The 1,039,095-nt window shown below is 44.0% G+C and overlaps 3 protein-coding genes across 5 annotated transcripts; 2 read left to right on the plus strand and 1 right to left on the minus strand.

Moving 5' to 3' along the window:
* The first annotated feature begins 180,467 nt into the window (after nt 1–180,467).
* Nucleotides 180,468–596,021, plus strand: LOC124716892 (disheveled-associated activator of morphogenesis 1). The gene is made up of 22 exons (XM_047243447.1): nt 180,468–180,683; nt 425,208–425,342; nt 486,301–486,420; nt 488,752–488,841; nt 489,997–490,068; nt 496,926–497,156; nt 498,485–498,682; nt 502,871–503,085; nt 506,835–506,901; nt 508,223–508,340; nt 509,461–509,593; nt 511,628–511,754; nt 513,015–513,212; nt 515,167–515,574; nt 520,313–520,449; nt 522,849–523,010; nt 525,386–525,689; nt 533,581–533,642; nt 545,387–545,582; nt 552,885–553,058; nt 565,613–565,951; nt 594,730–596,021. The coding sequence occupies exons 1-21, from the start codon at nt 180,594–180,596 to the stop codon at nt 565,949–565,951; spliced, it is 3,576 nt and encodes a 1,191-aa protein (XP_047099403.1). The 5' UTR covers nt 180,468–180,593; the 3' UTR covers nt 594,730–596,021.
* On the minus strand, nt 595,172–750,184 carry LOC124716893. 3 transcript variants are annotated; one of them, XR_007005661.1, is made up of 5 exons: nt 750,003–750,184; nt 693,070–693,261; nt 645,302–645,487; nt 638,382–638,572; nt 595,172–596,289 (listed from the first exon to the last, which is right to left on the minus strand). XR_007005661.1 is itself a non-coding variant. In XM_047243448.1 (4 exons), exons 1-4 carry the CDS (start codon nt 750,090–750,092, stop codon nt 596,110–596,112), a joined length of 648 nt encoding a protein of 215 aa, XP_047099404.1. In that variant the 5' UTR covers nt 750,093–750,184; the 3' UTR covers nt 595,187–596,109. The 3 variants fall into 3 exon arrangements, 2 of the variants coding, with proteins under 2 accessions (XP_047099404.1, XP_047099405.1); XM_047243448.1 differs by lacking the exon at nt 638,382–638,572 and having other exon boundaries at nt 595,187–596,289; XM_047243449.1 differs by lacking the exons at nt 595,172–596,289; nt 638,382–638,572 and adding an exon at nt 616,930–617,906.
* Nucleotides 750,185–750,300: 116 nt separating this feature from the next.
* Nucleotides 750,301–936,648, plus strand: LOC124716919 (acid phosphatase type 7-like). Its single transcript, XM_047243490.1, has 11 exons — nt 750,301–750,465; nt 756,215–756,223; nt 797,385–797,488; nt 831,688–831,888; nt 847,650–847,888; nt 870,596–870,693; nt 876,392–876,569; nt 885,506–885,648; nt 899,091–899,262; nt 901,441–901,578; nt 935,704–936,648. The coding sequence occupies exons 2-11, from the start codon at nt 756,219–756,221 to the stop codon at nt 935,773–935,775; spliced, it is 1,350 nt and encodes a 449-aa protein (XP_047099446.1). The 5' UTR covers nt 750,301–750,465; nt 756,215–756,218; the 3' UTR covers nt 935,776–936,648.
* The last annotated feature ends 102,447 nt before the right edge of the window (nt 936,649–1,039,095 follow it).

The following is a 1,039,095-nucleotide window of genomic DNA, read 5'->3' on the forward strand; positions in this document are numbered from 1 at the left end:
TTCAAACGGTCACACCCTAGCCACCCTCTGAAGTAGGGCTTTTGATAAGACGTCGATATATCGAAATCTTTTTCCAAAAAACATCGACATGCGTCGGCGATATGTTTTCTCTCAATACATCGATATCAAAAAGGCAATATCGAGTCCCGATATTTTTATTTTATATTATTTTCTTCACAATTTCGGAAAAAATTTGAAGTTGTTCTTTTGAAATTGTAGCAGACCATAATTTTACTTTCAGTGTGTGAAGGAGTCTCACTACTTCTTGAGCTTTCATCACGTCCAGCCTTTCCGTTTGACTGTGTGGAGCAGGCACAGCTGGCACAAAAGAACAAGTCCGATGCACTGAGGGCGGGGGGTAAAAATGATGAACAAAAATCTGAATGACAAGATTGGTCTCCGCGGCTTGTGGTGACGTGTGAGGGGAAATGTTGACGTGATCGGCGATCGGCGCTCGGGCGCTACCAACAGAAATTGCAAGGTTTGGCTTCGCCACGGAAGTTTGCAACTACAGGTGCTAGGTCGCTCGCGTTATAGAAATGAAAAAGCAGGGAAGTGTTCCGCACAAATGCGGTATGTGACGAAACTGAAGGACGGACCTGTCGTGACCCTTTTTAATGTGCCACTTACATGCAGTTAGCACTGTTAGGCAAGCGTGAACGCTCATCGTTTTCCTTTCAGTTCTTTCTTTAAGGGGAATAAGCAGGCTGCTAGCTTGTTGATTTACACAATATCTAATAATAAATCAATACTTAAGTATACAGCTCATGTAGAATGTGCAGCCTATATCGATATTGTTGTAACGGTGACCGGAGCAGTCGCGGGGTTGAAGTGACGGAGACGCGGCGGAACCCGTGGAGCGGTCCGCGAACAACAACACGACGGGAGGGGACGGACACGACGAACGAAGGACCTTACGACAACAACATGAACGGACAACAGAGTGAAGAAAACCATACAAGACAACCACGTCCATTCGTAAACAAAACACGAAAGTAAATACACTGTCTAATGCGAGGCGATACGTCCTGAGACGTATGCAAGGTTATTTTTTTTTCTTTATTGATTTTCAATTCCCCCCGAAGGAGGCGGGCCGGCAGCAGCTTACTACGCTGCTCTACAGCCTACAGACTTTTTTTAAATAAAGGAAGAAGAAAGAAACAAGGAAAAACAGGCGATAAAATGGCGATTTAAAGTGTAAAAGGGCGTAAAATGGCGGAAAGTTAAAACAGTAAGCAAAAGGGGTTGGCAATGTAGATAAAAGACACAGGAATCAAACAAGTAACATAGTAGACACACAATTAAAAAACATGGCGACAGTCTGGTTTCTGTTCGCAAGTGATAAAAAGCACACCCAACGACAGTATGATGGCTGTTCGCTACACTTCCCAAAAGACACAACACGGAGCACGCACTGGAAAAGCACACTGGAAAACACTGCACGAAAAAGGCGGCACAAAGATGGCACTCCCGATCCAAGGCAGATGGTGGGGGGGGGGGACCTGGAGGAGGGGGAAAAACAAGGAGGGAGGAGAGGAAAAAAAGAAAAGGGGGGGAACCAAGGAGGGAGAGGACTAATAAAGGGGGAGAAGGGCAGACGCGAGAGGGAATGAGAGGAGGCAGAGGAAGGAAATGTAAAAGGACGCGGGGGTGAGAGGGGGCAAAGAGAGGGGAGGTAGGGAAGAAAGAGGATGGAAGGGGGGCGAGAGAGAGCCCGGGAAAAGGACAGAGGAAAGGAGGGGGAGTGAAGATCAGAGTTGATACGCAAGGTTATTTTTTTTTTTTTCATTTATTGAGTTTCAACTCCCCCCGAAGGGGGGCGGGCTGGCAGCAGCTTAGTATGCCGCTCTTCAGCCGACAGATTTTGTGACAAACATCAAGAGAACAAATAATAAAAAAAAACAGGCGATAAAATCGGAGACTTAGAGAGTAACAAGGCGAAAAGAAATCTTGGAACTTAAAACAACAACAGAAGGATGATGATGCTAAGAAAAATACATACGAAGCAGACAGGGAAAACAATAGACAATTAAAAAAACACGGCGACAGTCTGGATTCTGTTCGCAAAGGACATAAAATTCACACCTAGCAACAGCATGGTTTCTGTTCGCAACACGAGAAAGACAAACAACACTGAATAGTCACTGGAACACTGCACTAAAAAGTGGGCAAATGTGACACCACAGTCGAGAGCAGGTGGGGGGAAACTGGACAGAAGAGGGGAAAACAAAAAAGGGGGGAAAGGAGAGGAAAAACGAAGGGGGGAGCCGGGAAAGGAGCTGAAGGAGGATGAGGACCCATAAGGGGGGTGGGGGGCAGACGCGACAGGGAGTGGGGTAGGCAGAGGAGGGGAATACAAAAGGACTGGGGGGGGGAGAAGGGAGGTAGGGAGAGGTTGAGTGGGGAGAAAACAGGACGGAAGGGAGGGGGGAAGAGGGAGCCCAGGGAAAGGACAGAGGAAAGGAGGGGGATTGAGGATCAGAGTTGATAGGAAGGATAAATGGAGGGAGAGAGGCCATCATCCGGGAGGGGGAGTTGACGGAAGCCACCTTGGGAAAGGAGATGGAGGGTGGAGAGATGGAGGGTAGGGGGGACACAATAGTGAAGACGTGGCAGGGGGCGGGGATGGGAGAGGAGAGGAGCAACCAGGGGGTGAGGGGGTTCGAGACGGCGGGAGGTGTAGAGGATGCGGATATGTTCGAGGAATAGGAGCAGATGGGGGAAAGGAATGAGATCATAGAGGATCCGCGTGGGGGACGGGAGGCGGATACGGAAGGCGAGGCGGAGTGCATGACGCTCAAGGATCTGGAGGGACTGATAGAATTTGGGGGGGGACGCAAGGTTAGACAGGCAGGCGCTTAAGTACTCTATCGGGGACGCCGCTATTGGCCGCTGGAACCACGTGTTCCACTGTGGCGCCCTCACACTGAAAGCTGGCCAGGAGGCGCGCGCCGCCACAGTTTAAGTAAGGCGTGATGGTGCAGAGACCTCTAGGGGTCTTCGACGTCCATGACGTCTGGCGGGGATTGAAATTCCGCGGCGCGCGGTACCAGAGATATTTTTTCTCGATATATCGCGAGGCGATAATGATACTCTTTTAAATATCGATATATCGGACTCCAAATATTTCTAATAATATCAGTAATCCTTCTGTGAAGCTGTACACATGGTACATGGTACGCATGGTACAGGGCGGAGGCTACCTGGTGTCATTTGCTTTCCTGTTCCACTATCAGACAGAGCAGGGGAAAAAGAGGCTATCTATATGACTTTGCACGAGCCCCGATCTCTCTTATCTTCGTGGTTCTTACGCGAAATGTACTTTGACCGCAGTAGAATCGTCCTGCAGTCAACTGGAAATACCTGTTCTCTAAAATTACTGCAAGAACATTTTCACTACAGTGATCCCCATTCGACTTAACAAAGCATCTCTCTAACACTCAAGTGTTGATCGAATCTTCCGTTAACAAACCCAGCAGCGCGCCTCTGATTTGCTTCAATATTTTTCTTTAAGCCGACTTGGTGGGAATCTCGAAAACTCTAGCAGTACTCAAGAATGGGTCGCACCAAAGTGTTCATGAACCACAATTTCCTCAGAGTCTGCAAACAAAGTCGACCATTTCCATTATCTGCCATCTTCAATAATGATAATTAAAACGAACTGCTAGATTATAATCCAGCGTCGTTTATTCAAAACTTGATACCAGTTTCGACGGCAAATAGTATAATCTTCAGGCACCAAGCATAATGTGCCATCAACGTACGAACCGCAACAATAAAGATCAGCGGAGTGTTCAGATGGAATTAGCACAAGTTATTAAGCACGTACGCCGGCATGTGCGACCAACGAAGTCGAGTGGAGCGGGGCCAAAATGAAATGGATTCCGTATCTTCGTAGCAGTGGGAAACCACTAATGTTCATCTCACCATTGGTATTCCGTATCTTCGTAGCACTAACAAGCCAAACACTGATCCGACGACATTGGTGGGCTTGTCACTGCTACGAAGATACAGAATCCATTTCATTTTGGCCCCGCTGCACTCGACTGCACATGCTGGCGTAACATGATTAATGGGTTGTACTGTTTCCGTTTGAAGACTCGTACGCTGATGGCAAATTACGCTTGCGGCCTGTAGATGACGCTTTTCTGGCATCGAAACTGGTAGCACGTTTTGAATAAGCGACAGTGGATTACAATACAGCTCTCTGTTTCAGTTATGATTCTTTAACTACTTGATGTCGTGATGCTGTCCCTCTGTGCTCGATGCATTACCAGAGACTTATCTCCGTTAAGTGCTGTCCCAGTTCATATCGCTTTGTAACGTTACGACTAGGTAATTAGTCGACGTGAATGCGTCAGGTAACGCCCTACAAATGCTGTATTGGAAGATTGCGGGACTGTTTTTCCTACTCATCTGCATTAACTTACATTGTTCTCCGTTTAGAGCCAGCTGTCGCTCATCAAACCAACTAGAAATTTTGTGCACCATCTCATATCCTCTTTCGTCGCTGAACGACAACACCACAGCTTCAACAACAAACAGCAGCAGGTTGCTTCTTGCATTGTCCATCGGATCATTTTCGTAAACAGAAAATAAGAATGGCCTTACCACACTTCCCTGGGGCATTCCTGACGATACCGATGTCTCTGTTGAACGCTCTCAGTCGGGAAACCACCTCGGGTCGGCCCCGCTATTTAGCCTAGCACTCTCCACGCAGCCGTCGGCTGATCACGAAATACGCAAAAAAAAAAGCATCCTTTTAGAGGTTTCCAGTTCACTGAAGCTTTATTGTGGAGTACACGAAACGATTACATTTACAGGTGATTAGCACAAGCGGTTGTGGGGTAGCAGGCAGCGACCCTCTCTGCTCAGCACCTGACCCAGCCTCCACGGGCGGCGGCGCAGGCGCCGACTCTGGCGTCCAGTCCGTCGTGCAGGTGGCGAATACTGTCCGGGGAGTCGTTACGCCACAGCTGTTGGACCTGTCCACGTACTTCTCTGAGAGTTGGTCGGTTGACGAGTCGCACGAGTCACACTTCGTGCCGTCATACCCCGCACGTGCTCGACCGGAGGCAAGACAGGTGATCCTGCTGTTGCCTTGCAGACCACGTCGAGTTCCAAGTACAGCGTGTGGGCGACCACCGTCCTCTTGGCACAACACATCACCTTCCTGTTGCAGGAAAGGCCAACTGACGGGTCTCGTAACATTCTCCACGGACCGAGCGCCGGTTAGTGCTCCCTCCAGAAGGACAACGAGAGTCGTTGCTTACCGCACCCCGCACCGTAACACCTGGAGTGGGGTCAGTTGTGTCTCGACGAGACGGCGCTCACCAGGTCAACGCCGTACACACAAATGACCGCCACTCGCGTGCAGGCAGAGAGTGCTTCCATCGCCACCCCACCTGGCAAGTGACGCTCTGACGGAGCCAGTCGAGTCGTCCACGTCGCTGCTGTCAGGCTAGAGACGTGCGCCCCTGTAGCCCCTGTACTACTAATAACCGGTTCGTGTTGACACGTCTGCACTCACGAGCCCTCTTATCTGTCTGCTGTGGTAGCTGCTCGATCTGCCACGCTGTCCTTATGATACGGCCATCCTAGTGAGCGTCTGTGCTGCGTGGGCGTCCGGAACCTCGCCTACGAGTGGCAGATTGTTCACGTGACCACTGACACTAGCACGCCCAACTGGTGTGCGAGTTCTCAGAAAGGAGCATCCCGCCACTCGAAAGGCCACGACCTGACTCCTTTCAAAGCCGCTCAGCTGGCTGTAGGGAGCACGGGTGCCTCTCCGTGGCACGGTTTCCTGCTTGCTTCACACGTCTGCACCGCACTGAGCTTTCCGGCTGTGAGCGTGTGCTGTTGATGGGTACAAACAGCTACGCCACTACGCCATCTGTCGGCGAGCGACGTCGAAACCATTACCAGCACACCTGCCATCCCCCGTGTGGGACATGCCGTCACCGGATCAAAATCTACGTCGTCTTTACAGGTGCGCTAATCTGCTTTTCGCCCGCGGCACCACAGGTCGCTGACGGGCGGGAGGACAGCGTGCGGCAGCTTGCGGGCGGGACTTTGTCTCAGATGGCAGGGAGGCGTCTGGAGTACACGGCTCGGCCCCTCTGTATTCTGCCCACACGAGCTGCGGCGGCTCCGAGCCCTTGACATTCAGCCCCGCTGGCTGTGAAGGCCGGCCGCCGCACTGCTACAGTATTCAGTCGGGGTACTTGTATTGTTTTCTCTAGAATGATCCCACCAACCGTTACGGCTTTCTTAGGAAGCAAAGCACTTCTCAACGTGAAGGAGCAGGAAATGCGTTCCTACTTAGCAAGAGTTGTCCATGGGGCACATTCGAGGTCCCTGAAGCAGCGTCAACACTCACTGCACACCTTACAGCGATCGTAGACAGACTTAAATACACAAAAAAAGTTCGAGAAGAATCGATCAATATTTTTTCAGACTTCTATTGTGTCAACAATACCAAAAATTATCTAGTACACTGCATTACAGAAGCGTTTCAGGAGCTTTCGTGCCTGTACAAGGCTGACACATTTTCTGGGTGAAGGCCCACAGCGGAATGAAGGGAACTGTAGAAATAGATACTCTGTCCGAGCAAGCTGTGTGAACTGGTTTAGTGAAATACATTCGAGGGAAAAAGAAGACGTACAGCGAAGGAGTTAACCGAATGCGACGGAAATCGGTAGATGCGATGTACCTGTATAGGGGGGGAAAAAACACATTACAACTATGGAAACAATGGATTACTTATTGAACAAGACAAATACCGGGTTGGTCCACGTCTGGCCCTCAGCGAGCGGCTGTTCGGCTTGGGATTGACTGACGGAGCTGTTGACGGATGTCGTGACTAATTCTGTCGAACTGGCGCGTTACATCATCAAAATCCCGAGCTGCTACAAACGTTCTCTATTGGGGAGAGATGCGGCGACCTTGCTGGCCGACGTACGGTTTAGCGAAGACAAGCAGTAGAAACTGTCGCCGTTTGCAGACGGACATTATCCTGCTGAAATGTGAGCCCAGGACGGCTTGCCAACAAAACGGAGCTCACACTACCGTCGACGTACCACATGGCTGTAAGGCTGCCGCGGATGGCAACGCTGTCCAGCGCCAGCGCGTCTTCCCACACGTTTTCGCTGGTCATCGTCGCACGTTTTCAAGGGGACTCACGCCTCAAGACATTTCTAGTCCAGTCAATGAGAGATCAGCCTGGAGACCCCCCCGGCCACCGGTGGGACGTCAACCCGACTGATTGTCGCCCGCCGAGAGCAGAGGTGTGGGTGGGGTGCCACAGCACGACCGTCACAGCACAGCGATACGTCGGTGGGAAGTTGTCCTGGGCTCACGTAGTGCTCGCCCGCATACCGCGACGGTTTCCGCTGCTCGTCGCTGTGCTCGCCAAACCAAACCAAACCAATCCCACTCTTATCAGCAGGGACGCCAGACCTCTCACCAGCTGAGAACGTCAGGAGCAGCGCATTCCAATCAGCTCGTCATTGCGACCACCTGACACCGCAGTTGGACGCAGTTTGGCGCGTTATCCCTCAGGAGGACACTCAACGTCAGTGCCGAGAATAACTGTTTGCAAAAGGTCAGAGGTGCACCAACGCGTTACTGACTTGCTCAGTTTGTAAAGCTCTTTCTCCTGAATATTTTCCTGAAATTGTGTTCATTGGTTTGTCGGTGCGTGTACATCACATCTACCGATTTCTGTCCTGATAATTCCTTCGTGGTGCGTCGTTCTTCTGCCTTAGAGTGTATATTCAGTTATGTGTTTTTCCTTTCGACACATCGAAATTAAACACATAACCAGATTGTAGTTGCCATACACTCCTTTATTACAAACACATGCTTTTAATGAAATTAACAGTAACAAGGATTGCAATAAAAGGCACGTGCCCTACAGAACAACCGGCAGGACTCAGATCAAAACCGTTCAAGTCCGATAGACACAGACCTTTTAAAACTACGCAACCAATTCACTAATGAAAACAATGTTCATAAAATCACTGTTAATCAAATTTCACTGACATAACTGAATCATACAAACTTTTTAAACATGCTTCGTGACTTACATAGAAACTGGCTTTCACGTAACTCATATCAAATTCTAAAACTGCTTCCAACAACCGAGACATCTTCCATGACTGATCTTATGCAGTTCTGACAAATTAAAAGTATTAGCAGATTAATACACCCAACTAGGCTTCTCTTTAGTATTACTTACAGGTGCGAGGTTCACATATATTTCATCCCTAGATTATAATAATACCGTATTAAACAATCTTAAAATGGGACCGTTTCAATTTTACGTTGAAAATTACTGATGGACGCAAGCAGAGCGCAAGGTTCTAACAGATACAGGAGTTTCACGGACCAGAAGGTGAAGTAGAACTATACTCAACTTTGAGCTACAGTTAAGCTTCCGGAAAACCACAACGCTCCACCGGAAAGATGCAATTGCAGGACACTAACAGCGTAACGATAGACACCGATCCAGGTTCTTAAATTTCCCTCTTCCGCCGTGATACCCCGATCGGAGTTAGCTCGCTTCGACAACTGCCAATTATCTGAAACATAAACACATGAGCGGCAGACAACGTTCTGACACATTAGATAAACAAAACATATCTGCCCAACTGGTTATGAGTAAACCTTTAATTATACACAGCACAAAATGAACCCGAGCAGAACTAACCTGCGTGACCACTTGCCCAGTAGCGGCTCTTAAAATTTGATTAACCAGTTCTCTAGAACAAACAAATAAAATAATAACATAGAGAAAGGAAACAGGGGAAATTATTTCGGCCCGTTGTCGAACGCCAGGCACAGAATTGCGCACTACTTGGTATGGCCTCTAGCTACGCATTAACCACGGCTTCACGTCTATTTGTTGTGCGTAGCTAGCACTCCCTTAAATGCCGTCAACGTATCAGGCGACCAGACGAAATACAGTGACAAGTAACTGAAACAGTCAAGATAGTTTTCAGTACACTCGGGTATTCAATTAACATGAACAGAACCCACCAAGGAACAATTCGACGAGCCCAGTTCGTTCACTTTGAGTAACATGTAACAGACGCGAAGGAAATCAGTTCTTCAAATCTCGAGGAAACCCCAGTCACCGCCGGCAGTGGATCTGCATTCCAGCGGCTAAACGCGCCGCGGCAGCTGGCCGGCCACGCTCCTGCGTCGTTCCGACTCGGCCGCTCACCAGCGCCACACGCCACACGTCACACGTCACTGTAGCTCAACACAGCTGACACCCGAACTCGAGCCCCAGCAGAGCGCGCGCCGCAGTTAAATAGCCGTCCGCCAAAGATGCAACGGAGACAAGCAGGCATCGAAAATCGGCTCACCACGATCGGGATGACAATCGATGGAGACTGGCGCCAGCAGCGCACCAGCTCTTTCAGTACTGAAAAACAAATTTTTTTCGTCCCTGCAAACCGTTAGATAGGCAACGATCACCTGGGTTTGGGTGACTGGGGTGCCGTTCAGTGATGCAGATCATCCGAGCTGAGTCAGACTGCACGCCGGCTCTCTTAGAGGCATCGTTGCTGCCAGAGATTACATCTCTGTGAGCCCAATTTGGCACCGCGTTATCCCCACATCAACTCCAAAACTCAAATGTGTATTGTTGGTGGTGGTGGTGGTTAGTATTTAACGTCACGTCGACAACGAGGTCATTAGAGACGGAGCGCAAGCTCGGGTTAGGGAAGGATTGGGAAGGAAATCGGCCGTGCCCTTTCAAAGGAACCATCCCGGCATTTGCCTGAAACGATTTAGGGAAATCACGGAAAACCTAAATCAGGATGGCTGGAGACGGGGTTGAACCGTCGTCCTCCCGAGTGCGAGTCCAGTCTGCTAACCACTGCGCCACCTCGCTCGGTGTGTATTGTTGCATATATATTTTGTGTACGCGCAGTAAGTTAATTTTCGTTATTGGCTACCTTCCTGGTGTTGCCATTTTAATGGGGAACCTGTGTTTCGATCGTGAGTTGGCGTCCGAACTATCTGTTCTACTTCCATATCACTGTTCGGGAGCCATTAATGTGGATATACTGGACCTACCGATACCGGATGTAGGCTTCGTCCCGTGACGTAATGATAATGTGCTGTGTGACGCGATATTTGCACAAGCACAGAGAGAACAGAACACAATATGTCTTTTCTGTCGCTAGTGGTTCAAATGGCTCTGAGCACTATGGGACTTAACATCTATGGTCATCAGTCCCCTAGAACTTAGAACTACTTAAACCTAACTAACCTAAGGACAGCACACAACACCCAGTCATCACGAGGCAGAGAAAATCCCTGACCCCGCCGGGAATCGAACCCGGGAACCCGGGCGTGGGAAGCGAGAACGCTACCGCACGACCACGAGCTGCGGACTGTCACTAGTGCCTGGTATGTAGGTTATGTAGACTGACAGATCGGCAACGTAGTATGAAGTCTGCGTTAGGTTGCCGAGTGACTGATTGTGAATTGGCGAAACCCGAGGATGTGAATATGACATTTTACACATGGCGACATACTGATTTGTAGCGTAGCTCGAGGTCTAGGTTACGTCGAAAGGTGACGGTTTGATAGTAAGTTGGCGAAGTGGTATGAACGCTTCGGTTGATCCGTTTGGCTGACTGTAGTTGCGGATCGCTGCTCGGCAGGGATTCAGAGGCAGCGTCTACGGGACCGCCGACCCCCGACAGCCCGGCACGTAAAGAGAAGGCGGCTGAGCCTGCCGGACCGGAATGGGCGCCCCGGCGCGCCGCGGCCCCCGCTCTGCCCTTGACTTTCACCACAGCACACCGCGACCACGACCACGACCACGACCACGGCCCCACCTGGCCCGCGACACGCATACTGCTCGCCCGGGCGGCCACACTCACTGCCAGACCCTTCCCCCCCCCCCCCCCCCTACTTACCTACCTACTTGCGACTGGGCACAGCAAATCATTGTGCGACATTCCGCGCAAAATTCAGAATCGTTACTTATGTTATATCGTCCAAGTCCACAACGTCTCCAAGTGCCTAGACCACTTATCCAATTCTAGTACTTACAGTTTACTGTACAAAAACAGAGTCCTCGAAGACATATCCCTAAACTAACAACGTAATAAAATTTATATTCTCCACGATCTACATGAGAAAAGTTTTGCAGTTATGATTAAGGGGCTCCGGAACGCCCTATACTTGCAATGTTAAAATAACGCTTATAAATTACATCTTTCCTCACAAAGTATTTGAGGTAGGAAGTTGAACTTTTTACAGATTATTTATTGGAATATGGGCTACAACTTAACACAGGGATTTTACAAAATTTTAGTTCAGTTATTAAAGATGATTTTTTTTCAATTGTAATGAAAATTCACAACATTTTTTTTGCAACTTTTACTTATATATTCAAAAATATACAGTTTTTTGGAAAAAGGCTGTGTTAAATTATGCAGAAGGTACTGTGTAACATTTACTGAAAGTTTGAAACAAATATGTTTGGAAGATTCTTAGAAAACATGTAATTAGTATGAGATTGGATTAACTTTTTAGTGCATTCCAGGTCCATAGGATGGATTATCTTCATCCTCTGCAAACTCCTCCTCCAGCTTCCTCTTGTTCCTCCTCCTGTTTACTCTTGCTTGTATTGCTAGACTCTTTACAGCCCTGTCTGCAGCCCGAAGGCGTTCCTTGTCTAAAGCAAGCATCGCTCGTTGTTGTGTTCGTAGATTTTGCTACCATTTTCTTCAGTTGCAGTTACTGCAACACTGTTCCAAAAGGTGGTCATGTATGAACACTTATCACATTTTAGTTGTATTTCACTAGCAAGTCCTACGTGCTTTATTGTGGAGAGTTCCAGACCAACTTCACTACAATGAATACGTCTTACACAGTTTGAAAAAATTCCTTTGAGAACCGACATATCAAATATTTCATTCACATCCGATTCGCCCATAAAACATTCATAGTTTTCACTCATTGAACCAAGCTTCTTCTGTGAAGTATTTTCTTTCCCACTTTGACTGCTATGGGCAGGTGTACTTGAGAGGTTAGGTCACTCACTTGGTTATCGTCTTTATTGTTTACAGTAATAACACATACCTTTGGCTTTCCAATATTTCTCCTTTTCTTAAAAGCCTTCAGAGGATTTCTAATAACTTTACTTTTACTCATTATTATACTTCAACAAAACAGAGACTCAAGAAACAGAATTAATTACGAATATTTCCGAGATAACGACAGAGTAAATAAACATGAAACAATCGACAATCACACCGGCGATATATATTGAACCATCACAGGTTAGCCACAACACATACTTTATCTCCAATCACTAAAATGTACCTGATGAACACGGACGTTAATAATAACACCATTTGACAGCAGTTTAACAGCGCCACAATGGGTCACGCCCATGTAGAACACATTTCAAAAAAAATTTAAAAATAGTTGTAGTCTTCGGAATTGAATAAATTATATATCTATTAAAAGGTAATAGTCTGCAGATTCAGAAAGCACAAAAAAGTAAAAATTGAACTTTTCATGATTTTGAGCCTTTCCGGAGCCGCGTAACTTAACCGAATAATTCTATTAGTTTCCGAGTGTAGAGGACTACGCAGATAGCTCGGTATGGGTCACGTGTTTATCGCCCATGTCTAGAAAACGCTCTGGCCACTGCTTTCCTTCACTAACCTGGAGTTGAATTTGATTCTGAAGTAAGAGAGCGTTATGTACTTCTCTCGAGAACTTAGTACCCAAATACAGCAGTTTTGAGTAGCTATATGTTTCTATGTAACATTACTTCCAGAGGACTGAATTTTCCGGTAGCACAAATATTGTAATCATATTTCGCAATTCTGGAATTGGAGAAGTGTTTATTAATATGCTGGATCGAAGTGGAGAATCAGAAACAGCTGACAATTTCTGTAATATAAGCCAGTTACCTTAATGAATCTATTATTACAGCAAGATATACACTATACCAGTGTTTTCGTGCTTTTTACAAGTATTCGAGATATTTGAAACATTGCCCGAACTCTTTCTGTAGTCACGTAGAAAAAACACTCTTGTTAAATATGCTTCAAATGAAGGAGTTGCCTCTAAGGTACTCTGTTTTCAGGATTATTGATATTAAAACTACGTTAGTACAACAGTGTCAGTTAAGAATAAAAACTGCCCGTTCTGTCTGATTGCGATAAGCAAAAAGCAAGTGAAAGTCGTCAATGCTAACGACAGTCAGTAGAAAAAGTAAAGCAAACTGTCAAGGCACATTTTTTTATTGGGAGAGCCATGTTAAAGTAGTTGACAGTGTGTTTCTTTGGTGTGACTAAACTTCTTAAGTCTCACAGATAAGAGAATGTAAATTGCAAATACAGCGGATGAGATATTCTATATCATATTTGTCAAATAAATAATTTTTTAATTTCATCTTTTACGATTTTGAAGAAAGTTTGTATAAATTACACACATGAGAAGGCCTATATTTGCGATGTGACAAGAATAACATTGTTGCAACAAAAATCTTTCCGTAACCTTTTGGGGTGGTGTAGCAAGGTTGGAAACATTCAGGATTACATGTCAGGGAGGATGATCTTGAAATGTAATCTGTAATAAGGCTATGCAGAATAAAGAGAAACTTGTATTTATTAATCTGCCAACAGATTTTCACTCACCTACAGTAAAGAGAAATGTTTGTGGGAGTTTTGTTAACTTAACGAAAATTTTTTATCATCATCCCCGTATTTTGGGAAATTTGGCGATAAGGTTCTGTTATTGCCGTACGTTCCAGTGAAATCGCTGCTATATTTTTCCTCACCTTCCAAATGAAAGTTGTATTAAGAGAAAGAAATGCACGATACCCAAATCACACGACGACTGACGTAAGCTTCCGCTGTCTGCCACGAGCTACGAACCCGAGGCCCACCAGGATCTGCTGTCCCTAGACACGAGTGCAGCACTTCTGCCGCCATACCCCAGAAACTGTCTCTCCTTTTGCTGCTGGTCACCTGTTTCGAAATTTCCTGACTGGACTTGGATTGAAACCCACAACTTTGCCTTTTGCGGACTGTGTTCTTACCTCCTGAAACATTACAAACGGCTAGTACCACAGCAGAACAATCACAGTTCACAATTTTGTGTGTTCACTAATTGAAGTAAATTAGAACGAAACGTATCACAAATTGAGTACCTGTGTGTTACTAAAAATGCAAAATCATAATATTCTTACGTCAACAGCGGGCGTCATAATCTCTTCGCTGTAGTCTACGTCCATCTGAGTTTCAGATTTGAGGAACTTAAATGACACATTCTTAATTCCCCCCCCCCCCCCCCCCACACACACACACACGACTCTTAATTTTAATTGAAATGTATTGAAAAAACTAAGAACTTTCTCGATACAATCTGAACTGAAACCACATTGTGTTGTCCCAAATGAACTGCTAAGATCACTTTTAGTAAAGTTATAATTACTGAAATTAATTGTAACTCACTTAGGTCACACCGTGGCGTACATAATAAAATATAAAAACAGATTAGCTATGCTGTAAGTGGAAAAATTGAAAAGTTTAATTTCTAATTTACAGTATGGACATTTTTAACATCTGAAGTTATTAAATCTTAATTTACCATACAATTAGTACTTTAAACTGTTTACTAATATTTCTCTCATAATACAGAATTGGGTATTTTCATGCGATGTGCGTGTTTTTGTGTAAATGTACGTGTAGTTCGGTAACGTGATAATGTTTACACAGCAAACAGGCATAACGTTTACACAATTGGCTAATAACAGCGTTGTTTGTATTGTATCATTAGATTATGATCAGAAAGTAAAGTAATCAGAATATTTACAAACGTAACAAAATATGGTTGCTGTGGTATGCTTGGTGTGGAATCGAGTACTTCAATATTTGCTTCTCCGTCTGTTGCAACACACCACTAAGCTGCACCATCACACCTTCAACACTTTTAAAATCTTTTTTTTCCCGCTCAATCTTATATAATTTCAACAAGATATTACCATATATAAATACATTCTTTACGAATATAGGTTTATCCTCATTAATCTACTTCCGAACCTTTCGAGGCTCATTTTCGTACTTCTCCGAGGTTGGCGAAGTGTTAGTGAAGTTCAAAATTTAGTGCGAACTTCAATGCGAGATGCTGTTGATAGTTTCCACAGCAAAACCCTGTTTCGAAATCTCGCAGAAAATCCATAGAGATTGTGGTCAGTGTGAAGTGTACCAGCGGTAGAACACAGGCAACAGAGATGGTGATGCTGCCGATAACGGTGCTACTAAAAAGGAGTTGCTAAGTATGGTTTTCGGAAATTCTTTCACCATAAAAGACAAAGAAAGTATTGCAGAAATCAAATCAAGAAATGCTGCCAAAACAAGTGACTTAGAAATATATATCCTCGGTGTAGCAAAGGAGCTTAATTCACTTAATAAAGACAGGTCCTCCGATCCAGATTGCATACCAATCAGGTTCCTCTCAGACTGCCCTGATGCGATAGCTCCGTTGCACTGGAAACGTCCATACTCGAGAAAGGAAATAGTAGTAATCCGCTGAATTACAGACCCATATCACTGACGTCTATTTGCAATGCGGTTTTGTAACATGTACTGTGTTCGAAAATTATGAATTGCGTCGACGAAAACGATCTGTTGACAGTCGGCACGAATGCAGAAAACATGTCCAAATGGCTCTGAGCACTATGGGACTTAACATCAGAGGTCATCACTCCCCAAGAACTTAGAACTACTTAAACTTAACCAACCTAAGGACGTCACACACATCCATGTCCGTGGTAGGATTCCAACCTGCGACCGTAGCAGCCGCGTGGTTCCGGACTGAAGCGCCTAGAACCGTTCGATCACAGCGGCCGGCGCAGAAAATATCGTTCCTATGAAACACAACGAGCTCTTTGTTATCACGAAGTAATCAGTGCTATCGACAGGGGATCTCGAAATGATCAGAAGGCTTTTGATACCGCCTGTCAGAAACGACTTCTAATCAAATTGCATGGATATGCAGTATTAGTTCTACAACTGGATTCGCGGTTTCCTTTCAGAGACGTTACACAGTTCGTACTAACTGACGAAAGACATTGAGTAAAACAGAAATGATGTGTGGAGTTTCCCAAAGAAGTGTTGGAGGGCCTCAGATGTTACTAATCTATGCAAATGATCTAGGAGAGAATCTTTGATTGTTTGCAGATGATGCCGTGATTTACCATCTAGTAAACACACCAGAAGATCAAAACCCATTACAAAATGACTTAGACAAGGTATCTGTACGGTGCGAAAAGTGGCAATTGACACTAAATAGCCGGCCGCGGTGGTCTCGCGGTTCTAGGCGCGCAGTCCGGAACCGCGCGACTGCTACGGTCGCAGGTTCGAATCCTGCCTCGGGCATGGATGGGTGTGATGTCCTTAGGTTAGTTAGGTTTAAGTAGTTCTAAGTTCTAGGGGACTGATGACCACAGCAGTTAAGTCTCATAGTGCTCAGAGCCATTTGAACCATTTTTTTTTGACACTAAATAATGAAAAGGAATCCGTTAAATTTCGATTACACGATAAATGACAGAAGTACAAAGGCTGTCAGTTCAACTAAATACCTAGGAATTTCAATTACAAACAACTTTAACTGGAAGTGTCACGTAGGTAATGTTGTGGGGAAGGCAAAGCTAAGACCGCATTTTCTTAGCAGAACAATTCGTAGTTGAAACAAGTTTACTAAAGAGATCACCTACACCATCCTCGCCCGACCTCTGTTCGAGTACTGCTGTGCGGAATGGGATCCTTACCAGATACGACAGGCGGGGGAGACGGAAGAAGTGCAGTGGAGGGCAGCTCGTTTTGCACCACCGCGAAATACAGGAGATGGTATGACGGATGTGACACGCCAGTGGCATGGTAATCATTAAAACAGACGATACCATATTGCAGTGCCTGTGTTGTTTACAAGTATGATGCAGGTTGTTTTTTTCGAACGTGCATGCATGCACGAGTGCGGGTTCTGACGCATTAACGACAGCGTGTGAAAGTTTGAGTGTGGCCGCGAGCAAAGCGGGGAACCCGGGTTACAGTCCCGGTCCGGCACAGATTTTCGCTGTCCTCATTCCATTTTACGCAGCTGACGGTTGTCCGTGTTCGCAGATGGGAATATATTTCGTGTACATTAAAACAAAGCCTTCATACGCTTCTGCGAGATCTTTTAACAGAATTTCAACCTCCGACGTTCTCCTCTGAATGAGGAAACATTTTGTTGACACCCGTGGTGTCACCGCCAGACACCACACTTGCTAGGTGGTAGCCTTTAAATCGGCCGCGGTCCATTAGTATACGTCGGACCCGCGTGCCGCCACTGTCAGTGATAGCAGACCGAGCGCCACCACACGGCAGGTCTAGAGAGACGTCCTAGCACTCGCCCCAGTTGTACAGCCGACGTTCATAGCAAAGGTTCACTGGCAACTACGCTCTCATTAGCCGAGACGATAGTTAGCATAGCCTTCAGCTACATTTGCTACGACCTAGCAAGGCGCCGTATTCAATTGATAATTATTATGTGAAGCATGTATCATCAAGAGCGATGTTCTACAATTGTGGATTAAAGTTAAGTATTATATCAACTACTTACTTTATTTGCAATTCCCAAGATATTGTCCTGTTCCAGACCTCACGCCAGCCAGCGTGTAATTAAACGCGTGCATTTGGGCCTCCTCTAGAAACATAGTGTTGGCTCTTCTGCCAACACTACAACACCCACCTAGATAGGGAGAGACGATAATTGTATTGAAATAAGAGAAACCGGGGCTCGCACGGAAATATTTGTGTGTTCGTTTTTTCCACGTGCTGTCGGAGAGTGAAACGGTAGAGAAATAGAGTGAAAGCGGTTCGGCGAAGCCTCTGCCAGGCACTTCATGTGAATAGGAGAGCTATCATGTAGATGTAGATGCGGCACATGGCAGTTACTCGTTTTATCACCAACTGCGACACGGTCGCGTATACAAACAGTGACCCTATACTGTCAAATGTTTTTTATTCCAGTCTTTGATCACAATATGATTTCTTTAGACGAGGACCGGTTTCAGTCCGTAATGACCATCCTCAGGTCTTTTTTAGACCTCGTCCTAAAGTGATAAGGCCATAATGGCATCGTCAAAACATATAAATATAATCAGCATAGCATCGTCATAACGTGTAGAATAGGTCGCATCGTCCACACAGGCATTATTGCAACTGTTTTTCTTTCATTTTCCTCAGAGACACGTTTAAATTAATAATGTTTAAAAAATAGCCGGCTATGCTGGTGGCATAATAGACCTATCACGACAAGCCAAAAAAAGTCGAGTATTGCCAGTAACTGGTGTGGTGCGAAACTTTTGTACAGTGGTAGGACAGAGCGCCACGAACCTTACACTAGAAGTCCTCAGTGATGAGGGAGGAGCGAGGCACGGAGGTCGCTTTTGTACGTGTTTCTCGAATAGGCCTACATGGAAAACCGTGGCCTCCAGCGAAAGCGCACAAATTTACTCAGATCTTTTAAGCGAGGCTTACTTATGGTTTATTCACCCACAGTTGAGTTTCTTTAATAAAGAAAGAAAATTGAGATTCGCAACACATCTCTAACTGAAGCGAGGTTTGTTATTGAGAATTCAGTGTTTTCACCATAAGACGAAGAAAACTGTTACTATTTGAGTATGAAAACTAACGAAATTTTTAAAAATGCAGAAGATCGTTGCTCTGTTCATAAATTTTTTTCAATGCCTCTAGTAGTTGTCTGAAATAGCTGTGCTGAGATAGCTACTAATTATAAGATTGTATAGTGTAAAAATTGCATTTAAAGTGCAGTACGATGGTTTTTAAAGCTAGCATGTATGATGTTTTATACAAAGACTTTCATAAATAGTATAAGTCCCCTAATGAAGTAAATGTATTTGTTGAATTCAGAGAAATTCATTGTATATTTTCAAAGAAGACTGTACCATAACATTTTGTCATAATAATAGTAAGTGTAGGGCTATACAGTACAAGTGTTTTCTTTCCTTTGGAGTCATAAATGGTGTAGATCTGCTAAAAGTTCTCCATAAGGTTCTCTAAGTTCTCCAAACTTTACACTGACGTAAGAGTTTTGAGAAAGTGTAGATACTTACCTTACCAAATGGTCCTATGAACTATCAGGTTTCTGCATTCTTACGTAGATGTCTCTCACTAAATTAGTGGAAGTGAAACATGTATTTACACAAATATTATGCTCAGTAACTATGCGTAGGTTAATTTTTCCGAGCGTTTGGTACGCCTCCTCACCCTCGTCATACTACTGAATTTCTGTGGATTTCGTCCCGATTTCATTTCTAATATGTGTGGGAACATTAGCTACGCAGCACCATGATCTCTGGTTCGCATAGTCAACAATCTGTGCGGAGGCGGGTAGATTTGTGACGTTTTGCGGGCGGTAGCCGTGTACTGTGTTGAAGGTTTGCATGACATTGGCTTGGACACGGCACGTTCACCGTGCTGACCTGACCTGACCTGGCCCCACTCGGCACAGAGCGCTCCGGCCAGCACGTGGCCGCCACCTGCTGCCCCCCCCCCCCCCCCTCCAGTCACCAGCCAGCGACCACTGCTGCGTCACGTCGTACAGAGCTGAAGCGGTCGGTGTCTCTGCCTTGCTCAGTCAGACACGGTGCCCAGCCGGGTAACGATCCGTTGCCGCCTGTCTACGAAACTTCGCTCTCTGTATGTCTCGAAATCACCTGCAAATTGAATAACGCATTCATTCTTCAAAAATGGTTCAAATGGCTCTGAGCACTATGGGACTTAACTACTGAGGTCATCAGTCCCCTAGAACTTAGAACTACTTAAACCTAACTAACCTAAGGACATCACGCACATCCATGCCCGAGGCAGGATTCCAACCTGCGACCGTAGCGGTTACGCGGTTCCAAACTGACGCGCTTAGAACCGCACGGCCACACCGGCCGGCATTCATTCGTCCTACTACACTGTACACTCACAATAAATAAAATTTCGTTGTTGCTACTCTTCGTGGTGTTAAAATTTGAATGGCTATACTCTGTTCATCATAAGAATAAAACTCATGCAAACATAACGCCATGTTTTCTTCCGCGTTTCCTTCAGTCTCATTGGATTTCGTTTCGAGTGGAAAACTCTAGCAATACCGCGTGCTTCTTGGGTGACCAGACGGAAAGCATAAAATGCCCTCGTTCTCACCTGACACATTATTCTAATTACAAACGATAATGATGAAAATTAAATTTCTGCGTTAAACACAGAGTAATTTTTCTGCGATGCGAAAGCGTAGCGTACTGCAGGGATTTCACCGTACTGTTGAATATTAATTACAGTCAGTCGTCTAGTAATCTCCTCGCGCCCTCCTCGTCCGAATAGGAGAACTACATTTCAGTTCTGGATGTGTCGCCTGCTACGTCGGTAACGAGCCTGCCAACAACAGAATCCACGGAGCCAACGGGGACTGACGGCCTCGGATGGTAACTCCCGTAGTGCTCAGAGCCATTTGAACCAGCCACGAAGCCAACCAGGCGCCGCATTCTCTCTTCTTCTTGTGATGAGCCGTTTTACATCCCGTCAGCGTTCGGCAGTGCCACGTGAAAAACCTGCGTGCGTTTAGTTCCCAGTACGTGCGGCATCTTAACACTGTTGTTACTTCTCGGCCCAAATCACGTAACATCGCCCCAGATCACTTCTGTTGGTTCCTGTCGTAATGGTACAGTGGCAAATGTAACAATGCAGAATTTGTATGGTGTGCTCGATGCTGTGAAAACGATTGTTTGTCATGCATAAAAAGTTCTCGGTTTACTTGCCGCGCCAAATGTGGACAAAATCCCGAGCTTTCGATGACTACCTCCGTCATCTTCGTCAGGGGTAAAACTGACTGTCGTGGACCGGTTTTATTTTTCCTTTATTGCCATTTCCATTCCCCATCAGGAGTGGGCTGGCAGCAGCACAAGCGCTGATCTTCAGCCAAGAGACATAAATGGACAGGAAGACATTTAAAAACCAATATAAAGGAGATAACATGGCGGAATATAGAAACAAACAGAAGCAAAGAAGACATGCAAAGCGGTGACTGTAAATCGGAGATGATGTTGTTGTTGTAACAACAACAACAACATCTCCGATTTACAGATATAAAAATCTGAAAAGTATGTTACACAAAAAAAACTCACTACATTAAAAGTCAGCAGGCAAAGTACGGCTGGAGCATAAAAGTCCGTAGGACGAGTGAAACAGCCACATGCTGGACGGTGTAGCAAGGAACTTTCATGGACAATAAACATGTCGAGCACACAATTAAAACCCACATCACTAGGTGACACTGTATAACGGTACGGAAACAACACTAACGTAGCACACTGATAGCGAATAAAAACCTGGGAGGATCTGCAAAAAGGGCGAGGGGGGGGGGGGAGGAGGGACAAGGGGAAGAAGGGGAAAGGAGGCGAGGAGGAGGGAGAGAAAGGGGGATGAGGTGGGGGGCGCACCTTAGGAGGGCTCGGAAGGGAAGGGAAGGGAAAACAGCCGAGGATGGGGTGCAGGGACTCAGGGAGGGAGGGAGGAAAGGCGGAAAGGAGGAAAGGCCGCCCTGGGAGAAGCGTGGACCGGCCAGGCTTCCGCTTCTGTAAGCAGTGGACGGCTTCTCATTGACTGGATGACGTCACGGTGAAAACGGCGCGTACGGAGGTGGCGGCCTCTATATCCGTAGATTTCGACTGCGCGCCTTATCCAGCGTTGCTTGAAGCGCCACCCATCGCAACAGGCGGAGAACTGCGAGGAATGTAAGAAGTCTCCCTTTGTGCTCTTTCTTTATCAACTGCGCGCTTCCATGCATTGCTGAGTGCATATCCGGAGTCTCTCTTGAAATTGTTTTCACATAGTCTAATTTCAACTGCTTTCCTGATAACAGAGTTCCGATAGTTTGAAGCGTGAGCAAGTATTCTTGTTTCATCGAATAGAATCTTATGTTTATTTGGGTCGACAGAAGCGTCCGATCCCACGCGTCTGCTTTGACCCGTGACGTAAGGGTGTTGTCGTGTGTGACGTCATGACGGCGCGGAGTTTGGTTTGTGAGTGTGGCGTGTTTGTAGATGTCGTCGTGTTGTGGTTTGTTGTACTCTCTGGCGGTACGTTCAGGGTTTTCGTTTGTGTGGTGTAATGGGCTCAGTTTGCCCTTGCTCATTATCCAGAATTGTTCGAGTGTCGGCTGTGTTTGTAGTGGAATTCATTTCAGTGAGTTAACGATTTTGTGTGAAGGTTAATTTAGCGTTGTTCGCTGTACATCGTGTGGTAATTTTAGTAAAATTAATCTGTTGTTGTTTATGTTCACGAATGGATATGACGGATAAAATTAATAGTGCGCAGGTCAAGGGAAGTGTTCGATCCCAATGTGTGGCTGTATATGTTGACACTGGTATCGAGAGATGTTTTTGAGCTATATAGGTCAAGGGAGGTGTTTGATCCTAACTTATGGGATCGGGAGCTGCTGTTGAGCTATATAGGTCAAGGGAAGTGTCCGATTCCAGATGATACTGTGTTTAGTGGTATTTGTGGAGTTTTGTGATGATGGTTTTTTTCGTCGTTTTGTGTGGTTTGTATGGGGGTGGGTGTCTAAATTTGTTTATATTTAGTTTGCCCCCACCCAAAAACACCCCATTTCCCGCGCTTGTCCCATTAGTGTCATTAGGCTTTTTGTGGAGAGTGTGTGTGTTTGTTTTTCGATGTATTTTCGTTCTCATAATGTGTACGTACCGACTTTACATGCGCCATATTGGAATCGTGGTTTATGGTCGTTTCCGCCATATTTGTGACGTCATGGGTCAAAGCAGACGCGCGGGATCGGACGCTTCCGCATTTCCGTTTATTTAACAACCTGTGCTCAGCCACCGCTGGTTTTTCTAGATTCTATCCGATGAAAGAAGAAGAGTGACTAAGGAAAACGTTGATGGCTGTTAATACATTTGAATCTCTTCAAGTTTCATTTAACATAACTTAGTTATAATATATGTAATATATAGGGTGAACCGACTCCTCACATGCCAGCGATAAAAAAATCGCTCACAAAATTTCATCCGGCGAGTACATTGGGCAGAAAAGGACGTTAAAGAATGGCAGTCTGGCAACACTGCAACAATACATATGGTAACTACCTCAGTCAGCAAGCAGCAGTTGTGCTGTGCAGTTGGTGCAATGGCTATCGTTTTCGGGTTTGCATGCTGGAGGTGGAAGGTTCGAACCTGGGAAGTGGCGTACCTTTTTATTTGCTAATTTCATTCCGACATTTGATACTGTACTTCACCGTTTCTTAGGCCATATGTATCCTAAATTTACAACATTTTGTAACGCTGACCACAGCAAATATGTAGTTAGACAAATAAGGAATTGACAGTTGAAACAAATGACCTCTCATAGGGCAGAATAACTATAAAAACAATACCAATTTCGAAATGCTAAAGGTGGTAGCACAGTACAATAACACGACATCTACTTGTCATTTATACTACGTTTAATGTGAGCGCCCAGATGGCGCTCTTTAGCAACCAGTGACAATAATAATGTCCATAACCTGCACAACAGAATACGTTGTCCGCAGAACAACACATGCTCAAAGCGACCTCCCTGCACTTGCAAACAATGCGCAAACCGCCGGACCTTGCAGCTCTGGACCCTTCGCAGCGAAGTTGCACCCATAGTAAAAACAACAGCATGATCGGCGCTACCAATTCTTCCACATTTTCGACGGCGAAGTAGAGTACACGTACTCCTTCAGGTGTCCCCACAGGAAGGAATCCAGGGGATTTAGATCAGGTGATCATACAACTAAGCCTGCATCTCCGAGCCATTTCCCCGGAAATGTTCCAAATACTGTCCAGAGTGTGGAGGTGCACCATCATGATGGAACAATATCCTCTACCGAACATTTATTGGGACATCTTCCTGTGCATCAGGCAGGAATGCATGGTACCTTCGTGCAGTCAACCGGCCAGGTAACATGTAGAGGCCCAAACGCCTGCCGCCCAATATTCCGTCCCAGACGTTGATACCACAGCTAACTTGATATCCACGGCCGCTGCTGACGTACGGGCTAACCTCACACCAATGGCGCGCATTGTGCACATTGAAGACACCCTCACGAGTGAATGCTGCTTCATCCGACCATATTATGGTGTTCACGAAGTCCATCGTTGGCTTCCAGTTGTTGTTGGAACCATTCACAGAATTGCATCCGCTGATGGCCATCTGCTCTATGCAGGTGTTGCGTGAAAGCATAATGAAGGGGGTGCAGCCCACGCTGGTGCAGCACGTTACCGACAGTGCGTCGCGAGACACGCAGCTGCCTGGCTACGCTACGTGCCCTCTGCTGAGGTCTTGGTGTATCACCTCCAGAGTAGCTTCCCCAGCAGCTGGAGCACGGTGAGTCCGTGGACAACCTCTGTCACACAGTGGTGGAAGCACAGAACCGGACTCCCGAAGGCGCAACTGCAGACGACGAGGATATCTAGAAGCATGTTCACGAGCAGCAACACCAGCCCGGTTATCAGCTGCACCAAGGACCAGAAGCATATGCACCTGTTCGTCGTTTGTGTACGCCATACGTCTGCCACACTGGTTTAGAGGTTTTCAATGAGAAAATTCGAAACGTGCACGCAGGTTCCGGTACATTGGAGCCTATGACAGGCGCCTTACTCCGCTCGCAACTAGTCCCCGTCTAGTGGACAGCGGACACACTGGAAACAAGCCATCAGTCCTGCGCGCTGTTCCACCTGCAGTGCATTACCCCCCTGACCGATATTGTTCTGCACGATTCGTGTTCAATTACCCGAAACTTCCTAAATGCGATGTAACATATACCGTACAGTTAAGAGGAAGTCACGCTTGATCAAGGTCCTTGTCACTTTCCATTTCCAACCAGGCATAACGTCTGAGAAAGGGAAGAAATAATAATCATAATAATTATAATAATGCATTGAGATATGTACTGAACAGCATGCGGTCACCAGACTCAGTACTGACAGGTATAATTAGTGGGACCATGGTGATAACACATTATTCGCAAAGCACATCGCTAGTCCTAGTGGTAACGTGAGGCCCTAACGAAATGTAATGGACCTGAACGAGGCTAGAATAATAGGTGGTACTAATCTGTGGGACCATTGGAGGAGGGTACAAAGAATAAAGGTTTCGCATCTAGTAGACGAAGTGTTGAAAATAAATTCACGCCCACGACGTGGAAAGTGCTTCTTTCGAAGCTGACCAATCTTCCTTTTCTACGATTGTAGTACGTAAGTGGAGTTTTTTCTAGAGGACATGCTGCTATCACTGTTGACGATTAAGATGCCAGGTACCGTACCACCTGGATTAAATTTGCCAAATGAAAAGCGTATACCTCAACCCAGGATCGAACCATCGGCTTCCAACCCAAAAACTCTCTCCACTGCACCAAATGGCTCTGAGCACTATGGGACTTAACATCTCAGGTCATCAGTCCCCTAGAACTTAGAACTACTTAAACCTAACTAACCTAAGGACATCACAAACATCCATGCCCGAGGCAGGATTCGAACCTGCGACCGTAGCGGCCGCGCGGTTCCAGACTGACGCGCCTATAACCGCTCGGCCACCCTGGCCGGCTCCACTGCACCAACTGTACAGCACGACGTGTATGTGCTGACAAATGTAGTTACCATACATACGGTTACAGTGTTGCCAGATTGCCACTCTTAAACGTCCTTTTCCTGCCGGATGTACTCGCCAGATGATATTTTGTGAGAGACATTTCTTTACTGCTGGCACGTGAGGAGTGGTGCAGCGAAGACCGAGTGCGTGAATTTCGCTTCTGCCCGTGTAAGTAGGACCTACTTCCTGTTTACATCAGGTTTATTCTTATGATGAATGGAGTACAGCAACGTATTAACGAAAGTTCGAAAGGTGGAGAGGTGATTTTCGTTTCCTTGTAACATCGATGTACGGCTACTGGGTGATATAATAATAAAGAACAGATTTCAGTTGTTTATTACAGACAAACTATAAGAGATAGAAATACGTCGCGCAAGTCGTCGATTAGAGGAAGGTTCGAAGTTATGACACAGCTGCACTGCTGGGTGTTTGTAGAAGCATGGCGGCTACGCTGCAAGAGAGACCATTTTCTGTGTTGCATTTTGCGCGAAGTCAATCCGTCGTTCACGTTCAACGTTCAGTCCGCAGTCGATTTAAATTTGTAACTGGGATACAAACGCTTGGAAGTTGGCTGCACATGCAAAGGAAAGGGCAGTGGTCGGCCACGTACATCTGACGAAAACGTCGAGCGTATCCGAGATGCGTTCACACGGAGCCTTCGGAAGTCCACAAGGAGGGCAGGCCAGGAACTTTAACTTCCTCAAATATGGGTGTGGCGTGTTGTGAAACAATACTTGCCTTACAGTTCGTACATACAGCACCAGCTGCGTCCCGGCAGCTGTAACAGAAGGTATGAATTTTTCGTTTCACTTCTCGAGGACATAGTAGAGACACTTTTTCCGAACGACTCATCTTTTCGGACGAATCGACGTTTCATTAATCAGGTAAAGAAAACCACCATAACGCAAAAATTTGGGGCTCACATAATCCTGTCGTCACCGTCGAACATGAAAGAGACTCACCGGAGTTGTATTTTGTGGCATTTCTGTTCGCAAAGTTTATGTATCTTTCTTTTTTGCAAAGGAAACTATGAGTGGAAAGTCTTACTGCAGTACTGGTTGCTACCGCAACTGCACGAAGATTCGAGTGGTTTTCAGGTGCGGCCTCATCTTAACAACGTTCGACTGGGAGAGGTCGAGAGCAATACGTTATTCATTGTCTCAGTCTCTCAGGTCACCAAATCCCTCACCTTGCGATTTTTTTCTGCAGGTACGTGAACGAGAGAAACTTGGTCCCACGTATTGCAGCTACTCTTCAAGGGCTGAGAAATCGAATGGTTGCAGCTATCGATTCAAGAAACACAGACCTATCAATTAGTGTGTCGAGTGATATGGACTACCTTCGACGTTTTTCGAGGTGCGCGTGGTACTCGTGTTGAGTCTGTCGTATAGTGTCTGTGAGAAAGTAAGACTTTGAACCTTCCTGTACCAAGTGATATGCAGAATGTGTGTCTCTCTCATAGTTTGTAATAGGCAATTGCAATCTATTCTTCCTTTTTTATATTGTGTGTAAAAAGTTATGAGTTACGTTTGGACACATGCAATAAAAATTATGAAATAGCTCTTGGAATGGATATCTCATGGCACTCGGGGAGTAAGTCTGTCGGCGTCCCGCAGGTCTAGTCCGTGAACTGCCTCGTGGCCACAGACCGAGTGCGTGACAGAGAAGCGACGTGTTTCTCGTGTCGTCTCGGCTCGAAAACGCAGTTCCCTGCGCGTCAGCGCGATCTTCTCCGCCTGAGCTGTGAGCTGCAGCTGCAGAGCCAGCAGGTGCCGGCTGCCTGTGTGTTAGCAGCTGCTGTGTGCTGGGACCTTGCGGTGGAGAAGAGACGCACCTGTTCTGCCTCTGCGCCTCGAACGTCCGCTACTAGACATCGGTTCAGCTCCTCGGCGCTTCACGAGAAGCAAAGCCTTCGAGAAGTTCACTAGCCCCTCCCGTCGTGAGCTGCTGCTGTAATCGACGCTTTTACTAATTTCATCTCGAAAGCGCTGCATACAGAGTCTGTAAACATAAACTCCGTCCATTATCCCTGTCGGACCAATAGGCACCGACCGACCGCCGCGTCACCCTCCGCCAGTGATAGATGCGGTATGGAGAGGCGTGAGGTCAGCGGAGTGCTCTGCCGATCGTTGGCAGTGTTCGCGACCTGGAGCCGCTAGTACACAGAAGCAGAACACGACAAGTGCATAATCCGATTTCCCAGAAATTTCGCTCAGTGGAAGAAGAACCAAACAAGCGAAAACGTGCCTCGACTTAACCGTAAATACGTGACAGTTACTGCGAAATCGACGGTCAGTCTTCGGCGCGATTTAGAGGCCTTCTATTGCGCAATCAGTTTAATTAAAGGCTCGGCACAGTCGGCGGCTTCGCGCCTTCGCTCTCCTTGTTCTAAACGCGATCATGATTTTTTTATTTATCCACCCATGTCAGTAGAAGGTTACTGCACAAATGCCTTATCAAGTTATGGGATGTGAGGCATTACATCAGTCGTAAAATTACAATAAATGTCATACAATTATAATATATACTGAAATGCAATTCTCTGGAACAAGTACGCAAATTGACAAGACACCCATCAAGAATTTCACTGAAAACAATTTCAAATTTTTCTCGTTCATTTATTGGTTAACACATTCTTGTAATAATCTTCTACAGACATCAGAAAAAAATAAAAACAATTGGATTTCGGACACGGGGCTCGAAAGTCTGAAGCCATGGTGCTAGCCGTTGCGCCACCGGTTCGGTTGAATTGGTTCCGTGCTAAAAGGAACATAAAGTACCTCTAAAAGTATGACTGTCGTTTTCTTAAAAACGGTAGAGTATCTGTGGACAAGCCGAGACACGAGTCTGCTTGTTATGACATCTATTCCAGTGACAAAGTTTCTGCGAAATCGGACTACGTGCGCTTGCCGTGTTCACCTCTTCAGTCAAGTAGCTGCTCAGACTGAGTGTACCCTGTTCTTCCAGCCCTCCCACGAACGAAAAATCTCTGCCAGTACTGGGACTCGAACCTGGGTCATGCGCGTGGCACTCAGGTGTCACTTAACTACGGAGGCGGACGTACAGTACATGTAGAAATAGTGTTGTTTCAGTGGCATCCCACATTGAAAATTGAAGATATAATTCCTATGGTGTGTGCACCAAGTCTGTCCCCGATTTCAAAATCATATGTTAGATGTAGCTAAGCGGTTTGTTACAAATAGTAGCTTAACTCATGAAATTTTTAACAATACGATACCATAAGTGTTCAGTTTGTTGCCCATAGAATGTCCAAACTATAATCATACCCATATACAGGGTGTTTCAAAAATGACCGGTATATTTGAAACGGCAATAAAAACTAAACGAGCAGCGATAGAAATACACCGTTTGTTGCAATATGCTTGGGACAACAGTACATTTTCAGGCAGACAAACTTTCGAAATTACAGTAGTTACAATTTTCAACAACAGATGGCGCTGCAAGTGATGTGAAAGATACAGAAGACAACGCAGTCTGTGGGTGCGCCATTCTGTACGTCGTCTTTCTGCTGTAAGCGTGTGCTGTTCACAACGTGCAAGTGTGCTGTAGACAACATGGTTTATTCCTTAGAACAGAAGATTTTTCTGGTGTTGGAATTCCACCGCCTAGAACACAGTGTTGTTGCAACAAGACGAAGTTTTCAACGGAGGTTTAATGTAACCAAAGGACCGAAAAGCGATACAATAAAGGATCTGTTTGAAAAATTTCAACGGACTGGGAACTGGGAACGTGACGGATGAACGTGCTGGAAAGGTAGGGCGACCGCATGCGGCAACCACAGAGGGCAACGCGCAGCTAGTGCAGCAGGTGATCCAACAGCGGCCTCGGGTTTCAGTTCGCCGTGTTGCAGCTGCGTACCAAATGACGCCAAAGTCCACGTATCGTCTCATGCGCCAGAGTTTACACCTCTATCCATACAAAATTCAAACGCGGCAACCCCTCAGCGCCGCTACCATTGCTGCACGAGAGACATTCGCTAACGATATAGTGCACAGGATTGATGACGGCGATATGCATGTGGGCAGCATTTGGTTTACTGACGAAGCTTATTTTTACCTGGACGGCTTCGTCAATAAACAGAACTGGCGCATATGGGGAACCGAAAAGCCCCATGTTGCAGTCCCATCGTCCCTGCATCCTCAAATAGTACTGGTCTGGGTCGCCACTTCTTCCAAAGGAATCATTGGCCCATTTTTCAGATCCGAAACGATTACTGCATCACGCTATCTGGACATTCTTCGTGAATTTGTGGCGGTACAAACTGCCTTAGACGACACTGCAAACACTTCGTGGTTTATGCAAGATGGTGCCCGGCCACATCGCACGGCCGACGTCTTTAATTTCCTGAATGAATATTTCGATGATCGTTTGATTGCTTTGGGCTATCCGAAACATACAGGAGGCGGCGTGGATTGGCCTCCCTATTCGCCAGACATGAACCCCTGTGACTTCTTTCTGTGGGGACACTTGAAAGACCAGGTGTACCGCCAGAATCCAGAAACAATTGAACAGCTGAAGCAGTACATCTCATCTGCATGTGAAGCCATTCCGCCAGACACGTTGTCAAAGGTTTCGGGTAATTTCATTCAGAGACTACGCCATATTATTGCTCGCATGGTGGATATGTGGAAAATATCGTACTATAGAGTTTCCCAGACCGCAGTGCCATCTGTTGTTGAAAATTGTAACTACTGTAATTTCGAAAGTTTGTCTGCCTGAAAATGTACTGTTGTCCCAACGATATTGCAACAAACGGTGTATTTCTATCGCTGCTCGTTTAGTTTTTATTGCCGTTTCAAATATACCGGTCATTTTTGAAATACCCTGTACTTGCCAACATCTGTTCCATCATCGTCCGTACAGTATCTCGTATTCGTGCCGCAAGTTTGTGCACAACAAAAACTGGTGAACTGAACACCTTAATCCTAAGCTAACCCCACGAAAAGAATCAGTGGGGGGTCATGTCTAGTCAACGTGGTTCTCTCGATGTTGGACAGTCCCCATTCCAGAATTGGAGAGCCGCGCGGGATTAGCTGAGCGGTCTAGGGCGCTGCAGCCATGGACTGTGCGACTGGTCCCGGCGGAGGTTCGAGTCCTCCCTCGGGCATGGGTGTGTGTGTTTGTCCTTAGGTTAATTTAGGTTAAGTAGTGTGTAAGCTTAGGGACTGATGACCCTAGCAGGTAAGTCCCATAAGATTTCACACACATTTGAACATTTTTGAACAGAACTGGAGAACAAATAACCCCCCAGTGCGGCGGTGCACTGTTTCTTGAAACACTTCACTACCTGTAACAGGAGAGACAGAAAAGATTTCATAGGCTGTCAGAGAACATGTAGAAGTGTACGCATTAACGCCTTGAGTTGAACTACCATTTGAAAAAAATCACATAGCCATATCTAGCATAGTTGCTCAGAAATAAATGTTTGTAGTGGAGCAAAGAGATGATCTCTCGTCCTGTATACGCAGCAGAGTACTCACGGCAAAATCCTCGTTGACTAAGTGGGCAACAGTAGCAATGAAATAAAAATATGAAGCGGCAGCATTAATTAGTCTTCGAGAGTCATCACATTATTCTATCCTTGAAATTTGCAACCTCGAAAGCGTCATGTTTGACCCTAAGTAGATGATCCAGTGCACAAAGCGCCAAACGCAGCAGATGGGCGTTAAACTGCGAGGTAGCTTGCGGCTCTCCAGTCACACAGTTACACGAACTACCTTGCAGTAACATTGAGATCGACGTGTTTGTAAAAATCCTGAAACACAGTCAGAGTGCAAGCGTAGTGAGCAGGTACAGGGTATCTCGAATAGAATAACTTTCTCCACTGATTGTGAAAGCGTCGGTCGTGTGAAACCCAACCAGCACTTCTCTCACAAGACAAACCCGAAAGCCACCGATAAAGGCAGCCACGTGGATGCTGTATTTATCGATTTCCGTAAAACATCCGGTTCGGTTCCACATCAACGTTTACTACTCTGTGATTGGGTTGAGGATTGTTTGGTACGCATGATGCGGCATGTTAGATTGGGTGGAAAGTCGACGACAGATGTAGCAGAAAGTTAAGGGAAGTGCGTTCGGACTCTTAATGCTCACGTTGTATGTTTATGACCAGATACACAATATTAACAGCAATCGCATACTATTAACTGGTTTTTAAAGAATTACAATTTGAAAAAAAAATGCAAAAATATTCACTAGGAATTCGATACGGTTTCAAAGAGGTACAAATATATCCAATTTTCTGCAAATGTTGAGAAATGTAAATTTGTCCGCTTCACACAAAGCCAGAACATAGAATATTGTGAACTCAATGCCACTGAGTCACAAATGAAATGGTTCAAATGGCTCTGAGCACTATGGGACTTAACGTCTGTGGTCATCAGTCCCCTAGAACTCAGAACTACTTAAACCTAACCAACCTAAGGACACCTGAGGACGACCGAAACCGGTCGTCGACATAAATAAACTTCCGTTGCCATAGAGGCTGTTCTACTGAATTTTAACGTTTTGTACAGATCGCTATTTACGCTCCATTGATAAAATGCTTTCAAAATTTTTAGATGGAATATATCTAAGCACCGTAGATCTATTGGTCCCCGAGGAGTTTCCATGCCGCCCCAGATACCTCATTAATCTGTTTACGGACTTTGAAACTTTCCGGTCCACATTCCCCTTTCCATACCAAAATGCTCAGGCAATACTCCCCAAATGACTCCCCCAATTTTGTCAGTAGAGTTACAGCTCGCACTGTAGAGGATACCAGGCTAGTTCTGACTCACGGGAACCTATCGACATTCGTTAACGTTTCCGGACTTGGCTCTGTGACGCCGAATTCACCACTAGATATCAGGAGGTGCGGATTCGCGAGTGAGAAGTGAGGTGGCGAGTATTGTCAGCAGAGAAGCGACCATAGCAGAACGGGTTGCTCGGCCACTGGGTGTCGCCCAGCTAAAGCTGCCCAAGTCGGCTGCTGGTGCCCTGGCTGCGAAGGGACGGCCACGACAAACCGGAGAGCAGGCAGACGCCACGTGTTGAAGGACAGAGGCCGTCGGGCACCGCGGAGGAATCACTCGTGAGTTCCAAAGCGCCAGCAGCTGTCCGGCTGGCGTAAGGAGCGCAAAAAATTTTTGAACCTCAGATGCTCCACATTTTTGTAGTCGTGCAGAGAGCGGACGCTGCTGGGCAGTGGGTGACTGGAAACGAGTGGTTTGGAGTGACGGATCACGCCACACCGTTTGGCAATAGTATGGAAGACTGGGGTTTGGCGAATGCCAGCAGAACCTCAAATGCCATCAGTTGTAGCGCCTGTAGCGAACGACGTAGGAGGTGGTGTTAAGAGTACGAGGGTGTTTTTGGTGGTTAGGCAGTAGTCACCTTATTGCGCTTCAGAAAGCGCTAAATGCGGACAACAGGGGAAGATTTCCGAGATGATGATTGTGTCAGCGTCACAATGCATCCTTTCATAAAGCAGCAACGGTTTGTGGACAAAAACGCTTCTGGACTGGAGTGGCCCGCGCACCGTCCCGACCTGGAGCCAGTGGAACACGTTCTCTGGAGAACGGTATCACCACTTTCTCTGGTTTCGCCGCTTGAGAAAGGATGGGCTGCCATTCCACCACAGACATTGTCACCTTATTGCGTCTCCAGCTCAGTTCAAGCCACCGTAAGGGCGCAGCATGCACATACACCCCGTATGTTCACTAATTAGTGTCCGCAAACTTTTGACCTGATAGTGTATATCTGGCGCGCAGTCACATGTGATGCCTCCTACAGGACAAATCGCTGTCATTGCCTTCACGACAGTATTTACCAGACGTAGAGTTTTGATAGGGCAGTAATGTCACGAGCTGGATGTGGAATTCCAAAACCAAGAACGGTACCTTTGATGAACCCCACAGAGGCGCAAAGCGACAGACAGAAATGTACAGGCGTCGAGTCTATAACTGAAGCTTAGCGGCGATGAAGCGATAGTACTGTTCCATCTAAAGCACCTCGCCTACACCAAACCGCTTCCGCGTTTCATCCCGCGAAGTTGTCCGTCTGAGTTTTTAGCTGCTTCCGTGTCTCAGGCGCTACTGCTCTCCACTTTTAGTATACAGCGAGATGGGAGAAAACACGACGGGGCCGGCCGCAGTGGCCGAGCGGGTAAAGGCGCTTCAGTCTGGAACCGCACGACCGCTACGGTCGCAGGTTCGAATCCTGCCTCGGGCATAGATGTGTGTGATGTCCTTAGGTTAGTTAGGTTTAAGTAGTTCTAAGTTCTAGGGGACTTATGACCAATGCAGTTGAGTCCCATAGTGCTCAGAGCCATTTGAACCATTTTGAACACGACGGATAACAGACCTATTAGATAGTACAACGAGGCACCGAAAATATGCTGGTACAGTCTAACCCTGTAATAAGAAATAGTCTAAATATAAACGGTAGCAGTCACCATGTGGAGCTTAAAGGGCGACATCAGTTCAAATTCCTAATGAAGCGAAACGCAGTAAAATTGTGTTAAAAACTATAAATGAAAGCCTTTCAATTGCATCGCTCAGTAAATGAAAATTGTGGCACAATTTACGTCAAAGTCAACCTATGCTACCCTGGCATAGGAACGCTTTTCAAAGGAACAATACCGGCACACGCTTGAAGCGATTTAGGGAAATCACGGAAAAACTAAATCAGGATGGCCGGACGTGGGTTTGAACCGTCGTCCTCCCGAATGTGAGTCTAGTGTGCCGCCTCGATCGGTCTGGGGAGGAGAAATTACTTCACAACCAAAAGTTAAATAACTCTTGATGTAAGTAGATGAACTCTTAAATTGGCAGGAAACATGAAAAAACGAACACGTGGAGAGGAAACACCAGCTGCCCTTTTCACATAGAAAATATCTGCCAGACCTGTTCTCTAACATGGGTCTCGAGCGCAGATCATGTCTTCAAACCAAAAGAAAAAAAAATTCAGCCTGCTGAGCGAAGGATGCTTCGAATGGCTGGAGACGTACGCTATGACTGCCAACAAATTCCCTGTACGAAACACTGAAAACCAAAAATATGCCAGACAGGATAAGGGAACAAACCACCAGATTGGGACTCAACAGACTGCGCAACAACGGACTTGAAAACTCACTTTTGCAGCACGAACGTATCACGTTTCATTTCCCTACATTATTCTCGAAGCAGTTTCGACTTCACTCCGACGGAATCTTCCGGAAAACAAAGAAATACACTCCTGGAAATGGAAAAAAGAACACATTGACACCGGTGTGTCAGACCCACCATACTTGCTCCGGACACTGCGAGAGGGCTGTACAAGCAATGATCACACGCACGGCACAGCGGACACACCAGGAACCGCGGTGTTGGCCGTCGAATGGCGCTAGCTGCGCAGCATTTGTGCACCGCCGCCGTCAGTGTCAGCCAGTTTGCCGTGGCATACGGAGCTCCATCGCAATCTTTAACACTGGTAGCATGCCGCGACAGCGTGGACGTGAACCGTATGTGCAGTTGACGGACTTTGAGCGAGGGCGTATAGTGGGCATGCGGGAGGCCGGGTGGACGTACCGCTGAATTGCTCAACACGTGGGGCGTGAGGTCTCCACAGTACATCGATGTTGTCGCCAGTGGTCGGCGGAAGGTGCACGTGCCCGTCGACCTGGGACCGGACCGCAGCGACGCACGGATGCACGCCAAGACCGTAGGATCCTACGCAGTGCCGTAGGGGACCGCACCGCCACTTCCCAGTAAATTAGGGACACTGTTGCTCCTGGGGTATCGGCGAGGACCATTCGCAACCGTCTCCATGAAGCTGGGCTACGGTCCCGCACACCGTTAGGCCGTCTTCCGCTCACGCCCCAACATCGTGCAGCCCGCCTCCAGTGGTGTCGCGACAGGCGTGAATGGAGGGACGAATGGAGACGTGTCGTCTTCAGCGATGAGAGTCGCTTCTGCCTTGGTGCCAATGATGGTCGTATGCGTGTTTGGCGCCGTGCAGGTGAGCGCCACGATCAGGACTGCATACGACCGAGGCACACAGGGCCAACACCCGGCATCATGGTGTGGGGAGCGATCTCCTACACTGGCCGTACACCACTGGTGATCGTCGAGGGGACACTGAATAGTGCACGGTACATCCAAACCGTCATCGAACCCATCGTTCTACCATTCCTAGACCGGCAAGGGAACTTGCTGTTCCAACAGGACAATGCACGTCCGCATGTATCCCGTGCCACCCAACGTGCTCTAGAAGGTGTAAGTCAACTACCCTGGCCAGCAAGATCTCCGGATCTGTCCCCCATTGAGCATGTTTGGGACTGGATGAAGCGTCGTCTCACGCGGTCTGCACGTCCAGCACGAACGCTGGTCCAACTGAGGCGCCAGGTGGAAATGGCATGGCAAGCCGTTCCACAGGACTACATCCAGCATCTCTACGATGGTCTCCATGGGAGAATAGCAGCCTGCATTGCTGCGAAAGGTGGATATACACTGTACTAGTGCCGACATTGTGCATGCTCTGTTGCCTGTGTCTATGTGCCTGTGGTTCTGTCAGTGTGATCATGTGATGTATCTGACCCCAGGAATGTGCCAATAAAGTTTCCCCTTCCTGGAACAATGAATTCACGGTGTTCTTATTTCAATTTCCAGGAGTGTAGTTGAGACTCTCAACAGAGGGAGAACACCTACTAGGATTTGGGATGATGTCGCAGCGCGTAATGGAAAGAACACGTTACTGAGCAGTAGAACTTCAATCAATTCCTACACAAGGAGACAATATTCTCTACATCCACGAGATTTTCAGGTTTTTCATCTTACACGGAATTAAACAGAAATTTTCAACACGAACGAAATTCCGAGATCACATATCGAGACCCCTGAGATAATATGAAGATACATAAGTCAGAACATCAGGCCACCTATCCCAGCTGTGGTTCCTTCGACCGAAGGTTTTTTTTCCTCAGCCGTAAGGCGAATGCTTGGGTTTGGAATGAAGAACACGTTAACATCATTTTCCTCGCATCTGTCCGTTTATATGCAATTAAAAATCGTGCGAAATGAAATATGCACCCAATTACCCTGAATAAATGGACTCGTAACAGAACAAACTACAACTGCTGGCTGACGGAGCTGTGCTCTGCCAGCCCACAGTGTCCTCCAGAGGTGGAATGAAAGATTGTAAAAAAGTTTGGTAATGAATGTGCAACACTGAATCGCGATGTTAATGCGGGCAGGTCAACAGGTGCCGGTGTGTTACACCAGCGACAGGTTACGGGAATCCCGCAGCCCTCGCTACCTGCGTGCAGCCCTGCTCTGTGGGGCCGCTCGGTGATCGCTCGTAATTTCCAGTCAGTCTGGCGAAATGCATGCGTGGTGTGAGAGCGCAGCTGCGACGGCTTTGTCTCGTTACACATCGCGGCTGCGTAATTTCGCTTCGCTTTGCCTGCGCCGAGTAAGAACCTCACACACTAGATTTTATAGTTATGCAGGGAGAACAAATCATTATGAGAAGTGAAGTTGAAGCCAGAGTTCCCATTTACAGGGCTATTACAAATGATTGAAGCGATTTCATAAATTCACTGTAGCTCCATTCATTGACATATGGTCACGACACACTACAGATACGTAGAAAAACTCATAAAGTTTTGTTCTGCTGAAGCCGCACTTCAGGTTTCTGCCGCCAGACCGCTCGAGAGCGCAGTGAGACAAAATGGCGACAGGAGCCGAGAAAGCGTATGTCGTGCTTGAAATGCACTCACATCAGTCAGTCATAACAGTGCAACGACACTTCAGGACGAAGTCCGACAAAGATCCACCAACTGCTAACTCCAATCGGCGATGGTATGCGCAGTTTAAAGCATCTGGATGCCTCTGTAAGGGGAAATCAACGGGTCGGCCTGCAGTGAGCGAAGAAACGGTTGAACGCGTGCGGGCAAGTTTCACGCGTAGCCCGGGGAAGTCGACGAATAAAGCAAGCAGGGAGCTAAACGTACCACAACCGACGGTTTGGAAAATCTTACGGAAAAGGCTAAAGCAGAAGCCTTACCGTTTACAATTGCTACAAGCCCAGACACCCGATGACAAACTCAAACGCTTTGAATTTTCGGCGCGGTTGCAACAGCTTATGGAAGAGGATGCGTTCAGTGCGAAACTTGTTTTCAGTGATCAAGCAACATTTTTTCTTAATGGTGAAGTGAACAGACACAATGTGTGAATCTGGGCGGTAGAGGATCCTCACGCATTCGTGCAGCAAATTCGCAATTCACCAAAAGTTAACGTGTTTTGTGCAATCTCACGGTTTAAAGTTTACGGCCCCTTTTTCTTCTGCGAAAAAAACGTTACAGGACACGTGTATCTGGACATGCTGGAAAATTGGCTCATGCCACAACTGGAGACCGACAGCGCCGACTTCATCTTTCAACAGGATGGTGCTCCACCGCACTTCCATCATGATTTTCGGCATTTCTTAAACAGGAGATTGGAAAACCGATGGATCGGTCGTGGTGGAGATCATGATCAGCAATTCATGTCATGGCCTCCACGCTATCTCGACTTAACCCCATGCGATTTCTTTCTGTGGGGTTATGTGAAAGATTCAGTGTTTAAACCTCCTCTACCAAGAAACGTGCCAGAACTGCGAGCTCGCATCAACGATGCTTTCGAACTCATTGATGGGGACATGCTGCGCCGAGTGTGGGAGGAACTTGATTATCAGCTTGATGTCTGCCGAATCACTAAAGGGCCACATATCGAACATTTGTGAATGCCTAAAAAAACTTTTTGAGTTTTTGTATGTGTGTGCAAAGCATTGTGAAAATATCTCAAATAATAAAGGTATTGTAGAGCTGTGAAATCGCTTCAATCATTTGTAATAACCCTGTATAGTAAGAATTTTTTTTTTACAGTTCAATTGGTAATGTTAATGTAGAAATAAAACATAATATTGAAAAAAGAGAATCGATTAAAAGAACATAAAATAAAAGCAATTAACTCGAGTTCCAAGTTAATAAGTTGCAGCTAATATTACTGGCAGACTAGTAAGAAGTCGAAGTTTGTCGACTAACTGCGCCTGCTTCTAGACTCGTTGCTGCTGCTGCACTGTTTTACTCCGCCCACACTGGTACGTGCGTGCCTCCGACAAACCTCGAGTCTACGCATACCCGTGTGCGCCGCCATAGTATTCTGCTGCGTGGCTCTCTCCTAAGAGACGTCAGGCGCATTTCCTCTGGCGTTTCGGCAGACATTTTCAATTCCGTTTTGGCGTTGTGCAGCTGGAATCAGCCCAGACAGCGACTGCTCGTCACGTCTGCCAGCGACAGCGCCTCCCTGCCGCCGAGCGCACAGCGCTACCCAGCCGCTGCGGGGCGGCTGGTTGTTCTTTGTGACGAGCAGTCGCTGTCTGGGCTGATTCCAGCTGCACGGCGCCAAAACGGAATTGAAAATGTCTGCCGAAACGCCAGAGGAAATGCGCCTGACGTCTCTTAGGAGAGAGAGCCTCTTATATGCAGGGTGTTGCGAAAAGGTACGGCCAAACTTTCAGGAAACATTCCTCATACACAAAGAAAGAAAATATGTTATGTGGACATGTGTCCGGAAACGCTTACTTTCCATGTTAGAGCTCATTTTATTACTTCTCATCAAATCACATTAATCATGGAATGGAAACACACAGCAACAGAACGTACCAGCGTGACTTTCAAACGCGTTGTTACAGGAAATGTTCAAATTGTCCTCCGTTAGCGAGGATACATCCATCCACCCTCCGTCGCATGGAATCCCTGATGCGCTGATGCAGCCCTGGAGAATGGTATATTGTATCACAGCCGTCCACAATACGAGCACAAAGAAAAAAAATGGTTCAAATGGCTCTGAGCACTATGGGACTTAACTTCTAAGGTCATCAGTCCCCTAGAACTTAGAACTACTTAAACCTAACTAACCTAAGGACATCACACACATCCATGCCCGAGGCAGGATTCGAACCTGCGACCGTAGCGGCCGCGCGGTTCCAGACTGTAGCGCCTTTAACCGCTTCGCCACCACGGTCGGCCGAGCACGAAGAGTCTCTACATTTGGTACCGGGGTTGCGTAGACAAGAGCTTTCAAATGCCCCCATAATGAAAGTCAAGAGGGTTGAGGTCAGGAGAGCGTGGAGGCCACGGAATTGGTCCGCCTCTACCAACCATCGGTCACCGAATCTGTTGTTGAGAAGCGTACGAACACTTGGACTGAAATGTGCAGGAGCTCCATCCTGCATCAATCACATGTTGTGTACTTGTAAAGGCACAGGTTCTAGCAGAACAGGTAGAGTATCCCGTATGAAATCATGATAACGTGCTCCATTGAGCGTAGGTGGACGAAACTAAAATGAGCTCCAACATGGAAATTAAGCGTTTCCGGACACATGTCCACATAACAAATTTTCTTTCTTTGTGTGTGAGGAATGTTTCCTGAAAGTTTGGCCGTACCTTTTTGCAACACCCTGTATGGTGCCCTACCTGACTCTGATACCTCAGATATTTCCGAAACGAAACAAAATGTGGAAAACTTAACTGGCCATGGACGCACCTGTGTCAAGGCCTCACACTGCCTCACACTGTGGGCATGAATGCACTACTGATAAATATAAACAAATGTACCTTTCAACAAAATATTACACTAATTTAAATGGCACACGAATGTTTTTTTCTATCGAAATGAAAGTTGGAAGTACAATTAGTGATGTAAGACTTGAGAACTGCTTAGACTCTGGGATGGAAACGGCTCCACACTCGCCGCCACAACGGTCGCCTTCGCTGCCGTGACGCGCGCTGCGAGCAGGTCAGTCGGTGTGAGTAGCAAGCATGTCCCGCGGCCCGCCTGCACTGGTCAGTCTGCTGGTGAGTGCGTGCGACTCTACTTCGATGCTGCGACGGTGGAGAGTATCTGGCTGCTAGAGAAGTACAGAGTGATCTCTGTGAAGTATACAGGATGCAATTTACGAAGAAAGTAGTAGATCCGTATAAGACACAAACAATCGTGACGGAATTACATACTTTCTTTCATAACAGGAGTAACATATTAAATCTTTTGCATTTTCTGAATGGAATCTGTACAAAGGTACTCACTGACCTGCTGTGTTATTGCAGAACTCTGGGCAACCTTCATTCGCAGGGCAGAGCGGATCAGGTTGTAGAAAGGGGCCAAGACCAATTACTGCTAGTTCCACAAGAACACACAACTGTATTGCTTTTAAAACAGTACACATTCATCTTTAAAACAACAAGGATAAATTCACGGTTGGGAGATCAGGGTCAAAGTAACTTCTCAATAACAAGGGTTTAAATAATTCATTTAGGATTTAGACAAACGGCTGAAGTCCTTACTTAAGTAAAATTAAAATATCTTCTCGGTTGAAGGCCCAAATAATATTCCAGATGACCAAAGGAAATTCTTCAAAAGGCAAGCATTTACAAATTTCAGCTAAAAGCCATATTAAGGAAAATTTGAAATAATTCCTCGGCTGAAGGCGCAATAATATTCCAGGTCACCAAGCGAAATTCTTTAAAAGGCGAGCATTTACAAATTTCGGCTAAAGGCCGTATTAAGAAAAATTTGAAATAATTCCTCGGCTGAAGGCCCAATAATATTTCAAAATACTAAAAGGCAACCTTTAAAGAGAAGCATTTACGCAGTACAACAGAAAGCCATCGTAAGAAAAATTAAAATATCTTCACGGCTGAAAGCCCAAACAATTATTCAAAATAGTTAAAGACAAACCCTACGATAAGCGCTTACACAGTGCGGCTGAAAGCCATTTTAAGAACTCAAGATAAATAATAAAGAGAAACCGTAAAGACAGGAATTCCGATAGTACGGCTCAAAGCCACAAATTTTAAAACAAACGCGGCTGAAGGCCTAAACACAGAGCATACAAGAAATTTAAATAACACGCCGCTGGAACCCTAATTTCAATCAATTGGTTAAAATGGCTCTGAGCACTACGGGACTTAACATCTATGGTCATCAGTCCCCTAGAACGTAGAACTACTTAAACGTAACTAACCCAAGAACATCACACAACACCCAGTCATCACGAGGCAGAGAAAATCCCTGACCCCGCCGGGAATCGAACTCGGGAACCCGGACGCGGCAAGCGAGAACGCTACCGAACGACCACGAGCTGCGGACTTCAATCAACTAAAACAGCATTAATACACTAGAGAAGGGCAAGTACAGCAGTTGCAAAACTTAAAAAAGGGAAAACAGAAATTAATTACGATAAGTGGTGTTCAGAAAATACTCCAGAATCGGCCTGAGAAGGTCCCTTAAGGCTGCAGTGAACTGGGACAGGCAGCCAAGGCTTCAGGTCAGATAAGAGAAGGCAGCACAACCTAGTGACGGCTCACTAACGACGGACAATCTAACCGATTTCAAACCGTCAGATCCAACTGCACAAATAATAGAAAATGTCGGCCGATTACGAGTAAACCAAGATACCTATACCTTCGGTCACGGTCTCACCAAGTTTAAGGCATCAACCAGCACTCAAGACAAGTTTAAAAGAAAACAGAAAACACAAGTGACAGCTGTCATGTCACTACGGAAGAAGGCTGCGGGAGCGGCCGGGTGGCCGAGCGGTTCTAGGCGCCACAGTCTGGAACCGCGCGACCGCTACGGTCGCAGGTCCGAATCCTGCCTCGGGCATGGATGTGTGTGATGTCCTTAGGTTAGTTAGGTTTAAGTAGTTCTAAGTTCTGGGGGACTGATGACCTAAGATGTTGAGTCCTACAGTGCTCAGAGCCATTTGAGCCAAGGCTGCGGGTTCTAGGCAACAATAACACACCACTTGTTGTCACACGCGTCAACAGCTGATGAAAGAACATTCCACCAAAACGAAGAAATCGTAACAGTCGAGTTTTAAGAACAGCCAACTAATTATCCAGCTTGATGATCGTGCTTCAGAGGAAAGCGAAAAGGCGATCACATAGCTAGCGCCTCCAAATGCAACAGCATTTTGCCGGCAGAGCAAACGACCAGCGGCAGCCCACTTTCGGCAACAGCGGTCCCGGCGAATACTAATGTTGCTGGCCGCCACCTCTTCCCCGACTGATCCCGGTGTGGCTGCTCAGCAGACCGCATGTCGCCATCCGAGGACCAGCCGACCGGCCGACCGACGGCCTTCCGCCTGCGCCGGCCACGGTCCCGGCGCGCGCTTGCACCGTGCGGACCTGCCTGCTGCTGACTGCCAACTCGTCGAGTAACGACGAACCCGACACAGTCCACCACCCAAAGGGGACTGAGTCTCAGAGCCGACTGACTAACGTGCGACTGTCTGACTTCCGAGCGATTCTGCCGACTCATTGCGCCGACTCACTCCACCGACTCTGTCACACCGCCTCGTTCCTTCAGAGCAGAACCCGGAACCCGGAAATACTCGCGGGCGCTCCACAGATAGCAACACGAACCTACTGTCGATAACGGCGGGTGCTGCCACTCACGGACAGCGAAGGTGAGCAAGGATAGTGGCGCCAGAAGACACTAATACAAAACTAATATATATACAGGGTGAGTCACCTAACATTACCGCTGGATATATTTCGTAAACCACGTCAAATACTGACGAATCGATTCCACAGACCGAACGTGAGGAGAGGGGCTAGTGTAATTGGTTAATACAAACCATAAAAAAATGCACGGAAGTGTGTTTTTTAACACAAACCTACGTTTTTTTAATGGAACCGCGTTAGTTTTGTTAGCACATCTGATCATATAAACAAATACGTAATCAGTGCCGTTTGTTGCATTGTAAAATGTTAATTACATCCGGAGATATTGTAACCTAAAGTTTACGCTTGAGTACCACTCCTCCGCTGTTCGATCGTGTGTATCGGAGAGCACCGAATTACGTAGGGATCCAAAGGGAACGGTGATAGACCTTAGGTACAGAAGAGACTGGAACAGCACATTACGTCCACATGCTAACACCTGTTTATTGGTCTTTTTCACTGACGCACATGTCCATTACCATGACGGGTGAGGTACACGTACACACGTGGTTTCCGTTTTCAATTAGGGAGTGGAATAGAGTGTGTCCCGACATGTCAGGCCAATAGATGTTCAATGTGGTGGCCATCATTTGCTGCACACAATTGCAATCTCTGACGTAATCAATGTCGTACACGCCGCAGTACATCTGGTGTAATGTCGCCGCAGGCTGTCACAATACGTTGTTTCATATCCTCTGGGTTGTAGGCACATCACGGTACACATTCTCCTTTAACGTACCCCACAGAAAGAAGTCCAGAGGTGTAAGATCAGGAGAACGGGCTGGCCAATTTATGCGTCCTCCACGTTCCACGAAACGCCTGTCGAACATCCTGTCAGGGGTCAGCCTAGTGTTAATTGCGGAATGTGCAGGTGCACCATCATGCTGATACCATATACGTCGACGAGTTTCCGGTAGGACATTTTCGAGCAACGTTGGCAGATCATTCTGTAGAAACGCGATGTATGTTGCAGCTGTTTGGGTCCCTGCAATGAAGTGAGGACCTATGAGGTGGTCGCCAATGATTCCGCACCATACATTTACAGTCCACAGTCGCTGTCGCTCTACCTGTCTGAGCCAGCGAGGATTGTCCACGGACCAGTAATGCAAGTTCCGTAGATTCACTGCCCCGTGGTTTGTGAAACCCGCTTCATCGGTAAACAGGTAGAACTGCAACGCATTCTCTGTTAATGCCCACTGACAGAATTGCACTCGATGATTAAAGTCATCACCATGTAATTGCTGATGTAGCGACACATGAAACGGGTGAAAGCGGTGACGATGCAGTATGCGCATGACACTACTTTGACTCAGTCCACCGGCTCTCGCAATGTCCCGTGTACTCATGTGTGGGTTCATGGCAACAGCAGCTAACACACCAACTGCACCCGCTTCTCCTGTGACGGGCCTGTTACGGAGCCGTTTGCGTGCTACGACCATACCCGTTGCATACAGTTGGCGGTAGATGTTTTTCAATGTGCGGCACGTTGGATGCTCTCTGTCCGGGTACCGTTCTGCATACACCCTGCAGGCTTCAGCTGCATTTCCTCGACACTCGCCATAGATGAGTATCATCTCCGCCTTTTCAGAGTTCGAATGCAGCATGGCACTGTTCCTACAACACTACACTATCACAGACGTCTGGTAACACGGTGTACTACAGTTGGTCTGCGTGCGGAGACGAATGCAGAATAACAGCCAGCGCTACATGCGGACACTGCGACAGCTAGACCAAACCACAACAGTGCACTACAGCCACACTCGTAAACACGGTCGTCATCGTAAACATGTCACTGCAGATGCTGCTCGCCGACCGTGGCCCGTGTTTGTTACAACACGCAACTGAACGTCGGAGGTTTCAAGCGTCAACTTTAGGTTACCATATCTCCGGATGTAATTAAGATTTTACAATGCAACAAACGGCACTGATTACGTATTTGTTTATATGTTCAGATGTGCTAACGAAACTAACGTGGTTCCATTTAAAAAAAACGTAGGTTTGTGTTAAAAATACTTCCGTGCATTTTTGTATGGTTTGTGTTAAACAATTACACTAGCCCCTCTCCTCACGTTCGGTCTGTGGAATCGGTTCGTCAGTATTTGATGTGGTTTACGAAATATATCCAGCGGTAACGATAGGTGACGCACCCTGTATATTCTCGCCGTTTCAGAAATGCAGGAAGGACAGGTCAGAATCATGAGCCACGCGCGGCTCATTCATTCTTCCTACTTACCTAAAAAATTCTCTTCGCATTGATTTTGTTAGGGTTTGGAGATCTTGCGCTGAAATTATCGCCCACCCTTCTCGTATCGCTCTTTTCGCCTCACATACAGCCTCAAATTGCCGTCCATTGCGATGAAAACGCCTAGCAAGTATTCCCCAATTCCCCAAAGGTTTTCCACAGGATTCAAATCCGGGCTACATACAGGCCAGGTCAAGACATCTCAATCTTAAAACCACATTTTGGTTCTAGCAGAAACATGCACAGATGCGTTATCTTGTTGAGACGTTGGACTTTCGTCCCCAAGATCCTCATATATTCTGATCAGTTCTGCCTCTCGCATCTCAGTGCACGTGTTAGAGTTCATTCTAATGTTCAGCGAAGCAATGCGTGGCTGATGTTCAGCGCAGAATGCTACGTAAATCATAACACTTCCACAACCAAAATTACTGCTCATTCTTTTTTGCTGCTCTGTTCTCAGACCGTGACAATGATGTTGAAATCCATCCTTCGCATCTAATTTAAACTTCTTTCCGTCACTCCGATTCTGAGGCCCATGACATGTTTTTCAGTAAACTCCAATCCAACCTGTTCATGTCTGGATGTCGAAACGGGGTTCAGCAGTCGTTTCTTGAATTCAAGATGTTTCTCATGTGACTCGTATGCCGTACACGTGTGGCAGTTACAAGTTGAAAAGAATAACGCTTTGCGGCTCTTGCTTTGCGCAAAAGTAATCCTTTGGGTGTGTCAGATGATTTTCTACTTCCCTCATGTTTTCTGTTCTGTCCATATCCTGCGGCCAGTCTAACGAAATTATCAGTCACTGTACTTGGACAGTTCAACTTCTTGGCCATTTGACGATTACAAAGTCCCTTTTCCTTGTTAACAGTCTGCAATGGGGAACCGTGTCAAACGCAGCGATATTGAATCTGCCTGTTGCCTCGCACCTACAGTTCGCAGTATATCAAGTGAGGAAAAGCAAGCAGAGTTTCGCACGAGCGAGGCTTTCTTAATCTGTGCCGACTTGTAAACAGAAGATATTCTGCCTAAAGAAAATTTTTTATATTCTTAGACCATGTCGGAGAATTTTGGAGCATACCTATGCTAAGGAAACTGGTCAGCGATTTTGCGGGTTCGCTCTCTTACTCTTCCTTTACACAGGACTAGTGCTGTATATATGACATCTTGTACAGAAGCTAAAGGGCCGTACTGAAAACAATTGATACACTGTAAGTGAATTACGAAAATAATAGTTCACTCGATTTCAATGAAATGGAAATCTTTAGCCACAACTGAAAGGCGAATCAATATTTCAATATTTTACGCAAGTCCGCTGGCACTACGCGCTGTGACTCGCCAGCGTCATAGCTCTCTTGTCGCATGTACTCTGTTCTGTTTCCGCGCGATATCGCGTGTTGACGCGTGATTTCAGTCTTCCTTGCAATGTCGCATTACCGCGCGTTTGGTAGTGAACGAAATGCAAGAAAACGGCCTAAAGGGCGAAAAGACATCCGGAAACAACCTACAATAGTCGCATCGAACGTAATGAAGAATTTTACTGATCAGGTCAACACCGAAGAAGCCAGGAGTAACATAAATTTGGGCAAGTCCCTAAAATGACAACAAAACATTGCGGTATTTCCGAATCGACTGTACTCCGTATGAAGTGCAGTAACATCAGCAGAATCAATGTATGCGAGCACGTGTTTTGATTGTACACGCAAAAGACATAAATGGAAACGGGAATTACGGAATTTGACGATTTAGACAAAAAGTTTGTGAGTAGAACTATACCTTGAGACTACGAGGGGAGAAGAGTATCCGACTGCTACAAAAATGGAGAGTGATCACCTTGAAAAAAATTAATCATTCTGGCTCAGAAACCTCCGTTTTTTGCCTGGTCCGCTCACTTGGATTCAGAAAGTACATTGATGGGCAAAAAATATTAATGGAGTGCAGAGACACTGCAGCAGAATCAACGAAGTTGTGTGTAACATCTACGTAATGCGTGCTGGGGACGATACTCTTGTAGTATATATACTTCGATAGAACTTGGATTTCACAAAACCACACGCAAAGACATATTTTGCTCGACTTCATCGGAAATATTTGTCTGAAAGTACACTATGTGATCAAAAGCATCCGGACACTCCCAAAAACATACGTTTTTCCTATTAGGTGCATTGTGCTGCCACCTACTGCCAGGTACTCCGTATCACCGACCTCAGTACTCATTAGACTTCGTGAAAGAGCAGAATGGGGCGTTCTGCGGAACTCACGGACTTCGAACGTGGTAAGATGATTGGGTGTCGCATGTTCCATATGTCTGTACACGAGATTTCCACACTCCTGAAAGTCCCTAGGTCCACTGTTTCCGATCGGATAGTGAAGGGACACGAACAGCACAAAAGTCGACCTCGTCTGTTGACTGACAGAGACCGACGACAGCTGAAGAGGCAGACATCTATCATATGGTTCAAATGGGTCTACGCACTAAGGGACTTAACATCTGAGGTCAGCAGTCCCCTAGAACTACACTACTGGCCATTAAAATTGCTACACCAAGAAGAAATGCAGATGATAAACGAGTATTCATTGGACAATTATATTATACTAGAACTGACATGTGATTACATTTTCACGCAATTTGGGTGCATAGATCCTGAGAAAACAGTACCCAGAACAACCACCTCTGACCGTAATAACGGCCTTGATATGCCTCGCATCGAGTCAAACAGAGCTTGGATGGCGTGTACAGGTACAGCTCGGCCACAACGGCCGGCCAGGCATCCATCCAGACCATCAAACAGGACTTTGCACACAATCCACTGCAAGTACTATGATAGTAAGGCAGGAGGTGATAAAGTTGGATTTCATGGTCGAGAGGCCGCTCGTAAGCCACACATCTCGGCGGTAAATGCCAAACGACGCCTCGCTTGGTGTAAGGAGCGTGAACATGGACGATTGAACAGTGGAAAAAAGTTGTGTGAAGTGACGAATCACAGTACACAGTGTGACGATCCGATGGCAGCGTGTGGGTATGGCGAATGCTCGGTGAACGTGTGTAATACCAACAGTAAAATTCGGAGGCAGTGTTGTTATGGCGTGGTCGTGTTTTTTTCATGGAGGAGGTTTGCACCGTTTGTTGTTTTGCGTGGCACTATCACAGCAGAAGGATACGTTGATGTTTTAAGCACCTTCTTGCTTCCGACTGCTGAATAGCAATTCGGGGATGGCGATTGCATCTTTCAATACGATCGAGCACCTGTTCATAGGGGACGGCCTTTGTCGGAGTGATTAAACGAGAATAAGGTCCCTGTAATGGACTGGTCTGCACAGAGTCCTGACCTGAATCCTATAGAAAACCTTTGGAATATTTTGGAACGCCGACTTCGTGCCAGGCCTCACCGACCGACATCGATACCTCTCCTCAGTAAAGCACTCCGTGAAGAATGGGCAGCCATTCCCCAAGAAACCTTCCAGCACCTGATTGAAAGTATGCCTTCCAAAGTGGAAGCTGTCATTTAGGCTTAGGGTGGGGCAACACCATACTGAATTCCAGCATTACAGATGGAGGGCGCCAGGAACTTGTAACTCATTTTGAGCCAAGTGTCCGGACACTTTTGACCACATAGTGTATGTGGAAACTTTTTGAATAGCGTTTTGTAAAACCGTTGGCGTTTATGTTCAAGCGTCTCCGAGTCAGGAATTTCAACATGTTCGTGACACGGGTGCAGTGATGAAGCAGCATGTAGATTTTCGGGAGGTGGGGAATATTCTCGGTCCTCTCAATGCGGCGCTCGCGCGCTGTCGCGCACCCAATCTCTCGCAGATACAGTGCGTTCGTACGTAAAGCGATACCGCAATGACGCCTCAGATTTTACCAAAATTAATTTCATATTTTTTTTAACAAATTTCTCGCTCGAAGTTTCTACAAGGTCGAACAGAACGTAAATTCATCTGGAACGACCTTTTTGTTGCACGGGCGGAACAGTTTCACGCATCTTACGGTATTTTATTTTTTTAAATCAAATGCACGTATGACCTCTGAGAATATTTATAAATTATTTTGATTCTACAGGGGGGAGGCGTGGGAGGAGGGGAGGGCAATAGAATCTGTCATGCCCCGGGCGCCGCTGGTGGAAGACCAAGACAAACATATTTTTTCGTAATTTATTATTATTATTAGAGTATGTATACTAGTATTATATTACTATATGCGTTTCAGGGTGGGGGAGTGCTCCAAGAAGTGAAGTGTCATACCCCTGGCGCGGAAGGAAAGGGGGGGGGGGGCAATAGCGTGTTGTGCCACGGGCCCCGGCTACGCTAGGTGCGCCGCCGCGAGGCTGCGGGCACAGCCGCGATCCCGCTTTTTAGGCGAGAGGTGGGCGGCGGCGGCGGCCGGCCGTTCCTCGCGGCGCAAAGAAGCGGACAGGGCCGTGGCCTGGCCTGCCTCGCTCCAGTAGGCGAGTCGGACGCGCCGGCGCCGTTCTTCGCAGCCCCCCAGGCCACGGGGCGGCGGGCCGCCCGCCATTTCACGCACCGCCGCCGCCGCTGTGACGGCGGTGGGTAGGGGGGGCGGGGGGAGGCCGGAGCGCGGCGCGGCAGCGGGCTGCTGGTCGTCACGCCGTCCAGCCGAGCGTCGCCAGGCGTCCCCGTTGTCGTCGGATCTCCCGTATGGCGATCGTCCACTAGACGCGTCTGCACAACGTGAACTGCCGAGACTGAAGGTGGCGTACAGTGGCCGGACGAGAGTGCGGAAACATCGCTAGAGATACGTCGTCGAACGCAAATGCAGATGCTAGGCAAGCGTGCAGATTGCCCTGTTTCACCACGAACGGCACCTCTTTGAATCCTTTAATACGTTACTAGTCTCGCAAGGGGGAGGTTTCAGACACGGCTAACCGATTCGACTCAAATTTGGCAGGTCGCTTGTGCACAACCTAAAACGAAGGACTAAGATATTTTGGCTCAGCCCCCCCACCCCTCCTGTTTTTGCGAAAATCACTCCTAAAGGTTATGATGAGCAATCGACTCAAAATTGGCGGAATCTATAGACGATTGTAAATAGAGCATTTTTGATCATCAGATATAGGGTCCGCAAACGCATACTTTTCCAGAAATCCACGAAAGAATCTCTGTAAAAGTACTCACATGGTAAACCCAATGGTAAACGCTTTTTCGCCGATAGCGCAACGGCGGAGGTAACTGGCTGGGAAGCGGAGAACCCAGATTCGAATCTCGGTGAAACTCTACGGTTTTTTAAATTGCGATCTATAGCTGACGTTTGGGTGGCTGGTCGCTGTTGGGAGAAAGATTTACCGTTCGTGGATATCCTGATGACGTTATGGTTCTTCTCCGTACCCATGATGATATATCACTGCTGAAGGAAGATTTCGATGCCTTTCGCCTTCTTACGGGGGCGCGGGTAAATGACCAGAAATGTTGCTCAGTTTGCGAGGATTTGACGCTGTTGAAATTCCGTGGACTTTGAAGGTCACCGGATATCGACCGTTAGCCGTTATAATTGACAATTGTCCGCTAAAGATGGCTACGATAAACTGGAACTCTATCACGGATAAGATTGAGGGAGCAATCATTGAACACGAGCATCGCTTCCTCTTACTTCTTCATAAGGTCCGGGCCACGGAAACGTATGGGCTAAGAAAGGCTTATTTTATTTCACAAATCTTTCCTCTTCCCGCGATGATGTACCGTAAGTTGCAAAGTTTAACTGGCAGGTTTATCTGGCGCAACTGTATATTTCGCGTCCGTTATAGGGTCATGTCGGGGGAGATTCTCGTGTATCAGAATTCGTAGGGATAGGAGGGTTAATAAGGCACGCAACTCAACACGGAATAATAATAGTAATAAGGTAGGCAAACTGATTTCCCAATCGACGTGAGCCGCGCGGAGTAACCGCTCTGTTCCAGGCGCCACGTTACGGACTGCGCGGCCCCTCCCACTGGAGGTTCGAGTCCTCCCTCGGGCATGGCTGAGTATGTAGTTCTTAGCATAAGGGACTTTAAGTAGTGTGTAAGTCTAGGGACCGATGACCTCAGCAGTTTGGTCCCATACGAAGTGACACATTTGAACAAACAACGTGAATTACTAAAGAATTAAATTTTCTAACCCTGGTCACATGAAAAAAAAAAAACTCCGAATAAGAGTGGCGCGAATTCCTCACGAGGGACCACCGGCAGCCAACAGCGCGACGCTTGCTAGAGCGAGGCTCGGGACAGCACGCGCGCGGCAGGAGCTGCGTCGTCCCGGCTGCCTGTCCGCTGTTCGTCGTATCACATTTGTGAACGTCCAACAGTGAGGCTGTGCAGAATGAACCTTATACAAGTCAACCGGAAAGAGTTGTTTTCCGTCATTAGGCTGTCGCGAACCTCTAGGATACATTAACGATTTTTCATCGCTAATCCACCGAATTATTTGGGAAAGAATACAGTCATCTTCCGTAAGTAACCGTTCGGGAAGAGGGCCACCCCCTCGTGTGACTGTGGCGCTCCGGACCACGTGATATATTAGTGTCCCATTTACAATGACGTAGGCACCGATCTAAGACGCCAGTTACCTAATAAAAACACTTATCATCTGATTAGGGATCCATCCACATTCGAGAGTGACCGACATTTCTGGTCATTAACCCGCGCTCCTGTAAGACGACAAAAGGCATCGAAAATTTCCTTCAGCAGTGGTGTATCATCATGGGTACGGAGAAGAACCGTAACGTCATCAGCATATGTACGAACGGTAAATCTTTCTCCCAACAGCAACCAGCCACCCAAACGAGCAGCTATAAATCGCAATACGAGTTCTAGAAACAGCACGTAGAGCGACACGATAACGGACTCCTTTGAAGGACGCCCAGACACACCGCGATGGGGGAAGTAAGACGGTCATTTACGCCAGTGGACGCCCGAATATCAGTAATTAGAGAGCTAAACAGCCGTCGTGCAGCATCGTTAAAACCAACAGTCGCCAAGGAATCCATGATTAACGCGGTCGAACGCTTGGTGAAAATCAATGAAAAGCAAAGCACTTGTCACAGGAATGGTGGAAGCAAACGAAATTAAATCACGACAGTCAGCAACGGGAGTCAAGAGAGTACGACCCGGAAGACAACTTTGATGGCTTGCGATGATGGTAGCCAACAATACCGATAGTCGGCTATTTACCGCTCGCCTCACTATTTTACAATCATAGTTGAAGAAGGTAGGCCCACGCCTGATCTACACGGAAACGTCCCGGCTTTTTGGGGATCAGTACAATTTTAGCAACCTTAAAGCTTGGCGGGAGAAGGCCATGGAAGTTATCGTATCTCCTATTAGGGGCCAAAAATCGAATACAAAATTCTTTGGGAAGGCCATCGGGGCCAGGTGATTTATGGGAGGGAGAACGAGCCACAATATCAAGTATATGATAGCGATGGAATACAGAGAAAAACTCTTCCTGGAGAGCTGATGTAACAACACGATCAAGGAGGGAGGTGAAATCAACAGACGGTGGACCGTCTGAATCCACTTCAGCATAAAGTTCGGAATAGTACTGGTAAAGTTCAAGCATGATATCACATTGGTTCAAATGGCTCTGAGCACTATAGGACTTAACTTCTGAAGTCATCAGTCCCCTAGAACTTAGAACTACGTAAACCTAACTAACGTAAGGACATCACACACATCCATGCCCGAGGCAGGATTCCAACCTGCGACCATAGCGGTCGCGCGGTTACAGACTGTAGCCCCTAGAACCGTTCGGCCACTCCGGCCGGCTATCAGATTGGGAGGACCACTCACGCTCATCTAGAGAACGAATGGTAGAAAGACACATCCTTTGAGATCGCTTGTAAAGCCGTGGAAGATGACAGAGAGAGGTCAACTCATCCTGTACGATTGAAAGAGGCTGGGACGCAATCGAACACCATCCATTTGCCTACGTTTGAGTTGGAGAAGTTTTGCCTTAACACGGCGGACGTCGACGACTCTCAAGAGGGCATCACGAGCATTATCGTAAGGATCGCGAAGGACTGCATAGTAGAAGTTCGCATTATTTCAGCGCTAAGCCGCGCGGGATTTGCCGAGCGGCCTTGGGCGCTGCAGTCATGGACTGTGCGGCTGATCCCGGCGGAGGTTCGAGTCCTCCCTCGGGCATGGGTGTGTGTGTGTTTGTCCTTAGGTTAATTTAGGTTACGTAGTGTGTAAGCTGATGACCTTAGCAGTTAAGTCCGATAAGATTTCACAAACATTTGAACTTTTTTGTTTTCAGCGCTAAAATGCTTGAGTGTATTTCGAATCCGGGGTGTAGCAAAGGTAACCCACCATTCGAGAAGTGAGGAATAACGCGTCAGGGACTGGGTTGTCCGCCGCCAAACGTGTGCGATGATGTCTTCCAGAGAGGATTCCGTGAGAGGTAGAGTGTTTAGCTTCCACAAAGGGCGCGAGAGATGGACCCGCTGCGGGACGTGGCTAAAAGTCATGGAAACAGCACAGTGATCAGTGAAGCTGGCAGGAATTACATCAATCGATAGAAGCTGACTACATATGGGGGCAGATAAATAAAAGCGGTCCAATCGGCTACTTGAAGTAGCTGTAAAAAACGTAAACCGCACCAATGTAGGATATCTGCAAACCCAAGCATCCTGGAGGTGCAAGGACGTCACCATACCATTAAGTTCACGACAAAATGTATAACTGGGGGTCTGATCAACGCGGCGTAAGACGCAGTTAAAATCGCTCCCTAACAAAACCTTGTGAGGCTTCCGTCGGCGTAAATAAACAACTTCTTCCTTATAAATCCGCGCGCAATCGGATGAACGACCGGATCCAGACGGAGCGTAAAGAAAAATTAAGGCGAGGTCATAAAAACTACAGCCTATAGCACGACCATCACCTAGCGTTTCGAAGTCCGTCAGCGGGATTCCATCTCGATAAAGAAAAGCCATACCGGTAGAATTCTCAGGCGCGACGTTGAAAAATAGGGTATCTAGGAAGACTAAACACATCACATAATACCTTTTGTAAATACCCGATATCAGGTTGGGAATCGGAAATAAACTGGCGTAACGCAGCAAGCCGTAATTGGGAACGTATCCTATTAACATTGAGGGGTAGAAATGTATACTCCTGCATCGGTTAACACATGAAAGGTTAATGAAAGAACACTAAGGAAAATGTACTCATCACGCCCTTCTCTCCCTTACGTCCGGTGGCGGTTGAAAGAAGGTATAATTCTAATCCTCCCCACCGGATGCCGAGGAATCTTCGTTATTCTTTTCACGACGCGCCGCGGCACGGGCAGGTTGAAAAGGCTGTTCCACACCACTCCGTGAAAACACACACTCTCGATGTGGAGGGGTTGGGGGCACGTCAAGCTCCGATTTGACAGAGGAGCCGTCGTCACCGCACTTATCGGAAATCAGGGAACACAGCTCAGAACGACCAACAGCAACATTAGGTACAGAAGAGACAGGTAATGCAGTGCCTGTGTCTGATGCCATCTCCTGAACATCAGGAAGAGAGCCCGTAGAATCCTGTTGCTCTACCGTCTCAACATGGAGGAGATGTGGTATTGCACTGGAACACTGTAAAGGCTGGCCAGCAGGCGACGTCTCTGCAGGAACAACGGAACCCACGGGAACCGTCACGTCAACGGGTGAACTGGGGGACGCAGATTGAACGCACATTTCAACATCAACAGAAGCAGCTACATCATCTCTGGTAATATTGGAATCACAATTAACATCAGTAGACAACGCATTACCACCAGAAGATGCACCCTCTGTCAACGCCGTGTCACAAGAACGAGACTGGAGTGGGGCGTCCTCGGAATCTGTACCGTCCTCAGTCCGCCGGCGTTTCACGTGCGCTGCAGGAGCCGTCGTCCCCTCGTGGACAGAGGCCGCACTGGGACGCGTCATTGTAACGGCGGAAATCCGCGAGGAGTAGGGGGTGATGTTGCCCCTACATCGCTGTTAAAACTGGGGGCTGACTGACAGCTGACTGCGAAGTTACTATGTCTGCTAACGTTAAAGGAAGACGTTTTTGATAAGACGACGTCAGTAGTACGGCGTGGGCAGTTAGAGCTGGGACAACCGCTTTCGTTACAGAGAGAACACGTTCCTTCTTGCCCTGCATACGTAACATGGGTCCGGTAACCACAAACAGTTAAGTGGGAAGCAATATTCTTTTTAACGCACATGTCCACAGTCTGGAGGCCATTATAAGCGATGTTGTGCTGACCAGCGTTCCCATCGGATATGCCGTTTTACCCCAAACGGAAGTAACGCCGTTTTAAGACAGGAATCGTCCACTCCAGGAGGAAGGTTCTTAATTCTAACCGGAGTATACTCGAGTGCCGCATTTTCCAGGAGGAGTTGACTAACGGAACCATCGGGATGTGCAAACAACACGTTAGAACCAACCCGAGAGAGAAGCCGTTCTACTTGAACGGGATCATAAAACTTGACAAAGAATGCACACAAATGAGAATGAAAGTAAGCGCGGGCAGACTCCGGCCGATGCACCAGCGAGACCTAGCGGCCGCGACACAGCCGGCTCTGCGCCGGCGCCGCCGCCGCTCCTACCGTGTGCTGGCTGACTCTGACGCGCGACACTCAGCTGTCGGCGCTCTCGGCAAGGAACCTTCACCGTCCGATGTGGGCACACAAAGTATGCGTTTGTGGACCGCATACCTGGTGACGAAAAATGCTCCATTTACAATTATCTATCGATCCCGGCAATTTTGAGTCGATTGGTCGTCATACCCTTTAGGGATGATTTTCTCGAAAAACGGGAGGGTGTCGAGCCGAAATATTTTGGCGTCCTCCGTTTTAGGTTGTAGACAAGCGACCTGCCAAATCTGAGCCGAATGGGTCGGCCGTGTCCGAGGTCTTCCCCTCGTCAGCCGTGGTCGGTACAAAGGGGCCTAAGCGCAACAGGAATGCGGTATACTCGACTACCGAGCCACGCTGCTACGATCCTTAGCGTTCCCGCTGTGTAGCACGGGAGAAGCCAGTTCGACTTTCGAGCCGACGGTACGACGCATCAAAGATTTATCACCAACACGTTTCTCATTTGTCGTAATTAAGTGTCAGTTCATGGCATATCGGCAGTAAAAAGCCTTCGTATCGTCGTTAAGATGTAAGTTAAAACCTGGCTCCGTAAAATTACAGCATAGCGTAGCCTGAAGAGTTTGTCAGTCCAGAAGGATGCCGATTCGAGTCCACCCCTATGCTAAACATTTTTTTCTTCATCTTTGCAAAAATCGCGACATATTCGGAAATAAGCAGCCAGTATTTGTGATAAGGAAGATCATAAATGTCATTGCTGCTTGTCTCACTCGCAACAGTGTACTCTTTCGTTTTTCAGTCAGACAAAGTCACTCCTGAGAGCGAGCGCTCTTACATATAAATAACGTCGAACAATACAGACCACACTCGTATTAAATTAGTGCGAAAGTCTGACAATCTTTTACACACGCAAAAGTGAAAAATTGAAACTTATCGCGTGGTCGTACTGGAACTTGCATCCTTCCCTTCTGAACTTCCGGACTCTTCGGACTACGCTACGCTGTAATTACGCCACCTTAAGCTGCAACTTCTATCTTAACAGCGGTCTGAAGGCTTCTAACGCCGTTATCTCATTAACTGACATTTAATTATCACAAATGATAAAACAGAGTAACGGGTTTGTAGTAAGACCCGTGGTCTAGGGGCAGCCGGCACGGTAGCTCAGCGTGTTCGGTCAGAGAGCCGGTTGGCCTCTGTAATAAAAAAACTGAGTGGAAGGATCAACCACCGAACTTAAACAGGATGTCTTGCGACGTCCGCAACGACCAAACACAACGATCAATAGCGAACAAAATGAAAAAAGAAAAAAAAGGGGTAGCGTCTTTGATTCAAAATCAAAAACGTCTACGGTCCCGCGTTCCATCCTCGCCACTGCTTAAATTTTGATAAATAATCAGCATTGGCGGCCGAAGACTTCCGGCATAAGAAGTCAGCCTCATTCTGCCAACGGCCTTCTCAAAGAGGGCGGAGGAGCGGATAGAGGTTCAGGGCACTCTCTTGTCCTAGGGGTGGGAAATTGCCCCTAAAGGCGGAAGAATCAGCAATGATCAACGACATGAGGATGAAGAAGGCAATGGAAACCACTGCATTAAAGACACGTAACGTGTATCCACAGGACATGTGGCCTGTATTTGAAGAAGTGTCATGATGATCTCTCCATTGGCAAAAGATTCCGGAATAGTCCCCCATTCGGATCTCCGGGAGGGGACTGCCAAGGGGGAGGTTATTATGAGAGAAAGATTGAATAATCGACGAAAGGATAACGTTCTACGAGTCGGGGCGTGGAATGTCAGAAGCTTGAACGTGGTAGGGAAACTAGAAAATCTGAAAAGGGAAATGGAAAGGCTCAATCTAGATATAGTACGGGGCAGTGAATTGAAGTGGAAGGAAGACAAGGATTTCTGGTCAGACGAGTATCGGGTAATATCAACAGCAGCAGAAAATGGTATAACAGGTGTAGGACTCGTTATGAATAGGAAGGTAGGGCAGAGGGTGTGTCACTGTGAACAGTTCAGTGACCGGGTTGTTCTAATCAGAATCGACAGCAGACCAACACCGACAACGATAGTTCAGGTATACATGCCGACGTCGCAAGCTGAAGATGAACAGATAGAGAAAGTGTATGAGGATATTGAAAGGGTAATGCAGTATGTAAAGGGGGACGAAAATCTAATAGTCATGGGCGACTGGAATGCAGTTGGAGGGGAAGGAGTAGAAGAAAAGGTTACAGCAGAATATGGGCTTGGGACAAGGAATGAAAGAGGAGAAAGACTAATTGAGTTCTGTAACAAGTTTCAGCTAGTAATAGCGAATACCCTGTTCAAGAATCACAAGAGGAGGAGGTATACTTGGAAAACGCCGGGAGATACGGGAAGATTTCAATTAGATTACATCACGGTCAGACAGAGATTCCGAAATCAGATACTGGATTGTAAGGCGTACCCAGGAGCAGATATAGACTCAGATCACAATATAGTAGTGATGAAGAGTAGGCTGAAGTTCAAGACATTAGTCAGGAAGAATCAATACGCAAAGAAGTGGGATACGGAAGTACTAAGGAATGACGAGATACCTTTGAAGTTCTCTAACGCTATAGATACAGCAACAACGAATAGCGCAGTAGGCAGTACAGTTGAAGAGGAATGGACATCTCTAAAAAGGGCCATCCCAGTAGTTGGGAAGAAAAACATAGGTACAAAGAAGGTAGCTGCGAAGAAACCGTGGGTAACAGAAGAAATACTTCAGTTGATTGATGAAAGGAGGAAGTACAAACATGTTCCGGGAAAATCAGGAACACAGAAATACAAGTCGCTGAGGAATGAAATAAATAGGAAGTGCAGGGAAGCTAAGACGAAATGGCTGCAGAAAAAATGTGAAGACATCGAAAAAGATATGATTGTCGGAAGGAAAGACTCAGCATGCAGGAAAGTCAAAACAACCTTTGGTGACATTAAAAGCAACGGTGGTAACATTAAGAGTGCAATGGGAATTCCACTGTTAAATGCAGAGGAGAGAGCAGATAGGTGGAAAGAATACATTGAAAGCCTCTATGAGGGTGAAGATTTGTCTGATGTGATAGAAGAAGCAGGAGTCGAATTAGAAGAGATAGGGGATCCAGTATTAGAATCGGAATTTAAAAGAGCTTTGGAGGACTTACGGTCAAATAAGGCAGAAGGGATAGATAACATTCCATCAGAATTTCTAAAATCATTGGGTGAAGTGGCAACAAAACGACTATTCACGTTGGTGTGTAGAATATATGAGTCTGGCGATATACCATCTGACTTTCGGAAAAGCATCATCCACACAATTCCGAAGACGGCAAGAGCTGACAAGTGCGAGAATTATCGCACAATCAGCTTAACAGCTCATGCATCGAAGCTGCTTACAAGAATAATATACAGAAGAAAGGAAAACAAAATAGAGAATGGGCTAGGTGACGATCAGTTTGGCTTTAGGAGAAGTAAAGGGACGAGAGCGGCAATTCTGACGTTACAGCTGATAATGGAAGCAAGGCTAAAGAAAAATCAAGACACTTTCGTAGGATTTGTCGACCTGGAAAGAGCGTTCGACAATATAAAATGGTGCAAGCTGTTCGAGATTCTGAAAAAAGTAGGGGTAAGCTATAGGGAGAGACGGGTCATGTACAACATGTACAACAACCAAGAGGGAATAATAAGAGTGCACGATCAAGAACGAAGTGCTCCTATTAAGAAGGGTGTAAGACAAGGCTGTAGCCTTTCGCCACTACTCTTCAATCTGTACATCGAGGAAGCAATGATGGAAATAAAACAAAAGTTCAGGAGTGGAATTAAAATACAAGGTGAAAGGATATCAATGATACGATTCGCTGATGACATTGCTATCGTGAGTGAAAGTGAAGAAGAATTAAATGATCTGCTGAACGGAATGAACAGTGTAATGAGTACACAGTATGGTTCGAGAGTAAATCGGAGAAAGACGAAGGTAATGAGAAGTAGCAGAAATGAGGACAGCGAGAAACTTAACATCAGGATTGATGGTCACGAAGTCAATGAAGTTAAGGAATTCTGCTACCTAGGCACCAAAATAACCAGTGACGGACGGAGCAAGCAGGACATCAACAGCAGACTCGCTATGGCAAAAAAGGCATTTCTGGCCAAGAGAAGTCTACTAATATCAAATAGCGGCCTTAATTTGAGGAAGAAATTTCTGAGGATGTACGTCTGGAGTACAGCATTGTATGGTAGTGAAACATGGACTGTGGGAAAACCGGAACAGAAGAGAATCGAAGCATTTGAGATATGGTGCTATAGACGAATGTTGAAAATTAGGTGATAAGGAGAAGGGACAGGATGATAGGACATCTGCTAAGACATGAGGGAATGACTTCCATGGTACTAGAGGGAGCTGTAGAGGGCAAAAACTGTAGAGGAAGACAGAGATTGGAATACGTCAAGCAAATAATTGAGGACGTAGGTTGCAAGTGCTACTCTGAGATGAAGAAGTTAGCACAGGAAAGGAATTCGTGGCGGGCCGCATCAAACCAGTCAGTAGACTGATGACAAAAAAAAAGGTTGCCTCCGCCCTAGGCTCGCGTGACGGCGGCCCACCTTACCCCACTTCCGTCGGCCCTCGACGCCTACGTCCGGAACAGAGGTCTGCGTAGCTGCCGGTGCATTATGTTGGACCCAAGCCGACCGAACGGGCGCAAATTGCTGGTGCTCATATGGGGCTGCTTCCGTAACCAAAATAGCCCAAAAAAGAGACGGGGCCCCTCCACGCCCGCACCAACGTCGTGATCAAACCAAAAGTTCTACTGTCACCTCCGTGAACATGTTAGTTATCTAGTAAGTGGATCTACACCTACATGATTACTTCGCAATTCACATTTAAGTGCTTGGCAGAGGGTTCCAAGAACCACAATCATACTATCTCCCTACCTTTCCACTCCCGAACAGCGCGCGGGAAAAACGAACACCTAAACCTTTCTGTTCGAGCTCTGATTCCTCTTATTTTATTTTGATGATCATTCCCACCTATGTAGGTTGGGCTCAACAAAATATTTTCGCATTCGGAAGAGAAAGTTGGTGACTGAAATTTCGTAAATAGATCTCGCCGCGGCGAAAAACTTCTTTGCTGTAATGACTTCCATCCCAACTCGCGTATCATATCTGACACACTCTCTCCCCTATTACGTGATAATACAAAACGAGCTGCCCTTTTTTGCACCCTTCGATGTCCTCTGTCAATCCCACCTGCTAAGGATCCCACACCGCGCAGCAATATTCTAACAGAGGATGAACGAGTGTAGTGTAAGCTGCCTCTTTCGTGGACTTGTTGCATCTTGTAAGTGTCCTTCCAGTGAAACGCAACCTCTGGCTCGCCTTCCCCGCAATATTATCTATGTAGTCTTTCCAACTGAAGGTGTTCGTAATTTTTTTAACACCCAGGTACTTAGTTGAATTGACAGCCTTGAGAATTGTACTATTTATCGAGTAATGGAATTCCAACGGATTTCTCTTGGAACTCATATGGATCACATCACACTTTTCGTTATTTAGCGTCAACTGCCACCTGCCACACGATACAACAATCTTTTCTAAATCGTTTTGCAACTGATACTGGTCTTCGGATGACCTTACTAGCCGGTAAATTATAGCATCATCTGCGAACAACCTAAGAGAACTGCTCAGATTGTCACCCAGGTCATTTATATAGATCAGGAACAGCAGAGGTCTCAGGACGCTTCCGTGGGGAACACCTGATATCATTTCAGTTTTACTCGATGATTTGCCGTCTATTACTTCGAACTGCGACCTTCCTGATAGGAAATCACGAATCCAGTCGCACAACTGAGACGATACCCCATAGGCCCGCAGCTTCATTAGAAGTCGCTTATGAGGAACGGTGTCAAAAGCTTTCCGGAAATCTAGAAATACGGAATCAACTTGAGATCCCCTGTCGATAGCGGCCATTACTTCGTGCTAATAAAGAGCTAGCTGCGTTGCACAAGAACGATGTTTTCTGAAACCATGCTGATTACGTATCAATAGATCGTGCCCTTCGAAGTGATTCATAATGTTTGAATACAGTATATCCTTCAAAACCCTACTGCAAACCGACGTCAATGATATAGGTCTGTAGTTCAATGGATTACTCCTACTACCCTTCTTAAACACTGGTGCGACCTGCGCAATTTTCCAATCTGTAGGTACAGATCTATCGGTGAGCGAGCGGTTGTATATGATTGCTAAGTAGGGAGCTATTGTATCAGCGTAATCTGACAGGAACCTAATCGGTATACAATCTGGACCTGAAGACTTGCCCGTATCAAGCGATTTGAGTTGCTTCGCAACCCCTAAGGTATCTACTTCTAAGAAACTCATGTTAGCAGCTGTTCGTGTTTCAAATTCTGGAATATTCCATTCGTCTTCCCTGGTGAAGGAATTTCGGAAAACTGTGTTCAATAACTCCGCTTTAGCGGCACAGTCGTCGGTAACAGTACCATCGGCACTGCGCAGCGAAGCTATTGACTGCGTCTGGCCGCTTGTGTATTTTTACATACGATCAGAATTTCTTCGGATTTTCTACAAAATTTCGAGACAATGTTTCGTTGTGGATCCTATTAAAGGCATCTCGCATTGTCCGTGCCAAATTTCGCGCGTCTGTAAATTTTAGACAATCTTCGGGATTTCGCGTTCTTCTGAACTTCGCAAGCTTTTTCCGTTGCCCCTGCAACAGCGTTCGGACCTGTTTTGTGTACCACGGGGGATCAGTTCCATCTCTTACCAATTTATGAGGTATGAATCTCTCAATTGCTGTTGCTACTATATCTTTGAATTTGAGCGACATCTCGTCTACATTTGCATAGTCAGTTCGGAAGGAATGGAGATTGTCTCTTAGGAAGGCTTCTAGTGACACTTTATCCGCTTTTTTAAATAAAATTATTTTGCGTTTGTTTCTGGTGGATTTGGAAGAAACGGTATTGAGCCTAGCTACAACGACCTTGTGATCACTAATCCCTGTATCAGTCATGATGCTCTCTATTAGCTCTGGATTGTTTGTGGCTAAGAGGTCAAGTGTGTTTTCGCAACCATTTACAACTCGCGTGGGTTCGTGGACTAACTGCTCGAAATAATTTTCGAAGAAAGCATTTAGGACAATCTCGGAAGATGTTTTCTGCCTACCACCGATTTTGAACAAGTATTTTTGCCAACATATCGAGGGAAGGTTGAAGTCCCCACCAACTATAACCGTATGGGTGGGGTATTTATTTGTTACGAGACACAAATTTTCTCTGAACTGTTCAGCAACTATATCATCGGAGTCTGGGGGTCGGTTCGGTAGAAGGAGCCAATTATTAACTTAGTTCGGCTGTTAAGTATAACCTCCACCCATACCAATTCGCAGGGAGTATCTACTTCGACTTCACTACAAGATAAACCACTACTGACAGACACAAACACTCCACCACCAATTCTGCCTAATCTATCTTTCCTGAACACCGTCTGAGACTTCGTAAAAATTTCTGCAGAACTTGTTTCAGGCTTTAGCCAGCTTTCTGTACCTATAACGGTTTCAGCTTCTGTGCTTTCTATTAGCGCTTGAAGCTCAGGGACTTTCCCAGCACAACTACAACTATTTACAACCACAATGCCGACTGTTCCTTGATCCAAGCACGTCCTGTGTTTGCCATGCACCCTTTGAGATTGCAGCCCACCCCGTACTTTCCCGAGGCCTTCGAGGTCTTTTGTGTTCAGAGGAGATGCGACAGGTGGACCCAGTGCTTCCAGAACCCAGTCCCGGGAGAGGTGTCCTGTCGCCTTGGAACACAGCGCCTCCGCTGGGGAACAGAAACTGCGCCGCCTTCCAGAGGAACCGGGGCGCCCGCCACACGACAGTCTTCCACTGCTTCACGGTTCCAGCACCACGTTTTCCTGTTGTGCCGAGTGGTGGTGCACTTGCAGCTACCGCGCAGTCCCCGCTTACGGAGCTCCACTAGTGTTGCTCTGGTCTGACAGGGTTCGCGGGAGCGACATTCAGTTCTGCAGTGGCTTTTGCAGCTGTTCACCTCTTACATTTCGTAACAATCCTCTTCAGTGACCCTCTTCCACGGTCACTCAACTCGTACTTCCGTCCACGGTGTGACTCTGTGGATGATCTTTTACCGCTTTCCTTGTATACTGTATACATATTCGAAACGGTAGCTCATCACCGAACATTTCGGCGCCCTTATTTGCGGAAGCACCCACCATAGCAGCACCAAAATTTTGTACACCTTCGAATTCACTTAGTTCCGCCATAATGCAGAACACTGTTATGACGCTTGCAACGTTCTGAGGACATTGCACACGTAGCCAAACTCAGCAGCGCGAACGGAAGGCTTGGCTGTCGTCAGCATTTATTTCGAGAATGCATTTTTCGCGGTGTTTTCACATCTTTTTCCAATCCCTGTAGAAGTAGGCACAGCAGGCACCGCTGCATGTGTTGATAACGCGAGACGTTTTAAAGGCACATTTGCATGCTGAGCTTTTCTTAGCAGAAAACGTAAATGTAAGTTATAAAAAAAGAGATAATTAAAGCGATAGATATAGTCCACGGCTGTATACATATTGTATGCAGCCGCTGAAAACATTTCAAGATTTTTGATCGTTATATAATTGGCGAAAAAGTCACCTTTTCTTCTCTAGGTCTTGTCCAGATCGGACGTATTTAGGCGCACCGCCATCAATACTACGTTATTTCAATATTTTATTCACGAGTACCAACCAAACGGCCCTCTTGCCGGCCGGAGTGGCAGAGCGGTTCTGGGCGCTACAGTTTGGAACCGCGAGACCGCTACGGTTGCAGGTTCGAATCCTGCCTCGGGCATGGATGTGTGTGATGTCCTTAGGTTAGTTAGGTTTAAGTAGTCCTAAGTTCTAGGGGACTGATGACCTTAGAAGTAAAGTCCCATAGTACTCAGAGCCAGTCAAACAGCACAATCTGCCGCTGCGCAATCGAAACAGCTTGACAATTACGAACAACCAGTGTGCAATGACGGTAGTAGCAACCAAAACACACAGTTTGACAATGAACACAAGTACATTTGTGACGGATACACACCACACACTATGTACTCACAACAGCACGCACCTCGACATGACACACTGCATTCCTGTCGTGATAAACATCGATGACTTTTTCCTTGCCATTCTCCAGTCGAACCTCACAGTAATCATTCTGAAACTAAACATTACTAACAAACAGGTATTTGTGTCAGTCAAGGTAGGTAATGGAATCGTACAATGGCCATTCTTCGTCGTCCAAAAACTGGTCATTAATTGTATTTTAGGTTTAGATACATTGTGCGAAAAGGGCATCACTATTGACTTCTCCCAACCTAAATGTGTACTTCGAGATAAGTGCAATGAAACTGCAATTGACCTGGATACCAGGACTCTGAAGCATGATAAATATTGTACAGGGTGCAAGATGCAGTTAATACAGGATACTGATGACGCTGCCACAGAGACACACGCGCCTGTTGCCGAGTCTCAGGACTTGAAAACTTCAGTTAGTAATAAGTTATTAGAAACCAACAGCTGTCACACTCGATGAACGCAATGAACTTTATGATATTTTGTCCAAGTATATACAAGTATTTAGCAAACAACCCCCGTGTGATCAAGAATATGTATAAAATAGAAGTTACGTCTCGCCAGATTTCCTTCCAAATGGTTCAAGTGGCTCTGACAACTATGGGACGTAACTTCTGAGGTCATCAGTTCCCTAGAACGCAGAACTACTTCAACCTAACTAACATAAGGACATCACACACATTCATGCCCGAGGCAGGATTCGAACCTGCGACCGTAGAGATTTCCTTCTACAAAACCTATAATGTGCCACTACCCCAACGACCTGCTGTGTGGCACGAGTTGAAACTAATGTTAGAGTGGAAAATTATCGAACCTTCCACGTCACCTTACTGCAGACCTTTACATGTTGTAAAGAAACTCGTGTAATTAATGAAATTATTATACCTGTTCGCACGAAACCTGAGAATTTAGAGGAGCAGCTTCAGAAATTTTTAGATTCTAAGTATTTCTCTACGATAGATCTGACCTGTCCTTTCGTTCTGGCAAGTCCCAATCACGCCAGATTCTATAAAGTATACTGCATTTATATTCGGGGGCGCACCTATCAATTTTGTGACCTTCCATTCCGTCTGAACGTCAGTTCAGGCGTGTTTATCCCCCACCGCATTGGATTCTGTACTTTATGATTAATTGGTTGAATCAGTTACTCACTGCATTGATGACCTGCTCATAGCTAGTAAGAGTTGGTGTCAACACATTGATACTCTGCAGGAGATTCTACATAAAACTGGAGTGACAGCTAACCTCAAAAAGTCGAAATCTGCTTGGAGTGAAATTAGGTATCTTGGACATATTATTAATGCTCAAGGTATACGACCTGACACAAGTAAGGTAGACGCAATCAGAAATTTTCCTAGTCCACGGATTAGAAAGAAATTGAAATCATTCGTTGGACTTTGTTCTTTCTTTCGACGATTTTTCCACACCAACTATTAAACAGCAGACATCTATGGAACCTACTCAAAAAGAATCAGATATGGATATGGTCTGACCACTGTCGGAAAGACTTTGATAGTATTAAGCATGCTTTGGTTAACACAAATATTTTGGATCACCCTGATTATAATTTAGATTTTTGTATGACATGTGACCCCTTATCCTGTGGCTTAGGCTGTTGTTTGTTTGAAGTTGTAAAGAATGCAGAACAAGAACATGTGAAAATTATTAGTTTTGCGAGCCGCACACTTAGCGAATGTGAACGCACTTACTCTAGCACAGAATTGAAACACTCCCTACGGTGTGGGACTTTAAGAAAAATGGTTCAAATGGCTCTAAGCACTATGGGACTTAACATCTGAGGTCATCAGTCCCATAGACTTAGAACTACTTAAACCTAACTAACGTAAGGACATCACATGCATCCATGCCCGAGGCAGGATTCGAACCTGCGACCGTAGCAGCCAGTGCGGTTCCAAACTGAAGCGCCTAGAACCGCACGGCCACAGCGGCCGGCCGTCTTTAAGAAGTTCAATTATTATTTGTATGGAAAGCACACTAAAATTTATACTGGCCACCAAGCTCTCACAATTCTGTTACTTTGTAAGCTTGTACATCCCAGATTATCACGTTGGCATTTATCTTTGCAAAACTATCCTTTGAAATTGTGTATATTACGTTTAAAGACAACATCATTGCCGACGCTTTGTCTCGTCGGCCTCAAGGCTTGAATGAGTAACCTAGACCTGGAGAATGTGAATGATTACCGAATACTTCTTATGTGGGATAAGCTATATCACCAGTATTATATCGATTTACGTAGAAATATGTTCAAATGGCTCTGAGCACTATGGGACTCAACTGCTGTGGTCATAAGTCCCCTAGAACTTAGAACTACTTAAACCTAACTAACCTAAGGACATCACACACATCCATGCCAGAGACAGGATTCGAACCTGCGACCGTAGCGGTCGTGCGGTTCCAGACTGTAGCGCCTTTAACCGCTCGGCCACTCCGGCCGGCTAGAAATATGTCAGCGTTGCAGAAATCTGATCCTCACGGGAATAAGGTGAGAGTTTCACTCACAAATCAACCTGACCATCCTCTGTCCAGCCGATATTTGATACATAATGATGTGTTATTTTATCGCCGTCATCCTGAAGCCACTACCTGGTGTTTTTGTGTCCCTAAGAATTCTGAATGCAACCTAATTTGGCATACACATTTTGTTTGGGGTCATTACGGTACCAAGAAACGCGTAGCAAACCTTTAGCAATATGAGACGTAAGATCCACAGTACACTCAAAACATGTGCGATCTGTCAAAAATCTAAACCGCTGAACTTGTCAACGAAGACTAATTTGCATTCTATTCTGCCCTGTAAATCTCTAGAAATTGTAAGTTCTGACATAAGTGGTCCATATTCCACAAGCAGTGATGGTGTGAAACATTCTTGCATTTTGCGATTCATTTCCCAAGCGTGTTAAACTGTATGGTATAAGATCTGCTACTGCCACTGCCATAATTTGTCGTTACTCATGTGACTACATTCCTCACGTGGGAAAAGCAAAAGCTGCTTTATCTGACAGTGCTGCATACTATACTGGGTACAAGTGGCGTAAGTTTCTCAAAGACAATGGTATTAAGAGTATTTTTATCTCAACGTGTAATCCCACTGACCGTGTGGTCCGTGAGAACCTACATTTCTACCAGACACATCAACTGCGTAAAATATTTGTCTTTATTTGATGAGGTACACAACAACCTCAATGTTTATGAAACTCCGTACACTCCTAATGAGCTCATGTTCGATCGCAAAGGTGCCAACGATTGGAGAACGCCGCCAAAACTTTCTTTTCAGCAAACAACACGCGACGAAAAGGTGAGGGAAGTCTATGCGACACTGATTGCAGAAACCAAAATTAGAAACAAAACTTATGCGCGCACTGTCAAGAGGAAGCAGGAATTTAAAGCTGGTGCTTTTGCGTACTCACAGTAAGTCGTCTACTCTTCAGCGGCGCAACACGAAGTGCCGTCTACTGTACGGTCCTTACATCATTGTCAGCATTCCGCATGCTCGTGCATATCTGCTGCAGCATCCTAAAACAAACAGAATTGTTGGACTATATGCTCGCCGTGATGTTAGAGTATACCGTGCACAACAGTAAACACATCTATGGATCACGCTTACGTTATACACAACTATCAAATACACGTGCCTCACAGCACTACTTCAGAAAAGCTACGTAGTATAAGAGTTTTATTTCAGCAGCAGAAGGAGAAAGAAGAGATTCGTCTTAGCCGAATACTTACAGCAGACACTTAAAATTTTAAAGCAAATATTCTATGTTAGCTGTTATACAGGAGTGAAGACATATTTTCAGCCTGTGAGATTGACTATCTACACCGTCAGTTTTCGAATACTAACGACTCATTGACGTGAACACTTCATCATTCTACACCCTTACACTTTCACCTTGAAACTGATGGGATACACATCTCACCATTGAACACACACACACACACACACACACACACACACACACACACACACACACACACACACTTACGAGTAGCTAAGGACATGCTGACACTGCGCACTTACACTCCTGTCGCGAGTATTTTTTGTGTTTGATGTTAGTTAATTGCTTATTTGTAGTTGTGCGCTAGAATGGTGTCAGATGTCGTGTCCAAAACTCCTCTATTTCAGGTGACATCATTTGCAAAAGCAAAAACATAGATCTAAACTTGTAATGATTGTAAATAATGTTAATATTGTAAACTTATGTAAAGCTACATGAAAAATATTCCCATGTGAGCAATCATACTTGTGTGAAGACAAGAGAAATATGTCTCTATGTTTATGTAAAGCCAGTATGTAATATGTTTGATGTATTTGAACCTACGTAAAAAAACCTATATGTGACATGTTTCCATGTATTTATCTGTATTTAGGTGAAGCTAAATGAATTATGCTCATATATGTTATCTGTACTTATTACATGTGTCATATGGAAAAAGTTATGAGACTCGCATAACCTGAAACAATTTGTGGACGTAAACGTCGCTGAACTTGTGACTACGAGGAAAGTGGTATGCAAAACCGCATAACTGAAAATGACTATTCATGATATGTATGTAGACGTGATTAACTATTCATGTTTGGATTTTGTTTACAAACTGTTAACACACGCAGCACGGTGCCCGCCCGCCCCGACGCTGGCGACGGCGCCCGTACACCGCACGGGCGAGCCTTGATTTGCCTCCGTAAGCGCGTTTGGCGCGTCTCCGAAGCAGTTCCGCCAACTAATGTGGAGGTAGTTCATTCTGCTTCCGCAAGAGCCAGCATTTATCGGCTATCTCATCCTGGGAGCGGTTGTGAGCACTGCAAAGACGAAGTTACCTGCAGTTCATTCACAGGTGTGAGTTGACGGAGGCCGAGATCTTAGGTATTCTTTATGGAGATGCAGGATCTGAAACTGACGATTCTGACAAAGAGGATTCGTACTCTCCAGACGAAAGTACAAGTGATGATTCAGGTATATATATATGTCTCAATTGTTTGCAAAGTGAAGTGTTCCTTGCCGCATTTTGTATTGTGAGTAGTGTTCATTACTTCACTTTAATTTAGTACCTCTTAGTACCAATCTTAGCATTATTTTTTTCTATGCAGACTGCGGTACAGACCATCAGTCACCATCTGTGGTAGCTGGTCGTGTGTGCCTCACTGAGCACAAAGAGCAAGATTGGTCGGAACTAGACGATCAGCCAGCACTGCCGGATTTCCAGCAAGTAGTCGGCGTAGCATCGCATTTTTCGCATGCCACTGAGGAGCTTCAATATTTTAGCTATTTCTTTGATGACGACGTTATTCGGCTCATCAAAAGTGAAACGAATCGGTACGCTGGTAACTTTATTACGGCAATTGTGGTGTCACCGCCAGACACCACACTTGCTAGGTGGTAGCTTTTAAATCGGCCGCGGTCCGCTAGTATACGTCGGACCCGCGTGTCGCCACTGCCAGTGATTGCAGACCGAGCGCCGCCACACGGCAGGTCTAGAGAGACTTACTAGCACTCGCCCCAGTTGTACAGCCGACTTTGCTAGCGATGCAACACTCACGAAGCCTCGTTTATTTGCAGAGAAGATAGTTAGAATAGCCTTCAGCTAAGTCAATGGCTACGACCTAGCAAGGCGCCATAGCAATTGATAGTTATCGTATGAAGCATGTCTCATCAAGAGCGATGTATACAAATGATGTATTAAAGTTAAGTATTCCAGAAGCTACGTACTTTTCTTTATAGCATTCATTACGTATCCTGTTTCAGACCTCACGCCATCCTGCGTGAGCTTATAGCGTGCATTTCGACCTCCTCTAGAAATATAACAGCAATGAAACGCAAAGGTAGCCTGAAAATAAACTCTATTTGGCATAAGTGGTCTGCAGTAAAATTGCAAGAGATTTACTGGTTTTTCAGTATTATTTTGCATATGTGCGTCGTCAAATTGCCGAAAATCAGTGATTATTGGTCAACAGATCCGTTTTTGCAGACAGGATTTGCGAGTAAATTCTTGAGTCGCGATCGATTTTGCGCTATATTGTCGATGTTACACTTGAATAACAATGCTACGTTCATTATCAGAGGCAAAGAAAAGCACGACACACTTCACAAAGTGAGGCCTTTCTTTGATTTCTTTGTGAATAAAAGCAAAAGTAGTTTTCATCCAGGCATGAATCTGACAGTAGATGAGGCAATGTGTCCCTTTCGTGGTAGAATAGGCTTCAGAGTATACGGTAAAAACAAACGCAATAAATGTGGGATAAAATTGTATGCGCTCTGCAATTCATCAACTGGTTAGATGCTAAACATTGATGTATATACAGGTTCTGCAGGGAATGCTGACAATAGTATCCAGGCCCTTGTAAAAAGGTTGTGTTCACAGTACTTTGGCAAAGGACATTCCATTTATATGGATAGGTAGTACACCAGTCCATCTCTTCTGGACATGTTGTGGGAAAATAAATCTCTTGGAGTGGGAACTGTAACGAAAAAGAGTAAAGGTCTGCCACGAATATTCAAAACACTAAAACTAAGAAAAGGTCAGATAGTTTTTCAAAGGAAACAGCATCTCTTGGCAGCGAAGTGGAAGTCAAAACGAGACAAAGCATAAGTCTACTAGCACTAGTATTCAAGTGAGGGCCAAAGGTGGGATAGCAGAAATTGTAAAGCTAGACGTTATTGTTGATTACTATAAGAATAAAGCTGGGGTTGACAGAGCAGTTCAGTTCTCCAGTTATTATCCGTTTGCCCGAAAAACTTCGAAGTGGTGGAGAAAGCTGTTTTTCTATTTGATCATACAATGTTTTTCCATTTGTTTATCATTTCAACTGTCAACAGTTTTATTTTATATAAAGAGAAAACTAGGAAGAATGTATCCCTAGTAGACTTTATTCACAAAGTGGGGAAGAAATTGGCTGAGAAGGGCGGAAATATTTTTCAGCAACAAACCGTTTCATCCTCACAAATTGAGTGGACATTTGCAAGGCACTTTCCAAAGAAGGTCCCACCTACTGCAAACAAGGTGAATACTACTAGATATTGCAAAGTATGTTCAGACAGGGGGAAGAAAGAAATGGGTAAACGCATCAGTAAGGAAAGTAGATGGTGTGCTGTCACCGCCAGACACCACACTTGCTAGGTGGTAGCCTTTAAATCGGCCGCGGTCCGTTAGTATACGTCGGACCCGCGTGTCGCCACTATCAGTGATTGCAGACCGAGCGCCGCCACACGGCAGGTCTAGTCTAGAGAAACTCCCTAGCACTCGCCCCAGTTGTACAGCCGACTTTGCTAGGAAAGGTTCACTGAGAATTACGCTCTCATTTGCCGAGACGATAGTTAGCATAGCCTTCAGCTACGTCATTTGCTACGACCTAGCAAAGCGCCATATTCAGTTACTAAAAGAATGTATTCTGAACAGATAATATTGTGAATCATGTACCATCATTAATGGATTAAAGTTAAGTATCAAACTAATTACGTCCGCTTTCTGAATTCTAATTCCTTGTCATGTTCCAGACCTCACGTCAGTATAGTTCTTCCCTCCACACGCCAGCCTGCGTGAGCTAAAACGCGTGCATTTCGGCCTCCTCTAGTAACACGGTGTTGGCTCTTCTGCCAACACAACAGATGGTGGTGCAAGGACTGTGGCGTTGGTCTTTGCGTCCCACAGTGTTTCCAGGATTTTCACACAAAGGCTAACTACATCTGAACTATTAAAATACTCTAGTTTACAGGTACCTGCAGTTAGACATTCCAGTGATATTTTTTTATTTTTACTCAAGAGAGAGATCATGTAAAACTTTTTTGACCACGACATTTTTGTGTGTCTTTTTTAAAATTATAACACCCATTTGTATCTTATATTGTAAAATAAACTCACATTCATGTAAAGCTCTTACTTTTTCCTTTTAAATAATGCAAGAACCATATTCGTATCATTTTCCTGTTCTTTGCAACCTAATTTCAAACATCCATTAAATAAGCCAGTTCACAGCCAAGTGCCGGGTGTAAAGAGGGCAGTGTTGAAAGTGATAATGTAGAATCGTGTTACAAATTGTTCGCGTAAAGACTTGACGACGGACGTTTGTTCTACGTCGCAACTACTTGTGTACGAATATTTGTGCATCGCTTGACAAACTCTGTATGTGAAAAAACTTTCATAGTGAAGAGCACCGACACGTTTGAGTGCATCGCAAATTGACGTTTACTACGCTGCATCTCTGTATATCTGTATCTTCGCAAGTCTGTATGGCAAGGACTGGTTCCCTACTGCACGTGCGGTCGCTCTGCTCCAACACGAGGAAGACCACTCGACGGGTGGGGGAATTTTGGACGGATCGTCAGGGAGCAATATGTTCTCGGAAATGAGGGACTTTCTCAGCTGATCTAACCGAGGATCGACTCCAGCATCGAGCCGTCCGAGATCCTGCTCCCCTGCTGTGGAATGGGAGTCCACCTGTCTTCTATCAGGCGATGTACGACCTAGGGCAAAAAAACAGTGACATCAGTCTAAATAAACGGTGTAACCAGTGCAAAAATACAAGCTGTGCTGCGGGTGATCGCGCACACGCATCTGCATCAAACCTGCCAACTGTGGCATCAGCAATAAGAACTTGTAATTTCATGTTAACGAGTGTTGTAACTTTAGGATTTTGTACCTGTTTTAGATGTTAATCCACATTTGTGAGCCGGCCGCGGTGGTCTAGCGGTTCTAGGCGCTCAGTCCGGAACCGCGCGACTGCTACGGTCGCAGGTTCGAATCCTGCCTCGGGCATGGATGTGTGTGATGTCCTTAGGTTAGTTAGGTTTAAGTAGCTATAAGTTCTAGGGGACTGATGACCACAGATGTTAAGTCCCATAGTGCTCAGAACCATTTGAACCATTTGAACCACATTTGTGAAATCCATGATGATAAATCTTTTGTCTGCGACGTCTTGTGCACATGAACACCGGGACTGGGAATGAACTATGAGTCGTGTGATGAACTCGCTTCGCATCAACGGCGCTAGCACTGATCTTTACACGACTGCGCATGCATCATAAAAATTCAAACATTGAAAATCTTTTTTGTGTAAATATTAAGTTATATGTGTTGTATATGATTTGTATGTGTATTTGTAGACTTATATATGCAATGTGCTTTAGAGTGAGTTGCTCCCCTGCAGGTGCGTCCTTTCGCCTCGCAACTCGGAGGAAAGGTTAAAGGCACATTTGCATGCTTAGCTTTTCTTAGCAGAAAACGTTATTGTAAGTAATAGAAAAAAGAAATAATTTAAGCCACAGATATGGTCCACGGCTGTGTAAATATTATATGCAGCCACTGGAAACATTTGAATATTTTCATCGTCATATATTGGCAAAAGAGGAAGAGTCACCTTTTGTTGTGTAGATCTTGTCCAGATCGGGCGTATTTAGGCACACCGCCATTAATACTACATTATTTCATTATTTTATTCACCAAACGGCTCTCTTAATTGCATAATTCAAGTTACAATGTAAGTGTAGTAATTTTAAATTGCTTTTATTTCCGAATATAGTTATTACTAACCAACGTATGTTTTGTTGTGTGTCTTTAGTCGTTGTAAGATTGTTGGGTGACTTCGAATGGCAAAAGGTTCCGTACTTTCAAGCAAAAACTCGTCCAGATTGATCCACCTTCGGGTGCTGTTTGATAACCAAGTCCGATTCCAATGAAAACACAGGGAGAAGAAACACGGGTAAAAATACATGAACGGACCTTTAACAGAAAAATGCCATGTTCAAGCGCCGGGAGTTTGTGTGAAATATATTTTACCAATCCGTAAACTTTGACATCTATTTAATATTCATTAATATAATTCATTGTATGGTCTCGATCCAGCTACAAATGAGCCAATAAATAAATAAATAAATTGTTAAAACGTGTAGTGCAGGAAGTAGTATATTCCTCTAGTTCCATTGGTGATGTGACAATATCTGTTCTGTTACAGGTGAGTCTCGCAAGCTGGCGTACACTGGACAGGCCGACTACGTCGTCAGTGGTACGTATGGACCAGAAGAGTTCGGGATATTTTAGACTTCTGCGTTACGCATTACGTGTATGCGCTTGCTGGAACTCTGGTGCTTCGGGTTGCGTACCCGTTTTCTTCTGTAGTTGATGAGGCTTCCATCTTCTGACCTGCTTTGCGAATGATGATATATCATGTACAACGAGGTTGTGATTTTACGTTAAGCAGTACGCCCGAGATTTTTGAAATCTCGCTATGTAAAACCACCAAAAAACAGAAAGGGCGCAGCTAGTTTTGACTACTTCGTCGCCATTTGGCAGATCTGTACACAATACAAGATGAAAACACAAACTTTTTCTGAACTAATGGACATATCCAAAACCAATACGTGCAATAGTAGAGTCATATTGTATCCTTAAGCACCTACTTTAATGCTTAAAATGAACTATACTGCATGTAAATTATTGCGCACACACACTGCAACACAAAGAAATAATTAACGTAGAGTAATGAAATTTCGGGAATACGGTTTTCTAGGTAACATATTTAAATGACTGACATAGCTGAGACGGCCGCTGAACCCGCAGGGCAGAACAGGTGATTAGGATTGTGGAAAGAGCCAAATAAGATGTCGGTCGGATTCACTCAAAATTGTAATTTATTATAATTTAATAACACCTTTAAACCAAAACGGCACATAGCCGAACCTTTAGAGCTACGAGTTTCAAAAAAGCAATTATTTCACGACTAAGGACCTCCAAACAAGAAATCTTAAAAATCAACAAATAAAAATGCAGTTAAAATAGTAAATAAAATAATTAAAATATATATTTTATCACAGTTAGGCTGGAAAGCCTCAAGGCAAAAGCAGATAGAACAAACATATGCAAGATGCAATACAAGCGGCTGAGGACCACAATTAAATTTGAAATTTGTAAAATATTTACCATAATCTGTTAAGGCAGAAGGCCGCAATGTTTTGGCTTAAATGGTAAATTCAAGAGTAAGGTTTTAAGCGGATTAAGGCCCACAATTGATTTCCCGAAATCCCAGTAAAAACAATAATTTTTAATCATTGGCTGTGATAGATCGTAAACAGACAATTAAACACTGGTGAGAAGGACAATAAGGAAACCGGCACTCAGATGCCTCCACGGACGTCGGTGTGCCCTCGTTCACTTAGGTGAGACAGGTGGTGGGCCCAGCCAGCTACACCCAACCAGGGCGACAGCCACGGACCGACCGACAACGACTTGCTTGCCACCAGTCAGTACGTGAGAACGCAAACACAAAAGGTTACGAACGTGATTATCCACGATGAAATATGTATTAGCTGTCAGAACTACACACCATGTTGGATAGGAACAACAGGTGAGGAAAGGACGCTCCCTGAAATTACGTTAGTGGCCAGGGCAGGTAACCGGAACACTAACGGCCACAAGGCAGAAAATTCCGCTTGTACACTCGAATTTCAAATACGGTAATTAGTTAACTTCACCCAAAAAAAAACACTGCCTGAATTTACGTCAGTGGCCAGGGCAGGTAACCAGAACACTAATGGACACAAAGCAGAAAATTCCGCTGGTGCACTCAATTGTAGTCAACCATTGTATTTAATAGCACCGCATGACGGCTAAATTTCAGCAGTAGAAGCACTGTGTTGCTCACGGGAAAACCTCCCCAACAGCGTACCACCGAAACGAAGCACACAACACGAATGGACGTGGCTTGGGTAGTTGAAACCCCTACTCAACTTTGACGTCCTCGGTCGGTGAACCACGAAGCTCGTAGCGATCGGACAGCTCCACACACGCTCCGACACTGCGCAGGGACCGCCAGCGGATCCAGCCGCCTGCACCGCGCGGAGATAACTTCCCTGGTCCACAGCAACCGACCGACTCCTCTCGGAATGCGACGACATCTAAAATAGTCGTCAGTGGAAGTAACGCCAACTACACACACAACCTGACAAACACTTGCACGAAGACCTGAACGATACCCAACACTAACTAAACACACACGAAGACAAATCGGGAGTCGATGCACGCACACACACACACAGAGCCGACTCATGAACGATCGGCGGGCCAAAACGCGTCATCCGGTAGGACGACCGACCGACGATCCAGCAAGACCGTGGCCCGGCTCAAGTGATGCGTGGCGGCAACCGTCGGGAGAGCCACGTCGACGCAGACCTCGCTGCTGCTCCAACCCGACTGCACCAGTGCCGCATTGCAACTCCCCGACTGGCAGGTCCTGACTGGGCTCCAGACTCGTTCCAAGTGACTAGCAGACCCGAACTCCTACGACACAACGACCGGTAAGTAATTGCAGTCGAGCAATGATACTACGAGAGGGGATATATCGATAGGCGCTGCTACCGCCGCTCGCGGTCAGGCAAAGCAGCGACTCAGTGGCACCAGTCGTTTAAGTTAACGTAGTGAGGTGGAAGTGCGTTAGAAACAGGGTATAAAATACACGATGGCGGGAACACAACCCCGTACGGCTCAACAGAAAGTTCACCGGTTAATGAAGCGAGAAAAGCTTAGATGCTGGTACATTAATTACAGGTGTAACAGAGTATTGAATGCAAGAATGCAAACGTGAATGCATTGTATTGTACAGGTGCCAGATGTCGATTTGTGGGATAGAGATCAATGCGTGTTGCGCTTGATCGATTGCGTATGAGGACGTCATGTCGGTCGTGGATGACGCTGGAATTGTCCTCCGATGATGTTCCATGTGTGCTCTATTTGAGACAGGTCTGGCGATCGAGCAGGCCAAGGCAGCACGTCAAAGATCTGTAAGGCATGTTGGGTTGCAATAGCGGTTTGTGGGCGATCGTTATCCTATTGGAAAACACCCTTCGGAATGCTGTTCACGAATGGCAGCTCGACAGGTGGAGTCGCCAGACTGCGGTGCAGTTCTGCAGCCGTGATCTGTGGGATAGCCACGACATCGCTGCTGCTGTCACACGAACTCGCACGCCACACTGCAACTCCAGATGTACGTCCAGTGTGTCCAGACCGCAACACGGGCTGACTGCGGGCGCTCACCTGGCCACCTTCTAACCGACACACGGCCATCACTGGCACCGAGGCAGAAGTGGATTTCATCCGAAAACACAACGCGCCTCCACTCCGCCCTCTGGTGAGCTCTTGCCCGCACTGCTAAAGCCGCAAACGGTGATGGTTTGGGGTCAGTGGCATGCACGTTACAGGGCGCCCGGCTTGTAGCTGTCCTTGAAGTAAGCGATTTGTAACAGTTCTCTGTGTCGGCGTGATGCCAAGGGAAGGAAAACGTAGGTACAAAGAAGGTAGCTGCGAAGAAACTGTGGGTAACAGAAGAAATACTTCAGTTGATTGATGAAAGGAGGTAGTACAAAAATGTTCCGGGAAAATCAGGAATGCAGAAATACAAGTCGCTGAGGAATGAAATAAATAGGAAGTGCAGGGAAGCTAAGACGAAATGGCCGCAGGAAAAATGTGAAGACATCGAAAAAGATATGATTGTCGGAAGGACAGACTCAGCATACAGGAAAGTCAAAACAACCTTTGGTGACATTAAAAACAACGGTGGTAACATTAAGAGTGCAACGGGAATTCCACTGTTAAATGCAGAGGAGAGAGCAGATAGGTGGAAAGAATACACTGAAAGCCTCTATGATGGTGAAGATTTGTCTGATGTCATAGAAGAAGAAACAGGAGTCGATTTAGAAGAGATAGGGGATCCAGTATTAGAATCGGAATTTAAAAGAGCTTTGGAGGACTTACGGTCAAATAAGGCAGAAGGGATAGATCGTTCCATCAGAATTTCTAAAATCATTGGGGGAAGTGGTAACAAAACGACTATTCACGTTGGTGTGTAGAATATATGAGTCTGGCGATATACCATCTGACTTTCGGAAAAGCATCATCCACACAATTCCGAAGACGGCAAGAGCTGACAAGAGCGAGAATTATCGCACAATCAGCTTAACAGCTCATGCATCGAAGCTGCTTACAAGAATAATATACAGAAGAATGGAAAAGAAAATTGAAAATGCGCTACGTGACGATCAGTTTGGCTTTAGGAAAAGCAAAAGGACGAGAGAGGCAATTCTGACGTTACGGCTAATAATGGAAGCAAGGCTAAAGAAAAATCAAGACACTTTCATAGGATTTGCCGACCTGGAAAAAGCGTTCGACAGTATAAAATGGTGCAAGCTGTTCGAGATTCTGAAAAAAGTAGGGGTAAGCTATAGGGAGAGACGGGTCATATACAATATGTACAACAACCAAGAGGGAATAATAAGAGTGGACGATCAAGAACGAAGTGCTCGTATTAAGAAGGGTGTAAGACAAGGCTGTAGCCTTTCGCCCCTACTCTTCAATCTGTACATCGAGGAAGCAATGATGGAAATAAGAGAAAGGTTCAGGAGTGGAATTAAAATACAAGGTTAAAGGATATCAATGATACGATTCGCTGATAACATTGCTATCCTGAGTGAAAGTGAAGAAGAATTACATGATCTGCTGAACGGAATGAACAGTCTAATGAGTACACAGTATGGTTTGAGAGTAAATCGGAGAAAGACGAAGGTAATGAGAAGTAGTAGAAATGAGAACAGCGAGAAACTTAAGATCAGGATTGATGGTCACGAAGTCATTGAAGTTAAGGAATTCTGCTACCTAGGCAGTAAAATAACCAATGACGGACGGAAAGGACATCAAAAGCAGACTCGCTATGGCAAAAAAGGCATTTCTGGCCAAGAGAAGTCTACTAATATCAAATACCGGCCTTAATTTGAGGAAGAAATTTCTGAGCATGTACGTCTGGAGTACATGGACTGTGGGAAAACCGGAACAGAAGAGAATCGAAGCATTTGAGATGTGGTGCTATAGACGAATGTTGAAAATTAGGTGGACTGATAAGGTAAGGAATGAGGAGGTTCTACGCAGAATCGGAAAGGAATATGTGGAAAACACTGATAAGGAGAAGGGACAGGATGATAGGACATCTGCTAAGACATGAGGGAATGACTTCCATGGTACTAGAGCTGTAGAGGGCAAAAACTGTAGAAATTGCTAAGGCTTTCGTGGCCACTTGTTGACAAACTGCCTGTTGGCTTCTGTCTCGGGTTCTTCCGCCGACGTTCATCTAATGATTTTTCTGACGTTTCGCCAGCACGAGTGGCTGGCATTGTCAAAGCTTCACCCTCCATTGCCGGTGGTGAACTGGAGCCGAGCTCGCGGGCGCAGACTATATGTACCTGGCGCGCCAACGTCCGAGGGCTTCTCCGCGGTCATTTCCGGTGCGGTTCTCCTCTTGCTACCTGCGACGGTCGTTCGCTGCAGTACGGGAAGCCAGGATCCGTTTTCCTTAAGGCTTTCCTCTATCTTGTTCAAACTGTTAGCGTGTTTTTGTATTTCCACAGCTTCTCTAAACAAGCGCGTGTGATAGTGCTTCTCTACAGCCAGAACTCCCGTGTCGGCGAATTTTATTACGTGGTCGGTCTCATTGAGTGCGTGCTCTGCCACGGCCGATTTCTCCACCTGCCCCAACCTACAATGTCGCTTATGCTCGTTGTTCCTGGTGTTGATGGATCGTCCAGTCATTCCGACATAATCTTTTTCGCATGTGCATGGTATACGGTATATTCCCATCATTGCAAGTGGGTCTCTTTTCTCCTTCGCCGATCTAAGACACTCTTTGATCTTCCTTGTTGGTTTGAAAATCGTCTTTACGCCATGTTTGCGCAATATACGGCCGATTCTGTCCGTCACTCTGGGAATGTATGGCAGAAAGGCCGTACCCGACATTTCTTTTTCTGGTTCCTTACTTCGCCGAGTGTTTGGCTCTGTTACACTTCTAATATAATTTTTGGAGTACCCATTGCAGTCGTGGGGAAGACCGATACATACATTAAGGACTCAGGACATTTCATTGAGAAGCTGAAGAAACTGAAACTTGCACCAAACGACATCTTGGTCAGCTTTGATGTGGTTTCGTTATTTACGAAAGTGCCACTCAGTGACGCTCTGGAGCACATCGGTTCCATTTTCCCGCAGGACATCAGAAAGCTCTTCCATGCATGTCTCACCACGAGCTATTTCACGTGGAATGGCGATTTCTACGAACAGCTGGAAGGCGTCACCATGGGTAGTCCTCTCAGTCCAGTGGTGGCCAACTTCTTCATGGAAAAATTCGAAGCACAGGCACTGGACTCGGCGACTTGCAAACCTAAGGTGTGGTACAGGTACGTCGATGATACTTTCGTGGTGTGGAGCCATGGTGAAGAACAGCTCGGTGACTTCCTAAGACACTTGAACAGCCTCCATGCCAACATAACATTTGCCATGCAAGTAGAAAAGGACAAGAAACTGCCATTTCTAGATGTGCTGGTCACAAGGACGGCGAAAACCTGGGACACAGCGTGTATCGAAAACCGACACACACGGACCGATATCTGCACAAACTGTCAAACCACCACCCGAGCCAGAAAAGAGGCATGATCAGTACGCTCGTAACGAGAGCAGGACGAATATGTGAGCCGCAACACCTCAAACGAGAAATGCAACACCTGGAAACTGTCCTGAGGAGCAATGGGTACTCCACAAATTATATTAGAAGTGTAACAGAGCCAAACACTCGGCGAAGTAAGGAACCAGAAAAAGAAATGTCGGGTACGGCCTTTCTGCCATTCATTCCCAGAGTGACGGACAGAATCGGCCGTATATTGCGCAAACATGGCGTAAAGACGATTTTCAAACCAACAAGGAAGATCAAAGAGTGTCGTAGATCGGCGAAGGAGAAAAGAGACCCACTTGCAATGTCGGGAATATACCGTATACCATGCACATGCGGAAAAGTTTATGTCGGAATGACTGGACGATCCATCAACACCAGGATCAACGAGCATAAGCGACATTGTAGGTTGGGGCAGGTGGAGAAATCGGCCGTGGCAGAGCACGCACTCAATGAGACCGACCACGTAATAAAATTCGCCGACACGGAAGTTCTGGCTGTAGAGAAGCACTATCACACGCGCTTGTTCAGAGAAGCTGTGGAAATACAAAAACACGCTAACAGTTTGAACAAGATAGAGGAAAGCCTTAAGGTAAACGGATCCTGGCTTCCCGTACTGCAGCGAACGACCGTCGCAGGTAGCAAGAGGAGAACCGCACCGGAAATGACCGCGGAGAAGCCCTCGGACGTTGGCGCGCCAGGTACATATAGTCTGCGCCCGCGAGCTCGGCTCCAGTTCACCACCGGCAATGGAGGGTGAAGCTTTGACAATGCCAGCCACTCGTGCTGGCGAAACGTCAGAAAAATCATTAGATGAACGTCGGCCGAAGAACCCGAGACAGAAGCCAATAGGCAGTTTGTCAAAAACTGTAGAGGAAGACAGAGATTGGAATACGTCAAGCAAATAATTGAGGACGTAGGTTGCAAGTGCCACTCTGAGAGGTTAGCACAGGAAAGGAATTCGTGGCGGGCCGCATCAAACCAATCAGTAGACTGATGACCAAAAAAAAAAAAAAAAAGATGCCAACTGCTCCTCGAATTGCTGGTGTAGACGCAGTACGATGCGCCACAGCCACACGCCACACGCCACGATCTTCCGTCTTGGAAGTGCCAGGTGGCTCTCTGGAGCCCAGTCCAGTCTTCTTGCGAGCATACCTTCCCGTGATCGCCGCTGCCACCAGTTGTGTACAGTCGTACACAGTCTTGCCAAGACTTTCTGCAATATCGCGGAAGTAACATTCTGCTTCTCCTAGCCCTATTACAGGACCTCGTTCAAACTCGGTGAGCTCTTGATAATGGCGTCTTCGTCGTCTTAAAGTCATTCCTGATTAACACCAACCCACCACGTGCAGCCTCATAGATAACTAACGCTTACGACCGTTACACCGCCTATTTAAACCAATCCTGATTTGCAGCCACTCTTACAGGACTGATGCGATTTGTGAATAGACATCTTCCAGATGTAGGAACACGCACAGCAACTTTCGTGTATCTTCCACAACTCCTTCTGGGTGTTGGTTATTTTTTTCCGTCAGTGTAAGTATAGACACTTTTTTTTTCAATAATGGACACATACAGGCGATTTAAAAGAAGTGTCACATTTTAGTATTGGTCAAAACTACACTATATCTGGAAACCAATACATCTACATCTACATTTATACTCCGCAAGCAACCCAACGGTGTGTGGCGGAGGCCACTTTAAGTGCCACTGTCATTACCTCCCTTTCCTGTTCCAGTCGCGTATGGCTCGCGGGAAGAACGAGTGCCGGAAAGCCTCCGTGCGCGCTCGTATCTCTTTAATTTTACATTCGTGATCTCCTCGGGAGGTATAAGTAGGGGGAAAGAATATATTCGATACCTCATCCAGAAACGCACCCTCTCGAAACCTGGCGAGCAAGCTACACCGCGATGCAGATCGCCTCTCTTGCAGAGTCTGCCACTTGAGTTTGCTAAACATCTCCGTAACGCTATCACGCTTACCAAATAACCCTGTGACGAAACGCGCCGCTCTTCTTTGGATCTCCTCTTTCTCCTCCGTCAACCCGATCTGGTACGGATCCCGCACTGATGAGCAACACTCAAGTACAGGTCGAACGAGTGTTTTGTAAGCCACCTCCTTTGTTGATGGACTACATTTTCAAAGGACTCTCCCAATGAATCTCAACCTGGCACCCGCCTTACCAACAATTAATTTTATACGATTATTCCACTTCAAATCGTTCCGCACGCATACCTGTCCTCTCAAGCACACGTGTCTGTTACGTAGGAGTAGACCCTATAGGCAGTGCTGTATGTGGTTACCACGCATCCTGACACCCCTTCAGCCCTTCTTCACAGTGAATCACGCACTCTTGCAAATACGTCTGGCTCCATTCGAAACGTGTTACAACTAGTGGACACGCGTTCCTGTAAAGCCCGAAAATTGTTGATGGATTGGACGTACACCAGTGCCTTAAAATGTCCATTCAGCGAGAAACCGAACGGGTTCAGGTCAGGTGAGACGCCCATGAAACCTTGCGGTGGGGTACTCGGGCGGTGCACAAACTACAGCCGTCACCTTTCTGCGAGCGTGACGTCCTCCATCATGACTGGTAGCTCACGGCGCCGGGCGCCTTTTAGTCTGCTCGCTGAAGTGCGTGGCCTCGTGAGTCTGGCACCGACAATTCCCGCCCACACAGTGGCACTGAAGCGATTCTGGTGCCTCATCTCCATCATTACCTCCAACCATTCACGCGCGCCCAGTGAATTTCAATAGCAAGACGGCCTTTTTCTTGAGTCCTCAGTCTTCTGACTGGTTTGATACGTCCCGCCACGAATTCCTCTACAATAAGAAGGCCCGTGTCTCAACACGTATTGGTTTTTGGACTCATAGTAATAAGAACTTTCCTTGTAGTTTCGACAAGACTACCCGTCATAGCAATATGTGACAGATTTTTTAAGCATCTCGTATAATCGCCACCACTGTCAGAACGAAGGCGACCGGAAAGTAATGTCGTATTTCTACATTAAATTCAATCAGATAAATTTTATTTTTATTTTTAATCAGTGATGTAAGCGCCCTCGACAACCTTTTGCTATCTATTGTGTAAATTTTTAGTGCCAGATCGATAAAACTCAATCGGTTTCTGAGCAAAAATCTGGAGATTCTATTTTGGACAATATTCACATTTTCAGTTTTTTTTGCCAGTTGTAGCGATCGGAAGAAATGAGGTTAGATGGTGCAAAATCGGGTGAGTATATTGATTGAGACAATACCTGCAACTCCATTTCATTAATTCTTGTCACGGTTCGTCTTGCGCAGCGCGGGTTTGAATTATCGCGTCGTAGATTAACGTGTTTCTTGTTGACAGTCGCTACGCACTTTTCAATTACAGATAGATTCATTCGATCCAGTTGTTCACATCAAAGTTCTGCATTGGCAGGTGGGCCCGGTTTCAGCAGCAGACACACAAAAGCGCCTTTTTGGGATGTAAGCCCGGCTGGCTTAGCTGCACTCCGTGGCCATTCAGTCGGAAATGGCCGCTGCCTTTTGCGCTTCAGATGATCACAGGAGACCCATTTTTCATCTCCAGTGAAAAAGCATTCAATAAGCGGTGCTGTATTGTGCCGCTGGAGTAGTAAGTTGCATGCGGCGGATCGGTTAGATTTGTTTGTCCTTACGGATCCGCTGCATATGTTATCGGATGTCGACCAAGGTTGGTGAAGAGTGTCAGACAGTTCCTCGACTATCTGGCAAGCATCTGCTACCGCTTCCGCCCGGAACACATCACTGCCTAAAGGTGTTGGTGTTCCCGGTCGATACCAGGTGGATAGACCAAAATTCAACTTAGAAAACCATCTTTGGCATTTACCAACATCTAATGCACTTCGATAAATATCGCAGAGCACGACTGTTAAGTGTACAGTGGGCTGATAAATAACAAACGAAGATCTTCACGCTCAGAAACTGCATTCGTTTTCCGGTTCCCCAAATACTAGGGCGTAGATGCAAAGCCATATCTCAATATCTCACAGGCTGGAAAATTGTGCTTCTACCTTCTGTTCTCCGCTATAACCAGTTGTAATTTAATTCATTATTAAGGTCTGTCATTGCAACTGAATAAAGTGCTAGAACAGTCTACACAGACACAGCGACTTCATTTATTTTAGAGGGGCAACGAGGAAGAATTAATGATGCGGCTGGCGAAGGTGCTTCCAACTATTTTCCACAAGTTCTGAAAACATTAAGAAGAACTGGATGTTCCAAAAGAAAGTTCAAACTCCCGTCAAACGTGTTTTACGTATGAAATAATCGAAGAGCACTTTCTCGCCGCTAGCCTGGATACCTATGGATGAGTGAGAGTAGCAGTTTCGGGCAGCCAGCAATCGAACCCGATGAAGGGAAATAACGAAGACCACCTTACCACATTTGTAAAAGATGTTACGAGAGAAGTGTCCGAATGGTTCGCCAGAAACAGGCTAACAATAGAGCTCCAGAAAATAGTAGCAACGAATTTCCACACAGTCGAAATAAAAATGTAGCAACAATATGTATGGATAACCAAAACAGTAGTGCTGTTACTGATCCTAAATTTCTCGGGAATCATATTCAAGAAAATAGTAAATATAGCTCTCGTATCACATCTCTAAATTCAAAACTAGCAGAAATGAGCTATGCAGTAAGAATTGCTTGCAACAACACTGGTGCAGAAACAGTTAGGATCATATGCTTTGCTCGTGTATATTCATTACTGAGGTCCAGTGTCACTTTCTGGGGAAATGAACACTAGACAAGAAGCGCTTTTACAGTTACAATACAATATTATTTACAAGGCAATTACAAGAATAATGAAACAAGCAAGGAGCAAAAAAAAGGCAATTCTGTCTATAAATATCTATATCTTACCCCATCTAGCATTTATATGTCGAATGTAATTACGCAAGCCAAGAAATGTATACTGAGAAAAGAAAATCTTTCTCTGCAAAACAAAATGGTCCATGATTACCATGTCAGACAGAGACAGACACGTTAGTTATTGGAACATCACATTATGCCAAAAACGTGTGTATCATCCGGGAACAAAACTATACTACAGATTACCAAGGTGTATAAAGTCATACAGGTACACTACCAGCCATAAGTTTGGAAACACCACGCTGCGTGTTACAACGGAGCAAGCCGGGAGTGATCTGTGTGAGTTGTTGGTTAGAATACAGAGTAGTGTACTCAAATAAAGATCAATAATGAGACAGCAGTGTACAGATAATTATTGTACATATTGGTATTGCTCAGTTTTATATAATCTGACTTCACCTGTCCAAGCAGCTCCGCTAAACACGCCTGGTGTTGCCAGTAGACGTAACGATTGTGTAGGAAGGGGTATGTTGTTTACAGTTCAGTTCAGTTGTAGTTATTTGTATGAGGGAAGCACACGCAACGAAAGTAATTAAAAGTGACCCGAAAGTGCCAGATTCCTTATGATTCTCCGGTAAAGATAATCACTTTGCACCAAGAACAGTTTAGTGTCCGACAAATATGGAAGAAACTGAAGATTTTCTTCAGCGGAGTCATCAAGACCACACGCCGACATGGAGAGCCAGGCTCCTGTGGTTATCGTCCTCGCTCAGGAGCACCCACGAAAGGTATTTGTTAGTGACCAGTAAACGTAATATATTCAAAACTCTCCGAGAACTGACTGCAGATCCAAACGCAACTAAGGTTAAAACTAATGAGTGAGTCAATAGTGAGACGTGCCTGGTAGAAAACAACATCCAATGTTATGCAACAGCAAGAAAACCGTTGTTTTGCCCTATTAACAGGAAGAAGACGCTTCAGTGGACTGCGGCACACCAACGCTGGACAGCAGGGGATGGGGAAGGAATAGCATTCAGTAATGAATCAAAGTCTGAAGTCTTTCGAAGTAAACACTGTCAATTCGTACGTCGTTCACCCCATAAACGCTCGAATCCTCAATGCGTAATTCCTCCTGTGAAGCGTGAAGGAGGTACTCTGATGGTATGATGCTCTTTTTGATTGAACAAAATCGGAGGTTTCTTGAAACAACAGGGGAAAATGAACCAAAGAATTATCATGCCAATCTCCAGCGATTCGCCAGGACATCTGGCTTGTTTCTGATTGCGAAAGGCTTTGTTTTGCAGCAAGACAACGACCAGAAATATACAGCCCCGCTTGTGTCAGAACCGTGTGAAGCCTCCAGAGGTTCTGAAAATTTTGAGAAACGTGGCGTGGCCTCCGCAGTCCCCTGAGTGTATCCCAGTCGGGCTACCGTGGGATGAGCTGGACAGGAGCATCCGAAAACGGGGAATGATGAGTGGGTCACACATGGAGATCCTGCAGCAAGAATGGGCACTAATTCCAACTGAAGCCCTGGCAAAACTGGACCGTGTCATGTCGAGAGTGTGCAAGGCAGTGACGAAAGCAAAGGGTGGCTATTTTTAGGAATCTAAAACTTAATAGTTGCATTTACCTATGTTTTGTTTGAGACTACTAGCGTTTAAAAAACAATCAAATGTAATTTTATAGTGTATTTCCTTTCCGGCATCCATAATCACTTAGTGTTCCTTTGAAGAGCCAAAGGAACTGGTACACCTACCTAATATCATATAGGGCTGCCGCGAGCACGCAGAAGTGCCGCAACATGACGTCGCATGGACTCGACTAATGTCTGAAGTAGTGCTGGAGGGAACTGACACCATAAATCCTGCAGGGCTGTCCATACGAGGGGTTGGAGATCTGTTCTGAACAGCACGTTGCAAGGTATTCCAGGTATGCTCAATAATGTTTATGTCTGGTGAGTTTGGTGGCTATCGGGAGTGTTTAAACTCAAAAGAGTGTTCCTGGAGCCACTGTGTAGCACTTTTGGACGTCTGGGATGTCGCATTGTCCTGTTGGAATTGTCCAAGTGCGTCTGAATGCACAATGGACGTAGATGGATGCAGGTGATCAGACAGGATGCTTACGTACGTGTCACCGGGCAGATTTGTATCTAGACGTATCAGGGGTCCCATATCACTGCAACTACACACGCCCCAGATAATTACAGAGACTCCACCTGTTTGAACAGTCCCCTGCTGACATGCAGGGTTCACGGGTTCATGAGGTTGTCTCCAGACCCGTACACGTCCATCCGCTCGATACAATTTGAGACGAGACTGTTCCGACCAGGCAACACGTTTCTAGTCATCATCAGTTCAATGTCGGTGTTGAGGGACCCAGACGAGGAGTAAGGCTTTGTGTCGTCCAGTCATCAAGGGAACACGAGTGGGCCTTCGGCTCCGAAAGCCCATATCGATGATGTTTCGTCGAATGGTTCGCACGCTGACACTTGTTGATGGCCCAGCATTGAAATCTCCAGTAATATGCAGAAGAGTTGCACTTCTGTCACGCGAATGATTTTCTCTGCAGTCGTCGTTGGTCCCGTTCTTGCAGGATCTTTTTCCGGCCGCAGCGAGGTCAGAGATTTGATGTTTTACCGGATTCCTGATATTCACAGTACACTCGCGGAATGGTCGTACGGGAAAATGCCTACTTCATCCCTACCTCGGAGATACTGTGTCCCACAACTCGTGCGCCGGCTGTAACACCACGTTCAAACTCACTTAAATCTTGGTAGTCTGCCATTGTAGCAGCAGTGACCGACCTAACAAGTGCGCCAGACACTTGTTGACTTATATAGGCGTTGCTGACCGCAGCTTCCTGTGTGCAGCTCTCTGCAATTGAATACACATGCCTACGCCACTTTCTTTGGCGCTTCAGTGTAGTTGTGAATGCACAATACATATTCAGATTTGTAACTATTCACTATATGGGTCGAATTTGTATTAAAACGTTAACTGACATCTGTTTGATGGTCGTAGAACGAACAGCTAAAAAATGTTTCTGTCTAACATCTTATGTACAATATGTAAGGTGTTCATCTGTTTTGTAGCTTTGTAAATAATTGGCCTTTGCTATACTGGGACAAAGAAGCATGACAGTGCTGCATTAGTGGATTACATCCTTGACTGTGTTCAATGTGATCTCTGGTGCAGCGCTGCAGCATTCTTATTAGAGGCGTGTATTGTATTGTGCATTGAACCGGGGACCTAGAAACGACGGAGAGGCTTCGTCTCGCCGTAGCCCTCAGTGGTCCACAACCCCACAACAGGCCGCAGCAGTCCACCCACCCCACCGCCGCCCCACACCGAACCCAGGGTTACTGTGCGGTTCGGCCCCCAGTGGACCCTGCCAGGAACGTCTCATACCGGACGAGTGTAACGCCAATGTGTGCGTGGTAGAGTAATTATGGTGTCCGCGTACGTGGAAACGGTGTTCGCGGAGCAATCGCCGACTTAGTGTAACTGAGGTGGTATAAGGGGAAGCAGCCCGCAGTCGCCGAGGCAGATTGAAATCCGCCTTAAGAACCATCCACCTGGCTGGCCGGCACGCCGCACCTCGACACTGAAGGTCGGGACACGCGTAACCGCAGCGAGCCCGCACCGCCTCCTTCCCGAGCAGAGTCCACGACACGGGCGTCTGTTGGTGACGGTGGTCGTAGAAGAACACACCGGCCCGTCACTGCTCCGAGCGACAGCCGTCAGTATTTTCTCAGTTCTGTTCTCGTAGAGTGGTGTGTTTTTCTGATCTCGATCATGTTTTCAAAATTTCGGAACAGTGATCTAGCGATGATTGCGTCGGCTTTAGAAGAAGAAGAAGAAGAAGAAGAAGAGGAAGAGGGAACTTTGAGGAGGCGAAGAAAGAGAACTTGGGTGGACAGTGCATGGAAATCGAAACCTATTGAGGGAGAATTTAATATCCTGTTTCCTCGTCTCATGGACGATGAAATCAAGTTTCACGGATATTATCGAATGACACAAAATACCTTCCAAATTCTCCTCAACAAGTTGCAAGAACACGTAAAGTAGAACGATACTTTCTGGAGGAGATGTATTCCACCAAGAGAACGTCTGACTGTGTGCGTAAGTTATGTGCCCATATTTTTCTGAGTTTTTAAGGTCACTAAATACACATACACATTTTGAAAATGGGATGATCACAGTTTTTACCAAGGATTCTCATTCTGAAGCCCCATGCTTTACTGGTGAAACATTATATTCAGACATAAAAAGATTTTGTAAATTATGGTACTTCTTGTAATAGAAACACAATTATTATTATTATTCTTACAAAGCAAAATGCGACGTAGGACAACCCACGTTAGGGGAAGTGTATTGAGGTGGTTCATTGGTGAATGATGGATTTGAGTAGGAGACATTGCTGCCTGTGACTCTTGAAAATGAGTCGTCGCTCATCGTATCCAAACGAAGCGGGTTTCTTATTTGTTGGTGGCTTTCGTTCTTCGATATCTGCTTCAACTCAAACTCTTGCACAGTGGTGAAAGACTTGAGAGTAGGAGCCAATCCAGCAGGAAAAATATCAAAAGGGTGCTGTTGAGGATTGGTTACACTGACCTTTTTTCTGCATCTTTTTCAGCTAATATGAACGCCATACTTTGGCTGGAAAGAGACTCCTGAGCAGGTTTTTGCTGATGGGAACCTCTTCGTTTAACGTTCAGTGGACTGAGCTGGAGGGCCTGGAGAGGTAGGATGAACTGTAGTCCGAGAACTGGTACCACGGTATTTTGGCTCTCAAGCTCACTTTCTGGATCGCGTTCAGGCTCTTCCACTGTTGGCTCAATTTCAGAATCGTCCCTTTGATGGCACATTTGAGAGGGTTGCTCTTCCCATAATGTGGGGGAGCAAAAATTCCAACATTTCTTCGTACTTGTACTTTTGATTTTTGGCTGCAGCTTGTCCTGATTTCGTCTTCCTCTTGTGTAGAGTTCGACGAAATTGGCCTCGAATTGGAGCCCACCTTTTCCTGCACTCTTCCGGCCCTCCTAAACACAAAGAATATTCTTTCAGAATAATAATTGTGTGTTACGAACTATCAAAATATCTTTGTTTTCAGGTTTCTTGCAACTGGGGATACTTTCAAAACAATTTCATTCAGCTACAGTCTGTGCAGATCAACTGTAGCTGCTATCATTTACAGTACATGTAAAGCAATTGTGGACGTTATTCTAAACGAGGTCATGCCTGTGCCAAATCAAGCTAAATGGAACACTGTAGCATCTGAGTGGCAGTTCCCTAACTACATTGGTGCCTTGGATGAAAAGCATATTACCATTCAAGCTCCTAAGTTATCAGGCACTTTGTACTGGAATTACAAACACTCATACTCCACTGTACTTCTTGCCTTAGTTGACCAATGCTACAGCTTCATTGTAGTAGACGTCGGACCTTACGGGAAAATCTCGGATGGGGGTATTTTTTTAAACTCGAATTTTGGAAGACCTCTGGAGCAAGGCCAGCTCAATGTTCACAGGAGCCGAGCACTACCTGGAACAATTTTCGAACTGCCAATGTTAATTGTAGGCGATGAAGGCTTTCCTCTCAAAAGTTATATGCTAAGACCTTATCCTGGAAAAGGTTTGACAGGTGACAACAGAATATGTAACTACCGTCTAAGCCGAGGCAGGAGGATTTCTGAAAATGCGTTTGGAATTTTAGTACAGAAGTTTCGCATATTATCCCGACGGTTGCAAGGAAATCATGAAAACATAACGACTATAATACTAGCGGCTTGCGTCCTCCACAATTTCATTAGACAAAATGAAGCAAGTAACAAGGCAGTATTAAATGAAAGCAACGATGGTGCTAAGAGCACCAGACTCCCTGGCAGGGCCTGCAATCTTCAAGACCTACCCCGTCTACGAGGAGGGAGGGTCAACACGAGAGGCGTTTACTGTGCCAGAAAAACTCAAAGATTTCTTAAACTCTCCTGTTGGAAGTGTAGAGTGGCAAGTAAAGTGGCAAGCGAGGGCTGTACTGGGAATACAATGCACCCAAGATTTAACGCCAATTAACTGTGGATTTTAACCTACAAGTAGCGGTATTATTTTGAACTTTAACTTTCAACTGTGGAAAATTCAAATGTGGTAGTGCGTCAATTCTGTGTAAATTCAATTGACAAACAGTTGTACATGAACTATACACGGTTTTTTTGAACTTCCTGGACATGCTTTGTAGAAATATCGAAATATTTGTAGAAGTATGTATTTTTCAGATAAAAATTATATAGTGAAAAAAAAATGGCAACATTTCTACAAAGCATGTCCAGAGAGTTCAAAAGCACCCTGTATACAAAATGAGATAATATAAAATGGTAACATACCTGGCGCTCTCAGTGTCTCGGAAATGATTTTTCACACCCTTCCCTTGTATTCGACATTCCGATATTTATCATCACTTTGATCGTACAGAACGGGAATTTCCGCACTTGTTCAATAAAGTTTTCGCTCTCCATGTTGCACGAGCCCGCACCGTTCTCCGTTAAAAAGTAAACTGAACTAGTCCGTGACGTGCGGCCTCTGTGCGGTGGTGTGCCGTGTGTCCGTACACGTTGGAATGGCTTGTTTTCCTTGCTCGCCGCAGCACGTCCAGCAGCCGTGTGTGCTCATGTGTGTGTCCCGTCCCACCTTCACCCACCGGCCGGAGTCGTGACGGGGACCGCGCGGCTAGCCGGGCGGGCCTATTAGAGGCGTAGTGGCGGCAAGTTGAGTTTTCAGGAAAGGAGATACGCCATTTGTGAATATGGGAAAAATTATGAGGAATGCTTTATTATGGAGATTAAAACTCGTTTATTCACTGGAGAAGAGTTTTGGAGGAATATTTCTAGGCGAGCCATGCACGTGTGAGAGTGAAATGTTCGTACATGAGAACTATCAATTGAAGGAAATCTTTGTCTGCTAGATGACTAATAATGTTCATAATTTGTGTTAATTTGATGTTTTTATTTTTCATCACGCCACAAATTACGCAATTGGTGAAATGTCTATAATTTTTGTAATGAGAGAATTTCGTAACTGTTAGAGTCTTCTTACGTTGTACAGTCTTTTGTGACAATAATCATTTATATTTTCTTTAAAGTAAAATCCTCCTCCATCATTATTAGCAAAGATTGAAAACTTTTGTCGTGTATGCATCGCATCCTACATCAGTCGAAGCCACAGACTGTTCCTGACAAGCAAAGAAAAGTTTAGAACGGATTATTTTTCCATAGCTGCAGCGTTTACTGATTTCAATTTCTTTCGAGAACGTCGGTACAGTAGACGCAGAAAAGCATGCTGACAACACGTCGTCAGAAAACATTCAGTTGTGCTAAGTACGCAGATTTATTTACAGTCTAGGCGTAACTAACCTTACACGATGTTTTCCACCCGCCGAGCAGTGTTTTATTTCGTGGGAACTTGGAGTCAGACGTTGCACTTTGTGTTACGTAACTTTCATAATGCACTTCAGTGCGGCGTATCAGTTAAATAGTTTTCACTGAGGACATAATTAGTTTCTTTTGGCATTTAATTTGCATTATTTCAAATTCAGCGTTTCATACAATTTATGTTTCTGTTTCACGACACTGCACACAAGCGCACCACACGTCCAACCACTAGTCGGTTTTGCTCTTCCGTTGAATACGATTTAAATCGTACGTTACACGAGGACAAAGGTTTTGAAGAAAGAATATATAGTACTTCACATATAGATAAATTGCGTAGAAAGCTTACAAATATACGTACTGGAAAAGAGATTTATATCGACAAATAAGTAAGTAAAGAAAGATAGAACTAAGGGCTAAATAACTTGCTGCATGCACGCGAGTTGGCCCAGAACTGGACGTTCGTTACGCGTCCAGCCAGCGCTGCCGCCAGGCTCCGCGAGCGCGCTGCAGACCGACGTTCTGCTCTGAGGAGGAACTGCCTGCCGGGTCGCCACCCACGCGGCTTTCAAAGCTTCAGGCCGCCCCACTCACCCCATTCTCTCCGATCGTTTCTTTTGTGACCGCGCCGGACTTAGCAGCGCTAAGAAATTCACCTCTTACCAAAGGTCTGCGTCCCATCGGAGAGACAAAATAAAAAGAAACACCAGCCGTCGTCCATTCACAAACAAAGCGGAGTATGCGTGCCACCATTACCTGCTTTCCTCCGACATTTTGCCGTTTACTTTTTTTTTACGGAAACGTTTCTCGTTTCTCTGAAATTCTCGTATGCACTGAGGAAGACGGCCTTCACGAGTAAGCTGTCTGCAGGTGGAAGTGGTGATCAACTCACACGGGGTTCAGACCACCGGTTTAGTTCGTACACTGTCAGTAATGCATTAGGACAACGTAATGCGCAAGTGGAGAGACATTCCACGTAGGAGATTTCGAGAATTTGGCAAGAGATGCTTTTACGCGTCCGTGATGTACCAGTGTGTTACGACTCTGATACCGAGCTGGCGGCGGTCCTGTGGTTAGTGTTCGAGCTCCGGCATCCGTGCGTCGCTGCATCGAGTCCCGCTAATCCTTTCTTTTTAATTTACTTTTTTCAACACTAGTCATTTGTTGCGCATACTTCTTTGGGTCTTCCTTTCCTTCCTTCTTTTCTTTTTATCTTTCTCTTTTTCAACTGCCTTCAGTCTTGTTCATATTTTTTTGACAACAAACGAGAAAAAGCTTCTCGTGAAGATGCTACTCCTACATCGCCCATTTTCGACACCGGCATTTACGGAAATATTGTGCTACGCACGGTTTGCATCCAAATTGTCGGCACGGTTTGCATCCAAGTTCTCGGGAGGAAGAGAAATTTTTCAAAGTGTCACCGAGCTTTGTGTTTCCTTAGAAAGGCTGAAGCTTTCTCGTACACGGGGAAAACTGCATTTATTCGATGTTGTAGACGTCGTTTTAATGTATGTACTATTTGTCTATGTGAAAACGGTCATGTAATGGCGAAAGCACATCCGACGATTAAACTACAGTACCCTCACATCCTGGCGTATTGTAATTCATTGTATATGTGGTGTCACCGCCAGACACCACACTTGCTAGGTAGTAGCCTTTAAATCGGCCGCGGTCCATTAGTATACGCCGGACCCGCGTGTCGCCACTGTCAGTAATTGCAGACCGAGCGCCACCACACGGCAGGTCTAGAGAGACGTAATGGCACTCGCCCCAGTTGTACTGCCGACGTTCATAGCAATGGTTCACTGACAAATACGCTCTCATTTGCCGAGACGATAGTTAGCATAGCCTTCAGCTACATTTGCTACGACCTAGCAAGGCGCCGTATTCAATTGATAATTAATATTATGAAGCATGTACCGTAACGAGAGATGTTCTACAATTGTGGATTAAAGTTAAGTATTATATCAACTACGTACTTTATTTACAATTCTCAAGATATTGTCCTGTTCCAGACCTCACGCCAGTCAGCGTGTAATTAAACGCGTGCATTTCGGCCTCCTCTAGAAACCCAGTGTTGGCTCTTCTGCCAACACTACAGTATACTAGGCAGTTATGTACACCTTTATTTATCGTGTTTGACGTGGGCTTTCAAAACCTGTCCCTCGTCTTCGAAACCTGCATATCGAAGCGTCCAGGACTAAATAAGTTATTACTACGTAGCCCGACTGCAGGTATAAGGGATTTGGGAAGTCACGACAGGCATACAGTTTCATGAAGACGTTATGCGTTCGGTCCTTCACTTTTCGATACTTAGAAATATAGTATTTGTCGTGATAACAGAGATTAGCAAACAACCAAATAACATTGGAAATACAATACCAGTTCGTACAAGTGTCTCGTCATCACATAACGTTTCAGATGTAATATGTATGAAGTAATGTGACTGGCACTGAAAAAAATTAATTAAAAAAAACGTGAGAAGGACTCGATCCAGCGATCCACCTGTTACGGAGCTTGAACGCTGATAACATGACCGGCTACAGATCGTACTCACGTCTCTGACGCGTAAAAACATGCCTCGCGATTTTCTCGAAACCGTCTAAGTAGCGCGCCTAAATACTTGACGTTCTGTTGTCGTAATGCAGCACTAAAAGTGAAGGCAGTCTGAAGTGAATCCGTGATCTCAACGTAAGAGCCTCCTCGTGCTAGAAAGGACAAACGTGTACGCTCTCTAAACTAATCGCACTCTCTCTCTCTTGCCCATCTGATGATTGTGGAGAATTATTGAAAACTCTGTATTCTGACTTTCAAGATAATAAGTTTCCTTGAAAGAGAAAAGCTTCTGTCCACAAACTGACACAGATTTAGACAGGATTGCTCGTGCGAAATTCCAAGTTATGCCTTTTTCTCAGTCGATCAGTCGATATTTTGCGAACCGTGGATGAAGGGGAACACGTAGTTTCCCAGTATTTGAAATGTGGCACGCTGTGGACATGAAGTCCGATGATACGGAATAGTTTCTCAGATATGTGGGTGGCTCGCAGGCTTCTGAAGTGATAATAAAGCCAGCCGCGGTGGTCTCGCGGTTCTAGGCGCGCAGTCCGGAACCGTGCGACTGCTACGGTCGCAGGTCCGAATCCTGCCTCGGGCATGGATGTGTGTGATGTCCTTAGGTTAGTTAGGTTTAAGTAGTTCTAAGTTCCGGGGGACTGATGACCACAGCTGTTAAGTCCCATAGTGCTCAGAGCCATTTGAACCATTTTTTGATAATAAAACCCCGTATTCATCGGACACAGAGGTATGGTGGAGAGCGTCCTACAGAAGCCGGACAGCCGGGCCGCCGGGCCGCCCTCGCTCTCACACACGGGAACGCCGTGCGAACCGCTGCCGCCGACGCTGCACTGCTCGCCAGAGTGCCGCTGTGTGGGCGTGCGAGGGCGGCCTGGGCGGTGAGATGAGCGGCAGCTCGCTCTAGGCAGGCAACTCTTCAGATGAGCAGTAAGCAGTCATAGTGGTGCTGCTTGGCACAGTCACGTCCATTAAACAGGCAGCCGTGATTTCGTACAGGTAGCTGAAATGCAGGAGCACACGAGGCCGGCGTAGGGAGGGCGAGTGGTCAGCATCCAAGTACAGTGTAGCTCGTCTACAAGGTGTTTCACAATTCGTGTTACGCATTTCTAGAGGTTGTAAAGAGCAGTCAGTGGATCAAGTTTTACATAGGAACGCATGCTCGCAAATGGTTCGTTCCGATGTTACACGGACAACAAGATGCGCAGAATTCACTCCGACATACTGTGATATTACAACAGCTGTTCGACACGACGACCACCACGTTCCGTGCACACAGTGTATCAGCACAGTAAGTGCGGGTAAACACTGTCCAATATGCGTGGTGTAAGGAATTTTGTGGTAAGGTCTTATGGGACCAAACTGCTGAGGTCACCGGTCCCTAAGCTTACGCACTAACTTAAACTAACTTACGCTAAGGACGACACACACACACACACACACACACACACACACACACACACACATGCCTGAGGGCGGATTCCAACCTCCGACGGGGGGAGCCGCACGGACTGTGACAAGGCTCCGTAGACCGGTCGGCTACCCTGCGCGGCACCGTGGTGTACGATTAATCGCTTCTGCCGCAGCCACAATCCGTGCAACCAGATCGTTCTCCCACTGGACAAGGGTGTAGTAAACAAGACTCTTCCTGTGGCCCCACAAGAAGAAGTACAAAGGGGATATTTCTGCGGGACAACGGGCTTGCCACAGTGGTAACACCGTTTCCCGCCAGATCGCTGTAGTTAAGCGCTGTCGGGTTCGGCTAGAGCTCAGATGGGTGACCGCCCGTGACTGCCGAGCGCTGTTGGCAAGCGGGGTGCACTCAGGCCTTCTGAGGCCAACTGAGGAACGACCGAAAAGGGCGGAATGCCGACCGCATGCCCCTCCGTGTCCGCGTCCGGTGGCGCCTGAGGGTGGTGGATGACACGGCGGCCGGTCGGTTGCGCTGGACCTTCGAGGCCGGTTCGGACGGTGTTATTTCTTCGGGCCGGAGGAGGGGGGGGGGGCGAGGGAGGGGAGGATCTTGGTGGCCAAGCACACGGTTCACCTCAACCTATCTACCTGTCCTCTAGACCACGTTCAGATGGTTTACGGCGCAAACTGCAAAATGTACTGCCACGGCACCGTGCTGGAACCACAATTCGTGCCGAATGTCCAGTGACACATCTTCCGAAAACTCCGCCAGCAATATGAAGTATCTGGCACCACCTAGGTCGGGCGGAAGGATGCACAGCCCAGTAACACAATCATCGTAGATACCTGCCCAGAGAAGTAGGGGGCCAAGGGGGGAGCATCACCCCACAGGGTGCCCCGAACGTTCCGACACGACGACGTCATCCAACCGAGGGCCGGCGTCACCCCAAAGTGGGTCACCCCTGACCAGGACGTCCCACCCCAGAGTAGATCACCTCAGATGACGTCCGTGACGTAACTCGTGACGCAAGTGCCACCCCCCCCCCCCCCTGCCGCACCTCCGTGGAAGGAAGTTTGAAATTTGGCGGGAAAGTGCCACGCACCTGTTGACCCTGAAAAATGGCAGGAAGTTCAAATTCCAAGAGGATAATGCACCACACCACGGTTATCTCTACTAAGCAAAGAAAATCGCGGGAAGATAGCTCACTTAGCCTACCTCCACTAACTTAAGTCACCTGACCGCCACTTCATCTTACGAACAGGCGCCAAGTTTGTATTTTGGCAGTAATCAAAGGTCACTTGGGGTTTCGCTGCTAAGCTAAGAAAATGGAGCGAAAGAAATGACGCTTCTACTAACCTAAGTCACCTCATCCTATGAACAAGCACGAAGTTTGAATTTTTCCTTCGTCCGCAGCTCGTGGTCGTGCGGTAGCGTTCTCGCTTCCCGGGCCCGGGTTCCCGGGTTCGATTCCCGGCGGGGTCAGGGATTTTCTCTGCCTAGTGATGACTGGGTGTTGTGTGATGTCCTTAGGTTAGTTAGGTTTAAGTAGTTCTAAGTTCTAGGGGACTGATGACCATACATGTCAAGTCCCATAGTGCTCAGAGCCATTTGAACCATTTGAATTGTCGCTGTAAACAAACGTCATTTCGCATATCTCTAATAAGGTAAGAAAATGACGCGAAAAAAAAACACTTGTACTAACCTCAGTCATCCGACCGCCACATCCTCCTAAGGATCCGTGTGAAAAGGACTTGCACGTAAGTCTTCATTTAAACAATTCCATGCAGGTGTGTTCTCCACTGGGTCCAGAGCCCAACTCACTTAGTACACATCGCCACCACCAGAGGGCGCTCTCATGACGTCAGGTGATGACGCAAGTACCGTTATTCAAGATGGCTGCATACATTTTGTTCGCCATGTGCTCCACGACACAGCCACTGCACGGTCCCGTTACGTAATCCAAGATCATCGCTCGCAGTACGTCAAACACACATCACCCCTGCAGTCAAGCGCTGAGACAGAGAGAGATAGAGATGGTGTAATGCTTTCTCTCTCACGCGTCTATAACGGCGTGTGCCGCGCGTGTAGAGCCCGCAGGCGCCACAGAGAGCCTTCTGGAAGTACGCTAGCGAATGTAACTGAACACACGTGACACCCACATCGCGCATCTAACGTATCAATTGCCTAATTCCAATTCGATTTTAATGATATTCCATAAATGAATGTACGATTTCGATATTCAATTATCAAATGAGAATTTTCGCATTTTCCCACTAGGAGCGCAGTGTCCATTCGTGAAGTAGCACCCCACACTCCTAGAATGCTGCACTCCTATTGGCCACTGCGTTAGTCACGTGATTCTACGTCGTAGAACCCCAGATGATGGTCTGTAGATGGAAACTGGCGCGAAAATGTCCCAGGCTGCGCTGGGCTGCCGAGGGGCGTTAGGAAGGAGTGGACTCTATTTTTGAACATTTTATTTACAGATGGAGTACATTTATCGCACTGATAATAAACACACGCTCTCACATGCTTGGGGCCATCTCATACAGCTCACAGACCTGCAAACTACTTCTAAATAACGCTCTCCAGACACGCAAACAGCTCCTAATAATTTCAGTACACACTTCCCTACTACATCTAAATAATGCAGCACAGTGAAGTGTAGGCACACTCAGTCCTCGTAAACTGCCACGCACAAATCCCCGCAGGCATGGCATGAGGCGTGGACATCCGTTCCGTACTTGGTTCCTGGTAGATTCCTGTCGCAATATGTGTTCGCCTAGACACAGGTCCTGGGACGAGCGCGCTGTCACAGTCGCGAACCTCAACTGAACGCAGGTGAAAGCTGCATCTGTTTCCAGATACTGTTATACTGACATCACGGAATTCCAAGGCGCGCTCACACGAGACACCTCCGAGCAGCAGATGTCTTCACCGCCGATGACAGAATAGCACAGGAAGCACTGCTCAGAGCACGACATGACACAACTGTTTAACCATACTTGACCACATAGCGTGGCTCTCGCCTCGCCGCAAAACGTCTGCGTGGCGACTCGTCATCCAAAAAGTTCACAATGTTATTGTTACCTCACATCACTTTGTAAAAAATGACACCCAATTGTATAGTGTCCCAGAAATAGTTAATGCTAGCTTTCTTTATATCTCAGATTGTATGCACGGAAATTCTTGCCCCTGACACAACCTGTTTACGAAAATAACACAGAATGCACTCTTCCCAGCGCTCCTAACATCATACCCTTACTGCTTTCAACACACACAAACGTTCCCACCGCTGTGTAGAGGCTCCTATATCACAACACGAAGGTTGTGAATGAATGGAGCTTTATAATTCGCTCTTATCGAATTTACCCGCCGAATTACTGATCCTGCCGGTATCATGCCATAACAGAAAACATGTTAACTTTACAATTCAATTTACGCAACGTACGGCCAGTAACTTTACAATACAATACATACACATTTTACACAAACAGTGCAGTTACCTTTTATATCTGTACAGCACCCAAAAAAATTATCGTATGCCTACACTCACACAGGCTATATGTCACTATGGTCCCCAGACCTAGGCAGGTACTGTGAGCCTTTTCTTTCTGTCTACAGACGTGACATTCAGCGCCATGCAAAATCATCCCTTTTACATCAGAGCACCCTCAGCGGACCGACGTCGCACTCAGGACTATTCTACTAATTCGAGGTCGTTTCCCCTCAGCACAAACGCGTTACTCTTTCTGCTCCAAACCTGATCCCTTTTCTACAGACATCTCCATTCTCGGGTATTACAAGAACATTCCTATTTTCGCATGATATTGTACCATTTTCGCTGTACTTCTCGATATCAAGCACTAGGCGGCCTCCTACCGATCGCTAGTGCAGCATAGTTCCCAACATATAGACTCGAAATCATATCTATACAAACGCCAAACTTAAGCGAGGTCCAGCGTGCTGTAAACCGCTCAGTAACTAGAAACAAGTAAACTCATATTCTCACTCTCGAATACCGAACTCGGGGGGTGTGTCTGTGACGTCATACCGTTGTGTGGATTTTCCTGTTTCCAGGTCTGTGACGTCACGGCCGCCATCTTGGATGACGACCAACTCTGGGATGACGCCGGGCCTTGTGGTTGGATGTGGTCATCGTGACGGAACTATCGGTCGCCCTGTGGCAGTTGCCCCCCTTGCCCCCCTGCTCAGACTTCGATGCCAAAGGTGCACTGAAATCTTTGTGTGCACGTGACGTGCGTTCAAAACACCTGCCCTGTCGAAATACGCGTCGTCGGTGAATATAATACGACCTGGAAACACGAAAAGCCACACAACGGTATGAAAAGCAAGTAGAGAAATTGACGCGTGACACAGAATCCACCGGCACCGTGGCGTGTGGCTTCTGAGGCTGGTGCAGGTGGAGCTGCTATTCGTGCAGGACACGCCAGGCAGACGAGGGAGACACATGAAAGCCGCTTGCAGTGGATCGAGTACTCGTGATGGGTCCTCTTCAGCTTGATGAGGTACTTCCTCTTCCAATACGCCGCTGTTTGCTCTGTCGCTTGTGAATTTCCCACTTTGGCGCAGCCGTTGTTCTACTCTGGCAAACATGAGATGGAGTCACAGGGTTTGGAAAGTACTGCTGGTATAGACGTTGAGCTTCTCGTCCACTACGGCGAGCTCACTGTAGGCCAGTGGTTCGCAACAGGTGGGTCCGCGAGCTATGCCAGATGCTATTAGAATAAAAAATATATTAAATATATTTCGTATGATAACAGATTTTTTGTTTTGGCCGCTCAATATTTTTTCAATAACCAATATGTCAATGTTTTTTCTAAGTACCAAAAAAAGAAAACGTATAAAAAGACTCTTAATTTGGCTTTTTTATGTATTTGATACTGTGATATGACAAGGTATCAATCATGCTCGATGAGGGGCGAGAAAATGTTGTTGGGAACCCCTACTGTAGATTAACAACATATCGGTGTACTCTGCGAACGTGTACTCGGGTGTCGTGGTTGGTTAGCTGATTTGAGGGAGGGGACCAGACAGCGAGGTCATCGGTCCCATCGAATTAGGGAAGGATTGGCAAGGAAATTGGCCGTGTCCTTTGAAAGGAACCATCCGGGAAATTGCCTGAAGCGATCTAGGGAAATCACGGAAAGCCTAAATCAGAATGGTCGGATTCGGGTTTCAACCGTTGGCTTCTCAAATGTGAGTCCAGTGTGCCTGCCACTGCGCCATCTGGCTCGGTAAGGTGGGTGTCCTGTTGCTGCAGTACTAGTCACCGTGATGTCAAGTGACATGCCGGCACGGTAACTCAGCGTGTTCGGTCAGAGGGTTAGCTGCCCTCTGAAATAAAAAAAACTGAGTTAATGGATCAACGACCAACTGAAACGGGTGTCTTGTGACGTCCGCCCCGAGCAGATAAAACGAACAAAATGAGATGAATTAAAAAAAAGAAAGAAAAAGTGACGCACGACAAGAAAACGTGAAAACGAGGTGGATGGAGGCAGAGGACATCACCTGACATAGCGCTATCGTTCTGTTCATGAATGTGGGTTGCCCACTGCGACACGCGAACTGCTTCAAGAGCATCTAGCACGCGATTCAGTAGTTCTTGCTCCCCTTGCAACATGGAAACGTACCGTTTCCGGAAATGCGTTACTATCTAAAACCTGATGTATTAAGTTCAATGTATACCCTCTACGAGTGTGTAAAATGACTTTTACAACACCCTGTATAAAGGAGACTACGTAAAGAACTGATGTGAGACCCGTTCTTGGGTGATTTACCTGTGTCTGGTATCCCCGCCACGTCGGATGAAAGAAACGCAGGCGTCATGCTATATTTGTTACCGGTAGGTTCGATCAACACGTGAGTAATACGGAAATGTTCTGTGAATTCAAATAGAGGCAGAAGGGTTTCCTTCCGTCTCATTTCCTTCCATAGATTCAAAATAGCGTCTTTAACGGAAGCAGAGTGTTGTCATTGATTTTCTTCTGGCGGAAAGTTGGAGCATCGCAGATATTCATAGGCGTTTGCAGAATGTCTACGGAGACGTGGTAGTAAGGCTCGATTCAGACCACTAGTGCGTGAAGCCGCCAGTTCCGCCAGAGATTGGTTTTTGTAAGAGTAATATGATGTGCACAATCAAACGCGTAGGAAAGATCACAAAAACTACCAGCTGTGAAATACTATTACTTAAGGCTTGTAGTCTTTGACGAGTGAATGTATAACCCTTCTGGAATCTAAACTGTGATACGCTTCTGTACATATTCGCGCTTCAGTGGGACGCACTTAACCCGACGATTGAGGGCTCGAGTGAGACCGTCGCAGAAGCTGGGTGTGCTGCGAACAGGTGTAGCCTTCACCAGGTAGAACTCGGAACCGTACAAATCCGATTACGACTCTCAATTTTTGGTGGCCTTCCTTCAGACCCCGGAAAGGCACCCTGCACTTTAATCTCCGCGACGCTGATAGCCTGGCCGTTGAGCGACCGCACGCCCCCCAGCCCTCTCCGCAGCCTAAGACTGCTCTTCCAGTCGGGACTCTGCAGCTCCACTCGCTGGCTCCCGCCGTAAACTTAAAACGTATCCGCCAGTGAGGTACGGGTGTAAGGAGACGAGTGTCGCCCCGCTCCCACGTCCAGGTTCCTGTATCGGAAATTCTAGACATTTACTTGGGCGTCGCGGCTTCGCACAGCCTTCCCACGGAAATGGCAAAGTTTGAAAATTTGCAGACACACGAGTGTCTGTATATCTTATTTGAGGAAACGTGACTGGAGACCGCACCCAGCAGTGTAACAGCAAGTGCACAGCAGAGGACGCCACTCAGCAAGGCAGAGTTCTCACTCCTTCCACCAACGGTTTGCTGTCTCGTACCGAGGACACCAGTCTTCCGTTTCGCCAGTCACTGTTCGCGGAAGCCTAGCCGAGAGGTCTGTCTGTCCCCGCAGAGATTCGTCCCACTGGCCACGCGGCCCACTGGCGTGAGACACTGCACCCTCAGTGACCGAAGTGCCCAAAGTTCCGCCCGTTTCCGGGCCAGCGAAAAGGAGTCACCCTGGTCGAGACCGGAATGAAACCTCGGAGGGGTGGGTTACCTACATCTACATCTACACGGTTACTCTGCAGTTCACACTTAAGTGCCTGGCAGAGGGTTCATCGAACCATTTTAACACGCTACCCCGCCTTGCCAGTCGTGTAAACTACGTGCAAGACAGGTGGGGAAGTCGACAAACGAAACTGAATCGGAAAGTAAATGAAGCAAAAGAGTCTCGTATACAAATTCACTCTGCAAATAATATAAAATGCGAGGAGAAAGGCTCGAAACAGGGCGCGGCCTCTCAACCTCGATTGTACAAGTCTGCATTTTGTCTGTTCAGGAAATGTTTCACCTCGAAGATCAGTTCGTCGCCTTTCTGACACACATTGGTTTCTTCTTCAGAGGAAAGAGGAAATTGTCGGCGGGTGCCACGATATGAGAATACGGCGGTAAGGCAAATATTGACAGCGCTAAGAAGCAGTGCATCACGAGCTGGCCCGTCGTGGTCCAACCAACTCCTCCGTGGACAGCTTCACGCAACGCAGCGTCCCATAATCTCGTCAGAAGATTTCGACGTACTCTGCTGTGAGGGTTGCCCCTTGTGAGCATAATCTGTTAGCAGTATGACACGGAGGACACAAAACATTCTCAGCATCACGTAAGCTGGCTCTCGGTGGGATTTCCACTGCTCGGTTTATCGGTTTACCCCTGTGCGCCAGAGTCGTGTCGATGCACGCAGTTACCAGTGTAAGTAGGCTGTTGAGGTTCTTATGTAAGTAGGCTGTTTAGGATTTCTTATTGGTAACGCCACCTCTGTATGAAAATCACTGGCTGTGCTGTGTGCAGTCTGTGGCTGCTTTGCATTGTTGTAATACTCGCCATTGTAGTGTTAGGCAGCTGGCTGTGAACAGCGCGTAGCGTTGCGCAGTTGGAGGTGAGCCGCCAGCAGTGGTGGATGTGTGGAGAGAGATGGCGGAGTTTTGTAATTTTTCATGAACTGCTATATTTATATATGATGATATCAAGGTAAATACATTGTTTGTTCTCTATTAATATCTTTCATTTGCTAACTATCCCTATCAGTAGTTAGTGCCTTCAGTAGTTTGAATCTTTTATTTAGCTGGCAGTAGTGGCGCTCGCTGTATTGCAGTAGCTTGAGCAGCGAAGATTTTGTGAGGTAAGTGATTTGTAAAAGGTATAGTTTAATGCTAGTCAGGGCCATTCTTTTGTAGGGAATTTTGAAAGTCAGATTGCGTTGCGCTAACAAAATATTGTGTGTCAGTTTAAGCACAGTCCTATATAAATTGTTCAAAGGGGACGTTTCATATGTCGACCCTTAGCCGAGGATACCTCACTGGAATCTTCTGGTTTTTTCTTGTAGTTTGTGTATTTAGTGTAGCTTTTGTTTATTGCTAGCGCGTAATTGTAGAGAGAATCTCCTTTGTAGTTGTAGTTTTTCATTGTTGTAGAGTAAAACAGTTGTGGCATGCATGTAGATTTGCACCAAGTATTTCGCAGCTGCAATTAACTAGACATTATTTCCATTGCTACGTTATTTTATTTTGCTCTTCAAATTGTGTTTTTCTGTGTTGTCGTGTGAAATACTGTGACAATAATGGCGTGTGAAAAACGTAACACTAGGCTCCAAACTAAACTGAGAAATAATAGTGATGACGAGCGTAGCTTATCAGCGCCGCCGAGTAATGAATTTACTAATGTTCAAAGTAGTAATTTGGTAACTGTGCACAGGGAAATGGAGCGGGCGTCAAACAATGGCGTGGACAGTGAAACAATTAGTGAAGAGGGAAGTATTATCGATCGACCGGTCGGCAATAGCTCGCCTCAGGAAGCCGAAATGACACGACACGATCTCGCAAATACTGTCGATTCAGGTTTTGGATCCTCGCCGTTTTCTCGAATAAGTCAAGACACATTTTCTGCTTGTCTAAATGTGAATGTTTCCGGTGTAAATTCACTGCCGAAAAGCACTGAGGAACATGTTTCAGACACCAATGCATTGTTATTACAATTAATACAACAAATGGGACAGACACAGCAAAAGCTTCAAAAGTTAGACACAGTGGAACAAAATCTCAAAAAGTTAGACACAATGGAACAAAATCTTCAAAAGTTAGACACTACACTTGAACAAACACGTGAAGATTTAACCACTGAGTTACATAACATTGAATCGAAATGTCAAAAAGTCTGTAATGACGTAAAAACACAAATTTGTGAGCATTTTCAACCTATTTTTTCGCGGCATGAAAATGCATTACAGAATCACGAAGCAGCCATAAAAGAACTGCAAGCCATTGTTCATGAAAATCATGAGACCTTGTGGGCTAAAATTGACTCAGTTGCATCTACCGATTCGGTTACGCAACTTGCAAAAACTCAGGAAAACTTAAAGGACACAGTAGATACTCTGAAACTTGGTTCAGAAAAACACACTGAGGAAATGTGTTCACTATCGGAGAAAGTAGCCGAACTTTCGGATCAGGTCACTAACTTATCTACAAAGGTAGATGATGATCTGAATGACACAAGACCTGTAGCCTTCACTGACACTGAAGAGTGCGAACAAATTAGGAAATTCAAACAAAATCAGAATCAGATTAATACGCAACACCAAAGAGAAATCCGGGAAGTACAAGATCAGCTGACACAGTTAATACAAGAATTACGTATTTCAGAGGATACTCGTGCCCCAACTTGGGAAGAGGGACTTAGAAACACGGAAAAGCCGCAAAATAATAACACAGGGCATTTCGGAAGTTATGAAAGAAATTGGCAATGTGCACCGAATTTTGAGATGGAACGGCCGACACGACCTAACAATGACCGATATGCGACTCGCCGACATGATGATTTTGACTATAAGCTGTTCATTACTACACGTAAATTCAAAACGTTTAAGAATTCTGCCAACGACATTCATCCACAAGCGTGGCTCCATCAATTCTCTCATTGTTTCCCTCCCAACTGGTCATTGGAGCACAGGTTAGAATTTATGTGTGGCTACTTAGAGAATGAACCAGCTGTAAGAATGCGATCGGTCATTCACGATTGCCACAGTGAAGGAGAATTTTACCATGCCTTCCTCTCAGCATATTGGTCTCAAGCCACACAAGACCGGGTAAAACATGGTATCATAATGATGAAACATTTCGAACAATCTGAATTTTCCAGTCTTGTCAAATATTTTGAAGACATGTTGCATAAGAATCAGTATCTTTCAAACCCATACAGCCCCTCAGAACTCATCCGCATTTGCTTAATCAAATTGCCTAAACATTTACGACACATTATTTTGGCAGGGCGTTGCAAAGACGACATTGAAGCATTTCAGGGACTGTTACAAGAATTAGAAATTGACACTGACAATCGCGGAACGCGAAACCAGGAACACAACAATTACAGGTCACATCCGTCGCAAATCCGCGATGAAAGAAGTAATAACTGGACACGACAAGGCTATTCTCACAACACAAATCGTGACCAAAATAGACAACACCCGTATGACAACCGTTGGCAGAGTAAAAATAATTACAGAGAAAGATCGCATTTCCGTAGTAATGACTATCACAGAGACAATCAGAGAAACAGACAATATGGGAACCAAAATAAATACTATCAAGGGAGACAGCATAACTTTAGACGCAACGGATCAGCGCGCAGTTACGATTCAGGGAGAAATTCTCCACCATGTGACCGACAAGAAAGAAACTATGGAATCTACCGACATGACGACAGACGATATGATCGTAACGACAGACCTGAATTGCATCAGAACTGGCGGGACTCTAACAGAGCAGGGCCCTCTCGGCAAGGCGAATTTGTAGAAGTTAGGTCTCCTAATCCCAATAACGACGCGCGCCAACAAAGAGACAGACAATGACTCGCACAGCAGGCAGCCGCGTGCGCCCGCTGGCTCCGAGAAAAATAACATAAGACGCTAGCCTTGAGAAAAAAAATTTTAGCATTCTTTACCGATGTATACAACATGATATTTGCTTTGAAGTTGAAACTCTGTGCACTAGGAAGAGTAAAGGTTTACACCACATTTCTCACGTAAAACCATTTATTGACAGATAATCTGCTTTTTAACTTAGTCTTTGCAATTTTCACTTCACGCTACTTGTACAATTTGTCACACTGAGAATCTGTTAACATGCAACAATGTTTGAAGTTAAATATCCAGTCTAGAACCTAGGGAACATTTTTAAACAGAAATTACGATTGCATTGTTATAGTGAACAGACGACACAGTGTTGTATTTGTACATTCTTGCTTGTTAGTTGCACGATTACATAACGACTATCAGGCTTACATACTTAGGACACATACTATATTGGTACTGCTAATGAGATTTTAATGCAACATTTTGGTTTACTTGAAAATACATTCCGGATTTAAAGTACTTTCTGAGAGATACCAGATGACACAGAGGTTAGTTTATGTGACAGCTACACGATTTTTATCACGACGCTACTAATGAGTGACAATTTACAATGTTGCTTTTGCAGTGTATCTGTTTTATATCTGCACAGTTTTCTGAATTCTTCTGGAAAGAAAAACATGTTTTAGTAGTAACTTTTGTGGTATAGCAACAATGAGACAGCCTTTTTCGTGGCACAACATTACGTTACTGTACAGTGCTTTCTTCATCACGCCAATAAGTATAATAACTACGATATCTATACGCAAAGCATTTCACTTTTATTTATCATGAGGTAAGTACATTGGCTTCTGCAGAACTTAGCTTTCGGAGGAAAATAACTACGACACTTCCACAGAGATTATCTTACAACAAGATGCACATTTAGCGCTACAGGACACGCATTTCAGTGATCAATTTTATACCTAAAACATTTATTTTTAAAGATTTTTGAATTACAAAGAAAGTTTTCCGTGATATATTTCATTCCATTGGTGTAATCTGTAACACCTGAGGGTATAATTACATTAATCCTCAGGGGGGTACACGCTTACTTTGTGTACCATGTGTGTGGCAACCACAAGGAACCCTAGCTAATATGGTATTTGCTTATACAACTTTACACATCGGTACCTTATTTCTCTAACACACAAATTACACAGCTATCTAATTATTTAACTGAGAGAGACAAACATTTATTTTACTATATCAGTGACAGATGTTTACGTAATTACACCGTTGGATAACTTCACACTTACGAAATTGTATTTTGTCTGTACTGTGTGAACTCTTCATATTTTTTCGGAACCATTGTGATACTATGAGAGATTTGAATGATATATTTGGTAAGGGAGCATGATTTTTAAAGTACGTTTGAGGTAGATGACACTATTGAAATGAGCAGAGAATTTTTTTTAGATTTTGAAATTATTGGAGGAAGCTACGACGATTTTGAGATTTGACTGAAGTGTTATGATGTTATTATTACGACGACGATGTGTACTATGCAGTTGAGGTATGTTTATGATAAATAAGCTGATGCTATATGAGGAATCTGATTATGCTATGTAGCTATTATGATGAAATATTGAAGACGTGTTGATGAATATGAATATGTATATGTGTAATAAGGTAAGGAATAAGGAGTAGGGGTTAGGGACTCTGATTTATGAAAAGGTTGTTGGAAACCAAGAATCGTACTTTAAGAGTTATGAAATGTGTGTGTATATGCATGAATGTATCACAATGCCACTGAAAATTTTTTTGGACACTTATATTTATAGGATTTTGTTTCTACAGATTTGCAACGCTAATTCTTGACCTGTGAAGTATTTTTATGTGAGACTGTCACTTTAGCGAAAATTGCTGTCGTAAATATTTCCGTACGAAAGTTAAGTGACCACCTGCACGTAATGCGTCGCGAGCACCCAGCTGTGTCAGACGCCTGGAGAAAAAGTCATTAGCGCGTGCCTTTCAGAGCACAGGAAGAAAAAAAAAGAAAGGGAAGGCCATTATCCTGGCTATTGTCATTCCTTTAGAGAAAGCATCGCAAAAACGACACGGTCGAACTTGAAAACATATGATTACACTAGCTCTTAATTTACGATATTTACTGAAATGCCTAATAAAATGACAAGAAATATTTTTACATCTGCACACCTGATTATGACAAGCGTCTTTCTAAGAGAGTTGAGAGAATTTCTACTAACTTACGAAATGCCACATAGCTATTGAATGATGTTTTTATGCTTTGGTTTGCGTAATTGCTTATTTCATTTGACATCTGTTTTCCAGCTGTGTTGCAGCATTGGTTTCATAAAATAAAATTAAATGCATTTGCTAATGTGAACACTTTCTGTCAACAGATCTATTAAATAATTATTTTATGATCCACATTCTTTAAAAAAGGAGCACTTGGAAAGGAAAGAACAATAAGAAGGAACTAGTAACTGCATTCATAATTTTCTTTTCAAGTAATTGGTAACTTTTTGGTAGAATAACTTCTTGTGGTGCACCACTTTAATTACATAGATATTAAGATGTGAATATACATTTCCCTTATCTGCATTGTTGTTTAGTGTAATATTTTTTCTGCTTGAGCTATGTCATGTCTAGGTATAAGTTGCTGCTGTTTGCCAGGCGTAGTGCTACTGAATTTTAATTTGTGTTACTCTGCTAAGCCAGGTTTAATGCTGCTTGCTTTGCAAATTTGAATTTTTTTCGTCATTGATGTTTGTGTTAATTGTTTTGTGCTGCTGCATTGCCTCGTCCCTTAGTTTAGCATCTGAGCTCAGTAGATTTAAGTTAGCTTAAGAGGGGGTAGACTATAGAAGAGAATGAGTTGCGATGAATTGGAAGAAATGCATTGAGAATCTATACGAAAAACGTACAGAAAGCAGGTATAGGTAGGATTTTCTAGGAAATAAATGATGAGGTAAGATAATGGAAAATAAAAATGAGGTAAGAAATGTGTGAACATATAAATACAGAAAGCATGCTTAGATAGAATTTTTTTTGGTGGAAACAAAGGATGAAATAAGAGGAAAGATATATGAAGTTTTGGGTTGGACTGCAGTACCAAATGTTACACTGAAAACGAACCCTGTCCTTTCCTATTGGTGTTATCCCACTATGTGTTTGTGTACCCTTGAGTATTTGTTTTCTTCCTGTCTCTGTGTACTGTTTCATAGAATTTTTCTTCTCTTCTAATACTAAGCTATATTCACTATGAGGAGGAATACTGTTATCCTCAAATATAAGTTGCATTAATAATATGTTATTTTCTTTGTAAAGTTGTTTACAATTCTGTTCTCTTTCAATGTTCATGTGTGAAATTAATGTTTCGAAAACTATTCTCATTATTTTATGTATGTACTTATGTCACTATTTTTGTAACACTGATGTATATGTTTATTTCTATTCTTTTGTAACGCCTGTTTTACTACAAATGTTATCTGTATTATTATGTTTTTAATGATGTATTTTGTACCTTTGTAATTGTATTCTTATGTTATAAAATTGTAATTGTCACCAGTTCATGACATTATTAACTTGTTAGTTACATTTCACTGCACACGTTTCTGTTGGTCATAGTATGTGGACAATATGTGAGAAGTAGGGACTGTTAGTGTTTGCACGTGTGTTAATAACTCAGCAAGGGACTGGATAACAGCATTGCTGGTTCTAAGGACAATTTCAAAAACTTTGTGAGTGCACAAGTGGTGGTTTATGGACTTGCTATATTATCCGCAAGACTCTTCAATGGTAATTGTGCACCTGCACAGTCACAACAGATGGCTGCTGGCCATCTCTTCAAGGACTACAGTGGGTCTACATCTTTGATGATCCATCAATACCATTATTTCTACAAGGACTGCAGTGGGTCTGCACCTCTGGTGGCCCACCAATACCATTATCTCTACCAGGACTACAGTGGGTCTGCTCTGTGATGACCTACCTACCAATATTCTTCAAAACTTCGACTGACTCTGCTGTGGATTTGCTCTGTGGCGCATTACCTGTCTGCATGTCAAGAGTCAGCACTGTCTTTCCATTGGAAGGACAACACTACTTCTTCAAGACAGCATGGAAATCCACTACTTCTGTGTGCATTTTCTTTTACTGCTCAGACTTTGAGAAAAACACTGCAATTTTACTGTGACGAATGATGAGGACTGTCTTTATGGACTGTGAGAAAAGGTTAGCTTTTGACCAACATTGTATCAATAAGTGTGTGCATTTGATTTCTTTGTTATTGTAATTATGAAAAATTTTATCAAATCATTATTGGCCACTGCCCAAAAAAAATTTGTAAAATTTTTGTGGGGAGCATGGGGGCTATGTAAGTAGGCTGTTGAGGTTCTTATGTAAGTAGGCTGTTTAGGATTTCTTATTGGTAACGCCACCTCTGTATGAAAATCACTGGCTGTGCTGTGTGCAGTCTGTGGCTGCTTTGCATTGTTGTAATACTCGCCATTGTAGTGTTAGGCAGCTGGCTGTGAACAGCGCGTAGCGTTGCGCAGTTGGAGGTGAGCCGCCAGCAGTGGTGGATGTGTGGAGAGAGATGGCGGAGTTTTGTAATTTTTCATGAACTGCTATATTTATATATGATGATATCAAGGTAAATACATTGTTTGTTCTCTATTAATATCTTTCATTTGCTAACTATCCCTATCAGTAGTTAGTGCCTTCAGTAGTTTGAATCTTTTATTTAGCTGGCAGTAGTGGCGCTCGCTGTATTGCAGTAGCTTGAGCAGCGAAGATTTTGTGAGGTAAGTGATTTGTAAAAGGTATAGTTTAATGCTAGTCAGGGCCATTCTTTTGTAGGGAATTTTGAAAGTCAGATTGCGTTGCGCTAACAAAATATTGTGTGTCAGTTTAAGCACAGTCCTATATAAATTGTTCAAAGGGGACGTTTCACCAGGTCACGCGGACTGGCCCAACGCAGCTGCCAAAAGCGAGTCGCCTCGCACTGTACACTGGCCTCACACGGTGGACCGCGGACAGAGTGGTATCGTGCCCAGCCCCAGCCCCCAGTGCCGCGCCGGACCTCATCCTGCCCGCCGCAGTACACCAGCTCGACGTGCCATACAATCAACAAGTCGTTGCAAGTCCGCTGGCCGGCCGGTGTGGCCGTGCGGTTCTAGGCGCTTCAGTCTGGAACCGCGTGACTGCTACGGTCGCAGGTTCGAATCGTGCCTCGGGCACGGATGTGTGTGATGTCCTTAGGTTGGTTAGGTTTAAGTAGTTCTAAGTTCTAGGGGACTGATGAACACAGCAGTTAAGTCCCATAGTGCTCAGAGCCATTCGAACCGAGTCCGCCGCACTACTAATGAGCCGTCCTGCCTCTATAGCCGTCCTTAAATCCGAAAATGTTGTCGGTCCAGGATGTTGTGCACGAGCTGACCTGCCCATTATGTCCCGTAAGTGTTCGATGCAACTCATCTCGGCCGATCTGGATGGCAAAATCACTGGCTAGAATTTTCCTGGATATTCTTCAGATCAGTCGCGAACAGTTGTGGCCCGGTGACATGGCACATTGTCATTCATAAAAATTTCATCGTTGTTTGGGGTAATCCAGTCCGTAAAAGGATGCAAACGACCTCTAAGTAACCCAATATAACCATCTCCGCTGAGTGGTCGGTTCACTTGGGACACAGTACCCGGTCCGTTCCACGTAAACACAGTCCACATCGTTACGAAGCCACCACCAGCTTGCGCTCTGCTTTGTTGACAACATCGGTTCATTGCTCTCTAACCCCACCATCAGCTCTTAGCAGCTGAAATCAGGACTCATCTGACTAGGCCGCGGTTTTCAAGTCGTCTAGGGTCCAGCCGATATGATCATGTTCCCGGGACAGTCCCTGCAGGCGATGAAGTGCTGTTAGCAGAGGCATTCGCGTGGGTCGTTTGCTGTAGTCAATAAACGCCAAATTTCGCCTGTCGTAACAGATAGTTGATCGTACGTCCTACATTCATTTCTGACATTATTTCACGCAGTGTTGCTTATCTGATATCACTTGTAACATCCCAAGAAACCCGATAACCCTAATTAGAATGTCATGATAATTTAAAGTAGCGAACAGTGTTATCCTGAGAGATAAGACAACTTTGACAATAATATAACACCTTAAAGTTTTGATGAACACCAGTTTCAATAATTACTGTGTGTGTCATGATATAAAGGTAAAAAGAAGGAAACGTCATTTTAATTAGCTATCAAACATCTCAGTAATAACGGCAAATCAGTACGACGAAAATTAAGTCCAAAGTATTATGTCGGTCAGAAACAGAGTTGTAAACACCGCGAAAAAGGAAATTCAATGCGTGACTTGAGAACTTGAACTGAAGAGATCAGTTCGCTTGCACACGCGGAAGTGTTAAGACGTGCTACGCGGTCGCTCCTCCGTGTGACGCTTGTGTTTACCTGCTGGTGCACGCGCGTAACAGCTTTCGTTTGGTACGGTTTTCTGTTAGGCACATTAACACCTGACATTACTATCGGTAACGGCAAGCCCCGCCATGTATGGTGGGATGTATGGAGAAGGGGGTGGTGACTTCGACGGGGACAACATCAATAACAACCACCTGCCCAGCGGCTACATCCAGATGCAGCACCCTTACCAGCTCCTCCAGGAACTACATTGGACAACACGACGGCTGTGATCAGCCACCCGTTAGCAGTTGTTCGGGGAGAATCTGGAATACAGCCGGCAGAAGAGCATATGGATCTATCGGAACAGGATTCCTCCAGCTTCAAAGCGACAAAGTGAGGTCAGTCTGGATTTAAGAAATTCCAAAACCTTCATAGCAGACGCTAATCAACTCTGACCTGTAACTGACGTTTCAAATTTAGCTGACCCCCCTGTAGCAACTGCTTCTGGGCTCACTCCCGACCAACGTGCTGCAGCTAACACCCCTCCTGTGGGACCTGCACCTACTCCGAGGTCTCTCAACTTTTACAAACGTACAGACAGGGGACCATTCGTAATTTACATTGAATGTTTGGACATACACTTAGGCCGCTTGCACTCTATGGCACTAGGGAAATTATTGCCTATTTCCTTGCCAGAAGTGAAGACTTCTATACTTAACATCTCTTCAGCAGGAAAAACAAAAGACGGAACTGAAAACCCCAGACAAGGCTAATTTCCTAGTTACAAGTGGTATTAAAGTCAAAAAACATAGAAGCTTACATTCCTTCCTTTGTTGTCCATAAGCTGGGAGTAATCAGGAAAGTAGACACCAACCTTGAAGAAGCGGAGATTTTGGAAGTCGTACAATCTCCCTTCCCTGTTGTAGGCGTTCGGAGGTTTACGAAGAGATATGGTAAAGACCAAATCGTTAAATTGCAGACCTGTTTGTTAACCTTCGACTCTCAAACCTTACCGGAAGCCGTGTCTGTCCACGGAACAAGATGTCCCGTAGACCTTTATGTACCAACTGTCAGGCAGTGCTTTAATTGTCTTCGTTACGGGCACATCAGCAAACAATGTCGACCTCAGATGAGATGCATTAAATGTAGTGGTCCACATAATGTTGAATCCTGTGTCTCACCTATCACTATTTGCGCTCATTGCGGGGGACAACACGCATCCACGGACCGCTCCTGCCCGGAATACCATATACGGCGACGAGCTCAAGAATTAGCTACGTTCAACAACATTGACTTCAGGGATACGCTGTCTATTGCTCGTATGCCAACCTATGCATCCGTCACCGGGGTTCAACAACATCACTTGCCGGCTCCGATTATTCCCGCTCCAACAAATTTGAGCTCTCCGGGCTTTCAAAACCCACAACTCTTCCCGCCGCTGCCCGCCGCAAGCATGCAGAGTCAACAACGCGGAAGTGGGGACGCAACTCAGTGTGCAACTGTGCCCCAGCAGACACACGTCGCTTACCCGCCTCCCCGCAACAGGCGCAAGTAAACAACCCAAGTAACGTAACCGCAGCCTGTTATATCCCATGCAACATTCATTCACTCCTATCAGCCAAAATCCATACCAGCCTGCTGCTCACAGATTAGCAACCTCACAAGCGCCGAATCAACGACAGCCTCAAGGTCATGCTGAACTTATAGATAAGATAACAAATGTGATTGATATTGTCATGCAAAACATAAGACAAAATTGTGCTATGAACAATTAAGATATCCGGCACCTCGTTACTGGCATATTTCAATCTCTTTCTCCCTAAATTATGGCGGCTTTAAAAGTATTGCAGTGGAATACGAGATCGGTTAATTCTAATAGAGAAAGCTCGCAACGAGAACTGTTCGTAAGTCAGCCTGATATCGTTCTGTTATGTGAAACTTGGTTCAAATTCGAACGAACTGTTCGCTTTCAAAATTACTCTATAGTAAGGGAAGACCGTCTCGATGGGTGGGGCGGCGTAGCTATACTGGTAAAAACTTCGCTGCCGCATCGACCACACCCGTTACACGTACCTGTCACCAACCTTGAATTAGTTGCTGTGGAGATACGAACTGCCCGCAAAACCTTTACAGTTGTCTCGTTGTATAACGCTCCCCACCGCAGTATCGTGGAAGATGACTGGAGACAATTAATAAGTCAGCTTCGTCCTCCCTTTATCGTAGCTGGAGACGTGAACGCCCACCATGTAGCGTAGGGAGGAGACGTGGCAGACAGGAACGGCAGGACCTTAATAAGCGTTATCGAAGATAATAACCTAGTGATACTCAACGATGGCTCTCCTACTATGATAACTTCACCTCTCCGTAGACCCTCCGCAGTTGATGTAATTCTTTGCACCCCCTGCTTTCCTGAAATATCTAATTGGTGCGTTAAAAAGGATTCAATGGGATCCGATCATCTCCCAATAGGGTTTCACATTAACATCAACGTCGATACTACGCACATCTGTTACTCTAATAGTACGTGGAAAATCAAGGAAGCCAATTGGGCCTCTTATATGGAAACGGTTCGGCGGGCACTCGCAAATACGTGACTTACGGGACGAAGATGCATACCCAATTTTACTCAATGCTATGAACGTCGCAGCTGGCATCAGCATCCCTAAGAAAAAAGATTTTACAGTAGTGAAGCACCGTTCTCCTCCTTGGTGGAATTCTGAATGCTCTCGGGAAGTTGCGAAGCGACGACTCGCCTTGAAAACCTATCGTCAGAATCCTTCATTGGACAACTTCTTGGCTGTGCAAAAAGTGAATGCGCGAGTTAACAAATTCCTGAAGAAAACCAAGAAGGACAGTTGGAAACAATTTTGCCTGTCCCTAAATAATGAAACCAGTATGGCAAGCATCTGGCATATAATAAAAGCTTTTACAACAAGAAGACTGTCTTCCTCCCCTCCTGCTACCACGGCCTGGTTAGAGGAATTCATAGATACAATCGCTCCTCCCACGGTGCCATTTTTAAACCATCGGTTCCCTGCTGAAGAAGACCGCTATCATGTTCTCCTTCGTCCTTTCTCTAAAGAAGAACTCAACGAAGCTATTAAAGTATCGAGCTACAGTTGCCCTGGGATTGATCATATACACTACTCTATGCTTGCACACCTCCCTATAGAAGCGAAAGACTTTCTCTTGAACATTTTTAATCAGTACTGGATGAAGAAAGACCTCATATCAACATGGAAGACGCAAGTAATGATTCCAATTCTCAAAAGTGGTAAAGATCCAAATGTCGGTACTAATTATAGACCTATTGCCTTGTCGTCGTGTGTTGCAAAAACACTGGAACGAATGGTAAAAAGGAGACTAGAATGGTGGCTTGAAAAAAGTAATTTGTTGCCTCGGAGTCAATGCGGCTTCAGAAAAGGCAAAGGGACCATGGATAACCTGTTTTTGCTTAATATGGATATCACGTCAGCCTCTCAAACGAAAGAGACAGTAGTGGCATCTTTTCCTGACGTTAAGGGTGCATATGATCACGTACAAATACCGATACTCTTGCACAAGCTGGCAGGATTCGGAATTCCTTCACGGATGATCTAAGGCATCAGTACCCTGATTCCTCAAAGAACGATCCACGTCCGTTTCAAAGGCACCATGAGCGGATCTTTTTATGTCTCCCAGGTCTTGCCGCAAGGTGCCATTTTAAGTCCTCTCCTGTATATATACGCACGACCTAGAACGCATACTTACTCCCCCCACAAAAATCCTACAGTATGCTGATGATATATGTGTTTATTCTACTGCTGTTTCATATGTTCAGGCCAAAATGCCATTAACCACAACCATCGCACACCTCGATGAGTGGCTCTATATCAATGGGCTGGAGATCTCGGCTGAGAAATCAGCAGTCGTTCCCTTCTCCAAGTCGACCACAGCTCGCACTGAAGATCACATTACCTGTGGCAAGTACACCTTCCAAATAAAATCTCACGCTCGATTTCTGGGGATGATTTTTGACTCTCGGTTAAGCTGGGCCCCCCACATCCGATCCACCGTTACCAAGTGTGAAGAAGGTTTAAATGTAATCAGATCACTCACTCGTGTCTGGTGGGGAGCGCACCAGAGTGTTTTACTCACCATGTACCGAAGGATAATTCGATCTCGATTAGACTATTGCTGTCAATTCTACCACACTGCGTCAAAGATTCATCTCTCCAAATTAGATACTCTTCAATGTAGAGCCATTCGTACCTGTCTTGGAGCCATGCGATCGACGCCCACCAACGTCCTTTTAATAGAAGCAGGGGAGATGCCCTTGAGCATTAGGCGCCAAATGTTATCGGACAAATTCTACATTCAAGGCATGGCCATTATGGAGAGTTCCGTCTATCAAAGTAGAGACTGCATTTATCGACTGTGGATCAGTGGCTCTCTATCAATGGGCTAGAGATCTCGGCTGAGAAATCAGCAGTCGTTCCATTCTCCAAGTCGATCACAGCTCGCACTGAAGATCACATTACCTGTGGCAAGTACACCTTCCAAATAAAATCTCACGTTCGATTTCTGGGGATGATTTTTGACTCTCGGTTAAGCTGGGCGCCCCACATCCGATCCACCGTTACCAAGTGTGAAGAAGGTTTAAATGTAATCAGATCACTCACTCGTGTCTGGTGGGGAGCGCACTAGAGTGTTTTACTCACCATGTACCGAAGGATAATTCGATCTCGATTAGACTATGGCTGTCAATTCTACCACACTGCGTCAAAGATTCATCTCTCCAAATTAGATATTCTTCAATATAGAGCCATTCGTACCTGTCTTGGAGCCATGCGATCGACGCCCACCTACGCCCTTTTAATAGAAGCAGGGGGATCCCCTTGAGCATTAGGCGCCAAATGTTATCGGACAAATTCTACATTCAAGGCATGGCCATTATGGAGAGTTCCGTCTATCAAAGTAGAGACTGCATTTATCGACTGTGGATTGCATCCCACAGAAGGCATAAAGTGCCAGCCGTTTGTGCCAGCTTTGACACTTGGTCACCTGTCATACATTCTATACGGCGTTCAGCGCATCTACCTGTTTTTGAATATGATCTTCAAACGCTCTGCTCCCGGATCCCAGTCCATTATATAAGTACGACCTGGCTGGACAGTACTAATGTCAACGTTGGCTTCAATCGTCTCGTTCAAGCACAATGGCCGGGTTTTCTGTGTGTATATACCGATGGCTCCAAAATTCCCCAAGAAGAGTGTACAGAATCCGCTTTCTTCTGCCCTCATATCCACATCCGCAAAACCTTCAAACTGCCTACGAGCACTTCTGTTTTTACGGCGGAGACAGCGGCAGTTTTGGAAGCACTTAAGTTTGTCTGTAGCACTTCCTTCCCCAAGATATTGATAGTATCTGACTCGCAAAGCGTCCTTAAAAACATTCAGTACAGTCGATGGAACAAAACAACCAACAGTTATATCTTGGATGTGATATCTGAATATATTCGCAGCACACGCACGGGCCGGACGATCCATTTGTTGTGGGTACTTTCCCACTCTGGTATCCTCTATAATGATGAAGTTGATGCCTTAGCCAAACAAGCGGCAACCTCAGGCACCGTCCTGGATCTGCACCTTCCTTATACAGACTACTTGCGTGAAGTGAAGGATCACGCAAGACAACAATGGCAGGAAATGTGGAACGTTTCTCAACAGACAAAAGGCGGTTATTACGCAGTGCTACAACCTCGGATTCCTTCACAGCCGTGGTTCATGAGGACACATCTGGACCGATCCACGATTTCTACCATCATAAGACTCCGCTTCAATCATGCCTCTTTCCCACAACATCTACATCGGATCAACGTTTGCAGTTCACCAGCATGTGAGTGTGATCCTGAGTCGGAAGCTGATGTCAACCACATCTTATTTATGTGCCCCAAATTTGACCGTGAACGGTTGGTCTTTCTGAAGACATTGCTGAGTATGGGCTACCATCTTCCTCAATCAGCTTCTTCTCTTTTGTGTACTAAAGACGTTCGTCTATATAAAGTGACAGTTAACTTCATCAAGAGTACTGGTCACAATCTGTAGGTTTTAATGGTGCACGTAAATTATAAATATGTCTTGCTGATTAAGATATTTCAGAATTGGTGTGAATTGTAAGCCAAGACACTTTTAATTATCTTCCAATTCAATTCAATTCAATTTTTAAAACATTATGTGCAAAACTGAAACAGTTAAGCTTTTTCTTCTTGAAAATATGCATTTCTGTATTTGTTTATTCAGTTATGTGTACATTGTCACTATGTGTTGCCGATGGCTAAATTGAGTACACACTCAAAGGCCAAATAAAAAAAAAAAAAAAAGCTGAAGAGATATTCTGATAGTGTACGACGAGTTAAAGAACTTTAATTATTGGAGATATTATTGTTGGACTCAACATTCATCAAAGTGAACAGTTACAACGAAGAATGGACATAGTATCGAAGACTGCAATACCTGATTAACCTGGAGTAGGAAACATTAATACGACCACACGAAGATAATACACATACGCCGATTGTAAAAGTTGTCGTAATTGTCACGATCGCCGAACTGAGAAGAATCGTAATTGATCTGATCCATCGGTGTGCGTGTGGTGTGTTGATTATAAACTAATTGCTAAGAAGGAACAATAAAATTGTTCGTTAGTAATGGAAATCTCACGTGTTGGCTCCATCATTAAATGAACTGTGTGATAGTTGATGATCAAAATTAATTAACTCTGAACATTTTAATTGAAAGAGTAACTTGATCAACATTGAGCATTGAAAGGAGTGTTTTGCCGAAATTATATCACGACGCACGAAAGCAAGATAGCATAATAGATTATCTCTGGTTTTGCGTCGTGCCGTTGTGCAACGATTCTTCCTAGCAACGTAACAACAGCTACTGATACTGAACCGGAAATGAATTTTTCCTCGCTTCAGTGGCGTGAAACGACGCCGGTGATGAATGATTCACTCAATACTGCAATAACTAACTAACCGGGCATAGCAAATCATCATAAAACCATAACAGACAATCAAAATCAGCAGTTCGCATCGCTGAGAAGACTGTGCTGACTCGCAGACGGACTTCCATACATTACGCGAGGAACAAACTTCTTTAGAGATTTTCAGGTGCTGTTCCACGTTATCCGACGGGGACATCCATCACAGCGCGTCGCGTCTCCATTCCACCAACAGCGACAACAAAAAGGGGAGAGGGGACGTCACACACTGACGACTCTACAAAAACGCGACTTCTCTCAGCCGTGAACTGAAGACTGTCGGCCGCGGTGTTTTCTGTGGTGAGGGGAATGCCTGGGATTTGGTATTCTCGCTACAGTCTTGACACTGTGGATCACGGAACATTGAATTCGCTAACGATTCCCGAAATGGAATATCCCCTGTGCCTAGCCCCTCTACCATTCTGTCAACTGCCATGGTGCGCCCACGACCACCTTTTCACGTGAATCCCCTGAGCTCCGCCAACGCTCTGCCCTATTCTACGGCACGCACGCGACACTACCGCCGTCTGTATACTTGCGTGTCGCCATCCCACGACTTGTGCCAGCTCAGTGTAAACCACGCAGCACTTCGCTGTAACGAAACCGAGATCTCGATCAGCTGACTAATGCCAGCAACCACTTACAGAGTATTTCGACAATTCATGTGACTTCTGCAATACTATTCGGTTTATCTTAATTGTAGTATATTAGGTAAGATTTCTTTACTGCAAAGTTGAAATTTTGAAGGGCGTTTAACTGCACCGAAAGAAATGTGACAAAAAGTTATAATATGTTCGACAGTTACTGTATAAAAAAACACAAACATTTTCTGACACAGACACACACGTTACGAATTGAACGATAAGGTCTTTTACATGTCTTTTTCTTCTTCTTCTGCGTCATCTCTTGTTGCTCTGCAACACAACGTGAGCCTTGGCGTCTTCAACAAGTTTTCTGCCTTTTATCTGGATCGGTTGCCATAGCGCTCCAGTTTCCCAGTCCTTTCCGCACCGAGTCCAACTTCATGAATCAGTCCAGCTTGCCTTATCTCGTAAAAATCAGTTGGTCTTCAGATCTAAAAGTCAATGAATGGCGAAGATTCTGAGAGAACAGAATTTTAGTATCTAACTCAATAAAAGCGTGTACTCATTAACCAACGTTTCCTTATATATTACGCTTCTTAGATTAACATCGTTTCTATATTTGTACTGGATTAAGCAAAAGTCATAAAACATAAACTGTTATTTCGTGTAAAATGGGGTTATTATGGGTATAAACCGGTATCACCTTTTGTAAAAGCGCAATAAAAGATGCCAAACTAATATTTTGTCTCATATTGCTGTGGAAGCGATGAACTGAATGTCTCGCGTCGCAACAGACACAGGAATTCGCCGAAGAACTCCATCGTGTCGCTTTTGAGAAGAACGACCTGCCACCACCCTGTTTCAAATTATTTGTCGCGCTTTCACTCGACGAAGTGTAAAAACAGTAATCGTCGCATACGCGTAGATTGGTAATTTCTGAGACATTAGGTTTACATTAGGTTTACTGTACTAGTGCATGAGTAGCACTAATGAAACTAGTCCGTCAGCCGTTAAAATCAATGTTTGATTTCACCTGTAAGTGACAAAAACCTAAACTGTCGGCTCCATTCCGCATAGTGCGTAATGACAACAAGTCTGCGTTTTGCCCCCTGCCACGTGACTATGAAACATGACAGAGACAGGAGTGTGAGCGGTCTACACGTTGGGGAAGGTACTTATTGATGGGCCACCTAAAGGAATTGTGTATTAAAATCCTCGGATATTATAATAAATATTTTATGTTCACTGTAACTTGAACCTTATCTTGTACATGTTACTATAGTAGACAAAGAAGTTGTAAATATTCACCGTTAATGAAGTATTTGAAAAATAATTTCATTGTCCTAATCAAAGAGACCCGTTACCTTTCTTGAGCCTGGCAGTTTCCATGAATGGGCAGTAATGTCAAATACAGTACGTGTCTAAGTGTCAGTATATTTCTTGTTTTTGTTTATTTGAGGAGTTTTTTTTTTCATCAAACCGAATTACATGTTCGAAACCAAGGTCTTTAAAGTGAAATGCCTTCGATGGTAAAAAAGGGGAAATACGTTTCAGTGATTATCAGAACTCTTTGGCTATATACTATTGGAAAACATATAACGAAAACCATTACTTACATTTCATTCATAGTGATCTACTTAGGCCGAAGATTGGACAAAATTCGACGTGGCTCATTCAAGCCAACTCACACTGCAACGCTTAAAAAAAAAGCCTACTCTCCGGCCACAGCTTGTAACTTCGATTAACAGAAATTTTATTGGATTGATGGTATAGGCAACTAATGGATAACGTCATATCTAACCAAAAGAATGCAGAAAGTTGTATTTAGTAATTAAGGCGACATAATTCCGACTGGGGAGACATCTCATATAGGGTTCCGCGAGCCTCAGTCGTAGGTCCACCATTGTTCCCCATATGTGTAAACGATCTTCTGTCTAATGTAGAACGAACAGGATTAGTTCTTTTGCAGGTGGCACCAGTATCGTAAGCAATCCAAACATAGATACAGAAATGGAAAAAGTAGTAAACAATATTCTTAAAAGTACATTGACTGGTTATCTGTGAACGGTCGCACCCTAAATCTTAGAAAGAGACAACATATTCAGTTCTGCACACATAGGGGTACCAAACCAGTGATATGTGTCACGCATGGAGAGGAAACAATAAATATGGCGGAAACTTCAAAATTCTTAGGTGTCCATATTCATGAGAATTTAATCTGGGAAAAGTCCATTTTGGAATATCTAAAACAACTTAGTTCAGCCACATTTGCACTTACATTAGCGATTGATAAACCAGTAAGTTGTCATATTTTGCATATTTTCATATGAAATAATGTTCTGCGGTATCTCATCTTTAAGAAAGAAAGTCTTCAATGCGTAGAAATATGCTGTAAAAATAATACGTGGTGTTCACCCACGACATATGTTTAAGGAGTTAGGCATTCTGACTACTGCTTCACAGTGTATTTATTCTCCATGAAGTTTGTTTACAGTGGATTCACTGCAGTTCAAAAGGGTTAGTTATCACAAATCTTGTGCACCTCATCTTTTGCTGCAGAAAACCTTAATGTGGAGTAATGAATGCCATTTCTTCCTTCTGGCACTGTAATCATGTACAACATCATTGTTCGTTTTGAAGTGTAGTGAATTATGTACAACAGACTTCATGAGGCAGTAATCATACTGTGAAGCAGTAGTCAGAATGCTCAACTCATGATGATCGTGGGTGAGCACCACATACGTTTTTGAGCGACGAAGATTGTCTCTCTTGAAAATGAGTTACTTCAGAACATTATTGCATATGACATTATTGAATGAAAATATGCAAAATATGTCAACGTACTGACACTAAGTACAAATGTGGCTGAACTAAGTTGTTTTAGGAGTTCCAAAATGTGATTGTCCAGTTTAAGTTCTCATCAATATGAACGTCTAAGAATTTTCAAGTTTCCGTCCTATTTATTAGTTTTTCACTATGTGTTACATTTACCATAGGTGCAGCAACCCTGTATGTGCAGAACTGAATATGTTGCGTCATTTTAAAATAGAGGTTGAGACAGTGTCCAGAAAACCAGTGGATGACACTTTTAATAACCTTGTTTACCATGTGTTCTGTTGCTCTATGGATGCTTGGATTGATTACAATACTAGTGTCATCTGCAAATAGAACTAATTTTGCTTCTTGTGCATTAGACGGTAGATCTTTCACATATATGAGGAACAATAGTGCCCTGCGGAACACAATACGTGATTGCTCCCCAGGCAGAAAAATGTCCCCGGACTATATTGGTTGGATTACTAAGTACAAGTTTCTACATTATCCACTGTACCATTAATCCCATAAAACTTCAATTTATCTATGAGAATAATATGATACACACAGGGAGATACCTTAGGTAGGTAACAGAAAATACCAACCGGCGCTATTTTCTCATTTAATGCTTGCCGAGGATATTATTGTTGCTCAGATGAGATTCTATTCTAGAATACATCACTTTGATCACTTTGAAACAAGTGTATTAATATTGGTGTGGATTTTGTAAAAACCCCATTTAATGTCTCTCGTAATTAATTAAAATGTTGCCTTACCTCGTACATAAAGTAAACTAATGCTTTTATATTCCAGCCGAGCAGAGTTTCAACCAGCGTCATTGGATACAGTTAAGCCGTTACTCTGACGCTGTAGCTGTAAGGTCTCTGCTGTTGTTTCCCGGTTCGCGCTTCTCTGTGTCGATCAATACACTCTCCCCGTCAACGACTCAGCGGAGGCAGGACACTTGCTTCGTGGTCGGTTAGTGTACGGAGCGCTCTCGTGGTCTACTCTGGAGGACGCTCTCACTTGCTTTCAGCCTGCCCGATGATCGTGTCTCTGCGGTCGCCGACATTGTCAGCCGTGAAAAGGCTCGCAAGTGGAAGATTGCCGTCTGGCGATACGTGACCGAAAGTCACCTCTGGTTGAATACTGCACTGGTAAGGTTGCTGCCCAAAGTGGCCAAATTCATACTCCGCTCTCCACGTTTCCTAATTCCATCAGCATCGCCTGATTTAATTCGACTGCATTCCATTACCTTTGTTTTACTTTGCTTGAAGTTTATCTTACAACTTCATTTCATTCCATTCAACTGTTCTTCAAAATTCTTTGACGTCTCTAACAGTTTCACTTGTGATATGTGTATGGAGAATGAAGTGACGAACGAAAAATTTGTACCAAGGCCAGGATTCGAACCGAGATTTGCTGCTTCGTAGGCAGATGCGCTAACCATTATTCCACAATGGTTCAGTGGCTTTGCGCAACTGCACCGAGTACCGTAAGCACTCAGAAGCCACAATGTTTTTATTTCTTCTTTCTGAAGTAATTCCATTTACAAGTTTCTCCTTGGTTTATCCTGACTGTCCATCGTAGTGGGTGGTGCGAACACAACCGTAAGGAATTAGCAATTATAAAATAGCTTCTAGCTGTCGAAAAGTTTTATAATTTTTTAAAATATATGATCGCTTTCGAGAACTCCGTTCCCAGCTTAAGAAGCGCATTCATTACAAATTAATCGACGTTAGATTTTATTTTTTCAGTCACAGATGTGTGTCACCCGAATCCAAGCTCGCAAGCTGCACGTCCGCGATACAACTCCGACATACAAGGGACGTTCAGTAAATAATGCAATACTTTCTCAGAGATAATTTCGTTTGAAAAAAATGCAGAATTTCTTGTGGGACATCGTGGAATATTCCCGCTTCATGTCACGAAGTACCGATGTGGTGCGGCGCCTTCAAAATGGCGTCTGCAGTGGAGTCACGTTAGGAGCTGATGGATGTTGTGGAATTTCTTTTGGTGGATAACGAGAGCATCGCAGATGCTTATTGCGCCTGCAGAAAGTCTACGGAGACATGACAGCGAACAAAAGCTCGTAGAGTTGTAGGGAGAGGTGTCCGGCATCATCGAACCGCAGAGCCGTCCCATCTCCCGCGCGCCGGCCGGCCGCACGCAGCTCTCCTACCCTCTGAAGAAACGACTCAGACAAGTTCGTAGCCAAAAAACGCTAACGACGTTCTTCGTCTCCAAGACAACGCAAGGCCCCACACTAGTCTGCACACCGGAGAGGAGTTCACGAAACTTCACTGGACCGTTCTTCCTTATCCACCCTTTAGCCCAGATCTCGAACGTTCCATCTGTTTGGCCCGCTGAAGGACGGGGAGATTATTGATGCAGCAAGACGTCGAACAGTAGAGTGGTAGCAGGTCCTCCCAGCCAGCGTGCTGAACGGAGACTGTGTTCAAAAATAGAAGAGAAGCGTGGGAAATAATGTGATGTATTGAAAACCTGCACAAAACGAACCTGCTTTCAGAAAAAAATTCGTGTTTCATTACTAAGTGAACGTCTTTCGTATAAGGGGGACCGGAAGGAAATGTTTCTAAGCATGCCGATACTCGTTTGTCACTTATCAGCTCATTACTGCCAAAAAGATCTGCGATGGCTATCCAAGTGCATTACACGTTTGAAAATGCCAAAGTTGGTTATCTCACTCAAATCCGGTAGTTTTGATCTTTGCAACTCGATCAGGACATGTTAAGGACGAAAACGAAAGAAAATCCGTGTCAGACAATCGACGGATTGTAAGCACTCTTAACCTACATTGTTCGACCATCGGAGAACAGTTGCAGCGGATGGGTACATGCAACTTATTGCTCGATGGCGTAATACAGAAGTGTTTCTTGATCGCTTCATCACTGGAGATGAGAAATAGGTCCTCTATGACAATTTAAAACGCAGAAGGCAGTGGCTCTCTACGAACGAGTCTCCGCGAAGTACAGTTAAGCCAGGTTTACGTCCCAAAAAGTTGCATTTGTGTGTTCGATGGGTTATTCGCGGGGTCGTTCATTTTGAAGAGTTGAAACCTGGACAAAGTGTGAATGCAGACCTTTACTGTGAACGACTGGATCGAGTTAATCAATCTTTAATTGAAAAGAGCCCAGTGATTGTCAACTGAAAAGACCATAATGTGGCACTGCGCGAAACGAATCCTGGGAAAAGTTAATGAACTGATGTGGAAGGTATTGCCTCACCCACCATACTCGCCCGGTGTTCCACCGTCGGATTTCCATTTTTTCCGATCGCTAAAAATTCTGTAAGTGGCATAAATGTGGAACTTTAGATGTTCAGATAGCCGCTCCAGATGTTTTCTCAAAACCAATTGATTTTTATCGATTAGTCACTGAAAATTTGCGCAGTAGATGGCAAATAGCTGTTGATGAGGAACGTGATTACACAATTGGTTGAAAAAATAAGAACTTGTTAAACATTTGTCTGTTTGAATTTAACGTAGGAGTACATTGATTTGCCGCCCTGCAGACACACCCCTCCCACACAGTGCACAGCCTTGCAGCAGCGCTGCTCAGTCGCTACTGAAGCACCGGGCATTCTCCTCGTGTTTCACTGTCCCTGTTATTACATACCACTAAACCGAGTACCGCAGTATAATTTGGGACCGCTGTATCGATTGTGCACTTGAATTTCCTCCTTTAAAAATGATTTTGTTTCTAACGAGGAACAAACCGACGCTTTCCATCGACGACGGGCCCGAAGGCGAAATGTTTCAGGAGCGTTGCACCAAGTAGATGGAGTAGCTCTGCGCTGCGAACTATCCCGACGAACTTTAATTGTCGCGGTTATGCTGGACTTTGAAGATTTACGTCGAATCGGGACTAATTTCGATGAAACGTTTCCAAGTGTGATTCTCTGAACATTTTGGCATATATTCCGTGCCGTGCTATGGAAACGACGTGGCAGCGCAGGCATGTTTCGAACATTCGTGGGCGTTGGTACAGGAAGGAGCAAAGTTTTTATGAACTTGTACTATTTTTCGTTCTTAGTTGATGAGGCGTTACAATTTTTACAGTTTTTTATGGGTATTCGGAGTAAGAACTCCAGAACATTTTATCGAAGAACATATGACCTATTTGATCGCAAACAGTGTTTACCATTACACCATTATCTTATTATCCGTAACCTGTTTAATTAATTTTAGTCTAAGCGTAGAGGCCGGCCGAGGTGGCCGAGCGGTTCTAGGCGCTACAGTCTGGAACCGAACGACCGTTACGGTCGCAGGTTCGAATCCTGCCTCGGGCATGGATGTGTGTGATGTCCTTAGGTTAGTTTAAGTAGATCTAAGTTCTAGGGGACTGATGACCTCAGGCGTTAAGTTCCATAGTGCTCAGAACCATTTGAACCACTTTTGTAAGCGTAGATGTCCAGGCTATGCGTAATATTTTACCATTTTTTCGTGTGCCTTTGTTAAAGGTTAGACAGCACACTTTTCAGGCCTTCAAAAGAAGTTGGAAGCGTTCTGACAGTCTGAATATCGTTATAACAACTGCACCCCTGTACAGCCACATTCAGAATATAAAACAGCAAATCGTAACTAGTAGTCAAGGTGATCGCGTCGTCGAAAGGCTCGCAGTTTCAAACAGAAAAGATAAACAGAAAAACAGGGGCAAGTAAGGATAGGATGGTAACAGGTGAACAAACATTTCTGTTGCTGCAAAGCAGACAGAAACGGAGTTTCCCGGATAATCAATTGTAGCCGCGAAACCTCAGCAGTTCTTTCGCATGTCTGCTCGAGAAAACTGAATTATACCCTGAGACAAAAATTAAGGTTTTATATTAAAGAAAAGGAGCACAAAAGGGAAAAAGGAGGGACCAGGGAGAGAAAGAAAAACAGCAGAGTCCCCGGTTTCAAAAACGCACGACGTCAGCTATACGCTCCGGTATTCACTAATTAATCGCTCGGCTCTGAAAGTAAGTAAAGAAACTGCTGTTTCCTGCGAGATAGATAGCGCTGAAGAGTCTGCGAGATTAATTTGGCTTTTATATTAAAAACTGCTGAACTCGGTACTCATCGCTCTCGTTAGAATTTAATCCGACATTCAGACGTGTGCGGGAATTGGAGATTATGCCATGCGGAACTGTTCATCCGCGGTAGGGGGAAAGATGAGAAGATGGCATGGGGCCAACATGAAATCTGCCTCCGTTCCGCATTGTCGAAGGTTTTTAAAGAGATTGCACAGTTGGTACACGCACGATGTGTGGTAATTATGCACTAGCCCACCGTGAACAGATTCCTTGGGAAAAAATAAGATTAAGCATATATACAAGAGTGCTTCAAAAAGCGATGGTGTCGTACCTGGAAGAGATGCCGAGCACTAGTTCGGCAGGTTTGGTGAGTTGTTGACCACTAACACCTCTGCCCTCGATTCCCCGTTTTAAGAAAAGCTAGTTATTCACACACCTCAGTGTTTATGATGTCCTGAACGACGATGAGACGAGAGTCACGGGACGCCTTCCAAACACCGCCTCCCGCCGCAGTGCAGCAGCACGAAGTGGCGTCGACTCAACGACACGTCGGAAGTTCGCTGCAGAGCCATGCTGCCCTCAAGCCGTCCACAATTGCGGAACTGTTGTAGGTGCAAGAACTGACTTCTCGATTATGTCCGGTAAATGATCGGGGGGACTCATTTCGGCCGATCTGGATCGCTCGAGTCGTCCAGAAGGTTCTTCAAACAAGTTGCGAACAACTGTGGCCTTGTGACATGGCGCAATACCATCCATAAAATTTTCATCCTTTTTTGGGATCATGAAATCCATGAATGGCTGTAAATCGTCCCAAGTAGGCGAACATAACCATTTCCAGCCATTGATCGGTTCAGTTGAACCAGAAGATCCTGTAGACGCTACCCACACCATTATGGAGCCATAACCGGCCCCCAGAGCGCCTCGGTGACAACTTAAGCCCTTGGCTTCGTGAGGTCTCCGCCACACTCCAGTCCTACCATCAGCTCTTACCAACTGAAACCAGCACTCATCTTCTGATCGTAAATAATCAAAGCGGATTTAAGATTTAGATTGATCCTCTCTGCAAAGGATGCCCGTGGATAGTATGGTGTAGTAGAGATATGCTTAATACCATTCCGGAAACAGAAGACCTTGAAGTGAGGCGAAAGGAAGCCGGGGGCATTATCACCAACTATTTGTTTGGGGGGTCCAAAAACACTGCCAGCCGTTGTGAGCGAGTAATGAGTGGATGGGCAAATATCTATGAGGAACATTACATATGTAGATTGTGGACAGTTGGGAATGTAGGTCTCATGGGAAGAGTGCTAGAGATAAGTCCCTGCAGTCGCACTATTCATCTGTGTCCTCAATGGCTCAGATGGATAGAGAATCTGTCATGTAAGCAGGAGATCCCGGGTTCGCTTCCCGGTCTTGGCACATGTTTTCAGCTGTCCCCATCAAGGTAAATCAACAATACTTGTCGGCAGCTGAGGGTTTCAATTAATTATCATTTATTCTAGAGAAGCTGCACGGTCATCAATGGTATCTGTTCTTTCGAGAACAGTTACTATCTTCATATATAGTTAAATGGCTACCCGGCCATTGACCTTCATCTGTGCATATGCGCACAGGTTGCCCGAACTCTTACGGGAATCGTCACATTAATATGTGCGAGTAATGAGTGGATAGGCAAATTTCTATTAGGAACATTACATATGTAGATTGTGGACAGTTGGGAATGTGAGTCTCACGGAAAGCATGCTAGGGATAAGTCCCTGCAGTTGCGCTATTCATTTGTGTCCTTGGTGGCTCAGATGGATAGAGCATCTGCCATGTAAGCAGGAGATCCCAAGTTCGAGTCCCGGAGGGGCCATACATTTCCGGCTGTGCCGGTCAAGGTATAACAACAACACCTGTCGGCCGCTGAGGCTTTCAGTTAATTATCATAGACTCTTACTCAATTACACCGCTCTGAGGGCAGGAGATTGAATATTAGAGCGTAAAACCGATCTCCAACCCAGCAATATGCCACTGTGTACCGTGTCAATGTAGTAAACATATAATTCATGTCCTACATCATACAAAATCGTCCCTTTTACATCATTCATATAGCTATCGACTGACACTCGTACATATACAGTGAACACAGACATCAATAGCACATGCCCATAGGTATACTGCTCACTGCACTAGATATTTCCAGTGGCATAGTGTGGTTGTAAAGGTTGGGGAGACTCTGCAGTTGTTATAGGGAGACAAAATAGTACAATAAACAACAATTTAAACAAATGAAACAAAATGCATCAAATAAAACAACAACAGCTACTACTACCACTGTCACTGATAATAATAATAATAATAATAATAATTATTATTATTATTATAAGCACCCATATCATTTAACACAGCCACACATCGATCAAGATGCACCCAACACATGGCTAAGAAAAAGTAATACATACAGTGAGACGGAAGGATTCATGATTGCAATACAGGTTCAAACAATAAACACCAGATATTACAGCAAGCATATTATTAAAGATCCCAATACCACAACAGATAAATGCAGACTTTGCAAACAACAAATAGAAACAGTAGATCACATCACAAGCGGATGTACAATACTGGCAGAAACAGAATACCCCAAACGACATGACAATGTAGTAAAAATAATACATCAACAACTTGCCATACAACATAAACTAATAAATCAACACGTTCCCACATACAAGTATGCACCACAAAATGTACTGGAGAATGATGAATACAAATTATACTGGAACAGAACCATTATAACAGATAAAACAACACCATATAACAAACCTGACATCATACTCACCAATAAAAAGAAGAAATTAACACAACTAATCGAAATATCCATACCCAATACAACAAATATAGAGAAGAAAACAGGAGAAAAAATTGAAAAATACATCCAACTGTCTGAGGAAGTCAAGGACATGTGGCATCAGGATAAAGTTGACATTATACCAACTATACTATCAACTACAGGAGTCATACCCCACACAATATCCACCAGTACGCCAACGCAATACAGCTACATCCAAACATATACATACAACTACAGAAATCTGTAATTATTGATACATGTTCAATTACCCAAAAGTTCCTAAATGCAATGTAACATATACCGTACAGTTAAAAGGAAGTCATGCTTGATCAAGGTCCGCGTCACTTTCCATTTTTAACCAGACAAACGTCTGAGAAAGGAAAGAATAATAATAATAATAATAATTTGTTCAAGAAACGATGACAAATTTGTAGAATTCCAGCAACAAGAGAAGAAGCACTTACATTTTCTTGTACACAAGTGCAATGCGCCTGCCTTTTCTTTCCACAAATAAGTCTATAACTCGCTCTACAAAGATCTGGTCACTGGATAGCTCTCCAAGTAGTGTCTTTTCTATTGCTGACGTGCACAAACACGACAGCCGGATGTTGGACATTGAATTCCTTAAATAATTCTTCACTCGTTTAAGAGCACTCATGCTTCGTTCACTGCTTGCTGTAGTTGCGGATAGAGTCAAAACCAAATGCAGGAACTTCTTTGTTTCTTCGTAAACGGAGTCCAAATCATTGTTGACAATGTACTTTAAGAGGATTCTTGGAGATAAGTAGTTTTTCTCATCAGCGTTTATGTTACACAGTTCATTTTCAAGTTGTTCTTGTTTGAAAAAGGTACTGTTCCAATAATTGAAGCAGTTTCAACTTTGGGAATTCTTTTTGATAGTTTGGGAAACAGTTTTCGTTCAAAAGTTCAACAAACTGAATTTGGGGAAAGTCTCGAAACCTTCTTTCCATCTGAACAATTTGCAAATCCAGTATCTCGTAAGTTAGTGCCCTGAGAGATGTTTTTTGACTGTCACAGAATGATAAGTTGCCATTCAAACACAAGTTGCATTTAATGCATTCATCAACGAATGTTTCCGTTCTTAATTATCGTAAGTTCCTCAAAACAGTTCTTATTTCGTCGTGGCAAGCAGTTATACTGACAGATTTTGACTGAAGAACATCAAAGAGATGATCAAAGCACTCTCGGTAGAAGCAAAGCAAGTAGACAAACGTAGGATCTTCCATCCGTCGTTTCATTCCCATGGCACAGCTCAAAGATTCTGGGTCCCACTGACAGTGTGTATCATCAAATATGTAGTTAAAAAACACTATATAGCGCTGAGGGAAAGGAAGTTCCATCTAGTGTTGCTTGCATGTCGCAGTTCAAATCCTTTCCCAGTTAGCAATACAGTTCGTTTTGATGATTAGCAGAAAAACGAATGGAATGCAGTAAGATCACTTACAAACATGCGTTCTTGTCGTATGATTTTGGAGGCGTGTAACAGTACCAAATTCGGTTGGTGTGCGTAACAATGAATAAACAGCGCATAGGGACAGAACTGCTTCACCAATTGTTGTTGTCCTCTTTCTCTGCCCGCCATTACTGAAGCGCCATCATATGTTTTTCTTTTCCTTCCACACTCAGTTCTTTCAATACTGCATGAATAATGTTTGACAAACCTTCAGCAGTTCTATCTCCAGAATCATCGTAAAACCCAACGAATCTTTCCTTAATTTTGTCTGCAATACAGTACCTGAATATTATACTCATTTGACTCTTGCATGACACGTCTAATGTTTCATCAGCCTGAATCGAAATGAAATTGCAGTTCTGAATTTCAGATTTTATTTTCTCATTAACTACCAGAGTTAGCATTTCTATTACATCATTCTGTATATCTCGATAAATTCCTTTGAAGGTTGAAGAAGATGACAGATGGTCTCGGATTAACTGATCTCCTTGAGCTACTAAATCCAACAATTCCAGATAGTTTTGTTGCTGGATGATTCGTCTTCTCGATGGCCGCGAAAGGCTAGTTCTTGTTTACAAAGAAATACAATTGTCTGAATAAGATGAGCCAATACTCTCCTGCTGGATGCAACTTGTTTGTTGTATTTTATTGCTGTCAGACGACCGGCTTCAGAAAGGGCGTGCTCAATTCTACTTTTTCCCAATAAGTGAAATGATTCTTTGTTCTGCAGGTGACATTTTTATATCCGATGCTTTTGTGCTTTGCTGTCAAAGTTCTTTATTGTACAAATGCCCTCATTGCTTCATTCCTTTTCACCACCGAAAAGAAAAAATATATAACAATATAATCTGTTATTAACTGCATTCGCAGTCAGCGAAGCATACTTTTCGTACCAGGCTGTCTGAAAAGTGCGTTTTTGTTTGGCTTCACTTAAAACTACACTGAGTGTAGTAGTAGGTCGTTTGTCCTTCAATTCGTACTTTTCTTCGTACGTTAATGTAGAAAAAAGCGTTATTAATAAAAATTCTGCAAGGTTGGCGACACAACGAAAATATGCACAAAAATCGCACAAGAATGACTGTGAACACAAACCGCGCTACTGTTTACTTCCGTGTTAAAAGCCAGCATAGAAGCGGCAGACTAGTCTCGATACCTGCAGCGCACCGACCTTCGTGGAAGAGGGAAAGTGGAGGGGAGCCGGCAACACCACTAACGCTCAGGCAGACACAGCCAGGAAAGGGAAGGGAGGCAGAGACTGAGACGAGTCTCCAGCAGGCAGATGCACCAATACTCGGGGTGCGGCGGCGCGGGCTACAAAACTCATGTCTTAGCACATTTAGTGCTCTTAGTAGAAAGTTGTTTATATTTTTGTTATGAATTACTATTGCATCTTTTTTAAGCCGGAATACAGGGAGACTAAATCTCAAAGTCTCCCCTCACGCTACGCCACTGGATGTTTCACCACTGCGCTAGATATTTCCCGCTGTGTCATCCACTCCCTACGCGTAACCACGCTCTCAGTGGACCAGAGTCACTCTCAGAACTGTTCGACAAATTCGGGATCGGCAGAACGCGTTACTGTTTCTGGTCCAGAGCTGCTTGCTTGCTACACCCATCTCCAGACACTGGGATCACAAAAACACATGTATTTTCGCATGGTTTGCCACAAAGTTGTGGCAGAAACCGTGGTGCAGTGGTTACGATATCAGTCTGTAGCATGGAGTGTCATGAGTTCAAAACTCACCTGCACTGTAAAATTTTAATATCTGTATTCTGTTCGAGTACATTCGAGAAGTATCCACAAATGTCAAGAATCATTCTACTGGAATATTCTGTAACTGTATATGTAACGTATGTGTTCTGGCCAGAGGCAGTTCCCTCCACACTCTTGTATGTGCAAAAAACCTTCGTTCAGTGAGAGTGTTCATAAATCATCAAATTACACCTTATCGTACGTGACATTATTGTGGTCGAGGTGCTGGGTATTGGCACTTGTGATAGCGCACATTATCGACGACACAGTGGCTCCCATCAGACCACGACAGAGCCGCCGTTTACGTGGCGAGAAACCCGAATTCGAGCCATATTCAACAGATCGCAATCTACAGGAGACAGAAGAAGAAGACAGTATGATGACAGCAACTGTGTGCCACTACATGAGACATCCTTCCGGGTTCTCTGGTGACGATGGCCAAGATCCAAACAAGTTGCTGAAGGTATATGAGCGTATAGCCAAATTTAACAAATGAGATGACACGGTGTGTTTCGCTAACGTGTTTTTCTACTTAGAGGGCACTGCCAAACAATGGTATCAGAACAAGGAGGAGAAGTTCACAAGCAGGGAAGTATTCCAGGCGGAACTGTGCAAGTATATCGGGGACACACAACGACAGAAGTGCAAGGCTGAAGATAAATTAATGTGCATGGCATAGCTTCTAGGAGAAACTACAGAATCCTACATTCAAGACGTCTTGGAGATGTATAAAAGAGTGGATCCTAGAATGAAGGAGGAAGATAAGGTTGCACATCTCATGAAGGGTGTCGCTGAGGACATGTATCAAGCCCTACTCCTGAAGGACCTTTCGACAGCAGACGACTTCATAAAATGGTGACAGTGTATCGAGACAACGCATCAAAAAAGAAGTAATTTCAGTTTTAAAAATCAACAGCCTCAGTTGCGCAGATTACCTAGATTTACTTAGGTTCCAGTCGGGGTAACTGCAGTTACAGTACAGCACTCGGGGCTGCCGCATCGCGGTCGCGGAATGGGGCCGAGACAGTTTCAGATACGTTTTTACAGTCTGACGATAATTTATGGATTTGTACTTTTAGCTTGACGATGTCCACTATGGACAAACGGTAGTTACTTTTATTCTGAAGAAGGTTGGGTTATCCTGACTGTCAGGTCATCTGGGCAACTGAGGCTGTCGATTTTTAAAATTAAAATTAATATGCAGGGTGTTACAAAAAGGTACGGCCAAGCTTTCAGGACACATTCCCCACACACAAAGAAGGAAAATATTTTATGTGGACATGTGTCCGGAAACGCTTACTTTCCGTGTTAGAGCTCATTTTATTACTTCTCTTCAAATCACATTAATCATGGAATGGAAACACACAGCAACAGAACGTACCTGCGTGACTTGAAACACTTTGTTGCAGGAAATGTTCAAAATGTCCTCCGTTAGCGAGGATACATGCATCCACCCTCCGTCGCATGGAATCCCTGATGCGCTGATGCAGCCCTGGAGAATGGTATATTGTATCACAGCCGTCCACAATACGAGCACAAAGAGTCTCTACATTTGGTACCGGGGTTGCGTAGACAAGAGCCTTCAAATGCCCCCATAAATGAAAGTCAAGAAGGTTGAGGTCAGGAGAGCGTGGAGGCCATGGAATTGGTCCGCCTCTACCAATCCATCGTGTACCGAATCTGTTGTTGAGAAGCGTACGAACACTTCGACTGAAATGTGCAGGAGCTCCATCGTGCATGAACCACATGTTGTGTCGTACTTGCAAAGGCACATGTTCTAGCAGAACAGGTAGAGTATCCCGTATGAAATCATGATAAAATGAAAATGAAAAAATATCATTGAGCGTAGGTGGAAGAACATGGGGGCTCAATCAAGACACCACCAACAATGCCTGCCCAAACGTACACAGGAAATTTGTGTTGATGACGTGATTGCACAATTGCGTGCGGGTTCTCGTCAGCCCACACATGTTGATTGTGAAAATTTACAATTTGATCATCATACCGACGAAACTAAAATGAGCTCTAACATGGAAATTAAGCGTTTCCGGACACATGTCCACATAACATCTTTTCTTTATTTGTGTGTGAGGAATGTTTCCTGAAAGTTTGGCCGTACCTTTTTGTAACACCCTGTATATACAGTTGCTGACAGGGCCGCGAAATGTTGAAAATATTTTAAAAAAAAACAATTACACGCAATAAGTTTGAACGGCTTCCAAACGTCGTATCGATGTCTGTGATGGAGGAAGAAACTAATTTCACAAGTTTTCTTCGTCAGATAGTGAGAGAGGAAGTTCGGAAGTCACTTGGTTTGCATGGCGACCAAAAGACCGAGACGCTTCAAGAGGTCGTAAGGGAGGAAGTGGAACATACATTGAACCCAATCTCTCGTCCTTGATTTCCCTTTGAAACGGTGAAAAAGTCGAGACCCAGGCGGAGTTACGTTCCTAAAATGCCGCATGAGGAACCTGTTTGGGCACCAAGGAAGACTGATGTATGGAGGACCCAGGATAACCAACCAGTATGTTTCCACTGCGAACGACCGGGACCTGTGGTGCGCTATTGTCGAGAAAGGCGGCGGATATTTGATGACGCCCGCGCCAGAAGACAGCAGACAGATCTTACCTGACGCCAACTCCGGGACGACGAAGATGAACAAGAAGATGTGGGTGCAGGACGACGTAGGTCACCATCGCGGCAATCTAGCCGCTGGAGAGGACGCTCCTCAACACGCCGATCAATGTCTCCATCGCCGTTTAGAAGCTCCAAAGCGATCGCCTAATCGATAACTACAAGAATGAAAGGAAACTACGTCGATATCCTCATAGATGGCCGACCAGCTCAAGCTCTTGTGGACCCTGGTGCATCATATTCAGTCACTTCGGAGAAGTACCGTCGCCAGCTGCAGAAAACCGTATTCGTCGACAACAGAACATCTCTGCTGAAGGTGGCTAATGGGAAATATGTAAAACCTACAGGAAGATGTACCATTCGCGTGGGTATAAGTGGTCATACACAGCCCTTAGAATTCATCGTCTTACAAGTGTGTAGTCATGAAGCCATTCTCGGATTGGACTTTTTGAAAGCTTCTCAGGTAATTAAAGATTGTGGTCGCTCGGAGATTATGCTAGACGAGATGAGATACTGTGGACATGAAGATGTGGAGACTATGTGTGCTGGAAGAAGCGATCATTCCTGCAGTCAGCGCTAGAAAGGTAACTGTCATGTGTCATGCCATGCATCATCCCCTGGATCTTGTAGTGGAATGTAAAAGAAGCATACCACTGAAGAATAACTTGGTCACCCAGCCTCTGTCGTCTTGTTTAAGAACGGATTCGGTGAATTGTGAGTAGTTAACTGTCGCCGAGAACCACAGATCCTTCCAAGACACATGTGCGTAGCAAACGCTGGGCCGTTAATTGCAGAACAGCTGAGCGTCATAGAAACCTCCCATGTCGAGTCTGTGGGCGAAATTAGCGCTACCACTACGAGACAAGATCCTCTAGCTCGACTATCAGTTCTCACTAAGGAAACACAGAAGAAGCTACTTGCCATTCTTCAAGAGTTTTCTGAATGCTTCAATCCACAGGTGTAGAGCAAATTCGACAAATCGGTGGTGAGGCACCGGATTAGCACTGGAGACCATCAACCAATACGCCAGAGAGCATACTGTGTGTCAGCAACGGAACGTCGAATAATTCGCAACGAAGTAGAGAAAATGATGACATCGTTCAGCCTTCGCTGAGCCCATGGTCATCACCTGTGGTTCTCTTCAGGAAGAAGGATGGCAGTTGGCGCTTTTGTGTTGATTAGAGGAACCTTAGTAAGATAAATAAAAATGACGTTTACCCTCTTCCACGAATTGACGATACACTAGATTCTCTGAAGGGGGAGAAGTTTTACTCAACCATGGACATGTACTCGGGTTACTGGCAAATCGAAGTATAAGAGGCTAATCGTGAGGAAACTACATTCATCACGCCTGAGGACCTGCAATGCGGTTTGGTTTATGTAATGCACCAGCAACTTTTGAACAGATGATGGATAATCTTCTACGTTACCTGAAGTGGACGATGTGTCTTTGTTATTTAGATGACATTATAGTGTTCTGAAGAGACATGTGACGAACACGTAAAAAGACTGAGAGGTGTTCTTGAATGTCTCCAACAAGGGAGCTGAAACTTAATCAAAAAAAGGGGCCCTTTGGAGCAAAAGACATCAGAATACTTGGACATCTTGTGTGAAACGAAGCTGTGCGGCCAGACTCAGAAAAGAGGAGATCTACAACGAACTTCCAACAAGAATTGTATAGTACAGGTGAGTTTTGAACTTGCGAATTTCCCTACTCCTAAGGCCGGCCTCTGTGGCCGAGCGGTTCTAGGCGCTTCAGTCCGTTTTAACCGCGCTGCTGCTACGGTCGCAGGTTCGAATCCTGCCTCGTGCATGGATGTGTGTGATGTCCTTAGGTTCGTTAGGTTTAAGTGATTCTAAGTCTAGGGGACTGATGACCTCCGATGTTAAGTCCCATAGTGCTCAGAGCCACTTGAACCCACTGATAAAGTATTAGAGATTATGCTCTTATTACCGTCGTTTTATCAAAGGCTTTTGTATCAAAGACTCCAAGAGTTGTTAAAAGCCGATGCTAAATTTATCTGGGGTGGTGCTCAAAAGATTCTTTCGATGTGCTACGAAGAGCTCTCACGATCGACCCTGTACTTGGTCTGTATGATGAGAGATCATATACAGAACTACACACAGATTCCAGTGGGTATGGGATCGGTGCTGTTCTGGTGCAAATTTTGGATGGAAAACGGAAGGGTATAGCCTATGCTTCTAGGACACTTGCAAAAGCCGAGAGAAACTACTCAACTACACAAAGAGAATGTCTAGCTGTGATATGGGCCATGTGCAAATTTCGACAGTATCTCTATGAAAGGCCATTCACAATTCTTACAGACCATCATTCAATTTGTTGGTTGACAGGTGTTAAGGATCCAACAGGACGACTCGCCAGGTGGGCCCTACGTCTTCAAGAGTATGACATTACCATAGTGTTCAAAAGTCGAGGAAAACACCAAGATACCGACTCTCAAGAAATCCTGTGAAAGACCGTAAAGAGCTTGATGAAGACAGTGACTGTCTCGCTGCACTCCAGGATCTCTCTGCTGAGCAGAAGAAGAACGCCAAGATATCTCAAATTATGCTCGCCTTAAATTGGTCAGGGGATGTGAAAGGTAGTTAATCCGTTTGGAAAGATGCGCGTAGACGTTCTACAGAAACTCCATGACACACTTGAGGCCGGACATTTAGGATTCATTAAGAACTACGGTAGAATCCACAAGAGATTTTTCTGCCCAGGTTTGTTTAGGAGTGTCCGTCACTATGTGTCGCACTGTCGAGAGTGCCAGAGGAGAAAGGCAGTTCCTCAGAAACCACCTGACCGACTCATACCAATTCCACCAGCAGAAACGCATTTCCAGCATGTTGAGATTGACCTCCTCGGACGGTTTGCAACATCTGCTAGTGGAAATAGATGGATTATGGTTTGCACTTACTATCTGACACGCTATGCCATTACAAAACGGCCGAAGCATTCGAGGTTGCCAAATTCATCGTGGAAGACATTGTATTAAAACACGGTGCCTCAAGGTCTTTAATTACGGATCGAGGGCAAGTTATTCAATCTAATCTTGTGCCAGAGATAAACTGTCGGTGCAACATTAGTCATCACACGACGACTGCCCACCAACCGCAAACTAACGGGCTTACTGAACGCCTTTGGCCTACATGATATCAGTGTTTGTCAATGTTGAGCAGAGCAGCTGGGATGAGGTGCTACCTTTCGTGACGTTTGCCTACGACACCGCCAAACAAGACACCACAGGATTTACGCCATTTTTCATGGTGCATGGGCGTGAGGCGTGCGGCCAGGTGTTAACCAGAGCAGAGGAAGCTCGGCAGTTAGCTCGACTCCGCACGCTGCAGGCTCAAGAAAACGATTGCGGAAGGTAAGACGCGAGCCACCGCCGTGTTGTCTACCAGAACGGTGACCTCGTCTGGATCTTCACTCCTGTTCGGAAGATTGGTCTCCTTGAGAAGCTCCTCGGGCGCTACTTTGGACCTTATAAGGTTGTAAGATAGTTGTCTGATGCTACTTATGAAGTTAAAGATATCCTACCCAACACAAGATGACTAAAGCTCAGACATGCGGTTCACGTCCTTCGAATGAATCCCTACAAGGATCCCGCAACCCAGGGTAAATTCGAAGCTCCAGCAATAGGCAACAAGCGGAAAGGTGACAAAGAGCGTAGCGGCAAAGGAAGTTTTACGAAGGTCGCCGCCAGGGCGAACATCAGTCATCGGGAGTCGGAGTATGCAGGACCGATGACTTGTTCTCGCACTAGGAGGACGTAACAGCAAGACGCTGTTCTCTTAAGGAGGGAACAATGTCGCAGAAACCGTGGTGTAGTGGTTATGCTACCAGACTGTTGCATCGAGGATCGTAAGTTCAAAACTCACCTGTACTATACAATTCTTGTTGGCGCAGAGCAGTTTGTACATGGGAACAAGTATGTGGCAGCAAGAGGAATCCGAGAAAACGTCGACATGGAAGCGAACGGAATTAGGGAAGCAGTCAATTTCTTTTCTCCGTCGAGGGAGCATTATACAGGGTGATTCAAAAAGAATACCACAACTTTAGGAATTTAAAACTCTGCAACGACAAAAGGCAGAGCTAAGCACTATCTGTCGGCGAGTTAAGGGAGCTATAAAGTTTCATTTAGTTGTACATTTGTCCGCCATTTCAGCCAATAAAGTTTTTGGTCCCTTTTTCTTCGAAGGTGCTACTGTAACTGGACTACAGTATCTGGAGATGTTAGAGAATTGGCTGTTCCCTCCGCTCGAACAAGAAGCACAACAATTCATATTTCACCAGGATGGAGCGCCACCACATTGGCACTTATCTGTCCGTAACTACCTGAACTTCAACTACCCGAGGCGATGGATCGGCCGCCAGGCAGCCCGTGACAGAGCACTTCATCACTGGCCTCCAAGAAGCCCTGATCTTACCCCCTGCGAGTTTTTCTTATGGGGGTACGTTAAGGATATGGTGTTTCGGCCACCTCTCCCAGCCACCATTGATGATTTGAAACGAGAAATAACAGCAGCTATCCAAACTGTTACGCCTGATATGCTACAGAGAGTGTGGAACGAGTTGGAGTATCGGGTTGATATTGCTCGTGTGTCTGGAGGGGGCCATATTGAACATCTCTGAACTTGTTTTTGAGTGAAAAAAAAACCTTGTTAAATACTCTTTGTAATGATGTATAACAGAAGGTTATATTATGTTTCTTTCATTAAATACACATTTTTAAAGTTGTGGTATTCTTTTTGAATCACCCTGTACTCTATGTCTGTTGAGATTCCAGTTATACACGCGAGTTGACTACTGTATTTGACGCCTTTCAGGAAGACACTGAACCATTCGCCTCCAAACTTACATGCAGCTGAGTTAAACGATGACAGAGAGTGGATGGGGTGATCGATTGAGGTGGAGCTGTAACGAGGTACAATTTAATGGTAGACTCTCAGCCCTGGCGGTGATCTTCGCAGAACTTCCTTTGCCGCTACGCTCTTCGTCACCTTTCCGCTTGTTGCCTGTCCCTGGAGCTTCGAATTTACCCTGGGTTGCGGGATCCTTATAGGGATTCATTTGAAGGACGTGGACTGTATGTCTGATCTTTCGTCATCTTGTGTTGGTAGGGAATCTTCAACTTCATAAGTAAAATGAGACAACTATCTTACAACCTTATAAGGTCCAAAGTGGCGCCTGAGGAGAGACCAATCTTCCGAACAGGAGTGAAGATCCAGACGAGGTCACCGTTCTGGTGGACAACAGGGAAGTGGCTCGCGTCATACCTTCGTCGATCGTTTCCCTGAGCCTGCAGCGTACGGACTCAAGCTGCCGAGCTTCCTCAGCTCTTCTAGAGAGGGAGAAGTTGCTGCGGGTCAGTTTTTCCACTGTTCTGTCAGGATACATCAGTCGCGTGAAATAGCCTGCGTTCGACTCGTACACTGTCATGTGTTCTGTTTGTGATTTAAAGCACTGTCTACTTGCGATCTTTAACGGTAAACCTGTCGGTCATCAGAGGACTTCCACCTCGTGTGTGATAAAACGTGACACATTCCTCTAAACGAACTATGATTTATGCCATGTACTCCATCCCCCTGTCGCATCTTGGGTGTAAAATCGAGACTTCGGCTTCATAACTAAGATAGTGATGCGTCTTTGTGAGGCACTGCAATCCCCGTGTAAACATTTGCATGACAGATGTGCTGTTTACAGAGATAGTGGCGAAATGACTTGTAATTTTCACATGTCGGACGCTGCTGCTGTGCGTTTATCTGTTTTCTTGTAAGAGGTATTCCCAGTAGCTACCGATAATTTTATATAGGGTTGATGCAGGTATAGTATAATTTCTGAAGCGTGGTTGGATGTGAACAGTGTACGCTATATACATCTCTGGAAAGCTATATTGTGCCCGTATCACACAGAGCCAATGTTTTAACAAGATAGTTTTTTCGTTTTACAGCTCGATAATATAGTTTACCGTAGAGAAACCAGGAAGAAGGATGTATGTCATGCTCTTGAAATATGTTTCTGACATTGGAATATTAACAGCGCTACATTCCATACGACTGATAGATAGGTCGGAAACACAGGCGACCTATTATTATGTGCGTTTTAAATGCGGAACATTGCAGCCTTAGGAGTGCATGTGTTTATGTTCTCTCTTACCAGTACCTTCCAGGTACTGTTCCTGGACTCTGGAATAATACTTTAAAACTGATAGCTTGGTTGATTTTTGTAAAAGTGCTTCGAACTCCATCCGTTTGTAGCACCATCGCGCATAAAAGTCACCCGTTTCTTGTTCTTCTTCACCGTCTGTTGTTACATGACAACACTTTCAAATCTGTTACTAGTCATACATGACGAGTGCTGACCACCTCGACATGGGCGCATCTCGAGTAATCTTGTGCACTTGGATGGGCGAGGACTCGACAAGCTCCATTCAGTGACGAGATGCGGAATGTAGCGGCCTACTTCTGATCGATTGCAGATTAAATCGGTAATGGTGCTGCAGGGCGGGTTGGTCAATGATAGTGTGAGGGGTGTCTTTCAATCTCTAATTTTACCCTAAGACTGTGAGAATGCTCTATGACTCCCATCAGCATAGAGATAGATAGTAAATTAAGCACTATGCTTGAAGTGTTAGAAATACGTAGGGCGCTGTCTGATATACTTTGGTGATTGATGTGTTCGGGAATTAACGATGAATGGACGTACTGCGCAGTCATCTATCCACGTTCACAATGATACTCGCGAAGTGGGAAGGGGGTCGTTTAGCTACGATACTGAAACTGGGGAAGCACGCTGTCACATCACTGGTTGGTGCTGAAATTACTGTAAAATTGGTAAAATTCTTCACACAATCAACTGTAATGCTTATTATTTCAGTACATCGGGGGGGGGGGGGGGTGTTTTCCATCGCATCCATCCACTGGCACGCTGTTTATTACCACATAGTGATGACTGATAGCGCTTGTCGCGTACATGAGTACAATATAAGGAATCAGTCGAAACAGAACGCACAACAATCAGTTATTCCGCCAATGTGACAGATGAGGTTCTATGTAGTTTGCAAACCCACGCCAATGCCGCAAAACTCTTCGAATTTCCTTATGTTGTAAATGACCCTTATTTAAAATCACCCAGTGTGTGCGATGTGTTATGGTAACAGCAGTAACAATGTATTTTACACTGTGCGACATCTAAAGGTACCCCAACTGACCTATCTTCCCTCCAAAATTGAAACTTCCCGCCAGTGTGGCTTGGCAGGGAGGTGTGGTACTTTGCAGCAGTCTCGGGTAACGGTACTCGCATCATCAGGTGACGTCACAGCAGCCATCTTGAATGACGTCAATCGCATCGTCAGATGACATCGCAGCAGTCATCTTGCATTATGTCAATCGCGTCACAGTGCAACGTCTTGGATAATGGTACTTTGGGGTGATGTGCTTGTTGTCTGTGAGAGGTTGTGGATCAGAACATCTTAATGAATGACATCAAATACGTCATCAGCTTACGTCACAGCAGCCATCTTGAGTGATGTCAATCATGTCAAACTGGGACTTCTTGGATAACTGTACTTTGGGGTGATGTCCTTGTTGTCTGCGAGAGGCCATGGATCAGAACTTTTTTAATGTAGGTTTAGAACTTGACACATACCTCAAAGTCGTGTCAGAAAAACAAAATGTTTGGCAGTGTACAAAGCATGTTAGAGCTAAAAAAAAAAAACAATGTTTCATACAACGTGACAGGGCCGCAGGAGGCGTCTCTTGCGACTTACAGCATAGTCTATGGGATACGATCATCCTCCTACAGTACAGGTGATGAAACTTTAAACTGGCCTCTGCAGTGGATCAGTATCTGTATATCTAATAGGATCATCACATGACCTCGATGCCTGCATGCATGCAGTATTTGTTTTCGATATATGGGAGGAGAGAGATGGAATGAAAATCTTATCTAGTTCTGTATCTGATGAAGTTATTTGAGCTTTTATAGTTCGTAATTTTTCTCTGGTGGGTGCTACAGAATAACGAAGATTGCATGTTGGGGAGATAGATGTGAATGGACGTGGATCTGTAGTACTTTTGCGGATGCACCAAAGTGCAGTTGCAAAATTCCTTGTCCTTTCTTAGTTCCCGTTTCCATAGAATGGTTAAAACACACTGCTGTTGCAGTAACACAGCTTAGCATGTTTCTACACGGATTGCTGCAGGTGGCAGGTAAAGCTTTCTCCGACTTACATTGGAACAATCACATGCACAAAGCTGCAGGGACGGTAGCGCAGAGTCTGAGGGGTAGTTGCATAGGGGCTACCTAAAACCATGTTGGAATTTTACTGTAGCAGATAGGTTCGAGAAAGGTGGCTCAAGATATGAGTGTTCCAGAAATGTGATTCACTATTGGCTGGGAACATTAAAGGACTTCTCCATAGGTTTCAGTGCAGGTATGTGGTGAAATAGGAGGCTTGATTCCAAATCACAGACATCATTTCTACCAAAAGCATAGCACTAGAGATCTGAAAAGCTAGTGTGCATTTCTTACTACCTCAGTCATCACATCATCTACTATTGTTTGTGATCCTTCTGAATCTGTCATCGCCTATAAGTCCGTGGATATATTGCAGAACCTCTGACATGACATCGAGACAGAATGCATTACGAATACTAGAGAAATATCTAGTGGCAGCGGCGTGAGGGAGTTACAAATACCGGTTTCATACCACGCTCCGTATCCGAATCACTTCCAAAATTCATCAATTTTATTGCGAGGATGCACCATCAGCGACGTGTAACCGCACTGCTGCTGTGATAATATACACTCCGACATACACTGTCTCTATTCAGTGTAATGGTAGTTGTCTGGAAAAACCACGACATTCGTAGGTAATGCCATACGTGGATATATAAAGGCAGTATGGCTTTTAACATGGATACTTGAATGCACCGCTTGTGATGGTAATATGATTGGGGCTTTCTTTTTTTTTACATATAGCGGTCTGTAAGACGATTATGGCTCTGTTTCTAATACATGGTCGTAGCACTCACATGAAAAACCTTATGAGACATGTCCATCCATCATTGATTTTAGGTCAGTATTATTTCGTATAACCAGCAATCAGTTATTGATGAAGTATTATACTTAGTAGTAAGGGGTGCATGATAGTTTCGCCTTGTGCATCAGGCTTATAAAGTATGTGTTTGTGTTCTGACATGGGCAAAGGAAATGACTATGTCCAGTCTTAAGGAAGGTATGGATTTGACATGTAGTACTGTGATAGCAAAGGGAAGAGTATGTCAAGTCATAAAAATTGTACCGATATTTCTATTTCCAGAACCATAGCCATCAGCAGGGTGTAATTCCGATACCTCGCTCGTTGTCGAATGTCGTTCAACCGTTACTGTAATTGTAACATTTAGTTGTAGGTACAGCGATAAATTATATATGAGGCCGGTTTTTTTTCCTAAGACGATTCTGCATATGCATGCTTGGCGTTCAGCGCCGGTGACCTATCACAGGAATGATTCACATTTCCCATTAACGGTAGGAGCTGTCCAAATGGAAAGATCTGTTGGAGTGTAGGAATGTAGCCGATTTAACTGTTGTCCTCTAGACGGCCAAATACCGAACTAATACTTACGTGTTGGATAGCTTTCATGATCATGTGGAAATTTGAGAAGATTCAATATGGGCGTGTGTTTGTGCTGGACCATTATTCCCTTCCACGTGCATTGTCTGGTTAAAAATGCTTCTGCACATTTCGCACCTTTATTTAGTTGAAGGAACATCGATTCTGGTGTGTGCATCTAACAGGTGGAAGACAGGTTTGCCGATTCTCTAGATATGAGAAAGACCTTATTTGACTTGGTAAATTATAGGGGGTGATTTGGAATCTGTTACATCACCGACATTGGTATTCGCGAGAGGAGATATCGGTTTCCTCTATTTTTTTAGAGATCTCACATAAAGGTCTTCACAGATGGGATAAGTTTCTAGTTACTTAGTGGTTTACAACACGCACCACATAGCTAAAGTATTGGGTTTGTAAAGAAATAATTTCCAGTCTGTATCTTTGGAGATGCTGCGCGAGCGATCGGTAGGATATTGCCTTGTGCTTAATATCGAGATGTATCGTGTAAATGGTATAATATGATGACCTGTAGAAAAGCAAGAAAGCAAGCAAGCAGGTCCGGACCAGAAACAGCAACGCATTTGTGCCGACCCCGAATTTGTCGAACAGTTCTGAGAGTGACTTCGGTCCACCGAGAGGGCTCTGGCTATACTTTCGGAGTGGATGACCTCCAGGAAATATCTAGTGCAGTGAGGAGTATCCCTACGGTGCATGTGCTTATGCTGTCTGTCTTCGCAGTATATGTATGAGTGTCTGGCGGTCGATAGCTATATTAATGATGTAAAAGGGGCGATTTTGTATGGTGTAGGATACAAATGTGTTTACTACATTGACACAGTATGCCGTGGTATATTCCCGGGTTGGAGATCGGTTTCATCCTCTAATATTCAAGCTCCTGCCCTCAGTGGCAGAGCGGTGTAATTGAGTAAGAGTCTTTCCGTATTTGACGATCTGTAGGCCACTTAGCAGGACGTCCCCTCATCGGCACCCCTAAGCGTACCCTCGCATTTTCCTTGTTGTTCTATCAACAGTGATGTTGATTACAGTACACCAACATGCGTCGGTGACATCTTTCCAAGAATTACATCCGCAGATGTGGCATTCATTATCACACATAGTGCCGGTCACCTGTCCTTCATAACACCTGTTTGACACAATCTTGGCGGGATCCAGCATCTTCCAGAAGCGCTGATTTGAAGACTCTGTTAGATAATTTCCTAGGACTGAGTAGAATCGAGACATATAGCTGGTGTGAGCGGAGGCATACCAACGCTTTTTTTTCTTTTTTTGGGGCACTGTACAGATATAAAAGATAACTGCACTGTTTGTGTAAAATGTGTCTATATTGGAGTGTAATGTTACTGTGGCTTACATTGTAGCATGACCAGAGAAGATGAGTGTGTGTCCTATTGTGAGGCAAGTATATATTCAGCACATCGATAAGTGTGAGGGTATTAGAGAGATTTTTACGTTGAAAATTATGTGTGCTATAGATACTGAGATTCGTTCCAGAATCACAGCCATCAAGAGGAGACATTACGTTTACATCGATCAGTGTCAGACTGAAGCAGCAATTGTAATATTGAATTTTAGTTACACTGGTAAATATGTTTCTGGCTCCCCCTAGTCTTGTGAGTCTTGTATGTATTTGACGATCTGTGGACAACTTTGTGGGGTTATGTCAACAAGTGGCCATGAAAGCCTTAACAATTTTGTATTTGTGGGGTTTAATTTTCAGTGCAATGTAGCCATCTGTACAAGATAATTTTGCCGCTGAAAGTCTCATCTGTAGAAGACAATGGCAGACAGTGCTCCCACACAGGTAGTAGGAGCAGTTTGGCAGGTAAATTCAGTGACGAACGGGCTGTCCCATTAGTATTGCTAGGAGCAATGCACCCTGTGCTATTCTGGGAAGCATTGGCACATCTCTCTTGGCACTGGACCTGCACCGCACCTACGTGTCATCGCGCGAGCTGCGGTGCGTAGGTGAACACGTATTTCGACAGGAATTTGTCAGGTGTCAAGTATGAAAGAGATGCCACTGCATCCTTGAGGGACACAAACTGACACCTATGCATCACTTGGCAGTTGTCGACCACATCGTCGCTACAACTGCGTCGTCACTTCGTGGGGACTGCCAGTGCTTCGCAACTCCAGGGGGACGTATGCAGATTCGGCGGTCTCGGCGTCGGGATTCGAGTGGCGGGTGTGCTTTTTACTGGCGAAGTTTTGTTTAAACTACAGATGCTGCGAATTAAAAAAACTAACACATACATTTGAAGGTTATAGGTTTAATTAATTTGCATTAATTTTTTATATCAAGGCAGTGTTAGCAGTACAATACTTAAGGGGATGGTGTGCGTGAGTGGGCTACATGGAACAGAACAGCAGGGTAAGTGCAGAACGCTAGGTTAATTTGCATAATTTTTATGTAAAACGCAATATAATAGTTTAAGAGGGTGGGTGACAAAAAATAATGCGCCAGAAATGGCGTTCAAAATCATGTGACTTTCGAAAAGTGTACTGGAAAGTTGTGGGAGGATGTAACTAATTACTTAATTTGGTATCAAAGGCTGTACAATAGCTTAAGGAAATGGGGGTGCCAAGGAAAAACCACTAAACAGAGCAATAGGTTGTTCTGACAAAGGGCCAAACATTAGGTTAAGACACCCAGAGTACAGTGCCGATCGTTAGGTTATGCAATGTATTTGCCCCATGTAATTACTTCGTACAAGACCTACGTGTTTCCAAGTGGCAGAGAATGATGAGAAGAGAAATCCAACCCCCACAAATTGAAGTTTTTATAAATAAACAGTATCCCCTTTGAATTTCCTGTTATGAGATCCTTGCTCTCCAGCATCTTAGATTACATCATGGAAGGGATGACAGTGCTCTCTTGTGGCAGTACTGTGTGAATTTGGACTCCAGTCAGAACAGAGTTGGTGGTGGTACTGCCTCTAATTTTTTAAATACAGACTGAAAATAAAGACTCGCGTCCAGCACACGCCGAGTCCTTCTCCCGGCAATTCCTAGACAGAGGTGGAGGTCAGATGATGTAGGTTAGTGGAGGTAGCCCGAGTGCCCTTTTTTCCCGCAATTTGCTAGGTTAGTGGAGGTAGCGGTGTATGTTGCATTGTCCTGATGGAATTTGAACTTCCTGCCATTTTTCTGGGAGAGGGGGGGGGGGGTACCAGTGGGTGAGCAGTTAAGTAATCGATCAATTTAATTAAGTAATCAATCAAATTGATAAGAGTGTGAGGAGGTATTCCAATAACTCGGACTTGAAAGTACCTGTAGCAGTGAGGGGGTAGGTTTCCTGAGGGGGTAGGTAGGGTGGGGGGTGGGGGACAATAGGCTAAGCGTCTGTCAATCAAAAGAAATTCAAAGGAGAACAATAGCTTAAGGACCTGTCAATCAAAGGAGAACAATAGGTTTGCCCCTGATTGCATCCCAGCCCCTGATGTAGGTAAACCGCAGTAACAAAATGCGCTACAATATATACTCTGTTCCACTACTCATATATAGAGAACTTAACTTTTAAAAATCCACTAGCTGACATAATAAACTAGGTAGACAGGTAAAAGTAGACATACACGTCTGAAATGACACGGGGTGTCATTGAAACGAAAAGTGAGTGAAAAAAGCGGCCGCCAGATGGCGCGGGACAGCAAGACGTCAGTGACGCCGCGTATGAGTCGCGTATAAAATGTGCTGCAGTGAGAGAGGGAGTCATGGCATGCTGACTTCACCCGGAAAAAGGAATGGGGGAAGGTGACGACTGGTTGAGGAACCTTTTGTGGACCGAGGATGCCTATTTGTCACTCTGAGGGGCTGTCAACATTCACATCTGCAGAATTCGGGCTACCGAAAATCCTAAAAAATGGTTCAAATGGCTCTGAGCACTATGCGACTTAACTTCTGAGGTCATCAGTCCCCTAGAACTTAGAACTAATTAAACCTAACTAACCTAAGGACATCACACACATCCATGCCCGAAGCAGGATTCGAACCTGCGACCGTAGCGGCCGCTCGGCTCCAGACTGTAGCGCCTAGAACCGCACGGCCACTCCGGCCGGCCCGAAAATCCTAGAACTGTTGTGGAAACTCCTCTGCATGACGAGAAAGTCACGGGGTGGTGTCGATTTACTACACTAGTCGTGGTCGGATACTTTTTCTTTGGGTATACGAGGGGTGCTGCTTTTCGGACTGTCAGCGTGATGGGTGCGAGCTACGCTGATATATTACCCCTAGCCTGGGCGGTAAACACCTGCCGGAAGGTACGACTGTTGTGCGGGATGGCGCTCCACCCCACACTCCTACACATGTGAAAGTTTTTCGCACATCGTGTCACCGCTTCAGTCGTGCCGGGCCTCCACGGCCCCAGAACTCATTCCCTGTGATTGCTGGCTGCGGTGTTTGCAGAAGTGGCAATCGTCCGACCTCGTTAGTGCTGCTGGAAGGCAACATCCGACAGTAATTTCTCCCCATGCCTACTTAAAAGCTATACGGTGCAGTTCACAGCGTTAAGTCCCGATTCGACGTATTGTTGACGAATGTCGGCCGACATGCAAAGCATTAGTTATAAAGAACATCGTCTTTGCTAAATAAAAAAAAAAAAATCTTGTCATGTTAACGATTGTCTTTGTCCCATACGAAGCGCCATGCGTTGCTCGTTTTGTGGACATTTTTGGTTGCAATAAATCTCTATGTCATTTCAGGCACGTGCGTCAGTTTTTGCCTCTCTACCTACATTATTCTGTGAAGTTGTTAATTTTTCAAATGTTGACGGACTTTTGGCTCACCTTGCATTTAACGGTAATGGAATGGCGGGAAGATTGACAATTTAAAATTTCGATAACACAAACAGTTCTTTGCAACATGTAAAACACACGGATAACAGGCACAGGTAGACAAGCGTCGAGCCACGCTAATCACTAAATTCAACCGACTAAGGCAAAGAAAACTGACCAGTCACTTGTACAAAAGTTCCACACACTGATGTACACAGTTTAACGGGAACTGTGGCTCGAGCGCGGCAATATTAACACAAGTGAATGAACTAGACACACGAAACGTCGAAGACACCAGAATAAACGGAACGCCGTACGAACGACAGTGGGAGGCAAAGCAATGTCGCTCACGTTGTATTTACTGAATCAGGAATTTTTAATAAGTATCCCGGACCCCTACGAAGAATCGCCCCCGCAAAAGATGATGACGATAGAGGGAATAGGTAGAATTAGTCGGTAAGGCGACATCGGAGACTGTGGGTATCGTCTTACTTCGGCACGGACGCTACGGGAGGCGTGAGCCTCGTTGGCGGTGGGCGCGCGGCCGAAGGCGTCACGGGCTGCCCGTAACACGCGCCATCATCCACCCAAATGAATTGCCTCTTAATGGACCACTGCCTGTCAGACGTGTTTTAACGATCGATGTCTGTTATCACTGATAAAGCCTGTATGAGCTACTGTAGGATATGAAACTTCCTGGCAGATTAAAACTGCGTGCCCGACCGAGACTCGAACTCGGGACCTTTGCCTTTCGCGGTTAAGTGCGGTAGAGCACTTGCCCGAGTTCGAGTGTCGGTTGGGCACGCAGTTTTAATCTGCCAGGAAGTTTCATATCAGCGCACACTCCGCTGCAGAGTGAAAATCTCACTCTGGATACTGTAGTATATGTTAATGAGAAGTAATGAACTTTAAAATATAGAAGAGCTGAAACGACAGTCTATTCCAAGTCATTTCGTAGCTCGGGGTACAAGTTGCGATCTTTCATTTAGCACTCCCCGCATGACGGAACCGAGTCCACAAGAGTTGGACGTTCGAGCGCGGCGGAGAACGGAGGATCCGGGCCACCAGACATTTGAGGTAACAAAGTTGTTAAAGACGTACTCGAGCTACACAAAAGAGCCATTCGCAAATATTGCACCGTATGTACACGACCGACATCTTGTCGCCACAGCTGAACACCGCGCTAACCTGACGCCTTCACTTCGGCGCCCACACCGACAGCGACGCGACGGACGTAGCGTGTGTACGGGCGCCGCTTGCCACACACGGCAGCGAGAAAGTGGCAAACCGATGTATTACACCCGACGCTGGTAAATCCGCAGTGTGTTTGGTGCTCGGCACCGAAGTAGTGAGGGCAGGCAGCCGTCGTTCGAGGTCGCTTACAGGACGACATGGACGCAGGCGGCGAGCCACGGGGGAGCGGCGGGCAGGCGGGCGGGCAGCGCCGGCCCCGGGCGCGACTCGGCACCCGCGGCCGCAGCAGACCGCTCGCGGCTTCCCTTCCTGGATCGCAGGCCGGCTCCACACCGGCCGACGTTGCTGGACTTCCGTCCCGGCCACAGGTAACCAGCCCCACGTGCCGGCTAAATCTCAGCATTCGCTCCCAAATCGGAAACTATCAGCTTTGCTTCTCGAGGGCACCGAGACCTGCCGTCAACACCCCTCAAAGGTTTACGAGCAGCGCTTCGATTTCTCAGGTCCAGAATCGGTTTGGCATTACTCCAGGAAACTGGCGTTACCGTCGGTTCTGTCGCCTCTATCGTTAACCATTTAAGAACGATAGCACCAAATGACGGATCGTTGCTACCACATCAGTGCTCTGGGAACAATGGTTAATGCTGGAAATTTTCACAACTTTTATTTTTAGGGTTCCGTGCCTAAATCTGTAAAAGCGGAACCCTTATACGATCACTTCATTGTTCGTCTGTGTCTCTCTGTCTGTCCGTCCGTCCGTCCAGAACCCTCTTTCTCAAGAACAGGTGGACGTATCAAGTTTAAACTAATACAACACATTACGGTCTATAGTTCCATACTAGTGCAAAAATTTTAAGTCTCTAACTCAATTCAGTCATAAGATACACTAGGTCCGCAGATCGTGGTCGTGCGGTAGCGTTCTCGCTTCCCGCGCAGGGGTTCGATTCCCGGCGGGGTCAGGAATTTTCTCTCCCTCGTGATGACTGGGTGTGTGTGATGTCCTTAGATTAGTTAGGTTTCAGTAGTTCTAACTTCTAGCGGACTGATGACCATAGACGTTAAGTCCCATAGCGCTCAGAGCCATTTGAACCAAGATACACTATGTGATCAAAAACATACGTTTTTCATATTAGGTGCATTGTGCTGAGACCTACCACCAGGTACTCGTATCAGCGAACTTAGTAGTCATTAGACATCCTGAGAGGGCAGGTTGGGGCACTCCGCAGAACTCGCGGACTTCGGACGCGGCCAGGTGATTGGGTGTCACTTGTGTCATACTACTGTACGCGACGTTTCCACTCTCCTGCACATCCCTAGGTCGACTGTTTCCGATGTGATAGTGAAGTGGAAACGTGAAGGTACACGAACAGCACAAAAACGTACGGGCCGACCTCGTCTGTTGACCGACAGAGACCGCCGACAGTTGAAAAGGGTCGTAATGTGTAATAGGCAGACATCTATTCAGGCCATTACACAGAAATTCCAAACTGCATCAGGATCCACTGCAAGTACTAAGGCGGGAGGTGAAAAAAAATTGGATTTCATGGTCGAACGACTGCTCATAAGCCACACATCACGCCGGCAAATGCCAAACGACGCCTCGCTTAGTCTAAGAAGCGTAAACATTGGACGAGTGAATTGTGCAAAAACGTTGTGTGGAGTGAGGAATGACGGTACACAATGTGGCGATCCGACGGCAGGGCGTGGGTATGGCGGATGGCCGGTGACCGTCATGTGCCAGCGTGTGTAGGGCCAATAGCAAAATTCGGAGGCGGTGGTGTTACGGTGTGGTCGTGTTTTTCATGGAGGGGGCTAGCACTGCTTGTTGTTTTGCGTGGCACTGCCACAGCACAGGCCTACATTCATGTTTTAAGGAGACACGCCCCAGAATTGGCTGCATTTTTAGCATTATATTCACCCTCATAGTGCAACTGATCTATTAATGAGAGATAGCTTAAAACTCTTACACGCAATTGGGGTCATTAGTGAAAGCATTTCCCAAAAATCATAGAGATGTTTATTATATTTTTGTACTGACAGCAATATTTATAATAGTATAAAAAACGGAACACAATTCACAGCGGTACCATTCTCTTTCGATCCACTGGCTGAACAGCTTGGAAAAAAAGACGGTACAGACAGCATTCACAAAAGTGGTTTATGCCTACAAATATCCTACCCTGATGCTGATCTGTGGCAAAGGCAAGTAACTTATTTTACTACAACAAAAATATTTAAAAATGTAGCTCAAATATCACCGACGACATCATCATCATGCTATTAATTTTTCAGGAAATAGCAGGCAAGGTAGTTAGAGGAGGTCATTCTAAATATCTGTACCAATTTTTGTGAGCTTAAATTCAATCATTTAGGAGAAAAGTGCATCTGAATGATGAAAATTCGAGTTTTTGGTAAAGCGCAAAGGAAGAATTTCAGATTTTAACTTACCACTGTGCTCCTTTAGAACATGCCAACTGCATACTCCAGTTGTCCTCCTGTTTCCTTATCCTCCATACTATTTCTCTTAATCCTTTTCTTTATCCTTGATAACAGCTTCTGCAACTGTCTCTGCTTCGGTTACCCACCGCTTATCAATATCAATTAGAGCTGAAGCCATATTCCTTCCCTTCTGGATGTTCAATTTCTTCATAACATTGATCCTTGAAATTGCACCATCATTGAATCTTATTATTGTATCCATTACACCAATTTTTAGTATTGTCAGCCCAACAAATACACTTTTTGGTATTCTCTCCCCTATACAGCTGTTGAAGCTTTCATTTGCATTCTGGGGGATACCATGCATACATTTCCTAAGTAGATTTTTATTTGCCAGATTTCTATACATAGGCCTAACTGCCTCCATTGCAGTAAGTGGTAAGGATTGCTTGTGGGTATATTGTATGCCTGTAGCATTCCTCAACCAGTACTTGCACCACGAATCTTCCCCTTTTGGACACAAACGATACTGTGGGGTTTCATCTGTTGACACTCTGTGAAACCATGTTGCTCAAACAGCTCCGTGTTCTCCAAATCTCCTACAATTCTCCTTATTGATAGTGCATAATAGTGAGTCAAAGAATCAATTTCACTTTTTGTAAGACGACCCGGACTACCCATGTGTTTTTCGTCTGGCAGTTTTTTTACACTGATGTCTTTACCTAATTTTCTCACCCGAGCTCCCGTTCTTTTTTATGCATGCCCAACACATTCAAGCTTTTCTGTCAGAGTGCCCCCGTATAATCTGTCATTAAGAACAGTAGTGTGTCCTTTACAGTCTCCATCCCTAAGGTAGCCTACATACCTGACACCACGACTGACTTCTGGTCTTCTAAAAATGTTTAGAACTCCTTTCGTTTCCATGTTTCTACTTGGGCCATCAAAGTCCTTTACACAAACGGCAATCAAAGTCCTTTACACAAACATGGGTGCCAATAAATTTACTTGAACAACCCTGGTAGTGCTTTGTTAGACATTCATAATCTAGTATCCTACCAGTTTCAATAAATGTGGCAGTTACAACCACATTCAGAGAAGTATGGCTTCTCTTCTGCCAAGATCCATCAAATGCTGCTACAATGTCTGTATTCTCAGACAAGGCTACTGCTTCTTCTGCCGCTCTTTTCATTGAATGTTCATTTGCACCACATAAAGCATTATGTATTACTTTCTTGTATCTTTCAAACCTCAGTGGAGGTGGAGGCAAATCCATCACTGCATAGAAAGTCTGGGCAGCTCTTCTTCCCCTTCCATTACATCGCATTGCATAAGCAAGCTCAATATTTTACACTGTAATGTCGACTGTCAGCTACTGGCGATGTCATAGTATCACTGTGCATCTTACACGAGTTACAGGCAATCACTAGCCGACTTGAAAAACCCTTCCTTGCTGAGCTGTCCTCAAAACGTCAATACTATCTTCACAAGTGCAGTACTTACATTTCACAGCACTCTTCTAAGGTCTTGACAGCGTATTTAGGTTCACAATAACATTTCCGTCGTTGCTGCTGTTTACAATACTACTAGGCTTGTTCTTATAACATTCATAAAGCGGAAGTTTACGTCTAGAAGCACTGTCTGTTGAAACAGATTCCGCGAGCGACTTTTGAAGCAACTGATGTGTATTATCCAGTTGTGTTTGGAACTGGTTGCCGCGAAACTTTCGTTTGGGGCTAAATTTTTTTACTAAAAAAATGGTTCAAATGGCTCTGAGCACTATGGGACTTAACATCTATGGTCATCAGTCCCCTAGAACTTAGAACTACTTAAACCTAACTAACCTAAGGACATCACACAACACCCAGTCATCACGAGGCAGAGAAAAAATTTCTTTACTCTCGGCATATGTAGCAGAGGAAACACACACACACACACACACACACACACACACACACACAGAAACAGAAACAAAACAACACACAATATCTACAGAACCACACGCATATGAAACTCCGATCTTTGTTTACATTCGAACCATAGCCTTCTATACATGCCTGTCCTTTGGTTCCAGCAGTCAGTGCCTTCTAGAATACATCTGTGTGAACTATCCGTGACTAACGACGGAAAATAACGGAAGAACAAAATAATGCATCACGTATTCCGACACACTTCAAACTGACAGATTGGCGTGGCCCCTGTGCAACATACCGTTCAACCTCAATTTTAGAACGAACGGAAAATGGTAATGCCCATAAATTATGCATTTTGAAATCAGATTGAAATGCTCTTTTCTATAGGCCAAGAAATTTTTTTACAAATTTTTGGTAATTTTCACGAGCACCTCGAGGATGGCGATTGCATCTTTCAACTCGATCGAGCACCTGTACATAATGCACGGCCTGTGGCGGAGTGGTTACACGACAATAACATCCCTGTAATGGACTGGCCTGCACAGAGTCCTGACCTGAATCCTATAAAACATCTTTGCGATGTTTTTGAACGCCGACTTCGTGCCAGGCCTCACCGACCGACATCGATACCTCTCCTCAGTGCAGCACCCGGTGAAGAATGGGCTGCCATTCCCCAAGAAACCTTCCAGCACCTGATTGAACGTATGCCTGCGAGAGTGGACGCTGTCATCAAGGCTAAGGGTCGACCAACACCATACTGAGTTCCAGCATTACCGATGGAGGGTGCCACAAACTGGTAAGTTATTTTCATCCAGGAGTCCGGATACTTTTGGTCACATAGTGTACGGACATTTTTGTCACATATTTTAATACTCGAAAACTCACTCAGTAAAACCTATAGGGTACTTAGGTTGACGTGGAAACATGAAATATGGCAAGAGGCAAGTTTCACAGTAGAAGTAAGTAAAAAAATTCTGAAAATTCTTAAACTGACTTTATATTGCATACAAAATATCGTTTTGCAATTAGAACACACATTGCATTCGTCTTCTGTGAAAAGCATAATAGACGAACATTAACCATGCACACACTATATGTATGTTCTGGATAGTGTAAGGAAATACTGCACATATTTTGATACAGTTTTGGACCGGTATCTTGCCAGTATCTCTGTCGATAATAGGCAAAAATAAAAGATGCGCCCGCATCTCGTGGTCGTGCGGTAGCGTTCTCGCTTCCCACGCCCGGGTTCCCGGGTTCGATTCCCGGCGGGGTCAGGGATTTTCTCTGCCTCGTGATGGCTGGGTGTTGTGTGACGTCCTTAGGTTAGTTAGGTTTAAGTAGTTCTAAGTTCTAGGGGACTGATGACCATAGATGTTAAGTCCCATAGTGCTCAGAGCCATTTGAACCATTTTTTAAAAGATGCTTCATTCTGAAAATTTATTTAGTTGACCAACAGCACCGAAGGCCGACCGGCCTTACTCTCCTACTTACTGCTCTCCCTGTCCATCCAGTGTCATTAATTAATTCTAACAGTAGCCTGTTTTTGTTTGGATAACTGACCTAGGCTCCAAAACCAGTTTCATCGGCTGAAGCAATTTTTTGAGTTAGTGAAATACTAGGCAAAGTGCGATTTCTTGGACATTGCAAATGCAAGACACTATAAACAGATTTTCGTACAACGTACCTGGCAATGTTTTAGCGAACGGTCTGTCATTAGTAGCTATACCGCTTCCGTTCGCCACAAATTAGATATGTGGATGTAGACTTTCGACTACGGTGCAATGGCGGACACCAAACCTAGTATAAAACAAATACCCAATTGAATCATTTTTTTGTATAGTGACAATAGTAGAAAAGCCTAAATTTTAGTTATTTGAACGTTAACTATTATAAGTAATGTGTCACTTTAAAAATAGGAGCGTTAATTTTTTACAATCCAATGTTTAATTAGGTTCGAAACATTGTTTAGGGTGTGATGTCGTTGAGGTGTAATGGTGCCAGGAAGTCTCAGCACTTCTGGGCCAGAGCAGACGTACGGATCAGTTGAAGTGCCAACCCACCTGTAACGTTATGATGTCGCCATAACTGCCGGCACTTCTCCGAGCGGTGGCGGCGGCATCGGTGGTGGTGGAGGTTGTGGTGGTGGTGGTGCGGTGGTTGAAAGCACAGGTGGGTAGCACAGTGGGCTCGCATTCCGAAGGACGGCGGTTCAAACCGGCGTCCAACCGTTCAGATATAGGTTTTCCGTGATCTCCCTAAATCGCTCCAGGCAAATGCCGGGGCGGTTCAATCGCAAGGGCACGGCCGATTTCTTTCCCCATCACTGACGCCATCGGAGCCCGTGTTCCGTCACTAATGACCTCGATGTCGACGGCACGTTAAAGCCGACCCTCCTCCTTCCGCGGACTTGCAGCGAGGTCAGTGGGCCTGCCCTGTCGGTGGGAGGCGAGATAGAGGAGAGCCCCGCGCCGGGACACGGCACGCTCACGGCTTTCGCCGGCTATCTGGCCTCCGCCCTTCCTCCAGGAGGCTGGCGGCAGGGCGCTCCGGCGGCTGCCAGACAGCGACCGAGAGGCACCGCATGCGTGACCCACGCCAAAAGGGCCGTGCTACATCTTGTGGCTGACCGTGGCCCTTACCCTGAACATCATCGTTCTTGTTATTCTTCCTCTTCTTTGCTACCTGTCTTATACAAACTTGAGGCTAGGGGCTCTCTGTCGTCACCTGAGCATCGTCCTTCAACTATATGTTTGTCCTCAGCTAATAATGTTCATCATTCCAATTCTCTTCCTATCTCTTCCTCTCATTTCTTCCACTTTTCACTCTACAATTATATGCCACAGACATTTCTTAATCAGTATATGACCCAGCCAAGATTTTTTCCCACTTTCTGATCGCTTGCAGTAATCTCCTTTCTTCCCCTATTTTCTTCACTACTTCTTCATTCTTAATTCTGTAAGTCCGCCTCATCTGTAGCATTCTTTTTCACAGTGGCATTTCAAAAATTTGTGAATATCTTTCTTCTTTCTTTTGAACTGTCTGTGATACGTATAAGGTTACGCTCCCGACGTAACATTCAGCAAATCTATTCCTCAACTCCAGTGGAATTCTTCTGCATGTTAGTGACTGCTTCACGTATTCAACTTCTTTCTTTTCGTTGCATATCCTCATCCCTATTTGTTCTGTACAGCTTCCGTTCCATTTCATGAAACCTCACAGGAACAGAAAGGATTTAACGTGTTCTGTCTCTCTTCACGCAGTATGTTAACTGGAACTTCCTTATCGCTTACTCTTACCACTTTTGTCTTTCCTATATTTATCTTCAATCTATGCTTCTCGCCCTGTCTTGGAATACTCTTCAACGTCTTCTGTACCTGCTGTCCTGATTACGCCGGCACTGCTCGATCAACTGCATATTTAACTGTCTTTATGTTTTCTCCTCAAATTACAACGGATCTTGCATTCCCTATGACCTCACCATTCTTGTCCATATATGTTGTGACACTGATTATCCTAGCCTTACATCCCTTCCAATGCTCATTTTTTACGTCTCCTCATTTTCTGTCACTTTTGCTTTGTATACATGTCCTTTAATAACGTCCTGTCTTTCCATTCTATACCAACATCTTTTAGAACTCGCAGCCGTATTCTGTGCTCTATCGAAAGCCTACGAGTGTTGTGATAGCTTTGGTAACACGAATGGCAAAATTAACCATCCTATAGCCTTTGCATTCTTTTTTGTTGCACTTTTTAGGTAAAGTGGCCATAAGTAGATTTGAGATCAGACTTTTGTGTTGTAAATTCTGTTTACTACCCCCGTCAATCTGACTATTCAATTTGGACCTAAGACTATCAGTGCTCAGATGGTATGGAATCACAGCCCGTTGTTTTTTTTTTTCTGGAGCTCCTGAACTGCTTTCTCCAGTTCCTATTTTCTTTAACTTAGGATCTCGGTCTTATAAAGTCGTACTTCTTATAAAAGAGATAGAGGGTGTCACACGTGCGCCCTGACGAGACTGCATAGTAAACTGTAAAAGATTTATTGAAACGTTCCCTAGCCTCGCAACTTGCGGGACTCACGAACACAGGCAGCGCCGCTGCGTGGGTGGCGCCGTCTCCTCGGTTTGACGGTGCTCATTACTGAAGGACAAATGCGTCCTAAACTGGACGCTATTTATTGGCTTCAAGCAGACCTGCACTACCGGCAGCCAGACAGCATCTCCACGCTCTAATACGAGCTCTCTCTCTCTTCCGAAAACGTGGGAGCGATTACCGATTAATACGCTGCCCAGAAGAAAACCACCTCCGTACCAGAGGCCGGCCCATATCGTTTCGACACTCGTGTCTTTCAGGCAGCCAGTCTGAGGGGCAAAGCACAGTCATTTCCGTGGATCACTTGTACTCCAGCTAAGGCGCTGCTCCCTGCCCGGAGTTTTCACAAGCTGCCATCGTGGAAAGCCACCAGCCCTTATGCTCCGACCCCAAACCACGTAGACCGACTGGTGGGACTCGGCGCGGCAAGGAATGAAAACTGTCAGAATCGGAGTGAGCAACACTTCTTATCGTCTGTGGAGCGTATCAACTCGACAGTTTGTGTATACGTGGGAAAACTGAGGTGAAAAACGTCGCAGGGTGGCGATTTGCGCATGTGCAGGTCGCGGTAGTACGGCGCACGAGGTGTGAGGGGGCAGCCCGCTGGCGCAGTTGTGATTCGTACTCACAAGGGAACCTCCACATCGCACCCCCCTCAGATTTAGTTATAAGTTGGCACAGTGGATAGGCCTTGAAAAACTGAACACAGATCAATTGAGAAAACAGGAAGAAGTTGTGTGGAACAGTGAAAAAGTAAGCAAAATATACAAACTGAGTAGTTCAAGGGAAGATAGGCAACATTAAGGACGATAGGAACGCAGGAGCGCTGTGGTCTCGTGGTAACGTGAGCAGCTGCGGAACGAAAGGTCCTAGGTTCAAATCTTCCATAGAGTGAAAAGTTTAATCTTTTTTATTTTCAGTTTATGTGACAAACTCTTATGTTTTCATCACTTTTTTGGGAGTGATTATCTCATCCACAAGAAAACCTAAATCGGGAAAGGTAGAAGAATCTTTTTACCCATTCGCCAAGTGTACAAGTTAGGTGGGTCGACAATATATTCCTGTCATGTGACGCACATGCCGTCACCAGTGTCGTATAGAATATATCAGTTGTGTTTTCCTGTGGAGGAATCGGTTGACCTATGATCTTGCGACAAATGTTTTCTGTTCCCATTGGAGAGGCACGTCCTTTCGTCTACTAATAGCACGGTTTTGCGATGCGGTCGCAAAACACAGACACTAAACTTATTACAGTGAACAGAGATGTCAATGAACGAACGGACACATAATAACTATGCAAAAATAAAGAAAGTAAAATTTTCAGTCGAGGGAAGACTTGAACCAAGGACCACTCGTTCTGCAGCTACTGACGCTACCACGGTACCACGGCGCACCTAATCTCACGTACTCCATTATGTTCCTTATGAGGCCCATTGACTACTCAGTTTGTATATTTTGCTTATTTTTTCACAGTTCCACACAACTTCTTTCTGTTTTCTCAATTGATCTGTGTTCAGTTTATCAAGGCCTGTCCACTGTGCCAACTTATAACTAAATCTGAGGGGGGTGCGATGGGGAGGTTCCCTTGTCAGGTGATTGACGTGAAAATGCGGAAAGGTGTCCGACTCGATCTTGGCTGCACGACACGAATTAACACAGTTTGAATGCGTAATTGTAGTTGCAGCTAGACGCAGGGGACGTTCCACTCCGAGATTCACGGTGTCAAGACTGTGCCGAGAATACCAAACTTCAGGCATTACATCCGGTGGACGGAATTCACTTAACGACCTACGTTTGCGTAAAGTTGTCAGCGCTGACAGGCAGGCAACACTGCGCGGAGTATCCGCAGAATTCGATATGGGACGTACGACGAACGTTTCCATTAGGACAGTGCTGCGAAATGTGGCGTTAGTGGGCTGCGGCAGCAGACGACCGGCGCAGTGCCATCAGCAACTGGGAGCACGACGTCGCGTGCAGCGCCTCTGCTGGGCTCGTCACCCTAGACGACCGGAAAACTGTCCCCCGGTCAGCTGAACCTCGACTCCAGTTGGCCAGAGGTGGTGGCACGGTTCGCGCGTGGAGCAGATCCGGCGAAGCTGCGGACCCAAACCGTCAACACAGCATTTTGCACGCTGTTGGTGGCTTCATAATGGTGTGGGCTGTGTTTATACGAGTGAGTCCTCTGGTGCCACTGACTGGAAGTGGCCACGTTCGGCTTCTTGGAGACCATGTGCAGCTATTCGTGGACTTCATGCTCCCAAACAAAGATGAAATTTTTCTGGATGAAATGCGCCACGTCATTGCACCACAGTTGTTCGCGATTGGTTTGATAAACCTTCTGGACAATTCGAGTGAATAATCCGGCCACCCAGATCGCCTGACACGAATCCCATCGAACATTTATCAAACATAATCCGAGATGAGGTTGTGTACAAAATCCTGCACCGGCAACCTTTTCACAGTTCTGGACGGCTATAGTGGCAGCACGGCTCAAGACTTCTGCAGGGGACTCCCAGCTAACTGTTGAGTTCATGCGGCGACGAGTTGTTGCGTTACGCCCGGGAAAAAGGAGGTCCGACACGATATAGAGAGGCACCGCACGACTTTTGTTACCTCAGCGTATGTGAGTCGAAGAGGTGGCGGAACGGCAAAAAGAACCTGTCGTATTTGGACGTGCCCATCATCACACCGTGAGTGGAGTTGCCCGATATGTTGGTGTATTAATGTGGACCCTCCAAAGCGTGTTCTTGGAATGGCGGCACATTCACAACCACGTAACACGGCGCAAGAACAGCGGTCGTGAAACGATTCAAACAGACAGGGACTGGGGGCAAGTGTCACGCAGTGTCAATGACAATCAGTTTCAGACCCGAAATGAATTGCTACTGCCACGTGAATGCAGGTCTGTCTCAACCAGTACGCGGGCGACCATTGCCACGATAGTGGACATTCGGCGTCTCTTACCTGTGCATTAGCTGCTCACAGCGGCACAGGAAGCTGCAAGTCGTGAATAGCCTAAAAAAATACAGAAACCGGACAGTAACTGATTGTTGGTGCGTAGTGCGGTTCGACACGTCTCGATTTCGCTTCTGTTGAAATGGTGCGAGGTGTTCAGTGCAGAGACAGCCGACGAGGCGATTAAATCTTCAGTTTGAGGAATATAAGCGGGAGGTCGTTCTGTGACGTTTTGGGGGTGTTTCCCGTACCATAACCTGGATCCACGTGACTAGTACCAAGGAAACATTATCGGTGAACGGGTGTTGTCCTTAACTGCGTCTTCATGATGGGTTTGCTAGGACACTTTCATCTTCCAATTCGCCAAAACCCACGTCTTTAGGGCTGATTGTGTGCGGTGTTGATTTGACGAACATTTAGTACTCTGAACCGCTAAATTGAATGATCCTAATCGCTTAGGCAGTGAGTGGGACTATTTGGAGCCCAGACGTGAAACATTCTTGCAATTTATAAATATTGTCGTCTTTATAAATAAAAATCAATTACCCGCATGTATGAAAGATCGTCACCTGAGAACAGCTTGACCAACGTGGTTGATATATTTCTTGCTGTGTTTGCTATTGTCAGGACAAGATTTGTGTGAAAGAAAATTTTTGGAAAATCCAACGGAAAAGTCAGAAAGTAAAATCACCTGTAAAAGATCATCACTGGAGAACGGCTCGATCGATTTGGTTGACCTTCTTTTTCTTAATTGTGAATAATGATGATATTTTTGGTGTAAAAATGAAAAGAAAAAAATTGTCTTCAGTTTGACACTTCTGCTGTTCTCGCAAAAAAAAAAAAAAAAAAAAAAAATCTGTTTCATAGTTATGTAAATAATCAATATGTCATATATTGATTTACTGGAAGCCTCGCAAAGTTCTTGGACCTATTTAACACAAATTTTTACACGACTAATGAGCTTTCGGACGGACATAAAGTATATATTTTTGTAATATACTACATACATAAATATATATGTAATACATAAAGGGGAAACGTTGTTACCAAAAATCCCGGAAACATCTTGACGGATTTACTTGAGATTTTTGCACGATACTCTAACGGACATTCAGACAGAAATGGACGTAGATAGAGGGGAGGTTCAAAGTGGTTGAAATGGCTCTGAGCACTATGGGACTTAACATCTGAGGTCATCAGTCCCCTAGAACTTAGAACTACTTAAACCTAACTAACCTAAGGACATCACACACATCCATGCCCGAGGCAGGATTCGAACCTGCGACCGTAGCGGTCGCGCGGTTCCAGACTGAAGCGCGTAGAACGGCTGGGCCACACCGGCCGGCGATAGAGGGGAGGCGGGAGGAGGTTACGTACAGCGAGATGGGGGGGGGGGGGAGGAGGAGGAGATGTAAGGAGAGGGTGGGGGAATGAGGACATGGGCAGAGAGAAAGGGAGAGGGGGGGGGGCAAGGAATTGACGAAGTAAATGCAGTTGCCATGCATACTTAGCAATTACGAAGCATTGCGGGGTTCGCTGGTTTTGAATAAGTATTAGGTCGTGTAGTTAAGAAATAGTATAAGACCTAAAACGTTCGCGTTTGGAGCGACTTTGTAGCAGTCTTGCTCTGGGCAACTACTTGCTGGATTTTTGTGACGGTCTTCCCCAGAAGTTGGCTCATTGCGGACCCCAACAAGTGAGCATTTCCGGTCGCGGATGCTGCCGTCGGTCTCTTGCTCTCCGTCTTCCCTCAGTATTTTCTCTAGATATTCACCATCTTTTCTCACAATATTGCCAAAGAACTGGAGAATATTTTGATTGATGCGAGAAGAAAGACTCCCTGACATAATGAGGTGATCAATAATGGCCACGTTTGTTTTTCTTACAGTCCATTGTATGCGCAGCATCAATACGCTACCTGTCTCTGGCCTTGAGGGTCCATGTATCGCAACCGTGAGAGAATTCAGGGACTACGAGTGTTTCAACAAACTGGACCTCTGTGTTGTTGGTTATCGCTTTGTTCTGGCTAATCTTGCTGAGCTGTTTCATAGCCACTCATCTTAGCGTCGTCCGTCTCCTTATCTCATTTTCACAGCTCCCCGTATTGCAGCTGTTTGACTGCACCCCTTGCCACATGTACTGCTTTATGTCTGTTTGCCTACTAACGTCAGATTCTGGGATGCCACAGAACGACTCGAAGTGAAGGTGGGGCTACGGATGGTAGCTGCTGCCCGTGCAGTCCGGCGGGTGGGCGGTCGCCGGCTTCTACCCGGAGGCAGTGTTTTACCGCAGCGAGGCGTCGGCAGCTTGTTTGTAGTGTCGGGCGCAAGTCGTGTGGAGCTGCTGGCTGGCGGACGTACACTGATGATGCGCAACATTACGACCAGAGACCTACTGTCGATACAAACCCGTCCGGGCGGTAGCAGCGCCACCTGGCGAGGAATGGCTCATACTCTGACACACGAACAGTGAGAGCGCCGTGGAGATTGGGGAAGGCGCGCGACCTGTCGGAGACTGACCGAGGGCAGATTTTGATGACCTGGAGGACCGGCACGAACATTTCGGAAACTGCACGGCTTGTCGGGTGTCGGAGGAGTGCTGTGGTGAGTCTCTTCGGCACGTGCCGAAAGCAAAGTGAAACGACCTCCATACGTCCTGTGGTTACATAGCCACCTTCCATTACAGATGTAGGCTGGGCACACTGGTAGTACAGGACAGGCGGCGAACTGTGGCGGAAATAATGCTGGGGAGATTACGAGTGTGTCTGAACACCCAGAGCACCGAACACTCTTAACGATGGGCCTCCACAGCCGAAGACCGGTGCGTGTGCCACTGTTAACACAACGGCATCGGCAACTACGACTGAAATATGCGACCATCGGTACTGGATGTTGGCGCAGCGGCACGGTTTGCTGAATCCTGATGCTCTCTTCGTCGTGCCGATGGGAGGGCGCGAATCCGTCGTCTTTCAGGGCGACAGCTTTACTTGGAGGCGGCGGCCCCATTGCACTCTGCAGAGCATTCGTGTGTCCATCCCCGGGTCCAGTGGAGCTCCTGCGAGGCACCGTGACGGCCGAGGAGTATCCTACAGTGCTTACAGGCCACGTAGCCCCCTTCCTGAGGACCACGTTTGTCGGCCACGTTTGTGGCATTTCTCAACAAGATAATGCGCCATGTCACACAGGAGTGTGGTAGAGTGGTTCGAGGAACACAGTGCAAAGTCGCTATTGATCTGGTGCGCCCCCCCCCCCCCCGCCCCCCAACTGGCCAGATGGAACACATACAGGATGTGTTCCCTTCCCCGGAATTTACGGGAATCAGGTGAGTTGTGCGTGCAGGTGTAGTGCCAGCTCCCTCTAGCGACCCACCGGCGACATACCGGCTACTGGGCGCGTGTTCGTAACGTTCTGGCTGAACAGTGTGCGTTGTGCGCCGAACTGGGATCGCTCGCAGCCAGGCCGTCGGTAATTCCTACTGTCCTGTTGGGGCGTTTAAATGCAAGGGTTGCCCAGGAAGTTATACACCGCATTCTTTTCTTCAATAATTCTTTAGTGAACATATAGAGAATTACACGCACGAAAGAATAGTGTTTTATGTACACACCCTATTTTTTCCACGTAATCTCCAACTCGTTCTATGGCCTCCCTCCAGCGCGAAACAGGGCCGGGTATGTCCTGCGGTACCGATAATTGTCCCGGTAGTGGAGGCAGTGCTTCACTGTGGGAACCACCTCCTCGTCGTCCTCAAAATGTCTTCCACGAATGGCGTCCTTTAGTGTCCCAAACGAACGGGAGTCCGAGAGGCCACGCCAGGTGTGTCAGGTCTGACAGCCGTGGGTGGTCTCCCCGACCGCTGTAAACCGTGGAGCTCCTTCGAACCGCCTTCTGATGACCTCACCCTCCGTGCCCGGCATTAACTGTCGACAGCACATGATCCACAGACTTTGCACAAGCGTTTGTGAATATGCCCCACAGTTTGTTTCTCTGCAGTGAGAAACTGAATGTCGGCACGTTGCTTGTAACGGATGAGACGCTATTTTGAAATTGTGCTGTAGCTGCGCTGTCTGTCGGAAGTGACGGAAACTGGGCGCTCTCACTCAGGACACTTCGAATAACACATACGCGACGTTTCGCAGTCGTAGCGTTGCTTTCGGCTTCACTTCTGGATCCACGGCTGCCCAGCAAGCTCGCGAGGTCCTTAAGAACTGATAGAGCGACCGCAGTCCGAGTGGCGGTCAGCTACAGCTGATTGTCGTGTCGCCCCACTTGCACGGGGCGTTCAGATTCTGAGGCGCCTCGCGGCTTCGGCGACGTAGACCTCGTCACGTGTAGACGCCTGCTGTGTGGAGATGCTTCGTGGGCGTCAACAGATGTCGGATCTCGTGGCCGCTGTAATTCGGGGCTCCACAGCAGACGTGCTCCTCTAGCGGGCTGTGAGCGCTGGCCGGCGAGCAGAAGTCGCGCGAGTTAGGTCGACACTCGGCGCGCTGGCTCAAGGAAACGACCGTAAATTGATTTCCCATTCACAGTCGTTCCCGTCAGCCACCGCGCCGAGTGTCAATTTAGTTTGCCGCAGTAATACTGTACGCCGTCGACCGTCACAGGGAATACGATGCGGAGTCGTTTGGAGAATTATGCAAACGAGAAAATGGTTTAAGAAGTATTTTAATATTTCCTGACGCATTAAAAATCAGTTACTCGAAGCTGCAGATGAGCACGAATCGCTTTTTCATATCATATCCCCACTCAGTGGCACAGCGAACACCCAATTTTTCTCAACGCGATTAGTGCCCCGTCTGTAGACACAAAGCTAATAAATTCCGTGACAAACCTGCATATTCTGCACTATCTTCAACGCTGATAACAATGTGATGATAGCTATGTGATTTCGATATCTGCACTCTACCTAATGCTAAAAATATGCAACACTCTCTTTACAAAGATTTTTCGAGCTGGCTCTGAACTTGGCCTGCCATAACCTGTCTGGGATGCACGATAGTGATCTTTGATTGCGGCACTACCTGAAGAGGGCATGTTCAGCTGTAATTGCCAAGTATTTCTTATTAAATCACTATTAGTGGAAGGGCACAAGGACTTTTCTAAAAGTAGTGCAATTTTGTATCTCATTCGAACGGCAAACTCACCCGATATTTCAGAGATTCCTTTTAACTTTTGAAACCTCTTAAACGCGCTCAGTTTCCTCACATTTTTCGTTTGCGTATTCTTTTACGTGGTAAGACGTGTAGCTCCTTTGCAAATCGAAGTTCCTGAAAATATTCGGCGTCTTAAGAGACATTTTGCCAACATCCGTGGCAGCTGATGCTGCCGTACTTGAGAGTTGGCTCTCCTCCCGCCTCGTAGCGACTTGCATACGCTGTCGCTGACGGCTCTCACGTAAGGTAATCGGACAACACCAAGTTGTTAGCCCTGCGGGATCTAATGATCGACGAGTGTCTTCGGCTGGGTGCGACGACGTATCACAAGGTCTCGTGGATGTGACATGCCGCACTAGCGTGACGTCTCATCGGCAGCGATTATTTTTTTCTGGAGTGCCTACGTATAGATACCAGCCCACATGTGAGACGCAAGGACTCTGTGTAAACATACCGGATTAAAAAGTTGTGGATCTGTTATACGATGATTAGTTTGACTTTCAGAACGGTAAAAGTACCAGAGAAGCAGTTCTGGTGTTGCGATTGATAACGGAAGCGAGACTTAGGATAAATCGAGACACGTTCGTAGCATTAGTCAAGTTAGAAAAAGCGTTCGACAGTGTAAAATGGTGCAAGGTGTTGGAAAGCAAAAACGTCAGACATTCATGTGTAAGACGAACGAGAATGCAATAAACAACAAAAATACGTGAGTAACGAAATGAATAAAAACCGTTTATGGTGGTACGCAAAGCGTGGCATCTGTTCTTGATCATAAGAAACAAAATTGTAAGGAAAAACACCATATCGTTACAGTGACCACTGAAGAAGCTTTAAGGGGCTCCGGAAAGGCTCAAAATCATGAAAAGTTCAATTTTTACTTTTTTACGTTTTCTGAATCTGCAGACTATTACCTTTTAATAGATATATAATTTATTCAATTCCGAAGAGTACAACTATTTTTAAATTTTTTTTGAAATGTGTTCTACATGGGCGTGACCCAATGTGGCGCTGTTAAACTGCTGTCAAATGGTGTTATTATTAACGTCCGTGTTCATCAGGTACATTTTAGTGATGTGAGATAAAGTATGTGTTGTGGCTAACCTGTGATGGTTCAATATATATCGCTGGTATGATTGTCGATTGTTTCATGTTTATTTACTCTGTCGTTATCTCGAAAATATTCGTAATTAATTCTGTTTCTTGAGTCTCTGTTTTGTTGAAGTATAATAATGAGTAAAAGTAAAGTTATTAGAAATCCTCTGAAGGGTTTTAAGAAAAGGAGAAATGTTGGAAAGCCAAAGGTATGTGTTATTACTGTAAACAATAAAGACGATAACCAAGTGAGTGAACCTAACCTCTCAAGTACACCTGCCCATAGCAGTCAAAGTGGGAAAGAAAATACTTCACAGAAGAAGCTTGGTTCAATGAGTGAAAACTATGAATGTTTTATGGGCGAATCGGATGTGAATGAAATATTTGATATGTCGGTTCTCAAAGGAATTTTTTCAAACTGTGTAAGGTGTATTCATTGTAGTGAAGTTGGTCTGGAACTCTCCATAATAAAGCACGAAGGACTTGCTAGTGAAATACAACTGAAATGTGATAAGTGTTCATACATGACCACCTTTTGGAACAGTGTTGCAGTAACTGCAACTGAAGAAAATGGTAGCAAAATCTACGAACACAACATTAGATTTGTTTATTCCTTGCGTTCAGTTGGTAATGGTGCTACTGCAGGTGCAATATTCTGTGGCATCATGAATCTTCCAAATCCCCAACCAAGTTTACGACCTATAATAAATTAATAGGGTCTAAAGTAGAATATGTCTGTATAGAATCTATGAAGAACGCTGTGGAAGAGGCAGTAATGGAAAATAATGGTAACAGAGATTTGACTGCAGCGTTCGATGGTACCTGGCATAAACGGGGACACACATCTCTTCATGGTGTAGTATCTGCCACCAGTATGTATACAGGGAAAGTTTTAGATGTAGCAGTAATATCAAAGTATTGTAGATGTCCACAAAAATATAAAGGTACACATGAAAATAATTGGAAAGCTAACTATAGTGGCAGTAGTAGAGGAATGGAAGTGGCTGGTGTTGCCAGTATATTCCAGCGTTCTGAGGCGTGTGATAAAGTGCGATATGTTAATTACCTTGGTGACGGTGATTCTAAAAGTTTCAAACATGTTCAAGGACTGAAGCCCTATGGTGATGATGTTGTAGTACAGAAATTTGAGTGTATTGGACACGTACAGAAGCGAATGGGAACAAGACTTCGGCGACTGAAAGCTTCGTACAAAAAACAAAAACTCAGTGATGGTAAAGGGTTGGATGGGAAGGGAAGGTTAACTGACAGTGTAATTGACAAAATACAGAACTATTATGGAATGGCTATTAGGCAAAATACACAAAGTGTCGACGAAATGAAGAAGGCTGTTTGGGCTCTTTTTTTTCATACTTCTTCAACCGATGAAAATCCCCAACATAGCTTGTGTCCCAAAGAAGAAGACAGTTGGTGTAAATATAACAAAGGATTGCTAACTGGTGAAGTGAACACTCATAAGCATAGTCTGCCTCATGCAATAATGGAGGTGATAAAACCTATTTTCAGAGACTTAGCAGCACCTGAACTGTTGAAAAAGTGTATTCACGGAAAAACTCAAAACCCCAATGAAAGTGTAAATAGTTTTATATGGTCGAGAATCCCCAAGACTGTATTTGTTGAAATAGAAACACTTCACTTTGGTGTGTATGATGCTGTTGCGACTTTCAATGATGGCAACATTGTAAGGTGCAAGGTATTTAGAAATATGGGAATGAAGATAGGTTCTAACATGGTACGAGCGATGCTTGCTTTAGACAAGGAACGCCTTCGGGCTGCAGACAGGGCTGTAAAGAGTCTAGAAATACAAGCAAGAGTAAACAGAGGAGGAACAAGAGGAAGCTGGAGGAGGAGTTTGCAGAGGATGAAGATAATCCATCCTATGGACCTGGAATGCACTAAAAAGTTAATCCAATCTTCGTCGCTCGATTTCCAAAACTTTTATTTTCTCATACTAATTACATGTTTTCTAAGGATCTTCCAAACATATTTGTTTCAAACTTTCAGTAAATGTTACACAGTACCTTCTGCATAATTTAACACAGCCTTTTTCCAAAAAACTGTATATTTTTGAATATATAAACAAAAAATTGCAAAAAAATGTTGTGAATTTTCATTACAACTGAAAAAAAAATCATCTTTAATAACTGAACTAAAATTTTGTAAAATCCCTGTGTTAAGTTGTAGCCCATATTCCAATAAATAATCTGTAAAAAGTTCAACTTCCTACCTCAAATACTTTGTGAGGAAAGATGTAATTTATAAGCGTTATTTTAACATTGCAAGTATAGGGCGTTCCGGAGCCCCTTAAAACAAAGCGAAACGCACTTGCTTTTATTACAGTTGCTAAAGACGTAAGTTAACCTATGCAACTTGTCTGTGTGCAACTGCCGAAAGAAGAGGACTAGGGGAGCATTTCCATCAAAATTGTGGACCATAAACAAGATGAAATAAGGAATTATCGTACCTCAGGTACAAAACAATATATCGTGGACGAAACAAAAAGATTGCCACAAGCACAGAGGGCAATCCTGGCCTAGAGAAGTCTGCTAATATGAAGCATTTCAGATCTGGTACCACAGAAGAATGTTGAAAATTAGGTAGACCGATAGGATAACGAATGCGGTCGTTCCCTGCGAAGAAAGGAACATGTCGCAAACACTGGAAACAAAAAGGGACAGGATGACACGCATGAGAAACCAGGGAATAAGTTCCACGGTAGCAGAGGCAACTTTAGACGATAAAACTTGTAGAGGATGTCAGAGACGGGAATATATCGAACAAATAATTGAGGACGTAGGTCGTAAGAGCTACTCTGAGGTGAAAAGTCTGACACACGAGAGAAATTCGTGGCGAACCGCATCGAGGCATTCAGAAATTGATTATTCCAGAACAAAATAAGAGCAAAAACAAAACAGAATCGTAATAGCAGGAGAAGGTGTTAAACAGCACAGTGCACACAAACATGGCCGGATACGGGTGGGTAGGCGGCGCGGCGCAGGAAGGGTGGGTGGGGTGGGGGGGGGGGCAGTGGTGGCGGCCCGCGGCGGCCAGAGGAGAAGAAGCGAGACGCCGAGTCCTGCCACAGGGGAGAGGGCGGTGAAAAGAATTGTGCGTACTGGACAACGTCGCCTATACAACACTATCAATGTCTCTCGTGGAAATTCGTCGATATTATCTAAAAATAAAATTTCTCTCGTTTTTTCCGCTCTTTCCTCAAGTAGTGATCGATTCAGTATTTGTTCCTGCATTTCTCGTCTACGTCTACATCTACATCCGTATACTGCAACCCACTGCGAAGTGCATGGTAGAGGGCACGTCCCATAGTACCAGTTATTAGTATTTCTTCCCGTACCTTCCATGTATGGAGCACAGGAAGAATAACTGCATGCAGTAATTATTCTAATCTTGATCTCACGACCCCTATGTGCGCGATACGTAGGGACTCGTAGTATATTCCTAGATTCATCATTTAATGCCGGTGGTTCGAACTTTGTTAGTAGACTTTCTCGGAAAAGTTTACGCCTACCTTCAGGAGTCTGTCAGTGCAGTTTCTTCAGCATCACTGTGACACTCCGTCGCGGATCAAACAAAATTGTGACTATTCGTGCTCCCCTTCTGTGCATACGTTCAATATTCTCTGTTGTTCTTACACGATGTGATCAAGAGTATCCGGACACCCCCAAAAACATACGTTCTTCAATTAGGTGATTTGTGCTGCCACCTGCCGCCAGGTACTCCACATCAGCGACCTCAGTAGTCATTGTGCGTACTGGACAACGTCGCCTATACTACACTATCAATGTCTTTGAGCAGGGTGAGGCGCTCCGCGGAACTCGCGGACTTCGAACGTGGTCAGGTGATTGGGTGTCACTTGTGTTCTACGTCGGTACGCGAAATTTCTACACATCTAAACATCCCTAGGTCGACTGTTTCCGATGTGATGGTGAAGTGAAACGTGAAGGGACACTTACAGCACAAAAGCGTACAGGCCGACCTCGTCTGTTGACTGACAGAGATCGCCGACAGTTGAAAAGAGTCAAAATGTGTAATAGGCGGACATCTATTCAGGCCATTACACAGGAATTCCAAACTGCATCAAGATCCAATGCAAGTACTAAGGCGGGAGGTGAAAAAAATTGGACTTCATGGTCGAACGACTGCTCATAAGCCACACATCACGCCGGCAAATGCCAAACGACGCCTCGCTTAGTCTAAGGAGCGTAAACATTGGACGAGTGAACTGTGGAAAACCGTTGTGTGGAGTGAGGAATGACGGTACACAATGTGGCGATCCGACGGCAGGGCGTGGGTATGGCGGATGGCCGGTGACCGTCATGTGCCAGCGTGTGTAGGGCCAATAGCAAAATTCGGAGGCGGTGGTGTTACGGTGTGGTCGTGTTTTTCATGCAGGGGGCTAGCACTGCGTGTTGTTTTGCGTGGCACTGCCACAGCACAGGCCTACATTGATGTTTTAAGGGGACTCGCCCCAGAACTGGCTGCATTTTTAGCATTATATTCACCCTCATAGTGCAACTGATCTATTAATGAGAGATAGCTTAAAAATCATTGAGATGTTTATTATATTTTTGTACTGACAGCAATATTTATAATAGTATAAAAAACGGAACACAATTCACAGCGGTACCATTCTCTTTGGATCCACTGGCTGAACAGCTTGGAAAAAAAGACGGTACAGACAACATTCACGTAAGTGGTTTATGCCTACAAATATCCTACCCTGATGCTGATCTGTGCCAAAGGCAAGTAACTTATTTTACTACAACAAAAATATTTAAAAATGTAGCTCAAATATCACCCACGACATCATCATCATGCTATCAATTTTTCAGGAAATAGTAGGCAAGGGAATGTAGTGGAGGTCATTGTAAACATCTGTAGCAATTTTTATGAGCTTAACTTCAATCATTTAGGAGAAAAGTGCATCTGAATGATGAAAATTCGAGTTTTTGGTAAATCGCAAAAGAACATTTTCAGATGTATTAACTTACCACAATGCTCGTTTAGAACATTCCAGCTGCCGCTGTTCTCGGAATATTATAGAACCGACCGCACGACTGATTTGCAAGCAATCTCCTTTGCAACTGATTGCACTTTCCCAGTATTCTACCAGTAAACCCAAGGCTACGACCACCTTTACCCACAACTGAGCCTATGTTATCATTCCATTTCATATCCCTCCAAAGTGTTACACACAGATATTTCTGTGAGTTGGCCAATTCCAACTGTGACTCGGGCGTAGAAAACTACGTTTTTTCGTTTTGTGAAGTGCATCGGTTTAAATTTCTGAAAATTTGAAGCAAGTTGCCAATCTTTGCACAGCTTTGAAATAATAGGAATGGCTGACTAAATATTCGTGCAGCTTCTTTCAAATAGTCCTTCATCATAGATAACTGCATAATCTGCAAAATGTCTGAAGATACTGTTAATATTGTGCGCGAGGTCATTAAGATATAACATGTACAGCAAGGCTCCTAACTCACATCCCTGGGGTATACCCGAAATTATCTGACGATGATTCTCCGTCCAAAATAACATACTGTGTGTTCCCTACGCAAAAGTCCTCAATCCAGTCACAAATTTGACTTGATACCCCTTATGATCCTACTTTTTAGAATAAGAATAGGTGCGTTTCTGAGTGAAATGCTTCTCAGAAATCAACAAGTATTGCATCTACCTGAATGCCTCGATCAAAAACTTTCAGTATGTGTTGTGAGGAAAGTGCGAGTTCGGTTTAACACGATCGATGTGTTTTCGGAATCGATGCTGGCTGGCTTCGAGGAGGTTTCCTGTTCTAGACAGCGCATTATATTTCAGCTCAGAATATGTTTTAAGATTCTACAACAAATCGATGCCAAAGATAATGGATAGTAGTTCTGTGAATGACTTGTACTACTCTTCTTCTAGACGGCTGTTACCTGCGCTTGCTTCCAACTACTGGGCACGGTTCCTTGTTCGAGGGATCTACGATACAGTACTATCAGGAGAGGGGCTAACTCAGCCACAAATTCAGCAGAGAATCTGAGAGGGATTCCATTAGGCCAGGGGCGGGCAGGAATCCTGCAAGTGTGCGGTGCACTTGCACGCGTGCAGTTAACAGGTGTTCTGCGTGCACGCAGGGGCAAGCTGGCCACCCGCTTATCGCCCCTCCCCACCATACCTTCTGTCCGCTCCTTCCTCTGCAATGTGTTTTGTTTCCTAGCTTGCTTTATTGAAAGAAGGAATAAGGTTAGTAGGAGTGCTTGAAAGATATCGTGTTTTGAAAGAGGACCTATTACCTACGATACGTTTTATTTAATTATCATAGGTGGAGTGGAACAAAATTTCTACATACAGACAAACGCAAACAGTTACTTAAAGTTTCATCACTGGTGTTTGCTCTTAACCGAGATTTACTAATTCAGCAAATGGTTTTCCAGCTCTCGCTATATTAAGCGCAATCTTATAACTTGCACGTACCGCTGGTTATTATTGTTATCGTCCTGAAAAATTGAGAACAGTGCTCCATAAAATGTTAAATCAGTTAGACGAGAGGTATGACGAAAGAAAGTTGCAGATCTCTCGTGACCACAGCAACTACGACAGATTCATTTAGTATCGTCAGATCGCTCTTCTTAAGCTCAGTCAATTTCCCCATCCGCTCAGAATCCGACAATAAATTGTACTCGTCCTTGTGAAGTTTGTTGTAATGGTCTTCAATACTAAACTTCCGCTGACCAGCGAGAATACCGCCACATATTAAACATTTCTAATTTTCACGTTTTTGCACAAAGAAAAAATGGTTCTCCCATTACTTTTTAAAAGACAGCAAATCTTCCCTTCTCCGTTTCCTTGTTTCACTCTGCATTTTCCGGTTCTTGAAATACAATGTTCACTACGTAGTGGTCGCTTCGCATCAACGTCAGCAGTTTAGCCTGGCACTACATTGCAGCAACCTGCCGGCTATCGCCACTGCCCCAGTCGACGATTGCACGCGAGCATTACACGTGCAGCGCTGTGCGCTCATGAGCCGCGTGCAACGTTTGCCCGCCCCTGCATTAGGCTCTCGATGTTTGTTCAGTTTTAACTGTTTCAGCTGTTTCTGAACATCGCTGGCACTATTATTGATTTCACTCACGTTTTGGGTTAAACTGGGGCAATTCTCGTGAGTTTTCCTTTATAAAGGAATATTTGAAAACGAAGGTAAGCATTTCAGCTTTTGATTTGTTACCCTCAATTTCACTTTCTGTCCCATTCGCTAGGGACTGGACACTAACTTTAGTTGCCAGTAACGATCAGAATTTCTGCGGATTTTGTGAAAGCTCGTTTGACAATATTGTCTTTCTTCGTTTATTGTGCAACTGGAGTAGCTAGCGGTTCCTGCACCCTTCCCAGGCACAGTTATTTTACGAGGTGCTTTGCCTCTTCCGACACAAAGTGTAGCACTGCTTTCAGTGGCACGCGCGTGATCGTTGAAGAACTTTCCCTGCGGCTGAGGTGCGCGCAGCACTGCAGAGGCGCGCCGTGCAGTTACGGGATCGCAACGAGACCGCTGCACTTGCGCCGGTGTGCAGGCGGCAAAGTGGGGCGGACTGTGTGAGGGCTCACGGTGCCGGTGCGTTTCGCAGCGGCCGCGCCTGGCCTGGCCCCCAGAGTGCGTGCGCCCCATGCAGGCCGGGGCGGCCGCGCAGTGCGCCCACCTGCCGCCAGGGGCGCTGGCGTCGCCGGCCTTCCGCGGCAGGCGGCGCCCACCGCCGCGCAGTCACTCGTCAGCTGGCGAGCTGTCGCGACGTGTCGGGTCGTTCGTATGTAGCGTGCTGCGTGCAGCAGGCAGCGCCAGCGTGTCCTTGTGTTTCTCAGTCACATCAGGCGGCAGCGTCCGGCTGCGAAAGCAGAGCCATGCGCTGGTTCGGCGAAAGGAGCAAGTCGGTGGACGAAGGCGGCGGCGCGGCGGGCACCGGAGACGGCATCTTCAGCAAACTGCACCTGGTAGGTGGCGATTCCTCTCTACACCTGTCGTGCGGGCCAGTCGTATTCGTCTCTGTCGCCCACTGGCCGGCCATTGCAGCAGTTTTGTTTTCCACAAACTTTAGATCAGTTACAAAATAGTAAAGATATCGGCAATCGTAATCTGTCAGATTAAATGTTCGGCCGCAGGAAAAGAGCATCGACCAAAACCGAGTAATCTTTTCGTGTTTGTGGGAGGACTGGTATGTTGCACCTCTCTATACCTAATCGAAAAAACTACCGTCAGGTACCGTCGATATCCGTTCGTTGCAGAATGTAGTGAGGTATCTGTCGGGATGGGCTAGTACTTGGATGGGTGAGCGCTGTTGGCAAGCGGCATGCAGCCAGCACTTACGAGACATACGGCCGGGAGAGCGGTGTGCAGACCACGTGCCCCTCCGTATCCGCATCCGGTGACGCCTGTGGGCTGAGGATGACACGGCGGCCGGTCGGTACTCTCGGTCCTTCGTGGCATGTTGGGGCGGTGTCCAGTGTAGTTGTTTCTTTTTAATCTCTAACAGACTACGATCTTCCGTGCCAACCGGACTGGATTCCGAAAAGCTCGGTCATGCGAAATCCAACTCGCACTTTTCTGAGATGACATCTCGAATTTATGGATCGACACAGGTGGATGCAGTATTTACTGGAGTCCCAAATCACACGATTTAGCTACACGTGCAACCTCGTTATCGAAAACACTATCGTATGGCGGTATCAAGTGAAATTTGTGACTGGGTTGAGGATTTTGTTGTAGGGAGTACGCAGCGTGTTATCTCGAATGGACGTCATCGACATACATAAAAGTAGGTTCAGGCGTGCCCCAGGGTAGCGTGTTCAGTCCCTTGCTGTTCGTGTTGTTATTTATTACCTTATGGAAAAATTAATGCGAGGGCGTGTTGAAAAGAAAGACCTCCGAAATTGTAATGTACAAACTGATAAAGTTTTTTTAAGTAAAACAAACATTATTGACATTCTGCACCTTAATTCTTCATCCCTGCTTGCCCTGTACCGCTAGAGGGCTCCGAATTGTAGCGTGTGACGTGATGGTGTGCAGCGTAACTGTGTGTGCGCGTCACAAACAGCGAGTGTCGCCTCGGAAGAGTTCGACTTCTTTTTCTTCGGCACGACTCTGCTAGGCCACACACGAGCGCCGCGGCAGTCCCATGCCTCGGGCTCACGTCATGTCATCCCTTATTCTCCGTACAGTCCCGACTTGACTTCATCCGATTTTCGTCTGTTTTCATAAGTTAAAGAACGTGCTCGAGGACTTGACTTTAATAGTGTCGAAGCCGTGCAAACAGAGGTGAGGTTCTGCCTCCACCTACAAAGTCAGACGTTCTGCAGTGACGGTATCAACAGTCTGGTGTCTCGTTGGAAGATACGGGTACGTCGCTAGGGCGACCAAGTTGAGAAATGAATGACGCAGACATGAAGAATAAAGATGTAGAAATTTAATTACGTTTGCTTTACGACATTTCACATAAAAAATTCGGAGACATTACTGTTAAGTTATGTATAACGTACTGTCTGAAAAATAATTTGCAACAACATTCAGCCAGATCGTGACAGGATTTCTATATAGTGTAAAGATTCGCTACTTGCTTTAAATGTTCAGAAATGTAAAATAATGCACTTCCAGAAACGAATAAAGCTTAGTATCCTATGACCGCAGTAAAACGTGTCACAGTTGGAGTCGGTCAGGTCATTGTAGGGATATGAAATGGAACGAACACGTAAAACGAGCAGTAGATAAAGCAGGTTGAAAACTTGGTTTATCGATAGAATACAAGGCAAATGCAGTCACTCGTACGACTCATGTTAGAATATTGCTGAATTCTGTGTGCTGCGTAAAAATAGAATTTTTTTTCTTTTTTTATGCGGTCCGCGACAGTTCCCCTACTGTGGTAACCTTTTATCTCACAGTAACAGTTGCATCCTACGTCCTCAATTATTTGCTGTATGTTTGTCTTCCTCTATTGTTTCTACTCTGTACAACTCAGTCCCGTACTATCGAAGCTGTTCTCTGATACCCTAGCATTCCGGCCCTTTTTATTGTGCGTGTTTCCCACTTTCTATGGCCGATTCTACGGAGAACCTCCTCATACCGTAGCCTACCTTATCAGTCGACCTTATTTTTAACATTATTCTGTAGCACTCCATCTGAAATGCTTCGATTGTCTGTTCTGGTTTTCTCACAGTCCACGTGTCACTGGTATGCAATCTGTAATTCAAACGTAAATTCTCAGGAATTTCTTTCTCAGATTGAGGCCTATGTTTCATGCTACTAGACTTCTCTTGGCCCGGAATGTCCTGTTTGGAAGTGGCAGAATTCCATAACTTCATCTACTTCGTAATCACCAATCCAGATGTTAAGTTTCTCGCTGTTCTCATTTCTGCTTCTTCTCGTTACTTTCGTCTTTCTTCGGTTTACTCTCAGTCCATATTCTGTACCCATTACACTGTTCATTGCATTCAACTGATACTGTAATTCTTCCTCACTTTCTCTGAGGATGTCAGTGTCACAGCGAATCTTACCATTGGTATCCTTTCATTTTCCATTTTGATCCTACTTTTGAACCTTTTCTGCATTTCCGTCATTGCTTCTTCGGTGTATAGATTGAACAACAGGGGCAGATGACTACTTCCCAGTCTTACAGCCTTTCTAATCCCAGCACTCCGCTCTCGGTCTTCCACTGTTATTATAGGACTAGCGAAGGACGTCGAGTGTGTACAGAGAAGGGCAGCACGAATGGTGACAGGTTCGTTTGACCCGCGGGAGAGTATCACGATGCCGAAAGAACTGAACTGACAAGCGAGTGAAGGTAGATACCATCTGTAGCGTGAGAACCTTCTTAGCAAGTTTCAAAGACCGGTAAATAAGGAATCTAGGAAAATAGTAAGCCCCCTAAGTATCGCTCTCGTAGGGATCGCAAAGGCGAGATTGGATAACTTACAGCGCGCGTAGAGTCATTTGAGCAATCGGCGTTGCTGCGCTTTGTACGTGAGTGAAAAGGGAAAATTCCCTAGTACCGTTTTTTAAAGGGCGTCATATACGCCGATGACTGTAGAAATTATTTATTTGACAGTCGCTTTTGGGTCACGTATACAGGTGATGGTCAAACGGGCACAGTGTGACGCACCCTCTGCCATGCACTTCCTAGTGATTTGTAGAGTGCAGATGTAGGTGTAGACCTGTTGCCTTTTTTGTTAGAAGCTCGCACACCAGATGTACCCCCCAGGTGTATCAATTTTTCTGAGATTTGATCAAACCACATATGAGAAATAATGACACGTGTTCGAACACAATTTTTTTCAGGTTTGTTGTTGCATTTCCGGAAAAGTACACAGACACTAGAAATGCTATCTTTGTTTGTGTCTTAGGCAACTGGAGAAAAGTTCCTGTAGACTTGTAGCCTCGGTGAATAGTGGAAAGAAGCGTTTATCGTCTGTAACTTGTATCAGGAGCTTCTGCGGGATATTTACTCACCGTTTTGCCTAGTAAGCTCTTAGAAGCCCCACACATTCGGGGTTAAGGATGCGCCTCGTAACTCGACAATCGTGGCTCCTAACTGTCACTAAACCCGCGGGGTTCTCTACTGTTGTAATCGAGAGAAGAAACGGGGTGTGTTAGATTTTAGACTGAGTAAGCAGACGCTGCCTGCCGTCTCCACGAGTTTGCGGCTATCCGCTCCCGATGTTCCCATCTGCCAGTAAATTTATCGACTCCAGATAGCGGAAGGCTCTCACCTGAGCGGCCTCCATTCTGTACCGGACAGGCACTCCAAGATATCTTACGTGCTCGCCACTTGTAACAATTAAGGCCTCGTTTTGCTGCACCAGTGGTCTCTCTCTCTCTCTCTCTCTCTCTCTCTCTCTCTCTCTCTCTCTAATAGGAGCCGCTGCATCAATTGTGAATTTCAATTCGAAGGATTCAGCTGGGCGTGATAAAATGAAATTCGGAATTTCATATGTTTGCTTGCTCTTTATTTGCACACGGTCGAGTGACGTTAACGCGACCACCTGCCAAAAGCCTGCATAGCTACGTTTTGCAGCTCGGGCTGCTGCGAGGCGTGGAGGCCGTGCCGTGGCCAGCTGCCGGCTGAGGGTCCGCGATACGAAAACCCCGATCGACGTGGTGCCACTGGCTCTCGACTGCCGGGGAGAGGGCGCACGGTACACACTGGTCCCGGAGCTCGTGCAGCGCGAGCCGTACCACACCACACGCTCCACTCTACTGCTGGCGGATGCCAAAATAAAACAGACCTAGCCGTGGACAGGATAGGTGTTGATAGTCATCCGGGGGACGCCATAAAGCTTTCCCGAGACCGTAGTGCCGTATACGCCAATTATCCTCCGTCCTGAGGGACACAAAACGCGATTCATCTGGAAAGGCCCCCGTCCGCTGCAGCCTTTGTCGCCGACGGCCGGCCGCGGAAGCCCAGCCGCAGCCCCTGGGCGGCCAGCTGCTCGGCGCCTGCGCCTCTGTTCGCCCGCTACTGTCGTTCGCCCTTTTCGTGCGTGACACGTGGCGCACTACAATCGCCTTGACGCCGGCTTTCGATAGCGCCATTTAGCATTCGCGGTATACTTTAGCCACGGCGTCACGCGAACAGTTTACGAACTTCCACCCTCGCACCGAAAGCCAGTGATCGTGTGCATTTCGCCGTCAGATAAATCGCTCTGCTCTCTCATTAAGAAAACGACTGTGCTGTTTTCCGCGTCTCCCCGACACGCTCTACGTACTGTCCAACGCTAGTGTCGCCACCCACCGTCAGTGAGTGGTTATTGCACGCTGACGTCCGAGATAGGCGGTGGTCACGTTAATGTCTCTGGACCTCCCCCCGCGGTACGTCGTCACGGAAATGATGAAGAAGCCGAACGTACGACGGTAGCCATCAAGTAAGCTACTTACCAAGTTTTAGGAACTGGCATTAAATGGAGAACCTGGGAACATACTGCGACGGAGCCACGCATCGTTCCCGTGGGATCCGCCAGGTCAAAATGAGGGTTATTATACAAGTTCGGATGCGTCTCATTGAATCTTCCAGACCTCCTTACGCGAGCTGGACTGGAAGAAGCTCTGATAAGTGCCGGAAGTACCGCGTCCTCGTATGACACACGAAGTCCAGCGTCTCCAGAAAAGACGTACGCAAAGCGCGGCGGCGTGCCGAGTCGATTCTGCGTCAGCTGGAACGGCAAGACCTGCCATCGACTGCGAGTTCAGCCGGACCCGGCACCAACCTGAAGCCCGCACGCCGTCCTACACGCGGAATTTCTGAGAGCCAAGTATTTGCCTGTTTCCCTCATCTTGCGCACTTCTGCCGCGCTTTCGAGCGTCGCAGGTCGAGCAGACTGCTGATGTGGCCAGTCGCACAGTCTGGACCCGCTTCAGGAGATTCACACCGGAGCGTCAGTTGGCTGAGTGGAGCAGGGTACGAGAGTTCATAAAAGACGAGGGTGTCGCCAGGAGTGCCTCATAGGACATACTTGGGGGGAGTGTGGAGGGTGTCTCGACGAACAACTCAGTCACCGTCCCAGCCGCAACGCCACCCCTTTGCCAGCAAACGCGACGTCGGACGACGGCGGACCGTAGGCGGGGTGGGTGTCTCGCAGTGTTGTTTGTTACTCGGTGATCTCCAGTGGAGAAGAGGGAGCCAGCTGCTCGTCTCGTACGAATGCGATGCTCTGTAGCCTCGGTGGATGACGTTTCGACGCGGCTTTCCACCTGCAGTGTATTTTTCTCCCGTACACCGACAAACGTGGCAGCTTTTAGAGGGTCCATTGCGTTTTCGAGTTTGTTCAACATCTTCTGCCGCGCGTGCTCGATAAACACCGCAGACTTTCAATGAACGTCGGTTGTAATGAATGAATTCAGATAGCGTTTACGTTTGGTTATCAAAACTTATACGCCGGTCACTGTGATGCGAGGGAGACGGCTGTTCTGTGCAACACGGCGCGCGCCGTTGTCTGGGCCACACAACTGGCTGGCGGGCTGCGGCGTGGCGTGCGTCTGGCGCCTGCGCAGATGTGTGCCACGTTCTCCTAACAGGGACGCCCGCTCGCCGGCTACCTCGCCGCTTTCGCTTTTAAACACCTGTCGCTTCTCCGTTTCATTCCTCTCAGTCCGGGCGCCCCCGTGAGACGCGTACACCGAAAATGAACTTGATGTTCGGAAGTAATGACTCCCCCGAGGCATACTACCGTCGCCTTTCTCCCCCAGCACAAACAGTGATTCGTGATTCTCAACCGTGTAAACGTATTGACCGAAAGTGTAAGGAAAAATTGTCCGTTCCGAGGTGCAATGCCGTGCGTGACGCACGAATGTTGCGGCTAGAAGCGGCGTACGGTGTGAAGTCGAGGCGCGGTATCTCAGCAGTCCGTTACAGACAGGTGCGTAGCCAACTAGATGGCGGTTGACCCACTTTGGACGAGGGCTGATAACCAGTACAAGACACACGTGCTCTCGCGTATCGGAGATTACACAGTAACCCGGGTTTCCGAGGTCAAAAGCGGCCACAGCGCATCTGCAGTACCGCAATGTCTGCACTCACGTAAACCGTCGCACAGGGCGACCACGAATGTTTGGCCAACGGACGTCAAGCTGGCTCAGCTGAGCCATAAAGGCCGATCGACAGCTTGCTGTTGAAACTGACCGTCGCAGAGTTGTATACGGGTTGTCAGGCACCCGTTTGCAGCAGAACTGTTCGGTGAGAGAGGATGCAGCTGTAGCACCTGGCGGACGACGTCACGTGCAGTGTCTCCCCACTGACTGTGTGGACACCTGTACACCTCCGCGTGTTGTCTGACAAAATGTGTAGAACTGATGTACAAGAGTGGGCTTAAAAGCAATGCCTCCGAGTGTTGTATTCTGTTCTGATTGTCCGCTGAGTATTGTGTGTCATTCATATTACTCGGTCATCATTCCCGCTTCACTGACGGAAGGCCGCGCGGAGTTGCGTGTGGTTTGAGGCGCCATGTCACGGATCGTGCGGCCCCTCCCGTCGGAGGATCCAGTCCTCCCTCGGGTCTGTGTGTGTGTGTGTGTGTGTGTGTGTGTGTGTTGTTCTTAGCGTAAGTTAGTCAGGGGACCGATGGCCTCAGCAGTTTGGTGCCTTACAAGGGAACCTCCCCATCGCACCCCCCTCATATTTAGTTATAAGATGGCACAGTGGATAGGCCTTGAAAAACTGAACACAGATTAATCGAGAAAAGAGGAAGAAGTTGTGTGGAACTATGAAAAAAATAAGCAAAATATACAAACTGAGTAGTTCATGGGCCACATACGCAACATCATGGACAATGTGGGCTCAAGAGCGCCGTGGTCCCGTGGTAGCGTGAGCAGTTGCAGAACGAGAGGTCCTAGGTTCAAGTCTTCCCTGGACTGAAAATTTTACTTTCTTTATTTTTGCATAGTTATTATCTGTCCGTTCGTTCATTGACGTCTCTGTTCACTGTAATAAGTTTAGTGTCTGTGTTTTGCGACCGCACCGCAGTACTGTGCTATTAGTAGACGAAAGGACGTGCCTCTCCAATGGGAACCGAAAAATTTGATCGCAAGGTCATAGGTCAACCGATTCCTCCACAGGAAAACACGTCTGATATATTCTATACGACACTGGTGACGGCATGTGCGTCACACGACAGGAATATGTTGTCGACCCACCTAACTTATACACTTCGCGAATGGGTAAAAAGATTCTTCTACCTTGCCCGATTTAGGTTTTCTTGTGGATGTGATAGTCACTCCCAAAAAGTGATGAAAACATAAGAGTTTGTCATGTAAACCGAAAATAAAAAATTAAAATTTTCACTCGAGGGATGGCTTGAACCAAGGACCTTTCGTTCCGCAGCTGCTCACGCAAACCACGGAACCACGGCGCTCCTCTGTTCACATTTGCCTAGATATTGCTTATCTTGCGCATGGACTATTCGGTTTCTATATTTTGCTTATTTTTTCATAGTTCCACACAACTTCTTCCTGTTGTCTCGATCGATCTGTGTTCAGTTTTTCAAGACCTATCCACTGTGCCGACTTATAACTAAATCTGAGGGGGGTGCGATGGGGAGGTTCCCTTGTTAGGAATTCACACACACACACACACACACACACACACACACGCACACGCACACACACACACACACACAGACACACACCGACGCAAGCTGCGGCCCTCCGCCGCTAGAGGCCTCTGAATTGTAGCGTGCAAGACGGCGGATTGTAGCGCATCTATATCAGTGTGTGAGAAACAGCCCGAAGCAGCGAGTTTCTAACCGCAGAAAACTGAAATCCATGAAACAACTAAAGCTGTGTGAGGTGATAATTGTATCGACATCGGTAATGTGCGACGTTGAGTTGTTCGTTCTCGTAATGAAGGAAATGGTGGTGCCAATGAAGAATTTCGATCTCAGTTCGCTGCTAATGGTTACCTTCCCATCACCAAACATCGCCGGCCGGGGTGGCCGTGCGGCTCTAGGCGCTACAGCCTGGAGCCTAGCGACCGCTCCGGTCGCAGGTTCGAATCCTGCCTCGGGCATGGATGTGCGTGATGTCCTTAGGTTAGTTCGGTTTAATTAGTTCTAAGTTCTAGGCGACTGATGACCTCAGAAGTTAAGTCGCATAGTGCTCAGAGCCATTTGAACCAAACATCGTTCATACAATCACTCACATAGTTTTCAGCATCAAATAATTTATTCTGTTGCTGTTACTACATTATTTCTTCACTCTTTACGTCCCTCCAACAGAAAATCCGTGTCCACCGAACTGCTGTCTGTGCAACATTTGTAAGTACTGAACTTTCAGCACAGCGATGAATTGCTTGTCCTGCTAGCGGCTACGTAAATCTGCAATGGCGAACTATTATCCACGTTTGTTTAGAGAAGCCACTGAAATATATAAACATGAGAACTGTTTTAAAATAATACAAGAAACCGTGAAACTTAATAGTATATGGATAAGTACCATGTGCCTATAATCAAAGTGCATCTACTCACAGAGGTCCACTGTGGGCTGTAATTATTGCACGTCAGCGGAACTTGGCGGATAGAGTTACGCTTTAGTTCGGAACCAATTTACGCTGGCAAAAATTAGTCCCAGTTTTGGCCACAACGTGCAAATCTGGCGTTGTGAATGCAAGAAAGACGCATAGATATCTTTTTACGTGCAGTGGATTAGGAACGTGACATGGGCAGAGTAGGTCGTCAGCTAGTGAGAAAGGCATAATGTTGATTTTATTATTAACGCCCGCTTACACAATTTGTTCAATATGAGCATCGGAGACTGCGATCAAATGCTGCATCTTTCAGGGGGGGTAGGACGCCAAACGGGCCGACTTGGAGCAGGGGAGGCACCACTGTCTATACTTTTACAAATAAATTCACAAAACGTTGTCAGCATGACCAGGAGCGAATCACGATTCACACTCATAGCAGTGGAAGTTCAACTGCATAACACGTGACATTTCATCATTTTTTTCACTTACTGTTGGCTGCATTTGTAGCTAAAGTTACACTTTTCTTCATAAGTAAGAGAGGTTCTTCGGTCAAGTTTGCGCAGCATACAAAGCATACTTATAGGTGTATGAAACTCAAGAATTTTCCAACTGTGGTAAAAATTCAGATAATTAACTATAAAATTTAAGTTTTTTTTCTAAACATGAAGATCAAAATGTGACAGCTCCTTCATTTTTTCACTAACAGCGCGCGGCCTCCCTTCTCGATGGACAAACTGTTGTCAAACGACAGCGTGGACGCCATACCGTCATTGAAATAGCGTACAGCGCCAGAATTACACCTGGTGGCCAAAATTGGAACCATTTTTTCTTCCAGCGTAAATGGGTTCTGGATCGCCGTATTAGCGTGTCCGTCAAGTTTCGTTAGCACACGACGACGACAGCCCGCGCAGGATCTCCGTGAGCAGCTGCACTCTAATAACCCTCAACTACCCAGTAGCTCGCCAGGATCGACAGTTAACTTTTATGTACCTCTGAAACGCTTTATCTCTGCCGATCGCGTGTTTATTGTCGGTCGCCGCCGCCCGACCCGTCACTCGCCCAGACCAACCTACATTAAGACCCTCTGTGAAGACGCCCACGCAGCAGCGAATGAAACTTTGGCAGCAAAAAGGTTTGCTGGACTACGGCCATTAAGAACGGAAGATTCCTAAAGAACGAAGAGGTGTCAGTGCCAGCTGATACTGGCGTGCAAGGACTGTCCGTGCTGCCCAAAGCAAGCAGCAGTGCAGCTCAAGAAGTGAGCATCTGTCACACTATCGGTAAAAAAAAAGTTTCCATAAAATTCGATTTATGTAAACTGAATATCTTCAATTTTATGTTCCCGCCACACGATGCTCTTCTATCATTAGCCTATGTTTTACTCACAAGGGAACCTCCCCATCGCACCCCCCTCAGATTTAGTTATAAGTTGGCACAGTGGATAGGCCTTGAAAAACTGAACACAGATCAATTGAGAAAACAGGAAGAAGTTGTGTGGAACTGTGAAAAAATAAGCAAAATATACAAACTGAGTAGTCCATGGGCCACATAAGCAACATCATAGACGAAGTGTGTTTAGAAGCGCCGTGGTCCCGTGGTAGCGTGAGCAGCTGCTGAATGAAAGATCCTTGGTTCAAGTCTTCCCTCTACTGTAAATTTTACTTTCTTTATTTTTGCATAGTTATTATCTGTCCGTTCGTTCATTGACATCTCTCTTCACTGTAATAAGTTTAGTGTCTGTGTTTTGCGACCGCACTGCAAAACCGTGCGATTAGTAGACGAAAGGACGTGCCTCTCCAATGGGAACCGAAAACATTTGATCGTAAGGTCATAGGTCAACCGATTCCTCCACAGGAAAACACATCTGATATATTCTATACGACACTGGTGACGGCATGTGCGTCACATGACAGGAATATGTTGTCGACCCACCTAACTTGTACACTTGGCGATTCTTCTACCTTGCCCAATTTAGGTTTTCTTGTGGATGTGATAATCACTCCCAAAAAAGTGATGAAAACATAAGAGTTTGTCACATAAACTGAAAATAAAAAATTAAAATTTTCACTTGATGGAATATTTGAACTTAGGACCTTTCGTTCCGCAGCTGCTCACGTTACCACGAGACCACGGCGCTCCTGCATTTCTGGTCGTCCTTATTGTTGCTTATCTTCCCTTGAACTACTCAGTTTGTATATTTTGCTTATTTTTTCACAGTTCCACACAACTTCTTCCTGTTTTCTCAATTGATCTGTGTTCAGTTTTTCAAGGCCTATCCACTGTGCCAACTTATAACTAAATCTGAGGGGGGTGCGATGGGGAGGTTCCCTTGTCAGTGGTTCTTGTTAGTGTTAACGTGGGGCCCAGAAATAGCCTGATCAGCCACAATCTTGTGACCACCTATATGATATGATAGCCAGTATGTCCACCTTTGGTTCCTGGCCTTGTGACGTGGCGCATTATTTTGTTGAAAAATCACATGCCGTGGTCTGCAACCGGTGTACGATACTCCTTGGCGCCATGGAGAATCTCCGTTGGACCCATGTATGCCCATGTGAATGTTCGCCACAGCATAATGGAGCCGCCGCCAATTTCTCTTCGTCCCGGAGTACCGGTGTCAAGCAGTTGCTCCACTTTGAATACGCCGCACGATGAAGAAGGTATCGGGATTCATCAGGCCGTGCAGCGCTCTGCCACTGCGCCAGCGTCCGGTGGCGATGGTCACGTGCCCATTTCAGTCGTGGCTGGCGATGTCGTGGTGTTAACATCGGCTCACGTGTAGGTCGACGGCTGTGCAGGCCCACCAGTGTTCACTGCACTGTGTGTTCAGACACACTTGTACTCTACCCGCCATTAAAGTGATGTTAGTTCCGCCACAGGCGCCTGTCCTGTTTTACAAGTCTGACCAGCCTACAACGTCCGACACCTATAATGAGGGATGGCATTATGTGGGGCCGACGTACGCCGCTGGTGGTCATGAAAGGCGCCGTAACGGCTGTACGATACGCGAATGCCGTCTTCCGACCGATAGTGCAACCGTATCGGCACCGTATTGGCGAGGCATTCGTCTTCATGGACGACAATTCGCGCCCCCACCGTGCACATCTTGTGAATGACAGGATAATGACAGCGCTCGACTAGAGTGGCCAGCATGTTCTCCAGACACGAACCCTATCGACAATGTCTGGGATAGATTGCAAAGAGCTGTTTATGGACGACGTGACCCACCAGCCACTCTGAGGGATCTACGCCGCATCGTCGTTGAGGAGTGGGACAATCTGGACCGACAGTGCCTTGATAAACTTGTGGACAGTATGCCACGACGAATAAAGGCATGCCTCAATACAAGAGGACCAGTGTGTACAGCAATCTGGACCACCACCTCTGAAAGTCTCGCTGTATGGTGGTGCAACATGCAATGTGTGGGTTTCATGAGCAATAAAAAGGGTGGAAATGATTTTTATGTTGACCTCTATTCCAATTGTCTGTACAGGTTCCGGAACTCTCGGAACCGAGGTGATGGAAAACTTTTTTTTTATGTGTGTATATATATGAAAAAAACTTATTAGTTACAGACGACGGCATCCACACACACTTCATTCAACATGTAAACGTCACTGTGGTGTCACCGCCAGACACCACACTTGCTAGGTGGTAGCTTTAAATCGGCAGCGGTCCATTAGTACATGTCGAACCCGCGTGTCGCCACTGTGTGATCGCAGACCGAGCGCCACCACAAGGCAGGTCTCGAGATACGGGATAGCACTCGCCCCAGTTGTACGGACGACTTTGCTAGCGATGGTTCACTGACAAATTACGCTCTCATTTGCCGAGACGATAGTTAGAATAGCCTTCAGCTAAGTCAATGGCTACGACCTAGCAAGGCGCCATTAGTAACATTGCATGTATCTAAAGAGTCTCACTTGTATCGCCACAATCTCCAGATGTACCACAAGGATGGATTAAAGTTAAGTATTCCAGAAGCTACGTACTTTTCTTTATAGCATTCATTACATATCCTGTTTCAGACCTCACGCACCCTGCTTTGGCTTAGCGCGTGCCTTTCGGCTTCCTCTCATTGTGTCTAGGCTGTCTTGTCTAGACACAACAGTCACTACAGATATTCGGATTTATGTTTGGACATACTCGATATGCCTACCATCATAGGCGATGATGTGGCGCAGACGAATAGCGAAATTCCGCATGATCCACAGAAGTGTTGGGAACATCGATGCAGTCGATGACCTCCTGAATGTCTGTTTTCAAGTCAGCAATGGTTTTAGGGTTATTGCTGTACATCTTGTCTATAATATACCCCAACAAAAAGGAATGACATGTGTTCAGGTCCGGAGAATATGGTGATCAATCGTGGCCCACGCCAGTGGCCTCTGGGACCCCAGAGCCAGAATGTCGTCTCCAAAGTGCTCCTCCAGAACATCAAACACTCTCCTGCTACGCTAGGATCGAGCTCCGCTTTGCATAAACCACATCAAGTCGAAATCAGGGTCACTTTGTACAACGGGGCTGAAATAATCTCTCTTGACCTTCACGTGCCGTTCGGTAGTCATCGTACCATCGAGTAGCATCACCCCGATTATTACGTGACTGGACACTGCACACCACACAGTCACCCGCTGACGGCGAAGAGACCTCTGGATCGCCAAATGCGGATTCTGAGTCCCCGAAATGTGACAGTTTTGCTTATTGACGAACACACTGAAATGAGAGTGGGCTTCGTCGCAAAGCCAAACCGTTCAGCGCATACTAATTCCCACCGTGTCCCCCGACCAACCGTACAGTTTGGACACTCTAACGAAAACCGTTCAGACGTTGTGTAGATTTTATTTCACGTAGTTCAGTGAATGTCAGCCTGTACAAGGAGCGTGACCAGCGTCAGGCGTTGTGAAAGGCACGGAGAGGGAGTAGTCATCGGGTGAGGTAGCACTATCGGCACGAGATAAGCTTCGACAGGTCTCCATTTGTCCCCGTGGTGGAATCCAGATTTGTAGAGCATTCAGATGTGACGGAGGCCCGATGTCGGGACTGCATCGGAACAGGCGCACACTTGGCCGAGGTGACAGTCGACTGCGTGTGAGCAGCACGAGGTACGCTCGACCGTGTCGCGCGCGCACTGACCCCTTCGCGTATGTGCCTGCCATCCGAGACCCTGAACGGACTCCGAGCAACACAGCCAGCCTAGGGCATTACAATCCCGTGTTGTGTTGTGGCCGTCACCACAACACAGCCTGCCGTGACCTGGAAGCGTGGACTGCTCACGAACGGCGCCGAACACTGACAACGATGAACCGCGGTTCTGCACCACGCCGGATGGTCGTCGTCTGCCAGTGCGGTGCTCTCCCGTTCTTCCAGTTGTCCGTAGGGGTGTGACTCCAGGCCACGGCTGGCAGTCACTGGGGGAGCTGGTACGCAACGGACATTCTGCCTCCTCCAGTATCGTGTCGCCACTTCCCAACAGGACAGCGCTCCTGCACACGCCGCACGTCTGTCTAACGAACGCTCTGCGTGATGTTGAAGTAGTCCCTTAGTCAGCAGTGTCTCCTGGTCCGTGTGGGACCGGCTAGACGGCAGCTCCATCCGATTACCAGTACCCCAGATGTAGGTACCGCTTACAACAGTTGTGGGTTATCTTAACTCAAAAGAGGATACAACCCCCTTCCCAATCTGATTAGTACATGCATCCAATGGCAGAGGGGTTGGAACGTCATACTAATAAAATGGGCTCATACTGCCAAATTCTTTGTGTACTGTACGCTTTTCAAGTATTTTCAAGAATTTGAACTCTTGCCGATCCTGTTGAAGAGAAAGCAGACAGACCTTTGTGTGGTGTCACCGCCAGACACCACACTTGCTAGGTGGTAGCTTTTAAATCGTCCGCGGTCCGGTAGTATACGTCGGACCCGCGTGTCGCCACTGTCAGTGATCGCAGACCGAGCGCCACCACACGGCAGGTCTAGAGAGACGTACTAGCACTCGCCCCAGTTGTACAGACGACTTTGCCAGAAGGGGATCACTGACAAATACGCTCTCATTTGCCGAGACGATAGTTAGCATAGCCTTCAGCTAAGTCATTTGCTACGACCTAGCAAGGCGCCATCACCAAGTATATTGAAATGGAGATTATATCTGTATAAGAGCGATGTTATACAATTATGGATTAAAAGTATTCCAGAAGCTACGTACTTTTCTTTATAGCATTCATTACGTATCCTGTTTCAGACCTCACGCCAGCCTGCGTGAGTTAAAGCGCGTGCCTTTCGGCTTCCTCTCATTGTGTCTAGGCTGTGTTGTCTAGACACAATACTTTGCATAATGTACTACATTTTATCCACTAATGTGACAACTTGGTATGAGGCTCCAACTCGAAATGAACAAGTTTTGTAACAAAAGTTTTTGGATACCAGAGATAACAACAAAGTCTGTCGAAACCGGTTGTCGGAAGTAAAGAAGTATTTTTTTGCGATCTTGGCAATAAAAAGCTGTTTACCTAGTTAAAGTCTCGCTTCTCAACACGACATAATTCAATTAAATGCTGTCGCTAACTAATGTCAATGGTAGGCTCTAAAAAGTGTAGGTGCTGAACTGAGGAATACCACCTAAAACCTAACAAACAATTAAATAAATAAAGAGTCGTGCCACATTCGCTACCTCGACTACGCTGCCATCTCGTGACCGAATAACAAATATTAGGCTGTGTGTTACGTTTGACTTGAGCGTCCCTCAAACTGCAGGACACTCTCGGAATCTGCGCCACAGGAATCTCGTCGCCTGTTACGTAAGTGAGGTCGTGTGCTTACCGGCTTTACCCGCGCCCGTAAATCTGGAGCACCTTGTGACGGCGCGGCGGGGCGTGCGCCAGTCGTATAACTCAGCCCTGTGGCTCGGCAGTCCCCAGCGCGCCCGCGTCTCCTTTATAGTCCGTCGCTCTCAGCGCCTCGCCTGCGGGTCACTGTAAATTTTCACGAGTATCTTACGCAAAAACGGCCAGTTATCAGGTGTACGTAACTTTTAGGGTTTCGTGCCTAGAACTCCTGTAGGAGCGCTTTGTTGTCAGCCTGCCCGACTGCTACGAATCCCTTTCCTCAGGAAAAGGTTGACGTATCGAGTTAAAATCAATGTCACGTACTAAGCTCTGTGGTCCCTTGATGGCGTAAAAGAGTGCAATCAACAAATACGGCCACGTATGTCATGTAATTTGATACTCGAAAACTCGCTCATCAACACCTGTAGTGTACTTCCCGTTGACCTAGAATCATGAAATTTGGCAGAAGCAGTGGACAGTGATTTTATAATTCGCACACATATCACTTTGCTTACTACCGTAATTATAATTACACGGTAACCCCTGAGCAGTAGATTCTGTAAAGAAGAAAACAATATACAAAATAGCTCTCTTTTAAGAAAAGCTGATTTTTCACGTATATCTCCTGCACCAAGGGCGGTATAGTACATACAGTGGTACGTCGGGATACTCTATGGAAAATGTATTGGGAATAGAATTAATAGGGAAGAAGTAATAGATTAAAAAAAACGTGTCTGATGATGAAGTTTAAGTTCATGAACAGGGAAAATGTAGTAAGCAATAAAGTTTGTTTCTTTCATGAACCACGGACCCTGCCGTTGGTGGGGAGGCTTGCGTGCCTCAGCGATACAGATGGTCGTACCGTAGGTGCAACCACAACGGAGGGGTATCTGTTGAGAGGCCAGACAAACGTGTGGTTCCTGAAGAGGGGCAGCAGCCTTTTCAGTAGTAGCAGGGGCAACAGTCTGGATGATTGACTGATCTGGCCTAGTAACACTAACAGCCTTGCTGTGCTGCTACTGCGAACGGCTGAAAGCAAGGGGGAAACTATAGCTGTAATTTTTCCCGAGAGCATGCAGCTTTACTGTATGATTAAATGCTGATCGCGTCCTCTTGGGTAAAATATTCCGGAGGTAAAATAGTCCCCCATTCGGATCTCCGGGCGGGGACTACTCAAAAGGACGTCGTTATCAGGAGAAAAAAAACTGGCGTTCTACGGATCGGAGCGTGGAATGTCAGATCTCTTAATCAGGCAGGTAGGTTAGAAAATTTAAAAAGGGAAATGGATAGGTTAAAGTTATAGTGGGAATTAGTGAAGTTCGGTGGCAGGAGGAACAAGACTTTTGGTCAGGCGAACACAGGGTTATAAATACAAAATCAAACAGGGGTAATGCAGGAGTAGGTTTAATAGTGAATAAACAAATAAGAGTGCGGGTAAGCTATTACAAACAGCGTAGTGAACGCATTATTGTGGCCAAGACAGACACGAAGCCCACGCCTACTACAGTAGTACAAGTTTACATGCCAACTAGCTCTGCAGATGATGAAGAAATTGATGAAATGTACGATGAGATAAAGAATTTATTCAGGTAGTGAAGGGAGACGAAAATTTAATAGTAATGGGTGACTGGAATTCGAGAGTAGGAAAAGGGAGTGAAGGAAACGTAGTAGGGAAATGTGGATTGGGGCTAAGAAATGAAAAACGAAGCCGCCTGGTAGAATTTTACACAGAGCATAACTTAATCATAGCTAACACTTGGTTCAAGAATCATAAAAGAAGGTTGCATACATGGAAGAATCCTGGAGACACTAGAAGGTATCCGATAGATTATTTAATGGTACGACAGAGATTTAGGAACCTTCAGAAATGCTTTCCTTCCCATTCCCAGTCTACATTTTATATCGACCATCATCAGTTATATTGCTTCCCTAATAGCAAAACTCCTTTACTACTTTAAGTGTCTCACTTCCTAATCTAATTCCCTCAGCATCACCCGACTTAATTCGACTACATTCCATTATCCTCGTTTTGCTTTTGTTGATTTTCATCTTTGTATTTCCTAATCTAATTCCCTCACATCACCTAATTTCATTCGACTACATTCGAGTATCCTCGTTTTGCTTTTATAGATGTTCATCTTATATCCTCCTTTCAAGACACTGTTCATTCCGTTGAACTGCTCTTCCAAGTCCTTTGCTGTCTCTGATAGAATTACAATGTCATCGGCGAACCTTAAAGTTTTTATTTCTCCTCCATGGATTTTAATACCTACTCCAAACTTTTCTTATGTTTCCTTTACTGCTTGCTCAATATACAGCTTGAATAACATCGGGGAGAGGCTACAAACCTGTCTCCCTCCCTTCCCAACCACTGCTTCCCTTTCATGCCCCTCGACTCGTATAATCGCCATCTGCTTTCTGTACAAATTGTAAATAGCCTTTCGCTCCCTGTATTTTACCCCTGCTACCTTAAGAATTTGAAAGAGATTGGTCCAGTCAACATTGTCAAAAGCTTTCTCAAAGTTTACAAATGCTAGAAACGTAGGTTTGCCTTTCCTTAATCTTTCTTCCAAGATAAGTCGTAAGGTCAGTATTGCCTCACGTGTTCCAACATTTCTACGGAATCCAAACTGATCTTCCCGAGATCGGCTTCTACCAGTTTTTCCATTCGTCCGTAAAGAATTCCCGTTAGTATTTTGCAGCTGTGACTTATTAAACTGATAGTTCGGTAATTTTCACATTTGGAATTAATATATTCTTCTTGAAGTCTGAAGGTTATTTCGCCTCTTTCATACATCTTGCTCACCAGATGGTAGAGTTTTGTCAGGACTGGCTCTCCCAAGGCTGTCAGTAGTTCTAATGGAATGTTGTCTACTCCCAGGGGCTTGTTTCGACTCAGGTCTTTCAGTGCTCTGTCAAACTCTTCACGCAGTATCGTAACTCCATTTCATCTTCATCTACAGCCTCTTCCATTTCCATAATATTGCCCTCAAGTACATGGCCCTTGTATAGACCCTCTATATACTCCTTCCATCTTTCTGCTTTCCCTTCTTTGCTTAAAACTGGGTTTCCATCTGAGCTCTTGATATTCATGCAAGTGGTTCTCTTTTCTCCAAAGGTCTCTTAATTTTCCTGTAGGCACTATCTATTTTACCCCTAGTGAGATAACCCTCTATATCCTTACATTTGTCCTCTAGCCATCCCTCCTTAGCCATTTTGCACTTCCTGTCGATCTCATTTTTGATACTTTTGTATTCCTTTTTCTCTGCTTCATTTACTGCATTTTTATATTTTCTACTTTCATCAATTAAATTCAATATTTCTTCTGTTACGCAAGGATTTCTGCTAGCCCTCATCTTTTTACCTACTTGATTCTCTCCTGCCTTCACTACTCCATCCTTCAGAGCTACCCATTCTTCTTCTACTGTATTTCTTTCGCCCATTCCTGTCAATTGTTCCCTTATGCTCTCCCTGAAACTGTACAACCTCTGGTTTAGTCAATTTATCCAGGTCCCATCTCCTTAAATTCCCAACTTTTTGCAGTTTCTTCAGTTTTAATCTACAGTTCATAACCAATAGATTGTGGTCAGAGTCCACATCTGCCCCTGGAAATGGGCGAAAGAAATACAGTAGAAGAAGAATGGGTAGCTCTGAAGGATGAAGTAGTGAAGGCAGGAGAGAATCAAGTAGGTAAAAAGATGAGGGCTAGCAGAAATCCTTGCGTAACAGAAGAAATATTGAATTTAATTGATGAAAGTAGAAAATATAAAAATGCAGTAAATGAAGCAGAGAAAAAGGAATACAAAAGTATCAAAAATGAGATCGACAGGAAGTGCAAAATGGCTAAGGAGGGATGGCTAGAGGACAAATGTAAGGATATAGAGGGTTATCTCACTAGGGGTAAAATAGATAGTGCCTACAGGAAAATTAAGAGACCTTTGGAGAAAAGAGAACCACTTGCATGAATATCAAGAGCTCAGATGGAAACCCAGTTTTAAGCAAAGAAGGGAAAGCAGAAAGATGGAAGGAGTATATAGAGGGTCTATACAAGGGCCATGTACTTGAGGGCAATATTATGGAAATGGAAGAGGCTGTAGATGAAGATGAAATGGAGTTACGATACTGCGTGAAGAGTTTGACAGAGCACTGAAAGACCTGAGTCGAAACAAGCCCCTGGGAGTAGACAACATTCCATTAGAACTACTGACAGCCTTGGGAGAGCCAGTCCTGACAAAACTCTACCATCTGGTGAGCAAGATGTATGAAAGAGGCGAAATAACCTTCAGACTTCAAGAAGAATATATTAATTCCAATCCCAAAAAAAGCAGGTGTTACAGATGTGAAAATTACCGAACTATCAGTTTAATAAGTCACAGCTGCAAAATACTAACGGGAATTCTTTACGGACGAATGGAAAAACTGGTAGAAGCCGATCTCGGGAAGATCAGTTTGGATTCCGTAGAAATGTTGGAACACGTGTGGCAATACTGACCTTACGACTTATCTTGGAAGAAAGATTAAGGAAAGGCAAACCTACGTTTCTAGCATTTGTAAACTTTGAGAAAGCTTTTGACAATGTTGACTGGACCAAGCTCTTTCAAATTCTTAAGGTAGCAGGGGTAAAATACAGGGAGCGAAAGGCTATTTACAATTTGTACAGAAAGCAGATGGCGATTATACGAGTCGAGGGGCATGAAAGGGAAGCAGTGGTTGGGAAGGGAGGGAGACAGGTTTGTAGCCTCTCCCCGATGTTATTCAAGCTGTATATTGAGCAAGCAGTAAAGGAAACATAAGAAAAGTTTGGAGTAGGTATTAAAATCCATGGAGGAGAAATAAAAACTTTAAGGTTCGCCGATGACATTGTAATTCTATCAGAGACAGCAAAGGACTTGGAAGAGCAGTTCAACGGAATGAACAGTGTCTTGAAAGGAGGATATAAGATGAACATCTATAAAAGCAAAACGAGGATACTCGAATGTAGTCGAATGAAATTAGGTGATGTGAGGGAATTAGATTAGGAAATACAAAGATGAAAATCAACAAAAGCAAAACGAGGATAATGGAATGTAGTCGAATTAAGTCGGGTGATGCTGAGGGAATTAGATTAGGAAGTGAGACACTTAAAGTAGTAAAGGAGTTTTGCTATTAGGGAAGCAATATAACTGATGATGGTCGATATAAAATGTAGACTGGGAATGGGAAGGAAAGCATTTCTGAAGGAGAGGAATTTGTTAACATCGAGTATAGATTTAAGTGTCAGGAAGCCGTTTCTGAAAGTATTTGTATGGAGTGTAGCCATGTATGGAAGTGAAACATGGACGATAAATAGTTTGGACAAGAAGAGAATAGAAGCTTTCGAAATGTGGTGCTACAGAAAAATGCTGAAGATTAGATGGGTAGATCGCATAACTAGTGATGATGCATTGAATAGAATTGGAGTAAAGAGAAATTACGGCACAACTTGACTAGAAGAAGGGATCGGTTGGTAAGGCCTATTCTGAGGCTTCAAGGGATCACCAATTAGGTATTGGAGGGAGGCGTGGAGGGTAAAAATCGTAGAAGGAGACCAAGAGATGAGTACACTAAGCAGATTCAGAGGGATATAGGTTGCAGTAAGTACTGGGAGGAAGAAGCTTGCACAGGATAGAGTAGCATGGAGAGCTGCATAAAACCAGTCTCAGGACTGAAGACCACAACAACAACAACAACAACATTATTTTGTGGCGTATGCTAGTGAGAAAAAAGTTCGGAAAGGTTTCAAATTATGTGTAAGGTTTGTTGGAACTTGCTAAGTGCTCTCATTTTTTGGAAGCTTGTTGAATATACTCGTAGTCAGGGTAACCTTCGAACCACGAGGTACGCTTCCTCAAGGCGTATACAGAGTTTCTTAGTTTAGTACTTGATGTAAGACTACATCTCGTAACCGGTAGATTATGAGTGCTTTTATTTTTTTAATATTCGGTGATGGTCTTTGAAATACTGAATATCAGATTTTGGTTGCTCCAGGAGAGAATGAAAGGGAGGAAGATTAGAGTTTAACGCTCTGTTGACCGCGAGTCCATTAGAGACGCAAAGGAGCCGTACCGACATTTGCCTGGACTGATTTTGGAAAATACCCGAGAACCTAAATTTGGATGGCCAGTGGGGTTTGAACTGTCGTCCTTCCGCACGGGAGTACAGTGTGCTGACCACAGCGCCAGACAGCTCGCTCTTGTCGTTGTCTCTGGAACCCATTAGGCACGCAACTTGCGACTGGGACAGGAGCCGTTTAGTAATACAGGTCTGTTATTTACTGATCACCTGTTGACGTTCTCTCAGATAGGACGTCCTGAATCCACGGCCGAAGGAGGTCCGATATCCGGCGAGCTCGTGTTTTGCTCGCCAAGCGCCGAGGCGTGACTGTATCGAACGTCTTCCGCAAGTCAAGGAACACACCATCAACCTCGGCTTCTTTCTTTAACAACCTTTTCAGAAATGTAGAAATCAAGGCTTTTCAAATGGGTTTTGTTTTTGAGGCAAAAAAAAAAAAAAACACCACACGAAGTTACTAACCTCGTGTAAATAGGGGATGTGGTTGAGGGTTAAATTAAGCTTTCTGTGAGGCTACATTGTGGAAGGGTCCCATCGTAAGAGCTTGTTTCTATAGTTTGTCATACGCGAAGAAAGCGTGTACCTCCTCATGGGCGAGAGAGAGAGAGAGAGAGTTTAAATCGTGCAGTAATAACCAGCAGCAGCAGCGGCAGCGAAAGCGTTCTCCACAGTTAGGCGGCCGCGTAGGCCGTCGGTCGGCGGTAATGTTCGTCCCTGCGCGCCGCCTCTGCATACAGAACAGCCCATTAACAAGCGCGTTCCTGGCCGCCTTCTCTTCCACGCACGTCCGCCGCAACGTCATACGCCGGGACCTCGAGTCTGCACGAATTACTGCCCCAAGTGGCGGCACTGCTACGCTTGCTGGTGATTAAGCGACAGTGTGTGTTTGCACGGGGAGATAACGGGAGTTTGTTTTTACTGCCATAACTAGCGGCCACTCATTGAGGCTACCGTTGTGACCAGACGAAACCACTTTCGTCCGGCCGTAACTGTGGATTCTGGGACAAGTGTCGTCTAAGTGGAACGCACGGAATATTATATGAATACGTGGTGCACGTCAGAAAGAACAGACACCACGAGTTCGTGTGATTGATTCGCCACTATGGGCAATGAATGGACGACCTCCACTGCCGATGCACATTTACGTTCGCTCTCCAGCGAGCACGGAGGACAGGGCGGCAGCGGCGGACAGGTCGCGCCGAGGTAGTGAGCACGAGCGCACCTTAACTAGCCGAGCATCACGTGGCACACTTGTTAACAGACTGCTCTGTTCCAGCAAAAGAATGCAACATTAACGGAAGTACATTTCGTCAGAAACCTCAACACCTGCCACTGTCCTGCACGGTGGTGTTCACCGCCCTAGCTGAGGTGTCGAGCTGGATGGAGCTCTTGCGCGATCGACACTATAGTGACGTCAGCGCGAGGGAGTCGTCGTCGTAGCAGTCGATATCCGCACACCTCGGAATGTCCGCGGGGCCTAGTCATCAGTGAGCCGTTTGAGCAGGTCACGAACCACCTCGTGTCGTGCTGCGGCTAGAGGCGGTGTCACACGGCGATGTCTGCTGCGGGTGGGCAGAGAGGCCAGCGCAGGAAATGTGGCCGTTGCACACTTTTTTGCTTTGAACGTCGTTGCTGCCTGCCGAGAAGGTGTTAACGTAAGAAAACAAATCTAAAACGCGATACTGCAGTGCCGACTGGCTGTCGCGATGCGGTCGTAGCTTAACAATGGCTCATTTGCGATCTACGGTTATCTGGCAGATCTCGCTCGATTCGACGTGCGATCAGGTCTTCGGCTGATTTCAAGCCACCTCCTTTTAGACAATTACATTAGCTTCACGTTTTCTCCAGAACGCCAAACATTCACTAAGTCATTTCCTATCTACTACTGTCCGTTTTGTTCATTAAAGTGGCGGGAACCACGGAAGCAGACCGTAGAAGAAAACAAGTTCACACCAGCACCATAGATATATAAATCGCCTTATGCCTTTTAGATCGTATAAAAATGATAATTTTACTGTTTTTTAATCCTGACAAGTACAGATTTTAGCTTTGACATCTACATATTTTAATTAAATATTTTTAATACAAAAAAGATCTACTGAATACAGTATGTGCAAATGGAATGTACCAGACGCCACCTGTCGGTAGTAGCGTTATAATTAATATATATGACGTGCACTCTGCCAACCAATTTTATGTGACGTAGCATGTGAAAGTTGCTGAATTGGACGGGTTACTCCTGTAACTTAAATATCAGGTACGTTCTGGTACATTTGATGTTGATTAGATAGGATGAAAAAGATTTGCTTTCGTGAAATAGTAAATTAGTATAATTATTTTTACAGATCTGAAGATGGTTCTGAATGAACCGAAACCGGTCATACGAGTAATTAAAAAAAAAATTGCAATCAAGACGGATTTAAAGTAGCATAGCAGCAAGTCACGGCTCAACCATTACATTGTTTATTACATGCACAGGATTTTCCACGGACATCACATTTTCTGTTACAAAATTTCAGTGATACTCTTGTGATACGTCAAGTTTCCCCGGCGCGTTGATCCGGTTGCAATCCCGAAATTTCTTAGAATATTCGGTGACATAGTTTGAAATTCGAATTTGGTACATTTGTTTTTATTTATTTATTTATTTTTGGAATTTCCCTTGTATTAGACTTCATCAGAGCCGGCCGGAGTGGCCGTGCGGTTCTAGGCGGTACAGTCTGGAACCGAGCGATCGCTACGGTCGCACGTTCGAATCCTGCCTCGGGCATGGATGTGTGTGATGTCCTTAGGTTAGTTAGGTTTAATTAGCTCTAAGTTCTAGGCGACTGATGACCTCAGAAGTTAAGTCGCATAGTGCTCGGAGCCATTTTGACTTCATCAGTGTATTCTGCATCATTCTGTAAAGTCATTTCCGTACGCCTCCGTGTTCTTCTTCGCTATTTTCGAGCATGTCCGCTGGTACAGTGCGAAATGCATCCTCAACGTCCCACAACGAGTTATCAGCTGTGGCGAGCTCTGGACTTGTTGGGAGCACGCAGCACGCGTTGCTGATGAATGACGACAGATCCACCGTCCTCGGGAGTGAAAGAGCGTAGCGGGCAGGCGCTTCGTCTCGCTGCAACCACACTAGTTCTTTGAGGCCCCTTTCCTCAAGCTGAGGTATTCATTATTTAGCACTTGTAAATAATTTGCACCAGTCAAAGTCCCTTAAAAAAAGTACGCTCCGAGCAGATTATGTGACGTCATCGCTGTCCACATCGTAAAGTGGGGTGGGTTCCATTCTAGCTCGAGTGTGGAATGGCGATTCTCTTTGGCCCAAATGACAACAGGGTTGCGTTGTTTGCGGGACGAGACCAAACAGCCAGGTCATCGGTGTCATCGGATTAGGGAAGGGCGGGGAAGGAAATCGGCCGCGCCCTTTCAAAGGAACCATCCCGGCATTTGTCTGGAGCGATTTAGGGAAATCACGGAAAACCTAAACAGGATGGCCGGACCCGGGATTGGAGCGTCGTCCTCCCGATTGCAGTGTGCACCACCTCGCTCGGTCCAAATGACGATATTTCTAGCACGTGTGCAGCGGTAAACGGCACGTTCATCTTAAAACGTAACTTTGACACACTTCAACACTTTTGGAAATTGACTTAACAAATCGTGGCGTGCTATAACGCTATAATTCCGGACTGTATGCCACAACTTGTTGTTTCGAAGTACGTGTCGACTGCATAGGAGGCTGTTCAGTCGAAGCAGAGACTCCGACACACGTTTCTTCTCGTGTCTTCTTCCTCCCACTCTTTCCTTCCCATCTTCAACACTGCCAAAAGCAAAAACACTAAAACACAAGTGTTGCCTTTCGCGGAGGAGACTTATTAAATCTTTCCTAGAATGCTCCCATAATGCGTCTCATTCTATGCCCTGCATGTCGTCGTTCGTGGACACACAAATTTGTCACTAAGCGCCCCTCAGCAGTGAACTATTACCGCTCACATCGACCACGGCTGCAAATTAAAACTCCAACAATTGATAAGCAGTAACGTACACAGGAACCTGAGTTGTAAAATTTGATACTAAACAGTGGTACGGGGACTTGTCGCCCACTGGGTAGCTATAAAATAAAGCAAAGTCTTCTAATTAGCAACGGAAAGTGTCCACTAATTACTGCCAGAAAGATAATATATATATGGAAAAACTGGCACGTATCGGATGTTGCAGTAAACCAGAGTACCACGTATTCCACTGTACCTGGTGGACTGACAAGGGGAGGCCGCCAATTGTGAAATTCAGATTCGATTCATACTGCGCATAATAAAAGCTCATGGCCAGAGGTGTAATGTGGCAAAGCACCAAGATGCACTTCTCAGCCGTTGTCGAGAAAATCGACAGTTAAAAGAAACCGTTCCCATGAAATACTCTCTACGATTAATTGTTTTCTACAGCGTTGTGGTGCAGCGGTAAGCGCTCGGGTTCGTAATCCGAAGATCGCCGGTTCGATTCCCGCGCCATGCAAACTTTTTTTTTTAGTATTTGTTTTTTGTAATATATATATATATATATATATATATATAATTCCCGGCAATCAGTTGCAACAATTATGCATATAATAAGTTGTTGAAAGTCGTTTGTCGTGGAAAAACTGGCGACTTCGAACATCATTATGTTTTCCGCAAACAAAGTTGTATTTCACAAATGTTATTAATTGTCTTCATAATGTTAACCACGTATAGTTAACGGAAGACGTAGAAACGATATTCCGAAACGAATACGTATAGCGTAAGTCAAACGTTCGAATTAGAATAGAAACCCCACGAACACAAATTTGCTGTGGCAGGTATGAAATATAAACACCGTTACTCGCTCCTTACACTTGAAGGACAGATGTTGAATGGGCCGAAACGAGCCGCCGCATAACAGCGTAGTTGCCTGCTAACTTCGAAAGAAGGTAGATGCGGTCCCTAGCGCAACTTATAACATTGTCGAAAATCAGTGCGGACGGGAGAGCTTTGGTACACCCTGTTAAACAAACGGAAAAATGGAGGCGGTACAATTGGAGAGCGATCCGCCTTCACCAACATGCATAAGCAATTCATATATATATATATATATATATATATATATATATATATATATATATATATATATATATGAATTACAAAAAACTAATAATAAAAAAAAGTTGCATGGCGCGGGATTCGATCCCGCGACCTTCAGATTACGAACCCGAGCGCTTACCGCTGCGCCAGGACGCTCTGGAAAATTATTAATCGTAGAGAGTATTTCACCGCAACGGTTTTATTTTAACCGTCGATTTTCTCGACAACGGCTGAGAAGTGCGTCTTGGTGCTTTGCCACATTACACCTCTGGCCATGAGCTTTTATTATGCGCAGTATGAACCGAATCTGAATTTCACAATTGACGGCCTCCCCTTGTGAGCTGCAGGCGGCGCCAGCAAGTCGCCACGCCTGCCCTCTGCTCACTCAGTCCTGGGACCTCTGAGCAGCTGCGTGACTCAGCTAAGCCGGCTCCAGAAGATCGTGCACTCCACTCCACTGCGCCCACTGTGGCTGCTCCAGTTCAGGACGTCGACAGGCAATCGGAATGCGACCACCAGCCGTCTACCGGATACCTGCATGTAAATAGCCGTGTCCGAGGCAAAAGCGTATCGGTGTTATCGATTTTGTTAGCATTTTGGGCACGGAAAAATGATTGTCTCCGTGCCTGTGCGTGCGCCCTAATCTCCTATTCTCGGCGTAGTGCAGCAACGCGACGCGGCGTGTACTCAACAAGTCGTCGCAAGTCACCTGCACAAATACTGAGCCGTGCTTTCTCTACAGCCGTCCGTAACTGCGAGAGTGTGCGCAAACTGAACTCTCGATTGTGTCCCAAAATCGTTCGATCGGAATCGTGTCGGGCGGCTCGGGTGGCCAAATCATTCGCTCGAATTGGCGAGACTACCCTTCGCAGCAGTCCCGAACTTGTTGCTCGGTAACACGGTGCATTGTCATCCGTAAAAATTCCATCGCTGTTGTGGAACACGAAGCCCACGAATGGCTGAAAATGGTCTCCGAGTAGCTGAAGATAACCGGGACCCAGTAAACACAGCCCACACCACTACGGAGTCGCCATCAGCTGGCACAGTGCCTCGCCCAACACTTGGGCCCACGACTTCGTGGTGCCTCGGTCGTACTCGAACCTAACCGTCTGCCCTTAAAAACTGAAATCGGGGCTGACCTCAGCAGGTCACGGTTTTCCAGTCGTCCAGGGTCCAACCAGGAGGCCAGAAGAGGCGCCGCAGCTGATCTCGTTTTCTTAGCGAAGCCACTCACGTCGGCCGGCTGCTATCGTATGCCATTAATAGTAGATTTCGCCGGACTGTCCTAACGGATACTTTCGTCGTACGTCCTACACCTATTACTGTGGTTGTTTCACGCAGTGTTGCTTGTCTGTTGGCACTGACAGCTATACGCAAACGCCACTGCTGTCGGTCGTTAAGTGAATGCCGCCGGCCACTGCGTTGTCCGTGGTGGGAGGTAACGCCTGAAATGCGGTATTCTCGTCACACCCTTCATCGCGGTGCGTTGAATTCGCTAGCGGATTGCACCGGGCGTATAGTTACAACTACGATTCCCCGTTCGAGGTGTGTGAACTCCCGTCGTGCGGCCATAGTCGCGTCGTAAACGTTTTCAAGTGAACCACCTGACAAGGGAACCTCCCCATCGCACCCCCCTCAGATTTAATTCTGAGTTGGCACAGTGGATAGACCCTGAAAAACTGAACACAGATCAATCGAGAAAACAGGAAGAAGTTGTGCGGAACTATGAAAAAATAAGCAAAATATACAAACTGAGTAGTCCATGCACAGAATAAGCAATATCAAGGAGAAAGTGGGCGCAAGAGCATCTTGGTTCTGTGGTTAGCGTGAGCAGATGCGGAGCGAGAGGTCCTTGGTTCAAGTCTTCCCTCGGGTGGAAATTTTAATTTTTTGTTTTCAGTTTATGTCACAAACTCTTACGTTTTCATCACTTTTTTGGGAGTGATTTTCACATCCACAAGGAAACCTAAATCGGGAAAGGTAGAAGAATCTTTTTACCCATTCGCCAAGTGTACAAGTTAGGTGGGTCGACAACATATTCCTGTCAGGTGACGCACATGCCGTCACCAGTGTCGTATAGAATATATCAGACTTGTTTTCCTGTGAAGGAATCGGTTGACCTTGCGATCAAATGTTTTCGGTTCCCATTGAAGAGGCACGTCCTTTCGTCGATTAATCGCACGGTTTTGCAGTGCGGTCGCGAAACACGGACACTAAACTTATTACAGTGAACAGAGACGTCAGTGAACGGACAGATCACAACTTTGCGAAAATGAAGAAGGTAAAATTTTCACTCGAGGGAAGACTTGAACCAAGGACCTCTCATTCCGCAGCTGCTCACGCTAACCACGGGATCAACGCGCTCTGCAGCTCACGCTATCCTTGATGTTGCTTATCTTGTGCATGGACTACTCAGTTTGCATATTTTACTTATTTTTTCATAGTTCTACACAACTTCTTCCTATTTTCTCGATTGACCTGTGTTCAGTTTTTCAAGGCCTATCCACTGTGCCAACTTAGAATTAAATCTGAGGGGGGTGCGATGGGGAGGTTCCCTTGCGAGTATAAAAGAGCTCCGGCTACGGGTACTCTGTCACACCTCGTGCAGTCGCTGTGCCATCGCTTTTGTCGCCTCGTTCTACGATAGTGGCAGGTTAATGGGCACACCATCTTCGTCGAATACGGCGTTCTGCGTTTCGCGAGAACTGCTTATACCGAGGATTTCCACTTAAGTGCAGCCACCATTTCTCCAAAGGGGCGATCAAACAGTTACCCTTCGAAGGCGGTATAGCCTGGAATCGGTATGCCAATCAGCAGAAGCGCCGTGAGCACTGAGGCAATCGTCCCACCGAGACACGACGCTGAAGAAGCCTGTTTGGTAAGAAACCGTGGCCTGCTGCGTGACTGCCTGCTGCACGTCCTCCTTTCCACAGGAATCGTCGACCATCCGAGGTGTCCCTTAAGGAACCGAAGGTGGGGAGGGGTGAGCACCGTACGGCGCGGCGGCGGCTGCTCGAGAGCCTCCCACTGGAGGTGATGCAGCTCGTGCGATACGGGGACGTGTCTTACCGTGAAGCAGCACCAGCTCTTGACGCGCCGACACACATTCTGCCCCATATACATTCTTCACTCTCCGATGAATGTCTGTCGGTGTTTGTCTTTAGGAGGTCACAAGAAGAGCAACAGTACGTCGGTGTTGTACGAAGGATTTGGCTATAGTACGGAATCGTACTCCGCTTTAGGTGTGCCCAGCATGCAGACAGCTTACAAGGGAACCTCCCCATCGCACCCCCCTCAGATTTAGTTATAAGTTGGCACAGTGGATAGGCCTTGATAAACTGAACACAGATCAATTGAGAAAACAGGAAGAAGTTGTGTGGAACTGTGAAAAAATAAGCAAAATATACAAACTGAGTAGCCCATGGGCGGCATAGGCAATATCATGGAGACAGTTAGCTCACGAGCGCCGTGGTCTCGTGGTAGCGTGAGCAGCTGCAGAAGGAGAGGTCCTTGGTTCAGATCTTCCCATCGAGTGAAAATTTTACTTTCTTTATTTTTGCATAGTTATTATCTGTCCGTTCGTTCATTGACGTCTCTGTTCACTGTAATAAGTTTAGTGTCTGTGTTTTGCGACGCATCGCAAAACCGTGCGATTAGTAGACGAAAGGACGTGCCTCTCCAATGCGAACCGAAAACATTTGATCGCAAGGTCATAGGTCAACGGATTCCTCCACAGGAAAACTCATCTGATATATTCTATACGACACTGGTGACGGCATGTGCGTCACATGACAGGAATATGTTGTCGGCCCACCTAACTTGTACACTTGGCGAATGGGTAAAAAGATTCTTCTACCTTGCCCGATTTAGGTTTTCTTGTGAATGTGATAATCACTCCCAAAAAAGCGATGAAAACATAAGAGTTTGTCACATAAACTGAAAATAAAAAATTAAACTTTTCACTCGATGGAAGATTTGAACCAAGGACCTTTCATTCCGCAGCTGCTCACGTTACCACGAGACCACGGCGCTCCTGCGATTCCGATACCCTTGATGTTGCATATCTTGCCATGAACTACTCAGTTTGTATTTTTGGTTACTTTTTCACAGTTCCACACAACTTCTTCCTGTTTTCTCAATTGATCTGTGTTCAGTTTTTCAAGGCCTATCCACTGTGCCAACTTATAACTAAATCTGAGGGGGGTGCGATGGGGAGGTTCCCTTGTTAGTTGCAGGCCCTCAACTGCACTCCTCGTAACCGACTGTCATCAATCAGAAAAGACTCCAATGACCCCTCACTCGGTACCAATTAAGTCGCAAATAGCGGGCGGCTGGGATCAGTAGAATGCACGCTGCGTGGCGTTTGCCTCGGAGCTGTCCTCGGAGTAACTGATTTGTAACGGTTGCGCCAGTGTGGTGCCAACTGGTGTCAGACGCGGTCAGATGCGCCACAGCCTGACGCCGAACACGACGGCCTTCCCCCTGGCTGGTGCTACGTGGCCCTCCAGGCGCCGCTCTTCTCCCTACTGTACATTCTCGCGACCGTCGCTGCCAGCAGTCATGTACAGTGGCTGCATTCCTGCCAAGTCTTTCTGCAGTATCTCAGTACGGACAACCAGCTTCTCGTAGCCCTACTACACGATCTCGTTGAAACTCGGTGAGGTATTGATAATGGCGTCTTTGTCACCTCGAAGCCATTCTTGACTAACGTCAACTCAGCACGTACACTATCAAAGGTAACTTCTACTCTGGACAGTTCTAGAGTGTATTTTAAGCGAGCCCGATTTGCATCAGCATAGCGGCTGTGCTACCGCCACTCGTACGCGACTGGCGCGAAATCTAACAGACATCTTTCAGATGTAGAAACACGCCTATTAATTTTCGTTTATGTTGCACAACGCCTTCTTGGTACTGCGATTTCTTTTCGTCGGTTTATTATGCTGTCGTCTGGGCTACACCGACCCGCTATGGTGCTAGTACCCTGTCTGCTGCATTCATTCCAGGCCAGCTGTCGTGCCTAGGTGATAACCAGTTCAGACATTGGAACAGTGCTCTACAATTGGTCATCTAAGTGATTTGCTTTACAGATTGTGACGTTCTGTCGAAATATCGGTGATAGAGCGCATCATCACACCTCACGTCAGTTTAGCACGCTGTAGACGCCTTTTTCACCCGAGAACATGAGGAAGCAAATGTCCGAAAGAACAGACACCAAAAAAAGTGTCGAATACTTTGAGAGGTGATAGTATTCATCGGAATAAGAAAAATAAGACGAATAAACGTGGTCCCGGAAACACATACTTTTCGAGATAAATACTTGTTTATTAGAGGGGCTGCGCGACGCGCAGTAGTTGCGTCTGCTCCCCGTGAAATGTGTCGGCGTGTCGGCGGGGTCTCACTCACCTACCACTAGGTGTGCTTCGAGTCGTGTTGTAGACTACGTTAGTTTTCGTCGTGTCTGTGTGCCTCATTTTACTGTCAACCGTGTGTACAGAGCAAAGTGTTTTACTTTCTTCCAAAAACGGATTCTCTTATGTGTTTACTGTTATTGCGCTGTTTGCATGTACAAATGGTGTAGTACATTTTCTCTCTTCCACCACTTGTTAGTCAGATTTAAGTAGTTCTAAGTTCTAGGGGACTGATAACCACAGCTGTTAAGTCCCATAGTGCTCAGAGCGATTTAATTTTTTTTAGCAAATGAACGTAGCCTGCGAGCCCTTGCCTTCTACGCTGAAAAATATCCACAGCGCAGAGTGTCTTCTGATAACCTGTTCGGCAGGCTTTTCCAGCGTCTGAGGGACACGGGTACCCCCGCACATCGGAGGACCGACAATGGAAGGACCGCGCACTCCGCACACCTGACGTGCAGCACCAGCACAAGGCGTGTCTCACTCTCTCATCTGGAGGCTGCCTCGTGAACAATTGTCGTACCTGTGAGTGGGCAAGGGGCGCTACACCAGTAGTGCGTGTAGGTGTGGCTAGGTTGAGAATTTGAGTCTGACGGCAGGCGTGCAGTTACAATGACAATGTGTCCGGATCTACATGTACATCTACACGGTAACTCTGCAATTCACACTTAAGTGCCTCGCAGAGGGTTCATCGAACCATTTTCATACCACTACTCTACCGTTCCACACTCGAATAGCGCGTGGGAAAAAAGAACACCTAAATCTTTCCGTTCGAGCTCTGATTTCTCTTATTTTATTATCGCGATCATTCTGCCTACGTACGTGGGTGTCAACAAGATATTTGCGCATTTGGAAGAGAAAGCTGGTGATTGAAATTTCGTAAATCTCGCCGCAAAGAAAACCGCCTTTGTTTCAATGACTGCCACCCCAACTCGCGTATCATATCAGTGACACTCTCACCCCTATTGTGCGATAACACGAAACGAGCTGCTCTTCTTTGCACTTTTTCCGAGTCCTCCGTCAATCCTACCTGGTAAGGATCCCACACCGCGCGGCAGTATTCCAGCAGAGGACGCACAAGTGCAATGTAGGCTGTCTTTTTATTGGGTTTGTCGCATCTTCTAAGTGTTCTGCCGACAAAGCGCAGTCTTTGTTTCGCCTTCCCCACAGTATTATCTATGTGGTCTTTCCAATTTCAGTTGCTCGTAATTGTAATTCCTAGGTATTTAGTCGAATTGACAGCCCTTAGATTTGTGTGATTTATCGTATACCCAAAATTCATCGGATTTCCTTTAGTACCCATGTGGATGACCACGCACTTTTCTTTGTTCAGTGGTCAGACGATGTTCCTTGTAAGCAGGAGCCCCACGTTCGAATCCCCGTCCGGCACAAATTTTCAACTTCCCTCATTACTTCGACCTTTATGGACCAAATAATTACGTCATCGAGGCGCCCGCTGTGGAAACAAAAAGGTAAGGCCACGCACAGCATGGAGGTCGCCGCGTGCGTAAGTGAATGCGAGGCCACACACACCACGGCTGTGATCGCAGCCTCGCCGCCGTCTTTCGGAGAAGGCCGCTTCCCGGCAGAGTAGCCATCGGCGGGCGCTGGCGTGTGCGGCTGGTCCCCGTGAGTCTGCTTCCCGGGACCCGCAGCGCACGGCAGGAGAGTGACGAGCTGTGCTGAGCGGAAGAGCGCGGCAGGTCCTTACGGAGAAGGGCGCCCGCCCGGTCAGGGAACCCGCAGGTGCCGCTTTTCACACGTGCGTGCAGTGAGCCGCCGAACGGGAACGCGCTTCAGTTTCCTTAAGTGCTCTGCTTCCACGAATACGGGCTGTTTCAAATTCAAGAAGTCTGCGTCTTCCACGTGACAGTAGGAAATGTCTAACACCAGTACTGACTTCACACGCAGTGGCTAACACGAATACTGGTGTAGGGAAACAGTTCAAAAATTTGAAAACAAATAAATCAGCAGGTACGAATGGCACCCCAATTTCCTTTTCCAAAGAGTAATTTTTCCGGAGCGCATGCAGCTTTACTGTGTGGTTAAATGATGATGGCGTCCACTTGGGTAAAGAAATGAAAGACGACGTAGATGAAGATGACATGGGAGATATGATACTGCGTGAAGAATTTGACAGAGCACTGAAAGACCTAAGTCAAAAATAAGCCCCAGGAATAGACAACATTCCATTAGAGTTACTGATAGCCTTGGGAGAGCCAGCCGTGACAAAACTCTATCCTCAGATTTCAAGAAGAATATAATAATTACAGTCCCAAAGAAAGCAGGTGTCGACAGTTGTGAAAATTAGCGAACTACCAGTTTAATAAGTCACGGCTGAAAAATGCTAACACGAATTCTTTATAGACGAATGGAAAAAAATGGTAGAAGCCGAACTTGCAGAAGATCAGCTTGGATTCCGTAGAAATGTTGGAACCGCGAGGCAATACTGACCCTACGACTTAGATTAAGGAGAGACAAACCTACATTTCTAGCATTTGTAGACTTAGAGAAAGTTTTGACAGTGTTGATTGGAATATTCTCTTTCAAATTCTGAAGGTGGCAGCGGTCAAATACAGGAAGCGAAAAGCTATTTACAATTTGTACAGAAACCAGATGGCAGTTACAAGAGTAGAAAGCGAAGCAGTGGTTGAGAAGGAAGGGAGTGAGACAGGGTTGTAGTCTATCCCCGATGTTATTCAATCTGTGTATTCAGCAAGCAGCAAAGGAAACAAAAGAAAAATCTGGAGTAGGAATTAAAATCTGTGGAGAAGAAATACAAACGTTGAGGTTTGCCGATGATATTGCAATTCTGCCAGAGACAGCAAAGGACCTGAAAGAGCAGTTGAAAGGAATGGACAGTGTCTTGAAAGGAGGATATAAGATGAACATCAATAAAAGCAAAACAAGGATACTCGAATGTAGTCGAATGAAATTAGGTGATGTGAGGGAATTAGATTAGGAAATACAGTTAAAGTAGTAGATGAGTTTTGCTATTTGGAGAGCCAAATAACTGATGATGGTCGAAGTAGAGAGGATATAAAATGTAGACTGGCAATGGGAAGGAAAGCATTTCTGAAGAAGAGAAATTTGTTAACATCGAGTATAGATTTGAGTGTCAGGAAGTCTTTTTCTGAAAGTATTTGTATGGAAGTGAAACATGGATGATAAATAGTTTAGACAAGAAGAGAATAGAAGCTTTCGAAATGTGGTGCTACAGTAGAATGCTGAAGATTAGATGGGTAGATCACGTAACTAATGAGGTGTCGAATGGAACTGGGGAGAAGAATACCAAGTTAAGATCAACCTGAAGATGCCTAAATAAGGTGAAACGCGTAGTTGGAAAATAAAAAACTAAAATTGCGACCAAGACTGTTATCAAGCAATACGTTTTCTTAAGCATAATGAGGGGCCCTCCCCCTGTCACCCGCACATGGCAACACGAGCCTCTGCTGCACATGGTAACGCCCGCCAGACAATCGCCGAACGCAGAGCCTTCCGTCGGATTGACGTCGGGCAAAGCGTGGTTGGTCGCTCCGAGTCACTCGTTTCGAGTCATCTCCTGTTGTGTGGTGTCGTCCTTCACGCCGCCTCCAGTATCGCTCAGCACTGACTAATAGGTACTCTCAATAACAGACAGTCTGATTCACGAGCAAGACTTCTGTATCTAATAAATATTTCGTACGAATTGTCTAAATTATGATGAATCAAAGTTGAGATGTGCAAACGATGTGGCAGTCTCCTAAGGAACAGCCGCCATAACTCGAGAGAGATGCAGTGGCTTGAGACAGCTGAGAACGCGACCAAATTTGCTTCTGGTGTGACGCTCTAGTGGTAGAGCGTTTGGCTATAAATCCGAACTTCGTAGGGTCGAATTCCGGCTGGGTCGCTTTCTTTTCACTCTGCCTTTTAACTCAGCATTCGCTGTTCATTGAGGTGCAGATTCGCCAGAGACTAAACACGGCTCGGATTCCATGTTGCACCGTAGGTCCCCATTCACCCGATGGATAACTGGTTGGTGACGTATGAGCTGCCTAAGAGACATCTAGTTATGAAATTTTCCCTCTGCAGAGGAGTGTGCGCTGATATGAAACTTCCTGGCAGGTTAAAAGTGTGTGCCGGACCGAGACTCGAACTCGGGACCATTGCCTTTCGCGGGCAAGTGCTGGGCAGAGCGTCGAAACTATAGCATGTTTCGCCGAGCGGTTCTAGGCGCTTCAGTTTGGAACCGCGCGACAGCTACGGTCGCAGCTTCGAATCCTGCCTCGGGCATGGATGTGTGTGATATCCTTAGGTTAGTTAGGTCTAAGTAGTTCTACGTTCGAGGGGACTGATGACCTCAGATGTTATGTCCCATAGTGCTCAGAACCATTTGAACCGTTTTGTAGTATGTTTCGAATAAACGACTTTGGATTACAAAACAGCTGTTCGTCACAATTATCTTTACTCAAGGCATTCGTAGACGTCACCGGAAGAGGAGAATTCAAACCGTCATAAAGGCAAAAAGGCTGGGGAGGGGGCGGGGGGGGGGGGGGGTACCCCGTATTGTCGTGTACTAGTAGGTCTTCGGACACTTCTGATCAGATAGTGTACGTCTCGCACCCCGCTACGAATTTGTGGATTGTGACTTCGGTCGCGATCGGTAATTTGCGTTACGCTACGGAAATTCCACGGCAGAGGAACGTTTCAGGTGGACCGGCATTCGAAACGGCAGTGCTTCAGATCGCGTACCGACCATCCAGATTTGTTTTGTCAGAGGTTCTCTTTCATCGGTTAATGGAATATCCGTGCTTTCTCTGAAAAGGAAACGGCAGATTTCCCTCTGTATCCTTTCCCAATCTGACGTTGTTTTCAAAGACTCTGTCGCCGACGGAACGTTAAATCCTAATTTCCCTTCCTCCCCCATACATTTGTGTGGAGGGGCCACAGTTAGACGCCAGCGTTGTCTCTACGGCGGCAGAGTAAGTGGCGCTCCCACTTGTAAGAGCTCACATTCCGACCTCGCTGCTGGGTTCGGTCGTCGCATTGTGACGCGTGGGCACGCGTTCGTTGCCCCTCTCTCTTCTCGGCGAAAACGTCGACGGGCGGCCGCCTATTGCTTAAAGGTCGCCGTAGGCTTCTCCGTCCCACTGTGCCACGTCACATTCAATGTTGTGCGCGGTCCACGAACGACAGGCCATTCCAGGCAATTTCATAGATGACGATGACGATGATGATAATGATAACGACGACTATGATGATGTGTTTCGCCCGTAAGACCTCGATGTCGGCGGTATGTTAAGCCCTAATCCTTCCTTTCATCGTGCCACTGTGCGATGATTTTGTACGTGCTTGTGTGTTCGACGGTGGCGTCGGCGGTGGTGCATTAGCAGCAGCAGCGGCACACACTTGAGAGGTACCGCTAGCTGCAGGTTTTCCTACGCACACTCGCACAGTTAGCTCGCGTGGGCACGGAGTACGGGGCGGCAATCCTCCAGCATTCGACTCGAATCCGCGACCAGCAGGCGGAAGGCGAACGGATAACGCAGGAAGCCGCTCGATCCACGTACAGATGGCGCTAGGGTCACTACGTCTCTTAACACACTGCACTGTAGCCAGCCACACCCCCGAGCGATACGAGATCATAACGGCGTCGCATAGGCGCCATCGTTGTGCGCGGGATTCCAAGTGCGCTTCTGCACAAAACAGCGTCCGCCCAAAGTATACCTCCACGGACCCACGATTTTATATGCAGTGCGAAAGTATCAGTGACGGCGTTCATTTGTGACGTTGTCACGGTCACTCAGAATGAGGAAGAACTGCAGGAACTGGTGATTGGAAGGAATACAATAATAAGCACAGAGTATGGCTTGATAGTAAATAGAAGGAAGACGAAAGTAATGAGAAGTAGCAGAAACGATAAGCGAGAAAATTGGTGATCATGAAACAGATCAAGCTACTTGGAAGCGAAATAACCCGTGACGGCCGATCAAAAGAGGTCTTAAAAATCAGACTAGCACTGCCAAACAGGACATTCCTGGCCAAGAGAAGTCTACTAACATCAAACACTAGGTAAGGGATGTGAAGGTTTTCCGGAGACCCGGTGAAAAAAAGAACATAAGGAAAACACTAACGCGAAGAAGGACAGGATGATAGGACATCTGTTAAGACATCAGGAAATGACTTACGTGGTACTGGAGTTAGGTGCAGAGATTAGAAACTGCAGAAGAATACAGAGATTGCAATTTTTTATCCAGCAAGCAACAGAGATCGTCGGGTGCAGGTACTACTCTGAGATGAAGAGGCTGGTACACGAGTGGCGACTGTCATCATTTCAGACCTTCGAGCCGCTACTTCTAAAGTTGTCTACACACCGTGCCAGACATCCCAAGAACGTTCCTTGCAGTGGTACGACCTTCTCGTGTGGAAAAATAGCGCAATGACTATGCGATGTAATATCACTATCGTCGTGTTACGATCAAAATTGCTACTGCCCGTATGCTCGCACTCCACGGTGTCTTAAAGCAGGTAGTTTGTTTCTTTCTTGCTTTCAAACTAGGGGCTTTCCTTTTAGAAAAGGTGAACCGAGAGGCTAGCGTCAGAGTCTCCTCAATGACGTACGTGCGTGTGGGCCTCCGCAGCCGAGAGGCTGCACGCTGATTACGCGACAGGACGTTCACAGAGCGGCCTTTTCAGACGAATCGCGTTTTATTGTCAGTGGGGTGCCTGGCCGTTGGCGTGTACAGCGCGAAACGTCTGAAAGCGAACACCCTGCGACAGTCTTCTGAAGGGGCCACACCGGAGGCGGGGGGACTGATTTCCATGGCTGATATCGCCGCAGTAGACCGACATCCACCCCTGCATGCAGTCTGTTCTACAACGACGTCCACCAGCAGGACAGTGCAACGTGCGTTGCTTCAGGAGCACGGGGGCGAGTTTACCACCAAACTTTCCGGATCTAAACCAAATGTAGAGTCCCTGGCACGGCCTCTATCGGGCTGTACGGACAACGGAGAGAAGCGTAACGCCGCTGTCAACGGGCTCCACATCCCTGCCGCTACCTTCCAGAAACTCGTCGACTCTCCCGCCGCATGTCTCGCAGCTGTCTGCGGTTATTCAGGCTTTTGACAGCCGGCCACACTGATGTACCTGGACTACAACAGCATATTACTCTTCCTTAGCTACCGTCATCTTATTACTGTTGTAAAACACGTTGCATTTACTTATTTTAGGTTCTGGTAATCTAAAACTTGTACATGTGTCAGGTCTACGCGTGTATGTGATACGGTTTTTGTTGTTGTTGTTGTTGACAAATACGTAACTGTTCCTCGTTGTGTACAACAGGTTTCTAAAATGTAATTTTTAGTTTTCCGTCGTTGGTCGGTTGCTTCTGTATTCTTGGAGATGTGACTCGTCTAATGCAACTAAATGAGGGGCTGTATTATTGTGCTATACGTGATTCGTTCTTTTTATTTATGAAGCATATTCATGACGTCTAATACAGTTAGTTATTTTATACAATATTTGCGTTGTATAAAAAGTACAGGTTTTTACTATGTTGCAGTTTTTTTATTCTTTCGTCGTTAGGTAGGTGATATTAAATTAATATTTATTTATAATTATCGTTTGTGATCTTATTAGACCATATGTGCCGTCTGGAGTTCTACTTCGATGGTTTGCGTCCCAGGATGTCTGATTTTCGGCGTTTTACGAACACATTTAACACTTCGTGTGTTTACTGTATGTAGTGTTGCCATCTGCTTTTCGTTCGTCTTTTGCTTCTGTTGTCGTGTCTGTATGTATTTTAATATTGTTTTCTTTGTTTCATGTGTGTGGGGGAGGGGGTAGGCGCTTGCGTGTGGTGGTTTTTTTTTTTTTTTTTTTTAGTTATTTGGTTATGTTCTACATCTGTACTTGTTTCTCTCGCTAACATGGTGAGCGAGTTGTCGGTTGGGTTGATTTCATTTATTGCTTTCTTGTTCATCGCAAAGGCTCTAGCTGCAACTCCACGACGGAATATGTGCACTAGTAAAATCACAAATCGTCATTAGAAACAAATTATAGTTTAACATCACGAAACCTGTTGTACAAAATGTTGTTTCGCACCTAACAGAAGAATAACAAAAAGTTTTTAATATAGTAAAAAATCAGTAATGATTATATAACGAATATATTACATTCAAAAACAAAGTGTATTACAAGAACGTGAAAATGGCTCACAAAAAGGATAAGCGAAACATGTAGGGCAGAATAGAAACGGCCCTTCATTTGGTTGGAATAGTTGAACCACAGCTCACGAAAAAGATGCTTATCTACTCATTGTAATACTGTACATGGTAAAATAGCCAAGTCGCCAAAGTCGGTGTAATTAACATTTAGAATGTAGTGGGTATTGCTGTCAGACATTTGAACATTTTCTTTCTGTTGTTGCAGGTAAGTTCGAGACTGCGGCTGTTCCTGCACTGCGCACAGAGCTGTCGGTATGTTGTGTGTGTTAACTTTCAGCTACCGTTAATGGATTTTGTGCTTCTACTCACGGTCGGGCTGACTTTGGTGTATAACTAGAGAACGTAACGAGAATACTTGCGAATCGAATCCGCGCCAACAGTTTGATACCCTCGGGTATGGCACCGCCCAGCCCTGATGTAGTTTTGCTGCAGTTTTTCCTACAAGTTTCAGCGAGCATCGAAACGAGTGCTCATTGATGTTTCGTACTTGCAAAACACAATACACAAACAGAAAAGCGTCTTTGTACTCTTATTAGAGAATGTATCATCATTAACAGCGTAAACGCACATACACTCCTGGAAATGGAAAAAAGAACACATTGACACCGGTGTGTCAGACCTACCATACTTGCTCCGGACACTGCGAGAGGGCTGTACAAGCAATGATCACACGCACGGCACAGCGGACACACCAGGAACCGCGGTGTTGGCCGTCGAATGGCGCTAGCTGCGAAGCATTTGTGCACCGCCGCCGTCAGTGTCAGCCAGTTTGCCGTGGCATACTGAGCTCCATCGCAGTCTTTAACACTGGTAGCATGCCGCGACAGCGTGGACGTGAACCGTATGTGCAGTTGACGGACTTTGAGCGAGGGCGTATAGTGGGCATGCGGGAGGCCGGGTGGACGTACCGCCGAATTGCTCAACACGTGGGGCGTGATGTCTCCACAGTACATCGATGTTGTCGCCAGTGGTCGGCGGAAGGTGCACGTGCCCGTCGACCTGGGACCGGACCGCAGCGACGCACGGATGCACGCCAAGACCGTAGGATCCTACGCAGTGCCGTAGGGGACCGCACCGCCACTTCCCAGCAAATTAGGGACACTGTTGCTCCTGGGGTATCGGCGAGGATCATTCGCAACCGTCTCCATGAAGCTGGGCTACGGTCCCGCACACCGTTAGGCCGTCTTCCGCTCACGCCCCAACATCGTGCAGCCCGCCTCCAGTGGTGTCGCGACAGGCGTGAATGGAGGGACGAATGGAGACGTGTCGTCTTCAGCGAGGAGAGTCGCTTCTGCCTTGGTGCCAATGATGGTCGTATGCGTGTTTGGCGCCGTGCAGGTGAGCGCCACAATCAGGACTACATACGACCGAGGCACACAGGGCCAACACCCGGCATCATGGTGTGGGGAGCGATCTCCTACACTGGCCGTACACCACTGGTGATCGTCGAGGGGACACTGAATAGTGCACGGTACATCCAAACCGTCATCGAACCCATCGTTCTACCATTCCTAGACCGGCAAGGGAACTTGCTGTTCCAACAGGACAATGCACGTCCGCATGTATCCCGTGCCACCCAACGTGCTCTAGAAGGTGTAAGTCAACTACCCTGGCCAGCAAGATCTCCGGATCTGTCCCCCATTGAGAATGTTTGGGACTGGATGAAGCGTCGTCTCACGCGGTCTGCACGTCCAGCACGAACACTGGTCCAACTGAGGCGCCAGGTGGAAATGGCATGGCAAGCCGTTCCACAGGACTACATCCAGCATCTCTACGATCGTCTCCATGGGAGAATAGCAGCCTGCATTGCTGCGAAAGGTGGATATACACTGTACTAGTGCCGACATCGTGTATGCTCTGTTGCCTGTGTCTATGTGCCTGTGGTTCTGTCAGTGTGATCATGTGATGTATCTGATCCCAGGAATGTGTCAATACAGTTTCCCCTTCCTGGGACAATGAATTCACGGTGTTCTTATTTCAATTTCCAGGAGTGTAGTTGAAAGTACACGATCAAAAGAGTCTCAGTGAACAAAGGTCCGGCAACGATCGTTCGCGAGATAACCGCGACTTTGTGGTTGCCAGCCGACATTGGCGTGATGCTGTGCAAACGTGGCATGCCGGTCCGTACACGTGTGCATTTAGGTGTGTTGTCGAACACACTCTAGGTTTCGTCGTGGGCGCCGTCCTCTTTGCTACCGCCTGCCTCCCGCCGGGCATCTCCGGCTCCCTTTTGACGGCGATTTTGCCTCCTATTGCAGTTCTCCACAGACTTGTCTCTTCGAGCGGTGTCTTCAGCGATGTCTCGATCGCCTTTTCTCGTGGAGCATCGTCAGTGCCTTTCGCTTTTCTACTGACAAAACCGTCTGTATGAATTTCCGGCGGCGCAATTGGTTCCTCCCAACATCTTTAGATCTTGGGCCTGTTGCTCTCCCGTCCGCTGAAACTACAAAATTCCTGGGGCTCGTGTCTTACCTGGCCGCCCGCTGTACCTGCTGGTCCCTCAGTGCCGTACGTGTCCCCGGGGAGCGGATCCTCGTGCGTTCGAAACTAGACTGTGGGCGTTTCGTGTACGCATCTGCACGTCCGTCGACCTTACGCCGCCTAATTCCAGTCCACCATCGTGGCGTCCGTTTGACCGCTCGCGCCTTTTACTGTAGCCCGGTTGAGAGTCTGTACGCCGAAGCAGCCCGAGTACCGCTGTCATAGCGCCGTGATTTTCTCCTCAGCAAATACGCATGCCGTTTATCTGCCATGCGTGGCCACCTATCGTATGCCTCCTTATTCGATGTCTCCTTTGACCGCCTGTATGGGGCGCGTCCCTATTTGTCTGTTACCTCGTGCAGCCGCTTTCGGCACTTGCCACAGCGGCTTAACTTCACACTACCTGCCACTTCCCCGACGGGTGTGAACCCTTCACCAGTGTCGTGGCCCTTGTTCGTCTTGGCCTTCATTATCTTCCTAAGGACACTACTCCAGGCTCGTTCCATCCCCTTCAGTTTCTCGACCTTCACACGGAACTTGCCGACAGTGCCTTTGTGTAGACTGGAGGCTCTCGGACTGACCGTGGGGTCGGGTGTGCCTTCGCCGCCGGCGCTGACGATTTTCGGTATCGGCTTCCGGAAAACTGCTCCGTATTTAGAGCGCGGCTCTTTGCCCTGTGCCAGGCCACGCCGTCTATCCGGAGACACGCTTTTCAATTGCGTCATCTTGTCGGACTGTGTCAGTGCCCTTCACAGCTTGTGTGTGCTGTACACGGTCCAGCCCTCAGTGCAGCTGGTTACGTGGGTTCCCGGCCACGTCGGTACGACGGGCAACGAGGCCGCCGACGCCCCTGCCGAGGCTGCAGTCCTCCTACCTCAGCCCGCTGCTTACCTCATTCCCTCCACTGATCTCTGTGTCGCCGACCGTCTGTGTCCCTTTGCAGTTCCCTTCGTGGGAACGAGCTCCGCAGAATTCAAACTCTCCCAGAGGCTAGACCGACCTCGCCTCAGCCCTCTAGTTTTGGCTACGTTCCGTATTGGGCACTGTCGTTTTAGCCACCGCCGTCTGTTTAGTGACGATCCGCCACCATTTTGTGCTCATTGACGTCAAACTTATTACGGTTCGCCATTTCCTGACCGAATGTCCCTTTTTTATGTTTGCCGCTTGAGTTATCGGCCGTTTTAGCGAACGATGCGCAGGCTGTCGACCGCACTTTACTTTTTATCCGTCGTACGAATATGGCGAAGGACGTTTAATCTGTAGTTAAGGATTTCCGTTGTCTTTATGGCGTGTTATACGGACACTTCCCCAAGAGTAAGTCCTCGGTTTAGCTGTCTTTCCCTCCGTCGATTGGGCTTAACGCGTAGCCGCCTTTAACTCCTTTTTCGTCTTACTGCTCTACGGTTCTGACACGGACGCGTATGAGATTAGTTGTTTTGCGCCCTAAAACAAAACGAAACGAAACGAAACAACACCACTCCAGGTATCTCGACAAGCAGACTTGCCGCACAAATCCCTGGAAGGGGCAGCTGTAGCATTTGGAGAGCACTGCTCGGCAGTGCAGCGCACCAGCGCACCACTGCGCCTCGGTGGGCCGCACCTCGGTCCCGGACTGGCGCTCTGTCAGTGCAGGCGACGACAACCGCACGTTTGACAGCAGCATTTCCTTTACAGATGAAGCAGGTCTGACTCGTGATAAATAAACACGTCGCCACAACTCGCGCTGTGCACGAGTCTCCACATCAGCGACGTTCCCCGCTGAATGTGTGCATAGGGGTACCAAACAAACTCAATTGACGTAATTACTTTCGATTTCTCTGGCATCATCTTACAGGATTGTTTGAGAAACGGTATGAAATGTGGTTCGTGCACGATGGAACACGTGCACATTTTGCTGCTACGGCCAGACATGTAACACGCCGATATGGCGCAAGATGGACTGGGGGAGGAGAGCCGGCAATGTTGTCTACACCCTGTGTAGAGAACGTGTACGCCACGTTTATCTGTCAGCAGTTGCGTGGAACGAAGATTAGAGGTTAACGTCCCATCGAAAGTGCGGTCATTAGAACCGGAGTCCGAGCTCAGATTATGAAGGGATGGGGAAGTAAATAGGACGCGCTCTTTTCAAAGGAACCATCCCGAGATTTGCGTGGAGTGATTTAGGGAAACCGGGGAAAACCTAAATGGGAATGGCCGTACGGGGACTGGAACCGTCGTCCTCCCCAATGCGAGTCCGTTGTGCTGACCGGGGCGCCACCTCGCTCACTTGGAGTAACCCTGAGTGCCGTGACGGACATTTGATCACAGAAATGACAAACTTTTGACCAATGCAGGGAAAGTGGAAAAGCAGCAAGAGCAAGACAACACACGCGACAGGGTAAAACTTTGTGCCGGTCCAGAACTGGAATCTCGATCCACGAGAAGTTTGCGCCGATCGCTGCCACTTGAACCGTACGACCACGCCCGATAGACGGACTAGAAGCTTCAGCTTGTCACAGTTGCCGCCCACACCTTCCTAATTCCACAGCGGATGTCCACTTCTCAAGTTGGTGACTGGTTTTCTTTCTAACATCCATAATGCAGTGTAGTCAGCTTCAGTGTGAGCTTCTCCTCCTCCTCCTCCTCCCCCTCCTCCTCCTCCTCCTTCTTCTTCTTCTGCATCACTCTCTTTCTTTTCCCTTCGCTGTTGTTACTGTTTGCTTCCAAAACTTGCATCAACAGTCTCTGTAAGGTCATTAAAACCTTAAAAACCACTTGAGCCTTCGTGGCCACTTGTTAGTGTGTTGGTTTTTGGCTCTGCATCTTCGGGCGATGTTGTTTAGCGATTTATCTGACTTTTTTTCCAGTAATAGTACTGACGGTAACGGAGGGTAAACCTATGATAATACCACCCAGCCATTAGTGCTGGAAAAAGTCAGGAAAATTGTGAAACAAATGTGGGCCGAAGATTCCCAGACAAAAGCCAGTACACCATACATCGAAATATTGATGCACAGGCTGTCAGTTGTTACAAATTACTTGTATTTCAGTGCCGTTACGGCGTATAACGACCGCTCGGTCGTCGTCAAACGTGGCTTTGTGGCCTCATGCTTGTGAGCGATGTATGACAACGTCCGAGTGCCCCAAACAGTGGGACTCCACGTGGAACAAAATATATATTTTTTTCCGAGACAGCACCGTGCTATCTGGAGAGACTAAAGAAAGCGTCCGCCGCAGAGAGAAGAAACTCGCCGTACTTGTGACGTGGAGCTGCTTACATGAACCGCCAGTGAGGACAGGAACTGTGAGTATTGCTGGAGCGCGGCCCCCTCCCACGCTCTGCGCACAGCCCGTGTGCGGCAGAGAGCAGCCAGCAAATGTGCAGCCTGATGTGGGGCGACGCGGTCACCTCGATCCCAAGTGTAAACCGAGCCAGTCGTCGACCACAAATTTGTTTATTCAGTTCAGTAGCCAGTTACAATCATAATCAGATTGTACTAAAAATGGGAATTCGTTTTTATGAGTAACAGCATTACGACAATCTACAACAGTATAAGTATCAGTGTTGATTCACGTGACCTGAGAAACACGTAACGAATAACACAACTGTTCCATTAAGCTAAGTAAAAGAAGCAAATAATATTCTTCGTCTTGACTGGCATCGTTACAGAATATGGAAACGTGACGAACACGAGCAGCCCTCGGTGTAGGGCCGTCGTTAACGCACTGCAGCAGTACGAGCGCGTGACAGGGCTTCGCCGCTAGGTGTCGCTGACAGCCACCTGTTTACACTGGAGCGGGACAAAGCCAAGAGGTAGCGAGTTTACGAAAGTAGGATGACTTACAAACGTAATGAAAAATAGGTACAGCTTAAAAATGGGTTCATAATAAATTATTATTTGAAAGTCTAATTGCTAGCTCTCAAATAGCAGTCTACGCGTACGGCAAGAATTTTGTTCACTGTTTTTCACTGAGATTAACGGGACGGATACGTTAAATGATAGACACTTCTGCGGTCGTGTGAACAACCGTGCTACTTCCACTTAACTTGCCACAATGCATTTATTCATAAATATGAAAGTCGTTTTTTTTAGATCGGTCTAATGACGATCGTGAGATCGAAACAAGTTACTGAACTGAGTGAAGAAATTCGTGGTCAGAGACTGTTTTCTTTTCCACGCGTTCTAAAATATTATAAGTCTGCAGGAGAACAAGAAAACGCCTCCTGATTCTGTTACCGTTCGTTTCTAGAGTTAGTCACCGCATAAGTAGAATTCTGCGGAAAAAATAGTATACGTACCACATTTCTCAAACCGAATGAAATAAGACTTCGTCCGACGCAAAACGGACGCACCTGTTCACGTCGACGCTGTGGGATTCAGTGAAGTGTCGCGTCGCTGTGCCAAAGTGTGTACAGGCTTGTAAAGCCAGTACATATTTGTAGCAGTGAGTATTCCAAAAAACATGCAACTTATCAAAGTATTATTTTCAATGAATACGTTATTAGCTGGACCGCACGGGGTAGCCGCGCGGTCAGGGGCGCCTTGCCACGGTTCGCGCGGCTCCCCCCGTCGGATGTTCGAGTCGTTAGCGTGAGTTAGTGTAAGTCAGATTAAGTAGTGGACCGATGACCTCAGCAGTTTGGTCCCAATGGAACTTACCACAACCACCATTATTAGCGGGTAGCTTTTTCTTATTATGTTACATTTCAACATATGCGTCCGCATTGTGCACACAAATCCTGAAGCTCTTAGGAACGGAATGCACGTTTTTTCTTAGCACCTTAACTTGAACATTTGCAAACACTTCACGGATATATTGTTCGAGACTGTTAATGTTCTCTGGTTTTAACTTGTACACTTGTTCCTTAGCGCAGTCCCAAAGGAAGAAGCGTCGTGGTGTTGGATCAGGGCTGCGTGCAGGCCACGCTGCAGTCCCGGCTGCATTCTTCCAGCCGCTACCTTTGGAAAGAACTTGACCAATAATGCCGACTGTAGCCGTTCACGATACCTCCGGCGTCAAATACCACGTCGTCTAACCACTCCACAGGGTGTTGTCGTACAGCTCGGGATAATCGTCTCCCAAAAAAGCATAATCTCGCAAAATTCCATTCTCTTGTCGCAGTTCTCATCGAACAGCTGTTGCACGTAACGTGGCTTGCGAGGTCGAAAAAACTGACCACTTTTCAAAACGGTCATTACCGTGTGACAGGACCATCCCGTTTCCCAAGCAGCTTGTCTTGTTAACTTTTTTGAGGGCTCTGTTCAAAGGTGTGCTGAACAGCTCGTTGTGTTCCGATTTGAATGTTCCATATCGACTTGCACGTTTCACACTACCTGTTGTCGTTAACTTGTTATGACAGGTTTTTATTGTCTTAGAGTTAAGCGTTGCAATCCTACCTCGCTCTTGTCTCCACCGTCTCTGAACTTGCACCATCGGCTGCTCAACTTCGTACACGGCGGCAATCTTAGCTCTTGTATTCTACTGTAAGTACGCTGGCCATTTTTTGTTTTTGTTTTCACTCGATCAATCTCTGAAATCATAAATGGTAAACCTCACTATTGTTACATGCCAGCAAGAGTTGATGCTGCTTTCTAGGAGAATCAAAAATAGGTATTACAACTACCCTGTTTGCCGGCCGGGGTGGCCAAGCGGTTCTAGGCGCTACAGTCTGGAACCGCGCGACCGCTACGGTCGCAGATTCGAATCCTGCCTCGTACATGGATGTGTGTGATGTCCTTAGGTTAGTTAGGTTTAAGTACTTCTAAGTTCTAGGGGACTGATGACCTCAGATGTTAAGTGCCATAGTGCTCAGAGACATTTGAACCATTTTTTGAACTACTCTGTTTATAGACGACCCTCGGAGGGCAGTGAAAGAACGTATTAACGAGCACGAACGCAACACGCGATTGAAACAAAGTGCAGAATGTGTGCAGCGGAAGTCTAGAGAAGTGCAGACAAGGCACCGACTTCATCAACATAGAAGTGCTGGCCAAGGAATGCAACATTTATATAAGGGAAGCCGGCCGGGGTGGCCGAGCGGTTCTAGGCGCTACAGTCTGGAACCGCGCGACCGCTACGGTCGCAGGTTCGAATCCTGCCTCGGGCATGGATGTGTGTGATGTCCTTAGGTTAGTTAGGTTTAAGTAGTTCTAAGTTCTAGTTAGGCCAGTTTGAGGAGGTTTGCCGACTTGATAGACAACAGGCCTAAACAATGAATCAAATTGTTTGTCTCAATTTGCTCTATGCTATTGTGGCAAGTTGTAAACAGTGACAAATAATACAGAAAGTAAATAGCAGTATGCAGTATGTGTGCTCTATTTCGGAAACCATCCGGAGTAGGGCATATGTCCGTACGAAGTATTTTTTTTTTTGTTCAGAATCACCGATACTATCACTCCTCAAACCAGGTACCAGCCTGTATACCCATTGGCTGTAAGCTGCGTGACTGGAAAAAGAGCTGTCATCTACGCTTTAAGATCCGCGCCACCCTTCTGATTTTAAAGGGCACTGCTTGCGGTTCATCGGAATCAGAATCAGTGAGACACAAATCACTTGCTTCAATATAGCAGTGGAAAACACTATCGAGAAGCATCTGTAAACCTCTTCATCATCACCACGAACTACCCCTTTCGCCATGTTGGTTCTTTACTAGGATCAGCTACCTTGTGAAAGACATTCATTTAAGAGCAATGTGTTAGGCACAAATTGAACACCGTGCGTTGTGAAGAGGTCGTTGTGCGATTTAAATGCCACAACAACTTCATGCGACTACAGTTCGTCATTTGATGTGACTGGATGAATGGCCAGCCAGCCTGTCATTTTCAGGCTGTCTGACACGCTCGTTTAGGCAAATTCTGAACTGATACCCAAATTTTGCCTGAGAGAATACGATACAGGAACAAAATACGAATGCGTGCGGAAAAGTAACGTTTTCGATTTTTTTATTCTATTCTTAATATCGTTTGAGATATCAGTTGCAACCCTCTGCCGCTAGACAGCTTCGCATTGTGGCACGAAACATGGCGTTTTGTGGCGTAACTATGTCGATGACAAACAGCGTGGTGTAATCAAGTTTCTAACCGCAGAAAACGTGTCTGTAATTGAAATCCGTGAAAGAATGAAAGGTGTTTACGCTGACGATTGTATCGACATCAGTGACGTGGGACGGAACGGACGACCGCGTGCGGCAACCAACGAGGCTCGCCGGAACCTACTGGAGCTCACCAGGCGAAATCGTCCGTCAAGACAGACACAACTCATCGACAGTTTCTATTGCATTTTGAGGGTGAGGGCGATGGGTTCCTTAACAACATTGTGACAGGTGACTCCGAAAACAAGAGAGCGTCGATAGAGTTCCGCCACAAAGGATCACCGACGCCAAAGAAGTTCAAGACATTGCTGTCAGCAGGCAACGTCACGCTCGCAGTGTTCTGGGAGATTCGAGCTGGGATGGATCTGTAATTCGTGCCTAAAGGCACCACCATAAACGCTGCAAGATACTTGAAGATTCACAGAAAACTGAAAGCGCGAATTGGAAGAGTTGGTCCACATTCGGAGCACGCCGTCCTGCAGCACGACGACGCCAGACCACACGCGAGTGCTGCGGCATCTGCAGCAATCAGACGCCGTGCGTTCACTGCCGTCGATCGTCTTGCACGCAGTACCGGCTCGGACGCATCCGGTTTCCTTCTGTTTCCAAAACATAGAGAACACCTTCGAGGACTTGCCGTTGATAGTGGTGAAGCGATGTAAGCGAAGTTGTGGCTTCGTCAACAGGTCAAACTTTCTGCCGCGATAGTGTCAATAAACTATAGTTCAATTCTTTTATCTTGGCGGCTCGCGCATGCCCGCCCAGACGCGGGAGATTGCTGCGTTGCCAGTTGCAAACGACGCACGCGCCAATAGGAGCAGCGCCATAGTATGGCATAGTTCGCAAGCTTACGTTTAGGGGGGAGCGCGCAGTTCATGAAGTAAAGCCACCACGGCCGCATTAACCCTTTCGCTGCTACAAAGACGTGCTCCCTGCATTCCGCGCTGTGCGCGATTTTGTCACTGCACTGCTCGCCTGTGCAGACACATCGTGTTCCGACTGCTTTGACGCTCTTATCATTCGATTCCACAAAAACTATTTGGCCCAAAAATTAGATTTTTACATGTCTTCTTGACTGATACCTTCCCCCCATAAATGACTTAATTTTGTTTCGATGTTCAACGCAGTTATTATGCAGCATTAAATATAGTAAACCATTGCACGAAATTTTGAAGAGTTTGCAGAGGTAAAAGTCCATAGAGTATACTTTCCGTATGGTCGATTTTAGTTGCCACAATGTTGAGAATGAAATGTGGACAAGATACCTAAATTTTATATAAAATTACTACATGTAATGCTGCATAATAACTGCGATGAACATCGAAACAAAATTAAGTCATTTATGGGGGGGAAGGTATCAGTCAAGAAGACGTGTAAAAATCAAATTTTTGGGCCAAATAGTTTTTGTGGAATCGAATGATAAGTGTGTCAAAGCAGTGGGAACACCATGTGTCTGCGCAGGCGAGCAGTGCAGTGATGACAAAATCGCGCACAGCGCAGAATGCGGGGAGCACGTGTCTGCAGCAGCGAAAGGGTTAATGAAGAGACAAAGCACTAGAAATTTCAAAAAAATTGCATTCAAACGAATATAATTCGTGAAGTAAGGCACTTCGATATTGTTTTTAAATAATGAAAATACTAAGCAGCACACAAGGTTTCAACTCATAACATTTTGCGTAGAAGCCAAACACCTTAACCGTTACGCTAACACAGCTCGTCTGACTACATGACGCCATGAGGACTGTAACGCGTCACGCAAAATACTGACAAACACTGTTGGTATGACTATGAATTACTCACGCTTCGTCGAAGTACAATAGGAAATAAACAATTACCGCTGTTCTTTATTGCGAAAAAGCGGTTCGTGAGATTGATACAAACACCTTTCCTTGCTATCACCTGAATTAGGAGACTTATTGCTTGTTTCGTTTAATTAATTAATAGAATATGAAGCAATTGGTATAAAGAATGCTTTTTCCAAACTTTCTATAAAAGAAAGTCTGCTATCAAGACATTGCTTTTCTTCTATTACTTTATTTATGACTGAACGTTTCTAAAACTGAAGACACTCGTCCGTGCTATGCACTGCAGTCGAGATCTGGCAACGTCGTTCTTTGTTCATTGGCTGACTGTGTTTTGTGATGTCAGATGCGCAGAACGAACCTAAACTCGGCCGCTAACATATATGACGCGCACTTTAGTCTCTCATTGCGAGATATGTGTTTGTTGCCAGGGTGATTATTTCGAGACGTGAAGAATAAAGGCGTAAAATGTTAATAAAGATTTATGATTTAAAAGGTTTCGGAGTTCTCACATAAAAAATTCCGAAGCATTTCTTTTCAGCAAGCACTCATGCGGTGTCACACAGAACATAGTTTCCACGACCCACAGACAAATGGCACCCACTACATCCGTTACTGAGGCTACCTCGCCGACTATCGTGCCAGGGAGGGCACGCGGCCGCGGAAATAAATAATAAAAATAAAATTTGCGGAATCCTGGGAAGATGGGGTAAACGCTAGCGAAAAGAAGAAGATTTCTGCAGCAGAGAAGACGGTTGTAGAGTCCCAGCTTCGTGGTTGTCGGGCATCGAGGAAGTTAATACGCAGTCGCGCAAAGAGGCGAACTTTGCTGCGCGACGTCAACATTTTGATAAACGTCTCATCGCTTTCTTGCTCTGCCTGTTCGGCTCTATCTCCAGTGACGTGACACACCTATAGTTGCTCCCTTTTTTATGTGCTTGCGACACAGGTCTTTGATAATGTTCAGCTAACTATGAACACCAGAAGGTCCCAGCAGAGGTATCGAAATGTCAGTCATATAGAAGATCGTGACGTGAAGTAAGATCTTCTATATTTTTAGGTCGTCATATAAGATCTTAGTTCACGTGCGAGAATAATCGCTGACGCAGAGGCGCAGAAATAGGCTTTCTTTCCACGCTTCATCCGCCAGTAGAACTGTCAACAGCCTTTAACATCCCGCTTTGGTATGATAAAAAGCGCTCTCTGCCACGTATTTCAGTGATTCACTAAGAGAGATGGATTGGGGGGGGGGGGGGGGGCAGATCGAGAGAGAGAGAGAGAGAGAGCTTTAGAAATTTCTTTCTCCACGTTGCCCCACATTCCGCACAGAGTGCTATATGAGTTCTTTTATTCTGGGGTATAAAAGAAAGTCGCTGACCTATAGTGTTACGGTGCGTGATGGGAAGTTCCGTAAGGTGCTGGCGGCGGCCAGACGTGACCTTGACAGCGAACTATGGGGGCGGCGTGGGAGGCGGTGGGCCGTAAAAATCCGCCATTGCGTGCGTGGCGTGCGAGTGCGCGTGTCCGCCCACGCGGCTGGAGGAACACGTGGAAACCCAGGAGGTGGGGGCGGCCTTCCCAGCCAGGAGGGTCAGTGGACCAGCCGGCGCGAGGTGCGCCTTAGCAACCACCACACCGCCTCCCCTCCCAACCGTGCACGGGACGGTAGCGGGTCGAGAAAACCACCGTCCAGTATCCTTGACGTCCGTTTCTCACATTAGGTCTTCAACTTTGTTTCTGCCGTTTTTTGTCCAAGTTCGAAGCTTTATCGTGAAAAACGTAGAAAATATTTACGATTAAAAGTATTGGCCGTCGGTGGCCAGTACTTTGTCCCACCGTTCTCGAGGCGGGTGGACTGGGCGTCATTCGAGGCGATCCATGTATCGATCCAATGTCGCACCCGCTCGTGTGACCGGGGGCTCAGGTCAGCCAGGCCGTGTGTCATTGATCGAAAAAGGTGGTAGTCAGAGGGAGCAATGCGACGGGTGTGACATCCATTTTACCCTTTAGCAAGTATGCTTTGATGGGTTTTGCGACAAGATTGACGGAAAGTGATCGAGTACAACATAAGTGATTTCTGGCGTTCCTCAAGGTAGTGTTATAGGCCTTTTGCTGTTTCTTATCTATATAAACGATTTGGGAGACAATCTGAGCAGCCGTCTTAGGTTGTTTGCAGATCGTGGTGTCGTTTATCGACTAATAAAGTCGTCAGAAGATCAAAGCAAACTGCAAAACGATTTAGAAAAGATATCTGAATGGTGTAAAAATTGGCAGTTGAACCTAAATAACAAAAAGTGTGAGATCATCCGCATGAGTGCTAAAAGGAATCCGTTAAACTTCGGATACACGATAAATCAGTCAAATATAAAGGCTGTAAATTGAACTAAATACCTAGGAATTACAATTACGAACAACTTAAATTGGAAGGAACACAAAGAAAATGTTGTGGGGAAGGCTAACCGAAGACTTTGTTTTATTGGCAGGACACTTAGAAAATGTAACAGATCTACTAAGGAGACTGCCTACACTACGCTTGCCCGTCCTCTTTTAGAATACTGCTGCGCGGTGTGGGATTCTTACCAGATAGGACTGACGGAGAACATCGAAAAAGTTCAAAGAAAGGTACCAAGTTTTGCATTATCGCGAAATACGGGAGAGAGTGTCACAGAAATGGTACAGGGTTTGGGCTGGACATCATTGAAAGAAGGGCGTTTCTCGTTGCGACGAATTCTTCTCACGAAATTCCAGTCAACAACTTTCTGCTCCGAATGCGAAAATATTTTGTTGACACTGGACTACATAGGGAGAAACGATCACCACTATGAAATAAGGGAAATTGGAGCTCGTACGGAAAGATACAGGTGTTCGTTCTTTCCGCTGGCTATACGAGATTGGAATAACAGAGAATTTTGGAGGTGGTACGATGAACCCTTTGTCAGGCACTTAAGTCTGATTTGCAAAGTATCCATGTAGATGTAGAAGTTGCAAAATTACTTTTTCTGTCTTTCGCTGTAATATGACCGTTTTAGTTCTCAGCTCAAAACTCATGAATTGCTTACGATAACGATCGCTTGTGATTGTTTATGCCAGTTTAAGTAGCTTCGAAAATCTATCTTCCACCGCCGTACCGGTCTTGGACGTCAGAATCACTGTTCTTGAAGCGTCTAAACCACTCTGTGCACATTATTTCACTAACAGCGGGCCGCGCGGGTTTAGCCATGCGGTCTAAGGCGCTGCAGTCGTGGACTGTGCGGCTGGTCCCGGCGGAGGTTAGAGTCCTCCCTCGGACATGGGTGTGTGTGTTTGTCCTTAGGATAATTTAGGATAACTAGTGTGTAAGCTTAGGGACTGATGACCTTAGCAGTTAAGTCCCATAAGATCTCACACACAGTTGAACATTTGAACTAACAGCGGCCTCACCATAAGGCTTACCCAGCACTTTATGAGCGTCAGCTTCGGGTTCCTTCATATTAAAAATTGCAACTTTCCGCAGATAAATAGAATTGGGCTCGTAAGTTGACATATGTCTTGGAGAATGACTTCATTATAGAATGACAAAGGGACTGGCCTTCTAGCGGCTAGAGCTGCCGCTGCCGCTGCCCGCCGCCTGCTACAGGCAGAGCAGTCGCGGACCCAACACAGTGCCAGAGTGCCAACCGCGCGACCTCCTCCAACCAGCACGCATTCCGGAAACAACGCTTTTCCCAGGCGAGACGACGAAAGACACGGATCGAGACACTCAGGTACATGTACACCTGCATACGACCTCTGCAATACACCGTACGATACGTGGCGCAGAGTAGTTTGTAGCAGTACTGGCCACTTCCTTTCTTATTCCGCACGCAAATAGACTGTCTGTAAGTCTCAGTACGCGCCCTCATTTCTCTTACCTTGTGTGCGTGGTACTTACGTGAAGTGTACGTTGGTGGCAGTACAACCGTTCTGACTACAGAGTCAGCTTCACATGCCGGTTCTCTAAATGTTCTCAGTAGTATTCCACGGAAAGAGCGCGGTCTGCTCTACAGGGATTCACTCGTGTGCTGAGCACATATCGAGCTGCCCACCTCTGAATTGCTTAGATGCCTGCCTTTAGTCGGAACTTGTGGGGGACTCGAACATTCGAACAGTACTCTGGACTGGTTCCTACTAGCGATCTTTACAGATGAAACACGTTTCCCTCAGATTCTGCCAACAGACCAAAGTCGACCGTTCCCCTTCTCGCCTTCTGCCGCCCCTGCGTGCTCCTTCACCCTGCAACGTCACGCCCACATGTTTAACGGGCGCGTCCGTGTCAAGCAGCACGCAGGTAGCGCTGCATTCAAACGTGACGGCGTTGTTTTTCCTACCCACGTGCATTAAGCTGTACTTTTACACGTCTATAGGTGCAGCATATCTCGATTTCCGAAAAGCGCTTGCTTCAGCTCCACGTGTACGCTTATTATACAAAGACCGATCCTGTACGGGATATCGAGTGAAATTTTTGACTCGATTCGGGATTTCTTGGTAGGAAGGACGCAGCATGTTAACTATTACATGGCGTGTCATCGACAGATGTGTCCGTGAGGAAAGTGTGCCCGGACCCCTGCTGTTCGTATTGTACGTAATGACCTCGCAGACAATAGTGACAGTAAGCCCCAAGGACGTTAGGGAGATTATGCCGTTACCTGTAACACACAGCTTTAGGAAACCTGCAGAGATAATTCAATCGTGTCTTGCTGATATTTCAAAGTGGTGTAAGGGTTAACGACTTCCTCTAAAAATACAAAAATATAAACTTATGGGATTCACAAAACGAGAAAAACGTGGTGTCCTATTACTGCAATATCAACGAGTCACAGTTAGCATCTGAATGTGAAATTTTCTGTGTACGTGAAAGGGAACGGTCCTGTAGGCTCAGTCATAACTGAAACAGGTGAAAGACTTTAGTTCATTGGTAGAATACGAGGGAAATACAGTCAGTCTGCCGAGGAGATTGGTTACAATACAGACTGGAGTACAGCTCAAGTGTGCGGGAACGACAGAGGGTTTTTGGACGTATCCGGAGAAGGGCAGCAGGAATGATGACCTGTGAGAGAGTGTGACGGACGTGATGAACAAATCCAACCGGCTACAACTCCGTGTGTATTGCTAACATACGGGTCACGCGGACAAGATTATATAGCACGCACAGAGGCGGCTAAAAAGTCATTCTTCGTGCGCTCCGTACGTGAACGGAAGATCCGCTAACATCTGATTTTCAGAGTACAGCTGTAGATACGGATACTCAGTGTCCAGTTACATTAACGTGACCACGAATAGCCGCCTTCTGCAGCGAGGACTACTTCTGGCAGGCTGCGGAGCCGCGCCTGGGTTCTCTGTTGTCGCCCGTTCCCGTCATCTATAGCCCTTGGTTGCCTCGCCGCCAGTTTTGGACAGCGCCGTTTTGTCGTGCACGGCATACTTTAAGGACGGCGGCACGCCAACTGTAAACTGTTTCAGAAATACTTCCACACTCGGAGCAAAAGCCAATGATCGTGCCGTTTTGGGGTCATGTAAATCGCTCTGTTTACGCATTACGACAACGGCTGCACTGTTTTGCACGAATCTCTTACCTCCGCTGATACGCTTTATTTACCCTCCACTGCAAGTGCTGCCACCTAGCGTCCGTGAGCGGTTACTGCATGTTAACGCTGAATAGAGGCGATGGTTACGTTACGTGACTGGACCACGTATATCATCTATAGCGTTCCAAAGCAGCCGGCACTGATCTTTTAAACGGATGACTAAAAGGCACATTATGCTACTAATTCTTATGTTTTTATTGGTCCTTTGGGTGTTACACGGTGCGTTTCGGGTACCCTTTTATGCACAACTTGAACTTACACCGTTCCATTAGAACATAAAGTGAAATGTATACTAACTTATCCTGTTGTAGCCGTTTTTTTGCTACGCGTCTCACTTTTATCAGCAGCTTACTTGCTTCAAATGTCGCAGCAAACTTCGTATTACGTCGCTGTAGCCGTATTTCACCTCATTCCCTTTTATTGTCGTCAGTTAACTTGCAAGTCTCCACAGACCTGGTATAGATAATGTTCTATGTTGACCTTAATAAGACGCTAAATAACGAGCTAAAGACAGAAACATGTTTTTGTTGTCACTTCTCGAATATTTGTACTCTTTTCGTTTATTACTTCACAAGTTAATTATTACGAATAATAACGACAGTCAACATTTTTTTGTTTTAACTCGGTCCGTGTTAACTCTAAAGATACAGCAGTGTAGGAACGTCTTATTCGGCGACGAGCAATGTCACCCAGTCGTTTATTATTCATTTGACAATTACGTTGTTACGAGTGGCGCTATAAATGTGGAGACTAATTCCGCATTATGTTAAATATACAGTGAGCAGTAATGATCAGTTCACATTTGAACAATTACTGGAATTACCGTTAGGTATAAGGAAAGTTTTACGGTCTGTTGGCAAACTTGTCGGATACGTACTGCAACTTTCGAGTCCTCAGTCTGCTCACCCGCCGCGAATTCGTGTCTCGTGCCAGCCGCTTCACGTGCAGCCGACACTGACCGGCCACAACAGTACGGCCACCTACCTGATACCTTGGGCGCGGATAACAGCGGCGACGAGTCGTGGCGTGGAAGCAGTGAGCCACTGGTAGGTCGCTGCGACGACAAGTCACCCAGTTCCCGTAAAGTCCGGGGAGGCGGCGACGAGCTCAGCCACATCCCAGATGCGTCCGATCGGATTCAAATCTGGCGAGCTGGGGGTCCAGCAGATTAGTAGGAACTCGCCACTGCGTTCCTCGGACCACTCCATCACACTCCTGGCCTTGTCATACGGCGCATTGGCTTGCTGAAAAATGTCACAGTAATCGGGAAACGTGATCGTCGCGAAGGGGTGTGAGTGGTCTGCGACCAGTGGACGATACTCCTCGCACGACCTCAACTGGACCCACGAATGTTCCCCAGAGCATAATGAACCCGTTGTCAGCTTGTCTCCGTCGCGCCTTAAAGGTGTCGAGGGGCTGTTACCGTGGATGGCGACGGATTGGCGGCCTCCCATTGGCGTGACGAAGAAGGTGTCGGGACTGACCAGACCGTGTAACACTCTGCCGCTGTGCCGACGTTCAGGGCCCATTTCAGTCGTAGTTGCCGATGTCGTGGCGTTAATGCTGGCACACGCACAGGTCGTCGGCCACGGTTAGGAGTGTTCGGTGCTCTGTGTGTTCAGACACACTTGTACTCTTCCGTCCGCCACAGTTGGCTGCCTATTCTGTGTGTCCAGCCTACGGCGTCCGACATCTGTAATGAGGGCTGGCCGCCCAATCCCACGACGCACGGACGCGGTCTCACCACGATCTCGCCACGTGTTGAAGACACTCACCGCGGCATTCCTCCAACACCCGTCAAGCCGTACAGTTTCCCAAATACTCGTGCCGAGCCTCGGGGCCGTCGCAATCTGCCCTCGGTCAAACCCAGATCACACGGGTTCCCCATTCTCCACGGGGACAGCACGCTCCCTGTTACACTTCACGCGCCGTGGCGTGTCTGAGTAGCAGTAGTCGTACCTCGGCAGGTGTCGCTGCTATCTCCCGGACGGATTTATAGCCACAGTAAGTCGGTGGTCATAATGTTGTGGCTGATCGGCGTATGTCATCAATCAATTGACAGGTGTTTTCCAGTCTGTGTCTTCCTGTACACTTTTTACCCTCTACAGCTCCATCTAGTGCCGTGGAAGTTATTCTCTCAATTATTAACACATGTCTCATTGGTCCCCTCTTCTGGTCGGTGACATCCATATGTTCCATTCCACGCAGATTTTGCGGAGAACCTCGTCGTACCTTACCTTATCATTCGACGTAATTTTCAACATTCGTTTCAACATTCGCGTGCAGCAGCACATCTGAAACGCTTCGATTCTCTTCTGTTCCGGTTTCCTCACTGTCCGTGATTCACTGCCACGTACATTCCCAGAAATGTCTTCATCAAATTATGGCCTATCTTGCATACTAATAGATTTCAACTGGCCAACAATGCTTCTTGTTTATTTCTTGATTAATACGTATGACACCAGGTGTATATTATGTTGTGCTTTTATGCAGTTCTTTAAATTCGTCAGTTAATACTGACATTATCGGCGACTGATGAATAGAAGTTGAATGAATTGGAAATCAGCAGCGATGAATTGATGAATGCCAATTTACGGCACGGCTGCTTCACGTGCCGCGAGATGAGGAAAGAGGGAAAAAACTGGTGAGGTAATGTGGTAGGAATGCGGGAGCGATCTTGTCCTTGTCCTCTTCCCAGAGTCGTGTGCCGCGCGTCTTACTGTGGAATGCACTGTGCGCCAGAGTGTCGTGCGTCCTTGGTGGCACAGTCTCTGCGCAAATAGTGGCTTCTAATACCTCGAAATACTACAGCTGTGTTGTCTTGCGACCGAAAGTGCGGAAAGATGTAAGAGCTCCGGTTGTCAGAGAGAGAGAGAGAGAGAGAGAGAGCGAAAGAGAGAGAGAGAGAGAGAGAGAGAGAGAGACGGAGGGTGGACAGTGCACCGCCAACTTTTCCCCTGGTCCCTTCGTACCCTCTTCGCTGATGGTACCCACACACAGCAAGGGCCTGCATGTAGGTGGTCGTTGCTGAGACGTGTGTCGCAGGAAGCAGTAGGAGAGAATAAGAGATACCATGACGCAGAACGCCTGTCTTGTAGGAGCTGCTCGACGCACTCCTTTGTGATACGTTGGCGACTTATTTATATACACTCCTGGAAATGGAAAAAAGAACACATTGACACCGGTGTGTCAGACCCACCATACTTGCTCCGGACACTGAGAGAGGGCTGTACAAGCAATGATCACACGCACGGCACAGCGGACACACCAGGAACCGCGGTGTTGGCCGTCGAATGGCGCTAGCTGCGCAGCATTTGTGCACCGCCGCCGTCAGTGTCAGCCAGTTTGCCGTGGCATACGGAGCTCCATCGCAGTCTTTAACACTGGTAGCATGCCGCGACAGCGTGGACGTGAACCGTATGTGCAGTTGACGGACTTTGAGCGAGGGCGTATAGTGGACATGCGGGAGGCCGGGTGGACGTACCGCCGAATTGCTCAACACGTGGGGCGTGAGGTCTCCACAGTACATCGATGTTGTCGCCAGTGGTCGGCGGAAGGTGCACGTGCCCGTCGACCTGGGACCGGACCGCAGCGACGCACGGATGCACGCCAAGACCGTAGGATCCTACGCAGTGCCGTAGGGGACCGCACCGCCACTTCCCAGCAAATTAGGGACACTGTTGCTCCTGGGGTATCGGCGAGGACCATTCGCAACCGTCTCCATGAAGCTGGGCTACGGTCCCGCACACCGTTAGGCCGTCTTCCGCTCACGCCCCAACATCGTGCAGCCCGCCTCCAGTGGTGTCGCAACAGGCGTGAATGGAGGGACGAATGGAGACGTGTCGTCTTCAGCGATGAGAGTCGCTTCTGCCTTGGTGCCAATGATGGTCGTATGCGTGTTTGGCGCCGTGCAGGTGAGCGCCACAATCAGGACTGCATACGGCCGAGGCACACAGGGCCAACACCCGGCATCATGGTGTGGGGAGCGATCTCCTACACTGGCCGTACACCACTGGTGATCGTCGAGGGGACACTGAATAGTGCACGGTACATCCAAACCGTCATCGAACCCATCGTTCTACCATTCCTAGACCGGCAAGGGAACTTGCTGTTCCAACAGGACAATGCACGTCCGCATGTATCCCGTGCCACCCAACGTGCTCTAGAAGGTGTAAGTCAACTATCCTGGCCAGCAAGATCTCCGGATCTGTCCCCCATTGAGCATGTTTGGGACTGGATGAAGCGTCGTCTCACGCGGTCTGCACGTCCAGCACGAACGCTGGTCCAACTGAGGCGCCAGGTGGAAATGGCATGGCAAGCCGTTCCACAGGACTACATCCAGCATCTCTACGATCGTCTCCATGGGAGAATAGCAGCCTGCATTGCTGCGAAAGGTGGATATACACTGTACTAGTGCCGACATTGTGCATGCTCTGTTGCCTGTGTCTATGTGCCTGTGGTTCTGTCAGTGTGATCATGTGATGTATCTGACCCCAGGAATGTGTCAATAAAGTTTCCCCTTCCTGGGACAATGAATTCACGGTGTTCTTATTTCAATTTCCAGGAATGTATTTATAACTTTGTAGCCTTTGGTGATTTGTCGTTCCATATTAACAGGATACTGGTACCTTTTGTCTCATTAGTTGTCGCTTTAGCAGCAGCCTTGCATACACTATTGGGCCATTTCGTCTTTTCGGTAGAAGGGTGATTTCTTGAATTTTCCTGTTTACGCTGTACAGTCCTTTCTAAAACCCAAACACCACTGAAGGAGCCCAGGTGATCGTGATGAACGTGCGGCCAGTTCCTCCAGCCGTTACTAGCGGTGGGTGGATCCGGATGTAGCCGCTGCTTCCTTATTCAAGTAGCTCTTCATTTGTTCTCAGGAGAGCTGAATGGACCCCGACCACACCTCCCGCCCTCAGAAAAAAAAATCTGAGGAGGTACGTGGAATCGAATCAGGATCCTTCCGCACCAAAGGCAGCCAAACTAACCTTTTTTTTAATGAATCGATGTTTGTGTATTACAATTTTCACTTAAAAATGTAGAATTTACATAATATTAAAAAATGCTGCTAATTAGATTCGAACCAGAGACTCTATCCTCACAAGACTGCGACGCTAGGCAAATTATTTCCTGAAGCGGATGTGCCGCCCTGCCTATGGCCTCCTGTATCTCTGCAGTAATCGCTCTTGGCGCCTTTCTCGCTGACTAAACACACCGTTGACGAATAGTGCACCTCGTCTTGTAGATCCACTGCCTGACAATTTGCCAACTTTCTATTAGAAACGAAAACGGTGAACTACGTTTGTAGTGCAATATCTCTGTCAGTTTCTGCATGCAGGGCGCCGCTGCTTGGTGTGTCCGCAACGCGATGTTGTAAACGTCTCTATGGCAAAGAATTCACAATAAAAGGAGAAACAGCCCACCTCTTGAGAGGACAAAGGGGCTCAAAGCTTCTTATAAAATGATAACTAGAGAAAATCTATCCACTAACCTGTCACCACAGAATGGTAAATCGCGAAAGGCTAAAAATATATACACGTGGCCATTAAAATTGCTACACCAAGAAGAAATGCAGATGATAAACGTGTATTCATTGGACAAACATATTATACTAGAACTGACATGTGATTACGTTTTCAAGCAATTTGGGTGCATAGATCCTGAGAAATACCCAAAACACCCACCTCTGGCCGTAATAACGGCCTTGATACGCCTGGGTATTAAGTCGAACAGAGCTTGGATGCCGTGTACAGGTACAGCTGACAAGCAGCTTCAACACGATACCACAGTTCATCAAGAGTAGTGACTGGCGTATTGTGACGAGCCAGTTGCTCGGTTACCATTGACCAGACCTTTTCAATTGGTGAGAGATCTGGAGAATTTGCTGGCCAGGGCAGCACTCGAACATTTTCTGTATCCAGAAACGCCCGTACAGGACCTGCAACATGCGGTCGTGCATTGTCCTTCTGAAATGTAGGGTTTCGCAGGGATCGAATGAAGGGTAGAGCCACGGGTCGTAACACATCTGAAATGTAACGTCTACTGTTCAAAGTGCCGTCAATGCGAACAGGAGGTGACCGAGACGTGTAACCAATAGCACCCCACACCTTCACGCCGGGTGATACGCCAGTATGGCGATGACAAATACACGCTTCCAATGTGCATTCACCGCAATGTCGCCAAACACGGATGCGACCATCATGATGCTGTAAACAGAACCTGGATTCATCCGAAAAAATGACGTTTTGCCATTCGTGCACCCAGGTTCGTCTTTGAGTACACCATCGCAGGTGCTCCTGTCTGTGATGCAGCGTCAAGGGTAACCGCAGCCATGGTCTCCGAGCTGATAGTCCATGCTGCTGCAAACGTCGTCGAATTGTTCGTGCAGATGGTTGTTGTCTTGCAAACGTCCCCATCTGCTGAGTCAGGGATCGAGGCGTGGCTGCACGATCCGTTACAGCCATGCGGATAAGATGCCTGTCATCTCGACTGCTAGTGATACGAGGCCGTTGGGATCCAGCACGGCGTTCCGTATTACCCTCCTGAACCCATCGATTCCATATTCTGCTAACAGTTATTGGATCTCGACCAACGCGAGCAGCATTGTCGCGATACGATAAACCGCAATCGCAATGGGCTACAGTCCGACCTTTATCAAAGTCGGAAACGTGATGGTACTCATTTCTCCTCCTTACACGAGGCATCGCAACAACGTTTCACGAGGCAACGCTGGCCAACTGCTGTTTGTGTATGAGAAATCGGTTGGAAACTTTCCTTATGTCAGCACGTTGTAGGTGTCGCCACCGACGCCAGCGTTGTGTGAATGCTCCGAAAAGCTAATCATTTGCATATCACAGCATCTTCTTCCTGTCGGTTAAATTTCGCGTCTGTAGCACGTCATCTTCGTGGTGAAGCAATTTTAATGGCCAGTAGTGTATATAAAAAGTCGCGAACGAATCACACGGGCGACCATCGAACAGCGTTTGTTGATGCTACAAGACAGGCGTTGTGCATCGTGGTGAGTCTTATTCTTTCATACTGCTTCCTCCGACGTACGTCTCAGTAGGTAAAGCTAGCGCTAGGTAAAGCTATAAAGACTCGCTGCCATTGAGTTATTGCTTTCGCCAACAGCTGTTTGAGCTTTGCGGTTGGAAGCTGTCAAAACTGCTGCCAGGTGTCACGGTTCTCCTTAAGCCGACTCGACAGTGGGTGTGCCTTAATAGTACAGAATAAATGTATTAAAACTTCACACTGTATTTTTTCATGCATGTCAGTGTTTATGGCGCCGTATCGCTTGAAGCATATGTTGTACAATGATACATTTGTGTGGCTACAGTTAGCGGCACATATGGATACTGTCTAAGGCGCTGCAGTCATGGACTGTCCGGCTGGTCCCGGCGGAGGTTCGAGTCCTCCCTCGGGCACGGGTGTGTGTGTTTGTCCTTAGGATAATTTAGGATAAGTAGTGTGTAAGCTTAGGGTCTGATGACCTTAGCAGTTAAGTCCCATAAGATTTCACACACATTTGAACATTTCTGGATGCTGTCTGCAAAACGTGTTGCGAGTAGAGTTAGTAGCGCACAAGCATCGAATTTAAAAGTCATACGTGATGCGGCAGTTTTTCACGCTTCTCATAGCTCATGACGTGACATCTTGTAAACCGTGAAAACGTGAGTGGTTCTTACTCCCACAGCGATTGTTGCCTGACGTTAAGGTATACGTGTAGCAGCCGGCCGGAGTGGGCGAGCGATCTAGGCGCTACAGTCGCAGGTTCGAATCCTGCCTCGGGCATGGATGTGCGTGATGTCCTTAGGTTAGTTACGTTTAAGTAGTTCTAAGTTCTAGGGGACTGATGACCTCAGAAGTTAAGTCCCATAATGCTCAGAGCCATTTTATGTATGTAGCAAGTTTGATTGAATTCGGCTCCGTGGTTTTGGAGGAGATGCGCTGTTTTTACATGTAGCTTGCATTGCTTGCAAATCTGTGACAGCTGAGCCGCTTTATGATGAACGGGCTACTATCTGAATTAGGATAAAGAGGAATACGTTGAAAGAAGTTGTGTCACCGTAGCGTAGAAACAAAGAAGTGTGAATGAAATGAATCCCCATAGTGTCGCGTTTGTACAAAATAAACAGTTATCCGGTGGTAAGCACCCGAGTAAAGGTCACACACAATCAACATCGTGTGCGGTCATCAGTCCCCAAGACTTAGAACTACCTAAGGACACACACACATCCGTGCCCGAGGCAGGATTCGAACCTGCGACCGTAGCAGCAGCTGGGTTCCGGACTGAAGCGCCTAGAACCGCTCGGGCACAGTGGCCGGCTGTAATATAGAATGACACGTTCCTAGTCCACAGCTGAGGCCACCAGAATGTGATGCAGTTAAAACCCAAATCTGATAAAATATCGACCTACAATGATTTACATCTAAGATTCTTAAACGTATGTCAACAGTTGAGCGAAGGAAAGACATAGCTGGCTCGGCGTTTCTCTGGATGCCGCTCGCTAGGTACGGGACAGGCGGGTGCGTCCTCTGCAGGGGAGAGGCGGTCCGGCGGAGCTGAGCGACGCGCCGCAGCCACGGGCCTCCTCCCTTCCGTAGTCAACAGGTAGCACAGCGCGTATTAGCGACATCTCTCTCTCTCTCTCTCAGCCCTCCTCTTCGTCTTCCTAACCTCCACCCGCGTCTTCCGTCCCTTCGGATACGCTGTTGGTGTGTTTTGTAGGAGCCATTTCCCGCACCAGGTGAAAATCGTTTGTACGCCACCTTTTTCTTTAACCTGCAACTATGCTATATAGTTTTAATACGTGCATTGATCACCTTGCGCAACAAAGTCCATTTGAAACAGTCGTCGTGATGAAATAAAGCAGTGAGAGCCTTCATTCGTGCCGAGACCACATGTTGTACTGTATGCGTACGTGTTTGATAATCTCGCAATAAGGAGAGACCCCATACTCGCCAAAGTGGTACACACTATGTAATTAAAAATATCCGGACACCCACGTTTCAATTAGTGTAGTTCGTGACATACGTTCGTGGCTTATACAAACTAAACTAAGGCTCAAACACCGTAAGACTCAGTTTTTACCGTTTCTAACACACAATTCAACAAAACCTGACGTTTTAATTTCACGGAATTAGCATATGATGAGAAAAACTGAACAGTTCTAATTTCTAGGTGTTCAGATAGATAGTAAACTGTTGAGGAAACCCCACGTTCAGGATCTTGTCCAAAGACTTAATGCTGCCATTTTTACTATTCGAACGGTATCCGAAGTGAGTGATCGTTTGACACGAAGTCTACTTAGCTTATTTCCATTCGTTTATGTCGTATGGTATTATATTTTGGGGTAACTTTTCCCATTCTAAAAGGATATTTTTGACTCAGAAACGGGCGATTCGGGCAACAAGTGGTGTTAAGTTCACGAACCTCTCGTCGACCCCTGTTCACGAGTCTGGGTATTTTGACATTGGCCTGTCAATATACAGGGTGAGTCACTAACTACTACCACCTAGAATAAATCCGAAAATATGATACTGGCTGGAAAGTTTGTGGGACAAATGTTGCATGGGACAACGGGGGCCATAATATGACGTCAGAGATATGGTCAACACTTTTTTTTTAATTTTTTTTTTATTTATGGGATGCTATAGTTTGCCACATACTTTCTGATAGCGGCTATCGATACGAAGCCAATGATGTGCAACAGTAAGGTCTTTGGAGGTCAAGGAAGGTCAAAAAGGTGGCATGAACGTCCGTTTACAGAAGGTGTTCGAAGTGATGACCATTGGTACCACTGGAGTGCTGCAATCTCCTGATCACTTCGGCGCTTATCGAAGCACATGACAATTCTGTTTCGTATATTGTGCAAGTAGTAAATATTCACCGAATATGGCGTATCCATCTAACGTGCCATTGACATATAAACACCATTCCACGGTTTCGCAGTCCAACATTAACAGGAACGTCGAATCAAGCGAATGTGAATGATGTATTCCTTCGAAGAACAAGTCGATATGCTTCTCATTTACGGAGAATATCAACGAAATTCAGTGAGAGCTGGACTTATACCCTGAAAGATATCCTCAACGTACTCACCCTACACTTAACGTACATTTAAATATGTGTATGACAAATTGAGAACAACTGGATCTTTAAAGCATCGGATACACATCCGGTAAAGGAAAGTTACTAACGAGGAAACGGAAATTGGTACTATTGCCACTGTGGTTCGAGAGCCTTGTGTTGGTTCGCGTCAAATCGCAGGGGAATCTGGCATGAGCTAGAGTAGTGTTGTTCGTGTTCTGCATCGCCATAAATATCATCCTTACCATATCATAATTATACCAAGAATTAATTGGTGCGGATTGTATTCGTCGCATTGAATTCTGACGATGGGCTCAACTTTAGATTCAGAGGGATGACACATTTATTAACTTGATTTTATTTGTTCACGACGTTACATTCACTAACCATGGAAATGTTAATTTGCAAAACATGCATTATTGGGCAACTGAAAATCCATGTTGGCTGCTGCAAGTTCCACACCAAAAACCGTGTTCGCTGAATGTATGGTGTGGGATTCTGGAGGACACAATTATAGGCCCGTATTTCATCGAAGGAAATCTTAATGGTAGGAGAACACCACATTCGTACAGAAAACATTAAGTCTGTTATTCAAAGAAATACCTTTAGGAATAACGAACAGAATGTGGCATCAAAACGATGGATGTCCGGCACATATTTCGCTGATGGCTAGAAATGAGTTGCAGACCTAATTCCCTAATCGTTGGATTGGATGCAGAGGCGATGTGTCGTGACCGGCTCGTTCGCCAGACTTGACGCCTCCAGGATTTTTTCTTGTGGGGTTTCGTGAAGGACATTGTTTATAAAGACGTTCCAACTACATCTGAAGATATGAGAGAGAGAATTGTCAGAGCATGTGCTTCGGTAAGTGCTGAAGTGATAAGGAACGCCACTCAATCCATGATTGCAGCAATGCGTTGATATCAATGGTCATCACTTCGAACACCTTCTGTAAATGGACGTTCATGCCACCTTTTTGACCTTCGTTGATGCCCAAAGACCTTACTGTAACACACCACTGGATTCGTCTCGATAGCCGCTATCAGAAAATAAGTACCAAACTATTGCATCTCATTATAAAAAAAAAAGAAAAAAAAAGTTGATCTTCATACCTCTGAAGCGGCCCCACCTAGCAACGTCATATTAAGGCCCCTGTTGTCCCATGCAACTTTTGTCCCACAAAAGTTTCAGCTGCTGTCATTTTTTTGGAGTAATTCTTGGTGGCAACAGTTAGTGACTCACCCTGTATAAACTCCTTACTATCATTTCTTGTTAACAATATTAGCTTATTCCCAAGAAGAAGCAGCTTTCACTCAGTTAATGCTCGGCAGAAATCAAACCTGAATTTGGATCGGACGTCCTTAACTCGAGAGTTGGTGTGTACTATCCTACTGCATGCATTTTCAATAAGCTGAAACGTCCCCTTTGGAAAATTATGAAGTACTGTGCTGGTAAACTACTACGTTATTTGATTCAGAGACAGCTGAGTAAAACTGAACGTACTCAGAGAGTTAGTTCTCTCATTACTTATTCTGATCATCACTAAACTGACACACAATTTTTTTTAGCGCAACGGAATCTGACTTTCAGTAATTCCTACAGAAGAATGGCCCTAACAATAACGTACACCTTTAATGAATCACTTACCTCACAAAAATCTTCGTTACTCGAACTACTGCAATACAGCGAGCGCCAATACTGCCAGGTAAATAAGATTCTAACTACTGAAAGCATAGGCATAGTTAGCAAATGAAAGATTTTGATAGACAACAAACAATGTATTTACCTTAATAATGTTCAGAAGTCATCAACTGTCCAACGCTACGCGCTGTTCACATCCAACTGCCCAACACTACACAAGCGAATATTCCAACAATGAGTCCAACCAGCCACAGATTGCACGCAGCACAGTCAGCGATTTTCATTCAGAGCGCTACGTGGCGTTACCGACACAAAAACCTAAACAAAAGCTACCACAAGAATTGAAAAATCTTAGCAGTAACCAACGCGCTTCCAAATCGAAACTGAAAAGTGTCCTCATGGGTCACTCCTGTTCTGTCGAGGAGTTCTTTGAAAAATTAAGCTGATTCTTGTTGTATTGTTGATTGCGTGTGCTTAAACTTAACGGCTTGACTGTTTTTGGGTTCATAAATATTTTATTTTTATCTGTTATCACTTATATGTTGTAATTTCACGCAGTGACAAGTTCATTGACCTTGGAGATTTGCTCCTCAATTTGATCCTACCAAACTTGACGTGTAAATAAATAAAAATAAGTTGTAACTCAAACTTCGTTACTGGGAGTCACCGTAGGCGAACACGCCAGTATAGAAGGTAGTGGGGAGTGGTGTGTGTGGCCGGCAGGGAAGCAGTGGCGGCGGAATGGGCCGGCCAGGTGGCCTCAGCGCCCAGTGACGAATCCGTCGCGGACATTCCTGCCGTTCAGTCGACTGTCAAGTGGAGGCGCCAAGTGACGACCCGAGCTGAACCGGTACCTGGTGGGCCGTCTGTGCTGACGGCCAGGATCGGACCGGCATTGCGGAGGCTGGTGGCAGAAAAATCGCGCGACGTCAGCGGACGTGAGTTGCACAGTGCTAGGAGTCCACAGCCAGGCAGCGCAAAGATTGTGCACGGGCGGAAAAGAGGATGGCTACAGCGGCGGTCGAGCGGCCGCTGTAAGCCACACCCTTCCGTAGTCGACCGAGCGAGGTGGTGCCGCGTTTGCCACACTGGGCTCGTATTCGGGAGGACGACGGTTCAAAACTGAGTCCGACCATCCCGATTTAGGTTCTCCGTGATTTCCCTAAATTACTTCGGCAAATGCCGGGTTCGTTCCTTCGAAAGGGCTCGGCCGACTTCGTACCCCATCCTTCCCTAATCCGATGGCGCCAATGGCTTGGCTGTTTGGTCCCCTCCCCCAAATCGACCAACCAACCAGTCGAGGAGTGGCGCCCTCTGTGCTTGTGCCTAGTCCGCCTGCAGTGTCTGTATTTTGTCCATCGCGCGGTAGAGTGCTCCGTGTTAGCAGATTCTCTTCCCTTCAAAAAGAGGTTCAAATGGCTCTGAGCACTATGGGACTTAACTTCTGAGGTCATCACTCCCCTAGAACTTACAACTACTTAAACCTATCTAAACTACGGACACCACACACATCCGTGCCCGAGGCAGGATTCAGCCTGCGGTTTCAGACTGTAGCGCCTAGAACCGCTCGGCCACCCCGGCCGGCGATTCTCTTGCCTTGGTGTACTGTATAATGTCCAATACTATTGTCAAATGCGTAACTAGTAATATTTTCGGTACTCTTAAATAATTTTGTCTTTTTCGAATCGAGTCGTACCGCCCTAGTCTGTTAACTATTCTTTATTGCGATTGCAGTTTCGACACACGGTCATTGTCAAGTATTGTTGGATAATGCGGCCCACGATTTATTATCCCACGATATTTGCCAATGACCACGTGTCGATATTGGAATCGTAATAAATAATAGTGAACAGCGGAGAGCGGTATGTCTTTATTCAAAATTTTCAGTTTTCCTCAACAAAATTCTGAATTCTTTCTTCGGGTTACTCGCGATTCATTGTGTGTGTCCATTTGACTGTTTATTCCATTCAGTAGGTCCTGCAATTCCTCATTTTCACCTGCGAATCTCATCATTGGTGCTCTTTCACTCAAAATTTTAATATCACTCTTGAGGCTTTCTTTTATTTCGGCCTCCTTTTTATGTGCAGATTGGCCAGTAGAGGAGAAGGACTGCGTCTGCCCAATGCCCTTCATAATACGAGCACTTCTCTCTCGGTTATTGCATTGTTGTTCTTCCCTCTCGTTATTGTACACATATCACCAGTATTTTCCTATTTTTCTCAGAATTCAAAATATGTTGCAGGATTTTACGTACTCTACAGTCTTTTTTTTTTCCTACGTGGACGTGTCTTGAAGGACCATTACGCAAGCGTTGTGGGAGGTTTTGTGTAGGTTCGCGTCGTTTGTGACGTAGCGCGAGGCCCTGTTAGAGTCGAGTGCTGTGCGCTGCGTGTCCTCGTTAGCAGGCACGCCGGGCCACCACCGGCCGGCCGCGCCTTGTCAGCCCCTGCGGCACGCACCCTTCCGCCGTCTGCTGTCTGCAGGTGAGACCCGAGCCTTAACCTCAGAGGCTGGGCTGCGGCAGGGCCTCTCAGGCTCCCTCTCCCTCTCCGCTTGCCTCGCTCGCTCCACCTGGCTCGAACTTTTCCGAAGCATCACCTCCGTTTTCTTGGTCACTGCCACCTGTTTATATGCAGTGCTCGGATAGGTTAGTTAAGTGGGACAAGATTGTCGGTGCAAATGAGATTCAAGTAATTAAATTTGGCTTCAACACAAAATTATTTCTTCTCTTCCCCATTCTATCGTTGTTGCTGATACAGCAACCAGATTTAAGTTACGCGTTTCGTCTGTGGTCGGTATCTTCAGATTATCTACAACCCAAAAAATTACAAAAATAATTATAAGGGAACGCCTTGATACCGACTTGCGCTAAAACGTACACTGTGAGAAAAGTTTTTGTGCAAGCTTACAGAAAGTAGTCACGGCGCTCGCCACCCATAAAACTGATTACACGATGCGAATGCATCGGCAAAATGCGACAGGGATATCAGTAGGCTGAAAATTTCCATTGCCTGTCAAGTGGATTTTTGAAAATAACGGAAACAATATAAAAAAAGAACGGAAACAATATAAAATTGCAACCTTTTTTTTTTTTAGATTTGATGAACTGGGAATAATTAGATTTGCAAAGGGAGGCTTAGGAGATCGTAGTCATTCGATTACCGCACTCGCTGCCACGCTAGGGGGCAGGTGCACGGCAGGGCAGAGGGGCGCAGCGTGTGTGGGCGGCCCCCTAACCGACACCGAGAGCGGAAAAGCATGGCAGTCAGGCGTCGACTCCAAATAGTGCACCAGGATCTGACAGATAGCGTCGCCTCGTCTACACGTTATCAGTTGCGCAGAACCGATTCGTATACGGAACATCAATAACGTTATAAACCACAGTCTACATAATTTCTAAATTGACAGCTCTAAAAACAAGAGTAAGGTTCACTAACACCTGTCCGGTAAAATAATTGTTGTTGTTCTTGTGGTCTTCAGTCCTGAGACTGGTTTGATGCAGCTCTCCATGCTACTCTATCCTGTGTAAGCTTCTTCATCTCCCAGTACCTACTGCAGCCTACATCCTTCTGTATCTGCTTAGTGTATTCATCTCTTGGTCTCCCTCTACGATTTTTACCCTCCACGCTGCCCTCCAATGCTAAATTTGTGATACCTTGATGCCTCAAAACATGTCCTACCAACCGATCCCTTCTTCTAGTCAAGATGTGGCAGAAACTTCTCTTCTCCCCAATCCTATTCAATACCTCCTCATTAGTTACGTGATCTACCCACCTTATCTTCAGCATTCTTCTGTAGCACCACATTTCGAAAGCTTCTATTCTCTTCTTGTTCAAACTATTTATCGTCCATGTTTCACTTCCATACATGGCTACACTCCATACAAATACTTTCAGAAACGACTTCCTGACACTTAAATCTATACTCGATGTTAACAAATTTCTCTTCTTCAGAAACGCGTTCCTTGCCATAGCCAGTCTACATTTTATATCCTCTCCACTTCGACCATCATCAGTTATTATGCTCCCCAAATAGCAAAACTCCTTTACTACTTTAAGTGTCTCATTTCCTAATCTAATCCCCTCAGCATCACCCGATTTAATTTGACTACATTCCATTATCCTCGTTTTGCTTTTGTTGATGTTCATCTTATATCCTCCTTTCAAGACACTGTCCATTCCGTTCAGCTGCTCTTCCAAGTCCTTTGCTGTCTCTGACAGAATTACAATGTCATCGGCGAACCTCAAAGTTTTTATTTCTTCTCCATGGATTTTAATACCTACTCCAAACTTTCCTTTTGTTTCCTTTATTGCTTGCTCAATATACAGATTGAATACCATCGACCGGCAGAAGTGGCCGTGAGGTTAAAGGCGCTGCAGTCTGGAACGGCAAGACCACTACGGTCGCAGGTTCGAATCCTGCCTCGGGCATGGATGTTTGTGATGTCCTTAGGTTAGTTAGGTTTAACTAGTTCTAAGTTCTAGGGGACTAATGACCTCAGCAGTTGAGTCCCATAGTGCTCAGAGCCATTTGAACCATTTTTTTGAATAACATCGGAGAGAGGCTACAACCCTGTCTCACTCCTTTCCCAACCACTGCTTTCTTTTCATACCCCTCGACTCTTATAACCGCCATCTGGTTTCTGTACAAATTGTAAATAGCCTTTCGGTCCCTGTATTTTACCCCTGCCACCTTCAGAATTTGAAAGAGAGTATTCCAATCAACATTGTCAAAAACTTTCTCTAAGTCTACAAATGCTAGAAACGTGGGTTTGCCTTTCCTCAATCTTTCTTCTAAGATAAGTCGTAGGGTCAGTATTGCCTCACGTGTTATTTCTACGGAATCCAAACTGATCTTCCTCGAAGTCGGCTTCTATCAGTTTTTCCATTCGTCTGTAAAGAATTCGCGTTAGAATTTTGCAGCTGTGACTTATTATACTGATAGTTCGGTAATTTTCACATCTGTCAACACTTGCTTTCTTTGGGATTGGAATTATTATATTCTTCTTGAAGTCTGAGGGTATTTCGCCTGTCTCATGCATCTTGCTCACCAGATGGTAGAGTTTTGTCAGGACTGGCTCTCCCAAGGCTGTCAGTAGTTCTAATGGAATGTTGTCTACTCCGGGGGCCTTGTTTCGACTCAGGTCTTTCAGTGCTCTGTCAAACTCTTCACGCAGTATCATATCTCCCATTTCATCTTCATCTACATCTACATCCTCTTCCATTTCCATAATACTGTCCTCAAGTACATGGCCCTCGTATAGACCCTCTGTATACTCCTTCCACCTCTCTGCTTTCCCTTCTTTGCTTAGAACTGGGTTTCCATCAGAGCTCTTGATATTCATGCAAGTGGTTCTCATTTCTACAAAGGTCTCTTTAATTTTCCTGTAGGGAGTACCTATCTTACCCCTAGTGAAATAAGCCTCTACATCCTTACATTTGTCCTCTAGCCATCCCTGCTTAGCCATTTTGCACTTCCTGTCAATATCATTTTTGAGACGTTTGTATTCCTTTTTGCCTGCTTCATTTACTGCACTTTTATAATTATACGTTATGAAAGGGATCCTCAGGAATACAAGTAAAAAACAAAAAGTAAATCGTGTCTTAAAGAGAAGGGAGTCAAATAAAAAACGCAAGAGATACCAGACTACTTCACGACTACGACGCTAAACGTCGTTAAAAAGGGCTATCATTATAGCAAAAAATGGACCGACTGTTGCTGATCGTTGAAGAGGTCATCGACACCATGAAACGTGCGTTTATCTATCTCAGATTCCTCAAGTAAGTTCAGTTTCCGGCCATTGTGGGCAGAATGCAAAATTTTCTTAATATTGGTAGTAGGCGGGCAGTGGCCAGATACCTTTAAATGCTCCGCAAATGGTGAGTGTTGTTTTATCCGCCCTCTCTTTGCGAGCCGGTGTTCCTGAAACTTGGTTTCAAACAACACAAACGGGAAGAATGGACAGCGTGAGCCGTCATCCCTGCAAGTTTGCATAAAAGCTTTGCTCAGTACGGAATCAGGACGTTTCCTTACATCTACTTTTGTAATTTTTTGCATTTAGACGATCTGAAGATACCCATCCCAGGCGAAACGCGTGATTGAAATTTGAAAATAAAATGCTGCGCAATCGAGATTGTATTTTTAGCTCTTCTATTTTCTTCTTATTTTACTTGCACTTGTACTGCTAACAGCTGGAACAAGGCATCGGCTGACAGCAATTCTTCGAGCATTTTTAAAATTAAAATCGGAAACACTTGCTCGCTGTCTAGTTTTCGTACAGAAAAGACAAAACGGAAAAAGCTTCAGACACACACACACACACACACACACACACACACACACACGTGGAAATAAACATAGTGATAATCTCTGCTACTTCTCAGTGCAGCTTATGAAATTATTCCTTCGATACATTCTGGTAGGATTCGAACAAACGTTTGGAATCGTAAAATAAAAACTTTCGGTGATCTCAACGGTGTGCAATTCGATTAGCTCGAAACGTATATCGGGAGGCGCACTTTCAGTTGCTATCGAAAAGGGCCTTACAAACATATCGAATATTGGGTGCAAGATAGGAACTTTCTGTAACAAAAACAAAAGGAAATGTTAATAAACGGAAGTAATGTGTAAAGTAGCTTTGACGTAATAAAAGGCGGTATGTTTTATTAAACAAGTGCTGTGGACTATTGTTTTTAGTGTAATGTTACACGTGTACGTTTAACAAAATCGACATTATTTTATTGTTAGTGATTCACCGTTACATTGCCTGGATTCCGTCACTAAACTCATTTTCAAGGCGTTTTGGCACCTCGAAGCATTTCTCAAGACGCGCTGCTTCCCGCACACATGCTATCAAACAAACCCGTAGTATCGTTTTGAATAAATACATTTAGAAATCCAGATTCTTTATTAAAGGTAAAATTTGTATATCACTTACCTACCTCAGAAAAGTGTTGCGAACTTTCGTCCGAAATGTTGTTTTTGAGGAGCTGAAACTTACGATGGAAATCTTTTATACTGCCGACCATATCGTTGATGATGAGATTATTTAAACCCTCCATCGCCATTCCTTCCCTACTCTTACACAGTACTTGAATACACAGAAACATAATTAAATAGAATGACACGCATACAATAATGTAAATAAAAAAAAGTTGTAGGTCAAAGACAAAGTAGTGGGAAGGGTATGTTGGCAAAACTACAAAACACAAACCACAACACGTATTTAGAAGTACAAAAACAATCAGAACACAGTAGTGTGCGTAAAAGCGTGTTGTGAAAAACGTAAGAAATGCATAGTGCTGCAGAACAACTAAATATTAGACCAAGATCATCAGTGTCTAACGCAGAAAAACGACGATTTGCTAGCAGACAAGCATTTCCCGATGTAAGCGAGAAATCACCGTAACTACAAATCAACTTACTCCTAACGAACTGTTTTTCGATCTAAAAGTAAATCTAAATGTAAATAACGTAATTACAGACTACTGATGATGCTTTACTTCAGTAAAGCTAAACGCGTCTGGTGAAAAAAAAAAAATCGCTCATTTTTGTACTTGCAACGACAGAACAAAATACCCTCAGGAAAAGTAAATCGTTTAGGAGGCGCATAACGTTCTCCAGAGGTCACAGACCAGGCTGTAAGAGGCCTCTGACTTCGTCCGTCCTGTAGGAGCTGAGCGCCGGCACGTCGCAGTCCAACTGCCCGCAGCGTAACCTCAGCATCGTAGGGGATATTTGGATGCTGCTCTTGAAATGACATAAAAAATTCTTTGAACTGCGTATGACTGACCCCCTGAGAAGGAATATAGTTGACGATACGCACCACTGAGTCCATCATGTCTTGAAGACCGGTAACTTTTGCATAAAGAACCTCTTGGTGTGCCAGACAATGAACTCGAGGTGAATTCGGCATGTTAAGCTTCTCCCACAGAAGACCAATAAACCGTTTTACTTCACCGCGCGTTGCTAGCGCATCTTTTTTTCCCAGATGAGACGTATTGCTTCGGCTGCCATTTCGACCCTATCTGAAATACCCGCCCGTGTAGCAGTGTCCTTCATCGGAATCATACCCAGGAGCACTTCCGTCACACGGAGATGGTCGTCCACGCCACGCAGAAAATAGCCGACGAGGCGTGTCGCTAATATCCGTGGGCTCATCAAGTGCGATGGAGAACGCTAGGAGCTTTTCAATGAGCAGTTGTTCGTGGAGATCCCGGCGTTGTCACTGATTCACCGAGACTAAAAAGTACCTGCTGTATGCGGCAGCTAATGTAGGATCGTTGTCTGTATTAAGTCCAACAAAATCCTCTTTATTAGTTGTCTTTTCATAAACGGCTCCCCAGCAGAGCAACTTTACAGCCAGCTCTAACAGTGTTGCCGCAGCGCCCTTCATTTTCTTCGCCGTGTGTTAGACAAAAATATTGTATTAGCAATAGTACAAGCGAAAACGAAAAGGAATACAGTTTCGAGAGGACCTTTAAGCATACTAAATATGCTAAGGTACTGATACAAACCTCGTTTGTGGATACAAAACTCTCCTCTGCAACTTCCTTAACTCTTCCTCTCTGGCTTCCCCTATGATTTCACTATACTTTTCTGAACGCAGTTAGCTGTAGTGTCATTCAGTAGACGATCTTCTTACGCACGTAAGTACCGTACCCGAAATTAGTCATTTGGATTTATCGTCACAACTAACAAAAAAATAAGGAAGATCCCACTCTAGTCTAAATGGACTTTCAGAAAGCTTTTTTTTTTCGAACAGGTTGTTCCATTATTCTAGCAACTGTCTTGCGCTTATCTACTTCAGCATCGAATAATAAGCCGTAGTGCACGACGGCGGCTTCACCACGCAAGCCGAGCTGAGGCGGATTAAACCCAGTTGGATCGATGCACCGTGCAAACAGCCTCTGCACCTCGCTCCGTGGGCGAGAGGACATGGGCTAGGGTACGAAAAATGCTCTTGTTGCTGCCGATAAGATGGTCTTTGATGATTGGATGATACGGTGCTTCTGATGGTATGGGGTGTTGATGGTATTAGAGGTAGACTTTGGTACTGTTCTGCTTCACAACTCACGTCCCCCCCGCCATAATTCTATATATCTGATAAATTGCACGTGAATGGGAAGAGAGAGACACAGTAATTTTTACCTTTCTAGAATGCAAGAACGAAACCGGACAGACAGCAGCTAATATTGGTATTTAATAAAGATTTCGTCCATTGTGAACTGTGCTATGAAGCTTGGCAGGGCGAAAAGTGAAAATTACAGGCCTTTATCAGTCACAAGCGTTTAACACCCCGTGACTACCGCAGACTGTGTTGCCGGGAAGTAGGCTCTGCCAAGTGTTTTATAGCGATTACGAAATGTGTGAGTCGACTACTGAGATTTGTTGTGGCGAGTCCGCAGAAGGGGCGTTTTCTGGTATCGAGTCAGTAGTCCTAACTTGACACAAATTTCCTTTGAAATAAATTCTCCACAATGGAAGGGGAAGTCATCAAAGTTCTGTTAGAGAAGGAAACCACAACTGGCCGGGTATTCGCGACGATGTGAGGAATGACCGGAAACGTTCCAGAATTGATTTGCCCTCTGCAGCGGAGCGTGCGATGATCGATCTGCCGGGAAGCTTCACCTGAAACGCCGGCTCGTGCCAGAAGCCTGAATCGATGAAACCAGCAGAGAAGAGGCGCTCAGGGGAAACAGACCGTTGGGTGGCTTGCGGAGTATCAATGTAGATGTAGATGAAAGACGGGCAGATAATCTTCCGGCCGTGGGCGTGGATTTCCCTTTTCTGAAGAATCCACTTCCTGGGGCCTCCGGAACTGCACATCCGTGGACGAGGCCGGGCGGGATACGGACGGACTCCGGAGGCCGAATGGGTCATATCTTTGCACCCACGGACGGAGGTGGCCGTTTCACACCAGTCTCCGTCACTGTAGGCACGTGTCTCGGTGTAGGCGCTGCATCTGCATCGATACTAGAGATGGCGGTTTATCGCTAAAACGACAGCTTTTACGTTATACCGAGTTTCGCGTCTTCCGCTTGACCCGACTGTTAATACCGTTCAGAATAACCGGTAACGGAAATAATCGATTTTCGGTTTTTTATTGCTATTATTTCTACTAATAAACGTAGACATCACACAAAGATCTAAAAATTACAAGACTACCTCAGACTTTGCCACTACGTATTCCAGGATACACACAGGGTGAAAATTATTTAAACCGACACGAGACACCGAAATACACATTAAAGAAAAATGTCATATTTTCCAGCGGGATTTTTTTTAAACCGGCAGATGGAATTTTCTCTGAATGAAAATTAATTAAACTAATAAACTTTGGGGGGTTGCGTTTATCAATGAAAACACTTTTTCCAGTGTTATCCTGTGAGGAGAAAAGATAAGACAAACAAGTTTTAATTCTGTATTACCAAGAGACAACATTAACACAACACAGTTACTTCGATTACGGTGGAGGTTTGGAGGCATAAAAATGTCTCAATTGACTTGTAAACAGAAGTAACGCCGGTGGGCCGTGCCTTTAAATCCTACTGCCTGGGCAACCAGACAGTCTTCTGAGTCAACAGCGGTACTGTAAACCAGGTTGCACATCTCTCGTCACACAAAAGAGTCCAGAGGTGTCAGATCGGGGAATGGAGTAGGCCACGGAGCAGGATGACCTCTGCCAGTCGACTTTCCTGGAAGCAGTCGGTTCGAGAATCTACGCAGAGGACAACTGAAGTGCTGGAACCACATGCGTGTCTTGTAGCGAGCGGCACATCATGGAGCAACTCCGGCAGTAGTCCGGCGAGGAAATTGTAATGGAGCCCGTCATTCATTGGCCCAGGCAGGATTAAACAGCCAGCAACAGCAGCTGCCCACACAGGCGCGTCGAACCGCGCCCCAGGAGCGTGTCGACTGCCGTCACTCAAAAGCATAGAGGACGGAAATGTAGGACGCAGGTACCACTGCGAAAAATGTGCTCACACTGGACGATCGTATAGTTCCAGGTTGTGCGCAAGCTCTCGAGTGAGGCGGATTAACAGTTGCTCACGTAGGAAGTTTCTTGCGTTCGTCTGATTCGCCCCTGTGTAGTGCGCAACTGCGTGAGTGCTGAGAGTGATTACGCCCTCTGTCGGATTAAAAAATGCTCGCAGGTAGTTCTGACATTACAGGAAAATGTTTGTTTCGATATCCCGTTACACTTGGCTTACAGAGAGCGTCCAGGACATCTCACACCTAGTGGAGGAGTACGTACAAGAATTCGTTTCTAAAGGAAAATTGGCAAAATGAACATCCGGGCAACGCCGGGTTAGTCAGCTAGTGTGTAACTGAAACAACAGATCTCCTAGTATGTCTGGTGTAGTAAGTTACAGAGAAGGTCAGTCGTAGAAATTATGAAATATTTGCAAGTAGTAACATAAAAGAAGCAGCAGAAAGAAATATTTGCAGAATTGAAGTTGATAAATTAAGATTGCAATGCGAGGAACAAATGGCAACAGAAGAGCGGTCTGAGAATGGAAGATGGTGAAATTGCTACCGCTCCCTGGCAGTGAAAAATAAAAGAAATTGTGAACTGCGTGTTTGTTGTCGTGCAATGTGTAAGAAAAAGGCGATTAATGTTCGACGTTTGTGAATGGATTTGTGGAAGCAGACCGTGGATCCCGTGAGGCAGCTGAGGGAGCACGAGCAGCAGGCGGCCTCGGCGGTAAGACGCACCTCCCTCTGTCCGCTCAATTACACCTCTACGGTTTCATGACGTCACTCTGAATTGTCTCGCAGCGGAATGTCGTCCGTCTGTGCGTGGTCGATATCGAACCGAGCAGCAGGCCACACCAGGCATCGATCGGCGCGCCTCCAACAAGCGTGTGGCACTGCGTGACCGAGAAAGCGGCTGCGGCATCCCGGCGGGAAGGGACGACAGCGACAGCGACAGCCGCCTTTATCTGCTGGCTGAGTGCATTCCGCGGTCGCCTCTGCCTTATCACACCTCGCACGTCCGCTGCCCCTGACCCAGTACACATTTAACTTTTCACATCTTGCTGGTATACTCTCAGTTTGAACCGCCATGTGCACGACTGCACATGTTAAGAAACTACCCGACAGATTAAAACGGTGTGCCGGTCCCTTTGCCTTTGGCGGGCAAGTGCTCTACCCGCGCACCGTCCTCACAGCTTTACTTCCGCCAGTAGCTCGTCTCCTACTTTCCAAACTTGACGAAAGCTCTGCTGCGAAACTTGCGAGAGTAGCGCCTCTAGGAGAAAGGATGAAAGGCAGGGGAGGTTCTGGCGGAAGTAAAGCTGTGAGGACGAGTCGTGAGTTGTGTGCGGCTAGCTCAGTCGGTACGAAGTTTTACATCAGCGCACACTCGGTGGAAATTCATTCTGGACAAATGTTCAGATTGGTTAGATGAGCGCAGGGATCTAAGCAGGGCTGCACGATGGCCGCTTGCTACCGGCTCTCGAGACGTTAAATCTACAACATCTGTCTGCTCCAAACGGAAGTGACGTAAGAAGCACTTCACCTTGCGCATGCGAAAAGCCTGCTATTCCCCCTTCTCAAACAACTTAATATTTCTCACAACTAAGAATAAACATGTCATTGCTGCTTGTTTCACTCACAGCAATTTAAGGTGCGCTCTTAGGTTCCTGCCTAGCCACACCCTCGGATATAGCGTCGTATTCGAAAATAAAGAACCAAATACTCATTTCATTCTCGATTTTCTAATCAGATGGAAACATAAATAACATCGAATATTGCAGAACATACTTGTATTACATTCATAAAGAAGTTGCAGAGTGTGTTAACGACGCTAAGATGAAAAGGAAACTCAACACATAGAGCGACGCGAACCTGTTAACCCACTTACTGTGGCAATGTGATCCAATACACTGCGCCGTAGTCACGAACTTTTGGTATTTTGTCTTGGGTATAATCGTGTCTCTTGAAGGCTTATGTCGCTGATGAGCCATTAACTGACATTTAGCGATAGGGATGACATGTTCGCGACTTCACTTTCAAGAACCCTGAAGCAGAAGACATTCTTTCAGAATTATGACAAAACTAATCCGTCTGGTATGCCAAATATATGAGACACGTGAAATACCCTCACACTTCGAGGAGAATGCAATTATTCCGATCCCAAAGAAAGCAAGTGCTGACACGTGTGAATACTACTGAACCATCAATTTAAAAAGTCACATTTGTAAAATACTGATACAAAAATATTTACAAAAGAACGGACCTAGTAGAAGATTGGTTTATGTTCCAGAGAAATGTAGAATCAGGCGAAGTAATACCAACTTAAGATGAGTTATAGAAAGGTAAACCTACCATTATAGCATTTGTAGACTTACAAGGAAACCACTAGCAACTTGACCTCATTAACGGTCGATCAACGTAAAAGTGAAGCAGAACCGATTTATGTTCATATTTATGCACAGAACAGAATTTATCTCTGTACACTTGATGTAAAACCTAAATAATTTTTTGGTCCCAGATATTTTTCTTCGTGAAAAAACACTCGTAAGAAAAAATATCCAAGTCCTCAGGCAAACCTCACAAATTTTCACGAAGACAAAACACGTAGTTTTCGTTGAGTAAAATCTTTGAGCAAGTATATTTGGCCCTCATACTGGAAGCACATGATAACTAGCCCTTTTTTTCGGTAATTCTACTTCGGCGTGGTTTTCCTTTTGAATGACTTCAAGCCATTTATCGTTTCGCTCGAACTGCCGCAAGCACGTGTCACGATGAAATTGTATGATTTCAGAATCTATCATGTAAATGAAATACTGTCAGTAAGACAGGTGAATGTACTATACAGTAACAGTATATTACACAGCAAACATAAAATCATTATTGTTGTAGTTCTGGTCTTCAGTCCTGATACTGATTGGATGCAGCTCTCCGTGCTACTCTATCCTGTGCAAGCTTCATCATCTCCTAGTGCGTACTGCAACCTACATCCTTCTGAATCTGTTTAGTGTATTCATCTCTTGGTCTCCTTCCACGATCCTCCCTCCAATACCTAATTGGTGATCCCTTGAAGCCTCAGAATACGCCCTACCAACCGATCCCTCCTTGTAGTCAAGTTGTGCCGTAATTTCTCTTCTCTCCAATTCTATTCAATACATCCTCATTAGTTATGTGATCTACCCATCTAATCTTCAGCATTCTTCTCTAGCACCACATTTCAAAAGCTTCTATTCTCTTCTTGTCTGAACTATTTATCGTCCACGTTTCACTTCCATACATGGCTACACCCCATACAATAACTTTCAGAAACGACTTCCTGACACTTAAATCTATACTCGATGTTAACAAATTTCTCTTCCTTAGAAACGCTTTCCTTGCCATTGCCAGTCTACATTTTATATCCTCTCTACTTCGACCATCATCAGTTATTGTGCTTCCCAAATAGCAAAACTTATTTACTATTATTAAGGACACACAAATTCACGAACATCACTACTCTAACATTGTCCAGTGCTGCGAGAGAATTTTTTTTCTTTATTGTATTTCAATTCCCCATCAGGGCGGCCTGGCAGCAGCATATGCGCTGCTCTTCAGCCGAAAGACATAGAACAAACAACAGAAGACATTTAAATATAACAAAAGAGAAAACATGGTGAACATAGATACAGAGAACTGGGAACATCATGGAAGACAATAGACAAAAAAGGGGTGACTGTAAAATGGAGATAAAAACCGTAAAAAAGTAGCACACACAAAAAAACCACACACTGGGACAGTTAAAAGAACACAAGGCACAGTATGACCCAAGCATAAAAGTATCGATGGATGGTGTAGCACATAACAAACACTGACAGTAGCACTAAGTACGCGACCAGCACACAATTAAAATCACACCTCTCGATGCACAGGAGAAACAGCACTAAACACAACACTGACGTGGCATACTGACGATAAGCAAAACGGAGTATCTGCCAGGTTCAAGGAGATGAGGGAGAAGGGAGGGAGGGGAAGAGAGGGGGGAGGTGGGTGGGGGGCGCTGCAGAGAGGGCCAGGTAGGGAGGGACGTGGGAGGGAAAGAGGCGAGGATAGGAGCAGGGGCTCAGGAAGGGAAGGAGGAACATCTGCTCTAGGGAGGAAGAGTGGAGAGAAGAAAAGGGGGCTCTGGGGTTATAGTTGGAAAGAAGGGTATATGTCACGGTGAAGTTCTTCATCTGGGAGGGGGAGGTGCTGGAAATTGCCCTGACGAAGGAGATGGAGGGTGTGGAGGTGGAGAGAAGGAGCGATACAGCAATAGAGACGCGGCAACGGGCGGGGGTTGGAGAGGAAGGAGGAAACCAGCAGGTGGGGGGGATCAAGCCTGCGGACAATGTAAAGGATGCGGAGATGTTGGAGGAACAGGAGGAGGTGAAGGAAGGGGATGAGTTCATACAGGAGCCATGTGGGGGAAGGAAGGCGGATACGGAAGGCAAGGCGGAGCGCATGGCGTTCAAGGATTTGGAAGGCCTTGTAAAAGTGGATGGGTGCGGAGATCCAGGCAATGCTGGCATAACAGAGGATAGAATGTATGAGGGATTTGTAGGTGTGGAGGATGGCGGAAGGATGCAATCCCCATGTCCAACCAGAGGCAGAGGTGGGAATGGGCTTTCTGCTGAATGGTCTGGAGGTGACGAGTCCAGGTGAGGTGACAGTCGAGGGTGAGACCAGGGTATCTCAGGGTGGGGGTGAGTTGGGTGGGATGACCATAAAGGGTGAGGTAGTAATCATGGAAGGAGCGGGTGGTGCGGCCTATAATGATTGCCTGGCTTTCTGGAGGGGTTGAGATAGAGGAATCACTGGTTACACCAAGTGGTGAACTGGTTAAGGTGGGTGTGGAGGGTGCATTGGGACCGTTTAAGGGTAGGATAGAGAGCCAGGCAGTGTCATCAGCATATTGGAGAAGGTGGACAGGTGATAAAGGAGAGGGGAGAGGACAGAGCCCTGGGGGATGCCAGCAGTGGAATAAAAGATATGGGAGTTGGTGTTATGGAGGGTGACACAGGAAGGATGGCGCATGAGGAAGGAAGTGACCAGACGGACAAAGTTGATAGGCAGGGTGGGTTTGAAGTTTAAAGAGGAGGCTGGGATGCCATACATGGGCATAGGCATTTTGGAGGTCGAGGGAAACAAAAATGGCAGAGTGACGGGAGATGAGCTGGAGGGAGAGAAGGTGAATGAGGTCAAGGAGTTGGTCTTTAGCAGAGAAGGAGGGTCGGAAGCACACTGGGTAAGGGGGAGGAGGTGGTGTTGATTAAGGTGTTGATGGATACGGTGGGAGAGGATGGATTTGAAGACCTTTCTTCAGAAATTAGACAATAGGAAGAGGCAACAGAAGGGGGTTTGTTGGGTTTGAGGAATAAGAGGACGTGGGAAGTCTTCCACAGGTCACGGTATAAGCCGGTAGAGAGGATGGCGTTATAGAGATGGGCAAGGACAGTCAGGAAGGAATAGGCGCTTTCTCTAAGGTGGCAGTAGGTGACACAGTCGTGACCAGGTGCTGTGTTGCATTTGGACCAGAGGATAAGTGTAATGTTTTGTGCTGTGATTGGAGTGTTGATTTTGGAGGGGTCAACTGCCCCAAGTACTGGAGACTAGGAGCAAGTGGAGCGACCAAGGTATCGGCATGTTCCATGATGGTGGGGAAAAGAGAATAATCAAACTGTGGATCATTTGGTATGGAGAAGACCTCAGCAAGGGGCAAAGCGAAGTGGTTGGCCTTATTGGGGTAGTGGGGAGCGAAATGGGAACCAGTAAGGTGATGAAAGGCGGACCAGAACTTGGAGGAGTTGATAGGGAGGGTGGCGTTGAGTCGTGTGTAGGTCTGGCGCCAGTCTCGGCGTTTTGTTGCTGTAATAAGGTTCCGTACATGTCGCTGTATTTGTTGGTGGCGTTGGAGTGTGTCCCTGTCCCGAGTGCGCAGGAAGGAGCGATAGAGGCAGCGGGATTCACGGAGGAGGAGGACAGCCCGCGGAGGGAGATTGGGACGGTGTGGGTGGATGGTTTTAGTAAGAACATGGGCCTCCACGGCGTCAGTAATTACCTTCTGAAGGAAGGACGAGGTGTGGATGATGTCGTCAGGATGGCGATAGGTAAGAGGGTGGCTTTCGACCTGGGTGGTGATGGATTCCCGGTAGGCATCCTAGTTGGCACGGTGGTAGTCATGGACGACCTTGGGAGGGGGTGCAGGGTGGGGAGCCTGACGGGGGAGGTGAGCAGACATTATGGTGAGAAGGATGGGGAGGTGATCGCTACCTGTGGGGTCAAGGATGGCGACGGCAATATGCCCAAGGAGGTTGGCGGAGGCAATGACAACATCTGGGGTGGTGTCACTTTCGGGCCGGGTGTGCTGGGGAAGGGAAACAAGGTCGCCTCGGATTGTGGAGAGCAACTGATGCCACCACTGGAGGGCGACAGGTGAGCAGCTATAGATGTTAAGGTGGAGAAGGTGCGGTCAATGTGCGAGGTGAAGTCATAAGGAACAGGAGTAGTGTAGCGGACATAGATGGTGGTACAGGTAATGGAGGGGAAGAAGACTGAGGTTAAAGTGTTCTGTGGGGTCATTGAGGAGAGTTTTTGGCCGGATGGGGATATGTGTAAGGTAGCCAATCGCGACTCCACCCTGCGCACAAGGCCGGGAGTGCCAGAGCAGTGGCAGATATAGGGAGAGGTGTGGATAGAATGTTGGGGCTGAAGAAAGATTTCGTTTAAGAGGAAGGTGTCGACCTGGTGGTGGGAGAGGATGTGCACGAGTGGGTATTTGTTGGAGCAGAAGGAGCGAATGTTCTGGAAGAGGATGCGACACTCATGCCACACCATGGCCGGAAGAGAGGGGGGGGGGGGGAAGAGAGGGAAGGTAAGAGGCTTAAACTAGGGTGTCGAGGTGGGTGGAGGTGAAGTGGGCTCGGTCGTGAGAGTAAGTGGCAAAGGTGTTCAGGTGGAAAACGGAGCGAGCGGCAAGGGAGATTTGTCGGAAGGTGTGGGGGCACTGAAAAGGGTGAACGTTTTGGAGTACAACGGTAAGGAGCCGGATAATGTCCTCGGCCGTGTGGGGTGTACGGAGGGAATTGTTGGGGTGGACAGGGGGACCAACGGGACAGAAAGGGACTGTAAGCTCGGGGTTGGCTGGAGGGGGTTTGGCTTCACACTTGTGGGAGTAGGTGGGATGGGGGCCATTGCAGGTGTTACAGGAAGGAGGAGCAGCGAGGTTGGGTCAGTTCTTAAGAAAGTGGGAGGCCTCGCAATAGGGACAGGTGCAGGGGTTTTTGCAGCTGGGGGTCAGGTGGTCACCGTACACAAGGCATCGCCGGCAGCAGTAGGATTGGGGAGGAGATTTGGAGCATTCGACAGGGTGGCGATGGTGGTAAATCGGGGCACCCCGGGTGAGGAGGTGGTCGACGGAGGGGGCGGACTCCGAGAAGACCCACACGAGGTAGGTGGGACCAGAGGCACCGTGTATACGGCGGGCAGAGCAGATTTCCAGGTCTGGGTGGAAGTAGAGTTCCACTGACACCTCGTCCTCCACGATCACCGGGCTGAGCTCGGTGATCACAGCGGTGTAGGTGGGGGGGAGGCTAGGGCTGACGAGGAGTGGAAGAGGAGAGGAAGGGTGTCGGAGATGCACGGGGGCCGAACGTAACTCGCGGTAGTTTACGGAGGAGGTCCGCGTGAAAGGAGGGGGACGGGGACTTGATAAGGACCGAGTCCCTGCAGGGAACGGGTCGGGAGACGGGGGCACCAGATAAATACTTTCGTATCTCCACGGTGAGGGTACGACCATCGTGGAGCTTAGAATCGGGAGTCGACAGATCAAAGGTGTGGAGGGTGGGGTACGGGTGGCTGCAGGAAGGGTGGTGTGCACGGAGACGACAGGAGGAGGGGAGGTGGTGTTGACTTTTTGTGGGAAGTGGCGGGAGCTTCTGGGGGGCTGGGAGGAGGGGAGAGGGACGGGGAGGAGAGGGAGGTGGCGGGTGGCAGATCCCTGTGGCGCAGTGGAGGCGCCGGGAGAAGCGGCTGGTTCAGTGGCGGCGACGGTGGCTCGGCGCGAAGTGACGCGCGCGGGGATGCAGGTGACGGAGTGACGTGGTGGGTGAGAGAGGGGAAGTCGACCACCTGAGGGGTGGCAGCAGAGGCGGCAACAGAGGCGTATGTCAGGGTGGGGGTTGTAGTGGGAGCTGTCGAGGGTGTGGAGGCTGGACGAAGGGTGTAGAGATGGGGCTACACAGCAGGGGAGGAGATGGGGGAATGGGTAAGTGAGGGAAGGGGAGGTGAGCTGTAAGGAGTGAGGCCAGGGGCGGCACTTCAGGAAGTGACTGTGGGAGAGGGGGAGGGGGAGGTGTAGATGACAGTGAAGGTGGGAGCGCTCATGGTGGACGAACGGCGAGGGGCGGACAGCGGGCAGCGGCGGCGGTGGACGGCCACGAACAGACAGCAGGCAGCCAGGCAGGCAGACACCAAACGTAACAGCAATAGCAACTAGCGCTTTGAAGACGTAGATCACACCCTGAGGGTAGCCCAGGCTCTGGAATGTCGTTCCTTCGAAGGAGGGAATCCGACCCTCTAGATGTGCGAGAGATTTTAGTAGACGACGCCGTTATATTGCTGGCAGTGTGAACGTCAAAACTTTGTTCCCGAGAACACTTGTTATTGATCTTCCGTTCAAGTTCCCTTCAGGTGAATCGACGTTAATGCGTCACACTTTACCAGCGTGATTGTCCGAGGGTGATTCAAATGAAACTCTTAAAAGCGCAATGAAATTGCAAAGGGTCGTATTATCGATTAGGCAATTGGCACTCGTGTTTTGACAAATGATCAACAGGTGGCAGCATATTGTTACTTTACACAAAACGCAACTGTGTCAATGCATAGATGATTGCCCCGTTGTTTACTAGTGACGCTTCTGAGTAGCGACCTATGATACACTTTGTGACGGTTAAGCTGTTAATTTTCGGAAGTGCATTGCAGAACGAAAGCACAGTACGGCAATTGGTGTGTGCGAGTGATGCAGAAAGTTTAAGGCTCCGTCTCCGCCGCAGTCGCAGTGGTCCGCAACCCCACGACGACTACCGCAGTTCACTTCACCCCTCCGTCGCCCCACACCGAACCCAGAGTTATTGTACGGTTCGGCCCCCGGTGCTTCCCCCAGGGAACGTCTCACACCAGACGAGTGTAACCCCTATGTTTGCGTGGTAGAGTAATGGTGGCGTACGCGTACGTGGAGAACTTGTTTGCGCAGCAATCGCCGACATAGTGCCGCTGAGGCGGAATAAGGGGAACCAGCCCGCATTTGCAGAGGCAGATGGAAAACCGCCTAAAAACCGTGCAGAGACTGGCCGGCTCACCGGGCCTCGACACAAATCCGCCGGGCGGATTCCTGCTGGGGACCAGGCGCTCCTTCCCGCCCGGAAAGCCGTGCGTTAGACCGCACGGCCAACCGGGCGGACAGTTATGGATATCTCATACTGAAATCTACCACCAAATCACCTTCGCCCTACATGCTAACGAAATTATATACACTGAACATATCAACTGTTACACACTTAACCAATTCACAAAATCAGCAAAAGCAACACACACAAAAAGCACTGGTCTCCCATTCGAAAACATAAGCTCTTCAGATACTCCACCACTTCCAAAAATCACATACAACGCATTTTATAGAGGAAGTGTAAATTGTTGCACACCACAGAAAGCAAGGAGAAAAATTCTCGATGACGAACTAGATAGCGAATCAGTTAACTTTTTAAAAATTTTCTCCTGTATATGATAACTGGAGTAATTTCGATAAAAACGCTCATTTTCTCATAAATTCAACATCTACCAAAGAAATAGACTATAAACAACAATCGATAATTTAATAGTAAATAATAGTAAAATAAATTTTAAAATTGACAGCTTTACGTAAATAATGTAATCTACAAAAATGTAACAGCACTGATGTGCGTAGAAACTCTTTGTGAAATGGTACTGTCATATCATCCCTGTAACGTGTTTTGATTACAAAAATAAAGAGTGTAACTGATGATTTGTGTACCCTTCTAAGTAGACACTACTATTTCCATCGTAAGTATATAAAAGAAAACATCCTAAGAATTATTTTGCCCGATTTTCCGATGGCAGTATACCATCAAAAAGACAACTGCAATACAAGAGAGGCAGAAAATTACACACGGAGACATAAAAAAATACTTATGTAAACAAATACACCTCAGAATGAGAATAAATTCTCAAACCGTCTTGGGCTAAGCATGGAAAAAGACGTTCCTGGTTTCCATAACTGAAGTGCTTGTGACTGCAGGCGTCTGTGTTGCAGCACGACGATGCCGCCATTTAAACCGCAGCGACGATACGAGATACGAAAAATTCATCTCTGGAACACCGACCTTCTCACCAGACCTCGCCCCCGAGTGTCCTTCACGTTCTCAGATGTCTCAGAATCGCCGAGAGGCAAGCATTCGAGAAGCATTGAGGTGAAAACCGCATCTAATATCTCGGGAAATGCACTGTTGGGGGATTTGATGCAAGGATCGGGATGGTAGTGAGCGTGTAAGTTTTTTCTCGCCTCATCCTGTAGTGAGAGCTGGGTGCAGCCACAGACACAGCTTCGGCCATGCCCACAGTAGACGGTCCCACGGAAAATTCCTACACTGCGATAACAGACGTCGCTGCAGCACGCGTGAGGATAATTGCAAACATTTCTCACACGTAACAGGTTCACTAGACCACACTTACGTAATGCAGCAATTCTTGCGCAATGGCGAGTCTCGTTTCGCTCCAGTATTCTGGGAAAGAATGTGGTGTTGCGAAGCAAAGCTGAAAATTTCTCGGTCCGACAGAGACAGTTTCGGTGTGTAAGATTAAAATCCCCTTATTTTTCTGCATAGTGTTTTATTTGAGGTCAGTTCCAACTCCCAGTTACTGCCGCGTGGAGTGGGCGCGTGGTATGAGGCGCCATGTCACGGACTGCGCGGCCCCTCCCACCGGAGGTTCGAGTCCTCCCTCGGGCATGAGTGTGTGTGTTGTTCTTGGCACAGGTTAGTTTAAGTAGTGTGTAAGTCTAGCGACCGATGACCTCAGCAGTTTGGTCCCTTAGAAATTCACACACAGGTGAACAGGTGACGGTTGCTTCCTAGATACCATTTCTGAAGTCCACTGTAAGAAGTGGTAACTCAGGAGTCATTTAGATTAGGTAAGTACGAAGGCTCGTACAGTGGGTGTCAATTTGAATATAATGCTTTGGGCGTGTTGAAGCTAAAACCATTATTAAAACCGACGTTCCGACCGACTTTGAAGCAGTTCTCCTCAGGGCGAAAAGAATGACGGTTTTAATAGTGGTTTTTGTTCCAGCATGACACGGACTAATGCCCAAACATGATCTTATTAAAAACTGATGTAATTGGTCAGCATGTTGCCGCATTTTCCGCTGTAAAACTGAATCCCTCTACATCGTAGCGGACGATCAGAATTATGTTCCAAGGGACATGAAAATTAGTAAGTAATATCTTGAAAAACTGCACTCTCTCCGCTGCAGAGTGAACGAGTGAAAACTCTCTCCAGTTGCTATTTCGCAAGGCAATCAGTAATAATAACAATAATAATAATAAGAAGAAGAAGAAGAAAAATAACAATATAATCATGCTTATAATTATTGTTGTTATTATTATTATTATTATTATTATTATTATTATTATTATTATTATTATTTCTCTAGCAAACGCAGGAATGGCCTGCAGGAATAGACAGTTCCCGTTGCAATCAATATTCGCCTTTTTGTCAGTGCGGCCTGCCGCGTGAACTACGACGAAATAGGCGTTACAAGAATTCAATTCCAGTAGCTGCAATATAGTATTTATTTACTTGTATCTAGCTATTTCTGCACAATTTGCTTGTCTGTTGCGGTTTACGATGGCATTTTCAAGTGCACCTTAGGTGTTGTGAATAATGATTTTTATTTACATCTTACTTATCAAAAAATGGTACAAATGGCTCTAAACACTATAGGACTTAACATCTGAGGTCATCTGTCCCCTAGACTTAGAACCACTTAAACCTAACTAACCTAAGGACAGCATACACGTCCATGCCCGAGACAGGATTCGAACCTGCGACCGCAGCAGCAGCAGCGCGGTTTCGGACTGAAGCGCGTAGAACCGCTCGGTCACAGCCGCCGGCTCTTACTTATCATCAAGAAGGAATTTTATATTTTACATTTCTACGATCGTGTAGCATCCAGGAGCCAAACGTGAGCTTTCTGTTGCGAAATGTTAGTATACTCGCGTAGCTGTAATACCGTGATACTTTTTCCAGATGATTCTTTGACTTCTGTTTGACAGTTTGAATCGTGACATGCAATATGTTTACAGATTCTTTTTCTTTGAGAATCAGGGATGGCGTGTTTGTTGCATAGATAGTATATGGTTAAAAATTTTTGTGTAAATGATTTCATTAGAGTCAAACAACATACGAGAGTGTGTGAAAGCAATCTCTCAACGTTCTATCTACATCTTAAATCTGAAGACCACACAGCAGAACACAATGAAAATGCTGTACAAATTTTACACAAAACATCTAATGGGTTCACAATGAGTATTATGAAAGACTTGAAGGTAGACACTCACACGAGAAATTTCCATAACGATGTAATGAACATACTGACCTGGAACACAAGCCCTACTTAGAAAATTTAGTGAAGTTTTCGAACACTAGAAAGGTTTATTATATGAGATCACAGATAATACATAGACAAAAATTTTTGACCATATAACATCTAAGCAAGAAGTACACCATCCCTGACTCACAAAGATGAAAGGTCTCGAAACATATCGCATCTAAGGATCCCAGGTCTCAAATAGCTGTCAAGGAATTATCAGGAAAAATTTCACATTATGACAACTATGTGATTGTACCTGTTGTAACCACTACCGGAAAGGTCGCGGGGTCGCCGAGAACGAAAGCGCGGCGGGACCGAACGGGAGCGGCCGGCGAACAAACAAAACGGGCAATGGGAACCGACGGACACTAACGACGACGAACAACATGCAAGAAGCAACGGGGTCACAAGCGAAAAACCTCACGAATGACAACGTCCACTAGTACACGGAAACAAGCAAAATCAATGCTCTGTCTGTAGGCGAGATGTCGGTACACTCACGCGAATATCAGACTGCCTCACTCAGTGAGGGAGAGGCAGGCGCTGCCGGCCGCTGGGACCACGCGCTGCGCTCCACCGTGCCGCCCTCACATTATACGCGCGCAGCCACGGCCTACGGGGCGACGGCTGCAGAGACCTCAGCTGGTGCTCGAGGTCTTTGCCGTCTAGCGCGCATTCGAAACCCGCAGCGCTCGGTACGAGAATAACGACAACGCCTCACCACAGAAACCCACACAGGTCCACAGTCGCCTTTTGGATACCACATGATCGTCTACACCTAGGTGTACACGGTCACAATTATTGAACTACATGAAAAAAAAAGCACGTAAATTAGTTACAGACTACTGCGTGCACGTACTTAATTCAACATGTAAACATCACTGCAGACATTCGGATTTAGGTTATGACATGTTTGTTATGCCTGCCATCACTGGCGATGATGTGGCCGAGCGGTTCTAGGCGCTTCATTCTGAAGCCGCGTGACCGCTACGGTCGCAGGTTCGAATCCTGCCTCGGGCATGGATGTGTGTGATGTCTTTAGGTTAGTTAGGTTTAAGTAGTTCTAAGTATAGGCGTCTGGTGACCTCAGATGTTAAGTTCCATAGTGCTCAGAGCCATTAGAACTTTTGTGGGGCTATATATATATATATATAGCCCCACAAAAAGGATTCTGATGTGTTCAGATCCGAAGAGTATGACGGCCAGTCGAGGCCCAAGCTAGTGGCCTCTGGGAATACCAGAGCCAGAATGCGGTCCCCAAAGTGCTCGTCCAGGATATCAAACACTCTCCTGCTCCGTCTTGCACGAACCACATCTTGTCGAAATAGGGGTCACTTTGGATAGTGGAGATGAAGTCATATTCCAAAACGTCGACATAGTGTAGGGTAGTCACCGTGCCGTCGAGGAACATCGCCCTGATTATTCGCTGACCGGACACCGCACACCGTTCAGTCACCCACTGAGGTCGAAGGGACTTCTCGATCGCGAAATGCGGTTTCTCAGTCCCCCAAATGTGCCAATTTCTCTAATTGAATATCGACTGTTTCCTCACAAGAATGCAAAGTGAGATCTGCCCTGAAATTAAGGTAGCTCGTGCTCATCATATTGTTTTGTTTGTGGTATTCTGAAGTTCCCGAAGGGAAATAGAACTCAGCAATTGCAGCACGTAAAGAAAAAACGAATTACTCGCTACACAACTATTTTTTGGCTGTTGGAAACAATCTGTGGTTTCGTGCGGGATAAGGTGCGACGCAGACACGAAAATAGATTCGGAACTATACTAAGCATGAGGAGGGTTTTACTTTAAAGAAAGTCGTTCTCGAAAAATTAAATCTGATTATTCTCAAGAAAAGACTGTACAACATAAGAAGATCCTAACAATTAGGCTACGAAATTCTTTCAATACAAAAATTACAAACATTTCAGCCAATTGTGTTGTTTGTGACGTAATGAAAACAAAGAGATCAAGTTAACATTAATCATATTAATGTTATTAGTTATGTGAGAGACAAAGATTTCCTTCAGTTAATAGTTCTGACAAACGAACATTTCATTCTGGCATATGCATCGGTTACCTTGGAAAAAATCTTCTTCACGAATAGAATTAATAATGGATGTTAACAAACAAGTTTTCATCTCCATAATGAAGTATTCCAGATAATTTCCCCGGGGTACACAGGTATGAAATGTCCTTCTGCGGAAACTCGACTGCGGGCCTCTACGCCGCGGCGCTGCACAAGTGACTGGCGACGAGGCGCGCTGACGCACTACTCGTGCAGCTCGCTTATTCATCTTTCTCCCAGTGAAATAAAGGCGAACTATTTACAATGGCAGAAAACCTATCAACACCTTACACGTTTAAGCACCCAACGTGTTGTCACCAACGTACCATTGTAAGTTACCAGGCTCTGAGTCGGCTTATAGTGATTAACTTCATCTGATGCCGCTGTTGTTACTAAATGCTCGAATTTCCACTGAACTGACGATTCTTGCGGCTGACTAAGGAAACCGGTAACAGTGAACCAAATAATGCGCGACCTGTGCCCCGTTTATCGGCATATTAATGTTAGACGTCTCCACTTTCATTCTATGTACTGCCGGTCATTCTCTTCCTGGTGGACAAAATCGACCCATTCCAGTGAAGGGCGACCGGCTGGAAAGCACCCCACGTGACCAAAAGAACGCAGCCGCCTGTCGGTGGACGTCAGTAGGCAGTGTCTCCCACCCTTCGCCTTCGAGACGGTTGGAACTTTGCCGGGTACACACATTCAGTGAGGCGTCTGAAGGAAATGCAGCCCATTCTCTCTCGAGAGCTCAGGCCAGAGCAGTAGCGACGCCTGACGTTGCAGTCTGCAGCGAAGTCGAGGTCCTAGCTCGTACCAAAGGTATTCCACCGGTTGCAAATCGGAACTGAGTGCAGGCCAGTCCATTTCTCGAATGTTCTCGTCGAGAAACCACTGCGTCACAGACGCTGCTTTGTGACGGGTGTATTGTCTTACTGACAGAAACAGTCATCGTCTCCGGACTGTTTCTCTACTGTACGCAGAAAACAATGCAGCAAAATGTGTCCGTGTCCTTCGGCGGCATTCAGCGTCTTCTTAAGCGCACTGTAACGCGGCCTGCTCCATACGAGCACTAGACACGACGGTGTGCTAAAGTTCTCCAGGTATTTGCCAAACCGCGGCCCTGCCACCGGACTGCCACAGGGCACGTTTACACCGCCTCGCCGTGGCTTACTGCCTGCAGGTCGCTCGCGAGGAGCTGCTACACCCTTCTTTCCCATTCTCTTTAACTGCCATCGTGCTAGCTGGGCTGCCGGTACCGGCTTCGAACTCGAGTGTGACTGCTTTCGCTGAAACTGTGCGATTCGTCACAGCCAGCCTGCGCAGTGCCCGTCCGTGCGTATCAGGTCTGGCCGGTCCACACCGCAGTCGCGTCACCGACGGTCCACTGAGGCAGCTTCACGAGGTTCTAAATGTTGCTGACGGGTTTACCACTCAGGTGACACCCAGTGCAGGGTGCAGACCCACCTACTCCGCTCTTACTGGTTCTCCACTGACGACGCCGTACTCTCCTCCCCCTTTTATAATTGCGAGTCCGACTGTAGTGACTCCTGGTAGTCAGTTACACATCGATTAGGCGTTCCGGAAACGTTCGATCAGATAGTGTACTTGTAATGCTACTAAATTTGCCGCGCGCAGTCGCAGTGTTAACGAATCGTTGGCCAGTATCAGACGGAAGGCAGTCCTCGAATTATCTGCAGCCGACCTGCCGCGGGAGGACGCGCGTTTACACAGCTGCGCAGCGGCCGTCTACGAGGTGCTGCTAGCGGGCGTCACACGCCAGTGTGCGTCGAGCAGCGGTCAGCATCGCCACCGCCTCGATACGGCCCTCACCTCGCATACTGAGAAAGCATACTGCTAAGACTTGGACAAAAACGAGAGTCTCTTAGGTGACGAGCATTTTGGCCGAAGCAAAGATAAAGGCGCCGCAGACCTACTTCTGAGATTACCTTTGGTAATAGCGTCAATGGGAATCTGTTCAATTTGTTGCATCAGTCTTAATTACAATAATAATAATAATAATAATAATGTAAATAATATACCATCATTAAACTTCGTGTTAATACGAGGGCAGTTCAATAAGTAATGCAACACATTTTTTTTTTCTGAAACAGGGGTTGTTTTATTCAGCATTGAAATACACCAGGTTATTCCCCAATCTTTTAGCTACACAACACTATTTTTCAACGTAATCTCCATTCAATGCTACGGCCTTACGCCACCTTGAAATGAGGGCCTGTATGCCTGCACGGTACGATTCCACTGGTCGATGTCGGAGCCAACGTCGTACTGCATCAATAACTTCTTCATCATCCGCGTACTGCCTCCCACGGATTGCGTCCTTCATTATGCCAAACATATGGAAATCCGACGGTGCGAGATCGGGGCTGTAGGGTGCATGAGGAAGAACAGTCCACTGAAGTTTTGTGAGCTCCTCTCAGGTGCGAAGACTTGTGTGAGGTCTTGCATTGTCATGAAGAAGGAGAAGTTCGTTCAGATTTTTGTGCCTACGAACACGCTGAAGTCGTTTCTTCAATTTCTGAAGAGTAGCACAATACACTTCGGAGTTGATCGTTTGACCATGGGGAAGGACATCGAACAGAATAACCCCTTCAGCGTCCCAGAAGACTGTAACCATGACTTTACCGGCTGAGGGTATGGCTTTAAACTTTTTCTCGGTAGGGGAGTGGGTGTGGCGCCACTCCACTGATTGCCGTTTTGTTTCAGGTTCGAAGTGATGAACCCATGTTTCATCGCCTGTAACAATCTTTGACAAGAAATTGTCACCCTCAGCCACATGACGAGCAAGCAATTCCGCACAGATGGTTCTCCTTTGCTCTTTATGGTATTCGGTTAGACAACGAGGGACCCAGCGGGAACAAACCTTTGAATATCCCAACTGGTGAACAGTTGTGACAGCACTACCAACAGAGATGTCAAGTTGAACACTGAGTTGTTTGATGGTGATCCGTCGATCATCTCGAACGAGTGTGTTCACACGCTCCGCCATTGCAGGAGTCACAGCTGTGCACGGCCGGCCCGCACGCGGGAGATCAGACAGTCTTGCTTGACCTTGCGGCGATGATGACACACGCTTTGCCCAACGACTCACCGTGCTTTTGTCCACTGCCAGATCACCGTAGACATTCTGCAAGCGCCTAGGAATATCTGAGATGCCCTGGTTTTCCGCCAAAAGAAACTCGAACACTGCCCGTTGTTTGCAACGCACATCCGTTACAGACGCCATTTTAACAGCTCCGTACAGCGCTGCCACCTGTCGGAAGTCAATGAAACTATACGAGACGAAGCGGGAACGTTTGAAAATATTCCACATGAAATTTCCGGTTTTTTCAACCAAATTGGCCGAGAAAAAGAATGTGTTGCATTACTTATTGAACTGCCCTCGTAAATACAGATATTAAGGGACGGGAAAAAAACGCTGTAAAACTATACGATGAAAATTATCCTAAAATTTAGCTTATACAGGATGATTCAGGGTGATCGCACATCGGTAATCACATAGGAACCGGTGCTACCAGAAGCCATCCGGGCGTTGCAGTTATTTAGTTACCTGCTAAAAATGGACACCCGCTATAGGAGAAGCTCACAGTTTTGTGCAGATGCATCGAGACACGCCTGACATCGACACTGCGTTGAACGCCGCACCCTCTCAAACCAAAAGCACCGACATCCTCTACCGCGCTGCAGCAGTCCTGCGAACCGGATGCACCGGCGTGTTTCATGAACAAGGCCCTTCAGGTATCCCCCACAGGAAAAAGTCGATTGGTGACAGATCGCGTGATCGTGGTGGCCACGCCACAGTCGTGTCAAGTTAGCGACCCGTTTTCGAAAAATATACTTTTTTTCATAGTTCTTGATAGATGTGCCACAGTTCTAGAGTTCTTTGTACAAAATTTGAATAATCCTGCAGTATTTAGCTAAGAAAACAACAATAATCGAAAAAATTTTCGTATCGCAAACATTCTTTGTCAATTTTCGCAAAAAGTAAATTCGTTCAACACTTCAGAGGACAGTTCTGAACAGAACACCAAGGGTTCTATCGAGAAGCCTAAATAACATCTTTTTGTGGTGATGACAGTTTATACCATAACTGCTTTAATGTTAGACCCACTTTCTCCACAGCAAAAAAATAAATTCGTGGAACAGTTTTAATGAACAGTTCTGGATAACACCCCAAGACTTCTATCGATAATCATAATAACATTTTCTTGTGTTGATAACAATTTGTAAGATGATTGATTAATTGTGGGGGCCGACCGGGGTGGCCGAACGGTTCTAGGGGCTACAGTCTGGAACCACGCGACCGCTACGGTCGCAGGTTCCAATCCTGCCTCGGGCATTGATGTGTGTGACGTCTTTAGGTTAGTTACGTTTAATTAGTTCTAAGTTCTAGGGGACTGATGAGCTCAGAAGTTGAGTCCCATAGTGATCAGAGCCATTTGAACCATTTTAATTGTGGGGCTCACTTACTCAACAAGAAAAAAAATGTCTATTCGTACAACAGTTCTGATGACAGCTCTGGATACCATTGTAAGAGTTCTATCGAAAATGCTAGTAACATATTTTGTGCAGGTGATTGTTTACGAAGTAACTGCATTTAATAAGGAATGTTTATGAGCATTTCCCGTGAAGTTTGCACCCCTTTTACGGGAAATATATATTTTTTTCATAGTTTTTGATATATGTATGCAATAGTTCTAGAGTTCCCTGCTCAAAACACGAATAGTTCTGCAGAATTTCGGGAAGAAAACAATAACTCGGCAAAATTTTGATATGGTAAAAAATTATTTGTCAGTTTGGAAAAAATAAATTTGTATAACAGTTCTGTTGGCAGTTCTGGAAAGCACCCGAAGAGTTGTATTGAAAATGATAAGAACATTTTTGTGGCGATAATAGTTTATACGATAATTGTTTTAATCTGATACTCACTTTCTCTACGATAGCAAAATTGGTAGAATATTTCTGATGACGGTTCTGAATAGTACCCACAGAGTTCTACCAAAAACTATTATAACATTATTTGTGACTATGACTCTATATGAGATAATTAATGTGGGACTCACTTTTGTCATGTAAAAGTAATAAATTCGTACAAAAGGTCTGATGGCATTTCTTAATAGGACCTTAAGAGTTCTAGCGAAAACTGTAACAACATTTTTTGTGGGGATAACAGTTAATGAGATAATAGCATTTTCGAGAGACCCACTTGGTCTACATTATAATAAATTGGCACAACCCTTTTGCTGACAGTTCTGGATAGCACCGAAAGAGTTCTTTTAAAAACCCTCATAACATTTTTATGGAGCCAGTAGATTATAAAATAGATTGTGTGTTCACTCTGCAGTGGGTGTGCGCCGATGTGAAACTTACTGGCAGATAAAAACTGTGTGCCGGACCGGGTCTCTAACTCCAGGCTATGACGAAGGAATATCGTCACAATATCCTTTCGTCCAGGAGTGCTACTTCTGCAGTTTTCGTAGGACAACTTCTACCAAATTGGGAACGCAGGAGATGAGGTACTGCCGAAAGTACAGCTGTGAGGACGCATCGTGGATTCTCACTTTTATTTTGCAATTATGTGAGACATAAACAAGGTTACAACGCGCAGTGCAGTACACAAGAAGCTCTTTTATCCGCACGAGGTGGGACCGGATGTAATCCGGATTACCGAAAATCTGGATAATCCGGAAATATTCTACTACATACAAAAAGTCTAAATGATCAGCAATGTGCAAATGCCGATAGAGCTTCTTAACACTGACTCTAGTAACTGTAGGTGGAAGCGTGGGCTGTGCACGCTTAGATGATTCAAAGAGAGAAGGCTCGTCAGTGCAAAACAAATAGATGGCTGAGAGAGCAGATACATTCACACGCGCCACTAACCAGATGGTGTCACACCTGTCGAGAAGCGCATCAGAGGTACAGTGAGATGTGGTTTGAGAGCTGTTGGTGTGGTTACTATGCAACTTACTTGATGGGCCCCAATACACCGTTATATTAATGTACAATACTTGAGAAACAATGTCATTCACACACTCTGAGCTCCTTAATCACTCGGTACTAGACTAAATTACCGGCCTAGTGATAAGCAGCCTATGTTATAAGAAAGAAAGAGAAAAAGACAAAAGGACACAAAATATGAATCCGGATAAACTGGAAATCCGGATTAGTGAGGGCCAAATAAACGAGGTTTGTGTTTGCAAATTTCGAACCCCTTATCAACGTTAGTACTGTATCCCCTCAGCATAATAACACCTCTGACAGTCATGTACTGAATTAGGATTTTAACATACTACTTAGTTCGTTTGTACAACATATTCATTTAAATATACTTATATTTCCAAAAATTGTAAAGAATTTGACTCTCGCTGTAGTGTAACTCATCAAACTTCCACACTTCCTTTCTAACTAGAACAAATGTTTGCAACAATATTAACGATAGCAACTTCAAATTTACTCGTTACACAAAGTACATGTCTTTTTGTACCCTAGAGTCTGGTAATGTTGCCACCTAACTTTCATTCATGAGGGTCATGGGCATATTTTTAGCTGTTAGTGGGTACTGGATGTCATGAGAGCTCAAATAAATTACTGTTTTACGTAATAATATTCTTCTGGTTCTTCCTGATTCTAAAAATATACAGTTCATGTACAGTACCTCGTCATTCTCGTGCTTAAATGTCATTTTGTTTAAATTGGGCGCCGCAATTTCCGTAGAAACTCGTTTATGTAATATCTTTGAAGAACCTGTCGACCGTCGTATGTGCAGGAAAAATGTTTACATGGCATAAAACAAAATCAGAATGCGTTTCAACAGTTGCACTTGGAAACACTTGCCGAAATCTGTTTTTGTTGGCATTTCAGCTTTTCACATTAGTGGAATGGATGTCATAATATGTTTTAATGATGGAGTAAAAAGCAGATTAAAAACAATGAGCATACCATGCATCAAAATTAGGCACAACATGAAATTTGTGCTGCTATGAGCGGACGGGCAACATGTCACAGAAATTGAAAAAGTTGCTGAAAGGATGAAAAAGGAGGCCAGAATAACAAAGAAAAGAAGTGAAACTAAAGAAAATGAAAAGGACACGAAAGGAATCAACAAGATTATGGAGCAGGAATGGTTTGAAGTGTCGTCATTGAGAAGAAAAGGCATACAAATCTTTAGTTTCAATTTTCTGTAATCAACGTGTTTGCATACAGAGATATTGTTACCCAATATCTCATCCACTATTAAAGCTATATAAACAAAGTTATGGATGAGTAATGATATAGTGCTTGCCTACACACTGAACCACATTATTCAACAATGGATTAAATATTTTAAGCTGGAGTATGTCATATTATTTTCTTAAATTAATAGGAGAAAAAATTCCCTCTTAAAATACATTTTTTTAAGTAATCAAAACATGAAATGGTAAATATTAACTGGTTTGCTGTTTCAACAAGGTAATAATTCAAAGAATAAAATTTGTTTTATATCTTTTATTTGGAATAGTGTGTAAGTAAATTGAACCTAAAATAACAATTACATGTAATCCAGTATGTAAGAAAAACATCAATATCACTGCACAATGCATTCGACAGATTTAACATTTTTTTCACCTAGAGCTCACAATATACTAATTGTTTGATAAAAGTTTCATTCCTGAATCTATTAACAGTCTTGCATTATTAAATTTCAAAGCACCAGTAAAAACTACAGGCCGTGATGTACAGGTCCCCTTAACAGCTCTTCTTCAAGAAATACATATGTAGGGAATTCAGTAATAAATAAGCATAGAATTTGTGAGGTGTGAAACAACTAAGAAAAATAGTCACAAAAAATATATACGTGAAATTTATGGCATAAAATGTTCATATTGTAGTAACTAAAACAGGAAGGCTGTTGTTCCAGAAACAAAGATACTAAGAACTAACATAAGAGTTGTATTTGTAATATTTAGGTATCAAGTTTTTGCAGTTGCTTACCTTATAAAGCAAAGTTCCTATGTAGGAACTACTTGCTTCGTCTCGTCAGTCTTGTAGCTGCCATTTAAAAATTTTCCTCTCTTGACATACTTGAACAGGTGTGGAGAAATTATCGTTTCTTGTGAAACTCTCTGTACATCTTCATACAGGTCATCGTACTGCTTCCAGTAGGTTCCATTAAAGACATATGCCGTGTAGTGTTTGATGGAACTATTACAATGAATGGCACCAACTAGAGTGTACTCTTGATTGTTGACTACGATTTCTTTCGTGATCGTTTGCAACACACCTTTCTTCCTTTGATTCGGAGTAAACTGCTCTTCAGTTAGTGGACAAGTTGTTATACTAGTATCCATCATCAAGTAGTATCCGAATTTCTTTTCTTCGAGTGCTTCTTCTTTACATTTCTTGAATTTTATGATAGTCTTTACACCTCCATTTGTTGCATCTACAGCCTCTTGCATGAAGTTATAACCAATAATATTGTCTAGTATAATTTCCGAACATTCGACTCTGAATTCAGAGAGAATATTTTTCGAGAGATTACTCCTTTTTTAGGAACGGTATCACATATAAAATATCAAATCTCTGCTTAAAATGCAGGGAGCTTATAATTTTTTTGTCTAAAACATCCAAACCCAGACCCAGAAATGGATGGCTCACCATTTGAATGGTACTTTTGAAATCATCGATGAGTGAATTTGTTTGAATGAATAAGGCCATCAAAGAATCGAAACCGCACGTTCCCTTTAAGTTGTAGGTAGCAGATTTGAATTTCCTTGAGGACTCATTTGGGAAAAGTGGTAAATTAATGTCTATGAATTTCTTAGTCGAATTCAAATTTGGGCAATCATCTAAGTAGTTTTTCTTGCTCTTAGTTTGCGTGCTCGATGTGACAACGATTTTATTTTGAAGCTTTTTCAGCATTGCACTCTCCTCCATTTTATTGTTACAGGTCTCTCGGTTTTCTTCTGTTTTCGAATCACAGGATGAAATTTCAATGACACCCTTCGTGAAGTATGATTCGCGATAGTCTTTTGTGGAATGAAATATCTCTTTAGAGTCCAAATTCGGCAGTAGACTATCATCTGAAGAGCGCTGAAAACACACACTATCTCTCTTGTCTGAGAGATTGTTGTTCTCCGCACTCGTAAGAAGTGAGCTCGAAGTAAGAGAAAATTTCTATTCAAAATTATTAAAAATATTGTTTAACTCTGTCTCATTGCCATCTTCGTATTGGGTCTCACTTCGTAACGTATTGTTCAGTGTGGTCTCAGAATTATCGAGTAGAATGTTGCTTCTGGGGTTTGTTATCTTCAGCTTCTTATTTTTTCCTCTCCAGTTTTCTTCCTCATGGTAAGGCAGTGATGCTTCAGTTGGTTTGTGCTTCTCAGCTTGCTTTGAATCTTGTTTTTCCATCATAAGTGGCGCTAACAGCAAAGTTTCCTCACACAGCCTGTTCAAATGTTGAAAAATGAATTTTTCTACTCGTAAAGTTGTCTTGTCAAAGCCCATTGTCTTTAATTTTGAAAATCGTCCTTCAGCCGCTGCTGACGAACGAATAGATAAAGGAATATGGAAAGAAGGACACATCACAGCTGTCCGCAGTGGTGTTTCAGCATCTCTGGAGCATTAGGAATGTTGTACGGATTCACGCGAAAGAGATTGCCATCCTTTGTGTGATTCGCGATGATTTCAGCTTCATTGTTTTGCCCTATCAATCCACGCGTTTGTAGTAGATTCCTTAGAGTTCAAAATTGATTCCAAAAGACTGTCATCATCGTTTTCAACATTAGTTTTCTTGTCATCATCTTGTTTTTCGTCAATATATGAATGACGTGGACCACCTCTGATAATGTTACCAAGGTGACACTGATGTTCCATTGATGAATATTCTTGAGCGCATTCATCAACACCAAGATGTTCACTCAACGCAACAACCAAAAGTGAGCGCAAAGCACTTTCGATAAGACGAATATCTGTCATCATATAAATATGGACCAAAACGCGAAGCTAAAGTTGTTTGACTTGTAATTTACTCTTGAGAAGCATTTACACCTCGATATCGTGACCATAAGATGGTTTAAATCTATTCTCAAACAACACGAGGGTGGAATTACTCTTTCATGCAAAACAATATGACTATAACAAGTATTCAAATAATCTGTTAAGTCCGAGCAATTGGCTATTTCTCTAGAAATGGCAATCAACAAAGCCTTACCAAAATCATTTACCATGATATTTGGTTGGGGAGCTCCAGATCTGACGATTTCCATAAAGAAAAATGACAAGAATGATGCGTAATGCCTAGAGGCTATCATCTTTTAAGTTGGGCAACTGATTGATGATCGAATGACGATATTTGGATCTTTACTGTACTCCATTCACCGAAACAAGAGACGAACTGTAAACACGGCAAGGCGCTGCCGTCGAGGGGTGTACAAGGGAGCAGGGGCGTCAGAAATTAAAAAAATCAAAGTCGTGTTTTTTATAATTTGGCACCTGAACATGATCAAGTGATCCGAGAACTACCTTCCGACACCTTTCTTTTTACATTACATTAAAATTTATTGTCACTGAAAAAGAGAAATGTTTAAGCTTTCAGGAGAAGTTGTTTTTTCGCTTTACTCTATATTTATCACATCATATCTCCTAAACTGTGTGTCGCACAGCAAAATAATTTTATAATTGCCTTCAGTACTATATGTTGATGTGGTCTGCAAATTTTCTGCCCAATAGAGTCAGTAATAGTGAAGTAATAAATTAAAATCTCACGTCTGATGCAGAACTTTTACCAAATCGTCATCCAAAATATAGTAAGCGACAAACTTTTCCCCTTTAAATTTTTTTGTGGGGGTGCAAGCGAGAAAAGTTTCAGAAAGGTTTGAATTTAATTTTGTAGTTTGTTCGAAAGAGATGGGTGCAACCGTTTGTCCTTTATGAGCGATGCATTGTGCGGTTCGCAGGCGCGGCGCTCGGTCAGTGTGGCCGTCTCAGTTGCAGGTGTGAGCTCGTCAGTGGGTGTTGTACAGCGGCGATTTCAGGATATCTTAAGTTCATCTGTAAAAACGCTTGAAAGACTAGTTGTTGATTTTTAGAGTAATTACATGTATTTGTAGTCACGCTGAGCATTCATGTTTATGTGCGCATCCAATAGCATCGCATGGTTTCTTATTTTATATATTCACTTATTTCATTGGAGTCCCTCCACGGCTGCTGCGGCTGGACGCGTCGGGAATGAAACGGCTGCAGTGCGCCGGGCGGAGTGCTGGGGCAGTGTGACGGCGTGCGCTGCACCCTTTGCAGAACGCTTCCTTCCGCCGCGACTGCCCGTGTTGTCCGGTGGCGACCAGCACCCGGCTCGTGCCCTCACAATCGGCGATGCAGGGTTGCGAATAACTTGCGACGCGGCACCTTTCTATCGGGATATTTCGCACGATATAATCGCGCTTCTTCTCGTTTATTGCAGATGGCCGCGATAGATATGAAATGCTTCACAGCTATTTCGCTACCCACAGTACTCCCAACGCTTTCACGACGTGAATGGTGACGGTCTCCGTGAGGTCTGCCCCAGTTTGTATAGCAACGCACTCTCGTGGCGTTTGCGACCCCGTTTCCTATTGATTACTTGTCCTTGTCGTACGCCCGATGTGGCATGTCAGTTTGTAAACTTTTTTTTTTTAATTACGTTGTGTAATTTCATATCTGTTTAGACAAAAACAGGGGACTTCATCTAGAAGTCCGCGGGTGGCATCCGTGGGGCCCGAGCTGAGTCTGACATTGCTTCCACTTACTTGTGTCACACTAATCCTGTTTTCTTTCCTGTCGGCCTCCCTTGGCCAACTCTTGTTTTTAGACCGCAATGGTATTAGGTTTTGAGGTCTGAGGGTGTCTTTCAGTTTCCTATCTGTCCCACCCCAGTTGTGCGGGGTTTGATGCAGGACCCCGGCCCGAGGTTCTGGGTGAAGTCCCCAACGGCAGCTGCGGCGGAGGAGGAGATCTCTGGTACGGTGCATATGCTTGGCGGATGGGGCAACGGATCCGGAGTACCGTAGGCGACAGTAGGGTTCGACAAGTCGGCAACTCCTGCAGCCCACTCAACTCCACACTTAGTGAGCCGTCACTCCTGTGGAAACAGTTGTTTGGGTCGAGAGGAAGCTATGAACGCTGGGCAAATTCGTGCCTTTTAAATACGACCCAGGCGATGCAGCGCCTGTGGAGAGGACACTCCGCCTGCGCCTGCAAAGGTGCGGATGACAACACGGGCAGTCGCAGTCACCGGTTTTAAGCCTGTGAGTGCGGCCGCCAGGGGTGGCTCTCGTCGGTGGGAGAGCCCACTGCGGCTGACTGACTGGCTACCGCCCGCCTGTAGCTGGGCAGCCCCCAGCCAGTAAGGTGCCAGTCCGTCCCCCACCTTGCGCTTCTATGGGTGTATGGAGCAGCAAGCATCTCGCAGTGCTTCATACAACGTGGGTTACTGAGGCACCTGGAAAAAAACAACAATAAAGCAGCACATACGAGCAAAACCAACTATTCAATAACACGATTTGCCACCTGGAATGTCAGAACTATGTTACCCGGTTATGACACTCCTACGGATGCTGTCCCTATAGTCAGAAAAACAGCCATATTTGTCAAAGAACTCCTGCGTCTTCGCGTTGATGTGGCTGCATTACAGGAAACTCGTCTCTCTGGGGAAGGCAGACAGCGTGAAGATAATTACACCTTTTTCTGGAAAGGGAGAGAAATTGGAGACAGACGTGTTGGCTTTGCAGTGGTGCTGCGAACAACCAAAATCTATGTCTGAACGATTAACAACTTTGAGATTAAAGACGACATCAGGCCCCGTCACACTGATCTCTGCATATGCTTCCACTATGAAAGCGCCACCTGAAGTCAAAGACATGCGGAAACGCCTGGAGAATGTTCGTGGATCAGATAAACTCATGTTACTGGGAGACTTTAATGCCAGGGTTGGGAATAAACGGAACAACTGTACCGACTGCATTGGCCCATACGGCATTGGAAATATGAATGAGAACGGTCAGCGACTGCTGGCACTTTGCACCTCCTTTCTCTATGCATCACTAACACTTACTTCCAGAACAGAGACGTGCACAAAGAAACGTGGAGACACCCACGTTCAGGCCATTGGCATCAGCTCGACTTCATCAAAGCCAGAAGAAGCGACCTACGTCGTGTCCTCAATTCCCGCACACGCGACAGTGCTGACTGTGATGCTGATCACTCTTTAGTTATGACCAAATCACGGTTCACACCAAAGAAGATTCACTCAGCTGAGAGCGTTTGTCGAAGAGTGAAGATCGACACCAAAGACATTCAGGATGATGCGCTGTACAAAAAGTTCAGTGAAGAAATTGAGATGAAACTGGATCCTGAGCAATTTATAAGTGCACAGAGCGCCGAAAATATGTGGCATCTAGCTAACGAAAATATTATGCAGACAGCTATCGGAACATTTGGGAAGCAGGGTAGGACTCAAAGTGACTGGTTTACTGAATGTAAAAGTGAGTTGCGTCCATATATAGACAAGAAATGTAATGCTCATATACAGGTTATGAATAATCCTAAAGACCAACGAGCAATAGCTGAATACATGGCCTGCAGAGCAGATCTGCAACGAGTTTCTCGCCATTGCGCAAATAGATATTGGACCAACCTTTGTAGAACTATTCAGATCTGCCGAGACAAAGGAGATTATAGTGGCATGTATGAAGGCATCAAAAAGGCCGTTGGACCAACTAGCAGGAAGTTCGCTGCAATAAAAGATCTAAATGGAGACCCAGTCAACAATAAAAACCAGCAGCTGGATGGATGGGTGCAGCACGATACTCAGAAGAGGTCAACATTTCTTGAGAAGCTTTGGGTACTTTACCAACTTACCCAGTTATGTCTGAGCTTGATGATCCTCCCACTGTTGAATTAAAACTCGCACTTAAAAGTCTAAAGCTAGGCAAGAGTACAGGCCGTGATAACTTACCAAACTTGACTGCGTTTTGCCGATATTGTATCAAATCCTATTGCAGTGCTGGGAAGAAGGCACAGTACCTCAAGACATGCGAGATGCAAATATAGTAACAATCTATAAGGGAAAAGGCGACAGAGGTACTTGTAACAACTATAGAGGAATATCTCTCTTGAGCATTGCTGGAAAGGCGTATGCAAGGATAATCCTGAAGAGACTGGAAACCTTGGCTGCTCGGATCTATCCTGATTAACAGTGTGGATTTCGAACTGGCAGATCCACATGTGACACGATATTCACCTTGCGCCAACTACAAGAGAAGTGCCGCGAACACAGAGTGCCATTACACCGTTAGTAGGGTGGGACTCTACAGCATATTGGAAAAAATTGGATGTCCCCCAACTTTGCTGTCTTTAATAAGATCTTTTCACGACAATATGCGTGGCTCTGTAATCTTCGATGGCAGTACATATAAACCATTCAGTATGAACTGTGGATAAGACAAGGCTGTGTGTTGGCACCTACAATTTTTGGAATTTTCCTCTCGGGTCTGCTCCAAGTGGCTTTCTAGAATTGCAATGTTGGGGTACATCTGCATACTAGGGAAGATGGAAGGTTTTCCAATGTCAGTCTTCTGAAGAGTACGAGATAGTCGCTCGTGAACTCCTGTATGCTGATGATGCTGCAATTGTTGCCAACTCCGCAGAAGAGCTGCAAGATTTAGTCACGCATGCCACCTATTCTCGACGAGTGTAAACAGCAGTAAGACCGTAATTGTGGATCAGGGTGCTAACACAAAGCCGAATATCACACTAGATGGCACTACTCTGCAAGTCGTAGATAACTTCTGCTATCTTGGATCTACTATAGAATCAAACATGTCTGTTGACAAGGAAATTGATGCTCGCATTGGAAGAGCTGCGACAACTTTTGGCAAACTCTCTACACGTGTTTGGAAAAGCGACAAATTCTCTTTGACAAAACTAGCGTCCTCAGCATCCTTTTGTATGCATCGGAAACATGGACTGCGTATGCCAAACAAAAACGTCGCCTTAATGCTTTCCACGTGCGGTGCCAGAGATCCATCCTCGGAGTAACGTGGAAGGACCGAGTGACCAACGAAGCAGTGCTATCTAAAACTAACAGCAACAGTATTTCTGCTATCTCGAAGCAGAGACGACTCCGCTGGCTGGGACACGTCCACCGTATGGATCCTGACAGATTACCACGTGAGGTGATGCTCGGAGAGATCTCTATAGCCAAAAGACCTGTAGGACGTCCTGTATTGAGGTTCAAGGACTCCTGTAAACGAGATATGGAGAGCTTTGGAATCGACACAACAGACGGGAGGCACGGGCTAGCACGAGACCAGAATGGCGTGACGATATATCATCTGGAATGTCGAAGCGCGATGAAGGCTTGTTAGACAGATTAAGGCAGAAAAAGCTTCGCGATGCTGCCACTGCTCCTGCCTCAGCAGCCAGATACACTTGTGACAATTGCGGCAAGAGATGCCGTGCTGCCATTGGCTCTGCAACAATCATCTACCGAGACGTCGTGGCCAATATATATAGACAAAAATTGTAAGTTAGGCAGGTTAGTAAAAAGTAAATTCGTATGCCATCAGTGCCTGGGAGATCCCGAAGGGCAGGTTCAGCCGCCTGATCGGAAAGATTTTCCCTGCCCTCCGCGTCCGCAGGCACCTTTGCCTCGCCAAGTGTGAGAGCTGTGCGTAAGTGTGTCTGTCGAGTGTAGGTGACTGCAGTTGTGTGTACTGCGTGTGTGAAGTGTAGTGTAGTGCAGTGTAGCGTGGCGTAGAGTCCGTGTCGGAGATGATCGGGGAAGGGTGCCGGCACACGGCACCGAGGGGGCCGAGCTTAACCATGGACGGATCGTGTGTGCCCTCACTCCGCGAGACCCTGCCGAGGGGTTTCCAATTTACTCCCGAGCATTTAGCTCAAAGCCAGTCCCCTCTGCCATTAAGGCAAAGGGCGTCTTGTCGAAAGCGAGCGGCGTACCGGGGTGATCGCGGATCCACCACCGACGTTTCAAAGTTCGCTGAGCCGCCGGGAAGTGCTCTCTCCCCGGATACCGCCGCACGGTAGCTCGACCGCTTGTGAACCCCTTGTCACGTCTCAGTTAGAGATACGCAGCAACAAATTGAATTGTTTGGACGCTTTACTTACAGCCGGCCGTGCAAACTGCGCAGATGTTGCGTAGGGAGGTGTTATCGGTCGTGGTAGCGACACGCGATGTGCGGTCGACACGGAGACCTTTTGTGGCGGCGCATTGTGCGTGGCACGACTCGGAGGGAGCAGCTGCCAGCTGCCGCTGCCGCGACAAAGCCAGCGCCACGCCAGCCAGGCCAGCGCCACCTGCCGGCTACTGCTGCGCCTCTGCCGAGATGGCGAACGCTGTTTGTCGAGCATCACTGAGTGCTTCCTGGTGAATAAGGCTTCCTGGAAAAGCGCAAACACAGAGGTTTCGGCACAAAGATGATGGGCCAAAGCAGGCTCAAGAGATAGGGAGAAAGAAATAAAAGTCGTTCAGTCATCCGTCTTCTGACTGGTTTGAAGCGATCTGTCACGCAGTCCTCTCCTGTGCCAACCTTTTCACCTCAGAATAGTATTTCCACACTAAATCTTTAACTACACTCCTGGAAATGGAAAAAAGAACACATTGACACCGGTGTGTCAGACCCACCATACTTGCTCCGGACACTGCGAGAGGGCTGTACAAGCAATGATCACACGCACGGCACAGCGGACACACCAGGAACCGCGGTGTTGGCCGTCGAATGGCGCTAGCTGCGCAGCATTTGTGCACCGCCGCCGTCAGTGTCAGCCAGTTTGCCGTGGCATACGGAGCTCCATCGCAGTCTTTAACACTGGTAGCATGCCGCGACAGCGTGGACGTGAACCGTATGTGCAGTTGACGGACTTTGAGCGAGGGCGTATAGTGGACATGCGGGAGGCCGGGTGGACGTACCGCCGAATTGCTCAACACGTGGGGCGTGAGGTCTCCACAGTACATCGATGTTGTCGCCAGTGGTCGGCGGAAGGTGCACGTGCCCGTCGACCTGGGACCGGACCGCAGCGACGCACGGATGCACGCCAAGACCGTAGGATCCTACGCAGTGCCGTAGGGGACCGCACCGCCACTTCCCAGCAAATTAGGGACACTGTTGCTCCTGGGGTATCGGCGAGGACCATTCGCAACCGTCTCCATGAAGCTGGGCTACGGTCCCGCACACCGTTAGGCCGTCTTCCGCTCACGCCCCAACATCGTGCAGCCCGCCTCCAGTGGTGTCGCGACAGGCGTGAATGGAGGGACGAATGGAGACGTGTCGTCTTCAGCGATGAGAGTCGCTTCTGTCTTGGTGCCAATGATGGTCGTATGCGTGTTTGGCGCCGTGCAGGTGAGCGCCACAATCAGGACTGCATACGACCGAGGCACACAGGGCCAACACCAGGCATCATGGTGTGGGGAGCGATCTCCTACACTGGCCGTACGCCACTGGTGATCGTCGAGGGGACACTGAATAGTGCACGGTACATCCAAACCGTCATCGAACCCATCGTTCTACCATTCGTAGACCGGCAAGGGAACTTGCTGTTCCAACAGGACAATGCACGTCCGCATGTATCCCGTGCCACCCAACGTGCTCTAGAAGGTGTAAGTCAACTACCCTGGCCAGCAAGATCTTCGGATCTGTCCCCCATTGAGCATGTTTGGGACTGGATGAAGCGTCGTCTCACGCGGTCTGCACGTCCAGCACGAACGCTGGTCCAACTGAGGCGCCAGGTGGAAATGGCATGGCAAGCCGTTCCACAGGACTACATCCAGCATCACTACGATCGTCTCCATGGGAGAATAGCAGCCTGCATTGCTGCGAAAGGTGGATATACACTGTACTAGTGCCGACATTGTGCATACTCTGTTGCCTGTGTCTATGTGCCTGCGGTTCTGTCAGTGTGATCATGTGATGTATATGACCCCAGGAATGTGTCAATAAAGTTTCCCCTTCCTGGGACAATGAATTCACGGTGTTCTTATTTCAATTTCCAGGAGTGTATTTCTTGGACATATTCTAATGCCTTGTCACTCAGTTTTTCTCTCTACGGCTCCCTCTAGTATCGTGCAAGTTACTCCCCGATGTCTTAACACGTGTGCCATCATCTTATCCCTTCTTCTCGTCAGTGTTTTCCACATATTTCTTTCCTCGCCGACTCTGCTGAGAACGACCTCATTCCTTATCAGTCCTCCTAATTTTCAACATTCTTCTGTAGCACCGCGTCGCATCTCTTCTTTTCCGGTTTTCCCGTAGTCCAAATTTCACTACCATACAGTGCCGTGTTCCAGTCGCACATCCTCAATAATGTCTTCAATCAATTAAGGCCTTACTCGACATTCTTTGGCCATAAACGTCTTCTGTTTTTTATGTCCTTCTTCCTTCGTCCGTCAAGGGGTATTTTACTTACAAGGCGGGACAATTCATTAACTTCATCTACTTCGTAATCACCATTTTTTATGTTAAGTTGCTCGCTATTCTCATTTCTACTACCGCTCATTACTTTTGTCTTTTCTGGTTTACTCTCAATCCATACTCTGCACTCGTAGATCCTGCAATTCTTCTTCACCTTCACTGAGGATATCCGTGTCATCGGCAAATCTTATCGCCGATATCCTTTCACTTTCAATTTTAATCCCACTCTCGAACCTTTCTTTTATTTCCGTCAGTGCCTCTTCGATATACATTGAACTGTAGAGCTAAACGATTGCATTCCTGTTTTACACCCTTTTTAATGCGAGCACTTTCTTCTTGGTCTTGTTCCCTATGATTCTTGTACATATTGTATATTACCCGTCTTTACCTATAGCTTCGTTACATTTATGCCAGAATTTCGAACATCTTGCACCATTTCACATTGTCGAATGCTTTATGGAGGTCGACAAATCCTATGAGCGTATCTTGATTTTTCTTCTGTCTTGCTTCCGTTATTAGGTGCAACGTCAGAATTGCCTCACTGGAACCTTTACGTTTCCAAAAACAAAGTGGTCTTCATCTAACAGATCCTCAGTTTCCTTTTCCTCTCTTCTTTATATTATTCTTTTCCACTCTTCTTTATATTATTCTTGTCAACGCCTTCGATGTTTGAGCTGTTAAGCTGATTGTGTGATACACACATCAAACAAAGTTTTGCTTCACCCTGATTCCCAGAAATCCTGAACATAGACATTGACTGTGGATATCGTATCACAGACACAGTCCCGTTGACTGTTCAGACATGTCACTAAACCCGCCCAAAGATGTAAAGAACCATGCATGAGCAGCGCCTACTAGACGGAGGGTGTCCGACAGCCGATCAGTTCCAGTCATTCCACCAGGAAGGAGGTACACGGCTCGTGTTGTCTGTAGTTCAACCATACCTAGACGGTCAATAACCGCGGTTCAATCGCGTCCGCATTGTTACTTTGTACCAGGAAGGGCTCTCAACAAGGGAAGTGTCCAGGCGTCTAGAAGTGAACCATAGCGATATTGTTCGGACATGAAGGAGATACAGAGAGACAGGAACTGTCGATGACATGCCTCACTCAGGCCGCCCAAGGGCTACTACTGCAGTGGATGACCACTACCTACGAATTATGGCTCAGAAAAACCCTGACAGCAACGCTACCGTGTTCAGTAATGCTTTTCGTGCAGTCACAGGACTTCGTGTTACGACTCAGACTGTGCACAATAGGCTGCATGATGTGCAACCTTACTTCCGACGTCCGTGGCGAGGTCCATGTTGTAGTAACCACAACCAGCAGCGGGAACGCCGTGGGCTGCGGATAGGAGCCGCCAGGCGGGGAAGCCGCCGGCGGTGGAGCACGCACCACCGGGTAAACACAGGACGAGTGGGACGACAGACCCACGGCAACTGGCAACGACCGACCACGACCGACTATGAGCGACACAACAAGGAAGAGATAAACGACGGAGGCTTGTGGAAACCACAACACCAAACACCAAACGTAAATCCACTCGGAACCAGAGCCAGCCAACGTCAACAACGAGCAACGACCAGAACGCAGTACCGCCGAGATGAGACGAAATCCAGAGCGAGTACCGGACTGACTGGACTAGGGAAGAGCGGGTCCCTATATAGGGAGCGGCTATTGGCCGCTGTCTGCACGTGGCGTAGCGGTGGCGCCCTCGCTGCGCGGAATAGCGGAGCCCTCTCTGGGCTGACCACGTCCATTTCTTCTGCCGCGTGTTCGACTTCCGCGGCGGAAGGTACTAGACATGTTTTCTACCACGACACCACGCAGCGCAGTACAAATGAGCCCGACAACATGCCGAATGGACCGCTTTCTCTTCGCCGATGAGTGTCGGATATGCCCTCAACCAGACAATCATCGGGGAGATGTTTGGAGGCAACCCGGTCAGGCGAACGCCTTAGACACACTGTCCAGCGAGTGCAGAAAGGTGGAGGTCTCCTGCTGTTTTAGGGTGGCATTACGTGGGGCCGACGTACGCCGATGGTGGTCATGGAAGGCGCCGTAACGGCTGTACGATACCTGAATGCCATCCTCCGACCGATAGTACAACCAATCGACAGCATATTGGCGAAGCATTCATCTTCATGGGCGACAATTCGCGTCTCCATGGTGCACATCTTGTGGATGACTTCCTTCAGGATAATGACATCGCTCGACTAGAGTGGCCAGCATGTTCTCGAGACATGAACCCTATCGAACATGTCTGGGATAGTTTGAAAAGGGCTGTTTATGAGCGACGTGACGCACTAACCACTGAAGGATCTATGCTGAATCGCCGTTGAGGAGTGGGACAATCTGGACCAACAGTGCCTTGATGAACTTGTGGATAGTATGCCACGACGAATACAGGCATGCATCAATGCAAGAGGACGTGCTACTGGGTATTAGAGGTACCGGTGTGTACAGTAATCTGGACCATCACCTCTGAAGATCTCGCTGTATGGTGGTGCAACATGCAATATGTGGTTCTCATGAGCAATAAAAAGGCTGGAAATGATGTTTATGTTGATCACTATTCCGATTTGCTGTACAGGTTCCGGAACTCTCGCAACCGAGGTGATGCAAAACTTTTTTTGATATGTGTAGTTCCCGCACTTACCTACCCTTCGGAAGAAAGACAAGGAGCAAAATAACGCAATAGACGAAGTAAAACAACAGTCGAATATCGGCTACAGCCACTCACACAAACAGCAACAAGAAGCAAAGAAACGGAGTGGAGACGGAAGAGGGAAGGAAGGGAAACTGATGATCAAAGAAAGGAAAATGGGAACAAAAAGGACAGGAAGAGAAACAGGGATATTACAGGAAAGAATGGAAAGCGAAACTGGAACCAGATTAGTAAGGAAGGGAAACTGGAGAGGAAAAGAACGCAAACAGGAACAAAATAGAAAGGGTAACAGGGACAAAAGGGAAAGGAAAGGGAAGTGGAACAGAAAGAATGGAAAGGAAATTTGAACCAGAGTTGAAATGAAAGGAAGGGGAACTGGAGAGAAAAGGAAGTTAGGTACAACACGGTCAACATAACAAAATTCCTCTCAGAGGGTAACACTGTTCTGTTGCGTTATACCATAATTGCTTTAAGATTGTTTTATTTCACAACCTGCCTCCAGCTTCGAGGTTATGGTGTAGCAGTAGCAGACGGGAGTGTTATAAGTTATGGTGTCAATGATATTGGCAGTAATGCTGTGTTTCGGAATGTTTGACTATAAAGACTCTGCAACTGCGGTAATTGCTATACTTTGTTCCAATCAGAAAAAAATGATAGATGAAAAATTGGTTTCAAGGGGTGTCAAGCGTCACTCACGAAACCTTGTTGAGAGAATTTAGGTCGAACGAAAAAAAGAAACAAAAAAAAACTTGTAAGTCTGTTCGTGGTGCAACGTACAGGATTATATTCTGGTAGGTGTACACAGAGATAAATAACTATCTATCTTAGCTTTACGTTTATTCTTAGCTTTGCATGAATTTATATGGCTCTCCTCATACACTGGCGTCTCCATTGAGACGCCATCTATGTCCCCACCCGACTTCGAATAAATTCCTGGAGAAGAAAAAAAAATAAAAAATAAAAGTAAAAAAATGATACAACGAGAGCCAAAAAGTCAGCGCTTATCTATCACGATACGGTACCTTGCTACTAGCAATTGAAATTTACAAGTACAATTTCACTTTACGGTATCCGAGACTTAGTTTCGGAACCGTGCCATGCAACAATACGTGCACTAAAGGATTATATTCTGGTAGGTGTACACAGAGATAAATAACTATCTATCTTAGCTTTACGTTTATTCTTAGCTTTGCATGAATTTATATTTCATAAAAACGTCTTCCTTCTTGGGCGATCCCCGTTTTCTGAGCAACTAATTACGCGAGTCATTATTCTTGACACTTGTATTTCTTCTTCGTATATCCAAAATTGAAACGGACGACTTAGGACGTCAGCTAGTATAATATACAATAAAGAATGAAATCATCTTCAGGCGCATACTTGTTGACAACAACCGTTTGTGTCTAACACTAGTAGTCAGTAGTGAGATAGGCGTGTTCCTACCTGCCTTGCGCATGGAACACGCCTATCTCACTACTGACTACTAGTGTTAGACACAAACGGTTGTTGTCAACAAGTATGCGCCTGAAGATGATGTTGTGACAACATCGAAAGTAGTTGCTAATATAACCAACACCTTAATATAGCTGGAGGAATTTCGTCATTCATTAACGTACTTGTATTTTTGTACTCGCCTGCCTCAGACATCCCACAGTGCCGGCAATGGTTTTACACGTTTCGATGCACTCTAATAATAGCTCTTTCTTCTCGTTTCGAACTCATTTTGCACGGCACAGCAACAGACCTAGCTAGCCTCCTCGGTTTGCGGAGCACGCCAGAGCCTGTTAGGAATATAGTCAGTACTGCCCACAAACGGAGCAGTATTTACGGGCGGCGCAATATATTACTGTGCAACCTCTCAATCTCGGTGTTAGACGGTCGATACTGCTGCACATCAGATAATATTGCGCAATGTTACTCACCGTCTAGGGACTGCTAACGTATCCACAGCTGGACGACTTGACTGCCCCAGCAGCAATAAATTATATACACAAATCTACCTGGTGAAATGGTATGTTGTTGAAAGCCGTATCAAAATCACTGCAATAGTCGTCGAGATTAGCCTTCACATACATAAAGAGCACTGCAATTTATTTGTATAGAAGAAATATACACGTGTAATAGTAATGTAGCGTGCCTCTGTGACCTGGTGCAAGTCTTTCAATTCGATACTGCTTCGGCGACTTGCCTTTCCCTAACGCATCCCAGTGATCCGGTCTGAAAAAGAGGAACTACACTTAAACGTGGAATCCGAACAACCTTTTCTGTCCGACGAAACTCCTCACCACTGAGAGGTGAACGCGAGACTGAAAAGTCGATGGCCCGATCGGACCCCGATCGCGCGGCGTTTCAATTTCCAGGCACGTGCTCGACTCGCTTACACCACCGAACCCAACATCGAATCTGATGAAGCTCTGCCGCTGTCTGGAGTTGGGGCGACTCGATGCGCCTATTACACATGGAACAGATAACAATTCACGCATTCTCATCATTAACTAGCGCTCATAAATTATACACACAACCTTTCCTTGTCAATGACTCTGTTAGTGTAGACAGCAAAGAAATCCGTACTAAGGTTCCTGAGATTAGGCTGAAGGTACGGACAGAAACCGCGGCGGACAACTTTAATTTATAACGCGTGTCGATGTTAGCAAATTCCTGTTTGTCATAACGTTTTTGTCGCTATTGCCAGTCTGAATTTTATGTGCTGTGTACTTGAGCTTTCGTCAGTTATTCCCTCAGTATCACATTAACTAGAAAACATTCTGTTACCCTCGTCATACATTTTTTTTATTTGTCCTACGATTGTGATTTCCTTAGAAACCACAATCTATTCCGTTCAGTTGCTCTTCCAAGTTCTCGGCCATCTGTGACAGAACTGCAGTGCCATCGGCAAACGTCAGAGTTTTTGTTCTTTTCCTCCGAACTTGTCTTCCCAAACTGCTTTACTACAAGTCGTAGAACTCCAGCTCCAGCTCCAGCTGCAGCTCCTCCGGACTACTGAGGCTGTCGCTGTGGGGAGCAGGTGTCGCGACTGTGACTCGCCGAGCCCCTTGACCAGGCCTGCCAGCTGCCGGCATTCAAATGGCTCCAAATTGGGGCAATTTGCGTGGAGCCGCGTGCTCGCCGGCTCCAGCCGCCAGCCGCCAGCCGCCTGCTAGCAGAGGAGGCGGCAGCTGGTCCTGGCTGACTCCCCCTGGGCCTGCACTGCACGAACAGGTCGACGAGACCACAACCCAGTGCCTCAGATATTTTTCAGCCATTCGATTACTGAAATGTACAGCGTGTCCGAAAAGTCTTTCCCTGATTACATAAATTGATTACTCAGGATAGAAGTAAGATACAAATATGAAACTTGTGTCTAATTGTTTACAAACTAGCAAAGTTTTTTTCACACATCAGTAAACTTCCACACGAGCACCCTCGGTAGCACATAGCACATCTAGGCGATATTCAATTTCCGTCCACAAATTAGCCAACATCACTGGAGGGATCGATTCGACGACTGCGGTTATCCGTTGCCGCCGGGTTTCAAGACCTGGTACACGTGTTCGGTCGACCTCGTCCTTGACATAACCCCATAACAAGAAGTCAAAACGTTGGCCCATCACGTCAATCCGTCGCCCAGGAAAGGTCATATCGAGATAGGCACGGACGTCCAAACCCCAATGAGGCGGTGCACCGTCTTGCTGAAACAAGACATCGGGGTGATACTGAAGCAGCTGAGGAACAGCATACAGTTGCAACATGTCCAGATACACTGCAGATGTGATGGTAGCCTCAGCGAAGAAGAATGGCCTGATAATTCGATCGTGCAATAGCGCGCACCAAACATTCACCTTTGGACTGCCTCTGGTGCACTCCGTGACCTCGCCAGGGGGTTGTGAACCCCAAATGCGCACATTATGGCGATTCACTACTTCACTCGCATAAAAGGTCGCTTGGTCGGAAAAGGCAATTCGTCTGAGATAACCATCATCATCCTCAATACGTGATAGCAAAAAAAATGGCTCTGAGTACTATGGGACTCAACTACTGTGGTCATCAGTCCCCTAAAACTTAGAACTACTTAAACCTAACTAACCTAAGGACATCACACACACCCATGCCCGAGGCAGGATTCGAACCTGCGACCGTAGCAGCAGCGCGGCTCCGGACTGGAGCGCTTAGAACTGCACGGCTACCACCACCGACTACGTGATAGCATTTCGACCGCAAAGTCATATCGACGTGTACTGTCATTGGGCAACAAGGCCGGAACGATTTGCACTTTGAATGCACGAAACAATAAACGTTTGTGTAAAATGTCACTGAGAGAGCTTTTTGGCATCTGTAATTCACGTGAGGCCCTGCGCACCGATTTCTTTGGACTTGGCAGAAAAGACTGCGTTACAGCTTCCACCCTGTCTGCTGAGGTTCTCGGTCGACCAGACCTCGGAAGGTCAGCAACCGACCCTGTGTTCTTGAACCTCTCATACCAGGCTTTAATGCTCTCGACATCAGGTCGATTCCTTCCAAATGTTGTCTGGAAGTGTCTCTGCACTGTGGCTGGTGATGGTGTCTCACGGTACCACAGGACACACTGTGCCTTCTCCTGATTGGTTAACACGGCTTCTTGGGCACTGCACCTCACCCACTACTTACGCACTGCGAACCTAAATCAGAAAAAAACTGCGATAGTTGTAAACAATTCGACACAAATTTCATATTTGTATTGTGGTGTCACCGCCAGACACCACACTTGCTAGGTGGTAGCTTTAAATCGGCCGCGGTCCATTAGTACATGTCGGACCCGCGTGTCGCCACTGTCAGTGATCGCAGACCGAGCGCCACCACACGGCAGGTCTTGAGAGACTGACTAGCACTCGCCCCAGTTGTACGGACGACGTAGTTAGCGATGCACACTGACGAAGCCTCGCTCATTTGCAGAGCAGATAGTTAGAATAGCCTTCAGCTAAGTCAATGGCTACGACCTAGCAAGGCGCCATTAGTAACATTGCATGTATCTAAAGAGTCTCACTTGTATCGTCAAGAGCGATGTACAACAAGGATGGATTAAAGTTAAGTATTCCAGCAGCTACGTACTTTTCTTTATAGCATTCATTACGTATCCTGTTTCAGACCTATCTCTAGCCTGCGTGAGTTAGCGCGTGCCTTTCGGCTACTTCCGAGTGGCATGGCTGTCTTGTTACGCCACAACATGTATCTTACTTGTAACCTGAGTTATCAATTTATGTAATCAGGGAAAGGCTTTTCGGACACCCTGTATAACCTTTTTCTGTATATACACCGCCGGAAAAGATCGCAACACCAAAAAATTATTAATTTATAGTAATGAAATTTCGGGAATAAATTTGTCTATGTGATTAACACTGCAAGATCTGAGATTTATGTAAACGCGAGATAAGCCATTGCAAACGTTAAATGCTAATACACTAAGAACCAGCGTTACCGCCAGAATGCACGGTGGAAGCATGCAGACGTGCGTGCGCTGTGTCGTACAGGTGGCGGGTATCAGTTTGTGGCACGGAGTTCCGTGTCTATTGCACTCGGTCGGACAGCACAGGGACGGTTAGTGTCGGTTGAGGATGACGCCGCAGTTGTCGTCCGACGGTGTCCCGTACGTCCTCCGCTGGAGACAGATCTGCTCACCGAGCAGGCGACGGCAGAATGTCGGGTTACAACGGCAGTACGCAGGCGGCCGCTGCCGTATTAGAGAACACCCCCCTGGCAGCACAGCAGGTAGACTCGCTAGACTGAAGAACCATTTTGCAGTGAGCGTGCGTGGGATAGCCAGGACAGAGCGCAGCCCAGGCCAGCCAGGTCGCCTGCACGCCCTCGGATGCCCTCCTGCTCGCCGACGCGCGGCCGCCGCTGACACTCAGGCAGGGCCGGGGGCCGCCAGCAGGCACGACAGACCTCCAGCTGGCGGTGCTTTGGCATTAGTGGAATGCACGCTACACCACGTCTGTCACTGAAGTGACCAATTTGTAACAGTTCGCTGCGTCACTGTGGTGCCAGTTGCTATTCAGATTGCTGCTGCGCACGCATTACGACGAATCAGAGCCACGCGCCGAACGCGGTCGTCTTCCGCCTCTGGAGCTGCACGTGGCCACCGCTGCCAGCAGCCACGGACGAGTCTCCCTGCAGTACCGCACGAGCAACGCCCAGTCTCACGTACTCCTGTAGCGCGACCTCGTTCAAACTCAGCGAGGTGTTGCCATAAGGGCGCTCTGGACAGACCGCGTCCACTCTCAGAGCTAACTAACGGTCACGACCGTTCCAGGCTGTATTTAAAGCAAACCTAACTTGCATCCTCATCGTGGCGTACTGGCGCCACTCTCATTCGAGTGGCGTGAAAAATGGATAGAGATATCGTCTTCCACACGTAGAAACACGCTCACCAACTTGCGTTCGTGTCGCACAACTCCTTCCTGGTGTGGCGACTTTTCCCGTCACTCTGTGTGTTAATGAATTTTCTCAGTAATTGGCGTTTATGAAAAGATAATGTAGATAAAAAAATGGTTCAAATGGCTCTGAGCACTATGGGACTTAACTGCTGAGGTCATTAGTTCCCTAGAACTTAGAACTAGTTAAATCTAACTAATCTAAGGACATCACAAACGTCCATGCCCGAGGCAGGATTCGAACCTGCGACCATAGCAGTCGCACGGTTCCAGACTGCAGCGCCTGTAACCGCACGGCCACTTCGGCCGGCATAATGTAGGATAAGTAAGAAATTTTATGTTGTATCATTGTAATAAACAGCTAGCCATCTCAGGGAAGTTTTTATCGTATAAAGCGTCTTTCGTGAAACGGTAACATCGTTGGTGCGAGAGCGTGCCAGTCGTAGAGGTAGAGGCAGAGAAGTAGCTGCGAAGCGCCTGTGGCGTCCGACACACGTGGCAGATCGCTTTGTGACGGAAAACGTTGTTGCAATATGTGGTGCGGCAAACTGTTTGTGGGTGAGCAAGTATGGTCGCAATAATATTTTGGAAGTAATGAAAAATAGCAGTGAGCCCAAATTTATTCGAGCTGCTCGGTAACGAAAAAGAGCCGATTGCCAGTAATGGATCGTACGAGTATAACGAGTTCGGCTTCGCACCACAAGCAACGCATCGCAAAGTAACGCTAGGCGCAAATCGAGACGCGCATAGCACGTGTGACGTGACACGAGACTACAGCGCGACACGCACGTGCAGCACGGGTCGCGCGGCTGCAGCGCATATTGCGACGCGCCGACTGGCGACGCTCTGCGCTGACAGAACCGAAAGCGCGCAACCTGTTATCTTCCTCAAATGATTTTACAGAAACTATTCACTGCAAATGTTTGCTTTATGCCTTACTTGTAGCATTATATGTCAGCTTCGTGGCGAAGTGCTCATCATCTCGCTAATGACCATTCTTATTGTGATGTACACATTTTAGTGAGACACTCCGCAAAACTCAGAAAGTTTCCAACGAAAATTAGGGGTCGCTATGATTTTGCGTTTGGTGCGTGTTACACCGTATGTTCTGCGTATGAAATTTAGCTAACATGTTGAATTTTTGTTTAGACTTGGGAGGAGGTCTCTATCTGCCTCCGATCTCGAGAAAATGTCTCCCATGTAGCGCGCTCACTTCCGATCTCACGCCCGCGAGAATGAAATACTCGCAACATCTCTCATATCTCCTAAACCGCTCGAGACATCGAAACGAAAGTTTGGCGGATGACAGCACACAAGGAGGAGAGTGTTTTGCCAATTATTAAACACACGGAACTTTCTTATCTATGGCGATATATGACTACTTATACTTTCCTTTTTATTTATTTCACTCCAGTGACTAATTTTTTAAGAGGTATCGACAGCTAGCGAAACAAGAGCTTCATAGTATGAAGATAAACATTTAATTTCTTCTTTTATGTTACTACAAACCGGCACTATGAGGTTTTTCGTAAGCTATTGAGCTCTGTGATTGCCAATTACTTGTCTAATGAGGCACTCCGTTTCGGAATTCTGTCGCAATAGCTGCTGTGAGATGAGTTTGGCAAATTAAACTGTGACAAAGGAAGTACAATTAAACCAGTCACCAAGAGAAATGTGGCCGTTACTCACAAACGGTGATGCTTCTTCGAATGAGAAAAGGTTAACAAGTCACACAAAAATAGATTGCCAACTCTGTTACAATTTTGGTGGAATCGCTGTAACCCATCGTATTTTTAACACTGAACGACTGGAATGGAAACTTACCAAAGGATTTTATTCCTTCTCTTGATCTGAGCAGTATTAAAATAATGACGAGCGTTCCTTCAGGCGGAATGATAGGCACATGCCAGATACTGGTTACTCACCTATGGCTTGCAAAACTGACACTGTGTGATCGCGAATAAAATCGTTGTTATAGAGAAAAATAAACAATTGATCTGTCACACAACACGATGGTTAGTGTATTTTCAGCAGCGGAGGATAAAGCGCGGGACAGGAATGCGCAAGGTAGCCATGTGTGCCTTGTGAGCTGGAGTTCGAAAAACATTCTCATGAAAGTAGGTCTGCCTTTGTCAGCAGTACATTTCAACAAATTAAATATATCTAATCATAACACTATTTTAGGATATTCCTACTTTCGTAATAATACCGACCATTTTCTTCATTCGTGTACTCTGTTGTGTAATTAGTTTGTTAATGTTGATAATGTGCATGCAACAACTGAAATGCTTTTTCTCATCACGGCGAACCAATTAAAACATTTGTGAGTGCTTTTTGACTGTTTCTAGCTTGCAGTGGAAATGTGATGTTCACTTGCATGTAGTACAGTGTGTCGTATTACATTATTACATCCATATCCAAGCAATCACAGTGAGAAACTCGATCCGGCACACAGTTTTAATCTGCCAGGAAGTTTCGTATCAGCGCACACTCCACTGCAGAGTGAAAATCTCATTCTGGAAACATCCCCCATGCTATGGCTAAGCCATGTCTCCGCAATATGCTTTCTGTCAGGAGTGCTAGTTCTGCAAGGTTCGCAGAAGAGTTTCTGTAAAGTTAGGAAGGTAGGAGACAAGGTACTGGCAGAAGTAAAGCTGTGAGGACGGGGCGTGAGTCGTGCTTGGGTAGCTCAGTTGGTAGAGCACTTGCCCGCAAAAGGCAAAGGTCCCGAGTTGGAGTCTCGGTCTGGCTCACTGTTTTAATCTGCCAGGAAGTTTCATATCAGCGCACACTCCCCTGCAGAGTGAAGATCTCATTCTGGAAACATCCCCCAGTCTGTGGCTAAGCCATGTCTCCGCAATATCCTTTCTTTCAGGAGTGCTAGTTCTGCAAGGTTCGCAGAAGAGCTTCTGTAAAGCCCCATCCACAACCTTAAACTTTACCGTGTGCGCTCTCTGGTTACCTAACAATCAGGTCTCAAAGCTGTCTGTGGGTTAATTGTCACATCTGAATATGGCAATAAATTGTAGATAACTGTAATGTGAATACTGTAGTAGCTAGGCGACCTCTACGTAATAAATGATTGCACAAAACTTTGGGGATTAAATCACCCCCCTGGGAAAGCGATTCCAGCGCATGGTAAGACCTACAGCGAGCTCTGTTAATCTTTCTCCGACCGCCGGTGCTTTTGATGCAGCTGCGGTGCATGCAGAGTGAGCGAGCAGGTAACAACGGCACGCCACCTGCCGCCCGGCCCGGCGGACAAAGACGGGCCAGTGTGGCGGCTCAGTGGAATTCCGCAAAGCTGCGGTGGGCGGCGGGCAGTGGAAAGTGGCGCAGCCGCGGCAGCCGCTTACCGCCGGCGGCCATTGTCTTCTCTTCGTGTCTGCTGGCGCAACCCAGCCAGGGTCCACGCGCTCTGCACAGCTCTGCTGCCAGTATCGGCGAGCACCGGCGATTCCTCTCTGCCTTAACTCTCTACATCAGCATCATTACGGTGCGTGGCGGAGGGTACACACTGTTGCAGTCGCGAACAGAGCGGTGGGAAAACGACAATCTATTTGCCTCCGTATGAGTCCCAATTTCTGGTACCTTCGGGGCTCTTGCGCGAAAGGTAAGTTGGCGGCAATAGAATCGCTTCAACTTCTGGTTTTCCAGCTCTCTAAATATTTTCAGTACTGTTCGTCGAAAAGAACATCGCTTTCCTCCAAAGATTCCCATTCGTGTCCCCGGAGCACCTCTCTAACACTTGGGTGTCGTTCGAAGCTACCGGTAACACGTGTAGCAGTCCGCCACTGAATTGCTCCGATGTCTTCCTTTCGTCGGACGTGGTACGGATCCGAGCGACTCGACGGTACTGGCTCGCACTAGCGTCCTGTTTGCGGTCTCCTTTGCAGATGAAGCACACTCTCCTAGAATTGTCCGAATGAACCGGAGTCGATCATTCGCCTTCCTCACCACTGTCTCCACACGCGTGTTTCGTATCGCTTTGTAACGCTGTGCCCAGATATTTATGGGCTTGTTTTCCTGCTCACCTGCTCGAACTTATATTTTTCTGCTATTCATCGCAGCGAGTAGAAATTTTTGTCTAAATCATCTCGTATCGTTAATACGGATACCAAACTTGGACCCCTTCCCGTACACCACAGCATCGTCGGCAAACGACCGCAGATTGCTGCCCGTGCTGTCTCGCACATAATTTGTGTACACAACTGATAATATCTGTGCTGTCACGCTTCCCTGGGTCACTCCTGACGATGTGCTCGACTCTCACAAACACTCGCCGTCGAAGACAATACGCTGGTTTTCATTACTTAAGAAGTCTTCGAGCGACTGACATGTCTGGGAACTTATTATTCCATATGCCCGTACCTCGGTTAACAGTATGCAATTGGGCAACGTGTCAAATACTTTCGGGAAGGCTAGATGAATGGAATCTGGGTGTTGCCCTTCATCCGTAGGTCGCAGTATATCGTGTGATGAAGCGGCAAGCGAGGTTTCGTATGAGCGATGCCTTCTGAAACCGTAGTGATGCGCGGGATACAAGCTTCTCCAGCTCGAGGAAATTTATTGTGTCCGAAATGCGAATACGTTCTAGGATTTCACAGTAAACCGATACTAAGTATACTGTTCTGCAATTTTGCGGGTCCGTTCTTTTGCCCTTCCCATATATTGCGGTGAACACTCGCTCGGAACTTGTTCCTAGTCGTCGAAGACGGTCGCCTAGAAAACTCTCCACCGAGCATTGTCAGTTGGTGGTTAAAGCCTGTGGGGAGGATCTGACTCAAAGGAAGTACAGAAGTACAGTAGCAGCGTATAAACTGGAAAGAAGCGAAGCAGCGAAAAAGCGTGGCCGGGTGTGAGTGTAACTCGTCAGCACCGCCGGGTACGAATGTCCTAAGAGTTGCCGTGCTCTGTGATAGCTAGAACGGCCGCCAGAGCGCTTTCGGGTTTGTCGTGTTTACTGTTGTTACCAAGCGTAAATAATGTCCGACGCTACGCGATCAGAGTGAAGGACTCGAACGTGCCGCGTGCTCGCATCACACACGGCACCACGAGCACGTGAGGAAAGTTTGGGAGGTGCATCGTTTTCGGCATCTCCGTTTGGGCTACTGATCGAATCGTGTAATATTCAGATTTGTGGGGCGTTTGTACGTGGCAGCGTCCGACGGTGTACTGTGTGGGAACGTGTGAGGGCAGGCGTACTCCGTCGCCGTCGCCGAGTTCCCGGTCGACCCTCCGACGCCTGCGTCAGCCACCTGACTGGCCGCACAGCTTTCTGTACCACCACACACCACACACCACACACCACACACCACACCAGCGGCTGGGGTCGCGCCGAGACCGGGAAGCGCGCACTGCCGACGAATGACCTCGCATAGTGTTCAGCGGCGAACCTCGGTTCTGCACTGCCCCCGTCGCCGTCGCCGGCGAGTACGGTGGAGGCCTAGGGAGAGGCAGCCACTGGGTATGACTCCAGGTGGTGAGCCTCATCCTGACCATCCTGCGGCCCACAGTGACAGCGAAAATAGTGAAAATGAGGAGGAACAGGAGGAGGAAGCTGAGATGTGACAGTAAATAAGCAAATTGCTGGCAACCTAGCCAAGAAAACACCAAATGCTGTACAAGGATGCGCACCTAATGTAGTTAATACATAGGATTAGTAACAAATAGGATCAGAAACATTATTTCTCTACTACTAACCGTTTGTGTGTGTGTGTGTGTGACTGTCGGTCAGCGGCTCGATGAAACCATTCCGAGGTATTCACCGTCAATCACACTCGGTGATGGTACTAACATATCTCTCATCTATCCTATCTTCTTTTTATATTCTTCTTAAAAACAACAAAATTTTATTTATATTTCAACCTCAAATTATTGTTATTTTGAATCATTCTTTGTAAATGTTGTAGATAAAACAAAAGGAAAGAAAACCGTAAAAAGATGAAAAACGAAAATTGTAAGATGTACGACCTGTTTTAAACATCAGGTAACAGGTCTATAATTTGGCAATAAATAATAAAATAATAAATAATAATAATCCTGCGGCCTCACGTGTCGCTTTCCGCGTGACTGTGTCGTGATGGCATTTCTCCGAGAGAACTGTGTGAGTGGTGACGAGGCCAGCAGCCTCTGCTGCCTGTCCCTGGTAGGACACGTGCCGGACCAATCACTCGTCAACCGACGCCTCAGTTCCAGTATTCGGGATACCGACGACCAGCAAGTCCTTACTGTAAGGGACGACGGGACGACACAGGTATAACCGGCATTACATAAACCGACAGCTGTATTTTCGTCTCTGATTTATTCCAGAGACGACTGGTTTTGCACTTCCATTACGCAGCCGTCAGGCGCAGTATGGTAACATAGCGACTGCGTTTGCATTGCCGGACAAAATTTCGTGTAAAAACACAACAGAATCCGCACCAGCGTGTATAATACGGCTACACACTCGTAAAGAGTATCTGGTAGATTGTTCATCAGCGTAAAGCCGTGTTGTACAGTGTCAATCACCTAAAATTTACGACGCAAATACGAGGTGCGGCTAGAAAAAAACCGGACTGATGCTGGAAAAAACATTTATTTACAATTATTTACAATTTCATGTTATCTCCTTCAATGTACTCTCCTCCTCGGTCTCTACACCGCTCGATACGAATTTTCCACTGTTCATAGCAATGCTGCAGATCATTTTCGGTAAGTCCATACATTACTTCCGTCGCTTTTTCTTTTACTGCTTCAACAGTCTCAAATCTAGTTCCTTTCAAAGCTGACTTGACTTTAGGGAAAAGAAAAAAGTCACAGGGGGCCAAATCAGGTGAGTAGGGTGGATGATCTAAGATGGGAATGTTGTGTTTTGCCAAAAACGTCTTCACTGACAACACACTGTGAGCTGGGGCATTGTCTTGGTGAAGGATCCATGACTTTTTTCTCCACAAATCGTTCCGTTTTCTCCGTACTCGCTCACGTAGGGTAGCCAGGACGCTAATGTAGTAATGCTGATTCACTGTTTGTCCCTCTGGTACCCAATCAATGTGCACAATCCCTCTGATGTCAAAAAAAAAAAAAACAATCATCATTGCCTTGAATTTCGATTTTGACATTCGTGCTTTTTTTTTTTGTCGTGGAGAACCAGGAGTTTTCCAATGCATCGGTTTTGTAAGAAGGTGGGATCACTTTCAATGTTTTCCAGGATGTCAGAACAAATCATTCTTCAGCGTTCCTTCTGTTCAATTGTGAGACACTTTGGAACCATTTTTGAACACACTTTGTTCATGTTGAAACTTTCATGAAGAATCTGCCTAACACTTTCCTTGTCAACTCCTGTTAACTCAGACACTGCTCTGATTGTAAAACGGCGATCTTGTCAAACAAGTTTACCGATGTTTTCAATGTTTGCATCAGTTTTTGCTGACAATGGTCTGCCAGTGCGAGTGTCATCACTGGTGTCTTCGCGGCCATCTTTAAATCGTTTAAACCACTCAAACACTTGTGTTCGCGATAAACAATCATCGCCGTACACTTGTTGTAATATTACAAACGTTTCACTTGCAGATTTTCCTAGTTTGAAACAAAATTTGATGTTAACACGCTGTTCTTTCTGTACACTCAACATTTTCCGACGCACAGACAAAACGTCAACTACTTAAAACAGACGGCACGGGCAGACTGAGTGCAGGAGGCAGATGAAACTCGAGCAGTAGGCGGAGCGAGAGTCACGTGACAGGCCACGCGACTTTCAGCCTTATTGCATTCGTTTTATTGTTTCACCAGTACTAGTCCGGTTTTTTTCTAGCCACACCTTGTATTGCAGAAATAAAAATCTGCCGTTGATGTGCCCTTTTCTTTGAATGGATTGGTGGTGAGGGACTCGTATTGTTAGCCAATCAACATATTATAATAATACTTACAAAGAGTATTGTCTTTTTAAAAAAATGGAACAATGCTTTTGACGTTAACAAACTTAAAGTAGGGTAAATTAGAAAATCATTGGTGTTCGTAGCAAGTTTTAGTGCGAGTCCACGCCATTCAGCCTGGGTAGTTGCTAGGTACGATGTTGTTACATTTGCTTACAGCGTGCTCGTGTGTTCGTGTGTGTGACAGCCCAGGTAGCAGGTCGTGAGTGGACGACGAGATTCACCGACGCAGGAAAAGCCGACACGCTCATCACTTACGGAAAGTCTAGGAGGAATGCAGTTCTTTCTTGTGTGTTGTATGCGGCAAGATATCCCAATGGACGTCAACCATCTCGGCAGTTATTTATCAACCTCCTCAGCCAGTTACGTGGAAGTGGTAGTATAACACCTAGACGACGGAACAGAGGGAAACACAAGTGGGAACAGAACGGGAGGAAATAAACGCTCTCGCTGCCGCAGCTGACCCGCGCAGTGGCGCCGGCGAGGCACTCTCCACCCACGCAGGTTCCGCCCGCGGCACGTCTCTCACCGCCAAGAACAGCACGGAAACGATTATGAGAATCGCGTGCTGGAAGACGTTCTTCTGCAGTCCACAGCGCACCAAGTACTGCAGCGCGTTTTCACGAATTGTTTCCAAATCGGTGGATCGGACGCAGAGGACCTCTACCTTTCCCGGCACGTTCCCAGGATCTGACGCCTTTAGACCTCTTCTGTGTGGAAAGATGAAACGCGCTGTCTGCAAGGACATACCAGCTACAGCCGGTCATGTACAGTGTCGTGTTAGTGCAGCCTGCTCGGACATCTCCACTGAGAAGCCACTAAGACTACTACGTTTGCAGCAGTCCTTCCACATCAAATTGGAGCCGGGTATCGCCACTGCTGGTGGTCCTGTGATGGTTAAATGTCTCGTTATTGGTCAGAATCCACATGCACTTGCACTGTTCTTTACCGTGTGCTACCACAGGTATTCTACAAGTGTCGGTGTGGTAACTTTTGAGAATGTGGTATATCGTAGACGACTCGCACTAGAATCGTGCAACAGACACCGCCGACTTTCTAATTTACCCAATTTTTAGTTTTTTTTAATATCAAAAGGCATTGTTCCACTTGCACAAAAAATATATTGTTATAGGGATTGTTATAATCTGTTGATTGACTAACAATACGAACCCAGACTACTGAAGACCAAAATAGCAAGAACTACAACTGTTTTAATCACGAACAAAATATTACTCTTCCGTGGATATGATAATATTGTTATCTACGTAAAATAAGAAAATATACTGTTTAAGTTGTGTTAAACTGAAATTTGTATAGACTTGAAGTCTCCATTAGTGTGTGATGACAAATGAGCGCTTATGTTAGTTGCGACGTACGATGTACCGCTTTTTAATAGCAAAGGCGTAATTGTTCCTAGCTTTTATAACCTATGATTATCTGCTCGATGTATTGTACTTCACTTGTCAAACTTCTAAAACCAAAAATATGTATATATGCATGTTACTGTTTCGTTCGGAATATAGTCAGCTGTAAGTGGGTTTTATTGTCAGTCTCTTGTATTTGTCTTTGTTTTGTTGCAGGTAAGTTCCTGACTGCGACTGCTGCTCCTCTGCGCAACTCTATCGTATGTGGTTCCTTTTCTTTTCTTTCTTTTTTTTTTTTTTACACCTATTGCGTGTTAACGAGTACAATTCGTAGCTAGCATCTGCCTTCAAATACTACGTAGGTCCATATGTGAACGGTTTTTTTTGGAGGGGGGGGGGGCTAGGTTGTGCGGAGCAAAGCTGTTGGCGACCTGCACGCGCCTCGGCCAGCCGCAGCTGCGGCGCCCTTCCACTGCTTACTAGGGAGGCGGCCAGTGGAGTGGTCCAACGTTCGCTCTGGAATCCCTGTCTCCGTACCTCTGCATTATACCCTGATGCATCGTTAATTGACGTTTAATATTAATATTTTGGTAGCATTAAAGGCACCTTTTTGTTTCTGGCGTTGACAGTTCGATCCAGTGTAGTTAAGACATGCTCAATTACTGACCGTCTCGCTAGGGTCCACTAGAATACCGTAACATGTCTTTCTGTAGCGAAACTAGCACGAAGCATTAGATAGTATAAGGACGCTCGGGAATTTGACTACATTGGTAACAGATTCACAGTTTGTCTAGTATGGAAACTGTTGCAGTTCGATTATGATACGGGCAACAAAACAGTGGAAACGATAAGAAACGCAGAAATACCTAGGGGTAATAGTACGGAACGACCGAAGGTGGAATGAGCACAAGACACGGATTGTAGGAAAAGCAGATACCAAACAGACATTCGTTGGAAGAACGTAATTCGTCAGCGAAAGAAATGGTTTAAAAGAGGCTACGTCGACCAAATCTCAAGCGTTGCTCTTCAGTCTGCCAACAGCATTACGTCGGATTAAAAGGGGCAGAGAGAGAGAGAGAGGGGGGGGGGGGGGGTAAACGAAGAGTAACGCGTTTCGTCATGGCATCTCTTAGTAAGCGCGAGAGCGTTATGCAAATGTTCAAGAAACTTCAGTGCATACGGTACAAGAGAGGCTTTGTGCGTCGGAGGAAGGTTTACAGTCGAAAATACGAGCGTGTAAGTTGTCAGAGTATTTAGGCAACGTTTCTACTGGCTCCCAGCTGTACTAGCGGAACAAAAGTAGCCGTGTGACGTTGTTCGGCCCCCAGATGTCACGGCAGGCGGGCGGGGAGCGTTGTGTTCTCAGTAGGAGAGCAGCGACTCAGTGACTGCGGACGCGGGCGACTCACTGGACCAAACCTGAGTGACAACCCCGTCCACCGACACTTCAACCCTTCTAAACCTGCCGACGGGGTGTGCTGGTTGTGTTATGGCGAAGTGGAAAAGTGAAGGAACAAACCGACAGCACGCAGACTCGTGTACTGGCGGACGGACGCAGTCGAGCACCGAGCACCGGCGACAGCGGTCGGTCGTCAGTCCCAGCAGGCCAGCCGACAGGCCGCTCCTCGTAGTTGTGTAGTGAGTGCCGAGCTACGCTGGAGCGCCGCCGCTGGAAGCGAGCGCAGTGCCCGTATGAATCACGCCACACCCAGTGACAGTCGGACGGAAGGGTCTGGCTTTGGCGAGTGCTAGCAGTGGAGGACACACGAGCTGCTCTTATGATGTCGGCAGTTCTCCGTTGGATGTGGTATTCTTATTCTCTTACGCACCCTGTCACAAAGCAGCATCTGTGAGACCATTGTTTACGGCCAGTAACATTCCTGAAACGGATTGGGCTGCTCACAGTCTCGAGCTGAAACCAGTAGATCAACTCTCGGACGAGTTTAGACGTCGACTTCGTCCAGGGCCCCTGCGTCCGTCACCATTACCCCATTATCTTCTGTGCTGTCTCTTGACGATTTTTTTTCTTTTTTAGTCGTCTTGTGACTGGTTCGCTGGAGCCCGCCACTACTTCTTTTCCTGTGCCAACTTTTTCATCTCCGCGTAGCACTTGTAACCTACGTCCTCAATTATTTGCCGGATGTATTCAAATTTCTTTCTTCCTCTACTTCATCCTCTACAGCTCGCTCTAGTACTATGGAAGCAAATGTCTGATGTCTTAACAGATCTCAGTGTTTTCCATATATTCCTTTCCTCGGCGTTTCTGCGGAGAACCTCCTCATTCCTTATCTTATGATAATCTGAAATGCTTCGATTCTCTTCTGTTCCGGTTTTCCCACAGTCCATGTTTCGCTGCCATGCAATCCTGTGGCCCGAGCGTACATTCTCAGAAACGTCTTCCTGAAATTATAGGCTGTGTTCGATACTAGAAGACCTCTTGCCATTTTTGTCAGCTCTAGTCTGCTTCTTATGTTCTCATTGTTCTGTCCATCTTCGGTTATTTTGCTGAGTCTCCATTTTGTGTTCTCATTGTCCTGTCCGTCTTCGGTTATTTTGCTGCCTAGGTACCACAATTCCTTAACTTTATCTACCTCTTGACACCACGATCTTGTACATCACCCTCCTTTCCCTACAGCTTACCCCTGTACCTTGCCTGAAGCCAAACTGATCGTCATCAAACATGTCCTCAGTTTTCTTCCCCATTCTTCTCCACATTATTTTTGTCAGCAACTTGGATGCGTGAGCTGATTGTGCGGTAGTTATCGCACCTGTCTGTTTTTGTTGGTTGGGTTGGGTTGTTCGGGGGAGGAGACCAAACAGCGCGGTCATCGGTCTCATCGGTATAGGAGAGGATGGGGAAGGAAGTCGGCCGTGCCCCTTTTCAAAGGAACCATCCCGGCATTTACTTGAAGTGATTTAGGGAAATCACGGAAAACCTAAATCAGGATGACCGCACGCAGGATTGAACCGTCGTCTTCCCGAATGCGAGTCCAGTGTGCTAACTGCTGTGTCTGCTTTTGTGTGGACGATGTTACTCCGAAAGGCTGATGGCACATCACCACTGAATCAATGTGAATAATCGCTTTGTTGCCTTATTTGATCTTAAGTGACCCAAAGCTCTTTCGTATTGTGATTCTAATACTTGATCCCTTATTTCTTCCATATCGACCCTTCTTTCTTTTTCTATTACGTCATCAGACAAGTCGCCTCCCTCACAGAGGACTTGGAGATCCCTTTCTCACCTATCCGCCCTTTCCACTGAATTTAACTGCGGAATTCTCATTGCACTCTTAATCTTACCGCCACTGCTTTAATTTCCGCCTCGAGGAATATTGGGCTACAGTTCATTGACGGACGTCGAACACCTCATTCGAATTGTCCCCACCAGAGTTCGAGCCATCGTAAACGGGGAACAGGGGTGGACAGGCGTCTCGCGATATGACCAGGACGAGAAAATCGGAGAAATTAGAGCTGGTACGGAGGTTTATCGACAGTCGTTCTTCGCAGACAGCATTTGCGAAAGGACCAGAGAAGGGGTGAAATGATAGTGGTACCGTGAGTACTGTCCACCACAGACCACAAGATGCTCTTAGGCCGCGTGCCAGTCGCTGCTGCCGTACTCCTGGCGGCCGGCCACACACACAGCCCAGCCGCCCCCGGCCCGGGGTGAACGGCCGCAGCCAGGGGTGGCGCCCCGCCAGCTCACGCGCCGCCTTCCCACGCTCGCCGACCACCTGTGTGACTGCCGGCTGCCCAGCCACCCGCTGCCGCCTGCTCCGCCGAGCAAAGCGACGACACGCGACACTGCCAAACCCACTGGCTGTCATCGGACCGTCGATTAATTACGTCTGCTGGCCCTCGAGGGTTCAGCTTGGAGTCATTTAAATTTCAAAAATACTAGGTGTGGTTAAATATTTTACAATAAACAAATAAATAACTACAGTGTCGTTACAGAAGATTCTCCAAGTCATTAGCTTTCAAAAAACTAGGAAGTAACTCTGTAGAGTGTGTGGCGAGGTTTAATTTGCTCCCTTTCCTTACATCTCGAAAAATTTTGTCGTTGCTTTTTTTCGTCGAGTATGCTTTTCAGGGAACATATCAGTTACGACATCGTCAATTCTTTGGTCACTCGCCGTCGAGGACAACATACAGGATTCTATTACTTACGAACTCTTTGATCCGCTCTCACACCTGAGAACAGTCTGCAGTGAGGTACTGTATTCAGTGTTTTCAGAAATCTAGGAATATGAAATCTCGTCGATATTCTGCAGGATATCGTGGTAGAAAACGGTGACCCGAGTTTCGCACGAGCTATACTTTCTAAATCCGTACTGGTTCGTGTTTACAAATTTTTCTCTCCCCGGGAAAAATATTATATTCGAAATCAGAATATGCTCAAGACTTCCGCAGCAAACCGATTTTAAGGAAACCGGTTTGTAATTATTCGAGTCCGTTGTTTTCCATACTTTTATACGGAAGTTACCTACGCTTTTTTGTCCGTGCACATGTCAGACGGGAAGCAGTTGGCCGCTTCAGGCGTGTTGTGTACACACAGGGACGGCAGCTCGCGAACTAGGCTCTATTTGTCACGGCCTAGTCTGCTGCCGTACCAGAGCCCCGGGCCGTCTGTGTTCCGGGCCACTCGACTCAGCGAGAGTGGGAGCTGGCGGCTGTCAGTTCTGTGGGCACGCGCCGTCCAAGTGAAAGTACGGCGGGAACCGGCCGTCTCACAATGCTGTCTGTGTCTGGCTAAACACGCCGTTCCGGAGCCGCCCTTCAGGCTGCATCACTACCGGTGTTCCGCAGAGGTCAGTGCTGGGACTGATACTTTTCTTTTTTCAGTAATTTCACAATTAAAAGAATAAAAACAAAAAACCTTTTTCAGCATCAAGCAGTTTTATTTAGCAATATGTATTGTCACGAATGGTTTTGGCATGTTGCTGCCATCTTCAGCTGCATCATAGGTACGTGTATATTAAATTTTATTTATAGGTACCGTTGGAATGCCATGAGATCCGTGTGCTAGTGAGGTTACGTATCGTAATTTGTCCCGGACCAGAGGGACTGTGCGTCGTTGTGGTATGTTTAAATAACCCCAGTAATGTCTCTACTTACACTGATCGTGCGCGCAGTCCCCCCGTGAAATCTATAGCGCTTCAGACAGCGGCGCTCACGTTGATGCCGCGTTTATTGACTTCGAGAAGTCACTTCACACCGTCACGCACTGTCGTCTAGTGAGAAAGAATATGAGCTTACAAGTATGGGACCAGATCTGCGACTGAGTTCGAAACTCCCTCGCAGACAGAACTCAGCATGTCGCTCTTGACGGATCAAAATCGACAGATGTAAAGGTAATTTACAGAGTAATTTACAGAGAGAAGTGTGACAGGACCGTTAGTGTTTACAGTGTATAAAACGATCCAGCAGTCAGCGTCGGAAGCTCCTGAAGACTGTTCGCAGATGATGCGGTTGTCTGAATGACGGTAGCAACGCCAGCAGACGGTGTCGATTTGCAAAATGAGTGGCGCAGGCCCTGGCAGTTGACCGTGAACGTAAATAATGTAGCATATATATGAAAAGAAATCCACTACTGTACTGTGCTGTTCATGAGAAACTGCTGGAAACAATATCTACCATAAAATATGCGGGAGTTACTTAAGTGGACTAACCACATAAAACAAATAGTAGGACAGCAGATGCCAGACTGAAGAATCTTGAAGATATGTCACTCATCCACGGAGGAAGTGACTCGTAAGGCGCTTGCTCGGCCGATTCTTAAGTATTGTTCATCAATATGCGATGCTTACCGGGTGAGACTGATAGAAAGGATAGATGAAACCCAACGAAGAACGGCGCGTTTCGTCACGAGATCCTTCGGGAGGCGCTAGAGCATTACCGAAGTGCTCATCAAATTCCACCGGCAGTAGTTAAAAGAGAGGCGCTGTGCGTCACGGAGAAGTTTCCAGAGAGCACTTCCCAGGAAAGGTCGGACATCATATTACTTCCTCCCACATACATCTCGCGTAATGACCACGAGGAGGAAATTCGACAAATTAGAGCCAATAAAGACTCTTACCGACAACCATTCTCCCTACGCGCCATTCGCGAATGGAACAGGATAGAAGGCAATCGGTTAGTGGTATCAGGAGTGCGCTCTGCCACACACCAGTAGGTGGATGCGGAGTATGATGTAGAGTAGATGTAGATGTAGATGCTGGGTGTGCTTATGAGGCACACGCACCACAGAAACAAAAGCAATATCATCATTTCACTCTTAACTCATAAACTTGTTTACATTCCAAACTTCTAAAACGCTAGAATGAAACTTATTTCACTCAGCAGTTAAGAGCCTTTGGAATGGGAACAACAATAAGCGTAAGTGTAAAATTAGTGTACATTTAACTGTAAAGCATCTCGCAATGGCAGCGTACTGCTGAAACTCGTTCTGCCGATATGTTGTGCTAAGTAAAAGCGACAAGTGACTGTACCTGAGAATGTTGTACATTTGTTAATACAGTCGCTGTGCTCAACGAATTCCGTACAAGATCAATAAATTAAAAACTATTTTTACAGCTGACATGGCAGTTACAGACCGCATCTGGCTGTTAACACAGACAAAGGCCAAGCCGTTGTCGTCGAGATAGATTCCATATGAAAAGCTTATCACCTTATAAATATTTGAAGAACGGAATTTTGTAAGCACCAAAAATGTACCGAAAGGCTGAATTCTTTACTATAGGGATTAGTTCCGATCAGAACAACGTCTTAGAGTTGATCTACACATATAAAGGAAAATTTGAGATAGGCGTAACTGTAACCTTTACGAATATCAACAGAAAATGCCAATTATTGTAACCAGTCACGTTTATAATCCTATATACTTTCCATTACGCGTCTCGGTGGATCATCAGCTGTATTTATGTCAGTTACGAGGCGTGTTTTTTTAAGTAAGTACTGGTCTGAAATAAAAGTAAAGCGCGTAGGCTTTATTTACCAATTTTATTTTTGCACGAAAGAATCTACTTTAAGATGCGTTTGTACATAATTCTCACCAATATTAAGGCACTTACGGTATCGTACAGCCAGCTTTTGAATATCGTTCTCGCAGAAATCTGCCGCCTGATCAGACAACTATTCCAGCTCGGTCATTTTGACATCTTCTTCGTCGTCGTGGAGCTGACCTATTAGGAATCTCAGAACGTCGACATCGCAAAGCGTCTGTTCTCTCTCTCACTTGTTCATCGGATTTCTGCATCAGATCGTCAGTAATGACGGAGAGTGGCCAGCAGAGTGTGGTACGCAGCGCACGTGCCCCAAATACCGGCCGTGGAATTTCAAAACGGTACTTACTTTAAAAATACGATTCGTCGTGAGGCATAGGTTATATGTACAACTTTTAGGCGAGGCATGACCATTCGAAACGCGTAGTGTAAATATGCTGATGAGAAAAAAACATTGTGGCCAACTACCAAACACTGTGTTGCTCCGCCACTAAAACGCCGTAAGCAGTGACTCCGCGTGCCACGGATTTGGAAGTGCTGGGCAACATGAGGTGCCACATGCCTGTGGCACTAGACGCCTACGCGACCCCCTCACTGGACGTGTCCTCGTGCGATTCAGATCGGGTGACGTGAACTTCCTAGAAGGCTGGACCTCTTCAGTTTTCTTCAGACGAACAGTAATTGTAGGTCAGTGCCCACTTCCTTAAAACAGTACGACACAGTTCTAAAACAAAGGAAAAGTGTTGGTATAAATCGCTTTCGAAAATTGAAAGATTTCCAAACGCTGTTAACAACAAAAATTTCTAGTATATTAACGTAGTTTCCGGTAGTTGAGTGTGTAACATAAAACTCTTGTAGACGTGAAGTCCTTGATTCGAACCCCGGTGGTGTCGAAATTTTTAAATTTCATTTACTTTTCACACTTATTAACTAACGGGTATGTTAATTAGCAAATACTGAATCATAATTTTTAATAGAAATAATATTTTTATATTTTGATTACCAACCACATGAAAATAAATTAAAATTTAATAGACACAGGAAATGTCTCATTATTTAATGAAAAAATTATAAAAACTACTTCCTATGGAGCAGGCGCAGCTGTATAAGGATAAGGAGAGGAGGTGGGGGGGGGGGGGGTTGACATTATTGCCATAAAAGCTGTTACCCTGTGATGCGCCACAGGGAACTATGTAATGGTATTTTTTGCACCAGATGATGTAACTTAATGTTCTGGAACCAGTCACGCGTACAATAGAAGATTCCTTATTCAGCAACTGTTTTGCAGTTTCGCCATTTTACAAAATGTAAAAATTATGTACATGAAACTGTCCAAACTCTGGAAATTAGAAATTATTTTATTGTCTATTTGAAGTTATGAATTTTTGAATCAAATATTAATCTGTTGTGTATACACATATTTTATGTGTTTAGTAATTAAAATAAAATGTTATTTTATTACAAAATTATGATTCTATATTTCTTAATTATCATTTCCAATTTCTCAATAAATGTGGAATGAAAATAGAAGTAAGAAATTAAGTTGGCAACAAATGGATTCGAACCACAGATTTTTGTTTGATGAAGTTTTGCGCTACGCAATCAGCTACGTTAATAAACTTGAAATATCTTGTGGGTAACAGTGGTTAAAAATATTTTAGTTTTCAAAGACGACTTTTTCGAAAGGTTTTCCACTACAGGAAATTGATGCCTAGGCATTGACCTTCAGGTCCTGCAAGTCTGAAGAAAATCTAAAAGGGTTTGTGAGGTGCCCTTGTCAGAACATAACTTTTAATGTGTTTTTACTGAAGTCAAACCGAATATTAAGAAACAAAGAGAAAAGCAGCACATTGACTCATTGTACATTGATATTTTTAATAGAAAAACAGCAAAAACACTATTTTTGTTTGTTCAAAAGCTAAATTAACATTACTTATACTTCGTCACCTTAAAATTGCCAATGGAATTTTTTTCTTTTTTAATATTCTGTCTCATCTGATATCATTACGGGTAATAGTCTCTGAAAGGTTGAGAACCACTGCTGTATACTTACTGGGCCTAACGGTGGAAACAAATGCACCAATATAAGGAACAGTGTAGAACATGAAGCGTGTTGTGTGATCTCGGAGGACGGAACCCCTGTTGGGTAGGCATCCCTTCCGGCCGGGTTGCGCAGCCGGCGGCCGCTGACCCCTGCCACTGCTGCTACTGGCTGCGAGACGGTTTCGTGGCGGGGAAAGGTCACCGCCGGGGAGGCAACTCGGTTGCTCCACTGCTTCTCTCGTAACGGGCGGAGCACTCCGTAAGCTCGGAGTGCTTTCGAGAGTAGGGCCGGCGAACAAAAGATTCAGCGTTGGTGAGGGTCACAGCTTTTGTCGAGTTTTCAACGTCTTCCCGGCGTCGTGTTGCTTGTGTGAACGACATGCTTGTTTACATATGTACAATGCTGCGTGCTCCATTGATTATTATTATTTTGGGCGAACATGCAACGGTCTGCATGTCCCTTTTCAGCGGTCCTACAGAAGATACACAATGTTTTATGCTACCAAGCATGTTCACAATTCTCCATTTGCTTGCTCGGAAGTTACGTACAGTGTGTTATAGAGCCGACATAGAATATCTGGAGCTTTTGTTTAAGTTTCTATTTTAAACCGGTTTTCATCATGTCCTCGTCGCGTTACAGATGTGGCAGCGTGCTTTATGCCAATATAGATGTATTTCGTTGTCAAAGATATCGTTATTGTTTATTCATGTGCATATTTTCTGTTATTTACGTAACGTGTATATTAGTTGTATGTAACTGTTGTTTCGATTATAAATAATAAAATGTATAAAACAGCGGGTGTCGGACTAGAGGTACACAGACAAATGCTTGTAGCGAAAGAGCTCGACATTTTATGTTTTTGGGTAAATACGCAATCGATAGAGACACCCTCCAATATGTGATCGTCACTGTTCCACGACCAGCGCCGATGCGCGTGCCACATGCACACGAATGTTTACTGTGCAGCAGTCAGACGTACTGCTGGCAGCCAATATATGGACGCCACAACGAAAGGTGCAGACCTGAAATCTGTAATACATGTTCAGCGGCGTGCAAGAAGATGATGGAACGCGGATCCTTCTTCACGTAAATCCATTTATCAGTGGGGCATAACTCTTCGAGAAACGGGAAGTTTGATTTCAAAGGTGGAAAACGTACTAAAACGCATGTGAATGAAGAGACCCTGGAACGTGTGCGCGAAGCATTCGCTAGAGACCCACGTAAATCTATTATACAAGATAGTAGAGAACTAACCGCCCTTCGACGGTGCACGGCATTGTGCACAGACGCCTCCCGTTGCCTACTTACAAACTCCTACTTTTGCATCTCGTTCATTAATCCTGAGAACCCCGCAGACGACGTGATTTTGCTGTTGAAATGTTGCATTGTATAGACGAAAACGATAACCTCAATGTAGTGGTGTTCAGCGATGAACCTACCTTCCACGTGTCTGGCAAAGTTAACTCATATAACTGTCAAACACAGGAAAATCAGACTACAGAAGAAGTGATTCCGTACGGAAGGGACACACCAAAAGTTAACGTGCGGTTAGGATCGAAGAAACATGGCTGATTGGTCCATTTATTGTTATGGAGGCTACAGTGAAAGAGCACAACTATCTCAATTTGCTGGAGAACCATGCGGTTCCACCGATGCCTCCTGACATCATTTTCCAGCAGGATGGATCACAACGTTTCTCCGGGTGACGTTTCCTGAGCCCTGAGCGTTGGATCCGAAAGTGGAGGATCCCATTGCCTGGCCGACTCCGCTGAATTTCAGTGCACGTGTGTTTTCCAGGGACACTGTTAACAGAACAAAGGTTCGAGATCCGACAACGGATCTACGCCGCAATAGAGGCCATGACGCCTGTGATGCATATGAACATGTGGCGAGATGTGGAATACCGTTTCGGTACGCTGCCTACAATGAATTGTACCAACATGTATAAAAATGTATGGGCTCCTGTGTACAATGATAGACAAATAAAGTTATAAACCCTAAAATGGGGCCGGCTGCGGTGGCCTTGCGGTTCTAGGCACTACAGTCTGGAACCGCGCGACCGCTACGGTAGCAGGTTCGAATCCTGCCTCGGGCATGGATGTGTGTGATGTTCTTAGGTTAGTTAGGTTTAAGTGGTTCTAAGTTCTAGGGGGCTGATGACCTCAGAAGTTAAGTCCAATAGTGCTCAGAGCCAAACCCTAAAATGTACTGAAATATAAATAAATGTTTTTTCTATACCTCTGACATGGACACCCCGTATAGTTAGCATAAAAATACACTGGTGAACCAAAACATGATTATCTGCTTAACAGCTTGTTTGTCCGTCTTTGGAATGAAATACACCACTGACTCTGCGTATCAGGGATCCGACAGGTTGTGGAAGTATGTGGCATTATATGGATACTGCTGAAAAAAGACATCCCAGTCGGGGAAGACATCGAGCACGAATGGATGCAGGTGTTTCGCGGCTGTGAGCTCGTCTTCGATTACTACCACAGGTCCGACGCAAGCGCCAGAGAACGTCTGCGTCTGTGGCGCGCTGTAATTTTCGAGCCGCCATTCACCTCGATGACGGCGTTTGTGGAGACCACCGTCGATCCAGTGTTTCAACAATGAGATTCACCCGAAGAGCCGACACGTTTCCATTAATCGACGGTCGAATCCTGATTGTCCCGTGCCCACTGCAATCACAATTGACGACACAGCCGGGTCAACATTTGAACACTTTGGGGTGGTCTGTTCCCCGAAACGCTTTTGCGTGCAGCGGCATTGCGCTCTTTCGGCAGAGACGCCAGAGGCCACCATCTACCCTACTTTACAGAGCAGACAAGCCTCCGAGTGCCACGTAAACGTCGCAGACGTCCAACCATCTAGTTTCACTGCCCTACCTCTTTCGGTACATGCTGACGACACTGGCACGTGAACATTAGAGCACTTTTCAGAGCCGCTTATCTCGATGGATTTCGCCGTTTGCAGCCCATATCTGCGCTATGATGATCCCCCGTCATTGTCTGGTCGGCTTACATACTTTTGTTACCGCGTCACGTGCCCGCAACGGTACGAGGCGGCATTCAAAGTCGCAGTGGACAATGGTCGCAATGTTCTGGCTTATAGATTTATATAAAATATGGTTTGTATAAATTCTGTTGTTGGTGAGTTCTTAATGTAAGAGAATGTATGTGAAGTTTTTGACAAAATTTTTGTTTGGTACGTCTGTTTATTCATAAGTAGAATATACACATCATGTAAGTCTACAAATGACAGTACGCACCAACCTATAAGGGCAATACCGTTGTCTTCGACATACGTTACTGGTAATGTTAAGTTCGCGCTCACTTGTAACACAGCGAGAACATGCTGATGACCAGTCATAAATTAATGTAAAATTAAAGAAAAATCTACAGAAATTCTATGGCGCCATCAATGAAGTATACGTAAGTACTGCGCAACCTAGGAGAAAAGTGAACGGCTGCTGTAGCACAGGTCCTCTCGTGCGAGCTGGCTCGCGGTCGCGCTCAGCAATGAGCGACCGGTCGGCTCAGGGAGAGTAATGGTGGGGGAAGGAGGAACCACAACAAAGCTGGACAAACTATTGTCAGCGGGGCTATTCTGTGGTCGCTAATCTTAGTTCTGAGGAGATGTGTCGCTCCGTGGTGGGTAATTAACGCCTTTCCTGGCAAATTTATTTCCTGAGATTTTTGCACTGATGAGGTACGACAAGAAAATGAAACTTCTTTAAATTGATGAGGCGAAGAAAACAGGGCAGCTAAGTACGAAACTCGGAAATTCATAAGAATAGTGCATCATTATCACGAATCTCGTGTTCGGATGAAGTTTAAATTGACGTCAGCTTGTATTTCGTGACTATTTTATTCACACGTTAAACATGAAAACACTGATGTCAATGAATTCTACTAATTCAGCTTTCCACTAATGCGTCAGTGTCTGGTACCACGTTCCTGTGCAGTGCTCTGAAGTGGCAGTCTGAGGGTGCATTTCTCTGGATCGACTCGGTTCTCTTCATTGCGGGAAAAAGTAGCTCGCACTGGAATTTAATTGTAAACATCGACGCAATTGTAGTTGCAAACTTTTATACGAGTCTGTAAGAAGTATTTTATTACAAAACTCATCACGCAACTGGCTGTGAGACTGCAAGTCTATATGTTCTAACTGTGGGTAGGGGTCCGGCACTGATGTTTTTTTTACATCGATGTCGGTGTGTGCGACCTTCTCGTCGAAGTTCGTGACTCGCAATAACACCGCCTTTCATCGATTTACAGAAGACCCACACTCCACTAAGCGCTACGCCATTAAGTGTAATGGTACGGCGAACTTAACGTGCGGTCAATCGTCCGAAGAGAACGCTCGGTCTGTACTTCCCCTGACGTCGGAGCGTCCCATTCTGCAGAGGCGGCGAGTGAGCGTCGGCGTCGGCGTCGGCGCCGGCGCCCGTGCCCCTGCTCAACTAGCTGCCCCTTAAACGAGCCCGCCGTAGCGCACAGCACTGCGTGGGTCTTCTGCAGGACCAGTAGAGGTGTGCGAGTACCCCGGTGCCGATCTGGCCGAAATAACGACGACCAATCAAACCGGCACTCATTATATGTACACACGTCAAGAAAGTTTTGCATCACCTCGGTTCCGAGAGTTCCGGAACCTGTACAGAAAATTCGAATAGTGATCAACATAAACATCATTTCCGCACTTTTTATTGCTCATGAAAACCGCATATTGCATGTTGCACCACCATACACCGAGGTCTTCAGAGGTGGTTGCCCAGATTGCTGTACACACCTGTACCTCTAACACCCAGTAGCACGTCAACTTACATTGATGCATGCCTGTATTCGTCGTGGCCAAGTACCCACAAGTTCATCAAGGCACAGTTGGTCCAGATCCATTCGGCGTAGATCCCTCAGAGTGGTTGGTGGGTCGTGTCGTCAATAAACAGCCCTTTTCAGTCTATCCCAGACATGTTCGATATGGTTCGTGTCTGGGGAACATGCTGGCGATGTCATTAACCTGAAGGAAGTCATCCACAAGATGTGCACGATGGGGGCGCGAATTGTCGCCCACGAAGACGAATGCCTCGGCAATATGCTGCCAATACGGTTGCACTATCGGACGGAGGGTGGCATTCACGTATCGTACAGCCGTTACGGCGCCTTCGATGACCGCGAGCAGCGTACGTCGGCCCCACATAATGGCACCCCAAAACAGCAGGGGACCTCCAGCTTGCTGCACTCGCCGTACAGCCTGACCGGTTTGGCTCCAAACACGTCTCCGACAATTGTCTGGTTGATGGCATATGTGGCACTCATCGGTGAAGAGAACGTGATGCCAATCCTGAGCGCTCCATTCGGCTTGTTGTTGGGCTCATCTGTATCGCGCTGCGTGGTGTCCTGGTTGCAAAGATGGACCTCGCCGTGGATGTCGGGAGTGAAGTTGAGCATCGTGCAGCCTATTGCGCACAGTTTGAGTCGTAAGACGACGTCCTGTGGCTGCACGTAAAACATCATTCAACATGGTGGCGTTGCTGTCAGGGTTCTTCCGAGCGATAATCCGTAGGTAGCGGTCATCCACTGCAGTGCAATCATCGACAGTTCCTGTGTCTCTGTATCTCCTCCAAGTCCGACAACGTCGCTTTGGTTAATTCCGAGACGCCGTCACTTGTTGAGAGCCCTTCCTGGCACAAAGTAACAATACGGATGCGATCGAACCGTCTACGCACGGTTGACCGTCTACGCGTGTTTGAACTACAGACAACGCGACCGTGTACCTCCTTCCTGGTGGAATGACTGAAACTGATAGGCTGTCGGACCCCCTTCGTCTAATGAGCGCTGCTCATGCATGGTTGTTTACATCTTTGGGCGGGTTTAGTGACATCTCTGAACAGTCAAAGGGACTGTGTCTCTGATACAATACCCACAGTCAACGACTTCAGGAATTCTGTGCTGCGAGAGTGGCCGCACGGTTTGAGGCGCCACGTCACGGTCTGCGCGGCCTCTCCCGCCGGAGGTTCGAGTACTGTCCTGGATATGGGTGTGTGTTGTTGTTAACAGAAGTTAGTTCAAGTCACTTTAAGTTGTGTGTAAGTCTAGGGACTGATGACCACAGGAGTTTGGTCCCTTAGAAATTCATACACATTCAGGAGCTCTGCGAACTGGAATGATGCAGAACTTTTTTTGATGTGTGTGTATATACACTCTATGACAAAGAAAGAAGACGCACCACGATCCGCACGGGGTGGAAATCGGTAGTGTGATGCACGTGAACAGACAAACAAATGATTGCAATTTCATAATAGTTGAATGATTTATTCGAGAGAAAGAGCCTTACAAACTGAGCAAGTCAGTAGCGCATTCGTCCACTCCACCTCTGGCTGTTATGCGAGCTCGGCGTCGATTGATAGGGTTGTTACATGTGCTGCTGATGGATATCGCCTCAGATTCTGTCCAGTCGGTGTGTTGGATCGTCAAAATCTGGATCTCCGAACGGTCTCAATTGGGGAGAGATCAGGCGGCATTGGTCGGCTAGGTGGTGTTTGGCGTGCAGGAAGACTACCAGTAGAAACTCGAGGCGTTTACGGCCTGGTATTATCTTGCTGAATTGTAAGGCCGGGATAGCTTGCCACAGAGGGCAACAAAACGAGGTGTAGGATGTAGTCAGTCGACGTACTGCACTGCTGTAAGGGTGCCACGGATTGACAACCTAAGGGGACTTGCTACGAGCGACGCTCCACCGCCGTCTGGAAAGTCCTCAGACGCGTCTTCGGCCGGGAGCCTTACCGCACGGGGCAGAATTATCTTCAGTGTAGAGTCCCGCTTCCAACTGAGCCCCAGTGGCCACCGAAGACGCATCTGGAGGCGCTGATTAGGCTGACAGACACCGCTACTACCGGTCTGCGCTGCGGAAGCGACCACACACACACAGTGTTGCGAGGAAACCAGCCGAAGGCTGCGTTTTGTTGGCAGAACGTTTAGGAGGTGTGTGACCGAACCCGCCGATTCCACGTGTGACCGATTCGTAGTATTAAACACTTGAGACTTCCTGGCAGATTAAAACTGTTTGCCGGACCGAGACTGGAACTCGGGACAGATCCCGCGCCAGGCGTCCGGAGGAAAACGAGCACCTTCTGGAAGCGGGCGGCGGCCGCTGCTCCCCTGCTGGCACAAAGCATCTGAGCGGTGCCTTCGCTGCGGCTGCCGCGTGCCGCTGCTCACGCCACAGTACAGCCGTTCACTCATCCCCGCTAACCTCAACTTCACACTGAAAAATGTTACTGCAAATATCGTTAGTAAACTTCCTATTTTCAACTAAACATATGACCGGTGTAACCTAATGTTATTTACACCGCAAGGCGATCATTTAACGTGGGCTTCTACCCAAAGCGCAATGTGGATGAAGGGGCTCGATACGCAAATTCGGTGGGCCACACAGGATTGTCCAATGTCTGACCCGCCTGCTACCAGATCCGTCCACACCGCAGTAGCACACCACAGCAGACTGGAAACCTTACCTCAGTTAAGCACACTGTAAGAAAAACTATTCCTAAAATTTTATTTTTCGGTCGCCAGCTTTTGAAATCTTTAAACTTTTTCTTTTAATTACTTTTAGTGGTGACAGTGGCTTTCAGTGGCTGTAATTTATTTTCTTTTTGTTACGTGAGTTTACTTCGAAACAACATGGAAGCAACCTGCGACTGGGGAGGTGGCAGCCATCTTTACTTTTGAAAAACTTGTTAAGTAAATCACGAATTAGCGAGCAAAGCAAATTTAAATTTGTAGCAACACTAATGTTATTCAATGGACCGTAGTATATTTGTTTGAACAAAGCGACCACATTTAAAGACGGTGTTATAAAACAAATCAATTTCTTAGATTGAAGGACTCTCTCTCTCTGTACTGTGAAGCAGTTCGTAATAACAATGAATTTACTTATTGTACCTTCTACTCAACTATTAAACAAATGAGCCATTTAACTTTCAAACTGTCATTTCACAACAAACATGGCCAGGAAACGCGACTGGTGATGGCTCGGGGCAGAAATTTTCGGAGAATAAGTTTGCAAGTAAGTTGACAGTAAGTTGACTGTAGCCCCTTACATGTTCTGAGATTAAACAAAGAAGTCTATAAAGTTAGTGCATGCTTCGCGTTGCGTGCTGGAGGGCTGCTAGTACTGTCGGTCGGCTCTGCACGTCCCCAGTGAGGGACTTCCTTGCCGATAGCCACGCCACGTCACCAGCAGCGCCGGCCGGATTCCCCGTACAAGCCGCACCGCAGCCCCGCACAGGCTCCCACGCGGCTGCCTCTCTCTCCGCCGCCTTCTCCCTAGGTCACCCCCACGACTGGTCACGTGAAACCCTCTGTACTTCCCCTCATCTTATTCTGTACATTTGTTTAACACATTCACCGTGAAAATTTGCCCTGAGGTGGCTACAGTCATTACCATTTTTGCATTGAATGGCAATAACATTTTCCTTATCATTAATTAACAATTGTGTATGAAGTAATTCTTTTATGTCAAAGAGCTTTGCATACAAACATAACACTTTAACACCTTCATTTGCCAATGTTGATCTTTCCACATACGAATACCCTAAAGCAAAGTTAAAAATTATTTAAAAAATTTATTTAATTTTCAGTGGTGGCATCACAGGTGCAACAAATCTAAAGGGACTGGCTACAGCAGGCTCATCCATCCTTTTCTGGAGTAATGCTGCGTGGTATACAATCCGTATCACTTAGGATTCACATCGAAAAAGTTCAGACGGCAGCTCGTTTTGTATTATCGCGAAATAGGGGAGAGCGTGCCACGGATACGACACGCTAGTTCCAGTGCCAATCGAAACAAAGGCGTTTTTAGTGCAGCAAGTTTTCGCGAAATGTCAGTCAACTTTCTCCTTCGAATGCGAAAATATTTTCTTGGCGCCCACCTACTTAGGGAGAAATGAACGCGGTAATAAGACAAATCTGAGCTCGCACGAAAATATTTGATTTCTTGTTTGCCGAAAGTTGTTCGAGAGTGGAACGGTACAGAAATAGTTCGAAGACGGTTCGACGAACTATCTCCGAGGCACTTAATTGTGAAATTCAGAACGGTTATGTAGATGTAGATGACGTGCATACACAGTTTCTCACTGGTCCGATAATGAGGTCGTTCGAAATGTGGAAAGATGTAATGCGCTGCAGACGAAGCGCAGGAACAATGTTCGACTAGACTCTTAGCTGTGTGCAGCTCGACAGAGTCACGTCGGTTAAATATCTGGCCTCGTCGTAGCTGACGCCGCCAAGTGAAACGAGCACGTGTCATCTGTTGCAGGGAAGGTCGAGTTTATTGGGAGAAATCTAACCGAGTTGAGTACTCCTCGAGTGTTGTGGAAACCCGTGAGGTGAGAGTAAAGGAAGAATCCGAAGGTATTGAGAGGCGTGCTGCTACGGTCGGTTCGATCAGCAGGTGAGTATTACGGAAATGCTCGGTGGAGTCAAATGGGAACCGCAGGAGGGAAGACAACGTTTCTTCAAAGGCAGGTTATTATTACGGAAAACCTGTGGTCGAGTATCTCGAAAACGGCGAAGCTGGTCGAATGTTCACTGCCGAGCATCTGCGGAAAGGGGAAGAAGGACAGTGAAGCCGTCAACAGGCGCTAAATGGCTGGACGTGCACGACTCTTCACGGAACGTCCCGTTCGAAGGCTGGTCTGCTCTGCAAAGTAGGAAGGACGGCGAGCTGTGGCGTCTCTGCCGAAAGAGCACAGTGCTGGTGCACGCACTGGCGTTTCGAGCACACCGTTCATCGTACTTTGTCGAACGTGGAGCTCCGCAGCAGACACGCGTTCACGTGTTGACCCGACGACATCGTCCGTCACCTTTGCAATGGGCGAGGGACTATCGGGGTTCGACCGTCGATCGATGGAAACGAGTCGGCTCTTCGGGTGAATCTCACTTTTGCAACACTAGGTCGCCGGTCGTCTCCAAAATCGCCGTCACGGAGGTGAACGGCGGCTCGAAACGTGCAGCGTGCCACGGACGCAGGCATTCTCCTGCGCCTACGCGGGACCTGTGGCGGTAATGGAAGACAGTAGTTTGAGAAGCATCGTAATGAACTCACGTCGATGTCTCGGCGACGAAATTCGCCTGAGGTAAATCCTACGGAACCCATCTGGGTCACTACGGGTCGCCACCACCGCGCAAGCAAATCGGTGACCCGTTATTTTCGCGAATAACTTGACCTGTGCGTAGACATCTAATGCCACGTACCTCCACACTTCCGGATCCCTGATACGCAGAGTCAGTGATGTATTTCGTTCCGAGGACGGAAAACAGGGTATTAAGCAGGCGGCCGAAAGGCTTTGGTTCATCAACGTATACCGCAAGCCTGCGGTGTCCGAAATCTGCGCCGAGGCGAGTGCGGCGCCCGGCGGGCTGACGGCGGCTGCGAGGGCGTGCGCGGGCACTGCCGGGCAGCCCAGGACCTAGCGGCAGTGTCCGGCCATTTCAAATGAGTCACGTCTATCGTTACATCCAGAAAACTGCCGTCGACGTGTAAGGAGTGAAACGAGTGAAAGGAAACCGCCCTGCAACAATCTCCGCAAGCATTCGGGCCGGAGCTGGGAGCGTTGCGGCCTGGGAACGTAATGTTTTCGTCATTTTGGAAGGCCGAAGGGTGAACACAAGTATGCGTCTACCATTGGGGATCGTGTCCACACCTACGTGCAGTTTCTTTTCCTCGGCCAGGCGGCATCTACCGACATGACAATGCAATGTGATTCACTGCACGCAGTGTATCTGAGACCACCAGGCCGACTTTCTCGTACTCCCCTAGCTACCAAACTCCGCTGATTCGGACGATGTAGAATCTGTGGTAGCACCTCGCGCCACGGACCCTCAGCCGCTGTCGGCTCGGTGCCTTCCAGAAGCTCACTGACTCTCTGCTGGCAAGTCACGCATCGGTCCGCGCTGCAGAAGGTGGTCTGGACAGTGTAAAGATCAGAAATCAGTTTTCTGGTAAGAGCACATTTGGACCTTCTGCAGCGCCAACCGTCGCCTTTGCGGGCCTGAACGTGACTATCGAGTATGCGTGTAGACGTATATGTAAAAGGCTACTTGTTTACTGGTAGCACGTTCCGCCGCAGCAGACCGCTTTCGCTTCAGCCCGCAGCAGACCGTTACGGAAGCTGGTGACGCAGGCGACTGGCGCCTGACGCCCCACGTACTCTCCGTCCAGACCACTGCACGCCCCCGCACAGCGCAGCACACCACCTCACTGCTGTCTAATGGCGCCGTGCACCAGCTTAGTGTCCACAGGCTGTACGCATCGACTGAACCCATCATCCGGAATGAATTTTCGCTCGGTTGCGGATTTACGCATTGATCTGACGGATTGAAACTCTGTGCCGGAACGGGTCTCAACCCTGGAACTCTGAGGAAAAGTCGTCCACTCCAGTGGCACTGTTTCCATCTAGGTCCTTCAGTGCCCAGTCAAATACTTCCCGCAGTATCACATCTCCCACATCATCTTCACCTGCTTCTCTTCTCTTTCTGTAATATAGTGTTCAAGTTCACATCCTTTGTGTAACCCGTATATATACACTGATCAACCGAAACGTTATTTTCACCAGTCTGCTGCGATACAAACCCGTCCGGGCAATAGCGGCGCCATTTGGCGAAGGATGACTGCTAATCACACAGACGCACGGTGCAGTGCGAGTGCTGTACGTGTGTAGAATGGACAAGGCGCGCGATCTGCCCGAGTCGGATCGCGAGGTGAGTGTGAAGGCCCGGAAGCTCGGCACGAACATTTCGGAAGCCGCGCGACTTGTCTGGTGTTCGAGGAGTGCTGTGGAGGGTTGTCTTCGACACGTGGCGAAACCGAGGTGAAACCAGGTCTAGACGTGGGGTTGGGGGGCACCCTTCGTTACAGATGTCGGACGTCGTAAGTTGGGCAGATTCGTAAAACAGGACAGGCAGCGAACTGCGGCGAAACTAACGTCAGATTTTAATGCGGGGCAGAAAACTGTGTCTGAACACACAGTGCATCAAACGCTCCTAACGATGATCCTTGCGTGTGCCAGTGTCAACACCGCGGCGTCGGCGACTACGACTGAAATGGGCGCGAGAGCATCGACTCTGGACGTTGGCGCAGTGCCAGAATGTTGCACGGTCCCGATACTTTGTTCTTCGTGTCCACGGGAGGGCGGGAACGATCGTCTTCCAGGGGAACAGCTCCTCGACACCTGTGCTGTGGGCTCCCGGGAACGTTCGCGTGGGCATCCGTGGGTGCAGAGCAGCCCGTGATGACCGAGGAGCATCGTGCACTGGCTGCACGCTACGTACACCGACCCTTATGTTCTTCCCAGGCAGATAGGCACGACGTTACTCCCCTGCATTTCAGTGATAGCTTGCTATAGAGTTCTGGATAATCATTAAATGCTTTTTAGTGCACCACACTTTAAGTGCCGCCAACGCACTATATTATTAGACACTATGTGTTTCACTGCCGGTCAGATCGCTCAAGGGCAGTTCTTGCTTTCAGGAATTAAGGAAATTCCTTCGTGATGGTTTTGTCTCACGATATCAGTGGCGTTTTTCAACAAGACAATGCCGCATGCTCAGGAGTGTGATGGAGTAGTCGGAGGAACGCAGTGGCGAGTTCCAGTTGATGTGCTGCCCCGCGCCCCACAGCTCTCCGTGTCTGAAGCCGGTCGAACACATCTGAGACGGGACGGAACGTGACGTCAGAGCTCATCTCCCCCCTCCCTGGAATTTACGGCACTTAGGTGACTTACGTGCACAGACGTGATGCCAGCTGCCTCCAGCAACCTACGATGACGTCATAGCTTCCGTGCCACGACGCGTCGCCGCTGTTATCCGTGCCAAATGTGGACTTACCGGGTTCTTAGGTACGCGGTCATAATGTTGTGGCTGGTCAGTGTACATGCTCGCTTACAAAAACTGTCACATGCTACTACACGGGATAGTGTTGCTCAAAACTAGAAGAAAAATTTTTGTAGTTATATGTCGGGGAACGAAAGCTGTCGAGATATGGGCCGCTTCACATGAGAGGAGTAACGTGTAGTATGTGGAAATAAGGCGGGATTCCCAAGAGATTACATAGTAGATTACTGCAATACTCAAGTGTGGACAGTTGCAAGTCCTTAGAGCAATCATGTAGCTGAGGCATCAAGATTCCTTCATTATTACTGGAGGGACAAGAATTGTTGGTGACAACAGACTCTTGCAGCGATACACTTTACCAAACAGGTTAACGGGTGCTCTGTATCACCAATTTGTGCACGATGAATTTCCACCGCTATTGGAGAGCAGAAAGAAATTGTCCGTGGTTTACGCGCGACGGGGCGCCATCCCATTTTCGACGGATCGTTCGTCAGTAGCTCACCGCAACGTTTCATGTGCCACGAACTGATGGATTAAAAATGGCTCTGAGCACTACGGGACTTGACGTCTGAGGTCATCAGTCCCCTAGAACTTAGAACTACTTAAACATAACTAACCTAAGATCATCACACACAGCCATGCCCGAGGCAGGATTCGAACCTGCGACTGTAGTGGTCGCGCGGCTCCAGACTGTGGCGCCTAAAACCGCTCGGCCACCTCGACCGGCCTGATCGATTAGAGCCGGTGGCGAAGTGCCCGCATTCCGTGGAGCTCAAGCCGCTGGATTCCTGTCTAGGACGACATTTTAAGACGTTGGTGTGTGTTCAACCCATCGAAAATATGCAGAAGTTACACAAGAGTGTGACCAATGCATCGCAGAATCGGCCGGGAAAGGAATACGTGGGAAACACAGACCAGAAGAAGGGACAGGATGGTAGGACATCTGTTAAGACATCGGGGAATAACGTACGTGCTACTGTCCGGGACTGTAGAGGAAGGCAGAGACTGGGACATATACTGCAAACAATCGACGTCGAGAGTTGCAGGTGCTACTCTGAGATGAAAAGTTTGGCACAGGAGAGGAATTCGTCGCGGACCGCATCAGACCAGTCAGAAGCCAGAGGGCTCAAAAAAGTTCGCACAAGGTGCGTTTGTAAAGTTCGATGAACTGCCCCATATGTTAAAAACAGCGGCGGTCAGCGGCGTCGCGAGCCGACAGCCACGTCGCCGAGCGCCCCCTGTCGCGCTGTCCGGCGGGCGGAAGCCGTGGTGGACGCAGCGACCGAGCTGGCCGAGTCAGTGTGAGAAGCGCTCGTGTCACTGCAAAGTGAACCGGCGTGTTGACATCGAGGTTTGCTTCAAATGAGGGTAAACGGCCACGGAGACTCGTGGAATGTGAGTGCAAGTGAACGGTGCTGAAGCAGTGAGTAACAAGTGTGTGCGTCTGAACGGGTTAAACGCCTTATAGACGCAAGGGGAGGTGTCGAGGATGAGCTGCGTTCGGGTCGATCGTCAACGAGCGCAACCCCAGGTGACACCGGACAAGAGCGGCGGGTGCTCGCGCCTGGTCGGCGGCTGTCTTTGAGAATTGTACCAGAAGAGTTGAATAGTGTAAGCACTACTGTTTGTGAGCATTTGAAGAGATTTGTGCCGTACACGCCGACAGATGAGCAGACACACACTCTCGGATGGAAACGACTGAGATATCGTCGACATGTCTAACCGCAATCCACAGTCTTTGGAAAGCCACACTACAGGCAACGAGACGTGGTGTTACCAGTACGATCCGGAGACCGAGCGACACGCAGTGGCACGGTTTTAACAGCATTTTCAACCTCCCAGACCTGGCCGACAAAACCCCAGATTAATACGATGCAGATCGCTTTTTTCGACAGTACGAATTTCTGTATGAGGGTCAAACCATTGACGCGGAATGTTACGAGGGAGTTTCTAAACGGCTCCTGTATCGCATCCGGTGGGTTCTGGCAGAACTGTACCGGAGATGACGGTGGAATTTCCTCTGCGACAGCACCCGTCCAAACGCTCAGCTTCCTCGCTCCGCACAAGGTGCCCGTTCTTCAACACCCCCCTTACTCTCCAGATTTGGCGCCGGCAGACTTCAATTTTCCGCCTTAAATTTTCCTTGGAAGACTTACACTTGGCAGGTGTTGCGGATATCCCGAAACGCGTGCCCGCACTGCTTCGATCGATCGTACTACGCAAGCCACCTAATAGTGTGTGGCAGAGGATACTTCTGGTACCACTAACTGATCCTCCATAACCTGTTCCACTCACGAATGATCGTCGGTAAGCTTCTGCGTTAACTTCTGTTCCTCGTATTTCCTCGTCGTGGTCAGTACGAGATATGCGTATGAGAGGAAGTAATATCTTGTCCAGTCTTCCCAAAGAGTGCTCTCTCGAAATTTCAGTAGTGACTTTCTCCGTGATGCTCAACTTGTTTCTCTGCCAGTGGAGATTGCTGAGCATGTCGGTAAAGTTCTCGCGCCGACTAAACGATCCCGTGACGAAACGCACCTCTTCGTTGGATCTTGTTTCTCTGTCTCTCTTTCTTTCTCTCTCGATCCTACCTGGTACGGATCCAAAAAAATGGTTCAAATGACCCCAAGCACTATGCGACTTAACTGGCTCCTAAACTTAGAACTACTTAAACCAACTAACCTAAGGACATCACACACATCCGTGCCCGAGGCAGGATTCGAAACTGCGACCGTATCAGCAGCGCGGTTCTGGACTGAAGCGCCTAGAACCGCTCGGTCACAATGGCCGGCAGGTACGGAACCCATATTCGTGAATAATACCCAAGAATCGGTCGAACAAGCGTCTTATAAGCCGCTTCCTGTGTGAAAGAGCTACATTCCGTTACGATTCTTCCTATGAATCACAGTCTGACATCTGTTTTTCTTACTACACTGACGGAAAAAAACCGCAACACAAAGAACGAGCTTTGCAACATAAACGAGAGTTGGTAGGCGTGTTTCTTCATCTGAAAGATGACGAATATTTAAATTTCGCGCCAATTGCATAAGAGTGACGCTAGAAGCGCAAGTCATGTTTGCTTTAAATACACGCTGTAACGGTCGTGAATGTCAGTTACCTTTGAGATTGGACGTGATGACTTGATGTTAGTCAAGAATGCCTTTAAGCACGAAAAAGATGCCATTACCGACACGTCACTGAGTTTCAACGAGATCGTGTAGTAGGGCTACGAGAAGCTGGTTGTCCGTACTGTGATACTGCAGAAAGACTTCGCAGGAATGCAGCCACTGTACATGACTGCTGGCTCAAATGGCTCTGAGCACTATGGGACTTAACATCTATGGTCATCAGTCCCCTAGAACTTAGAACTACTTAAACCTAACTAACCTAAGGACAGCACACAAGACCCAGCCATCACGAGGCAGAGAAAATCCCTGACCCCGCCGGGAATCGAACCCGGCAACATGACTGCTGGCAGCGGTGGCCACGGGGATGTTGGGTAGCGAGAGGCCCGGGCCGCACGGCGCCGGAGCGTCGTACTGCAGCAGCAGCGACGCAGGGATCTGTTACAGACTGCTTACTTCGAGGACAGCTCCGCGCCACTCACCCTGAGCGCGCTGATCTCAAATCACCGCCATTTGCGACTTCAGTGGTGTCAAGCGAGAGGTCACTGTTGTCTTTTCTGACGTAAGCTGGTTCTGCCTCGGTGCCAGTGATGGCCGTGTGTCGGTTAGAAGGTGGCCAGGTGAGCGCCCGCAGTCAACCTGTGTTGCCATTCGTGAACAGCATTCCAAAGGATGTTTTCCAACAGGATAACGCGCGGGCACAAACCGCTGTTGTAACCCGACATGCCTTACAGAGCGTTGACATGTTAGCTCGCCCCCCCCCCCCCCCCCGATGGTCGTATCCGTCTCCAGTGGAGCACGCGTGGGACACGATCGGACGACGACCGACTGCGACAGCCGCGGAACACCGTCCCACAAACAATACGCCACCTGCACAACACGGTGCACGCACGTCTGCAGCCTCGCTTTCAACACCGGTTACTAATGTACCACTTGCTCTGGCTTATCTCGCATTTAGGTTAACCTGTGGTCTTACAACGGTATACACGCGAATAAAATGTATTCCCGAAATGCCATTACTGTACATTAATTATTCTTTTGGCGTTGCGATTTTACTTCCGTTACTTTGTGTGTTTTGTGTGGCCGAGGTATTTTACGGGGCATATTATTTGGAGCAGTTTCTCGTTCCGACAGCTTTACAACCTATGTCAAAAGTGTGTTGTAGCTAATGGAGATTAATTTGAACGTCAGTAAGAGTATTTTGTTTATCACTTCTGTTTCTTTAATTTTTAGAGACGATCCGCCGAACTTTTTAGACACACCTCGTATAAGCACTCCGTGGAGCGCCTTACACAAGTGTGGCGGCCGGTAAGTCGACGACACTCACTGTACAGTAAGCAGCCCAGAAGCCCGGGCTGCCTGCAGCCACTCCTCGCGATGCTTTGTACCGGGCGTTCCACGGAGTGCCTGTACGAGTTTGTTGTCAACGCTACGTCAGTTAAACAGACTTCTTAAGTTGTGATACTGGCGTAACTATGTGGTGATTTCTGTCGAAGACTGGCGGCCGAGTAGCCAGACGTTCTTTCGAAATTAACAGGCCGTGCTATAATACAATGTGATACACAAATTAGCCAGCCGAAGTGGCCATGCGGTTAAAGGCGCTGCAGTCTGGAACCGCAAGACCAGTACGGTCGCAGGTTCGAATCCTGCCTCGGGCATGGGTGTTTGTGATGTCCTTAGGTTAGTTAGGTTTAACTAGTTCTAAGTTCTAGGGGACTAATGACCTCAGCAGTTGAGTCCCATAGTGCTCAGAGCCATTTGAACCATTTGATACACAAATTCGCCTCCTTCTCAACCGTTCATACAGGCCTTCACGATTTGCGAATGTATTGTTTTAGGGAACGTACGAAGTATCGTGTAGTGCGTAGCACTCACTTATCGAGGAACACGTCACTCGGACGAGAAGCGCCTCTATCGAAGGACTCAGCAGGCGAGCTGTGAAGCCCCTACGCACAGTGTTCTACAGAACAGCAATAGGAACGGACGTCGACCTCCGGCGCCTGGAGGTTTGCGATTTTCGTATACTCTGAACTCGAGATACCCCGAGAGGCAGAAATCGGGAACCGTCACGTCGGACGGATGCCTCGGCCAAACCACAGCACTCAACGCCCACGCATTCCGTCCAGTGACGGCCTGGCAGCGTGAGCAGCAATAGCTTCCTGCCGACGCGGCGCGGGGGCGGCCGAGTGCCGAGTCGCGGACACGCGCCACGCTGCGTGCTACACGGCTGTCGTCCCGGTACAAGTGTGGGTCGACGGTCGCAGCTGCAGCGGGTCCACACAACACTGCTTAACCATCACTCCGTGGATTTTCTGTGGCTTCTCAGAGCCCCGAAAATTGCCGTTGTTCTTGTTAACTGCCCCTGACAGTAAGAACAAGTTGCGTCGCGAGTGATCATCGAGCTGTCGACAACTCCTCGGAGCTCGAACCAGGATTCACCGCTTATTGGGAGCGGTCGCCCGACAACAGGGCTACCTGAGCACGACTGACGGCCAGGCGCAGACCTGCAGTCTGGACTCGCACACCCACCCTGTACAGCTGAGACGGTGCATGAATACGATACTGCAGAGCCGGTGTCGTTCACAAGTGCGATGCAGTGTTCGTCCGGACAGGTGTGCACGTCCCGAGGAACATTGTGTCGTATTTATACACACCACGGGCACTGCAATATTGTATTTCCATAAACGTGTTCCAAAATCCAACACATTCAATCTTCTTCCTCTTCTTTTGCCCGTAGTTATCCACAGCCTCTTAAGTGTTGCTATGACAATACGCGACACAGTAAATGTGCTTTATAATGTCTCACGGTTGAAATTAACTAACAGCACTATTTTAATTAAGCACAATACAGCCTAAAACGGAAAATGTATTCTTTAATTAAACATTCAGACTTGTCGGTGGACCTTAAGCGGGTCCGAGTCCCGGTGCACAACAAATGTTCACCGTCATTCCAATACACAGCTGATGGTAGTCCGTACTCGACGGCTGTAGTCGCCGCAGTGCCTGTTCCTCCGGACGCGTCTCGGTCCTCCAGCACGCCTGTAATCGCGTACTGGCCCGTTCTTGCGCCAACGCCGCGTGGGCTGGCCGTCCGCGACGCGTCTGCCCACAGCTCGTCGGCTCGCTACTGCAGTGTGCAGCTCTGCCTCGCATACTCCACCTGTCCATCGTAACTGAATTTCCCACTCCCTCGCAAAGCTGCTAGCGTGTCAACAGCTAGCGGCGCGCCCACCCGCAGTCACAGTAGCAAAATGAAAAGCGGCGTTCTTTGTGACTCACCCTCCGTATGTTTATCGATACAGCTCAGACGATTATTATTAACGTTATCCCGATTAGGCTCTGGTAATGTGTTCTGTCACCGCCAGTTTTTATGTACTGTACTGAAGACGGTAACATAGGCCGTCAGCCGGGGACCCTAGTGGGTGCGCCGTCGTCGGGCGGCGGGAAGTCTTCCCTTCACTTCCCTTCACTTCCCTTCCCTTTCCTCCCTTCCCGTTTTTCTCCGTCGTCTGCCGTGTAAACCGCAGGTCGACTTCCGCGTCACGACCGCCGGGAAGAAACGCTGCCCGCGCCTGCTTCCCGCCTCCCGCCTCCCGCCGACGACCGGAAAGTCTGCAGCCCGACTGACTGGCGGCACCCTCCTTCCAGTCTACAGGACGGCAAAACTCTGGATCGAGAGACGCGTCGCCTCCCTCGGCTCGTTACACGCCAATTTCATTTGGCTCGGTCTTTTAGCCCCGTTTATATTGGCATCTCCACTGAATTTAACTATCGCACAACCACTTTAACCGCTCATTCATCCAAGTTGCTGACAATATACAGAAGAATGGATAAAAAATGCGAGGATCTGTTATGTTACGATCAGTTTCACCGTAGCGCACATAATGGTACCAGAGAGGCAGTTCTGACACTGCGATTGGTAATGGAAACGAGACGCGTTCGTAGGATTTGTCGGCGTGGAAAAAGTGTTCGACAATGTAAAATGGTAAGAATTGTTCCAAGTTCTCATAAAACCAAGTGTAAGCTATAGGGAAATATGTGTAATTTAGAATATGTATAAGAACCGAGAGCGAACAATAGGAGCGGGAGGCCAAGAACCGAGTGCTCCGACTAAAGAGGCAGGAAGACAGGGACGAAGTTCTGCGCCCCAGCTGTTCAGTCTATATCTCGAAGCAGCAGTGTCCGTAGTGTGGCTAGCCTTGCTGCCTCTGCATCACGGGGTTCCGGGTTCGATTACCGGCCGGGTCGGGGATTTTCTCCGCCCGGACACTGGGTGTTTGTGTTGTCCTCATCATTTCACCATCATTGGGGAAAGTGGCGTAACTGAACTGTGAAAAGATTAGGAATTTGTACGGGCGCTATAATAACAACGCAGTTGAGCGCCCCACAAACCAAAATCATCATCGTAGTCATCGTCATAGAAGCAGTGACGGAAATAAAAGAGAGGCTGCAGGATGGGATCAAAATTCAGGGTGAAATGATATCAGTGATAAGATTCGCTGATGACGTAGGTATCATCAGTGAAAGTAATGAAAAATTACAGGGTCTGTCGAATAGAGTGGAGAGTCGAATGAGTACAGAATATGAACTGAGAGTAAACCGGAGAAAGGCGAAAGTAATGAGAACGGACAGAAGTGACAATAGCGGGAAGCTGAAGATCAAAACTGGTAGTCACTGATCGAGGAGGACATAAGAAGCAGACTAGCACTGGCAAAAAGAGAAGTCTACTAGTATGACACACACAGGCCTCAATTCGAGGAACATATTTCTAAGATTGTACGTTTGGAGCACAGCAGTGTATGGTAGTGAAACTCTAACTGTGGGAAAACCTGAACAGAAGAGAATGTAGGCGTTTGAGACGTGGTGCTACAGAACAATCCCGGAAATTAGATGTAGTGATAAGGAACGAGGAGGTTCTCTGCAGAATCGGCGAGGAAAGGAAAGGAACGAGAAAAAGAGGCATGTGTTACGACATCTGGGATTAACTGCTGTAGCAGGCCGACAGGAGGAAGCAGTATAGAGTAAAAACCGTAGAGGACAACAGAGATTGGAATAAACCCGAGAATTAATTGGGGACGTAGGTTGCAAGTGCTACTCTGGCACGAAGAGGTTGGCACAAGAGAAGAATTCGTGGCGGGCTGCATCGAACCAGTCAGATGACTCATGTATGTTACAGTGAATAAAGAGTTACGTTCTCGAGCGAAAATTCCTCGTAGGGTACTTTACGATCACAATTTTCGGGCGGATTATATTCCTGGCACTTCTAGATTGTGAGCTAATTACTGAGAAAAGAGACGCGATAAATTCCGTGGCCTGCGGCGAGCTGCCACATAATGCCTCAGTACGCGGTCCTACTGGCGTATCGGTTCTCATTCTAACGCACGCACGCACGCACGCACGCACGCACGCACGCACGCACGCGCTCGCTCACTCAGACCACTTTCTCGCGCCGCAGGTCTGTTTCGTACTCCGGCTCGCCGCTGGCGGACGAATAAATTAGCCGCGTCACAGGTGGCCGCCGCTGTTAAGGGGCAGCACACGTCACGGCCTTCCGCGGTTTTTGTGTCCGCGCGCCAGACGCGAGCCGTGTGCTCTTTCGGCTGTTGGCGACGCCTTCCTACCGGTTAGCAGCGTTCCGCTAAAACTGGCCACGCCTGTGTAAAGGCGCTCTCAGTATTCGTTGCAAACGCACGATTGGGTTGGCCGACGTACACACGCCTACAGACTAAACCGTACCGTGAAATTCTGTACTTCACAGCTGCTAGACGCGATAACAGACACAAAATAGCGCACAACAAACGCATGTTCGAAATTGACACACACACACACACACACACACTGTAATGTCTGCCTTTTTTGATTGACGCAGATCCTTCGACAAAACAGCCACGAAATCAAAGTTCAACAACGTTCTGTTCTCTGTACAAGAGAATATTTCGACTTTACGGACCTAGCCAGTGTCCTACGGTCCCGCCACTCCACTAGTTTTTTTGTTTAAATACGCTGCAACAGCTCACGCTCCTAACCGTCAAGTGGTTAGCACACTGGACTCGCATTCGGGAGGAAGACGGTTCAATCCCGCGTCCGGCCATCCTGATTTAGGTTTTCCGTGATTTCCCTAAATCGCTCCAGGTAAATGCCGGGATGGTTCCTTTGAAAAGGGGCACGGCCGACTTCCTTCCCCGTCCTTCCCTAATCCGATGAGACCGATGACCTCGCTGTCTGGTCTCCTTCCCTAAAACAAGCCAAGCCTAACCGTCAATACGCTACACTGTTGAACAAGAGACCAGGTGACCGTGAGTGGATACTGATTTATACTGATTTATGACATGGCATTTTTCTAGGTTGGTGCAGAAATTTCTTTGACTTGTATCCAATTCCGTAATGAATTATGGAAAGAATATAAAAAAGTTCTCAAATATGGTTTACAGCGTCGACTGCAGAGTATACAGCGTGATTTTCTCACCGTGTACAAACTCTATGGATTGATCGATGAGAGGGTAAGGAGCAAAAATGTCCAATGAACTTATGACCGGAAATGCACGGTTCCAATGCTAGAGAGCATTTATTCAGTCGTACACTGTTACAGAGACTGCAATCCATCACGCGCTGTACCGTGCAGCCGAAAATGATTTCCGTGTGCCTCAAGGCAAGCGTGTTCGCGCCGTAGCACGTTCTGCCGTGCACGTTCACACCGGCCAGGCGCCTCCGAACAGTGCCAGAGGCTGCATTAACACACTGCTCCAGTCTCTCTACGTCCGGAATGGACTCTGCCTACACGATACTTCTGAGATGGCCCCGTAACCAGGAGTAGCACGGGTTGAGGCCCGGTGAACGAGCGGCCCGTGCAACTGGACCTCTTCGCCAGATCCACCGACCTGGAAAGGCACGACTGAGATCCGTCCGGACGTCGACGGTGAAGTGGGCTGGAGCACCGTCATGTAGCGGCCACATAACCCTTCCAACCGTCAATGGCACTTCTACTAGGAGGAGAGGCAAAGTCACCCACAATAAACGCCGACTGTTAGGCGACGTGGGAAGAAGATTGGTCCCAAAATAGGGCCGCCAATTATCCCGGCCCACGCATTCCGGCTCCACCGATGCTGATGATTCGCTGTCACCATACTACACAACAGATGACTGTTATGAAAGTTGAACATACCACTCCGTGTGGAGGTGGCCTCCTCTGTGAATGGGGTGCGTGTCGCAAATCCCGGAATCGTGGTTGCCTCGTGAAGAAACTACTCATAAAACTGCTTTCATTGTGGAAAGTCTGTCGCTAGTCAGGCCTGCACACGCTGTAAGAGATACGGGCAGTAGCAATCTTCATGGAGAATGTTTCACACGATTGTCTGGCTTACGCTGTACTGCCTGGTACTAACACTTCCACAGTGTTAATCACATTTCCCTCCAAGTCTGGACGATACTTCCTCCATGATTTCCTAGTTCCTGAAACGACCCTTCCTCAGACAAACGGCGAAACACTGTTGGAAACATTGAATGCTGTGGTTGTTGGTCCGCAACCGCGCTGCTGCTACGGTCGCAGGTTCGAATCCTGCCTCGGGCATGGATGTGTGTGATGTCCTTAGGTTAGTTAGGCTTAAGTAGTTCTACATTCTAAGGGTCTGATGACCTCAGATGTTAAGTCCCATAGTGCTCCGAACCATTTGAACCATTTTTTTTTGCCGTGGTTGTTGTCTCGCGAGGATATGTCTCCTGATACAACCTCGCTGCCCGCCCGCCGCCCGTTGCCATTTGCCTTTCCGTAAATAAAAACCATGTCGGCAAGTTCTCGATTCGAATACGAAACGCTGTATCACATCCACTACAAGGTGAGTCAGCAAGAGAAGGAAATCGGACACAACATTACCAATTACTGTGGCTTGACGTACGAGGAACAGTACCACCCTCTAGGACTGTACTGTAACTGTGACTGCAGGGCGCATTAGACCGCAGTCTCTGTAACAAAGTATGTTGAATAAATGGTCTCTAGCATGGTTTCCATATATTTCAGGACATGAATTCATTAGACCTTTTTTGTTCCGTATCCGCCGGCCACTGTGGCCGAGCGGCTGTAGGCGCTTCAGTCTGGAACCGCGCGACCGCTACGGTCGCAGGTTCCAATCCAGCCTCGGGCATGGATGTGTGTGCTGTCCTTAGGTTAGTTAGGTTTAAGTAGTTCTAAGTTCTAGGGGACTGATGACCTCAGATGTTAAGTCCCATAGTACTCAGAGCCATTTTTTTGTTCCGTATCCTCTCATCGATCAGTCCCTAGAGTGTGTACACGGCGGAAAAAAATCACTATAAAAATATCACCATATATATATATATATATATATATATATATATATATATATATATATATATATATATATATATGAGGTCGCAAAGACTTCCCTGCAGCCAACGCTGACTGCACGTACTGTGTGTGACGAGGGGTCGCTAATTGTTGGACAAGAACCAAAGGATATGTCAACCTCTCCGACGATGATTCGTTGATTTTACAGAACGAGTTTCCTTACTTCTTCCAGACGGCCGTTAGCAACTGGTGCGACAGGGCGTCCAGGGAGTCGTCGTCTTCGACGTCTTCTCGACCGTTTCGCAAACTCTTCTCTTACTCATAGTAGATACGCCAAAAGCCAACATTTTGAATGCAGTGTTGCACTTAATTTCATTTATCGAGCAAAATTTCATGCAAATTCATCGATCCGTCTTTTTCGAAAGTGTATTTCGTAGAGCACGCGAAAACACTTTTTTTGCTTGTGAAAATCGGATGTACAAATGCCTCGAAATTTAAAAATACCTGTTCCTGGTATACAGTGTACAGGCTGGCAGAAGAGCCAGAGCCTCCAGCCCCAGCCACTGGTTCCACACCTGCCCTAGAGCAGGGTGGCAGGACGAGGCTCAGCCCGCTTTCGTGTATCACACGAGGAGGTCCCAGATGGAGTTAAGAGTATCGCGAATCCACTACCAAAATCCTTTGTGCGGTGCCACTCAACCCGGAGGTAACTAGTTCGATTCCTGGTGGTAAGAGAAATTTTCGCCTCCGTCAAATAGGGGCGAATGACCAGGTTTTGCGCCAATCTCCAAACCTCTCCTCTGTGTCTCGTGAAGTGAGAGCGTGTGGAACTGTCGACGGCGATCCGGCCATCGGATGGCGACCTCACGCTCGGCGCCCCCCCCCCCCCCGACCCCCACCCCCCGGTGCTAGCCGGTAGGAGTGGCTCATGTGTCGGCAGTGGGCTTCACCCTCTCCCTTTTGCCACCTACACTCTACACACACTGCTCAACACACAATTCAAACCGCGCGGAGGGAGGAAAAACTGCCCGGTTAGCCGGCTGGACCTAACCCTCGGGGTTCCTTTTTTACTTTCATAGAGTTGCAATTAAATGATATCTGCGATAGATTTCTCGTACGTATCCGCGAGTGCTGAATACAAATTAAAGTGCACTAAAGTTACGACGTTGCGACTTGGAGCGTGTCGGAGTAATTCAAAATTTATAACTTCTACCAATATGTCTAAAGGATGAACCGAAACTCCGACGAAATATCTGAGGTCGGTGACCAAACCTTTTTGAGTATTTAGTTACTCGATGGAGTGTCGTGTCCTTTCAACGATGCGGCTGCTGGCTGTCCCAAACAAAATGATTCCCATCATTTCGAGCCCTTGCACTATCTCTTTTTCCCAATTAGCGTGCAGTTTGGGATCTTGTGAGGAATTCTGTGAACAGGCAGTCTCGTGAGATGTTATCTCCAATTTCACGGTACTTTTGATCTTCTTTCAGTGTCGAAAATATTTAATTTCATTCTAACACTTTACGTTCCAATCCTGTCTCTCACTGCGCAGATCGTCGTCCTCCTCAGGATCTGTCTGGTGTTAGATTTTTGAAGTTTTTTGTAGTAATCAGCTTTCTTTCCTTAAGAGACTCAATCACTAGCAGAACTTTTGTACTTTATGGCCCGAGTTATGCTAATAGTACCGCAGATGTCTCGAAATTTGTGTGTTTCATTTTCAATATCACAGTCGTAATCGAAACGTATACCACAACCAAAAGTAGAGATTACAGAAACTTGTCTAAAACTGATCTAAAATAATTTTTGATCTGGCTGGCTGTTAGACTATGTTTGCCATTATTTCCGGTTTATTACTAGCAACAGTTCCATTTACCGAGTACGAAGTCGGTGTAAATATTGAAAACAGTGAGCGACAGTCCACACCCTTATCGTATATCTCGGTTAATAACTAATTCCTCGTTACAGAGTAATACTGTAATTACGACTTATTCGTTGTGTTAATCCCAGTCATTTTTGTTTATGTAAAACGGCTGCACAGCAGTGAGAAGCCCGTCAGTACGCAGCCGTGGCGACAATCCTCGAGAGAGTGGTCACCGGCGGACCCGCCCGCTTCCGCCTGCTGTGCTCATCGCCGGTCCAGCCCCTGCCTGGCCTCTCCCTCCTCCCTCCCTCTCGCGTCCTCTTCCACACTTGTTCCTCTTCTGCCTCTCTGTGTGCTTCTCTTGCCCTGTCCGTGTCGCCACCTTCTGGGTGGGGTACGTCTGCTGAGTGGCGAGGGCTGCGGACGTGTGTCCCCTCATTTGCTTCCGCCTCCCTGGATGGGGCACCTTGCGTGCCGTTCTTTCTCTGCCTCCCTTTTCTTCTTTGTGTCCCTTACCTCGCCTTCGATGACCTTTTGTTCACCTCGTTTCGAAACAAACTTGCTCCATTCACTCACGGTGCTCGCTGTTACAACAGTGATACGCCGTAGTTAGTTGGTCGGTCGGGTGCCTAAAGGGACCAAAATACTAGGTCATAACTCCCTTTTCCCTTGAACAGACAAGTTTACATGACTGTAGAACAGGGAGAGCCTATCGTGCAAAACGCAGGGGAAGAAAACCTCGTGCGCTACGTGACGATCAGTTTGGCTTTAGGAACAGTAAAGGGACGAGAGAGGCAATTCTGACGTTACGGCTAATAATGGAAGCAAGGCTAAAGAAAAATCAAGACACTTTCATAGGATTTGTCGACCTGGAAAAAGCGTTCGACAATATAAAATGGTGCAAGGTGTTCGAGATTCGGAAAAAAGTAGGGGTAAGCTATAGGGAGAGACGGGTCATATACAATATGTACAACAACCAAGAGGGAATAATAAGAGTGAACGATCAAGAACGATGTGCTCGTATTAAGAAAGGTGTAAGACAAGGCTGTAGCCTTTCGCCCCTACTCTTCAATCTGTACATCGAGGAAGCAATGATGGAAATAAAAGAAAGGTTCAGGAGTGGAATTAAAATACAAGGTGAAAGGATATCAATGATACGATTCGCTGGTGACATAAGTGAAGAAGAATTAAATGATCTGCTGAACCGAATGAACAGTCTAATGAGTACACAGTATGATTTGAGAGTAAATCGGAGAAAGACGAAGGTACTGAGAAGTAGTAGAAATGAGAACAGCGAGAAACTTAACATCAGGATTGATGGTCACGAAGTCAATGAAGTTAAGGAATTCTGCTACCTAGGCAGTAAAATAACCAATGACGGACGGAGCAAGGAGGACATCAAAAGCAGACTCGCTATGGCAAAAAAGGCATTTCTGGCCAAGAGAAGTCTACTAATATCACATACCGGCCTTAATTTGAGGAAGAAATTTCTGAGGATGTACGTCTGGAGTACAGCATTGTATGGTAGTGAAACATGGACTGTGGGAAAACTGGAACAGAAGAGAGTCGAAGCATTTGAGATGTGGTGCTTTAGACGAATGTTGAAAATTAGGTGGACTGATAAGGTAAGACTTACATGATATATGCAGAAGCAAGTGATGAGTGAAAATTCGTACAGAGGCGGAGTTTCGAATCTGGATCTCGATTTCATATCCCGGCCTCGGTATAAATTTTCACTCGTCGTTGCAGTCTGCATATACACATCCTACAAGTTTGAGACTTGAAAAGGTCTGTCTAACCGTAAAGTTTTATTTGATTAAAGCAACTGCGTCTGGATTTCACGGAGGATCCGCCATTCCGTTCGGTGGTGAGGTGTCGTTCTACAGTACAGTTGGGGGGCCTCTGCAGCGCTGGCGCGCCGAGTGGTCTCAGGCGTGGGCGTCCGGGCGTATCAGGTGACCAAAACGAATTGCAAAATGATTTAGATAAGATTTCTGTACGGTGCGAAAAGTGGCAATGGACTCTGAAAAAAAAAAAGTGTGAAGTTATTCACACGAGTACTAAAAGAAATCCGCTAAATTTCGATTAGGCGATCAGTCACACAAATCTTAAGGTTGTAAATTCAACTAAATACTTAGGGATTACAATTACAGATAACCTAAACTGGAAAAATACATAATGTTGTGGTTAGAGCAAACCAAAGACTGCGATTCATAGGCAGAACAGGTGCAACAGGTCTAACAAAGAGAGTGCTTACACCACGCTTGTCCGCCCTATTCTGGAGCACTGCTGTGCGATGTGGGATCCGCATCACGTGGGACTGACGGATGACATCGGAAAAGTTCAAAGTAGGGCAGCTCGTTTTGTATTATCGCGAAATAGGATTGACAATACCACAGGCACGATACGTGAATTGGAGTGGTAATCATTAAGTTGTTTTTCGTTGCGACGGAATGTTCTCGTGAAATTTCCATCACCAATTTCTCCTCCGATTGCGAAAACGTTCTGTTTGCACCCACCTACATAGGGAGAAATGATCATCACGATAAAATAAGAGAAATCAGGGCTCGCACAGAAAAATTTAAGTGCTCGTTCTTCCCGCGCGCCGTTCGAGAGTGGAACGCTAAAGAGACAGCTTGAAGGTGGTTCATTGAACCCTCTGCCAGGTACTTTATTGTGAATCGCGAAGATGTAGATGTAGATGTAGGGTAGTCTGTGAAGTTATGCAAAACCACTAGCGTAGTGGTTAGCGCTTCGGCTAGTGACCAGCAGACCTGAGATCGAATCTTGGCCTTGGTACAAGTTTTCGTTTCTCGCTTAAGTCTGCATGTATACATCATAGGTGACTGCGGCTTGAAAAGATCTCTGAAACCATATGGTCCTGAATTTAGAACTTGGTTGGAAGGAGTCCGTTTTGACAGTTAAATATCACACTAATGAAAATTTTTAGCGCAGAGTAGCTAGCGTTCGGGAGATGAACTTCATTTAGATATGTAGCAGCAGCTATTCGGGAACTACGTTAATTTCCCCTCAAATCACTACTTAACTTTTCTTTAACTACCCTGACTACTTTAATGCCATAAAACTATTTCTTTCAAAACTAGACATCACGCTGGTCACTTTGGCACTCCATTTTTTTCTTTCCCCACTCTTAGTTCGGCTATAAAAATGTGTGGACAAAAATTTGCCCCAAATCGCTGGTTAATTTTTTTCCGCAAATATTAAGCTGTGATTATATACATGAAGAATTTTTTTTTATCACTGGTGATCCGATTCGCTGCCTACTATTCTGCGCATAAAAAGTTACATTAGCTCGACATTTAACTGCCGTTTTCCTCAGGAATGGGTAGACGTATAAAGTTGAAATTTACCTCACATACTGAGGCCTAAAGTCGTTTGGCGTTGTAAGAGCGTTTAGCTTCTGTTAATGCAGTCAAAAGACACGCCATTTGTGTCACACACGAATATAATCGCAAGCTCGCTCATGAAGACAGTGCTGGCCTAGCCGCCGCCGCCGCGTCGTCTGCCGGTCGCCGCTGCAGCTCTTCAGTACAACACAACAGAGCCATCCAGCCGTGGAAGCTCCGGTTACCAAGTCTACGGTGAAATTCTCGTTTCCGTTCTGATACGACAGGCCGGAAGTTTGTGAAATGGACGATTGGTTGTTTGAAAAGATGCGTTTACAAGACGATCACGTTCGCGGGGTTGTCATATGATTTTCTCGGTAATGCAGTGTCTGTTAAAGTGCGATGCGAGACGTCGAAACGTGTACCCGGATTATGACAAAAACAGGCGGTTTCTCGAACTTCCTTCATTTCAGTGGTGAATCTAGTTCAGTTGCTATCAGCTACGCTGGTTTAGGGTTGCGATCTGTGCGCATATTCAACCTCCCATTTGAACTCAAGTTCGATCTCACCAAACAAGCGTTAAGGCCATATGCAACGGTTTTGCAGGTTACTGGTGAGAAATGAACGGGCAAAAAACATTTCAGTGTTGACAGTGGTGTGCGAAATGTCAGAATTGATCTTCATAAGCATATCTCTTCAGAGCCTTAATTGTTTAAGATGGCCAATCGAGGACTTGCTTAGTATGCGGATCCACGGATCATCGTAAGTCAAATTGTTTCCCTGTGAAAACGGAGGGAAAACCAGCCACTCTCCTCCGCGGACGATCTGCGACATCAACAGAAACTGTCGTATGCGGAGACCTTGTCAGCCCCATTACAGGAAACCGGGAATGGGCAGGGCTTACATATCACGCCAGGGAGAAAATGAAGGAAATCAGGATTCAGTTGCACTTGGCGTACTGACAAATGAACAGATTTCAACGGTTACGCTGCCAACATGTTCGACTCAGGCCTCTCTAGGAGAGACTAATGCCCAGACCTTAGACGGTAGCAAGACACTTGGAGAAGAAATTACTATGCTTGTTCAACATCCCGAGTTACCACTAGGTTCCAATACCGATGATGTTGCAGTGTCATCAGTAGGTAGTGACATGCTAGTAGACGAGGACACCAACCGAAACATTCAGCGATCGGTCTCATCATCCAGTATCATGTAAGGACGATTAAAAAAGTCGTCCAAACAAACGAAGCGGTTCCCTAGAATACAAAGTCAGGAAGAGAGAAAGAAATAAGAAAGGAAAAGAACTCGCACAAGAGATATCGTTAAGAAATCTCAGACAGGGGAAACGGCGGTGGCTGATGCAATAATGGCTCCCATTCGGAATGAGGGCATTAAGATGTAACTAGACAACCACGTGAATACAACCGTGTTAGCATCTTCCTAGTCTCACCCGGTTCCGAGCATGCTTTGGTCGGAGGATACTGAGCAGTAGTAAACAGTTGTATGTCGACTCACAAGCTGGCTATAGTTAATGTCTCTCGGTTAAGTTGGGCGGTAAAGTTACAATGTTTGAAAGCTTTACGCCGCTGACATAGATGTTGCCATGTTACAAGAGGTTGTCACTACTAAAGTAGCGGACATAACAGGTTATGAAGCCACCACCGACATCGGAAATGGAGGATGAACAGAGGTTTTATTCAAATAGGGTATCGCGTGTCCAGCTCGAGCTATTTTAACGTATATGCGCCATCTGCGACTAATGAAAGACGGCACAGAAGTAACTTTTATCGGAATGGGACAGTTGAACTGTTAAAGAACGTTGGGGCCGCCACCATGCTTGGCAGGGATTTTAACCGTGTGTTGCGCCGGAAGACGCCCAGGTTTAACACTTGTCAGGAGCTACAAACATTGGTGACTGAGTTAGAACTGCAAGACAACTGGACCTACCGGAGACACTTACGTCAGTAGCACGTCAGCAAGCAGGTTACATCGAATCTGTCGTACCAAAGAATTCATGCGCAATAGTGATGATTGTGAGATATGGCCTATAAACTTCTCCGACCATTGTGCATACCATATTTCATTCAGGTATAACGGACACAAAACTTTTCGTGGCCGTGGGATATGGCAATTTAACTATTGCAGGAGACTGAACTTAAGCAATATATTAGACAGACTAGGCACAAATGCTTACGCTCCCAAACGAGGTATCGGGAGTGGATCATTTGGTGGACCGACTATGCAAAACCCGTACAGTAAGCAAAAGCCCAAGCATAATGGCGCAAAAAAATGGCGGAATATTACTTCTCCTGTCTGCGAGTCCTTTATCAACAACCAGATGGCCTTTCGGCTTACATATTCAAACTCAAACGCTGTTAAGTCGAAATTAGCCGCCATAGCCTGGCAGCGTCTGGATGGGGTGCGTAGGCGAGCTCGAGACAAGGAAGGCACGTCTTTATATCGTGTAATAAGGGAGACACGTAGAGGGAAACAGAGGATAATAAACGCGCTGGCGGACGATGACGGAGGGGAGTACACTACTCGGACCGCCATAAAACAATATGGGGCGAAGCATTACAGGAATCTCTACGCTGGAACGGAAATACATAGATGGGACGGTGAAGAACTTGTGCTAAACGTTAAGACGGGAATACGTGACGAGGACAATGCCAGTCTAATCGAACATATAACTCAGGACGAAGTAAAAACCATAATTAACGACGCTCCGAGGAAATATCAACTGGTCCCTATCGGCTCCCGGCCGAATTTTATGTACGCATGCGGGTTGTCATAGGGAATGGGCTCACAGACATGTACAATGAGTTATTAACTAACCTGGCGTTCGCCGGCCGGGGTGGCCGAGCGGTTCTAAGCGCTACAGTCTGGAACCGCGTGACCGCTACGGTCGCAGGTTCGAATCCTGCCTCGGGCATGGATGTGTGTGATGTCCTTAGCTTACTTAGGTTTAAGTAGTTCTACGTGCTAGGGGACTGATGACCTCAGACGTTAAGTCCCATAGTGCTCAGAGCCATTTTTTTAACCTGGCGCTCTCTCCCATGTTTGCGGAGGGAATGATTGTACTCATTCCTAAAAAACCAAACAGTAAGAGGATTCACGATTGAAGACCACTCACCTTACTCAACACTGACTTTAAGATTCTCACTCGCATCCTGAATAGTAGGATGAAGCCCCTACTGCGAAAGGTCACAGGTCTCTACCAAACGAGTACAATAAAGGGTAGATCAATGCTAGACATCTTGTGTGAGTACAGAGACGTCATAAACCTTACTTGGTTAGATGATAGTAGTCTTTCCTTCTTGTTTTTAGATTTTGATAAAGCCTTTGATAGGATCAATCATGGCTTCTTATTCAGCACCATGAAGAAAATGGGTTTCGACGACCACTTTATAACTGTCACACGTAAACGTATCAGTGGTGTTTTTTCGAGGTTTAAAATCAATGCACAACTGACTGAAACATTTCCAGTTCAACAATCAGTGCGACAAGGATGTCCACTGCCCCTGACATTATGTGCGATCGCGGTGGAACCTTTGTACCAAAAATTGAGAGGACTACAGGTCTTCAGTATTAAGACAGTTTGTCACGGTTATGCTGACGATACAAGTGTTATTGTAAATTCGAATAGTGAGGTTGGTGAAGTGCGATGTTTGGTACATCAGTATTCAGGACCCTCTGGCGCAAAATTTAATCTGCAAATATCCAAATAATGCATCTCGGTTCTTACACTAGTACAATAGGTGCACACTGGTTGGATGTAACTGAAGAAAGACTCCAACTCGGATCGTGTTTAAGGGAGAATCCCAAGCTCATGCCTTTGAACAACTGCCAGCGGCAACTTAATGTCATCAGAGCCTTGCTGAAGGACCGTAACAAGCGATCGTTACACCGGTTGCAGGAAGTTCATACATACTTAGCAAAATGTACCATGTCGCAGCAGTCTTATCGATACCGCACATCACCGCACGAAAAGTACTAAATGCAGCGTGTTGGTATGTGTGGAAACAAAATATCTTCAAGGTATCCTTCCACACGGCGACTTTGCAGAGGCACAACGGGGCACGTGGAATTACAGACGTTAAATCTAGATGTGACGCACTGTTTCTAACTCGTGTTTTTAAACTAATACATGCCACTAAGAAAGGCATTACGAAGTTACTATTCCTGTCGTTAGATTCTGGGGTCAAGAACGCTCCTGTTAATGCAGCACATGTAGATGTCAGCATAGATTACGTCCGAAAGTGCTGTGTCGATTGGAGCTATATAAGACTTCACGACAGCACAAACCTCACCAGAACCGCCATCACCAGAAATCGTCATCACAACCCGATTCAGGCAAGATTTCCTGCTAAAAACTAGATGAACATTTGGAAAAATATCAACAATAAAATTCTCCCAACTAGAATAAGTGCCCTATGGTATGACGTAGTAAACGAAACCATACCCACAGCGGAACGATTATGCAAAATGAAATTGAGACCATCTCCATACTGCGACAAATGTCAGCTTGAAGAAACTGTAGTGCACATGTTTTTATGTGGAAATAAAATCGGAATTTAGAACTGGACTAGGAAAAAATTAGCACTTATCAACAGAACCACAGAAAGTCATTAACGATAACCCAAGCTTTGCAACACGACTGGAAAAGTTATCCGTTCGCAAAGAATAACAGTTATTCGCGGCTTCTGGGACACTTTGGGGTTTACGTGCTAACAAACAAACCTTCAAGCTTAGAAGAGTACATGTTTTATATTGCAGAAGAACATTTTCAGTTGAAGAAGAATAACAAATATAAGGAATGGTTTCCAAATTTTTTATCTATTTATTTCTGTGAGGTACAAAGAGGAGGACAGTTTTATTGATTAGAAGCAGAATACTTATTCTTTCCTTTCTATTATTCCTGGAATTTTTTTATGATGGGTCTAAAATGAGCCCCGTTTTAATTTGGCAAAACCCGTGCAGTTAAGAAATTTCTATTAATTGTTGAAATATATATGGTTTCCTTATAGACATCATGTGTCTCCAGAGCATTAAATCGTGTAAATGTTTTTGAATGAAGGTTTGATATGGATTTTTCCGTCACCTTTTTGACTGTTATGGATTATGTCCTACGAGGAACTCACGTGACAATCTGCTATTTATTTTAAATTACTTACTACCTCAGTTTTGTTCTGCAGTTTAAGGCTTATATGGATTTACATGGGAATAATGGAAGTACTCAGTGAGAGGTGTTGGTGCGGCATCGTGTCCAGATCTCAGAATTCTTCACCCCTGCCCTTTTTGCCTCCGCCTGCCCGGTGCTGAGAATCTGTGGACAAAAATTTTACCGAAAATCGCTAGTTAATTTTTAGGATTCTTTAGCTCAATCGGTAAAGACAGAACTCTTATAGCACCATTTCGTTGCCTGTCTACTTACTTTTCTGTCTGTCCGACCGTTCAAAACCGTTTTTCTCGGGAACCGGTGGACGTAAGGAGTTGAGCTTCTAAGTCAATGCAGCCAAAAGATAGGGCCATGCATGTTACATCATTTGACAGTCGCAAACTCACTCAGCAAAACCTGTAGGATAGTTCCCGTTGGTCTATAATCCTTAAATTTTGTCAAGAAGAAACATCTCACAAGGAAATTTCTGAAAACGTTCATGATGATGATGAGGTCCCATACTCCGTGGAGCGTAGGGGACGATGCGGGAGACCCGCACCACCGATTTGGCAAGGTCCTAGCGGAGGTGGTTTGCCATTGTCTTCCTCCGACCGTATGATGATGAAGACATCACAACAACTCCCAGTCATCTCGAGGCAAGGAAAATCACTGACCACGCCGGGAATCGTATCCGGGACACCGTGCGCGGGAAGCGAGGACGCTACCGCAAGATCACGAGCTGCGGACCCGAAAGTGTTAAGCGGTGTTTATATACATGAAGAATTTTTTTCACTGGTGATCCGACTCCCTGCGTGTTATTCTGCGCATAAAAAGTTACATTTCCTTGATATTTAACTGCCGTTTTTCTCAGGAATGGGTAAATGTATAAAGTTGAAATTTACCTCACATACTGAGGCCTATAGTCCTTTGGCGTTGTAAAATGTTTAGCTTCTGTTAATACAGTCAAAAGACACGGCCGTTTGTGTCACATCGGAAGCTCACTCATTAAAACATATAGAACACTTATCGTACTTCCATGAAGTTTGGCGAGAAGAAAGGTTTCACTCTACGAGTAAAGGAATTAATTAGAAAATTGCTAGGTTAAAATAATGTCACAAAAATATTTCTTCAGAGTTCAAAACATTCCCGAAAAATTTGAAATCCCTGGGACTGATATCTTGTCAGTATCAATGTCGATAACAGGCAAAAATCTTCCAAGTCCTTGATTCCAGGAATGGATAAACTGTCTGTATACATATTTACGTTAGTACGGAACCCTAAGTGCGCGATTCGTAATCGCACTTGGAAAAGTTTATGTTAATTAGATGATTACTGCGTAGCACATAATTTTGTTTTTTTTTTTTTTTTTGTTTTTGCAAAACTAGGTCTCATGCTGGCCATTCTACTATCGCATTTGTTCATTTCCTACTGTTGAATTGGCTATGAAAATTCTGACAAAACTCATTGTGTAATTTATAGGGCGTCTTGTTTTCGCTTCACTCAGACATTTGACGAAAGAAGTTAACTGAATGTCTACGCACGTTGGAATCCAGTTGCAAAATCGGACTACAAAACTTCACAGTAATCGGTACCGGCACGCAGTATAGGCTCCTTGCCAAAGAGCGAGAACACGATACCCAATACAAATTACTTACCCTGTCGGAATGCAGTAGAAAGAAGAAAAACCTGCATCCTATAGGATCGATTCACACCGGGCGTCAGTGTCGGAATTGAACGTAATTGTTTAATTTTTTTTCTTTATTTTTTTCTGCTTTTAACTTTTATTTCTTGAATGTTTATTTTAATAATGTTATTTTTCTTATACTTAAATAATTCTTGATTTTTGAGACTTTATCTTTTTTTTCGTGTTGCGATATTTGCAACACGAAAAAATGAGGCAATATTGTTTTAGGTTTTGTGCTTTGGCGTCTCCTTAGTCTTCGTGAATACGGGGAAGCATAAAACAATCTTTGATTGCAAATTACGTTATTCAATTCAATAATCGATTTTGTTCAGTTCTCTAACTACGACAGTCGCGGATAAAATTTGTATTTGCGTCTTTTACTAAGTTTAGGAAGACAGAGCAATGGTGTACACAACTATCGAAACAGTTTATTGAACAGACTGATTTTGTTACCACGTACTCTCAAACGCTGTTGCCTTCGAGGTGATCAACGCCTCTCATTCTTAGTCCTGGATTGTTTGCTTTTTTTGGGGGGGACACAAACCTTCCATTAGTACTTTGGTTTTTTTCTGTATCTGTGTTCTTTCACAAAAGACGGCAAATATTTCAAAGCGAAAAATGGTTTTCATTTTACAATGCTTAGACAAAGCAAAAGGATACATCGAACATAAAGAACATAAATAGATAAAACTATTTTTATTAAAAAGCCCAGTTTCTCACAGCGAACAAGTCAACTCTGTTGAAGAAAAGTCAGCTCTCAAAAATGGCTCTGACCACTATGCGACTTAACTTCTGAGGTCATCAGTCGCCTAGAACTTAGAACTAATTATACCTAACTAACCTAAGGACATCACACACATCCATGCCCGAGGCAGGATTCGAACCTGCGACCGTTGCGGTCGCTCGGCTCCAGACTGTAGCGCCTAGAACCGCACGGCCACTCCGTCCGGCGAAAGTCAGCTCTATTGAAGGAAAAAAATACAGTTGTTTTAGACGTTAATTAGTTATCAGGAACAAGAAAAACGTAATAGATCGAGTAAAAAGTCTGCAATGTCGGTTGTCGGTTTGATTTGGGGGAAGGGACCAAACACGAGGTCATCGGTCCCATCGGATGAGGGAAGCATGGGGAAGGAAGTCAGCCGTGGCCTTTTCAAAGGAACCATCCCAGCATTTCCCTGAAGCGATTTAGGGAAATCACGGAAAATCCAAATCAGGATGGATGGACACGGGTTTGAACCGTCGTCCAGTGTGCTAATCAGTGCGCCACCTCGCTCGGTGGCTGTTGTGTATTGCCTTCTAAATATTGTTTGACGTGTTTGTATGTATGCAAAGGTCGAGGTGCATTTTTTCCGGTACTTGGGAAGACATTTGGAATTTCGTTTTGGTTAAGGAAGCACCGACCGTACGAGCACCAACAATTTGCTCAGACTGTAATTCGCTCTGCTCCGACAGACCGTTCCGACCACGACTGCTGCTCTAGTCAAGTACAACGGCGCAACCCGCGTCTGTATGACCGAGCATGCATTTCTCGCGGTATTTCCAAGTTTTTATTAGAGACGTTTTGTTTGTTATTGTGCAATTACATGCACGAGTTTTCATTCACACTGTATATTGTGGGATGTAAAGGTTCTGTAAATTAAGGTGAGAAATCAAACGAAATGTTACTACTCTGATAACGAGCCACTGGAGAACATGGCCCTCTTACAACAAAATACGCAGAAAATGTCCCCGAATATAATGTGAGAGCTTGGGTTCACCCTGTGTGCGCACGGTGAGCAGTAGCGTCCCTAACACGCAACCCTGAGGAGCGCCGGACCGTGCCTCGGCTTCTGACGACGCCTGTCCGTAAGAGCGACGCGTTAACTGGAGGCAGTCGCACAGTCGTGCGCGCCTGTATTACAGGGGACGAGGGACATTCCGCTGGCTCGCGGCAGAGACCAGGCCAGGCGAGCAGGGGGTCGGGTCACGGCATGTGTGTCAGGCAGCGTCCCCCAGAGGCCCGCAGCTGCAGCTGGAGCAGAGTGTTGCAGAAAAACGCCGTCTGGCGGCGGGGCGGGGTGAAAGGCCGGAGAAAGCACGGGCTCCTGACCCGGCACTCTACGCTGCACACACACTCTCTCACGACAAGGTCGTCCCACCCACTGCTTGCGTACCTAGTCTGACCGCCCTCTGTACTACCCAACACTACGGACGTTTTGTGTATAAAAAGCTAGCGATTCGACTTGTGTAATCGGGCACGAAAATATCTCATTTCCATCATACGTGAACACCACTAGCGGATTAGGCTTTAGGCCTGTTACGGCTGGCCAACTGCTGCCCACAAGGAAGTACGAGGAACGATCTACGAGGCCTGTTCGGAAAGTGGGCGCGAAATTGAAAACGCCGTGAAAATCCGATAAAGGTTTGCACAGACCTGTTGGGCAATGTCTCTGGCACGCCTGCCGATTTCGTCACGTTGCCCTTTTCAGTTCTGACCGCACATTGGGCAAGTGAAGATGCCTGGATATATATGTGCCCGGTGAGAGATTCCGGGCTACACAACATAATTGTCATGCATTTCCTGCTTCGTGGCAGTCCTCGTCGGCATTTTACAGGAGCAATGAAGATGCTCCGGCATCGTTTTGGGATGGGAAGTATTTGATCACTCATAATACATACCGCAATTGGCTCCCACTGACGGTCCATAAAAAAAATAAAATAAAATAAACCATTGCATTGAAAAAAGCGATCAGTTCATAGTGCTGTGGAATGCGGGGAAAAAACAGCAAATTGGCATTCATAAGAAGAAGAACAACACCAAAAATGCAACAGGAGCGTAATATGTAAGAAATTGTCCACCCAACCTGCCACTGATGATGCCTTGCAGTATATGTCACTAAAATTGTGTTTTATTCAGTTGCTGTCAGACGGTCAATAAGTAAAAATTATCAATATACCGTAATATTGCATGCAACTGAGGAGGACAGGGCTACAAAAGTTGAAGATGGCTCCCACTGAATTTGATCTCTGCTCACATGAACCGCTGGCCAAGAAAACTGTAGTTTGGCACACACAGATCAGCTTAGAGAATTGGGTGACTGTCTTCTATGACGAGGGTACTGGGAAGTTGATACAAAGCTACGACAAAGGTCTAAGTCGGAACGGCGACTATGTATAGAGATGTAGCTAAAAGTGTAGCTAACTGTTGCAACTGAAACATTATTGATTTTCACAGTGGTTTTCACTTCGAGACCGATCGGACCTTACTTTGTGAAAGTCCTCGTTTGATGGTCGGGAGCACGTGATGAGTACGCTGCCAATCCCACCAGCCGTTATTGTCGGAAGATGAATTAAGGAATTTTGTGAGCCACAACACTTATTGCCGTAAACATCAGTTTGTTTAGTTATCGGTTTCGATCGTTTTGATCATATTGACATTGATCTGTCTTCTTGAAGTTAATATAGAAACCAAGTAATATAGGAACTATATGGAGTAAAATCACGATAAAACAATAACCTCACATACCCTTAATGTTGGTCGTCGCTTGCGTACTGTGCTTACAAAACTTGTGCAAGCAGCTGATGGAGGCGAGTCCGCTAGATGTCGTCGACCAGAGACATCTAGCGGCCACTCCCCCCGCACCTGATAGCGATTTTACTACAAGTGAGATTGACGCTTATGGCTACATATTTTAATTGCGTTCTCTGTTAACTTGAAAAAGACAGATCAGTGTGAACAAGATCTAAACCGATTAGGGAATAAACGAAAATTTGCGATCAGTGACTGGATCAGCGTGAGCTTTATCTCAATGAATCAAGATGTTGCCTCTTTTTCTTCATTCAAGTAGTTCCTCGTTTGGTCCCAAAAGGACTGAGCTGACGTGGTATTAGGGCCTCCTTACCTCAGGAAAAAATCTGAGGAGGGATCGGGAATCGAACCCAGGTCCTTTCGCACCAGAGGCGGCAACGCTAACCATTTTTTTCTGTGTTTTTGTAGACGGTATTTGAACCACCGATCACGATGGGTAGTTTTTATTTTCAGTCTATTACGCTATTGTATCGTTGGCAAAATATATGTAATTGCAGTATTAATATCAATCATTCATATATTACTTAATTTGTCTCTGAATAATTATAATCGTCTCATGGCACGTCGCGCGGATGAAGAGCCAATACGGTGAAGGAGAATTTCGCGCGAAGAACAATCGTTAGTGTGTAAATCAGTTGTCTTCCGAGATACAACTGTAAAACTGTTTCCTCCGGGCCGGATTCGAACTGGCGACGTATGGATTTCTGCATACACCGTCTGTATAGTCCACAATCCATCTAAATTTTTCAAGTTTTAGTTCGAGTTTTATTTTCTTTCTAAGGACTTTGTCATTTTCGTTTGTAATTACTTGCAGTATCAGTGACCGGCGTGCGAGAGATGACACGTCATGGTTCTGCTGAGGCCTAAACGGCTACCGTTGCGGCGTCGGGACCCACCAAGTCCCCACCGACTTCGCCCTCAGCAGCTATCCCCTACTTGTTGCCATCACCCTTACACGCTCCGCAACAATAAATTGAGCAGCTACATGTTTCTTATCCTACACCCGACTTTTGCAAATAGATGTTTAGCATATTTGCAAATTGTAGTTTCTGATCTTTCAATGAGAGTGTGCGAAAATACTCTTATTCCTTATACGTTTGGAATTCCAGTAGGCTGTCATCTCCTTTCTGGATAATAATGTAATTGACACAATTCCGAAACCCACATTATCGCGTTGTTTTTCATGTAGGGATTATGTGGAGGGATGTCCTTCCATATATTAAATAGCGACCACATGTAAATCTCTGTGAGAGTGTGTTGACACAGATTTGTGTTGCATAAACCAATAGCATTTAGTCTGTCAATTTGTACTTGTACATTATTGACGACGCTGTACCAGAGCCCTTCACTTCACTTGATAAAACATTTGTAGTGAGGTTTTTCCAGACTGTCTTCCAATTCTCATCTGGATATTTCTGTTCAGTTTTGTTCCGTTACATATTCTACATTATCATTTCTACGATCGTACGGTTGTTTGTGTCTGACTGGTTTCTTCGCTTGTTTCTGATGTAGCTGATTTCGATGTAAAATTGTCGTACATGTTTTATTTTAGGATTGATCGATGCGACATTCATCGGCGGATCGAGGCTCTTGGGCTCTGTCGCTTTCAGCAGTGCAGCAGTGACGGTGTCTAGATGATTTTCAATGCAGTCGAAGTTTCTCTTTAAATACAAGACCTAGGCCTCCTTCGCCCATCTTTAGTGTTAAAGCGCTAGATGCGTAATAGGCGCCATATATAACCACATACGTCAGACATTTTCGACTTCGCTATCCCTTTGGGAATTGGCGAACGTAGTCCTAAATAAAGCGCTTTTGCCAGAATAGTTCTATTAACAAATTGAACTTTCTGCAGGCCTGTGCATCTCTTTTCTCTTGTGGAGGATCTAATACGAGGGTTGTCCAGAAAGTAACTTCTGATCGGTCGCGAAATGGAAACCACAGTGAAAACAAGAAACGTTTTATTTGTAACAGTTAGGTACACCTTCTACCTACTTCTCTACACAGTCGCCGCTCCAGCTTCCAGTTTTATCGTAGTGTTGTGTCAAATTCCCAATATCCTCGTCAGAGAAAGCGGCCGCCTGTGCTTTCGGCCAGTTATCTGCACTGGTCTGCAGCTCGTTGTCTGTGGAAAAATTTTGCCTTCATAGCCAGCAGTTCTTGTGCGCAGAGATGAGACTCAAGGGGAGCCAGTTACGGACTGTGTTGTTGATGATGAAACGCTTCTCATCGGAAACGCTGCAGGAGCGCCTTCATTGCCCCTGCAGTGTGCGGCGAGAATTGGCGTGTTGAAGGAACTGCTCGACAGTTGTGTTATGTGGGATGCATTCTCTGCTCCTTGTTAATACAGTGAAGTCGTCAGCGTAGGCGTTTGTAACGTTTTTAGTGCCCATAACGCAACAGGTGATATAACGAGGCACTCTTGAAGGGTCGTTCTGGTCGTGGATCGTATTTTTAGACGTTCGAGCTGTTTTAGTTTTAAAGCCAGCAGTTTCGCTTTGATCTCTTTAATTTCCATGTAGTGCGCAGTGGAACCCGAAGGTTGATCGTAGAGCTCCCTGAGCCAGGTGTAGTAAAATTCTATCGTGTTTTTTGTTAAGTGGGCCCCTCTCTGTCCCATACTTAATCACTGCGGAACTTAACTTCTTCTTTGCACACGTTGTCCACCAGACAGTATCAGAGTTGTACCTAGGACGGACTCTGTGACATGTACCCAAAATGATTCTTCTAACTGAATAAGAATAATATTTTCACTCTGCAGCGGAGTGTGTGCTGATACGAAACTTCCTGGCAGATTAAAACAGTGTACCGGACCGAGACTCGAACTCGGGACTTTTGCCTTTCGCGGGCAAGTGCTCTACCACCTGAGCTACCCGAGCACGACTCACGACCCGTCCTCACAGCTTTAGTTCCCCCAGTACCTCGGGACTACTTCAGCAGAAGAGACACTTCGTTCCAGATTACGTGTTATATATATTCTGTCCAGACGGCTTGCTGACACGCTGGTGCCGGCCGAAGTGGCCGCGCGGTTCTGGCGCTGCAGTCTGGAACCGCGAGACCGCTACGGTCGCAGGTTCGAATTCTGCCTCGGGCATGGATGTATGTGATGTCCTTAGGTTAGTTAGGTTTAGCTAGTTCTAAGTTCTAGGGGACTAATGACCTCAGAAGTTGAGTCCCATAGTGCTCAGAGCCATTTGAACCATTTTGACACGCTGGTGAGAAACGTAAACTTGACAGTAGATGGACAGAAGAGTTCCCAAACTTCCTTCATTTGGAAATTTTTAACTAAATCAGAGAGTTCGCGAGAAAAATTGAAATTTGGTGTCTGGTCCTTGTCACCAAGTACACAGATCCGATCGCCACCTATTACCACGTGTCCGACGTCATCATTCAGGAGGTGCAAAATGTCTTATTCAAAGAATTATTACCAGGTGGAGCATCTCCCAGATTCTAAATATTTTACAATTGCAACAGGTATGCCTTCTGTAGTGTTGGCAGAAGAGCCAACACTGTGTTGCTAGAGGAGGCCGAAATGCACGCGTTTAATTACACGCTGACTGGCGTGAGGTCTGGAACAGTTAAGGGAATTAATAGTAGCAAATAAAGTACGTAGTTGATATAATGCTTAACTTTAATCCACAATTGTAGAACATCTCTCGTTACGGTACATGCTTCACAATATTAATTATCAAATGCTGTGGCGCCTTGCTAGGTCGTAGCAAGTGACGTAGCTGAAGGCTATGCTAACTATCGTCTCGGCAAATGAGAGCGTATTTGTCAGTGATCCATCTCTGGCTAAGTCGGCTGTACCACTGGGGCGAGTGCTAGTAAGTCTCTCTAGACCTGCCGTGTGGTGGCGCTATGTCTGCAATCACTGACAGTGGCGACACGCAGGTCTGACGTATACTAACGGACTGCGGCCGATTTAAAGGCTACCACCTAACAAGTGTGGTGTCTGGCGGTGACACCACACCTTCCCTAATTAAAAAGGCTGTCCCACACGAATTTTCGGTTGCCACATTTAATTTCTCACGATAGCCTGAAATGCGAAGACCCTTACGTCTTGTAACGTAGCCACATCCGTGTCTGATTCGTACAGGAACTCCTTCAAAGCACTGACTTTCACCGGAGATTGCATCCTACTGATGTTTAAGGTTGTTATACTATACGTCCGATTAACGGTTGTAGGGGATGGAGGGGATAAATTATGTCAGTAATGAACCTCCTGGATTCAAATTGAAACGGGTACTCGGTGCGACAGTGAACGCTGAACTGACATTCGCACAGCAGAATGAGTCAGACAGAGGACGATTCTCTCCTGAAGTAACTCGGCATGCTGCACCTCTTACGCCTACATCTGCCGTCGCCGTTGTACTCGCCGTGACCTGCGTCGGAACGCCGTCTCCTTCAGTATCATTTGCCCAGTCAGTGTTACGATCCACTTCGTCACTTGTACCTTTGCTCGGCACACGTTTTGCCGGGATCACGGTTTTGGCGATTGTCCCGTCGTTCGTCCCTCCTTCCGCACCAGAAACACTGCCACTGATTTCGCCCTCAACGTGTTTTGTGTGTTTGTTCTCGCCACGATCACTCTGTTATGTCTTGTTTCCCTGCATCTGTGGCAGTTTCTCTCTAGTTTTAGGACCTTACGTTTCTGCCTCGGGGTGAGCTATGCGTTTTTTCTTCTCTCGTTTCAAAGTCGATTCGGAATCGTCAGGCAACGCAGATTCAGTTTCTGTGCTCGTTAGTGCGTCCCAGAGAGTTTTCAGTGAGTTTGGGTGATCAGGTTTGACAGTGAGTGCAGCAGCGATACTTTGGTACTCGCCTGCTGACCGCGGCCGCCGCGCCTGTGACACGCGCCTCGCCAGCTCGCGGAGTGCAGCCTGCTGGCGCCGCTCGGTCTGCCCGCACGTGCACGGCCGGAGCCGCGCCTGCCGCTGGGCAGGGGGCGGCCGCGCAGTCGCCTCTATAGCCTATGACGGGATGTGCTTACCAAACCAGTTTTCGCCTGTCGAACGCCGTTCAGCATTTAGCTGCGGATACGGTTCGGGAGCTACCCTCGCAGAAATGGCCAGTGTTCCACTGTGAAGCAACAATTCGATATCTGTCCAATATTTGCAGATGTCCATCACGTAACAGGTAATGAATGATCTATCGGGCTATTCGGAAGCGCTGTCCCTCGTCATTAGTACAGGATGTAGACCCTCGCAGGCACACGTTCTGGCGCGAAAGCAAACAGCTTGCAGTTGTCATCTCGAATAATTTTTTACTACGCACGAAACACCTACCGAGTCAGTGGGCGGACGCTGTTGACTGGAGACCGATGTGAAAGTGTACTTCCCATTACGTCCCGGACATCGAGGGTGAAAAATCAGGGTACGTGGCCGACTAGTAAAGGCGTTTGTTGTGGGAACTTGCATTTGCTACCCGGGTCAAGAAAGAAATGACAACTCAGTGCATCGTATTCGTGAGCATTCAGCTTTCCTCGAACAAATACACAGTCAGTCCTATTGTGATGTCCAGTAGCTCCCAAATCACGATTCCGGGTACTGAGAATAGCAGCTTCCTGCTCACCTGTGGTGAGACCGACGGCCGAACACCGTAGAGGCCGGCTGGCGTCGGCTCCGCTGTCTGTGGAGGCCACAGTCTGCTCCCGAAGCCCAGCCGCGACGGCGGCGGCCCGGTCACAACGCGAAACCACCCAGCCCCGTGGTCGCGGCGCACAGCGAACCGCGCTCTGTGTGTGTGTGTGTGTGTGTGTGTGTCTCGGCGCAGCGGCAGCAGAGCTCAGCCTGTCAGCCAGCCGTGCGCTCGACTGCGCTTAACTCCGCGTACTGCAGTGGAAGGCGCCCAGGAGATGCAAAGACGTGTCAGTAGAGATGTGAATTTTCCACACGACCGCCTATATGCAAGTTTTCTAGGCAATCGCTGGTGAGAGACGTCATTGTAGCATGCTTTCTTTCGTCAACGTACAAGTGTGCTTATACCTCGCTATCAGTCTCTTCGCTTATGTTTGGCCAAAACACCAAATTTTTCCGAGTGCAAGACGGATGTACCTCTCGCATCTATCGGTGCGAATGCGTAAGTTCTTAAAAATAAAAGTACTGACAGCAGCCGTACGAAAGAAGGAATGACACAGTCTCGTTTCGCTTATAATTTTTTTGGTTTTCTTCCATTCAGTTCGAATGCCTGTGTCATTGAAGTGAAAAATTCGTCAGTTACATTTAACATATCTAGTGGTCACTTTTATGAAAAATGCGCGTCTCCTTATTTGTAATTGTATATTGCATACAAAAATCCAGTTTTGATTACAAACGAAAACTATTCTGTAAAAGATTATTAATGAAGATTTCATAATTAAAAAGCCGCAGATCAATTTTTTTCTATTTTTTTTATTTTACGCTTCACAGGATTGCTCATTATAGAGCAAGCACATTTGTTTGAAACTTTGAATTCATCTGGAGCGAGCAAGCACGCTACCAAAGAGCCACACTGCCTGTCGAGAGAAAATTGCGTTAGCGTAGTGAACGTGACTGGAAAACTCACAACCCGATTCCCTCGAGAATTTTTAAGAGCAGCATAGAACGGCCTTGGGAGAAGTATATTTGAGTTTTGAAGTTCATTTACAATAAATATAAAAGATTACAACACTCCGGTCGTTGTGTGGTCCCCTTGTTAGAGAAAAACGTGCAATGGGGTCGCATGTATACTCACAATTTAATTGTACTCTCGCTAAGTTTGGTTCACAAATTAACAAAAAAATTACGTATGGGGTGCTGCATACAATGCCGTGAGTCTGTGTCGGTGCATCGAAACGCGCCGCCCTCATAATACCGTACACTTACAAAACCCCAGTCATCTCTAGAAAACCGAGCGTGAGGCACAGTCATATTTGACCGTGGTCAGCGCCCTCGTTTAACTTTGATCGAGGCCGGTGCAACACAATTTCGCGTTGAAAAGGGTTAAAAATACCGACTTTACCGCGGTTAACTTTTAATGGAGATTGGTGCACTCGGCCGTGTACCTTTAACCTTTGCCAGCATGTCAGTTGTTGTCAGCCGTTTATCCCTCACTTGCAGTCGAACAATCCTATGACCGACAGTGAAATTTTCTCTCTATGTGCACGGATATGAAACTTTCTGACATAACGAACTGTGCGCTAGACCGAGATTCGAACTCGGGACGTTTGGCTTTCACGGCTAAGTGCACTGCTCACGACCCTGCTTACAGCTTTACTCCCGCCAGTACTTGGCCTCCTGCCTTCCTTCTGGATGGGTTAAGTCATCTCTGCAGCGTTCTTTCTTTCAGGAGTGCCAGTCGTGCAAGTTTCGTAGCACAACGTCTCATGCCGTTTTCACATTTAAACAAGTTATAGAAAAACAAAGATAGTTCACTAGCGAAACACACATTGCATTTATAGACTTAGTAACACTTTCGACCAATGAGATAGGAAAATCTGATGGGAACATATTATACAAGAAATAATATCCTCAGCAAACAACAGAAATGGTATAAAGCCTATCTAACGGTACAAAACTAACTGTGCTATATCAGAATACGTACCGATAAACCGACGCAATCGACAAGTGTGTAGCTTATCACTCACACTTTTTAAAACATACGTTGACGACATGGTTCAAGCAGCGAAATAACAAACTGATCCAAGCGTGAGAGTGTCATATGACATGTTTTTCAGTACGGTGCTTTTTGTACAGGACAGCGAGAATTAGCTGCAAATATCCGTCTATAGACTGAACCAAATTTCTAAAGAACATAATATTAAAATATCAAGTCCAAAACAAAAATGACAGCTTTGAGATAAAACCGCAGAAAACTAAGATCATAATAGGAAACAAAATCATTGAAGAAGTTTCTCACTTCAGTTATCTGGGAAACACTGTGCTACCAGAATGAAATCAAATTGACATCAAACTGTAAAAATACCAAATGATAAACGGAATAATCAACAGAAAATTGAGAAATAAAGTGAAAAAAGACACAAAAATCAAGTTTTATAAGGTAGTGACCACCCGCAAGTTCCATTTCTAAGTGAAACTTGAACAATTACTAAAAAGCAAGAAAGTGGAATCCGAGAGCCAGAAACGAAATTTCTAACAGTCCTGTAAGAGATTACACAGACTAAGAATCGAAGACGTAAGAGCAGAGCTTGGGATATGTGCTATAAATGAGAAGATCAAGTCTAACCGATAAAGCTGGCTAGAACATGTACAAAGAATGCCAGAACCGAGACTAATCCTCCGGTACAAGGTGCATAGGAAGACCGAGAACCAGATGATTGGGTACTTAGTAGACAGAAGAGGCCTACGGTCTAGATCTTGATGAAACAAGAGCAAGAATAACTTCTGAGAAGTTTAGCAGGTGCAAAGGCGTAAAGGTGTGACGTGAGTCGTGCTCGGATATCTCAGTTGGTAGAGCACTTGCCTGCGAAAGGCAAAGGTCCAGAATTCGAGTGTGGGTCGACCACATGTTTTAATATGTCAGAAGTTTCACATCACTTGAAATAGTGGGCTGAGGTTGCAGATACAATCTTCAGGAGCGCACTTCCGAAGGATGGTTTGAGGTTTCCATTTGCCGTGCGTCGTTCACTACCGCCAGCACACCACAGAGAAGGGGGCCGTGCTCGGCGTGCAGCCAGACTCAGCCGGGACACTGGGCGGCGCTCGGCGATGAGCCACGCGCGGGTGGAAGCACGCGTGTTACCACCTCCTGCAGACGTTAACTGTGCGTATAGTACACCCGTGGCCCTCACGCCAATCATTCGACCGTCCTCAAAGTTCGAAAGATGGCCATAAGCAGAACGTGCTCGTCCGCAGAGCATCTGGTGTTGCGATCCCCACCTCAAAAGTTGCAGTAACGTTAGTGACACGCTACAACTATAATGTACCCGCGCCATTCTTCATCTGTAGGAATGATTATTTTAGATACAAAAAAGAAGCTAGCGTAAGGACCAACAAGCGTTAACACACTGCTGGCCACCGTAAATGCAACACCAGGAAAGACAAGAGGTAGCACAACAAAATTTATTTTGTTGATAACATGTTGGCCAAGTATCAAATGATTACGTTTACAGACGTCTGTGACATGTGGTTCCTGCCAGAATCAGTAGCCAGAGTAGCCGCCATTGTTGGAGATCACCGCTGCCACACGTCTCGGCATTGAGTCAAAGAGACGTTGGATGTGTTCCTGGTGTACAGCAGCCCAAGCAGCTTCCACACGTTGCCAAAGATCATCTGGTGTGGCAGTTGGGGATGTAATCTGGGTCAATCGTTGAGCAACCGTGGACCACATGTTTTCTATCGGCGAAAAATCCGGAGAGCGAGCCGGCCAGGGAAGCACTTCAATCTGGTTATTGACGAAGAACCTTTGGACAATGCGTGCCACGTGTGGTCGCGCATTATCCTGTTGAAATATGGCTGTGGCCGAGCCCTGAAGGTAAGGAAGGACAACTGGCTCCAGCACCTCGGATATGTAGCGCCGGCTATTTAAAGTACCGGCAATGCGTACTAGAGGTGTGTGAGAGTAATATCCAATACCGCCCCATACCACAATACCCGGTGTAAGACCAGTGTGGCGGTGCATAATGCAGCTGTCCAGCATCCTCTCTCCACGGTGTCTCCACACTCGAATCCGACCATCGTGGTGCTGCAGACACAAGCGTGCCTCGTCAGTAAAGACAACGTCATTCCATTCTGCCGTCCACATCCGTCTGTCATCACACCATTGGCGACGGAGACGTCTGTGGTTCTGCGTCAATGGTAGACGAAGCAATGGACGTCTTGCGGACAGACCACTCTGCTGCAAACGGCGTCGAATGGTACGCGCAGACACTGGATGATGCGTTACAGACGCAATGTCCTGTGGTATGGTTCGGGATGTCACTGAGCGATCCGTCACTGCCATGCGCACAATTTGCCTATCAGCACGTGCAGTGGTGCACCGAGGTGAATGCGATCGACCACGTCGGTCCGTCATACCCTCCAGCATCCACCGGTCACATATCCGCATTACAGTTGTTTGGTTTCGTCCAACACGACTAGCGATTTCTCTGTATGATAATCCACAATCTCGGTAAGCCACTATCCTTCCCCTGTCGAACTCGGATACTTGATCAAACGATGTTCGCTGTTGTCTACGAGGCATAACTGATCGTCTTGTGAAACAACCACAAGGTAAACACACGTGCCGAACGTACACTCGTCGAAATCGCCAAGCCTTAAATGGCGCTATGAGGTGGCGCCACAGGCGCGCGTGATGTGCGTCTGCGCTGAAATTCTAATCAGTTGCATATCTCATCGCTGCAAACCCATGGTGTAAATTTCACTTGATTCGGATGCTTCCTTCAGGGTGTTGCATTTACGGTGGCCAGCAGTGTATATTGGCGTACCATCATTTTGATGACGTCGCAAGGGAGAATCCTTATCATTTCTTCACAACTACGTTTTCCCTTCCAGAAGTTGCCTTCCCAAATCCCCTGTTGCAGTTTTTGTCTCCAGTTACTTTGTACTTCGCCTCCTGTAGTTGTAAAATACTGGTCACGTTTATGAACACCCCACAAAGATAGTAACACATACAGACTGAGGTGACGAATGAGAATTTGTACCGAGGCTGGGCTTGGAACCCGAATCTCCTGCTCTTAGGCAGATGCGCCAACCACTATGCCACCATGGTTCAGTGGCTTTGCGTAACAGCACGTACTACTGCCCCAGCACGTCGCCCTCTTCGATCCAAATTTACATTCACATCTCAGCCCACTCGGTATTCCCCCTAAACTTGAATAGCACTGCAGAGGCTCTCAAACTATATTATAACAGCACGCATACCTGGGTTTCAGGCGGGATCCTCCGTTACCTTCGATGCTGAGGTGCTATTCCGATAGAACTGGAGTGCCTCTGCAATATTGTTCGATTGTTGGAGATTATGGGGAATAATGAGTGGGCTGATGTGTGAATGCGAATTTGGATTCAGGAGAAAGGCGTGCGAGGGTAGTCCGTGCAGTTGAACAAAGCCACCGAGCCAGGGTGGCGTAGTGCTTAGCGCATCTGCCTACTCAGCAAGAGAATCCAGTCTCATTTGTCGCTTCAGTCTGCGTAGACACGTCATTAAAAAAAGATTTATACGTGAACAATGACGTAAGTCAATTGTCGTTAAGTTCTCGTTTCTTATCGAGAGGAGACCTAGGGATCGTCAGACTTCCATTTGCGTAATAACAAATAAATTCTACGACAATATCAAATAGATCCGTTTGAGGGCGTTGCTGCAGCGTAGCGCGACTGCGGTGCGGGTATATAAGCACTGACGTGTGGACAAAGGATCAGTGTGGCATTATGGTCTTTCCGAAGTGCGCGCGGTAAGTGAGAAAGCGTGAAGTGTGGCGACGTTGTTACCAAATGCGTCCAAAAAGGACCGAGCTGCGGTTATTCTTTTATCGGCTAGCGAAGGACAAGCACCAGTATCCATCCACGGGAGAATAAACAACGTGTACGGTGCAGCACGTGTGTCTAAAACGAATTCTGAGAAGTGGTGCACCAAGTTTCATTGTCGAAGTAGACACATTTCTGTACCGCACTGTCAGGTGTCACAGGCGATGACCACTGTCATCCGTCCTCGTGCCAGCAAGTTCGAGACCCAACCATCTGCTGGAAAGGTAATACCCCCCTGTCCTTACGATTGCCGGCTTCCATTGCTTGTCGATTTCGAGAAACCTCGTGCCCACATCACTGGGGAAAGGTAGTGCGCCACGCTGGAGAAATTACGACGCACAGTTAAGGAGAAACGGCGGGAAAACTGTGACGAGGGGTAGCGCTGTTTGGTGCGTGCACGTCCCAGCCCAGCCCGAGCACCCGCCCTACAGTCCCGACTTCCCGCGCCCGGGTCCCCGGGTTCGATTCCCGGCGGGGTCACGGATTTTCTCTGCCTCGTGATGACTGGGTGTTGTGTGATGTCCTTAGGTTAGTTAGGTGTAAGTAGTTCTAAGTTCTAGGGGACTGATGACCATAGATGTTAAGTCCCATAGTGCTCAGAGCCATTTGAACTACAGTCCCGATCGCCCCCCGTGCGATTCTCAGCCTTCGAAAAAGGCTTTGAAGAATCGACCATTTCTGTCGGGCGGGGATGTGCAGCGGGCAGTTACGTCCTCTTCACGTTGTTCTACCAAATGGCTAATTCGACCTGGTGCGCGCGTGGGATGATTGCCTCAGTGCTCGCGGCGCTTTTACCTGGTTGGCATACAAACTCTGGAGTATACGGCCTTGAAACTTTTTGATCGCCCCTTATAAATTGAAATGAATGTTGCATCGATTAAACCTGGATGAATCGATTGAAGATTCTGTACCTCTGTTAAGTTACCATTCTACTCGTTTGAGGCGACTCGCCGCGAATTCCTCTCCTGTACGACCTCATCGTATCAGAGTAGCAATTGCAACCTGCTGGATATATTCCAGTTTCTGTCTTTCCCTCCAGTGTTTGCAGATCCTATCATACTGGCCCTTCTTCTTCTCACTGTTTTCCATATATTTCTATACTCGCCTATTATGCCCAGAATCTCCTCGTCGGTTACATTTTCAGTTCAACTAATTTTCAACATTCTTTTGTAGCGCCACATCTCAAACATGTCGATTCTCTTTTCCGGTTTTCCGACAGTTCGTGTTTCACTACCGTACCGTGCTGTGCCCCAAATGTACACTTGACAACAAAAAAAGTGGGTCACTGCCGAATACAACCAACATAAGGTAGCTGTGTTGCAGGTCCTCTAAACACCAAAACCTCGTGCGGTACAGTCTTTTGACTATACACAATGGGTACCACAACAGACTACTAGAGGCCAAAGGTCTTTATGACTGTCAGTCTAAGCATCAACTAATATCGTCATACAAAACATATTAGAAAATACGTTCTTAGCGATGAGGCACCCCATAACACTCACAAACTAACCTGAATTACAACAAGTGTCATTCCAAAAGTTCTGAGAAAACGGATTGTTTTACGTATATCGTACAGTAATCCTTGGTCAAAATTAAATACTTGAGACAATATATGGAGTTACAAAGCTGTACGGCAATTGAAAACAAGTTTTTCGCCCTCGAAAAGGTTTTCCATCCACGTGCTGAACGTCGCTCAACGGCGATTGGCACTGGAAACTGGATATTGGACGAACCAGTAAAAAAACGCGATTAATGGCAACAAGCACTCTACGGAAATCTCAACATTAACAGCGAATCTCCAGTAATATCATTGTTCTCGTAACACATCAACAGCTACGTGTGCACAAATTTGAACTTTAATTGACATGACCAACGACGTCGTTCTGGACCTGGATTCAAGCAGAGCACCTATAGCCATTGCTAACTAAGCTAAGCTTTGTTTTGTGCCTTATTGAGACCGGATCACTAGGCATAAAGAGACGTGAAGTATAGACGTTTGCACCAGCATCAGTTATCAATTCAGATCCTGAAAATAAATGACGAAAATGTTTGTACTGAACTGGGAATCCTGTCATAACAGTTACCTTCCTGGGAACTACCCACAACGACGTTTAATATGGTGTCATTCACAAGGAACAAGGTACGCTCATGTTTAAAATTGAAATGCCATCATGTAACGCTTGTGACAGGGATGCGAACCCAGCACCTAATCGGATTGTTAACGAAGTACGTAAAATCAGGGGTTAAATATCAAATGTTTTCACCAATAGCGAGATGTTGGAACCTTAAATGACGATAGAATTGTTTTTGCCTGACTGGGATTCGAACCCAGCATTTGGCGTTGTCGTTTTCTAGTCAGGAACAAACGATAAATAGCTATTGCTGGTTCACCAGTAGCGAGATGTGCGCATGTTTAGCTAGACATCAGGCGACGAAAAGTTCTGTGTTGAATGGAATTCAAACCCCGCACACGTTGTCATGAAGACACTTTAACTATCAAATACTTTTGCAATAATAGCTAGGAATGGCATGTTTGTACTTTCAATGATGTGATGGAAAATACTCTACTGGCTAGAAATTGAATCCACAACATATCGTCGCTGGTGATCACAACCAACACAACGTCAAACCCAAATCCGTTTTCGACAGTAGGATGAAAAGGAACATTTGAACTTGAAAAGATGTAAGGAAACGTTTGATCTTGCTATGTTGTGATAAAAAGCTCATCATGTGGCTGTGAGTTGAAACGAACACGTTACGCTGACAACGCACGAAGAGACGTTGAAAATGCAACTATTTTTCATTAGTAGTTCAGAGTGCACATGCCAGGGCTTGAAATGAAATAATGAATATTTTGTGCTGATCAGGGTTTGAAACCAGATAGGTGGCTTTCGAGGAGGCCTAGAAGAGTTTGCAATCTTGGGGAACACAAATCGAATTCGAATCCCAGTCCAGCACCACAATTTTCAGCGTCTCAGTTTCAAATAAAGTAAGAGCCTTGTGAACTTGCATGGCCATTGGTTCATGAAATGAAATACGTTTTCTAGTTTAAGACGGCTTTCTGGTGACAGAGGCTCTGCCTTCCGGGATTTCTCCACCTGTCACAGCTCAAACGAATGCCACTCTGCCCCAGTCGGCAGCGAAAGGATGTTATCTTTACTGCGGATATTGAACTACGGAGCTTACTGGCGTTCTGCACCTGGCGGTACTAGGGGTGAAGGAGAGTTACTTGTGTGTGTTAAAAATCTACGCCTGACGTAAGATGTGAACCTACACGTTTTACACATCAATACAAGATTAATCCACCAGACCACAGAACCCCCTGCCAAGCACATAATTATGCCTGAGCCAGGAGCCCTGTTGCTGGTGCCTCTTTCAAGGCAGATCCTCCACCATCTCGTTGCAGTGGTATGTGGTACGCCATACCGTCTGCCAGCTTCTCTGATGGAACATCTTCCTTCTTCAATGAGAGCGACGACTCTGTTTCGAATAGACCCCTCCCAGTGAGCCACTACGGCGGCCAGCCTGATGTGTATTTCTGCTTGCCGTTTATATGCTGATGCCAAGAGAGGAGGTAAACATATTTACGTCAAACGGAGCGGCAGAGGCAGAGGCATGCGGCGCAGCCGTGCTGGCTCGTCCCGGGCTGTTGGCCCACCAACGCCACCGCCAGCTCGCTCACTTCCGTCTCGCCTCGGCCAGCCTCGCCGACCCGTAGCTCGCGAGCCGCGGCTAGTACAGACCCGGGCCGCAATGCCACGGTCACCCCTTGAAGGATCAAAAGTTACACCTAACGTACCCAAGTCTGTAGTATAAACTAACGCAGCTACAGCTGTTATGCTATAACATGTGCAGGCACACCTCCAGTTGACGATTCATTCAAATGTTTGACGAACGATACGTTCAAAAATACATTCATTTTAAACATAGCTACCACAAAATATTTCACCTAGCTAGCAGTAGCATGACGCAGGAAATTATTCTTTCTTGTAAGCGCTCTGCATTAGATGTAGCCTTAAGAAAACGTGTATTCAACGACGACAACTAAGCGGAATGTAAAAGTAAACAGGTTTGTCGGCAGCTTCTCCAAATAATAGTATATGCGTAGTGTATAATACACGTTTTGTGCACTTATGACATGTACTCAGTGTCTCTGAAACAATACGTGCTGCACGACGGAAATTACTTTCTGCTGAGGCACTTCATTTACATCTCAATGATACACGACTACTAGAGAACGGCAGTCAATCCACTTGTAAATTAACACCATGATATCGCGGATATTAGGCAACTCGTTACTAGGAATGAGAAAAGCCTTAAGATTTGGAACTAAACATGCTACTCCTAGCTACTACTGAATAATAATTTGATTATTAACTTGTCTAGCCGCGCGGGATTAGCCGAGCGGTGTAAGGCGCTGCAGTCATGGACTGTGCGGCTGGTCCCGGCGGTGGTTCGAGTCCTCCCTCGGGCATGGGTGTGTGTGTTTGTCCTTAGGATAATTTAGGATAAGTAGTGTGTAAGCTTAGGGACTGATGACCTTAGCAGTTCAGTCCCATAAGATTTCACACACATTTGAACATTAACGAGTCTTCATGACCATGTGTGCGGCGTTCGACTCTCAGTCAGCATAGACGTTTTCGTCGCCTTATTTCTAGTTAAACGTGCGCACATCTCGCTAATGGTTCCTGGTTGGACAACGACGGTGGTAGGCGCCGGGTTCGAATCCCGGTCAGGCAATACAACTTCAGTCGTCATTTAAGGTTCCAACCTCACTAGTGGTGACAAACTGATTTTACGTACTTATTCAACAATCCGATTAGGTGCTGGGTTCGCATCCTTGTTACCAGCATTGTATGATGGCATTTCAATTTTAAACATGTGCATCCCTTGTTCCTAGACAATGCAACAATACACAACGTCTTTCGAGTTTAATTACCAAGAAGGTAATTGTAATGTTAGGTTTCCTGGTTTCGTACAAACATTGTCATTTACGTTCAAGTTGAGAATTGATAACTGATACTGGTGCAAACGTCAATATTTGACGGCTCTTTCTGACTAGTGATCGAGTCTCGATAAGGCACAAAGCTTTGCTTGGTTAACAGTGGCTTTACGTTCTGGGTTTGCATCCGGATTCAGAACGAAGACGTTGGTCATGTCATTTAAAGTACAACTTTGTGTACAAGTAACTGTTGATGTGTATTGTGAACAATGATATTACTCTTCAGTTGAAACTTCTGGGCTGAGGGGCCTTGGTCGATGTATAAAATTTCCACCTGACGTTTCGTCTCCATCTGCAGGAGACATCTTCTAAGGTCTTAGTATTACGTGAAGTTGATGCGAAACGACTCCCTGTTGAACGTTTAATGACGTTCAGCATGTGTTGGGTAAACCTATTAGACAGCAAAGAGCTTGTTTCCAATTGCCATACAACTTTATAAATCCATATACTGTCTAAAATATTTAATTGTGCCTAAGGATTACTGAACGATTTATATGACAAAATTAGTTGTCCCATAACATTTGAAATGTCACTTATTGTAATTAAGTTTAGTTTACGAACGTTAAGGACTGTCTGATCTCTTCTGTACTATCGTGGTGTTACTTTACATCTGAAAGGACTGTCATAAAGACCGGTGTTCTCTAGTAGTCTCTAGCGGTACCCATTGTGTATCTTACAACGACTCTACTGTGGAGGGTTGCGACGATGTGCAACACACATATGCTATGTTGGTTGCATACATTCAAGTGCAGCCTACACATTGGAATTCGGGCGTGACCCACTTTTTTTGCTGTCGAGTGTACATTCTCAGAAACTAGCCTGTGCTACTCTGCTTTCTATTAGTTCCTCAGTTGTACAGCATGTGTCATTTTGCTTCAGAGGTAGCAATGTTACTTCTTTTCATCTAATTCGTGTTTCCCAGTTATGATAGTATGTATCTCATTTCTGCTATCTTAATTATTTTCGCGTTTCTTCGGCTACTCTCAATCCGTGGTGCGTTCGTGAGACAGTTAATTCTACCAAACACGTCCTGTTATTCTTCTTCACTCTCTCTGAGGGTAGCATTGTTGTCAGCGAATCTTGTCATCGATACCCCGCCAACCTGAATTCTAATCCCGCCTCTGCACCGTTCTTTCCTTTCAGTAATTGTATCTTCTTTGTACAGATTGAACAATAGACGGGGGAAAACCGCATCTCGCCTCTCACCTATCTCGGTTTTCCATTCTTCTTTCCTCTCAGTTGGCTCTTGTACACATTACTAAGGGGCAGTCAAATAACAACCGAACACTCTCCACATCAGGACCGTGGAATAGTTCCATTCAAAAACAATCACCACGCGCGTTAAGAGAGGAGACGCTCATTTCCTGTTTCATAGATCACAGTGCCGGCCGCTGCCCCTAGTCTTGCACCACCTCGCCACACTGAAGCCGACGTCCACGCACGTCCAGGTGTGGCAGTCACACCGAGGGCAGATCCGGCCTGTACAGGGAATGTCGCAGGCCTGCTGACAGTGTTGTGACGGACGGCTGTTCGCGTACAACGCAGTGATTCCGTCCGACATCCAGAGAGCGAGCGCCAACATTCCGATAAGGCCACGATGACCTCCTCCCTCGAATGCAGGGGCCCTCGGTTCGTCGAGTTCCTCGAATGTTCGACGGCAATCGACGCCTAGCATTTTGAAGACACTTTTGCAGAAATTGCGCCGCGTCACAAAGGCAAAACGCTAAGGAATGCTCTCGGACGGAAACAGCCTGTTGCACGATAACGCCCGCCACCACATTGCCAATCGGGCGATTTGGTTGGGAAACACTGCAACATCCTCTGTCAGCCCGGGTTTTTTACATCTTTGGCGATCTCGAGAAAGACATGCTTGGACGTCGGTTTCAGTCAGACAAGGAAGTACAAGAAATGGTGCGGCTGTGGATCCGTCAGCGGTCTACCGCATTCTACGAGGTGAAAAGTATTTAAACTGACAAACTCTGGCAGATTGTAGCTGACATCAAAATAAATATTTTTCCCTAATGTCATTTTTTCCTATGAAGATTATTAAGCCGGTGGAAGCCATATTACACTCTTCAGTAGTTAGAGGCGCATTACGATCTTCAGTTGTTAGAGGGCGTATTACGCTCTTCAGTTGTAGGCAACTGCTGTCCACCAGTGTAGTAGTGCATTGTCTGTGCTTACTAATGAAGCGATACACCTGGAGTGAGTACACTGATACGGTTGGTGCGTACTACGTAGCGCACCACGACGGACGAGCTGCACAGCGGGTTTATCAACAACAATATCCTAATCGCCGTATCCCGCATCATACGACCTTTGCTGCTGTGTACTAACATCTGCGTCAGGCCGGGTCATTTAGCAGATTATCTGGACAGGGAAGCCGTCGCACGGTAAGAACACTGCAGTTTGAGGAAGCTGTCTTGCAGCATGTGAAGCGGGATTCTTCAATCAGCACTCGTGCAATTGCACTTAACATGGGGACGAATCCGACGAATGTAAGAACAGTCCTTCGAGAGCAATTTTTACGTCCATTTCACTTACAGCGTGTCCATAACCTGGAACCAGTTGATTATCCACCCAGAGCACAGATTTCGCGGTGGTACCTGGAACAGTGTGAAATGTATCCTACATTTCCATCCTCTGTGTTATTTACCGATGAAGCAACGTTCGGGCGTGATGGAGTCTTCAACATGCACAATTCGCATGTTTGGAGTGAGGATAACCCACATGCCACAGTTACTAGCGCTCATCAAGTGGAGTTCTTCGTTAATGTGTGGGTCGGTGTTGTTGGGGACTGTTTAATTGGGCCGTATCTGCTACCTAGGCCATTAAATGGCAGGCACTATTACAATTTTCTCGCCAGAGCATTGCCAGAATTGCTGGAAGACGTCCCGCTCCCTACAAGACAACACATGTGGTTCCGACATGACGGCGCACCGGCACATTTCAGTCGGTGTGTGCGTCGATTCCTGGACCGACGGTTCGCAGAAACGTGGATTGGCCGAGGTGGTGCTGTACCATGGCCTGCTCGATCCCCAGATATGTCCCCTATGGACTTTTTTGTGTGGGAAGAGATGCACAGCATTGTTTATGCAACTCTGTTGCATCAGAAGAGGATCTGGTTGCCCGGATAGTAGCAGCAGCAGGAACAATTCAGGACACTCCTGGGGTTTGTGCCCGTGTCAGACAGAACATGATGCGACGGTTTAACCTTTGTTTACGTGTCAATGGAGGCATTTTTGAAAATCTACTGTAATTGAAATTGGGTTGTGTTAATGTGTTGCCTCTTGGTCATAAAAAAATGGAAAAGTGTTTCTTGGTTTAGTTAATTTGCCACCAGAGATATCTTCCTCAACCGGTTTAAATATCCCTCATAGGAAAAAATGAAATTAGGGATTTGATGTCCCCTACAACCTCCCAGAGATTGTCGGTTTAAATACTTTTCACCCTGTAGAAACAGTGAATGATCGTCTCGTCTCCCATTGCCGTAAATTTAATAACGCGTGTAGCGATTACTTTCGGATGACACATTTAGTTGTCCCGTTGTGGTGGCTATTCGGTTTTCATTTGACTGCCTCTCACACATACACCTATATTGACAACCGAAGTTTGCGCTCTAACCGGGGCTCAACCGCGATTGCCTGATTGCGAACAGTCGCCTCAGCCATTGGGCTCTGTCTGAAGACATTTCCGAGTGTGGCTCAAACTTCCGATGCCTCTTATGTTTCCTGCGGTCATTTATGAACACAACAAGTAGAGTTTTTACTACTGGGGGGTATGAGATCGTCACCTCTGAGGGAACTGTGCGGCTTACTTCAACTGGAACGCAGAGTCTGGATGTAGATGTAGACCGACGAACAGCTTAATCCAGTTTTAACTAAGGGACTGGCTCTAACGTAACTCGCGCGGGTATCTTGCTGACCTCAGCCTTGTCGGACTACAAACGGTGTCGTGTCCTTCGCTTGCTTGGTGCCTGCCGTATAGCGCGCTAGCTATCCCGTCGTCTGCAGTGGGGCAGGAAACTACGGGTAGATTTTACTGCGTCCAGTACCCTGGAAACTCGTAGTTCTCTCGGCAGGCACGCGTTACTGGACCCCACTAAAGCTCCGTCCGTTATCCCCCGTGCTAATCTCCCGCTGAGTGGCAGCCATTAACATCCAAATTGGCGCTTACTGCCTTGATGAAGACGGGAACTCTCTAGTCGACCAACTTGCAAAACGGGCGCTGAGAGTTCAGAATGACGAGCCGCACAGACATAAAGCAACAAGGAAAGTGGTAAAAATAACAGTCCCAGTCACTTGTGGAAGAACTACGGGAGATAGGGAGTTTTACGTCCCGGAAGTGACGAGGTAATCACAGGCGGAGTGATAGCTCGTATTTCCCGTGCAAGGGAACCGTTCTAGCATTTGCCTTAAGTTACTTGGCGAAAACACGGAAAGCATAAATCTTAATGCCCGGACGGGGATCGGAACCGCCGTCCTCCCAAGTGCGAGTCCAGTGTGCTGACCACTGCTCCACTTCGTTTGGTCCGCGGGTCTACTGAACCTACCGCAGGCTCCTCCCACAGTCTAATGGTGATGTGGCGTATGGCGTCGTATGTAATGAAACAGAAAAGGAACAGAACATGACCATATTTGATTTGCGTATATATTTGTTTTTGGCATGTAGGTTACCGTTAACAACAGATCTGTAGCGTTGCCTGAGGTATGCGTTGGACTGCAAGGTAACTGTTGGGTTGTGAATTGCCGAAAGCAACGAAAATGAGCACGAAATCTTAGCTGTGTTGCTCTGTAGCGTCGCCTGATGTGCGGATTAGGTTGGGATTTGGTAAAGCGGTATCGAACGGAACAGTTAATCCGATTCCGTAAGCCATCCTACGGTGAAGTCACTACCACCCCTTACCTTCCTCCCCCCTCCCCCCTTCAGTGTCCGTGTGAGATCTAAAAAATATCTCCGATTTTTATATCGTGATCATTTCGCGAAGACGTGTGGGAGAAAACTGTCCGACCCTTCCCAGAATGTATCCTCCAAGAGTTTCAAGAGTAAACCCCCCTGTGATGCACAACGCGTCTGCCACTGGACGTGCGTCCTAAACGATCCTGTGACGAAACGCGCTGCTCTTCTTTGGATCGTATCTGTCTTTCCTGTTAATCTTAGGGGTCCCAGGCTGATGAACAGTACTCAAGAATCGACTGAACGAGCATTTGTAAGCCACTTCCTTCACCGATGAGTTGCATTTTCTTAAGATTCTCACAATGAATCTCAGCCTGTCACCTGATTTTCCTACTATTTCTTTTACGTGATCGCGCTGGATGGTTACTCCTAGGTATTTCACGGTAGTTACTGTTTTCTCTACATCATCCATATCAGCTTAGTCGAACAGTAATGAATCTAATATATAAGAAACTATCACCCTCGATTGCGGTAATGAAACATACCTTTACGTACCTAGGTTTCAGCCCAAATAATTGAGCCTTCTTCAGAAGATATACCTTAATCTGTATTTTGTCTAAGAGGGCATGGTCTAGAAATAAAACTAAAACAGCTGAATAGGCGTAGTCACATTTTTAAAATGTGGTACATAAGTACTAAGTCAACACCAAGACTTAACTTAAGCTCTGGCGTGTGCCTCGTCTCCATGGACGCCGTGCGGTGGGCCTCGGGAGCTCACGTGAAACTATTTCTAGACCGTGCCCTCTTAGACAAAATCTAGATTCAGGTATATCTTCTGAAGAAGGCTCAATTTTTTGGGCTGAAACCTAGGTGAGGGTTGGTTTCGTTACCGCAATCGAGGCTGATAGTTTCTAACATTTTAGATTATCACGATTGCTGACTAGGCTGCAGTGTTGAAAGTACAAAAAAGTAACGAATCTCTTAGCCTATTTAGGCTCAATACCCTACATTTATTACCTTCAGAGTCAACTACCAGTCGCTGACCTATAGTCCATCCACAGATCGCCTCCTGCATTTCGCTATAGCCTTCTAATGTTGCAGACGTCTTAAAAACAATAGGTGCACGGAGCCTCCAAAGTTATGCTCTGGAACCTTCTCTCGAAATTAGTCTTATCTCAATCGATTTCGTTCCATTAAGAAGAAAAGTCATTATGTCTCCAATTGTCCTCTCACATAGACCGTTCAAAGAAAGTCACCATCATACAGCAACCATGGTGCCGCTGAGATCAGTGACTCAGCAAACGGCTCCACTATCTCTTGAGCAAAATTCCCCCCTGAAAACCACAGATCACACCCATCTATCTACAGGGTGCTCCAGCTGCCCAACATACAGGTTTTTTGCAATCCGCAACATCTTCAAAAACCACGCACGAGATTTTCGTATTCTCTCGCATGCTATGTGAAAACTAGTCTTACTCCCACAGAAAAAATGAACAGGACCTTTCTGTATAAAATTTAATGTGGTTAAATTACGCACTGTGATACATTTTCTTTGGAGGCCATGGTTTGAGAGTTGGTACGAAAATGACCGTCGGAAGAGTTTTTCTTGAACGTTTTCTTGAATAATCCGAGAACTGCGGCCTCTAGCGAAAACTTATCCCGATACAAAATCTAACTACACTAAATTTCCAACAAAAATGGTCTCATCATTTTTTTTTTCTGTAGGATAATATTTTGCGCATAGCGAGTATAAGAATATGAAACCTCGCGCGTGGTATCAGAAGGAGTTGCGGGTTGCATAAAGGTAGGGGCACCTGAATCACCCTGTATATATATTTAAAAAAAAAATGAATCCACAGAACTACCGTTCGATATTACTCACATGTGTTGGAAAGAAGAATTCTGAGTTCAAACATCACCATCTATCTGGAATTAAATTAGCTCTGTGGGAGTAGACACGCGTTTCGATAATACCGACCGTGAGTAGATCGTCTCGCATTATATCCTTCTTGTCACATATCGAGGAAACCAGAAAACATGTCGTTTCGGTGTTTTCAAACAGGCGAAAGTTTGTAGTTACGGGTACCATATTGATGCGTTTTAATGCAAATACGTTCCTAGTGGATACCTACCCATGTTGGCGACTGCACGGAAAATTTCTGTCAGGCAGGAGCAACTACAGGCACTGAAGCAATTGTGGCATGCTCCAGGCAAGGGTGATGCGACCATCGCGTGTAATGATATGAGTTATCATTGGTTGCAATCTCAGGTTTTCCCCAGATGATGCAGTTATATATGAAAAAATTCATTCCTGTAAAAATTTGTAGTTATATCCAGTTACATCTCGACCAAAACATTAGCTGAGGGAAGGTTGGCTCTTAATTTAGACAGATACACAAAATCGTGTATTTTTTGAATCGTAAATTCGTGGAATTCTTTAACTGTAGGGTCGATGGATCAGAAGTAGAGTCGTCAATGTCACACAAATATGTCGGATTATCTGAGTACCTGCCCAGATATGTTTTCATTCCAGTTCCATCAGACCTTCTCATCTTTCTGTCCACCTTCTCCAACCCCCACTCTCCATGTCCTCCTGCCCCTTTCTCTGTCCATCTGCCTCTCTCTCTCTCTCTCTCTCTTTCTCCCTCCCTCCCTCCCTCTTCTTCTCTGTCCATCTCCTCCTCCACAGTCTCTGTTCATCTCCATTTCCCCCTTCCCTTTTTGTCCACCTCCTCCTCACCCTCTCACTCTTCCATTTTCTCCTGCCTATTTCCTCTGCCCATCTCCTCTTCTGTCCATTTCCTCCTCCCCGTCTCTCCATCTCCTCCTCATCTACACCTACATCCGCATACCCTAATCAGCCAGAACATTATGACCACCTGCCTAATGGCCGGTATGTCCACCTGTTGCATGTGGTAACAGTGGTGACGCATTGTGACATGGAAGCAATGAGGGCTTGGTAGGTCGCTGAAGGGAGGTGACACGTCATCTGCATACACAAGTCACTTTATTCCCGTAAATTCTCCGCGAATGGGGGGGGGGGGGGGCGGTGAGCTCTGACGCCATGTTCAGTCACATGCCTGATGCGTTCGATCAAGTTCAGATGTGACGGGTTGGGGTGTGGGGAGGGGGGGGGGGGGGTCATCACATCAGTTGTGACACGCCACTGTGTTCCTAGAACCACTCCACGACACTCTAGGTGTTGTGACTTGCCGCATAATCTTGCTGAAAAACGCAGCTGCCTTCGGGAAACATGAAGGGGGTGTGAGTGGTCTGAAATACTCCGTGGCCGTCAAGGTGCCTTGCATCAGCTCCACTGGAGCCACGGATGCCTATGTGGATGTATAACGGAGCCGCCGTCAGCTGTTTCAGTCGTAGTCTCCGGTGTTGCGCTGTTAGCCTTGCGGGGTGTGCGGCGCCTTGCCGCACAGTCCGCGCGGCTACCCCGTCGGAGGTTCGAGTCCTCCCTCGGGCACGGGTCTGTGTGTCGTCTTTAGCGTAAGTTAATGTAAGTTAGATTAAGTAGTGCGTAAACTTAGGGACTGGTGACCTCAGCAGTTTGGTCCCATAAGACTTTACCTCAACTTTCCAAATTGTGATGTTAACATTGGCACATGCGTCGGTCGTCGGCTGCGGAGCCCCATCGTCAGGAGTGCTCTGTGCACTACGTGTTCAGACACACTTGCGCTCTGCCCAGAATTAAAGTCTGACGTTACTTCCGCCGCAGCTCGTCTTCTGTCCTGTTTTACCAGTCTGCCCAGCGTACGACATCCGACATGAGTCGTGGCTGCCCAACCCCACGACGCCTGGACGTGCTTTCACCTTTGTTTCACCACGTGTCGAAGACACCGCAGCACTTCTCCGACACCTGACAAGTCGTACAGTTTCCCAAATACTCCTGATGAACGTATTGGCCGGAACAATCTGCCCTCGGTCAAACTCAAATAGATGGCGCGCCTTCCACAGTCTACACAAGGCCAGCACGCTCTCCGATGCTACGCACACCGTGTGCGTGTCTGACTAGCAGTCATTTCACGCCTGGACTGGTTTATATCGGCAGTAGGTCTGTGGTCACAACATTCTGGCTAATCAGTGTACACACTCCGCCAGCCACTACCAGTCCTTCCACTCGCAAATAGAGCGAAGGAAAAACTACGTGTCTCCGTATGAGCCCTAATTTCTCTATCTTATCTTCGTTGCCCTTACGCTGGCGGCAGTCTGATCGTTCTGTTGTCAGCTTCGAGTGCGGGTTCTCTAAACTTTCTCAGTAGTGTACCTGCAGGGATTCCAGTTTGAGTTCCTAAAGCATCTACCTAACACTTACGTACTGTTCAAACCTACCGGTAACAAACCTAGCTGGATGCCGCTGAGCTGCTTCGTTGCCTTCCTTTGATCCGACCTGGTACGGATGGATCCCAGACACCAGAGGAGTACTCAAGAATAGGTCGACCATTCGCCCTCCCTGCCACAATCCTCACACGCTGGTTCCATTTCATATCGCTTTGCAACGTTACGCCCAAATATTTAAACGACGTGACTGTATCAATCGGGACACTAATAATGCAGTATCCCAACATACCTGTTTGGTGTTCCTACTCATCCGCATTAACTAACATTTTTTCTAGATTTAGAGCCATCTGCCATTCATCGTACTAATTACAAATTTTGTCGAAATGATCCTGCAGTTACTCATCTTCGACACTTTCCCGCATAACACAGCATCATCAGCAAACAACTGCAGATGGCTGTCCATTCTGTCCGCCAGATTATTTATGTGTATAGGGAAGAAGAGTAGTCCTATCACATTCCTCTGGGACACTCCCAACGATACCCTTGTCGAGGACTGCCTTCGAGCGACCCACATATCTGGGAATCTGTTACGTGCGTTGTTACAGGGTGGCAACTACTGAACTACATAATAATCATCGTAAGTTCTGAACGGTTTGCACTAGGCCGTTCAAACTGCACGGTTGGCCAAGGGGCACGATGGGAATTAGTACGTTCTGTATGGTTTGGTTTAGCGACGAAGCCCGCTTTCATTTGGATGGGCTCGTCAATAAGCAGAACTGGCGCACTGTGGGAACTGAGAATCCGCATTTAGCGATCGAGAAATCATTTCACCCTCAGCGGGTCATTACGTGGTGTGCCATGTCCTGTCACGGAATAATCGGAGCGATGTTCCTTGATGCCACGATGACTACCGAACGGTACGGTTAGGTTTTAGAAAATGATTTCATCTCCATTATCCAAAGGACAAGACGGAGCTCGACCCCATCGAACTAGGAGATATTCTGAACGAGCATTTTGGGGACCGCATTCTGGCTCTGAGGTATCCGGAGGCCACTGGCGTGGCTCTCGATTGGCCACCATATTCTCTGGATCTGAACACATGCGACTCCTTTTTGTGGGGCTATATTAAAGACAACGTGCACTGCAATAACCCCAAAACCACTGCTGTCAGAGGTCATGGACAGCATCGATGTTCCGACACTCAGCGGGCCGTGCAGAATTTCGCTATTCGTCTGCGCCACATCATCGCCAATGGCGGCAGGCATATCGAACATGTCATGACCTACATCCGAATATGTGTAGTGACGTTTACACGTTGAATAAAGTGTGTGTACGTCATAGTTTGTAGCAAATTTACGTTTTTTTTCTTTTTCATGGAGTTCAATAATTGTCACCCTGTACCTTCGTTACCGTGTCAAATGCTCCCCCCTCTCTGTCCATCTCCTCCCTTGTCACCTTCAGTTATCAACCGCACGCGAGTTGGAGGTTGCTGGTACTTATCCCAAAGTATTTCTTTCCCGATAATAAGTAATACGTGCGCCAAGGTTGGTCGAAATCCATCCAGGGTTTAGAAGGAGCTTTTGGCCTCTGACTTTGCTCACATACTAACGTCTCAAATATATTTCACATGTATTTAACATGTTTCACTTATGTTTGTACACATATTCCACCTGTATCTCTAACGGGTTTCGCTCTGTAGTTTCTTTTCAGATGTTCAATGTTTAAGATATGTTTTTTCAGGTACAGTACATTTGTGAATACTTTCTGCAAAATTTGTTTCGAATAGAGTTATGAGTAAAGAAGTAATAAATTAGAAGTTGGTGCATAATGCAGCAGCCGGCCGGAGTGGCCGATCGGTTCTAGGTGCATCAGTTTGGAACCGCGCGACCGCTACGGTCGCAGGTTCGAATCCTCCCTCGGGCATGGATGTGTGTAATGTCCTTAGGTTAGTTAGATTTAAGTAGTTCTAAATTCTAGGGGACTGATGACCTCAGATGTTAAGTCCCATAGTGCTCAGAGCCGTTTGAACCATTTTTGATGATGCAGCACTTTTACTACTCGAACTACGAAAACGCAGTAAGCGATAAACTTTTTCACCCTCATCCCCACACTGATTCTTCCCAGACAGTAAGTGATATGTGTACCGAATTTGGATGAAATCGATGCAGTGATTTAGGAGTAGATGTGGATCATGTATACAGACACACATACATACAGTACATACATACATTTTTATAATACGGGTAGATTCATTGGTAGGAAATTGCGAAGTTTGCAGTTGTGTGCAAAAGAGACTGTATATGAAACACTTTGACGCCGTTCAACGCGAGGAACCAGTATCAGGTGGATCTGACAGGGGCATTGAGCGTATACATACAAATGCGCACAGGGTAGCGAGAGAGCGTGACACAACTGTAGACAGAGAAAACACGCCTGACGCCTCGCAAAAACTGGTTTACAGAACTTGAGGAACCATGTCTTGGGGGCAAAAATAACGAAAGTTCTTGAGCTCCCCCAGTTTTTCTATAATGATTACGGAATTGCCTCGCTCTGCAATTAATCTTTCCACAGTTTCTTATCACATTAGGATCCCTATGTATAAAGTTGTGAAGATAGCGCAGTTCGAAATTTCCTTTAATGCTTCACTCTTACTAATTATGAAATTTAAAGAGTGTATGTCGTACATATACCGCGTACTGTATAACATGTTATATGTCCTTAATGTTCTGTAGAAACTGAAATTTGTTGAATCTGAGTATGCCTGGTTAGGTGTAAGAGAGGGCCTGAAGGCCCTAATCTTGCCAGGTAAAATAAATGCATAAATAAATAAAAATTCTGATATTCGCTTAAGTTGTAGATCTTTCTAGTCTCTATTAGAATACCATTAATTGTTATTAGGATGGAATTTTTTCTCGAAATGTTGCAAACTTAGCGTCCGGAAAAGTTTTGCTCCTCGGGAAGTGGTGGCGGAAGTGGCAACACAGTGTGAGCCGACGGTGCCAGCGCGTCCGTCTGCCGAAAACCAAATAATTCAAGTAGCACTACTCGATGGAAAAACTGGGCGACGGCCGAAAACTTTTTGATGCGTTGTGTGTATGTAGTCCGTTTATTAGAGAGAGACTGGAACGGGTCCGTCACCTGCTTAGGACTGTGTGGCAAACCTCCCACAGTTCACATCCAGGCTCCCGGGAGCACGAAACCAGCGGTCTTTAGTACCGCACCCAGTTTCAGTCCATTTCTGGTTCGCTGTTGCCAACGACTATCGGACAGAGAAAGAGAGAGAGGGCGGGTATAATGGCGCCCGCATACACGCAGTGTGTAACCGCCACTGGACCTACCGAGGCCCGCGTGCTCTCATTTCCTGGTTCTCTCTTACTGCGGTCGGTGAACAGTGGAAAAGTGTTACGCATTAATATGTTTCCACTATATAGTGCGAATGATGCCAGGGAACTTGAATGTCGGAGTTTATAATTTTTTGTAACATGAGTCCCCAGCATCTAAAATTTGTTTAAATCACGTTATATTCGAGCTGTTACCGTTTTTATCTTACTATTGCAATTTCGGCGTTAGTGCCATTTTCAAGTTTCTCTGAAACGTAATACAACGTATCGAGAAAAAGGTAATGAGGTTGACAATATGTGCAACCAATTTTTGCAGTTTAAAATTCACATAGCTACAAGATTTGATGTTAATTATTAACATAGAAACAGGTTAATAATAACGTTGTTGTTGTCGTCAGACTCTGTTACTTTTTGTGGTAATAGTGATCAGTTACTGACAATCAGGTCGTCGTGTGGTAGCATTCTATGTACTGGGGCAGCATTTTATGTACTGCAACTTGAGTGGGCTATGTACGTCACGACAAGTGTTTACTTATCTAAAAGAGTAAAATTTATTAGAGAAAATGCGTAATATAATCTAGAAAATTTTTATTTCTGGGGTTCTTTGGTTTACTGAGTGGATGTTTTGGTTGTCCCTTAAAGCCGCTTTTAATATCAGTTCGTATGCGAGCTAAAAGAGGATTTACAGTTCTCGCTATTTTTTGTGTGCTCTCTGAATCCGTTGTCCTACGAAGCAGTCGTGCAGTTAATGAGAATATAGCACATGCTTGTAGTAAAAAGATTTGCTGCATGTATTGATAAATTTTTCAAAGAATGAGTTCTCAATATGATTTAAGAAAATATCTGCGAGCTTGGAATCTTGGGGTAAGGAGCTATTCAATATGGTGGCAAGACTGATTTGGTATTTGTTGAAGGGAGGCTGAATACTCGGCAGCAAAGGGCAACATTCTTGACATACACTTCATGACCTAGGTATCAAATTACTTATTCTAGCAGGATAACGCAAGACCCCACACGAAGAAACACCTTGAGGACTATACGAATCCCAGACTAGCTTGCCAGCTCACCCATGCAGCACGTCAAGCAGGCGACGGGAAGAGGTAGGCTTCCATGAACAGGCACAGCACTTATTTCAAGCATGGCAAGAAATTCCATTAGATGGCGTTCAGAGGCTTTTTTCTTTCATTGCGCAACAAATACTAGAGCCTACCTGCGAGAAGCACACCTCATAACTCGCTGGTGATACATGTCATTTTAGAAAGGAAAGTGTATTTCTTCTTCTTCTTCTTCTTCTTCTTCTTCTGCACATTCGTATTAGGCGAGTTGTCGCTTGTTATGGCTCCTGTCTTTTCGCCTACTGCCAGGACCTCTTTCCCATTTTGATTTACAGTTCTGATTACGCGGTAGTCTTTACAACACCGTTCTTCTTTATATACCGGGTGGTTGTTATTTAACTGATGGTGTTGCGAGCGCTGCAACGCGGGCCACAGGGCGTTGAAACGTCGTAGGTATGTTCATCGATCAGTGTGCCCGTGGAGTATGTTGAAAAAGCGCCCGCCCGGTTAGCCGAGCGGTCTGACGCACGGCTTTCAGGAGTGCGAAGGAGCGGGATGGAACCCTGAGCGCGCGGTGCGTGAGACGTGTTGGCCGTTACAGCGCGGACAGTTAGCGCGCGACTCCTACACTGGCATCTGGGCAAGTTTTTCAGTAACTACTCTCTTACCACTCACCGAATGTTTTCTACAAAATGCCATTGATGTAAATGTGATAGAAGATTACGTTCTGTACATCTTTTGTCTGGCTCACAAATTCATTTTTGTAAATCATCTTTTCCCGAAGTGTAATACCGGTTACGTGGTGAATATATCCACAATATTTGTTCAGTATCGACCGGTTACTTCGCGGCACAACACTTTCTACATCTACATTTATACTCCGCAAGCCACCCAACGGTGTGTGGCGGAGGGCACTTTACGTGCCACTGTCATTACCTCCCTTTCCTGTTCCAGTCGCGTATGGTTCGCGGGAAGAACGACTGTCTGAAAGCCTCCGTGCGCGCTCTAATTTCTCTAATTTTACATTCGTGATCTCCTCGGGAGGTATAAGTAGGGGAAGCAATATATTCGATACCTCATCCAGAAACGCACCCTCTCGAAACCTGGCGAGCAAGCTACACCGCGATGCAGAGCGCCTCTCTTGCAGAGTCTGCCACTTGAGTTTGCTAAACATCTCTGTAACGCTATCACGGTTACCAAATAACCCTGTGACGAAGCGCGCCGCTCTTCTTTGGATCTTCTCTATCTCCTCCGTCAAACCGATCTGGTATGGATCCCACACTGATGAGCAATACTCAAGTATAGGTCGAACGAGTGTTTTGTAAGCCACCTCCTTTGTTGATGGACTACATTATCTAAGCACTCTCCCAATGAATCTCAACCTGGTACCCGCCTTACCAACAATTAATTTTATATGATCATTCCACTTCAAATCGTTCCGCACGCATACTCCCAGATATTTTACAGAAGTAACTGCTACCAGTGTTTGTTCCGCTATCATATAATCATACAATAAAGGATCCTTCTTTCTATGTATTCGCAATACATTACATTTGTCTATGTTAAGGGTCAGTTGCCACTCCCTGCACCAAGTGCCTATCCGCTGCAGATCTTCTTGCATTTCGCTACAATTTTCTAATGTTGCAACTTCTCTGTATACTACAGCATCATCCGCGAAAAGCCGCATGGAACTTCCGACACTATCTACTAGGTCATTTATATAAACTGTGAAAAGCAAAGGTCCCATAACACTCCCCTGTGGCACGCCAGAGGTTACTTTAACGTCTGTAGACGCCTCTCCATTGATAACAACATGCTGTGTTCTGTTTGCTAAAAACTCTTCAATCCAGCCACACAGCTGGTCTGATATTCCGTAGGCTCTTACTTTGTTTATCAGGCGACAGTGCGGAACTGCATCGAACGCCTTCCGGAAGTCAAGAAAAATAGCATCTACCTGGGAGCCTGTATTTAATATTTTCTGGGTCTCATGAGCAAATAAAGCGAGTTGGGTCTCACACGATCGCTGTTTCCGGAATCCATGTTGATTCCTACATAGTAGATTCTGGGTTTCCAGAAACGACATGATACTCGAGCAAAAAACGTGTTCTAAAATTCTACAACAGATCGACGTCAGAGATATAGGTCTATAGTTTTGCGCATCTGCTCGACGACCCGTCTTGAAGACTGGGGCTACCTGTGCTCTTTTCCAATCATTTGGAACCTTCCGTTCCTCTAGAGACTTGCGGTACACGGCTGTTAGAAGGGGGGCAAGTTCTTTCGCGTACTCTGTGTAGAATCGAATTGGTATCCCGTCAGGTCCAGTGGACTTTCCTCTATTGAGTGATTCCAGTTGCTTTTCTATTCCTCGGACACTTATTTCGATGTCAGCCATTTTTTCGTTTGTGCGAGGATTTAGAGAAGGAACTGCAGTGCGGTCTTCCTCTGTGAAACAGCTTTGGAAAAAGGTGTTTAGTATTTCAGCTTTACGCGTGTCATCCTCTGTTTCAATGCCATCATCATCCCGTAGTGTCTGGATATGCTGTTTCGAGCCACTTACTGATTTAACGTAAGACCAGAACTTCCTAGGATTTTCTGTCAAGTCGGTACATAGAATTTTACTTTCGAATTCACTGAACGCTTCACGCATAGCCCTCCTTACGCTAACTTTGACATCGTTTAGCTTCTGTTTGTCTGAGAGGTTTTGGCTGCGTTTAAACTTGGAGTGGAGCTCTCTTTGCTTTCGCAGTAGTTTCCTAACTTTGTTGTTGTACCACGGTGGGTTTTTCCCGTCCCTCACTGTTTTACTCGGCACGTACCTGTCTAAAACGCATTTTACGATTGCCTTGAACTTTTTTCATAAACACTCAACATTGTCATTGTCGGAACAGCGTAGTTAGCGAACCTGCAACGCAGAAAATAATACACGGTGTGAAACAGGCCACCACACATACAGGCTGGTTCAGCTGCCCCTGCCAGTGGGTTTTATGCAGCCCAAACCCGTCAAATCGCGTGCACGAGATTTTCGTGTTCCCTCTCTCGCCGTGCGCATACTATCAGACCCACAGAAAAAAATAACGTAGTTAAATTTTGTACTGGGATACTTTTTTGCGAGAGGCCGTAGTTTTCGAATTGTTCGAGAAAAACATACAAAGGTGACCTTCAGACGTTTTTTTCTCGAATAACTCGAAAACAGTCGCCTCCAGTACAAACGTATCCCAGTACGAAGCTTAACTACGTTATATTTTGTGTTCATTTTTCTCTAGACCAACAGTTTGCATGTGGTGTCCAAGAGAATATGAAAATCTCGCGCGCGGCTTATGAAGGTGTTGCAGGTTGCAGATGAATCACCCTGTGTATCCTTAACGAACAAATATGTCAATGCGGTTTCCTGCCGAGCTATAGAGGACAGTGCGGTCAACTTCCTCACGTCAACAAGTAATTTTACCGTTTATAGACGCCGAATCCTTTTTTTCCCTTATGAAACTACATGATATTTTCCGTGGCATTGGAAAGAAGGTTGTAAGAGAACTTCAACGACATACTATCTATGGAACTTGATCAAATAGTATCAGCATAACAGCGTCACAAACTACTGTCCTATCGTCAAGAGAAGAGTTTCAACAAATGTTTGCCGTGCACCCAGCTTAGATGTGGGCCCTGTGTTTGTTATCATGGCTGCCAGTCCGAGTTCTCGAAATATTGACCTGGATCAGTGCTACACGCTACCAACTGATACTGCAGAAACTAAATTGCACGTTGAATTCCGCGTGGACTTAACGGCATCTTAGGACCGTCTTATAACGCAGGCATTTGATGCCTTTGGGAATCGTCGTTGCTTTCTAATAGACCCTTCGTTTCAGTTTGCGCCACAGATAAAATTATTGGATATTTAAGTTTGATGAATGCGCAGACCATTTTTCGGTTCCTGAATGACTGCTTCCTTGACGTACAGATCAAGCAACATTAGGTAGGGGCTGCGATACATTTGTCGTATGAGAGACCATTTAGTGAGTCACGACTGTAGGGTGGAAATGCAGTGAAGGTTTCAAGGGAGAGAATAACACCTTGTCATCACTGACCGACCTGTGGCTGTGATACCTCAAGTTGCGAGACGGAGCTCTGAATCTACCTACTGCAGTGTCTAGGAACGAAATATATTGCTTTTTTTAAAGTTACTGAAATTTCAACAACAACAAGAACACATAGTAATAAACAGTGAATAATTTTCTATTATCTAAAAACAAGAAGAAAGAAACAAAACCAAACAGATAATTGCAGCATCCAAGAAGAAATCTTAGGAAGACTTTGGAAACAGGTTGGAGACTATGGGTCAAGCTGCTGGAAAACCATTCTGGAGTGTAATTAGCAGTCTTCTAAAGGGAGATAAGAAGGAAATGACAAGTATTTTGGACAGGTCAGGAAAACTGCTGGTGAATCCTGTGAATGCCTTGGGCAGATGGAGGGAATATTTTGAAGAGTTGCTCAATGTAGGTGAAAATACGACCAGTAATGTTTCAGATTTCGAGGTAGAATGGGATAGGAATGATGATGGAAATAGGATCACATTTCAGGAAGTGGAGAAAATGGTCAATAGATTGCAGTGCAATAAAGCAGCTGGGGTGGATGAAATTAAGTCGGAACTCATCAAATACAGTGAAATGTCAGGTCTTAAATGGCTACACAGGATAACTGAAATGGCCTGGGAGTCGGGACAGGTTCCATCAGACTGGACAAAAGCAGTAATCACACCAATCTTTAAACATGGAAACAGAAAAGATTGTAACAGCTACAGAGGTATCTGTTTAATCAGCGTTGTGGGTAAAATCTTCTCAGGTATTGTTGAAAGGAAAGTGCGAGTGTTAGTTGAGGACCAATTGGATGAAAATCAGTGTGGGTTTAGGCCTCTTAGAGGTTATCAGGACCAGATCTTTAGCTTACGGCAAATAATGGAGAAGTGTTATGAGTGGAACAGGGAATTGTATCTATGCTTTATAGATCTAGAAAAGGCATATGACCAGGTTCCTAGGAGGAAGTTATTGTCTGTTCTACGAGATTATGGAATAGGAGGCAAACTATTGCAAGCAATTAAAGGTCATTACATGGATAGTCAGGCAGTAGTTAGAGTTGACGGTAAATTGAGTTCATGGTTCCGAGTAGTTTCAGGGGTAAGGAAAGGCTGCAACCTTTCTCCGGCCGATGTGGCCGAGCGGTTCTAGGCGCTTCAGTCTGGAACCGCGCGACCGCTACGGTCGCAGGTTCGAATCCTGCCTCGGGCATGGATGTGTGTGATGTCCTTAGGTTAGTTAGGTTTAAGTAGTCCTAAGTTCTAGGGGACTGATGACCTCAGATGTTAAGTCCCATAGTGCTCAGAGCCAACCAACCTTTCTCCACTGTTGTTCATATTATTTATGGATCATATGTTGAAAACAATAGACTGGCTGGGTGAGGTTAAGATATGTGAACACAAAATAAGCAGTCTTGCATATGCGGATGACTTAGTTGTGATGGCAGATTCGATTGAAAGTTTGCAAAGTAATATTTCAGAGCTAGATCAGAAATGTAAGGACTATGGTATGAAGATTAGCATCTCCAAAACGAAAGTAATGCCAGTGGGAAAGAAATATAAACGGATTGAGTGCCTAATAGGAGGAACAAAGTTAGAACAGGTGGACGGTTTCAAGTACTTAGGATGCATATTCTCACAGGGTGGCAACATAGTGAAAGAACTGGAAGCGAGGTGTAGCAAAGCTAATGCAGTGAGTGCTCAGCTACGATCTACTCTCTTCTGCAAGAAGGAAGTCAGTACCAAGGCTAAGTTATCTGTGCACCGTTCAATCTTTCGACCAACTTTGTTGTATGGGAGCGAAAGCTGGGTGGATTCAGGTTACCTTATCAACAAAGTTGAGGTCACGGATATGAAAGTAGCTAGGATGATTGCAGGTACTAGTAGATGGGAACAATGGCAGGAGGGTGTCCACAATGAGGAAATCAAAGAAAAACTGGGAATGAACTCTATAGATGTAGCAGTCAGGGCGAACAGGCTTAGATGGTGGGGTCATGTTACACGCATGGGAGAAGCAAGGTTACCCAAGAGACTCATGGATTCAGCAGTAGAGGGTAGGAGGAGTCAAGGCAGACGAAGGAGAAGGTACCTGGATTCGGTTAAGAATGATTTTGAAGTAATAGGTTTAACATCAGAAGAGGCACCAATGTTAGCACTGAATAGGGGATCATGGAGGAATTTTATAAGGGGGCTATGCTCCACACTGAACGCTGAAAGGCATAATCAGTCTTAAATGATGATGATGATGATGATGATCCAAAAACAAGGTGAGTACTGAAAACTAGCTACCGTGTTGCGAATACTAACGCACTAAAAATGTAATAGGCTCCAGCGTGGAACGTACTATTTACCTAACAGGTGACCGTGTTATTATAATAGACACGTTAAATAGCCGGCCGGGGTGGCCGCTACGGTCGAAGGTTCGAATCCTGCCTCGGGTATGGATGTGTGTAATCTCCTTAGGTTAGTTAGGTTTAAGTAGTTCTAAGTTCTAGGGGACTGATGACCTTAGAAATTAAGTCTCATAGTGCTCAGAGCCATTTGAACCATTTAGACGCGTTAAATATAGTGCGTCCCTAGTTTACATTACTGTCAACTTTCAACTTCTTGTTGTGTGGTTGCGTACGCGGAACGCGCAGATTTAGATCGTCGCTGGGTTTGCCTTAGGGAAACCTCCTCTTGTGTTAGCTTTTCGTGCACTTGTTCTAAGGTGAGAGCACGAGCGTCAGCACTTCGCAAGTTTAACGCCGCTAGAGGCCAGCTAAATAGAAATATTGAGAGTAGTAATTTGCATGTCTTTCTCCACACTGCAGCACGGTGAGTGCTTTCTTAATGCATTCGACTACAAAGCAAACGTGCAGTCGTGTGGGAGCCGGTAGTCTCAACAGGGAACGCGATGCGTTGTGAGTGGAGGGCTCCCTGCCTTTTCTACACTGGCTTACCGGACATAAGAGGTCAACGTACCGTCGACATCTAGGTCATTAGAGACGCAGTCCCTGTTCACTTGGACTAGGGTGGGGAAGGTAGCCTCTTTGTGGGAACTATCTGGAAAAAGAGAGACAACAGGAAACCTAAAATCAGAATTACCGGTCGCAGTACTTCTCTGCATAACTTGGCAATGGACTCTTAAGGTCGTAACTGGCTACTCGCGATGTACACACTAACTTATGGTTCTTTCTTTCTTCTTCTTCTTCTTTTTCTTCTTCTTCTTGTCCCTCCTTCCTTCACTCCATCTACTACGGCTCCATCTCCTCACTTTTCCATCTTTGTCCATCCCCTCCTCTCTGTCCACCTTCTCCTCCTCCTATCAGTGGCAACCTAGTCCTTCCCCTATTGGTCCGTCTCTTCCATCCCCCCCCTTTCTCCTCACTCTTTGTCCCTGTCGTCTGGTACTAGCTCCCATCTACTCCTGTCCCATCTCCTCCTCCCTGTCCATCTCCCCCACCCCTACCTCTGTCGACCTTCTCCTCCTCCTCGCGGTCCATCTCCCCCGCCCCTACTTCTGTCCACCTTCTCCTCCTCCTCTCTGTCCATCTGCCCTGGCCCTACACCTTCTCCTCTCTGTCCATCTGCCCTGGCCCTACACCTTCTCCTCCTCCTCTCTGTGCCTCTCCCCTGCCCCTGCCTCTGACCACCTTCTCCTCCTCCTCTCTCTCCATTTCCCCCACCCATACCTCTGTCCACCTCCTCTGTCCATCTCCCCGGCCCCTCCCTCAACCACCTTCTCCTCATCGACCTTCTCCCCCGCCCTTTGTCCACATTCTCCTCCTCCTCCTCCTCTCTGTCCATCTCCCCTATCGCTACCTCTGTACAACTGTTCCACCTCCTCCCTGCCATCTCACCTGCCCCTACGTCTGTCCACCTTCTCCTCCTCCTCTCAGTCCATCTCCACTGCCCCTACCTCTGTCGACCCTCTCCTCCACCTCATCTCTGTCAATTTCCACCACCCCTACCTCTGTCCACATTCTCCTCCTCCTCTGTCCATCTCCCCCGCCCCACCCTCATCCACCTTCCTCGCCTCATCTCTCCCGCCCCTACCTCTGTCGACCTTCTCCTCTGCCTCTCTGTCCATCTCCCCCAATCCTACCTCTGTCGACCGTCTCCTCCTCCTATCTGTACCAACCTCTTCCTTCCCCTATTGGTCTGTATCTTCCATCCCCCCTTTCCCCTCTCTCTTTGGCCCATCGTCTGTCGCCAGCTCCAAAGTCCATCTACTCCTGCTCCATCTCCTCCTCTCTGTCCATCTCCCCCGCCCCTACCTCTGTCCACATTCTCCTCCTCCTCCTCTCTGTCCATCTCCCCCACCCATACCTCTGTCCACCTTAACCTCCTCCTCTCTGTCCACCTCCCCCACCCATACCTCTGTCCACCTTCTATTCCTCTCTGTCCATCTCCCCTGCCCCTACTTCTGTAAACCTTCTCCTCCTCCTCTCTGTCCATCCGCCCCCATCCGTACCTCTGTCCACATTCTCCTCCTCCTCTCTGTCTATCTCCCCAGCCCCTACCTCTGTCCACCTTCTCCTCCACTCTGCCCATCTCCCTCGCTCCTACCTCTGTCCAGCTTCTCCTCCTACTCTCTGTCCATCTCCCCCGCCCCTACATCTGTAAACCTTCTCCTCCTCTGTCCATCCACCCCCACCCGTACCTCTGTCCACATTCTCCTCCTCCTCTCTGTCCATCTCCCCAGCCCCTACCTCTGTCAACCTTTTCCTCCTCTCTGTCCACCTTCTCCTCCTCTCTGTCCATCTCCCCTGCCCCTACTTCCGAAAAACTTCCCCTCCTCCTCTCTGCCCATCCGCCTCCACCTGTACCTCTGTCCACATTCTTGTCCTCCTCTCTGTCCATCTCCCCAGCCCCAACCTCTGTCCACCTTCTCCTCCTCCCCCCTGTCCATCTCCCGCACCCCTACCTTTGTCCACCTTCTCCTCCACTCTGCCCATCTCCCGCGCCCCAACATCTGTCCACCTTCTACTCCTACTCTCTGTCCATCTCAGCTGCCCCTACCTCTGTCCACCTTCTCCTCCTCCTCTCTGTCCATCTCCCCAGCCCCAGCCTCTGTCCACATTCTCCTACTCCTATCTGTCCATCTCCCCAGCCCCAACCTCTGTAACATTCTCCTCCTCCCCTCTGTCCATCTCCCCAGCCCCAACCTCTGTCCACATTCTCCTCTTCCTCTCTGTCCATCTCCCCAGCCCCTACCTCTGTCCTCCTCCTCTCTGTCCATCTCCCCAGCCCCTACCTCTGTCCACCTTCTCCTCCTCCACTCTGCCCATCTCCCGCGCCCCAACCTCTGTCCACCTTCTCCTCCTACTCTCTGTCCATCTCCCCGGCCCCTACCTCTGTCCACCTTCTCCTCTTCTCTGTCCATCTCCCCAGCCCCTACTTGTCCACCTTCTCCTCCTACTATCTGTCCATCTCCCCTGCACCTCCCTCTGTCCATCTTCTCCTCCTCCTCTCTGTCCATCTCCCAAGCCCCAACCTCTGTCCACATTCTCCCTCTCCTCACTGTCCATCTCCCCACCCCCAACCTCTGTCCACATTCTCCTCCTCCTCTCTGTCCATCTCCCCTGCCCCTACATCTGTCCACATTCTCCTCCTCTGTCCATCTCCCCCGTCCCTTCCTCTGTCCACATTCTCCTCTCTGTCCATCTCCCCTGTCCCTACCTCTGTCCACATTCTCCTCCTCGTCCTCTCTGTCCATCTCCCCCGCCCCCACCTCTGTCCACCTTCTCCTCCTCCTCTCTGTCCATCTCCCCCGTCCCTACCTCTGTCCACATTCTCCTCCTCCGATATAGTAGCAGAAATACTGGAAAATTTAGGCCCCGAATCACTTGAGGATTCACCGGAAATTATTAAAGAAATTTGGACAACAGAAGAATTACCTCACGATTGGAAGTGTGCACTTATGCATTCCCTGCACAAAAAATGAGACCGAACGGATGTCAACAATTACCGAGACATTTCACTTCTACCAGTCACCTACAAGATTATCTCTTCATGCCTATTGGAGAGAAAGCAGGAACAAATTGAACACAAGATTGGGGAGTATGGAGCGGGTTTCTGACCCCTGTATTCAAATTCAAGTTAAAAAGTAAAGATGGATAAAGAGAAAGGAAGTTGTAGCAACAGCTATAAATTAAAAATCACTCGTAATTTTTAACGAAAATAGAAATTAGCTAATCTGAAAAATAGTTTTCACCCTTTAGCACTGATCGTAATAGCCAAATAATTTTATGACCCTCGATTAAATTTTTGAAAGAGATTTAAAAAATTTGAATCAGTAGGTGAATATTGGTGAACTTCATGTAGTATTTAAACCCTCATTAGTTTTCGAGAAAACTATTTTATATTATATTTTGATTATAGGTGTCTTGGAACGTGTAACCCAAAAGTCAGAATTAGTCTTAGAATTCGTTATATGTCTACATTTATTGCCGGAAATAATAGCAATAAAAAAAGAAAATGGGTTACTTCAGAAACCAGTTTTTTTGAGCACTTGAGTCAAGTGAAACAGGAGGCGAAAAAAATCCACAAAACCAAAAACCTGTTTTTTGAGCGACAAATGTCATCCCTACTCTAGTGTATTAGTCCGAATATAAGACGTTCTTGAAGTGACTGATGGGACGGTTCCTTACCACCACCCTTCGCCACGTAGGACTAGCTCAGCGCTGGTTCAGTCTCTTGCCACATGTTCCTCAGATGTTAAGTGCCATGGTGCTCAGCCTTCCCTACAGCCGATCTCACGCGCTCGCTCCACTTCATGTCGCCTTGCAACTTTACAACTGACGCTGTCAAACAGCACGACACTAAAACTGTATTCGAACATTATGGAATTATTTTTCCTATTCGTCTGAGTTATCTTATATTTTCCACGTTTGGAACATGCTGCCATTTATCACTTCAAGTCATCCAGGATCCTCCTACAGTTACTCAACCACGACTCTTTGTAACACGAATTTGTCATTTGTTCTGAATAAATGTCACTGAAGCGCATGTTACTTTACTGAAATTTAACTTTTAATGTACTTTTTGTTGAAGTGTCTCCGAACGAGAAATGAGAAGGAGCGCTCTGTATGTACTTTAAAAAAGCTTTTTATAGCCAATATGGCTCTGGAAACTGTTTTTATTGACCGTTTTCGACAGATGAGACTGTCATCTTCAGATCTGTAAATAAAATTACTATTACTTGTGACAAACTGGTTTGTAGGTTGTTTTTAAAAAAACTTTGTGGAATGCGCAATATACTCTCCACTAAAAAGTTAACGTTGAATGATGGAATGTTTTGGTTGGCAGGAGAGCCAACACCGTGTTACTAGAGGAGGCCGAAAGGCACGCGTTTTAGCTCACGCAGGCTGGCGTGAGGTCTGGAACAGGACAAGGAAATTAGAATTTAGAAAAAACGGACGTAGCTGGTGGAATACTTAACTTTAACCCATTAATGGTGAACGTCGGTCTGACGGTACATGAATCAATATCAATAATAACTGATAATGGCGCCTTGCTAGGTCGTAGCAAATGACGTAGCTGAAGGCTATGCTAAACTATCGTCTCGGCAAATGAGAGCGTATTTTTTCAGTGAACCATCGCTAGCAAAGTTGGCTGTACAACTGGGGCGAGTGCTAGAACGTCTCTCTAGACCTGCCGTGTCGCGGCGCTCGGTCTGCAATCACTGATAGTGGCGACACGCGGGTCCGACGTATACTAACGGACCGCGGCCGATTTAAAGGCTACCACCTAGCAACTGTTGTGTCTGGCGGTGACACCACATGGAACTTGACGTACAACTAAAAAAAGTTCTTAAAGATCTGAAGATGACAGTCTTACCTGTCGAAACCGGTCAATGAAAAACAGTTTTCTGTGCCCTCTTGGCTATACAAAATTTCTTGAAAGTATATAACTTTTTATTTAGCTGATTGTCTTGAAGTCTTCTTATTAAAAGTGTGGTTATGGCCACAGGACACGGTTGTGCGGATAATATATTTACTGATTTCCAGGGCTGCGAATGTTCGAATGCATCACTAACTACGAAATGAAACACAGTGGCCACGCTTTGAACTTTTGTGTTTTCAACTCTTAAAATATCAGATTGACAGAAATTGACATCCATTCGCTTCTCTGAGCCAATAGTTCCAGCTAAACATGCCTCCTTTCTACAAAATATGGCTTGACTCCACTACAAGCCAACTTCCCCCCACAGCGAACAATAAGGACGAAGATTACAGCTGAGACAAAGAGATTGAAACGATTTACATCGTTGTCAAAAGGTATTATTTCCATTAACTGATACACATTTTAGGCAAACTGAGTAAAAATTAAATTTACAGATTTCCATGTTAAATCTGCAAAATTGTCATGATCACATAAATTGTAAATAATTAAGCGTGCAATAGTGAATGCTGAAGAACATTGTTTTATAGGAACTTCTCAGTTCATAAATGAAATTACCTATACGCACTGGCATGGAAGGTTACAGAATGCTTGATTAGATCACAGCTTTCCCGTACTACAAAGCAGCGTCGTCAGCAAACAGTCGCAGATTGCAACCCACCCTAGCTGTCAGGTCATACGTGTAAAGTGACAAGAGCTCGGCTACGCGCTTCGTGTGCTGTACGCTAAACTAACTGTTTCGCGCCCACATTTTGCGTCCGAGCGCCCCCACGGGACTGTAACGTAGCTTAAGTGCCTTACACGCGGCCTTCTGGCCTAAGCGAGGCCGACGAGGGCGTCTCTCTTACGCGAGGTCGTATTCGAGAGTACCCGAAATATGTTAAACAAATAACCAGCGGGGATTTACAAACTGTCGTTCTTGTGAAGCACAACTGGTCCTTCATTTAAGAGGCGTAATGAATGCCGTAGGTAGGGGATCTCCACTGATCCATATTTATACAAGGGCTGTTCAATAAACAACAATATTAACCTTTTTCTGACAACTTACCTTTAATCATCCTCATAATTTGGGTACTCCTCCCGAAAATAATTTACTTTTGATGTGATGCAGTTGTACCAGCCATTTTGCCAGTCAGCAAAGACATGGTGGAAGCCATTTCTCGAAAGGTCCTTCAAGAAAGCGTTCAGTACTGCTTCCGATGATGACAAATGCCTCCCACGAAGGTTTTTCATCACGTTAGGGAGCATAAAAATGTCCTAATGGTCTAAATTTGGACTATTAGGAGGGTTAGGGATGCACTTCCCATTGCATTTTTGTAACATTTGCATTGTGCGGCCGTACATTATCGTGGCGCAGCATCCAGCATGGACTCGCAAATTTTTCGGGACTTCCTTATAATATTGTCCAGTTTGCAACAAGTCGGTGCTGGTCGAGTCAAAGCAACGCTTCAATGAATTCTCGAACGGTATGCAAATGGTCAAGAGTTGCAGATTTGCCAATCCACATCACAAATAATGACGAAATTTCAGACATACGATAACTTTTGACTGTGACGCATAGGAAATGTTGTGTCTAGACAAGACAGCCTAGACACAATGAGAGGAAGCCGAAAGGCACGCGCAAAGTTAAAGCAGGATGGCGTGAGGTCTGAAACAGGATACGTAATGAATGCTATAAAGAAAAGTACGTAGCTTCTGGAATACTTAACTTTAATCCATCCTTTTGGTACATCTGGAGATTGTGGCGATACAAGTGAGACTCTTTAGATACATGCAATGTTACTAATGGCGCCTTGCTAGGTCGTAGCCATTGACTTAGCTGAAGGCTATTCTAACTATCTGCTCTGCAAATGAGCGAGGCTTCGACAGTGTAGTCGCTAGCTACGTCGTCCGTACAACTGGGGCGAGTGCTATCCCGTATCTCTAGACCTGCCTTGTGGTGGCGCTCGGTCTGCGATCCCTGACAGTGGCGACACGCGGCTCCGACATGTAATGGACCGCGGCCGATTTAAAGCTACCACCTAGCAAGTGTGGTGTCTGGCGGTGACACCACAGGAAACATTAACCAAGTATCCAGAATTAGCAGAGGCCTTGTCCATCTGTTTATGGCTCGAGAATTCGGGCATTCAGTTATCGGGAATCTTATTTATTACGAAGTAAAAGGGATTCGATCTGGTAAGTAGTTGAAATTTACTCAAGAAATACAAACGGGAAGAAAACTCACGAATCACATTGAATTAAAATGATTACAAACGTGATATCCTTAGACAAACTTATGCATTCCGAATTTCAATAAAAGGGTCGCCACAGGTGTATTACTGGAAAATTTGATTGAGATACTGACCATTAATAATTTCTTGGTACATAATTCTCTGTATCAACCGTCATATAAAATAGCGAAGAGAATGTATGTGGTGACAGGTGTGAAACAGGCCGCTGCCTCACAAGTTGTTGATTTTAATATAAATAAGTTATACAAAACTGCAACCAGTCACTTTTTTGAATAATTTTGTTTTATTCCATGAACCAGTTTTCGAATCTTTTCAGGTTCATTAATTTGCACTCTGACCGCATGACTTTTCCAGCATCCAGCATGCGCTTTACAACTGTTGCTTGTAACAAAGATCTTGACACGAAGATATGGCATAGGCCTACTTTGCAAGGATATGTAATTTGTTTTTCTTTACATGTATTAAAGTCGATATAAGGGCAAATATTTTAATCAGACTGGCTATAACAAGAGAGCACAAAATAAAATAAATTACTACAAGAACAAACTTCAGGTGATCTGATATCTTATTTCAATTTGCATATTACGTATAATACAGGCAGTTTATGGCATTTTTTAAAATTATGATTGGCCTTAACATGAATACCCAGGAATCAATGATACAGAGTTATTGTATCTGCAGTGAGATGCAGCTGTCTGTATGACTAGGACCTTTATATTTACTTTAATGACAAACCTTCAGATGAACTGTTGACTTATTTCTGTTGTTATGTTAACATTATTAGCAAGAGTAGATTCTACAAAATTGTTAAGGCTTTCGTGGCCACTTGTTGACAAACTGCCTATTGGTTTCTGTCTCGGGTTCTTCGGTCGACGTTCATCTAATGATTTTACGGACGTTTCGCCAGCACGAGTGGCTGGCATTGTCAAAGCTTCACTCTCCAGTTCACCACCGGTAATGGAGAGTGAAGCTTCGACAATGCCAGGCACTCGTACTGGCGAAACGTCAGTAAAATCGTTAGATGAACGTCGGCCGAAGAACCCGAGACAGAAGCCAATAGGCAGTTTGTCAAGAGTGGATTCTGTTTGTTTTACCTAAAGGTTTATGTATAAAAGTTATAGTGATTGTAATGGACTACAGCTGTTTCTATGGCTGTACACTTTATATTTAAAAAACCATGAACAAAAGTCCTTTAACTGTTGACTTATTTTTATTCTTGTAATAAAGTGATGTGGAATGTCGGTAAAGGCAGCTTCTGTTCGTTTCAGCTAGAAGGAATATGTATAAAAGTACTGATTTATGTTAGCAGTAGAGGGCCTTAACATTTAGAAATATAGTATATAATTATTCTGTGGTGGGATATTACATTGACACCACTGTAGTTAGGATGTAAGGAGAGGGGGACGGGGGAGGTTGTTGGGGGAGGGGGATGGGGAGGCGGTGTAGGGTTCGTTGGGTGGTTACTTGTTTTGGACTAGCAGCTCTTCAAAATTCTGAAGCAATAATTTGTTTCTCAGTTCAATTTGATCATTGAGTAGGTAGTCTGGTACTGTATTTGTGTAGATAAATATTTCAGTTTCTTCGAGATAGTCAAGTATTGTGCTTTTGTTGCCAAAATGGTGTATTTGGAGATTCTGTTCTATGTTGTTTGCAGAATGATTGTGTTGGGCAAGATGTGAGGCAAAGATGGACTTATTCAGGTTGTTAAGACGGAGTGCATCCACGTGCTCTTTAAATCTTGTTGAGAAGCTTCTACCAGTTTGTCCAATGTAGAAGCTTGGACATGAGCTGCAAATGAGCTTGAACACACCTGACTTTTAATACTGTTGTATAGTGGTTTTGGCCCTGTGTATGATTTTATATTGTATTTTGTTGTTGGTGAAGAAACTTATTTTTATGTTGTATGTCTTGAAGAGGTTGGCAATTTGGTGAGAAATCTTCCCTAGGAAAGGCAGGCTTATAAATGTGGTCTTCCAGTTTCTGGGCGGTTGTTCAGCAGTTGGTTGATTTAATTTTGCTGTATGGATTAGTTTATCTATTATTGCGGGGTTGTACCCATTGCTGGAGGCAATTGATTTAATAATTTCTGTTTCTTTTTGTCTTTCACTTGTGTCCATTGGGGTTTTTAACTATTGTTCTGAAGACTGCTTTTTTATGTTGGTCTGGATGGCAAGAGGATTTGTGTATAGTAACATTGGTGGTTGTTGGCTTTCTGAAAATTTGAAATTTATGCTTTTGATTTTTATTTGAGACTGTTAGATCAAGATTGTTAATGCCTTCTGGTGTTTCATGTTCTGCTGTGAATTGAATTTTATTGTGTATTTTATTAAGTTCTTTGCCTAGATTATCTATTTCTTCTGTTGTTCCATTGAACAAAATGAGTGTGTCATCAACATGGCGTTCGTAATAAAGCAGCTCATCTTTTAGGTAGGTTTGGGCTCTAAAAAGTTGTTTTCAAGGTTATTGATATACATGTCTGCTAGCAAGCCTGCAAGACTATATTGGCCTTTGCCAGTCCATCTTCCTGAATATAAAACTTGTTGTTGAACAGGAAGTAGTTGTGTGACAATGTAAGCTCCAGGATCTCTATGAGTTCATAGATTTCAGCTCTCCCCATTGTCCCATGTTTGAGTAAGTTATTTCTTATCAAACTAATGGTTTTCTTGACAGGTGTGTTTGTATATAGGTTGACTGTGTCAAGAGATGCAAATTTAGCTGTGACTGGGATGGTGATATCTTTTATACTATTGAGGAGCTCATAACTGTTGATGGAGAAGTTATTTTCAAATACATATGCCTTGCGGATAATAAAAAATGCTATAAACTGCCTTTATTATACGTAATATGCAAATAGAAATAAGATATTAGATCACCTGAAGTTTGTTCTTGTAGTAATTTACTTATTTATTTTATTTTGTGCTCTCTTGTTATCGCCAGTCTGATTAAAATATTTGCCGTTATATGGTTTTAATACACGTAAAGAAAAACAAATTACATATGTGTGCAAAGTAGGCCTATTCCATATCTTCGTGTCGAGATCTTTGTTACAAGCAACAGTTGTAAAGCGCATGCTGGATGCTGGAAAAGTCACGCGGTCGGACTGCAAATTAATATAGATTGTGTGGAAGTGTGTGTAGTGACATAACAGCTGGACATCAAAATGGAGGTAGACAGATGGACACTAACCGAAAAAAGCCCCTATACTGTCGCAGTAAGTAAAAAACTAAATTTTCGTCGATATCGACAGATAAGCTGTAGTCATAGCGATACATTAAAGTGTGTTCCATCTTCCCAGCAGAAGCAACCACTTTGCTTTTTAGGGGTTGAGGATGGGGTATCCGCACTGAGTTATTGTTTGTTGTCAGAGTCAAAATGTTGCAGCCAAGTTTCCTGAGCAGCGATTACCTTTGAAAGAAACTCCGGTTCTTCAGCTAACATCAACTTCAACTGCATACAGGCTTGCACACAAATGTTGTTTTTATCGGGAATCGGCAGTCTTGGGATCAACCGCGCACAAACAAGTCTCGTGTATAAATTCCCTTTCACCAACTTGTGGGTGGCACCCATTGAAATATTCAGCAATTCAAGGAATACTCGTAAGGATATTGATCGATTATCCCTCACAACGACAGGAACGGTGTTGATGTTCTCTTCCATAAGAGCAGTAATTGCAGCGCCGGGTAAACTTTCCTTTGCAGTTGATTGTCTCCTCTCTTTTAACTCTTCAATCCATGTTCGAGTTGAGCTGTAGGGCAGAACAGACTCTCCGTAGGCCTCCTGCAACAGTGCATAGGCCTAAGTTGCAGATTCGTTGAGACGAAAGCAGAATGTCAAAGCCGCACACCGATGGTCGCGCGCCACCTCCGTTATTGACGTAGGGGACGCTCAGCACGCAGCTGCCGACGCTCCCGATTTTCCACGTTTTCTCCCGCCTTTCGGTTATTGCAGTATTTTTCCTGGTTTCTAGCTAGATATCGTCAAACCTAAGACAATTGTTTTGAAAATCCGCCATTTCAATTTTTTGGCCAATGGTCATAAGTCATTCGCTCAACAGTCTTTTTTTTTTTTTTTTTTAAATCAGTCTTCTGACTGGTTTGATGTGGCCCGCCACGAATTCCTCTCCTGTGCCAACCTCTTCATCTCAGAGTAACACTTGCAACCTATACTTACATTCTCAATTATTTTGTGGATGTATTCCAATCTCTGTCTTCCTCTACAGTTTTTGCACTCCGCAGCTCACTTTAGTACCACGGAAGTCATTCCCTCATGTCTTAACAGATGTCCTATCATCCTGTCCCTACTTCTTGTCAGTGTTTTCCACATATTCCTTTCCTCTCCGATTCTGCGTAGAACCTCCTTATTCATTACCTTATCAGTCCACCTAATTTTCAACATTCGTCCATAGCACCACATCTCAAATGTTTCGATTCTCTTCTGTTCCGGTTTTCCCACAGTCCATGTTTCACTACCATACAATGCTGAACTCCAGACGTACGTTCTCAGAAATTTCTTCCTCAGATTAAGGCCGGTATTTGATATTAGTAGACTTCTCTTGGCCAGAAATGCCTTTTTTGCCATAGCGAGTCTGCTTTTGATGTCCTCCTTGCTCCGTCCGTCATTGGTTATTTTGCTGCCTAGGTAGCAGAATTCCTTAACTTCATTGACTTCGTGACCATCAATCCTGATGATAAGTTTCTCGCTGTTCTCATTTCTACTACTTCTCATTACCTTCGTCTTTCTCCGATTTACTCTCAAACGCCGGCCGAAGTGGCCGTGCGGTTAAAAGGCGCTGCAGTCTGGAACCGCAAGACCGCTACGGTCGCAGGTTCGAATCCTGCCTCGGGCATGGATGTTTGTGATGTCCTTAGGTTAGTTAGGTTTAACTAGTTCTAAGTTCTAGGGGACTAATGACCTCAGCAGTTGAGTCCCATAGTGCTCAGAGCCATTTGAACCATTTTTTACTCTCAAACCATACTGTGTACTCATTAGACTGTTCATTCCGTTCAGCAGATCATTTAATTTTCTTCACTTTCACTCAGGATAGCAATGTCACCAGCGAATCGTATCATTGATATCCTTTAACCTTGTATTTTAATTCCACTCCTGAATCTTTCTTTTATTTCCATCATTGCTTTATCGATGTACAGATTGAAGAGTAGGGGCGAAAGGCTACAGCCTTGTCTTACACCCTTCTTAATACGAGCACTTCGTTCTTGATCGTCCACTCTTATTATTTCATCTTGGTTGTTGTACATATTGTATATGACCCGTCTCTCCCTATAGCTTACCCCTACTTTTTTCTGAATCTCGAACAGCTTGCACCATTTTATATTGTCGAACGCTTTTTCCAGGTCGACAAATCCTATGAAAGTGTCTTGATTTTTCTTTAGCCTTGCTTCCATTATTAGCCGTAACGTCAGAATTGCCTTTCTCGTCCCTTTGCTTTTCCTAAAGCCAAACTGATCGTCAACTAGCGCATTCTCAATTTTCTTTTCCATTCTTCTGTATATTATTCTTGTAAGCAGCTTCGATGCATGAGCTGTTAAGCTGATTGTGCGATAATTCTCGCACTTGTCAGCTCTTGCCGTCTTCGGAATTGTGTGGATGATGCTTTTCCGAAAGTCAGATGGTATATCGCCAGACTCATATATTCTACACACCAACGTGAATAGTGGTTTTGTTGCCACTTCCCCCAATGATTTTAGAAATTCTGATGGAATGTTATCTATCCCCTCTGCCTTATTTGACCTTAAGTCCTCCAGAGCTCTTTTAAATTCGGATTCTAATACTGGATCCTCTATCTCTTCTAAATCGACTCCTGTTTCTTCTTCTATCACATCAGACAAATCTTCCCCCGCATAGAGGCTTTCAGTGAATTCTTTCCATCTATCCGCTCTCTCCTCTGCATTTACAGTGGAATTCCCGTTGCACTTTTAATGTTACCACCCTTACTTTTAATGTCACCGAAGGATGTTTTGACTTTCCTGTATGCTGAGTCTGTCTTTCCGACAATCATTTCTTTTTCGATGTCTTCACATTTTTCCTGCAGCCATTTCGTCATAGCTTCCCTGCACTTCCTATTTATGTCATTCGTCAGCGACTTTATTTCTGTATTCTTGAGTTTCCCGGAACATTTTTGTACTACCTCCTTTCACCAATCAACTGAAGTATTTCTTCTGTTATTCATCGTTTCTTCGCAGTTACCTTCTTTGTAGGCTACCTATGTTTTTCTTCCCATCTTCTGTGATGGCCCTTTTTAGAGATGTTCATTCCTCTTCAACTGTACTGCCTACTGAGCTATTCCTTATTGGTGTATCTATGGCCTTAGAAAAAGTCAAGTGTATCTCGTAATTCCTTAGTACTTCTGTATCCCACTTCTCTACGTATTGATACTTCCTGAATGATGTCTTAAACTCCAGCCTACTCTTCATTCCTACTATATTGTAATCTGAGTGTATATCTGCTCCTGAGTACGCCTTACAATGCAGTATCTGATTTCGGAATCTCTGCCTGACCATGATGTAATCTAATTGAAATCTTCCCGTGTCACCCGGCCTTTTCCAAGTATACTTCCTCCTCATGTGATTATTGAACAGGGTATACGTTATTATTAGCTGAAAGTTGGTACAGGACTCTCATTCCTTGTCCCGAGCCCGTATTCTCCTGTAACCTTTTCTTCTCCTCCTTCCTCTTCAACTGCATTCCAGTCTCCCATGACTATTAGTCTTTTATCTCCTTTACGTACTGTATTACCCTTTCAAGATTCTCATACACTTTCTTTCTCTCTTCATCTTCAGCTTGCGACGTCGGCGTGTATACCTGAACTATAGTTGTCGGTGTTGGTTTGATGTCGATTGTGATAAGAACAACCTTGTCACTGAACTGTTCACAGTGACATAATCTCTGCCCTACCGTCCTATTCATAACGAATCCTACAATTTTCTGCTGCTGTTGATATTACCCTATCATCTGACCAGAAATCATTGTTTTCTTTCCACTTCACTTCACTGACCTCTACTATATGTAGATTGAGCCTTTCCAGTTTCCTTTTCAGATTTTCTGGTTTCCCTACCACGTCCAAGCTTCTGTCATTCCACGCCTCGACTCGTAGAACGTTATGCTTGCGTTGATTATGGTTATCGATGTCTATAGAAATCAGGAAGTCTCGGCGCGACCTGTATATCAACTGTTACATATCCTCTTTCTCGCGAATTTTGTAGAATGTAAGCGTATTGCTCAGTGTTGTGCTTTATTTGGACCCGTGTCTGTGTGTTGTCTTTTGTTTACGTGAAGTCGCTTATTGTTTAGTCGGTATAAATTTTTAGAGTGGATGGTAATGAGTGTTATTTTGTTACATGAATCTCTGAAAAGCTTTACTTTCGTGCAACAGATTATTTTACGTGGTGTCTTATTCGTTATATTCAGAGTATTGTGATTCGTTTGTTTCTTTTTAATATGGCAAAAAATAACATTATTCATTATCCGTAAGCAGAAAGGTGCTGTACATATTCTATAGATTGCCCTCCAATTTAATCGATTTTTAAGTACAAGTAAATACACTACTGGCCATTAAAATTGCTACACCACGAGGATGACGTGCTACAGACGCGATGTTTAACCGACAGGAAGAATATGCTGTGATGTACAAATAATTATCTTTTCAGAGCATTCACACTAGGTTGGCGCCGGTGGCGACACCTACAACGTGCTGACATGAGGAAAGTTTCCAACCGATTTCTCATACACAAACAGCAGTTTACCGCTGTTGTCTGGTGAAACGTTGTTGTGATGCCTCGTGTAAGAAGGAGAAATGCGTACCATCACGTTTTCGACTTTGATAAAGATCGGATTATAGCCTATCGCGATTGCAGTTCATCGTATCGCGGCATTGCTGCTCGCGTTGGTCGAGATCCAATGACTGTTAGCAGAATATGGAATCCGTGGGTTCAGGAAGGTAATACGGAACGCCGTGCTGGATCCCAACGGCCTCGTATCACTAGCAGTCGAGATGACAGGCATCGTATCCCCATGGCTGTAACGGATCGTGCAGCCACGTCTCCGTCCCTGAGTCAACAGATGGGGACCTTTGCAAGACAACAACGATCTGCACGAACAGTTCGCCGACGTTTGCGGCAGCATGGACTATCAGCTCGGAGACCATGGCTGTGGTTACCCTTGACGCTGCATCACAGACAGGGGCGCCTGCGATGGTGTACTCAACGACGAACCCGGGTGCAGGAATCGCAAAACGTCATGTTTTCGGGTGAATCCAGGTTCTGTTTACAGCATCATGATGGTCGCATCCGTGTTTGGCGACATCGCCGTGAACGCACATTGGAAGCGCGTATTCGTCATCGCCATACTGGTGTATCACCCGGCGTGATGGTATGGGGTGCCATTGGTTACACGTCTCGGTCACCTCCTGTTTGCATTGACGGCACTTTGAACAGTGGACGTTGCATTTCAGATGTGTTACGATCCGTGGCTGTACCCTTCATTCGATCCCTGCGAAACCCTACATTTCAGCAGGATAATGCACTACCGCATGTTGCAGGTCCTGTACGGGCCTTTCTGGATACAGAAAATGTTCGACTGCTGCCCTGGTCAGCACAGTCTCCAGATCCCTCACCAACTGAAAACGTCTGGTCAATGGTGGCCGAGCAACTGGCTCGTCACAATACGCCAGTCACTGGTGTTGATGAACTGTGGTATCGTGTTGAAGCTGCATGGGCGGCTGTACCTGTACACGCCATCCAAGCTCTGTTTGACTCAATGGCCAGGAGTATCAAGGCCGTTATTACGGCCAGAGGTGGTTGTTCTGGGTACTGATTTCTCAGAATCTATGCACCCAAATCGCGTGAAAATGTAATCAAAAGTCCGCAGCTCGTGGTCGTGCGGTAGCGTTCTCGCTTTCGGCCCCCCGGGTTCCCGGGTTCGATTCCCGGCGGGGTCAGGGATTTTCTCTGCCTCGTGTTGACTGGGTGTTGCGTGATGTCCTTAGGTTAGTTAGGTTTGAGTAGTTCTAAGTTCTGGGGGACTGATGACCATAGATGTTAAGTCCTATAGTGCTCAAAGCCATTTGTAATCAAAAATGGCTCTCACTACTATGGGACTTAACTGCTGAGGTCATCAGTCCCCTAGAGCTTAGAACTACTTAAACCTAACTAACCTAAGGACATCACACACATCGATGTCCGAGGCTGGATTGGATCCTGCGACCGTAGCGGTCGCGCGGTTCCAGACTGTAGCGTTTAGAACAGCTCGGCCACTCCGGCCGGCGAAAATGTAATCACATGTCAGTTCTAGTATAATATATTTGTCCAATGAATACCCGTTTATCATCTGAATTTCTTCTTGGTGTAGCAATTTTAATGGCCAGTTGTGTACTTATAAGTTTAACAGAGTTAAACATTATGAAAGTTGTACAGATTTCTTTAAAGACGTAGTTTCCCTGACAATATGAAATACAAACGAACTTTAAACAAGCGTGAAATTTTCTGAGGAGAAAGTAGATTTTGCCCCTGAAAAAAAAGGAAAGGGTTTTTTTCAGAATTTAAGAATACGCCCGAGAGCCTGTCGGCGAGACTTGGTTCACAATTTTCACAAAACAATATGGCGGACACTGTTTTACAGTAATCAAACTTTTCTATTAAAAGGAAAAAAACCACCACAACGTAGCGTCGCGTGGGGTAGCCGCACGGTCTAGGGCGTTTTATCTCGGTCCGTACGGTTCCCCCCGCCGGAGGTTCGAGTCCTCCCTCGGGCATGTGTGTGTGTGTGTGTGTGTGTGTGTGTGTGGTCCTTGGCCTAAGTTAGCTTAAGTTAGATTAAGTAGTGCGTAAGCTTAGGGAACCGATGACCTCAGCAGTTTGATCCCATAAGACCTTACCATAAATTTCCAATTTTTCCGCAACGTAGCACCCATTACCTCGCCTACACTGTAGACGAGGGCTATGGAATCAACGTTTCGGTCAGTTCCAATGTCTTCAGTTGTGTTTTTATAACCATTTGTGACGTTATAGGGAAAGACTCACTTCAGTTGTCTCGGTATTATACTGTAAATGAGCTGCGGTTTTTGATCATTCGTACCTCCTTATTTTCAAAACTGAATCTCATGAAGGCATGTAAACATGTCTCATTCTGCCCGCCTCTCGGAGGAGTGCCGGCAATGAAACTAGTGTGGCGTGTTTGTTACATATTAATCTAGCAGAATATGAAAGGTTAAATTCTAGCCCAATAAATTACGGCAGTAAAAATTGTGATCAATCTTTATTGAACAGCCCTTGTAGATTTTCAGTAGGCTTTTGACACAGTTTGTGACAAGCGGATGGTAATCGAATTGCGTGCCTGCCGGGTACGGCCTCAGTTGTGGAACTGGATTCGTGTTTTCTGTCAGAAAAGTTGCAGTTCATTGTAACTGATGGGAAGTTACATGGTGGGGTTGCCCCAAGGAAGCGTCATAGTGAGGCCTCCTGCTGGTCGTAATCTACATAAACGATTTTGGAGACATTCTTTTAGTGAAACACTGTAGACAAAGCCTAGAGGGCAGCACTGCCAACAACGTACGTCTTGCATAGCCGCAAAGACGACAGCATAACAGGAATCACAACTAGACAGTCCTTTAAAGGGCATAATATTCGCCGTTGATTGTAGAAATTATTTATTGCACATTTGTAATTTCGGCCATTTTCAAGTGGATAAAATATATTAAAAATATTTAAAAAATGAAACACAAAATGTATGTACAGAACTGCGCAAATATGTCGCGTGGGCAGTAGCACATTACAAAAATAACGAAAATAATAAATCATTTACATTTTACTTCAGCACATGTCAGCCTTTAAAATCCTCCAACTTTTATCCGTGTCATCGTCAAAAATAAATATTTTCACTATAGAAATATCAAACGAGTGCGAAACTCCGTAGATCGTGAAATTATGTAAATTACCTGCACTGTTACCATTGTTAATGTTCTTCACAAAAATCGCTGCAAATCAATGTTCTAACATACTATTTACATGCGAGCTAAGGACGTTGGTGCATAATATATTCACAAATCAGACAGTCCGTGCACGTATGAGAGGTAGTACATTCCAGCGATAACAATCGTAAGGTTCGTATCGTAACATCCTTTTGCACCTGTTCACAACATACAGGCGCAGGATAGGAATTTTTATTTACAGAAGATTAGCGTAAAAGTGGGTACGTTATCCGTTCCAAAGGTCTCGCCTTCAGTTGGGTACTGATACAGAACGTGGCAACAGAAATCTTACATGTTAATTTGTTTGTGTATACATTGCAACAGGTCCTTGGATACATGCTCTCCCAGAGTACCCGACGGTATGTGCACCAGCGCCACCTGCTTGCTGTTACCCATTGTGGCTTCCGTGCCTCCTCCGCTGATGAGCAGCTCCTGAACCTCAACCATCCCCTATCCCAACAGATCAACAACCGTCGTACAGCAATCATATGACTGCGTATGGCACTCCAGTCTCCTTTTCAAACTCTAGATTTATACACTTCCAATCAATTACGTCCTCCTTGTTGCATCCTTTCCCTCGACTCGCCCGTCCTTCTGCCGCATTGCAGGAGTGCCCCAAGGCTCCGTACTCTCCCCTCTCCTTTACCTCTTATACACTGTCGACATGCCCAGACCACCTCCTCCTGTCTACCTCCATTAATATGCTGATGACACAACTTTCCTTGTCCTCTATCCTACGCTCGACAAGTCCCAAAGATCCCTCGAACTTCACCTCACCCAGTTTACCTCATGGCGCAAGGGACAGCTCCTCAAGATTAATCCCTCCAAAATCCAGTCAATAGTTATAAGACGCACCACCCACACCTTTTCTCTCCATGACTTCTACCTCACGACCGTTCTATCCAGCTCACTAACACATAACATACCTTGGACTAACCTTCGACTGGCAGCTCATGTGGAATCCTTACTTACTAACCAACCAGCAGGAAGCGCACAATAGACTAAAACTACTAACTGGCCGAACATCGGGCTACACTATGCTTCACACATATAATTCCCTGATCTGCTCCTTCCTTTACTATGCCATTGTTGCCTCGATATGTGTCGCAGTCAAGTTCTATAAGTCTCTCCAGAACCTCAAACGCCACGCTTTCCGCCTCGTTTTCCGCATCCGCTTATCCTCGCCCATAAGGAGCCTTTACCAACTCGTCACATTCTCCCCTCTCCTCACTCACATAGAACACTTCTGAATAAACTACACCACCCGCAAACTCGACTCCAATGATCCTATTGTGTCGCCTCTCCTCTCCAATCCTACACATTTCCTGCAAATCCTACACATCCTATCCCAAATAAATTTCAACCATCTCCCCTTGCAGATCATAAACTCCGTCCCAAAATGTATCCCTGCTACCATCTCTGATTCCACCCCACCCTCTCTACCCTTCGGGGGCTCCCTTCTCCTCCCCTCCCCCCATTTCATTCCACGCTCCTCCGCCCCCCAGTCGCTCCCCACCCCCCGTTTCCTTTCAGATTCAAAGATACCAGTGACAGCGACGCCTTTCTCCCTGCCCTCCCCCCACCACCCCTCGCCGCAGCTATCCCTCTCTCATTGTCACCGAGCGAGGTGGCGCTGTGGGTAGCACACTGGACTCGCAATCGGGAGGACAACGGTTCAAAACCGCGTCCGGCTATCCTGATTTAGGTTTTCGATGATTTCCCTAAATCGCTTCAGGCAAATACCGGGATGGTTCCTTTGAAAGACGACAAGCGATTTCCTTCTCCGTCCTCCTCTAATCTGATGGGACCGATGATGTTGCTGTTTCGACCCCTCCCCCAGATTAAATCAATCAGTCTGCAGTTGTCATTGCCACCTGTTACTAACCCTCAGTTCCCATCACTCTCCTCTCTCCCTCTGCAACTACATTTCCTTTCGCCTACCATTCCAGGTCAGGTCCTTCGAGTTTTAGTGAAAGTGCGCAGTCCTCCTTTTTAATGGTCAGTGTTGTTCGGTGTTGTTCCAGTATTTTTTCGAGTATTTTGGGTGTTCGTGTCCTAATTTAAATGTACTGTCTGACCATATTTTTGTCACTGCTTTTAAACTATTGAGTCAGCCTTATTACGTTAGTCTTTCACAATTCTCATATTTCACCACTATATTAAAAACATTTGCATTATGTCTTCATGTTTATGTATTAGCGCCTAAGTGGGTTAGTCCCCTCAGCCTATGTCCACTGCCCCCCCCCCCCCCCCCCCGCGCACGGGACGAGGGGGAATGAAATCACAAAAATGAAAAAAAGTATATATTGCAACCGATGAATAAACACACAAGCCACAAAATGCTCGCCAGTGATACAGCCAATAGCGCTGCACAACAGATTTGGACAATAAATCACAAGACGCTGCCTCGTAAATACAGGATATGTCTTTTTATCAACCCCACTCGCTGTCTACAACACAGTGAAACATCATTTGCTCTTAGACCCCAATTCTTCAACTGCAACATATTGTTGATTCCCTGTTGACATATGTTTCGACAGTCAGAATATACGGGTAACTTAGCAGATTGCTACCCATCATCGGCGTAGAAGTTGAGACTAGCGAAACATCACCTAGAAGTAGTAATAGTTTTCCATTAGGTAGAAATCATGATTCAGTCACAAGAATATCCTTTTTTCCCCTCGCCTAAGGCCAATTTCGAGCTACTTTTTTTGGAAGAGTATGGGGAAGGCAGTCGGTCGAGTCGTTTTGAGTCCAAGTTTTAGTTCCGTTTCTAACGACCGTGACTGCAGTAGTGAAAGGTGATAGCAATGCATGATGCCGGGAGCGGTAAGGTACTGCGCTCCACAAAGTACAGTTCTTACTGAACAAATTTTGTTTAACATTCCGAAGGTGTCTACAAAGGTAATTTGGCACTATTTGAAAAAAAAAAAACTTAAGGAAATCTTAATACAGGTCTAAAAATGGTCAAGAACCAGTTACGTTTGTTGTTGTCGCCTTCAGAGCGAAGGCTAGATTGATATGCTACTTTATCATCTGCAATTTCTACATCTCTGAATAACCACTGCACCCTTCATCATTGTGAATCTGCTTACTGTATTCACCTCTTGGTCTCCCTTCAAAATTTTTACACGCCAGACTTCCCTCCAGTATTACAATGGTGATTTCTTTGTGTTTCAAAATGTGTCCTAAGAACCGATCCGTTCTTTTAGTCAAGTGGTGCCACAAATTTCTTGTCTCCTGCATCCTGTACAGTACTTCGTAATTAGTTACTCAATCCACCCATCTAATCGCCAACGTTCTTCTGTAGCACCACATTTCCAAAGCTTATGTATTTTCTTGTCTAAACTGTTTATCATCCACGTTTCACTTCCACAGACACCTAAACTCCAGACAGATGCTTTCAGAAAGACTTCCTAACACGGATATCTGTACTCTATGTCAACAATAGGTTTTCTTGCCATTGCCAGTCTACATTTTATATCTTCTCTACTTCTACCATTATCAGTTATTTTGCTGCCCAAATAGCAAAACCCATCTACCACTTTCAGTATCTCGTTTCCTAATCTTACTCCCTCGGCATCATCAGATTTAACTCGACTATATTTCATCATCCTCGGTTTGCTTTCGAGACAGCCCAGCGGCAGGCTTCGAAGCGCAGGCGCAGAAGGTGAGTGGTTGACAAGTGCAACTGGTGTCGCTTCTCACACGGCTTCTGCGTCTACGACTTCCGCCAGCCACTGACCAGAGAGGTCTTACGTGAAGTAGGTATCTGACCTCGGTTTTTTTTATTCGTGTAAAAGGCATCAACTACAAGGGAATTAACATTTAAGTAGACATGTAAACATGAAAAAGGGCAAAGAAATCTATAATTAACTTGCTTTTTCCCAAAAGTGAGCTACGCTCAAAGCGTTACAGTTGGCATACAGTTAGAAGTAATTGTACATAAATGAACATTCATAAATACACTCGAGACATTGAATTAAATTGTCATTGCCCAGAAACGGACAACGTCCGAGGCGTTAGAACTGGCCAGCATCAACTCTCGTTCGGTGCCCGATGACTGGGTGAGACATCGTCTCCACACTCACAACTTTTCAACAGTTTCTTTACTCCGCCCAACACCAGTTCGTAATCTGTTGAGGGACTTCCAGGTACACCAGCTCTCATTATCACCGGGAGGTAGTTCTTCTTTAGGGTGTTTCCAGCCTAGAGGAACAGTCTCTACTCTCTTTCTCCACATGTCTAACCTTTGGTTTTTGTCGCTGTTGTTTACACAGACCCTTACAAAACTTTTTCTGGGCGGTGCTGGCGAATGGGCAAACAGTGGGTGAGTGTCGGATGTGGAGGCTGTACGTCCTCGTGCTTGAGCAGCCGCCCCACTCCAGTGGGTCCCGGGCACCCACCGATTTTGCGGCACGCCTCATTCGGAGCGGTGTCTACGTGCCTAGCGTGGCAGGAGCTACACCAGACAGGCGCTGCATATTCGCCCGCAGAGTAGTACGACGCCAAATCCCAAGTCCGAATAGTGACTGCCTGTGCACCCCTGTTAGATTCCCTTAGTTTTCGTATGATATTATTCCTTGCGGACACTTTCATTTTGGTGTTTTGACAATGCGTTTTGAACGTTAGAGTCAGATCTAAGGTCACCCCAAGATACATTGGGGAAAATGAATGTTCAAGTTGAGTGCCATTCCATGAAATATTTAGTCGTTGGTTCGCCTGTCTGTTTCTTAGGTGGAAAACACAGACTTGCGTTTTCGTAGGGTTAGGTCTTAAGTTATTATTTTTGTGGAACCGTCCTAGTTCTTCCAGTGCTTCAGACACCTTATTTCCCTGGGTGGCCAATGCGAGATCATCCGCATACAGAAAACTCCTGGTGTACAGCGGAAGTGGTTGATCATTCGCCGTATACATATTAAATAGGGCCCAGAACACTGCCCATTCCTCTGTAGTCTCCATCTACTGCGCCGTCCTTGAAATTCAACGAGAAATCTCCCGTTGCTGAGGAAGTTGGCTATTAAGGTGGTTAAAGTAGAGTCATTAGTGATGTCATAAAATTTTTTCAGGAGTAATTTATGGGCACAGTGTCGTACGCAGCAGACACGTCAACAAAGGCCACACAGGTTACCGTATGTGATTCATAACCGTCTTCGATGTGCAGGGTGAGACTGGGATCTGTGATGTGCAGCTCTTACCCCGTCTAAAGCCAGCCTGTTCAGGTATGAGCGCAGAGTCAATTGCTTCTGTCAAGCTGTTCAAACTCATTCTCTCCAAGATTATATTCAAATGGCAAAGAAGAGAGATGGGACGGTGGTTCTTAGAGTCTTTGTCCCCTTTATCGGGTTTAAGGGTAGCGATGACACGAGCTTTCCGCCCGACTAGGGACCCTACCACAGCATAAGCAGTTGTTAAAAAGAGCTAGAATCCATTTTAGTCTTGCAGAGCCAAAAAGTTTTATTTGCTCATTCCTAAGATCATCCAGCCCAGCAGCCTTTCCTGTTTTACACTTACTAATCCCCCTCTGCAGCCCCTTGACAGGTCGGTAACAGAAGTACGCATGTTATTTTGGCTAGATGTTTCGGTTATCCGATTTCCCATTTAGTAATAGTTGTTGGGGAATATCGTTGGCTGTTATGTTTGCATGGAGAGTGGCGATAGCAGGGTCATTATTAAGGCGTCTGAGAAGTTTCCAGGCTTTCTGGCTGTTCTTGTTGAAGTCAGTTTCCTCCATAAGCTTGGTCCACTGATCCAACTTGGCGGCTGATATTGAATCAAGTAATTGCAGTCGACGAGATATTGTTTCTTCGACAAAAGGGTCTTGCTCAAATACTGTGTAGTAGCGATCAAGATCTGATGCTATCTCGGGGACAGTCCTTGCACGTATTTGGTTCGGCATCCACGAGGGATGGACATTGTAGAACATTTGTTCACAGCTCTTACGAAACGATCGTATTCCTCAGGGTATGGGCTTATATGTGTTACCTCTTTATCAAGAAGAGTTGTAAACTTCTTCCAGTTTGCTCATTTAAGGTTATACCGGCGGCGAAATGGAACAGATTGTGGACGTATTGCAGGCAAGATCTGACACGTGATTGGTCTATGTTGAAGTTTAGGGATCAGTGAGCATACTGTCTTTCTGCACAGCTGTTTGACGGTGTCGCTGGCAAATATGAGGTCAAGATTGTATCCACGCTTCCATCGTGCACGATTGAAAGATGGTGGCACTTACTATCGTTTATAAGTGTCATAGACCTAGAATCCGCCCAGTTTAGTACTGCATCTCCGCTGTCGTCATCTTCACTATAACCCCAGTTGGTACTATGGCTGTTAAAGTCACCTATTAGTCACTTAGCTGACTGGCTATGGAAATTAGGTGTTTCTTGAAAAATGAAGGCTTCTGTAGGATATCTTCAATATGTCACGGCCCTGTCAGCAACTGTGTAAATATTAATTTTAATAATTAACAGCCTCAGTTGCACTGTTTGGCTAGAATTTACCTAGGTTTCAGTCGAGATAACCCATCCTTCTTCAGAATAACAGTAACTACCGTCTTTCCATAGTGGACATCGTCAAGCTAAAACTACAAATCCATAAATTATCGTCAGACTATAAAACTTATCTGGAACTGCCTCGACCCCACTTCGCGACCGCGATGCAGCAGCCACGAGTGCTGTACTGGAACTGACCGTAGCGTCATGAGGCCCGCCTTGGCGGACACAGTACCTTGCGCCTGCGCATAAACTGTGTGATAGTTACTTGTTGGGACAAGACGTGAACTTAACTCCTGACCTTGAATTTACTAGTAAAGTGAAATAAAAGGTGTAGCTGAGGAAAAGGGCGTATACGTTAACCTGTGCAGAACGTAATTAGATCGACTGTCTTAACGTTTATGAAGTATTCATGCGCATGATATGAGGAAAACATGTGCTTACAAGGTATGGCCTATCTAGGAAAATTTTTGTGCTTGAGCACGAAGTTTAATCATCTAAGAAGAACGTAGGAGTGGGAATAATAAAATAAAGCCAACATCGTCATTATTACGACTAGGTTTAGAAGTTCTTAAGGCGTAATTGTTAAGCGCTTGCTTAGCTATGGTTACAACGCATGAACATCTTATTGACTTAGCACGCAAATGGTCATGATTAAAATTAGGAACAAGTCTATATCTAATCTGTATTATCTGACAATACGGGCCATATAAAATAGATGGTCATTATTCAAGGTTAGTATATTTGACCTGAAATGGTCTAGAATCAAGTCAAAAACTAATACACGTGCCTGATTGAGCTTCTTGGCGAATTTATGGTTATGAGTTGCAGAAAACCGTAAAGTAGGGGAAATGTGGCGGCAATGGGTTACTCAATTTGCCTCCATGGAGGTGATCCACACACATACTACAAAAACTGTGTGTGGGCCACTGCCATCATAATTCGGGCCTGGTGACCACTGTCAATGAAGTTACGGAGTGACAGCGGAAATATGCTCAAAGCTAAAGTGTGACTTGGCGACTATCGCTCCGGTCAACACACTTAAAATAATTGACCGACATAGGTCAATAAGTACTTAAAGAGCTAGTCTAAATTTGGAGAGTATGTCACAACTTCCTTAAGGAGTTCCTCCTTCTTGTTGCTTAAGCCCTCTATATTGACAGAGACTATAATCAAAGCTGGGCCTGATATGGGCAATTTTGAAACTCGGTGGGTTGCCATTTCGATGGCTGATGCCTTAGGAGTGGAAGGGTTAGCTGGCTGTCACACCGTTACCAGGGGACGCCCGGATGTGCTCTAGATCAGATACATTCACACCCTGCGGGGATGGGGAGGCTCCTTCCGTGTCGCGCGTGACTTGGCTCGGTTCGTAGGATTCTGGAAAAATGTAGTGAGTCTACACACCCAGAATGTTGTGCAGAGTGTGGTACTGGTACCAAATAGAGTATTAAATTCCTCGAAGACTGCCTTCGTAACTTTCATCGGTTTACTTGAAAACTGCTAGTCTCAATTGTTTTAACTGTTATAGTTCTAACACAAATTCCTTACAGCAGAATGGAAAAACTGGTAGAAATGGACCTCGAGGAAGATCAATTTGGATTCCGGAGAAATGCAGGAACATTTTGGGCAATAGTGACCCCAAACGCCTGTTAGAAGACAGGTTAAGGAAAGACAAACCAAGGTCTAGAGTGTGATTACGTAGGCTTTCCCGGCTAATAAGTCATGAAAGTCTCTTCGGGTTTGCTGCCGGATCCCAAAATCAACTTGACTCGAGTTGATTTTAGGATCCGGCAGCAAACCCGAAGAGACTTTCAAGGTCTAGAGTATTTGTAGACTTAGAGAAAGCTTTTGACACTGCTGACTGGAACACTTTTTGAAATTATAAAGGTAAGGCTGCTTTCAGAGTCAGAGTGCGCGTCTAAGTAGCGAGCCCGTTACAGAAGAGGGTGACGGGATGCTGAGCCGCCCTCTCAGTTAGGGCCAGAGCTAGCGGTACACCGTGCCATGTGTGTTGCAGCCGGTGTCGGGGTGCTGGCCGCCGCTGCCGTCCGCTGTGAAGCTGGACTCGCTGCTGACCTGCCCCTCCCTCAACCTCAACGTCAGCATGCCCTCCTCGCTCAGGACACGCAAGGGGTGGTGCGGCTGTCTGCAGGTGAGTGGCGACTGCTGTTAGCACCGTGGCCGTTCAGTAAGTAATGCAACACATTTTTTTTCTGAGAGCAGGTTTTATCAGGATTCCTCACTCTTTTGGATGCAAAATCCTGTTTTTCAATATAATGTCAGGCCTTACGCCACCTTACTGGGAGGGCTCGTACCACTCTGCTGGTCGACGTCCCGCCCGTCACCTACATACTGCTTCCCGCGGACTCCGTCCTCCATTGGGCCAAACAAAGGGGAGGCGAGGAACCCAGCGGGCACACAGCGTGCCAGCACTACCGAGAGAGACGTCCACTTCAGCCGCGAGGTGTTCGCGATCCGTCGGTCACGTGGAACGAGTGTCCGCACGTTCTAACATTGCAGGAGCTGTAGCTGTGTGCGGGGGACCGGTTCGCCGGAGATCGGACACGCTTGCGCGACCTTCTCGCGACGGTATAGACGCCTCGCTTAATGACTCACCGTGCTTTCGTTCAGCGCCAGGCCTCCTAGACATTCTGCAAGCGCCTACGAACATCTGCGATGCTCTGGTTTTCCGCCAAGAGAAACTCGGCGATAGATCTCTGCTCGGAACGCCGGAACTTCGTGAAACTATGGCGGTAATATTGCACGATGTCTCACAACAATTTCTGCATTTTTTCAGGCGAAATTGGCCGAGAAAATACGTATTGCATTACTACTCGAATGCCCTCGTATTTGTAATTAATGTACAACCGTGGGCCATTTGCATTTCAATCTAATGGCGAAATCGAACTCTTTCCCCAAAACATGGATAAATTCATCTTCTTATAAGGAAGGAAAAACATAAGAAGGTAGACAGAGATGATCATTTGACCCCTATCTGTGATTTTGTGTCAGTTTGTAAAAGCAAATATTAATTGTGCGACTGGCCGATTTCGACGTTTATGTCATTTTCGAGCACATAATTATTACGGTTATCCACAAGTGCTTCAAAATTGCATAAACGCCGAAATCGGCAGATTGAACTGTTAGTAAAAAATATTGCGGCCTGCTATGGACCGAGCTCTCCTTTACAAAAATTTTAGAGGCTGTGGCCCCACGGAAAAATACAATTACTTTACTAAAATTTACTTTACGGGGTTTACAGTATTATTGTCCTGCAAATATTTTATATTTGTTACTTGACAGGAAAGAAACCCACTGACGCTGGTGGAGCTTTTCCGAAACAGTTACGGGTATTAGAATTTTTGTTTGTCGAGGCAGAACCCAACTTCCGCAATTAACTTCCAAAGTTAGCAGACGACATCAGCGCGCCCCTCGCCCACGTCAACATGAAAACTTTTTTCCCGAGAACCGGAGACGATGAGGTTCCGTTCCGTTTAAGGCCCGAATGAATGCTGCCATTTGAAATGCGTTGTGCAATGTTTTTATGTTCGTTCCGTTTCGTGCGAATCGACCTTTTCTGTGTGAAAGCTCACCGCCATTTCGAGAAATAGTTCGTTTTAAATCCAGTATTTTTAGTCCGCGTCACTATTTAATCTCTGGGGTTCTATAGAAGCCCGTTGACGAGCCGTGTTTGCTCTCTGTGGCAGAGCTCTTTGTCGCCGTGCGTTGTTCAGCTGTTCCAGCGGTGCGGCCTTGTGCCGACGACACAATAGTCGCGTAGGCTCCGTTGTAATACAGAATGATTGTCCCCGGTGTGTGCTTCTTCATAAGCATGCGTGCTGTCCTCTGCGGGGATATCTCCAGTTGGTCCTCCCTGGCAGGGGCCCACACACTTGAGCAATATTTTAGAATCGGGCGCACGGCTGGTTTGTAAAGGGATGTCCATGACCTGGAGGTCAAATTTGGAACTATTTTTTTTTCCAGCGAAAATCTGTTACACTTTAACGCAGTTAGCGTATCTACCACATTTCGCCGCCATTCGATAATTACAGCCCGTGGTGAGTTGCTGCACTTTAATTCTAATCACCTAATTTGTAAAAATGAAATTTTTTAATTTGTTTTACACATTGGTTAATACGCGCGAGTAGTGTTCGGACAGACGTATGGACAAAGAGGCTCGGTGAAAATAGGATTAACTGCTTTGACGGAACCCAAAAAACTGATCTTTTATTGATATATTTCTTTGAACCTTACCATTACGTAGATTTTCAGTCACTTATTGTATGATCACTTAACAGAATTCTTCTCGTTGAATTCCAGCTTAACTTCCTTCTACAAACGATAACTTCTTGTTCGCACGTGTGTTTCGACATGTTAGCATGCCACTTAACGTAAATATTGTATAAGTTTTGATACAAATTCATATTGAACAGAATAACATCGGCTTTATATGCGTTGCAGAACATCACGACTGACTCACTGAATGACAGGCTGTGATTTCGACTCTCACGGCGGGGAATTCCCTGAATGAAATCTGACACTCGTGCGGAACTTGCTCCAGTCGGGGAATCTCAGGCATACGGGCATGTAAATTGTTGAACTGGGAGAGGCCATAAAGACTGGTGGTCACTGTAATATTTTCTACGTTCAGGATTAATTTTATATTAATTATTATTAGCTGTTAAAACATCACGATAATTATTATTATCCGTCATATTTAAGTATATTCTAATTTTAAAAAATTCACGTGAGATTATAGTTGCCCCATTCTGCCCCTTTAAGTGAGACTCGGTGAAGTTTTGCCGGACCCCCCTCACCCTTCCCAATCTTGAGGTCACGTAAGCAGGCTTCCTTCTAGACTGACTCCATTTTCCCAATATCCGATCAATGAAGCGAATCTGCTACCGGTTTACCTGCGACTGAGCCTATGCAATCGTTCCATTTCACATCGCTAGAAACTGTTTCCCCCAGATGTTTATATCAGTTCACTGATTCCAGTTATTGCTAATTGATGCAATCAAACAGGACTGATGAGGTTTCAGTGCTTACATTAATCTTTATTGGCCCCACTCTGTTCGTGTGTATACCGATGTGAAGAGATTTCAGCAGCAGAATATGCATTTTTGTCTCCAGGCTGAAATATTCCAAGCAATTTCGTCCGCCCACGTATTCCAGCCGGTTGTGCGAACAACCTCATTTCTTATCTTATGAGTCTACCTACCGTGGTATATCCTTGCTCCCCGTAGCTACCAAAGTATATGCTAGAATTCTGTTGAACTACCTCCACACACTCTCCGAGACTATACTTCCTGAATCTCAGTGCGGATTTCGCCAGTCCAGAGGAACTATTGATACCCTCTGTGCACCAAAACTGCAGTAGAAGCGCAGGGAACATTGCAGTCTTTACTGTTTGTGTTTATGACCTTAAAAAGGCCTTTGATACAGTGCGCAGAGAAGCTATGTGAATGTCTTAAGAAGTTTCGACTGTCCTGAACACTTCTTCAACTGATTCAATCTTTCCATGATGACATGTTGTAAGGTGGTCATGTCATTTTGATTTTTGTGTGTCATCGATGTGCACGTCAGAGAGAGAGCAAGCTGCATTACTGTTAAACAGTCTCGTGGAGTCTTTGTCTCTGCGCAGTCTGATAAGTTCTTAGTTGAAGTGTGGCAGCTGATGGAGGTATTCAGTTGTGCTGTGTTGTGATTGTATCAGTTAGATGAGGAATGATTTTTTTGGTAAAGGACAGCGCTATACTGGAAGGCGAAAAAGATATATATTATGAATAATATTATTATTTTTGAACAGAAGAAGTTTGAGGTAAGACTGCAGCACTGCGTAGCTAGGAATGATTATTGTCAGCTAGTTAACTTGCTCAGAGCTGAGAGAAATCCACCTCACTTTCCTGAGCCATGCGTTAACATATTAGTTGATTAAGCTGTTTGATTTTTATAGAAATTTTCTGTTAGCATTATACCCTCTTTAAATTATTGTTCACTTTTTTAAGCATAGTATTGTTATGTGCGAAGATCAAGCGAAATTTTACCGTGTCTTTTTGAATACATACCTCATTCTAAAATCTTTGTCTTGAACTATCATTTCACAGGAATAGTTGCTTACCCCACCCCACTGAGTAGGGGAAAGCTGGGTAAAGTGGCCACCCTAAGAAAAACGTTTTGTTTCATTCACTTTATTTGACATATAAGCATGTAGAATTTATCTTACTAAGCTATGTACATTCTAGAACCATAAAAAAGTTGTATTATTACTCAATACCATGTTCTGTAGTAGAGAAGTGGGCGTAAATGAATGTCTGAAAATGGCCACTTTGCCCAGTAGGTAGGGCAAAGTGGCCACAGGTGGATAAAAGGTAAAAAAGTCTCAAAGAACAAGTTTATGACACTGTGAATAGAAAGGAATTTCGAAATGTGGAACGTAGCCTACACATTTACAGAATGAAATTTATTAAAATTTGAGATAAATATTCAAACTTATTAACAATTTACCAGATTATACAAAACGTTAATAGTTTTACTTTCCAGGTTACAGCGCATCATTTGTCATGAGATCAAAGTCAAATTAGGGTCATAAGTCACTTATCTCTACAATATTCACACACGAACACGTCGTCATCTTCATCATATCCGGCACATTTTTCATGAGCCCACAGCTTGCAATCAGAGCATCTAATCCAACCTTCATTGTCTTTAGATTTATTGAAACCCTCATTTCAATAAAAACATTCAGTGTCCTTATCTTCCTCGCTGTATTCTTCTTCACTGTGTTCTCCAAAAAGCTGCTTTTTGCACTTTACTCCTAGCTTTCCTATTTGCACTTTTGCTTTGTTATTAGGCCTTTTTATTTCAACAGCTGGTTTAGTCATTTCTTCTTTTTCTACAAGGTTTGTTCTTCTTTTCTTGATCTGCTTTTTCTTCTTCGCCTTATCTTCTAACAGCTCACTTTTGTAAGGGCTAGAGGTTATTATCGTTGCCTGACCCCTTCTTTGCCCTTTATTTCTTTGTTGTTGCTGCTGGCCTAATTTTAATTTTGGTAAAGGTAGGCCTATAATATCTTTTGGGCTTACTGCAAAAAATGTAGACTGTGTTACCTTCTCATTTGCGTCAGCAATGAAAGCGCCCTCATTATTGTTTTTGCCACTCATTTCTCCTTCCTGTGCAGCTTCATTTTCATTAGTAGGACTATCAACTGCTTCTTCGCTATTTGCTGCTACAACATCAAATTCATCTTCTTCAGTTTGCTTAGGCCTATTAAATACATCTTTAACACCTTCAGTTCCTTTGTTTGTCTCATTTACTGTGCCCCTTCTATTATCATTTAAGTTTCCTCCACGGATTATGCCTATGTCCGATATGCACACCTCTGCAGCAACGAAATCTGCATCTGAAAATATAGACCGGTGCAAAGAGACAATCCCGCATTTACGAAATCCATTTGTCGCTGTAGACGGTACTGCTACCAGCAGAAATGCCTCTCCAAGAAGCTTACTGATTTGGAATTGTGTTATTACCCTTCCTGGGTTGTTTCAGAGAAACTTTTCACAAGCTCTGGCATAGAATGTTTTGAAAGGTGCCATAAATAATACATCTAGAGGTTGTCGTTTGTGGTTACAATGTGGTGGCTTTTTCTATGAAGTCTGTATTTTTTGTGTGGGTGGTGTGTCCATCCAGAACAAGTAGGACAGGATTGTCAGCCGTAGGCTTTATGTAATTCAAGAAATGATCAAACCACTTCATGAAAATATCCATCTGCATCCATCCACTGTGATGGCAGGGGAATGCGGTTCCTGGAGGAGCATCATCCTGAAGTTCAACTTTCATTCTTTGTCTGGGAAATATCACAAAGGATGGATTGCAGACATGCATATGGCTACTGCTGAAAGCAACTGTCGTTAGACCAGTTTTTGTCAACATTATAGATTCTATGAGCAGGGTAAAAGTGTTTTTCTTGCACTTCCTGGAGAACGTTGAAAAACCTTTGCACATTAGCTTTATTAAAACCCTGAGCCCTGGCCATTGAAGTGGATTCTGGTTTCCTAGGGCTTATGTTTGGATGTCTTTTCCGAAACTGTGCCATCCAGTCCTTGCCTGCCATCTTTTTTTTCTTTATTAAATGGGTGTGGTACATTATTCCTCTCAGCAAGTTGAAACACCAAGTCTCGTAAATCAGTTACTGATATGCCATAATACCTTCGTTCCATGTAAAAAATATGGCTAACAAGTTCTTCTTCTTGCTTTTCGCCGAAAACACGTCTTAAGTTTCCAAGAATCTTCTTATTTTCAATAGCATCAGGATTTTTCTTCTGGAATGTTTCTTGGAACATTGAACTGTTTGGCTACTGTTGTAAAGGGCATCTTTTCTTTTCTTACAGCTTCCAGTGTCTGGTGCATAGCATGGGAATCCCACGATGGTTGCAGTGATTTTCTCACATTCCTGTAATGATAGAACACACGTTTCAAAAATCGGTTAATATATTAATGCTTTAATATACGTACGTATTTTCAGACAGACTACTTTCTTATTATTGAGAGTATGTTCGGGGAAAGTGGCCACCGGCCAGACGACTGGGCACTTCGCCCGACTGGACGCCGGCCGGGGTGGCCGAGCAGTAATCAAATGTCGCAGTACATACGTTTTAAATATACTTTCCATCAGACGTATAGAAAACACAAAATACGTCACTGCAGACGAGTGCGCCCGTATATCTCCACGAGACTCGCTGGCAATACCAAAGAAGTCTCTTTGAATAGTTTTAAGTGTTGTCCATTAGGCTGCAGCATTCTCCAAGGGAATTAATGCAAGTGGCTACTTTCCCGCCATGACCACTATAGCCGCCCATACCCTACCTTTTTACTGTTTGAATATAGTTGGAAATTTTATTTAGAAACAGAAATCTAACTAACCCGCCGCCTGCTTGCTGTTTACTGTTGCACTTTCGAGAAATATGCAACAGTGTTGTCAAGATGCGAAGTAAATGGAAATTTTGACGTGTGCCAGATAATTGTTTTACTTCAGCTACGCATTTAATATAAAGACGAGTTGCATTCAGATCAGTTACAGTTCAGTTCAAATTAGGTTCTGTCTGGTCGAAGGCTAGCGGACGAGTTTAAGTTGGATAACAGTTTGTGGGAACATAGTTTTGGTAAAATGTAGACCTTTTTTTTAGAGTAGGAGGTAAAGTTGGGCTAAATTTCAGACAGAAAGAAATATAGTAGGGAGGTTACGATGCCTGGGCATGTGCTGTAGAATGAAACATCGGTCAAATTCCCTAATACTAATGAGCTCAAACAAGGATGTGTCCTCGCGCCATCGTTGTTTGCTCTGTACGTAGCAACCATGCTGTGTGCTGTGTGAGACATGGTCCGTACACAGTGCGAGAGTAGAACTTGTATCAGATCTCACACAGCTGACTGAATAGCAGTATGCTGATGACAACGCTTGTGTTGCAACTGTCTGTAAACAGTTTCGGTACTGCATATATACGGTTTGCCCTAACCATCAGCATCCAGAACACAAAGGTAATAGCGCAGCCATCTCCTGGAATGGTCCTTTCGGATTTCAATATCGCTTTTTCCAGCACACCTTTGGAACAAGTACATCACTTCCTCTATCGAGGAAGTATATTACCAACTAGTGCCTCGTTGGAAAAGGACGTGGAGACAGGATTCGTGCCGCGCAAGTTACTTTTGGACGCCTCCTACTTCGGATCTTCCTGAATAAAGATCTGACTCTACGCACCACACTGATGGTGTATCGCGCAGTTGTGTCTACCCTGCTCTAAAGTTGCGAAACCTGGACACTACATCGCCTTAATCTTAAGAAACTAGAACTTATTAAGCTTATCCATTAAAGATTCAGTTCATTTGAAGTTTCGTTCTAGCGTCTGAGTATAAAGTTCAAGAAAATACAAACACCTGCAGTTCATTACAATTACTACAATTACATATTACCTCTAGCTGAAATAAACAGAATCTGCGTTTACTACTATTATACTATTACAGATCATATTAATGTCAGAAGAGAAAAAAGTCGGCAGTTCATTTGAAGTTTTTTCCTTGTATTTAAACTTTAAATATAAAGTTCGTGGTCAAACAAATACCTGCAATTCATTCCAAATGCCGGCTTATGTGACCGAGCGGTTCTAGGCGCTTCAGTCCGAAACCGCGCTGCTGCTACGGTCGCAGGTTCGAATCCTGCCTCGGGCATGGATGTGTGTGATGTCGTTAGGTTAGTTAGGTTTCAGTAGTTCTAAGTCTAGGGGACTGATGACCTCCGATGTTAAGTCCCGTAGTGTTTGGAACCATTTGAATTTTTCATTCCAAATACTACAAATTCTGTAAAATTTAATTCCTCCACATTCATGTTAACGTCAGTCTTGATTAAAGTATTTGCCCGTAAACTGACTGTGTTATATGTTAATATAAGAATAGAAATAAGACACCAGATTGTTTGAACTTTGTTCTTGTAGTAATTTGTTTATTTATTTTATTTTGGGCTTTCGTGTTAACACCAGCTTTGATTAAAGTTTGTGTCCATTCATGGACTTTAGTACGAGCAAACAAAAACAGATAACATCTCAGAACAAAGTAGGTCTGTGTCATATCATTGTGCGAAGATCTTTGTAACAAGTAACTATTGTATAGCACATGCTGGATGCTGGCAAAGTTTCGTTATCAGAGTGTATAAGCATATATATCCTGTAAAAGTAGGTAATGTGATACCACCTGGTCGCAGAAAGTACAAAACAAAATTCTGGGCCAAATCAGCATATAAACAGTAAGCGTAGCGATGCATTAAACTATTTTGCATATTGTTGTCACAGAGCCAGCACGCGGCATTACGCTTCGAAACAGCTACGTAACTTCCTGGACACCATCTGAAGATGAGCCTCAAATGGTTCTAAAACCGGTACATGGAATAAATATGTCAAAAAAGTGACTGGTTGAAGTTCATGGAATAAATGACCATTTCAAAAAAGTGACTGGTTTTAGTTTTATGTACATACAAGAAACCTAGAAAGCTTCAACCAACAGAAGCTTAGATAATTATGAACGTCAGATAGGACGTCTTCGTATCAAACAGTTCTGTTTTTGAGAAGGTCAAGGCGTATAGTACAGAAGCCACCGTTACTGGTCACGAACTCAGATCGGTCATGTCCAGAGGATGAGAAACAACAGACTTCCTCGAGAGTGAAGTGATCCCCGAGGTGCGCTAAAGGAACCTAAAGAGTCCGAACACGTGGTGCGCAGCAGCAGAAGGTGGCGAACTACTCCAGCTGCTGCCTCACACTCTGATCAGGAAAATGGGAAACGTCACACTTCTGCAGGCCCAGCCACGCCCTCCACCCTCTGCGCCGCACCTTTCCTGCCGAGACTGGCTGCTAAGCCATCATAGACATCTCTGTACCTGAACTGCCATGCAATAATGGAAATGCCGGAGGAAACGAAAACTGGGATTTGAGTATCAGCCGGCATCCTCCTACAGTGCCGCATCCCAGACGCCACGAGTCTCTCTTCTCCCGTGATCCCACAGTCCACGATTCGCGAACACACGGGGTGACAATTATTGAACTATATTACATAAAATCGTCATAACTTCTGAACGGTTTGCGTTAAGACGTTCAAACTGTACGATTGGCCCCGGAGAGTGATGGTAATTAGTATGCGCATTCATGGTTTGGATTACCGACGGAGGTCACTTTCATTTAAATGGGTTCGTCAGTAAGCAAAATTAAAGCATTTGAGGGACTGAGAAACCGCATTTCGCCATCGAGAAGTCTCTTCGCGCTCAACAGGTGACTGTGTGTGTGCAAGTCCAGTCACGGAATAATCGGTGCGATAGTCCTTGATGGCACGGTGACTAACGAACGGTACGTGAAGGTTTCGGAAGATGATTTCTTCCCCATTAGCCAAAGTGACCCTGATTTTGTTAAGATGTGATTCGTGCAAGACGGAGCTCGACCCCATCAAAGCAGGAGAGTGTTTGATATCCTGGAGGAGCACTTTGGGGACCGCACTCTGGCTCTGGGGTACCACAAGTCACTGGCATGGTCCTCGAGTTACCGCCGTATTCTCCGACTCCTTTTTGTGGGGCTATATTTAAAGACAAGGTGTACAGAAATAACCTCAAAACCATTGCTAAGCTGAAAAGAGCCATTCACGAGGTCACCTCAGCATCGATGTTCCGACACTTCACCGGGACATGCAAAATTTCGCTATTCGTCTGTGCCACATCATCGCCAACGAAGGCAGGCATATCGAACTGTCGTAACCTAAATCAGAATATCTGTAGTGACGTTTACATGTTGAATGAAGTGTGTGCACGCCGTACTTTGTAACTATTTTAAGTTTTTTTTTCGTATAGCTCAATAATTGTCACCCTGTACAGTGCAGTGCTCCGGAAGTAAAGAGCGGCCGGTGTGGCCGTGCGGTTCTAGGCGCTTCAGTCTGGAACCGCGTGACCGCTACGGTCGCAGGTTCGAATCCTGCCTCGGGCATGGATGTGTGTGATGTCCTTAGGTTACTTAGGTTTAAGTAGCTAAGTAGTTCTAGGGGACTGATGACGACAGATGTTGAGTCCCATAGTGCTCAGAGCCATTTGAACCATTTGAACCAGAAGTAAATTATGAGAAATGCCTTCCTCAGATTAAGACCTATGTTTGATATTAGTAGATTTATTTGATTTATTTGCCTTTACATATCGCCCTTACTTCGTTCGGCACTTGCTACTTTTCTTCGAAGGTATCAGAATTTCTTAATTTCGTCTACTTCGTGGCTCCCAGTTATGATAAGTTTATAGCAAATCTTATTTCTTCGGTTTACTCTCAATTCATACTGTTCGTTCACTAGATCTGTCTTTCCATTCTAGAGGTCTTGTAGTTCTGCCTTATTTTCACCAAGAATAACCGCGTCGTCAGCAAATCGTATCGTTGATGTCGTTTCACCGTGGTCTGCAGTCACGAACACAAATTTGCTGAGAAGCCAGCTCGACAAATTGAGGATGGTTTAACTGAAACGTAAACAGCACTCACGGACTAGGCTGCGGTCACAGTGGCACTGATATCGGCCTCTTATCGAACCAGTGCGCCGCTATGTGCCCGGTCACAATGTAGACGTTCTCTTCGTCCGAAAGTACATATTTTGGACGAAAACTGGTGAAATTTAAATCAGTTTGTTTTCTTTGGCCACATAGACCGATACTGATCGAAGGAGAAGTTTGTGGCATCCTGAGGATGAAAATTTCGTAATCAGGGTATAGTTCGGTATCTATGGACTGAAATCGCAGGTTAACCGGAAATTACAATAAAGTTAGTGTAGTTGATCGTTTGGTGGACATTAGCTGTTACTGCTTATTAGCGTTTTGATGCCAGTAGGGTGACGTTTCTGTCACGTGAAGTGGTTTGCCAATGTGCTTGCTGTAGGTATTTCCACTTTTCACTGCTTTAGATGTTAAAAATATCTTATTCTAACTTTATGTTTGTCTTTCACACGTATGCTGCATGACAGTCATTGAAGGTTAATTGGCGTATGTCTCCATAACGTCAAATGAACTCAGCAAATTGGAGTGCCTGTAGTCTTGCTTTTCAAGGTCACCAAGAATCATCTCAAGTATGTAACACTTTCGGATAACGAAAGCTAAGTTGTAGTACTCATGGATGTGGGATTCGAGCTCTATTTAAAAAAATCCGATATGGTACTCTCATTAAAGATGCAGTTCTGGCTCAAGTAAAGTAGTAATGACACTTAGATATTTGACATCTGGATATCACATATTTCCAATATTTTGCCGTACACCACTTGGTGAAAAGTACATTTTCAAAGTTTTTGTGTGAGACGCTGGATGCTATTTAGATGCTCAAAAATCTAATTTAAAAGCTAATATTTTCAGTCTTGCACCCCAAATTCTATGGAATATTTTACTTCCTTTCTCAAATCCACTGGGCATTTAGTAGAGTCTGCTTTTCTGAATGTACTGCTAGTGCAGCATTAATTTTGACCACTTGAAAATAAAATGAGCTGCTGTGAAACCACAAATCTTTCACTAATTAATTAATTAATACTTTCGTACTCATTCACGGTACATTCGATTAGAACTACTGATAGCCTTGGGAGAGCCAGCCCTGACAAAAAACTCTACCATCTGGTGAGCAAGATGTATGAGACAGGCGAAATTCCCTCAGATTTCAAGAAGAATATAATAATGCCAATCCCAAAGAAAGCGGGGGTTGAAATTACCGAACTATCAGTTTAATAAGCCACGGCTGCAAAATACTAACACGAATTATTTACAGACGATTGGAAAAACTGGTAGAAGCCGACCTCGGGGAAGATTAGTTTGGATTCTGTAGAAATGTTGGAACACGTGAGGCAATACTGACCCTACGACTTATCTTAGAATATAGATTAAGGAAAGGCAAACCCACGTTTCTAGCATTTGTAGACTTAGAGAAAGCTTTTGACAATGTTGAATGGAATACTCTCTTTCAAATTCTGGGCCGGCCGAAGTGGCCGTGCGGTTAAAGGCGCTGCAGTCTGGAACCGCAAGACCGCTACGGTCGCAGGTTCGAATCCTGCCTCGGGCATGGACGTTTGTGATGTCCTTAGGTTAGTTAGGTGTAACTAGTTCTAAGTTCTGGGGGACTAATGACCTCAGCAGTTGAGTCCCATAGTGCTCAGAGCCATTTTTTTTCAAATTCTGAAGGTGGCAGGGGTAAAATGCAGGGAGCGAAAGGCTATTTATAATTTGTACAGAACCAGATGGCAGTTACGAGAGTCGAGGGGCATGAAAGGGAAGCAGTGGTTGGGACGGGCGTGAGACAGGAATGTAGCATATGGGCTCAAATGGCTCTGAGCACTATGCGACTCTACTTCTGAGGTCATTAGTCCCCTAGAACTTAGAACTACTTAAACCTAACTAACCTAAGGACGTCACACACATCCGTGCCCGAGGCAGGATTCGAGCCTGCGACCGTAGCAGTCCCGCGGTTCCCGACTGAGCGCCTAGAACCGCACGGCCACCGCGGCCCGCGTAGCCATGTATGGAAGTGAAACGTGGACATTAATAGTTTAGACAAAAAGAGAAAAGAAGCTTTCGAAATGTGGTGCTACAGAAGGACGCTGAAGATTAGATGGGTAGATCACATAACTTATGAGGAGGTATTGAATAGAACTGGAGAGAAGAGAAATTTGTGGCACAACTTGACTAGAAGAAGGGATCGCTTGGTAGGACATATTATGAGGCATCAAGGGATCACCAATTTAATATTGGAGGGCAGCGCGGAGGGTAAAAATCGTAGAGGGAGACCAAGAGATGAATACACTAAACAGATTCAGAAGGATCTAGGTTGCAGTAGGTACTGGGAGATGAAGAAGCTTGCACAGGATAGAGTAGCATGGAGAGCTGCATCAAACCAGTCTCAGGACTGAAGACCACAACAACAACAACAACACAAATTTTATCCTTGAATCATGTAATAGAAACGTGGCCTATTTTCACTACGTAGACTAACTATTTTGTGCTCTTAACCTAATTGGCAAAAACTTTTTTACACCGATATCGCTCGTCCTGCTACTGTGAGGTAATAAACCGAACCAACAATAATGTGTTTTCGACGGATCCTTAATGTGGGGCATCGTTGAAGTTGTACAAACTGATGGAAAAACATTGCAACACTAAAAAGAATAATTAATGTAGAGTAATGAAATTTCGGAAATACGTTTGTCTAGGTGCCATAATTAAGTATTAACAAGCGCGAGATAAGGAATTGCAAATGTGAAATGCTGGTACATTAATGACCAGTGTAACCGGCAAATCGTCGAATGCCGTCGTGCAGACGGGCACGCGTTGCGCTGTACAGGTGCCGGATGTCTGTTTGTCGGCTAGAGTTCCTTGCCTGTTGCTCTCGGTGGGTCAATACAGGGACGGTTAACGCCGGTTGTGGATTACGCTGGAGTTGTCGTCCGACGTTGTCTCGTACTTGCTCGATTGGAGACAAATTTGGTGACGGAACAGACTAAGACGGCACGTTAACTCTCTGTAGAGCCCTGTTGTAAAAGACCCTCTGGAATGCTGTTCATTAATGGCAATACAACAGGACGAATCGTGAGACTGACGTTCAGGTTTGCAGTCGGCGTGCGCGGGATAAGCACGAGAGTGCTCCCGCTGTCCGTCATACTCAGACAGGTTGGCAGGCTGGCTGCAGGCCTCCCACGAGCTCTGGCTTCACGCAAACAAAGTCGCAAATGGCGGTGTTTTGCAGTCAGTGAAATGCACGCTACAAGGGTTCTGGCTCTGTGCTCTCCTCGAGGTAAGCGGCTTGTGGCTGTTCGCTACGTCACGTGTCGTGCCGGCTGCTGCTCAAACTGCTGCGACAGGCGGCGGTGCGGTGCGGCGGTCTTCCCTGTCGACAGTGCCAGGTGGTCGCCACCTCGCGAGCGTACGTTCTCGTGACCTGCTACGTGACATCGTTCAAACTGAGTGAGGTACTGTCTACTAGCATCGACTCAGAGGTAAGCGACGCTCACGTCCTGTAGAACGTGCAGCCTACTCTGATTTGCATCCTCGTAGTGGCGCTACTTGCGACACTCTTACGCGACTGGCGCGAATTTTGAGCAGGCTTCGTCTTTCACGTGTAGAAACACGTCTACCAACTTTCGTTCGTGTCACACCACTCTTTCTTCGTGTTCCATTTTTTTTCTGTCAGAAGGAAAATGGCGTCACAGTGTTAAAGCGCTTTAACTTTTGTGATATGCCGTTTTTTCTATTCGTGTCATATATTCGTAAAACTTGGCTGGTAATTTGAGTAACTGAAGACAAAGTGTACAGTACTTACCTCGCTCTTTTCGAGACACCGTATACGTAGCTCATTTACATGCGCTCGGATCCTTTTAGTAGCAAACACAGCACTCGTCTGAATGCAGAGAGGCGTCGTCATATCCCGGCCTTCGTACACGGGATAACTTCTAACCTAAGCTAGCCTCCTGGACCTCGACAAACACTGACGGAGGGCGGAACCGCGTCGCTGTCGACCTCTGGCGGGGGCGCTGCCTCTGTGAGCGCCGCTTTAGGGGGCTCCCGTGTTCAAACACCCCTTATAAATCACCTGTTTTCTCAGAAAGTGTTTGAGTTGGGAAGCTGAAATTTTTACAGGTTATTTGTTGGAGTATTGGCTACAACGCAACACGTGGATTTTTAAAAATTTGAATTCAGTTGTTAGAGGTTAATTTTTTTTATTGTGATGAAAACTCACTACTTCTTTGACTTTTTTGTTTATAAATTCAACAATTTACGGGTTTTTGGAAAAATTTGTGTTAAGTTACACAGAAGGGACTGTGTAAGATTTCGTGACAAGTTGAAGCAAATTGGTTTGGTAAAACCTAAGAAAACATAGAAATTGTATGAAAAAATAAAACTTTTGAGTATCGAGTTACAAAGTTTGAATTACCTTTTTAGTGCATTCCAGGTCTTCTTCTTCATCTTCTGCAAACTCCTCGTCCAGCTTTCACTTTTTCCCCTACTCTGGCTATGTACAGCCCTGTCATCAGCCTGCAGATGTTCCTCGTCCCATGTTGAAACGTATCTTCATTCCCATATTTGGAAATGCTTTGCACCTTACAACGTAGCAGCAGCATCCTGCACACCAAACTGAAGTGTTTCTGTTCCGACAAACACAGTCGTGGGCATACTCGAACATATAACGCCATTTGCACTTTCATTGGGGTTTTGAGTTTTTCCACGAACACACTTTTTCAACAGTACGGGTGCTGCTAAGTCTCTGAAAATAATTTTATCACTTCCATTACCGCATCAGGCGGACTATGTTCATGAGCGTACACTTCACCAGTTAGCAATCCCTTATTGTACTTACACCAACTGTTTTCTCCTGCGGCACGCAAGTAATATGGGGACTTTCATCGGTTACAAAAGGTATGAAAAAAGAGCCCAAATAGCCTTCTTCATTTCGTCGACACTGTGTGTGTTTTGCCTAATAGTCATTCCATAATAGTTCAGTATTTTGTCAGTCACACTGTCAGCTAACCTCCCGTCCTCCTCCAACCCTTTACCATCACCGAGTCTTCCTTCTTTGTACGAAACTTTCAATCACCGAAGTCTTGATCCCATTCGTTTCTGTACGTGTCCAGTACACTTAGATTTCTGCACTACAACATCACCACCGAGGTAATCCACATATCGCACTTTTGTCACACGCAACAGAACGTTGAAATATATTAGCAACACCAGCATTTTCCGTTCCTCCACTACTGCCACTATACTTAGCTGTGCAATTATTTTCATGTATACTTTTATTTTTTTGTCGTCTACAATATTACTGCTACAATTGAAACTTTCCCTGTATACTGCACCATGAAGAGATGTGTGTCCCCTTTTATGCCACGTACCATGTAATGCTTCAGTCAAGTCTGTATTACCACTGTTTTCTATTACTGCCTCGTCCACAGCTTTCTTCATAGAGTCTATACAGACATCTTCTACTTTAGAATCTATAACTCTAGTTCGTAAACTTGGTTGGGTGTTTCCAAGATTCATCATGGCACAGAAAACTGCACCTGCAGTAGCACCCTCATCAATTGTACGGAACGCACAAACAAGTCTAATGTTGTGTTCATTGATTTTGCTACCATTTTCTTCATTTGGAGTTACTGCACCACTGTTCCAAAAGGTGGTCATGTGTCAAAGCTTAGCACACATCAGTTCCATTTCACTGGCAAGTCCTATGTGATTTTTTAGAGAGAAATCCACACCGATTTCACCATACTGGACGCATCTTACACAGTTTCCAAAATTTCCGTTGAGGACTGACATCAGAGATTTCATTCACATCCGATTCGCCCATAAAACATTCATTCTTTTCACTAACTGAACCAAGCTTCCTCTGCGAAGTACTTTCTTTCTCACTTTCGTTGCAATGGATAGATGAACCAGCAAGATTAGGTTCACACACTTGGTTATCGTCTGTACTGTTTGCGGTAATCACACCTACCCTTGGCTTTTCAACATTTCTACTTATCTTAAAAGCCTTCAGAGGATTTCTAGTCACTTTACGTTTACCCAGGATTATCCTTCAAGAAAACAGAGACTTCAATGCAAAGAATTCACTACGAATATTTTCAGGATTACAGAAGATAGAATAAACATGAAACACACGATAATAAAGCGAGCTATATGTTTCGAACCATCACAAGTTAGCCACAACACTTATTTTGTAACACCTACTTTCTCTCACGTCACTAAAATGTACATGATGAGAATGTAGATTCGCGCACAACATTTTGCAGCAATTTAAAAGCGCCACAGTGGGTCACGCCCATGCAGAACATATTTGAAAAATATTTTAAAAGTAGTTTCTTCGGAAATGATGTCAATTGAAAGGGGAAAGTTTGTAGATTTTAAAAATGCAAGAAAGTAAAAATGGAATATTTCGTAATTTTGAACCTTTCCGGAGCCGGAGCCGCTGAGGCCGTTAGGCACGTTCGGTGTTGCTGGCTGCGGCCTGAGGTGGTCAGCACGCCGGCCGTCCTATGAAGCAGCTGCGGCGCTGCCGCTGCTTCCCTATCCGAGCAGCTCCTCATTTTGCCTCGCAAGGGACCAATAATGAGGAAAAAATCTGAGTAGGTACTGGGAATGAGTCCTAATTAAGTTCGAACACTCTCCTTGGGCGTAGCAAATAAGAAGACCACCCGGCAAGCGGATATGTGTAATTTTTTATGTTTATGGTACGTAAAATTTAGAAGTGAAACATCAGCACCGAAAAGCTCTAAGCAGCTCTCAAAGAATTTCGTGAAAATAGACACTGAAGACTTCCGAGGACTATCAATTCTATCAAGTTAAGGTGGTTTTTCACGGTGGGTCATATGGCTCGAGACTTAGATTATGTAAGCAGGTACTGTGTTGAACTTAGCTACCTACATTCGAAATGATCTGCGAACTTTTACCTGTCACAAAATAACGAAAAGGAGGACGAGTAAAGCTAACGAACCCAAGTATGAAGCCATAAAAGGGACACAAATGTGGGAAAACATTGCATCCTTAAATCCCGCGTATGTTCAGCCCGGTGTGATGTGCTTAGAAGAAGTAATACCGAAAGCAGAGAAATTATATAAAATAAAATTGTGCCCACGCCTTACTGTGAATATGGCCTACTGACTGATTCAACAGCTCACAGGTTAACATTCTGTCAGAAAATATACATAAGGGTATGGGAACTTAAAAGAACTCACACTTACGAACAGGACAGCCGAGAATGCAATGAATTTAAAAGCTGTAATCCAAACAACTTGCAATGCCAACCCTGAACCAGAGAATATGACTCACTGTACAATATACATGTTATTGTCTTCCCTAATAAGAAAGTTACAGCACGAGCATACTCACATTCACGTGACTCGGCAGCCAGAGACAGTGGTCGCGTGAGAGCGAGTCAATTTGTGTGCGTCGTCTAACGCAGAAGGAGGCCTTTTGGCAGAAAGCTTAACTTGTTAGCAGTCTTTTTGTTATGCCTGTCTCCATTATATATCTATCCTTCTCATAATATTGTCATTATTCCACCGTGAATTTTCCGTTGTCTGATCTAAACTACTGTGATAGAGCCAGTGGTCGTCATCAGTCTTCCGCTGCGGCCTGCCACCAATTCCTCTCCCCTTCACCTCAGAGCAGCACTTGCAACCTACGTTCTCAATTATTTGCTGCATGCATCCTACTCTCTGTCTTCCTCTGTAGTTATTACCCTCTACAGTTCCCTCTATTTCCTGATTTCTTAATAGATGTCCTATCATCCTGTCCCTTCTTCTTGTCAGTGTTTTCCGTATATTCCTTACCTCGCCGATTCTGCAGAGAACCTTCTCATTCTTTACCTCTTCAGTCCACTTAATTTTCAACATTCTTCTATAGCATTACATCTCAGGTGCTTCGATTCTGTTCCTGCTTTCCAACACCCCATGTCTCACTGCCATACGATGCACTGCCCCAAACGGACATTCTCAGAAATTTTTTCTTCAGATTGGTAACTATGTTTGATACTAGTAGACTTTTCCTGGCCAGGAATGCCTTTTTCTTCAGTGCTAGTCTGTTTTTATGTCCTCCTGGCTCTGTCCGTCATGCTGCCTAAGTAGCAGAATTACTGAACTTTATCTACTTCGTGATCACAGATTATGATGCCAAGTTTCCGGCTGTTCTCATTTCTGCTACTTCTCATTACTTTCGTTTTTCTTTGATTTACTCTCAGTCCATATTCTGAACTCATTAGACTGTTTACTTACTCAACATATCGTGCAATTCTTCTTCACTTTCACTGAGGATAGCAATGTCATCAGCGAATCTTAACGTTGATATCCTTTCACTCTGAATTTTAATCCCACTCTTTATCTTTCTTTTATTTCCGTCATTGCTTCTTCGACGTATAGATTGAAGAGCAAGGGTGAAAGACTACATCCGTGTCTTGCACCCTTTTTTATTCAGAACGCTTCGTTCTTGGTCCTTCAGATTATTCCGCCTTGATTCTTGTACATATTGTGTATCACCCGTCTCTCCCTATAGCTTACCCCTGTTTTGCCCAGAATTTCCAACATCTTGCATCATTTTTCATTATCGAACGCTTTTTCCGGGTCGACAAGTCCTATGAAGGTGTCTTGATTTTTCTTCAGTCTTGCTCCCATTATCAACCTCAACGTCAGAACTGCCTCTCTGGTGCCTTACCTTTCCTAAAGCCAAATTGAACGTTATATAGAGCATCCTCAATTTTCTTTTCCACTCCTCTATACACTATTCTTGTCAGCAACTTGGATGCATCAGCTATTAAGCCGATTGTGCAATAATTCTCGCACTTGTGGCTCTTGCAATCTTGGGAATTGTTTGGATGATATTTTCCGAAAGTCTGATGCTATATCGCCGGTCTCATACATTCTGCACACCACCGTGAGTAATCGTTTTCTTGCAACTTCCCCCAATGATTTTAGAAATTTCTAATGGAATGTTGTCTGTCCCTTCAGCCTTATTCTTCCAAAGTTCTTTTAAATTATGTTTTTAGTAATGGATCTGGGGGTCGATCGTTGCTTACGTCCGTAGGTATAATCTAAATTACCCTATACGTGACCCATGGGTGGTGATAAACGAGCAACAGTGACATAGGCGATATACAGTATGTCTGGAAACATAACTAATAACCGTCGTTTTCAGTACCACCCAACTAGAGACGAGAAACACCTAGTTCGTATTATGCAGCTTAGTATTGAAGCCATAAGCTCTGCCAAATGTGAGTACCTACAGAAACAACTGCATGAACTTAACACTGATGTCAACATTCAAGAAACACATACCAAAGATGAGCGAGATCTTCAGTGTAGAGGACGAATACCTAGCTGTCCACCATCCACAGTATGGAATAGCCACTTATGTGAGGTCAAGCCTGTAACTGATTCTACACAAGTTAACCACATCTGTACAATAGTAATCCAGATAACGACTTAAAAATTGTCAACCTGTACAAGCCTCCAAGTGTGAATTGGATATCTACAGCTGTGCCGGCTTTCGATCACCGTTGTATATACACTGGAGACTTTAACAGCCATCACACGGATTGGCGGTAAGACACCGTGGATGTCAATGGGGAGTCACTAGCTCAATGGCCACTTGTCTTTGATGTGAAAGACAGGGGAACCTTCCACTCTGCACACTGGAATAAGGATTACAACCCAGACTTGGTATTTGTGCCCAAAGATCAGCTAGATCAACCACTTAACGCCACTCGTACTGTTCTGTCTAACTTCCTAAACGGCCAACACCGTCCTATTATGACAGAAATTGGTTTAAAAATTCCCCTTGTAAACTCAATCCCCTACCCAGATGGAATTTTCAACTAGCTAACTGGGATGGATTCTCAAAAGATCTTGACTCCAACTTAGCTGCTAAGAACTTACAGACAAGAGCAAGCAACTACTGTGAATTCGTTAGACTAGTTATCAAAGCTACTAAGTCAAACATTCCTAGGGGTTACAGAAAGGAATACGTGCCTGGCTGGAACCAAGAAAGTGAGGCTATATATACCAAGAATACCAAAGTTCTAGAAATCAAACAGTGGGCTCACAGCTACTCTACTTTTTAAACAAGAACAAACGATAGAAATGGGAAGCAACACTCAAAGAAATGAACTTTGCACAGTCAAGTAGTAAAGCATGGAGAGTCTTGAATGGGCTAACTGGCAAGTAACACCTCAGAGAGCCTGATACTCCAGCTGAACAGGTGATGAGGATTGTGGAAAGGGCCAAATAAGGTGGCGGTCAGTTTCACTCAAAATTGTAATTTAATAACACCTTTAAATCAAAACGGCACATAGCCGAACCTTTACAACTACAAGTTTCAAAATGCAGTTCTTTCACGGCTGAAGGCCTCCAAACAAGAAATCTTCAGATCGCAAGAAATCTTAAAAATCAACAAGATAAAAATGCTGTTAAAATAGCAAATAACATATATATCACAGCTAGGTGGAAAGCCTCAAGGCAAAAGTAGATAGAACAAACATATACAAGGTGCAATACCAACGGCTGAAGGCCATAATCTTTTAAGGCAGTAGGCCGCAATGTTTTCGCTTAAGGCGAAATTTTGAGAATAAGGCTTTAAGCGGCTGAAGGCCCACAGTTGATTTTCTAAAAATTCAAAAATACCTTGACCTTTAAATTTTCAGTGGCCGCCGGCCGGGGTGGCCGAGCGGTTCTAGGCGCTACGGTCTGGAACCGCGCGACCGCTACGGTCGCTGGATCGAATCCTACCTCGGGCATGGATGTGTGTGATGTCCCATAGTGCTCAGAGCCATTTGAACCATTTTTTTTCAATGGCCGAACACACACTAAATGAAAAAGCAACACAACGAAATAACTACATTTAAGAATAAGGCTTTAAGCGACTGAAGGCCCACAGTTGATCATAAATTGATTTACATAAAACACAATAACAAAATTTTCTTTAAAACGTTGGTTATAATAGATTACCACAGACCATTAAACACCCATGATAAGGGCAGTACAGACAACGGCACTCAGACGCTTCCAGGGTTGGGGGGGAGGGGGGGGGGCTGCCCTCTAAACTTTAACGTTCACTTAGGTGAGGCAGGTAGTGGGCTCAAATACACTTGATCCATCGGTAAGCCAACCAAGAGACAGTCACAGATCGACCGACCAAACGACTTGCTCGCCACCAATCGGCACATAAAAAATCAAAGACCAAACTCTTACCGACGTAATTATCCACAATGAAGTATGTATTAGCTGTCAAAATTACACGCCATGTTCGACAACGACAATAGGTAAGGAAAGGGCGCTGCCTGAAATTACGTTAGTGGCCAGGGCAGGTAACCGGAACACTAACGGCCACAAGGCAGAAAATTCCGCTGGTACACTTGAATTTTAAATAAGTTAATACAGTCCACCACAAAAAAGGAACACTGCCTGAAATTACGCCAGTGACCAGGGCAGGTAACCAGAACACTAACGGCCACAAGGCAGATAATTCCTCTGGTGCACTTGAATTGTAGTGAACCAATACAGTTAACTCCACCGCACGGCGGCTCGATTTCATCACTACAAACACTCGGTGTTGCTGATAGGAAAAGCTCCCCAACAGCGAACCACCGAAACGAACGACACAACATGAATGGACGTGGCTTGGGTACTTAACACACCACTCAACTTTGTCGTCCTGGGTCGGTGAGCCACGAAGCACTAGCGATCGGACAGCTCCACACACGCTCCGACACTGCGCAGGGACCGCCAGCAGACCCAGCCGACTGCACCGCACGGAGATCCTCCCACCAACCTACCGACTACCCTCAGAATGCCGACTGCATCAAAAACAGTCGTCAGTGGAAATAACGCCAACTACCACACAAGCTGACAAACACTTGCACGTAGACCTGAACGATACCGAACAGTAACTAAGCACCCACGAAGACAAATCGGGAGTCGATGCACACACCCACACAGCCGACTCATGAACGATCGGCGAGCCAAAACGCTTCATCCGGTAGGACGACCGACCGACGATCCAGCAAGACCGTGGCCCGGCTGAAGTGATGCGCGGCGGCAATGGTCGGGCGAGCCACGTCGACGCAGACCTCACTGCTCCAATCCGACTGCACTACTCCAGCACTGCAACTCCCCGACTGGCAGGTCCTGAAGGTCTCGATTGAGCTCCAGACACGTTCCAACTGACTGGCAGCCCGAACTCGCGTACGACAGACAGCGGCTGGGAAGAAATAGCAGTCGAGCAAAGAGACTACGAGAGGGGATACATCGATACGCACTGCTAGCGCCGCTCACGGTCAGGAAAGCAGCAACTCAGTGGCACCAGTAATTTAAATTAACGTAGTGATCTGGAATCTAGAAACAGGGTGTAAAGTACGTGACGGCGGGAACACGAGCCACGCACGGCTCAAAGTCGAATCCTAAATTGAGTCTCGAGCTCATTGCCAACCGGATTGCAGACCTCGCAAGGGCAAAGGTAAACAAGAATCATACCAGAGCAGTAAAATGTAACCTCTCTAACCTCAAGCGCAGTGCCCCAAGAAACGAGCCACTTTCCAGCTCCTTCTCCATAGCGGAAGTAGAAAGCGCTGTCAAGCAACTGAAAGTCGGTAAGGCTGCTGGTCGCCACAACATCTATAATGAATTTATTAATAACATGTGCCCACACTGCATGTGCTGGCTCACTTCGCTCTTCACTCACATAGTCAAAGAGAACAAATTTCCCAGACAATTCAAACTGTCAAAAGTTATAGCCACTCTCAAATCTGGCCAGCCTGAAGACAGCCCTGAAAGCTACCGCCTTACAGCACTGCTCAGTTGTACATTCACTTTTGGAACAAGTCGTCCTAACCAGAATAGCACCGTTCGTCGAGGCTACTACCCCTCTCGAACAAGCTGGCTTCAGACGAGGACACAGCTGCACCGATCAAGTTCTTGCCCTAACAACCCATACTGAAGCAGGTTTTCAAGGCCATCTGAAATCAACCGCTGTCTTCATCGACCTGACAGCCGCATATGACAGGGACAGGTCTACAAGCTACTACAAGTTGTACCAAGTCGACAAATTGTGGATCTAATATCCAGCATGCTTAGTGAAAGTCAATTTGAAGTGTTTCTAGGCAGCTCTAAAAGCCACAAACGGAAACTAAATAAGGGACTACCACAGGGATCTACTGTAGCCCCATCAGTATTCAATTTATAAATTAACCACAACACCAACTAAATTCATCTATGCTGATGACATCTCACTGGTAGCACAGAGCAGTAATTTCGAAGATGGTGAACGAATCTTACGGAGGATCTGGAGAAGATGTCAACTTTCTTTAAGACATGAAAATTGACCCCAAGCACATCAAAAACTGGAGTCTCTTGTTTCCATCTAGCGAATCGTGCTGCGAACTACAAACCGAGAGTTCTGCTCAATGGACAAACTTTGAGGTACAACCCTTTCCCAAAATATCTCCTAATCACTCTAGATAGAACCCTGAGCTACAAAGAGCACATCACCAAGCTTTCTCATAAACTTGCTGCAAGGAACAACATACTACATAAGTTCAGTGGTACCACCTGGCGAACCTCTGCTGACCGTCTGTGCTTAACTGGCATCACTCCTGTGTACTCTGCTGCCGAGTACTGTGCACCTGCCTGGTTGGAAAGTGTACATGTGAAGAAGGCAGACACAAAACTGAGTACCGAGCGAGGTGGCGCAGTGGTTAGACACTGGACTCGCATTCGGGTGGACGACGGTTCAATCCCGCGTCCGGCCATCCTGATTTAGGTTTTCCGTGATTTCCCTAAATCACCCCAGGCAAATGCCGGGATGGTTCCTCTGAAAGGGCACGGCCGACTTCGTTCCCCATCCTTCCCTAATCCGATGAGACCGATGACCACGCTGTCTGGTCTCCTTCCCCAAAAACAACCAACCAACCAACCAACAAAACTGAGTGACACAACGTGCTGCATTACTGGCTCCATCAAATCAGCCCCATGCCACTGGTTACCTGTACATCCCTCCACCTCACTTAAGGCGGAAACAAGCTGTACTGAGGGAGGCCAAGAAAATCTCTGCATCACCTTCTCTACCACTTCTCCAGGAATTCTGTCAACCGCCACAGCAACGACTGCGGTCAAGAAGACCAGCAAGTGTTACTGCAGGACAACTCATCGCGGATGGTTTTGATCTAAATGAAAGCTGGAAGCATGAATGGTCAACAAAAACATTGGGAACAAGAGCCCATCACCTTGATCCCATAAAGAAGCCAAAAGGATTTGACCTACCGAAGAACCTCTGGTGCTGCCTCAACAGGTTAAGGACTGGACACGGTTGTTGTAGCTACTTCAGGTACAAATGGGACTGGATCAGTTCACCAATGTGTGAATGTAATCAAGAAGAGCAGACAATTGAACATCTAGTCCCACGCTGTCCACCTCATTCATACCCTGGAATTCCCGACGACTTGTTCACTCTCACACCCAGCTTAATCAGTTGGTTGAAAAACACAGACTTTAAGGTTTAATCTTGTGTTATATCATATGTATATTGTATAAAATCACTTTCCTTATAGCAACTGTATATTGTATAAAATCACCATCCGCTTAAATAAAATAAAAGTACTGGATCCCTTATCTCTTCTCTGTCGACTCCTGTTTCTTCTTCTATCACGTCATCAGAGAAGTCTTCAGAGGCCTTCAATGTACCCTTTCCACCTATCCATTCTCTCCTCTGCATTTAACAGTGGAATTCCCACTGCACTCTTAATATCCCTTGCTTTTGATTTTACCTAAGGTTGTTTTGACTTTTTTACACGCTGCACCAGTCCTTCCAACAATCATGTCTTTCTCGAGTTCTTCTCATTTTTCATCTAGCCATTTCGCCTTAGCTTCCGTGCACTTCCTGTTTATTTCATTCCTAAGTGATTAGTATTTCCGTATGCCGGAAATTCCTGGAACATATTTGTACTTCCTTTCATCGCTCAAGTGAAGTACTTCTTCTGTTACTCATGGTTTCTTCGCAGTTACCTTCCTTGTACCTAGGTTTTCTCTCCAACTTCTGTGATTGCCCTTTTTAGAGATGTTCATTCCTCAAACTGAACTGCCTACCGATTCCTTATCGCAGTATACTGTATATAGCCTTAGAGAACTTCTGGCGTAACTCTTCATTCCTTATTATTTCCGTATCCCACTTATTTGCGCATTCATTCTCCCGGACTAGTCTTTTAAACTTCAACCTACTCTTCATCACTACTAAATTGTAATCTGAGTCTGTACCTGACCCTGGGTACATCTTACATTCCCGTTTCTGCTTTCTGAATCTCTGACTGACCATGATGAAACCTTCCTATATCTCCCGGCCTTTTCGAAGTAAATCACCTCTTTTTGTGATTCTTGAACAGATTACTCGCTATCATCATCTGAAATTTATTACAGTACTCAATTAGCCTTTCTCCTCTCTCGCTCCTGCTATAAGCCCATATTCTCCCTTTCTTCTACTCCTTCCCCTACAACAGTACTCCACTATTACTATTAGGTTTTCATCTCGTTTTACGTACTGACTTACTTATTCCATATCCTCATATACTTTCTCTATCTCTTCATCTTCCGCTCGCGACGTCGGCATGTATTCCTGTCGTTGTCAGTGTTGGTTTGATGTCACTGAACTGTTCTCAGTAAGTCACTCTTTGCCCTACCTTGCTATTCATGACGAATCCTACTGCCCTTGTACCATTTTTTGCTGCTGTTAATATTACACAATACTCGTCTGACCAGAAATCCCTGTCTTCTTCCCATTTAACTTGACTGACGCCCAATATATTTGACTGAGCCTTAACATTTCCATTTTGAGGTTTTTCTGCCTTCCCACCTACGTTCAAACTTCTGACATTCCACGCTCCAACTCGTCGAACGTTGTCCTTTCGTTGGTTATTCAGTCTTATTCTCCTGCTTTACAGCCCCTCCCGGAGATCCGAATGGAGACTAGACCGGAATCTTTTGCCACTGCCGAGATCATCATGACAGTTTTTCAATTACAGGCCATATGTCCTATGGATACACATTGTGTGTCTTTAATGCAGTGGTTTCCATTGCTTTCTGCATCCCCGTGTCGTTTATCATTGCTGATTCTTCCGCCTTATACGGACAGTTTCCCACCCCTAGGACAAGAGAGTGCCCTGAGCATCTACCTGTTTCTGCGCCCTCTTTGAAAAGATCATTAATTGGATGAGAGTGACTTCTTCTGCCGTAAGTAATTGGCCGCCATTGCCGATAATTTTTAAGCAGTGGCGGGTTCGAACCCGAGAACGAGGATGTTTTCATTAGTAATCAAAGATTCTTCACCTAGACCACGGCTAACGTGTTCTGATGTAAAGAAACGTTTACCGTCATTATAGTTTTTTTTAACAATCTAGTATCTTACTATTTGTACCATTATATAGTTAAACTGGTTACTGTGCAATAATGGCTTGTATATGATAAAAAACAAAGGTGGTTGCGTCAGAGAATGGTAATGGGTAATCAATGAATTTCTGGCTCGAATCTCGCTATGATTTCTTTTTCGTTCAGTTCCAATACCTACATCATTGAAATACAACATTCACAAGATATATGCTAATTAACACAAATATGATCATAATTTTTTATGAAAAATGCATATTTTCTTGTTTACAATTATATATTGCAAATATAAACGATTACTTACATAATTTTATACAGGGTTCTTAATAAAGACTGTTTGAATTTAAAAAGCCTCACAAATGTTCAACAATCTTTTAATAAAATATCGTTAATTAAGAATTTGTATTTCCAATAAGCTTTAATTTTGTGTGCGATATATAATTATAAACCCTATGCGTAGTTTTCATAAAATTGGTGATTAGATATGTGTTAATCAGCATGTATTTGATGAATTTCATATTTAAATGATGTAGGTATTCTAACTGGACGAAAAAAATAAAACGAAAAAAAGAGCATAACGAGGTTCGAACCAACGATCCATTGATTACCTAGTTACCATTCTGTGACGCTATCGTCTTTTTTGTGAAGAATCGCCTTGTTTTCAGAGGGGAGAAGTTCTTCATAAATCTTCAAAGTCTATTTTCTCGAGAATTTGAGAGTTGCATCGAACTGCTTTGTATGACTGATATTTGCATTCTCAACTTCATTTACCATAAATAAAAAAAATGAAGAAGTGTTAATGTGGTAGTGAGTAGAAGTGGAGGTAAACAGGTGAGGTTTTCGTTGGGCGGGGTACCTTACAGCCGCCAGCGTGAGGTTGGAGAACGCCTGCCTACCTGCAGAGAATGGAAAGCAGGCGCGGATGTGGGTTAGTCAGTGCTCGGCCCCCCACTCCAGGGGTCGCGGGTTCGTGGCCCTGTCCGGCCTTGGCATTCCTTTCCCCTTCTGCGCAGAGGCGACGTTCGCGGAGAAACCAACACACCTGCCTAGAGATGCCTGCAAGCTGGGCGTAAATAGCCGTTCAGGAAAGTACAGTCTCTCAAGGTGCTGCAGCTCTTCTTTCAGCTCGTATATTTCTTTGCTGGCGTTGTATCAGTCTTTATCTATACTCTCCAAACCACTATGAATTGTGTGGCAGAGACTACTTCCCGTTCCACTCACGTATAGAGCACGGGAAAAAAGATCGCGTGAACTCGTTTGAGCGCGATATAGTCAGTCTACTCCTGTTCTCACGGTCCCTAAAGGAGTGATACATAGATTGTTTTAGTATATTTCTCGGTTCATCATTCAAAGCTGCTTCTTGCAATTTTGACCAACTATGATTCCATCAGGAACTGTTCTGTGCAGCGACCGTAGACTGTAAGCAACGAGAGGCACACAGCAGTCAGTCGCAATCCGGTTAGCTTTTATTATTCTGACAGACGTAGATTTATGCTATAAACAGCCATCTTCAGTGCATTTTCGTTATATTATTACAGACTCGTAGCAGTCCGTCTCACTGTATGTTCTTACAGGTGTACAGATGGCTATTTATAGCCGAAATTTAGATTTGCAAGAACGATAAAAGCTGATGAATTGCGATTGACTGCAGTGTGCTTCTCCTTCCTTCTTGAAATTAGGCTTTGGTGCAATACTTTGCGTCTATTCTCGAGAGCTTGCCGGTCCAGTTTCTTCAGCATCTCCGTGACACCCACACGCAGGAACACCCACCTGCAGGACCGAACAAATCTGTGAGCATTCCTGCTGATATATTTCGTATACATTCAATATCCCCTGTTAGCGTTGTTTAATACGGCTGCCACATACTTGAGCAGTATTCTAGGACTGGTCGCACGAGTCATTTGTAAGCAATCTCCTTTGCAGGTTGAGTCCGAGTCTGCCACCTGCTTTGGCCACGTCTTACTTACACGGAGCTGACAAAACTCCTAGGGTTCCTCCTGATATCGTGACGGACCTCATTCTGCCCGCCGTGGTGCAGCAACTCAACAAGTCGTTCGAGTCCTCTGCAGAAATATTGAGCCACAATGCGCTGCAGCTGTCCACAATCGCGACAGTATTGCCAGTGCAGGATTTTGTGCACGAACTGATCCCTCGATTATGTTCCGTAAAAGTTCGACGGGATTCATGTAGAGCGAGCTGGTTGGTCAAATCATTCCCTCGAAATGGCCAGAATATTCTTCAAACCAATCGCGAACAGTTGTGGCCGGGTTATATGGCGTGTAGTCATCCATAAAAATTGCATCTTTCTTTGGCAGCATGACGTCCGTGAATGGCTGCAAATGGTCTCCCGGTATTGGAACATAACCATTTCTAGTCAACGATCGATTCAGCTGGACCGCAGACCCCGTCCATTGGAGGTAAACACAGCCCACACCGTTATGCAGCCATCACCAGCGTGCACAGTGCCTTGTTGACAGCTTGGGTCCACGGCTTCGTGGGATCCGCGCCTATTATCAGCTCTTACCCAGTGAAATGGGGACTCGTGTGAGCAGGCCCCGGTTTTCCAGACGTCTGGGCTCCTTTCGATATGATGACGAACCCAGGGGAGGCGCTGTAGGCGACACCGTAATGTTAGCGAAGGCACTCGCGTCGACCGTCTGCTGCTGCTGCTGCTGCCACAGGCCATTGACTCCAAATTTCGCCTCACTGTCCCAACGAATACTTTCGTCGTACATCCCTCCCAATGTTGCTTGTCAGTTAGCACTGACAGCTCCAGGCAAAAGCCGCTGCTCCCAGTCGTTAAGTAGAGGCCGTTGGGAGCTGCAGCGTCCGTAGTGAGAGGTAATCACTCAAATCTGGTTTTCTCGGTAAGGAGTTCAAAATATTTTACAGCGCATTTTAGACTGGTATCCCTATAAGATTCAGGATGCGCAGCCAAAAGAAGCCCCGAGAAAGATTACAGCGCCGTGGCTTTGCCTTCGAATTTGCCACGCATGTAAATGGATGACATGCGGCCAGGGAATATTATTTGGAAGAACGAGGCACGTTTTACACTGCACGGAACTGTCTGCCATATGTTGCGCGGGAGCGTCCTGTGCACTCAGCTCACGTGACTGTGCGGTATTCTTTCTCAAGCTCCTTCATTCTCGGTCCGCGTTTCTTCGAGGAGATGACACGTTGCGGGCCTGTTAGGCGTACAGTGACTTCTTCACGATATGAAGACCTCCTTTTGCAACACGTGATTATGTCCACAGTATTATTTTCATAGAAGATGGGGCGATAGTACATGTCGCTTGCCAGGTGAAAGATTTGCTTCGAGAACCCTCCAGTAACGACCGCATAATCTCTAGGCAATTTCAAGGTGTATGGCCTTCCAGATCACCCGACCTAAATCCATGTGACTTCTGGTTGTGAGGATATCTGTAAGACCGTGTCTGTCAGGGATGTATCCTGATCTGAAGGATAGTGTACGACGACATATCGATCTGATTACACTGGATATGTTGCGAGCGACTGTCGACCAAGCTGTGTTGTGGATGCAGCATGTTGCTGAGTCGGGAGATGACGCTGAACACATGTTGTAACTTTTGACCACGTCCTAATAAACGTGCCAGAACCACCGTTATCTTGTTTTTAGTCGTTTCTCTCCTTTTCCTGTATCCACACCACATTCAGCTTACAGCGTCATGTTTCCACCTGGTTGTGGAAAGTGGAACTGTAATTTTTTCAGCATACTCAGCAGGCGCATCGATTAATGGGTACCTACGATGTTTCAGCAGCCTGCCTTGTATACAACTAGCACTGCAACTCTCGGATCACCATCTGCTTAGTTATGACCAACTAGTATTTTATATCCTGTATTCAAAACGCTTATTCCTCCATGATTTTTGTGGTGTCACCGCCAGACACCGCACTTGCTAGGTGGTAACCTTTAAATCGGCCGCGGTCAGTTAGTATACGTCGGACCCGCGTGTCGCCACTATCAGTGATTGCAGACCGAGCGCCGCCACACGGCAGGTCTAGAGAGACTTCCTAGCACTCGCCCCAGTTGTACAACCGACTTTGCTAGCGAGGGTTCACTGACAAAATACGCTCTCATTTGCCGAGACGATAGTTAGCATAGCCTTCAGCTAAGTCATTTGCTACGACCTAGCAAGGCGCCAGTACCAGTTACTATTGATACTGTAATAATGTACCGTCAAGACCGACGTTCACCATTTATTGATTAAAGTTAAGTATTCCACCAGCTACGTCCGTTTTTTCTAAATTCTAATTTCCTTGTCCTGTTCCAGACCTCACGCCAGCCTGCGTGAGCTAAAACGCGTGCCTTTCGGCTTCCTCTTGTAACCCGGTGTTGGCTCTCCTGCCAACCCACAACAATTTTCACACCTGTTTCTAACTCCTTTTTTAAATATAGGCATAATTTTGGTATGCAACCGTGATCTTGGAATACGGCTTCTATTCCAACATTTATAAATTAGATTCAGAAATCTTTGATTTAGTTTTAGGCCCCGTTATCATTCTAATTCTGTATTTATTCCATCTTCTCCTGTAGGCTCCCTGTTCCTCATTTCTTTTAATAGTGTTTCTAACTCCTCGAAGGTCTAATGGCCCTACATTCCTATAAAGAGGCACATAGTTTTGCTCTTCTTTTTACAGGGACGTATTAGGCCACAAAACCCTATATTTGTTTTTCTGCGATTGCATTTATATTTGCTATATCTCTTTCTTCACTACCTACACGCTTAAGCACCTTATAAGACTTCGCAATATTCTCTCAGAAAGTACGAGGGACATTCAATAAATAATGCAGCACAGTTTTCTTCTGAATGCAGGTTGGTTTTATTGACGATTCCAATAGACCGTGTCATTCCCCACTCTTTTGGCTACAGAACCTTACTTATCAACGAAGTCTCCGTTTACTGCGATGGCCTTACTCCACAGAGGTCAACATAATTCTGTGTGGGCACATAAACATCAACACTAACATCATAAATGAATCCAGCAGCACCTTCATAAACACCCTTTAAAGTTTTGGCATGTCTCTATTGCTCAATAGTGCAACAAGGCTTACCACAACGACTTCATCAGTAATTGACCATGTGGCCACAAATAATGACAGGGAAAAATGTGATGTAGCTGTAAAAGATCTCGGACTATCAGACCATCTCTGTCAAATAACAACAGTGAAGTCAGGGCATCGAATCATTCCCTAAACTACGAGCCTATAAACGACATCTATCAGAAATCAAAATAAAAGATTTTTCATAAGAACTAGAAAAACAAAGCTGGGATGAAGTGTATAAGGAAACCAATGTGAATATGAAATTCTCTATATTCTCCACATTGTTTAAACTGAACTTTGAAAAGGCATTTCCAAAAGTATGCGTGTCTGTATCAACATCTCACAAAAAGAGATGGATAACAGCAGGTATTAAGAATTCCTCCCAAACACTTAAACACCTCAGTTCCATGAAAAATGTTCGCAATGATCCAGAATTCTTAAATTTCTATCATAGATACAAAAAGATCTACAGGAAGGTGCTTATTGCTGCAAAAAGTCATTTATTGACAAAATAATATATAATGCAGAGAATAAAAGCAAAGCAGTCTGGGATCTTATAAAAAAGGAAACGGGGAGAGGCAAACAAACGCAGAATAAGATACTGCTAAGGGAGGGCGATAAAGTAATAAATGATCCACAGCACTTAGAAAACTATGTAAACGAGCTTTTTTCAAGTATTGCAGAGAAGTTACAGCAAAAATTCCCCCAAACAAAATTAACACCTGTAAATAATCTTGCACTAAATACAAGGATGTTACTTCCAATCACAGAGCATGAAGTCAGTAAAACAATTCAAAAAGTAAAAAATAAAAAGTCTATAGGCTTGGATGAAGTACCAATGTGTGTACTGAAACAGAGCATAGGGATTATACAAGGCCCCTTAACGAATGAGTGGTCTTTTGCCATAATGAACGAAGTGACATTTAGTTAGTTTTGAGAAATGAAGGACTGAAGTTATGAGTTTACAGCAACTTATTTATCCAAAAATATTTGTGAATATATATGTGGTCTGGTGCATAATGGGTATGAAAAACTTTTACAAGCATTTTGAACCTTGCAACACATTATTTAATTACAGTTTGACACTTAAAACTACAGAGAAACAATGTAAAATATCCATGTAAGTCAGGTTATTTTGTTGTCACATCACATCAATGCACTTCAGTACGAAATATAAAGTAAAGTTATCTTGTTTTTGTATTATATTCATATATAGATCTATTTGGTTACTGAGACACACAGATATAACTTCAGCATTTATGTAATACAGCATTACTAAGCAATTTTTGGAATTAGGAGAGAACATTGGAATATACTTAAGGCGATGATTATGCTTCCCCATTACTCATCTTCTTCCTTAGTGTCACTGCTCATTCCTGATACTTCAGCCATTTTGAGACTCTTATAGAATTCATGGTATATTGGGCGTGCGTACTTTAGAAGGCTCTGAATACCTTTCAGTCTCTCAAGGCATAGAGTGCGCCCTAATTGGTACAGTGTAGGTAGTGTAATTTGACTGAGAGAACAGTGGCGAGCTTTTAAGCGTTAATTTAAATTCACTGAAGAGTATTCTTCCATGTCATTATGACTGTATTTGTACTCCATTATCCCCGGCTTCTTTTTTGAAAATCTCATTTCCTTAATCCTAAGCCACTCAGTCTTTTCTCCAGAAAGATTTACTTTTCTGTTAGTCATTGCTTTTTCGAGTAGCATAGAACTTTTGAAGTCACACCAATCCATTTTTACAACTTCAGATTTACCTTTCTTCACTCTGGCATTCTCAATAATACAATAAAGCCGTTCTGGGGCAAATATTTGTGGATAATGCCGTAGTTTCTCCCTATATACCCAATATCAGTGTCATTAGGAAGATACGAGTGACCAGGTTCAGCAGATTTGTGCGCAATTTTCTCAATGTTAGTTTTGTCACTGTCAACCAAATACATCCACATTGTCATAATTTTAAAATTCCTGTTTTGCCCCACACGCGAATCCGACCATCCTTGGGCCAGTATCATGAGATTCGACTTACTTCAGTACACAAGAGCCTACCTCTTGAGCTCCCCTTGAAGCAGTACTTTCATTCCAGCAATGCATTACTGCCTTCCCACTTTTAAAATCATGAATTCCAAGATTAAAGCAGGAGAGTTGACGTTTATAGTATGCAACACCTGTTGTCAATTTTGGCAGCAGTAATGCTTTCAGCAAATCAAATGAAAAAACTGTAAGATTATCTTCTGTCTCGGAGTTCTCCATATCCCTTTTCAGACAATCCTTTGCAGCTTCAGCCTTCCTGTGGTGCAATTCCTGCTCCTTTCTCAATCTTCATAGCTTCTCAGTGTTTACCTCACCAGCTCTAAGTGTCTCCTCTGCTGTAATTAGCGTGCTCAGCTTGTCACATGTTTGACCTGTATCCTTTTGAGGAGGCTTGAAACTGAGATTGAAGTCTCGTCTAAATACTTTTTCGTACAGTGATTGGCTGGGAGATTTAATATTGGGATCTTCTTCTTTCAGATTATCAATGAATAATCTGTACATCAAACTAAGATTAAGTCTACTGTCCAAGTACTTTTTTGATGAATCTCTCCTGCAGCAGTGACTCGATGTACAGGCAAAACTATTAATATGATTGTGAGGTTCGTGTTTTCCACGCTGGTCACGTAACGAACTTGTCTTTGCTTTGGCTATGGCTCGATGCACCCTGCTGCCAGAAACCTGTAGTGTCTTTAGATAAGTTTCTTTGCACGCCTTCACATCATTTCCATAGGAATATAATAGGTCCTAGAAAACTTCTTCTTGTCGCGTTTAGAAAGCTTCCTTTTGATGTCTGCCCATCCCAAGACCCACTTCCATAAAATGTGTCAAAAAACTTTCTTCTCTCCTCACAATTTATTTTTTGCCAGCATTTTTGTCTACATGAAAAATTAAAATCAACAAATGTCTTTTCTGGGACAGTTTCCCCTTTATTGTTAACGTAAGTTTCCCCACTATTTCACTTCTTCTTCCTTAGGTTTTTCTTCCATTGTTCCCTGTTTCCTTTTTTTTCTTTTATTGCCAGAAATTTCATGTCCATCTGAAAAACAAATTACTTAGGTCTACAAATTCGATTTCAAAACTGAGTTATTAAGAATGCCAATCATGAGACCAAGCTACAATATTCCATTTCATTACTTTGGTAGCTGACAAATATACGAAATACAATTCTTTCAGGAACTCTTCTGCCAGAGTGAACCATCTCCACATTAAATCGCATTTCCCGCCCTAAATAAAGAGGTATTTCTTTCCACAGGGTCAGTTTTTCTCTCCCCTCATTATTTATGGCAGCACTGGCCGAAATATCAACATACACTCACTATCGATTGTGCAGTGACGTTGGATTTACTCCTTGTGGTCATGGTTCATTCTGGCATGTGAGGTAAAAAACATAACCTCCAATTAACGAGTTTATTCTATAAACTAAAGTATCACCAGTTATTAAAATCCACTTACCATTTGATGATTGAGAGGTAGCATCACTAGGTTCATATACGTCAGAAGAACTAGAACTAAACGACTCGTCTTCACAATTATCATCGTTTTCTGCCATTGCGCGGGAACGTGCATCTGGGCTATATACCACGGTAGCCATCTTGTGATGCCGCATCGTTCAAAGAAATCCCTTGCTACAGCAACGAAACGAGGCGAGTTGTCAGATAGTTCGTTTTGTCATAAGACAGAGTGAATGAAACCCTATCATTTTAAAATGGTGAAGAACTCATTTTTTAAAAAATGTCGCTTAGTTCATTCTGGCAAAAGACCACTCAAATATAATAAATGAATCCTTCACATCAGGGACATTTCCAGAGCAGTTAAAACAGGCAAGAGTTGTACCTTTGCTTAAGAAAGGTAATACAGGAGACGTAGAAAATTAGCGGCCCATTTCCCCGCTGTCAGCATTCTCAAAAATGATAGAAGCAATTATGAAAGACAGATTAATGAGTTACCTGAATAAATACAATCTTTTAAGCGAATCACAGTTTGGTTTCCGAAGTGGCAAAAATATGGAGTCAGCCGTAGTAGAATTCACAAAAGTTGTACTTGATGCTCTTGATAAAGATGAGTGTATCACAGGCATATTTTTGGTTCTTTCAAAAGCGTTTGATACAGTCGACCACAAGATTCTATAAAATAAATTAGAAGCATTAGGAATAAGAGGAGTAGCTAACGACTTGTTTCGATCATACCTAACAGATAGGGTACAAAGAGTAGAGATAACACATACTTCAAATAGAGAAAAATATTTGGTAAAACACTTATCAGAATCAAAATACATTAATGTAGGGGTTCCACAAGGTAGCATATTAGGACCAATTCTGTTCCTGATATACATCAATGACTTTCCCAGTAGTGTTACTCATGGTGAAAAAATCCTCTTCGCTGATGACAGCAATATTATAGTCACTGACAAAACAAGAGAACTCCTTGCCGAGAAAGCAAATGAAACTCTCAAGGATGTTTATGATTGGTCAATAAGTAATAAAGTGACATTGAGCATAAAGAAAACTAATGCCATGAATTTCAGTTTGAAGAGGAAAAATGACAATGTTACATTAAATGTAGATGGCACCTCTATAGATTGTGTAACAAATGCAAAATGTCTAGGAATGAATATTGATTCTCAGTTGAAGTGGTGTGAACACACAAAGGTACTTGCAAACAGAATGTTATCACATGTTATGCACTTAGAATCCCATCATCAGTGTGTAACATGCAGTGTCTTTTAGTCACATATTATTCATATGTACACTCAATTCTTAGCTATAGAATTCTTTTCTGGGGAACAAATGCACAAAATATGAACACAGTTTTCAAACTCCAGAAAAGAGCCATAAGAATAATAACCAAAAAGACTAGTCGAGCTCATTGTAAAGATGTGTTCAGAACACTGGGGATTTTAACTGCTCCGTGTGAATACATTTACCAGTCAGTTGTACATATCAAAAATAACATTGCTAATTATTGCACAAACAACTCTGTCCATGACCATGCAACAAGAGATAGACTCAACTTACATTTACCAAGAAAAAAAATAAACGCAAAACTCAAAACAGCATTTTCTACCAAGGAATAAAACTGTACAATAAATTACCAAAAGAGATTAAAGAAATTGCCAAAATACACTTATTTAAAAAGGCAGCTAAAAAGTACCTGTTACGCCATACATTTTATACATTGAAGGATTACTTAACTAAAACAGAGTAGGGGTTTGGTAAAGAATGTTATACAAATAAATAATAATAATAATGATTATAAAATATCCAACATTCCGCAAAACACCTTCACTTTATGTTTTTTTCCTTCTTTTCTTCCTTTCTAGAAATACTTACCCCCAAGCTATGCATAGCACAATACTAACACCTCTTCTTCTATCTGAGCTCAACATCTCACTCATTATGGAGGGATGCTGACTCAGTTTCTGAGGATAGCAAATGGAAAGTTGCGATACAGAAAATGATCCAGAGACCACCAATGTGTGCGTGCGCGCGCGCGCGCGCGCGCGCGCGCGTGTGTGTGTGTGTGTGTGTGTGTGTGTGTGTGTGTAGTGAGTGAAGTGTTATGAAACCATGTGAGTATAGTGTGTGCAGTGACTGATAGTGAGATATGAGTGAACAATGTGGCATTATGTTATTTAATAAGTTATTTGTAAAAAAAGGTATTGTATACCAGGAATAAATCTAATGATTGTCTCTAGAAGTCTGTAAATATATGTGTATACGAATTAGCTTATTTTAAATTGATCTAAGTTTGTAAATACTTTGACATGTCGTATATCATTGTAAAAAGAGATCTACGGATGAATAAAGCTACTACTACTACTGATACTACTATTACGGGGAGTGTCTTTAAGCTCGCACGCTACGTAATTGCTGGTCGACGTATGAGCCAACGTCTCGCTTCTTGCGGAGTGCATCCTTCATTGGGCCAAACAGATGGGAGTCGTAAGGTGCGAGCTTCGAGCTGTATGGTGGAGGAGGAAGAACAGTCCAATGAACTTTTGTGAGCTCCTCTCGGTTGCGCACATTAGTGTGAGGCCATGTGTTGTCATAGAGAAGGAGAAATCCGTTTGCATTTTTGTGGCGACGAACGCACAAAGCCGTTTCATCCATTTCCTGAGGATAGCAAAATACACTTGAGAGCTGATCGTTGCACCATGATGGAGGACATCAAACAGACTAAACACTTTAGAGACCCAGAAAACCGTCGCCACGACTTTACCGGGTGAGAGTGTGTCTTTGGACGTTTCCTTCGAAGGAGAGATGGCGTGGCGCCATGGACTGCCATTTCGTTTCCTGTTGAAAGTCATGAACCCGTGTTTCATCGCCTGTGACGACGTTCGACAAAAAATTTCACCATCAGCCCCGTAAAGCGCAAGCAATTCCGCACTTATTACCCTTATTTGTTCTTTACGGTCTTCTGTCAGGTGTCTAGGAACCCGGCAGGAACACACCTTGGTGGAAGAGTGTGCCAGCTGTGCCAACAGAGGAGTCGGATTGTGCAGCGAGGTGCTTGACTGTGATCCGCCGATCACATCGGATGAGAGTGTCCGCACGTTCCACTGTCGCTGTGTGTGGCTGGCCTGCACGCAGAAGACCGGACATGTTTGCGCGACTTCGTTGCGACGGTGACACACACCTCGTGCAACGACTCATCGTGCTTTTATTATTCACTGCTAGGTCTCCGTAGACATTCTACAAGCGTCTGTGCGACGCTCTGGTTCTGTAAAAGAAACTCAGTGACAGCTCTCTAGTTGGTACACTCCTCTATTACAGACGTCATTTTGATGGTACGTAATAGCACTACCACCCAACGGAACTTCGTAAAACTATAGGGGCTGAAGCGAGAATATTCCACGATGTCTCGCAACAAGTTTCGCATCTTTTTCAACCGAAAATGGTCGAGGAAAAAATATGTTGCCTTACTGATTGATTTCCCCTCGTGCAGCACTGTCAATGTCCAATACCATGTTTATTTCGAAACATCACAAATGAGCAGTACAGTACAAAGTGCTAAAATGCCCTGGTTTGACTTTTATCCTCATTGCAGACACCTAAGAACTGGTGAATAGCTTATTGGTTGTGTGGTTGTGGCTCGCTAGTACACTGTCCTCCTTTGTCCCCCAGTTCCAACCCACTGGATATATAGTGGTTGGACAGTGTACTAGCGAGCCACAACCACACAACCAATAAGCTATTCACCAGTTCTTAGGTGTCTGCAATGAGAATAAAAGTCAAACCAGGGCATTATAGCACTTTATATATATATATATATATATATATATATATATATATATATATATATATATATACTCCTGGAAATGGAAAAAAGAACGCATTGACACCGGTGTGTCAGACCCACCATACTTGCTCCGGACACTGCGAGAGGGCTGTACAAGCAATGATCACACGCACGGCACAGCGGACACACCAGGAACCGCGGTGTTGGCCGTCGAATGGCGCTAGCTGCGCAGCATTTGTGCACCGCCGCCGTCAGTGTCAGCCAGTTTGCCGTGGCATACGGAGCTCCATCGCAGTCTTTAACACTGGTAGCATGCCGCGAAAGCGTGAACGTGAACCGTATGTGCAGTTGACGTACTTTGAGCGAGGGCGTATAGTGGGCATGCGGGAGGCCGGGTGGACGTACCGCCGAATTGCTCAACACGTGGGGCGTGAGGTCTCCACAGTACATCGATGTTGTCGCCAGTGGTCGGCGGAAGGTGTACGTGCCCGTTGACCTGGGACCGGACCGCAGCGACGCACGGATGCACGCCAAGACCGTAGGATCCTACGCAGTGCCGTAGGGGACCGCACCGCCACTTCCCAGCAAATTAGGGACACTGTTGCTCCTGGGGTATCGGCGAGGACCATTCGCAACCGTCTCCATGAAGCTGGGCTACGGTCCCGCACACCGTTAGGCTGTCTTCCGCTCACGCCCCAACATCGTGCAGCCCGCCTCCAGTGGTGTCGCGACAGGCGTGAATGGAGGGACGAATGGAGACGTGTCGTCTTCAGTGATGAGAGTCGCTTCTGCCTTGGTGCCAATGATGGTCGTATGCGTGTTTGGCGCCGTGCAGGTGAGTGCCACAATCAGGACTGCATACGACCGAGGCACACAGGGCCCACACCCGGCATCATGGTGTGGGGAGCGATCTCCTACACTGGCCGTACACCACTGGTGATCGTCGAGGGGACACTGAATAGTGCACGGTACATCCAAACCGTCATCGAACCCATCGTTCTACCATTCCTAGACCGGCAAGGGAACTTGCTGTTCCAACAGGACAATGCACGTCTGCATGTATCCCGTGCCACCCAACGTGCTCTAGAAGGTGTAAGTCAACTACCCTGGCCAGCAAGATCTCTGGATCTGTCCCCCATTGAGCATGTTTGGGACTGGATGAAGCGTCGTCTCACGCGGTCTGCACGTCCAGCACGAACGCTGGTCCAACTGAGGCGCCAGGTGGAAATGGCATGGCAAGCCGTTCCACAGGACTACATCCAGCATCTCTACGATCGTCTCCATGGGAGAATAGCAGCCTGCATTGCTGCGAAAGGTGGATATACACTGTACTAGTGGCGACATTGTGCATGCTCTGTTGCCTGTGTCTATGTGCCTGTGGTTCTGTCAGTGTGATCATGTGATGTATCTGACCCCAGGAATGTGTCAATAAAGTTTCCCCTTCCTGGGACAATGAATTCACGGTGTTCTTATTTCAATTTCCAGGAGTATATATATATATATATATATATATATATATATATATATTGGATGGTTGTCAGTGCGTTCAGAACACGGCTGGGATTTTTGAGCGTGTAAGGGCATCGATGAAGGGACGTGCTGAAGTCTGCCTCCACATGAACGATGGCCGTGTGGACCACTTGTTGTAATGCGTTTGTACCCGAGTGCATATCTGCAGTTTGGATCCTCGGGGACTCTGTTATGCAGTGTCCACGTACTCACAAAGCGAATGAGCCTATGCGTTGTCACCGATTTCGTGAATATCCCTGGTATATGCGGGGCGTCAGAAACTGACAGATGTGGGAGTTCGAGATGGCCAAGCGTTTAGGAAAAAACGGTATTTTTGGTGCTGATCTGAGGAGGCGTTCAGTTTCTAAGCAACGGTTGGCGCATCGGAAAGAGGACAGACTGCTTTACCCGGAGATTGTTAGGCAGCGCTCCTAAGCGGCAACATTTTTTTGTATTTTCAATTTTCGATTTACGTACACTACAAATAAACCAAAATAATGTGCAACATATTTTATTTATTGATATTTTCGTAAAAGTTATGAAGAGGAAAGGCAGACGAAAATTTGGGACTGCAAAGAAATTTCCAGGAAGACGTTGTAGAGCGTATATCAGAACTTCTTATATAAAATTAGGAAGTTTTATTATTTTACAGTTCATGATTTGCACGTGCTGCGGTGATATTCGTCGCAAAAACAGGAGGAGCAGTAATTGTTTCGGCATGTTGCATACGTTATAAACACCTCATTTTTACAATTATAAAATAGTTCTACTAAAAAACAAACGTGTATTACATTCATACATCATTCTCTGTCATTGGACAGTTTTGGAAAAAACCACGCGTCACGAAGTCCATTACGCGTGTATTACAATTCTTTCTTGGAAATTTATTTGCAGTCCAAAAGAAAATGGTTCAAATGGCTCTACGCACTATGGGACTGAGACTGCCGGAGACCTGCGTGTACCACGAATTTTGACCAAGTGCGCGCGCTCACCTCGGCAGTCGTAATACGTGTTATATTATCTGAGGTCATCAGTCCTCTAGACTTAGAACTAAGTAAACCTAACTAACCTAAGGACATCACACACATCCATGCCCGAGTCCGAAATCTTCCTTCGCCTTTCTCTTCCGAGCCTTTTATGAAATTAATTACGAGTAATAAGTACAATATACTTAGCATTATTTCAGTTTAGATGCAGTGTAAGTGGCGTATAAACTGAAAATGAAAATAATAAAAGAATGTCGCCCTCATAGACACTCGACCTCGCGACCCTCGGAGTACCATTCCGTCCACTTTCTGCAGAGCCAGCCGCTGCCTGTAAACTGACGCTTCGCCCGATCCGCCCCAAAACTGCTGTCATTTCTAGACGCTTGGCCGCCTGGCGCCACCGCTCCTGCCGCTTTCATTTCTGCCGGAGACCTGCGTGTACCACGAATTTTGACCAAGTGCGCGCGCTCACCTCGGCAGTCGTAATACGTGTTATATTATCGAGGATATCAATTCTTATGACTAGACGAAACTACAATCGTCCGGCCATAACTGTTGCTTCTTTGTTTGCTCAGGTACATGGTTTATTCCAGCTACAACATGCGAAATAATAGTTCACTTTATTGCACGAATGATAAAAAGATTTACTTAATTTGATAGAGCAGTTTTCCATAGGAGTGCTTGATAATTTACAACTGCCACTGACTATCAAAGCATCACTCGATGCGCCAATTAGCAAACTCTTCTCTGGAAGTACGAGGTGCATTCAAGTTCTAAGGCCTCCGTTTTTTTTTTGTTTTTTTTTCTAATTAACTACTCACCCGAAATCGATGAAACTGGCGTTACTTCTCGACGTAATCGCCCTGCAGACGTACGCATTTTTCACAACGCTGACGCCATGATTCCATGGCAGCGGCGAAGGCTTCTTTAGGAGTCTGTTTTGACCACTGGAAAATCGCTGAGGCAATAGCAGCACGGCTGGTGAATGTGCGGCCAGGGAGAGTGTCTTTCATTGTTGGAAAAAGCCAAAAGTCACTAGGAGCCAGGTCAGGTGAGTAGGGAGCATGAGGAATCACTTCAAAGTTGTTATCACGAAGAAACTGTTGCGTAACGTTAGTTCGATGTGCGGGTGCGTTGTCTTGGTGAAACAGCACACGCGCAGCCCTTCCCGGACGTTTTTGTTGCAGTGCAAGAAGGAATTTGTTTTTCAAAACATTTTCGTAGGATGCATCTGTTACCGTAGTGCCCTTTGGAACGTAATGGGTAAGGATTATGCCCTCGCTGTCCTAGAACATGGACACCATCATTTTTTCAGCACTGGCGGTTACCCGAAATTTTTTTGGTGGCGGTGAATCTGTGTGCTTCCATTGAGTTGACTGGCGCTTTGTTTCTGGATTGAAAAATGGCATCCCCATCTCATCCATTGTCACAACCGACGAAAAGAAAGTCCCATTCATGCTGTCGCTGCGCGTCAACATTGCTTGGCAACATGCCACACGGACAGCCATGTGGTCGTCCGTCAGCATTCGTGGCACCCACCTGGATGACACTTTTCGCATTTTAAGGTCGTCATGCAGGATTGTGTGCACAGAACCCACAGAAACGCCAACTCTGGAGGCGATTTGTTCAACAGTCATTCGGCGATCCCCCAAAACAATTCTCTCCACATTCTCGATCATGTCGTCACACCGGCTTGTGCGAGCCCGAGGTTGTTTCGGTTTGTTGTCACACGGTGGTCTGGCTTCATTAAACTGTCGCACCCACGGACGCACTTTCGACACATCCTACCACATGTCTCCTTCAACTGTCGATGAATTTCAATTGGTTTCATACCACGCAAATTCAGAAAACGAATGATTGCACGCTGTTCAAGTAAGGAAAACGTCGCCATTTTAACTATTTAAAACAGTTCTCATTCTCGCCGCTGGCGGTAAAATTCCATCTGCCGTATGGTGCTGCCATTTCTGGGACGTGTTGACAATGAACGCGGACTCATTTTAAAACAATGCACATGTTTCTATCTCTTTCCAGTCCGGAGAAAAAAAATCGGAGGCCTTCGAACTTGAATGCACCTCGTACAGTGTTTGACATTTACTAAAGCACATGTCCATCTGAATTGGAATAACACTGGTTTTACTCGATGACGTTGACTGCTTCAGATGTCAGGCTGCTTTCGTGCTCGGCTCTATATTGACCTCTGTACACTGCTGTGCTGAGAGAAAGGGCGGCTCTTCTTCACTCTCTCTGCCGGCCGGTGTGGCCGTGCGGTTAAAGGCGCTTCAGTCTGGAACCGCGTGACCGCTCCGGTCGCAGGTTCGAATCCTGCCTCGGGCATGGATGTGTGTGATGTCCTTAGGTTAGTTAGGTTTAAGTAGTTCTAAGTTCTAGGGGACTGATGACCACAGCAGTTAAGTCCCATAGTGCTCAGAGCCATTTTCACTCTCTCTCATTGCAGCGAGACGTCGGTGATGTCTGTGGCACCGATGTGCGTTGTCGACATTGGTGTGGCACCGTGATCTCTTAACGATATCACACCAGCGGTTTCCATACCCATGTTTATCAGCATTACTTGCTTGTTCTATTGTGTTCTAGTTGCCCCTTTCGTTTGTGCGCACAGCAGTTAGCGCCATCTGTATAAACATCTCTATACCTGTTTGTTTGGCGCTTAAGTATATATATATACGTACGTACATACACTTAAGCACGAAAGAAACAGGTATAGGCACGTTTATTCAAATGCACAGATATGTAAACAGGCAGAATAAGTGCTGCTGGTCGCCAACGCGTATACAAGACAACAAGTGTCTGTCGCAATTGTTAGATCGGTTACTGCTGCTACAATGACAGGTTATCAAGATGTAAGTGAGTTTGAATGTGGTGTTATAGTCGGCGCACGACCGTTGGGACACACTACCAAGGTGGCGATGAAGTGGGGATTTTCCCTTACGACCACTTGACGAATCTGCCGAGAATATCAAAAATCTGGTAAAACATCAAATCTCCGACAATACTGCGGCCGGAGAAAGATCCTTCAAGAATGGGACCAACGACGACTGAAGAGAATCGTTCGACGTGACAGAAGTGATACCCTTCCTCAGATTGTCCCAGATTTCAATGATGGGCCATCAGCAGATGTCAGGATGCGAACCATTCGACAAAACATCATCGATATGGGCTTTCAGAGTCTAAGGCCCATCGTGTATCCCTGATGACTGCCCGACACAAAGCTTCACGCCCGCCTGGGCCCGTCAACACCGACATTGGACTGTCGATGACTGGAAAACATGTTGCCTGGTCGGACGAGTCTCGCTTCAAATTGTATCCAGCGAATGGACGTGTGCGGGTCTGGAGAAAACCTCATGAATCCATGGACTCTGCAAGTGAGGAGGGGACTGTTCAAGCTGGTGGAGGCTCTGTAACGGTGTGAGGCGTGTGCATTTGGAGTGATATGGGACCCCTGATACCCCTAAATACAACTCTGACAGTTGACACGTAGGTATGTATCCTATCTGATCACGTGCGTCCATTCATTTCAGTGTCGTTTGTTGCAGGATTCTAGTTCGAGTCGTTTACGAGATATCGTATTTTTCTAAGTTTTGCACACCGACACTTGTTGCTGCCAATCAACCTGTGTAGTTTCTAAATACAATGTTGTTCTGTTTGCTTACAGTGTGCGTGTGTGTACCGCGAATGAATTGCAACTTGCTAGTCAGTTAGTGTGTGAGAGTCCAAGCAGTGGATCGCGAGTGGAAAATGGGATTTAGAAATGCATAAAAAGCAGGAATACGCAAGGTGTATCGTGAGTGTAGGAAGAATGCGGTAGCATATTGCAACCATCACGACAATAATTTATCGACCTCTTCAACCAGTTACATGGAAGTGGTAGCGGAACACCTAAACAAAGCAACAGAAAGAAACAAGCGACGAGAAAGAGGAGTAAACTAATGTTGTTGCAGCTGATGGGCACGAGGCAGTGGCACGAGTCAGGGGCGTGTCCTACGCGTTCTCCGTCCCTGCCACATCTCTCTCCATCAGGAGCCGCATGGAAACGATTATGAGAATTGTGTCAACTCCTGAACGTGGACATTGAGACGGATACTCCAGATGTATCGTGTAACTTGTTTACTGATGAAGCCATATTTACCAATCTCGGCCAGGTAAACCGCCGAAACATGCACTATTGGTCTGTTGACAATCTCCGTTGTCTTCAGCGTCAACGGAGTGTGAACGCGTGCTGTCGGATTGTGAACCATCAGCTCACGCACACCCGTTTTTCATAGACGGCACACTGAACGCGCTCAAGTCTCCCATCTTCCTAGCAGACCATCTTTCACGAATGCTAGAAGACGTTTCTCTGCAGACTAGGAGGAACCTGTGGTGCCAACATAATGGCTGTCCGGCTCGTAGTGCAAAAAGTACTGCAGCATGTCTTCACGAATTGTTTCCAGATCGTTGGATTATACGCTGAAGATTTGTACCTTGGCCGGCCCGTTCCCCTGATTCGACTTTTTTCTATGGGGAAAGTTGAAAGACGATGCCTGCAGCGACATAACGACTATACCAGATGATATGCAACGGCGTACTGCTGCAGCCTGCGACATCTCCGCTGAAATTTTATCACGTGTGCATACCAGACTGAAAGAGTGTATTGCCGCTGTCGGTGGTCATCTCGAACACAACCACTGACGGTCAGCTCTCTCGTTACTGGTCAGAATCCACGTAGCTAGTGTATGCACTTGTTCCTTAATGTGTGCTACCACTGATATTTTACAAGTATAAGTGTGGTATCTCGTAAGCGACTTGTACTAGAATGCTGCAACAAATACCACTGACATTCTGATTTACCCTACTTTTGATTTGTTAATGCCAATAGGCATTGTTCCATATAAAAAATGTATGTTCCACAAAAAATACTCTTTCCAAGTATTATTACAATCTGTTTATTGGCTAACAGTACGAGCCACTGACTAGCAAATAATTCTGTGAAAACCGATGGCGCTAATGACTTAACGCTGTACGTTGCTTTGAAGAAGGCGCCGCCATCTTAGATGCTCTAGAAAATTAGCAGATTACTGTTGCTTCTTGTTCTTAATTTCTGAGCTGTGCACGCAACGGTTGTTCTAAACAGAAAATATTACAGAGCTTTCGTGCATAACATGTCAGGAAGGCATTTTCAGACTTTTCCTTCTAGACAATACTTATTAAGAGCAAAATCCCATTTTTTATTCACTGCTCGATGGAACCATTTGTTCGACAATATGCGAACGGAAGGAAACGGTGATGGCTGTGAAGGTAGGAGAGAGCGGCTGCACTGAGCGGCAGGCGAGCGGGTCTGCTGTGGTCGCCTCGCCTCGCTTCTTCCCGGATAACGCTGCTCTCACGTGATTTCGTTTGCTTCTTCTCTACAATGGATGACGAAATATTAATATCGGCAGTTTTTAAAAGGGAAATGACCTATTGAACCGACTGAAGTTCTGCAAGAATTAAATTTTGTATTTTGCTTCGCAGTATAAGATTTTGCAGAGATGGAATTTCAGACGTGTTGGCAACAAACTCGAATGGAAATGGAGTGACAAATGGCAGCTAGCTCTAAAAGTGGAAAAATGTAAGTTAATGGGGATGAGTAGGAAGATCAAACCCGTAATGTTCGAATACAGCATCCCGCTTGACACAGTTACGCCGTTTAAATATCGGGCCGTAACGTTGCAAAGCGATATGAAATGGAATGAGCATGTGAGAACTGTGGGAGGGAAGGCGAACGGTCAACTTCAGTTTATTGGGAGAATCTGAGGAAAGAGTGGTTCACCTGTAAACGAGACAGCGTACAGGACGCTGGGGCGATCTATTCTTGAGTACTCCTGGAGTGTTTGGGATCCGTAGCAGCTCGGATTAAAGGAAGACATCGAAAAAATTCAGAGGCAAGCTGCTAGATTTGTTATTGGTAGGTTCGAACAACACGGAAGTGCTACGGAAATGATTCGGGAACGCAAATGGTAATCGCGGGAGGGAAGGAGACGTTCTTTTCGAGAAACACTTACGAGAAAATTTAGAGAACAGGCGTTTTAAGCTGACTGACGAACGATTCTACCGCCGCCAATATATATATATATATCTGTGCCACCTGAACTTCATTCACGCAGTCAAAGACAAAGACTGGGCGCGATAAAAGCTCAAAAAGTGGTAAGACTCCTTCATACAGTGAAAGTAAAATTTTATTCTACTACAGTTTCGGAAGAAAAATTTCAAATATTTACCGAATATTGCGAAAAACTATAACATAAAATAAAAATATCGGCATACGGTGTTGCCATTTTGATATCGACGTATGATACTTAGGGGAAGAAAATATCGGTGTTATGAATTAATATTTTCTGGGTGAAATATCGGCATTTTATCACCAGCCTTAGTGCAGGGTCCTCTCCGTCACATACCGTACGGTGGATTGCAGAGTATGTACACTATTATTGGCCATTAAAATTGCTACACCAAGAAGAAATGCAGATGATAAACGGGTATTCACTGGACAAATATGTTATACTAGAACTGAGGTGTGATTACATTTTCACGCAATTTGGGTGCATAGATCCTGAGAAATCAGTACCCAGAACAACCACCTCTGGCCGTAATAACGGCCTTGATGCGCCTGGCCATTGAGTCAAACAGAGCTTGGATGGCGTGTACAGGTATAGCTGCCCATGCAGCTTCAACACGATACCACAGTTCATCAAGAGTAGTGACTGGCGTATTGTGACGAGCCAGTTGCTCAGCCACCTTGACGAGACGTTTTCAGTTGGTGAGAGATCTGGAAAATGTGCTGGCCAGGGCAGCAGTCGAACATTTTGTGTATCCAGAAAGGCCCGTACAGGACCTGCAACATGCGGTCGTGCATTGTCCTGCTGAAATGTAGGGTTTCGCCGGGATCGAATGAAGGGTAGAGCCACGGGTCGTAACCCATCTGAAATGTAACGTCCACTGTTCAAAGTGCCGTCAATGAGAACAAGAGGTGACCGAGACGTGTAACCAATGGCACCCTATACCATCACGCCAGGTGATATGCGCTTCCAATGTGCGTTCACAGCGATGTAGCCAAACACGTATGCGACCATCATGATGCAGTAAACAGAACCTGGATTCATCCGAAAAAATGACGTTTTGCCATTCGTGTACCCAGGTTCGTCGTTGAGTACACCATCGCAGGCGCTCCTGTCAGTGGTGCAGCGTGAAGGGTAACCGCAGCCACGGTCTCCGAGCTGATAGTCCATGCTGCTACAGACGTCGTCGAACTGTTCTTGCAAACGTCCCCATCTGTTGACTCAGGGATCGAGACGTGGCTGTACGAACCGTTACAGCAATGCTGATAAGGTGCCTGTCTTCTCGACTGCTAGTCGTTTGAGGCCGTTGGGATCCAGTACGGCGTTCCATATTACCCTCCTGAACCCACCGATTCCATATTCTGCTAACAATCATTGGATTTCTACCATCGCGAGCAGTAATGTCGCGATACGATAAACCGCAATCGCGATAGGCTACAATCCGACCTTTATCAAAGTCGGAAACGTGATGGTACGCATTTCTCCTCCTTACACGAGGCATCACAACAACGTTTCACCAGTCGACGCCGGTCAACTGCTGTTTGTGCATGAGAAATCGGTTGGAAACTTTAAAAAAAAAAAAAAAAAAAGTTCAAATGTGTGTGAAATCTTATGGGACTTAATTGCTAAGGTTACACACTAAGCCTAAATTATCCTAAGGACAAGCACACACTCCCATGCCCGAGAGAGGACTCGAACCTCCGCCGGGACCAGCCGCTGGAAACTTTCCTCATGTCAGCACGTTGTAGGTATCGCCACCGGCGCCAACCTTGTTTGAATGCTCTGAAAAGCTAATCATTTGCGTATCACAGCATCTTCTTCCTGTCGATCAAATTTCTCGTCTTTAGCACGTCATCTTCGTGGTGTAGCAATTGTAATGGCCAGGTGTATGTACTGTAGATACGGAAGATCGTCTGTCAATGTACTACTCTGTGGTCCGTGACAGTGACCGGGCCAAATATCTCACGAAATAAGCATCAAACGAAGAAACTACAAAGAACGAAACTTGTCTAGCTTGAAGGAGGAAACCAGATGGCGCTATGATTGGCCCGCTAGATGGCGCTGCCATAGGTCAAACGGATATCAACTGTGTTTTTTTTTTTAATAGGAACCCCCATTTTTATCTCATATTCGTGTAGTACGTAAAGAAATATGAATGTTTTAGTTGGACCACTTTTTTCGCTTTGTGATAGTTGGTGCTGTAATAGTCACAAACGTATAAGTACGTGGTATCACGTAACATTCCGCCAGTGCGGTCGGTATTTGCTTCGTGATACGTTAGCCGTGTTAAAATGAACCGTTTACCAATTGCGGAAAAGGTCGATATCGTCGACATCATCCAAGTGTCCGGACCGTTCGCCGGATAGTTACGTTATTTAAGGAAAGAGGAAGTGTTCAGCCACATGTGAAACGTCAACCACGACCTGCAACAAATGATGATACCCAAGTAGGTGTTTAAGCTGCTGTCGCAGCTAATCCGCACATCAGTAGCCGACAAACTGCGCGAGAATCGGGAATCTCAAAAGCGTCGGTATTGAGAATGCTACATCAACATCGATTGCACCCGTATCATATTTCTATGTACCAGAAATTGCATGGCGACGAATTTGAACGTCGTGTACAGTTCTGTCACTGGGCACAAGAGAAATTACGGGACGATGACAGATTTGTTGCACGGGTTCTATTTAGCGACGAAGCGTCATTCACCAACAGCGGTAACGTAAACCGGCTTAACCCATGAAGTACCAATGTCCTATTTTGAGGGCAGAGCAGATATTTATTTATAAATACGCAATAAATTATTAATTTGCAACTATTACTGTTCTACGTCATTTGTTGATGCTTTTTATAACAAATGTATGCTTACAGGAAACTAAAAGCAATAAATCCTACCATTAATTGATTAGTGAATACTTAGGCACACTTTTCGTTATTACAGGTATTTACTTTATCGACAATATAGTAATATTTAAAATATGTGGCAAAGATCTTTTTGTGATTATTTATAGTCAACAACGTATCTCTTAAACTACTTGCATTGTTAGCTCAATTGCAGTTATATTCATTGTTTTCCATTGTTATAAAATTTGGTGTACTCGAAATACGACATTGGGACTTGGTGTTATCATTTCAGTTATTTGTATTGCTGTACGTTCGAATATGAAACTCTGCTACTGCTGATGTATTTTCTTTTTAGAACGTGGTAATTTTACCAGATTTTGTTGTTGAGGTAAGTAACGACCCCTCTTTTATATATTATATGTATATATTACAGGATATGAAGTTACTTTGAAATTTACAGCGTATTATGTAAGTATACTTATGAATATGTTACCAATTAGTAAATAATGCAGTTCCAGATGGACAGAGGTTATTTACACATTGCCTTTTCTGTAGTTTGTGCTAGTATATTATTCTTTCATTTCACTTTATTTTATCACATTTTATTTCATTTCATTTTATATAGATTATAATGGCCTTCAGACGAGATATATACCACACTAACGAAGAAATAGAAGAAATAATAAACGGTGACGCATTCTACACTCCTGGAAATTGAAATAAGAACACCGTGAATTCATTGTCCCAGGAAGGGGAAACTTTATTGACACATTCCTGGGGTCAGATACATCACATGATCACACTGACAGAACCACAGGCACATAGACACAGGCAACAGAGCATGCACAATGTCGCCACTAGTACAGTGTATATCCACCTTTCGCAGCAATGCAGGCTGCTATTCTCCCATGGAGACGATCGTAGAGATGCTGGATGTAGTCCTGTGGAACGGCTTGCCATGCCATTTCCACCTGGCACCTCAGTTGGACCAGCGTTCGTGCTGGACGTGCAGACCGCGTGAGACGACGCTTCATCCAGTCCCAAACATGCTCAATGGGGGACAGATCCGGAGATCTTGCTGGCCGGGGTAGTTGACTTACACCTTCTAGAGCACGTTGGGTGGCACAGGATACATGCGGACGTGCATTGTCCTGTTGGAACAGCAAGTTCCCTTGCCGGTCTAGGAATGGTAGAACGATGGGTTCGATGACGGTTTGGATGTACCGTGCACTATTCAGTGTCCCCTCGACGATCACCAGTGGTGTACGGCCAGTGTAGGAGATCGCTCCCCACACCATGATGCCGGGTGTTGGCCCTGTGTGCCTCGGTCGTATGCAGTCCTGATTGTGGCGCTCACCTGCACGGCGCCAAACACGCATACGACCATCATTGGCACCAAGGCACAAGCGACTCTCATCGCTGAAGACGACACGTCTCCCTTCGTCCCTCCATTCACGCCTGTCGCGACACCACTGGAGGCAGGCTGCACGATGTTGGGGCGTGAGCGGAAGACGGCCTAACGGTGTGCGGGACCGTAGCCCAGCTTCATGGAGACGGTTGCGAATGGTCCTCGCCGATACCCCAGGAGCAACAGTGTCCCTAATTTGCTGGGAAGTGGCGGTGCGGTCCCCTACGGCACTGCGTAGGATCCTACGGTCTTGGCGTGCATCCGTGCGTCGCTGCGGTCCGGTCCCAGGTCGACGGGCACGTGCACCTTCCGCCGACCACTGGCGACAACATCGATGTACTGTGGAGACCTCACGCCCCACGTGTTGAGCAATTCGGCGGTACGTCCACCCGGCCTCCCGCATGCCCACTATACGCCCTCGCTCAAAGTCCGTCAACTTCACATACGGTTCACGTCCACGCTGTCGCGGCATGCTACCAGTGTTAAAGACTGCGATGGAGCTCCGTATGCCACGGCAAACTGGCTGACACTGACGGCGGCGGTGCACAAATGCTGCGCAGCTAGTGCCATTCGACGGCCAACACCGCGGTTCCTGGTGTGTCCGCTGTGCCGTGCGTGTGATCATTGCTTGTACAGCCCTCTCGCAGTGTCCGGAGCAAGTATGGTGGGTCTGACACTCCGGTGTCAATGTGTTCTTTTTTCCATTTCCAGGAGTGTATAATGCGGTGTCAGATTATCAGGACCATATTGATATCACCGTATGTCCTCCTGAAGTAGACTGTATGACCGACGAAGAAGAATGTCCAGACGATGTTACTGGAACCGTGGAAGTCTCAGATGTGCCAGGGGCTATTGAATCACATTATGTTGCATCAGAGAATAACGAAGAAACTGTATGTAAAACTTCACTGCCAAGTACATCCCAAGTTTCCAGAAGTAAAACGAAGAAGAGGCGTCTTACTGAGGAGAGGAGCAATTGGATAAAGACACCTCCAGTTTATACAAAGCTGTCTCAAACTAGTGAGCATGACATCAGCACAAAAAGAGAGGAATTGAAGGAACAACTTTCTTCCTTGACTCCGAAGGAGATGTTTGAAGAACTGATGAACGAAAACATATACGAGTTCATAGTGAAAGAAACTGTGAGATATGCAGTAAATATGAAGAATACGCAGGATTTTATCCTCGCAGTTGAAGAAGTGAAGGTCTTTGTCCGATTTCGTCTTTTTGCTGGCTACCATAAGCTCCCTGCTGAGAAGCTATACAGGTCTGAGGATGAAGATGTTGGCATACCAATTATAAAGACAGCTATGTCAAGGAATAAATATCAGAAGTTGAAAACGTTGCTTCATTTTCAAGATAATGACTTAGCCAATGAAAACAAACACGATCGCGGATTCAAAATTAGACCTCTCTTGAAAATGTTATATGAATCTTTTCAAAAATTTGGAATATTTGAGGAAAATTTGTCAATTGACGAAATGATAGTCAAATACTATGGACGAAGTGGGCGGAAACAGTTTATCCAAGGAAAGCCTATTAGATTTGGCTATAAGTTGTGGTCTCTTTGTGGAGCAAGTGGCTACTGTTTCAAATTTGATTTATACTGTGGAAAGGATCCAGAATACACTGCAAGGGATGAGCTACTTTTGGGATCAAGAGTAGTCCTAAACATGCTGGACTGCATTGAGAAACTCGAGAATCATTGTGTGTACTTTGACAATTTCTTCATTAGTAGAGATCTTCTGAGAAATTTGGGTTTTCGAGCAACTGGGACTGTCAGAGAGAATCGAGTTGGTGACTGTCCACTACTGAGCAGCAACGAACTGAAAAAGACAGTTCGAGGAAACTGTGACTACCAGTTCGACAGGAATGCTGAAGTCTTATTTGTTCGATGGCACGCCAACAGATGCGTTACAATTGGTACAAATTTCGACAAAGTTGAACTTTTGGGAGCAGCTATGTGGTATAATAGACAAGCAAGTAAGAAGACACAAGTGCAACAACCTGCCGTTTTGAAGTCGTATAACGCGTACATGGGAGGTGTTGACCACCATGACTGTTTAGTTGGAAAATATGCGACGGCAATTAGAGGGAAAAAATGGTACTGGGTCCTATTTACACGTATGCTGGAAATGGCCCTCGTAAATGCCTGGCTCTTCTACACACTAGTACATGGGAAAAATACACTGGATTTACTGGATTTCAGGCGTGCAGTTACAGTTACATACCTGAAATTGAACATTTTGTAGTTTTGTGGTTTGACGCTTATTTCGCGAGATATTTGGCCTGGTCACGAGCAATGTATCCTGTGTATATATACTTTCTCCCTCTGTTCAGATTTTTTAAAAGTAAATGTTCAAAGCGCGAAGAGTTTGTGGCAATATCATCGGCTCCGTCTCCATTTTGTGGAGATATAATGAGGTAACACATGTCATGGGATACCTTCTAACATCGTGTCGGACCTGGCGTAGTGCAGCAGCTAAATGTGGCATGGACCCAACAGGTCACTGGAAGCCCCAGCAGAAACACTGAGCCATGATCCGTCTATAGCCGTCCATAATTTGTGAAAAATGTTGCTGTTTCAGGATTTTGTACACGAAATGACCCCTCGATCAAATCCCGTAAATGTTCGTTGGGATTCGTGTCTAGTGATCTAGGAGGCCAGATCATTCGTTCGGACTGTCCAGAATGTTCTTCAAACCAATCGCAAACAATTGTGGCCCGATGACATAGCTCGTCGTAGTTTGGGAACATAAAGTCAATGAATGGGTGCAAATGATCTCCAAGTAGCCGAACATAACCGTTTCCAGTCAATGATCGGTTCAGTTGAACAAGAGGACCCAGTCCATTCCATGTAAACACCGCACACACCATAATGGACCAAGAAGCTGCTTTCATGGTGCTTTGTTGACAACTTCGGCTCATGGCTTCGTGGGGTATGTGCCACACCCAAACCATACTATCAGCTCTTACCAAGTGAAATCGGGAATCACTTGACCTGGCGACCGTTTACCCATAATCTAGGGTCAAACTGATATGGTCATGAGCCCACGAGAGGCGCTGCAGGTGATGTGCTTTTAGCAAAGGCACTCGCATTGGCCGTCTGCTGCCAAAGCCCATTAACCCCAAATTTCACTGCTCTGTCATAACATAACGTCTCACAAAGGTTTTTGTGGTTATTTCAAGCAATGTTGCTTTTGTGTTAGCACTGACAGATCAGTGCAAATGTCACTGCTCTCGCTCAGTAAGTGAAGGTCACCTGGGTTCTCTAGGACCCAGTAACATCGTTGTTGGTGACTGCCATCTATGCGCGTATAAACGCAAGCTGCGGATTTGGTTGGCGGTCGTAAATCAGCACTTCATCTTTCATATTTAAAAGCTAGTGACCCATCACAAGATGCTCTTTTCCCAATTTTCTGCATCTCGGAATAGCTGGCTCCAAGTTTGGTGTGTCACTTCTTTATCATACGACGGTCTTCCCTGTGATCTTTTCCCTTCGACTTTGCCTTGAATGCTCACCTTCCCAAATTATCCTCCTGTCATCAGAATTTGAAGGAAACAGTCGACAACCTCTTCCCCACCTCGAGTTCTTGAAAGATTGAGTTGTTAGTTCATTTTTCCCTCCACGATATTCTCAGCAACTGCTATATGTCCACCTCCCAAAAGCATCAATCCTTTTGCAATCCCTTTCAGTTATTGTCAATGTTTTAGCGCCGTGAGGAAAACTGAAAACACCAGGGATTTGAGCACTATCAATTTAGTACATGTGGTTAGGGCTGAGTCTTTAAAAATCACTGTCAGATTCCATGTGGCACCCTACCCAGAACAGTTCTACGTAGTATTTCCTGTCTAGAGCCACTCTCTTTCTGAGTTAATGGATAAAGTTAATAGTGAAAGCGATAAAGTTGGTATGTCAGTAAATACAAAAAAGACGAGAGTCATGATAATTGACAGAGGTAATTCTCATCATTTTCAGATACTGTATCCATATCTTGTCGTATAATACGTGATGTTATGTCCTTTACTTTATATGGAAGACCATTGTAAATTTGTATAGTGCTGTTTATTGTGGAGGTTTTATAGGCTGCTGTCCTTATTGATTGAACATGAAACTTTTCCTTTTTGTCTTCCATCATATTCATGGATATAAAAATTTTCATTTATATCTTTTAAATTATTTCTAATATATTTAAGGATTTCTAGTATATACATACAGGGAAGAGGGAGAATTGATTACTTTTGAAAGAAGGGTTTGCAAGAATCTGTTTGTCAACCCTGTTGCATTGCTCTTACAGTTCTTTTTTGAGTTAAGAAGATGACTGAACTAGATTATGTAACCCCAGAATATAATTCCGTACAGTAGGATTCTGTGGAATTGGGCAAAGTATGCAGTTTGGATAGTGCTATAACTCGCTTTGACAGAGTGTAAACACAGACTGTAACACATTTTATTTGGTGTTCCATTAATTTTGTTTACATGTGTATGCCATTTGAAGTTATTTTGAAGCCATAAGCCTAAAAACATTGTTTCAGGAGAAGATGAAATTATGTTGGAGTTTATTGCCACACTGGTGCAGCAAGCATCACCTTTTAAACAGAAATTTAGGAATGTTGTCTTTTTGGTATTTATCATACGCTTATTTCCCTCAAACCATTAATTTAGCTACTCTGTAGTCTTATTAACAGCTGTTTGAAGCTGACTTCTTGTATTTCCTGTAATTAGGATGCTTGTGCCATCTGCAAAAAAAAGTGTTTGTTTGTGACTCAATGTTCAGGTCTAGATCATTTATATAAAGGAGAAAGAGGATTGGCCCAAGAATGGATCCCTGTTGGACTCCTTTATTTAGAACTTCTGCATCTGAGAAGCATGTCCTGGTGTTTTCCTTTAGTTCATGTTTTATTTGTATTTTTTGTTTCCTGTTCGTCAAGTGCGAAGTAAACCATTTTAGTGCAGTGCCTCTAATGCCACATACTTGGAGCTTCTCCAACAGTATGTTGTGGGCCAGTATGTCAAAGGCTTTACCTAAGTCTTAAAAAATGCCAGTGTCTCTTTGTTTTTTGTCTATTGCTTGCAGGGCATTTTCTACAAAATCATAGATTTTAATGGTTGTAGATTTATTTTTCATGAATTCATGTTGAGAATCAGGGAGAATTTTGTTTTTCTCTAAGAATTTCATTAACTTATTGTACATAACTTTTTCTATGAGTTTACTAAAGCCTGATAATAATGAAACTGGTCTATAGTTTTCTATGTTTGTTTTGTCTCCTTTCTTATCGATAGGGACCACTTTAACAATTTTTAAACTGTCTGGAAACGTGCGTCATAAAAGATGAATTTACTATATCAGCAAGAGGAAGTTAAATGTTTTTAATAAATTACTTTATGATATCATCAGGAATACCATCAATCCCTGGTGACATTTTCCTATGAGCCAATGCGGCACTGATGATTTCATCTGGGGTTGTTCCATCAATGTAGACTGATGAGGAACATGAGTGCACTTTGTTTTTCTGTTTCTTTCTAGTATCTGTTTTGTCACTGTTAAATTATTTGTGATCTCTGCAAAGTAGCATTTAAAAAGATTTGTGATGTGTTGGGGATCAGTTATACTCTTGTTCTCTTGGTTAAGAGTGATACTTTCCATTTTAGAGGACACTTTATTTGCTTCCTTCTTTGTAACTTTCCATTCTGCTTGGCTTTTATTTGCTGATTCTGTCTTTTTTTTTTTTTTTTTTAAAAAAACACTCTTCTGAAGATTTGAATGTATTTATGTATGTAACCGTTTAGAAAAGGGTGTATGTTATTGTTTTTCCTGTATTTGACTAATTCTATTTTCCTCAGACTTCATGTTTTGACCCCTGTTACTATCCATAACTTTGCTTTTTTAGTTGCGCCTCTTATTTCTTGTTTTGAGAGGGAATGCAATTTCAAAGCAATCAGTGAAGATGCTAGAGAATTTCTCAAACTTTCTGTTGCTGTCATATATTTGCAAAACTTCTTCCCACCTTACTCCTGATAACAGGGAGTTGAATGTTTCTGTATTGTGTGTATTAACTGTCTTGCTGTTATAGTTCTGGTTGGGCAGTAAGTGGCCTAGGATGGTGACAAATTGAGCTTCGTGATCACTAACACTTGTACTTATACATTTTGCCGTACAATTTATATTCACAAATACCTTATCCAAGGCAGTAACAGTTTTTGTGATTCTTGTTGGGACTGTTATAGCCTATCATAAGTTGAAAGTATCTGTGAGGTTGAGCAATGGTTCTAGGCGTGCCAAGGTTCTTCAGCTGCTGCACTAAATGTGGGAGCATGACACAGTCATAAGCTTTGGTAAGACCCATGTAAAGTGCCAGCAGATGCTTGTTGCCAAGAACCATCACTAGTGTAGTCAGCAACCAGTTGAACCAAGTGCATTTTTGCCACATACACCATGTTAAACATTAGATGCATGTTGAGAGGCAGTGTTTTCTTTACGAAATGACAGTGTAAAAGTGCCACAGTGATAACTGCGTGAGTTTAGTCGCAGGGCGAGGTCATGGTTTCTGCTCGTAGGCAGAAGATACGCACACGAGGGGTTGGAGAAGTCACGTATCTCTACTGTAAGTTCTTAAACCAACTTCCTTTATTTATTTTTCCCTGGTCGGTTTCTGCTCTCCTCGGTACCTGATCCCTTAGCTGAAACCGGTAGAAGTTGTCTATGGACGTCAGGCCATGTCTGTTTTGGGTCCAATCGCTGCCAACATTCACAATGTAACAATTCAATGCGTGTGTGTGTGTGTGTGTGTGTGTGTGTGTGTGCTGTTACTAAGTGATTGTTGAGTGGTTTCGTGCCAAACCAATAATAACATGTGTAGTGAGACTTCGGTATGCGGAGATTGCTTCCTCCACTCTCCGCATCCTCTATGGAAACACTGTCAGAGCGTCGTGAATAAACTTATACACGTTGGACAACATAAATCTGGCCTGGAAAGTATTTCACGCACCTTAACATAGGCAACCTTACTCACAGCATCCACAGTCGAGGCAGACGATGTGAATTAGACTGCCTATCTTAAGGTGCACGAAGACATGAAATGCGATGGCTATTCGGAAAGTTATGTTCCGGTCGGTCGCGAAATAGAAACCACTGTGAAAATCAAAAATGTGTTATTTGCAGTGTTTAGCTACTTCTCCATATTTGTCGTAGCGTTGTACTAACATTCAATACCGTCGTCACAGAAGGCAGCCGCCTGTGGTTTCCGCCAATTCTCTGCGTTCGTCTACAGCTCGTTGCCTGTGCTAAAATGTTGTCTTCATAGCCATCAGTTCATATGAGCAGAAGTGAGCCAATTACGGGCTGCATTGTGGGTGACCGAACACTACCCAACGAAAACACTGCAGGAGCATCTTCATTGCCTCTGCGGAGTGCGGCTGAGAACTGTCACGAAGAGCAAAATGCATGACAGTTATGCTATGTAGGCTGCACAACGTAAGGCGAAATCTCTTAGCTGGTCCTCACACTTTGCTATACACTATTTTCTAGGCACCTTTATGTACTTACTGTGCGCTCAGAATTGAAAAGCGCGACATGCTGTGATCGACGGGCATACTAGACACACTACCCCACACGTCTGTGCAAAACTTCATCGGATTTTCACAATCGTTTCCATTTCGTGACTGATCGAAACTTACTTTCCGAAAAGCCCCCGTATTTTCCAGGACAGTCAAATAACTTCACCCCGGTAGATATGGTTCGCTTTCACGGGTTGAGTTGTTTTGGAGAAGACCAGACAGCGAGGTCACCGGTCTCATCGGACTAGGGAAGGACGGGGAAGGAAGGCGGCCATGCCCTTTGAAAGGAACCATCCCGGCATTTGCCTGGAGCGATTTAGGGAAATCACGGAAAACCTAAATCAGGATGGCCGGACGCGGGATTGAATCGTCGTCCTCCCGAATGCGAGTCCAGTGTCTAACCACTGCGCCACCTCGCTCATGCTTTCACGGTAGAGGTGTTTTAGCTAAATTTCCTTCATAAGCTAAAAACCATTAATTGTATACTATTTTAAGTTGGAACATGTTTTGTGTTCTTATGTTCTCTTCATTGGTAAACCCTTTCTCACTTGAAGCATGCTGATGTGAAGTTTGTCAAGGTCAAGGGGCAGTGAAACTCATATTTCATGTCAAAATAGCTCTATACAAGTATGAACTTTGCCAAGAACCGCAAGTTACCGCTTATTATTAATTAAAGGTCGTTGACTAGCTTTGTGACAGTATGTGAACAGGACTTCAATGTCAATTGGTTGTAGTATAGTAAAGGTTGTTTTAGTGAGGCCAATTTCATTTTAACAGCATAACAATTCACTATAAGGAGTTTGCTGAGAGTCTCTATTCATTACTGAACACAATTTGTGGAAAGTGACTGCAGGAATTTCCACCACAACACACACGGTTGTTCATTCATTATTATCAAACACACGAATGTGATTGTAACGTGCTGTTGTGTCCACAGGATGCCGAGCCGCCAGAGATCACATACTGCGTGGTGGAGCAGGCAGGCACGCTGTCGCTCACTCCAACCCAGCCCATGCCTGCCCCAGAGGAGCTGAACGCCAAGTTTGCAGAGCTCGTGGTGAGTGGCACTCGGGGACAGTTGTAGCTCCATTAGTACAGACAGATAGACGCATAGGTGTGGTAGTAGCAAGGCAGCATCACAATTATCCATGACGCATTCATCCTCAGAATGTCCCCAAGTATACATTCATCCACACAGTGTTGTCTAACTAAACTTTCATCCTGTGATGTCCAATTACATATTCATCCGCTCTATATTGTTCATTCAGCATTGCCCAGCCACATATTCACCCAACATTGCCTATCTGGTTAACCAATGAACCAACCACTTATGTAGCACTGTCCTATCAGCCATCCTTATTCGTGTACATCTACATTCTCATCCTCTCATCAAAAGGCATAAAATTGCTATATGCAAAGCACCTGAGTTCGAACACGGTGGAGGCTGACAAAGTGGCGCTTTGAACTCTTCTGCCTGTTTTCAGCATTCCCATTTACACTGCATGTATCTAAATACCACTTCTAAAATTAAAGTGGTTTTAATTTTTTGCACAGGATAGCACGATCTAACAGGTAACCGAGAAATGTGCGACAAATTGTCATTTTAAGAAACAGCAATGTTGTCCCAGAAAAATTTACTTTCACGAGTTCCTAAGTATTCAGTTCTTTTCTCATCAACGTCTTATCTTCATGTAATTATAATCTGCATGCCACTGACTTCCATATCTGCTCTTAGTAATATCTGTCTTGCTGTATCAGGCACGGATGACAGTTTGTCTTTTGTAAATCCTCAGCGCCAGTTTTGTAAAGGCCTCGTCGCTACTGTGGTGGAGGCCGCATTGCCCCTGTTGTTAAGGTAGGCCGAGTTTGTGAGTTCGTAAAACAGCTACTGGTTGAGTACATCGATAAGACAATTTCTCCCTGCCAAAAATGAGTTAAAAGGGTTTACTTACCTTTGTTACTTGTTGAATAATGAAGACTGCAACACTGCATGTAATATAACACAAAAAGGCCCTCAGTGGCTAAGTGCAACTAATCATAGGTAAACTTCACAGTACATAAAAAGCACTCCAACTTCAGGCCACAAATGGCCCATCAGGACCATCTGACTGCTGTGTCATCCTCAGCTGAGAATGCGGATAGGAGGGGCATGTGGTTAGCACCCCATTCTACCAGTCGTGGTTTTCTTCGACCGGAGCCGCTACTGTTCGGTCGAGTAGCTCCTCAATTGGCATCGCGAGGCTGAGTGCACCCCGAAAAATGGCAACAGCGTACGGCAGCCGGGATGGTCACCCATCCGAGTCCCGGCCTTGCCCGACAGCACTTAACTTCAGTGATCTGATGGGAAGCGGTGTATCCACCACGGCAAAGCTGTTGCCTCACAGCACATAGCAAATGCAATTCACAACAACTGTCTGTTCACTTTTAAGATTTCACTAAGTCAGTCCTGGACGATGATCTAGTGCCAAATGAGTGAGAGCCGCTCTTCTGTCTTGCGAGTAGGCTTCTGTCTGTAATTATCTGAAGACTGGCAGACTGTAGACCGGCAATTGGCCGAGGCGAAGTCGATACCTTCATCCACGGCGCTGCTGGATGTCGCGCAATTGGCAAGTGTCCATGGCACTGGCACCAGCTCGCTTCTGTGTGCCTGTGGTGCTTTTTCACTGGCCGTGTCTCGTTCGGATGACACACCAATGTCCATTGTCTAGATGGACACAAAATTTCTGTTTGAATGTGAACCTGACAGAAGTTACATTAGGTTTTGATATTCACCCCTTACCCTGACAGTTAGCATTTCTGTGAATGAAAACTGCTTAAAATTCTCAGGATATCATGTTACATTAGCAAAATAATAGGAAGAGGTACAAACACAATCATTAATGAGCTCATACTGCTCAATCTTTATTGTCTATCCACCAAATGAGACAATGGAGTTGTCTGCTTCGGCCACCTTTTCTCTCAGAGCCATTGCCTTTCCACTGTGGTACGCAGCTGTATGTAGGGTGCAGCACTGCCGGCTTGTGTGTGGCAGTTGGCTGTGACACTGCTGTAGTTATGTGCATTCAACTCTCCCACGATTTACTTTATTACTTTTTAATGAGTGATGCTGCTCTTGTTTCAAATATGTCTAACACTATTTGGAGCATTGAATACCTCTCACTTCTGAAGTCACAACATGAGAATCAAAATTGTGACGACACCCGCAAGTTGTCGTCGAAATTTATATCTCCCACACAAACTGAGGTGTCTTTGCGTAATTTATCCACAGATGCAATGTCTGTGAGATTTTGGTCACGTCCTTGTCATCCATTAAGATGTACTTCTGCTCGACTCTGTATCGTGTTTGGAGTATGTCCCGAAGTGATTCCTCGTCGACTGTACATTGCAGGAGGAGCTCGACCTGACGGCACCGAACAAGGCGGCGATGCTGAGTTTGCCTCCGGAGAAGAAGTGGCAGATATACTGTAGCAAGAAGAAGGTGAGGCAAAACTTGTGATCTTGTGGAATAGTCGACACAGTAAGTTTTTATGTCCATTGAATTACATTGTAATTTCAATAAGTTGTCAGAACTTTGGTTACCTGCCAACAGCTTTAATACGCAAGGTATGTGGTCAAACAATACTAGAAATCAGAATAATCGTTGCAAAGATTTAAAGCCACTGGCTTTGGTCCAGAAAGGTGTCCATTATTCTGAAATACACATTTTAAATAACTTGCAATCACTCATAAAAAGTTTAATTACTAATGGAGCTCAATTTAAGAGGAGGCTAAATGATTTAGTGGAGTGTAACTTCCCGCCTCCCTGACGAATGTCATAGTAGAACTGACTGACGCGTATATCTTCTAACTTGTTTTGTCGTACAAACAAATGCTTTGAGTTATTGATTCATTTGGCCTTTTTCTTAATTTTATCTGACCAAAGGATGAAGCATTGCACATAATCTGACTTCTGCACAGCAATGTGATCAGGGTCAATGTGTGTTGTAAACTGATTTTCTCTTTGATGATGCATAGCTACACTAGCATCTATTATCTATCTATTGTTCCTCAGTGTATTGTACATTTACACGATTTGTGACAAATTCATTATTACCTCTTACTTAAAAATACAATTATTACTATCTTTCGATGGACATTAATATATCTCTTATTTGTGTAGATACGTGTTCTTATTTTGAGACATGCTTTACATATTTGAGGTTTTCCTTACTAAGAATTTATGAAACAAAGAATACTTCTAATATGATCTAATGAAATACTTTTTTGGCTTCATAGTTCACTTCTTTCTGGACAAAAATAAGCTTAGACTGTGGAAGGTATTTTTGTTCCTTGTGTTATATTTTTGAATTTCACTAGTTCTTTACAACAGACTCCATAAGAGAATGTATGCGAAGCATGAAGTTTGAGGATGGACACCATATATTATCTTTGAAGCATATTTCTGTGCAATGAGTACCTCATGTGGAATGGCCCCAGGGAATTATTTGGTATAACATTAATGAATTGGAGTATGTTCGGCAAACCAACTTTCTGATCATTACATTACCACAGTAATTATATGAACAGTTAATGTTGTGGAACTCAATGATTTTAGAAGTTCTGAGTTTACACTGTTTCATATTTTGTGTTGCAGGACCAGGAGGGAGAAACGGATCTGTCTCACTTGCCGGAGCACTACATAGAGCGCGTCAAGGCTCTCGCCATGGTAACTATACTACCCATCACCAAGAAGTCTATCGTGATAGCGTGCTCACTTGTGTATGTTTCACCTCAATTTCTGCTGTCCTGTGTTTCAGATTTTTGTTGTTGCGAACTTCACACATTGCAGCAGTACGACTGCTATTATTTAACACGTTTTTGTAACTGACATTACTACATTGCCCTGTAGCTGTCCCTAGAGAGTGTGGTGATCCTGATTAGTTCTAATATGACTTTAAGTCAAAATTTGTTGAGTACTGCAAGAGCAGGGATGTTTACCTGCACATTAATAAAACCATTTTTTTGTGCTCAGTTGTTTGGTCCACAGTGGAAAGTGTACAGGTTCACTGTTTGAAAGATACCAAAATAAATTTCAATCTCGTGTGTCTTTTTTGTATAAACAAGCAAATATCAGTCTTGTGACATAAGGTGATGTGGCTAACATGTTGCCAATCAAAAAGTATCAAGAAAAATTATCTAGTAGACAGCAAGAGGTGACACACCGTTGTTTCGTGCAAGAGTTCAGCAAGAACCACTACTTCTGTCTATGTCAGTTTTGGATAAAGCCAACACAATGTATATGTTCGTTCATGAATTGACAGTCATACCGATTAACATTTTTATTGGCTAAACTGGTTGTGGAAAACTATATGTAAGTGGTGAAAGAGGTCTGTGAGACTTATGTAGTGAAGAACTGCAGTATTGAAATTGACCTTTACTTTTCAGCTTTACCATTTTACCTACCAGTTAAGATACTGCAACATACCTGTCACAATTTTCCATCACTGAAACAAGTCTGTGTCCTTTTCTATTGGCTTTCAGTGTCACTTGAGCTGCACATAGATCTATGTGGCTAAAACCAACGGAACATTTATTATAATAGTGATTGTATCAGAAAATAAAAATTATTTCAAATAAATATATGTAATTTCAGTTGTTCAAGAACTACACTTTCTGTACAATGTGAACAGGATCTTCCTCATTTTGAAATATTTCATAACAGATTATTGTTTACCATTGCCATTGTGTTACAGTGGTGCAGATTTAACTGCAACTGTGACATTCACTCTGAAATGGGCGACTCAGTATTGTCACAATTTCAGTGCGTTGTGGTTTCTGGGTTATATTAAGCAACATTACTATATCAAAGGCACGCATTTAATGGTACAGCTGAGTTGTCAATTCCATTTTTATGCACTATTTTTTGTCATCCTCTGGTATCATTACGCATATTCCATTCATTCGTACATTGTGTTAGGTCGATCTGGCCCCGGAAATCCCAGATTCAATTCCAGATAGGAATCCCTCCAGGATAATCCCAGCCTGCTATCAAAAGAGTACCAGGGATCTTTCCCGGAGGTAAAAGGCGGCTGGGACCGGCAATGGGCCACTGCCCTCCCCCTCGTAGTGCCGCAATGGAGGACATTCTACCTGCAGTGTCACCAGTAGCACCGAGCGAGGTGGCGCAGTGGTTAGCACACTGGACTCGCATTCGGGAGGACGACGGTTCAATCCCACGTCCGGCCATCCTGATTTAGGTTTTCCGTGATTTCCCTAAATCGCTCTAGGCAAATGCCGCTCTGAAAGAGCACGGCCGACTTCCTTCCCCGTCCTTCCCTAATCCGATGAGACCGATGACCTCGCTGTTCGGTCTCTTCCCCCAACCAACCAACCATGAATCACCAGTAGCCCAGTCACGGGCTAGTGTCGCAGAAAAGAATCTGCTAGTCTGGAGAAAAAACTGTTCCCTCCTCAGTTTTACTATATATCTGCTGTTAGCAGCTTAACATTTACTTCATTATAATGGCATTTTTCAAAGAAAATTATATTCTATGTCTGCAAACACTGAGCCTTGTTAACAGTATATTACTATTTGTCACACAGCCTTATAATGAATACTTGGACATGCCACTTACTTAACGGAACTTTTCAATTGTCGTATCTATATATACAGATAATTGTAGAAAGAATGGCTGATAGGTTTGTTAGTCGGGCTGTAATCATTCGGCATACACGACGGCACGTCTCGCGACACCTAAGATGACAACTGAGTCTGTTATCGAAATATTGTGCCCAAAATGGAATCGACAACTCAGTTGTACACCTGTAAGGACAGCATCAATCGTCCACATAGAGAAAGCTATTGTGTCTCAGATAATTATCAGTTCATTCAATTTAGAAGTGTAACAACACAGATCCACACGAATAAATAAATAACTGCAACAGCTGTCATGAGACAATTTATTGATGTATTGGTTCACAACTAGTTTCGTAACTATAAAGGTACATCTTCAGGAGCCACACAGTCGACCCTTTTCAATCGTGGAGGCTGTCCCCCAATAAAACAGAGACGCCCCCTATCCTCATGCTGATCATTTTTCAGTGCATTATTGCCGAGTTGTCAGTGCACACTGTGCTGCTCCACGCACAGCCTCTCACCGTTGCTCGACTTACATCTAGTATGTAGTATAGTCACAAAACCAGTTGTGAACCAATAGCTCAGTAAATGGAGTTATTTATTTATTCAGATGGATTTCTACAGCTGTGTCTGACCAACTCACCAAATCATATGTACAGTTCCATATGTTCTGTGACTCTCACACTAGTCCGCCAGCAGCAACTTGGACATTAATTTTATAGCCTTAGAATTCACGTATAGCCCACCTCACTTCATGTTATACATAGCTGTGTGGCCCAACTTTCGTACTCAGATAACTGCAAATAACTGCACATTAATTGCAACTATTGAGGCCCCAGTTCACTGACTTATTCTTAAACTCTGGTCAGAAAAGAGCTAGACGAGTGGTATACCTGCAGCAGGACTGCAGAATCCATTGTGGCCACAATAGTTGTAACTTTACTGACCTATATGAGGTGTCAAAAATCTTCTTCTCGTGTCATTGTTCATTTCAGGACTGTTAGGTATTTTAAGTAGTTTTTAAATAATTCAATACAACACCATCAAAGCTGAATTTTAGTTTCTGTTTATTACTGGTTCTGTTACTGCTGATGATGATCAGATTGTGTATTGTTTTTTTTTTTTTTTTTTTTTTTTATCACAGAGTAAGTCAGACTGTACAAACTTTATTGGATATAAGGTCTGCCTGTTATGCAAAACTCTGGTTTTTCATGTAACCCAACACGTTTCATCACCTCTGTGCTATCATCGGTGGGTTTTCTTTATTCGACTCTTAATTTTAGCTTATATGATTATGTAGGACCATTTGTACATTACCTTGTACTGGTAAGTTGTTTCTTTTTCTTTCACATTCTTTTGAGTGACTGAGAAGCACATCCAGTGATATACATATCTCTCAAAATTACGTTTATGACAAACACTGAGATGGGACACAATAATAATGATTACACTATATTTTGGTGAAGTGAAAAGGTCCATTACAAACAAAATTCTAAAGTCGGTGGTCACTGACTGTGCCATCATCATCATCATCACGGGCAGTTTCCAGCCTCTGGCCGGGTCTGTATGGAACATAAGGCCTCTCCATTGTCTTCTGTCTTCCCACCATCTCTCCGTCTTCACCTTGGTCCAGTCCTCTCCTTTCATTCATCTGTCTCTCGGTCTTCCTCTTGGTCTCTTTCCTTCCAGTTTCATCTCATGTATCCTCCTGGGTATTCTCCTCCATTCTCTTAACGTGTCCATACCATCTCAGACTTGATTTCTCTATCTCCTCCTGTAATGGTTCCACCTTCATTAACTCTCTGATCTTTGTCACTCCAATACTGTTTTTCACGAATTTGATCTCATTAGCTAGTACTTTGCTTTCCTCTCTTCCTTTCATAAATCAGGTTTCTGATGCATATGTCACGATTGGGACACAGTATGACCGATATATAACCTTTTTACTGATTTGGGGTACATTCTTGCTCCATATCAGGCTTCTGACACTCTTCTGAAATGCTTCTGCTTTTCTCCCCCGCTCGTTTATTTCTCTGTCATTTTTTCCATCATCCTGTATCAGGCTTCCACTCTCCTCAAACTTTCCCCACCAATTGATATTCCAGTTGTTCCTCTCTCCTTCTTTCTTGTTGTGATAATCATCTCACTCTTACTTATACTAAATTTCATCCCGTATTCTTGTACTGTTCATTCCCATGTGTCCAACTTTTCTTGTACTTTCTCCTCCTTATTCCCCCGAATCATCAGATCATCTTCAAACACCATAGCTTTCATCTTCCTTTCTCCAATTACTTGTGCTACTATACAAGTAATTGGAGAAAGGAAGATTGTTTGTTGTGCCTCTTTAAAGATGTTTGTATTGAGGTTTCTTAAAAAAGTTAAAATTACAAAAAATTCCATTTTCATTTCCAGTATAAAAGACACACACACACACACACACATATATATATATATATATATATATATATATATATATATATATATATATATATATATATATATATATATATATAAAAAAAACAAAGATGATGTGACTTACCAAATGAAAGTGCTGGCAGGTCGACAGACACACAAACAAACACAAACATACACACAAAATTCAAGCTTTCGCAACAAACTGTTGCCTCATCAGGAAAGAGGGAAGGAGAGGGAAAGACGAAAGGATGTGGGTTTTAAGGGAGAGGGTAAGGAGTCATTCCAATCCCGGGAGCGGAAAGACTTACCTTAGGGTGAAACAAGGACGGGTATACCCGAGTGTATACCCGTCCTTGTTTCACCCTAAGGTAAGTCTTTCCGCTCCCGGGATTGGAATGACTCCTTACCCTCTCCCTTAAAACCCACATCCTTTCGTCTTTCCCTCTCCTTCCCTCTTTCCTGATGAGGCAACAGTTTGTCGCGAAAGCTTGAATTTTGTGTGTATGTTTGTGTGTCTGTCGACCTGCCAGCACTTTCATTTGGTAAGTCACATCATCTTTGTTTTTAGATATATATTTCCTACGTGGAATGTTTCCCTCTATTATAACTATATATATATATATATATATATATATATATATATATATATATATATATATATATGGCAATGAAGTTCTATTTTAACCATCAGCTGCATATTCTTCAAATGATGTAATTATATGATCTGTATTCTATGTTTTGTGAATGAAAATGTGGACATAAAATTTATGTCTAGGTTTTAGCAAGGCCAGCCATGAATTTTCTAGGAACTCAAATGAGTGGATTTTCAGCATGATTACATTTTAAGATTAGAACATTCTGCTATTCTTAAAATGATAACAATTTTGAATATAGATGTTTTTTAAATTGCACAGTTTTCAGAAAAGATAATTTTTAGAAAGAAGAAAATCAGTGCTTCCAAGTAAGGTATGTCAATCTTAAATTCCTACATGAATAATACGTGAAATAAAGGAAAGACAAGTGCTCACCTACAGCTGACTGATGTGTGGTGCATAGAAACATGCAACAGAAACAGTATTTTGGTAGCTTTTGAGCTCGTGGTCTTTCTCTGGCAGAAGTGCACACATTCATGCATGTGACCACACAGACACCCTTGGCCGTGAATATGTGCTTTTGGGTGTGTCTGTGTGGTTACGCACATGAATGTGTACTTCTACTAGAGAAAGAGCTGAAAAAACTAGTGAAGTACTGTTTCTATTGTGTGTTTCTAGGTGCCACACACTAATCAGCGGTAGGTGAGTGGTTAACTTTCCATTATTTTACGTATTAAAACAACATTTTAGTGGGGTAGAATTTTCAAGCGCTCCAGGATTTCATGAATCAAAAATTTGGAAAACTTCCTCGGATAAAATATTTGTATGCAAACTACTTTCCTATCATCATTAGTATCAAGTAAGTAATATACTGAATAACTGTTGTGCTCTTCCATGCTGACTGGTTTGATGCAGCTCTCCACGCTATTCTCTACCATGTGAGCCTTTGTGTGCCTACTGCAATCTACATCCTTTGGAACCAGCTTAGCTTTGGTATCCCACACTCTTCCTTCCAGTAGCAAACTGCTGATTCCTTAAAATCTCAGGATCTACCCTATCAACCTATTCATTATTTTATTTGCGTTACATAAGATATTCTTTGTTCCCCAATTTGATTCAGTACCTGCTACTCATCTAATCCTCAGCTTTTTCCTATAGCTGCACATTTCAAAAGCTTCTATTCTCTTTTTTTCTGAACCCTTTTGTTCTCCATGTTTCTCTTCTGTACGAGGCTATGATCCGGACAAATATCTTCAGAAAAGTTTTCATATCATTTAAATTTACATTTGACGTTAACAAATTCCACTTTTATTTAAATATATATTTCTTCTCTTGCTATTGGCAGTCTGCACTGTACATCCGGTCTACTTTAGCCACCATCAGTTATTTTGCTGCCCAAACAGCAAACTTCATCTACTTCTTTTATTGTCTCCTAATTTCTTCTGTTATTTAATTTGACTACACTAGATTACAGTTGTTTTACTTATGTCGATATTCATCTTATAAAGTCTTTTTAAAACAATATTCATCCTGTTCGACTGCTTGTCCGAGTCCTTTGCCATGTCTGAAAGAATTACAGTCGTCGGCAAACCTAAAAGTGTGTTTTAAACCTGGAAGACAGACTACAATCTTGTCTCTCTCCATTCTCAACTACAGCTTCCCTTACTAACTACTTACACTGTCATTCTTAGCATCATGTAAATAGTACACTGTACTGTAAGGTTCAGAAAATTGCACATTAAAAAAAAAAAAAAAAAAAATTAGGGATTCAGTGTATACTATGCATATGTATTAAGTATACAAAAGACCGAAGACAGGTAAGAAAGTTTTATTTGTATTAAGAGTGGTGTTGTAGCAAGTTGAGCTATTCCATGTTGCTATATTTTATAGTGACGGAGCTCGAGCCAATCAGGTGATGAGAGTCTTTCTGGTCCACAGCTTCAATTTCCAACAGTGGACGCAGACGATGAGGTGCGGTCCCGCACGCGGCAGCTGGATGCACTGAAGACAGCGCTGCGCACCCAGCCGCACAGCTTTGTACTGCGCTTTGTGGAACTGGATGGTCTGCCCGCACTGCTCTCCTTCCTGGGGGGCATGGACTACCAGACAGCACAGAGTTCTGTCCACACCTCACTCATCGGCTGTGTCAAGGCGCTCATGAACAATTCGGTACGTAGCGGATTTTCACTGAGGCTTGTTTGTTTTGAGGTTGAGTTCGTTGGCCTAATTTTTTTCTTTTTTGTCGATATTCTTGCTTACAACCATTAAGACAATTCTGCTTCATTTATTCCAGGTGACTGGCAAGTATTGGTATTATGTGTAACACCACATCTAGAACTCCAAAGATAATTTTTATTATTTTTATCTAAGCTGCGATATAAAGTTGCACAGGAAATCATAACCACTATACGGATATTGAGCACGTCCTAAGCACCACATCTTGGCAGATAATTGTTGTTGTTGTTGTTGTTTTTCTTTTTTTTTAAAACACTTTTGGGTATGGACCACCATCAGAATTTCAGATAAAAAAACTTAATACAGAGTATTATGTAAAATGATTTCTGTTTTGATCACAAATGTGACACATTGATCTGTATCAAGTTCTTTTGTCTGATACTTTAATGACAGGCTGTGCTCAAAACATGTGAATTAAAAGAAAATATTTTAACAACAAAGGGTCTGTTTTTATTATCAGTCAAGAAGCGGTTAATATGCTTTGTATTAGTATTGTGCTATGGCCGTGCTCAGAATATTAGGTGGGTGGACTATCTTCCTCCTGAGCGTAGATCACAATTTGCTTTCCCCCTGACTAATATTAATGATGTCTATTTATTTGCAGGCTCATTGTAAATTGTAGAAAAAATAATTCTATAAGCTTCTTTAAATGTATAACATTTTATCTGTTATCAATTTAGAATCAATGGTTCTCTCTCACAGCATTTTAATTAATTATCAGTGTTTTTCAGAGACTGTAATTGAGCTTTTGTATTTTTGCAGTGCTCACATTTCTTTTAATATGAAACTTAGTTTCAGCATATGTTTCTTTAATACATCAATCATGTATTGCCTCCACATCACTTTAAATCTTCAAATACAGTGTGTATTCATTTACAGACTAATAATTTGAGTTCAATTTTTTGCTACTTACTCAATTATTTCTGTTCTTTACATATGAAACTGAACTATCAGCTGTAGCAAAGATATTGCCATTGCAACATTGCATCACTCATACACTCGACATGAAGCAGAAAGAAATAAGACATTTATTAAGTACATGTAACACATAATAATGTAATACAGAAATATATTTTATGAAATGCATATTAAATCATTTTGCATTTATTGCATATTATTAACTACATGCAAATCTGTACAGTCTTGCGTTCTACAGAAAATGTAATAACTGTGAAACATTTCCAGTGCTAAGACACTGTTATTAGTAGCCAGTTGTCGATATTGTTCTCCCACCCACAGTTTGTATGACTCTGCTGTTGCAGAACGGTAGAGCGCACGTACTGGCACATCCCACAGCTATTGACACGATAGCGCAGAGCCTGAGCACAGAGAATGTCAAGACAAAGATTGCCGTGTTGGAGATCCTTGGTGCTGTGTGCCTGGTGCCTGGTGGGCACCGCAAGGTGCTGCAGGCGATGCTCCACTATCAAGCGTATGCAGCCGAGCGCACACGCTTCCAGGTATGTGCCGAGCAGTAGCCCTTTATTACTTATAAGTAAAGGCAGTACATTATCAAAATATTCAGCACAACTGAGTCAAAATGTTAACTTGCAAAGCCAGCTGAACTTTCATATTACTTTATAAATAGGTGTCAAATCAGTTACATGGTTTCTAAAAGTAGATTTTTGAACTGTTTGAAGAACCAAATTAGAAGAATAAGCAATAAAATTAAAAGTTAAAAGGAGAAAGATAAGAATTATGTTGTTAGCAAAATCAGATACTTGCAGTGATAGAATAGAATGAAACTCATTGCAGAACTCAGCTAAATAAAATTGGCAGTTCACAAAAAGCTACAGACAGCCATATTAAATTTAAAAAATCCATCTCACATTACACCGAGAGCAATTTAAAGCATAAATATACTATAAACTTAAGAGGAGACAGAATGACTGTCCATTAATTACCTTAAGGAGATGAAATTGCAAGTAAAGATGACAGAAATACTTTAAAGCGAGAATTATTATACTTAGCGTCAGAAAATATATATATTTTCATCCGGTGGGAAGGAAAGAGAGGTTAGTAAGAGAAGAATGGAAAGATGGGGCAAGTGACTCAGAACCCAGTTGAGGGGATATAGATGAAAAGGAGGTCAGTGGTAACATGTTCATAAGAAATTTTCCAGTTTCAGTCCAGATATCACATAAAGAACACAGTGAGAAGTAAAGATAGATTAAACCTGCAGAGAAAAGGAAAGCAGAATGATTGATGCAATTAAGAACTTCTAGGAAAGTGAAAAAAGAGGGGAACGGACCAAAAATAGGTAGCAGGGGGGTAAAGGGGGGCGGTGAAGTTAAAATATTTATTAGATAATAAAATTCATTGAAGAGTACAACTGATTAGATAAAAGAATCGTTGAATATTTCGAGAAAAAGATCATCAGTTGACCAAAGAAGATATGAATATACCTGAAAACGACATTTGGAGGAGAGAAAAATTCAGAACCAAAATTACAAAAACATAAAGGATTTTTGAGAAAAAGCTATTCAACATGGAAGGAGCATCACTCGGTAACAAAAACAGCAGCAAAGTGAATGAATGGAAAAGTACTGGCAAGACAGGAAGAAGTACCTCATTCGAAAGAACAACTCCTCTGAGCAATTGTTTTACGTTGTCTGTAGTTAGTTGGATTCAACACAAGAAGAATCAGTTGTATTGTTGAGGAAAAAAATGCGTGTGTGTGTGTGTGTGTGTGTGTGTGTGTGTGTGTGTGTGTGTGTGTGTGTGTGAGGGGGGGAGGGGGGGGGGCTGGGACAGAAGTTTTGTAGAATGTCAGAATATGTTTGAGAATAAGTTGTTTCTTTTTACTCTTTATTTTCTTACTTTCTTCTCTGCTATTTAAACAATTCTATTGTGGCTTCATGCTTTCAGTGCACTGAAGTCGTTGGTTCACAGACAACTGTTATATAACTTTATAAAAGTCAGAGTATACGGCCTGAATACCCTGAGGGCCGATACTGTAAATGAAAGCTCTGAAGATTATTGAATGTTATGATTTATGATATATGAATTAATTATCTATGATGTGACATATTTTAACAACCTGGTGCTCCACAGCTGCAATATGTTTGATAAAAGACATTTTTCTATAGCCACCTTTTGTAGCAAGAGCACATAGGTGTCCTGATAGCCAAAGTATATTAGTGACTTGAAATAACAACACAGACACTTGCCTATTTAACATCATATTAAGGCAACTATATTGATGTAATGGATATTTTGACAGCACCAGAATATGATCCCTGTACAGATGAAAAAGTTTTTGTCAGCAGCTGATTATGTAGGTATATAAATATGTCTTTCACTAAATAACAATGTTATGAAAAGGATAGAGCACTGTTCACCATAAAGAGAAAGAGGAGAAACTGAGTCACAGGTCACAGACAGGCACAATGAACAGACTGCCATACATTTTGACTTCTTCTGGAACAGAAAACACACACACTGTGGTGTCACCGCCAGACACCACACTTGCTAGGTGGTAGCCTTTAAATTGGCCGCGGTCCGCTAGTATACGTCGGACCCGCGTGTCGCCACTGTCAGTGATTGCAGACCGAGCGCCACCACACGGCAGGTCTAGATAGACGTCCTGGCACTCGCCCCAGTTGTACAGCCAATGTTAATAGCAATGGTTCACTGACGATAGTTAGCATAGCCTTCAGCTACATCATTTGCTACGACCAAGCAAGGCGCCATTATCAATAGGTATTTAACTTGTGATGCCTGTACCATCAGACCGATGTACACCACTTATGGATTAAAGTTAAGTATTACATCAACTACGTACTTTATTTGCTACTAAAAATTCCCTTAACTGTTCCAGACCTCACGCCAGTCTGCGTGAGCTTAACGCGTGCCTTTCGGCTTCTTCTCATAGTGACTTGGCTGTCTTGCCAAGTCACAAAACACACACACACACACACACACACACACACACACACACACACACACACACACACATCTCACATACACATGAACACTGTCGTGTGTGTGTGTGTGTGTGTGTGTGTGTGTGTGTGTGTGTGTGTTTTCTACATAAGAAGACGGCCTTTTGGTCAAAAACGAAAATATATGGCAGCCTTTTCGTTATGCCTGTGTGTCACTCAGTGACTCCTCTTTATGGTGAACAGCACACTATCCTTTCCATAATATTGCTGTTATTCCACCATGGACTTCTTTCACTATATACATGAGGTCTGTTCAAAAAATTCCAGGATGTTGTCCACAAAATTTTTCTTTATGCTAACCTTTTACTTATTGAGCATGGCCTCCTTCGACATACTCTTCTCCACAGTTGATACATCACTCCCAACACCATTTCCACTTCCGGAAGCATTCTCGGTATGCCTCTTGCTCGATTGCATGAAGCGCCATCTGTGAATTTTCTTTTATCTCATCTGTCATTGCAAATCTTCATCCTGTCAATGGGGTTTTTAGCTTTGGAAATAAAAAAAAGAAAAAAAAATGAAACTGGACCAGATCTGTAGAGTATGGAGGATGAGGCAGCACAGTGATTTCATTTCTTGTACAGTAGTCATGCACCAATAGGGATGAAGGTGCAGGTGTGTTATTGAGAGGCAAGAGCCACGGATTGTCTCACTACACGATGAACCACACCAGGTTTACTGTAACCCTTGGACCTTCACATTGACGATGAAACAAAGAAATTGCATCGGGAATCAATTAAAAATTCACAATGCCGATTTCTGCCCACAGGTGTAACGTGACCATTTCCTTCTCTCATTTTCTTGCAGACGTCACAACACGTCCTGATAGTACCGTCATTTAACATTTTGTCCCCGTGGCACGATTCGTGATGAACTGATCCTTCAAAGTCAAAGAAAACTATCAGCATGCTTTGACATTTGACTTGACCTGACAAGCTTTTTTTGATCTTGGAGAACCTTTCCCAACCCGTTTTGATGGCTGAACCTCGGTCTCAATATCGTAACCTTAGACCCACGTCTCGTCCCCAGTTACGATTCTCTTAAGGAACGTCCCATGCTCATTTGTGCAATCCAAAAACTCTTCACAGATTGCAAGCCAAAGGTCTGTCTGATCTTGACTCGTGAGACTTGGGACAAGCTGTGTCAGCACGATCCGACTGAAATGTTACATTCTTCTGCAATCTCTCAGACAGTCGGTCTTCCACTGGCATGCACAATTTCAGTGACATTCATGACATGAACGTCATTGGTAGACATCAAAGGGCATCCTGAATGAGGGCCATCTTTAACTTCCGTCCAGCTATTTTTAAACCGTGTGAACCATTTGTAACACCAAGTATGGCATAAGCATCCATTACTGTAGGCTTTTTGCATCATTTAGTGTGTCTCTGCAAGGGATTTACTGAGTTTCACACAAAATTTAATACAGACATGTTGCTGTGCCATATCGAAATTCACAAACTGTGCTACACAATGTTCTACTCAATACAGCACTGAACAATAACTAACAGACTTACGACAATGAAACTTCTGGCAGTTGCACATTAAATACAGGCTTGTGCAGGGATGCTAACCACATTTCACTCCAAACACCATTGGCACGAAATTATGAATGTTCCAGAATTTTTTGAACAGAACTCGTTTTGTTCGTCAATATTGTATAGTTGTGCTATATGACGTGACTGTATGTTCTACTGTATGTAGGGCATAGTGAATGACTTGGACAGGAGCACAGGCATATACCGTGATGAAGTGAACTTGAAGACAGCCATAATGTCATTTGTGAATGCCGTCCTCAACTACGGACCCGGCCAGGAAAACCTCGAGTTCCGTTTGCACCTGCGCTACGAGTTCCTCATGCTCGGCATCCAGCCAGTCATTGACAAGCTCAGGGGCCACGAGAATGAGACACTGGATAGGTCTGTAACATTCTACCAGTGTGAAATGTGATTTATTGATAATGTTACTTACAATTTCCAAATAATTTGCTTCGTTTTGTTGGAGACATCTTAATATTTACAATGAAAACATTTTTTTAGAAATACTGTCATTTTACATTATTTTGGATCAGCTATACAGTACTCAGTATAGTTTTTGATATTAAAAAAAAAAAAAATACATATTTCCCTTGCTCAAATTGTGTAGTTTTCATCCATGAATTTTTCAACAGAACAACAACATTTTTCCTCCATAAAGGTAAAGAGCAGCTTTTTCTTCAGTGACCAAGCTCCATGTTGAATACATTACTGCCTATTAATTTACTGCAAATATTTAAACCAATATGCTCTGATGTTTGGGCATAAAGTTTGAAATGGTGTGTCTGACGTTCGTAATTCTCTGTGTAGTGAGTGGTGTAGTTGTGCTGGAAACATAAAATTTATTGTTTTTAATATAAGAAAATTACACATTGTATTGTATTGTTCTTCATCAATTTTTTTTTTTAACAGTGGATTACAAGATACTTTTTGTTTAGCAATTCACGTGTTCCTAATTATTTTATTTTGGAATACCGGAAGCCTTATGACAAAATTATATTGAATTCCCATAGGAGATTATGCTATAACAAATAAGCAACCCAAAGTAACAGTGATAAACTATCTTTCTAATGTTCATGTTTGACTAAAATCACAGTGCAAATACTGAGCTATTCAGTTTATTTGTTAAGTAGTCAATATGTTCTGTTCAGTTTAATTTTTGTCAAGAATTAGGCTTAAGAACTTTATGCAATTTGTTTCCATGATCTCCTGATCACTGCAGGCGATTTTTATGTCTCTCTGTTCTAATGATTTAGTTCTCAAATTGCATCATCTGAGTTTTAGTGAAATTCAGTTTTAGTTCATTTTGACTGCATGAAGATTTCAAAAAGTTGCAATATCTTGTGTTGTACACACAATCCGACAACCTTTTATGTCAAATGTGTCTTTTTAAATTGTCTGTCCTTTGAGTGGATGTGTCTTAACACATAACCCTCTTTTGCAACTGAATTTATTTTTATTTTGCCTAAATATCCAGGGTTATTCATAAGTGCCTCTGGGTTTTCAGAGGACAATGGTACGAAAACTACAAGACATAAAATCACACCTACCAGCGGATAAAGGATCTCTCCAAGTATGCACTGTGGCATAGTTGCAGAACATGTAACAAATCATTCGTTCTGTATTGTCATATCACACCCAATGAACAAATTTACAAAGCAGGCTGCTGTTGTGCCTTCACATATTGACGTTTGCCACATCACATAATGTACCTATATTGTGCATCTGCAATGTGAGTTAAAAACTTGCAAAAATGCTCTATCCACTGAAGTGTGTCGTTTTCTGTATTATTTGTAGTTTTTGTGCAGTAGCCTCCTGAAAACCTGGAGGTACTTCTGAATGACCTTGCACTGATGCATGTCCTTTGTGGGTCATAATTTCTGCTGTAACTAGCATTTTCTGGGTGAAACTGTTAACCATTGGACTTTGCTTTGGTTATACATACTCTCACTTGTGACTTATTGGATAAGCTGTAGACAGATTGAATTCATTTACTTATCAGTTTTGCTCATAATGCTCCTTCTGCAGCTGATAATTTACGTTGGTGTCATGATACTGGAACAAGTGGCAGAGTGACACGACAGGATGGAACTTCTATGAAAGCAAGAGGACTCAGAATGCTGGAAAAAGCATGTTTCTTTATTTGTGAGAAAACAAAACCCTAATGTTGGTGTACATTATTAACGTTACTGCAAATATCATAGTCTGTACTGGCAGGGCCACTGACTTGGGTCATGCCTAGAAGGTGACAAACTTTGGTGCATACAATGCTAGTAGAGTACCAATGCCTACTTTGGAAGTTGTTCAGCTGCAATATCTGCACCACTTATGATTTTTATGCTGAATAATATATTGTTGATCAAGCAACACATCATACAGACACCACCTGCAGTCTCTCTGTCACGGGAACATTCAAACAATGCTTTTTGCAACTGCCTAACTGTGCCTGTCTACAATGAGCAAATGTCAAGCTGTTAAATATTTTAGAAGGAACAGGAAAGAACACACCATCACTTATCCTGATTGTAACAAATATCAACACATTTATATCATCATTAAAGTTGTAGCAGCCATTAACAGTGAACAAACTGGATCTGATGACTTTCAAGTTGTGTAATGCCTATTACTACAAAATTTGTGACTGGTAGTATATTTTGATAGTGAGTATAGAATGGACCTGCCTTTCCTCTACAGGAAAAAGCCACTAATTAACAGAGTAAGCTCACAGCAAGAGCATATTAACAGTGATAACATATTCTTAAACAGCTTGAAAGTCAGTAAGTGTGTTTGTTGGTAGTGACTGAAGCAACTGTAGCAAAGCAATAAATATATAAATCTCTCTTTATAATTTAAAATAATAATTTTATTCATTGTAGAACCCAGAAGCATAAGAGGAATGACCATGTTTGAATATAAAAAACATCAAATTTGAGTTGCAAAAGACAAATAATTGTTAAAACATCTGCCCAAAGTGTAAGCAAGCATTTAAATTGCAGTTGAGGAGTGATGAGTAATACTAAAAGACATATTTTAGCTGTTAAAAGTAAAAGTAATGATAGTGCAGGAACAATTTTCTCTTCCTGCCTTTGCACCATGTTTTATACATACTGCAACAATATTGTATATGTGAAAAATACACTATTTCATGGCAGTACATAAAAATTTATAGGAATAATTTAGCAACAAGATATCCTTGACATGAGTGCCCAGTTCTTCTAGAATGTTCCATCTGTGAATTTTTGGCCAAAGCCTTATTCAGAAAAGAAAACACACACAAACATTCACAACAAGCAGGGACACCTAACATGCAAGCAGGAGCTGTCTGTGGCTACAGTGGCCGGAGATAGAGAGAGAGAGAGTGTGTGTGTGTGTGTGTGTGTGTGTGTGTGTGTGTGTGTGTGAAGCAGTGTGCGATTTGCAGGGGGGGATGGGGAGATTTCCCCCCCCCCCCCCCCCGCCCCCCCCCCCCCCTCCCCCCTGCATCAGACCATCCCCTCCTCTGGTTTTAGTTTATGCATCCCAACCTGGGATGTTTATTTCCCACACACTGGAGCAAAACTTTACACATATAATTTAAATTTGTGGAGCCGAACACTGAAAGTTTTTAGTAAGTCTTACGATTAATACTATTAATATGTTTCAGTTTTCTAACATCAGAATAAGTACAGCTTTTCACAAATGTGCCTCTACTTTTTGAATTCCTCTTGTATACTTGTATGTAGATGATTTTGTAAATAAGCTTGACCTATAATGTACTTTTAAAGATATAACAAGGGATGGCTTTTCTGATAGTGCATACGCGTGAATAGTGAGTTTCGGCATTAACATCTATTTATAAATAGCTGTTTAACCATGCATAATGCCACGGTCCAAGCTAACATATATAATTCTACTAACCCCCAAGACTGGTGAAAGCACAAATCGCACCCGGGTGTGAAGTGCCAACGTGTGTGTGTTCATTTTCTTTTCTGAATAAAAGCTCCGTGTGTAACAGGCTTTTCATTGTGCCTCTCTGCACTTCAATGTGTCATTTTTATCGAGTAGCAATCTGTCCCTTTCATAATATTGTTGATATTCCAGCCTGCACTGTCCATTGTTTGTTCTATTTGGGAATTTGTACTTTTTTTCCTCAGGCATCTGGACTTCTTTGAGATGGTTCGAAATGAAGATGAGAAAGAGTTGGCCAGGAAATTTGAAAAGGTACTGCCGATATACTCTAAAGATACAATACTTTCTATGGCATATTAGCTTGGCGCCTCCTAAGCTCTAAATCTTAACAGCCACTTTACTACTTCTGTTCTTAGTATTTTCACAAGTTACTTCTATAGATCTTTGAGGAAAAAATTGCCTTTACATTTGGGATATTATTGATATCATTTAAAATGGCTGATTGTGCACTATCAATAAAAATTCTCATTTTATTAGCATGATTATTAATAATAATTTATCATTATTAACAATATTGCTTTTACATTATTTATATTCTGTAAGAATAAATTTCAGTAGGAAACTGCTCATACAATGGCATTAATGAAATTTTTACTTGAATTTATAGAATAAAAACCTTTGATTATTGTGCAATGAAAGAAATTTACAGAAGACAAAATAAATTTCTATGAAATTGGAGTCCAATTTTTCTTTGATGCAGTTCTTATTTTGAGATCATCAGTATTGTATTCACTTGTCTGCTCCAACTGTGACACATTATTGTTTTGTCTAATTGCTCTTCATATCATCATCATATGCCAGCAAATCTCTGCCCTAGATCTTAGCATTCATTTCTCACCATCTTTTGTGATCTAGTATTGTCTTCAGCATTTCTCTCTCTTATTTTTCCTTCAATTGTTCTGCATCATGTCTTCCTACTGTCACCATCTTAGCTACATATAGGACTCCATACTTCACCATTTTCTTCTAGTGTTATGTCTGTGTCCATAGATATATTCTTATTGCTGAGTGTCTTTCTGGTCATACAGAAGGCTGACTGCATTTTTCATCCTCTCTGTTATTCTCTCATTGCTCCCTTTTTTTCCTGTGATACATTCCCTTAGATATTTAAATTTGCTGCAGTATTAGTAGGATAACAATATTATGAAAAGGATAATTGCTACTCACTATACACCGGAGAGATAAACACAACAAAAAGAGTGTCACAAAATAAGCTTTCGCCCAACAAGCCCTTGGTCAAAAATAAACACACACATACACACTCACGTGTGAGAGTGTGTGTCATCTATTTTTGACAACGGGCTTGTTGGCTGAAAGCTTATTTTGTGACACACTTTTTGTTGTGCCTATCCGCAAATCAGCATCTCTGCTATATAGTGAGTAGCAACTCTCCCTTTCATAATATTGTTGCATTCTATTCTAGATTTTCCATCGTTTTACTGGGAGAACAATGCAGTTTGCTCCTTTTACATTGTACAATATGGATATCTCAGACTATTTCAATGCCTGCATGGTAGAGTACAAATAAGAGGAATCAGTAGTGATAATAGGCTGAGGACTTCACTGTTTACAGGAGCACATAGACACAAAGAGTGCGACAGCAATGTTTGACCTGCTACGTCGCAAGCTGAGCCACACGGCAGCTTATCCCCACCTCCTGTCATTGCTCCATCACTGCATTCTACTGCCATGTAAGTACATTTCTGTGATTGTGCATCTTACGTTTCAGTAATTACGGTGAGATACTGGTGGCTGTCAGACCTACAAATGGTGAAGCTTTGCAATATGTAAGCTTATTATTACTTCATGAATGGATTTTCTCCATGGTGTTTATGGAACCTCATTTAGATATACACCAGAATCCGTACAAATTTAAATTCAAATTTCCTATCACAATATTGTTGTTGGTGCACTGCTCACAAAACACTTGTGCGTCCAATCTTAGAATATTGCTCAGTTGTGTGGGATCCGTAGCAAGTAAAATTAACAGGAGATGCTCAATTTATACAAAGAAGAGAAGCACAAATGGCCACAGGTTCCTTTGATTCTCGGGAGAGTGTCACTGAAAACCTGAATTGGTAGATGTTTGAAGACGGCCATTAGTTATCCCCGAAAACCTAATTATGTAGCTTTAAGAACCAGTATTAAGTGAAAAATACAGGGACACACTTCAACAGCCTATGAATTACGCCCACAAGGCTATGAAGACAGTTTTGGCCTAATTACAGGCTTGCATAGATGGAGTCCGTTTATACAAGAGTCTACTGGGTATTTGACTGTGTTATGATACAATGAAAGTACTCACATTTTGGTTAATATTGCAAACAGCCTTCATCAGGGAAGGAAAAAATGCTGGGTATCTTGTAGTTGCTTCAGAATGCCAACTAAAATGTTAATTGATGAGCACGGCCATACATCTGTGGCTGCTAATTTGTAGTGGATGTGGAATGTGTTAAGTAAAAAACATCATTTAAAGAAATAAGAAATATAACTGGAAATTACTGTATTTACAACAATCTTATTGTGTGAATGGGATAACTGTGAAGTAAAATTTTGAACACACATTTATGTTATTCTTAAAATTGTAGATTTGTTTCATAACAGGGCTAAAATGAGGTTATGTGGCACAGATGTAGAATACTGCAGTGTAACAACAACAACAATAGCAGTAGTAGTAGTAGTAGTAGAAGAAGCAGAAAAGACAGTGTCTTGGTGAAATAAGCACTGTGTTTCATCTTGAGAGTATCATTACAAAAAAGAATTCTCTGCTAATCAGTGCTATAATTTGGTCATTTTTGCTGAACTTTCCAGTGGACTATGGTTCCCATCCACAACACTGGCTGCTGTTTGATCGGATAGTGCAGCAGCTGGTCCTCCAAGGGGAAAACAGCAACAACCCTGATGTGGCTCCTCTCCATATCAACGTCAAAGAGCTGGTGCACTTGTAAGTTACATCTGTGTGTTCTCACTCAGTTGTCTGACCAAAAAGTGAAGTTGTTAAGCAACTTGCGGAAAAACAGTAAAAGGAGTAGGAAATAGAGGAAGAGTTAATGTAGTTTTATTCATCTGTGGATCACTCCTACAAGAATACAGTAATAAATAAAAAAAAATAAAAAAAAAGACATTTACATATTGCAGGTTATTTTGAGAAGTATGTGACAGGAAGTTTATAAGCCATCCTAGTAATTGCTTAAGTAATCTAGGCAAACCTCAGAAAAACCTAAATCTTGACAGCCAGACTGACTGGAGTCTGGCCAGTCTTTTCAAAATAGAAGAAGCTTATTTGGTTTATCCCTAGTGTAGAGCACTGTTTTGCAAGTAAGTTGTTTAATAACATAAAAAACTACTGCTACACTGTTCATTCGCTTCTCAACACCAATCGCTATGCTCACTATCAACTTCCATCAGGACATTGACAGTAATGGCTTTTTTTTTTTTTTTTTTTTTTTTTTTTTTTCCCATTATGCTACTGGAACTTCCCATTTTCTTGCCCGAAAAACTGAGTTGGCTTCCCTCTATAAAGAGATAGATACTGGGCTCAGAGAGAGAATAAGGTGCTAGTATTATCAACTGCAGAGATTTGGAGTGATATTTTCCAGAAAGGAAGAAGAAGAAGGAAAGGGGGGTGGGTGAAATGGCAGAGCTGTGTCACATATTTTACCAAACCCCTCCTCTGTGTAATCTAAATGAACCCTAACTATAATGTTGCAAACAAATTAAACCAACTTAATTTTTTCATATACTTGCTCCACCTGTTCAACAGAGTATAAGTGGTAAGATGTGTCATTCCATGTTTGGTTTACACTTTGACTATAAAAAATTTTCTCAGGTTAGCCAAAACTGTATCATTCCTCCACAGTGGCTAAGGAATTCAGCAACAATCTGTGCATATGCAGATAATTTAAAAGACTTAGGTTCCAGCTGTGGTAAGTACTGTTGTGTACTATCTCTCTGTCTCTCTGTGTGTGCTCTAGTTGAACACAGGAAACACAATTCACATATCGCTCACTGAATCATTTCTCCCACAGTCAATTCAGGAGATGCAGCTGTAAGTGATACTGCAGTGGTATTTCATAACTGATGAAGTGCCAACACAAGTCATGGTTACATGATGCAAAGTCAAATTATTTGCATACACAAGCATATACAACCAGAGATTATATTGATGTCTCTACAGTAGTGTTGATAAATCTGTTTGAGAGTAAACATCTCAGTATTTTTCTCTGTAGCCTTTCAGCATTTAGTAAACCACCAAGGTCCCTGTCAAGGTATAATTTGGCCTTGACAGCTTCCTTAGCAGCAGAATCCCAGTAGATCAGTGTATGCTATACTCTTAGTGGTGCATGTAAGTGGTTACAGAGAAATACACTAAATTGTTTACTTTCTGGAAGCATCCAAGCATCACAGACAGTGAAACAATCGCTGGTAGCATGTGCTAATTTCTCGACCATCAAATGACATCTCCACAATGTACGTTGACCAAATACTGCATATAGAAGACCACCTTAGACTAGATACAACAGTCAGCTCAGATGGAACTGTTTTATTACTGCCAGAAAGGCATATTTCTGTGATAGTCTCAGTCAGGAACACAGTTTTATCTTCTGGGACATAATTACTCATATCAAACTTTGACGTTCATTGTCTGAATCATATTTTTCTTGCATTTAAGAAATCCAGTTAGATCTTGGCAAAATAAACTGCCTAATACAAAGACTGAAATACAGAGAAATGTAAAGTCGCACTCTTTACAAAATGTAAAAATGTGGTGTCCTTTAACTACTCATTAACAGTGTGACAGATAATTTGACTGCTAATTTCTGTCACTACCATTCTAATTAATTACAAGCAGACATTTAAAACAAATCACATTACTCTCAAAATGTAAAATATCATGTAGTTCAAGCCATCATTCAAATACAAATAATTTTTTTTTATCATTTTGATGAAAGTATAGCTTTTATTGCTTTTCATTTAGGCTCGCAAAGGAAGAAGAGTTGGTGGCTGCAAGGAACAGAGCAGATGAACTGGAGAAGGAAAATGCAGATCTCGCCTCACGGTTGGCTAAGAAGGAGCAGGAACTGGATCTCCGACTGCAAGAAAAGGTAAATTATTGACACACACTGAATGACAATTGGAATTGGGGTACTCTTTGTGGAATGGTAGATTCTATAAACATCAGTGCTCGAACAAGTAGTGAAACAATGAAATGTCTCACTTCAGAGATAGAGTCACAATTTATAACAGACATCCCAATTAGCGAAACTTCCTGGCAGATTAAAACTGTGTGCCGGACCGAGACTCGAACTCGGGACCTTTACCTTTCGCAGGCAAGTGCTCTACCAACTGAGCTACCCAAGCACGACTCATGCCCCATCCTCACAGCTTTACTTCTGCCAGTATCTCGACTCCTTCCTTCCAAACTTTACAGAAGCTCTCCTGCGAACCATGCAGAACTAGCACTCCTGAAAGAAAGGATATTGCGGAGACATCGCTTAGCCACAGCCTGGGGGATGTTTTAATCTGCCAGGAAGTTTCATATCAGCGCACACTCCACTGCAGAGTGAAAATCTCATTCTGGATCCCAATTAACCTTCGTCAAATGTGTGCTAGTAAAGCACCTGATAGTAATCTTTTTCTGACCGCCTTGTAGTGACAAGCTCAGTCATTATATGAACCTTGCTTCATCATCATCTGTATCTGTGAGTGATTAAATATAGAAGTGCAGTCTAGTGGCAAATGAATTGCAGAATATGTACAGGCAGCTGGTAGATTTTTGTACAGGTGACAGCATTTCTTGGATCTTGTGAATAAAATCCTTTATGGTGTTAGGTTATGTAATTATGGGATACTTAAAAAATTACAAAAACCAATGTTTTGGTGATATTTACAGCAGTCTGCTTCATTGTGACTGTCAAACATCCAAAGAAATTTGATTCAAATTGACACATATTAAGATATATAATTTTTATTTGCTCGCAGATATGGCTATTGTGAACGTGTCATTTTTACATTTTACCATCTTTCAGTTTGTGAGTGACTCAATAATGGTTGTAGGAAATGGAATTAGCTGACAGTGTTAGTGGCAAGGATTTTGTCCTTTAACTGATAAGGAAAAAAACTGTGTTTCTCGATATAACTATGCAACCTGTAATTGCCACTGTAATGAATTATTAAAAAGTAATATGTATTTTTGATATTCAGTGAAGTAAGTCAACAGAAACTGTAGGTTTGTGATGGGTTGTAACACACTTTGCATTTTTATACCCTGCAGATAAAACGACAGTTACTAGCACATGGTTTTGAGGATTTCATAATTAATATGAGTTAGTTGTGTTTTTACATTGTACAAATTTGTCATACAGGAAGACATGGAGACAAACTTACAAAGAGTCAAGGAGAGGCTCGAGAAGGAGACGGCAGCCCACCTAGAGATGAAGCAGCGCTGCTTGGAGCTGGAAGATCGTGCCTGTGAGCTGGACCGACAGGTGGCCTCAGAGAGGGGGGAGAGGCATCGCCTGGAACGGCTTGTCAGCTCAGGGTCGCTGCCAGATGACGCCAAGGTGACTGAGATAAATTCTTCTTTCTTTCTGCTTGTTGATATATTCAGTTGTACATAGCTACTTCTTTTCCATTCTCTGTAAGCTGCCATTATCCTCTCGCTGTGTATTCTGCAGAAAGATAGGAGTACTGTAGTGATTCTTTACTTACATAGGGTCGAGCAGCTATTTCAGCGCTGATGGGTTTATTGTCATATCTGTCTTGAGAAGCTGATTTGTGTTAATTACATCTATTAGTTATAGATGAAAGAGCCTTTCAGCAAAGCATTTGCAATCAGTATCAAATAATGGGATAATATGCACCAGTTGCAGGAATTTAATAAAATCAAATTGTAGTTATAAAAGTGTTGAGGCTTTTGTGGTCTCTCCTTCAAGAGTTGCCGGGTAGTGCTTTTCTCAGGCACAGCTGATGGTAGTCCAATGGTTTTCGTATCATTCTGTCAGGACAAGTGGCCAGCATCCTCGAAAATTTGCTCACCAGCCATGGAATAGTGTGACTCTTTGAATATGCTATGCAGTTGTGCTTGTGCAACGTCAGAGAAACCACTAAATGACCGTTGGCAGAAGATCACAACATGAGTGCCAAAAGGCAACATGTTGTAAGGTAAATGATTTTATTTGAAAAATTTTTGTCTGTTCTGAAACATGGGTAAATTGATTCCATTTACCATTTACAAAACTTGCTCTTTATGGCTGAAAATGTTTCACACTGCACTACGATTAAACAGAGAACAAAAATTTGAACAGTGTGTTAATAACTCTCCTGGGTGTTAGTTGTTATTTCGAGATATGAACATTAATAGATTGCTTCTGGGTATTCTACCTAGTTGTTGTTTACATTTTATGCACAATGTTTCAAATACTGACTCATCTGTCTTCTTCTGTTGCTGTGAGTTTTGCTGTTACATGTACTCGTTGCGTGGACTCCAACCAGACTGTGAACTATTGTTTGTCCACACCAACATTTATAGCAGAGTTCCATCCCCAATGTGCACTACGCCCTTTGACACTCTTTTCAGAGCTTGCAACGATATTTCGTGAAACACAAATTCTCTGTGTCTTCCAACTCTTGTGAATGTGCTGTCTGGCAAGATTTTAATAAATTGAGTGCTGTATCCCAGGTGTTATTTCTATTAAAACTGCTATATGTTTTTTAGGTTTTCTGACATCTTTACTGTGATAGACTCCTCTATTATGCTGTCCCAGAAACTTTGCATTTGCACTGCCATACTGGTCTCATCGTATTTCATTTCACGGTGATATTCGAGGCAGGGTTTGGTGACGGCTGATTTGCTAGGTTGCTTTAGTCGGGTATGTACTGACATCCCTCACATTCCTTCTAAGCTGTTCTAATAGTCTGCCCCACATAAGACATGTAACATTCACCTGGAATGCGATACACACCTGGCTTTCGGAGACCGAGACATCTTTAACAAGGCTAAGAATATTGTGTATCCACGGCATGTGTGTGTGTGTGTGTGTGTTTGTCCTTAGGATAATTTAGGTTAAGTAGTATGTAAGCTTAGGGACTGATGACCTTAGCAGTTAAGTCCCATAAGATTTCAGACACATTTTTATAAAATGGAAACAGCACCTTGGCAGAACACAAGGAAGCATCCTATTAATCAGTCGTTCTGAGAAAACTTGAGAGATTAAGATGAACATTGACGAGCAGATTTTTGCTCGGTATGTATTAGTGCATTTACTTTCAGTTGAACAATCCATCACTAGCTGATCCCAGAACACAATGATTTGTACGCATGGCATCAGGGTGGATTGATATGTTCTGTTTCTGAACAAACTATCGCTAGTGTTAAAAATATTTGATGTAGTAGTTTATAAAAGTGCAAATAGTGTGGTTGTGGGATTTAAAAAAAAATGTAAATCATTTAGTTTGTAGATCAATTCGTGACAACCTACCACTGACATAACAACATTCTCACTTTTTGATAAACAGGTGGTCGGGCTGCGCTCGGGACTCGGGGATGGCTACGACAACCGACTCGCCCCGACGACGCCCCCTGATGGCAGTGGCAGCCCTGCACCCCCACCGCCACCCCCACCTCCGTTGTCTGACACCCCAGAGCAGACACAGTGTCTCTCCTCCTCAGTTCCTCCCCCACCACCCCCTCAGGCTCCCCCAACTGCACCTCCGCCCGTACCTGTACCCCCTCCCACACCTCGGCCAGAGAAGAATGTGCCACAGCCTTCCAACCCACTTAAGTCGTTCAATTGGTCCAAGCTGCCAGATGCCAAAGTCACGGGCACTATCTGGTCGGAACTGGATGACAGCAAGCTGTACATGGCAATGGACCTCGAGAGCATAGACAAGCTTTTCTGTGCCTATCAGAAGAATGGGATTACAGTAAGTGTGTCCTTTGTTATATCCCAAGGGGAAAGGGGGCCTCACAATTCCTTTGTGACACATGCATAGTGAGTACGGGGCCCTGAGCCATTACAGCTTTCTGTACCAAATCATACCAAGTTCCAAAATGTATCTGACCATAAACTCATACGGACAAAAGTAACCGGCGATGGTGCACTTAGTTATATTCAATCCAGAATGGGATTTTAACTCTGCAGTGGAGTGTGTGCTGATACGAAACTTCCTGGAAGATTAAAACTGTGTGCTGGACCGAGTCTCAAGCTTGGGATCTTTGCCTTTTGGGCAACTGTTCTACCGAATGAGCTAACAAAGTGTGACTCACAACCCATCTTCACAGCTTTACTCCCACAAGTACCCCATCTCCTACCTTTCAAACTTTGCAGAAGCTCTCGTGCAAAACCTGTAAGACTAGAACTCCTGGAAGAAAGGATATTGTGGAGACACGGCTTAGCCACAAAACACTTGCCTATGAAAGGCAAGGGTCGCAAGTTTGAGTCTCAATCTAGCACATAGTTTTAATCTGCCAGGAAGTTTCAGTTAATCAGATGTTCATACTGGCTACCATATATAAACATATTGGTCGTAGTCGTTCAAAGATGGCCTAAATTAGACAGTACAGAATTACCCCATGATACGGCAGTGACTTTAACTTGTTTAATTTTGAATGGGAAACTACTTGTACATTAGTGGCAGTAAAAACGATCTTAATAAGTACTCGTAAATGCAGTTCTGCAACAACTCCTACAAACAAAGAGCCTGACGGTTTATACACGAAAAAAGATATTTTCGACTTCCCGGCTATAGTATCAACATTAGCAACCATGATGCTGCTAGTCTGAAGGCAGAAATTACAGGGATGAGGGTTATCAAGAAAGCATGGAGAGTATCAAGAACTGTTGCAGTCTTGAACATCCAATTTAAAATACATATTAAACATGGATTTTAATTATAATAAATGAAGAAAAGTTATGATTAGTGCTAAAACACATAGTGAGTCATGCTATAAAAAAATATGCACAAAATAAAGGCAGTGAAAGATAATAAAGATTCGCCTTGGTTTAATGGTACCATTGGTTTAATGGTACCATTGCACTGACAGAGGTTCTCACATTCTGTCTACGAGAGAAAGGGTAGGAATACTACTATTAATGAACGTAACAGTAATTTCATTACACAGATCTTTGTGAAAGATCTATCAGAAGAGCCTAGCAATTTCTGGGCGTACTGAAAGTCATTGAATGGATTCATATCTTCCATATAATCTCTCATGAGTCAGCCTGGTGTTGAGGCTGAAGACAATGTGCATAAAACCAAAACATTGAATTCTGCAATTAAAATGCATTCACACTTGAGCGATTTTGAAAAAAGAGCTCCCAGTATTGAAAATCATTCCAGACTGCTCAAAGTGAAGCTTATGTTTAATGAGAATTTCTTGCGACATATGGTAGAAATTTTTTGTCACTTTATGATTGTAAGTAAATTTCAGAATGAATTGGAGATTTTGGTGAAAAGTATAGCAGTTCTCTTTAAATGGGAGTAAATGCATTTAATACCCATAGAAAATATAAAGAAACTGATTGTATCCTATTATCAGATTAGTGATAAAGTTCCAGAGTCTATCACATTGTTTATTTATCTGTTTTTATATATCATCTGCCCATTTGATCATGTACAGTACAGAATACTTTACAATGTCAGACACCTCAAACCTAAGTGTATAAAATATTTACTTGGATCAGCATCCTGTTACATTCATAGATTTAAAGAAATTCATGTATACAGTTGTATGAGGGACATTCGAAAAGAATCCAACCTTATTTTTTATTGTCGAAACCAACAGTGGAATCAGGGTGCACATATTCTCTATGTTTGTAAGCATACATAGTGTGCATGCCTGATTTTTTTTCACGACTGCACAAACAACCAGTCACTGGCCACAAGTAAACACACGTAAGTGGTAGTCATCGAATTTTATGTTGTGGGCAAAATCACAGGAGGGCGAACAACGTTATTGCATCAATTCGAAACAATCTGTGAGATCTGACAAGTGTTTGGGGATGAAGGAATGGGTGCCACACACCTGTGAGGAGTGAAGCAAATTTAGGTAGGCCCTCAATGCCTGTAAATGAGATTGTTATCGGTCACGCGAGGACCCAGGTGGAGCAGAATAGATGAATCACAATCGGGGAAATTTAAAAAAAAAGTCAAAATTAGTATTGGATTCGTTTCTCCCATTTTAACAGAACATTTGGACCTCTGGAAGATCTCAGCAAAACTTGTGCCATAGTTGTTAGATGAAAAGCAACTTCATTTGGAAATCACACAGGACATGCTGCATACTGTGAACAGCAATCACAGCTTTGTTAACTTGTGATGAGTCCTGAGTTTGTGGGTACAACACAAAAAAAGTTACAGTCACTGCAATAGTCTGTCATCCTCAAAGGGTGGGGAGGCAGGTCTGCAGCAATGTGATGTCATGTTGACAATCTTTTTTTGACTCTAGTGTTGTGGTCCATCACGAGAATACCCCAGAACTTACTAACGCAAGTAAAGTGTACTACGAAGAAGTTGTATGTCAACTTTGTGAGGCAGTGAGATGCAAATGGAAGGACTTGTGAGTATCAGGCAGTTGGCACCTTCACAACAATAATGCACCCACTCGTCTTTCTCAATACAGAGTTGATTTGGCCAAACACAACAAGGCTGTGGTTTGTCAGCCTGGCTTTTCCCTATACTGTAACAAGAGTCTGGAAGGGGCCAGGTTTCAGAAAAGGGAAGACACTATGCAGAATTGCATGCAGCTGCAGGACACCTGCCCACACTGTAAAACTTCTGTTGTCAGCACTACAATACCCATCACCCAAAGAAATTGGCATTTGTAGATATGGTATGCTTACAGTTCAAGTAACACATAAATGGAGGCTTCAGCCTAATCCAAATAAAACTGAGGTTACTGTGTTCCATCTAAATAAAAAAAGAAGCTACATGTCACTCGTGACGGAACTGAAGTGCCCTATAACTACAACGCAATATATTTAGCAATCACTCTGCATTGATCCTTGACATTCAAACTACAGTGCATGAAATTTGGCTGAAGAATGGATCTTCTTTGTAAGATTGCTGGAAGCAGTTGGGGTACAGACATCAAGTCTCTGCTGTCTGCTGCACTTGCTCTTGTGTACTCTGCTGGTGAATACCGTGCTCCTGTGTGGTAAAACAGCACCCACACAACAAAGACTGATGTGCAGCTTAATGAAGCTGTGAGAATTATCATTGCTACTGTTAGATCTACTCCCATTTAGTCATTACCTGTGCTAACAAATATTGCTCCAGAAGATCTAATGAGGAACGCAGCTAACGTAAACTTGCTCGAGAAGAGAAATCTCACGTGAACTGTCCCTTGTACGATGCCCTACGAGAACCACCAACAACTCGTCTGAAATCACGCAAACCAGTTCCTGGTATCAGTTCCTGGGTCGATTCGGGAGGTATCAGTTCCTGGGTCGATTCGGGAGGTATCAGCTCCTCTGACATGACACCTGTGTGGTGACAACACTGGAACAAACTTTCACCTGACGGCACTGACATGGTTCAGTATCTGACAGAGAAAGTTGAGCGGTTCCAATGACTGTATCAAACCTATTCAAAACTGAACTGCATTAGGACGGTTCGAGGGAGGTGGGTTACACCTCGAAGAAGTGAGGTTGCCATTCCTTAGCTATCCGCAGCTGAGGAGAGGGGCAGCAAAAAGAATGCTCACTCGAAGCATTTGACCTAAGGGCTCTACACCAAGTGACTCCGAGTGCTCTGGGCTGGTTGTCAAATTTGGACATTTCCATTTGATTGTAGATACTCATAAAGCCACCACATGTATAATGCATAATACTCATAAAGCCACCACATGTATAATGCATAATGATCATTCCTTCCAACATAGTATTTAAAAAAGATGCTACTGTCTAGGACTGTGATTGATAGGCAACAGCAAACCCTGTATGGAAATATATGCACAACAATGTTATGGTATGCACAGCTGTCTAAAAGAAGCATGAGGATAGTCACCACAAAAGTAATTATATTATAGGTTCTGTTTTCTCATTAAGGTGACTGTAGTGGAATTGTAAATGCAGAAGAAAACATGTCTCTCGAATTGTTTTGTAGGATATGCAGTAGACTAAGAGAGAGAAGGGAAAGATCACTGTCATTCAGACAAAACTAGAAAGTTAAGAAAAAATCTGGAAAGAATAAGGGATAAGAATGTAAAACAGATCCGGGAAGTGGCAGTAGGCATAGGTCTTCATCAGTTTTGGTGTTCGTGTGGAAAATAGTTTTCATTTGTACTTTATAACTTAATATTGCAATCTTCCACATTTCATAGTACTGAATAATTTCTTTCTCAGCAAATTATTGTTTAAGAACATGGTGTTACAAGCAATAACTGGACAAAAATAGTCAAGGTAAGTTAACTTTTGACGCTTTAATCAACAATTGCAACAGAAGAAAGTAATGTGGACATTTGAAAGTTTTTAACAGTGCAATCATTCATATGTTTTATAAATTTGGTTTTACTTATTAATTTTTCTTCATGTTTTACAGTTCAAAGTGTGGTAAAGATGTAACCTGTGCATTCATTTCTGTACTAGTACTTCATCCCAGTTCAGTAACAGTCGATTTGGAGTTTTCAAGAAAATTTAATTCATCTTTTCCGATCTTCCAGAATGAAGGCTCTGTAGAAGATCTATCAAAGCTGGGCAAGAACCGCACAAAAGTCATCTCAGTAATAGATGGTAGACGTGCCCAGAATTGCACCATCTTACTGTCCAAGCTTAAAATGTCAGACGAAGAAATTTCTAGGTTAGTAGCTATTCTAATTTCCTTTGATCATTAAAGAAAAGAAAGAGCTATATTTTGTAATGTCCCAACTGCTTGCTTATCGATTATTTGTGTAGCTGTACTTTCACAATAAGCTGCATACTAAATTTAAAGTAACTCAACAACAACTGCAGTTTCCTACTTGTATTTATGGAAACAAAGAAAGCGGCATTCTGTAAGTGGAAAAGTGATATGTGTAGAGGAATGGTGAATGGTTAATTTCTGTTAGTTATTTATTCCAGTGATACTACATTATTTCATAATGAAAGTGAAGCATATCATTTAATAGAAGTCTGTGCCACATTTAAGATGTGCGGATAAATGCACAATTCAGTAAGGCAAAGGTCTGTTATTCTATTTACAATCTAGACTCAGAGGCATTTGCTGCTTAGTGGTGATGAGATATAAGTTACATTGCCACAGTGAAATGCTATGCGATATTTGCCGGGGTGTCAGTCATATTTTTATTTTCTCCAAATGCTTTTCACTTTATAGTGGCAGTATACACTGGGAATACATCATCTGATGATAAATTCTGTTCTGTATCTTAACAAAAACTCACTTGAGAAAATCAGGAGACGAAATTCCAATATTTGTGGATACGCTCTCATAAAATTAGGAAATGCTTTTGTCACAAGGTTTTCTCTACTTGTATGTGCATTTTGTGGTAGTAATTACAATACTCTCTAGTTTCGCTGTTTGTGACCCACCCACCAACTAGTCACCGACACCAAAGCAGGAATCGCAAAGTCTTTTCATCACAGTTATTTATCTCCAGTACACCAGTAAACACAGTATCATATTGGTTATGATGTAAAGAATGTTTAAAAGTGCATTCATAATGAGAAAAATGCATTGCAGACTTTTGGGAGGAAATGAGAGGAACACTTGCCAAGTTGGAGCATTGAGATGGTCCACAAAGTGTGGAAAGGCAGATGTCTGGGTTTGACTTGCGGTGTGGCACACTATTTTGTCTTATCACAAATGCCAACACAGCTTAAATGTACTCTGACTACGGCAGAAGACTTTCATTTCAGTGTAAACAGTTTTAAAAAACTGAGCCATTCAATACTTTGGGGTTACTCCTTCATATACACACTGAGACTGATTTTGTCAGATGTTTAAAGTACTCAGCACAAAATTGCAGACAACCTGACAAAACAAAATATGCTTCTAAGCTCCTCAGCCATACAAATAATTGTGTTCTGTCTGCATTTATTATCCACTTCCACATTCCTTCTGGCAGTTGAAAATGGAGTGAGCACACACCGATACTGGCATGAATTTCTTCTCTGGTCAATACCAAAAATGGGGGAAAGGGCGAGGAGGGGAAGGGGGGAGGGGGGGGGGGGGAGATAAACATTCACATGAACTGCTGATACCTGTAATATTACAAGATCTGTGAGCTAAGTCAATTGTGTTTTTTTTTTCCAGATCAGTGAGAATAGTAGAGTATTTCAGATTTTTCTGTGAGGTACGAGAACTTTCAGTCAGAAGCATCCTTGTTTCAATAACTATTAGTTTTAGATGTAATTGCTCAAACAAATATAAAGTCTTTAGGTACTTTAGCTTTCACCTGTCATGTTACTGGAGTTTCTTGTTACTGCTCATTTAGATAGTAGTGGCTCAGCTAAATTCTAATTTTGTACCTCATGAAGGAGCTGTTGTTATGAAGAATCACTAAGTGAAATATACATCTAGAATATGATGCGTCTGTTTCTGTCTTTTTTAAGATTTAGACCCTATCTGTGGCCAGGGTTATGGACATGTGTGGTTGGTTCGATCCTCAGGTGTTGCTAGGAAAAGTGGTGTGTAATTTTAATTTGTGGAATACACCAGTAGCCAGGGCAGCACTATTCCTAGTGTAACATCTGGTTCAGTGTCGGATTTAGCTGGAGAGTGGTTGTTAGTGTTGCTGTTCACAACAGCTGTGTAGTGGTGTTTTGCGTTGATTTGTGTACAAATTGTCTTAGGTTGTCAGTTGCCAAAGAGAAATTTCAAAGAAAAAGTTTCTAAATATAATGCTATCATTTATTAATTTGTATACTCATAATCTCACAATAAGACATGTTTACTTCTCTTCTTTTCTTTCTGTGAGTAAACTGCATCAGTCTCATTTCTTTTGTTGTTATTCTAAGGTAAAAATTGCTTTTCTTTTCCCACCTACATATGCCCTTTCCATCCAAAATCTGCAAGTTAAGCTTGTTCCTTCCCTTGCTCCATTATACCTTTGCTCGTCACCTGTAATCTCAACAATTTTGTTACCAAAGATGCAGTCTGTACGTAAAGTTTTTACGCAGGAATATTGCTTTCCTGAAACTGACACTAGTTGTAAGTGACAATGTCGAAGTGACGCTATTGCCTCCCACACTGTATTGCAGAGCCATACTAAGCATGGACAGCAGGGACCAGCTCCCAATCGATATGGTGGAGCAGCTGCTCAAGTTCACGCCATCAGCAGAAGAGGCTGCTCTGCTGGAAGAGCACGCAGAGGAGATTGACAGCCTGGCACGAGCTGACCGCTTCCTGTACGAAATATCAAAGTAAGTATAGAAACTAAACCGTGTCACCCATTTCCCTGCATATATTGGAGTCCAGACTAGATCACTATACTGATTTACCACCTTCTTTATTACAAGCTTCATATCTCCAACACTGTTGTTATAGTTGGAAGTACAGCTGTATCAGGTGTCAAATGGCATAGAAATAGTTTCGCGTGAGACATATTATTGAGATCTACTGTACGGTACACTTATAGTATGCGAAACATAAAACTGTTCTGAGAGCCCGATATCGGCCAGATACAAAACCACAAACACCGTTACGTGAAGACCCAACAGTGCTGTAAAAATTGCACGTCGGTAGTATTAACTTCTGATGCTACTCGTAGGGTAAGATTGTAGTGGTACGGTTATGTTAGCAATGACTAATGAAGAATGCAGATGTCATTTTTACTGTGTAAAATAAATATATGGACATATCCGTATACAAATGTTAAGGAAAAAAGTAAATATATTTCACCATTTCCAAATTAACTCATATCAAAGTTAAACAACTGGACCATTCGAGTGATCGGCCAGAAACAGTTAGTGTCAGTCGTTCTCTGAGTGTAGACGACAGTGCACGAGACTGCTCAGCCTTTGGCACGGATTCGATCCTTATTACTGTCCCGTGTCCAATTTTTGTATCACTCTCACATTCGGTTATTCTTAAATGAAGAACACACTCGGCGACACCGTCTCTGCCGGGCCGCTCGAATTTGTCCGTGCGACGGCCCTGTTGGCTAACTTCGACACTAATTAACACTAAAGTGGTGCAACATCCTGAATTTTTTCCTAACAATTACTTTTCAGCACAATATAACCTGCAACACCCTTATGAGATTTTCAGACAGTTTTCGACGTAAGGCAAGATTAATAGTGGCCATTATGAAAATCAATTAAAATACACAGGTAACTGGTGGATTACACATCCCCGTGCAATACCAGCATGTAGATCAGCCTGTGCAACATTGCCTCATTGTGTAAGGACACCCCTAGCTGCCACTCAGCTCACCCACAGGTAGGAACAGACAGTTAGGCTGACCGTTAGGCACTGCAAACCTCTGCACCAATAGAGAAACACAGTGCAGTGTTGTTGTGGTCGTGTAAATTCCACAAGAAACAGAAAAGAAACAAAACTGTATGGATACAGTTATGAACCAAAGCATTATTACCACAGCTCACCACGAGATGGAATGTTGCCTTGTGGCACTGAGCACACGTAACACACTAAGGAAGCTATTTGAGTAGAGCAAATCTGAATGTGGAATTTTCTGCTGAAAATACAGTTCACAAATGAGAAAATACACTGACACACAAGTGACTTTGATAAAGGAAAATTGTTACAGGCACGTACGGAAAGTGGTCAAAGGACTGTGAAACCTCAAATAGGCGATAAGGTATCGGACGTCCACACCTCACAACCTCGGAGGGTGGAGGCTTGCCCATTCTGTAAAGCAGAATAGGAGCCAGTCTGTTGCAAATCTGATGGCAGAGTGCAATGCTGGTGCAGGCACAAGTGTTTTAGAACCCACTATTCAGTGCACCAGATGACCACTGTGTTCCTGTATTCGTGCAACAATATTGTCCATTAAGATTGCAGTGGGCACAGGACCTCACCTCAGAGGAAATGTGTCACTCGGTCAGACGAATTATGTTCCTCTTTACATCTGGCTGACGGTTCTCGCCGGATACACGTCATCCGACCAAACAGCCGCTCAAAGCATGCATCTTACTACGGACCTAGGCCAGTGGGGGCAGTACTGAGCTACACGGACATTCGCTGGGGCTCGCACAGGACCTGTGGTAGTAATTGAAAGCACTGCGACAGCTGTGCATTTTGTGAACATTACTGCAGACCACCTGCGTCCCTTCACGCTCGGTGTCGTCCTGACAGTGATGGCACCTTCCGGCAGGATAAATGGCCACGTCACGAGGCCAGAGTCATGTTACGATGTTTGAGAAGCACAATACTGAACTCGGCTCAATGTCTCGGCCACAAAATCCACCTTACGTGAATCCAATAGAACATACCTGAGATGCTATTGGGTGCCAGATTTGCAACTACGAATCATCACACTCTAATTTACGGGAATCGAGCGTCCTGTGTGTACACATCTGGTGCCACATACTTCTAGAAACCTACAGAGGACTTGTCGAATCCGTGCCTTACTGGATCTCTCCTGTATTGAATTTCAAAGGTGAACCAATTTTTATTAGGCAGCTGGTCGTAATGTTTTGGTTCATCAGTGTATACTGAAATAAACTTAATGTGAATACAACAAAATACATATTTATAAATGTTTACCTGACCTCGGTCACATGGGAAAGACGTCAGTGTTACTATCAGTATTTGTAACTCTACAACTTGCCCACAGGATTGGCCACTACGAGCAGCGGCTAAGGAGCCTGCACTACAAGAAGCGCTTCACAACATCGGTGTGCGAGCTGGAACCACGTGTGAGGGCAGTGCTGGAGGCCTCGCGGGAGGTAGCACGGTCGCGGCGCCTGCGGCGTCTGCTGGAAGTGGTGCTGGCATTGGGCAACTACATGAACCGCGGTGCACGTGGCAATGCCCGTGGCTTCCGCCTGGCCTCCCTGAACAGGCTGGCCGACACACGGTCCAGTGCAGCTCGCGGCACTACCTTGCTGCACTACCTCGTGGAGGTGCTCGACAAGAAGGTCAGTTGACAGTCAATAGTGGAGATAGTTCATCTGTGTCGGTTTGAAAGGGCGGAAACTTGTCTGGAAAATTGGAAATCCTCAGGAAAATGGAATTTAATGGAAAAGTCAGAGAACTCTGAAGAAATTCTGTGACAAGAGTTTAGGAGGAGTACAACTGTTCATTGACAGAAAGAAATTTCCAGGGTAATTTTGTTACAAATCATTCTGAGAGAGTATTTAAGAAATTGTTGGTGTTTGATTTGTATAACCAATGGCCTTGCCGTTCTGGTACTGCGAACGGCTGAAAGCAAGGGGGAAACTACAGCCGTAATTCTTCCCGAGGGCATGCAGCTTTACTGTATGATTAAATGACGATGGCGTCCTCTTGGGTAAAATATTCCGGAGGTAAAATAGTCCCCCATTCGGATCTCTGGGCGGGGACTACTCAAGAGGACATCGTTATCAGGAGAAAGAAAATTGGCGTTCTACGGATCGGAGCGTGGAGTGTCAGATCTCTTAATCGGACAGGTAGCTTAGAAAATTTAAAAAGGGAAATGGATAGATTTAAGTTAGATATAGTGGGAATTAGTGAAGTTCGGTGGCAGGAGGAACAAGACTTTTGGTCAGGTGAATACAGGGTTATAAATACAAAATCAATCAGGGGTAATGCAGGAGTAGGTTTAATAATGAATAAAAAAAATAGGAGTGTGGATAAGCTACTACAAACAGCATAGTGAACTCATTATTGTGGCCAAGATAGACACGAAGCCCACGCCTACTACAGTAGTGCAAGTTTATATGCCAACTAGCTCTGCAGATGACGAAGAAATTGATGAAATGTATGATGAGATAAAAGAAATTATTCAGGTAGTGAAGGGAGACGAAAATTTAATAGTCATGGGTGACTGGAATTCAAGAGTAGGAAAAGGGAGAGAAGGAAACATAGTAGGTGAATATGCATTGGGGCTAAGAAATGAAAGAGGAAGCCGCCTGGCAGAGCATAACTTAATCACAGCTAACACTTGGTTTAAGAATCATGAAAGAAGGTTGTATACATGGAAGAACCCTGGAGATACTGACAGGTTTCAGATAGATTATATAATTGTAAGACAGAGATTTAGGAACCAGGTTTTAAATTGTAAGACATTTCCAGGGGCAGATGTGGACTCTGACCACAATCTATTGGTTATGAACTGTAGATTAAAACCGAAGAAACTACAAAAAGGTGGGAATTTAAGGAGATGGGACCTGGATAAACTGAAAGAACCAAAGGTTGTACAGAGTTTCAGGGAGAGCGTAAGGGAACAATTGACAGTAATTGGGGAAAAGAATACAGTAGAAGAAGAATGGGTAGCTTTGAGGGATGAAATAGTGAAGGCAGCAGAGCATCAAATAGGTAAAAAGGAGAGGACTAGTAGAAACCCTTGGGTGACAGAAGAAATATTGAATTTAATTGATGAAAGGAGAAAATATAAAAATGCAGTAAATGAAGCAGGCAAAAAGGATCTCAAAAATCAGGAAGTGCAAAATGGCTAAGCAGGGATGGCTAGAGGACAAATGTAAGGATGTAAAGACTTATCTCACTAGGGGTAAGATAGATACTGCCTACAGGAAAATAAAGAGACCTTTGGAGAAAAGAGAACCACTTGTATGAATATAAAGAGCTCAGATGGAAACCCAGTTCTAAGCAAAGAAGAGAAAGCAGAAAGGTGGAAGGAGTGTATAGAGGGACTATACAAGGGCGATGTACTTGAGGACAATATTATGGAAATGGAAGTGGATGTAGATGAAGATGAAATGGGAGATACGATACTGCATGAAGAGTTTGACAGAGCACTGAAAGATCTGAGTCGAAACAAGGCCCCGCGAGTGGACCACATCCATTAGAACTACTGCTGGCCTTTACGAGACAGGCGAAATATCGTCAGACTTAAAGAAGAATATAATAATTCCAATCCTAAAGAAAGCAGGTGTTGACAAATGTGAAAATTACCGAACTATCAGTTTAATAAGTCACAGCTGCAAAATACTAATGCGAATTCTTTACAGACAAATGGAAAAACTGGTAGAAGCTGACCTCGGGGAAGACCAGTTTGGATTTTGTAGAAATGTGGGAACACATGAGGCAACACAGACCCTACGACTTATCTTAGAAGAAAGATTAAGAAAAGGCAAACCTACTTTTCTAGCATTTGTAGACTTAGAGAAAGCTTTTTACAATGTTGACTGGAATACTCTTTTTCAAATTCTGAAGGTGGCAGGAGTAAAATACAGGGAACGAAAGGCTATTTACAATTTGTACAGAAATCAGATGGCAGTTATAAGAGTCGAGGGTTATGAAAGGGAAGCAGTGGTTGGGAAGGGAGTGAGACAGGGTTGTAGCCTATCCCCGATGTTGTTCAATCTGTATATTGAGAAAGCAATAAAGGAAACAAAAGAAAAGTTTGGAGTAGGTATTAAATCCGTGGAAAAGAAATAAAAACTTTGAGGTTCGCCGATGACATTGTAATTCTGTCAGAGACAGCAAAGGACTTGGAAGAGCAGTTGAACGGAATGGAGTGTCTTGAAAGGAGGGTATAAGATGAACATCAACAAAAGCAAAACGAGGATAATGGAATGTAGTCAAATTAAGTCGGGTGACGCTGAGGGAATTAGATTAGGAAATGAGACACTTAAAAGTAGTAAATGAGTTTTGCTATTTGGGGAGCAAAATAACTGATGATGGTCGAAGTAGAGAGGATATAAAATGTAGACTGGCAATGGCAAGGAAAGCGTTTCTGAAGAAGAAAAATTTGTTAACATCGAGTATAGATTTAAATGTCAGGAAGTCGTTTCTGAAATTATTTGTATGGAGTGTAGCCATGTATGGAAGTGAAACATGGACGATAAATAGTTTGGACAAGAAGAGAATAGAAGCTTTCGAAATGTGGTGCTACAGAAGAATACTGAAGATTAGATGGGTAGATCACCTAACTAATGAGGAGGTATTGAATGGAATTGAAGAGAAGAGAAGCTTGTGGCACAACTTGACTAGAAGAAGGGATCGGTTGGTAGGACATGTTCTGAGACAGCGAGGGATCACAAACTTAGTATTGAAGGGCGGCGTGGAGGGTAAAAATCGTAGAGAGAGACCAAGAGATGAATACACTAAGCAGATTCAGAAGGATGGAGGCTGCAGTAGGTACTGGGAGATGAAGAAGCTTGCACAGGATAGAGTAGCATGGAGAGCTGCATCAAACCAGTCTCAGGACTGAAGATCACAACAACAACAAGCAAAGTTGGGGTAGTGCACTGGAGTGTAGGGTAACAATTGTAGCTTAATAGCAACTGCTTACATCGCACTTGTGTATCTTCATTGTTCCTGGGTTCTCGGGCTCCAGGACTGTTTATAATTGCATGAATGTGTGTGCCATGTGCACGTGATAAACTGTCAAGCGTATGAGAGTTCCAAATTTGTCATTTGCCCAAAATCAAAGGCAGCTTTTTAATTTTATAAAAAAGTGTAAAACAAACCAATATATGAGCACGCATGCTTTGCAGATTGGTATTGAATATTCAGGATTTCATTGTTTTTATTTATTTCAATACAAATTATTACCTAGCTGACATTCTTGCAGTGTCACGCTTCAAGGCAACAATGACAACAGCATGAAGACTGTCTGGTTTGAAACATGATGTGTCATTACTATTATAGCCTGCAATTACATTCTAGTGACAACAGTTGGAAGTGAGTTCTGCAAGGATTTCTCATAAAAGAGATGTGTAACAATAATAATAATAATAATAATAATACTGTTTGGCTCGGTGGCGTGGTGGAAGTCTTTCAATTGGATGCCACTTCGGCAACTCTCCTGTTCCTAACTTACACCAGTAATCCTACCAGATGGGACAAAAGAAACAGAAACCGGGTGTATCTCGCCAAATAAATATTACTGTTGGACGTATATCGTCAAAATATCGTCTCATTATTTTGAAATTAACTTCTAGACTATACTGTACCATAAATTTTGTGCCCGAGAGATAAAGGTACGTAGGTCTACCTTCTGCAGTTTTAATTTAAGACTATATTTGTAAAAGCCACACACTGCTTCATTTGTGGAGAACAGTGGAGGTCTTTAGACAGCCATTGGCTGATTTTGTGTGTTAAATGGACATGGCCTTTTTAATGCTATCTAAATCAACTATGGAATATCAATAATATTAGGAAAAGGATAGACTGCTATTAACTATAAAGATGACATGTTGAGTTTCAGACAGCCACATTTAGCTTTTGGCCTTATTCAGAAAAGAAAACACACACACACACACACACACACACACACACACAAAGCAAGCACAGCTCCTGCACAGATGACCATTGTCCCTGGATTCACCTGCCAGAATTTATCTTTGTCTGAAAGGTGTAATCTCAGGATTTCTGCTCCAACTTTGCTGTAATTACTTTACAATTCAAAGCTGCTATCTCTGCTACATTACTTTTTCATAAATAATTTGCCCCACTACTTTTGTGTTAACCAATCAAATACCCTCTTCATCGTCAAATATGTGGACTGCATTAAATGACCACCTTCATTGTTCAATATACAGAGTGACAGTAATGTGTCACAAGTTCATTTTTCATCTCATACATATCCATTCTTTCGATCAGTGCATCCCCCCACCCCCCACCCCTCCGCACAGGATAGCAATCCACAAAATATTCTTTGCCGCATTTGAGCTGATATCTCCTCTTGCAAAGTTACTGTGATTACCGTCCTACGCCTATCTCTCAGTAGAGCTTGTTACACTAAAAAATAAAAAGAAAACCAATGCACAATGTCTATACGTTTATACTCAGTATGTTTTTTTTATGTTTCTCTTTCCTCATCACATCAATAAGTTTTGGATGCGAGTGTTGTTCATCAGTAAGAAGATGTCGGAATAGGGCTCACTCCTCTTGAGTAATGTGTATCACCACACTGTAAATGTTCCAAAATATTTCTCTCTCCGGTCATCAGACTTTCAACTCAAATGTAATACTCACCAAAGAAAACTGCAGATTCAGCACAACTAGAACTGACACAGTCGCACAAGTAGCTATAGCCACGTTCTAGGTCAGAGTAGAGCACGTTGCTACCCCACAGTGCAAGTGCAGAAATTGATCACAGAAAATAACTTTTGTGGTCAGCTGTAACAGCTTGCTGGTAACATAAGTAACTTTTCTGACAATGAGAAGGAGAGTAAAGTAAGTAGTGCTGACACAAAAGATGATGTTAAAGTCGAGAAAGCCGACGATATGTAAATTATAGCAAGAGGGAGATGATGCCGATAGGAGTAGAATTTAGTTATCGACTCAAAACGAAAAGAAACACATGCAGTACATATCTCACTGATGATACAGATAAATGTGCTATTAGGCAGCAATATATGTGATATTACTAACATTTTAAAGAAAGAACACCAGTGCAAGAGTTTGAGGGTAGCAATAAAACTGAGAAAAACTCTTCTGTTGATGGGATTTGATTTTGAAAGGTGGCAGAATAAACAAGTCTTCAGATGTGAATGAGATGACATACTGCCTGACAAAAAAAGTGAAGCTCCCAGGACAGCAGGAAACGAAATAAAACTTCTCAAGTTATGAGGGTACGTAATGTTATTTCAGTAATTGCAGAAGTGAATCAAATTTACAAAGATGTCAGCTGTATGAGCCCTCTTATCAGTATGACATTCCTGCCCTCTGGCTGGGACGTGTGCACCAATTTGCTCACCGAGGGTGTCACAGAGCTGACGTACCGTCTCCTGAGCTGAGCTTACCCGCAACTGGCGTCGGGACGGAGTCAACACCCGAGCTGACGCCACACATTCTATTGGGGACAGAGCTGAGGATCTCATCGGTCACGGAAGTACCGCAACATCACACATACAGCCGACAGACACGTGCTGTATACGGATGAGCAGCGTTCTGTCGAAAAATGGCACCACGGCACTGTCGCACAAGAGGTAACGCGTGCACGAGGATGCGGAATGCTTGTGACCGTCGTGGAGTCAGAGTTCCCTCATTCGTCACCAGTCGTTACTCAAAATTGTACCCCACGTTGTGATGCCAGGAGTAGCACAACTGTGACACTCGGAAACCCTGGAAGGATGGAATTCGTCACCGAACACAATGATGCCATTCATCAGCAGTCTGCGATTCCCAGGCACGGCAAAACTGCAAACGCAGCCAGTTGTGTTGCTGTATTAATGGCAGCCTACGCACGGGGCAGTAATTCTCTAGTCTGGCTGCTGTTAGTCTCTGACCAATGGTGGTGGCTGATACGAAATTTTGCAGGGAGTCCATTACTCGTTGTCAGATGGCAGACAGAGACATGAAGAGCTCACGACATGCTTGGTGGCCGGTACTCCCTCGAGATGGCCAGACGTGGTCAACAGAATCTCGATGACGAGTATGCCCGCCTTCGTGTTCCCGTGCTGTCCGATGGGCCACTGTCACTGAAACAACACAAATCTGTATATTGCACAATTAGACCAGCTGACCACATGGAGACTCACAATAAGGTGCTGATTACTATCTCTCACAAGTATGCAGCTTCTCTGTCTCCTTCACAATGATACTCAACATCTGACACTGTTCCCATCCCGTATATAGCCTATCATTCTAGATAACGTCACTAGTGCACTCTTGTGACCATTCTACCTGTCAAGGAGAATGGCAACTCTTTAATCATTTACATATCCACTGAGGGTGTGTGCGTGTACAAAGTTAGTGACATCCGACCATTTCTTCTGGGTGCTTTACTTTTTTGGCGGGCAGTGTTGTTTCAAATACTGCAGCCACATTTTATTCGGGAGAAACATTTGTTCGTACACATTACACTGCGAATAAATGTTTTCAGAAAGGGAGTGTGTGAGGAGTTTTGCAAAGAGAAGTGTAGCACGTGACAGCACTTCAATGTAGACTATTAGAGTTTGTGCCATTACTCCCTCCGATCTCTGATCTCGGGCTCAAACGTGAAGGCGGTGCCACCTCGGTCGGGCCTTCAGTTTCAGTTGACTATATAAGTAAAAAAAGTTTTATAGTTTGTGTTTCTATTGATAATGGTCTTAATATTTCATTCTCTAGTTGCTGTGAGGTACTTTCTCTTCATAATGCATAATGAATGAAATCATTTAAATTTTACTCTGTAGAAACTCAAAAATGAATTTTCAGCTGTACTGTTTGATGAAAATCCTGCTTGCTCGTTGCCAATGTGACACATATAGCAGTTATCCTCACAAGAAGGCAAGGAGTTCTGTGGATGTGGAACTCGGGAGACAACTATGTAGCCATTTAAAAGATTATGTGAGGAAACTGTTCGGCATTCAGAGGCAACAGAAGTGTGGCTCGGTGAAAATCGTGTAAGTTACCGACAGGATCATGACAGAAGGCATAAGATCAGGTTAGAGCATAGTTTGCCTACTTCGCAACTCTGTTCTAGAGATGAAGGAAATGCTAAGTTCGTACACAGATGAGTAGAAATGATTATGCGTGGAGCTTGGGTAAGGGACAAAAAATGAAAGAAGATTGGGGAGAAAAAAACTTAACAATGACAGGAACTGGATACGAACTTATGGAAGGATGTGGGAAACCACTAGAAAACAATGAAAGAGACTGAGTTGAACTAGGTTCACTGTTTACAGGAAGTGAATAATTCTTTAAGGAGAAGGATGTTATAAGATTATCAGCAAACATGTGCTTGAAGAAAGGCCAAGTCATATGATTTAGTAAGAGAACTAAACTGCAGTTGCCAGTGTTCTTTCATTTACATATTTATGTAAAACATGTGAATCGTTCATTTGTAGAAATATCTAGTAAACTGACTGTGATGCTCATGTAAGGCTCTATATTTCTTGTGAGTGACAGTAATTTTTCCTTCCAATTCTGTTTCAGTTCAAAGACATTCTGAAACTGGATGAAGACCTCCCTCATGTAAGGGAAGCTGCAAAAGTGAGGTAACGTTTTACACGACATATATCTTAGTCCTTAGTTTAAACGTGAAGAAAATTGCTGAACAACCACCAACTTTTGGAGATGTGAGTTACACGCTACAATTGACATCAGAGATATCATTTTGCTGATGACACAAAGTTTACAAGATAAACCCATCTGAACAGGAAGTGACTCGTCATAGGAAATCGTCGAAATGAGAGGTCACTACCCTGTTCCTTCAACATCTGTTTGTGGTATAACTTGCAGTATGCTAAAAAATGAGCCTCACAATGCAAGAGAGTGATGATCGGTGTCTGCACATTCGAATCTCACTGAAATGATACAAATGGCTAATGAAAAGTGGACAATGAGTTAATTCACAAACACTCAAATAGTTCTTGGGCTTTTTAAGATGCCCAAACTATAATTAATCCATTAAGGGCTCTCAATCACTTGACATTTGCACAGAAATAATCAATATATTGGTATGATAAATGAAGACGACAAAAATACCGTAGAAGAAGCGATTGTGACACATTGGTTCTTCCAAACAACTATGACTGAAAAATGTTAGCAGGAGACCAGCCTTTTCCCAGGAATAACAAGAACAGATGATTAACTGTGATGGTGTCCACACACAATTTATGTTCCACTTTGAGTGTAATATCTGCACCCCAGAAATAAAGCAGCCACTTTTAGTGGAAATATTACACTTTTCAATGAAAAGGCAAAGATTAATTTCTCATGAAATACTCCAATTCACAGAAGCACAGTGACATCTGACACTGGGTATACATGTTGTTAAGAGACAAAACTGTGGCAAGTGGGTTTCGGCAACAATATATGGCCACGTGCAGAGTTAGTGAGGAGGATTATACAGGGTTATTCAGAATACGACTGTGTGAAAACTGCACGATGTATAGAAAAATGGCACATGTCAGTGGGCAGAACATCTCTCATGTTATTGTGGAGTTGCAGAGCACACAACTAGGGGCAAGCATATCAGTACATGGCATATAATAGAACAATGCATGCATTTTGTGTCTTAAATTCTCTAGATGTGATTTAGTTGTAGCAGTTCAGTGACCATTTCATACAAAATATCAGGTAAACGCTCCAACAAATGAAACTACCTATGAGTGGTGCAACACATGAGGTTGGCTGTTTAATTGTGTGAAGTACACAGGCCAGCTGGGATCATAAGCAGCAAAGGTGAAGCATATGCGGCAATCTTTCACCAGGAATATAAGGTAACTGTGAAAACTGCAGATACCGCAGTCAGCTGTCTGGTGCATTCTGGGCAAATGTCTGCAGTTGTCACACGACCTGACTACTCCAGATAATGAGCTTCATTATGACTTTTGCAATTACTTGCAGTGGGTACTGGAGAAAGACAGCTTTTTCACAGAAGTTGATTTTCAGTGACAAAGCCATATTTCAAGTGTCTGGAGAGGTGAATTGTAACGTAGATGTTTGGGGCACAGTACATTCACATGAGATTGTGAAACACATTCTCGTTTCACCTAAAGTTAATGTCATTTGTAATGTGTCCTTCAAAAGTGTTTGGACCATTTTCTTTACAGAGGAAACTGTGATTGGTTCTGGTTACATGGGTGTGTTGCAGTGGTGGTGTATGCCACAGTTACAGGAAGAGAGTGGAGACTCCACTTCACAACAAGATGGTGCACCACCACACTTTTTGTTGGATGTACGCGATTACCTCAATGCTATACTGCCTCAACTACAGGATCGGACGTGTGTCGCATCGTAACTCTTCTCTTCTTCCCTGTCCCCCATTTTCACCTGACTTCCCTCCGTGTGATATTTTCTTATGGAGCTAAGTGAAAGATCATGTGTTCCTGCCTCCAGGGCCACTTGCTTTGGAAGAGCTGCAAGGATAATTAACAGATTCGCCGAAATTGAGCACGACATGTATGGCAAGAGTTTGACTGTTGTATGATATTTGTCATGTCACAAGTGGTGCCCACATTGAGGATCTATAGGTGGGTTAGAAACATGTTGATAGCCTTTATCCATTGAGATGTGTGTGTATTTTCTGTATATGACACATTTTTGTGCTGTCATTTTCTGAAACACCAGAGGAACTTATGCATAGCCCTGTAATTGTAGACTATATTTAATTATCGTAGAAATGACACTTCTACAGTGTACAAGGATATTTCTTAATGATTGGTACAAAAGTGCTGTATCAATAGAGAATATCTGAAAGAATCTTTAAAGTACTGTGTAAGTTAATCATGAATTAATAAAGGGTTTTTGAATAGGAAAGGCAGATTGATATTAATTGCTAATAAAAAAGAAAGGGGCCACAATGAGAGTATTACAAATTCCACTACCTGTCAAAGCCAAGTATATCAACTGTTACAATGTAAAAACTTGAATCATTACCACATGCGAATACTGTGACGTGGATCGGTACGACTGCTCTCGAGGACGGCATACTGCTTTAGTGGAGAATATCGCCTTTGAAAAATGGAAATATATTTTGTGGCTCTGCTAATTTGCATTCCCAGCCCAGTTTGCCAAATAAAACTGAGGTTATGAAAGAACTCACACAAATCTAGATTAATGTGTAAAAATGCACCTTGTTTCACCATTTGATGGTTCTTTACTCTCACAAGTGCTCTCAAGGTGCTGATACACACTTCTCTTTTCCCCCATCTGTTCAATGTCAAGGAGTGAGGTCCATTACTGGGGACTGGTGCTCCAGGCTTTCTACACTAGGGAAAGGGTGAAGATCGATTCCTAGTGCTTCCACAGGGACGCGAGTACGTTCCTAGACCCCACTTCTGGTTGGTTGGTTGGTTTGGGGAAGGAGACCAGACAGCGAGGTCATCGGTCTCATCGGATTAGGGAAGGACGGGGAAGGAAGTCGGCCGTGCCCGTTTTGAAAGGAACCATCCCGGCATTTGCCTGGAGCGATTTAGGGAAATCACGGAAAACCTAAATCAGCATGGCCGGACGCGGGATTGAATCGTCGTCCTCGCGAATGCGAGTCCAGTGTCTAACCACTGCGCGACCTCGCTCGGTCCCCACTTCTGGGAGAGACTGACAAAGACCGTGCTGTATCACGGATCCTGTGCACTGATCTTCCAAGGGGACATTGTCTACTCATCGTCACCAAATTTATGGTACATGCAGGACTTGGCCAGAAATGAAAGTAACAGAAGTGGAAGCTCCAGATGGCAAGTTGTTTAGGAAAACTAGCATTTTTGGCTCTTGTTGGGAGAGGCACGAGCCATTTACGTTGTTTGTATTATAATTGTCAGACATCAGGTGGCGCAGTGGAAAGGATACAGATCAGTAATCTAAGGGTCATGGAATTGAGTTCCTATACTTACCTTTTCCTTTCTTTTTTAATTTGGTGAAATTATGTGTTACATGTTGTTTGATACCAAACTGAGTGATAAGAGAGAACATTTACGAATCTGCATCAGGTTTGTTTATCTATAGTAACTTTAAAACAACCATGTAATTGTAGACATGCAGTGTTTGTAACATGTGCAAGACACCGATAAAATTACTACTTTCTCTGTTTTTAAGGTGAATATCACCCCAGCAGTGTAAATTGTCAACTGTAAAATAATAAAAGTACCTCATTTTATATAGAAAATTCTCGTGAATGCCATAAATCCCTTCCTGGAAATTTATTTGCAAACCCAAATTTTCCTTTGCCTTTTTTTCCCTGCCTTTTATGGAATTATTAATAAATGAAATATATTGAGCATTATTTCGGTTTATCTGCAGTGTGAGTTACGTAAAAATTGACAATAATAATAATAATAATAATAATATGTTTCTGCATAGGAACGTGACCCTGAACACTAGGATTACCATTCTGCACTCTTACTGCTGCACCAATTGCTGCCTGGAATTTACATTAACACAAATGGCTCATACCTTTTCCAACATACACCAGAAATGCTAGTTTTTCTAAACTCTTGGCCATAGGGAGCTCCCGCTTCTATCAGTTTCATTTCTGACCGAGCCCTCCATATACCATAAATTTAGAAGAAATCGATGATAATGAGTAGGCATGGATCTTTGCCCTGGTGTGGACAGTGGTGGACAGTGTATGGTGTACAAGTGTTTAAAAATCAACTTTGCCATTGCAACAGACCAACAGTAGTAGTAGTTGTTGTTGTTGTTGTTGTTGGTGGTGGTGGTGGTTGGTTGGTTGGTTTAAAGGCAGGAGAAGGGACAAAACTATGAGGTCATCGGTCCCTTGTTCCTAATAAAACAAGGCCACAAGTGTGAGAATAAAACGGACGAAACATATAACACAAAACGGAAAGAAAGGAGAAGCCACAGTTAAAAGTCAAAGTCACATTTTATTCGGGAGAAACATTTGTTCGTACACATTACACTGCGAATAAATGTTTTCAGAAAGGGAGTGTGTGAGGAGTTTTGCAAAGAGAAGTGTAGCACGTGACAGCACTTCAATGTAGACAATTGGAGTTTGTGCCATTACTCCCTCCGATCTCTGATTTCAGGCTCAAACGTGAAGGCGGTGCCACCTCGGTCGGGCCTTCAGTTTCAGCTGACTATATAAGTAAAAAAAGTTTTATGGTTTGTGTTTCTATTGATAATGGTCTTAATATTTCATTCTCTAGTTGCTGTGAGGTACTTTCTCTTCATAATGCATAATGAATGTAATCATTTAAATTTTACTCTGTAGAAACTCAAAAATGAATTTTCAGCTGTACTGTTTGATGAAAACCCTGCTTGCTCGTTGCCAATGTGACAAATATAGCAGTTATCCTCACAAGAAGGCAAGGGGTTCTGTGGATGTGGAAGCCAAAGTTAAAAGTCTGCCGCCACAGAGCTGCTAAAAATGGGCAGTCCAGCAAGAGGTGGACAACTGTCATTTGGGAGCCACAGCGACAATGAGGTGGGTCCTCGCGATGGAGTAGGTAACCATGCGTTAGCCACGTTTGGCCAATGCAGAGCCAGCGAAGGACAACTGATTCCCTGCGAGAGGCCTGCGTGCAAGACTTCCACACATTCATAGTCTCCTTAATGACAGTTTGTTGTGTGTGCTGTTATGCCATTCTGTCCCCCAAAGCTGGAAAACCCTGTGGTGTAAGACAGAATACAGGTCAGCTTTGGAGATGCCTATCTCCAGAACCGATTTCCGCGTCGCCTGTTTGGCCAGCCTCTCGGAAAGTTTGTTGCCGGGGATTCCGACGTGTTCTGGGGTCCACACAAGCGCCACGGAACGGCAGGACTCTTCCAAGGCATAGATGGACTCCTGAATGGACACTACATTGGGTGACAAGGGTAGCACTGGCCGACAGCTTGTGGGCTGCCCATTGAGTCAGTACACAGGAGAAATGACTCGCCAGGGCATGGGCGGATGTATTCAAGAGCACAAGATATGGCCGCCAGCTCTGCAGTGAAAACACTGCAGCCAACTGGCAAGGAGTGCTGCTCAATATGTCCTCCATGAACATATGTGAAGCCAACAAGACCATCAGCCATTGAGCCGTTGGTGTAAACCGCTTCAGAGCCTCACAACACGTCACGAATTGAGAGGAAGGAACAGCAGAGAGCGGGGTTAACAGAGTCCTTAGGGCCATGAGAAAGGTCCAGATGAAGCTGCGGCCGAGGAGGCGTACGTGAACGGACCGCAAGTAGAGTCGGTAAAGGGAAGGACTACAGTTCGGAGAGAACGGGCCGCACGCAAACTGCAATTGTTAGCCCCAATATGGAGATGGATTGCCGCAGGTGGGGAAAGTAGACGGTAATGGATGCTCAGGGGAACTATGAACGTGTGCTGCGTAACTGGCGAGCAGTTGTGCACGTCTCATCTGCAGTGGAGATGACCAGTACGCTGGTCACCACTCATCCTAAAAGCTCCTGATGCCAATCGAACCCCACAGTGGTGCACAGGAGCGAGTAAATGCAATGCTGCAGGGGCTGCCAAACAATAAACCACACTCCCATAGTCTATTCGGGATTGGACAAGGGCTCTGTAGCGCTGCAGCAGCATAGAACGATCTGCACCCCAAATTGGTGTTGCTCAAGCAAAAGAGGGAATTGAGGTGCTGCCAGCACTTCTGCTTAAGATGATGAAGATGAGGGAGCCAAATCAATCGAGCATCGAAAACTAGTCCTAGTAATTGATATGTCTGCACTGCAGTGAGTGGATCGTCATGGTAAATTGCGGGTTCCGGATGAACGGTATAATGTCGACAGAACTGCACGACGCACGACTTTGCAGCTGAAAACTGGAAGCCGTGGGCTAGAGCCCATGACTGTGCCTTGTGGATGGCTCCATGGAGGTGCCGCTCAGCAACAACAGTACTGGAGCAGCAGTACGAAATGCGTAAGTCGTCTGCATACAGAGAAGGTGAGACGGAGGGCCCGACTGCTGCTGCTAGACCGTTAATGGCCTCTAAAAATACACACACACACTCAATACAGAGCTCTGCGGTACTCCATTCTCCTGGATATGGATGGAATTATTGGAGTCACCAACTTGGACATGTAAAGTACAGAGCGACAGGACGTTTTGGATAAAAAATCGAGAGTTGTCCCCAGAGACCCCACTCATACAATGTGGCGAGGATATGATGTCGCCAAGTCATGTCGTATGCTTTATGTAAATAAAAAAAGACGGCAATCAGGTGTTGCCGTCTGGAAAAGTCTGTTCGGATGGCAGACTCAATGGACACCAAATTATTAGTGGTAGAGCGACCCTGATAGAAGCTGCCCTGATATGGAGCCAGCAGGCCACATGACTCCAGGACCCAACCCAACCGCTGACACACTATACATTCCAGCAGCTTGCAAAGAACATTGGTGAGGCTGATGGGCCAATAGCTATTCACATCGAGCAGGTTTTTACCGGGTTTGTGCATCGGAATGATGGTGCTCTCCCGCCATTGTGGTGGAAAGGCTCCATTGCACCACAGCTGGATGAAGATGACAAGAAGATGTCGCTTGTAGTCAGATCTGTAGTCACATCTGGCTGTGGATGCGATCAGGCCCTGGAGCTGTGTCGGGGCAATGTGAAAGGGCACTGAGGAGCTCCCATTCTGTAAATGGGGCATTATAGGATTCACTGCAGTGTGTAGTGAATGAGAGGACGTTCCCTTCCAGCAGCCGTTTGAGTGTGTTAAAGGCTTGGGGGTAATTCTCTGACACAGAGGCTCGAGCAAAGTGCTCAGCAAAGTGCTCGGCAATCATGTTTGTGTCGGTACATAACTCGCCATTTTTGGCAACACCGGGGATAGCTGTTGGGGCCTGGTACCCGAAAAGACGTTTGCCCAGATTTGTGAAAGTGACGTGTGGCACCCAATGGTCGAGTCGTATCTCTCCCAATACTCCTCCTTCCGTTGTTTGATAAGGTAGCGAATACAGGCACAGAGCCGTTTAAAGGCTATGAGGTGCTCCAGGGAAGGGTGCCGCTTATGCTGCTGTAGAGCTCACCAACGCTCCTTAATTGCTTCAGCGACTTCTGGCGACCACCATGGGACTGCCTTATGCCTTAGGCACCCTAAAGAGAGAGGGGTAGCATTTTCTCCATCAGAAACAACTGTGCTAGTCACTTGCTCAACCATCACATCGATGTTACCGTGTGGGGGAGATTCAGTGGTGACAGCAGAGGTGAAAGCTCCCCAGTCTGCCTTGTTCAAAGCTTATCTGGGCAGACGTCCATGTACCTGACGCTGGGGCAGTGAGAGGAAGATGGGGAAGTGGTCACTACCATGCACGTCGTCATGTGCTCTCCAGTGGATAGTTGGGAGAAGTTCTGGGCTGCAAATTGATAACTCAGTGGCCGAGTAACTACCATGGGCCACACTGAAATGTGTGGCGACCCCAGTATTTAAGAGGCATAAGTCGAATTGCGACTAAAGTTTCAACATCTCTGCCTCGGCCAGTAAGCATGGTACCACCCCACAAGGGGTTATGGGCATTAAAATCTCCCAGAAGTAGGAATGGTTCAGGGAGTTGATCAACCAGTGCAGCTAATACATTCAGGGGTACTGCACCACCTGGAGAAAGATTTACATTGCAGACAGTTATTTCCTGCGTCATCCTTATTCTGACAAACACAGCTTCAAGAGGAGTTTGAAGAGGCATATATTCACTACAAACTGAGTTTAGGACATAAACGCAAACTCCACCTGACACTCGATTATAGTCGCTACAGTTCCTGTATTATCCCTTACAGCCATAGAGGGCAGGGATCCGCATTGCTGGGAACCAGGTTTCCTGGAGGGCAATACAGATGGCAGGTGTAAAGCTTAACAGATGCTGTAGCTCAGCCAGGCGGTGGAAAAAACCGCCGCAATACCACTGGAGGATGACATTGTGAGGCTAGGAATGCATGGAACATTCAATGAGGCAGTTTACACCTCAGAGTCACCTGCTGCCACTGATTTATTGCCTGAGCAGTCTATATCCCTTGTGTCTGAGGGTCTGGTGAGATCTAGGTCCTCAGCGGACGCCAAAAATCCACCTCATCTTCAGTCGCAGAGATTGTAGGTAGCGGTGGTGTGGGTGCCACTGCAATTTCCCTGGTCTTAGAGATTTTCTTTTTGGATTTCTCTCGCTGCTCCTTGCGTTTCCCTGGCAGGGAGGACTTCACTGGCTCAGTCCCTGGGACTGAGGATGAGCGTGAACCCTGCGACCAGCTGCTTTTTGGTGGCGTAAGACAATCTCATATGCACAGGATGCAGGTGTTCAAATTTTGTCTTAGCCTCAATGTAGATCAGTCTGTCCAGGGTCTTGTACTCCATTATTTTCCTTTCTTTCTGGTAAATCCTGCAGTCTGGTGAGCAAGGCGAATAGTGCTCTCTGCAGTTGACATGGATGGGAGGTGGGGCACATGGAGTATTGGGATGTGATGGGCATCTGCAATCTCAGCATGTGGTGCTGGAAGTACAATGAGAAGACATATGGCCGAACTTCCAGCACTTAAAGCGCCGCATCGGGGGAGGGATATAGGGCTCTACATCACACCGGTAGACCATCACCTTGACCTTCTCGGGCAATGTATCACCCTCAAAGGCCAAGATGAAGACACCAGTGCCAACCTGATTATCCTTCGGACCCCGGTGGACACACTGGACAAAATGTGCAACTCCCTGCTCTAAATTGGTGCGCAGCTCATCGTCGGACTGCAAAAGAAGGTCTCTGTAAGATATGACACCCTGGACAGTATTTAAGCTCTTATGGGGCATGATGGTTACAGAAACATCCCCCAGCTTGTCAAAAACGATTAACTCCCATGACTGGGCAGAGGATGCTGTTTTGATCAAGACTAACCCAGATCTCATTTTGGACAAGCGCTCCAACCCCCCCCCCCCCCCCAAAATTGTCTTCTAAATGCGCAACAAAACACTGAGGCTTTATTGCCATGATAGGTTCCCCATCAGCTCTCGAACATACAATGTACTGGGGCGAATAAGATCTGCTGTCATTCTTAGCCTGATGTTCCTCCCATGTTGTGGCCAGGGAGGGGAACGATTTGAGGTCGCACTTCTGTGTGTTGAATTGAGCTCATGATCACTTAGAGACTGTTGGTGTTTTACCACCAGCAAGAGATGATGGACTGTGCTTCATCGCATGTCATCCACCCTGATGCCACCCACTCCGACCAGGGGCCCTCCCCACGGGTGCCACCCAGCCATAGCAAAGGCCACCTGGCAGGATGGCTATTGCCGGGAGTCCCGATGCCCCAGGGGGATGGGCATCTACCCCTTGGCATACGTGAGGAGTTAATGGTGGAGCCATCAGCAGAGTGATTCCTGTGTGGTCAGGGGGCTACAACCAACAGGGTACATGGCGGCCCCACCACAACAGACTGACTACCGTGCTGGACATCAGGTGCAAAGACGCCTATGGTCATCGTCAATGCAAAAATCAACACTGCATGGTGCATGGTGAAAAACGCATCCAGGAAGGTGTCCTTGCCCAAGAGATGGAGAATGGGCAGGACTGCAATGCGACATCAAGAAAGTGGGGTAAAGATCTCAATGCACGATGGATACAGTGCACCTTGTAAGGCACCCTTCCCCAATTGGCTCACTCTTCGGGAAAATTTTGAAGAATGGAGTTGAAACCTTACAGGGGACCATCACATGAAGGCCGAAAGGTGTGAAATTCCTTTTAGTCGCCTCGTACGGTAGGCAGGAATACCTCGGGCCCGCAGGGGGGGGGTTTACACATTGATAGCAACTGACTGAAGTATCAAAAGGATAACATCTTTTGTCATCAATCTAAAGAATGTCAAGAATAATTTCAAAACATCCAATGAAAAAGACTTCAGTCTGAAATCGCACCATTTGTTCAATGGAGTTAAGTGCAGTGTGAGGTAGCAATGTGTAATAACAGGCATTTCTTTCAGATACTAGAAAAAATCTAACCACTGACCCTAAAGTTACTTAATATCAGACAAGAAAAACTTTGAGCGAGCTTGCAAAATAAGCAGCACCATTAGGAGATGGACAATTACTGACCTCCTGTTCTGAAAAATCAGTCATATTTTGTTGTTGATTCATTCCATTGAGGGGGAGGAGGAGGACCCTTAGAGAGGTGGAGTGAGTCAAAAATATAAGTGAACAAATAGAAGCAACTCTTAGAAATTTAATCTGCACCCTGTGTTAACAATAAACTTATCACTGTACTGCTTAATATTACATGTGCCTATGCCGGTTAAATTTAACTTAGTATATTAAAAGGAGAATCTCTGCATTGAAAAAGCCACTACTTCCATTAGATAGTTACTGTTTATCTTCTATTGGTAGCTCAACATTTACTTGAATGTATTGGCATTTTGCTAAGAAAATAATAACCAACGTATGTGACAGTAGAGGCCTATTTACATAGCTCAATTACTCCTCTTACGGCTTTGCAACGAATGCTGCTACTTGCTGTACAACTAATAGAAAATATCAGTCTTATAATCTAGATATTAATTAATTTGCAGAAGTGGTTAATCAGGTATGTGTTATATTTTCTTGTGAATTTGTAGAGGTTTTCTTAGTTTCTTGGTTTGTAATAGAGGGCAGCATGTTGGATTCTTTTATACCAGAGAACATAACTTCACTCTGAATGTTAGACTATGAGGCAAACTACACGCGAAATTATTTTTCAGAATGAGATGTTTACTGTCCCACAATATACAAAATTAAATCAGTGCTTTATTGTATAGGAGACCAGTTAGTGTTATATTATTCTAAATTATAGTTTTAGGGTATTTTGGTGTCATACAATCTAACTATAATACATTATTTAATATCATACATTACACGAGTATTAACAATTCAAATAAACTTTTTGTAGCTTTACATATTTCAGATCCTTTTGCTGCATCCAAATCAAGAATTACTCTGATGAGTAATTGCACTTTCAGGCTAGCATTCCGACATATTTCTCTTCAGCAAACTACACACTCGAACTTATTTATATTTTTACCTTACATTTTGTTATAAATCTTCATTCCCATACACTGTGGAGTCAGAGGAAACAGCTGTAGACAATGAGTAGGAAGCATGAAGATATGTTTAATCCTAATACTGTGGACCTTGTACTGTGACTGTGCAGTCACCGTTCACTTTAAAGTGGTTTTTATTATCAGCAACAAAAAAAACTGAAGAGTAAATGTACTAGGAATTTATGGAGTTCAGTTGTTGATGATGATGATGATGATAAGAACTGTTTATTTTGCATAAATAATAAAACTGAAGCAAAGATATCAGAAAAATGAAGTTAACCAGTTGTGACCATTGCACAGTATGGGGGAACTCGAGAAGGACATGTCGGCGCTGAGGGGAGGCCTGAAGGAGGTGGAGCGGGAGATCGAGTTTCACCGATCGCAGGCATCTGTGGTGCCAGGAGACCGCTTCCTGCCCATCATGAGGGAGTTCCTGTCCTCTGCCACCTGCCGCTTCTCGGAACTCGAGGACCTCTTCCAGGATATGAAGACACGGGTTTGTCATTTTCCTCACTATCCTGTTATTAGTGGCTGATAAATGATAACCACCCAGCACGAAATGTGTGGGGTTCGAGAAGGTGTGCCAGCCCTGGATTGAATCCAATCTGGTCAACTACTGATGAAAGGCCAGTGTGCAGGCCAGCCTGGACGTGGTTTTTAGGTGATGTCCCACAACCGACTAGGTTAATAATGGGCTGGTACTTACGTCCTGCCTCAGTTACAATATCTGTAAACATATAAAAATGTTTGCACTCTTTCACATCAATAAAACTAGGTGCGGACAGTTGTGATACACAAATTCCGTCATTGGGGAGGAAGGAGGGAGGGGGGGGGGGGTAAAGAGATGGCAATGATGGCAATAGGAAGGCCATCCAGCCATCCTCCTCTATCATTAACAATGCCAATTCCAATAATTAGCTTGCCGACTTCATGTGGACATAGGATAAAAACGAAAGAAAAAGAATAAGATTCACCCAACAAGTTATCACTTGAAGTTTCTTTCTTTAATTCCAGTCTATAATCACAACCAAACTGTTGTCATACTTTCCAGAATGAGATTTTCATTCTGCAGCGGAGTGTGTGCTGATGTGAAACTTTCTGGCGGATTAAAACTGTGTCCTGGACTGAGACTTGAACTCGGGACCTTTGCCTTCGCGGGCAAATGCTCTACCATCTGAGCTACCCGAGCACGACTCACACCCCGTCCTCACAGCTCTACAATTGCCAGTACCTCATATCCTACCTTCCAAACTTTACAGAAGCTCTGCTGCGAAACTTGCAGAATTAGCACTCCTGAAAGAAAGGATATTGCAGAGACAGAGCTGTGAAGATGGGGCGTGAGTCATGCTTGGGTAGCTGAGATGGTAGAGCACTTTGCCCGCGAAAGGCAAAGTTCCCGAGTTCGAGTCTCAGTTCGGCACACAGTTTTGATCTGCCAGGAAGTTTCACATCAGCACACAATCTGCTGAAGAGTGAAAATCTCATTCTGGAAACATCCCCCAGGCTGTGGCTCAGTCAGGTCTCTGCAATATCCCTTCTTTCAGGAGTGCTAGTTCTGCAAGGTTCGCAGGAGAGCTTCTGTAGAGTTTGGAGGGTAGGGGACGAGGTACTGATTTATAAAGCATGCTGTGGAAGCGTAACTGTGAAACAGCCTGTAGCTGCTTCTTGTGACACAGTGGGATAGAATGATTGGGGACTTGCCCATTTGCTCTTCAGCTTGCAGATGCACTAAGGAGGGAAGTGCTTGACCCCAGTGTGGTGACTTTCCTTCCGTCATGCTTCTATCCCCCAGCCCATTACCATCCCAGAGTACAATTTACCACTTATGGCTATAATGCACTCAGGGCCGTATTTAGATTGTGTGATGCCCCTATGGAGTAATTTATTTTATGTTCCCCTTACCTAAACTTCACCACTGATATTTGTTTACGAACTACCAACACTAAAGCTGTGTAATCATTAACTTCAATTCTAAAGTGTACTGAACTATTTAAATATGTAACACAAAGAACACGTGAAAGTTAAATACTAAAAAATAATAAAATAATCACTACATAAACATCAAACTTTGACACAATATATGGTATAAATACGAAGAAAATCATTATAGCTTAATACCCTATACCAAAATTATTTCAGTTAAATGTGAAATTTAGTCAAGTCCCAAATACATGATATAACACTATGCAATTAACCTTCTCCAAAATATAGCAAATTTAAAGAAATTACTTCCTCCTTACTTTTGTACTTGCAAATTCATTTCATCCTGAAAATCCAGACTGAGTGACATGTCTGTGGGTAGTACTCCAAGTCATTCTTGACTTTCTGTCATCTGTAGATAATTCTCAATCAGTGTTAAAACAGAAAAGGACATTTCAGTTGAACATTTTTGTTGCTGGAGTACAGTTGTAAATCCTGAGTGCTGTGTACACATTTGGATAGACATCCCCATTTTTTTGTTTTTTAAAGCGACACTGCACAGAGATATGAAAGATGACAATTCATCACGATCATCTTCCAGACAACAGAAAGCTTATAAAATGTATACATTCTGCACCGAAGTTGTTCTCTACATCAGAATTACAGATGGCTCAGTTTCTGCGACATCATAAATTTGAATGGCTTCTAGTTCGGTGATACTTGAGAGAAATGAAAATCTGAAGTTACATTCTCTGTAAACATTAACTCTGTTCTGTAACTCATCCTGAAGAATTTATATAAACATAGAATACGATATTTTCATTTCTCTCCAGATCTCAACCCAGTCTGATCCTGTTTCTTCTTCAGGACATTTGTGTTCCTATTCTGAGTCAGATGGTTCATCAAAGAATTTCTTTCATTTAATTTTCTGTTTATTTTTTGCATTCTCAATAGATGAAGGAAATGGAACTGATCCCGTATTCCTGATCACAGTAAGTTTCTTTCGAGCTGAATCCTTGAGAATTGAAAAGATGTATGAAGCTCAGCTGTTAACATTACAAGAGTGTCATCTATACATGTAGTAATTTCTACATCTTCAGCTTGCAGTTTTTTCATTGCTTTGCTACACCCTTGCAGAATGCAACAAAACACTGTCACGAAAGCTACCTCAGTACTACTTTCTATGATGACCTTCAGCTTCACATCCAACACTACCACTCTCACTTTCTGAAATTTTTCTTAATGCAGAAAACACAGCTTTCCAATCTACATTCAAACGTCCTCACAAGCACGCCATCGTGTTGTAGACAGTGGCTTCAGTGTCATACTCGCAGAATCAAAAAAATGTTTCCAAAACATTTCATCTGCCAGTAGAATGTACAAAGAAGTTGTGTAACCCTTGAATTAACTACAAAAACCGTATTGCAGCTGAGTAGCATTGTGCAGCTCATGACCCAGCCAGATTCAGTGAGTGAGCCAAACGTGAAATGAAGAAAATTTGATTATTTCGGTCCTTGAATCTTGCTTGCAAGTTTGCACCAGACATATTGGCTATGTTACCTTATGACTATCCTTTACAGTTATCAAAGTTCAGTCCATGTAGTTCTAAAGCATTCAAAACTGCTTCAAAAAGCTTCTCTAGTATGACCTGCATTTTTTTTCTTAAAAATAAATAAATAAAGGACAGGAATCTTTCAGTTAAGAGCCCATCGTCATTTACCTATCTAAATATTATACCTAACTGATCATTTTGGGATATATCAGATGTAGAATCTATAAGACTGAAAAAAATTTACAAGAAATAACATCAGTACATACTTTTTTGGTCACTGACATCCCCATTAGACATGTTAAATCTTCATAACTTGCTGGTGAAAAGTATGAAGTAAATTCTGTTCCAGGGTTACCAAATCATGCTATACGGTCAGCCAAAAAAGAATCATGCTTCACATTTAATTCCAGGCACACCATGAAATTTCCATTTTTCTCACAGGCAAATGAACACCTCTGTCTCCATGAAATGCTACACCTTTAGAAGCTAGCTTCTCAACTACCGAAACAACTTTTTTTTAGTATATTCCTCCAACATGTAACTTCATATTCGTGCTGGGTGAGCAACAGTTTGTCATTTCTATTCATGTAGTTTCCTCACATTTTTCCAACATTAACAAGTAGTCTCTGTGAGAGGTAGAACTTTCACATTCGGCTATTCATATTCCAACATGGCTCCAGTCACTGAAACCAGATGTTGCAAACTCAGGTGCTCATCAAATAATTCATAACATGCACAGAACAATGATCCGTGCCTAGGAGAATATAGCAGATATTCACGATTAATGATTTCCCCATTCACGAAAACCCTTTTCAACTATCTTTTGCTCCAGCATTGCCGAGATCCTTCGGCGTATCGCCACGAGGACATAGAAAAATTAGCATTTTTGTTATGATTAATACCATTTTTAACCAAATAATCCAATGTCTGGTCATTGTTTTCCCAATTGGTCATTACTTGGCATGGGAAACTTCCTCTGCTTTATAGCATGCAGGCTCTTGACATCCTTCTGGAACTCGGAAACCTTGAACTTCTGCACTCTGTTTATGATTTAGAACTTTTAAGTTTATCTGCACTTACAGAGCTACACTGTTCATTGTTACTGTTTTGAACCAAAACTTCACCTGAACGTTCAGAGCCACACGGTTCACTTTCACTGTTACCACTAATATATGAGTCCAGCCGCTAAGTTTTCTGTTGAAGTTTACAATCCCTCTGTCCTTTTTCTTCAGCTTTCTTTTGACATGCAGCACCACTTAACCTAGATCATCTATCCATACCACTACTGTGTATTGCAGGAAAAAAAACATCAGTGATATAGAGAGTTGGAAACTGAACATACACATGACTGCCGACTATCCAACCTAATGTGGCGGAAGGTCAAGCTGGACAACAACAAAACTGGAAAGGCTGGAGTTTCATAAATTGTCTCTTCCGACCCCAGCAGTACCATTAAATACACCTATTTTTCATACTGAATCCCAATTTTATTACAATTTTTTGATTTCAGTAATCACTACAAGTTTTTTTTGTTTATCACCTATTTCAGATTTTTTAATTACAACACAAAGGACTGAACAAAATAACAGTTTAGCAATACATGCACTTTGGGTGTCTGCTATGCAGATGAAGAAGTATCATTTTTTTGAAGAGTGGTTCCCGTAATTTATTTAATATTATGACTCCAGATGTGTTAGAAGAACATAAACTGCATAAAATATTTTGAAAGACCACATACCATTGTAGCCGATGCCCTGGTGAAGTAGAGCACATAAAAAAAATTAATCCCCACTTTATTACGGAGAAGTATTATTACGATATTAATGAAGTAGATCGGATAGCCTAATGCCAGATGGTCATGAGTCATATAGTCGAGAGTCCACTGTACTTTGGTTGTATCAAGTACAACAGAACCAACTTCACTGCAACCAGTTAGTAATTGAATTATATACCTTAATCTTAAGTTGATAACTGTTTGAAATGGTGTGTTGCATATGACGGAAACATAACCATGAATGGATGCAGAACTGAAAAACACACTACCCACACGATTACGTGGACAGTAAGGCAGTGTCACACAGAGAGCAGGCTGCGTGTGCGCTCAGAACACTCTGTTGCCCATTGAGGCCGGCTGTGGTCAAACATTGTGCAGTCAGGTCATAGCGATCCAGTTGTCGGATAGCGCTCGTTCCGAATGTGTCAGTCTCTTAAAAAGACTATGTCAGATGCATTTTTAAATGAGTTTGAGTTGGGATTGTCTTGAATGAGTGTGCATAAAAAAAATAAAATAAAAAAAGCTGTCATATGTTCTAGCTCACACCTCTCTCTGTTACTGTCTCTGGCGTACTGATAATTTGTGACTGCAACTACATCTTCATTTATTTATTTTCATTTTGGCTTTTTCGCCAGACTAACTGACATTATGGAATCACTATGATTCTTCCTCTAGATCCCCATCGTCAGGAAATAGTTCCTCTGACTCTACAACATTTTATGATATACGATGTGGTGACATTGTGTCAGGTAGAAACTACAAATGACCTGCCCTTGGCAATTTCTGTCACTTCTTGGATGAATCTTTCTCTCCATTTATGCATTTTAGGCATTTGCTGCAAGTCTCTCATAGATTCTTCCATTTTGCTCGAACAGTCTCATCTTTCAGTCAAGCCTTATGCAAATTCTTTTATTTCATAGGATGCATTTTGTTGCACATATTTGGTCACTGCTGATTCATACCACACCACCGCTTTTTAATTCCACATTGGAAGGTCAACCGTCTCTAGCTTAGTCAAATACGTGTCAAAAAGTCTACAACGTTTTACAACCACTGTATTTACCTGAACCAGCAGAAGAAATCAGGAAGAAAACTGAGACGGGATTGATGGAACTGTGGCAATTTCCTAACTGCACTGGCATGTTAGAATGAAGTTTTCTAAAAAAAACAGTAGCTTACAATATTTTTGTTACAAAAACTTCTTTCAGTTGTCCTGCTCAGAGTTATTGATCACAATGACAACTCTGTGGTTATCGATGTGGGCAGCTATGACAGACACTGTGATAGCACAAGTTTTCAAAACTCGTGCATTTTCCCACAAATTCATAAGAGGAAAAGGTATTCGCAAGCAGTTTTCAGTAAACAAATATGCAGGGGTCACTGTGTGGTGGACACCTTCAGTATGCCTGTACAAGAGTGAGCAGTCTTTTTAAGACCTATAGACTTAGAATCGATACTGCAGAAGCTGTTGTCAAAGCGGCAAACTTGTAGCTTAAATTGTGCTACAATGACACCACTAGTTTGTACAAGCACGTTGTTATTTAAACTAAACCATATTGTTCACTCCAATATCCAACTGATGCTAGATCACTTATTTATAAACAAGTGGGAAAAAAAGCAACCTGTTTTATATACACTCACATCAGTTTTCTATCTCGTTGCCTCCTTTTCCATCACAATTTTATAATCACAGTGTCGTATATCGTGCAAAAATACATTTGTGTGCACCAACTCAATCAGTCTTGCTGTTTCTGGCAACATCTTTCACACACTAGTCCACTACGAACTTTATAGAAAATCACAACCTGCCAGCTGCACTCCACAGACAAGGGTCGTCTAGCACGGGTGCCCGCCTCCTGTCTGACCAGGACGATGCTGTAGCATGCAGCATGGGCACCATGGCAAGTGCCCATGCAGGTTGTGCATTCCCTGTTTGACAGCCTTAATATGCTCGTACATGTAAGACATTATACAGATGGACTAGTAGTAAAATCTGAGTTTATGATGGCTACAAAAATTTGTCACCATATTGCAAATAAATAATTGAATGCCTCAATCCTGATGCAATGAACATAAAAATAATACTTAAAAACTTTTTTTAAGTGGCAACATTTTGCCGCCCTGTGAAGCTGCACGTGTTGCACCTGCCTAAATATGGCCCTGAGTGCACTTAGTTAAGAACAAATATTAAATGTGCATATTACATCTGACTTCATTTAACAATAAACATTAATTTTATAGCATTAAAACACTATTTTTTATAATTTGCAATTTCTTCCATCCCCTGCATCATCAAAATTATTAGTCCTAGAAAGAAATGAATATGAAATTTTTGTAGGGAAATTAATGTTGTACTGGGACACATTTTCACTAAACGTGTCTCCCCCCCCCCCCCCCCCCCCTCCCCACACACACACAATTTTTTTGGTATGTTTTTCATGGCTCTCCCTCCCACCAATATACAAAAATATGTGAGTGCATCAATTATTTCCCATAATTTCCTACATGGAAAGACGTAATGATTGCTTGAATTTCATCTTGTTCGTTCACAGTTTGATCGGGCTGTCCGGCTATTTGGAGAAGATAATGCTGCATCAGTACAGCCAGACGAGTTCTTTGGTATCTTTGATGCCTTCCTGAATGCATTCAATGAAGCTCATCAGGACAATGAGAATCTCCGAAGACGGAGGGAGGAAGAAGAAAGGAGAGCAATACAGGAAGCAGAAGTAAGTAAAACATACGGCAATGTATGTATCAAATAAGAAATGTTAAATTTTGTTACTGTGTAGTCTTTAAGGTAACTCTTTTGCAGTAGCCATTATAAGGAAACATTTGGACTTGTGAGAGACATAGTATTTAAATGTGTGACACGTAAAATGCATCACTTATGACGAGCATCTTCAATTTTGTAATTTTATCTTTAAATGCAGTTAGAAGTCTGTATTCTCTCGATGCAGTTTCTCATTGCCACTTATTGAGACCACTGACATGTTTCACAACATAACAAATGGTGTTCCAATAATCAACGACAGAATAAATTTGTCCAAGAACTGGGCTTTGTGCACTTCATATGTGACTGGAACGGGAAGAAATCATAATAACTTTTACAATGGGACGTACCCTCTGCCACGCACCATACAGTGGTTTGCACAGTATAGGTGCAGATGTAGAATTGCTGTTATATGTTTGTATCACACGATCCCACACCAAAATACATTTCTAGTAAATCTCTGTTACTTGGTAAATGAAGACAACCATAAAGAAGAAGGGAAACATACAAATTTGGAACAAGACCAACACAAGATATTCCATCTCACTGACTGTTACAAGCACAGATTTATTTTATTTTTTTGTGTCAGAAGCCCACGCCTACTACAGTAGTACAAGCTTATATGCCAAGATGATGAAGAAATTGATGAAATGTATGATGAGATAAAAGAAATTATTCAGATAGTGAAGGGAGACGAAAATTTAATAGTCATGGGTGACTGGAATTCGAGTGTAGGAAAAGGGAGAGAAGGAAACATAGTAGGTGAATATGGATTGGGGCTAAGAAATGAAAGAGGAAGTCGTCTAGTAGAATTTTGCACAGAACATAACTTAATCATAACTAACACTTGGTTCAAGAATCATAAAAGGTGGTTTTTTTTTTAGGGCGCAAAACTTCTATGGTCATTAGCGCCCGGTCCCTGACTTAGGAAACAGTAAAAAACCGAAATTGAAAACCCGCAGCAACGGGAACGAAAGTCATAAAATTGGAGAAACTAAAGGCAGAAGGAAGGCTTAAAAATCCACTACAGAAAGGGGTTGGTTGTCCCCAAAAAAAGCCTCAAATGACTGACGTCATTTCACTGGCACTAATAAACTTGAGAACGCGATCGGCTGAGCGCGTGTCATCTGCTAAAATCGACAATATATCAGGCGATAGCTGTAGACGGGAGCATAACGGATTAAAATAGGGGCACTCAATTAAAAGGTGTCTTACCGTCCACAGCTGAGAGCAGTGGGGACAGAGTGGGGGAGGATTGCCGCTTAAAAGATCTCGATGGCTAAAAAGACAGTGCCCTATCCGGAGTCTAGTTAAAATTACCGCCTCCCGAGGACGCGTTCGGGAGGAAGAGGTCCAAGCACAAGGAAGAGCTTTTATGTCCCGCAATTTATTATGGGTAAGTGTCGACCAATGCGTGTGCCATAAATGAACAACACGTCGACATAGAACGCTCCGTAGATCGGCGAAGGGAATCGATTGAATAACTGGCCGAGGAAGAGAGACTGCAGCCTTGGCTGCAATATCGGCCGCCTCATTTCCACAGATACCAACATGTCCCGGGAGCCAGAGGAACGCCACCGAGACGCCCCCCAGGTGGAGCAAGCGCAGACTGTCCTGAATCCGGTGGACCAGAGGGTGCACAGGATAAAGCGCTTGGAGACTGAGGAGAGAGCTGAGAGAATCTGAGCAGATAACGTATTGTATCCGCTGATGGCGGCGGATGTAGTGGACAGCCTGGAGAACAGCATAAAGCTCCGCAGTATAAACCGAACACTGGTCGGGAAGCCGAAAGTGATCTGGGGTGTCGCCAACAATATAGGCACTCCCTACACCTAACGATGTTTTCGAGCCGTCGGTGTAAATAAATGTGGCGTCCGTCATTTGTGCACATAGAGCAGCAAATGCCCGACGATAAACAAGTGAAGGGGTACCATCCTTGGGAAATCGACAAAGGTCAAGGAGCAGGCAGATCCGGGGATGGAGCCAAGGTGGTGCTGTACCCAAAGTTGTCAAGAAGGTTTTAGGAAAGCGGAAGGAAAGAGAATGGAGCAGTTGACAGAAGCGGACTCCCGGTGGTAGTAGGGAGGAGGGGCAGCCTGCATACCCTACATCAAAGGAGGCGTCGAAAAAAATGTCATGGGCTGGATTAGCAGGCATGGAAGACAGATGGCTAGCATAACGACTCAGAAAGACTGCTCGCCGATTGGACAGTGGAGGTTCAGCAGTCTCAGCATAAAGGCTTTCCACAGGGCTGGTGTAAAAAGCTCCAGACACTAAACGTAATCCACGGTGGTGGATGGAGTCGAGACGCCGAAGAATAGACGGCCGAGCAGAGGAGTAGACTATGCTTCCATAGTACAATTTCGAGCGCACTAAGGTGCGATAGAGGCGGAGAAGGACCACTCGGTCCGCTCCCCAGGAGGTACCATTCAGGACACGGAGGGTGTTGAGGGATCGCAGACAGCGAGCCGAAAGATAGGAAACGTGGGAGGACCAGCACAGTTTTCTGTCAAACGTAAGACCCAAGAATTTAGCGACGTTTGAAAATGGAAGGTTGACAGGACCTAGATGTAAGGAGGGCGGAAGAAACTCCTTACTTCGCCAAAAATTAACAGAAACGGTCTTACTGGGAGAAAAACGGAAGCCGGTTTCAATGCTCCAAGAGTGGAGGCGATCGAGACATTCTTGAAGACGTCGTTCAAGAAGGCTGGTCCGTTGAGAGCTGTAGTAGATCGCAAAATCGTCCACAAAGAGGGAGCCCGAGACATCAGGAAGGAGACAATCCATAACTGGATTGATGGCAATGGCAAACAGTACAACACTCAGCACGGAGCCCTGGGGTACCCCGTTTTCTTGGAAGAAAGTACGGGAGAGAGTAGTGTTCACCCGCACCCTAAATGTGCGCTCTGCCATAAATTCGCGAAGAAAAAGGGCCAGCCGACCTTGAAAGCCCCAAGAGAACAGTGTGCGGAGAATGCCTGTCCTCCAACAGGTATCGTATGCTCTCTCCAGATCAAAAAGTATTGCTACTGTTTGGCGTTTCCGGAGAAAATTGTTCATGATATATGTGGAGAGAGCAACAAGATGGTCAACTGCAGAACGATGCTTTCAGAATCCGCATTGGGCAGGTGTTAAAAGACTGCGGGATTCCAGCCACCACGCTAAACGGTAATTCACCATACGCTCCAAAACCTTACAGACACTACTCGGGAGAGAAATGGGGCGATAGCTAGAGGGGAGATGTTTGTCCTTTCCAGGTTTCGGAACAGGAACGACGATAGCTTCCCGCCATCGTCTGGGAATAGTACTGTCGGTCCAAATTCAATTATAAAGGCGAAGGAGGTAACGCAGACTATGGGTTGATAAATGCAGCAACATTTGGACGTGGATACCATCTGGTCCTGGGGCGGAGGAGCGAGAAGAAGAGAGTGCATGTTGGAGTTCCCGCAAGGAGAAAACAGTATTGTAGCTTTCGAGATTTTGAGAGGAGAAAGCAAGAGGTCGCACTTCCGCTGCATATTTCTTCGGGAGAAACGCTGACGGGTAATTTGAAGAGCTCGAAATCTCACCAAAGTGCTGACCCAACGAGTTAGAAATTGCGACGGGGTCCACTAATGTGTCATGCGCGACAGTGGGCCCAGAGACCGGGGAGAAACTAGGCGCGCCTGAGAACCGTCGAAGCCGACTCCAAACTTCCGAGGAGGGAGTGAAGGTATTAAATGAGCTAATAAAGAATTTCCAGCTTGCCTTCTTGCTATCGCGGATGACACGACGGCATCGCGCCCGGAACTGCTTATAGCGGATACAGTTGGCCAAAGTAGGATGGTGGCGGAAAACGCGGAGAGCACGTCGCCGCTCACGTATTGCATCACGGCATGCCTCGTTCCACCAAGGAACTGAAAGGGGGGGGGGGGCAATTCGGAGGTGCGTGGTATTGAATGTTCCGCAGCTGTTAGAATAACGTCAGTAATATGTGTGACCTCATCGTCGACACTGGGAAAGTGATGGTCATCGAATGTCGCTAGAGGCGAAAAAAGTGTCCAATCGGCTTGGGCAAACTTCCAGCGTCACGGGCGCATGTAGGGCAGTTGAGGCTGCAGTCTAAGGACACATGGAAAGTGGTCACTCGAGTGTGTATCGTCAAGGGCGAACCATTCGAAGTGCCGAGCTAGCGGAACAGTACCGACCGCGAGGTCCAAATGAGATAAATTTGTCGTGGCGGCAGACAAAAATGTAGGGACCCCAGTGTTGAGGCAAACTAGATCTGCTTGGTGGAATACGCCTAGCAATAGTGAGCCACGTGGACAAGGATGTGGAGATCCCCAAAGCGGGTGGTGGGCATTGAAGTCCCTAACCAGCAAATATGGGGGTGGAAGCTGACCAAGAAGATGAAGGAGATCAGCTCGTGCCATTGGTGTGGACGATGGAATGTATACAGTACAAAGAGAGAACGTATATCCGGAAAGGGAAAGATGGACGGTGACAGCTTGGAAGGAAGTGTTTAAATGGATTGGGTGATAATGGAGAGTTTCATGGAGAAGAATCATGAGTCCTTCATGTGCTGGAGTGCCTTCAACAGAGGGGAGATCATATCGGATGGACTGAAAATGAGGGAGAACAAAGCAGTCATGGGGACGCAGCTTTGTTTCCTGAAGACAGAAGACGACCAGCGAGTAGGATCGTAAGAGGATCGACAATTCATCCCGGTTGGCTCGAATACCGCGGATATTCCAGTGGATAATGGACATAGGGTGAACAGAAAATGGAGGAATGTGACCAAGGTCGCTGTCAACTCAACGACTGCTCTGAGCTTGCGACCGACAGCATGGAATGGCATTCAGCCGAAGGCAGAAGATCCTGATCCATAGGTTGGTCAGGAGCAGCTCCTGCCACCAGCGATCGGCCGCCAGCAGTGCGCCTCGGCAACACAGAAGACGGCCGAGGACGATTTCCGCCAGGTGGTGCTGTAGATGGGACACGCCTTGGCGGAGAAGGAGAGGAACTGGTTTTCTTTGTAGCCTTCTTGGATGTATGATGTTTAGAGGAAGGAGGAACCGATGGTTGGGAAGTTGCCGTACGTAAAAACTCTTCACGAGTATGCTCTTTTTTCGAAGTCTTGGTGTCTGACTTTTGGGCTCGAGATTTAGCAGAACTCGACGAACGGTGAGCCAGAGAGTGGGCATGCGAAAGTCGTGAGGTTGAACGGGCGATCTTTGCGCTGGCCGATCTGACGACCGTGGCACTAAAGGTGAGGTCGCAAGTCTGCGTGGCCGCCTCTTTTGTTGGCCGAGGAGAAGCAAGTACAGTGCTGTAATTTCCTTTCTGAGGCACGGTGGGCTGTCGACTGGCGAATAATTTTCGAGCAGGAAAGGTCGACACCTTTTCCTTTACTCTAATTTCCTGGATGAGCTTTTCGTCCTTAAAAACGGGACAATCTCGAGAGGAAGCAGCGTGGTCACCCATACAGTTGATGCAGCGAGGGGATGGAGGTGGACAAGCACCCTCATGGGCATCCTTGCCACACGTAACACATTTGGCTGGATTGGAACGGGACTGGCTGTTGTGATTGAACCGCTGACACTGATAGCAACGCGTAGGGTTTGGGACGTAAGGGCGAACGGAAATTATCTCATAGCCTGCTTTGATTTTCGATGGGAGTTGAACTTTGTCAAGTGTCAAGAAGACAGTGCGGGTTGGAATGATGTTCGTGTCAACCCTTTTCATAACCCTATGAACAGCCGTTGCGCCCTGGTCAGACAGGTAGTGCTGAATTTCTTCGTCAGACAATCCATCAAGGGAGTGTGTATAAACGACTCCACGCGAGGAATTTAAAGTGCGGTGCGCTTCAACCCGGACAGGGAAGGTGTGGAGCAGTGAGGTACGCAGCAATTTCTGTGCCTGGAGGGCACTGACTGTTTCTAACAACAGGGTGCCATTCCGTAATCTGGAACAAGACTTTACAGGACCTGCAATTGCATCGACACCTTTCTGAATAATGAAAGGGTTGACAGTGGAGAAGTTGTGACCTTCGTCAGACCGAGAAACAACAAGGAACTGTGGCAACGATGGAAGAACTGACTGTGGCTGGGACTCAGTGAACTTACGTTTGTGAGCAGACATAGTGGAAGGTGAGGAAACCATTGCGGAAGAGTCCCCCATGATTACTGGCGTCTCCGATGGCGCGCTCCTCCCTTGTGGGGGCCCTCTCTGAGGGGACTCCCGCCTTAGGTGATTGTTCACACCTCAGGTCACGCCTCCCGACAAACGGACGGAGGGACCAATCGGCACTTTCGGAAGGTATCAGCTCGGGTAATCACCCCTCCCTGGGCCTGGCCGTTACCCGGGGGTACGTACGTGTCCTACCTGTCTACCCAGGACGGGGAATTACGCGTTACACCGTCACCGGCTACGCATGGAAGTGCGTGGGTCGGCCTTCAGACACGCACAGGGAGGAAGAAAGAGAAAGGGAAAGGAAAGAAGAGAGGTCTCAAACGCCGCAGCGGAGAAAAGGGTAAAGAGAAGAGGTAAGGAAAAGAGAAGGACAAAGGAAGGATGAAGACATACAAGCAAGGAAGGCGAAGAATGCGGTACATTTACAAGCGTCCGTCTCCGGACGTAGGCACAAACCATACTCCCAGAGGGGGAGAAAGGGAAGGAAAGAGCCAGCAGTGTGGGGGGGGGGGGGGGGGGGGGGCGAAGATGGGGGATGGGGAAGGATGCGGAAAGGGAAGGTATGCAGCCCGGAAAGGAAGGAAGGCCACATTAGCTCGGGGTCCCGTGCTCGCTACGCATGTATCCACAAAAGAGTTGTGGATCCCCTGGGGGGTAAAAGAAGGTTGTATAAATGGAAGAATCCCGGAGATACTAAAAGGTATCAGATAGATTATATAATGGTAAGACAGAGATTTAGGAACCAGGTTTTAAGTTGTAAGACATTTCCAGGGGCAGATGTGGACTCTGACCACAATCTATTGGTTATGAACTGCAGATTAAAATTGAAGAAACTGCAAAAAGGTGGGAATTTAAGGAGATGGGACCTGGATAAACTGACTAAACCAGAGGTTGTACAGAGTTTCACGGAGCGCATAAGGGAACAATTGACAGCAGTGGGGGAAAGAAGTACAGTAGAAGAAGAATGGATAGCTCTGAGGGATGAAGTAGTGAAGGCAGCAGAGGATCAAGTAGGTAAAAAGACAAGGGCTAGTAGAAATCCTTGGGTAACAGAAGAAATATTGAATATAATTGATGAAAGGAGAAAATATAAAAATGCAGTAGATGAAGCAGGCAAAAAGGAATACAAACGTCTCAAAAATGAGATCGACAGGAAGTGCAAAATGGCTAAGCAGGGGTGGCTAGAGGACAAATGTAAGGATGTGGAAGCTTATCTCACTAGGGGTAAGATAGATACTGCCTACAGGAAAATTAAAGAGAACTTTGGAGAAAAGAGAACCACTTGTATGAATATCAAGAGCCTAGATGGAAACCCAGTTCTAACCAAAGAAGGGAAAGCAGAAAGATGGAAGGAGTATATAGAGGGCCTATACAAGGGCGATGTACTTGAGGACATTATAGAAATGGAAGAGAATGTAGATGAAGATGAAATGGGAGATACGATACTGCGTGAAGAGTTTGACAGAGCACTGAAAGACCTGAGCCGAAACAAGGCCCCGGGAGTAGACGACATTCCATTAGAACTACTGACGGCCTTGGGAGAGCCAGTCCTGACAAAACTCTACCATCTGGTGAGGAAGATGTATGAGACAGGCGAAGTACCCTCAGACTTCAAGAAGAATATAATAATTCCAATCTCGAAGAAAGCAGGTGTTGACAGATGTGAAAATTACCGAACTATCAGTTTAATAAGCCACAGCTGCAAAATACTAACACGAATTCTTTACAGACGAAGAGAAAAACTGGTAGAAGCCGACCTTGGGGAAGATCAGTTTGGATTCCGTAGAAATATTGGAACACGTGAGGCAATACTGACGTTACGACTTATCTTAGAAGAAAGATTAAGGAAAGGCAAACCTACGTTTCTAGCATTTGTAGACTTAGAGAAAGCTTTAGACAATGTTGACTGGAATACTCTCTCTCAAATTCTTAAGGTGGCAGGGGTAAAATACAGGGAGGGAAAGGCTATTTACAATTTGTACAGAAACCAGATGGCAGTTATAAGAGTTGAGGGACATGAAAGGGAAGCAGCGGTTGGGAAAGGAGTGAGACAGGGTTGTAGCCTATCCCCAATGTTATTCAATCTGTATATTGAGCAAGCAGTAAAGGAAACAAAAGAAAAATTCGGAGTAGGTATTAAAATTCATGGAGAAGAAATAACAACTTTGAGGTTTGTCGATGACATTGTAATTCTGTCAGAGACAGCAAGGGACTTGGAAGAGCAGTTGAACAGAGTGGACATTGTCTTGAAAGGAGGATATAAGATGAACATCAACAAAAGCAAAACGAGGGTAATGGAATGTAGTCGAATTAAGTCAGGTGATGCTGAGAGAATTAGATTAGGAAATGAGACAGTTAAAGTAGTAAAGGAGTTTTGCTATTTGGGGAGCAAAATAACTGATGATGGCCGAAGTAGAGAAGATATAAAATGTAGCCCGGCAATGGCAAGGAAAGCGTTTCTGAAGAAGAGAAATTTGTTAACATCGAGTATTGATTTAAGTGTCAGGAAGTCGTTTCTGAAAGTATTTGTATGGAATGTAGCCATGTATGGAAGTGAAACATGGACGATAAATAGTTTGGACAGGAAGAGAATAGAAGCTTTCGAAATGTGGTGCTACAGAAGAATGCTGAAGATTAGATGGGTAGATCACCTAACTAATGAGGAGGTATTGAATAGAATTGGGGAGAAGAGGAGTTTGTGGCACCACTTGACGAGAAGAAGGGACCGGTTGGTAGGACATGTTCTGAGGCATCAAGGGATCAATAAATTTAGCATTGGAGGGCAGCGTGGAGGGTAAAAATCGTAGGGGGAGACCAAGAGATGACTACACTAAGCAGATTCAGAAGGTAGGTTGCAGTAGGTACTGGGAGATGAAAAAACTTGCACAGGATAGGGTAGCATGGAGAGCTGCATCAAACCAGTCTCAGGGCTGAAGACCACAACAACAAGAATGTCTTGTGCTGCATAATGGACCTCAAACGAGGGATGCCAGGGAAACATAATAAACGGTCCAGCAGTTCAGAAGTTTGTAATGAATTTATGATGGTGAGTGTTATATGCTTGCATTGCCACATCAACTGCCACGGCCAAAATGAGGAAACTGCTCCTAGAAAATATGCCACGTGAACTTTTATTTTGATTTTTTTTCCTTCCGAGATAAAATAAAATCCTGTGAATTTTCCCAGTTGGTGTGGTGAACATAAATTAACACTTCGCTATCAATGTCGTAACTCATTATCATCCAGTCTCCATTTTTATGCATGTTTGGCAATGTGATAGCTCTCATTCCTCCATCAGTAGCTGACATTTATCACCATGCTTGATAATAACAAGCTGCTTGGCAACAACGCATTTTCACTCTAGCAAACGTAAGGAGGAATGATACTATTTTAGGAATTAAATTTTATCTGCTTAACACTCTAACACTAGTGACAGCTGGATGTGTTGGTGTCTCGGTATTAAATTATCCGTGCAAGTGAGCTTAGCTGCACATGTAAGTATTGTGTCTTGTGAGGGCATGCTGTCATTAGATGTCATATTCACAGGGCTTATACTTAAAAGGTCAATAACTGCCAGGCACTGTACCAGTGCTCACATGCTATTAAAATGCCAGACCAGGCTGTCCATTATAGTATATTTTCTTGAGTATCACAGCAAACACATGTCAATATACCATTCTCCTTTGTAGTCTTCCTAGCTATAGTGAACAAAGGAAAGGGAGGGGATCACTGCGGTCAGCTGCATCGGGATATTACGTGGAATCTGCGGCTATGAGTGAAAATGTGTACCAGACCGTGATTCGAACCCAGTCCAAGTGTGAGCGTGCGCCACCCCTCACTCCACCCAAAAACACCATTCCATTAAATGTAAAGTTACTTCAGAAAATTACTTTTTATTTGTCAGCTATGTCCAGGAGTATGTGTACTTGACCAATGCAGTTATGCTAGCCCCAAACCTGTGCTGATGAGATGCAGCGATCAGTCAAAGGCACTGTCAACAAAAAGGGAGAATGTCAAAAATTACTAAGAAACTGATGCTTTTTGCTAAGGCGACATTTATGCTGCAGACTTGCTAATCACACATTGCCTGCACAGCTGGTGATCACGAAACAAGCCAGTCAAACTTTTACCAATACACTGAACCTGCAGCATTGCTGATCACCTCACAGCCTGCCACACTCTGCATTAGACAAAAGTACCGAGCAGTGACCATTGCTGACCATCCTAAAACTTGAGCTGTGGTTGCCTGTAGAGATGGGTCCTTTGTGAACTAACGGGTCCAAAGGAACGGTTCATCCAGATGAATGGAATGAGTGAGGAACGAATTCTAAGCAACAGTCTTTTATAGTTCACTTCGGTCACGGCTTTCTATTTATAGTTCCCGGGAACAGGAAATGGTTGGTCTCATTCCCGCAACAGCATGTCTGCCAGTCTCATTCCAACCTCGGTCCCGTTCCAGTCTGTCTTGGTCTCGGCCGCGGCTTTCTTTTTGTAGTTCCCGGGAATGGGAGACAGTCGGTCTCATTCCTGCAATGGCACGTAGGCCGGTATTGTTCCAGCCTCGGTCCCATTTCCGTACATGTCTCTGTCTCTTTCTCGATCGGGCGTTCTCGTCCTTTGCGTTCATCGCAGTTCCACTGTCGACTGCTCGTAGTTCAGTATCGAGTTCTTGTTCATTTCGTTCGCTGTGCACGCCCATTCTAGATCTGTTTCAAACCTTTTTTGAACTCTGAACTTCTGGTTCTTTTCGTATTCTATTCAGCATCCATGACCGGCAATTGAAATGCACTTTATAATTACATATATTACATAAAAATTATATGGTATATAATACATACATCTTTTCAGGTAACAGAATGGCATATCAGCTTACTTCACTATTTTGATAAACATCAGAAGAAACACTTGTAAAAAGGCAAGATTTTTTTGTTATTAGACACGCAAATGAAATTGGCAAGGCACACATGAGTGGCCATTTTCTATCTTTTTTTGACCAGAGGTAAAAGGCCATGTTCATTGTTATGGAAAGCAGATTGATTTACAACCGAATGAAGCCCGCACTCCATAGTCAAGTGTCTGGTGTCACATTTTGTAAAGAGAATATGATACCTTCTACAATATTATTTCAGTGATACTGGGTGGCACACGAAAAATTGGCCTCGAGTACTAGATAGCTCATTGTCGCCCACCAATCGTCATCTATTGTTTCAAAGTTGTTGTTTGCCTTAGCTTATTTGTTATTTCTTCACTGCCTAATTATTACATGTTCGTCTATTCTGCTCATAACGGTCAACAAATCATGCGTAATTGGCAAGTAGTCTGTCCTTGGTGCCAGTTTTTCGTGAGCCACCTTATATTATTTCACAGCAACCAGCCACATAATACTGTAGTTGGCTAAATGAGAGGTTTTACGGAATCACGAAAATTACAAATGAGTGAGAATTCTGTTATGAATAAAAACTTCGTACTCCAGGGGGGAACGATCACCAGGGAACTAGTTCCCAAAGATGAACGAGTTTGCCCATCCCTAGTTGGCTACTTCATGTTCCCTCTAATGTGTCTTAGTCAACTGGATTGTTCCTCATTACAGAGTTTCTCTGGCACCCTATACAGAGATTAATCTTTCTTCTATTCTTCAAAAATAGATTCAAGGAAGAGCTGTGTGACAATATTGAGCTGGTACTTATTTCATTAGTTTTTGAAAACAAACCTATTGAGACCAGATGCAAGCAGAAATTGCAACAATTAGTTTGTATAATATTTAGCGTAATATTTGTTGTAATTAATATTACTGTTTCACCTAATTTGATTTTTTATTCAGTAAATTAGCAGTGGAAGATATACATTTGGCAGATGTACTGCATTAGTTAAATGTAGATCAAAACTGAGGAATTACCACCTCAGAGCAAGTACAAATTTCTCTTCCACAGAAACTGTACTGAGAATATTTGGCTGAAACTACAACTGATTGACTATATCTGGTAAACCAATACTTAAAATATTGAAAGTTTGATGTGCCATTGGTAACTTTCTGGAAATGCTCTCTGGATAATTTCTGAGCTGTTAATAGGAACAGTGAAAGAAATTGTGGTGTGTATGATGTTCTTTCTCCATGCCAAACAACATTTTTCGATCGAAAACAAGTCACTGCAAGTAATGCATTCAACTACAGATATGAGCCACTACAGCATAAATGCTCCCATATGTGCAGCCATGTGCCTACAATTCTCAATCAAAAATAAAAAAAATATTTTCATGTTTCATTTCATTACCTTCCTTTTTAAGAAGAGACAGAAGTGCGAAACTCCTATTTTAACAATGTTGTACTTTCTATTTCAGTTGAAAAAGCGCACAATAGAACGCAAGAGCTCTCGGGAAAGCATCCTAGCTCGAGTAGGTTCTTCACTCCGTAACGGCCTGAACAACGGCACTGTGCCCGGCCCTGATGGCCGGATTGCCATAGGTCTGCGGCGCCGTGAGAGTGATTCAGCAGCCAAGGGGGAGTTTGACGATCTGATATCGGCCCTACGGACTGGAGATGTCTTTAGTGACGATGTTGCCAAATTTAAGCGCAGCCGCAAGGCTCGAATGAACGGATCGCCTCCCGGATCGTCTGTGGACGGTGGTCGAGAGAGAGTTGTGACTGCTGTAGGTGGCAACACGCGCCTTGGCCAGTAGGTAAGTTTGCCCACATTTTGACATGACACAACAAGGGAGATGATGGTGCGCGCACTCTCTCTCTCACACACACACACACACACACACACAGTGTTGTTATGCTCTTGGAAGTAGGTCCCACATATGTATTGGATATATTAATACCAAGTTACCTTAAATGAAATTTTAAGATGTTCAAATGTATTAGCAGCCATCAACATTTTTCTGAATCACACTTTAGTTACATAGTTTTTATTTCAGCTCTGCACTGTTGTGCTCTGATTTTCGTACTGTTAATACGCAGTATGAAAATGGCTGAAGCTGCTTCCTGTTCCGTAGGGAATCACACCTTTGGAACACTGTTAAAAAGTGCCGAGAAATAGGTTGTTCTTAATGCTTATCATAAATTTATGGAGATGATCGGCTTTGAAGTTTTCTGAGCAACAGTATTAGGTACAGTTGAGACTTAAATGCATATTCGTGTATAGCAGTATCAGTGGCATAATAGCTTGGTAACTTATTGCAGTAAATGGTTTGCTGGTTCAAGCTTTGCCCAAATTAATTTCTTTTTCTTGTTCAATTTGACGCACCTACATCTCGTAATTGTAAAATTCATCTTCATTTTTATGAATAATGATCATCATCCTGTTTTTAATTACATACTGCATGCAAAATTCTTGTTTTCATTCCAACTATAAATTAATTAACAATATTTTATGAAAGACTGTTAATAAAGGTTGCTTAAATTAAGAAAACATAACAATTTAACTTTTAAATTCTTTTATATCACAGATGTAGAAGTGTGTCGTAGAAACAAGAAAAACAATCATTTTCACCGCATCAAGGAATACACAAATAAATGCATTTTTACAACCAATGTACCATTACCATATGAACCCAACAGATCTGATCTGGACTCAAGTTAAGGGGCTTGGCCCGAGAAATAACAAGACTGTTAAGCTACCTGACATACTGAAACTAATGCACACACCTTTTTCACATGTCACTGCCAAAGACTGGCAGTATATAGAACGGCATGTCATAAAAGAGGCAGAGACAATGAGGTGCATGGATGGCTTTGTGGATTCTGTTGTTGATCGACTCGTTATCAATGTAGCTGACGACAGTTTCAGTACTGAAATGTATTTTCGGTATTCAGATAAGGAAGGAACTAGGAGATTACCAGATGACGGACTGTAATTAATACCTTCAGTGGCTTCAGTATTCAACAGTACAGTGACATCCCTGAGTATGCTTTTGCATCACACACAGCTCGCTCAAAAAAATTCCTCTGTATTTAAGTTCAGAATTTTCATCACTCTTGTTTGTAATTAGAACACTGTGTCAGGTGAGAATGAGAGCATTTTATGCTTGCTTTCTGATCGCCTAAGAAGTGCACAGTAGTGCTGGAGTTTTGCCAAATATTATTTCATTCTCTTTAAAAATTAAATGACATTCAAAGCTATGTTGTTCCTTTGCCCATCTCATTTTATGTCTGAGCAAGGCTAGTTGGACTGCTGGTTGGCCAGTGCTGTCCAAGTTTAATGCACTGGTAAGGCTATTGTCCTGCACTTCATTGCTCAGTCTACGTGCATTTAACACAGCGTAAAATGTATCCTTATGATTGTACTTGACTCTACTGGTCACGATGTGGCTTCCGCTCCATGTGAAACGAAATCCAGTGAGATTGAAGCAAACACGGAAGAATACATGGTGTAATGTTTACATCAGGTTTATTCTTATGATGAACAGAGTACAGTTACAGAAATAAAATGTCCTTTTTTTCCTTTTAACAAAGATTGATGATGTTTCTGACATTTTGTAAGTGCCCACAATTAATAATATAATGTGATGTTAGTGGTTTCTGATCTTCACTGTTACAATAGTTGACAGTGTGCCTCAACCTTACATGTGGCGTATTACAAATAAAATGCATGGGGTCTACACTATTAGAGAGAGTAGGAATGTCATCAAACACAAACCATGAAAGTCACTCAACTGTGTTTTCCACAGACTGGCAATATACCAAACACTTCTGTACACCACCTGAAGTTTAATTACATCACACTGGTGGAAGGCATGCTGAATACGATTCCACAGCCTATAAACACACTAGCATATATGTGTTTGTTTTCCATCTTTTGGGTGTGCTTCCAGTATACTATTAATTCTCATTCCAGTATTTCAGCTGACAACCCTGCAACTATTCCAAGATGAGTTGCCTGCAGTATTTTTAAATCACTTTACACAATATTGCAAAGCAACTGCACGTTAGTAACAAGACCATCAGTCACAGATAAAACTTTACATCTCTAAGGGTAAAACAAAGCAAGTGCAGAGGCAGCTAATGCACAGTGCTTATGAAGTATTTGGTTGATTATTATGGATGGCATATGTTGAAATGCCTGGCAGTGAAGAGACAGAATGATACTTCCTTTGAGAGCATAGACTTTAAATGGGGGTTTTCATAATTCTTCAGGCTGGAAACCCTCATCTCGGTTGAGCAGGTTATGTGGTGACTGTATTTTCACAGCTTCCTTGACCACCTAATCCCAGTAGAATGAGTGTATTTCCACTGGCCAACTTATTGGGCTGTAAAAGGCTGGAGTGTGTGTGTGTGTGTGTGTGTGTGTGTGTGTGTGTGTGTGTGTGTGTGTGTGTATTTTTATTGCCCCAGTGCGTATTGTTTGCCCCATGTACCTTTCACCATACAAAGAATTTCATATATACATGCCTCTCATTAAAGCATATCAGCCTTCATAAATCCCAGAAGGGCAGCGGCCTGGGCCAGTGGCAGGAAGATTATATCTTTCATGCTGCTGCATTATTCTTGCAATGTTTGAAGAAATATTTCCCACGCACAATAGAAAGGCTGTAGTTTTCACATATCTATCTTCTTGCTTTTCTTGTGACTGGTCTGGAGTTTTTGCTTGCAGAGCTCTTTCAATTTGATGCCTTGTATGTCCATTCCCATGGAACATTTCTTCCAAGTGTGCATGCTCACTCTATAGGCTATCAGTGTTGGACACTATATGAGCCCTATGTACTAAAGTTTTAAGTACACTCATAGTTTGCAAAGGATGGTGGCAGCTAGACATCTGCAAGTATAAATCAGTATGTATGGGCTTACTGTAAACATAATGTCAGAAAGACCCATCTCCTTACATCCAGAAACAGTAGCAGCCATTCATTTCTTGTTCCAGTGTAAATTTGATATTTTCATGAACGGAATTTGGACTCACCATGAGGTCAAACTATGAATGTGTCACTGACGATATCTCCAGAACACGTCGGTTTTTAAAACTACAGTGTTGAGTGTTTTCTCTCCCCCCCCCCCCCCCCCCTCCCCCCCTGCCTCCCCTTCAAAACTTCCACAAAGAAATTACCTAACATTGGTGAGAGAGGACTGCCCATAGTGACACCATCATTATGTTCAAAATATTGCTTATCAAATAAAAAATGGAGCTTAGGGCATGCTAGCCATTACATCATCTTCAAACTTGCTATTAATCAATGACAAAGTGTCGACAACAGGCACTTTTGGTGATTAGGGAAACAACATTAAGGCAGACAATTATATCAAAGTTTTTGTCCTCCTAACAAAATCTGCTGAATTACCGATGTGCTGTTCACACTTTTAGGACATAGCGTTTACCATAATACCACCCATATTGATTTACACTTTGAGGCCTTCTGCTGCCACCATCCTTTGCAAACTGTAAGTGTACCTAAAACGTTACTACATAGGTCTATGTATGTTACACACTGACAGCCTATAGAATGAACTGGTACACTTTTAAGAAAACTTCCGTAAGAATAGGTATACAAATCATCAAGTTAAGATCAACCAAAAGAAGGGCAAGAAGAAAGAAATGTAAAATCTATGGCCTTTCTAATGTACTTGGGAAATATTTCTTCAAAAACCGCGAGAATAATGAAAAAGCATAAAAAAGATTCTTCTTTCCTCTGGACAAGACGGCAGCTGTTCTGGGATCTGTGGAGGATGACCTGCATTCACAAAAGGTGGTATATATGTGATTCCTTCCGAGTGTGGTTTTGTTTACTATCTTCAACTTTTGTACTCCTGTCTTACACACAACTGAGGAGTATTACAGTATATTGATAATTTTTACTTTAGGGACCGTCTGAGTACAATTGAATGAAACCCAGTTTTCATGCCAGACGCATTTTGCCTTTATTTTCTGCAAGGCGTCTTCAGAGGCATCTTTATGTGGATACAAAACAAACACAACACTTTCAGAATACAAGATAACTCACAAGCTGCAAACTTACAAACACATTCAACAAACACACATAATGACAACATAACACAGAAAAGAACCAGATGGTACACTATGACTTACACACAAATTATCACATAAAGTTGCAAACATCCTAAAGAGACAGGCTTCCGAATAGCATATAAGACTGGGCAAACCCTCTAATCACACCTAAGCCAACCAACTACCAAGAGGGATAAATTTCAACGATCAGGAATATATAAACTTGAATGTCAAAGTTGTAATGCAGTCTACATACGTGGGACATGGAGGAATTTTAAAACATGGTACAAAGAACATATCAGGTGTTGATCTTTGAACCATTCCACATTTGCAGAACATTTAAAACACCATAACCCTCACACACACACACACACACACACACACACACACAAAATATATATATATATATATATATATATATATATATATATATATATATATAGTGGCCTTTACAAATGTCTGCTTGTGTCTGTGTATGTGCGGATGGATATGTGTTTTATGCGAGTGTATACCTGTCCTTTTTTCCCCCTAAGGTAAGTCTTTCCGCTCCCGGGATTGGAATGACTCCTTACCCTCTCCCTTAAAACCCACATCCTTTCGTCTTTCCCTCTCCTTCCCTCTTTCCTGATGAAGCAGCCGTTGGTTGCGAAAGCCACAAAGATAATAAGACTTACCAAACAAAAGCGCTGGCAGGTCGATAGACACACAAACATACACACAAAATTCAAGCTTTCGCAACCAATGGTTGCTTCATCGGGAAAGAGGGAAGGAGAGGGAAAGACTAAAGGATGTGGGTTTTAAGGGAGAGGGTAAGGAGTCATTCCAATCCCGGGAGCGAAAAGACTCAGCTTAGGGGGAAAAAAGGACAGGTACACACACACACACACACACACACACACACACACACACATATCCATCTGCACATACACAGACACAAGCAGACATTTGTAAAGGCAAAGAGTTTGGGCAGAGATGTCAGTTGAGACGGAAGTAAAGAGGCAAAGATGTTGTTGAAAGACAGGTGAGGTATGAGCGGCGGCAAATTGAAATTAGCGGAGATTTAGGCCTGGCGGATAACGAGAAGAGAGGATATACTGAAGGGCAAGTTCCCATCTCCGGAGTTCTGACAGGTTGGTGTTAGTGGGAAGTATCCAGATAACCCGGACGGTGTAACACCGTGCCAAGATGTGCTGGCCATGCACCAAGGCATGTTTAGCCACAAGGTGATCCTCATTACCAACAAACACTGTCTGCCTGTGTCCGTTCATGCGAATGGACAGTTTGTTGCTGGTCATTCCCACATAGAAAGCTTCACAGTGTAGGCAGGTCAGTTGGTAAATCACGTGGGTGCTTTCACACGTGGCTTTGCCTTTGATCGTGTACACCTTCCGGGTTACAGGACTGGAGTAGGTGGTGGTGGGAGGGTGCATGGGACAGGTTTTACACCAGGGTCGGTTACAAGGGTAGGAGCCAGAGGGTAGGGAAAGTGGTTTGGGGATTTCATAGGGATGAACTAACAGGTTACGAAGGTTAGGTGGACGGCGGAAAGACACTCTTGGCGGAGTGGGGAGGATTTCATGAAGGATGGATCTCATTTCAGGGCAGGATTTGAGGAAGTCGTATCCCTGCCGGAGAGCCACAGAAGAACCCCAAAAGTGCCCCACTTGTGACAGGATACTTTCCGGGACTGGATCAGACTCTGAATGTGGCTCTCCAGCAGGGATACGACTTCCTCTAATCCTGCCCTGAAATGAGATCCATCCTTCATGAAATCCTCCCCACTCCACCAAGAGTGTCTTTCCGCCGTCCACCTGACCTTCGTAACCTCTTAGTTCATCCCTATGAAATCCCCAAACCACCTTCCCTACCCTCTGGCTCCTACCCTTGTAACCGCCCCCGGTGTAAAACCTGTCCCATGCACCCTCCCACCAGCACCTACTCCGGTCCTGTAACCCGGAACTGTGCACGCATCTGTGTATAATGAATACAGTTTCCCATCGTTGGATGACTGTTAAAAATGTGGTGGCCACAGCTCCACAAGCAAAATGCACGGTGGCATGCCTCAGTCCACCACGGGACCGGGACACAACATGGTAAAGAGGAAGTGTGAGGAACGGAATGGCGGTAAGGATACCATTTGTAAGATATTGCAACTGGGCATCACAACTGGGGAAATGTCGTTTGTCGAAGGTCGCCAGAAAGGAGTAAAGCCTCCAACCTGCCACAGTAAGCTGCCATTTGGGTGAGAGTGTAGGTGGGGTAGGAGTCCCAAACGGATAGCACACAGGAAATAGTCTCTCGAGTTTGTGTCGGAGAGAAGGGACCACTCGAGGCGACGGGCCGGGCAAGCTGGGCGTGCAGAAGAATAGGTCCAAATGAAAATAGGTGTGTGCGGAGTCTGAAAGGAAAGTGGGTGCTTCTGTGTCGAGGCAGAAGGGATTAAGTTGATTGGGAAGGTCAGACAAGAAGGCACCTCTTGGACAGGTTCTACGAGAATGCCATAGGGGATGGTGTGCATTGAAATCACCAAGCAGCAGAAAGGGATGAGGTAGCCGCCTAATAAGCTGGAGGAAGTCTTCACTGGTGACATCGAATGATGGAGGGATGTGAATGGTAGAAAGAGAAAGGGTCAAGTGTGGAAGAAAAAGGCAAACTGCAACAGCTCGAAGGCACGTCGTTAGGGAGACGGGTCAATTATGAACATCATCTCGTACGAGCAGCACGACTCCCCCACGAGATAGAATGCCGGCTTCAAAACAGACAGGGAGGAAATGTGAAAGCTCAAGGCAGTTGGGAGGATGCAGTTTTTTTTCCTGAAGGCAGAGAACAAGTGGACGCTGTGATTCTAAAAGCAGCCTCGAGTCCTATTCGACAGGATCGAAGGCCACGAACGTTCCATTGGGGGAGGGTCACGGAGAGGAAAAAATGAAGGGGTGTCACCTCGGCAGCTGCCGAGTGCCAGCCTTCAAAGACTCACCACTACAGGGCACAGAGAGAGAAGGATTCCACTCCACGAGGTTGACAGAAGCGTTAGCATTTTCCTCCTGTCGGCCTGCAGAGTCCGGGACGGAAAAAGGTTGGGTGTCGTGCACCGGCGACACGAATGTCTGCCAGGCGAGGGTATCACGTGGTGACACCGTCAAAGAGGATCTTCGAGTCGGTGAAGGATAATACCGTTTGACTTTATTGAACTTCTGCAAGCCTTTCCGATCGGCAGAGGGAGACTCGGACGTAGGTCGGACGGAAGGACGTAGGAAGTCTTCACGGGAGTGTTCCTTCTGTCCTTTCCAGCCTGCCGGTTGTGTAGCTGATGACTTCACCCTGTGAGGGAAAAGTTCGGTGGTGTTTTCCATAGCCGGAGGAGGAGACAGGGACGCAACCATGACGCTGTGCGATTTCACAACCACGGTGCTAAATTTGAGGTGACACGTGTGAGTGGCCACAACCTCCACGGAGCGAGATGTAGCAAGAACAATACTGTAGGTGCCAAATGGTAGAACACACGGTTTCCCTAGCTGACAACGTGCGAGCAACCAAGTAAGGCACTTTTTCCTTCACCCGGGTCTCTCTGACAGCTCGCTTGTCGAGATACGTGAGACAGTCGTAGTCGTAGTCGAAGCAGCGGGGAGAAGGAGGCGGACAGTCATCCTCGTGAGCATCCCCGACACAGGTTACAGATTTGGCAGGGTGTGGCAGGACTCTCGCGTGTGGTCGTAACAGTGACACTAGTAGCAGCACATCGAGTTCGGAATATACGGTCTGGCTGTGATATATTTGATGTTTGACAGAAGAACCACTCTAGTAAAAGTGAGAAAGAGTGTGTGTGTGGGCACTAAGGAGATATCTACTTTCTTCATCATCCAATGGACGGCAGTGACACCCTGATCGGAGAGGTACGTTCGGTTTTCTGCCTCAGTCAGACCGTCGAGCAGCCCAGTGTAAATAACAACACGAGAAGAATTTGGCATTCGACGGGCCTCGGCACGGAGAGGATAGCCGATGGAGGATCGAAGTTGCGAGCAACTGTCGTGCTCGAGAATCGGAAGAAATCTTTGAAAGCGAAATGCCATTGTACAAACGAGTGCAGGATTTCACAGGGCAGCAATTGCATCGACACCTTTCTGAATAGTAAACGGATTTATCGTAGTAGAGGACTGACCATCTTCAGTATGTGAAACTGTGAGGAACCATGGTGCAGCTGGGAGGGTCTCTGAATTGTTAGCTCCATTCCGTTTACTTTTCGCAGCTACCGACTCGAGACGATTGGCTCGTCGTGAGAAAATCCCCCGCGATTGCCGGCACCTCCGAAGGTGTGCTCCTTCCGACTGGGGGCACCCTTCAGAAGGGACCAATTGGCAATTTGGGAAGGTAGCAGTTCAGGCAATCACCCCTCCCTGAGCCTGGCCTACCTTACCTGTCAACCTGGGGCTGGGAATTACGGGTGCCACAGTCACCTGTTACGTGTCAGACGTGTGAGCCGGCCTTCAGGAGCGAACAGGAAGGAAGGAGAACCTGAAACGCCAAAGCAGAGGACGGATAGGAGAAGGTGAACAAAGAAAGAAAAAATGAATGAAAAACAGTGGAGAATTTATTTCCAAAATAAGGGGAAATAGAATAGCAAGATTGTAGGTATGCAGCACAGAAGTTAAACTATGCTGCAATGTCTGGGGCCCAGTGGTAGCCAAGCATGAACCCGCCAAAGTGCAGCAAGTACCCAGGGGTGGTGCGAGTGTGGTGCATATGCATTGTAAAAAAATATTTCATTTAACACCAGTGATACACTTGTCTTCCACAGCCCAGTAAATCTGCAGTGGCTGTACACTGCATTTCCACTCCTGGCATTCCAAAACAGGCCATCCGTAATAATAAACCAGGTGCTTTGTAAGTATTGTGGATATGCTGACTGCACTTACTTCTTTTTTACTCTTTGACGCATAAAGTTTTCTCTATAACTGATGCTCCCTTTACCAACAGTGTTGTCCCCGACACATTTGTGATTACTCTACAGTATTGTGTAAGTGATTCAAAAATCTCGCAAGTGACTTGTCTTAAGAATGGCTGATGGGTTGTCAGCAAAAGTATCTGAACAAGAATTAATAATATCCTGGATGCACTCTTGGAAGGCGATGGCATACAGTAGCATAAATTCTGATAGTGCATCAATCAAGTTATTAACTTCACGCTTTTATTCATAAATTGATTTAGTAGTTGCATGGGAGAACTACTGGCTGCCACAAACGTTCCATGTTTTCATTGATTGTGTACTGGAACAAAGTTAAATGTGTGGTGACAGCTACACTCCACCCCATGGACATTTAACTTCAGTTGTGTGTAGGGAGCAGATTTACCATCACTGATCTCTACCGTAGGTGGATGCCTGATTAATTAACAAGTTACAGTTCTCTAAATAGGTGTTATAGATAAGTATCAGGAACTTACCTATATCATTTAATAACTTTTTATTGTTCTTACTTTCTGTGGTAGCATCTTATCCAGAGTTACTGTCCTGAAACAAGTCCTGTATACTTAACAGGATTCAGATAAAATAAAAAAAAAAAAATATTCAGATATGTCCAATACTTGAGACATACCTGTACTGTTGTTAGTCCTTAAGACTGGTCTGATGCAGGTGTCCACCCCAATCCATCCTGTGCAAGAATCTTCATGTCACAGTAGCTACTGTAACCTACAGCCATTCGAACCTGCTTGCTATAGTCAGGCCTCTACAGTTATTTGCATCCCCCGCCCCCCTGCCCGCCCACTTCTCTTCATATCCAAACTATTCCTTAATGCAAAGGATGTGTCCTATCTTTTGCTCAACTAGTGACATAAATTTCTATTTTCCCCTTCCCCTAATTCTATTAGTCAATCTCTCCAAACTAACCTTCAGCACTCTTCTGCAGATCCACATTTTAAAAGCTTCTTCTCTCTCTTTGTCTGAACATTTTATCATCCATGTTTGCCTTCCTTGCAATGCGACACTCTAGAAACACTTCCTAACACTTACATTTAAACTGAGTGTTAGCCAATTCTTTTTCAGAAACGCTTTTCTTGCTTTTGCCACTCTGCAGTTTATACCCTCTTTACTTCAGCCATCATCAGTTGTTTTGCTGCACAAATAGCAAAACTCTTCCATTACTTTTACTCTCTAATTTCCTACACAGGATAAAAACAAGAATGTTATTATGAAATGTAGTACAGTGGATTTCAAAATCTGCAGGTTTATCATTCATATACAATTACAGGTGTTAACATGGGTGTTTGCCGAGTAGTTGTTTCCATTTTATGCACACTATTTTGTCGACTAACCCAGCCATCTTTTTCAGGTGCTGCAAGTTTTGTCATTATGTGTTCTTTCTAGCTGGATTCATGGTCAAAATATTGTGCATAACATGGAAACAACAACTCAGCAGAATACCATTAATTAATAATGCGGAGAAAACCTGACAGAACTCATATATGTATAAAAAGTTTACAGTAAATGGTTCGACCCACTCTGTATGTGGCTGGCTATTGTCTTTTTTCCTTCACTTCCCCCCTACCCCACTTTCAAGTTATTTTACAACAGTTGCTTTTGAACAGGTTTATACTGTGCACACTGCAACAGCTGTAAGCACTAGTTCAGTACAAGGACTATATCTTGCAATAGTGAAAATGAGCAAGTGCTCATAGCCCTTAAGGTACCCATTTTTGGCCCATGTTTACTAGACTTTTTTGCTTTGAACGGTACTTCCTGTCATATCCCTGGATACTGACCATTCCACCTGGGACACACTGTGTTGTTATGCACAGTGCCTGTGAGACATTATATTGTACAGGCAAGAAAGTATTAAAATTCACTATCACCTGCAGGAATTTCACTAACATCACAGATCCTTCTGATTTTTTTTTTTTTTTTTTTTTTTTTTTTTTTTTTTTTTTTTTTTTTTTTTTTTACTAAGAATATCCATTCCAAAGGAAACATAGTTGTCCAAAAGGGTAGTGTAGACAAAACTGAACATAAAATGTGACACAATAAAAAAAAAAAAATTTTCAGGCTACATTTACACATACTATTATTGTGTGATGAGTCAACTCCACAAAGAGCCAAAGCAAGATTTGCTACAACATCCCATAGATTGTTTTCCTTGCTACTACTGTACATACATTTCGTAAATTATGTTACCTATTAATACCTGCCAGTAACTATAAAAATAATAATTTTATTGGAAATGTAGTGAAGAGTCATCGTTTAGTGCACTGATTTAGCAATTTGTTTTGCATGGCTCTAATGAAATATGATCTGCCCAAAACAAAAGTGCTGAATGAAAAAGCCTTGTCACTGCAATTGGTGAATTTTTTAACTCCTTCGCTAAATTAACCCAGGTAACCCTGACGTCCGTCTGGAAGGACGACGTAACTCACTGTATAAATTACTTATTTTTACAAATAACGCATTGTTGCAACGGACTGTGACGCATTGTTATATGAAGTAGGCACAGTCAGTTGCGCACTGTGCCAGTCAGTTTGACGCTGTCGTTCATAGCGAGTGAGAAACTGTGTCATGAAAATAGGGCCGATTTTACCATGGACGAACTGACTGACCTTGTCATCGATGGGTATGTATATTTTCTTTCATATTGCGTCAATAATTCTGAAACTTGTCATATAATATCTTAAAGAATTAACCTATATTATTTATGGGCTCATATTGCGATTGAAAGTTTTCGTCAGTTGTAATTCAATAATGTTTTCAACCGTCCTTCCAGAAGGACGTCAGGGTAATGTGTTGTCATTTTGTATTCACAGAAAACGATGTACACTTATGGAACTTTTGGACATGTTAGAATCAAAAGATGAGGAAATACCTAATACTGGTGTGAATGTAACATTACACCCTCCTCTAAATTCAACTGATGACGTAACAGATGAAGATTCGGGTGCTGAAGAAAATCCAGGTGTAGATAAATTAACAGCAAGTCAGCTCAATGTACCTTCACTACATGACCTAAAAAAGAGGGGTGTGGAAGTAACAGGAACAATAAGAGGAAACAGCGTTAAGAATTATACTCTATCATTTGTAGATAAAATGATAAAAGAAAATGGAGGATCATATGAAATTTGTTCTGACTCAGCATCCGGGATTTCCATTGTACGTTGGAATGACAACAATGTTGTTACTGTACTTTGACAGAGTGCAACCACTACGCTCTGTAGCAAGATTTTCCAGGGAACAAAAGAAAAGAATTAGTGTGCTTTAACCTAAGTTATTACACTCCTACAATACTAATATGGGAGGCATAGATCGAACAGACCAAAAGGAATCCCTATATAGATGCTCTATAAGAGGGAAAAATGGTATTTCTCGATCATTGCACATTTTGTAGACATTGCAGAGCAAAATGCCTGGGGTCTTTACAAGCACAACAAATAATCCATAGGTCATCTGACATTTCGTCGTCGAATTGTCACTGCAATTCTTGAAAGTAACAAAAGAGTCACAACCAGCAGAGGATGTCCTAGTAAGAGGGCAAAACTAGATTCTAGATTTGATGGAAGAGAACATTATGTTGCTGAATTGCCAACGGACGAGATAACAAAAAAGAAGACGCAGCTGAAATGTCGAAGTTGCCACAAAAAAGCTACTACTATGTGCGTAAATGGAGACGAACCACTTCATGTTTGTTGCTTTTTGTCTTATCATACTAGTGCATAAAAAAAAGTGTATAGGTTATTTTCATTGTTTTTTGAATTTATTAGCTGTTTTAGACAATAATTCTAATTTATTTATGTTTATTTGAAAGTATAAAAACAAAAACAAGTTAATTGTGCAATGTCATATACTTTAAAAACATGTTCCCTTATTGTCCTGACGTCCTTCTGGAAGGACGCCCATTTTTGGAAATACTGAATAAAAATAAATACACAAAATTGTTTTTACTTTCTTCCTTATAACCTTGTGCATGAATGTAGATAAGATATAAATCAATTTTGAAAAACAAATAATTCAGGACTATCTGGGTTAAGGTCAAGATATGGAGTGTCTTAAGATCTATATTAATCTATGTTAATGCGTGTACAGTGTGTGTGTGTGTGTGTGTGTGTGTGTGTGTGGTTTTAGCATATATCTAGTACAGAAATTATTGCCAGTCTGACCTACGTAGTAGCTTGAATAAGTTTTACATGTGATTCTGTGTATTTCTGATTGTAGAATGTATTTTATTGTGTAAGCTGTGAACTAATTCCTGCTGTAGTTTATGGAAAAAGCTATTTTCACTTTATGTGACTGAAATAGGTTTGCTGTTTTTTGGAAAGTGTTGCCTATTAAAGGACTGTTGGTCACACATTTAATTTTATAATTAAGCAATTTGCATTGACCCAGGTTTTTCCAGCTCAATGATAGAAAGAATGCAGAAACATGGAACAAACTAATGATAAAATCAAATGTTCATTTCAATGAAGAGCAAACTGTGTGACACTCAGTCACTTAAATCACATGTAATGGAGAAACTATACATTTTTGCACAGTCAGGTCAATGATTTCTTAATGGAAAGATAGAAACTGAATTGATCAGTTTCCCCCTATAACACATATAGTAAACACAACAATGGAGTAATAACAATATAGATTAGGATAGTTTCCTATTCACTGCACAAAGGAGGCCTTGAGTAGCAGACAGACACAGACCATTGGATATTGTCAGGCTATTGGACAAAGTTCTTCATCAGGTGTAGAAACACTCCCACTCTCTCTGGACTCACATTTGCGAGTAACCGATTAAAAGAAAAAATTTTCTGAGTTTTACATGATGCTCAAATGTTGATGCATAAAATAGTTTTGTAGCGTAATGGATAGAGTATTGGTCTCACATACAGAAGGTTGCAAATTCGATAATTGTCAAATGCTTTGATATTTTTATTGAATTAAATGGATTAAATTTGATTTTTTATTTCTGTTTCTTTATCACATTTTAATTATCGTATCATTTTTTAATTTGCTCGCTTTTCTTTGCATAATTCTTTTTCCACTTTACCATTTGCAAATGTTGTTCATGTTATTTCAATTACTTTTATTTTTTAAGTGCAATTAATTTCCTACATTTTATCACCCTATATTTTCGTCCATTTGATTGCATTCATTATTTCTATTCCTCATTTTGATTGAATTTTGTTTTACTTATAACCCCTACCTTCGTTTAAATCTTCACCTGCATTATTTTGTCCATAGTGCAATAGGAATTTATATTTTAAATTTTTGTAAGATGATTACCATAAAAAAGGCAGCAGCTCATCTTGTAATGAAAAATACATTTTTGCCACCATTGCACAGTCACTAGGGGGGGGGGGGGGGGGGAACAAGAGATCTCATTTTCAACTGTTTAAACATTATGATAGATAAATAAAAATAATTAGATTCACACGCACAAAGATTCCAAGTGGAAAAGAATGAAAAAAAGAGCAATTTATGAAGTTAAAACGATTATTGATTGATTGAGGGGAGTTGTGGAACTAAACAGCAAAAAAATTAATTGCATAAGATAGAAGTGTCTGATAAAAGTGGGTGGATCCAGTCAGAGGGGTCACATTATAAAGCGAGAAAGCTAAAAATACAGACAGTACAAGGCAAAAAATGGTAGGCCAAATCTAAAAACTGGAAAAACAGAGGGATAAAAGAGCAGTCTTCACTAGGGGAAGTTGTCATGGGTCCCCGACCCAGAAAACGCAAAGAGAGGCCCCAACCACAACCAACCTGCTCCTGGTTCCACGAGTAAAGCAAAACCTTTTAACTGAAAATAAGAATCACTTTCATGTAGAAAACGAAGGACCAGTTCAACCATCCATGAATCGTCTGCTAATATTAAAGACAAGGAATCTGGAAGGCTATACTTAGTACAAAGGACCAAAAGAATGGGACATTCCACCAATATATGGGATACCGTCAGTCTGGATCCACTGTCACATTGTGGGGTGGCTCGTTATGCTAGAGAAAACAATGAATGAGCCTAGTATGAAAGATGCGTAGGTCGCAAAAGACAGACTCCTTCTTAGAGGAGTGGAAGGAAGAGTGCTAAATTGCAGTAGTCTCCTTGATTTTGCGGAGTTTATTACTGAGAGCAGTAGCGCACGAGATGTCATTCCACTTCTGGGCAAAGAGAGATCCGACGTGTGTCCACATATCTGCAGCTGAAATCCAGAAAGGAAACAGCTCAGTTATCAATAGTGTCATACCTGCGTTCTCAGGGGCTCAGCCAGATGGGTACATGGCCCCACCATGCAGATTGGTCCAAATGCTGGTGACCTAGTGGGCCGGAGGGGGCCTATGGCAGAGAAGAAAGAGGTGAAGGAAGGAGCCTCTCTAGCCAAATGGTCAGCCAGTTCATTCCCTGGGACGCCGACATGACTTGGGATCCAGAGAGAGACAATTGAGCAGGGGCACAGCCAAGGGCCGAAAGGAGGTCATGGACAGCACAGACCAAAGTGTGACAAGAGTAGCGTCGGACTGTGGACTGTAGGCTGTTCATAGAGTCAGTACATATGAAAACACTGTGGAGGGAGGCCTGAGTAACAAAATGAAGGGCCTTGTTAATGGGTAGCAGCTCACACCCCATGATATCAGCAGTAAATGATGTTCAATGCCAGTAGGAGATGTAAATTTATATCCCATCTTATCTATTGTTTTAGAACAATCACTGTAGAAGATGGTAGCACCATGGAACTCTTGAAGGATGGAACACACAAGATGCCAGAATATCGTAGGGGCAACAGAGACTTTAGGACCCTGGAATAGGTCAATCCTAATCCTGGTCAAGGCACCATCTAAGGTGGTATGCAAGAGGAAATACACGGGGCACATCCCATTGAATGGAGATGAAAATCATGACAGGGGGAAGAGAGATGCATTCCAACTGGTAATCCCACATGAGGGTTTCAGGAGGGAGACATCCATTGTTTGCGAAGAGGATGGTGTACACGGGACAGTCAGGGAACTGACTGCATATCAGATGAGGAGTTGGCGCTGTCATATTTATAGAGGGCAAATCCCATTTCTGCGAGGAGACTTTCAACTGAACTAGTGCAAAAGGCACCTACAGTGAGGCGCAACACATAATAATGAACGAGGTCAAATAGTTTCAAAATGGAAGGAGCTGCCGAGCCATAAACCTGAGCACCATTATCTAGTCTGGACAAAACCGTTCTCCTAGATCCAAGGGGTGCTAAGTGAAGTGCCAACCCGAACCTGGAAGTGCCGATGGGATACAAATTCGTGGATAAAAATGGGAAGGGACCTGTGAAAACCCCAATCATGGAGGGTATGTACGTCAAGGAAGACCGTGATGCTGTTGGCGTTTAGCAAAAGCCTGTAGATGCTGTTTCCAATGTGAGTAAATTGTCAGTTGTAGATTATCCTTCCTGGAAACCACACTACACGGGGACAATAAGCCCCGAGACTCTAGTACGCAACATAGTTGAAAGCTAACCATCCTCTTGAGCAGTTTACAAAGTGCTGGAAGCTGTCAAGAGACATTGGGTTCTTCCAAGATTTAAGTACAGGGATAATTACGCTGTCTTGCCATTGCGAGAAGACACCTATGAGCCAAATGCAGATGAAGACCCCGAGTAGATGTTGCCTCTGGGTAATGTCCAAGTGTTGGATCATCTGGTTGCAGCTGGAATCCAGGCCAGGGGCCAACTCATGTGAAGAGGTAATAGCCTGCAAGAATTTTCATTCAGTGAATGGTTCACTATAGGCTTCAGCTTGGTAGCAGTTCAAACAAACACTCAACTAATTGTTTCTGACGGACAAAGGTCGCAGGATAGGAAGAGGATGCCAATGCTATCACGAAGTGTGTTGGGAGGTGTTGTGCAAGGACAAATGGATCAGTACATGGAACTCCTGGTAGGATAAGACCCAGGATAGTTGATTGTTGCTGGCGGCCCAAAAGGCTATGGAGCTTGGACCAAACCTAGAATGAAGAGGCATAAGTCTCCAGGGAGGAAACATAGTGCTCCCAACATTCCTTCTTACTCTGCTTAATAAGGTGGCACGCCTCAGCAAGGAGATGATTAAAAGCGATAATGTTAGTCTGTGAAGCATGTTGTTTAAATTGTTGCAGCGCCTGTCAGCAGTCGTGGACAGCGACTGCTACATTCTTGATCCAGCACGGTCCGGGCGACAACGAGGGGAGCCTGTGGTAAAGGGGATAGCAATGCCAGCGACATGAAGACTAGTGTCAGAGATGTCTTGCACAACTGCATCAATGGAGTCTGAAAGAGAAGAGTCAAAGTCCACAGCAGACATACATAAAGGCCAATTGGCCCTACAGAATGCCCAAGGTGGGGGCCTGTCTGCCTCGCGGCAGCACAAGAACAACAGTCACTGCAAAGTGGTCACTGTCACAAAGATCATCATGGGGTGACCACTGTAGTGAAGCCACGACAGCAGTGGAGGAGGTCATGAGACTGATGGCAGAAAAGGTACCATTAGCAGCAGTGAAGTTGTAGGACAACAGTCATCAAGGAGACACAAATCAATGTCTGTAATAAGTTTACCAATTAGAAGACCCCCAGCCCATTGAAGTGGCACTTCTCCCCCAAGGGTGTGGTGCACATTGATGTCCCTGAGGAGGAGATACAGGGGCAGAAGTTGCTGTATTAAGGTAGGCAGTTCAACGTGAGGAAGTGTCCTGCCTGGAGGGAGGTATACATTGCAAATAGTCATTGCTGGTGTCGATTGTACTCGTACCGCTATTCCTTCCAGGTTGGTATGAAGGGGGATCCAGAAATAATGACGTCAGTGTGAACCGAAGTGCAGACCCCTCCAGATGCTATCTGGGCGCCGGCACGGTTCTGACAGAATGCACAAGAACCACGAAACAATGGAGAGTGGTCATCACAGAAGTGTGTTTTTTGAAGTGCAAGACAGAATGCAGAATAAGAGGAAACTAGGTGTTGTATTTCTGGTAGGTGACAGTAATATTCGTTGCAATTCCACTGGATTATCGTGTCATGAGAGTCCAGGTTAGACATAAAGAAGCCAAGAGGAGGTGTGTGGCCATCACCAATGAGGATAGGGTAACATCCATAAAAACTGGGTCTGATTTGAAGTGAGAAGAAGGGGTTGAAGATGCCGGGGAAGCCTTGTCCTTGTAAGACAAACAATCCAGGGCCGTACACTCTTGGATCTTCTTTTCTTTCTTGTAAGCCGGGCAATCTGCCGAGTGTGGAGAGTGGTGATCATGACAATTTACAAGCATAGGTGGACAAAAATCCATGGCTTTGTGGTGGTGAATGTGTCCTTATCTGTCCTAGTTTAAACCAGGTAGCAATTAAGGTATTTCATCCAATGGCAGCAAGTGTGGCCCTCCTCCCAGGGTGCAGCCAGGGAAGGGAAGACTGCAGGGTCATGCGAAGCAACATTAAGTGATTTGGTACTCCTCAAAGAGACGGCCATTTGAGAACAACCAAATTGTCACAGCTTGATGCGCTTCATGCATCAAGCATGCACCCCGATACGACCCACTCCAATCAGGGTCTCTCCCATGGGTGCCAACGAGCCGTCTGGCACTGAGGCCATTGCCTGGTGCTGCAAGATGACAAGCAACCACACCTTGGCATACATGGCGAGGCAACAGCTCAGGTATCAATGGTGTCATTCCTGTATTCTCAGGGGGCTCAGCCAGATGTGTGCATGGCCCCACCAAGCAAGATTTGCTCCACATGCTGCTGACGTAGTGGGGCAGAGGAGGCCTATGGTATAGAAGAAAGAGGGGTAGGGAGGGGGCGGGGTATTCACACCATAGACAATAGGGAGGGAGTTCTTCCCCAAATGACTCACACTAAAGACAGAAAATTTAGAAGTGGAGGTCACACCCCAAGGGCAAAAAGGATGATAGAGAGCAGGCAAGAGGAACAAAACTACAAGGAATATAGGGAACCAGGTGGATAGCCAGGTCAACATAAATAAGAACACCGAGAGGGGGGAAGGAGGGAGCAGTGGGGGAAAACGATGCTGAGGGAGGTGCTTGGGGAAGGATGGAGCAGTGGGGAAGGAGCAAGGATGAGGAGAGAGGGGCTTGGGGAAGGAGCAAGGATGAGGAGAGGAGAGAGGGGCTTGGGGAAGGAGCGAGGATGAGGAGAGGAGAGAGGGGCTTGGGGAAGGAGCGAGGATGAGGAGAGGAGAGAGGGGCTTGGGGAAGGAGCGAGGAAGAGGAGAGGAGAGAGGGGCTTGGGGAAGGAGCGAGGAAGAGGAGAGGAGAGTGGGGCTTGGGGAAGGAGCGAGGAAGAGGAGAGGAGAGTGGGGCTTGGGGAAGGAGCGAGGAAGAGGAGAGGAGAGTGGGGCTTGGGGAAGGAGCGAGGAAGAGGAGAGGAGAGTGGGGCTTGGGGAAGGAGCGAGGAAGAGGAGAGGAGAGGAGAGAGGGGCTTGGGGAAGGAGCAAGGAAGAGGAGAGTAGAGGAGGGAGGGGCTTGGGGAAGGAGCGAGGAAGAGGAGAGTAGAGGAGAGAGGGGCTTGGGGAAGGAGCGAGGAAGAGGAGAGGAGAGTGGGGCTTGGGGAAGGAGCGAGGAAGAGGAGAGGAGAGGAGAGAGGGGCTTGGGGAAGGAGCAAGGAAGAGGAGAGTAGAGGAGAGAGGGGCTTGGGGAAGGAGCGAGGAAGAGGAGGGGAGGGGAGAGGAGAGAGGGGCTTCGGGAAGAAGGGGGCAGTGGGGAAGGAGCGAGCACGAGGGAGAGAGGGGCACGCTGAAGGACAAGCAGCCCGGGAAGGGTCCATGCGTGCCATGCACTCGTGAATCAATCACAAGACGCCTTCAAGGGGAATAAAAACTTTGATTAAAATGGTATGACAAAGGAATACAAATAAAAAAACTGTGTAAACCAATTAACTGAATAAAAATAATGAAGAAAATCATTATGATGAGAAAAAAAAGGTTAAGCACCAAACGACATTCAGAGCCACAACCTTAGCATACCCATTATGCTACAGCCCTTTTTTAAAGCTTAAGACAGTCATGCAAAAGTTCTGAAATATTTTTTTCATTGATTGATCGAAAATGAGGGTTCACCATAGTGTGATACCTGCAATCTTAATTTAAATCACTTGTAGATGGTTTCAGAAAGTCAATCCTACTGCTGGGGACCTCTAAAGGTCGAACTGCAATGCACAGTGATCTTAGCTGGGAATGGCTGTGAGTGTACAAAAGGGGATGCTTTGGTGCTCGCTATGGGAAGTGTAGAGATGTGGTGGTAACAGAATGTTGCAGTTGTGTTAGGATGGTCTGGGGGAGGGAAGGATTATGCAGGTGCACCATGTGGATGGGAAGTGAGTATGATGAGGCTGGAGTGCAAGCAGGGGACAGGAGAGAGGCAGGTGAAGAATAGGGAGTAGCGAAGATTGAGCATAGGAGGATTATGGGAAAAGAAGGACATGATGTAGGGGAAGTTCCCACCTGTGCAATTCAGTAAAGCTAATGTTGGTAGGAAGAATCCAAATGGCATGGACTGTTAAGCAATACTGATGCCAAGCACACTGTTTTGTGCAGCATGCTTGGCAACTCTGTGGTTCAGGTGTCTTTGCGCCATATTAAAGTGACCATTTGTGCAGACGGAGAGCTCGTTAGGTCTGCCCAAGCAGAGTGCAGCACAGTGGTTTGAGCTAAATCGGTAGACTAATGGCTGCTTTCACAGGTGGCCCAGATGTTGAAGGGGGAGGAAATGCCTGTGACAGGGCTGAAATAGGTGCTAGTGGAAGGATGTACGAGACAGGTCTTTTACAGGGATATAAACCCTGCTATGAAGCATTGTGAACAGGAATGAAATAGGGATGAACAAAGACACCATGTAGGTGCAGAATACCACTGTGGGCGGGGTGTAGAGGATATTTTGCATCTTGGGGGATAACAGGAGGCAGCTGAAACACAAACGAACATGCTTCAGTTATTCCACTCCCGGATGGTAGTGACCACACTGGGGACATTCCTTTGTTGGTTGTGGAGGATTGTAAGTGACTAGGGGACAAGGCGCAAATCTGTTTCTGTAGAAGGTCAGTGTGAATAGTTCCTCTCCAAATATGGCAAGAAGTCACAGAGATTTTCACAGATATAGTAGCAACAGCAATTGAGAGATTCATACCTCAAAAATTGGTAAGAGATGGAACTGATCCCCCGTGGTACACAAAATAGGTCTGAACTCTGTTGCAGAGGCAACGGAAAAAGCATGCGAAGTTCAGAAGAACGCGAAATCCTAAAGATTGGTTAAAATTTACAGACGCGGGAAATTTGGCACGGGCTTCAACGCGAGATGCCTTTAATAGGTTCCACAACGAAACATTGTCTCGAAATTTCGTAGAAAATCCGAAGAAATTCTGCTCATATGCAAAGTACACAAGCGGCAAGACGCAATCAATACCTTCGCTGCGCAGTGCCGATGGTACTGTTACTGATGAGTGTGCCGCTAAAGTGGAGTTATTGAACGCAGTTTTCCGAAATTCCTTCACCAGGGAAGATGAATGGAATATTCCAGAATTTGAAACACGAACAGCTGCTAGCATGAGTTTCTTAGAAGTAGATACCTCAGGGGTTGCGAAGCAACTCAAATCGCTTGATACGGGCAAGTCTTCAGGTTCAGGTTGTATACCGATTAGGTTCCTTTCACATTACGCTGATACAATAGCTCCCTACACTCATATACAACCGCTCGCTCACCGATAGATCTGTACCTACAGATTGGAAAATTGCGCAGGTCGCACCAGTGTTTAAGAAGGGTAGTAGGAGTAATCCATCTAACTACAGATCTGTATCATTGACGTCGGTTTGCAGTAGGGTTTTGGAGCATATACTGCATTCAAACATTATGAATCACCTCGAAGAGAACGATCTATTGATATGTAATCAGCATGGTTTCAGAAAACATTGTTCTTGTGCAACGCAGCTAGCTCTTTATTCGCACGAAGTAATGGCCACTATCGACAGGGGATCTCAAGTTGATTCCGTATTTCTAGATTTCCGGAAAGCTTTTCACACCGTTCCTCACAAGCGACTTCTAATCAATCTGCGGGCCTATGGGGTATCGTCTCAGTTGTGCGACTGGATTCGTGGTTTCCTGTCAGGAAGGTCGCACAGTTCGTAGTAATAGACAGCAAATCATCGAGTAAAACTGAAGTGATATCAGATGTTCCCCAGGGAAGCGTCCTGGGACCTCTGCTGTTCCTGATCTATATAAATGACCTGGGTGGCAATCTGAGCAGTTCTCTTAGGTTGTACGCACATGATGCTGTAATTTACCGTCTAGTAAGGTCATCCGAAGACCAGTATCAGTTGCAAAGCGATTTAGAAAAGATTGCTGTATGGTGTGGCAGGTGGCAGTTGACGCTAAATAACGAAAAGTGTGAGGTGATCCACATGAGTTCCAAAAGAAACCAGTTGGAATTCGATTACTAGATAAATAGTACAATTCTCAAGGCTGTCAATTCAACTAAGTACCTGGGTGTTAAAATAACGAACAACTTCAGTGGGAAAGACCACATACACTCCTGGAAATTGAAATAAGAACACCGTGAATTCATTGTCCCAGGAAGGGGAAACTTTATTGACACATTCCTGGGGTCAGATACATCACATGATCACACTGACAGAACCACAGGCACATAGACACAGGCAACAGAGCATGCACAATGTCGGCACTAGTACAGTGTATATCCACCTTTCACAGCAATGCAGGCTGCTATTCTCCCATGGAGACGATCGTAGAGATGCTGGATGTAGTCCTGTGGAACGGCTTGCCATGCCATTTCCACCTGGCGCCTCAGTTGGACCAGCGTTCGTGCTGGACGTGCAGACCGCGTGAGACGACGCTTCATCCAGTCCCAAACATGCTCAATGGGGGACAGATCCGGAGATCTTGCTGGCCAGGGTAGTTGACTTACACCTTCTAGAGCACGTTGGGTGCCACGGGATACATGCGGACGTGCATTGTCCTGTTGGAACAGCAAGTTCCCTTGCCGGTCTAGGAATGGTAGAACGATGGGTTCGATGACGGTTTGGATGTACCGTGCACTATTCAGTGTCCCCTCGACGATCACCAGTGGTGTACGGCCAGTGTAGGAGATCGCTCCCCACACCATGATGCCGGGTGTTGGCCCTGTGTGCCTCGGTCGTATGCAGTCCTGATTGTGGCGCTCACCTGCACGGCGCCAAACACGCATACGACCATCATTGGCACCAAGGCAGAAGCGACTCTCATCGCTGAAGACGACACGTCTCCATTCGTCCCTCCATTCACGCCTGTCGCGACACCACTGGAGGCAGGCTGCACGTGAGCGGAAGACGGCCTAACGGTGTGCGGGACCGTAGCCCAGCTTCATGGAGACGGTTGCGAATGGTCCTCGCCGATACCCCAGTTGCAACAGTGTCCCTAATTTGCTGGGAAGTGGCGGTGCGGTCCCCTACGGCACTGCGTAGGATCCTACGGTCTTGGCGTGCATCCGTGCGTCGCTGCGGTCCGGTCCCAGGTCGACGGGCACGTGCACCTTCCGCCGACCACTGGCGACAACATCGATGTACTGTGGAGACCTCACGCCCCACGTGTTGAGCAATTCGGCGGTACGTCCACCCGGCCTCCCGCATGCCCACTATACGCCCTCGCTCAAAGTCCGTCAACTGCACATACGGTTCACGTCCACGCTGTCGCGGCATGCTACCAGTGTTAAAGACTGCGATGGAGCTCCGTATGCCACAGCAAACTGGCTGACACTGACGGCGGCGGTGCACAAATGCTGCGCAGCTAGTGCCATTCGACGGCCAACACCGCGGTTCCTGGTGTGTCCGCTGTGCCGTGCGTGTGATCATTGCTTGTACAGCCCTCTCGCAGTGTCCAGAGCAAGTATGGTGGGTCTGACACACCGGTGTCAATGTGTTCTTTTTTCCATTTCCAGGAGTGTAGATAATATTGTGGGGAAGGCGAGCCAAAGGTTGCGTTTCATTGGCAGGACACTTAGAAGATGCAACAAGTCCACTAAAGAGACAGCTTACACTACATTCATTCGTCCTCTGTTAGAATATTGCTGCGCGGTATGGGATCCTTACCAGGTGGGATTGACGGAGGACATCGAAAGGGTGCAAAAAAGGGCAGCTCGTTTTGTATTATCACGTAGTAGGGGAGAGAGTGTGGCAGATATGATACGCGAATTGGGATGGAAGTCATTACAGCAAAGACGTTTTTCGTCGCGGCGAGATCTATTTACGAAATTTCAGTCACCAACTTTCTCTTCCAAATGCGAAAATATTTTGTTGAGCCCAACCTACATAGGTAGGAATGAGCATCAAAATAAAGTAAGAGAAATCAGAGCTCCAACAGAAAGGTTTAGGTGTTCGTTTTTCCTGCGCGCTGTTCGGGAGTGGAATGGTAGAGAGATAGGTATGATTGTGGTTCGACGAACCCTCTGCCAAGCACTTAAACGTGAATTACAGAGCAGTCATGTAGATGTAGATTGAAAGTTACCTCCCCACCTTGTCCAGCAACAGATCTGCTGCACCTTTTCTCCCAAGTCACCTATCATCTCCTACAAATACACAGTGACTGTCAACAAAGACTGCCGCCCACTTGACTCACTACCATCCATGTTCTCTGCCAGAGTTTCAACTGCCATTTTTTGTGCTCTGAAATGAGAAATATTCTCCCCACCCCTAATTCACTGTTACGCCACTGTCCACCCAACTTATGTGAGCTTCTTGTTTGTCCATATCCCCCCCGCCCCCCCCCCCCCCCTGCTCCCAACACCTTGTCTTATGGCTCATATGCCTGTGAAAGACCCAGGTGAAAGATTTGTGTCATACAGCCTCCCAGTACCATCTACTCCAATCTTGTCAGAGGTATTTCCTTTCCGGTCACAGGCAGGAACAATTGTGACAGCAACCATGTGGTCTACTATCTTAGCTGAAGCACTGTGCAGCATTCCATGTGATTGTGTCCATTAACATTCTGTCTGTCCGCATGAAAGTCCAACACCAAACTGTGGTAAAGAGACAGCTGACCACTTAGTTGTTGAACATGCTATGTAAAATGGTGGGCACAACTTGGCTCACAACCAAGTTCCCGTAATCCTCCCTCTATCATCTTCCTTGCTCCCACACCAGCATGACATTGACCACCTATTCCCCCAGCACCCCTCCTTACCCCCCTTCCCCTCCCCACCTGCCTCAACCAGCACAGCTTCCTGATGAATATGGCAGCCTACCACCCTGCCGCGCCATGTCCCTGCACACTCCCACGGGCAGCATCGTAGCATCTTCCTGCATACCTACACTGCTATCTCCCCCCCCCCCCCCCTGCTGCCCGTTGCCTCTTCTGTACACTCTGCACCAGATATCTGAAAGCATGGGTGATGTCACAGCGGGGACTGCTGCGGAGCTCGGAGCAAGCGTATGCATGCCAACCTGAGAACATTGGCTATGCTAGGCTGACCAGACATCTCAGCTTTCACATTAATGTCCAGGTGTCTAAAGACAATCACTCTGGACATGTAATTGTCCCAGTTTTAATCGAGAAACAAAATGGGTGCAGTAACATTTCTTATTTAATTAAAAATTATGAGAATTAAATTCCCTAGTAGTTAGACGTTAGAGAAATGTATTTCACAGTATTTACCATACTTACCGTATTAATAATAAAATACCTTCTTTCTAATGAGGAACTGCTAAAATCAATCCATTCATTCTTCTCATAAATACTACTAAGGTAAATCTTAGGATAAAATATTTACTTTGTGCCTTATTACAGATTAGTAATATTTACATTTCCCATCCCAATTCACATATTGAAGATGCACTCTTGTTTTCAGTTCTTCAATTGTAGCATCATCATAGGTCTGTTATCAGCTTCAAAATATCAAGGTACCTGGCAAGAAAAATAAGAGTAAGACGTAACTGCAGTAAACTATACACGAAAGTGTCCTGGTTTTTTATCTTTGAAATCTGATGAGCTTAGAATGCGAGCACTTACATTCAGTCATCATCAGGTAGCACAGCTACTCCTTCCAGTTCTCTGTCATCTTCAGAGCTAAAATCACAGTAACCAGTTCCGCTATCATTGTCTGCACGACTTAAATCTATGATTATTTTATCTATTTAAATGTCGATAAGTATTTCTTTCTGGATGTATTCCCGCTCAATTTTTTTAATGTGTTCGTACAACAGAATCCAGTCTTCTTTACTCATGGATTTAAATTTCTCCTCACACAAATTTTGCACAAACGTTACGTTGCAAATAACGTTCCTAGAAGCTGCCCAGCCTTTTACAGTCGACCAAATATTTTCTATTGGATTTAATTCTGGATGGTGAGGAGGAAGGCGTAAAGCAACGTGACCAGCAGTTTCAAGGATTTTATGGATGGAATACTTGACAGTCGTTGCCTTGGTTCTTCGAATGAGCTCATAGAGAACGGGTTTCAACATGTCATCCGAGAATGGAATACGTTCCTTTGTTATCCGCTTTCTGATATAGTCTTTAGTTGAGTAAGATGTTGTAGCTTTATTTATTTTGCATTGTGATACGGCATATTGTCGAGAATTATTATAGAGTTGGATTTTAAATTGGGAATCAGCTTTTCTGTCAACCACTTCTCATAATTTTGTTGGTTCATTTGATTGTGGTAATCTCCCGTTGCTTGATTTGACTTCCACATAACAAGCGCATTAGGAATAAAGCCATTTTTGTCGCCTGCATGAGTTGTTATTAGGCGTTGTTCCTTTGATACTTTTTTGAGGAGACTGTGAGCAGTATTCTTAATCCATGATTTCCCAGTTACATGTGACGATAAAATAAAAGTTTTATCAACTTAAACAATGTCTCTGTTTTCTTCCTTACTTTTTTTATTTGTTTCAAATATGATATTCTTTTTTCTCTAATATTGCTTCTCTCTAACAGTATCAGCCTATTTGATTTTGTTTTCTTCCAGTGGAAACCGAATTTCTTTAGTAGCCGCTTTACACTAGTGTTGCTACCTTGAAAGTCTACTGCTTCTTTCAACTTCTGTTAAATTCTTTCCACTGTAGGCACACGTTTTTCAGCCAGATAAAAGTTGTAAACAATTCTCTTAACAACGACCTAATCGAAACTGTCAACATCTATAATTCTTTTGCGTTTACGTTTTTTATCTGGAGTTTCAAATTTCCTTTTCCCGCGATATTCCAATAGCTTGCCTTCCCTTTTAATTTTCTGGATAGTGCTATGCAAAACGCCTGTGGCCACTTCAGCTCTCAGATGAGCTTGCCCCACCAGAATGTTCATCCTCTGAGAGGACTCAGCCTCCATAAACATTAAAACGTTATGTATAATCTCCTGTGACTGGCTATTCGGTTTACTGCCTTTCAGTTTTGAAGTACTAATAGACGTCATATTCAGTATGAAGTCACTGCGTACTAGTAATACAAATACCGAAAAAGAACACAAAGGTGGAACTTGTATTGTACTCACGAAAGACACACGTGGCACACAGAGGGCAGCCGAATGTATTTGGGCAGAGCTGCACACTTCTGCGCATGCGCAATGGCTATCCGGCTGTTTCAGAGTAACAGTCACAAAGCTCTCAGATACCTGGTGCGGGCTGTACCTCCCATTACGCACCCCAGTCAGGCCTCAATGCCCAGAAGTGACAATGACCATATGTATGTTTTTTACATCTGATGAAGGACTTTGCCCAACAATTTAATCATATTCAACAGTCTACTTTTAGATGTGCCCTTCTACTACCCAATGTCTCCTCTATGAGATGAGTACAAATCTCATCTAATTAATATTATTTCTAATAAATCCATAAGCATGGTTAATACTTTGCACGTTTTGCAACAAAATAGTATAAAATAGAATGTGAAGTGCAACTGATAACTTAAATTGTCATTGTTGTTATTCATAGTACCTAGAAGGAAAGATGTAATGTAACCCACAACAACAAAACACCTTTTACTTTGTACAAACTCTGTTGGAAGCAGCACTGTTGCATTATCTTTGTACTATGTCTTCATTTAATGTAAAGCAAACAGTACGAGTATCAACATCTAAAAGTTACAATATTTATATTTTCCAACCACAAAGAGATAACTAACAGCATGGCAAGAGAAGGTAAAAAACACACATGCACACACATTACTAAACTCTCACAGCACTTTTATTGCCGCATTGGGTAGCCGCGCGGTCTAGGGTGCCTTGGCAAACTTACCACAATTTCCCAAATTTCCACTTTTATTTTCAGCACATTCGTGAAATGCATGTGAAAAAAAATGTTGGTGCAGTGTTATTTAAATACGCTCTAGATCTTGTATGATAATATTATTATATAGTTGCTGATAGAATGTGAGTAATTTTGTCTGGTTATCATTTCATTATCATTTATTATCCTTAAAATTTTAAATGTTTGACACTTTCAACAATTCAAAGCAACACTAAAATCTATTTGACCAATTAGCTAATTCTTTTTGTACATACTGAAAATTTTTCCAAGTACTAAGGATTTTATTAAAAATAATATTGATGTTTTAATGTTCTTTTATAGGACCTACACGGCTGCCCTGTGAAGCGCATACGGTCTCAGGAGAGGAAACAGGGATCAACATAATCCAGCACATGCCATGGCAATGGTTTTCCTGTCCAGAATACTGTGGTGGAAAATGGATTGCTTCATCATACACTGTGTAAAGTCTGAATTTTTAAACACATCATTTTTGATTCCACATTTTTTTTTTATAGCCGACAACAATTCAACTGAAACTGAATGCTTTGCATTATAATGTAAAGCTGGCCTATCATTTTGAAGAATCATACTATAATTTTTAAATTCTGGAGCTGAATCACATGAAAATGTTACCAAATGTTCAGCTAACGACTCTTACTTCCTCGATGCATAACCAAAGATGTGACTTATTCGAAGTAGCTAGTTGTCCTTATATTATAATTATGGAAACTGTAATCCTAGTCTCCCTGAATGTCTAGATGCAAACAAAATGTTGCTGCACTTTTGTGCAATAAAGAAATGATGCTTTTTAGGTAGAGTGTGCGAAGAGTGTTAAATTTCAGGCTTGTGGTAAGTTGTAATATTTTATCACAATGTCACGAAGCTTTGGAATCTTTTACACTTTGGTACTGTACATTTTATACAATATTGATTTTGGGGACCAGGAGAAAGTTTCACTGCATTTTGTTTAGTTCGGGCCACTGCTGCGACCTGGCTGAATGCCTTGCATTGTCACACTGCCACTCGGGTCTCTCCAGCGCAGACTGACCCGTCTTTACCAACCAACTTCACTGATCTTGTGGGATTTCAAAGCAGAAACAGGGAAACATTCAAAATTTACAAGAGACTGTGTTTGTAGAAATCAGTATTTTTAATCATTTTCGTACATACTTGTGATGAAATTTCCGTATATTTTGTATGAATATATATTTCTCAAACTTTAAGACTGCCTTTAGTTTTAAGCCACTCTTGAAAGAATTGTATTGAAATTCCAGCCTGTTGTCAATCAAGGTAAATTTATACACTTGTTAGCAAATCAGATTAATTTATTGTTTCTATAAATATGTAATTTTGGTGTCTCAGCAGCTTCATTATTTTTACCATAATGAGAACTACAGAAAATAAAAAAAAAATAAAAAATAAAGCAGAAACAGCTGACATTACAGGGAAAACTGCTGAGTTGCTAAAAGGAGTGTTTAGAGAAACAAGTGCACAGAATGTTGTTAGTATCTTCACACTCTCTGTATAATAGTGTAATTGTTTTGTAGAAGAAATATGTCTGTATATATTGTTTACACAAATGAATTATAAATTACAGCTTACTTGAGCATAAATTATACCTATTTGTAGTAAATCCTCAGTTTTCCCAACTATTTACACTTCTCCAAGATCCCCCCCCAAGGGGGGGGGGGAATTATTTTGTCATTGGTCACTATCATAACCATCACCACCAACACCCCATGACGGTAGCATTACTGTTGCTCCAGCTGAGGAATGCCAGTAGTGGCCAGGGTTGAAGCAGCCTGTGACATTTGGTATTCCAGAACCAGTCAGCCCTCGAGCAGTCCTGGCAAGGCGTAGAAGTCTTTCGGCAAGGTGCTTCTGTAACATATGATGCGCTAGTAGTAATTTATTATGGTAGTCTCAAGGAATCTGAACATGTTTAAAAAAAATTATCCAGGAGACAGTCACTGCAAACTCTTTTTCTTTGAATCAGCTGTATGTCTGATACAGTGCAATCACTTTTGATGAAAACATTTTGACCTACTCATTCATTCACATGTCTACTGATATGTTGTTCACAGTTTAATATTGTAGTTTGAGGTTTAGTAAATTTATTTATGTATAACTTTTCTTTCTTTGCAAACCAATCACAGTACTAGTGCATGCATCATTACTCACATTTATTCAAAACAAACAGTTTCTATCGTGACATATACAAAACTGAATTATTGAAGCTTCAGGCATTCAACAAATCATAAATGAAACAAAAACAAACAACAACATATTAACAATGTAACTAACTGCAGAAAATGTATACAACCTTTATTATGAAATCACTGGAAAATGATACTCCCATTTTAGTAAATGTTAAAATCCTGACCCAGCTGTCGACATGACTATCGTGACTACTGCATATGTAGACTTACAGGTGGGTGTCTAAGGCTTTATGTAACACATTTATCACAAAGAGGGCAGCTTGTTTAATGGTGAAAATTAGTGTTGTAAACAAAATTAAACTTACATAAATGACAATGCTACACAGCTCTGTCCTCTGCAGTCTTAAATCTTATTTAAAATATTCACTTTCCTACCATCTTACAATGGAATTTTTCTTTAGTATACTTGGCATGCTCATTGTAAATTATGCAAAGGTATGGGTTCATGTTAATACTGTCAGGTAACAGAAAACAACATGGACTTTGCGAAACTTGTTTGAAATCCACACATTGCCTAACATCTCCCCTGAAGTATACATAATAAGTATGATCAAAAGGCAACCAATTTTCAATTTTTTTATTTTGTTGTACACATGTTCATGATGTATGTTTGCATTTTCAGCTGTATTGAATTCTTAGTTTATTGTTGACAGTTGAAAAGGCTTCCAAGTGCACAGCGAGTTTTTACTTTCAAAAAGGATGGATTGAAGAATTTGCATTCAATTTTGCTTCAAAAGTGGAATAAAGTGGAATAAAGTGCAGCACGACATTTTGGCGAATTTGGTACAAGTAAGGCAACAGTTGATGGGTGGTATAAATGTTTCAAAGAGGGTCGAGAAAATGTTGAAGATGATGACCGCCATGAACTCCCTAGCATGCCAATGCAAAAAAAAAAAAAAAAAACACTCTCGACACGGATCCAGAACTTCTAAAGAAGATGATCATTCCAAAGGCTCGTTGGGGGGGGGGGGGGGGGGGCGGCAGAGGAGGGGAGGGGGTACCAAACAGCAAGGTCATTGGTCCCATTATCTAAGGGAACAGAAATCAAGGGATGACCAACACAAACGGCACAGACCAGCCAAGGTGAAGATATAAGGGACAAGCAAAGAGGGTAAAGGGATGACAGGCCAGCAGAAAGAGGAAAGAACAGGGGGGGGGGGGGGGGGCAGGAGTACCCCAGGAACGCTATGAGTGGTGGGACACCAGTACCGCCACCAACCCGTCACACCAAACCATCATCACGATACAACAAGTAAAAAACGAGGGGAAGAGGACACAAGAAAAGGGGATACAAAACTGCAAAACAGAATAGACAAAATGGAGGAGGAGGGGGGAGAATCTGGCTGGTCTGGAATCAAAATCAAAGCCTCCATAACCAATGCCTACGCTGAGAGATAAAATTTCCAGAGGAATATTCGAAGATTTAAATGTTAGAGGGCAAACCACTTTCACGAAGAAAAACAAGGAGAGAGATAACCATGGGAGGGTCATTTGCTAACACCAGAGACGAAGGAGGTGGGAGGGCATATTTAGTGCGAAGGGCCAAAAGATGGGAGCAGCCTAGCAAAATGTGGGTCACTGTGAGGGGAGCATAGCAATTACAAGAGGTGGGGAGGGGGGCGGGGCTCAGTGCAGAGTAAAAAAACCATGGGTACTGTAGAATCCCACTGGCAGAGGCAAGAATGCCACGTGGTGGGAGCCTCTTTGATTGGATGAAGTTTATTAGACAGGGGGTAGCCTCCGAAGAGTCGGCCCATGATTAAGCAAAAAGGGATGTGATGTAAAGATGCAAATCCGCACCTGGAGGCAGCGGTGTAAAAGGTCTGGGAATTCATAAGTTGGGGCAGATGCCCAAAATTCATAAATGCCCAGGCATTTCAAAGATTAACTAATAAGCAGCACTTATAAAAATAGTTTAAGTTGATATTTTGTATTGGAAAAGCTGTTTTGCAGCACTGTTTCTTCAGTGTATGGATAACCAAGTTGAAAAAGTTGCTTGAGAGTTCTTAGGAGAAATAAATTTGACTTTGAAAATAACTTTTAACAACTTTAATTATGTCAATTCTTGGGGTAGTACATAATAAAAAAAGAAAAAGACAATGAGTTTAAAAGAAATTTTTGCGTTTATATTAAATAGCTAGCCTGTAGGTAGTATTTTCACTTCTACTGCAAAAAATTCTAAAAGTTGTCCTCGATCACTGTACCTAACTCAAGCACTTTTTTCAAATTCAGAGGCCACTTTAAACACTTTTTGATATGATTTTCCATTTTTTTTGCAATGTAACTTTTCGTATTCTATAAAACAATACTTATGAGATTCCTTTCTCTTTTAAATTCAAAAAGGCCCAAACAGAATCCTTATGCTTGAACACCCTGCATATGTTCAACAGCCTATTGTCTATAACACTGTAAATAACACAAAGACGAGATTATGTTGCTTCTCATTGAACCACATAGATTTTAATGACTGTCAGTCAGCCACATCAAAGTTGCCAGTTCCAGTTAACTAAATAACCCACAAAACTGCATTAATTTCCATAAATTACCAGCCACTCACTCAAAATTTCATCACTACCTATTTACAGTAACAGCAACAGCACTAATATTTCTTTAGAAGAAATTAGATTAAAAAAAGTTCATCCATAATGATTTTACTTATGGATGAGTCGCGTACCAATTCAGATTCCACAATTCCAAGAATTGTGGATTCTCTAGGAATCAACTAGTATCGGGATCTTAACGATTCCAGCATCTTGGACATTGATTCTTAGTTATTAAATCTTTTTAAGGTTACTGTTCTCATTTTATCTTCACAGCAGCACAGTCGTACAAAAGAAGATAAAGAAAGAAGCAGAAAAGAAAACTACAGTCTGTCTCAAATGTCGCTACATCTGACAATAACATCCACTGAAAACAGTTTAACATTTAAGAATATATTTATCATCAAGGAACACATGCCAGCTGTTTAATACATTCAGTAATAATTTTGTTATCAACAATCATTTTTCAATAACATTCAGTAATTTGACACGGATTATAAATGTGTTACATCATAAAGCGATGACCTAAGGAGTTTGTGTACTGAAAGCTGGAATGTTAGTAAAAAAAAGAAGAAGAATGTATTAAATGCATTTTAGTTTTTAGCTGGTAAATTATGTATTCAAGAAGTAAAGACTTTAAAAAGTACCTTTTTTTTAAGTGCGCACATTTTGGGCACTTAAAACTGCTCTGGGCAAATGCCCATTTATAACTGTCCTTCCCTCTGGGCATTTGCCCAGCCCACATCATTACCCGGATGGGGATAGAACAGGCAGTAGGTGTCCACCCCCAGCCAGTCAGTCAGTAAGTTTATTACCAGGGATATCAACGTGGCCAGGAACACACACAAAATCAACCGAAGAAGCAGCATTGCCAAGATCAACGAGAAAGTAATGGATGGCAGAGAACAAGGGGTAGCAGAGAAACTCTTAAGTGATAGCCTGAAGGCCACACATCGAGTTGATACATAACAAAACTCAGGTATGAGAGGACCATTTAATGAAGCAAAGGAACCAATAGATGGCCATCAATTCCGCAGTAAACATCCCACACGTAGCAGGCAAGAGAGGCCAAAGAAGATGTGAAGGCATACCCCACATGATCAGCAGATTTAGAGTCATCAGTGTAAAATGCAATGGTATCCTGAATCTCTTGTACGAGCATTCGGAACAGTCAATGAAACACCACTGAAGCGACCGAAGCTTTCGGACCCCGGAAGAGATCCACCCGGATATAGGGCGGAAGAACTAACCGGTGGGATTAGTTGGGAGAGAACATGGTTACGAGTACAGGGAGGGGGGAGATGGAAGTCGTGGCAGAGAGAAGTGAGACGAATCGCAACCGGTAAACCCACCTGAAGGCAGGCAGCGGGCGAGCAATGGCCTGAAGTTGTGAAGAGAATATAATAGGAGGGGTGAGCAGTGGGAGAGCGGATAGTGATGGCACAGGAAATCAGGAGCAGGGCCTGCCAAATTAAAAGGGGAAGGATCCCAGCATCAACCGGAAGACTATCAACAAGGCTAGTGGAAGGCACCGTAGTACAGTGACAGAAATGCAGCACCCTCAACTTAAGGGGAGAGGAATGAAAACCGTGCAAGAGTGTCTGTGTGGAAGCACAATGGATGGCACCCTGGAGCTGTCTTTCCACAGAGGTCACTGAGTGGGAGCTAGCCCAACTACAGAAATCATCCATATATAGAGCAGGGGTGACCAACGGTCCAGCAGAGGGCACAAGTCTATTAAGAGTGATGAGAAAAAGTACACTTAAAAGGGAGCCGTGTGGAATGCCATCGTCTCGGGTCTGTGGAGAACTGACAACAGTGCCAACACAGTCGCTTTTGAATGACTGGTGGGACAGAAATTGGTGAATAAAAATTGGCAGGGGGACCCCGAAGACCCCACTCGTGGAGTGTAAGGAGGATGTGATGGCACCAAGCTGTGTTGTAGGCCTTAAGAAGATAGAAGAAAACTGTGACAAGATGACAGCACTGAGAAAAGGCCTGCCGAACTGTGGTTTCTCATTGAAGCAGACCATCGTTCGAAGACCATTGCTCCCGTAAGCTGCACTGGTAAGGAGATGAAAAGGTCCCAAGATTCGAGGACCCGATTGAGCACAGGAAGAGCAGTACTCTCTCTCCACTGTGAGGGGAAAATGCCTTAGAGTCAAATACAGATATACACATGGACGAGATATTGTCATTGTTGAGAACTGAGATGTTGATGGAATTGGGGCCATGAACTGAATCATGGGAACAAGAGAGAGCCAGAAGAATTTCCCATACAGTAAAAGGACCATTCTAGGATTCACTTGACAAGGGTTAAAACGTAAGTGGGGAGCTTCAGTCCATTGTTTCTGGCGGAGGAAAGCAGCTGGATAGGACGCTGATGCTGATGTTGTCGCAAAATGGGTCGCAAAGTGTTCCGCAAGAACTGATAGATCTGTAAAAAGCAAACCTGGAAGGGCAAGGACTGGCATAGAAGACTACTGCTGACAACCGTGGAGAGTGCGGACTGTAGCACATACCTGTGAAGAAGGGACACAAGAACCCAGGGAGAATACAAAGTGTTCCCAAGACACCCACTTGCTCTATTTGTTTAAGTAACAGGCTTTGGCATGAAGACGTTCAAAGGTAGCAAGACCAGCAGAAGACGGGTGCCACTTAAGATGTTGCAAGTTGCAATGACAATCACAGATAGTGGTGACAATGACTGTGCTGCGCAATGGAACTGGTCGATGGCAAATGGGGCCTGTAAAATGGAAAATGCCAATGCCAGCAGGGCCTGTCAAGCGGGAAACAGCAATGCCGACAGTGAGAATTACCATATCGGACAGAGCATGGATGACTTCACCAATATAACCTGCTAAAGAAGATGTTAACATGACATGGGAGGTATATAGAGGCCAGTCAGAATGGTGGAAAGCCCAGCAGGATAACCTGGTCGTTGGGAGGTGCGATGGGAACGAGAGAATCTACAGGAAGTGATCGCGATCACAGAGGTCATCGTGTGGTGACCAGTGTAAGGAAGGAAGAAGGGGAGGGGCCGGGAAAGAGAGTGAAAGATCAATGGCATTGAAAGTGCCATATGCTGTGCTAAAATGAGTAGGGGAACTAAACCCTGACTAGACGAAAAAGCATTGCCCCACAAAGGGTAATGGGCATTATCATCATCAAGGATGAGGAAGTGCAGTTAAGGCAGCAGATGTACGTGGCCCGTAAGGAGTGGGACAGAGATAGCAAACCGTGACTGCAGAGTCCAAGTGAACCCAGGCAGCAACTGCTTCCAATGTGGTTCGAAGTGGGATCCATGTAACACCAATATCGATACAGACCAAAGTGCAAACATGACTGGAAGTCCTCAATGGGCCAACCTGGTTCCAACAAAGTGGTGGTGACAGAAGTATCCATTACAGTTCCTTCGAAATAGCACGTGGTTGGTATCCAAATGGGAGGTGAACGTGCTGGAGCCGATCACGCCACCAGGTCACAAACAAGGATGGTGTGACATCCATAAATAAGAGGTCAGACTCAGGTTGCGAGGAGGGGACATGGCATATTCCGAGGCATGGGATAGAGTGGGTGGCATGTCGAGGGACTCACATTTCTTTTTCTTCTTCTCTTTCATAGGTTGAAGAGAGCAGGGCACAAAGGGGCAGCAGACTTCCACAAGATCCGGATCCGAAAGAGAGCTGGTGTACTTGGGGTGCAAAGACTGTGCGTCCTGTGGCCCAGCTGTCGTAGCACGCCTCTGGCACCGATGGGCGCCGAAGAAGGGGGACATTTCTTCAGTCAGGGAGGGGAAGCGGCAACCAGAGGGGAGGGTGTGGGAACCACAAGGGAGGGGCAGAAAGGACATAACAGAGGCAAAAACACATCTACCTCTACATCTGCATCTATACTCTGCAAAACCACTGGTAGGTGCATGACGGAGGGTACGTCGCATTGTACCAGTGATTATGGTTTCTTCTTGTTCCATTAATGTACGGAGTGTGGGAAGAAAAATTGTCTGACTACCTCAGTGTGTGCAGTAATTATCCTAATCTTATTCTCACGATCCTTATGTGGGTGATAAACAGGGGACTGTAGAATATTCTTAAAATCCCCATTTAAAACTGGCTCTTGAAAGCTTGATGGTAGACTTTCTCGGGATAGTTTACCTCTATCTTCAAGAATCTTCCTGTTCATTTCCTTCGGTAACTATGTGACACTCTCCCACAGATTAAACAAAACTGTGACCATTCATGCTGGCCTTCTCTGTATACATTCAATATCCTGTGCAGTCCTATTTGGTAGTTTAACAATAACCTATGATGGCCTGCACGCGTGATTTGTAAGCAATGTCCTTTGTAGACTTATTGCACTTCCCCAGTATTCTACCAATAAAACCACGCCTACCACCTGCTTTCGCCATGAATGAGCCCATGTGATCATTCCATTTCATATTCCTACAAATTGTTCCACCCAGGTAATTGTATGAGGTGGTTGATTACAACAGTGACTCACAGATACTACAGTCGTAGAATACTATATTTTTTCATTTTGTGAAGTGCACAATTTTACATTCCTGGACATTGAGAGCAAGTTGCCAATCTTTGCACCACTTTGAAATCTTATCAAGATCTGACTAAATATTTATGCAGCTTCTTTCAGATAGTATTTCATTATAGATAACTCTTGCAAAAAGCGTGATTTTATTATTAATATTGTCTGCAACGTCATTGATATACAACATCAACAGCAAGGATCATAAAACTCGTCTCTGGATTACACCCAAAGTTACTTCTCCATCTGGCAAAGAGTTTCCATCCAAGAGAACAAGAAATACTGCATCTACCTGATTGACTTGATGCAAAGCCTTCAGCATGTCATGTGAGAAAATTGCAAGTTGGGTTTCCCACAGTTGATTTTTTCAGAATACATGCTGGTTCACATTGAAGAGGTCATTCTGTACAAGATACCCCAGTAGAAGTCACTGACACAGAATCAAGTAGACATATTTCTGATGAGCTTCAATGTAAGATAAATGATCAGGAGACTTATATTTTGTATCTCTTTTCCTTTCTCGTAAGCTGGACAATTTGGTGAGCACAGAGAGTGATGGTCATGACAATTAACACTCTCGGGTGGCAGAACACTGGCTGCCCTAAAGGAGTGCGTGTCCATATGCACCACATAGAGCAGGGCTTTCCAACGTGTGGTCCGCAGACCCCTTAGGGGTCCGCCGGTTCTTTCTAGGGGGTCCGCGGCCACCTTTCACCAAATCATGTAAAATAATGAGTAAAATTATTGAATAAAACTGTGAAAATCAAATTCATCACTATTTTTTTTTTTTTTTTTTCGTGTGAAAAACGTGTACTTTTACTTCAGGTCGTATTCACCAGCAGCCTCTGTGGTTCCTAAGTGAGAACGCATACACAGTTTAGTGCTGAAGAATGCGGCTTCCCTGATCGACTGTTTCGCAAGAATATGGGAGTCGTTTGTGCGCCGGCTCACGGCGCTAGATGCACTGAAACCTCTTACACATGCGCGGAGCGAGCTTTGTCGACCAATCACAGTGCTCGCTGGCACGTATGCGGCCCCAGGCATCATTAAATATTAAATTTGCTTTGTCAGTGCACTACCTATTTCATAAGTCGATTTTTTGACCAGTTTATTACTTCTAACATGGATCGGTGGCTGAAGTCAGGATCATTGAAGAAGGGTGCAGTTTTTCCATCGCCTTCGCAACAAGGGAAGTTTCCAGTTGAAATGAATGAGGAGGGAGGACGACCAAATGAAGAACAATCACAAGAAGCTCCACAGCCGGATTTATTGGCTCTGAACACTAGGCGACTTAACTTCTGAGGTCATCAGTCGCCTAGAACTTAGAACTAATTAAACCTAACTAACCTAAGGACATCACACACATCCATGCCCGAGGCAGGATTCGAACCTGCGACCGTAGCGATAGCTCGGTTCCAGACTGCAGTGCCTAGAACCGCACGGCCACTCCGGCCGGCCCAGATTTATTATGTGAAAACGCATCAAGTACTCCATTGGTTGCAATATCCTGTGGAAGTGGGATAGCCGGCCCGAGTGGCCAAGCGGTTCTAGGCGCTACATTCTGTAACTGTGCGACTGCTACGGTCGCAGGTTCAAATCCTGCCTCGGGCATGGATGTGTGTGATGTCCTTAGGTTAGTTAGGTTTAAGTAGTTCTAAGTTCTAGGGGACTGATGACCTTAGAAGTTAAGTCCTATAGTGCTCAGCGCCATTTATTTTTAAGTGGGATAACGAACAAGCGTAAGTACAGCGAAAACTATTTAGAAATGGGCTTTATGGAGACAAAGGAGGGTAAAGCTCAGTGTGTAATTTGTGCGCCTGTCCTTCCGAACAGTTCAATGCTCCCAGTTAAATTGCGCCGTCATTTTGAAGGTACTCACCCGGGTTTCCAGGCTAAAGACATCGATTTATTTAAAAGGAAGAGTGCTGAACTAGCTGCTTCTCAGCATTGTATTAAAACTCTTGCAAAAACAATTAATGAAAATTCATTAAAAGCTTCTTTCTTGGTTAGTTATCAAGTGGCAAAAACAGGCAAAGCTCATACCACTGCAGAAAATCTCATAATTGTATCGTTAATTTCAAGTTGTTTTCATTCATCTCTAAACCAAAGACTATTGATACTTCGAGGGAGGGGGGGGGGGGGGGGGGGGGGGGGAATTTAAAGTTACTGTGCTCTTGACTGACTAGGAGTCCGCCATGGATTTTCGACTGAAGAAGGGGTCCGCCAGCTGGAAAGGTTGGGAAGTCCTAACATAGAGGTTCCACTGTACATCAGAAATACGTGCCTGAAATGCAGGCAGCAAAAGCGCCTGCACGAGTGGCAGGACATATGGCGTCACTCACACCAACAACATATAACCTTTACCTCTCTCAAAAGCCAGAATACATGCGCTGTTGTCTGTGCTTGGCCCAGATTTCCCCATCCATTTGAATGAAGAAGTCCCTATGAAAAATGAGTCTCTGCACCATATTCAAAAACTGGTGAGGTGTAATGGACATCACAACATCGCCAAGATGATCACAACCATGAAGGGCTGCAGACTGGGCAACAGAAGTAGTTTTGAACAACAGGGAACGTAACCACATCTTACCGAGTTACTCCACTTCGCTAAACTTGTCTTCAATATTTTCCCCAAAACATAATGGCTTTGTGGAGGTGAATGTGTCCTCATCTATCAAGTACAGACCAGTGGTGGATTTACAGATAGGCCCATTAGGCATGGCACCTTAAGGGGGGGGCGGCATTTTTTGCTCTGTACTCATTTTAACCTTTTACGTTTTGAAATAACCTCGCTTACAAACGACAAAAATTTTAATATTGTTAAACAACTTGCTAGTTTAAGTAAGTCTTAAGAACGAAATCTGACAATACAAGTTTGGAAGTATACAAATTTACTTGATGACCGGGTTCCTGTCTGGTATCATCTTCATGATTGTTCAAAATATTTTGAAGTAAACTGTCAGGATGGCAATATACAATACAATGTTTGAAATGTTAATATTCTGAGAATGTTGTCAGCTTCTACTTAACCCTACCATATTTTCCCCATGAAAATACCAAGAACCCTGAAAAGCTCTGATAAACTAATCAGCAGTTTCTTAAATGCTGTAACTTGTGTGGACCTCAGTTTGTAAAACCCAACTCTACTTAAATTTCTTATAGAAATTATGGGCAAGTATCAAGTCAACCTTCCATTACTGTAATTAATGTGAAAGCTCTGTGGTCTTCAATATCTGAGCTTTGATTTAATGATACCTGTGTAACAAAACCTGTTGATACTAGGAATGTTTTACATTTTTAAACACACATTTATACGAAAAGCACACAAGCAGAATATCTAACAATGTGTGAAATACACTTCACAACAGTTTAAAATTTTTATTTATTAACTTACTCAGTTACTTTTTTAGGCAAAAAACCAACTTTCATTTGTCTTATTTATTGTGCTGCAGCCTGTACGATACCAAAAGTTCCCACTCTGTGCAATCAAATAGTACGTAACATTGCAAATTTTATATTAAACTTCTTAACTAAGCTTTTTTTCTTCAAGGAAAGGTTATTTTTGTTTTATGTTGGAACAAAAGGTGCATTTGTGTGTAGACATAAAAATAATGTTCACACAAATGACAACACACCACATTAACTGCCAACACGACTACTTAACCCTTAACCACTATAGTCATTCACAAAAACACAACTTCTATGGAGGGGTCTCTCAGACCGCATTTTTATATTTCATATATTAAACCAGAATTTTGCCTCCCCCCATGAACCATGGACCTTGTCATTGGTGGGGAGGCTTGCGTGCCTCAGCGATACAAATGGCCATACAGTAGGTGCCATACAGTAGGTGAGAGGCCAGACAAACGTGTGGTTCCTGAAGACAGGCAGCAGCCTTTTCAGTAGTTGCAGGGGCAACAGTCTGGATGATTGACTGATATGGCCTTGTAACACTAACCGAAACGGCCTTGCTGTGCTGGTACTGAGAACGGCTGAAAGCAAGGGGAAACTACAGCCATAATTTTTCCCGAGGGCATGCAGCTTTACTGTATGATTAAATTATGATTGCGTCCTCTTGGGTAAAATATTCCGGAGGTAAAATAGTCTCCCATTCGGATCTCCGGGCGGGGACTACTCAAGAGGACGTCGTTATCAGGAGAAAGAAAACTGGTGTTCTACGGATGGGAGCGTGGAATGTCAGATCCCTTAATCGGGCAGGTAGGTTAGAAAATTTAAAAAGGGAAATGGATAGGTTAAAGTTAGATATAGCGCGAATTAGTGAAGTTCGCTGGCAGGAGGAACAAGACTTTTGGTCAGGTGAATACAGGTTTATAAATACAAAACCAAATAGGGGTAATGCAGGGTTTAATAATGACTAAAAAAACAAGGAGTGCGGGTAAGCTACTACCAACAGCATAGTGAACGCATTATTGTGGCCAAGAAAGACATGAAGCCCACGCCTACTACAGTAGTACAAGTTTATATGCCAACTAGCTCTGCAGATGACGAAGAAATGTATGAGGATATAAAAGAAATCATTCAGATAGTGAAGGGAGACGAAAATTTAATAGTCATGGGTGATTGGAATTAGATAGTAGGAAAAGGAAGAGAAGGAAACGTAGTAGGTGAATATGGTTTGGGGGGAAGAAATGAAAGAGGAAGCCGTCTGGTAGAATTTTGCACAGAGCTTAACTTAATCATAGCTAACACTTGGTTCAAGAATCATAAAAGAAGGTTGTATACATGGAAGAAGCCTGGAGATACTGACAGGTTTCAGATAGATTATATAATAGTAAGACAGAGATTTAGGAACCAGGTTTTAAATTGTAAGACATTTCCAGGGCCAGATGTGGACTCTGACCACAATCTATTGGTTATGAACTGTAGATTAAAACTGAAGAAACTGCACAAATGAGGGAATTTAAGGAGATGGGACCTGCATAAACTGACTAAACCAGAGGTTGTATAGAGTTTCAGGGAGAATACAAGGGAAAAATTGACAGTAATGGAAGAAAGAAATACAGTAGAAGAAGAATGGGTAGCTTTGAAGGATGAAATAGTGAAGGAAGCAGAGGAGCAAGTAGGGAAAAAAGACGAGTGCTAGTAGAGATCCTTGGGTTACAGAAGAAGTATTGAATTTAATTGATGAAAGGAGAAAATATAAAAATGCAATAAATGAAGCAGGCAAAAAGGAATACAAACATCTCAAAAATGAGATCAACAGGAAGTGCAAAACGGCTAAGCAGGGATGGCTAAGAGGACAAATGTAAGGATGTAGAGGCTCATCTCATTAGGGGTAAGCTACAGGAAAATTAAAGAGACCTTTGGAGAACAGACAACCACTCGTATGAATATCAAGAGCTCAGATGGAAACCCAGTTCTAAGCAAAGAAGGGAAAGCAGAAAGGAGGAAGGAGTATATAGAGGGTCTACACAAGGGGGCTGTACTTGAGGACAGTATTATGGAAATGGAAGAGGATATAGATGAAGATAAAATGAGAGATATGATACTGCATGAAGAGTTGGACAGAACACTGAAAGACCTGAGTCGAAACAAGGTCCTGGGAGTAGACAACACTCCATTACAACTGCTGACAGCCTTGGGAGAGCCAGTCCTGATAAAAGTCTACCATCTGGCGAGCAAGATTTATGAGGCTGGTGAAATACAATCAGACTTCCAGAAGAATATATTAATTCCAATCCCAAAGAAAGCAGGTGTTGACAGATGTGAAAACTGCCGAACTATCAGTTTAATAATTCACAGCTGCAAAATACTAACGCGAATTCTTTACAGACGAATGGAAAAACTGGTAGAAACGGACCTCGGCGAAGATCTGTTTGGATTCCGCAGAAATGTTGGAACATGTGAGGCAATACTGACCTTACAACTCACCTTAGAAGAAAGATTAATGAAAGGCAAACCTATGTTCCTAGTATTTGTAGACTTAGAGAACGCTTTTAACAATGTTGACTGGAAAACTCTCTTTCAAATTCTAAAGGTGGCTGGGGAAAATACAGGTAGCGAAAGCTATTTACAATTTGTACAGAAACCAGATGGCAGTTATAAGAGTCGAGGAGCATGAAAGGGAAGCAGTGGTTGGGAAGGGAGTGAGACAGGGTTGTAGCCTCTCCCTGATGTTATTCAATCTGTATATTGAGCAAGCAGTAAAGGAAACAAACGGAAAATTCGGAGTAGGTATTAAAATCCATGGAGAAGAAATAAAAACTTTGAGGATCACCGACGACATTGTAATTCTGTCAGAGACAGCAAATGACTTGGAAGAGCAGCTGAACGGAATGGACAGTGTCTTGAAAGGAGGATATAAGATGAACATCAACCAAAGCAAAACGAGGATAATGGAATGTAGTCGAATTAAGTCGGGTGATGCTGAGGGAATTAGATTAGGAAATGAGACACTTAAAGTAGTAAAGGAGTATTGCTATATGGGGAGCAAAATAACTGATGAAGGTCGAAGAAGAGAGGTTATAAAATGTAGACTGGCAACGGCAAGGAAAGTGTTTCTGAAGAAGAGAAATTTGTTAACATCGAGTATAGATTTAAGTGTATGGAAGTCATTTCTGAAAGTATTTGTATGGAGTGTAGCTATGTATGGAAGTGAAACATGGACGATAAATAGTTTGGACAAGAAGAAAATAGAAGCTTTTGAAATGTGGTGCTACAGAAGAATGCTGAAGATTAGATGGGTAGACCACCTAACTAATGAGGAGGTATTGAATAGGATTGGGGAGATGAAGAGTTTGTGGCACAACTTGACTAGAAGAAGGGATCGGTTGGTAGGACATGTTCCGAGGCATCAAGGGATCACCAATTTAGTATTGGAGGGCAGCGTGGGGGGTAAAAATCGTAGAGGGGGACCAAGAAATGAATACACTAAGCAGATTCAGAAGGATGTAGGTTGCAGTAGGTACTGGGAGATGAAGAAGCTTGCACAGGATAGAGTAGCATGGAGAGCTGCACCAAACCAGTCTCAGGACTGAAGACCACAACAACAATATATAATTTCTTGACTTCCTGTCATTCATTACAGTTCTTAGAGGAGGCCTTCGTAGATTTTTTTTTAAAACAATACAGTATTATAAACACTCTAACAATTAAAACAAAGCGAAATCTGGAGTATATTTTTATTTGATGAGTTACGAAAATAACAGCAAATAGTTAGCTCTGTATTCACACACAGATTTAATCAGAGGGATTATATTACAAATTGGCAATATAACTAGGTGGAAAAATCCAACTTGACTTTCGTCAGCTTTCAGTTTATGACTCATCTTTGCAATGTAGAGAGAATATTTCAGTTCATAAGTCTATGAATGGAGAAACTTCGCCACGTTTTACTTCTAAAATTATAAGTAAAAACTAAATACTTGTTCTCATGTGTCACTGAATCATACTTTAGTCAATTTCCAGCTCCAAACACTTCATGCAGACCTTTTTGGAACACTCCAAACAAATCGTAACACCACACTGTTGACATGGATACTTTTTTTTCCTCCTCACACGAGGAGGGCAAAAGGCACACGTTTGTCGAATTATTCTTTCGGTGTCTGAGGCTCATATTGTAAGTGAAGTATTCTTCAGGTGGTGTCATTCAACTCTCGTGGCAAGCGTCCAACAGAAATTCTACGCTTCATATGATGTTCAATTAGGTCTATGGCTAGTGCCTTCATGAAACGCAATCTAATCATTACTTCTGCCTTGGGGTAAGCTTGACGTACCACATAACAATTTATACCACAAGAAACATCCATTAATGAGAAGAAAATGGCCAAAGGCCATCTTGTTGTCCAGCAACTTGACGAATAAGCTGCACACCTTCGATCAAGACAGTCCACACCATCTTTTGTTGTGTTATAAAACAGGATGATGTCAGATTTACCGGATTTAGGATCACTGTTTACTGAATGATGCACAGAAGAGATCAGTATTGCAGTTTTGGACTTCTTGGGCACGGAGGAAACCAGAGTCATGTCTTCTGCAAAGCCGTAAACAGATATCTTCACACCACATTTTTTATTAGGAAATAAGTTCTGTGGGATCTCCTTTTTGTTCTTTTTCAGTGTACCAAAGTATGTGAGACCTTTTTCTGGAAGTTTATCGACTAGTTCTACTGATGAGTACCAGTTCTCACCTTTAACATTTCTCCTTGTGTTTTCGATGGGTTTTGCCAATCGAAGAACAGCCTGTGTGGCAACACTGTGACCTTTCTCATGGCTGGGAAGGGTGTGACCGTCGCTGCCTTTTCCAGAATAAATGTGTGCATTGTATAAGTAATTAGTACCAGTGTCAATCAAACACTAAACTTTCAGGCCATGCTTTGCCGGTTTGTTTGGCATGTACATTCTAAACCCACACCTTCCACGAAAAGGAACAAGCATTTCATCGACACACACTGTTTGTGGCACCTACAGAGTAGCAAAGTTGACTGTTTTCAATGAAATGCAAAAAGATTTGTAAAATTGCTGCTGATTTGTCTATTTTCTTTCTTTCCACACTATCATCTGGATTGTCAAATTGTAATGCAGATAATAAAAACAGAAATCTTTCTTTGCTAACAGTACACCTGAAAACATCTCTGCCTGTTCCATCGGTTGCAAACAAGCTGTAAACAGACTCGTTCCCTGACTTGAAAATGGCCGAATACAGTAATAGACGAATTAGAGCCTTCAATTCAATGAAATCAACGTCTTGTACATAGGATACTCGATTGTTAGCATACTGTGCTCCAAGCTTAGATATTTTAAGATCTGTCCGTTGGTTGACAATTTTTTAAGTGCCTTAAAACGAGTAACAGTGAAAAAAGCAATTATCGAAGGAAAGGTGAGAACGAGAAGCCAATGTTCTAAAAACACTCTGCGTAGTAGATAAATTTTTCGCAAAAAGTGTTGTTGGTTTGACATCGAGTTCAGTAGCACGGATAATATTTGTGGCACTGCAACTGTTCTAGAAGAAGTAAATACAGACGAAACAAAAGTTAAAAATGAAGAAAAGCAAATTGTTACTGATATCGAGTTTCACGCAAAACTAAGTGCCGAGTAAGATATTGCAAAAAGAAATAAACTTGTTGCAAAACTAAGTGTCGAGTAAGATATTTCAAAAAGAAATAAACTTGTTAGAGATGATCTTGCAGAATGGTTTGTCAGTGAATCAACAATCGACATTACCTTACCACGTGGCATTAATCAAAATTGCAACGGTGATTTTTCCAATTCGAGAAGATCGATAGGCGATAAAACCAGATATTTGAACAAAAATGTATTCTACCGTAAACTTTTAAATGGTGAATCAACTATACTTGATTTTCTAGTATTCTCCTGTAGCACTAGTGCTGTTTTTTTTGTACACGAGTTAAATTGTTCGGAGGTAAGCCCGCGATTGCTACTAACGGTATTGCAGATTGGAAAAATATTTCTAATATTTTATTTCAACATGAGAATTCACTTGAACACAAAAATTCTGAGTTATCTCTCTTAACAAGAAAAAAGTCAGTTGGAACAATAGATAACCATTTCGAGTCATATGTCGAGACAGGGCTTCCCCTACGTGGGCACGTTGAAAGATTCCATTAATTGCAGAATGGTCAATTTATGATGTCTCTCGAACTTATAGCAGAGTTTGACGCTTTTCTCGCCAAGCACATTGAACGATACGGAAATCCAGGGCAGGGACATACAAGTTATCTTTCTTCAACAATCTGTGATGAAATAATGGAGCTTCTTTCTGAACGAATAAAAAGAATTATCGTAAGTGAAATAAAACAGGCCAAATATTTCTTTATAATAGTAGATTCTACTGAGGACATTTCACATATTGATCAATTATCTTCCATATTAAGACATGCGAACGAGAATGGTGAACCTGTTGAATGTTTCCTTCTGTTTTTACCAAACCCAGGACACAAATCCTTAAACTTAGCTGAGGCCATGCTAAAAGTCCTGTCTACAAATTCCATCGATATTACTGACAGTAGAGGCCAGTTATATGACAACACAAGCAATATGTCAGGAACCTAGACTGGTTTGCAGGCACGCATTAGAAAACTAAATCTGAAAGCGCATTAGGTGCCTTGTGCACATTCTTAGGGCGGCAACGCACTAAGCAGACTGGCTGCAGCAGCCAGTAAAACAATGACGGCGTATGGTAGGCCGCGCACTGGGCAGCCAGAATTCTCTGGCTGCGGCAGCCAGAATTCTCTGGCTGCGGCAGCCAGGTGGCAACAGCATGTCTCGCAGTGAGCGAGTATATATGGCTGCCTGCAGTCTCCGTGAACTCGTCCGAGCAGCAAGACCGTGTGTTCGAGTGACCGAGAGACGAAATACACCGTGACTTTTGATACGGAGAAATTTATTCCTGAGGTTGAAAACCGAAAGGCGATCTGGGATATTTGATCAGAAGAATGCAATGAACGTCATTTTGAAGAGAAGGAGTTGGGAGGAAATAACAAATATAATGTGTGAGCAGAATATGAGTGGAAAATGACAAAAATGAATTTGGTAAGTGTTTTTTATTTACTACATAATGAACATTTGTTATACGTACAATAATGGAAAAGAGGGTATTAATTTACACTTAACAATAATTGATACTAAATCACTTGGAAGCACATTATCTAAACGACACAGATAACACAGCTCTACAAAATAAATTTTTTTTTTTTCGTTGCCAGGGAAGTTTGAACGAAAATGGGATATTGTTATGATACTCATTCCGAGTATATTTGTACTTTTTCCAAATTGGCTCTGGTTTTTGAGATATAGGTTATTTGTGGAAATGAGAGTTTCATGTGGATAATATCGACTGCAGGGTCCATATATGGTGTAATGTATTTGCTACCTGTTTTTTAATTAGTGATATTGTACTATCTTTATTAAACAATTGTGCTCAGGGAGTGCATCTGTGTGGTTGAGGATTACATCATGCAAACATCACACTGTCAGCATGTGTTAAGTCCTGTTGTGCGGTGCGTGTGTTGAAGATATTGAGGGTTGTGCAGATTTGAATTCGGCGGTACTCGACATTCATTTGTTGGCCGAGGTAATCCCCGCAACAGCCGATAGGTAGCGTTCAGTGTAAACAAGAAAAATGGCGATGGTCGAAAGTCACACACATGTGCAGTGCAGCTTCAAGGAGATAGAACCTTTTCATCGTGACGTAGCAAATAAGAGGCGAGTATTCATTTCACACAAAACAATTAATGATGTTTGTTGGATGTGATTGACATGCAAATACAAGAAAGTTCTGCATAATATGTAGTATTTGTGCAATTTTGTTTTAGGAAAACATGAGTTCTTCACGCTGTCTTTGCGTGAACCATCCAGATGAGTTCTGCTACATTTGTGGTGAATACGTTCTTCAAAAGAACAGGAAGAATATCACTCCTTTTGTGAAGGAAGCGTATCTGGCATATTTCGGAATTAAACTTGGAGATCAAGGCAAGGCGTGGGCACCCCATAAAGTTTGTAAATGCTGTGTGGAGTGCTTACGGCAGTGGACAAAACGAAAAAGGAAAAGCTTAAACTTCAGAGTGCCTATGGTATGGCGAGAGCAGAAGAACCATACAGATGATTGCTATTTTTGCATTGTTAATGTGAAAGGTTTCAATAGGTTCAAAAAACGAAAGTGGGAATATCCCGATTTGGAGTCAGCAAGAAGACCGGTGGTGCACAGCAACGATGTTACTGTACCAACCTTCACAACATTACCCACGCTAACATCATCAGATGACGATGTGCACGGCGAGGAATGTACAAGTAGTGGTTCGGAATACGAAGGACGTGAGACACAATCCCAGCAGTTCGACCAGAAGGAGCTCAGTGACTTGATACGAGAACTCAATCTTTCAAAGCAAGCATCAGAACTCTTAGCATCCAGGCTTAAGGAAAAGAACTGTCTTCATCCAAGTGTTAAAATAACAGCTTACCGGACGAGAGAAGAAAACCTTCTTCCATACTTCAACCAAGAAGAGGTTATAGTGTATTGCAGCAATATACCTGGACTTTTACTTGAATTGGGGCTGCCGGAATATAGACCAGAGGACTGGCGTCTCTTCATAGACAGTTCCACTAGAAGTTTAAAATGTGTTCTCCTACACAATGGCAATCGTTACGCATCTATTCCAATTGCCCACTCAACAAAACTTTGTGAAGCATATGCTAACATCAAGATGGTTCTGCAGAAAATTCAGTATATGCAGCACCAGTGGTTGATTTGTGTTGATTTGAAAATGGTGAACTTCTTGCTTGGACAACAAAGTGGATACACAAAGCACCCATGTTTTATCTGCATGTGGGATAGTAGGGCAAAGCACGAACATTGGAAGCAGAAAACATGGCCTCCAAGGGAACATATGGCTGTTGGTGAAGCAAACATCATTAATGAACCTCTGGTTAGTAGGGACAAGATTGTTCTTCCACCATTACATATTAAGTTAGGACTAATGAAGCAATTCACCAAAGCTTTAGACAGAAATGGTAATTGCTTCACATACATCTGCAATACGTTCCCTGGACTCAGTAGTGAAAAACTTAAGGCAGGAATATTTGATGGTCCTCAAATTCGCAGGCTCATCAACGATACCAATTTTACAAGTGTCATGACTGTCACTGAAGCATCGGCCTGGAACAGTTTTGTCGCTGTTGTAAAATGTTTTTTGGGCGATCATAAAGCTCCCAATTACGAGGAACTGGTCAAAAACATGCTCACTAACTTTCAAAACTTAGGAGCTAACATGAGCATAAAATTGCACTTCCTTCACAGCCACTTTGATCGATTTCCTCGTAATCTAGGTGATTTCAGTGACGAACAAAGAGAGCGGTTCCATCAAGATATGAAAGGAATAGAGGAAAGATATAAAGGAAGATGGGACAGGCATATGATGGCAGATTATTGCTGGAATCTGCAACGTGACTGTTCTGAAGAGACCTATAAAAGGAAAGCATGCAGGAAGCGGTTCGTCATGGACGGAAAATGATATACTTATAGAGAAACTTTTCAATTATGTTTTATACGTGGACAAATGCCTATCAGGTTTTCATAGAAGCTATTTATAAAGATTATTTTCTTTTTTTCATTGTAGTTTGTAGCGCTTGAGTTCAGTATTAGCAATTTTTTCTAATTTTTTGAATAAATCATGCATTATCTCAAAAACTAGAGCCAAACTGCATAAATGGTTGCTATATTCGTCCTCAGCACCACTAACTCATCCTAAAGCCACTCAAATATCCTTGGCAAGAAAATAAGTGTTGACCAGTGTAATTACTACCCCAGTGCAATTCTGTTTTGCCACTCCAGCAGATTTTCATTTGTAAAATAATCCGCAAATAAATCCATAAATGCTGATGATGAGTGGCACCCTCTGCCTGTATGACCTGGTGGAGTTTCCAGTTCTGGAGATACATACAATGTGTCTTCAAATTTATAACCATCCCTTTCGTGCACATAATTGTGTAAAACACAGCACGCTTGTAGTATGGCAATTGCGAAGTCTTCTCGAACGTCCATTGGGCGATGAAAAATTCTCCATTTGTTTGCCAGAATGCCAAACGTGCAATTCTATAAAACGCCTAGCCCGAGAAAGTCGGTAGTTAAAGATTCTCTTCTTGTTTGTTAAACTCCTTCCTCTACAAGGACACATTAAATTTTCAGATAAACCAAATGCCTCGTCTCCGACAATGACATATGGCATTGATACACCGTTGTTAAAAATCGGGCTTCCCTCAGGTATTCGTAAATTTTGATTCGCGAGTTTTTCGTACAAAATTGATTGCTTAAATGTACACGAGTCACTACATTTTCCATACGCTCCAACATCTATATATGTGAACTTATAATCAGCATTGCATAAAACAAGTAAAATGATGGAAAAATAAATTTTCTAGTTATAGTAAAGTGTGCCAGAATGACGTGGTTTTATTACTCTGATGTTTCCCGTCGATGGCACCAACACAATTGGGAAAGTCTGAATTTTTATTAAAACCATCTGCTATGTCAATCCACCTTCCCTCATTTAATTCTGGAAATGAACGCTCTCTCTCTCTCTCTCTCTCTCTCTCTCTCTCTCTCTCTCTCTCTCATGTTCTCCCAAATCGCCAAGCAAGTTTCATATATGACTTCTCGGACAGTGGTATATCCTATCCGAAAAATGTGAGTCAGTGCTGCCACAGTACATCCTAAAGCCAGATATCTGAAACGAAAAACAAGTTCATATGAAAAAATTGAAACCCATGCATCTGTGACAGAAATTTTAGTACATTATTTTAAATTATTTTTCAAATTAGCATCCCTAAATTCACCCCAGCAGCGCTAATTGAGATGTCTTTTGCAGGAAAATCCCTACAGCTGAAGTGGAAGAACATTAGAACAAGTTTTAGCAGGGAATTAGAATGCAGAGCAGGTGCGAAAAGTGGATCTGCAGCTTTGCGTAAAAGCCCTTATGTGTATTATGGGCAATTACAGTTCTTGAAGGACACTGTATTGAACAACCCAACTGAAGCTAGCCTGAAAACCGAAGTTTCTGTAAATAACCACCAGAGCAGTAACATAAGGAATAGCATGCCAGAAAAGAAAAAGCAGAAAACTGACGATGATAGATTGATTGCAGTACTCCAGCAGAGTATCGCAATGAGGGAGGAGTGAGAAAGGCCATACGAAAGAAAACTAGAATCCGATACAGATCGTCTCTTTCTGCTTTCGTTGTTACAAGACACGAAAAAAATTCCAGAACACAGAAAGCTCACTACAAAAATGGAAATTATAGACTGAATAAAAAGAGCACAAATGCCTCCACTGCAAACTCCTCATCAAGGCTATGGAGAGTATGTGCCAATAACGTCATTAGCTGGACCATATAAACATGGGAATGGATACCGGGTGCAACCGAATTATGGTCTATGAGACTCGAGCAGATGGCAGAATCACTGTGGATATTCTACGCCTGTTGCAGACAGTCAGACCACTGCCGCGGATTATAATCAGTTATCACCCACTGCCTATCGGTATCAACTGTATCAAGCCTGAATACTGAACTACTTGATCTGTTTCAGGAGTCTATACGTGAAGAACATTGATTTTAAAATTCTTTTCTTTTGAAATGTAACAAAAATTTAGCAGCCCTACAAATAATAGCAAATCATAAAATATATCGTTTCATTATATTCAAACTAGCATTTTTGTTTTGTGAGTTTTTTTCCTTACAGTTCCTTCAAATTTGTAACATTTAAATTTCAGGGCCAAGGTAGAAAACGACGATAGGTCAATAATTTTTTCACAATTTCAGTGTATTACTACTGTGAAGGTATTTTTAATGATACATTTTCTCACCAGTACCATAAATATCAGGTGTTGTTAGTTGCCACGGGGAAAGGCAAACCTACGTTTCTAGCATTTGTAGACTTAGAGAAAGCTTTTGACAATGTTGACTGGAATACTCTCTTTCAAATTCTGAAGAGGGCAGGGGTAAAATACAGGTAGCGAAAGGCTATTTACAATTTGTACAGAAACCAGATGGCAGTTACAAGAGTCGAGGAGCACGAAAGAGAAGCAGTGGTTGGGAAGGAAGTGAGACACAGTTGTAGCCTATCCCCGATGTTATACAATCTGTATATTGAGCAAGCAGTGAAGGAAACAAAAGAAAAATTCGGAGTAGATATTAAAATCCATGGAGAAGAAATGAGGTTCACCGATGACATTGTAATTCTGTCAGAGACAGCAAAGGACTTGGAAGAGCAGTTGAACGGAATGGACAGTGTCATGAAAGGAGGGTACAAGATGAACATCAACAAAAGCAAAACGAGGATAATGGAATGCAGTCGAATTAAGTCGGGTGATGCTGAGGGAATTAGATTAGGAAATGAGACACTTACAGTAGTAAAGGAGTTTTGCTATTTGGGGAGGAAAATAACTGATGATGGTCGAAGTAAAGAGGATATCAAATGTAGACTGGCAATGGCAAGGAAGGCATTTCGGAAGAAGAGAAATTTGTTAACATCGAGTATTGATTTAAGTGTCAGGAAGTCATTTCTGAAAGTATTTGTATGGAGTGTAGCCATGTACGGAAGTGAAACATGGACGATAACTAGTTTGGACAAGAAGAGAACAGAAGCTTTTGAAATGTGGTGCTACAGAAGAATGCTGAAGATTAGATGGGTAGATCATATAACTAATGAGGAGGTACTGAATGGGATAGGGGAGAAGAGAAGTTTGTGGCACAACTTAACTAGAAGAAGGGATCGGTTGGTAGGACATGTTCTGAGGCATCAAGGGATCACCAATTTAGTATTGGAGGGCAGTGTGGAGGGTAAAAATCGTAGAGGGAGACCAAGAGATGAATACACTAAACAGATTCAGAAGGATGTAGGCTGCACTAGGTACTGAGAGATGATGAAGCTTGCACAGGATAGAGTAGCATGGAGAGCTGCATCAAACCAGTCTCAGGACTGAAGACCACAACAACAAATACATTAATTTTCACGATGAAGAAAGGAGCAGCCCTTTAAAACTGTTTATCTCACCAAAACAAAAAAAGCACCATACTTCTACTGGCAAATCAGCACCTTGTTTAAGAAGCTTTTCTTGTCTGCACGATGTTGGAACTAATTCTCCTATATTAATATCAACAACTCAAACACTTACATTCAAGCATATTTTGTTTTGCCTGTGATTGTGTCAATCCTTGTATGCCAACCAGATAAATATTTTTGAATAATTTTACACAAACTCCCTTTGAATAATTATTTAAGCAATTAAGCCTACTATTAACAACTACCCCGCAATGCATTTAGTCCCATTTCTGCCATCAGCAGCAGGCATTCGTAAATATTACACACCTAATGAACAACTTCAGGAGTCTTTCACACAAGTCTGAATAGAATCATCTAAATTTTCAAACCGCGTCAGTTAGAATAAAATTCTCAAGCTTTGGATAGCCACCTCCACTATCGTCGTCAAGAGTAAAACCACCGACTGTGGGGGCTGGCACTTTTATATCCATGACTGCAGCCTCTGGTACCAATCACAGAGGGCCAAAATGACGCGTGTGTGGAAGCTGATTGGGCAGTTCATAGCAGCTCCGGTCCACCACAGGACTGAGTGACCACGTTTGAAATTGTCGCTCTCATCTCCCTACAAGCGTCAAGCATTTGTCGTCACTTCCTTTCGACACCCGAAGCTCGGTATCACGCTCTATTGAATATGTATCTCTGGTATCTTAAAATTGTCACTGTTCATTCCAATCTCAGCCGCCTCTTTTATAATGAAATTCCAGTATGTTGATGCATGAGCCACTACTACTTTCGTGTTTTCAAAAAGTGTTTTGTGTCCATTTGTCAGCAATGCTCAGATATGGCCGACAAACATTTGATATAATCTCATGAGTTACCACAAACACAATCAAACTGCACAGAAAAATTAACTGACTTTAAAGAAACTTTCAACTGCTGGAATGAAGAGAAAAAAAGACAAGTACATTTGAAGAATTGTGAAGTATAGGTCTTTGTTTGTAAAACGGAAAAGTCAGTAAATCATGTTATGATGTGTTAATGGTGTCACAGCTGGCACGATAGTGAGCCACTAGGAAGTTTCCACAAGCCAGATGGCTAGTGTGCACTGGTGGAGTATGTATGTGCAAGTTTTGACTGTCTCTTGATACTCAGCTTAATCATATTGTGTATAGCATTGTTTGTAGGAACTACTTTAGTCAACAAAGTGTCATGTTGTTGGGCTGTTTCTTTTAACACTTTGAGTACCAGTGGCTTCTGCCTAAAACCACAGCCTTATTAATTTTTTAAGTACAAGTGCCTTTTGCATGATATCAACAATATGATTGCAATACAGAGATATGTAGTGGTACAGTGACGTACTTCTATAAATGTAGCAGTCACGTACAGTGATTAGAGCAACAGTTGGCACAGAGCTGGTGTTATGTGATTTTAAGGGATTGTGACGCGCTTTTTTTTTTTATAGTAATCATATTGTGGAGATCACTGCCACTGAAAGTAAGTATATCTAAAGTTACTGTAATGTAATTTTGAGTTTCTACTACTGCTGTTATGAGCAGTTTCAAAATGAAACCATTGGAGCAGTACATACATTTGATATAAATTTATTAAATTTTAGGACCAAGATTGTTATTTAGGACCGTGTTTTGTTCCAGGTATTACGAGTTCATGAAAGTTTCGAGATGTGGGGTTCTGTCTAGGAAAAATGCGAAATTGCTTTCAAATATATATCACGAAATGATGGGTGGTTGAAAATTGTACATCCCAGTAGATCCACAATTGACTGTTTACTTTCTGCAATTTCTCTTTTTATTCCTCTTTGTTGCTTGTTCATGGAAAAAAAAAAAAAAAAAAAAAAAAAAAAAAAAAAAAAAAAAAAAAAAAAAAAGTAAATTTTGTGAAAAATTTTAAAATTATATGACAAAGCGAAACTTCTTCCTTAAGATACCTGATTGTTTACTTGTTGCCAATTTCTTCTTTTGTTCGTTGCTTACGATGATGACTAAGGTCAATTTTGCGGAAAACTATTTTTTAATTTTTTTTGATTGTTGGAACTCAAAAGGGTCAAGTAAGAGCACTAGGTTTCCAGCAACAGTTCTAAAAAGGGGACTGTATGAACCAGCCTCCTTAGATTTTTTTCATAGGGTTTGAAGGTCAGCATAACAGCCCTGTACTTCCAAAGTTGACGGTTCGAATCTCACCAATAACTAACAGCACTCAGAAAAATTATCTTTAAATAGCATTTTTTGTGTTTGTTTGAGAACTGCATCGTACTGTTTTAAAAAATTGATGTCTAGACACTGGTCTACAAAAACCATAAGAATGAAGAAAATCAGAGTGGGCCAGTCCGTAATGGCCTCTTACAAGAACAAAAATTTTATAAAACGAGAGAGGAAGGCTCTTTCAAAAGAACAAGCAGAAAAATTCTCAAAAAAAGTTTACAATTTTCTGAGAAAGAAATTTGCCACTCACCATATAGCAGAGATGCTGAGTCGCAGATAGGCACAACAAAAAGATTTTCACACTTACAGCTTTCAGCCAGTGGCCTTTGCCAGCAACACACACACACACACACACACACACACACACACACACACACACACACACACACGTGGCGACTGGGTGGCGGAAACAAAGAGGCTGGGGCGGGGAGGAGGAGGGATAGTATAGTGAGGGTGGCAGACTGAAGTGCTGCAGGTTTTGTGGCGGGCAGGGGAGAGGTGGCGAGGGGGGGCGAAGTAGAGGAAAAGGAGAGAAATAAAGAAATAAAATAAAAAATACTGGATGTGGTGGAGGAATGACGGCTGTGTAGTGCTGGAATGGGAGCAGGGAAGGGGCTGGATGGGTGAGGGCAGCGAGTAATGAAGGTTGTGGTCAGGAGGGTTACAGGAATGTAGGATGTATTGCAGGGAAAATTCCCAGCTGTACAGTTCAGAAATGCTGGACTTGGTGGGAAGGATCCATATGGCACAGGCTGTAAAGCAGTCACTGAAATGAAGGATATCATGTTTGGCAGCGTGTTCAGCAACAGGGTGCAGGGTGGTCCACTTGTTTCCTGGCCACAGTTTGTCGGTGGCCATTCTTGTGGACAGACAACTTGTTGGTTGTGATGCCTACATAGAATGCAGCACAGTGGTTGCAGTTTGGCTTGTAGACCACATGACTGGTTCCACAGTTGCGTTTGATGGGATAGGTGATGTCAGTGACCAGGCTGGAGTAGGTGGTGGTGGGAGGATGTATGGGACAGGTCTTGCATGTAGGTCTATTACAGGGATATGAGCCACAAGGTAAAAAAATCTGGGGTACAGCTATGGGCACCTGCATAGCACCATCCTATGCCAACCTATTCATGGGCCATCTAGAGGAATCCTTCCCAGAACCCTAAACCCCTCACCTGGTTCAGATTCACTGATGACATCTTTGCTATCTGGATCGAACGTGGGGACACCCTATCCACATTCCTCCAGAACCTCAACAACTTGTCCCCCATTTGCTTCACCTGGTCTGACTCAACCCAACAACCCACCTTCTTAAATGTTGATCTCCACTTCAAAGATGGTTACATCAGTACCTCCGACCATATCAAACCAACTAACCACCAGCAATACCTCCACTTTGACAGTTGTCACCCATTCCATACCAAGAAGACCCCTCCGTTCAGCCTAGCCACCAATGGTCATCGCATACGCAGTGACGAGCAGCCCCTCTCAAAAATACCAATGGTCTCACTGAAGCCTTGACTGACCGTAATTATCCTCCAAACCTTGTACAAAAACAAATCTCCCGTGCCTTATCTCCTACCACATCCCAAAGCCCCATCGTCCAGCCACAGAGGAGCATTCCCCTCTTAACTCAGTACCACCCAGGACTGGAGCAACTGAATTACATTCTCCGCCAGAGTTTTGATTACCTCTCATTGTGCTCTGAAATTAGAAATGTCCTGCCTGTTATACTTCCCACTCTCCCTACAGTGGTATTCCCATCCACTGAACCTACACAATATACTTGTTCATCCTTACACAACTCCTGCTCCCAATACCTTAGCTCATACCCCTGTAATAGACCTACAGGCAAGACCTATCCCATACATCCTCCTCCTACCACCACCACCACCACCACCACCACCACCACCACCTACTCCAGTTCGGTCACTATCATCACCTATCCCACCAAAGACAGGGCTATATGTGAAACCAGTCATGTGGTCTACAAGCCAAACTGCAACAACTGTGCTGCATTCTATGTGGGTATGACAACCAACAACAAGCTGTCTGTCCACATGAATGGCCCCGACAAACTGTAGCCAAGAAACAACTGGACCGACCTGTTGCTGAACACGCTGCCAATCATCATATCCTTCATTTCAATGACTGCTTCACAGCCAGTGCCATATGGATCCTATCAACCAACACCAGCTTTCCTCAACTGCACAGGTGGGACTTTCCTGGCAATACATCCTACGTTCCCGTAGCCCTCCTGGCCTCAACCTTCGTTAGTCGCTGTCCTCACCCATCCAGCCCTTCCCTGCTCCCATTCCAGCACTACACAGCCGTCATTACACCACCACACCCAGTCTTTTTTATTTTATTTTATTTATTTATTTCTCTCTATTTCTTTCCTTTTCTGCTACTTCCCCTCCCTATCTATTCCCTGCCTGCCGCCCAAACTTCAGCACTTCACTGTCCGCCATTCCCACCATACTATCCCTACTCCTCCCCGCCTCAGCCTCCACCTTTCCGCCCACACCAATCACGCAGTAGTGCTGCTGCTCATAGTGTGGTGTCAATTGCCTGAGACTGCAGTGTGTGTGTGTGTGTGTGTGTGTGTGTGTGTGTGTTGACAAGCTTTAAATGTGAAAATCTTTTTGTTGTGCCTATCTGCGACCTCTGCTATATTGTTACATTCCATCCTGGATTTTCCACTGTTAAAAAAAAGTTAGGTTCATCATGGAACATAGGTTGCAGTTACAAAGAGTTGAAGAATACATATTTCCATGCTAAATATTGATCATTAAGAATAAAGACTCAATTCTGGAAAGTGCACATGAAAGTTATTTGTTTAAATGGGCATTGGCTTTCAAAAGATTGTGTCACAATTTTAAATAACCTAAGCAATTTCAACGTAGCCTCAAGTTTCTGTAGAACAAATAGTACCCATTGAGGCTCATTAAAATACAAAGTGAAAGATGATTTCAATGTTTTAAATGGAAGAGGTGTATTTGAAAGCTGCTCAGTTGTATTAGAAAAACAAAATATTGTCATTATATCAATATACATAATTCCAGGTGTAGCAGTACCAAAGTTAATGGGACCTTACAGAAAGTCAGTAATGACACAAAGAAAAAGTTTTTAATAGCTGCTGATTTCAATATAAATTTATCAAATGAAACCATTGACTCAATGCAGTTTATGGACCTAATCCAAAAATTTGGGTCCAAGACAAACTTCATGTAACTCACAAGAGAAATGGACAATCCAGAAACCTGTATTGATAACATTTTAACAAATTATAAATTCGATGATGCAAGGAAGCTATGTGTAGATTTAAGACTTTCGGACCATTTTTATTTATTAAAATGATTAAAACAAATCAACAAAGTACCAGAAAAACTTCAGCAAAAGACGTTTTACTGTTGACATCTAAACATTGTTCTGCTCTAAATTTAAGTGGTTGAGTGGCAAGTCCAAAACAAGATTCCAATCTCTGTACATTTTAACAAATTTTCTGAAATTTTTTTACATGTATTTAATGAAACATTTTCACTTACAGTGTCTAATAAGCTAAATTGGATAACTGCTGAAATACAAATATCTAATGAAGGAGACAGACGGGGAGAGAGAGAGAGAGAGAGAGAGAGAGAGAGAGAGAGAGAGAGAGCCACTGCACAAGGAACTGAAATGCAACAAAGACCCTGTTTTCATTAACTATGTTAAACACTATAAAAAGCATATTTAAAAGGGTAATGAAAGCAGCGAAAGAAATGGTTAGCAATAAATACATCTCAGCTCATGAAAACAAATCAAAGGTAGTATGGTCCATCATAAAATAAGAGTTGGGTACTAGAACTGACAGCAAAGATATTTCCAAAATTAAGGTGGGGAGTAAAATTGCAACAAACCCGGCTCAGATGTCAGAGTTATTCAACACTTTTTTTTATTAATGTATCTAAATCAGATGTAAATGTACATGCTTATGCAGAGAAAGTACATTTAAGACAAGACAGAAGAATATTTTAACAAATTTGAGAAAATTTCAGTGAAATATGTAGAGAAAACTATATTACAGCTACAAAACAAAAATTCTGCTGGGTGGGAAGATTCTTCTGGGTGGGATGGCATACCTACCAAAGTAGTTAAAGCAGCTCCCAGAATAACAACTCACCCTCTTTGCTCAATAATTAATAAATTGCTCGAAGGAGGCCACTTTCCAGATGTTCTAAAGTATGAGGAGGTAACGCCTTTGTTTAAGAAAGGCTCGAGAGAAGACATGGGGAACTACAGCCCAATCTCTATTCTCCCGATTTTTCAAAAATATTTGAAAAAATGGTGGTAACACAAATTAAAAAAAAAATTATAGAGAATGCAAACATAATTTCAGATAATCAATATGGATTTCAGAAAGGCAAGAGTACAATAGAAGCTACTAATGAGTTTGTGAAAAAGTCAGTTCTGCCTTAAACAAGACGAGAAAAGTGACCTCACTTGCTCCAGCATAAAAAGAAAGGTATGGAATTTTGGGTTGTGCTTTAGAGTGGTTCAGATCATACCTCACAAACAGAAAACAAAGGGTAGTTATATCATCAAGTAAGGGAAATTCCTTCTCTGAATGGATGATTATTTCTCAAGGTGTTCCACAAGGCTCAATTCTGGGTTCAATTTTGTTTTTACTTTATGTAAATGATCTACCCCTGCACATAAATTCACACTCAGTTTTATTTGCTGATGATATTTCTGTCCTTGTTGAAAGCAATGACTCCAAACGAATTCCTACAACTGTCACAAAACTACTAAAGAATTTGGAAAACCGGTTCCAGCTAAATGGGCTGAAAATGAATATTGGGAAAACACATTTGCTGCAGTTTCAAACTACAAACTCTAAGATAAAAGAATTCCACATTAGTCACAGAGACCAAAAACTGAAAGAATCAGACTGTGTTAAATTTTTAAGCATACATTTTGACCAAAATCTATCCTGGTCTTCACACACTAACTACACACATCACAAAAAGTTCTGCACAACTCCTGTGGATATTGTGTCACAGACAGTCCCTCTGACTGTTCAGAAATGTCACTAAACCCACCCAAAGATGTACACAACAATGTATTAGCAGCACCTATCAGATGGAGGGGGTCCGACAGCCAATCAGCTCCAGTCATCCCACCAGGAAGAAGGTACATGACTGGTGTTGTCTGTAGTTCAACCATGCCTAGACAGTCAATACCGTGTTTCAATCCTGTCTGAATTGTTACTTTGTGCCAAGAAGGGCTCTGAACAAGGGAAATGTCCAGGTGTCTCTGAGTGAACCAAACCGATGTTGTTTGGGCATGGAGGAGATACAGAGAGACAGGAAATGTCAATGATATGCCTCCCTCGGGCCACCCAAGGGCTATTACAGTACTGGATGACCGCTACCTGTGGATTATGGCTTGGAGGAACCCTGACAGCAACACCACCATGTTGATTGAAGCTTTTCGTGCAGTCACAGGACATCGTGTTACGACTCAAACTGTGCACAATAGGCTTCATGATGCGCACCTTCACGCCCAACGTTTAAGGTGAGGCCATCTTTGCAACCACGAAAGCATGCAGCGTGGTACACATGGGCCCAACAATATCCCGATTGAATCACTCAGGACTGGCATCACGTTCCCTTCACTGATGAGTGTCACACATGCCTTCAACCAGCGACGTATTTGGAGGCAACCCGGTCAGGCTGAACACCTTGGACACACTGTCCAGTTAGTGCAGCAGGGTGGAGGTTCTCTGCTGGTTTGGGGTGGCATTATGCAGGGCCGACCTACACCACTGGTGGTCATGGCAGGCACCGTAATGGCTGTACGATATGTGGATGCCATCCTCAGACCAACAGTGCAACCACATCGGCAGCATATTGACAAGGCATTCATCTTCATGGACGATAATTCATGCCCCCATCGTGCACATCTTATGAATGACTTCCTTCAGGATAACGACATCGTTTGACGAGAGTGGCCAGCATGTTCTCCAGACATGAACCCTACCGAACGTGACTGGGATAGATTGGAAAGGGCTGTTTATGGACATGACCCACCAACCACTCTGACAATCTGGACCGACGAAGCTGTAATGAACTTGTGGATAGTATGCCATGATGAATACAGGCATGCATCAATGCAAGAGGGCATGCTATTGGGTATTAGAGGTACTAGTGTGTACAGCAATCTGGATCACCACCTCTGAAGGTCTCGCTGTATGGTGGTACAATATGCAATGTGTGGTTTTCATTATCAATAAAAAGGGTGGAAATGATGATGATGATGATGATGATGATGATGATGATGATGTTGATCTCTATAGGTTCTGGAATGCTCGGAACCGAGGTGACACAAAACTTTTTTTAATGTGTGTATTTAGCAAGTACACTAAACAGCCTGACATTTGCAATGAAGATTCTGTCATATTCAACTAGCATGGAGACAAGAAAAATAATTTACCACAGCTACTTCAAATCAGTTATAAGGTATGGCATTATTTTTTGGGGAGGCACAAGCAAAATGACTAGAATCTTAAATTTACAAAAATAATTTGTTAGAAATATGCCTAATGCAAAACCGAAAGTATCCTGTCGCCCACTGTTAAGAAAATTAAAGATATTAAGTGCTCCATGGTTATACATTTATGAACTAATTATTTTTGTATACAGTAGCCCATTGTTATTCATAGGCTTTAAACATCAATATGGTACTAGGTACAAGGAGAATTTTGTGTTTCCCACTAAATCTGTTTGCACAAACCCCAGAATATATGGGCATGAAAATTTACATCACTCAAAAAAGAAATAGATCCTCAGCATGGAGATGGGACAACTAAAGCAAAAACTACGACAATTGTTAGTATAGAAATGTTATTATTCCTTAGAATAATTTCTTAATGACAATCTGATCAACAAAGCAAGCGGCTGATGTTATTTTTAATTAAACTTACGAGATGGGATGAGAAATTCTGCCTTGTGCAAGACACCTTTTTTCCTGTTTCTCAGAAGGCAGAATTTCTCATCCCAGTTTCGTAGCAAGCATGGACATAACAAAAAGAACTGCACCACTAGGTGATTAAGCTTAGAAGTCTTATGTCTAATAAATGACTGTAGTAATTATTCTCTCTTTTTACAGTAATACTGTTGTTAGGCTACACACAGTCTCTGTCAATTATAAGTTAAGAAGTATTGTTTCTGTAATACACATAAATTGCAGTTGCAGTAATGACGAGTCGCCGTACATTACATCTTGTGATTTAACTCTGTATGTTACAGGATAATAAAAATCCTGATTCTGATGGCTTTAAAATGTAAATGTACTGCTTTCGAGAACAACAATCAGCTGATGTATATTGGTAAAATTATATATCCGTATAATATAAATATTTCTGTTAACTTAATTCGCCCAGGCCCAAATATTCCCATTACACGAGTTGTTAATAAAAGTAGTCTGTAAAACTACAATAACAGGGATCGATTGGCCAGTATTTATGTTGTTATGGCTCAGCAACACGAGTCCCTTTCAATATGGGGTCTGAGTGACCTGCACCGCAATCCCAAATATGTCCCTAAATCTATTTTTTTCTATTTTAAATCAATCTATTACAGCACTGGAAATATGCCCAAACTTTAGAGCCTTCTGTCTCCTAGAAATTTTAAAGCTTTCTCAAGTGAATTCTTATTTTGATATTAAGGTATCTTCTGTATTTCTTTCCCCCTTGCACTTATCCCATTTAGTACAGGGTCCATTTGTTCTCGACTTGGAAACTTTGTATTTTATTATTAACTTTGTGACCAAATGCACGCCCAGACATCACAGCCATCAAGGCAACCTAAGGAAGAGAAATTGTGCGCGCCATCTGTCTGCAAATTCATGTAAACTTAGTTTTGTATATCATATTGGTACTAATTTATTTATCTATATGTCAAGGTCTGCAAGACAAAACTGAGGAGCAAATCCCCAAGATCATGGAACGTGTCAGTACATGAAATTACAACGCAAAAATAATAACAGATAAAAATAAAATGTTTATGAACCTGAAAAATGTCAAACCATAAGTTTAAGTAAACGCAATCAACACTACAACAAGAATAAGCTTAATTTTTCAAGAAACTTCTCTAACAGAATAGGAGGAGTGACCCATGCGGGAACTCTTCAGTTTCTACTTGAAAGCGTGTGGATTACTGCTAAGATTTTTGAATTCTTGTGGTAGCTTATTGAAAATGACTGCAGCAGTATACTGCAATCCCTTTCTGCACAAGAGTTAAAGAAGTCTGATCCAATGCAGGTTTGATTTCTGCTGAGTATTAACTGGATGCAAGCTGCTTTTCTTGGGAATAAGCTGTCATTGTTAACAAGAAATGACAGTGTGGAAAATATATACTGAGAGGCCTATGTCAAAATATCTAGGCTCATGAACAGCGTTCAATAAGAGGTTTGTGAACTTACACCGCTTATTGCCTGAAGCACTTTTTTCTAAGCCAAAAATATCCTTTTAGACTGGGAACGGTTACCCCAAAATATAATACCATACGGCATAAGTGAATGAAAATAAACAAAGTAGACTAATTTTCATGTCGAATGATCACTCACTTTAGATACTGTTCGAATAGTAAAAATGGCAGCACTAAGTCTTTGAACAAGATCCTGAATGTCGGCTTTCCACAACAGTTTACTATCTATCTGAACACCTAGAAATTTGAACTGTTCAGTTTCACTAATCATATGCCAATTCTGTGACATTAAAACATCAGGTTTTGTTGAATTGTGTGTAAGAACCTGTAAAAACTGAGTCTTATGGTGATTTAGTAGTTTATTTTCTACAAGCCATGAACTTAGGTTATGAACTGCACTATTTGAAACCGACCCAATGTTGTACATGACATCCTTTACTACCAAGCTTGTGTGATCAGGAAACAGAAATATTTTAGAGTTACCTCAATACTAGAGGGCGTATCATTTATGTAAGTAAGGAACAGGAGTGGCTGTAACACTGACCCCTGGGACAGCACCCATTTGAAGTATGCTTTAAGTTTATACCTGAAAATATGAGGACTTACAATTTTGTGCCCGATATCTAATACGAAAATGTTTTGGATTTTTGCTCCAGAATATAAATGTTCATTCTGAACCAAAAACACTCTACATAGAAATTAGTTTTACTCCTTGTATAACAGATATAAATTTACAATTTATCTGGTAATTCTATCATTGTGGAGAAATCCATCCACCATTAAGCCATAAGCTGGGTGTTTTGTTCACTTTTGGAATAAAACAACAGACTTCATCTGTCCATCGCCAGGTTACGTGTGTCACACACTTGCATTTTATCCTTATTCTGGTTATAATTACGTCTTTCTTTCCTTGGTCCATATTGGTTTTTCTGTTTTTTCTACTAAGTCCCAAAATACAGGTAAGTTTTGCTAAATGAAAACAACCTGCAGGAAACTATTCCCAAGAGCAAAAAATAAATAATAATAATATATATGACCAGGAGCACGTTCAAAGTATGGTGGGACATGTTGTTCATCCAGAATAACATGTTTCACTTCTTTCTCACAAGCCAATGAAAGATGTCCATGTAAAAATGTTATTTAGGTAGTTAGTATGCAGAGAATTTCACACTGTGCACGTGCCGGGATGATGTACGTGCAGATTTGGGGAGTGCAGAATGTCACCAAGGCGCCTACGTGATTGACCATCTACACCTGCTGTGAAGGAGTCTGTTGTGCTTTGGTATCTCAGCTTAGCAGTATCTTGCAAATCAAGGGGCAGATGGCAATGTCAACACCCGAAGAACGGTTGAAATGATGTACACATAACATAAAACACCCCTCTGTCTAACAAGGGAAACTCCCCATTACATCCTCCCCCGTGGACAGCCCGTCAAAACCTGAACGCTGATCAAGCATGAAAACAGGAAGAAGGTTTACTGTACTGAGACAGAGAGCGAAACAGAAACGGTGAATAGTCCAAGGACAGGAAGTCATATATAGTAGAGCCTAAGAGAGCAATGGCATCATGATTAAGTGGTCACAGTCTTGGACTGCAATTGGGTGAGCTATGTTCAAATCTCCCTCTGTGACAAAGCATGCTGGGATAATTTTACTCCCCCTCTTATTCTGCCACCTGCCTCCTTAAAATTAATGTTTTCACTTATTACTAATTACCATTGACATACATGAGTGTAATCTGTATTTTCATAAAAGAGAATGGTTGGCTCTCAGTTTTAAAGAAAATAACACCAGATCTAATTTTGTGCTTAGTTTTCTGTTAGTAATTGATTTTCTAATTTATTTTGACCATGCCTACTTAGTATCGTTTGTTATAGGGTGAAATCGGTAACTGTTTCGTAACTTAAATTCTACTGTTGAGCCGGCCGGAGTGGCCGAGCAGTTCTAGGTGCTACATTCTGGAACCGCACTACCGCTACGGTCACAGGTTCGAATCGTACCTCGGGCATGGATGTGTGTGATGTCCTTAGGTTAGTTAGGTTTAAGTAGTTCTAAGTTCTAGGGGACTGATGATGTCAGAAATTAAGTCCCATAGTGCTCAGAGCCATTTGACCCATTTCTATTGTTGACATATAAACAAATATAAATTCTGTAAAAATTGTAAAAATTTTGAAGACGAAATGCTGGTATTCTTAAAGTATCTATTTGGCTCTAGTCAGATACATGTTAGCAAACCAGCTCTTAATTAATTCCAAAGTAATTAACAGTTCTGTCAAAAGTATTGTTTGTATAACAATATCTGTTAATTTCACAATTTAAACAGATAATTCGGTCTAACCCTTGTAGTAGAAGAAACTGTTAAAAAGACGGAATTTTTTGATGTATTCAGTTAATTTAATGAGTTAAGTTTTAATTGTAATTTCTATAAATTTAACTTAGAACAATGTGTAGTTTCAGCACCTATTATTGTGAGGTTGTATAAAGGGCCAATTTTTGGTCCTGAGACAGTTGGCCCTGAGACAGTCAGTCCACGACCGAGTTTCAGACGTGAGACAAGCGTTGGTTAGAACAAGAACAATGCTTCAACTTAACTGCGAAACAAGTGTAACACAATTAGGCCATGTGTCAAAACAATGAAAGTGTCTGCTCCACAAGTACCTTTATATTCTTCAAGAACTGTGAACTTTGTGGTTAGGGTTTTACTGCTCATAGATGTTCAACAGGAAACTATTACAGCAGTATGTGGATGTTCGCCTGCAACCTATTAATGAAGCTTATCGAAAGTTAAACACTAGTGCACTGGCCATATAATTGAGTATTATTTGGGTTGTGAAAACTGAAAGTAAAAGACTGTGAAATGCAAATGTACATCTGTCGACTAAACCTTTTACAGTAGACAGTAGTTTTACTTCCACGATCCATTTTTCAGCCAGTGTAGTAATGCAGTACATCGACACCGAGGACAACAAATGAAGAACCAAAGCAGGCAAGCACCGTCACACCTCATGTCAAAAACCTGTTCTATTTCCCTGTATTCAAATGTGTGGCTGTGCCGTGGTGTAATGTCAACAGCGAGGCTTATGGAAGGGTTCTATAATGACAGTTGATTCCGCCCAACTACTGTATTAGCAGCCAAAAGGAAATGGCTTTCGAATGGGAGCTGCAAACGTTTGATGACAAGGAGACGTGTCAACCGAATCCCTCACTGGCAGACATGTCTGGAGTATCACACACAGCATCAGTGACAGTACTTGTGTCATATAATTGGAATCTTTTACCGACATACCTAATTTGAAATCCTGGCATGTGACAGACATGCCTCCTTCCCCAATTTAGGTGTCTGTATGAATGTGATCACTCCCAAGGAAATGATGAAAACATAATAGTTGGCCACATAAGCTGCAACAAATGAACACATGTTTCACAATTGCATAATTTCTCTGTGCTCTGTCAACACATATCTTTTTAACATTCTTGAAGCTGTGTTCCATTTTCGAAGTTTTGGTACTTTTATTCCTTTTTTGTAACATTATTCACACCCGTTTATTTGTTGTTTACATTTGTGTGAGACATCTACATGGTATCTTGCCTGCTCTCACTATTCATCACATTTACTTGTGATGGTAACATATTCTTACCACATGACGGATATTTTATAACCAATATACAATATGACAACTGCCAAGACTACAGAAAGAGAAACATTTTAGTGACTATATAGACAGTTCATAGTATTGTGAGGGGAAAATATATATATATAAAACAAAGATGAGGTGACTTACCGAACAAAAGCGCTGGCAGGACGATAGACACACAAACAAACACAAACATACACACAAAATTCAAGCTTTCGCAACAAACTGTTGCCTCATCAGGAAAGAGGGAAGGAGAGGGGAAGACGAAAGGAAGTGGGTTTTAAGGGAGAGGGTAAGGAGTCATTCCAATCCCGGGAGCAGAAAGACTTACCTTAGGGGGAAAAAAGGACAGGTATACACTCGCACACACGCACATATCCATCCACACATACAGACACAAGTCTGAAATTCTGGAGTTGTTCTTCACTGTGAGTCCAGATCATGAAGATGTCGTCAATAAAACTGTCCCAAGCTTTGGGTTGGCAGGCCTGTGTGACCAAGAAGGCTTCCTCTAAGCGACCCACAAATAGGTTGGCGTACGAGGGGGCCATCCTGGTACCCATGGCTGTTCCCTTTAATTGTTGGTATGTCTGGCCTTCAAAAGTGAAGAAGTTGTGGGTCCGGATGAAGCTGGCTAAGGTGCTGAGGAAAGAGGTTTTAGGTAGGGTGGCAGGTGATCGGCGTGAAAGGAAGTGCTCCATCGCAGTGAGGCCCTGGACGTGTGGAATATTTGTGTATAAAGAAGTGGCATCAATGGTTACAAGGATGGTTTCCGGGGGTAACAGACTGGGTAAGGATTCCAGGCGTTTGAGAAAGTGGTTGGTGTCTTTGATGAAGGATGGGAGACTGCAGCTACAATGGGACGGCCGGGATGATTGGGTTTGTGAATTTTAGGAAGAAGGTAGAAGGTAGGGGTGCGAGGTGTCGGCGGGGTCAGGAGGTTGATGGAGTCAGGTGAAAGGTTTTGTAGGTGGTCTAAGGTTCTGAGGATTCCTTGAAGCTCCGCCTGGACATCAGGAACGGGATTACCTTGGCAGTCCCTCAGCCACATACTCCCGACGATCAAGTACCACGGTCGTGGAACCCTTGTCCGCCGGAAGAATGACGATGGAACGGTCAGACTTCAGATCACGGATAGCTTGGGCTTCAGCAGTGGTGATGTTGGGAATAGGATTAAGGTTTTTTAAGAAGGACTGAGAGGCAAGGCTGGAAGTCAGAAATTCCTGGAAGGTTTGGAGAGGGTGATTTTGAGGAAGAGGAGGTGGGTCCCGCTGTGACGAAGGACGGAACTGTTCCAGGCAGGGTTCAATTTGGATAGTGTCTTGGGGAGTTGGATCGCCTGGAACAGTTCCGTCCTTCGTCACAGCGGGACCCACCTCCTCTTCCTCAAAATCACCCTCTCCAAACCTTCCAGGAATTTCTGACTTCCAGCCTTGCCTCTCAATCCTTCTTAAAACACCTTAATCCTACTCCCAACATCACCACTGATGAAGCCCAAGCTATCCGTGACCTGAAGGCTGACCGTTCCATCATCATTCTTCTGGCGGACAAGGGTTCCACGACCGTGGTACTTGATCATCGGGAGTATGTGGCTGAGGGACTGCGTCAGCTTTCAGACAACACCACATACAAAGTTTTCCAAGGTAATCCCATTCCTGATGTCCAGGCGGAGCTTCAAGGAATCCTCAGAACCTTAGGCCCCCTACAAAACCTTTAACCTGACTCCACCAACCTCCTGACCCCACCGACACCCCGCACCCCTACCTTCTACCTTCTCCCTAAAATTCACAAACCCAATCATCCCGGCCGTCCCATTGTAGCTGGTTACCAAGCCCCCACAGAACGTAATTCTGCCTACGTAGATCAACACCTTCAACCCATTACATGCAGTCTCCCATCCTTCATCAAAGACACCAACCACTTTCTCGAACGCCTGGAATCCTTACCCAGTCTGTTACCCCCGGAAACCATCCTTGTAACCACTGATGCCACTTCTTTACACACAAATATTCCGCACGTCCAGGGCCTCACTGCGATGGAGCACTTCCTTTCACGCCGATCACCTGCCACCCTTCCTAAAACCTCTTTCCTCATTACCTTAGCCAGCTTCACCCTGACCCACAACTTCTTCACTTTTGAAGGCCAGACATACCAACAATTAAAGGGAACAGCCATGGGTACCAGGATGGCCCCCTCGTACGCCAACCTATTTGTGGGTCGCTTAGAGGAAGCCTTCTTGGCCACACAGGCCTGCCAACCCAAAGTTTGGTACAGATTTATTGATGACATCTTCATGATCTGGACTCACAGTGAAGAAGAACTCCAGAATTTCCTCTCCAACCTCAACTCCTTTGGTTCCATCAGATTCACCTGGTCCTACTCCAAATCCCATGCCACTTTCCTTGACGTTGACCTCCATCTTTCCAATGGCCAACTTGACACGTCCGTCCACATCAAACCCACCAACAAGCAACAGTACCTCCATTATGACAGCTGCCACCCATTCCACATCAAACGGTCCCTTCCCTACAGCCTAGGCCTTCGTGGCAAACGAATCTGCTCCAGTCCGGAATCCCTGAACCATTACACCAACAACCTGAAAACAGCTTTCGCATCCCGCAACTACCCTCCCGACCTTGTACAGAAGCAAATAACCAGAGCCACTTCCTCATCCCCTCAAACCCAGAACCTCCCACAGAAGAACCACAAGAGTGCCCCACTTGTGACAGGATACTTTCCGGGACTGGATCAGACTCTGAATGTGGCTCTCCAGCAGGGATACGACTTCCTCAAATCCTGCCCTGAAATGAGATTCATCCTTCACGAAATCCTCCCCACTCCACCAAGAGTGTCTTTCCGCCGTCCACCTAACCTTCGTAACCTCTTAGTTCATCCCTATGAAATCCCCAAACCACCTTCCCTACCCTCTGGCTCCTACCCTTGTAACCGCCCCCGGTGTAAAACCTGTCCCATGCACCCTCCCACCAGCACCTACTCTAGTCCTGTAACCCGGAAGGTGTACACGATCAAAGACAGAGCCACGTGTGAAAGCACCCACGTGATTTACCAACTGATCTGCCTACACTGTGAAGCTTTTTATGTGGGAATGACCAGCAACAAACTGTCCATTCGCATGAATGGACACAGGCAGACAGTGTTTGTTGGTAATGAGGATCACCCTGTGGCTAAACATGCCTTGGTGCACGGCCAGCACATCTTGGCACAGTGCTACACCGTCTGGGTTATCTGGATACTTCCCACTAGCACCAACCTGTCAGAACTCCGGAGATGGGAACTTGCCCTTCAGTATATCCTCTCTTCTTGTTATCCGCCAGGCCTCAACCTCCGCTAATTTCAAGTTGCCGCCACTCATACCTCACCTGTCTTTCAACATCTTTGCCTCTTTACTTCCGCCTCGACTGACATCTCTGCCCAAACTCTTTGCCTTTACAAATGTCTGCTTGTGTCTGTGTATGTGCGGATGGATATGTGTGTGTGTGCGCGCGAGTGTATACCCGTCCTTTTTTTCCCCCCTAAGGTAAGTCTTTCCGCTCCCGGGATTGGAATGACTCCTTACCCTCTCCCTTAAAACCCACATCCTTTCTTCTTTCCCTCTCCTTCCCTCTTTCCTGACGAAGCAATCATTGGTTGCGAAAGCTAGAATTTTGTGTGTATGTATGTGTTTGTTTGTGTTTCTATCGACCTGCCAGCGATTTCGTATGGTAAGTCACATCATCTTTGTTTTTAAATATATTTTTCCTGCGTGGAATGTTTCCCTCTAGGTACGGAATTGTTTTGCACACTGCTTAGCCAGTTGGCAATCCAACACTATGACCACTTACCCATGATGCCGTTGCTGTTTTGACCTGCTCTTCATTGCTTTCCTTGTTCTTGGACCGTTCACTGTTCTTATTTTGCTTTTCTTTTTTACAGTTCAGTACACCTTCTTCACAGGCTATCTTATCACTAAATCTGAGGGGGGTGTGAAGCGGGGTTTTCCATGTAAGATTCCATTCAGAGGTGTTGTTCCAATCTGCAAATTAACAAGAGACCTGTTCACCCAGCTTTGTAAGTGTTGTATATGAGCAAAGAAATACAGAAAAGTTATTACAATGTGGTTGTGTCATTTCATAGGTTTTGCAGATCAGAGCTCTATTACAGCCCTCTACCATACACAGATGGTGAAGAAGTCAAGCAGCACGTATCAGTGGCATTGCACAGCAGGTCCACTGCATCAAAAAACTAAGAAAGGCTATGTTACGAACATAATTATGGTAAAAATTATAATGACACCATCAAGGTGATACATTGTTTTTGGACTACCACACCATATTGGCTTAGTCCAGCTACATAAGATGAATGATTAATTACGTAAGAGTGGTAAACCTACTTGAAGAGGGAAATAAAAGCTGCAAGTCTGAAGGCCTGAAGGACACATGAGAATACACCAGCAGGGTGTATACACAGACAAGAAAACAGATTCCAGATTAAAAACACATTTTCTCCTGGGTGAAAATACACTTTTCAGTAAAACTTATCAATCCTTTGTATGATTATGGCTTTATACACCGGCATAGAATTTCCCAGCCCTTTAGAAAACCAAGCTGTTATATATAAAGCTTTGGATAGATCTTTGATGTGCAGCAACAGGAACGCTGCGTATTTTCATTTACGAAAGTATAAATTTGAATTGCACCAAACATCGCATGTTATTTTGTGAAGTATTGAAATCGAGATTGCGATGCACTTTTGTAAGCCACTCATAACTCGTGTCACACGATCTTACCGGCCGATGATACAGATATTCAGAGCACAAGATGCGCGACGTAGTCAGCCAATAGCCAATAGCAATAACGCTGTTAAATAGCACACGTGTACACAAACTGGAATGTTAATATATATGTACACAGTGTTGCTACAAGAAAATCAAAGCTTTCACATATACTGCAAGAGCAGCTAAGCTTTCGCAATATAATACAGATTTTTTTTTTTTTTTTTTTTTTGCGTGTTACACTTTAAGATACATCACACAAATGTGCCAGTAAAATTTTTAATAACGACATAAATGCCTGATCTTCTGGGCTTGAAATTTTTCTAAGTGGTCATCCTTAAAGAGATGAGTTTTAAATGAGTCAAAACGCTCTGTGATTTAAGAAATTCATCGTACATTCTAGCACATAGTTCAGCTTGCATAAAAGGAAATTCACTTTGAAAGTAACGCTTTTCAAACAACCATACACAATATTTTCCTGCGACCTGTTAGAAATAAGTCCATTTCAGCAATTGCCAGAGAGCCCAGCAACAATGACAAAGGAAGCCCTTATGTTCGTACATGTAAAACATTAAAAGATCTTACATTACATCATAAAAGAAACAAGACATCAGAGGATACTCCAAGAGCATCGGAATTTTGTGAACCATACTAAAATACGTAACTCGGTTTACAGTGCATATTCGTATGTCCAAATTCGTACGTAAATTTTCTTGGAGTACCAGTACTGTATTATCTCATGTTTGGTTCTTTATCGTGGCATAATGCCATACATGCTAGAAGATGAAAAGATGCACTTTTGAAATGCAGCGAACAGTTGAAACTGGCCAATAGTGTAGAATTAAAAACTTTGTTTCAAATAAATTGACTGCCTCAGTGGAAAAGATTAATAAAAGCCAGAAATCCATTTTGTTTTCATTTGATGTGAGAACAATAAACAAAGAGGAAACAGCAAAATCACAAAGTGGACACGGGTCACGTGGAGACTCTCCACTACAACTCAGACTGTGCATCAGTACTGCATCAACGGTGTTTCCAAACCGTGGCAATACTAGATATAGTGGTGGCCCCTGTCCCCCTTCCTCCTTAGAGCGTTTGACATATACATATATATAGGTAAGTCTTTCTGCTCCCGGGATTGGAATGACTCCTTACCCTATCCCCTAAAACCCACATCCTTTCGTCTTTCCCTCTCCTTCCCTCTTTCCTGATGAGGCAACAGTTTGTTGCGAAAGCTTGAATTTTGCGTGTATGTATGTGTCTGTTTGTGTTTCTATCGAGCTGCCAGCCCTTTCGTACAGTATAAATATATATAAACAAAGATGATGTGACTTACCAAATGAAAGTGCTGGCAGGTCGACAGACACACAAACAAACACAAACATATACACAAAATTCAAGCTTTCGCAACAAACTGTTGCCTCATCAGGAAAGAGGGAAGGAGAGGGAAAGACGAAAGGATGTGGGTTTTAAGGGAGAGGGTAAGGGGTCATTCCAATCCCGGGAGCGGAAAGACTTACCTTAGGGGGAAAAAAGGACGGGTATACACTCGCGCGCGCGCACACACACACACACACACACACACACACACACACACACACACACACACATCCATCCACACACATACAGACACAAGCAGACATATTTATCTGGTTGTGTCTGTATATGTGTGGATGGATGTATATGTGTGTGTGTGTGTGTGTGTGTGTGTGTGTGTGTGTGTGTGTGTGTGTGTTGTTTGAGCACACTCTCTCCTCTACATATTTTATATTTAACAACAAATTTTACGAACAATCTGATGGTGTCGCCATGGGGAGTCCTTTGTCTCCCCTGGTGGCCAATCTTTTTATGGAGGATTTTGAGGAGAGAGCACTCGACTCTGCCACTTTTAAACTGACAGTATTTTGGCGGTACGTTGATGACACTTTTATAGTGTGGCCTCATGGTCTGGACCGTCTCCAAGAATTTTTACGTCACATGAACTCCATACATGAAAACATAAAGTTTACCATGGAGATAGAGAAAGATGGTTGTCTGCCATTTTTAGACGTCTTGGTGCAACGGAAGAGTGATGGCACACTTGGTCACTCGGGGTACAGAAAGTCCACTCATACAGACCTATATCTATAAGCTACTAGTTGCCACCATCCAGCACAAACAATGGGCGTTCTCAAAACCTTGGTCCACCGTGCCCATACTATCTCTGACGCCAACAGTCTTCAAGCGAAACTGGAACACCTGCAAAAAGTATTTTTGAAGAATGGCTTTTCACCTAGGCAAGTGAACAGAGTGATGAAGACCTAGAAACGACGGAACAAGGAAGAGGAGGCGGCTTTCAGGTCGACTGTTTATCTACCATTTATTGGGAATATTTCTTCACAGATAGGCAGAATATTGAGAAAGCATCAAGTGAGAGTAATCTTCATCGTCCTTTCAAAATTTCATCACTGGTGGGATCCGTTAAAGACGACCTGGGCCTGCGTAAACCAGGTGTTTACAAAATTCCGTGTGAATGCGGCAAATCATATATAGGGCAAACGACACGAACTGTGCAGGAACGCATTGTGGAACACCAACGGCATACTCGCCTTCTCCAACCCACTAAGTCCGCAATCGCCGAACATTGTATTTCCACAGACCATTACATGAATTACGACGACACAAAAATTTTAGCCCATACATCAAACTTTTGGAGCTCGATTATCAATGAATCTGAGGAAATAAGATTGTCTGACAACGAGACTCTCATCAATCGAGATAGCAGTTATCAGCTGAACTCTTCTTGGAATCCTGTTATAGAGAAACTTCGTAGTCGACGTAGTTATCTGCATAAAGATGGAAATCGACCTGACACCGATACGCCAGGCTTTCACAGTGGAGGACGCGAGGCGCAGCGCACGGAGCCGTTATGAACGCGCACGCTGAGAAGCGCATGAGCAATGTCACCTCAGAAGGCTTTAAATAGCGGAGCTCAGCGCGTACTCGCCAGTACTACTACAGTGGCATTCACCTGAAGATGGCCAGAAGACTCTGCGCTGAAATATCGTGGCAGAACGTTACTGATATCCGGCAGTTCTCCCGTGTTTTTATGGAACGAACATTTAATTTTATTTCACCATAAAATTACGCCAACAAAATATGCACGCAGAAACTCAAACAGGAAGAGGAACAAGAGTGAGTTGCACATCGTTTTCATATTTTTCAAAATATTAGAAAAATGAAATTCCCATAGTTAGTGATACACAAGAGGCAAATTTTCGGCATTTCAATTAAGTCTTTGATGTAGAGTCGTTAAGATCTGCTACACTGTCTACCACAACAACAAAGGTGACATGCGATGAACAACATCCAGCTTTGAAATTCTGCTTTCATTTCAACAAACCTTCAGCTGAGGCCCATATGATGTTACAGGAGGCCTATGAAGAGTCTGTTCTTCCTCATAGCATGGCTGGAAGATGGTTTAATATGTTTGCAGAGAGTAGACAATCAGTTTCAAAAGGAGGAGGACCCAGCACTCCACTTACTGCTCTTACACAAGAGAACATTAGCATTGCTGGTGCCATTGTGAGAGACGATTGGCGAATAGCTTTATGAACACTTTCTGAAATACTGAAAATTTCACTGGGTGCCATCTACAACTTGGTGACAGAAAGTTTACACAAGATGTGTTTGTGTGCAGTGGGTTCTAAGAATGTCGATTCTCGAATGAAAGACCATTTGTGTGTACTTCAGAATGGAGTTAAAATTGATGTTAGACAGAGATCCACAGTATCTTTCAAAGGCAAACACTGCTGATGAAACTAGGCTATGTCATTTTGATCCTGAGAGCAAAGAGCGAAGTTCAGTGTGGAAATTTCCATCATGAAGACCCAAAAAAGGAAAAGTTGTTGCTTTTGCTGGGAAAGTTTTGGCCATCTCAGTGTTTTATGTTCATGGAATAGTTTACCAGCATGTTCTATCTGTACACACATCAACAACTTGACAATATGACACAGATATCCTGAAAAAGTTTGTAAGTCCACATTAGATGAAAAAGGCTATATATCCACGATACAGGCTGAATGCTGTGCAACAGTAATGAACAACCAACCACATACCAGGTGTACCGGTATGAAATGCGCGTTTTTTTTTGTGAAAATGAAACACTAATTTTGAATTTGAAAGTAAAAACATTTTATTCAAATTACTGACCATTGCTTTCTATACATTTTAACCATCTTTCTGACAATTTGTGGACACCACGCCAAAAGAAATGTTCGTCTTTTGAAGCAAACCAATCAGATACCCAATTTTAGATTTCTTCGTAGGAATCGAAGTGTACCTCAGCCAGTTCGTGTCCCATTGATGAAAACAAATGGTAGTCTGAAGGGACCAAATCCGGTGAATATGGCGGGTGGCGTAGCAGCTCCCAGCCAAGTGTTTTGATTGTGTCCTGAACCAGTTTTGCTTTGTGTGCAGGTGCATTGTCGTGTAAAAAAATTACTTTGCCATGTCTTCTGGCCCATTCTGGTCTTTTTTCGATCAATGCATAGTTCAAATTGATCATTTGTTGTCTGTAGCGATTAGTACTCACAGTTTCATTGGGTTTTAGGAGCTCTGATCCCACCAAACACAGAGCATTGTCTTCTTGCCAAATCGATCTCGTTTTGCAGTCGATGTTGATGGTTGTCCCAGATTTACCCACGATGTTTCCCATTTAGGATTCTTAAAATAAATCCATTTTTCATCACCAGTAACATTTCGATGAAAAATTGATTTTCTTTCATGTTTTTGAAGCAAAATTTGACAAATGGTTTTTCGGGTTTCCATCTGTCTTTCATTCAATTCATGTGGCACCCATTTTCCACAATTTTGAATCTTTCCCATAGCTTTCAAACGGTCAGAAATTGTTTGTTGTGCAACATTTAGCTTTGCTGCCGACTGCTTCTGACTCAAAGTATGATCATCCAATATTGCTTGCAATTTGGTGTCTTCGAACTTTTTTGGTGGTCTTCCACGTTCTTCATTTCTTACATCAAAATTATTATTTCTGAACCGTTGAAACCATCTTTTGCACGTTGCTTCTGATACAGTATGATCACCATTTGCCTCGACAAGCATTCGATGCGACTCTGCAGCACTTTTTTTAAAATGAAAACAGAAACTTAATGCTTTCCGCAAATCATCACTTTCTGGTACAAAATTCGACATTGTTAACATGATGAAAACATATGATGTTGTTTGTTCCATGACTTGATGTATACTAAATATCTTTGACAGATGTCATACCAACCAAACAAAAAAGATTAAGGCTCAGTCACAACAAATGTTCCCTATCGACACATTTGTATCTTAACTCTCATTTCATACCGGTACACCTGGTACCACAAATATTGTTACCAATCTCTTGCAAAAACCAATGTGAAGTGCATACCTCAACCTCTCAATAGTCCAAATTTACACCCTTGTGACTCTTATTTCCTGATCTGAAGAAATGTTAGTATAATTCACAATGTTGCCTGCAGTGGCTGCTTCTGACTTACAATGTACAACATGGCTCATTCCACACTGCCAAAGACTATCTTTCTCGAGGGGATTAATGGAATGCAATCTGTAAATAAATGAATGATGCAAAAGAGGGTTCTGCATGAGGACAATACGCCAGCTCACACATCTGTTTTTGTGATGGACTTCAATACGGTTCCTCACTTACATTACTGTATTCACCATATCTGACTGAAATGTGATTCTGTTCTGTTTCTTTACATCAAAAAATAGTTTTGAGAAAAAACATTAGGCTCGGATGTAGATTATCTGTGCCAAAAACTAATAATATGGAGAGCTAGATGTCAATTTCTTTTCTGATTTATAGAAAGGAATGGAATCCAATGGAATGAAATCTCTGAGCTCAGTGGCGAATATGTAGCTAAAAATAATCTTTGCTTGCAAGTAACTGTTATATAACACATACGTAACAAAGTTTATCAGGCACACTACTGTACTAAAGCTCACCTTCCCAGCAGGGCCCTCTTCTCGCTGAACTAGTTTGTGCAGCATCTTGTCTCTGCAGACATTATGCACTTCTGCCGAGCACGTCGCAACCAGGTGTGGTGGTATTCCCTCTGGCCACGACACAGCTATCACACACCGACCGGTGGCCAGAAACACAGGACTGAGATGCAACAAGTCTTCTTTGATCTAGAAAAAAGATTTTATCTCTAAGTTTTACCAGCATTATGAGTACTCCGTAAGATTTTGAGATCGCAGTCAGATGACATACAGTTCTCGCTTTGATATATCGGCCTATCAGCCATCCACCTTTGTGTGAATTCATGAATGGTGCACCTATCTACACAAAAAATTGATGCAGAAGCACACACATGTGTGTCTGGGCTCCCATTACTCCCTTTAGCAGAGAATATGGGTGATCTCCTTTTCAAAGGAACCATCCCAGTATTTGTCTTACCAGATTTATGGGAACAATGTAAAATGTAAATCGAGGTGACTGGACAGAGATTTGAGCCTCAGACTCCTGAAAATGAGTCCAATATCTTACCACTGTGATGAGTCCAATGTCTTATCACTGTGACACTTTGCTCGGAGCTTGGCACGAACACAAATGGTCTTGGCACTAGTGGAAAATTTAAAGAAGTCTGTTTCATATACAATGGAATACTAGCAACGTGGATCGCACGAGAATCAACACACCTGACATACTGTGTGCAGCTGCCTTTGGATAATTGTAGCTCATCAGCCTGACAATGAAGGCTGGAAATTGGGTGGGGCTTATTGGCAAATTGGCAAATGTGGTCGGCCTCGTCCTCGACGGCTGACGATACCCAAGATTTTTAGGTGTGAGGGTCTTGCTAATTAATAATCCACACCAAAACTAATGAAAGTCTCATGAAGTTACAGTAGGTATGCACGAGTGCTGTCCAAAGCCTGTTGTTCAAGTGCTTGAGAGACAGTGCTCCCTGGTCTCTAACGTGTGATGGCTGTGAGAGCTTTTCATCAGAAATGAGGCCCATAAACCTCACCAAACTCTCTTACTCATAATGATGCCACTCATCAACACAGGTGGACTATGTGCGTGTCACAAGTTCGGAAGTCAGTGCACGGTTTTCTACGCACAGAACTAGGAGCCTTTTTTTTTTGTGGTTTTAGGGCACACAACTTCATCGGTCATTAGCGCCCAGACTACGTTAGAAATGCACCGCGAGGCACAAGTTTAAAACAGCAACTAAAAGGGAAAACACGATAAGAGATCGACAGGCACAGGATTAAAAAAACAGCATAATCAAATGTCCTTAGACAGATTGCTCAATTTGATAAAACGAAGACCGCGAGCTGCTGCTCCTGGGTCACCCTCTAAAATGGCATCGAGAGTACATGGCAGGCCAAGATCAAGACGCAGTGTAGTAAAATCCGGACAGGACGTTAAAATGTGGCGGACTGTCAGCAATTGCCCACATGGGCAGAACGGCGCTGGCGCAGCCGTCAGCAGATGGCGATGGCTGAACCGCCAGTGTCCAATTCGTAATCGGGCCAAAACTACCTCCTCCCGCCGAGAGGGGCGTGAGGAGGACGTCCAAGCCGCGGGAAGAGGTTTCAAGGCCTGAAGCTTGCTGTCCGTAAGTGCAGCCCAATCGGCATGCCACAGCGATAAAATGCGCCGACAAATGACCCTGCTGCAATCTGATGAAGGGACACAACAAGAAGCTGTCCCAGGCTGGAGGACCGCAGCCTTGGCCGCGGCATCTGCAGCTTCGTTCCCAGGGATACCGACATGGCCAGGAACCCACATAAAGCTAACCGGAGAACCGACGTCCACCAGCTGCTGAAGAGAGCGTTGGATCCGTTGCATGAAAGGGTGAACCGGATACGGATCACTGAGGCTCTGGATGGCGCTCAGGGAATCGGAGCAGATGACATAAGCAGAATGTCGGTGGCGGCAGATGTAAAGAACAGCCTGGTAGAGGGCAAAGAGCTCAGCTGTGAAGACCGAACAATGGCCATGGAGCTGGTATTTGAAACTTTGTGCCCCGACAATAAAAGAACAACAGACCCCGTCATTGGTCTTACAGCCATCTGTATAAATGAAGGTCATATTAATGAAGTTCGAACGAAGTTCGACAAAACGGGAGCGGTATACCGAACCGGGGGTAACCTCCTTTGGGAGCGAGCTGAGGTCAAGGTGAACGCGAACCTGAGCCTGGAGCCAAGGTGGCGTGTGGCTCTCGCCCACTCTAAAGGTTGCAGGGAGTGAAAAATCAAGATGTTGAAGGAGGCGACGAAAGTGAACTCCAGGGGGGTAGCAGGGCAGATACATACAACCTGTATTGACAATCGAGGGAGTCGTCAAAAAAGGAACGATAAGACGGGTGGTCGGGCATTGACAGTAGCCGACAGGCATACCGACAAAGCAGTATATCGAGCCGGTAGGGCAGTGCCAATCCACCGGCTTCAGCATGAAGACTCTCGACGAGACTAGTTTAAAATGCTCCGATCGCAAGACGTAAACCCCGATGTTGTATGGAGTTGAGGCGGCGTAAGATGGACGGCCGTGCAGAGGAGTATACGAAGCTCCCATAATCCAGCTTTGAGCGGACGATCGACCGATATAGGCGAAGTAGGATGGTTCGATCCGCTCCCCACGACATACCACTGAGAACACGGAGGACATTTAGTGAATGGGTACAACGGGCAGCCAAATAGGACACATGTGGAGACCAGCTAAGTTTCCTGTCAAATGTAAGGCCTAAAAATTTTGTTGTCTCCACGAATGGGAGAGCAACGGGACCGAGTCGTAAGGACGGTGGGAGAAACTCTTTGTAGCGCCAGAAGTTAATACAGACCGTCTTCTCGGCAGAAAAACGGAAGCCATTGGCAACACTCCAGGAGTAAAGATGGTCAAAAGAACGCTGAAGACAGCGCTCCAGGAAACATGTACGCTGCGTGCTGCACTAGATGGTAAAATCGTCCACGAAAAGGGAGCCTGATATATCAGCTGGGAGGCAATCCATTATTGGATTGATCGCTATGGCAAAGAGAGCGACGCTCAAAACTGAGCCCTGTGGCACCCCATTCTCCTGGCGAAAGGTGTCCGACAGGACAGAACCCACATGTACCCTGAACTGTCGATCCATTAAAAAGGAACGAATAAAAAGAGGGAGGCGACCGCGAAAGCCTTCTTTAATAATACGGCGGCACTGCGCACGTAATCGTTTATAAGTGATACAATTCGCCACTGTAGGGTGGCGTTTAAAGGTGCGTAAAGCACGTCGACGAGCACGTAAAGCGTCTCTACATTCTGCGGTCCACCAGGGGACCGGTACGCGACGTGGAGAAGAAGTAGTGTGAGGGATGGAATATTCAGCAGCAGTGAGAATGACTTCCGTGAGGTGTGCGACCTGACTATCACAGCTTGTGAAGGTTTGATCCTGAAAGGTCGCCCTGGAAGAGACGAGCCCCCAGTCTGCTTTGGAGATGTTCCAACTAGCTGAGCACGGAGAGGGGGTATGATGCAGGAGATGGATGACACAAGGGAAGTGGCCGCTCGAATATGTATCAGAAAGGGCATACCACTCAAACCGGCGTGCAAGTTGGGTAGTACATATAGAGAGGTCTAAATGGGAATAGGTGTGAGATGTGTCAGAAAGAAAAGTAGGAGCACCAGTATTGAGGCAGACAAGATTGAGCTGGTTGAAAAGGTCTGCTAACAGGGAGCCCCTTGGGCAGGATGCTGGAGAGCCCCAAAGGGGATGGTGGGCTTTGAAATCTCCAGTTAACAAAAATGGTGCAGGTAGCTGAGCAATAAGTTGAATCATGTCTGCCCTGGTAACGGCAGACGACGATGGAGTGTAAACGGTACAAATAGAAAATGTAAAAGTGGGGAGAGTAATTCGGACGGCAACTGCCTGCAGGCCGGTGTGCAATGTGATGGGATCGTAGTAAATATCATCCTGGACCAGCAACATAACCCCTCCGTGAGTCGGAATACCTACCACAGGGGGTAGGTCAAAACGCACAGAGGTGTAGTGTGCCAAGGCAATGTGATCGCATGGGCGTAGCTTCGTTTCCTGGAGGGCTACGACGAGCGGACGGTGCAAGCGGAGCAGCAACTCCACGTCCTCTCGGTTGGAGCGAATGCTGCGAATATTCCAGTGAATAAGTGCCATCGTGAGAAGGAAAGGAAGATGAAAGAAGGGGTCACCTCAAAGGCCGCTGAGGGTCTGGCTTTGAGCGAGTATTGCCGCCGCTATCAGTAGGCGGACAGTCATCGTCCATTGGTTCTATAGGTTCATCGGCCATCTCGTTAAGATGGCCGGGAGGAGGAGCTTCCTCCGCCGGTGGACGGCCAGATGTTCGGCTACCAGCGGTGCGGCCAGGCGAAACGGATGATGGCCTGGGGCGGCAACCGCTGGGTGGCGCAGGAGAAGAAATGCACCGTGGAGGAGAAGGAGAACTGTGCTTCCTATGAGCCTTCTTGGAAGGTCTTTTAGTGGAAGTACTCGTCGACGGCTGGGCGTTCGAGGTACGTAGGAAGTCTGCACGGGGCGGTTCCTTCTTGAAGGCCCGTGCATCTGATTTCTGGGTCTTCGTCTTGGCAGAAGCTGATGAAGGTGCTTGTGTTGGAGGGGTGGCGGGAGGAAGAGGAGACGTCGACCGCGCGATCTTAGCACTGGCCGAATGGACGACCGTAGTACCGAAGGTCAGATCGCATGTCTGCGTCGCCACCTCCCTGGTAGTCCGAGGAGAGGCGAGGTCAGTACTGTACTTCTCCGCTGGGAGCAGCGTGGGCTTCCTACTAGCAAATAGCTTGCGAGCAGCCGAGGTGGACACTTTCTCTTGGACCCGAATTTCTTGGATACAGCGTTCTTCCTTGTAGATGGGACAGTCGCGGGAGGACGCTGCATGGTCACCCCGACAGTTCACACAACGAGGAGACGGAGGTGGACAGTCACCCTCATGGGCATCCCTGCCACAAGTGACACATTTAGCCGCATTGGAACAAGACTGGCGAGTGTGATTAAAACGCTGACACTGGTAGCAGCGCGTAAGTGTCGGGACATAGGGGCGAACAGAAATAGCCTCGTAGCCCGCTTTGATGCGCGACGGCAGCTTAACACTATCAAAGGTCAAGAAAAGTGTCCGGGTCGGTACACGGTCATTGTTGACCTTTTTCATGACCCTATGGACAGCCGTCACGCCCTGCTCAGCGAGGAAAGACTGAATCTCCTCGTCAGTCAATCCGTCAAGTGATCTAGTATATACCACACCACGAGACGAATTCAAAGTGCGGTGAGCCTCCACCCAGACAGGGAACGTGTACAGGAGTGTGGCCCGAAGCAGTTTTTGTGCCTGAAAGGCGCTCTCAGTTTCTAGTAACAAGGTACCATTACGCAACCTGGTACACGACTTGACAGATCCGGCTATGGCATCTACGTCCTTCTGGACAACGAAAGGGTTGACAGAGGAAAAATCCTTGCCGTCCTCAGATCGAGAAACTACGAGGAACTGTGGGGCAGGCGGTAGTACTTTTGTCACTGGTGGCTGGTTAAGTTTACGTTTATGGGCAGAAGTCGAGAGAGACGAAGAAGAAGAAGAAGAAGAAGAGAAATCCATTGCGGAGGAATCCCCCATGATTGCCAGCGTCTCCGATGGCGCGCTCCTTCCTTGTGAGGACCCTCTCAGAGGGCACTCCCGCCTTAGGTGAATGTTTACACCTCAGATCTCACCTCCCGAGAAACAGACAGAGGGACCAATCGGCATGGTCAGAAGGTATCATCTCAGGCAATCACCCCTCCCTGGGCCTGGCCTTTACCAGGGGGTACGTGCGTGCCTACTTGTCTACCCAGGGTGGGGAATTACGCGTTACCCCGTCACCTGCTACGCGTGCGAATGCGTGGGTCGGCCTTCAGGCGCGCACAGGGAGGAAGGAAGAAGAGGAAAAATAAGAGAGAGAGGGAGAGAGAGGACAGGCTGTCTCAAACGCCGAGGCGGAGACCAGAGAAGGCAAGGAGAAGAAGGCAATGAGAAGGCAAGGAGAAGAAGACAAGGGAAAGAGTAAGGAAGACAGTGAGATGGAGAAGAGCAAAGAAAGGAACCAACCAAAGGAAGGAAGAAACGAGAAGTGAAAATGCAAAATGACCGCAAATAGAGGTCGCGGAACTGTCCTTCTCCGGACGCAGGCGCTAACTACCCCCTTGAGGGGGAGGGACTCCTTTTAGTCGCCTGTTACGACAGGCAGGAATACCTCGGGGCTATTCTAATCCCCGGAGCCGCAGGGGGTGAACTAGGAGCCTGAGTGCTTAGTCTACTCCTACCGTGTCTAATGACAGTTGCACCTTTCTTTTAGAAACGAAAATGGTAGTTTGGGCCACTCAGTGTACCGCAAACCCACGCACACGGACCGTTATTTGCACCGGGATTCAAACCACCACCCACAACAGAAGCGGGGTATTATCAAGACGTTAGCGGACAGAGCTAGAAATATTTGTGAACCTGAGTTGCTCGACGCTGAGATGGAACATCTCCACAATGCACTAATGAAGAACGGATATTCGTCCGCCGAAATAAAACGTGCGTTGAGGCAGCCACGCAGAAATCATACTGACGTACAGGCTACTGCAAAATCTAAGTTTTTCCTGCCGTTTGTTAAAAATGTAACGGAAAGAATAGGGAGGATCTTGACGAAGCGGAATATTACCGTAATTTACAAGTCCACCAGGAAGATACAGGAATACCTTAAGCCTGCCAAGGACGGTCGCAAACCATTGGAAAAATCTGGAGTGTATAGGATCCCATGCTGCTGTGGTGATGTTTATGTGGGTACCACCAAAAGAACTGTTTCTAAACGTTTGGAAGAGCACAAGGGAAATTGTAGAAGAGGAGAAACGGAACGATCAGCTGTTGCGGAGCATGCTTTCCAGCCTGGGAACCACAATATTCGTTTCGAGGAGACTCAAGTACTAACGGCCACGAGCGGATATTACGAAAGGCTATACAGGGAGGCAATCTAAATCGCTAAACACCCAAATAATTTCAACCGAAAGGAGGAGGGCGTCAAATTAAACGGTATATGGATGCCGGTGTTAAAGAAGATGTGTACCACCTGTCCACTACTGGGTGATGGCAACGGCGATCGACGGCGACGGACAGCGGCCAATTGCACTGACGTTTTCAAATCACGTGACGTCACGCGAGGGCGCGCGGACACGGAATTTAGCGGCAGTCAGTAGCGAGCCGGCGTGTGTGTGTAGCGAGCCAGTGTGTGTGTGTGTGTGTGTTGGACCTTCCATCAAGCTACGGACCCCCTTGAAGAGGTCTCCCGCAGTCAGAGACGAAACGTTGGGAATCACCACAGATTTCATCAACCGACCACGGCATAACAGCCCGGATAATTACAATCGACATGATATTTCTGGCTGTGAAAGTCTACATTTTAGTAACATAAATTGTAAATAGCCTCTTGCTCCCTGTATTTTACCCCTGCCACCTTTAGAATTTGAAAGAGAGTATTCCAGCCAACATTATCAAAAGCTTGCTCTAAGTCTACAAATGCTAGGAACGTAGGTTTGCCTTTCCTTAATCTTTCTTCTAAGATAAGGCGTAAAGTCAGTATTGCCTCACGTGTTCCAATATTTCTACGGAATCCAAACTGATCTTCCCCGAGGTCGACTTCTACCAGTTTTTCCATTCGTCTGTAAAGAATTCCCGTTAGTATTTTGCAGCTGTGACTTATTAAACTGATAGTTCGGCATTTTTCACATCTGTCAACACCTGCTTTCTTTGGGATTGGAATTATTATATTCTTGACATCTCGTGGAAATCGGGTTTTCTGCCGGATATCAGTGTCTTGCAAACACGATATTTCGACGTCATTACTTGACGTCTTCATCAGGTGTTCCCTGAGACTGGCTGTTTGCTGGACCGGGTCGCATATTTATGCCTGCCTGGTGCCTGCTGTTCTGTTTGCCGTTCCCTAGTCGGTCCGCGCCCGCGACTCGCGCTATGCTGCCGCTATGCCGTCCGCGCCCAATCCGGCCGCCTCCAACTGCGGTCGTGGCCTCCTGGTGTTGCCTTCTCGGTCCGCGCCCGTGAGTGGCGCTGCCCTGCCACTCTGGATGTTCCCTATTCCGTCCACGCCTGATGAAGACGTCAAGTAATGACGTCGAAATATCATGTTTGGAAGACGCTGATATCCGGCAGAACACCCGATTTCCACGAGATGTCATCAAATCGCCAGGAAAGTCTAAGAAATTACATCACAAGACTCTACGGGGGGAAAATGTGCTGCAATATGAAGAAACTGGACAAGCTGCGACAACGCAAAGAGAGGATGGTGGGCTCACTCAACTTCCTCCTCAGGTGCAGAGATGGAGATGTGGTGCCTGTATTTGCTAAAATCAAACATCGTATTACGTCTAGGGCGGCCAACAGGATCAAGCACTGTGCCAGCATCGCTCTGGTGAGAGAAAGAGTCCGTGACATCTGCCATAAACTTGATGTCACGTCCAGGGAGCTGTTGCATCTACATCTGTACATGGCTGCCAAACTAGCACAAGAGGATTGGGACAGAACTGATGGAGTGTCTTGGTCACTAGCAGCATGCATTAAGACAATGTTACAGCCCGACAATTGGCAAAATTTGAACACCTGAACAGCAGATTGCAACAAAATCATGACACTCGCAAGGTTGTAAATTTGAGAGACAGAACACTGGATGAAGCTACCCTGAAGGTTCTTGGCAGGGGCCTAAATTTCGCTGTCACTCCTAGAGATCTACCGGTAGCCAATTTCATCAGCTCTGTGGAACAAGTCGTCAATACACTACCCTCAAGTACGGCTGAAGAGATTCAGAGAGAGACATGCAGAGCCCTTACCAGAGGCAGGCCGCCTAAGTCCAACATCTCAAGAGACGAGAGGATGGCCCTCAGGAGATTATGAGAAGATGACGACATGGTTGTATTACCAGCAGACAAAGGGAACTCCATAGTCATACTGCAGAAAGGTGACTATGACCTGAAGATCCGGCGACTTCTGGAGGGCCCGGCTTACAAACCACTAAAGCAGGATCCAACTGACAGGGTGGACAGAAAAACCAAGTCTCTGCTGAAGGAAACTGGCTGGCCTGAGAAAGTTATCAAACAAATGAAATCCAAGGCACCAGTACCACCCAGACTCTATGGACTACCTAAAGTCCACAAAGAGGGTGTACCACTATGACCCACTGTGAGCAATATTGGGGCAGCCACCTACCCAGCTGCAACATATCTCAAGAAAATGTTGGCACCATATGTGGGGAAGTGTGCACACCACATCCGCAACTCACGGGACTTTGTGGAACGTCTTAAAAACCTACGTTTCTCAGATGCAGATTTAATGGTCAGTTTTGACGTGGTGTCCCTGTTCACCAGAGTGGCCCTTGCCCTTAAGGACACGCTTGACTTAATCAGTGAGAAGTTTGATGGAGCTGTGCTGGATCTGTTTAAGCATATCTAAACATCGACTTACTTCCTATGTGGAGGTCAATTCTATGAACAGACTGAAGGGGTGGCGATGGGTAGCCCCTTGTCACCAGTAGTGGCCAACCTGTTTATGGAGAAGTTCGAGGACGAGGCTCTTACAACTGCCACTTACCAGCCAACATGCTTCCTGAGATACGTTGATGACACATTTGTCATTTGGCCCCACGGTCACGAAAAACTGGAACACTTCCTGAACCACCTGAACTCATGGCATCCGAATATTAAATTCACCATGGAGCTAGAAAAGGACGGTCAGCTTCCGTTTCTGGATGTCCTGATGAAGAAGAAGGCGGATGGCACCTTCAGCCACAGTGTGTACCGAAAGCCAACACACACAGACTTATACCTACAGGCCGACAGCTGCCACCACCCAGCACACAAGACCGGGGTGCTTAGAACACTCGTACACCGAGCCAAGACACTGACTGACAGCCTGGCAGGGGAATTTTAACATCTTCAAAAAGTGTTTGCTAACAACGGATTCTGATCCATGGACATCCGCAGAGCTCTACATCCCGCCAGACATCAGGATACACCGGAGAATGAGCAAGAAGAAGAAATCAAGAAGCTGGCATTTTTACCGTATGCCGGGCCTGTTTGTGCCAAGATCAGCAGAATACTAATGAAACATAACATCAAGAGTGTCTTCTGCCCACCTAGCAAAATCAGGGCTTTACTTGGAACAGTCAAAGATGACCTGGGCTTAAGGAAGCCTGGCATTTACAATATTCCTTGTGAATGCGGTATGTCCTACACTGGCCAAACAACTAGAACGGTGGAAATCAGATGTAAGGAACACCAGCGACATACCAGGCTAAGACAGGCCACAAAATCAGCAATAGCAGAACACTGCCTAGAGTTGGGACATTTCATGGACTATGAGAACACCAAGGTCATGGTCCAGACCCCCAGGTTCTGGGATAGTGTCATCACTGAATCTATAGAGATAAAGATGGCACAAAACCTGATTAACCGGGAAGCAGGATACCAGCTAAGCACTGCATGGAACCTGGCATTTGAACTGCTGAAGCACTACCGGAGAAAATATGTTTCCAACACCAACAACAACAAGCCTCAGACATCCGCACACTGCTGGCATGAACCAAGAAGGGAACACCAGGAAGCCTCAGCCGCAGTTGGAGGCAACCAGAGCGGGCGCAGACGGAATAGGGAACGTCCAGAGCAGCAGGGGAGCGCCATTCGTTGGTGCGGACGAGAAGGGAACACCAGGAGGCCACGACCGCAGTTGGAGGCGGCCGGATTGGGAGCGGACGGAATAGGGAACACCTAGAGCGGCAGCATAGCGCGAGTCGAGGGCGCAGACCGACTAGGGAACGGCAAACAGAACAGCAGGCACCAGGCAGGCATAAATATGCGACCCGGTCCAGCAAGCAGCCAGTCTCAGGGAACACCTGATGAAGACGTCAAGTAATGATGTCGAAATATCGTGTTTGGAAGACGCTGATATCCGGCAGAAAACCCGATTTCCATGAGATCGTCATCAAATCGCCGGGAAAGTCTAAGAAAATATTATATTCTTCTTGAAGTCTGAGGGTATTTCGCCTGTCTCATACATCTTGCTCACCAGATGGTAGAGTTTTGTCAGGACTGGCTCTCCCAAGGCCGTCAGTAGTTATAACGGAATGTTGTCTACTCCCGGGGCCTTGTTTTGACTCAGGTCTTTCAGTGCTCTGTCAAACTCTTCACGCAGTATCGTATCTCCCATTTCATCTTCATCTACATCCTCTTCCATTTCCGTATGACTCCTTCCACCTTTCTGCTTACCCTTCTTTGCTTAGAACTGGGTTTCCATCTGAGCTCTTGATATTCATACAAGTGGTTCTCTTTTCTCCAAAGGTCTCTTTAATTTTCCTATAGGCAGTATCTATCTTACCCCTATTGAGATAAGCCTCTACATCCTTACATTCTCTCCTCTAGCAGTTTTGCACTTCCTGTCAATCTCATTTTTGAGACTTTTGTATTCCTTTTTGCCTGCTTCATTTACTGCATTTTTATATTTTCTCCTTTCATCAATTAAATTCAATATTTCTTCTGTTACCCAAGGATTTCTACCAGCCCTCGTCTTTTTACCTACTTGATCGTCTGCTGCCTTCACTACTGCCTTTCCCAATACAGTATCTGAAATAGTGCTGCGAGACTGAGGACTGTATAGAAATGGGTAGTTGTCCTGGTAGCCTTACTGATGAAGATCTCTGTGGATGTTGCACTTCAAAGTGGTATCATAAGCTTTCTGAAGATAGATTTCAGCAACATGTAACTCGAGTAGGAAAGCCAAAGCCTGCTGGATAGCTACTCCAGCAGATCACATTAGTCAATGGTGAAATGGTATTTCTTGTACCAACAATGGTTGGTTGGATGGATGTTTAAAGGGAGAAAACTATTAGGTCATAAGTCCCTTTGTGCTCGCACAGACAGGTCTATATGACTGCATATCACAGAGAGCTTACCATGCAAAACCCAGGGGAAGAAAAGCCCAAGATCTACCAATGTCAGTGAAGCTGAGGTAAGGGACAAAAATAAAAAGGGAGGCAGAGGGAGAAAGGCAAGCAAGATGCCCTAACTAGGGAGCAGTCGGAGGCCCCTGAAAGCAGAGAGCAATGAGAGGACACACATCCCCCAGCCCCTGCCACTTACCAAAGGTATTCTACTCCGAGACTGACTTGGAAAGACTAGCAACACAGACAGGACAAGAATAGTACAGAGCGAGACAAAATACAACAAGTATAACAGACCACAATTGGGGGGGGGGGGGTGGGGGGAGTTATGGAGCAGGCTGGACCACCAAGCCCAGATGCTGCAGCCCGGTCTGGGCAGAGGAGGCAACAGTACAATGAGAAACCACTCCAGGAGATATTAGCAGCACACCAGGTGCCCACATTACAAACAGCACGTTAACAGACTCCGGCGTACCATATGGGGAAAAATGCAAACATTTAAAACCACACAGTGAACAACATATTCACAAGGCTAGATGCCATGCAGCCTGCTGTGTGCAAACTAGCCTATATTTCACAAAGGAGAAACACTACACACCAACTCTACAAGGACCTGACGGACCATTATGCTCTGCAGAGAAGGCTGAACTGATGGCCATGACACTAGCAGCATCATTCACACCGAATCTAATTCCTTTTGACCCAGCTTTCACACTTTATCACCACTCCACAATCCATTAACTCCTCCATGTAATGAAATGTATCACAGACAGCTACAACATTAACAAAGCTACAGGGGCAGTGTTCCTGGACATCGAAAAGGCCTTTGAGCGTCTATGGCACAACAGTCTCGTGCACAAATTCAGTGATGGTGGGTTCCCTGATGGACTCGTATGTCTCACACACTCATACCGCACCAACAGATGCTTCTAAACTGATGTTCTGGGCAAACAGCCAACACAAGTCAGTATACAAACGAGAGTACGCCAAGGCAGTATCCTAGGACCCTTTTGTTTAACGTCTACATCAGTGACTTCCCAGCTACACAAAACGAGACGACAGCCATCTGCACAAATGACACAGCCATCCTAGCACAACAAGACTGGAAAATGTCCAACATTAACTCACAATTACAGACAGCACTCAAAACTGTCGAGCATTGGCTGGAAGGATGGCATGTTAAAGTAAACATTGACAAGTCTGAGGCTGTTCTGTTCACACTCCAACTGAAATTCTGCACAAACACCAAAACTGCAAACAAATGACACTACACACACGCCCAGCACGTTTCTGTAAGGAAGTTGGATACCTCGGTGTCTGGCTGGAATAGAAACATACATGGGGGTGGTGGGATCACACTGAATACACGACCAGCCAAGCTAACGTGAGGCTCAGACAGCTTTACACCATGATCAGTACACAAAGCACAATGAATAGAAGGGTGTTGACAACCATATATATAACACTAATTAGACCACTGATGAAGTATACAGCTCCAGTCTAACGAAACGCGGATCCTACATGTCTGCAGATCATACAGAACTAAGTGCTATGCATCGTAAGCAATGCTTTACGATACACTCTCTCTCTCTCTCTCTCTCTCTCTCTCTCTCTCTCTCTGTGTGTGTGTGTGTGTGTGTGTGTGTGTGTGTGTGTGTGTGTGTGTGTGTGTGTGTGTGTGTGTGTGTGTGTGTGGACCTTCACAGAAAATACCGCCTTGATACTGGAAAAAAAACTCGACATACGAGTGTATAGGAAAATGAGACATTCGAACAATTCTTTCATTCTTAACCTGACTCATAGGTGCCCAGCCCAGCAGTACCGCTCCTCGATAGGACTGACACTCTTTATAATCACCTAAGTTACTGACAGTGGTACTGACCATTGCACGATACCCAAAATTAACAACCACCTCACCCCTGCATGATCTGTTACAGATAGCAAGAAAACTGCTACTGCTCCTACTACCTGTCTAAACTATCACAGAGGTATTTTTCACTCTTGGGGTTTGCCATGGCTCTTTTTTCTCCCTGCCCTTGAAATCGTTAACCTTTGTTGCTGTGCATCCACTATTTTATCTTCTCTGTGTGATCAAATTAGTGGTTAATCCTACTCAGACATACATATAACATAAGGCCTCACATCCTGCGAAATCCTCAATTAGAAACTAACAACTGTGGAGGTGACAGTAGATCTTTTGAGAGGGTCACCACGTCAATGTAGCAATAAGGTGAAGTGGCCCTCTCTTAAGGATAATAGTAAAAGCTCGCTTCACAAATAAAATGTAAAACTGAGTCAATCACTGGGGCATCATCTCATTCCAGGCACCTAAAAGTTGTCAGCGTGATACTGATTGGAGGTCTGTTTATGGTATACTGATCTCAAGACTCTGTTTACTGGTAGCCAGTTTGGGCAGGCTATCAACGAGTTCATTCACCGGGATTCCAAGGTGGCCAGGGTCCAGATGAAGGTCACTGAACGCTCACACTGTTCACGGGCATACACGGAGCCCCAGCTATCAATGACCAATGGGTGGTGACGGTAGCATTGGTCGAGAGCTTGCAAACTGCTCACGGAGTCGCTGCAGATGAGAAAGGACTCACAAGTGCAGGACCAGATATGCTGAGAGATCGCGACCAACACCACAGTGAAAACACTACAGCCATCTGGCAAGGGGAGGTGTTCAGTATGTTCCACATGAGTATAAGCAAAGATTACACAACCAGGAAACATTGCGCTGTCAGTGTAGACGACTTCTGAACCCTGGGACATGCCAAGGATGAAGAAAAATTGGCAGCAGAGGACCTCGGCACGAATCGAGTCTTTCGGACCTTGTGATATATCAAAATGAAGCTGTTGTCGAGGGATGCACCACGGAGGTGGGTGCAGAGGAGAGGTGGAAGAGGAAACAACTGAAGTTCAGAGAGGTCAGACTGGATGCAGACTGCAATCACAATCAGTGTCAGTCTGCCATTGTGGGAGATGGATTACAGTGTTCGGAAAGAGGAGATGGTAGTTTGGACGTTTAGGGAAGCTGCAAACATGAGTAGCGTAATTGACAAGCTGTTGTTGGTGCTTATCCGCAACAGAGGGATCCTAGCATCCATGAGTAAGCTGTTCACAGGGCTAGTTCGAAAGGCTTCTGTCACAAATTGAACCCCGGCAGTGGTGTATCTGCGATGCTGGGGGTGATGCCGAACTGTATGCCAAACACCCATAATCAAGGCGGGATTGTATCAGGGCTTTGTAAAACTGCAGAACAGTGGACTGATCTGTACTCCAGCTGGTCTTACTCAGGCAGTGAGTGTATTAAGGTGCAGCCAGCACTTTCACTTAAGCTGGTGAAGATGGGGAATCCATTCAACCGAGAATCAAAGATCAGTCCTCAAGTGATAAGTCTCCACTACACTGAGCAGTTGGTTGTCGAGATAAAGTTCCAGTTGTGGGTGAACGATACAGTGTCAACAGAAGTGCATGATGTTAGTCTTGGTGGCACAAAAGTGAAAGCCGTGGCTGATGGCCCATGGATGCACCTTTTGTATGGTGCCTTGCAATAACATTCAGTGACACCCACAATAGAGGAGGAATAGTAGAGGTAAAAGCTGTCAGAATACAAGGAGGGTGATACTGAGGACACCACAGCTGCTGCTAGACCACTGATGGCTACTAGAAAGAGAGGGACATTCAGTGCAGAGTCCTGCTGGACTCCATTCTCTTGGATATGGGGGATACTGTGGAAAGTACCAACTCGAACTTGGACCATATGGTGTGAAAGGAAGTTCTGGATGAAAATTAGGATGACTCCAGAGACACCACTCACGTAAGGTAGCATGGGTTTGGTGTCATGTGGTGTTATGAGCCTTTTGTAGGTAAAATATAACAGCTCTAAGGTGTTGACATTGGGGAAAAACTGTTCGGATGGCAGACTCCAGGTAAACCAGATTATCATTAGTGAACCATCCTAGGACGTAGATAGAAGACCCCTACGTTCAAGGAGCCAACACAGCCACAGGTTCACAATATGTCCAAGTAACTTACAGAGAACGTTGTTGAGAGTAATTGGGTAACAACTGTCCATCTCTAGAGGGTGCTTATCTGGTTTCAGTACTGGGACAGTGACGATTTCTTGCCATTGGGATGGGAACTCGCCCTTGCGCCAGATGCGGTTGAAGATGCCAGCCAAGGATATGATGCTGACAATCTACTGGCAAGCACTTGATCATTTGGCTGTTGTTGCAGTCTGGCCCTGGGACTGTATCAGGGCAGTGGGTGAGGACACTGACGAATTCCCACTCTCACAATGAAGCATTATATAGCTCTAGGTGTAGTAAAAGGTAACTGGTTTTGCTCCAACCGTTGTTTCAGCACACGAAAGGCAGGTTGATAATTCTCAGGCTCTGATGCTTGAGCATAGCGCAGAGCAAAATATTTGGCAACAGCGTCTGGGTCAGTTTGCTTGTTTCGTTTTAGGGCGCAAAAACAACTGGGGTCATACACGCCTATGTCAAAACCATAGAACACGAAAACAGAGATGAGTTAAAAAACAACTTAACATCAATCCCAATTAACATAAGAGATGACTGCTAAAAACAGGGACAAGGAGAAAGTCTACAAAAGACACCACAGAGAAACGGAGGTCCAAAACTAAAAATTAATTTGCATTCACCATATAGCTTTGATGGATAAAATGTAAAATGCGGTCAACAGCCCGCGTGTCGTTGCCTAAAATGGCCGATAACTTAGATGGCAAGCCCAAGACGGAAAAAAAGGACTTTTGTCACGAAGTGGCAGACAGTTAAAACTTGGGCGCAATGGGTACAAAGTGGTGGGGGAGCACCACTTATCAAATAACGATGCAACCTAGTTAAAATGACCTCCTCCCAGCGGGAGGGCCAAGAGAAGGTCGTCCATGACACTGGGAGAGCCTTAATAAACCTGAGCTTATTCCCACGAAGGGAGGAACAATGGTGATGCCAAAGGGACACCACCTCCTGACAGACGGCAACACAGAGATCACTGGAGGGAATATGGAACTAGTGGGCTGAGGTACGAGGACTGCAGCCTTGGCAGCAGCTTCGTTTCCTGGCAGAGCGACATGACCAGGAACCCACATAAACTTTACAATGGCTCCACCAAGAGTGAGCAAGTGACAGTTTTCCTGGACCCCTTGCACTAAGGGATGGGCAGTGTACAGCGCACATAGACTTTAAAGGCCGCTAAGGGAGTCTGAGTAGAGGAGACAAGAAAAGTCTGTCTCACCAGATGTACTCCGTGACCTGACACAAGATGAAGATCTCGGCTGTAAATACTGAACCATGTGCTGGATGCCGACCTCTAAAGACGTGGGCGCCAATGACGAAGGTACACCCAACACCACAGTCAGTCTGAGACCCATCAGTGTACAAAAAGGAACTATTGCGAAATTCCATGCGAAGGTCATGGAACTGTAGGCGATAGAGTGAGGCTCGAGTAGTGTCCTCAGGAAGAGAATGAAGACCAAGGTTAAGAAGGATCACTTCACGAAGCCAAGATGGTGAAGATTTCACACCCAGAGGGAAAGTTGCAGGTACTGTGAAGTTAAGCTGCCGGATCAAGCGCCAAAAGCAGACTTCAGGAGGTAACAGAAAAGAGCGATATGCCCCTTACTGATAACCACAGGAATCATTCGAGGAGGTGGCACAGGATGGGTGGCCACGCATGGCAGACAAACAGCATGTATACCTGCTGAGGAGACAGTAGGACAGTAGTAGTTCAGCAGCTTCAGCACACAGACACTCAACCAGTTTAGTGTAAAATGTGTCAGTGGGCAAATGGATGCTACGATGATGGATAGTGTTGAGATGGCATAAAAGGAATGGATGTGCAGATGCATAAACAAAGCACCCATAGTCTACAAGGGACTGGTACAAGCGGAAGAGGGTGGTTTGATTGGCACCCCAGGAAGTACCATTGAGGACATGTAGGACATTGAGGGGCCGCGTACAGTGGGCTGCCAGGTAAGACACATGGGAGGACCAAGGGAGCTTCCTATCAGGCATGAGCCCGAGGAGTTCCACAGTGTCAACGAATGAAAAAGCAACAGGCCCAAGATGTAAAGATGGTGGGAGAATCCAATTGCGCCGCGCGAAATTCATACAGATGGTTTTGTCAGTTGAAAAATGAAAGCCATTGTCGATGCTCCAGCATTAAAGACAATCAAGACATTGTGAAAGATGCTACTCAGCGAGACAAGTCTGTGGAGCACTGCAATAGATGACAAAATAGTACAAAAACACCGGTGGAAGACAGGCCATTAGAGGATTAATGGTGATAGCAAAGAGAAGGACACTCAGGACAGAACCCTGAGGCACACCATTTTCCTGGACAAAGGTGTCCGACGAGCCAGAACCCACACGCACCTTGAACACTCCATCTTTTAAAAATTCCTGAAGGAAACAGGGCTGGCCGCAAAGGAAGCCCCTGTGTAAAGAGTACGAAAGATACCAGTCCTCCAGCAGGCGTCTTAGGTTTTCTCCAAATCGAAAAACACAGTCTGGGACTTCAGCAAAAAACCATTCATGACATGGTGGCCAAAGTAACGAGATGGTCAACTGCAGAACAACGTGCTCTATATCCACATTGTGCAGTGGTTAGTAAATTGCAAGACTCGAGCCACCATACCAGCTGGGCACGAAATATACATTCCATCACCTTGCAAATGCAGCTGGTGAGAGAGATGGGGTGGTAGCTACAAGGAAGGTTTTTGTCCTTACTGGGCTCACGTATGGGTATGACGGTGGCTTAAAGCCAATGTCAGGGAAATGTGCCCTCTGCCCAGATGCAGTTGTGTGTGTTAAGCAGAAAGTGCTTGCCAGCAAGAGAAAGGTGCTGCAACATCTAAACGTTGACAGCGTCTGGCCCTGGGGCGGAAGATCAGGATGAACTGAGACCATGATCTAGCTCCCTCACAGTAAAGGCAGCATTGTAGCACTCACGATTCTGAGAAGAGAAGGGTATCACCCGGGCCGCCTCGCGTTTCCGATGGATAGTGGGAAGAGCTTGAAACTTCCACAAAATGATGGCCCAAGGTGCTGGAGATAGCAATAGGGTCCACAACGATATCGTCTGCTGCTGTCAGGCTGGAACTTAGCGAATGGATCTTGGTCCCAGAGAGCCATAGGAAGTTGGCAACACACAACAGAGGAATGGGTGGAACTGTTAATAGAACTATTTGTGGCGGTTCCTCCTGCTTTTTATTATTTAATCACTTGTCGATTGTTGTCCTCGGTGTCAACATACGGTGTTGCTACACTGGCAGAAAAAAGGGGTTTGGGGATTCCAACACTGACTACTTTAAATGATGTAGCCGACGTATGCACAGTTACGTTTTACAGTACTTCAATTTCACTTTTCACAACCCCCTAATAACACCCAGTTACATGGCCAGTACCCTATTATGTTATCTTCAATAAGCCTCATTAATAGTTAACAGGGGAAACTCCATATACTGCTACAATAGTTTCTCGTTGAACATCTATGAGCAGTAAAACCTAACAATAATCAGGTATGTATGAAGCAGTTTTCACACACGGCGTAATTGTTTAACACTTATTTCACAGTTAAATTGAAGCATTGTTGTTGTTCTAACCAGCACAGGTTACTCAACTGAAACTCACTCGTGGACTGACTGCCTTTTGACCAAAAATCGGTCCCCCCACATATCATCACAATAATCGGTACTGAAACTACACAATGTTTGAAGTCAAATTTACAGAAATTACAATTAAAACTTATCTCATTAAATTAACTTAATACGTCTTTTTTTTTAGCAGTTCCTTCTACTATAAGGGTTATGCCAAATTATTTGTTTAAATCATGAAATTAACAAATATAGTTACGCAAAAAATACTTTTGGTTGGTTGGTTTAAAAGAGGGGAGAGGGGACCAAACTTTGAGGTCATCGGTCTCTTGTTCCTAATAAGACAGTGCCACAAGTGAGAATAAAACAGACGAGACACATAACACAAAATGGAAAGAAAAGAAAAACCACATGACCGAAGGTAAGGCAACGAACACTAAAGGAACTGTGGCCGTGCGGTTCTAGGCGTTCAGTCTGGAACCGCGTGGCCGCTGCAGTCGCAGGTTCGAATCCTGCCTCGGGCATGGATGTGTGCGATTTCCTTAGGTTAGTTAGGTTTAAGTAGTTCTATGTTCTAGGGGACTGATGACCTCAGATGTTAAGTCCCATAGTGCTCAGAGCCATTTGAACCACTAAAAGGAACAAAAGAGGACAAGAAAACAACAGAGACATGCTAGAAACAGAAGACAGTAAAACAAGAAAGCAGATTACGGTGGATTGCCGACCATGAGAATAAACAAGAAAAGCCAACCACTCTGCAAAACATTAAAACCTCCACCCCAAAAGCACTAGGGTGGAGGACACAGAGGAACAAAGGACACACACTAAAATTCAGATCGAATGGGAAAACCCCTACCTGACAAATAAAATGTAAAACTAAATCATATATAAAAACAAAGATGAGGTGACTTACCGAACAAAAGCGCTGGCAGGTCGATAGACACACAAACAAACACAAACATACACACAAAATTCAAGCTTTCGCAACAAACTGTTGCCTCATCAGGAAAGAGGGAAGGAGAGGGGAAGACAAAAGGAAGTGGGTTTTAAGGGAGAGGGTAAGGAGTCATTCCAATCCCGGGAGCGGAAAGACTTACCTTAGGGGGAAAAAAGGACAGGTATACACTCGCACACACGCACATATCCATCCACACATACAGACACAAGCAGACATCAAGTAAAACTAAATCAGTCACATAAAATGAGCGGCAATGAGTCTGGTAACCCAAGATTTCGTCACTGGGCTGTCAAAGTGGGACAGTGCACTGGAATATGGGCCACTGTCAACCGGGCTCCGCAACGACACAGATTGTTCTTCACAGTGCAAGAGGTAACCGTGGGTCGCCCAAGTGTGCCCATCGCGGAGCCAGCAGAGGACAACAGATTCCCTGCGAGAGGACCGCATGGAAGACTTGCGCACATTCGTAGTCTCCTTAATGACAACCAGTTTGTTGTGCGTATTGTTATGCCATTCCACCTCCCAAAGCCGATAAACCCTGCGGCGTAAGCCAGAACACATGTTAGGTTCAGAGATGCCCATATCCAGCAGCAGTTTCTGCGTAGCCTGTTTGGTCAGCCTGTCGGCAAGTTTGTTGCCTGGGATGCTTACATGTCTTGGGTTCCACACAAACACCACTGAACGAGTCCAGTGCATATATGGACTCCTGGATGGATGCCACCAAAGGATGGCGAGGGTAGCACTGGTCGATAGCCTGTAGGCTGCTCAAGGAGTCAGTACACAGAAGAAACGATTCCCCTGGTCATGAATGGATATATAGAAGTGCACGAGATATGTCTACCAGCTCTGCAGTGAATACACTGCAGCCATCGGGCAAGGAATGTTGTTCGGTATGGCCTCTGTGGACAAAGCCATAGCCAACATTACCATCAGCCACCGAGCAGAGGCTTGAACAAAGTGCTCGGCAATCGTGTTTGCATCGGTAGATAACACGCCATTTATGGAAACACCAGGGACACCTGTTGGGGTCTGGTATCCAAAAATACATTTGATCTTTGCCCAGACTTTGGAAGGTGACGTATGGTACCCAATGGGCAAGACATATCTCTGCCAACAATCCTGCTTCCATAGTTTGAGAAGTTGGCGAACGCAGGCACGGAACTGTTTAAAGATTGTGAGGTGCTCCAGGAAAGGGTGCTGCTTATGCCGCTGTAGAGCTCGCTGATGCGCCTTAATTGCTTCAGTGACTTCCGGCAACCACCAAGGGACTGCCTTATGCTGGGGCACAATAACGAGTGAGGAATCGCGTTTTCTGCTGCAGAAACAATTGCAGTAGTCACCTGCTCTACCATCACATCGATGTTACTGTGTGGAGGAGATTCAACGATAGCAGCAGTGGTGACAGTTTCCCAGTCCACCTTGTTTAAAGCCCATCTAGGCAGGCATCCGTGGGCCTGACGGAAGGTGCAGTAAAAGGAAGATGGGGAAGCGGTCACTACCACGTAGGTCATCATGTGCTCTCCAGTGGATAGATGGGAGAAGTCCTGGGCTGCAAATTGATAAATCACTGGCTGAGTAACTACCATGAGCCACACTGAAATGTGTGGCAGCCCCAGTGTTTAATTAAGAGGGGGAGGTCCAACTAATACAGTAAAGTTTCGAGATCTCTGCCTCGGCCAGTAAGCACGGTGCCACCCCACAAGGGGTTATGAGCGTTAAAATCTCCCAAAAGTAGGAAAGGTTTAGGGAGTTGACCAATCAGTGCAGCTAATACATTAAGGGGTACTGCAGACAGTTATTTCCTGTGTCGTCCCTATTCTGACAGCCACAGCATCAAGTGGGGTTTGAAGGGGCATATGTTCACTACAGACTGAGTTTAGGACATAAACGCAAACTCCACATGACACTCGATTATAGTCACTACGGTTACTGTAATATCCCTTATAGCCACAGAAGGCAGGGGACCATATTGGTGGGAACCAGGTTTCCTGGAGAGCAATGCAGATAGCAGGCGTAAAGCTTAACAATTACTGTAGCTCAGCCGGGCGGTGGAAAAAACCGCCCCAATTCTCCTCGAACGTAACGTCATCGTGAGGCTGGGAAGGCATGGAACATTCAATGAGGAAGTTTATAATGCCACCGACAGTTTGTCGAGGCAGTCTATATCCATTGTGTCCGAGGGTCTGGCAATATCTAGCCTCAGCGGACGCCAGAACCTGCATCCCATCCTCAGACACAGAGCTTTTAGGTAGCGGTGGTGTGGGTGCCACCACAATTTCCTTGGTCTTAGGGGTCTTCTTCTCGCTGCTCCTCGGGTTTCCCTGGCTGGTAGGACTTCACTGGCTCAGTCTCCAGGACTGAGGATGAGCGTGGAGCCCTACAATTAGCTGCTTTTGGGCTCTTCAGCCACTGGTGGGTGTCATCTTTCCCACTAGCAGAAAACTGGGAAGGGAGAGACCCAAGGGTCCCCTTCCTAGCGAGAGGAGCCGAAGAAGACTTATGCTTCTCCAACTCAGAAGTGGGGACTGATATCCCAGACGGTTGGGGGGGTGTTACTCCTGAAGTAGGTGGTGCAGGAGCAACAGGGAGGGAAATACCCCCCACCATGAAGGGGGAAGGTGTAGTCTTCTGGCTCTGAGAGGTGACTCGGGTTGTCGGAGCTGATGGTGCCAGAACTGTTGTAACGATGACAGATGCACAGGATGCAAGCTTTCAAATTTTCTCTTAGCCTCAGTGTAAGTCAGTCAGTCCAGGGTCTTGTACTCCACGATTTTCCTTTCTTTCTGGAGAATCCTGCAGTCTGGCGAGCAAGGCAAATGGTGCTCTCTGCAGTTGACACAGTTTGGCGGCGGGGCACATGTAGTATTGGGATGCGAAGGACGTCCACAATCTTGGCATGTGATGCTGGAAGTACAGGAGGAACACATATGGCCAAACTTCCAGCACTTAAAGTACCGCATTGGGTTAGGCATATATGGCTTTACATCACAGCGGTAGACCATCACTTTCACCTTCTCGGGCAATGTAGCACCCTCGAAGGCCAAGATGAAGGCACGAGTGGCAACCTGATTATCCCTTGGACCCCGGTGGACACGCCAGACGAAATGTACACCTCGCCGCTCTAAATTGGCGCACAGCTCATCATCAGACTGCAAAAGAAGGTCCCTTGAAATATGATACTTTGGCCCATATTTAAGCTCTTATGGGGTGTGATGGTTACAGAAACATCCCCCAGCTTGTCACACACGAGTAGCATCCGTGACTGGGCAGAGGATGCTGTTTTGATTAAGATTGACCCAGATCTCATTTTGGACATCTCCACCTCCCCAAACTTGTCCTCTAAATGCTCAACACAGAACTGAGGCTTCATCATCATGAAAGATTCCCCATCAGCTCTCCAACATACAAGGTACCGGGGTGAATAAGATCCGCTGCCATCCTTAGCCTGACATTCCTCCCATGGTGTGGCCAGGTAGGGGAACGATGAATGATTTGTGGTTGTACCTCTGTGTGTTGATTTGAGCTCGTGAATGCTTAGAGACTGCTGGTGGTGAAACACCAGCAAGAGATGATGGACTACGCTTCATCGCATGTTATCCGCCCTGATGCCACCCACTCCGACCAGGGGCCCTCCCCACGGGCACCACCCAGCCACAGCAAAGGCCACCTGGCAGGATGGCCATAGCCAGGAGTCCCGGTGCCTTGGGGAATGGGCATCTACCCCTTGGCATACATGGGGAATTAACGGTGCAGGCATCAGCAGAGCGATCCCTGTGTGGTCAGGGGGCTACAACCAACAGAATATATGGCGGCCCCACCACAATGGACTGGCTACAGTGTTGGATATCAGGTGTAAAGAAGTCCATGGTCATTGTTGACGCAGAAAGCGACACTGCATAGTGCATGGTGGAAAACGCAGTCAGGAAGGTGTCCTTGCCCAAGAGATGGAGAGTTAGCGGAACTGAAATGCGACAACAAGAAAATGGGCTAAAGATCTCAATGCGTGACGGACATTATGCACCATGTAAGGCCCCCTTCCCCAATTTGCTCGCTCTTTGGGAAAATTTTGTGGAATGGAGGTCAAACCCTATAGGAGACCATCACATAAAGGCCGAAACATGCGAAACTCCTTTTAGTCGCCTCTTATGACAGGCAGGAATACCTCGGGCCTATTCTTACCCCCGGACTTGCAGAAGGGGTAATACTTTTGACAAAACTGTTAATTACTTTGGAATTAATGAAGCGCTGGTTTTGCTAACCTATTTTTGAATGCAGCTAAATACATACTTTAAGATTACTAGTACTTCATCTTCCAAATGTTTACTATTGTTACAGAATTTATACTTGTTTATATGTCAATGATAGAATTTAAGTTATGAAACAATTACTGATTTCACCCTATAATGAAAGGAACAGTCAAAATAAATTAGAAAATCAATTACATACATAAAACTAAGCACATAATTAGATCTCGTGTTATATCCTTTAAAACTGAGGACCAATCTCCATGAAAATGCAGGTTATATTCAGAAATGTTAATGGTAAATAGTTAAAAGTAACAAAACGGATTTAAGGAGGCAGATGGCAAAACAAGAGGGGAATTAAAATTATCCCAGCTTGCTTCGTCACATAGTGAATGAAATCCAGCTAGCTTTCTTGTTATCCCGAAGAAAGCGACGACAATTTGCACGCCATCTGTTTATAATGAATGCAGTATGCCATTGTAGGATGACAGATAATAATGCGAAGAGCACATCTCCATGTGCGAATTGCGTCGTGGCATGCCTCAGTCCACCAAGGGACTGGGACACAGTGTGGTAAAAAGGAAGTGCGAGGAATGGAACATTCTGAAGCAGTAAGGATAACGTTTGTGAGATATTCCACTTGGTCATCACAAGTGGGAAAATCCTGTTCTTCAAAGATTGCCAGGGAGGAGTAAAGCCGCCAGTCAGTCTTAATAAGCTACCATTTAGGTGTGCATGAGTCAACAAACGGATAGCACATGGGAAATGGTAGCTCGAGTAGGAGTTAGAAAGAACGGACCACTCAGGCAAAGTGCTATTCTGTAAATGAGAGCAGGATTTCACAGGGCTGGCAAATGCATCAACACGTTTCTGAATAATAACCAGATTTACTGTGGCATAGGACAGACTGTCTTCAGTACGTGAGACCACAAGGAACCGTGAGGCAGCTGGAAGGGTCTTTGAATCATTAGCCTCATTCAATTTACATTTCGGAGATGTTTATTGTGAAGATGATTGGCTCATTGCGAGAAAATCCCCCGTGATTGCCAGCGTCTCTGATGGTGCGCTGCTTCCAACTGGGGGCCCCCTTGACAACGGGGCGCACCCGAACACCTGACAGAGGGGCCAATTGGCAATTTGGGAAGATAGCAGCTAAGGGAATTACCCCTCCCTGGGCCTGGCCTGTACCAGGGGGTATGTGTGAACCCTAACTGTCGACCCAGGGCTGGGAATTGCGTGTTACCCACTCAACTGTTACACGTCAGGCGTGTGGGCCGGCCTTCAGGAGTGCACAAGGGGGAAGAAGAAAAGGAGGAATCTCAAATGCCAAAGCAGACGAACAAGAGGAGAAGGGAAACAAAGAAAGGAAAAGAGAATGAAAAACAATGGTGAGACTGTTCTAATGTCAGCGACAGACAAGGCAGAACATTCCCAGTAACATCCCAGACATGTTCCCCAAGGGAGGGGAAAAAGAATATAGCAAGAGGATAGACATGCAGTATGGAAGGGTAAAGATGCTGCAAAGGCTGGGGCCCCATGGTAGCAAAGCTCGAATCTGCCAAAGAGAGGCGAGTCTCATAGGGGTGGGGGGTCTGCGTGAGTGTAGATTGTGCCATTTAATGTAATATCAGGTACACCTGCAGGGGTCTGATATCCATAGAGAAATCTGATCTTCGCCCAAACCTGCGAAGGAGACGTAAGCGGTCCGATGGTTGAAACATACGTTTCCCAGTATTCTTGCTTCCATTTATTTATTAGGTGGCAGACCCAGGCACGGAGCTGCTTAAAGGCAATGATGTGCTCTGTACACAGGTGCCGCTTATAACATTTGAGAGCCTGCCTACAATCTCAAACGACTTCTATGACTTCTGAGAACCACCAAGGTACTGTCTTCTGTCAGGGCAGGCCAGAGGGACAGGGGATCACTAAATCGTCTGCCAAAAGAATGGCTGTAGTTGTATTCTGGACTGCCTCATCGATACGTCCATGTGGCAGGGAGCCAAGGTCAACAGCAGAAGTGAAAGCATCCCAATCAGCACTATTGAGAGCCCATCTTAGCAGGCATCCAGGGGAGCAACCTTGAGGGAGGGACAGGAAGATCGGGAAGTGGTCAATACCACACAGGTCATTGTGGACACTCCAGTGGACGGATGGGGAAGACAAGGGATGCAAATGGAAAGGTCTATGGCCAAGAAGGATCCGTGTGCCACACGGAAGTGTGTGGGGTACCTACCAATATTCAGGAAGTAAAGGGCAAGTTATGCTCGAAAATTTTCGAGCTCTTTACTGCAGCCAGTGACCGTGTTTCCACCACACAACGAGTCAAGGGCACTGAAATCACCCAAGATCATCAAAGGTGGCGGAGCTAAGAAACCAATGCAAACAGTATGTTCTGAGGCACTTCATGATCGGGAGGTAGGTAAACATTGCAAATGTTAATATCCTAAAATGCTCTTACTCTAACTGTCACAGCCTCCAAAGGTGTATTAAGAGGCACGTGTTCACTATATAGAGCGTCTACAACATATGTGCAAACTCAGCTCGACACACTGTCATAGGCAGCACAATTCTCATAATATCTCTGGTATCCATGAAGGGCTGGGGTCTGTGTTGTTGGAAACCAAGTCTCCCGAACAGCAATGCAGAAGGCTCTTAAAAGATGTTAAGGGGGCAGGTTATGCATTAGGGTCATCTGCTGCTACTGGTTGAGGGTTTATGGTATCAACATACGTGGGTTCCGAGTTATATTGTGTGATGCAAACCAGTGCCTCAGGGGCCGCAGAAATCCTCTCAGCCACAGGAGTGGAAGATGTGGGATCTGCTGTCATGGTACTTCTTTGAGGACTTTTTCTTTTCCTTCCTCTCCTTAGAGGATTTCAATGATTGCGAGGGCTTCTCTGAATCACTGTCAGGTAATGAGGACGATCGTGAAGACCTGCAATCAGGAGCCTACGGCTCCTTCAGCGAATGGCTGGTGTCCAGTAGTAGACAGATGGAAACAATGGAAGAAAGTGTCCCGAGGGGCCCCTTCCTGGCAAGAGAAGCTGGAGAAAGGCGATTTCTCTCCAGCTGGGAGATGCACGCCAATGTTGCTGATGGGTGGGAAGCTAATGATCCCAATGTAGGTGTGAGCTGCCGACCATCACGGGTAGGCAAGGTCAAGTGCCCCTGAGGGATCACTGTAGGAGTTGTAACAGGCAGGAGTACCTTTGCCAAAGGGGAGTGACATTATCATAGCTGTAACATATGTCGACATGCTGGGTGCAAGCACTTTACTACTTCTTGGCCTCTTGGTGAATGAGTATGTCCAGAGTCTTGTATTCTTGTATTTTCTTTTCTCTCTGGAAAACAGCACAATCTGGTGCAGGGAGAGTGGTGCTCTCCACAGTTGACACAGATGAAGGAGGTGCACAGTCAGCTCTTGTCCACAATCTCTAGATAGGGGGTTAATGTTGTAACACGAAGACATGTGCCCAAATTTCAAACATATGAAGCATCACCCTGTGGGCAGGGAAATATGGTTTCACATCACACCAGTATACCATCACCTTGACCTTTTCAGGCAATGAATCGCCCTAAAAGGCCAAGATGAAGGCGCCCTCAGCAACCCATTGTCCTTTGGCCCCCTATGTACGCAACAGGCAAGGTATACACCCCATTGCTCCAATTTGGCATGTAGCTCATCATTAGATTGTAAGAGCAGGTCTCTGTGTAAAATGATGCCCTGAACTAAATTTAGAGTGTTACAAGCGAGCAATGCCCATTACTGGGTAGGGGATGCCATTTTTATCAAATTTGATCCACTTTTCATTTCAGAGGTGGCTGCCACTTCCCCAAACTTGTCTTCTAAGTTCTCCACAAAAAAAACAAGAGCTTTGTGGCAAAGAAGGAACACCATCAGTCCTTGTACAAACGAAGTATTGTGGGGAGTATTGTTCTGCTAGCTGCTTACCCTAGGTTCCTCCCACAGTGCAGCCAGGGAAGGGAATGTTTTAGGGTAATATCTCTCTGCACTGAAAGAGGACGGTCCATTCATGAAAACTGCTGGGGCCGTATGGCCACAGGTAGGAGATAACTTCATTTGTGACTCATCTATTGTGGTGCCACCCACTTCAAATTGGGACTCTCCACATGGGAACCACCAACCTCATCAATGGCTACCTGTCCAGTAATCTGTAGCTCAGAGTCCCCGTGCCACTTGTCATGACCACCACATACTACTTGGCATGCATGGGGATGCATGGTCAGGTGTCTACCCCCAGGGAGGTACTCGACAACCACCAGCGCATTGTGCTGGTTTTGTGTGTATTGAAGGGAAGCGAAGGAGCACAAACTGCATTGGGCGACCTCCCATGCACAATCTGAAAAATTTTCAAAATTGGTGGCAGGTCAGACCCAACAATGGGTATCATGTGTTTATTTGATGAAATGCTATAGAATACGCCAGAAATGGAAAATTGAGGCCAAATCATAAACCATGTCCAAGCAGGGTCGGCACTTAGAAGCCATCCGATGAAGAGGCAGAGGGAGAAAGGGGTAGTGAAAGTATAAGCATGCAACATGGCTAGGGAGAAATGTTGCAAAGGCTGGGACCCCGTAGTAGCCAAGCATGTACTCCAAAAGAGTTGAGAGCCCCCAGGAAGGGGTTGAACCTACAATGGAAGCAGCTAAGGAGCTTCCTGGATTTGAGAATACATGGGTCTTTCCTACATAACTAATGAGGTAACTACTACGTTAACTATTCGAGCAAAAATGGTCCTTCCCTGTTTTCAGGAGAAGAAATTGGACTGAATTCCTTCAAAAGTCATAGAAGTTTCCGCATCTTCCTTGTGTGGTTGAAGAGGACAAGGAAAATTTCTTTTGCATAGGGGTCATTCCATGTCAGTTCAACCACGGGCTCCAGCTCATAGTCTCAGATTTGACTGAAATTCAGTACACTAATTCTACCATGTGTGGAACACTCATGTACAAAGTATTAGTTTCCCCTGCCAATTAGTTCCAGAATTATGACTTGTGAAAGAAGGTGGCGTGACCCAGAAATTGCAACCCGCATCTGGCAATCTATCTTCAGACCCAACTTCAGGTCTTACTAACTTTGGAACTATTCCACACAGTCCAGTGTAATTTTTACAACCCAGTAACATCCATTAGAGAACACACTCCATGAATCAAAACACCAACAACATATTTCTGAGGGAAAATAAAAAAATTCCAAAATGTGATTTAAAAAATGTAATACGTTAAAAGGTAAATATTGTAGGTGCCCTCTATGGCAAATATAGTTCGCTCAAAAAGGGTATAAATTTTTTTGTGGTAAGCTTAATGTGGCCTAAACACACACAGAACTCATCATGCCCATACCAGTCACACAAACAGATTTACATGCACACAAAAATACAAAAATTTGAAAAATTACCTGAAAAACACGGATTTCCTAAGTGTGGTAGCACAAAAGGGACAAGTGGTATCCAAACCAAATTTCTTAACACTGCATAAGTAGACCAGAATATAATATGTGGCAAAATTTCAACTTGTTATTGTAGGGAATTTGTGTACAATAAAAATTGACAGAGATGTATTTGGTTACATTTATTTTAACACGATTTAGCAAGTAATAGTGATGATGCAAAGAGCTTGTTTCAGATAAAGCTGCAGCAATTGTTGGGAACCATTAGGCAACAGAAAGTCAAAAAATGATAGCTTTCAGGGACAGAATGAGTCATTGTTAGGCAGGAACAACAAAGGAAACAAGCAACAATTACAGGTTACTCATGGCGAAGAGTTCTCGGGCTTCCAGCCGGGTGGCGGTATCTTCAAACTGCAACGTTTCGACGAGTGACATTCTCATCATCTTCTGGCGAAGTGCCGAGTCTTTGCGGATGCCGGTCTCTTTATACCTGCGGCGTGCCCCCCACCACCTGGCCGCGGGAGGCTGGATCCAGAGGAGTCGGCGGGCCGTTCGTGTCTCCGTCAGAGCATTACGGTCGTGTCTCGTGAGCTGGACGGTTCTCGGTGCGTTCCTTGCGTATTGCGGCTAATACCAGATTCCAGGCCACGCTCAGTTGATAACCTTCGCCCCTGTTCACGAGATTCTTGTGGACCTGTATTTCTATTGATTCTTTAATCACGCTGTCCCAATAGCCCCCAGCTCGGCACAGCACCCTGGTGTTCTCAAAGTCAAAGGTGTGGTTTTCTTTGATGCTATGTTCAGTTATAGCAGATTTCTCTATCTGTCCAAGTCGGACATGCCTGGTGTGTTCCTCGCACCTTTTCGAGATGCAGCGCTGCATTTGTCCAATGTACTGTACACCAAAATTAGCAGGCAAAGCTGTATATACCAAGTGCGTTGAGTTTGACTGGGTCTTTGGCTGAGCCCAGCAGTTCTTTCGTCTTCGGCGGTTGTCGGTAGACGGTATTTATGTTTGATTTTCTCTGTAGCCTCCCGATTTTGGCTGATATGGGCCCCAAATATGGAAGAAAGGCGAGTCTCTTGTTAACGTCCTCTTCCTCTTCCTGACATTTGTCAGCCTGTCTCCTCTTGAAGACCGTACCAATCTGTGTTTCACTGTACCCATTTTTCCGAAATTCCTCTCTTAGGTGGTGTAATTCGTCTGAGAGGCTTTCTTTGTCACAAATGACGCGCACCCTATGTACTAAGGTGGTCAGTACTGACTGGCGTTGCACCGGACGGTGGCAGCTGATTGCATGGAGGTACAGGTCTGTGTGCGTCTTCTTTCTATATACTGAATGGCCCAGCGTGCCATCTGCTTTCTTCCTGATCAGTATGTCCAGGAATGGAATACTGCCATTCTCTTCTACTTCCATCGTGAAGGTGATGTTCTCATGCATGCCATTTAGGTGGTCCATAAACTCCTCCAGTGACTGCCTGCCATGCTGCCAAATCACGAAAGTGTCGTCCACATAGCAGAAGAAGTGCCTGGGTTTACGGTGAGCAGTTTGTAGTGCCACCTCCTCAAAGTGTTCCATATAAAGATTCGTGACCCCTGGAGCAAGGGGAGATCCCGTGGCCACTCCATCCACTTGTTCATAATGCTCTCCATTGCACTTGAAGTAGATGGTCGCAAGTGCATATTCAAAGAGCTTCATTGTTTCAGGCTCGAAGTGCTGATTAAGGAGTGCCAAGGCGTCTTGTAGAGGTACTTTCGTGAACAAGGAGGTGACGTCGAAGCACACGAGTAGTCATCTCTCTGTATTCGGATGTCCTTCAGTATTCTTACGAAATCTGCGGAGTTTTTCACGTGTTGACTGCAGTGTCCCACCACTGGTTTTGATAGTGTCGCCAGGTATTTGGCCAGTCCATAACTGTGCAAGTTGATAGTGTCCAGAATCGGCCGTAGAGGCACCCCATCTATGTGAATCTTGGGCAATCCATACAGGTGCGGTGTCGTTTGCAGTCTGGGATACAGCCGTTTCTGCACTACCTCTGGTAGATCTGAGTCCTTCAGTAGCGCCACGGTTTTCCTGGTCATCATCATGTAGGGTCCTTGTCGAGTTTCCTGTAGGCTGGGCCTTGCAGCAGAGAGCAGATTTTCTGTTGGTAGTCGACTGTGCGAATCGGCACCATCGCATTTCCCTTGTCTGCTGGGAGGACCATGATGTCAGCATCATCCCTCAGTGCGCGGATAGCCTCTCGCTCCGGCGCAGTAATGTTGGCTTTCGGGAGTCGTGACTTGTCGATAATCCTGCAGATCTCCCTTCGGATCTGCTCAGCTTCCTCCTTGGGTAGGCCCCGGATTGTTTCCTCTACACTGCTGCTGATGTCCTGTTTCGGTATGGTCCTTGGTACAGGTGCAAAGTTTAACCCTTTCGTGAGGACAGAAGTTGTGGCTGCATCTAGCACCTTATCTGTAAAATTTACAATAGCTCTGGTGCTATTTGTCACCTTCTGGGTCGACTGAGCTCCAAAGAGTCTGTCGAATTTGTCGATCTGTTTTGAGGCAACATGCCATTTCTGCACCTCACTGTCGGCGTGAGAGCTGCAGTCAACCCACTCCCAAGTGTGTGCCGGTAATACTTCTGCCATTTTCAGGTGACATGCGATCAGGATGTGTTCATTCTTTTCCAGTTCTTGCTGTGTGAAGTGAATGCGTTGCCTGACAATGGCCATTCCTGCTCGCCGTAAAATACGTTCGGTTTTCTTCGTTTTCACAGGATGTCTTAATTCCGCAAATCGTGGCAAGATGTTCTCGTCTCGGCAACGTTGGAGGAAAGCCATGGAGCTGAGCAATTTGGCTTTCTTGTTGCGTTCTTTCTGCAGCAGCTTGAAGCTGCAGAGCATCTCCTCCCCGTAGAGGTGTCATAAATGTGAATGTATTCTTTCATGGCGTGTACAGCTGGCGAAGAGCTCTCGGGCTTCCAGCCGGGTGGCGGTGTCTTCAAACTGCGACGTTTCGATGAGTGACATACTCGTCATCTTCTGGCGAAGTGCCGAGAGACACCAGGAATGCCCGACTTGGACAGATAGAGAAATCTGCTATAGCTCAACATAGCATCAAAGAAAACCACACCTTTGATTTCTAGAACACCAGCGTGCTGTGCCGAGCCGGGAGCTATTGGGACAGCGTCATTAAAGAATCAATAGAAATACGGGTCCACGAGAATCTTGTGAACAGGGATGAAGGTTATCAACTGAGCGCGGCCTGGAATCCGGTATTAGCCGCAATACGCCAGGAACGCACCAAGAACCGTCCAGCTCATGAGACACGACCAGAATGCTCTGACGGAGACACGAACGGCGCACCCGCTTCCCCCTCCACCCTGCCCGCAGGCTCCTCTGGATCCAGCCTCCCGCAGCCAGGTGGTGGGGGGCACGCCGCAGGTATAAAGAGACCGGCATCCGCAAAGACTCGGCACTTCGCCAGAAGATGACGAGAATGTCACTCATCGAAACATTGCAGTTTGAAGACACTGCCACCTGGCTGGAAGCCCGAGAACTCTTCGTCAGCTGTATACGCTGGGAAAGCATACATTCACATTTACAGGTTACTCATGTTTTTAAGATTCTTGTTCAGGCTGGTCAGTACTGTTGTGGAAAGTCAGTATGGAGGCAGAAGAGTGCACTAGTGGTGCTTTTGTTCAAACAAGTTGCAAGTACATTTAAACACTCAGGTTGGCTGTACAGATTCCAGTCTGCTTTACTGAGCATCCACTTTGACGGCTGTTTTTGAACACTGTTTGATGTGATGTGCTAGGTGCATACGGATTGGGAAATGGTTGACTGACTGTAAGTCCTGGAACACTTTCCAGTGAACAGTGCCAGTGAGGGTTGAAGAGCATGCTAAAAGATCATCGAGGGAGAACAACCTTGTAACAGTGTTTAAGTGCATGCTGTACTTCAGAAGACATAATTCTTTTTGTATAGGCATCTCTACAGCACTATCCTGGGAACATGAGGGAACAGAGTAAATAGTACATTCCATGAATTTAAGTCTCCACAAAGGAGAAATGGTTCAAAGAGCTGTGTAATGAAACTTCAAGAAGCTAGTGGTTCAGATCTCTAGGAGCCAATATAACAAGCACATTTGCAATTTCACAGAAACTGCTTGCGAGTGACGTCTAAGGGAAGAGGCGAGACGTAATGTACGTCATTAACAAATATGCACCTCTCCCTATCTAATAGTCTTTCTGTTGACTCTATAACCCTTCAGCACAGGGCTACTGGTCTCTTTGATTGAACTGGATTGGTGGAGTTAAAGGGAACAAGCTACGAGGTCATCTGTCTCTCTATCTTTTATCCATCAAGCTGTGAAGAGTCCTCAGAGAGGAAGGACACTGAAGACAAATCCTTACGAACCCGACTATAATAGAAAATCAATGTAACCAAGATACAGAAGCAAACAGAAATGAGATAGGGACAAGAGTGTGAAGGTGGGAGAGTTTCTCCATGCAGAAAGCAGCTGCAGGCCCCGGCACATGTTATGTGATGGGAGACACAACCTCTGCATCTGATGCATGTTTCCTCACCTTCCATTACCACAAGAAAACTAACATTGTGGGTAAGTTGATAAAACCTCAGTAAAGAGAATGATGATGATGAGACACTAAACCATCTACAGGTGTAAACAAATAAGAATTAAGAATGTGTGAATGGCAATAGCCAGGCCAGACCACCAAGCAACGACAGCCTTAGGCTCGCCGGATTGGAACAGGTGACAGAGCAAATCCCCCCCCCCCCCCCCCAGTCCCTCAAGTGGCTGACAATACAGATGTCCCCTACCTCACAGAGAGGAGTAGAAACCACCTTCATGGGTAAAACCAGATCAGCTGCTTTGGCATCGTTCAGTAGCACCAGAGGCAGTTTAAGGTTTTGCCATAAGGTGGCTAAGTTGGGGCAGTCCAGTAGGATGTGGGCTACCATCTGACGGGCACCACACCAGCAGTGGGGTGGATTCTCTTGTCTAAGGATGTGGCCATGGGTCAGCCAAATACAGCCACAGTGAAGTTGACAGCAAATGGTAATTCCCTACGAGAAGCATGAAGGGAAGGCTGCCACACAGTTTTGGTCCCTTTATTGCTCACAATTTGTTCGGATGAACGAGAGTACACCAGTCTGTGTTCCAAGCATCCAACAACCGATGGTGTAGAATTGACCGGAGGTCCGGTACTGGTACCCACACCTGTTAGCCAACTTGGGTAATCGGTCTGCATTTTCTTACCCTGGGATTCCAGTCTGATGTGGGGTCCAGACAAAGACAACCCCCCCCCCCCCCCCCTCCCCAGCTTGATTGTGATTGAGGTCAGGCAGTAGACCCCAGATAGTCAGAAGCAATGGGTCTAGAGGACGGCACTGGTCAAAGGAAAACCATGGTATAGTCGATGCGGAGACGACACAGGGTGGTAGACTCCTTTCGGGAGATGCGGAAGGAAGAACGCCATGGGACAGGTGTGACCCTAATTGCAAGAAGTTTATTAGATGGGGAGGTAGCCTCCCAAGAGTTGTTCCATGATTGTGTGAAGTGGGCTTTGATATGTAGCCGTAAATCAGACACAGGAGTGGTTACAGAGAAGGGGTGGAGGGGGAGGGGAGGGGGGTAAGTGACTGCTCCCCCAGCCAAACGATCAGCAAGCTCATTACCTGGGATACCCACACGGCCAGGGACCCAAAGGAAGTCATCGGAACAAGCAGCATGGTGAAGATCAGCGAGACGGTCATGGATGACCGAGACCAAGGGATGGTGGGAAAAACACCGGTCCACTCACTGAGTCCGTACATAACGAAATGTGGTTGAGTTGGGATTGTTCAATAAAGGAGGGCCTGGGATATTGCCATCAATTTGGCAGTAAACACCCCACATGCAGTTGGCAGCAGATGATTTTCCATGCCAACAGGACATTAAGGCATATCCCACACGATCAGCAGATTTAGAGCCATCAGTGTAAAAAACAACAGCACCCAGAAACTCCCATAAAATTCAGCAGAAAAACAATGGAACACCATCAGGGGAACGGAATCTTTTGGACCTCGGTGGAGACTCATCTGAATCCATGGCCGAGGAACTAACCAAGGGGGGTACTGGGGAGGGAACGTGGGAGATGGGACAAAGAAGGAAGCTGAAAATCACGACGAAGAGAAGCAGCGCGGAGCCCAAACGGTAAACTCGCCCGAGGGCGGGAATCAAGTGGGCGACGTCCTCGGTCTGGGAACAGGAGAGAATAGGCAGCAGGATGGGTGGGAGGGGAACAGACAGCGATTGCATACAAAACCAGAAGCTATCAATAGGGATAGTAGGGAAGGCACCGGTGGCCAAATGGATACCACGATGGTGGACCAGACCCAGGAGGCACCATGTGGAAGGAGCAGCTGAACCATAAACTTGACAACCGTAGTCCAAGCAAGACATCACTAAAGCCTGATAAAGGCAGAAAAGAGTGGAACGATCTGCACCCCAAAAGGTGTGGGCAAGGAAGTGAAGGACATTGAGTTTACGGAAACATCCCATCTTCAGAAGTATGATATACGGCAGCCAAGTGTGCTTGTTGTCGAAAAGTAGACTAAGGGAAAGGAACTGTGGGACCACAGGTAATCGTGCATCAAGGTAGAGCTCCGAATCGGGGTGGACCGTAGTACGGTGACAGAAGTGGACCACCCGCAGTTTTGAAGGAGAGAATTGAAACCCGTGTGAGAGGGTCCATGCAGAGGCACGTCATATAGTACTCTGGAGTTGCCACTCTGCAGAGGCCATCAAAGAGGAACTAACCCAAATATAGAAATCATCCACATACAGAGCATGGGTGATCAAAGGACCGATGAATGCCACAAGTACATCTATAGCAATGAGGAAAAGAAGTACACTCAATATGGAACTCTGTGGGATGCCATTCTCCAGGGTCCATGGAGAACTAAAAACAGTACCAACGCGAACCCTGAATGACCGATGGAACAGGAACTGGCGGACAAAAATCAGGGGTGGGCCCTGAAGACCTCACTCATGTAATGTAAGTAAGATGTGATGGTGCCAAGTTGTGTCATAGGCCTTGCGAAGGTCGAAAAATACTGAAACCAAATGGCAGTGCTGGGAAAAAGCCTGCCGAACTGCAGATTCCAATCAAAGTAAATGATTGATTGGAGACCATCCCTCTCTGAAGCCACATTGGTAAGGAGACAATAGATCCCGAGATTCAAGGACTCAATTGAGCAGACGGGCTACCATCCCTTCAAGTAACATGCAAACAACGTTTGTCAGACTAATTGGATGATAGCTTTCAACAAAAAGGGGGTTCTTACCATGCTTAAGGTCAGGAACCACGATGCTATCCGTCCGCTGAGAAGGGAAGTCACCCTGGAGCCAAATACAGTTAAGCACCCGGAGAAGATGTCGTTGTTGTGGAGCACTGAGATGTTGAAGCAATTGGTTATGAATGTAGTCTGGGCCAGAGGCCGTATCATGAGAAGAAGAAAGGGTGGAAGAAAGTTCCCATTCAGTAAAAGGTTCGTTGTAAACTTCTGACTGACAAGAGGTGAAACTTAAGGCGGAAGTTTCAGCCCGCTGTTTCTGGTGAAGGAAAGCAGCCGGATAGGAAGCTGCTGCTGATGCTGTTGCAAAATGGGTCGCAAGATGTTCCGCGAGAATCAACGGGTCCGTGCAAAGGCCATCTGGGAGGGCGCAACCTAGAAGAGAGCAAAGTGCAGCCCATACCCGTGAAATACGGACAGTAGAACCGAGAGAAGAAACAGAGTATTCCCTACACGCCCATTTGCTCTGTTTGATGAAGTAATGGGCTTTGGTGCAAAGGCGTTTAAAGGTAATAAGATTGGCAGCAGATGGGTGCCTCTTAAGGTGTTGCAAAGCTCGACTGCGATCACAGGTGGCAATGGCAATGGCCATGCTCCACCACGGGACTTACCGGCGGTAAAATGGTACAGATGAGTGTGGGATGGCAAGGCTGGCTGTGCAAACAATTACATCAGACATGTCACATAGGATGTCATGAACACAACCTGACAAAGAGGGAAAAAAAGACCTGTACAGTATATAGAGGCCAATCGGTGCATTGGAAAGACCAACAAGGTAACCTGTCCATTGGGGACAGCGGGGGAGCGAGATAATCAACGTGAAATGGTCACTATCGCAAAGGTCGTCTTGTGGCGACCAGTGTAATGAAGGGATGAGGGAGGGAGAAGGAAGAGAAAGATCAATGGCACAAAAGGTACCATGACCGGCATTGAAATGGGTAGGGGAGCTATCATTAAGAGGGCAGCACAAGACGTGGTCTGCAAGAAACTGGTCTATGGGAAGACCCCGACTAGATGGAAATACAATGCCCCACAAGGGATGATGAGCATTAAAATCCCCAAGGAGGAGGAAGGGAGGAGGAAGCTGCTGAAGAAGGGCAGTTAAGGCAGCAGGTGTAAGAGTCCTGTCAGGAGGGAGATAAAGATTGCAAACCGTGACCTCAGAGTCCAGGTGGACCCTAACAGCAACTGCTTTGAATGTAGTTTGAAGAGAAATCCATGTGCTAGCAACGTCTGTAAGGACCAACATACAAACCCCACCAGAGGCCTGCAGGCTGCCGACGCTATTTCGACAGAAAGCACGGAAACCACGGAGGATTGGTGAATGATCAATGAGAAAAATGAGATTCATTTAGAACCACACAAGCTGCAGAGTAAAACGAAATAAGGGATTTCAACTCCGGAAGGTGATGGTAATAAGCATTACAATTCCATTGGATAACCACAGAACGATGATTCAAATGTGGGGTGAACATGCTAAAGCCAGTCATGCCACCAGGTCAACATGCGCCACCGACAAGGAGGGGGCGACATCATTGAACAGCTGGTCAGAGTCAGATTGCGAATGTGGGGACGGAACCTCTGGTGACACCAGAGGCTCCTTGTCCCAGGACTTATGTTTCTTCTTCTTTTCTGTTTAAGATCAAGAAGGGCTGCGCTTCAAAAAGGAGCCAGCTGCAGCAAGATCTGGAACAGAAAGAGAGCGGGTGACCTGGCACCCACAGACCGTGGTTCTCGTGGTCATTGTGTGGCAGCAGACCTTTGGCCTGGAAGATGCCGGGAAGGGGGGTGAAGATGTAACTAAAGCATAGCTAGACGTGATTGACACAGGATGAAGACGTGCATACTTCTTACGAGCCTCAGTGTAGGTTTTACGGTCAAGGGACTTATACTCCTATATCTTCTTTTCCTTCTTATAAGCCGGGCAATCTGGTAAAAGTGGAGAATGATTGCCATGACAATTAACACACACAGGAACTCCCATCATGGAGTGGACATCCACAGTCACCACAGAGAGGGGTCTGCGAACAGTGGGAAGATGTGTCCGAAACATAAGCACTTAAAACATTGCATAGGTGGTGGGATGTACGGCTTTACGTCACATTGATAAACCACATTCTTGACATTCTCAGGGAGGGTATCCCCTTCAAAGGCCAGGATAAAGGCACCAGTATCAATGTGATTGTCCTTCGGGCCCTTCAGAACATGCTGAACAAAATGAACACCCGGCCGTCTTAGATTACCCCTAAGTTCCTCATCAATTTGAAGGATGAGATCTCTGTGAAAAATTACACCTTGAACCATATCAAAGACTGGTGGGGGGTGGGGGGGGAGGGGTTATGAACATAGGAATTATGCCAAGATGGCCACAAGAACGAAGGGCCGCAAACTGGGCAGCTGAAGCAGTTTTTATCAACAACGAACCCAATCGCATCTAACCACACAAGCTGCACTTTACCAAACTTGTATTCAATGTGTTCTACAAAAAATAAAGGTTCAGTATTGGTGATAGTATCACCATCAGTACTGCTGCAAACCGGATAGCGGGGGAAAGGTTTCGCCCCTAGCCGACGAGCCTGACCCTCCTCCCAAGGGGTTGCCCTGGAAGGGAAGGCCGGACGGGCAGAAGAAATAGCAATAAAAGAATAATTTCCATTCGAAGATACGGCCATAGAAGAACGACCAGGGTTCTGGACCCATATGCGTTTCACTTGCATAGCATCTACCCAGATACCACCCACTTTGATTAGGGGCTCTCCCCACGGGTGCCAACCACCCACACCAAGGGCCGTCTGGCACAGCGGGGAGTTCTGATGCTCCAAGATGACAAACAACCACTCCTAGGCTGACATGAGGAGGTCACAGCTCAGGTATCAGAAGAGTGATCCTTGTGTTTTCAGGGGGTTCAATCAAAAGGGTACACAGCAACTCCACCACGCAGGCTGGCTACCGTGCTGGCTATGTACCATAGCATCAAAAAACGACGTGAAGGAAAAATATGGAAGGAACCAGTAGGGCACACGCCAGAGACACTAGGTAAGGTGCTCTACCCCAAATGGCTCACACTACAGAATAGAAATTTAGTAATGGAGGGGGACCAGAGAATGCCGAAAGGGTGAGGTAATTACGCAACAAAGCCAAATCGCAAAGCCAACATAACAAGGAAGATAGTGGGGCCAACATACACGAGGACACCAAGAGAGGGAGAAGAGAGGGTGGAGGGGAAGGAGCAAGGACAGGAAAGGAGGGGAAGGGGAAGGAAATGCAGCCCAGGAAAGAAGGAAGGCAGCAATAGCTCGGGGCCCCGTGCTCACCACGCACATACTCATGAAAGGACCGTGAGCCCACTGGGGGGCGGGGGCGGGGGGGGTGAAGAGTATGGCCGGCATGTTGAAGAAGATGGGGAATCCGTGTAAAATGGGCATTGAAGACCAATCTCAGGAAGTGATAAGACTCCAGCACATTGAGCAATTCATCACTGAGTTAGAATTCAGGTAGTGGATGGACAATATGACATTGACAGAAGTGCACAACCCTTGTCTTGGTAGTTGAAAACTGGAAGTCAAGGGTGAGGGCCCAGGACTGTGCCTTTTGCATGGCCTCCTGCAGTCGGTGTTTAACAACACCCACCAATAAAGAACAGTAGTAAACACAGGGTTATACTCTAGACCCCACAGCTGCAGTTAGGCCATTGATAGCCATTAGAAAAAGGGACACACTCAACACACAGCCCTGCTGGTCCCCATCCCCTCGTATGTGTGTGTGTGTGTGTGTGTGTGGGGGGGGGGGGGGGGCAGTGGAGGGGGGGGGGGACTGTGGGAGGCTTCACCATGAACCTGGAAAATACAGTGTGACAAAAAGTCCCAGACAACAACCAAGACAGGTCCTGGAGATCCCACTCGTACAGTACCGTGATTATGACATATGGTGTCATGAGCCTTTTGCAAGTCAAAGAAGATAGTGATAAAGTGTTGACGCTGGGCAAAAGCTGACCAGATAGCACACTCCACAAAGACCAACCTATCAACAGGAGAAAGGCCTTGGCAAAAACTGCTCTGGGACAGAGCCAAAAACCCCTAGACCCAAGGTGCCAATACAGCCACAGACTCACAACAAGTTCAAGCAATTTGCAGAGATCATTAGTGAGACTAGTTGAGCAATAGCTGCCCATCTCAAGGGATTGTTTACCTGGTTTCAGAACTGGGATGATCACATTTTGTTGGCTTTGATATGGGAACTCATTCTCACTCCAAATATAGTTGAAAATGGCAAGGATGTGACATTCGCAGTCCACCGACAGGTGTTTGAGCATTCAGCTATGAATGCCCTGGAGCCGTTTCACGGTGACAGGTTATGGTACTGAGGAATTTCCATTCACTTGAAACAGCATGGTATGTCTCCAGATGACCTGTAATAAAAGATCAGTGAATTCACTCCACCCAAAGTGTCAGGAGATGAAATGCAGACTGATGATTCCTCGACACAGAGGCCTGAACATAAAGCAGAGCAAAATGTTCAGTGACAGCATCTGGTACAGAGTACACAACACCATTCAGGGAGACACCAGGCACACCAGTGGGGGACTGATGTCCATAGGGGCATCTAAAATTTGCCCAAAACTGTAAAGGAGCAGTACACAGGCCAATGGTACCAACACATTGTTCTTGTTTCTGGCTTTTTATTATTTGATGAACCCGGGCACGTAGCCATTTAAAGGCAATTAGATGCTCCATCGACATGTCACTTATGGCATTGGATAGCCCATCTACGGTTTCTAATGGCCACGGCAATTTCTGAAGATTAAAAAGGTACTGTCTTCCGACGGCGGGATCAAGAGGAATATGGGATTGTTAAGTCTGATGCCAGCAAAATGGCTGTGCTCTGACGGACTCATCAATACTTCCACGAGACACTGTGCTGAGGGCAACAGCAAAGGAAAAGCATTGTTGGAAACCAACTGAGGTGGACACCCAACCAAGAGACGCTGAGGGAGGGACACGATGATCAGAAAATGGCCGCTATCACACAGCTTATTATGGGCTCTCCCATGGGGGAACAGGAGAAGATTGAGACTGCAAAAGAAAAGATAAATGGCCGAATGAGATCCGTATGCTGCAATGAAATGGGTGGAGGTACCAATAGAACAACCACAGGCTCCAAAGCTTTATCAAGTGTCATACATTTGGCGTAGACAGAGTCTAGACTGTATGTACGAATCCTCCCAACACTGTGTCAATCAGCTCAATTCTTAAAATACCCAAACAGACGAGGCTAGGGGTTTCTAGTGCTGGGAACCAAGTTTCCTGGAGGGAAATGCAGATAACAGGGGAACACATATGTTGTAGCTCACTGAGGTGGTGGGAAAAAACTGCTACGGTTCTGCTGGAGAATCATGCTTTTGCTATCTTTTGAGGGTGTGAATGGACAAAGGAGGCAGGTCATGCCCCAGGGCCGCCTCCTGCTACCAACTGTGAGGTTACAGCATCAATACACATTGGTTTGGAAGCAGGTTTTGTAGGGGAGGACGCAGGGCCACAGGGGGTAGCAAGAGTCGAAGTATGCAGGGTCCGATGGTATGGGCATCACTGGAACCTCCTCTGTCGTGGAGGTCTTGTTTCTGTCCTGCTTGTTGGATGATTTTTATTTCTGGCCTAGTTTCAGAGACAGAGGAAGAACACAAAGCCCTATGACCAGCAACCTGTAGCTCCTTCAGCTGCTGGCTTGTGTCCAGTTGCAGATTACCAGAATCATGGGAGGTGGGCATCTCAAGGCACCCTTTCCTCACGATTGACGCTAAATGAAGCTGCTGCTCCACTAGCTGGGGATTGGGAATCGACACCCTAGTGGGCAACGAGTCAACATTCTGAAAGGGGGTGTGGAGGAAACACAAAAGAGTCTCCATCCACCAGGGAAGTAGGTGTAGCCGAGCGGCTCTGAGTGCCAGAAGCAGGAGGATTGAAGGGCGAGGGTACTATCACTAGAGAGGATGACATCATCATAGCCATAGCCAACGTCATTGTCATATGTACAGGTTGCAAATGACTATTTTCTTCTTCTCTCCTGATACACGAGTTGGTCAAGAAGTCTTGTATTCTTGGATTTTCTTTTTTCTATGGAAGATGGTGCAGTCCGGTGAACAAGGGGAATGGTGCTCCCTGCAATTAATACAGATGGAGAGGAGGGGCACAGGAAGCATTTGTCTGAATCTTATGTCACTATTCTCAGACAGGGCTAGCATTACAATGTGAAGACATGCTCAAATCTCTCATATTTGAAGCACCATGTGGGGTGGGGAACATACAGTTTCACACTGACCTTTTCAGGCAATGTATAGCCTTCAAAGACCAGTATCAAGCCTGTCATTCTTTGGTCCCCTCTGGACACAAGGGACAAAATGCACATCTTGGCACTCCAGATTGGCATGCAATTCGTCATCGGTCTGTAAAAGGACCACAGTGGAAGATGATACCTTGTGCCATATGTAGACTGTTACAGGAGGGGCAGGGTTAATAGTTAAAGGAATGTCATTTAGCTTGTCACAGGTGAGCAGCACCTGCAACTGAGCAGGGGATACCATTTTAATTAGAACTGAACCACTTTTCAGTTTCAAAATACCCGTTATTTCCCCCAAAGCTGTTTTCAAGGTGTTCAACAAAAAATAGTGGCACTGTGGCCAAAAAGGAATCCCCATTGGTCCAGATAAAAATAAATATTGTGGGAAATATTCCTCCCCTTGTCTCTTAGCCCTAAATGTCTCCCATGGTGTAGCCAGAGAAAGAAATATTGTAGCAATTCTTTCCCTCAGAAGACACTGCTGGGGCCATATGGCCATCAAAGGAAGAAAGTTTGAGTCGCTTCACATGCATGTTATCCACCTTGGTGCCACCCACTCTGAACGTGGGCTCTCCCCGAGGGTATCAACCGACCACAGCCACAGTTACCAGGCCTGATAACCACTGCCCCTCCTGAGACCCCGCCTCGACAGCAGATACTCCTTGGCATATGCTGGGAGTTCCCAGCACAGGTACCAATAGTGCGATCTCTGCATTGTTAGGAGACTACGACCATGCATGTACTTGATATCCCCCACCGTGTTGGGTTTTGGGCATATTACTTTTGCCAGAAAGGAAAAGTGCAAAGATATAAGTGCACAAAAGGTGAAATGTACACCACATTAGATGATCTTCCCTGCATGATCTGCACTTCTGAAAAATTTGGAAGAGGAACAGTAGGTCAAACCCAACAAAGGGGACCATATAGTGCAAGATGGAAACTTTTACAAACTGCTGGAAGAAAAAGAAATGAGTGTCCAAAATTGTGAACCACAATTAAGCATGGTTGGCACCAAGAAAACAGTCCAATGGAAAGGCAGTGGGGAAACATGAATAGTATAAGGGTGCACCTGTATCATGGAAAAGGAAGTAATGCAGCGAGGGCTGGGCTCGAGTGTTGACCAAGCATGTACTGACATAAGAGATGTGAGCCCCTTGGTGGTTACTCTCTTTGAAGTGGGTTTCCTGCAGATACAGACATTTTCATATGCCCTGAATCCATTTACATTTCACCATAGGCTGGAAGCTATTTCATCAGCCAAGTTTGTGAATGTCTCCCCTTTCCTTTTGCTTTTGTTTCAATATTTTGTAATAGCCTGGGGGGGGGGGGGGGGGGGACATATAGAGCTTCCTTCAGACAGATGTCCAACAATTTTGTACCTTCCAGGCGGCATCATCATCAAGCATTTGCAACAAAATGAGCACTGAGTGGTCTTATAGCTTGGCACACATCTTAATGTTTTACATTTTTCTCAGCCACTCTTGTAATGGATACTGTTGTGATCTTTATACATTTGGCTGACCTCTTTGGTGACTCCCTGGGTTGGCTGTTTTATTTTATGCATACTTTGCTGTTGATCTTACACTGTTTGTCTTGCACATGTTTAGATTAAATTAATTATTCATTCCATAAACTCACAAAAGAGGGGATCCTCCTCGGTGAGGAACATGTCAGAGTGTGTGTGTGTGTGTGTGTGTGTGTGTGTGTGTGTGTGTGTGTGTGTGTGTGTGTGTGTGTGTGTGTGTGTATCCCAGCACGCATAACTATTCATGCTGACATTATATCTCTGAGTGAATGGAACTTCAACTTTTGCCATTTTTCTCTGCCACTGAAACAATGACTAGTGTAAAATCTGCACACTGCATTGCTTTGAAGAAATTCCCTATTTCAGTAAAAGCCGTCTATGTTTCACCCATAATTTCTTGCACCTTGCCACACAGGACATTCCCAGCTCAAAGCAGCATTTCTTTTACTTGCTAAACACACATTTGGGTTGAAAGTTGACTGTTACTATTCACACATTTTGTTTTACTCTTAATCTATCCACTTGTGCTTTCTTTTCTGTTTGCAAAGACGCAATCATGTACAGCAGTTACATTCCTGCTCATCCAGAAAAAAGTACCCACTGTGTCACAAGTAAATTCACGTAGACTAATCTTCCTTGTACATTTTTTCTTAATAAAAGATGAGCCTGTCTAACAAAATTGATGACAACCCTTTCATTTTGATGGTGAATTAGAAATGGCTCCAAACTCCAGTCTAGGTGTCCATCAAACCACAATACTGTGTGTGTATTCAGGTACATTTTACCTATGTCTGAACACCACCATGTACTACAGCACAACGGCAGCATCATACATACACCGATAGGAAAAAATTCACAGCATCAAAAAAATAATTAACATAAACTAAAGAAATTTTGGGAATACATTTAACTAGGTAACTATGTAAGTGATTAGCACTGTAAGATCAAAGGCCAATGTAAGTGTGAGATAAGCCATTGCAAATGTTAAAAGCTAGTACATTAATAATCAGTGAAACTGCCAGAATGTTGAATACCAGCAGGCAAATGGGCATGCATTGTATTGTACAAGTGCTGGATGTCAGCTTGGGAAATGGGGTTCCATGCCTGTTCCACTTGCTCAGTCAACATAGAGATGGTTAAACCTGTTTGTGGATGACTGTATAGTAGTTGTCCAATGATGACCCATATGTGGAGACAGACCTGGTAATGGAGCAGGCTAAGGCAACACATTGACACACTGTAAAGCATGTTGTGTTACAACAGCAGCATGTGACGAGTATTATCCTGCTAGAAAACACCCCAGACTGACACAAATTTGCAGTCAGGGTGTGTGGGATAACAACAAAAGTACTCTTACTGTCATACTGGAGTCCTGGAATACACGCTACAGGACATCTGGCTCTGGGCTGTCCTTGAAGTAACTGATTTGTACTAATTCGTCCCAACTGCTGCTCAAATTGTTGCCGTAGATGCAGTACAAAGCGCCAGAGCCACACGCCGAACAATGATCTTTCCTCTCTGAAGTGCTATGTGGCTGTCCAGAGCCCAGTCTTCTTCCTGTCCTACATTTCTGTGACCACTGCTGCCACCAGTCATGTACAGTAGTTACATTCCTGCAAAGTCTTCTTGCAATATCGCAGAAGGAACATACAGCTTCTCATAGCTCTATTACACAATGTCGTTCAAACTCACTGAGGTGTTGATAATGGCATCTTTGTCACCTTAAAAGACATTCTTGACTAATCTCAATTCACCAGATCCAATCTCAAAGATAACTAATGCTCAAGATTGTTACAGCAAGTATTTAAAGAAAACTTTATCTGAACCCTCATAGCGGCGCTACTAATGCCCCTCTTATGCAATTGGTATGAAATTTGGAGACACATCATCTTTCAGATGTAGAAACATACCTACCAACTTTCGTTGATGTCACACAGCTCCCTCTAGGTGTTATGATTTTTTTTTTTTAATCAGTGTATTTCCCATGAGGTGAAGTACTTAATTAAATTTGAACATGACACTTCAAGCCACCACCATTGAGACAGTGGTCAGATTATGCACTTTAAAGTGTTAGTGACAATATAGTGTTATGAAACTGTCCAGTAATGTGCTATTACTCTGTACTATTTACCCTCTGAAATATCAGATATCACATGGCCACAGACCACCATTGTCAAATTACATTTCTTTTCCTCACAAAGATTTATTCTTATGTAAGAAGTTGAAACATCAGGACAAATTCTTAACAGTCCTGTTAAGTGAGAGTTTGTTCAATAAATGATTGAAGTGAGCTAATCACTCAGACACTATGTGAAGATAGCATGTATTTTACATGCAGTTGATGTCAATTTTTTAAACTCACTTTATCTGCAGCATCAGCTCGTCTCGGATCTGCCAAGATTATGTAGTAATCCACATGCACGGCTAAGTTACTCAGTAGCCGTTTCACTCTCTCTGAAACATGGACATAGAGTTTATATCGCTCCTCGTGAGCTTTGTGGTATTCGAGCAGTGCTTCCTTCATACTCTTGGCAAGGTCAGCTGTAGAAATTATCTGTAAAAAGATAAAAATAAAATAAAATGAGTTTACATCATCACTTTCTGGCTCTTTCAAAAATTTTCTTCACTTATAAAATAATACCCGGTAATAACAATATCTTGTAAATAATAATGTTAAAGGCAAACAAAGGAACAGCCAGAAAACTAGACCTAGCCTACAAGCTAACACAGAACAAGTACAACAAATGGGAGTTATCATACAAGGACAAAACCGGACACTATAGCTCTGCAGGGGAAACTGAAAGATTACACACTTCGGAGTGTCTTATTTTAAATAAAACTGGAGATTCAAGAACTCGAAAATAAAGGAAGATTCTGTGGAAAAGTCTTGGACCACAGAAGATTAATGTTGGGACTTGGAAGAAGAGGAAAAATGAAGAACTCTACAAGTACACTGAAAAGATCACAGACACAGTGAGGAAGAAAAGGCTGAAGTTCTCCAGACACCTACTAAGGAGAGCTAATCAGCTACATTGTTGGGTTAAAGGCCACATCTAAGTGGGTAGATGGGGCGAAGAGGGATGCAGCAGAAGTCGGAATTATGGCACAGATGCTCTACCATAGAACAGAGTTCAGAAGCAGTGTTCAGTATAAAATGATTTCAAAATAAACCACGAAACAGAAGGCCCAAATGGACAATTTCCGAGGAGGAGAGGAGAAAGAAAAAAAAGTGAAAGAATGAAGCGGTGTGGGAGAAGAAACGCCAAGAAGACAATTTCTCTGGGATCCGGAGTTGGCAAAATTCAGAAACTTAAAAAAAGTTAATGGAAAACATGTATGGTATTAGCTTCATAAAGGTGTTTCTGAAATTGGGAGCACAAATTCTTAGTGTAAACATTATAAATGAGAAAGATTGGCTGTTCTCTGGGGGTTTCACAAGTTCCACAAATATAGAACTGGCATTTGTCAAACTTTTATTTGCAATCTCTCTGATAGACAGCATGATGGTGGGCCACATGCAATTGAAAATCAGCCTTGGCAGAACTGAATAGCTGGCATGCAATCCCTGACCACTGTCCATGCATGAAGGGAGGCAGAAGGATCTAGAGATAACCAAGGAACATAACAGAGTGAGTGGAGTTTTGTGCTACCAATTTCCTAATCAATATTTATGTTTGCTGTTTCAAATGAATATAGTTTTGTAGTTGTTCATGTGCCACCTTGAGAACCATATCTGTGTGTGTCCCTCTCAGAGAATAAATGGAACTGAATTTGGCCAGCTATGGACCGCATACAACTTAAGACTTATGGTGTTTCTTTTTCTTCCGTTCTTCCCAGTACTTCATTTTCTCACCAACTGCTCGTCACTGCTCATCTGTCCACACTCTCTTGGGTCGAGGTTTTGGCGCATCTTCTTCATAGTTTGCGTTTTCTATAAGTAGCCTAAAGTCATTCCTGTCACGTATTATTTCTTCTGGAACACCTATTTTGTTGGCATCTTTCTTTACTGCTTATATCCATCCTACAGTGTTTTTCAGTTTACTAACTTAATTAAACATTTTCTTTGTAATCCGTGTTTCTTCCATTCTTTTTAAATGTCCATAAACCTTTAGCCGTCTCTTCCTCATTGTATCTGTGATCTTTTCTGTATTTTTGTATAGGTCTTCATTTCTCCTTTTAATCCACCTATTTTCCTTGTTCTTCTCAGGACCTAGAATTTTTCTTAATATTTTTCTCTCTCTTTTTTCTAGTTCTCTTAATTCGTCTTTCTTATTCAATGTTAGGCACTCTGATCCATATGTTGCTTGTGTCCTAATAACTGAATTATAATGTTTAATCTTTGCTTGTATGGATATTGATTTCTTATTGTAGTAGTTTTGTGTTAATTTATATGCAAATTCCAACTTTTTTATTCTTTCTTTATTTGTTGTGTTATCCAGTCCATTGGCTTGGATCCACTCCCCCCAGGTATTTGAATCTATCAACTCTTAATTTTTCCATACTTTGTTTTCATAAACTTTTCTGTATTATATTTGTGTTCTATATACTCGGTTTTTTCGTAGGATATTTTTAGCCCAGTCTTTTCAGCAGTCTTGTGTAACATATCAAGCATAACTGTTGCGTCTGTTCGGTTTTCAGTTATCAATGCCATATCATCCGCAAAGGCTAAACATTTTACTTCAAATTTGTTCTTTCCTTGGCCCATGCTTATACCCTTTGTGCCTCTGTTTTTTAATGTGTTTTCCCATGTTTTTACTACTTTATCTAAAACCAAGTTAAAGAGAATTGGGAACAGTCCGTCACCTTGTCGAACTCCTGTTTTGATTTTGAATGGTTCAGAAATTTCACCTTGAAACTTAATTCTTGATGTTGTATCTGTGAGCGTTTGTTCAACAAGTCTTCTGGTGTTTTCATCTATCCCTGATTCATAAAGTATCTGGAATAGTGTTAGTCAACTGAGTCGTAGGCCTTCTTGAAGTCCACGAAAGTAACTACTGCATTTTTATTTTGTATAGCTCTCACTCTCAAAATTGTTTTTAAATTAAGAATCTGTTCTGCACATGATCTACCCTTTCTAAATCCTGCTTGATAATCTCCTATATCAGGGCCTGCTTGTTCCTCTATTCTATTTAAAAGCGTTTTAGAAAGTATTTTGTATGTCACTGGTAACAAGGATATGCCCCTGTAGTAGTTGGTGTCTGTTTTATCTCCTTTTTTATGGAGAGGGTGGATCAAAGCTTGTTTCCAGTCACTGGGTATGATTCCTTTTGTCCAAATGTCTTCAATTACTTTGTGAATTTTCTGACATGCGGATAAGCCCCCTAGTTTCCACATTTCTGCCACTATCCCATCCTCACCTGGTGCTTTGTTATTCTTCAATGCTTTGATAATCTTTTCTATTTCTTCTAATGTAGGTGGTTCCGACGGTGGATTTTCATGTTGTGGTTTTTGAAATTGTAACCTGTCATTAGGCTCCTCACAATTTAATAGATTTTCAAAGTATTCAGCTAAGATTTGGCAGTTCTCTTTATTGCTTAAAACCATTTTTCCATTTTTATCTTTAAAATGTAAGCTTGGTGACTGGAATCCTGTTAAAACTTCTCTGAAAGTCTTATAGAAGCCTCTAGTGTTGTTCCTTTTGAAATCAGAATCCATTTCTTCTAATCTGTCTTTGTCATATTTTCTTTTCACTGATCTGATGATTTTTGCTGTCTTTTTCCTTTCTTCTTTAAACTCTTCCCAGTATTCGTGTTTCTTATTACTGTTCCATTTTTTCCATGCCTTTAGTCGATTGTCAATTGCTTCATCACACAGCTCGTTCCACCATCTGTGTTTTGGTATTCTTCGTGGCTGTCCCATTTCTTTAACTGACTATCATTGTTTCTTTAATATCTTCCCAATTATCCATTTTTCCTTGTGTTTAGTATATGACAGAATTTGTCCTGCTTTTGCAGGAGAAATTTAGTGTTTACTCTTGGAAATCGTCTTGGTTTTGGTTTAGGTTTGTTTGGTTGGAACATGGTCTTTATTTCTGTCAGATAATGATCTGAGTCTATGTTTAGGCCCTTCCTCACTCTGACATCCAAGATTTCCTTGTAGTTGCGAGTCGTTATTGCCACATGGTCTAACTGATATTCACCTTGATTTGGATTAGGTGATACCCACGTTTTTTTCTTTCTTGTAAGTTTCCTGAAACATGTCGACATTAATTTTAGATTAAACTGTCTACAAAAATCTATGAGTCTTTCCCCATTTCTGTTGGTTCTTGCATGTGCTGGATAATCTCCAACTACTGATTTAAATTTTATTTCTTTGCCAACTTGTGCATTAAGGTCTCCCACTAAAATTTTTATATGTTCTTTTGGTAATATGGATGTTTCGTGTTCAAGCATTTCCCAAAAATCTTCCACTTTGTCAACATTTGTTCTGTTATGTTGGTTAATAGGTGCATGTACATTTATAATAGTGTAGCCTTTATTGCCTGACTGGAACGTCAGAAATGAAATTCGTTCTGATGGGGAGCTAAAATTAGTTATTGATTCTGTAAGTTGCTGTTTGACCATAAATGCGGTCCCTAATATAGTCGTATCATTGGAATTTTTAATGGCTGGTTTTCCTTTGTAGATCCTGTGTCCACCTGATTCAAATGCATTTTCATCCAGATACCTTGTTTCTTGAAGAGCTAATGTAAGTATGTTGCGTTGATTGAGAGTGTCCGTTAGGTATTTTAGTTTTCCAACTTTCATAAGTGTGTTGATATTCAGAGTCCCCAGTAGATGTTTTTTCTTGGGTCTTATCTTTGAAGAAGTACTAGGAAGCTCCGACTCTTCCTTACATTATGTTCTAGGCTCTCCAGAATCCAAAGGCCTAGTTGCACCGCCATGTATAGCGATGGAAGATTGGTTACTTCCTGGAGTAGTTTTCATTTTGAAGTTTACCATCATGTCTTAGGTTAAAGTTTGGTTTGGGGAAAGGTAGTTGAACCTTTCGATGATAAAAATTCAAGCATTTAGCTTGAGGCCGCCACTAACATGTGGGACAGACGCCTTTTGCAGCCGCCCACTGTGGGAACAGACACTACAGTCTGGTGCTTTTATACAAAAGCCTGCCTCTTCCGCCAGTTCCGCCGTTCTGATGATCTTCATCACTGCCTTCACTGCTGTTGAGGTCTTCACCGTTTCCCTGGCAAGGGACCCTCACGAGGTACCATCACCCGGGCCAGGTGAACCAAGGTTTTTTAACGAGGTGTTACTCCTCCCCCTCCTCCTTTATATATATAATAGAGGGAAACATTCCACGTGGCAAAAATATACCTAAAAACACAGATGATGTGACTTACCGAACGAAAGTGCTGGCAGGTCGATAGACACACAAACAAACACAAACATACACACGAAATTCAAGCTTTTGCAACAAACTGTTGCATCCTCAGGAAAGAGGGAAGGAGAGGGAAAGACAAAATGATGGGGGTTTTAAGGGAGAGGGTAAGGAGTCATTCCAATCCCAGGAGTGGAAAGACTTACCTTAGGGGGAAAAAGGGACACGTACACACGTACACACACACACACACACACACACACACACACACACACACACACACACACACATATATCCATCCACGTGTGTGTGTGTGTGTGTGTGTGTGTGTGTGTGTGTGTGTGTGTGTGTGTGTGTGTGTGTGTGTGTGAGAGAGAGAGAGAGAGAGAGAGAGAGAGAGAGAGAGAGAGAGAGAGAGAGAGAGAGAGAGAGAGTGTATACCCGTCCTTTTTTTTCCCCTAAGGCAAGTCTTTCCACTCCCGGGATTGGAATGACTCCTTACCCTCTCCCTTAAAACCCACATCCTTTCGCCTTTCCCTCTCCTTCCCTCTTTCCTGATGAAGCAACCATTGGTTGCGAAAGCTAGAATTTTGTGTGTCTATCGACGTGCCAGCGCTTTCGTTTGGTAAGTCACATCATCTTTGTTTAAGTTTGTCTTTGCAGACATTACATTGCAGTTTACACCAGATTTGCGAGAACATGAAACCACAGAGAAATTTCTATAAAGATATTTTTGTGAAGTTTTGCAAAAGTGGAGAGAGCTGCAAAGGACACAAATCTAGTGAAAGAAGAAGGGTTTCCTAAAATAAAAAACAAAATTGTGAAGGGTGTAAGTGCTACTATTTGTTTTGACTATAACCTCTGCTAATAAAAAGGGATAAACTTGATTTTAAAAAAAAGTGGAAATGAGTAATAACCCTCATAACTAAATCATACAACACATTCCTAGACAAAAATTGTGCTCTAAGAATCAAAATGTAAAATGACATCGTTCAAAAAGATTTCGGGTTTGCAGCCGATCGCCGTAAACTTCATTGCATGATATTTCGGTTGGACAACTGCCCGCCATCTTCAGGTGAGCTGAATGAGGACTGACGAAGACGTTCCGTTCCAGCTTATATAGTGCGCTGATAGTACTGCAGCACATGCATTGCGGTCGCAGAGACAGAAGGGCCACACCATCCGGCGACAGCGTCCTCGCTGGTGGAACTGCAATACTCAGCTGCCGTCGGTATTGTCGATGGCCACAGCTATCGAAGTCTTCTGGCATCTTCGACTCTAGTAAATTTCGGAGGTGATGGATTCCATTTGTTATTCAATTGGTAACCAGTGTCACAGTTCATTACATTTCCCGCAATGCATATTTCAACAGTTCTTTGATAGTCCCAAAAAGTTGTTGCTGTGGCCAAAATCGAAGTTTTGTCATACTCCATTGAATGTCCGTTAGAAATACAATGTTCCGCAACTGCAGACTTACTGGGTTGCAGTAGGTGAGTGCAACATTGATGTTCTGTACTACGCTCCTCCACTGTACACGTTGCCTGTCCTATATAGGCCGTACCATATTGACACAGTATTTTGTAAACTGCCGCCCTCTGCAGTAACAAATCATCCTTCATCGATCTCGGCAAATCCGAAATCTCAGAAGGTGGACGAAAAACCACTTTCACATCAAAATTATTAAGAATCCTCGCTATCTTGAAGCAGATATTTTCAACGAAGGGAAGAAAAGCTAGGGACTTGGCTGGCGCGTTCTCTTTATCCACTTCCCAGTTCCTGGCTCTAGTTGAGAAGGCCCTATTAATTTTCCGGGTCGAGTACCCATTGTCTCTGAACACTGTCCTCAAATGTGCAAGTTCCTTAGGCAAATTCTCTGCATCCGACACTGTATGTGCTCTATGCACAAAGGTTTTAAGTATACTCGTGGTCTAGGATGGGTGATGGCAATTTGAAGAATGCAAATACAAATCATTGTGAGTGGGCTTATGCTAGACAGAATGTCCCACCGTGCTGTCACTCTTCCATTTAACCAAAACATCCAGGAATGGAAGGCAGCCATCTTTCTCTAGTTCCATAGTAAATCGAATATTCTCATGACTGGAGTTAAGATGGTGAAAAAACTATTAACTTTTCTTCTCCGTGGGGCCACACTATCGAAGTGTCATTGAAGTATCTCCAAAAAGCAGTTGGTTTACAAACCACTGATTCGAGTGCTCTTTCCTCAAAATCCCACTCACACTGATTTGTATTTGCATTCTTCAAGTTGCCATCACCCATCCCAGGCCATGAGTGTATTTAAAACCTTTGTGCACAGGGCACAAACGGTGTCGGATGCTATATGTATGTTTTCAGTAATAATAGAAAGCGAACTCACGAGAACTGTAAGCCATCCTGGGTCACTTAGATTTTTGAAAAGACTTCACTGCACATCCAGCTATGAATCGGTTTGTGTCACTTGCGCACTGCCTCAGTACAAATAGAAACTGAATTCGTGAGGACTGCACACCGTCCTGGATCACTTAGATTTTGTGGAAGTAACTGTTTGTGTGCCACCCGTAATGATACCAAAACTGCGTGGCAAGTGGTGAAATTATTTTCCACTTTTGTGGTGACCAATTAACTTAGATTATTAGAAGTCAGGACGGAAGACCATTTGTTGGAAACTTACCATAGAGGTCTCCTCTGAACTGCTTATAGTGCTGTTTATGATAGACACTTCATCATCATCAGGAATATTGTATTACTATGTTGTGCGTGTGAAAGTTTATCCAATATATCGATCAATTAGAACTCGAAACTATCATTTATAAACATAGTTCCTGATCCTGTTGAGTAAATAGAGAGTAGAAACATTTTTTTCAGTCAGCAAAAGAATAACATGGACTTGCGAGATAGGAAACTATGGCCAGCATGTTCTCCATCGCTTTCAGACTGACCACAAAAAGAGTTTTCAGGAACTTGTAGAAGATGGCAAACAATATTTCCTATTTCATGTTATTAACCCATTGCCCCAGAACACTCGTATATTTTGTGAGTGTCTGACAATTTTGATTAAATCAGGCCCTGCTTTAGACTGTTTCTGGTTAATTATCTTCACATCTATTTAAATGCTATTTTATTCGTACTGATGTTTCAACTCGTGGCCATTAAGCTTTGTTGGAGAAGAACACAACCAACACCAACATCTGTCAAATATTTAAATATGCACCTAGTATCAGGTTTCTTAGTATTGAAGGATACTTTTAGTGGTCTTGTTGTACCCCTACTAAATCAATTTCATTAACATTGTTTTATATCAATTATTATTTCATTTTAGTCTCTTAAATTGACAGCAAATTAGGAAAGTGTTACATCTGACATGTTTTGTTTTTATTGACAATCCATCATCATTAGTGATTATGTAAATATATTATACAAACAATGTCATTTAATGTAAAAATTTGAAATTTTCCTGGTGAATCAACTGTTACAGCATTAAAAGGTATCCTCTGAAGGAAAAAGCACACTGTGTATTTTGGCTGGACGAGGCAAAATATCCAATCACAATGTATCGAAGGTGCAGAACAACTTACAGTGAACTGCAACCAGATGTCAGGTTGATTAAGGAATGGATGTAAATTCCCTCCCAGTTGAAGGGAAGTATAGCAAAAGTGATCTTCAACATCTGTAGAGTTTGCCCAAAACATCCAGATAGTGTTTACATGATCTCAATCCAAATTAGTGAGAGAAACAGGATGTCACCTCCAGGTACCGAAAACCACTGTACACAGAGTGTTAAACACAAAGTTGCAAATGTATGCATATATAATTCAAAACTTGCGATTCACTGAAACCATGTGATCGTGAACAACAAATAGAATTTGTCAACATTTAGTTCCGTATCGAAAACAATGAAAATTTCTTAAAGCAAATAGTATTTATTGATGAAACATTTACGTGGCACTCTAAATAAACATAATGTACATAATTGGGCAAATGAAAAGTCAAGGCTTAGGAGGGAACACACAAGGGATAGCCTGAAGACAAATGTATGGGGTTTACTAATATCTGACAAAGTCATCGGCCTGCTCTTTTTCTGCAAAATACTTGTTATTGGTACTATGTACTTGGATACGTGTCATAATTATGTTATACTTCAATTCCTGGAGATGGAGCCCCATGTCATCTTACAACTGAATGCAGAACCACCTCATTGGGCAACACAGGTCTGGGAGTCTTTGGATGAAGAATTTCCATATTGGTTTAGTGGAAGGGATGGTCCAGTCCAACAGCCACTACAATCACCAGACATTACTCCATGAGACATGTGCCAAGGTTTATGCTACATCTCTGTTAGACATGGGCTATTCAAACTGTTAAAAGTGCCCCCTTAAATCCTCGAAAATAAGTGGCCCGAGATAGAGTACTATTTGGATATTTGGCACATCACTAGCAGTGCTCACAATGATGCATTAAATGACATTACATATGAGTGAAACCTTAATGATCGTTCGTGTGTGCGCGCGCGAACATGTGTCCTCACATTACCACTTTAAATCAGGGTACACATTCTGGGAGACCCTGTATTATCCAAAACATTTATTTTTTGGAAATACCACTCTAACACGTACTTCCCCTATTTTTTCATTCTGCTCATTTGAAATTATCTGGTTGACAGGAATTTCACCAATTTTAATAAAAGCTATGCAGTGTTGCTGCTTTCCCTGTCTTGCATTTAGCAACAATCTTGCAAAACTCTTGAGAAACTATTCTCACACATTAACTACACTTTGGAACAGAAGAACCAAATATTTTGTGTGTCCCCACAAGCAAAAGTCCAGTAATCTGAAGTAAGTGCACAAGGTGGTCATACAACAGGAGCACCACTGCCTATTCACTTGTCATGGCAAGCACAATCTAAGTATAATTGCCTATTACAAAGGACACATACTGTTGCCACATTACACTACAGTCTGTGTATGAAATCGGACATTCTCCAATAATTTTTTATGTTCTGTTGGGCCTGCTGTATAGTATACATTGATATAACACATTATGGAAATGAATGCTTCACACCAGTTGCAATACGGTGATATGTTCTTTAATATTTTACATGACAGCCCTGCTTCAACTTATTGCTATTGTCAAGTGAAATGTAGTTAGAAGTGATGACCATACTGCATCTATAGTAAAGTCTTTCTGTTATGTCATGGTAAGTATAACAGTTCTTATGGTTCCGAAACTTAAGTTTTTGTCAGATATTTTGACAGTTCAGTTTTGACAGTTCTTTATTATTATGCTATATGCTCACGAAGTCTGGTAAGTTGTATATACTCTGTAAACATGGAAAAAATTTCTCACAAAATAGCAAAAACATTAAAACATAGTGATATTAATTTGTGTGTTTATTTGCTGTGATTCATTTCACTGATAAAACTTCATAATATGGACATTCTGGGCCTACCTCCTGATTTTCCTCCTTCCTTCCAAGATGTTTCGCATAAGGCCGTTACGTCGAATTAGATTCCAATTAATTTAAGTTTTCTTCTGTGTATCATATTAATATCCTTCTATCTTAAATTTCTTTCAGTGTTTGTCCATCAAATTGTTTGTTCAGTATAGAATGTCTTTGTGCCTCTTCTCCATGTCCACGTTCTCATTGCTTGTAATTTTTTCTTTCCTCATTTCCCCAGTCTACCCATCACAACCAGGGCTTAAAATACTCCGTGTAAGTGTTTTGATTGTTTCTGTATTAAGGTGATTGTTCGCTAATGAGCTACTTTTATTTCTGAATGCTTGTTTAGTCATTGCAATTCTTCTTTTGGTATCCATTACACTTCTGTTATTGTTCTTCCTGAGTAGCAAAACTAATTTACTTGCATTAGCATTTTATTTTCTATCTTAATGTTTGCCCTTATTTGTCAGTTTGATTTATCTACTACCATTATTTTAGTCCTGTTTGTGTGTATTTTCAGTTTGTGGTTGTCTAAGCCTCAGACAATTTTTAATGTACAGGGTGTAGAGTCTTGTACTGCAAGGACGCAAGCGAGAGGATGCTGTTATGGGTGGCTGGTATTCTCTTTCTACCACACAAATGCACACGTGGATTAACACAGTTCTTTATTTACTTTAACTGGATACTTAATTTGAATATAGTCCATGTGTTGTGGTACAAGCTCATCAGTAGAGACCGGATTACATGCATTTGCATATTTGGCTCCATTTCACCTGTTATTGCACTAAAAACAAGTGACGACGCATATTTTCACTATGTTTACAATATTTTAAAAATTTAGATGGGCAGTCTCTAACTCAATCTAGTCTTGATGTCTCACAGATTGACCATGACCTAGAACTGCGTGCAATCGCTTACCAAGAGGCCACTGCCTAGTGGAATCATTACAGAAGAGGAACAGGAACAGGAACAGGAAGACAGAGTCAATGCTCCTGCACCCGCAACCCTGGTTAATCCCCACTGCTGTCATACCATGTGTGTTGGCAACAATTAAATTAAATTACACAAGCTTTTAGTCGCACGTCCATTGTTTCAGTTTAGCCTTCTATTTACTTGTACACAGTTGAACATGTTTACGACATTTAGTGTTGCGTGCCATGCTGCCCGAAAAAACAAATGTCGTTTCGTGGATAGCTGACCATCCTGGAACATTGCAATATGACAGAATTTTTATATGCAAAAAATGTTTCAAACAGACCACCATGTCAAGACTAAGTCTTGATATCACAGGAATGCAGAAGAAAGGACCACAACAACAATTTCTGACAACAGCAAGGTGCAGTAGCAGGGATTTGTCCAAAGGTAACCAAAAAAGACTATTTAAAATAGATCTATGTGAAGCATTCATTCATTGCAGCAATATTCCTCTTCATAAACTTACAAACCCTATCCTCAAAGGCTTCCTGCACTAATATTGCATAAATCAGAATATACCAAATCAATCAACATTGTGTAAAAATTATATATCGACAATTTACGCAATTGTTCTGGAAGAAATACGCAATGAACTTGAGGACAGCAGAATCTGGATTTCAGTTGACGAAACTAGACACTTGTGGCATTACATTGCAAATTTAATTGCTGGTGCTTTAAAAGAAGAGCCTCCTGCTTCCTATTTAGCAGCCTGCAAAGAACTTGAAAAAGTAAATCATTCTACAATCACCAGATTTGTGAATGAGGCTATGGGAAAAATATTTCCAGAATCTTCTGCAGATGATAGGGTGTTTGTGCATTTCAAATGCTGCTCCCTGTATGATCAAAGCAGCGAAAGCCCACCGAGTATTTTAACCAAATTTGATTCCTGTGATGTGCTTTGCTCATGGAGTACATCGCCTTGCTGTAGAAGTATGTTCCACGTTTTTGAAGGTAAATAAACTGATTTCATCCACAAACAAAGTGTTTCTAAAGGCTCCTGCTCGCATCAAGACCTACAAAGAGAAACTACCAAATGTGCTTTTAGCTCCCGAACCAGCGGTAATTTGTCTGGGTACGTGGTTCGAAATTGTGTTGTTTTACAATGAACATTTTGAGGCCATTAGAGGGGTTGTAAACAACTTCGATAGTACAGATGCTTTGGCAGTTGGCCAGTGCAAGGGAGCTTTTAATGATACCGGTATTTAAAAAAAAAAAAAAAAAAAAAAAAAAAAAAAAAAAAAAACCCACCCTCAAGGTTTGGTGCCGAATGAATCTACTCAGTTAATGAATAAAAGTATTATAGTGAACTTCTCATTGTCGGAGGTATTCCCAAGAAAAGTCTGAAAGCATTTTAAACAATAACCCAGGCTTTGAACCCTTGGACCAAATTGATAGTTTTAGTAATGGGATGGGTGTACTTTTTTCAGAAACAATAAGTGCCAACACAGCACCCAAATTCAAATACTGGGCAGTTACCTCAGTTGATGTAGAATGGTTCTTTTTTGCTTATAAAATTGTTTTGAGTGATAAAAGACACAACTTGATTCTTTATGTTTACAATAGTAGAAAAATGTAAAATAAATTGTAAATGATGCTTTGGTCCAAGAGTATTAATTAATATGTTTTTAAATAAAATATTATGGAGTTTTTGAGTGTGCCCTCCAGCGTGTGATACATCTCGAAGTTAGTCCTGTACATATTGATTGTTTCACTGTGACTCACTCGTATCGCACCCGCTTGCTACCGACAACAATACCAAAAAAGAAATAATTCTTTAAACACTGTATGCATCCCCATTTTGCAAATTTTTAGAAAATAATCCCAGAAAGGCCTCCTTCCCAATCTCTAGCAGAAAGTGTTCAGAAAATCATATCAGCATTCTGAATGTACCAATTTTTCCATGTGTCCAGCGCTCTTCCTCATAATCGATATGCACAGGTTTGACTTCAAGATATAATGCACGCAGTAACCACCATGTTTTTTAATTATTTGATCTTGCATATTTCAACACTTTTCATGCATTTATAAGCATTTTTCATACATATTTTAAACTTTTACTGATTAGTAGAGACCGGATTATACGCATCATAAATAGTCCTCTTGGAGACAATATCGGTAATCTCACTATTACAAACTTTAGCCTCACTATAGGCTCTAATCTGGTGGCTATGTACTGACATAGCCTGGGACCTGCTCAGCAAATGAATGACAGACTGCAAATTGGAGTGTGAGTGAGGTATGCCCCCGGTCCACGGCAGTGGCCTAAATACTTGCTGCCGAGACGGCATTGGCAGCGTGTTGCTAGTTGGTGTGTCTCTGGCTTCTCTCATGATAGGCACACTTGATTCAGTGCCTACTAATTAATTCACATCTTTGCTGACCAGAGTGCTGGGGGACAGCTTATGCCCGCATGCTGCCCCCCCTCCCCGAATTGCCGCACCGTTCTTGTGTAAGGAGAAGGGGGGGGGGGGGGGGGGGGCGGGTGGATGCAGAAATGAGCTGGGCCAGAAGCCGTGACTGTGGAGGACGGCGTACTGCCGGTCGTTCCCCACCATCTGGCTTGCGAGACAACAAGAACATCCTCCAGAAAACTGCTGCCAGAACAAATGTCCATGGCTGAGGGCACGTTGTGGGCCGATGATGGCGACGACCGGTCCACGTCCGTGGGGTCGGTGAGGGGGTCCATCCACTACTACTGCAGTGCCCTCGTGGCACCAGCAGGCAGCTGCGAAGGCTGCGCGGTCCTGTGAGGCCGTAAAGCTGAGGGAAGAAAAGCGGCAGAATCACGGGATAAATGACACGCAGGAATTTGGTTCTGATGACGACGCTGCAAACCGTCCGGACCTGCAGTCGAGTACATCAAAGAGCCAATGTGTTCTGGGATCGTGGCTCTTTCACAGTGCCCACGGTTGCCACAAATCCCGAAAAGAACAAGATCACATGGCACAAAGCGATACTCGCCGCCCACTGGCAGCACTGGATGCTGCGGTGGGTGTAGCAAGTGTAGCAGCGTCCGACGGTGGTGGCCGTACAGAAGTTCCACCAGTGACTGACTGCCTCACGGTGGGACGGTCTGCGGTGGGAGCAATATGAGGGGAGAAAGAGTTGCAGCACCTCTTCCCATGTGTGAATGGTACGAAGCTTGACCGTCTATTGTTTAAAAGTGTGGATGAAGCGTTCTGCTTCTCCATTGGACTGGGGGTGAAACGGTGCACTTGTTAGATGATTAATGCCATTTCGTTCACAAAACTGTTCAAAATCACGTGAAGCAAACTGCGGTCCAGTGTCCGACACAAATACTTCTCCAAACCTTTTATGCAAAATACGGAGGACAACACTTTAACGGTGTTTCGCCATGTGGTCGAAGGCACAGACACTGCAAATGGGAATTTACTAAAAGAGTCAACCAATATGAGCCAATAAGTGTTCCAAAATGGTCCTGCAAAGTCAATGTGCACTCATTGGGCGATTGAGTCTTAGGCCAAGTTGAGAATTTCTGTGGTGGAGCAGATTCGTTTCCCGTGCGTGCGTGACACTGTGACATCATTAGTCTAATGTGGGTGCCCATGCTCTGGCAAGAACTGTGCCGTCACACTAACTGTTTAGTGCGAACAATTCCCCAATGTCCTTGGCGGAGTAATCGCAACGCATCCTTTTTGCAACACTTGGAAGAATAAGCACACACGATTGTCAACTGTCATTTTTAACTAGAATCACACACTGTTGAACTGAAAGTTTACACCGACGTGCAATATATTGGCACACAACTACATTCCGAATACTGTTCGATGACCGAGACCGAAATGTGTGAATCTATTGCGACAAAACATTCGGGTCAGGGTCTCCTTCCGTGGCCTGTGCAAATTTTTCTGTAGTGTAAAGGAAAAGATTCCAGCAATTCAGAGTCCTGCGCATCGATTTTGCAACGAGATGCGGCAAATGCATCAAAATCGGAGTCTGGGACAATTAGGTGAGATAGCTCATCTGCATTGCTACGCTTTGCTGTAGGTCTGTATACAGTTTCGTATTGATACAGCGAAAGCAACAACGCTGCAGTTTTTGAGAAGTGTGTGTAGAAATCAGCTTTGAAAGATGAAACGAGGACTGCAAAAGTTTGTGATCTGTCACTAAAACAGGGTGTATACGTGGACAAGGAAAAAAAAAATCCCGGATTTTTCCCGGTTAAAAAAACACACTTTTTCCCTGGTGAAAATACATTTCTTCCGTGTTAAGTGACAGTATACTTATCCTTGGAACTGTAAAACTTATCAATCCTTTAAATGGTTATGGTTCTATACACCGGCATAGAACTTCTCAGCCCTTTAGAAAACGAAACTAAGAAAAAAAGACCACGTAGGCTGGATATTTTTGTATTACGAAAGTATAAATTCTAATTCCAACAAACACCGCACGTTACTTTCCGAAACACTGAAATCGAGATTGCGATGCACTTTTGTAAGCCAGTCATTGGTCGTGTCGTGTGATCTCGCGGGCTGATACAGCTGATAATATTCAGGGCTTAGGACACGTGATGTAGTCAGCCAATATCATTATCACTGTTAGTGCATACATACATATAGGAAAAGTTAATGGTGTAAATTAATATACATAGTGTTGCTATAAGAAAAGCACAGCTTCCACATATAATATTGGTCTCGACAATTAATAAGCTGCAAGAGAAGCTAAACTTTCACATATAATGTTGATCTTTTTTGTGTGTGTTACACTTTAATATATATCACACAAATGTGCCAGTAAAATTTTTAATACCGATATAAATGTGATCTCCTGGGCTGAAATTTTTTCTAAAAGGTCTTCCTCAAACAGTTGATTTTTGAAAGAGTCAAATGCTCTGTGATTTAAGAAATTCATCGCACATTCTAGCACTTAGTTCATCTTGCTTAAAAAGAAATTTACTTTGAAAGTAACGCTTTTCAATCAATCATTCGCAATATTTTACCGCAACCTGTTAGAAAGAGATTCGTTTCTGCAGTTGCCAGAGAGTGCCAGATAACAGGAGTCACCGCGTTTGCGCAGCTATGATGACGCAGGAATTCCGTATGTTCATACTTGTAAAACATTGAAAGACCATACATTATGTCATAAAACAAACAAGACATCAGAGGAATTTCGTGAACCATACTAAAATGCATTATTCGGCTTAAAGTGCACTGTATTATCTCACGTTTGTTTCTTTAATATGGCATGATGCCAAACGTGCTAGAAGATTAAATGCAAAATATGGTTCAAATGGCTCTGAGCACTATGGGACTTAACATCTGAGGTCATCAGTCCCCTAGAACTTAGAATAACCTAAACTTTACTAACCTAAGGACATCACACACATTCATTCATGCCCGAGGCAGGATTCAAACCTGCGACCATAGCGGTCGCGCGGTTCCAGACTGAAGCGCCTAGAACCGCTCAGCCACCCCGGCCGGCGATCTAATGCAGCAAACACTTGAAACTAGCCAGTGGTGTGGAATTAAACACTTCGTTTCAAATAAATTGACTACCTCAGCAGAAAATATTAATAAAGCCATATTTATTTAGCAAACCGACAAAAATATCTTCATTGTTCCGCAAGGCGATTAATACTTGACTGAAATTGCCGCCCGGGGCAGATACCCCGATTTGCTCCAAGTGAATGTGGCAGCTTGCACCCGCCAGTATAATTCTTCCGGGTAGCATCTTGCTGCTTGCTTATACAGCTAACAGCCATACTTTTATAGCCAGAAGCGCATGCGTGCGCATGGGCTCGCTCGCAACTGCTCACATGAATCTAATGTAAACAGTTGTGACGTCATGCTCATCGGAGGCAATTTGTTGTTATGAAGCATTGCAGCGTCTTCCTAAAGCCTTTGACAGATTTTGCTACTGGCAGACGCTTGTATGAGCACTGTATTTTGTTGTGTACATGGTGCATTTCCTTTAAGTTTTATTTTAGTTTTTTCTCTTGTTCATGTTTTATTGCTGCAGTCCTTTGTTAAAGTATTATTTCTTCCCACTCAAAATTACAAAAATTTAACTGAAAACTAAAACAAAGTATCCCGGAATTCTAAAAAATTCCCGGGTTTTTCCCGGTTTTCTCCCAGATGAAAAAATACCCGGGTTATTTCTGGATCTTCCAGCTGTCCCGGGTCGTATACACCCTGTAAAAATAATTTGAGACCATACTAATAGTCGCGACTGCTACGGTCGCAGGTTCGAATCCTGCCTCGGGCATGGGTGTGTGTGATGTCCTTATGTTAGTTAGGTTTAAGTAGTTCTAAGTTATAGGGGACTGATGACCTCAGAAGTTAAGTCCCATAGTGCTCAGAGCCATACTAATAGTAACGGAATTTTGTCACACCATACACAATAGCTTCTTTTTCAATTTTTGATTAATTGCACCAAGTTTGAGTTAACAACTCAGAGGCAAAAGCAATAGATCTGTCTTTGTGCTGATTCTGTAAGAGGTAATGTCTACTTGCAAAAACACATGTTTTCCAGGATCAAAATGCACTCAACATCTGTCACTACAGAAAGCATTTTCGTGTTTCTGAAACGCGTCGTGACGCTCTTTGGTCCACACGAAAGGCACATTTTTGCGACACAAGTGATGCAATGGATCTGCAATCCGAGCAGCACATGGTATGAACTGAACGTAGCACGTCATCTTGCCTAGTACTGACTGCAGTTCAGGCACAGTGCGAGGAACAGGCAGGTCATTGCAAGCAAATGAGATTGGAGGGGGTGCACACTGATGGTTTATCACGTGGCCTAAGCGCTGTAGTTCAGTTTTAAAAAAGTCTCACTTTTCGAGGCGACACTTTCAAAAAAGAGTATGCAAATAGGCAATGTCTGGTGTACAACTTGAGACAACAATATTGTCATGGCAATTTGAACAAAATGGTACCTTTGCAGTCAGCTGTTCCAAGTAACATTGAAAAATGATGGGTGCGGAAGCAAATACTTGAACAGTTCCAAGAGCGTATTTACTTCAAACACTTTCTGTGATTCTTCATCCAATGAAATTTGCTAGTACGCATCACAAAAACCTACCTTAGAAAAGTAACGTCCTGCACCAAGTCTGTCCACAAGTTCGTCAGGGTGAGTGTCAACTACTGCCTGTACATTGACTGTAGACCTGAAGTCAACACAAATGCGAATGCGACCAGATGGCTCAGGCAACAAAACGAGAGGTCTTGTCCATTGACTAGCTTGAATGGAAGCAATTACACCACGATCCAATAATTCTTTCAATTCACTGGCAACATTGTCTCTTAAAGCAACTGGAATATGGCGGGCCCAGAAAAACTTAGGCTGGGCATTGTCTTTCAATGTAACACACGCTACAAAGTTATTAGCTTGTCCCATTCCTTCTGAAAATAGTTCAGGAAATTCTTTAAGCAAGCTAGCTACACTGTCACTTGGTCCAAGTGCAAGCACTAAAGGTACACTGTCTTGGATACTACGTCCAAACAAATCAAAGGCCTCAACCGAATATGTTCCCATTGTCTCATGATTTCAACACAGTAAAATCCACTGTTCTAGTGTGAGTTTTTAAGTGGCAGGCAAACTGCACTGGAATTCCCTGTCCATTGTAAACATTGAGCTGCTTGCTAGATATAGATAGGCATGGTCAACCTAACTGTTTATATGTGCCATGATTAAGGAAAGTTACTGAGGCACCTGTGTCTAACTGAAAGTTCACACAACAGCCAGCGATTTGTAATGAGACAAATAGTTTGTTAGAACATCGTTGCACAGCACTAGGGAGAGAAGACGGGCACAACCTTGCTCTTACTTTTGTCCGAGCTTGTTGTAGGTTTTGAAAACACAGTGTTCACTGCATGTGCACAAGCCCGTTTTTTCAGGGAGTAGTCAAAATTGGCATTTTTATGCTGCTGCAAACAAACTGCTTGGACATAGCCTTTTTTACGTGATGGGTAGTGCTGTCTTTTATAGTGGGCAAAACATCCAGGGAAAGACTTCACGAAATTCACAGGTCTGTTTATATGTCTAGGTGGCTGTCCACACAGCTGTGTATGCGCTCGTCGTTGCAGATCCTTGGGGTGGTCGCGAACTAGGGGCGACTCGACTCAACCAATCTGGGCCTGGTCAAACTTATTGGCCACTGTGGCACCCAAATCATATTGCGCCAAGATTTGCAAGACTTCGGGAAGTGATGGATCAGAGTACTTAAGATCTGTTTCTGTATTCTATCTGGGACATTGAATGTTATTGAATTGTTGTTGTTGTTGTGGTCTTCAGTCCTGAGACTTTTTTTGTGTGTGTGGTTTTAGGGCACACAACTACAGTGGTCATTAGCACCCGGACTAAGTTATGAATGCACTGCGAGGCACAAGGTTAAAACAGCACCTAAAAAGGAGAACACTATAAAAGGCGCATTAACAGGCAAGGGGTTAACAGAAAAGAGCATAATCAAATGTCCTTAGACAGGTTGGTCAAGTGGATAAAACCAAGACCGCGGGCAGCTGCTCCTGGGTCAGCCGCCAAAATTTCATCCAGAGTACATGGCAGGCCAAGATCAATGCACAGTGTATTAAAATTCGGACAGGATGTTAAAATGTGGCAAACCATCAGCAATTGCCCACATGGGCAAAACGGCTCCGGCGCAGCCGTCAGCAGATGGTGGTGGCTGAACCGGCAGAATCCAATCCGTTACTGGGCCAAAACGACATCCTCCCACTGAGAAGAGCGTGAAGAGGTCGTCCAAGCCGTGGGGAGAGGTTTCAAGGCCCAAAGCTTGTTTTCAGTAAGTGTAGACCAATCGGCATGCCACAGCAATAAAATGCGCTGACAAATGACCCTGCTAAAATCAGATTAAGACACACAACAATAAGCTGTTCGAGACTGGAAGACTGCAGCCTTGGCCGTGGCATCTGCAGCTTCGTTCCCAGGTATACTGACATGGCCAGGAACCCACATAAAGGTAACCGGAGAACCGTCGTCCGCCAGCTGCTGAAGAAAGCGTTGGATCCGGTGCACGAAAGGGTGAACCGGATACGGATCACTGAGGCTCTGGATGGCGCTCAGGGAATCAGAGCAGATGACATAAGCAGAATGCCAGCAGTGGCGGATGTAAAGAACACCCTGATAGAGGGCAAAGCTCAGCTGTGAAGACCGAACAATGGCCATGGAGCCGGTATTTTAAACTGTGTGCCCCGACAATAAAAGAACACCCGACACCGTCAATGGTCTTAGAGCCACCTGTATAAATGAAGATTGTATTAATGAACTTCGAACGAAGTTCGACAAACTGCGAGCGGTATACCGAAGCTGGGGTAACCTCCTTTGGGAGCGAGCTGAGGTCAAGGTCAACGCGAACCTGAGCCTGGAGCCAAGGTGGCGTTTGGCTCTCGCCCACTCTAAAGGTTGCAGGGAGTGGAAAATCAAGTTGCTGAAGGAGATGACGAAACCAAACTCCAGGGGGGTAGCAGGGCAGATACATACAACCTGTATTGACGGTCGAGAGAGTCGTCAAAGAAGGAACGATAAGACAGGTGGTCGGGCATTGATGATAGCCGACAGGCATACCGACAAAGCAGTATATCGTGCCGGTAGGTTAGTGGCAATTCACCGGCTTCAGCATGAAGACTCTCGATGGGACTAGTAAAGAACGCACCGATCACAAGATGTAACCCCCAATGTCGTAGAGTTGAGGCAGCGTAAGATGGACGGCCGTGCAGAGTAGTATACAAAGCTCCCATAATCCGGTTTTGAGCAGACGATTGACCGATATAGGCGAAGTAGGACGGTTCGATCCGCTCCCCACGACATACCACTGAGAACACGGAGGACATTTAGTGAACGGGTACAACGGGCAGCCAAATAAGACACATGTGGAGACCAGCTAAGTTTCCTGTCAAATGTAAGACCTAAAAATTTTGTTGTCTCCACGAATGGGAGAGCAACGGGACTGAGATGTAAGGACGGTGGGAGAAACTCTTTGTAGTGCCAGAAGTTAATACAGACCGTCTTCTCGGCAGAAAAACTGAAGTCATTGGAGACACTCCAGGAGTAAAGTAGGTCAAGACAACGCTGAAGACAGCGCTCCAGGAAACAAGTACGCTGCACACTGCAGTAGATGGTAAAATCGTCCACGAAAAGGGAGCCTGATCCATCAGCTTGATGGCAATCCATTATTGGATCGCTATGGCGAAGAGAGCAACATTCAAAACTGAGCCCTGTCGCACCCCACTCTCCTGGCGAAAGGTGTCCGACAGGACAGAACCCACACGTACCCTGAACTGTCGATCCATTAAAAATGCACAAATAAAAAAGAGGGAGGCGACCGCGAAGGTCCCATGTATGCATGGTGCAGAGAATGCCTGCCCTCCAACAGGTGTCGTAAGCCTTCTCCAAATCAAAGAACACAGCCACTGTCTGGCTCTTCTGCAAGAAGTTGTTGATAATGAAGGTCTACCAGGTAACCAGATGGTCAACAGGAGAGCGGCGCCTACAAAATCCACATTGTACATTGGTAAGTAAGTGCCGAGATTCGAGCAGCCAAACCAAACGAGAGTTAACCATTCGTTCCATCACTTTACAGACACAGCTGGTAAGGGAAATGGGTCGATAACTTGAAGGCAAGTGCTTATCCTTCCCCGGCTTAGGAATCGGGACAACAATAGATTCGCACCAGCATGTGGGAACATGACCCTCAATCCAGATGCGATTATAAGTACGAAGAAGAAAACCTTTACCCGGAGGAGAAAGGTTCTTCAGCATCTGAATATGAATAGAATCAGGCCCTGGAGCGGAGGACTGTGACCGGGCAAGTGCATGGTGAATTATTCGAGGAGCGGAAGTTAGGTGGCCTTGCCTCCTCTGCCTGTTTTCGGGGGAGGAAGGCAGGGTGGTAATGAGTGGAGCTCGAAACCTCTGCGAAAAAGTGGCCGAAGGCATTGGAGACATCCTCAGGGGCCATAATGACATCATTCAAGACCGTCAAGCCAGAAACTGGCTAGAGGACCTTAGTGCCAGATAGCCGGTGCAGGCTACCTCAGACAACAGAAGAATGAGTAAAACTGTTGAAGGAGCTTGTGAAAGCAGCCCAGCTGGCTTTCTTGCTTTCTTTAATAACATGACGACACTGCGCACGTAATCGTTTATAATTGATACAATTCGCCACTGTAGGGTGGCGTTTAAAGGTGCGTAAAGCACGTTGACGAGCACGTATAGCATCTCTACATGCTGCGGTCCACCAGGTGACCGGTACGCGACATGGAGAAAAAGTAGTGTGAGGGATGGAATATTCAGCAGCAGTGAGAATGACTTCCGTGAGATGTGCGGCCTGACTATCGCAGCTTGTGAAGGTTTGATCCTGAAAGGTCGCCCTGGAAGAGAAGAGCCCCCAGTCTGCTTTAGGGATGTTCCAACTAGTTGAGCATGCAGATAGGGTATGATGCAGGAGGTGGATAACACAAGGTAAGTGGTCGCTCAAATAGGTATCAGAAAGAGCATACCACTCAAACCGACGTGCAAGTTGGGTACCACATATAGAGAGGTCTAAATGGGAATAGGTGTTTGTTGTGTCCGAAAGAAAAGTAGGGGCGCCAGTATTGAGGCAGACAAGATTGAGGTGGTTGAAAAGGCCTGATAACAGGGAGCCTCTCGGGCAGGATGCTGGAGAGCCCCAACGGAGATGGTGGGCATTGAAGTCTCCAGTCAACAAAAATGGTGCAGGTAGTTGAGCAATAATTTGCATCACATCTGCCCTAGTAACGGCAGACAATGACGGAGTGTAAACAGTACAAATGGAAAATGTGAAAGTGGGGAGAGTAATTCGGATGGCAACTGCCTGCAGATCGGTGTGCAATGTGATGGGATCGTAGTAGATATCATCCCGGACCAGCAACATAACCCCTCCACGAATCTGAATACCTGCCACATGGGGTAGGTCAAAACGCACAGAGGTATAGTGTGCCAAGTCAATACGATTGCATGGGCGTAGCTTCGTTTCCTGGACAGCTACTACGAGTGGACAGTGCAAGTGTAGCAGCAACTTTAAGTCCTCTCAGTTGGAGTGAATGCCGCGGATATTCCAATGAAGAAGTGCCATCGTGAGAAGAAAAAGAAAAAAAGAGAAGCAAGACGGGGTCACCTCGAAGGCCGCTGAGGGCCTGGCTTCGAGCGAGCACTGCTGCCGCTATCAATAGGCGGAGAGCCATCTTCCAATTTTTCAATAGGTTCGTCAGCCCCCATGTTAAGATGGTCGGGAGGGGGAGCTTCCTCCGCCGGTGAACGGCCAGATGTTCTGCTACCAGAGGTGTGGCCAGGCGAATCGGATGACGGCCTGGGGCGGCAACCAGTGGGTGGCGCAGGAGAAGAAACGCGCAGTGGCGGAGAAGGAGAACTTTTCTTCCTATCAGCCTTCTTGGAAGGTCGTTTAGTTGAAGTACTGGGCGATGGCTGGGAGTGCGGGGTACGTAAGAAGGCCCACGCATCTGACTTCTGGGTCTTAGTCTTGGCAGAAGCTGATGAAGGTGCTTCATCTTAGGGGTGACAGGAGGAAGAGGAGACGTTCACTGGACGATCTTAGGACTGGCCAATGGACGACCATAGCGCTAAAGGTCAGATCGCATGTCTGCGTTGGTACCTTCCTGGTAGGCCGAGGAGAGGCGAGGACAGTACTGTATTTCCCCGCTGGGAGCAGCGTGGGCTTCCAACTAGCAAAAAGCCTGCAAGCAGCCGAGGTGGACACTTTCTCTTTGACCCGAATTTCCTGTATACAGCGTACATCCTTGTAGATGGGACAGTTGTGAGAGGACACCGCATGGTCACCCTGACAGTTCACGCAACGGGGAGACGGAGGTGGACAGTCACCCTCATGGGCGTCCCTGCCACAGGTGGTACATTTAGCCGCATCAGAACAAGACTGGTGGGTGTGGTTAAAATGCTGACACTGGTAGCAGCGCGTAGGTGTCGGGGCATAGGGGCGAACAGAAATAACCTCACAGCCCGCTTTGATGTGCGACGTCAACTGAACACTATCAAACGTCAAGAAAAGTGTGCGGGTCAGTACAAGGTAATTGTCGACCTTTTTCATGACCCTATGGACAGCCATCACGCCCTGCTCAGAGAGGAAAGACAATCACCTCATCAGTCAATCCGTTGAGTGATCTAGTAGATACCACACCACGCGACGAATTCAAAGTGTGGTGAGCCTCCACCCGGACAGGGAACGTGTACAGGACTGTGGCCCGAAGGAGTTTTTGTGCCTGAAAGGTGCTCTCAGTTTCCAACAACAAGGTACCGTTATGCATCCTGGTACAAGACTTGAGAGGTCTGGCTATGGCATCTACGCCCTTTCGATCCTCAGATCTAGAAACTACGAGGAACTTTGGGGCAGGTGGTAGGACTTTTGTCACTATTGGCTGGTCAAGTTTCCATTTTAGGGCAGAAGCCGAGAGAGAAGAAGAGAAATCCATTGCGGATGAATCCCCCACGATTGCCAGCGTCTCCGAAGGCGCGCTCCTTCCTTGTGGGGACCCTCTCAGAGGGCGCTCCTGCCTTAGGTGAATGTTTACACCTCAGGTCACACCTCCCGAGAAACGGACGGAGGGACCAATCGGCATGGTCGGAAGATGTCAGCTCGGGCAACCACCCCTCCCCGGGCCTGGCCTTTATCAGGGGGTACGCACAGGCCCTACTCGTCTACCCAGGGCAGAGAATTACGCTTTACCCCGTCACCGGCAACGCATGCGAACGCGTGGGTCAGCCTTCAGGCACGCACAGGGAGGAAAGAAGAATAGGAAAAAAATGGGAGAGACGGAGAGAAAGGACAGACTGTCTCAAATGCCGTGGCGGACACCATAGGGTGGACAAGAAGGCAAGGAGAAGGCGACAAGGAAAAGAAGACAAAGTAAAAAGTAAGGAAGACAGTGGGAGACGGAGAAGGACAAAGAAAGGAAACAAACAAAAGAAGGAAGAAACCAGAATAAGCAAAAAACCAAAATGACCACAAATGTAAGTTGTTGAAACATCCGTCTCCAGATGCAGGGGCAAACTATCCCTGTGAGGAGGAGGGATTCCTTTTAGTCGCCTCTTACGACAGGCAGGAATACCTTAGGCCTATTCTTACCCTGGACCCGCAGGGGGAAGAATGCGAAAGGCTGGGGGGTAATTCTCTGATGCAGAGGCTCAAGCATAGTCCTCAGCAAATTGCTCGGAAATAGTGTTTGCATTGTCAGGTAGCACACCATCGATGGTAACGCCAGGGTCACCTGTTAGGATCTGGTACCCAAAAACACGTCTGATCTTCATCCAGACTTGGGAAGGTGACATATGGTACCCAATGGTTGCGACATACAACACTCCTGTTTCCACCTTTTGAGAAGCTGGCGAACACGTCGCTGTATACCTCGCCGACGCTCTTTAATTGCCTCAGCGATTTTCGACGACCACCAAGGTACTGATTTTCGCCGGGGCACCCTGAAGAATCACATTTTCCACCGCAGAAACAATCGTTGTAGTTACCTGCTGAACCACAACATCGATGGCACCATGTGGGGGAGATTGAATGGTGACAGCAGAGGTGAAAGCCCATCCGAGTAGGTGTCTGTGGGCACAACGCTGGGGGAGTGACAGGAAGATGGGGAAATGGTCACAACCACACAGTGGATAAATGGGAGAAGTCCTGAGCTGCAAAGTGATAAATCAATGGCTGAGTAACTATCATGAGCCACACTGAAATGTGTGGCAGCCCCAGTATTTATGAGGCAGAGGTTGAACTGAGACAGCGAAATTTCGACATCTCTGCCTTGGCAAGCAAGCATTGTGCCACCCCACAAGGGGTAATTAGTGTTAAAATCTCCCAAAAGTAGGAAAGGTTTAGTGAGTTGAGCAAACAGTGCAGCCATTCCATCTGGGGCAAGATATATGTTGCAGACAGTTATTTCCTGTGTCGTCCATATCCTGAGAGCTTCAAGAGGGGTTTGAAGGGGCACAGGCTTACTATATACCGAGTTCAGGACATAGACGCAAACTCCAACTGACACTATTATATTCGCTACGGTTCTTGTAATATCCCCTACAGCCACAGAGGGCAGGGATTCGCATTGCCGTTAACCAGGTTTCCTGGAGGGCAATGCAGAAAGTAGATGTAAAGCTTAACAATTGCCATAGCTCAGCTAGGTGGTGAAAAAACCACCGCAGTTCCACTGGAGAATAATGTGATCATGAGGCTGGGAAGGCATGGAACATTCAATGAGGCAGTTTACATCTCAGGGTCCACTGCCGCCACTGACTTATTTCCTGAGCAGTCTCTATCCATTGTGTCTGAGGGTCCGGCGAGATCTAGGTCCTCAGTGGACACCAGAATCTCCAACCCATCCTCAGACGCAGACCTTGAAGGTAGAGATGGTGTGGGTGCCACCACAATTCCCTTAGTCTTGCGGGTATTCTTTTTGGGTTTCTGTCGCTGTTCCTTGGGTTTCTCGGGCTGGAAGGCCTTCACTGACTCAGTCTCAGGGGATGATCGTAAAGCCCTGCGACCAGCTGTTTTTGGGCACTTCAGCCACTGGTGGGTGGCATCTTTCTCACTAGCAGAAACCTGGGACCCCTTCCTAGTGAGAGGGGCCAAAGAGTACTTATGCTTCCCAACCTGAGAAGTGGGGACTGGTGTCCCCAATGGTTTGGAGGGTGTGGGGGGGGGGAAGGCAGTGCTCCCAAGGTAGTTTGTGCAGGAGCAACAGGGAGGGAAGTGAACCCCACCATCAAGAGGGCACGTGTAGTCTTTCAGCTGTGAGAGCTGACTGGAATTCGTGGCACTGATGGGGCTACAACTGTTCTCGTAGCGGCAGCGTAAGAGGAGGTCATAGGCACAGGATGGAGCCGCTCAGATTTCCTCTTAGCCTCAGTGTAGGTCAGTTGGTCCAGGGTCTTGTACTCCACGATTTTCCTTTCTTGCTGTAAAATCCTACAGTCTGGCAGCAAGGGGAATGATGCTCTCCACAGTTGACACAGATGAGAGGCGGGACACACAGAGTATTGGGATGGAAAGGACATCCACAATCTCGACATATGACGCTGGAAGTACAGCGGGACAACATATGGCCGAACTTCCAGAATCTGAAGCAACGCATCGGGGGAGGGATATGTGGCTTCACATCACAGTGGTAGATCATCACCTTGACCTTCCTGGGTAAGGTGTCATCCGCAAAGGCAAAGATGAAGGCCGTGGTGGCAACCTGATAATTCCTCGGACCCCTATGGACACTCCGGATGAAATTAACACTTCGGCACTCTAAGTTGGCACACAGCTCGTCATTAGACTGCAAAAGAAGGTCCCTGAGAAATATAATACCCAGGACCATACTTAAGTGATGGTGACGGAAACACCCCCAGCCTGTCACATGCGAGTAATGCCCGTGATTGGGCAGTGGATGGCGTTTTTGTTAAGACTGTACCTAACCACATTTTGGACAAGCCCTCCATCTCCCCAAACTTGTCCTCTAAATGCTCAACAAAAAACAGAGGCTTCACTGAAACAAAGGAGTCCCCACCAGCTCTCGTACATACAAGGAATCATGGTGAGTAAGGTTTGCTGCCATCCTTGGCCTGGCATTCCTCCCATAATTCTACCAATAAACTGAAGTGTCTCATCTGCTTTACTCACAACTGTGCCTTTGTGGTCATTCCATTTCATAATGCTACACAGTGCTGCAACCAAATATTCGTACGATTTGATTGATTCCAACTGTGACTCGTTGCTATTACAGTCACGGGACACTGTTTCCTCAGTCTGTGAAGTGCACAGGTTTACATTTCTGAACATTTAAAGCAAGTTGCCAGTCTTCGCACCATTTTGAATCTTATCAAGATCTGAGTGAATATTTATACAGCTCCTTTTGGACAGTACAATACTTTAATATAGATAACTGCAACATCTGCAAAGAGTCTAAGGTTGCTATTAATACAGTCTGAATTAATATAAAACATGAGCACCAAGAGGCCCAACACACTTCCCTGAGGCACACCTGCATGGATATGGACATGGACATGCAGATTGGGATGAGTGTCAGTAAAATACACAAAACAGGAAGATAAAACAGCATGCAAAACACAGGTAACAATAGTTGAGAAACTACGTGTGTACCCACACAGAACCTCGGAAGAAAGTGTTGCGCCAGTAGTAACACATTAACGACATAGGAAGAAAGTGGTACAAGGAGCTAAAACAATATAGCAGATGGATGTGGCTGGCTGACCACAAGAATAAAAACGGAGAAGCCAGCCACTCAGCAACACACTAAAACCTCCAGCCTAAACGTTGAAGCCAGCGTCCAGACATACCACAAAACTTTAACAATCGACTCATCGGCTAAAATAGAGGGCAGATCCCCACCAATATTTGCTTCCGCCCTTCCATCATGATGTAAATACACTCTGGTAAAATATGGTGGATAGAGGAATGCATGCCACAAACATCACAAAACGGAAGAACCTCTTGCCATAGTAAAAAGCTACTTGTGAGAGGGCAGTGCCCAATTCTAAGATGCGTGACAATCACTTCATCCCACCTGGGCAACTGGCAGGAGGAACACTATGGCTGGGTTGTTGACTTCACCAACCACAGCTTATTGGCCGTCACCACCAGCCATTCCCTCTACTATATTTACCCTCCATGCTGCCCTCCAATGCTAAATTTGTGATCCCTTGATGCCTCATCCCACAACTGCATGTGCTTCCTGTGTAGTGCAGAAACAACAGCCTGCAAGGGAATAGGACACGGTGCCACATCCTGTCCTCCGCAGGCCTCCTTGGCAGCCCAATCGGCCTGTTCATTTCACCACATCCCTACATGACCTGGCACCCAATGGAATGACACCTGCTTACCCTACCATTGGAGCATATATCAGCCGGACTAACCTCTCAGCTGGGTACAGGTTCTGTACCGATTGTGAAGCACTAGGGGAATCGGAGCAAATGAGAAACCGTTTGCCCCAAATACGACGCTTTTGTTTCAGTGTCTTCAGTATCGCATGGAGCTCCACTGAGGAAATGGTATACTCATCAATCAGTAACGGAGAGACTGAAATTTAACCATGCTGCACTTGTCGAAGACCACTCTCCTTCTCTCGATGCCTGCAATGGAAACACTTCTTTGCTGGCAGTCCCTCCAACCAAAACCACCCAAATCTCAACATTGAACACTGTTGTTGTGGTTGTTGTTGTTGTTGTTGTCTTCAGACCTGAGACTGGTTTGATGCAGCTCTCCATGCTACTCTATCCTGTGCAAGCTTCTTCATCTCCCAGTACTTACTGCAACTTACATCCTTCTGAATCTGCTTAGTGTATTCATCTCTTCGTCTCCCTCTACTATATTTACCCTCCATGCTGCCCTCCAATGCTAAATTTGTGATCCCTTGATGCCTCAGAACATGTCCTACCAACCGATCCCTTCTTCTGGTCAAGTTGTGCCACAAACTCCTCTTCTCCCCAATTCTATTCAATACCTCCTCATTAGTTATGTGATCCACCCATCTAATCTTCAGCATTCTTCTGTAGCGCCACATTTCGAAAGCTTCTATTCTCTTCTTGTCCAAACTATTTATCGTCCATGTTTCACTTCCATACATGGCTACACTCCATACAAATACTTTCAGAAACGACTTCCTGACACTTAAATCTATACTCAATGTTAAATTTCTCTTCTTCAGAAACGCTTTCCTTGCCATTGCCGGTCTAAATTTTATATCCTCTCTACTTCGACCATCATCAGTTATTTTTCTCCCCAAATAGCAAAACTCTTTTACTACTTTAAGAGTCTCATTTCCTAATCCAATTCCCTCAGCATCACCTGACTTAATTTGACTAAATTCCATTATCCTCGTTTTGCTTTTGTTGATGTTCATCTTATATCCTCCTTTCAAGACACTGTCCATTCCGTTCAACTGCTCTTCCAAGTCCTTTGCTGTCTCTGATAGAATTACAATGTCATCGGCGAACCTCAACGTTTCTATTTCTTCTCCATGGATTTTAATACCTACTCCGAATTTTTCTTTTGTTTCCTTCACTGCTTGCTCAATACACAGATTGAATAACATCGGGGATAGGCTACAAACGTGTCTCACTTCCTTCCCAACCACTGCTTCCCTTTCGTGCTCCTCGACTCCTAACTGCCATCTGGTTTCTGCACAAATTGTAAATAGCCTTTCGCTCTCTGTATTTTACCCCTGCCACCTTTAGAATTTGAAAGAGAGTATTCAAGTCAACATTGTCAAAAGCTTTCTCTAAGTCTACAAATGCTAGAAATGTAGGTTTACCTTTCCTTAATCTAGATCCTAAGATAAGTCGTAGGGTCAGTATTGCCTCACGTGTTCCAACATTTCTGCGGAATCCAAACTGATCTTCGCCGAGGTCGTCTTCTACCAGTTTTTCCATTTGTCTGTAAAGAATTCGCGTTAGTATTTTGCAGCTGTGACTTATTAAACTGATAGTTCGGTAATTTTCACATCTGTCAACACCTGCTTTCTTTGGGATTGGAATTATTACATTCTTCTTGAAGTCTGAGAGTATTTCGCCTGTTTCATACATCTTCCTCACCAGATGGTAGAGTTTTGTCACGACTGGGTCTCCCAAGGTCCTCAGTAGTTCCAATGGAATGTTGTCTACTCCCGGGGCCTTGTTTCGACTCAGGTCTTTCAGTGCTCTGTCAAACTCTTTACGCAGTATCGTATCTCCCATTTCATCTTCATCTACATCCTCTTCCATTCCCATAATATTGTCCTCAAGTTTATCGCCCTTGTATAGACCCTCTATATACTCCTTCCACCTTTCTGCTTTCCCTTCTTTGCTTAGAACTGGGTTTCCATCTGAGCTCTTGATATTCATACAAGTGGCTCTCTTTTCTCCAAAGGTCTCTTTAATTTTCCTGTAGGCAGTATCTATCTTACCCCTAGTGAGATAAGCCTCTACATCCTTACATTTGTCCTCTAGCCATCCCTTCTTAGCCATTTTGCACTTCCCGTCGATCTCATTTTTGAGACGTTTGTATTCCCTTTTGCCTGCTTCATTTACTGCGTTTTTATATTTTCTCCTTTCATCAGTTAAATTCAATATTTCTTCTGTTACCCAAGGATTTCTATTAGCCCTCGTCTTTTTACCTACTTGATCCTCTGCTGCCTTCACTACTTCATCCCTCAGAGCTACCCATTCTTCTTCTACTGTATTTCTTTCCCCCATTCCTGTCAACTGTTCCCTTATGCTCTCCCTGAAACTCTGTACAACCTCTGGTTTAGTCAGTTTATCCAGATCCCATCTCCTTAAATTCCCACCTTTTGCAGTTTCTTCAGTTTTAATCTTCAGTTCATAACCAATAGATTGTGGTCAGAGTCCACATCTGCCCCTGGAAATGTGTTACAATTTAAAACCTGGTTCCTAAATCTCTGTCTTACCATTATATAATCTATCTGATACTTTCTAGTATCTCCAGGATTCTTCCATGTATACAACCTTCTTTTATGATTCTTGAACCAAGTGTTAGCTATGATTAAGTTATGCTCTGTGCAAAATTCTACCAGACGGCTTCCTCTTTCATTTCTCTCCCCCCAATCCATATTCACCCTCTACGTTTCCTTCTCTCCCTGTTCCTACTCTCGAATTCCAGTCACCCACGACTATTAAATTTTCATCTCCCTTCACTACCTGAATAATTTCTTTTATCTCATCATACATTTCTTCGTCATCTGCAGAGCTAGTTGGCATATAAACTTGTACTACTGTAGTAGGCATGGGCTTCGTGTCTACCTTGGCCACAATAATGCGTTCACTATGCTGTAGGTAGTAGCTTACCCGCACTCCTGTTTTTTTTTTATTCATTATTAAACCTACTCCTGCATTACCCCTATTTGATTTTGTATTTATAACCCTGTATTCACCTGACCAAAAGTCTTGTTCCTCCTGCCACCGAACTTCACTAATTCCCACTATATCTAACTTCAACCTATCCACTTCCCTTTTTAAATTTTCTAACCTACCTGCCCGATTAAGGGATCTGACATTCCATGCTCTGATCCGTAGAACGCCAGTTTTCTTTCTCCTGATAATGACACCCTCTTGAGTAGCCCCTGCCCAGAGATCCGAATGGGGGACTATTTTACCTCCAGAATATTTTACCCAAGAGGACATCATCATATAACCGCACAGTAAAGCTGCATGCCCTCGGGAAAAATTATGGCTGTAGTTTCCCCTTGCTTTCAGCCATTTGCAGTACCAGCACAGCAAGGCCGTTTTGGTTAGCGATGCAAGGCCAGATCAGTCAATCATCCAGACTGTTGCCCCTGCAACTACTGAAAAGGCTGCTGCCCTCGTTCAGGAACCACACGTTTGTCTGGCCTCTCAACAGATACCTCTCCGTTGTGGATGTACCTACGGTACGGCCATCTGTATCGCTGAGGCACGCAAGCCTCCCCACCAATGGAAAGGTCCATGGTTCATGGGGGTACACTGCCCCTTCCAATTCATACCACCATCCAACCGTGATGCTACCCCTCTCCCGTCTAAACACCCACTGGTCACCTTCCTCGAATTCCTTACCTCCAACTTAGCTTCATCATCATTCCTCCCAGGTATCGTACTCAGAACACCAACCTTTCAGTAGAAGAAAGAAGATCCACACACTACCTCAAAACAAATTCTGACCAAATCGTCCTAACTGCAGACGATGTTCTCACCACTGTTGATATGAATCACCCCACCATCCCTTTTACTGCCTGGATGTCTACTCGTCACAGTTGATGCCGCCTCCTTATACACCAACATCCCTCATGCCCGTGGTCTTACCACTATTGAACACTACCTTTTGCAATGGCCATCAGAATCCAAATCCATTACCTCATTCCTCATACAGCTTACTAACTTTACCCCAGCCCACAACTACTTCCCCTTTGAAGGAAAGGTAGCGAATGGCAATTCGCTATATGGGGGGGGGGGGGGGGGGGGGTTGTAAATCAGTTACAAACTATGGCGTGAACACACTTCATTCAACACATAAACATCACTATGGAAATTCGGATTTAGGTAATGACATGTTCGATATGCTTGCCATAATTAGCGATGATGTAGCGCAGACGACGAGTGAAATTCTGCATGACCCGCTAAAGCGTCAGAACCTCAATGCTATCTATGACATCCTGAATGGCTGTTTTCAGCTCAGCAATGGTTTTGGGGTTATTGCTGCACAGTTTGTCTTTAATACAGCCCCACAAAAAGGAGTTGCATGTGTTCAGATCTGGAGAATATGGTAGCCAATCAACGCCCATGCGAATGGCCTCTGAGCACACAGAGCCAGAATGCAGCTCACAAAGTGCTCCTCCAGGACATCAAACACTCTCCTGCGCTGATGGGGTCGAACTCCATCTTGCATGAACCAAATCTTGTCGAAATCAGAGTCACTTTGGATAGTGGGGATGAAATCATCTTCCAAAACCTTCATGTACCATTTGGCAGTCACCGTGCCATAAGGGAATATTGCACCGATTATTTCATGACTGGATACTGCATACCACACACTCACCTGCCGAGGGTGAAAAGATTTCCCATTCGCGAAATACGGATTCTGAGTCACCCAAATGCACCAATTTAGCTTATTGACGAACTCAGTCAAATGAAAGGGGGCTACGTCACTAAACCGGACTATACCAATTCCCATCACGCCCCACAGACAAACAGGCAGTTTGGACATCCTAACACAAGCTGCTTAGAAGATATGTTAATTTTATTTCATAGAGTTCAATAATTGTCACCCTGTATACAAACAAATGAGGGGCACAGCCATGGTCACCTGCATGGCACCCTCCTAAACCAACCTTTCTATGACAGGGTGTATACGGGGACAAGGAAAAAAAATTCCCGGATTTCCTGGTTAAAAATACACTTTCTCCCGGGTGAAAATACACGTTTTCCATGTTAAGTGACATATTTTCCCTTATCAATCCTTTGAATGGTTATGGTTTTATACACAGGCGTAGAATTTCCCGGCACTTTAGAAAATGAAACACAGGAAAAAAGACACATTTTGAAAATATCTTTGATGTGCAGCAAGATGTATGCTGTACCTGTTATTCCTGTCAGTCGTTTATTTCCATTCTGGTAGTCTGAATCTATAGATTTCGCTAGTAATTATAACAACGCTGATCATTTGCAAACCCAGTCAACCACACAATCAGGAAGCGATTGGCATTCATCCGTTCGGCTTTACTCCGCTCAGCTCGTATAGCCCCGTCCCCTTTTGTCTGCAGAAAGTTTATTTCTAGATGCGACGAGGATTCTCCTGACAGACACATCACGCATTCAAAAATCCACTTCTGATTCATTCAGAAATGAACTTAAAATGTATTAAAAATGTTCAAAATCCAACAGGGAAGCGTTTCAAAATCATAAGAATAATTGATAGACAAACGTGCGTTGGATGCTAGGCGCTTTGTGAAACAAGTTCTTTTCCTCAAGAATTTGAATTTGGCGCTGCCTTTTCCCAGTAGCATCTAGCTACATGCTGCGACTGCTTGCACAGCCAACAGTCACATTCCTGTAGACAGAAGTAGGAGAATCTACAACTGAAACGCGACTCAATTGCGCATGCGCACGAGCCCGCTCTTGACTAACAGTAAAACGAATCAAACGTAAACAGTTTTGACTTTACGCTCATCGGAGGCAATTCGAAGTTATGAAGCATTGCATAGTCTATCTAAAGCCTTTGACACATTTTGCTGTTGCCAGACGCTTGCATGAGCACTGTGTGTCGTTGATGTATATGGCGCATTTCCTTTGCAATTTAAGTTATTTTCGTTTTTTCTCTCGTTTATGTTTCACTGTTGAAGTATTATTCTGCAGTAGTGGGATACAATAATATCCTTTGTTAGAGCATCGGTTCTTACCAGTCAAAATTACAAAAATTTAACTGAAAACTAAAACAATGAAAAACTCCCGGAATTCCATAAAATTTCCGGGTTTTTCCCGGATATCCCAGTTGTCCCGGATCGTATACACCCTGTATGAGCAAACTAGGACACTCTGCTAACCTCCGAAACACAAAACCCCATCTGCTTCAGGTTTATTGATGATATCTTCATGATATGGATTCAGGGCCAATACATTATTTTGTTCCTTCACAATCTCAACAGATTCTCTCCCATTTGCTTCACAGGGTCCTCCTCAATGCAGCATGCCACTTTCCTCTTCCTCTCTGATGGCTCCATCTGCACCTCTGTCTACATTAAACCCACCAACCACCAACAATACATACATTTGGACAGATGCCATCACTTTCACACCAAAAAATTCCTCCTATACAGCCTGACCATCCAGCAGCCTGACCAACCAGGGACAGTGCATCTGCAGTGACAAAAATCCCTTGCTCAGTACGCCAAGGGTCTCACCATGGTCTTCACAGACAGGCACTAACCCCCAGACCTTGTCGGCAAACAGATCTCCCGTGTCATTTCCCCTCACAACCCCATTTTTTTCCACCACCCACAAGAAGCAGTCACAAAGGAATAGCCTCTTCATCACCCAATACAACCCTAGACTGGGACAACTGAACACATTATTCACCAGGACTTTGACTACCTACTAAAATGCCCTGAAATGATGGACATCCTACCAAAGATACTTCCCACCCCTCTTAAAGTGGTGTTCCATTACCCACCCAGGCTCCACAACGTCCTAGTTCACCCCTATGCCACTCCCAATCCCAAACCCTTGCCACAAGGATTATATTCCTATGGAAGATCCAGGTGCAAAACCTACCCAATCCACCTACCCAGCACTTCCTATTCCAGTCCTGACTCAGATTTATCCTACCCCATCGGACACCAGGCCACCTGTGAAAGCAATAATGTCATTTACTAGCCCTGTTCCAATCATAGTGCAGCTTTTTATGTTGGTATGATTACCAACCAGCTGTCCAGGATGGACAGCCACCGCCAAATGTGGTCAAGAGCAAAGTAGATTACCCTGTGGCATAACATGCAGCTGAACATAACACACTTTATTTCAATGGCTGCTTCACTATCCAAGCGATCTGGATCTTTCCCTCCACCACCAGCTTTTCTGAACTTCGTAGACGGAAGTTACCCTTACAACACATTCTCTGCTCCCGTAATTATCTCGACCTCAACCTACATAACATACTGTCTGTACATCCTCCACCCAACAGTTTCCACCCCCTCTGTCCTATCTTCGCCTCCCCACTATCTCCAACCCGTTGTCACCCTCTGCCAATGCACTGCCCGTCTTTCCCCACTTCCCTCCTTTTTTCCCCCCAACCTCTCTGCAATACAACCTCCTGATGCAGCAGCTGTTGGCATTCTAGTCCCTGCACACTCCACCAGACAGTGTTCATCTCTCTCCCCACTTGCACACTACTATCCCTTCCCTTCCTCTGCCCTCTCCATATTGCTGCTTGGGTCCCACTGAGGCGTCACAACTAGTGCGTGATCGCCCATTTGTCTATTGAAAGCTTTACTTCAGAATGTATGTGAGCTGCAATGTAAGCCAGTAGAGTATTATACGGTCAGTAACGGATGAGTTGTGTCCTGCAGACTGACGTCACCACCATCTGTTGCAGCTGCTCGCTTGAAAGCAGTGGAGTAGCGGCGCTGGCAGGCCACTTACATTATACGAAACTAAAAATATTAATAACTAATAAAGGAATAACCTGAGGAATGCCATATTTGATGTACAACCTTCGGTTGTGAAAACAAACAATATGTCAAAGTCTGAGATCAAAAATGGTTGTATTTTGGAAGTTAGTTAAAAAAACTTAATTTTCCAACAGTCAAGAATTTAAATAAATACAGTGATGTAACAGTTCACCTTCAGTGACTATGTATGATGATCTGATAACACTTTCAGTGTTCATATATAAATTTGGAAAGTTTTTAGTTTCAGAAAATCTCTGTGACTTTTCTATAATAGTCAGTCACGATAAAAGCTTATATATATTAATTGTGTTCAAAAATGTGTAATTAACTGGGTGCCCGGTAATGTGTGGGCTTACGTCATAAAATTTAGTTGTTTTTTTTTCTTTTTTTCTTTTTTACAAAGTGGAAATAAATATGTTCTGGTGCATTGAATGATATTCCAAGAGTAACATATTTTTTAAATAAGAAGAGAGAGACAGCAAGAGTGAAAATTTCTCCTTCCTAGCAGTGAAATCTTCGGAGAAGCGTCCGGTGCTAGCAGAAGACTTCAGCGCTGCAAGAAAGCAGAACCAGCATTCTTCAACAAGTGAGTCGACGAAAACGCTTAAGCTGTATAGAGAGAGCTTAACATTACACCGAGCCACCACACTAGACACCCTATTTTAGATGAATGGGCAACATAATACATTGGCGACGAGTTATAAGAACCACCCCGCACCTCATGGCCACGGAATTTTCTTTTGTGCTTTGCTGACGCCTCTCTTTTCTTTGCAGGGGTGTTTACTTGCTATAACAGTGTCTTATCGTATGTTTGCTAATCAGTGTTTTCAGGTGGGCATTGCAGAAATTGTCTTTGCTTTTGTACTTACTTTCTTGCTTGCCTTGTCTGTTTATTGCATTTGTCTCTTCCAACATGCCCACCCCAACTATCCAACCCCTTGCTGAGGTGCCACAGCTGCCAGCATTAGATGCAATGCAGCTAATGCAGATGTTTCAGTTTCGGAGCCAGCAAATGTCCTCACTGCTAAACACAGTACAGCAGCTCCTGGTAAACCAAACTACTAATGCAGCACAAGAAACACCGACTCCCAGTGCTATGCCGCTTTTTTGCCAGTTTCATGAACAAGAAGAGGAATGGCTAGAGTGGTTGCATCAGTTTGAAGCCCTTGTAATTGTTCACAAAGTTCCAGGTACTGTGAAACTCCCCTATTTCCTTTCTACAGTAGAAGGGCAGTGTTCCGCCTCCTATAGAAGTTATTTCCTAACACCACTCCGAGTTAACTTTAGTATGATCATGTTGTAGATTCCTGGTACCTCCATGTCCAAATACTGGTATGGAGTTTGAGTCGGGTGCATTCACTTCACATGACTGAACCACTTCAATCTCAAAGCACTCATCCTCTCCTCTATAGTTAATGTCACCTGCAGGTGTCTCCTAGTTTTTTTGTAGAGTTGACCTAAGGAACTTCATTTCACATGCTTATATTTGACACTCTTATTTATGACACACGCTTCTGACTATACATCATGATTGGCAGGAAATAAGTTTTATACATGGTCTGTTTGGCTCTTAGAGGGACTTCCTTGTCCCAGATTAGATTTTGTACTTGATGGAAGAAGCTAGATCATTTTGTTATTCTGTTTAAGACCTCTAGTTTGGAGCTTCCATCGCGTGATATGATGCTACCCAGATAATTGAAGCTTTTCACACATTCAACCTCCTCCCTCTCAAGTATGATGTTACAAGGTGTGGGTGTCCTGCTGATGTTACAAGGTGTGGGTGTCCTGCTGATGTTACAAGGTGTGGGTGTCCTGCTGATGTTACAAGGTGTGGGTGTCCTGCTGATGTTACAAGGTGTGGGTGTCCTGCTGATGTTACAAGGTGTGGGTGTCCTGCTGATGTTACAAGGTGTGGGTGTCCTGCTGATGTTACAAGGTGTGGGTGTCCTGCTGATGTTACAAGGTGTGGGTGTCCTGCTGATGTTACAAGGTGTGGGTGTCCTGCTGATGTTACAAGGTGTGGGTGTCCTGCTGATGTTACAAGGTGTGGGTGTCCTGCTGATGTTACAAGGTGTGGGTGTCCTGCTGATGTTACAAGGTGTGGGTGTCCTGCTGATGTTACAAGGTGTGGGTGTCCTGCTCATCAGCATTGAGATCTCCATAAAGGGGAGAGCGAACTGCCTTGCTGAACACCTTTCTTTGTCTTAAACCATTTTGATCTTCGACCTTCTACTTGTACACTGCACTCACAACCATCGTACAGCATTTGGACTTTTTAAATTAATGAATCAGGAACATTACGTTTTCTCAAGCATTCCCACATTTTATCCCTTGGTACACTGTCATATGCTTTTTCCAAATCCATGAATATTACTAACAAGTCCTTTCCTTTTTCCTAATACTCCTCCATTAACTGACAGAGGGAGAGAATGACATCTATTGTTCCCCTATTACTTCTGAATCCATGCTGCTGTTCCTGTAACTGGTGTTCTAGAATTTTCCGCAATATTTTTTTCTATGACCTTTTCCACTATCGTAAGGCAGTATGATAACAGTGTGATTCCTCGGTAGTTTGTGCATTTCTTTCTGCTACCTTTCTAGAGCAGTGGTATTATAATTCCTTACTTCCATTCATCCAGCTCTGTTTTCTTTCCATATCACCCCTAGCACCCGGTGTAACCACTGTATTCCATGGATTCCTACGGCTTTAATCATATCCGCTGCCAGCTCATCTACTCCAGCCGCCCTCCCACTTTTAATCTATTTCGGGGAATTCTCAGTTTCTAACCAAGAGACTGGATCCTGCTCCTCCTCTAATTCAATGACTTCAGTGTGACTTTCTTGTGCACCTTCCCCACTGAAGATACTTGTCACTAGTGGGTAACAGATTTGTAGGGTATGGCGAGGAAGAGCAAATTCAAATGTGGCTGTGGCGCTTTACATTCAGATGTTATGTTGCGTGATGCGATTGTGTACAATGTAACTGATGTCAAACTCAGAACAGATTTTGAAACAGTCCAATCCATCATTTCAGTAAGTAGTGCAATACTAGATCAGTACGATTCAGGTGCCCTGTCAGCCGATAAATTTGAGCAGCCAGCAATTTGTTGGGTTGGCTCCCCTGTTTGCGACTGGCCCTTTCGGCAGCTGCAGCTTGCGCTCACCACGATGCATAAACAACTCTCCACGCCGTGTAAGCGGCTCGCTAAACAGGCAGGTACACAGGCGAACAATTACGTCATGCCCCAGTGTTATTCACAAGACTTTGGGCCTCCAGTGGTACTCTATTTTACTTATTTTATGTTTACCGTAAGATAGTTGTTTAATTTTTGGCCAAAAGAAATCCAAATCCATGTTCTGGAATAGTGTTTTGTTTCTCCACTAGACAGTGCCACAAGTTCCTACAAAAATTCTTAACACACACACACACACACACACACACACACACACACACACACACACACACACACACACACACACACACACACACACACACACACACACACACACGTCATACTAACAAATGTAAATCCACCTGATGATGAAGGTTTAAACCTTTGAAACACATCATGGAAATAAACAGTCACTGGTAACAGTAAACTTTTTGTTTCATTTAATGTCAATAACAGTGACAGTAAAGCCTAATCTAAAATGTTTGCATTTAAAGTCATGCTTGTGGCAAGAAAGGAGATGACCATGTTTGCAATGGAACAAACATAAGAATTCAGTCCACTCAAAAAAATCCAGTCACAAGGCTCATGTCATTAGCAAAACTAGCAAGTGAGCAGTTTCTTCTGTGCTACACCAGTTCTAACAAATTTTTTCTTCAACTGCTTCTTTGGGAGAAACGGGGAAATTTCACTTGCACACAGGTGCCACTGTTACATTGCTGAATCTTCACATATATGTTAGGCTCGACATGCACGTTTAAAACTAGCATACACCTGGTGGCTTATAATTGACGAGACATTCCCATTCTCGGAAAATGTACTGAATATTTAGCTAACATACATTCTCATCTCTTGGCCTCATCCCTTGCGTAGCATAAAGAGCTCTGTAGTGCGCCGATACTTCGCACATTGGCGAAGCCTTGCTATAGACAAAGGTGAGATTCTTGTTCAAAATGACAGTGGACAGTCACGTGTTGATCCCTCAAGCTTTGCAAAAAGAAATGTAGCAGTTACTTCACTAATGATTCTGGGGGATTGTTAGTTCAAAACAGATAGTGCATCAACACTGTACTTGGCAGCATACAGATACCCAAACAGAATACGACATCACAGTGTCACGCATGTGTGGAAAATCAGTCTGCTCCACCACAAAAATTCTCTGCTTGGCCTAAGTTGCAATCACCATGACAACATGGGCACACAGACTTTGCGGGATCTTTTTGGAACATCTGCCAGTCGAGTGTGGTTGACTCGTATAGGAAGTTTCCTTTTGCTGTGCCAATGAACTCAACAACGTCTTGTAGCACAATTCAGGTGATGATGTCTATTTTTTGCCTCCAAGATTTGCCTGAAGTAATAGTGTTGGACAATGGACCTCAGTTCACATCAAATTAATTTGAAACACGCTGTGAATGCAATGGCATCCAGCATCTCACTAGTATATCGTTCTATCCACAGTCAAACGGCGAAGTGGAACATTTTGTCAGAAGCTTCAAAAAGCAGATGGCCAAACTTTGATCCGTACACACCAGGGATCAAGCATCGCAACTGTTTTTCCACCTCCTATTGTTCGCACTAACGAGATGGCCCATCGCCAGGAGAGCTGCTTCACGGCCGCCGCCATTGGACACTGCTCCACATTCCTTTGCATCCGGCACCGAAGAAAGGCTGCAAGTATTATTTCGCACTGCACGATATTGTGTTTTGCACGGTTTTTAGCAGCAGCAGACAGTGAACACGAGGTAAGATTGTCTGTGCACTTGGCACTTGCATCTTACCATTTCAGGTCCAGACGGCTTGTAGCACCAACGTCACTATCAACTTTGCCACTGTCATGTGCACGGTGATCCTTCTGTGTCTCTTCGCCAGATTCACAGATCCCGAGGATATTGCAGCCACAGCGGCCGCCAGAGGGTGTCGTCATAATACTGCGGGTCGACCCCCACGGAGACGGAGTCTCCTCCTCCTCTGCCTCCTCTCATCCTACTGACGCAGCTGGACCCACCCACAGTGCAGAGCCAACGCCTTCTACATCTGATTATTGGTATCAGGAGGTGGATGTGTACCCTTCTGGTCATTTTTTGGGCACGTTTCTGCCACAACAAAGACTGGACGATGGGGTACTGCCGGAAGCTCGACGTACCCTCTGCGACAGTTGTTGGTCTAGCAAAGTGCCCACCCTTCTGCCTCCCCCGACATTGTCAGGCACCCTACACGACGACTGTCCATCGCTTTGGGAGGCACGAATGTTCCAGCGTAACGACAAGTGGCGGCACGATGATGAAGAGCAGAGAGGGCTGCGAGACGATGTCAACCGATAGTACGCCGACTAGGACGACACCGAGATAGGAGAGGCATCCACACAAAGAGAATACAAGTGCCGCACCGCCTAGCCGAGAGGCAGTAGAAGACGAGGCATCGTGCAAATGCAACAGCAGTGACTTATGAACTGAATTAGTTTGCTTGTATTGAAATTTTATATACTGAAGGACATCGATTACTTGCATGTCGCCATTAGCCTTTGACACCTTTTTGAATATGCAAAGTTAAATATTCTCAGTTTAACTTACTGTAATAAACTGCATTAATATGATTCGCTTGAACTGTTATCGAGTGATCTGAGAAAACAGCTTCCTAGGCGCCCTATATTAGACAAGTGGGTAGGATACAATACTCATACCTGTAAACAATCATCCACCTAATATGCAACAAGCAGAATTGGTTCATTTGCCGATGACAGTGGCATTATAATCAGTCCAGGCATCCATACAGAGACAGAAGACATGCTAAACAATGTTCTTCAAAATTTCATTGACTGGTTTTTTTGTGAATAATTTCACTTTCAATTTTAAAAAGCCACAATGTATTCAGTTCAGCATATTCAGTGGTAAGTGTATCAAATGACAAGAAAACAATAAATAGAGTGGAAACTTCAAAATTATTACATCCATACTGACAAGAATTTAAACTGGAAAAAGCACATTTTAGAACTCCTAAAACAACTTAGTTGATCCACATTCACACCAAGAATCACTGCAAATCTTGAGGAGAGACAAATCAGCAAGTTGACCTTCTCGCATATTTTCATTCGATAATGTCATACAAAATAATATTCTGGGATAACTCACTTTTAAGAAAGAAAGTAGAAAGAAAGTCACCATTGGTCAAAAATGTGTCGTAATTATAATATATCGTGATCACCCATGATTATCTAGTAGACACCTATTTAACGAGTTGGGTATTCCGATTAATGCTTCACAGTATATTTATTCCCTTGTGAAGTTTATTACGAGTGAGTAAGAAACCATGACGTACATAATTAAAATACCAGAAGAAGAAATGACATTCACTACTCACATTAAGGTTGTCTTTAGAGTGAAAAACAAAGATGAGGTAACTTACCGAACGAAAGCGCTGGCAGGTCGATAGACACACAAACAAACACAAACATACACACAAAATTCAAGCTTTCGCAACAAACTGTTGCCTCATCAGGAAAGAGGGAAGGAGAGGGGAAGACGAAAGGAAGTGGGTTTTAAGGGAGAGGGTAAGGAGTCATTCCAATCCCGGGAGCGGAAAGACTTACGTTAGGGGGAAAAAAGGACAGGTATACACTCGCACACATGCACATATCCATCCACACATACAGACACAAGCAGACATATTTAAAGACAAAGAGTGTGGGCAGAGATGTCAGTCGAGGCAGAAGTGTAGAGGCAAAGAAGTTGTTGAAAGACAGGTGAGGTATGAGTGGCGGCAACTTGAAATTAGCGGAGATTGAGGCCTGGCGGATGACGAGAAGAGAGGATATACTGAAGGGCAAGTTCCCATCTCCGGAGTTCGGATAGGTTGGTGTTGGTGGGAAGTATCCAGATAACCCGGACAGTGTAACACTGTGCCAAGATGTGCTGGCTGTGCACCAAGGCATGTTTAGCCACAGGGTGACCCTCATTACCAACAAACACTGTCTGCCTGTGCCCTTTCATGCGAATGGACAGTTTGTTGCTGGTCATTCCCACATAGAATGCATCACAGTGTAGGCAGGTCAGCTGGTAAATCACGTGGGTGCTTTCACACGTGGCTCTGCCTTTGATCGTGTACACCTTCCGGGTTACAGGACTGGAGTAGGTGGTGGTGGGAGGGTGCATGGGACAGGTTTTGCATCGGGGGCGGTTACAAGGATAGGAGCCAGAGGGTAGGGAAGGTGGTTTGGGGATTTCATAGGGATGAACTAACAGGTTACGAAGGTTAGGTGGACGGCGGAAAGACACTCTTGGCGGAGTGGGGAGGATTTCATGAAGGATGGATCTCATTTCAGGGCAGGATTTGAGGAAGTCGTATCCCTGCTGGAGAGCCACATTCAGAGTCTGGTCCAGTCCCGGAAAGTATCCTGTCACAAGTGGGGCGCTTTTGTGGTTCTTCTGTGGGGGAGTCTGGGTTTGAGGGGACGAGGAAGTGGCTCTGGTTATTTGCTTCTGTACAAGGTCGGGAGGGTAGTTGCGGGATGCGAAAGCTGTTTTCAGGTTGTTGGTGTAACGATTCAGGGATTCCGGACTGGAGCAGATTCGTTTGCCACGAAGACCTAGGCTGTAGGGAAGGGACCGTTTTATGTGGAATGGGTGGCAGCTGTCATAATGGAGGTACTGTTGCTTGTTGGTGGGTTTGATGTGGACGGACGTGTGAAGTTGGCCATTGGACAGGTGGAGGCCAACGTCAAGGAAAGTGGCATGGGATTTGGAGTAGGACCAGGTGAATCTGATGGAACCAAAGGAGTTGAGGTTGGAGAGGAAATTCTGGAGTTCTTCTTCACTGTGAGTCCAGATCATGAAGATGTCATCAATAAATCTGTACCAAACTTCGGGTTGGCAGACTTGGGTAACCAAGAAGGCTTCCTCTAAGCGACCCATGAATAGGTTGGCGTACGAGGGGGCCATCCTGGTACCCATGGCTGTTCCCTTTAATTGTTGGTATGTCTGGCCTTCAAAAGTGAAGAAGTTGTGGGTCAGGATGAAGCTGGCTAAGGTAATGAGGAAAGAGGGTTTAGGTAGGGTGGCAGGTGATCGGCGTGAAAGGAAATGCTCCATCGCAGCGAGGCCCTGGACGTGCGGAATATTTATGTATAAGGACGTGGCATCAATGGTTACAAGGATGGTTTCCGGGGGTAACGGATTGGGTAAGGATTCCAGGCGTTCAAGGAAGTGGTTGGTGTCTTTGATGAAGGATGGGAGACTGCATGTAATGGGTTGAAGGTGTTGATCTACGTAGGCAGAGATACGTTCTGTGGGGGCTAGGTAACCAGCTACAATGGGGCGGCCGGGATGATTGGGTTTGTGGATTTTAGGAAGAAGGTAGAAGGTGGGGGTGCGGGGTGTCGGTGGGGTCAGGAGGTTGATGGAGTCAGGTGAAAGGTTTTGCAGGGGGCCTAAGGTTCTGAGGATTCCTTGAAGCTCCGCCTGGACATCGGGAATGGGGTTACCTTGGCAAACTTTGTATGTGGTGTTGTCTGAAAGCTGACGCAGTCCCTCAGCCACATACTCCCGACGATCAAGTACCACGGTCATGGAACCCTTGTCCGCCGAAAGAATGACGATGGATCGGTCAGCCTTCAGATCACGGATAGCCTGGGCTTCAGCAGTGGTGATGTTGGGTGTAGGATTAAGGTTTTTTAAGAAGGATTGAGATGCAAGGCTGGAAGTCAGAAATTCCTGGAAGGTTTGGAGAGGGTGATTTTGAGGAAGAGGAGGTGGGTCCCGCTGTGACGGAGGACGGAACTGTTCCAGGCAGGGTTCAATTTGGATGGTGTCTTGAGGAGTCGGATCATTAGGAGTAGGATTAAGATCATTTTTCTTCGTGGCAAAGTGATACTTCCAGCAGAGAGTACGAGTGTAGGACAGTAAGTCTTTGACGAGGGCTGTTTGGTTGAATCTGGGAGTGGGGCTGAAGGTGAGGCCTTTGGATAGGACAGAGGTTCCGGATTGGGAGAGAGGTTTGGAGGAAAGGTTAACTACTGAATTAGGGTGTTGTGGTTCCAGATTGTGTTGATCGGAAATTTGAGGTTTTGGAGGGAGTGGAGCTGGAAGTGGGAGATTGAGTAGATGGGAGAGACTGGGTTTGTGTGCAATGAGAGGAGGTTGAGGTTTGCTGGAAAGGTTGTGAAGGGTGAGTGAGTTGCCTTTCCGGAGGTGGGAAACCAGGAGATTGGATAGTTTTTTGAGGTGGAGGGTGGCATGCTGTTCTAATTTACGGTTGGCCTGTAGGAGGATGCTCTGAACAGCCGGTGTGGATGTGGGAGAGGAAAGATTAAGGACTTTTATTAAGGATAGGAGTTGACGGGTGTGTTCATTGGCTGAGTTGATGTGTAGGTGAAGGATTAGGTGGGTGAGGGCAATGGATTGTTCAGTTTGGAACTGGTATAGGGGCTGATGGAAGGAAGGGTTGCAGCCAGAGATGGGAACTTTAAGTGTGAGGCCTTTGGGGGTAATGCCAAATGTCAGACAAGCCTGAGAGAATAGAATATGGGAGCATAATCTGGCTAGGGCGAAGGCATGTTTGCGGAGGGAATGTAAATAAAACTTAATAGGGTCGTTGTGGGGGTGTTGTGAGGGTGACATGGTATTAGAAGGTGGAAAGTGTAACATGAGGTGAAATGAAAATGAAAATAAAAATATATGGGGAGAGATAAAGGTGAACCGGAAAGTAACTGGAGATCTGGAATGAAAAAAGGCGAAAAGGTGTTGGTTACAGCTGGGCTATGTTGGACTTGGGTTGGTAGACAACGATGTGCTTAAAGGTTAGGTGGTTGTGTTGCCGCCAAAACTAAAATAAAAATATATGGGGACAGATAAAGGTGAACCGGAAAGTAACTGGAGATCTGGAATGAAAAAAGGCGAAAAGGTGTTGGTTACAGCTGGGCTATGTTGGACTTGGGTTGGTAGGCAACGATGTGCTTAAAGGTTAGGTGGTTGTGTTGCCGCCAAAACACGTTAAAGGACGTAGAAATTCGGGAAAATTTCGAAAAAACTGCGTGTAGTATACTAAAAGGAGTGGTATTGTGGTGGCAGATTATGAAAATGAGGCTAACAATTGTCTAAGCTTGAATTTTGTGTGTATGTTTGTGTTTGTGTGTCTATCGACCTGCCAGCGCTTTCGTTCGGTAAGTCACCTCATCTTTGTTTTTTTATATAATTTTTCCCACGTGGAATGTTTCCTTCTATTATTTTTTATATATATATAAAAAAACAAAGATGATGTGACTTACCAAATGAAAGTGCTGGCAGGTCGACAGACACACAAACAAATACAAACATACACACAAAATTCAAGCTTTCGCAACAAACTGTTGCCTCATCAGGAAAGAGGGAAGGAGAGGGAAAGGCGAAAGGATGTGGGTTTTAAGGGAGAGAGTAAGGAGTCATTCCAATCCCGGGAGCGGAAAGACTTACCTTAGGGGGGAAAAAAGGACGGGTATACACTCGCACACACACACATATCCATCCACACATATACAGACATGTCTGCTTGTGTCTGTATATGTGTGTGTGTGTGTGTGTGTGTGTGTGTGTGTGTGTGTGCGCGCGCGCGCGCGCGAGTGTATACCCGTCCTTTTTTCCCCCTAAGGTAAGTCTTTCCGCTCCCGGGATTGGAATGACTCCTTACTCTCTCCCTTAAAACCCACATCCTTTCGTCTTTCCCTCTCCTTCCCTCTTTCCTGACGAAGCAACCACTGGTTGCGAAAGCTAGAATTTTGTGTGTATGTATGTGTTTGTGTTTCTATTGACCTGCCAATGAGACTTTCTGTTTTTGTGATGTGTAAAAGATGGGAAAAACAACCTTATGATTGTAATCATATTTAAAAATTAATTTGCAGTTGTTGTTGTTGTTGTTGTGGTCTTCAGTCCTGAGACTGGTTTGATGCAGCTCTCCATGCTACTCTATCCTGTGCAAGCTTCTTCATCTCCCAGTACCTACTGCAACCTACATCCTTCTGTATCTGTTTAGTGTATTCATCTCTTGGTCTCCCCCTACGATTTTTACCCTCCACGCTGCCCTCCAATACTAAATTGGTGATCCCTTGATGCCTCAGAACATGTCCTACCAACCGATCCCTTCTACTGGTCAAGTTGTGCCACAAGCTTCTCTTCTCCCCAATCCTATTCAATACTTCCTCATTAGTTATGTGATCTACCCATCTAATCTTCAGCATTCTTCTGTAGCGCCACATTTCGAAAGCTTCTGTTCTCTTCTTGTCCAAACTATTTACCGTCAATGTTTCACTTCCATACATGGCTACACTCCATACAAATACTTTCAGAAATGACTTCCTGACACTTAAATCTATACTCGAAGTTAACAAATTTCTCTTCTTCAGAAACGCCTTCCTTGCCATTGCCAGTCTACATTTTATATCCTCTCTACTTCGACCATCATCAGTTATTTTGCTCCCCAAATAGCAAAACTCCTTTACTATTTTAAGTGTCTTATTTCCTAATCTAATATTCTCAACATCACCCGACTTAATTCGACTACATTCCATTATACTCGTTTTGCTTTTGTTGATGTTCATCTTATATCCTCCCTTCAAGACACTGTCCATTCCGTTCAACTGCTCTTCCAAGTCCTTTGCTGTCTCTGACAGAATTACAATGTCATCGGCGAACCTCAAAGTTTTTATTTCTTCTCCATGGATTTTAATACCTACTCCAAATTTTTCTTTTGTTTCCTTTATTGCTTGCTCAATATACAGATTGAATAACACCGGGGAGAGGCTACAACCCTGTCTTACTCCTTTCCCAACCACTGCTTCCCTTTCATGTCCCTCGACTCTTATAACTGCCATCTGGTTTCTGCACAAATTGTAAATAGCCTTTCGCTCTCTGTATTTTACCCCTGCCACCTTTAGAATTTGAAGGAGAGTATTCCAATCAACATTGTCAAAAGCTTTCTCTAAGTCTACAAATGCTAGAAACGGAGGTTTGCCTTTCCTTAATCTTTCTTCTAAGATAAATCGTAAGGTCAGTATTGCCTCACGTGTTTCAGTATTTCTACGGAATCCAAACTGATCTTCCCCGAGGTCGGCTTCTACTAGTTTTTCCATTTGTCTGTAAAGAATTCGTGTTAGTATTTTGCAGCTGTGGCTTATTAAACTGATTGTTCGGTAATTTTCACATCTGTCAACACCTGCTTTCTTTGGGCTTGGTATTATTATATTCTTCTTGAAGTCTGAGGGTACTTCGCCTGTTTCATACATCTTCCTCACCAGATGGTAGAGTTTTGTCAGGACTGGCTCTCCCAAGACTGTCAGTAGTTCTAATGGAATGTTGTCTACTCCCGGGGCCATGTTTCGACTCAGGTCTTTCAGTGCTCTGTCAAACTCTTTACGCAGTATCGTATCTCCCATTTCATCTTCATCTACATCCTCTTCCATTTCCATAATATTGTCCTCAAGTACATCGCCCTTGTATAGACGCTCTATATACTCCTTCCACCTTTCTGCCTTCCCTTCTTTGCTTAGAACTGGGATGCCATCTGAGCTCTTGATATTCATACAAGTGGCTCTCTTTTCTCCAAAGGTCTCTTTAATTTTCCTGTAGGCAGTATCTATCTTACCCCTAGTGAGATAAGCCTCTACATCCTTACATTTGTCCTCTAGCCATCCCTGCTTAGCCATTTTGCACTTCCTGTCGATCTCATTTTTGAGACTTTGTATTCCTTTTTGCCTGCTTCATTTACTGCATTTTTATATTTTTTCCTTTCATCAATTAAATTCAATATTTCTTCTGTTACCCAAGGATTTCTACTAGCCCTCGTCTTTTTACCTACTTGATCCTCTGCTGCCTTCACTATTTCATCCCTCAAAGCTACCCATTCTTCTTCTAATGTATTTCTTTCCCCCGTTCCTGTCAATTGTTCCCTTACGCTCTCCCTGAAACTCTGTACAACCTCTGGTTCTTTCAGTTTATCCAGGTCCCATCTCCTTAAATTCCCACTTTTTTGCAGTTTCTTCAGTTTTAATCTACAGGTCATAACCAATAGATTGTGGTCAGAGTCCACATCTGCCCCTGGAAATGTGTTACAATTTAAAACTTGGTTCCTAAATCTCTGTCTTACCATTATATAATCTATCTGATACCTTTTAGTATCTCCAGGGTTCTCCCATGTATACAACCTTCTATCATGATTCTTAAACCAAGTGTTAGCTATGATTAAGTTGTGCTCTGTGCAAAATTCTACCAGGCAGCTTCCTCTTTCATTTCTTAGCCCCAATCCATATTCACCTACTATGTTTCCTTCTCTCCCTTTTCCTACACTCGAATTCCAGTCACCCATGACTATTAAATTTTTGTCTCCCTTCACTATATGAATAATTTCTTTTATTTCATCACACATTTCTTCAATTTCTTCGTCATCTGCAGAGCTAGTTGGCATATAAACTTGTACTACTGTAGTAGGTGTGGGCTTCGTATCTATCTTGGCCACAATAATGCGTTCACTATGCTGTTTGTAGTAGCTTACCCACATTCCTATTTTCTTATTCATTATTAAACCTACTCCTGCATTACCCCTATTTGACTTTGTGTTTATAACCCTGTAGTCATCTGACCAGAAGTTGTGTTCCTCCTGCCACCGAACTTCACTAATTCCCACTATATCTAACTTTAACCTATCCATTTCCCTTTTTAAATTTTCTAACCTACCTGCCCGATTAAGGGATCTGACATTCCACGCTCCGATCCGTAGAACGCCAGTTTTCTTTTTCCTGATAACGACATCCTCTTGAGTAGTCCTCGCCCGGAGATCCGAATGGGGGACTATTTTACCTCCGGAATATTTTACCCAAGAGGACGCCATCATCATTTAATCATACAGTAAAGCTGCATGCCCTCGGGAAAAATTACGACCGTAGTTTCCCCTTGCTTTCAGCCGTTCGCAGTACCAGCACAGCAAGGCCGTTTTGGTTATTGTTACAAGGCCAAATCAGTCAATCATACAGACTGTTGCCCTTGCAACTACTGAAAAGGCTGCTGCCCCTCTTCAGTAACCACATGTTTGTCTGGCCTCTCAACAGATACCCCTCCGTTGTGGTTGCACCTACGGTACGGCTGTCTGTATCGCTGAGGCACGCAAGCCTCCCCACCAATGGCAAGGTCCATGGTTCATGGGGGGGGAGGGGGGGGGGGGTTTGCAGTGTAAATGTGAAATGATTCGTTCCATATCATTACAATTTATTAGGCATGTTGTTGTTGTTGTTGTGGTCTTCAGTCCTGAGACTGGTTTGATGCAGCTCTCCATTCTACTCTATCCTGTGCAAGCTTCTTCATCTCCCAGTACCTTCTGCAACTTACATCCTTCTGAATCTGCTTAGTGTATTCATCTCTTCGTCTCCCTCTACGATTTTTACCCCCCATGCTGCCCTCCAATACTAAATTGGTGATCCCTTGATGCCTCAGAACATGTCCTACAAACCAATCCCTTCTTCTGGTCAAGTTGTGCCACAAACTTCTCTTCTCCCCAATCCTATTCAATACTTCCTCATTAGTTATGTGATCTACCCATCTAATCTTCAGCATTCTTCTGTAGCACCACATTTCGAAAGCTTCTATTCTCTTCTTGTCCAAACTATTTATCGTCCATGTTTCACTTCCATACATGGCTTATTAGGCACATGATCCATAAAACTAACTGATAGTCTGAGTTCATCATAACCTTGATTACACAGTTTTGTTGTAGGTTATTCCATATCAAGCGGTACCGTCTCAGCAATCTCAGATTTTGTTCAAATTTGTTGTGCAGAGTTGCTAAATGACCAACGCAAGACCTATAAATATATAATTGGGTCATTCCATGCCAAGTGGTCTAGAGGCTCCCACATAACCCTCATGGATTTTGATGAAATTTTGTATGAACATTCACACATGTTCTCAATGAACACTGGTAAAGTTTCAGTTTCAGAAATTCAATACTTTCGGAGATACAGTCACTTGTTTAAGACCATAGCACAGCTTTCTACAGAGTGTCCTTGAATTTTCAGCAACTTCGAGAAGATATATCTCTGCAAGTATTTGCATGAAAGAAACAAAACTTGGTCATCTTATACAACTTTTAGAGCTCTTTAAAGTAAAATATTAAGAAAATGATTTCTGAGCAATTTTCATATAGATAATTTGAAGCAAAGTTGGGCGAAAAAATAGCTGGTTAAAAAAAAAACGAACTTTAGTATTTTATATCTCCAAAAGTAATTGTGGGATGTACGTGAAACTTTGTACACCATAACTCACCAACACTAGGTCTTAGAATATAAAATTTCATTCTCCTATTGCTTTCCATTATTTCACAGACCTAGGGCGAAGTTGATGATTTTTCAAAAAGTGCTAAAAATGGGTATTTTTACTCAAATTTTTCAAAAAAGTGTTTTCTCCAAACTCTTTAACTATAGCCATTAGAAAGAGCATATTCTCAACTATCTAGAAAAGTGGATTTCGTTTTGCAATGCAAGCATATAAAGCCCCAAAAAGTAGCATCATCAAAGAGGCGCACTGGAAGTTTGAACACATTTTTCTGGCACTCAAATTATACCTGAAATTTTTTATTTTGCCTTATACATGTTTATTAATGTCTGGGATAAGTGAAATAAGGAGTCCTGATGAATAGGACCTAGCTTAAGTCTGAACAGAAAAAGAATAAAAATAGAACTCACTCTCTCTCTCTCTCTCTCTCGCTCTCACACTCACACTCACACACACACACACACACACACACACACACACACACACACACTCACACACACACACACACACACACACACACACACACACACACACACAAATCATAAAATTTATTTGCATAATCATCTAATTATTAGTTGCCTGTTTAATGAACAACACCAGCTTACTGATGGAAAAGAAGTATATACATGAGTTGCTATGGTCCATGGTGGCTTAACCACTGCTAGTTTCATTTCACCTGAGAAAACCAGCATTCCCATTGCCATAGGGGCCACACCCGACAGCTTACCAGCAACAGCCACGAGTGGGTTTCTTTACCACAGGATCCCAAGCCTGATAAGGGTTTCTTCACACAGGTTCCCAAGCCTGATAGTAAAATTATTTAAGTGCCCTGTGTAAAATTAGAAGGCACTCTTGGGTTCCTTAGATTGTTTCCCAGCACTTGTCACTTCTTGGTGGCCAATAAAATTAACTTGCTGGAACATGTGGATGCATAAAGTTTGTTAATACATCCCTTTGCTCTGTGGAGGTCTCACAGATATTCCCAATCCACCACACGTTTTCATAGATGCATGCAACGTATTGTCCTTGTTGGAGAGCAGACATTAATATGCCTCCTTCATTGGTGTGACCCATTTTAGCTAGAAAAGATGAACAATCATTTGAAACTCTGCTGACCTAAATTGTTGTTTCATCAATAGGTAGAAAGTGATGATTTTCTCTAGTGCCTGCTACAGTTTGTCCAAGTTTAAACCTCTCTTCTTCTGACAATATGTTTTTCAATTTCATCTTTACTGACAAAAACAAATTTAATTCCATTAATGTTTTCAGAGCAGAAGTGAAACAGATCTAGGGGAGTGAGAATTTTGTCCATTAAGTAGCCGTTGCAAGCTTGCTCTTGCTGCTAACCGCTTTGTTGTACCTCCAATACCAACACAGGGTGATTTCCCATGACTAGTAGCAAAAAAATTTCATTAGGCTATCATTCCAAAATCACTTATGATAGCACAAATTTAGGAAATTCTTGAAATTTTTATATTGAGCACTGGAGCCATCAATGAAATAGTGAATGTGGGATATCTGTGCAAACCGTGCTTTTATATATTTGATGAGCTCCTTGCGAAAAACGTGAACTCTAATAGTGTCATGCCGCAAACCATCACTAATAATTTACAATTCTGTTTTTAAATCACATTTTGAGCCTTTTGAATTTTCTTCTTCACATATTGGGGCTTATCTCTGTAGCTTACTGTTCTCTTCAGGGGTAAAATACCAATAGACAATAAGCTATTATTTAATTCTTCTTTTGGTGTAAATTCCTCATCAGAATGTGATGATGAGGCTGATAAAGCTTCGTCCAAGTGTTTATTTAAGGTAGTCCTGCAAGCCGGACAAATTTTCTGACCTGGCTTTATGTTATTAACAAGCTGCTTCTTCAACATATCAAAGCCTTATTAGCTGTTTCAGTATCAAGAGTGTGAATCCCTGGCTTAACATTATGATTCACCTTCCCAAAGGGATTGAAGCATTTTTTTTTTGTAACCTCTCATATTGTGTCAATAACAGGGCTTCATGGTGTAGGCAAACTTGAGAGGTATTGTCCAGCTGTGCTTCAGAACGTCGAACCAACAACTCTTTTTCCTCATCACTAAAATCCGCAAACCATTTTAAAGCAGTTTTTTGGCAAAAAAAAGTGACATGACACTTTGTTCCACTATCTCCTTGCCCAATTGAGCAGGAAGGTATGCCGTTCCCTTCTGCATCCATCTCTGATCAGTAAGTAAATAATGTATTTGGCCTCTAAGTGCAAATTATAATCTGCTTAAATTTCAGACAAATTGCTACTGAACGAAATTATACACAATGTATAATACCAATGAAAAAATCTAATAAGAGATATATGCTATAAAAGACACAATCAAAACAATTTTTTGTAAATTAGATTATGAACTTCGATGGTCTTACGAATCACTTAACAAGCCACACCAGTCAAGAGAACCCACTCACTATGCTGCAAACACACCACTGAAATACTGATTGTTCAAACAAGGCTCTGATTGTTAAAGTAATTGTTGCCATTATATTTTCTAAAAACAGTGAATCTTGTGAAACTAGTGGTTACGTATTTACCAAGATAGTAGGCTATATTTAAGTGTGATTAAATACAAAATTAAAACTCTTAGATGTTTAACCAACCAATTTCACATGTTTCCCTAATAACTTTAAGACAAAAATTCACGGGTTACAACAACTAGGTATTAAAATCTCTGCAATATTGATTGGAAAATTTACATAACTTGATGCAAGATTCAAGCAAACCGATTCTTTTTTGGAAAAATGTTTCATACAATTGAATCCAAAAATTAGGTCTTCATTTTCCACTTGTAAATATTTACAATTTTGAGAAGTACAAAAAATATGAAGCTATTATTCATTGAATTCTTTATGATCTATCTCTCTCTCTCTTTTTTATTTTTAATTTTTTTTTTTTAATACAAATGAGAATAGTTTTATGCAGATGAACACTTACGATAAAAGCAGAAGGGCTACTTCTCAGAGTTTTCAAGTTTTTCTGACAGTCTCATTGCCTATTTACCAGATCTTTTTATTTCAATTACTCAAGGCACTAATAAACATTTATTAGGCATAATAAAAGGTTTCAGGTATAATTTGAGTGCCAGAAAAATGTGTTCAAACTTTGATGATGCTACTTTTTTGGGCCTTATACGCTTGCATTGCAAAACGAAATCCACTTTTCTAGATAGTTTAGTATATGCTCTTTCTAATGGCCATAGTTCAGAAGAGTTTGGAGAAAACACTTTTTGAAAAATTTGAGTAAAAATACCCATTTTTAGCACTTTTTGAAAAATTGTCAACTTCACCCTAGATTTGTGAAATAATGGAAAGCAATAGGAGAATGAAATTGTATATTCTAAGACCTAGTGTTGGTGAGTTATGGTGTGCAAAGTTTCACGTACACCCCACAATTACTTTTGGAGATATAGAAAACTAAAGATTTTTTTTTTTTTAACCAGCTATTTTTTCGCCAACCTTCGCTTCAAATTATCTATATGAAAATTGCTCAGAAATAATTTTCTTAATATTTTACTTTAAAGAGCTCTAAAAGTTGTATAAGATGGCCAAGTTTTGTTTCTTTCATGCAAATACTTACAGAGATATCTCATCTCAAAGTTGCTGAAAATTCAAGGACACACAATAGAAAGCTGTGCTGTTTTAAACAAGTGACTTTATCTCCGAAGGTATTGAATTTCTGAAACTGAAACTTTACCTGTGTTCATTGAGAACATGTGTGAATGTTCACACAAAATTTCATCAAAATCCATGATAGTCATGTGGGAACATTACTCGATATTAGACCATTTGGCACGGAATGGCCCAATTACCAAATGTTAATAGTTTGTGAGAAGGGACCTCTTCAGTGATGGGTCTAAAAATGTAGGGGTGCCATTTCAAAAATTTTAGCCTTTGCAGAACTAATACAGTAGATAGGCCTAATTAAGGCAAAGCTGCAAAACGTGGCAAGAAAGCAACACGTTGCATGGTACACCTTTAAGTTTTATGTCATCTGGCTCGCTATTTTTGCTCTATGTGGCACTATCTAGTTGTCTATTTTGTCCTAAAAAAAATTATCCCAAAGGTATATAGCAAGAGTTCTTTTATATAGTCGGTTTAGAAACATACTTTGGTGGCATAGTCTAGTAGCTCGTTCATAAAACTTGGAAATTTTATCGCCTTTGAATTCACACTTTTTCAGATACACTGGGGTGAATTTGCCCAAAAAGTATTTGCTGTCAAAGTAAACGATTTTTGAACCTTTAAATCAAGAAGGGACGTGTGTGATTCACACTTGCATTAGATACCATTTGAAAGAGTGTTTCTCTTTTTCTATAAAATATCAGATTTCTATAACTACTTTATTTTTCCTTGAACGTCTCTAATTTTTCAGTAAATTTTCTCGTTGGCGAGGCACAACTGGTTTCGAACGTATACTAAAGACTTACCACAATGGACATCATGAACTCTGTATCCGTTTTACCAGGTACATCAATGCTGGGCATTTCTGAACTACTAGATTGAGTAACTTCTGACATTCTGTTACTTATTATAAATGAAAATGGTCTCACTTCAACAATACAACAACTCAAATGAGAGCGGGAATTGTTCCACCAAAGTGCTTATAAACTTACAGCTACCACCTAACAGCAACCATCTTTGGAAAGTGCAGAATGTCGATACATTCAAACAAAAGACAAACATAGCGACAGATGAACTTTGAATTGGAACATCTTTAGAATATAAGATCGCATCTAATATCTATTGATCCATCAGTAATCGTGGTGTCTGCACTGCGGCACGTCAATAAGTTCGTCGTTTGAAAAGAAAGGGTAGGGTTCGAAGCAGTCGTACAGAGAAAGGACTAAACGTATCGAAACGCTGAGACCATTTGATATGTTGCAGTTTTTTTGGTAAGTGCTTGTTCTTTCTGAGCAACTGCGAAATATTTTGTCCGATTACGAAAGCTTCCTTTGTTCTGTTTCGGAGGCATTATGTACTGTTATACTGCTGGTGATTAAGTAGCAGTTAAGTAGTACAGAAGCAATAGTTACAGAGACAGTGAGCTTAAATGAAGTAACCCAACAGATAACTTTCTAGGACAATGACGCTGCAGTGTCTGCAATTACATTTTGTACGACATATTGGCCTAGCGAAGAGGTGCAGTAGTTGAGTCACCCAACTCTCATGAGCGAGGTGGCTGCTTAAAAGTCCCCTCGTCTCATCTAGTTATCAGTTTACTGTTGTTTCCAAGCCAAAAGCGAAATGGTTAAAAAAAAAAAAGGGAGGGGGGGGGGGGGGGCGGGCACCGTCCGCAATGTGGTGGTTTGCGCATGTGCAATTTATTGAATCTTAAAGTGGAGCTTCTTTATCGCTGGGGGATAACCTTGCTCGAACTCTGAAAAAAGATTCACCCAGCGTAGCACCTATTCTAATAAACATTCCTGAACGATTTTGATTTCGTCGCTTCTACTATCTCATATGTTTTGAGTTATTCCGCCATTCGCTATCGTGGACTTTTCTGCTAAACATATATGTACTACAAGAAGTGCTTTACGACCAAAAAACTACTTAAGCCTATGGTAACTGACGTTCTTTTATGTGTAGGTATTAGGTTTTGTCTAATTTATAGGCAAAAAGTTGTAATGAACACGTTATCACTGTTTGATCCAAAGCAGTCATTGAGGTTATTTCCTCGGAAAAATGGTGCAGCTTTGCATCACTGCCAAACTGGAGCATTTTCATTACTTTTGCTTTATACTTGGTTCAGCGTGGGTTAAATCTTATTACATTGAAAATATGTATTGCTAAGAGATTAATGTGTTACAATATGGTGTGAATGCAAATGGAATCTAGTGTATCAAAGCGTTCGTTTACTACGGTCCTATAGTGTAACATAATAAATTTCAAAGAGGGTAACATTGTTCCAACTTATTATCCTATCTTAAAATAATGTTTATGGCAAGCACAGCAAAGTAATCTGTTCCAGGGGCTACTTTGCTCCAATTTTGTAAATGTAAAATTTCAAAAATAAATCTTTGATGTCTTTCAAACCATACAACTCCCAAGTTGCGATATCAACAATGTAAGAAAAGATAGTGCTACTTACCGTAAAGATGACACGTTGAGTCGTAGGTAGGCACAATTAAAATACAATTACGTGTAAGCTTTCGCTCACAACCTTTGTCAGAAAAAGACACATTCACGCCATTGGTTCACACAAGCAATCACACCTCACGCACACAATACCACCAACTCTAGCAGCTAGGACCAGAAGAAAAAGGCTTTGGCCAATGGCTTACGTGAAAGTGTCTTAATTGTGCCTGTCTGCAATTAAATGTCATCTTTACAGTAAGCAGAATTTTTTTTTTCTCCTCCTCTCCATTGCTATCTTTGATGTCCTTGTTTGTTACTATATGGTTTTTACATTGTTTTAGAATAGACCAACCTCATTTTCAAATGTCATTTTACAGAACTAGTATTCATTACATGTCTTTGTTTGAAAAACTGTCCAAAAGTAGAGCAAAGTAACCCTATCCTATAGAACCTGTTCAATTGCTTGAATTGTATTTTTGCTGCAGCAGATGTGTAACCCTTCAGTATCTTCAAACTGAGCTAAGCATTACAGATATGTGGTTACAGTATTAAGAGTGTCAGTAGGAAAATGTACATGTTAAGTACGATTTCTTTCACAGCTTTTTGAAATGACTGTAACACTGGATTTTAGTCTCCAGCTACAGATTGCTCCAGTAGATGCTGTACCAGAACATAAATGAAGCAAAACCTGCAGACAGATCTGTATATTAATAAAATAAAAGCTTAGACACTGTGAGCATGTTCAGTTGATGGAAACACAACACTTTAACTTTTTGTGTCAAAAGAATCGTATAAGCCGCCATAATGCTGACCAGCCAATGTATTCTTTATGTCAGTTATAACAGTATTATGAAAAGGATAGTTCAACTCATCAAGGAATAATGGAAGCATCCAATTCCACCCCTCTGCTTTGACCAATGACGCCAGTGGAAACCACCATAACAAACCAACTCCCATACCGCTCCTACGACATCACGTAAACGTGACAACAAACACAAAAATAGATAAAAAAAAAACACCAAACAGATATTCCTCCAAAAATATAATGGTAACTAACGGGACAAGTGGGATAAATTGGGGGTTTTTGGGGAGGGACAAACTAAATACAAACACATGCCACTACACCAAATGACAAAAAAAAACACCAAAATAACAAGACCCCACAACCTTCCCAAATTCCACTACACACAAAATCCACTGGAATCGATAACTTCCGTTGACCTATATAGCTCAACAGAAACAACTGATACCTCTCTCTCTCTCTCTCTCTCTCTCTCTCTCTCTCTCTCTTTCGTTTAGTCGGTTCCGACTCTTCGTGACCCCATGAACCAAATCACGCCACTTTTTCCTGTCTTGCACTTTCTCCTGTAGACCTTCCAGGTTGGAACACACTGCTTCTGTGATGCCATCGATCCATCTCATCCTCTGACGTCCTCTTCTTCTAGTTCCTTCAATCTTCCCCAGCATTAATGTTTTTTCCAGCGAGGCATGCCTTCGCATTGTGTGTCCAAAGTAGGTCAGCTTTTGTTTTAACATTAGACCTTCCAGGGAGAAATCTGGTTTAATTTGCTCCAATATTGATCTTTTGTTTCTCTTTGCAGTCCATGGAACTCTAAGAAGTTTCCTCCAACACCACAATTTGAAGGAGTCAATTCTTCGCCGTTCAGCCTTTCTAATGGTCCAGGTCTCACGTCCATACATCACAACTGGAAAGACCATAGCCCTCACAATCCGGATCTTTGTTGCTAGCGTTATATCTCTGGACCTTATAACCTTGTCAAGGTTTGACATCGCCTGTCTACCGAGCAACAGGCGTCTCCGGATTTCATGGCTGCAGCCGCCGTCAGCAGAGATCTGGGAACCGAGATAACCACACTATAAATCTCAAATTTTCACCACCCCCACACTTAATCCTACCACAAAAAAAGGCCAAGAAAATCAAAATTGGAATCGAACACTTCCCTTGACCTATTATCCTTGAGATCTCCACAGATAGCCGTCCCTAGTTCGAGACACCGGATCTTTAGTAAGCCTCATTTCTTCACGACATGCTGAACTCTTCAGGCAACAGGCTGAAAAGCTGAAGAAATTTTACTAGAGACAACCACTGTCCCCCATCATTGCCGACAACCGGAAACTTGTCAGTCGTATCCGTACCTACAAAAGACATAAACAAAGCAATTTACCAAAATTCACCCATGACAAACAGAAACAACTACAGTAATGTCGACATAACAATACTAAAACCGTTAACTCGCTGAAAAATATTCTGCTGAAAGCACAGTCACCACCGATATCACACACGTGTGAATGAACCCCGTACGTCACATAACACACTACCCATAAACACACCACCAGAGAGAACCACCGACCACAACAATACGCCACCTAGAAACACGCCACACACGCAAACTAAACCAAAAACATTCCCTAACACATAAACACACCACCAGAGAACATCACCGATCACATCAAAATGACACCTACAAACATGCCACTCTCACAAACTAAACTCGGTGACATCACACACAACAGCCTTGGGTCACGGGTCAAAGCCAATGGGTGATATTCTCATGCAAATGCACCACACACACACATGAACAGTCTCTGGTGGCTGAAGACAGACTAAGCAGCAGCGCATTACAGGAGGGGCAACCGCTTGGTGGGGCAAGGATGATGCTGGGGCGGAGGGAGGGAGGGATAATAGGGTGGGGGGGATAATAAAATGCTGCTGGGAGCGTGCAGCAGAGGCGAGGTGGAGAGTGGGGCATCTAGGTGCAGCTGGGAGGTTAGGCGGAAGTTAGGAGTTAGAGTACACAGATTGCTGTGGGGGAGGGGGGGGGGGGGGGAGATCGAGGAAAAGGAGAGAAGTAATAATAATAATAATAATAATAATAAACACCTGGTCCATTGACGGAATACAGGCCTGTGTAGTGCTGCAATGGGAACAGGGAAGGGGTCTGGTTGGGTAAGGACTATGGCTAACGAAGTATGGGACCATGAGGTTTACGGGAACATGGGATATATTGCAGGGAGAGGTCCCACCTGCACAATTCAAGAAAGATCTAGATGGCATACGCTGTGAAGTAGTCAGTGAAATTAAGAAAATCACGTTGAACAGTAGGCTCAGCAACAGGTTGGTCTAGCTGTGTCTTGGCCACAGTTTGTCGGTGGCCATTCGTGCGAACAGACAGCTTTTTAGATGTCATGCCCAGTAAGAATGTAGCACAGTGATTGGATCTTAATTTGTGGATCACATGACTGGTTTCACAGGTAGCATTGCCTTTGATGGGATAGGTGGTGTTTGTGGCCAGAATGGAGTAGGTGGTGTGGGGGGGATGTATGGGACAGGTCTTTGCTTCTAGGTCTGTTACAGGGATGGGAGCCATGAGGAAAAAGGGGATTGGGAGCAGGAGTTGTGTAGGGAGGGAAGAAGATATTGTGTAGGTTCGGTGGGCAGCAGAATACCACTGAGTAAATTCAGTTGCTCCAGTCCTATGTGGTTCTGAGTCATGAGGGGAATGATCCACCCCCCCCTTTTTTTTTTTTTTTTTTTTTTTTTTTTTTTTTTTTTTTTTTTTTTTTTTTTTTTTTTTTTTTTTTTTAGGGAATGTCGGTAGCATAGCATGCCCTCACCCTCTATCCAGATCACAAAGATATCACCAGTCAATCTGAACCAGGTGAGGGGTTTGGGATTCTGGGTATTTAGGAAGGATTCCTCTAGATGGCCCGTGAGTAAGTTGGCATAGGGTGGTGCCCATAGCCATACCCCAGACTGGTTTGTAGGTGAAGCCTTCAAAGGAGAAGTAATTGTGGGTGAAGATATAGTTGATCATGGCATCTAGGAAGGGGATTGTCAGTCTGAAATCTGTCTGCTGTTGGGAAAGATAGTGTTCAATAGTTGCAATTCCGTGGTCATTAGGTATGTTAGTGTAAAGCGAAGTGGCATTAGTAGTGGGGAGCAGGAAACTGTGTGTTAAAGGAACAGGAACTGTGGTGAGTCTGTGGATGAAATGGTTGGTACCTTTTGTATAGGTGGGTAGATTGCGAGTGATAGGATGAAGTTGTTGATCTATGAGAGTAGATATTCTCTCAGTATGGGCACAGTAACCGGCCACAGTGGAGCTCCCTGGGTGGTTGGATTTAATGGACATCAAGAAGCATGTAGAATATAGGAGTATGGTGAATGGTAGGTGTGAGGAGAGATGGATTACGGGATAAGGTTCTGGGCTGGGCTAATGATTTGCGGAAGGACTGGAGAACCTGCTGGATTTATGGAATGGAGTCACTGTGACAGAGTTTGTAGGTCCATGAATCTGATTGCTGGCAGTCCTTCCACTACATAATCCATGCAGTTCAAGACAAGAGTTGTGGAGCCTTCGTCAACAGAAAGGACTATAAGGTCAGGATCAGTTTTTAGATGGTGTATTGCAGTTCTTTCAGAGGATGTGTGGTTGGTTTGCATGTTGAGGGATTTGAGGAATGAGGGTGAGGCAAAGTCTAGAGGTTAATAAATTCTGGACAGTTCATGGGTCGATTTGGGGGCAGTGGGGATGGATCGCAGTTGGATGGAGGAGTGAACTTAGTCAGGCAGTGTTCAACATTGGACTTTGGTTGAGTCTGATTGGTTAGCTTGGTGGCAAAATAGTATTGCCACTGTAGTGACTAGGAGAAGGAGAGGAGGACTTTAACAAGTCCTGCATGATTGAATTTGCGAGTGTGGCAAAAGGCGAGGCCTCTAGAAAGGACTGATTCTTCTGCAGGACTAAGGCTTTTGGAAGAAAGGTTCACAATTGTGTTTAGAGTCTGTTTATGTTCTGGATTCTGTGTAGTGGTTGGGGCGGGGTGGGGGGAGGGGGAGTTTTGAGTGTGGGGGAAATACAACTTCTTGTATAGTAACTTCTAAAGACTTTCATGGAAAGGGCAAAACATTTGCACATGTGTGGCTCGAGAAGATGTATAGAAAACAAATTGGTTCGGCAGAGTACCATGGGTTTAAGAACAGACATGATAACTACTAGTCTGTCGAACCTTTACCAGTGACTGCTGCGGATATAACAAGAATAAAATTGTCATTGGAATGCTTTGTAAGTTTTTGAGTGAAGGTGCTGAGTAAAATGATCATTTGCATGTTTTGCCGGTTTTTTGGCAGAAGCAGCTGCACATTAATTATGTAGAATAACCCTGTCTTTGTGCTAGGATATTTGATCATCCCAGCTGATGGACTGAGGTCGAGTTGACTAAGAGTGCAGCTCTACCGGCTAAGAAATATAACATAACATGTTTAGATTGCCTCTGAAGAGTTGTTCTGTTGCGAACAGGCTGGTAGGAAACAGTTTCCAGGCTTTTGAAAAAATTTGGTAACTGCCTTTTCAAGCTTCAGTCCTACAAGAGAAGCATTACAAAAGGAACAAAGTGTGGAAACTGTTTCTTGACAAGTGAAGAGCAGCAGTGATTGCATTGAAGTATACTCTAATGTAGGAACCACTTGTTTGCAATTTTTTCACTGTCACTGGTGTGTAAAGGAAAAACTTCTAGAAAGGAATGAATTGTTTATCAAACATCTTGAGAAAGAGAGGAAGTAAACCAACATTTTCTTTTCTGTAAAACAACATAGTTTAGCAAGTGATGCACTTGATTGAGATATAATGCTAGTGAATAAACCTGAGACTATTACATGTGTTGCACGTAACTATAGTGTTTAACTGGATATTTAAAATTGGAAGAAGTGCTAAGTTTCTGTGTGGTTTAATATTTTACACCTGTGAAGCTAGAAAGTATAATCAAACTGTTTTTCTATATTAACAGAATATACTTCTAGGAACTCCATTATGCACTACATCATAAACGGTTAAACTGTTGCAAATTCACTTTTGTCCTACAGTTTTTTGTTAATAGCTTGAAAATGAGTAATTATTTTACTTTGACAGTTTGTGAAAAGAACATATTTCGCTATCTTATCCAATGAAGACGACTTCCGTTTTTTTCATCTTAAGAAATTGTAGTGTTTTTTGCTTCCTAAAAATTTTACTTATTTGCATGTGATGAGTTCTGCAGATAGGCAGGTCCATTCCAGAGTCTCTGATTGGAAACCATGTTAAATCAGTAGACTGAATAGGTGTTATGTTTCCATATTGCTCCCATTTATTATTCATACTGAAACAAATAAAAAATATCACTGTAGAACTAATGCTGACCAGGTCCACCTATAAGTTTCTTTCTCAAGAAAACGTGAACAAACTAGTAGCAGTTGGACAACACCACTCACTAGCGGCCCCCCCCCCCCCCCCCCCCCCCCCCCCCCCCAAGGGGTCCACAACTCATTTGTGGATACGTGTGTAACGAGCACGGGACCCCGAGCTAATGTGGCCCTCCTTCCTTTCCGGGCTGCATCTGCATACCTTCCTTTTCCACATCCTTCCCTATCCCCCATCTTCGCCCCCCCTCCCCACACCTCTGGCTCTTCCCTTCCCCTTCCCCTTCTCCCTCTCTGGGAGTATGGTTTGTGCCTACGTCCGGAGATGGACGCTCGTAAATGTAACGCATTCTTCGCCTTCTATGCTTGTATGTCTTTATCCTTCCTTCGTCCTTCCTTTCCTTACCTCTTCTCTTTACCCTTTTCTCCGCTGCGGCGTTTGAGACCTCTCTTCTTTCCTTTCCCTTTCTTTGTTTTTCCCTTTCTCTTTCTCTTTCATCCTCCCTGTGCATGTCTGAAGGCCGACCCACGCATTTTCGTGCGTAGCCGGTGACGGGGTAACGTGTAATTCCCCGTCCCGGGTAGACAGGTAGGACACGTACGTACCCCCTGGTAACGGCCAGGCCCAGGGAGGGGTGATTACCCGAGCTGATACCTTCTGAAAGTGCCGATTGGTCCCTCCGTTCGTTTGTCGGGAGGTGTGACCTGAGGTGTGAACAATCACCTAAGGCGGGAGTGCCCTCAGAGAGGGCCCCCACAAGGGAGGAGCGCGCCATCGGAGACGCCGGTAATCATGGGGGATTCTTCCGCAATGGTTTCCTCATCTTCCACTATGTCTGCTTACAAGTGTAAGTTCACTGAGTCTCAGCAACAGACAGTTCTTCCATCGTTGCCACAGTTCCTTGTTGTTTCTCGGTCTGACGAAGGTCACGACTTCTCCACGGTTAACCCTTTCATTATTCAGAAAGGTGTTGACGCAATTGCAGGTCCTGTAAAGTCTTGTTCCAGATTACGGAATGGCACCTTGTTGTTAGAAACAGTCAGTGCCCTCCAGGCACAAAAATTGCTGCGTGCTTCACTGCTCCACACCTTCCCTGTCCGGGTTTAAGCGCACCGCACTTCCTCAAGTAGAGTCGTTCGTACACGCTCCCTCGACGGATTGTCTGACGAGGAAATTCAGCACTACCTGTCTGACCAGGGCGTAACAGCTGTTCATAGAGTTATGAAAAGGGTTGACACGAACATTGTTCCAACCCGTACTGTCTTCTTGACATTTGACAGAGTTCAACTCCCATCAAAAATAAAAGCGGGCTATGAAATAATTTCCGTTCGCCCCTACGTCCCAAACCCTACGCGTTGCTATCGGTGCCAGCGGTTCAATCACACCAGCGAGTCCTGTTCCATCCCGGCCAAATGTGTTACGTGTGACAAGGATGCCCATGAGGGTGCTTATCCACCTCTCCATCCCCTCGTTGCATCAACTTTATGGGTGACCATGCTGCTTCCTCTCGAGATTGCCCCATTTTTAAAGACGAAAAGCTCATTCAGGAAATCGGAGTGAAGGAAAAGGTGTCGACCTTTGCTGCTCGAAAATTATTCACAAGTCGAAAGCCCACTGTGCCTCAGACAGGAAAATACAGCACTGTCCTTGCCTCTCCTCGGCCAACAAAGGAGGTGGCCACGCAGACTTGGGATCTCGCCTTCAGTGCCACGGTCGCCAGATCGGCCAGCGCAAAGATCGCTCGTTCAACCTCACCACTCTCACCTGCTCACTCTATGGCTCACCCTTCATCGGGTTCTGCTAAATCTCGATCCCAAAAGTCAGACACCCTGACTTCCAAAAAAGAGCATACTCGTAAAGATTTTTTTACGTACCCCAACTTCACAACCATCGGTTCCTCCTTCATCTAAACATCATGTTTCCAAGAAAGCTAATAAGAAACAGAGTTTCTCTGCCACGGCGTGTCTCATCTACAGCACCACTTGGAGGTAACCGCCCTCGGCCGTCTTCTGTGTTGCCGAGGCGCACTGCTGGCGGCCGATCGCTGGTGGCAGGAGCTGCTCCTGAACAACCTATGGATCAGGATCTTTTGCCTTCGGCTGAGTGCCGTTCCACGCTGTCGGTCGCAAGCTCTGAGCAGTCGTTGAGTTGATGGCAACCTTGGTCACATTCTTCCATTTTCTGTCCACCCTATGTCCATTATCCATTGGAATATCCGCGGCATTCGAGCCAATCGGGATGAATTGATGATCCTCCTACGATCCTACTCGCCAGTCATCTTCTGTCTTCAGGAAACAAAGCTGCGGCCCCACGACCGCTTTGTCTTCCCTCATTTTCAATCAGTCCGATTTGATCTCCCCTCTGTTGAAGGCACTCCAGCACATGGAAGACTCATGATTCTTTTCCATAATACTCTCCATTACCACCCAATGCCCTTAAACACTTCCTTCCAAGCAGTCGCTGTCCGTCTTTCCCTTTCTGGATACACCTTCTCTCTTTGTACTGTATACATTCCATCGTCCACATCAATGGCACAAGCTGATCTCCTTCATCTTCTTGGTCAGCTTCCACCCCCCTATTTGCTGGTTGGGGACTTCAATGCCCACCACCCACTTTGGGGATCTCCACATCCATGTCCGTGTGGATCCCTATTGCTAGACGTCTTCCACCAAGTGGATCTTGTTTGCCTCAACACTGGGGACCCTACATTTTTGTCTGCCTCCACAACAAATCTCTCTCATTTGGACCTTGCGGTCGGTACTGTTCCACTAGCTCGGCGCTTCGAATGGTTTGCCCTTGCTGATACACTCTCGTGTGACCACTTTCCATGTGTCCTTCGATTGCAGCCACAACTGCCATATATGCACCCGAGACGCTGGAAGTTTGCCCAAGCCGATTGGACACTTTTTTCGTCTCTAGCGACAATCGATGACCGTCACTTTCCTAGTGTCGACGATGAGGTCACTCCTATTGCAGACGTTATTGTTACAGCTGCGGAACATTCAATACCATGCACCTCCGAATTGCCCCGGTGCCCCCCAGTTCCTTGGTGGAACGAGGCATGTCGTGACACAATACGTGAGCGGCGACGTGTTCTTCGCGTTTTCCGCCACCATCCTACTTTGGCCAACTGTATCCGCTATAAGCAGTTCCGTGCGCGATGCCGTCGCGTCATCTGCGATAGCAGGAAGGCAAGCTGGAAATTCTTTACTAGCTCATTTAACACCTTCACTCCCTCCTCGGAAGTTTGGAGTCGGATTCGACGTTTATCTGGCGCGCCTAGTTTCTCCCCTGTCTCCGGGCTCACTGTCGCGCATGACACATTAGTGGACCCCGCCACAATTTCTAACTCATTGGGTCAACACTTTGCTGAGATTTCGAGCTCTTCCAATTACCCGCCAGTGTTTCTCCCGAAGAAACGTGCAGCGGAAGTGCAACCTCCTGCTTTCTCCTCTCAAAATCGCGAAAGCTATAATACTGTTTTCTCCATGCGGGAACTCCAATATGCACTCTCTTCTCGCTCCTCCGCCCCAGGACCACATTGTATCCACATCCAAATGTTGCTGCATTTATCAACCCATAGTCTGCGTTACCTCCTTCGCATTTATAATCGAATTTAGACCGACAGTACTTTTCACAGACGATGGCGGGAAGCTATCGTCATTCCTGTTCCGAAACCTGGAAATAACAAACATCTCCCCTCTAGCTATCGCCCCATTTCTCTCACGAGTAGTGTCTGTAAGGTTTTGGAGCGTATGGTGAATTGCCGTTTAGCTTGGTGGCTGGAGTCCCGCAGTCTTTTAACACATGCCCAATGTGGATTCCGGAAGCATCGTTCTGCAGTTGACCATCTTGTTGCTCTCTCCACTTATATCATGAACAATTTTCTCTGCAAACGCCAAACAGTAGCAATATTTTTGTATCTGGAGAGAGCATACGATACCTGTTGGAGGACAGGCATTGTCCCGCACACTGTTCTCCTGGGGCTTTCGAGGTCGGCTGCCACTATTTCTTCGCGACTTTATGGCAGAGCGCACATTTAGAGTGCGGGTGAACACTACTCTCTCCCGTACTTTCTCCCAAGAAAACGGGGTACCCCAGGGCTCTGTGCTAAGTGTTGTACTGTTTGCCAGTGCCGTAAATCCAATTATGGACTGTCTCCTTCCTGATGTCTCGGGCTCCCTCTTTGTGGACGATTTTGCGATCTACTACAGCTCTCAACGGACCAGCCTTCTTGAACGACGTCTTCAAGGCTGTCTCGATCGCCTCCACTCTTGGAGCATTGTAACAGGCTTCCGCTTTTCTCCCAGTAAGACCGTTTGTGTTAATTTTTGGCGTTGTACGGAGTTTCTTCCACCCTCCTTACATCTAGAACCTGTCAACCTTCCGCTTTCAGACATCGCTAAATTCTTGGGTCTTATGTTTGACAGAAAACTGTGCTGGTCATCCCACGTTTCCTATCTTTCGGCTCGTTGTCTGCGATCCCTTAACACCCTCCGTGTCCTGAATGGCACCTTCTGGGGAGTGGACCGAGTGGTCATTCTCCGCCTCTATCGCGCCTTAGTGCGCTCGAAACAGGACTATGGAAGCATAGTCTACTCCTCTGCTCGGCCGTCTATTCTTCGGCGTCTCGACTCCATCCACCACCGTGGATTACGTTTAGTGTCTGGAGCTTTTTACACCAGCCCTGTGCAAAGCCTTTATGCTGAGACTGCTGAACCTCCGCTGTCCAATCGGCGAGCAGTCCTTCTGAGTCGTTATGCTAGCCATCTGTCTTCCATGCCTGCTAATCCGGCCCATGACATTTTCTTCGACGCCTCCTTGGCTATAGGGTATGCAGGCCGCCCTTCCTCCCTATACTACCACCGGAAGTCCGCTTCCGTCAACTGCTCCATTCTGTTTCCTTCCGCTTTCCTAAAACCTTCTTCACAACTTGGAGTACAGCACCGCCTTGGCTCCGTCCCTGGACCTGCCTGCTCCATGACCTTTGTCAGTTTCCCAAGGATGGTACCCCTTCACTTGTTTATCGTCGGGCATTTGCTGCTCTATGTGCACAAATGACGGACGCCACATTTATTTACACCGACGGCTCGAAAACATTGTTAGGTGTAGGGAGTGCCTATATTGTTGGCGACACACCAAATCGATTTCGGCTTCCCGACCAGTGTTCGGTTTATAATGCGGAGCTTTGCGCTGTTCTCCAGGCTGTTCACTACATCCGCCGCCATCAGCAGATACAGTACATTATCTGCTCAGATTCTCTCAGCTCTCTCCTCAGTCTCCAAGCTCTTTACCCTGTCCACCCTCTGGTCCACCGGATTCGGGAATGCCTGTGCTTGCTCCACTTGGGGGGTGTCTCAGTGGCGTTCCTCTGGCTCCCAGGACACGTTGCTATCTGTGGAAATGAGGCGGCCGATATAATGGCCAAGGCTGCAGTCTCTCTTCTTCGGCCAGCTATTCGATTGACTCCCTTCACCGATCTACGGAGTGTTTTATGTCGTCGTGTTACTCTTTTATGGCTTGCACATTGGTCGACACTTCCCAATAATAAATTGCGGAACGTGAAAGCTCTTCCCTGTGCTTGGACCTCTTCCTTCCGAACGCGTCGTCGGGAGGAGGTAATTTTAACTAGACTCCGGATAGGGCACTGTCTTTTTAGCCATCAACATCTTTTAAGCGGCGATCCTCCCCCGCTCTGTCCCCCACTGCTCTCAGCTGTGGACGGTAAGACACCTTTTAATTGAGTGCCCCTGTTTTACTCCGTTACGCGCCCGTCTGCAGCTGTCGCCTGATATATCGTCCATTTTAGCAGATGACACGCGCTCGGCCGATCGCGTTCTCGAGTTTATTAGTGCCAGTGAGATGGCGTCGGTCATTTGAAGCTCTTTTTGGGGACAACCAACCCCTTTCTGTAGTGGATTTTTAAGCTTTCCTTCTGCTTTTAGTTTCTCCAATTTTTTTTGAGTTTCGTTCCCATTGCTGCTGGTGTCCATTTTCAGTTTTTACCGTTTCCTATGTCACAGACCGGGCGCTAATGACCATAGCAGTTTTGCGCCCCAAAACCAAAACAAAACAAAAAAAACTCACTAGCACACATTCTGTGGTTTATTTTCTGAACTGTGTCATTAGAGTAGAATAAGGTTTGGACTTGCAGAGAGAGAAGGGATTTGAATTTTCACTCCTGAAAAAGTGTACAGTGCTTGGTAGAAATTAGTATCTCCCCTACACAGTGCTGTATCTTGTGCTTTCTCTCGAATGCATTTGATATATGGTCTGTTCTTCTCATAGAGTAATATTTGCACAATTTTCTTTCATGAAGGCCCAACAGGATTTAGCCATCTTGATTGGTGCATATGACTTTTTCAAAGAGTAGCTTCTTTCTGCATTGTTTGTATTTCATTCATTCATAAAATAATACTCTGTAGATTCCCTCGTGAAGATGTCTCTTCAGAATAGTTGAAAAAGTCTACTTACGTTTGTGGCGCCTAGAAGCCAAGGGTTCAAAGTATAAAAAACTTTATTTCGAGAGCAAAAGCATATTAAAACATTTTAATTATATATTAACTATGTCCTGAAAGTTAACAATGTTTCGCACACTGCATTTGGATCTCTTGTACACCTGCACCTGGCCCCTTGCCTTCTGAATATAGGTCAATAATGAAATTATTTTTCAAAGTAGAAAAACACTTACATTCATTTTTAACACTTAAAAATTGGCATTACAAAAAATAAAGATCAATCAAAAGAATACAAGTGGAACAAAATACAAATTTTCATTTTTATTCATCCTCGTCAGTTCCATAGACATTGTGCAGAGCTTCATCTTCTTTATCTCCATCACTTAGTTCTGCCTCTTCATCACAGCAACCTGCTGCTTGAGCTTGAGGCCCAGCGGCTACATTTTTTTAACTCCAAATGAAAGGGGTGATGGATGACTGGTACAAACTGGAGCAGCTCAATCAGATCTTTTACTTTTTGTGGTTTTAGTTTAGGCTTTGTTGTTGTTCCCAGCATGAGAGTTTCACACTGCAGTGGAGTGTGTGCTGATATGAAACTTCCTGGCAGATAAAAACTACCGGTATGTGCCGGGCTGAGACTCGAACTCGGTACCTTTGCCTTACGCGGGCAGGTGCTCTACCATCTGAGCTACCGAAGCACAACTCGCAACCCGTCCTCGCACACAGAAACTCTTCTGTGAAGGCTGGCAAAGGTCCCGAGTTTGTGTCTCAGTCTGGCCCACAGCTTTAATCTGCCAGAAATTTTGTTGTTGGTTGTAGAGTTGGGAGCTTTACAGGTAGTTTTCCAGTGGCTTTTTGTTTCAGGGTAAGTTGAGTGAATGGCTCTAGGTATCCTGCCAAATACTTGTAGAGTAAGATGCCTGGAGTAGTCTTCTTGATTTTAAGAATTTGCATTTTCTGATACTTTTACTTATTTTTTTTAAACCCAGTCGTTCGGAACTTACATATGCCTGGGTCGCCCCCCTCACCCAATTCTGTCACATTCATTGTATGAGTGGCCAGGTACAAAGTAATGCTGGGTGACTGTCTTAATGCCTGTGTTTCTTACTACATACAACCAGAATTTTGACGTCAAGTGGCTCTTGTTCTGGCCTCCACAATTGTTGGTAAATGCCTCAGTGTGTTTGATGTAGCAAGGGAGGGTCTTAATGTATTTCAGAAGGCAACTCATTATTTGCTGACACTCTCTGTTGGCTTGCCCTTCATACCACAAGTACATGTCTCCAGTACTGTCCTTGAGATTATTGACATTGAAATTGCCGCATATAATACATTTTGGAATGTTTAAATGCAAGCATTGGCATCATTCTTTGACGGTGAAAACAGATTGCTGCTATATCTTTTGCCTTGTTTTTGGTGCTATTTTTCGTTTAATTCTTTTATAGCTTCGGCCTTTCTCGAGTGTAATTCTTTTTGTTTCATTGTCTACTTGTTTTCTTCTTCTGTGCCATGCAAAATTTTTATGTTGAACTTGTCGCAAGTGACTCGGGTATATGTCTGAGGCCTATGAAAACCCAAACTAAACTTTGTGTTGAAAAAATTTTTAATAGCTTTCTTTTTCAGCCACAATTCCTCTTTCCTCACGTGACTCTTTGTACGGCTTGTACATAATTATTAGGTTTAAGTCTGGATTAAGGAACTTTCTGTTGACAGCCTTTGCTCTGCATATTGACTTGAGTACTTAGCTTCTAATGTGTTCTTCAATAACTGCCATTCTTTCTGCTGAAATTTTGTTTGCTGGTCCTGTTTTACCTCTTTTGTCTCGCAGAGCCACACCTGATGGGTTTTCTTTCTTTTTTAGAACAATATTTCTTAATCTTTTGTTTGATGCATCAAGGGTACTCAAAAAAATACTCTGCAAACTCTGTAGCCATTAAGGTTGACAGAGCGAGGTGGCGCAGTGGTAGCACACTGGACTCGCATTCGGGAGGACGACGGTTCAATCTCGCGTCTGGCCATCCTGATTTAGGTTTTCCGTGAGTTACCTAAATCGACCCAGGCAAATGCTGGGATGGTTCCTTTGAAAGGGCATGGCCGACTTCCTTCCCCATCCTTCCCTTATCCGATGAGACCGATGACCTCGCTGTTTGGTCTCTTTCCCCAAAACAACCCAACCCCCATTAAGGTTGTATGTAACTGACATGTCTTTTTCTATTTACAGCTAATTCTTCTCGGCTTTTGGTAGGATTCAGTTCTGCAGCAATGTGTATGTAGGCCGTTCACAGTTCCCAATCAGCTAGGTTCCAGTATGCCTCAAGTATGACTTGCCTTTGCTCTTGTGGAATATTTTCATTGCACTTAAAACAACAGTTGTGGTAGTACTCATGGACCTCCTTAGACGTATGATATTTCTATTTGCAGTCACGATAAGCCTTGCCAGAATTTCGTAACTTCTTGATTAGTTCTCACTTCCAGAGTCCCACTCTCTGAACTCATTTTCTTCCAGGTTGCGTCAGTGGTGGTATTGCATTGTCTCGTAAATTCTCGATAATTCCCCCAGCCACTTCAGCTTCTGGTATTTCAGCTAAAAAGGAAAACAGAAGGATAGAAAAGTGAGTTACGTGTAAAGTAAGAAGTCTGGGTTAAATTAGGCAAGTAGTCACATTAGGTTACAGTAGGGCTATGAATAAACCAAAATATGCTGGTAAAGTAAAATAAGTTTTCGTTATGAATTTTTCGTATCGAAGTCAAAATTAACCTCTCAATATCAGGGTTCAATTTTCATTGCAATCACTTGTAGTTTCATCATCACTTCTGGGAACAAAATTGGGATCTGCGTCACTATCGTGTCTGTCTCGAAATAAAGCAGCGTCTAAGAAATTCAAACGAGATTAGCCGAAGAGTTTTTAAATATTTTTTAGTCAACAAATAAACAAATATCTAGAAAGGTTACTCACCTGACTTCGATGAATCTTCATGTTGGTCATTTATATTGCAGTGAACTTCTAACCTTTGATGTTTTAAACAATTCTCTTTCAGTTTAAAAAACAATGAACTGGTTCAAAACAACAAAAAATCATAGTTCCAAATGTTTCAATAAAACACATCAATGTGACTAAAACGTGACACTAATGCTTGTTACCCAACAACAACAACAATAACAACAACCACCTCTACAGCCCTTTAGATCACATAACATCAACAGATACGAAGAAAGTAAATTGGAAAAAGAAAACACTACATGGCAAGCACCCGTATCATCTAACACAGCCACACATTGATCAAGACGCATCCAACACATGGCTAAGAAAAGGGAATATATACAGTGAGACTGAAGGATTCATGATTGCAATACAGGATCAAACAATAAACACCAGATATTACAGCAAGCATATTATTAAAGATCCCAATACCACAACAGATAAATGCAGACTTTGCAAACAACAAATAGAAACAGTAGATCACATCACAAGTGGATGTACAATACTAGCAAATACAGAATACCCCAGAAGACATGACAATGTAGGAAAAATAATACATCAACAGCTTGCCTTACAACATAAACTTATAAAACAACACGTTCCCACATACAAGTATGCACCACAAAATGTACTGGAGAATGATGAATACAAATTATACTGGAACAGAACCTTTATAACAGATAAAACAACACCATAAAACAACACCACATAACAAACCTGACATCATACTCACCAATAAAAAGAAGAAATTAACACAACTAATCGAAATATCCATACCCAATACAACAAATATAAAAAAGAAAACAGGAGAAAAAATTGAAAAATACATCCAACTGGCTGAGGAAGTCAAGGACATGTGGCATCAGGATAAAGTTGACATTATACCAATTATACTATCAACTACAAGAGTCATATCACACAATATCCACCAGTACATCAATACAATACAGCTACATCCAAACTTATATATACAATTACAGAAATCCGTAATTATTGATACATGTTCAATTACCCGAAAGTTCCTAAATGCAATGTAACATACACCGTACAGTTAAAAGGAAGTGACGCTTGATCAAGGTCCGCGAAAAGAATAGGCCTCCGGTATGTTCTGCCAGTCGTAAAAGGCGCCGAAAAGAACAAACCACTAATAGGGCAAATCCCCCTTTTAGTGTGATTAGTTGGTTCAGGACAGAACTAAAGAAGCCTCGGACAAGCGCCATCATGGTCGGGGACGATGTTTGAACCCTATGCCCGCCCACAGTGGTAACGACACAGCTAGCCAACTGGAAAATGATTTAAATCCAAATAGAGGTGTTGTGCAGGATATGTTTCCTGCAACCACCCTAGAAGGAAAACAAAGAGAGGATGAGATGGTCAGATGAAGTTAATCGACACCTCATGTTGTGTTATTGCCAAGCAACAAACCTAGGAACCAACACAACTGGATACAGATCGCAAGATTACACAACATTTATTACCAGATACCCAGAATTAAAATTTTTAACAGAACAACGACTAGCTGATCAGATCCGTGTAATAATAAAAAATAACAGGATACCCCAGTCATAATTAGAAAACATCAAACAACAAGTACAACAAATACTGGAACAAAATAATGTGCAATCAGAAGAAGAAGAAAATACAGTAATGGACTCAAACGTCACAGAGCAAACAAACAAAGAACAACACGCATCAATTAAACAATCAGAGGAAAACGAAATCTTAAGACAGCCACCAGAACAAGCACAAATAGAACTCGAAGTAATACACATGTTAGCTATAGAAGAAAAATTTCAGCTGACATACACAGAATACAAAGACACAAATGCAGACATTAGACCATTCTTGCATAGACCACCAAATAACCCACAAGTCGAAACAACAATAACAACTATCAACACAATGATACACAACAAAATAAATGAAAACATAACTATGGAAGAGTTACAACTACTGGTTTATATAGGTGCACTCACTACACTAAATATACACACTAGGCAGAGATCAGAACCAACCAACACACAGAAGAAACCCACAAAACCAGCATGGCAACACAGGCTACAGATGAGAATAGAATAACCGAGAAAAGACATCGGGCAGCTAACACAATTTATAGGAAATGAAATGTCAGAAAAAAAAAAATGAAAAAGGTTAGGTCAAATCTCACAAGAGGTGACAGAGCAATTAGATTAAAAGAAGCAGAAATTACAAGCATTGGCCAAACGACTTAGAAGATACAAAAAAACGTGAAAATAGAAGGAAACAATACCAAACATTCAACACAAACCAAAAGAAATTTTACCAGACAATAGATAACACACACATTAACCCTTTTAGTGCCAAATATGATCTGATCGTGATCCAGATTTTCAGCAAAAAATGCCAGCAACGATCTGATCGTGATGCCCTTCTCATTCGCTAGGAAATACTAACAACTTTGCCTTCAAGCGCGGAAAAAATGAATGAGAAAGGCATCACGATCAGATCGTTACTGGCATTTTTCGCCGAAAATCTGGATCGCGATCAGATCGTATTTGGCACTAAAAGGGTTAAAATAGTCAATCCACCAAACATAACAGACATGGAACACTTCTGGAGCAACATATGGTCAAACCCGGTACAACATAACAGGCATGCACGGTGGATACAAGCAGAAACAGATACATACAAGATGATACCACAAATGCCTGAAGTGATAATTTTGTAATATGAAGCCACCCAAGCAATTAATTCTACTCACAATTGGAAAGCCCCTGGAAAAGATAAAATAGCAAATTTCTGGCTAAAGAAGTTCACCTCAACACATTCACATCTAACTAAATTATTTAACAGTTACATTGCAGACCCATACACATTCCCTGATACACTTACACATGGAATAACTTATCTGAAAACTAAAGATCAAGCAGACACAGCAAACCCAGCTAAATATCACCCCATAACATGCCTACCAACAATATACAAAATATTAACTTCAGTCATTACACAGAAACTAATGACACATACAACACAGAACAAAATTATAAATGAAGAACAAACAGGCTGCTGCAAAGGAGCACGAGGATGTAAAGAGCAACTGATAATAGATGCAGAGGTGACATATGAAGCTAAAACTAAACAAAGGTCGCTACACTACGCATACATTGATTACCAAAAAGCTTTTGATAGTACCCCACTCATGGTTACTACAAATATTGGAAATATACAAAGTAGATCCTAAATTGATACAGTTCCTAAACATAGTAATGAAAAATTGGAAAACCACACTTAGTATCCAAACAAATTCAAATAATATCACATCACAGCCAATACAGATTAAGCGTGGAATATACCAAGGAGACTCATTAAGTCCTTTCTGGTTCTGCCTTGCTCTGAACCCACTATCCAACATGCTAAATAATACAAATTATGGATACAATATTACTGGAACATACCCACACAAAATCACACATTTGCTATACATGGATGATCTAAAACTACTGGCAGCAAGAAATCAACAACTCGACCAATTACTAAAGATAACAGAAGTATTCAGCAATGATATAAATATGGCTTTTGGAACAGACAAATGTAAGAAAAATAGCATAGTCAAGGGAAAACACCCTAACAGGAAGATTACATATTGGATAACCACAGCAACTGCATAGAAGCGATGGAAAAAACAGATGCCTATAAATATCTAGGATACAGACAAAAAATTGGAATAGATAATACAAATATTAAAGAAGAACTAAAAGAAAAATATAGACAAAGACAAAAAATATAGACAAGACAATGACAGCATTATTCAGTTCTTAGATGTAGTTGACTAGGTTTAAATAGTGCGCGAGGAGATAGGAAAACAAAGAGACAACCCCCAAGTACAAGCAATTTTTTCAGACCTGGAAAACCGGTGGTTATCACTGCAACAGCTTCTTAAAAAAAAAAAAAAAAAAAAAAAAAAAAAAAAAAGTAGAGACTGTACTCAGAATAACGCCTGAACTTTGAAACTGGCTAAGGGGAGGGATTTATTTTGGCTCAATCCTGGAAGCAAGAGTAGATAAATAGTGGAAATAAATATGTTCTGGTGCATTGAACAATATTCCAAGAGTAGCGTATTTTTTAAATGAGAGAGAGAGAGAGAGAGAGAGAGAGAGAGAGAGAGAGAGAGAGAGAGAGAGAGAGAGAGAGAGAGAGAGAATTTCCCCTTCCTGGCAGTGAAATCTTCGGAGAAGTGTCCGGTGCTAGCAGAAGACATCGGCGCTGCAAGAAAGCAGAACCAGCATTCTTCAACAAGTAAGTCCACGAAAACGCTTAAGCTGTGTAGAGAGAGCTTAACATTACACCGGGCCACCGCACTATTTAAACACACTTTTCTCATAAAATCTAAAACTGAACAGCAGATTCAAAAAAGTTATAATAAGTTATGGTCAAGTCTCCAATATGTATTCTAATGTGCATTGTGCACATATATCACACACAACCCATGAAATAGGCATAGGACGTTCACTGCATAAGTTTTACTCATTAGCCTAAGAATTAAAAATAAATAAATAAAAATAAAATTGAGTACATACCCTGTAAATTACTGATTCATAGTCTTGCCTCTTTCGTACTCCTCTGCACACTATTTTATTTAAAATTTCCTGGCAAAATTTCTGTCTACCTCTCCTTTCCTCCTGAGTCCTTCAGCCTACCTGCTTAAATTCTTCGCTTGTTCATTGCTTACAGCTCACTTATATAGCCCTAATAACTAAATATATTTCGTCCACGGTTGTACCTTTATTTCTTTTCACCAGGCTATTCGGTCCGCACAATCCTATTATTCATCAAACTTATTTGACTCAGTACCTCTGGCTTAGTATCTATTTCTTTTTATCTCCATTCATCTTACTTTGTACTACTATCGTTATGAACACAGGTGGATATACACTTCATCCCCCCTTCTTCCTTCAGCTTATTTGACTCGATACCTCTTCACTTGAGATGTGCAACCGTCATTACTTAGCACATTTGCTCGAGCCCTTCCTGAGCGCTACCTCCCCCCTTATCTGTGAGGGTTGTTACATCTCCCTGTGTGTTTCTTGTCTGCGTCTTTGTATTTAATTGTATGAGTGTGTGAGTGTGGAAGTCTGATCGTGCATCCTGATTCATCGGCCCACTAAGGTTCTTAGTTGAAGATTTTTAGAAATCTTGGAAAAGAGGAAGACTTCAGCGATAGCAGTATATGAATGTGGACAGAGGGCAATACAGATTCTTACTCTTAAGAGAAGTAAGAAATGAAATAAAATAATTGGTTGCTAAGATCGAAGAAAGAAAGAAAGAAAGAAGACAGCCCCAAAGACAGGAAACTCTTCCCACCCCCTTTCCCCAGGATCCCCACTTCGCCGGTACTTACGTGAGAAACCGGAGGAGGTATGATGTTCGGCGTCTCCTGCAGAACGTACATTCTCACTGTCACCTTTGAAGTCCCCGAAGAAAAGATCTTAGTAACTCCTATGGAACGGCAAATGATGAAGTACCGGTCACACTTGTTTTTGAGGGTTGTATGAAGGGCGTGGTGTGTAGGTCTTGTCTGTGCCTATGCTACCCACCCCTTTCAAAATTAGATATAAACCCTCCCCAATCACATCACATTTTACAAAAAAAATATAAAACACTCTATAAAAATAGAAATTATATACACTATAATCAAATAGTTATTCAGTTAGTCACTTCACTCTATATTTCATACACATGTTTAGTTTGTCATCTAGGTATCATTCTTCCTAAACAGTACAATCGTATTATATCTCCTGTTAGAATGCCACCCTGTTAGTTTTATCACATGCTTAGAGGTTACTGTTTATTGTGACTCCTTAAATTAGTCATAATCGTGTAGTCACAATTGGTCTCTTTTAATACTAATATGATAGGATAGCTTAAGGGCAATAAATAGATTACAGGATAGTCGAAGATTTGAAGGGCTTTCGGTGTAGGAAAACTAATGTGGAAGCAACACCGAACCCAACTCGGGAACTGGCGGACGTCACTCCGCCCGTTGACACAGAACGTCAATGTCCCTAGGGGTTTTGTACATATCGTTTTATATCCTTAACATTATACATTCCCTTTTCGTCTCCTGTCACAGGATCTACTAAATATAGGGTTTTTTGGTGTACTATCGATTGAATACGATAAGGTCCTACGCATTTCAGAAAAAATTTGTTTCTGTTTTCAGTGCTGAACTTCAAAGGTGTTGTTTTACTAACGCCCTTGTCAAATGCCAGTCAAAATACTTGCGCATTGTACCTCCGACATTACTATAGTATTTAGGATCCCACAAATCCGAGATCAACTTCTCTTGTGCACTTGAAGACCAATATTTTTCCTTGAACTTTCTCTGAGATCTTCCCAGGATCTGAAGTTTTCAATATTTACTGTGCCCCATTCTGAAGCTGCACCCTCCAAATAACCTACCATAAAATCTATTTTCTTAGCATCCTCCCAACTTTTAGGTATGGCTTGGTTAAACCGTTTTAAGAAATGGGTGGGGTGTATTTCCCCATCTGGTTTGAATTTAGGAAACTGTCTTGGCAAGCCTGAATTTGATCCCCATTGCAAATCAGTTATCATGTAGTATAATGTTTTGAGAAACTGTGCCTTTCTCTGGTTACTCCTGCATAAGCTTGAACTCTTTCCTCAATGTTTCTAAGTCTTTCTTGGTGTTATCTAAATCGGAAGTTACTATAGGCGAAGAGATTTCAACACTTACTTTCTCTTCAACCTTTCGTCCTATTAATTCTTCTACTTGTTCTTCTAAGCCATTCAAATTTATAAGCTCTGCAGTCATTAGCTTTTCTTTGAAGTTCTGTTCTACGGTTTCCACCCGTGATTTGACCCCTGAAATTGGCTCCTGTACTAGGGGGAGCAACTTATCTTGTTTCTGGACATTGGTTTTTAGCGTAGTTAATTCTCATTCAACCACATCAAATGTAACATTACATACATTTTCAAAGAGTTGTATTTTTTGTTAAATTGTGTTTCCAAATTACTACATTTACAGTCTACATCGTATTCTAATTTTTGAACTAAACCTTTTAGATTAGCTTTATTTCTTTGTTCTAAATCCTTAAATAAAATATTTGTCTGTTCCCTCAGGGAATCATACAATTCTTTTTTCCATTCTTGCATCTGATTACTTTGGATATGAGCCTCTCGTTTTGTTTTTTGCAAATCTAAGTTAGAGTTTAGTTCTGCCTTCAGTTTGTCCTGTTTTGTGTTCTGTGATTCAAACTGCGCTTTGATAAACCTCATTAATTCGCCTAAATCTGGCCCCTGTTTTTCAATTCCCATAGTCCCAACAGACTCTACGGATTGATGTTCCTTTTCCATTGTGTTTTGTTTTGTCTTTAATCTAGTTATCATTAAAAGTACACTCGCTTTTTTCCACAACCCCCCACACTCCACAAACAATCAAAGGTCAGTAGTAGCTCACCTGGCGTCGGTGGAAGGCGGTGTCAGCACCGGTGTACGGCTGCGTCATCGTCGATGGACAACTGCATCGGCTTTTGTGGACGTTGGCGCTGGTGGATGGCGGTGTCAGCGCTGGTGGATGGCGGCGTTGGCGATTTGAGACTAACCGCAACGTTGTGCGATTTTCTTGATTCCCTTAATCATTTCACCATTCATCAACGTGATATTTCTGGATAAGTATCGTGGAATCCCTCTTCAGCCTCGCTGTTACCGGTTGCTATGACAAGTTTATTCTTGTAGCATCTTCTTTAATATTTTCCCTTCTTTCTCAGGTTCTTTCTTTACGGTCACCATGTTCTTTTGGTGGCCTCGTGTAATGATAAGCTCTTTCTATACAGCTTAAGTGTTTTCGTGGACTTACTTGTTGAAGAATGCTGGTTCTGCTTTCTTACAGCACCGATGTCTTCTGCTAGCACCGGACGCTTCTCCGAAGATTTCACTGCTAGGAAGGGGAGATTTTCACTCTCTCGCTCTCTCACTCTCTTCTTATTTAAAAATACGCTACTCTTGGAATATAATTCAATGCACCAGAACATATTTATTTCCACTTTGTACAAAAATAAAAAACTTAACTTTATGATGTAAGCCCACACATTACCAGGCACCAAAAATCAGTTAATTACACATTTTTGAACACAATTAATACATAAGCTTTTATCGTGGCTGACTAACCGTGTCCAGTCCACGTACTCTAAACAGTCACTATTTTGAGTCTCTTAATTTGTTTTTTAACAGTACAAAGCTACGTTACTCTTTGCAGCCGGCCACGGAGCTTCCGGGCCGTATGTGTTTATTCTTGGCAGGTCACGCTGAACATTTGCCAGCGCCGACGAACTATGTCTCTTCCAGTTTCGCCTGCACAAACAATAAGTGGGTGCAGTATCCCGTGCTCATCCTTACGCCCTGCTTTAAAGTAACGCGTGTTCGAAACGGCTGGAACACAAGTGTCTCCAGACTTTCGTAAAATTCTTGGGGCACTACAATAGGGCACAGACATAAACATTAGGCTACGGTACATGGCAGTCTGTTACAACCACCTCCATTTGGCATTCACATTTATTGGCTACGTCAGCTCACAGCTGAATTACAGTAGAATCTCATATAGCAGCATAATTTGTTCCAGAATTTCACTCATAATGCAAAACACTCGTTAAGTGAAACAATTTATCCTATATAAATGAAGGTAAAATACGATAATTTGTTCCATGCAGAAAAAGTACTAAGTTTTTTGTATTCATGACATTTATTTAAAGAAAATTATACATACAGTATTATGTATTTTATTATTCACAATCCATAACAAATTCTTTTTTAGTAGGAAGTTTCTTTTTTTTAAGAAAGAACACTTGAACACTTTGTGAAAGTGCAACCCAGCATTATCATCAAATAAATTTGTAGTGTGCACAGTCTCTGCTTTACTGGGGGTGAAAATTGTCAATGTACGATGCAACAGATTCCCGTGCTTTGAGAATTCCTCTAATTGCACCAGAAGATTGCAGCTTTGCTGTTCCTCCTCCTCCTCTTGCTTTGAAGAACTCCTCTCCACAGCTTCCTGCTGTGAAATGTACTGCAACTCCTTAAGCTCTTCGGTGGTCATTTCTTGGGTGTGATTGTTCACAAGCTCATCAGTATGATTGTTATCCACATCTAGTCCCATGCCCTTCTCTCACTTTGACTACAGGCTACACAGATACTGGCTCTCATGCCTCAGTCACATTATCTAATGCACTCTGGCCAAAGCTTCTTCAGAGCAGAAGTGAAAAGTTCTCTTGGTAACCCCTTTTCGATCATGTTGACACAGGCAACAATGTTGTGAAATTTCTAAAACTGTCTGAAAGAGAGAGATTGGTAGCTTCAGTCAACTCAAAGCAATGCTCGAAGAGTGCTTTAGTGTAGAGTTTCTTAAAGTTAGAAATAATGTGCTGGTCTAGAGGCTGGAGTAATGGAGTGGTGTTGGGAGGCAGAAATTGGATCTTGATGAACTGAAATTCTTCAAGCAGATGGTCTTGTAGACCTGGAGAATGGGCAGGTGCATTGTCTATAACAAGCAAGACATGGAGTGGCAGATTCGTCTCAAGCAAATATTTTTTTCACCAAACACTTCATTGATCCAGTTCAAAAAAAGATCATACCATCGGAGCCTTGTTGTTGTGACCGGGCTATGCTCTCTGCTCTGCTGTTATAAATATATGCTTCAGCACCTTTTTGCAGAATAGACCCGACTTCTCTCAATTAAAAACCTGTTGCTGCAGGTAACCCTCGGAATCTGAGCATCTCGAAGGTGCCGATGAAGTTATCTGCTGCCTTTGTGTTAGAGCTGGCTTCTTCACCCTGCCTCACAATGCTGTGGATGCTGGTTCTTCTCTTAAACTTCTCGAACCCCTCACGACTTTCCTTGAACACTTCTTGAGCCACCGATGATCCTGGCATCTTTTTAACGAGATTGGCGAAAATGATTCTTGCCCTCTCACAAATAATTTCCTCATTAACAGTGTCGCTCTGCATTTGCTTTTGGTTTATCCATATAAGGCGCAACCTTCCGACATCATCCAAAATATGAAACTTGTTTAGCTACTCCTGTCACTCCCTTTGAAGCATCTAGTTCCTTAATCTTGTCCTTGTTCTTGGGAATAGTGCAAATAGTTAATGTAGACCGAGTGTGTATGCGTGCTAGATCGGAAACCCTCACACCACACTCGCGCTTTTCAATGATTTTATGTTTCATTTCCTAGGTCATTTTCTTTCTCTTATGGTTGTCCTCTTGCAGCTTTATCTTCGGGGACATTCCTATAAGGTTACTAAAATTTGCACACACAAAAAAACACTGTGTCAACACAGGTTTAGAAAAATGTGTGATCGCAAGCAACACTAAGATGGTAGCAGAAAAAGCACTATACCCAGACTGCAATACATATTAAAGACATCGTTCACATGCCACTGCCGACAATGAAAGCTGTTCACGTAGTTGAATGTTTCCTCTGCCACATGTGAACAGCTGGTGACGTCACACTAAATCATCGACACTCATTAAGCAAGTCACATTTTTACAATTTATTTTGCTCGTATGCAAGTCATGGGAGGTGCCCATTAAGTGATGTTCCACTGCATTACCTTTGGACCTAACTTAGACCTCAGGCTACACTATAGACTGGTCTGTCACAACAACAAAGATTTAAGATCGGTCCAGTATCACATACTAGCTGAAGACTGATTAAAGCCCTGTGACTCAGTGTACTGGACCCTAAGATGAGGAGGCAAATTCTATGGTGGGGTACCAAATTATTACATTCACTGAATGGCCACAGCAGTTTTATTATGCAATTTTATTCTGCCATTTTTTATGAACTTTATTTTATGTATCACTGATATTACATTTATGTAAACTGAATCAGTTTAATGAAAAAAACTTTAAAACACACAATTTTACTGAATACAGTGAAGACAAGTAAAGTTTCAGTATTTTCTTATAATCAGTCTACAAAGGAGATGGCTTACAAATCACTCATGCGACCCATCTTAGAATATTGCTCAAGTGTATGGGACCCAGGCCAAATAGGACTAACATGGGTTATTGAAGATACACAGAGGAGGAGACATGAATGTCCCCACTGCTCTCAACTGTGGATGGTGAGACACCTTTTACTTGAGTGCCCCTATTTTACTCTGTTACGCACCCGTCTACAGCTGTCGCGTGATATATCTTCCCTTTTAGCAGGTGAACGCGCTCAGTCGATCGCGTTCTCGAGTTTATTGGTGCCAGTGAGATGACGTCAGTCATTTGAAGCTCTTTTTGGGGACAAACAACCCCCCTTCTATAGTGGTTTTTAAGCTTTCCTTCCGTTTTTAGTTTCCCCATTTTTTTGAGTTTGGCTCCCATTGCTGCTGGTTTCCAGTTTCGTTTTTTTTTACTTTTTCCTAAGTCACAGACCGGGCGCTAATGACCTTAGCAGTTTTGCGCACTAAAACCATAACAAAAAAAGAAAGAAAAGAAAAATTCCTTTCAGCAGCTATTTCAGCTATCTGTTCTTCCTCGGGTTCCCCCTGTTGGAAGAGGGTCCCTTGGTGGACTCAGGAAATTGCTGCAGCCATAAAAGACCGGTGCCGTGCTCTTCAACACTTCAAGTGGCACGCTTCTACTGCTCTCCTTGTGGTCTTTAAATGATTCCGTGCCCGGGCTCGCTACCTAATAAAATTTCAGAAACGGATTTGCTAGGAATGACCATAGGACCGCACACACCCTCTTCACAAGTCTGGGTGAAACTCTGGCAAATTTTTGGCCACTGCCCTCCCACCGGGGTTGCAGGAATTTATGTGCATAGTGTTGCCCTTATCCATCCACTTTGTCCCAGAGCATTTCACTCAACACTTTGCTCAAGCTTCTGCATCGACTCAATATCTGCACATGTTCCTCCTCTTGAAAGAGCGCTTGGAACGTCTGCCTTTGTCTTTCATTTCTTGATGCTTGGAGCCCTATAATGCACCATTTAGCGAGTGGGAATTTGCCAGCATCCTCGTCCTTTGTCCCAACGTGGCTCCTGGACTGGATCGGATACATAACCAAATGCTCAAACACTTACCGGCAACTGGCTACCGTTGTATACTGACCCTCTTCAACCGCCTGTGGTGTGAAGGATCTTTCCTACCCAGTGGCAGGAAAGCATTGTTGTTCCAGTGTTGAAGCCAGGGAAGCCACCTCTGTAGTCGGATAGCTACTGTCCGATTAGTCTTACCAACACCCTCTGCAAGCTCCTTGAACACATGGTGAGTCAGCAGCTGTTTTGGATACTCGAATCCCGCAACCTTTTGTCGTCGACTCAAAGGGGTTTTCACTGTGGTCGCTCTACGGTGGACAACTTGGTCCACCTGGAGTCTGCAATCCAGTCGGCTTTTGTCCATCGGCAACACCTCCTTGTAGTCTTATTTGATTTGCATAAAGCCTATGACACCATCTGGTGCCACCGCATCCTCACTACCCTTCATGAATGGAGCCTTCGTACCACTCTGCCCATTTTTATCCGTAACTTTCTTTCTTGTCACTCTTTTTGGGTCAAAGTTGGTTCCTCCTACAGCACTCACCATTTGCAAGAAAATGGGGTACCATAGGTTTCTGTGTGGAGCGTCCCTCTCTTTCTTAAAGCCATTAATGGTCTGGTGACTGCTGTTGGGCTGACAGTGTCCCCGTGTTTGTATGCTGACGATTTTTGTATCTACCTTGCCTCCTCTGTAATGGGCACTGCAGAACGCCATCTACAGGGGCACTCTGTCGGGTGCACTCGTAGGCTCTCTCCAATTGCTTTCTGTTTTCGGCGTGTGTCATTCATTTCTGCTGTCGCCGTTCAGTCCATCCCCATCCGGAACTGTTCCTCAATGGCCAGCCCCTCGAGGTGGTGGACACCCATCACTTCTTGGGTCTGGTCTTTGATGCCCCGTTGACATAGCTACCTCACTTTTGCCAGTTGAAGAGGACGTGCTGGTTCCATCTCATTGTTCTTAGGTGTCTGTGCAGTACCGCAGTACCACCTGGGATGCGGACTGCTCTGTTCTCCTGCGATTGTATCAAGCATTGGCCCAGTCTTGTTTAGACTATGGAAGTCCTGTCTATGGTCCTGCATCGCCTTCGGCACTGCAGATACTAGACCCCATCCACCACTGTAGGGTGTGGCTTGTGGCTGCTGCCTCCCGGACTAGCCCCGTACTTAGCCTTCTCACAGAGGCGGGGATTCCACTACTGCGAGTTTTGCGCCAGCAACAGCTGATATCTTATGTGCTCCGCATTCGCTGCACCCCAAAGCATCCTAATTGTGGTTTCCTTTATCCAGACAGAGAGATCACCCTTCCGCAGCAGTGGCCACGATGTCGGTTTCCCATGGCTGTCCGCATTCATTCGCTCTTTTCTGAGCTCCAGCAGTTGCCTTTACCACCTCTCTTCTCTGCTCATGCAAGTACCATCCGTGGTGTGTCTCTTGGCCGCAACTCTCTCTTGATCTCTCCATCAATTCAAAGGATTCTGTCCCTCCAGTGGCTCTTCGCCAGCAGTTCTCCTGTCTCTTCAGTTCTTTTCAGGGTTCAGAAGTGATCTATACTGATGGCTCCATGGTTGCTGGCCACACTGGTTTTGCTTACACCTACGCGCGGCACCAGGAACTTTGTTCCTTGCCAGATGGCTGTAGTGTTTTTACTGCAGAATTGGTAGCCATCTTGCACGCACTGGACCATATCCGTTCATGCTCTGGACTATCCTTCACTATCTGTAGTGACTCATTGAGCGGTTTGCATGCTATCAGCCAGTGCTTCCCTCGCTACCCATTGGTCATCGCTATTCAGGACTCGCTTTCTCTTCTCGCCCAACTTGGATGCCTGGTTTTCATTTGTACCCCAGGCCATGTTGGGATTCCATGCAATGAACTTGCCGATCGACTGGCTAAATTAGCCATTACCAGGCCATCTCTTGCTATTGGCATTCCAGAAATAGACCTTCGCTCAGCATTACATCGTCAGGTTTTGGGCCTTTGGGATGCAGAACGGCACACTCATTCTTCACCGAACAAGCTCAGGGTGATTAAGGACTCTACAACTCCATGGCGGTCCTCCTTATGGGCCTCTCATAAGGCCTATGTCGGCTCCGCATTGGCCATACTTTTTTTACTCACGGTTATCTCCTGCATTGTGAGGGGGCCCCCCCCCCCCCCTCCCCGTCGTTATGGATCGATGTTGATTATGGCTCACATCTTTTTGGACTGCCCCAACTTAGCCACCGTACGACGGACTTTTAGCTTTCCAGACTCGCTACGTTTGGTGTTGGCTGACAACGCCTCGGCGGCAGATCTCGTTTTATCTTTTATTTGTGATGGGGGTTTTTATCACTTTATTTAAGGGAGGGACCTTCCACCTTATCGGTGAGTGGAGGGGATGGCAGGCCCTCTTGCTCCCCCCTTTGCCCCGACTGGATTGGCTTCAACTGGGCTTGGTGGTTCACCCCAGCCCTGTGCCTTCCCACTCCTTTCGTTACGAGGTCTGGTATGTCTCGAGCGTCTCTTGTCTCCTGTGCTTCTTCCTTCTTGCCCCTGTCATTAGTTACTTTCTTTCCCTCACCTCTTCTTCTGCCCTTTTCCTTTGTTCTCTGTCATTAATTTATCATTTAATGGCCATTGTAGTGCCTCTCCTAATGTGGGATTTTATCAATTTTAGTTAATCTAAGGTCGGAGGGACTGATGACCACATAGTTCGCTCCCTTTTACACCCAACCAACCAACCAGATTTTAATGCCTGTAACCCCTTGTGGAGTGGCATTGTGCTTACGGCCGAGGTAGAGATGTCGAAACTTTCCCGTTTCAACTCAATCTCTGCCTCTTAAATACTGGGGCCGTCACACATTTCAGTGTTGCACATGGCACATACTCGGCCATTGATTTATCCCTCTTCAGGCCAGGACTTCTCCCATCTGTCCACTGGAGAGCTCATGATGACTAGTGTGGTAGTGACCATTTTCCCATCTTCCTGTCACTCCCCCAGCACCATACCCCCAGAAGCATTCCTCTGCTGTCTCCATTAAATCTCTGCTACATGGTACCATCGATGAGGTTGTTATGCAGTTACCTAGAACGATCATTTCTGCCTTGTTCTTTAGGTTGCCCCCAGCGAAAGTCAGTACCTTGGTGGTCGCCGGAAATCGCTGAGGCCATTAAAGAGCGTCGGCAAACTCTACAGTGACAAAAGCGGCACCCTTCTGTAGGGCACCTAATAGCCTTTAAACAGCTCCATGCACATGTTCGCCAGCTTATCAAAAGGCAGAAACAGGAGTGTTGGGAGAGGTATGCCTCGACCATTGGGTGCCGTGTGTCACCTTCCCATTTTTGGATGAAGATCAGACGTGTTTGTGGGTACCAGACCCCGACAGGTGTTACTGGAAATAACATCAATGGCGTATTATCTACCACCGAAGCAAACACAATTGCCGAGCACTATGCTCAAGCCTCTGTGTCAGCATTTCGCGCCCTCAGACAGTGGATGGAAAGGAAAGCCCTCTCATTGACTGAATGTCACAGTGAATCCTGTAATGATCCATTTACAGAGTGGGATCTCCTCATCGTCCTTGCACATTGCCCTGACACAGCTCCTGCCCCAGATAAGGTGATCATATGATCAAACATCTCCGCATCTTCAACCAGATCTGGTGCGATGCCGTTTTTCCATTGCAATGGCGGGAGAGCACCATCATTCCGGTGCTGAAACCTGGTAAAAACCTGCTTGATGTGGATAGTTATTGGAGCATCAGCCTCACCAACATGATTTGTAAGCTGTTAGAATGTATGGTAAGTCGGCGGTTGTGTTGGGTTCTGGAGTTACATGGCCTACTGTCTCCATGCCAGGGCGGTTTTCACCCGGGTCGTTCTACCATTGATAATCTAGTTTCCCAAAAGTCTGCCATCAGAACAGTGTTTTCCAGACTCCAACACGTGGTCGCCATTTTTTTAAATTTTTTTATTTTATTTTCTAAAGACTTTGGATATGATGCCACCAGGTCATGTCCCGTGGTATGTGCAGGGCCTGCCCCCAATTTTTACCCAAAATTTCCTATCACTCCATATTTTCCATGACCAAGTTGGCGCCTCCCGCCCCCCCCCCCCCCATCGCCGCCTCCCGCCCCCCCCCCCATCGCCGCCTCCCGCCCCCCCCCCCAATCGCCGCCTCCCGCCCCCCCCCCAATCGCCGCCTCCCGCCCCCCCCCCATCGCCGCCTCCCGCCCCCCCCCCATCGCCGCCTCCCGCCCCCCCCCCCATCGCCGCCTACCGCCCCCCTCCCCCCCCTCAGTGTCAACAATGACCATGGACTTCTTTGCTCCTGATGTCCAGCACGGTAGTCAGTCTGTTGTGGTGGTGCTGCCGTGTACCCCGTTGGTTGTAGCCGCCTGACCACACAGGGATTGTTCTGCTGATGCCTGTGCCATTTACTCCCCACATACGCCAAGGGGTAGATGCCCATCTCCCTGGGGCATCGGGACTCCCAGCATAGGCCTTTGCTGCGGCTGGGTGGCGCCCGTGGGGAGGGACCCTAGTCAGAATGGGTGGCATCAGGCCGGATGACAATTGATGTAGCGTAGTACATCATCCCTTTCTGGTGGTGAAACACCAGCAGTCTCTTAAGAGATAACGAGCTCCATTCAATGCAGAGAAGTACGACCCCAAATCGTTCTCCTCCCTGCCACACCATGGGAGGAACTTCAGGGTAAGGATGGCAGCAGTTCTTATTCGCCCCGGTACCTTGTATGTTCGAGAGCTGATGGGGGGAATCTTTCATAACAATGGAACCACAGTTTTTCGTTGAGCTTTTAGTGGACAAGTTTGGGGAGATGGAGGGCTTCTCCACAATGAGGTCTGGGACAGTCTTGATCAAAACAGCATTCTCTGCCCAGACACGGAAGTTAATCGCTGATGACAGCTGGGGTATGGTTCTGTAACCATCACGCCTCATAAGAGCTTAAATATGGTCCAGGGTAACATATTTCATAGAAACCTCCTTTTGCAGTCTGACAATGAGCTGCGCGCCCATTTAGAGTGGCAAGGTGTACACTTCGTCAGGTGTGTACACAGGGGTCCAAAAGATAATCAGGTTGCCACCTGTGCCTTCATCTTGGCCTTTGAGGGTGATACATTGCCGGAGAAAGTCAAGGTGAAGGTCTACCGGTGTGATGTGGAGCCCTATATCCCTCCCCCGATGTGGAGCTTTAAGTGCTGGAAGTTCGGCCATATGCCTTCTCGCTGTACTTCCAGCGCCACGTGCCGGGATTATGTATGTGCATCACATCCCAATACTCCATGTGCCTCGCCTCCCATCCGTGTCAACTGCGGAGAGCACCTTCGCCTTGCTCGCCAGACTGCAAGGTTCTCCAGAAAGAATGGAAAATCATTGAGTACAAGACCCTGGACAGACTGATCTACACTGAGGCTAAGAGAAAATTTGAACGCCTGCATCCTGTGTGTATGAGATCGTCTTATGCTGCTGCTGCTACAACATTTGTGGCACCATCAGCTCCGCCAACCCAGGTCACCTCTCGGAGCTGGAAAACTACACCTGCCCCCTTGATGGTGGAGGATATATCCCTCCCATCTACGTCGTAAGCAACAGCCCCCCACCCCCACCCCCCCCCCACCCCGACCCACTCACTCACCCACCCACCCACCCACCCACCCCCCACAACCATCGGGGACATCCGTTCGCATTCTAAGCTGGAGAAGCGTAAGTCTTCTTCGGCTTCTTTCGCCAGGAAGTGATCCCTTGGGTCACTCCCTTCCCAGGTTTCTGCTACTGGGAAAGATGACACCTGCCAGTGGATGAAGACCCCAAAAGTAGCTGGTCGTAGGGCTTCACGCTCATCCTCAGTCCCAGAGACTGAGCCAGTGAAGTCCTCCCTGCCAGGGAAACCCAAGGAGCAGAGAGAGAAACCCAAAAAGAAAACCCCTAAGACCAAAGAAATTGCGGTGGCACCCACACCACCGCTACCTACAAGGTCTGCGGCTGAGGATGGGGTGGAGGTTTTGGCGTCCACTAACACCCTAGATCTCGCCAGACCCACAGACACAATGGATATAGACTGCTCAGGCAATAAATCAGTGGCAGCAGGTGACCCTGAGGTGTAAACTGCCTCATTGAATGTTTCATGCCTTCCCAGTCTCACAGTGTGATGCTCCACTGGAATTGTGGCAGTTTTTTCCACCGCCTGGCTGAGCTGTGGCAACTGTTTCAGCAATGCGAACCCCTGCCCTCCATGGCTAAAAGGGATATGACAGGAACCATAGTTACTATAGTGTGTCAGGTGGAGTTTGTGTTTATATCCTAAACTCGGCCTGTAGTGAACATGTGCCCCTTCAAACCCCTCTAGAAGCTGTAGCTGTCGGAATAAAGACGACACAGGAAATAACTGTCAGCATTGTGTATCTTCCTCCAGATTGTGCAGTACCCCTGAATGTATTAGCTGCACTGATTGATCAACTCCCTAAAGCTTTCCTAGTTCTGGGAGATTTTAATATCCCATAACCCCTTGTGGGGTGGTACCATGCTTACTGGCTGAGAGATGTCGAAACATTACTGACGCAATTCGACCTCTGCCTCGTAAATACTGGGGCAGCCACACATTTCAGTGTGATTCATGGTTGTTACTCAGCCATTGATTTATCAGTTTGCTACCCAGGACTTCTTCCATCTATCCACTGGAGAGCACATGACGTCCTGGATGGTAGTGACCACTTCCCCATCTTCCTGTCACTGCCCCAGGGTCAGGTACATGGACGTCTGCCCAGATGGACGTTGAACAACGCAGACTGGGGAACTATCGCATATGCTGTCACCGCTGAATCTCCCCCACACGTAACAACGATGTGATGGTTGAGCAAGTGACTAGCACAGTTGTTTCTGATGGAGAAAATGCTATCCCTCTTTCTTTAGGGTGCCCAAGGCTTAAGGCAGTCCCTTGGTGGTCGCCGGAAGTCGCTGAAGCAATTAAGGAGCGTCAGTGAGCTCTACAGCAGCATAAGCAGTACCTTGTCCTGGTACACCTCATAGCCTTTAAACGGCTCTGTGCCCATATTCGCTACCTTATCAAACAACGGAAGGAGGAGTCTTGGGAGAGAGAAGTCTTGACCAGTAGGTGTCACACGCCACCTTACCCCCCAGGGGGTCCACAACTCTTTTGTGGACACGTGCGTAGCGAGCACGGGACCCCGAGCTAATGTGGCCCTCCTTCCTTTCCGGGCTGCATACCTTCCCTTTCCGCATCCTTCCCCGTCGCATTTCCATGCGTAGCTGGTGACGGGGTAACGCGTAATTCCCCGCCCCGGGTAGACAGGTAGGACACGTACGTACCCCCTGGTAACGGCCAGGCCCAGGGAGGGGTGATTACCCGAGCTGATACCTTCCGAAAGTTCCGATTGGTCCCTCCGTCTGTTTGTCGGGAGGTGTGACCTGAGGTGTGAACAATCACCTAAGGTGGGAGTGCCCCCAGAGAGGGCCCCCACAAGGGAGGAGCGCGCCATCGGAGACGCCGGTAATCATGGGGGATTCTTCCGCAATGGTTTCCTCACCTTCCACTATGTCTGCTCACAAGCGTAAGTTCACCGAGTCTCAGCCATAGACAGTTCTTCCATCGTTGCCACAGTTCCTTGTCGTTTCTCAGTCTGACGAAGGTCATGACTTCTCCACGGTTAACCCTTTCGTTATTCAGAAAGGTTTCAACGCAATTTCAGGTCCTGTAAAGTCTTGTTCCAGATTACGGAATGGCACCCTGTTGTTAGAAACAGTCAGTGCCCTCCAGGCACAAAAATTGCTGTGTACTTCTCTGCTTCACACCTTCCCTGTCCGGGTTGAAGCGCACAGCACTTTAAATTCCTCGTGTGGAGTCGTTTATACACGCTCCCTCGATGGATTGTCTGACGAAGAAATTCAGCACTACCTGTCTGACCAGGGCGCAAGGGCTGTTCATAGGGTTATGAAAAGGGTTGACACGAACATCATTCCAACCTGTCTTCTTGACATTTGACAAAGTTCAACTCCCATCGAAAATCAAAGTAGGCTATGAGATAATTTCCGTTCGCCCTTGCGTCCCAAACCCTACGCGTTGCTATCGGTGTCAGCGGTTCAGTCACACCAGCCAGTCCTGTTCCAATCCGGCCAAATGTGTTACGTGTGGCAAGGATGCCCATGAGGGTGCTTGTCCACCTCCACCCCCTCGCTGCATCAACAGTATGGGTGACCACGCTGCTTCCTCTCGAGATTGCCCCGTTTTTAAGGACGAAAAACTCATCCAGGAAATCAGAGTGAAGGAAAAGGTGTCGACCTTTGCTGCTCGAAAATTATTCGCCAGTCGACAGCCCACCGTGCCTCAGACAGGAAAATACAGCACTGTCCTTGCTTCTCCTCGGCCAACAAAGGAGGTGGCCACGCAGACTTGCGACCTCACCTTTAGTGCCACGGTCGTCAGATCGGCCAGCGCAAAGATCGCCCATTCAACCTCACCACTTTCGCCTGCCCACTCTCTGGCTCACCCTTCGTCGGGTTCTGCTAAATCTCGAGCCCAAAAGTCAGACACCAAGACTTCGAAAAACGAGCATACTCGTGAAGATTTTTTACATACCGCAACTTCCCAACCCTCAGTTCCTCCTTCATCTAAACATCATACTTCCAAGAAGGCTACAAAGAAACCCAGTTCCTCTCCTTCTCCGCCAAGGCGTGTCCCATCTACAGCACCACCTGGAGGAAATCGCCCTCGGCCGTCTTCTGTGTCGCCGAGGCGCACTGCTGGTGGCCGATCAACCGGCCGATCGCTGGTGGCAGGAGCTGCTCCTGAACAACCTATGGATCAGGATCTTCTGCCTTCGGCTGAATGCCATTCCATGCTGTCGGTCGCAAGCTCAGAGCAGTCGTTGAGTTGACAGCGACCTTGGTCACATTCCTCCATTTTCTGTTCACCCTATGTCCATTATCCACTGGAATATCCGTGGTATTCGAGCCAATCGGGATGAATTGTCGATCCTCTTACGATCCTACTCGCTGGTCATCTTCTGTCTTCAGGAAACAAAGCTGCGTCCCCATGACCGCTTTGTTCTCCCTCATTTTCAGTCCGTCCGATATGATCTCCCCTCTGTTGAAGGCACTGCAGCACATGGAGGACTCATGATTCTTCTCCATGATACTCTCCATTATCACCCAATCCACTTAAACACTTCCTTCCAAGCCGTCGCCGTCTGTCTTTCCCTTTCTGGATATACGTTCTCTCTTTGTACTGTATACATTCCATCGTCCAAACCAATGGCACGAGCTGATCTCCTTCATCTTCTTGGTCAGCTTCCACCCCCCTATTTGCTGGTTGGGGACTTCAATGCCCACCACCCACTTTGGGGATCTCCACATCCTTGTCCACGTGGCTCACTGTTGCTAGACGTCTTCCACCAAGCGGATCTAGTTTGCCTCAACACTGGGGTCCCAACATTTTTGTCTGCCTCCACGACAAATTTATCTCATTTGGACCTTGCGGTCGGTACTGTTCCGCTAGCTCGGCACTTCGAATGGTTCGCCCTTGATGGTACACACTCGAGTGACCACTTTCCATGTGTCCTTAGACTGCAGCCTCAACTGCCATATATGCGCCCGCGACGCTGGAAGTTTGCCCAAGCTGATTGGACACTTTTTTCGTCTCTAGCGACATTCGATGACCGTCACTTTCCCAGCGTCGACGATGAGGTCACACATATTACCGACGTTATTCTTACAGCTGCGGCACATTCAATACCACGCACCTCCGAATTGCCCCGGCGCCCCGCAGTTCCTTGGTGGAACGAGGCATGCCGTGATGCAATACGTGAGCGGCACCGTGCTCTCCGCGTTTTCCGCCACCATCCTACTTTGGCCAACTGTATCCGCTATAAGCAGTTTCGTGCGCGATGCCGTCGTGTCATCCACGATAGCAAGAAGGCAAGCTGGAAATTCTTTACTAGCTCATTTAACACCTTCACTCCCTCCTCGGAAGTTTCGAGTCGGCTTCGACGGTTCTCAGGTGCGCCTAGTTTCTCCCCGGTCTCTGGGCTCACTGTCGCGCATGACACATTAGTGGGCCCCGTCGCAATTTCTAACTCGTTGGGTCAGCACTTTGCTGAGATTTCGAGCTCTTCAAATTACCCGCCAGCGTTTCTCCCGAAGAAATATGCAGGGGAAGTGTGACCTCTTGCTTTCTCCTCTCGAAATCTCGAAAGCTACAATACTGTTTTCTCCATGCGGGAACTCCAACATGTACTCTCTTCTTCTCGCTCCTCCGCCCCAGGACTGGATGGTATCCACGTCCAAATGTTGCTGCATTTATCAACCCATAGTCTGCGTTACCTCCTTCGCATTTATAATCGGATTTGGACCAACAGTACGTTTCCCAGACGATGGCGGGAAGCTATCGTCGTTCCTGTTCCGAAACCTGGAAAGGACAAACATCTCCCCTCTAGCTATCGCCCCATTTCTCTCACGAGTAGTGTCTGTAAGGTTTTGGAGAGTATGGTGAATTGCCGTTTAGCTTGGTGGCTGGAGTCCCGCAGTCTTTTAACACTGCCCAATGCGGATTCCGTAAGCATTGTTCTGCAGTTGACCATCTTGTTGCTCTCTCCACTTATATCATGAACAATTTTCTCCGGAAACGCCAAACAGTAGCAATATTTTTGTATCTGGAGAGAGCATACGATACCTGTTGGAGGGCAGGCATCCTCCGCACACTGTTCCCTTGGGACTTTCGAGGTCGGCTGCCCCTTTTTCTTCTCGAATTTATGGCAGAGCGCACATTTAGGGTGCGGGTGAACACTACTCTCTCCTGTACTTTCTCCCAAGAAAACGGGGTACCCCAGGGCTCCGTGCTAAGTGTTGTACTGTTTGCCATTGCCATAAATCCAATTATGGACTGTCTCCTTCCTGATGTCTCAGGCTCCCTCTTTGTGGACGATTTTGCGATCCACTACAGCTCTCAACGGACCAGCCTTCTTGAACGTTGTCTTCAAGGATGTCTCTATCGCCTCCACTCTTGGAGCATCGAAACAGGCTTCCGCTTTTCTCCCAGTAAGACCGTTTGTGTTAATTTTTGGCGACATAAGGAGTTTCTTCCGCCCTCCTTACATCTAGGTCCTGTCAACCTTCCGTTTTCAGACGTCCCTAAACACGTCCGTGTTCTGAATGGTACCTCCTGGGGAGCAGACCGAATGGTCCTTCTCCGCCTCTATTGCGCCTTAGTGCGCTCGAAACAGGACTATGGAAGCATAGTCTACTCCTCTGCTCGGCCGTTTATTCTTCGGCGTCTCGACTCTATCCACCACCGTGGATTACGTTTAGTGTCTGGAGCTTTTTACACCAGCCCTGTGGAAAGCCTTTATGCTGAGACTGCTGAGCCTCCGCTGTCCAATCGGCGAGCAGTCCTTCTGAGTCGTTATGCTAGCCATCTGTCTTCCATGCCTGCTAATCCAGCCCATGACATTTTTTCGACGCCTCCTTTAATGTAGGGTACGCAGGCCGCCCCTCCTCCCTCCTACCACCGGGAGTCCTCTTCCGTCAACTGCTCCATTCTCTTTCCTTCCGCTTTCCTAAAACCTTCTTGACAACTTGGGGTACAGCACTGCCTTGGCTCCGTCCCCGGATCTGCCTGCTCCGTGAACTTTGTTGATTTCTCAATGATGGTACCCCTTCACTTGTTTATCGTCGGGCATTTGCTGCTCTATGTGCACGAATGACGGACGCCACATTTATTTACACCGACGGCTCGAAAACATTGTTAGGTGTAGGGAGTGCCTATATTGTTGGCGACACCCCAAATCACTTTCGGCTTCCCGACCAGTGTTCGGTTTATAATGCGGAGCTTTACGCTGTTCTCCAGGCTGCCCACTACATCCGCCGCCGTCAGCAGATACAGTACATTATCTGCTCAGATTCTCTCAGCTCTCTCCTCAGTCTCCAAGCTCTTTATCCTGTGCACCCTCTGATCCATCGGATTCAGGACTGTCTGCGCTTGCTCCACCTGGGGGGGGCGTCTCGGTGGCGTTCCTCTGGCTCCCGGGACACGTTGGTATCTGTGGAAATGAGGCGGCCGATATTGCAGCCAAGGCTGCAGTCTCTCTTCTTCGGCCAACTATTCAATCGATTCCCTTCGCCGATCTACGGAGCGTTTTATGTCGTTGTGTTGTTCATTTATGGCACGCGCATTGGTCGACACTTCCCAATAATAAATTGCGGGACGTGAGAGCTCTTCCTTGTGCTTGGACCTCTTCCTCCTGAACACGTCGTCGGGAGGCGGTAATTTTAACTAGACTCCGGATAGGGCACTGTCTTTTTAGCCATCGACATCTTTTAAGCGGCAATCCTCCCCCCACTCTGTCCCCACTGCTCTCAGCTGTGGATGATAAGACACCTTTTAATTGAGTGCCCCTATTTTAATCCGTTACGCTCCCGTCTACAGCTGTCGCCTGATATATCGTCCATTTTAGCAGATGACACGCGCTCAGCCGACTGCGTACTCAAGTTTATTAGTGCCAGTGAAATGACGTCAGTCATTTGAAGCTCTTTTTTTTTTTTTTTTTTTTTTTTTTTTTTTTTTTTTTTTTTTTTTTTTTTTTTTGGGGGGGGGCAACCAACCCCTTTCTGTAGTGGATTTTTAAGCCTTCCTTCTGCTTTTAGTTTCTCCAATGTTATGACTTTCGTTCCCATTGCTGCTGGTTTCCATTTTCGGTTTTTTACTGTTTCCTAAGTCACTGACCGGGTGCTAATGACCATAGCAGTGTTGCGCCCTAAAACCAAACCAAAACAAAAAACGCCACCTTCCCAAGTCTGGGCCAAGATCAAACGTCTTTTTGGGTACCAGGCTCCAACAGCTGCCCCCGATGTTAGCATAAATGGCGAGTTATGTACCGATGCAAACGCGATTGCCGAGCACTTTACCCCCAAGCCTTTCGCACACACAAACAGCGGCTGGAACGGAACGCCCTCTCATTCACTACACACTGCAGTGAATCCTATAACGCCCTATTTACAGAGTAGGAGCTCCTCAGTGCCCTTGCACATTGCCCCGACACAGCTCCTGGGCCTAATCGCATGCACAACCAGATGATAAAACATCTCTCATGTGACGAAGATGACGAGAAGATGTCACTTTTAAACAGGATCTGGTGCGATGGCGTCTTTCCATCACAATGGAGGGAGAGCACCATCATTCCTGTGCTCAAACCCAGTAAAAACCCTCTTGATCTGGATAGCTATCGGCCCATCAGCCTCACGAACGTTCTTTGTAAGCTGCTGGAACGTATGGTTTGTCGTCAGTTGGGTTGGGTTCTGGAGTCATGTGTCTTGCTGGCTCGATGTCAGGGCAGCTTTCGTGAAGCTCGCTCTACCATTGATAATCTTGTGACCATTGAGTATGCCATCCCAACAGCCTTTTCCAGACGGCAACACCTGATTGCCATCTTTTTTTGACTTACGTAAAGCATACGACACGACTTTGCGACATCATATCCTTCCCCCATTGTATGAGTGGGGTCTCTGGGGACCACTCCAGATTTTTATCCAAAACTTCCTGTCGCTCCATACTTTACGTGTCCAAGTTGGTGACTCCCATAATTCCATCAATATCCAGGAGAATGGAGACCCACAGGGCTCTGTATTGTGTGTGTGTCTATTTTTAGTGGCCATTAACGGTCTAGCAGCAGCAGTCGGGCCCTCCGTCTCACCTTCTCTGTATGTAGACGACTTCTGCGTTTCGTACTGCCGCTCCAGTACTGTTGTTGCTGAGCGGTGCCTCCAGAGAGCCATCCACAAGGCACAGTCATGGGCTCTAGACCACGGCTTCCAGTTTTCAGCCTCAAAGTCTTGTGTCGTGCACTTCTGTCGGCATTGTACAGTTCATCCGGAACCCAAACTTTACCTTAATGACGATTCACTCTCTGTAGTGGAGACACATAAATTCCTAGGACTAGTTTTCGACACTCGATTGACTTGGCTCCCTCATCTTCGTCATCTTAAGCAAAAGTGCTGGCAGCACCTCAGTGCCCTTCGTTGCCTGAGCAACACCAATTGGGATACATATTGCTGCAAGCTGCTGCAGCTCTACAGAGCCCTTGTCCAATCCCGAATAGACTATGGGAGTGTGGTGTATGGTTCGGCAGCACCTTCAGCATTGCATTTACTCGACCCTGTGCACCACTGTGGGGTTCAATCAGCGACAGGCGCTTTCAGGACAAGTCCTGTGACCAGCGTACTGGCGGAGGTGGTGTCCCTCCACTACAGATCAGACGTGCGCAACTGCTCGCCTTTTACGCAGCACACATTCATAGTTTACCTGCCCATCTGAATAACAGTCTGCTTTACCCGCCCGTGGCAGTCCATCTCCTGCATCGGTGGCCCAGATCGGGGCTGACGTTTGCGGTCACTTCTCTCCAAACTGGAGTCCTTCCCTTTACCACCTCTGCTTGCGGCACGTTCACATTCGCCTCCATGGTGTACACCTCGGCCACAGCTTTGTCTGGACCTTCTGCATGGCCTTAAGGACTCCGTCAACCCCACTGCTTTCCGCTGTCACTTCCTCTCGATTCTTGACATGTTCCGGGGCTCTGAAGTGGTTTACACAGACGGCTCAACGGCTGATGGTCACGTTGGCTTCGCATATGTTCATGGAGGACAGTTTGAGCAGTACTCCTTGCCAGTTGGCTGCATTGGCTAAACGTGGTTAACGTACGGACACCTACTCTGTCGCAAGGCCACTGTGGCTCCCAAATAAGTCGTCCACATCTTTCTGGACTGCCCACTTTTATCCGCTCTGCAGCAGACTTTTAACTTTCGCAGCACCCTACCTTCGGTGTTGGGTGACACTGCTTCAACAGCAGATTTAGTTTTACGTTTTATTCATGAGAGGGGTTTTTATTGTACCATCTAAGGATGAGCATTTAGCCTTCTCTCTGAGGTTGCCACGCTCCCTCCATTTTAACTCTGTCGCACTTTCTTTACATTTGTTTGGCTTGGTGGTCGTCTTTTCCCTACATGTGTCCATCTCGCCTTGGCTTTTTGAGGTGAACATTTTAATGTGTTGCAGAGTGGCTGGCTCCTCCTCTTTTATTATTGTGATCAGCCAGCCCAGACCATATGCTCTGTTTTAATGCCTTCTTCTATTTTTCCTTGTGGTGTATTTTTTCTCCATTATTTGTTCGTTCCATTTGGTTGGTTTTTTTTTTTTTTTTTTTTTTTTTTGGGGGGGGGGGGGTGTTCTGTACCTTGAGCCTTGCACCTTGCTTGTGTCAGATAAAAGGGACTGATGACCCTTTAGTTCGGTCCCTTTACACCCGAAACCAACCAACAATCCAATCGGCATTGCCGAGTGAAAATGTGTGTCAGACCGGGATTCGAAGCGAGGATTTCCTGCGTTAACCACTGCACCTCCCAGAGACAGTGTTCATCACAATTGCGTGGGCTGTCTCAGTATGCCCCTCGGTGACCCACATTCCCACCCAGCACCACCTATCCGCAGTCTTGAGCTGTGTCCTCTGTGCTTGCTACTTCGAGATTCTCACAGCAGGTTGAGTGTGATTCTGCATTTTCACTGAATGTGGTGGATTCGTAGCCCATTCTGGTGACTCAGTTATACAAATGCGTGTCTGTTCTTTCGGACATGTCCATATCTGTGAATGTTTTGTGTAGATTGAAGATGGAGCATTTACGTGGATGGTGGCTAGGTGGGAATATGGCTCAACCGAAGGTTGAACAGAGTTAGTCTGTGCAATTAATGATAAACACAATGCCTGGGTGGTTCAGTGGCTAATGTCCTCCCACTCCACCTTCAACTTACATAATATAAATCACTACTGGGGATTTCACTTGACATGGTGTCTGTTCTTTTGGGCATGTCCGAAAGATCTTTTGGACATATCTGAAAGAATAGACACCACAGATTCGTATAAAAAAATTAATTTGAAAAATTTGAGTGCTACTTATCCTATATTACTTGGTTGCTGTTATTATCTGATAATTAAAAAAAGGGTGGTGGTTAGCATTTCAACCCTACACAGAACACTATTATAACATTAATATTATGAAAAAGACAGTTTGCTCCTCACCATATAGAGGAGATGTAGGGGACGGATAAGCACTCGAAAAGTCTGCTGTCCATTTTAGGTTTCAGCAAAAGAGCTTCTTCAGAAATTGGAAAGAAAGCGCGTGACACACACACACACACACACACACACACACACACACACACACACACACACACACACACACAAAAGACCACAACAGCCAGACTGCAGAGACAGTAACCGCACAAGACAGTAGTAGCAATCTGGTGTAGGTGGTGAGGCAGCATGGAGCGGTGAAGTGAGGTGCAACACTGCTTGCTGCAGCATGCAGGGGTGTGGTGGGAACAATGTAGGGCTGCTAGGTTCAGTTTGGAAGTTTTGGGGGGAGGGGCAGCAGAAAAGGAGAAAAGTAGAGAACGGGAAAAAGACTATCAGGCGCATTGGCAGAATAGAAGGCTGTGTAGTGCTGGAATGGGAGCAGGAAAGGACAGAAACTAGTGAAGGTTGATGCCTGGGGGGTTATGGAAATGTAAGATGTATTTCACAGAGTGTTTCCATCTGCATGGTTCAGAAAAACTGGTGTTGGTAGGGAGGATCCAGTTGGCATAGGCTGTGAAGCAGTCATCAAAGTAAAGCGCATAGTGTTGGGCAGCATGTTCAGTACCTGGATGGTCCAGCTATCTCTTGACCACAGTTTGGGAGTGGCCATTCATTTTTGGTTGCCATGCAGGCATAGAAAGCAGCACAGTGGTTGCAGCTTAGTTTGTCGCTCACGTGACTGCTTCACAGGGCAGGAGATGCTTATGACTGGAATGGAGTACCTGCTGATGGCTGGATGTGTGGGACAGCTGTTCCATGTATTGCAGGGATATAAGCCGTGAGGCAAGGGGTTGCAAGCAGATGTGGAGTAGCAATGGACAAAGATATTGCCTAGGTTCGATAGGTTGCTGAAACCACGGTGGGAAGGATAGTGGACAGGATATTCCTTACTTGAAGGTAATTGAAACTGTGGTGGAGAATGTGATTCAGTTTCTCCAGGTGGTTCTGAGCCACAAGGGTGTAGAGACAAGGGACTGTAGAGACAAGGCATGGGACATCTGTTTCCATATTAGGTTGGGAGGGTAATTTCGGTCTGTGTAGGTTTCGGTAAGACCCTTGGTATATTTTGAGTGTGATTGCTCATCATTACAGATGTAACAGCCACCCATGGCTGTACAAAAGGGACTTCTTGTTACAGAATGTATGGCAGCTGTTGAAGTGAAAGTATTGTTGGTGGTTGGTAACTTCGATATGGATGGAGGTACTGATGTGGCACTTTTGAGGTGGATTTCAACATCAAGGAAGATGGTTTGTTCAGTTGAGAAGGACCAGGCGAAGCAAATGGGGGTGAAGGTGTTGAAGTTCTCAAGGAATGTGGATAGGTGTCCTCACTCTCAATCCAGATCACGAAGATATCGCAATGAATCTGAACACGGTGAGGGACTTGAGGTTCTGGGTTGTTCAGAAGGGTTCCTTTAGAATGCCCGTGAATATCTTCGTGTAGGATGGTGCCTTCTGGGTGCCCATTGCTAATTTACCCCCTGTAAAATGATTGACCCAATTGAGGGGGGGGGGGGGGGGCGAGGGTTATTGGTTGGCTGACAGTCCTCGGTTTCCGCAAAGACACTCTGGCTATCAAATTGAAATGTGATAGTGATTTTCCTTCTTAGGTTGTGAAGATCAGTAGTAATTCGTGCAATAAAGTAATGTTGTAAACCTAACACGGGCAATTGGCATCACACCCAGGATTGCACATTGTTGACCACAAGTTAGCCATTTAAGGGAGTAACACAATATACACATCTCATCACATTTGCGTTTTGTGCCAGTCTCTGTATACCTGTAAGCATTCATTTGCAGTTTTGTGCCAGTCTCTGTATACCTGTAAGCATTCATTTGCAGTTTTGTGCCAGTCTCTGTATACCTGTAAGCATTCATTTGCAGTTTTGTTTTAAGAAGTGTTTCCTTTATAAAACATTCTATTGTGGTTTTATTTTCCAGTAAAATGATACTCCTTTTGTTAATTGGACTTGCGGTCTCAATTCGAGGTGAAACCGACTTAAAATCCTTGATTCCACAACAAGTGCATTTGTCCCTTTCAGGTAAGTGTTTCTATCGTTATGAAATGTACAAGTTTCAGACTGTGTGTAGGAAAATGGTTGATAGAGTTGTAAAAAGTGAACCTGTTTAATTCTTTCTCTACAGGTTAGTGCATGCTGTTTGATAGTGGAATCTGACTCTCTATTTTCCTGATGAACTGAATGTTCTATTGTTGTATTTATTTACTTCATGTTCCATAGATTTGTGTTGGGACAGATTGCAGGATATTAAATGAGGCAATTTTACAGGCTTGTAATTACTACAGTAAACCAGTCTGTGTTATATGTAATGTTAGACTGATTCTCTTATAAGAAAAATAAAATATTGGAAACACTACCAATGATAAATACACATATGTACACACAACAATCTGAATCTAGATGTCACAAAAATCTTGCTGCCACTGAACTGTATCCCCTTTTGGAATACACTCACAGAGGATGTCTTTAGTGCCATGAGTATAGTATAAACTATTTTAGTTACGACCCTCTTTTAACTAAAATAGCTTCCCATGGAACGGCGGGCATAGGAAGGAGCCATCCTTGTTACCATGGCCATATCCATGATTTGTTTGTATGTCTGCCCCTCAAAGGTGAAGTAGTTGTGGGTAAGAATAAAGTTGATTAAGGTGAGTGGAAAGGATGTCATAGGTTTGGAATCAGGTGGCTGCTGACTGAGCAGACAGACAATGTACATTGGAGATGTTGGTATAGAGGGAGGTGGCATCAATGGTGACAAGCAAAGTGTGTGGTGGGAGTGGGACGGGCACGGATTTCAGACGATCTGGGAAATGGTTGGTATCTTTGATGTGGAAGGGGAGTCTTTGTACTATGGGTTGCAAGTATTTATTAACTAAGGCAGGTATACAGTATGTTCAGTCGGTGCTTTGAAGCCAGTAACTATGGGACGGCCAGTATTGATTGAATTTGTGGATCTTAGGAAGAAGGTAAAAGATGGGGGTGCGTGGTTTGGGTGGGGTGAAAAGTTCTGTGGATTGAGGTGTTACTCCTTGTGAGGGGCCTGAGGTTTTAAGGAGGGACTGCAGGTCAGTTTTAATCAGGGATGGGATCTTGATGGTCAGACAGCTAGTGTAGACATTCACTAACGTATTCCTTTTGGTCAAGTTCCACAGTGGTAGATCCTTTGTCTGCTGAGAGAAAAATGGAGTCGTCAGCGTTTAGGGAACGTAGAGCCTGTCGGCTTTTAGGGAACGTAGAGCCTGGAGTTCTGCAGAGGACAGATTAGGGTCACATTGTAGGGACCTGAAGAAGGGTTGCGAAGCAATGCTGAATGTGAGGAATTCTTGGGATGATTTTGAGGTAGTGGTGGTAGATCAAGTTGGGATCATGGTCTGAACTGTTAAAGATGATTCAATTTCAGGTTTGCTGTGGGGAAAGGTTTTGGGGTTGGGTTGCAAAGTGATATTTCCAATAGATATTACATGTGAAGGAAAATAGGTCCTTCACCAAAGCAGCATGATCAGATCCAAGTTCAGGGCTGAAAGTGATGCCCTTAGATAAAACAGGTATTTCAGGAGGGGCCAAATTCATATTCTTGAGGGAAGGGGGGAATAACCTGTTTAACAAAGTGTCTAGCACCCAGCGCATGTTGGTATATCGATTATTCATATGATGTTGAAATGCATCCCTGTTGGTTTTTGAACATTTTTTAACGCATTCTAAGTTGATTTCGGAATTAATGATTAGTTGAATTTTGAATGCGTGCTTAGTGAACATGTCTCTGCCAGGGGAATCCTCATTGCACCTAGGAATCCTCATTGCACCTCGAAATAAACTTTCCTGCAGGCAAAAGGGGCGGGCTATACGAGCTAAGGGGAATAAAGCCGAACGGGTGAATGCCAATTGCCGTTTGTGGTTGACCGTGTTTATTAATGATCAGTGTTGTTACAATTACTAGCAAAAGCCATAGTAACAGACTACCAGAGTGGGAATAAATGGCTGACAGGAATAACAAGTAAGAAAGATTGTGTGTTACCTTCTCAGAGTATCGAAGAAAATGAAATTGTGACCGAAAGTTTTTGGCCAGACCGCTACACCAGAAAGGGTATACAGTTGTACAGTCCCCAGCTAGCATGTGCTTAAGTTCTATTCCGGGAGTAGTGTGGAAAACGCATTGTACGAACACGTAGCAACACATAACAGGAGAATAAATGTGGGATACCTAAACTGGTGACTATGTCACGGTTAGTGAAGTTAACTCGAGAATAAGTTTTGACACTGGCAGGAATAGTTACAGAATTAGTGATGACAAGATTGGTTCTAAACAGGGTACTAGCAGTAATAGGCAGCCCGGGTGGCTTACTAGTGGGATAAGGATATAATGTAGAACCAAGTTGGGATTATATCAAAACGCTAGAAGTAGTCACAATCAAGCTGCAGTAGCCTATTATGAACAGTATTGTAAAGTGCTTGAAATGTTGTTAGGAAGGCAAAGAGTATGTGGTATGCAAATAAAATAGCTAATTCACAGGATAAAATTAAAACCATATGGTCAGTTGTGAAAGTGATGTCTGGTGAGCAGCACAAGATCGGTGTTATAAAGTCAGTTTGTAGTAAAAATATTTGTTACTTTTAAATCATATGTTTGTACAGTATTTAACAATCATTATCTGAGCATTGCTGGTGAATTAAATAAAAATTTAGTTTCTACAGGAAATCGTATAACTTCCTTGGCAAATGCCTTTCCAAGATTGATGCCCGAAATACTCCCCTTTGATATAGACAAGGGGGAGATTGAGTCAATAATTAAATCACTGAAGATTAAGGGCTCTGATGGTTATGATTTTAGCCATATTTGTAATTTTTTGTTTAGAAATGGTCAGTATCCTGAACGATTAAAGTACTGCTTTATAAAAATGGAGAAAGGGATAATGTGGACAATTTTAGACCTATTTCTATCAGTGTTTGCTCAAGTTATTGAAAAAGCTGTGTATTTATGGATAATTGATAATTTTGTATCACACGATTTGCTATCAAATGTACAATTCGGCTTTAGAAGTTGCTTAACAATGGAAGATGCTATATTCTCTTTTCTTTTTGAGGTGCACACACACACACACACACACACACACACACACACACACACAGACACCACACACAGTCTGTGTGTGTGCGGATGGATATGTGTGTGTGTGTGTGTGCGCGAGTGTATACCCGTCCTTTTCCCCCTCCCGAGATTGGAATGACTCCTTACCCTCTCCCTTAAAACCCACATCCTTTTGTCTTTCCCTCTCCTTCCCTCTTTCCTGACGAAGCAACCGTTGGTTGCGAAAGCTAGAATTTTGTGTGTATGTTTGTGTATGTTTGTGTTTGTTTGTGTTTCTATCGACCTGCCAACGCTTTTGTTTGGTAAGTCTCATCATCTTTGTTTTTAGATCATTTCTTGTTAACGATATTATCTTATTCCCAAGAATAAGCAGCTTTCACTCAGTTAATACTCGGCAGAAATCTAACCTGTATTTGAATAGGACTTCCTTAGCTCTTGTACAGAAAGGTGCGTAGTATTCTGCTGCTTCCATTTTCAGTAATCTGTCACTTGAATTCAAAAATCCTAGCAGTAATCCGCGCACTTTCAAACTAGACTTGAAGAGTTTCCTCATGGGTTACTGTCGAGGAGTTCCTTGAAAAAGTAAGCTGATTCTTGTTGTAATGTTGATTGCATTACTTAAACTTATGGATTGACTTTTTTTCAGGTTCATAAACATTTTATTTTTATCTGCCATTACTTCAATGTTGTAATTTTATGTACTGACACATTCCATGACCTTGGAGATTTACTCCTCAATTTGGTCCCACGGAACTTGAGACATAAACACTTGGACTTCAGAACTTAAGAAATGTGTACCGACTTGCTTGTCACTTGTCTGTATTGGTTTCATATGTCCTATATTTAATTTTATGTTACACAAAAAAAGAAAGTTATTAGCTAGTAGGCAATGAAGAGTGCATATTTTCTGTAGAGTTCTTCTCCCAGTTACAAATAATTCCATCCAGTATTAATTGTAAGGGTTAAAAAAAGGGGGGGTGGGGGTGTGCAGGATGTCAAACTGGCCAACTGGGAGCAGGAGAGGCTTCACAGGTCATTTTAATGTCCACTGTCGTAAATATAGTTTGATGGCATCCATTACAAAATATATACGTTTGAATTCAACAGAGCAAAATACAGTGACATGCGATAGAAGAATACTATGTGAAGAGGCGTGGCACTGCACTTCATCACAGTTAAGACCAAATAAACTGTCTTACATTTGCTCCAAGACCTATGTTTTGTTTATCAGACTCGTCAGAAAGGTGTGTGCTACAAAACGAACATTTATTGAAAAGTGGATTTAGTTTTTGGCATCCAGCCTCAAATGCTGGAGGGGTAGGGCTCCACCATATAGTATTGCCCCGCTTCTGAAATATGAGATTGAGACACCGAGCAGTCTGAGTTGTTGTGGGGAGGTGTGCAGCCTCCAAGTGAACCGTGTTTACATTTAGTGATTTTGCTGTTTCCTCTTCGCGTATTGCTCTCAAGTCAAATGAAAACAAAACGGAGTTCTGTGGTCGGGAGCTATCAAGTGAATTAAAATACATTCACATAATTACGGAAGGCTTAAATATGTTATTAGTTTCAGATATTGTTTTATTTCCACCTTTCTGACAGTCAAGCATTAATCGCCTTGCAGAACAGTGAAGTTATTTTTGTCAGCTTGCTAAATAAATGTGGCTTTTATTAATCTTCTCTGCTGAGGCAGTCCATTTATTTGAAACGAAGTGCTTAATTCCACACTATTGGCTAGTTTCAACTGTTTGCTGTATTTCAAGTGCACATTTTCATCTTTACCATGTATAGTCTTATGCCATAATAAAGAACCAAACACAAGATGATACAGTACTGGTACTTCAAGAAAATTTACATACGAATGTGCCCTTTAAGCCGAATTATGCATTTTAGTATGGGTCAAGAAATTCTTATGCTCTTGGAGTACTGATATCTTGTTTCTTTTATCACATAATGTAAGATCTTTTAATGTTTTACATGTACGAACAATAGGGCTTCCTGCATCATCGTAGCTGCACAAGTGCGATAACATCTCTTACCTGGCGCTCTCTGGCAACTGCTGAAATGAACGTATTTCTAACAGATCACGGGAAAATATTGCGAATGGTGGTTACTTTCAAAGTAAATTTCCTTTCATGCAAGATGAACTGTGGGTGAGAATGTATGGTGAATTTCTTGAATCACAGAGCATTTGACTACCATTTAAAAATCAACTCTTAGAAGACGACCGTTACAAGAATTTTGAGCCAAGATGAACGGACATTTGTCGTTATTGAAAATTTTAGTGACACATTTGTGCGACGTATCTTAAGGTATAACATGCGCAAAAAAGATAAACATTATATGTGAAAGCTTACATTCTCTTGCAGCTTATTAAACTTAGATATCAATATTATATGTAGAAGCTTTGCTTTTCTTATAGCAACACTATGTATATTATTATAATTACAATAATAATTGTAATTATTATTATTATTATTATTATTATTATTATTATTATTATTATTATTATTATTAGTATTATTATTTCTCTTTCCTGTCTCAGACGTTATGTGTGGTTAAAAATGGAAGATGACGCGGACCTTGATCAAGCGTGACTTCCTTTTAACTGTACGGTGTATGTTACATTGCATTTAGGAACTTTCGGATAATTGAACAAGTGTCAATAATTACAGATTTCTGTAAATGTATATATACGTTTGGATGTAGCTGTATTGCGTTGATGTACTGGTGGATATTGTGTGGTATGACTCTCGTAGTTGATAGTATAGTTTACCAACTTTACCCTGATGCCACATGTCCTTGACTTCCTCAGCCAGTTGGATGTATTTTTCAATTTTTTCTCCTGTTTTCTTTTTTATATTTGTTGTATTGGGTATGGATATTTCGATTAGTTGTGTTAATTTCTTCTTTTTATTGGTGAGTATGATGTCAGGTTTGTTATGTGGTGTTGTTTTATGGTGTTGTTTTATCTGTTATAATGGTTCTGTTCCAGTATAATTTGTATTCATCATTCTCCAGTACATTTTGTGGTGCATACTTGTATGTGGGAACGTGTTGTTTTATAAGTTTATGTTGTAAGGCAAGCTGTTGATGTATTATTTTTGCTACATTGTCATGTCTTTTGGGGTATTCTGTATTTGCTAGTATTGTACATCCGCTTGTGATGTGATCTACTGTTTCTATTTGTTGTTTGCAAAGTCTGCATTTATCTGTTGTGGTATTGGGATCTTTAATAATATGCTTGCTGTAATATCTGGTGTTTATTGTTTGATCCTGTATTGCAATCATGAATCCTTCAGTCTCACTGTATATATTCCCTTTCCGTAGCCATGTGTTGGATGCGTCTTGATCAATGTGTGGCTGTGTTAGATGATACGGGTGCTTGCCATGTAGTGTTTTCTGTTTGCAATTTTCTTTCTTCGTATCTTTTGATGTTATGTGATCTAAAGGGTTGTAGAGGTGGTTATGAAATTGTAGTGGTGTAGCCAATGTATTTATATGAGTGACTGCTTTGTGTATTTTGCTAGTTTCTGCTCGTTCTATAAAGAATTTTCTTAAATTGTCTACCTGTCCATAATGTAGGTTTTTTATGTCGATGAATCCCCGTCCTCCTTCCTTTCTGCTTAATGTGAATCTTTCTGTTGCTGAATGTATGTGATGTATTCTATATTTGTGGCATTGTGATCGTGTAAGTGTATTGAGTGCTTCTAGGTCTGTGTTACTCCATTTCACTACTCCAAATGAGTAGGTCAATATTGGTATTGCATAAGTATTTATAGCTTTTGTCTTGTTTCTTGCTGTCAATTCTGTTTTCAGTATTTTTGTTAGCCTTTGTCTATATTTTTCTTTTAGTTCTTCTTTAATATTTGTATTATCTATTCCCATTTTTTGTCTGTATCCTAGATATTTATAGGCATCTGTTTTTTCCATCGCTTCTATGGAGTCACTGTGGTTATTCAATATGTAATCTTCTTGTTTAGTGTGTTTTCCCTGGACTATGCAATTTTTCTTACATTTGTCTGTTCCAAAAGCCGTATTTATATCATTGCTGAATACTTCTGTTATCTTTAGTAATTGGTTGAGTTGTTGATTTGTTGCTGCCAGTAGTTTTAGATCATCCATGTATAGCAAATGTGTGATTTTGTGTGGGTATGTTCCAGTAATATTATATCCATAATTTGTATTATTTAGCATGTTGGATAGTGGGTTCAGAGCAAGGCAGAACCAGAAAGGACTTAATGAGTCTCCTTGGTATATTCCACGCTTAATCTGTATTGGCTGTGATGTGATGTTATCTGAATTTGTTTGAATATTAAGTGTGGTTTTCCAGTTTTTCATTACTATGTTTAGAAACTGTATCAATTTAGGATCTACTTTGTATATTTCCAATATCTGTAGTAACCATGAGTGGGGTACACTATCAAAGGCTTTTTGGTAATCAATGTATGCGTAGTGTAGCGACCTTTGTTTAGTTTTAGCTTGATATGTCACCTCTGTATCTATTATCAGTTGCCCTTTACATCCTCGTGCTCCTTTGCAGCAGCCTTTTTGTTCTTCATTTATAATTTTGTTCTGTGTTGTATGTGTCATTAATTTCTGTGTAATGACTGAAGTTAATATTTTGTAGATTGTTGGTAGGCATGTTATGGGGTGATATTTAGCTGGGTTTGCTGTGTCTGCTTGATCTTTAGGTTTCAGATAGGTTATTCCATGTTCAAGTGTATCAGGGAATGTGTATGGGTCTGCAATGTAACTGTTAAATAATTTAGTTAGATGTGAATGTGTTGAGGTGAACTTCTTTAGCCAGTAATTTGCTATTTTATCATTTCCAGGGGATTTCCAATTGTGTGTAGAATTAATTGCTCGGGTGACTTCATGTTGCAAAATTATCACTTCAGGCATTTGTGGTATCATCTTGTATGTGTCTGTTTCTGCTTGTATCCACCGTGCATGCCTGTTATGTTGTACCGGGTTTGACCATATGTTGCTCCAGAAGTGTTCCATGTCTGTTATGTTTGGTGGATTGTCTGTTTTAATGTGTGTGTTATCTATTGTTTGGTAAAATCTCTTTTGGTTTGTGTTGAATGTTTGGTTTTGTTTCCTTCTATTTTCACTTTTTTTGTATCTTCTAAGTCGTTTGGCCAATGCTTGTAATTTCTGCTTCTTCTTATCTAATTGCTCTATTGCTTCTTGTTGTGAGATTTTACCTAACCTTTTTCGTTTTTTGTCTGATATTTCATTTCTTATAAATTGTGTTAGCTGTCCGATGTCTTTTCTCAGTTTTTCTATTCTGATCTGTAGCCTGTGTTGCCATGCTGGTTTTGTGGGTTTCTTCTGTGTATTGGTTTGTTCTGATCTCTGCCTAGTGTGTATATTATTATTATTATTATTATTATTATTATTATTATTATTATTATTATTATTATTGTTTACATTTTATGGCATTCATTGGACCACTCCAGCCTACTTTCTATAAAGAATTTTTCAGTTTCCTGTCAGCCCAGTACTTCATTCTCTCGGATCTCATCCTTCTTTTTTCAACGGAAATCACCTTTCCTATTGTCTGTTTGTTGATTCTCGTTTGCAGTCTGGTTTGTTTGTCTGTGAGTTTCCTGATTCGGTCAGTTTTGTTTCTTAGGCCTTCCAATGTAATCTATAGTGCATCCGTATCTTCCTTGGTTTCTGTAACCCACTTAATGTTGCACTTACTATTCCACTATTTTTCTATCATTCTCCTCATGATCCTGTTCTCTGGTGTGCTGATTAGATGTCTGAAAAATGAAATGCATTTCTTCCTCATGGTACTCATTGCTGGTTCTATTTCCTTGTAGACTGTTTCATTTGTAACTACTCTCCAGTGTCCATCTTTCTGGTACGATCTGCTGATGCACTATGTTTTGAAGATGGTTTCACTTGCGTATGTTATTTCTGGTTGAGTGACTGTTTTGTAGTGTTTTAGTTGTGTTGCTATTGACAGGCACATTTTGTTGTATGTATATTAATTTAAACCATTAACTTTTCCTATATGTGTGGTCGCGCTACTTCAGCGATGTGCCCTATGCTCTGAATATCTCCATCATCGGCTGGCGAGATCACATGATGTGAGCTATGACTGGCTTACAAAAGTGCATCAAAATCTCGATCTCAGTGCTTTGGGGAGTAACATGCGGTGTTTGGTGGAATTTGAATTTATTTACACATCACAGACCTTTCCATAACGTGTCGTCCCCCCCCCCCCCCTCCCCCTTCCCCAGTTTTGTTTCATAAGGTGCTGGTAAATTCTACACGGGTGTATAAAACCATAACGGTTCAATGGATTGATAAGTTTATTTTTCTGAGAAAAAGTATGCTGTTACTTAACACAGAAAAGTGTATTTTCGCCCAGGTGAAAGTGTATTTTTAATCGGGGAAATCCTGGAAAACTCCCGGAATTTTTTCCTTGTCACGACACTCTCGAGTACTGTTAAAGTGACTGAGGGTCCTCATCAGCTCTCATTAAAAGAGATGGAAGAAATTCAGAAGTGTACCTTCTAGATTTGTAACAGACCTGTTAAAGCAGTACAAGAGTAAACCAGCAGATGAAAATTGTATTTTTAATTTAGGGGTAGTGTTCTGCATTTGAAAGGCTCAGTGAGGTTTCTAGGCCTCATTTTTTTACTCCCAAGTTGTTGTGGGCACCATACCTGAGAGACATAGACATCAAAATCAGAACCCCGAAGGCAATGAACATTGTCAAGTGCTTTATCCACAGGAGCAGTTTTATACAGCTTACCTGAAGATCATGCTATTCACCGTGAGGGGAGTATGCTGGCCATGGGTGCTTAAAGGACAAGCTCCATACCCAGTCTCTGTGCCAAGTCTGGGACACAGAAGTACCTCGAAGCTCTGACTTCATCTGCATATCGTACTATTGCTTGCATGCATCTAGAACACCTTTTCTCCAGTCTTCCACGAGCAACAATGCTGTTTGGGATTTGTGTGCAGCGTGTGCTGGAGTCACTTGCTCCACACAAAGTACAGCCCCAAATCCAGGGTTTTAACCATCTGCCACCATGGCTATGAAGTACAGAGTAATTTCAAATTTTGTGCAGTACAGAAGAGATTGCTCTCCTGCATATGTTTTTTATACATTATTCTATGACATTTTAACTAAGCACAACAACACTACAGCTATCTTTACGGATGGGTCGAAACAGGGCTCCGTTGCTAGCTGTGTCATTTTCTGTGATCGTGTCATCAAGGTCCATCTGCCTTGAGACTTTACTGTCTTTGGGTGGAATTATATGTGATCTTGCTGGCACAGGAGCAGATGAGCTGTGCTTGCAGTGCTAAATTCCTTGGCTGCCCCAATTCTCTGAGTGTACTTCACTCTCTACAAAACTTACATTCAGCAGGTAAAATAGTTGAAAATATCCAGGATGCTGTCCTCCATCTATAACTGCTGGGAAAGGTGGTGGTTTTTTTTTGCTGGGTACTAGGGCCTGTGGATATTTTTGGGAACAAAAGGGTGGATGTAGCAGCCACGGAGGCATGTCGCGATCATCGGTTATTTCAGTGTACCATTCCCTGTGTGTTATCGCCTCGCTGTCGAGATACAGTATCGTGTGTTGATCGGAAGACTAGTGGATGGAAGTGACAGATACGGTTCATTTGAGCAGTTACCAGAATGCGCCAGACAACAGGCTGTACTGCGCATCCGCAGCTACGATGACGTAGGCAGCCCGTGCTTGGTGCTTGCTCTGCTCATACGCTTTTTGTCGTATTTCTGGTGGGGCATCACGTGACCATGTGTAGCCGTGCCGCCCGTGTGGCATGTTGTTGAGAGGACATACTGAATTGTACTTAGAGCAATTGTTTTATCATATCCCACAGAGAAAAAGGATGCAAATAAGGAAGCAGTTCTTGGCTTTTGAGTCATTTCAAAATTAGACTCCACAGCTCGAAGTACCATAAAATTTGACAGATTTTTTTTTTTCGTGCTCTGCAATGTTGTTATGTAGCATTTCCAACACGTTTACATCTACACGTCACTTCAAAAAGCTGCTAGGATGGAATACAAATTACTTGCAACAAAAAAAGAGATAGTTTCTTGTGTTGCTTACACCGGAATAAAGGACAATAAATTTCATGACTATTTCAAAATGTGAAAACATTAACATGGTTGTCTATGAGGTAAAGAAACTGTACAACTGACAGTTTATATTCTACTCTAGGAATAAATATGAAGCCATGTGGGGAGTTAAAACGATAAAACATGGTATGCTGCCAGTCTAAAATTTAGCATAGAATGGCATTCTATAAGTTAAAGACGTAAACACAAATTAAGAAATAACTTCAGGCCTAGAGGAAGTACGAGACAAGTGCCTTGTGATCGAAAAACACTTTCACAGAAGGCAGATCTATAAAATTCTACTACAGCTGTCATTATATTTGAAACAAAATATTTAGTTCAAAACCACTGACCAAATTTGCCTACTTAGCTTCAAGTCAATGTTTACGTATGTTCGTACGTATATAGCATTAAGAGATCTTACAGTGTCATACAAGGAACAGGACATCGGAGACTACTCCAGCAGCATCGGAATTCCATAAACCATACTAAATGCTTCATTCCGCTCTAATTGCACATTTCTATGTCCAGATGGACTCTGAAGTTCCTGATATTCAGCTTTTCATGTGGTTCTCGTGATACAAATTTTCTTGGAGGTCCAGTACTGTATTCTCATATTTGGTTCTTTATTATGGTATAATGTCATTCGTCCCAGAAAATGAATATTTGCACTTTAAATTGAACGAGGTTGAAAGTAGCCAATAGCGCGGAATGAAACAGTTCGTTTCGTTTCAAATAAACTAACTGCCTCAGCGGAAAAAAAAAATTAACTGAAGCAAATTTCTCTATAAAACAGACAGAAATAGCTTCATTAAGACATTAATGGTTGAGTACTAATAACCTGGAAATAATATAAAATCAGAAAATTGAAACTACTAACTTATTTTGGTCTTTCATGGTTATGAGAATGTGTATTAATTCACTTGATGGCTCCCGGCCACAGAAATCTGTTTTGTTTTCATTTGACGTGGGAGCTGTAAACGAAGACACGGCCACGGGTCACGTGAGGAAGGACCCCCCCCCCCCCCCCCCCCCCCACTATAACTCGGCTTGCTCTGCGCACGCGCGAATCTGACAGCTTGGGCGAACCAGGAAAATTTTTCCGGGTAGCTTCTGGCTACTTGCTGCTACTGCTCGTACACCAAACAGCCACGCTCCAAGTAGCCAGGAGCGGGAGGAAGGCACTGCTCATACGCGAATTCAGCTCTGCGCATGCGCACGAGCCCGCTGGCAACTGCTCATACGAACCTATAGTAAGCTGCGGCTAGTCTGGGCAGTTCTGTACTTTTTCAGCAATGAAGACAGGATGAGGTCCTCCAGACTCGTCTTTACACAGACCATAGCCCTATGACACGCGGCTTCTTGCTCCGGTGAGAGGACCCTCCGATGTGGTGCTTGTGGCGTACAGATTGTGGTGCGCAACATTTTACTAGACTGTTTTTTATTTTCCAACCAGAGGGCAGTGGCAGATTCTGTTTTCATCCCAGGTGTAGTACTTTTCACTATTTCCCATTTGTTTTATGGCATGTGATTGTGTGTGCGTCAACTCGAGTGACGCAATTTGAGAGTGTGCATCCATGCTTCACAGGCTCGCTTATAGAGGCCACCTGGGTTAGTCCTCTGGTGAGCTGCCAAAGAAATAGTATTATTTAAGCAATTGCAAACACATGTTTGGCCCATTCTGTAACCCCGTATTGCTGTTGTTCTGTCAATGTGTTCAGTGCTATGCAGAAATCCTACTTCACTGCATCTTCCGTGTTGTTCTATAAAATACTATGTTCCATAAACTGTTTGTTCGTGCTATACAGGGTGTTACAAAAAGGTACGGCCAAACTTTCAGGAAACATTCCTCACACACAAAGAAAGAAAATATGTTATACGGACATGTGTCCGGAAATGCTTACTTTCCACGTTAGAGATCATTTTATTACTTCTCTTCAAATCACATTAATCATGGAATAGAAACACACAGCAACAGAACGCACCAGCATGACTTCAAACACTTTGTTACAGGAAATGTTCAAAATGTCCTCAGCTAGTGAGGATACGTGCATTCACCCTCCGTCGCATGGAATCCGTGATGTGCTGATGCAGCCCTGGAGAATGGCGTATTGTATCACAGCCGTCCACAATACGAGCACGAAGAGTATCTACATTTGGTAGCGGGGTTGCGTAGACAAGAGCTTTCAAATGCCCCCATAAATGAAAGTCAAGAGGGTTGAGGTCAGGAGAGCGTGGAGGCCATGGAATTGGTCCACCTCTACCAATCCATCGGTCACCGAATCTGTTGTTGAGAAGCGTACGAACACTTCGACTGAAATGTGCAGGAGCTCCATCGTGCATGAACCACATGTTGTGTCGTACTTGTAAAGGCACATGTTCTAGCAGCACAGGTAGAGTATCCCATATGAAAATCATGATAACGTGCTCCATTGAGCGTAGGTGGAAGAACATGGGGCCCAATAAAGACATCACCAACAATGCCTGCCCAAACGTTCACAGAAAATCTGTGTTGATGACGTGATTGCACAATTGCATGTGGATTCTCGTCAGCCCACACAGTTGATTGTGAAAATTTACAATTTGATCACGTTGGAATGAAGCCTCATCCGCAAAGGGAACATTTGCACTGAAATGAGGATTGACACATTGTTGGATGAACCATTCGCAGAAGTGTACCCGTGGAGGCCAATCAGCTGCTGATAGTGCCTGCACACGCTGTACATGGTACGGAAACCACTGGTTCTCCCGTAGCACTCTCCATACAGTACGTGGTCAACGTTACCTTGTACAGCAGGAACTTCTCTGACGCTGACATTAGGGTTATCGTCAACTGCACCAAGAATTGCCTCGTCCATTGCAGGTGTCCTCGTCGTTCTAGGTCTTCCCCAGTCGCAAGTTATAGGCTGGAATGTTCTGTGCTCCCTAAGACGCCGATCAGTTGCTTCGAACGTCTTCCTGTCGGGACACCATCGTTCTGGAAATCTGTCTCGATACAAACGTACCGCGCCACAGCTATTGCCCCGTGCTAATCCATATATCAAATGGGCATCTGCCAACACCGCATTTGTAAACATTGCACTGACTGCAAAACCACGTTCGTGATGAACACTAACCTGTTGATGTTACGTACTGATGTGCTTGATGCTAGTACTGTATAGCAATGAGTCGCATGTCAACACAAGCACCGAAGTCAACATTACCTTCCTTCAATTGGGCCAACTGGCGGTGAATCGAGGAAGTACAGTACATACTGACGAAACTAAAATGAGCTCTAACACGGAAATTAAGCGGTTCCGGACATATGTCCACATAACATCTTTTCTTTATTTGTGTGTGAGGAATCTTTCCTGAAAGTTTGGCCGTACCTTTTTGTAACACCCTGTAGATATGAGAGATTGAATGTGACAACATTTTTAGCCCTTTTATCCACATTCATTTCTTTTAATATTTCTGTAGGGCACTGATAACCACACTGAGCGTCAGTAACCCCCCACCCCACCACACACACACACACACACACACACACACACACACACACAAAAATAACCTTAGTGCAGTCAGGAAGAGTGTCCTGAACTATGAGGTTAAGATTGGGTCTCAGGTCAGTAGAGTTGTAATAGGGCGCCAAAGTGTGTGTCAAACTTCAGAAGGTGGTGTATTGTGGAATAGTATCCCAACTGAGCAAATCATAGATCTTCTGAGAATAGCGTTTAGATGTACACTCGCCAAATTTTACAAGCATTATACAACAAGAATTTGCCACTTGAAAGTTCTGCAACCTATCTAAGGCATTTGACTGTGTGAATTACAATATTCTCCTAGATAAACTGAAGTTTCATGGGATTAATAGTACAGCCAACCAATGGAAAATGCTGTATGCAACCGCAAGGATGCAGAAAGTTGTACTTAGTAATTGAGCCACAATCAGAATTAGTTCTTTTTGGAGAAGTCATTAGCATTGTTAATAGTCCAAGCATACACAGAGAAACAGAAGATATGGTAAACTGTATTCGTAAAAATATCATTGAATAATTTTCTGCGAATGGTTTCGCCCTCAATTTTAAAAAGATAAGACATATTCAGTTCTACATATTTAGGGGTGCACACCAGTGACAAGTGTGACACATGGTAGGAGATGATAAATAGGGCGGAAACTTTAAAATTATTAGGTGTTCGTATTGATGAGAATTTAAACTGGGAAAAGACTGTTTTGGAATTCCTAAAATAACTTAGTTCAGCCACATTTGCACTTAGAATCATTGCAAAGATAACAATGATGTACATAATTACAATATCCAAAGGAAAAATGACATTCGCTACTCCACATTAAGGTTGTCTTCAGCACAAAAATGGGTGCACAACACTGCAACTAAAATGATTAATAACTTACACATTCGTATAAAGTATCTGACAGGCAGCAAAATAAAATTTGAAAACAAACTGAAAAAAATCTTATACTTTACAGCCCATTCCATTCCACAGAAGAATTTCTATTGTATTGTGTGAAAGGCAGTGGGTAGAAATTATTAACTCACATCTATATATATATATATATATTTAAAAAAAAAAAAAAAATGCTTGTAAATATTCAGCATTAGTCATAGAATGAGTTTTAATCTGCCAGGAAGTTTCATATCAGTGCACACTCTGCTGCAGAGTGAAAATCTCATTCTGGAAACATCCCCCAGGCTGTGGCTAAGCCATGTCTCCGCAATATCCTTTCTTTCAGGAGTGCTAGTTGTGCAAGGTTCGCTGGAGAGGTTCTGTAAAGTTTGGAAGGTAGGAGACGAGATACTGGCAGAAGTAAAGTAGTGAGGACGGGGCGCGAGTCATGTTTGGGTAGCTCAGATGGTAGAGCACTTGCCCGCGAAAGGCAAAGGTCCTGAGTTCAAGTCTCGGTCCGGCACACAGTTTTAATCTGCCAGGAAGTTTCAGCAATAGTCATATTTACAAATTAATTTGCAGTGTGAATGTAAAATTGTTCATTCATCATCATTATGATTTATTGTGTAAATGATCTGTGAAACATGAAACTAACTAGGGACTTATTTGTGCTGCTCTGTGAACTTGCCTGTTGTCATTTGGAAAATGGGAATGTCCAAAGCATACTTATCATGGAGGTGTTGAAGGAAAGGCAACACTCGGGTCACTGTTCGAGACAATCTGGATGAGTGGGCCAAGTCTGGGTATGACGTAAAACCTCCCAAAATTATCTCTGTCCTAAACTGTACCCTCCACACACTGCAGATCAGCACCTCATTGGGTCTTCAGTGCACACAATGCCTCACATTGCACGAAAATAGGAAGAATCTCGTCTCGTAAGTCCACACTGTCTTCCAGTCACCTGTGTCATGTGGCCAACCGAAGACATGCAGCTGTATGTGATGCTGAGAACAGTATACTTTTGCGAGGTACCCGATCCCAAATGTCCAATGTGTGTCGTTTCTTTCACAGTGCTTACTGAGAAGCTGCTCGATATGAATTTGCCCTCATTGACAGCAGCAATTTCTGTTAAGTGTTCTGCCACTTCTTTAGCACGATATCAGGTGGCGAGGTAAAGTGTCATCGGGAGCTGATACTTCGCGTAATTTAATCTTGCTAACCTTATTATTTCAGAACACTCGCAAACCTCTTCTGATCGAACACCTTTTCTTGAAGTGCTGCAGTTACTGCTGCAACGTAAAGAGTATAAGTCCAACATCCAACTCTCAAAATACACTCTTAAGAGAAAAAAGCAACATGGAGGAGTTATCCAAATGGAACGGAAATTGGTAGATGTGATGTACATATGCAGACAAACAAATGATTACAGTTTCAGAAAAATTGGATGATTGATTCAAGAGAAAGAGCTTCACAAATTGAGCAAGTCAGTAATGCATTGGTCCACCTCTGGCTCTTAAGAGATCAATTATTCGGCTTAAGTGTTGATCGATGGAGTTTGTTCAGTGTCTTCCTGCGGGATATCGTGCCTAATTATATCCAATTGGTACGTTAGTTCATCAAAATGCCCTGCCTGTAATGCTCCTAACATTCTCAGTTGGGGAGAGACCTGGCGACCTTGCTGGCCGAGGTAGGTTTTGGCAAGCCCGAAGATGAGCAGTTGAATCTCTTGCTGTGTGTGAGCAGGCATTATATTGCTGAAATATAACCACAGGATATCTCACACGAAGAGCTACAAAATGGGGTGTATAATGTCATCGATGTACTGCTGTGCTGTGTAGGGGTGCTGCATTGAAAAGAAATGGCATCTTAGATCATCTCTACTGGTTGTCAGGCCATATGGAGGGTGACAATCAGGTTGGTATCCCACTGCTGTCTGGTTCATCTCCAGACAGGTATTCCATGTGAAATGTCATTAACTGGAGTAGAATTGTCTTTATTGATGAGTCCCACTTCAAATTGAGCCCCAATGACCAGCAGAGACGTTTCTTGTGATGCCCCAGACAGTGCTAGGATAGTGTCGACTGCCGTTCAGCCTGAAAACTGGGAGTGACGGTCTGGGATGCCGTTTCTTTCATAGGAGGACCCCTTTAGTTGTCATTGGCAGCACTCTTACAGGATGCCGACATATCGACGATATTGTACACCCCGTTTTGTTGCCCTTCACAGTGTGCTTCGTGGGCTTAATGCTGAAGCAAAATGAAGCAGACAGTAAAGAGTTTCTATTGCATGTCTTGATGTGTGCCAAATTCTTCCTTGGCCAGCAAAGTCACAATCTCTCTCCCCAACTGAGAATGTTTGGAGCAGTAGGGGCAGGGACTTTAAACAGTCTTGAGATTTTTACGCTCTAACGTTCCGTCTCGACAGAATTTGCCACAGTATCTCTCGGGACATCCGACAACTCTGTCAATCAGTGCCAAGCCTGATAACTGCTTGGGTAATTACTGGAGGTGGAAAAACGTTTTATTGGCTTCCTCAATTTGTGAAGCTTTTTCTCTTGAGTTAATAACACAATTTTTCTCAAGTTGTAATCATCACATCTACCAGCTTCTGTCCGTTCAGATAATTCCTTTGTGGAGCATGATTTTTTTCCTCTCTTAAGAGAGTAAACGTGAGACTTCTCATTGTTGTTGGAAGTTAGGAGTATACAAGTCCAGCATCCAACTCTTGAAATAAATGCAAGGCTTCTCATTAACGTGTATTATTCTCTTGTTTACTATGACTGTGTGTTACAAAGTTGTTACATTATATGGAACATCGCAGAAACATTGATAAGGACAAGGTCCAAAAAGTTCTGTCTTAATCAATAGATTTCAATCAAAAGTATCTACACAGGGTAATTCTTATTAACAGTTAAAAAATCCCGAAGTGATGTAGATGATGCTGAGACAAGTAATTTGATATAAGACAAGTGAGGCCTCAACTGTTGGGAGATACCTCAAAAATGATAACAAATGTTAACACAATGACATCAGCAGATGACATACCTTATCACATGGGCAGCGGTAGAGCTTGTCAGTCCTGTTCTATTGCTCTGTTAGACTGTTTTTGTAAATTTAAACTGATTCATCATAATCTTGTATTACTACTACTCAGAGCACTACCGTAGCACATCAAAAAATGTGAGGATGAAAACACTGTAGCCTAGTGGAGCAATGTGTAGCACTGCCCCCATACCAGAGAGGGTAGGATCGACAAGCCCAACTGCTACACGTGCAGTGGGTTACATTACTGAGGTCCACGAGAAAGACTGGCAGTGCTGCGTACATCACGAGGGTAGGTCTGAGATTGCTCACTCACTCAGCCCAGCAGATGAACTGTTTCCAAACATGTTAATATGTAATTGGGTATTTATGTACTAACAATAACTGCATCTTCTACTGGAATCCACTATTATGGACTGTTACTGAGTACTGTAAGTCCATAGGCCTACTACTAATTCGTTATGGCTGTATTTCGTACAGTGAATATGGAATTATACCAAAATGGTTATCGGTCAGGTCGGTCCATTCGAGTCTGTACATCGTGGAGTTCCAGCATGTCACTGAGGCAGAGCTGCAGACTTAACCTCTAGTACAGAGATGGGCAGCTCGTAGCAACATTATAGTGAATATAACGGACTTCTACTTAAACAGCATTGAGGCTACGACGACTATACAGAAGAGAGCTTGTTCTGTAGCACGTGGAAACTTCAGTTACTTTGTTTATGAATAAAGAGCCCAGTTATTAATTGCGTGCAGTTTGTGTTATAGAACGAGGCTACCGGCCACCAACCGACATCCTCTCCTTGTTTCCCGTGGTACAGCTCTACTGAGACAATGAGATAACATAAAAGCAACTAACGAGCATACAACACATCATATCTTGTAGACACATTGGACATTCTGCATTGAGACATAAACAAATTGGCTAAGTTCATACCCGTTGTGGTCGTATACGCACCCAAACAGAAGAGCTAATTTCCCCATTTGTGCCAAATGTCCACCTATAGCAGTTTCTCCATCCAACCAACTGGCATATGCACACCACTTCATAACTATAACTTGTCAGTTGTGAAAGCTCACATGACCACATGGCACCGGCAGCACTCTTAAACAACCAGTATGCTCCTATAAGGGGGTAATTAATATTTTGTCTTGTGACCTTGTATCTTACACAAGAATCTTGAGAACACAGGTCATATTCAGTTCACAAAGACTGTGGCATGAACAAATATGAGATTGTAAATCTGATATTATTCCCTACATTTTATATCTCACATTAGGATCACAAAATGGATTGGGTACACACAGATGCACACACAGTTGCTTTTCCCTGCTTTCCTTTTGGGAGTGCGACATCTGGTGGGCTACTGCCCCACCTAATAAAGTTAACGTGTGTGTGTGTGTGTGTGTGTGTGTGTGTGTGTGTGTGTGTGTGTGTGTGTGTGTGTGTGTGTGTCTGACAAGCTACCCCCCACATAGTCACCGTGAAGCCTTACAGCTCATATCTTGGTGGAACACCCCCTCCTTTTGGCCATATAGACTTTAACCAAGTATAGACTTGTGAACTCATTGCCTCTAATATTGACATATGATTTGTGGATGGTTGACCTGGTTATCTATTTTCTCTGTTAAAGTGGTTTTTTTATTCTCAGTTATAAGGTTTTAATCTACCTTAAGAGCGGGGGCAGAGCGGTTGGAGTTAGTGTATATCCCGCTGTATAATAGGTATGGGGGATCCCTGACCGTATCTCCTTGACTGGGCTACTCTTTCATCCATGTTTTACTTGTGTTTTAACTACTTTTAGATTCAGTTTGCCTCTTTTTTGCCACATCCAATTTTCTGTTCTAGGTGCCACACTTCCTTGAATGTATGGCACTCTTAACTGTAATTCCTCAGGTATGGGACATTTCCTGTCACATGCAGAGCCTCAGGGGCACCCACCTGCCGACTTCGCTCTTTTCTTCATCTTGCTTTTACTATCGATGGCACAAAAGACGTTCGTAACGTTTTTCACCTTCTTGATTTTACTGTTACAAATCTAATTACATCAGAAAACTTTTTTGGAGGAAGTTTCTACTTCTACACGACTAGAGGCTGAATGTTTTCTGATCTAATCAGGAGATTTGGAAAAGCAAGACGCACTATTCTTGGATCAAGGAGCTGATCACCTTGTTGTCTGGCCCTTTAGCCCCCCTCACTCCCCTCCACTCCCCCCCCCCCCCCCACCCACCCCCCCTCCACACGCGCTATGCGTGCTATATACGTTCAGAATTACCTTTTAGATCTGTTTGGTGTGAGTCTTGCACACCTTAGCACTATTCTGCGATGGATCACAAGCATATTTTGTAAGCAGTCTCTTTTCTACATCTACATATATACTCCGCTAGCCACCAAGGAGTGTGTGGCAGAGAACACTATTCATGCCAATGTCATATTTCCCCCCCTCTTTTCCACTAGCAGATTGCATGAGGGGGGGGGGGGGGGGGAAGTCTGTCTGAACACCTCAGTACAGGCTCTAATTTCCCTTATCTTTGAATGGTGATCATTGCACGTTTTGAAAGTTGGTGGTAATAATATGTGCTCTACATCCTTGTCGAAGATAGGATTTTGGAATTTAGTGAGCAGCCCCTTCCATTTAACGCGTCGTTTATCTGCAGATTTGTCCCACTTTAAACTTTCTATGAGATTTGTAATGCTCTCACAATGGATAAATGTACCAGTCACGAATCTTGCCACTCTTCTTTGGACCTTCTCAATCTCTTGAATCGGACCCAACTGGTAAGGGTCCCATACAGACGAACAGTACTCAAAGACCAGACGAAGTAAGTGTAGTGTAGTGTAAGAAATTTCCTTTGTTGAAGGACTGCATCGCTTCAGGATTCTACCAATAAACCCCAATCTAAAGTTCGCCTTACCCTTTACGTGTGTAATCTGATCGTTCTGTTTGACATCATTTCGAATAGTCACACCCAGATTCTTGACTGATGTTAGCGCTTCCAAAGATTGGGCATTTATTTTGTACTCGTACATTAATGGGGATTTTCACATTGTACACTTACTAATATTCAGAGATAACTGCCAGTCATTATTTTCTGCAAATCCTCATCGATGTGTCGACAACTTTCGTGTGGTACTACTTCCCTGTAGACTACAGCACCATCGGGAAACAGTATAATGCTGCTGTCCTTTATAGATTGACTGCATTTTCCCAATAACCTACCTCTGAGCGTCTGCTTTACCTATAACTCGGACTATTTGATCATTCCATTTCATACCCCTACAGTTGCTACACTCAAGATATAATGGGTGACAAAAAGTTCCTGTTCGAAAGCCATACAGTCCAAACTTGATATGCCAGTTGGGCAGAATCACAGTAAGCGGGTAGAATAAATCCGTTTGGTAAAACACCGTGTCCTGTTGCTTGGAGTAGTCTGTAACTGCCTGTTGCACATCCTTGTCTGAAAGGAATCCTCAACCTTTAGAGGCCTTTTTTAATGGACCAAAGATGCGATAGTCGAAGAGGGAGAAATCGGGACTATAGGGCGGGTGCTCGAGGTAGTAACATCGCCATATTTAAGGTTTTTGCATCTACCGCACACACATCAGAAACACAAGAATGCCACACTAATCTCTTGCCTACATGTCTGTGCTTATATACCTGCATCAGAGTCTTGCTATGTTGCTTTTACACTGCAGCAGTGCTTGGAAATAGCTTTTGGATTGCTCTATATTTCTAAGAGTTCAGTAATTCCAGTTGTGTGTCATTGATATTGTAGTTGCAGGATACTATCTTTTTAGAATTCAGAAAATTCACAAGTCTGCATCTCTGAAGATTTTAAGCGGGACTGGCAAAGGCATGCAAACTTCACGCAAGCCGGGTGGGCCGAGGCTCGGCCTGTGTCAGCTTTGCTCCTCCCTTCCCAGAAGTATTTGGTACAGCGCAACGTTTCATTTTGTATTACAGTGTGGCATTTTTTTGTCGGCACAAATCTCTTTGGTTCAGCAGAATCGTGGTGTTGGCACTGTATACCGTTTGCTGTTTGTTCTGTTATGAAGAACATTTACAGATTCGATGGCTGTCTGCACGAAAAGAGTCAGCCTAGCGATGTCTTGTCAGAGCCTTTAAAAATGGATGGGAATGACAGAAGACAAGGGTGAGGATTCTCAATATATAATTATGCAGTCATGTAAGTGACGGGTGATGCAGATTTGCTATGAAACAATATTACTATATTGTGCAGAAAGAATTTTTACTTGATAATGAAAGAGTAAAAAACTAAAGTGGTTGACACATGGGATTCAAAGTTTTGTAACTCGAGAATCACTTTTTGCCAAATTTGCAGGCATGCAGCAAGTGAAGAAATTAGTGGCACAAGTAGTAAATTTTTGAAGTTGCACGCATTGTTCTACTATCAGTTGCAACAGTTTTTGATGGAGATGTAACAAAGAGTATGGAGACTTTATATATTACTGCTAAGTATGTTGGTTGAGTCAAGTGACATAACTGGAATGATTTTTCAATTTAAAACACACTACTGTTGAATTTATGAAGAAAAAAAGAATGCTAGGACAAAAATTATAACATCCAGAATGGCTTGCAGATCCAACTTTTGAAGTGGACTTCACTGCACATTACCTGTAGTTAGACATTGCAAGGTGAGAAACGACTACTTTCTGATCTAATTAAAAAGATTTAATTAAACAGAAAATTGCATTAATTGTTGTGTTATGGTCTTCAGTCCAGAGACTGGTTTGATGCAGCTCTCAATGCAACTCTACCCTGTGTAAGCTTCTTCGTCTCTGAGTAACTATTGCAACCTACATCCTTCTGAAACTGCCTAGTGTATTCATCTCTTGGTCTCCCTCTACGGTTTTTACCCTCCACGCTGCCCTCCAATGCTACATTTGTGATCCCCTGATGCCTCAGAACATGTCCTACCAACCGGTCCCTTCTTCTTGTCACGTTGTGCCTCAAACTCTTCTCCCCAATTCTATTCAATACCTCCTCATTAGTTATGTGATCTACCCATCTAATCTTCAGCATTCTTTTGTAGCACCACATTTCGAAAGCTTCTATTCTCTTCTTGTCCAAACTATTTATCGTCCATGTTTCACTTCCATACATGGCTACACTCCATACAAATACTTTCAGAAACGACTTCCTGACACTTAAATCTATACTCGATGTTAACAAATTTCTCTTCTTCAGAATGTTGCAAAGTGTGAAATATAAAACAGTTGTATGCCGTGTGACTACAATGCCATTTAAATGCGGTGCATTTTCAGTGTCCTCCTCTCCTCCCTGCCTGCACTCAAACACGTTGCTGCAGTGGTGGGTAAAGTGCGCTTCGAGGCTGAGCGCAGTGGTACTCATCCCAGGGCATGGCTCGCAAGCTGAATTCTTGGACACTCCCCGCCCCCCTCCCCCGTGGGTCTGGGGGTTACAATAGGCCCGAGGTATCCCTGCCTGTCATAAGAGGCGACTAAAAGGAGTCTCTCACTTTTCGGACCAATAAGTTCAGGTCCCATTTAATGGTTTGACCTGCCACTTTCCAGAGTCTACATAAGTGCAGGCCATACGGGGAAGGATGCCTTACATGGTGCACGAGTTATCCATAGTGTCCTTAAATTTGATCTCCTGAACCTCTTGTCTTGGCTTTGCATCTCCACCTGCAATTCTACTATTTGGGCGAGGACTTTTTCCGGGGTATGTCATCTTTTTCCATTGTCTCCTGTCCTCTTTTTTCTCACATGACAGTATTGCATTTCTCTGCACCCAGTATTGAGCACTGTAGCCAGACCATTGTGGTGGGGCCGTCTTGTACCCATTTGGTGGTAGCCCCCTGACAACACAGGGCCATACTGCTGATGCCTTAGCTGTAAACTCCCCACATATGCCAAGGAGTAGATGCCCGTCTTCCTGGGGCATTAGGACTCCCGGCAACTTCCACCGTGCCAGGTAGCCTTTGCTGTGGCTGGATGGCGCCCGTGGAGAGAGCCCCTGATAGGAGTTGGTGGCATCAGGGCAGATGACCTGCAATGAAGCGGACTAAGTAATCTCTTGCTGGTGACCGTAAGGCGCCAGCAGTCTCTAAGAAGGTCAAGGTCGAGTACAGTGCTGACAGGTACGACCCTAAGTCGTTTCCATCCCTCACATCATCATGGGAGGAACGGAACGTAGGGCCACAGAAAGAAGAGAGCCATATTCGCCTCTGTATTTAGTCTGTAACAGAATGGACGGGGACTCCTTTCTACCTGTGAAGCCTCAATTGTTTGTTTGAACATCTTTAGGATGTTAACAGAATCTTCCATCGGTTCTTGGTGGAACAACATTATAATAATATATGAAAAGCACCAGTTTGCTTTTGTTCTACAATATTATTTTTATTGCTAACTGGTTTTCGGCTTACAAGGCCATCTTCAGACATTTACTGATTATTATCACCAAATAAGTTAAATGTTGGCAGACAACATTGGAAGAGAAGTAACACATCTAGAGTGAAGTAGAAACATACGGTGTGTAACATCTTTGCAATGAAATAGTAAAAACTGAACAGTACATAAATAACAATGGAGTTGACAGGAACACCTTTAGCACAAAATAGGAATAGCATGCCTACATAACAGTTTCTATTAATAAACAAAACTAATAAAATAAGATAAAATTAGTACTAGACAAGGCTGCATCAAGAGGTATGAAACATGGAGAGTGATACACAACCAATTAAAAAAGAAGAGACAGTTGTCAATGTAAATACAGAATACACGAGGAACTTAAGCAATATCAATAAGATAAACAGAAATTAGTAAATGCAAGAAAATTGAGGTGTTTGAGGGGACCTACAGTTTGAGAGTGTGATGGTACTGCATTTTAACATTAACATTATAATGAAAGCAGTGGCTGTATACCAGTTTACATTAAATAAATGAGCAAAGTAAAATATGAACAGTGCTTGATGAGACAACTACAAGGGGAGTTAAACATGGACAGTAATACAACTTCTACCGTATCTTCCTTCGCCGTCGGCGTTGTCGTGGTTACCGTGAGACACCGTTATACCAAGAGGAAAGGCGCGTCGATCTTAGAGCATGAGATATGATGACCTTAAGCCATTGACAACACACAACGGTCACGGTAGCACCTGATTCCAGAATAGCTGCAGTAGTTAAGATCTACGAACTATTCCCTGTTGACCAGGTCCCCCAAAACTTAACTCGTAACGAGATCCCTTCAAAGCAAATTGTCATAACAATTGTCTATAAAGGCTTCGTACAACGAGAATAAATGTTACGGTTTATGGAATAATAACAGATACGACCAAACTGTCTTGTCTCTTCTGCTTTATTTAACATAACTTCGTTCACAGTTTCATTTCGCATTCACCACTCATTCACCGAAACCCTTTGATGAACAGTTTTGGTTGCTTAACACCAACAGTCAATGATAATGATACAGCTTTTCTCCTTTTTATAAATTGAAGCCCGCTCTCCGTGATATAATAAAATAAAAAAAAATTTAAAAAAAAGTCTCAATACCGCGTCCCTTATGAGATGCGAATAGACTTATCCCGGAATTGACCGCCCTGTAGGTGTACTCAATTTAATGACCACACTTCACTGTCCGCTATTTCATGTAACTGAATGTCCATTTGTTAGTCTGATTATACACTGTAGCTATTTAAAATTCGCCCCTATATTTTTTCACAATGCACAATTAGCACTTCGTTACTTGTTTTCTTTTTTTTTTTCTTCTAAGAGTAAACAGAAAAAAAAGACGCCGTATCATCGGCTTAGTCGATATAAAGCAAAACACCTTAATATGCCCAATTCTACCTCTTCTTATAGGATCGGCTACCTTACTCATTAATTTATTACATATTATTTCCAATAACGCTAAACAGGTATCGCCGTTATATTTTAATTGTATTCGAAAGCATGTTACTACTATTATGACCGACCAAATCGTAACAAATCGCGCGGCGTGCGTTTTTAACGATAACTTTACGCTATTCAATTTCCGTTACAGCTATCTGGACTCGTAATGTTACAACAAGTACAAGTTAAAAGCAAACCCTTAACTATGGAAACTACAGCATATGTGGAATACAAAGACAACTGCAACAAATAAAACAACTTAATGACTACAGGAAAATGGGAATATGTGGGAAGAGAGAGTGTGGGAAGTAATGAACAACAAAGATGATTATATGAAGTTTAGGAGAGGGGAAGTGTTGAGTTGTGTCTGGTCATTTAGGATGAGATCTGGACTGTGAGCAAGATGTTTGTTAATTTCCAGGGCTTCCAGCAGGTTGAGTTTATGGCCTTTGTTTGCTAAGTGAAGTACATGGGACACTGGCTGGTAGTTGTGACTCTCACTCAGTACATGCTCAGCAAATGCAGAGTCTGAATTCTGCAACCTCCAGTTGCGTTCATGTTCAGCCAGCCTAGTTGATATGTCTCTGCCTGACTGACCAATGTAAAATTTGTCACAATCAGAACAGGTGATTTTGTATACCCCACTGTTGGCTAATAACTGGATCTTGTCTTTGCTATTAAAAACACACTGGGCTGTAGTGTTCCTGACATAGTAGGAAACCCTATACTTGCAGGATTTCAGTGCTTTGGCTACAGTCTGTGATACTTGACCTAGAAATGGTACAGTACACCATTCCTTGCAGACAGTGGATGGGGAAGCAGGTGGGGCATAGAGGAGGGGTATAATTTTCTGTTTTTGTTTTCTGTGCAAGATGTGGTCAATAAGAACTGGATTGTAGCCATTGGCTGAGGCAATAAATTTTATTGTATCTAACTCTGCTTTAAAATCATCTTTGGACATGGGGATAGATATGAGACGGTGTACCATTGAGTGGAAAGCTGCATGTTTGTGAGCTATGGGGTGTTGTGAGCTAGAAGGTATTACTGTGTCTGTAGTTGTTGTTTTTCTGTAAATTTTGAAACAATGTGTGTGTGTGTGTGTGTGTGTGTGTGTGTGTGTGTGTGTGTGTGTGTACTGGTGTCAATGGTGAGATCTAAGTAGTTTATGGATTTGTTGCCAATTTCCATAGTGAACTGGATATTTTTATGTTGACTGTTTAGGTTTTTCAAGAATGTATTTAGTTGTCTTGTAGTACCAGTCCACATACACAGGACATCATCTACATATCTAAACCAGTATTTGATGTTTGCACTCAAAGGTTCTGTTTTTAGAAAATTTTGTTCAAAATGGTCCGTAAATATTTCAGCCAACAGTGGACTAGGAGGGGAACCCATAGCTAAGCCATCTAATTGTTTATAAAGAGTGCCTTGGAACTGGAAATAGTTCTGTGCAAGGCAGGTCTGAGTGGCCAGTCTCAAGTCATTCAATTCTACAGGATTGACATTAGACTTGTGCATCAGCTCTGTCAGAATGTCAATACATTCTACTATTGGTATGTTAGAAAACAAACTGCTGACATCAAAGGATACTAATTTATCAGTGTGTGAGACAGATATACCTTTTAACTTGTTTACTAGGTCCACAGAGTTTGAAATACTTTGTATTACTGTCCATGTTTAACTCCCCTTGTAGTTGTCTCATCAAGCACTGTTCATATTTTACTTTGCTCATTTATTTAATGTAAACTGGTATACAGCCATTGCTTTGATTATAATGTTAATGTTAAAATGCAGTACCATCACACTCTCAAACTGTAGGTTCCCTCAAGCACCTCAATTTTCCTGCATTTACTAATTTCTGTTTATCTTATTGATATTGCTTAAGTTCCTCGTGTATTCTGTATTTACATTGACAACTGTCTCTTCTTTTTTAATTGGTTGTGTATCACTCTCCATGTTTCATACCTCTTGATGCAGCCTTGTCTAGTACTAATTTTATCTTATTTTATTAGTTTTGTTTATTAATAGAAACTGTTATGTAGGCATGCTATTCCTATTTTGTGCTAAAGGTGTTCCTGTCAACTCCATTGTTATTTATGTACTGTTCAGTTTTTACTATTTCATTGCAAAGATGTTACACACCGTATGTTTCTACTTCACTCTAGATGTGTTACTTCTCTTCCAATGTTGTCTGCTAACATTTAACTTATTTGGTGATAATAATCAGTAAATGTCTGAAGATGGCCTTGTAAGCCGAAAACCGGTTAGCAATAAAAAAAAATTGTAGAACAAAAGCAAACTGGTGCTTTTCATATATTATCTTTAGGATACGTTAGAGGAAGTGACAGCACTGTCCGAGACGAGGAGTGATGCAGTTTGATTCAGACATCAACCCCAGCCCAGTACCGGGCCTCACTCACTTGTGACCGGCTGTGTGGTATTCCTGTTTCCGTCACTCCCCATAAAAGCCTCAACACGGTCCAGAGTATTATTTTCCATTGCGACCTCTTGCAGTCTGACGACAAGCTCTGCACCAGTCTAGAATGGCGGGGTGTTCATTTCATCTGGCTCATTTACAGGGGGCCCAAAGACAACAGGGTTGCTACCAGTGCCTTCATCTTGGCCTATGAGGGTGATTAGTTACCTGAAAAGGTCAGTCGTGCCCTGTTCAGTTGACATCCACGTACGCTGCAGCTACATTACCATCGCCATCACAAGTAGTAATCTACCACCCTCTGTGCCACAAACAGTGGGTCCTCCGGGCCTTCGGAATACATCTCCCCTCTCGGTGGTAGGGGGAAATTGCCTTCCGTTGCTCCCAAAGTACCTAGTTCAGCAGCAAGGCCCCCAAACGCGGGAGAAATCGGTCACATCCCCCTCCCCCAACCGGAGAAACGAGCCGCCTCTGCCCCTCTCGTGTGGAAGGGGTCCCTCGGGACCCTCTCCCCCAAGGTATCCACTAATGCCACAGTGGACACTCTCCAGTGGCTAAAGGAGTCAAAAGCTGCTGCACAAAGTGCTTCACGATCTTCCTCTGTGCCTGAAGCTACTTCAAAGAAGAGAAATGAGGGCAAGCAAAGATAGTAGTAGTCTGGCCTCAACACCACCACTCCCTACCATTTCTACACCTGCAGTTGACGTGGAGGTACCAGCGTCCCCTGAGGACCTGAATCTCACTGACGCCTCATCCACAATAGGAATGGATAGAAATACTCAATCGGTGGCAGCCATTGACCCTGAGGCGTAACCTGCCTCCTTGCATGCTTCACGCCTACCCAGTCTCACAATATCATCATCCTTCAGTGGAATTGCTGCAGTTTTTTCCACCACCTGGCTGAGCTATGGCAACTGTTAAGCTTTACACCTGCTTTCTGCATTGCCCTCCAGGAAACCTGGTTCCCCGCAATGCGGAGCTCTGCCCATCTCGGATATAGGGGATATTACAAGAACCGTAGCGACTATAATAGTGTGTCAGATGGAGTTTGTGTCTATGTCCTGAACTCAGTATGCAGTGAACCTATGCCCCTTCAAACCCCTCTTGAAGCTGTGGCTGTCAGGTTAAGGACTACGCAGGAAATACCTGTCTGCAACATGCATCTTCCTCCAGATGGTGCAGTACCCATGAATGCATTGGCTGCACTGATCCATCAACTCCCTAAACCTCTCCTACTTTTGGAAGATTTTAACACCCGTAACCCCTTGTGGAATGGCACTGTGCTTACTGGTTGAGGTAGAGATGTTGAAACTTTCCCGTCTCAGCTTGGCATCTGGATCTTAAATACTGGCCCCCCCACACATTTCAATATTTTTCATGGCACTTACTCGGCCATTGATTTATCCCTCTTTAGCCCAGGATTTCTCCCGTCTGTCCACTGGAGAGCCCACGATGATTTGTGTTGTAGTGACTACATTCCCATCTTCCTCTCACTCCCCCAGCACCATATCCCCAGAAGTATTCACCTCTGCTGTCTCCATTGAATCTCCCCCACATGGTACCATCAATGTGGTAGTTGAGGAGTTCACTAGAACAAACGTTTATGAGGAGGAAACCACGTTATTTAGGTTTCCCCGGGCGAAAGTCAGTACCTTGGTGGTCGCCGGAAGTCACTGAGGCCATTAAAGAGCACCGGCGAGCTCTACAGCAACATAAGCAGCACCCTTCTGTAGAGCACCTAATAGCTTTTAATCGTCTCCGTGTATGCGTTCACCAGCTCATAAAAAGATGGAAACAGGAGTGTCGGGTGCCATATGTCACCTTCCCATGTCTGGACAAAGATCAGACGTGTTTGTGGGTACCAGACCCCGACAGGTATTACTGGCATTAAGATCAATGGTGTGTTATCTACTGACACAAACCCAATTGTTGAGCACTGTGCTCGAGCTTCCATGTCAGAAAAGTATCCCCCAGCATTTCACGCCCTCAGACAGCGGATGGAAAAGAAAGCCCTGTCGTACACTGAACATCACAGTGAACCCCATAAACCCATTTACAGAGTGGGAGCTCCTCAGCGTCCTTGCACATTGCTCTGACACAGCTCCTGGGCCAGATTGGATCCACGGTCAGATGATTAAACATCTCTCGTCCGACTACAAGTGACATCGCATCATCATCTTCAACCAGATCTGGTGTGATGGTGTTTTTACATTGCAATGGCGGGATAGCCCCATCGTCCCAGCGCTCAACTCTGCTCGATGTCGATAGCTATTGGCCCATCGGCCTCACCAACGTTTTTTATAAGCTGTTAGGACATATGGTAAGTTGGCACTTGTGACGGGTCTTGGAGTCACGTGGCCTATTGGTCCATGCCAGGGCAGTTTCTGCCAGGGTCCCTCTACCACTGATAATTTACTTTCCCTAGAGTCTGCCATCCAGACAGCCTTTTCCAGACTCCAACACCTGGTAGCCATCTTTTTGGACTTACGAAAAGCTTCCAACACAACCTGGTGACATCATATCCTTGCCACATTATATGAGGGGCATCTCTGTGGCCCACTCCTGACTTTTATCAAAAATTTCCTATCGCTCCATACTTTCTGTGTCCAAGTTGGTGTCTCCTATAGTTCCTTCCGTATCCAGGAGAATGGCATCCCGCAGGTCTTTGTATTCAGTGTACCTCTGTTTTTAGTGGCAAATAACGTTCTAGCAGCAGCTGTCGGGCTGTCAGTCTCACCTTCTCTGTATGCAGAAGGCTACTGCATTTCATACTGCTCCTTCAGTACTGGTGTTGCAGAGCGGCGCCTATAGGGAGCCATCCGTAAGGCACAGCCCTGGGCTCTAGCCAACAGCTTCCAGTTCTCAGCAGCAAACTCGTGTCTCGTGCACTTCTGTCGGCGTCGTACCGTTCATCCAGAACTAGAACTATACCCTAATGACAATCCACTCACTGTAGTGGAGACATATCGATTCTTAGGGCTGGTTTTCGAAGCCCGATTGATGTGTCTTCCTCATCTTCGACAGATGAAGCGTAAGTACTGGCATCACCTCAATACCCTCCACTACCTGAGCAACACCAACTGGGGTGCAGATCGCTCTAAGCTGATGCAGCTCTACAGAGCCCTTGTTCAATCCCACCTTGACTATGGGAGTGTGGTTTATGGTTCTGCGGTGCCCTCAGCATTGCGTTTACTCGATCCAGTGCACCACTGTGGCGTTTGACTGGCAACAGGAGCTATTAGGACAAGTTCGGTAACCAGTGTTGTGGAGGATACCAGAGTCCCTCCATTGAAGGTTAAGTGTGCACAAGTGATCACCAGTTATGTTGCACACAATCGTAGTTCTCCTGAGCATCCGAATTACCATCTCCTTTTCCCATCCACGGCGCTTCATCTCGTGCGTCAGAGTCCCAGGTCATTGCTTAAGATTATGGTTTGTGTCCGATCCCTTCCGTCTGAAGTGGAGTGCTTGTGTTTACCACCTATACTCGAGGTCCATTCACATACACCTCCGTGGTGTACACCTAGGCCAAAGCTTCACATGGTCCTAAGGACCCAATTAACCACGCAACTCTCTGCCGTCACTTCTCGATTCTTGACGTGGTAATGTTGGCTTCGTGTATGTTCGTGGAGGACATATTGAACAGCACTCCTTGCCAGATGGCTGCAGTGTTCTCACTGCAGATCTGGGTGCCATTTCTCATGCTCTTGAGACCATCCATTCTTGCCCAGGCAAGTCATTTCTTTGCTGTACTAACTCCTTGAGCAGCCTACAAGCTATCAACCAGTGATACCCCCACCATCCTTTGTTAGCAATCATCCAGAAGTCCATCTATGCCCTGGAAAGGTCTAGTCATTCCGTGGTGTTTGTGTGAACCCCAGGCCATGTCAGAATCCCAGGAAATGAACTTCCTGACAGCCAAACAGGCTACATGGAAACAGCTTCTGGAGATTGGCATCCCTGTAACTGACCTGCAATCATTATTACGCCACAAGGTTTGTCAGCTTTGGGAGACGGAATGGCATAATCTCAGTACGCACAACAAACTGTGCGCCCTTAAGGAGACTTCGAATGTGTGGAAGACCTCCATGCGGGGCTCTCACAGGAACTTTGTGGTTCTCTTCCCGCTCCGCATTGGCCATACGTGGCTAACACATAGCTACCTCCTCCGTCGCGAGGACCCACCTCGGTGTCACTGTGGCGCTAATAAGACTGCCTCTGTCCGGTGGACCTTTAACCTTCCCAGCACCTTACCTTCAGTTTTGAGTGACGCTGCCTCAACAGCTGATTTAGTTTTTACGTTTTATTCATGAGAGGGGTTATTGTACCATCTAAGGATGAGCGTTTAGCTTCCTCTCTGAGATTTCCACCCTCCCTCCATTTTAAATCTGTCGCACCTTCTTTACATTTGTTTGGCTTGGTGGTAGTCTTTTGCTACATGTGTTCATCTCGCCTTGGCTTTTTGAGGTGAACATTTTAATGTGTTGCAGAGTGAGTGGCTAATCCTCTTTTATTATTGTGATCAGCCAGCCCAGACCATATTCTCTGTTTTAATACCTTCTTCTACTTTCCTTGTGGTGTATGTTTTCTCCACGTTTTGTTCATTCCATTAGTGTTCTTTTTAGGTGTGGTGTTGGGTTTTTTTGTACCTTGAGCCTTGTTTGCATCAGGAAAAAGGGACTGATGACCCTGTAGTTTGGCCCCTTTACCCAAAACCAACCATCCGATTTCTTGGCTGCCGCTGATTTAAAACATGTTGCTCATACTTGCACCTCTTTGAAGTTTTGCCCAGATCTGATTGAATGTTCGTGCAGCTTTCTCTCTCTCTCTCTCTCTCTCTCTCTCTCTCTCTCTCTCTCTCTCTGTCAAGGTGCTACTGTTAATATTTTCTGCCAAGTCATTAATGTACAACATGAACGACAAGAGTCACAACACACTGCTGAAGGGCAGAGCTTAAGTCATTTTTTAATCTGTTAATGATTTTGCGCTTCAGGTAACGGTGGCAGCATTCCTACAAAGAAATCCTCAATCCAGACTTTTTTTTCTTTAGCCTGGGATTGTACTTTTCACTAACAAACATAGTAATGTATTGACTCAGTTCTTACTCATTTAGGCAGATAGGTTGTGAATAACATGAATCTTTTGCATCAGCTGATTTTAATGACTTGTTTGGTATTTAGTATTGCATTACTGTTATCTTGTTATTGAAATGAGTGTTACATTTTATTGTATTGTATTGTCATTCATTGTATTGGAGTAATTGGAATTGCAAATTAACTTGATTGCAGATAAGCCAAACGAAGTCGTGATAACATGGAGCACAATGGAAAAGACAGCAGATTCCTTTGTGGAATTTGGTCTGACCCTTCCGGATTTGGAGCTCCAGCATGGTAACATGACTTACTTTGAAGAGTGTGGAAAAAAAGGCTGCAGATCACAATACATTCACCGTGTCAGATTGTCTAATCTGACATATGGTGCAAGTTACAGTGAGTAATGACTTTTGATATAGATCATTAACACTGACCATTTAGAAGGGTGAAAAAACTGACAAACGTTCGAAGAGTTTGGATTTGCTGCATTAGATATTAATTGTAGCCACCTTTCTGTTTATATAAAACTAGTGAAGATGGCAATGTTTCACAATTGCTAAATATATATAAGAATTGGAGGTTATATACCTTCCACTTTTTGTCATTGTCCGTATATAATGAATTCCTTCCACCTACTGTCTTTGTCCAGCTCCCCCCTGTGTTTGTGTGTCTCTTCCTCCCCCTCCCCCCCCCCTCCCCCCTCTTTCTGTCAATCTCCTCACACCTGTCTCTGACGTTGAGCATAGTTCATTGTTATTGCAAACATTGATTAAGAATTGAAGTCACTTAAAATGAATGAGTAAATGGGTTCAAGTCACTGGTATACATGGTGGGAGACACAGCTTTCCAGCTCCTGGATCTCTGAGGACAGTAATTTCGATAAAAGTGTTGTGTCTAGACAAGACAGCCTAGACACAATGAGAGGAAGCCAAAAGGCACGCGTTAAGTTAAAGCTGGATGGGCGTGAGGTCTGAAACAGGATACGTAATGAATGCTATAAAGAAAAGTACGTAGCTTCTGGAATACTTAACTTTAATCCATCCTTTTGGTACATCTGGAGCTTGTGGCGATACAAGTGAGACTCCTTAGATACATGCAATGTTACTAATGGCGCCTTGCTAGGTCGTAGCCATTGACTTAGCTGAAGGCTATTCTAACTATTTGCTCGGGTAATGAGCAATGCTTCGTCCATGTAGTCGCTAGCAAAGTCGTCCGTACAACTGGGGCAAGTGCTAGTCCGTATCTCGAGACCTGCCTTGTGGTGGCGCTCGGTCTGCGATCACACGGTGGCGACACGCGGGACCGACATGTACTAATGGACCGCGGCCGATTTAAAACTACCACCTAGCAAGTGTGGTGTCTGGCGGTGACACCACAAAAAGTACTTCACGTATTTTTAATTTGTGAATGGGTAGGATTACAAAGTTCCAGATTCTTCAGTTTCCGTAGCAGCACTCTAATCGTAAGCAAATACGCCACCCCCCAGGAGGGCTCACGGTCCTTTCGTGAGTATGTGCATGGCGAGTACAGGGCACCGAACTATTGCAGCATTCCTTCTTTCCCGGCCTGTATTCCCTTTCCCTTCCCATGCTCCTTCCCTTTCCCTTCCCATGCTCCTTCCCTTTCCCTTCCCATGCTCCTTCCCTTTCCCTTCCCATGCTCCTTCCCTTTCCCTTCCCATGCTCCTTCCCTTTCCCTTCCCATGCTCCTTCCCTTTCCCTTCCCATGCTCCTTCCCCTTCCCTTCCCATGCTCCTTCCCCTTCCCTTCCCATGCTCCTTCCCCTTCCCTTCCCATGCTCCTTCCCCTTCCCTTCCCATGCTCCTTCCCCTTCCCTTCCCATGCTCCTTCCCCTTCCCTTCCCATGCTCCTTCCCTTTCCCTTCCCATGCTCCTTCCCTTTCCCTTCCCATGCTCCTTCCCTTTCCCTTCCCATGCTCCTTCCCTTTCCCTTCCCATGCTCCTTCCCTTTCCCTTCCCATGCTCCTTCCCTTTCCCTTCCCATGCTCCTTCCCTTTCCCTTCCCATGCTCTTTCCCTTCCCTTCCCTTCCCATGCTCCTTGCTCCTTCCCATGCTCCTTGCTCCTTCCCATGCTCCTTCCCATGCTCCTTGCTCCTTCCCATGCTCCTTCCCATGCTCCTTGCTCCTTCCCATGCTCCTTGCTCCTTCCCATGCTCCTTGCTCCGTGCTCCTTGCTCCCTCCTCCTTCCCTTCCCTTCCCTTGCTCCTTCCCTTGCTCCTTCCCCTCTCTTGGTGTCCTTGTTTATGTAGACCCCGCTATCCTCCTGGTTATGTTGGCTTTGCGATTTGGTTTCGTTCAGTAATTACCTCATCATTTAGGCATTCTCTGGCCCCCCTCTGGGGTTTGACCTCCACTACTAAATACCTATTCCGTAGTGTGAGCCATTTCGGGAAGAGCACCTTACCTAGTGTCTCCAGCATGTGCCCTCCTAGTCCCTTTTATCTTTTCCTTCACGTCATTGTTCGATGCTTGGGTACATAGCCAGCCCATGTGGTGGGGTCGCTGTGTACCCTTTTGGTTGAGCCCCCTGAAAACACCAGGATCACACTCCTGATACCTGAGCTGTGACCTCATCATGTAAGCCTAGGAGTGGTTGCTTGTCATCCTGGAACATCAGAACTCTCAGCAATGGCCACCGTGGCAGACTGCCATTGCTGTGGCTGGGTGGCGCCCGTGGGGAAAGCCCCTAATCGGAGTGGGTAGTATCAGGGTGAGCGCGATGCAAATGAAACGCATACGGGTCCACAACTCTGGACGTTCTTCTATGGCCGTCTCCTTGAATGGAAATGAATCATTTAGTTTGCACCAGGACTGATGGGAATAGTTTCACCAATACCAAACCTTTATTTTTTGTGGAACGCATTGAAGACAAGTTTGGTGAAGAGGACACTCTGAGCAAGATGCGGTTGGGTTCGTCGTCATTCAAAACTGCTTCAGCTGCCCAGTCTGCGGCCCTTTGTGCCTGTGACCATCTTGGCACAATTCCTGTGTCCATTACCTCCCCCCTCCCCTCCACTACTCTTTGAATATGGTTAAAGGTTTAATTTTTCACAGGGACCTCATTCTTCAAACTGATGAGGAACTTGAGGACAATCTAGGGCGGCGGGATGTTCACTTTGTTCGGCATGTTCAGAAGGGCCTGAAGGACAATCGCATTGATACTGGTGCCTTTATCCTGGCCTTTGAAGGGGATACCCTCCCTGAGAAGGTAAAATATATGGTTTATCGATGTGACATAAAGCCGTACATCCCACCACCTATGCGATGTTTTAAGTGCTTACGTTTTGGACACACGTGTTCCCACTGTTCGCAGACCCCTCTCTATGGTGACTGTGGATGTCCACTCCAGAATGGGAGTTCCTGTGTGTGTTAATTGTCATGGCAATCATTCTCCGCATTCACCGGATTGCCCAGGTTATAAGAAGAAAAAGAAGATACATCTTCACCCATTCCCCCCCCCCCCCCTTCCTTACCCCCCCCCCCTCCCCCCGCTCCCCAGCTAGCTGGAGAACTGTCCCACATCTTCGGCGTCTCTCCCACGCGTCGACCACGAGAGCCACGGTCTGTGGGTCCCCAGGTCGCCCGCTCTGTTTCTGTTCCAGATCTTGCTGCAGTTGGCTCCTTCCCACACAGCCCTCCTCGATTTCAAACAAAAAAGGAGAAGTCCCGAGACAAGGAGCTTCTGGTGTTGCCAGAGGTCCCGTCCCCACCTTTGCAATATGACTCTGACCTGCTGTTCATGGATGTCACCCCCTCCTTGCCGGTGACGGATGGTGATCTGGTGGCATGACTGGCTTTAGCCTGTTCACCCCCCATTTGAATCATCGTTCTGTGGTTATCTAATGGAATTGTAATGGATATTACCATCACTTTCTGGAATTGAAATCCCTTATTTCATTTTACTCTGCAGCTTGTGTGGTTCTACAGGAATCTCATTTTACTGACGTTCACTCACTGACCCTCCATGGGTTCAGTGTTTTCTGTCGAAATCTGCTCGGCCCCCTGCGGGCGGGCCTCTGGTGGCGTTTGTACGTTGGCCTGTACAGACGTTGCTAGTACGTGGATTCCTCTTCAAACTGCATTGGAAGCGATTGCTGTTAGGGTCCACCTGGACTCTGAGGTCTCGCTTTGCAAACTTTATCTCCCTACTGACAGCACTCTTAAAGTTGTTGCCTTCACTGTCCTTCAGCAGCTTCCTCCTCTATTCCTCCTCCTCGGGGATTTCAATGCTCATCGTCCCTTGTGGGGCAGTGCATTTCCATCTAGTCGGGGTCTTCTCATAGATAAGTTTCTTGCAGACCACGACTTGTGCCTTCTTAATGATGGCTCCCCTACTCATTTCAGTACCGGTCATGGTTCCTTTTCTGCCATTGATCTTTCTTTCTTTCTTCTCTCTCCCTCCTCCCTTCATTACACTGGTCGCCACACAACGACCTTTGTGATAGTGACCACTTCTCTTTGACTCTCTCACTCCCTTCCTGCTCCCCGATGGACAGGTTACCTCGTTGGTCTTTACAACATGCAGATTGGCCTCTATATACTGAACAAGTTGTTTTTTCTGCCTCTTTGCGGGTTGTATTGATGATGTCCTATGTGACCTGTCTGACGTGATTTTTCGTGCTGCTAGCGTTGCTATCCCACGCTCATCTGGATCATTTCGCTGCCAGCAAGTCCCGTGGTGAAGTGTGGCCATTGCCATTGCCATCTGTGATCGCCGTTGAGCTTTGCAACATCGTACGAGGCAGCCATCCGTTACCAACCGTATTACCTTTAGACACCATCAGTCTAAAGCCCGTTACTTAATCAAACAGAGGAAACGGGTGTGTTGGGAACGCTTTGTTTCTTCTCTCGGTTCTGCTGTCCCTATGTCACAGGTATGGGCTACACTTCGCTCTCCCGAAGGTTGCCCTCGGCAGTCTACCCTCCCTGGATGGCCTTTGCACAGACCCATTGATTCTCGCGGAACATCTTGCGACCCATTTTGCAACGGCATCAGCAGCAGTCTCCTATCTGGCTGCTTACCTTCACCAGAAACAGCAGGCCGAAGCTTCCGCCTTACGTTTTACCCCTTGTCAATCAGAACCTTACAATGAACCTTTTACTGAATGGGAACTTCTTTCTGCACTTTCTTCTTCTCACGATTGGCCCAGACTCCATTCACAACCAATTCCTTAAATATCTCAGTGCTCCACAATGGCACCATCTTCTCCGGGTGCTTAACTACATTTGGCTCCAGGGTGACTTCCCTTCTCAATGGGCGGATACCATCATGGTTCGTGACCTTAAGCCTGGTTTGTTGAAAGCTATTGGCCAATTAGTCTGACAAATGTTGTTTGCAAGTTACTTCAACGGATGGTAGCCCGTCGGCTCAATTGGGCCCTCGAATCTCGGGAGATATTGTCCCCTTACCAGTGTGGCTTCCGAGAGGGACGGTCTCCGATCAATCATTTACTTTGATTGGAGTCCACAGTTCGACAGGCTTTTTCCCAGCACCACCATTTGGTTTCAGTATTTTTCGACCTTCGCAAGGTCTATGGCACGACTTGGCATAATCACATCTTACTTACACTGCCTGAGTGCGGTCTTCAGGGCCCACTCCCAATTTTTATCCGCCAGTTCCTGTTCCATCAGTCATCCAGGGTTTGGGTTGGTACTGTTTTTAGTTCTCCATGGACCCTGGAGAATGGCATCCCACAGGGTTCCATATTCAGTGTACTTCTTTTCCTCATTGCTATAGATGGACTTGTAGCATCTGTCGGTCCCCTGTTCTGCATGTGGTTGATTTCTGCATTTGGGTTAGTTAGTTCCTCTTCGATGGCCTCTGCAGAACAGCAGCTCCAGACATGCCTATGCATGGACCCTCTCACACGCGTTTCAATGCTCTGCTTTAAAATCGCGGGTGGTCAACTTCTGTTGCTGTACTACGGTCCTCCTCAATCTGGATCTCTACGTCGATGCACGACAATTACCTGTGGTCCCACAGTTTCATTTCATGGGTCTACTTTTTACAAGAAGTGCACTTGGCTGCCTCATATCATACTTCTGAAGATAGAATGTTTCTGTAAATTCAATGTCATTCGCTTCCTTGCCCACACCTCTTGGGGTGCGGACCACTCCACCCTTCTCCATCGTTATCGGGCTTTAGTGCTGTCTCGCTTGGACTATGGTTGTCAAGTTTATAGTTCGGCTGCTCCTTCCACATTGCGCTTCCTGGATCTGGTCCACTATCGTGGTATCCGTTTGGCCACCGGTGCCTTTCATACTAGCCCTATTGATAGTCTCCTGGTTGAAGCTGGGATCCCCCCCTTCCCTTTCTGTTTGGCAGTCCCAGCTTCTGGTTCCTTGCGCAATCACTGTCCATTCCTCTCCCACTGTTCTGTTCCCAGACCAAGGACGTCGCCCACCTGATTCCCGCCCTCGGCCGGGGTTATCAGTTGGGCTCTGCCTTGTGTGTCTCTTCGCCGTGATTTTCAGCTTCCTTCTTTGTATTGTCGCCCACGTTCACTCCCCAACAGCCCCCCTTGGTTAGTTCCTCGGCCCCAGATTCGGATGAACCTCTGCCGAGGTCCAAAAGATTCTGTTCCCCCTAAGGTGTTCCATTGTTTTTTCCGCTGAATTTTATGGGAGTTTCGGGATGCTGTTGTTTTTTACACCAATGGCTCTAAATCTGCTGATCATGTGGGATATGCCTTCACGTCCTCTGTTGGCACAGAAAATCATCTCCTGCCAACTACCTGTGGGGTGTTTACTGTGAAATTGTGGCAATTTCCCAGGCCATTACCTTTATTAACAATCCCAATTCCACCGCGTTTTGCTATGTACGGACTCAAGGAGTGGCCTTCATGCTATTGGCCGCTGTTTCTCCTGCCATTCCTTGGTCTCGGCCATCCATGACCGTCTCACTGATCTTCACCGTGCTGCTTGTTCCACTGACTTCCTATGGGTCCCTGCCCATGTGGATATCCCAGGTAATGAGCCGGCTAATCGTTTGTCCGGGGGGGAGCAGTCACTTAACCCCCATCTCTGTAACCCCTCCTGTGGCAGATTTACAGCTTCACATCAAATCCCACTTCGCACAATCGTGGGCCAACTCTTGGGAGGCTACCTCCCTGTCTAATAAACTTCGTACAATTAAGACAACACCTGTCCCATGGCGTTCTTCCTTCCACCTCTTCTGAAAGGACTCGACCACCCTGTGTCGTCTCCGCATCGGCCATACCGTGCTGACCAATGGTTTTCTTTTGCGTAATGAGCCACCCCCATTTTGTGGTTATGGAGCCTTCCAGTCAGTAGCCCACATTTTCATAGAATGCCCCCCTTCTTTTGCTTCTGCGTACTAAGTACAGACTTCCCCACACTTTACCTTTAAAATTGACAGACGATTCCCGGATGGTTGAATTGGTTCTCGGTTTCCTCCGTGAAAGTGGCTTTTATTTTCAGTTCTAGTGTTTTTAATCTCCCTCTGGAGTAGGGGCAAAGTTGTGAGGGTTGGGCAGTGTCCTACTGTAAGCTGTGTTTGGAGATTCCTGACTCCACTTCCTGGCCAAGATCCTCTTTTCTCTCCCTTTTACTCTGTTTTTATCGCCTTTTAGACGTGGTTAGCCTCCTTTTACAATATGCACTTTCACATTCTAGCGGTTGGATGCTTTTAAATAGCAGGTCATCTTGCCTGTACTACAACAGAGGTGGGATATTTCCTGCCTGTAGCATAGCCTTTGGGTTGCCCACTTGCTGACTTCCCTCCTTTTGTTTTCACCATTGACAACACAACTGCACTTTTACGTTTTTTAGCCTTTTACTTTTTATCATTATGAGTCTTCTGAGATGTAAATCCGTCTGAAAGGACCACCTTTGATACAAGGGACTGATGACCATGCTGTTTGGTCCCTTAAACCCCAATCAACCAACCAAATAAGCCATAAATACAACTTTCCTGTTCTGTGTCAAAGCAGTTGTAAGGAGGAATACAGAATGGCTTCATGTTGTATATACAAGTTTTGTTTGAAAATGTACTGGGCGGTCAGAAACAGTTTTAGGGCATTAAAGGGTAGATTGTGATGAGAAATAAATGTTAAGAAAAATATTTGACACATTGTGCTGTTTCTGGATCTATTAGCATCGAAATTAGCTAATCAGGCCTCTGTGCGCACATATTCGAGCAGCCCACTAGAGACAGCGTTCCAAGACGTGCTTTTCATTAGGTTTTCTAAAACCGAACATGAGAGAAATACAAAAATTGAACATGAGTTGGTACTGAGAATTGTGCCTAAACCAAAGGCTGAGCAGTCCCTTGCGTTATCATCTTTGATCTGAGAACAACTATCAATTGTGTATATGGCAGCCCACTTGAATTTGCACGCTCAGCAGCCTGGTTAGCTAACTTCAGTGCTAATTAACTCTGAAATGGTGCAATGTATTGAAGTTTTTTCTTAGTAGGTATTTCTCAAACTGTTGCTGAAAGACCTGTATAAGCTTCTCGGACTGTTTCTGAACCCCCTGTACGAAAGTAGATAGAATATTCTGGGAGAAACAGTTGTCTGCTGCTTTACTTCTCCTCGGATCATAGTTGAAACTGACTACAGAAAAAAAAATTGAACCTGCATATTTGCATGGCACAGCTTTCTCAATTTCAAATTTTTTTCAATAAATTTAGATAAATATTATTAATTGATATCAAGGAAAATATAGATTGCTACTTACCATAAAGATACATGTTGAGTTGCTGACAGGCACAGTTAAAGAACACTTATACATTAGCTTTTGGCCTTAGCATGTCAGAAAAAGACACACACTGACATTCATTCACACAATCGAGCGTACCTCACGCACTCACGGCTGCAGTCATCATAGGTAATCAAAGACCTGGCATAGTATGTGTTTCAGTTGTTCCAGCCTTAGTCCCTTCTCAGAACCTCTCCTCTGAATCCATTTCCCACCTCGCCTCTGACACCCTGCGCACTCACCTTCTATATGCTTCCCAAAATCTTTGATTACCTATCACCAAGCCCTAAAATCAGAGGCATCATACCCGAGATCCTTCCCACCCCATGTAAACTGGTGTTCCGTCACCTACCCGACCTCCACGACATCCTAGTTTATTCCTATGCCACTCCCCTTGCCACAAGGGTCATATCCCTGTGGCAGATTCAGGTGCAAGACAAGAATAATCCACCCACCCAGCACTTCCTATTCCAGTCCTGTCACAGGCTTATCCTAATCCATGAGAGGCTTGAAAGCAGCCATGTCATATACCAGCTCTACTGCAATCGTTGCACAGTTTTTTTATATTGGTATGGATACCACCTGGATGGATGCCCACTGCAAAACTGTGGAAAAAATCATAGTAGACCACCCTTTGGCATAACATGCATATGAAATGCTCTATTTCAATTGCTGCTTTATTACTCAAGCCATCCGGATGCTCCCCTTCACCACCTGCTTTTCCAAACAACACAGATGAAAGTTATCCTTACAGCACATTCTACAATCCCAAAATTATCCCGCCTCGACCTACGGCAACATTTGTCCCCACTCCTTCCAGCCAACAGTCCACACCCTCTGTTCTCTCACCTCCTCCCCATTCTCATCTTCCAACCTCTTTGTTTGCTGCTCTTTGCCAGTGCTTGACTTTGACTTTGACTATTTGCCTCAATTCTGCCCAGGTCTTTCCAACTCTTTTTACTTCCCTTTGCACTGTCCTCTTCCATGTGCCCCTATCTCTTCCTCTCTTCCTTGTTTCCTAGGGATTTCATTCCAATGTTTTTGTTGTTGTTGTTGTTGTTCCCCCCTTTTGATGGATCCATCTGGTTTTCTCAATGTGTGCCCCTACCACCCCCACTTTCTCTCTTGTATCTGGTCTCTCTCACTGTATTCCTTACTTTTTACCTTGCCACCTTCTCCTTGCCTTCTTGTCCACCCTATGGTATCTGCCTCGGCGTTTGAGACAGTCTGTCCTTTCTTTTCCTCTCTCCCCTTGTTTTCCTATTCTTCTTTCCTCCCTGTGTGTGCCTGAAGGCCGACCCATGTGTTCGCACGTGTAGCCGCTGATGGGATAAAGCGTAATTCGCCACCCTGGGTAGACAAGTAGGGCCCGTGCGTACCCCTTGGTAAAGGCCAGGCCGGGGAGGGGTGATTGCCCGAGCTGACACCTTCCGACCGTGCCGATTGGTTCCTCCATCCGTTTCTCGGGAGGTGTGACCTGAGGTGTAAACATTCACCCAAGGCGGGAGCGCCCTCCGAGAGGGTCCCCACAAGAAAGGAACATGCCATCGGAGACACTGGCAATCGTGGGGGGTTCATCCACATTGGATTTATCTTCTTCTTCTCTCTCGACGTCTGCCCACAACCGGAAACTTGACCTGCCACCAGTGACAAAAGTACTACCACCTGCCCCAAAGTTCCTCGTAGTTTCTGGATCTGAGGACGGAAAGGATTTTTCATCTGTCGACCCTTTCATTATTCAGAAGGGCGTAGATGCCATAGCCGGATCTGTCAAGTCTTGTCCAGGATGTGTAACGGTACCTTGTTGTTGGAAACTGAGAGCGCCTTTCAGGCAAAAAACTCCTTCGGGCCACACTCCTGTACATGTTCCCTGTCCGGGTGGAGGCTCACCACACTCTGAATTCGTCATGTGGTGTGGTATCTACTAGATCACTCGACGGATTGACTGACGAGGAGATTGAGTCTTTGTCTTTCCTCGTTGAGCAGGGCTTGACGGCTGTCCATAGGGTCATGAAAAAGGTCGACAATGACCTTGTACCGACCCGGACGCTTTCCTTGACCTTTGATAGTGTTCAGCTGCCGTCGCACATCAAAGCGGGCTGTGAGGTTATTTCTGTTTGCCCATATGTCCTGACACCTACGCGCTGCTAACAGTGTCAGCGTTTTAACCACACCCGCCAGTCTTGCTCTAATGCGGCTAAATGCGTCACTTGTGGCAGGGACGCCCATGAGGGTGACTGTCCACCTCCGTCTCCTCATTGCGTGAACTGTTAGGGTGACCATGCAGCGTCCTCTCGTGACTGTCCCATCTGCAAGAATGAACGCTGTATACAGGAAATTCGGGTCAAAGAGAAAGTGTCCACCTCAGCTGCTCGCAATCTTTTTCGTAGTAGGAAGCCCACGGTGCTCCCAGCGGGGAAATACAGTACCGTCCTCAGCCTACCAGGGAGGTATTGACGCAGACATGCGATCTGACCTTTAGTGCTACGGTCGTCCATTCGCCCAGTGATAAGATCGCCCGGTCAGCGTCTCCTCTTCCTCCTGTCGCCCCTAAGACACAAGCATCTTCATCATCTTCTGCCAAGACCAAGGCCCAGGAGTCAGATGTACGGGCCTTCAAGAAGGAAACGTCCCATGAAGACTTCTTACGTACCCCGCACTCCTAGCCATCGCCCAGTACTTCGACTAAACGACCTTCCAGGAAGGCTCATGGGATGAAAGTTCTTCTCCTGCCACGGCGTGTTTCTTCTCCTGCGCCACCCAGCAGTTGCCGCCCCAGGCCGTCATCCTTTTCAAATTTCGTCTAGTGCAGTCTCCCGCAAACAGTCTTTCTGTCTCATCCTATTCGGTAAGTCCATCATTACCCAGAGTTCTGTGCAACTTTTTGTAAACCATGCCATCTTTTTTCTTCATCGCTCTTCCTCCCCATTGAACCCTTCTGTCAGAAGGAGCCATTGGCTCTGAAAGCTTACAAATTTCCTTAACCTTTATATTGGGCTGGAGCACAAGTGTGTAGAAATTGTCCACAAGTTTAATAAACACAATACATACACATAAGAGACTTTAGTCATCAATAATATACTCTCCGTCCCTGTTTACAACAGTCTACCAATACTAGGGTAACTTTTCAATTCTGTGTGGTTTCAAGGCAAAGAACCTATCGAGTCATGTTCAGAGCACATTTTCTTGCAGAAAGAACATATCTGTAAGGTTGCAAAGTAGAGCAGAGAAGGTGAAAATCTGAGTGTGAAAGGTCAGGTGAAGAACGGGGTGCAGAATTACGTCTCAATTATGTCTCAACCCAACTCCTCTTTAGTGTTTTTTGGCAGTCTGGCAGAATGTGAGTGGGTGTTATGTGAAGTAACATCGGTTCATCCAGTCTTCCTGGTCATTGTTCTTGAATTGTGTCTGCTAAATGTTTCACTTGTTGGCAATGGCACAGGTGTTGCTTTTTCCTTACGTTAGCATACAGGCGCCATTTCTCATCACCAGTAACAATACAGGATAGGAATGGTCGGTGTTGTTCACGAGCCAATTGATGACGAGCAAGCAGAGATGCCCATCAGCAACTGCTGATTTTTGTGATTTTGGCTTAGGCCACTAATACCATACACCCTGTTTTTTGAATCTTTCACATTGCATGCAAATATCACACAATGGTAGAATGAACACAGTTCATCACATTTGCCAGTTCTTGAGTACACTTACATGGGTCCTTGTGTATTAATGCATGTAAATGATCTTCATCAAACCCCTAAGGTCTTCCTAAACATGGAGTCACTAATATCAAAATGATCTTCCTTAAAACGTGAGAACCATTTTCTTGCTGTGCTCTGTCCAGTGGTATTATCCTCAGACACGGCGCAAATGTTTCTGACTGCCTATGCTGCTGTCACCCCTGTACTTAACTCAGTCAGGAGAATATATAAGAAATATTCAGATTTCTGCGCTTGACACTCCGTTTTCTAGCCTCCACAGCTCCATTCACTATCTTCAAATGACAATACGTAAACTCAAATAGCAACAGTGAAATAGAAATGAAAAGTGCCAATAGATAAATAAACCCATAATAACAAGTATGTCAACATACGAGTTACAGTGTAACTACTCTATTGGTAACACAAGGCTGTTTGTACTCAGTTCGTTGTCCCACGAAGGAAAAATCCCTGACAGTACAAAGAGGTGAACCTGGGTCATATACAGTATAACCCCGCTTTAATGTTTTCCTGTCATTTATGACATTTTTTATCAGTCCCGTCAAATTTCCTATGCCCACAATGTTAATTTGCACTTGATTTTGTGTCAACATATTTATAATTTCCTCACAATTTAAGCATTACGAAAAAATGATGCTGACATGATGTTGGTCATCCAGTAATGTTTACAAATATTACGTGGTTAAGTTTCTTGACACCAGGGCACCCTATTCAGTGGATTTGAACTGGTAAACATGTAAAAGATGGAACAATTCATGCCATATCTCCCACCACCACCAAGCTCTACTTGGCATGGTGGCTGATGTGAGTAACAAGGTTCGTTCGAATGAAGATACCGTGACCAATCACAACCATTTCCAAACTGCCTCTACTGTGCAAACACTGATGAACCATACTTAGTGTTTTGGCAAATGGCCATGTGAAGCGCTAGTTGATGCAGTCATTCACTTTGTGTTGCTCAAATGGTTTTTAGTTTAAAGTGCCGGTTACGTGTTTTATTCATGCTTCGCAAAACCTGTTTAGAGAATTTATTCTTGTTGTCATGTGCAGTGTTTACAAACAGTGTGTGTGTGTGTGTGTGTGTGTGTGTGTGTGTGTGTGTGTGTGTGTTTTTTTTTCGTTTTTGTTTTTTTGTTTTCCCCCTGCATAACTGGTGAGGTACAGTACCTGACTACAGTAAAAGAGACACAACATAACACACATTCAAACACCTTACAAAATACTTATTTACATATTTTCACTTGGCAACGAGAAAAAATTCTCGAAACACGTCGTGCTAAGCATGAAAAAAATACATTACTAGTGCAGTATTTCATTATTTAAATAATGAATGACAGCTGCAGCCTTTCAAAAACATCGATAATGGCATTTGAAATTGAGTCAAATGTTCCTGCTTCCCAGACAGTTATCAGTTCCAGTTATGTCAGCAGTTTTTATTAGATAATAAACCTTCATTAGATAATAAACAAGTCTCTGACAACTCTTTTGATGCCTGTTATGTGCATATATCATACATACAGTACAAGGGGGTATCCTATACGTAACTTTTACAGCTTAAAGTGCTATTTCCCACATTTTACATTTTCCCGCATTTTACACTTCTTTTTTTTTAGTCCCTCAAAAAGTGTAAATGCTGGGTTTCACTGTGTATGGCAGTCAGATACACCGACCACTCCACTACAGAGGCTATTATAAACTGATGGATATTATAATATTAATTTCATGAAGACTACTTGCAACAAATATAAAGTTAGCAGGAGATATACAATATATTTTGTATATGTAAATAATTAGCATTTCAGTGGAACAGCACTGAAGGAATGCCATATACATTCTGTATATAAGGAGGAAAAAAAAGAAAAGCAAAAAAGGCTGTTTTCTTACTTAGAAATTGCATTTTAATGTTGATTGTTTATGTTGTGCTGTTTGTAAGAGGGGAAAAGTGAATTCAACAACAGCAGGACTGTGACCTATGAAGACTGCTGTTTATCGTTCCATGACATTGCAGCTTACATTGATCTGGATTCCAGAACTGCCTTGCAAATATGGAGCCAATGGATTTAGGATGCCAGTACTTAATACCATGCGAGATTTCAGTGAGCCCACGCAACAAATGCCCGAGAGGACAGAAATATTATCAACTTGGCTGTACAGGGTTATACGATCACTTTAGATACTTTTGAGTAGGGAAATGGTTTGCTTTGCAGCAAGACAAATATTCATACCTACAGTGTGACAATATCTAGAGACCCCATGGATTGTCAGCATGGTGACTGTTGTTGCGGTTTCCCTTAAAGCAATAGCAGAGAGAGAGGTGTTCCTTGGTAGGGGACTGAATGACAACACTATATCTTGAGAGACGAGTCCCAGTTCTGCCTACAGTGCTGAGGAGAGTAAACGTTGCCAGATGGCATTTTTTCTTGATCATTTGGGACCAGTACATAACACAATGATACGTGGTGTCACTGGGCAAACATCATGATCACCTCTTCTTTCAGATAGCTGATAAGTTGATCACGTTTGACTTATTCGGGCCAGTTCTTGTGTCCCATGCAATATCACACATTGTCCACGCTGTCCTGATCTACTTAAATACAGAAGGAATCCGACTGTTGTGCGATCCAGCCTGTTCTCCGTGGCTCTCTCCCATTCAAAATATCTGGTCGTGAGTTGCCAAGGGACTGATATTTAATAACTTGCTAGCCATTACAGTTGCTAAACTTTGGCGCAGCGTGGAATGACTTTCTTGTGTCTATCATCCGTGCACTGTTAACTTGATACCCAGACAGGTTAGGCCATTGTTGTTGCTGGAGGTTCCAGCTTAGTGTGCTAAATTTTGCACCCTGTAGACTTTCAAACCACTTACAAATTTAGTAATATATCTGTGAAAATAAGCAGTTTTTGAACATGTAATGTGATTGACAGGTGAAAAGTCTACTCACCAAACAGTGGCAGCAGAGAACACACAGAAAATTCAAGGAAATGTGCAAGCTTTCATAGCCAGTGGCTCCTCGTCCTGTCAGATGGGTTGAAGGGGAAGGAAGGGGTTTGAAGGAAAAGGCATGGTGGGGTTTAGGGAATTGAAAGAGCTGCCCAGAACACTAAGTCAGGGGAGACTTAGTGGATGCGATGAGTAGGAAAGACTCATTCTGTCTCCACTGACCCAGGATTCTCGGCAATTATTCCATAACAGTCAGCATTTTCTAAACATCACCAGTAGTCTTCCTTTCCTGCTCATTCCCTCCAGTAAGTCCCCTCTCACCCCAGGGTTATGGGTGACTTTTCTGTAACTATCACCATTCCCTAAATGGTGCCAATATACTCTTTCCTTCTCATCCTATCCTCTGAGTTTCCTCTGATGTGGGGTTCTGGGCAACTCTTCCATAACTCTCGTCAATTCCTAAACCTCACCAGTCCTTTTCCTTCATCCCTCTTCTTTCCCCTCCTACACTTCTGTCAGAAGGAGCCAATGTCTCCAAAAGCTTGCAAGTTTCCTAAATTTCCTTAATTTTAAATGTGTTTTCTCTTGCTGCCACTTTGTACGTAGATGTTTCATTTACAAATTTAATAATGTATTCTTTGTATCTCACTGTATGCAGTGCTCTCCCACTCCCACTCTACCTCCCCCCCCCCCCCTCCCCCATTGTTGTCTACATGACATTTGACATATTTGGGTCACTGTTTGTGTATCTTTTACAGTGTACCATGTCGGCAGCTCAGACGGTGGCTGGTCACCAGTGTTCTCTTTCAAGACACCACCATCTCCACCAGCATCGGAGGGCGGTGATTCCGCGGCTCAGTGGGCCCCACGCATTTTGGTCCTAGGGGATATGGGCACTCTAAATGCCAAGTCGCTCCCCTATCTGCAAGAGGAAGTGATGCACCAGAGTGCTGACGGTATCTTACACGTTGGAGACTTTGCGTACGACATGGACTGGGTAAGGGTACTGTACTTAACGTGTCGGCCTACACTGTCTTTTTTTGTTTTAATTAAGGTCTGTCAGTAAGAAAAAAAAAGTGGTAAATGTGTAAATAACAAGAGATCAAAGTGGAGAAAATTCGTGAGGACATGTGATGTGTGTAAAAGTGTGTTAAAGCATATTGGTATTAGTTTTGAAAGAGAAGAGAAAGAAAAGAAGAAAAAGGTATGGATTAAGGGGAGGGGAAGTAAACAAGTGCTATACATTACAGATATCTTTTAACGATGATATTTTTTGAATATCAGCAATGTAAGAAAAAGATAGATTGCAAACTTACCATACGGACAACACATTGAGTTATTAACTTGCAGACAGGCACAATTAAAAGACTCGTACATATTAACTTTCGGCCACAGCCTTCATCCGAAAAAGAGAAAGAAAGAGAAACACACACATTCATTCACACAAGCAAGCACACCTAACGCATACGTGACCACGATATCCCTGCAGCAGCAATCTGGAGGAGATGGGGAAAGGGAAGGGTTAGCAGTGTACAGGTAAAGGGAGAGGAGAGTGTTATCAGGCAGTGGGTGCAGGGACTGGACTGCCAAGAGGTGCAAGTTGGGAGGCAGTGGAGGAAGAAGGTGGGAAGGGGCAGGGGGAATGGAGTGAAAAAAGGGGAGGTGCATTGGCAGAGGGCAGCACACGAAGAGGGTGGGAGACAAGAGTAAGGAGGAAGTGATAGGACAAAGGGTATGAAAACAGTTTGGTAAATGGTTTGGGGACAGTACATTATAGTAGATTGAGGCCAGTGTAATTTTGCGAGTAGAGAATGTGTTGTAAGGATAACTCCCATCTGCACTGTTTCAGAAAGCTAGTGGTGGGCCAAGATGGCTTGGGGTGTGGAGCAGCCATTGAGATCAAGCAGGTTATATTCAGCTGCAGATTGTGCCACACATTAGTCTACTTTGCTCTTGGTCACAGTTTGGTGGCAGCCTTTCATCCTGGTGGGCAGCTGGTTGGTAGTCATACCAGGATAAAAAACTGTGCAATGATAGCAGCAGAGCTGGTGGTGTGTGTGTGGGGGGGGGGGGGGGGGGGGCAGGGCAGGACAGGAATAGGAAGTGCTGGGTGGGTACATTGGGCATATCTCGCTCGGAGGTTGTTGGTTAGGATGTCTCTCCTCTCGAGACACGATGATAGGTTATCAGAGCCCTGGCAAAGGATGCGGTTTGGTTGTTCCAGTCTGGGTGGGTATTGGGTCACAAAGGGTACTGCAGCTTGTTTCTCCCAAGAGGTCAATGTCTACGGAGGGGGCATGTTGTGTTGAGGAGGACCAGGCGAAGTGATGGGAGAGGTGTTAAGGTTGTGAAGGTAGGGTGCTATGCTCTGAGTGCAGATCGTGAAGTTATCATCGATGAACCTGAGCCAGACAAGGGATTTGGTAGTTTGGGAGGCTAGGGAGGTCTCCTCTAGATGGCCCATATACAGGTTTGCACAGGAGGGTGCCATTCGGATGCCCTTGGCTGTGCTGCAGATTTATTTGTATAACTACCCTTCAAAGGATAAGTAGGTGTGAGTTAGGATAAGGTTAGTAAGGTGTATGAGGAGTGGGGTAGTGGGTTTGGAGCCTGAAGGACATTGGTGAAGGTAGTGTTAAACAGCAGTAAGATCGTGGACGTCAGGGATGTCGGTGTATAGGGAGATGACGTCAACAGTGATGAATAGGTATCCAGGAGGTAAAGGAGTGGAGATGGTGGAGAGTCGGTGAAGGAAGTGGTTGGTATCTATGACACGTGAGGCCATATTATTGGCAGTAGGTTGGAGGTATTGGTCAATGAGGGCCAAAATTCTTTCAGTGGAGGGACTATTATTAGCCACTATGTGCCATCCAGGTTTGTCGGGTTTGTAGATTTGAGGAGCATGTATAAGGTGGGTGTGCAGTGTGCCATAGGGATGAGAAGGGAAATTGATTCCAGGGAGAGGTTCTGGGAAGGTGCTAAGGATTTAAGCAGGGATTGGGGGCTATGTTGGACTTCTGGGATGGGATCACTCTGGCAAAGTTTGTAGGTGGATGAGTCAAATGATTAGCAGAAGCCATCCACTAGGTATTCACTGTGATTCATAACAGTGGTGGAACCATTGCCTGCAGGTAGGATGATTGGATCAGGATTGGTTTTGAGGCTGCGTATGGCTGTTCTTTCTTCTGCTGAAAGGTTGGTGTTCTGAGGAAGGGCCCGGGGAAGGATGGTGAGGCTTAGTTGGAGGTAAGGAATTCCTGTAAGGTGATCAGCGATTGGGGGGGGGGGGGGGGGGGGAGGAGGTCATGGTTGGATGGTGGTATGAACTGGGAGAGGCAGGGTTCAATGTTGCAATCAGGTTAGCTTTGGTTTAAGGGATTCGTGGCAAAGAAGTGTTTCCATTGTAGGCATAGGGAGAAGGTCTTTAAGTCCAGAATGGTTAAATCTGAGTGTAGAGCTAAAGATGAGTCCTTTGGATAGATGTAAAACTTTTGTGGGGCTGAGGGGTTTGGTGGAAAGGTTAACAACAACATTATGGGAATGTTTTGGCTCTGGCTTTAGTGGAGTGTTGGTTGGGAGTTCTGGGGGTTCGTGGAAAGTTGGAAAGGTCAGTTAGGCAGGGTTTGGGTGCTGCAAGTGGTTGAGGAGAAACAACACTGTGGTAAGTACTGGTCGGATAGTGGTGCCCCGATATGGCAGTAGGATGTCAGCAGGTTGGATAACATATGAAGGTGAAGGTGGTGTCTGGGATGCTCCTCCATGTGCTAGAGAGCAAGGGATTCAGTTTCAGAGATTTGATGTATGGAGCAGGGATTTCACAGTGACTGTATCTTGTGGAGCGGGTAGAGATGGTTTTCATTCCGTTCCCCCTAGTCTTCCCCACCCCGGTATCCCACTGCCTCTCTATCCTGCGCCTGTCGGCAGTCTTGTCCCTGCACACTCTGCCAGACAGCATTTTGCTCTCCCCACACCTGTTCGTGGCTATCCCTTCCCCTTCCCCACTCCCTCCAGATTGCTGCTTCCATTCCACATAACAGTTGCATTCTGGTCAGAGCTGCCAGAGATGGCGTGTGCGTACGTACGTGCGTGCATATGTGTGTGTGTGTGTGTGTGTGTGTGTGTGTGTGTGTGTGTGTGTGTGTGTGTGTGTGTGTGTGTGTGTGTGTGTGTGTGTGTGAGAGAGAGAGAGAGAGAGAGAGAGAGAGAGAGAGAGAGAGAGAGAGGTGTGTGTCCTTTTACAGTCAGATACTCATATAAAATGTTTGAGTGACTAAACTAGTGTCAGTTTATAACTCATACTCATTTTCAGTAGTGCTATAGAAGATTAAGAAAGAGTATTACAAGTATAAGTTAAGAAATATTACAGTGATAAACTACAAAAGTATATTACCAAACTACATAAAAAAAACACTTAAATGTCATGTATTTGTATATATTTTATATATTTGTAATTTATCAGTGTAATATTTTTGTACTTATTCTTGGTTGGTTAATGTTTTTATTGGGATATTTATAATGACTGGTAAGAAAACGTTTGACTGCAATAAACTTTACTTTTAAAGTAAATGTGGTCATGCTGATCACAACCAGTAAAACCATAACATGAAAATAAAGGACCTACTTTATGCTTATGCTGCTGTTGAGAACTGGAGAAACTACTTGTATTTCAGGTGGTGAAATGCAGTAGTCAACTATACAATGGAAGTCAGAATAGACAAACAAATTGGGCACATAAAAAAGCACAACACTACTGACAACATTGTTATAACCCATACAATGTAAAATTATATACTTCAGCACTTCATTTTGTTAAGTGTGGACTTCAGCACGTGGGGCTGCTAGTGAAAATGTTGCTCGTAGAATCTTTTTCTATATTTTGTTTATGTTGGCTTCCGCTGCCAGTGGCAGTTGACATAAAAGGTTTCTGGGTGTAGTACTAAGCCATATTGTGACTATACTGGTGAAACAACTGTTTCGGCCACAGTTACAGTGGCCTCCTTCAGGGTGTACAGTAGAAGGCCACCTTAACTGTGAGCAAAATGTTGGTTCAACCAGTATAAGTTTTTGTATTGTGAAACTCGTGATACCACACCCATAAAACTTTTATCTCAAAATGGCTCGTCTCTGAAACTTCACATGTGAGAACACGGACAAGTCAGATCATAGCTTAGATGCCACATTTGAGATGTGACGATGTACCAGCTTGGTAGTGACTTGCACCTTATCTTTCCTTCTCAGTCCGATGCTTTCTTGACTAACACACCAATTTGTGATGTGCTTACCCAAATATCTACACTTGTGACGCTTTGCGAAAAATGACACTGCACAGGACACTTGCATTTTTTAACTAGTGATGGTCCTCCACATCCATTCTTTAATTCTTTAGTAGCCATTTTAATAGAAGTTAACATCAGAACTCACCTCTCCTATTGTTGCCAAAAGTAAAATTTTCGTAGCCTTGTGACATTGATATACATCTTGAAATAAGAACACAAACTGCTTGATCGACATTGAAATATGCTGGCACATTTTAAGGGAATATGTGAAGGCTGACTAACAAAGACTGAGACTGATTTTATTCTGTAGCTTCCATGATAGTCTCCTATCTATACTGTGAATATTTGAAAAGAGCGGGTTTTTATGTATAATGTCCATAGGTGGCAGCATTCTCGCATCAGTAGGTTGGTAGTAATGTTCGTGTTTGTAGATACTTTTCGCATTTCTCGTACCAAACAATGGAGGTGACGCAAGAGGACCAGTACGGCGCAATAAAATTCTGTGTTCGTTTAAACTGTACAGCCCCTGAGACTTGCAAAAACCTGCAACAAGTGATGGTGAAGCTGCACATAATCATCATCATCATCATCATGCAACAGTGTTTAGGTAGTTAGAGGATTTCAAGGAAGGCCAACTTGTCTGTTAAGCAAGGTGGACCTGATATTTTAGCTTCTTCTATGAATGAAGTCAACATCAACACAGCTGCTGTGATTGTCTGTGAGGATCGGCAAGTAACAGTACGTAATCTAATTGAAGTATTGAGAATTTCATATGGCAGTATCCTTATGACCCATGTTTGTGCCCATTGGGTGCCATTTCTGTTGACTCCTGAACAAAAGAATGTGCAAATGGAGAAAAGCCGCATCTTTCCGCTGATGGAGGGGATGTGTTTCTGGAATCGATTATTGCTGGTGTCCTTATGATCCTGAAGGAAAACAGGCTTAGCACAGTGCTGAAATAACCACGTGCTCCAACAAAGGTGAAAGCTGATCCATATGCAAGGAAAGTGATGGTGATCACATTTTTTGTATACAATGGAACGATTTACCTGCAAGCACCTCCCCCGTACACTACCGTTACAGCAGCATACTATATATCAGTCAGTATTGGCTAAACTCAGGAAGCACATTGCAAGGAAATTACCAGAACTTTCTCGGACTAGGTAGTGTCTTTATCGTAACAGTGTGAGATCTCGAGTTGCAAATCGAGCCGTGCAGTTTCTGGCTCAATTAGACATTGCCTGTGTACTCCATCTATCTTATAGTCTCAACCTTGCACCCTTTGATATTTTTTTTTTTATTCCCATTACTAAAGGCAAAGCTTCAGAGCATTCGGTATGACGACTGCGAAGCAGTGCTCGAGAAAAATGAGGCGATTGTCTATGACCTGACAAAGAATGGGGTGCATCGTGTATTCGAGGTCTGGCAGAGTCACTATAAAAAGTGCATTTGAGTAAGAGGGGAGTAAATGTTGAAACAGTAATAAACACCTGTGAAAAAATAAGCTTCAGTCTTTGTCAATCGGCCTTCATATTGTGTGTGCTGGTACACTGACCAGACTTTCCGTGGGTTCCGTTTTTTTCGTTCCTGATATATGAAACAATATCCAAATTTTCCGAAATTTGTGTTTTTCATGAGAGTGTTTAAAAGTTCACTGAAACACCACTAGGTATTATAATGGATCTGGGAGATGTTATTTTCTACCGGATTTGTCGATACCAAATTGTAAATGTTTTCTTATATTTTTGTCAGAATTTTTTTTATTGTAATTTGCCTTATGTTAATTTACTTATATTTTTGAGAGTGACAGCATATTGATTACTGTTAGTAGATGTGATGAAGAATATCGAAGAGACTGGTTACAAGTGGAAGCTGGTGTGTTGTGTAAAATGTCTTTGACGCTGGAGTCATCTTTGACTGTAGTCAGTCGGCAGTTAACTCTTGGTGTGTGTTGACAGTAGAACAATGTGCAGGTCGCCGTCATAAATATTTGTTAGTGGAAAAAAAATGAATTATGTTACTATTTTTTTTATATAAACTTTAAGAAGAAACCACATTCGAAGAAATGGTATTTGAAGCACCAAAAATGAGGCAAACGCATTGAACCAGGTCAATTCTGCAGCCGACAAAACTGCATAAGGGAATCGTACTTCCACTAGACAACTGAAGCCAAGACAAATATCGCCTTGTAAACATTTAACGGAAAAGGTACTGTCACAAAATATGCCAAATTTAAGTAAATAAAAAATAGTGAGCATATTTCAGTATCTCTCCATTCATCCTTCTTTAGTAGTATGCAGAGGACTGCAAGCTGAGTGGTTTGGCTAGTTGGTAAGCATACTGCCATTGTCATGTTTCCTTGATTCTTGTTTTAGTGATGGCTGACTTGAAAGAGCAGTGTGTTTTGAACTTGAATAGATTGCTGCAGAAACACTCAAAATGTTGCAGCAAGCTTTTGGAGATAACACTAGGTCAGACACTGACTTACAAACTGTGGAAGTTTTGCGAGATGGAATTCTGCTGTTGTCAAGCAGACAGAACACCAATTGTGGGCACACACAGAGATCTTTATTATGGAAATATACTTAACTCGGTGACAAAACAGCAACAAGATATGTGAATATGCTAGATCTGGTGGTACGGCTTGTCTCACTGGAATCAGACCCGTAAATCTTGGGAGCAGACCAAGTCCAGGTGATTGGCATATACTAAGAACACAGTAATTGAAGTTCCACAAGAACTTGAGGAAGCTAGCTCGAGGGTTAACACGAGGCCAAGTCCAGACTCTCAGTGCGGTATGTAAATAGTGCCACTGCGTGCACTTCCTGGAGGCGTTGCTCTCTTGTTGGCCTTCCATTAGAAGCTAGTGCACACCGCTTGACTGACACTTGTTAGTGCCAACTGTCTAACATCTGCTTGCTTTGCTTGGAGTGGTGTGTGCACCGGTTGACGACACTGAGGCAAGCACTTCAAAAATAGATGAAAATAGATTGGTGACAACCGTTATTCCGCGAGATCATTGTCTGGTGTCACACCAGGAAATGTTCAAAATGTGAGAGGTGTGATTGTGCAAGATTTCTGCAACTCTTTGGGAATAAGTTGTGATACATGTGAATGTATTGTCAGGAAAAATGACCAAGAGAAAGCTTGCAATTAAATTTGTGACATTCTGCTTCAAGATGATCAGAAGCAACATCATGTGAAAGTCTGCATGGAACTTACATAGCTGCTTCAAAACAATCCAAACATTCTTTCAGAGATCATCACAAGCGATGAAAGTTCCGTGTATGGCAATGAAACTGAGTAGCAGCAGTCACGGTGGAAGAGTTGTTCTTCGCTTTGGCCCAAAACAAGCTTAGCTAGTTAAGAGTATCATTAAGTCCGTGGTTATCTAAAGAGATTTAGGGAGGACACGAGGAGGAAACGTCTGTAGAAGTGGTGTATGAGTGACTGAGTGTTCTACCTTTACATTGTACAATCACATAACGGCCTCAACTGTTCAGGAATTGTTGTCTGAAAGTGAGATGAGTGTCGTTTCCCGGCTGCTGTAGTCACTACACTAGCCTCCGTGTGACTATTTCTTCCTCCCTGAGATGAAAGTACAGTTGGAGGGGCAAAGATTTGATACTGTGGAAAAGATTCGAGCAGAATCACAATGTAACAAAGGATTCACTCAAACACAGGCAGAAACATTGGAATCAATGTGTTCACCCACAAGGGGGCTACTTTGAAGGTGATTGTGCTGATTAAGGTCTAGGTAAGACATAATAATTTTAATTAATATATTTTAGAAACCAGCTTGTAGAACCTTTCACCTATGATATATGCCATTGCAGCATTCAGTGGGAGTCTGGGTCACAATACAGATGGACCTCTTCCACATTGATATGTGGATAATAACATGCTGATAAACAGAACTACAAAACTTTTCCATGTGATGTAGTTATTAATACTGAAGGGGAATTAGCTTATTACTAATAAAACAATTTGCCTGCAAATAAAACTAACCAGATGCAGGAAAATGGCTTCTCTCCAGTTAACAAAAGTAGTTGGGCTGCATCTTCACTTGATACACATTTTCCATATCTTTTAGTTTTTCTCCACACAATGTAAATATAAAAGGAGCAATCAAATGAAAACCAAACACTTACTATAAAAGGACCGAAGAATGTTTCGATTCGAAAGTAATCACTACGTGCATTAAAACTGACAGAATTCAGACAGCCCGAGGGCAAATGGCAAAGCTGACAGTGGAAACGTACCACATCTCCCCTGCCAAAGAAGTCCAAAGCTGTTCACGCAAGTTCCAGTGAGGTCTAGACGACCCAGCTCCCCTGCAGGTGCTTTCTGCTCACCGAGGTCCTGGAGTGCAAAACTACAGTCAGTGCGCAGTGCTGTGAAGTCACTTTCCAGAAATTGCAGTGCACTGTGAAGTCAAAAAGAACAGCTATATTTTCGGGCAGAATTATCTGTTGCACAGCAATGCCCGCACCCACATTGCTAGTTGGACAAAGGCTAAATTTCAGCAATTCGGTTGGCAAACACTGCAACATCCTCCGTACAGCACAGATCTTTCACTTTGTGATTTTCACTTGTTGGCGACGTGAAGAAAGACGTGCGTGGACATCAGTTTGTCAGACAAGGAAGTGCAAGAGCGGGTCAGTTGTGGATGTCAGCAGCAGACTGTGTTCTACAAAACAGAAATTGATCGTCTCGTCTACCAGTTGGACAAATGTCTTTATGCATGTGGTGATTACTTTTGAATGGAACTATTCCATGCTTTTGTTGTGGTGGCTGTTCGGTGTTCATTTGACTGCCCGTCATAGGTGATACTTGATGTCCAATTTAATTGTGATGGGCAACTGGAATTCAATACAATGAAAACCAAGGGAACAGGAAATAGACCAGTACAGCCTGGGGAAAGGAAATGAAACAGGAACACATCTGGTATAATGTTGCACAGAGTGCAATATCCCCCCTGCGGGTCCGGGGGTTAGAATAGCCCCGAGGTATTCCTGCCTGTCGTAAGAGGCGACTGACAGGAGTCCCTCCCCCTCAAGGGGGTCGTTAGCGCCTGCGTCCGGAGACGGACAGTTCCACAACCTATATTTGCGGTAATTTTTGTTTTTCACTTCTTCTCGTTTCTTCCTTCCTTTGGTTGGTTCTTTTCTTTGTTCTTCTCCATCGCACTGTCTTACTTACTCTTTCCCTTGCCTTCTTCTCCTTGCCTTCTCTGGTCTCCGCCTCGTCGTTTGAGACAGTCTGTCCTCTCTCTCCCTGTCTCCCTTCTTTTTCCTCTTCTTCCTTCCTCCCTGTGCGTGCCTGAAGGCCGACCCACACGTTCGCACGCGTAGCCGGTGACGGGGTAACGCGTAATTCCCCGCCCTGGGTAGACAAGTAGGCACGCACGTACCCCCTGGTAAAGGCCAGGCCCAGGGAGGGGTGATTGCCTGAGCTGATAGCTTCTGACCATGCCGATTGGTCCCTCCGTCTGTTTCTCGGGAGGTGTGACCTGAGGTGTAAACATTCACCTAAGGCAGGAGTGCCCTCTGAGAGGGTCCCCACAAGGAAGGAGCGCCCCATCTGAGACACTGGCAATCATGGGGGATTCCTCCGCAATGGATTTCTCTTCTTCTTCTCTCTCGACTTATGCCCACAAACAGAAACTTGACCAGCCACCAGTGACAAAAGTACTACCACCTGCCCCACAGTTCCTTGTAGTTTCTCGATCTGAGGATGGAAAGGATTTTTCCTCTGTCAACCCTTTAGTTATCCAGAAGGGCGTAGATGCCATAGCCGGATCTGTCAAGTCGTGTACCAGGTTGCGTAAAGGTACCTTGTTACTAGAAACTGAGAGTGCCTTTCAGGCACAAAAACTGCTTCGGGCCGCACTCCTGTACACGTTCCCTGTCTGGGTGGAGGCTCACCGCACTTTGAATTCGTCTCGTGGTGTGGTATATACTAGATCACTCGACGGATTGACTGACGAGGAGATTCAGTCTTTCCTCGCTGAGCAGGGCGTGACGGCTGTCCATAGCCTCATGAAAAAGGTCAACAATGACCTTGTACCGACCCGGACACTTCTCTTGACCTTTGATAGTGTTCAGCTGCCGTCGCGCATCAAAGCGGGCTACGAGGCTATTTCTGTTCGCCCCTATGTCCCGACACCTACGCGTTGCTACCAGTGTCAGCATTTTAACCACACCCACCAGTCTTGTTCCAATGCGGCTAAATGAGTCACTTGTGGCAGGGATGCCCATGAGGGTGACTGTCCACCTCCGTCTCCTCTTTGTGTGAACTGTCAGGGTGACCATGCAGTGTCCTCCCGCGACTGTCCCATCTACAAGGAAGAACGCTGTATCCAAGAAATTCGGGTCAAAGAGAAAGTGTCCACCTCGGCTGCTTGCAAGCTATTTGCTAGTAGGAAGCCCACGCTGCTCCCAGCGGGGAAATACAGTACTGTCCTCGCCTCTCCTCGGACTACCAGGGAGGTGGCGACGCAGACATGCGACCTGACCTTCAGCACTACGGTTGTCCGTTAGGCCAGTGCTAAGATCGCGTGGTCGACGTCTCCTCTTCCTCCCGTCACCCCTCAGACACAAGCACCTTCATCAGCTTCTGCCAAGATGAAGACCCAGAAGTCAGATGCACGGGCCTTCAAGAAGGAACCGTCCCGTGCAGACTTCCTACGTACCCCGAACTCCCAGCCATCAACCAGTACTTCCACTAAACGACCTCCCAAGAAGGCTCATAGGAAGCAAAGTTCTCCTTCTCCGCCACGGCGCATTTCTTCTCCTGCGCCACCCAGCGATTGCCGCCCCAGGCCGTCATCCGTTTCGCCTGGCCTCACTGCTGGTAGCCAAACATCTGGCTGTTCACCTGCAGAGGAAGCTCCCCGTCTCGGCCATCTTAACAAGATGGCCGATGAACCTATAGAACCAATGAACAATGACTGTCCGCCTACTGATAGCGGCGGCAGTGCTCGCTCGAAGCCAGGCCCTCAGCGGCCTTCGAGGTGACCCCTCCTTTCATCTTCCTTTTCTTCTCACGATGGCACTTATTCACTGGAATATTCGCAGCATTCACTCCAACCGAGAGGACTTGAAGTTGCTGCTCCGCTTGCACCGTCCGCTCGTCATAGCCCTCCAGGAAACGAAGCTAGGCCCATGCGATCAAATTGCCTTGGCACACTACACCTCTGTGCATTTTGACCTACCCCCTGTGGCAGGTATTCCGGCTCATGGAGGCGTTATGTTGCTGGTCCGGGATGATATTTACTACGATCCCATCACATTGCACACCGGCCTGCAGGCAGTTGCTGTCCGAATTACTCTCCCCACTTTTACATTTTCCATTTGTACCGTTTACACTCCGTCATCGTCTGCCGTTACCAGGGCAGACACGATTCAACTTATTGCTCAGCTACCTGCACCATTTTTGTTAACTGGAGACTTCAATGCCCACCATCCCCTTTGGAGCTTCCAGCATCCTGCTCGAGGGGCTCCCTGTTAGCAGACCTTTTCAACCAGCTGAATCTTGTCTGCCTCAATACTGGCGCCCCTACTTTTCTTTCGGACACATCTCACACCTATTCCCATTTAGACCTCTCTATATGTACTACCCAACTTGCATGCCGGTTTGAGTGGTATGCACTTTCTGATACATATTCGAGCGACCACTTCCCGTGTGTTATCTATCTCCTGCATAATACCCCCTCTCCGTGCTCAACTAGTTGGAACATCTCCAAAGCAGACTGGGGGCTCTTCTCTTCCAGGGCGACCTTTCAGGATCAAACCTTCACAAGCTGCGATAGTCAGGCCGCACATCTCACGGAAGTCATTCTCACTGCTGCTGAATATTCCATCCCTCACACTACTTTTTTACTTTTTCTCCATGTCGCGTACCAGTCCCCTGGTGGACCGCAGCATGTAGAGACGCTTTACGTGCTCGTCAACGTGCTTTACGCACCTTTAAACGCCACCCTACAGTGGCGAATTGTATCACTTATAAACGATTACGTGCATAGTGTCGTCGTATTATTAAAGAAAGCAAGAAAGCCAGCTGGGCTGCTTTCACAAGCACCTTCAATAGTTTTACTCCTTCTGTTGTCTGGGGTAGCCTGCGCCGGCTATCTGGCACTAAGGTCCACTCACCAGTTTCTGGCTTGACGGTCGCGAATGACGTCCTTGTGGCCCCTGAGGATGTCTCCAATGCCTTCGGCCGCTTTTTCGCAGAGGTTTCGAGCTCCGCTCATTACTGCCCTGCCTTCCTCCCCTGAAAACAGGCAGGGGAGGCTAGGCCACCTAACTTCCGCTCCTCGAATCGTGAAAGTTATAATGCCCCTTTCACCATGCGGGAACTCGAAAATGCACTTGCCCGGTCACGGTCCTCCACTCCAGGGCCTGATTCTATTCATATTCAGATGCTGAAGAACCTTTCTCCTGTGGGTAAAGGTTTCCTTCTTCATACTTATAATTGCATCTGGGTTGATGGACATGTTCCCGCATGCTGGTGCGAGTCTATTGTTGTACCGATTCCTAAGCCGGGGAAGGACAAGTACTTGCCTTCCAGTTATCGACCCATCTCACTTACTAGCTGTGTCTGTAAGGCGATGGAGCGAATGGTTAACTCTCGTTTGGTTTGGCTGCTCGAATCTCGATGCCTACTTACCAATGTACAATGCGGATTTTGTAGGCGCTGCTCTGCTGTTGACCATCTGGTTACCTTGTCGACCTTTATTATGAATAACTTCTTGCGGAAGTGCCCAACCGTGGCTGTGTTCTTTGATTTGGAGAAGGCGTAAGACACCTGTTGGAGGGCGGGCATTCTCCGCACCATGCATACATGGGGCCTTCGCGTTTCCTCCCTCTTTTTATTCGTTCCTTTTTAATGGATCGACAGTTCGGGGTACGTGTGGGTTCTGTCCTGTCAGACACCTTTCGCCAGGAGAATGGGGTGCCACAAGGCTCAGTTTTGAGCGTCGCTCTCTTCGCCATAGCGATCAATCCAATAATGGATTGCCTCCCAGCTGATGTATCGGGCTCCCTTTTCTGGATGATTTTACCATCTATTGCAGCACACAGCGTACATGTTTCCTTCCTGGAGCGCTGTCTTCAGCGTTCTCTTGACCGTCTTTACTCCTGGAGTGTCGCCAATGGCTTCAGTTTTTCTGCCGAGAAGATGGTCTGTATTAACTTCTGACGCTAGAAAGAGTTTCTCCCACCGTCCTTACGACTCGGTCCCGTTGCTCTCCCATTCGTGGAGACAACAAAATTTTTAGGTCTTACATTTGACAGGAAACTTAGCTGGTCTCCACATGTGTCATATTTGGCTGCCCGTTGTACCCGTTCTCTAAATGTCCTCAGTGTTCCCAGTGGTATGTCATGGGGAGCGGATCGAACCATCCTACTTCGCCTATATCGGTCAATCGTCTGCTCCAAGCTGGATTATGGGAGCTTCGTATACTCCTCTGCACGGCCGTCCATCTTACGCCGCCTCAACTCCATACAACATCGGGATTTACGTCTTGCAATTGGAGCGTTTTATACTAGTCCCGTCGAGAGTCTTCATGCTGAAGCCGGTGAATTGCCACTCACCTACTGGCGCAATATACTGCTTTGTTAATGCCCGACCACCCATCTTATCATTCCTTTTTTGACGACTCTCTCGACCGTTAATACGGGTTGTATGTCTCTGCCCTGCTACCCCCTGGAGTTTGCTTTCATCGCCTCCTTCAACACCTTGATTTTTCATTCACTGCAACCTTTAGAGTGGGCGAGAGCCACACGCCACCTTGGCTCCAGGCTCAGGTTCACGTTCACCTTGACCTCAGCTCGCTCCCAAAGGGGGTTACCCCCGGTTCGGTCTACCACTCCCGTTTTGTCGAACTTCGTTTGAAGTTCATTAATATGACCTTCATTTATGCAGATGGCTCTAAGACCAGTGACGGGGTCAGGTGTTCTTTTATTGTCGGGGCACACAGTTTAAAATACCGGCTCCATGGCCATTGTTCAGTCTTCACAGCTGAGCTCTTTGCCTTCTACCAGGCTGTTGTTTACATCTGCCGCCACCGACATTCTGCTTATGTCTTCTGCTCCGATTTCTTGAGCACCATCCAGAGCCTCAGTGATCCGTATCTGGTTCACCCTTTCGTGCACCGGATCCAACGCTCTCTTCAGCAGCTGGTGGACGACGGTTCTCTGGTTAGCTTTATGTGGGTTCCTGGCCATGTAGGTATCCCTGGGAATGAAGCTGCAGATGCCGCAGCCAAGGCTGCGGTCCTCCAGCCTGGGACAGCTTCTTGTTGTGTCCCTTCATCAGATTGTAGCAGGGTCATTTGTCGGCGCATTTTATCGTTGCGGCATGCCGATTGGGCTGCACTTACGGACAACAAGCTTCGGGCCTTGAAACCTCTTCCCGCGGCTTGGACGTCCTCCTCATGCCTTTCTCAGCGGAAGGAGGTCGTTTTGGCCCGGTTATGAATTGGACACTGCTGGTTGAGCCATCGCCATCTGCTGACGGCTGCACCGGCACCGTTCTGCCCATGTGGGCAATTGCTGATGATCCGCCACATTTTAACGTCCTGTCCGAATTTTAATACACTGCGTCTTGATCTTGGCCTGCCATGTACTCTGGATGCCATTTTAGCAGATGACCTAGGAGCAGCTGCTCGCATTCTTCGTTTTATCAACTTGACAAACCTGTCTAAGGACATTTGATTATGCCTTTTTTTAAAAAAAAATCCTATGCCTGTTACTACGTCTTATATAGTGTTGTCCCTTTTAGTTGCTGTTTTAACCTTGTGCCTCGCGGTGCATTCCTAACTTAGTCTGGGCGCTAATGACCATTGTAGTTGTGCGCCCTAAAACAAAAAAAAAAGAAAGAGAGAGAGAGAGTGCAATATAATCATTGGAAACATTTTTAATTTTTTATTTATTTTATTTATTATTTATTTATTTTTTTAATGAAGAGACAGAAGGTGGTAAATGTGATTGATATCGTGGAGACTCTGCAAGATTTCAAGCAGATTTTATAGTGGTAAGAAGAGATTTCGAAACCAGATTTTAAACTGGAAAACATTTTCAGTTGTTGACTTAGAATCTGAGCATAATTTATTGGTTACAAACCAGATATGAAACTGAAAAAAATTTTGAAGCTACAAATTAAGGAGTTGGGACCTGGATAATTTGAAATAACTACAGCTTCTCAAAAGTTTCAAAAGAAGCTTTAAGCAACCAGCAAAAGGAGGCGGCCAAAGGAAATGTAGACATATAAAAAGGAGATTAGCAGAAAGTGAAAAATAGCAAAGTTGTTGGAGCATATTTGGCCATTAGAAAGGAAATATAGGAAAATTGAAGAAAACTTTGAAAAGACGAGCAGCGGTATAAATATCAGTATTACAGCTCAGGTGGCAAACCAGTAATAAGTAACTAAGTGATATATGTAGAAAGTATGTACAAAGGAGAAAAATTAAAGACCATACTATGGAAAGGAAAGGGTAAGTAGATAAAGGTGTGATGGAAGGTATGACACTTCGAAAATAATTAGACAGAGTAGGGAGTGATCAAAGTTGAAACAAGGAACCTGGAGTAGTTGACATTCTCTTGGAAATATTAATATCATTGGGACTCTAGGAAATATTAATATCCTTGGGAGAATATACTGTGTCAAAATTATTCCACCTGGTGTGCCAGATATGAGACAGGTGAAATACTGTCAAACTTTGACTCTTCCGAAGAAGACTGGAGTGCATATTACAGGACAATTACAGAAATCCAGGTTGCAGAATACTGTTATGTATTATTTATAGAAGAATAGGAAGACTAATAGAAGCTAACGACAGGGAAGATCAGTTTGGGTTCAGGAGAAACTGAAGATGATACGAGGAAGTACTGACCCTATGGCTTATAGAAAACAGATTGCAGGAAGACTAATCTGTGTTTGTAGCATTTGCAGATTGAGCAAATGCATTTAACATTGTTGACTGCAATACACTATTTGAAATTCTGAAGGCAGCTGGGATAAAATACAGGGAGTGAAATGAAATGTTACATGCAACTTGTACAGAAACCAGACTGCATTTTAAGAGTCAAAGGGTATGAAAGGGAAGCAGGAATGAGACAGAGTTGCCTGTTTGCCATGTTATTCAATCTGTATCTCGAGCAAGCTGTGAAGGAAACCAAGGAGAAATTTTCAAAGGAAATTACAGTTAAGCGAGAAGAAATAATAAGTTTAAGGTTTGCTGGTGACATTGTAATTCTGTGAAACACGGATAAGGATTTCAGAGTTGAACGGAGCGAAAAATATTTTGAAAAGAGACTGTTAAAATGAATGTCAACAGAAGTAAAATGAGAGTAATGGAAGGTAGAAGAATCAGATCGAGATGATGCTGAGGAAATTAGTTTCTAAGATTAGTTCATGAGCCCACACGAATTGCAAATGGTTGCGAGAACACACTTGACCTCTTGGCCACAAATAATCCTGATCTAATAGAGAGCGTCATGACAGATACAGGGATTAGTGAACACAAGGTCAAAACCATATCAACCAAAACCACTAAAAATAAACGCAAAATATATCTATTTAAAACAGCAGATAAAAATTCGCTTGACGCCTTCCGAAGAGAGAGGCTCCATTCCTTCCAAGCTAATTATGTAAGCATAGACCTAATACAGCTTAAATTCAAAGATACAGTATCGACAGCAATAGATATTCATACCACATAAGTTAATAAGAGACAGCACTGATCCACCATGGTACACAAAACAAGTCAGAACAATGTTGCAGAAGCAAAGAAAAAAGCATGCGAAATTCAGAAGAATGCAAAATCCCCAAGACTGACTAAGTTTCACGGAAGCTTGAAATTTAGTGCGGACATCAGTGTGAGATACTTCTAATAGGTTCCACAATGAAACAGTGTCTCAAAATATGGTAGAAAAACCAAAGAGATTCTGGTCATATGTAAAGTATACCAGTGGCAAAAAACAGTCAATACCGTCACTGCGCGATAGCAACGGAAATGTTACCAGTGATGATGCCACTAAAGCAGAGTTGCTAAATACAGTTTTCAATCATTCCTTCATGAAAGAAGATGAAGTAAATATTCCAGAATTCGAAACCAGAAAAACTGTTAGCATGAGTGACATAAAAGTAGATGTCTTAGGTGTTGTGAAACAACTCAAATCACTTAAGAAAGGAAAGTCTTCCGGTCCAGATGGTATAGCAATCAGGTTCCTTTCAGAGTATGCAGACACAATAGTGCCTTTCTTAGCAATCATATACAACTGCTCACTTGACAAAAGGGTCTGTTCCTAAAGAGTGGAAAGTAGCATAGGTCACACCAACATTCAAGAAAGGAAATAGGAGTAACCCATTGAATTACAGACCCATATAACTGACCTCAATTTGCAGTACGATTTTGGAGCATATACTGTACTCGAACATTGTGAATCATCTTGAAGAAAATGACTTATCGATACATAACCAACATGGATTCAGAAAAATATCATTCTTGTACAGCACAGCTAACTCTTTATTCCCATGAAGTAATGAGTACTGTTGACAAGGGATCTCGGATCGATTTCGTATTCCTAGATTTCCAGAAGGCATTTGATACCATTCCTCACAAACGACTATTAACAAAATTGCATTCATATGGAGTATCATCTCAGTTGTGTGACTGGATTCGTGATTTCCTCTCGGAGAGGCCACAGTTCGTAGTGATAGACGGTAAATCATAGAGTAGAACAGAAGTGATATCTGGCATTCCACAAGGTAGTATCATAGGCCCTTTGCTGTTCCTGATTTACATAAATGATCCAGGTGATAATCTGAGCAGCCTCCTTAGATTGTTTGCCGTCTAGTAAAATCATCAGACGATCAATTCCAATTACAAAATCATGTAGAGAGAATTTCTGTATGGTGCGAAAAGTAGCAATTGGCATTAAACAAAGAGAAGTAAGAGGTCATCCAATGGGTACTAAAAGAAATCCAATAAATTTTGAGTATACGATAAATCTCTCAAATCTAAGGGCTGTCAATTCGACTAAATACCTAGGAATTGCAATTACGAGCAACTTTACATTGGAAAGACCTCATAGATAATATTGTGGGGAAGGCGAAACAGACTATGCTTTTTTGGCAGAATGCTTAGAAGATGCAACAAACCCGCTAAAGAAACAGCCTACATTATACTTGTCCATCCTCTGCTGGAATATTGCTGTGTAGTGTGGGATCCTTACCATGTACGATTGATGGAGAACATCGAAAAAGTGCAAAGAAGGGCAGCCCATTTCGTGTTATCGTGCAATAGGGGTGAGAGTATCACTGATATGATACGTGAGTTGGTGTGGCAGTCACTGAAACAAAGGCAGTTTTTTTGCGTCAAGATCTATTTATGAAATTTCAATCACCAACTTTCTCTTCCGAATGCGAAAATATTTTATTGACACCCGCCTACATGGGGAGAAAAGATCATCATGGTAAAATGAGAGAAATCGGAGCTCGAATGGAAGGATTTACGTGTTCCTTTTTCCCACGCTCCATTTGAGAGTGGAATGATAGAGTAGTAGTGGTAGTAGTAGTATGAAAATGGTTTGATGAACCCTGTGCCAGGCACTTAAGTGTGAATTGCAGAGTAAACCATGTAGATGTAGATAAGACACTAAAAGTAGTACTCGAGTTTTGTTGTTTGAGCAGCAAGATAATGGATGACGGCCCAAGTAGGGAGGATGCAGATTGACTACAGCAAGAAACATCTTTCTGAAAAGAGGAATTTGTCAACTTCTAATATAAACTGCCAGAAGAAAATTAGTACACCATTTTAGAGGTTTCCAGTTCATTTATGATTTATTATTGCAACAGAGCATATAGAGTACACTAAATGATTATATTTGCAGAGCAGTATCACGAGCAGTTCTGAGATACTAGGTATTGGTGCACATCGCGAACACCCACGTTAGTTGTGTGGTGTAGCCTCCACATTTCAGGCTCTCTCTCTCTCTCTCTCTCTCTCTCTCTCTCTCTCTCTCTCTCTCTCTCTCACTCTCTCACTCTCTCACTCTCTCTCACTCTCTGGCATCCAGTTGATCGTGCAATGTCGGATACTGTCCCAGGACATGATACGCCACACTCGCTCGATCTGTACGTGTAGTTCTGTAAGAGTAGTCAGTCGACATTTCGCGCGAGTCACTTCTTGGCCCGTCGTATCCGACACGTACTCGATTGGAGACGGCCAGGAAAGTTGCTGCACATCGTGAGTAACGTGTCAAATTGCACGGGCAGAATGTGAGTGAGCGTTATAAAGAATAACGACACGTCACCTTCCTGTTGCAAAAATGGCAAAAGGGTGGGTCTGACAACATTTTGCGTGTTGAGAGTGCCGCTTATTGTCCCCCTAGAGAAACGCCAAAGGTGAAAGTGTGTTGTAGCTTATAGCACCCCACACTGTAATGGAGTGGGGCAAGTGTCTCTTCGACAGGTGAACTCTGAGACGACGGTCATCCAGTCTACACTGTAGGTGCAAATGAACTTCACTTGCAGGCAGGCAGTATCTACTTTCATCGCCGCAGACTGTAGCGTGCCATTCCGTCGTTAAGTGATCCTCAGACGGCACTATTCGAGCAGTGCACGTCAGTGCTGTGGTGCGATTGGAAGACGGGCTAGAGATCTGCATGTCCCCTGTAGATCTACTGCCGATAACTAGTTCCCGACAGTTTGTGTCGACACGTCTGGGCTCGTGAGCCCTCTTATCTGTACTGTGGTTGCTGTGTGATCTGCCACTGCTGCCTTTACAATATGATGATCCTGACGGGTGTCTGTGCTTTGTGGACACCCAGAACCTCTTCTGTGGGAGTGAGAATGTTCGTGTGATCATTTCACAACGGATGCAGCACATCTAACTTGTGTAGCCTAATAAATAAAATTGAAATGACAGTTGTATTTTCTTGTTCAGTATAACAATGTTAGAAAACAAAGAATTAGTCAGTGTTCTGTAGATCATTTGCACAGTTTCTACTGAAATGTGTAATGGATCAGTTTGCAGGCAACAGGAACATGCTACATGTGCTTAAATTTAATAACAATGAGAGGCAATGTCCTGACTAACTGACCGACTAACCGTTGCCCAGTGCAATTTGTGATTAGAAGGGGATGTTGATTTTATACTGTAGACATTGTTTAAGAAGTGATTTTTCAAAACAGGGGATAAAAGGATTTTTGAAAAATGTCACTATTAAGACAGTCTTGAAGCTAAACGTATGAAAATAGATTTTTGGTTTCTCGGTCATAAATAAATAAATTTGTGTTTCAGCCTTTTTGGAAATGTAACCCCTATAGGGTTGAAATGCGGGTGAAATTGGTTTTCCCTCTAAAAAAAAAAAAAAAAAAAAAAAAAAAAAAAAAAAAAAAAAAAAAAAAAGACTACTTAAACATTTTAAAGCCATATCCATTAAAATTGGTATTAGCCTTCTGGGATAAAAAAAAATGGGTTTCAGTGATTCCAGAAATCCAACCCCCAAGGGAGTGAAACATGGGATGAAATGCTTTATGAAAATATTTCATTATGAAAGCATTTTTATGAAAATTTTTATTTGGTTTCTTGGTTGGAAATAAAAAAAAATATTTGTCTCACTGTTTTTGGGAATTAAATCCCAAAGGGCAGTGGAATAGGGCCAGTCTGATTCACTCACTCATCACTCAGCCCAAACTGCCAATGATAGAAACTGGAAATTTGGAGAGGGCTTAGGCGTTATTTCAGAAAAGACTGTTTGAAATTCCTTTCCTAAGGAGGTGAAATTGGGAATGAAAAGCTTTTTGATAACGTTACTGTTAAGGCAATTTTTAAGCTAAACAATGAAAATTTGCAATTTGATTTCTTAGAAAACAAAAATGTTTCAGCATTTTTGGAAATTCAGCCATTAAGAGAGAAACTAGTGGCTGAATTATCTTTGCTAAAGAACTACTAAAGTAGGTTTAAAGATGTATCTATGAAAATTGATATTGGACTTCACTAGAAATATAAAATGGACATCCTTCTGTGTTTTTTGGAGATTCAACCCCCTAAGTGGGTGAGATAGTGGATGAACAATTTTATGAATCTATTTCGTAATGAAAAAATTTTCGAAACTAAGATTATGACAGTTGTGAAAAAAAGTGTGTGTCAATGTTTTTTGGAACTTGTCACTAAGGGTGGTGAAATAGGGAATAAATTTTTTCTAAGAAAATATTTCATTATATTAAATAACTTTAAAGCTAAATATATGAAAATTAGTGTTTCAATTCCCGGTTAGATTAAAAAATGTGTGTTGAGGAATGAAAGTTTCTGTGGGAATATCACCACTAACCACAAGCCCACAAAAGCCATGATTAACAAAGACTTAGACTCCAGCTACGAGAACTGCTTTTTGGTCAGAAGTCCATTTGGAAAAGACCATGCTTCTATGGCCTTAGATAGCATAAAAAGTTTAGGTGCTGCAAATTGCAAACAATGTAAAGAATTTTACTAAAGAAAAACAAAACAAAAAAAAAAAAAAATCTCGCAGACTTACAGCTTATGAAAGCAAAGCAGTGGATGCTAAAGCTAGTTTGTCTATAATAGTACTCCTGTACTCAAAGATAGTTTGTTTTGGCTACATGTGCTACCACTTTAGAATTAAAAATATATCTACAGAACAGGAAGAGTTGTCCATAAGAAATGATTTTAGGCTAGATTTAAAATTCACCTTTCTGTCTGTCAGAGATTTTGTTATTGGACAAATGATCAAAGATTTATGTGGCTGCATATGGAGTGCCTTCTTGAACAACTGACATTCGTATGAAAAAATAATGGAGGTCATTTTCTTCCTTGTTCCAGTGTTGTTGCAGTTGATAGCACTTTTTTTTCCCCCAAATTGTCATGAATTATTTATTTCAAATTTCATTAATGAATATACATAGCATCAAGAATGGTTAAAATGGCTAACTCCTTGAAGAACCATCTACAAGATCATTGTGGGTGAACACTTTGTATTATTCTCAGTGGCCAGTATTTTGAAATCATTATTTTGTTTCTGGAAGCGATGAGCTACCCCATAAAATAGTGCTATAAGCCATTAATGAATGGAAATTGCAAAACTATTGAGATGTTGATCTGCTTGTTTTTCAAAAGAAACAATTGTAAGAACAAACAAGAAATATGGCAAATGATCTATGGAATATGACAAATGATCTTTGGAATAAGCCAAAAGGATACTGTTTCAGTGTATTCTCAACATCCCAGTCAGCCACATTGTCTGGAAAATAATGATAGTCTTGTGTGCCAAGTGAAAAGTATCAATATGATGAAAGGAGGCCCTTTCTATCTATTCCTGTCCTCTGGATGAGATTTTACAGCAAATAAAATCTCATGAAAAGGCAGCTTTGCTAAGTTTCCTACTTAATCTCTGTTACAGGAAAGTGGTGCTCTAGGAGATGAATTTATGAGACAGATAGAACCAATAGCAGCCTATGTTCCATACATGACTTGTCCCGGTAACCATGAGGAGAAAAGGTTGGACTTATTTGTTGCATGATTGTCTCGAGGGATCTGCATGTGAAGAAACAGAATTCACTGTGTGTGTGTGTGTGTGTGTGTGTGTGTGTGTGTGTGTGTGTAAAGAAATGAGGACAGAATTGAAATGTGAGCTTGTGTTGAAAATTGAAATGTTGTGATGTAGGTTTCAGACGGACATGCAGCTTCTTCATATTGTTCAGTATTCTGTTGTTTGATGTGTAAATTATTTGGATTTGTTTTGTCTCCATAGAAATTAAGGTGCTTTTGCTGTAGTCTGTGTGAATTATATATACTCATTTCTTTATAGCACATCTTTACTATTTTAAGGAAAATGTTCTGTATCTTCATTGTGGTGTGAGGGTTTTTTTTACAGGTTACTTGTTTTATGTTATTTTACTCCACACTAGTTGATGAGAACTTCAGTGTCTTTCTTACTCCTCAGTTCAGTTGTATTCTGTCACATAATGCTTCGGCACTTTCACTGTGTTTACTGTTGTTGGCATGTTTCTCTCTCTGAGTGTGTGTGTGTGTGTGTGTGTGTGTGTGTGTGTGTGTGTGTGACTTCTGTTTGAGAAAATAGCAAATGTGTAATTATTAATATAGTGTTCTAGAAATTGGTCATTTACATTTTTCTATCTTGTGAAGCAGTAACATTATAACTGCTTTTTTGTTTTTATTTATGTTGTGATCGAAAATACAGTGTCAATTTTTTAAACTTATCTGTGTAGTTCACATTATATGAGGTGCTTTAGAAATAGTTTAACTAACTTGGGATGGGTTCCTTACACCAGAATAATGAAGAAAATATCATGTAAAAACACATGGGAGACATGTTGTACTGTCAAGTGTTTATTGAAGGAGCATTGTACAGTGGCATGTCATTTGTTTGGAGCCAACTCACAGAAATTGTTCGCAATATAAACAACTCATAGTAAACGTTTAAGTGGTCCCTCTTTCTGCCTTTACAGCAAGTGGTTGAGATCATGGATACTAGTACCCATTCAAAGATCAGCAGTTGGTGCTAAATGGTTTTGGACGTTTCCATGGGATATTATTAAAATATAGCTGCAGTTGTGTGACTTAATTCTTGCAGGCGTCCGCATAGATAAAGCATTGAACAATACAGTAATGCAGTCCAAACCATGTGCTTCTGTACGTTAGTCATGGTACACAGTGCCCAGTGCATCTTCATAATGCAACTAATTTTTTTGAGTCACTTAAGCAGTATTTGGACTTGTTGATACAAGGAAGGATGTTTCATCTAAATAGGCATTATAACCCCCCCCCCCCCCCCCCCCCCTCCCCGTCCCCCTTTTCCCCACCACACAAATCTCGTCCAACTTCAGTGACAAATCACGCAAGCCACTAATCCTCTGACCACACCAAGAACCAGCTGCAGAGCCTCTGCTCACCACCTCACCAGTTATCCAATAACATTGAGGACTGGAACAATCGTACGCCTCACTGTGGTGGAAAACTTGCCATTGTGCCTGGAAATGAGGAATGTCCCACGCACAATCCTTCCCATCCCACACAGTGACATTTTGCTGCCTTCCTAATGTGCATAATATTCTAGTCCACTGTTACGCCACACCTACATCAGACTGCTTGGCAAATGGGTCAAGAAGATGAATGTGCGAGACCTATCACTGATACACTCGCCCAGCACATCCTACTCCGTACTGTCAGTCTTTCTTATACCATTGTATCACAGGAAGGGCTACGGTGAATGCAGTCCTGCTGCAATTTCTGCACAGCATTTTACATGGGCACGACATTAAACCAGCTCTCTACCCACCACTAAACTGTGACCAACAGCAGATTTGATCACCCTGTAACAGAAAATGCTGCTCATTGGCTGCTTTCCAATCCATGTCATCTGGATCCTACCCCCAACTCCAGCTTCTTTGAATAATAGACTGGAGTTGTCCTCACAGTACAATCAATCTCGTAATCCTTCTGGCCTCGGTCTGTGCTAGCCCGAGCATGACCCATTCCCCATGCCCCTAACTGCACTGATACTCTCTCACATCCTCTCCTCTGCAGTCTCTCTGTTCCTCTCCTCATTTCGGTTCATTCCTCCATGTCCACGTGCGCTGCACACAACACCCACTGCCCGTGGCCAGAACGAGCTCATTGGTGCCACTTTCTTAACCTGTATGCTTGCACCTCACCTTTCCACCTATCGGGCTGCCATCCTTAACATTCTGCTCCTTCTTTCTCCCTTCACCCACTCCACCCTGCACGACCCCTCACCCCTGACTAGTTCCAGTGCTGACACAATGTGGCCGTACTGGTTAAAGAGTTACGACCCTTGTATGTAGCATAAAAGTAGCTGTGGGGTGCACCAAGTTCGTATTCGGTGTTCAAAATTAGAAAACTCCACTGTTTAAAGATCATTAACCACTTTTTATCCAAACTGTGTTTTGTTTGCAGGTGAGTCTAATGTTTCTTAGGTGGAATATCTGCATAAATTATTCTGTCTTTGTCTAGGAAAAACTCGCTATTAAAGGTCTTCATAATATCTGTGCAGCTGATTATCTGTTGATATAGGAACCAGAGATACTGTATAGTAAAAGCACTGTGCAGCAACATGTGTTAATCTCCGTGTATCAATAAATTATTCTCAGTTGAATTTTTTAACAGATATATTCTCTTCCTGATCTTTTTCCAGCTAATTATGTACAATATTTCTCACAGATAGATAACTTAAGCTTCTTTTGTTTCAGAAAATATTGAAATAATTTGTAAAAAATTCACTTTGTCACGATATATCAGTACCCGCAATAATTGAACTATTTCAGTTTGATGTCATTTCCTTTTTCACTTTGCCGGCCAGTGTGGCCGAGTGGTTCTAGGCACTTCAGTCCAGAACTGCGCAACTGCTACGGTCGCAGGTTCGAATCCTACCTCGGGCATGGATGTGTGTGATGTCCTTAGGTTAGTTAGGTTTAAGTAGTTCTAAGTCTAGGGGACTGATGACCTCAGATGTTAAGTCCCATAGTGCTCAGAGCCACGCCATTTTCACTTTAATTCTGAAAGATCAATAAGTACTGTTTGAGTTAATCTTCTGTAGACATAACACAAAATAGTTCCAAGAAAAACACCTTCAGTAAAATGTGCTACACAGCCATATTTTTGTGTGTTCATTGTTCAAATAAATTTATTGCATATCGCAACTTATCAAGTACTTGACAAATAATAAAACTTTACTCAACGTATATCTGAAAGCAGTTGTGGATTAACTGGAACTGAACTCGGAATGAATATTTACATTGCAATTTTCAGAGTCTGTTATTCTTTTTCAGTCATTCAAACAGTAGTCACAGAAATACAATGTAGCGTTGGGCTGCTTCTTATGATAGACAGTCCTTGAGCTGGTGAATATTTTACCATGCTCTCTGAAGAACAGCTGTCAGATCATACTCAGTCCCTGCATCACTCATGTGACAAACACAAAACAAACATTTTGTAGGTTTTTTATTACATTGCTATTATTGCCATATTCGTAAAAGAGAGGCTTATTTTTTACTACTGTTAGTGAAGTTTTTCAATGTTTTAATCAGAGTCCTCTTTCAGTAAGTCCTTACTTCAAAACAGTTTCACTGTGCTCTGTCTCAGATGATGATACCGATTGAGATGGCACAGTGATCAGCACACTGGACTCACATTCGGGAAGATGGCAATTCAAATCCACATCTGGCCGCCCAGATGTAGGTTTTCTGTGATTTCCCTGTATCACCCCAGGCACATGCTGGAATGGTTCATTTAGGAGGACATGGCCGATTTCCTTCCCAATCTTTGAAAACCATCAGAGCCTGTGTTCCACCTCTAATGACGGCGATGTCACTGAGACGTTAAACTCTTAACTTCCTCTCCGATGACCGTGACGTCGAGCGCCCCGTCGACCCGAGTTGTCATCGTCTGGTCTTCCTTCCTTCAGATGATATTGCTGACGCAAGTTGATTCCCACATCCTTGTGCCCAAAAACGGAGCTGTTTACCTCTGAAATTGATATTATTTAAACTGATAAATAATAAACACTGCTGAGTGGGTAAAGAAAAAGAAATGAAAACAGCAGAAAAAAAGATGTTTATTTTCTTATCATCTGATGTCATCACAGTTTTTCATTGCCATAGAAGCTAAGAGACGAAACCAAAATCCGCGGCATCGCCTCGTGCATAAAACAAGTGATTAGTCGGTTTGTCTAGGGCATACTCAGTAAAACAGTTGGAAGAATTAATCAGCTTGGTGACTTCTATCAGATACATCACACTATGTGTTCTATTAATTATGTCACATGATATGTTCTTTCAGTAACAACTCAGGAATAAAGCATTACCTAACATGTTCACATGATATACGTTAAATTCTTGGTATTGGGAACCTTTCTCCAAAGTTTGTCAAAGTATTTTTGGTACACACTGTATTTCTACTCACTTGTCCCATTGAGCAGGGATAGCTGATGGTGCACAGTCATGTAAGATTAAGAATGCAGTTTTAGTACCTATGCAGCTGTTACTGTTGTAAAGTTGTTGTATTTATATTTTTTGTTTCTGTGTATGCATGTGTGTGTTTTCAAATGCCCAAATGTGTAAGTAACTTAGAGTGTAGGAAAAAATCAATGTTATTTATGTTGTAGGACTGCATGCTTCCTCTGTTCATGAAGGGTACCAGGAAAGATCTGCAATTTCACTATGTTCGAACCAGCCACATTAGTATGTGCTGCTGTGAGCTTGACAAAACTTTGTACTTCCTCTAGCAAAGACCTCCAACTACTCCTGTCAGTTGTGCTATAGCTGTCAGTTTTATTAACAAGAAGAGTTGCTGCACTATAAGAAGCAAGAGGGCTTGCCAGTGTATTGGTGCTTTTAGAAAATGTCTCCAGTGCTACGAAAAAGATCTGTGTGTGTCACTCCACCACAGTCATTAAGTTCAGTTGCTTTGAATGTTAAGCTCCAGGACAGTGCCTACATTGGTCACTGAACACGATATTATTGCAGCAGGAAAGTTATTTGAAAGAGACGGTTGGGTTTAATACAGAGCATTCAGAAAGTAATGCAGCCTTGTGGAAAAAATACTAAATAACAAAAGTTATAGAGAGTGGCCAATATTAAGTGATTCAGATAACTGCATAGGACATTCCATGTTCTTACACAAATTGTAACTTTAATGTCGCAACTGCAGCACGACATCGCTCACTCTCTTTCTGCATTCATTAATTCTGTGAGAAACGTAAAAGTGTTTATGTTGTAGAGCTTGCCTAGTACCCTCTGTTTGCTTCAGCATTGAATTGGGATTTATTTAATATAACTGATGAATTATTATGTACATACATCAACAGTGTAAAAGAGAAAAAGGCAAATGGTTTATTTGTTGAAATCATAATATTATTGCAAATGTTTTGAAATAGGAATTTCTTTGGTGCAAGAACTTAGATTAATCTAAGTCATCTTTGAATAGTGTTACTATTCATTATTATATTCAGTGAAATTAACAGAAGAGGGGGGGGGGAGGGAGGAGAGACTCGTGTATTTTTTACTTGTATGTGAAGGCCTTGGAATTCTATACTGAAAGCAATTGTAAACATTTCACAGTCTGATTATAATTTCAAGAATCAGGTGTATTGTTAGAACCTCTGTTTTCATGCAGTTTCCGTATACAACTTTTGTGCATATTTTTGTACTTGTTCCAGAAACTTCAGTGAATACAGGGCACGTTTCTCAATGCCTGGACCATATGAAAGTCTAATGCACAGTTTTGATATGGGTATGGTGCATTTTATTGCTTTGTCAACGGAATTTTATTATTTCTTGGAATATGGTATAAAACTTCCAGTTATGCAATTTGAATGGCTTGTTGAAGATCTGAAGGTAAGATGATTTCTAACAAATTAGTATAGATAGGTATCAAACTGCCACATACAGTGACTATAATAACTGTAATTGAAATGAATAGGGGTAAAAATGAATTTCAGTGTTGCGTTAACAAACATTTATTGTTTTCTGCTGTATACATGTTGATGAAAATTTACTGAGATAATGAAATCTATTTTCCATAAATACAATAAATTGTTCTAAAAAGTTGCAATTTAATACAAGCAGTTCGTGATTCATGTAATCATTTATTCAATCACGGTGTTTCAGTATAGGATTTATGGAACGTGGTGAATGACTCTATTTTATTTCAAGGCTTAGTGTCACCTCTCCCTGTCAGTGCCATGTGACAGAAGGTGTTTGCAGTGACTAATGAAAGTTGAGGCCAGGAGGGTTATGAGAACGTAAGATGAATTGCAGGGAAAGTTCCCATCTGCGCAGTTCGGAAAAGCTGGTGTTACTGGGAAGGATCCATATGGCACAGGCTGTAAAGCAGTCTGAAATGAAGGATATCATGTTTGGCAGCGCGTTCAGCAACAGAGTGGTCCACTCGTTTCGTTGTTGTTGGCCATTCATGCGGACAGACAGCTAGTTTGTTGTTGTGCCCACATAGAAAGGAGCACAGTGGTTACAGCTTCGCGTGTAGACCACATGACTGGTTTCACATGTAGCCCTGCCTTTGCTGGGATAGGTGATGTTAGTGACCAGGTGGTGGTGGTGGTGGTGGTGGTGGTGGTGGTGGTGGTGGGAGGATGTATGGGACAGGTCTTGCATCTAGGTTTCTCATTTCAGGGCATGATGAGAGGTAATTGAAACCCTGGCAGAGAATGTAATTCAGTTGCTCTGGTCCTGGGTGGTCCTGAGTTAGAGAGGGGAAAGCTCCTCTGTGTCCAGACAGTGGGACTTGGGGAGGTGGTGGGAGATGGGAAAGATAGGGAGATTTGTTTTTGTACAAGGATGGGATGTTAATTACGGTCAGTGAATGCTTCAATGAGACCCTCGGTATATTTTGAGAGGGACTGCTCCTCACTGCAGATGCGACAACCACAGGTGACTCGGCAGTATGGAAGGGACTTCTTGGTGTGGAACAGGTGGCAGCTGTCGAAGTGGAGGTATTGCTGGTGGTTAGTAGGTTTGATATGGATGGAGGTACTGATGTAGCCATCTCTGAGGTGAAGGTCAACATCTAGGAAGGAGGCTTGTTGGGTTGAGTAGGACCAGGTGAAGCAAATGGGGAGGGAGAAGTTGTTGAGGTTCTAGAGGAATGTGGGTAGTGTGTCCTTACCTTTGATCCAGATAGCAAAGAGGTCATCAATGAATCTGAACCAGGTGAGGAGTTTAGGTTTCTGGGTTTTTAGGAAGGACTCTTCAACTGTCCCCATGAAAAGGTTAGCAGAAGATGATGCCATTGCGGGTTTGTTTGTAGGTAACGCCTTCAAAGGAGAAGTAATTGTGTGTGAGGGTATAGTTGGTCATGGCGACTAGGAAGGAGGTTGTCGTGTTGGAATCCATCAAGCATTAGGAAAGGTAGTGTTCAATAGCGGTAAGGCCATGGGCATTAAGAATGGTAGTGTTCAGTAGTGACGAGCAGGGCACCGTGTACTTAAGGGACAGGGAACGTGGAGAGTCGGTGGAGGAAGTGGTTGGTATATTTTGTGTAGGAGGGTGGGTACTGGGTAACAGGTTGATGGTGTTGGTCTATGAGAGCAGAGATTCTCTCAGTGGGGGCACAGTAACCGGCCACTATGGGGCATCTCGGGTGGATAGGTTTAAGGGCTTTAGGAAGCATGTAGAAGGTAGGAGTGCAGGAATTGGTATGGGTGAGTAGAGAGATGGACTCCGGGGAGAGGTTCTGGGATGGGCCTAAGGATTTGAGTAGTGACAGGAGATCCTGTTGGATCACTGGAATGAGGTCACTGTGGCGAGGTTTGTAGGTGGAAGTATTTGATAGCTGGCAGAGTCCTTCCGCCTGGCAATCCTTCTGATTCATAACAACAGTGGTGAAGCCTTTGTCTGCAGGTAGGATTATAAGATCGGGACCAGTTTTTAGATGGCAGATTGCAGATCTTTCTGTAGATGTAAGGTTGGTTTGCATGTTGAGGGATTTGGGGAGTGATGGTGAGGCAAGGTTAGAGGTTAAGAAATTCTGGAAAATTAACAGGGAGTGATTTTGGGACAGTGGGGGTGGATCATGGTTGGGTGGAAGAGTGAAATGAGTTAGTCAAGGTCTTTGGTTGAGTCTGATTGGCAGAGTTAGTGGTAAAAAGTGTTCACACTGTAGAGACCGAGATAAGGTTTTTAACAAGTCCAGCATGATTGAATTCGTGAGCGGGGGAAAAAGGTGAGTCGTTTGGAAAGGACTTGTATTTCTGTGGGGCTGAGGATTCTTGAGGAAAGGTTCACGACTCTGTTGTGGGTCTCTTTAAGGTTCTGGATTCTGTGTGGTGGTGGGAGTGAGTTTTGGAGGGTGGGGTAAGTGTAGTAGGTCTGTGAGACAGGGTTGGTCAGCTATGAGGGGGTGTGGGGAGGTTTGGAGCTTGTTGTGGAGGTGGTGGACAGTGGTCCTCAAAGGCAGGAGTAGTAAGTGAAGGATGAAGAGCTTTTTGTGGTGACATTGTGCATGTTGCTAAAGTTACTGCAGGGCAAGAGTTTAAATGTGTGTTATGTGTTCCAGGAATTTGGTATTGTGCAGTAGGAGAATTATGCGGATGGTGAGAATGTACTGCAAGGAGGTTTGGGCTTGGTTGATGTGGTGAAGGATAAGGATTGGCGGAATCTGAACAGGTGGAGATCATTTTGGTAGTAAGGCCGTTAGGGGGATTCCGTGAGCCAGACAGTGATGCAGGAACAGTATGTCGGACTGGGATCTGGCTAGGGATAAGTCAACTTTTCTGATTGACCCAAATGGAAGGTGCAGGGATCCATGGTGGCGGAAAAATGAGAAAAATTACTTAAATAATACAGAATTGTGTCCGAAAAATTTCACAAAAATACTACCAAATACCTATGAAAATTCATGAAAATGAAGAAATGGATGCAAAAGGGGGAAACAAGATGAAAGACGAAAGTTTACTAAAACTGGCGAGAAGTGACAAGTCACAAAGATCAAAGTAAAGAATAACTAATAAAAATATATATGTTACTGTGGGTATCAAGTTTGAGGGTGGATAAATGAGAAGGGGGGGCGGCAGATGTGACTGGAACTGGTGGTGGGTGTGAACTGGGATAGGATAGAGAAAGTGTGTGGGTGAGGAGGGGTTTGTAGGATGAGATAAAAGATCGTGTGGCACCAGAAAAGTGCGGGAGTTAACGCACAAAAATACGGGAAATGGTGCACCCCTTTAATAGACCTACATGAAAGACCTGTCCCATACATCCTCCCAACACCACTTACTACTGTCTGGTCACTAACATCACTTATCCCATCAAAGGCAGGGCTACCTGTGAAACCAGTCATGTGGGCTAGAAGCTAAGCTGCAACCACTGTGCTGCATTCTATGTAGGCATGACAACCAACAAGCTGTCTGTCCATATGAATGGCCACAGACAAACTGTGACCAAAACAAGTGGACCACACAGTTGCTGAACATGCTGCCAAACATGATATTCCTCATCTCAATGACTGTATCACAGCCTATGCTATATGGATCCTTCCTGCCACCACCACCTTTTCTGAATTGTGCAGATGGGAACTTTACATGCAATACATCCTATGTTCCCGTAACCCTCACGGCTTCAACCTTTATTACTCACTGCCCTCACCCATCTAGCCCTTTCCCTGTTCCCATTCCAGTCATTCCACCACCAAACTCAGTCTTCTTATTTCTCTCCTTTTCTGCTACTTCCCCTCGCCCCTCTCCACCTCACCCCTGCCCTCCATCTAAGCTGCAGCACTTCACTGTCCTCCACCCCCACCATACTACCCCCCCCCTCCCCACCCCACCCCAGCCTCCTCCTTAGCCCCACCCAGTCCCACTCCCATCAGGCACTGGTGCTGCTGCTCACAGTGTGGTTTCAGTTGCGTGAGTCTGTGGTCATGTGTGTGAGTTGTATTTGTGTGAGTGTGTGCGTATGTGCGTCTATTGTTGACGAAGGCCTTAATGGCCAGAAGCTATGATTGTGAGTGTCTTTTTGTTGTTCCTACCTGCGACCCAGCGGCAAACAGAGTTATCTGTCTGACCTGGGTGGCAGTTTCGGGGGAGGGGGGCCATATTCATATTCTTGAAGGATAGAACCTTGTTTCACAAAGCGCCTAGTATCCAGCTCACGTTGGTCTATTGATTATTCATATGATTTTGAACACATCCATGTTGGTTTTATAACATTTTTGAACACCTTCTAAGTTTATTTCTGAATGAATCATAGGTTGGTTTTTGAATGCGTACATAGTGTATGTGATGTCTGTCAGGGGAATTCTCCTTGTTCTTAGAAATAAACTTTCCTCCAGACAAAAGGGGATGGGGCTATGCGAGCTGAGCGGAATGAAGCTGAACGGATGACTGCCAATCGCTGTCTGATTACATGGTTGACTGGGTTTGTGAATGATCAGCGTTATTATATTTACTAGTGAAATCCATAGATTCAGACAACCAGAGTGGAAATAAACGAGAAAGATTACATATTATCTTCTCGGTGTACCCAAGAAAATGAAATTTTGACAGAAAATTTTTGGCCAGATCCCCACACTAGTGAGGGCCAGTTGTACAGTCCCAGGCTAGCAGCCCCTTAAGTTCTGTTCTGGAAGCAGCGCGGAAAATGTGTTCTATGAACATTTAACAGTGCCTGACTGGAGAATAATCGCGGGATAACAAAACCGAGGATTCTGACAGGATTAGTGAAGTTACTCAGCGAATAACTTTGAAAGTGGCAGGAATAGTTACAGAATTAGTGATAAGATTGTTTGTTAGAACGAGGAAGGAGAAGAAATGGGGACTTCACTCAAATTATGGAAGAATATCACGATTCCAAATTTATATAAAAATTTCATGCTAATACTTTTTGATCTCGTGCTTGGGGAAACTGGAGCATATGAATGAAATGTGAAGCTATTTCCTAACATAAAGCTTTTTGCTTGTTGTAGGACTAACAGGTGTTTGATATTGGTACTTCGTGTATTATATTCTGTCATTCGTGTCAAAGCAGTCTCATTTATTTTCTGTGTGTTAAAATTGCTGCAATATTACAAAGGCCTATTTTGTTTTATCGAGCAGACAGTGACAAAATAGACATAATCAGACCGAGAAACCACACCAGTCTTGGGTGCTATTTGTGTTCAGTATTAGACGACATTTTGATTTTTCATGCAGCAAAACGTTTGACCAACTTTGATAAGGTAATAGATTCTTTCGCAGAAAGGAAAGCACGCTGTGTAAAGCTGTAGCAAGATTAGAGAGAGAAAAAATGATAGGAGCTAAGTATTGAAGAAATCTGTATGGTCTTGTTTGTCTCTTGTCTTAACTGGTTTCATGTATCCTACATTTAATTGTATGTCACACAAAACAGCAAGTTATTAGCTAGTAGACAACAAAGAGTGCAAATTTTCTGAAGAGTTCTTGTTCTTCCGATTACAAATAATCGTGTCCAATATTAATTGCGAGCTTATTATTAAAAAAAGGGGGGGGGGGGGGCGGCGGCAGGATGTCAAACTGACCGTCTGGGAGCAGGAGAGGCACCACAGGGCATTTTAATTTCCACTATCCTGAATATAGTTTGATGACATCCATTACAAAATATACACATTTCAATTCCACAGAGCAAATTACAGTGACGTTCGATAGAAGAATGCTGTCTGAAGAGGCGTGGCACTCCACTTTGGCACACTTAAGCTCAAATAACATGTCTTACATTTCCTCGTACACACATTTTATCTATCAGATTCTTCAGAAAGGTGTGCTCTACAAAATGAACATATTTTTGAAAATTCAGTTTTTCAAATATTTTTGACCTATCGCAATCCCTCGTCGCAGGGGGGAGGGGGTGTTACCAAGTATTGCCGGTTTGCTAAAGAAATTTGGCTTTTATTAATCTTTTCCGCTGAGGCAGTCAATGTATTTGAAACTAAGTGTTTAATTCCACAGTATTGGCTATCGCTGCATTTCAAGTGCACGTTTTCATCTTCTAGCACGTATGGCATTATGCCATTATAAAGAACCAAACATGAGATAATACAGTACTGGTACTCAAAGAAAATTTACATCCCAAAAACCACACTGAAAAAGCTTAATGTCAGGTCGAGGACTACTTCATTGGGAATCTGGACATATGAGTGTGCACTTAAAGTATTCACTTTAAATGTGCACATTTCAGTGTGGTTGATGAAGTTCTGATGCTCTTGGGGTATCCTTTGATGTCTTGTTTCTTTTATAACGTAATGTAAGATATTTTAATGTTTTACAATTACAAACATATGAGCCTCCTACGACATTGTAGCTGCGCAAGCACGGTGGCGCCAGTCATCTGATGGTCTTTGGCAACTGCTGAAACAAACCTATTTCTAAGAGGTCACGGGAAAATGTTGTGAATGGTGTTTTGAAAAGCAAAACAACTCTGATGACAAGCCATTTAGAAGAATTTTGAGTCTAGATCAGACATTTATCTCGTTATTAAAAATTTTACTGGCACATTTGTGTGATATATCCAGAAGTGTAACACGTGCTAAAAGATCAACATAATATGTGGAAGCTTAGCTCCTCTTGCAGCTTATTAACCTTAGCGACCAATATTATATGTGAAAGCTTTGCTTCTCTTGTAGTAACACTTTGTACCGGGTGATCAAAAAGTCAGTAAAAATTTGAAAACTGAATAAATCGTGGAATAATGTAGATAGAGAGGTACAAATTGACACGCATGCTTTGAATGACATGGGGTTTTATTAGAACCAAAAAAATACAAAAGTTAAAAAAACGTCCGACAGATGGCGCTTCATCCGATCAGAATAGCAATAACTACCATAGCAAAGTAAGACAAAGCAAAGATGATGTTCTTTACAGGAAATGCTCAATATGTCCACCATCATTCCTCAACAATAGCTGTAGTCGAGGAATAATGTTGTGAACAGCACTGTAAAGCATGTCCGGAGTTACGGTGAGGCGTTGGTGTCGGATGTTGTCTTTCAGCATCCCTAGAGATGTTGGTCGATCATTATACACTTGCGACTTTAGGTAACCCCAAAGCCAATAATCGCACGAACTGAGGTCTAGGGACCTGGGAGGCCACGCATGACGAAAGTGGCGGCTGAGCACATGATCACCACCAAACGACGCGCGCAAGAGATCTTTCACGTGTCAAGCAATATGGGGTGGATCACCATCCTGCATAAACATCATATGTTCCAGCAGGTGTTTATCAGCCAGGCTGGGGATGATGCAATCCTGTAACATATTGGCGTACCTCTCACCCGTCACGGTAGCAGTTACAAAACCAGAATCACGCATTTCCTCAAAGAAAAAAGGCCTGATAATGGTAGATGTGGTAAATCCAACCCATACCATGACTTTCTCATCGTGCAATGGAGTTTCCACGACAGTTCTAGGATTTTTGGTAGCCCAAATTGTACAGTTGTGGGCATTGACAGACCCTTGGAGCGTGAAATGAGCTTCGTCGGTCCACAACACGTTACTCAACCAATTGTCATCTTCCGCCATCTTTCAAAACACCCACACCGCAAATGCCCTCCGCTTCATTAAATCGCCGATGGATTTTGTACGGATACGGTGCAACGTGCGATTGCACAAGCGCTGACTTCCCCGTGCGTGACGAACCCGCTACAGTCTCCATTTCTTCCTGAACTGTCTCAGCACCATTACGCTTTGTGCTCAGTCGGCCACTATGGGGTCATCTAAACAACCCGTGGCTTCGAACTTCGAAATCATTCTCGCCACAGCTGCATTTGTCAACAGACCTTTACCCGTTCGAATCCCCTTCCTATGGCGATAGGATTGTAACGCTGAACTAGCACATTCCCCATTCTGATAATACAGCTTCACTAAAAGCGCCTTTTCAGTTAACGTCAACATGCTGCGACTGCTGGCGCATCTGATTCTCTCTCTCATTACAGCTCCTTTTATACACAATTGTCATGCGCGTTGTGCTGTCCAGCGCCATCTGTCAGACATTTCGTGAACACTCTCTCTCTCTCTCTCTCTCTCTCTTTCTCTCTTTCTCTCTTTTCTTCCTCTCTTTCTCTCTTTCTCTCTTTTCTTCCTCTCTTTCTCTCTTTTCTTCCTCCCCTCCTCCTTATAAAACCCCATGTCATTCCAAGTATGTGTGTCAAATTTTACTCCTCTGTCTACATTATTCTGTGGTTTATTAAGTTTTCAAATTTATACTGACTTTTTGATCACCCGGTATATCAGTTTAAACCATTAACTTTGCTTGTTTGTGTGTTCGCGCTACGTAAGTGATGTTGCTAATTGGCTGACTACATCACTTGTCCTATGCTCTGAATATCCGCTGTCATCGGCTGGCGAGATCACGTGATGTGAGCTAAGACGGCTTACAAAAGCGCATCACAATCTAGATTTCAATGCTTAGGAAAGTAACATGTGGTGTTTGATAGAATCAGAATTTATACTTTCGTAATACGAAAATATACAGGGTACATGTTGCGTCACATCAAAGATCTTCCCAAAACGTGTTTCTTTCCCTGAGTTTCAGGAAATTCTATGCCCATGTATAAAACCATAACCATTCAAAGGATAAGTTTACAGTTCTGAGGGAAAATATACTGTCACTTAACATGGAAAAAGTGAGTTTTCACTTGGGAGAAGTTAATTTTTAGTCAGGAACTCCAGTAAAAGTCCGGGATTTCCCACCCCACCCCCCTCCCCCTCCCCCCTTCCCCCGTTGTCCGCTTATGTACCCTGACATCATTTCTGTATATTATTCTTTCTGTTATTGGTGTTACAGTGTTGTTGTTTGGATCTTCTGCACAGAAAGCAACTACTGCAGAGGCAAGAGCTGCGAGACCATGGATTGTGGCATTTGGACACCGTCCCATGTACTGTTCTAATGGTGGCCCTGCAGACTGCAATCACTACAGTTCCCGAGTGCGCACCGGAATTCCATTCTTGGGACTGTGAGTTGTGTTCTGTTTTGTAGATGTAGTAGTTTGATGTGAATGGTAGGACGACTCTTATTGAAAAGTCTGACATTCAGTTTTGTCTGATTCTGTGCTCTTTAACAGTCAGAGAAAAGTCACAACCACTCGACTGACTTCGGATCGCCTGCTTTTGATTGAAAGCTGTTGTTTCCATTTCATTCCATTCCATGCCAGGTGGTCTAGAGGTTCCCACATGAGCATCACAGAATTTGATAAAATTTTGTGTAAACATTTGCACGTGTTCCCAGTAAACAATAATAAGGTTTCATGAACACTAATAAAATACGAGGGTTGGAACTTACATAGTCGCAACTATTTATTCACGACCAATACAAAAGAGTTACATGTTTGCATCTGTTACTGTCCTTCAAAGTAATCACCAGCATTGTGTAGAACCCGTTGTCAGTTATGTGGAAGGCGTAGTATACCATTAGCAGAGCCTGTTCTGTTGATGGTGCGAATGGAGCGGTCTAAAGTTAAGGTGATTCTCATGTACGACTGTTGTCCTAACGCATTACATTCCTCAATGGCAGACTGTCAGTGCACAGTATTACTGTTCGTTTTTTCGAGCATCACCTGCGACCATCTTTGCAAAAGAAGCAGCGGCACTTTCTGCGCAACCCACCCATCATTTTGCACGACAATGCGCAAGTGCATACAGCGCAAGCTGTGGCTGCTCTGTTCAGTCAATGGGACTGGGAAGTACTGTACCATCCACCAAACTCCCCGGACTTAAGTCCTTGTGACTTTTATTTGATTCCAAAGATGAAGGAACCACTTAGTGGCGTTTGCTTCAGAACTGTTCCAGAGATTTGACAGGCAGTAGACCGCTCCATTTGCACCATCAACAGAACAAGCTCTGCTAAAGGTATACTATGCCTTCCACATGGTTGGGCAACAGGTCCTACACAACGCTGGTGACTACTTTGAAGGACAGTAACGGGTGCAAACATGTAACTCTTTTGTATTAGTTGTGAATAAATGGTTGTCACTGTGTAATTTCCAACCCTCGTATTTCTGGAGATGCTCGTTTGTTTGACCACATAGTGCAGCTATCAACAGTGCACCCACACGTTTTCGAGTATTTGAGATATAATATCCCCTGCAATATTTTCTCAAAAGAAACGAAACTAAGTCATCTTGTACTCGTACAACTTTTTACACCCTCTTAAGCAAAATAATAATAATAATAATAATAATAATAAAATATTTCATGAGCAATTTTCATGCAGATAATTTGAAGAAAAGCCAATTAATAAGCACTTGAAAAAAAAATTGTGAAGTTTAGCTGTTTATACCTCCAGAAGTCATCAGAGGATAAATCTGAAACTTTGCACTTAATAACTTACCAACATGAGGTCGTAGAATTTCATCCTCTTATTGACTTCCAATAGTTTACAGATTGAGGGCAAACTTAAAGGTTTCTCGAAAAACATCAAAAACAGCAATTTTTGGCCCACTTAGAAAAAAATCTTCTGCAAACTCTTTTAATCTGTGTTCAAATCTGGTATCTTTTTCCTAAGTCTTTCTAGTGAAAAATGTTTAAAAAAGTTTCCGGAAGACTTTTTATTCCTCTAATATTTAGAAAAATTGTAACTTTCCCTCATTTTGTAAGCTATTGGAAATCGGTATGAGCATGAAATTTTGTGTTCTACAACTTTGTATTGGTACGTTATTAAGGGCAAAGCTTCAGGTTTAAGAAACTAAATTTCACATTTTTTTCGAGCGGAATTTTTTTTGTTCATGCAATTTTGGAACGTGCAAATGTTCACACACACAATTTCAGTGAAATCTGTGATGCCCATGTGGGAACCTTTTCTGAAATTAGACAATTTGGAATGGAATGGAATAGAATGGCCATTTACCCAACATTTTCACATATTAATAGCTGGTTGTGATGTAAAATATCAGTTGTTATACTTATATTTACTTTATTAGTTGGCATCATGCAATTAAAATTTTTGTTTCTGTTTTCGTTTCTAGAAATTGTGCTTTATATTGCCACCATTTATCGAAATTCAGGGCCATCTTTTATCCTCAGTCAAGTTATAGGTTTTGTGAGATGCAGCTTCCACGAGCTGATTCCACCACACCTGATATGTTAGCTAACGTACTGGTGCACTTGCTCCTTTATTGCTTTTAAAAAATGACCCTCAGAAAATAATTAAGCTACCTCATGATACCATCATGTACCAATAAAGACGTCTAGTTTCTAATACAAGCCACCCTTGTATCAACCCAGACCATAAAAATACTATTAATACAAGAATGAAAAATGCTCTTATCATAACACACACAAAAGGCGATGGTGTCCTGGACAAAGTTGGGGATGCAAAAGAAGGGAACTAGCTTTTCGATTTATCTGGCAGCTTCAGACACATTTAAATCAAAACATATTGACATATTCACACTTTTTTTACTTGTTAGAATTAGTACCCATGATACACAATGTATTGTGCCAGGTAGAGTAACACGATACATGATGTCACCCCCCACCCCCGGAATAACTTGTTTCAGCTAATAGATGTATGCCCTTTAGCTTCATGATACTGTATTTTTTCAATGGGTTTCAAACTATGTAGCTCGTATTGTGGCAATGGATAAATATTCCATAAAACACTAGGACCATCATTAATTGCTCATATTTGTCTATCTTCTTACAAAACTTTGATCTATTTGCACATGTTTGAAACATATAAGTGGCATCTGAAAAAAAAACTCGTTTCAAAAAATGTGTTTTTTGCACATAAAACTTTGCTAGATTTTTGGAAGCAAGTTTTCAGTTTTATTTGAAAATATTGAAACCATTTCTGCGCATTCAGTTCACGTAAGAATGATTTTTATACTAATTTAAACCATCATATCATATCAACAGATAAAAATTATTGGGCAAAAAATTTAATTTAGATTTTATCAATTTATCTACCTTAGTGCAAAGTTTGAACTCGTTCATACTAGTTTAAAGTGTAGAAGTGATGGGCTTCAAAAGCTTCCTGCACGTATTTACATGTAAAATCCGAATGGTGCTCGTACAAATGGTGCCATTAGTTGAGCATTAATTTCAGCCCATTTAACATCTTTAGCAAAAGGAGTTAACCAATTCTGACCATTTGCCAACTCCAGTTCATTATTCGAGCATTATTCAATATACTGCAACATGGCTACAATGAGACAGATGCTTGAATAGCTATACAAATGGTCACTGGTCCAGGTTAGACAAAAAAAAATTTTATTCTGTGTTACTAGCTCAAGCAGGAATAGAGTACTAAGATCCCCTCCCCCCCCCCCCCCCCCCCCCCCCAAACTACAATTCTACTTGCAGCCTTCTCAAACATATTTATTGCAGTGCTGTAACAATAAATAATCGTAAAGTAAAGGTAACTATTTGCCAAGTAAAGGTAACTATTTGCCAGATATGTTGAGGCGCTGCCTCATCAACAGGCATGCAAACAAGATTGATTATGTTGCTAACTTTTGAATAAATCCTCCTTTGAAGATAGCAGAATACATAAACACTATCTGATCAAAAGTGTCTGGACAACCCTACGTAATGTGAAATTGACTACTAGATGTCATAAGTGGACCCACCAGTATAAGAGAAGGCAGAGAATATTGTGTTGTCAGCACAGAAGCAGTAACAGCGAATTGGGTCAGCCTGGAGAGTTAGGGATTTCAAGCCTGGGCTAGTCATTGGATGTCACAAAAGTAACAAGTCCATCCGGGACATTTCAACCCTTCCAAAGTAGCCAAAGCCAACTGTTGCTGATGTGAACGTGATGTGGAAATGTAAACGAACAACCACTGCCAAACCGACACCAGGCAGGCCTCGTGTACTGGCTGACAGGGACTGTTGAGCATTGGGAGTTACTGGTAAAAATGTTGCATGAAATCAGTGGAAAAAATGACTCCCATGTTCCAAAGTGTCACCAGTAGCCCAGCTGACGCAAGCTGACGCAGTGGTTGTGCATAGGGAATTAAAAAAAATGGTGTAAAATGGTCAAGCAGCTCCTGATGAAGTCATACATTTGTATAGTCTGTGCGCTCTCGCCCCCTCTCGCCCCCTCTCGCCCCCTCTCGCCCCCTCTCGCCCCCTCTCGCCCCCTCTCGCCCCCTCTCGCCCCCTCTCGCCCCCTCTCGCCCCCTCTCGCCCCCTCTCGCCCCCTCTCGCCCCCTCTCGCCCCCTCTCGCCCCCTCTCGCCCCCTCTCGCCCCCTCTCGCCCCCTCTCGCCCCCTCTCGCCCCCTCTCGCCCCCTCTCGCCCCCTCTCGCCCCCTCTCGCCCCCTCTCGCCCCCTCTCGCCCCCTCTCGCCCCCTCTCGCCCCCTCTCGCCCCCTCTCGCCCCCTCTCGCCCCCTCTCGCCCCCTCTCGCCCCCTCTCGCCCCCTCTCGCCCCCTCTCGCCCCCTCTCGCCCCCTCTCGCCCCCTCTCGCCCCCTCTCGCCCCCTCTCGCCCCCTCTCGCCCCCTCTCGGTGTGTGTAAGAAAACGCTAAATGCAGAAAGATATGAACAAACTTTTGTTATGTCAGCTACTGTGGAAGTCAGCACGGACAGGTGGCATTGAATTAGCCTTCCTGGAGGTGTGGTACTGCCCCCTCTTTCCACTGGGATGAGAGTCATCGCCTCCTTGGTGCCATTTCACAGCACTGCACTTGTTGTGCAGTCATTGCCTTAGGACTGCACACTTTTACAGCATTGTGTGCTGTGTACAGTAAAGGAACCGTATGGAGTGATTGTATCAAATAATGGAAACTTCAGGTAGGAATATCTGCCGTGTAGGAAAAGATAGTTTGTTACTTACCATAAAGGAGATACATTAAGTTGCAGACAGGCACAATTTAGACAATTGCATAAAGCTTTAAGCCACAGCCTTCATCAGGAAAAGAGAAACACACACGCGCACACACACACACACACACACACACACACACACACACACACACCATTCATGTACACAAGCAAGCAAACCTTGCATGACTGGCAGCTCCAGCATCTGTGGCCAAAATGCCGAATGACAATGCATCTTGTCATAAAGTAGCATCTCTGATCTTGTCATAAAGCAGCATCTCTGATCATTAATTTGTGGACAGTAACATACCTTAATGGAGTAATCTACCCAGAGTCTTGACCTGAACCCAATTTAAAACCTCTGGGATGGCTGAAGATATTGATCTCGCTCTAGACCCGAACATCACTGCTTTCTCCGGTTTCGGCTGTCGAGGAAGAATGTGCTCGCATTCTGCCACAGACATTCAGACATATCATTGAAAGTGTCGCCAGCAGAGTTGACGCTGCCATAAATGCAGAAGGTGGACACACTCCATATTACAGGGTGTATATGGCCCAGGAAACTCGGGAAAAAGTAGGAATTTTTCGTCTGAGAAACAACCTGATTGTTTTTAGAATTCCAGTAATTTTTCGTAGTTTTAGTTTTCAGTTAAATTTTGGTAATTTTGACTGGTAAGCCAGTGCTAGTTTTCTTGTGAGACCTTGTCACGTTCCCTGCATGCGACCAGTGCTGGCCAGTCAGTTTTCTTGTTTGGCAACAGACGTCACAGCCTACAGGGCAGGAACTCAAAGACAGGACTAGTTAACCCCAGAGACCAAACAGAACATGTGCCACCAGCCGACTTACAATCTTTCTCAAATGATTGTAAAGAAACTATTTGGTAAAAAAAAAATAGATTCTCACAGATTTTACTTCCCCTCTTGTTTTGGCATCTGCCTCCTTAAAATTCATTTTTAACTAATTACCATTAATGTACATGTGTATAATCTGCATTTTCATAAAAGAAATAGGTTGGCCCTTAGTCTTAAAGAATATACCACCAGATCTAATTTTGTGGATAGTTTTATCTGTGTAATTGATTTTCTAATTAATTGTGACTATTTCTAGTTAGTATCTTTGTTATAGGGTGAAATCGGTAATAGTTTCGTAACTTAAATTCTGTTGTTGACTTGCAAACAAATGTAAATTCTGTAGTAATTCTAAACATTTGGAGGAACAACTAATAGTATTCTTAAAGGATCTGTTTGGCTCTATTCGAAAACATGTTAGCAAAGCCAGTCCTTAATTATTTCCAAAGTAATTAACAGTTCTGTCAAAAGTATTGTTTGCATAATGATATTTGTTAATTTCATGATTTAAACAAATAATTTGGCTTAACTCTCATAGTAGAAGGAACTGTTAAAAAGAACCAATTTTTCAATGTATTCAGTTAATTTAATGAGTTAAGTTTTAATTGTAATTTCTGTAAATTTAACTTCGAACAATCTGTAGCTTCAGCCAAGAAACCTGTGTTGGTTGAACAACAACAATGCATAAACTTAACCGTGAAATAAGTGTCACACCAATAGGCAGCATGTAATAGCATTGACAGTGTCTGTTCAATTTATTTGGAAGACTGTGAATTGTGTGGTTAGGCTTTTACTGCTCGTAGATGTTAAACAGTAAACTATTACAGCAGTATGTGGATGTTTGCCTGCAGCTTATTAATTAGGCTTATCGAAAGTTAAACCATAGTGCACTGACCATATAACAGTGTCATTTCATTAATGGCCATATTTACTGTGATATTGTAGGATTAAGTAAACTACAGCAAGAATTTTGGAAAGTTTGCAGTGAAAAATAGAGGTCGCTATGAATTTGCGTTTGGTGCATGTTATGTCATATGCTGCTGTCTATGAATTGTAGTTAACATATTGAATTTTTCTCTACACTTAGAATAATATTGCTCTCTATTACCAATCTCAAGAAAATGGATCACATATAAAGTGCTTCATCCTGAACTAGAAAGCCGGCGAAAAAGCCAGAATGAAATATTCACAGAATTTCTCGTAACTCGTAAACAGTTTCAGATACTGAAACAAGAATTTTGCAAATGAAAGTACACAAGAGGAGAGTGTTCAGGCATATGATTAATATACAGAACTTCCATATCTACTGCTATATTCAAGTGACTACAGATTTTTTTGCTGAAATAATGATATAATTAAGTGCCATTGATAGCTGTTGAAATGAGATTTACTGTGGGTTTGGAACAATATGTGTCAAGAAATATAGTTTATTTTTATACGAAGAATGGGCAGTTTCATGAACTATTGACATGTCTTTGCATCAGAAATGAATATTTATAAACTCACTGTATTTTGGTGAAAGAAACTGATTAAATGGCAAAAAGAAGTCTTTTGTATTACTCAGAACACATCACTGATAATGTTTCTCTGAATAAGAGAAATTGCTACTTCTCTTGAAATTGTAGCAAAATCCTATAACCAGTGTAATGTGGATTGAAACTGGGCTACGGATTTTATGTTTCTCAATAATCTGAGAAATATGAAAACAATAGTACGTAGCGTGTCATCGTTTCTTTCCTCTCTCTCTATACAGAATGAGGGATCTTTTAGTGTGTCAAAGATAGTCATCACATCCAACAATAGTGTTTATCTGTTTACACCTTGATAGGTAGGTGACTGTTTTCATGTTTCTCAGATCATTGTGATAAAGAAATTCAATTCTTTGACCAGTGTCAAGCCACATTATTCATTATTAAACACACATTGGGGTTAGCATTCCACTGAAATTTCAACAGAAATGTCAATTTATTTTTGCTGCTCTTCTTACTCCCTTTAATTTTCTTCAGAGAGACATTATCAGTGGTGAGTTTTTAGTTACATTACCTTGTTGCCATATTCAAATCTGCTTCTTTGGCCAAAACACAGCAGAGTTAATGTCACTAACATTTTAATGCAGTTTAAATTGCAACAGAATTATTAAACAGTAACTGATGGAAAGACAGGTCAGTAGTTTATGAAAATGCCCATTCTCGGCATAAAAATAATGTGAAATTTCCAAATTTGTGTTGTTCCAAACGCACTGTAATTTTCGTTTCAACAGATATAGAGGACACTTCAATGTTACACCATTTCATCGAAAAAATTTGTAGTCACTCGAATGTCACGGTAGATGTGGAAGTTTCGGCAAATTAATCACATAGCTTGATACTCCCCTCTTTGCATGCTGCATTTGCCAAAATCTTGTTTCAGTATCAGAAACTGCTTACAAGATATGAAGAGCTTCGTGACTATTTCCTTCTGGCTTTTTTGCTGGCTCACAAGTTCAAGATGAAGTGAATTAAACACAATCCGTTTTATCAAGATTGCCCTCTTTGCATGCTGCATTTGCCAAAATCTTGTTTCAGTATCAGAAACTGCTTACACGATATGAAGAGCTTCGTGACTATTTCCTTCTGGCTTTTTTGCTGGCTCACAAGTTCAAGATGAAGTGAATTAAACACAATCCGTTTTATCAAGATTGATAATAGACAGCAATATCCTTCAGAGTGTAAAGGAAAATTCAGTACATTAGCTACATTTCATATGCAGCAACGTATGACCTAACATGTACCAAACGCAAATACATAGTGACCTCTATTTTCCACTGCAAAATTTCCTAAATTCTCTCAGTAGATTGTTTAATCCTAAAATATCGAAATAAATATGACCATTAATGAAATGATAGTTAATCACGAAGCTGGTGAATAAAGCTATAAGATGAGTGAGAATCAAACTTTTTACCAAATAGTTCCTTTTTAATTGGTTAAGAAAAATTGTAGTTCGGGCGGCTCACACACCTGCCGTTCAGACTCGAGCGAGCCAGCCAGCCAGTTTACGTGCTGAATCGTGCACAGTGTGGAAGGCTCAGCATGTGAGGTAGCGGTCACCCCTGCCTGCTAGCTGGCAGTTGTTTAAGACATCTAGCAAACCGTGAGACAGGCTTTAGGCTGTAGGCTGCAGAACAGATCTTGTAACAATAGGCTCGTATGCCATACAGCCTGACCTCTGGTGCTGCAGTTGTGCAAAAATGCAAAACTATGTAATAAATGTTATTTTATAATGGGTTATATCCGTATGAATTATTTTATCAGAGACAGTTGGAAATAGGTTTATTTTCTGCTTATAATTGTCGAAAATATAGCAAATTTTTGGTTACTTGTACTTTGCAATTTAGATAGATGATTGCTTAAGATAGTGTTTACAGAAGAAAGTGCACAAATGCAATAAGGTAGCAGTGCACTTTATCTAGTGCCACGCCGGTTGATGTCGGTTGAATGGTTTGTATGAGATACATGCCTGATAATGCAACATAGAAACTCAACACTAGGCCTAGCATCTCGGTCTGAAAAGAACATGTCTGTCAACGAAATAAAGTTCAAAATTTGGTATATTGCACACACTTTTATGTGGCATTTTTAGGATGTGTGTTTTTTTAACAGTTAGTGCATCAAATCCCAGTAGAGGTGGGGCCAGAACTACCTCATTTGTGACACTGCCGACATCAGTAAGCAACTGCACGGTAACTGTTATCGTATGCTTTGTTGTTGTGCATTGCTCATTGTTTTCTTTCTTATTTTGAGATGAGTGAGGAGACTAATCTTCATCCATCACTGTATTCGAATTGTAACTATCATGACACCACAAGGGATTGGCAATATTGGCAATCCCTACAAACATATCTCAGTTCTGCTTCCACAGAAACACAGGTGTAGACTGACAGCCATGTGCAAGGGAGGCAGGTCTCATTTCCCTGCACCTCTCCTCTCCACTCTGGTGATCGTTAAAACTTCTCGGTTTACTTGCCACGTCAAATTCAGATAAATTCTCGAGCTTTCCAGAGTTCCTCCATTGTCGTATCAGGGGCTAAGACTTAGAGAGACACTCGTCGAAAGCTCAGGTCTTTACCTGAATTTCGCACAGAACTTTTTATGCGAGGACCCCATTGGAGAGAACTTCGTAATTGGGTCATAATTCTAGTTTGTTTATGCTCGCGAGCGACTGCCAGTTTATAGTGACCACACTCTACACTAGAGTGATAAGAGAACGGAACCTATAAACGTATTTTGACTGTACTGAAAGTCTTCCCCTAATGTGTGAATAGTTAATTTTGGTTCTACTTGTATGCTAAGTACCTTGTAGGTTCAATCTGTAATGTTGTGAAGTATTGGTTGCACAGCTATCAATGCCCAGAAAAGGTAGAAATCAGTATTCTGCAGATTATGTAATTATTGAATGGGATGACAGAAATAATTTCAAGAAACATCTTAAATCAGAGAAGCACTCGGTTCACCAGCAGTAAAGTGCCACTCCTTCTCAGCAGAAACAACCATTTGGTTAAAGTTAAAATCGAGCCAAAAGAAGAAAACAAGCAAAGACCTATTTGGAAAAAAAGTTGCAGTTTTTACTAAAACAAACATTTCAATCAAAAAACTCCTCGATCTCCACTGCCCTCGCCTTCTTCTTCTTTCAGCAATCAACCCAAGGCTAGACATCGTGTGACAACATTTCCATTTTGAACAGCTAATTGTTTGTAAACAAAAACCATTTAGACAAAAATTTTGCAAAAATAGATGTGAAATTTGCCAAAAATAGACGATACATTTTACTAATGACACATTTAGACATACACTCCTGGAAATTGAAATAAGAACACCGTGAATTCATTGTCCCAGGAAGGGGAAACTTTATTGACACATTCCTGGGGTCAGATACATCACATGATCACACTGACAGAACCACAGGCACATAGACACAGGCAACAGAGCATGCACAATGTCGGCACTAGTACAGTGTATATCCACCTTTCGCAGCAATGCAGGCTGCTATTCTCCCATGGAGACGATCGTAGAGATGCTGGATGTAGTCCTGTGGAACGGCTTGCCATGCCATTTCCACCTGGCGCCTCAGTTGGACCAGCGTTCGTGCTGGACGTGCAGACCGCGTGAGACGACGCTTCATCCAGTCCCAAACATGCTCAGTGGGGGACAGATCTGGAGATCTTGCTGGCCAGGGTAGTTGACTTACACCTTCTAGAGCACGTTGGGTGGCACGGGATACATGCGGACGTGCATTGTCCTGTTGGAACAGCAAGTTCCCTTGCTGGTCTAGGAATGGTAGAACGATGGGTTCGATGACGGTTTGGATGTACCTTGCACTATTCAGTGTCCTCTCGACGATCACCAGTGGTGTACGGCCAGTGTAGGAGATCGCTCCCCACACCATGATGCCAGGTGTTGGCCCTGTGTGCCTCGGTCGTATGCAGTCCTGATTGTGGAGCTCACCTGCACGGCGCCAAACACGCATACGACCATCATTGTCACCAAGGCAGAAGCGACTCTCATCGCTGAAGACGACATGTCTCCATTCGTCCCTCCATTCACGCCTGTCGCGACACCACTGGAGGCGGGCTGCACGATGTTGGGGCGTGAGCGGAAGACGGCCTAACGGTGTGCGGGACCGTAGCCCAGCTTCATGGAGACGGTTGCTAATGGTCCTCGCCGATACCCCAGGAGCAACAGTGTCCCTAATTTGCTGGGAAGTGGCGGTGCGGTCCCCTACGGCACTGCGTAGGATCCTACGGTCTTGGCGTGCATCCGTGCGTCGCTGCGGTCCGGTCCCAGGTCGACGGGCACGTGCACCTTCCGCCGACCACTGGCGACAACATCGATGTACTGTGGAGACCTCACGCCCCACGTGTTGAGCAATTCGGCGGTACGTCCACCCGGCCTCCCGCATGCCCACTATACGCCCTCGCTCAAAGTCCGTCAACTGCACATACGGTTCACGTCCACGCTGTCGCGGCATGCTACCAGTGTTAAAGACTGCGATGGAGCTCCGTATGCCACGGCAAACTGGCTGACACTGACGGCGGCGGTGCACAAATGCTGCGCAGCTAGCGCCATTCGACGGCCAACACCGCGGTTCCTGGTGTGTCCGCTGTGCCGTGCGTGTGATCATTGCTTGTACAGCCCTCTCGCAGTGTCCGGAGCAAGTATGGTGGGTCTGACACACCAGTGTCAATGTGTTCTTTTTTCCATTTCCAGGAGTGTATTATTAATAGTACACACAACTGTTTTGCATCACCACGATTCCTAGAGTTCCGTAGGCTGAAGAGAAAATTGGAATAAAGATCAACATAAACATCATTTCTGCCCTTTCTACTGCTCATTAAAACCACACATTGCATGTTGTACCGCCATACAGCGACACCTTCGGAGGTGGTGGTCCAGATCGGTGTACACACCGGTACCTCTATTCCCCAGTAGCACGTCATCATGGATTGATGCATGCCTGTATTTGTCGTGGCATACTATCCACAAGTTCATCAAGGCACTGTTGGTCCCACTCATCAACAGTGATTCGGTGTAGATCTCCGAGTGGTGGGTGGGTCACGTCGTCCATAAACAGCCCTTTTCAATCTATCCCAGACATGTTCGATAGGGGTCACTCTAGTTGAACGATGTCGTTATCTTGAAGGAAGTCATTCACAACATATGCACGATGGGGGTGTGAATTGTCGTCCATGAAGACGAATGCCTGGCCAATGTGCTGCCAATATGGTTGCACTATTAGTCAGAGGATGGCATTCACGTATCGTACAGCCGTTACGGTGCCTTCCACGACCACCAGCGGTGTAAGTCAGCCACACATAATGCCACCCCAAAACAACAGGCAACCTCCAACTTCATGCACTCGCCGTACAGTGTATCTAAGGCATTGAACTACAAACAACACGAGCCTGGTGGAATGATTGGAACTGATTGGCTGTCAGACCCCCTCCATCTAATAGGCGCTGCTCATGCATGGTTGTTTACATCTTTGGGCAGGTTTAGTGACATCTCTGAACAGTCTAAGGGACTGTGTCTGTGGTACTGTGTTAGTGTCTATCTTTAGGAGTTCTGAGAACCGGCGTGATGCAAAACTTTTTTTGATGTGTGTGTGTGTGTGTGTGTGTGTGTGTGTGTGTGTGTGTGTGTGTGTGTGTGTATTTGTTTGTTCTTTGCTGCTTCTTCTCCTTTGGGACACATACTTAAATCCCCCTGCGCTCAGCAACATGTCCATCCTGCTGCAAGTTACATACCATTTACTTACTCAACCTTTTGCTTGCATGTGACATCACCTTTTTGTGCCAACACTATTCTCTTCTTTCCCCTTGTCATCATCAGTAAATTTCCAAATTTTCTGCTATTAACAACAAGCAGTCACTGCTGCCACGCAGTTGTTTTCAACAATCACTTGCGCTGCGAGGCAGTGTTGCCTATTTTGAACAGGAACATGGTTGTACCTAGTCACAAGCTACGGCTAGGTCTACAATTCGCTTTGTTAAATACTATACCTCTGGGGACTCATATATTTGCCAAACAAATGTTACCTAAGTATCGAGGCAATGGCAGATTTGCTTCCTGATCCTTGTTCAGGCTGAGCATTTGCTTCATTTCCAAAGACCTCATTGCCAGTGGGAGGTTATACCACCATCTCTGCTACTGCAAGTCCTGCCTTGTACACAAGATCTAGTGTGTCTTTTCGCATATTTCTCCTGTACTTCAGTATTGAGGTTCACCGTATTACAAAATATTTTGTGTTGCAGATTGGGACTGGAGAACCTTTTCTATGAGTATGGTGTAGATCTCCTACTGTGGGGTCACCAACATTCCTACGAACGACTGTGGCCGGTTTACAACCACGAGGTGAAAAATGGAAGTATCGAAGAACCTTATCGCAATCCGGGGGCACCTGTACACATCATTACAGGCTCGGCAGTAAGTTTTCTCTTCAGTAACTAATTTCGTACACATTTGTCAAGGTTTTGATGTAATGATATCGTCCACTCGGCAAGGAACAAAGTAATTACATGCTTTAATTAGAAAGAATTGATTGTTATTGAATATTTTTCTGATTGTCAGTGAGCACCCATTCTGTTTCACAAGAATTATGTTTAGCTTGAAATACTGTTTATCGTAATACAGGAAAGAGCATCACGCTTACATTGGTCTTGACATTCCAACATGATTTTCTTTAATCACAGTTAATATGGATTCACAGTACAGGGCATTTCAAAATGGGTATACAGGATTTAAGGCTTTGTAGCATTTATTACATTCAACCTACACTTATAAATAATACAGTTAATGGAGGGCAACTCGGTTTTGTTTGTATTCATGTGCACAAAGTGAAGAATACGGAACGACAGAGAGTGACCGGAGAATGTATAGAACGAGTGAGAGTCTTTAACTGTATAGAACGAGTGAGAGTCTTTAACACCTAGTGCAAAGAAATCAGTTTGGAAGGCTAGTCACGAATTAGCTCTTCCAGTTACATCTAGTGTGTCATTGTTCTCAGTAAATTTAGAACTGAGCAGAGTTTTCGAGAGTTCTGAGAGAAGTATTCGTGAACTAGACGGATCTCTTAGGTTTGACATCAGGCCTCTTCTCTCATCATGTGGCTGCCATTAGGTGGCTCCGGGGTAAACTGCTAGAGGGTACTTTAAAAAAATTTGCAAGTGTGTGTCTCGTATCTCCCTTTTGTTTAAAAAATTGGAGGTGGCCGTGTACAGTCTCTCATATAAATGCAAGATGATTGTATCGTCTGCTGGCTTTCATCTCAGGATTTTCGACCAGTGTCGATTTGCTAATTTTTCTGATGTTTCGGCAACATGGGTGACTAGAATTATCGAAGGTTCGGCCTCCACTGCCAGTCTCCAGGGTCGCATTCGGAAAGCGGTGAGCAGTACGTGCCTTCAGTTCAGCTCAGTTCGGATTTGGAGCACTGACCACATCTATCAGAAAACCCCACAACCGGAAGTCACACGGATTAAAACCGGACAATATGGACGGCCAGACCGTAGGGAAATGATGCCCGATAATTCTAACATTTACGAAATGCCTCTGCAGCACCTGCTTCACAGCGTAATGTGCGGAGGAGTGCCATTTCGCGTAAAAATGATGGTACCGACATATCCGTTCCGTCGGAGGTTTGATGCAAGAAAGACACTTGTAGTGCTAACCGGTGATAGGACATGCAGGACTCTTTTCCTCGAAAAAATAGAGCCCTACAATAAATGGTGCTGTCGACCCACTCCATGCGGTCACTGTCGCAGAATGAGGTGGCACCTGTCGAAGCGCTTCCAGATTTGTTTGTCGCCTGTATTCTGCAATTCTGAATATTGGCGTGTGCCAGGAGATGAATATTGACGTGTGGTGGGAGGTGGAAATGGGCTTCATCTATACACGGAATGTTCGACAGCCATTCGCTGCCCACTACCGTCCGAACGAGAAATTCCAGAGTGGACATTCGATTCACGAGCAGCTGAGCAGGAAGTAACTTCCGGACATGGGTGATTATGTACCGATATCAATTCAGAACGTTTTGTCGGATTTTCTGCACTGTGCTCGCAGATGTGTCTGACGTCCGTGCAATTCCCCACACACTGTGTGTCCGAAGAGCACCGCTCGACCTTCCCCATAATGCCGCGGCCACTTCCTCGACAGGTGTCGGATCGGTCGCTTTCCTCCCTCTGTCGTGCACTTCAAAAGGACCTCTCTTCTCAGATATTTTAATCATTTTCTCCAGACCTTTCGGCAGACATCGGACCGATGCCCTTTTTTTTTACCCTCGAGTATTTGGAACTGCTACAGGTCTACTGGTGCGCAGTCACTGTTCTTGTAAAAGAGCACCAGCAGCATGCTATCCTTCAAGTTGGGCCTCTGAGATGCAAACTGAGGAGCAGCCACCTGCCACGTTTTGGTGCTTACAGTGCCAGCTGTTGGTCTGCAGGCTTAACATTGTTGTTGCATTCTATTTGTTTTGTCCATACTGGAAACTTTTTTTATGTTGCTATTTCCCAGAAAATTATTTTTATTCATCGTATGAACTAAAATGTTACAATGTTTTAATATCCCTCGGGTTTCTATCACACGTCGAACAAATATCTGTTGCAGGGCTGCTGGGAAGGGAAAAGCCCCTTCGTGCTGCCAGCTCCCGAATGGTCCGCATTCCGCAGCACAGATTTTGGATATACTCGGCTGCTGTTCCAAAATGTTTCACACTTGCTTGTTGAGCAAGTATCAGTTGACAAGGTAAGATTTGTGTATACGTTTACACTATGTGAGAAAGCAGAGCAACTGTTTAAAAAGCTATTAAGCAGTTTTGTGTCGCAGTGACTAGGCTGTCCCTCGTCGACGAGAGAAAGTAATTTTTTTGTAAACTTGTTTAGTAATTGCAAGGAAACTTGTTAAGTCATAACTCTTAGGTGACAGAAGGTGTCGGATAGTGATACGCACGTACACAGACGGCACTTGGGCAATTCCTGCGAATAGGTTGCAGAGATGATTGCGGTCGGAGCTAGACTCGTGGAACGTTCCGTTTTGGAAGATGTTAGGAAATTTGATATTCTGACATCCACAGTGCCGAGAGCAGGCTGCGAATACCAAATTTTGAGTGTTACCTCTCGCCGTGGATGACACAGTGGCTGACAGCTTTCACTTAATAACGGATAGCGGCAGCATTAGTTAGCTTGCTAACGTATGAGTGACACTGTGTGAAATAACTGCAGAAATCGGTGTGGGATGTACGCGGAATGTATCTGCTAACACAGTGTGGCAAAATTGGGCACTGACGGGCTATGGCAGCAGACGACCAGCACGAGTGCCCCCCCCTAACGGCACGTGGTTTGCGGTGCCTTTCCCCAGCCCTCGACGGTATTGGTCACACCCTCGACGGCTGGAAAACTGTGGCCCGGTCGGACGAGTCCCGACTCTGGTCGGTACGAGCCGATTGTAGGGTTCAAGTGTGGCGCACACGCCACAGAGCCGCAGACCCGAGTTGTCGACGGTGCACCGCGTGAGCTCACGGTGGCTCAATAACGTCGTTGGCCGCATTTGCACGGAATGTAACTGATTGCCGACAGTTCGGAACCGTTCGTGGACTTCACGTTCCCGAACGAGGACGGAATTTTTATCGACAACAGTGTGCCATGTCGTCGGGCCCCTGCCGTTCGCGGCCAGTTCAAAGAATGTTCGGCCACCCAGATCGCTCCACGTGAACCCTGTGGAACATTTACAGGACATATTCGAGTGGTCAGTTTGTGCACATCGTGCAGTGGCAACACTTTGGCACGTATAGAGGCAGCACAGCTCAGTATTTGTACAAGGCACTCCCGGCAACATGTCGAGTGGCTGCACTGCGCCGGGCAAGCAAATGTCCGATATGGTAGTAGGAGGTGTTTTGTGACTTCTGTCACCACAGTGTATATTGTTAATATGTAACAGCTTCATACAAACTGTCAAAGGATTGTTAGTTGGTGACTGTCTTACTTGATAAATGACTTCTAAATATTAATAGACATTTTTATTTTAAAAGCTTATTTTCGTCCAGACACAAAATGAGTAGAAGTAAGTTCATGGGACTTCAGCTTCAGCATTTATGTTTAGTTGTAGGCCTATTTTGTTCATGATTTTTGTGGCAGCTTTGTGATTCGCAGTGTGCAAGTTGTGATAGTGGTCTTCAGTCCTGAGACTGGTTTGGTGCAGCTCTCCATGCTACCCTATCCTGTGCAAGCTTCATCTCCCAGTACTTACTGCAGCCTACATCCTTCTGAATTTGCTTAGTGTATTCATCTCTTGATCTCCCTCTATGATTTTTACCCTCCATGCTGCCCTCCAATGCTAAAGTTGTGATCCCTTGATGCCTCAGAACATGTCCTACCAACCAGTCCCTTCTTCTTGTCAAGATGTGCCACAAACTCCTCTTCTCCCCAATTCTATTCAATACCTCCTCATTAGTTATGTGATCTGCCCATCTAATCTTCAGCATTCTTCTGTAGCACCACATTTCGAAAGCTCCTATTCTCTTCTTGTCCAAACCATTTATCGTCCATGTTTCACTTCCATACCTACACTCCATATAAATACTTTCAGAAATGACTTCCTGACACTTAAATCTGTACTTGATGTTAACAAATTTCTCTTCTTCAGAAACGCTTTCCTTGCCATTGTCAGTCTACATTTGATATCTTCTCTACTTCAACCATCAGTTATTTTGCTCCCCAAATAGCAAAACTCCTTCACTACTTTAAATGTCGCATTTCCTAATCTAATTCCCTCAGCATCACCCGACTTAATTCGACTACATTCCATTATCCTCGTTTTGCTTTTGTTGATGTTCATCTTATACCCTCCTTTCATGACACTGTCCATTCCGTTCAACTGCTCTTCCAAGTCCTTTGCTATCTCTGACAGAATTACAATGTCATCGGCGAACCTCAAAGTTTTTATTTCTTCTCCATGGATTTTAATACCTACTCCAAATTTTTCTTTTGTTTCCTTCACTGCTTCTCAATATACAGATTGAATAACATCGGGGAGAGTTTACAACCGTGTCTCACTCCCTTTCTAACCACTGCTTCCCTTTCATGCCCCTCGACTCTAATAACTGCCGCGTGCTTTCTGTACAAATTGTAAATAGCCTTTCGCTACCTGTATTTTACCCCTGCCACCTTTAGAATTTGAAAGAGAGTATTCCAGTCAACATTGTCAAAAGCTTTCTCTAAGCCTACAAATGCTAGAAACGTAGGTTTTCCTTTCCTTAATCTTTCTTCTAAGATAAGTCGTAAGGCCAGTATTGCCTCACGTGTTCCAATATTTCTACGGAATCCAAACTGATATTCCCTGAGGTCGGCCTCTACCAGTTTTTCCATTCGTCTGTAAAGAATTCACGTTAGTATTTTGCAGCTGTGCCTTATTAAACTGATAGTTAGGTAATTTTCACATCTGTCAGCACCCGCTTTCTTTGGGATTGGAATTATTGTATTATTCTTGAAGTCTGAGGGTATTTCGCCTGTCTCATACATCTTGCTCACCAGATGGTAGAGTTTTATCAGGACTCGCTCTCCCAAGGCCGTCAGTAGTACTAATGGAATGTTGTCTACTCCCGGGGCCTTGTTTAGATTCAGGTCTTTCAGTGCTCTGTCAAACTCTTCACGCAGTATCGTATCTCCCATTTCATCTTAATCTACATCCTCTTCCATTTCCATAATATTGTCCTCAAGTACATCGCCCTTGTATAGACCCTCTATATACCCCTTCCACCTTTCTGCTTTACCTTCTTTGCTTAGAACTGGGTTTCCACCTGAGCTCTTGATATTCATACAAGTGGTTCTCTTTTCTCCAAAGTTCTCTTTAATTTTCCTGTAGGCGGTATCTATCTTACCCCTAGTGAGATAAGCCTCTACATCCTTACATTTGTCCTCTAGCCATCTCTGCTTAGCCATTTTGCACTTCCTGTCGATCTACATCTACAGACACACTCCACAATCCACCATACCGTGCGTGGCAGAGGGTACCTCTTACCACTACTAGCATCTTCTCTCCCTGTTCCACTCCCAAACAGAAGGGAAAAATGACTGCCTATATGCCTCTGTACGAGCCCTAATCTCTCTTACCTTATCTATGTGGTCTTTCCGCGAAATGTAAGTTGGCGGCAGTAAAATTGTGCTGCAGTCAGCCTCAAATGCTGGTTCTCTAAATTTCCTCAGTAGCGATTCACGAAAAGAATGCCTCCTTTCCTGTAGAGACTTCCACCCGAGTTCCTGAAGCATTTCCGTAACACTCGCGTGATGATTAAACCTACCAGTAACATATCTAGCAGCCCGCATCTGAATTGCTTCTATGTCTTCCCTCAATCCTACCTGACAGGGATCCCAAACACTCGAGCAGCACTCAAGAATAGGTAGTATTAGTGTTTTATAAGCGGTCTCCTTTACAGATAAACCACATCTTCCCAAAATTCTACCAATGAACCAGAGACGACTATCCGCCTTCCCCACAACTGCCATTAAATGCTTGTCCCACTTCATATCGCTCTGCAATGTTACGCCCAAATATTTAATCGACGTGACTGTGTCAAACGCTACACTACTAGTGAAGTATTCAAACATTACAGGATTCTTTTTCCTATTCATCTGCATTAATTTACATTTATCAGCTGCGATTCTTTACGCAAATCCCAAATCCTGTCCAAGTCATCTTGTATCCTCCTACAGTCACTCAACGATGACACCTTCCCGTGCACCACAGCATCATCAGCAAACAGCTGCACATTGCTATCCACCCTATCCAAAAAATCATTTATGTAGATAGAAAACAACAGCAGATCATTTTTGAGATGTTTGTATTCCTTTTTGCTTGCTTCGTTTACTCCATTTTTATATTTTCTCCTTTCATCAATTAAATTCAATATTTCTTCTGTTACCCAAGGATTTCTAGTAGCCCTCATCTTTTTACCTACTTGATCCTCTGCCTCCTTCACTACTTCATCCCTCAGAGCTACCCATTCTTCTTCTACTGGTTTCTTTCCCCCATTCCTGTCAATTGTTCCCTTGTGCTCTCCCTGAAACTCTGTACAACCTCTGGTTTCGTCAGTTTATCCAGGTCCCATCTCCTTAAATTCCCACCTTTTTGCAGTTTCTTCAGTTTCAATCTACAGTTCATAACCAATAGATTGTGGTCAGAGTCCACATCTGCCCCTGGAAACGTCTTACAATTTAAAACCTGGTTCCTAAATCTCTGTCTTACCATTATATAATCTATCTGATACCTTTTAGTATCTCTAGGCTTCTTCCATGTATACAACCTTCTTTTATGATTCTTGAACCAAGTGTTAGCTATGATTAAGTTATGCTCTGTGCAAAATTCTACCAGGCAGCTTCCTCTTTCATTTCTTCCTCCTAATCCATATTCGCCTACTACGTTTCCTTCTCTTCCTTTTCCTACTTTCGAATTTCAGTCATCAGTGACTATTAAATTTTCATCTCCCTTCACTATCTCCTCATACATTTCATCATCTGCAGAGCTAGTTGGCATATAAACTTGTACTACTGTAGTAGGCGTGGGCTTCGTGTCTACCTTGGCCACAATAATGCGTTCACTACGCTGGTTGTAGTAGCTTACCCACACTCCTATTTTTTAGTTCATTATTAAACCTAGACACACTGAAAGAAATTACTAGGTATTATCAAACAATGGAAAATCCAGGATGGAATGTAACAATATGAGAGAAGGAAACTTGCTACTCACCATATAGCGGAGATGCTGGGTCGTGATAGGCACAATAAAAAGGTTCACACACTCGTAGCTTTCAGCCATTAAGCCTTTGATACGAAAGGCACAATGCCCACTTAAGTACAAGAGGAGTGACTCTTGTAATAGCAGTAGGCACACGCAAACGTAACTTGCACACTCACCTGCAGTCTCAGAGAGCTGAAACTACACTGCGAGCAGCAGCACCTGTGCATGATGGGAATGGCGACTGGGTGGGGTTATGGAGGGCTGGGGCAGGGAGGGGAAGGGACAGTATGGTGGGATTGGTGGACAGTCAAGTATTACAGTTTAGACGGAGGTCAGGAGAGAGAGTGCAGAGGGGGGGAAGTGTAAGTAGTGGGAAGGAGAGAAATTAAATGACTGGGTGTGGTGGTGAAATGACGGCTGTGTAGAGCTGGAATAGGAACAGGAAGGGGGCTGGATGGGTGAGGACAGTGACTAACGAAGGTTGAGGCCAGGAGGGTTACGGGAACGTAGGATGTATTGCAAGGGAAGTTACCACCAGCGCAATTCAGAAAAGCTGGTGTTGGTGGGAAGGATCCATATGGCACAGGCTGTGAAGCAGTCATTGAGATGAGGGGTATCATGTTTGGCAGTGTGTTCAGCAACAGGGTGGTCTACTTGTTTCTTGGCCACAGTTTGTCGGTGGCTGTTCATGTGGACAGACAGCTTGTTGTTGGTTGTCATGCCCACATAGAATGCAGCACAGTGATTGTAGCTTAGCTTGTAGATCACATGACTGGTTTCACAGGTAGCCCTGCGTTTGATGGGATAGGTGATGTTAGTGACCAGACTGGAGTAGGTGGTGGTAGGAGGATGTATAGGACAGGTCTTGCATCTAGGTCTATTACAGGGGTATGAGCCATGCAGTAAGGGATTGGGAGCAGGGGTTGTGTAAGGGTGGACAATTCTATTGTGTAGGTTTGGTGGACAGCGGAATACCACGGTAGGAGGGGTGGTAAGGATAGTGGATAGGACATTTCTCATTTCAGGGCACGGCGAGAGATAATCGAAACCCTGGCGGAGAATGTAATTCAGTTGCTCCAGTCCCGGATGGTACTAAAGGGAATGCTCCTCTGTGGCCGGTCTCTGGGGGAGGTGGTGGGAGACTGGAAAGATAAGGCACGGGAGATTTGTTTTTGTACAAGGATGGGAGGATAATTACAGTCAGTGAAGGCTTCAGTGAGACCCTCGGTATATTTTGAGAAGGGCTGCTTTTCACTGCAGATGAGACGACCACGAGTGGCTAGGCTGCACGGAAGGGATTTCTTGGTATGGAAAGGGTGGCAGCTCTCGAAGTGGAGCATTGCTGTTGGTTAGTAGGTTTGACATGGATAGAGGTACTGATGTAGCCATCTCTGAGGTGAAGGTCAACACCTAGAAAGGTGGCTTGTTGGGTGGAGTAGGACCAGGTGAAGCAAATGGGGAGAAGTTGTTGAGGTTCTGGAGGAATGTGAAAAGGTGTTCTCACCTTCAATCCAGATAGCAAAGATGTCAGCTATGAATCTGAACCAGGTGAGGGGTATAGGATTCTGGGTATTTAGGAGGGATTCCTCTTCCACACTTTCCTGGTACCACACGATGTTATCTCTAACTACAGACCCCTCAGCCCCCCCCCCCCCCCCCCCCCCCCACACACACACACACACACACACACACACACACACACACACACACACACACTCTTTCTCCGTTCACCCCTGTTCGCACCCACTAAATCCACCTCATCCAGTCACATCTGCCGTCCCCCTTCTTTACACTTATCCGCCCTCAAACCTGCTACCCACAGTAATATTCATATATTTATTAGTGATTAGTTATTCTCTACTTTGACCTTTGTGACTCCTCACCAATTTTAGTGAGTTTTCGCCTTCCACTATCATCGCGTTCCTCAGATTGCATCTCTTTTCTTCCCCCTGTACATCCATTTCGCCATTTTCATAATTTTCACTCGTATTTGGGTGTATTTTTGCATAATTTTTCGGGCATAATTCTACTTTCTTACGTAATTTTTTGCATTTTTGCATCGCCGTCGATCCTTGCTATATCCCTCTGCATCAATACAGAAAAGTTTCCCTATCCCTGGCCAGATCCCAGTCCCACATACTGTTGCTGCATTGTTGCTTGGCTCATGAAATCCCCACTAATGGCCTTAACATCACATTACCCATCTCTGGTTGCCACCCCTCCTTCCACAATGACCTCCACCTGTTCATATTCTGCCAATCCTTAGCCCTCGCCAACGTAGTCCTGCAAAACCATAACCAAGCCCAATCCTCCCTGCAGTATCTTTTCTCCATCCGCAAAATTCTCCTGCTATGTAATCCCAAATTCCTCGAACCCATAACACACATTGAAACTCTTGCCCTGCAGGAACTTGAGCAGCATGCACAACGCCACCTCAAAAAGCTCTCCATCCTGCCCACTTCCTACTCCCGCCTCAGAGTACCACTGTCCACCACTTTTACACCAACCTCCAAACCTCCCCCACGCCCCTTCATAGCTGACAAACCCTGTCTCGCAGACCTACTACACTTACGCCACCTTCCAAAAACTCCCTCCCACCACCACTCAGAACCCAAAACCTAATCAGATCCGCAACACAGTCATTAACCTTTCCTCCAGAAGCCTTAGTCCCACAAAAATATCGATCCTTTCCAAAGGCCTCACCTTTTGCCCCACTCCCAAATTCAACCATGCTGGACTAGTTAAAGACCTTCTCTCTTTCTCCCGGTCCCTACAGTGGAAACACATTTTCGCTACCAACCCGACCAATCAGCCTCAACCAAAGACCAATATTGAACCTTGCCTAACTCATTTCACTCCTCCATGCAACCGTGATCCACCCCCACTGCCTCCAAACCACCCCCTGTTATCTTCCAGAATTTCTTAACCTTGAACCTTGCCTCAACATCATTCCCCAAATCCCTCAATGTGCAAATTAACCTTACATACGCAGAAAGAACTGCAGTCGACCATCTAAAAACTGATCCCGACCTTATAATCCTACCTGCTGACAAAGGCTCCACCACCACTGCTTTGAATCGCAAGGATTATGTGGCAGAAGACTCGGTCAGTTGTCAAATACTACCACCTACGAACCATACCACAGTGATCCCATTACAGTAATCCAGCAGGATCTCCCGTCACTACTCAAATCCGTCCCAGAACCTCTCCCCAGAGTCCATCTCTCTACTTACCCCTACCACTGCCCGCACCCCCACCTTCTACATGGTTCCTAAAGTCCATAAACCCAACCACCCAGGACGCCCCATTGTGGCCGGTTACTGTGCCCCCACTGAGAGAATCTCTGCTTTCATAGACCAACACCTTCAACATATTACCCGGAACCTATCCTCCTATATCAAAGATAACAACCATTTCCTCGACAGACTCTCCACAGTTCCTTTCCCTTTACACACGTTGCCCAGCTCGTCACTATTGAGACCCTCGGTATATTTCGAGGAGGACTGTTTTTTCACTGCAGATGCAACGACCACGAGTGGCTAGGCTGCACGGAAGGGATTTCTTGGTATGGAAAGGATGGCAGCTCTCGAAGTGGAGCATTGCTGGTGGTTAGTAGGTTTGACACCTGTACACTAACATTCCTAATGCCTGTGGCCTTACTGCTATCGAACACTACCTTTCCAGATGCCCTATGGATTCCAAACCAACAAACTCCTTCCTAGTCTCCATGACCAACTATATCCTCACCCACAATTACTTCTCCTTAGAAGGCATTACCTACAACCAAATCCGAGGTACGGCTAAGGCCACCCGCATGCCACCATCCTATGCTAACCTATTCATGGGCCATCTAGAGGAAACCTTCCTAAAAACCCAGAATCCTAAACCCCTCAGGTGGTTCAGATTCATTGATGACTTCTTTGCTATCTGGATCGAAGGTGAGGACACCTTTTCACATTCCTCCAGAACCTCAACAACTTCTCCCCCATTTGCTTCACCTGGTCCTACTCAACCCAACAAGCCACCTTCCTAGATGTTGACCTTCACATCAGAGATGGCTATATAAGTACCTCCGTCCATATCAAACCTACTAACCACCACTTCGAGAGCTGCCACCCTTTCCATACCAAGAAGTCCCGTCCGTACTACAGCCTAGCCACTTGTGGTCTTCGCATCTACTGTGACAAGTAGCCCGTCTCAAAATATACCGAGGGTCTCACTGAAGCCTTCACTGACTGTAATTATCCTCCCGAACTTGTACAAAAACAAATCTCCCGTGCCTTATCTTTCCAGTCTCCCACCACCTCCCAGAGTCCGGCCACAGGCCACAGGCCTCGTAACTCAGTACCATCCGGGACTGGAGCAAATGAATTACGTTCTCCATCAGGGTTTTGATTACCTCTCGTTGCACCTTGAAATGAGAAATGTCCTACCCACTATCCTTCCCACCCCTCCTAGCATGGTATTCCGCCGTCCACCGAACCGAAACAGTATACTCCTCCGTCCTTACACAATTCCTGCTCCCAATCCCTTACCTCATGGCTCATATCCCTGTAATAGACCTTAATGCAAGACCTGTCCCATACATCCTCCCACCACCACTCCAGCCTGGTCACTAACATCACCTATCCCATCAAACGCAGGGCCACCTGTGAAACCAGTCATGTGATTTACAAGCTAAGATGCAGCCTCTGTGCTGCATTCTATGTAGGCATAACAACCGACAAGCTGTCTGTCCGCATGAACGGCCACTGACCAACTGTGACCAACAAACAAGTAGACCACCCTGTTGCTGAACACACTGCCAAACATGATACCCCTCATCTCAATGACTGCTTCACAGCCTGTGCCATATGGATCCTTCCCACCAACACCAGCTTTTCTGAATTGTGCAGGTGGTAACTTTCCCTGCAATACATCCTACGTTCCCATAATCCTCCTGGCCTCAACCTTCGTTAGTCACTGTCCTCACCCATCCAGCCCCCTTCCTGTTCCTATTCCAGCTCTACACAGCCGTCATTTCACCACCACACCGTCATTTAATTTCTCTCCTTCCCACTACTTACACTCCCCCCCCTCTGCACTCTCTCTCCTGCCCTCCGTCTAAACTGCAACACTTGACTGTCCACCACTCCCACCATACTGTCCCTCCCCGTCCCCACCCCAGCCCTCCTAACCCCCACCCAGTCGCCACTCCCATCATGCACAGGTGCTAGATATTATCAGCTATTTGACTATGTTTGTATTCAGATGTAGACACACACACACACACACACACACACACACACACACACACACACAGAGCCACTGTTCTCTCTGGATGTTAAGGCTTGACTGTCGTAAACAGCAATCTTGGCCAGGGGTACCAAGGTAGAGGTGGGGGTGCAGAGGTGAGGTGGAGGGGGGGGGGGGGGCGGCAAGATGGCTTAGTGTTGATAGGCTGTACTATAGGGACAAGAGGAGAGATGGAGAAGCAGTGTAGGAGGAAGGACAATTCATTTTTCCTCTTTCCTTTGACCCCATAGCACAGCATAACTTCTGCTGCACCTAACAGTCCACTATTCTGTAACTGCCATATTCCTGCACTCTCACAGGCAGCACTTTGTGTTTCCCCCATCCCTATCTCTAACCACCTCCTCCTCCTCCTCTTCTTCCTCTTCTTCCTCTTCTTCCTAGCACCATGCCTCTTCTGTATCCCCACTTGGCACCCTAGCCAAGATCACTGCTCACCATTCGTAGTCAGACCTTAATACCTGCAGACAACAGTGTCTGACCTATGCATATGTGTCTCCTGTAATCAGAAGTTGTGTGTGTGTTTTGTCTTCATCTGATAAAGAACTTATCCGATAGATGAAAATATCAGTCTTCTTTCAGTGTGCCTGTCTGCCACTCAGTGGCTCCTGTATGTGGTGAGTAGCAGTGTATCACATTTCATACTGTTATTCCATCCCAGATTTTCCATTTTTAAACAGTCACATACGTAAGGTTCAAATGTGGTGGAAAAAATATTATTCTTACAGCATCTTTATCTGCAAAGTAAGCTAGCTGTCTCATTATATAGCCACCAAACTCAGCAGTTAAACATAGAGAGAATGTTGGTAGACTCAAACAGTGGAAAATCCAGCATGGAATAGCAACAGTATTACAAAAAGGGTAGATTGCTACTCGCCGTACATAACAGATGCTGAGTCACAGGCAGGCAAAACAAAAGACTGCTAAACATGTGAGCTTCAGGCTAAATGCCTTCTCCACTTTCTGATCACTGAGGCAGAGATAGGAGGGGGCCAGTCTATCTTTTTCATAATATTGTTGTTGATGAACTTGAGAATTTTAGATGATCTGTAACGCACAAATTTGACTTGAAAGTTCTTATCAGTATACGTGCTCATTAATTTTGAACATTCATTGTTACACATTTCCCTTCCACCGTGAACTGTCGCTTTTGGTGGTGGTGATTTATCCTGCCTTGCACAGAGCTGAATAAATTGTGATCTTAAAGTTAAATGATAGTTCATATGAAAAGTCTGAGGGTGCTGTAGGTGTGCCATATTTGATGTCCCCAAAAATTTGTTAGACAAAGCTGAAGCATAATGGGGAATGAACCTGGCACTGCTGTGTTAAAACAGTGAAGGTGAAGGTAAAGGTAAAAACAATAGTGACTGCATTCTGGGACTCAGGATATCATCACAATTATTTTGAGAATGGTTTGTAAAGCACAACTTCATTGCACCATTTACAGTGTGTGTTGGAACAATCGCAATCTAGAACAGATAAGGAGAAAAGGGCTCTCGCACAGTAGTGTGCATATGCTTACACACACATTACCAATATGGTGTTTATAATGTGTGACCTGGTGGCTTAGGGAATAACTGTCAAGCTAAAAATCAATAGGTCTGGGGTTCAACCCCAGTTGGTACTAAGAACTTTTCTGTAAGTTATCACTTCATTCACCTCTGGTAATGATCTCTCGATGTGAAAAATGCAAAGTTGTACTGTCCACCTTAAATGTAGGCTCCTTTATAACTGGCTGGTAAGTCGGTTAAAGGAAGCTGGGGGTACTGCACCTACCAGGACCATACCTAACAAAGCAGTACAGTGTTCAAACCAGACTTCTGGTCAGTTCAAATTTACTTTTTTGAATAAATGAAATAAAGGGAGCACGAACTATTAAATGAACAAGCAAGAGTGATAGCATCCTGTGTTTCAAGATAAGATAAGATAAGATAAGAGAAGTAGAAACTGTGTCCTCCGCACCCCTGGCTGTATCATTTCTGCATGTGCGCAATGCAATGGGAAATTGCTCTGTAATACTCCACATGAAACTATATATCCGCCCTATAATTGGCTGGGCAAGGCAGCTGTTGGATTGTGTTAAGGGCACACAGCCCTCACTAAGACTATAATGCTAAGCACTGTATTGTTCATACCAGCTTTTGTGTTAGTGACAGCTTCATTTTAGTTTTAAAAAACTCGGGTTGGTGGAACTAAACAAGATGATTTACCCCGTTGGCATATCCTGTGACGTAGCCAAAGTCTTTGTTTGTATAGGTCGTAAAATTTCACAAAGGAAGTTCAAAATTATAATGGTGAAGGCATTAACTGTTCCATGTGTGGAGCATGAACCAACAACAGAAAATATAGGTTCATCACAGGAATGATGGTAAATTGAAAGTGGGAAAACATTAAATATGGTGTCTCCTGTGATGAGCACTACACACATTATTAGCATCCGGAAAATTTGAATCTATTTGTGGTAAAATTCACACCATTTTGTCAAAATTTGCATCTATTTTCTTGTTTTTGTAAATGATTAGATGGGAATTTATTGACTGGATTGTATGCTTTTGCAGAAACAGCAACACTTTTTGTTCCGAAATGGTCTTTGTTTTCTTGGTCTGGCAGTATTTAAGCTTTCAAGAGTGATTTTTCTGCCGAAAAGTAGCAGCATTTTCCCACCAGTGAACTGAATGCGTTGCCAAATTAAGGTGTTTCTGGACATTACTTGTCTTTTCCCACCCAATTCAACGATTACTAAATCTGCAGACTATTAATTTCGACCTACTGTGGACATTCACAGCTTTGTGACCCGTACTTGGCAACGCTACAAATTGAACTGACAAGGGACGTAATGTAGAATTAGAACCAAACGTACAGAAATTCTATTTTTACATTAGGAAGAGGATTTCAGCCCAGTCAAAAAGTGTTACAGATTTTGTTTTTCAGTCACTATAGCACTATTGGCTATGGTGGTAGATAACCGTGAGTGTAAACAAACTAGAATTTTGACTGGCAGACGGGAGAGGAGAGGTGCAGGAAAACGAGCCCTGTCTCCCTTTAGCAGGGCAGCAGCGGCCTACAGCAGGGCTGACACATTGCCGATCTCTTCTGGTGTTGTAAGTGTGGTAATCAAAATCCGTGGTAGAAAACAATGAGCAATGCAAAACAAAAGGCATTCAGGGACACCTACCGTGCAGTTGCTTTTTGAGGTTAGCAGAGTATTGTTAACAACATAGTTCGGTCCCGACCTCTGGCACCATTCGCTCTGACCGCAGTTCAAAACATCTGCCACATAATACGCAGTGTTAAAAGTTTCTTCATTATACCATCTATTGAGATTTGGCTAACAAATAAACTTATAGCATTTTTTTGTTTTAAAATGCTAGGTCCCATGGCTCAGTACTACTATGTTGTATTACGTGGAGTGTATTGTAAATAGACCACTCGACCATCCACAGTTGTCCAGATCATTGTGTGCATTGATACGTCATTCCGTTCATACACTATTTGTTTTGCATACAGGTTCTTACATGCATTATCTTTCCAAATTGGGCTTTGCCAGATGATGTTCAATCCCAGTAACTGAAAATTGGTTAAATTTTCGATATTCATGTGCAGAAAATAGAGCTGTTTCAGACTGTCGCTGATAGTAGAGTTCATATGGATACAGTTCGCTACTAAATAGCTTCTGTTAAGTAATTTGCATGCATTTGTCACAAAATGCGAATTTTCCAGCCCCTACATATTACTGTTGCTCTGTGTGTGTATTGCCTTCATGAAACAAATGGTGCACACAACTCAATGAAATTACCATTGTGATGACACGAGTAGTATATCAGGAAGTTGACACCTTGCCCATTCCTGTTCTCAAGCTGCGTAAGTGAGTCACCAGAGACATTGGAGGTATCTTCAAAAATGTGATGTTTGCTGATGATACAAATTTGCTCATAAACATCTGTACATGGCAGTACCAGGTATAGACAGGACATAATCAAACATGCTTATAGCAGGTTCACAGCTAACAACTTTATATGTGGACTGTCCAATATGATAGTTTCCTATTTTATAAAAAAAATTTTACACAGTTTATCTTCTTGAAATAGTTTTATTGACATTATAAAACTCTTCTGTTACTTTCCTACACAGTCACTATCTTTTTTTCAAGCATTCTTAGGGAAGTGACAAGGTTTTTCAAACCGTTGTTGAACTAGGTCGGGTACTATGCTCATAAGCAGCTGTTCACTGTCGATGTGTCGTCATCATCAGTGTTAAAGTACTTATTTTCAAAGTAACCTTTCAGCTGGGGAAACATGTGAAAATCACTTGGGCAAAGTCTGGTGGATTCGGAAGAGCGGGAACACTTCCTAGATGAATCTTCCAAACTCGGCCTGGGTCATTTGAGCAGTATGAGGCTGAGCATTGCCACAAGGGAAGAGAACTTTGCAAGACAAAAGTTCAGGATGTTTTCTTTTGATGGCGCTCTGATTCCTCAAGATACTGCAGTACCCCTCTGCTTTCATATTGGTGTAGCGATGCAGGTAGTGAATGAGCAAAATCCTCTGACAGTCCCCAAAGACAATTTCTATAACTTCCTGTGCCGAATGTGTGATGTTTGCCCGTTTTGGAGCAGTTCTCCACCCCTCTGATGCATTTCAAGAAACATTCTACCCAAATCCATCCATTGCTGCTTGTGGACATTGCTCAGCAAATGTGGCTCCAATCTCTCACAGACTTTGTGGTAGTGAAGATGGTTTGTCAGGATCTTTGTGATGGATGAGTGTTTGAATGCAGCCCCAGGAGGTAGTCACACTAGAAGGTTTTCAGTGGTAATACAACAGTCCCTCACAATATTGCGAATTGCAATAACTGCATCAGCAGCTGCAGCATAATCACATGCCACGGTGGTGTACATCCTTGTGCACTGTCGTCATGCACATCGTCGTCATCAAATTGTATATGCCAGCATCGAACCACTTGAATGCTTCTACATCCTTCTCCACAGACATACATTAAATCTTGATGTATATAGACAGGAGACACTAATTTTGCTGGGGAGGGGGAGCAATGAATGACAGAGTGCAGCTCACAAACGCACACACTTTGTTGTAGTGCTAACTGGCTGTGGACTAGCAAGATACTGCGGTGTGCATTGTAATCCAGTGCGAGTGTTGTCAAGATGTACCAGCCGAACTCGCCAGCCTGCATGTCATGGACAAAGGTCTCTTTTTTTTTTCTGAGAAATAAAATAGGGAAGCGTACTTTTTGGGCAACTCGAGTACCTAAAAACCATATTATGTAATCACAAACAAATAAAAATGAGTTACAGCTAACAGAAGTAGAGATCAATAGGCACTCACTAAATGAAGCTGCATGTGTGAAATTCCTAGCTATCGAGGATGATGATAACCTAAGGTAGGTTAGTTAACCGAAAAGCCCATTTCCGCTTGCTTTGCCCTTGGGAAACCTCTATTACTGTGTGACCCTCATATGGGACTGCTTGCATACTTCCAGTTAATATTCCCATATGGTACAATCTTCTGTGGAAGTAAAGAAGAAAACATTATTTGTTCTACAATCATGTGGTGTAAGAATGTTGTGCAAAGTTCTTAAGTGAAGCTCTTTTGGGGAACTCGGGATTCTTACACTTACATGCCAGTATAGGATAAATTGGGAAATTTACGACTTCAATACTAAAAGTAAAATTGCTGCCATACAGACTATGCATCGTTCTCTAGGATCCCTCAAATGGTGCAAAAGTTTTTGACATGTTGTTAGCAGATACTGGGCAAGGAAATGGAAATTTCGACATATTCAAAAAAATAAAAATAAAATAAAATAAAATTGTGAAGTCCCATTTTACTTTTTTAAAATTTGGAAGTTAACTTTACTAGCCACATCTAAAATTCTGTAGCCGCATATAAAATTTATCAAAATTCTAGCCCTATGTGGCACGTGTTGCAAAGCCACAGAAAGAAAATAGGTGTGTGGTTTAATAATATGTTATTGAAGTGCTTTGGAATGCACATTATTTTTGATTTTCCTGTCCGGTGCGTACACCAATAAGTCGGATGATTTCCTGACACCTGAGCAAGCCATATACAGGGTGTTACAAAAAGGTATGGCCAAACTTTCAGGAAACATTCCTCACACACAAAGAAAGAAAATATGTTATGTGGACATGTGTCCGGAAACTTTTATTTTCCATGTTAGAGCTAATTTTATTACTTCTCTTCAAATCACATTAATCATGGAATGGAAACACACAGCAACCGAATGTACCAGCGTGATTTCAAACACTTTGTTACAGGAAATGTTCAAAATGTCCTCCGTTAGCAAGGATACATGCATCCACTCTCCGTCGCATGGAATCCCTGATGCAGCCCTGGAGAATGGCATATTGTATCACAGCCGTCCACAATACGAGCACGAAGAGTCTCTACATTTGGTACCAGGGTTGCGTAGACAAGAGCTTTGAAATGCCCCCATAAATGAAAGTCAAGAGGGTTGAGGCCAGGAGAGCGTGGAGGCCATGGGATTGGTCCACCTCTACCAATCCATCGGTCACCGAATCTGTTGTTGAGAAGCGTACGAACACTTCGACTGAAATGTGCAGGAGCTCCATCGTGCATGAACCACATGTTGTGTCGTACTTGTAAAGGCACGTGTTCTAGCAGCACAGGTAGAGTATCCCATATGAAAATCATGATAACGTGCTCCATTGAGCGTAGGTAGAAGAACATGGGGCCCAATCAAGACATCACCAACAATGCCTGCCCAAACGTTCACAGAAAATCTGTGTTGATGACGTGATTGCAAAATTGCGTACGGATTCTCGTCAGCCCACACATGTTGATTGTGAAAATTTACAATTTGATCACGTTGGAATGAAGCCTCATCCGTAAAGGGAACATTTGCACTGAAATGAGGATTGACACATTGTTGGATGAACCATTCGCAGAAGTGTACCCGTGGAGGCAATCAGCTGCTGATAGTGCCTGCACATGCTGTACACGGTACGGAAACAACTGGTTCTCCCGTAGCACTTTCCATACAGTGACGTGGTCAACGTTACCTTGTACAGCAGCAGCTTCTCTGACACTGGCATTAGGTTTATCGTCAACTGAACGAAGAATTGCCTCGTCCATTGCAGGTGTCCTCATCGTTCTAGGTCTTCCCCAGTCGCGAGCCATAGGCTGGAATGTTCCGTGCTCCCTAAGACGCCGATCAATTGCTTCGAACGTCTTCCTGTCGGGACACCTTCATTCTGGAAATTTGTCTCGATACAAACGTACCGCGCCACGGCTATTGCCCCGTGCTAATCCATACTCCGCATTTGTAAACATTGCACTGACTGCAAAACCACGTTCGTGATGAACACTAACCTGTTGATGCTACATACTGATGATGTGCTTGATGCTAGAGTACTGTAGAGCAATGAGTCGCATGTCAACACAAGCACCGAAGTCAACATTACCTTCCTTCAATTGGGCCAACTGGCGGTGAATCGAGGAAGTACAGTACATACTGATGAAACTAAAATGAGCTCTAACACGGAAATTAAGCGGTTCCGGACATACGTCCACATAACATCTTTTCTTTATTTGTGTGTGAGGAATGTTTCCTGAAAGTTTGGCCGTACCTTTTTGTAACACCCTGTATATTTGCAACATGAGATCAACAGTATTATGACAACAGTACTGTTATAAGTGATTGAGATCCCTTCGCATATGATATGCTTAAATTGAAGACGGAGGAGGATTTTTACAAAAATAGGTACATAAAAACGCTCCCATACGAGAATGTAACATTGTGTCAAAATGTCAACTCAATCGATCAAGAACTTCCAGAGATTTGCTATGAAGAACAAACAAATAGAAAATGTAAATGTTCCTAATCACTAACCTCTGGAAGTTCTTGATTAGTTGATTGAAAGTGTTGGAATATGCCCATGGTTTTATATAATTCTCTTTTAATATGTTTGTGAAATGTGTTGTGAATATATTCTTTAGTTAAGAAGTAGTAAAACAAAATATGGTGCTGCTGTGGCAGTTTCTCAACATTTATGATGTCATATCTCACAGACTGTGTGATGTACAGTGATATAAATGTGCCAGAACATTTGTCAGTATATGTAGATACTGTGTGAAAAATGGAGCACTAATGAAACATCATTCAGTTAACAGTAATTTATTGGCAAAAGCTTTACAATCACTCTACTTCTTCTCAGTGGCCGTGCTGAGCCTGCACTGCTCGAAAGCTCGATGTGGCTCGTAAGTGACCGCTGAGGAACGCAGAAGACCCGACAACGACCCTAAGAACATCCCGAGTGTCGATCCGAGCATACGGCCAGGGAGGTGGTGATGCAGGCATCCATGGGCCGAGTTGGACAGCTTGCAGATGGGCAGATTGGTTCTTCATCCATGGTAGATCGGCCCAGCCCCCATCCTCAGTCAGTCACAGTTGTGACTGGCAGGACTGCACCGTGCAGATCAGAAGTTCCCTCTGTGCCTGGACTTGTAGCAGTGGACTCAAAGTTGGTGGCAGCTTGACACTTGTTGAATTCACCAGAGCATCATGCAACTTAATAGAGCTGGTCTTCTATCTGTATTTGTGATGCAGACTGAATGGCCTCACTCGTAGAATGACCTCAGGAGGGTGGAGGTTTTATAGCAGGTGATATGATCCCCCACGTTGGTGACAGCGAGTACTCTTATTGTCCGAGCCTGTCAGTGCTCTCGGCTTCTCTAGCATTTAACTTCAGGATTTCAGAAATGTTCCTTTATGTGAAGTTTGCACCCTGAAAGACATTCTTCAGACATGTCCTGGTGAAGTTGCTGCATTCAGCGACGTTCTATCTGCTCCACACTGTTGTCAAACTGCTGAATCGGTTGTTCTTGGCTTCCCTATTGCATAGTCGGATGAAATTGGCTCCCAGCAGGTATCAGATAGATTATATAATGGTAAGACAGAGATTTAGGAACCAGGTTTTAAATTGTAAGACATTTCCAAGGGCAGATGTGGATTTTGACCACAATCTATTGGTTATGAACTGCAGATTGAAACTGAAGAAACTGCAAAAAGGTGGGAATTTAAGGAGATGGGACCTGGATAAACTGAAAGAACCAGAGGTTGTACAGAGTTTCAGGGAGAGCATAAGGGAACAATTGACAGGAACGGGGGAAAGAAATACATTAGAAGAAGAATGGGTGGCTCTGAGGGATGAAGTAGTGAAGGCAGCAGAGGATCATGTAGGTAAAAAGACGAGGGCTAATAGAAATCCTTGGGTAACAGAAGAAATATTGAATTTAATTGATGAAAGGAGAAAATATAAAAGTGCAGTGAATGAAGCAGGCAAAAAGGAATACAAACGTCTCAAAAATGAGATCGACAGGAAGTGCAAAATGGCTAAGCAGGGATGGCTAGAGGACAAATGTACGGATGTAGAGGCTTATCTCACTAGGGGTAAGATAGATACTGCCTACAGGAAAATTAAAGAGACCTTTGGAGAAAAGAGAGCCACTTGTATGAATATCAAGAGCTCAGATGGCATCCCAGTTCTAAGCAAAGAAGGGAAAGCAGAAAGGTGGAAGGAGTATATAGAGGGTTTATACAAGGGCGATGTACTTGAGGACAATATTATGGAAATGGAAGAGGATGTAGATGAAGATGAAATGGGATATAAGATACTGCGTGAAGAGTTTGACAGAGCACTGAAAGACCTGAGTCGAAACAAGGCCCCGGGAGTGGACAACATTCCATTAGAACTACTGATTGCCTTGGGAGAGCCAGTCATGACAAAACTCTACCATCTGGTGAGCAAGATGTATGAGACAGGCGAAATACCCACAGACTTCAAGAAGAATATAATAATTCCAATCCCAAAGAAAGCAGGTGTTGACAGATGTGAAAATTACCGAACTATCAGTTTAATAAGTCACAGCTGCAAAATACTAACCCGAATTCTTTACAGACGAATGGAAAAACTGGTAGAAGCAGACCTCGGGGAAGATCAGTTTGGATTCCGTAGAAATGTTGGAACACGTCAGGCAATACTAACCTTACGACTTATCTTAGAAGAAAGATTAAGAAAAGGCAAACCTACGTTTCTAGCATTTGTAGACTTAGAGAAAGCATTTGACAACCTTAACTGGAATACTCTCTTTCAAATTCTGAAGGTGGCAGGGGTAAAATACAGGGAGCGAAAGGCTATTTACAATTTGTACAGAAACCAGATGGAAGTTATAAGAGTCAAGGGGCATGAAAGGGAAGCAGTGGTTGGGAAGGCAGTGAGACAGGGTTGTAGCCTATCCCCAATGTTATTCAATCTGTATATTGAGCAAGCAGTAAAGGAAACAAAAGAAAAATTCGGAGTAGGTATTAAAATTCATGGAGAAGAAGTAAAAACTTCGAGGTTCGCCGATGACATTGTAATTCTGTCAGAGACAGCAAAGGACTTGCAAGAGCAGTTGAATGGAATGGACACTGTCTTGAAAGGAGGATATAAGATGAACATCAACAAAAGCAAAACGAGGATAATGGAATGTAGTCAAATTAAATCGGGTGATGCTGAGGGGATTAGATTAGGAAATGAGACACTTAAAGTAGTAAAGGAGTTTTGCTATTTAGGGAGTAAAATAACTGATGATGGTGGAAGTAGAGAGGATATAAAATGTAGACTGGCAATGGCAAGGAAATCGTTTCTGAAGAAGAGAAATTTGTTAACATCGAGCATAGATTTTAGTGTCAGGAAGTCGTTTCTGAAAGTATTTGTATGGAGTGTAGCCATGTATGGAAGTGAAACATGGACGATAACCAGTTTGGACAAGAAGAGAATAGAAGCTTTCGAAATGTGGTGCTACAGAAGAATGCTGAAGATAAGGTGGGTAGATCACGTAACTAATGAGGAGGTATTGAATAGGATTGGGGAGAAGAGAAGTTTGTGGCACAACTTGACTAGAAGAAGGGATCGGTTGGTAGGACATGTTTTGAGGCATCAAGGGATCACAAATTTAGCATTGGAGGGCAGCTTGGAGGGTAAAAATCGTAGAGGGAAACCAAGAGATCAATACACTAAGCAGATTCAGAAGGATGTAGGTTGCAGTAGGTACTGGGAGATGAAGAAGCTTGCACAGGATAGAGTAGCATGGAGAGCTGCATCAAACCAGTCTCAGGACTGAAGACCACAACAACAACAACAACAACAACAACAACAACAACCTGTTAGTCTACATGTCTTATTAATCTATCCTTCATGCGATATCCCTTTATAAAAATTGAAGTCAATCTCACAAATCTTATGCCCCTTAAAACATAATTCTAGTTCATAATTGGGTCCTTATTCCTAGTTCCTAGTACCTAGACATATAACTCACTCTAACTACTCCGTAGTATTTCCTGTCATATTGTCATGCTGAGAAATGTTCAACATGTGCACAGATAATTCCGGGTGTTGTATAGCTTTTTTCCTTATAGCAAATCTAAGTTACACAAATGGTGATCAGAACCATTATAGTACTTGGAGCTGAAATGTTTATGTTTATAGTGTGATTACACTGTCCCCCCCCCCCCCCCCCCCCCCTCCCCAATACTTTTGGGTGTGTTGTAAAATCTGTTCAGAGGAAATCTGCCCCTTCTGTGATGCTGTTAGTTGGTCTACTGACAAAAGGGTGTCCGGGTTGAGTGTATTAGATTTTGGACTGGCAGTATCTCTCTTTCTCTGGCAAAAACGATGAAGGATGTGTCAACTCGGCTACTATTTTTCTCTGCCAATAAGTAAAATGTTGTTCTGGCTATATTGCCAACGGTTTCCATTTATTAAGATTCCACTATTTTTTAATTCCATTTTAGACATACTCCATGGCTTTCATTTTTTATAGTAATTCAGAATTATGATTTCCGGAGTGTATAACAAATATATCCATGTCGCACATATTCTTTGAGTTTTAACACTGTCACCAACTCTGTTGCTTTGGATTTCCCCAGGAACATTCGTACCTCGCATACATGTGTGTCAATCTGAACCACCCTGGTTGAACCGACTGTACTACTCTCCTGCTAGCAATCCTATTCTCATCGCTGGACATCAGCACTTATGTTTCTCTGTTCTCTAAAATTATCATTACTTGACTAGTGGACACTTGTACCCATTTTCCTGCTGTGCTCCGTTTCACAAGGTAAGGATGTATAATATTACAGTGATACTGGGCATTTAAGCCTACGACCAAAAAACGTATTGACACATGTAGTCGCACTCCATCCGCTTCAAATGCTAATGTGACAAAATACTGCTAAGCTGACCTAAGTTGGTTTTGCTGTATGCTTTGGCTCAGGTATAAAATCCTTTTGCACTTATTGGGGTCCTGCTAAGAATTGCAGCGATGGCAATAGTGTACCGCTTAGCTATCCTTGTATTGCATGAAAAACAAATTCCTCCATTGTTCACGTCTCCAATGTTGCGCCGTTTATATTATCTGTCAAAATACATAACTGTCTGGCCGCAACTGTCCGCCCCTCTTTGACCTGTAGTTGGTTCTGCACTCTTATAAGATCCTTATTTATAATCTGCATAGTTCTTTTAGTGTACTGCATTGGACCCATTGCCAACTCCTGTACAATTTGTTCTGTCCACCTTACTACTCATAATGTCCGCTGCTTCTTGTATGTTGTTTAAATTTAGAGTATTTTCGTCATCTGCTGTTCCAAACACTGTCTTCAGAAGATTGACAATTGCGTTTATCCATCCTGTCTTTCTTCAAATCAATGTCCTTGGCACCAGGTCAATTACATGATTCAACTGTTCCCTCAGTTTCTTATAAGATACTTGCACTGTGCGGTATTCCTTCTCCATCCTACTAGAATTTCATTTTTCCCTTGCCTTTTTTTTTTACAGTTCTCCAAAGGTGTCTTCTAACTTGCATACATCATTCTCATTTTCCACACTTTAAACCATGTGTTCACAAATGACTGGCTAACCCAAAGGTTGTCTAGAGAACACAGCTCCAGATTCAATAGGTTGGTTCTCTAATTTAGCTCTTAGTCCCCTCTATATGAGGTTTAAGAGCAGCAAAATTACCATTTCTTCTTGGCTGCCTGTGCTGCCTCCCTGCTTGAGAGGAAGGAATATCTCGTTATTCCCCCTCCTTTCCGAAAGTTTCAGTGCACAACAAAATACTACTGAATACTACTCAATATGAACTAATTAAACTATCTAATATAAACTGCAGCTTAACACCCCAAAACAAAACAATATAAATTGAAACAAAAAATTTGCACAGTTGACAAAAGGAAACCGAACACATGCTGTTAACACATACGGTATGCTATGTGAATCCTGAAGAGTTTTAACCATTGGCTTCTGTGCCTTCCTAGAGTTTTTATTCTGTATCATTTGTGGTTTTGGAATTGGCGGCAAGCATCTTCTGCTCTACTGAAGGGTCTGACTCGTCGTACATGAATAGTCGATGTTTCCGTCAGAAACTGTACCTTCACATTCATTGGTGATGTCATCTCCATCACTTGGTATGGGCCCTGATGTGTGAGGGTTGGTTACCAAAACCCACTGACCACCTTGATATTGTGGCAGTATCCCTGTACTTTGACCTGTCTTTTCTTGACAGTAAAGTGCTTTTGTTTTCACTTTGACCTTCTGCCTAACTCCTGTATCCATTTTTGAACCTATTCACTGACTCCTCATTAGCACGTAGTTCAGGTTTCAGAATCTGAAAGGAGATGGCATCTTTCTATTGTATACAACCTCGTATGGTGAAAGACCTGTACTCCTTTTACATTTGAATTATTTGTTGGGACATCATATTGCAGTTATGCATCTCAACTGTCATATTGACTGTTCGCTAATGCGTCAACATCTTTGAAATCTTGTATTGAACAGATTCAATATGACAGTGTGCTTGTGAATGGAAACAACTAGTGTGAAGTTTTTCAGATACTAAGCAGACAACACAACTGCTTCAGATGGTCTGATATAACATTTGTAGCCTGATCTGTTGATCTGTTGTCATAGGATCAAGAATACCATATTTTAGTATCCAATTATCAACTATTGCATTTGTGAGTGCACTTGCACACTGGTGTGCAATTGCGATCATTGCTGTGAACTGCGAAAAATTCTCTCTCATTAGACTACAATTTTTACCAGCTGTTGTCCTATTACAAGGTCCACAAATACCTAAACCGAGCATTTCAAAAGGTTTTATCATTTCGGGTGATCTTTGCAGTGGCATGTGTTGGCTCAAATCTGCTCTTTGCACACACGGTGCACAGTCTTTCACATACTAGTCATAATCTTGCTTTCTGTTTCTCCACCAAAACTTTTCTCTTAAGCATCTATCTGTCATTCTATATTCTCCATGACCCACCAACAAGTGATCATGAGTTTGTTGCAACACTTTGTTTCTAAATTATGCAAGAACTACTATGTGTGATGTGCACTTTCTGACACAGGAAAGTTTGCTGTACAAAAGTACAAACTGTGGCTATGATGTAAAAGCACAAAAATCCATGTCTGCTGCTTGTGCTTTCTGCCCTTCTGACAAGCTTTTGCCTAGTGTTTGCAGAGGTCCCATTTTTCTACTTAATATGACTGCACTTTCCCAGGTTTATGCACCATCTCATAATTAAACTTGCTTAATTTCAATAGCCACTTGAGGGAAACATGATCAATAACTACCTTAAATGTTTGTCCATACAAATAACAGCAAATGCAGGTAACACCATAAATACCCAGCAGTCGGCTACACGGGTAGCAGGGGCTGTGTGGCATGGACTGGGCAGTTTTTTAGGTTAGATGGCCTCGGGCAAGTACAGAAAGGGAAACAGCCTCAAAGGGTGTGGCGCAAAGTCAGGACATGCAGGGACCAAGCAGCAATCGGTATTGTAATTGTAAACTGTCGAAGCTGCGTTGGTACTTCAAGCACTGATAGAAAGCACCAAAGCTGAAATCGTTATAGGTACGGAAAGCTGGCTGAAGCCAGAGGTAAATTCTGCCAAAATTTTTACAAAGGCACAGACGGTGTTTACAAAGGATAGATTGCATGCAACCAGTGATGGCGTGTTTGTCGCTGTTAGAAGTGGATAGTTCCTGTGAATTATTATGGGTGGAGATTATACTCGACAACAGAGGTAGGTTAATAATTGGCTCCTTTTACCGACCTCCCGACTCGGCAGCATTAGTGGCAGAACAACTGAGAGGAAATCTGGAATACATTTCACATAAATTTCCTCAGCATGTTATAGTCTTAGGTGGAGATTTCAATTTACCAGATATAGACTGGAACACTCAGATGTTCAGGACGGGTGGTAGGGACAGAGCATCGAGTGACATTATACTGAGTGCACTATCTGAAAATTACCTCGAGCATTTAAACAGGGAACCGACTTGTGGAGATAACATCTTGGACCTACTGATAACAGACCCGAACATTTCGACTCTGTTAGTGCAGAACAGGGAATCGGTGATCATAAGGCTGTTGCAGCATCCCTGAATATGGAAGTAAATAGAAATACAAAAAATGGGAGGAAGGTTTATCTGTTTAGCAAGACTAATAGGTGGCAGATTTCAGACTATCTAACAGATCAAAACGAAAATTTCTGTTCCGACACTGATAATGTTGAGTGTTCATGGAAAAAGTTCGAGGCAATCGTAAAATACGTTTTGGACAGGTACGTGGCGAGTAAAACTGTGAGGGATGGAAAAACCCACCGTGGTTGAACAACAAAGTAAGGAAACTACTGCGAAAACAAAGAGAGCTTCACTGCCAATTTAAATGCAGCCAAAACCTCTCAGACAAACAGAAGCTAAACGATGTCAAAGTTAGCGTAAGGAGGGCTATGCATGAAGCATTCAGTGAATTTGAAAGTAAAATTCTATGTACTGACTTGACAGAAAATCCTAGGAAGTTCTGGTCTTACGTTAAATCAGTAAGTGGATCGAAACAGGATATCCAGACACTCTGGGATGATAATGGCATTGAAACAAGAGGATCACACGTGTAAAGCTGAAATAATAAACACCTTTTTCCGAAGCTGTTTCACAGAGGAAGATCGCATTGCAGTTCATTCTCTAAATCCTTGCACGAATGAAAAAATGGCTGACATCGAAATAAGTGACCAAGGAATAGAAAAGCAATTGAAATCACTCAACAGAGGAAAGTCCACTGGACCTGACGGGATACCAATTCGATTCTACACAGAGTACGCGAAAGAACTTGCCCCCTTCTAACAGCCATGTACTGCAAGTCTCTAGAGGAACAGAAAGTTCCAAATAATTGGAAAAGAGCACAGGTAGTGCCAGTTTTCAAGAAGGGTCGTCGAGCAGATGCACAAAACTCTAGGCCTATACCTCTGACATTGATCTGTTGTAGAATTTTAGAACATGTTTTTTGCTCACGTATCGTGTCATTTCTGGCAACCCAGAATCTACTCGTGCTTTATTTGTTCATGAGACCCAGAAAATATTAGATACAGGCTCCCAGGTAGATGCCATTTCCCTTGACTTCTGGAAGGCGTTCGATACAGTTCAAAACTGTCGCCTGATAAACAAAGTACGAGCCTACGGAATATCAGACCAGCTGTGTGGCTGGATTGATGAAGAGTTTTTACCAAACAGAACACAGCCTGTTGCTCTCAATGGAGAGACGTCTACAGACGTTAAAGTAACTTCTGGCATACCACAGGGTAGTGTTATGGGACAATTGCTTTTCAAAATATATATAAATGACCTAGTGGATAGTGTCAGAAGTTCCATGCGGCTTTTCGCTAATGATGCTGTAGTATACAGATAAGTTGCAGCAATAAAAAATTGCAGCGGAATGCCGGAAGATCTGCAGCGGATAGGCACTAGGTGCAGGGAGTGGCAACTGACCCTGAACATAGACAAATGTAATATATTGCGAATACATAGAAAGAAGGATCCTTTATTGTATGATTATACGATAGCGGAACAAACACTGGTAGCAGTTACTTCTGTAAAATATCTGGGAGTATGCGTATGGAACGATTTGAAGTGGAATGATCAGATAAAATTGTTGGTAAGGCATGTGCCAGTTTGAGATTCATTGGGAGAGTCCTTAGAAAATGTAGCCCATCAACAAAGGAGGTGGCTTACAAAACACTTATTCGACCTATACTTGAGTATTGCTCATCAGTGTAGGATTCGTACCAGGTCGGGTTGACAGAGTAGATAGAGAAGATCCAAACAAGAGCGGTGCGTTTCGTCACAGGGTATTTGGTAAGTGTGATAGCGTTACGGAGATTTATAGCAAACTCAAGTGGCAGACTCTTCAAGAGAGGCGCTCTGCATCGCTGTGTAGCTTGCTGTCCAGGTTTTGAGAGGGTGCATTTCTGGATGAGGTATCGAATATATTGCTTCCCCCTACTTATACCTCCCGAGGAGATCATGAATGTAAAATTAGAGAGATCTGAGCATGCACGGAGGCTTTCTGGCAGTTGTTCTTCCCGCGAACCATACGTGTGTGGAACAGGAAAGGGAGGTAATGACAGTGGCACGTAAAGTGCCCTCCGCCACACACCGTTGCGTGGCTTGCGGAGTATATATGTAGATGTAGGAGTAAATAACAGCTATAATTTCTTTTTCTGTTGTTAAATAATTGCGTCCTGGAGTAATGCAGCTACCTGCTTTTTCAAAATGTTAATGGCTTCACTCAGTTACTAAATGCATTTGTGGTCTTGTGTAACCTCCATTTTGAACTACACTTCAGAAGAAGTGGGATCTCTTTAAACAGACAATATAAATACGCAAAAACAACTGAATTATGGTTTTCTCTGTATTATAGCCCAGCAAACTGTCACGATTCGTGGCTAAATCACCTGTAACTTTTACACATTACTGGTATGGCTCAGTACACAGTAACTCGTGCCCTGACAAATTACAAAACTGGTGCCTAGTCGGGCCTAAATATCCTTCCCTGTAGTTACATCTGCGTTGTGATAGGTCTACAGATGCTTGGGGCCTGTGCTACGTCACTTTAAAGTTACTAAGCAGATCCTTCTGGCCCAGTGCTGCCCCAGAACAAAAGAAAAAGAATCTTTTCTATCATCTTACTTTCTCTTTTTGTTTGTGCAAGTAGTTTCACTCTGTATTCACCTTCCCTTTTTACCATCTTTTTACCGTAATCTACCGTACAATCGAATCTGTGAGTCCGTACCTCCCGAAAGTGTGAGGTGACATTCCAGCGCCCGGCAAGCGAGTTGCCGACTGCGTGCCCTGGCGTGCATTCCCTGCGGTCGGCGGCACGGCCCGTATGAGGGTGCGGCAGCCCGGACTCTCCACAGCCTAGCGGGTCTGTGGACGTCTGTCGGAACGTCGACACTCTCAAATAAGTGAAGCTGCACTCAGGCTAGATTCCGTACCGTAGCCCAGAAATTTGTTGTCGCGGCAAAAGACCAGACGGCAACGCCGACTGGCAGAGTGGCAGTCCCAGAACGTTGCCGGTAATGCGGTACTCGTACCGACCCAGTGGTGGCACGCACGTGCCCTCCGCCCGAGTCGAACGGCTCGCAGACCGGCAGATCGACTGTCCATCCGCGGAAGACCGGCTCGGACCCCACCCTCAGTCGGTCACTGTTACGACCGGCAGGCCTGTGGCTCGCACATCAGAAGTACCCTCTGCAGCCTGACAGCTGTGGACTTGTAGCAGTAGATTACAAGTTGGCAGCAGCGTGTACGCAATTTTTAAATTCACCAGAGTATCCTGCAACTTAACACAGCTGGTCTTCCATTAATAGCTATGATGCATACGGAACTGCCTGATTTCAGAACGACAGAGGTTTTACAGAAGGTGATGACATGATTCTCTGCCCTCCACCTCTCTCTCTCTCTCTCTCTCTCTCTCTCTGTCTCTGTCTCTGTCTCTGTCTCTGTCTCTGTCTCTGTCTCTCGTGACCAAGTTTGATCTTCACCAGAGTAGATCTGTTATAATGATCAGAATATCCATTTTTTCTGAATACCGTCGTCTGATAGTTAATCTGAGGCGAGATGATCCTTGTCCAAAATAGTCCTTGCTCTGTGTACCAAGGTATTCGGCATAGCTCACTTCTGAGCTGGGTTGAAAATTATGTTCATTTAGATATAAATCTGTATGTGTCGGTTTTCTGTACACAGAATGTCGGACACGTCAATCTGATTTTCACTCCACCGGCACATCTGAGAAGGGTAACTTCCCGTCCTCCTCCACCTCCACTGTAAATCTTGTGTTCTGGTGTATACCATTCAAATGGTCAACAAACTGCTGCAGTGCCTCATTGCCATGTGGCCAGATTAAAAATGTATCGTCAACATACCTGAAGAAGCAGGACGGACGTAAGGGAACACTGTTCGACGCTCGTTTTTCGAAATCCTCCACGAAAAAGTAAGCTGTACCCAGTGACAGTGGCGAACCCGTGGCTGTTCTGTCAGTCATTTCATAATATTTTCCACCATTCAAAAAATAGGTGGTCGTCAAAGTGTGTCGGATTAACTTAAGTATTTCAGGAGGAAAAATGAGCAGCCAACAGTTTTAACGTATCTTCCACCGGTACCTTTGTAAACAGAGAGACCACATCTAGGCTGATCGTGATGTCATTTGGACTTATCCTCATCTGCTTTATGACGTCAACAAACACTTTTGAGTTATTAATATGATGGTTACAGTGGCTGACTATAGATGCTAATAATTTGGTTAAGTATTTTGCCAACCGATATGTAGGAGACCCAGTAGCACAAGCAATAGGTCGCAACGGGACCCCGTCCTTCTGGACCTTGGGCAGACTGTATAACCTGGGTGGCCTCGGTGCTCTTGGTCGTAGATTCTTGACTAGTTCTTCTGGGAGGACAGAGTTTTTCAGTAGCTCCCCTGTCTTTCTGCTAAGTGCTGTTGTGGGATCCCGTTTAAGAATCTGGTACATGGTATCTTCCAATAATATGGCCACTTTCTTATGATAATCGGTAGGATTGAGGATAACTGTGGCATTCCTTTTGTTGGCTGGTAGCACAACTAACTCTCTTCATCCTTCCACAAAGATTTCAGTGCCAGTTTCTCCACTCTGCTTACATTGGACTTAAGAGGCTTGCTTGTTGCTAAAATCCGACTAGTGGAAAGCCTTACCTCATCTGCTGCCTCTTCAGGAAGGTGCCGAACCGCTTGTTTTACTCCACTGATAATCTCGGCCACTGGTAGCTTTTGTGGAGCTGGAGAAAAGTTCAGTCCCTTACTGAGAACTGAGATAGAGCGTCATCAGTTTCTTTGTTGGAGAAGTTGATAACAGAGTGATGTGCGTCCTTTTTTTTTTTTTTTTTTTTTTTTTTTTTTTTTTTTTTTTTTTTTTTTTTTTTTTTTTTTTTTTTAAAAAAAAATATTAGCTTGCTGATGCGCAGCCAGGATCATGTCTACCCATTCCCAGTCCCGATGTGACAAAACTGCAGACAAAAACAGATGGATGGCAACTGTATAAGGAGTGAGCAATGGCATCCAGTTCATACCTTGTATGATGTATCCTCTCCCTGATGATCGCATGACTTGTCTTCTGCAAAATTCGATACACTGCAGCAGTTCAGATGTGATGTTTGAAATCTGCGAAATTTGGTACAACTTCCTTGTCACGACAACATCCTCCCCGTAGAGGAAACTAATGACTACGAACTCTTTCGTGACAGTGTTCTTGGTTTACTTGCCACGTCAAATTTGGATAAATTCCCAAGCTTTCGATGACTACCTCTGTCATCTTCGTCAGGGGTAAAACTGATTGTCGTGGACCGGGGAGGCTTCTGCTTTTATGAGCAGCGGACGGCTTCTCATTGGCTGGATTACATCGTGGTGAAAACGGTGGTGGCCTCTATGTCCATAGATTTTGTTTGCATGCTTTATCCAGTGTTGCTTGCAGCGCCATCCATCGCGACAGGTGGAGAACTGTGAGGAATGCAAGAAGTCTCCCTCTGCGCGCTTCCATGCATTACTGAGTGCATATCCAGAGTCTCTGTTGAAATTATTTTCACATAGTCTAATTTCAATTGCTTTCCTGATGACAGTCTCAATAGTTTGAAGTGTGAGCTAGTATTCGTGTTTCATCGAATAAAATCTTATGTTTATTTAGCAAGCTGTGCTCAGCCACCGCTGGTTTCTCTAGATACCTGTGTTTCAGGTGACGCTGATGTTCCACACAGCGATCGGCAACAGTTCTTATAGACTAGCCCACATAATTTTAGCCACACTAGCAAGGAATGCTGTAAATTCCCAGTACTCTCAGGCCGAGATTATCTTTCACGGGTCGCCACTAGTCGGATTTTAGCAACAGCCAAGCCTCCTAAGTCCAGTGTAAGCAGAGTGGAGAAACTGGCATTGAAATCTTTGGGGAAGGATGAAAAGTTAGTTGTGCTACCAACCGACAAATGGAATGCCACAGATATCCTCAATGCTACCGATTATCAGATCATCATAAGAAAATGGCCCTATTATTGGAAGATACCATGTACCGGATTCTTAAATGGGATTCCACACGAAGACAGGGGAGCTACTGAAGAACTAGTCAAGAATCTACGACCAAGAGCACCAAGGCCACCCAGGTTATACTGTCTACTCAAGGCCGAGAAGGATGGGGTCCCGTTGAGACCTATTGTTAGTGCTATTGCATCTCCTACATATCGGTTGACAAAATACTTGAACAAATTATTAGCACCTATAGTCGGCCACTGTAGCCATCATATTAATAACTCCAAAATGTTTGTTGACATCATAAAGCAGATGAGGATGGGTCCGAGTGACATCATGATCAGCCTAGATGTGGTCTCTTTCTTTGTTTACAAAGGTATCGTGGGAAGATACGTTAAAACTGTTGGCTGCTCATTTTTCTCCTGAAATACTGAAGTTATTTTGACACACTTTGATGACCACCTATTTTTTGTATGGTGGAAAATATTATGAAATGACTGACAGAACCGCCATGGGCTCGCACTGTCACCAGCAATAGCTAACTTTTTCGTGGAGGATTTCGAAGAACGAGCGTTTAATAGTGTTCCCTTATGTCCATCCTGCTTCTTCAGGTATGTTGACGATACATTTTTAACCTGGCCACATAGCAATGAGGCACTGCAACAGTTTGTTCATCATTTTAATGGTATACACCAGAACATAAGATTTACAGTGGAGGTGGAGAAGGATGGGAAGTTACCCTTCTTAGATGTGCTGATGGAGCGAAAATCAGATGGATGTCTTGAACATTCTGTGTACAGAAAACAGACGCATACAGATTTATATCTAAACGCACATAGTTTTCACCACCCAGTCTCAGAAGAGAGCTATGCTGAATACCTTGGTACACAGAGCAAGGACTATTTTGGACAAGGATCATCTCACCTCAGAGGTTAACCACCTGACGACGGTATTCAGAAAAAATGGATATTCTGATCGTGATATCAGATCTACTCTGGTGAAGAAACCTACAAAGGACTCTGTTCGAACAGATCAAGAGGACCAACACATCGCGCGGCTACCATTCTGCAGTGCAATGACCAGCAAGAGTCCTGAGCCGGCAGGGAATCAGTCCAGTCTTCCGGGCACCCAGGAAGAGTAAGGTAATGTTACTACCCGTGAAAGATAATCTTGACCTGAGAGTACTGGGAATTTACAGCATTCCTTGTGAGTGTGGCAAAAATTATGTGGGCCAGTCTATAAGAACTGTTGCCGATCGCTGTGTGGAATATCAGCGTCACCTGAAATGCAGGTATCTAGAGAAATCGGCTGTGGCTGGGCACTGTTTGTTAAATAAACATAAGATTTTATTCGATGAAACAAGAATACTTGCTCACACTTCAAACTATTGGGACTCTGTCATCAGGGAACCAGTTGAAATTAGACTGTGAAAATAATTTCAACAGACTCTGGATATGCACTCAGCAATGCATGGAAGCATGCAGTTGATACAGAAAGAGCGCAGAGGGAGACTTCTTACATTCCTCGCAGTTCTCCGCCTGTTGCGATGGAGGGCGCTGCAAGCAATGCTGTATAAAGCGCGCAATCAAAATCTACGCACATACAGGCCACCACCTCCGTATGCGCCGTTTTCACTGTAACATCATCCTGCGAATGAGAAGCCGTCCACTGCTTATACAAGCGGAAGCCTCACCGGTCCACGACAATCAGTTTTACCCCTAACGAAGATGACAGAGGTAGTCATTGAAAGCTCGTGATTTTATCCAAATTTGATGCGGCAGGTAAACAGAGAACTTTTTATGCAAGGACTCAGTCGCAAAAGACTTCGTAGTCGAGTGTGCTCTCATATTCTGAGCCTGTCAGCACTCGCATCTGCTCTACTGTTTAACTTTAGGGTTTCACAATGTTTCGTTATGCGAAGTTTATAACCTGAAAGGCTATATTGTGACACCTCTAGATGAAGTTAATACATTTAGGTTCGTTGCAGGAGATTATTCTGTCTGCTCTGTACTGTTCTCAAACTGCTGAAACAGTTCTTGGCTTCTCTCACAGTTTCATGAAACAAGCTTCCAGCTTCCTTCTACTTCAGGGTCCAGTGTTGACGCTCATTTATGACACCGTCATATCCAACAGATGTTCCCCACTTAGTGAAGTCTCAGGCAGTTTCTAACAAAAAAAAGAAAATTCTGTACTTGCTTACTATTCTACTGTGCAACAATAATGAAAGGCGTTTGTCAAAAGGAAGCCTTTTCCATTTTATCACTGAAATTTTTTATCTCTACTAGGAAACTACTGAAAACGAAACCTGCAGAAAACCTGTTGAGTAGTTGAAAAGTCATTTTTTGTCATTAACAACTTGTAGCACTATCTTATGTTCAGTCATATTGCTTCAAGGTGTGACATTTCTTTCCTTTTTTCACAGGGTGGTCAAGTTATTGACAGTTTTTGGATTATGAAAGATGAGCACAGGGCTTATGAGTACAGCGTCATTTGAAGATAATTGAGAAAATTATTTCATTGGTGGCAATTTTATGTTAAAATGTAACATCTTTATGTGTGTATTTAATTATTAAATGTATGTCAAATTCCTATGAGAAAGGTGCAGTCATATATATGTTATTGTGATGGCAGTTTAATTGCTGTGAATACATGTTCTTTCTGTGGAAGTTATGTGATATCAGTAAAAGTCTGTTTTATTCAATCACAGGAGATACGATTATGTAAATTTAAGGTTTGCGTGTGTACTGTAGGTTTGTGGAGACAGGATATGCTATCAAGTAATTAAATTAGTAATGTCAATTGCTGCACCATTTCTTTCCAGTTACTGTTATTAAAAATTAATGTTACTGTCTGAAGTAGAAAATTGATGTTTCTAGTTCCAACTTACATATTGGTGTTTTCCCATCTATGTACTGTGTGTGAAATTCTATACCTATCACCATCATTTTGCTCAGGCATATAGATATTATTATTATTATTATTATTGAAAACCATAACTCATAATAGCCTGAATATTTAGTACCTGCATATCAAACTCAGTTAGAGAAAATTATCCAGATACAAATTGTTTAACTTCTCTGTTTAGAAATGACAGTGATTATTAAAATACCAGCAGCATTGATTATTGTTAATTATTTGTGTAAAGGTCTGTGATGTTATTACATGTGATACTGAAATGGAAGTGTGATATTTTGTTATATAATAGATATTGTCATTTATTTTTGTAATTAAGTTTACTATTTTAACTACAAATTGCCTTATAAACATATTCATGTTAATTTATCGACACCACTCTAGTTCCCCTTCATTGTTAATTTGTACTCTTGTAATAGACTTTAATCTATAAAATTAAATGTATTTCAGTGTTTGAAGTATTTCATTTTTGATTACCCCTTGTGTAATTAAAAATCAGTAGCCCAATTTACATAAATTGCATCCCTGTGAATAAGAAGGGGAAGTGTTGCACAAGCAACAGTTCCTAATACAGCATGACTGTAATGATCTGTTATGTTTGGTGCTCTGTTAATGCTGGATTATCAAATATATCAGATTATCAAGGTCATTTTTAAAAACTTGGTTTAAAAAAGGGGTATAAGCAAAACCTGCAGTTTTAACATAAAAATACAAGTAACTGTTATACATTTAAGACAAAAGGAGACTGTAGCGTTGCTCTTGGGGGGGGCGAAAAGACAAAGAATTTTTTTTTTTTTTTTTTTAATTTCGAAAAAGTGAATATTTTAGTGGGCCACTTGGCAACAGAATCGGGGATTGATTACACTAGTATAATAACATACGTTGAGCATTAAATACCTGGTTGGATTATGTTGAACAAGAGAAGCAGATTGATTTATTTGAGATCGTTCGAAAGAACCATTATCGTTTCTGTGCATTTTTATAGTCGCGATGCAGACTATAAAAAACAAGACAAGACTAAGGGACCAGAAGATTTATAGACTTTAAAAGAAATGCAGAACTACGCAACTTAAAAAAAAAATCTGATTCAGAAATAATAGGAAAACGATAATGTGCCTTCTGCCTCATGCTGTGTTCGGCCCATCAGCGTGATCGTAATTTCTGGTGATGAACTAACACAAAATGATCATCATTCAAGTAAATGAGGAGATGGAAATCATCAAGGTTAATTTACTAAATTGAGCACACTTATCTTTAACACACAATTCTTAATGCTATGTACCTTTTCATATTAAATTACAATATATGATCATTGTGGTTATATATTATTTACATAACAGTCAAAATGTCCTCTTCATGCTGTCTGTTTGTAATCAGTTACAAGAAACTACATGTTTTCTGATTGGAAAAATAACAATTAGCATATTTATTGAATATTTTCACATAAATTATAAAATACCAATGTGGAACGCAGCAAGTCTGCATCCGAATTTAATGGAATGCAAACAGTAAAAGGTGAGACGCCCAATGCCTCATTTGTCTTGAAACAACAGAATTCTTTTTTATATCATTAATCGATACTTGTACATAGAGATTTACAGGCACCTCACAAGAATGGCAAAGATAAAGGATAATAGATCTGTAGCTGCTATGCGATGGTTCATTTCTTTTACTTTACAATTGTTCGATAACTTTAGGCCATCAGGTGTTTACTATTGTGCTTATATTAATGGATGTGAGGCAAAAATTACTAATATTAAACTGCCTCCCATGAGGAGGGAAGGAATTCTGAGGGTATTACTTTCATCCTCATGCCCATTGGAATATTTGTAATTTTCGGGTGTAACATACAGGTTATTAAAAGTTTTCATTTTACATTCATTCCATAATAAAAAAAATTAACGTTAAAATTTGTAATTACTGACAAGAGATCATTGTGAATCTGTTCTGTGTTTCTATCAGTCTTTGTATGGATTCAGTCTTTCTTGATTCTTAAAATTAAGGTTACAAGTACACATATTTACAAAATTTATAAGAGTCACACTTCATTTTTCATTGTTGCAGAAGTAATTTGACTATAACAACTGGTACACAACTTCCTGTTTTGACTGTATTCATTATATTGTCATTGTCTTGTCAGTTGATTGCTTTGTCTGTTATCGCACTTAATTACACACTTATTTTCATCGCGCGCACACACACTATTTATGATAGACTCGACAAGGATGTCCGTATCTTTCACTTTCAGGGCTCGAGAGTGGCTCTCCAAATTATTTCACATATGAAACAGATAAAATATCTTATATTTGAATAGCTTACAAAACTAATTTTATGTACATGTGGGATGGGATATAGGAAGGATCGGATCCTTTGACATTTTTTCGTGTGCTTATTTTCATTCGAATCGTGACCTATCGTTAAACTTTACTTTTCAACAGCGTTCTGAGGTGACCTTGTGACTTATCTCTGTGTACAGTCAGTCATTATACTAATTACGATAACGTCTCTATCTTAGAGTCTCTCTGAAGGTTTGATACATACAAAAATGTTTTCAGTACTGAGTGTCAATGTTTTTGCTACAGGATGTAGCGCACAGCAACTGCTGCTGGCGGTTGAACGTCTGCATTATTTCGTCACATGATGGCCCTCCGCCTCCAGTGTTGCGAGTAGTCTTGAAGTTCAGTCTGCGCACGCATGTGATCATAGCTTACTTGCAGAGCGTTGATTTCGCGTTTGAGGTGTCGTGCGTCACTTTTGTTCGTTGGATCGTAGCTTTGTGCTTTTTAGATTGCCAAAGGGAGCTTCTGCCACTAAAACTGCCTCACATCACTTCCTGTCCACTATCCAGTTACAGATTCACAGGTAAGTGGTAGCTACTGCTGCAACTGCATGTGTGGAATGACGCTGATTATGACACACCGCACACATCAATGAATTTTTCACACGTATGGTGCAGTAGAATACTGCCACTGAAAATTGTCGAACTTTACAACTTCACTTTCACTGTGGTGAGCATCTGCGTGAACATTGTATTCGATGAAATTCTCACTTTGTAACATCACACTGTGTTTACAAGTTGATTTCCATACTAATATTTACAAGAGTTCATTTAAATCGAGAAATAATCTAATTGACCACTTTGTATCAGAACAATTGTTTCTTAAAAGTCCTTTTTCTTTGACTAAATTCATTCCAATCTCCTTTACAAATTAATTTCATTCATAGTAATCTTTATCACACTTGCTTATTCATTTTGTAGGCTCAATACATTTTTTAATACTCATCTTATTTAGTGACTTGTGAGTGGTGCTTCATTTATGTCAAAGTTTCTCTTGTATGTGCTTGTATTTAAAGAAGATTCGAGGAGAGATTTGAAAATAGCAAATCTGCCTCTGAATTTTGTGTAGAAATGCAAACAGTCAAAAAAGAATAGTGGGCAAAGTGGGCCTACTCGTGGATCATCGACAGAATTTAAATTACTCCTCAATGAGGTCTAAAAGTTTAATTTGCATTGTGCAATATAAAAGCAATTTGTGTGTTGCAAACCTACTCATTTTTATACCTAGTGTCTCACTTCCCAAGCACACGTGCATCTTTACAAGTTGATCCTGGGGAGTGGATAGGATCAAAGATCTTAAAGGATTTGCAGTTAGGAAAGGGATTCAATCTTCACATAATCACAGAGAAAACAATAAATACTGCAGTGCGCACTTAAAATAAAATTTATCACTTCAAGCATGTATATCTAATATGTATCTTGCTGCAGCTTGCTTACTGCTCTTTCTTCATTTCTTAGACTGTGGTAATCTGTGAAGCTTGGGTGAGATTCGTATTCTGTTTGCTGCTAGCTTGTGAGTTTGCAGTATCGCTAATGCTCTATAGTACCGTGAAGTTACCATAATAAACCATGTTACTCGTATGTTCTTTTACTTAGCTTGTTTATAGTCTGGACTCATCTTAATTTACATTATATAATTAACTTCCTTTTTATTCCATCACACTTTTACTTAACGTTAACATCAGTTCTTTTTAGAACAATTGTGCTGCATTTTCAATGTTCATACTTAATCATAGGTATCTGTTTACTTCAAAGAGATGTTATTTTATCACTGGCACAGGACTGTGCTGGAACTTACAAGTTAAATCTACCAACTGCTTTGCGCTAACAGGTGGTGCCTTATTTACTTCACATTTGAAATTAGGGAATAACCCCATGGAATCGAATCTTTTCACACTACTTTCCTCCTTTGTCTGGACATTAAGCGTTTTCTTTCAAAACAGGCCATTAATTTGTCCTTGATTAAATTTCGCTTACTAATACTAAGAGCATGTAATCACCATTTTTATATTTACCATTTAGCGACAGAAGCGCCTCATTCGCTCCTTCCTCTTCATTTTCATATCACTATTTAGCGTGAGAAGTACATTATTCGCTCTTTCCTCATTTTAGTACCTCGGGGCTAATTAATACCTCCTGCGTACATCATTCTTCTTACATACTAACTTATAACTAAAATTGGAAATCGCCTCTAGGACACGTCCTCCTGTTTACATAAAGATTATTCATATATATACTTGTCTACAACTTATTCTGTATTTTATTTTCCAGGCACAATGTTTTAATACATAGGGTTTCCTTTTAGCACTGGTTAACATCTGTAGTCAGATCAGTTCAGTTCTTATTACCCATTGGTTAATCCTGATCTCGAATACCTTAGAATTTTCTTACAGTTTAAATTAACTTAATACCTGGCGTTATAAAATTTTCTTAAATCATGATGGTGGAACAATCCTTTGATTTTATCCGTGGCAGGATCAGATAACAAATAGCTACCAATGTGTGGTTTCCTCATTATCACAAAGGGACTTTCATAAATATGTTGCCACTTATGATTCTTCTTTAACAAAAGGGATGGTTTAAAGTAATTCCTGACTAGTACCTATTCTCCTTCTTTGAAATTGATAAGTCTGTTTACCTTCTTATCAAATGCCTTTTTTCGGAGGTTAGCATACGTTTTCAGTAAGAGAGCTTGCCTGATTTTTGCGTCTAGGTCTAATTCACTGTCTTGTAACTTTGGTAGGGGGTCTATCCAATCATTCCTTTCTTTGGATCTTGACATTAACTCACGTGGCATGAATCTAGTCGACAGATGAGGAAGGTGGTTAACAATCTATTCGAAAGGTGTTACGAAGTCTACCCACTTAGATTGCTTATTCGGAATGTATGTCCTTGTTGTTGTGGTCTTCAGTCCTGAGACTCTAGCTCGCCATGCTACTCTACTCTGTGCAAGCTTCTTCATCTCCCAGTACGTACTGCAGCCTACACCCTTCTGAATCTGCTTAGTGTATTCATCTCTTGGTTACCCTCTATGATTTTTACCCTCCACACTGCCCTCCAATACTAAATTGGTGATCCCTTGATGCCTCAGAACATGTCCTACAAACTGATCGCTTCTTCTAGTCAAGTTGTGCCACAAACTCCTCTTCTCCCCAATTCTATTCAGTACCTCCTCATTAGTTATGTGATCTACCCATCTAATCTTCAGCCCTCTTCTGTAGCACCACACTTCGAAAGCTTCTATTCTCTTCTTGTCTAAACTATTTATTGTCCATGTTTCACTTCCATACATGGCCACACTCAATACAAATACTTTCAGCAACGACTTCCTGACACTTAAATCTATACTCCATGTTAACAAATTTCTCTTCTTCAGAAATGTTTTCCTTGCCATTGCCAGTCTACATTTTATATCCTCTCTACTTCGACATTCATAAGTTATTTTGCAACCCAAATAGCAAAACTCATTTACTACTTTAAGCGTCTCATTTCCTAATCTAGTTCCCTCAGCACCACCCTACTTAATTCGACTACATTCCATTATCCTTGTTTTGCTTTTGTTGATGTTCATCTTATACCCTCCTTTCAACACACTGTCCATTCCGTTCAACTGCTCTTCCAAGTCCTTTGCTGTCTCTGACAGAATTACAATGTCATCGGCGAACCTCAAAGTTTTTATTTCTTCTCCATGGATTTTAATACCTACTCCGAATTTTTCTTTTGTTACCTTTACTGCTTGCTCAATATAAAGATTGAATAACATCAGGGAGAGGCTACAAACCTGTCTCATTCCCTATCCAACCACTGATTCCCGTTCGTGCCCCTCGACTCTTATAACTGCCATCTGGTTTCCGTACAAATTGTAAATAGCCTTTCACTCCCTATATTTTACCCCTGCCACCTTCAGAATTTGAAAGAGAGTATTCCAGTCAACATTGCAAAAGCTTTCTCTAAGTCTACAAATGCTAGAAACATAGGTTTGCCTTTCCTTAATCTAGCTTCTAAGATAAGTCGTAGGGTATTGCCTCACTTGTTCCAACATTTCTACGGAATCGAAACTGATCTTCCCCCGTGGTCGTCTTCTACCAGTTTTTCCATTCGTCTGTAAAGAATTCGCGTTAGTATTTTGCATCCATGACTTATTAAACTGATAGTTAGGTAATTTTCACATCTGTCAGCACCTGCTTTCTTTGGGATTGGAATTGTTATATTGTTCTTGAAGTCTGAGGGTATTTCGCCTGTCTCATACATCTTGCTCACCAGATGGTAGAGTTTTGTCAGGACTGGCTCTCCCAAGGCTGTCAGTAGTTCTAATGGAATGTTGTCTACTCCGAGGGCCTTGTTTTGACTCAGGTCTTTCAGTGCTCTGTCAAACTCTTCACGCAGTATCGAATCTCCCATTTCATCTTCATCTACATCCTCTTCCATTTCCATAATATTGCCCTCAAGAACATCGCACTTGTATAGACCCTCTATATACTCCTTCCTCCTTTCTGCTTTCCCTTCTTTGCTTAGAACTGTGTTTCCATCTGAGCTCTTGATATTCATACAAGTGGTTCTCTTTTCTCCGAAGGTCTCTTTAATTTTTCTGTTGGCGGTATCTATCTTACCCCTAGTGAGATAAGCCTCTACATCCTTACATTTGTCCTCTAGCCATCCCTGCTTAGCCATTTTGCACTTCCTGTCGATCTCATTTTTGAAACATTTGTATTCCTTTTTGGCTGTTTCATTTACTGCATTTTTATATTTTCTCCTTTCATCACTTAAATTCAATATTTCTTCTGTTACCCAAGGATTTCTACTAGCCCTAATCTTTTTACTTACTTGATCCTCTGCTGCCTTCACTACTTCATCTGTCAGAGCTACCCATTCTTCTTCTACTGTTTTTCTTTCCCCCATTCCTGTCAATTGTTCCCTTACGCTCTCCGTGAAACTCTGTACAACCTCAGGTTTAGTCAGTTTATCCAGGTCCCATCTCCTTAAATTCCTACCTTTTTGCAGTTTTTTTCAGTTTTAATCTACAGTTCATAACCAATAGGTTGTGGTCAGAGTCCACAACTGCCCCTGGAATTGTCTTACAATTTAAAACCTGGTTACTAAATCTCTGTCTTACCATTATATAATCTATCTGAAACCTGTCAGTATCTCCAGGTTTTTCCATGTATACAACCTTCTTTCATGATTCTTGAACCAAGTGTTAGCTGTGATTAAGTTACGCTCTATGCAAAATTGTACCAGGCGGCTTCCTTTAATTTCTTAGCCCTAATCCATGTTCACTTGCTATGTTTCCTTCTCTTCCTTTTCCTACTACCGAATTCCAGTCACCCATGACTATTAAATTTTCGCCTCCCTTCACTACCTGAATAATTTCTTTTATTTCATCATACATTTCATCAATTTCTTCATCTGCAGAGCTAGTTGGCATATAAACTTATACTACTGTAGTAGGCATGGGCTTTGTGTCTATCTAAGCCACAATAATGCTTTCACTATGCTGTTTGTAGTAGCTTACCCGACCTCCTACTTTTTTTTATTCATTATTAAACCTACTCCTGCATTACCCCTATTTGATTTTGTATTTATAACCCTGTATTCACCTGGCCAAAGGTCTTGTTCCTCCTGCCACCAAAATTCACTAATTCCCACTATATCTAACTTAAACCTATCCATTTCCCTTTTTAAATTTTCTAACCTACCTGGCCGATTAAGGGATCTGACATTCCACGCTCCGATCTGTAGAACGCCAGTTTTCTTTCTCCTGATAACGACGTCCTCTTGCGTAGTCCCCGCCCGGAGATCCAAATGGGGGACTATTTTACCTCCGGAATATTTTACCCAAGAGGATGCCATCATCATTCAATCATACAGTAAAGCTACATGCCCTCGGGAAGTATTACAGTTGTAGTTTCCCCTTGCTTTCAGCCGTTCGCAGTACCACAACAGCAAGGCCGTTTTGGTTAGTGTTACAAGGGCAGATCAGTCAATCATCCAGACAGTTGCCCCTGCAACTACTGAAAAGGCTGCTGCTCCTCTTCAGGAACCACACGTTTGTCAGGCCTCTCAACAGATACCCCTCCATTGTGGTTGCACCTACGGTACGGCCATCTGTATCGCTGAGGCACGCAAGCCTCCCCACCAACGGCAAGGTCCATGGTTCGTGGGGGGGAGGGAGGGGTGTTGTTGTTGTTGTTGTTGTTGTTGTTGTGGTCTTCAGTCCTGAGACTGGTTTGATGCAGCTCTCCATGCTACTCTATCCTGTGCAAATTTCTTCATCTCCCAGTACCTACTGCAACCTACATCCTTCTGAATCTGCTTAGTGTTTTCATCTCTTAGTCTCCCTCTACGATTTTTACCCTCCACGCTGCCCTCCAATCCTAAATTGGTGATCCCTTGATGTCTCAGAACATGTCCTACCAACCGATCCCTTCTTATGTCCTTATAAATCTGTTAAATTCTTTGAAGATTCTTTCTGTCAGATTCGATTGCAACCAACACGGGGATATCAAAATTTATTTGATTCCATGGCGAGCAAGAAAGGCCCGCCTCCGGGTGTGATGTGAAATTTGAAGCATTATCGGACAAGATTGACTCAGGAACCCCGAACCGTGGGAAATAATCATTTTCAATGCGACAAATTATTGTTTGCACAAGATTATTTCACTGCATACAGTCTTATGTGCTTAGAAAAATTTTCCACGACTGCTACTAGGTATTTAGCGCCTCCGCTACCAGTGGTGGTAGTGGACCTGCCAAATCAGTGCTAAGAAGCTGGTTCGGCCTTTCAGCAATTATTGGATTTTGTGGGATTGAAGTGGAAATATTTAAGGATTTTGCCTTCTGACAGATGACACAGTTGCTCAATAATTAATGGATCTCCGAAGTAGATTAGGAACACAAGTGTCACGATTTTCATTTTACATTTCTCTGGTCCATAGTGACCCCATGAAATGTGAGTGTACCACAGATGATGTTAAATGAAATTTCAAGGGATGCAAACGCACCACTTCTCAGACGACTCTGACGTCTTATGAAATAGCACTTGGTTATGAACTTTATAAAACTTTGGACTGTATTTTCGTGAAGAATCTGAATCTGCCTACATAACTGAAGAAAATACTTTCTGTGTGTTGGATCTTTCATCAACAAAATTTTATAATTAGACATTTGTTCCACCAGTTCACTGGTTTCTGGTAAGCCCTCAGGTGAGGACTGCAACATTATCTTTACCTTATATAATAGAGGGAAACATTCCACGTGGGAAAAATATATCTAAAAACAAAGATGATGTGACTTACCAAACGAAAGTGCTGGCAGGTCGATAGACACACAGACAAACACAAACATACACATAAAATTCAAGCTTTCGCAACAAACAGTTGCTTCATCAGGAACGAGGGAAAGACGAAAGGATGTGGGTTTTAAGCAGACACAAGCAGACATTTGTGTCTATGTATGTGCGGATGGATATGTGTGTGTGTGTGTGTGTGTGTGTGTGTGTGGGCGCGCGCGCGCGAGTGCGAGTGTATACCTGTCCTTTTTCCCCATTAAGGTAAGTCTTTCCGCTCCCGGGATTGGAATGACTCCTTACCCCTTTGTTGCGAAAGCTTGAATTTTGTGTGTATGTTTGTGTATGTGTGTCTATCGACCTGCCAGCACTTTCGTTTGGTAAGACACACACACACACACACACACACACACACACACACACACACAATATTCCTGTAGGAATAAGCACTATCGAGTAAGACAGGGGTGTTGCAACTTGCATGTAAGGAGAAATGGTAAGTCTTGATGGTCTGAATAGACTTTAATTTATAATAGTTAAATCGCCTAAAAGCCCATACAACGGCGAGTGTCTACAACTCCGTAACCGAATAAGACTTTTCACACTCTGATAACACTTGACTCGCAATGCTGACCACTTGGATTTGCTCGTGTCCATCTACTAATTGAATCTGGAAAAGACAAGCGTCGATACCCACAAAGGAAGCATCTGCAGTAATGCAAAATTCCTTATCCATCTAAGAATGATGGAGTATGTTACTGTTAACCAAACTGTCTTTAATTTTCTGAAATCCGTCTTGGCATTCTGGCGTCCAATTCCAATGTGAATTCTGTTTCGAAAGGTTGTGAAGAGCGGGATTGTTCAATACTTGATTGGAAATAAAACGTCTGAAGAATGACGTAAGACCGGTAAATCCTCTCAGTTGCCTTTTTGTAACAGGGGTTGGAAAGTTTTTCTTAGCAGACAATTTTTCCGGATCAGGTTTAATTCTTTCAGGGGTGATGATGTGTCGTAAAAATTTAATTTCACTTTTTGCAAACTTCGATTTCTTAAGAGTTGCTGTAACACCATACTCTCTCAACCGTTGAAATACCTTTTGCAGAAGGGCCACATTATCTTCCCAATTTTTCGATGCTACAAGAACGTCATCCACATAGGCTGTTACCTCATCTAAAAGTTCAGGACCTAGTACACAGTCAAGGGCTGAAATAAAAATTCCGGAACTCACATTTAGTCCAAACGGTACAACTTCAAAATGGTAAGATTTACTTGCAAATATAAACGCAGTGTACTTCCTAGACTCCTGTGCAAGTTTTACTTGCCAGTAACTGCTTTTCAAATTTAGGGTGCTCAAATACTCAACTCCATGAAACTTCTGCAGGTGCTCTTCAAGAGCCTCAGGTCTCACTCTTCTGGGTACTATAATTTTATTGATTAATGTTGCAGCTAAGACTAGCTTTACACTAAAATCTGGTTTTAGTACAGACAATAAAGGACTCGAATAAGGTGAATGAGATACTTCTATCACATTCCAGCGTAACATTTTCCTGATCTCGCACTTGACAGCATCGCGTCTCGCATATGGAATGGAATAGCTTGTTCTACAGTAGGTTGAATGGGGCAGGACATCCATTCGATATTCAAAGCCTTTTATTAGTCCAGGTTTCTTAGAAAATACTTGAACGTAATCTGTTAACAAATTGTAAAGCTCATTCTTCTGTTTGAATAATTCAGTGGACTCACTAGCTTTAACGTATAATTCATTCTGACTGGGACTTAGGTCTTTATACTCATCGTTATTAACACTTTCAAGATATGTCATGTCTCCTGTCTGACTGTACTGTTGTCTTTTAGTCCATGGTTGTACTGCTATTTGAAGCACACCAAAGTTTGTCTTCACCTCACTTCTTAACAAATTTACTGTTACTTGTTGCTGACCCGCTACTAGAATACAGATTCCACACTCGATGTCAATTTTAGCTTTCGTCTGTCTCAAGAATTCCATACTCAGGATACATGGCACTGATAGGTTTTTAACAATAAGAAAAATGCATGTTACTGAAATAGGCTCTATCTGGATTTGAAGCTGAGTCTGAAGATTTACACGTTGTGTTAGTGGACCAATTGCTCCCGAAACGGCGCAACCTTGAATTGAAAGTGATAAAACTTTGCATACAGAGGATATTTGCTTAAATAAACATAAAGATAAGACATTTATATTAGCTCCTGTATCTGCGATGGCTGTTACTGGTATGATGGCAATTGAAACTCTTATGGAAGCTTGAACTTGTTGGTCCCATGCGTCATCATTGTCTTTCGTCTCAGTGTCAGCTACTAGATCATCCCGTAAGTTTCTCTCTTTGTCATACCTAATTGCTTTAATTTCGTGTGGACTAATGGACAGGGTGCCCCCATTCAAATCTGCAGCATCCTCTAGGAAGCTCAAAGGTCGTTGGTGCTTTTAATTTTCCGCTCGACGCTTACGTTCCCGCTGATTTATATTTCTTAAAGTTTCTTCCGTCTCGAACTGCTGTTTGTTTTGTGGTACGAACACTGGTGGAAATGGATCTTGCGCATAATAAATTTGTGTATTATGCGGACGTTTAGGCTTCAGACTTCCCGGAGGTCCGTTCGCTTGTTGCGTGAAGTGTATATTGTGTGGCTGAAAAGTATTTTGCTGTGTCTTGTGTTGATTGTAACCGTTATTCAAAGGTGTACGTTTGTCTCCACCTTGATTGAGCCATTTATTTCCTTTCCACTGACGATTTGAATCGTAAGACTGATAGTTTTGATAATTACCGTCGGTCGATTGCGTGTTTCCTTATTGCTGGCTGTGTATTATAATGTACATTTCCGTACTGATTTGATGACGAATTATATATTGGATTGTATCTCTGGCCGTTATTACACCTATTTTTGTATTTGCTGTTGGAGTACGTAGTGTGTTTATTTGTGAAACCGTTGTGGGGTTGGTACTGGCCGTCGCTGTGACGCGCTTTCGCTCGGCCACCATTGTTGCCCGCGTACTCCGTATTGTGCTGGCCGCCTGCACTGAAGTGGGCGTTGCCAACATCAACTTTAGCGTCCTCGAAAATCAGATATAATGACTCTTAACACAGATAGGAAAGTGTCTGTATCGTCCTCAGACACGTTTATTAACTTTTCTGTGATCGCAATCGGTAGATTTGTTTTTAGAATCATAATAACGTCTTTGGCGGTGATGGGCTAATCCCAGAACTTGATTTTCGCTAAATACTTTTCAAAATATCTCGTCAGACTACCGCGCTTACTCGTAAATACCACGGCGTTGTAAACCTCTTTTCTCAGGTGGTGCTAGACACCATTACTCCAGAATCTGTTCAAACTCTTTGTAACTTTTACAAGAGTCGACCATTTCGGTTCCCCATAAGGCACATCGCCTACAATAAGTCCAGTAACGAATTGAATTCGCTATTCGGAAAAATTCCGGAGGAATATTATAGGATGAATTTCTCTTTTCTGCGGGTGAAAGGTCGGAAAAACACATTGTTTGATCACGCTTTCCTCCTGCATAAAACTGACAAAAGTGGGTGGGCTGGTACTCTGATTAAATTCTGCTTCTATAGAACAAGGGGTTTGAGCGCTATCAAGTGGTGAACGGTTATGTACGTGCTGTTGTTCATTACATCGTGGTGAATTATTCCACTCTCCTGACGCGGGATGTGGGGAATTTTGAACCTGACATTTTAGTGTAGCAACTTCATCACTATCTGTTGACGCCATTCAGGTAAATCTTGAGCTAACGTTCGTCTTATCTGGCCTAATTCTGACATGACCGTGTCTTCTGTTTTTCCAGGGGCTGCCTTTATTTCAAAGGTTACATTTTTGACAGTTTCCCTGAGTTCGTTCTTGACCTCGTTTTCTATGAATCCGTCTTTGTTTTTAATCCACTCTTGGTAGTGGTCGGACAATGCTTCGACATGTGCCTTAACAGTATTCTTTATTTGATCCTCTACATTAAGATTCTCAATCTGTTTGGAAAGATCATCAACAATATTCTCGATCGTGTCTACTGCGGTTTTAACCCCCTTGACCTCATCATCAGAGATTACATTATAATCTTCTTTTAATGTCGCAGCTTGTTGATGATATTCCATCTCTTTTGAATTTATCTCTCCCTTGGCTGCTTCGATTTTTTTCATCTAACCGTTTTGCGATATCCTCTATTTTTGACTCTACTTGTGTGTCAATTTCTAACCTCATGGTCGTGATCTAACTACTGATTTGGTTTTGGACAGTACCCAACATGGTATTTAAATCAGCTGTTATGTCTGCCTTTAGTTCGCGCTTTACCGAATTTCACCGTGTATTTTAGTCATTTATCTCCGTTTGCAGATCTGTTTTTACTGAATTCGTCTGTTTTTACCGAATTTATGTCTGCTTTTGCTGAATTGCACAGATTTGTAAGGACCTGATCTTTATTATGCCGTCTTTCGGTCTTCTCTTTTTCTTCACGGAACTTTTCATCTAATCTTTCCTGTTTTTGACTTTCGAACTTACGTTCGATTATTGTCTCAATCATTGCGGCTTAGTCATTTTTTTCAAATGTGGGAATAGTTTGCACACTAGAACCGGCTTCTAAAACTTCGGTCGGGGCTGTTCCTGCCTCCGCTCGTGTACCTATCGCGCGTGATCGTAATGGATAATGAGGTTCATTCGCATCACCGCTGTCGTCTGCTTTTGTTTGTGTCCGTTGTTTACCGTCAGCCATGTTCATGAATTGTTGATCAAACGTCAAAATGCTACAGATATTATTTGTCACTGTCGTCAGTCGTTTGTCGGTAACGTAGTGCTATGGCTTGCTGGGACCTAATATGAAATTTTAACTCTGGGTAACAACTGACATTCACGTACGCCAAGAAGACAACATGGTTCCTACTAATTACAAACAAATGAAATATCACACGTTTTACCAGTTTTGAGCGTAATTATCCGCCATATTGTAAAAATTTTTTGATGCACTGACCATAATGGTAAACTTTCACTGAATTTAACTACAGAAGAATGGGCTATAGAGACACTGAAATAAAGCTGTTTCAAGGCGAGGAAAAACAGGTTTACGTTTGTGATAAACTTGAAAGATGCTGCGTCACTACAAAAGCTTGAATACTCGCGTAATTTAGCCTTATCTTCAGTCGTTCTTCTAAATTGATTAAAGGTTTGTCACATTTCTCTCTCTCGGTTGAATTGCATCCACATGAAAAAATGAAACAATTATTAGAACAAGCACAGAAATTTTTTTTAACACATTCATAAGATGATTTTTTATCTTGTCCCTGTTCGGGCGCCAAGTGTAGCGTTGCTCTTGGGGGTGGGGGGCGAAAAGAAAAAGAATTGTTATTTATTTTTTTGAAAAAGTGAATATTTTGGTGGGCCACTTGGCAACAGACTCAGGGATTGATTACACTATTATAACAACATGCGTTGAGCATTAAATACCTGGTTGGATTATTTTGAACAAGAGAAGCAGATTGATTTATTTGAGATCGTTCGGAAGAAACATCATCATTTCTGCGCATTTTTATAGCTGCGATGCAGACTGTAAAAAAACAAAACAAGACAAGACTAAGGGACCAGAAGATTTATAGGCTTTAAAAGAAATGCAACACTACGCATTAAAAAAAAATCTGATTCAGAAATAATAGGAAAACGATAATGTTCCTTCTGCCTCATGCTGCGTTCGGCCCATCAGCGTGATCGTAATTTCTGGTGATGAACTAACACAAAATAATTATCATTGAAGTAAATGAGGAGATGGAAATCATCAAGGTTAATTTACTAAAATTAGAACACTTATCTTTAACACACGATTCTTAATGCTTTGTACCTTTTCATATTAAATTACAATAGATGACCATTGTGGTTAAATACTCTATACATAACAGTCAAAATGTCCTCTTGATGCTGTCTGTTCGTAATCAGTTACAAGAAACTACATGTTTTCTGATTGGAAAAATAACAATTAGCATATTTATTGAATATTTTCACATAAAATATAAAATACCGACGCAGAACACAGCAAGTCTGCGTCCGCCTTTCATGGAATGGAAACAGTAAAAGGTGTGGCGCCCAGTGTCTCATTTGTCTTGAAACAATAGAATTCTTTTTTTATATCATTTATCGATACATGTACATAGAGATTTACAGGCACCTCGCAAGAACGGCAAAGATAAAGAATAATAGATTCCGTCGCTGCTATGCGATGGTTCATTTCTTTTACTTTACAATTGTTCGATAACTTTAGGCCATCAGGCGTTTACTATTGAGCATATATTAATGTTTGTGAGGCGAAAATTACTAATATTACAAGACGTTACTGTATAAAATCTATCTGTATTAGTTTTCAATAAAACCACAATAAAATGAAAAGTCGAGCAATGTGCTACGCTGCTAAATCAGTTTAAGATGCGAAGTTTTGGGAAAGTACAGTGCACGTAAATAATTTTTCGTATGCTAGCTCTAATGTAAAATAAGTGCCATTGATACGAAAAGGTCAAGAACAAGCTAATCAACAAAAATTATTATGAAGAGTTCGGTGGAGTTTAATTGGGATCACTGTCTTAGCACAGATATCTAACGTTGAGGGCACAGAATATGTCGGACTGATGATTTAGCTGAAATTTTCTTCTGGTTCCTCTACATCTACATACGTACTTACATACACCGCAAGCCACTGTATGGTGCTCAGTAAGGGGTATCCTGCACCAGTACTATTATTTTTCATTCCTGCTCCATGCACAAATGGAGTGAGGGAAAAACAGTTATCTATATGCCTTCGTATGAGCCCTAATTTCTCATATCTTAGATTTGTGGTCCTTACGTGAAATGTATGTCGGAAGCAGTATGATCATTCTACAGCCAGCGTGAAATGCTGGTTCTCTAAATTTTCTCAGTAGTGCTCTTCGAAAAGAATGCCACTTTCCTTCCAGAGATTCCCATTTGAGTTCCCGAAGCATCTCCGTAAATCGTATTGTTCGAATGTACTGGTAACAAATCTAGCAGCCCGCCTCTGAATCACTTTGATGTCTTCCTTTAATCTGACCAGGTACAGAAGCCAAACACTTTGGCAGTGCTCAAGAATAGTTCACATTAGTGCTCTAATGTGGTCACCTGTCATTCCTACAACAAACCTAAAATCTCGTTCCATTTCGTATCGCTTTGCAAGGTTACACCCAGATATTTAAATGACGTGACTGTGTCGAGCGGGACACTACTAATGTTGTATCTGTACACCGTTGGTTTGTTCTTGCTACTCACCTGCATTAACTTACATTTTTCTACATTTAGAGCCAGCTGCCATTCATCTTACGAACTAGAAATTTTGTCTGTCATCATGTATCCTCCTACGGTGACTCATCTTCAACATCTTCTTGTGCACCACAACAAATAATCGCAGATTGCTGCCCACCCCACCCAGTCCACCAGATCATTTATGCACGTAGAAAATAACAGCAGTCCCATCACACTTTCGTGGGGCACTCCTAACGATACCCTCGCCATCAAGGACGACGTACTGGGTTCATTACTTAAGAAGTCTTTGGGCCACACACGTATCTGGCAATCTACTCTGTATGGTTGTACCGTTGTTTAATAGCCTTCTGGAACATAATGTAAATGCGAACTTGTTTCTTGGATTGAGCTCTTTTTTGACAAAAATTATTATGTTCATAACTTAAGTAGTAGTTTTTTTTTTTGTTGGCTAATTTCGGCAAATTTCACAAAAGTATTTAAAGCTTCTGAACCCTTAGTCAAATAGATGGGAGTTGTAGGCATTTCTTCTTCTTCACTCTGTTTTTGGTGCCTCTTGTGGATTGGAAATACTTTGTAATATCACATCGTCAGTAAACTATTCTTTTTTTAAACTAAATTTCAGTCATTATTGATCAGTACATTAACTATTTCTGCTGAAAACACACTCAGATTATTAGTGGGTGCAAAATTTATCACTCGCACAATTTTAGAGCGATCAGTTGTCGATTCGTCATCATTTCCAATTAAATTTCTTCAATGAGTTTAGGCCTCAGTTTCTTCCCAGTTCCTGGGTAATGTGTATTTTTCACAGAGGTCCAACCAACTGCACCTGTGAAAATAGCATCTTTAATGTTAAAATTGCGTTGGAACTAATTAACACTGCAATCTGAGCTTCGCAGACTTTGCACAAACATTTCTCTATATCAGCACTTGAAATTTTGTGTGGCCCGTTGGTCTGTGACATACACTATGTGATCAAAGTTATCCGGACACTTGGCTGTAAATGACTTGCGAGTTCCTGGCGCCCTCCATCGGATAATGTTGGAATTCAATATGGTGATGGCCCACCCTTAGCCTTGATGACAGTTTCCACTCTCGCAGGCATGTTCAGTCAGGTGCTGGAAGGTTTCTTGGGAAATGACAGTCCATTCTTCATGGAGCCCTGCACTGAAGAGAGATATCGATGTCGGTCGGTGAGGCTGGCACGAAGTTGACGCTCCGAAACATCCCAAAGGTGTTCTATAGGATTCAGGTCCAGGTCAGGACTCTGGTGCAAGCCAGCCCATTACAGGGATGTTATTGTCGTGTAACCACTCTGCCACGGGCCGTGCATTATGAGCAGGTGCTCGATCGTGTTGAAAGATTCAATCCCCATCTCTGAACTGTTCTTCAGCAGTGCCAAGCAAGAAGAGCTTAAAACATCAGTGTGGGCCAGTGCTGTGATGGTGCCATGCAAGCAACAAGGGGAGCAAGCCCCCTCCATGAAAAACACAACCACACCACTGCCTCCGAATTTTACTATCTGCACTACACACGCTGGCAGATGACGTTCATCGGGCATTCACCATACCCACAGTCTGCCATCGGATTGTCACATTGTGTACCGTGATTCGTCACTCCACACAATGTTTTTCCGCTGATCAGTCGTCCAGTGTTTACGCTCCTGACACCAAACGAGACGTGTTGTGTGGCTTATCAGCAGCCGCTCGATATGGAATCCAAGTTTTCTCATCTCCAGCCTGTCATAGTACTTGCAGTGGATCCTGATGCAGTTTGGAATTCCTGTGTGATGGTCTGGATAGATGTCTGCGTATTACGCATTACGACCCTCTTCAACTGTCGGCGGTCTCTGTCAGTCAACAGATGAGGTCGGCCTGTACGCTTTTGTGCTGTACGTGTCCCTGCACGTTTCCACTTCACTGTCACATCGGAAACAGTGGACATAGGGCAGAGCGCCTCATTTTGCTCTCTCAATATGTCTACTGACTACTGAGAACACTGATATGGAGTACCTGGCAGTAGATGGCAGCACAGTGCACCTAAAATGAAAAAAGTATGCTTCTGGGGGTGTCCGGATACTTTTGATCACATAGTGTAACATCAGCAGGAAGATACATGCAGAAATATTACCTAACTCAGGCTCCGATTCCGTAGTGTATGCTTGGCAACTGTCAAGATGAGAACAACCTTAGAATCTGTAGATAGTCCTATTTTTAAAAAAAAATTGCTTTCACAAATCACAATCAAAAGTAGTGTGTAATTGTGCAAAACATTTCCACACACTAAAATAGTTATTCTGTCTTCATTCTTTTTAAAACCCTTTGTGTTGGACTCCTGAGCACCCAGCAGGATTGAATTTGTCAAACAGTGCCATAACAGGCCAGTCTTATCATCATTTTAAATTTGGTGTGTGCAATTTACACTCACCAAGAAGCTTTTGACACGTTGTTTTGTACTCATTTGCAGCAGCCTCATAACGAGATTTTATTTCGCCGAAGACATATCGGTTAATGTGAATTTTGAAATTATGAAGCCACGCTTTCAAGAGTGAAAGTAGTTCATCTGTGTCTGTCTAAGTCCTTGTGAATTAATTTGGCCTCTTCAGTTAATGTAGTCCTCATTACTGGCTTTCCCTCTTCTGTTATACAAAACTTCACATTTTCAAGAGAGTTTGCCTAATGTCTAGTGATGACATGGGCAACATTTGGTGATCCATACACCTGATTCAGATACAGCTTGCGGACTTCCTTGTGATATGGCAGCAGTGCTCCTAACACGTAAAGTCAAAACTATATCGTAAATTAATGTTTATGCGATAATGTGCAGATTTTAATATCACCCCTTGCCTGAGATGCCACACTATCAAATTTTGCCTCAAAACACCCTTTGTGAGAGTACATTCAATTTATGTTCACCTTGTCTTCGCAGGCCGCGGTGGCCGAGCGGTTCTAGGCGCTTCGGTCCGGAACCGCTTGACTCCTACGGTCGCAGGTTCGAATCCTGCCTCGGGCATGGATGTGTGTGAGGTCATTAGGTTAGTTAGGTTTAAGTAGTTCTAAGTTCCGCGGGACTGATGACCTCAGATGTTAAGTTCCATAGTGCTCAGAGCCATTTGCACCATTTGAACCACCCCGTCTTCAGATGTTTACATTTATTTATGCGGTATGAAAATTTTTTCTTTACTTAGTGTTTTCCAATAGCTGTCTCGAAAACTTCCGTTGCAAAATTCTACAATGGTGATAGTAAATAAAAAGCATTAACAACACACAAGTAACTGTAAACATCTGAGGATAAGATAACAGGCATCCTGAAATGTCAAATGGAAAAATAAATGCGTATAAAAGGAAGTAGTGCACCTAATTCATTATAAATGAACTTTGATTTAATCTGTTGCAGTGTTCTAACATGTCCAAAACAGATAAGAATTATTTGCTAATATTAATAATAGAGATCCCCCCAAGAACCATGGACCTTGCCGTTGGTGGGGAGGCTTGCGTGCCGCAGCGATACAGATAGCCGTACCGTAGGTGCAACCACAAAGGAGGGGTATCTGTTGAGAGGCCAGACAAACGTGTGGTTCCTGAAGAGGGGCAGCAGCCTTTTCAATAGTTGCAGGGGCAACTGTCTGGATGATTGACTAATCTGGCCTTGTAACACTAACCAAAACGGCCTTGCTGTGCTGGTACTGCGAACGGCTGAAAGCAAGGGGAAACTACAATCGTAATACTTCCCGAGGGCATGCAGCTTTACTGTATGATTAAATGATGATTGCATCCTCTTGGGTAAAATACTCCGGAGGTAAAATAGTCCCCCATTTGGATCTCCGGGCGGGAACTACGCAAGAGTACGTCGTTATCAGGAGAAAGAAAACTGGCGTTCTACGGATCGAAGCGTGGAATGTCAGATCCCTTAATCGGCCAGGTAGGTTAGAAAATTTAAAAAGGGAAATGGATAGGTTAAAGTTAGATATAGTAGGAATTAGTGAAGTTCGCTGGCAGGAGGAACAAGACTTTTGGTCAGGCGAGTACAGGGTTATAAATACAAAATCAAATAGGGGTAATGCAGGAGTAGGTTTAATAATGAATAAAAAGATAGGAGTGCAGGTAAGCTACTACAAACAGCATAGTGAACGCATTATTGTGGCCAAGATAGACACGAAGCCCATGCCTACTACAGTAGTACAAGTTTATATGCCAACTAGCTCTGCAGATGACGAAGAAATTGAAGAAATGTATGATGAAATAAAAGAAATTATTCAGATAGTGAAGGGAGACGAAAATGTAATAGTCATGGGTGACTGGAATTCGGTAGTAGGAAAAGGCAGAGAAGGAAATGTAGTAGGTGAAAATGGATTGGGGCTAAGAAATGAAAGAGGAGGCCGCCTGATAGAATTTAGCAGAGAGCATAACTTAATCATAGCTAACACTTGGATCAAGAATCATAAAAGAAGGGTGTATACATGGAAGAAGCCTGGAGATACTGACAGGTTTCAGATAGATTATATAATGGTAAGACAGAGATTTAGGAACCAGGTTTTAAATTTTAAGACATTTCCAGGGGCAGATATGGATTCTGACCACAATCTATTGGTTATGAACTGTAAATAAAAACTGAAGAAACTGCAAAAAGGTGGGAATTTAAGGATATGGGACCTGGATAAACTGACTAAACCAGAGGTTGTCCGTCGGCCGTCGTAATTTAATATATATATTATTATTGTTATTATTATTTTTTGATTGTTGCCGACTTACGTGGTGGGCCTTAATAAAAATATTTAAGTTGAACAATGTAATAAACTTTTCATATTAATTTCCTCGGCTGGTCAGTTCACTTTAAAGCAAGGAATCTTTAGTTATTAATTAAAATTGCGGCCCACACACGCGCGAGAGAATTTTTCTTACCTCCGTTAACCATTGTATTGTAGTCCTGGCTCTCGGCCTCGGCTATGGTACTAAAAATAAGAATCTTAAAGCTAAGTATTTCTGAAACTTCGTGCGGCTGTGGAGAAAAATTAATATTATTTTAATAGCGGGCGAGTTTTCTGCTTCCGCTAATTTTTCATAAGTTAATATCGCCACGTAATGGCGTCGTTGGCTGCATCGGCCGCTGCGATTGTTGAGCTGTAAATTACTTGAATGCAGGTTAATTCAAGGAAGGCGGACATGAAATCGGGATCACCTCTTACAAATTAAAAGTGCACAATAATATTAAATCAGTATATTATATGCTTAACTCATACAAATATGCTTACATTTGCCAGCACTCGCAAGATGTCCGTCTGTACACCATAAAGACAAGAGAAGAAGTAATGAAGACGACTAAAAAATTAACAAAAGTGTGTATCTTGTCACCTCTTTAGATCATTTTGTCATAAATTATTTCTTTGCATTTGAAACTTGGACAGAGAAATTATTATTTTACGGCTACATGAAAAAAAAATCTCTTACAAATTATGAATGTCTTCTTTATAAATATTGTTTTTAAGTCTTTTCGTAATATGGCACTGGGGACGCTATAAAGCCTGGAGATACTGACAGGTTTCAGATAGATTATATAATGGTAAGACAGAGATTTAGCAACCAGGTTTTAAATTGTATAAAAAGTTCTCGGTTTACTTGCCGCGTCAAATTTGGATAAAATCCCAAGCTTTCGATGACTACCTCCGTCATCTTCGTCAGGGGTAAAACTGACTGTCGTGGACCGGTGAGGCTTCCGCTTTTATAAGCAGTGGACGGTTTCTCATTGGCTGGATGACGTCACGGTGAAACCGATGCGTACTGAGGTGGCGGCCTCTATATCCATGAATTTTGTTTGCGCGCTTTATCCAGCGTTGCTTGCAGCGCCATCCATCGCAACAGGCGGAGAACTGCGAGGAATGTAAGAAGTCTCCCTCTGTGCTCTTTCTATATCTTGCATGCATTGCTGAGTGCATAACCGGAATCTCTGTTGAAATTATTTTCACAGAGTCTAATTTCAACTGCTTCCCTGATGACAGAGTCCCAATAGTTTGAAGCGTGAGCAAGCAGTCTTGTTTCATCGAATAAAATCTTATGTTTATTTAACAAGCTGTGCTCAGCCACCGCCGATTTTTCTAGATACCTGTATTTCAGGTGACGCTGGTGTTCCACACAGCGATCGGCGACAGTTCTTATAGACTGGCCCACATAACTTTTCCCACACTCACAAGGAATGCTGTAAATTCCCGGTACTCTCAGGCCAAGATTATCTTTCACGGGTCGCAGCATTTCCTTAATCTTCCTGGGTGGCCGGAAGACTGGTCTGATTCCTTGCCGACTCAGGACTCTGCCGATCTTGCTGGTCGTTGCACCGTAGAATGGTAGCCGCGCGATGTGTTGGTCCTCTTGATCTGTTCGAACAGCGTCCTTTCTTGGTTTCTTCGCCAAAGTAGATCTGATATCACGAACAGAATAACCATTTTTTATGAATACCGTCGTCAGATGGTTAATCTCGGAGCCGAGATTATCCTTGTCCGAAATAGTCCTTGCTCTGTGTACCAAGGTGTTCAGCATAGCTCTCTTCTGAGCTGGGTGGTGAAAACTACGCGCGTTTAGATATAAATCTGTATGCGTCGGTTTTCTGTGCACAGAATGTCCGAGACGTCCATCTGATTTTCGCTCTACCAGTACATCTAAGAAGGGTAACTTTCCATCCTTCTCCACCTCCACTGTAAATCTTATGTTCTGATGTATACCATTCAAATGTTCAACAAACTGCTGCAGTGCCTCATTGCCATGTGGCCGTATTAAAAATGTATCGTCAACATACCTGAAGAAGCAGGATGGACGTAAGGGAGCACTGTTCAACGCTCGTTCTTCGAAATCCTCCATGAAGAAGTTAGCTATGACTGGTGACAGTGGCGAACCCATGGCTGTTCCGTCAATCATTTCATAATATTTTCCACCATACAAAAAATAGGTGGTCGTCAAAGTGTGTCGAAATAACTTCGGTATTTCAGGAGAGAAATGAGCAGCCAACATTTTTAACGTATCTTCCACTGGAACCTTTGTAAACAAAGAGACCACATCTCGGCTGATCATGATGTCATTCGGACCTATCCTCATCTGCTTTATAATGTCAACAAACATTTTTGATGGCTACAGTGGCCGACTATAGGTGCTAATAATTTGGTTAAGTATTTTGCCAACCGATATGTGGGAGACCCAATAGCACTAACAATAGGTCTCAACGGAACCCCATCCTTATGGACTTTGGGTAGACCATATAACCTGGGTGGCCTTGGTGCTCTTGGTCGTAGATTCTTGACTAGTTCTTCTGGGAGGCCAGAGTTCTTCAGTAGCTCCCCTGTCTTCCTACTAAGTGCTGCTGTGGGATCCCGTTTAAGAATACGGTACATGGCATCTTCCAATAAAATGGCCACTTTCTTATGATAATCGGTAGCATTGAGGATAACTGTGGCATTCCGTTTGTCGGCTGGTAGTACGACTAACTCTTCATCCTTCCCCAACGATTTCAATGCCAGTTTCTCCACTCTGCTCACATTGGGCTTAGGAGGCTTGGCTGTTGCTAAAATCCGACTAGTTGCAAGCCTTAGCTCATCTGCTGCCTCTTCAGGAAGGTGCCGAACCGCTTGTTCTACTCCACTGATAATCTCGGCCACTGGTAGCTTTTGTGGAGCTGGAGAAAAGTTCAGCCCTTACTGAGAACCGAGATGGTGGCGTCGTCAATTTCCTTGTCGGAGAAGTTGATAACAGTGCGATGTGCGTCGCTGGACCCAGAAGTTCCTTTTCCCCGGTTTAGGCGCACAAATTTATCAGCCTGTTTTGCTGTAGTCTTGCTTAAATTAGCTCGCTGATGTGCAGCCAAGGTCGTGTCTACCCATTCCCAGTCCCACGGTGACAAAACTGCAGACAAAAACAGATGGCAACTATATAAAGACCGAGCGTTGGCATCCAGTTCATACCTCGTATGATGTATCCTCTCCCTGACGATCGCATGACTTGTCTTTCGAAAAATTCTATTCACTGCAGCAGTTCGGATGTGGTGTTTGACAACTGCGAAATTTGGTACAACCTCCTTGTCACGACAACGTTGTAGAAAAGCCAGATTACTCAGCAGCTGTGACTGTTTCAAACGCAGCTTCTCCAGCCGACGAACGCTGCGCGCTACATCCTCCCCGTAGAGGAAACTAATATGACTACGAAGTCTTTCGCGGCGGAGTCCTTGCATGAAAAGTTCCCGGTTTACTTGCCGCGTCAAATTTGGATAAAATCCCAAGCTTTCGATGACTACCTTCGTCATCTTCGTCAGGGGTAAAACTGACTGTCGTGGACCGGTGAGGCTTCCGCTTTTATAAACAGTGGACGGTTTCTCATTGGCTGGATGACGTCACGGTGAAACCGATGCGTACTGAGGTGGCGGCCTCTATATCCATTAATTTTGTCTGCGTGCTTTATCCAGCGTTGCTTGCAGGGGAAGATCAGTTTGGATTCCGTAGAAATGTTGGAACACGTGAGGCAATACTGACCCTACGACTTATCTTAGAAGCTAGATTAAGGGAAGGCAAACCTACGTTTCTAGCATTTGTAGACTTAGAGAAAGGACAATGTTGACTGGAATACTCTCTTTCAAATTCTGAAGGTGGCAGGGGTAAAATACTGGGAGCGAAAGGCTATTTACAATTTGTATAGAAACCAGATGGCAGTTATAAGCGTCGAGGGACATGAAAGGGAAGTAGTGGTTTGGAAGGGAGTGAGACAGGTTTGTAGCCTCTCCCCGATGTTATTCAACCTGTATATTGAGAAGCAGTAAAGGAAACAAAAGAAAAATTCGGAGTAGGTATTAAAATCCATGGAGAAGAAATAAAAACTTTGAGGTTCGCCGATGACATTGTAATTCTGTCAGAGACAGCAAAGGACTTGGAAGAGCAGTTGAACGGAATGGACAGTGTCTTGAAAGGAGGGTATAAGATGAACATCAACAAAAGCAAAACGAGGATAATGGAATGTAGTCGAATTAAGTCCGGTGATGCTGAGGGAATTAGATTAGGAAATGAGACACTTAAAGTAGTAAATGAGTTTTGCTATTTCGGGAGCAAAATAAGTGATGATGGTCGAAGTAGAGAGAATATAAAATGTAGACTGGCAATGGCAAGGAAAGCGTTTCTGAAGAAGAGAAATTTGTTAACATGGAGTATAGATTTAAGTGTCAGGAAGTCATTTCTGAAAGTATTTGTACGGAACGTAGCCATGTTTGGAAGTGAAACATGGACGATAGCTAGTTTGGACAAGAAGAGATTTGAAGCTTTCGAAATGTGGTGCTACAGAAGAATGCTGAAGATTAGATGGGTAGATAACATAACAAATGAGGAGGTATTGAATAGGATTGGGGAGAAGAGAAGTTTGTGGCACAACTTGACTAGAAGAAGGGATCGGTTGTAGGTCATATTCTGAGGCATCAAGGGATCACCAATTTAGTATTGGAGGGCAGCGTGGATGGTAAAAATCGTAGAGGGAGACCAAGAGATGAATACAGTAAACAGATTCAGAAGGATGTAGGCTGCAGTAGGTACTGGGAGATGGAGAAGCTTGCACAGGATAGAGTAGCGTGGAGAGCTGCATCAAACCAGTCTCAGGACTGAATACCACAACAAGAACAACAATAATAGAGCAAAAAAATGAAAATATGACAGTGGCCTAGGAATTAGTCCGCCCCGGTAGCTGAGTGGTCAGTGCGACAGACTGTCAATCCTAAGGCCCCGGGTTCGATTCCCGGCTGGGTCGGAGATTTTCTCTGCTCAGGGACTGGGTGTTGTGTTGTCCTAATCATCATCATTTCGTCCCCATGGACTCGCAAGTCGCCAAAGTGGCGTCAAATCGAAAGACTTGCAGGCGGCGAAAGGTCTACCCGATGGGAGGCCCTAGTCACACGACATTGTTATTATACATAGGCATTCCCAATCGACAAGCAATTAGGAGTGACTTTGCATTGTTCGGCCACGAGTTGGTAATTCCAGTGTTTGAAATTTAGTGCCTGGACATCTACAAACGCCATTAGAAGCATTTTTTAAATATTCATCCAAAAGTGCATTCTGAGGAGCAAATCTCTGTGGTGCGCTGAACAGTGGTGGGAATATCCGAAAGTGTGACCCTGTGGCACCTGGGGGCGGGGGAGTAGTAAGTGTGAGCACCACAGATTTCTTCTGTGGGCCAGATTGAAACCAATCACAGGCCTGAAGCAGCCTGCGGGCCGTCAGTTGCCTACGGTCCAATGTTTTAAGACTTGGCGTGCGGCTGACGTGATATTACAGCACTTACAAAAAAAGAGAATGTACAACAGATCTAATATTACGTCATGTCAGTTACGATGATTTTATTTTCTGTGGTGTCAAATGTAAGTCTGCAGCTCCCAATTCCATCTGTGAGGTCTGCAGGCTGTGTAGATGACAGTGACGTTATCACTTGAACATTTCATCATTCTTGAAACCTTTGTTGTTGTCTCTTGCTTCGTAGGCAATAGATGATGCTTGAGTTGTTTCTGTTTTCTGTCCTTTTATGTTGATCTTGCGTTCAAAATGTGCATTGAAGAAGAGAAATATTTTGAGAATAGTGATTTACAAAGCCCTTCATGAGTTTACATGGTGATGAAAATGAAGTATTTGATGGAAATTCAAATAACACGTCACCTGAATATTGTAATAACTCTAGACTTCTTCGAATATGGGTTTCTGCGTACATTTATCATATTATTTTCACAGATTGAATTGTTATGAAGAATACGTCATGAAATGAATGCGAGCATTAGAGTCCACCGAACTTACTATTGGACTGTGTATCTCTCCATGTCTCAATTTGCATTACATTGTACTCCCTTTATGAATGCAAAATTTTGCATTGATCTTTTGTTTTGTGCATTCCTTTAAATGTAGATTAGCTGTAAAAGAAATACAAACAGAAAGATCAAATGTTTTCTTACGTTACTGAAAACTAGAATTTCTTTTCAATTTTTTTCTGTGATGATTACTTTTAAGCTGAAGTTTCATAACGTATTCAAGATTTAACACTAGTAGTACCAAAATCTACATCTACATCCATACTGCGCAAGCCACTTGACGGTGTGTGGCGGAGGGTACCTGGAGTACCTCAATCGGTTCTCCCTTTTATTCCAGTTGTGACCTCCCCTTCTCTCGTTGCTCCGTTTCTTTCGCAGATCTTTCCTCTTCTTTCTTCCTTCTTCGTACGGCGGCTATATCTCAGGGTTTTCAATGCAGAAATGTAGTTAGAAGGGGGCACATGTATGTGGTGGTTCACGATATCGGGAGCATCACTCGGGCCTCTGCTTTGAGAAGACTGACGACTGAAGTACAAACATTACTCAAAAGAAAAACAGGTATGTGCTCTCTTTTCTTTTAAAACTATAAATAGTAGCGTAGCTAGTACTATCTATCGTTCTACTAAACTGAATGAGTACGACACCATTGATGAAGTTTCAACCTCGAAAGAAGTTTATTAATACCAATTAGCTGAAAAAAACCTCATCCACTCCAGAAGCCACTCACAGTTAGAGTAATTAGTTTCTGATGTGTGTGTAGTGGTCGTTAATACTTAAAAGATCGTTTCAATAATTCTATCACTGTCCGTTTATGAGTTGCTAAGCAACGTATCAACAAGCTGACTATGCAATGATTAATATCTGTCGTATCCCGACAGTAAATCGCTTCTCGCTTGCTTTAAGCATCAAGACGATTATTATGCCGCTCATATAAGTCTTTGATAGTTATTATCAAGCTAATGTCCGTCAATTGCGGTTAATGTTACTGAATTACACACGCGACGATGACGCCCGATATCCAGCCGCGTATCTCAAACTCCGCGCCGATATTTGAGAATTCCACGCGATTTGTTTGTACAAAAGTCGGGCCGTGGTTCCCTAGAGTAATTTTTAAATCAACTGCGGGTTATAAATTAGCTAATCTATGCCCATTCATGAAAGTTACAGCAGATCCGCACTCGACGACTACTTGATCGTGCACTCGAGCAACACGGAAGTGTTTTTTTTTTTTTTCCTACAAAGAGAAAACATATCATACGTAATGCAACAAGGTGATTTGCTATGTCAAAACATATTTATATCTATCTCGTTAAAACTCATTACCTATTAAATGTTGTGCATAATTAAATTCTTTACTCTGTAAATAATCAATAAAATTTCGAAATGAATGACATGTATAAAAAAATCTCAAGTTAATATGACGTCATGGGTTTCGACTCCCCTACACTCACTTGATGCAGAGTAGATCCGACTATATAGGACATATTCAAGTAATGTTACATCGCCCCCCATACCTTAATATCTTTGAAAGGTCACAGATATTGGAGGTTTCTCTGAACGATGGTAATATGGTGTTGTCTACTGTTGTTTTTGAACCAGTCTTTGACGCACTCATACGACAAGTTATGAACATCGTACATTGATCTTTACAACATTGATTAAATGTGGGGCCTAACAGGATTTTCCCATTCAATAAACCACAAAGTCATAATATTTGTCCAAAATTTTTAAACACTTTTTCACAAATTATTACACTTTCACTTCACTGCACTAACTTCACAACAGTATTGGTTGAGAAGCCCTTCTTTAACTGAGTGCACAAAGCAGCGATTGCAGCCAGTTCCGATGGAAAAATGACTAGGCAGTGGCTGCAACCGAGCTGTTCAGGCTGCTAAAGACAGCTCGGTCATCTTCTTTGTCATTCGACGATCCTAGTACTGCTGCTTGTCGATCGGCGATTCCAGATTTTAAACAGGCCGCTCATATAGCCGAGTTATTTAATAGTTCAGCTGATATGGCCATCTCTGCTTCTCAACAGTACGTCTTTCGATTTTCTTTGGTGTCAGCATTGTATTCTTGACATTTCATGTTTATCAACACGTTGCATGTGGTAACATAATCTGTACCAGCTTTCATCTACACTACTGGCCATTAAAACTGCTACACCACGAAGATGACGTGCTACAGACGCGAAATTTAAACGACAGGAAGAAGATGCTGTGATATGCAAATGATTAACTTTTCAGAGCATTCACACAAGGTTGGCGCCGGTGGCGACACCTACAACGTCCTGACATGAGGAAAGTTTCCAACCGATTTCTCATACACAAACAGCAGCTGACCGGCGTTGCCTGGTGAAACGTTGTTGTGATGCCTCGTGTAAGGAGGAGAAATGCGTACCATCACTTTGATAAAGGTCGGATTGTAGCCTATCGCGATTGCGGTTTATCGTATCGCGACATTGCTGCTCGCGTTGGTCGAGATCCAATGACTGTTAGCAGAATATGGAATCGGTGAGTTCAGGACGGTAATACGGAACGCCGTGCTGGATCCCGAAGGCCTCGTATCACTAGCAGTCGAGATGACAGGCATCTTATCCGCATGGCTGTAACGGATCGTGCAGCCACGTCTCGATCCCTGAGTCAACAGATGGGGACGGTTGCAAGAGAACAACCATCTGCACGAACAGTTCGACGACGTTTGCAGCATCATGGACTATCAGCTCGGAGACCACGGCTGCGGTTACCCTCGACGCTGCATCACAGACAGGAGCGCCTTCGATGGTGTACTCAACGACGAACCTGGATGCACGAATGGCAAGACGTCATTTTTTCGGGTGAATCCAGGTTCTGTTTACAGCATCATGACGGTCGCAATCGTGTTTAGCGACATCGCGGTGAACGCATGTTGGAAGCGTGTATTCGTCATCGCCATACTGCCGTATCACCCGGAGTGATGGTATGCGGTGCCATTCGTTACACGTCTCGGTCACCTCTTGTTCGCACTGACGGCACTTTGAACAGTGGACGTTACAGTTCAGATGTGTTATGACCCGTGGCTCTACCCTTCATTCGATCCCTGCGAAACCCTACATTTCAGCAGGATAATGCACGACCGCATGTTGCAGGTCCTGTGCGGGCCTTTCTGGGTACAGGAAATGTTCGACTGCTGCCCTGGCCAGCACATTCTCCAGATCTCTCACCAATTGAAAACGTCTGGTCAATGGTGGGCGAGCAACTGGCTCGTGACAATACGCCAGTCAGAACTCTTGATGAACAGTGGTATTTGTGTTGAAGCTGCGTGGGCAGCTGTACCTGTACACGCCATCCAAGCGCTGTTTGATTCAATGCCTGTAGTGGGACGCGAAATTGAAGCGTCACCCCTCCACCAGTGTCAGCCCAGTTTGCAGGTGAATATAAGTTTAATTTAGTTTTTTGTTTATGTATTTTTGTAATATTTGTAATGGTTGTGAATTGTCTAAAGTTTTGTATTTATTTTTTATGTTTCATGTACGGAGAGGGCGGCGCAACGAACGGAGACAGCATCTTCGCTGCCGGGACCAGAGAGAAAATTGCTGTCCACTATACGTCGCGGGTCGACAGCCAAAGAGCAACAGAAGATCCTGAAACCGAGTTGTTGCGTCGTGCTTCTAAAAATTGAAAAAAGAATAAGAATTTGTAACGTTTGTACAACAAATACGTTATAGAAAGTTAATCATGTTGTAAATGTTCAGTTCTGTCTTGTCAAGGGTCAGGTTCACGTCTATATGTAGGAAGTGGATGCTACTAAAGTTTAAATACGTGTTCCGAGAATTTATTTATGAAGAATTATGTTACGTAATTTACTTGACAAGATTATTAATTTTTGACAGCGTTCATCGCGAGTGTGATTCTTGAAAGTTTATTCAATGTGGTTCTAATATTTATTAAAGCAGATCACTTGCATTAATATAATTTCTGAGGAGAAACAAACGACATCTAAATTGAAAAAAGTTTACGCAAACCAGTTGGCCTGAGTGACGTAATTCTGCGCATACGACTCAAATGATGATGTTTTAATTACAGTTTTGTTTCGTTCAAGAACCATTCAGAGACAAATTTAAAAAGAGTTTAAATAATTTTGAAGTGTGTTGTAACTGACGTAGGTGACGAAGTCTGCACATGGTCATATGTCCAAAGAAAATCATTTATACAAAACTTACGTCGTTACACTACATGCCCAGGCGTATCAAGGCCGTTATTACGGCCGGAGGTTGTTTTTCTGAGTACTGATTTCTCAGGATCTATGCACCCAAACTCCATGAAAGTGTAATCACATGTCAGTTCTAGTACAATATATATGTCCAAGAATGAATACTCGTTTATCATCTGCATTTCTTCTTGGTGTAGCAATTTTAATGGCCAGTAGTGTACAATTAAACGCCAAATGATTTTCAACTTTAATTTAATACGAGATATTGCCATTATTAATACATCTTAGCACTGGTGCGCGTTTACTATACTCCATTTGTTCATTGTTGAATACAGACTTCACTATCGTGTGATTCATAGAATGTATCTGTTGTGAGCTCTCTTCAAAGTCTATTGCTTTATCCTTCATTGAGACAGTGGGTATATTTATTGTGTTTTTGCTTGCAAGTCACTTCTACATTGTTTCATAATTCTCTTCCATTTTATATTAAAATCTTTTCCTATCTGCCGTTGTTTCTAAATTACTTCGGTGAACCATTCCAGTGTTTCCATCATTTTCGTGTTTACACAATGTTCGTCCTCCCATTTTGTACCTTACTGATGATTATTTTGCGATAATAGTCATAAAATTATTTTAATATATCTCGTGTTCAGGTTTACTCTAACCGACAATGAATTCTCCGATGCAATCTGTTGCAGGTCGTCTTCTCGATGATCTCGTTTTCCTTATCCATAGACATGTTCCTTCTTATCAGGTCCTGTCCTTTTTCTTTCTCATTCCCACTACACACACACGTGAAATTATTTTTCATCTTAATACTATTATCAATAAGATATTCTTCATAACATATAAAAATGTAAGAAAAATATTTACAAATCTTAAATCAATTCTTCATTCACCAGAATAACACTTTCGGAATCCGCTAGCATTCCCTCTCTCTCTCTTTACCGGAAAATCTGTTATCCAAATATTTTTCCAATTCGGATATCTTTTTGATTCTTATGACTTTCTTCATTCCATCTCCTCTTAACACACACACACACAATACTTTCTACTATGTACATATACTGTTTTCATAACAAAGAAAAAAAAAACTCTTCTTAACTCTATATTACCACCACACAATAGAATTCATGGTATGCCTTTGTATTATTCACAAGGCTTCATTTCATTAATTGTGTCACAGTATCAAATTCCTTCGCCCGCATCTCGTGGTCGTGCGGTAGCGTTCTCGCTTCCCACGCCCGGGTTCCCGGGTTCGATTCCCGGCGGGGTCAGAGATTTTCTCTGCCTCGTGATGGCTGGGTGTTGTGTGCTGTCCTTAGGTTAGTTAGGTTTAACTAGTTCTAAGTTCTAGGGGACTTATGACCACAGCAGTTGAGTCCCATAGTGCTCAGAGCCATTTGAACCATTTATCAAATTCCTTCTCTATTTTTCTTTCTTGCAGTTTATTTCCATATTATTGTCCTTCTCTTCTTACTGAAAGTATTTCTTAATTTCTGTATGGTGAAACAATCCCTTTATGATATTTGAGTCACAGTCAGCTAATATGTAACTTCCTTCATTGTTGTTGTTGTTGTGGTCTTCAGTCCTGAGACTGGTTTGATGCAGCTCTCCATGCTACCCTATCCTGTGCAAGCTTCTTTATCTCCCAGTACTTACTGCAACCTACGTCCTTCTTAATCTGCTTAGTGTATTCATCTCTTGGTCTCCCTCTATGATTTTTATCCTCCACACTGCCCTCCAATGCTAAATTGGTGGTCCCTTGATGCCTCAGAACATGTCCTACCAACTGGTCCCTTCTTCTTGTCAAGTTTTGCCACAAACTCCTCTTCTCCCCAGTTCTATTCAATACCTCCTCATCAGTTATGTGGTCTACCCATCTAATCTTAAGCATTCTTCTGTAGCACCACATTTCGAAAGCTTCTATTCTCTTCTTGTCCAAACTATTTATCGTCCATGTTTCACTTCCTTCATATGGTATTTGAATTATCTTGTAAGGCCCGGTATACAAATACAGCCACTTTTTGTTAAGTTTCTTCTTGCTGGATGATTTTGGATGATTTCTTAATAGTATTTTCTCACCATCTTTATATGTGATTACTTTCTTTACACTTTTGTCAAACTTTGCTTTCCGTAGTTTAGCCTGATGTTGTAGGTTCTCATAAACTTTTTGCAGAATATCCCCTTGCGTATAATCATCTTCTTGAATTCTGGACCAATTCTCTAACCAATCTTGAAATTCGTTTCTTCCACGCATTATCTGGTTCGGCGAATATCCAGTAGAACCATGCGGTAGGTCATTGTACATCCTCTCGAATTCTGGTAACCAATCAATCCATTGGTATTGTCGCTGTGGTGTATGTGCCCGTAGAAAGCGGTTTAATTCCCGAAATAGTATCTCTATCGGATTCCCACGAGGATAAAACCGGGATATGTATATATGTTTTATGTTATGTTCCTTCATAGTCCTTTTCCACAATCTTCTAGTAAAATATGCTGCATTGTTAGTCAGAATCATTTTCGGTTTCCCATAATCAGTAATGTAACTCATGATAAATCTCCTTAACATTGGTCGGACATGTAGACTCCGTAACGGATATAATTTGACATTTTACGAAAAAGTGTCGTAACAAACCAGTTTATTCTTAAATCTTCCTCGTGCAGTCGGACACGGACCACACACATCGCAAGCTATTAAAGGTTGGTGAGAAATTATAGGATGTAGTTCGATTCTTCGACAATATTTTATGGGTTGGCATTTTTGCATTTCTTCGGAATATTATTCGCTAGTCGTTCTAGGTTCAGATAATAGCAACATTCACCCAACTTGGCTTTACATTTAGAAGGCCCAAAATATCCCCACTTCAAATTAGTATACCAAAGTAATGGCTCTATATAACCCTGTGGGACAAAAACCTTCCAGTTGGTATTGGTAGATTCTTTCCTAAATAATACCTCAGATTGTACAGTATATAGATATTTAGTATTAGTAGGATTTTTGTGCCTAATCTTGTCCCTAATAGGCTTCCAATGTAGGGCTTCTTGTAACTGTGGCAGCTTTTGACACAACTCTGAAACTTGCTCTTCATGATAATTTACTGATATGTCCATTACTTTAAAATTTAAAGATAGTTCATCGTCTTCTTCATTCGTTCTCCCTTGTGGCAGTCGAGATAAAGCATCAAAAATTACATTGTCTTTTCCCCTTATGTATTGCACCGAAATGTTGTATCTTGTAACAACAGGGCCCATCGGGTTAACCGTGAATGAAACATTCGACGTGTCAAGATAAATGATAAAGCCTTATGATCACAGTATATCATAGTCCTCTTGCCATAAACAAAATATCTGAACTTCTTGACTACCCAAATGACAGCTAAAACCTCTAATTCAGTGGTACAATATGCTCTCTCGCATTTAGACAATGTTCTGCTTGCAAACCCTATAATTTTTTTGGTGTTCAGGTCACGCGGATTACCTAAACCTGTTTCTGAAGCATCCGTTGCAATACAAAAGTCTTATTCCAGATTTGGATGGTGCAGAAGTTGTGCATTAATCAGAGCGTGCCGGATTTTATCAAATGCTTGGCTGCATTCCTCGGTCCACTTCCAAGTAACGATCTTCCGCAGTAGTTGTAGTAAACAGTCTTGGCTAATTATTTGGTCAGGTAGAAATCGACGGAAGAAGGAAGCAAGCTCCAAAGAAGACTTTAGTTCTTTTTTACTCCGAGGATACGGAGACTTTTTGATAACATTCATCTTCTTGGGGTCGGGCATAATTTGGTTCGGCGTAGTTATGTGTCCGAGAAACTTTATTTCATTCTTGGCGAATTTTGACAGTCAGATTCACTGTCACTCCGTACTCTGACAATTTCATTAATACTTTCTCTAACAAATCGAGATGCTCCTCCCACGTCATAGTCGCGATCAAAAGGTCGTCTACATACAAAGTAACTTTGTCAAGGAGATCTCGTCCTAGTACGATATCTAATACGGAAATAAACACTCCTCCGCTGAAGTTTAAGCCAACGGCATAAACCGTGAATCGATTGCTTCTCCCAAGAAAGATAAAAGCAGTGTACTTCCGTGATTCGGATGGTATTCTCGTCTGCCAATAGGAACTCCTCATATCCAGGGATGTCAAAAAGCGGGCACCATTAAACTTCTGAATAAGCTCTTCTGAATTCTCGGGTCTCGTTTTTACTGGCATAATAATTTTGTTAATTTCCCTAGCTTCAAGAACTAGTCTTACATCACCATACGATTTTATGACAGCCAAAAGAGGGCTTGAATATTGAGAATTAGAGGGTTCTATTATTCCACACTCTAACATCTTAGTGATTTCTTTTTTCAATACCTCTCTCGTAGACCACGGAATCGAGTACGAAGTGCGACAAAAAGCTTCATGAGGATAGGTTTAAATATTAAACTCGAACTCTTTGATGATTCCTGGACGTTTATTAAATAATGGTGCATAATTAGTTAACAAACATAGTAAGTCTTCTCCATGATCTGACGTCAGATATTCAGATTCAAAAACATTGTCTCGTATTGTGCCTTGATCTGTCTCTTCATCAGAAGATTCGATAAAATAAATTTCATTTGCTGAATCGCACTTAACACCAATACAGCTAACCATTAGCTTTATACAACATTGCTCTGGGACTACTTGCCCATTCATCCCAGGAATTGTCATAATCTCGCTTCCGGAGTTCAAAGTACACGTCCCGTCTTTCAAATTAATTACCGCTCCGGCTCTACACAAAAAATCAAGACGCCAAATACAGAGTACGGCCATTTTCGAAACGATCACGAAGGTACAGTCTATAGTAGCCCCCCGCATTGTAATGTCGACTCGTACCTGTTTTGAGATTCTCTGTGCTTTCACATGAAATGCGCCGGATACAGTGCATCCAGTAACAGGAATCTTCGATGATCCATAATGGATCGTGGGACGACGCCTGGCATAAACTTCCTCTGACTTCCTCAGTCTGTGTCGCCTGGCCACCAAGAGCTTTTGCAGGACGATTTTTATTCACGGGTCCAGTTATATGGCTCCTCCCGTGTATAGCGATTTTACGACTATGACGAGTGGGGCCTGAAGATGGATGGCATCAATGTAATGCCGAAACTACAATACATATGGCTGTGGGTAAATTATTGCATCAAGAAGTAACAGGAATCGTTAATACTCTCCCTCCTCTGCTGATCTGTTTATAACCATCTTTCGTCATTACGCTAATGTTTGCGCCTGTGTCGATCAAGATCTCAATATCGATACCATTTACTACTGTTTGCACGACAGCTTCTAAGATTCGTCCACCTTTATTGGAAATATTCGGCACTTCTTCACTCAACTCTTCCCTTAAGTCCAAATCATTATTATATCTCAATACCTCTGCTGAAAAATGATGCCTTCCCTCCTTTCGATTCCCGGTCATCCTAGGAAGGCTTTAGGAGACCGGTTTTAGTTTAACCTTTCGGTGGGTGTCTTCATCGGTGGTTCATGAACTTTCACTATACGAATATTGCGTTCAGGGTTCGTTATTGGTTTGTCATTCAGCGGTATCGGTCCTTGCAGTTGTGATGCTGGAGCATTACCTTGCGGATAATCTACCCACGGTTGTATCCTATCAGGGTATTTTTCCGGATATCTATCATATCTGCGTTTACGATTAGGCTTTCCCGCGTTTGCATAATTTATGTGATTACCATTATTCCCGTAAGTTTTCTTAGTATAATAAGCATCGCGTTTATATTGATCTCCCCTGTTAATGTAGGCTTAGCATTCCTATCTCTGTTGTCGTCATTACAACCACCATCACGATTATTAATACCCGCATCATTACGCTGTGTAATAGCCCATTGATTATTATTCCAAATTCTGGCATCTTCCATTATCAGATGAATGGAATCAACTACAGACAAAAGCTGTTCCACATCACAATCGGGTACATTTATCAGTTTTTCGCGAATATGAATTGGCAACCTTCCCTTTAGAATGCGTATTACTTCCCGATGAGAGATGGGCTCGCTCCAGTATCTCGTTTTGTTAATGTATTTTTCGAAATACTGTCGCAGTGAGCTACGCTTACTCTTATAATATTCAGGTTGGTACACTTCCTTACGCAACCGTTCCTGTTTGCTCTTGGACCAGTATTTTGACACAAAAGCTGCTCAAATCCTGCACAAGTGCTACAGCTCTCGCTTGCTTCTGCAGCCCACAGTGCTGCTTCACCTGTGATTCTGGATACGATGAACTGAAGCTTATCTTGTACCCACCAACTACGTGGAAAAATACGCTTGAAGTTATTTATGAAAATTTTGGGGTGGATGTTGTCCTTCTCTGACGAAAATGTGGGAAATTGCCTGCTTTTAAATATGCTAGTTTCAACTTTTAGAGACGATAGATACCCTCTCTGTACAAACGGACCACGATCATCCTCGTAACGTTCATAAGATTTATCAGGTACTGTGGTACCGCAGTTACATTTACTCTCTTTACAGTGTCTACTGGTTTTCGATTTGTCCATTGAATGATTATCGTCAGTCAAAACATTCTGTGATGACCTGCGACCTAAATCAGACATTTTAAAATTCGTGTCCCTTTGCCCCTTCGGCAGTTCTTCAATTATCCTTTCTTTAATTGCCTGAAATTCATCAGTAAACAATTTGACAAGTTCGTCGTGTTCCGACTGTTTCCTTTAGATAAGTTCTACATCTACATCTACATCTACATTTATACTCCGCAAGCCACCCAACGGTGTGTGGCGGAGGGCACTTTACGTGCCACTGTCATTACCTCCCTTTCCTGTTCCAGTCGCGTATGGTTCGCGGGAAGAACGACTGTCTGAAAGCCTCCGTGCACGCTCTAATCTCTCTAATTTTACATTCGTGATCTCCTCGGGAGGTATAAGTAGGGGGAAGAAATATATTCGATACCTCATCCAGAAACGCACCCTCTCGAAACCTGGCGAGCAATCTACACCGCGATGCAGAGCGCCTCTCTTGCAGAGTCTGCCACTTGAGTTTATTAAACATCTCCGTAACGCTATCACGGTTACCAAATAACCCTGTGACGAAACGCGCCGCTCTTCTTTGGATCTTCCCTATCTCCTCCGTCAACCCGATCTGGTACGGATCCCACACTGATGAGCAATTCTCAAGTATAGGTCGAACGAGTGTTTTGTAAGCCACCTCCTTTGTTGATGGACTACATTTTCTAAGCACTCTCCCAATGAATCTCAACTCCTTATTCTTAACCTCAATCCATTCGTTAAGATCTTCCTCCAATTTTGAAGTTTGTTCCTTTAAATACTTTAAATACTTATCACACGTATCTTTTTCGAAATCTGTCATTTTTGCGGACAGATCTTCGATCTGCACACCGGTTTTGAGACAACTACTTTCGCAACTACTGACTCTGTTTGATAAATCGGTGTGCCCTTGTGAAATAATATCACATTTACTGTCTACTTCATTTATTTTTCCTGTAAGTTCAGAATGTAAATCATCAACACCCTTACACACTTTTGTTTCAAATTCTTCAAACTTAGCACTTAATTGTCCTTCCAAGTTAAGTTGTGATTTCTCAAATTTCTTGTTTAGGGAACCCATTTCCGTTTTCAATGAACCTATGTCAGTGTTCAGTGAACACATGTCTGTTTTCAGTGAACTCATATCTGTGTTCAGCGAATGCATGTCTGTTTTTAATAAGCTCATATCTGTGTTCAGTGAACGCACGTTTGTGTTTGATACCACCAACAAATCCAATATCTTGCCGTCCCTGCCCGTCATCGCGCTGGTGGACATCTCTACCTCACTTGGGCCACTGGCTGTGGCACACGTCTCTCTATCTGTTTCAGTATCGCGCACATCACTTTCACCAAAACCTCATGTTTGTGATTCTATCTCTTTCACATGTGACATTTCGCGGCTCTCCTCCCTTAGCCCATGCTATGTCGGTCCCACACTTAATTCCTGCAACGCCTCACCCTGAGGCTCAGCTTCTGTTTCCTTATCACTACTCCCTGTGTCCATATTTTTCGCACTTTTATTAAAATCTCGTTTTCTTCCAGTATGCATTTTCACAAATTAAATCTCTCTACACACTGCTGCTACTGACGCCGTTACGACACACACAAAACAATACAATAACAACTTTTGGTTCACTAGTCTATTCGTTCTTGCGAGTCTCGCATTTCAAAAGCGAGTACTTATTCAGTCGGCGCGTGCGAAGTTAGACGTTGCGGCCGGATGTCTCCTACACTCAGGCCGACTTGATGGTCGCCAAATGTGACCTCCCCTTCTCCCTTTCCTCCGTTTCTTTCGCAGATCTTTCCTCTTCCTTCTTCGTACCGCGGCTGTATCTCAGGGTTTTCAATGCAGAAATGTAGTGAGAAGGAGGCACATGTGTGTGGTGGTTCACGATATCGTAGTGCTGTGAGGGAGCATCACACGGGCCTCTGCTTTGAGAAGACTGACGACTCAAGTACAAACATTTCTCAAAAGAAAAACAGGTATGTGCTCTCTTTTCTTTTCAAACTATAAATAGTAGCGTAGCTGTTGGGGATATGTGAACAAACATTTTCCAGCGTGCATAGTGGCGCACAAGATATGATGTGCAGAGTGTATTAGACTCCATGGAAATATATGTTTCGTGTTTGTTGATGGGGCAACGTAATATAATTTGGTAGTCAAATGTATTAATATGTGTTGTGCGAATAAAGCATAAGTTTATTTTCTCCCTTAAATAGTGTTACCTGTCATTTGGCTGCGTTAATCTGCATAAACTACAACAGGTTATGGGCCCAGGTACTAGATTAAAGTGAAATAATATGCTCTAAGGTGACGTGTATTTGCGCAAAAGGTGCGCGGAAGTTCGTATAAACTTGGATTGTGTACGCTATGTTGTTGTTGTGGTCTTCAGTCCTGAGAATGGTTTGATGCAGCTCTCCATGCTACCCTATCCTGTGCAAGCTTCTTCATCTCCCAGTACTTACCGCAACCTGCATCCTTCTGAATCTGCTTAGTGTATTGATCTCTTGGTCGCCCTCTACGATTTTTACCCTCCACGCTGCCCTCCAATGCTAAATTTGAGATCCCTTGATACCTCAGAACAACCAACCGGTCCCTTCTTCTTGTCAAGTTGTGCCACAAACTCCTCTTCTCCCCAATTCTATTCAATACCTCCTCATTAGTTATGTGATCTACCCATCTAATCTTCAGCAATCTACTGTAGCGCCACATTTCAAAAGCTTCTATTCTCTTCTTCTCCAAACTACTTATCGTCCATGTTTCACTTCCATACATGGCTACACTCCACACAAATACTTTCGGAAACGACTTCCTGACACTTAAATCTATACTCGATGTTAACAAATTTCTGTTCTTCAGAAATGCTTTCTTTGCCAATGCCAGTCTACATTTTATATCTTCTCTACTTCGACCATCATCACTTATTTTGCTCCCCAGATAGCAAAACTCCTTTACTACTTTAAGTGTCTCATTTCCTAATCTAATTCCCTCAGCATCACCCTAATTAATTCGACTACATTCCATTATCCTCATTTTGCTTTTGTTTATCTTCATCTTATATTCTCCTTTCAAGACACTGTCCATTCCGTTCAACTGCTCTTCCAAGTCCTTTGCTGTCTCTGACAGAATTTCTGTCATCGGCGAACCTCAAAGTTTCTATTTCTTCTCCATGGATTTTAATACCTACTCAGATTTTTGTTTTGTTTCCTTTTACTGATTGCTCAATATACAGATTGAATAACATCGGGGATAGGCTACAACCCTGTCTCACTCCCTTCCCAACCACTGCTTCCCTTTCATGCTCCTCACCTCGTATAACTGCCATCTGGTTTCTGTATAACTTGTAAATAGCCTTTCGCTCCCTGTATTTTACCCCTGCCACCTTCAGAATTTGAAAGAGAGTATTCCAGTCAACATTGTCAAAAGCTTCCTCTAAACCTACAAATGCTAGAAACGTAGGTTTGCCTTTCCTTAATCTTTCTTGTAAGATAAGTCGTAAGGCCAGTATTGCCTCACGTGTTCCAATATTTCTACGGAATCCAGACTGATCTTCCCCGAGGTCGGCCTCTACCAGTTATTCCAATCGACTGTAATGAATTCGTGTTAGTATTTTGCAGCTGTGACATATTAAACTGATAGTTCCGTAATTTTCACATCTGTCAACACCTCCTTTCTATGGCATTGGAATTATTATATTCTTCTTGAAGTCTGAGGGTATTTCGCCTGTCTCATACATCTTGCTCACCAGATGGTAGAGTTTTGTCAGGACTGGCTCTCCCAAGGCTGTCAGTAGTTCTAATGGAATGTTGTCTACTCCCGGGGCCTTGTTTCGACTCAGGTGTTTCAGTGCTCTGTCAAACTCTTCACGCAGTATCGTATCTCCCACTTCATGTTCATCTACATCCTCTTCCATTTCCATAATATTGCCCTCAAGAACAACGCCCTCTATATCCTCCTTCCACCTTTCTGCTTTCCCTTCTTTGCTTAGAACTGGGTTTCCATCTGAGCTCTTGATATTCATACAAGTGGCTCTGTTTTCTCGAAAGGTCTCTTTAATTTTCCTGTGGGCGGTATCTATCTTACCCCTAGTGAGATAAGCCTCTACATCCTTACATTTGTCCTCTAGCCATCCCTGCTTAGCCATTTTGCACTTCCTGTCGATCTCATTTTTGAGACGTTTGTATTCCTTATTGCCTGCTTCATTCACTGCATTTTTATATTTTCTCCTTTCATCAGTAAAATTCAATATTTCTTCTGTTACCCGAGGCTTTCTACTAGCCCTCGTCTTTTTACGTACTTGATCCTCTGCTGCCTTCACTACTTCATCCCTCAGAGCTACCCATCTTTCTTCTACTATGTTTCTTTCCCCCATTCCTGTCAATTGTCCCTTTTGCTCTCCCTGAAACTCTGTACAACCTCGGGTTTAGTCAGTTTATCCAGGCCCCATCTCGTTAAATTCCCACCTTTTTGCAGTTTCTTCAATTTTAATCTACAGTTCATAACCAATAGATTGTGGTCAGAGTCCACATCTGCCCCGGGAAATTTCTTACAATTTAAAACCTGGTTCCTAAATCTCTGTCTTACCATTATATAATCTATCTGAAACCTGTCAGTATCTCCAGGCTTCTTCCATGTATACAACCTTCTTTTATGATACTTGAACCAAGTGTTAGCTATGATTAAGTTATGCTCTGTGCAAAATTCTACCAGACGGCTTCCTCTTTCATTTCTCTCCCCCAATCCATATTCACCCTCTATGTTTCATTCTCTCCCTGTTCCTACTCTCGAATTCCAGTCACCCATGTCTATTAAATTTTCGTCTCCCTTCACTACCTGAATAATTTCTTTTATCTCATCATACATTTCATCAATTTCTTCATCATCTGCAGAGCTAGTTGGCATATAAACTTGTACTACTGTAGTAGGCGTGGGCTTCGTGTCTGTCTTGGCCACAATAATGCGTTCACTATGCTGTTTGTAGTAGCTTACCCTAACTCCTTTTTTTTATTCATTATTAAACCTAGTCCTGCATTACCCCTATTTGATTTCGTCTTTATAACCCTGTATTCACCTGACCAAAAGTCTTGTTCCTCCTGCCACCGAAATTCACTAATTCCCACTATATCTTACTTTAAGCTGTCCATTTCCCTTTTTAAATTTTCTAACCTACCTGCCCGATTAAGGGATCTGATATTCCACACTCCGATCCGTAGAAAGCCAGTTTTCTTTCTCCTGATAACGACGTTCTCTTGAGTAGTCCCCACTCGGATATCCGAATGGGGGACTATTTTACATCCGGAATATTTTACCCAAGAGGACGCCATCATCATTGAACCATACAGTTAAGCTGCATGCACTCGGGAAAAATTACGGCTATTGTTTCCCCTTGCTTTCAGCCGTTCACAGTACCAGCACAGCAAGGCCGTTTTGGTCAGTGTTGCAAGGCCAGATCAGTCAATCATCCAGACTGTTGCCCCTGCAACTACTGAAAAGGCTGCTGCCCCTCTTCAGGAACCACACGTTTGTCTGGCCTCTCAACAGATACCCCTCCGTTGTGGTTGCACCTACGGTACGGCCATCTGAATCGCTGAGGCACGCAGGCCTCCTCACCAACGGTAAGGTCCATGGTTACGAAGAAGAAAATAACTGTAAAATTAGTACAACGCAGATACTGCAAGTAGAGCGGCTTGTAGGGCGCGAAAATTACGCGACCTGAAAATTTGCCGTTGAGGCGTATTTACACTTCGATCACTTATGGGACGTCGTAAACGGTAAATTGGCACCTACGGGTCAAGTTTTGCTACTAAGGATCGGAAGGCAAAATCAAAACTAATCCTTTTGATTGATCCAGTGAATTATGTTCACATAGAAAAGGCCACGTCAGCAAAGGAGGTATGGGACAAACTGAAAAACGCATATGAAGATGGTGGTTTAACCAGAAAAACTGCCTATTGGCTTCTGTCTCGGGTTCTTCGGCCGACGTTCATTTAATGATTTTTCTGACGTTTCGCCAGCACGAGTGGCTGGCATTGTCAAAGCTTCACCCTCCATTGCCGGTGGTGAACTGGAGGGTGAAGCTTTCTGGCGAAACGTCAGAAAAATCATTAGATGGACGTCGGCCGAAGAACCCGTGACAGAAGCCAATAGGCAGTTCGTCAACAAGTGGCCACGAAAGCCTTAACAATTTTGTATTAACCAGAAAAGTAGGATTACTTCGTGAGCTGATAACGACAAGATTGAATAAGTGTAAAAGCGAGGATGAATATGCGGATAAAATAATTTCAGTCTGAGGAATATTGGTTTTGAAATTGCGGATGAATGGATTGGAACTTTATTGTTAGCTGGACTACCACAGAAATATTCGCCAAAGTTTACGGGTTGGCAAGTTCCGGAATATCCATTACAGCAGATAGTGTTAAGGTAAAGATTCTACAGGATGTGAAGAATGAACCAGATTCTAATGCTTCAAAAAAAGAAACAGCGTCGGCTTTATACTCCAAGTACAAGAAGAAGAAGCCAATAAGATGTTTCAGATTTCAGAAAATTGGAGATATTGCTTCAAAGTGTAACCAAAAGTTAAGTATAAAAGAAAAGAAACATGTTAATTCTAGTAGTCCTGAGAGAAAGACTACTGATAAAGGTAAGGCATTTTCTGTTTTTTACTCTTTTAATGAAGCGACTGACGACCATGCAGAATGATTCCTAGATTCAGGAGCATCTATGCACATTACCAAAGCTCCATCAGGTTTGTATGATGTTCAGTCAAGGACTGACATTGGAATTTCTACAGTTGACGGATCTAAGTTGTGAACTCGCAGGAAAAGTGGATCTTAATCTGCTTGTGAAAGGGGAAAAGGAGATTGTTACTGCTCAAGATGTACATTATGTAAAGAATATTGCAACTAATTTGTTGTCAATAAGCGAAATAGTAAAGAAGTATAATAAAGTTATCTTCGATATAGAGGGAGCCAAAGTGATAGACTCTTGTCGTGATATTGTAGCTACTGCAAGTAATGTAAGAGGTATTTACAAAGTGAATACAATTCAGAATACTGCTGAAACAGGAAATACTCTGTTTATGCTGCAAAAGGTTTCTTGTGGCATAGGAGACTTGGACATCTGAATAGGAAAAGTATGACTTTAATGAAGAATATGGAGCAGCTCGTGGTCGTGCGGTAGCGTTCTCGCTTCTCGCGCCCGGGTTCCCGGATTCGATTCCCGGCGGCGTCAGGGATTTTCTCTACCTCGTGATGACTGGGTCTTGTGTGATGTCCTTAGGTTAGTTAGGTTTAGTTCTAGGGGACTGATGACCATAGATGTTAAGTCCCATAGTGCTCAGAGCCATTTGAAGAATATGGCAACTGGGATGGAAAATTATGGTATGAATAATGTTCAATGTGAGGTGTATTTGCAAGGGAAGCAGGCTAGATTGCTATTTAAATCGAGTCAGAGCAGATCTACCGAAGTCTTGCAACTCATACATTCAGATCTCTGTGGACCTATGGAGAATGAATCCTTAGGAGGTAGCTTCTATTTCCTGACATTCATAGGTGATTTTTCTAGATACATGCATGTTTATTTTATAAGTAGCATGGATCAAGTGAATGATGTATTTGTTGTTTATTGCGAAATGGTCGAAAGACAGACTGGGAAGAAAATGAAAATTATTAGATCAGACAATGGATCAGAATATGTAAACAGCCGGTTTAAGGAACAGTTGAATGAAATGATTATCAGGCAGCAGACTACCATTCGCTACAGTCCTTCTCAGAATGGAGTTGCAGAACGAGCCAACAGAACCATTGTAGAAAAGGCAAGAAGTATGTTAAGCGATGCTGAGCTACCAAAGTGTTTTTGGGCAGAGGCTGTGACAACAGCAGTGTATTTAATTATCAGATCACCTATCAAAGCTGTGAGACACAAAACACCTTATGAAGTATGGACTGGGAAGAAAACGGATGTAAAGCACTTAAAAGTCTTCGGATGTAAAGCCATGGTTCAGATTCCAAAACCATTAAGGGGAAAGTAGGATGGAAAATCTCAAAAATATATTTTTGTTGGCTACTGTGAGGATTCAAAAGGCTACAGATTTTATAATCACGTGAATAATAATATAATAAGTAGTAGAGATGTAGTATTTTTGAGGATTATAGACCTAAAATAAAGGAAAGTAGTCAAAATGGTACAGTAATGCAATCAAGCATAATATGTGATAGTGCTGAAATAGAGATGGAAACTGAAACAGAGGAAGACGAGAATAAAGAGGACGCTGATGATCTACCCGAGAATCAAATTGAGGAAGAAGATTCAACAGAGGAAGACGGTTTAAGGCGGTCTTCACATATAGCAAAACCAAAAGAATATCCAGATTATGAAATGTATGCTGCCCAAACAATCAACAATGAACCAATCACAATTGAAGCTTTATCAATTTCTAATGCTCAAGATTGGAAAAAGGCTATTGAAAAGGAGCTGCAATCTTTTGTGGATAATGTTACATATGAATGGGTTGACATGTGTAGGCGACTTGCCTACAACATATAATTGCATAGCCGTCCGGTATAATGTGTTAACGAAAAAATGTTTATTCGCAAAAACTTACAATGAGAAAAACAACAGAGAAGTAACAAAAACTAGGAGACTCTATAGTCTTACGGCAAAAATAAAAAAAAACGACACATGATCAGAAAAAAACTCTCGCGCACTTTTGATATCACTTTGCACCAGACATGAAAAATATCACTTCCACACATGCCTAAAAATAAAAAGCCACTAAGAACAAGATGGGTGTTTAGTATTAAAAATCCAGAAAGTGCAATACCAAAATTCAAAGCCAGATTGGTAGTTAAAGGATATTCCCAGAAAGAAGGAATAGATTACAATGAAACTTTCTCACCAGTGGTGAAGTATTCATCATTTACCTATTAGCTCTGGCAGTAAAGGAAGGCTCATTAATTCATCAAATGGATGTGAAAACAGCCTACCTGAATGGAAGACTGGAGGAGGAAATATATGTGGTTCCACCTGATGAAGTTAAGCGACCTTATCAAGGTAACAGGAGAATTTGGCGTTTGAAGAAAGGCATATATGGATTAAAGCAAAGTGGCCATTGCTGCAATAAATGTTTGCATAAAAGTTTGATAAAACTAGGCATGTTACAGTCAAAGGCAGGTCCCAGTATGTATCATGAAAGGAGCAATGAAGAAATTGCAATCATGGCCGTATGGGTAGATGATTTTTTTAAATTTTAACCAATACTGAAAGCCAGATGGACTTTTTAAAGAACAGTTACGGTCAGAATTTAATATGCATGATTTAGGGGAAATTAATCAATACTTAGGCATGAAGATTCTAAGAAGTGACAACAGAGAAGAATTATGGATTGATCAATCTCTGTAGACAAGGAAGATCTTAGAAAAGTTCAATGTGGAAAATTGTAAACCTATTTCTACTCCTATGGAAAACAATGCAAAACTGCTAATAACTTATGATGACAAGAAATGTAAGGAAAGTGTACCGTATTTGGAAGCTGTAGGAAGTTGTAGGGAAGCAGCCTACGCACGCCATATAAAATTCATATGCTTTCCATTGTGTGCCAGCTTAGTCCGCTGTAACTAGCTATGACATCACGAATGTTGCGCAATACCTTAAAAATAAAGTAAATAATCTGAAAAGTTGACAGCATGTCAGGAATGATGCTAAAATGATAATGTATTAAGTTTCAGTTTGGTAACTTAAACAGTTTTCGAAATTTGGACGTTGTACGTAAAAATCATGGCGCAACAAAAAGGAGCTAGAAACTTCAAAATTTATATTCAGATTCCTTTTTCATTGTAATTTAATGGAAACAGCATATTGGATCTCACAAAGTAATATTTTGGTTGAAATTCATGATTTTCTGTATTTGTGTCCTAAAAGTTCGTAAGCAAGATAGATTAAGTAAGTGATTAGATAAAGCTAGGATGTTTATATTCAGGTGGAATGGAGACACGATATAAAAACAAAGATGTGAGAAGTTTCAAAAAAGTAGCTATAATCACCAACTGCGACATAATCGCGTACACAAACAGTGATCCAATACTGTCAAATGTTTTTTATTCCAGTCTCTGATCACAATATGAATTCTTTAGGTGATGGCCGGTTTCAGTCCGCAAAGACCATCCTCAGATATTTTTACACCATGTCCTAAAGTGATAAGGCCATAATGGCATCGTCAAAACATATAAATATAATCAGCACTGCATCGTCACGTGGGTCTAAAATAAGGTGTAGAAAAAGCCACATTGTCCACATAGTGATTATTGCAACTGGCTCTCTGCTCTCCGTTAGATCTTCTCTATCTCTTCTATCAACCCTATCTGGTACGGATCCCACACCGTTGAGCAGTATTCAAGCAGTGGGCTAACAAGTGTACTGTAACGTACTTCCTTTGTCTTCAGACTGCATTTCCTTAGGATTCTTGCAATGAATCTCAGTCTGGCATCTGCTTTACGGACTTTTAATTTTATATGGTCATTCAATTTTAAATCACTCCTAATGCCTACTCCCAGATAATTTATGGAATTAACTGCTTCTAGTTGCTGACCTGCTATGTTGTTTGTTGTGGTCATCAGTCCTGAGACTGGTTTGATGCAGCTCTCCATGCTACTGTATCCTGTGCAAGCTTCCTCATCTCCCAGTACTTACTGCAACCTACATCCTTCTGAATCTGCTTAGTGTATTCATCTCTTGCTCTCCCTCTACGATTTTTACTCTCCACGCTGCCCTCCAATGCTAAATTTGTGATCCCCTGATGTCTCAGAACATGTCTTACCAAACGGTCCCTTCTTCTTGTCAAGTTGTGCCACAAACTCCTCATTAGTTATGTGATCTACCCATCTAATCTTCAGCATTCTTCTGTAGCACCACATTTCGAAAGCTTCTATTCTCTTCTTGTCCAAACTATTTATAGTCCATGTTTCATTTCCATACATGGCTACACTCCATACAAATACTTTCAGAAACGACTTCCTGACACTTAAATCTACACTCCATGTTAACAAATTTCTCTTCTTCAGAAACGCTTTTCTTGCCATTGCCAGTCTACATTTTATATCTTCTCTTCTTCGACCATCATCAGTTATTTTGTTCCTCAAATAGCAAAATTCCTTCACTACTGTAAGTGTCTCATTTCCTAATCTAATTCCCTCAGCGTCACCCAACTTAATTCGACTACATTCCATTATCCTCGTTTTGCTTCTGTTGATGTTCATCTTATATCCTCCTTTCAAGACACTGTCCATTCCGTTCAACTGCTCTTCCAAGTCCTTTGCTGTCTCTGACAGAATTACAATGTCATCGGCGAACCTCAAAGTTTTTATTTCTTCTCCATGGATTTTAATACCTACTCAGATCTTTCTTTTGTTTCCTTTACTGCTTGCTCAATATACAGATTGAATAACATCAGGGAGAGGATACAACCCTGTCTCACTCCCTTCCCAACCACTGCTTCCCTTTCATGTCCCTCGATGCATAACTGCAATCTGGTTTCTGTACAAATTGTAAATAGCCTTTTGCTCTCTGTATTTTACCCCTGCCACCGTTATAATTTGAAAGAGAGTATTCAAGTCAACATTGTCAAAAGCTTTCTCTACGTCTACAAATGCTAGAAACGTAGGTTTGCCTTTCCATCATCTTTCTCCTAAGATAAGTCGTAAGGTCAGTATGGCCTCACGTGTTCCAACATTTCTACGGAATCCAAACTGATCTTCCTCGAGGTCGGCTTCTATCAGTTTTACCATTCGTCTGTAAAGAATTCGGGTTAGTATTTTGCAGCTGTGACTTATTAAACTGATAGTTCGGTAATTTTCACATCTGTCAACACCTGCTTTCTTTGGAATTGGAATTATTATATTCTTCTTGAAGTCTGTGGGTATTTCGCCTGTCTCTTACATCTTGCTCACCAGATGGTAGAGTTTTGTCAGGACTGGCTCTCCCAAGGGCGTCAGTAGTTCTAATGGAATGTTGTCTACTCCCGGGGCCTTGTTTCGACTCAGGTCTTTCAGTGCTCAGTCAAACTCTTCACGCAGTATCGTATCTCCCATTTCATCTTCATCTACATCCTCTTCCATTTCCATAATATTGTCCTCAAGTACATCGCCCATGTATAGACCTTCTACATACTCCTTCCACCTCTCTGCTTTCCCTTCCTTGCTTAGAACTGGGTTTCCACCTGAGCTCTTGATATTCATACAAATCGTTCTCTTTTCTCCAAAGGTCTCTTTAATTTTCCTGTAGGCAGTATCTATCTTGCTCCTAGTAGGATAAGCCTCTACATCCTTACATTTGTCCTCTAGCCACCCCTGCTTAGCCATTTTGCACTTCCTGTCGATCTCATTTTTGAGACGTTTGTATTCCTGCATTTTTATATTTTCTCCTTTCATCAATTAAATTCAATATTTCTTCTGTTACCCATGGATTTCTACTCGCCCTCGTCTTTTTACCTACTTGATCCTCTGCTGCCTTCACTACTTCATCCCTCAGAGCTACCCATCTTTCTTCTACTGTGTTTCTTTCCCCCAATCCTGTCAATTGTTCCCACGTGCTCTCCCTGAAACTATATACAACCTCAGGTTTAGTCAGTTTATCGAGGTCCCATCTCCTTAAATTCCCACCTTTTTGCAGTTTCTTCAGTTTTAATCTACAGTTCATAACCAATAGATTGTGGTCAGAGTCCACATCTGCCCCTGGAAATGTCTTACAATTTTAAACCTGGTTCCTAAATCTCTGTCTTACCATTATATAATCTATCTGATACCTACTAGTATCTCGAGGATTCTTCCATGTATACAACCTTCTTTTACGATTCTTGAACCAAGTGTTAACTATGATTAAGTTATGCTCTGTGCAAAATTCTACCAGTCGGCTTCTGCTTTCATTTCTTAACCCCAATCCATATTCTCCTACTATGTTTCCTTCTCTCCATTTTCCTACTCTCGAATTCCAGTCACCCATGACTATTAAGTTTTCGCCTCCCTTCACTACCTGAATAATTTCTTTTATTTCATCACACATTTCTTGAATTTCTTCGTCATCTGCAGAGCTAGTTGGCATATAAACTTGTACTACTGTCGTAGGTGTGGGCTTCGTCTCTTTCTTGGCCACAATAATGCGTTCACTATGCTGTTTGTAGTAGCTTACCTGAACTCCTATTTTTTTATTTATTATCAAACCTCCTCCTCCATTACCTCTATTCGATTTTGAATTTATAACCCTGTATTCATCTGACCAAAAGTCTTGTTCCTCCTGCCACCGAACTTCACTAATTCCCACTATATCTAACTTTAACCTATCCATTTCCCTTTTTAAATTTTCTAACCTACCTGCCCGATTAAGGGATCTGACATTCCACGCTCCGATCCATAGAACCCCAGTTTTCTTTCTCCTGATAACGACGTCCTTTTGAGTGGTCCCCGCCCGGCGATCCGAATGGGGCACTATTTTAACTCCGGAATATTTTAACCAAGAGGACGCCATCATCATTGAACCATACAGTAAAGCTGCAAGCCCTCGGGAAAAATAACAGTTGTAGTTTCCCCTTGCTTTCAGCGGTTCGCAGTACCAGCACAGCAAGGTCGTTTTGGTTAGTGTTACAAGGCCAGACCAGTGAATCATCCAGACTGTTGCCCCTGCAACTACTGAAAAGGCTGCTGCCCCTCTTCAGGAACCACACGTTTGTCTGGCCTCTCAACAGATACCCCTCCGTTGTGGTTGCACCTACGGTACGGCCATCCGTATCGCTGAGGCACGCAAGCCTCCCCACCAACGGCAAGGTCCATTGTAGCTAAATGATAAAGGATCTTTCTTTCTGTGTATTTGCAGCACATTACACTTGTCTACACTGAGATTCAATTGCCATTCCCTGCACGGGGCGTCAATTCCTTGCAGATCCTCCTGCATTTCAGTACAATTTTCCGTTGTTACAACCTCTCGTTATACTACAGCACCATCCGCAAAAAGCCTCAATTAACTTTCGATCTTATCCACAAGGTTATTTATATATATTGTGAATAGCAATGGTCCTACGACACTCCTTTGCGGCACTCCTGAAATCACTCTTACTTCGGAAGGCTTCTCTCCATTGAGAATGACATGCTGCGTTCTGTTATCCAGGAACTCTTCAATCCAATCGCTCAATTGGTCTGATAGTATATGCTCTTACTTTGTTTATTAAACGACTGTGGGGAACTGTATCAAACGCCTTTCAGAAGTCAAGACACATAGCATCTACCTGGGAACCCGTGTCTATGGCCCTCTGAGTCTTATGGTCGAATAGCGCGAGCTGGGTTTCACACGATTTCGAAACCCATGCTTATTCCTACAGAGTAGATTTCTAGTCTCCAGAAAAGTCATTATACTCGAACATAATATGTGTTCCAAAATTCTACAACTGATCGACATTAGAGATATAGGTCTATAGTTCTGCACATCTGTTCGACGTCCCTTCTTGAAAACGGAGATGACCTGTGCCCTTTCCCAATCTTTTGGAACGCTACGCCCTTCAAGAGACCTACGGTACACCGCTGCAAGAAGGGGGGCAAGTTCCTTCGCGTACTCTGTGTAAAATCGAACTGCTATCCCATCAGGTCCAGCGCCCTTTCCTCTTTTGAGCGATTTTAATAGTTTTTCTATCCCTCTGTCATCTATTTCGATATCTACCATTTTGTCATCTGTGCGACAATCTAGAGAAGGAACTACAGTGCAGTCTTCCTCTGTGGAACAGTTTTGCAAAAAGACATTTAGTATTTCGGTCTTTAATCTGTCATCTTCTGTTTCAGCACCATTTTGGTCACAGAGTGTCTGGACATTTTGTTTTGATCCACCTACTGCTTTGACATAAGACCAAATTTTTTTAGGATTTTCTGCCAAGTCAGTACATAGAACTTTACTTTCGAATTCATTGAACAACTCTCGCATAGCCCTCCTCACACAACATTTCACTTCGTGTAATTTTTGTTTGTCTGCAAGGCTTTGCCTATGTTTATGTTTGCTGTGAAGTTCCCTTTGCTTCCGCAGCAGTTTTCTAACTTGGTCGTTGTACCACGGTGGCTCTTTTCCATCTCTTACGATCTTGCTTGGCACATACTCATCTAATGCATATTGTACGATGGTTTTGAACTTTGCCCACTGATCCTCAACACTATCTGTGCTTGAGACAAAACTTTTGTGTTGAGCCGTCAAGTACTCTGAAATCTACTTTTTGTCACTTTTGCTAAACAGAAAAATCTTCCTACCTTTTTTTAATATTTCTATTTACGGCTGAAATCACCGATGCTGTAACCGCTTTATGATCGCTGATTCCCTGTTCTGCGTTAACTGTTTCAAATAGTTCAGGTCTCTTTGTCACCAGAAGGTCTAATATGTTATCGCCACGAGTCGGTTCTCTGTTTAACTGCTCAAGGTAGTTTTCAGATAATGCACTTAAGAAAATTTCCCTGCCACCCGTCATAAACGTTTCAATCTCCCAGTCTATATCTGGTAAATTAAAATCACCCAAAACTATAACATGGGTCGAGATATCTACTCGAAATATGTGTATTTAAAGTAGAAAGTGTAATATATCTAAAAATGTTTTGAAATTCCAACTACATATTTCCCACACGAATTATGGCTTCAAAAGAACCAGATATTTCAGCCAGTCCACAGGTAACCGCAGCCATCTCCGAGACCAGTGCCGTGTGTTACGTGAAGCTGATTGTGACACACATTTTTCTAGCTGTTTTTGTTTTTAATATCATATATACTGTAGTTGATTATACAGTATTAAATTCACTCATAATATTGTTTTGGTTCTCACCTTTTTCCATTCTCCTTACGATTCACAGGTGTGGGTGGACTGTAAATTTCAAATTTCCATTTTGCTGTTTTAGACACACCTTTGCTCTGTTTGGAAAACAAGTACTCTGTATGTATGTACTTGTTACTGTGCTCTAATCTATATAATAGTCACACAAGTAACTGAATACTGATATAGCACCGTGACCATATTAAATAACTATTACATAGAACAGCACAGCACTGATACAAATGTAACGACTGTGAATTTAGGTCTGGTGAATGAACAGTCATTGATACTTGCACGAAACTAATAATGCAAATGGATTATTTCGGCAAGAATACAGTCGCCGTGTGAGGCAGACAATTGTAACTGAGTGTCACCGTGCAAAATCTTCCGAAATTTATCGAAGGCATCCGACTGTGCCGGACGGTCAGGTCTGCCAGATTATCGTGGTCTTACTGTATATTGTGTTCTTGCAGCACCACTGTGTCTATGTAGGGAATATGGAGCTCGATAAGTCTTTACCCTGTCCCCTTACGTCCAACTAGACTCCTCAAAGTTCTTGTTACAAGCAACCTTGTACTGAACAAGTAATTTTATATCCTGTTCTTGCAAAACTAAAAATATACCAGTTCTTTCAGAAAGAGCATTGGGCCAAAACAAACAGTGGAAAATCCAGGACTGACTGTAATACACAAACACAAACGCAACTCACGGACACTGGCTGCCGAGGCGAGACTGCGAGCAACAGCACTCGTTGGGAGAAGCGACTGTGTGGTGGGGGGTAAGGAGGAGACAGGGGTGGGAAGGGGGAGGGATAGCAATAGCAGAGTAGGGTTGGGCGATGGAAAAATGCTCCTCGAGGGACGAGGTGAAGAGAGGGTAGGGCAGACAGGTGCAGTCAGGTGGTTAGACAGAGGATGGGGGGTGGGGGAGTTAGGGAAAAAGGAGAGAAGTAAAAATGCTGTGGGTACATTGGAAACAAAGCACCCCCAGATTTCTTAGGTCATTCCTTTTCCGCTAGCAGAGCAACTTACTCACAGACCTCTCTCCACCTCCTCTGTGTATGCTCCCACAAGCAGCCTTTACCGTCCCCCAACCCTCTCCTGCTATCCCTCCCCCTCCTCGCCCCTGTCTCCTCCTTACCCCCCACCACACAGCTGCTTCTCTATCATGCACTGCTCCTAGCAGTCTGGCCTCAGCAGCCACAGACTGTGGTGATACATTTGTGAGTTGCATTTGTGTGTGTGTGTGTGTGTGTGTGTGTGTGTGTGTGTGTGTGTGTGTGTGCGTGTGTGTGCACGTACGTGCTTTTATTTCTGATGAAGATCTTGTTCGTCAAAGCTTACTTCATGGCAGTCTTTTTTTGTGCCTGTCTGTGACTCGGCATCTTTGCTGTATGATGAGTAGCAACTATCCTTTTCATAACATAAAGAATATTGGGGTTTTAAAACTATGTGATGTGCATTAACTTTGACCCATATTTATAAATGATGTGAGGAATCAAAGTAATTAAAACAGTTTGTCCTGCAAACATTCAAAGGAATGAATATTTCCCACATGGCAAGCGATCAGTCAGTAGCTAGGTTGTACCCAAACTTTGATCGGCATGCCTAGAGTAACAGATGGGTTTTGCAAAAATACCATGTTTCCCCTCCAAGAATTCCCTTCTGAGCTCGTGGAGCATTCCTATAGCACATCAGTACTGATTGGACTGACCAGTAACAAATTTTGCAGCCCACTTGTGAATTGTTTCTATGCCTACCTTTAATCTAATGTGGAGAGCAGCCCAAATACTCAAGCAGTTGTCACAAACGAATTACAGAAACGATATGTATGCAATCCCGTTTATAAAGGGTGTCCCATAAAGAATAATTTTTGATTTAATAATAACATACAAATTTATTCTTGAAATTGTGTAATTTACATATTCTTATGTTCTAAGCTCCCTGTGATTATGTGTGAAATCCGTTATTACTTGGATGCCCTTCAGTACTCCACAGACACACTCTTGCTCGGTTGATAAAATTTTCCGAATACTTGCATATCTGGGTCTGAAATTACACACTGAATCTTAACTTGGAGCTATGGAAGAGATTGTGGTGTGTTGGCATACACAACAGTGGCAAATCGCCGACATCTATGTGACTGATTCATGTCAATATTGGGTAACATCACCCAGCTATACAACCTCTCTCATAACATTTCCACAGTTACAGCTGACATATAACAGGTAGCGTCTTGATTAAACCAAACCTCTCCGACATTCACACAATCCAGTTCAGACCACAAAAACCGTCCTAACATATTGCAGTACTATTCATCATCCTTTATTAATGTCTTTCCAGCATCACCTTCAATGTAGTATTGCCCAATTACACCTCGACCAAAACTGCACACAACACGATCACTCTTTGTGCATGGAATTGCTTATCCATAATTAATGAAGCATTTTCTGTGCCCTGTATTCTGCAGTTTGACTTGTTCTTGAAGCCATTCAATGGAAAGGGTGGATCATTAGTAAATATTATTTTTTTGATGAAACTTGTTTGCTCTTGCTTGTGCAACCTCCTAGTATTTTGGACTCAAGAGTGAGACTGATATTTTTTGTTTGAGTGAACAATGAGCTACTAAGAATGAGCTTACAGTTGTCAAATTCAATAACTATAATATAGTAGCAAATAGCTACTGCAGAAAATTGCACATAGGAGGTGTTGTCATTACCTAGGATAACCAGTCACTCAGTTGCTCTGGCATTAAACTGGATTTAAATTTTTTGTGTGGAGAACAACTTTGAAACTGCTGGTGTAGCTTCTGACAGTGTTATATTTGTAATAATATCCTTGTACAGATCACCTAAGAGTATCATCAGTGTATTTTTAGAAACAAAATGAACATGCTATTAAATAAATTTAGAGAGACTAGATGGATGCATTATGACACTGTAATATGTGAAGATCTGAATGCCAATTTTGATACATCACAGTAACATAGTGTCATAGAACTGAAAAATCTACTAAGATACTGAAATTTACACTCGATCTATAATAGACCAACAAGAACTCAAGCCTGCCATGACAATATTTTTGTCAGTTTTAAAACTGCTGAAGAATCGTGATGTGACAGTGTTTCCATTTTCTGATCATAATTCTGTATATTTAAATTAAATAAGTAAGGTCCCTTTTGATAATAAAATACAACTAAGCTTATCCCAAAAGTTGTAATCACCAGACCTCTCACTGATGGAAATATTATCACGCTTACTGGGACACTTGATGAGAGAGATTTGTTTGGTCAATGCTATGGTGATACACAATACACTTTAAGTAATGATTTGTCAGCAAAGATAACATTTAATAGATTTTAAAAGACTTTTTGATACAATTTGATGAGAACACCCCCATAATAAAATGCAAAGTAATTGACAGAGGCTTCAAAACCAAGTTCCCAAACAAACAAAATCCATGGTGTACTAAACAGCTGACAAATTTGAAAAATAAATTGCATTATTGTACAATATATTTAATAGTCTGAAGACAGGTTATCCTATGATGCATGTAAGAATGGATATGAAAAGCCATTGTGGGAACCAAAAAAAAGCACACAATTCCAGCAATATTGAGAATATCACCAACAAGTGCACAGCTGCATGAAGGCTAATAAATAATGTTGCCAAAAATGCAAGAAACGAAAAAATTAATATCAGTGCCAAAAAATTCCGAGAATTTTTAATTAAATCTGTTGAAGTAGGAAACGCTATTACCAAACCTGGAATCAGCTCATAAAAGAATTTTATAGATCAGTAACAAATACAAGTACGTTTATCATTTACAAAATCTTGCCCCTTTTTGATCTGAGCATAATAAAACAGTTGAAATCATCAAGCAGTGAAGATGTATATGACATATCTTGCAGCATGCTAAAGAAAGCACTCGTCTGTATTGTGTACGTCTTAACGTATTGTATATATGTTACTGACCAAACCCGATTTTAGGATGAACTAGTTTCGCCTAGGTCAACCTCGTTCATCCTGTTACTGATAGGATAAAACAGTTTAGCCTAGGTCGAATCGGTTTGTCCTAGTTAGAATTTACATGCTTTAGGATATACTGGTACGCCCTAGTCTGAACTAATTTCACCTAGTTTGTATGTTCTATAAAATTTTCAAAGTAAACTGAATAAAGGAATAGAAATAAAATAGTCAATGTGATTCATTAAAGTTATTTATTAACTAATCAGTAATTTCACATCTATCACTAGATCAACTTATATATATCCATCCTTAGAAATGACCTTATCTGCAATTTGCTTGTTTACTTATTTTTGCACGGTTTACATTGGTGGCACTTACTATTGCAGAGTACTTTGTTTTTCTTACAATTACATTTGTTTGTTGTACAGTTTTTCATGCAACTGCATTTCAAGAAGCCTTGCTCTGATCCAACAAAACGTTTTGTGGTTGCAGTCCTTAAAGATATTTCAGTATACTGGTTAATATCTGCCACATCTAAAAACTTCTGAATGCAGACGTCAAAATCGGTTCTAAAAAATAAAAAAGAAGTTAAAACAAGTATTTTTTAATATTTTATTACAAAAAATTACGGATAATTTTAATAAATGCCATGATTGCTGCCAACTTTGTAGAGGCCCTGATCAGTCTTTTGAAGTATTACTCCAGTTATGTTTCGAAGGTCACCTCTGTGTTTATCTATATCTGGAATACATATGGTTACATTGTCTCTACTGTCAGCTGGTGGATGGGATTTGTCAGAGGAAGCTTGTTTTCTTTTTTTTATTTTCTGTCGCAATTTTTCTAGCAGTTTGAATGTCATTTGTGTCACTTTTCACAATGTTATCATCATCACTGTCTTCGTACTGTTCAGTATTGCTGTCATCTTCGATTGCCTTCCTCAGGTCATCTTCATCCTGAACATCATTTATGATTTCTTGAGGCAACAGGTAAGTGGAAGGTCCTACTCTAAGTTCGATCCCGAGTAATGTTGTGTAAGGTGATAGTTTTATGCCAGAGTGGTAAGCTCAATTTTTAATTAATACCTTAATCCTTCTGACCACTTCGTTGAATTGTTGTCCTTTAACCAAGGACATATCATATTTTTAATGTCTTGGTTGGCACGTTCAGCAGAACCATTAGCTTGGCTGTGCCTTGGTTTTCCATGCACAAGTTTCAGTTCTGATCAAAGATTTTCGAGTTCACTTTTATTGACAAATTCTTTGCCATTATCAGGTTGAAGAATGCACAGCACCCCAACAGTTTGGAATACGTCTCGATATAGGCATATTTTTTTGATGTCCCGGCTAACATCCTATCACGACCACCATGAGCCACAGCTACATGAGCTGCGTCAATCACATCATAAAGTTCATCAGTAGGAACAATGTATTTTGTATTCCCTGCACACTGTGAAATGAGTTTTTTCACATCACTAATTTTCAAAACAGCAAATCGTTTCAGTCTTCGTTTTTGTAATGACGTTCTTTTTTCCAACTTTTCCGCATCTTCTACTTGTTTAACTGAGCTCAGTAAAAAGGGCTTTTCACTGCGGAAAACTGGAGAAACTGTCAGAAGGAGCCATGCATGTGTCCAAACAGTAATAAGAAATTACAGGGATCGAGGAAGAGTAGAAAGCAGTGCTAGATGTGGACGGCCACCAAAATTATCTAACAGGGAGCGCCGACACATCATCAGAAAATTGAATGCGCATCCCAGGATTACAGCCACGGAGTTGGCATTGGATGTCGCTAATACTAGTGGAAATAATGTTCATCCCATAACAGTACGAAGACTGCTGCACAATCGTGGATTTGAAAGTAGAACAGCAAGGAAGAAACTGTTCGTAAGCTGGATAAATGAACAGAAGTGCCTAGAATTTGCAACTCTGCATGGAAATACGGTTTCCACGTTTTGGAATACAGTACTATTCACGGATGATAGTTTAACATCTTCCAGTGTGATGGCACACTGGACTCGCATTCGGGAGGACGACTGTTCAATCTCGCGTCGGCCATCCTGAGTTAGGTTTTCCGTGATTTCCATAGATCACTTCAGGCAAATGCCGGGATGGTTCCTTTGAAAGGGCACGGCCGATTTCCTTCCCCATCCTTTCCTAATCAGAGCGTGTGCTCCGTCTGTAATGATCTCGTTGTCGACGGGACGTTAAACACTAATTTCCTCCTCCTCCAGTGTTATGGACAGCAAAAGGTGTGGCGAAAAAGGAGTGAAAGTTGGAAGAAGAGAAATCTTGTCCCTTCAGTGAAGTATGGTGGTGGAAATATTCTTGTGTGGGGTTGCATGTCTGGAGCTGGAATTAGGAATTTAGTATTCATTGAAGGTATTATGGATAAATGGAAGTATCTCACCATCTTAAAGGAGAATTTGAAGCAATCTGCGAAGAAACTGGGACTAAGAACAGTGTTTCAGCAAGACAATGACCCCAAGCATACGGCCATTGTCGTAAAAGAATGGCTACTTTACAATGTACCAACAATAGTTGCATTCGCCTCCTCAGTCACCAGACATTAACCCAGTTGAACATCTTTGGGGAGAACTAAAGCGTAGGATAAAAAAAAACACAACATCAAAAGCAAATATGATTTAAAAGCAGCCTTAGTGAAAGAGTGGAATAACTTTATTCCTGCGTACACCAATAAATTGGTGGAATCTATGCCCCGACATTTGGAAGCTGTGATCGAAGCAGAATGTGGCAATACAAAATATTAAATTGGGCCTGAAACTGAAGAACATCACAGTGTATGATTACTTTTGTATCTGACCACTGTTTCGTTCGTATACTGAAGATGTCAGTATATGGTATTATTATTAATTATGCAGTGTATATGTTGTTTTTCAGTTCCTAACATGTCTGTTTATGCCACAGAAAGTGAATACATAATATTTTCTTGATTGATTTTGACTTCAAGTGTTATTTTTAGGATGCATGTAGACTTGTGTCCGACTGTACCTTCGGGAATTGTCCCTATGATACAATCATTTTCAAATGCGGTACTTACTTATAAGAAATAAAGTAAATTAAAGTTTTTGCAATACAACGAAATGATTAGAAGAAAAATGAATACCTTTGAGGACACAGTGACGCTATACCCTATTCACCATAAGAATAAACTTGACGTAAACAAACACAACCGCGATGATTGGTCAGCAGCTGTAGCACACGTACACAGGTGTTGTTACGCTCTTAGAAGAAGGTTCTACTTATGTATTAGATGTCTTATTACTAAGTTACGTTAAATGAAACTTTAAGGTATACTGATGTATTAAAAGCCATCAACGTTTTTCTTAATCACGCATTAGTTACGTAGATTTTATTTCGAAAATATGTAGTCACAGTCGGTGCTGTTGTGCTCTGATTGTCGCGCTGTTAACACGCAATATGAAAATGGCTGAGGCTGTTTCCTGTTCCGTAGTGAAACACGCGTGTGGAACGCGGTTAAAAAGTGCCACGTGGGACCTACACTTGTTAACTCGCTTCTAACAGTCAAATCCGCTACAAAAGCTTAGAACAAGTTTGTCTCTCCAAGACACTAACTCTGCCCACGTGGAACGCCTCGCCATTAGGCATGTGCTGCGCTGTTGCATAAACTTCAAAGGCATTGTCGGAGTCATTCAGCTAGTGTACATCTATGATACGGGAGCGGTTACGGTCACAGCATGGAACCTCTCCTGGGAATCCGGTAGCTTGTAACCAATGCACAGAAGCCCGTTTACTGTAACTAACCCTCTCAGCCTCACACTGACGAATGCACACAGAAATTGCTTCGCCATTGGATACTATTGGCCCCCTGCCGACGTCCCTCCAAGACACTAATGCTGCCCTCAGTAGCTGAATCTCCATCAGACAGGTGCTGTGCTATTGCATATGCCTCGAGGACATTGTCGGAGCCATTTCACTAGTGTATATCTGCGGTACTAGCGCGGCTACGATCACCCGTGGAATCTCTCGTGAGTGTCCAATAATTTGTAACCGACGCATCATTGTTGGTTTATTGTAACCCTTGCACCCTCACATAGACGATAGGACACAGAAATTTCCTCGCCATTGCATACTATAGGATCCCTCCTGACCTCTCTCCAAGACACTAACTCCACCGTCAGGAATTACCTCGTCATTAGGCGGTTGCTGGCCTATTGCATAAGACTTGTGGACATTGTCAGAGTCCTTCTGCTAATGTAGCTCTATAATGGGCGGCTACGAACACCACATGGAACCTCTCCAGTGACTCCAGTAGCTTGCAACCGATGTACAGCTTCCAGTTTTCAGTAACCCTCACCCCAAAATTGACGAAGTTACACAGAAATTACTAACCCATTGCACACTACAGGTTCACTGCCAACGTCTCTCCACGACACTACTGTCGCCCTCAGGAATTGCCTCGCCATCGGCCGGATGCTGTGCTATTGCATAAGCCTTGAGGACATTGTCAGAGTCATTCTGCCAGTGAACATCTATGATAGTGGCGCGGCTACAATCACCACATGGAACCTCTGCTGAGTGTCCATTAACTTGTAAACTACGCACAGATACCGATTGGCTGTAGCCCACACACCCCACATTCACGATTGGACACAGAAATTGCTTCGCTATTGAATACTACAATCTCTCTGCCAATGTCTCTCCAAGACACTAATGCAGCCGTTAGGAATTGCCTCGCCATTAGGTAGGTGCTGTGATATAGCATAAGCCTCAAGGACATTGTCGGAGTCATTCTGCTAGCGTACATCTATGATAATGTTGCGGCTATGGTCACCACATGGAACCTCTCCTCAATGTCCAGTAACTTGTAATCGATGCACGATTGCCGATTTATTCTAACCCTCACACACTGACATTGACGATGGGACACAGAAATTACTTCACCATTGCTAATGACATGCTCTCAGCTGATGTCTATCCAAGAAACAAATGTCACCCGCAGGGACTGCCTGGAAATTAGACGGGTGCTGGGCCACTGCATATGCCTCGAGGACATCTGCTAGTGTACATCTTGTATGATACTGTGGCGGAACAGTCACTGCATGGAATCTCTCCTGCGATTCCAGTAGCTTGTAATCGATGCACCACTGCCAGTTTTCTCTAATTCCTGTAGCCTCTCATTAACGATGGGACACAGAACTGGCTATGCCATTGCATACAACGGACTCTCTTCCGACGTCTGTCCGAGGGACTAAAGCCACCCTCAGTTATAGCCTTACCATTAGGTAGTTGCTCTCCTAATGCATGTGCCTCAAGGCCATTGACAGAATCATTCTGGTAGTGTACATCTATGATACTGGTGCGGCTATGGTGACCACATGGAACTTCTTCTGAACATCCAGTAAATTGTAACCGATGCACCGTTGCCTGTTTATTGTAACCCTCGAAATCTCACTTTGACGATGGGACACAGAAATTGCTTCGTCATTGCATACTAGAGGTTCTCTGCCGATGTCTCTCCATGACACTAACGTTGCCCTGAAGATTTGCTTCAATTGGTCGGTTGCTGCGCTATTGCATATGCATTGAGGACATTGTCAGAGCCCTTCTGCAAGTGTATATATTGCATGGGGGCTTAATTAAAAAGACAGGACTAATATTAATGAATAAATGCAATAATTTTGGGATTAGGAAAGGAAAACACACAAAACTCATCTTTCATCCACATACTAAGTACTATTGTGTAATTGAATAGTGTTAACTGTGTAAATGCAATTCTGCCAAAATTTGATGTTCAACATGTGTATAAAATAGTAGTGGCAGCAGTGTGTAATAGTCAAAGTCATAGTCATCATGTCAGGACCAATGTTTGCCAAGCCACTGAAGTTTGCCAAGATACGCAAATACTTCCTCCCCCCTCAAAAAAGTATATACTGCTTATTGATTTAACAATGTGTGTGTGTAGACAATCTTCCTTCCACCGGAGTGTTTTAGTCTGCCATCTTCATACTTCTTGCTCTGTATAAACCAACAAAAAAAAAAAAAATATGCTCCTCACTTACCTTACCTCTTATCCACCAAACCTCCAATAATCATCAGCATCACATAATCTCAATACTTCAATAATACCTCTTCAATACGTCGATACATATAAACCTTATCACCAATATCATTTCACTTCCATAACAACTCTCCTCGAACAAGTACAGATAAAATCCTAGTGCAAACTTCAATTCATCGTCCCATACAATCCGAAGACACAGTGTCCACACACAACCTCTGTGTAATCCACCTGAGCCAAATCTTCTACTCATTATGAATTATAAAATACATTTTGGCTACCTTGTCCATCATAATATAAAAGAAATGCATACATGATCTCTAAAAGCCTTCAGTTTGAATAACTTTCAGTAAGTAGGTGCGAGTACACAGTGTTAATGATCACATAAGAATCTGAATGAATAAATCGTAATATTTCACAGTGTGTACACCACTTCAAGAATCATGGCAAAACAGAAGCAAACATGTGGAGTAGTTCTTGTGTCAAGTGTCACTTGCTATTTCAATTGCTCACGAAGAATGCAGTGTAATAACTGTCAATGGTCTAAAGCTAGTGTTGGTATTTCATGTCGTCAGCTTCCTTTTTATTATAATGAATTTATACAGCTTCCATAAAACTCCAGTTCATGTGACTTCAATGAAGTTTCTTGTACCCATGTAGTTCGTAGAATTATAGCAGTTCATTTTTTTATCTGAAAATGTAAAGCACTGAGTGTAAGCAAAACACGCAATAGCGAGTAAATATACCAGTAGAGAACAGAATGTCAACAAGTGGATGCACCACAATCCGTACAACGAAGCTCTGCCATGCGAACAATCTATAATTAATACCATAGTGTAACCTAAACTCTATGTTCGCACACAGTATATAAGTATTTCTCTATACTAAATTGAAGAGTAGTTATGACAACAAAACAGAAATGTGTAAATATGCAATCCATACGCAAAGTACCAAGTATATATCTTACATAACAAATAGGTCATTAGCATCATATCAGCATAAGCAAATAAATGTTCATATGTAATCTTAATAAGTAAACATGAAGGCGCAAGCAGATAAATGACAAAGCATAACTTACGTACATAGCCATATCAGCACAACTAATCAGGTGACAAATATAATTTAAATAAATAGGCATAGCAAGCACATAATAAAAAATATGACATCAGTGAAAAAGCATAGCAGCCAAGAGATGCATAATATACACAAGTAACAACCCTGTTCATTAATAAAACATTGTCAAAATCAGCAAATGTACGCAAGCATGTCGCTTCACAAGTAAATTCATAGAGCATAAAATTTAACACAAAGTACAAATCACGTAATCGCAAGCAGCAAATTACGTATAAAATACATACCTAAGTAGAAATATGTTACCTGGAAAATAAACTCAATTAATAGTTACCTTTTTAATTTATTACTTTCTTCCTCGAAATTACATTCTTCCTGAAATTTTCTCGATAGCAAGTCTTCTTAATGTCGGACACGCACAGAATTTACCTGAAGTTCTTAAATATTTTATACAACTGTATCCTGGAAAAACTGAACGTTAATAACATAAGTTATCAAGTCACTATAGCTTTATACTGCATTTAATCGGAGAAATCAGACTGTGTATTTGTCTACGGCTGTCAGTGCATTCGCACTGAGCGCTCGATCAGCTGTAGGTAAGCGTGACGTAGGAAGTAATTGTTTGCGATCAACGGTTCCCTTGTCCTGCGCGCGGACTGGCTGTCGCTTTGTGTATGTGCTGCCGCTAGAACACGGCGCGGTATCCCTGCATTCTCTGCGTGTTTACGTGTAACTGTTAATTTCTCAAAATTTTAACGTTCGATATATGATGTATTCCCTTAGAGCGCCGTGATTTAAGAGTTTCTACTTCGACAGTGTTATCATGAATAATTTTGCGAACTCTATATGCACCGTTATAAAGCAGAAAAAATTTGCGACACAAGCCTTTTCCTTTGAGAGGCAAGCGATGAGACTTAATTAACACCTTTTGACCAACTGACAAAGTTTTTAAACGACCAGGACGTTTAGCTGATTTGTCTCTTATAGCAGCCGCAGATGCAATATTTTGTAGAGCCAGGTTGACAACTTCAGAATGCCGCAGTTTCCGTGTAGGCGGAAAAGGAATGATTTCAGAAATACGATTTGTCGGTGCTTTATTTTTTAATATCAATATAGGTAGTAAAGATGCTGAATCATTAGGGAGTACATTCAGAAAGTTTTGAAAAATATGAAGGTACTGATCCCACGTTCTGTGATTATGATGATAATAAAGACGACACAATTTATTGATTTCCTTCATCCATCTCTCTGACGCATTAGATTGAGGGTTGTTGTTGTTGTTGTGGTCTTCAGTCCTGAGACTGGTTTGATGCAGCTCTCCATGCTACTCTATCCTGTGCAAGCTTCTTCATCTCCCAGTATCTACTGCAACCTACATCCTTCAAATCTGCTTAGTGTATTCATCTCTTGGTCTCCCTCTACGAGTTTTACCCTCCACGCTGCCCTCTAATACTAAATTGGTGATCCCTCGATGTCTCAGAACATGTCCTACCAACCGATCCCTTCTTCTAGTCAAGTTGTGCCACAAGCTCCTCCTCTCCCCAATTCTATACAATACCTCCCCATTAGTTATGTGATCAACCCATCTAATCTTCAGCATTCTTCTGTAGCACCACATTTTGAAAGCTTCTATTCTCTTCTTGTTCAAACTAGTTATCGTCCATGTTTCACTTCCATACATAGCTACACTCCATACAAATACTTTCAGAAATAACTTCCTGACACTTAAATCTATACTCGATGTTAACAAATTTCTCTTCTTCAGAAACGCTTTCCTTGCCATTGCCAGTCTACATTTTATATCCTCTCTACTTCAACCATCATCAGTTATCTTACTCCCCAAATAGCAAAACTCCTTTACTACTTTAAGTGTCTCATTGCCTAATCTAATTCCCTCAGCATCACCCGACTTAATTCGACTACATTCCATTATCGTCGTTTTACTTTTGTTTATGTTCATCTTACATTCTCCTTTCAAGACACTATCAATTCCGTTCAACTGTTCTTCTAAGTCCTTTGCTGTCTCTGACAGAATTACAATGTCATCGGCGAAACTCAAAGTTTTTATTTCTTCTCCATGGATTTTAATACCTACTCCGAATTTTTCTTTTGTTTCCTTTACTGCTTCTCAATATACAGGTTGAATAACATCGGGGAGAGGCTACAACCCTGTCTCACTCCCCTCCCAACCACTACTTCCCTTTCATGTCCCTCGACTCTTATAAGTGCCATCTGGTTTCTGTGCAAATTGCAAATAGCATTTCCCTCCCTGTATTTTAGCCCTGCCACCTTCAGAATCTGAAAGAGAGTATTCATGTCAACATTGTCAAAAGCTTTCTCTTAAGTCTACAAATGCTAGAAACGTAGGTTTGCCTTTCCTTAATCTTTCTTCTAAGATAAGTCGTAGGGTCAGTATTGCCCCACGTGTTCCAACATTTCTACGGAATCCAAACTGATCTTCCCCCAGGTCGGCTTCTATCAGTTTTACCATTCGTCTGTAAAGAATTCGCGTTAGTATTTGCAGCTGTGACTTATTAAACTGATAGTTAGGTAATTTTCACATCTGTCAGCACCTGCTTTCTTTGGGATTGGGATTATTATATTCTTCTTGAAGTCTGAGGGTATAAGCCTCTACATTCTTACATTTCTCCTCTAGCCATCCCTGCCTAGCTATTTTGCACTTCCCGTCGATCTCATTTTTGAGACGTTTGTATTCCTTTTTGCCTGCTTCATTTACTCCATTTTTATGTATTCTTCTTTCATCAATTAAATTCAATATTTCTTCTGTTACCCAAGGGTTTCTACTAGCCCTCGTCTTTTTACCTATTTGATCCTCTGCTGCCTTCACTATTTCATCCCTCAAAGCTACCCATTCTTCTTCTACTGTATTTCTTTCCCCCATTCCTGTCAATTGTTCCCTTATGTTCTCCCTGAAACTGTGTACAATCTCTGGTTCTTTCAGTTTATCCAGGTCCCACCTCCTTAAATTCCCACCTTTTTGCAGTTTCTTCAGTTTTAATCTACAGTTCATAACTAATAGATTGTTGTCAGAGTCCACATCTGCCCCTGGAAATGTCTTACAATTTAAAACCTGGTTCCTAAATCTCTGTCTTACCATTATATAATCTATTTGATACCTTTTAGTATCTCCAGGGTTCTTCCATGTATACAACCTTCTTTCATGATTCTTAAACCAAGTATTAGCTATGATTAAGTTATGCTCTGCGCAAAATTCAATCAGATTGAGGGTGAAAAAGTGAAATGACAATTGGTTTAATCTTTCGACGCTGTAGAGTACAAAGCCAAAATTTAGAGCGAAACTGTGATCAATTATCTGATATAACTTTATCAACATGACCCACTTCTTTAAGAAAATTTTGATGAAAACGTTAGATACTGAACGAGCTGTTGCTTTGCGTAAAGGTGTAAAACACACATATTTTGATGTCAATTCCACTACTACCACAATGTACGCAAAACCATTAGTAGAACGAACCACTGGACCAAACAAATCGACTGCAGCCATCTCCTTTAATCTCGCTGGAATGGTAGGAAACAACGGTGCTCTGTGAGAAATAGTTGGCGGCTTAGCCTTTTGACATAATTTGCATTTATCAAGAACAAATCGAATACGTTTTTCCATATTACTGAAGTAGCAATTTTCTCGTAATTTATGAAAGCATTTTCTGGGACCAAAGTGTGCATAGCTGAAATGTGTATACCAAATCAATTTATTAACCCACTCATCAGGAATGCAAACTAACCAAACAGAGTTGTCAACCGATTTTCGTTTAAAAAGAATATCATTGCGAACTAAATAATACTGTTTAATCGCTACGCTTTCCTTTCCCCTCCACTTCTCCTTAATGTCCTTCGAGATTGGATCCTTTTTTTGCTCCTTAGCGATGTCCTGGAGCGAAGACGAAATAAAATTTTCAAACGCAACACCTTGAATATACATCAAACAATAATTGTTTTCTTTGCAGTCCTCTACAGCACTTTGTTTCAATCCCATAGCTGCAAGTGATAGAGCATCAGCAATAATATTAGAAGAACCCTGGATGTAAACAATACTAAAAACAAATTCCTGTATATACAGTGCCCATCGTGATAATCTTCCATGTGTTAATTTTGTTGACATAAGAAATTCCAGAGCTCGATGATAGGTGTAAACCTTAGTATGTCTGCCATACAAAAAGATGCGAAATTTTGTGAAAGCCCAAACAACAGCCAAAGCTTCAAGTTCCGTAATCGAATAATTCTTTTCTGATTTAGAGAGAACACGACTTCCAAATGTAATAGTTTTCTGTACTACAACGCCGTTTTCTTCTATCTCTTGAAATAAGTGTGCCCCTTATCTTTAGCCAAACCCGGATGTGAAAGAAGTGGAGCAGCAGCTAAAGCATCACAAAGTTGTTCAAATTCTAATTGAGCTTCTTCATCCCAACACCAATTAGAATTCTCTCCAGAAAGTTCACATAAACGAGGTGTGGCCAAATTGACCAATCTAACAAAGCGTCTAAGAAAATTACAGACACCAAGGAAACTACGAACATCACGTTTAGTAGTAGGAACAGCATAATTACGAATAGCGTCTAGTTTCTCTGGATCAGGAAGAATACCTTCTGTAGAAATAACATTACCAAGAAATTTCACCTGAGAACGACCAAATTCAGATTTTTCCAAGTTCACTCCAAGAACGTTTAGCAATAAGAATATCGTCAACATATGAAGTAATATTGTTACGAAGATAAACAGGTAAAATTTCATTTAAACCACGAATGAATGCTGCTGAAGATACAGTAAGTGCAAACGGTAATTTCAGAAATTGGTAACAGTTACCAAAGGCTAAAAAGGCAGTGTATTTTCTACAATAAGGGTGGAGTTCAATTTGCCAAAAATTTGCGCGCATATCAATTGTGGATAAAACTTTAATTCCATGAAAATGTTGAAGAAGTTCATCTAAATTTTGTGGACGGTCAGTTTCAGGAATGATGATATTATTTATCTGTCTGGAATCCAGAACCAAACGAATTGGCCCTTCCTTTTTAAGAACGACATGTAATGGGCTGGTATTAGGACTGACTGCTGGGTCAATAATGCCTTGATCTAACATGTATTGAAGTTCACTCTTAACCTTGTCCCTATAAGCCAAAGGAATAGCGTACGTTTTTCCCCGAAATGGTGTGTGATCTTTTACTGTAAATAAATATTGTAAGCCTTGTATAGTTCCTGTGTGATGACTAAATACTGTAGAATGTGAAGTCAAATTTGGTGCAATTCTTCTCTTGCAACGTCGTCTGTCACTTCAGCTTTGTTAGCCTTTTCATTACTTAATTCTTCACTATTAATCATATCATCCATCGCATCTCTGTATCTATTGTCGTTGTCATGAATGAACACACTGCCGTCATAATACTCAGCGAAAACATCAGAAGTAAGGAACCTTAAACAATTTGTGTCTGATTCAGATTTCGTTACACACTCGAAAAATTTCAAACATCTCGGCATTCCGGGAACAGTCAAGTTCACACTTCCTTCCTTAAAGTTTAAAATTTCCTTATATGTGTTAAGAAACTCCATACCTAATATAATTTGTGTACTGAGTAATGGAACAATAATAAAATTAGCAGAAACTTCATATCTTGACAAATGAAATTTAAGTTGGTCTGTTGTTTGACTTCCACACTTTTTCCAGAAATAGCTCCTCGAATTGTAGTTTTAGGAACAGGTAACACAGGACAAGCAATAGTGCTTACACATATACGAAAAACTGATTCACTAATAACATTCAATGGGCTCCCAGAATCTAAAACCGCAGTGAACTTATTCTTACTCACACATACTTCAATAACAGGATGTAAAAATGCGTCTACATTATTTTCCTTTTCGTCTACCAAAATATCTCTCATGTCTTCCAAGCGTACGTAGTGTTAAGTCGTAGCGTCACTACTTTCTGAACCGTCTACAGGGTGTTACAAAAAGGTACGGCCAAACTTTCAGGAAACATTCCCCACACACAAAGAAAGAAAATATGTTATGTGGACATGTGTCCGGAAACGCTTACTTTCCATGTTAGAGCTCATTTTATTACTTCTCTTCAAATCACATTAATCATGGAATGGAAACACACAGCAACATATCGTATCAGCGTTACTTCAAACACTTTGTTACAGGAAATGTTCAAAATGTCCTCCGTTAGCGAGGATACATGCATCCACCCTCCGTCGTATGGAATACCTGATGCGCTGATGCAGACCTGGAGAATGGCGGTATTGTATCACAGCCGTCCACAATACGAGCACGAAGAGTCTCTACATTTGGTAGCGGGGTTGCGTAGACAAGAGCTTTCAAATTCCCCCATAAATGAAAGTCAAGAGGGTTGAGGTCAGGAGAGCGTGGAGGCCACGGAATTGGTCCGCCTCTACCAATCCATCGGTCACCGAATCTGTTGTTGAGAAGCGTACGAACACTTCGACTGAAATGTGCAGGAGCTCCGTCGTGCATGAACCACATGTTGTGTCGTACTTGCAAAGGCACATGTTCTAGCAGCACAGGTAGAGTATCCCGTATGAAATCATGATAACGTGCTCCATTGAGCATAGGTGGAAGAACATGGGGCCCAATCAAGACATCACCAACAATGCCTGCCCAAACGTTCACAGAAAATCTGTGTTGATGACGTGATTGCACAATTGCGTGCGCATTCTCGTCAGCCCACACATGTCGGTTGTGAAAATTTACAATTTGATCACGTTGGAATGAAGCCTCATCCGTAAAGAGAACATTTGCACTGAAATGAGGATTGACACATTGTTGGATGAACCATTCTCAGAAGTGTACCCTTGGAGGCCAATCAGCTGCTGATAGTGCCTGCACATGCTGTACATGGTACGGAAACAACTGGTTCTCCCGTAGCACTCTCCATACAGTGACGTGGTCAACTTTACCGAGTCATAGGCTGGAATGCTCCGTGCCCCCTAAGACGCCGATCAATTGCTTCGAACGTCTTCCTGTCGGGACACCTTCGTTCTGGAAATCTGTCTCGATGCAAACGTACCGCGCCACGGCTATTGCCCCGTGCTAATCCATACATCAAATGGGCATCTGCCAACTCCGCATTTGTAAACATTGCACTGACTGCAAAACCACGTACGTGATGAACACTAACTTGTTGATGCTACGTACTGATGTGCTTGATGCGAAGTTACAAGTCATCGTCGATTGTTTGCGTCACGTCTTTGATTATTCGCGTCATTTCGCGGATCAATTTGTACTATTTGCACTTGTCTCTCTGAATTTCTGTCACGTGGAGGATGCCAATTAGGTCCTTCCTGTCTGTTAGATGTAAATTCTTGATTGTGTCTGTTATTAAAATTTCTATTTTCCTGGCTATCTGCATGACTACTCCTTGTGTAATTTCGACTGTCACTTCTGAAATTATTGTTAGGTCTACTACCCTGGTTATTTATGTAGTAAGAATTTCTATTATTGTATGAATAATTTCTGTCTTGATGACACCGATTACTGTTTCCGTATGATTGATCATTCCGGTAAGAATTTCTGTTATTATAATTGTCTGTGTAATTTCTGTTAGAACGCCTGTTATTGTCATAAGGCTGGCATCTATTGTCCTGTCTGTTTCGTCTGTCATTTTCAAAATTACCGCTATTACGTCCGTTCCGATCATTATCCCTTTTCTCTAAAAATCTATAGTGATTACCGTTACTGAAAAAATTACGAGAAGTTCCGTCGTCGTTGTCATACTCAAGTTCTTGTGGCAAAGTCTTAAAAGTTTCAATGTCGTCTTTACATCTTCCGGCTAAAGCAATGTGTCTTATCGATTGTGGCAGCTTAGTTAAACAAATACGAATTAATTCAGTCGGGCTATAAGGGTTGGAAAGGAATTGATTCTTTCGAATCATGTCTTCAAAGTATTCTGCCGGCGTGCGGGACTCGACTGTTTAAAATTACGCTGCATAATAAGATGGGTAGATCACATAACTAATGAGGAGGTATTGAATAGAATTGGGGAGAAGAGGAGTTTGTGGCACAACTTGACAAGAAGAAGGTACCGGTTGGTGGGACATGTTCTGAGGCATCAGGGGATCACCAATTTAGTATTGGAGGGCAGCGTGGAGGGTAAAAATCGTAGAGGGAGACCAAGAGATGAATACACTAAGCAGATTCAGAAGGATGTAGGCTGCAGTAGGTACTGGGAGATGAAGAAGCTTGCACAGGATAGAGTAGCATGGAGAGTTGCATCAAACCAGTCTCAGGACTGAAGACCACAACAACAACAACAACAATAAGACTATGTTTGACTCTGTCTTGCGTGTTTTCGGACCAATATGCCGATAGAAATGCGTGATAAAAATCATTTAAATTATTACAATCTCTAATAAGTGCGCGCATGCGTGTCGCCGGTTCGTTTTCTAAATATCCACACATAAATTCCAGTTTGTGACTTAGTAGCCAATTTGGCGGAAGTGCGTACATAAATTGATCTAACCATGAACATGGATGTATGTCATTAGTAGAATTGCGAAAGATCTTAAATTCCGAACTGTTAAAAAGTGCTTATAGTCAAAGTTTTCACCTCGTGGCGACAAAGACCTACCGCGTCTGTCCCAGTCCGAATGTCGATTACTGTCAAGTTCGCGCGCCTGGCGCTCTCTTGTTACTTCTCGTAAATGAAATAAATTATTTTCTTGAAAGCCCTCTGCTATCTGTGATTCTAATTTTCTTCTACTGTCCTTTCCTACGATTTCGCTTTCAGTTTGTTTGACTTGCTTTCGTAAAGCCTCAAATTCCCTTTTAACGCGTTCATTGAATTTTCCCTGACTTTCAACATGTTTGTTTATATTCTGGTACTCTTCTGATTCTGCAAATGGCAATGGAGCTGCATCATCTGAATCTCTGTCCCCACTTAAAGTAAGACCTGTCAATTTATCTGAAATCTCCTCAACTCTTTCCGATAAGTCACCTATTTGTTCTTTCTGTTTATTTACGTCTGCCGTAAGTGTCGCGACTCGGGTTTTAGTATTGACACATTTAGTAGTTAACTGTTCATATTGTTGTGTTAGGTTATTTAATCTGTCATTCGGTACGGATTCCTCGATTCTTTCAAATATTTCTTCCTTATCGTGTGCACGTTGTAAATTTAACTCTGAAAATTTTTGTACTGTCACGCGATCTCTTTCTTCCTGTTCTCTATCCTGTTCCTTTTGTCTAATTTCTATGGAAGTTAATCTATTATTGTGAGCATTCAAAATCGGTTGTACTTCTTCTCTAATTTCTTTCTTTAATTCATCTTTCATGTTTTCAAAACATGTCCCTATTCGTGAGTCTAACCGCGTTTCCATTGTTCCCATTTGTGATCCCAAATTTAATATTGCACTCATCAACTGCTCCATATTAACTGGTTCGAAATTCTTTTCGCCCCTAACATTTCCCGTGAAACTAACTTCCTTCATCATAGCCGTAAAGCTTTCTGTGTTCGATACTATTCCAGAATCTTCTATCGTTAATCTCGTATTCTGAAAATTTTTCAATTGTGAAAAATTTTGAGCTGGTTCCGGACTATTTTCCCGGCTTATTAAATTGTTTTCTACTTCATTATTCACCATACTGTTCTCCTGTGTTGGCGAGTTCGCTATGTTACAATTTCATTATTCTGACTATCCATCATTCTTGCCTTTTTCATCGATCGCGTAATCACTTACAAAACATACAAAACTCGTCACTATACGAAAATTACACACAATATAACACTTAATCACCAACAATACCATTCACACGAAATGCTTCCCGACAAACACGATTAACGAACAATTAAAACCTTCACAATTGCACAAAATTGTCAAACCCATATACGACACATCAAAAATTAAATTCTACAAAAATACCATCAGAGGAATGACAAGACAACTACAAGTGTTCACTTGCAAAATCTACACGTTCAATATAAACTATAATCACTAAACTACAAATTACTACAACAATACTACTGTCTACTATTTTTACTATCAAAAGAATTCCAAGGGAAGATCCGAAGCAGCGGTCGCCTCGTGCATGGGGGCTTGATTAAAAAGAAAAGGACTAATATTAATGAATAAATGCAATAATTTTATTAGCTGTGTGACCGGTTACTAAGTCTCGTAACCGGTTGGCGCTGACTAGTATTAGCACGCAATCTGACTGCATAAAATAAAATAAAGAATGACAAGGAATTTACATTAACACAATTGATTAATTAAGTCCCCTGCAACTATAAAAGCTACGAAACAACAAAGCACAAGTGTAACTGTTCTGTGTGTGGTAGTGTGACTCAACGTCCATGTATCTGGCTCGGTTCTTTCTCAATGCGACAAAATATTTTAAACACCATTTACAATGAACTAATTGAAAAACCAGAAATACTATAATTGCACATAGAAACCAGAATTACAAGTCTAATAAATAAACACGAGCCAGATGCCTTGTTGACTGTACCTGTGAGCAAGAGGCATTGTCATTAAAGAAAACTGTAATACCTTTTTTACCTCATTATATATTGACGAAAATTTTCCATTACACCAGCATCATAAATCAAAAGCCCATCTCCTTTCTCAAATACACTCTGACAATTGCAACTTCTTCCATCTATACATTACACCAACCGAACAGCATGTACTCTCTCGCCCAACAGAACAACAACTGCCCTCGACATCCTCTGAACTACTACTGCACCAGTGGAGGCGGCGAAATAATAATCTTTGGCGCAAAAAATGGTTCAAATGGCTCTGAGCACTATGCGACTTAACTTCTGAGGTCATCAGTCGCCTATAACTTAGAACTAATTAAACCTAACTAACCTAAGGACATCACACACATCCATGCCCGAGGCAGGATTCGAACCTGCGACCGTAGCGGTCGCTCGGCTTCAGACTTTTGCGCCTAGAACCGCACGGCCACTCCGGCCGGCTTTGGCGCAATCTCAGGCGCTGTGACTCAGTGTAGCCACCTTTCAATATATGATACCGGCGCGGCTACAGTCACTGGATAGAACCTCTCCTGGGAATCCAGTAGATTGTAACCAATGCACCGCTGAGTTGATTGAAACCCCCTCAACCGCACATTAACGATGGAAAACAGAAATTGCTTCGCCATTGCATATTACAGGCTGTCTGCCGACTTCACTTCAAGACACTAATGCAACCCTCACGAATTGCCACACAGGCGGGTGCTCGGCTATAGCATCAGCCATGACGACATAGTAAGAGGCAGTCTGCTAGTGTACACCTGTGATACTGGCATGGCAACGGTCAATGCATGGATCCTCTCCTGAGTGTACAGTAACATGTTACTGATGCACTGCTGTCTCTTCAGTGTATCCCTCGCAGCCTCACACAGAAATCGCTTTGCCATTGGATATTACAGGCACTCTGTCTACGTCTCTCCAGGTTACTAATGCTGCCCTCAGGAGCTCAATCTCCATCAGGCGGGTGCTGCACTATTGCATACGCCTTGAGGACATTCTCGGAGTCATTCTGGTGGTGTATACCTGTAATACTGGCGCGGCTGTGGTTAGCTCATGGAACCCCTCATGAGTATCCCATAACTTGTAACAGATGCAGCATTGCTGGTTTTTTGTAACCCTTGCACCCTCACATTGACGATGGGTCAAAGAAATTGCTTCGCCACTGCATTCTACAGGATCCCTCCTGACCTCTTTCCAACACACTAACTCCACCCTCAGGTATTACCTCATCCTTAGGAGGCTGCTGGGCTATTGTATAAGACTCGAGAACTTTGTCAGAGTCATTCTGCTAGTGTAGATCTATGATAGTGGGGCGGCTATGATCGTCACATGGAACCTCCCCAGTGAGTCCAGTAGCTTGCAACCGATGTACAGCTGCCGGTTTTCTGTAACCCTCCCATCCTAACATTGACGAAGTTACACAGAAATTCCTTCCCAACTGCATATTACAGCATCTCTGCCGACTTCTCTCCACGACACTGTTGCCGCCCTCAGGAATTGCCTCGCCATTGGGTTGGTGCTGCGCTGTTGCATAAGCGTTTAGGACATTGTCAGAGTTTTTTTTCTGCTACTGTACATCTATGATACTTTTACGGCTACCGTCACCAAATGGAACTCCTCATCGGAAGTAGGTCGAACCGCTGCATCGCTGGCCGATGTTGCCTGTAACCCTCGGACCCTCACACTGACGTTGGGATACAGAAATAACTTTGCGATTGGATACTACACGCCCTCTGCCAACGTCTCTCCAAGACTCTTATGCTGCCCTCAGGAGCTGAATCTCCATAATAGAGGCGCTCCACTGTGGCATATGGCTTGAGGACGTTATCGGAGTCATTCTGCTAGTGTATATCTAAGATAGTGGCGCAGCTTCGATCACTGCATGCAAAGTCTCCTCATTGCCCAGTAAATTGTAACCGACGCACAGCTGCTGGTTTATTATAACACTTGCACCTTTATATTGACGATTTTACAGAGAAATTGCTTCGCCATTTCATACTACAGGCTCTCTGCCTACGTTTCTCCAAGACTCCAACGCCGCCTTGGGGAATTGCCTCGCCATCAGGCGGGTGCTGCAGTATTGCATAATCCTCGAGGACTGAGTCACTCCGATAGTGTACATCACTACGGTGACCACATGGAACCTATCCTGAGTGTGCAGTAACTTGTAACTGATGCACCGTTGCCGGTTTATTGTACCCTCAAACCCACATATTGACGATGAGACACGGAAAATGCTTCGCCGTCCATATAATAGGTTCTCTGCCGACTTCTCTCTACCACAGTAATGCCGCCCTCACCAATTACCTCGGCATTTGTCGAGTGCTGCGGTACTGCATTAGCCTCGAGGACATTGTTGGAGTCATTCTGCTAGTGGCGCGGATACGGTCACCACATGGAACCTCTCCAGTGAGCCCAGTAGCTCTTTACCTATGCGCAGCTGCTGGTATACTGTAACTGTCGCACCCTGACAGTGACGAACTTACACAGAAATTGCTTCCCCATTGCGTACTACAGCTTGTTTGCCGACGTCTCTCCACGACACTAATCCCGAAATCAATAATTGCCTCGCCAATGGGCAGGTGCTGCGCTATTGCATAAGCCTCGAGTACATTGTCGGAGTTTTTTCTGCTATTGTACATCTATGATACTTTTGCGGCTACTGTCATCAAATGGAATCTCTTCTGGGAATCGAGTAGCTTGAACCGACGCATCACTGCCCATTAGCTGTAAGCCTCAGTCCTTCACAACTGACGTTGGGATACAGAAATAGCTTTTCCGTTGGGTGCTACAGGCTCTCTGCTGATGTCTCTCCAAGAAACTAACAATGCGCTCAAAAGTTGAGTCTCCATCATACGGATGCTCCGCTATTGCATATGGCTTGAAGTCATTGTCGAAGTCATTCTGCTAGTGTACATCTATTATCCTGGCGTGGCTATGGTCAGCACATGGAATCTCTCCTCGGTATGCAGTAGTCTGTGACTGATGCACCACTGTCGGTATATTGTAGCCCTGGCACCCACACATTGACGATGGGACATCGAAACTGCTTCGCAATTGCATACTACGGGTTATCTGTCGACGAGTCCCATAGACACTAAGGTGGCCCTCAGCGCCATTGGGCGGGTGCTGCACTATTGCATAAGCCTCGATGACATTGTCGGAGTCATTCTGCTATTATATATCTACGATCCTGATGCGGCTACGATCACCGCACGGAACCTCTTCTGGGAATCCAGTAGCCTGTAACCGATGCAGTGCTGCCTGTTTACTGTAACCCTCGCACTCACATATTGGCGATTTGACATAGAAATTGCTTCACCCGTGCATGCAATAGTGCAGCGCATATCTGATGTATATTAAGCTTCTGAGAACAGCATTAGCGTCTCGGTGAGATGCGCGCAGAGAGCCCGTGGTATCCAATGGCGAAGTAGCTTCTGTGTCCGATCGTCGGTGTGAGGGAGCGAGTGTAACAGTAAAAAGGCAGCGGTGCGTCAGTTACAAGCTGTTGGATTCTCTGGAGAGGTTCCGTGCAGTGACCGTAGCCACGGCAGTGTCACAGATGTGCACTAGCATAATGAATCCGACAATGTCCTCGAGGCATATGCAGTAGCATCCTGTCTGATGGATACTACGCACCTGAGGCCAGCATTACTGTCTTCCAGAGACGCTGGCAGAGAGCCCGTAGTAGCCAATGGCGAAGCAGTGTCTGTGTCCCGCCGTCACTGAGAGGGTGCGAGGGTTACAGTGAACGGACAACGGGTCATCGGTTACCAGCTACTGGATTCGTAGGAGAATCTGGATGTGTTGACTGTAGCGGCGCCATTATCACAGATATCCACAAGCAGAATGACTCAGACAATGGCCTGGAGTTGCATGCAATAGCCCACCACCCCTCTGGTGGACATTAAGTTCCTTAGGCCGGATTAGTGTCTCGGAGAGACGTGAGTAAAGAGCCTGTACTACGCAATGGTGATGCAAGTTCTGTGTCCGATCGTCAATGTGAGGGTGCGAGGGGTACAATGTGAGGGTGCAGTAACGTCGCATCGGTTAACAGTTACTGGACACTCAGGACAGGTTCAATGCGGTGACTGTAGCCGGCCAGTTTCACAGATGTACAGTAGCGGAATGACTCCGACAAATTTCTCGAGGCTTAAAGAATAGCCCAGCACCCACCTACCGGCGAGGCAGTTCCGTAGGGCGGCGTTAGTGTCTCTCAGAGCCGACTGCAGAGAGCGTGTAGTATGCAATGGCGAAGCACTTTCTTCTCCCATCCTCAATGTGAGTGTGCTAGGGGTAACAGTGCATCAGGCAGCTGACGTCCATGTGTGTTTTGTAGTAAAGTGTGTTGAGCTTATGCGTTAATGTGATTTATGTGCAATGATGTCCGTTGACTACGAAGAACGCACACTGAAAATTATAGATTATTACAGACAATGAGAGATCATACAGAATGCCATTTTAATGATTATGAAATAGAAACTTGAGGTATGGTGCCATGAGCGTCAAATATTAGACTTAGTCTTCGATCGTGTTACTGTAAAGAATAAGAGAAGTCTGGAAGTAGGAAATCAGAGAAGAAACAGTCTATAAATGTATGGAAAGTGTATATGAATACTTTGTACGAATATTAATGTTATGGCGAGACAGTATCACAACATTTGACATCCGAACAAAATCAAACATGGATTACGTGGACACCCTCAGCAAGCTACAGTACCTGTACTAGAGATAGAAATCACGGGCATTGATGATGTAAAAAATACAAAATTGGAAAAGACAACCTTCGTCCTAGTGGATTTTGGTGTCTGCAGCGTTGCCGAATTTGTCGAGAGCGACGATATTAACATACACTCCTGGAAATGGAAAAAAGAACACATTGACACCGGTGTGTCAGACCCACCATACTTGCTCCGGACACTGCGAGAGGGCTGTACAAGCAATGATCACACGCACGGCACAGCGGACACACCAGGAACCGCGGTGTTGGCCGTCGAATGGCGCTAGCTGCGCAGCATTTGTGCACCGCCGCCGTCAGTGTCAGCCAGTTTGCCGTGGCATACGGAGCTCCATCGCAGTCTTTAACACTGGTAGCATGCCGCGACAGCGTGGACGTGAACCGTATGTGCAGTTGACGGACTTTGAGCGAGGGCGTACAGTGGGCATGCGGGAGGCCGGGTGGACGTACCGCCGAATTGCTCAACACGTGGGGCGTGAGGTCTCCACAGCACATCGATGTTGTCGCCAGTGGTCGGCGGAAGGTGCACGTGCCCGTCGACCTGGGACCGGACCGCAGCGACGCACGGATGCACGCCAAGACCGTAGGATCCTACGCAGTGCCGTAGGGGACCGCACCGCCACTTCCCAGCAAATTAGGGACACTGTTGCTCCTGGGGTATCGGCGAGGACCATTCGCAACCGTCTCCATGAAGCTGGGCTACGGTCCCGCACACCGTTAGGCCGTCTTCCGCTCACGCCCCAACATCGTGCAGCCCGCCTCCAGTGGTGTCGCGACAGGCGTGAATGGAGGGACGAATGGAGACGTGTCGTCTTCAGCGATGAGAGTCGCTTCTGCCTTGGTGCCAATGATGGTCGTATGCGTGTTTGCCGCCGTGCAGGTGAGCGCCACAATCAGGACTGCATACGACCGAGGCACACAGGGCCAACACCCGGCATCATGGTGTGGGGAGCGATCTCCTACACTGGCCGTACACCACTGGTGATCGTCGAGGGGACACTGAATAGTGCACGGTACATCCAAACCGTCATCGAATCCATCGTTCTACCATTCCTAGACCGGCAAGGGAACTTGCTGTTCCAACAGGACAATGCACGTCCGCATGTATCCCGTGCCACCCAACGTGCCCTAGAAGGTGTAAGTCAACTACCCTGGCCAGCAAGATCTCCGGATCTGTCCCCCATTGAGCATATTTGGGACTGGATGAAGCGTCGTCTCACGCTGTCTGCACGTCCAGCACGAACGCTGGTCCAACTGAGGCGCCAGGTGGAAATGGCATGGCAAGCCGTTCCACAGGACTACATCCAGCATCTCTACGATCGTCTCCATGGGAGAATAGCAGCCTGCATTGCTGCGAAAGGTGGATATACACTGTACTAGTGCCGACATTGTGCATGCTCTGTTGCCTGTGTCTATGTGCCTGTGGCTCTGTCAGTGTGATCATGTGATGTATCTGACCCCAGGAATGTGTCAATAAAGTTTCCCCCTCCTGGGACAATGAATTCACGGTGTTCTTATTTCAATTTCCAGTAGTATATATGCAGAGGGATCCAGAAATACATAGACACTGTTTGACAGTCAACATTATCTGAGCAAAGTGACATACCGTAACAATTCTCGCACAAGGGGGAGGTTATGTTATGTGTCGGAAGCGCCCCCCATTGGCAGCCAAACGACGTCGACGCCGCTCAACTGTTGACCGAACTGAGGCTGTCGACGGTGCCTGTGCGAGAGCCGCGAAGGACGGCTCGATGCTGCCGTTTCTCAAGGTCCCCCATAGATAGGTGTCAGGTCTGGAGACTGTGGTGAGTACTCAACAGTTCCTCTTCGACCAATCAATAGTCCGCGTAGATTTTCATCCAAGTAAGCTCTGTGGTACTGAGGTGTAGGTAAAATCTTTCATTTCCCAACACGTCTCAGATGGCAGGTAAAATCAATGTTAACAGCATATGAACAGCCACCTCACCAGTCACGGTACCTGCAGACAAGAATGGTCCAATCAGACCGTGTAATGACACACATTTACACCTGTCACATTAACGTGTTTGTCCACGTAAACGTGAGGATCTTCAGAAATCCAATACACACAGCTGTGGCAATTTGCAGTACCGTTCAGTCTGAATTGAGTCTTATCAGACCAGATAACCATCCCAGTAAACCCTTCCTTCTCGCAGTACTCCATACTTCGATCCGGGTCGTCCTCGTTCACAGCGAGCAGCGATATTGGAATGTACACTTTCCACCTTCCAGCCTTCAGAATACGCTCGATCGGCTTCCCCTGCTTGACACATTTTTGAGGTGACCTAGCGCAATGTTGCAGCACAATAGCGCTGGAAGCTGCACTTGGTGATGTTTTTGGGCTACCAGACCTTTCCTTATGCACATCCTGAACAGCACCGTCGGCTTCGAATTTACCCAAATACCGTGAATTGTTGCATGTGTCGGTGGAATCTATATACAGGGTGGTCCAATGATCGTGACCGGGCCAAATATCTCACGAAATAAGCATCAAACGAAAAAACTACAAAGAACGAAACTTGTCTAGCTTGAAGCGGGAAACCAGACGGCGCTATGGTTGGCCCGCTAGATGGCGCTTCCATAGGTCAAACGGATTTCAGCTGCGTTTTTTGAAATAGGAACCGACATTTTTTCTTACATATTCGTGTAGTTTGTAAGGAAATATGAATGTTTTAGTTGGACCACTTTTTTCGCTTTGTGGTAGATAGCGCCGTAATAGTCACAAACATATGGCTCACTATTTTAGACGAACAGTTGGTAACAGGTAGGATTTTTAAATTAGAATACAGAACGTAGATATGTTTGGACATTTTATTTCGGTTGTTCCAATGTGATACATGTATCTTTGTGAACTTATCGTTTCTGAGAACGCATGCTGTTACAGCGTGATTACCTGTAAATACCACATTAATGCCATAAATGCTCAAAATAATGTCCGTCAACCTCAATGCATTTGGCAATACGTGTAACGACATTCCTCTCAACAGCGAGTAGTTCGCCTTCCGTAATGTTCGCTCATGCATTGACAATGCGCTGACGCATGTTGTCAGGCGTTGTCGGTGGATCACGATAGCAAATACCCTTCAACTTTCCCCACAGAAAGAAATGCGGGGCGTCAGATCCGGTGAACGTGCTTCGACGACCAATCCACCTGTCATGAAATATGCTATTCAGTACTGCTTCAACCGCACGCGAGCTGTGCCGGACATCCATCATGTTGGAAGTACATCACCATTCTGTCATGCAGTGAAACATCTTGAAGTAACATCGGTAGAAAATTACATAGAAAATCAGCATACATTGCACCATTTAGATTGCCATCGATAAAATGGGGCCAATTATCCTTCCTACCATAATGCCGCACCATACATTAACCCGCCAAAGTCGCTGATGTTCCACTTGTCGCAGCCATCGTGGATTTTCCGTTGCCCAGTAGTGCATATTATGCCGGTTTGCGTTACTGTTGTTGGTGAATGACGTTTCGTTACTAAATCAAATACGTGCAAAAAAATCTGTCATCGTCCCGTGATTTCTCTTGTGCCCAGTGGCAGAACTGTACACGACGTTCAAAGTCGTCGCCATGCAATTCCTGGTGCATAGAAATATTATTTGGCCCGGTCACTATCAATGGACCACCCTGTATAGTGTGTAAGACCTACATTACTTAACGTACCAAATAAGCCACAACTGCAGGTGAAGCAAAAACCACAGAGACGTGATAATAAAGCGTCGAAAGCAATAAAACTGTTTCGCAGCACGTAGCAAACAGTAGGTAGTGGGTAGCGGGCGTGAAAGTAAAACGTTAAATAATCACCCGCACTCCCGTCACTTACTGTGAATACTTTTATTTTCGCAGCGTATACACAACGCGTGTAGCATAGAGCGCGTACTACAGGGAACTGATCTGGAAAAGACACACTTGTTCTTTCTGCGATAGTGCAACTAATTTCACAATTGTTGTTAAATCTGACCCACGAACGGCAAGAATCTTCTACGTATTCGCTTTTGAAGTAAAAATAATTAAGTTTACAAAAATATTCGCGTGTAACGAAGTCGAGTCAAGTGTACGAATGGGCGAATCATTAGACTCCATAAAAAATCTTAGGTGTCAAGGAAAGAGTCTATGATAATAACAACGGACAACAAGAGAAATATATGCCTCTCATGCGTGAAATATGTGTCTATAGTCTCTTACTTCCAACGGAATAAGATGCAAAGTAATAATGCATAGCAGACGGCTTGCACAATGAGGTAACGTCTGGACACGTGAATATGCAAGCCTACATACGTTCTTTCTGGTAATTTTCGTGCGTGCCCTTTTTTTACCGCGCATCAGCGATTGCGCACGAGGAAGGACGCATCGTGTGAACATACCTTTACGTTGTCAGGTATTTGCTGTTTCACGACGAGTTGTACGCTTGCACTTTAGTGGAATGCATAAGATGCGCAATGGGACTCGAAACCAGAGCGTTAAAAAATAAAATATTCTACAGAAAGCAGCTGTTGCATGCTTATTTACCTTACATCATACGACTAATAGGCTACCACAGATGTGCATAAACGGCTCAGTAATGAGGCTTTTATGAAACGTTGCTACTTCTGTGCGTCATTTCAATCACAACAAGTGTTCTGTAAGAATCACGAACTGCTTATTTTTCTAGAAATGCGGAACATCTTCAGAATCGTGGCAGTGATACTGTTTCAGCACTTATGCTGCACCTGTTTTGTTTTACCATTAAACAGAAAAAAAATCAGCTTTCACGTCAAATTTTGTATTTCTTCAAATCTGCATTTCGCAGCTTTGCAATATAACAATCTGAAGACTGCGAATTAGTTAAGCCCCGAAACTAGTCATTTGCGAGTGGAAGCTAACTTTCTAATAATGCGGAACATCTATTTCTCGCCGCAATCTTACCCGCATCCCTCCACTTCCCACGTATCCAATGGCTATCAGTCTTAGATAAAGGGAACAGCCAGTCTCTGTGGTTTTTGCTTCAGCTGCAGTTGTGGTGGCTTACTTGGAACGTTAAGTAATGTAGGTCTTACACACTATACAGGGTGGTCTATTGAAAGTGACCGGGCCAAATATCTCACGGAATAAGCGTCAAACGAAAAAACTACAAAGAACGGAACTCGTCTAGCTTGAAGGGGGAAACCAGATGGCGCTATAGTTGGCCCGCTAGATGGCGCTGTCATAGGTCAAACGGACATCACCTGCGTTTTTTAAAATAGGAATCGACATTTTTATTGCATATTCGTGCAGTTCGTTGGACCACTTTTTTCGCTTTGTGATATATGGCGCTGTAATTGTCACAAATGTATAAGTACGTGGTATGACGTAACATTCCGCCAGTGCGGACGGTATTTGCTTCGTGATACATTACCAGTGTTAAAATGCACCGTTTACCAATTGCGGAAAAAGTCGATATCGTGTTGATGTATGGTTATTGATTTGATTTGATTTGATTTTAACAGGAGAGCTAAAACAGCTTAGGTCCAACCCGCCACTGCCCGCACCGAAACAAGGTTTATTGTGCGGCATCGCTCCCTGTATATCTAGTAAAGCCAACCAGTGTCCTTAAATAGTGCAAGAAGTCCCTCTACCAGTTTTTTGTTAGACACAATTTCTTCAGGTCTAGTTGCCCGAAGATTCAGTATTTTTTACTCTCCAATGCCATGCATTCAAAGATTAGGTGTGATGCAGTTTCTTCACCCTCAAAAATGGTTCAAATGGCTCTGAGCACTATGGGACTCAACTGCTGAGGTCATTAGTCCCCTAGAACTTAGAACTAGTTAAACCTAACTAACCTAAGGCCATCACAAACATCCATGCCCGAGGCAGGATTCGAACCTGCGACCGTAGCGGTCTTGTGGTTCCAGACTGCAGCGCCTTTAACCGCACGGCCACTTCGGCCGGCTTCTTCACCCTCATCACAGATCCTACATTTAGGGTCCTCTTCCATTATACCCATTGTGTGCAGGTGTTTTTTGAAGTTCCCATAGCCAGTCATCAGTCCAGTCATGAGTTTGACCTCTTTCCTGCTCAATCCCAGGATTACTGAGCTTCTTTTAAAACATGGCTTGGGCATCATTACCTTACCATGTTTTTGTTTACGGACCTTGGTCCAATATCCTACGTGCTGTTTCCTAAGCCAGTTCCGTAGTTCTAATTTGATCATAGCCTTGGTGATTGTCAAGACAGGTTCCGGTCCAATAAATGGAGTTGTTGCCCCCATCCTAGCCAATCTATCGGCTTGTTCAATGCCACAGATCCCTGAGTGGCCAGGGACCCACACTAGGTACACCCTGTTGCTTCCCCCTAGCTCCACCAGAGACCTGTGGCAATCTGCAACAATCTTAGATCTTGTTGCAGGAGCTGCCAATGATTTCAGGGCTGCCTGGCTGTCTGAATAGATGTAGATGCTACGGTCATTGTAGCACCTACTCATATTCTCCTCCACACATGCCCTGGTTGCAGTAATTTCGGTTTGGAATACAGAGGCCAGTTTCCCTAGAGAGATGCTGCTCTCCAGTCTTGCCTGAACACCGTACAACCCTGCCCCAACGCCTTGATCTGTTTTCGACCCATTGGTGAACCAAACGATGTCCCCCGTACGGTGTTGAACTGTTTTCTCCCACTGCTCCCTACTTCCAATTATTATGTTGTAAGAAACTTCCTGGCAGATTAAAACTGTGTGCCGGACCGAGACTCGAATTCGGGACCTTTGCCTTTCGCGGGCAAGTGCTCTACCGACTGAGCTACCCAAACACGACTCACGCCCCGTCCTCACAGCTTTAATTCCGCCAGTACCTCGTCTCCTGTAAGGCTTGTCGAAGCAGTTCGGAGTTATTATATAGTCAGCGGGCATTTCCCAAGCCACACCTATATTTACCTCACTCACTATGCTAGTGTGTGATTCTGGGTATCCAAATGAGACCCAGTTTTGGCCAGTTTTAAGTCTGTATGCCCCAGCTGCTGCCTCCATCTTAACTGAAAGGTGAAGTGGAGGCATATCCAGCATGGCTTCCATTCCAGCGGTTGGTGTGCTGCTAATTCCGCCATTTATGGCTAAGCAGGCCAATCTCTGCACCTTAGCAAGCTCCTTAGCAGCAACCCGCTGTTCTACCTTCTTCCACCACACTACGGCCCCATAGGAAATCCTAGGTCTAACCACTGTGGTGCATATCCAGTGCATACCCCTGAGGCTTAGGCCCCAGTTTTTGGCACAAGCCCTCCTAGTACTAACTAAAGTGATTTTTGCCTTGGAGCAGATACTCTTAAGAAGAGGGGTCCAAGTTAGCTGCTCATCCAATGTTACCTCTTGATATTTCACTGTCTCCTTCACAGGTAGAGTTTCATCAAAGAGCTTTAGATTCCAACTTGCATGTTGAATATGTCTCTTCGTAAATGGCACCACAACAGTCTTCTTAGGATTAACTCTCAGAACCTGTTTAATGCACCATTTTTCGCAATGTCCAACGCTCCTTGTGCCATATTCCTGACTGTGTCAGTGAATTTGCCAAGTATTACTATGACAAGGTCATCTGCGTATCCTTGGCAGAAGCATTGTGTGGAATTTAGTTCCTCAATGAGTTCGTTCACGACTAGATTCCACGATAGAGGAGACAAAACTCCTCCTTGTGGGCAGCCTCTAGTGTTCTTAATTACCATCTTTTCATTCATCATGGTAGCCTCTACCTTCCTTCCACTGAACATGGCTCTGGTCCACCTACATATAGTGGTCCCCAGGTCATGCACCTCTGCTGCCCTTACCAAGGAATCGAAGGTCGTGTTACTAAAGGCCCCCTCGATATCCAGGAAGATGCAGAGGCTGCTTCTTGGAAGTGAAGTGCTTTTTCCACGTTTCCGACGAGTTGGTGGAGAGCTGTTTCACATGATTTACCTGGTTGGTATGCGTGTTGGTTCAGGTGTAGACGGACCCTACATAGCCTCCTCTCCCCAACGTATACATTAACCAGTTTTTCCAATGTTTTGAGAATGAAGGAGGACAGACTTATTGGCCTCATATCCTTGGCCTTGGTATGATCAATTCGCTCTGGAATGAAGACAACCTTCACTGCCCTTCAAACATTAGGAGTGATTCCTACTGCTAAGCTAACCCTAAATAGCCTGCATAGGATTCTTATAAGCTTTCGTCCTGCCTGTTGCAGGAGAGCTGAAAAAATTCCATCTGGGCTAGGTGACTTGAACGGCTGGAATGTTTCCACCGCCCACTGGATTTAGTTGAAGGTCACACACTTCTTGGCCGATTCCCAGTCCTCTCTTCGAGTGTCTGAGAACCATTCTCTCTCTGGGGTCACATACTGGTCTGTGTTATCCGGCAGAGCATATTGAGGAAAGTGAGTTTTGAGGAGCAATTCCAGCGTCTCCTGTGCTGTCTTTGTATATTCCCCATCCTCCTTCCTCAACGTACCTCCTGGATTAGTTGGTGCTCTAGTGAGAATCTGGTGAAGCCTGGCTTGTGCAGCCGTGCCTTCCCCTTCCTCACAGAATGCCTTCCAGAATGCCTCCTTTGCTTGTCTTATTGCCAGATTGTAACTGACGAGGGCCTCACGATATTTAGCCCATTGTCCTTTGCATCTCGCAATATTAAACAGTCTCCGTACCTGTTTTCTTTGCGTTTCTAATTTGTTATTCTACCAAGGAACACTCCTATTTGTGCACTTCCTGGTGATTGTGCGGTTGTCCTGATATGAGGTCACTATGACAGAGATGACAGCCTCTGCTACTTCCTCAAATTCTACTGGGTTCCTTATCATGGTTTTGATTTCCGATAAGCCTAAGTCAAGTTCCCTCCTATACGTCTCCCAGTCTGTTATCCTGGGATTTCTATAAGTCATGGCCTGTCTGATTCCCATTTCAACCTTGAATTTGATGTACATGTGGTCCAATGAGGATGGCTCCAACACCACATGCCATTGTTTGACATAGCTACCCATCGTCATGGAACCAAATGTTATGTCAATTATTTCTTCCCTTCTGCTATTCCTGAATGTAGGTTCATTGGCCCTATTCAGGACCTCTAAGTTGTTAGCTAAGAGGAATTCAAGAAGGTACTCACCTCTACTGTTAGTGTCCTTGCTGCCCCACACTAAGTTGTGGGCATTTGCGTCGCACCCCACCAGCAGATGGTCACCTTGCCGATGGAAAGTCTCTACCAGTCTCCTGACCTCCAAGGGAGGGGGGAGAACTGTCTTCATAAGGAAGGTATGCTGAGGCCAAGACAATTTCCCTCATGATACCTTCCTCACATTGCTGCATTTTGATGGTCACTAAGTCCCTAGAGCAGAAACCCATCATTGGCATGAAAGAAATGCCGTTTCTAACAGAGATGCATGTTCTGGAGTTTCTTAGATTTCTAGCATAGATCAGCTTACCTCCAGCGCCTCCGAGGCCCGATACACCCCCTTTGTATAAATAGGGTTCTTGTATCAGGGCCACGTCCACTTCCTGTCTCCCAGGCAGCGGCTCAGGGCAGCAAAGGCCCCTTTACTGTGCTGCAGATTAATCTGCAGCACCTCCAGGCTCTGTCTTACTGCCATCTTTGAGAACCCTGACGGTGACCTGCAAGAACCCTGAAAACAGTTTCAGGTCCTGCTCCCGCATCACCTTCAGGGACTTTTCACTAACCTCCACCACCAGGATTCGTCCTTCCGGAGCAACCTTCTGGTTAATCACTCTCCAGTCTTCTTTCGAGACTTTTGGGTTCTGGGCCCCTATTTTCCCGAACAGAGTCTTGGGAGAGACTTCCTTAAGGATCTTGGATACCCATAATGATATCTTTGCGGTCTTAAGAAGCTCCGCTGCCGTCTTGACCAGCAGTTTCGCATCTTCCCACAGGGATATCATGGGCACCTTGTCCTTGAGCCACTCTACTGTGTGCACCCACTTACAGACAAAAATTAGTGCACCACGGTCTAGATAGACCCTCCTGAAGTTGGGACCTGGGCCAGCGTCCTCCCCCTCCCCCCCCATCGACTGCTACAAGTCCATCTGTGTTGCTATTTGATGACCATACTTCCTCAACATCCACGGGAGGTTTTACTGAAAGCCATAAGAAGTTTATGACTTATCTACCAGCTTTTGACCTATAGAAAAACTCTGATAGGCCTAAGCCTACTGAATTTAAACAAGAAAGCCCAGAGAAAAGCAGCACTCTGAAGAGCAGCACACCCATGAAAATAAAGCTTGAGTTGGATACAGAAAAAAAAAGGAAAAAGAAGAGGTGAAACAGCGAAGAACTGCCAATAAAAACATAAAATTTGCTAGAAAGCTTAATCTCGGCAATTGGCCTAAGCCTAATGCAAAAGAAAGTGTGGATAAGAAGAGACTTCAAAACAAGAAAAAGGATAATCAGACTTTTGGCAAGAAACACTTACAAAAGAAAGTAAACAAAAAGAAGATGATTGAAGAAGAATCAGACGATCCAGATGTTGACGAAGTTCCACTGTGTAATGACGATGATATCGGCATGGAGCTGTTTGACCCTGGCACACTTCAAGGAGCCGATGACGAGATTTGCGGACTTTGTGGAGATCACGGTACAGACAGGGAACTGTGGTACAGGTGTATTTTGTGCGGAAGATGGTACCATGCAGCTTGTACCGCAAATGATTCTGCTAAAGATTTTACATGTGTAATGTGCAGTGAAGGCCTTATCTAACTTGTTAAATCTATAGGCCCCTAACATCAAAGAAAACTTTGCGTTTTATTTGAAAACCAATAGTCCTGAACTATGTTAAATTTTGTAAAATTTGATTAGAACTTATGTTTAACCTAATTTAATATGTGCCTTATCAATATAATTTTTGGAACAAACCTTGTATTGTTTTTTTCCTCTCCAGGTATTACTGCGTAGCAATTCTTCTAACATGCGCATAATTACCCCACCCGATGCGCACGTTTCCCCGATGTTCGTGAAACCGTGCGCTTAAGTAGTGTCTAGGAATTTTGTTTTTGGTGTGTTTATTTTTGAATATTTTGGGTTATCTTAATTTTTTATAGATACTAGAATAGTTGCTCTAAGTTTTAATATAAAATAAACTTTATTTAACGACGTCAAATTTTTTTTAAAAAAAGTTCCGCTTTGGTGCGCACGTTTCCCCCACTTTCCCCTAGCAGACATATTGCGCGAGAATCGGGAATCTCAAAATCGTCGGTGTTGAGAATGCTACATCAACATCGATTGCACCTGTACCATATTTCTATTCACCAGGATGCATGGCGACGACTTTGAACGTCATGTACAAACAAAAAAAAAAAAATTGCCCTGAGCACTATGGGACTTAACTTCTGAGGTCATCAGTCCCCTAGAACTTAGAACTACTTAAACCTAACTAACCTAATGACATTACGCACATCCATGCAGGATTCGAATCTGCGACCGTAGCGGTAGCGCGGTTCCAGACTGTAGCGCCTAGAAACGCTCGGCCACTCCGGCCGGCGAACGTCGTGTACAGTTCTGCCACTGGGCACAAGAGAAATTACGGGATGATGACAAATTTTTTGCACGCGTTCTATTTAGCGACGAAGCATCATTCACCAACATCGGTAACGTAAACCGGCATAATATGCACAATTGGGCAACGGAAAATTCGCGATGGCTGCGACAACTGGAACATCAGCGATCTTGGCGGGTTAATGTATGGTGCGGTATTATGGGAGGAAAGATAATTGGCCCCCATTTTATCGATGGCAATCTAAATGGTGCAATGTATGCTGATTTCCTATGTAATGTTCTACCAATATTACTACAAGATGTTTCACTGCATGACAGAATGGCGATGTACTTCCAACATGATGGATGTCCAGCACATAGCTCGCATGCGGTGGAAGCGGTATTGAATAGCATATTTCTACCCCCAAGAACCATGGACCTTGCCGTTGGAGGGAAGGCTTGCGTGCATCAGTGATACAGATAGCCGTACCGTAGGTGCAACCACAACGGAGGGGTATCTGTTGAGAGGGCAGACAAACGTGTGGTTCCTGAAGAGGGGCAGCAGCCTTTTCAGTAGTTGCAGGGGCAACAGTCTGGATGATTGACTGATCTGGCCTTGTAACACTAACCAAAACGTCTCAAAAATAAGATCGACAGGAAGTGCAAAATGGCTAAGCAGGGATGGCTAGAGGACAAATGTAAGGATGTAGAGGCTTATCTCACTAGGGGTAAGATAGATACCGCCTACAGGAAAATTAAAGAGACCTTTGGAGAAAAGAGAACCACTTGTATGAATATCAAGAACTCAGATGGAAACCCAGTTCTAAGCAAAGAAGGGAAAGCAGAAAGGTGGAAGGAGTATATAGAAGGTCTATAGAAGGGCCATGTACTTGAGGACAATATTGTGGAAATGGAAGAGGATGTAGAAGAAGATGATATGGGAGAAATGATACTGCGGGAAGAGTTTGACAGGGCACTGAAAGACCTGAGTCGAAACAAGGCCCCGGGATTAGACAGCATTCCATTAGAACTACTGAAAGGTGGCTACACTGAGCCACTGCGCCAGAGATTGCGCCAAAGAGTATTATTAAGCCGCCTCCACAGTGCTTGTCGAGAGCTCGTGGCAGTCAGTGCTTGTCGAGAGCTCGTGGTAGTCAGTGCCTGTCGAGGACTCGGGGTAGTCTGTGCTGAGATGTTGTAGCAGAGAGTGTTTGTTGAGATGTGTTAGTAGGCAGTGCTTGCCGAAATGTGATATTGGAGAGTTCTGGTTGAGATGTGATAGTAGAGAGACGGTGTGAGATATATTGTAAGGATTAGAGTGATTTTCATCAATATAAATGAGGTAATAAACTCCGTTTCTTTTTATTTCAGTGTCCTAAATAATGCGTCATTACAGGTTCAGTCAACAAAGCATCTGGCGTGTGTTCTTGTATTAGAGTTTAATTCTGCTTTCTTGCGCAATTATAGTATTTCTAATTTTCTTTTATCACGTCAGTATAATTGGTATTTAAAAATTCTTGTCTTGTTGAAGAAGAACCGTGCCAGATGTGCGTTGAGTCACACTTCCACATACAGAACAGTTATACTTGTGCTTTGGTTTAGTCGGTTTTATAGTTGCTGGGGACTTAATTAATTAACTGTGTTTACGAAAATTTTCTTTCATTGTTTGTTGTTATTCTATGCAGTCAGATTGCGTAATAATACTAGTCAGGGCCAACCGATTACGAGACACAGCGTAATCGGACATACAGCTACTAAAAACTAAAAGTATTTTCAATCATATTTAATTAAGCCCCCATGCACATGGCGACCCTGCCAGGATCGTCCCTTGGATTCTCCTGATTGTAAAAATGGTAGACGGTAGTATTGTTGTAGTAATTTGTAGTTAGTAATTGTAGTCTATTTTGCATGTGTAGATTTGGTAATTGTCATTCTTCTAATGGTATTTTTTCTCAGAATTTGATTTGTTGTCTTGTTTACGCGTTTGACAATTTAGTGCAATTATTTCAATTGTTCGATTAATCGTGTTTGAGGGAAACTTTTCATGTAAGTGGTATTGTTGGAGATAAAGAGTCATTGTGTGTAATTTTCGTACAGTGACGAGTTCTGTATGTTTTGTAAATGATTACGCGATCTTTGAAAAAGGCGAAAATGATGAATAGTGAGAATGATGAAATTGTTGACATGGCGAACTCGCCAACACAGGACAACAGTATGATGAATAATGGAGTTGAAAATAATTTAATAAGTCGGGAAGACAGTCCGGAACCATTTCAAAATTTTTCTCAATCAGAAAATTCACAGAATCTGAGATTAACGACAGAAGATTCTGGAATAGTATCGAACACAGATAGCCTTACAGCTATGACGAAGGAAGTTGGTTTTGTGGGAAATGTTAGGGGCGAAAAGAATTTCGAACCGGCTGATATGGAGCAGTTGATGAGTGCAATATTAAATTTGGGATCTCGGTTAGACTCACGAATAGGAACAATGGAAACACGGATGGGAACTTTGGGATCTGAATTAAAAAATGATATGGGGACAATGGAAACACGGTTAGGATCTGAATTAAAAACAGTGGCAACACGTTTAGAAACAGAGATGGAAACAATGGAAACACGGTTAGACTCACGAATAGGGACATGTTTCAAAAATATGAAAGATGAGTTAAAGTAAGAAATCAGAGAAGAAGTACAACCGATTTTGAATTCTCACAATAATAGATTAATTGCAGTAGAGATTAGACAAAGGGAACAGGATAAAGAACAGGAAGAAAGAGATCGCGTGATAGTACAAAAATTTTCAGAGTTAAATTTACAACGTGCACACGATAAGAAAGAAATATTTGAGAGAATCGAGGAATCCGTACCAAATGACAGAATAAATAATCTAACACAACAATATGAACAGTTAACTACCAAATGTGTCAATACTGAAACCCGTGTTGCGACACTTACGGAAGACGTAAATAAACAGAAAGAAAAAATAGGTGATTTAGCGGAAAGAGTTGAGGAGATATCAGATAAATTGACAAATCTTAGTTTACATGGGGACAGAGATTCAGATGATACAGCACCATTGCCATTTGCAGAAACCGAAGAGTACCAGAACATAAATAAGCATGTTGAAAATCAGGGAAAATTTAATGAACGCGTTAAGGGAAGTTGAGGCATTACGAAAGCAAGTCAAACAAATCGAAGGCGAAATTGTAGGAAAAGGCAGTAGAAGAAATTTGGAATCGTAGATATCAGATGGGTTTGAAGAAAATAATTTATTTCATTTACGAGAAGCAACAAGAGAGCGCCAGGCGCGCGAACTTGACAATAATCAACATTGGGACTGGGACAGACGCGGTAGGTCTTTGTCGCCACGAGGCGAAAACTTTGACTATAAACACTTTTTGACTGTTCGGAAATTTAAGATCTTCCGCAATTCTAAGAATGACATACATCCATGTGCATGATTAGATCAATTTATGTACGCACTTCCACCAAATTGGCCACTACGTCACAAACTGGAATTTATGTGTGGATATTTAGAAAACGAACCGGCGACGCGGATGCGCGCACTCATTAGAGATTGTAATAATCTAAATGATTTTTATCATGCATTTCTATCGGCATATTGGTCCGAAAACACACAAGACAGAGTCAAACATAGTCTTATTATGCAGCGTAATTTCAAACAGTCTGAGTTCCGCACGCCAGCGGAATATTTTGAAGACATGATTCGAAAGAATCAGTTCCTTTCCAACCCTTACAGCCCGACTGAATTAATTCGCATTTGTTTAACTAAGCTTCCACAATCCATAAGACAAATTGCTTTAGCCGGAAGATGTAAAGACGACATTGAGACTTTTAAGACTTTGTTGCAAGAACTTGAGTATGACAACGACGACGGGACTTCTTGTAACTTTTTCAGTAACATTAATTACAATAGATTTTCAGAGAAAAGAGATAGTGATCCGAACGGGCGTTATATGGGTAATTTTGAGAATGACAGACGTAACAGACAGGACAATAGATACCAGCCTTATGACAATAACAGACGTTCTAACAGAAATTACACAGACAATTATAATAGCGGTAATTCGTACCGGAATGATCAATCATACGGAAACAGTAATCGGTATCATCAGGACAGAAATTATTCATACAGTAATAGAAATTCTTACTACAGAAATAACCAGGGTAGTAGATACAACAATAATTTCAGAAGTGACAGTCGAAATTACACAAGAAGTAGTTATGCAGACAGACAGGAAAACAGAAATTTTAATAACAGACACAACCAAGAATTTGCATCTAACAGACAGGAGGGACCTAATTGGCAGCCTCCACGCCACAGAACTTCAGAGAGACAAGTGCAAATCGTAGAAATTGATCCGCGAAATGACGCGAATACTCAAAGACGTAACGCAAACAATCGACAATGACTTGCAGCTTCGACTTCTGGCAGCAATATAGACGGTTCAGAAAGTAATGACACTACGACTTTACACTACGTACGCCTGGAAGACATGAGAGACATTTGCTAGACGAAAAGGAAAATAATGTAGACGCATTTTTACACCCTGTTATTGAAGTATGTGTGGGTAACAATAAGTTCACTGCAGTTTTGTCCTGTGTTACCTATTTCTAAAACTACAATTCGAGGTGCTATTTCTGGAAAAAGTGTGGAAGTCAAACAACAGACCAACTTAAATTTCATTTGTCAAGGATACGAATTTTCTGCTAATTTTATTATTGTTCCATTACTCAGTACACAAATTATATTAGGTATGGAGTTTCTTAACGCACATAAGGCAATTTTGAACTTTAAAGAAGGAGGTGTAATTTGACTGTTGCCGGAATGCCGAAATGTTTGAAATTTTTCGAGTGTTTAACAAGATCTGAGTCAGATACAAAATGTTTAAGGTTTCTTACTTCTAATGTTTTCGTTGAGCATTATGACGACGATGTGTTCATTCATGACAATGACAATAGATACAGAGACGCGATGGATGATATAATTAATAGCGAAGAATTAATTAATGAAAAGATTAAGAAAGCTGAAGTGCCAGATGACGCTGCAAGAGAAGAGCTGCACCACATTTTGACTTCACATGCTACAGTGTTTAGTCATCACACAGGAACTATACAAGGCTTACAATATTTATTTAAAGTAAAAGAACACACACCATTTCGTGGGAAAACGTACGCTATTCCTTTGGCTTACAGAGACAAGGTTAAGAATGAACTTCAGTACATGTTAGATCAGGGCATTACTGAGCTTGCAGTCAGTCCTTATACTAGCCCATTACACGTTGTTCTTAAAAAGGATGGATCAATTCGTTTGGTTCTGGATTCCAGACAGATAAATAACATCATCATTCCTGAAACTGACCGCCCACAAAATTTAGATGAACTTCTTCAACATTTCCATGGAATTAAAGTTTTATCCACGATTGATATGCGCGCAAGTTTTTGGCAAATAGAACTCCACCCTGATTGTAGAAAATATACTGCCTTTTTAGCCTTTGGTAACTGTTACCAGTTTCGGAAATTACCGTTTGGACTTACTGTATCTTATGCAGCATTCATTCGTAGCTTAAATGAAATTTTACCTGTTTATCTTCGTGACAATATTACTTCATATGTTGACGACATTCTTATTGCTAAACGTTCTTGGAGTGAGCATAACAAAATTTTGGACTCATTATTACGTATTTTTGCAAGAGTTGGCATTACAGTGAACTTAGAAAAATCTGAATTTGGTCGTTCTCAGGTGAAATTTCTCGGTCACATTATTTCTACAGAAGGTATTCTCCCTGATCCAGAGAAATTAGACGCTATTTGTAATTATGCTGTTCCTACCACAAAACATGATGTTCGTAGTTTTCTTGGTGTCTGTAATTTTCTTAGACGCTTTGTTAACTTGGACGATTTGGCCACACCTCGTTTATGTGAACTATCCGGAAAGAATTCTAATTGGTGTTGGGATGAGGAAGCTCAGTCAGAATTTGAACAACTTTCGTGATGCTTTAGTTGCTGCTCCACTTCTTTCACATCCGAATTTATCCAAAGATTTTTGTTTGGCGACGGACTCATCATACAAGGGCCTAGGTGCACATTTATTTCAAGAGATAGAAGAAAACGGCGTTGTAGTACAGAAAACTATTGCATTTGGAAGTCGTGTTCTCTCTAAATCAGAAAAGAATTATCCGATTACGGAACTTGAAGCTTTGGCTGTTGTTTGGGCTTTTACAAAATTTCGGACATTTTTGTTTGGCAGACATGCTAAGGTTTACACCGATCATCGAGCTCTGGAATTTCTTATGTCGACAAAATTAACTCATGGCAGATTTTCACGATGGGCGTTGTACCTACAGGAATTTGATTTTAGTACTGTTTACATACAGGGTTCTTCAAATATTGTTGCTGATGCTTTATCACGTGCACCTGTGGGTTTGAAACAAAGTGCTGAAGAGGACTGCATAGAGAACAATTATTGTTTGATGTATATTCAAGGTGTTTCGTTTGAGAACTTTATTTCGTCTTCGCTCCAGGATATCGCTAAGGAGCAAAATAAGGATCCAATCTGGAAGGACATTAAGGAGAAGTGGAGGAGAAAGGAAAGCGTAGCGATTAGACAGCATTATCTAGTTCGCAATGACATTCTTTTTAAACGAAAATCGGTCGACAACTCTGTTTCGTTAGTTTGTATTCCTGATGAGTGGGTTAATAAGCTGATTTGGTATACGCATTTCAGTTATGCACACTTTGGTCCCAGAAAATGCTTTCATAAATTACGAGAAAATTGCTACTTCAGTAATATGGAAAAACGTATTCGATCTGTTCTTGCCAAATGCAAATTATGTCAAAAGGCTAAGCCGCCAACAGTTTCTCACAGAGCACCGTTGTTTCCTATCATTCCAGCGAAATTAAAGGAGATGGCTGCAGTTGATTTGTTCGGTCCAGTGGTTCGTTCTACTAATGGTTTTGCGTACATTTTCGTAGCAGTGGAGTTGACGTCAAAATATGTGTGTTTTACACCTTTACGCAAAGCAACAGCTCGTTCAGTATCTAACGCTTTCATCAAACATTTTCTTAAAGAAGTGGGTCATGTTGATAAGGTTATATCAGATAATGGATCACAGTTTTGTTCTAAAATTTGGCTTCGTACTCTACAGCGTCGTAAAATTAAACCAATTTTCATTTCACTTTTTCACCCTCAATCTAACGCTTCAGAGAGATGGATGAAGGAAATCAATAAATTGTGTCGTCTTTATTGTCATCAGAATCACAGAACTTGGGATCAGTATCTTCATATTTTTCAAAACATTCTGAATGAACTTCCTAATGATTCAACTTCTTTACCGCCTTTACTGATATTAAAAAACAAAGCACCGACAAATCGCATTTCTGAAATCGTTCCTTTTCCGCCTACACGGAAACTACGGCATTCTGAAGTTGTGAACATGGCTCTGCAAAATATTGCATCTGCGGCTGCTAGAAGAGAGAAATCAGCTAAGCATCCTGGTCGTTCAAAAATCTTGTCAGTTGGTCAGAAGGTGTTAATTAAGTCCCACCGTTTGTCTCACAAAGGAAAAGGCTTGTGTCGCAAATTTTTTCTGCTTTATAACGGTCCATATAGAATTCGCAAAATTATACATGATAACACTGTCGAAGTAGAAACTCTTAAATCTCGACGCTCTAAAGGAATACATCACATATCTAACGTAAAAATTTTTGTGGAATGACATACTTTAGAGAAACTCACAGCTACATGTAAACATGCGGAGAGTACAAGGATACCGCGCTGTGTTTTGGCGGCGGCACATACTCAAAGCAACAGTCAAGTCTGCGCGCCGCACAAGGCAGTCGATGACCGCGAACAATTGCTTCCTACGTCGCGCGCCTACAGGTGATCGAGCGCTCAGTGCGAATGCACTGACAGCCGTAAACAAATACACAGTTTAATTTCCCCGACTACATTCAGTATACAGCTATAGTGACTTGATGAATTATGTTATTAACATTCAGTATTTTTCAGGATACGGTTCTATAAAATATTTAAGAACTTCAGGTAAATTCTGTGTGTCTCCGACGTTAAGAGGACTTTCTATCGAGAAAATTTCAGAAAGAATGTAATTTCGAAGAAGAAACTAATAAACTAAAAAAGGTAACTATTAATTGAGTTTATTTTTTCAGGTAACATATTTCCACTTAGGTACGTACTTTAGACGTAATTTGCTGCTCGTGATTACGTGATTCATACTTTGTGCTAATTTCATGTCCTATGAATTTACGTGTGAAGCGACGTGCTTGCGTACATTTGCTGATTTTTGTCAATGTTTTATTAATGAACTGGATTGTTATTTGTATATATTATGCATCGCTTGGCTGCACTGCTTTTTCACTGATGTCATATTTTTTAATTATGTGCCTGCTGTGCTTATTTATTTAAATTATAATTGTCACCTGATTAGTTGTGCTGATATGTATGTAAGTTATACTTTGTGATTTATCTGCTTGCGCCTTCATGTTTACTTATTAAGATGACATATGAACATTTATTTGCTTATGCTGATATGATGCTAATGACCTGTTTATTATGTTAGATAACATATGTTTGCTGCTATGCGTATGGATTGCATATTTATACATATCTGTTGTTGTCATAACTACTTTTTAATTTGGTATATAGAAATGCTGATATAAGGTGTACAAACATAGAGTTTAGGTCACACTATGGTATTAATTATAGATTGTTCGCATGACAGAGCTTCGTTGTACGGATTGTGCTGCATCCACTTGTTGACATTCTGTTCTCTACTGGTATATTTACTCGCTATTGCTTGTTTTGCTTACGCTCAGTGCCTTATATTTTTAAGATAAGAAAATGAACTGCTGAACTGCTATAATTCTACGAACGACATTGGTACAAAGAACTTCGTTGAAGTCACATGAGCTGGAGGTTTTATGGAAGCTGTATAAATTTATGCTAATAGGAAGGAAGCTAACGACATGACATACCGAAACTAGGTTTAGACCATTGACAATTATTACACTGCATTTTTCGCGAGCAATTGAAATAGGAAGTGACACTTGACACAAGAAATACTCCACATGTTTGCTTCTGTTTGCCATAATTCTTGAAGTGGTGTACACACTGTGAAATATTACTATCATTCAAACTCCGTACTCGTACTTAATTACTGAGAATTATTCGAACTAAGTTTGTTAGAGGTCATGTATGCATTTCTTTGTTTATAATTCATAATGAGTGGAAGATTTGGGTCAGATGGATTACACAGAGGTTGTGTGTTGACAATGTGTCTTCAGATTGTGTGGGATGATGAACTGAAGTTTGCACTAGGATTTTATCTGTACTTGTTCGAGGAGACTGACTAGAGGAAAGAGTTGTGTTGGAAGTGAGATGATATTGGCAATAAGGTTCATATGTATCGATGTATTGAAGAGGTATTATTGAGGTATAGAGATTATATGAAGTGATGATTATCGGAGTTTTTGTGGACAAGAGGTAAGGTAAATGCTATTAATGATAAGGTTTATATGTATCGACGTAAGAGGTATTATTGAAGTATTGAGATTATGTGATGCTGATGATTATTGGAGTTTTGGTATATAAGAGGTAAAGTAAGTGAGGAGCATATTTTTTTTTTGTTGGTCTTATGGAACAAGGAGGATGAATGTAGCAGACTAGAACACTAAAGTAGAAGGTAGATAGTCTATACACACACTTTGTTAAATCACTAAGCAGTATATACTTTTTTTGAAGAGAGGAAGTATTGTATATCTTGGCTCACTGACAGTTGTTCAACAACAGTACATTTGATCTGGCTTGGCAAACATTGGTCTTGACATGATGACTATGACGTTGACTTAACTATTATTGACTGTTATACATTGCTGCCACTACTACTTGATACACATGATGAACATCAGATTTTGACAGAATTGCATTTACACAGTTAACACTATTCAGTTACACAGTAGTGCTTAATGTGGATGAAAGATGAGTGAGTGTGTTTTGTGTGTTTTCCTTTCCTAATCCTACCCATCTATCTCCTAAATATTATTTTATTTGTTTGTTGTGGCTTGCACTGACACCCATAAATATTATAGGTTTACTGATATTTGAGTATTTGTAATAGTTAATATGAAAATTATCTGACATTTGTGTGTTTGTTATGATTTGTATGTTTAGTGTAAAAGCATTTGTATGTGCATTCAAACTATTGTTCATGCCTGAACTGTCTGATTAGTGATGGTAAATATTATGAACTGTTACCTGCACTTTTTCAACATAATGTGTGACACTTAGGAATGATTAATTTCTGCTGATGAACTGTGTGATCAGTGATAGTGAATATTATGGACAGTTACTTGTACTTTTTCTACATGATTGGTGCCACTAGGACATGTTTAATTTCTGCTGATGAACAGTGTGATTAGTATGTGTATTCAAACTATTGTTCATGCTTGAACTGTCTGATTAGTGATAGTGAATATTATGGACTGCTACTTGTACTTTTCTACATGATTGGTGCCACTAGAACATGTTTAATTTCTGCTTATAAACTTTGATGAACAGTGTGATCAGTGATAGTGAATATTATGGACTGCTCTCTGCACCTACTCAGCATTGCTGGGTGCCACTAATGGAACTGTTTCTACTGAAATGAAGTCACTTGTTGCTGTCTGCACCTACTCAATATTGCTGGGTGCCACTGTTAGAACTGTTTCTACTGAAATGAAGTCACTTGTTGCTGTCTGCACCTACTCAACATTGCTGGGTGCCACTGTTA

The sequence above is a fragment of the Schistocerca piceifrons genome, chromosome 9, assembly GCF_021461385.2.
Source record: "Schistocerca piceifrons isolate TAMUIC-IGC-003096 chromosome 9, iqSchPice1.1, whole genome shotgun sequence".
NCBI classification, from domain to species: Eukaryota; Metazoa; Arthropoda; class Insecta; order Orthoptera; family Acrididae; genus Schistocerca; species Schistocerca piceifrons.

Bases quoted from the DNA above. Each gene is read 5' to 3' on its own strand.
- LOC124716892 (XM_047243447.1), top strand. From the start codon at position 180,594: ATGCGCTGGTTCGGCGAAAGGAGCAAGTCGGTGGACGAAGGCGGCGGC. The intron at 498,683-502,870 runs GTATGTGCCGAG...TACTGTATGTAG, and splicing joins CCGAGCGCACACGCTTCCAG to GGCATAGTGAATGACTTGGA. The intron at 520,450-522,848 runs GTTAGTAGCTAT...ACTGTATTGCAG, and splicing joins TCAGACGAAGAAATTTCTAG to AGCCATACTAAGCATGGACA.
- LOC124716893 (XM_047243448.1), bottom strand. From the start codon at position 750,092: ATGTCAGAAGTTACTCAATCTAGTAGTTCAGAAATGCCCAGCATTGAT. The intron at 645,488-693,069 runs GTGAGTTTAAAA...TCTTTTTTCTAG, and splicing joins GAGCTGATGCTGCAGATAAA to ATCAAAGAAGACTTGTTGCA. The intron at 596,290-645,301 runs GTGAGCTTTAGT...CATATGTTACAG, and splicing joins AAGAGGGCCCTGCTGGGAAG to AAGCACCTTGCCGAAAGACT.
- LOC124716919 (XM_047243490.1), top strand. The intron at 847,889-870,595 runs GTAAGGGTACTG...TCTCTGTTACAG, and splicing joins TTGCGTACGACATGGACTGG to GAAAGTGGTGCTCTAGGAGA. The intron at 870,694-876,391 runs GTTGGACTTATT...TACTTGTTCCAG, and splicing joins GGTAACCATGAGGAGAAAAG to AAACTTCAGTGAATACAGGG.